Below are 1,083,470 nucleotides of genomic sequence, written 5' to 3'. Positions count from 1 at the left end.
GGGGGCAGCCTGAGGCCGAGCAGGACACCCTACGGAAAGAGGGAGTTTGGTTGATTTAATGTGGAGTAGCGTGAGGAATGACGGGGATGTACTCGCCCCCTGAGGACATCAAAGTGGGGGAACGGCGGCCAGGCAGAAGAGCTGTTGGAGCTAACAAAAGGCTGGCACAAGAACAAACAGGTAGAGAGTAACCATGCATAAGTTCAGCTCCGAAATTGGAAGGGAACCGCCAGAAATTAAGGTCTCTGGCACAGCCTCGCTGTAGGAGTGGGTGCATGGAATGAACCAGGCTCTAAGTGATGCTTGATCGGATTGTTATTGGACTAGTTCTTTAGCACGGAGACTGTCCAGCTGGGAATGCAGCTGGGAATCCGTGGAGCGGGGCAGGCTGGCTGGGAGAGCCCTGCTGGGCCTGCCAGCGCCAGCCACTGCCTTGGGAGAGGCAGGAACAGGGCAAAGATGAAACAGCAGCGCTTCGGAATCACTTTCAGCTGCACCTCACAGCTTGGTGAGGCTTGAGGTGCCTGCCAAACTTCACGTGTGACAAGTCATTACATGTAAAAATGGCTGTGAAACAAAAGTCCATCTAGTTAACAGTACCATTATCTGTACGATTCAAAGGATTTCAGTACCATCCTCAAGCATGGGTTTACTGTGGAGAAGGAATGTAGAAAAAAGCTTTAAATTCTTATTTATCACCATCCAACACAACACACAGTCCTCATAATGGACAGCCCTGCCTCACCCCTCTGGCCCCAGAGCACTGTCCCTTGCTTTTATTGTCACCTGCACAGCCTTGAGCCTGATTTTGGCCCGTCTGTGCCCATTGCCCTCAGGCTGGAGCTGATGCTGGGTTACAAGACCCCCTGCCCTAGGTGCCTGAGTGTGCATGAAACTAGGGCCTCTCCAATCCTCTAAGCCCTGACTCAGTGAACCTTAACAAGGGTATTTTAACAGTGTCCCACTGAGCTGTGTGTCTTCTCACTTGCCATAACTAGGACAAGTGCACCTCTAACAGCATCTCAAAAAGAAAAGCATCTAAACCTCCCACTGCTGTAGCCAAACCACTGTTTCAGAAATCTTCCTTCCTTAGTCTGCTCTTTTCCTATTAAGTCTCTCCAATCAGGCAAAACTAAAAATCCCTGTTACACAAACTGACTCTCACAGGATTTTAATTCATGGAAGTAAAAATTACCCAACAGAGGGATTTTTCATTGTGTCACAAGGGCTGTAGGTCACTCTCAAGCTGTTTCATTTATTAGAGTAGAAAAAGCTCCAGGACCCCACTCCCCGGTGTGACTCACGTGATATCTCCAGTGTCAGCACATCCCTGTGCTGACGGCTTGGGTAGCAATCGGCTCTCAGCTAACCAGAGCACACAGCCTTTGGTGCTGCCTGCTTTTGCACTTTGCCATGTTAGTGAAAAACATCCTTTTCCACTTCAGTTCTCCTAAAGCCTTCAGCTTTTCCTGTTGGGGAAGTAGCTTGCACATGCAGCATCTCAAGACAGCATTACATTAATTCACCATGACTGAAGAGGAACGTGCAGAGAGACTTTTGCTAGTTGGTGTTGCAGCAGGTTTCAGCCCTGGCGAGCCTGCTTGCAATCTGCACCATACCCACCCATTGCAGCAAGGCCAGTGCCACTCCCAGCTCTAAGCTGGCAGTCTCGTCTTTTTCCATCATCACTGCACTGTGGCGTGATCGGCTCGTAACAAATGAATCTGTTTTCCTTTGCCTCCAGAGACAGGGCACAGAAATAGAGGCAACTCATTAGCTCAAGATAGCTCCATTCTTGGTCACTTTTCAAATATTCTCTTTGAAAAAAAAGCTTTTCATCAAAGATGAATAGCAAAATCAGAGATAGTAAGTTGAGCAAGAAACCTCGGCAGCAGCTTGAACTGTGGCCTGCCTGTTCTTCCTACCACTACCGGATTTTAGACAGAGCTTGCATTTTTCCCTCTGAACAAGGAAGGAAGGAGTCTAGAAATTAATTAAATGCAGTAGTCAGCTAGCCAGGCAGATACAGCCTATCTCAGAATTACTCAAGCACTTAAGTCTCGTTTAAATGCCAATGAAATAAATGCCTTAGGTGCTGGATAATGGGCACTGCAAAACTGACAGAGAATATCACCTGCGGTGTTAAAGTACAAAAAGACATCTGTAAATGGAAAAAGTAGCCCATAAATTATGAACAGATTAACAATGCACAGTCGAATTATTCTTAATTAAGTAGCACTTAATGTAACATTACCTTTCTGTGTGCTAAGGCATTGAACTACAAATTGTGCTTTTACTGCACCACTACTTTCACTTTTGCTTTTCTTCCAAAGGTAAATCTAGTGTAAATATTTACACTCAGCATATAACTCATGTTCAGCTCAAAGTAATTCTCTCTCTAAAGAGGTTAATGTGAATATCATCTAGAGCATAACAGCTTATTTCTATTTCCAGATAGCTCTGTGGGCAAAAAATACCATAAATTAGATAATTTCAATGTGTTTCTGAGAAGCAGGGGCTGCAGTCAGCTTTTGATAGGGCAAGCTGTTACACTTTGGTCACAGTGAAGCCCAACCCACCCAGAACTGGTATGACAGAAAAGCTTTTATTTTTATGTTTGTTTGGTATTTTGTGGTTTTGTTGTTTGGTTTGTTCTGTTTTTCTTTTTCCCATCCCTGTTTTGGAAAGATACCCAGTGCTGAATTGCATCCTCTCTCATACATCCTGTCCACCACAGTAAGTCCAGTTTGCCCAAAGACTTCTGGCATGGGGGGAGCCATGTGGCTGGGCAGGGGTTCAGGATCCAGCCAGCTGGGCAGCTGCACCCCCACAATTCACTTTGGAACAGCTTTGTCAGCCAAAAAAACCCTCATGGTCAAGTTTTCTCTTACTTGTCACCTTTTTTTCTCTCCTCTTAGAGCCCTGTTTTGCCCCAGCTGTGCTGGCCATCTTCACTTGTCATCGACCTATTTTCTCACTGAGCATATTTTCTTGTGTTACTTCTTCTGTAGCTGTGTCCTCCTGACAGCAGTTTGCATCCCATCTCAGAGATCAAGACAGCTTTTAAACCTGCAGTTTTCATCAGACTGAAAAGTTAGCAGTGTTGGTGTTCCCACTCTAGCCCTTGTATAAACAGATTTATTAATTTATTTTATACCCTGATTTCTTTTTATTTTAGCTAATCAAGCCTTCATTAGTTTTTCTTTATTGGTGCTTTTCTTTGTAAAGAGAAAGTAATATTTACTAATAAAATACTCCTTATTTACAGTGTCTCTACAATCTTGTTAAATTGTGTAAACAGAGGAAACTTATGTTATTACCGGACTCCTTTGTAGTGACTGAGCAGACACATTGGAGCCTGGTCATTCCTAGTTCCTAAACTAGGAATATCTGTTTCGTTCCCTCCTCCTCAGGTAAAAGAAGGACCACCTATGTGGATGCCACAGCCCATGCCACAGGTTAAACATTTCTAGCTTGTGACTCCAAACCAATGAAACAGAAACTAAACCTCTTCATTCCAGGAAACACAATTAACCTTTTCAGAAGCTTAAGGTTATCTCCTTATCACATTAAACATGGCCCATTTTAGGGACTGAAATCAATCTGAAGCTTCTCAGAACGTCACAGCCTGAACAGCTTCATCCTTAGCCCTGCTGTGAGGCATTAGCCTCATTTTACAGATGGTGACCAGAGGCAATAAACATTTATACATGCAAGGAATCGACTGTCAAGGAATTGAAACCAGTTTTTCCAAATTCCTTCACAGCTACTAACAACTAACTACTGGATTACTCTACCCCAGGCTGACATAGCCCTCCCAAATAGAGCAATATATGGGAAGAAAAAAGGAGGGGAAAAAAAAAAGCAGACTTCATATTTACCATTTTTGACAGAGTCAAGGAAGTTATGGGAGTAATGCTTTCAGTTATCCCTGTTCTTAGTTCTCGAAGCAAGCTGCCTGCCTTCATTTCCTTTTTCTTAATGGCAAGGAATGGTTAATGCAGAAACCTGTGGCTTGGTGTGGTTTAATTACAGTCCATCAGCTGTGCAGGAAGGGCTTGCTGAGTGATGTCTTTGAGCTATGTTTGAGATCCACCATGAATACCAATTAAGTGGAGTTTGGCAGGTAAACAGCCAAACTTTCAGAGTGATCCTTGCAGTTATTTATATTAATTTGCCTTGGGAGAGGAGGTGCAGCTTTGCCTGTGGACTTGTACATGATAGATTGCCTTGGCGAGAGAGGGAGCGGGTGCAAGCTGCAACAAGAAGAGCCTGGCAGGTCGGGAGCAGCCTGGCACAGGGGTTTGGACAGAGGGCACAGCAGGGGAGCAGGCAGCTCCTCTGCCTTATTCCTGCCAGCACCACTCACTCACAAAAGCACAGGCTTTTTATAGGGTCTGTTCTGCTGTTCAGCCTGGGCACTCAGCAGATGCAGTTTGGGGCTCCATCACCACAACCCCACATCATGCTCAAGTCAAAGCCTTTCAGCCGGTTCACACAACTGAACCAGTACAAAAATAAACATAGTCCAAGCTAGTGACATCCCACTGTATCAACAGGTCTTGCAATACCTTTACAAGTGTTTGTAAATAAACAAAGGGTAAAAAACCCCAACTTATCTTTCCTGTTGTGTTGACTTAACTGCCCTGGATTTTATGACTGCTTAAGTAAAGCTGTACAAAAACCTGTGCATGCAGACAAAGCTCTTCAGGCCTTTGTAACCACCTCTAGAGTGGTTTGGGGTTTTTTTCTCCAGAGAAATACAGAGCAGGCAGGAGACCAGTAAGATCAGAGAACATGTCCGGGTCTTATTTTAACTGCTGCCCACATAAAATATTATATCACCGAATAGCTAGTCCCACAGTAAATAACATACAGATAAACTTTACTGACAGAGGAGAACAGCAGGGAAAAAAAAGAAATAGCCATCAGAGAAGCTTGTATTTATACATTTTAAAAGTTTGAACTGAACTTGTATGCACCAGTGTCATATTTATGTGAATGTTTTGTGATGATTTGTTTGTGAAAACGCTAGTTCCTTGTTGACTTGGCAAGGTTGGCTGCCACATAGATCTGGGTGTCACCCCCAGGAAACTGAAGCCTGCATTGTGCTGATATTTTTGGTCAAAATTCTGTGCATAAATCAAGATGAGCAAGGGGGACAGAAGGGATCACAGGTACACAGAAGCATCCCTCACTGTCAAAAACAGTTGTACCCTCCCTGGGTGGATCCAGGAGCCATCAAGCCTGAACCTTTTCCTCCTGAAATGCTACAGCATTTCTTCCCAACTGCATTTGCATCTTAGAAGTGCTTGTGCTTTTCTGGTCCCAGCTGTTCCCATCGGAAGGCTGTTCTTGCCCCTGTTTGTTTTAATGGCCAGCAACCTGCATCTTATTTCCAGACTAAGTTTAGTCACATATGGGTTTAAATAGTTCTCCCTCACTGCTGTTTGATTCCTGGGTATTTTTAGAGGGAAACCGTATCCCCTGTCAACCTTCGTTTTCCTGGGCTGAACATTTCTAAGGAAATGTTTGACTTTGCCTCCATCTGTAAGGAAAGATTGTGGCACTCCTGGTGATCTCAATAGCCTTTCCTTACACCTGTTCAGATTTGTATTTTCCATGGCCATGAGACATCAACATCATATGTAGTGTCTTAAGGACACCTTACTAATGTCATTGTCTGCCACAGATTTAGTGTTTGCACTGGAAACATTTTGATTGACAGGTCCCAGAATGACATTTCCTTCTCCAAAGAAAATCCTAACAGTGCTCCAAAGTACTGGAGAATTGCCCAGTTGATTAAATTTTTTCCTATTTTTTCTCCCATTTTCAGTTTACTGATAAACTATATCCATATGTGTGCTTTTGTTATCCATGTTTCCAAATTCAACTCTGTTACAATGTTGTTCTTCATAACATTTTTCAGATCTTCCTCAGCCTCCCAACTTTTGTCATCCACAAATGTCATTAGCAAATTTGCAGTCTTTGTGCCTAGTTTACTGTGAAAATATTAAGCAGGAAAGCTTTCAAGACCTTTTAATTTTATAACCATATATTTATATAATTATATACAAATACATAAACGAACTCCATTAACTACCTTTCTGCCTCATACTTCTTGTTGCAGTCTTCCTTCCTAAGGTCTTCCTGCTCACCTGGCACAAAAATGATGGCTTTGGCAATGTAAGCATTGAAGCTGGACATCAAATGCTGTCCTGAAGCCCAGATGAATGAAATCTGACACATTGCCTTTGTTTATAACCTCAGTGACAGGACAGCTGTGACGTTAGTCTGACACAGGCTGCCCTTGAGAAGAACAAGAAGCCCTGCTGGGAGGAAGGTGCAGAAGTGCTGCAAGCTCTGTCTGGAGGGATGTTCAGACCAGAGCCACAGGAGTCAAGGGCTGCTAAGAGGTCTGAGTGAAGATGGAAACAGAGAAAGCCAGTATTAAATTATATTTCACAATGTCTTAGATGCAAAACATTATCATGCCAGTGTCTGCAAGGCAGCAGAAGCAGAGCACTTATCAGTATCATAGTCATAGACCAGTTTTGGTTGGAAGGGATTTTAAAAGGTCATCTAGTCCAACCCCCTGCAATGAACAGGGACATCTTTAACTAAATCAGGTTGCTCAGAACCCTGTTTGTTTCAAAACAAGATAGGGAACAAAAGAAAGATGGAGAAAACAGTATTTTAGAATTTAAGGTCATTAAAGCAAGGGTAAAATACTCTTTAGACAACTTAAGGAAAAAGGAAAAGAAAGAAAAAAGCTGTTGTTCAAGTATTTCTCAGCCATGCTTCCTATGAGCAAGGTGGTCACCTAACATGGATAAATCAAAACTGTGGATATCTCAGTTGGTCTCTGAGCTTCTTTACTATACCCACATATGGAAAAACGTACCAGCCGCTTCCTGTAGAGGTCAGGCTATATATAAACAACTGCAAGTGAAGCAGGACCTGATGCAATTGGCTCTGGGAGCTGCCTGTCGACAGCATCTGTGCAGCTGCAGGTGGGACATGGAGTCACATCAATCAATCTAGGGTTAAACAGGAGCTGACAGCACTTTGGAGGAACATGAAGTGCCTGCAATCTATTAGCTGGGCACAGGCCTGCACTTTCCCTCTCTTTGCATGAGAGCCACCCTCCAAAGCACAGTGATACAATCCTCTCACTCTTGAAGCTTTCATTCTGAAGAATGCATGAGTGGCAGAACATTGACATCAATCATTTTAGGCACAGTGTGCGTGTTGGACTGCATGACACAGGTTGCACAGCAGTACCTGCAGTGTCTGTGCTAAGTGACAGAAAAATATATTAGAGACTAGTTAAAGAAACAGCTTGAAAACAGCTTGAAGGAGAAAACAGTGAAAATGAGAGGGGTAAGAGTGAAAAGTTCTAGCCACCACCTATTGCGTCTAAACTCATATTGTTTCTAAAAATACAAAAGCAGAAAGCTCATGCCAGAAAGCTTTCAGCAAGTAAAGGGCCATGCTGGTGCCCAGCGTAAAACTGAGCCTCCAGAGCTCCAGGATTGAATCTGACAGCCATGTCCTAATGCCACTGCTGAGCTCCACCTCAGCTTGACCAAAACTTCAAAGCCTATTAAAATCAAGTAGAAACTTTCTGTGGCTTTGGCTCCTAAGTTTAAAATTGGCTCTGGACTTTGTCTCGCATTTCGCCTCTTCCCCAGCCCTGTAGCTTGATACCCCTCGTTAGCCTGCTCAGGATGGTTTCTGTCCTTCTCTCTGGAGAACATTTGTCACCCGGGACTGCTCCAGCCCCTGCTTATTTTGCCGAGAAGGAATTTTGGCAGCAATTAGCTGAAGTGAGTTTCGGGACCTTCAGCCTGTTTGTTTGACCTCTGGAAGGAGGTGGCTAATTCAAGGACAATGGAAGCTGTCGTGTTACCTGTTTCCAACATGAAATCAATCAGGGAGAGAGGGAGTGAAGTCAGCCTTTCTGTTTTGATAAGAGGGTGTCCAAAGATCCCTGGAATGAGTGGAACTCCAGCAGCCACTTGGGTGCAGGGCCTCCTGGCCTGCTATTTATATACCCGGGGGCAGGGCTGGGGAACAAAGTGGTTCTTCTGCTCCTGTTTTATTTTTGTTTGCCTCACACTGAAGGCGAAAGGCACAGCTCACAGCTTTTATCATCCAGAAGTATGCATGGGCAATTTTAATTTCTGTTTTCCTTTATAGCAAAAAAAAAAAAAAAAAAAAAGTTACTAGTGTAGCCTTATGTCATATATCTTATATATGTATTTGTATCATATTCTACATAATGTCTGTATAAAATATATATTATCATTAGATGTCTAAATATTGTTTAAACTTTCAAAAACAGAATCTAAAGGCAACCTTTAAGAAAATGAGAAATGTATCCCATGTGTAATGATGATGTACCTGGTCTGTGCTCCAGGTGTCAGTGAATGGAAGATGGCTTCACTCAGGAAGTGGTTGCCTTAATGACACAGGGATATCAAAGTAGGACAGCTGAGAGAGACATGAGGCACACACCAGGTCATAATTTATATGGCAACATAAATTGGTGTTTTGTGGAGTTTAATTCACATGCAGAACTGTGTTTGAAATTCAGTTGTACACATATTTGTGCTAAGCCCCTTTGGAAGCAGATCCAAGTCATCCCAATGTTTGGAATTTTTTTAACTGGTTGGAGACATAACTTAGTCATTGCACTGGTTTTTGCCTTTGAGGAAGGGAGCAGTAGCACTTAATTTCATTTAGAAGTGCCCTTTTCTTGTTGACAGAGATAAGCCCCAAGAGAGCCTTTTCCAATTCTCCTGTGCTAAATATGACAGAAATGAGTCTTTGGGAAAAGAAATCCAGCACAAAACCCTGGGGAACACTAATTGCAAGCTTATTTTAAGCATCTTGCATGTTCTGAATAGTTTACAAGGCTGTTCCAGTTGCTGAGAAGTCAGAAGTCTTGGTAATAAAGACCCTTGGGAAACTGATCCATCAGTTTTACAAGTTTACAGTGCTGCTGGAAAAGGGCCAGTGAGCTGGTCCCTGGAAATGAATGAAATATTTCTCTATTACCTCATATAGCTTGCAACACCGTAGTAGCTGAGTAACTTGCAAGTGTTACTGCATTCATCCTTGCAGTATCTGAATAATCCCGGGAAATGCAAATACAAGCAACTATAAAAATATTTCCACCTCTCTCTTGTGGGCAGGGTTTTCACCACTCCAAGCCCAGCAGGGGAAAATCTCAAAAAGCTCCCTCCATGGGGCACAACCACATCCTAAGCATGGACCCTCTTCCTCCCCCTACCCCAGGCTGCTCCCAAGCCTGTGCTAACAGGGTAGCAATGCCCACCTAACCTCAGTTTGTTTCTCACTGGACTAGTCAGGGGATTATGACAATTTTCTGTGGAGATGGAGGCACATACAGGAATTACCAGATTACCCTCTATGGGCTGGTTTCCCTCATCCCACAAACCTCTGGGACTGAGACATGAATCCAACATGTGCCAACTGACACTTGGGAGCCATGGGTACTTTGCATTAATAGCTACATGACCTATAACTTAGGCCTTCTCATAGATTATTGCCATTATGCTATTTTTAACATTAGTGGTCACTAGGTATATATCTATGTTTTCAAACAAAAGCATGGCTCCAGCCCAGAGACTTTGCAAAACAATTTGCTGCTCCTTCCCCCTCCACCTCCTCTTTTCCTTCCCTCTCCACCCATACAATTCACTTCCAAATTCAGTTATCTCTGTCTCACAGGAAGTGCCAAAGGAAAAAAATAATTGATGATAGATTTAAGAAAATAATACATCGTCTATGCAGTACATACACACCATAAAACATTTTACAGTGCCATAATCCAAAATATGTGCTAGGAGTAGGCTAATCGGACTTATTTCAAAATAGCTGGTTAGAAAGAAAAAATATGAGAAGGGTTGATTGCAAACAGAGAGAACAGAGCACATATTCTCACATGTCTCACCAAAGCCTTTGCAAATAAATTGCTTCTAACCATCTCTGTTTACAAGAGGGGAAAACAGCATGAGAAATTACTTTTTTCCTTCTTGCACAAATCAGAACTTGACTTGAGAAACAATACACCCTGTCCTGCAGCATTAACCTTACAGCCTCGGGCACTCGGCTTGAAATGCCTCACAAAGTAAACAAACCCTTCTGGGGAGAGCCACCTCCTTATCTATTCGAAGAGAAAGGAAGAGGGAGAGGATGAGTGATGGCAGGAAACTCACATTTCATTCCAGTGACGGATTTTGACCAACTTTTCATTCCTTGCACTGGAGATGCAAGTCCTTGAGAGGACCACAAAGAAAGGGATGAGTATACACAGCTCCTTTTAAGGAGTAGGGAAGCTCTTTTTGGCAAATAAACGTGTTTCCACTGTTGCTCAGTCATCAGGATCACCAGACAGAGGGCGTGGGTTTATGTTTTTCCTTTTTTTGGGTCTGTCTAGCCAGAGTTTTGCATAACTTCCTCCACCCTGTTTCACTGATCTTTTTGTAAGGATTTGAGCAGTTCATCTGCATAGTGTTCTGTCTGACCTGCCCAGTGGTTTCCTAGGAGGTCAGGAATGCGCTGATCCCTGGGTAGGTGCACAACGAATCCAGGAGCTGGGTAGGTCACTGTGTTGCCAGGATCAGCTCTCATCACAGTTTTCAGCTAGTGGGGCTGAAGCAAGGTGGGCACACCAAACTGGGACTGCCAAAACTGGGGACACCTCTAGCAGCCAGGGATTGTAGTCAGTCGCTTGAGATGTTGTTAGTAAGGCCTGACCTGAGCAAATGTGTGGGGGAAATGGTGAACTCAACAGCCATATATAGCTATTTCAAGCCCTGAAATATGCAGGACTGTAAATAAGCTTTTCATATAATGGAGGTGGGTACAGATGGGAATGAAAACCATGACAAAATGAAGCATATTGGCAAAAAAATGGTGCTGTCAGACTCACTCCACAGCTCCCCTGGATACAAGAGTCTCTTTGCTAGACTGCGGAAATGAAATGGATTTTATCTTCCTAAACTTCAGGAAAGCATCAGATCTAGGACTGTCTGGTTAGCTATTAAAAAAAAAAACAAAAAAACAAACCAACAAAAAAAACCTGCAAGAAAAGGGGATGGCTACAAAAAAAAGATAGGTAAAATCCTCAGAAAAACTAGGAATTTCAAAGAAATGCACATCTGTAAAAGTGTTAAGGTATGTATGGGATTGTAGGAGAGCTTCTTGCAGAGTTACTCAGAGTCAATTTTGAAACAGAAAGTATTGGACATCCCATTTGCTGTGCTAATGCCAAAAATCTGTTTTCTTCTTTTTGATGATAAATAACCTTAGGGGGGTTTTCCTGTCCCAGAGAGAGAGTAGAATAAATTAAGGGTGGATGTTGGCAGCCTTGCAAGACTGAAATCTTGGAGCAAGCTCCAGAGCAGCTGGGACAAGGCAACCACACTGGTTCTTCTGGATGGTGTTTAGTCTTTTTACAAAGTGATATGAGCAGAATAGGAAAGTAGCGAATAAGGCTGTGCAACACAAGTCGCCCTGCTGTAGAAGAAATCAAATATAAGGGAAATGTATGAATATTTTTATATTCTCACTTTGTCTTAAAAATGTGTGATATTCAACCTAATCTTTAATCCTTGAAACATTTAAAATATCAGGAATAAATTACTAGTTGATGGCTCCATGTCTTTGGAAAGCATTGATTTCTCTAGCTAAGGACAAAATACTTGATGCATCATTCCAGTAGCGATCATTCTTCACATTCAGCTTAATTCCAATGGCTACACACCTCTCTTGACCCTAGCTAAATTAAAAGAAGGAACTAAAACAAGAAGGAGGTTTAATAAAAGTAACATTGCATCAGGTGCACAAACTTCCTGGAACAGCTAAAATTTACAGACAGAGTCATGGATTTTGGCAGAGCACTGGCATGTTTTGATGAGGTCACCAAAGGTGTAAAGTGACTGCAAGACATGTATTTGATTATCTCTTAGATTTATAGAGGATTTGCTTGCTTGGAAAGAATTTTTAGAATGATTGGCATACACAATTTGTGTAAGCTAATGGTGTTGGGATTTTATAGACAATTCTATTTATATACAAACTGGGGGGAGTTCTGCTCCTGGATCTAAGCTCCTATGTAGGCAGGGGTGAGAGTCTCCATTTGCTGCCTGCACATTCGTTTGGACAGAACTCCACAGCAAGTGCCAAAAGATCCCACATCAGAAAGGCAGCATTTTAGTCTGTAGACTGTCAGAGACCCAGTCAACAACCAGCATGGCAATAATCAAACTGCTCTACTGAGAAATGGCACAGGCCAGCAAGGAACTGAACAAGATTTACTCACAGCCTTTACGTAATGGATGCAGAAAACTGTGTACTCTTGTTCTAATAATAGCCGCCCCCAGTGACGAAGGACATTTAATGGAAAGATAGCTCTAGACCTTTCGTGCTTTAAAACCATCTCGCAGTCTCTGAGCGTCTATTTATTTGCCTGTCCTCACCTTTCACTTCCACTCAAAACTATGTTTTGGCCATGTACATGCGCATCTACAAATTCCCCAAGGCTTAGAGTGAAAGCAAGGAAAGATATTCTCCGTAAGATGGAAAGGGGACAGGGTAGAGTTATTCTGCTGACATTAAGCTATGAACCCTCCCCCAGAGAACAATGTTCTCTTCCCAAGATCACACCATCAGCCACAGAGGTGAAAAAAAGCTCATATGGTGATAAAAGGGATTGAAAAAAACCTCCCTTTTGAGCTGTTCCTGAAAAATGGGTCTTGAGCTCCTTTCAATGGAGCTAACTGCTTTCTTCACTCTGCAGATTAATAAAGGCACTCCAAAAGGAGCAACTCCAGAAGGTCTCAGCAAGAGCAAAGTAACAACAGCAAAGGACTGCAAACAAACACTTTTTACTTTAAAAGCAGGGATTGCTTACTAGAAAGATGGTAAGAAAGGAGGACCATACCATAGGGCTTTTGGGTTTTTTTCTTTTGTTTTAGATGCTAAAGCAAACAGTTTTACAAGAATGGAAACAACATATGGAGGGAAAGGGAAACAGACTGAAGATGGGGAAGCAGATGAGGATAAGAGAAATTAAGTTTCTTACTTGTGTACCAGATGTGGGTGTGGAGAAGACATCATGAGGTTTGTAGGTGAATTTGTTGGATTCACTCCACTGTCTGTTGTTCTCCAGCTGAGGCAGCTAAGTGAAGAGGCAGCCCTGTCATCCCTGTGCATAGAGAGTTCAGAACAATGGAAATAAATAAGTTAAGAATAAGTACTATTTCAACTGAATTTAAAGGAGAAAAATGCAGTTGAGAAAAGGCTGAGCTAATGCATCCAATAGATCCACAATAGTTTTTGTGCATTTCTTGGTTTGAGAGAGATGTGCAAGGCCCATTATTACTTAAGGACTATTTTGGGAGCTGGATGAGAGGCAGAGATACAAAGAACTGAAAAAATGACCAGCTCTGACAGAGCACAAAATATGAAGAGTGCAGTGTGATCTTTTCCAAAGTCTCCTCCAGAAGCACTGACCTTCTTCCTAGGTTTACTCAGTGTTTATTTGCAGTCATTTTGGGGACCACATTGCCCAGCTTCCCTCTGGCTTTGTGAGGCACAAGCAGCACTCAGTAGTGTGTGTGGCTGAAAGTTACCACCTACAGCCATTCCAGCTGGGAAGGTGAAGCTGACTGTGGAGAAAAGTCTATTTCTTCCTCAGGATGGGAGGTGTTAGAAAAAACTGTCATGTTGGGGTGGTCAGGCATTGCAATAGGCTGGTAGAGTCACCATCCCTGGAGCTGTCTGAGAGGCATCTGGTGCTGGGTGCTGGTTTACTGCTTATGGGGTTACAGTGGCACTGCTGAGTGGATGGTAGGGCTTGGTGACCAAAAGGTCTCTTCCAGCATTGATGGTGCTATGATTTAATGAAAAACAGCTGTTTAGAAATAATTTTAGTTAGGATGTAGTCACAGAACCTGGATGCTATCTGCACAGCATGACACAGGATCATGTCAGCTAGAGCTTTTTTATGTGACAGTTGTTTTCCTGATGGGGCTGACTCAAAAACTGCTTATCCACTTAATGGTAATTCAAAGCTGTTTCATGATTACCAACTCTTTAAGACATATTTTGCTATTTATGGAAGCATTCTCTCCCACAGATGCTGCTATCTTCTCTGCTTACAGCTAATTCCTTAAGCACCACAATTTCCTGAATGGCTTCTTCAGGTTTTTTGGGTTGGTTTTTTTTTATTTTTCCAAAGGATAAGTGTATTCTTGCTGTCTAATCCAGGATTTGCACCAGTCAGCAAAGAGGATCTAGACTTAGCCATACATCTACTCTTCAGACTCTGTGAAGAGAGTGTCTGCTTTAATTTCATAGACGCTAAATTAGATTTTATCTTCTATATAGATCTTACTTTTATAGCTGCTACCACTTGAGCCACACTTCTTTTATAGCAGGGGTCTGAGATATTGCCAGAACTAGCAAGGGAGGCAAAAGGGTTTTCTTTTAGCCCAGAATGAACACTCATTTGTGAAATGTGATGTTATAGAGGTTTATGAGCCGAAATTATGGCTAGACAGTATGGTTGCCAGGATTTGCAAGTCTCCAGTGCCATTACAGCTGTCACCTGCAAGAACTGAATGGAAGATTTGGAGCATCTGAGGCAAGTTTATTCCCTAAACACAAACAGATGACACTCCCTCATTCCTAGCAGCTCCAAGAGTAGATCTCAAAAAAGAATATAAAAATTCTATCTACCTAAAATGTATTGGGAAAACTCTTCTCTTTATTATTAGTAATTCATGTATGTCTAGGAAAAGAAGTGGAAAATAGATAAAATGGATTCCCTGTTTTTGGAGTTTGCCTCTTTCTGGCTGCCACCTCCATCCTTGTAATCTTGGCACTGAAAATTAGCAGGAGGGAGAGAAAAGGAGATAGAATAATTGTTTAGAATAAAAAAAGCTATCTCATTTTGGTCAAAACAAGACCCTTTTATTCTCCACAGCTTGGGGGACTCAGTAGAGGACAGTGAAGTCATAGCAGAGGCAAAAGAAGATTTTTTTTCCTGGCTGAGGAGTTTTAACCTCGTTGAAAGTTGTTGGAACAGCTTCAGCCTCTTACATTTTTCTCTGTTCTCCTTGTAATTTTTATGTTTGGGGGACTTCTTTCTGTAATTTTAAAACAATTCTTTTAGTGACTTCCCTGCCATCTCTGGGGAAAGTTTCTCTTGGATTCTGTGCACCTGGTACACTGCTGTTCACATCTCAACAGCAGAAAACAGCCTCTCTCTGAACAAGAAAGTGATTCCCATTTTATTTTAGGGACACTGTGGGGAGAGATTTTTGCAGAGGAAGAGAAAAAGCAACAACGAAGAGAAAAAAAAATCCTCAGTAAAATCTAACTGATAACTAAAAGACAAATAAAAGAAAAGTTCTATTTCATTTGGTATTTTAGTGATGTTTTCATTCTTCATAAAAATGGGCTTTTAAAAATAGCCTTAAAAATCAAGCCTAATCCTGACATGATTTTTACTGGACAACCTGAAGCCTTGCCTAGACTTGTCTGAGACAGGGATTTCAGAGTCTCTTCCTAGCTTTCCTATAAAAATGCATCAGAATCCTGGGAAGATAGATCCTGGGAAGCTAGTCTATAGACAGCCTTGGTTGTAGGTTCTCAAATGCATATATTCCTGCTGGGAAAGGAAACCTCACTGATGACACCTAGTGTTTTCCCATATCCCAGGAGAGAAGGCTCCTCTGGGGGATACCCAGAGGAGTATCCCTCGCCTCCCGCCGGCTCTGCTAATAAAAACCACTGGAGGTGCAAGAAGTGGTTTATACTGATCTTCAATAGAAGAAATGGGTTTCTGGCTGTGGCTGTATAATGATGCTAAGAACAGAAACTTCTCTTTTTACCAGTTTGAAAAAGCAGTTCTAATGAATTTAACAGTGACCACTTTTAGCAGCAGATACGCAACTGGGTTTCCTGACACAGCTATTCCTATTTAGCATCTGTGCATATTTTCGATATTTACAATGGGGAAAAGCACTGTTGTCAGACTTTTCAGCTGATATAAAGGACTCAACATCATTGTATGCAATATGAAGTCCAAAATCACAGCTAGGAAAAGTATGGCTTGGGGGCAAGTCTGTCATACAGGAATCCTGCTGTTTCCTGCCAAGTGACAAGTGGAAGGTTTTCCTGGCTGTGAGGAGCATGGTATAAAGAGTCACACATCTTTGTTTCCATTCCCCCATTCTGGGCAGGCAGAAAATCAGCCAAAGCATCTGAGAGGATCATGAAAGAATGAAAGAATGAATGAGTTTTCCCAGATCTCTTAATCCTCAGATACCAACCCAAACAATCAGGACCAGTCACATGTATTGCAAAAGGCCGTTATCCAGACTAATTCCTGCAGAGTTACAGACAGTGGATAAAGTTTTAAAACCTTCTTATTTTCTTCTAGCAAAAAATTTTAAAAAATCCGACAGGTTTTTAGAGCATAAGAGAAGAGCACTAAACACTGAGGCTAACTGAAAAGGGAAGAGGGCAAAGTTGCACACAGAATCCTGTAAAATTCAGCCTCAGTCTACACATCCTGAAGCCAAAGGTACAGAATTCACACATGGGAATGCAGATACTGAGAATAAATCAGCAGAGACATTTCAATAGAGGTACAAGGCTGGCAGAGTAATGCATTGGCACAGCCTCTATTCAACAAATGAATCCTCAGGGCAGCGTATTTCTGGGAAAGCTTTTGGTCATTCCTTTCTCACCACTCCCCTGCACCCCAAATGAAGCGATGACTGAGTATTTACAGCCTGGCCGTGTAAGAGGGTTGACAGTCCTGCTGATTTAAAACCCAGTTCTACTAGGAAAAGTGGCTCTGTGAATGATAACCTCGTGCCTTTCTATTTATTGCATCTCACTGATTTCCAGTTCAAATGAACTGGAAAAAAGAATACAAATAACTCAGCTAGGTTGGGTTCTTTCTGGTTTATCTGTCAATGGCAATTAATAACACATGTGCCGAGCTCTGTCTTTCCATAGCTGAGCAAACAAAAGCTGAAAGTTTCAGTGTAGCTTTTCTACTTTTGCCACTTAAAGGAAGAAATGCCTCCCTCCAGAGCTCCCTTCCCTGCAATGTACAGCTCCCCTTTGGCAGCCAAGTGCCTTGAAGCCTTTCTCCTAAGAGGAGAGGCTCCAGGGTCTCCCCTCACAGATAGCAGAGGAAGGAGAAGGGAATACTGTACTGCTTATTTTTTGCTTATTGTAGAGAAAAATAAACTTCAGGCACAATTTTAGTGACTGTATCCCTCTACTGTTTTTCCTCAGCTCACCTCCTTGCCCGAAACTGCCGTACACTTGAAATGCTCATTGTCCTTTCACTTTAGCCCTGCTTAAGGCATCATTCTACTAGCTACATAAATCATTAATAATTCCATCAAAGTAGGTGAAAGCAAGCCAGTATAAAAAAAAGAAAGTCAGTCAAATTTTTTCCCTATTAATCTGGTCCATGTGTTCTCCATTTTCTTTTCCATTAGGCAAATAGCCATTGAGTATTCAATGCTGAATATAAAATATTGCAAAATAGCAGCTCAGTTCAGCTAAAGTATCTTCAGTTTAAGTCTCTCAATTTTCTCTTGATCAAACTAGAGGAGGGCTAAGATTTCATGGACCAGGACCAGAGCTGAACACAGATAGGCCCCCAGATTTATTTATTTTTTTCTTTTATTAATTTTTTTTCACAAATCACTTAAATGCAGAAAACTGTTCTGAATAGATTTTTCAACTTTGTGGGGTTTTTTCCTATCAAAGTAGAAAAGCCTAGATTTCCTGTTGATCTCTTTCCTTCTGCTCACCCCCTTTACTCTGCTACACCCAGAGATCCTTTTCCATCAGTTTGATTTGTTATGCTGCAGCTTTTCAAAATTTGGTTATGTTTAGGAAAACATTGAAAAACAGCAAAAGGGAAAAAGAAATAAGGAGAAGTGCCAAGCCATAGATGCAGTCAACTGTTACCTTCAGTGAATAAGCATGGAAAACAAGAATACATTTAAAGATGTAAATGCTTTAGAAGTATTTCATGACAACTGGGAGACAGGCAATCCATTTAAAGCAAAGTTTTAACATGTTTAAGGAATCTTGTCTCTGCTTTCTCACAGGAGGCTGAATTCAAACTTTGACCTCCAGTTCCTCCATCTCTCAGCTTTTAGGTAACAGATGGGATTGGAGGGGCAGGGGGTGGTGTGAGTCTTGGAGCAATGTTTACCCATTAGGAATGGAAAATAAAAGTGTTCTGGCAATCCCCAAGGAAGCATTGTTTCTCTTTGGGCAATATGCTTTCATATATGCATGTATGTATGTATATATATATACGTGTGTGTGTGTGTGTATATGTATATGCATATGCATATGCATATGTTTGTTTGTTTTAATGAGATTCATTTTGAAAGAAGCCAGTGCCAAACTTTTCCTTTTCAAATTTCTGCTTTTCACTTTTCCTTGCTTGTGCTCACTTTGCATTTCTCCTGCAGGTCAGAGCATGCGACACTAGGAATAGAGAGACAGGCATTCAAAAATGCCTGATTTTAGGAGCCAAATTGCTCTTCAATTAGCACATAGCTCTTCTCTTAATAAACTCCCATGTATCTCTGAACACAACCAATGGCGAGTTGCATTCTCTCCCACAAAAGACACTGAAAGCAATTAGTGGAAAAATGAGTATTATTAATAGTTCCATTTTCTGCCTGGGCTGCCAGGGCCAGTGGGGCCATAACAACCACCAGCTCATAGTAAAATGACCTACAGCAAGCTGCTCAGCCAGACAGAGCACCTGGGAGAAATCAGTCCCTCCAACAGGTTCTTCCTCATTGCATCCATCAAGCATATAGATATAAATGTGCAGCATTTAAAGGCCACATTAGCAGACACATCCTTAGACTGCTTTAGAGATGATGGCTGCAATGACATTATCTGTCTCCTCAAATTTACCTGTTCTTTCGAATTCTTCTTTGCAGTGTATTTGAAGGATTTCTTGCTTGACCCATCTTATTTTGTTGACACTGATGCATTCCCTTTTTTATTTATTTTAGGACCTTGGCTGGGGGGGAACATCATCAGACCTAGAGCTCTCTCTTTGCAGAAGTCCCCCTCACAGCCCCAGTTCATAAGGGGAAGCAAAAGCACTCAGTTGTTGCCAGACATTAACTTGAGACACCTGCTACAGTAGCAAAGCTGAGCAGAAGTGTCTGAAAGACTGAAAAAACTGTGTATTGTTTTCCATGTTACCCTGCTGTGCCAGATTTGGGCAGTTTTCATCTTGCCTCCCAACAATCTACACTTGCTTCTTCCCTGCTGTGTTCCTGCTCAGTGCCCTGTTCTGGTTCTCTCTCGCTTCTTGTTCCATACATTTCCTGCTTTAAAATGCCAACACTTCTTTCTTTGCCCACAAAGCAGTGTGCTTCTACTATACAATAGCTTTTAGCCATACCACAGCTTTAAGTTCCATTAAGTAACCATCTTGAAAATTAAATTTTAGAAGGCAATGATCCCTGCTACTTTTCCCCTGGACCAGGCTTTGCCAGACACTTTCTCATTATGTCACTTGGATTCAATTACACTTTCCTTCGAACTAAATATTGCCACAGATACCCAATACTTTCACTCTGCTGTATAAAAATAGAGAGACCTTTCATCCACTTTTCTTTTCTTTTTTTTTTTTTTTTTTAATTGTAGTGCTGTTCATGTGTAAAATGACAGAAATCTTTGCTGCCAGCATTTCTGGTTTCTCCCCATACTCTCAATCAGTTGGTTGCATTTAGACAGCTGGAATCTGGCCCTGTGTTAATAATGTGAGGAGAAGTGTTTCCATTCACCCTGGTGCCCGGGAGCTGGATATAGCCTCTGCACACCTGAAATCCAAGAACACCCCTGTGGCATGTGGCACAGGACATTCCAGGAGCTGCAGGCCAGGGCCTCCTTTTTAATGGGCTTGTTTCCTCTCAGTGCTTTGGAGCAGCAGGGGAATAAAAGGTTATATTTGTAAAACATATCATTGCTTCAAATTGCAGTAACATACGTGGCTTTTCCCAATACATTGCCACTAAAGGGCTTTACAGCTTCCCTTGCCCATTACCTATAAACCAGCCTCCTTGCTTCCACTGCCTCCCTCTTTGGCTGCTAGTGGAACTGGGAAAAACTGTTTTTACTGGAAAAAAACCTCATGAAGCAGGCATGGAGATACCTGTGATGAGCATTGTGTAGAGAGGGGCTCAGTGGGACATAGGTATTCAGGCATGACACGAAAATCACTAAATTAATCACGAGGAATTGAAGAAATACCTGAAAGACCCTTGATGTGGAAGAGAAGCAAGTAAACTCAAGGCCCTCCCTGCCTGCCTTTACAGACAGCCAGCTGATACATAGGTGGGTTCATTTTGGGCCATAGCAGTGCAAAAGCACACAGGATGCATCCAGCTACAGAAGCTGAAGTGGGTGACTGGAAAGGGTTTTTTAGGTGCATTTTCTGTGTAAAACACTTGCTCAACAGGGGTGGCAGCAGCAGGGTGGAGGGAATAACCACAATGTTTGAATGTCTGTTCAAACACAAGTCCTCCTCTCCAGTAAAGGTAAATGACCCTTTTTTACTCACCTCAGTTTTCTAGTGGGGCTACAGCAGAGGCTATGATACCAATATAGCCATGACAGCAGTGCCTAGCTGTAATCATTAGCCAGAAAGAACAGCCTGTGGAAAAGAGATGCTGTAAAATAGCCCATTACTTCATGTCATGGATTCCAGGAAAACATGTTATATTTTGATTACGGATATTCGGAGCAGGAACTGCTGGTACGGCACTTGAGATAAGGAAGAGGCCAGATAGACCTAAATAGCAAAGCTTGGTATGACTTCTTATGTAATTATCAGCTCCCCATCACCATGAGGTCTGCATGTCTCAGGCAGCTAAAAATAGAGCAGCTTCCCCCTGCCTTTCTCCCCTTCCAGCCTGTGTGAGGAAAGACCTGACTCACTCACTTGTGTTTGGGAGAGCCCTCTGAGCCCCCTCAGGCTTTCCCTTCAAAGGCAATATAAGAATAATATTGACTTTCTAAGAGTATTTTTATAATAAGGTTTTTTCCCCATGTGGCACGCTCACAAGATGCTGAAACTTTCACTGTCATTGCCAGTGTTTGGTAATACTGAGATATTTCAGTTACCAAAGCATAAAAGGAATGTAGGCTGGAATAGAAACGTGGGCAACACTTCTTCCAAATTGCTTATTTAAAAAGTTATATTCTTTGAGAGAGATGACTTGGAAACCCTGCCCTTGGAAATACAATGTTTATATTAATTTCTGGTTACTTCCATAAGGCATGCCAGATTAAGGTGTGAAGATAATATTAATTTAGAGCCTGCTATTTATTCATGATTCCTGGAGAAGGTCCCAGGCATATGTTTTTGTGACAATTACAGCTGTGCATTTGAAACTGTCATTGAAATTCACTGTATTATACAGATAGAAATATTAAGTGGCAAAATTTGGACCCCAGTTGGGATCCAAAATTTCAGTTGTTGAATTTCTTGGATCTAGGGGATTGTTTTGTATTTCTTATATAATACATACAGTTGAAACCCAGATATTTCAGTGATTTTGACCACATCCTGCATTCAGGGAGCATGAAGGGTCTGGGTTTGTGCTGGAGAGAGGAGGAGACTGCCACAACACTGTTACTGTCTGCTCACACTTCATCCCAGCCTCTGCCTATGTTAAATGAGGGTGATTAACATTTTCTTGCCTCTCAGAAGATCTAGGAGATAGCATGTTGATAAGTTATTCCTCACAGTGCTTGCCAACTGCTTAAAAATAGTCTGTAAATATTTTGTGAATACTCTGTAATTGTAAACACGTCACATTTCTACTCAAAGTCTTTCAGATCTTTGTACAGTTTCAAAGGAATACTGTCAAAAGAGCAGGGATGCTCTGGGGTGCAAGAGGAGGAGGCAGGGGTCCAGACCAGAGTGTCTGGGACAAGGGCAAGGGCAAATGACACAGGATGTCCTCCTGGGATGAGCAGCCAGAGCAGCTTTGCAGTTCACTCAAGGTATTCAGTGATTTCACTGTGTTTCTGTGCCAAGGGGATGGAGCTCCTGGATTCAGGTGGACAGAGGGGGACACTCACCTGTGAGAGAAGATGATGAGTGGAGATGGTGCAGACTCAGAAGGGCCCCAAGGAAGGTGCCCACAAAGTAATGATCATCCATTCTCCCCCACCCCACAAGAACTGGAGGGCACTGAATGAAACTGAAAGCAAAGGGAGGCTCTGTTTTGTATAAATCACAATTAAACTGCACACCCTGTGGGATGTTTTCATAGTTAGTCTTTCACATGAGTCCCAGGAGGATTTCATAAATCTGTGGAAGCAAAGAGGCCTGTGAAATATTATTAAATATCATTTCTGGCACAGAATCAGCAGAAGTTCTGGGAAAGCAGAGCAGGAAAGTATTGGTACCTTTTTTGCTTTTCTTTGTGGTTACTTATTGCTGGTCACTGTTGGAGACAAGATATTGACTCAGCTGGACCCTTGGTCTGAGTACGTATATTCAGGGTTCTTTTTTCATTTTTCTGTTCAAATATATCTTGTTTCTATCTATTCAGGTTGGAGAGACAAGCTTGAAAAGAAGGTCAAGACTCATGAAAATTCACTGTGGTAGTCCCCTGCTTTTTATCCAGGTTGATGACAATGTTAAGGTTCTGGCTTGTTAGAGGGTTTGTGTTCACTTTTCCTGAGCCTTACTGTGTCCACTGGAGTCCACGCCCAGATTTTAGGAGCACAGTGGAGGAGACTTCCTTACCACCTGCCTTTGATATCTCTATTGATTCCCACCTACACAGTGATATTCTCCCTTTTTTAGCTTGGGTTATTGAAACTGCTGATTTTTCTGTAGCCTGTGGTAGAGGAGTTTTCAGTATTTTAACAGCGGTGATGTTCCAGAAGTGCACAACAGCCTCTCCTGATACAGAGGCACGTGAAGAAGAGAGACTCAAACCATCAGACCTTGCAGGGTGGTTGAAACCTACCCTTACACAAGTTTGGAAACAGCACATCAGTCAAAATGGAAATATGCCATGGGAGTTTCTCCTGTGGAAATTTTAGTTGTTAATTCTTGCTGGAGAGGAAGAGCTTCACCCAAAAGCATATGTCTTGGTGCATCAGCAGCACCAGAGTATGGCAGAACAACCCAATCGTGAAGGACCATCTGCCAGGCACCCTCAGCACTGCTCAGAAGCTGCTCCAAGAAAAATCATCACATAGAGAAAATAAATCAGACCAGCACAAAACCAAAGGCTTTCTGAGTAAGCATCCTATGCCAGTAGGGATGCATGCCAAAGCATCCATGAGAAAAAAAATAAATAAAACAAAACAAGAAAAAAAACCCCAATAAACCAAACTGCAGTCACTCCCAAAAATAGGCAAGATAGTAAAACCCTTACAAAGCATAGAAGTCTTTTTTTCTCGCAGACCAGCACATCTGGCAGACTGAAGTCTGGGTGGACAAGGCATGTAGAAGAGAGCCCCAGGGGCTTGTCAGGGAGTTCAACACTTGCTGCTGGGCTTTGATGCAGCAAAATAAGGTTTTAAGCTATACTGTGATGGAAAGACAATTTGGTGCCAGGAAGAAAAGGCCACACCACCTCAATTCCTGGCCCCAGAAAAGTGTGTGGCTTTTAGGTAGCATGACAGCCAGGAGGGAAATATAGCACAACACAGGCTCGGCCCTGCCAGGCAGCTGAAGTTCAAGTTATTTCCACATTACAAAATGCCTTAGGGGACATGCAATTTTTCCACTTAAGGTTACAAAAAGGATAACAGAGATCCTACTGGTCTCTTGGCAATTTTACTCCTCAGCAAATCAGAAGCAGTTCCTTGTTCAATGGCCGTGAATTTTCAGGAAATTTACTGCATTTCTTCACCAGGAATCCTGCTTTGTACACTCATCCTGACAGTAACACCTGCACTGAGACACACAAAACAATGTCAGCCTGTTTAAAACTGTCAGCAAATAAGTAATCTCAAGGTATTTTTTAATAGCAGGATTTGTTTCTGTGTGTATTTGCACTTTTAAGGAATTTATTATTATTGTACTGGAGAAATCAATGTCTGAGACTAGCCTCTGATGACTGTCACTGACACTCCACTTGAATATCTTACTTTTCATCCCAGATGTGTAAATAGAGTAGTCACATCCTTCTTGGTCTTTTTCTGCTGCATTTAACAAGGTGAATGAAGTTTGGTCCTGTAAGAGAAATTTTTCATCCCCATTTTCTCCACAAGCTGGTGCCCAGATGGTCATAGTGACCCAAGCATGAAAAAGTTGCTGATGACTCTGAGCTCACTTCTGTTGGATAGTCCATAGATGGGGTTAGGCAAAAAGACCTGGTTTTATTAATTGCTTGGCTACAGCTTTTTTATATCTTTTATGAAGATGGAATTGGCCCTTTTTATGCTTCTGGAGCATCAATAGTTTCCACTCCAAGCTGCTGTTTTCATTTGCTTTGCATTTATCAAACTCCAGCGTGCTCAGTTTCACATTTTCCACACTTGTAGTCTGCTCTAGGCTGGATTTTTTTTCTCCATCTCAGGAAACAGGGATCATTTGTTTCCAAGAACACGCCTGTGGAAAATTAGTTGTTAATGTTAACCACATCCATCTGTTCCTTTGAAGAGATTTGCCACCTGCTTGAAGTGGAAAGGAATAAGAAACTTGGCAATGAGAAACTCTAGGGAGACAGTCTTCTGGTGTCCCCATGAAAATCTATTCACACTGAGTCCCCTATAAATGTCAGGAAAACACCAATTTCATATGGCACCCGCTAGCACACGTCTGGCTGTTCCAGGAGAACAGACCTGCTCCTTGGCATGGAGGGAAAGAAAGGCCTGGGATGCATCACCCCAAGGACCATGCACAACAGCAGCAGTCCGTCTCCTCCCATCTTGCCTGTGTCTTTGGCTGATTTAGTCCAGAACAAGGTCCTGAAGATGACAAAGGTCTTCTGGAGCTTTGTTTTAAGGTAAAGAATTCACCTGACCTTTTAAATAAAAATGCCTACATGATACACAACTATGAATACAGAGGAAAAGATGTTTCAGAGTAAAGAAGTCAATATATTGTATAACACACATAATCCCTACAGAAATTTTCTCTCAGGGGATTTTACCATGAAACACTGGCACCGGGATTGCTGGCACGCAGTCATCTCCTCATGCTGGCAGGGGAGAATCAGTAACAGTGGATTTACACCTGACTTTGACATTTTGCAGTTAGATTTTCATGTCCTGCTACAACCTGTAGCACTAACAAGTACAACTAGAGTGCAACGCAGACACACCATAAAGCAAGTAAAATATATGGACAGACATTTGAACTCTCAGTAAGCTGTAGCGTATGTAGATACATGGGTAAAAGTGGCAGGTACAACAGAGGCATCCCAGCACCAAAGTTTTCACCTAATTACTTGTCCATTCAAGGTGCAGACAGAACACTGATTATAGACTGAGGCTATGGATGAGGTGCAGAGCAAGAACTAATCATCAGCTTGTGTTGAGATGAACCGGGGCATGCATCTCAGCTGCTTCGACCCTGCCAGGCTTCATCCTGCAGTCACCTGGTCCATGCACTTGCTAAACCCAAGCACTGTGGGCAGTTTTGATCACTCCTATGTGAGAAAGGAGTCAGTCTGCTGCGTATTATGTACTCAAGTTTTCATCTCCCCACTAACTTGCTTTGCTTTCATGTATTTGTGAAAGAACTAGACAAAAAGTATCAAGGATAATCTGCACAGAGAAGCAGTAGAGAGAAGATGTAACAACAACCAAAAAACCAAAAAAAAAAACCCAGGGTCTGGGGGGAAAGTAAGGAAATTTTAAAACAGGTTATTTACCATGGAGTATTTCCCCATTTTTGCATGTGACATCACAAACGCCAACCCCCAACCTTTGCCCTCAGAGCCCTGACCTTTGATCCTTGACCCCCCTGAACTTGACCCTTAACCTTTACCCCTTACCCCTGACCTCTGGCTCTGGACCCTGGCCCTGGACCCTAACCTGGTCCCTAACTACTCTGCCCTGTCTGTACCCAGCCCTACTGCTGGGTCCTGTAACTCCAAACTCCTGGTGTGTAACCCTCAGCCCCAACCCCTGCCGGTCACCCTGCAGCCTGCACGTGTCACCCCTACCTTTTTGGTGTGCTCTTGTCCTCCTGGGAGGGCTCTGGTGTTGGCCTGCTGTTAGGATTGCTGCCTGCTGCTGCTGCCACAAGGGATGAAATGGCATCCTTAGGGGCACTGCGACTTTCTACTGCTGCTTTTTATTTTAAACCAGGGAGAAAAATTACGATCCCCTTTAAACACAGAAGAGCAGAGGAAAGAAACTAAGTCTCTGTGAATAAAGCAGATCAAACCCAGAAACGTTCTAAATACACCCAAAAAATGTGATTAAAATCAAATTAGGTTAGATTAATATTAGATTATTATTATTATTGAATTTTAGGTTAGTGCCAAAAGCTTCTTGTTCAGGTGTGTCTCTTGAAAGGAGGGAAATGGGTGGATGTCTGGGAACTGAGTGAGCCTTCTGATAGAACGTGGTATTAGGTCATGTTTCATACCAGCCCAAATCTGCAAGATTCATTAAGATTAAAGTAAGTAAAATTTCTTATTTGAAAACTTTATCTAACCATTGATTTAACTATTAAAAAGTACCATTGTCCATGATAAAAGAAAGTGTTTACACTTGTGGTCTGGATTTTCTGTTACTCATGAAAACTGGAACACATCCTATAACTGCTATACAGAATATTAGCAGAAACAATTACTCATTACCTTCACTCAGATTTAGGACAAAGATCAAAGTCTGCTATAAGAGTTTTGATGTAGTAGACTTTGGCTACTTCTTTTCAGTTTTGCTCACCTGACACCTGACATCCCAGCTGAAATCATTGTATTTCAAAAGTAGCTGCACAACTTCAGGTTTTACCAAGCCAGTGAACTCTAAATTTAGATGTTATGCACTCAAGCAGATGAGTGCTTGCATCTGAGCAGTCTAAATGACTTGAAAATAAAGTTATATATATATAAAAATATGTTTGTGTGTATGTATCTTACTATTAACTGGATCAGAGCACAGGTTTCAAAAGCTTTGACTCAGCTTTTTTACTCCTCCTCCTGGCTCCAAAGATAATGATTAAATAAGAAAAAACAAACAAACAATGGATAATTCAGTTTAACTCCTAAGTATTTTTATTCCACTTGAGTGAACCAATACATTCCTCTGTGAAACGGGAAGCAACATTAATTAGTGTACATTTTTTATGTGCCATCTATCCTAATGTGGCAATAGAGAAGCTTGCAAAATTCTCCTGCATTGTGGTATTCAATTTGAGACTAATTTACTCTGTAAGTGATGTTTCTGCAAAAGTCTCACAATGATGCAGTAAGTCTATGTATGATATTTCATACAACTTTATGTTTTATCTCTCTATCATTATACCATATGGTATTTTAGCCTGCATCAGTTTAAATAAGCAGTAATTTTAAAGTAGCTTCTGAAGCTATGGTACTAACAGTGTATGACACAAGCAGCATAAAAGTGAAACATTGTTTGCACATACCTCAAGCCTGCTAATTTTCTGAGACACACTCACAGTACCAGCACAGTAATAAGCACCAAACACATACAAGAAATCACTGAAGAGCCTTCTGTAGGCTAACAGGTAGAATGCAAAACTTCAGATATGGAGGAATTTGTTGACTATGACTTCAGGTCTTCCATTCTTCATCCTGCCAAAACCTATGGCAATACCATTCTGCCTACAGTCTTCCCAGTATAAGTCTGTCATAATCTGAGTGCAAGCTCTTCTCCAGGGCATGTTTTTATAGCGTGGAACAGCAAATGCATTTTCTATTGTTATTTGGAGTCATTACAACAGTAAAAGTCAGGTCTAAGGCTTGGAAGCCTTGAAAGAATGCTCTTTTCCTAACACATGGCTCAAGAAGAAAAGAGATACAGCAGCTGAGGATATTAAATGCAAGAAGAAGTAAGGTCACTGACTGCACAGTTGGTGTAGGAAAAGAAAAAAATCAGAGAGGGCAGGTTTAGCAAGAAAAAGGGCAAGAATCCAAGATGGAAGGACAGTATGTTTAGCCTAGGACTAAGGCTGCCCCATTTCCCATGAACATAATACATAATTAACATTTGATAACACATTGTGGCCTAAACTATGCAGTGGATGAAAGCCTGGCACTGTGGAACTGCAAGTGAGCACGTCCCTGTCCCAGTCCCCGGCAGATGTCCTGCACTGTCTGCTCACTGTGCCAGTCCTCAAATGGAGGAACTGCCCTTGGAATTGCTGAGCTCATTGTAGATGACCTTGGCATGATTCCTGGCCCTGTCAGAAAACTCGGCACTCAGTGGGCACAGGCTTTGGCAGCCTGGCTGCAGGAACTACAGCCTGGTGCTGCCCCAGCTGAGCCTTGGGCCCCCAGCACCCCAAACCAGGGCTACACACAGGCAGCAGGATGGGCCTCCACACCCAATTTCCTCCCTGCTTTCCACAGTAAGGAAGTATGAGGGTCTCTAGCCAGCAGAGCACCTCAAATAATAGCAGCATGAAGAGTGTCAGCACTGCATTAGGCAGCCTGTCACAGCAATCACCTCTGTAACCCACCAGTGGCCTTTTTCTTTTTCCAAAAATGGTATCAAAAGCGAGTGCCTCACTCCTCTTAAAGGTCTGGCACCTGGAAGTGCCTCAGGTGTGCATGTTTGGAGGCATTCTTCTCTCTCCTGTGCTGCTGTGGGTTTTCATTTGCTCTTTAGTAGCGTTCCTGTCTGGATTGTTGCAAACAAGATTTGTGTTGCCTTATTTTGTAGTGAAAAAAGTAATTAAAAATACTTCTATGCTTCCCATCTGGTTTTTGCATCAGGAAAACAGGCAAAGAGAAATTACTTCCTGAGATTAGCCAGTGCAATACACAAAACCTGGAAATTCTCTCAGTGATCTCTGCACAATCTAGGATACAGTCAAGGAAATAAACCGAGACTATGAACATAAACTTTCACTCTCTTGTTGAATGTCTGAATACTATTAGTCTCCCTGGACCAAATATTTGCACTATTCTATCCAGAGGAGTACCTTGATTTCTAATATATATTGAAATTATGTAAAGAACAATGTAATTCAACTTGTTCAAACTATGTTTGAAAATCAGAGACTGAAAGGGAAGACATGAAGAAATGGGAAAATGAGTAAAAAAGGAAGAGTGCATAAAGAGGAATCAAATGCTAGGAGAGTCCTGTGAGCCTGAGCCATAATGTGAAGCACAGATAAAAAGGAGCACAGTTAGTAACCACAGATAAAGATGTAAGTGCAGATCCTGTAGCAAACACAGTACTGTGTGGTTCTCTTCCCAAGTTGATGTTTTACCCAGTTTGAAAGGCCTCTGGTAAGTGACCTGTAAAAGACATCTGCTGGTGTGTTTTAGAGGAGATGAGAAGAACCTCCTCTGAACAGACAGGTGATATACAGCAGCCAAGGCTTTATTTTTTTCAATGACTTGTCAAGCCAGCCGTGAGCATTCACCCTTTCAATCACAGACTCATTAGGATACATACATATTTAATCAGGACTGTAACTCTGAAGGTACTTTGAATGCTTCTACAGTAGTGTATGTTTTAGCAAACCTTGCATTTTGACATTTAAGTGACCATGCTAATGCTGAGGTAAATTCCTGATTTCTACCACTAAACTTCAGAGGGTTAGAAGCTGGGAATTTGTCAATTTCCAGTGAAAAAACACCAGTTTCTTTCTTTATGTTTAGCAAGCTGCCTATTTAAAAAAGAAAACACAGCAAACCAATGCTGAGAATTATTTGATTAAAGTCTAGTTGAGGTCATGTAGCCATGTGCCTTACTGCTGGGGCTGGTGGAAGCTGTGGTCTTGCAGTGCTTCCCATCACTGTCCAGAGCAGGGCTGCCAAAACAGGAATGCTGTTCCATGTGCAGATAGCAGAAGCATTCAACAGCTGACCCTGCTCTCAGTCACTCATTTTCCCTTCTGCAGGTGCCCCATCAGTGGCAACAAATCAGGCAGCCTCCTTGACCAATGCCACTCGATCCTGCTGCCAGATCTTCCACTGCTCATTTCCTGTGGCACAATCTGAAAGAAAGCCTGTTTCCATGCCTGAGCTGGTTTGGACAAAGAAAAATCTGAAGGCTGCCTAGTGACTACCATATAAACATACAAAAAAATCTGATGATCTAACCCACAAGGCTTCAGTTATTTGGTATAATTAAGTGGAGAAGATGCCAAGAAAATAATTACCGGAAAGTTTTCTTTTGACAAAATTATGATAGAAATTTCTCAACAGCTTCAAGGAACTCCATGGATGAGCTAAGCCCTTCCAAGTCCAGCAGATTGCCCTTTTTGTCATGAAAGTGGAATAATTCAGTCTCTTCCTCTTCCAGTTCTTCCCGAAACAGATTTGTCTCTGAGGTAGGAATGATGATGATGCGAGGGACTGCATTGCTAATAACAGAATCCACAACTCCATTCGCTTGACTTCCTTGAGTTTCCATATGGGAAGTACTTGAGTCTCCTCTGGTGACACTGCTGCTATTCAATCTGACAGGCAGAGAAGTTGCTCTCAGGGAGCTGGTCACGAGTGCTGCAGAGGGATTGGGTAGGACAGGCTGCCCAAGCACCTTCTCCAAACAGCTGGAGGAGAGCGAAACCTGGAGTGGAGACATAAGATTTAGCACTGTCAGACACCATGTGACTGAATTTTTGTATTTGAAACATTCATTGCCACTAGTCAATATCTGAGCCACCAGGCCAATTTTCTGAACACTTGAATCATTAACTTGAGGGAAAATCATGATGTGCTAACATGTACTGCTTGGATAGCAGAATGTTAAATGGAGCAAAAGAAGAGGTACTCAAATATCAGCAGAGACTGGAAAGAAAAAAAAACAAAAACAAAAGATCAAAAGCTCATCCCTGTATCCAACTTATTTAATCATTAAATAATGGTATTACTTCATTTTTAACACATCTAAGGGTATCAGGGTACTGGATCATTGGTTTTCTCTCTCTTCCCATGGAAGAGAGCTCAGATAAGACCAAGTTCACTTAATTATTTTATTTTCCTGAAATTTTGTTGACTTTGTGACAACCTCTGTCTCTATCCAAATGGCTCCTGAGCTACCTCAGGGAAGTGGTGGCCTTGCATTCACACATTGGAAAGTGCTTCCTCCAAGAAAAAAGTAATGAATACTCACTTTGCAAACAATTTCTTTTCTGCCTATTTTGAGAGAATTCTGATTTCTAACTTGGCTCTGATGGCAAGGCCTCTGTGTTCTTTCCATAAGTCTTGTGCCCAATATGCAAATCCAGAGTCAACTAAGTAAGCTTTGAAAGCGTCAGTTAATGTTCAGGCAAGGGAAGGCACAAGTAATCAGTTTTGGCTTCCTTAAAAAAAATAACAGTTAAGGTGATAAAGTTACTCTGTCAGATATGGAGATAAGCTGGAAGTCCCTCCTTTCTAGGAAAACCAACATTTAAAGTGCATATTTTACTTCATTACTATGTGAATTCAAATAGTTTGTGTCATTCTACTCCACAAGCAGAAATCATTCACAAATCCCTATTGATAGTGATTTCTCCAGCTGTTCTACCTACCAAGTGGAGGGAAGCACACTGTGCTAAAAAAGTGGTTTAAATTTGTATGACAGAGAAGAAAAGTCCATTCTTCCATATCAAAGATAATAATATAATGAAAAAATCCAATTCCAAAACCACTCCTCCCTATTTCAAGTGCTGTTTTCACTGCAAGAGAAGGATAGGTTTCTTTTGGATGTGGCTTGGTGGGCACAACACCCACTTACAAGTGTTTTTAATCGTTTTCACATTGGGTAATTTCCTTGAAACAAAACCTGGATGCAGAGAGAACATTTTACCACTCTCCAAGTATCCAAGCCCACATTCTAATACTTCCAAAAAAGCTTCTTCATTACCATGTTAAATTTCCAGGTGTCAGCCTGCATGAAGTTTGTTACAATCATAACTGAAGAGGTCCATGGGGCTGGAGCATATCTTTGTGGCAGCAAGGAAAACAGTCACATGCATTTTAATGCTTTGGAATGCACCAAGCCTGGGACACTGACTGGCTTGTCCACAACGGAGAGTTTTTGGAAGGGTTGTAATTGGAATTCAGTTAAAGGCAATTCAGTAATGCTATCAAAGCCTTAACATAAATATAAAAAAAAAAATGCATTGGTGCTTCCTTAGGGTTTGTTTGTGGTTTTTATTTTACTTTGGGTTTTTGGGTTTTTTTTGAGGATAAATGGGTGGTCTCAATGTGAAACCCTCTGAGCTTGACAAATAAATATTTATTCTGATAGTATGAATAGTGGTGCATTGGATTTATCTGCAATGAACACAAAAAGGACCTTCACAACACACAGGACTCTCTGCTGAGAACTGTAAGAAAAGCAAATGAGGCTTTGAACATTCAATGTAAATAATCTCATAGCTCAGTGTATGCCATTGGAAGTCTGAAGGGTTATTTATCAAAGGAATTCAAGAGATGTCTCTCAAAGGTAAAGTAGGGCACGTGAGCCTTCTTGTGGGCTACACAGTTGCTAAATTTCAGATACAGGTATGTTTATTTCATTACTGAACTGTTTATGCTGAGATTTACTTCCCTTCTCCTTCCTTGTGAGACTGAAAGCCAGTGATTCTCCAGAACCTAGAGACAATATCCTTTGCCATTTGTCTATAACCTGCCTTTGCTACTTGCCTACAGCCTTGGACATGCTTGGCTGCTGACAGAAGGCAACAGAACTGAGTAGTAGATTTGAGCCCATGTTGCCTGACACCATATTTGAAGCCACTGTTTTTCTACCAATCACTGGTCACAACAGTTACAGGAAAGGAACAAGTTTTCTCAGCACTTGGTCTTAATGACACACAAGAAAAGACAGGACAAAAGCATGCAGGAACTGGGTCATCAGGTGCCAGGAAATTTTCAGAGCAGTTCCTGCTTTAAACCATGATGTCTCTAGACAATTTCCATCGGATCTGGAAGGGAGCACAGGGGACAGAAGCAGATGCTGTAGCTGCACCCACCCAGACATGTGGGGTGTTTGTCCACATGGACTAGAGTAACCCCAAGAAAGGCTGCCTCCATCATAAAAGGGTATGCTACTCAGTCCAGCCACAGACAGGGAATTATAAGCCACATCTGTCTTTCCCTGAAAAGGCAGCACTGGTGTATGGCTGACGCTGTGCCACCCATACAAGTACTCCTTTGGAAAGTGGTGTTACAATCTGGCAGAAAATGACTCATGGGCGACCTACTGCTCCCATCAGGGAATGGGGTGCTCCTCAACAGCAGGACACCAAACCTCAGTGGTTTGGCCAATGAGGGTGATGCATCTTCAGAGGATGCACTGAGTACTCACCATCTCCTCTTTCAGTGAGGGAAGGGTGGCAGTTGCCAGACTCTCCCACCCTTAGGGAGAAATGGGAGTTTCTTTCTCGTCTTCCCCCTCAACAAAAATAAAACATTTTAATGTACACTGAAAAGAAGGAAAAGGGTGGCTTCTATCATGTCAAACTCTTTTTTGCAGACTTGACTTTACTCTAAAAGGAGACTGCCACAGTATGGACACAAGGGCCATGAAGGAAGGAACCAAAGCTGGGGTAGATAAACAGACAGAGAGGCAAAGAACTCATCTTCTTACATCTGATGCTATTGACTGTGCCTTAATGCAGCTTCAGAGGTATAAGCAAAGCTGGCTTTCCAAAAACAGGCAAATATCAGTGAAAAAAGTTAATTAGGTATTACTGTCTCTCTCATTTGTCACACACACACACAAGCAAAAAAAAAACAAACAAAACAACAAAAAACAAACTGGCGAAGGAGAAAGAGGATGTTAGAATCAGTATAAATAAAGCCTACAGATGAAATAGATGGGCATAAAGGCTGGATTATCATTCCAGTGAGATGATGTCCTGCAGCAAGATTAGCACTAAAACAGAGAGTCCTCAACTGAGACCTTTTTCTGTACCTTTTTGGCAGTGGCTGCATCGCAGCTGCAGGTCTTTGGGAGCAGGTCTCTCTTCTCTTGTCTCAGACTTGTGGAGAAAGAGTGACTTCGGCGAGGCTTCAATTTCTCTTGAGCTGGCTCTACAGCGTCGAGCTCCACGTTGCTCCAGATCTAATCACACATTGATGAAGGATTTCAGACAGTTACATCCTTTCTCAAATTCTTATAAGTTCTCAAACTCTAGCAAAACCCATGCACATTCACAGGAAAGTAAAGCTGTTCTAACATAGGTCTCACACTCAAAACTCCCCTGGGAGAGCTTTTATTTTCAGTCTTGTCACTTACCCTGGACTATTTTGCTTGCTGACCAAAAATAAAACCAACTTGGAAATAATGAAAATATACTTAAACTCCTTTTACCAGGATGTTTTTCACCCTTATCTCATTGCTTATGCTATACTTATACCTGCATCTGAATTCTAAAGATGGGAGCCAATACAATCAATCTGTTTAATATGTCTTGTGGCATTCTGTGTGACTATCAGCTGATACAAAACCATGGATGTGGACAGATCCAAAACCATGTTTGCATACATCCCAGCAGAATATCCAGAACACCAAGGGCTTCTCAATGTGCATGAGCTTGCTGATTCTACAAACCATCATCAGTGCATGGGAGATGGTGGGCTTTGCTCTAATTTTCTAAGAGCATGTCAATAATGAAGCACAGATGGGACATTACAAAAGTGCTGTTCCATTTACAGGCTTGGGTGAGGCTGTCTGTCATGCTTTACTTCGTGGTGACTTTTTGATTGAGTATTAATTGATGAGATCATTCTACTCCAACACCAGTTTTTAAATATGGATAGACAGAGGCCAGCCAGACAGGCAGGCAGACAGACAGGGCTCCACACAAATGGGAAGATACTGCATAATTCCTCTGCATCACCTTGCTCATACATCTATGTGTAGCCACATGTTTATTTCCCCTCACTTGTTGAATAAAATTACTTGAATGAAACATTCCTTGACATGACTCACAAATTCATGTGTTCCCTTCACTAACATGTACACAACACACAGAGCAAAATGTTGGTTGCAACAGCTGCATCTTTTACAGTGTTCCTGGTGTCATTGCTGGCCCATCAACATTTTATTGGAGCATTCCAAAATTTCAGTCAGTCCTGCTGTCATGCCAAAGCCATAGAGCTTAGCTTTTATTTCAGCAGCTGCTGTTTCAGCTAAAACCTCTACAGCTGCACTGAGCTGTCAGTTGCCCCAAGGACAATTGCCTTTGGCTGCATCAACTCAGCAGAGCACTGTGTACTGCTAACAGCAGGGGTTTTAACTGAGACTCCTAAGCCAAAGCTGTGCCAAAAGCTGAAGCCTCTTACCCTCATTATCCTGTCCACTGAAGCAGCACCCACATGGAAATACATGCAATAACCTGCTAACATGGACAAATCAAAACTGAGTAGTGACCAACAATGAAGAACAGAAAGCTTCTTGGGTCAGGATGATGCAGCTGAAATTACTTCATTTGGCATCAAACAAAGGAGTAAGGGGAGAAAATTTAGGGTTTTATACCTCAAAGTATAAAAGGTATACATAGGATTTATAATCTTGTGAGAGGTTACTGGTGGCAGCTGTCACTCTGGGAAGTTTCTGATGCCCAAACTGAGGGGGAGCAGCACAGGTCCCCAGGAGGGCCATCCCCAGCCCAGACTCTGCTGTGGCTGCCACCCCCCAGGAGCCACCTTCCCAGCACCTCTGCATGCAAGGCCAGCTTCTTGTGACTGAGAGAGTCTGTGAGGAGACTCAAGGGGATCTTTTGTTTCTATCTCAGTCACCAGCCTTACTGATGCTTGGAGTACGTTCTTACAAAACTCCCCACCATGCTCTAGAGTCAGGAGCCTTTCACTCCTCATGGTTAAAATCCAGGTAAAGAAGTCAAAAATTTCCCATTCTCCAGAAAATGGATATTTTTTTTTTTTTTTTTTTTTTTAAATAATAAGAGAGCTTTTGGATAAGTTATAAAACTTTGGATGGAAGACCAGCAAGATACCTAACATAGCCAGTAGTCACAGCAGTGACACAGGGAGCGTCTGACAATGGCTCTTTTTAGTTCACATTAAAGACTTACTCTGAACATCCTTGGTCCCAGAAGGCATCAGAACCACACAAATATGTTGGCCTGAATGCTTTCTCTGATTGTAAATCATCGTGCATGAACTTCCAGCTTTGCAGAAATGACCTTATATGACCCAAACAATTTAGCTACACTCTCCTCCTTCCCTTTTCTGTTCTCTGACTTTGAATATGTATTTATAGAGTTGCTTATTTAGAATCTGAGAAAAGCTATACTCATTCTCTTTCATGCAAACAAGAAAAGACTTACAGCTTCTCCAGCAGAAACCGAGGAAACACATGTGCTCTTGGTCCTGCCAGCAAGAGAGTGGTGGCTGCAGAGAGAGGTTCTGAATGATGACTCATTTATGGATCCCCTCAGGAGGTCATTCTTCGATATTCGTATCAGGAACCTCAGGCAGGGAACAGCTTTGTGGATGGTTTTTCTGAAGGAAAATGTGTGAAGAAAAAAGAAAGCCAAACCTGTCACACAAAAGACATGGCTTTGAAATTCATGTGGTGAAAATGCTGTCTCTTTCTATCACCTCACAACAGCTTCTGTTTTGATTAAGGGGGTCTTAAAGACTACATGCAAACAGCATGGTAGCTGGTGCAAACAACTCAACAGGCTGAGAAGAAAATAACAGGTCCTTCTGGGCCTTGTGTCAAAACACACACAGAAGAGCTGCCTAGGTAAGTGGTAAGAATTGAAAATATCTTGAAGAGCATGATTGCATATGGTTTATTTGAAATGTTAACCCTGAAAATTTCAGGCTAGTTGGTACAAAGGTCTTTACTGTGCAAAGGCACAGAGTGAGTGGAAACAAGGGAAGAGAAAGAGGGCCAGAAGAATCAGACATTGTTACTTATTTGTATCATGGCAGCTACTGTAAACTCCTATTGAAAATTAGCACTGTACAAGCATAGAGGAGAAGGATGGTCTAGACCCCAAATCTGACTTATTCATTAAATAATAATCTCAGTCATGGTTGTGTGAGTCTACTTCTCCTGCCCCCAACCTTGGCCCTGCATGGAGCAGAAGTGTCCAAGAGCCTCCCCTGAGTAATGCCAGCTGGACTTTCTCCTCACAGGGCAGTGCTAGTCAGAACGCTTCATTTGGTCTAACACCTCCCCAGCACTTCCCAATCCATTATATCAGCCCAACAGATAAAGCTAATAGAGGTAAAAAACTAAATGAACAAGTCAAGAAGTGAGACAGCAACAAGACATATGGCAAGGAACTGATGCAGGGGGTGACAGATCACTGGAGGATGTCAGTACATTGACTTTACACTGAGATGCAAGTCAAGCAGATGTATATTTTAAAATTTTTTGCTTCTATAGTTACTGTGTTTGTTGACTAACCAGTACATTTTAAATCATCATTTCTATTCTCACAAAAGATCACACATGTTAAAATGTCAGAGACATGACTCTGGCATCATGAAATGAGGTCACTCTCTTGTAATCAAAAAAAGAAACCCACCACTACCAAACCTCATTATGTGGCATCATCACCACTCTCTGAATAGTTCTGTGTCTCTTTCCTCTGTAATTTCAAAGACAAATGGAGAGCAGCTCCATGTCCACTCTGGAGATGAGGACTGAAAAGAGCTGCCTGTAACATCATTCCTGATCCTGTCAAGAGATGCCTATCGGTGACCAGGCAGGGCCCACTGAGCTGTTTGAGGCAGAATGCTCCTCAAATGGTGCTGGGCAAAAAAAAATGGTTAATGTTCTGCACAAAATAAAAAGTCCTGAGAAAGAGTTTACAGGACACAAGAAAATTTCCTTTCATAAATTTCCATAAATTTCCTTCAGCCTGAAGACCTCCGTCTGGTGCTGAAAAGCAGCTGCTAACTTTTTTCGCCGGCTAAGAAGCTGAACTACTTTCCTCTAACAAATTCAAGTTAGTGTAAAATAAACCATCCCGTTTATTAAATGGGATTTAGTGCAGAGGTCTCCTAGTGATGGAGATTCAGAAAACAAATGTCTGATGGTGGATTTTCAAGGAAAACATATGAACATTTCTGAATGTCTTGAGGGACCAGAATTTCTATCTTACTAATATTTGGGAGGACTATTGTGGGACATTTTGCTGGTTGGGGTGACAGTACAGATTTTGAAGGGAGTTTTAATATAGTATGTGTGAAATAAAAGGCATAAAGTGAGGTACTTAATGATATTTCTATAATCTGAAATAAAGGAGTCACTTAAAGTGAAATATATAGTAATTGCAAGAAACTTTTTAAAAAATTCTGCAACTCAAAGTTATTTGTGATTATTCATTACTTATGATGTCGGAGCTTTGAACCAATAGTTTTTGTGTAATTCTGCTTTGCTTGGGAGCCAGTTGGAAACGTAGAGTAGCAGAATTTCCTGTTTGCTATAAAAGAATGATTCCAAAACCTAAAACTTTCAAAATGTAAGGGAGTTTCTGCAATAACTCTAATATAGCAATGTGTTGGAGTTATTGTGGAACATAGAGACAGAATACAAGCTGTTAAAGATGTGAAAGCTTTCTTCCTCACAAAAGAGCATTCTACAAATTAAAACTCTGAGCACATTCCTCACTTACATTTGTTATTTCCTGTGAGTCCTATGAGGGAGAGGTGTTTTTCTCCTTTCTGCTGGAGGGGAATGGGTGCACAAGGGGATAGGTAGATGAGAAGAAATATAACAAACTCAAACCAGTTTTTAGAAGCCAAGTGCTAGCACAAAGATCACTGTTACATTTAATATAATGTACTTTTTTTTCCCCTGTTGTTTAAGGAAATGCCACAAAACTCAGCAAGTTTGGTTTTGTTGGGCTGTTAAGATGCAGTGTCAGGAACTCTCTGTGCAAAAAAGCATCTTACTTTGCTAGTGGATTGAACCTGTTTTGAACACTTCTGATCCTGATTTCTAGATGCCTCTTTCTAGAAAGATTTGGAAAATAACTTAGATGTAATTTGGCTCAGTAGTTCCAATATAAAATGACATATTATCCCCTGCTTAAACCCTTAACCCTTTAGCCTGAACAGACTGGCCCACTTATCTGAGCTTGAATAAATTACTTTCAAGGCATAATGTGAATAATCAGAAGATTTGGAAATAATCCAGAAACAATAACCTTAACATATATATTCATTATTCACTGTTTAAGCAAAATTTGTCCTGCCAACATATTTTTTACCAACTGACTTATTGGTGTATTGTAGGGCTTTTTCAGTTTTGAAACTGCATTCTTGATTTATCACAAGGGACCCAACATTACTTCTTTTCCTGACTGGATTGCTCGCAAGTGTATGAAATGTCTTCACAACAGGTCCATAAAAATTTCTCTTGTTGATATGTCTAGAAATACAGCTTAGAAAGCAGGAAAAAAAATAAAAAAAGATAAAACAAGATACTTATTAAGAAGATTTCTCAAAGCTTGTTGTGGACTCCAGTCTTTTTCTTAACAGCCTTAAGAAGCCAATGCTGATAGGAAAAAGACTGACTGAAGCAGTTCACTGTCCCAGAGCTAGAGGATGGTGTGGGTTGGAAGGAATCTTGAAGGAACCTTAAAGACCATCTAGTTCCAAGCCTGATGCCATGGGCAGGGACACCTTCCACTAGACCAGACTGCTCAAAGCCCTATCCAACTTGACCTTGAACACTTCCAGGGAAGCATCCACAGCTTCTTTGGGCAGCTGTTCCTTGTTCCTTGCAAAGTAATAATAAGCTGAACACAATAACTTTGGTTCAGAAACAAATAATGGGTCCTAAACACATCAGCCAGCCATGCAAAACTTCTCAAACTCTCAAACTTCTGCAACCCATCAGAAACTTGGCATTCTCCTACTCTAAACAAAAATGCTTTGCAGACTTAAAAAATCTCAGATGGTTTTTAGAGGATGCAAAAAGGTGTTAGTTATGCTAGCAGACATTTTCAAACAAAATACGTCTCCAAAATGGAGAAACAGGGATTTGACAGACGAACCCCTCAGGGGATAAGGAGCTGGCTGGGTGGTCACACTCAAAGTGTTGTGGTCAATGGCTGAGTGTCCAGGTGGAACTCAGTGACCAGTGGTGAACTCAGGGGTCAGTGTTGGGACCAGCCCTGTTTAACATCGCTGTCCCACATGGACAGTGGGACTGGGAGCACCCTCAGCAAGTTTGGTGATGACACCAAGCTGTGTGGTGTGGCTGCCACGCTGGAGGGGAGGGAGGGCATCCAGAGGGACCTGGACAGGCTGGAGAGGGGAGCCCATGGGAACCTCAGGAAGTTCAGTGAGGCCTAGTGCAAAGTTCAGCCTGTGGGTCAGGACAATCCCAAACAAACACAGGCTGGGCAGAGATGGATTGAGAGCAGCCCTGCCCAGAAGGACTCGGGGTGCTGGTGGATGAGAGGCTGGACATGACCCAGCAATGGTCACTCACAGCCCCGAAAGCCAAACACGTCCTGGATCATGTCCTGCATCCAGAGCAGCGTGGGCAGCAGGGGAGGAAGGGGATTCTGCCCCTCTGCTCTGCTCTGCTCAGACCCCACCTGCAGGGCTGCATCAGCTCTGGGCTCCTCAGCTTGGGAAGGATATGGACCTGTGGCAGCAAGTCCAGAGGAGGCTGTGAACATAACCAAAGGGCTGGAGCACCTCTCCTGTGCAGGTAGGTTGAGGGAGTTGGGCTGTTCAGCCAGGAGATGAGAAGGCTCTGGGCAAGCTTCACAGCACATTCCAGTACCTGAATAAAGGCTACAGGAAAGCTGAAGAAGTACTTCTCACAAGGGCATGTAGTCACAGAACAAGGGAAAATGGCTTTAAACTGAAAGAGGGAAGGTTTAGAATGGATATTAGGAAGGTATTTACTGTGAGGCTGGTGAAGCACAGGAACAGGCTGCCCAGAGATGCTGTGGATGTCCCATCCCTGAAAAAATGTTCAAGGCCAGGTTGGATGGGGTTTTGTGCAACCCGGTCTTGTGGAAGGTTTCCCTGCCCATGGCAGGGGTTGAGAAATTGATGATACTTGAAGTCCCTTCCAACACACACCATTGTATGATTCTACAGAATCATAGGGTAACAGGTTTTCACCCTTTTTTGGGCATGTTTTGACCAGCCTTCTGAGAAACCTTCACTTTTCTTACAACCACACTGTCACGCATCAGACATCCTAAACGATGAACTCAATTTTTAGCTCCCAAGTCCTCATTGTCAGACAATGGAATTTACCAGCTTTTCCACTTCTTGGGTGAAACAAGCCTCGTACCAATGACTAACCCTGCCATCTAGTGGTATTTATATATTTATCACATTTACCACCATGGCATCCCTGCGTTTTCTTAGAACTTTCGACACAGCGTCACTTTGTGGTAGCTACTCTTTGAAAGACTTGCAAAAAATTCTACAGGTATGCTGGATAGCAGTTCTGTTACAAGTATATCCCCCTTACATAAAAAAGTATTTTTTGTTGCCAATGTTTCAAATTTTTTTGTGAAAAAACAACAACAACAAAAAAAAAAACCAAAAAAACAACAACAACAAAAAAAAAAAAACCAAAAAAACACAAAAGAAAACCAAACCTTGAACATATGCATATATAGCTGCTTAAATTGGTAAGGATGTGATTTTTTGAGCCTCACTGGTTGGGACCTTTTATCTAGAGAGTGCTCTGTAGTGGCTGTCTCTGATATGATGAAAAGTGACCTGCGCATCATCTTCTCCTCCTGTCAGTCACAGTGCTGTGCAACTCCACATGGCAGAGCAGGGCTCTGAGGGAGAGGAAAGGTGAAGGGCCACTTCTCTTTTGGCCACTCCCAAGGCTATATCTGGAGCTGCCATGTACCAGCTGGGTCTGACCACCCTGAGCCCATCATGGCCTGGTCAGCACAGGAATATGCGCTGCATGGGGTGAGGCTGAAGGAATAGTTTGTTCTGTGTAAAAGATCCACATTTGCATGTACAGTTATACACATACTTATATATTTACTGTACCTGTATCTTGGGTGAATTATTGCATATATGATGGGGTTGTAGATTGCAGAAGCTTTGGCAATAACTGCTGGCACAGATTTGGAATATGGTGTTAGGCTGTTGCCTCGACTAAAACAAAGCAAAAACATTACACACAGCTATACCATGGATTACATGGATACTACATTACTGAAACATATTACTCTTTAAAATTGGTTTAGTGCTGTTATCTTTTTATAAGAAATACACCTGTAAAGTTGATTCATTCAAGCGATTTCTTTGCTCAGATGACAGGTTTGAATTTGACAGCATACACTTGGTTTCATTCATTTATTCATTAGATTATTCATTCATTAGATAGAAGACATGCACAAAGTAATTTTAGGCTGACTAGGAACAACAAGAATCACCTCTCCTGTTTCTGCAATTAACCAAAAAAAAAACCCCGACCAAAACATCAACAAAAGAACCATTGTGGCCATCTGGGAAAAGTGAATGGTGATAGAAAAGAAAACAGAATCAAACCTAAAAAACCTTTCAGCAGCAGCGGCATGCGTGCTGCACAGTGATGTGTGTCAGTGACTCAGTTCTGAGCACTGCAGAAGGAAGAGAGGACTTGAAGCAGTTTGAAACCATCCTTTAGACTTTAAGCTCCCACAGTCAGTCAGGTGTGACCAGTGTCAGTGCAGCACAAGCGCAGTTAATATCATGGTATCACAGAATGGTTTGGGTTGGAAGACACCTTTAAAGATCATCTAGCCCAACATCTCTGCCATGTGCAAGGACATGTTTCACTAGATGAGTTTGCTCAAAGCCCCATCCAACCTGGCCTTGATGAGTGGAACATGCATTGACAAGACACTAGGTGCATTTGGAGTGGAGAATGCATGGAGGAGATAGCAGTTCATGGGAGGAAGGAGGTAAATAGGAGATGCAGGAGGTAATTCCTCCAATTTATACAAAGAAAGCATCATGTGGGAAAGAAAACGTCGTGTACCAAATACTAACATTAAAAAGTCATCATAGTTTCAAAATGCATAAACAAATAATCCCTTTTCTGGGTTTGTTCACAAGGATATAGCGAAGAATGAAATATTACCTCTATTGTAGTGATTATTTAAGACCCATTCAAAAAGGAGATTTGCCCAATATGGATGTCAGTACAAATCATATTTGCATAACCCCTGCTGTTTGGATTCCTCTTCCACTTACCCTGCCCAGGCAATCAAGGTGACACAAGCATATGGAGACCAGGACAAGACAAACACAATGATCACCACAAAAGCAATTTTTGCCAGCTTCCACTCATTCTTCATGGACTGAGAGAGGTAGGATTTCCGGCTGCAGGACCCCAGCTTTTGAACATCTCTGTGAGAGGGGTAAAATACAGATATTTCAGCAGGACAATGAAAAAGCAATATGTTCTCAGCAATATGCAAAATACAGTAAACTTTGTATTTCACCACTCTAACTCTTCTTTTTTCCTCTGCTATTTAAAAACCCTGTAAGGTAATTAATGCAGTTGCTAGTGTTATGTTTGCCTGTGAGACTGAGCCAGAGCCCCTGGGACTACAGGACAGGACTGTTGTGTCCTTATCCCTAACACAAAGAGGATTTCAGGTTGCAAAGATACAGAAATTGATATCTCTTGCCCTTCATTGCTTTTAGAGGTGGAGCAAGAAAAGGCACAGCTGGATGGGAAAATCAAATCTTATGTCTTTTCCTTTTCTATGGAGGAACACCTTGCAGAAATTCCACTTCATGAGGTAACGTATGCTGGAATACCCTGATAACTTTGAGAAACCTGTCCCAAACACTTGCAAGGACATTTTTACTTACCTGCAGATTTATTTATTAAAGAGTATTTTCAGTGGGAGGCACAACAGGCAATCCTATTGTTTTTGTCATAAAAAATCAAATTCTCTTCTGACACCAAACACCCCCACATTTTATTTTAAAAAGTTTTATATAGTCAGGCATTTTGTATACTTTAGCATAGAAATAATAAATTTCACATATTAGTATTGCGAAATGGAGATACATTTCAGGCTGAAGACATTAATTACCAGCCAGCAGGGTAACAAAGTCTCTGCTGCTGCACTGTAAATATAGAACAGAATCACAGAAACATAGAATGGCCTGGGTTGGAAGGGAGCTTAAAGTTTCAACATCCCTGCCATGACCAGGGACACCTTCAACTAGACCAGGATGCTCAAAGCTCCATCCAGCCTGGCCTTGAAATGAGGCATAGGAAAAGCTTATGTCCACTGTGCTCCACAGGTGTACAAGGCACCATTATTCAAAGGATAAATTCCCTCGCTTGGTATGAAGTATACACACACAAAGCACAATAAAAGCCAAGACAAAGGCCAAAAAATAGAACTCAGAAAGAACTTCATTTTAGGCATATATAAATGTACTTATAAAAGTGGAATTTAAGCTTATAAAGCCAAATGATTTCAACAAGTGCCTGCACACAGGAGCAGAGAAAAGCCATCAGAACTGATGACACAGTTGAGTAGCAGGAAGGACTCACAGCACCAGCTGTGAGATAAGCTGACCAAAGGTAAGCTATGTGCTCATTAGTAGACAAATAACTGATAGAATGATGTTAGTTTACAGATCTGACACCCTGATGATTTTTCATTTCAAATATAGACCGACAATTTTTTGGGGAAAAACACCTGAGCAAGCATAGCCAGATATTATGCATGTATTTGTGATGCTTGGGTGATGCAGGATGTTTTTTTGGATGCCTGCCTCAAATAAAACTGTCAAAAAATATGAGGACTGTTATGTTTACAGATCTGCTCTAAGGCAGATGATTCTCCTATCACTACATATTTTTTATTATCTCTTGAGGCTGAAAACTGCTGGAATACACAAGGACATTGTTTTTTGCAGTGAAAATCTGAAATACAAATAACTCAATCCAATTATCTGATGTAATATTAATTACTACAGTACAATAAGATCAGAACCACCAGAGACTTCTTCTTCTACTCTGAAATTCACACATCCATTCCAATTTTAAATGGGTAAAAAACAATTCTCCTGTTACAGCTGTCAATTTCAATTCAGACTAATTTTTGATCCAGATTTTTATGCAGCTAAAAAAACTGAGAAAATATTCTATTACATAAAAAGGGATACATACTTCTTTTGGCTATCTTGCTTACCTGCCAGTACGCCTTATGGCCAGGAACATCGATAAATAGCAGTGGAATATTATTACCAGGGGGATAAAAAACACGCAGCAGCATAAAATCATGGTGTAGCTTCTGTTTGCAGGGGAGTAGGTTACATAGTCCCATGTACAGGATATCATCAAGCCCTCAGGCACATAGGAACCTATGGAATACATGGAACACATTCACACATGCACCCAAAGTTAGCACCAGTGCTGATCCAACCACTAAGCACTTAAAACAAACCCTGTCCTGTATCCATGGTCTTCAAGAGCTATGCCAGCCAAACTACACATCATATATGTGAGAAGTGAGGGCCCACGAGGAGAGGAGGTCCTGACTACAGAACTCTCAGGTACACACTAATACTCCAGCTGCAGTTTGTTCTGCTTGAATACATCCTGGGCGTAGGGGACAGAGGGTTCATGCAGTACAGCAGGTGCAGAAGTGTGCTACAACAACAAACATCAGGTGGTGGCAGGGCATCCTCACGAGGACTGATTTGAGAAAATGACTGATGAGAAAACTCTTTTTTTTATCCCTCAAGGAAGACTAAAATGAGCACACAGGTACTGCTAGGAGAGAGAGAGAGCAGACAACATACTCCAGCCGAGGAGCGGAGCCACGCTCCATCCCAGTGAGTAGAGCCACACTACAGCGATGATCTGCATGGTGCGTCTCTTGGAAGTCCACTGGATGGACTGCAGGGGCTTTGTGATCACCAGGTAGCGGTCAACAGAGATAGCCAACAGAGTCATCATCGAGGTTATCCCAAAGAGAGCCCCGCAGAAAGCATACAGGTTACAGCCTGGAGAGGGAAATGAAATGTCAGGGGTTTTCTTGAAAAGAGGCATGATTTCTCTCAGACCCCACTGAAATAAACCTCCCTTTTTTATCCTTGCTCAGGACTTCTCTCTCAATAGATGCATTTTCTTAGCTTCACATTTTCATAGTTATTAAATGTTTATTAGAAAAACACAAATATAAATAAAATACAAATATATGTATTTAAACGAGTCCTATTTTACTGCAGGCTGCAACAGGGAACCTTTTGTCAATGGAAAACTGCCTCAAGGAAAACCCAATCTAATTAAAGTTATATTTCCTGGACTGTTGCCCAATATATTGATCTTAACATGCTGCAGCAGATATCTGTCAATGATGGATGGGTGGTTCAAGAAATGACTTTGGTTTATGTGGCTTAAAAATGTAGAAGTGGTTTAAATTTGGTGACTAAGAGACCAGCTCTCTTAAAAACATAGTTCCAACTCCTATATTTAATGGCAGAATTTTTTTAAGGAAATGACATTTTTTACATGAAACAGACCCCTTAACCCCTTCTGCATTCAGGCACTGCACTAGCAGATGGAAAAACTTACACTGAATTTAATGGAGAAACATGTGTGGAAAGAGTATCCATTCTTTGAAACCTTGCACTGCCCCATGTGGTTATAGACAAGAGCCCACCAGGAATGACAAGCAGCAAAAACACCAGTTCCAACCTTTAAGCAGAGTTCTAAAGTCTATACAAGTAACTTGCAACTAAGGACCAAATCCCACTCAACTCAGCTTCATTTGTGGCAGCACGATAATTTGCACTGATTTTATCTAAGGGGATGAGCAAGACTAAAAATACCTTCAAACTAGGAAGAATCCCTTCTGTGCTGCTGAACAATACATGGTCTCTCGACTTGCTCCACCATTGTACAGCCACCAGTGGGTGCAAGTTTTCATCCATAATATGATGAGGAGCACCAAACAGCATTGGGCCTTCTGAGGTTCTTGCTATACCCACATTTCAGCTATAATTTCAGCATTTATCACCTTTCCTTTCTTGCAGTTGGAAAGACAGGAGCTTGAATTTGCCAAGTCCTCAAATGACTATTGTTATTTAAATCTCTGAATTAAATATGAGATTCCTAGAAGCATGCCAATGGATATACATACATTTCTAAATAAAAGTAGTAACTAGCCCTCAAAATGATACAGAAAAACTATTTACAAGTTACTAAGAATTTTCTGCCTATTTTCAGCCATAATACCTCCCTTACAAGCTAAAGGTAACATGATTATAGGTGCAAGCTGACTCCCTCCTTTCCAAAATATGTAAGATAAAAGAATCACAGCTGTAATTCAAAACATGTTGACATCACGCTGACTGATGATGTCTGGGGCTGTGACTCAAGAGATTTGTGCTGCTCTGTCTGTGGCACAAGCCAAGATCGTTGTGCTGAAACAGGCTGCAGGCAGCATAAAGCTGGCAAGGTGTGAATTAGTGTTGAAAAGTACCTATGTCTCCAAGTATCCATTCTCTGTGCAAGCTGTTGACAAAGCACATGGGTGCCTGAGAAGCCGACATCAGGAAGTCACTCACAGCTAAATTCATTATAAAGTAGTTTTGGGGAGTCCTCAGCTTCTTGTTGCTTAAAAACATGAGAAATACATAGTTTTAAAAAGACACAGTGGAAATTTAACTTTATAACTTTGCTTACTAGCATAAACAAATACTGTCCAGGTTGGAATTGATGGTTACTTGCAGTGAATCAATTGCTAATTATCAGTCAATTACTGCAGCTACAGCTGTAGTCATTTCTAAATTATTGAAAAAAAACAGGAGCAAAAAAAATGAATTGTTTTCTCTTCAGGCTAAGGAGATTTTCAGCTGTCTTGATAAATATGGATTTGTTCAGAAGAGCAGTTCCCTAGGAGTGCTGTAATATTGATTGTGCCTTGCACTGCACATGAGGAACATCTGAAGAAAGTTACAGAGCCAAAGGATCTGCTTCTGGCGATACTTTAAAAAACTGCTGACCTGAGGTGTTGTGTTGACACAGTTGGCCTGAAGTGGTTGAGATGCTGCTAACTAAATGACCCTTTTCAAAGTGCTACAGCACGAGCAGAGCACACACTGAAATTTGGAGAAAGTGCTTTTATTTATGTACATCTCATAAGAGAGAACAAAAACTCTCAGCTGCAGATGAACAGGCAACATTGAACACCACAACAAGGTGTGAAACCAGAGGTCTGCAAGCAAAGTTTGTCCAAGGAAAACAACTGAGACCTTTCTGATGTGCTTTGCAATATCAATATTTGCAGATAATATGAATTTCTTTCCTCATGCTGATAAACAAATAGTGAAAAAGAAAGTGAGAAAGCCATCTCAGTGCTGCTGCAATTCTAATAAATTCTTGGGTCACATGACTGCCTGCAAAAACAGGGTAAGAGAGAGTGCAGAGTTCAAGTGCTAATCTGCCAGTGCACATTTTCCTACTTTGACAATTTAATGCCTTTATTACACCAGCTAAACCACACACATTTCAAAAAAAATACAGAGCTTGTGCTGCATTTTAAAATATCATGAAGGTATCTACAGTTGCAAGGAATTAAATTTCTCTAAATCATATTAGAAACTGGTTATTCAAAGTAACACATTTACTGGTCTTAAACATTTAAGTTGAATTGGTTCATAACCCACTGCTGTCTCTAACATTGAAAGGCCCCACTGCATCACCATGCACAATGACAGCAAGTAGTGAATGAGGAGGATTTTGAAATCCATTATCACAGTGTGGGACAGAGGGCAAATGTTTATTTTTTTCCATGAGATTTTTGCACAGTCTAGCTGCATTAACTTTGGCTGACTATTATTCTGCTAAGAAAGCACACAAACTGACAGAAATCCTATGATCTGCCTGGAGCAGGAAATACACTGGTGGCATGAGCTCATTTCATGTAGCAGATTGCCTTCTTGGTCCTTTCAGGACCACTCGGCTCCTGGGAAGAGCGTCACTGTCAAGTATTTCTGCAAATACTGCAGGATAAGTGAAGAAATCTGCAGCTGCGAGACTGTGGTTTCTGTCATTAGAAGTATTAAACCATTCTTTAACCTTTCAATTGGAAATTGTTTGTAGAACAAGGTATTATTTTGTCATTTTATTTGAGTCTTTAAAACATCAGGAATTTACGCTGAGGTTGTCAGTGATGCACATGGATGTGTTTCTGTGTCTGTAGGGTTGCCTTCTCCTCTCTTTCCACCACGATTGTTGCCATTAGATTTAATCCAAGTGGAAAGCAGTGCAGAAATCTGTACATGGGCACAGGTGAAACTCAAGGCCACTCAGATCAGCCACAAAAGGAATTTTTGTACCTGTAAAATGCGTAGAGGACTAGGAGGTTTCCGATGATGCCAATGGAGCCAATAATGAGCACACATGTTCCTACGGTGTAAAGAACATGGCCAGGGATCTCTACCTTGGTCACAGTGTGTGGCTGGGTACTCATGTTCAAACCCTGAATTGAAAACAGAGGAAAAGGAAAGCTTAGCCCATTTGGGACCCTTAGTCCATGAACATATGCTCAGGTTGTTGGCATTCACTTCCACAACTCGTGCAAATCAAATACATACTTCTGAGCTCCTCTCTATCCCCTGTAATCAAGTTTCTCTCAGATAACTTTCATAATTTTGACAGTAGACATTTATCTTAAGAAAAGAGCAACAGAGAAAGCAGACTGGAAAAGACAACAAGGAAGTTACAATGATGATGTGAAAAAAGCAAAGAAGCACAAGCATAGAACTCGCTCTGGGTAACTGCTGCACTTTGGGGCACAGAGCTAGCTGACAACACAGACTGAGAGCATCAAATAATCTGTCACAGTTTGGCTTTATTAGGAGCAGTGATATCAAATCCCACACTAACAAACATTAAATCCCCTGGATCTCCCCAGGCTCACTATCCACTAACTCAGTGCTACAAAACCTGAGAATTCCCCATGCAAAGGAGAGGAGATGAGAGGTATAACAGCAGCACTAACACTGCCTGTGTAAGAAAACATACATTAAATAGCTTTGACACCATTTTCACTACCCTGTATCTTCCCCACATGAACAGGCTCCCTCTGTATTTTTTTTAAATCAGACTCAGATTTATCACTGTCTACATTCAGCAGCAAGGCAGCCTACAGCTAATCCACTCAGCTCACATTAGCATTAGCAACGAGAAGAGTCCAAATTGCCTTGTGAAGATTCTTATTTACCAAGTCACAAGCAGTTAAGTCTCAGACTCGCAATCAGACCTGGAGAGCTGAATCAAAGTTGTGGTACCTTGCCACAGCTGGGCACCTGCTCTACTTCACCCCCTTTCTCCACTGCACAGCTCAGTAATGTGTGGAGTGTGCGATAAGGCTGATTTTGGCCTGTGAGAGAGGAGCTGGGTGGTAGAACAGGTTAATATGATAACTATGTGATGATAACCAGTGATAGTATTCAAGCAGCCATTTCTTAAATGATGGGTACACCCTTTCTGTCCCATTGCTACCTTCTGATCTCCCATACTGCTGCTTCTCCTTTCTGCCTTATGTTCCTCACTCATCTGTGAGGTGCACACAGTACAGCTCCCTCCCTGCACAGCAGCCCTAGCTGTGGGCATTATCCCATTATCCCCCCAAGTTTGTGACCCTCCTGGGGCATGCCCTGGGGAGGCTGCATTGGGCAATAGGGAGGGCACGGTGAAGGGTGCTGCACACCCCGAGCATCCACACAACAGTGGTGGAAATGCTGACAGCAAAGCTCCCTGGACTGAAGTGATGTAGTAAAAAGTACAAAAGCTATGGCTTCAAAGCAGGAAGGTGCTTTTGAGCCTTCTCAGTCATCTGAGAGACTCTACCCTTGACAGGATGGCTACTGCCAACATGGCACTTCACCATACAGAGATCACATCACTGTAAAAGCAGGAAGCAATGGAAGAGAGCATCAGCTGGTGCTGGTTGCACCAGGGGGCTGTGACTGTTATTTCCAGTGCTTAGGCAGCAATAAAAAATGTCACTGTGTGCAGCATTTACCCTTGAGAAAGGCGTGAGAGGTCATGTAGGAGCAGTCAGAGCATGGTGAGGTGGCCCAGCAAAGAAAGCAGTCATGGTTTCTAGTGGCACCAGGCAGAGCCAGCACCATGCTCTCAGAGCAGGGCTGCCTGGGCATGCAAGTTAAGCACTGTAATGCCTCTCCTCCTCTCTCAAACCCAATAATCTCAGCAGTGTGTGTGCACTGAATTATAACCCTGCCACAATTCTGGCAATGCATACCAAAGAAGTTAAGCTGGGGAGAAAGGAAAAGTGTTCATTTTTTCTTCCTTTCCAGCTTATCTGTTAGGCATGCCAAGGATTTGCCTCTGCCTAGAGGTTTATTATATAGAGGGCTCTTATATAAATGTAATTCAGGGCAAGTATATGCCTGTCATGATTTATGCTTTACTTCAACATATGGGAATTCACAGTTGCAGAAATTCATTTGAGAAATGGACGAATTTCACACCCAAAGGTGTCTCACCTTATCTCTCTGCTGAAGAGAAGCTGACTTGGACATTTTGGCCTCGTTTACTCATTTGTGGGTGGTGAGCTGTGTCAAAAGCTGAAAAATATCTCAAATGACACATTTGTAAACTCAGTTTACAGTTTGCTGGCAATACTGGATGAAATATAAACTATTGGTGCTTAGAGAGTGGAATCTGGAAGGCAATAAATACCAGGGATTACACAGAGCCTTCAATCTCAGTGAGAAGCTAAAGTCAGGCATGTTTAGATAACACAGACTTTGGATCTTGCCTCCAGGGGAGTCCATGAAATACCACAGCCACTTCTGCTGCAATGTTAATAGCAGTTAGATAACTTTCAGATCTAAATGGAAAGACAGCTACTCATTCCCTCTGCTGGTGTTATGCTGAGAGAGCAGGATGTGGGAGGCATCCAAGCTGTATTAAATGTGGCAAGCTGACAAAGACCGAAAGCCATTTATAACACTGTCATTTGAATCTGAGAAGAAAAATGTCCAAATCACTCTGTGTGTGTGTGTGTGTGTGTGTATTTCAACAGAAAACCTCAACTTGGATAAAAAATAATTTCATTAAAGAGGTGGGAGATTTCTAAATAAAACAGTCTAAACCAGTACAAATAGCTGTAGGCTAATCAAGGAGAATATACACCTAATTTTTCTCACATAATGTATTTCCCCAATTTGGCATATTTTCACTATAGGAAACTTTTAAATTAAAATATTCAAGTACTCTTAAGGTTGAGAATTTAAGATCTACTTTGGTGGACAAATGCTGCTTTTCTAATACAGACCTGTCCTCCATATAGCATAACATCCACCTGGAGACAAGTAGCACTATCATCAAAGTTTTAGGATATTGATTAAATTTAGGATTTTTCTCTTTTCTTAGTGTCAACTCTGATAAGATGGCCTTTTAGCAGTTTTATTTAATGAGCTAAATACTTGCTAATGTAAATATTTTACTGTATAAAGATGAGGGCTGGAAATACGAAAACATTAAATACAAGCTTAGTGATGAGCTTTAAGGAGAAGTTCGTTTTTGCAGATCTTCTCAAAAGCTGTTACTTCTCAATGCATTTCCTTTTCTTACTTTTAGCTTCCCACAACTAGTAAGAATAAAATTAAGTTATAGGAGAATATTCCAGGTTACTATGAGTGTTTTTACTCAAGAAAGCTCAAATAACTATTACAAATCTTTCCAGATAACTTGGTAAGCAGGCCAGCAGCTATGTACAGCAGGTTGCATTCACTATAGACACTGATGAGTCATACTGTGTTATGTCTATATTAGCCTCTCTTAGCACCAAAATTATGTATCAAATGGTCAATGACAGCTGCTGTGAATCAGCAAAAGATTAGTTTGTACTTTGGGAAAGGTCCTGCCTTTTAGACTTAGTAAAGCAGAGATTTTTGTATCCACCTCGCGTCACCGAGATATACTTAGCAGTACTTTGACTGTATACTTTAGCCTGATCACCTTTATTTTATTAATTGCAAACTTAGACCTCTTGAGAATGCAACTGAAAAAAGTTAAAAAAATTAAAAGACATGTTGGGAGAAGTTCCCCTTCAGCTGTTTCACACTGCCATGGTGATGTACAGCGGACCTGGATTCAACATGCCTGGATCTCAGCTGTATTTATGGGTGCTCAGTATCATCACAGCTGTGTCATGTAGAGTGAAAAGCCTGCTCTGCATAAGCCTCAGTCTTGCTTCTTCTCTTTAGGGGTGTGATCTAACATAATGACAATGAAGGAAGGCACTACATTTTATTCAATGAATATATCGAATATTTAATGGATGAACCAAGTTTTCAAGTGCTCATTTGAAATGAGTTCACCGGTCCATTGTTTCCCCCAGACTCGCTTTGCCTCTCTCCATATTTTGGTCCTGAGAAAGAATCCTGGGCACTCTGCTGAAGACACATCCTTTTCCTGAGCGAACATTCCAAAGCCACCATCCAGAATGACCTGATTGTTTACGTCAAAAATCCAAATGTAAACAAGCAGCCCATGAAGATACCAGTAATTGCACCAGGGCCAGCTTCTGGTGTACTTTGTGACCCTGTGCTTGCTCTGTTTGACTCCTTCTGAATTAATGCTACAATCATTTGCATTTTGACTCTGAGCTGTTGGAGGACCTGACAACTCACATAAATTATGATGTGGCCTTGCCCTTATATATGAAGTGACTACAACATCAAAACATTGTCACCTACATGGCTGCTTGGAGGGCTTTCCTGGCAGGGTAGCCAACAGATCTGCAGGAAAATGGAGGGTAAACGATGAACAGTTGTCCCTCAACTATCTGGCAAAGGAAGCAGGCACCAGGTATAAAAATAAACTTTCTCTCATATTTCTCCCAAAATAAAGATGGAAACCATCAAACAGATGAAGGAAGTCATTCTAGGAAAGCTTTTGTACTTTGATTTCTGTGACAAAATGATGGCTGAATAATCAGAGTTATCTATTTCTGCTTTTCAGATGTTAAGATTAATAAAGAAGACAAAATAATTAATCCATGCAGAAGAAAAAAAATTGTTGTTAAAAAAGGAGGGCAAGGGCAGGTCTCCTTCAGTGGGTAGGGGTAGAAAATACTGGACAGAAATGGTTGTATGATTTGCATTAGATAGATATAAGATTACCCAAAGCTTTATTTACCCTCTGATTTTGCTCGTGGGTGCGAGCTCATCTTGTGGAAATGATTTACACTGAAATGAGCTTAAGGAAGGGCTTGCTTACATGGGGGATTTATGTGCACTAACAAGGAAATAAATTAACAACATAGCAGTCTCCCTGTGTTGAACTGCTCTGTGGATTCACAATGTAGAAGTTTGATTTGCTGTTCAAAATCTTGTCTATACCAGTACACCTGAAAATTTTTAAGAAAAATACTAAACAATGCTTAGATATGTTAGCTGAGATGGGAGAAATCTGAGCGTGCCAGCTAGCAGATAGTACTTGCCAAGTTCCTTATAATTCCACTGGATAGTCCACATAACCCAGGTAATTTCAGTATGAAGCACCACCTGGCTTGAAATTACAACAAAATCTGGGGCTTAATGAAATATCTTGTATGTATGTAGGAGCTCTTTGAAGCAGCAAACAGAAGGTGGTTGCTGTGTAGAGACTATAACAGAACTATATATATATACACCGTATATATACTCAGATATTTTATAAAAGATGACGTATTTAAAACGAAGATTTTTGGGAAATATTGTTAATATCTTTGGGCTTTTAAAAAAGCCCCAAACAAAATCAAGACAACAACTTTTCTTGTTCTGGCTGACAGTTCCAACACCACACAGTAGGGTCAGATAATTTGGCCCTCAGAAAGTCAAGTCAAACCGTGATCATCCACATGTGGAGAAGCTGCTTTCCTTATCAGCCTCTGGGTGACAGTCCTCTTCCACACTTGTTCCAGTCAGTTCACATGCAAAAGCCAGAAGCACTCAAACACACATTTACAGTATGTATTTAATAAAAATGAAAATCAGTTTAGCAAATGGACTTCCACACATGTGACTTCCATGCAGTCTATCCAAAAGTGACAAAGAAGAACAGGAACTGCCTGTGTATAACAGGACAAGTAGCAAAGTCAGGCATCTGCCCCACACCAAGGCAACTGTTCACCCAGACTGTCATCATAAATTTTTGGGAAAAACCTCAAGAATTTTTTCCAACAACACAGTACGTATTTAGTTGATTCCATTCCAGCAATTTGCTTCTGGGCTTCTGGCCAGTTGAAAAAAAGCACTGGATTTCAGGACTCATTTGTATTCTTAAGATCTCATGTTTAGCACAGCCTCTGCTTTGATGAGATGCTTTCTTTCAGGCCCTTAATATCTGTGCTTAAACTTCTTGCAAGCAATCTAATGAGGCATGGCTGGGGATGGCAGAAAAAAACCTTAAACTCCCCCAGAAAACTCCAAAGAGAAGAACCATCAAAACCTCATCAAGCTGTCAATACAAGAATCATCAGATACTTAAAGCAGGCATACTCAGATTTTTACATATCCAGCTTAATGAGTCAGTATAAGCAATAGATATTAATAATTCAGACGTCTTCCAAATTAATTGTATTATATTAAAATGATGCTTCTGAAAACATAACAATCAGTAACAAACAATGAAAATGAAAAGAATTTAAGTTTTAATATCTGTCTCCTAGTTACAAAGCTCTCAAAGGGCATATTTTCATCTCTCTGGAGACTGACTAAAAGAACTTTAAAATGTAGAGCCTTTTCTGGAAAGCACAGAGACATTGTTTTCTATGTACATCTTCAGCTACACTGCTGAAATCAGTGATAAAAGACACATTTGTTTGTCAGAGCAGGAAGGAAAAGGAAAAAAAAAATCCAACGTCAAATATCAGCCCAGCTGAAAAAGAAACTTGTGTTCCAGCTTGAGTGCTCTCTGCATGGCTTGGGCAGGGCTTGGCAAACGTGAGGGATTACCCAATGTTTGACAAGTTTTTCTATGCCTGCACAGCCCAGCCTTGCTCTGTGGGGAAGACCTGGCAAATAATTAGTACTTGGTTTCCTTTCCTGAATCCATGCCACGGGGATCAAACCTTGAGGGAATGGACTTTAATTTCAAGACCTGAAAATTTTAAACCATGGTACCAAAGGTAGGTTTCCTGAGAACATTTCTGTTCCAGTATTAGTGTACTTGTATAGTCCAGACAGGTAACATTAACAAGGTCTTCACAATATTTTCCTCTGCAGAAATTTTATGTTCTACTTAAATGTATTCAGTTCTAGTCTGAAACCTGAAAGAACCAAATTCTACCGTGACTTGTGAATTTTTGAAAAACAAGCAAACAGAACCCACTACCAGAAGCTGCTAACACTCAAGCTGGGGGCTCAGTCCATCTTTCCCCTATCATCTCTCACAGGCTTGCATCCCAGTGCAGACAGTTCCTTAATGTGACCCCTGAGACACTCACCATATTGTCCCCTTGGCCACAAATGACGTCAAAATTATCTGATGCTGTGTCCAAATGCACCTCAAATCACAGCCCGAGCTATACACGCTCGGGCAGGCAGCACACTGAACAAATCTAATCAATGCTGACACTGCATCAAAATTAGCTGGACTATCACAGTTCAGTGCATATTTGTTTGGCCATGAGGGAACAGATGACTGCTAGCACAGTGCAACAACAAAGCAGTAGGCAGAAATCTCAGGAGATATATATATATATGCACACACACACACACATATATATATATATGCACACATATATATATATATATATGCTCTCTTTTTTTAGAGCCTTGGAGCATGTTAGTTAAAAACATGGGTGGTTAGAACATGATATGCTGTCTAAGTCCTTCAATATAAGAAATTTAGCAGTCATCAGGGAAAAGCTACAGCAAATACTTGTTTTAATCTTACTATTAAAGCATACTTTAATATGTTATTTTTCTCCTGAGCATCCTGCTGCTAAGTGGAGCTCTTTAATAACCACACAAAATTCACCTAAAAAAGAAATCTCATTCTTCTATGTTTGCCAGCCAGTGGTGAGAGTGTTTTGAACTCACTTGGCTCTGTAACCCTTAGGGACAACTTGTCTTCTTCACCTGAGCTGCTCTCCCTCCTCTGCCTTCTGTGAGCTCATCCTGCTCTGGTTCATTCATCCCAGGCTACCAGATGATGGCTCTTCCCATTTCATCATGCCTCATACTAGGATGCTCCTGCTTCAGCCTGCCCACCATGTGCCAAAAGCCTTTTTATCAGCTGCCAGTGCTGGCTGGTGACAAGGCAATGCCACAACACCCATGGACTGCCTGGAACAAGCCCTCTTCCACTCCATCAGCCCCAGCAGCACGAGCTCAGCTCCCAAGTGAGACTCACATTACTGCATTTAAAAGAAGTACATGAAGAAATGTCTGCCCATCTACAGCTGCTGGCAACACACTGAAATTCTGATCTCTGCCAGTGGTTTCTGAGAGCTCTGCTCTGAGGTTTCAACATATACTCTGGCCTCTGGACAGCTGAACTTTTATATTTTAATTACAAAAAAAAAAAAAAATTTCTTCCTTACTCTTAATAGCTGAAAGAACATCCTTCACCAGCCACCTCTGGCCTTATGCACCTTGTCTAGATGTTAGCAGTCTTTTCATTCCACTGTTCAGCTTCTCAGGGAGACCCACTCAACTGCTACTGGAAGATCTGTGCATGGAAACTGCTCCGAGAAAAGTACCCTGCAGTTTAAATAGATCCCATCAAATATTGTGCTTACTTTTAAGGGCCATGGGAAAAAAATCCCATCAACTGACATTGGCTTTTCAAAGGCTGATTACAAAATGAAAGCACATCCCACTAAATCAGCTAAAGCAAGATGTTAACTTTTACTAATCCCATATGGTGTTTCTAATGCTACTTTTAAAAATACAAACAGCTAATAATTTTCACAAATGTCACCATTTGGTTCCTGCTGGATTCTCTGCTCTAAACTTCTTCTATCACCTATGAAGAGCTGTGGTGCATGATGAAGGAAATACAAATAATGAGAGTATTAGTAGAATTACACTTCTTTAGCTCCATTACAATGAAGCTTTTTTACAATTTTTACTAGCTAGGCATAAAGACCTGTAGATTTCCCTCTCTACTTTTCACTATTTCTAAAAAACCCACTTTTTCTTCTGCAGGAAATAGTCTTAGCTGAAGGCCTGAAACCAGATACATTTTGCACCAGCTAGGGTAATTTCCATATTTCAAGAAGAAATTTTGGTTATGGGTGACATGGGTGGGGGTGGAAGACAACTCAACATCTTGTTGGCATTTGCGTCATTCTATCATGTACATTTGGGAACATGAAAACTGCTAAAAGTAGTCAGATCAGAGCCCCACCATCTCCTGTGTCTCACACCTGGCAGAGTCTGGCAACAGATGCTTTTAAGAGGAAGAACACGGGGAATAGAGCAAGTGAACATTCTCAGTCTGCTAACTTCAAGCACATTTGTGATATCAGTATAAACACTGTCACATTCAGTTTCTGTTTAGATCAAAGAATTGTCTGATCACTCTAAGATGAGGATTCTTCCATGCTATATATGCTTGCTTCTGTTTAATATTCCTCTGTGCATGGAAGGTGGGGTGTGCAGAAGGCAGAGCCAGACACTTCCCAGAGGTGCACAGGGAATGAACATCAAGAAGGTCAAAATGTTGAAGTGAGCCCTGCTTGGAGCAGGTAGTAGGACTTGACAACCACCATTCCAACATAAAATATTCCATAATGCCAGCAATAAAATCTCCAAACACACAGTTAATAAATAAGGGTTAAAGCCATAAGTGAACTGAAATACAATTTCAATTACTCAAGGACATGTATTCTGTCTCAGTAAACTGAAAATCATAGAGTCGAGTGAACCTAAATGCTGTTTTATGCCCAGAGACTTTAGACACTTTCAACTGATAATCTCTGAAGAGACAGTATTTCTTGCATGGGAAGGCTGCAGTTAAGTGCTCCACCTAATTTGCAACTCTTTTTCCTACTGTGGCTTTAAATCCCACATTAAAAGAATGATTTCCAGAGGTCTTAGGCACTTCACACCTATTGATTGCACTGCTGGCAAAACACCTACTGTTTTCCGGTGGTGCTGAAAATACTCCCTGGTGTTTATCTGAGCTGTTAGGTGCCTAAGCATCACAAAAAATCTGCCTTTGAAGTAATTTTTGATTGATTTTAGAGAATCTAACTGGACCACTGATACAATGTTAAGTCCAATGGCCTGATGCATTTCAGTCTGACAGATTCCCACTGGATATAAAGCACCTAGCCACCACAGGGAATGGAGATAATCAAGATGGCTGGGAAGAGAAAGAAGTTACCGGGAGAAATACGTTCAAGGAGACCTATCTCTGCAGCAAAAGGCAAGTCGTTATTGCCAAACGAAACCTTTTGGCAGGAGCACAACTCCCCTTAACTCTAAAACAAGAGTAAAACAAACTTCAATCTCAGAAGGAGATCACTGCTTTTCTAGTCCCATGGAGGTTGAAGAACTCACACATCTCTTGTGGACTTAGCATTGCTAAAGGAAGAGAGACCAATGTCTCCAAAAGAACAATTGAAACCGGCTGCTCCATTTACAATTAGAAATTTACTGCAGTACTGAAGACATTTCAAAGATTGAACTTGCAAAATAAAAAAAAAATGCCTGCAATATGAGCATAATTAGAGAGAAATTAAAGCAATCAAAAGACCTTTAGATTTCTAAAGCACTAAACTAACAAAGCATAAAAAGAGACACTTGGTGGAAATAGGTGTGTATAGTGTAAGTAATGTCTCTATCTCTCAGAAAATTATCTCATGGCAGTGCTTATCCTGGGAGAAGAACCAATATATTACACAAAAGCAAATGCCTTTACTTTGGTTTGGAGAAGCTTCAAGACAATTTTGAGACAGCAGTGAAAGGAGCTTCATCTTTTCCCTCTCCACTGCAATGTGTAACCCACTAAAAGTAGGGATGATGCAGTTGTTTTAATGTAGTCCCTTGCTTTAATTCTACAGGCCACTTTTCAAGACTCTACAAAAACTAACAAAAATTTTGGCACATCAGTGTTAGGAAACATAATCTCCGTCTCATCCTCATGATTATGTCTGGATATGGGGTAGATTTGAAGCATCTTCTACATTGCCTTGGAAAAGCTTGGAATCGGGAACAGAAAATCTCAGCACAAGACAGCTCCCTTTTCTTAGTTAAGAAGAAAAGTGCCATTTACAGAAAAGAACCCTTATGTTAAAAAGCATATAAAAAAGCCAGCAAAGTAATATGCACCAGAGAATCTCAAAAAACAAATAGAAGTCTAACAAAGCCCTGTGTCTGCCTCGAGTCATTTGAGTTCACACTGGACCTTCCTCTGTCCACCCAGTTCTGGAAAAGCATCACATTAAAGAGCATCTCTCAATGGAAGAATGGCTGAAGGAACAATTTGCTCACAACAGCTGTGGGGGTACATAGAGATATTTGAGTTTACTCCAGGAGTAAAAGCCTACTGAACACAAATAGCTACTATTAGTTGCAAAATTGCATTGAACTTCAGCAGAAGTTTATTCCTATTAGTTTTCTTGTATCAAACATTGAGCTAATGACAGAGTGCAAAGCAATTTGACAGCCATTGATTCTAAATATAAAATAATTCTGTTACAACTGGGTTATTTAAGTTTTTTGAACCATTACCCAGGACACCATCAGACTGCTACCTCCTGTGCTGTGGAAGAGGGATGGCAAATCTTGTAGCCCTCCAGCATTTGAGCGACACTGCCTTCCCTCTCCAGCTGCTTGAGGAGTAACTCACTGGCACTTACCTACAGCAGTGCCACTGGAGTTTTCTGAAGTGCCAGCATGGATCCACTAAGAGTCTCCCTGGTGCTCCTGAAGTCACCTTCATTTGCCATCACTCAGCTGTGGTGCAATGGTCTCTGCAGCACCGTGGAGGGAGGGACCTCTTAAGGCAGCGACTGCACAAGTGACAACAACGCTGCATGTTTGTAAGCCATGCTGACCCTTTCCCTAGCAGAGTAAAGTCAATTACATCATTTGAGAACCTGCACGAGTTTCAGTACAGAAACTGTAGCAAAAGATACCAGGTATATAAGAAACCATGTGTATTTTTTTTTCTCAATAAAAGGCAAGTAATTTATTGAGCACTACATTATTGGTTGCAGAAAGTTTGATGAAAGTATTTTGCCCTATTTTAAATTCAAACCCAAACAAATTTCCTTCTCACTTGAGATAAAGTCCTTTTTTAGGCATTACTAACTTTGCAAAGCACAAAGTGAATTCTTTCCTGTTGCTTTAGCAGGTCTAGATTAGCTAGAGCTCTTTAAATGTTGCCCATTTCATCATGCAGCCAGCATGGGCTTGGTTTCACCTAGTCAGTCATTTCACTGGGAGCACAGCTGTGCTGATGGCAGTCCGTCCAGAGGGATCAGCAACAATTACAGCAGTCCATCTTCCTATTTCTTGGGCTTTCTGCTTAGGGCATGTTTGAACTTTGCAAATCTGTCAGAGAAGCTGCCAATACCATTCCCTGGGCTGTTCTCAGCAGGATCAGGTGGTAACTCCCAGCTCAGACCTCACTGCAAGAGGCTGGCCCAGGCACACGGGGTGATCCAGCTGCACAGCAGCCCCAGCCTGCATCCTAGAACCATGCCTTGCATTCTGCATGTGCCACATCACACGTTCAGCTACTGACTACCATCTGTACCAGGCATTTCTGACTGCTGACTCATTTACCTGCTAAGTATGCTTCCAAGCCCCAGTGCCTACCAAAGCTGCATGTGAAGTCAGAACAATATCTTTTTATTTAAACCTTTCCTAAGGTGGCTGTCCTTATCACAGAATTTATAAAGAGTGTCTAGCAGCATGCAATCAATTTATGCAAGTCAGCCTGGTGCTTCCTCTCAGCTGCATTAAGAGTAGCTACTAAAATTCCCTTGCATCTGTACACTAAGATTTCCTGCTTTTCAGAACTGAGAGAGTTTGACTTGTATTGCAGCTGCAATGTCTTGCAACTCCATGCTTCTATTAAGTTTGCATAACTTTGCAAAGCTCTCAGGTACATTGATACCAAAGGCTGAATTAACTTATGCAGTAACACTGCTTTGTCATGCCCTGGGGGCTCAGGGGTATGACCAGCCTCACTTAACCACCTGCAACAATATGCAGACACACATCTCTGGGTCCTGTTTGTGCACTGAATTTTGCTTCCCAGCTGCCTAGCCAGGGACTGCTGGACTAAGGAGATCATCCTCAGCAGCCACCCTCTCTCTCCAGGCTGGCACCTCAGGGCACTGGAAACACAGGACATCCTAAGGGGGGGATAATTTGCAACCTCTGAAGGAAGTCAACCAAATTTCAAATTTAGATCCCTTGATCAACTTACGTGGTTGCATATACATATATATACATTATATACATATCATTTTGCACAGCTAAGTTTGTGGCAAGAGAAAGCAATACAGGATGTGAACTAGCTGAAAATTTGGTGAGTATATAACGACAGTGAACAAAACCTGGATTTCCTCAAAAACTTTAGAGAAAATTTAACAGCAAAAAGGGTCACAGGTAAAAATGGAATTAAAAAGAAAAACTGAAAATTAAGACCTTCAGCAGTGACAGAACACAATATTGGTATATAAATTTGAGTTATAAGTTACATGCTCCAATTTCTTTTCACTTGCCACTTATTACTTAAAAGGACTCTATAAAAAGCTTGCCCCAACTTTTTGTCTCACTTTTTCCAGGACCTGTTGCAATGAAACAAAATCTGTAGCCTCCCCTCCCAGGCTGGAGTTTCTCCCACAAAATTCCCATAAACTTTTCTTTTCCGCTCTTCAGACTAGAAATAAATATTCTTGGTAGACTTCTTTGAATGCCAGGGCTGGGCTGGCTAATGAAACTAAGTCCACACAACTTACCAAAGATTTAGCAGTAAATCTTCTGACCTAAAATCTCTACAAAATATTGTAATGGTGTAAGGTCAGGGTATACAGGGATGGGGCTGTATGAGGACAGAGGTACACAAATTCTTTATATTTAGCTTGCTGGGCTTTGACCTATCTCAGTCTTCTGCCTCAAATCATCATAACTAATTTGTAATGCACAAGAAAATCCTCTTTTCATTATTAATGTGTTCAAATAATCCTAGCTTAATGTATAAGGCTTGTATTGACAAGCCTTTCTACAGCACTTCATTTAGGTCACTTTACATTCTATTAATCGGCTCCACAAAAGGATAACAGTAAAATCTGCTTTCAGACTTCATTTATATTTCCTTTCTCATAAAAATGCTCCTGCTATTATGGATCAGATCACAATAAGGTTTAATCAATCGGCTCTTGATGATGCAACAAATACCATCATAAGAAATCTCCTAATACATCAACCCCTTGCACAGCCAGTTCTCCCATCAGCCTAAACTCCAAATCAATCCTAAAAATATAAACAAAACAGCACAAAATAGAAAACAGATTTCCCTCTGGGTGAGCCGGGTCAGACAAAAACACACACACACACAGATATACACACACAGAGAAAATAAATATCAAAATTCACATTAAAACAACTTCAGTGAGATTTTCCTTCCAGAGGAGAAGCAATTCATTTAAATCATTCCTTAGAAAACAAAGCAGAAGAGAAATGCTCCCTTCCCTCCTCCCTGCCCAGCTCCCGCTTCCTGAAGCCTTCCTCCTGGCACGTACTTTTTGGGCTCAGCCGAAAGCATTTCCCTCCCCTCCGCACATCTGCTCTGTGCTGGGCTGCCGAGCTGCGACTCATCCTGGGGAGTGCTGGAAATCCCAGGCTTTTAAAAGCTGCTCCAAGCCCCTCCTGGGCTGCCAGGCTGCCAGCTCCGGCAGCGATCGAAGCACAGCGTGGCCCCCAGCAAGCCACACGACCCGTCAGTCACCCTCAGTGACTGCTGCTCCAAGTGCAAACAGATGACTTCAAACAAACAAATCAACAAACCCTATCCACACCCAAATGCCTCACAATTTAAAAATAATACATATATATCTATATCTATATACACATATATATACACATACATACATACATATATATGTATGCATACATTCATACACACAAACATACATACATTCATTATTTATTTATTTGTTTATTTAATTTTAAAAAGGATGGACACCCAGAATAGCTCGTTTCCAGGGCAGCCCCCCTGGCTGTCTCTGCCCAGCCCATCCTGACAGTACCCCAAGCCCCTGCAGGTGCTACCACCGAGGCTGGGCACCCTTTGAGAGTCAGCACCTGAGGCTGTGCCTGCTGCCCTGCACTCTGAGGTGGCTGGAAGCAGCATCTGGGCATCCCCTGCCGCCCCTCTTCCCCAGCCTCCACTGGCTGGCCGAACCTGGCTCCAGCTTTCCTCTTGCACAGCCTGTGCTCCATCCCCAAGGCCCATGAGCCCCCTTGGCCAGGTATGGGTGGCTCTGCCCTGCTGCACAAGTGAGCAGAAACATGCCTAAGCCATGGGTTTCCTGCAGGGCTGCCAAGAAACGGTATAACACAGAACCACTTCCCAGAAACTCAACCTGCAGTTACCAAAACTTCATTTGCACAACATGCCTTAACATTCAAGTGCTTCCCTTCACAGAGGTGCTTGAATAGCCACAGAATGTTTAGTGAGCAACAGTGAATGGGTCACAGGAATTTCTTACCTCAGACCAACTTGTTGGTGTCAGGGTTGTAAAGATGAGCATTTCAGAAGCACTGGAACATGATGAAAAGAGCAGGGATCTGATGGAAGGCATGCTCTTTGAGAGCCTCTCTCCTGCACTTTGGCTAGAAAGACATTAGAAAAGTCTTTAGACTTAGAGATAGGTTTCTATCTCTATATCATTTCTATTTTCAATGTATTAATATTTTCCACATACTTGCTTTCAGTGTTCCCCTTTTAAAAGGTGGGAATGGAGAGGATGTGTGAGAATGAGTTTTGTCTGGAGAAGAAAAGATTTAAAGTGGTAAAGAAAGGAGGTAGAAACTACAGTTTAATCAAAGTTCAAGGAACTTACATGCTCCCTCCATCTAGGGCATGACAGTGGTCACAGCTCCTCTGAATCTGAAAACAGAATCTGAAAACTGTTTCTGCCCACAGAGTAACCCTTTTAATTGATGATTTTAAAGTCAGTAGATATTGAACTACAGGTATAGAACTTACAAGAATGGTGAACATATACCACATAGATACTCTGCAAATGGTGGAGATTCTAGACTGGAGGCCTAGATTTCAAAACAAAGTTTACTTTGACACTTAATAACCCAAAGACACGATGAACATGTTAGAATATATTGAACAGCCAGCCAGACCAGAAAAAACCCAAAATTATTCAGTGAAAACACAATATGGTGTTATGCATTGTATTATAAAAGTCAAATTATGGTATCATTGTCACACATAATTTAGACACCAGTACTGTTTGTTGGTCATTATGACTTCATCCTTGGGTTTCATTCCCTACTGATCCACCTTATTTCCATTCAATCATTTGACCTGACAGGTTCTGCCTCCCTGCTCTGAAGATGCCCAGTTGTTAGCTGCTGTCTTTCAGTCAGTTGTACACTGGCATCTTTTAGGTCCACCTGTTGACCTGATCTCTGTGATCTGCTGGCTGTAGATCTGTTTGGGAGTGAACCTCAGTTTTTTCCATTACTTTATATGCTCCAAGTTCAAATCCACCAAACACATACATTAGATATTGTTACAGTTACATTTTTTTGGTTACAACTTTTTCCATAAATATTGCCTTTCAGAGGAAAATCCATACACAATATCGGAGCTACTATATACATTAGTGATAGTTTTAGAACCTGTTGATTTATAATTTGTTGGCTAATAATGTTTCTTAACTCCAGTTTAAATTTTCTGTAAGGCAACAGATATCACACAAGAAATTATCAACCCTCTAACATGCACAGGAGGGTTCTCTTTTTTCCTTTCTTTACAGAAGTAACTAAAATACTGGAAATGCTGCTCTCTGAGATCTGAAAATGTCCCAATGGAACTGAGGAGCCAGACGTCCTGAGGAACTGCTTTCTTTGCTCATGTTGTTCACTCCCACATCTGCAAGCTGGAGCTGAAACTTCTCTGAGTACAAGCCACTACATACAATACCTCACATAGCTGGATCAAACTGAACCCTATCTTCTGTGAGATATTCTGATTTCAGTTTAGAATTGGATACCAAGGGGAAAGTTAACTGCCAAATAAAGCAAAGTTCTTCATGCTTCAGACTTGTTTAGACTGACAGGTTCTTGACTGACAATTTAATTTGGCTCCATGAATGACAGTGTTTAGGTACAACTGAACCTCCAGCCAGAGGATTACTGAATTCCTGTCCCCCACATCTCTCTTTCCTCCTTTGATATCAAGATTAGTTCTTCATTAGGCCTTTCTATTTCAGCTGTCTGTAATTAATCCTAGAACATGAGAAAATGCAGTAAAACAAAGTGTTTGGACTCACTGAGCTTTATGAACTGCACTTGCATCCTTAAACTCACTGTGTATTTAAATAAAAGCACTGAAAATCAGTGTCTTAAAATTAGTCACAGAAAACAGATTGCTCAGGTAACTGGAGAAACAGGTAAGGTAAATAACTGCCTAAAAAAAAGGTCAGATAAAACGCCTGAGACACAGTCAAGATCCAGGCACTAAGTAGTAGCAGTTCTGTGTGCAGATTTAAAGGAACCAACCAAATATTGAACAAAATACAGAAAAGAAGTATATGTGGTTGTTTGGAGTTTTTTTTTTAGGAAAATAGACTAGAGTGATTTAGGATGAATAATAGCATTTTACATTTCTATGACACCTTTCATCCCACAGGCTCCCAAAGCAGTTGGCAAATATAACAAATTGAAGGACATTATCCTCCGTACACTGGAATAATTTGTCCATCACTAAAAGCATCCTTGTTGGAGCAAAAAGTGGTATCTGTTTAACAGGTTAGATCTATTGTGACAAACACCACATCTCAGCAAAGCCACAGGGAGGGCATAATTGTCAACAGATGGAATGAGTGCTGAATCCTGTATTAATCAGTGGTTAGAAGTAGTCTGCTAGTATTTTTCCAGTTACCACTGGTGATGACGACTTTATCACAGATCTTGAAGAGCTGCCATGCCCAGGGCAGGCTTTCTCATGACCCAGCTCCTCTGGGCACCCTCCTCAGCATGAGGTGCCTTCACATGCCACCATCCTCCTCCTTGCAACACTTGAGTGTTATATTCACCAGACAGAGCGAGAGCAGACATTGACTCTAAAACATCCAGGCATGAAAACAGACCCAGTGGTCAATCAAGAGATGCTGCACACTGAGAAATGTAGAATCATAGAACAGTTTAGGTTTGAAAGGACCTTTAGAGGTTATATAGTCCAACCACTGTGCAATTAGCAGGGATGTCTTCAACTAGATCAGAGCCCCTTGAATATTTCCAGGTGATTCATCACCTCTCTGAGCAACCTGTTCCAGTGCTCTACCAACCCTCATTGCAAAAGACTTCTTTCTTATATGTAATCTAAACCAACCACCTTTTAATTGATTTAAACTGTCAACTTTGATCTAAGCCTTCACCAAAGTGTTTCTCTCATTGCAGCTGTATTTCTGGCAACATAGAAAGTGTCAAAGGTGTTTCACACACAACAGACTGTTCACATATGCTGATTCCTAAGGCACATGGGTCTGACAACAACCTGACCAGATCCTTGGAAGTCTCTGAGCATTGAGGTTAGCAAAGCAGGCTCAATTCGGTTACAGACTACTATCTATAATGGCAAAGGGAGCAGAACTGAACTGAAAAGCTCCTCCAGGAGCTTCAGATTGAGTGGGATGGAGCGAGTTTCACACTCCCCTTGTCTCACAGTCACATCAGGGATCTCTGTTCTCTTTCTGTCCAATAATGGCTACTGATGATACACCTATGGCTACTGATCACTGAAGAGTGAAAAACAAGGTGAGTACAGCATGATTATTAAAAAACTATAAAAAAAAAACCAAAAACTGGAAGAAAGAAGAAAAATCAATGAAAGCTAAACACATAACCACTGAACTGGTACATTCTAGCTTTAAAAAGAAAAGAAATAACATTAAAATCCCTTTCCAGATGTGTTGTTGGACCAAAAGACTGTTAAGGTCTGATGGGTAATCCACAGTTATATGTTAATTTTGGGATGGAAGAGGAGCATGTTTGGAAATGTGTTTTGGGCTGTCGAATAACCAACAGTGAAATAAAAAGTGGGAAAAGAATCATATGCCAATTAGCAGAATGGATTTATTGAAAAGTCCATATTTTTCACTAGTTTAAAAAATAGCCACAAGGTTGATCCAGGAACTATTCTTGGGACTGTTATAAGCTGCTATACAAACACTCAATGTCATCCTGCTGAGCTTCTGACAAGTCTAAAAAGTCTCACATATTTCACATGGCAGCTGAAATATTTTAATTGCAAAGGAAAACAAAGTGTTAGCATGGGTCAGGCCAGCTGAGTGTGAATGAAACAACCATAGAAACTTTAGGGCTTGGAAAACCTGCCAAGAAGTTGCTCAGCTAAGTGCTTCTCAAGGTAGGGTTAGTCATCATGGACAAGTGGCAGTTTTTCAAACACTAAACTTCTACAGTATAATCTCAGCTTTAGGATATGAATGCAGCCAGTTAACATCAAGGTGTGAGTTAGACAATCACAGAATTACAATGCAAATCTCTCTGTTACAGTTTGCTCTTGAGTGACAAAGAAGACCCAACAATGCTTATCTAGGACACATCTTATGCACAGGTCACACCAGCAAAAATGTAAATCTGTACAAGCTTGATTCTCTCCTCCTCCTCAACTAACAGAGCATATTCTAATGGCAATGATTAATTGGCATTTGTTTTTTCCTTTCTCCTTCACCTCTGCTAAGCCTAGAGAAGTTTTTCCTGCTTTCATTCTGAGAGTGAGAAGCTGAAGGTACCTGAGGTGGTTGTCCTTGCATGAACAGGGGCTTCAGCATAATTGCTATCCCCCCTCTCCAAGCCCCTTCTCTTACAGAGGCTGATATCCCTCCTACTCCCTTATTCTACCAGCAGCAATGAGTTACCAGGACTCAGACAACTTTTCATCCCAAGCTCACCCTTAGAGTCCTTCCCACAGAAAGAACAAACCAGTCGAGATCCACACCCAATCTCATTCATGAGCTGATGACATTAATTTTCTCAAATACAGCAAAGGATTTTCAGCCATGGCTTATAATCTTCATGGCCTTTGAACACCCTGCCTCCCAAGGAGAGGGTCCTCGGCATCAAGCCACAGCCAAGGAATGTTATCTCTGCTGGACACACAAAATGGCAGGGGAAGAAATGCAACTGTCAAATGACCTGAGGGAGGAATTCAACTTCATAAGGCTCTGGGGGAGACATTCATCTTGGGGACAGGAATCTGGGCTCTTAGTTACCACTCCCAGCACTGCTATGCACCCTCTGGAAAGGCTGTTTGAACTGGAATGGAAATGGACCTGTCCTGGAACATGGACCTCAGATCAACATTTTGCTACACCACCAGTACTGTAAACTTATTCAAAAGACAATCTCTTTTACTTTCAAGATTCAGTTTAAAAACACTTTTCATGATACCAGTGTTTTCCACAGGAAAGACATTCTGATTTTTTACTAACTCACAGGTTTTTTCTCTGGCCTCATTCAATCACAGAGTTTCTCCAACAGCTTATGGAAAAACCCTAAAAGTCACAACTTTTGCTGTCAAAGTTATGGCAGTGACAGTCACACAGATTTTGTTGTTGTTGTTTTGTTATCTTCTATATTGAAGTTTTCCATTTGTGGTCAAAGGTGACTTATTTCTAAAAACAGAAACATTTTCACACTTTAAATGCTTAAAACAAAATCCTTTTGTGTAAAAAGCCAGCCTGGAGAATTTCATCCTGGCAGCTGAACAAATCAGAGTCTTATCAATGCTTAGAGAGGTAATGAGGTTATAAAAAAGAACCCCAAATTTGGTATTGGCTCCCTATTTTAGACACTCTTCTCAAAAGAAACACCGAAACAAGGAAGCCCTTATAGATCTTCAGTTCCTATATGACAAAGGATGGAAGAATATACTTGGATGTAAAGCATGTGTGACCCACACGTCCTTGAAGGGGGACAACTGTTACGATCCAGAAGGAATACATCATGTTAGGCAATAGCTGTGCTACTGCCCTGAACACTTAGCAGAAAGTGCTGTGGCCTGTTAAGTGCTGGCTCCAGGGGCTCCAGCACAGCCCCTAACATGGCTCTGATGGTCCCTGGTGACACGGTGACACGGGCTCTGTGTGCGCTCCCGGTGATGCTCTGCCCTGTTCCTACCATGGCACTTTGCAGAGTACAGTGAGGGAAGCACATGTGGTGTGACCTTTCTGAGCCCAGCCCTTTCCTCACCCTGTCAGTGATCGGACACCAGTTCCAGCTCTGCAGGAACCTGCAGTGTAAACCATTCCCACCAGTCACCTCCTAAATTAGGGGAATTAAAATCCAGGTTCTGCTGAAATGATGGGTATGAGATGGCAATGTGCTTCAGAAGATCTCAGGAGGTACTGTGATGCAAAAAAATCCCCCACAATTTCTTCAGCCATTTCAGACCAAATAATCCTATGGTTTGAATTGCTCATCAGATAACATTCCCCTAAAGCACTGGCTGAACCAGAAGAAAAAAAAGAAATTTAAACTACAAAATTATTTAAAAATTTGGCTTGATTCTTGACTTGAATATCTTCAAGACTCAGTGACAAATACCAAAACCATTGTTGATTCTTACCTCAGAAAACAGAAGCAATAGTGTTCCAGTAACTGAAGTTGATGCATAGTAGTACATTCATCCTGAGGTGAGAAGAAACTTGAATTTCATCTCTGCTAGAAAAACAAGCCATCACTAATACCTTCTGGATGACAATATGACATGTGAATCTGGTTTTCAAATACAGGTGCTAAAAGTAAAGAAAAATAAACCCAAATTGTCTTATCTTTCTTTCAAATGGGATCTTCTCTGCCTTTTTGTCTTCAAAAACTTCAATTCACTTCCAGAAGGAAAGGAGGAAACACTACTTGGATGTAATACCTCAGGAAAAGATTTCATACTTACATTCACTGTTTTTTTCTCCAGAAGAAAGAACAAAAAAACCTGTTAGTAAAAACCATGTTCTTCCCTTCACCAAACATTCTCTGGTCTAAACTTCCCTCTCTTTCAGACATAGATAATTTCTCAGCTTTCTTGGTCTAATGCCACATGAATTCCTGTAATCCCTCTCCCATCTGGTACAGAAGTCATCCGGATGCACTTACATTACTCGGCAAAACAAATATTATTAAAAAAATCCAGCACTTCACTAAAATGAAACCTTTCAGAAAAAAACCCTTTGCCTGGGAGCAGGGCATACAAATGAGGAGATTTGATGAGCACCACAAAAGAAGCTGGAACGGGACTCAGAAGTCTGGGCTTCTTCGACCACCTGGTGTCCTCCTTCCCTTTGCAACAGGTACTCCCACAAATAGCTTCTTTCCCATATTTCTCACAGAAACCATAACACAAATATGCATATTTCCCGAAAAGGAGACTAAGTTTTGTTTGGTCTAGAAATCATTAACAAAGAAAGCTTTGAAATGAGTTGGTTTTTTCTTCCCCAGACATGTCGTGAATAAGGGATAGCCAGAATGTAAAAAACAACAATCTGCTCTAAGGGACTTTCAGAAATGGATACTTTTTCCCAAAGCTCAAAACTTCAGGGCAGAGAGAGAAGAAGACAGAACAAGATATTAAAACAGCATTTTGTCAGGGGATGTGGAGAACGTCACAGAACAACTTGGGGACCATTTTATGTATGACTGAAAGAAGTTTTGTGTTTCTTCTAAACCTTTTAAACAGAGTGTTTTGGGTTTTTTTAAACCACAGTTTTATTTAGAAATACTACAGAAAATTTTGCATTAGAACTATACACAGGTCAGATCATACACTCTCAATTTCTGGGAGTGCCTGCATGCATGTGCACACATACACATACTTTGACAAAAATTAATTTCAATTAAAAAAACATTTCCTAATATAGGGAACAGGCCTTATTGCTGAAGTTATCTCTACCATTACTGATCATTTATTCTGGCAGCTGCAATTTTGAACTCTCCATCCAACTGCTCAGCCCAGAAGGCTGGTCTACAGAAAAAAACCCATTTTTTTATTCTTTCAGAAGCATAAAGGGGTGTTAGATTGTAAAGTGAGCTTTGCTACAGTTAAACTCATTAAATACAGCTGCATATTACAACAGATAAACAGTAATAAATAAATTCTTGAGTCTCCTTATTCTTGTTAAGCTTTTCCCAATAGTCATAAGTACTCTCCCCACCTTTTTCCCAAACAACACAAAGAATAGGAAGTAATGTTTCTTTGTCAGAGCTACACTCCTGCAACAAGGCGCATGACTTTGAGGTTTAAACACTTTAGCAACAGCTATGCTTCTATCCAAACTAATTTATAGATGAAAATAAAGAAGTAGAACAGTGAAAAACCAAAAATTCAGAGATGGAAAACCATCTCCATCTTAGACCATCCATTCTCTCTAGCCAGCTCCATGAGTCAGAATGGCATACTGCTATTCAAGGAATGACTGGAACCATTCCCTTTTATAACTGTAATACAAGAAGTAATCCAATTTGCTTCAGAGTAATCAAAACAGCCTATAGCAGATTCTGTCAGGCAGAGAGCACACGTTTGTGAGCTTTCAGGTATGTTTAGAATTGTAGTACTAGTCCAGCTACACCATGAAGTTCAGTGTTGCAGCTCTGCCAGGAACGAGTAGCTGATGCTGAGGAAAGAGATGACACACCTCATTCAGCATCACAGCCACAGTGTACCTTTAGAAGTCAAGGAGGGAAAAATTCCTGTGCTCAAATGGCAAGATTTGCCACAGTTCTTTTGTTACTATTAAATTAAAAAAATTAAATCCAAAAGTCACTTCATCCATCTCAAACTTGCTGAGCTGAATGATGGGAAATTCAGATTTGGTGTTCCGCAGGAGAAATATTAAGTTGCTTTTCAGTGGAAGTTGTTGATACAAATACAGTTTTATTATCCTTCCTGTCAGTTTCTCTTTCAGCCTTTGATATGAGTAACAAATCACTTTGCCTAAGTCATGGAACCAGCTTCTACTGTTAAATCATAAACTTCCATTTGGCTTATCTATTTGTGTTAGGATACTGAGAACAGAAACTGGTTTACAACACCGATCCTCATAAAAGCATTAAAAAAACACCTTTATTGGATTTTCTAAAGAGAGCTATTTCTGCGCACAAATCACCAGGATTTGGCCTTTACTTTGACAGAATTGGCCCTTTTTGTTCTATATCCTTCACTTGGCTCACTTTTTAAAAGTCTGCCCAACACAGAGCTGAGTCACAGAATCAGTTAGATTGGAAAAAACCTTTGAGGTTAACAAGCCCAAGAGCACCACCTTGCCAATTCCACCATTGCACTAAGTGCCACAACCAGTCATTCCTCAAACACCTCCAGGGGTAGCAACTCCCCCATGTTCCCGGGTTATCCATTCCAATGTCTAATCAGCCTTTCTGTTAATAATTTCTTCTTTATATCTAACCTAAACTTCCCCTAGAACAGCTGAAGACTGTGTCCTCTTGTCCTGTCACTGGTTGCCTGGGAGAAGAGACCAATCCCCACCTGGCTCCAGCTTCATTTCAGGGGGCTGTAGAGGGTGATAATGTCACCTTTGAGCCTCCTCCTCTCCAGGCTAAACACCAGCTCCCTCAGCCACTGCTAATAGGACTTGTGCTCCAGACCCTTCACCAGCTTTGTTGACCCTCTCAGGACATGCTCCAGCACCTGTATGTGCTTCCTGAACTGAGGCACCCTGAACTGGACACAGGCCTTAAGACCTCACCAGCGCTGACAACAGGAGAGGAATCACTTCCCTGGTCCTGCTGGCCACACAGTTCCTGATACAGGCCAGGATGCCATCGGCTTTCTTGGTCATCCAGGCACAGGAATCAACATCCTGAATAGGCCAAAGTCTGCCCTCTGCAGCGGAGGCTGTGTCTTCTCCCTTTTCTTTTTTCTTTCAGTGCCTCTTGCTTCAGACCTCCCTGACCCTGGTTTGGTGTAACGGGAACATGGCATGATGCATAGGGCGGCACCAGGCAAAACCATGCAGCCTCAATTTTAGCCATGCACTGACTTGTTTTTATTTCACTTAAGAGGCCTCACCGAAGGCATGACACATTCATTGCCGTTGTAGCACTTTATAAACAAAACATCAACCAAAGGAATAACTACATAAATATCTTGTTAAATTTGCTGTCACTATTTCCTCGTGATCTGATGATAACTGCGTAACTTATTGCTAATACTAATTATTAGTCTTAACAGATTTGGCACATATAATGACTTCTACACCCACTTCCTGGCATTTCTGTTTCCCTGCTTCCTGATCACCACTGCCTTTGTGTTACCCAGAGAGCCTCCTACTTTCTCCATAGAATTTTGTAACCTCTTATCTGACCCCACAGCTTCTCTACATCCACCTATTTGAAGTGGTCACGTCTGGACAGGAAACATAAGGTTGAGTTGGTACCCTATTCTTCTGGACATGGTAATTCTGAGTGATATCATATATCTCATCATGCAAGGAAGATGCATCTCAGGCAGAAACAAAAAAAAGTTTTAAAGTCAAAGTAGACGAGTTGAAGGCATCTTCTTCTTTCTTCTGTGGTGCAACAATTACAGACACTGATCTGGTTTAATAGTTGTCTCATTAAAAGATTTACTACAGTCAAAACTCTGAACACATAGAACTGCTTTTTGATTTAGAAAATGTAATGATTCATAATTATTTTTGTTTAAGAGAAGTAAGAGAGCACCCTTAACAACCAGGGTGTCAGCAAACTCCTAATTTTAGTTTTACAAATGCTGTTCCAAAAATATCTTCAAAAAAACTTTTGGCTCCATGGTCTGAGAAATATGTACACAGGAAACTTAGCCTGAGATTTAGATTTATTTTCCAAAACTATGGGGTTTTGGATGATTATACTGAGAGATTAATTTCTTGGTTAAGGTTAATTGAAGTGAAAAAAGACTCTACTAAACCTTCAATGGTCTGGAGAAAAGGATGTTTGGTAGATTTTAGAGAGAAGTATAAAAGCAGAGTTTCTGAGGATGAGCATGCTAGCTAGTGCATGTCCTTCACATTTTATAGGAAGCAAAGCATTCCCAAAAAGAGACCAATAGTTTCCATAAGTTTATGGAATCTCTAAGTTTACCATGTACCTTTTGAAGAATAAAAATTTGATAAAACCAAAGAAGTATCCATACATAAAATTTTATTGTTAACTAAACCAAAAATTGCTTAAAACTTTAGGGTATTACTACTGTAGTAAAAGCCAGATTTCTCAAAACATGCTAGCCTGTATTAGGTAATAGATTTACTTGATGCTTCAAATCCTCAGGATTCTTGCTTAGTATAAAGAACAAGGAAAGTCTGCTAACAAAGCTAGTGCTGTTTGTTAATCAGGTCTAGCATGAAATGGTTTTACATTCATAAAATGGTATTACACTCACCTACTGCTTTGCACTCACCCATAGCTCAAAACAGGAACACAGAGCAGCAAGAATCAGCTGAATAAAATGGATTTGTGATGATTTCACTGGGCTGTGGAGAACTGCTGAAATTTTATAAATCTGTGAAAAGTGAAGAGACAATGAGTTATGGAGGACTGGCTTCTCCAGACATAGTAAAGTGTCTGCCACATTTTGATCTTAAAATAGTGCCACTATTCCAGAGGGACATTTCACAACAGAATTGACACCTTACTCACCCTATGGTCCCCCCTTCACTTAGCTAGCTAACAGATATCCCCCCTTAGCAGAGAGATTCCTGCAGTAGTTCACATCCTGGTGTCAGTCCCACACTCTTGTCCCTTGGTGCCAAAACACCATCCAGCTTCACATGAAAATAAATCAAGGTAAATCAAGGATAAAATCACTAAAAGTTTAATGTAGCCACACATGTGTTGGGGGTTGATGAAAACTCTGACTTAAGGCCATGGGAAAAATCCCGTTAGTCATGCAGAGCAAAACATTACCCACACTGCCCCCTGAATAGTTGTATGTAAATGTTGCTAGAAAGTTCTATGGTTTCTATGTTATTACTGGTTAGAATTTGGTGCATGATTTTACATATTCCTAATCCCTGGTTCTAGTTGGTTCCTTCCCCTCAAACTCCACCCTCAACCTACCTTGTATAAATTACTTTCTATCCTGGACCCTGGCCTTTTTAGTGAACCCCATACTGTTGTCCAGCTTATGTGTTTGTTATTTTTGTATTAAAGTATTATTTTTCAGGCCACTGAATCGTGCCCATCATTTATTCATCACCTTCTGGAGGACCTCTGACCAAGGATCCTGAGGTAGCACCCGGCCAGACCATCTGGGCCTGGCATGCTACACATGTGTTAACATGCTAGAAATTATTTAATTTGATTAATTTTTGCAGCCCTATTTGATTGTGTGAAAACTATTGCCCACTTAAGACCTCTCTCTAGAAGTCTTCCAAAATTAACTGACAGACATTTCCTTTACTTAACCTACTGCTCATTTTCACATTTCCTATCCTGGCTAAAAATTTAAAACATTTTATTCTGCTTCCTAGTTATACCTTAGTTAGCAATGTAATGAAAAAAAATATCAGTGTGATAAAATCAAGAACTCAGCAAAGGACTCAGTACATGTTCAATGTATCACACAGGACTAACCAAGAGCTCTTTATTTTCCAGGGAAGCACAGATTTCATGGGAAATTTACTGTATTAGACATATTAAAATAGTATAATTAGATAATAAATTAGAATATTAAAAAATAAATAAAATCAAAACCTTTATTTTATTTCAGGTTGGCTTGTACAGAAATTAGTGTAAATAATTTTCCTGTGTTGTCTGACATGACTTAATTTCTGGCAGTTAACAAACCAGAAAACTACCTTCCCCTCTGACCCAGAGGGAATTTACTGACTGCCATTCTCATCCAGGGGTGACATCACAAATATTTCTCTGGCTGAACTGCTTTATGTGTGGGAATCACAGAAAAAGTGATTAATTAGAAATTACCTGGTAAGGGAAGAATAGCTGTAAGATCTTTTTTTTCTGAAATAATGCTTTTCCCCTTGGCCACCCCTCCAAGGCACTGAAAATGGAAAAATCTGGGTGAGAAGTTAAAATGTTCCTTTCAGTAATTCAGGTCATGTGTATTTTACAGACTTTGAAGTATGAAAATATCTTGTTGACATTGAAAAGACTTCTACATTGGTAAATTCCTGATTTTTAAGAATTTTGATCCCCAGGAAAAAGCTTGAAACATGAGGGTTTTATATCAGCAAAGCTCTGCATGCAAATACCAAACTTCCTTTTACAGGGGTAAATTCTAAATCCTGCTTAGCTCTCATAATAGTCCCCTTCAATCTGAGAGATTTCTGTAGCATGCATCAGGTGAGTCTAATTATTATTCTCCTAGAAATTCTTCTCTTAATGTTTTCTGCTTATCCTTTAAGGTAAAGAACTTTTCTTTGCCCAGGCCACTGCTCCATGATACAGCTGCAGTTTTCTGGAGCTGAGATGTCCCTAATGGTCTACAAATCGAGAAAGACATTCATCAACTACATCCTGATTGTGCAAACATAAGTCCATGGTGAACCAGGTAGATGCAAAACAGCAGAGAAGTCTTGCCCTCTTAAATTTATCTTTCCCAGGCTGGTGATTGCATGGAGAAAACAAAACCAAGCCACACCACAGAGCAAAAGCAGCTGAGCATCTTGAATTTCTTTGGACCTGCTGTTCACAGTAATGATTTAAACCCAAGAAATTCATGATTCTACTGATGTCTCACATTTCTTCAAAGTACCCTCATTGGTTTAACCATAAAGGGACAATGAATTCCCCATTCCAGCTCAGCAAACTTCTTACGTGATCAGAAAGCACAGAACCCATCAAATTATTTCCAGTCCCATTTCTTCCCCATGATATAAATCTGGCCACATCAAAACAACCACATCCCTGTTGCACTGATGACCCTCCTAAGACTGAGCTGTCACCCATATACCACTAAGTCAAACCTGTCAAACTGTTCTATGACCGCTAAGCTAAGACCAAATGACTTCACCAGTGGCCCCTGGGCTCTAACAAGTGGAAAATATAATTGATCTTAATCAGATCAGACACCAGCTTCTCTCAACTCTATCTCAAAGTCTATCTGATTTCATGCTTCATTATAAAATCAATTAATTGTTTCATTGCCTAGTCATTTTATGTGCTTCTTATGGAATATATTGTGTTGATATTCAAAAGATAGCAGGCACTCAGGATATTTTGTATTAGCCATACACAGTAAGAATGGAAAAATTATTAAGACATGCAGCACATGTAAACCAATGCCATGAATGAGTTCACCAGACCATCCAAAGCAGTGTGATCAATTGTACCAGCCAGGGGGCCTTTCCTGAGTGCCTAAAAGCCCTGCTTTCACAGGGCCTTCCCAACCTGTGACAAAGAGACAAGGGCCATCCACAAATCCACCCTCAGCCTCACCTTCTGCACAAGCACTTGCCAGCACAAGAGCTCAGCCTCCTCAGAGATGAAAGCAGAAGCATCTTCAGTGCAGTGAGGTATTCTGGAAACTGAAACTAAGCATGAAACACCAAATTAATTAGTACAGACATTACAATGTGCTGGACATGTGGAAAAGTTAGGCCATGATGAGGCTCTTTTGTGGCTGTGCAATAATGATTTAAATTTCCATGCAACACATAAATGTGAGTGGATGTTTATGGAAAATGGAATAATTAATTCAAGCATGGTTTCCTAAGGAAGTTGATTTTTAAGGGACTTATTTATAAATTATTCTATCAAGCTTTTCATTTACATCTAGATTCAGTAAAGTACTTAGCCATGATGCATTTAAGTTCGAGATGCAGCTCCATGAATATATAATTAAGAACACTCATGTCAGACAAATGGGATTCTTACATTAGCAATGAGAGAAATAAGTTGTTAAGATTCAGCCCTACAAAAATATGCATATATCTTTACCCCTGCAGAGAGTATTTGCAAGAGATGTGGGCTGGAAAACTGCTTTTCTGTTTTTATGTTAACTTTTGTCCCAGTTGCCATGGACATATTCCAAAGAGTATTTTGCTTTAGCCTTCATGGTAAGTGCTCCTATAACAATTAACTGATTTTTTATGTTGGATTTCGTTGCATTCTGCCACAACAAGGGGTGCAACAACTCCCCTGGGCCCTGAAGTCTTGGACCTCAGGCAGCTACTAATGACCAACAGGAAAAGATGACCACAGGATGGGTCTTGGTTTAGCAAAATTCAGGATCCTTAATTGAGCCAGGGACCAAGACAAGAACGAGGGCAGAGTCATGGGTTTTATATGCCAGGATAGGGGTGGAGTTTAGGGTCAGGGTTCAATAGCAAGACAAGCAGGAGACTGCAAAAGGGTGGATTGAGGAGGACAACCAATGGGAAGAGCTGAGGTGGGGACACTGCAGTAAAATTTCAACCACCGAGGGTACAGGAAAGGAAGAACATTCTGGGGCCATTCCTTATCTGACAAAATGGGGTGGAGTGCCTTTTCCCGGGCTTGAGGGGGCACACCCCACAGGGTGGAGGGGCAGAATCTTCTTTAAGTCACGTCCCTCACTTAATGCTGTCTGTGTAGGTAGAATGCCCACCTCCTGGGGTGGGGGCACTCCACAACTTCCCCTTTTATTTTCTTTTAGAAACAGAGGATAGTCTTCAGGTTATGGCCCTAGGATATTCTTAAAAACTTAAATTACTTAGTACTTATTGGGCAATTTATAGAGTGATTATGACAACTCAAAAAGGGATTCCCAGAGACATAAAGAACAGCAGAACAATACTAACATAACAATGACAATTATAAAACTAATAATCTTAGCTGAACTTGTGACAACTGTCTCAGTGGAAAGACTCTACTTTTGAAAAGTCCCTTCAATCAGTCTTTAGTTTTTCCTTCTTGTGGTCTTTATTTTCTTCTCTTCTGTTCTGCTAGGTACTCAGGAACAGATTGTTAGGGTTTTTAGACCAAGAAACGCAGCACATTTGGCGAGGGTGGCTCAGCTCTAATTTGTCTTGAGTTGTTGCCTTGTTTGTGTTTGTTGCTTTTTCTCTGAAATATAGAACTCATATCACAAATTAGATTATTTTGAAACTCACACAAGGTGTTATATGGGTAAACATAAAAGGGATGCACACAAGAAATCAACTTTGACATATGTAAAGATTAAAAGGTATAGGTAAGAAATTAAGTTTCATGTAATGATTAATGTAACATATAACTAAAGCCTTCTCTTTCATTTCTTTGCTCTCAATTTAATACCCTTTATTCTTAGTAAACCCTTCCTTTTCCTTTTTGCTCCCTCTCTCACTGTCTCCCTTTTCTTTTTCCTTCTTTCTCCTCCGTTTATCTTCCTTTTAATAGTCTTCTAAGTATTCTACACTATTACCCCTCATCGTACCATCAAACGGCTTACATACACGTCCTCTTCACTTGCTTTTTCATTCTCAATAAAACTTCTGTTACTTTTCCACTAACAAGAATTGTAGTTTAACACATCAAGTGCGAAAGTAAAACACATCATTTATAAAAACACAAAATAAAACTCATCATTTGTAACAAGCTTTTTAAACTGGTGAAAAAACAAACCTCAAATTAGACTTATTATGCCTTCATACTCCTTTTATTATTTAATTGTTTGTGGGGGAAAGAGATAGTTATGGTGTGGTTAATCTTTTAGAGATTACTCTTTATCGTAAGAGGCATGAATACGGTCATTCTGCTGGGCCCCTTGCAGAAAAGGCAATAGGCAGGGCATAAAGAGTGTATTCTGGAAAATTTATTCTTCAAATTAATTAAAATAGAGGGATTTTATGCTTTATGGGAATAGAACTCGCTTGAATAATCTTTAAAACTTAACATGAATAGTAGGAGTTAGGATTATTTGTGTCACATTAATTTTTTGTAACTTCAGCTGAGAACTATTTACATTTTGTATATATGAAAATTGAGAGATATTAATGATTTGTAATAATTAAATTAACATTAACAAACTAAATAATAATACTGATACTAAATACAACTGTACTTATTATAAACTACTGATGTCTTTGAATAGAGACATGATAAAAAAGGTATTTAACTTATAAGACTTAAATTAATACTATTAAATCAAGATACTAATTTTTAATGAAGACTGGGGGCTGTAAAAGATGGTTTTCTGTAAGAGATGGTTGCAGGAGAAGGCTTGAATGGTATGTAAGAAGTGTAGGTGTTACTCTTGGCTGCTCCTGCTCAAAAGATTATCTAACAGAGGGACTAGAGGGGGCACTTAGCAAGCACTCACTGAGGTAGATGTTGCCAGCAGAATTGCTTTATGCAGTAGGGATGTTCGATAGGCTGGTGGAAGCAGCATTATGGCAGAAAATTTTAAACTGAACTTAAAATCAATTTCAGTTGAAGTTAATAGGTCTTGAATATAACTAGGAGAGCAATGGAAGAAACTTAAAGTTTAAATGACTAAAGCTTAAAAGGAAGGTATTATAAAGATTATCTTAGGAGAACTTGAAACTTATACTGTTAAGCTAAAATTAATAACAATATATTGCCTTTTAAAGTAAAACAGAGAATGAAAGCAAAACTAAATTTGATATCTAGAAAAATAATTTACCTTCTTAATTTAATAAACTCAGACTTGAGACAACAAAAATAATTAAATAAACATATCTTCAACATAATATAGAACTCAAACTTAAAATGATCTAAATATGACTGAAAACATATTTACCAGGGCGGGGGAGTGTTAGGGTTAGCACAGAAAACTTGCACAGCTACATTAATTTGTTGTATAGTGCAGGCTTGGTAGTAGTAATAATGTGGTTTTCCTTTTCCTTCTCTGTCAGCAGCGCTTGGGAGCTCTGGGTCTCAGACTTTGTTGAACACAGCTTGCCCTAACATGTCTTTGCTCTCGGTAATAGTAACGTTGTTAGAAGTTTGCTGGGAATGCCTGTTGCCACAGTCAGGGCAGTGGTCACCAACACAGGCACAATTTTGTTGAGCACAAGATTTCTTGGGAGAGTCTGAATGGCAAGAGCTGTATCTAAAGGAGGCTCCTGGCCCTGGAACACAGGCTTTAAACTGATGGCTAGAGTAGGATTTGGATCAGCCTGGTTTCAAAGGGGCCATATTGTGCCGGCAGAGGCAACGAAGTGGGAGACTCTCTCAAAAGAAGGGGTTCTCAAAAGAAGGAAGCACTGATGTCGTGTGCTGGATAACTGCAGCAAGTTGTCTGGGGCTCCAGTAGGGAGTTATGGGCACCACCATTTTGGGGGCAGTAAACAAAATGATGGTTTCCAGAGTGGGGCTTCTGGTTCCGTCTTACCCAGAAGAGGCATGTCCTATAATGGAATGGTCACAACCTCCAGAGGTGGAGCACTCAGGGGAAAAGGCAGAGCCAGAGGCAGAATCGGGGGCAGGAAGAGAAGGTGAAGAGTAGGAAAATAGGTTCCAAGTGGCACGGCTGTCACTATCTTGGAAAGGAGGGTCCAAGGTGGCAGAGCCAGCACCACTCCAGACCGAGGACTGAGGAGGATGTGGGAAAATCAGAGGGTAAGACAATAAGGGGAACTTCACAGAAGCTAGAAGGGGGTTTATGGGAGAGGTGACTGACAACAGGAGACCTTTACACATTGTATGGTGGTATAGGGTTTCTGAGATGGTAGACTAAATGGGCAGTAATCGAAGCCCTACAGTGTCTTTCTTGATTATTAAATCATATATGGTCACACAAACTAAGTCCCAAAAGTTGATATTAAAGATAGTTTACAGACATGCTGGGAAAGGTGTTGTAAAGCCACCAAATGACCTTTTTCAGATCCCTTTTAGAAAACTCTCTCCCAAAGGAAACTAAAAACTACTTAAAATGTTTATAAAAGTCCTGTTGCTCCTTTGTAATTGTTGTTCCTATGGATTTCTCCTTTATCCTTGTCCCCATAAGCTTCCCCCCATTCAGCACTAGGACTGGTCTGGCACCCCAGTGACCATTTGTATCATCAGGGCCTCAGGGCCCTTGGAGTTGCTACCCCACATTAGGTGCCGTTTGTTGCAGCAAGAGGCACAACAGGATTTACTTTTATCTAATATTCCTTACGCTTATTCCTTGATAATCTGTCATGTTCTCTTCTGTGATTAACAAATATTCTTTGGAAGTGGCACACAACATTAACCTTGCCCTACTTCTGAGGTGTCAATAATTGACAGAAGTCTGCCTTGCATCTCTTTTGAAACCATTCTTTATTCATATCCAGGCTGTAGAAGTTGCACTCAGAGCTGAGCTTCACTCAGAACACAGTATCCTGCTTTTGACACTGACAGCCACTAATTCTTTGAAAGAACATTCACCAGGACTTAAAAGAAGCAGATATGGAATAGCTTGCTGCCTACAGAATGACATTTTTCCCCTTTTAATTCAGAGCAGATTTAGGTCTCCTCTCACTTTATTATCTTATTTTCTTGATATGATAGCAGCTTTTGATGGTAGAATAATTTCTAAACACATAAACTGTTTCTTGGAGTCCTAAGGCCCTGTCTGTGTACAGGGCACATCCAAGCACACTTGGACACTCACAAAGGCATCCCACTGCCTTTGTCAGGCAGGACATCTCCTGCCAGTCAATCTGACCAGCCCCACAGACCTGGCTTCAGTCTGGCAAGTGCCCTCCTGCCGATCAGGGGAATGGCTGGAACGACAAGTGACTGGCTGGCTTTCAACAAGCCAAGTAATATTTACCCAGAACACAAGTATTCAAGGTGGAAATATTAGTCTCAAATCAGCTTACAGTATCTTATGTTTTAGGTGTTCCTCTTCTGCACAGAAGCAGCTGAAGTCCACAGTGCTTCAAATCCTCCCTGATAAGTCTTTGTCTGTTGGTCAGGGTCTCATTTCTATCCATTCCTGGAAAGTGATCCTGATGTAAATGCTACACTCCTTGTAGCTTCTTCACTACTACTCTGTTCTCCAGGGCTAGTACAAGGCCTCATAAGGTGCATTTACCTGCATTGCTTACTTAAGAGAAATTCCCTTAATCCAACCTGTCAGACCACTGAAAAGCCCAAGTGTGTAAGCTGAGGTCACATGGAGGAAAACATCTAGCAGTAGATGTGTCCCTGTCGATGTGAGGAGCGCACTGCAGTGCCTGAGTGCTGCCAGCCTGTCTTTGAGGGACACCAGCTCACATCCAACCTCTGTCCTGACTCTCCAAGGGGCTTGGTATGTTTGCCATGTTGACTAGAGCCCTACCTACCATGTAGGAATGGTATGTCAGTAGTGGGAGACAGGAAGAGGGTAGTAAATGCCATCTGGGAAGCACTGGAAGACACAATCTGAAAGAACTGGGTTTACTCCGAACACTCTAGGCTAGATAAGCCAATTTGGAAAGTCTTTGGTTTCTGCAATATGAAAACTATTCTTCTGGAATTAGGGTAAGTAAACACTTGGACTCATGAAACTACTGATGGTTTCCATTGAGTTAGAAGGGATTTGTTAAGTTTCTTTTTATTATTTTCTTAATCTATGTGCTACTAGAAGAAAATTTTATTTAAATATCAAGGTCCAATATTCCTCTGAGGCATAGAGGTCTAGCACAGCTGGATTATTTAGCACTCTTCGCTCTCTTTGCTTGATCAATACTTACCTCTAAAAATAAGTTAACTATTTCTTCTGGTAAATCTATTTACAACATCACTTTCATGAACTTTCATCAGGCTGAATATATACAGCACTCATAAGCCGAGAATCACATTTCCTCATGTGTATTATCCATAATAATGTGAATCTTTGTTTTCAGGCTCCTGCCCTCACTATTTTGGAATCAAAGAGTGATTCAGGGCTCACTAAATAACTCTCCCATCCTGTGACTGGGAAGAGAATCATCAATTTCAAACCTAGAGAAAAGGCCACTTTCAGGATTGTGCCTCAATAGGGAAGAGGAGGGAAAAAAAAAAGCTAAGAGTCATAATGTCAGTGGTTTTAACATTGATGAACAGTCTTCTCTACTCAATTTATGAAAAATTACCATCACCATTTGGCACTTCAAGGAGGTAATGTCAGAAAAAGTGGGTTTAAGTTTCACTTAATCATGAAGAGGCCATGTTGTTTCCACATTTCTGTGGTGTAGTATTTGAAAGTCTTATGTTGAATTCTGAGAGCTCATCCCAAGTTCTATAGAAAAGGAGGTTCTACAACAGCTTCCTGGAATAAGTCCTACATTAGCGTACTTTACTTGGGTACTCCAGCTTTGCCCAGAGAACAGCACAAGTCCACAAACAGTTTAAGATTGTTACTTCCAGTGAGTGTGAGTTTACCTTCACAAGCTCCAGTCATAATTCTGGGCAACCCAGTATAAGAAAGATGTGGATTTACTGGATTAGGACCAGCCCAAAGTCACAAAGTCACATCTAAGGAACTGGAAAATCTGTCATACGTGGAGAGGATGAAAGAGCTGGAGCTGTTCAGCCTACAGAAGAAACAGTAGATATACAGCAAAGCACATGAAATTCCATGTTTTGTATTCCATCAAGGATACACCATTTAAACTGTGAAGGTGGTAAAACACAGAAACAGGTTGTGGAGCTATTAAAAACCCAACAGGACATAGCCCTGAGCTTCCCCTGCTTAAGCAGAGTGGCTTGACTAGTAGATCTCAAGAGATCACTTCCAACCTACACTACTCTACCATCAACACCATAATCTGCAGCAGCAACACTGTACAGTCATTTTATTACTGCTATGTTCCTGCACAGGTAACATTATTTTTGGATGGTCTGTAGTTTTCATTGGGCTACAACTAACTCCAAATAGTTCCAATTGATTGCCCTCTAGTTGGGGATAACATGAAAAAATGTCAAAGATAGCTTCAGCAATAGAACAAACATGACATCTGCTTTAGTGGTCAGCTAAAGTGTTTGCAACCAGTCATACAAAGGGCAAATCCTCTTTCCAGTAACTTGCTGTGCTAAAAGAGATAATCCCTGCATTGCCTGTGATTGCTTTCAGTTCAGTTCTCTGCTTAGGAGTAGAAGGATCCATGCAAAATAAATATTGTGAGAAAGTACAAACTGTGCTAGACTTTGAGAATGTGTACTAAAATTTGTTACCTTTATTTGTTTCCCTTAGAATGCAAATTAATACATTCCTGAGCCACTGAGTAACTAAACAAGCAAATGAATTTCTGAAGGTGACAAAATTTTACCTTGCTTTCAAACAATAATGTGGACATACAGATACTTAGAGGTAAACTCTTACTGTACTTTTACTCCTTTTACTCCTTTTGCGCTGTGTCTCAAGCAGGGTCCTTGAAGGACTTCTTATCAGACAGCAACTGATCCATCTCAGGTTGGAAAGAGAAATGTCACTTTTCAGCTTCTACTGGGGATAGAAATCTCTATAGACAACTCAGGAAAGAGGGATTCTTACCTCACTAGCTGGACTTCAACATCTGTGGACTCTTCTCATCTCCTTTGTCATCAGAATAATGCTTAATTATGGTAAGAGATCAGCAGTGCAAGGTGTAAGTAGACAACTTTCTGAAATGAATGTATATCTAATTTCAGCTACTTCCTCTACTTCAGCTACTAACTCATCACCTTTCAAAAATTTGCAAAGTATGATATATCAAGAACACAAAGCTACTTTAATTTCTTTAATATTGTGGTAAAAAAAGTCAGAACCCTCCAGTGATTTTCTATTTCTTTAGAGGAAAAACAGCAGTGTATTACTGGAAGCCTGTACACAAGCAGAGTTTAAAAAGTGAAAGAGACTTAGTAAGTTTAGCAAATTCTTAATAAAAGTAGAAATTTCAATATAGACAATACTCAGCAGGAAATATTCTAGTATGGAGGAGGAGATGTACACAGTGTGGTGAGTACATTCTGTAATGTTTCTGCACATCTTTTACAATGATAAAAAGAGAATGTTCACCACTTGAGGAGACTCTACGTTTTTCATGCAAGGCGCAGAAGGAAGTGCTACAGCATCTTCTCCTGTTGGGAAACACAGCAATGTGGAGAACAGGATAAGGGGAAAAGGTCATCTGAAAAGAGACAGCAGTACCAGAGCTCTGGGTTTCTCTCTCAGGCATACACCAAGCCTACAACTCTGCCTGCTCACAGACCAGGGCTGTCTCTTGAATATCTCAGATTTCACTTAGCCACAACTGGAGACTGTGACTCTGTAAGTCCAACCATCCCCTTCCAGAAGGGATCTGTCTGGGCTGCTGCCATTGCTGTGTGAGAGGAAAGAAGCAGCCCTCTCTATGTATAGATCAGCAGGAAGAGTGAGAGGGGTGTGAGACAAGGCTGGCTTGGGTAACTTCTAACAAATTCAGGAGACTACCTGGATGAGCAAAAACTCCCTGATCACTCAGACACATAATGAGATTGGTAAAAATGTGAGAAAGCTGCCTGCAGGTAACCTGTCAGACTGACAGTGTAATGTTTGGGGTTGGACCAATACCTTTGCTCTATCTTTAGGTACAAAACCAGGCTGATGCAGACCTACGTTCAACCCCACCCCAACAACCCAGCCAGCTCCTCCAGGCCGCTCCTCTCTTCCTGCGCTCTCTGAATCAGTGGAAACAAAAGGCAGCATTGTCTGGACAAGTGAATCATTTCACGATGATTCCCAGAAAAGCTCGACAATGGAACAGAAAACCTATGGATACATTATTTTGTCTCACTTTTTTTATCAGTTTCTCATTGCACCCCTGCAGAAGTGCAGTGATTATTTAACACATAGAGACTGGGGGGAGCTGTCTATTGCTCATGGGTTGCTGTACACTCACAGTTCTGATGCTTGGCATAAAATAAAATGTCAAATGATGTGCCAGCAGTAAAATATCACTGCCTAGATCACAACATCACAACAATTTTCAGGTAAGAAATAATCTTAGTTATAGGCACAGTAAAATAAAAAACCGTCATGGAGAAAAGGACAACTTACACAGGTACTTAAAACTCTTGGAAAAAAATGATCTATCTTTGCTAAGAAAAATGCTTACTGATAAAGATGATGTTGCAAAAGCCTTGAGATTACAGTAAATATTTTGGATAAATATCAGAAAATTTGTAGTTCAAGCAACTTATGTCTTCCTACAATTTTATCAGTATAGACAGAATAGTCCAAAAGATGTTCAAAACAAGTATTGTACTTCAACATCCAAAGATTTTTTCCTTTCTGCATTAGATAATGACAAAAATATCAAAACCTAAAATAAGACAGAGCTTGGTCTTTTTACTCAGTGCACTTCCAGTTTTTATTTTGTTTTTCATTCTGCTAGCAAAGCACTTGCACCCAAACCCAGAAACGTTTCTGTTGAAGTGCAATTGTACTTCTCTCATCCCCTAAGTCATTCAATGCCACTTACAGCAAACAGGAAGAGGGAACTGCTCTCAAAATACCACTGCAGTTTGTCACTGGGACTTTCTGTATTTTGAAATCAACAACAACAAAAAGTTCTATAAATGTAATGACAAAATAGGTGTAGACCCTTTACAGTGTCACAGTCAGCATTTGCTGGATGGATGAAGTCAGTAATATGGCAGCATCTGTGAAAAGCTGGAGGCTCTCTACTAATTTTAGCTCCTGAAAGTATGCAGAAACTAACAAAAGCAAATAAATGAAGGAACAGTGGCTGCTTGAAAGTCTTAATATCTCTTAGAGACTGTTATGCCATCTGTATCTCCTGAAAAGAATGTTGGAAAGAGAAGGGCAGGCAGAAATAAACGTTTTCACAATATCATGATTGTCAGAGTACCAAGAACTCAAAACCAGAAACCTCTCAGGAACGACTGACCAGGCAGTAATCTTGAATCATTTCAGGCTTCCCTTGATGAGGCAGTAAAAATACTGATACTGACCTTGAAAGTCCCATCTCTGGGAAGCTGGAGGCATTTCACATTATTTTCTCCTATGCTGAGAAGAAGGCAAATCCAGGAATCCTGACAGAGTAAGCTCTGGTCTTCATATGAATTAAATCTCAAATCACCAAAGTTAATGAATAACTTTGCATTGGTGAAAACAGAAATTCAACTTGTTTTGTATTAGTTCATTTCACCCCTGAAGAGACTTTCTCCAGCTATGACACTTTGCTCGGTGCCATCTCTGTCACTTTGGAAACTGCACCATTATGAGTAAATACCTCTCGTTGCTTGCTGCTGATGGACACGTCTTGTCTATCCAGTATATCAGGCACTTAGTCACACCTCCCCAAAGCTAAAATGAGCACATTACTAGAAAAGATAGGGTTTTTTTCCATTTTGTGTGTACAGAAGCAATGCAAAAAGACAATGAAAAAAGTTTTGCTCTGCTCTTTCATATTGACCACCATGTCTGGTTATCAGAGTTGGAACATGGAGAACAACACTGCTGCTGGGAACTGCATTTTGATCCAGATCACCCTTCCAGAACATGTTGCCATGGCTATTTTAGGCTCTCTTGCACCTGAGAAAAAGGAAAAGGGCCAACACCCCTCCGCTCCCCACTGCCGCAAGAGGTGAGTCTGAAGCCAAAGGCAATCCCTGTTGCTCTCCCTGAAGAACTTTTCCCAACTGATTCTCATTCTTATTGTGCCTAGTTGTTGTTAATTTTTAATTAATTTTGTATTTTACATCTGTCTAATATCCAACAAATGGTAGCTTCCTTCCCCTTCTGCACTTTAAACCACTAAACAAAAGACACTGCTTTGTTCTCTGGGCCTGCAACTACTGCAGAGAAGCACAAGACAGAGATAAAGATAATAAAATATTCATAACTAGCTTTGTAAATGGCCTCCAGGTCTCTGGCCCTAGCTCTTTGCTTTCTATAGGCAAAATAAGATTGCAGCTGCCTACCACTGTTACCTGGGGATTGCACCCTGAGCTTCAAGCCACTGGAAGCAAGCACCATTAAAGACATGCCTGCTGGTCTGAACACAGCATCACCCCTGAAAAGGATGTGAAGGAAAGGCTGAGGCCAAGGATTGAGCTCTCAGTTCAAGGACTGCACCATGGGGCAGGGGCACACATTTCAGCTGAAGTCCCTGAGAGTCCCAGCTGGACAGAAGTGTCACCTCATGCTGCGTGTGGCACAGACACATTGTCTGGCAACACAGGGGTGGAGCTGCACTTGTGTAAGAGCTTCAGAAACCACCAGAGAGATGAATGGAGCAAAGAACAGAGGAGATTAAACCACTCTTACCTATATATTTTACTTTTTCTATTTTACCTATTTATTTTACTTTTAGTTTCTCCACACCTGAGAAACTTCTTCTTAAGCACCTCAGACTATTGCTTAATTCAGGAAGGAGGAAGAACAGCTAGCAATCCAAATGTGAGATTACTTTTATTTTGAGAAGCAGATCATTCAGAGTCCCTTTCTCCTTAAGCACAAAAGAACAAATAAATCATTTTCTTGCTCATAAATTCAAGGCAATTTTCTATTCTGTTAATCTCATAATGACTTCCACACTCCAGCTTCCCTGGTTTTTGAGTCTGGTGAACAAAGATTTACCCCTTTTTCCTCTTGTCTCTGAAATAAGTTCCAAGAACTACCTCAGTCCATTGGCATTAATTCTTCTTGAAAATTTCTCCTTAATCAAAATAATCCAGTGTTTTAGCTATACAAGTTAATTTGTTAGCTGGTATTTTCAATAGTTTTTTTTTTTAATATATATTATACTTACTCTAACAGCCTTCACCATACCAATGCACTGGCGACACTGAGTTTCAGAGGTGGGCTGGCTGTGGAACTGGTTAAGTTCTGTCATTTGGACAAAATACAAGCAATTCTTTAGTGAATTTATGTTGGATTTACCAGTACTGGTTTCCGTTGTGATTAGAGTGGTTGGTGCTGGAAAGTCACTGCTGGAGCCATGGGGCAACAACATTAAGGTTTAGACACTGATCCTTTTGTCCCACTCTGACAGATCAGCCTCACATACTTCTGGGGACAGAAGACTTCTACAGCAAAAATTCAGAAAAGAAAAGAAAAAAAATAAAATTAAAAAACCCAACAACAAACCAACAAAACCCCCCGAGGATTTCCCCCCAGAAGAATGAAAACGAAACAAAACCAACCAATGAAAACCCCCCAACCCAATCAAGTTTTTAAACGTTCTTCTTAATCTACTTTAGTTTCCTTGAAAGCAATTGTGATATCTAATGATACGTTTAGTGGAGTCACAAAGGATGTCATGAAGAGAATTTTTAAGAAGTCTCAAATTTCAAAATGCTGAAGTGAAAGTGCATATCTGCAAACAGCTCCTGTGCCTGCTCAGGGCTCCCTGGGGGCTTTCTAGTAGGACCATCCAGTACTTGTAGATGAGATGAAGGAGCTTCATGTTTTTAAGAAGGCTTCTCTTTAAAAGCTTTTATTTGCTTGTTAAGTAACACATTTATCCAATGTTATCCCTGCTGAAACTGATGTGGATGGAATCAGGCAGACAGCACATGTTACATTACATTATGAGTCTTAACATTTCACTAATTGCATTGACCTACTTCTGTGAATCACAGATTATTCTCCTGCTCATAAAGCACATCTGTTTCCTTTACGTAGTTGTTCATGGAATGTGATACAATTGCAAAGGCCCACACGGGGTGAAACCTCGTGATTTATTTATCCAATGCAAGCAGACAGCATTTCCAGCTTTCATCAATACTTTGACCACATGAATAAAATGAGGAACAAAGCTCTCTTATCTTTTGCAACTTGTACAGCTACTTATTTCTTAACTTTTCCTTCCCTTTTAAACAAAGATAACAGAACTTTAATTGAAATTAGAAAAGCAGCTGATCAGCTCTGACTTGGCCATGTGGTTTTTCATTGCCATGACAAGTTCCTGCAGGATGTAATGGGAAACAAAGCTTCAGTATAGAGACTCAAATGGATAGGGGTCAGCCATCAGCTGACATACCAAGGACCTCCATTCAGTATCTCTGTGCTGAACTGCATCTTCTGAATAGATGAGTCCTCTGGCTATTCATCAGGAGTTTTTATTTAATTGTCACATATGCATGCAACTCCCTATGAGTTGGGAAGTGCGTCATTGCTCCTCTGCTAAGGTAGAAAAGCTACCAGGATAAATGGATTCTATAGGGTAACTAGCTTTTTAAACCTTGGACAATTTTTCATTAATAGCAATGCTAATATAAAGCAAATAGTCAGCCAGCTGGCTCAGGACTGAGCATTACATACATGAAATGCTGAGGCAAATGCACTAGAAAAGGTCATTCCAAATGCTCTGACTAAACGAGCCATTATGATGCTGCCCAAATTCTCAATGGCAAAACCAACACCTGAGATGGGAGCCCACAAGTCCTTCTGCCAGCTTCACTGGATTTTGGATCAGGGTCTTTCATACAAAACCACCTGTAGCTGTGAACCTTCCTACTTAGGAGTAAAGCCAAGAGACCACTTCTGAACGTGAAGAACTGTGTCTAACAGACAGCTCCTTATGGCTCTCCATGTAGTAACTTGAAGATGGATCTTTCAGCTGATGCTTTTCAGTGTACACACAAAAGCTCCCTGCTGCCAGGAGCACAAGAAAAGAAAAGTTATCAGCTAAATTTAAAACCCCAAAATTGCAGGCTTGTCTGTAGCTGATTGCTTCTCTAAGCTGCTCTGCTTCAAAAGCAAATCTCATTATTGCTTTTGTAATGATCTCATTGATCATTAAGCATGGCCTTTTACTAGAGCTACAGTAAGGAGGATATTTGATTAAGAATGGATAATTTCATTTAAATGCATTTATGACTTCTGTATATTTTTAACAAAAATATCATAAAAAATGTAATGGAACATGCATGAGCAGAGCAAGCTGCACGTGTAAAAACACACATTGACACAGATGGTGTTTTCAAATATACTAACTTTTTTTAATATTTCAAATTAGGGAAAAAAAAAGGCAACAGAAACATTAATTCCCAATAGACTTTAAATGTGTCAACTTTTCAGAAAAGAAATACCTGGTATTTTCAATAGTCCCCACAGCATTACAAACACAAAAGTGTTTGTAAACTTAAGCTGCAAAAGTCCAACATTAGGTCTTTCTGAAGGTGTACTTTTCTGGCTGAATTTACTGCTTGCTAAAAGAGAAGGCAAATTGCTGGGCTCTATTATATATAAACATAGAAGACCAAGTGCCTTTGCTGTATTTTCAGGTCTAGCATTTTGCAGGCCTAATACCCCTCCTTAAGTGACTTAAAAATGATAACTTGCAGTTATTCACTTCCCGTATCTTACACTAAATGTTAGTTTGCACAAATCTCTAATAGCAGCATAGTGTTGTAATTAAAAAAAAACCAAAACATACAAGGCAGAGGTAGGTGAAATTACTAAGGAAGTGAACATGATGACTATATCAAAGTTTACAGTCAAAATTCTGACTTGAGTGGATTTATTCTCTTGAACACACAAGTAGGTGCACTAACTGCAGGTTACTAGTCTTGATAAGATGGTCACGTTTTGTGAAGTGCAAAAATCAACTCACCATAAAAAATGGTTGGAATTTCCTTCCCAGCAGGGAAAAAGCCACACTGTGGCAATATGCTTCCTCCCATTCCAGCTCTGGGGAGCTGGCCTCTTACTGCTCCCAAAGCAAGATGTCAGGAATCGTGGCTGCTTCTCCTGGCACATGCAGTAAGCAAGCTATCTCACCACAGAGCCCTGCAACAGAACATGGGCAACTTCATGAGATGCTATGTTTTGTTTCAAACCTTCTGCTTAACTATCAGTTCCCCAGCACACAGCGGAGCAGCAGCTGGGATAGAAGATGTGGGGAAGATCTGGCCACAATAAGCAGAGTGATCCCTCAGCACTTAGGAGTCACAGGGCAGGAGATCTGCCTGCAGTGTACTGATCCCCTAATAGCCTGTGAATGCCCTGGGAGGGACATCTGCTGAACTAAATCTTGGATTTAAATTTAATCCATGTGAGTTCCTCTGCATTTAGGGCTTTCAAACCATGAGGAGAGCCCCCATGCTGACCAAGAAAGGAAATGTGTCCTCACTTCCCTGTATAACACACACAGAAAACATCCTTTCACTGACTCTGTGACTCCCCACAATTGCCAGGTACACACTGGCAGAGTTGCTGTCCATGGGGCTCAGCTGACCATGAGAAACTTGGATGTTGCAAAAGACAAATGGGCAAGAGGTCAACTGCTGAATCCTGAGACCTGATTGAAGCTCCTGCTATTAAAGTGCCCCTGCTGCCGTTCCCAGGAAAGGCGTTGGACATGAATGGATCCAGGTTTTATACATGCTTCATTTAATACATCATGATCTTGACTGGTTTGCTCTCCTATCCCAGAAGTTTCCAGAAGCTGGACAGAGGTGAAAGACACTTTAGGCAAAGAGCCTCATGTAACAGATGGATACAGTCCCAGCCTGACTGCTTCATCGAGCACTTCAGCCAATTTCTCATGTTGTTGTCAGCAGTTGCAGGCCAAAAGGGCAACAGAAAGGGAGAGCTTAATCTGTAAGAAATCATCAGCAAATGAAATCGAGGTTAGATCAGGTCAGTGCATTACTAACTTCATTATTTTAAAAATGCATGCACAAATCACTTCCCATTATAGAAAGCAGAGGAATTTATTTGATAATTCACATGCATTGAGCCAAGTTTTGAAAGGAAGAATTACATTTCTTTAGGAGAGCCTACTTCCTGATCATGTAAAGAGCTGTACTCAGCTTGGGCACCAGGTGCTCCTGAGCACAAGCCCTGTAAATCTCACTGTTTGCATACCCACACTCCTGACAGACCCTAAGGTGCTCAGAGCAGCAGTAGGGGAGGGAATAATGCCTGCCCATGATACATGGCCTGAGTGCAACTTCCACCGGACAGAGAGTGAGTTACCCATTTGAAACAGGAAGTGAAAAATTTGGTCCCAGCACACTCCTGTCACAGGTTGAATATCTTTTCTCACTGATCTATATGAAAGATTTCCTACAGCAAAGTGAAAGAGAGGGTTTCAGTACCTTGTCAGTCATTGAAGGTACAGTTGTAGCACAAATTCATTGTACCAACTCAATGAATGGGAGTCTTGGAGCAAAAGTACAGTTTTAACTAATTAAACTTCCCACAGAGAAAGAAAATTTTGGATTACTAGTGTGCTTACTAATGCTTTACCATGCATTTTTACTGGTTACCTTGCCAGGGTTAGGAGTAAACTGCTGTCTGCTAAAAACAGCTCCTCAAGAATAATACCTTCTGCTTCCCTTTGCGAAGGCTGAGAACCAGATCCCATAACATACTGCTGTGTTCCACTCTCTGCTCCAAACTAGAAGAAATAAAAGTTTCTAGTTGCTCAAAATTTACAAACACTTATAAATTTGTTTCAAATTCTGTTTGCTTTAGAACCATAAACATTCCTTCAGTTTTCTGCTAATGAAATGAGGAAAAGTCTCAAACTGCTTCTCTGCAACTGAAGGAACTGTTTTACCCCATAGAGGCTGCTTTATCAAAAGTCAACAATTAAAAACTGATAAAATATGGTATTAGAGCCCTTTAAACTTTACTTTTTGGGATGCACTCAAAACCACCACCTCCAAAGTGACTTTCTGGAGACAAGGAATATTAAAGCATAAATCTGCAGCCAAAGCACACCTAAAAGCATGGAAGTTCCACCACTAAGCTATGCCTCAGCAATTTGGCTTATCACTCAGTCTACATCAGTCCCGATTAAAAGATATTTTGGGGTTCTTTTTGTAAATTTTTTCTTAGCTGTAAAGGCTGCTGGTTTGTGAAAACTCAGCTGTTGACATCAGGGAAAATCACATGAAATTACATGAAAATGAGCTGACCTGCAGCAAATGATTAAGAGTATGATCTATCACCTCCTCATGCCAGGAGAGAGTGCTTTGGTTAGCACCACTCCCTGCACCTGCAGGAGACACACACACAATTGTTTATTGATACAAAGTGAAGAAAGCCTCAGAGCACAGTTGTGTGGGACACATCAGACTGCAGCATTAAAAAACTTTGCTCCAATTCTGCTGCATTTTGGTCCCATGCTCAGAGAAGAGCAAAGTAGAGCAACACGGAATGGACTTTACTAAGGCCAAAGTACAATGGAAAGGAAAATGAATAAACAAACAGAAAAGCACAATATCCACTACAGATGAGAAGCAGCAGCATGACAGCTGTAACTACTAACATGTATTATTCATGGACAGTTTGCACAAATCCTTCTTCACTGATAGCAAAAAAAAAACCACCCATCGAAACCCCAAACTCACCAACTTAAATCACACTTGGTTCTTTATGTAAACAGCTTTGAAGTTGGGTTTTTTTTTGGTGCTGGTGGGTTTTGGAGTGTTTTTGTTCATTTTATATCTGACTCTCCATTTGCAGCTATTTGAGGCATTGCTCTATAACTGGATCCAGATAGTGCAAGTTTCACATTAGTTAGAAATAATCTACAAAAGACATTACTTGGCTTGTTCAACACATTTTACATTTAGAAAAAAAACCACCCATCATCTGACTCAACTCCTCAGCGCCCGTCTTTATTATTATTATATAGATCCAAATGGCACTTTATCGCTTTAAATTTGCTTTGAACGCAAGCCAAGAAATTCCAGCACTCAGCATTGCTCTGCTAGCCCCAAGTCAGCCAACTTGCTTGTTATCAGGAATGATGCATACACCGTGTGTGTGAGAGACGGGGGAGGAGGAGGAGAGCCGCTGATGGGGAGGGAGCGGTGTGCATATTAAGAGCCCGTGCTGGAGCGCGGCTGCTTTTGGGGGTCAGCACTCGCAGGGACTGCCGCGCACACAGGAGGGGACCGCGGAGCGCCGCACCGCAGTGAGTTCTCTTTCAGCTCTGCTAGCGCTGCAGCCCGGCTCCTCTCGCTCCCCTCGCTGCTTCTGAGCCTACTCTGCCCTCCCTAGGCTACCGCTACAGTGCCCGTGTGGGAGGTGAGTCTGTAAAATGGTGCTGCGTGTAGAGCAAGTCCTGAGAGAGTTTGATTTTTAGAGATTTGTTCGGTGTATTCAGCCTGACTCTCTGAGTGGTGCTACGGGCAGAGGAGCTCCATACGGTGGCTGCAAGTGTAACTCAAGTACCCCATCTGTGCACCTTCTTTGCTACTTACAGGCATCCTTAAACTGTGCCCGCTGCGCTTAGGATATCTGTACAACCACATGCACGGCTAAAACCAGACTTTACTCAAAATTATGAACTGCTTTACCAGAGGCAAAAAGGCTGATCACTGGCCTGCTGTCGAAGCAAGCCCCTGCTCCTCGTCAGTGCCTTGCACAGTTAGTGCTGAACTACTTGGATAATCAGGCTACGTGTCAGAGTAGTTGCCTAAGAAAAGACAACCTCGGAAGTGAAGAAATAGGAGTGAGGAGGCTCTGGGCATTCTGCGAGGAGTTTTCAGTAAGTGAAAACCCATTTCAAGCCAATATTCCATTACATATGAAGGCTGACTAAAATGCCTTCACTTACAGAACCAAGCTAAATCTAGGCTAATGTCAGAGAAATTTGATTAATTTTAAGCAGCACTAAGCAATTATTCCAGGTAATTTTTGTGTGCTCTTCTGTAAACTTTTCAAATCCCTTTGTTCTAAACCAATGGATTAACATACTCTGGGGTTCTAATTCCCACCATCACTCTATAGAGAAAAAAACCTCCTGCATCTGCTTCCATTCACTCAATTTTTGTCCTTATCAAAAGTCAACGGTTTTTTGTGATTTGTCTTTTACTTCAAAATGATACTCTAAATAGCCATTGAGGACTTTTTTCTTTCATTCTAACTGCTGTCATTTTCCTATATACATAATCCTCCCACACACATTTCCTCTGTTAAAAGCCATCTCTTGTTCCCTGTTCATTTCAGACTATGCAAGCAAACAAACCGTAGCTATAAAATAACTTTCCTGGGCTTCTGTACTCCTTGCAACTGTTTGTAAACACTGGTACTTTTATACTCAAAACTTGCAATGTCTGTAAAGAAAAAAAAGACACAGAGGTCTTTTTAAAGTTTACTTGTGTTCAGTCTTTTGTTTTATTTAATCCAAAATAGAATCCACCTCTCCCTAAAAATGCGCACATTGTGTAAATTACTCCCTGCTGCAGACGCACACACGCCCAGGCACACAGTCAAATCTATTTGTATAGAAATAAGACGGAAACTCTCCAAATTTTAACCTGAAGATATACACAAAGTAATTCTTAAAAGTTCTGGGTCTGTGCACAAGCAAGCATGTTAGCCAGTGCAGCACGCTCCTGTGCCACTGCCCAACGTGCTCTGCTGCTCTAAGGGTTTGCTCATAACATTTCTCATTGCTGTCTGTCCCGCACTGCTTCTCCTGAGCAGCTGGAAGGCAGAAGCAGTTGAAGTCTGTGCTCATTTTCAACACAGCTTGGATCGAAATCTCACCAGAAAGTAATTACACTGCCCAGGAGCCACTGACGTTGCTGGTGCTGGGGGCTAGCAGGGGGCAACAGAAAAGGCTTAGTCACACCTGCTGGAGACTTATCATATATGCTGCAAATCTCAAACAGGTGATTTTTTTTTACCCGTTTAACAGTTAGTCCAAGAAGCATGAGGACAAAGAAAGAAAGGGGAAAAAAATCAGCCAAATCCTGCATACACGTTTCAAAGTGACACCACTTTGAAGAACCTTGTCTAATCTCCAGGCAATCTGCTAAAAATTGCACAAAACAAGCTACAACAATGAACTGAGAAACACCGAAAAGCTTACTTTTGAATCTCTTTAGAAGTAACTAAAAATAGTTGGGACTTAGTAGAGAATGAGCCTGAAAAGAGAGAAAACAAGGACGTTCAGTGATACTGGACAGTGATACCGGGCAAAGTGTACTATGATGTTTATTTGTAGGAGATGCAAAGGGGAAAGGCAAACAAAGGTTGAAGCTGTCTCACAGCTTAGCTTAGTTGATGTGTGACAAAAAAGAATGTGTGATGTGTAACTGCATGTCTCAGCCAAAGGACAATTTTTCTGTGCCTGGCACAAAGCAGTTGGGACTGCCCTGGAGCCAGATTAGCTGGGGGTTCCATGAGAAACTGGCTGCAAAGCACTCTCAGAAAGTATTTTCTACTTAAATATAGGAACACACAGGTTAGGGTTTCACATACCAAGCAGTTTGTGACTGTATCTCAAGAGTCCTGCATGTTTCTTACTTATGGCCAAATCTAGGTGGTCCCCAGGCTTCTGGCTAGGTGTTGCTCAGAACAGTAGGTCCACCTTTGGCACTGCTGGTCCTCTCAAGGAGACTGGCAATGCCTGAAGAGCACTTTAGCAAGGTTCTGGATCTGCTCAGGCTCACTATGGCTAAGAAAATAATTTCAAAATATCTGAAAATATTTGAGATCTGTGCCCCAGCCCACTGTACTGCTGCCTCCAGGGCATGGAGGTCTGTGCCAGGTACTGCAGGGCACAGCAGGACACTAGGAATTTGTGACCAGGACACGTAGTGGGTGGTACTGGAGAACTCTGCAAAGTGAACAAAAACCTTCCTCAGTCAAACCTGTGCCTGCTACAGGGATCATACACAGTGCTTAAAAGCTATCTAATTCTTTCATGCCTATAATTTTGGGGTGTTTTTAGCCAACTATACAGTAGATCCATGGTATGCAACAGGCCAAAAGCAAAGTAGTTTAGACAAGCAGGGGGAAGGATTTGGTTCTTGTACTCCCCCTTGCACATATACACACACTCAAACCCACACAAGGCTGGGATAGAAAAAAAATACCACTTTTTCACATCCAAGGAAAGATGTTAGGCGGCAAAGACAGTTGTTATACAAATTATTGTGCTGGACAAGCTTAAGAGGTCAGAAAATGGATGTGATTCATCCTGGCAAAAGCAGCTGGCTTTGGAGAGCCAACTAAACAATACAGAACAACGTTGCTCACAACTGAGCCCTGAGCTTTGTAGGAATATTATGAGGTCATGCTGATTCATCTGAAGAGTGCAGAGAGAGATGCAAGGCATGAATTTTACAGGAATGACATGGGGCTGGCAAACATTAAGATTATTTAGGCTTTTGTTCTACCACAAAATGCTTCTGGGAATTCTTAAAACATCTGATGTGGAAATAAAATACTTAAGTGTTTTTTCCTGAGAAATTATCCTAACCACTCTTTTGCCTGCATCTTTCCTAAGATCTCCTGCAATTTTATTTACCAGTATTTCATGGTCTTGGGTGTGCAATTTATTAATCTAAAAGAAGTTGCACAGAACAGTTTCAAAAGTTATCTGCATAAAACTGGGACCAAGTAGATGCAAATCCAAAGCTTGAGGATCAGGCAGGAAGCAGTCACCCCAGATGCTCAGGTCCTAAAGGGAAGGGTGTGGCAAGCCATGCAGGCTGAGCTGCTGAGGTGGCTGAGTAAAGCTCATCAATGGTGTCCATCACCATTTCCCTGCCTCCTCAATCCTGCTGACATGTGAGAGTTCTGTCATTCACTTCAGTTCAAACAAAAGGGGTGAACTTCAGATAGCTGCCCAGATTACGATCGGTTTGATTGCCATTGCCGGAGGGGCAATCACAAACTCAGCTCAGGGAACCCCACTGGACTCTTGGCATTTTCCTTCAACAAGTGTTGACAGTGGACACTCATTCACTGCCCACTCATACTGGACTCCCACTTAAAAAAAACCAACCCTTTCATATATTTCTTATCTTCCTCTTTCACTAATGCATTGTGGTTACTTTTCTAAAAAAAATTAGCAAAAAAAACCCAAATGGGGTTTTTTTCCTGTGTTCTTCAAGGATTTTTTTGAGTTCTGATTTTCTACATCAGCAAAACTAGTCTGAAGCTTCCTCAGAAAGATAATTGCTTTAAGGTCTCCTACAGTTCCTTTTTTTTTTTTAAGCCCACGTATTGACAGATCAGGTTTTGCTCAGACAGTAGAGCTTTACTCATCAGGTCACTTAAAATAACCATTAGTACTACTCAATACTCTCACAGTAAGGCCTTAAAACATCTTCTCATTTTAGGATGCTGATTTCCCCCACAGGTCACAAACAAGCAGCACACCAGGTGCATGCACATGCAAAATCCTTCTAAAAAATATTTTAAATTTATATTATGCTCTAAGTGATCCACGTGTCTAACCTTAGAAATCATGCTAAGAATTATCCATTATATAAGGAATTTGTTATTTCAAAAGTTGATCCTACATAAAAGATTCCATAAACATTTACTTCAGATGATTTGTGTATTAAACAGAAAAGGGTGCACAGATTTTTTCTCTTTTCTCTCCAAGGTCCAGATTGCTATCTTAGCAAGAGGTCAAATTAAAATTTTTATTTTCTATAACTGGACCAGAGTGGGAAAAGAGACAATAAATTTTCAGAAAGAGAGCTTATGTCAGATTGAGAGCTGATAGGAAATAGAATTACTTAGTGTTTTTAATTTTATTTTCTGTCAAAACACAGACTGCTATGGAATTCTTCCATTGGAAGACTTGCAGTCTTCCATCAGTCTGCCAAAATTCTCTAATCCTTCTCCCCAAAAGATGGGCAGAAAATTTCTTACTCTCTTTGCTAAAAAAAGAATTAATAAAAACATCTTTTGGAAGGAAAAAAAACCCAAACCATCCAATCACCACTATTCTTAGTTTTCAAAGGCTGAAAATATCTCTTAAATCACTAATATTTTTTCACCCAAGATAAAAAAAATGAAGACATTCCTGTAGCAATCAATTTGATCAGTAAGCAGGAGGAGAGCAGCACCGCACCTGCAGACAGGGAAAGGCTTCTTCTCAGATGGTTTCTGTCTTTTCAGCACTGCTCAAACAGGAAAATGTAAACATTACACCTTTATCCAAAACAGACTGATATGCTGGTTAAATAAAAAAGGAAGAAATACTGCTTATGGACATTTTTTATCTTTCCTACCATGTACAGTTTATAAAGTTAACAGCTGTGGAAATTTTTCTTTACTTGCCTTCTACAGTAATTATTTGAGTCTTGCCTCTCTGTTTCCTTCCTCTGAAATGTGAAAATTTAAACAAATAAAGGCAGAAAAATTCACTTGGACAGTTAAAATGCAGTTTTAAAACTGAGGAGGGAGACAGCTGGTTTAATGCTCAGCTCTCCAATCACAGGGATAAGGAATTCACATATATGAGAAGGGCAAAACTGAACTTACTATTCCTAATGTTTCTCAGGTGAAATAAAACTAAGACTCTTTCCTGGTTAAAGATTTTTCTTTGTAGTCCATAAATAACACAACTCTCCCCAACCCCTAAGGAACAGAACCAAAAATCCATGCTTCATACTCGGAGGAGTCAGGTCACTCCTGAGATTACAGCTTAAGAAAGATTTCTCCTTTAACGTGCAAAGATTCTTTTGTCTGTATATACAGAGACCCAGCCAGCTTATCTCCTTTCCTTTTCTAAATTGAGCATCCTAGCTGACAATTAGCACAATTTGGCCCTGTCACTGGGAGTAACTCTGAAATCCCAGTGTTACCATTAATGGAAAACATTCATCTGACACTAATTTAAGGCTTCAAACTGTATAAGTGGCAGAAATATGTGAGTAATTATAAGAATTGGGTGAAATTGCAGTGCCCTATCCACCCCTGTCAAAAAAATCAGGTTGTTTGGTTTGCATTTCCTTCAGAACTTATTTTGATTTTCAGGTTAACTTTGCAGAAAAAAATCATAAAGGGCAGCAAATGCTTGGGAAAAAAAGAAAGAAAGAAAGAAAAATGTCCACAAAGCTTCTCACCTTTGGATAGAATAGTGCTTAGAGAGGGTACAAATTTCAATTCACAAGTCATAAAGCAAGATTCTTCTTGGCAGAGAGATACCTGTTGGCCTACATGAGTGGAAGCTGATTTGTTGTTATACTTTTATCCTGTAAAATAATGAAAATGGAATATATACTCAGCTCCAGCAACTCAAGCACTCTGATTTGTTATAAAAGCTTAATCTTACAATAAAATAAAGACATATTCATTGACTGAATCATCACTCCTGAATCATGGTCATGCTCTGGTTGCAGTTTAAGAGAGGACAATGACACCTGGCAGACAAAGACCTCCAGCTTCCCCTTTTGTGGCAGACCCATGATCAGGGCAGCATTGTGTCAGGCACTAATTGTGGTGCTTTCCATAAAGTGACTCCTAATTTAATGAAGAACCCTCATGCTGAATAAATATAAATACAGTGCAATGCATCATCTTTTCAAAGCACACCGTTCAGGTCCAAATTTTTAGAAACACCCAGATGAACTTTACCTCAAACCTACTGGTCTCGCTTCCTGGGGGGAAAAAAGCTAGGCTTTTTTATATCTCCTAACAATGATAACACCTTAAGGCAAGGAAAGTCTTAATTTCTTGCAGCACAAAGTACAGTTAAAGCTTGCACCACAAGCCCTTTGTCAGACTTTGAATGCATGTGAACACGTAGCTCAGCTTAGTTGGTTTTTCTCCCTCTTCACCACCAGCCCAGGGAAAGCTCTCTGCTGACCGTCATCTCAAATAACAATAACCTTATAAAATGTAATTGTGTGCTGCCTTTGAAAACTTTTTTTTTCTCAGAATTCATATACTGAGTATCTGCCATTTTCGTGTTCCACTGCAAAGGAATAGCAAAGGGATTCTTTTTAACAGATTTCTTGGCATAAATAAAACACAAGCACGGGAAATATTAACATCTGAGAACTGTTCATCAATAAAGAAAGATGTGGTCCTACCGAAGGTGGATAGAAAAGGGAACAGAGAGGCAGGGCAGACTGCAGGGCTGAACAGGGGCAGAAGGAGCCGAACCTCTAGATGAGCCTCCCGCCCCCTGGAAATTGAGACAGCAGGCCCTGGTTATGGCGCAGTTTACTGTGTTTATGTGCCAAGGCTCCTCCCACTGAGCACTGGCTAGTCAGGGAGAATTTTTCCCAGGCAGCAGGAATTCCACTGCCTGCAGCCCAGTGGTGGAAGTTTTCTCTCCCCTGACTGACTGCCAGGCAAAGTCTCCCCACATCCAGAGCTCCCCGCTGTTTTCTAAAGGCGTTGTCCGCTCAGAGGCCCTAAAATGGCAGCAACCTCTGCCCCCCTCGTGTGTCCCAGTTGTCTCCCACATATAGCATGCATTAAAGCTCTAGAGTAATTTTCCACCCCGTGCCAGAAAATGGATTTGTAGCGTAAAACCCGGACAATGTTGAGGTGTACTGCCAGGCAAAATCCCCCGGGGCCAGAGCTTCCCGCCATTTTCTGAGGGCACTGTCTGCTTCAAGGCCCTAAAATGGCGGCAGTCTCTGTTGAGGCATACATAAAAGTGAATTGGCTCCTCACATGCATCCAGGTTTTGGTGCTTGTTACTAGCGTGAAGAATATTTTCTTGTATTACCTTGAGGGCTGGATTTTCCAAAAGAGAGATGGAGCACTGTTCCACTAGAGAGCCCAGCAGAGTTTTGGTGCTTAATTTTGCAGAGGCTGGGCACGCAGGACCAAACACTGGCTAGCAGAGGCTGCGTGCTCTGGGTACACATGTGAAAAGCAGCCTGAGCAGCGTCCAGTCTGCCGGTGGTTTTTCTCTTCTGTACTACTATCTAAAACTCAGTATTTCAGTTCCCAGAAAATGCTGATTCCTTCCTGGGCTCTGTTTTTTTAACTCTAATCTTGCTTGAAGTTTTCAAATTGATTGCTCAATCCTGCTTCAACTGGAATAAAAGCACCCCAAGTTCATCAGGAAATACAATATCTCTGTAAAGCCACAAACAGTTTCAAATAATTTGAAGTCTGTCATAAAATTTTTAGACACTTGTAACTCCACCCTGGTTTTTTGACTCATGAGTATAATGGTGGATGCCAACTTTACACATACTTAAAATTCTCTCAGATTTCCTGTTTGATTTTGTCACTGAGTGGTTCCAAGTTGAATTTAATCATGAGATCCATTAATCTTCTGTTTAAAGGTATGTTAAAGCCAGTTAATCTGGCTTTCAGAAAGTCACAGAGGAAAGCTGGAAAATCAGTTAAGCGGGTCAACAACTTTTAAGTATTAAAGCTAATTTAATAGTAAATTTAAAGCTGTCGAATTCATGGCTTTGAAAGCTGGATGTCATGAAACTGGGACTGAAGAGTCAGGAAAATCCACAAATGCCAGAGGTTTATGTCCAAAAAGGAGACAGTGGAGTCCTACAACTTTATTCAAATAAAGGGAGAGTTTCCAGTGGGGCACAGGCCCACGAAGTTTTCCCTCTCGAGGTTTCAGAGGGCACAGCCTCCTTTTATCCTAAACTCCCAGCCACACCTTGCCCCCTTCCCTTCCCCACTGACTGAGCCACTGGGAAGGTACAGCCTTCCCAAACCACCTAGCGCATATTCCCTCCTTGAACCTACTATCTCACCCCGAAGTTCAGTAGTTCAGGTTTGTGCAGCCCCTCGTCTGTTTCAGGAGCCAAGCTCTCTGGGCTCTGCAACAAACCTGCTGCCCAGAGTTGGTAGAGACGTTAACACTCATTTCAACACCCACACCTTCACCCATCAAATTGTTTATAGAGATATGAGCTTTCAGAAGTGCTGTCAGTGTAGGACAGGGCAGGTGTACAGGGCTGTCCCAGCCACGTATCCATCAGAACAGAAATTGGAAAAACACTGCTTAGATGACAGGTGTATGGGTGGAAGGTAAATCAGCCCCCTCCTACCTTTATACACACCTGGCTTTGCAATGAACTCACCTGAACAGATTTAAATTAAGATTTAAATTAAAGATTTTAGCACTAAGGTGGCTAAATACCTGCAAGTCTGGACACTGAGGTCCACCCACCTCCACTATCTTTCAGTATTTTTAAGCCATGACTAACCTGAAAAAAGAGAAATAAATTAAAATAGTTTGAAAGATTTTCCTGCTCTCCACCTCCAAAAAAGTCCCCAACATCTTCATCCCAAAAACCAGCTCAAAGACACCCAATAGGTCTTTTTCCCCTAGTAATGGCATTTTTCAATAATTCAGTAATTCTGAATTTAAATAATTTTAATTTAAATAGTTTAAATAGTTTTAATTTCTTTCCTCATGATCCTCCTTTATAAAACACTCTGGGGAAATGAGGGAAAAAAGGACAAGGGAAAAAAGACCCTAAGAGCTTATTTTGTATGTTTGGCAAAAAGCTATTCTGAACACAAGCATTTCTTTAATTTAGAAACTTAGCTGTAATTGTTTAGGAAGCATTACTCCTGACATTTCACAGTAAATATAAATAAAAAATAAAACCTACAAACATTTACAAAAAGCATGCTTACAGTAAACCTATAAAGGCTTTTAAAACGTCAAGTACTTTTGGTAAACTCCTTGTGGAGTTGGTTTTGGTTTTTCTTGTTCATGGATGGAAAAAAAATCATAAGCTTAAAAGTGCATCAACACTACAAATACTTGATTACTCCTTATGGTGTGTTCATTAAAAATTTGCTTATCTTTGCTTTAGACAATTCAAACAATAGTTTCCGCTGCTTCCTTGACAGACCAAAATATTCCACTATCTACCACTACAGGCAGAGAGACTTGCTGATCTTCAGCCAAAATTCCCAGTTCTTTACATTACTTCCCTACTCTTGGCTGTGTACAGCTCTTTGTGTACAGAGTGCTCCCACTCCAAGAATTAGGCTCTTCCAACACACCTATTAGAATATGTTTAGGCCTTAACCATCTCCAGCCCTCTCTCAGCATAGCTGTCTACTCCCTCATGACTGCACCTTAAAAATCTACTATTTTTATGTTTTTAAATGCCTTCACTAGCTGCCAGCAACTCTTTGCTAACACAGGGCTAAGTGGGCTAGAGGCAGCTGGGAAACAGGAGCCATGCGTGAGTGTAGCAAGTTCAGACTGCTGTAAATATTCACGGAAAAAAACTCTATGGGCATTCCTAAAGGAGGGAAACAGACACTATATCAGTAAATCAGACTAAATCAATTGCATTTGCTTGTCTCTAAAAAACTGAGAAGTAAGACTCAAGGTTTGTGTTATTTTGCCCCTTGGCTCCTGAATCACTGTCAGGAATCTCAGATAACACATGCGTCTTTAAAAATGCCATTCTTCGCTCTCAAATGACCACACCAAATCAGAAACAGGGACAAAAGGGAAGAAAATCCTGTTAATCTAATCTAATTCTCTCTTTTTACATTAACTTTGTAGATATATAATCCAAGTTCATAGTGTATAATACTATATAGTTTTATCGTATATGCTGTAGAGCATACCAAGTAATAAATCCAGGTAAAAATTTGAAAATGGAGTAGCAAAGATCTGCCACTTACCTAAAACGTACTTGAAAAAGCCTTCTCTCTCTTTAGAGAAAGAAGTGGTTGCACCTGTAATCTGTGAGCTGCATTTGCCAAGCAGCAGACAAATGTGTTTTCCCATAATTAACACATCTAAAAAAACTAATCACATCCTGGTGCAACTCATTTCACCTGGAGCCTCTCTCTTTTATAGTGTGCAAAGGAACACACTTAATAATTGTAATGGAGCCTCTGTTTGGAAACACTTTTAGATATCTCTATTGGTAACTTTCCAGATGTGTTCCTGCTTCTCTGCTAGGCCATCTGAAATGAGAAGTCTCCATTCACAGTAATTCACTTCTGAGCCTGCTGTATGCTGTAGGGCAGCAGATGACTTTCCCAATGAATTAAGCAGCCTCTAATGTGCTCATTTGCTATTTTTTTTTTCCTTTGGGTTTTCTTTTTGCTTTTGCTGCTCTGAAGACAGAAAACATATGTTTTGACTTTAGAGGAATAAGTAGCAAAAGCAGTTTGCTCTTTTCAGTTAAGGGTAAGCTTTTCTGTTTCTGAAGGAAGAGCTTCTCCATCTAAAGTGAAAGCTGATGGTGTATCTCCTCCAGCACATGTTTTCAAGGCAAGAAGACTAAACAGGGGGTTGTTCTATTGTGAGATTATGTGGCAGCACATACTCATTAAAAAAAGGAAAAAAGAGTTCCCTTTCTGTCCTAGTGCAGTTGATCTGTGTTCCTGACTTTCTTACAAACACTCTGAATGTGGTGAGTATAAAAGAATGGTATATGAAATGTCCACTTCAAGGCAAAAATGAGAAAGGGTTTTGCTTTGGGTGAGGAGTCAGATGGTTGTTTTGCTACCCTTTCACCGACACATTCAAATCTCAGCTGAGTTCCCTTATGAAAGTGCCATGTGTAAATGATTACCTTTGGTTTAAAGCAACCTTATCTGTTCACCTTTCCTGTACCATCCTTGCTATACAATCAAACTCAAATACTTTCTTTTGTTGCCTGTTACCCTGGGAAACAAATAGAGCCTTCCTGTAACGTGACTCCTAATAGAACTGAAGGGGGAAAAATAAATCACATGAAAACTTAAAAAAGTAATTTCAAGTTTTCTTTTGGCTTCTGTAAAAAAACCTGAAAATTCAATTACGATTTTCACAAAACAACACCATAGCCTGGTTTCCATTGAAAATTTATCTTCTGAAATAATTCTGGGCAATTGCTTATACAACTTGGGTAATAATTGATGCAAAAAATCTCAAGAGTTTGGCAACTCTCATGATTTGGTCTTGGATGAAGATCTCCATGAGAAGTAGGGCCTGAGCGGGGCAGGTCTGAACAAAATTGCTGCTCCAGATAATAACTATATTCTGGTACAGAATATAATTTTAGATTTGCACTCTGGAAAAAAAACAAGCCAAAAATCGCTTTATAAAAAATGGCCTGAGTTTGGAGTCACAAGGGAAAGAAGTTAAATCTAAAAGTTCCTATTACATCTGAAAAAAAATCAGCTTTCTAAAGACACACAAGGAGGAACTGCAGGTTCATCTGTCTTTGTCCACATCTGTGTGTGCTGAGGCTGACAAATGCAGAACAAAAAGGTGTGAGCAACACAACGATTGCAAAGTGCAACGCACCAGGGCTTGGTGTAATATTTCCTCTGCATTGTACAAGCACATCTGTCAAAAACAAGCACACAGAGTGGTTTTGTAAAAAAGGAATTAACTTTCTCTGAAGCAGGTGTGTCTCCCCTCCCAGCAGGGCCCAGCATGCCACAGTACAAGCTCACCTACTTCAACCTGCGGGGACGAGCAGAGATCAGCCGCTACCTCTTCGCCTATTCGGGCAAGAAATACGAAGACCACAGGATAGAAGCAGCAGACTGGCCCAAAATCAAGCCAAGTGAGTAGCACAAGTTCTTGTAGCCAGAGCTCCACTAGAAACATCAGCAAAAATAAAAGCAATTGAAGAGGTACTTGTATGTTTTGTGAGCAGAAATACGCTTAATTTCTGGCTTTAGTTAAGTTTGTGTGAGTTTTAAGGTGAGACAGCCAAACTTTCACTGCTTATGCTCTCACAGGAGACGGGATCCAAATGTTCAGACAACATGAAATGCCTTGCCTGCTGTCATCCAGCTGGGCTTTTACTCCTTATCAGTTCAGTACAGTTTTTGTGTAACTAAAGATAACCAAATTAGTGCTAATCTCAGCTTCTCTGGATAATTTGATCTCAAAAAAACCACACCCCAGCCTTTACCCTGGGTTTAGAAAGCCAAATTGGAGAGAAGGGTCAGGAAAGACACTCCTTTGCAATGTGAAAGGTCTTCAGAGAGGAAAAGTAATGAGAAAAAGTCAATTGATATAGAAAAGAATAAAACCAAAAGGATCAAAAGAGGTACTAGAGAATAATTGTTCCTAAGAACAAGCCTTACCATCCCTTCCAAAAGTACCCTGCTATTGTACCCCATTAATTTCATGTATTTTAGTTTAAATAACCTTTTTTCAGCTTTTAAAGGTATTCATTATTTCTGTTCACTAAATTAACCTTAATTCAAATGAAACAGATCTTGAGTTTGAAGCCTCAGGGTATGAAACCAATGTCTTCATTTCATGGATTAGGCTTGTGTTTGGCTACATGGGCTATGACTTTTCACATCCAGAATGGACAATAATGCTTTGGTTAGGGAAAAAGACACACTGATTCACAAGGTGACTTCTATTAATGAAGCAATGTTTCTTGATAGACTTTCACACCATTTAATAAGCCCAGCCAGCAAGCTTCCAAATTTTTCTAGGGTGCAGATTTTGTAGGTTTGGTCTTTCCTGTTTGCAGTGACTAGAATGATAAACACTCAAACACAGCTGTAATCCAAGTGGCAACTGAAGACTTCAGTGGTGCTCAAGCCTAGAAAACACTGGCAAAAATCCACAGAAAAGAATAAGAAGCAGTGGAACAGGGATTTCAGCTAGGGATGACTGACTTTGGAAACCTTTTCCTTATAAGACCTTAAGCCAGTTGACCACGTGGTATAGCTTATTTCTCTTTCACTGCAGTTCTCAGGAAAGCAGAAATTAAAGGTGAGATTAAGAATTCAGATGACCTGAGATAAGCTCTGCACAGGCTTTTCATTCTTAATTACACACAGCAAAGTATATGTGGAGTTTTCTATACTGATTAAGTAAGACAAACTAAAAAGACAAAGCATAATTAGTCACTTAAAGGGTGCAGTGGCATTCACATTCTAGGGCAAGATATTCTAACAGCAGATCTATCAGACAAGGTAAAAGCATTGCATCACTCTGTGAATATTGCTGATGATCCCAATGTCTGAGCAGCGCAAGAAACAATGCAGAAAATTTCTTCGGTGTTCTTCAGTCTCTCCACAAACCTCTCAGTGGAGCTTTATTTGTACAGGACTTGTTCACTGCAGTGAATGTACAGCTGCAGTGCCCTTACCACAAAAACCCTGGGAGCAGAGACCCCTAGAAATCCTAAGGTACACACTTCGTAACTCTATCTGCTGCATTTACAAATTCTGGCTGAGTCATTAACCTTTGGACACTTTTGTTTCTCTTTCTGTGCCCTGAAAAGTTTGCTGGCTTACCAAGGTTAATTAACGTTTTTCATTTTCTCTGCATAATGGCTTTTCCTAGCAGCTTCTATAACTGAGCCCTAGATGAAGTTCCATGACAGATAAGAAGTTTAGTAAAATGTGGGAGCTGCTGCTCTAAGATTTGTGAAGTCATCTGTGCAAAATTTATTCTGGTCTAAGAGTTCTTTGAATTTCAGGCATTTGTAGACGCCCAGTCAGTCGCTCAGTGGATGGGAACGGGAATGTATCCTGCTAATTGACCAGGAAAACATATACCTACACAGAAATTGTTGGGTGCATGTCTGAAAGTGATGCAGCTTATGGCAGCAGGCTAAACCTTTGCTCTTCAAACCCCTCTGAGCTCTAGCACCAAAGTAATGGTGCTATCTGCCACCACTGACATGCACGTTACAGACAACAAGCAATTAAGAGGTTTGCTAATTTAAACAAGAGTAAAGGATTCTTGCATGTATAAAAATGTAATGCTGCTTAAGGAAATTGTGTGGACCTGATGACTACCTCCACCTCCTTTGTGAGGTTTTCTCATGGTTACTCACAGTATTTCCAGACACAATGTTCTCCCACAGGCAAATCATTCCGAAAAACACTGAATCAAAGGCAGCAAAAAGGCTTTGGAATAAACAGCCTTAACTGTTCAACAAGACCAATAGCCAGCACACCAATCTGCCCTAGGGCACCTAAACCCTGATTTTGCAGGCTGTGACTCAACACAAGAAATGGTTGTTTCCTGGAGAGGGAGTAGGTTTGTACAGACTTTGTGTGCCTTCACACTGTAAGTGTTGCATACAGCATTTGCCCTATGGAAAACAAGCCTTGCATTCTCTGCTATCCTGAGTTTTCAAAATGTGCCTCAGCTCCCTCCACAGAGACACAGTTTGAAGAGGAAAAAGCACCAGGTAACAGGATTCTTGCCCTAAAAGTTTAACCACTGCTGTGTTCAAAATTAAATGTGAAATGAGGAGATCCAAAGGCATCTCACTCTGTTGAGAATTCTTCTGCACAACTTTCATTTGTATCTGTATTCAGATCCTTTATGTAAAGGATTTTTTCTTCTCCTATTTTTCCTGAACTGGGTCTACCTTATAAAGAAGAAAAATAAGTAGCAGATTCCAGTCAGGCTCATCCTGGTGAAAACCAAAGGGTGGTCAGTATTTAGCAGTGATAAAGGGAATTACAGCTACATTTGATGTAACAGCAGCTAAAGTAATGCAATTTAGTATGCCGCTCATTTTGTGGCCCTCAAAAATCAGTAAAACTGGTCCAATTAATTGAACTAATTGCACAGTTATATATTGCTGGAGATTAAGAAATACCAGACAAATTGCTATGCACATTTACATATATCATGTTTGCCTGTACCCGCTTGCCTTTGAAAGACCTGGAACCATTTTTGACCACAGTCTGCAGATACAATGTGATGCCCTCTTTTTAAAAACTTCAAGTATGAGGAAGCAAGATAAACAAAAAAACTACTTAGGGAAGAAGCTTGGACAAGAGAACACTTCATGTTTCTTGAGCTAATAAGGAACAAATTGAACAATTCAAGTTTGTCTAAGAGCACAGGGAGTCAGGTCTCTGAATGAGATCTGAGAGGACAGCTCTGCTTCAGCAGTTTTCTCCAAATTAAAGTAAGGTTTTGTAACAAATACCAAGCCAACCCAATCATCACACAATATAAACCAGGAAATACATTATTCTGAAGAAAAGGCTTAGTTCTGTAAAACAGATGGGAAAAGAGAAAATCTGTGCATAAAGATCAGTGTGCAGAAAGCCCATTTAGAAAGCAGACTTGCAGCTGTGGCAAGTTTAATTTTTGACCTGAAGAGTGTGGTGGGGTTTGTTTTTTTGTTTTGGCATTTTTCATGTGGCTTCCACCAATAAGCTGCAATCCTAACGCACCTTCAGGAAAAGAAATAAGTCCTCCCTCCTGGAAATACTGTCCCATTTGATTTTGTTTACACCTAATGGTGCTTTTGTTGTGTATGAAAGGATGGCCTATTTGAGCATAAGAACTTCTGTTATTTGGCTTACACACTCTGTAATAAAAATTTCTCTAACTCAATATTTTTTTTTCCCACTTCTGACACTAATCAGATCATCTTTGGCAAATTTTCCAATTGATGATTTTGGGCAAGGACTGCAGTTTAGAATACAAACACATTGAAAGAAGCCAGTGTATAACTATTAGCAGTGTCCTGCTTTAGCACAGAATTTGAAAAATCAAACAAATATCAAGCAGCATCTTTCCATAATGCTTGAGTATATGTAATTCAATAATTATTTTAACAAGTAGACAAACTCATTCTTTACACTTCTTCTTGAACACACTCTGATTTGACCATGCCCCTATTTAAAGGGCAATCAATTCAAGATCTACAGTAGGCTCATACAAAGGAGCCCATTATGTGGGATCTGTACTCCCACGCAATGGGCTCCTCACAAAAATCATCATTGTACTGACATAAGTCATGATACAGCAGAAAATCCACTGTAACAGTGAACTAAGTTACCACCACCTGAGATATTAGGCTGGGAGGCAGCAACAGTTTTTGATCGTGGCTCCTTCAAGCAATTTGAAGCAATGGCAATAACAGACTTTATCATCATAGCAAAGGATGCTCTTCTCCTGCACTGATGGCCATAAACATCCCATAAAACAGTTTAGGATGTGTAGAACAGTGCTTGAAAGGTCCTTAGGAAACCTGACAGACTAATGGCCCTGGAAATACTCTGAAGATAACAGATAAATATTGAGAAGCACCTGACAGCAGACAAAAATTCCTCAGGGGAGCAGTTGCCCTTCTTCCTGAGTGACTTTCTGCTTTGAACCTCTACTAAAAAGTGTACATAGCTATCTCAGGGTAAAAAGTAGGGCTTGGCAAGAACTTCCAAAGAGAGTATGAGTTGTAATAAAATTGAAGCTGGGATGAGATTAAATCACAGCATCCTCCTCATCATCCCTTTCTAGAAGATTCAGATTCTAGGTACCTCCAGCTCTGGGCCTACCATTTCCCAAGTGCTTTGCTCCTCTGCCACCATTAAAAAATACATATTTCATATATTTCTTATTTGAAGATGCAAAGTATCTATTTGTTTCTCATGATCCAATTTAAATATGAATGGATAGGAAAAGCTGTTATGGTCAGTTTTCAAGGCAAAGGAGAACTTATTTTGACACAGATATTGTAGCAAGAAACAGGTCTGTGACATTTATTTGTCCCCACATTTGACTAATCGTGCTGCCTTAGTATGGAGCCAATCTAATCTTAATCACCAAACAATTAATTATGCAGCTTTTGAGCAATAATCAAGCACTTAAACACAGGCAACATTGCATCAGAGCCATAGACAATTACAACACGGGCAGGATGAGTCATGGGCAGGTCAGCTCAGGGAAAATGGGGGAACATATTGGAAGGACAGAACAGAAATGAGAAGAATGATGAAGATTAGTGAAAATGGAAGAAAGAGGTAAGGGAAGGAGAAAGTTAAGAACTGTATCTGGAGAAGAAGTGCAGCACTAGCAGCTGACCAGCCTAGGTGCCAGGCTTGGACAAAACTGTGCTCAGCTCTGTTGTGTTTCCCCTCCGTGTCCCAGACAGAGGAACAGTCACACAGGAGCATGAGCCACTGGATCATGGCCAGGAGAATGAATGAGGAGTTTGTGTTCAAAAGGAAGGCCTGAGCACCAGTGAGAGCCTACAAGCATGGCAGGATGCCAGCAGTCATCACAGCCCTTAGGGGCTTGGTGGGGTGGAAATTAATTAAAGGGATGGTCCTGCTTTTAAGACACATCATCTCCCCTGCTCGGCTTTATAAACATCACAGTTCTTGTCACAAAAGCCAACCAAAATTAAAGTAGTATGAAAATGAATTAATCCAATTCCTAAACACTGCACAGATACTTTAGTGAGATCTTCCTAAAATGAGGAGACTGCAGATCAGTCTGAGGACTTGTCCTCTGTCAAGGTTTTCTTCATGGGGAGTGTAGACTGCAGATTTCATTCCAGAATATGATGCAAAAAGCCAGTAAATAACCAACATAATATGAAAAGCAGAACCTGCTGATAAAAGTTCCATTTAAAGAAGACTACGGATTTAGTTATTCAGAAAGGAGGCCTTTTAAAAACCCTTTTCCTCTTTCAGTCTAAATTTGGAACACAAGCATTCACAGCTTTGTACTTCAGATGAGCGGCAAAGCAAGCAGGAACTAAACAGGAAAGGTCATATTTTGTGCATGCCTGAGAAATGACGCTGTTTGTATGACAGCAGCAATAGATTTTTTCTGCTTTTCCTCCTCAAAATGTATTTGCTCAAGTGGGAGTTGGAAATATTGTAAGACAACATTGTTTTGAAAAACATGGAAAGTGCATCCATATGGATACACCAGGGTTTAAACTGACATAAGTACAAAGCAGCCCCCAAAACAACAAGGGTGAGAGAAAAGTCAGCAATGTGACACTCACATCCTTCCAGCCTGCACTACTTTGGCTTAGCTGCTCAGTTGTAATTGCTCCCCAATGGATGGTCTTTCGTGCCTTGCCCCCATGACCTTGATTCTACCCAAACATCTCTCTCACACAGCAGCTTTTCACTTGCTCATCTAAAATAGGAGCCTGGCAGGAGCCATCCTACCTGCTCTGCTCATCTTCAGTTAGACAAACCGTGCCTTTCACCAAACCTGAGAAAATTTCAGCAGGTTTAGTACCATGCTTATACACATGGGGCATTTGTGCATCTTCTCAAACATGTCAATGAGCAGAATTGGACCAAAGCACCACAGGAGGTCAAAGCAACCCACAGAAGCCCACATTAATGAGTCTAAGGGTAAGACTGCTTAAATGCATGTGCAGACAGGTTTCTGTTGTAGTTTGGAGCCCCTGAGAACATGGCCTAGGTGTGGTTTCTGCAACTGGCAAAGTTTCTAGAGGCCACATTGAGGTTATTTGTCAAACCCCAACCTTACCTCCAGCAATCAAATGTCCATCCAGCGTGTAGGCTCCTCACATCCTCCATAAGGATGAGCTGTGTGTCAAAAATCTACACCCCTCTTCTCCAGCTGGAGAAGGAAGACTCGCAAGTTTCACAGAAAATGCATTCTTCCCCGTAACAGCCAAACTCAGATACACAGAAAAATCTTCTGGGAAAATTGTTATGCTAAATTACAAAAGCAAAGAGATACTTTACAGCAGGTTACAAAAAATTTTGGTTGTTACATGAATGTTAGACAGTAACATTTCAAAGGCAAAGATTATTTTTTCTAAAATTTTCCAGCCTGAAAACACGACTTTGTAAGCCATTATACCTTCTCAGGTATGGAGGAGATGTAGTGTAAATATTGTCTGCCCCTTGACTACTCTTCGTTATTTTCCTGCGCTGCAAAGCAGCCTGATTATCTGCTGTACGTTCTGGTGCTCAGGAGTAGCCTGCCCTGCACCCAAGAAGAACCAACAGATTTTTAAAATTACCTGCACAGTATATGTGTACTTTCTTCAAACCTCTTAGAATTGCATTAATTTATAGCTTATTAACTCAATGATCAAAAAAATCAGTGTATAATTAAATACATGCACTCTATCAGCTGGAAAAAAACCTATATTTACATTAAATCCCAATTTTTTTCCCTGTTTTTGATAAGAAAAAAAATAAATAAAATTTTAAATACACAAGAAAGGAAGGGACACCTACCATTTATCATCTGTTATCCTTTAAAGAGTCCGTGGTTCAGTAATGATAGCAATAGATTTGCTGCCTCCTAACAAACAAACCCCAAGTCTCACTATAAATCAAAGCACAAATCCTTTTAGACGTTATGGGATAACAAAATGAAGTCTGCTCTCATTTTTTAATTTTAAAATTGTATTAAGAATCATGCAATTGTATGTACAAAAACAAAGCTGTCTTTGTATATTTTCAGTCACAAACTCAGTATCTCTTTCAGCAAAGAGTAACCAGGTCTTCAAGGAAGTAGCTCAGCACTGAGGAGAATGACCTTCGTAGACATTACTCATGTTTTCAAGGAATGAATCGCAATTCCCTTGAATTCACAAATGACCAGATTCCTGAGAAATAGAACATTAGAGATGACTACCACTCTGCCACTGAGCTGACTTTGACACCATAATCCATGTTCCTTAAGTGTTCAGAGAGATGCTTCCCTCCTTTAGTTGTAATCAAGGGTTTCTTAAAAAAAAAAAAAAAAAAAAAGGAGAAAAAGAGAAAAAAAAACATAATTACAAACTGGTGGCTTATTAGCTTTAATTTTTCTTGTGGTGACCCACAAAGTGAAACATCAGTCAAATCTGGGATTTATAGACTTCTGCCCTGTACATAAACACAGCAGCAAAAATATCTGTGGGTTTCTAGATGAAGCAATCTCAGTCTCACAGTTTCCCAACCTGAGCAGTGAGTGACAGCGTGTTTTGACAGCTATTGCAACAGACTGGCTTAGTCATACTGACCCTGCCAGAACTGCATCACCCCAAGGCATTCCTACTGGGGCTTCCAAAAGAGGCTGCTTAACTCCTTCCTGGGGGGAGCTGTTACCCCTGCTCTGGCTGCACTTCTGCTGTTTCCTGTTGGCAGGCATTGTTGCATATCTCTGTGTGGTCTTGGGGGATATGGAGCAGGCTGCAGGCTGACCACACTGGCACATCCAGCAGTCACACCTGCTCTCATCCTCTCTACTTGTGCCAGCCTGAAATATGTGCTTTAAGCAAATATCTCTGCTGTTTTGGAGCTCAGGGCCCCCTGCACCACTAACCCAGAGTGAAGAACCAAGGCTCTTCTCATTTTCATAGCCAGAGAGCTTTCCTGGTAAACATTCAGGGGATACAATTTGTCATCTCTCAGTGATTCTCAAGGAAACAAAACATGGACCTGCCAGGGCCTTGCTGCTCTCTGGAGAATAAACATACAAAGTCTTCTGTGCAACAAGTCTATTATTGCTTCAATAACAACCAGCAGAGCCTGCTTTCTCCCTGGGGTACAGCAGCTAATGCTCATTGAACTCTCTTGCTTCGGCTATTCATCAGCTTCCAAATTCATACTGAATTCCCACTGTGCTGAAATTAAGGGAAAAAAAAGGTATCATGAGTATTGTGTTCAGATGCAAGGAAAAAAACCAAATGCACAGAGGAGTCCTGGATGTCTTGTGCAACTGCAAAATCTATGTTGCAGATCAAGATTTAACATCTAGGACCCAGTACCTAATGTGATTCACAAACCGCATGCTAAACCACAGGGCAGTGCTCATCATTTATGAAGTTACCTTGCTAAACAGTTACAATTGCATAAGGTTTCATTACTATCCCCTTTTCATTAAGAACTAAAAATCCTCATGGAACAGAGGTGTCATTCCAGGTGCCCTGTAAATCTTTACAGTTCTCCAGTTTTGAAAGCACTTTGCATGCTTCCAGTGACCAATGTTCTCACTCTTTTTACAGCACAAGACAGTCTGAAAATGGATATAAAAAATATATAAAGTATAATATGGATGAAAATTGAATACAAAGCATTTAGTTATGATCAGCACTTGCAGTCACGTACTTGGAAAGAGCATCCTTGGAAATACAGATTCCTCAGTGAAGAGCACCAGGTTCCCAGAAGCAGATTCTCACTGCCCTAAACATGACTGTTTCCCCCACATTAAGCTTTGCTCCAATGTTCCAGTTCTATTTCATATCATGCCAGGAAATTCTCCAAAACACAGCAAAACAGCAGTCCAAGTTTCCATGTAACTATGACATTAATAACAGAAAAGTAAGACTGATTTCTTATCTCAAACTCCCTTACAGATATCCATGACACCTGCTTAGTCTGTCTTTCCCTATACTTAAAATCTGGAGGCCTCTTCCCCATAACTGGCTGAATTATTTTTTTAATGCAAGCCACATCAAGTGAATTTGAATATCTTCTTAGGATTTGTAGTTCAGTGTGAAAGATATATTTGTCTCCATGAGGACTGCCAAGTGAAATGCCTTGTCACAACCTAAGTTCTGAAATGTAGATGCTTCTCTTAATCACTGCTTCTGAATTTCAGACAACAATAAATGAAAATTATCATGCCATCTTTTCCCAATCCCTTGCTTCATGCCCTAGCTGGATCCTGCGCTATGAAATTTTCAGTAGTACTGTACTTAACCTTTGCAGCCACTTTCTGGGGAGAGAAGGAAAAACTAATATTTCCCCTGGAAATTTTCCCCATATAAAGAATTCTGTAACTATAGGAGCACATTTGGCCTCTACAACAAAATGGCAGGGAACAGGAAATGCAATGCCTGGTTTCTGTGCTATAGTTGCCTTCATGCAGTGCAATCTGATGACATCCTTACCCTTTTTTATTTGTAGTCCATGCATTTCTCCACAGAAACAGTGAAAGTGTTGAGTGCTATAACAATGCATATCCTCTGAGTGGTAAAACTACAGCTGTCACGGACTCGTACTGTTAATGGTGATGATTGAACTTTTGGTTCTTTTTTCTTTTTTACTTTGTACTCCAAGCTATCCCATTTGGCAAACTCCCCATTCTGGAAGTAGATGGAGTTATCATTCATCAGAGCCTGGCGATAGCAAGATATCTTGCCAGAGAAGCAGGTAAGGTATCTTTGATTATTTTCTTTCTCTCTTCTGTGCTTACATTTAATGCCCAGGTAAAAACACATACTCATACAAACAGAAAAAAGCCAACAGCTTGGCAAACCTAACCATGCAGAAGCCAACACCAGCATGGCAAAAATGAAAGCCTGGGGCTTGGGCTGACTTCTCCAGCCAGCACACTCTATCCATCTGTCCCTGCATGACAGAAAACACATACCTGTGGTTTCCCAAAGGCTGCCAGGGCAGTTTCCCCTAAAGCTCAACTCTGACCTGCCAGGCTAACCAGAGAGATGACCAGGAAGAAGAGGTTTTGGAAGCATTAGAGATTATCACAGCAGGCAGAGAACTCTGAAGCAGATTTAGGTAACAATTCTGGGCTAGCAGAGAGATTAGAGGAGATGTTGACATCACTTGCATCTTTAAATACTTACATTCTGTGGAAGTACACAACCAGTTAGATAAAATGATATGAGACTTAGTAATGCAAGTAATCAAAGAGAGTGGCCAGGCTTTGCTTTAGGTCAATGAGCTGTCTTTCAACACCATCTGCAAAATTGGTCTGGCTGAAGGCAGATGTGCCCACAACATGCTGGACATCAGCAAATTGAAGATGGGGGCTGGGAAGCAAGTACTGTACTACTTTTTTTTACACTGTGAGCAAATGGCTGTAGCCTGCCTTTCAAAATAACTCCCATTTTCTAACTGAGGAAGGAAGCAGAAGTTCATAGCATTATTTTTCAAGGCACTAACACAACACATTTTCAAGTGTGTCTGCAATACTCTGTTCCATTTTCTCCAGCTTTGATATAATCTACTCCTTGCAAGAGAGGAGAATGAGGAAAGCCCACCTGGTGATGCAAAACAGTGGGAAAGCCTACCTTCCACCCAAGATTCCTCTCTCCCTGGCTCCTGTTGGGAGGCTGATCTGGAGCCATGCTGTTTTTGCAGCCTGAAGTTTGGACTTTTTTTGGTTGACTTGCGCCAGTGACAAAGGCGTGGGGTCTGGACCACACTCAGACCATGCTGTGCTCTTCCCAGAATTAGTCATGCTGTCAGCTACAGCAGGAAGAGGAAAGATATCTTTTCAACTTCACAGTGAAAACTTGCTAGTTCTGCCATTAAGCCTGCATACATATCACTAATCCTTTTAAGTTAAGAAATGGCATTTTTAGGCGCCCAACACCAACAATGCATAGCTGAAGGATCACAGAAGTTGAGGCCCAAGAGGAGAGGCACAGCCCTCACCTGCAAAAGCACAAAAGTTTCAGCAAGGGAGATGACCTGACAGAGGTAGGACATACAGTTTGTGATCTGAACCTGCATGGAGGTGAAAGCATAAACGCAGGTTTGTGAAGTGACAGCTGGGGAGAAAAGGTAGAGGCTTAAGAGAACTGCAGGAAAGCCAAAGAACTACAGGGGAGAAAAGCAGATTTGTAAACAAGACAAAGTTTGGCTGAGGTCCCTGATTACAATGAAAGATTAAAAAGTAAGTGGAATGTCTTGAAAAGCTTCTGAATGAGGTTGAGTGGGCAGGATATAGGGAAAGAGAAACAGACTTACACAGACGCACTTTTGGAGAACATGTTGACCAAAATGCAAAGACCATGAGATGGAGAAGGATATTGAAAACTGGGATGGGCGAAGATTAAAGGAAAGGAATCCATGCAGACCCTTGCTGAATGCGTGGTGGAAAGCAGAGAGGATAAAGAAACAATGTTCATGTTGGGGGCTCAGGTAAGGGATAGAACAACTCACTACCTTGGAAGGCCAGAAGAAGAAAAAATCAAAGGTAGATGAGATTGCACCTGGATGCAAGGAGTCAAATCCACATTGTGAGCATCAAAAAGATATGGAGAATGTGTATTTTTATGAAAATATTCACAGAGTTTACCTTTGGGGTATCAAAAATTCCTGCTGATGCTGTCTATAACATCCTTTTGTATGCTTGCTTCCCACAGGTCTGGCAGGCCAGACGCCTGTGGAACAGGCCTTAGCTGATGCCATTGTGGACACCATCGATGATTTCATGACACTGTTCCCTTGGGCAGAGAAAAACCAGGACGTGAGAGTAAGCCAATCACTAAATTAAACAAAGATATCACATAAGCCATGCTCCTATCTGAGCATTGGCTCTGGATTCACTGATGGGTGTCAGCCACTGGGTTCATCACCTCAGCTCAGCAAAGCTGAACTGCTGGAGCTCTGTGGTTCCTCTTTGAGGCTGATCCCACCTCCTCCTTCACCAGGTTGTTTTCACCCTTGGTAGAAACTCTGAGGCCATTTGAGCTGCCCTTCACTAGCTCAGCTTGAATCAAGGATGTGCTTACATCAAACTGCTCCTCAAAAGGGCAAAGGCAGGACACTTCCACCCCAGCTGGCACTGCAGAATTCCTCTCTCATGTCGCAAGGAGCCTGTGCTCAACTTTCTGCCAGCTTAATAAGATAAATAGCCCCATCCCATACTTTAGTGTTTCTGCATTTTGACTTCTTCTAGGTGTTCAATAAGTGTCAGTGTTCAATAACATCAGCTGCCAGGGACGACTGCTTGTCAGTCACCAGAGCAGTGTAGGACAGCAGGCACTGCTAATCAGGGCAGGCAGCACAGCCCTCACTGTGCTTTTCAGATGCCACAGCCCACACCTTGGTCCTCTGCAGTGCTTCTGACACCAGGCTATGGTGCCGTGGCTACTTTAACACACAGTCACAGCCTTGTCTTACACCATTTGGGGTTCCTTTTGGCATCAGGCCAGTGCCTCTCACCAGAATCCCAAAAGCAAGCACACAGATCGGTTGCTGGGGGAAGGAAGTGATGGATGAGTTGACTCCAGCATTACAAAGGCTCTGCACAGCTCTGACTCAAGCAGATAAGCCTGACCACCCTCTTAGGGAAGCAGAGGTGTAACAACAGCTCTCACCATAAACTTCCAGTGCAGCCACCTTCCATTTATTCAAAGGCAGCATCTCAGATAATTTAGAGTATCTTACTGCAGAGACCACAGAGTAAAAAATGGTGCCCTAAACTCATAAAGAAAAAAGAAACAAAATGAAAGTGCTCTGAAATCTTGCATGGGAAAATCTGAAATTTGAAGGTTTAGTACTTAAAAGTGTGAATTTCTTATATTTCCTAGTGATTTCCTGAAGTTTCTTCGTTTGGGGAGGGTAAGTGGACTCATGAGTTTTAATCATTTCAGAAGAGCCACACTCCTACTGATGTGCTGGTGCAGAGGCAGCAGTTCTGCCCCTCCACGGGGAAGCTCCCGTTGTAACTCCTGCGTGTGCCCCAGCTCGTACCCAAGCACTTCTCCAAAACAGGACCCAGATCGTGTCACCAGTGATTAATTCAAACGGGAAGAGCTGGCAGCCAACCCCCGTGTGCCCATCCGCACGTATGCACGCTAAGTTATGTGCTGGGGCCAAGGATGGTCGGGAATCTCACCTTGGCACTCTCCCAGCTCCTTCCTCTCTCCTCCTGGGTCCGCTGCCACCACCTTGTGGTCCAAGTGGCGTCTCACGGTCTCACCAGGCGGGATTCAAGTCAGTGATACACACTGAAGCCAAAACACCTCCCCAGGCCCGACCAGTGCTCACAGGAGCGCACACCCCGGGAATGGCGAGAGAATGTTGTGCCGTCTAGCCAGTAGCAGAGAGAAATAAAAGCAAAGTAGGAGAGCAGAGCTGGAAGCTGCCCCTGGAAACTCCCTCCGTGCCAGGCACAGACTTCTTCACCCCATGTTCCCCAAAACACAGCTGGCATTGCAAAAGCTTGGCACCCACCGCTGCAGAGCTCCAGGGCTCTAACGAGCAGCTTGTGCCACTCCAGAAGAGGGATCCTGCTTGTGCCACTCCAGAAGAGGGATCCTGCTTGTGCCCTCCAGCTTCACAACTTGGCTGCACAATCCTGTACTTGGGGAATTTTGTTACCATCATGATCACACAATAGTTTGGGGTTTTCTTTGAAGGGTAAAATGGTGGGGAAGGGATTACCTAAAAGAACGGAAATACTGCAACCTGGGGCACAGATACGAGATTTCTGTACTGCAAACTCCTGGCTGATACTTGCAGTCATCTCATCCAATTACTAAGTTCTTAACAAAGCAGAAAATTATGTCAAATCTTCGATCATGTCTGTAGAAACACTGATTTGATTTCAGCCTGCATTTAGGTTTCTACCTCTTATATTTTCTTTTTTTTTTTTTTTTCCACATTAACATCAGTTAAAGCTTTAGAAATAATTCCATTCCTGTACACCAGTGCTTATTTACCCAAGCCTGAGTGTGTTCCTCCAAAATTAGGCCATGCACAGTAACTGCACAAACTGTGCCATGTGGGTTGACACAAGAATTTGCAGTCTTAACTGTTTCCATGCAGGTGAGAAAACCAGAAGCAGTTTTCCTCACCAAAGGAAACAGCTTAGCCCTTTTAAAAGCAGCCTTAAGACTTTTTGCTCTATGGGGAACAGCTAGCGGAGAACCACCACCACCACAACCTCATGCTGCAGCCACTAACATACAAACACTATGGCCTGAGCCTTTTGATCATCCTTTAAAAACACATTCAATTGAGCAGCATCTGACTGACAGCATGGAAAGACTGAGCACAAGGGATTCTGGAAATCTGAGGCGCTGCACACTAGAAAAGATAACATTCAAAAGAGTCCCCCATAATTTGCTATAAGCCATTAGGAATATATTTTGTAGCTCGATTCTTACCAAATTGATGTCAGAGCTCCTGTCTTGCCATGGCTGGGTTTTTTTTCTGTTAACACAGAAAAAGGAGCAGCATCACCACAGACATCACGTCACCATCAAGGAGCACTCAGGTGCTCATTAGGGAGGAACTGGCTTTAAAAGCCATGGCTCAGGAAGCCACCAATACCATGTCTTGGTACCTGACCCTAATCTTTTTCCTATGTCATCTTTTTCATAAATAATAAAAACCTCAAAAATTCAGTTTTGCTGACTGCTGTGCATCTCTGTGGTTTTCTTCCACCAGAAAAAAGCATTTGATGATATCCTCACCAACAAAGCACCTGAGCTACTGAAAGATTTGGATACTTTCTTAGGGGATAAGAAGTGGCTGGTAGGGAATTCTGTAAGTATAATTTTTGTTTCTTGCATTCCCATCAGGCTGCCAGAAAAATTAAGTAATGGACTATTGCTGAATTTCTGGGTTTCATGTCAGGCCATGAAGCAACTCTCCCCACACTTTTAACCCTTTGTTCTTACCAACACACAACTGGTCACTCAACTGCAAAGTGAAAATTGTTTTCCACAACATTAGAAAAGTGAGGCAAACCAGGACTAGGATCTGCTTTTCTAAAGCAGTTCATAAGTATGTTGACACAAAACATTTTAAATGCCTTTGCACCTGTGAACACAAATTCATGACTACACAGGACCCCGTTTATCATCACTGACTTGTTTATAAGGCAATGCAAAAAAAAACATCTTATATAAACATAGTACCCTTTTACCCCAAGATGCTTTCTGAAGCACAGTTTCAGCAGGAAAGACTAAGATTGTAACACAACTAATATTTGTAGCCAGGACTTTATTTTAACCAATATTTACCAAAGTCAAGCCTTGCATTGCAACCTAACTACTAGCCCAGTCAAAATGGGCTTAAAAAAACCCCAACCCCAGAATGAAAATTTAAAATACATACATTTAGTTTTTTGAGAATATTAGTAGTCCTGGCTTTTGAGATTACTAACTAAAATCTACTGCTTTCTGTCCCATTTCCACTAGGTAACGTGGGCTGATTTCTACTGGGATGTGTGCAGCACGACACTTCTGTCCTGTAAACCTGACCTGGCAGACAAATACCCCAGGCTTGTGGCTCTCAGGGAGAGAGTGCAAGCACTTCCAGCTATTGCAGCCTGGATCCAGAAAAGGCCAAAGAGTGTAATGTAGATCAGCTGCTCAGAAAAACAAATGCTTGTTTAGTTTTCAATATGACAAGCATCCTAAGTTATTAACTCCTGAATCAATTAAATTAACTTCAGATGGCTATGCTGTATCAAATCAAAATCTACCACTTGTATCCAATTGCAAGAAAATCTAAAACATTGATTTAGTAGAGTAATAAACACTGATTCACTGAAGTGTGGTTTCAATCACATTCCCCCTCTACTAACACAGTGCTTGATCAAACCAATTAATGTTCTGAGCACTCTCAAAGGGAGAAAAGGTGAATATGCCCTTCCAGAGAGGTGGAAGCTCAGTAACATTTTGCCTACTGCTGTCTTTCAATCCAGAGGAATGCAAGTTAAATGGAGAGAGCAAATGTTTGGGACACTAAGCAAAAAAAAAAAAAGCAAAAACAAAACAAAAAAAAAGACCCACTTAGTCAATAAAATTCAAGGGCCTGAAAAAAGTGCCTGAGAAGCTTGAGGTTTATGCTGTGCTCCTGAAGAAAACAAAAACTTCCTAAACAAGCCAAAAAGCAGTTGCCCAGCTGAACTGGTGCCTACACCTCCACCAGTTCTCCATAAATGCACCAGCTGCAAAAACATTCAACAGCTCAGTATCTATGCCAGTAAGAAGGAGACACAAGCTGGGGGTTGGTGGTGGCAACCAGGTTTAGAAAAAATGAAGGGTCTGCTTTTCCAATACTGGAGAAAAGGCAGGTGGAAATCCTGGCAGTGTGGACAGCTGTGGATGAAAGTGGTTTACACAAACTCAAGGGGAGACAAGTGCTTGTGAGAGGTCTCCATTGTGTGGTGTAAGCAGATAAACCACAACAAACTTGGGCAACACTGTACTGGAAATCGCCACTGTTGGGACAGCATTTCCCTTCACATTTACTTTCCCCTCCCACCTCAAGTATTATTTCACTGAATCATGAATGACACCAAACAACCCCTAAGAGAACCAAGTCAAATACTGTCAGAACAGAAAGAAACAAGCTTTACTAATTCCCATCTTCACCTGCTTTGCAACTCCTTGCATGCTTTTCTGTGGCTCTTCAATTTTCCCTTCTTTAGATCCCAAAACTCTTCAGCAACTAACTTCAGAGAGAGTGTGGCTTTTTTTTTTTCCCCTTGTACTTCTTTCCTAATAAGAAAAACAGAACCACAGAATAGTTGAAGGCACCTCTGGAGGTCATTTGGTCGAAGCCCCTGCTCACACAGGGCCACCTAGAGCCAGCAGCCCAGGACTGCATCCAGGTAGCTTCTGGTTACCTCCAAGGATGGCAGCCCTGCATTCTCTTGAGACCCCCAGCTGAAAAGAGTAGAAACAGTGAGCTTCACAGCACCTAAAGACAGATACTGACCCCAGGAGTAACCACTGCTCCTCCAGACTACATTAACTGATCCCATACACATCCAGAACACCACACAACCCACCCTGAAGGGCAGGGATCTTGTTTCAATCCACACTTGAACCAAGCAGGTGAGAACATGCAGGTACAATGGGATCAGAGTTGGGCTAGCATCATGCTCAGCAGAAACACACAATCTAATTAGCTGTAGCTGTCTGTTCAATCCATCTATTTAGTCCAGCAGAACCAATGAAATTAAAGCAGCATAGAAAACTGATTCTTATCCTATCCCTTCTCAAACAATACAGTGCATCTTCACCTTATTTCAGTTGTGCACTTTAGAATAGCAGCACAGCCACAGAACATTTCTAGAAAAAGCTAAGCAGTTTAGTCCACACCTGGAAAACAAGTTTTGGAAAAGCTTTAACTTGCCACCCATTTTGAATTTGCAGAAATCATGTACAGTTGACTGGAATACCAACAGACTTGACCAAATCATTTGTCAGGAGTTCTGCTTTTACAATCAATATCCTCACACCATTGTAATTAGAGTATAGTGACACACTGGTAATTAATTGCTGCTGGACAAAGCCAAGTCAGTTCGATTGGAACATTCCAGCTGGTTTGAGAGCTGCCTAATTGATTTGTAACATGCACATTATCATCCTCTCACCTGCCCCAAATCACCGCAAGCACGAAAACATTTTGTCAGTCTATGGAATTTTATTGGAACAAGTTGATACAAAACCAGTATGGAACATCAAATGAACCAAAACAACCAGAAACAGACTCGAGCATTGTCAAATAAGGCACATATAAAAAAATCTACACGCGGAATCCAGTGAAACAGACAGTATATATATATATATATATTTGGAGGTAGAAATAATTACAAAAATACTGACAAATCTTAAGCAGTAGCAGATTTGTTAAAACAATTACTACTTAGGTCCCCATTTTCAAAAGTAATCTGTAAAACCTTTATTCAGCATCTGAGGTTGGCACATTTGGGCCATTTATGCTTTTAAAGCATCAAAAAATGATACTGGTGTTAAAAATTTTTAATACCATGAGCAATACAATAAAGAAACTACAAAAAGTTATAAACATTCATAAAACTCCTGGTCAACAGTAATGTAAGAGTCCTTGGGGTACATCATCACCTTTCTTCCGTGAATTTCACAACATATTTACATTTTAGAGACCCAATGAAGCCTTTAATAGCGTGGCTATATCTGCTGGAATGGCTCCTTCTTCTCCTGAGGAATAAAGACAAACATAAGTACAGCTTAAAATATTTCACATAAACAGATAAAAGCCTGCATCCCCTAAACAGTAAAAAAATCCTCTGCTTGTAGGACTTGGTCACTGATTTTTGGCTCAGATACAGAGGGCATTTCCTGTGAAATCAAAGAACAGCCAGCAAAAATATATCTTTCTAGTTTAGCATAAAAACCCCCAAACAACAAAAGACTTGTCTGCATCAAGAACCTTCTTTTTTCAGAGTAACATACTGCAGCTTCAGTTTACTTAAATGGACATCATTATGTGCAAGACACCTACCTGATTCTGCTGCAGTCATATCTTGTTCTAACTTCAGTTTCTGTTGGCTGATTTTGAGCATGGTTTCTTCAATAGTCCCCTTACTGATAAGTTTTATAACTTGTACTTCTCTGAAAAAGACAAGAAAAAAATCAATTTTCGTAGTTGGATTAGTGTAAAAGGGAAGGATGCTATGCCTTGGCTCAGATGGCTGGGGTTTAAAACAAGGATGAGGAAATAAATGAGAGGGCAATACAAAGAGCTTCTAGACTTTTTTTCTGGAACAACTGTGCTCTGCATTGCCAGAAAACATGTTTTCTCCTGCGCTCCCAGCCACTGCAGATGTCTGGACAGTCACAAAAATCTCCATTAATATAAACAAGTCAAATTCCCCCAAATTTCATTTTACTGTTGAATGCAGTTGAAATTACACACATTCTGTAGTTTCACTCTTTATGATAGGGCAGCACTTAAAAATTTAGAAGTCTCCTGAAGAGAACAAACAGCTTGGCCAGACAGTCCCAAAGACTTCAGATCTATCTTGGGATAGCTCCTAGCACCAGAAATTTGAGAATTATACACAATTTGAGAGTTATAATGAACTAAGAAAAGGAGGAAAGTGTAAATAAAGGTTTGTTCTGCCAGCAACAAGGACTAAGACAATTACAGTTCCTAGCTCCCACACAACCCACAGCTGCTCTACTCAAGTCTCTGCTTAAAACTTTTAATCATAGATCCTGTTGTCCTTTTAGCATCCTTTGAGAGCTCGCCTCCAAGAAAACCCAAGCAGTACAATTAAAAAAAAGTCTTACCGTGTCTGACCTACTCTGTGGCACCGGTCTTCTGCCTGCTTATCGTTGTAAGGGTTGCAGTCAATGTCATGAAGGATAACAACATTGGCCGAGGTCAGATTAATGCCCAAGCCACCAGCTTTGGTGGACAGAAGGAATACAAATATACCCATATCAGTATTGAACTCATCTATCAGATGTATCCTGCAGAAGACAAGACACCATGCATCAGGCCTTAGAAAACACTCCACACTGGCTCCAGAGTTGAACATAGAAGTAGGGATGATCTTTTGGAAGAGAGGACAGCGGCACTGATGTCCAAAGTACAGATGTTATGTGGCAGGAAAATGGTTACCAACAGTCCTCTGCAGGGACCAGAGACACATACTGAGTGACAGATGGATAGCAAAGAGTCAAAACAGGCTTAGAAAAAGATTTTTGATGATCACAGAACACAAAGAGTCAGTTGGAGGACAATGGAAGACTGAAACACATGAAACAAATGGGAAAGCAGGGGATTGAAAACACTTCAAGACAATCTTCTGTACTAACTGCACATGCAAGGGCAGAAACAGACAGCAGCTCTATGTGGGAAGCAACACCACAGCAAGAATGACAGCATTTTGAAATGAAGGAAAACGCATTCAAAAAAATTCCTCAGAAGTTCTTGAGACAGCAAACCAGCTCTGCTCAAACACAAGAAAAGCACTGCAACACATTCAGCTGCAGGGACAGACAGAATGGTTTGTCCTAGAGAAACAAAGGGGTGTATCTGCCTACTGTAAAAGAGATACATGCTACTTCCAAGGAGTAGTTACAGGTGTTACGACATGCTGACACACAAATCAAACACACCAGGAACTGCTGAAGACATACATTTTTAATTTCCATGGCTAAGACTGTAACCCCACCATCTAAACATCTTTCAGCCTCACCCTTACTAAGGTGATCTGAAACTCAACATTAAACACCTTCTATGGTCAATGTCCAGTGAGCACAGACTTCTACACTTTGGAAAAAACAAAGGTAAGGGTCTGAAGTCACCTCCCCCTCTCCAGCGCATTCACCTTCTCTCTCTCATTTTTGGCAAGAGTCACATACCGCTCAGAAATCTGTGTTTTTCCATCCAGCCTAATGTATCTATGTTGCCAGTGTTTTAGGAAAACTTCCAAGATGTCCAGCATCATAGTGAACTGGCTAAACAACACAACTCTGTCACCCTGGGAAAGACAAAGCAAAACAAAAATTATGAAACATATCAACTATGAGCTACAAAAATTCTTTACTGATGTCAATATATGATTTTACTTTCACAGAATCTTTGTTTTCCAAAATAAAAGACTTAAGCTGAAAATCATCCAGTCAGGATTGACTTTCAGAAAAGATTCCATATCCAGTAGTTTTGCTGCATTAAATGTATTTTGATGCATTTGCTGCATCACTGTCTGTCATTGAAGTAATATTTTAATTACTTTGTACTTAGGTGGCTCAAACAAATCACATATCAAATGCATAAATGACAGATTACTTCCTCCATAAACATCAAAACACTTTCATTCAAAACTTAAATCTAAATATTTAATGTAATATAGAGAGTAGCCCTATTTTGTTTGAAATAGATCCACAGCACCCACCTATGCAAATTCAGGATACCCTGAAGCATTATGGCACATGTTTGTTTGCAAAATAAACCTGTTTGAAGCTCAGGGCAGGACTTCAAGCAGGACCTCTTCTTACCTTTCCACTGGCTTAACACACACGTGATTATTCTAATGTAATACAGTCTTATTCTATTGCCAAGAGAATGTCCAAGTCCAGGACGCGTCAAAATTATGCAAGACCCCACATATTCTTAAGAGTACTTAACTTGGGATGAGTACTCCGAAACTTGGAAAACTGGGAAAATTTATTTCAGCTGTCTCTAGAGTGATGTGCATACTCAGGGCTGCACATTAAAAGCTGCAAGAGTTGCTTCACAATTCTGCACATGCACTAAATTACATTGTAAAACTCCACAGCAAAGCAACAGGATTGCACACAGAGCTGGCAGATAATAATTTAACCAGTTATTTAGAGCCACTCTTCAGACAGGAAAAAGCTTCAGACATCTATAATACCTTCTCTTTAAGGTCGGAGAGAATGTGTTCCAGTGCTCTAAACTTTCCAGAATCCAGGATCTGATCCATGTCCAACATGAAGTCATTGATGTGAGAATATTGCCTACAAAGCACATGCAGCTCAAAATCTGTCATTACTGTCATATCTTCAAAGATAAGGTCAGGGTTAGCATCACGATGTGTGGGTTCCTGTTAGCAAAAATAAAGGGAAATAATGCAACACACAATCTCACCAGAGAATTAAAAGCAAGCCCACCACACAGTAACATCCATAATCTCTGAAAGAAAGAACTAACACACCTAAACATGAATAAATGCTAGAGCATGGCTCATGCAAGCAACAAAAGATGAATTCTTTTATAGGAGAGGATAATAGAGGTTTATAGGAGAGGATAATTACTTCACAGTTTAGCTCTAATAAGCACTTGTACTGGCAAAAACTTAAGGAGATGCTCAACCTTCATAGTAATTACCTACTTCCCATCAAACCCTATGACCTTTTACCCCTTTATCAGACCTCTTCCCCTGAAGACACACTCCCTTAAAAGTAAGGTCAAATCCTTGGATAGATGATAGAAGACATGGAAAGCCCAGCCCAAGATGTAGGGTGGGTAGAGGGGTGTCATTCCTGGACGAAAAAGGAAAAGAAAGTGACATCTGGAGGGTACAATGGTATGGGAATAATAAGGGACAAAAATCCTTCATACACCAATGAGTCACTTCTTGCTTTCCCCCAGCCTTGTCTGGCTTCACGTTAAAAAAAAAACCTGAAGAATATTTAAAGCCAGCTCCAACTTTTTTTAGAGCACCTGCTGCACATGAAGATTTTTATTTTTTTCTATTTTAGAAATAATCAACAATTTTCTCCAAGCTCCTCAGGCATTAACGTCATACAAATTTTAAAAAAAATAAAAATCCTTAACAGATCAACACTTACATCTTCCCTATTTTAGTTCTGCACTACTCAGTTCTTGCTACTCAGAAAGCTACTGAACTCAAGTGCCCATCTAAGATTTTTTCCACAAACATTTTGGCTTTAAATCCTGGGGAGCAGGGAAGAGGTGCTAAGGGGGAGCCTATGAAAAGGAGATGACTGCAGACCCACAACTGTTCCCTCCATTCTAATGATACAGAAATCAGTGTTAAATACCTACGGAGCTTGATTAGAGCACTGGATAGATGCAGAGGAATAAAAAGCAGCAACAATGAATTAAGTTTGGCAAAGACACATTTTTGACCAGGAGTCTGACAACAAAACAAACAAGTCTGGGTTAGAAATTCTGAGAAATGAAGGACTGCTTCTGAATCTCATCTCCTTACCTTGAGCATGAGGGTAGACATCGTCCTGAGCTTTTCATTTGTGTAATATTGACGATGCAAAAGAGGGTGATTGGCCATTTTTCTGAGTTGCATCATTGCATTTCCCATATCGGAGTTTTTCTCTGCAAACAAAGAAGGCATCTTTGTACAACTACTGAAAAGAACCATCTAAAACACCTTTATCTCTCAGCAGACCTTTGTTTGCAAGAACTCAGCTTGAAAATTCACCTATTACCTGAACTTCAAAAAGTTCATAGAAGGGATATAGACAGTTTATGAGCATTAGCCATTTGTACAAAGCAAAGACTGTAGTCACATTCATATGTTTCAGCATAAAAAAAACCCCACCAAAAGGAAACAAGGCCCTTACATACCATTACTGTTAATAGTTTTCTTGAGTTTGTTTAAGAGAGCCAAGTAGAGTTGTTCCTGTTTCTCTGACATGGCACACAGTTCAATGAGATCTTTTTTGGGAGGTAGTTGTTTAAGAACCTGACAAAATAAAATGATACCAGATAAAACCTGTACTGTTGTGGACCATCAGTAATTCTGCAGTCTTACGGATGTTATGATACTCTGTTCATTCACCTCATCCTGGCTCATTTCACGGCTTATAACTTCACTAACTCAGGCAGCAATTCAACTCAGGTCTTGACCTGGATTATGAATCAACCTCCCCTTCAAGTAACATGTTACTGTTACTGCACACTCCAGAACTGCATGATATATTATATGCAATACGTGGGATCCACTCCCCTGCTAATCAGTGTTACCCCCTTCAGAACACTGACCACTGAAGTCTGCAAGTGCCCATTAACATTTCTTAAGATCAGTAAGTAATTTTGCCTCATATTATAGTGTTAGTCTCAGAGATTATGAGGCTTTTTGGTAACAAAAACCCATCATTTTAATGATAAAACGTTACCTCATCTTTTACTCTTCTCAAGATGAATGGTTTTATTATCTGTTTTGCATGTGCAATTCTCTCCTTCTCATATATACTTTGTTCTTCAGCACTCTTCTAAGGAAAACATTGAAAGAATTCAATTACACTGTGAAGCTTTCAGCTGTTAACACCACCTTAACTTCTCTAAATTGATGAAAACCCCAGCCAAAACAGACATACTTGACCTAACCATTAGTATTCCAAGATATCTTGTTACAGGATCTTTTAATTTAAAAGTTTACTCAGTTGTTTCATTTTATAGATTTTCATAATCATATTGCCCGTTTCCATAAGATACCAATAAAACAGAAATTATGCAGCAATAGCAGTCTTCTAGCAAAAAGAAAGAAGTTACTTTCAAGAAGAGAATTCATGGTACTCACTGTTTTTGAAGAGAACATCCTTCGAATTTCACTTGTGCTACTGCTGAACATATGGGGCATGACAAAATTCAAGAGGGACATCAATTCCAACAGATTATTTTGAACTGGAGTCCCTGTTAGCAGCAAGCGATTCTTGGCCTATTTGTCCAAAGTGGAAAGAGCAATGAGAAACATTTGTCAAACAGGCTGAAAAATATTATTGGCAAAAAACCCACAGCTATGGAGAAGTGAGAAAATGAGCTTGGTTTAAATTATAACTATTTAAACAATATATATTTGGAACTCATGGAATAACTTCCTTGTTAACTCAACAAAATTGTTTACAGATCTGTGGGGAACTGTGCACAATTTAAGACAATTAAAAAAGCATTCCTGGATCTATTAGGCTTCTTCTTGCTTGTTTTATTTGGGCTTTGTTTTGGTTGTTGTTGGTGGTGGGTTTTGTGGTGGTTTTTTGGGTTTTTTTGGTGTATTTGTTTGGGTTTTTTGGTTTGGTTTGGTTTTTTTGTTGTTGTTTGGGGTATTTTTTCTTCCTCCTGATGACTGTTCATTGCTGCTCCCACATGAATTTCTCTAATGTAATACAGTACTTAAGCACAAGTTTTGAATTGCAAGCACAAACAAGTTTTATTGCTTAAAGATCAGCTTTTTTAAAAGGCTATTGATGAAAACACAATCTTGAAAAATAAGTTGCAGTAAGTGCTCTTAAGTTTATTACTATTGTACAAATACTACAGCGCTAGATCATAATATTCAGAGAAAGAACTGTGTTCAAATCTTTTTCAAAACGCTGCTTACTCAGGCTGCAAACCACAAGAAAAAAATTTCAAGCTGGCTCTTTTTACACAGCCCTATCAGAGCAGGTCCTTAAATACTACAAGGTTTCAGCACAAGTAATCAGAATAGCATCTTTAAAATCTTTGCTACTATGGGATATAACTGGGAACTTGCTTAATACTGAAACTCAAGCACTGGCATCATTGTAATGACAGTACAGGAAATTTATTACTTTGCTTTGGAAGGCTACGTCCCTGAAAGAGACCACTCACTGTGCAGGATCCACTCCTTACAGCACACCAACACTCACGTCCACTTGCATACTGTAGTTTCTCCAAAGTAATGAGTATGTGAACTTTGCAGTTAATATTCCATTTTCCCCCTGCTTGTAACTATAAAACAGAAAAGCCAGGAGCTGTCCCCTCTAACACAGCAATAACTAAACCTCTTACATTAATTGTCATGAGGTGCTGGTAGCGGACAGAGCTCATGTTCTTGAGCATATGACCTTCATCAAAAATTGCATAGTTAAGCTTCAGCCTGCGGAACAGTCCTCGATCATCTGAGCTGCTGATTGCAGAGTTGTATCTGTCAAAGACAAATATCACTTGCACTTAGTCTCTCTCTGAAAATGAATGTACTGTTATCACAATCAAATTAAATTTGTTACCATTGTTAAGTTATGGAGAAGGTACATGAGGGGCAGTAAAACTGTCTGGAAATAATAACCAACCACAACACAGTTTATTACTGGCAAATTATTTCAGTTTACTTGATGAGCCAATGCTCTCAGTAACACTTCCTAAAAATCTGCTGAAATCTGTTACAATGTAATATCCATAATATACATGCTGACAGACATATCTAAAACACCTATGACACAGTATCTCTTATACAATCATAAAATCCTAGTTAACCATTGTCTGAAACCCAACTCCTAAAATTTTCTGGTTTCTTGTACCACTAGAGGTCAGCAGGATCTCACTAACGCTCACTGTTTGTGGTCCTAACTGTACTTACGTAGTCACAATCACATTGAAATCAACGACTTTATTATGAATGTCCACCCTGAGATGTTTCCTATCTTCCTGGGATCCTAAAGAAGGGCAAAACATAAAATGAGTACAATCACATTTATTTATATACATGTAACAATTAAAGACACCACAGAGAAATCACTCATCAGTAAATCTGTATACTTAAACAGCTGTCTTAAAACAACACTGCCATGAGCAAATCATCTTTTCTTAAACTGGCCATGCAAGCAACCATATTAATGGATTCCTTTTTCAACTAGATTCCTCACCATAGTAAAAGAGGACGTTCAGTTCAGGACACCACAGATGAACTTCTCTTATCCAGTTATCTGTGAGACAAGATTAAAAGAAAACCCAAGTCACACCTCAGCATCAAACTGAACTTCTGATTTTAATGCAAATCCCTTTAAATTCTCCTGAAGGTTAGGAAACATCTGTCTTAAAACTGGAAAAGTGATATGTAAGAAACTGAACCAACCCAAAATTGCTTCTAGTAAAAACCGGTTTGCACTTTAAAGTCCTGCAGGAACAGGCCCTGCACGGTCTGTAGCCACTCTGTGAAATAAATACAATGTGTAACTTTGCAGTTTGGTTTCTTCCCTAGACAGTTAAATCCCCAGAAAGCGAATCACTTCATCTGTCAGAACTTGTCTGCAGAAGTATGTCACCAGGAGAGACAGTGCCTCTGGGGGCAGGCAGAGACCTGACATCCCCGCTGTGCAGCTCCAGGTGTGCAGCAGCACCATGGCCACAGGCAACACTGCTGAGCCCAAGGGGAAGCTGCTGCCTGAGAGCCAACACAAGTGCTGACCCCAAACCACAGCACAAGGGGGACTCCGCTGAATGCCACTTGGGAAGGGGCTGGACCCAGATCAGTGATGAGGAGACACCTCTGGCAAAGTGTCAGGAAAGCTGCCAGCAGACTGCACTGCCCAGGCAATGCCAATCTGTCTCTACAATTTGGATCCAAGACTGACTTCATAAAAGCACCTTTGTTCACATACTTACAAACACCTCAGGTTTTAATGGAGTTTGAAAGCACACTAAAAATGATGATTTTAAACCTAAGTTGAACAACTGGAAACTTTTCTGACACATCAAGAGAATTTTTTGAAGCCAAATTAAGTATTTTATATTAAAACCAGTATTTACTTTTTAAATTCAACTTGTTACTTTCCCTTGTCATTCAACAAATCCAAATTTAAGTTCATCAAGAACCATCTTCTGCTCAACCTCATCAGCTTTGCTGACAGTTCACCATACTCTTTCCAGTTTCAGCTGAGGCCATAAAACAATCAGAACACACAAGTAAAAGACAGTTAGGCTTATCATTTTAGGACTTTCATCTGCTTTGACAGATGCTGTGCAGTAAAGAGGAAAAAAGACAGTGAGTGTTTAAAATGTCATGAAACCTAACCCTAAGCACAGCCTGAAGACTAGAAGGTTCAGCCAATAGTGAATTAGTAAAAAGACTATGCTACATAAGTTCAGATTGTAACAAGCAGCTTCATTTTTTACGAAGGAGACAGATAATCTAAAAAGGTCCATGATAAGTCTAATTAATTCAGAACAAGAATGTCTGCAGTATGGTCTGCATTCCAATTCAAATTACTTTAGAAGCTGAGTACCACCATAAGTAAACCAAATTTTCTTTCATTAAATTATCTTTGCTTTACAGTATGTCCATGACTGGTGTGTTGTTTTGTTTTTTTCCTAACAAAAATATTTTTGAAGCTTCTAACTTACCTAATGTTGAAGCTGGCACAACTATCAAATGGGGACCTCTATTGCCCTCTTGGTAGAGATAAGCCAGAAATGCAATAGCTTGAATTGTTTTTCCTAAGCCCTAAGAGAAAATAAATCCATTTAAACAAAATTTACAATCTGTGGGACATAAAAGTGTTTTCAGCTCATAAGACAATTATGGTGTAGTGATGGCCCAGTAAAGATTAGAAACCTGATTAGAAAATTTGTTGTTTAACCAATTTTACAGAAAACAATTCCTTCGTTAAGTACAACCTCAGTCAAACTTTATTATCATTTCAGCTCAATATTTGAACAAAGATTCATCTTCTCAATTTATGAAGTTTTTCATTTTAGTTCAAGTTTATCCCTCAAATCATCTTCAAAAATTTACCTCCTGAACCAATGGTGTAGAAAAATGATTACTTGGAAACTAAATGTTTATTTCCATTTGAGGCAGTTGTACAAAGAGTATCCCAGTTGTTTCTGAAGTGGAATTTAATATGGGAACCAGATTTAAGATAAGCCTACATTTCCATCAACACTCACTTTTCCTGTTTTCTGCATCATGAACTTAAAAATTTTGTGTACCTACCACAAAATACACACATTCTTACTAACATGAAACATACAGAAATTGAGAAGCACTGCCTAAGTCATAGCAAGGCAAAGCAGTGCTTTCATTCATGGTTCATCAGAAGATGAACAGCAGCCAGGATTAAAAACAACAGACCACAAATTCAGCAGCTGCATCAATAAGTTGTTTTCTGTTGTACATCTACAGGTGGTGTCAGCATTTAACAAAACCTCAAGCCCATAAGCTTGTCTCTCTTAGTTCAAAGTTGATGGGGAATGTCATGACAAGAGGTGGTGGAAATGCTTCTTCTGCAGAAGCAGAGAAGGTTTCTACCTTGTTTTTTTGCTGTGTTATCTGTCTGTTTTGAAACTGAGAAAGAAATGGAGAAAATAGGGGCTCAGTGCAATAAATGCTTGACAAATAGAATGAACCATATTTTTAGGAAAGCAGCTGTTAAAGGTTTGAAAACAACCTGTTGTGGTAGAAACCGGTTCCATTTCATCAGAAGACACTATGTGACTTGCAATTCTTGGTGTCCATGAATCTTGGGCTACCTCTGATTTTCAAATGGAAGAGTTCAGCAGCTTTTAAGATCTTGGAGAACCATTTGCAATCTAAAATTACTTATAATTTGCTTGAGGTTTCTAAGCAAGGATTTAACAAAGTCTTTTTTGCAAAATTTTAATGGTTCTTAGACAAGTACTTTCACACTTACCATTTCATCAGCCAAGATGCCATTCAATCCATGTTTATACAGCAGTGCTAACCAGTTCAAACCAATCTTCTGATATGGCTTCAGTTTCAAACTGTTGAAAACAATTAAGCTTATTACTACATTTTATTTGTTTCTTCACAAAACACAACTTTCCACTTATGGTAATCAGAGACTGGCAGGTTGAACACTGCTTTAATTTTAATGCACTCCAGACCTCTTTGTGTAGTGAGAAACACAAACTTTCTTAATCAGTCACCTGTACACAAATTGAGTTGCTTATTGCATTTTCATAGATCTAAAATGATCAATGTGAGTAACACAAGAAGTACTTCTCTTCTACAATCAGTGATACACAACCAGATAAAAGCAGTTACATAATGACTCGTTTTTAAAATACACAATTAAGTGGCATTTTGCAGCTGCATCCCTAATTTTGCTCTGCTGTAAATTACTGTTTGTGTCAGCACCAAAGAAAAACCCAAACACACAACCCATGAAACACACTCAACAGCAAGTCACCCAGTTGAGCACTTTTTCCAAAGAAGAAATGTCACTGACATCTTTCTTCAAATACTTCCTGCTTCCTCCCAGGTTTTGTTTTCACACAGCTGAGAATCCTTTTGCTATTTACTTGTAATAGCATCCATCTAGAATTCAAGCTGCTACTTTGGCCATTCCCACTACACCCCAAACATATCTTAACCCTTAGGATAATACCCTCCACCATATCCATATCTCATAATATCCATTTGGATATCCTTACCCATTTCCATCCCTGAAAGAAATCCTTCCCTACAACAAATCCCTGCTGCCACTCCAACTGATGCTGAGTTTCAGATTACTTTGTACAACTGAACTTCTGACGTCTTTCATCCAGCTGACAAACCCGTCCAGTTTGCTCAGATTTGTTCCAATGTAGCATTTTTGAAATGGAATACTATTTGAAATCTGTCCCCCATTACAGAAGCAGGTTTGCTTGGGCTTTTATTTGAAATAAGTTGACAACTCATGATTCCATTGCTTAAGGTTGGCTGTTACATTCACTGGAAATGGGACGAAATTTATGCTCTTATCCTGCCCACCCAGCTTTCCTGATACACTTGAAAAATCTGTTAGTCTCTCAAGTGTTGCAGGTCACTATCTAGCTCACTGAGAGCTACTAAGTATCAAAAATCTGCACCTCTACTCTCAGAGACTGCAGTGCTGAAAATCAGTGTCTTCGAAAGTACACTTTATTGTCCATCATCTTTCTAAAGCATAAAAATGAGAGATACCTGCGATTCAGAATGGAGGGTTGCTCTATGTTCCATCCGTATTCTCCGTCTCTAGTAATCCTGGTTACCTGCTTTGTCAGTTTATTGGAAATGTCTTCACATTTATTCATAAGCTTTAGAACCACATCCCTCTCCTTCAGCAGTATCTTGCAGTTCCACACTATATCTTCTGACAAACCAGAAGTCTTTGTCATTTTTGCAAACTGAAAAATAACAATAATAAAAAAATCTATGAATACTGGTAAAGCAGCTGCAGTGAAAATCCACAGCTGCTGCATGCAGTAATTCAAGTAGGAGACAACAACAGCATCTTGATCTTCTCTCAAAACTCCATGTACTCCTTACACTTGGCCCAATGCAAACTGTGTAAATCCACAATGAAAGTCATCATTGGAGCTCCTCACATTGTGAAACTTGAAATTTTAAGAGATACAAATTCTCTTCAGTTTCTAAAGTAAAATACAAGCACTTTAAACTCAAAATCCTCAACAGGAGGTAACAAACAAAGTGCAAAGCCAGCTTTGAAGGCTACGCACAATAACAAATCAAAACCCAAAAAGGAAGGAAAAAAAGCACTGATTCTCATTAAGACACCCTTTTAAACAAACCCTACTGGATACTAAAAGTATAAGATGTAAGCATAATGTAGGCATCAAGGCAAACAAAATAATCTATAATGAAGGTTACTATATTTTGTTATGGGTCTCTCTGGGGCTCAGCATAACCTGATTCCAGTTCTAAGTCTACCACAAAGGTAGTCAAACTGGACTTCGGCATTATGTTGGGTTTTCTGTGGTCACCGAGTACTGTCAGTACAAAGAAGCCTTGCTTCCACCACTTGCTTCCTGAAGTCCACACTAGCTACTGTGTATTTCCTTCCTCTAAATTTGAGATCTTCATCACAGGATGAATATTTTACATATCAGAGACAAGCAGCCTGAGGTTGTATCAAAGCAGGCCACTCAGCAGGCCCATCGATTTCTCCTAAATTCCATGTAGTCATCTGCATAAAGTATAAAACCTACCACTAAATATGTTTCTGCAGTAACTGGGTCATATTTGTAATTATAGTATTTTCTTGAGTATTTCCACTGTAAGCAGCTTCCCATTGTTACCTGATGCATTTACTCCTTCCCTTCAGCTGGCTTTGGTGCAAGGTGGTTCTGGAGTTTGGTTTTTATGGCAGTTGGTATATGTGCAGCCAAAGAAAATGAGATGACAAAATTCATGTGTATTTCACTGTATAGAACAGGCTTTTTTTGGGTTTTGTTTATTAATGGATTTGAAGAATGAAGAATAAAAGATGCTTTGGATTTATCATTCTTGTATTAAAACAGAAGTAGTTTTCACACAGATTTTTTTAAATTTTAGACCAGGGATCTGCTAAAATTTAGCAGACTTCATATGTATATATCCTCCAGGAATTCCTTCCATAAAAAGGGAGATGTATGATCCAGCTCAAGTAACTCGCCAATATGGCAACATCGCAGTCAAAGCAAGTTGTGTTAAGGTGAAGAGTTTAACCAGATTACATTAAAGTAGAATTTAAAAAACAGCTTTCATAAGGAAAATATTTTAAAAATAAATGGAGTGATGTAATTACAGTTTGGGGGGTATATTTTTGTTTGTGTTTTTTCCATTTTAAACAAACCTCAGAAAGTTTACCAACACTCACAGGTTAGACCAGGCTAAGGTGCACATGTCAACACCTGTAAAGGCGTTCTCTAAATAGACACCTCCATTTAGAAATAAAAAAGAACACAGTTTTTAATAGGTGCCTACAAAATTTCAACATTTGTTTTGATGACTAAAGCTTTGGTTGGCATGAATAGAAATCCTGTAATCCATAAATAAAGGTGTGGAGAATTGAGCCATCTGTTATTAACAGAAATTGTATTGTTTCATGTCAGCACATTAACATCCCCGTATAAAGAAATAGTTTAGCCACTGGTTTGCATGTGAATCACAGGGTGTTACCCTGTTCAGAACACAAAGCAGATTCACAGGTGGCCTTTGCTTTCTAGAGGTCCTGACACCCTCCCAGCTTCAGCTTTTTTCAACTAAGGCCCAAAAATGTGAGACAATCATGGAAACTGAACCCAAGAGCTTTCCCAGCACACTAGGAATTGCCACACCAGCACACTCTGGACTTACTTTATACCACTTGCAAGATGATGAAGGCTTTCCCTTTAATGCCTAAGGGTGAAAGTCAGCCTCAGCCTTGATCAACAAATACCATTTCCACTGTAAGCAGCTTCCCATTGTTACCTGATGCATTTACTCCTTCCCTTCAGCTGGCTTTGGTGCAAGGTGGTTCTGGAGTTTGGTTTTTGTGGCAGTTTGTATATGTGCAGCCAAAGAAAATGAGATGACAAAAAAGGTTGAGCTACACTCCCTTGAGTCTGTATCTCCTAGCTCATATACTGCTGCAGTGCACAGAATATGATGGGCAAGATCCACCTCTGACAACTCAGTTCCCCCATTTCTCTAAAAGTGATGTGCTGTGTCAGCAATTCAATGTAACACTTTCCATCAGCTTAACTTGTGTGTATTCTGTAAGAATTTCTGTAGACCACAAAGACTTTAAATGCTATATAAGACAGCTTATTTTGTGACAGAATAATACTGTGAATGTCAAGAATGAGAGGATACAGCAAGTCTCACATAGATACATGTTTTTACACTAAAATGAAATCCAAACAGGTAACAGTTATACACCTTAAAAATACGAAACTGAATAGCATTAAACCCTCTCTAGTTCCTCTCCCACATTTACCAGAGGAAGAAGAAAATTGCAAGACCACCAACCCAGACCCCAAAACTCCAGCTGAGCTCCTCTGGGAGCCAGTCTGGCTCTGCTTTTGTTTCTTGGCACACAGTGATCCTGAGCAGGTACTGCCCTTACGTGACTGTAAGAGGCTTACAGCCTGTCTGCTGAGGAATAGCGCTGAGTGCTGCAGTTTCCACCACGGGGCAATGCTGCAGTTTGGAAATGAAAGCGCTGTTAAAATATAATTAAGCACCAACAAGTTTTTTAGGGGAGTTAGGACAGGGAAGAAAGGCAATTGGTGCCCAGAAGTACTTCCATCAAGGAAAGCAACCATGCTGTCTGCTGGCCCCCAGTGTGTGCCAGTGGGGTGTCATCAGGACCTCAAAGCAAACAGGAAAGAGAAGTGAGAAGCTAAACAGAAGACTGAGGGGAGACCTCACTGCAAATTACAACTTCCTCACAAGGGGAACGAGAGATACAGGCACAGGTCTTTTCTCTGTGGTGACCAGTGGCAGGACCTGAGGGAATGGCCTGAGGCTGTGCCAGGGGAGGTTTAGGCTGGATATTAGGAAAAGGTATGTCACCCAGAGAGTTGCTGGGCACTGGCACAGGCTCCCCAGGGACGTGATCACAGTACCAAGCCTTACAGAGTTCTACAACTGTTTGGACAATGCTCTCAGGCATGGGTGTGATTCCTGGGGCTGTCCTGTGCTGGGTTTTGATTTCATCCTTTCCACTTTGGGATTTCTATGACTCTGTGACAGGACCCACCAGGAGAAGAGGTCTGTCTTAACTTGGTTGGTTTACCACCTCATGTCTGTCTGAAGGAGGTATAGAGCATGAAGCCAGCACAAAGCAGGCTGGCATTGAGAAACATCACCGAACATCACCCTTGCACAAGATCTACCAAACATATGAGATCAGACCTAGGCACAGGGAGGTGAATTTTCTTCTCCACCCTGTCCTTCAGCTTGGGCTGATCCTTTGCTTCACCTTCCCCTCCACAGACGACGACAGTCTTGGAGCTCATCCCTGCCTCTTCTCGTAGCACTCAGCCATGCTTTCTGCTGACCATCCTCTAGTTTGTCTACCACTCATTTGCTCCCTTTGTATTCTAATCCCTAACTCCCCCAGCTGTGCAGAGCTGCTCCTCATTATCTCCCATTTGCCCATCACACTTCCTCTTATGTCTCAGCTCCATGCATGGGCTTTGCAGAAGCCCCTGGGTCCACCCTTCCAAAGCCTTTGCTTCAGAAAGCAGTGTGCCATTTTTGGCTGTGAGTAAAAAGTGAATAGGATGAGAGAGGCGCTCTCAGAAAACACATCCCAATTTCTTTTGTTACCTACTACTTTCCCTGTCCACACAATGTCTTCTGGACAGAGGCCATCAATTCTTGCACACCTTGCTCACTTCTCCAAAGAGACAGACACCCAAAGCCTCAAGGACATACCTGAGTACTCTTTATTCAAGCTGGCATTTGAGAGGAGGCTCTCCTGGTCAGTCATGTCCAGCACTAAGGACTGGATAAAACTATCCTCCTGGAAAACATACTTGACGTACAGTGCAGGCATTTCTAAACTGCCAAATTAATTAATCTTCGTGAGCAAGGACAGTTTCAGCTCTTCTCTCCATTTATTTTGAGAACTGTGTCTACTAAACTTCTTTCTATATGTTTTAAGCATTACTAGATCAAGTTAAACACTTGAAATATCTACTCCAAAGAATAAGTATTTCCAAGTGCTCTTATTAACCTTATAAGCCTATGAAATTAATTTAAATCCTCTTGGAAACAAAATAGCTTAGTCCAAATTAAAAAAAAAAAGTCTAGAATAAAAAAAAAATACATTCTCATTTATGTTTTCCTGGAATAAAACATTCAGTTTACAAATAAGTAGGCTTTAGTTTTAATCTCAGACTGAGAGCCTTAATATCTTCCTCAATTCTAATAATGAACACGTGGTAACAACTTGTAGTACTGCACATTGTGTTACACAAGATACCATTAGAGTAAAAAGAGACCTTAAAACTAAGCCAATTTATTTAATGCTCTAACTGAATCATCTCTCTCCATTATTCTAACTACCCTTATTAATTGGTAGAAAAAATGCTGGGTTACTGAGCTACTGGATATTTATAAACAATTAAATCCACATTGATACAAAACATCTGCTAAAATCTGCTGCAAACCACTTCTACTCTGGGCAAGTATTTGCAATACTACATAAACATGTGGCTGCTGACAGCAGCAATCTTCATGAAAGACAAATTTTGAACGCAAACAGGCCCATGCAGCTTTTATTTTTTTTCTACCGTAAAAAATTTTACACAGAAAAGGAGAAGAGCCCTGTAGCAAATACTTCTGCAAAGAATTAAGCTCAGACAAAATCCAACAAGTTTAGAAAGTAATAGCTGTATGACAGATGTTCTGTGAGAAGCCAAAGGCTTGGGGCAAAACGGATTTCTTTTGCAGCATACCAGTACCCTGTATTTTTTCCAAGTATCGTCCTCTTGTCTCCCCCCTCCCCTTACAATACAACATACAAAGATCATTTTGTTTTCCTTAAAAATCTGTTTAGCATCTCTTACTGTTTTGTAATAATATATTTCACACACTCAATAATAAATGTTACTGTTTTACACATACTGAAGAAGTTCTTGCATACATCAGTGGGGGGGGGGGTTCAGAATGCACACTGATGAATAAACACAAATTACTCTGTAAAAAGGCCTGTGCACAGTTACTTTTAACATTCAAAGCAATAATAAATTAAATCAAGACTATCTGCTGCAACGCACTTCAAATTTCTTACCAGAACATTGCTCTTAGCAGGTCTGAGGTCGTGCAGTTAACTGAAACTGTATGAAATGGGAAGTCTACAAACAAGCCATGGTAAACATCCGAAAGTAACAACAAAGCGACAGTAGATAATGTACTTACCAACAGATACTGCTTTCCTTTCTGTGATGGATTGTGGCTGAGCATTCTCATGCTTTAGCTTTCATTAATAAAAACACAGCAGCTCACTCCACTAAAAATGGCTGCATTGCTTAACTAGCAAAACCATGCTAGACACTAAGCTGCACTGCAGTAAGATAAAGGCACAAAAGAAGAAAAGAAAAGAAAAAAAAAAAAAAGAGAACAACTATTTCTTGCCTGAAAATAAAAACATCCATGCTGGCTTCTTCAATCATGGAGCTACACTGGAAGCTGCTGCTGCTGCTGCACAAGTGTCTGCAGTAAAGGTCCTGCCACGTTCTTCCCTCCTGCATGGGTTTTCAGCTACAAGAGCTCAGAATAGGCTAGCAAACACCTCCTTCTCACAGTGAAAGCTCTAATTTCTCCTTCTGCAGTGAAATCAACCAACTTTCTCTGCTACAGAGTGAGTGACAGTACTGTCAGCCAATCAGCTTGAGTTTTCCAGAAAAATCACCCCTTAATTCATTCAAAATCAGGTCATATGACACTATTTGAAACGCTATTGGCTTAGGAGGAACGTAGCATTTCAGCCTAATGAGGATAAGGCCACCCATCTAAGCCTCCCTCGGCTGAAGCCACCTTGACTCTAGGCAGGCTGAGGATAGGAAAGGAAGAATGCAGACCTACCAGAGCGTCCCAGCTGTTAAAGGGCCGGAGCGCTATTATCTTCTGAGCCTTTTTCTGAGAACACTGGGGAATCAGAGTCAGTTCACTCAGGGAAGCATCCTGCAGGAAGCTGAGGATTTTCGCTTTGTAGCCATCCTCCATGACTTCATCAGCGCTGCTGTAGTCCTCATCCAGGGAGCTTCCGCCGTCTTCGGAAGCAGACTCGTCCTCCGTGTGTTCTGTTTCTCTTTCAGCCCTCCAAATGCTCCTTTTGCCTTTGTCCCTTTTCTGAAAGCCATTCTGCTCTTTCTCAGAAGCTTTCTGCTTTGTCTTATCTTTACTCTCCTCACTATGGCTCTCAGTGGAAGCTTCGGTCAAGTCAGCAACTTTCCTTTTGGGAGGAAATTCCACACCTATGCATGCAACACATAAGGCAACAAGTCAACACATACTGGTATGGGGCTGATGAAAACACAAGTTGTTCTTCCAAAATAAAACCTACAGAGCTGTAAAACACAGTTCTAGTATTTAATACACAAGAACAGGTGTTACTAAGAAAACACAGCAGGTGTTACTAAGAAAACAGAAAAGAAAATCTGTATAACATATGTAAATAGCTCCAACTATGAGTACAAGATAAGCAAAGCTCATTTATATAATGCTCAAATAGAAGAAGGTTTTAAGTGTCTTGAAATAGAGATGATCAACATAATGTAATATTTGTGAGCTGCAGAAGCTCTGAGGTAAGAGCAAACAGTTAAGAACTCTGATGTATTCTTAAGATGAGATACAGGTCCCACTGCACCTGACTGCAGAGGTATTAATTCTGCTGACTTGAGAAAAAAAGCCTTCTTTTCCCAAGAAAATTATATATTTTTTTCCATTTTAATGTACTACTGCACAGTAGTACAGTATTTGGGGTGGAACAATGAAAACATGCACTTGTTAAAAAAACTCAAAGAATGAGGCATCTCCAACCAAAATAATTCAGCTGCCTTGAAATAAGAAAGAAGTTATTTAACACACCACAAGCAAGTAATTTTCAGAAGTGCCTTGTAAGGGTTTTGACTCCTTCATTTCAAGAGAGCACTTGCAGTGCAGAAGTTTCTCTTCTGCCCAATCCCAGCTTGCTGTTGACTGAGTCCAGCCCTGACATCTGCCTTCTTAGAAGCATCAATAAGGACACAACTTCCTGAGCACTGACAGCTCTCTCCACTTGTAAAGAATCCAGTTAAGAACACTACCCTATTCCAAGAACACTTACATAGCTGATACAGCAAAACTTGTACATATCTGACAGCTGTGTAACACACTGAAAAGTAATCAACTCATTAAATAGGACTTAACTTATAACTTGCAGATTTACTTGCAATCATTGGGTTTTCTCCATGTCATGTTTAAAGTACTGGTATTTACAGACAGGTTGAATAACTCAAGGCCTATTTCTAGTATGTTCCTCTCCTAGAATATATTTTAAAAGGACAAAATAGCATATATTGCTTGTTTTCTATGCAGTTATTTGCAATTATTAGTTTAGAAACCAGTAATTTACAAATACTGCAATTAGAAAACAATCCTTTTTTTAAACAAGCAAGAAGGGAGCAGGAAATTCTCTGTGCTTAGAGTTCTAACACCCTTAGGTAATTACAACTTTTTATGCCTATCTGTATTAGCAGGGCTAAGCTATTTATCCCTAGTTAGAGAGCAAAAATAAAAATACAGAAAAATTGAGCTTCCTTCTTTCATCCTCCCTGTAATGTGAATTACAAGTGTAAGAGCAAGTTTCTAAGCATGGTGCTATCAGGACTGTCATTGCTGAACATTCAAAACTACTTGGATCACAAGTCTGTTTTGTCTGGATAAAATTAATTATAAATCTGTCTTTACCTTCCTCATCGTCTGCAAATATTTTCAAGGCTTCCAGTGCATCATGAAACACCCAGTTATGTTCCTCAAGTACTTCTCTCAGCTCCTAGTAAAAATAAGACATTTTGCATCGTGGTGAGATAAGCACAAACTAAATTTCTGTGCCAAATAACATCAGCAAATAAAACCCCTGTAAATCAGATGATTCAAAATAAAAGGAAATCAAAATGAGAAAACCCTTCAGGCTCTGTACGCTCAGTTTAGGCAGAGCTGCACTCCACTTTTCAAAAGTGTAAGAACACACGAACAAGCTTTGCTTCCAACTATTTCAAGCACCGTACTGAAAGGTCTCAAGCAGTCACTGAGGACCATCAGGTACTAAAGTAATACGAATTGCAAAATATATTTAGTAGTCTGAGGGAGAAGAGGGAGGGATCATTTCCCTTGCACTTTTCAATAAGTCATCAAATTTGACTATACGAGGCTTGTCATAGGGCTAGAAATGTAGGAAGAGAAGTTACATGTAGTCTCAACCACATCCCACAGCTCTCAGTTCAGGACAAGCTACATTCTAACATCAGGAACAGCAAAACCCTTCCTACCCTGGGCTCTTTCCAAAAGTGCTGTTGGTATCAGAACTGTTTCATATGGACTATCAACAGCTGCAGTTTTCTTAAGAACTCAAAACCTGATGTGCCATAGGGAGACATCAGCTCACCTCCTTATCCAATCCAGGGAATGTACCTTGCAACTTCTTCACAAGCATCTCTTGCCTCTCCCATTGTCTTTTGGGTTCTGAGTCATCCAGCTATGTTAAAAAAAAGGTTTTAATATTAGGTTTAATATTAATTACAACTATAGAAACAGAAGAAAACCTAATCAGTATTGCTTATCCTTAAGCAGCTACTCTAAATGACAAAAAGCACTTCAGATAAATTCAAACTGAAATGATTCCTCATACATAGTCAATGATCAAAGAAAGACCAAAACTTTCACAAACAGAAAATGTCTTCAGTCATGGAAAACTGGAACTCTTCACTTGAAAAGCAGACACAGTGCAAAGTCATATACCAAAATATAAATAATTTAGAACTGTCTAGTTTATTTTGCTTTAAAATCAAAAGTTATAAGCAATTCCGGATGATATTTAAGGCAGAAGATGTCAGGGTTGGTAATCAGATTAGCTTACTAAGCATGCGGTGTTTAACCCACCACAGCCTACAAACATGTCAAATGGTGTGTTTATATTAAGATTTATGAGTAAAAAAATCCAGAAATTTTATGTCACAGCATCATGGAGTCCCATCAAAAACTGGTAAAACTTTTCATCAACAATAGCTTCACTAACAGCTACTACCAGCCTGCAAAATGGAAGTCAACAAGTGCTGAAACTTCCATGGGCCACAAGCTGCACTGCTTTGTATTTACCACAAAGAACTACATGAGTTTCTTCCTAGAACTTTGAATACAAAGTGGTTACAGAGCTACTTGTCTACAGCAGAGTTATCAACATTTACTTTTCTGAAGGAGCACAAACCATATCTTCCAGAGGAACTCTGAGTAACAGAGGACATTATTCCTTTCCTCAATGAGCCTACAGTGTCACTAAGAGAGCAGCTAGAGTCCACAGAAGAGCTGCCCAAGTATGCTCTGGTCTTAAGAACCAGAGGAAAAGCAAGACTAAGAAAAAACCTGCAAGTTCTCACTATAGTTCTCTATAATAAGCTCTAAAAACCCATATTCCACATTTGTTTTTTTCCAATCCTTCCCCCTTTAATTGTAATGACACTGTTAAAAACAGAAATCAAACTGATGTATCAAACCAGGATATAGTTCATGACATAGTTCCCATTAATTAGCAGAGGTCAAAGTAGTCATTCCTTTAAATGTAACCACTTCATCATTTTTAAAGATTTCCTTAAGTCATACTTTCAAATATATAAGCAACATCTATAACAAAGAATAGCAGCAGATATAGCAACAAAGATGTTAACTTCACGTGCTTGAGGAAATACAAGGAATGACCTGAGGAGGAAAAGTGATCCAGAACCTGTAGTTCTCACTGATGTTCACAAAAACTGAACGGTACTCAGAGCCTCACACACTGCTACCTGCCATCAACTACTTCCACCAAAGCAGTGAACTGGCTGGTGTGATACAAATCCACAAGCACTAAAGAACAAATCAGGTAATTTCATTCAGAGTGTCAACAATAAAAGAAGTACAAAAAGACTCATCCAGATGGCAAGATCTGATTTGACTTAATTTTCTGATAAAACACACCACTGACCAAGTCAGGTAATTCAATTCATTTTACAATGTCCAAAGAGAAAAGCAAAGTACTTACATAACTAGCTTTTGACTTTTTTGCAACTCGCTCATTTTTGGTTTTGCAATTTGTGGGAGATTCACTTAGTTTCCTTTTACCAGAGGCAGCTTCAAAAAGAATTGAGATGGAAAAGAAGAATTAGTGCCTTTCATTGAGTTCACCTCAAAACAGCAGGAGATTTTAGTTACTACAACAATGTAGTAGCTACTTGTTACCCACACAGTGTTTACTAGTCTCCATAACAGTTTCCTACTACAGAGCACAGATACATTGAAACTTGAAGCAAAGCAGCTGCTTGGAGGTACATGTTTATTTACCTCTAAGTTATCTTCAGCAGTCTGGCAATTAAAGTAATTACCTCTCATATATAACAACCAAAATAGCATTTAATTATTATTTTTTTTATAATTGCCACATGTTATTACACAGAGATTGCATTAAGCTGTATCTGTGTCTGGTTTTACTCAAGCTGGCATTTCTTCCAGGCTGAAGCCCATCTGTCTGTTGGAATATGTACATCTCTGCCAATCTGGAAGCACTGATGACTGATTTCTGGCTCAGGTGCACACCAGAGCAGTTACCAAATGCTTTTCAACATTAAATCCAGACGTCTCAAAGAAAACTATGCATATTAAGTCTGTGATAACCTTATCACTTACAAATAGTCCACATGAGCCATAACTTTCTGACTATCTTTGGGCCCTGGTGATAATCAGGAGATTATCATCTCAGCATTAAGGCCTGCCCAGCCAGGTGCACTTCCAGACTGCTGCTGTGCATGGCTCATGAAGGCAAGAACATGTTACCAGTATTTCTGCACACCAGCTTGGCTTGAAGCAGCATTACCAGAACAAATTATTGTGAAAATTCCTAGTTTGTGATCTGAAATAGTACTGGAAGTTAGATCTTCTCTGGAACAGTAAGTGCCTGCAGAGCTTTGGTGTCTGATACCAGCATCTCTGGCCAACCTCCCCTCCCAGCTTACCCTAGGAGACCAGTGAATGAGCATACCCACCCACACACACACAAAGCACATTTGCTTTCCAATCCAGAAGACTGTCTGGATGATCAAAAAGTTTTAACTTCGGTACATTAAGTAGCCAAATCTTTGTACAAGACACTTTGTGTGGAAATACTTTCAAATAAATTTTCTACTACAGTCATTCACTCTGATATCAGAGAAGTGGTATGTAAAAATTGAAAGAAATAATTTATTAAAACATCCCAAAGAAAAGTAAAGTACTAGCAACTCCTCCTGAAATTAAAGATCTAGTAAGAGATACCAGAAAACCTTGTTCAGATTTTTTTTTTTTAAGTCTATGTATTTATATATATTTAGGCAAAAATATCATTGAATATTTAATATCATAGAATTTTTTGGGCTGGAAGGGACATTAAAGATCACTTAGCTCCAAACCCCTGCTGTAGTCAGGGACACCTTCCACTTGATCAGGTTGCTAAGAGCCCCATCCAACCCAGCCTTGAACACTTCCAAAGATGGGGCATCCACAACTTCTCTGGGCAACCTGGTCCAGTGCCTCCCTACCCTCACAGTAAAGCATTCCTCCTGATTTCTAATCTAAACTTACCCTCTCAATTTGAAGCCATTCCCCCTTTTTCTGTCACTACATGCCATTGTAAATAGTCCCTCTCCATCTTTCTTGTACTGGAAGGCCACAATAAATACAATAGGCACGGTTCAAAGCATCCAGAGAATATGCCAGTGGAGGCTCTCCTTCACCATTCAGACATTGACCTTTCTGCCCAAGACCTAATTTAAACAATATTGCTGGGAAAATGCCTGCTACTAGCTTAACCCTGAGAAATGTGTGGTTGTTTTGATATCCAAACTAGGAGCTGTCAGGCTGCTGCTGGGTCAAGCACTGTAAGTCATTTGAGACCTTGTGCTATTATTTCTTAAGCTCAATCAACACTGTATTCAGGATGGATAATTCTGAATGTGAACAGTGACCCTGAAAACCTCTTTGCCCTAAAAAAATAGACAGGCTGGATATAACTGTATTTAAAAGATTTTCCTGCTTTTAGGTCACAGGCTGAGCACCCAATAGCATTTGAAGGAAGCCCCATCATGAGCAATTTTAGAGGCAATTGAACTGAAACAAAGGATCTGAAAAACCATGGTCTCAGGAACCCATCAACACAGAATTATTCAAAAATCAACCTGTGGTCTTTGGAAACCCACCACATTTGCAAATGACACAGAAATCCCAACTTTCTGAAGACATCCACTTTGGAAAGTACACTTAATTTTTCCTTTCTGTGCCAAGGCAGTATACAGCTGAAGGGATAAAGAAACTCTTACTGTTAGGTAAGAATCATCCTTAGAGTGCAGGCAGGGTACACCAGGCCTTCCAGAGGAATCCTTGCTCTCCCCATAAATTTTATAACTAATGAGAAATGAGTAAAGCTGCTCCAAGGTCTCAGAATTTAGAGGAGCATCTGTAATTATTTCCCCTGTTACTTGCTGCTACCTCTAACAAAAAAAAAGCCTTTTATTACTGTGACTTCCCTCATTATGATAAAAGAAAACAGTAATTTCTGACCGCTCAAAAAGCAGTGAATACCAGACAGATTCACATGAGGCTTCAGCTCAGAAGCACACCCACCACTTTCATGGTTTGCAAGATGTACAGAAATCAACACCAGAAACAAATCACAAACAACAGGTATTACTACAGCTTCACATCTTAGACATGTATTTTCAATTTGTCACATCTTCATACCTTTAAAAAATCTGCACTGTTTCTCGTTTTAGCTCTATACAACTATTGAATTCAAGCAAGTTTTGTAATTTTGAAAGGATAGAAAAATTCAACGTCACACTTTTTTCACAAAGCTGTGCTTCACAAAACTGTATCTTGCCTTGACCTCTCACACAGTCAACATTTCACAACAAGTAAAGCATATCTGAAATTGACACAGTTAAAGCAGATGTTCAGTAATGCCTCCATTTTTAAAAAATGTGTCCAAAATGAGGTGATTTATACCATCACTGTCAGGCATGCTTATTCCTAACTAAATATTTTATACAACAGCTGTGATTAGTGGGAATTTTGCTGCCAAGAAGACTTTTCTATGGCTCAAATTAAAAGGATGTGAAACAACATTCTTAAATCAACGCAAAAATGGCCAAAAGGCAGGGCCTACATACCAGAAATCAAAGTGATTTAGTTCAAACACTGTGAAGTGCAACAAAGTTTAAGGATATATATTGGCTTAAATTGGATTAATATTTATCAAAACCTTTGAAAAGTAATCAGTCTTCCAGGAACAGCAGCACTCAGTGTATTTCTCAAAACATGCCAGCCTTGCTTCCTATTGCCAGTATCCAAGAATTGCCATCTATAGAATCTGACCATGCACTCAGTGATAAAATTATTTGGTTGGTTAAAAAAAAAACCCATCAAACAACACAAAACACAAAAGCATCCCTTCATTCAAATTAGTCCGAGTGTTCTTAAAGCTTCTTGGAATTTGTTAAAAATCTTTGCACTTTTATATGAAAATAAGAAAATGAAAATATAGTAAGTACAGGAGAGGGAATCAGATAAGCAAAAAAAATGCGTACTTTAAAAACAGAAGTTAAACAGTTCTCCCTCAGCATATACTTCCTCCAAGACATATTGCTCCAAATCCATAGGATCTTTCATGGAAAGACGTATGAACTACTCACAGCAATTAAATAATCAAAAGTGGTCATAAATAGCTTTTTCCAAAGATCCTTCAGGAAAACCTTGGACAACTGAACTGTAAACAGATGGTTGATCTGCTTTTATAATATCAGCATTCCACTCTTCCCTGACAAACTCCAACAAATCAAAAATATAAGACAAGACTTAGCCCTGGACTTGAGTGATGTCAGGAAACAAACCCGAAGTCCAAGAATTATGACCCTTTTACACATCTAACACAACACATTCCCACAAAATGTGTTTCTTTCTTTTGTTTCGTTTGTTTTGGTAACAGTATGAGACTGTGTAAATTGAGGTGCAGAACAGACACCCCTAAATAAGCTCTGAGGATTCAAAAGCACGGTTTGCATGATGTTTTGCTAGAGAACCAGGGGGGTCTGTATAATGTTTACGACTAACAGTTCTTATTCAGAATTACAGGCAGGTCTTGGAAATAACCTGAACAAAAAACTGATGGGCCTTGATACAAACAATATCTACTTACTAATGACTACATAGCCCATACATTCTTTCCATACTACCAGACTGCTTACCTAGAACATTTAGAATTACTTCTGCTAATCCCTTACTATTTGCCTCAAGTTCTGGACAAAGAAGAAGCCAGCAAGAACAGAATCACTTAAGAACCTACAAGCAAAGCAATCCTGAGCCTCACAGAACAAATTCCTCTTCATGGTTTTATTTATAGATTTTGGTCCACATCCTCTATCTTAACCTTTCTCCCTGCAAAGCTTGTAAATTCAATTTTATGTTATTACAATAAAAAAAGAACATAACTTTTAGCAGAAGCTTAACCACTTTTTAAATATCTCCCAACCAAGTTCACTGAATTAGCTACAGCTTCTAAAGTTTGGATGCTGTTTTTGTTTTGTGGGGTTTTTTTGTTAAACGTACCTTTGTTATTGAGCTTCAAACCAGCAGCTACTGCTTCATCCATTGTACATGCTGATTCTATCAGCTGCAAAACAAAAAAAAACCTGCTGAGTAGAGAAATTTAATGCAGTTGAACAGAGGAAGACAATGCTGGATCAGCTGTGACTAAAAAACACTTTAAAAAACCCCCAAATATACATGTATTATTAAACCCAAGAGTGAAACCAAGAGGAATCAAATTAGCTGTACTGATCAAATACCCTGTATTTGGAAACATTTTAAAACACATACTGGAAAGATTTTGAATCGATTGTCATGTATTATCACTTTCTTCCCTACTTCACAAACATACCCTGCATTTTTACTTAGAAGCTTTTTTTCAAAGACTATTCAATGTTACTATCACAAGACAAGATAATACAACCCTGTAATTTATTAACTCAGAAAGTGTCTGAGTACTATTGTGACACACTGGTCCATTTCCTATAAGTACAAGCATGAAATGTATAATGTGCCTCAAGGTTTATCAATACATCCTTGCAGTCCTAGATGGTTTCTCCATCCACATGTAATCTCAACACAGATCTGTTTTACAAACTGCATATTGAGACTTTAAGGCTTTCTGAAAGTGAGGTAACAGCAACAAAAGCAAATGGCCTAAATGTTACAAATATGAAAAAAAAACCAAACAACAAAAAATGAAGCTATGAGGAATCCTGATTCCCAAGTATCTGTTCATGTTTGGAAACAGCGCCTTACAATCTTGCTACAATGGCACAATTTTCTTTTCAAATAGCTCATGATTTTTTTCCTTAATAGCCTTCATCAGTTGTGTCAAGTTTGTCAGGACAGCCTGCTCCAGATCCTTCAAGAAGGAACAACAGATTTGCCTGATACTCCTCCACCCTCCTTCAAAAATGTTGCAGCTATGTAACTGCAAAAAAAAAAAAAAATTAAAAAAAAAAAAAATCTGCACAGCCTCTATTTTCTACAAAGTTCTGCTGATACAGGAGCTAAATTGCATTCTCCTGAAAACAAACACTACCAGCCTCACATGCTGCTCAGTAGCTAAGTCACAAAACAGCAGTTTAGACACACCACATAGCACTTCTAGCAAGTTACTAAGCTACAATGAACTTTTATCAGTCTTTGAATCAAATAAATTCTATGCAGCCAAAAACTGAGAGATACATTCCAGACACACACAACAAATTTTAATTACAAGGTTCAGGAGAAAAATTCAAAAATTGCTACTTGCAACCTTTTTGTTCTTCCCAAAATAAAGGGAGAGCCTAAACATAAAGCTGGGAAACAAAACACCCAGCAAGGAGCACCAGTAAAATGTCTGTATTTCTTCAATGCCATTTCAACAATCAGGAAACTTTACAAATTAATTTAAACACATTTAGCTTTATAAATTAAAGCTAGTGAAAACCTAGTTACCTATTAGCATTGAAAAATACTTTTTAAAAACTCCTCCTATTATACTAAAGGTATTTTACTGTACTGAATTACCATATCTCCCTTGCAAGGAGTTACCTGTAGATTTGTAGTGAACACTGGACAATGGCCAAGAGTTCTCACATTCACATGTCAGCACAATAAGAATACATTACATTAAGTTCAAACCTACCCTTAGCCTCACCGGAAGTACTAAAGTCTCAGTATATTAGATGTCATAAATGCAAGCTTGCACAGTGTTTCATCTACTGGAAGATGACAGTGATTTCACTCATTTTGCGTTTCATCAGTTAGCTCATTCCAACAACAGCAGTTACCAAGTTATCAACTGAGACAGCCATAATTAAGCTTAACTGTCACAACAAAGAAATACTTGAAAAATTTTCCATACACTGGAGTTCACTGTTGTTGAACCTACCTAAAGGTGTTTATTTGAAGCGTGTCTATATATTAATTTTTATAGATATCCAAATTTCCATGCATGTGGAAATGTTACACAGCTGTACTTCCCCTAAAATGGTGCTTTTACCCTTTTGCTATTAACAAAACAACAATTAAAAGTTGCATTATGTTTGCATATCCAGGTTTGACAGTGATACTGGCTACACAGGTGGTTTCTGTGAGAAGCCACCAGAAGCTTCCCTCACATCCAAGAGAGCCAGGGCTCCAGGACAGTCCTGCTGCTGGCCAAGGCCAAGTCCACCAGGGACAGCAGCAGCACCAGTAGATAACAGTTAAGGAAGGGGCGTAAGGAAATGGGGATGAACAATACACCTACAGCAGGAGAGAAGAAGGAGAATTCATGAGAGAAAAACAGCCCTGCAGACAGACACCAAGGTCAATGAAGAAGGGGCTGGAGGTGGTCCAGCCTCTGGAACAGATTCCCCTGCAGACCATGGTGAAGCCCATGGTGAGGCAGCTGTGCCCCTGCAGCCCATGGAGGTCCGAGGTGGAGCAGAGATCCACCTGCAGCCCCTGGCAAACAGCACAGCAGAGCAGGTGCATGCCTGAAGGAGGCTGTGACTGCATGGGAAGCCCCCCTGAAAACAGGCTCCTGGTAGGACCCACAGAGAAGGGCCCACGCTGGAGCAGGTTTGCTGGTAGGACTGGTGCCCCAGTCTAAGGGACCCAGAATGGAGCAGCTTGCCCTAAAGGACTGCACACCACAGAAAGGGATCCAACACTTGAGCAAGGGAAGGGTGGCAGGAGTCCTACTGAGGAGGGCTGATGAAATGACTGCAGTCCCCATATCCTATTCCCAGGCACCACTGGTGTGGGGAGGAAGGAAGTAGAGAAAATCACAAATACAGTTAAGCCCCAAAATAAGGGACAGGTGGGGGGAAGGTGTTTTAAGATTTGTGTTTATTTCTCATTACCATATTCTGATCTGATTGGTAATTGATAAATAATTTAATTTTAATTGATAAATGAAATCTTTTCCACAAGTTGAGTCTGTTTTGCCCATGACAGTAAGTGGTGAGTGATCTCTTCATGTCTTTATCATGATCCAAAAGTCTTTCACTCTATTCTCTTCCCTCTCCAGCTGAGAAGCTGAGTGATAGAGCAGCTTTAGTGGGCACCTGGCATTCAGACAGCATTACTCCCCACAAGACTGTACCCTATAATGGAGTCAGAAGCTTAGAAAACCTGCCTATAAAATAATCATCGAAATAAAGAACTGAGCATTATTACTTTTAATAATTCTTGGTCACTTCTTTGGGGAAAACGTTCCTTCATACTTTGCAGCTTTGAGTCTCTGGTATCTTCCTCTACATCCTCCTTCACAGCTGGCCGCTGCTCCCCACCATTTACAAGTGCCAGCTGGGGCATTTCCTCTTCAGGCTGTTCATCATTATCAGATGGTTCAGAGCTACAATATATGGGGGAAGAAAAAATAATTAGAATTTATTTTTGCTTATGAATGTTTTACCAGAACATTACTGTAAACTAAACCCACCAGGATTGCACAAACTGCATTTAGATGCTTTCAGTAACACTGATCAACTTATATGCAAAGGGATACCTCTATTCAGGACAAAGGCATGTATCAAGTACAGTCTTCCCTTTGCACTAAACAATTTCAACTTGGCAAAGAAAAGAAGAAAGGAAGAATGGACCAGGGAAATACTATGACTTTCCCCTCATATTGTGTTATAAGAGGTTACTGATAATTTAATAACAACCACCTTAATAGAGTTCATTGTACCAGCTACCCGAATTACATTAGACTACTACCCCAAGTTTATCTCAAACAGCCTTGCTAGTGTTTATTTGCCCAAAAAATAAGCAGATGTGGATTAGGTTCTTTGTAAACACTTTCCAGGTGCAGTATCAACTCTCTGTCCTAGTTCTCAGCTCACTGAGAAAGAAAAGCTCCTTGTGCAGCATCTTAAATGTATATATATGGGAAGAGCCTTTCTGAAAAAAGTTGTTCTGAAATTTCTGAAATTCAGTGTTCTGAATTTACTGGAAGATTGATTTTTAGAGCTGATTTGCAGGAAAAGCAACCCCTATGTATCTTTCAGCATATTGAGTTGCACAGATAAGACTGAACCATCCTTCTTCCTTCCACAGACACAAAATCTCCTTTTGGGAATGCAAAATTAACTGAAGTGTATGGAGTTTGCCATTTATTAGGGATTTCACCATCAGAAAGGCTTGTCTGCAGATCTCTCCACATAAATGTGGGTTAAATACTAAAAATAAACATGTTTTTCCTCACTATATCTTTCTTTAGCAGTTGCAACAGGAATACTGCAATAGAATTATGGAAAAAAAATTGTTCCATGTCACTTACATAAAAGTTACACACAGGTAAGTGTTCATCAAAGAATCATTTTCTTCTTTTTCAAAAGGCACACACAGCTACCAGGACACTCTGATTGTGCCTCTTAAGAGTAAGGAAGCAGCAAGAGAGAACCCAAATTATTCTTCAGACCTCCAAGGCATTGAGTCATAAGCCTCAAAGTATGAATCCTACTTCCACTTAAAAAAAAATCTTAATGAAATATCATATTAAAATCTATTGGCATATTTCTGATCTTTTTGCGTTCCTTCATAAGGAACCAGGTTTCTTTTAAAAAGTGCATATAAAAAAGAAAATCAATCCAAATGAAAATGGTAACACTCCAATTATTCTATCTTTTCCTATCAGAGAATAATATCTGGACACTTGTCAACAAAGTCAGAGTTGCATACATCATAAATCTTGCCCTCTGTATAATCATATTCTAATCAAGCATAAAGAAACACTCATTTAACTGCTAAGTAACTCTGACCAAAAAAATCTTGTGGTAGATTCTGCTCTTTTTCCAACTGAGTCCAGACACTGAACCTCTGGTAGCAAAACTTGTGGCACACATTCTTTCAGGAAAGATGTGTTTTCTACTCTAAACTTTATGCTTTCTGTTCTGTACCTTTTTCAGAACGAGGGAAGCTAGGATACTCTGCAAAAAGGAAGTAAAAAAAACCCCACAAACCCCCCAAACTAGGTAGCACATGCACTAAATGCACAATGCAGACACTGAATTGACAAAACTTGTGGCACACATTCTTTCAGGAAAGATGTGTTTTCTACTCTAAACTTTATGCTTTCTGTTCTGTACCTTTTTCAGAACGAGGGAAGCTAGGATACTCTGCAAAAAGGAAGTAAAAAAAACCCCACAAACCCCCCAAACTAGGTAGCACATGCACTAAATGCACAATGCAGACACTGAATTGACTGATTCTATGCAAAGCCAGAATTCAGCACAAGCTGGAGTCAGAGCTCCTAAGCCAGCAACTCCTGCCACAGTTTCCATTTGTTTGTTAGCTCGACCAGAACAGCCACTTGTGAGACAGCTCTGTGGGTTCTGTACCCATCAATCAGCACCCGAGCCAGCACACTGCGACAAAGTGTCGGGCACTGAGGTGCCTGGTGGCTACACGGGAATACTGAGGAGTACAAGAGGATGTGGCTTCATGTTTATCAATCCCACTAGGAGTCACTGTCCATCTCTCACTCCCAGCAATCACAACACAGCACAAGAACAGCAAGCAGTGGCTCTGCAAGTTGCATCCTGCATGGCTTATCAGCATCAGCTCTATGTGGTACAAAACCACTTGAACTGCTTCCAGGTGGGATTGATCCCAGAAGCAGAGTAACTACATTTACACAGCACTGCACACAAGCCAATTTGATGCATGCAACCAGATGGCCACCTCTGTCTCCTTGCACAATTTACAACTTAAATCACAGGCAGAAGCAGGAGCTCACTTGTAACTGCTAGGTTTTTTTTCTCCTTTACAAGTAGCTGCCTTAATTTGAAACTTTAGGGATGAAACACTAAAAAAAAACCAAACAACACAAGATCAGAATTTCAGGTAACCGCAGCAGGAAAATGCATTATTTCACTTCTGCTGTAAATGCCCAGTAACTCCCTGCTCCGTGTAGGACAGAAAACCTGACAAAAGACTATACCTGTTAATGCTACAATTCCCACAAAAAGTTTTCTGCCCATTAATTTAACTAGACTATCAAAAAAGCAGATTAAGCCATCTTGTTTTGCTTAGCACTAGAACATCTAGAGAGCACAATTACCACACAGACACATAATTAGCAGGCATTCCTTTAACCTGTTGCAAATGGTTGCACATGTCCATCTACATCTTGTCTCACCTGCTCTCTCAATGCTGCCTTTTTAGCATACACAACAAGTGACTCCTGCACAGTGACTCTTCCCTCCTAGCACATTCAAAAATATGAATTTCCAAATCACTTGGGAAAGAAACAGTTTTCACTATGCATAGGAAACACGCCAGGCAACTAATACTTAAGTTTATCTTAAGTTTACCTCAGGACTCATACTACACACTGAAGCTCTATTTGCTTCCCTGTCAAATATAGTTGCATATACAAAAAAAATAATTAACTCCAACAGTTTAAAATTAGCAAAGCAAGTGTTTTATGGTTAAGTTTTCAAGTTGCACTACAAGGATTTCAGAAGGGCAAAGGCACAAATGTATAAATGAACAAACATCAGACATTTCAACATCACAGAACTCCTCCCTCTGAGAAAATGTTTTAGCTGGATACTTCTTCCCCGGAAAACCAGTGAAGTTTAGTTAGGGGCAGACGAATCCCAAAGGAGTAAACCAGAATCCAACCTAGGCTCTGATTTTTCAATTCAGTGTTTCAACTTAGAACACCCCACAAAGGCGCAGAGACACAACAAAGCTGGCTCAAAGCGTACATTACGGCCATCTCTCCCCTCGAAGCCTGGGTTTCTTTGGCAGCACCGAAGTTTCTTGGCTCCTCCTCGCTGTCAGACACATCAAGGAACTGCACCCCTCGCTGGCGCTTGAAGTAAGATTCTTTCATTGTTCTCTGAGATTCAGGAGTTTCTGGGATGGTGGAATACTCTGTGCAAGCCATTTCAACAGGAGGAAAAAAAAGGTGACAATGACTTATGATTTCAAATATTTATTTGTACTTGGAGCATCACGTAGCTGTAATTTCTTTCAGACACAATACCCAGTTAAACAGAACTCATGTTCTCATACACAGAAAATACCTGTAAGCTGCATTCCTTAAAGGGGGAACTTACCTGGCAAAGGATCTTCAGACGTCCTACATCAAAAACAAACAATTCTTATACTACAAAGCTTAAGAGAACATGTATTTTAGATTAATAACTACTTATAAATAAATTTTAAAATACTTATTTTTAGATAAATCAATAATGAGCAAAGTCCTCTGAACTACTTCCAGGCTGATCAGAACACAGACACATAAGCATATTTCTCTCTTTTTTCTAAGACAGAAAAACTGATGCACAGAGCATAGAACATGACAGCTGCAGAGAGTATTTTCTGTATGAAAGAAATCTTGTGGAAAATAAGTTTAAAATAACTCTCTGTAGCAGCACAGAATGAATAGAAAAAAAGATAAATCCTAGAAGTACAAGCTATTTGCTGACACAGGAAAATGTACACGCTTTGAAAGGGAAAGGCACACAGTAAACTAAAAAAAATATGGAACCAAATGTTACAGAGCATACTACAGAAAAAGAAGGAAACAACTTTAAAATGGAGCTTAATAGTGGTTAAAGGGATAGAGGTGAATGTAATTTGGTGTCTATGAAGAAACATCAACAAGGGTTCAATAACAGTTCAAAAGAGCAACCATTTAAGCCTCAAGGCTCCAGGTTGTTAAAGAAACTTCCTTGTCCAACCATCCAGAAGCCACCCTGGCAGCCCCTGAGCTGGGACCAAGACCCCTTTGCAGCTACAGAATCACACCAGGTTTCCCAGAGTAGTCTCAGATGTCCAGATCCCCAGATGAAATATCATTTAATCACGGTGCAATTACAAAATCACAACTCGAGCTGGTGCTTCCAAGGAACAACCCCCAAAAAAAAAATTCTGGGCTTTTACACCCTCACAGTCTAAGTGCAGTCAAGTCTGGAGTCACCAGCTCCTGAGTGTTGGGTCCCTTGGCTGGGTCACAGGGACCTTTGTGTGAGGGGTCAGCAGTTCCCTGCCTCTTGCCTGGGGCTCTCCCCACCCACAGCTCAACCTGCAGCCACACACTGAGCTACTGGCACTGAATGGATCCCTCAACATGGTGACCTTACCCACACCCAGGAAAACTCCAGGATAAGGGGCAGAGCCACAAACTTCTGGGAAAGTTGTGTTTTAGTGATACTACTGTCACCTGAAGTCCTCATATAAAAAGATCCTAAATTCTCATAACACAAAGAAAGCATCACAGGCATCCTCTCCCCTCTAACACACCCATCCTTTTTTAAAACTCATGTGCCTGTGAACCAAGCACCACTGGTGCTGCTAACTCTGGAACCACAATTTTGGCTGGAAGTAGTTTCTTCTGCCTCCATTTACTAATACAGAAACTTGCTGAATCAAATAACTAGAGTGCAACATCAGTTTGCAAAGCTGATTTTCCAGCAGACAGTAGATGCAGATGAAGCTAGAACAAATTAATCTGATCGTCAAATACAGAAAGGAGCTACAAGGCATGTAATTTCTTCATCTGTGATAAAAGATCTAATTTTAGTTGAGTTATCAAAATCTGAATCTTTTCTATCACTTTCAAAACACAATAAAGAATTATGGTAATGATTTTCAGAAGAGGCAAAAGTCTCACTTCGCAAATGAATCTTATTTTGAAAAGCCCATACACATGCAAATTTAGGAATGCCTAAAAATTATTAGTTCTGAAGTAGTAGTACACCGTTCCAAGACAGACCTCCCTGCATCCACAACCAACATGTTGGCAGTGGAAGCTTCCTGACAGTACCTTCTTTTATCTGTCTGTTTTAGGAAGGAGATGTGTTGTCATTGATGCAGTTGCTTCATCTAAAAACTGATTAAGTTTTTAGATAAATACAGGAGAGGAGCAAAGAGACCTTTGGGAACATTATGAAGGTGGGTTATCAGGGCAAGGGCTATCACAACAGGATAGAAATACAAAATGCATAAAAAAAAGGTGATTCAGTATCAAAATAGGTCTGCAAGAAACATAAGAATTTTGCATCTATACTGAATTAACAGAACAGATCAAGGCAGTTTTCATGGATCTTTGCCTTGTAGGTTAGACTAAATTCCAAACATATTCCCCTTGCAAGCAGCATGACATGGAAATGACATCTTTGCTAAGAGGAATCCTTACTGAATTTTAAAACAACACAAGGAAACTTTACAAAAATACAATGGTCTTAAAAGTAATTTTATTCTTAACCTTAGATAAGGTTTATATTTAAATAAAGAGTATTTACTGCTTCACTTAGTGATTTCTCATTTTATTTTTATTTTATTTACCAATTACTGTCTAGTGTTCATGACAGCTCCTAACACCCATACTTATAAAATGCCAAGTTGCATGGGAAAAAAACCCAAACATTCTCCCTCTCAAAAAAAAAGCCCAGTCTTCTCCCCTTTCTCCACCTATTCCACTGAACAGAGTCCCCTACTAAGTGAGGGGAAGTAGAAATCACACATGTAATAATGTTTACTTAGAGCATACTGTAACCTTGTAGAGTAGTAACATATTAAAAGTTATTGCCACAACACCCGATTGCTGGAGGCAGAATTTTCTGATTACGGGCAATTCAAAAGAACTATTAAGGAATGTCTGCAAGCCTAAGACCAGTATTTGACTCTGATGCCAGAAACAGGAACACTACTAAGTAGCCCTACATGCACATATTAACATCAAAACCAAAACCCAACCCAATAACAACCAGTATTCGCTATCATAGACAGAGAATACACTCCCCTGTAATTCTAAACACAGCCTCTTAAACAAATCAGACACCACACTCTGCAAAAGCCAGCATCTTCTCTCCCAAGTGAAAACAAAGATAAAACCAAAGCAAAATCAGAGGCAATATTTAAAAGGCTTACCACATTTACTAACATTGTCCAACAAGCACTGTCAAATAGAAAGTTACTTCCACCTAGTTTTGGAAAGCAGTATCAAGCACATGCTGCTCAAGTCTACAAAGTAGTATTTGTTTTTCAAAGGGAAGTCTTCTCCAATGGCTAAAATAATCCTAAATGTCAGTATTACTCTAAGGTGCTTTTTAAAGCATCCTTTTAAAATGATGATTTATTCAATATATGTTCCCATGAACCCTTAGAAAACGTCACTAGATACTGCAGTCATCACTTTTTTTCCAGAAATACTCTAAGTAGAATTACACTCTATGAACTGAGACATAAGCAAAAGACAGGATTTCCTCAGGTCCTAAAGAAAATTACAACAGAACAAAAAAAGAGCAGTCCCAGTGCAAGTGAGCTGTGATCACTATAATCTCAAAGTGCAGTTGTTTAGGACACATAATCAAACAGAACAGAGAGGATATCAACAAAATCAGCCATCAATAATAGGGTTATATATTGTACTTCAATTTCTTTTACAACTTCGATTTAAATTCTTTTTGGAAGCTTTGTAAGCATGCAATACAAGACCTGAATACAAGCTTCATCTTGAAATTAATGTTGGTTATTATTCTAATTTGTGCAGCTCTGGTACAGTTCTGCTCCATTTCTACAACTGTGTAGAATCATCTCATTATCTTAGTATACCCAGCTATTTACATAATTAAAACCATCTACACAAAAATTAAGATCCTTCACTGTCCTTAACAGATTAAGAGATTCAGAACCATTCGTAAACCATTAGTAAATACTAATTTGCATGAAAAACTGTAGTAAGCCACTCCAGTGTATTTTTCCAACTCTTTTTAGATACATCTATCACATACAGTTCGGTAACTGTCCCCAGAGTTGGTTTCTATCTCTCAGTAAATGCAGTTCAGAATTATTCCCTACAACCTGTCTGCAAAGTCACTGCAGGTCTGTGTAATTTTGAATACAGACAAATGTACACAGATAACCAATTCTCAAGGCCACCACACCACAAATTGCTTATTAAGCTATAAGGGACTCGTGTTCAACACAAAGGAACAAGAAGCATGACCTACAGACATAAATGAGGTACAGAACAATCTACCAGTGTTAGTTTGTTCTGGGGAAAAAAAAATAAAGAAAATAGCTAAAAAGCATAATGGTAGCTCATGACACAATAGACAACATCTGACTATATTTTTTGTAGATGGATGACTTTTAGAGAATCCTATACTTTGTTAGATGTGTATTTCAGGGCACTTGATAAAACAGAAATCTGAAGAAATCTCTCAAATTATACTGAACTAGTTGTGTTCCTGAAGGAAAAGGTCAGATTTTAAAATTCTTTTTATATACACGCTGTGGTTGCACAAAACCAAAGGAAATAGAACAAAACCCCAAGTTTTGTTAGCTCTTTAATAGCATTTCTGTTTGTATAAGTTAAATAAAGATCATGCTCCTCTTCTTTCCCCAGTTTCTTGTACCACTCTTTTGCTAATCACTTTGTTTGTCTTCAGAAGACATCTGAGTAATTGTAGTCCTCACATGGTCCACTGAGCATTAGGGCAAGTTATTTTTGGTGAACTTGGTGTAAACTGCTTCTTGTACAAAACAACTCCGTAGTTTGACTTGTTGGTGCAGTTAGCAGCAGAGAGCACACAGTGCCATAAACTCATTGCTGGGCCTTGTCCATGACCATTCAGCAATAACAACAACAACAAAAAAAAGCTGTTTCATCTGACCCAAACCAAGAAAAATTCTGTCTTCCTGATACCAATTAGGAAACAAGGGGAATAGGCATCTGCTAATTAAATCTAGTTTTCTCTATTACATTACATTATTATATCTTTAAGTGCCCCACATAATGCAGATTAAGTGTTTTATTTTTGTTAACTTCTGTAGATATAGAAAATGTGATTTCATCTCTTAAAAGGATATTAATTCTTGAAATAGGTTACATAACATTGATGTGCAAATAAGTGGGAAAAAAAGTCACTTAACTACTTGATCTTTAAACACTCGATGTCTGTGAAAGATGAGATGTATATGGATGTATATGCAGAACAGTACTAATTACATCTCAATTTTAAATGTTAATTAGTGCCCCAGTCCTACACCACCATCTGTGCCCATGGATGGTTATTTCCATTGGACACCTGCTGTAGTTTTGCCCGCTCTTGCACTCTACCCTGCTTCACTGTTAGCTACCACCATCTCCCACTACTTTCCCTCACAACTACTCAGCCTTGCATTACATTTCTTTTAGGCTGGCCTTCACCTTCCTTTTTATTACCTTGTATCTAAACTCATGCCTCTAAATTGGGTATTACATCCCTTCTTCACAGTCCTACCCCTGCAGAACGCAAGTCAAGGGAAACCAGCATTTTGAAAAACAAGCACTAAAATTTGACAGCTATGGTCTAGCTATATGCTTACACTGACAAAGCCCACAGGCAAATTAAAGGAAGAAATGTAGTAATAAAATAAAGTAAATGCCCAAAACAATGAATCACAAAACAAGCAGCACCATCTATTACTGCGCAACTACATTCACAGGTCAAGAAAGTCCTCTGCACTCAGTAACTCCTCCATACCACAAGACAATGATTGACCACAAACAGGAAGAGAACACCTGTTCCAAAGTGCACTTCTTCAGTATGCCAAATTTTCCATACAAGCATTACAAAGACACATGAGCAGAAGCCAGAAGTAACAGCTGTTGGCTTCTTCTTCCTGTGAAGTTCTCCCTGTCACCAAAAGATTATTTGCAAGTGGACAGGTCACTCAATTCCAGACTAGCTACTTGCATGTTTTATTTATCTTATTTTTAACACAGAACACTACTTAATATTTACTAATGTAAACACAAGAGCACTTGGATCAACAGAAAACAGTCAACCTGCACTAAACCAAAATTTAGGGAAGAGTAAACATCCACCTCCTGTAATTCTGACTTGGCTCAGCTTTAAAAAAGGAACGCCTCCTTGTGCATGAAAGGTTCTCTTCTGTCACGCAGATAAGGTATTGTGAAAAACTGCCTTGCACGAAGGGAAAGTCACGTGCAAAAAATGTGGCTAAACAACATCCACAGACATTGTTGTTCCACTTCTGAATATATGCATAGTCAAAGTCTGTCTGATCTCTCCAGTAACACCTGGAACTTGACAACTGTACCAGAAGTTATATGGCATGTCTGGGAAGTACCAAATAATCAGCAGGACATACTGTCTGTTCTTCAAATCTTACGCAGTAACAGGGAAAAAACTACCAGTGAAAGCGATTACACAGCTGACAGCAATTAGTATTAACCAACAAATCCAAACAGGAACAGCACATCCCTACTGTCTCAGCCAAAGGAAACCAACATACTTTGACAGAATCAAGTTTTTGACGTTTCCATGAAAACCCCAAGCTTCTGCCCCAAAAGAGGACAAACACTACAACAAAACCATTAACACAGTCAGCTTCTGAGAATCAGTACCAGGTCTCTCAGCCTCTCACAAAACCAGGCCCAAATGAAAACAAACCTATTATTTTTAGATCTGTCTGTGATGCTCCATAATGCATTAGCCAAGGACTCTACTCAAAAAGTTAAGTCTACAGTGTTGCATCTTTAGACAAATAAAAGCCATTTCTTCCTTGAAAATTCTGAAATGTTAGTGCAAATTATCACTAAATGAAGTTTATAAATAGGAAAACATAACACACTCTCAACATTTAATCTGAAACTTATTTAATCAATTGAAAAAAAACAAATTATTTCAGAAAGTTACCGACTTGCCTGCAAATGCACAGGTTCAATTACAGTATACACGGCTACAAATGAGAATACTTTTGTGGAAATTGTTGTGAAACGTGTACACAGAAAAACACATTTATAAAAGAAACAAAGAGGGCAAAAACCAAAAAGACAAACACCAAAACACTTTATTTCTAGAAATTAAGCACTGCATGCAAGAGGCCTGACTCACCAGTTCTCTCTGTCACGTCCGAATCCGGAGTGTCTGGCCTCTTTCTGTCACCCGCACCTTCCTCCTCATCCCCTCCAGCGGCACCGACCGCGGCAGCACCGTCAGGTGCCTCTGCCCAGGCCGCCGGCGGGGACGGCGACTCCTGCTCCGCGCCCTTCCCCTTCCTCTCGAAGCGGAACCGGTCCAAATTGTAGAGGCTCATATTCTTAACCTTTCTGTGGGGAAAGCCAGGAAGGGGAGAGAGCCGGCAGGGCCCGTCAAATACAGCTAGGAAAATGCTGGCAAAGGACCGGCCGGCGCTCCCACAGAACCCCGAGGCCCGGGACACTGACGGGCAGCTGGAATGCTCCTGCCTGCCCATCCATCCGCCCATCCACCCACTTTCCCTCTTCCCCGCGCTTCCCCGGCCTCCCTCCTCATCTCACGGCGGCCGGCACCCCCGGGCACGTGCGGCGGGCCCCACACGCACCTGTCGAGCAGGGGGACGGTCGCGGCGGGGCGGTGCGAGGGAGCAGCGGCGGCCGGCAGGGGCCGGCCCGGCCCCCGGGGCAGGAGTGTGGGAGGGCGGGATGAGGCCCGGGCAGCGGGAGCAGGACGCGCTCCCCCTCAGGAGCGGTGCGCGGGGCTGCCGGCGCGCGGCGATGACGTCATGATCCCCGCCCGCCAATCGCCGCGTCCGGCCGGAGCGCGCGAGCGCGTGCGCCTTCGCGCCTTTTCTCTCGGGGGCGGAGGGAGGCGCTGCCCTGAGGGGCGGGGGGGACACTGGGCTGGGGGAGCAGCGCGCTTCTGCAGGCTTGGGGACTCGCAGGGCTGCCGCCGTGACCGAGCAGATTTGCGGGTTTCGTCTCCAGACACCGCACAAGTGACGGCTTGGATTCCAAATCATAGCGTGTTCACACCTCGTCCCCCACGTCCAAGTCGAAAAGTTTGGGTGGAGAACCGCGAGGAGACCATAATAGGAGATTTGGAACCCTAAAATACAGGGTCGTACAATCTAAGAATAGTTTGCATTGGAAGGGTCCTTAAAGACTCTTAGTTCCAACGCCCTTGCCATGGGCAGGGACACATTCTATTAGACCAGGCTGCTCAAAACCCATCCAACCTGGCCTTGAACACTTCCAGGGATGGGGCATTCATGACTCCTCTGGGCAACCCACTACAGTGACTCACTGCTCTCACAGTAAAGAATTCCGAATGTCTAATTTAAAGCTACTCTCTTCAAGTTTGGAGTCATGGCCCCTTGAATGCTTCACTTATATTCTCTTGTAAAAAGTCTCCATCTTTCTTGTAGGCTCCCTTCAGGTACTGGAAGGCCACGATTAGGTCTCCCCTAAGCCTTCTCTTCCACACCAAGCAAGCCCAATTCTCTCAGCCTTCCCTCACAGGAAAGGTGCTCCACACCTCTCATCATCTTGGTGACCCTCCTCAGAACCCAATCCATCAGGCCCATGTCTGTCCTGTGCTGGGACCCCAGAGCTGGTGCAGCCCTGCCGGTGGGGTCCCACCAGAGCAGAGCAGAGCAGAGCAGAGCAGAGCAGAGCAGAGCAGAGCAGAGCAGAGCAGAGCAGAGGGGCAGAATCCCGTCCCTTCCCTGCTGGCCATGCTGCTCTGGATGCAGCCCAGGCCACATTAGGTTTCCTGGGCTGGGAGTGACCATTGCCAACTCATGTCCAGCCTCTCACCCCTCAGCACCCCTGAGTCCTTCTGGGCAGGGCTGCTCTGGATCTGTTCATCCTCCAGGATGATACTGGGGGTTGATTTCACCCAAGTGCAGGACCTGATACTTGGTCTTGTTAAAGTGAGATTTCAATGGGCCCACTTGTCAAGCTTGTCCAGGTCCCTCTGGGTGGTAGCCCATCCTTCAGGTGTGAATTTAGGGCAGTTTTCAGCTTAGGTTCCTCGACATGTTTCCAGCATTATGTTCCATTGGCAGAATAAGTGGGAAGACACCTCCTTTTGCTGTCTTGGGTCAGGGCCTGCTGCCATGCTGGGTTTCACTGGATGTGTGGTTGCAGAGCACAGGGACCTGAGGTTACCTGGAATGGCAGAGAACCTTGCAGGGCTGAAATGGTGGCCTTCAATATGATGAAGTGGCAAAGAAGTACTGAAACTACCTTTACACATCTGCCCTTTCACATACCAGCCAGCCATGAAATAAAGTGCTTCAAAACCTGGCAGAAATGAATAAGCATTATACTGGGGAGCCAGGTGCCGCAGCTAATAAGGACATTCTGGAGAGATTATGCTAGCTAACAGAAAAACAGAAAAAGAAGCCACTTACCTATCTATTGTGCCAGCTCTGTAGTTCTGGGCTCACAGGATGTTCCTTTGCCTTTAAAGTTATTTGACTTCTAAATTGCAGTACCAAACACCTTAGAAGCAAAAGGATTTGGAGGAAATCAAGCTTCAGTGATGTCTTACCTTCACATCAAATATTATTATACAATTTGGAAAACAGATGAGTTTAAATTTGTTAGAAGCTGCATTCTGCTAATCCCAAATACAAATAAGTGACAGTGTAAATGGAACAGAAGAGTGATTTTGCCCCCAGAGGCTGATGCCAAGGCACAGGTGAATTTGCAGACTGGCTGGTGCTTGAACAGTGTAGTTCAGAGATCATCTGAGGTTATCCCCTGAGGTTATCCTCTGAAGAGGACTAAATTGTGCTGGAGAAGGAGTGTCTGGGCTAGACTCACTCTTGTCATGTAAAAAGGCAAGATGAGATCAAGGGCTTTCATGCAAAGAGCAGGTCAGTGTGAAAATGGAAGAGAGTTTTGCCTGTCAGCACAAGCTCAGACTCCTACCAACTTGAAATTCCACCCACTTAAAAGGTAAGTTACCCCAAAAATGGGAATAAAGAAGCTTGTAGGTACATCAGAGGTAAAGCTGGGTGTGGGCTAGAGGAGGAAAAAAGAATGGTCCATGAGGATACTTACTTTAGCTCAGAGAATTTGGCTCCTTGGAACCTGACAACCATGGCCAAGCTCTGAGCTTCTCTGCAAAACATTAGTACTGCTGTTAGCACCTCTGATGTGCTTGCCTCACACTGATTTATTGCAACTCATCTAAAGGTTAAGGACTCTGACAAGACATTGACCACTTTTTCCATGAGGCAAGGATGACATGTGATAGATGTTAAGTCATGTTGTCTTACTGACTTGGAGGATGAAGTCAAACAATGTTGTTAAATGTGCAGAGACAAATGGGCTTTGAGGCTGCAAAGCTGAACGAGTATATTTGAAAAGTTGAGAATAGAAATATGAAATTGGAGAAAGCAAATGTAAAGGGGAGCATATTCTCAGCTCAGTCTGTGTTTGTGACTCAGCAAGTCTTGGGGGAAAAGTTATAAGAAAAAAACATAAATTCCAGAACTTGGGAGAAAAAGCAGGTTCAAGATAAGAAAACAGTGAAAATGAAGGGGATTAAATAGAACACTCCAGAACATGCCAGATTTTAAAAACATTTCATTTACAGGAATTAGCATGAACCTAGAAAATGCTGTGGCAGATTACTTCAGTTTTTACAGTGCTTTGAACTTGGAAAGACTGGGTAATTGGTAGGTATTAGTATTGTTAACAAGCTATTGTGAATTCCTGGCAAGCAAGGCAGGAAAAATGTCTTTTTTGAGATGCTAATGGCACTGGTTGGACAGCTTGTGCTTACTGGAAAGCTGACAGATTGCTGTCTGCTATTGTTTTGAAGGCTGATTTGTGAGTTTTTGTTGGTTTTTTTTAAAGAATGGTAGCAGAAATTTGAAAAGAATCTATTTTTATACCAAATTGCTTTACATGCAACATTAGAACTGTTACATTTGACTTGTTTTTACTTAAGACACAGTTTTGTTGCTATGCCAGTGATAGAGGAGCATACCAGATGGTATGTAGGCCTTCAGAGAACTTTATGAAGGTTGATAGCTCAATGATATATAATAATGGCCTGAACACTGAAAGAAGCAAAAGAAAACAAGATACCAGTTTAAAATTACTCATTTTGAAATTGATGCAAATTGAATTTGCAATGTCCTTAGTAGAAGGAAATTCAGTTTTAGGAGTTTGGTAACAGGAGTAAAACTTGGTGAGGTACAAAGAGTCACATTCTGTGTTACATTTTACAAATTGGCAAGGCAGTAAAATTGTTGTGCACTAGTAAATAATCAGCCAAAAGATAAAATGTGTCTACAGCCATTCCTGATAAGTGCCTGTTGTTTCAACTATTGTTCTTTAGATTCATGCTCTTTTTGTGTCCTGTCACTTCAAACAACTTTGTATTAAGGGAAGGTCTACCTCAGCTACCTCATGAGAACCCACTGAAGTTGTACTGTAGCGTACAAACAGCAGGGTCTGTGACAGATGAAGCCTTACAGCACTGCTGCTGGGGCTTGCCCCCAAATATTCTATAGGATTGGTGGAAAGTGTTTCTGCTTTGTCATAAATTGTGAGCAGCAAGACCAGTTGTAAAATAAATACCTGATTCTAAATAATAGTAATAATAATAATAGCAACAAAAAAACTAACAAAAATTGTAAAATCTATAAAAATGTTAAAACTAATTCAGCTGACACTGAAAAAGCATCAAGAGTTGTATGTAGCACATGATGTTGCTGCAGCAACCTCACCATACCTAAATATATGAATATCCAACCAATTTTGTTGTGTGAGCTGCACAGTGATTGCAGAGTACGGCCTCAGGTTGGAACTGTCTCTTCTCTCTTACCCAGGAGTTTTTTCCTTTTTACTGTCCTTTGCATAGACAGTGGTTTTTTCTACTCAGCAAACAATAAAAAAGACTACAATTTGGGAAAGAATAAAAGAATAAGACTGGTTTTGTCGTATGATAGATTTTGTATTGGTATTACTTTATGTAAGTATCATTTTTTTTGTGTGTATGAAGATACTTTTAAACTGTCTGTTGTGGTTCATATTTTCTAGGAACATGAACCATTCAACTATTCTACTATCATTCTAGAACATTGCTACTACTTTATTTTTTTTCTCACCTGAGGTTATTTAAGGTAATTTTTTTGCAATACTGTTATTTCAATATTGAGCTTATGGTGTGTATATATATGTGTCTGTGTGTGTATATATAGTTTTACTTCTTAAAAAGTAAATGCAGTTTATTTTTCTCTATTTCTATGAAATAGTTAGTTGTTCTTTTTTGAGTTTATATATATTTGATTAAGAAGCAAGAGAGAGAAAAACTTGAGTGTAGAATTTCAGACATTGTACTTGCTACCCATTTCATTCATTTGGGCAAATGCTCTCTCAGAAGTCAAGCTAACCATAATCAAAGGCCTGGCTAGCTCTCAAAAGGCTGTGACTTGTCAGAAACCATGCATCCAGGATACTTCTGCTGGGGTTTTTTGTTTTGACTTCCAGGTTAATATTACTTACAAGCGCCTGCTGAATTGTGGATAGATCTGCCTAAGGCTGGAACACCAGTTTCATTGGGACAATCATGGAGTTTCCCATTTCACTCTGCTCCCACAGCACATCACCCATGCAGAGTTCACCATAGGACTGCAGGCTATCTTTAGATCCTTTAATCCGTTCATGATAGCATGTGGATCATCATTTACTGCCCAATTTGTCATCCCTCAATACTCCTGATTTAATGGCATCCTACATATCCTGAGCACTTAGAATCTGTATTGAGTCAGAAAATTATTCTAGAAAGGAAAGCAGTAGCTGCTGTTTATTTAATATATAAGGAGTTAAAAACACTTTAAAAAATACATCTTCATCAGAATCAATTTTTCCTGAAGTGCTGAATATATGACCTTTGAAACAGAAAGAAGTGTCAGAACTGTATGAACATGCATCATTACTGAGGAGTTTGGTTTGTCACCTGGAGCTGAAACCTCCCATATTCTTTGCAAATCAGTCAAAGCGGTTTTTGCTTCAAGGAACCATTTTGAGAGGGGCATAACCTCAAAAGTGCAGGCCAAAAGATATTTTAGTTCTCCTGAATCAACTGAAACAAATACATTTCCAGTGTGTGCTTCCATACTTATTTTTTGCCTTACTTCTATCAGGCTACACTGCTGTAATTCTTCTGTACTGTTGTATTTTTGACATTTTGTAGCACCAAAACTGACAGAGTAAAAATGAACAGAAAGTTCAAGTTCTTTGGCCCAGCATTCATATAACTGTCCCTATAATTCATCAAAACATGGTGCTTGCATAAATAAATACACATGAGCAAATACAGATTTGCACCAAACATTTTTACAGGGTTTTGTTTGGTGGATTTTTTTTTTTTTTTCAAATGTATTTATAAAACATGATCCAGCTATTTTTCTCCAGGTACTTTTGAGAGAAAAAAGGGCTGAACTGGACTTCTGAAAGAGTATCTTTCAAGAACAGAATTTGGCCTTAAGCAAATAAAATTTGTTCACTAGCATGTTATTAGTTCATAAGCAGTAGCAGAGTTCTGTCATGTACTGTTCTGTATCTCAAAGGAACTGGAGCAAGGCATATACAATCTTTCATTATATACATTTTTGTGTTATTTTATACCCCTTTCTGTTTAATTAATGCTTTTAAATTATAAACCCTCATTTTACTGCAAACAGAGTGCTAAAAGAATCCATGCCTGCACTTGTTAAAAATACATAGACCAGTTATTTTTCTAAGAGGAAAAACTCAAATCATCCTTTGAGCTGTTTTTATGCTTTCTTTGGGTTTCTTTATAATCTACTATAATTTGTTTCTTCATATCTTGGTATTTGAAAGGTGGAGTAGTGGTTTTTGTAAATGCACACAGAAAAAGATTAGGTACAGCTACACTTCCACTCCTAGGATCAGAGTTAATTCCTTCATTTCTCTCTCTGTAATCAGAACATTTTGCTTCATTTTATTTTGCATTCAAGGAAAATAAGCCCCATTCTTAAAAACATATCTTAATATTAGAGAAATATTTTTTACTTCTTATTTCCAAACTCGATAATCTCCCTAAGAAGCTATCTTCAAAGCTTTGGTACTTAGAAAGGTCACACAGGTAAATTAGGATTTACATGACATTTTTTAACTGCCATTTAATTCAACACTGTCATATAATTATAAACTTTGCAAGAAAGGATTACTGTTACTAGGCTGCATTTAACTATTTGCACACAGTAAAAGCTTCACTCATTTGGGGAAAGGATGACAATTTCCTGTCCTCTCTCTGTTGTGAGATTTTGTATTTACTGTAAAGTGAAAGATAATTTTCAGGTCTGGGACACAACCAAGCTTGAAACACTTTTAATGGGAGAGAACTATTATGCCAATAAAATGCCAAGAAGCTATAATCACTTAATGTACACCCACACCCTCACCCCACACACACCTAGGGAGCAACAGCCAGCATGGATTTGTGAAAATGTGCAATGAACTGATTCAGCTTGTTTTGAAGCAGAGCAGGAAGGTTCATGAATATGGAGGAAATGGCAAATGTTATCTCTGTTGGCTTCAGTAAGGCTTTTGGTAGTGTGTCATGACAGATCCATGACTTGGGGTATCCTATGGCGTTCCCATTAGCCGGAGAAACGCAATCCAGATCGAACTCCAGAACTGATTAATGGCCCTATACTGACTGAGTGGTCAGTATAGAAGAATTTATCATATGGGAGGATGTTCCTGTGGCTTTTGTCCAATCCTTGTATTTACAATCCAGATCACAGGATACAAAGTGCAGATGACATCAAAGTAAGAAAGGACTGTAAGCATCTGGAAGTCCTGCACTGAATTTAAGATTAAAATTCAGAATGATCTTGTAAATTAAAGAAATTGTAATAATTATGTGTTACTCAAAAATCACTGTTCCATACAGGATCGAAAAGGAAAAAAATGAAGAGTGGCATAAATACAGGTAAAACAGATGAGGAAAAAAATATCCTACATAACCATTCTTTAGGAGAAGCAGAACTGGGAGTGATAACAGGTCACAACACTGTGAAAAATGGAAATGCCATGTTTGGTCATACTAAAACTGTACATCCCCAAGACTGCTGTTTTCTTTGAGCAGGACTGTTATATCCGGTGCCCAGTAAGGCAAGAGCATTGTGTCCAGTTTGGGACACAGTTTGGGGCATCCAGCTTGTTTTATTGTTGCTGAATTTGAGATAGCTCAGAAACAACCTCTATTTATTCTCAGCTCTTGAGATCATGGCCTTTAAGGAACAGTTTAATAAATGGGATGTGCTTAATATTAAGTAGAGAATATGGAGGAGAACATGTCTGCAAGTGCACATAAAAACACTGCAAGAGGTAGACAAACATCTGTCCCCTATTTTCATGAGAAACAAAACAACTAGAGATTGCATTAGGCTTAAGAAATTCTTTCAAACCGTAGAGATAATTAAACACTGGAGTATAACATCTGGTGAGATTGTGAATTCGTCATCATTAGAAACTTTCAGGAACCAGTTAGGCAAACATCTGTCAAAGCTGACATAGTTATAGTTGATCCTGCCTTCAGGCAGAGAAAGAACTGGATGATCTCCTGCTGTCTCTTCCAACTACATTTTAAAAATTATTATCTCTCTCTCTTTCTCTGTTTCTTTGGTCTGCTTTTCCCAGCTCCGTAATCTGTCTTCTTGCACCCAGTTTTAGCAAGAACAATGTGGGACAACTCAGAAAGTCATGCATACCTCATGAAAGCTTTCCTTAGTTAACCCTTCTAATTAATTTTTACCGTATGAGACAGAAATATCACATGAACAAGCCCATGCAGTTGATTTTAACAAATTACAGTTTTCTTTGGTCAATATGTACGTATGGCAAATGAGAAAAAATAGTGTTTGAGTCTATTTACAATATGTGTTGTAATGAGACTGTCAGGGATGTAATAAGCCCCCAAATTTCCAGCTCCTTCTTTTAAGATAAGAACAAAAAGAGGGAAGAGGCAAATGCTGAATGAAGGATGGGATCTCAAGCTATGATGAACCAACCTACAGGTTCTAGAGATGGATGCTACTGCCTTTAGCTGTGTGCTGCCTTTAGTTCCATGGTCTCTGCCCCTCTCTAGCTCAGGGACAAAAGGCAAGACAGGCCATGGCTGCATGGACAGACTTCCCAGCCTCTGGCAGTGACTGCAGCTGTTGCTGAGCTCAGGGATTCACTGGTCTGCCAAGGGCTGGGGCTGGCAGAGGTTCTCTTGTCCCTGCTGCCAACCACACTTTGTGATGAACTTCAGAAATACAGACAAGCATGGCCAGCATGGAAATGGGCAACTTTCCCCTCCTGCAATCCCAGCAAAGCCAAGAGCAGAACACAGAGATCACCTGGCCAATGCATCTTTGGCCTCAGAGGTGGGGAAATCAAGCTGATAAGCAGTCATCAAGCAATGGCCCCGTATAAATACCATGTTGTTTCTGTTTTTTTCCCATACAACATGTTTTTAAAAGGTCCCTTATTTCACTGTGAGAGCTAGCATTAGAGGAGCTTGGCATCACGCAAAATTAATCTCTTGAGTTTTTTCAATTTCTAACTGATTATATTTGCTTCTTTTTGAAGGGCAGTGCAAGGGGAATGGTTAATAAGGGTTTCTGAAGACTTGCTTCACATTTTAAGGCTTTGCTGACATTTTCAGTTAAAACAGAATAAACCTTTTGGGATTAAAACAAATGTGCCTCTTAATTGGCATGGCACATTAAGCACAAATAACCATAATATATATTATCTGAGTAGCATAAGCTATTTACTAAGTATTCCCTAGCAAGTACTGTGGTGCCTTATTTTCTAACCTTCTGTTATGCTGACAGCTCAGTTTTCAAATACTCGTGAAGTCATTAACATTTTTGCCTCTTCTGTCTGAGCTTTACAAACAAATGATTTTAAAGTAAATGATTCTTTACTTTAAAAATACATATAATAATATAATAAATACAATAAATACAACAACAACAACAATAACAATAATAATAATAATAATACATATTCTTATGCCTCTCTTTTTCTGTGACAATTTGGTTAAACAATAATTTTTGACAGAATTTTTTACCAGGGCAAGGCAGCTCCATCATCTGCATGTCACGAGTTCAGTTACTGCTCCCTTGACGTCCTGAGTACCACTCTGAAGAATTCTCTCGCCACTTCTGTCAATAGCAAAGAATGACTTGTGTGCTAAATAATGGCCTGCTACCGATTTTCATTTTGAGCAGAAATCTCCTCGTCTAGGAAAAGAGCAGTAGCAGGGGTGTTGCTGGTTTAGGAACCAAAGCAAGCTCATTCTCCTGGCCACCAGGGGGAGAAAACTGACACCGACATTTATAAAGTGCTCAAAATCAACTTAAAGATGCAACTTTTTTTGCTTACTAAGGCTTTTTCAGAGATTTAGGTCCATCTTTTGTCTTAATGAATTATTTATGAGAAAATGATTCATTTTAAGGTTTTTTTTTCCCCTGAACTACTGTGAGCACCGTAATGTAATACAATTTTACTTAATTAACAAATGTAAAATAGTTATTATACAGATCTTGTTCTCTCCTGATAATGTTGCCTCCTACCTTATTTTAAAGCTAATCCTATTATTTCTGATAGGACTGGTTACATAGTAAGATACAACTTAGTGTAAGTACAGAAAAATACTGCACTAGGTGAAAGGAGCAAATCTGTTCAAAACAGGGTGACATGGGGTGACACATACTCACCCCTTGGCCTAGTATAAACTCTGAAGAAGAACAGAAAAGTAAAGAAATAGAAAAATAATGCATTTAAATGTTGACTTGGTACTCAAGGAGAGTAACATGTGTTCAAACTGCCTCCAGAATGTAAAGAAAGAAGTGTGGGGGGGGTGGGGTTGCATCTTCTTGGAACAACTAATAAAAACATATTTGAGCTTAAATGATAATACGAGTCCTTCATGTAGTTACTTTTATGGATACTGTATCTTGCATCTCTCCTTCTGAGGCATTCAGCATGATTCCCTCACATACCTTCTAATATTGTTTTGTTCAGCCGTTTACTTTCATTGTGGCAGAAAAACCCACAGAAAAAAGGATTTATGTCACAAAAGTGAGTTCCATGAAGGAGCTGTTTATAATAGAGCTTGACTTTAAAAGTGGCAGCTGACCTGATTTAAGAGTAGCTGTGGATATTTTTAGGAACAATTAGGACAAAAGCTGACTACGGCTTGCAGTAAAGGCACACAAACTTAGGGTCAGGATGAGTTCTGGGTGGTGTATAGGTTAGCCTTCAGCCCTACTAACCAAAAAGGCAGAAGTGATGCAACAGCTATTGTCCACTAGATGCCAGGCTTCCTTTGCGGAGCAGAGCGCTGGCTCCGGCTTTCCGCATGCTTTATCCCGATGGCCTCCGAGGTCCCCTTCTCTCCAGTGCTGTGGGCAGAAGCTTTAATGTTTAGCACCAAATCCTGATCCCATTCAGGCTGCCTCCGGGTTTATCACTGTTATCCCTCACAAGTTTTCAAGAGAGGCAAAAGGCTTTCTGGAAGGACTGGAGTTGCCACTAAGAAGAATTGGGTATTTGCTGAGTTCCTCCTTTTTGCACAAGCAGAAAGCTCCCAGTGAAGAGAATGGGATGAGTTCTGTGATTGACGTACTCAATCTGCAAACAAACCTAGCTGAACAGTGGCAAGGAAGAATGCTGCTTGCCTCCTGTGTCCCTGCTGCCATCATCAACAGGTAGGTGACCTCCAACCTCTGGTTGACATCAAATAGACCAGGCAGCAGCTCAAAATATTGACTTAAAACTACATTGGGGCAATATTTGCTTTCTGATTATCTTGCTTCTGTAGTTGAGGGAGGCTTCCAGAGTGCAAGCATCCCTCTGTATGGGGGGAGAGGGGCACAGTGGGCCAGTAGCTCTCTGTCAGTACCTGGGGCAGGGCACGCTCCATCACTCATGGTGGACCAGCCACAGCAGCAGCAGGACTGCACACTCCTCCAGGAGAACAACAGCTGTTGGCAGTGCTGCCCCCACGTGCTGGCACAAATTCAGGCTTTTTTCCTGGGATTTGGGTTACCTCTAAGAAAATGGGAGGGCTATTGGAAGCCCCAGTGGTTCCAGTTTCTGAATACACCAGAATTGTGAGGTGCTTGTGGTCTTACTAAATGGAATAGTCTTAGCAAATTCTAATTCATCTTTAGAATCACGGAGTCATTTAGGTTGGAAAAGACTTCTAAGACCGTTGAGTCCAACCATTAACCCCACAGTGCCGTATCCACCACTAAACCATGTCCATGGGTGCCACATCTACATGACTTTTGAATAGCTCCAGGGATGGTGACTCCAACACTTTCTATTATATAGGCAGCCTATTCCTATTTTTCACAGCCCTTTCTGTTAAGTTGGTTTTTTTTTTTCTAATATCCAATCTAAACCTCCTGTGGTACAACTTGAGGCCATTTCCTCTTGTCCTATTGCTTGTTACTTGGCACAAGAGACCAACCCCCACCTGGCTCCAGCCTCTTCTCAGGCAGTTGTAGGGAGTGATGATGTCTCCCCTGAGCCTCTTTTTCTCCGGGCTGAACACCCCCAGCTCCCTCAGCCACTCATCACAGGACTTGTGCTCCAGACCCTTCACCAGCTCCATTGCCTTTCTCTGGACACGTTCCAGCACCTCAGTGTCTTTCTTGTAGAGTGAGTGGCCCAGAACTGAAGGCAGGATTTGAGGTGCAGCCTCCCTCACCAGTGCTGAGTGCAGGGGGATGATTCCTTCTCTAGTCCTCCTGGCCACACAATTGCTGATACCTGACTTCAGATTAGTAGTTGTCTGCTGGGAGTAGGCACCTCGGTTTTAAAAAGTTGATTGCAGGAGAGAATACCTGATTTAAGTAAAGACTTGTGGCAAATTAGAAGCTACATTAGTTGAATCACCTATTGTTAACTTAGAATAGTAACTAACATAAAAAATTACTAGCTGTATTATCCAGAAATCCCATTCTTGAATTCAAAATAGGATAATGGATATGAAATCTTTCTGTAAAGCATAACAGCCCAATTAATTAAAAAAAAAAAAAAACACTCCTGGGAAATGATAGTAAATGCATAACATACTCGCCTCTCTGCAACTGACTCAGTTTCATAAAAAGGAAAAAAAAAGAAGAAACTTTTTTGATTCATTCGTTCAAATCAACTTTGACAAATGGACCGGTTTAGTGTCCATGTTTATTCTCTCTGCTCTCAGGTTTTGTGTCTGTGGGCCCTGTGTATCTATGTGGCAGGATCTGTAATAAGCATCCTGTGCAGCTCCTACAGACTCCGAGCAGAGACCAAGGGGTTTGAGAAAACCACGGAGTGAAGCAGTTCTCTGCTCACCTGCCAGCTCCTCCCCATAATCCTGCCTTACACTACTTGCTGGAAACAATTAGAGGAGTAGAATAGGGCGCTCTGCCACTTTGCCTGTCGCCAGCTTCCCTGTTGAGATCGAGTTGCATAAATGTTAATGGTCCTGCCCGTCTCCAGCTCAGCACTGTCGCATCCCTAAACGCCACAAAACTTTGGGTTTCAGTCTGAGCAATCAAAGTATGTGGAAGGATTGCTGTGGTGTTAAACTTTGTCAGCACCATGAGGCAGGGATTTATTTTAGAACTTGATTTTCCTTGTGAGCATAAAGGAAAAATGATGAAATGGGCTGTTAGTATCACATACAGGAGAAAATATTATTCCCTACCCACGGTAGAGGAACCAGCCATTTTACACTGGGCAGATCCTCGCAGATAGAGACATTTCTTTATTCATGTAACTCAGTGAGTGGTAAATGAGGCATGCTCACAGAAGTTATTTGGGATGGAAATGAGTCTAATTAGTCTATCCAGCTTAGGAATAGCACTGTGAAGCAAGTCTGGGGAAGTTGGGAGTTAGCAACAGAAACAGCAGTGGAGAAACAGAGTTATGCGCTTTCCACAGTTAGGCAGAATATTTATTTGAGGTTTCATCTGACAGAATAAACAATAGATAAGCGGACAGATCAAGCAGGCAAGCATTTCTAGGAAACTGGCTTAAAAACATCCTTATTTTAATTGCATTGTCTGCAAGCAGCCTCCTACATATTTCTGCCTCAGTTTTCAGCTTCATAATTTGTTGTACAGTAAACAGTAAAAAGCTACTCAGTTACTTCTGAGCTTTCTCAATGGGGCAGATGTGCTCCAAACTTAAGTTACATCAGTAAAAACTGGTGTCTTTTGAGGTTAGCAAGGGCACAACAACGATTTTAAAATAAGCTGCTAGAATATGTACACGTATTTTATGTACTGACAAATCTTTTAATCGGAGAGAATCACATCTAGTAATGAATCGCATTCTTGGAGTGAATAATTCAGCCCTTGACGCCAACCTCTGAGGGAGAATATTGTGGTCATGGTGTCTGAACAGTGTGGTAGCTATGGCTACCTATATAATTCTTAGCAATGGAAAAAAAGTGACAATGACATTAAATTTAATCAGGTTCCCCTTTTCTGTGGTTCCCACTGGGATGAGCCACTAGTGTCTTGCCTTAAATATTCAAAGCCTTCAAAGTTTGCATGTGTTCATATACTGGGACAATATCCTGCTAATACAGAACAATGGATCTGTCATGTATTTCTCCTGTGGGTAGCCGTAAGTCTGAATTTAGTTAGTATAGGGTATTATGATTGCTGCTTCTTTAGTGATTGTCTTTACATTAGTCTTCACTTAGAAGGAAGAGGAGCAGTAATGAAATGTAGCAAAAATACAATGAACTTGGCTATTTTGGTTTGGAAATATGGAGCAAAGAGACTGTGTCTTCTTAAAAAGATCCAGCTTTATTTCCAGTCACACTTCATCTGATATGAATGAGCTGGTACTACATATCACATGGCTGAATACATTTGGGAAACATGACCCAACATATATTTGGAAAAGAGAGCTTAGAGTAAAGCTAGAGTAGTTAAATGTACAAATTCTTTGAATTCTCATTTGGTAAAATTCATTAATTCTTTTTGTGTTTTGTTGACAAAGCTGTGAAAATGTGACTTTTATTAATTAATATTTACTAGTGCAGGAACTTTCCTTAATCCACAGTAAAAGCCAGTAGTGAAAAAGTTGAAACTGACTAAATACTTACGAGTAATGATTTGAAGCAGATATTTTAAAACACAGTCCTTGAAAAACATTTGCTTTTTTATTATTTTTAATTGGGAAGGGAAAAGTAAAGAAATATATTTTTTGCTGTTAATTTGAAGATATAAGTTTCACAGCAGGTAAATGTGCCACAGGAAAAGCTAGTGTCTGTACAGGTAGGCACATTTGACACAAAATCTTTTCCTCAGTTTATATTTCTTTGGACAGTCCCTGTAATCAGAAGATTACCAAGTTGTGACGATGTAATATTTTCTCTTACTATTTTTTTTTTTTTTTTTGTATCTTAATGGTTGTTATCTCTGTTTGTCTGGCATAGTAAACCAAAGCCTACTCTTAGTACTTAGAGCAGCAGAGCCACGAATTTGAAAGCATCCCTAGTAAGGTGTTCCTTCTCTCACAAACGTACTCATAAAGGAATACTGGTGAGTGAACACATTGCACAATTTCCACATGTAAACAAAAAAAAACCCCTTGATAAGAGGTGCCTTCCTCTGCACACGAGATTCTTACAAATTATATCTCATTAAATGATTGTAATGAAAACTAAAAAAAATGCCACTCTCTTCTATGATACAGTACATCCTAAAGGAAGCAGGATGTCAGCCACCTTTATTTATTTTTCTAGGTTATTGTAGAGCCATATATGCTGCTCATGATCTCCTGAATGTTTATCATGATTTGTTCGTGTGAAAGAAAAATAAAATAATCTCTCTTGCTCTTTCTTTGCTTTGCTCAGGACGGAGCAAGCACACAGCTTTATTTTATTTGGTTTAGGCAATTTAAAGAGTTAGATGTCTATTAAGCATGAAGCAAAGACTACATACTTTTATTTTTACATCATAAAATCCATTCTGTATGGGGGGAAAAAATCCAAAAACCTTGTTTGAGCCAGTGCAGTTTGCATCCCAGCTGAAGAATCAAGCTCCATAGTTTGATCCAGGCCATCAGTATTGTCAGCCTCACTCCCTGAAGCTGCAGCACACCAGCTACAATCTAACAGTAGAACTGGACATTTAATTTTAGTTGAAAAAACCAGCATCTTTTTAGCTGCAGTTTGTCACTATGGGATCACAGAAATTCTTGCCCAAACAGTAGCAAGAGCAGGACTGTCCATGTTTCCCAGACACACTTGCTTTCTCCACTTGGAGATTTTCTCCAGGTGGGAAGCAGAGACTCCAGCCTTTTGTCTAGGTCTTTACAGGCTGCCCCACTTAGCGCGAGCCTCTTGCTCTGAATGCAAATTTCACACCAGTGGCTTTTACACATGCACGGGCTGATGACACAGCGTGTGTGCAGCAGTTCCAGTTCTTCCCCAATTTAACACACACATGAAGGTCGGGCATCTCGGGCTCCCCATGGGCGTGTGCTGCAGCGGAGCACATGCGTCCACCCAGGAGATGCCACATAAAAATGGAAAACCTGCCCAAGACTTCTGGGTACCTTCAAGGATGAAGAGAAGAATGAATTCAGCTTGCATGAAGTCTCTGTTCCTCTTTTCTCATAACCCAGATGCTCTTGGTGATGACTCCCCAGCCCTGTGTACAGATTTTGGGTTGAGATTCATCTACATTTTAGTCCTATGTGTGGTCCTGTATATGAATACAGCTTCAGACTTTGATGTATGTTTTAAAACATCTACAGGACTAGCAATCCAGTTTTATTTTTCTGTTTTACTTATAATTTTCTTTCAACCTCCCCTCACCAAAACCATCTTACTTCTACTTCAAAAGCTTTGCTTTACAGGTTGCAAATGTCACTGATAATGTCAGAAAAAAATGCTTAGGAGAATAATCACCCCAAGCCTGCTGACACCAGAAAGTGACATCTGGTCTAATTAAGCCCTAATAATGAGCTACATATTAAGACATGAAACAATACTAAGCAAGTAATTTTTAAATAAAAAAACTTACCTAAAGTAAGCTCTCCCCTATGCTGTGTCAGAGTTAACTGTACAGTCAAGTGGAAGAGATGACACCTGCTTTGACAAAACAACTTTTGCATCTCCAAAACAGTGGCAACCAAATTTAATCTACTTAAGGGAATGCTCTCTTAAGCACAGCAGCAGCAAATCCCTGACTAGTAGGTAGCACATTTAACAGGTCAGTAAATAAAAGGCTGAGCTAGTTGGTTTTAAGTTATTATACCCCCAAAATTGGCCACAAGCTTCCAACCTCTGCTCTGCACCAGGGTTTCACTGAGAGCTTGAGGGTGTAAGGGGAATCAGCTCAGTTTTTTGATCTGAGGCCTGGGAAAAATAGATTCATCTCACATTTAATTTCAATCCAAGCAGATATTGTATTTTCCTTTATCTGTGTATTTTATGAACACTTGGAAAAATAGCAGCTAGTCACTAGTCCTTAAAGAAATATTTTTTTTAGCATTTTCCCCTGGAGTAAGTAAAGGGTGGGTTCAAAGTAAATAGCTATTAACAAAACATTTCATACCCAACCACATAGCAAATCTACAAACTGGTACACCTAGATAACTCCTCCTAGTCTGTATGTTCTTAGAGTAACCCAAATGATAGAAAGCTGTTTCCCCACAGAAACTGCAGGAACTGGTTTGGGAGCAGATATCACAGATGCTGAGAGGAACAAGAGTCTTCCAAGGAAGTGATGACAGCAGGAGGGTTCACCAGCAGCCAGCAAGGTGTGAGCACTGCCTCTCACACCAGAAAGGTGCTAAGAGGAAATAGCATAATCATGAGACTATTTCATCAGAAAAACACTGTTCTCTCTTGCCTGGACAGATTGTGTCACTCATGGCCAAAGCACCACTGTTACCTGCCTGATGATCACTAATTGATACCCAGTGATCACAGCTATACATCTGAGAATAAGTTTGTCATAAAAGCTTTTTTCCCCTGCAGTGTCTACTGAAGTTAATACACATTGATAGGCTTAGCTGTCATTTTAAATTGAGGGATATACCACCAAGACCAGGTAAACAGCCAACCACAAAGAGAAGAAAATTACTGTAAGAGGAGTAGAAAAGCAGGTTGTGACAAAATCTTGTGCTTAACACAGAGACAAAAATTCAAATGTTGGCATTTCAGTTTGAATTTTTTTCTGAGAACCCTACAGCAGTTACTAATAGGAAGCAAGAAAGATACCACAATCAGTTTTTTTCTAAAAATTAGTAGTGGACCAAAAGAGAAATATCAGGAACTTTTTTGTTCTTCCTTCTCCACTTGAAAGCCAAGTTAGGATCCTAGCATTAATGCAAAAACTACCACAGAGTTAAACTTCCTTTGTGTATGTAGGGAAACAATGATGCTGCCATTCTGTGTCTTCTTTCTGGTTCCACAGTTAGATACTACTGCAGGGCTGTGGATATGTATTTCCCAAGGAAATACAAACTTTAAGGGATGTTTTAAAAGTACAGCTGTGAAACATTTAAACTACTTTATAAGTATGGAAAGTGGGATTGATTCTGCTATGGCATGATACCTAAACTTACATTTGATGCACATTCTATTTTCTGTGATTACAAGAAACAGTGCACATGGTTCACTTATCTTCAGTTGACTCTCAAAATTGCTACACTGATTGTTTTATTATCATAGCTTTTAACTTCAAAGTCTTGAACAGGTCCTAGACTGAAATGAACATCAGTGCACATATATTTAAGCTCTAGAATCTGTGCAAGTCTGCATAAGTATTCGGTCCCAGTATATCAGCTTCACTCCCTGCATTTTCACAAGAGAGGCACAATTTCTAGATAAAATACCGTAAGTACTGAAACAGGTGAATGTGAGCCCCCAAGAGGTAAAAGCAAATGAGATGTACCCAGAGTGACAACTTTCAAAGGGCTGTAATGGAATTTGAAACAGTCATATCATCAGTAAAGCCATTTAAACCAGAGGGAAGACTGCTCATCTCAAATATTTGGTAGAAGAGCTGTGTCACTAAATAGAATTACCAATGGATAATAAAAAACCCCAAAGAAACAGGAAGAGGCTTTTGAATCAAGACAGATAACAAGAGTGAAGGGATTGTAGTTGTGCCACAGGATAAAATCATGTTATGTATAATACAGATTTTGGATTATGTGGTTAATGGGCCACAGATTAATACTTTTCTGCTTCAAATGCTGGTTCCTCCAAACCTTTTGTAGAAAACATGCACATACCCATGTCCTGGCTATCTTACTGTATTTCAGATGCAAACTCTACCATGAAATTTTGTCTGGGTATGATTAAAGTAGCAGTTGGTCAAAATGAAAAGTTTTCCCTTCAACTTTCTGCATTGACCATAGGGAAACCACCTGACTCCCTTCCTGAGGTAAGTAAAGGTACTGGTAGTTAGGTACTAACTAAAAAAGATGCTGTTACAAAGTGAGGCTATGTGGGCTTAGTGCAGGTGTGGCTTTTTATTGCTCGATGTTCTGGATCCCTGTGATAGCTCTCCAGGGGGAAGCAATATAATAAAAAGGGTAAGCTGATACGGCCCTTTGGAATAACAATCTTCTTAATTGCTTTACGCATCTCTTGCATGGGCTCGCCTCAGGGGAGCACGCCCTGTTGTCAAACAGCAGCTTCTGTATCACAGGTATTAAACGCTGATTCCAAAGTGCACCAACTTGTGTGTGCCCAGCAGAGCCCGGCTGATCATTCATCAGCTCAGCACAGGGGTGATAAGGTTATTTATCATCCTGCGGCACAGCAAAATTAGTTGTAGATAATTCTACAACATGTTCCTGCAAATCAGTATAATACATATATATATATTATTTAGTGTCAGAACCGTATTATGCCTGGGGCAGGAGATACATATCTGATGCCAGGGATGTCCTTCTGAGCTAACAACACTTCTGACCTGGTACTAGGTGTGTCCCTGTTTAATATCATATACCCCTTTAAAGTGGGGAATAGCTTCCCTGGGGCGCTGGGATATTATTGTTGTCACAAACTGAAATGTACAGCATGATGTCTGTGGAGCTCTCTTCTTGGGCAGGATTTGGTGACAAGCAAATATTCTACCTTTGTCGTTATGACAAAGACTCACTGTTCTTCCCATTGCGCTAAAACAAACCAGCCAAGTTGGCACAGTTGGGTTTCAGATTCCAGGGGACAGTGAGTCTCACTTGGGAGAAACTGTTTTTTATTTCACAGACTGAGGGACACAGACAGTATCAGTTGGAGACACATTGATTCTGTTTTGTTTTCCTGGTGTTTGTGAGCTGGACTGCAAACTGCTCACTTCACAAGCCACTCATTCCAGAGCTTATGGGAGGTGCAGCTTCTTCCGTCTCATCTCTCATCGAGTCCCAGAGCCCCAAGCGTGCCACTGTGATATGAGGAATTTTTAGCTGCAGTATTTGAGTTAAAAGAATCTGTGAGAAATCCAGGAACACCTGAATGAGTTATGAACAGCTAACACTATCAGATTAATGAAGGGTCAAAGAGAAGAGGTTTTTACCATATAGAGTGATTAGAAGGGGTATTACAGGCTAAGGATAATTTAATATAGTTGAAATTCTGCCACAAGCACAAAAAATAATTTACAAAACCCATCTTGCCAAATACAAACACCACTGTCCTTCAGGAGAGTAACCACTGGCAAATTTAGGCTCTTACATGTACTTTTCCCCAGGCAGCTGGCTGCAACCACCAACCTCCTTGACCTTGCACTGAATGTGCTTTAAAGGACAGGGAAAAAAAGTCTTTCCTTTTCATGAGGGGTCCTTTTGAGACTGAACACAGCATCTCTATTTTTTGATTTGAGACTAAGAAAGTATTCCATGGGTGCTTCTTTCTGTCCTTGGGACAAAATCTACCCAGAATTGCATCTTAAGATAACCTGTTCAGGATTGGTGCCTTCATGGATGGCAGAGAAAGCTATTCCCGAGTGCTCCTGGAGGCCAGAAATAATGTTTGCACTTTCCAATGAAGTAAGAGGGCAGAGATGTGACTGAATCATGATAGAACCCTTCCTTAATTCTTTCTAACAGGCATTTTATGCCCCAGTGTGTATGTCAGTTGAATTCTGAAACATTTTTTGTGGTTTTCTTAAACAGCTTCCACACACCATAGTTCAGTATCAAATACTCATACATTCCCTGTTCCCAAAAGTATTTTCCTTTTCTTCATCACTAGGGTAAATTTCATTAAGGAACAGGGGAAGTTTTTCTTAGTGAGGATAAATATCTTTCTAAAAAAGGTGGGCTGTTAAAAACTTGACAAAGACTCACCAAAAACCATAGGGACCTAATAGCTTGCTGGTTTGCAAGTACATTCATTTTTCTTCCTTTATGTCACCACACATTACCAAAAACATATGTGTTTTTTTCCTGTATTCCTATGAGCTGATAAAAAAATTGACCCATTAGGAATCTTTGATCTATTCCTGTATTGTGTGGATAGTGTGATAGACCAGACACACGTAAACAGTGTGGCATTTCTCATACTCTGCCTATCACAGCCTTTGAAGTTGCAGCTTTGAAAAACAGGGGTGATGAGGAGTGCAGAGAATCTGTGTCAGTGAGGCAAAATTACTAGTCCAAGGAGTTTTGTTTCTTGTTAAAATGCACTGACTCTCTCCAACCCAGCTTAGTGCTTTTGTACGATGACTGGGAAATTCTTCCCAGTAAATAATAAATATTTAGCGAGCCTCTCACAGATTGGCTGCTTTGGTATTTAGGTGTTTGAACATTTTGAAACAGAATAGGAAAGAAGGGGCTCAGTTTTTTCCTTAATAAAGTTATGTGTTCCAAAAGACAGCTTGGAACACCAGAAACAGTGAAAACACAGAGCCTGTGATTTTCCTGACGATCCTTCTGGTGGCTCTCAACCTTTTTACCTCTGAAAGAGCGCCCCAAATGCTCCAAACGTCGGAGATTAATGTGAGAAATCCCGCGGCCGAGCGGCTCTGTGTGCGCACACCCGGAGAAGCCGGGGCACCTGATCCTGCCCGCGGCCGACAGTGATGGATGGATGTCCCCGCGCAGTGCCGGGTTCAAGTGCCGGGATCCCCGGAGCACCGACCGTGCTCCGCTCCCCTCGCCGATGCCGAAACCGCCAGCTAATGTGGCGACACGGCGCGCCAATCCCCAAGGCTCAGTGTCTGCTACTTAGACTCATTACAATTAGTCAACTTGATATATTGTTTACAATTTACACCAAACAAGCTTGGGGCTAATTATGACTTAGCTAGTTTGTCTCTTTGATGTCAAGGTCCTCCGCAGGAGGCCCAGGCTTCTGAGCAGCAACTGCGTTTAGTCTCAGACACAGGTACAGGGAATCGACACAGGCTTCTATTTCCACTGCAGCTATGCAAAGTCCTCAGGCATTAAGAATTATATTAGCACAGCTAATAAACTTGCTGCAAATAGATTTATTTCGGTGTCCTCTTATAACACCTGCTATCCAGGAAAGCAGCAATTAGGAAAAGTGACCACAAAGCTGTGAATTTCAGCCATTCCTTCGGATATTCAGACACGGTGAGACTTCACCTACACAAAATGCAGTGAGAGACAAATGTTCCTTCATTCATTGCACTGCAATTTATGGATTGCTTTTTCTGGTTTAAGTTGTATCATTAGGAAAGCTGCAGCATAAATGACAGATGGTTTGACCTTTTCATGTAGAAATCTAGGTTTACTCTACCATTGTGTTGCTAAAATAATATTATATAAATGAAAGCGTATTTAAAGTACAATTTCAAATTACAGAAACATATCAGTGAAATTTTTAAGGGACAAACTAGATCTAGTCAGAATTAATACAGGAAGGAGGGTTTTCAACAGAACACGGTGCTTCTTCCATCAACAAGGAGAGACACAGAAGTTGCCTTTGCCTTGGACACCACAGTCACATCACTGACCTTGACTCTCACCCGCACCTTTGGCACTGGGTGCGTTGCTCATGCTAGAACCACTCATCCCCATCAGCATGTCCACAGAGACAAGAAATGTTGTGGTTAGAAAAATCTAGCATCAAATAGGCTTTCCTAACAACTCTTAGCTCAAATCTGTGCCGTTTGTAGCTTGGTTTTGGGTTAGTTTTTTACCCTTCATTTATTCAGCTCAGTATAGGAAAAAAGGTTCGTACATCTTTTAACTTGGTAGCAGCAATAAAGAAGCTGCAGCTTGGTTTTAGCCAAAACTGTGGTGGTGAAGTGTCACCAGTGTGGGAGGTGGAGAGACTGAATTCAGTGGAAAAGCCTCATATCTCTCATAGTTATATCTCATATATCTCATAGTTAAGTAAAATCTAACAATAATGACTTAGAATTTTCCTGGTAACTCCACTGTGTTCCTGAACAGTAACTTCATCAATCAGCACATAAGTATTTTTAAGAAATGAAAGATGGGTGCAAATAGGTGTTAGAAACCAACTATGTATAGTGTGATTTATGCAGTATGTTCCCAGAAACTTTGCATTCTTTTATCTTTATCTGCATTTTTCTGTAATCACAGCAAAATCTGCTTAACTACTGAGGCAAAATGAGGTAATGGATGGGATAAAAATTTGGATCAGGAAAACATTAAAATAAGAATGGGTAATCAGACAAGATAATATCTGTAAATGACATTTTCTTTGTCCACCTGTGAAAGTAACCACTTGTGAGTAACAAGGATTAAAGGACAAGCACAGTGAGAGTCCCTCTAAAAAGTACCATGCCTAAAAGAAATCAACACAATCCTGCAGATCTTATTTTTAAAAGCTATTTCAGTTGTGGATTTATCCCTTCAAGAGTTAAGAGATAAACCTCAAACTTGCAGTCTGAAACTAGCTGCAAACTTACCCTAGCATTTTAGGCAGCCAATCAGCTTACCCACGGAGATAGGCATTGACTACAACTTTCAGACCCTTAATCCACCTCTGCTACACAGAGAAACCTACAAATTGAAACAACAGTGTCTGAGAGAGTCCTAACCAACTTCCTCATGATTACAAAAAAGGAGCGTTCTGTTGGATCCTTTTGGGGAATAATCAAAATCTTCACAGGGCCTGAAGTCCTCCTGAATCTCCATGTGCATATCTGAGAGGATAAGTGCAATCACAGCAGTTATGTTCAATATGGAAAGAGCTGCAATGTTACCAGTTCCAGATGAGATTTTCTGTTTCTTTTGAAGCTGAGGGACCATTGTGTGGCAGCTATGTCTGCTGTTATCTCCTATGTTTATGCCACTTGAAAATCTCTGACCTCTGCATTCCCTGTGTCATAAAAAGAACAAAGCATTGAATATTGATTAATAAAAGTCTTTGACTCTACCAGCAAAGCAGCTACAAGCACTGGGAATTTGTTTGAGTTGAAGAGTATGTCCTCCAGGACTCAACACCTCTAGTTTCACTCTTTTGACCCACAGGAACCTGCTTCTCTCTCCCTCCACTAAGTAAATTTACCTGGCCAGGTGGCAACAAAATTGTATTTCCGTTCCTCCTGTGACAGAAGGATGAAGTTGAGATAATGTTATAATGCCTTTACAACATGAAAACCAGTGGTGAATCTGAACCACCTGAGTCCTGTCTCTGCAGGACAATGATAAATGTCCGCCTGAAGTGCAAAGATCAAGTGCTGGGAGAGCAGGGTCAGATGCTTTACATGACATCTAATGTGACTGTCATTTCTCAGGCTCGGTAGCCGATGGAAATGTGGCGACAGGATGAACCAATCACTAAGGTACCATGTCTGGCATTTAAATAGGGTGCAGCAATTCCAGCAGTGCCAAATGATTAGAGATCTAATTGCCATTGTCTAATGAATTCCTCTGTGGTGTGATGTGCATGTTCAAAGAAAGTGTTAAGCTAAGTCCAGCAAGGTACTCTCAACCAAAAATGCATTTTTAAAAGATTAAATTCTGGCTTTCTGCTCCTAAATTATCTCATGAATTAATAAAAGGTTCCATACAGGCGTATCTATAAATAATGGACGACCATTTTGCTGTTTTATTGGGAATTACCTTTCTATACATTCTAGCATTTGGCTCTAGGGAAATACCACTGTCTGTATTAAATGCCCCTCCAAGATCATGAGAGTCATACAATTCAATTTTTTTGGTTTAAAAATCATTATCAACTTCTTTTCTTTCAAGAGTATGTTGCCTTATGATTGTTTCAATGTACTTGTGAGAGAACAAGATATAAAATATCTATTAAAGGAACGGAAAATATGATTTATTGGGAGACTGAAGACCTCCCCATCCTCAAGTTAAGGTGATTTGGTTGCACCCTTGAGCACCTCTGCGGGAACAGAAATTAGGTGACAGATTGCTCTTCAGTTGATTTAACTCAGGCCATTACACCATCCTGTGGTGTCATATAATGAGGGCAATTTGGTAAACTCATTCACAAAAATCAGATGTCGCTTTTTAAAATGGGACAGAAACTAACCAGTCACACGGTTCCCAAAGACTGTCATCACCTTTGTGTTCCTGCTGATGTCTAAACACAGAGTGCATTTTTATTTTCCAGGAAGCTATATTCTCTTTCAAAGAATTACATCCAAAGTCAGGCAGTTCAATGGCCTGTGTAATACCAAGGAATCCTGTGAGCTGCAAGCAGTGTGATTCCTGTCTGCGTGCAGAACTTAAACATTCTCACTTGGATTCAGATTTTGATAATGGTCTGTGCCACCTCCCATTATAAAAAAATGCTTTTCTCTAGAATTGTGATTTTGTTTCGTTCCTGTTCCTGAAGACTGTAAAAATTGTGGAGATAACTAAAATCCTTGTCAGCTGAATATCCACCAACAGACAGCTTTTTTCTACCACCAAAGTCCACCTTTTTCATAAATTGGGAGGTCTTTAAGTGCCTCTCCACGTCACTTTCTGATCTCCTCCTAAAGGTCAGATAAACGTGAACAAATGTAGGCAGATAAAGTTGAATGTGAAGGGGTCTGAGGTTTTTTGCCAGTCCTGTGATTGACAGCTAAGGCCTTGCACAGTGACAGTGTCACTTGAGAGACCCTACCCCTTTTTTCCCAGGTTTTCTGCAGTCTCTGGTGTCACGGGGGGACAGCCCCCTGTGGTAATGCCAGGCTCCTCACTGTCAGGGGGCTAAGACCTGGACTAATTCATTGCGGTGCAGTTTAATTAAACTGCACCGGAGTTGTTTCCCTGGTAAAATAAGTGTGGGAAGAGAATGTGTGTCAAAAGAGACATGCCTCTTACTGTGTGTGCTTTATTGTTACACCACAGCTAATATATTGTGGGAATTCCCATGGAGTCAATGATAAACTATATTATCAAGCTCCATAAAATAGGCATTCTACTAGTGAGGGTTACTGTAGCCCACAATTCCATTAATCCTCCTAATTTATTATATTATAGCTGTATGTGAGGTCTCATAAATTTATTATACCCCTTTCATCTTGATAAAAATGCTTGTTTCTCCTCTCAAATAAAAACCCTTATTATTTGTTGTGTCTGTCTCTAAAAAATAAATGTATCAACCCCTTGCAAGAAAATATGATTATTGGCTGAGAAATGTAAACTGCACTTGACATGTCTTCTGCCATAAAATTAAAGAATTTTATTAAAGCTTGCTTTCTGAGTACAAAAACCAGTATATGAAGGCCCATTGAATTTTTATTTGCTTTTGTTTTAGAGCACTGCATTCTCTTATATATATATATATATCTTTACAAGGTTTTGTAATTTAAAGCCACAGAACCTGCATCTGTCAGCTTTGCCTTTTATGAAGAAGGCAATTTTCTGAGACTCAACATTACATGTCTCTTGGAAATTCATCTGGGTGGCAAACAAAATCATTCCCTCTTTTAGGGCATTTCACATGAGTAAAGTATTTGTTGATAGGTTATGTTGCAGTAATCTGTACTGAAGCATTTGCTAATGCATGTGCTATATTGGGTAAGTATAGATGATGAAAACTTTTCTCTAAGAGCTTGTGTCCCTGAAGGGGATCAGAGTGGCCGCTGGCTTTCACTGGGACTCAGTGGGTGGAATAGGAATCTTGCTTAGTGAAGTCCTCTAGCATGGTTCAAAGCAAAATATGGACAATCAGTGGAGCCCCAAAATGAGTAGTATCAGGCTGGACTGGGGAGCACAGAAGAGGCTGTGCTGATTCAGTCCAAGGGCTCCTCCAGGCCATGTCTCTGATAGTGGCCAGAAGCAGGTGCTGGACTGAGAAAAAGCCAAATTTAAGGACCCTCCCAGCTACTGTCTCAGGCTGTTTTCAGCTCAGATTTCTTGAGAGTGATGTGGTTTGTCTTATTTGCTAATCCACCATGGAACTGTCTTTTGAATATTCCTTCATTCTCCTCTTGAACTCATGCAAACTATTTAAAATGCTCAACATCCTTTACCAAGGAGATCCACGCACCTACTTCAGTCTGGAAAGATGAAGAAATAATCTCTCTGTGCTCATTTTTACCCTGATTCTTCCATGAACTGAGCACCCTTGATTTGATGTTAGATGAAACAACAAACAAGCACCTCCCTGTCCATTCTCTCCACACTGCTCCTTACTTTGTTGATCTCTACTGTCCTCCCACTACATCCCCTCTGTTGCTGCTCAGTCAGACCTCATACAGAAGCTTCTCCTTGAACACCTACATTTTAAGAAGAGGATTTCCTCAGCCTCTTGTATCTTTGGTTGTTGTTTTTTGTTTTTTTTTTACTTCCAGTAATCAAATTACAAGCTTTGTTATGTTGGGACCATCCTCTAATCCATCTCTCCTTGTAAGTCGAGTGCAAAAAAATCTGCAATGCTGTTAGTAGTTCTTTACCCTGGAAACAGCTCACTATCAGTGAACAGCAACAAAATGTGGTTCCAAATCCCAGTTCAAAAGTTTGAAGCACAAAGAAATGATGCTGGAGTCCTACTGAATAGGAGACTTCCAATACAGAATAGGGTAGTCTAAATGAATCAGCCAAATGTAAATTTCTCCCAGGCCTAGCACATCAAAATAGCACATCATGGGGATCTATAAGTTGTGAGAAGTTGTTGGTGCTAAAGATAACTTTTAAACATAAACAAAAAGGCTGAGGGAAAAATGTTGAAATTTTGTGATATGGAGGACTATCCATAGGAATATATATATATATATATATATGAATATTTTGTGATATGAAAGAAGGAATGAGGGAAGGGTAAGAAGGTGATAAAAATACTCTAGGCAGAAACTCTATTGTGAAAGAAGATTCAGTTTTATCTGAAAACACATCAAATTTTGTCTGTCAACACTGTTTCCTGTTCCAAGCTAGAAAAAGTCTAGTATCCCCCCCAAAAAGTGAACCTGTTAGAAGTGCCTGATTTGGTATAATTAACTACAATTCAAGGAATGAACATGAAAAAAAATGGTTTCTTTGGGGAACCAGGAGGAAAAATTGTATTGTTTTCCAAACAGCCTGAAAAATAACGGCTGGCAGGTATTTCCCAAGAATGCCTGTGCTAAAATCCTTGGGGAAGAAAATGATAGATTTAAAACTGCATTAAGAGTTTAACATCTCAAGTCTGGGTAATTAAGTCCATGCTGGTGCTTACTGGGCTGTGTGTATGGGAGGTGGGAGGTCGAAAAAACTCCTGTTCATCAAAAGAGCTGATAGGCTTTTGTCATTGTGGGGGAAAAATTATTTTCCCCTCAAGCTGTTTAGAATAGTCTGATGAGAGCTGCTTTTTATAAATCTTTATGAAAGGCCTCAATGTGGACTGTGCAAATCCAAGGCAGGACTCAATTGTTTCTACACCAATTTGTGCTTCAGAGCGTGTTTGGACAGCACTACTAAAAGTATCAACAGTGGGACTTTCTTGGCATATTCTTATTTCTTGGCAGAAATAAGAATCTGCTCCATATCATAAAATTTGCCTCTCTCCACAGCAGCCACTTAACTGCACCAGGATGCACTTAAGGACTCTTAGCTGCCTTGCAATAACATCATGTTTGGTAGAGAATGAGCTCCCAACTGGTGTCACTTCCTGGTATGGCCAGACTATTTTGTGTCTAAAAGTTTCTGATCTCAGAAGAAAGAACTTTTACATATTAAACCAAGAACATGTCAGTAGATTTAAACTCTTGGGCCACATTTCTGTCCTAGTTCTGGAACCACAGTGAGATGCACCTTCTACAGCTGCATTAGGCAGCACAAATTAGAGATATAGTTGTGGAAACCTGAAGCAGATCATAGGCTAGCTGGGCCATGATATGTGATGCCCTTTTCCTCAATCCAGCTCTGTTGTTGTAATTTCAACAGAAATTGTAGTGCTAAATAAGACTGAGATGTTAAGCACAAAGCTGGTATGTCCTGGGACAGTGCTTCACAGAGAAATTCACTGCTCTAGTGGCAACACTTCACACACTCTTCTACCTTTTGACCCTTTCCTTTGTGTCAAAAGATGGTCTTTGTTCTTCCAATAAATACATTGCTTGTGATGATTTTATTGTCCTAAGTTAAAGTTAAAGAAATCCTCCTCCATGTTGGGTATGGATTTCTACCTGCCAGCAGATTGTTTCCTACCTAAAGATGCCTGGCTTTTAAAATGCATATATCCATATCTTACTTGTAGTGACAAAAAACCAAACCAAAACATAGCAAAACAAAACAAAACAAAAAACCAAAAAAATACCAAAAAACAAGAGAAAGAATCACTATGAGCTGGCAATGTAAGACAGTCTCATGTCTCTCATTCTGGACTGCAAAAAAAATTATTGTTTAACACTGAACAGTCTTCAAAAGCTATTTCTTATGCTGCATTCTTAATTTTATGTCAGTCTTATTTGCAGTATTTCACTTAGTCATATTTAGCAGCCAGGTGATAAAAACAACAGAAATCTTTAAACCTCTTTACAACTGGTATCCTCAAACATGAGCAAATTTGTTCTCTACTGTATTAAAATTATACATTTAATGTAGGAAATTGATCCATCAGAATTACAACATAAGGAGTGTGCTTCAAAATCAGCTTGGTGCAGTAACTATTAAATACTGCCATAGTTTACGACTTTCACCTTAACAGTCCTTTAAGCAGAAGATATTTGCCATCCAGCTGGAAAATGTGTCACTGCTTTCACGGAGAACATTTACCACCTGTGGGGCTTTTTTATTTTTCATTTTTAAGTTTTGTAGAATTTAATTCTAGATTTTGACTAGACAAAATCTGGTACTTGAGACAGAAGGAACATGGACCTGACTACGACATTTTTATCCCACTTACCCTTTCAGCAAGACGCTAATAAAATTAACACTCCCTGTTATTAATGGGCATTGCCTGATTTGCGTGAGTTGCATTGCTCAAGTTCTTTGAGATACCTGTGTGACCACAGCCATCACTGTATAGTGGCAGAGGAAATGGTCTTCACATAAATTTTTCATTTCATCTTCACCATTCTTTTTTTTTTTGCATTTTTCCACCTCAGTACAAGAAGGTGAATATGAATAGAAATAGAATAACAAATAGAAAACACTTGGCTGTTAAAGCCAAGCTGCACAGGTTGGAGGAGTGTACACTCACTGACCTGCCTTGGCTAACAGTAACACTCCATCAGTCACCAGCGCAGGAGATGTGCTCGGGAGAGAGTTTAGTATGCACATAATCCAGTGCAGAGATAGGAATCAGATTCAAAAAGGTATTTTGGACCAAATGCCAATAAATGTGAGGCACTGAGGTAGCATGTGGATGTGGCTGTACTTCAATACTCCGTACTTCTGTATTGAGATTAATGAGTATGAAACGGCAGCAGGAAAAACTCTACAGGACAGTTTTCTAGAGGGGTTAATTAAGGAGTAGAGTTTAGAGGGAGCCTAGAACCAAGTGTAAACTGAAGCTTTGTTTTCTCAAGAAAGACGAAAGAAAATGCAATAGTATTTACTATGCACAGCTACAAAATTACAGCTAGTGATTTTCACATAGGTCAGAAAGAAAAGGCAAACTCCACCCACATTTTTCACCAGTGTTTAGCTCAGCTCACTAAAACTTGTACATTATTTTGCTTCTTGGAACAGATCCTATTACTAGTAAAATAACTTAGGAAAATGCATTTTGTCAGCACCCCTAAATCTGTAGGCTCATAGGGACCAAACTGAAATTAAGAAAAAAAGGAAAAAAAGAAGATAAATAAGATGTGCATAGAATTGATCCATTTATATCACAGTAGGATGGTTTGACATAGTTGATTATAATTGGAATTAACATGCCATACAAGAAAATTTTCCTTAAATTCTAGTGGACAAATATAAATCCATCACATGTGCATCCTATCTTATTGGCACATTGGGAAACTATAACAGCTGCACCTCTTGTTCAATAATAGAAATGCACCAACAAAATAATGAGGTTGCCTCTGGTCCACACAGCAATAGGAATCCCAAAGCTCACCTCACATACAAATGTTTGCAAGAATTTATTTGGATCATGGCCAGGGAGTTGACACTGGAGGGCACAGTGGGAAAAGTGGATGCTGACAAAGAGTATTTCAGGGAAACAAGCAAGATTCCTTGTTCTGGAAATTAAAGCTTCTGCACTGAGTCTAACTTGGCTAAACTCAGTTGTAGCATCAAGGGGTGAGAAGGCAAGATGCAGACTAATAGTACAACTTCTGTACTGCTTTCAATTTGGAGTCCAAAATTGTAGTTGGGAAAAAAGATCAGAGCTTTACATGACTTGGCAGAGAAATGGAAATGTGGGTAGAGAGGTGTGTGGGCAGGGAAAGGGTCCAAATATGAATTACTCTAATAAAGTTAAGAAACAGTCAGTTCATTCAAGGTTCTTCCATGTTGATTGGCAGCAGTCCTGCATTTACAGCATGTGGTGAGGCTTGAAATTAAATAGACTCCAATGACAGCAGTTGGAAAAGGTTGTTCAATCTTAAAAATAAAGCCATTACACTCTGTCTGGAGGAAAGATCGGGGGGGAAGAAAGGGATGAGAAAGTTGTGCAGCCAGCCAAGGTGAGGAAGAAATAAAATCACAGGACACAGTTTCTCAAACCTGAGGAATTGTTTTCACTCTGCTTCTGTAGAGATTTTGTTGGACTTTGATTTTTTTGCAGCACTGCTATAACTTGAAAACACTATTGTCATGGCTAGTACCTAGTGAGCAGGTACCAGAGCTACCACAGCTGCTTCTTACACTTTTTTTTTCTCATTTTTCCCTTTCTTAAATTCATTTTTCCAGAAGCACAGCTGTGCCCTGCAGTAGGTCCATTGGAGCTGGCTGGCAATACCTGTGTCCAGTACGGGTCAGCCTCTGGCCTTACTCCACAGAGTGGAGCCCCTGCAGCCCCCCTCTGTCAGTGCCTGGGCACCTGTGCTCAGTACTCATGGAATTTCAGTGATAAGGACATAATTAGAACATAAAAAAACCCCAAAACAGGAAAACAAACCAACAGCAACAGAGAGAGCATATACCAAAGGACAGAAACCTATATGAATATGGGATATATAACAAGCAACAATGAAAGAATAGCATATGCCAAAGGACAGAAATACATACATATATATATATATATATATATATATATGTGATCTCCCTCCAGCACCTCCTGCTTTTCCCATGCATGACTGCTTACACTCAATATTCCTCCTAATAACTTTAAAAGGAATATCTTAACACATTTGATAGCATTGATAACAGACTGAGGCAAAGCAATTAAAAATGGTAACTGCAGGTGTACAGTCCTGCCTCGGCATTCAGGGAAACCTCTTCCAAAGGCTTTTTAAACATCTCCCTGTGAGCCCCAACCTCAGTGGGGGGAGGAAGGACTCGCTGCTGGCAGTTTCTGTGCTTGCCTCAGGCAGGATCCATTCCCATACTCAGTGCAAGCACAGCCTGCTCTGCAGTAACCCCAAACCCGAACACACCCAACACAACCCAAGTCCCACCAGACATAAATTTTACTTTCACATCTCCAGCCTGCCGCCGGGGCTGGTAGGAGCCTTGTGTCTACACTGAGGATGTGCTTCCAGGGGGTGGTGACAGCTCTCAGAAGAAAGCAGTGACTGAAAGGGGAACATGTCAGGGGGCCCTGTCTGACATGGACCTTAGCAGCATGGGAGAGGTTGCAGGGACGGCGGAGGGAGTCAGTGCAGCCTGGCAGGGGATGGGGCAGTCAACATTAATTCTCACCCTTAGACAGAGCCTTCTACCAGCAGCTCAAATCAAAAAAAAAAAAAAGTTTACTTTTAAATCATAAGGAAAGTTGCAGTGTTAAAAAAAAATCTCCACCATAAATAATGGAAATTACAATAAAGCAACATCTGAAATGGACTAAGAGTAATACACAATTCTGATCGAAACAAAAACTATTTACCTCAAACTGCTTACACACAAACCAGGATTTTTTGATACCAGGTTCACCTTGTGCCTTGACTGTTTATGTGTTTTATTGATTTGTTTGAAACTCTAGTTGGGGAGTGTTCAGAATTTACAGTAAAACAATGTTGTAGAGATCAGAAACACCATGTGTGTTAAATTACCAAGGGTGCCTCTTAAAACTTCAGGAGCAGTATAGGAAATAACGTGAACATTTTCAAAGTTTCCTATTTCTATAACTAAGAAATGCAATTTAAAGTCAGAGATTGTGGCCAGTGTATAATGAAGAGCTGAAGCTCAAGTTTTACGCGTGGATTAACTTGTGTGATTGATCACCCAAGTCAGAGCAGTTTTGCTTCTGTTATGAGCCGGCTTCATCGCTTACAGAGTTCATCTCTGCTGAAGAGAGAAAAATGCCAGTGGACAGGTAACAGTTTATCCAAGCCATACACATTCTGGAAAGAAAACAGGCTGTGAATGTGAAGGCAGTGGCAGCATTCAGAAAGAAGGATCTGGATTCCCAGGATTTTGCATTGCTCTGACTGATGTCACAGACAGAGTGGGCTGGGGAAAGGTTACACACTCCTACATTTGTTCCACAGACACTTGCTGGCTGTAGAGCTTGCTTTATTAATCCAGCCTTGAATGGAGAAGTCTGAGTGCTGTTCCTTTGTCCTTTTTTTCCTGGGTTTGTGTCCTGGTTTAGGGACAGTTTGTTTTTGGATTTTAGGGGAAAATACCAGTGCAGGTCTAGCATTTGTAAGTAAAATCTATAGTAATAAAAAAGTAAGGACTGGTGGTTTTCTGTGTTTTGGTCTGAGAGTAGGGGGAATTGTCAATCATTTGACACAGTAATATCTTTCAGAGATGCTCTTGAAGAGTACTATTATGAATTGGCCTCTGATGACTAGTGAAGTACATACAGGACTGACTTGTCTCTAAAGAGTAGTGGCACAAATTTCAGTAAGTTTTAAGGCCAGGGAATACTAGAAATATGGACCTGTCCTATTATAAAGTTGAATCAGAACAAACCAACAGTTTGTCATGGAGAAAAGGAGCCAATATTTTTAAACACAAGCTTACAGAAAATTAATTGTGAAACAACTTCCAAAACACATATCACACTTTTTTAATATACACAATCAAGTGGTGAATTCTTAATTAAGTGCAGACAACACTCTGCAATGGAAGTGTAAATTTGACTGTGGCTCACATGCAGAGAGCTAAACTGAGTCCCAAGTTACCAGCTGGTAAGATCTGAACAGAGCTAAGATAATATCTCAGGGTTGTAAGGGGAAAAAAAGCACATCACCTATCTGCTACCGTCTTTAGACAGCATCTGGAATAAACCAAAGTAGCTCTGTAAGGAGTGTCATATAAGCCTCCTTTGCTACAATGGTGTAAATGCAGAAGGGGCAGGAGAAATTGCACAACAACTTGGAGATCTGTTGGGGAAAATAAGCAATTAAGGCCAAGAAGCAGCAGTCAGTCAGTGGCTGTGACATCAGGTCTTTTCAGAGCATGCCTTAGATATGAGTGCATCATATCTGGCATCCCCAAGTGTTTTGCTTGGCTAGAGAGTTTTAAGGATTCTGAGGAAATTCAACTACGAAAATAAAAACCATGGTCCATTCTGAGTAATATAAAAACCTTCAATCAATCGAGATTCACAAACCCAGGCACTTTCCAGATGTTTACGGCTGCAAACCAAAATGAAAGAGAATTTTAAAAAATGCTCCCAGGAAGAATTACAGGACTAGTAATTCTGATCATCTGTGCTCTATGGACACACACTCCTTTTATGGGAGCAAGAGGAGGGTTTGGAAAACTCTGGAGGTTTTTTTGCTCTGGCAAAACATGGTGCAGGAAACTCCATGCTGACTTCTCATGAATTTCTTACCATAGTGTCAGCTGGACCTCAGTAACAACAGCTCCTTTTACAGGGAAATTTGGGAGACATCTATCAGAATTAGTCTCTCAGGCACAGACTGTGACACTCCATAAGGTGTCCCAGGGTCTCTAGAGCATAAATTGCAACTGCAGAGCAGTTATTCTTAAAAGATAAATAATTACTTAGCAATTTGTTGAGGACAAAGAACAAGTAATTGTTTGTTTTCCTTATAGACTATGAAATAGTACTTTAGGCAAAAAGTGTGATTTGCCATTAGTTTCTAGCTCACTCTATGTGAAATATTGGCAGTACAAAGTGAATATGGATCCCTGTCTGTTTAAATATATCAGAGAGGAAAGTGCAAAGGAGCAATGCCCCTAAGGAAGGCCAGATAAACTCTGCTCGCATTGAAAAGAGCCTGGACTATAACATGGTACCAGCTCTTCTAGCCAATCTTAGTGCAAGGAAGTCAATCTTAGGGCTTGAAATGGGAAACTGAAAGAGGTCATTCTGCTTTTATTGAGCTTCTCCTTCATGTCAGACCAGTGGGCTGTGTGTTGTACTCCTCACGGGTCACTGATAGCCTATCACAAAGCCTCTCTGTTTGGATGCCATCCCTGAAACCTCACCAGCCAGCAGAGCAGAAACACTAAGGTAGAGCTACCGTCCAAAAAGCCTCACAGCACAATAGCTGCTGCTGTCGTGGCAGGACAATAAAGTAGATTTTATGCTGGTATATTTTTCTCATCATATGCATGACAGAAAGTCTAATGGGCCTTACTAGTTTCCTAGTGGCTTTTAAGGCCCTATAAAATAGCCTACTATCAGTTCGATCTGTGTTCTCAAGATGTCTGCCTGAACATCAGAGAACTCCAGCAGGAGCTATGTTTTTATTCCCCCAACCTGCAGGGAAGAGATAAGCTAATTAGCTGAGAAATTAGAGAGGGAAAACTATTAGCATCACAGAAGTGAAAACGAAAGCACTATGAGAATTTATACACGGGGAAGACCTACCCCACCTGCTCCCTAAGGTCTGGAGGGGTTTTGTTAACATACCTGTCATTTTCCAGGGGAAGGCAGTTCCTGCCAATAGTCATGATAAGAAGGGAATCTTCTAATATTGGTGGTGAAACACTTTGTCCTTCAATAGTCTACTTGCAGTTGGGTCTCTTTGTAGTTTCAAAAGGAGCCTAGGTCTAGAGGACAAAAAGGTTGTGCTTAAAAATTACTGACAGCACCTACAGGCAGATTTAGCTTGTGGAAGGGAAGATGTTTTTCTTCTGACCAATACATCATGTCTGGCCAATGAAGTCATACCCCTGTTTTCTTTCTTTCTCAGCAGCCTATGATTGTCCTATGTCAATTCACTTGGTGCCAGCTCCTTTTGGGGGACCGGTAAATCCTCACCATTTCCCTGTATCCATTGTTATCCTTGATTCAGGACAAAGTAGAAAGCTCATTAGTTTTTCTCTCTCTCAGTCTTGGTTACACTGGCCTGGCCAACTGCAACTGAGTCCACAGAAATAGTACCTCAAGAACAGAAGACAGATGGATTACATAATCTTTTTGCAGCATAATTTACAAACTTCATTCTTGGAAGACAAAGAGACTGAGTTCTTCTGTTTGCAGTTTTACACAGATCCAGATTCATTGTCTTGCAACTACCTGATAACTTATTGAAAAGGTGCAAAAAGGCAAAACAAAACCATAGAATCAGAATAAGTCTACCAGATATTTCACATAAACAAATAATTTATTTACAAAAACAGCTATCAAGCACTTTATTTTCAACTTCTTCCCTGAGAGTCATGGCTATCCTCAGGATGTCTCCTGGAGAGACATCCTTGATTTCAAACACTGCAGAGATCAAGGGTGAAGGTAAGAAGGAACAGAGATACTGGAGTAGACCTTGTTCACCTAAAGTAATTTCTCTCAGACATTTTGTTCCTAGTTCTGACCACAGCTCTTTCTGACTGAGGTGATCACCTTTCCCATCACACCTTCTGATACATCTCTTTCCTGAGTTACTTTCCAGAAGGTTCCAGACCTTTCAGGGAGGGAGTACTGCCAGACCTGCTCCAGACTTCTATAGCATCACTTCCTTGTGACTCTCCCTATGTTCCCTTCTTGCTGCTGAAGCAGTTCTCTTTGCTCCTCCTCATCTCAAAGCAGAGGCATTCCCATCAATAGGTAAGCACCAAACACATTCCTTTTTTCTGTGCACACTTCTGAATGAATAATAGGGTTTCTTTTTAATTTCCCCCAGATCCTTTTCTGGAAATTTTCATGCATAACAACAAAATTAATGCGACCATCAATGCTGTGGCCCTTTCCACTTGAGGTTCCTTTAAATACCTTCCCTTAGATATGCCCTGCTCCTGCAATCCCTCTTGCCTTCACGTGGTCCCACAAAAGGAAGTGACCATCTAGGGAGCAGCATGCTCCAGAAGCCAGTTCACAGAGGGAAAGACGCTGTTTTGCTGCAATAGTGAATTTGACCACCGACCTACAAACCCATGCCACTTCTGCTTCTGGCTGAATGCGTGTACAAGCGCTGTCAGTGTGCATGAGACTGCCCAGCTCAGGGAGGTAATTACAAGTTCATTTTGCACCTCCATAACTCCCTACGTTACTGTGTACAACAAAACCCTGCAGCCTCATGAGACAGGGCACAGGCAGAGACCCTTGGAAAGGGAGAGGCATCTCTGTTTACCCAAAGTACCCAGGTCAGGAGAGATGAATATGCATCACAGGTGGCCTTTCCTAGTGCACCCAGGCCATTTTCAGGACAGAAAACACTTGTTGTAGTACCTAAACATATGTATTACAGCAGTACCTGGCTCTGTCACAGACATCTGGGAACAACCTGACTTCTTGCACTGCCCACCCCTCTCCTATGCATTACAGTGTAAAGACATGGGATTATATGGCCCAATGTCCTACAATAGTGCCTTTGAAGAACGTGGAAAAGAGTAGAAGTTAATAAAACTCTCTCAATGCCCTCCTGAAAAGGCAAAGTTTTTCAGCAACTATTTCCTAAGAAGGAAATGCTTCTTCTGTTGGCTTGTACTTTCACTAAACTGATATATATTTACATAAACATTTTGTATATTTACTGTTGGCCTTGAGAGACATAATACACGTGTCACTGAGGTCAATAACATTTTAATTCTAAAGAATTTTTTTTTTTTTCAAAGCCACCTGGGAATGGTTAAAACAGAATACAGGGCTTTTATTCCTGCCTGCCTTCACGAAGGCAGCTCTATTCTCTGCTGTACACACGATAGTTGCTATGCATACAGATAGAGCCCTAACAATGCTATTCTGACATTTAAGTATTTCACGCTCTGTGCAGGACAGCCTGTTTGTATTTTTAAGCTTGGTTCTTGGGCCAAATGCAAAGAGACTACTGTGTGACTCTGAGCTTATCTTCTGTACTCCCATCTAAAAAGTTAATGCTTGGGTGTGTCAGGTATCACCTGGGGATTTAAGCAAGAGGCTTTTGCAGTTAACCCAATCCCGTGACCTGCTCTGAATTACCTTTGATTTGAAGGCAGTTTCGTTAAGTACCCAACTGCCCCTTCCATTAATTGGAATCAAATTCTCCTGAAATGTGGGCGCACAATTCCTATTTTACCTCCTTAATGGCTTTGTACATACTCTGTTACACCTTAGAGCAGAGATATCGGTGAGACACAGGTGTAGAAGGTTGTTTTGTTGTGCTCACCTCGAATCTGATTTTCTTAGCTGAATATTTGCAGAATGTCAACATCTAGTTAATCTGGCAGTTGTCTATATGGAAGTTATGGAGGTTAGTGCCTCCTTGATAACAGTGCTTTCTCATCAACAAACAAACAGTTTATTACTGGTTTCTATTTAACAATATTATGATCACACTAATTTTTGCTCATCTTGCAGCATCTGGAAAAGGAGGGTAATAAAGAATAATTTGTCTCATTTCTCATCATTACTGACTGAAAAGGTGCATGTAACTAGTGTAAAGAGTGGTGGCATGACTGCCTTGCAGGCTAAATAAAATCTAATGTATGCCCTCAGTCAAGGGCTGTAGCAGGATCTTGCATTGATGCCCCAAAGGAACTTTGCAGGTAATAGAGGAGCACCACCTTAACAGCAAATTTTACTAAATGGCATAGTCAGTGTCTATGTTCTTAGCTGGGGTTTATACTCTGGAAGAGAGGATCTGAGGGATTTTTCTGAAAGGATTACTGCCCTGGGGACATTGTGAGCCAAGCTCATCCTCCCACCCTGGGTCATTCCATGCTGTCCCTGTGCCGGTCCACAGAGGCACAGGCAGCTGTGGCTGCACTGACATGACTCCTGCCATGTCCTACAGCATCCGTGAGGCCAACCCTGCCACTACAGCCAGGATCAGCTTCCCTTGAAACTCAGATGACTCCATCCCCCTGCAGCAATGCCTCCTTAGCTGTAGCCATGAACTGTTGCACTGTGCAGAACAGGCAGATGGAGGAGGATCTAAGAAGTGATGTTTCAGGAAAAAAAAAAAGGTATATTTGCCGCAACACCACTGATAGTTACTTTCAACAGTTTACCAAGTTATAACTGTTTCATAAATCCTCAGTTATGGTGAGAGTAAACAGCAACTGAAAAAGGAGAATCAAACTGGAGCTGTGCCTGGAAAGCTGGTGTGTTTCTTGTCTCTGCGCTTCGCTGTACCTGCTGGTTTTGTCACTGCTGTAATTCTGCTTTCAGAGACATGTGGCATGTGTGCCACCTCGTTCTTGTGCAGGCTGTCTTGCCCACTGAGGGAACGATGTCTGTGATAGGTGTCTCATGTCTTACTTCCACAACTGGTGCAGAAAGAGACTTCAAACAGCATCCCTTATTTTGACCTAGGCGGTATGTGGACACACAAGTACACAGCAATTGTTACCATTTTGCTACTCTAATCATTCCTTTAGGACTGGTGCCTTTTGCTTGCTGTCCCCTAGGTTTTTAGAAGCAGACAGATTACTGGTTATATTTAAGATACATACTGGCTACAACTTTTGGTAATTGAACAACACCTCTTGAAAATCCTGCTAGGAATTGTCCCCAGGGTGTTTCCTGTGGGACAACATAACTCAATTTTTGTGATTTAAAGGTTCTGTCTAGTTCTTTTAAATATTCCTTTGACGTTGTAGTGCCCTGCTTGTAATAGATTGTTATTGCCCTATATTGAGTTTGCAGAGTGAAGGTAAATCTTTTGTGATGTGATTGTGCTACCCCAAACTCAATATTGTTCAGAGGTCCTTTATAACTCTCTGGTTTCACTGCAACAAGCCAGACAAATTTTCATTTTTACTCTTTTAGATTTCTATTCTCTGTTCTGAAACTCTAAGGGACAATATTTACAGGCAATGTCTAGTGCACTTTTCATGAACTGAGAACTCAAATGCCATGGTGGGACCACAGTTATTCCCCCATCTCAATTTACAATATACTTAGGGACAGAGAAGGCATTCTGCACTGCATCTATACATGCAAATGCACACACAAACACACAGACACAGTGGAAAATTTGCTCATGTTTATGTCTGCCCAAGTGGTTTTTTTGAGAACCCTTCCTAGATGGGTGAGTCAACTTTTGCAAGCTTGATGTCAGGTCACACAATACAGGTCAGGAAGCCTTTCCTGCTTGATGCTATGGGCACAAAATATCTTTGAGAGCACAAGTCTCTGGCACAGGTCTTGAGTGCCTTCCCAGGCTGCACGTGTGCAGCCAGCAAAAACAACTCCCCAGCTCCTGTCTCAGACTGCCAGGAGCTGTCTGGGGCAAGCAGAGTAGCCCTAAGACCACTTTTGTTGCAGTCTTTGCAACTGCGTTACAGCAGGTGTGTGTGATAATCCCGCTTCAAGGGCACCATCCCTCTGCTTGCTTCTTGTTCCTTGGGAGACCAAGGCTCACCTGCTGCCCAGTTTCCTCACAGAGGTTTAAATAAAACCAAGCAAAACATTGGAGGCAGATCACATTTCTTAAATGAGGCAATCAACTTCAAATTTCCTCTCACTTAATTTTTGAATATTTGGTAATGACAGTGCATGTAGGATGGGAATTTAAAATTTTGTCAGAGAATCAGTATATTTTTGAATGAGAATATTTTCATTTTGCATTCTGACAGTGTTTCTCCTAGACAGAAAAATAAACTAAAGACAATTCTCAGTTTACAGAAGGATTTATTCAAACATAAACTGTCCCCAGACCTTTATGTTTCCCTAAATGCTTTGACTGTTTTTTAATGTTCAGGTTTAATTTAGAAAGCCACTCAGACTGCAGAGACAGTGTTTATTCTGAGGAAAAAAAGGAGCATTCTTTTTTCTCATCATTGTATTAGCAAAAAAAAAATCTGTACTGCCTAGGGCTATTTAAGAGAGAGACTAGATATTTATGCTGGTTAATAAAGCAAAGAAAGAAAATAGTTTGTCACTATTGTGTAGCTCATCTTGTTTCATTTTGGTTTTCATTTGGGGTCTCTTTTTTTTGTGTGCACAGGTAGAATTTCATTAGAAATGCTAAAGAAAACCAATCTTAATTAGTCTGAAACACATCAGTAAACTCCAGCTTGCTGGCTCAGAGTCATGTAGTGTGAAAGGCCGATACACTGGGGTCAGTCATGGTGAGTTAGTGGTTTAGTAAGACTCCCATGAGTCTACCTCTCCAAACTATAAGCGGTCAGCAAGACAAAATAGCCTTGATCAGTATTCAAAGTCATGCCTCTCTGGACAGGATGGTTAGCTACAGTTTTCTGCCTACTAATGTTGCAATTATTTGTGGTGCCCTTTGTATCCTGAGTCTCTTATTCTAAAATGTTTGGCTCAAACCCTTTTCCCAGGTGAGTGTGCTTTGACTTTCTCTAAGTTAAAGGACCTTTGTGAGACGTGGCTTTGACTCAGAGAACACGATCTGCAACCATTTTGTAAGACATTTTGGGCTAAAATCCACTCCAACATTCAGGCAGTACAGGCAGTGCTTGCTGGGCCGACAGATGTACCTGCAGTGTACCAAAGACCTTGGGGTGAGCTAAGCTGAATTTCATTGAGACCCTCAAAACATTTAGAACACAATAAAAAGTTGTTGGTTGTTTCTGTTGGGGTTTTTTTGTTTTGGTTTGGTTTTTTGTTGTTTGTTTGGGTTTTTTTAACATGCTGAGCTGAAAAAATGAGATTTTGCTGGGAACACCTGTAGGAGAGTGGAGGATGACAGGCATCAGGAAATGGAGAAGCCAGTGAGCAGGGAAGTCCCAGGCTGAATGCAGTGAGGGTGTCTGGTTTGGCACTGTGGGCTACTGATGTTACAGAAGGGGATATTGTCCTCACTCAGACCAGTAACTACTCCATTTCAAATACTGTGACTCTATTCCAGCAAGAGCAGGGGATTTAAAAACAAAAGTATCTTGAGGATATTGTTTCCCATTTGGTGACTTTCTTCTGGTCACAAAACTGAAGGTGTCTTGGGAGAGAGGACTAAGAGAGAGATTGATAGACATTTGGAGAAGAGGTTTAAAAGTAGACATTTCAAGGCTATACCCAAAAATTTTAGGTTCTGCAATAATGTGAACTGAGAGAAATGCCTGGTATGATATTAATAAAAAAAATAAAAAATCCACATTTTGAGACACAGGGCAGCACTGCAAAGCACTGGCACCTACAGCCGAAACAGACCCAACTAAGATAAGCATCCACAAAACCCCAACTGTGTTCCAATCCTATTTCCCAAACAAAAAGCAACCCACTCACCAAAAAAAAACCAAAACCAAAATGTCCTTGCATCCTCAAGAGCTTCTGCTTCCTGTAAGAAAGCAAAGGATGAAAGGGCATGTTCCAGTGTTCCTGCTGACATGGCCAAAGAAACCACAGAAACAGCTCTGGAGAGCCTTCAGGGGGATGCATATTGGATTATGAGAAGCTGCCCAAATTACTTCAAGGAGTAGGGTAAAACTGCAGGGGGCTATTGGAGACAACCTCCAGCACAGCCCAGAGAAGTTGGGCTCCTGGGCAGGCCAGGAGAAAAAGGGACCTCAAGTCCAGTTTTACCTATTTTGTTGGTTTTTCTCTTTTGTTTTTTTTGGGTTTTTTTTTTGACATCTGTATCTATGTGCAGATCTCCCTGGCTGATGTTTAGCTTTCTTTGTAGCGATTTTATCGCTGCTACATAACACATCCCAAGGCATTAACAAAAGAATAAAACTTCTGGGACAACCCAGCTGATCACCAGGCTTTGATACGAAGAGGTGCCATCATCTCTCTTTTAACTGAGAGCTTTGGCTGAAAGGAAGCTGGAAATAGGAGGCGAGGAGCCAGTGCCCAGTGACATTTCAGGCACCACAGGAGGAAGATCACCTAACGCATTTTGCTTTCTTATTGTTAGCTTTGTCTGATCCCGAGGTACAGGTGCTGGGAGGGGAGTTTTCCTGGGGTCACTCCCCCTCTTCACACTCTGCATTAACTCCTTCGCTGCCCTGCGGTGACAGCTCTCAGACACCCCACCTACAGCACTTTGAGAAGTTATGTGGAAAATTGACAAAGAATTTAAACGAAATCTTCCAGTGGTGAAACATTTGGAATGGAAAAAGCACACTGAAAAGAAGGAAAATTGTACTCTCAGTCTTCCCAGTGCCTGGCTCCTTTGGGTTGCATATGTGCACTAAAGTTTAGAGAATGTCATCTCTTAAGGAAGATCGTGGCTTAATTCATGCAAACTAGAATTTCTGAACCACAAAATTATTCTTTCTGCAATGAGTAGCAGAGAAATAAAATCAAACATCCCCTTTCCCTCTGCTACATGCCCTCTCCCCTGACTTTGTGGGCTGCTTTTTTCCGAAGAGTTAAACTGGGTGCTTCTCAGGGGTTTACAACAGGCGTAACTATTGCTGAAAAACAATCTGATACATTCAACTTAGCAAGGCCCTACTCTTTCCCTCTAATCTTTCAGCAGGACCCAAGGGAGGCTAAAGCTGAGATCGGCCTATTCTCCCCTCGAACTTTGATTCGCTATTAAATTCCGCCTAATGACGATGACTTTGCCATCTCACGTTCATCAGCGGGCTCTGCGCGGAACAATGCGGGCCCAGCAGCGTATAGAGGGACATTGTTCCTGCCTCCTGGTTGCTCTGTTTGGGCGGCATCACGTGGAAATCCTCACAGAGAAGGGACATGTAAAACCAGCAAGGAGTATTACTCTCCAGGGTGCGACGGTAACTCAAGTCATACCTTGTGCATGGGCGTTTGTATTTGTGTGATCTCCTGTTGAGTTTAGAAAAACAACAACAAAGCCTACAAAAGAATAATGTATAAGGAAATACCAGAGAACTTGGTGGAAGGTGACACGCAGCGCTGTGATGAAGGAGTCTTGTTCATGTCTGCTGCCCAACCAACTTAATGATCTCTGCTAAAATCCTTTACTTCAATTTGTACATCTATGCATGGCAGAAAACTACTTTGATAGCCTTCTAAATCTGTGATTCCTTATCTGTTTATAAATAGCACAGCCTTCAGCAAGTCAGCATGTTCCCCACCACTACAAAAGCACTACACAAAAGTTCACATGCAGGTTTTTGTGCCATTTTGCAAAAAGTGTCCCAGCCAGGAGCAGATCTCGCTACTCCACACAACAGCTTGGTTTTCTTTCCTGTCCTGAGAGCTATTGATCTCTGAGCTTTCCCAGGCAGACACATGTGAGTGTATATCTGGTGTGACATCCGCAGGGTGCCGCAGGGATTGTGCCGTGGGGTGCTGTACGCAGGAGGTCAGCACACACTATGACACTACAGACAGCAGCACTATCCCTGGGGCTGGGAGCATGCAGAAGCTCAGGAGGTGGCCAAAATGCACTTCCAAACCAGCATCATTACACCAGGTACCCGCCCTACCTTACTGAAATAAGCACAGCAGTTCTCAGTAATTGTCTTTTTGTCTTCTGCATCCCTACACAGGGCAAGAAAACAACAAAAGCCTTGCATCTGCTAAACTTGCTTTTCTTTCCACATGCTGTAACTCTTTCACTGCTCTCTCCAATAAATGACATCACAAAAATATTGTAAACTCTCTAGGGAAAACCTCATAACTGGAAAGATATAGTCCAGGCATGAAGAATTTTTGATGCTAGAAATGACTAGAAAACAAGGATTCTGTGTCTTTCTATCATTCCCTTAGCTGTCTCTTAAAACAACCCTACAAATTAAGCTGTCTCTTAGAACAAGTCTACAAATTCAATTTCATTATTTCAAATAGTTTCCTAAACTACTACAAATTTTTTTCTAAACTAGTTTATTTATTTATTTATTTACTGAAATACAGCTGCTCAAACTAGATATTCTTTTGAACTTGTGCCCCAATATTGTAGTTCAACTTTTACCAATCCAGCTCAGACACAAGCCAGTGGAAACAGCTGTTATGTGCCCTTTATTTACCTTCCTCTTTTTTTGCACTAGCAAACACATTTTTAACCATTCTAGACAAGACATTCAATCCAAAGCAGTTCACTACCCACCAAAAGCAGCCAATCAAAGTATGAGAAATAAAAAAAACAGCCCTATGCCACATATCAAAAAGTGTTAGAAGTTTCTCTGCAAGCACACATGTCAGCCTGACAACCTCTAAAGTCATCCTGCACCAACATTGCTTAGGGTTAAAGCAATCTGTTCCCCAGTGCAAAACTTAATCTGATTTTTCTCACTATGAGGTTTTCACTTGAGTCACTAGAATAAACAGTTGCAGATACCAAATCTGGTACTCGACACAAATTTACTGAAAATCAGATATTAACAAGTTTGTGGGCATTTGGTATGCAGTAGTTATTATCCAGAATAAATGATCGGAAATAACTGGTGAAAACAGAAATTTATCCATGTCACTAGAACAGCCAAGTTTGAAGCTACCTGCTCATTTAGGAAAGGACTTAACCTAGGCTCACATTGCATGAGGGCACTGACATTTGTGCCCATTAAAACACAAAATACTGTCATGATATTAACCTCACAGGGGAAAAGCAACTGAACTTCAGAAGCTGGCAGTTTCTTATTATTGACTAAAAGGCCTTTTAGTCTTTTTTCTGATTATACCAACAAAAGAACAAAGAAAGATCTAAGTACTGGCAAAGAATGTTTTAACCCATGTTCCCGTCAAAGCGAAACAAATTACTCTGCCCTTATCTCTGAAAGGAGATCCAGTCCCAGAATAACTTGGCCTCATGCGAGGATGTGCCCCATACCAAAAAGGAGAGATTCAGAGTAAAAAGGAAGACAGTTTGGCTTCGTGATTATTTCTATTACCTGCTACACTCTTTTCCATATCCGGCACACATGTCAGAATTCATTCACCTAAGCAGTCACAACTTCTTTCTCTTTTTAAGACAGTGAAAAATATGCCTCAGGTCATCTTGTGTGAACCTCTTGGCCATTTTGAAAGATAAGCCACAGCACTCAGGTTTGTCCCTTGGTTTATTAACCAAACTCCAAAAGAGAGAGCATGTGGGCAGCTCTGGTGAAGCAGTGGCTCTGCCAGCCTCTCACAGATGAGCCCCTGCTGGTAGTGTGGGAGTTTCTTCCTCACCTTTTTTGAGACAAGCATTCTTCATTCCCAAAAAACCCTGAATTCAGCCCCACACACTCGACTCCCAACAAATTTACAGGCAGCCTGTGACGGGTTTCACATCAAAAATTAAATTCCAGTGTATCTGCTATGGAAGCAGTGCCCCATCCCAACTTTCATTCAGCTCAAGCCACCTTGAACCATGGTAACACCCAGACTTTTCATTGTGGCAGAGGCAGAAACTGGCATTTCTTTACTACATACAAATATTTAGGCAATGGCCACTTATAATTAATTGATAAATCTTTCCTCAACTCCTAAAGCCAGCCCACACTGTCAATTACATTCACGCAATTATTCTGAAACCAGGGCAGGTAACAGACACAGGAAATCCTGTTGCTGGTCCATTGGAACCAATGTACATTTTAAGTACAGGCCACTTTGAAAAATGATCTGTGAATAAGATATAGATGCTTTAATCAAAAGTATTTCTACTTTTGTTTTTCTGTTTTCTTTCTTTGTTGGCAGAAGTGTTTGCAATCAATAATTATTTCATAAAGCAAATATTATTTCACTTACGAGGTAAATTTCAAATCTCCAGTCGGTCTATTAATCATAAAAATCTCAGAATCCTAAACTTTGGATCAATTGTTCACTGTGCAAGAGAAGCAAAAAGATTGCTGTAATATCATGTTTTCTTCCATCTTTCACTCATCTTTCAAAACTCGGATGTGAATGGATTTTTTCCCCTCTCAAAGCCTCTCCCCTTTAAATGCTTGTTGTCTCTACCACTGATCAAGTTTCTGAGAAATGACTTTATGTAAGAGATTGAGCAAGATAAAGTTGCCACATTTCGTTTTATCTTTTTGGTTGAATTATTAGGACTTAAAGTTGTGGTGACAAGACTGCTACCTTCTAATAGGTCTTGTTGCCATGGGAGTGGGCTTTTTGAAAAGAACAAGACCCACGGCCACCAAGACCTTTTTTACTATTATTTCCATCCCTGGTGATACAGAAATCCTTAGTCACAGACAGGAAAATGTGGTGTAGTATACACAGTAACACTTGCTGACAGTGAAAAACAAAAGGAGTGGAAACTAATACTGCAGAAAGCTGAATTGCATCACAGCCTACAAGCAAAAGCATTTCTCTTCTGTAAAAGAAATGCTTTGTGCGTCCAAACAATTCCCCTCACTCTGGGACTCTTCAGAGGTAAAAAGGAAAAGAAGGCTGTCATCATACAAAGTAGACATCCCAGACCTGACAGGAATGTATTTTCATCTGGAAGAAGAAAACAACATACAGCAAAAACAGGCAAATGAGCAAAAGGAATCTGCCAGTGGTCCACCAGCTCAGGTTCCTGGTCACCACCTACACCTGGAGTGGGATTAGCCACATGGAGAGGATTAACAGGGAAGGGTTGCTGCTCAAATGCAGAGGGAGACCTGCTTCTGCCACCCCCATACAGAGAAATGCCATCATTCAGACACACAACGATTCGAGCCCAGCTGGTGAACTCAATCCAGAATCACCCATGGGAATACAAAGATCAGGAGCAGGCTGGAAAATCTAGTGTCTTTCTATAGGCAAAGGTTTCACAGGCTTGATGTCTGCACACAGTTAAAACTTTAATTAAAGAGGTTTGTCAGGTAAAGCACTAACTAAAAACAGATTTTTGTGGTTTAGCTCTTTCTACATGGCTGAAAACCCTGAGAATTGTCTGTAGTTCAGCAAAGCAACCTGCAAACTGCTGGTGAGAGAGGGGTAAACAGTGTGGTGGCTGGTGAAAACTGTGAACAGTTTACCTGTGTAAGAGACATGCACTATTATTTTCTATTCACAGCTATTAAAAAAAAAAAAATCAGTTTTATCAATACCTAGGAATTCTTTTTGAGGAAAGAGGAAATAATTTTTCCTCTTTTTGAGGAAAATAGTAAGTCAGCTGCAGTCTAAAACAAACAAACAAAAAAAATTATGAGAAAGTTAGAAAGGGATATCTCCATGGGTCAGTGCAGAAGTGATATGTAGCAAGTCACCTCTGTCTCCCATGTCTTCAAGCATGATTGTCTTACTAGAAACTCAAGCCCCACAGCTGTGGGAAATGCTACTCCCATTCCGCAGTGGATCTCTTGCATTTACTGCCAAGTCCTCTGAAACTGAATTTTATACAATGGTGTTACTACATTCGCAATAGAAGAGATTGTTTTGGGTGTCAGCAGAGGGCAGAGTCCTGAAGAAGAGTTTAATTGGTTGAAATTACTGCTAGCTGGTAGTGTGTGATAGGAACTCCATGAAAAATCTGTAGGCAAATGAAGCTGTTCCCTTGATACATCTGTGGATCTATATAGCTTAGTTCTTTAGTCAGTACTCTGTCTTGAGCAGCCTTTATTTCCTTTGAGCCAACAAACAGCTGTGCTGCCATGAGAGAATGTTTTTACTTGGAGAAGTGAGCAGCTGATGGTACAGGTCAAGCTGGGTGACCCAGGACATCTCAGCAGCCCTGAAGAACAGGCCAGAGCAAGTCTCCTGGAGCAGTCAGGAGGTGGATACTGACAGGCCAGGGGAGGGATTCCAGGGGTCTCTCTAGACAAGGTGATTTATTTTCCTTTCTCTCCCCCTTTGTCACTACTAATCTGCATTGTTCCTGCAACACCCTCCTTCTAATCTCACGTACACAACACTCATCTTCAGTCAATGTCTTTTATTCAAAGAGAAGCCCATATTTTCATTTACACCCCTAGAAAATGCTCTCTTCCTTCTCAGGCTTCAGCACATCCCCCAGCCACTTTCACACATCTGCCAAGTTTTTGGGAAAAGGGTTACTAAAGGGGTTGGGGCTCAGAGCAAAATAACAGATACACTCTGTCAGCCAAAGAACTTCTACTGCTGCAGCCACAGGAAAATGGACATGGTAGCTGTTGATTTTTGGGATAAAATGTGAACTACTGGTGTTACTCTCGGATGTTACATACATGAGTAATTCTTGCTAAGAGTGTAAATAGGTGGTTCACAGTGAAACGGTAGGCTGTCTCTGAATGCCTGTTGCTGTTTGATGTGTTTACATTTGGACTCTATGATCTCAAAGATCTTTTCCAGACTAAATAATCCTGTGATTCCTTTCTATGACTCTGTGAATACAATGTTTAATCAAAAAGTGCAAACAAAAATAAGAGTAAAGTGAAATAGTTCTGATGACTCTCAGGACCTATTTTCAGAATATATTAAATAGGCAAGCAAAATAAATTCTCTGGGTAATGCCAAAGAAAAACAAATAAATAATGTCCATGAAGCATAGATAAGTCACTCAAAACATATTGAGGAAGGATATACATTTTAAATATTAAAAGATTGTATAGGAAATTGAGGACTGGATGGCCCAGTAAAATATTTGCTTGCTGAAGTATATAACAGTTCTCTACTTATTCTTCTACTACAAAGTGAAAAAAAAAATCAATTTGTTTCCTGGAACATCTATACATATAATGTTTTTTCTTCTATACACAATGTTCCTCTTCCCACTATGTCATATTAAAAATACTTACTAATATCAACAAAACACCAGCACTTTTATTGAGAGGCACTGGGAGGTGCCTCTAATCCTAAATTGCATAGACATCACTTCAATTTAATTTATGTAGGAGAAATGTCAAGTGTCCATGAGAGTGGGCCTCCTGGGAAGCATTCAGAAATGTAGATGCAAGGCCCATGCCTGTTCCTATTTAACCACATACACCCTTAGAAGCAGAGACTTGAAACTGAGTTAGGGGTGTTCTCTTGATCGTCAGCTTTTTCCAGGCATGTATTTCAGAGCTGGCTCCATTTTCAGTCTCAACTTACACTTAATGTCTGTTCCCTAAGGCAGTTTCGTAAGGATCTGGATACAGGGCTCTGTAAAGAACATTGTAAAGCAGACATCTCTATAAGTATCACTGTAATAAGTCCCAACAATGTTTCCAGCTATGCTCAGGTGTCTGAATATTTATATCAGACTCTTCCTCACTGACCCCAAGCACCTCCTGTGCAAGTAAACAGCTAAAGAGATCCACATTTCCATCTTACCTCCTGCCTCCCCACCCCTACAAGCACGTGTTTTTACACCGACTTTCTTCTTTTCTCTGTGGGGATGGTGTACTGGGGGGAAGCACAAATAAAAAGCCATGGTCTTTAAATTTGATTTGAAGGTGGCAAGTTTTGTGGTGGTTTTGATCTCCTCCAGGCATTCCATAATCGTGGGCCAAGTTGCCTAGAGATCTTTGTCTCCCACACTTCCAAGTCTCTCTGTTGTGGCTGACAGATCCATTGTTTTGGAAGCATGTAGCTGTCATGGGAGGTCATGATCTCCCAGGCGTGAGGCAGTCCCTTCCCTACTTTGGGTTGGGCTTTGAAGATAAAAATGGTAAATTTGAACTTGGGTGCGAGTGTGTTGGATAGAAACCCTTCCCTTGCGCTCCGCCAAAGCTTGTGCCAGCAGACACCGGGCACTGCAACAGCAAACCTCAGATGGCAGTGATTTTTATTAAATATTATGGTTTAATAGTTGAAGGCAGCTGGGTCAGGGCCCACAGTGCCTGGGATAATGCAGACACATAGTAAGTGGCAGTCACTTAGCCAGAGCACTTACATTTGACCTTTGTATTTCTTCCACTGCGTCCCCTCACTTGTCACCAAGAAATGTCTGCAGTGACACCAGTGTAATGCTGATGTAGTATTGCCTTATAAATTTAATCTATGAAAGTTCCTGAAAATTAATCCCATATAAACACTTAAGAAACACAGATGTGAGGCTCATGCCTGCTCCTATATGACAAAATTAAAGAGAGCCCACACCAAACATGTTTATATTACACCCCTGCTATGGATTCTGTGTCTTCCTACAGTGTCTCTGTAATATACACCATTTCAGGGCATATCACCTCCCTTTGCAGAGGGGAAATAACACAAATATAAATACATGCAACATTTGCTACCACTGAGCTGACAGGCACATGCTCAGGCGGTCCTGACTGAGCCCTTCCTTGTCATTTTCTCAGGAACCAACCCGGCTGTGTGGTGTGTGACTTCAGTTGTTGGGTTTTTTCCCTTCCTGCACCGATGCTCTGTCATCTACGGGTACCAGCAGAGTGGATTAGAACTGCCTGTCAGCTTTCTCTGCCTGTGTGAGCTCACAGAATAGCCTGGGCTGACGGCGCGCTGGCCCTGCTCCTCTTGGCAGAGAGCTGAGCTCCGGCTCCTGGCAGCGCATCCCCCTGGCACACGACAGATGTGGGGCTGCCCTCACCCCCGTGCAGCTGGGCAGCCTAACAACGGCACCGGCCCTGTGCTTGCCCAGCTTCTTCTGCTCTTACAGTGGAAGGGGAATAAAGAATATTTGTAGGCATATATCAGCACCTATGCAAAGGACTGTACGGCAAAACTGAAAAAAAAGCCCCCAAAAAACCGCAAACCCAAATAACAGAACAGAACTTAGCAAATTCTACAGGGTTTAGGAAAAACATCTTTAAAAGCAACAGAGTTGTGTTGCTCAATACCTGGTTAACAACAACCACGCACCTGCCTGCTCCCCAGCCCACCTCTGCAGCTCGGGCTTCAGCTGAATGCTGGTCATAAAAACAGAGCCAGGACTTGGAAAAAGCAAGCAAAGGGAAGCATTTGTGCTCCAGCATGCTCTGAGACACCTGAAGGAAGCTGCAAGACAATCCCTCTGCTGGCCACTGTCACACCTGAGAGTTGCTGGATCTCTGCTTTCAAAATAGACTCCCACAGCATGTACCCTCTGGGATTAAGGGCCAGAGCTGGACACAACAATCAATAAACTGCCTAAAACATACTCCACTGCTGGAAAGACAACCTGTTGCTGGCCTGCCAACCCAAAAGACAACCCAAATGCTGTGGTCCACACTGAGGGTTGTGCAGGAGGCTGGCAGTCTGCTGGAATGTGACATCACTGCCCAATGGGCACACAGTGCACCTGTGGCAGCTCTGCACCACAGGGGGTTTGGGAACAAACTGGTCACTAGAGTCTCTCTGTGTCCTCAAGTGTGCCCTGAGCAGCAGCATACAAAGATCATATCCCCCCTCAGACAGGCAGTGCTGCTGCATTATGCAGCCAGGCAGAGGAGAGCATGAAATTATAGTGGGTAAATGCAATCAACTCAAAGGTCAGTTTGAGTGAATCAGGTGGAAAGGAACCTTACTGGCATTGTTTGCCCCTGTTCACCCATAAAAAGTTTAAATTAGATGAGATTTTCCAAACACTACTTATATGTATGGTTTACAAAATCCAAACAAAATACCTTGTTGCTTAGAGATGGAAGAATTGTTTGTGGCAGATGCTGTTGGTAGCTCAAGGTGCTAAAGGAAGCCTTACTGAGTCAAGCAGAGCCTCCTGGGAGGCACACTTGCTAAGAATTCCAATATGAACCCTCATTCCTAACAGGGAGGTAGGTTTTGTGTTGCTTCTCCTTCATTAAGTGCATTTCTGCAAAGAGAGAGCTGCTCTCACAAAAGCCCAGAGCAGCTTTCTGCCCTCACAGGGCAGCACTTGCAGGTCAGCATGCTTGGGATGGGGCAGCTCCACCACTAGGGAAATTTCCAACAGGAACCCAAAGTACTGGAGTATCCCAGCCACTATGGAGTGGAGCAGGATCTTCTGGTTTGGAGGAAGACATTGTGGGTTTAGATTTTTAATTTCACAGGATGCCATAAAAAATATTATGGGAAGTATTAATAGACTTTAGACATATATAATAGACATATAATAGACATAAGACTTTAAAAAACCTAAATCATTAATTAGAATTTCTTGCCAAGAGGAGGGGAATAACAGTTGTGCCCAGCTTTGCTTGCATCACTGCCTATCAGGCATGAGTGGTACAACTTGTCTGCTTTTTTCTTTTTCTTTTTCTGCTTACACAGAACAGAAGTGCTAATACTTGCAAGTGCAGTGAGAAATAAAGAGATGCTAGTAAAAGATTAATATCCTACAATGCTGAACTACTCCATGAAAAAATTTTCATTTGGGATAGCAATGTAATATTTTTTTGATTTTAGTTAAACTAGATTTTTTTTTTTTTAGGTTAAAAAAATAATTGGTACCGAGTTTAAGGTTTTAAAAATTAAAATCCATCCATTATTCAAGTAATTAATTACTTTGATGAGTAATACTGCCTGGAAGCTACTTCATTGCATTATGATTGTTTCCTTCTTATAATCGTGCCTTCTCCTGCTGTTTTATGGCATAAGGAAATGAGGCACCATTGGTTAGCCCAGAATCTGGAGTTTTCCAGGTGTGGGAGAAGACAAGGATTACCACCCATCATGGAAAAGGACCCTTATCACTAGGGAAGAGTATGGATATGAGTGGTTGAAGAGCACGAGTGTCCATGGTGGAGAAGCCGGGAAAGGAAACCTGATGCGGTGGAGACGACGCCTTTTGTGAGATCCACACGTGTGAAAAAAGGGATGGGGCAGCAGGGAGAGCTCTCCACCACAGCTCCCAGTGACCCACTTGTTCCAGCAGGGCCTGAATTTGTTGACCTTCAGTACCTAATTCAAATGTTAACTAAACACTTGGGCTGTGTGCTTGAGGAAGGTATTTGGGGAGTTGCTTTGAATTTTTGTTTTGCCGGTTTATTTGGTTTGGCCTCTTTGGGTTCATAGCATGGGTACTACTGAAGATCACTACTGACAGGATGCAGTGCAGAAAGTAAAAAAAAAAAAAAAAAAATCCCTATTTTGGAGCAGAGACTGGGGAAAGGGAGTCTTGGATACTATGGAACAGGAGAAATCAGAAAAAAAATAGCTTAAATCTCAACCATGACAGCAATAAAAACCTCTCTTAGTCTTCAGTTTAATGTACATTAAATGCAAAACTAATTTTCATTGTTAAAAGGATGATTATTTGAGAATCAGGCTGGAACAAGAGGAAGTGTGTTCACCCAATGAAGTACAGAAGAGAAATTCAAAAAAGAAATGAAAGGGGAAAAAAGCCAGAGAAGATAAACTGGGAAAGGTCTTCCAGAAGGACCAATATTCTGAACATCTGTCTTTTCAGTTGTTCTCTTGTATGTATCTTTCAGGTTTTTTAAACTGATTCTTTTATTGCCAAGAGGGCTTAGGGAGTTCTCATACCTAAAACTTAAGACAGACAAAATGCTTTCTCCCTTCACATGGAGGGGAAAGTGATGCACAGGTGCAATCATTTGTTCAAGGTCCCCCAAGGAAGTCACTGACAAAGTCAATTAACATCTTGCCCACTCAACCAGAGTGCTCTGCAGTGAAGGCTCTTCCATGTGATGTGGGTCAAATTCACTGTAGGAGACATGCCCACAGATACTTTGAGTTTATTCCTCAAAAAGATGGATACAGCACAGATAACTTACTTTTATAAGTGTTCTAAAACTTCATCCTAGCTCAGAGCTACATCTTGCACCACTGTTCCGCCATCATATGTTACATTTATGTAGATGTATGTATCACTCCATAAAATATCCTGGTGATGCAATATTCCCATTGTTAAGCTGTCAGCAAAACCTTGACCTTTGCTCCTTCCAAAACAAACTTTCCTGTCAATCACTATCTTGTTATACATGGATATGACATTAGACCTGCAAATAACAATCTCATTGATGGACAGCTCGTCTGCCTCGACTCTCTCTTTAAATTGCCCAGAGTTTAAAGCCTTGAACACCAAACCAACCACACTTCCCTCTAATCTGAAAGCTATACTTGAAAAAATACAATTAATAGCCACACAGACTCTGATTTTCCCAAAGCAAACAAGCAAGTTGGAGAGTTGTAAGCATCTGAGGCTACACCTGAAAAGTAGGGAAAACAGAAGATGAGCTAGAAATCAGCAGATGATTTGGTAGAGCTTTTGCCCCCCCCCCCCCCCCCCCCTCCCTTAGGGGGCTGATATTTAAATTGGGACATTTTCAGCATGCTGATTTTTAGCAGCTAATAGTTTGGGGCGGGGTGGTGGGGGGGAAAGTGAATCAAACAGTAAAGCATAGATTAAAAATAGCTGCTTTCTAAACCAATTGAGTCATGACAAAAATCAGAGTCATCTGGGAGCTACTGCAACTCCCACCAGCTTGGTGCAGTGACTCTGTAGGAGACCTCAGATCTTATTTATCACAAAAGTGGTAGTAAGGAGCTAACATCATTGTTTCACATTGCATTTTTACCACCCAACAGCTGAGTGTGTGGTTGCAGACAAATGCCTTGACTTCAGGTCACAGGGTAATTTGGGTTGAAAGGGAGAGCAAAATCCTGTCTAATGCAACCTCCTACTCAGATCAAGTAAATAGTAAATCAGACCAGGTTATTCATCCCATCAGGTATAAAACCTACTCATTTTGGTTGAACATTATCTCAATTGCTAGAGTACTTCCATGGAGTATGACTTCCAAAGAAGTGTGCCACTCCTACCTTTTATCAAATAGGAACACCAGAAATTACTGTTATGGGGATGGGGGGGGAAAGATTCATTCATCAGGATAAATTAGAGACAGTATGCTTGTTCGAACTGATCATCCTAGCTTCCAAATAGAATACATTTTGTGTCATTCTGTTCATTTTGCTGCCAAAAGTGCATGAAAAAATCTTATCTGTTTCTGTCTATACCATTCATGTGCTCATTCTAGCTAAAAAGCCTGAGATAACTAGCCAGCAATCATTCAGGCTTATCATCTTCCTTTAGAAGCTCCAGAAAAGCAAAGCCTTGTAGCAGTGCAGAATGACAGGGGTCTGTGCAGCAGAACCTGTTCACAGCTCCCCAAAACTCAGCCACCTCCTGGCTGCTCCTGCCCAGCCAAGAGAGCCTGCCCTCTCCCATGCACCAGACACAAGCAAATGCAGCAGAAGAGAGAAGGCTATTGCTGCCATTTAGTGCACTAAAGGGCTTTGGAGAAGAGCTCTAAACATCAGAGGTGAGCAGAACACCTTGCTGCTGGCACCTATGGGAGGTGCTGAGCACCACTCAATTTAACTCCTGCCCTGGCCAGCAGGATTCCAAGGAGAATAATTCTCAAAAGACACACCATGGAGGGAAAGATCCAACGTGTCAGATGCTGAGTGATTCAGTAGCACTTATTAAAGCGCCCTATCAGATGCTCACATCAATATTATTCACGTGTGCCAAGACCATTTAACCTCACAGCTTCCTTTGAAGCACTGAGGATTTCCTTCAGGTGCACTGGGATTAGGAAGTGGATTATGTCCCGAGAGGCCACAGTGTAGCTTTCCCTTCTGTTCTTGCGTTGTCTCTCTCACGCACTCCCTTAGATCTAACTGCAGCCTGTGCTTCAAAGCGAGAGCTTTGGGTAGCAGAACACGGCTTGCTGACCTGCTGTCCTCCCACTTCTGCCAGCTTTGCTAAGGTAACTGGTTATTTCTGTGTTGATGTGACTTCTCTAGGTACAGGGCAAAAACAATACTCCTCAGCTTCATATAGGAAGAGTTAATGTCCTTGGGCTCTCTGAAGAATAAAGGATTTGGGTTTAGGGAAAAGCTGAAATTAAACCATATGCTTCCCTGCACTGCACAGCTTGCTGAGGATGAGGACATTGCTGCCCTTGGTCAAAACCTGGAGTACAATGACTGGCTATTCTCTCAAGTTTTGACTCAATACATGCTTTGAGATGACTTTTTGAAAGTGCTAAGAAACTGGATTTGGGGACAATAATTGTTATGTTAGTTTAGCTTTTGCTGAATAAAGTACTAAAAGTTGGAAAGTACTGTCTGCTCTTTGACATTACCAGACCCATTCCTTCTTCTGTGCAAGGCAACAAAAACCCATGTTCCATAACCTACATAACAGGAGCAGAATCAGATGCAGCCAGGTGGTTTGCAGGACAGGTTTCCATATACCTCCCACAAGAGCTTAGCCACAGGGCTCCTCCAGTCACTCTTTTTCTCTCTCTGCAAACCTCTTCCAAAAAAAAAAAAGTCTCACATCCCAGACAAAATAGAGTCTACATTATTCATCAGGACCACACCACAGGTCTGTATGGTTTATGGATCCTGTAATTTAGGAGAAGGCAGTGAACAGGGAGGGGACTGAAGATGGAATTGGAAAAGAAGGGAGCATTATGCTAATCTACATTCAGTAACCATAATGCTTTAGACACACTATTGTAAGGAGTAGTATTTTGATGTAATGTCAGAGAAGATTCACTTTTACTAAATGAAAATATTTGAATTAATGGAAGATGAGAATTAAGAACTATATCCTGCAAGAAATCCAAATAAAAACAAAATAAGCTGAACTCACTGAATGTCATACCTGAAATATTAGAGTCAAAGTTGTGTTGTTTTTATGGGTGTCACTTTCAGATTTGGGAAATTACAGGCACTGTGATAAATATTTCAGGCAGTTGATTACAATGAAAAGTAATTAACCCAGCTACAACAACAGGTGTTGTATGGGGAAATGCTGGCTTTTATCATGAAGTTGTGGGTGCATGTGCTAAATGCATTCATCATTTTCTCTTTTCTTTTATTCAGAGAATGCCCTGGGGAAAGTATTCTAGTGCCAGCATTTATAGGATATAATGAAAATCCATTAAATATGTATATGACTGCTAACAACTGTGTAGAGAAAGAGTAACTTAACTATGGTTATGTAAGGCTGCCTCTTCAGCTGGCTTCAGTGGTGGTGGGAGTTATAGTAATCCCATCTGAACTCTTTCACCCTGCACTTAGCTGCTGGTTTTGAGCTGAAGGGAGAACTGTTAATTTTTGTTATTTCATTTTCCAGTTAGCAAATGCGCACAACAGGAGTCAAAAAGCTCGGCTTGCCTTAACAGAAACAGTCCAGGATATCCCTAAGTGTGAACGTGGCTGTCTGTAAATAATTAGGGAAGAAAGTTCAAAGTGAAAAAAGCAGCTGTTCAGAGAGCTAACACATAGCACATGTGTGGGTTTAAATGATACTCTTGCTCACTCAGAGCCTGCACCTGACAGCCAGGCTCAGGCACAGACTCCAGAAACTGGGAAGGGAGGATGCTGTAGTCATTCAGAGTTGGACTCAGATTTTTGACTCTCTTTTTCTGCAGCAGTCACCCTTACACAGAAAATGCCAACAAACACACTGCAACCTTCTCTCTCACCCCCCCAATAATGCAAAATAGATGCAGAATCTTCACTCTCCTGCTCCTCTTTGCGTTTGGAGGGAGATGAAGAAGCTGTGAGTCTGCTTTTCCTGCTTCCCTCTAACCTGATATACCCTTCCCCATGCTCTGAGAGTCTTGAACAGGAGACTACCTGCAGGTAGAAACCAGAGCACATAAGACAGGTGACCTGCTTTGGTAGAACAGCAAGGGAAAACCAGCACTGATTTTACTGACCAAAGCTGTCTTCTCCTCCAGACAACAAGAACCCCATCCTTTGCTTTTTTGTAAGGGATGTCTTGGGCCTGTGCAGGATTGGGAAAGGGTCAAGAGAAGCAGTTTAGTACAGGGCATCCTCTGTGCATACCAGCTCCTGGCAGCCTTTGGGGAAAGGAAATCTCCCAAGTCTTACAGGAGGAAATGCACACAGTCAGCGCTGCTGAGCTGCAGACTCTCTGATCTCAAGTACTTCACATTTCCTTTCCCCTTTATGGCTTATTTCTCATTTAGGGCTACAGAGCAACATGGAAAGGAAAAACATTAGTTTAGATTGCTATCATTCTCCTCACCCATGCTGCATGAATTCCCTAAGGAAAAGGGCAAAGGAAAAAAGGTCATTTACGATGGCCCTTGTTATTTTTCTCCAGAAGGAATAGATACAGGGGGTGTGTTTGCAAGGCGGGTTTGTTTGTCTAAAGATAAACAGGGTCGTCTCCCTTAAGCCAGCTCCATTATTTATGAGGGAAGACTTTTCAGCCCCTAAAAAGCCTTAACAGCCCCTAAACATGCTCATAAAGTGTAATGTTCCTCCTGTCTGAGGCTGCGTGAGTTCAAAAGTCATCTCCCACTTGTGCAGAGATCGCCGCTGCCTCATAAACTGTGAATTTACGGGGAGCAGGTTACATCCACTGACCCCTGGAGACAAAAGCTGAACCTGACACTGATTATTTAATATCTTACTGACAAATGCAGCTCAGAACAAAAAAAAAAAAAGAAAAAAGGTAAAATTATTTAACTCTGGGCATTTTTAAGTCTGGGCCTTCAGGCCTGGGTTGGACTTTAAAGTTGTGGTTGTTTTGGTTTTTTTGTGGTGCCTGCTGTGTTATTTCCCATTATCAAATGCAGACAGAAGCATCCTACTAGAGAAAAAATAAAAAGGCATTTCGTTATCAAAGAAGCCTCCAGTCACATGAAATGAGGGAAATGCTTGTGGTAGCTCTGACAGTACAGTTTGGCAAGTGGAAGAGAAAGAGGAGACAGTGTGAGGCAGGTAGAAAACCTATTTGGAGGAAAAAGACCCTTTCCCTTTAGCAGCTTTGGGTTTGCATGTTAAGCACCTATCTTAAACCTGCCACCTAAACAGGCACAAGCAGCTTGCAATCTGAGTACAAACACATTTATCTGCCAGGTAAGGCCTCTTGGGAAGCCCATGCCTTGACATCTGAAGATTGACTGATAATTTTAATAAGGTCTGTTATCTGGCAGGGAGTTGTTTGCCCCTGATATTCAGTAACACCTTGCTGGGGTGTATGTACACAGTCACACCGTGTGTCGGAAGCATGGCTCTTTTCTGGCAGCAGGAGCCTTCTCTTCTCCTTGCAGGAATATCAGCCCTGTGCTCACACTCCTGCCATGCCATCCATCCCCAGTTTGCCTGGAACTGCCCCTGCTCTCCCAGCTCAGAGGGGCTCCCCAGGAAGCTGCTCTCCCACCATGCTGTGAGGGTCAGAACTGCAGGAGAGCAGCTCTGTTTAACCAAACCCAAACGCTGGAAGGAAGGAAGGATGGATGGATGGATGGATGGATGGATGGATGGATGGATGGATGGATGGATGGATGGATGGATGCTTCCTGGGAAGTGCTGGGCTCCCCACCATCTCCCACAGCTGAGGCTGTTCCATGTCAGACAGAAAAAGGTCTTACCCACATTTCTGCCAGAGGTTTCTGCTCATCACTGCGTGAAGCTGACAGACAGAGGGGCTGGCCAATATACTTACTATACTTACTATTCCTCTCTCAAAAACACAAGCAGAAATTAAACCCAACATTAAGCAAACTAATTTCACTAAAAAAGCGAAGTATCTGCAATGATGGGCAACTGTTAAATAAATTGCATGTCTGAAACTAATAAAAACCAACCTATTTAATGTCTTTGGGAAAACCTTTCTCCTTGTGTTATAAATTAAAAAATTAGAAGGATTTTACCTAGTGTCTGTTTTAGTATGATGCATCACATAATTTTGTTCCTAGACTGTAAATAATGCATTTGCTGTTAAATCTGGGCCTAACACTCATGGACAAGGAATATGGCCAAATTCTTTCACAAGTTGAGATGCCATTTCTCTCCCTCCTGGAAAATCCTGCTTCTAAAAAGCTCAATGGCAACAGCTGGAGCTGAAGTAGTGGTAGACGCCTGTATGTGCCTGCTACAGGAGCATAATCATCTTGGAATGAACACCCCATATTGGTCCAGACTTTAGGAATATCTCATTATTTCTCTTCCTGCCTCCACCTCTCAAAAAAACACAACTCCACACACACCTCACTGCCTTATCCCAAAGAGTAGTCTTTGAGCTAAACTGGTGTCTGGGAAGCACTTGAGATAGTGGGGAAAAAAAGAAAATAAAAAAAAAAAAGCATTGTAGGATAAAAAAAAACCCACAAATGAAATAATTGCTTTGTGTACAGAGTAAAATATAAACTGCATACATTATGGGGCCAACTGAACCATGCATTCAGTAGGTCAGGACAACAGCAGTTACCTAGAAATTGAACTAATTAATAATGATTAATAGTTTTTGCATCTTGTGCAAAAGAATTGCACTCTATGGTCATGTAATAAAAGAAAAAAAAAAGACCTCAAGCATTTAAAAACAGTAAAATCTTAGGAAGTGTGTTTTCCTGACAAAAGTTAATCTTATGCCCTGTAACTTCTGAAATCTTTGTCTTTTTACCTTTTACATTGTTTATAAAATATTTCACAGATGGTTAGATTTAACTAAGCATAACTAACTCATAACTGAGTACAGAATACCCTTCAGAGGGGTGCACCAACTCAGCTCCCATGCACATGGGAGTCACACTGCTTCTGGGAGCCAGCTGCTACAAGACTGCAGAACTGCAGAGTTGTTTTTTTTCCTGAGTGTTTATAGATAGCAGCTTATATCTAAAGAGACCCCTTTGGGGTTACTTTGAAGTAAAATGCAAAATTAAATTAAAAATCACTTCCAGTGGGATAGGTTTTATTTTTTATTATTTAAAAGAAACCTAAGCCAATAAATGGACAAACAATTCTTTTGTGTCACTGACTCAAACCTCACTTTAGCTAGGCAGCAGGCACAGAAATTGTGGCACAAGCTGTCGAGAGATGCTGGAAGTGCAGCCTTTGCAAAATAAAGGTTTGAGGGAATCTATCTGTAGTATTATTTACAGACAGGACAGCTGTGCTGGTGACTGAAGTAAAACACCCTGACTAAATATAATCTGAAGCCAGAGATAAGTAAGTGTTTCAAAGCTGCGTCCCTACAAGAGGCACATGTTTAGCTTTTCATGCATCACAATGGATGTCCCACATGAACTTTTTTCTTCTTCAGGTTTCCTTCAGCCCCCGACTGTCCCTGTCACCCTGTGCCAGATGGGAAGTGAGAGCTAAGCCGATCCACCTCTTTGTGGTGGAAACCCCCCGAGCTTCAGCTACAGGTTACTGAAGCCTTCATGAAAAATTCAGAGCTGGTATAACAAGCTTGCTGAAAGTAAAATGCGTGTCACATTATCCACCCTCCCTTTTTGCTAGCACTGAGCTACCACCGCTGAGAGGTAGAAAATGTGCCTGTAACAAACTTGTACAGGGATACGGATGCAAAAATAAACATTAAACTCGGTCCTCTTTCCATCTTAAATTTTAGCAGTAAAATTAATATGGTGTGAAAATTAAGGAGCAATAAAAGAAAACAGAAAATTGATTTATAGACATGCATGGGAGAAGTGGAGTCTGAAAACTGCTAAGCTGCTAAAAAGATTGGGGTGTAGAATTAATCTGTGCCTTTCCCAGTAGTTAAATCCCTGTTGTCTCACATTAGATGTCATTTATGAGTGGTAGCATGCCACTTAATTTGTAAAACTGTTTCAGAGGTAAATTTGGTGCCTATTAAAGGTGTTATTTGCTCTAAGAGATCAAGCAAAACAGTGAAAAGCAGAACGGCCTGGTAGAAATCAGCTTTGCAATTTGGTCCAACCTTCCTCTATATGCTTTTGCCCCTCAGGCGTGAGGGGACACACACTCCCAGCAGTTACTGAGGGTCAGTGTGCAAGCTTGTCTCTGCTTTTAAACACCCAAAACCCTGGAGATGGGCCATGGAAGCAATAAAAACACAGCACATGGCTCAGTTCATTAAGAGATTGTGGGCTCAGGGAGGTGGGGAGCAGCCTTCCCCTCTCAGCCCACTGCCTGCCACACCACCCCCCAAGACCTTTGCTTCTTGCCTCCCTACTCTGTTCTTGAGGATTTGTGTGGAAAAGCATAAATAAGAGTGATGTGGATCAACCAGAGAGAGGCTGTGTAGGGTTATAACCAGATTTAACCAGACAAGAGAGGTCAAAGAAGGCATAACTCCCCCCGATACACCATGCTGGAAAACTGGTAACAATGGATGAGGGGGAGGCCAAGATACTCAACAATCTTTTTTGCCTGTCTTCAATGACAATTTCTCGTCCCACAGCTCTTGAGCCGATGGACAGCAGGACGGGGATGTGGGGAGCAAAGTCTCTCCCTGTGTATGCAAAGACCAGGTTCATGACCACTTGAGGAACCTGAATGTACATTCATCTGTGGGGCTCAATGGGATGCATCCCAGAGCCCAGAGGGATTTGGCTGATGCACTTGCTAAGCCACTCTCCTCATGACATTTGGAAAGTCCTGACAGTCAGGTGAAGTCACTGGTAACTGGGAAAAGGGAAAAGTTGTACCCACCTTAAAACGGGAGAGAAAGAGAGCCTGTGAACTACCATCCTGTCAGCCTCACCTCTGTGCCTGGGGGTGTCATGGAAGAGATCCTCCTAGGAGTACACTGAGGCACACAGAGAACAGGGAAGCGATTTGGGACAGCCAGCACAGCTTCAGCAAGGGAAAGTCTTGCCTGGCCAACCCTGTGGCCTTCTTCAATTGAGTGACTGCATCAGCAGACAAAAGAAGGGCTTCAGAGGCCATTTTTCTGGGCTTCTGTAAAGCCCTTGACAGGGTCCCCCCCCACAACATCCTTCTCTCTAAATCAGAGAGTGATGGAGTTAATGAGTGGACTGTTAGATGGATAAGAAATTGGTTTAACAGTTTCATCCAGGGGGCAGTGGTCAGTGGCTCAGGATCCTGATGGACATCAGGGACAAGTGGTGTCTCTTAGGGGTCCATACTGGGACCAGTGTTATTTAAATATCTTCATTAATGACATAGAGCTCCAGTGCACCCTCAGCTAATTTGCCACACTTGGAGGATGTGATGCCATCCAGAGGGGCCTGGTCTAGCTCAAGAAGTGGGTCCCTGGGAGTATCATGAGGTTAAACAAGACCAAGATCAGGGTGCTGCAACTGGGTCAGGCCAACCCCAAATATCAGCACAGGCTGAGGGACAAAGAGCTCAAGAGCAGCCCTGCCCAGAAGGGCTTGGGGGTGCTGCTGGATGTGAGGCTGGACATGACCCAGCAGTGTATGCTTGGAGCCCAGAAAGCCAAGCCCTCCTGGGAGAATGAGGTAAGTCTTAAAGGCATTTTATGTGCTGGTTCCTTCTGTGACAAAACCTCACATTTGCCATCAGTACAGGTGCTGAGCAGAGCCTTCTCTGTGGGTGGAAGGGACATTTCCACCATTCTTTCCACACTAGTTCCTTGCAGGGCTGACACAGCAGACAGGAGGGACCCAGGAAAAAGCGTTTGCAGCTGCATGATGCCTGGGGGAAGCAGAATTCAGAGGAAAGAGGACTGGGCAGGCAGCAATCAGTGGACTTCAGTAATCATATAAAATACAAGACCTGAGCATGCTGCGTGCAGCATACCCCAACTTCACAGCAGGATAAGCAGTATTGCCTCCCTTGCCCTAAACCTCTTTCCTGGGAAGCAAATGTGGGTGCCCAGCTGGGGCTGGAGCCTGAGAACTCCTGTGCCTTCCAGGCAGCAGCACTGACAGGCTGGACAGCCCTTGGAAATGCCTCAGGCAAGCCTGGACACCATGTGCAAGAGCAGCCCTAAAAGGCACCCTAAATGTAATCTCCCTACTGGTTAAATTGTGCACAAGAAAGCAGATTCCTGGAAAGCACCTCACTTGTAGTGCATACAGGCAACAAGTGTTGCTCCATGGCGTTTCTAGCAATTAATTTCTTCTGCAAAAACAGACCTTTGCTTTGATTAAAGAGCACTTGGATTAAGGTATAATTGCATGCTTGCTTGGAGGGTTTAGATAAGAGGTTTTAGTCTAAGAGTTGATTGTGCAGATGTAATGTTATTTCTAGTGTTCGTTGCTTTTCCAATTCCTTCTTTTCGAGAAAACTCCAACATCGTAATTTCTGCGTGAGTACTCATTGATAGGATGCCAGAAAAGACTGCTGTGTGCAGAGGCTACTGACAACATGTAAGTAGTCTCAGACACACTGGAGGGAAAACATAAGGAAGAGAAACTCATATGACCACATCTGTCTTTCAACTCACTACTTCCTTCTTTTGCCAAACTCAGATATTAAAAAGAAGAAAAAGTATTTTTTGTCTTAACCTCCTCTTAGATTTGTGGAATGTTTTTACTCAAACTTGAGGTTTAAAAAAATGCTTGCAACTATTTTACTAAGCTACATATTTTCTACTGATATTTTGTAAAACTCTGTCTTTTGAAGTCACATCCATCAGATCCTACTCTGTTCTGAAACACTGGCACAATTACGTTAATGGAAACAATTAATAATTCACTGGTGTTTTCTTTTATGGTGTAGAAAGGCTTGTGACAGTTATGAATAACATTCAGTTTTGTTTGCTTGGGATTTTTTCCTTGTTTTCCTTGATCTCTCCTATCTTACAACGTAATCGTCTCCCTACCTGCCCTGGCTGTTTTTACACACCCTTATTGTTTACAAAATGAATAATTAATGGTCGATAACCTGCAGCCAAATCCCTCCCACCCTATTTCTCCTGCTTGGTCTATGCCATTTTCTAGTTTATTCCAGCAGCTTGGTTTACAGAACTTGATATCACTTACATGTTTGAAGAAGGGAAGTGGGCACAAATAAAAGCGCAACAAGGTGAAAGTTCATGTTAACCTGAGATACAATACTTACAATACTTACCCACTTGTAGGTCATTTTTGTAGCATTTGTTATACAGCAAAATGAAATATATCTAGACTTATTTTGTGAAGTAAATCAAAAAGGCACAGCCCTTCTAGAGCAGCAAGAAAATCACTGCAAGTGCTTTGCCCACTTTCTGAAGCGCTTCTCCCATTTTCCAGCACCAGCCTACATCCCCCCTGTCCCTCAGTGCATCTTCCCAGCACCCACCAATGCCGCCTGAATTCTCCAGCTCTCGCGGCTCAGCAAAATGCTCACGTCCTCTTATCACTCGTATTATCATATTTTGTCAGTCAACGCACAAACGTCAAAACGTGATCTTTGCCCCAAGCAGCGAGTGACAACTCACAAAGTCTATGAAGCAGAGCCATCTCATGGGCATGCACAGCCCTCCATGCGGGGATGAGCTTCCGCTTCCCTGCACAGCGACAAAAGCTGGGTCAGGGGATGCTCCATTTGACTTTCCTCTGATGGCCCTGACTTCTGAAGACTCATTTTTAATTTGATTTTCCAGCTCAGCATCTAAACTGAGACCTGTCTTCCTGCTTCCATTACTTTTGCTCTAGCAGCATTTTGCTAGAGTCACACGTGGGCACCACAGTGCGTGTGCTCGGCTAGCCCAGATGTGTCCCTCAACACCTGCACAAGGAAGCTGAAGCTGTACCAGTTGCAGGTGAACAATAAACTAAAATAAATAATAATAAAGAAGTTCACGTGATCTGGACTAGGCATGCCATGAAACTCAAATATTTTCCTTTTCAAGCTGAAGTTGCTTGCATTACTTTTGCCCTCAGAGGCAGCCAAACTTTGTAACCAGGAGCATTCAGACACCTGCGCCAGCAATGCATGCATACCAGTCTAGTTTAAACCTGCTGGTTTTGCTACAGAGCAGTGCTGATGAGCTTCATATTTTTCACACCCATTCAGCTAGGAGTTTATGAACTAGAAGAGAAAATCATGTGGCACTGATTTTGTTGGTGGGTCAAAAAGTTAAGGCAACACACCTTAACAGTTCTCCCTATGATACATTTCCTGCAAACAACCACAAAGCCTGTTAAAATTCTTAATGTATATAATAAAATGCATCACATACTGTAAACTTGCTGACAAAAAGTTTACATGATGATAAAAGGAATTAAATGTAAAAGCAAAGCTAAGAATTATTAAAATGCACATAAATTGTAAATCTGATAATTCGGTGTTTATGGTTTTTCATGGGAAAGCCAAATTAATGCCTGCTAACAAATAAAAAAGGAAGGCTTTCTTGATTCCAATTAATTTGGGGCTTGATTATCTGTGATGGCCTTAGCAGAGGGCAAAATCAGATTTCTGGGTATTAGTAGCAGTTTTATCAACAGAACGAGTTGGTGGTAAATGCTCTGCCTTTTGAGAGATGGAAAATAGTCAAACTGGCTGGAAGATCATTGCTTTGAGACTTGATTTTGTTCCAGTATCCATTCACTGGAAATTCAGAGGGGGACATGGTTTTCAACGTGCCACCTCCAGACTTCTGAAATGAAATCTGCTTTGCAGGATGTCTGTGCAACGAGAGAAATGAGTTTCTGACAGCAGCTGCCTGCAAAGTCCCAGGCTCTGGGCACATTGTGCTGGGTCCAGACACTGCCAGTGCTTCAAACCACTTTTCTTTCAGGCTCCCTGAAGATAATCCAAGAACCCCAGACCATTCCTAGGGGATTTCAGGGGCTTTAACTCCTCCAGGTTAATGATGATCCTGGCATTAGTGGCATGCCCCAGAGCCATTCACATTGGAAAGTCCGAGTCTCTGCTTCTCACAGCTGAGTTCTGAAGGGCAGAAGACCTTCAAGACTCAGAACCTTTGGCAGAGAGACAACCTACCTACATCTCAAGAAATGTTACTTGAACCTGAGAGGTTTTCTGCAGAACAGTCTACAAAACACACTACAAAGCAACATTTTTTTCCCCAGCAAGTTATTTAATTAGAAAATTCTGAAAAGTTTACGTGTTTAAAATTAGGTATTAGACCAAGGGACATTTGAAGAGGTTATCAGGGCAGGATGGTAGAAGATAAGAGAGTAGTCAGTGGGACATGAACAACTGGCTATGTTCAGGGTATCACCAGCCAAAATACCATTGTTGGTATCTCATTAGGAGGGAATATCCACTATGATCAACTTCTGACAATTTCTGCTTTCAGAAACCAGTACGCAGAAATAGAATGTTCAGCTGTGAGCCAGGAGATGTTGGTTTATTCCTGACAGGATCACAGAGCTTAGAAAAGCAGCTCTGAATCAGATCTTCCACATCTAAAGCAGAGATGTTAATTCCAGACAGCTCAGAAGGATACTTAGGCAGTCTCCATCCAAGCACATAGTAGGAGTTGTAGTTTTAGGAAGACAAGTGCTATGAAATAGCAAAGTTTAAAGGAGTTTGGTGGGAGTGGTGAAAGAGAAAGAGCAGGAAGAAGGTAGAAAGCTTCCTTCAGTCACAGGTGAACGAAAGGGGTCAATAAAAGTTGGCATAGGTATACAGCAGATGAAGAGTCTGAGCATTTTTGTATGGAAGGTATCAAGAAACATGTGAAAACTTAGGATGAGATGTGAGGACATAAAAGATAGCTGGAATGAGGTAACTACAAAACTGCTACATGAAATGAAGGGCAGGGAAGGAAGTTGTTAGAAGGATTTCAGAATAAGCAACATTATTCCAGTCTAGTCCAAGCACAACTTCTCTGGTCTAGTCCAGACGCTCAAGAAAAATGTGGAGAGCCAGCAGAGAGAATAAGCACTTGGGAAAAAGAAAGGAGTTATGGTACCATCATGGCTATATCCTAAATCAAAGAGTAATACATTTCTTAACCATTATCAGAGAATCAAAGTATTTCTGTAGGAAGAATTTGTACTAAGAAGATACATGTCTCCCTAACCTCCAATTAAATCCAAGAGCTAAACATTTATATTCTTAGCATTAAAAAACTAAATACTTACGAAACACCTTCTAAGAGATCTAATATTGTAATCCTCAAGAGAGGCCTTTACAAAAGGATGCTTAGACTCAGCAGTTAAATAATTTCCACTAAAAAGACCATAAACATACAAAGACATTTTGAAAAATTATATCCACCTGTGTGTTGCATGCAGGGTTTGGGGCTTTTCTTTGTACTCACACTATTGCCAAAATATCTGAGAAATTAAAGGAACCTATCAAGTAATTAAATAACTTTTATCTTCTATTTCTGTGACAAAAATTATGCACGAAGGTTCAAAAGGAAATTCTTCCTGTGTGTTTTATTCCAGCCATAAAATACACTTTATGGTAGCACTGAAATGCAACAAGACACATTTATGCTGTGCTCACATGGCTTTATGCCACCTGGCCAAGAGACATTGGTAATGCAGTCGAGCACACACCCTGTCGTGCGTACTCAGCTTTTATTGCCCACTCAGAAAGCTTTGTCTTCATCATTTTGAAAGGGAACAGAACTCACTCCAAGAAAACCCCAACCTGGTTAAAATTAGAAAAAAAATACAAAAGAATCTGAATGCCAGCCTACCATGGTGGAAAAATATTTAGCTGTTTTCATCTACTCCCCTGTTACAAACAGGACTAAGCCTTTCAGACCTCTCGATACCACATGTAGCTGCTCTCCAGTTATCCAATTTAAAACCTTTTCTTAGGAACTACTCACTGCCTCTTTTCAGTCTGGAAAAGAGCACACACACACACACTCATGTGGAGCTACCTGAATTTTCAAAACGGGCCCAGGAATGGGCTGGGCTCAGTACCACATGCCAGGCTCTGCCTCCCCTCCTGCATCCCCATCTGCTAAGTGAATAGGTATTCATTTGTGTAGGAGGCTTTTGAAGCAGCCCTTCTGGCTGTGTAGGAGAGGGCAGACACCCACTACAAACACCATTGTTTTGGGGCCCTCTGGTAGGAGTTTCACACAGAGCTGCAGTAGCAGCCCTCTCAGTGGGCAGCTCCCGTGACAGAAGAAATTGCTGTGCTGGCCATTTAGCAGTTGGGTCTGCTACAGAAATGGGAATTAAATACATTTCTAAGGGAAGGAGGTGATTTCTCCTACTTGGTTCTCTTTGGCTTTTTTAAGCAGGGATCTGTTCCACATGACCCAAACAACAGAAATGCTCCTGGAAATAAGTACTCAGATACCTGTGCAACTATCTGGCAAGGGATCTATTTCGTCATTTTGTGTTTTATGACTTAGAAGATCACCCAGTTTTCAAAACCTAAGTGGCAAAGATTAACTTTTACAAGGTTCTATCAAAACACACCACGAGCTGGCTTTTTGTGCCATGTGAAAGAGAACTTTGGGGCGCTGATCCCGTCGGTTCCACCTGCTCTAACTGCCTCAGGACACATTAATACATGGAGTGCACAAATGATTACCAGACATTCAGAGCCAGGACTTACCACCCTCATCCGAGTGATCACAGACTCCTAAATGAGACACCCATTGGCCTCCAGCTGTGTTTGTGTGAGAAAGGCTTTCCAGGCCCTAAGGAAGTCCATTTGGAATGACCAAAGCTGGAATTATACAGCAAAACATCAAGCACCAACACAGAACTGAAATCTAAGAGTGTTTTAATACTCTTTTATAACATCAACAATGAGGGGTTTTGCTTCATGCTTGGGATCCTACTTCAAATTACATTGGATAGCCTGTTTTAGCTTGGTTTATGGGCACATCCTGTGCACTCTTGCACAGTTGAGCAATCCTATCCAGTTCTAAAGGCTTATTTAAGAGCATAAAGATGACTTACAGTCATAAAGAGCTACACCCTTGTCGTTCCAGCACTCACCTGCTCACTAAGGACCTTATCATAATACAAACAATGAAAAAAAATATACTCAGATTCCGTTTTGAGCCATGCCTGAGCAAAGCAGAGAAGGATAAACAAGGATCCTCCCACAGCTTCCAATTCCTGTAGTGGTTTGAGGTGAGAGAAGAAAATTTGAACTTCAGTTCTTAAAGGGATGAAATGTTCGTGTTTCACTGTGGATTCAAGACTCATATTTCTGCCATTTTTTCTTTCATAGGACTTAAACACTTGCTTTCAAATGCCATACTTCTGGGTTTTGTTTGGGCTTTTTTTGGGTGGGTTTTTTTGTTTGTTTTGGTTGTTGTTGGTTGGGATTTTTCTCATGCTATGAGTATTTCTTTCTATTGTTATTGTTATTGTTATATCAAAACTAAACTCTTATGCAAAGCAACTTAATAGCTTTATCAACATGCTGCTTTGGAATACAATTGCAAATTCAAGTGGATTAGGGATGCAGGATTAGGGATGCAGGAACTGGGTTTGTCTATTTCCACCAGTGATAAGCCTCCATGTTTCTGTCCCACTGTCTTTTTTTTTTCCCAACAGAAAGTACACCTGGCCTGTGAAGATTTTCATCCTGTTTGCTTCTTGTCTCTCTGGGATGGAGGCCCTGCTGCAGCAGAGGACAGACAAACATCCTGGGGGTAGAGCCAGCTCAGAAGGAAATGGATCTTTCCCTCCAGTCACATACTACTGGGATTCTCCCTACATGGGGGCAATTCAGGGAGAGGCTCCTGCCAGTACAAATCCAATTGGGCTGTGTAAACACAGACAAGGACCAGAGACCAGGAGCTCCAGAGAGAGATTGCTTCCTCGTGATAAACTAAGCTAATAACTAAGTTTTTAAAAGACCAAGCCCTCTAATACTGAGGGCTCTAAATAAGGATCAGATTATACAAAAATTATGGGTGACATTATGAAAAAAAAAAAAAAGTTACTTTCCATCAGCCAAATGGATAATTTATACTGACAGGAATAAAATCCTTTTAAAGAAAGAAGGAAGAGAGCAAAGGCCTTGCCTGTGATGCCACGGCTTACCCCTGCCAATGCAACAGGCTACAGTGTCGTGCCAGAGTGGGAAACACTGGAGATGTCTGTGCCCCAAAGTGTGCCACCTGCAAATGTCCCCTGGCTGATGCTGGCTTACAGCAGAGAGTGCTGCTCCACGTCAGACAGCTCTGTGCCTTTCACCACAAGAAGGACTTTGAGGTGCTGGAGGGCGACCAGAGAAGGGCAACGGAGCTGGGGAAGGGTCTAAGCTAAGTCGTAAGAGGGAGCTGGGGCAGTTTAGCCTGGAGAAAAGGAGAGAGGGGAGACCCTATTGCTCTCTGCAGAAAGGTGGTTTCAGCAAGACTGGGGGTCAGTAACAAATGATGAGGGGAAATGACCTCAACTTGCATCAGGGGAGGTTTAGATTAGATATTAAGAAAAAAAAATTACAGAAAGAGTTGTCAAGTATAGACTGCACAGGGATGCAGTGGAGTTGCCACCCCTGCAAGTGTTAAAAAAAATTTGTGGATATAACAGTTGGGAGTATGGTTTAATGGTGAACATGGTGGCAGTGCTGGGTTGCCAGCTGGACTTGGGGACCTTAGAGGTATTTTCCAAACTTAATGGTTCTATGGCTGTATGACTTTAGATTGATTCTCATCACAGCTTTTGCAAGAACTACTTATATTTAATTCTGAGACTTCTTTTAAATTTATTTTTTATATTAAACTTCATAAATTGAAATACAGACAGGAACAACAATGCTGTCTGTTTTCACCTATGTCATAACAAAAATCTGTAGACCCCAGAATAAATTACCGCTGTGTCACTTGTGTAACAAGCCACGCTTCTATGCTTCATATACCACTGAAGGCTTTTAGCTAAGGATGATATATTAAAAACACACGCTGCATTAAAGAGGGTGGGGTGAAAAGGCTTGCACTGAGATGTTTGATGGGAGAGGGGAAGAAGAGGAGAGCAGAAAAAGGAAAAAAAATACGGGAAATAAAGAACAAAAAAAAAAAAATAAAAAAAAAAAAAAGAGAGAGAGAGAAAAAAAGGGAGAGAAAACGGTAAAAAAAAAGAGGGGAAAGCGACCACAAGCCCCCGGGGTCTGTGTCAGAGCTGGGAGCCGGCCTGGAGGCCGCAGCTACCATGGACAGAGGCCGGTCCGGCCGCAGCGGAGGAGCCGCCCGGCGCTGCCGGCCCCGCTGGCCGCATCCATCCCCCGAGCGGGAGCCCCGGGCGGGCCCCCGGAGCCGCACACACACAGCGGCTCTCACACCGCCCCGTGGGCTCCGCCTCACGGTTTATGGCCCTGTCTGCCTCAGGTTGGGCTTCCCTGTGTTGATTCAGGGCATCCTTCGCAACACCTGCCTGCGAGCGCCGAGCCGTGAGGTTCAGTTGCAATAAAAAGTTAATAAAGGAGTTTATGGCAGGGTGCGCAAACCTAAAATTTTAAATTAATCAAGACAGCAGCTCATAGGCAACTTCAAAGGCTATTTTTTAAAAAAACATAGCAGTGTCTTATGTACAACACAAAGGCTTTGTGGCAAAAGACGTTTTGTTTTAGGCAAATGGCTCTTCCTGCCGATGGGGAAATACGAACCCTGATAGCCTTTCCTTTTGGGTATACAGCATATTCAGCAGAGGAATTGCCTCTTACGGATTTTGTAGCTCATTACTCCTGAAGGACAGTTATCAGAAGCACCTATTTTTCCTAGATAATGTGATGCTAAACGGAAATCTGAATTTGGACACACTGATATACAGGGAGAAGGACACAAGTCCATATTAAGGGTCTGAGAAAGTTAAATGCTTGAGAAGAGGGAAGAAACTTAGAAAAAGGTTAGAGAGCTAAGAGAAAATATCCCAAATTCACAAATTTGATCTAAAAGCCCAACCTCAGTAAAATAATAATTGAATTTCAAAAGAAAAACTGTTTCATTCAATTATCATAAGCCTGTGCTTAGTGTACACACTTGACACCAAGTGCATTTCTGAGCATGTTACTTCATGACACTACTTACATTCTTCACAGAGTAAAAAATTCTGAATATATTTCGCTGGATAATGAGATATTGTCATGTCTATTTACCTTAGGAAGAATTTCAATAGACTTTTTCTTTTTGTTTCCTGAGAGTCTCCCTAATTAATGATGTGAACTCATCTGCCGATGTTTGAATATCAAGAATACACTGTTAATAGTCAGAACTTTTGATAACGTTATTCCCTTTCTTCAGCACAGTGTGGAGTTTGTAATGCTTATAAAATGCCCTGAAAATACAACTGGTTGAATATTATATTATATTATATTATATTATATTATATTATATTATATTATATTATATTATATTATATTATATTATATTATATTATATTATATTATATTATATTATATTATATTATATTATATTATGTTTAAAAGAGAGATTTATAGAAACACTGAATTTTCCATGGAAAATAAAATATAGTCTTCTAAATCAGGTGATCTTGGTGACAGTATTGAATTGAATATTGAATATTGAATATCTGCACTCACAGTTTTGTGGTCCTCCAAGTTGTGCTCAGGGCTGGCTGAGTACTGAGAGGGCTTCGAAACAGCTGTGCTCTTTTATAAAGGGTATCCATGCTCTGGAATGTAATATATTACTCAGGGTTCAGTGTTTCTTAAGACAAAAGGACGTATGGTGGTATGGCTGTACAAAAATACATATTGGGCTGGGATGACAGAGATGTGCCATTGCCTCTGGGGTAAGAACCAGGAAACTATTCATGGTCATGGCTGCTGAAAAGCTACCTAAAGTAATGGGAATTAGGGGGTCAGGAAGGTAAATTTTAGCTTGGAATATACCTTTTTAATAATTGTTTGCTTGTTTTCACATGCACAAATACTTGTCCACATAAGTAGAAGCACATACATTAAAAGACAGAGTTTACCAGTAAAATCTGTGGCTTCACAAAAGTATCCCACAAGAGCTGTGTTCTCAGTTCCAAAACCCTAAAATATTATTATGCAAGTTAGAACAGCAGCTGCTGGCAGTAACCACAGATTTACTCTCCAGACCCTTCCCCAGCTCCTTTGCCCTTCTCTGGACATGTTCCACCACCACAATGTCCTTGCAGTGAGGGGCCCAGAACTGACCATAGCATTTCAGGTGCAACCTCAGCAGTGCTGAGCACAGAGGGACAATGTGAAAAGAAGCATTTTGATCTGCCCACAAAACAAGCACTGGTGTCCCTGCCTGTGGGAGGGTGGTTGGAGATAGATGATCTTTAGGGTGCCTTCCCACCCAAACCATCCTGTGGTTCCATGGTTTGCTGGCTATTCAGACAGGAGGAATTGCCTGGATGCACTCAGAGGGGCAGCCCCTGCAAAGCAGGTCATGACATTTGCTGTTAGCACGTCTCCTCTTCATCATGTACTCCATACCCATGAAATGTGGGTAATGGCCAGCACAGGCAGATTCAAACAATGCTCTCACGTTTCTTTTGATGGCTCATCAGATTTCCTGGTCTTTCCAAAGACAAAAAGAGAAACTGTTTCTCCCAAGCAACCTGTCCAGTTCTGTGCATGAATATAGCCCCAAATATAAACACAATATGGTAATTAACTATCTCCTGGCTTTGTTGTTTCTCTCATCTTTTCCATTTGGGAAACCTCTGGTCAGCTTTCCTATGCTCTATTCTTTCAGTTAAACTGCTTCCATCATCCAGCTTAGATCACGTTTCCCTTCATACCACAGTGCTGAAGGTGGTAATTTTTTTCTCTAAAGAGGTGAGACCTTCCTGACTGGAGAGAAGGTTTATGCTGATGGAAATCTGTCACACTCCTCTCCTATCTAGTAGTATGTTCTAAAAAGTTAACACCGAACTGCCACTCAAAACCCCTTACCTATTGTAGTAAAAATAAAAAAAAAAAAAAATCCCTTTTAAAAATCAGAGGCCTGCAGTAATTTCCAGTAACATTTGATGAAAACTTTAAGATATTCTCTTCCAGTGAGGGTGTTAGAACTCATAGAATAATTCAGCTATTTGTTTTTAAACCTCAAGATGCACGAAGGGGAAAACAAAAAGTGTAATGAAAGAATTGTCAAAGGGAGTAGTTAGATGAAAATAGCAGAAATTAGGAAGACTTGTAATATTATATTTTCTATTATGTTAATTGAGTTTTAGCTGATTAAATATATTGATGTTGGTACTGTAGTAGAACCACAGAAACTGTTTGAATGCACTGATTTTACTGGCTTCCTGTTTTTTTCTCTAGGCATAATTATAAAATATGAACTTTACATGAGAAAAAAAAGAAAAACAAAACCAGGAGGGAACTTTCTCCCTCCTGAAACCCATACTTTCCAAAGGCTGATGGCCCAGTCTTCCAACAGTTGCAGAGTTTCCTAATGAAAATGCCCTGGGCTCCACCACACACCAGTCACTGATCTAGAATCATTCACGGAGTATAAATCTTATGTGATAGCAGTAAACACAGTAGGTGTAATTTCTTCAGACTGGATATCAGGCTTGATTTTGTTTGATAGAAATTAAAGGAAAAAAAAAATCAGAATATATTTTTTTTTTTTCCCCGACAATAGAAAAGCTGAAATCTTCTGACAATGCGCTTCCAATAATTTTTCAAAAAGCTGCAAAGGTAGAGTTAACATCTTGAAACTTTATGTTTTTACATTTGTCAGATTTGAGGTATTGAAAATCAGAAAGATCCATCAAAATAGATCAATTCATGAAGGGAAAAAAAAAAAAGTTCTCATCTTTGATAATCTGTTGGGTTTTTATTAAAGGTCTGCCAAAAGAAGACACCAAGATTCTGTTCCCAATGTTTCCTGCAGACTTTGGAGAGCCTTATTTAGTTTGGCCTTCTGACCCTCTGTGGAGATCCTGGTCCTGAACCACCATCTATTTCACGAATCCACAGGTCAGTTCCCAAATCAGTTCCACAGATATTGTCAGGGTGGGCAAGGATAACAAATACAATTGCCAAATGCACCCACAGATATCACTTTAGTGTTACTAAAAGACTCTGATTTTTCTTTCTCTGCTAAGCACCCAACTGCCACAGAAACAGCTGAAAACCTCTGAATACTCAGCAGCTTTTGAGGACCAAAAAATTGGCTTTGAATGCTCATCTTTCATTTCTCCTATTTCTATTTTGGGGAATAATTTTTTTCTTGTTCCTGGTTTAAGAATACTTGAAATTATGGCCACAGCATATCTAAATTAAGCTTAGACCCACTGTCTCCTGTTGGAAGATGCTCTTCTATTTACACCTCTCAGTTATTTAGAAAAAAAACAAAAGGGAAACCAAATATAGAAATATCTTTCCAGATGTCACTTCCTTGGAGGGTGGGAATACCAGTGGAAAAGCTATGAATTACTTTGTAAATCCTTGTTTAGCCTGAGATATACAAAGGTTTATGTCCCTTACACACACCTCTGTAGCTGAATAGCCACACACAGACAGGGACCCCTCCCCACTGGAGTGCCTGAGGAAGGATGTGCTTGGAGCTGCCACCACACCTCAGGTTCCAGAGGAGCTGGAATCACAGGGAACACCTGCCATGGAGGTGTCACCAAGCACCATAGCAGCCCCAAGCTGGTGCATGGCAGTACAAGGAACTTCCAGCACACTGCCAGAACCTCACAGCTTCTTCAACTACACTGGACCATGCCCCAGCCCCTGGTGGGACAGCCCAAAGTTGAGAAACTTCCAGTAAAATCACAGCACAGCCTTCAAGAGCCCAGCTGAAAAGGGGTTTCTTTGCAAAGATACCTTGTAGCCTTTGCAGAATTAGCTAATGATATCAAAACTGCACTTTCTCAAAAGGTGCCTCACTCCTTCATCCTCAGCTTTGAAAACTGCTCATGGCAGTTCCCCTGAGGGTGTCAGGGATGGGATCAGAAATCACAGGCAACAGCAGTGTGCAAGTGAAGTAACCCCTTTACTTTCCAACCCCAAAATTATGGCCAGCAATGCTCCCAAGCTTTCACTCTCTTTCCCAACAGGAAAAGCCTGTGAATCCAACAGCAATTCAGAGCCTTTTTTTTTCCCAGCTGCCATTCTCACAGAACCAGCCTTCTTCTGATTTTCAAGCCTTTTTAAAGAAAAAGCTTTCCGGATATTCCGCAATGCAAAGAGGAAGCCACCAAACTGTAGAGCAGGGAAGAGGGTTGACTGAATGTCTTGACAGACGAGTAATAGGAGCATAACTGATTTAATCCAGAAATCTTTCCACAACCAGAGTTGAACCACACAAAAATTTGCTGTGAGAGTATTTTTGCAAAACAGCCCGGCAAGCGATGAAACATAACAATGCAATTCAGAATAGTTTCACTATTCAGCATTGCAGCACTGCTAATTTTAAAAAAGAAAAAAGAGATATTCTTCCTACCTGCCTTAGAGTCTCACATACCCTGCAACACTTCCTCAGAGCCGTGTTCTCACCCATCCCAGTGGGGAAGCTCCAGCAGGAACAAATTATTCAGATTCAAACTTAATGAGGGAACAACACATGAATCAGGAGAACCATTTTGCTTGCAGAAACTTGCATCCAATCACCATGCCTTCCAATATATTTCTCAGATTTATGCTGTATCAGAAAATTTCACCTCTCTCTTCCTCTTGACCCACCCTAAGTAACAGGCTACAGCTGGGGCAACACAAACTTCCCTGCATCCTGCTTCCTGGGGCATAGGGAAAGGATGATCCTATCAAAAACCATGGTGAAACACGTCTAGAGGTGTAAAGCCAGCCCCTGGCTGAATGTCCTTTGCTTTGAGCAAAGTCTTGCAGCTGGAAATACTTTTGAAGCAACTGGAATGAGGTGTGTTGTGTGAGAAAGCAGTAGTGCACATCCTGCACTCATGCCCTACCTTTGGCCCTGGGCTCCTGTTGTCCATAGCAAGCCAGTTAACATTTCTGGGCCTCACATCCTTCTACATTGACAGGATAGCTCCCCCAAGGCCAGAGGAGAAGATCAGGGACTGAGAACTATGGGTAGACCCTATATGAGCCTTAGCCAAGCTCTCAGCTGTACCAATTCTGTAGGAAGGTTGTACAGTCCCACGACAAATTGTCACAGCTTGTTGACAGTCAGCATTTTGGGGGACCTTTGTGCAACACTGGCCCTAAGTTCAGCATTACTACTGGAATGAGAAAAGTAAAATAATATAATCTGTGGCTAATAAAAAGCAAACACTAAAGTGATACTTTCGCCCACAGCAACTGAAATTCAAAGCAGACATGCTGTATGGAAGTACCTAGCCTCCTTTTCATTGTTTTCCAAAATGGAGTACGGAGGAGCCTGCTCTGAGAGGGATCCCTGCTTCCCCTGCCTCCCAGCTTTGCTCTGGCCCTGTGCACAGCCCATTCCCACTCCAGTGGAGACTAACAGCAAGGCTTCTCCCAGCCTCTCCAGCCACAAAATGGCTTTAGGCAGAAGAACTATATTTTCTGTGTAAAAAAATAAATAAATAAATAAATGCACCATTCTCCTCCTTTTTTGAAGTAGACTCCAGAGAAGAGATGTTGCAGGAGACACTGTCATGCCCACATGAGAAGCTGGGCTGGTGTATTTAATAAATGAATAAATAAATTAAAAAGCTGATCTCCTCGCACTGCTCCCAGGAGAAGTGGGGGTGGCCCCCAGTTGGGAGGAAAGGGGGGGCCGGGGAGCGGCGGGGCCCGGGGTGTAGCTGCTGATCGCGGATGCCGCCCCGGAGCCGGGAGCGAGCAGGAACCTTTCTGGGGCAGGATAAAAATGTTGACTGTAGATAAGCGAGGTGCAGGTGGGGACTGAGGGCACTGCGGCGGCTCCGGCCGGTCCCCAGGGTTTGCTTTTGGGATTTATGGGAAGCAGGTGATGCCGCTCAACGGTCTCGGGCTTATTCAACCTGTCCCCTGAACCAGAGTTCAGTCGGTGCACGCCGGCAGAGCCCTTGCGGGAGGAAGGGAGAAGAGAAAACAAATAAAAGCTCAGAAACTTGCGAGTCAAATGCTTTCCCCTTCCCCGGGATGGAACTCCGAAAGCTCCGCTGGCTCGTCGCGGGGCGCATCCCAGATGTGCCGGGGTGCTGGGTGCGGGCTCGGCATCCTCCCCGGGCTCGCCGGCCCCGAACGCGGTAAAAGGATGGGCCACCTCCCGGCGTGTTCCGCCCTAGCAGCGTTCCCGGGTCCCGTCCCCCGTCCCCCCGCACCTGCCGGGCTCCGCCACCCTCTGAGCCGGAGGATTTTGCAGCGCGGTGTTGCACCACAGCCCGTAAGCGATGCGCTTCTCGCTCCCCATCCCGGCTCCTGCCTCTGGATAAAACTGCGTTTCTGAGCATCGGGTGGGAGCAAAAAAAACCACCCCAAGGCCAAAGATGTCGAAACACAAAAGTAGAAAAATATCGGTGGGTGGTGGAGCTGACCCGGTAGGGTCGAGGGGTTTGCTTGTTCCGAACGGATCTTTTAAACACCAATCTGACAAGCCGGAGAGGGGTTTACCGTGCCGGTGGGCCGGGTGTCCTGTTTCAGCGAGTCACATACCATTAAAGAGGCACTTTTACAAGTTTGTGGCGAGGCGCTGAGGCATTCAAAGCTGCTCGCTCGGGAGGAAAACCCTCGGCGGCAGCGCTTGGGGAAAGGGTTAACCCACTAGCCGCCCTGCCTGGGAAATGATGGTAAATTATCCGGCGCGTTCTCCCGGGGAAGAAATTAGACTTCAAAAGGGCTGGAGCCCTTCTGAATATATATCAAGCAGATGGGCTGATGCGCTGTCTCGCTGATGTGCCATTGATTAACCGCCCCACAAAAGTGCTGCGGCCCCGCTCGCCCGCGGCGGGTGCGCGCCGCCGCCCGCCTCTCTCCGGGGCACCCCAGCGGCGGCAGCGCGCCTCCGTGTAGAGCGGGGCAGAAGGGGTGGCCGCCGCAAGACACCAGGAAAGACAGATGAGACCAGAGATGGGAGAGCAGGGGAAGAAGGGGAAGGAAAAAAAAAACACAACTAACAAAACCAACAACAGAAAAAAACCCAAAAAACCAAAAACCAAAAAACCCAAACCTGGAGGAAAAACCGGGATGAAATGCAAAATGGAATCTCTCCAGAAACGGAGGGTATTTGCTTTCCCACCCCCAGATCTCGCCTTCCCTGTCAGCACTACTGAGAGCCCATCCATCCCCGCGCTGTACAGCCTCCCAAGCCCCAGCTGCACTCCGAGTTGCAGCGGGTGCGTCGGGCCGGCACCTCCCCACCCCGGGCAGCCCGGGTTAAACCGAGCTGGGAGCGAAACGTTGCGGGGAGCGGCAGAAGCCCTGAGCTCTTCCCGCTGCCCGCGGGACAGGGGCGGCTGCTCCGCCGCTGGCGCCCCGCGGGGAAGAGCCCGGCTGCGACACGGGGCTGGGGGTGTCGCATCCACCCCAGGAGGAGCTCAGTAAAAAGGCTTGCTCCCTCCTCCTGGGCCCGAGCAGGGAGGGAGAAAAGCACACGCCAGAAAGTCACCCATTGTAGCGTTTAAATGCTTCACCGCTCAAACCGCCTTTGACACGCCTTGGCTGGGCTCCCGAAGGCATCCCGAGCCATTCGATAGCACTCCAGAAGAGGCCTTTCTGTCTGCCCCGCTCTGGGCAGCCTGGAAATGGCCAGCGGAAGCAGCGGCAGCGCACCCATCGCACATGAGCAGCGCACCCATCGCACAGGTGCAGGGCAGCCCGCAGAGCCGCGCTCCCATCCACTCCGAGGGCGCAGCAGCTCTGGAAAACGTCCTTAGAGAGCTCGCCTGAAGTTAACACGGGGTGGCGGCAGGGCGACAGGGCAGCATGTGGCTTTCTGAGGCCCCAAACCTGCTCCGGGAGGGCAGCCGGTCGTGCGCCCCAGCCCGGAGCCCGGCGGGCACACAGCCCCGAGCAAAGCCCCTTCTGCGTTGCAGTGACTTGGCCAGGGGCGGTCAAAACTTGTCCCCTTGTCCCTCAGGCTGCGCCGGCAGCTCCTCGCTCCAGCCTGGCTTGCCCGCGGAGAGAACGCTCCCCACGGGGGGCCGGCGGGGCCCCCACCTCACCCACGCACAAGCCGATCCCTCGCCACTTTCCCCCTCATTTTTCTGTCCCGGACAGGCACGGCACGGGCACATGCGACGGCGGGTGACCAGACACGATGCCGCGTCCCGGCATCGGTGCCCGTGGGTGGCAGCGTCAGAGATGGGGCGGCGGGAGCCGGGCACACAGAGGAACACAAGCCGGCAGATGCCCCTCGCGGGGACGGGGCTGTGGGGCGCAAAGTTGCCGGGGCGCTTCCCTCTGCTCCTGCACGGAGCGAGGGATTTCTGCGCGTCTCCATTGGGGCTGCAGCGGCTCGGACCCCTGCGAGCGAGTGCACGTGTGTGCGTGTGGCCACGCGTGTGCGCGCCTCTGCCCGCCGGCCTCCGCGTGGGCTCGCCCATCCCTCTGTGGGCGCCTGCCTCTCCGCACTGTCGGAGCAGACACGCTGGGCCGTTCCTGCGTATCTTTTTCTCCCCCTTTGTCTCCCTTTCTTTGGCTTTGACTCTTTCAGGTGCCCCGGCGGTGCCCTCGCGTGCTGCTGGTTGCTGGGAGGTGGCGTGGCTGCCACTGCGCTGCTGTTGTGCGAGGGGAGGGAGGGAAGGGGGCTTGAATGCTGGCTGTTGTGCTCGGCTGGGGTGGGGGGCCGCCGAGGAGGAGGAGGCCGATGATGATGATGATAGAGGGGAGGGGGTGACGATGGAGCTCACCGCGGGCGCGCAGCTCCCTGGGGAGCCGCCTGAAAGGCCGCTGCGCTCACCAGCTGACAACGCGTGCTCCGCTCCAGACACGGCGCACCGCGGCCGGGAGCGAGGCCAGACCCCCCCCTCCGCCCTCCAGCCCCCCTGTCCCCCCCATTGTCCGCCCCAAAGCATTGTCCGCCCCGCTCTAATTAAGAAACACTGGCCCCACGGCCAACTCCCCTTCTACCCCCCCCCCCCCCCCCCGCCGTGGTTCTTGCGCTTTTCTGGTCTCCCCTCACTAGATTTAACCCTTTCTCCCTCTTCCCTTCCTCCTCCCTCCCTGAGGCCAGAGGTTGAGCAAACAGCAGCCGGAGAGCTGCAGGGCAGAGATGCGCCTCGGCCGCCTTGCCTCGCCCCGCTCCGTCCCTCCGAAATCGCGGCCGCCGGGACGGCCGGGCAGAGCCCCGCGCCGGAGTCCGTGGGCACGCTTCATCCGGAGAGCCGGGCTCAGAAGTCAGCGGAGCCGCCGTGCGCCTCGCACAAAGGCGACCGCCTCCCCAAGCCCCCCCGGCCCCCGCGGTCGCTTCGCACAGCCCGGAGGACAGTCAGCGTTCAGCCAAAATTTAACGCTCGGATAGTGCGCTTCTGACTCGCCCTTTTCACATAAAAGCCGGTTTAGGATGATAAAAGCCCACGAAGCACACCGGGCGAGACTGCTTCCAGGGGCTGGTGCGCGTCCCCGCTCTTGTTAAAAAAACTTTGCGGTAGTCTGTACAAAACAAACACTGTCGCAGGCTCAATAAAGCGATTTATCCATCTTCATTACTTAAAGAAATGTTGTCTCTTTGTTTGTTTGGGAGATATTAAGCATGCTTAGCTTGCAACACATAGTTGATTCCTTTGCTAGTATCTTGGATACTTGGATCTGACTTTGGAAGGTAGGAGCTAATTGCTAATAATGGAGAGAAAAGAACCAGCCAGCATAGCGGGAGTGGCCTGGCATATGGGGAATGAGCGGTCTGAAATACTCAATATTCAAGTTTCCAAAATATTAATGAGATTATAGCAACCTGCAGCTATACGTTACAGCTTGTTAACGGAGCGCAAGAGAGGGGGGCTGCCAAGCGGTTGTTATGCAAACTCTATAGCTGAACCTTAAAATGGGAATGCGGCTGGGTAGCTCTTTCAAAGAAGCGTTAAATAAAACAAAATAAAAAATAGATTAAAAAAAAAGCCCCTCAGACGGCGAGTGCTGCTCTGCGGCTGCGAGCACCAGCCGCGCCATGCGGTGCGCTCGTCTGTCGGGGGAAGGGACCCGAACGAGTGAGCGGGGAGGATTTTGGTGGGCTCTTTCCCACCAGCTCGCGTGTTCGCAGCCGCCGGGGCAGAGCCCGGCACGGCGGGGCGGAGAGAGGCTGCACGCACCCCTTCAACCCACGGCCGGCACGGCCGGGGCCCCTCCGCAGCGCTGCCCCTCGCCACGGCGGCGGCTGCCGCTTCTCCCGCGCCGGGTACATCCCCAAACTAAACCAAATAAACAAAACAACACCCCCAAAGTTGGTGGTTTTTTGCTCCGCCGCATCATTGCCGTGATGGGACCCCTCGCGTGCTCCCCAAGATGCGAGACCGGCTTCCACAGCACAGAAATCAGTGCCGGTAACCAAAGCTGACCTACCCCGACAAGGAAGGCGTTTTATTAGTAAGGGAAATGACCCTCCCGATACACTTTCCACCCTGCGGGACCGTACCCCGCTTCGGCAGGTACGGGCGGCGGCCGCGGGTGCTGGTGGCGGGCAGGGCAGGGTGACAGCGCGGGGTTACCGGGGGGGCAGGTGCCCTGTTTCTGCAGGGGAAAGCGACACCCTCACGGGCTTCGCTCCCGCGGGGGCCGCTCCCCCGGCCGCTCCTGGTTAACTGATCACCTCCCCGACACCGCCCTCCCAGCGTCACCTGCTAAACCCAGCGGGACCCCGGCACCGACACGGCTCCGGTTTAGCCCCGGGTCTGGTGTCACGGCCAGGCTGGGCTAAGCATCAGCCAATCCCCCACTCCCGTCCGGGTTTAACCCGAGCCCAGGGGCCACATCCTGATCCCCCGGCGACCCGCCGCGCTGCTCGCGTGTCCCAAAAACCCCGAGCTTCCCCGCCCGCTCCCAGCCCTTTCTGCTCGACTTATACCGAGGAGGCTCCGCGGGGAGATCCGCTCGCAAAGGGGAGGAGTGGGGAAGAAGGGAATGATGTGACTCGAGCAGCGGTGCGGGGACAGGCGCTACAGAGCAGCGACAAGCTCCTTACCCTGCACTTGTTGCAATTACCCCTGTTCCGCTGGGAACTGCGGGACGGAAACGGGACACGGTCCCCGCAGCGCAGGGAGTGGAGGTAGCGCTGCTCCAGGCAGGGCAGAGCCCGCCCCGGCCCCGGGGTCCGCCCGTCCCCCTCTGCAGACAGACGGGACGCCCCATCGGCTTCCCGGAGCGTCGCCCCCGGCCCTGCACCTCTTACCCCCGCCTCGGGGTAAGAGACATCACCTCGGCTGGGGGAGGGCGAAGGGAGAAGTTCAACACCATCACGCTTTGAGGCTGATTTTGTTTTGTTTTGTTTTTGTTTTGGTTTTTTTTTTTATGTTTATTTGATCTCAAAAAAATTTTAAAATTAAAATACATAAAACAATGGCAGCTGGCATTGCTAAAATCAAAATAAACGATTTTCGTCGTAGAAAAGATTTTTTTTTTTAAAAAAAAGAGAGAAGCAGAAATAATTGCAAACACTGCATAATAAATACGTTTCCTATTACCACAAAAGGAAAATAAAACTGACATAAAAGTTTGACACGACAAAACCGTTTTCGTTTTTAAGAGGGCGATTAGGATTAAGTGGCTTAATTAAATATTTGTCTCCAATTGGCAGTGAGTAGCTTTCCTCTTGAAACTGCATCTCCAGCCGCTGATAAAGTGCTTGCGCCAAGTTTCCCCCCAAAAGACGCCGACATGGTGCTCTAAGGAAAATCCAAAATTTTTCCGCTATTTACAGGTTAAGACGGTGCGTTATTAACTTGTGTGTGTGTGTGTGCGTGTGTATGTGTTTCCACAGCAATGCGACCCACGGCGGGATCGGTGTCCTGGAAGACGGGGGTGTCAGGGCAGGTTCACAGCCGGGTGGGGACGGATGGCGCCGGCGGCACCCCCGGCAGCGGGGCCAGGCTTTCTCCCTGCGCATCACCTGCTCGCCGACGGGGCGAGCCAGGCTCCGCGCTGCGAGGTGGCGTGTTGGCAGGAGGGAACGGCAACGACTTCTAGGCGAAAGAAACTTTCGAAGTGTAAACTACAAATGGAAACAAACCAACCGAGCCTGACAGACAGGGCGGGTACAGTCATTCGCTAACAGCCATCCCCCCCTAGACAAACCAGGGGCTGCCGGGGGTGGGAGACGAGGGGGCGGATTTCAAAGCGACCGAGGGGAGCCGATGCCGTCCGTGGCGGCGCCGCGTCCGGCTGCTCACCCCACGGCGGAGTCCGTGCTTCGAGGGGCGGCCTTGCGGGGCTGCCGGGGACGACGCCCCTGCCTTAGCTGGCCTCATCGGAATCGCTGTAGTGGGAGCGGGGCGAGAACTCCCCGTCGCTCCTGTGGGACCGGGGCGACGTCTTGCTCCTCTCCTGCGGCGGCTGCCCGGGCTGCTGCATGAGGAGGGCGGGGGAAGGGGCTCTCTGTCCCATCAGGGCGCCCTCCGCAAAGGAGGAGAAGTGCAGCGGGTCGAGCTGCACCGAGTAGCCCCCCGCGGCCGGCGGCGGGGGGAAGCGAGTCCTGCCGTGCCCGGGGGGCGACGCTCTGGCCGGCCCCGGCGGCGGCGCCGGCGGCCCCGGCGGAGCTCCGGCCCCGGCGGCGGCGCAGGGCGGCTCGAAGGGGGCCCCGCGGTGCTCGGCCTTGCCGGGGGCGTCGGGAGGGGCGGCGGGGCCGTGCAGCAGCTCGGCCAGGGCGCTGATGTAGATCTGCGCCATTTGCAGCGTCTCGTACTTGGAGAGCTTCTTGTCGTTGTTGAAGGAGGGGATGACATTGCGCAGCTGGTCGAAGGCGTGGTTCAGCCCGTGCATCCGCCGCCGCTCCCGCGCGTTGGCCGCCAGCCGCCGCTGCTTCTGCACGCCGCTCACCTGCGCCCGCAGCCCGGGGCCGCCGCCGCCGCCCCGCGGCCGCCCGCCGCCCCGCGCCCCGCCGGGGCTGCTCCCGCCGCCCCGCGCCGCGCCGCCCTCGGCCGCCGCCGCCTCCTCGTCCTCGCCGGGCAGCAGGTAGCGCGGCGAGGCGGCGGCGGGCAGGCGGGCGCCGCAGCACACGCCGAGCCACGAGCCCGGCGCGAAGCCGCCGCACCCGCTCTGCTCCGGGCCCGGCGGCGGCGGCTCCGGCGGCGCGGGCGGCTCCCGGGCGCGCTCTGCCCAGGGGAGGCTCATGGCTCTATCGCCTCGCGCCCATGGGGCCGCGCGCAGCCCCCGCCTCGCGCGTGGCGCCCCGACGGCTCCGGTGTCGGCCGGGCCCGCGCCCCCCTTTAAGGAGCGGCACGCGCCGGGGTCTCCCCCGCCCCTCCTCTCCCTCGCGCCCCACCCCTCCCGCCGCACGCCCTCCACTCGCGCCGGTCGCGTGTCGGCGCGGCCAATGGCGCGCGCGCGCGCGGGGCCGGCGCGTGCGGGGAGCCAATGGCGCGCGGGGGGAGCGGAGGCGGCGGGGAGCGGGGGGAGCCGGGGTGGGGGGGGGGGGTGGGGGGGGTGTGAGAGAGCCAGGGCCGGCGGCACGCGCTGCCCCGCCCCGCCCCGCCCCGGGCAGGCGCGCGCCGGGCGGCCTCCCCGCGCGCGGCGGGGCGGAACGGGGCGGGGGTGCCGGGGAGCGCCCCGACGGCGCGTCCGCCCTGTGCCGGGCGGCGGCCCCGAGCAGCCGGGGGTGCCGGGACAGCCCTGCGCCGGGCAGCGGCGGGTGGCTCTGCCGACAGAACAGACCCCGGGGGCACCGAGCCCTCCCAGCCGCTGCATTCTCTGAGGACGCTCCCTCGCGCCCGCCTGGGGAAACGTCCTTTTCCTTGTAGCCGCCGCTGGCCAAACCTCGGAGGCTCCGGTAAATGCCCGCCTTGGCCTTCCCACGCCTGGCGGGAGTAGCCGTCGGTCCGCCCGGCTCCCGCTACGGCCGCAGCGGCCCTGCCCGAGGTGTCGGTGCGGGCGGCGGCGCAGGGAGCGCGGCGCTGCCGTGCGGAGGTTCGGCCGCGAAGCCGCCGAGGGAATGCCCTCGGTTTTACAGCGGTAATCCCGGGGACGCGCGGGAAGCCCACGCGGGACCCGGTAGGTGAGAAGCGGTGGCGTTTGCAGCCGGGACAGCACATCTCCCCCGGAGCTACCACGTTTTCGGCATGGTCCCGATCCCCCGCGAGCGAGTCCTTTTGTTGGGCCAACAATAGCTGGCCAAAGGTGGTCGAGAGGGAAATAGCTCCGTGCACGCATCTTAACTTCTTTTCCGCGCTGCCTCCCCTCCCGCCACCGCCGCCTGCCTGGAGAGGAGAAGTGGAGGTTTGCCCGTGTGAATAGGCGTGTGGAGAACAAAGTGATGGGCACAGTATGAGGTAGATATGTTTTTTCAAAAGTGAATAACTCGCAAGCCAAGGAGGGAGCGAGGGAGCCCAGCAGCTCAAAGCCGAGCGGCAGTGACATGGAATGAGCAGCCTCACTAAGTTTAGGAAGCTGGCTGGGCACTCTTGGCGCATGGCAGGCGCTTGGGGCCCATCTTCTACAAACAACTGGATGGTATTGAGAAAGCGCGATGCTGATAGCTTGCTTTCTTTCAAAACAAACTGAAGCAAACCTTCACTATTTTTTTTTTATTATTTTATTTTCTCTGGCAATTATACTTCAAAGGCAAAAGCTGCTGCATCCCCCCAAAACAAGTTGTTAGTTTCTGACCAAAATGGAGGTGTTCACTCGGTAAGAATGACGGTAAGGAGCAGAAGTCAATACCTTGTTTCTGTATAGTATCCATAAAGTTTCCAGACCATCTATTTGTATCTAGTAAAAACTTCTATACTCTCCTATTGTCTAACCCCCACCCCCTTCAATAAATGCTTCTATCATTATCAGGAGAAATAGTGGTCAGTGCTGTGCTGCACGGTGCTGTTTGCTGGCTAAATTCCCAGCCCCCCGGCTTCTCTTTCAGTCCACAGGCAGCACGTGCCCTCCTCCTGGGTGCCCGTGGCACAGGTTTGCTTTGCCAGCAGCCCTGCTGTGCTCTCCTCCCCAGGGTTAAGCCTGTGTGTTCCCCTTTTGGGCACCGGGTGCTGTGGCTGTGAGCTGTTCCATGCAACGACTGCGGGCCAAACCTTGGAAAGGAGCGGGAGCTTTGCTAAGCAGTAGCCATTGACACCTGTTTCTAGAAGCCTAGCAAGCTCCCAGCATGGGCAGAGCCAGGCTGGTGCAGTGTGGAAGTTTTCAACATCTCCCTCCAGGCTGGTGGGCTGCGTGGCTGTTGGGCCTCCTTGATAGGAATCCCAATGCTCCATCTCACAAACTATCCACTGGATTCTGGGCACAGAGGGAAGCAGCATCCCATTAGCCTTTCATATGGATGCAAGGTGGCTGATATCCTGGAAGGACATCTCTGGATACCCCAGGGCTGCTGTCAGGTGTAGGGGAGTTCCTTAGCAGTACCTCAGTGGCTGTATGGAGCACTGGGGCGATCGGCCGAACACCTCAGCACGCTCCTGGGATGGGAAACGCTTCCCAGCTGGGAAACACTAACAGCTGCTTATTTTTCAAGTGTGTGTTTTGTGAGTGCATGCACGCTTTGAAACTGGAGGCATCTGAGACTCACTCCACAGTTTGCCTTTGAAAGGACACACACAAAAAGCTATTTCCCCCACCAACACCACTGCTCAGAGGGGGAAAAATGTTTCATTGAAATCCAGTGGTCTCTGTATGCCTGTATCTGCTGTGTGTGCACACACTCAGAGTCAAAGTCAAAGGCAAAGGGTGGTTTGTGTCAGCACTGGGTTTAGCTCTGCTCTCCCAGAATAAGATAAATGTAAGTGATGAAGAACTCCTGGGGCTGGCTGAACTCATTTTGTATTCAACACTGCCTGGCCCTTTTCACTTTCCTTTCTCCCTCTCTTTGTATGTTCAAGCCTACTTGAGTTTCTTTTTTTCTTTTGTAGAAGTTGGTTCTTTTGAAGCGGTTCGAGGCACGCCCTGCTGCAAAGGGGACTTCACGGGAGTCGGAAACACAGGCACACCGGTCTGAAACAGTTACTGTACAATAGCAGGAATGTAGGAAGCCTTGAAAATGAATCTCCTCTAAGCAAGTGTCAAAGCTTTCAGAGGAAAACAAACTGAATTTATCCCCGTATCTTTATGCATATTTTCCCCCCAATCCTCCTTTCCCTCCAACTCCGCCCCCCTTCCTCCCCCCCCCGAGCCTGGTTAAGGGCCCAGGCAGCAACTCGGGGTCAGGAACGTACTAGTGTTACAGAAAAATGGGTTACAAAAGGGGGGGAGCAGACTTGCAAAAAGCCTCCTCTATCATTACAGCCAGAGACATTTAGAAAGCACATAAAGCATATGGGTCAGTCCTCAGTTTGTACTCAACAGTCTAATTGCTCATTCAATCCCATTTCAAGATCAGCCAGCTTCTCTGCAGGCATCATCACTGGTCAGAAAGTATTTTATTCCTTCTCTCCACTTTCTTTCCACACTTTCCCCATGTGTTCTCCTGTTTCCTCCTTTCCTTTTGAAAAGTATGTGGGGGGACACAGAGCCCTCTTTGTACCTCCCCTCTTCAGGCAGTAAAACCCAAAAGTAGATAGAGACCAAAGTGTGAGTCTTGCTCACTGAGATCAGCTAATTCAGCTAATTCTTGCTGAATCCCAACTGCAACCTGTCCAGGCCTCCTGCAGGAGGAGGGAAAGGGGTCTTCTCTCCTCCCAGTGGCTGGCCTGCTTCCTGGGATGGCAAAGCCCACCTAGGAGCTACTAGCTACTCTCTTGGACTGCATCATCAGAATATTCACCCAAATAAAGCATTCATACTTATATTATTCAGAGCAAGATTGGCTTTAAGCAGAAAAGGGTCCAGCAGCAAATGTTTCTTAGGCTCCTTCCATGACCAGTGTCTTATGCTTCACTGTAAAATGTGTTTTAAATACACATTAGAAGTGATGACTTCAAGGAATGCAAAAGCCCAGGTATCCAGGAAATCACGTTTCTGATCCCTGCTCCTTTCCACTCAGGATAACCAGGACCATGCTGCTGCTGCAGCAGATGTGCCTTCGTTTCTGCAGAGCAATCTTCTGCGCAGATTTTTACACTTACCCAATGCCATTTGCTTCAGTTCTTGGAGGGTTGGTAAAACTCATTCCCATTTCTTGGTGACATTTACCTCCATAAATATCTGTGTCTAGCCCTGTGGACACATGCAGTTGTGTACAGTTAATTCTAGTGCAAGTACTTCCACTGCCTCCAAGAGAGATGCAAAGCATTGGTATAACAATACTTGCCTGCCTCCTGGGGCCATTGTCAGGCATAATGGATTCAGCCTGGATACAATTGGAAATTTTATATATTATACCTACAAATATTTTTCCCATTTAATTTGCTACAGCTGTTACTGGGATGTTAATTTATGCTCATATTTTAAAAATAAAAAGCTTCATATTCAAGGAGGAATCACTCATAATAATTTTCCTTTTCTCATTTTATTTTAAACCCTTTTTTGTTTTGCACTCAGCTTGGCATGGAGGTTCCACTAAAATTGCTAAATGCCTTCAGTCCCACCAAAGTCTTGGACAGCTGAGGCACTTGTCAGCTCTGGGACACTTTGAACAGCGATGTTATTCCAGGTGTAGCTTGTTCACCCTTTGCAGCAGGAACAATTCTGCAGGGCCTGTGCATGCTCACAGGCACCACCCACAGGTCCGTCGTTTTAGTTACTCTTTAAATGAGCAAAAAGAGAACACTAATGACCATCCCTGCTTTATGAACGAGTGCTTTCTAACATGCTTTCATTAGGCTGCTAGTTGATATATTTTACTAGTAAAAATCACTTAAGCAACAAAATTACCAGTGTGATCAACTGTTTTACAGTATATGATCAACACTTCATTTAGTTTAAGATCAGAGAATTAACATCAATCCACCCACAGAAACAAGGTATTTCCTTCAAATCACATCTGGTCACTTCCTCTTGCTCTCAAGGTCTCTTGCACAGGAGCCCAGAGAGCATAAGTACTCCAGATTTGCTGGCACTAGATTAATTTTTTTTTTAACTGATTGTCTCAGCATCCCCTTTTTCACTGTCCCTTTCGTGATTTGTTCTGGGAAAAGATTCTAGTCGTATCTTGAGGTATAAATGAAAAAAATTAGCTTGCAGGCTCTTTCTCTGTGGCATAATAGTAACATTTAAGTGAAAAAGAGAGAAAAAATAACAGTTGACATGTAAGCAAGAGGAAAAAAAGAAAAAAAAATATCAACATTTGAAACAGTCTGCCTTGCCTCTCAACAGCAGCATTACTTGAGCAGTAACCTGGGAGTGTAGGGGGCTGCTTCAATTGCACTGGGCCTTCGATCTGCTGTTCTCACATCCATCACCCACAAAGGTCTTGGCAATCAGGCAGCCCAGTCCCCGAAGGAGGTTTCTTAGCTGTGGAAATGCCAGCCTGGAATCTGAACCTTTGCAGGTCTCCTGAGGAGGGAAGGTCTCTAAAATGTAAAGAGTAAATATTTACACTCACAGAAGCCAAAACAATGTGGAGAACAGTGGTTCTTCTAAGGGGAGAAAATCAAGTGAATGGACACAATCTGGTGCTGATCAGCATCTCACACTGATCCCTAAGAGCTGAGTATTTCCCCAAGAAGACCTTGTCAGCCAAGAAAAAGTACTACCTTGCCATTCATGGGAAATCCTCTCATTTAATCCCTGAGAGCAAAGAGCACAGGGCTTCTAGGAACAATCCATTTCCAACACAACACCAACAGAGCTTTCAGGAACTACGCCTGTAATATGCTGTGAAAAGAAGCCTTTCTGAAGACATCTTCAGCTGGTCCACTACCTTATAAATTATGATGTCTCAAGAATTTCTACTTGTTAAAAAAGCAGAACAATTCCTTCCCCCCCCCCCCCCCCCCCTTCATGGGGTTAAGACAGAAAGACATACACAAAAATAAAGCATTAAAGAGAATTAAGTTTTAGAGGCACCTCAAAATTCCACACCATGCAGAAGACTCTTCCCAGTCTATTAGACATCAGGCAGCTTCAGCAGAGCATTGCTTGCAGTGCCTATGACAGCGTCCTCATGGGTTTTGCTCAAGCAGCAATGCTCAGCTGCAGTCCTGTAGCTCTTGGGAAGCAGTTCTCCTGTGGCAGTAGGCTTGCAAAACCCTGAGCTGCAGAGCTGAACGGTCTGGAGAGAGAGTGAGACGTACAAGCATTTCTATTTTTCAGTCTTGCAGGATGATTTGACCTCCATAAAAGTTTTAGAAAGTCCCAAAGGGTGAAGCCTAGTGTTCATCTGCAGTGAGCAAGAGCTCTGTTGAGGCAGAAGGTGAAGCTAGACACTGCTGATGGCTGCTGAGGCCAAATGCTTGACAGCTTTCATCAGGAAGCCGCAGTTTGCAGTAGCCTGGGTGTATGGCTCTCATGTCACAGATGAGCTTGCTGAGAACCCGAGCATCTCAGTTTTGGAGGGAGGGATGGCAGGAATACCTGGCATCCCACCCTACCTGCTTCATGAATTAAAAACCCCCACCTCTTGCTTCAGCACAGGTGTCGCACCCACTCTAGGAGGAATTGTATGTACCGTAGGCCTCTGTGCCTTCATGCCCCAGAGAGAGCACGAGGTGACATCCATGGGAAAGCAGCACACAAGCAATATCCAGCCAAAGCTGCTTGGCTGAACAAAACCCTGGTGCCTCCACGGGTCCCGCCACAGCCGCCTGGGATGGACACGCAGGCATTTCTCTCCCACCTCCCCCGGCAGCTCGGGTCTCCCAGGCTCGGTGCTGCTGGCCGAGCCCACACCGCAGCACCGACGGTGCCCCCGAACGCCTCGCCCGGCTGGGACGGCGGCGAGGCCACCACCCGGTCCCCTCGGGCGGGGTGTGCGCCCCGGGGCTGCCCCGCTGCCGGCAGCAGGTTGAATATTGTAGGTGTGGGCGATTAAAGTGTCGCCGGCACAATGGCGGTCTGTGTCCCATTCGCCACGCCCGGGCTCCTCTTTGGAAAGCGCACACAAGAGGTGACAGGGCGCTGGCCCCCGCCATTATCCCGGCGGCATAGCGGCGCGGCCCGCCGCGTTTCCCGGGAAATGGCGCTGCCCGGCCGCCTTGGCCGCGCACGGCTCCGCGCTCCCCCCTCCCCGGAGCCCCGCAACAGCGGGCCCGTGAGGGGGGACGGCGAGCGCCTGGCGAGGGGGAGCCGCAAGGACACCGCCGGCGCCCCCGGGACACTTTTCGGGGACAGGAGCCGCCCGTCCCGTCGAGGCACCGGCGGCACCGAGCGCGGCCCGGCCGCCGCCGCCGTGAGGGAGCCGGAGGCGGTGCCGCAGCGCCACCGCCCGGGCGGCACCGGGCAGGGCAGGGCCGGGCCCGCCGCTCCTCCCGCCCGGCACCGCCGCTGCTTCAGCGCCGCTCCTCTGCTCTGCCAACCAGCGGCAACAGCGTGTCTTCCCTCTTTTCGTCTTCGTTTTTATTATTTTGTTTTGTTTTTGTTTTTGTTTTTGCAGGTGCCCACTCAGGACGATGAAGCGCGTGGCAGTGGATGGAGATCTGCGCGCAAATGCACCACACCTGCCACTTCCTCATCCTGTGGCTTCACCCCGTGAAACAGAAACAGAGAAATAGAAATTCATGGCTCTGCTCCGGGTTAACTTCTATTTCTACACTCCAGCGAATTACTGTACGCCATGGATAATAAACCCGCTGTCTGTATGAATGAGTAATAATTCACTGGCTGTAAGTTTTGGAAAAAAAAGCTGCTTCTGTGTGTCAATGCTTATAGAATAAATGTTCAGGAATATTTATGGATATGTTTTCTCTTTTCAAACAACTTATGTAAAACACAGCAGACTTAATATATATGGATAGATGCACTTTTGTCAGATGATATAGAAAGTCTTAAAAAGTGAAGACCACAGTGATATTTATTGAAGACAATAAATGTGTCTTTCAAAAGTCAGATTTCCAGGTGTATCCCCTCTATTTCTACCTATCTTTTATCTTGATGGAAGAAAAACAAAGCTCCCTGTGTCCCATATCAGCTCTACTTTCTGTATTGTATAGATGGGCTGACAGGATAATTTTTGAATCATATCAAGGGGTTTATGGAATTCTGTTTTGTTGGCAGGGAGGAGGTAAGGAAACTTCATCTGCACTCTCCTAAAGCTGGGGAGACATAAAACCAATCCAAGCAACAGCAGATATGATTCAGAAAAGTCTGTAAAAGTCAGAGCAAGACAAACCATTCCAGTGTTGCCTGAGTACTATTTCATAAAGTAACATGCTTTCCTGCTACACTACATCAATTTCTTCCTGTGTTTGCTGTCATGCCGCAGAGACCATTCCTTAAAAATGTGTCAGATAGGAGTAGCAAGTAACTACATTATTAGCTTTGTTCACAGTATTTGCTTTCTTTCTGCTGTTCCCCCGTGTGTAAGCAAAGAATTAATTAGTAACAACATGGGTCAGCTGTGATTACTCTTACTGTGGTCCACAGTGAATATTCATATCCAGGGAATATTCAAAACCAAACAAGACCTCCCCACTGTGTGTGTGAAGAAGCATGTCCCTGGCCAGTGGGGGAGAAAGGCAAGCTTACCAGCGGTGGCAGGGCTACAATGCACTCACAGAGCTGCCCGCTCCTCCTTTTTTTCACCCTGGCATTTGACAGGGACATGAGCGAGACTGGCAGAGTGCAACAAATGTAACACACAACCCACAAAAAAAAAGTGTTGTGGTTTTTGGGGCTTTGTTGTTTTTTGTTTTTTTCCTCCTCACAGCCATGCTTTTCAATTTCTAGCAGTTGTATAATATTTACCACCTTCTCGCTCCCAGTAAAAATGCTTGTGTCAGGATCTTCTGGCTGTGCTGAGAGGGAAAAGAGGGTCCCTCTGCAATCTAGGGGAGTGACACCTCTGAATCTTTCTTTGAGTGACAACAAAAATTAGATTAATGTGGAGCATTTTCCTATATGTAGGAGGGTATGGTATTAGTATCACACAGTAGTATCACTGTAGTGAAATGGGATACTGCACCCTGTGCATTGAAGTTGCTGCTGCAGCCCCATGAGTAGGCAAAAGTCAGGCAAAGCTCAGCTGACCTATTGGGTAACAGGTGTGAACCCTCAAATTAGGTGTGTGTGTGTGTGTGTGTTGAGTTTTTTGCCCTGAAATAAAGCCTTGCTTCCTTTCTCCTCCTGTTCTCTGGTGCTGGTGTCCCAATGGAGGTGGAGAGGGGTGCACACAAACAGCTGAAGAAGAGAGCCCGGCACTGAGCGCTCACCTGGGGGGCTGTAACATGAGGCACTAGTGGAGCTGTGAAAGCAAACCTGCCTGTTACAGCTCACAGAGGCTGTACCTGGCTAGGTGCCAGGTGCCCACCAAAGCTGCTCCATCCCTCTCCTTCCTCAGCTGGACAGGGAGAGAAAATATAATGAAGGCTTCAGGGTTGGGATAAGGACAGATAATCATTCACCCGTTACCACTGTTGGCAAAACAGACTTCACTAGGGTGAAGATAAATATAATTTATTTCTAATCAGATCAAAGTAGGGTTATGAGAAGTAAACCCAGGTCTTAAAATATCTTCCCTCCACCCCTCCTTTATTCCTGGGCTTAATGTTACTCCTGGTTTACTCTACCTTCCTGCCCCTCAGTAGCCCAAAGGGACCAGGAATAGGGGCTGGGGTCAGTTCCTGACACATCATCCCTGCTGCTCCTTCCTCCTCAGGGGGGACTCCTCAGCTCTTCTCGTATTTCAGTAGGTTCCCTCCCACAAGGGACAGTTCTTCATGAACTCCTCCAGCACGGGTCCCTTCCATGGTGTGCAGTGCCCCAGGAACAGACTGCTCCAGCGTGGGTCCCCCACAGTGTCACAAGCCCTGCCAGCAAACCTGCTCCAGCACGGGCTCCTCTCTCCATGGCTCCTTTCTCCTGACAGAACATGCCAGGAGTCTGCTCCAGCATGTGCTTCCCATAGCATTCCTTTGGGCATTGATCTACTCTCCCGTGCTGTTCTCCAGGGGCTGCAGGTGGATCTCTGCTCCACCTCGGACCTCCATGGGCTGCAGGGGCACAGCTGCCTCACCATGGGCTTCACCATGGTCTGCAGGGGAATCTGCTCCAGAGGCTGGAGTAGCTCCTCCCGCTTTTTCTGCCTGGCTGGGGGTCTGCAGGACTGTTTGTCTCACCCATTCTCACCCTCTCCCCCAGTGGAAATTGCTCCTGGGCAGTAACATTTCTCCCTTATTAACTCTGTCATCCCTGAGGTATAACACCATTAGCTGTCTTGTGCAGCGGCAGGTCCCTGGTGGAGCTGGCTGTCATGGAGTCTTCTCAGACATGCAGGAAGCTTTTGGCAGCTTCTCACAGAAGCCATCCTTGTAGCCCATCCCCCACCCCCCGCCAAAATCTGGCCATACAAACCCCACCAAACAGCTCTCATTTACTCCCACATCAGATGCTTCAGGGGCCAGGAGAGCAACCTAGGGAAGCACCTGCAGATGGGTGGTGACTTCAGGAGCTTGAGGACTGTCTCATGCACCCTCAAAACCTTTCATTAATTAATGGGCTTGCCTTTTAACTCTTTATTTTGATTTGGAGGGTCAGTTTTTTAATGGACGATAGCCGGATTTGCAAATAAAGCTGTTGTTAACTTCTGTTTTGGCACAGTGCAGCACCCCCTTATCTCATCTTGTGTTGGTGCATCACCCCCTTAGAACAAAGAATGGGACACAAGTGTTTACTTTTTTTTAAGAAAGGGGAAAAATGATCATGCACTGAAAGAACTGTTGGCCTTACTAGTGCTGGTAGGAATAATCAGCTACAGAAGCACTGAGCTGTGATGCCATGGTGGAGGAGTGTCCTGTGCTTGCTGGGCTGCAGGTAGCTGTCTTTTCCAACTGCTATGCCAGTATTGATCCCAGAAAGATTTGCTTTCCCCCTTACAGCAGTGAACTGGTTCTGAGATGTTGAATTCTTTCTGCTCCAAATTTCCTGCATCACCCAGAGTACAGTAGTTAATGACTTGACAGTTTAGTTCTCCATTTGAGACTTTTTTTCTTTTGACAAATGCTGCAGAAATAGATTCTGTAGTACACACAAAGTATTACACCACTGTGATGAATGGGACAGGGGGGCACAGATTTTATAAGTCTTGACAGGTAGTATATTTATTTTTATAACTACACCTCTTGAAAAGTATTTTCTTTCTAAATTAAACTATTGGTTCCTGCAATTTTGAAGCATTGGTAAAATTTTTATGTTTAGGACTTTTAAAAACTATGAATCACTTCCCCTGCTCTGACTTTCTTTTGGAGACTCCTATTTCCAACTTCATGAATGATGCCTTGGGTGAGATGTAGATTGTGCTGATGTCTTCACAGTTGCCCACTGCTGTTGATGTGACATGTGGATGCATGGGTTCATGTCCCAGTGTTTATCAAAAATGTTGTCTGTAACTCAGATTAAGGGGGAGAGACTTGGTTTTGACATTTATTTCAAAACAGCTCTGCAGAGTGAAGAGGAAACATTAATTAGTACTGAGAGAAAAATGGTTACAGCAGGGCTCTGTTGGTGTGGTGCCTTTGTTGTTTTGGAGACTATTTTTTTTGTTAGCTACAGCCATGAGCATGCACAAAGGAAGCTGGTTTACTTTTCATGTCATCAGCTTTGAGCAGAGCGAAGAAATTAAACTTTTTGGGGGCTTTAACCTCCAGTAAGCTGCAATGACCCAGCAAGTGTTCACAGAAAGGATGTTCTCATCTCTTCACAGCATCCTACATAAGTAGGAGAGAGAAAAAGATACTCTGAAAAATCTGGTTTGTGCAGGGAAACAATCCCAGCACTTTTTTTGGTGAAGTCAAGAGGGACACAGGGGACTTGGCACTGGTCGTGCTGCAGCTGTGTCCCTCAGGGCTGCAATCATTCACTTGGTTCACTCAGCAGAACTGTTTATCTCCAGGTATTCACTGCTGGTGAACAGAAACATCTTTCTAGGTGATTCTTTGAAATCAGATAAACGTGTTTTCTTCCACTGCTCACTTTTTGTTTGTAGTTGGTATCTCAGAAAGGTCTTATAACTGCAGATACCAGGCAAACATCTTTATAAACAGCTGGCTTGTATCTCCAGTGGAGCTACTGCAGCAGAAACACTCAACAGTCTTACTTCCCTGGAATTTGTTGTAAAGAAAGGGAAGTGTGATGTAGGGTTCACCATGATGTAGCCCATTATAGAGAGTACATCTGGCACATCTGTAAAACTACCTGGCTCTAGAGAGGTGTGTCTGTGAGTGTGACAGAGACATAATGCCTCTAATTAGGTGAATGATCCCCTGAAAGCCTGCTAAGCTTAATAGAAAATCCTAACAGGTCAGGAATATTATTTAAGTGAATAAAATATACTGACTGTAAAAAGCCAGGAGACAAACTTTGGATGCTGCAAGTTAAATTGTCATGGCTGATGTTACTGCAGCACAGCTTGCTAATGACTAGGTAATTAGTTTAAAATGTTAATAAAACTTAAAGATTGAGAAAGGCATAATGAATGAAATATGGGCTACCTTCTCTCACACTGAAACTTTCGTTACAAAGGTGGGATGCAGTATTTCTAAAAATGATGTCCCATACATGTCAGTGCTAAGGAACTCCAAACTTATTCTCAAAAGTGCTGTTCATAAATGTTTTCTGAAATCTAAGCCTGACATTGATAAACATGGTACACCTTGGTGTTTTCCATAGATGCTCCTCACTGAGCTGACTCACAGCAGCCTGAGGAGCTCATTCCATCTCCGAGGGCTAAAACCCTCCAGTAGCAGTGCAGTAAATCCATGAGTACATTACCTTGCCATAGGCTGAAAATCCCTCAGCAATTGAACAGGAGGAAACACAAGTTTAGAAAACAATTTTATTAGACAAATTATTTAGACAAATTATACACAGAAAGCTCTGCCACTTGTAACTGAGGCCTCCAAAAAGTGTTTTGTGTATCTGTATAATAGGCAACACATCAAAATAGGCCTATTTTAAATATTATACATGGTTAACAGGTTTTTTAATAGCTAAAATCACTGCAACATCTGGTATGTCCCTACGTAGCTCGTTGGAAAGAAATTTTCTTTTTTTTTCTTTTTTTCTTTTTTTTTTTTTCTTTTTTTTTTTCTTTTACTCAGAAGTGTGGATGAGTTCATGAATGTTACAAGGGGGAAGCAAGTTGTGCATGCTTTTAGACACTTGCTACCCTGGAAACAAAATGGCCTTTTGCACGATAAGAATTTGTTCTGCCTTACACAGTAGACAATATTTGAAGATTTAGTACAAAAAACAGTGACAGTACAAGATGCTCCCCCAGAACAGAATTAGCATCAAAATAGAATAGATCTGAAGAATATACCTTTTAATTTATCCTAAAGCAAATCACATAGGCTGATTCCTATTAATCTTAGCCAAAGAATGAGTTAGATTAAAATAAGTGTATGGTTGCATTAAAAAGAAAACCAAACCAAAAAACTCACAGGATAAACTGCTTGCTTTCTACTTAACCGCATTTTTAGTTTAAGGATTACAAATTGAAAGCTCTTCCTACGTTTCTAACAGGTAACATTGTTACTTGAAAAAGCTGGTGCCAAAGTGGGCACCGGTTTTGCTCTCACTGCTGTTCTTTTTCTTGCTTTATACAGTTGGCACTAATGTAAAAAATAAATAGCTCCTCTAAATCTAACTTAACATAGAAAGGGTTAAACTGAGTGCCTGTTCATATTTTTTTTCCCTTAGAACAATACGTGATTATAATTAAGGCCACATCTGTGTCTCTTGAGGGCTTTTTTTTTTTTTTTTCTCTCCAATTAACGCCATTATTGTATTGATGAACTGTTCTGACTTGGAAAAGGATTTATTGACCTTTGATCCATGTTTAATTGCTCTAGAGCGATATCAGTTGTTCATGAACATGGTATACCTAAGAGAGAGTTCCATTTGTTTAATTAATTAAAAGGAAAATTACCAAGATTAGCCTTATAGAATGCTCAAAAGCCAATGCAAAATCTAACCAAAGGAGTTACATCTAGGTACAAATGTTAAATTGTCCTGGATGCTCTAATAGAAAAGTATAAAATATGCTCTGTTGGCAAATGATGCAAGTCAGAATAACGTTAAAGCAACCTGTCTTTTCTAAATGAAAAGACACCCTGCACTGTACATCTCTCCTGTATACAACACATTTTTACTAAAGCTTTATTAAATGAATTGCAATAGCAACGGCTGCCATTTTATAGCTATATATACATGTATATATATATACACATACCTGTGTGTACATATGTGTATATATATATATGTATGAGATACTAATTTATTTAACACAACAGAGGCTTCTGCCATATGATACAGTTTACTGTACATAAGAAAAACTTTTAACACTGTACAATCACATAAAGGTCATATGCACTGTTGCAGTGCAAAAGTAGATTTAACTGTAGTCTTTACTGGCATAGTAATGGCTTTTTGTAATCCTACAAAATTGCATTCTTATATGATGGGGCCTGAATGATCTTTGAACTTCATTTGTTTTCCTTTCTTCTTTTTTTTTGCTTTTTTGTCTTTTTGCCTTTTTTTTTTTAAATTTTCCATTTTTTAAACTGCAGGGTTTGCCTTTGGTCCACAGTTAAAAGGACACACAGCAGTGGAGCGCTGACTAGATGCAGCAGAGTACATGAAAAATACTTCAGTTATTGCAATTATAGTAAAAAAAGGCGGTGGGGGAGGAGGAGCGAATGCCCTTCTGTAAAGTAATCCTCAGGGTTTTTCTATGCGTGAATCGCTGCTTGTTTCCTATATTTAAAGTATATGAAAAGCCTGAAGTAACCAAAACCTAATATGGTGATAAACTGAAGAATAACTGATTCAAGTAGTAGAGAATAAGGGGAGGCAGAAGAGACCAGACTGAGAAAGCAGAGAAGAGGAGGAGGAGTTGCTACTAATAATTCTGATTCTTAAATAAAATAAAGAAAAAAAACCCCAAAACAACCCCTGAACAGAAAATAACCCCCAAACAAATTAAAAAAAAAAAAAAAAAAAAAAAACAACCCAAACCCAAACCACAACCCTCAAAACCAAAGCAATAAGGAAAAGAAGAAAGGTTACATCCATGTTAGTCCCACAATATTACACAGCTGCTCCTTGCAAAGGGAGTCCTAAATTAGAAAGAGTGAAGAAACTTGTTCTGATGCTCAGATGGAGGTGCCTCGGTCTGGGTCACTACCGATATTCAGGCCCAGGGTAGGAGTTGGTTGGTAAGGGATAGATGACATTGTTTTGATGGGGCTTCTGAAAAAGCCCCCGTTGGGTGCCCTGTGCCTGAAAGGGCCAGTTCGGTGCTCGGGCACGCTGCCGAAGGAGAATCCCGAGGCGGCTTTAGCAGACAGCGTACGGCTCAGAGTCTGGATCTGCTCTGGTATGAAGGTGGTTGTGGTGATGTGAGTGTTCCTGAAGTCACTGATTTGCTCCAGTGCCTGACGTGTGGGTAAAGTGTCAATGTCCAGCGGGGTCAAGTCAATCGATGAGGTGGAGAACTGTTTATGGGGACTGTCGTCGTCTGTGCAGAGGCTGTTCACGCGCCTGTGGAGGTGCTCCAGGTCGATCTCCTTGTCATCCTGGGGAATGAGAAAAACAAGAGGCACCACTCACCATCGCCATCTGTGCTGAGCTGAAGTTTCACAGGGTGATCAGCACTGCTCAGGGAGCACAAGGCACAGTTAACTAGAGCTGGCTCTTGGCTGACGGTGTCCTGAATGTCACCAGCGAACTTCCCCACCGCCTGAAGCCAGGTGGGCAAAGCCAAACTGAGGCAGACCCTCACACCACAGCTACCTTCAAACCCTGGATCCAAACAACAAAACTCAAAGCGCCACCGGTAGATTTTCAGGAAAAGGCAAGCTTGGAGCTAGGTGGGATACACTAGCAACAGCTGAATAAAAGTAAACTGCACAATCTCAAATGCCTGGAATGATGCCAGTTCTTCAACTCCACAATGAGAGCTAAATTTGGATGTCAACACGGGAGGCTCTGAGGGATCAGGTTGCCATCTTTGTCATCCTCTCAGTGTTTAAGGAAGGTCTAGAAACTTCTCAGGTTCCTTTTTGCCTTTATAATGTAAATTGTGGTATAGAAAAGCTGAACATACAGAAAAAAAAACCCAAGCACTGGTGACTCATTGACATCTCACAGAAAGGAGTACACCAGGCAATTTTAAATTACAATGCCAACAGAGGGATTAATTATCTCCTTACCTACAAAGAAGCAATTCCATCTATCCTGATGGAATTATGCTTTTGTGGGTGAGAAGAGAAGGCAGCCTGATGTATTTATTATAATATATCATCGCTTCTTTCCTTCTTAAATCTCTCTTCCCAGAGAACACAATTAAATAGGTTTGTTTGTTATAATTGAGAAATTAAGTGCATGGAAGTTAAAAAAGAGGAGAAAGCCCTAGGTGACCCAATAAATCACCTGTGTTGTACATACATATTTCTGCTGAACTGCAAAGCTTAATTCAAAGCAGCATTAAGTACACACGTACAGGGATATTCCCTCAGTCTAAGTAGTGCAGCTCATTCAGAACAAAAATCAATTTCAACTAACCTTAAAATTTACCTTAATCTCTGTGAAATTTACTGGCTCTTCCAGGCCACTAGAAATATCTCACACTCTAGGACCTCACAGAGGATAATTAGGCAGCCGATAGATGTGCACTGATGACTTCCAGCCTTGGTTACTGAAATTCATTGACTGGCTTGATCCAGAGCTCCCTGAATCAATGGCAAAACTCCTAGTATACCGAATGGGCTTGAGATCCCTCCTTTCTCTAGGAATGAAGTCAAGCACTCTGAAAAAGTCCACACCTAGAACAAACTGCAGGAATTCATCTACTTAGCAGAACGGATCACTGAACATTTGCGCTGGCGCCACGCTGAACACAGAGCCCGACTGGAAGGAGACTGAGAGGCCAGCTCCCCTCTCCAGGACTGCACCCTCCGAGGGCAGGGACAGGGAGGCAAACCAGGGAAAAACGAGAAGGGAACAGGGCATCAGGGATCTCCCAGGGACTGGATGATCACTGACCACAAGGGCTTTGGTTTGAGCTCATCACGGGAAGGAAAAAATGCAGTGCTCATTTCTCGGACTTAGCTTTCTGTCTATCGTTTATTCACAGGTGGACATAGACATGGATGCACATAACAACCACACAGGTGACATCAAATCCAAACGCATTCACCAAACGCTATCTCCTAAAAAAATTTTGGAGCTGCATATGGATGCAGGAGAACTGGGGCCACATCAGAAATATATAGAGGCTCAATTAGTGTGTGCAAGTCATGACTATGTCTCTGAGGGACAGTCCTAAATTTTTTCCTTTTTTTTTTTTTTTTTTCTGGTTTGTTTTTGTTTGTTTGTTTTTAATTTTGAAAAAAAAACCAAACATACAAATACTTTGTAATTTAAAATGCCAATCAGGAAAAGATTGGAATTTCATAGTTTCTGAGCCTCTAAGAATAACTCGAAATAGTCCTCTTTCTTTTACAGAGATGCATTTGGGGCTAGGGTCAGACCAGTGCAAATATATAAGCGGTGATAATCTCCCATGCTTAGCCCACAACCCAATCTCCACCCAACTGATACACCAAAATGAGACCCACTCACAGTAAGATTGTGCATATCTCCATAATATGATCTTTCCTCTTCTCTCTTGTGTGATCAGTAGTGAAATATTCAGCAGTTTTCACATTTAAATTATCATCAGGCTTCAGAGTCAACATCCCATTGAGATTACTGGGGCGGTTCATACTTCTCTCAGAGCTACTGTTTAAGGCTGTCTGCAGACTCAGGCAGACATCAGTGAATGGGTTACTTCTGGCACGCGACCGAAATGTTATCTTCGCAACCATTAGACAATTTTTTTCAGTATAAATGCTTGCATTCTGGAGCACAAGATGGCAGCCACCAGGAAAAAGGGTTGGCTTGCTGACCACAAACTGGCCCAATCTGACCCCCGATTCTGGACTAGTGGCCTGGAAGAGCCAATGGATTTCATGGAAGCTAAAATGAATTTTAAGAAAGTTAGTTAAGATGTATTTCTTTGCTGAATGACCCCACATCCAGGATAAATGGGGACATTCAGCACATACGTCCACGTTAAACTCAGTTTTGAGCCAAGCTTTTCAATTTAACGTTGAGATGAGCGTTTAAATGCTAAGATAATGACCATATAACAAAGATCAAGGAGGCCAAATTATACCATTTGTGGAAAGTACACACTTTGACTTCTCAGCATTTGAAAATTGAAATAGAAAATTTTATACTTGTGTAAAATATCTGTGTTGGTGTTTTTTCCTTTTCCTTTGTTATTGATTTGCATGTTTTGCACCAGATAAATATAAAGTATGAAGTTCTGAAACTTTGGGTAAACAACGATCAAGTCAATTTTAGGGTTTTAAAATAATTTACCAGGTGAAACTACATGGTTTCCATTCCTGAGAAACCCAATTTAAAGACTAGAGATTCCTTTTTTTTTTTCCTTTTAATAATGGTCCGGTCCAGATCTTGAACAAAAAAGAAAAAAAAAGAAAAGAAAAAAAAAAAAGCTTGGGAATTAAAACAGGCAAGAAAAGATTAAATGTATTTTAACATCAGTGCCAATGTTGTCTAATTAGGTGGTGTAATTAATCCTGCCTGATTAGACAGCATTAGATTAGCAGGAATAAACACAATGGAGAAACTGCAGAGAAGGCAAGACCACTGCACACAAATTAACAGCAATACCCCACAAGCTACACAGATGTGCCTAAGCTACACAGGCAGAAGAGCTGTATTTGATAGTGCTACATTAAAGCTCACATTTAGTTTCAGCTTTGGGTGTTGCTTCCAAGGATATTTTAATGAATCATTTTGTTCCTAATTTCTTTTTATCATTTTGTAGAGGTAAAAACTTAATTATGAATATAAGAAACTTGGTGCAAAGTTGCACAAGGCTCAGATGGCTGGTAGAGGGACAGGTAGATTACGACAGGAAGAAAAGCATTACACATGCAGGTGTAGAAGCAAACTCATCTCAAGTGTAAAATAGAATATTCCTCTGTGGCATCTGTACAAGATTTTCTGAAACAAGCCTGTAGCAGGTTTCAGAAATAAGTCTGGCCTGAACCTGAAAAATCTAATGTAGTCTTGCTTCCCTGGACTTCAGATGAAATAACAAGAACTGAAGTTCATGGAAGTCTCAAGAGCTTAATGTTCCTGAAAACGGGGACAAGCTCATTCAAGAAGCTATCAGCTGATTAAAGGGGTACATTTTGCAAATGTATTTTAAATGAGTCAGCCACTGAGCTCAGGGGATGTATTTTTCAAGAAGAAGCCAAGACACCTAGTGAGAATGAGCTGTTACCAATGGGAACAATGAACTAAATATTGATGTATTAATAATGTACTATTCTACAAGTAACAATTGTGTTTTACTCAGAATAGTTGCATATTTATACATCATCAATATACATTTATTTTTATTCAAGCTTTTCTAGAAAGAATAGCTAAAAAGATTTTGAGTAACATCATTTACCTTAAAAAATCAGGAAGCTAATGAAGTATCTCTGAATTTGATTTCCCACCCTCTCTAGTGCTATAAAATCAAGGCAGCAATCTTTAGGGTGCATGAAAATTCCCCAGGAGAAATGGAGGGTCTAATACCTCTTTTGATGGAACCCGGGAGCCTTTCCTTTTATTCCACCACGTTTCCAACATTGCAATGAAACAGGATAGGACAATCCCTGCAGCGAGGATGCAGAAAACACCTGCAAAACTTTTTATGTCCAGGGCACCTCCTTTCTGTTTGGTATCCACGGATGAGTAAAGATCACACTGACCGTTCTTCGGCCACCACTTATGCTTCAGCACGTCCATATCACCATTCTGCTGCAGCTCCAAAATCCTTGGGGAGAAAGCACAGAGTCAGGAGTTACAGTGGGGCAGCGGCACCTGAGAGCCTGAAGGTGTAAATCTGACCGCCTGCAACCTTCCCACGTGGCTTGGAAAACCAAGCAGCAGATGAACCTGCACAGACTGATTTAGCCAGAAAAGAAAGCTTGGGTATGGGCTTGCCTGTTAGCCTGAGCACATGGATATCTATGTTCCACTACAGATACAGCAAAGCACAACAAATCTCTTTCCTTCTTTTTAACAACCTCAATGAAAATGCTTTACTTCATATACTATGTTTTCTCAATCAGCTTTTACTAGTCTAGGTCAGCTGACTTTCATAGTCCATTAGATATCTGACAATATTTTGCATTCTAATCATTGGAGAAGAGACATTTCAATTAAAAAAATCAGAAGGAATATACATTTCAGATTTACCACCTTACACATGACCTTGTTGTAAACTGATCTTTAGTGGATTATCTACATTTGCTGCTTTGGAGAGAGAGCAAAACCATCCTCTTGTAGCCAGTGATGACCTAAACTAGTCTTGCTTAATGTCAGAATGCAACTTGCTGATAAGTGATTCCACAGGAAGGTTCTTTGCTGTGGGATTCACTTGTCCTTGGACCTACATACCCAGCCCGCCGCCAAATATTTACTGGGCAGCCTGCAAGGACAATATATTTAACTAGACTTCCTGTGGGATTAAATGTTTGAGAAAGAGAGTTTTGTTTGGAAGAATATTTTCATATTTACTCCATTTATATCTGAGGAGAGTGCTTTGTATTTTTTTTTAGAGGAATGACTAGAGTCACTGTTGGGTGCCTCTGGTTATCCAAGATAAAAAATTCAGTGATTACACCTAAAACCAATAAAACAACAGAAAGGTTTTCCTTCATGTAATAAATTTATTTTTCATTTCAGTGTTGGAAGGCAAACAATTACTACTGCAATCATTTGACACAGCATGCAAGAAAGTCCAAGTGCACACAAACCAGCTGAGGATGTTGCTACAGAGAGACTGTAGTGCACTGCAGGAAGAAGGAAAGCTGTCCCACTGTCTCAAGGCTACCACAACAGCTCAGTGCAGTGGTCTGCATCAGCCTCAAAGGGGAGCTTGAATGCACCTGGGGACCACAGGGCAGCTGCTCTGCACAGAGGTGACTCAGTCTCTGATGTTGCTTCAGCAGGTAGTTGTGTCCACGAAGCCACTTAATTTTCTGTGGCACATCCACATGACCATGTATTTGCACTGTGGTCTTGCCAGGAATGGAAGGCTTGACACAGCCACCAGTGGCTGGAATCCCAGCACAGGTCTGGAGGGAGCTCCCACTTCCCACCTAGCAGTATGTCTGGTGGCTGGGATCATGACCTGTTCAGAGGGGAGCAGCTTCTTCACCCCGTGCTGTCCCAGAGGGAACCATGCCCTAAAGGAACAGATCACAGCTGATGTACGTGTCCTTAGAGATGCCAGAACCACCTTGTTCATGTAGCTTTGAGTTTGTAAGAAGTGGGACAAATTCTGAGCAGTGCCTGCTGACAGTACACTGCTCAAGGTACCACCCTGGAGAACAGTATTCAAAGTCAGAGTTGCCTGGACTACATTTTGACTTCTCCCAAACCTAGAGAGAGCTTAGGGAAGCCTCATCCTGAAGCTTTCTGATGGAGCAGGGATATCTCAAGGATGGGAGGATTCTCTGTTTAGTTGCAAGAGACTGAATAGCTGTTATGAACTGCCCACGTTCAGACGAGCTTTAGAGGGATGGCACGATGGGCAGGACTGCTGCCACTGCTGCCTGTTGGGAGTGTGTAGAGAAACTTGTGTTAGACCCAGTGACAGGAGGAGATGCAACTGGGATAAACTGGAAGATAAGAAATTCCAACCAGATAAGAGGAGAACTGGAGAGGTCAAACAATGGAACAGAGAATTTATGGCCTCACCACCCCTGGTGAAATTCAAAGACCCAGTGGGAAAGACCCAGAGCAAATTGACCTGCTCTAAACAAAGGGCTGAACTGGAGACCAGATTGCTCCTCTGCAACTGCAAACAAGGTCTGTACACTACCCTCAATCATGGCATACAGTCCTTAAGGAAAAAATTCACCATCATTCTGGTTTTCACTGCCCTGGAATCTCATACTAGGGTTTAGCCGAGTATTTTGGTCCAAATATTCCATTCTGAAAGGTTAGCAGGAGCAGACAGCCAGCATAAACAGAACCCCTTTGTATAAGTTCTTGTGAAGTAATAGTCAATTACTTTTCAATGCCTAATCCAAACATACGTGTTTTTATATTTAGGAATTACTGTACTATCTACCCAAGGCAGTAACAGAACAACATTAATGGGGTTTATTTCTTCCAGCAGCAGCTCTAATCCCTGAACAGGACTATTTTCTCTCTTTTATTCAGTCAGGAATAGAATGAACCATCCAAATGATTGCTCTATTCTCATTAATTAAATGATTCTTCACTTGTCAGTATAATTCCTGATTACACAAGACATCTTTTTAACAAAAGGCATTTGCATAAAGACATTGAGCTTTGACTTGTTCCTTAACGGAGATTTATTCCTAATTGTACCCCTGGTAATTATTGGCAATTTTCTTTATGGATGTAAGTTCAAATCTTTAAAGGAAAACATTAAAAATTGAAGTAGAAATTTGGGATGGTAATGGTATCATTACATGGGAAACCTCAGGAAGTGGAAAGCTTATAATGAAGCCTTGTAAAACAGCAGCTGCAAACAGATGTTGAGGGGTAAAATATATATCGAGAGAAATGATAAGAGCACTAATATCTAACTATATTAATGGCATGCAGAGAAAGAGGGAGATCTTGCTTCTGCTAGGCTTCAGAAACACTTTGTTCCAGAATTCACCTGTTTGTGGAATCAAAATAATGGTTAACGCATTAAGAAGATTTAACACTTCTAACCAGTTCCTAGTTATGGAAGTTCCTATTTTATAGCTCATTTCCAGAAATGAAAATTGCGCTTTGATGGAAATTCCAGGAAAAGCAAAAGAAAAAGGGAGGCAGGCTCCTTGCAAGCAGGCACACGGACACTGCTCTCCCTGCGTGCTGCAAGGAGGCTCCCACACGATGGCACTCTTTCCATAAAAATATGTGGATTTGCCGCAGCTGCTGGCGGGTTCCGCGATACGCTAATCAGATGTACCTGTTGGGTGGCAGACACTACAATCAGTTTGTTATTTGATTTTCAAATTTAATAAATGACTAAAGTAATAACGCATTAACTAAGTGCTCTGAATGATAATGATGTTCTAATTCCAGCAAGTGCCTCTCCTTCCTAGTCCCGGATTTTTACGACTGAACTTTTTCCTCAATGGCACTGGCACTTTGGAACCTGCTTATTAGTACAGAGTAGTACTGCGAGACATAAGCCAGTGGAAATTAATAAGCAGGGTGCATGAGTTTCTGATGTTTTGAAATACCAAAGTCTCAAAAAGATTACAAAAGAAGCCTATATATTAAAATAATCTGATTTATCAAAAAATCCATGACCTTTAAAATTTGCTTATGGATAGAGTGCAGGTCTTAAATATATTTTCTTTAGCAAGCAAAGTGTTATAGTTACATTTTTCAAGGCGATGACGTAAATTTATTGAGCTGCACAAAAGAAAATTTCTGTGCACTTTAACTGATTTGGCTCTGAATTCACAGTGCCAAGTGATGTCTCATGGATATAAACACAGAAAACTAAGCTGCCTGTGGTTTCCAAATCTAACAAGGATGTGAACAAATCCTAATGAATCAATGGGAATAGGGTTGGATTCCACTTAGTAACTACATACTTTGCTGCTGGCAGTGAAATGGAATTACTCCTCCAAAATACCCACAGATAAAAACCCCCAACATAACATGACACCAAGGTGTCACAAATGCTCCAAAACTGAGGCCTCTGTGGCAACACCTCTTTTGATCTAATTTCATTCTCAGCTATCAGTGGTGAGCACATGATACAAGAAGACATTTAGAATGATATTGGAAATGCCAATGCATGTTCTGGGATGTCAAAGGTGACTGAATATCAGCTCCCTGCACCAGGAACGTGCTGTCCAGAGGGATAACTTCTGATAAGGAAGAGGATGTGATGAGGTGCTTGGCTCTAGTCAGCAGATCAGAATGCTGCAGAGAGCAGATTTACAGAGCCAATGTAATGAATGTTTACTGTTGAAGGGGGGAAAAATGTAAACAGTAAAAATGCTATAGTTGTGTATCTTGGTGGGCTCTGCCTTGGGAGCCTGAGCCAAGGTCCCAGCCCTTGTGCTGGCTCCTAGGGGAATCACATAGGTTGCCCTTGGGAGCACTTGGTGCTTGCAGATGGGATCAGACAGTGACAAAACCTCTGGTAACTTCTGCAGTGGCTAGCCAAAAATCATTCCTCAGGCAAAACCTTCTCACTGGAGCTTTTCTATCAAAAATCTGGTACAAAGTCTGCAGAATTTGGTTCTCCTCTTCAAGCAAGACATAAAACTAAGCTGATTTGCAAACATCCTTCAATTATCAAAGTAGACAGGTAGGGACCCACAAGGAGCATTTGTGGGTTTTTTATTTCAGTGAAGCAACTGCCTGAATCTTTCCTCTTCACTGCAAAAACTGAAACGATGCCAGGTCCTGTTGCATCTCCCTGATCAAGCTTTAGGTTTTGGCAAAGCAGGCTCCTCTCTTGGCCGCAGAGCAGCTTTCACTGGTGCCACCTGGAAGGCTGGCTCGGTGCTGTGGTGCCAGAGAGGAATGGCTGCTGCCTAGCCTGGCTTGCTTCCTCATGAGGAAGGAAGCAGGAAATAAGAATGGAGAGAGGCAAGTAGGAGACTCTTGGAGTCCTTTGCATCTCCTCACTGTCTGACTGAGACCTGGTGAGTTTTCATATTTTGCCCTTATCCTTGAGGCCTGGCAAGAGAAAAACATTGATGCTCAAAGCCTTGACTTTGATGCCATAAATCATATTTGTAAGATTTATAGCATCATATTTCAGTGATAAAATGGACATGTGGGAAGGTGTAGGGCAGAAGTCATTGTCCTGAGGTGAAAGAAAGGGGGGAGCACTGCCAGTGCCTGCTTCTGAGTGGATGAAGTGATGCTGGGAGAGATTGCAAAATGAGCAAAGCACCTGGAAGCAGAGATCATTGTATCTATATATATATATCTATATAGATATACCAGCCCTTCCTTCAACTACAGATCTTGATATCTGTAAGAATTTTTGGTTCTGAAGACAGTGTTTTCTGTTTTATTATGCGGATATCTTTTTAAGCTAGCTTTTTAATGAGCTGCCAATCATGGGCTCCATGAGAGTATATTTTGTGTGCCAGCCAAATGCTGCCAGATTAGACGAAGCAGTGCTCCCTTTGCACCCATTCCCACCACTTAACCCAGCAAAAGAGTGCCTGTGGGTCCAGCTGCAAAGCTTGTTTTATGGCAGGGACTCCAAGCAGATTTAGACCCAGCTAACTGGAGGCCCACAAGGGCAGGCAGGTGGCCGCCTTCTGATGTGCCCTTCAGCAGCGCTCGGCACCACACTGCTGTCAGTAGGAAGGCAGTGCACAGAAGCAAGGATAAGCACCTCGCCTTCTAGAGATGACAGAAGAAGCAGAGCTGCTGCTCAGCATTAAGGATTTGCATATCAAACGATATTAAAAGAGAGAAAGCAGCTGACCTTCTGTTTTGTTCAGCAACAAACCATTACCTTCTAAAGACGTAGCACTCATCACTTGGAGCCCATAAATTAGTACCACTTTGTTCCACTTAGAGAACTTCTTTTTACTTAAATCTGTTGAATTTACATGGATACTTTCCTTCAAATGCAGAAGGCTAACCTTAAATGAAATCGCATCTGCAGTAAAATGAGATATTAAGTCTATTTATTATATGACTGGTGGAATTTGATAAGGAAGGCTCTACAATAGTTTTGCTCAAGCTGAACAGCTTTGTTGAGTACATACTAACAATTCAGAAACGTACACAAAGATAAAAATCAAGTTATTAGAGATCTTCTGCTTAGTTTTTATACAGAAAAATAGAAGTGAGCTTTAATGGCCTTCCACTGTGAAGAACTTTCCTGCTCAGAAGAAAGCAGCGATAAAAGTATTAGTACCTATTTATAAATTCCAGATTCTACAGACATCTACAGACAGTTGCATAAATATGATGAGTTCATTAAGCTCAGTGCTGTTATGGTAAACACCAAATTAATTCATTATGGTGAGTCATGGTACACCGCAAGCCTTATTAAAACAAAGAAATGTACTTTCAAGGTACATTGGTTCCTGTGCACTACCCACATTCCAGCCCTCTTTTAGAAAATTACTTGAAAAATGACAGTTACTAAGCTATATAAAAAATTCAGTATTTCATGGCCACATGAACACCCTGGACTTAATTTTCCTCTTGCCTTCATTACCATAAGTCAAAAGCAAGAGCAGGGGCAGCTTTTGGAGTCTGCAGAAGAACTGAGCAGGCTTTGATGTGTTCCCCTCCACTGGGACAGCTCTGCACTCCCCATCCTTGGTTTGCCCAGGGAACTGTGTCCTTCTAACTGCTCATGCTTCCAAAGTTGCCTCCAAGATCCACAGATCAGCTGTGATGCACGGGACTGCCACAGGACAGAGAGACAGTACTCCTTTCTAAATTTACACTTTCTTTCCCTACAACACTGGAGGCACTCAGAAGTGATATTGAGGCGTTATGGGCAGAATTTATGATTACAAGCATGCCACTCGAGGACTTGAGTTGCAGGTCCCAAGCAATATGTAAGTAAGCCAGGAGCTCCTTCCTCTCTTATCTGAAATTAACCAATAATTTCACACCAAATCTGGAAACCCCAATGTCTGAGGTCAGCAGGAGTTTCATCAGTAGCTTTCATACAGCAGGGCCCAGCACGGAGCACACCTGGGAGCCCCAACCCCTCTGGGGTGTGACAGGCTGTGACAAATGTGGCATTTTTCTGAATCAGTACAGGATACCTCGATTAACCAAGAATGGAAAGCTCAGAACATGCCCTTTCAGCCACTGCATGCTTCTTAGATGTTTCCCCCTCAACTCTCACCTCACTGAACATTTCCTCCAGTGTCTCTTGTCAGCTGACCCATGACTGAGAAGCCCCGTGGTTAACAAGCCATGTAAATAACTGTTCACCTGCTTAGCAGGAGAAAGAAAACATTTGAAACAAACACCTTAGTTTGACTTTGTTATTGTTTTTATTCCAAGACTGAGATGCAAACAGTTATTAGGCTCAATTACTATTTCAGAGTGCATTCTCAGACTTTTTGGACACAAAGCAATATGCCAAACACCAAAAGTTTCCATTAAGAAAACATCAAAATGAAATACTGAAATATTTTTCTTTTAAGGAATTATTTTTTAAATTAGATTAATAAGGAATAGCTTTAACTAATCTGTTTAGGCCCTCTGCTGATGTGCTGTGAGAAGGATAAATAAACTAGCTCACTGGACCTAGCACTGGATGAACACACAGACCTTGTCTTCAACTAAGAGGCAATTACATTAAAAATCAAATTATTAACATCTTCAGATTTTAAGGGTTTTGGTCACTAGTGAACTTCAATTTTTATATATTGTATACATTTAGGTTACCTTTAAAAGTCAAGCACTTATTCCAGCTATGACAATATGGTATTTGCTAATATCAAAACTGGACTCCAATGACTCGACGAGAGGCAGAATGAAAGCAAGTGGAAGGGACGCAAGAGAGCTGGAAAGAAAAAGACAGGGAGTCCCACAGAGACCCAGAGCATATCTGCAGTCAGAAAGGCAACACCTTGGGTGGTCTTTGAAAATGTCAGCAGCATCCTTAAGCATGCTGTGATATTTGGGTTATTGGGTGCAGGAAAAGATCTTTCATTTCAGTGTAAGAACCTGGAAATGATCATGCTTCCTTGGAGTCACGCTTCAGGCAGTGCAAAGCCTCATTCTTATCCAAACTACCTGAATCTATATTTTGAGAAACAGAAGATACATCAGCTACACTAAGTCCCTTCAAATGACAGTCTAGAAAAGCTCTTTTTAAGACTAAGAGATCTAGGTGGCCCTTGCATATTTGACATTTATCTGCTATTTACCTAAGCAAATATGACAAAAATATTTGCCTGATGATTCTATCATGTTTTACTGCTTGTACACTGGTTGTACAATGCTGCTTTTTTTAAGCCCTTAAAAATTAAAAACAAAATCTTCAAAATTTCCTTTTTGATAGTGTTTAAATTATAGATTTACATATTTTGAGTTAAGTATCAGAATTTGGACTTCAGAGACCCCGAATCAATAGCTTACCACTATCTCCAAGGTGAACGAAGTTGTTGGTAGAATAGGAGAGGCTAGACAGATAAATACAGAGTCTGAAGATCAAATCACAGTAATACGCTTTGTGTCTGAAATCTGACATTTAAAAATACCTCAGATGCTTTTATCTTCTTGGTACTTGGTTGCAGCAGTGAAAGCTTCCCAGGTTCATTCCCATGCAGGGTTTTAAACACACTGAGGTTTGAAACCACTACTTCTGCACATGAACACTGCAATAACCAACCTTATACATTTGGACATATACTGAGGAGAGCCCTCTCCAGACAGTTCTTTGGACAATGAATGTAAAAATGTTTAAGATTACTGTATAGGATATATTATTACTCCAAAATTTAATTCATTACTTTGATTTGTTCTCCCAAGCAAAGGCATTTCATAGAGGATCCATTTCTAGAGATACCCTGAAATACATCCCTTCTTTAGAGACTTTCTCAGATGAAAAATGAAGAAGTGTCTTGATAAGAGCCAAGTGCCATTCAATCTGGGTAAAAATCTGCAGAAGGACTGAGTGTTAATAAAGGCATCTCCTTGGTAATGGTGCAGTTCTTCAGGAGCTTGGCTGTATTCTCGTCCCACAAAATTTGCCTAATCAGGTCCCCTGGTCCCCTTTGCATTTCAATAAGCAAGGGCTGTACCTGTTCATGTGTGTAATGTTTATTTTTATTTTTTTTTTGCTTCTGGATTTTAGAGCTTTGGAACAATCAAGACCTACCATTACTTTTGTTGCTGGAGGAAGCAGAGCAGAAAGGAACTAGCAGGAAGATCTGAAGTTTTGCATTTCACCTCACACCTTTTTTCCCCTGAAATGCAGGTCCATATTATTCACACATTGATTACTGACCTAAAGGTTATATGGTATTCAGCTCAGGAGAATAGGAGAAAGGAAACATAAGCTTGCATAGCAATGACAGCACACATCACTTGTATCCTAAAAGTATTCTACAGCTTGACCAACCAATTCTTCAATTACAGCAGATGCCTTGGAGCAAAAATCTTTCATAGTCAGCCAGACCAAATAATGGGCTCACTTGCCCTCCATTATTGTATCTACAGTCATGTCTTGTACAGAATTATTAATCCCACTTGCAGTTTTGCAATTTCTACCACGTGAACCTCAGAGGAGAAATCTCAGGAGCAAATAAATGAACCTTTCCCTCCTTCTCCCTTTACTCCCTCTCCAGCAGACACAGCTCATGAAGCAGTCTCCCTTGCAGCTTCCCACAGGGGCCACTAAGCTGGGCTTGCTCATTGTCCCGTGACACCATGCCACAGCTGACTGGCATGGTTCACTGCTACTGAGAGGAGGCAATGCCAGGATTTCCTGTGTAATGCTACAAAACACATCCCATCATTTTCCTGTGCATTGTGCCAGATAAACTGTGGTTGAAAGAAATAACCCCAGAAATGAAATTCAAGGCATTCCCAGGTGTTATTATATCATTTTCCCTGTGCAGAATGCAAATGGCTTTGTAGGAAATTTAACACTTTTATAGCATAGGTCAAAAGCAAGAGACTTGGTGCTGAGATTCAATTTGGATAAGCCCATGAGCCTGCTCAGTTGATCTGTGCATCTTTTTTCAAGATCAAGGGCATGAAGTAAAATTCTACAGCTTGTTTTGGTAGCATGGAGAAGTGATCTCCTTTCTGCAGGCAGAGGCAGACCTGAGAGCTCCTGGGTGAGGGCTCCTTTTGCTGCCACCCTGCATGTTGTGCAGCTCAGAGCACAGGGCAAGTTTGGTGACAAATTCATCAGTCTCCCCAGTAAAGGGAGCCAGATGTAGAGTACATGCAGCCAGATGCAGCGTTGGTGGAGAGGCAAAAGAGGGGGACCTATACAAAAAAAAGGTCACCCAACTGTATAAGAAGAATCAAGACTATCCTGACTTCTCTTGAAAAAGTTGTCTGGCAGAAGAGATAGAACCATGAATGCCAGGGTATTTTCAAACCTTATTTCCCAAATTCCAGAAAGTAAAAGCTTATTTGTGGGAGGGCAAAGGAGGATACTAATGGGTTTTCATTTTTTTCCCAGCCAGTTCACCTTTCTCTACCTCTGTGTCAGACTGAAAATCAGGATTCCACTGAATGTCCCTGTCGCCGTGGTGCAAATTCACAGCTGCAGAAGATGGCACACTGTAAATCACTGTCCTCTCACTGAGAGCTGCCATAAATAATGCCACAGGAGTTCCCCTCCTGCAAACAGCAGCTGCCTGCAACTGCTGGGAGCAAAGCTGTAACGCAGCCCCCAGGCAGGGAACAGAGAGAAGGTAAACCAGAACAGTCTGGAAAATAAGATCTTGGCATTTATCATCACACTAACTTGTAAGCCTCCAAAATATTTGTCTCTTTTCTTCCACAAGAGAATTTCTATATGAAGCTGTCATAACTTTTGGCACATTTCAGGAATGCCCTATGTTAATGCTCTAAAAGTATCTAGTCTTAAAAGTATTTTCATTAACAGCAAGCATTAACACTCTGCTCGTACAGAGCAGAAAGCTGAGTCAGAGGCCATGAAGCAAGAATGGAAAGATCAAACCTCAGGTAAGTGATGCAAGCAGTGGCTGAACCCAGATCCTGGTCTCTCTGTTCCTTTTTGCAGTTGGTATATTTGTTTGTTTTCCTAAGAGAAGTGTGGAGGAAAGAGAAGGCAAGGGAAAAGAGCAGTTTGTCAGACTACATGACAGGTGGAAAAGGCTGAAGACGTGGAAGTGTATTAGCCATGACTTCCCGAGCAAGCAGCTGGCTGACTCTATTGCTCAGTCTCTACATCACTGACTTGTGCTGCAGCACAGCCTCTCCCTTGCTGGCCACAGGCATTTCCCAAACACAGGCACAAACTTGGGGTTACCAGCCAGACCAAGCTCTGGGCAGGAACGGCCCAGAGGGGAACTCCAAAGCCATGATCTGTAGGGGACTGGAAGGGACATGGCCCTCATGGCAGCTGGGCAGTACCACAGCCCCTCTCCAGCTCCGAAGGGATTAGAGCAGCACCAGCAGCCAGGAACATAAGGAGGTGGTAGAAGAAAGAACTGAGATTCTTCCCTACATTACAAGCAAAGCTGCAGCATTTCCCAGCCCTTTACAGCACCACTTGGCACCTTGAGCTCCGCACCATTCACACCTTGGATCACACAGCTGTCCTTAACTGCAATTTCTCCACCTAATTTGGGTCAGACAAGCTCCAGGGGATACCTCTCTCCCTGGGAGCGCTTGGAGAGAGACATCAAGGATATGTATTGCACACCTCATGAACACAGCCTGCAGATGTGGCTAAATAGATAAAATCCTGGGGTAATGTCAGATTCATTCTTCTGCTTGGCAAAAAAGCTGGAGCAGGAGCTTTTTCCAGTTCTGTAAATACAGAATACAGTTTTTTGATAAAGATGTACTCAACAAAAAAGGCACTAGGAACATTCAGATATAAAGAGGGCTGTGATTGATTGTGGAAATTGTGATGACAGAAGGAGCTTTACACGGACACTGTTCTGTGGATATTTAAGGTTGGGCAGATCCCAGTGAGGTTTGTTTGGTTTATTTATTTATTTATGTATGAAGATTAGTTTCTAATTCTGATTTAATGATAACCTGAGAAGATTTTTTTCTCTTCCAATCTTCTCTTTTTGGTTGGGTTTCAGATCAAACTGGCTATTCTGACCAAATTTTTCAGAGAGCAAGATGCACATACAGATGTAGACAGACTGGGCTCCTATCCTCCTTGCCTGGTTCAAAGTAAGGACTGAAACTGAGATCTCCTTTATAACAGAGGTTATCAGGTACAGAAGTCATGCCAGAGACAGAGATAAGAGTCTCTTGCTCCGGCAAGTAAATCTTTACTTTAGGAAGCTACTGCAGGGGGCAGGAAAATCAGATATAGGAATCTGCCTGCATTAAGGAAAGCCATAGACTTCTGGAAAAAATCAGATACTGAAGCTTAGGCTTCTTCTTATTTTCCCCTTTGAAACGGAATGATTGTTTTCCAGCCAGCTCTTTGAAAAGCTGGAATTAAATCCCCAGCACAGCATTTCTCTGTTGGAGAGGGGCACCTTCAGCTGTAGTGCTGTTGGACCAGAGCCTGCACCAGCCACTCATCACCCTCTCTGGCAAAGGTGGATGTGAAAAGTCAAAGCTTACCCACAGTGCCTGCTGAAGAAAAGCTCTTTGTACCAGTTAAAAGATTGTGGAGGGCCAGCAGCAGCACTGGCTGCTCTGCAGAAGTCAGAGCAAACCCTCTGACACTCACCTCCTCTCCATTCCCATCCCTTCACACCAGCATTGAGCACAGGGCCATGCTCACACTGTGGGAGTGACCCCACACCTGCTGCCCAAGGAGCCTCTCACCAGGGCCTGGCACTTGTGGCTGGGGGCTTCCAATTCCAGGGGAATGGCACCAAAGGAAATGGAGCCAGCTGCAGAACAGGGCAGCAGAGTTCTCCCCCTTGCTGGAAACCCAAGGCAGCCTCTCCTGTAACAGGGATGGGAGGCGTGTTTTGTTTTACGCCACTGCTGACAGAGAGGGAAGCCAGGCTGGGCAGCCCAGCACAGGAAGTTTTGCAGGCAAAAAGATAACTCATAATGGCTGATTTTCTTCTTATACTTGTTTTGCTTTAAGGCAGTAATGCTGACAAAATTATTGGTTCTTTTCACATCTACAAGAGAAGTCAGGTTTTATGTCTTGTCCATTATAGATAAGCTCCTTAAGACTGTGCACATATTTGCAAATTAAATTAATATTTAACATTGTAAACTTGATTTTTCCAAGCTTATTTTTAGTGCAAGCATTGAATCTAACCAGTTTTTAAGTGAAACCCTTTAGAGTTAAGAATGAAGTTCAAAATTACTGTTTTCTTTTAAAATCTTTTTCTTAAATAAACAAAGAGAAGAATAAATGCCATGTGAAGACTCATGAGTTGATGGAGGGGGCTCAGTAGAAATAGAAATTCACATTTACTTTTAAAATAATTTTTAGGATGCTTTTAAGATTCCTCTTTTGTAATTTTCCTTCAGAGGACATGAACCTGTTTTATATTTACCTCTGTTACCTGTCTTCCCAGTCCTGTGCATACTCCTGGGTCTAGGAAGAGACTTTACTGGAAAAGTGAAGTTTTCACATTACACATTACAGTGGCTCCTGGGATACCTAAGCTTTGTTTACCTGCTTAGATTTTTAAGCAAGGAGGAGGGCTCTGCTTTCAGATTAAGGTCACACAGTTCTGATGTCCAGAAAACACATGGAGAGAACTCCTTGGACATGCTGATCTTTTGCATTGGCAACATTTCCACAGCTCCTAATGAAGACTTTTCCCTAAAGTATGTGCTGTGGAAGGCAAATGAAAATTTTAGGTTGGCATATTTTCAGCTGTTGCTGTCATTGCTAACAGTGTGCATTTGCTCAGAGGTAGAACCCCAAAATGTAACTGTGAGATTCTTGAAAACCAGAGAGGAAAATGAAAGATGTGTTTCCTGTTTTTTTAAATGTATCCCTTTTGAAAAGCTGATCTCTTGTTTTGGGGGCTGTGATTCACAGCTTTAGGTTGTGCAGTGCTTCAGACCAAAGAAACATTGCTGTTTCTTTTCAGCTTGCAAACAGGGGGATGTAATACATTCCTGTTTACCTCATAATACCAGTTGACTTCTGCTTTATAGATCACAAGTTTAAGAGGAGGCAAAATAGATCACACACAAAGGCAAGAAATATTAGGAGGTTATGAGCTGAGGCCAAGACGAGCAGTCGTAAGAAAAGAGAGGCAGAGATGGGATGTGAGTGGAGATGGGAAATGCCTGACAGGAAGCAGTGCAGCCATCGTGATGCCATCAGGCTGGAAGAGATAATAGGGTGGCTGAGCTGAGATGTTTTACCCAGAACAGAGGAGGAAAAGTCTCCCTTAGCTGAGGGAGATGTCCCTGGGTTGGTGGATGTACTAAGACATGGTGCTGGCAGAGTCAACAGGAAATCTTCTCCTAACTAGGGCACACAGCCCCACGGATATTTAGTGCCTAATTCTCTGTCAAGATTTTGACCTTTTGTGCCTTGCTGGAGCTGCTCTCCTCAACTGAAGGTTTAGTGGAGGGGATGGGGCTGTCAAGCTGATTGACCTCATTTGACTGGAGAGGGAGCAATGGCTGAGGGAAGTAAATGGACTAATTTTAGTCTCCCTGCCTTCTATTGCAGTAAATCCCAGATGAGGGCTTTTCTGACAGTCTGATAAAAAGTCAGAATTACATGGTAAGTGGCACTGGAGAGACAGGTGCTCATGTGCTCTGTAGAGACACATGAAAACAGCACAAAACTTGCCAGTCACTGGGAGTTAAAATGTAATTAGTTTAATTTCTTTTCATACTGACACACAGTACATTATCTCCCAAGATGAGAATTTCAGGCAATGTTTTCCAAAGCAGCTAAATAACATGAGCATCTCAGGATTTTGCAAAAATATACCACTATAGGTTTGGCAATTTTATCTTTCTTGACACATTATAAGGTGCACCCAATCCAGCCCTAACCACTATAGAACAAATACTGCCTGACACTGAATCCCTTACTACTTTGTACATTTATTTTATTTTATTTTTTTTCAGCCATATCCCAGAGGAGTGGCAGCAGGTTTGGGGATCATAAGCACCTCAAAAGGAGTGCAAGTCAAGGAACACAAGCACCTCAAGGGAGTGCAACACAAGGAGCATGGGTTACATTTCCTCATGTGCAGCTGTTGTTTAAAGAGAGGTGAATGTTTCCTGCACGAGAGCTTTTTGCTGTGGTAAAATACAAGATCTCAGCACTGAGAGCACCAGACACAGGTACAGAGCTCTGTCAGGACAGAGCAGCAGGCAAATCCTATCATCTTTATGGAGCATGCAAGGACACAAGTGGCAGCCAAGCAGCAAAGCTATTTTCCTCCTTGTAATTACTTACAACATCACTTCTTAACCTGCACAGCGCTGCCCCGCTCCAAACCCTACCCCACTGAAATGCTACAAGGTGTGAAGCCCTCACCCAGGAGCCATCAAATATGATAAGGTACAAAAAGCTCTTAATTAGGCTGCCGTGGTTTACAGGAAGGATGAAGCTTTTGAGAGGCTCTGAGAGAGGTCCCTGTCTCGTGGTGCTCATACAACATGAGCTCCAGGACATTACTGATCCTGACAGAAAATACAGAATGACTCCCCAGCTCCCTCCTGGTTACGAGGGGCAGCTGGGAAGAGCAGCCATGTGAGGCTGTACTGAGAGCATCACATTTTCCTCCAGTACACAGGATTCACTGAGCAGAGATAAAAAGTAGTGCAGCCACAGCCACCTTGCCTAGCTGATACCTTTATGGTTTGCATCTGATAAAAGCCTGGTTCAGAAAAGGTCTCCAGCACAAACATGTCGTTAAGAATGGAGACCACGGCCTTTAAAGAATGGAGTCTTTCTTATACACCAGATTATTATCTGTTCCCACTGGGCCAAAGTTAAGCAAAAACACCCCTGAGCTGACTCATTGCAGCAGCCAATACCTGCTCAGTTTTTTCTTATTAGCAACTTCTAAAAGATTTCCCAAGCTAAAAAGCCCACAACTAGCTAGAAAAATAAGATAAAAGACAACCATTGAAAAAAAATAATTATCTTAATTATAGCACAGCTTTGTCCTCCAAAGGGAAGGTAGTTTTTCCACAAGACAGCATTGCTCTAATGGAGGATGCACTTTAAATAGGACTATGGTTTGTGTACTGCAGTGAACTTCTAACCCCTCACAACTTGTATTTACTGCACTTCAGAATTGTACTAGTGGATAAACCCCCTCCCCCTGCTTTTTCCCCCCCTGAAAATGCAGATCCATTTTGCCATTCTCCCTTATTACAGAACTAAACATCCCGTGGTATTCTGCAAAATAAATCAATAGAAGTGTTATTTTACACAGCTAGTTTGTGGGGTTGTAGTTTGGTTAGTTGTTTGTTTTTTGCTATAGCTGGCATTGCTCTCTTATTACTCTGTCCCATCCCCTATTATTCTGTCCATCTCCAGGGTAAAGCTGAATGCACTGAATTGCTGTGGGTGCCTGCTCCACAGGAGACTGCTGGAATGGAGTTGTTGGCAAATAACCTTTTTTTTTGTTTTTCTGTGATGGCTCTTTTGTCTTCTTGCCTCCAGCGAAACAGGAAAAAAAAGCCCCCTTATTGTAGGTAACCCTCCCTTTGCTAATACTGGGTATTGCACTGCACTCTCCTGTTGGCAAACGAAGATGTTAACTCTGAAAAATCACATCAGCTGAAGTCACAGAACACAGAACAAAGCTGTTGCTCTGCATGTTCAGAAACCCATTAAGGGCATCCTAACATGCTGGATGCTGAAGTGTCTCTGGCTAATAAGATCTGTAGCAGATTCCGAACATACAGTCCTATTTTACACAGCACATATCTCAACAGAAACAGCATTAAAAACATTTGTCTGCTACATTTTTTGCCTGAAGTGTTGCAAATACTCAAATTCTCTATCAGGGTTGTCCTTTTAGAAGAAGAAGAAGCAGCAGCTGTCCTTTTCACATTTTACATTAAACTGGCTTCTCCTGGGTGGGAGTCAAGACTTGGAGGGCATCAGATTCATTCTGAGACTTCAGGCCATCTCATAAAGCTTACAGAGGAGATGGAGGATGGAAAATTCATGCAAGCCCTAAACTGAAGTCTTTACACAGGAGGTGCTCCTGATCAGCAGTTGCTCTTGGAATGTACAAGGGCAGTTTGTTTTATGAAGACTGGAGTGCACAACCACAGCTTTGAGGAACCCTTACCAGTCAGGGGTGAGAAAACTCACATTTGTGATTAGAACAAGATGTGACAGCTATGAAAATTCCTGAAGAAAACTGAAATGACTGAAAAAATACTTGAATATATGTGATATATATTATGTGTAATAATATATGTGTATATATATGAATATACTGAAGATACTTGATTCCTACCACTTCACAGGTTGGAAAAGCTTTTCTGTTGCCACCAGTTTAGTCTGGTAATCAACATCACTAAAAAGCTCTCAGCTTTCAGCAGACTAGCTGGCACAGAACACGTTCCATCTATTTGCTTTGATGCAGATGGGACAGAAAGGAACACCAGTACTAAAGTACAGACCCACAACTTCCCAGGATTATCCCAGGAAGCTGGAGGCTGTCACTCCTCCTTGCACCTGGGAAGTATTTCTTTATTTGCCCCAAGAGCTGCCGAAAACTGTCTGTCAAAATGAAGCAAGGACTGAAGCATAGATCTGATGTCCTGAGACTATGCTGGTGGGAGGATGCAGACGGATCATCCCAACATTGGTACTGGAAGCTATTGCCAAGAAAGAGCACCAGGACTCTCGGGACCGTCTTGGAAGCTCTCAGACTTATGGAAGGTCCGAGGCAGGGTCACCTAGCTCGGAAAAGCATTTCTCAACAAGAACACATGAAAGGCATGAGCATGGTGCTGTCACGGGCAGAGATCCCGTACCAGAGTCTCAGGTCACTCATCTCTGGCAGACCCTCAGAGGTAACAGAAATGGGATTTCCACCTTCACTAGATGTAGACACAATTTGAAGAAGTGCTGAAAAAGTGCACTTCCTGAACCCAACAAGAAAAGTTAGGCCAAAAGGCTCTTTTCCAGTCAATTTTCATTAATTAGGTTTTTTTCTCTCAGTGGTCTACTTTGAGATCACAAACCAACTTATGACTAAGACACTTCCTTTTCTGTCAAGAATACATCACCCACCATGGACCCATTATTGATATGGACAAATCATAATGGGATTCATTTTTGATCTTAAGCACCACTTGGGAAACTAGTTGCCATGCTCTTTAATTTATCTATGTAAAAAAACTCTATTAAATCACCTGCTCAACATCTGTTCAAGATTCTTTTTGATGAAAGCCATATGTAGTGCAAAATAAATAGGAAATAAAAATATTCCATGCAGATATCAAGATACTCTAAATATTTTGATCCTACAAAATGTAGATTGTCAACTGTGACAATGAAGGCAGGATTTAGTGCTCATGGACCAAATACACAAACCACCATTAATTTAGGTGCTGCCAGTAGCTCATCTACTCTGTATAGAAAAATTACACTCAAATGTGAGCTCAAATTTGAGATACGCAAGCTGAACTTTCAAGTGTTTCTTAAAAGTTAAGTCTCACAATGGTGTAAAAAAAAAAAAAGTACAAATATACCAACTGTATTTTCAGCACCCAGCTTATATAATTGCCCATTTCCAAGAAGGGAGTTTGGCTGAATTTTTTGGTAATTTTAATGCAATACCTTATTCTTCAGGGTGGCTTGTAGAACATCACTTAAATGAGAATGCTCAGACTTGCAATTCCTTTTTTTAGTTCAAATAGAGCTGCTCATACTTGCAATTCCCATTTTTCTTCATGCACTTCCAGTCATGGCTTTCTTGCAACATTTTTTTCTGGGGATAGCTGTGATATTTTTGAGCATTACCGTCTGTAGAAGAGCTATCTCCTCGTTAAAGATTCAGAGGTAATAATCAACCAATACAGACTGAGCTCTTTGAAAAGGGAACAGCCAACCTCACACAGAGAGCCTGGTTTGCAACCTTGTTGAAGTGGAGACAAAATAACGCAAAGCAACAAATCGATCTTTTATTCTGTGCTGCCAGGGAAAAATGCATTTCCACTACAAAAACCGAATTCCTTTCAGAGTTCCTATGTCCTCATTCAGATACAATGAACAACCACATGGGCTATAGCTACTCTCCTGTCTTGATCCATAGATAGCATTACGGAAATGTTTCTGCAAGAAACCTTTGTCTAAGGGATACTGCAAAGCCTGACACTCAATTCTAGAAATCTGGTTTCAAGCCATGGAAACTAAAATTCGGTCTGTATAAAGTTGACATAAAGCACTTGCTTTCTTTCTGTTCTAGAATAACCTAAACCCACGCATTTCTCTCTCATTTTGATAAGCTGAATAGCTTGAGCTTCTAGCATCGTTCATGATAATCATGTTTCTCAGATTCCAGACTGCTTATGTAGCTCTGAATTTTTATGATGTATCTGTAGTAGATATGAACTTAGTCGTAATGAGCAATAAAAATACCACCAGTGTTGCATATACAAATAAAAAGTCCTTTTTTTCATGCACAGTAGCATCAAACTTATGTATTCAATTTCCATTATTTCTCCTCAGGACTCTACAAATAATTAATTTTAGGGCCTGTTTGTAATAGAAAAAGATAATTTAATTTCTAACAAAATATTTAATCTGCCCTACAGCAAAATGCTTTCTAACAGATTTAAGCACCAAAGGACTTTTGGTTTTTAAGGTGAAATAAAAAACAACTATGTTTAAAATTAACTTGGAATAGAAAAAATGATTATTCAAATTTTTATATAAATATTTATTCTTCCTTTCTTGGCCCAATTTCTGAGTGAAAAAGAAGTTTATGTCACCATTCCAGCTTTTTTTGTCTTCTTTTCTTTCCTGCAATCATCTCAACAATTTCTATGAGGGCAAATTTGGGTTAAGGCAAACTGCAAAACCAAGCCACAATGACTACAAAGGTCTCATTTTTTCTATGCTTCAGAATGAACCAAGCCGAGTAAGAACACAAAACGTTTTGAGAAATAATCTTTACACAGAGTTGTTTAGAAGAAGGGGGATTGTAGCAACCTGAAAGCAGGGTTCAGGGCCCCAAGTACTGCCAAAAGAAAAGGAGAGTGCACTGGGTCACTCAAGGCAAGGTGCAGTTTGCAAAGTTTATTAATTGTGATAATGTGATAATGTGAGATGCAGCAGCTGGCACTTAGGGAAGCAAAGAAACAGATCTGTTTGAGACTTGAGAGCCACTGATTTGAAAATTTAAAAAATTATAAACTCTGGATCCAGGGGTGTCATTTTATAGTTAATTTTCAGACAGCTAATACATAGCAGTCAATGCTGGAATAAACCAACACATCTCACTGAACTATTTATTGTTAGAACCACAGCTATGATACACACGGTTACTGTTCCAAAAAACAGCCTTAGTATTACTATTTTAAAGGGTAATGAATGCAATAAAAGGTTCTCAGCTACTGCAAGAGCAATAACAATATTAATGTAATTTGAAAAGATGGTCAAAACTCTTTGCTAATGCTCATGAATCATCAGCTGCTTTTGCAATGTAACTGCTGTGTTTGGAAATTGCGTTTCCCCACTCATTCACATTATTCTGACCATTCTTCCAGTCTGCTTTTTAAAGTCATCACATGTTCAAGAAACAGCAATCATGAGCCTTCAATGTGCTTTTGTCCTGCTTTCATTACAGAGAAGGAAAATACACTTGCAGATACCCCCTCTGAGCAAGAAAACCCATCCTTCCCAACAAGCAGCTCTGCGATGTGACCACGAGCTTCTGATGGAATTGCTATCGTTATAAAGAGGTCCCTATGGGGGGTACCTTCACTTGTGATTAAGTTTTGACAAACACAAAGGGATGCTTGATGTGGGAAGGAAGGATGGAAAGAGTTGCTGCCATTTATCAGTGTGAAAGTGAAGTTAAAGAACATCTGAAGTGCTTTTGGAGAAAGCCCAAACGTGGTTTCTGACACACAGTGGGTTTGTCCACACAGGCCAGAAGCAATAACCAAACACAGAAATAAAACAAGCAGAAGTACAGTTGGTCTTGACCTGTGGAGTCTCCTGCAATCTCATGCAAGAAGTCATTACACTCTCCCCAGGGCAATGAGGCTAAAAATAAACCTAATAGGTGAACAAAAGCCTGGATGTGGCAGGGCCTAAGTGAAATTTTGTGTCCCTGCACCAGAGGCACTAAAGGGAAATAGGATTTAATCTTTTCTTGCAAGTTGCTTCCACTTTTGTTCCTGAAATTGCACCTTGTCACTAACACAGGCTGCTAAGAAGGGGAAAGGCAGAGAGAAGCCAGGGAAGAGGGAGGTGGCCAAGCTAACCAGGGCAGAATTTCATGGAGCAAAATGCTGAGCATGGGACCGCAGCACTTAGAGACTGCTGAAGAGCCCTCTTCCTTTCTGTCCTTTGGGATGCACCCCCTGCATGACAGCTCTCCTGTCTTCCTGCACACTTCTTTCTGTGCATCCTGCCAACTCCAGCTGAGTGGGCAGACTGTCTGAAATAGCACAGGAAGGGCAGCTGTGCTCCATGCTGATGCTTATTAAATTATTTGCCTTACCATATAAAACTCATTTGTTTTCTTCCCTCTCTTCACATCCTAACTTTAGATCTTCAGAGCAGACTTTTCCATGGAGGATGGGGTGGGAGAACTACATCTGCTACAGAGAGATAAACACCCTTGGAAAAAGCAAAAGTGAACCAAAATCTCTATTTCAAAATACCAGGACGGCTGAAATACCAACAAGCAAAAATCATTCTGAATAAAGTTTTAGTGACATAAAGAAGGCTGATGGGAATGGTTCAGAGTGTGAAAAATTGTGACTAATAAACAATATGAGTTCTGCTTTACTATAAAATCTCATCACATAAAAAAGTTGTTCCTGTGAATCATCTTTGATGCTGGTGAGCAGACTCTGTTCAGAGCACAATGTCTGCACTGTCCATAAATATCACCATGGCCAGTAAACTCAAGGCATTGACAAGGGGGCTGTAAAACCGCTGAGGGTGCCATACACTGCAGTGGTTGTAAAAAATACCATAAAAGAAAAATAATCTTTTATTAAATCTTTTGTCTGGGAGGAGCTTTGTATTTTAACAGGGCATTTAGCACTCAGGATAGCTTTCCAAAAGCATCAGTCTCTCTGCCCTTAAACTGGACTTGGAGTCCTGTAAAGTTCTAAAATTATTTCAGCCAAGAACATTTCTACATTTTCTATGTTCTCAGCTTAGACTAAACCTTCATTGCCTTGCTCAAATATTTTCAACTGAAACACAGAAGCTCAGGAAAAAAAAATTCTCCTAAAAACTCAACACACAGCTGTAAAAACTCAGTAGGGGAGTGAAAAAATCTGACATCTAAAAAGCTACACACAAGCCAATTATAACTAAACCCCATCCATTTTATTTATCTCATGTAGCTATAAGTAGGGACAGGGTAAGAAAGTTGTGTGGGGCCTGATGGGCCGAGTGTTGTGCTGTGGTTTAGTACCACAGATGGCAACCAGGCTGTTATTGTTCTTCTCCTGCAAGGGCATGCATCTGGAAGCACTCTGGGGTACCCATAAAAATCAGAATGGTAGGGGTTTCTGAAGAGCATCCATCTTCCAGGATAAGGGGAAAATTTGGTTTTGACCTCTAAACTGTTTCCTGGACTTAAGGCAAATACTAAAGGACTTTCAATGCCCTGAGAAGAGTGGAGACAGCTCACAGAAAGATGCAGATAATTGTAAAACTGAGTTAACTGCCTTCAGTTCAGCTGTCAGGACTGACAGGTTTATGATCAAAGCAAAGGAATTTTACTATTAAAAAGCCAAACAGCATTTTCTCAGACTATACGGACAGATGTTGATTATATCAATGATATAAAAGTAAATATATTGCTTACAAAATAAATTCATATTTTACAGGTTTGATATCATTTGTCAAGATGTGCGATCTTAACAAAATACCATACACTCTAGAGATTAAGTATGACTCTTGTGTAATGCCAAATGAATACTTTGGGAGTTGTTTTTGCATATTAGAGGTTTAGAACTTGTTCCTTAGAGCATAAATATTTCCTTTGGAATTGCTATTCCATTAACAGCAAATCCAGCAAAACCCTTCACACTACACTATAAAGCAAATCTAAACAAACTCTACTCTCACCCAGAGAGGGTAGGATAATCTTAGGATAATTCCACACTTCTCATTCCTATTAAAAAAGACATAAATTCAATCTTTATCATCTTTTCTGTTATAACAGTCTCTCTCTATTAGGACATGCAGACTCAAATCAAACACAAATGCTTACTTAAACTAGTCAAGCTCTGTGTATTTTGTACTAAAGCCAGCATATTGTACCTAATTAACCCTTCTGCTTTTTTGGCTGTGTTACTTGGGTTGCTTTGAACTGAGCACTAAACCCATGACAATGAAATTTTAGTGAAGAGCTCACGAGGGAAAAATTGCACTCCATTCACCTTAGCCTTTTGTGGCACAAACCAGTTGCATTTTTAATACAACCTGTATTCCACCAAAATGCATCCCACAAATACTTCTGGAACAGCAATAAGGGGGAGGAGGGCAGCACTACTTCCCCCCAAACAAGATTTGCAGAATCACACTATAGGACATAAGGGCAGTATTTGCTCCTGCAGCACAGTAACTGAATTTCCAGGCTATAATTGGATGATGTGGTTTGCACCATCGCCAGAACCCCTTGATGGAATTACATCTGCCTGATAAATTATATAGTTTTCAGAACTGTGTTTTACACAGAGCATGGAGCCCTGGGTCCTGATATCTTGATGGGTATCATCTACCTTCTGCTTCTGACATCCCAAGGGAGGTTTAAAATAATAAGAACTGCCCTTTGCTCAGACATGAGGCAGAACGGGAATGCCCATGGGAGAGCTCATGGAAGCCTCCTCCTTGCCAAAGGGTCTTTCCTTTCACAGGCTGACGTTCATTCTCCCTGAAGGCAGGGGGAAAATGGATGTCTGCTGTTGTCTACAACTCCTTTTCTTCCCACAGGAAAGCAATACAAATCCACAAAGCATCAGCAACTGGGTTTTAATATGCTTGGTAAACTGCAAGCATGGCCGGCACCAGGGACAGGCTGGGGCTGGGTTGACCCAATATGTCTTTATTGAAGTATCTCAGTGTTCCTACACACCTGAAATTTTGATGTGTTGAAACAAAGGAGGAGTTAAGCAGGATTACATTTTGGCTTCCTCTGATGCCTTTATGTAGAAGACAGTATATACCAAGGGAGTGAATTTCAATCTAAGAATGTAGAAGGAATTGAAAAATAACCTATCTATAACTGCAGTTGTCCTAATGGCAGCCTAAACCCCTGAGAACCAATGCAAAAAAAAAAGGGCCTGCCTTCCTCTGTCTATCCCCTAACTAAAAGAGAATACACAATGAGGTTGGACAGAGAATAAATGAATGAGAAAATAGTCATTTAGTATACTTATTTAATTAGTTCTTTCTGCTTCTAATGGTAATGTGGCAGAATACGAGGCTGAACAGAACAAGGTGGCTGCCTATGGCATAATTAGGCCTTTTAAGGAGGGAGAGAAAGACATCAGTCTGCACAGGCTGGTAGGGAAAGCAACTTCAGTGAGCATCCAATTTCCATAGCTGGAAACACACAGCTTCTTTAATGAATGCCTCGGATAAAGCATTTAGGTTTTTTTGTTATAATTTTAAAACAAAACACAACTGTTACCTGTCAGTTGAAAAGCTGTGTTTTCTTGGTTTGAAAAGCTTGGGTTTTCTTTGCATGACTGGAGTCCCCAGACTTAGGGGTGTCTGGCCCTGAATATGTAAAAGGTAACTTTAACACCTGAATGTTTTTTTAAAACAAGAGGTGAATAAGAATGGGACAGCAAGAATGGAAGTCCCCAGAAGGAAAGACTGCCTGAACCTCTCTTCCTCCTTCCCCTTCAGAGCCCAAAATCACCACTTTGTATTTTGACTGAGTGCCCTGGATCTGAGCACTCTCACTTTTCTAATACATAGCAAGTGGCCTGAACACACAGACACCCACCTTGCACTGCCACCCATCACCCTGGGAGAAACCTGTGGAGAACCAGCACCTTTTCAGAAGTCATTCAGGCTTTTCAGGACACCATTGGGGGCACTCAGAAGATTTGGTTACCACAAGCTTGTACAACAAAGGCAGGGTAGGATAAAAAGCTGACCTTGTAAAAGAGGGGTGAAAGATTTGCACGGTTTGACAGACATACCCTTGTATCAGGATCAAATGCACCCTTAGGAATTCTAGTTATAACAAACATGCAGCCTTAAATAAAATCCTTAAATAAAAAAAACATTTTGTGCAAAACAAAAATGTTTTTCTTGGGCCAAAGTGCATATATACACTTTTATATCTTCATTTCCAGGTGAAGTGTAACCTCATTATAACACTACTTCTGTAGCATTAACGTCTAGAGACTCAGATGAATTGAATTTTTCGTGGATTTTTTAACCTCTTCAAAGAATCCAGCCCTAAATCTGTGTCTTTGCTGAGACTTTTCCTGATGTGTCCAGGCCCCAGACAGTGTCAGGATCCATCTCCAATGTACACTGGTGCTTGGCAGAACTCTTTCCCTTAAACTAATCAGTTTTGCTCTAACCTACACTCCTGTGAGATGTAGGACAAGCATTATCTTAAGTGCATCTCTGTTTATTTAATAATCTCATTTGGGGTACAATAAATACACACAAGCAGTGATCAGGATCATGTCTTGTAAGAAGCTGCTGTGGCTGAAGTTGATAAATACCTGGCAACTGATTTTAGTAGAAATTAGATTGAATTTCTCAAAAGGTCAGTAAAATTAGTATCTACCTGAAAATTAGTGTAACCACTCCAAATTTTCACATAGAGTTTCTAAAATTAACTCACAGAATACAATGAGGAATTAATGCCAGGGCACCAACAGAAACCTAGAAAGCAGCATTAAAAAATATGGTCTGATGGGGGCAATACTTTATTTTTTTCCTAACCCAGTGACATTCATGTTTATGTCTTTATTAATACTAATAAACTTGTATTTCCCTGCAACACACTGATCCTTCAACCTTATTTCTCAGGTAGATAAGCACTTCATCTTTTTTTTTTTTTTTTAACTTAGCTATGCTTGACTTGGTATTGCCCTTTCATCTCCAGCAAGTCTAATCATGCAATTAGGAGGTGTTTTACTTCTTTAAAATTCAACTCAGCCTTGTATTTTGGCACATTATCTTTATCTGGGGAGATGAGTAACAGCTCTACTTAACTTATATGGTTATATTTTCAAAGTCTGATGCTGCTGAGGCCATTTCTGGCAGGTGTTTGGCAGCAGGCTTGCTCCTGTAGGGCAGGAACCTTCGTGTAAGCACAGGAGGTATTGGATGGACACCCAGGGACCTGACTGCATCCCAAAATCAGTTCCTTTGTATGTCATGATGTTGTCCACTGTGCCTATATGGGGGTCAAGACTTAGAATTGCACTGGTGGTAGTTTTCCTTTGGGAAACCAAAGCTGAAAGGGGAGGTCAGCCCCCAGCAGGCAAGAGCGCTGCTCTCCCTTTATTTTCAAGAACACCTTTGTTTTTCTCCTAAAGGGGGAAAAAAGTACCAGCAAAGAAGCTATAGGTGATGGGGGACTAAGCCAATGTCTGCTAAATTCTTGGGAAGGAATAATCGACTTTGGTGTCAAAGTTTCGGATCTCTCCCTCATTTTGCAGGGTTATTATTTTATCTTACCCATGCATTGCTTTAGTGACATTTATATAAGCCTTGGTGCCACTTCTGCAAATACCCTGCTACACCTGATTTAGAAAATCCAGAGTAAAGTATAATATCTTTGGAGGAGAGAGAGACTCGATGTCAAGAAAATATTATCTGAAGTCACTGCCATTCCTTTAATCATAAGTTGGAAGAGAGATTTCGCAATTTTCTAGGTGCGATTTACTCACTGCTAAGAACAAAAAGTGTTCCAACATTTGACTGGGCAGTGCTCCTTCTGAACATATTTGTAAACTTCTCACTGGAAGAAAATAGTCACATGTTTTTCTAGTCATGCTCCTGGACAAGGAGCAGCTCCTTCCTCTTCCAGATGGGTTTTACTTACAATGACATATTTAGTGTTAGAGGTATCAAAGGGAACAAAATAAGTAGATTTTCTTGTATCAATTTAAAATTGCTGTGCCCAGTATCACTTTAAAAACAGAATGGGTGAATATAGTGGTATTATTTCCAGGCCTTTATCTCAGTTACCAAAATATTGGGGGTTTATAAGCAGAATTCTAGTACCTCAGCATTATGTTAGAATACATAACACGAAAACATTTAAAAAAATACATAAGAGTTATTAATTGTTATCAGCAGAGATAGCTGCTATCAGAGCAGGGCTCATGGAATTCAGTGCAGAGCCATGTTCTAACCAGAATCAATAAGCCAATGTAACTGACAGACTCCATCTGAATATGCAGCACTGATACCAAGTGGGTGGGACAGGCACCCTAAAACTATCCTTTGAAAGGATTTTGGCCCATAGGTTTTCACACAGTGTTGACATTTCTTCTGTCCTTCCTTCCATTTCCTGCTCAAGCCTGGCACTGCATGTGATGTGGCTGTTCAATAGACCAAAGTATGAAAAATACTTAATAATGCCTTTTCCCCACCATGGTTAGCATGCATGAAATGAATGAGGCTTCCTGCACAAGGGATAAATCTATAACTAAATGTCAAAAACTATAACTCTCTCTGAAGGTAGCTTATTAACAATTTGCTATGGTTCATTTTACAGTGACACTTCCATATTCAGGAGTGTCAGAGTACAGAGGAGCAGCCTGGGATCAATTCATTCTGACATTAAAAAAAAAGAAGATTAAAAAAAAAAAAAGAGAAAGGAGGGAGAACAGAATTGGTATCTAACAAAGCATCTGGACTCATTCAAAGATAAAGATAATTCAAGATTCATTACTGAGCCCCCCAGTCCCAATCAGACAGGCTTTGTGACACAGTCAGGGTGATTATAGCTCACTGGAGGAACGCACGGCAGCCCCAAAGCCACATTTGCTTAAAGAGCATGATATGGTTCTTCCTCCCAAATCATGTATTAAAGCTCTGCAGAAAAACAGCATGAGTGAAATGCACTGTATGCATATGACAAAGAGCAGCACCAAAGCTACTGAAAGGAAATTCATGGTATAGTAAACCCAGGTTTCTGATACTATTAGTTTTTAAAACCAATACTAGAAGCAATGCAGGGTTGTGCTTAAAGGTAATAGGAAAAAGCAGTTCTGATTCTGCAGATTGAAAGAGAGCAAGAACATAGATTTGGGGTTAATAATAAATTAAAAAAAAATCAGTTCTAGGGGCTGGCTAAAAAACTGCAAGTGAAAACTTCCCTGGGGCAGGACATCCCTGTAGCAGTGTGCTAACCTGGACACAACACCCATGGGGAAAGCTTCCACACCCTGGAAAGGGAAATGTCTGCCCACTGCTTCCTCCAACACACAAACTTCATTACTGTTTGTCATCATCTTCTGGTTGGGAAATGAGGAATGGGAATTTCCCACCTTTAGAGAAGGTTTTAGACCTTTCCAGACCAGAAAAATTGCAGTGGAGCCAGGCGCAGCTCAAGGGAACCCTGCTCAGCTCGTTTGCTGCCTCTGAGCTGCTGCAGAGGAAAATGGGGAAAATGAAGGGGAAGTGTGAAAAGCCACTGTGAGTTCCTCCTGCTGGCTCAGAGGGACCCCAGCAATGCGTGGCAACAAATGGGTGGTCCAGAAGGAATTTTTCTATTCATTTGCTCCCACAATAGCTGAGATGGGGCAGGTGCGTGGGTTTTGACAAAATACTTAATAAAAGAGAGTAAGGCATCTTTTGGCAGCTCTGTGACATAACACTATTCCTGGAGCTATCACCTCTTAATGACAAAAGTTTGAGGCCACTTTTTTTGCATTTCAGTACAAACTTGTGGGGAAAGCCTGAACCAGAGATACCTGCAATATACCTTGGATTTGTTCAGGTCTCAGACTTCTCCATTTCTGGGTCAGTTTCCTCACATATTCTACTTCCAAGTTTTCACATTGAGCTTTACATCCTAGCACTGGTAAATGATAGTAAGATTAATAAACAGCCATCTCTTGAACACTTTTATCTTGTGGGGTAATTTTCAATGCCACATCAGAAATGAAACCCATCTTCTAATGAACTAAAATCCCCAGCATTCCCAGACCTGTACATCTTTTATGGAGGTTGGTCTGTAAGAGACACTTCATGAGAAAAAAAATTACTGCTTGGCCCATAGCTTGGACACTTAGGTGCTACCTGCCTATAAATTTGCAGACTATCCATAGGACATAAAAACCACAGGGAGAAAAAACTAGAATGCTCTTAAAGGTTCATAAAAGCAACAGTAACTGTAGACCACCCAAGCTATTTTTATGTTCTTAGCTGGGAATACCATTATCAGTAAAAAACCCAGAGGTATAATACTATATTATATATAGTATATAATATAATATTATATATAAAACAGAGGTACTAATAAGATAGTAATTTTCTCTTGGGAACCCCTATCTCACTGGAAGTGTCTCACCTCCATAGTTCTGGAGTTGGGTCTCAGCACAACTGGATGTGGCTTGGAAAGGAGAGATAGTGCAGGGCTGGGAGGAGGCCCCAAAGAAACAAATCTGAGGAGAAAGTTAACAGTCAGGGTCTCATCTCATCTTCTTTCAAAAAACTGTAAATAAATGTAAATGCAAGGAATATAAAGTCTAGTCATGCCATGAGAAATTACCTGTGATTTCTAAGAGGCAGCTTTTCACTCTCTCTATCAGAGAAGATGCCTCAAATGGATCACAATGGCATTACCTATGCAAGAACAGCTCAAGCTCTGCTGATTTTTCCCTCCTTATGAAAATGAGCAGAATCTCATGTTAAAGAGTCACCTGACATTGTCAAGGTACTGCTGCTGCATCCAGTGCCAGTTTCCCATATGCTTTATATTATTTATTAACAGAGAGAAAAAGTTTAAATTGCTTGAATATTTTAAACAACGAACAAGCCAACAACTCTCTACCACAAATAGACAGAGCGAGATCAAGTGAAAACAGCAACAACAATTAAAATAAATTATTATTTTAAAAAGCATGCTTACATCTGTTGCTAGGGGTTCTCCCAAATCCAAGGGAAACTCCCCAAGCCCTCATGAAGGATGCTGGCAGCTCTAGTGCCTGGGTGCCTCCCTGCCTAGAGACTGGTGTTCCTTGGACCACACTTGAGAGCTCTGTGTGTTTATTCTCGCCTGTGTAAGTACACTAACCTGGCTTTCCTCCTGGCACTGCACTGTCCTGCCTGTTTGCTCTGTGCTCCTCGGGGGCTGCACATGACTGATGGGCCATCAAAGGCAACGTGAAGGGCAGCGCTGCTTCGGGATTGCCTCAAACTCCGTGCTTTTGCAAAACCCTTCCCAAGCGCGTCTGGCCAGGGCAGGGATTGTGGCCAGGGCAGGGATTGTGGCCAGGGCAGGGATTGTGGCCAGGGCAGGGATTGTGGCCAGGGCAGGGATTGTGGCCAGGGCAGGGATTGTGGCCACGCTCAGGTCCTGAGCCTGATGGAAATGAAGCGCTTGGAGAGAGAGCATCGTGGGGTAATGGATGGGAGTGTGAGCACTTCTAATGCCCTCATGCAGGAGAAGAGGCTTCTTTAGTAACTCTGCTGGCGTTAAAAAATTATTCACATCAGAAAAGTTAATGACACAAGCACATGCTTCAGGACAAAGCTGAACAATATTAGATAAATACTGAATTTGGAAAGCCCTTCCACTCATGCTTTTTTAAAGTGCCTGTTTTCTACTATAGTATTTTTGTGTGGTTTTAATCACAGTTTTTGAGCAGAGATAGGATGTATAACTCGAATCAATTACACAGAGATTCAATTTTATGTTAAAAAGATTAAAAAGACAACTCTGATGCACATAATGAAATATGGAGCCTGTTCTCTCTCTCACGGCAGGAGATTTTTTCTGGAAATTTCTGGATGGGAGACAGTGACATTTGCAAAGGAACAAACTGAGAAACTCTTATCAGCTGACATAATTTTCTGCTTGCTTTCTTCTGTTTTAGAAGAGCAGCTTTCTTGCTTGTATAGAGAAAATACCTCTTATCCAAAAAAGCTTCCATTTTAATCACATTAGCATTAATTAGCAGAAAAATTTGATATTCTAATGATGATACTAATTGCTTGCAGAGCTCTCAATACCTTCAAAGCATTGCATGAGAATGAACAGAGTAATGCATAACTGTGCATGCCTTTTATCAGCTCCAGTATTATTTGATGCTCATTAAGTATTTTCTGGAATTAAAATGCATGGCACTTGATAGCTGAAAGCCCAGTTGTTTAAAAAGAATAGAAGCCACAGAAGTAGCTTTCTATGAGGGAAGAAAGTTTAATTTTCTCATCAGAGGAACAAAACATGTTTAGCTTAGCGTGTTTGCTGTTTATCTCATTATTCCAGGGAGCACTGTATATTGCAGTTGTGTGCCTGTTTTTCAGAGGGACTGTGGATAAGTACAGTTTATTAAACCCTGCTGAGGCAATCTGTTGTGTCTGTCTGTTTTAATGTTGTTATAAGTCAGTTAGGCATGTACCATACTTGTTAGTTGCATATATACTAATTTAATGTATTGATGGGCTGTCAGTACAAATACCTAATGAATATTAAAATACAAACTCAGATACAGAAATGCAAAGCAGAGCCAGCATGTGGTCAACATTTTGAGGGACAGGCGGTGAAAGGAAAAGACCAGAGTTCAGAGTAAATGACAGTAAACACTCATGAAATGAACCTGAAAACAAATCACTAGCGGCTTCCCAGGAAAGATGGAGGAAAATAATAATTAAGGGTCTCAAAAACACGGGCTCTAAATATACACTGTGAACTTTGTCTTCTGCCAGCTGATTTCAATATAAATGAAACAAAGGGTGGTTAGCAGACCAGTATGCCAGTAAGACAAAGGGAACTAGAGAAAATAGAATAAAGACACTGTACCAGGGGAGGGAGGGGAGGAGAGAAGGAAAAATCTCCCACTGTCTCTTCGGCAATGCTAATTTTCTGTTTAACAATGGCTCTAAAAATGGATAGCAGTCGATACTTTGCATGCCCTGCATAATACAGTCTTTCAGCAAAAGCATGTACGTACAAATCTCTCCTGCTCCAAGTGAATGTGGCAGGAGTTTGCTGGGCATGTTGCTCCCTATTAGATCATATTCAGAGCTGCAGCCAGCTGCTTGTTAGAGATTCAAAGGCTTGTGCACCATTCAGACCCAGCTCAGAGGCATGCTGTCTATCCTTCACGAGGTTTGAGGTGAAGAGCGAATTACGAAGAGAAAACCCTTGGGCCAGAGGAGGAAATATCAAACTGCTGTGAGTGGGGAAGCAGCAGGGTAGAGACACGTGAGCAGCCACGGGGCTGATGAAACCAGGAGAAAAAGGCCAAGAAATGCAGGATCTGTCTGGAGTTCAATTGCTGCTTCTTTCTCCCTGTCCCACCTCTCCAAAATCTTAAATGTGTCTCAAAGGTGACAGGGACTTGGCACATCTACCACTTGCAGGAAAGGGAAGAAGGAAAGAGCAGTTAAATAGCAGGTGAACCAGGAAGGAACTCGTGGTGGTTTATCATGTGGGAACACCTTGGCAGTGCAGAAGAGGCACCAATAAGGTCCAAAAAGCTCCCTCTGGTGGCTTCTTCACAGGTGGAAAAGCCTGCTTGGACCTGCTGCTCCCATCCTGTGGGATGGTGACCCACTGCTGCCCATCCAGCAGGGGTTGCAGGGATCTGCAGTGTCCCAGGAATGAAGGGACTGCAATGCAGATGCAGAGTGCAGGGACATGCAGAGGTTTTAGGAAATCTCCCTTTGAGATTTCTGACTAGGGAGATGCAAAGCTGCATCTCCATCTGCAGTCAACAGGGAGAGTGGTCAGGTTTGATTTAGAGGTGATTTTCTCGGTGGAAGCCTTCATACAGGACAAAATGGGAGGGAAATCTGCCCATTTATCTATGGCATAGCCTTCCTAGTTGGCATCCAACTATTTGTTGTGGATTTGTTGTGTTTGTGGATGGGGAAGAGAATATGACTTCATAGATTAAATGCCTAAGAGTATGTCAGAATTTCGAGCATTACGTAAACACTCAATGAAATGATAGACAGCCCTTGAAATGGAGGGAAAATCAGTGAAATTGGAAAAATCTCTTAAGAATCTGAATTCCACATTAAGCACCTGTTTACCTAGTGGCATCAGTCACTAAAAGATTTTACAATAACCTTCTGATTTAATTATAACCTGGTATGATCAAACACCTCACCTTTTGGTTTGAGGTAGAAGGGTAAACATACAGCTTTCTTTGAAATCTCTGGGCTTTCTTTGCTGCTCCTCTTCCCTGGTTCATTTTCAAATTACTTGAAATGACTGTGAATGTGCCCCTGTAATGCTAGGAGGTGAGAAATGTGCTCTGCTTCCCTGATCCTTTGAGCTCTGGCTGCTTCTCCTGCAGCCTGGGAGAGCTGAAATGTGCTTGAGGAATGGCAGCTGGGTGGCAGGCTGGGATAGTGAAGCAGAGGAGGAAGGACCAATCTTAGCTTGGCAAGATGTACTTCATCACCTCTAATTTACAGGTAAGCAATCTTGCTGGGGGAAGTGGTGGAGGCAGGGACATTCCTGAAGGTAGAAGAGAAAAATGACCTGCCGGGAAACTTCAGGAAGAAATGACCCTTTGGGCCACTGGTAGACATCGGGAAGATGACAGAAAACCCAGCTACGGAGATCAGGTGAGGAGAAAGAGCACATGTTGTGAATCCAAGGGGAACTACACTTTTGGGATGGTGAAGAGCAGAAGTTTGCACTCATTTAAGTCTTTCTCACTCAAACCAAACCATGTGTTGTGGAGAGCTCTATGCAAAGCCACCACCAAAGTTTTAGAGAAGAAAAGCAGGACCTGGACTAGAACTGGTGCATAGGTCCATCCAATTTGTAAGTCTCTGTTCTCTGAGTTTCCAGGGCTTTTCTATTTGCTTTCTGCCATCAGAATAAAGCCTGGTACACAAAGGTAGATGTCAAGCAAACATTCAGTTCAGTTTAATAAGATAGAGTGTAAATAACACAGGCTCTACGTTTGACGCTCACTAAATATGACTGCATTATTCCTGTCTCTTGTGGCTTTTTTCATTGCTTCTGGCAGGAAAACATAGAACGGCAGGAAATCACTTACTCCAAGGTAAAGGCTTTGCTTCTGTAATAACTCACTAAAGGCCTAATCCTGTTGAGTTTGAAAAAACTCAGTAAGACAAAGGATGTTTAATTTAATCAAGTATTAAGGTCATGTGCAAAACAAAAAGTAAGGAAAATAAAGATGAAATAAAATGCAACCCTTCCATCAAGAAGCTGAAGGCAAGACAAAGAAATAATAGTCTAACTGATGGCTTCATGGCTGAATGGCTAGAAATATCTGCTATGCCCAGAAAATAACTGAAACATCTAAAATCACCCTTTAAGCCAGAAAACAGCTCCTGCTGCTGGAAGTGGACAAGTCTGTAAAGTGCTTCACTGTACTGCAGTGGTGCTGATCTGAGCCGTGGTGAAACTGCAAGAACAAGGCTGCAGCACTAATGTCCCCAAAAGCAGAGAGGGGAGGAGGAATGCAGGCTCAGCTCCACACACCTGCACTCAAGGAAGGATGGAGCCCGCAGCCCGTCAGCAGCTCCCGCCAAGTGCAGCCAGAGACGAGGAGAGGGCACTGCAGGGATGTGCTGAATGAGGCAGAGTCAATCCCTGCTCCATCTTTGCTGACCTGGGGAGTGTGGTGAGGTGTAAGTGTGTCCACTGGGGTGAAACCATCCCAGATTCATGCAGCCGTGCATCTATTATTCAGGCACTGGAGCAAGGAAAGCGACCTTTTTCCCTTGCTCCATCATCTTAACAACAACCACAACAGGAAAAAAACACCTCGAAAGCTTGGCTTAGCTAACATATACAGTCTCAGCTTCCCATCAGTGTCACTGCTGCCTGCTTCAGCCCTGCCCCAAGCCAGCCCACTTGTCTTGCCCTGTTTTAGCCTGGCTGGTAGGTGTGAGGGTTATTGCTACACAATCCTGCTGCTTCAGATGTAGACAGAGTTTTCAAAATTCCTCCTTTTGCATTTCTCTGGCATTGTGATTTCTGTATCTATCTAAACTTAGTCCCAATCAAGCCATCACTTGTCAAAAATTAAGAGAAGGCCATGATTAGGCCTCATTCCAGCTGGTTTGAGATTAGTAATTAACTTTTCACAGAAAACAGATATTTCGCAGGGAATCAGAGACGACATTTTTACGTGTAACATACTTAGTGAGCCAAAGGAGTCTGCATATTGACAGTAAACATTATGCCAACAAACCTCTGTAGGTTGGAAGAATCTCCTGTGCTAATTTGGGATGGTTTTCAACAGTGAGGATATTAAAACTGAAGTAAGAAAACACATTTAGACAGCAGTAAGCAGAGCATTAGCAATCTGAGGTGCTCCTATTAACCACAAGCAGAATGGAGAGAGGAACAAACGCCACAGCAATCAGCTCTGCCCTGGCTCAGGAGCCTCCATCAGGGATGAGGCAAGCAGGAAGGCTGGCAAAGCCACACTAGCCCACCACAAACCCTAGATTCTGGGGCTTCCAGGACAGGAACTTTCCAGCTCACAGGTGCTTTACTCTTGCTGGGATCTCACGCAGAGCAGAGCGAGGAGCAGTCGCGGGTGCAAAACTGCTGGCACCAGCCAAAGGCTGGGTTTCTCTGTAACCACAGCGCCCAGTTGAATTTACATGGGTTGGTTAGTTGTACCTTGTTTGCTTTTTAAAAAATAATTCCTGGGAATCTAGGCATAGAAAAGCCTGTCTTATCTCACACCCAAAAATGCTGGTTCAGGCTAAAATCAGGAAGTTCTGTAAAATGCTGCAACTTGTTTAACTGAACACATCCCCACATATGAGTGTAAGTATTAAGAATACAGCTGACAGTCATAAATCATGCCAGCTCACTGTGCACACAGAAAGGGAAAAGAAAGCTGTCACTTTGGTGCATGACAACATAGTGATGAGCACCATACAAATGGATAGTGCTCATCTAATATAAATTAGGTAGTTGTTGCCCAAAAAACTACCATTAGGGAGTACAATGCACTGAAACATGGGTAAACCAATAATATAATATTTTCTGCAGCAAGAAAGACAGGAGTGCCACAGGAGAGTGAAGTTTCTCTTATTAATGACTAGATAAAATACTTGGTTTGTTCCACTTTGGGAAAAAAAAACAAACAAACAAAACAGCAGAAGCACAGGGAAATTCAGAGGACGAATGAAGCACTGGGAAAGACAGAGAATAGATCTGCTTTGTCAGGGAAATAAACAGGGCAATCTAACAAGCCTTTCCCATACCCAATTCCTGTTTCTGTGTTAAGAGCAGAATTTTCTTCAGTTCCAAGAGCTGCCTCTGCCCCAGCCAGGGCAACGTGGGAGAAAGCACACTAGGGGAAATTTCATGGTCCCTTTTTTTGCAGGGCTAAAGGCACAGGAATCTGCTAACCTGCACCCTTGCTTCATCTTGGAGGGTCTCAGCTGCAACATTTCTACCCAAGCACCAGCACAGCCTTTTCTGCTCCAGCTAAGGACCAGATAGGTAACTTTAATGTTGTAAAAGAAATTTAAAACAACCAGGAAAATCAATTTTGTTTTGCTTTGTTCTAAACAGGGATCTACTTGCTGACATGGATCATTAAGTAAAGCAGAATGAAAAAGCACTAGGAATGACTGAAAGCCTATCTAACAGAGCAGCAGCCACACCTGTAGGACAGAACAACAAAAAGACTGTGCAGAGTACGTAAGGTGGGGGATGATATTTCCTGTTCATCTCAGTGTGGCTGCATTGTTCAGCTATTCTGAAATTTGTTCATGTGAATCAGGAAGACATACAGAACAGACTGCAGCAATATGCAACTGGATGAGAGAAAATTAAATTCCATACAACAGTGACACCGAACATTGTTGTGTATGTAGACCCCTTGGAATGTTTTTTGTTGCAACCTCTGCTACACAACACTTTGAAATGTGGCCATAAGAAAAAAAAAAAAAAAAACAGCTTCATAACATGACTTGGCAGACAGCACAAGAAGGTCTTAGCCCAAAAAATTGTTGTTGTTGTTTTCCTTTCTTCACCCTGTACAGACCAAGACCTAAATTCCCTTACAAAATGCAAACAAATAAATATATTTTCATTAAAGATGAATTAAGCATGACAGTCTGGCCTGTCTTACACATAAAAGAGAGGAAAGCAGGTTGTTCCTCATTTAGAAATATTCTGCCTTCATGTGTCACAATGGCAGCTGGAACCTGAGCAATGAAACCTGGCAGGTGATTAATTGCTCCAGGTATTTAAATGAGTTCCACAGCATACAGAATAGACATCATTAAAAAGAGAGTTTGCTGTCTTAAATCTCCCTACTACCCTTCATCCAAATATGTAATCAGAACTAGCCTAAAGCTGTTAAAGCCTGTAAAACTAGGAGTTTTGTATTTCCACCGGTTCATGTGGGTAATTCAACCCAAACAGACCTTGCACAGGGGTGAGGGGAGGAATCTCTGAGATGTTTCTGAGACAGAAGAAGAACTTCACAGACCCCTCAAGGTAGGACAGCCCTTGTTTGGTCTCCTTCCCCAAGAGAATCTTTTTGCAGGATCTTTTTTCTTCCCCCAGAAAAGATGCTCAGCATGCTGGAACATGCCAAAAGGCAAGAAATCTTGAAGGAACAGGCTAGTTTTAGTATTTTTAATATTAATATTAATTTAATATTTTACAAACATCCCTTGAGCAGGCTGACCAATACAAAAGCTCTAGGTCTAATATGGCTAGAACCTGCATACTGCTAACTAAAAATGAAATTTGAGCATATTTATACTCACTAAAGAAGTGGCAAAGACAAGTATCAGTTTCAGCAAGTACTTAGTTTCTTCAGTTAAAAAGTACATTAAAAAAAAAAAAGAAATAAAGGTGTGCTGCACTGAGATCTCTCAGGGAGCCAGTCAACGAGAGCAGATGAGAAAAGACTTGCAAAATTCTGATTTATCCCTGCCTTTTATCCAGTCAGACTGGAAGGATACACTTTAAAACACGCTTAGAGAAGGAACAAAAATTGAAGCTTATTTTGCAGGACATATGGATAATTGTGAATTCTGGAAAGTTCCAACACAACTGTCCTTTTTGCAAATGTGACAGTGCATGATGTTAAATGCTTTCTGTAGCTGCTTATGCATGATTACAAAAGATTCAAATAGCAGCTTTATGAGTTTTAATGAAAGCAGAAGATGTCCAACCTGCGAGAGTGCTTTGTTAAGAATATTGGCAGGGATGGTACAAAAGCAGGAATTTTCTAGTAGGACTGGGTTGCTCAGTGTATGTGGCTCAGACTTTTGAAAAACAAAGCAGAAAACCTTCTTCACTTGGTGAATTTGATTCCTGGCTATTGTCTCTCAACTTTGCCAATGGCTATTATATACAGGTATCCTTTATGTAATAGATCCCTCTAACACATTTTATTTCCTTGGCTCCCACCAACAGTTTCTAGAAAGAATGTGCTGTTATTCACTTAAATTGGACAATTCAACAATAGTGGAGGGAATAATGGAGAGGAACCACAATCCCTCAAAGTGATAATAACCTGCAGAGATATTTCACTGCTCATTTTTTAACCAAAACCTGACATTTCTCATTATTTCTGAGTGCAGACTACCTAATCCAGAAGTCTATCTATCACAAGTAATTCAGGTACAGAACTGACATTGCAATTATTTTTACTAGTACTAGCCAAAAATGAACTATGTCTCAATGTGCACAGATCAAATCTCTCCTACAGATATAGCAGTATATCTGCATTGGAAACTTCCAATAATTGGAGCGAAAACACACAGTTGTCGATCCAAAGAAAGTGTTTAGGGAAGAAAGTGTCCCTGTTTGACTCCATTTATTACTTTCCAATAGCCTATCCCTGTCGAATAACAACTGTATTTTTTGCTATTTAAGATGTAAAAATCCATCAGAAAGCTCTATGAATTTATCTCTGATACAGAAATAACAGTAGCACTAGTGCAAAATACTTGCAATAAAATTTCAATCCATGGGAAACACACCGGAGTTCAGCTTTTGTTGGTGACTCAAAAGCACGCCTGGTTTTGTTATAAGTTTCAGGACCCAGGTGAAGAGCACTGAGACAATTTGGTTTTCATCTCACAGCTCTTATATGAAACCAGTCTCTTGGTGGCAATCAAAAACACTACCTCTGACTATAAGAAAAAGAGAAAAACAGACTTTTTTCAAAATTCACCAAGGCTCTATTGCTTTTTTCTTTTTTTTTTTTTTTTTTGCAATGAAGTGTCATAAATCTCAGTGGTACTATAGAAAAAGTCAAGATTCTTGTAACTGTTCTACTACAATGAATTATCAGAGACCAAACATTGCCTTATTATCATTTACATCTCTGATGTAATCTGCATTTATTATTCTCCAGGTTTGCAAAGAATAGAGACTTGCTTGGAAGAAATACAAGCTTTAGTTTCCAGCGCTGGAGTTTTCTTCTGTGCCACCATTCCCTTTATGCTGAAGGTGTGTGGGTGTGAGAAAAGTCAATGGAATAGAACTCTCTCAAAAGTGCCCCCCACCAAATAATCAAATGAACGTTTTTTTCTCCTGAACTGCATTACTACATTTACATCAGATCTCTTCTTACATAAATGAACAAACTGTAATTACTGCTTAAGTAAATGGTGGGTATTTTTCTATGTAAGGCCATCTTCAGTCTCAGAAAAAAGTAAAATAACAAAAAATTATAATACCACCATATTTATGCCTTCTGTGTTTATCATTTTTACTGAGGTTCAAGCAAAAATTATTTACCCTTTTTTGAGGGCTGGAGAGCACAGCTGATGACGAACAGCACACCATGCCATCCAGGCATTCATTGCTTGCATGTGAGTGAGGGCAGCAGAGGTGTGACAGTGACTAGCCGTCACCAGCACAATAAAGTTGCCAAATGGGCAAAAGGTTTGCCAGAGCGCACCAGCCAAGGCATTTCTGATTCATATTCTGGCAAGTACACGTGGAATCTCATCCAACACACTCTGCACAACTGGCTTTACCCACCTTCATGAAACCAGAACCAGTGCAGATAAGAGATAGAGTGATGAACAGGAGAACTGAGCTCTTATCTCAGGAGAAAAAAAGCATTGCTGAGACACATGGAAAAGGAGAACTGAGAGTGACAGAAGGCAGAATGAGAGAAGAGCAATGTGAGGGAAATGCCAATATTAACAAAAGCTAACAGTTACACACTGGCTATGAAGAAATCTGGACTATAAAGGATGTCCCTGGGAGTAATAGGGAGAAGGAAATGCTTCCCAGCAGGAATAGCATCAGAAAAACAACAGACCTCCCAGAAGAAAAACACTCAAGTGAACAAAAATCCCTCGTCCTGGTATTGAGATGGCTCTTGATGAAGTTATGAAAGGACCCATGTGGTGTGCTTGCCTATCATAGCATGACAATGGATTTGGTGACCCAGCAGACCCCTCTGATTCTTATGGTCATATAAAAGCAATAAAGCAAATTGCCTGTAGCTTGTCACTTGGGTCATCTATCAGACAAACGAGGCTCTTGGACTGCAGATCTGAAACATGAACCCCAGTGCAACAGCCATAGGTTTTGGCATGCCCCACTGGTGTTCCCCGGTGCTATGGGAGATGTGTGGTGGATGAAGGACACCAGACCTCTTATCTCCTTGCCTGCCCCCGTCTCTGCTCTGTCCTCCTCCTGCCAGTGCCCCTTGGTGCTCCCCCTTCTTGGACCTGCCTGGAAAACCTGGTGTGGGGCACCTGGCTTGTCCAGTTGCAAACCCCAAGCCTTGTATAGCCAAGATGCCAAAGGGATCTCTGCCCAAAGACCACATCTGAGGCAATCTGGAGCACCTAAGGCAAAGTAACCACTGCAGATCCCCATGCAGTGCACAGCTGCCTTTTGAAAGCTGCTGGCTCTTGAAAGCAGTTTCACTTTCAATGGCCTAGAGTAAGTGGTCTTTCTAAATAAAAATGTCCATGTAATATTAATGAACCATAACTTTATTAATGCCAACCAAGCTTGCTTAAATATTATCATAAATGAGCATATAAATAGCTAAGTAAATGCAAAGATGTTTAAGACCTCCACAGGGAATATTAATAATGATAACTTCACTCCAGTGAGACCCTGAAGACTCTACTCAAAACTTAAGGTTTCCTTAGTAAAAATACAGTGATCCAACAGAGATTTATTTACAGAAATCTACTTTTAGTGCAGAGGACTTATAACACCATTACTCTGGCTATATAATTAGTGGGTAAAACACATATACTAATGAGCTTGAAGGTAGAGTTCAAGTGTTTTATGGATGAATGGTTCACCCCTCCTTTCTGTAAAGATTTTACACTCTTTACTCTGCTAATTTGTGATACTGGGAAGTAATTTCTTTCCTTTCACTCATTACATATCCACAAAGGAATAGAATATTAACTCTCACTTCACCAGCCCTCTAAATACTTGTAATTTCAAACCAGTCTCTAGTGCCTTTCAGTGATAATAATCCTTGATATACCATGTCAGCACAACTAGGAAATTAAAACATGTTATGGCAAAATGCCTTCCAACGCTGTTAAGAGTTTTGGCCTCCCACGTGGAATGAATCATTGCAGTATTAAGTTTTCTTTTGGCTTTGCTGTCAAGCTCTCTGTAGCAAAAAACTGCCGAGGGTTTTATAATGGCTCCTGTCACCTTGCACCCAATGGCCTCAGAAACACATACTGCTGACTTCAGCTACTGCTTTATCCATAATTTCATCCTAAACAACCCCAAGCCCATAAAAGCCACAGAAGAAAAATTCCCACTTTATTATCATATTGAACTTGTCATGTTCTTGAAATAAACCACCATCATGAGACTTTAATCCTCTTTCAACTTCCCATAAATGCCATCAATCAGAAAACTGTCAGCTCAAGTGTGACAAAAAAACCTGCTTCCATTCCCCTGAGGCCCTGGTGAAATGAGTATTATTAGCCCATTTTCTCCTCTAAAGGGGTCTGGTACAAAAGAGTGAATCATCAAGAAATGCAGCCTATAGCACAAGATCAATATTGATACATCCCCTGTTGAGAGGCTTTAAAACGCTCCCCAACATATGGCAAAAACCTTTGTGGCTTTCCAAAGTCTGTGGTTGAAAAAGGGGCTGGAAAAGTGCCTTCAGCAGGATGTGAAAAAGCCTCCTTGCTGCAAAACTGATCCATATGTGATAACCATGTGTGCAAAGTCTCTGCTTTTCCCTCCCAATATAGAAGTAGATGATGCATGTCCGGTCTTTTGCCAATCAACCACCTAAAGATTCTTCTACTCCTCTTTGTCTAAACACAAACTGACCATCAAGCAGTCTGGGATATTTCACATATCTCTACTTGTGTCAAGTTGCTCAGCAAGATGATAAATTCATAGCGTGATGTGCCAGAGGCACAGTTTTTCCCATTAGGAAATATCTGTCTTGAAAGGCCTGCAAAATATTTTCTCCAAATTTTGTAAGAAATTAATTTTATCCCATTCATCAAGCTATTAACTGAGCAAATGTAACACACACTTCTTCTTTCCCAACTTGTTTTGCATGGAAGGGGATTTTAGTCATTTTAAGAAATGGTCCCAAGAGAGCATATTTGGATTGGTATATAATGTAATACTGCTCCAAGACCCCACTCTACTAATTTTCTCTGTTACGGTTTTACAGGAAAGAGCATTGATAGATTACTCTTATGAGCACCTGACATGTTTACATAGTTTTTTTTATCTTGCATTTTGTCTATCAATTTATGTCTTTTTACAAGGACTTCAACTTCCTCAGTCAATTCTGACAAAATTTCCATACTTATCACACATAGATCTTCTTCAAGCTTATGCGAAGAAGTTTTCAGACTAAGTTAACAAACCAACTCAACTAATCCATGTTAGAAGTGCCAATAGGCAGCCCAAAGTCCAAAAGCACTGAGGTGGAAATTCCTGCCTGCGTGCACTTCCCACAGTGTAACACAGATGACAGATGTCCAGTCAGCCTCCACTTCTGCCATCTTTCTTTCCCACAGCACCAGGGATGTTGGGGCTTAGGAACCCAGGCTAAGGGACATTAAAAAGATTCCCTGTTTTTCCAAACATGTCTTGGGGCTCCTTTGTAAATTATTTCCTTGTATCAAATGAGCAAACTTCATGCAAGATGGGCAGATGTATGAATACCACAGCAACCTGAAGAATAACTTCACAGAGAATGACCCATTTCTTTCATCGGTCATTTGAAATGTCATCGTGATTATTAAAAACCAAATCAATAACATTCACCTAGGAGCTAAACTGAAAGACACACAGGATGTTGACTGAAATCAGACTATCTAATTTGGTTACCCAAATTTTTGGTCACTAAGCAGTATTAGTAACCTACATTTTATGCTTCTTTGAACTGTGACTTCTTTTGGCCATCAGCTTTCCTATGCTCCTCCAAGCACACAAGCTGCGACCATCTGACAGTAATTGCCATGACAACTGATGCTGGTCCCAAGAGGACAAAAGACAATACCGCCAGCAAAATTCAATAAGCAACGTAATGAAGTCAAACACATCATGGGAAGTTAGTTGTGGTTTTGTGGCATGGAGAGTGAGCAATCTGGAAGATCCCTCGAGTATCCCAGAGCTATCCATGCCCTGGCCTGGAGTATTCACATACTCTACTGAGGGTGACCTTAGTGCCCTGGATGGGATGGAGAGATGCTGCAAAGTAGCAAAGTATAAGCTTGGAGGAGAAAGGCAGCAGGGTGATGTCAGAGAAGGGTGGTTTAAAATGAAGTGGGGAGATCTGTTGACAGTGGGGCTGGAAAGGCCATTATAACACTTAACCTGGCCCACAAAGAATGTCACACTGATGTAGGAAAAGCCAGAGGAAAATTTTCAGAACACAAATCAGGACTACACACCTTCCTCCTATGTAGGAATCTAGAAATGGAGAAACATTCCACTCCTATGCATTTTCAACTTCCTAAGTTTTTAGCTTCCTGGACTTCCCATCATCTGAAGACGAAAACCAAACAAGTTCTAACAAAATTGAAAAGAAAAAAACACACTTGTTTTCATCTACTGAAGTTCTAGTAACTAAGGAAATGCCTTAATTATAAGCATAGGTTAACTGCACGGCATCATTATAAGGCTGATTTGGAGTTGCATGACTGAATTAACTGCATCCCTTACCCTCAGGTTTCTTTGATGTGGAACTTTAATTCAGACTTTCATCATTTTATGATGACTGATTCTGGCGTTATTACAAGCATTCTTTCTTATTTCTTTCTATCAAATAATAAGTTTTCACTTTCAACTCCAACAAAGATTTCAGTTTCTAATGACATTCAAGTATCCTGCTGACTCCAGCTAATTTAGCTAACCACTGTGTTAGCATGGAGCAAACAGGCTAGCTCAGGAGAAGTGGCGTGCTAAGAGGAGCAGATCTGATTGACAAGGCCTTTAAGCTATCTGTCATATTTTTTAATTTGTTCCCTATTTTGAGTCAAAAAATAATCCCTGAATATCATACAATTCCCCCTTTCAACCATTAATGACTCCATTTGGTTAAAAACAAGCCTGGAAACAGCTGCATTTTGTTTGAGAAAACTCAAGTTCAGAGCAGGCAATAAACCCCCAGCTAGGAAACAATTCTCTGGAAAAACAAATGTTGCCAAGAAAGCTTCCTGCAGCCCTGCTGTCAGAGCACAGTGACTCAAGGCAAGCACCACTAACTAAGCCCAAATGGAAGTGATGCAGACTGCCAGAGAGAACAGCAAAGAGAAACAAGGACCCTTTCTGCCCAGATGCAATGTTTGTGTTAGTGCTGGCAGTACAGCCAGAGGCTCAGGAAGTCCAGCATCAGATCTTCAGAGAAGAATCCTTTGGTTTGTAGGCAGCACATGTATTTTGCCATATCCAGGAACATTAAATCATCAGTTTTACCTGCAAACACCACAAACTGAACTTTAAGAAGGCACCTCCAAATAGGAACAAACGATCTTGTTTATCCAGATCAATATATCAGTGCAGGCCTGAAGCATTTCTCCTGCTGAATAAAGATCTGGCGCTATTTACACAGAGATAACCTGCACCATTACTATTAAGATTCAGCCCTGTGATAATTCCAGCTGTATGGGATAGGCTATACTAGTGACCTAAAGGGATGTAACATTTGAAAATTTTAGCAAGGATCTTATCATTGCCTAAGCAAGATGAAGGATTGGCATCTCTATTTTTCCTCAATTCAGAAAAAAAGATATTAGTGGGTATGCAATGCCTGTGGGGGATGAGAAAGCTTCTCTGTGAGCAAGCAAATCTTCAGAACTGAACCTGAAATGCAGCACTGTGGGAATCATCTTAAATTGCAATAGGCTGAAAGGCACACAGCATGGTCTGCTCCCAGTCCTGCCAGCCTAGGACAGAAGTCTCCTGGTGAGAGTCTTTACCCAGGCTCTACTTTCAACACAAGCACAAAGATGACGACAGTTCAGCCCCATGGATGGACAAGCTATTTACGCCTCTGAGAAACGAGGGGGGAAAAAAGAAATAAAAATCCTCACTTTTTCACAATGAGCAACAGTACTGACCCCGAACACCAGTTTTGTTTTTGAGGAGGTTTGGAGCCCACTACCTCAGGAGGATAGGGATTTAGAGCCCTTGGGGCATCTCCTGGCCCCAGAGTGTGTCCAGCCACCCTGTGGGTCACTCCCCTGCACACCCAGGGCTGCACCCCACAGCCCATGACCTCAGTTTGGCAGGACAAGGAACAACAGGCTGCTACACAACACTGAAGCAGCCAAAAGGATCTGTGTTAAGTGAAGCAGCAGTAGGAAAACACTTTGGGCAGAAGAAAGGAAACAGGCAGTGGTGCCAAGGCACCAGGTAATTTGAAATAAAGCTGGCAGGAGCGAGAGGAAGGAAGCTGTGTCTGTGCACAGCTCAGAACTGTGCCAGCTCTGCAGCCCTGCTGCCTCCCTTCATCTCGGCTACTGCAGCTCTCCATGAAAGCAGAGAGTCTGCTTCTCCTAAACTCAGCCCTTAAAAACACTCCAAAACCAAAGCCACCCTGGATTTCTTCTACCAAAGTAGGCCTCAGAGCAAGTAAGCAGTAAACCACTGTTAAAAGCTGAGAAAATGGGAAGAAAACTGCTAGTGGGAGAAACAAGGACTTTGCTCAGCATCCAAGTGATTTGTGGGGTCAGCTTGGACGTGTTCTTCATCTCCCCTGAGCTGAGTGTCCTGCAGCAAGCTGGAGTGACAGACCCTTCACTTGCAAAGCCAAGCAGAAGGAGATGGTATTGCTACACGCTGCTCTGCTCTCTGCTACCAGCCCAGCCACACACACACACACAAATATTTCATTTTTGAAATATTTGTGTGTGTGTGTGGGAATAAAACATAGCCACTGCAGCCAGCACAGCTTACATATAAAACCATGGATATATTCCTTCTTGTGTTAAACACCTGTCAGTGGATCTTTCTGTGACCGTATTTTAAAGAGGCCTGTAATATTTAATCTGGTGCAAGACTGCTACGCCTACAAAAACTAAAAATGAGCGTTGTAGGTGTTTTTAACTTAAGAGGGACATGAATAAGATCGAGAAACTTTCACTTCCTCAGGGCTTAAACCATGCTTCTTTTTCAATTGCTTTTCTTCTATGGATTTTACAGTTTCCTCCAGATTGATATAAAATGGAAGAACACAGGGGAATTTGATGCTGCGAGTGAAGCTCAATGGCTTTTTGAAAGCCCTGATTGCTGCCCAAGTGTGAGTGTCAGAGCTGGCATGTTTCTGTAGCTTTGCATAGCTCTTCATAGTGTAAGAAAAATAAAAGAACATAAATTCCCTGTTTCGTGGGGACCTTAATCTTCAGCCTTACATCTAAATTATGCTAAAGGCATATTATAGGATTAAATTCTCCCATCAGCTAAACCAGTATAAATCTGGAGTAATTCCATGATCTGAAGATCCCCTGCTAATTAACTAAATCCCCCCAAACCCAAGGAAATAATACAAAAAAATAGTATTAAAATAAAGTATCTATTTCTCAGTTACCTCATTTTTTCATGGTTTCCCTCGTGTTGCTGTAGGAATATTCCAGACATAGCAAAAAAAAAAAAAATCAGTCCTAGGTCAGGAACTTCTAATCCCTGCTCTCAAGGCTGCAAAACAGTGCTAATGACTGCTTCTTTTCTCTCCAAATATTATTATAATGGAGTTCATTTGTTCTTTTTTAATTAAAAAATAATTGAATTTTTAATTAAATAAACAAACAAATCCTAGCATGAATTTATCTGTCTTATCAGCTTTCTGTAGGAATCTGATGTCTTTGAGATACTGATGATCTCTTTGGTCCTGTAGAGGCATCCCACCTATGAAACTGCAGCCAACACAGTTATTTTTCCTATTACTGCTTGTCACCAGCTGAAACCTTTCTGCTTTGGTGGGAGCAGCTGGAGCTTGTACTTATCTACAAAGCCAGGTGGCAGCTCTTCTTCATTCCTTTGGAAATTAAGCTCATTCTTTCAGCTGAAGACAAAAGTAGCAAATAGAAAGAAAAATTTATTTTTTTTTCAATTGCAATAAGAATGAAAGGATCATAACCTTTCCAAAAACATGTACTTCCCCTGGCCCACACCCCTTAACTGTGAGGGCTTTCAGAGTGAACTGGCAAAGCCTGTGCATGCTATCAAGCACATGCAAGAGGGAGATGTGCTTACGTGCCATGACGAATTATTGCCACTAGGACTTAATAAGGAGTGTAAGCACATGTTCCAGATAGGCCAAAACCCCTTGTGATGGTTTTTTTGTGACCATCATGGGCTTATTATTAAAATCCCTCAAAACTAAAACTGAGGGTGGACACAAGAAGAATACGATAAAGTATTTGATTGAGAGGAAATCCAAGTATGACGTACTTTTCTGATTTACTATGAGACTGCTGAAGAGTGTCATTAGCACTACCTTGAAAGAACAAACTTTTCCTGATTAATTCTTTTATATTGGGTTATAAATCCTGCCTGCCCATTTTCTCCTCCTTAAAAAAAAAAAAAAAAAAAAAAAAAGGTAGGTCATTTAAAGCATCTATTTCTGTTCATTGACTCTGATTTTATTCTGTTTTATCTATTGTTTTTTCTGAGAAATTTCAATATTCTGGTTCTATATAAGACTTTTTCCTTAGTCAGGAACTGCAGTCTGTAATAACAGCTGTCAAGGCAGTTCATTCTGGCAAATGCATGTCAGAAGAGGACTGCTGTGACTTTGAAATATTGAAAGTGACTGATAACATAATGCGTGAAGCAGAATAAATGCAGAGAAATGGAAGTTTTAGCTGAGCAGTCAAAGTATGAACAAAATACAGTGTCAGAGCTCTGCCCTGAAAGCTCTCCGGGCAGGTGGTTACAATGGCAAATTACTAAATGCACTTTGCAAAAGTGTTTTATGAATAAAACGGCAAACACAGTTTTTCCTTGGCTGTATCATCATTTCTGTCTGCTTGCACACCATGTTTAAGTGGAAAACTTGGATCTGGAAAGGCATTTGGCTTTTAGGACAGTCATCAAAGCTATGATGGCTGGGATCAGGGCTCTGCTTTACTTTGGGCTAACCTAGCACAACTGGCACACTAGGCAGAATATAAACCACACTGTTGCACATTGTGCAAACAAGAGTCTCCAACATTATCCAGCTGGTTCATGTCAGCAAATGTTTCCATCTGTTTTACCCTGCAAAGCCTCTCTGCCACCACCAAGCCTTCTTTGGGATTTGGGCAGAGGTCCTTCCAATTTTGTGATAGCTCATCACCAGAACATTTTTTCCTCAGGACTACAGAGGATTCAGAGAGCAAAGGCTTCCCCCAACCCATCTTCATCTTCTAACTCATCCAAACCTCTCTATCCACTGCACTCTGACATACTGGTGACCCTGCTGGCCAAACTGTCTGGCTTCTCCTCCTAGTTTCCTCATTATTTCCTTGGGGAGCAGCCTAGAGCACCCTACCCCATGGGATTGCTCTGAGACACAGCAGAAGACTTCTCTGGATAGTTTTTTTTAGATTGGTTAATATCCTCCTGCACGGAGCTGAGCAATAAGGCTTCATTTATTTGCCCTCCAATAGTCACTGAGGAGCACTCAGCTCCTCCCCATCTCACTACCTCTCCTGCCACTCCCTCTGTTCCTGCAACGAGCTGTCTTCTTCCTCATACTCTATTTGAAGCAAGAGAAGACAACTCTGCTAGGAAACCTGCTACCACTCTTCCTTGGCTCTCTGTTCCAGAGACTTTACGTGTGCTCTTTTTCCCTTTCTCTACCCCTGAACTTGGCTGAAGTCATAAGCCAAGGCTAGCACCTTCTTTGCTTACTGATGACTCAAGAATGGGTGACCAATTGGTGTTATACAGCAGGGCAAATCTCTGCAGGCTGAGGTAGCCACTGTTACAGCAGTTCTACTGGTGGAAACAAAACTCTTAGCTCAGATATGGATAAATCCTTCCAGCTGTCATTCCGTCCAGTTATTTCAGCTTTGAAAACAAACTTTATTTTCAGGCCTTCTATTTTTATCTGGAAAACAGGACTAGCTGAAAACGAGCTTTATGGTCCAGCTAAAGGTTAATTACTTTTTAAGTCAACAAAATGGGTTAGCAGAGATCTATTACTCTTTGCTCTTTTGCTACTCTTGATCATTTTAACTGAAATAGGCTGACCAGTGTTTTGAGAACTGAGGCCAAGAGCCAGGAGCCTCTGGCAGGTAGTGCTAGTGTGGGGTAGGTGGTTTACTTTACTTGTGGTTATTACGGTTCTATCATCAAGGCAGCTGCATGCCTGGATCCTTCCTATTTCCAGGCAAAGCTTTGTACTTGTTTTCCACCCCGCTTTAAAGGCAATGCTGCTGCTCAGCTATGCCAGCGTGAGTAGTTACACCTGCTCCTCTCAAGACTGACGCACACGTTAGAGAAAGCAGCCAGAAAAAGCTGTCCTGTGCTACAGGTCAGTGTGTGCTGATGGTAAACCTAACCTCTGCTTCAGGAATTCATATAAGGCAAGCTCCTTGAGGAAAGCCACTCACTGAGACTTCTTTTAGCTTTACTGTCATCAGATTTATAACCAAGCAGTTTCAAATTCTGCAGCCATGCACTTACTCACTCCATAAAACTTTAAAACACATGAACAACTCAGCTTACAATAAATGTCGCTTCCATATAGTTGGATGAGCAACACTGTTTCCACCGGCTGTACTGCACACCTCGCTGGGTAGTATCTGGCCATTTTACACGCCAAGTCTGAGGTGCCTAAGGCTAGAGAAGTGGATAGAAAGTAGTAAGAAATAGCTTGCAAAGTGCTCTCTACTGGTAATTTAACACATCTCAATTAGACTGTTTTCTTTGGGGTGGTTCATGGGTAATGATGGGGAATTAATATGCAAAATCATACCCTTACCTGGCTTGCCTTAGTGAAACTTTGAAAGCGGAGCCCTTTCTGAAAGAGAGCATTGATTAGGAAAATAAAAGAATGAAGCTGCTTTTTTCACGGTACCTTTTTTTTCCAACATGCAGCAATGTTGGAAAGTTTTCTTTCAGTGCAGCACTGCTTGGATGCAGAGGCGCCTTTCCACTGTGAAGCAAGCAGGCAGCTCTCTGTTGCTCATGGCTCTATGCTGTGTGAGGATGCAAGATCTAATGCCTTTCCTTATGATTTTCTTTCTCATGCATCTCTGTGCTGCTACATCATGATTCTTTAACTTAACCCATCAATTAATGTTATGGTATATTTAAAAAACCCTGATCTTCTCACTGCTTTTATATGTTTTGATTGAGTAATTTTTCACTATGTGTACATAATAAACTCCAGATCTGTTGCAGAATCCTTTAATCTGTATCATCAGTTAATATCACAGGAGACTTAAGACGTTGCTAAAATCTGTGTTTCTGTATGTGTTCCCATCCTTTTCAGCTCCTAGTTGCAAATTCACAGTGAGACCTGTAAGCACCAGGTGCACACTGTCAGGAATCAATAAAGCCATTTCTCCTGTTCTCACACGTGATGTGTGGGAGCCACAGTTTCTCTGCAGTCCTACAGCCAGCAGCCTCCACAAGCAAGCGAGGTGGGGACGTGTAATAAAGCCAGGAAACACTTCTGATGACAGTGTAGGAATCCTCAGAACCTGGAGCTCTGCAGGAGGCAGTGGAAGAGGATGCCAAGGGACAGTGTCAGATTGTCTGGCCCTTGGGTAAAGCTATGAGCGATGTGCTCAGACAGGATAGCAGAGCACTGTAAGCCTGGATTGTGGGCTCGGTAGAAAAAAGAGGAGAGAATAGCAGTGGGACAAAAGCTTAATGTTAGGGCCTTCTCATGAAGTAACGGATGCCATTTTTAGAAACCAGAATCTACAGAAGCTACATATTTTCTTATAATCCATTTGAGGTTACAGGTCTTCAGCCCCGATCCAGAGGGATCCTGGAGGGGCAGGCAGCTGTCTGAGCAGCACTTCCTCAAGGTGAGCTTCCTGGCATGAAGGGCAACTGCAGTTTGTCTTGGAGGACAGACCTGGGTCAGCCAAAAGGAAGATGGACATGTTATGAGACCTGGGGCCTGGTGAAATTCACAGTTTTACCCCTACAAGTCTCATGTAGATAGCAAAAAATAGGATAGACTGGTTATTTTGTATGGTCAAGAAACATTACTTTTTGAATGGTTAATTTTTTTATTTAGTATCCTGGTTATCTGAGAAACTACCTTGTTACTACGTGCTACTCTGAAGTTAAGGCTTTCATTAACAATGACTATATCTGAATAAATTAAGACTAGATTCTCATGTCAGATTGCTCATAAACCTGGAATTAATTTTGATTTTTTTTTTTCCTCTCACTAATGTAATTTCAGTTATATGAACTTGTGACGTAATCTAAGAGCAGACTCTCAAAATTAAACTCTTCTATTTAAATTCAGGAGTTTGCTTGAAGTCAAGTAATTCTCCCAATTTGCAGGGTTTCTTAATTTTCTGGAATTATTAGAAAAAAAGTGCTTTGAGTGGATTTAGGTAGATTTTACTAGTTTGTCCACTATATGTTTCAAAATGTTATATATACAGCTCAGAATAGGATTTCAATTCTTACAAACTACCAAGACAAAGCAAAGTTGATCTCTTACTAAGGCATCTACTATTCTGCAAATGACCACCGTATCTAATAATGAAAAATCCAATTATGTCATTATTGTTAGTCCTCTGCATGGTTAGGGTATAATCCAAAACACTTATTTTCCATATAGCTGATAAAAGATAAGTCAGAGAATAAGTGACACTTTCTTGGGTTTTCATTAGAAGAATATTAATAAAAAATAGGGGAATCTTCTCAAAGAAAGGGGTACATAGTCCAAGGGCAGAGAAAAAGAAATCAAGGTAGTTAGGAATAAAGTAATTTTCCTTGCACTGAAGTCTTTGGACATAAGTGACCTCCAAGACACAGAATGAAAATTTAAGGATGGAGAATTAATGGTGAGGAGACAGGAAGAACACATATTTATGGCTCAGGGCAGGAACTTTCTAAGACTCAGGATTTTGCTGATGAGCAGTAAAAAGGACAGGAGAATATCCATACCATTTATTTAAAGCAGCTGGCTAATGATTTGCTAAGGGGCAGTATGAAATGCCATACTCACTTCTTTCCCTCCAAAGTTTTGGATGTCTGAAAGCACACCACTTGCTGTTAGGGAGGTGTCTTTGGGCTTGCCATGAGGAAATCACTCTAAGTGTCCATTTATTTTCCCCCCTTAGGACAAAAAGATGTCATTGACTTCTCTAGAAAAAGCACAAATTTGCTGTGACTTTTTGTGAATAATATCAAATTCAGACTGGGGGTTCTGCAAAAGTTATATGGTAGTTGTAGCTTCCATATGTTTTGCCCTCACATACCCCCTTCCCACAGACAGCCACCAGGAATTATGGAAGTGTCATTGCTGCTTTTGGCACACAGACAACTTTAGGTGTCTGTGAGCTTGTGCTTGGCTGGGGCAATTGTGGAAACACAGCTGATGGACAAGAAAGAGTCCTACACTGTGTGCTCTAAAGGCAACCTTGTCTCCTCTTTTTTATTCTTCCTATTGTCACCACTTCCTTTTACCTAGAGGGGCAGAACTCACATGGATACTCTTTGCAACATGAGGGGTGCAGAACAACTACGGCTTGATTTTTCAGTGGCTTTGGGTATTGACATGTTCCAGTTAAGCGCAAAGCTGGCTGCTGGCCTCTGCTGAGCACGGAATTAGTGCTTCCTCTCCCTTTGCCTCTAGTGTACTGTGCTGCCAGGACTGTAGTGCAGGAGAAAGGGGGTGAAACAGCAGAGAAAGTGGGGACATGAACAGGATTCCAGCACTTTGCTGCCACCCCTCCTTGACCCCCACCAAAAGCCAGCCACCAGCGCAGCGCCTGAGCCATTGCTGCAGCGCTGCAGGAAGCACAGACATCCTATGAAATACTCTGAAAAGCACCTGCAATTATATTTATACCTCCTGGGGGTAAAATGGAAGTTTTCAAGTTTAAAGCTGAAAAGAATTCTTAACAAGTGTCAAATTCAGTGTCACCACACAGCTCTTCATGAACCAAAAGACACATCCTTTTCAAGCTCTCCTAGGAAATTTGGCAGTTCCTATCATTACCAGCCCCTGTCATTACCTTGAAAGAAAAATATATAGAGATGGAAAACTGACATGCTGCCTGGAGGCTGCTGGTGCTCAGAAGGTTAAATGTTAGTGGCAAAGGAGAGGACAGCAATCTACCTGAGCACATCACCTGGCTGCCTAGGGGCACGGCCAGTTGTGTTTGTTAACATTTGCAACATGAATGAAGTCATCAGCATGGCTATGACAAGTCCATCTTTCAAATATTTCACAGCTTATTTTCCATATTATTTGTGTTACAGCCACATACCTCTTTCCAGGATGGACCCAAAGCATCTGTTTTCAGATAAAGCATTAGGCAGGGCCTGGTCACAGATGCTGTGTGGGACCACAGCTGGCTGCTTTGCCATCCCTTTGCAGCAAAAAGCCAATCTCATACCGCAGTCAGGCCATTCACTGCTGCTCATGTCTTTGTTTTGGCATAGAAGGGATTTTTTCTGCGCGTGAAAAAGAAGGGTCTAAAAGACCCTTTTTTTACACTGCTTCCTGTTGGTAAACTTTACCACAGCATTACCTTGACTGCAGCTCACACTGCGTAGCTTTAGAGAGAAGGGGTGAGTGTTTACACCTCTCTGTCTCTTTTCCTGTTTCTCTGGGAATCACCTGAGTGTTCGGAAAAGGTACTGAAAAGCTTTAAACGCGTGCCTGTGCTTCCTGCACAGAGAGCAAAATCTCCTGTAAGCTTGCCAGACCTTTCATAGCTGCACCCCAGGGATTTAACACTGTGCAGCTTATGGCTTTATATGAAATTTCTTAAAAGAGAAGGCCTGTATTTTCACATAAATATATTTATTTTGGGAAGGATCAAGAAGTTCCAGCGTATTTTAAACCAGTTCCCTGCTGCAATAAAAATGTGAAATATTCATGTGAACATTTGCTAATCCTATACAATGAATCTATTCCTCTCTCTATTTAGCATGCAGGCTGCAGCTGCTGAAGGTTGTTGAGCCTTTTCATTAGGAAGAAATGTAAGGATGATGTGTGAAAACCACATGGATGTAATCTTAAGGAACAGTACAGAAGGATGTTAAGAACAAAACCTTGTAAGCTACCTTGTAAGCATGATTTCTCTTTCATATGTTTGTTCTTATATAGTCTTTCACTGCTTTAAACTGTAAATTTATATTTATGGACATAATTAGAAATGCTATATAATATGCTCTCATAATACAGAAATAAGAATATAAGCACAGCAGCACACTTATTTTCAGAATATATATCTCAGGCTCTCTAAATTCTGCAGGAGGTAGTATCACCAAGCAATTCCAATTTCTGTTCAGCCATTATTCCTGCTAATGTAATGAGTTATTTTCTCACCAGTGCCAAGTTCTGCTTATCCATCCAGATCCATCTGTGGCCCAATATCTGACAAATAATCCCCTTCTTCATCTACCTGAACTCTGACAACTTTAGCAGGAAATCAAAAATGAGTGCCTATGATCCCTGATTCCACCAGGGGACAACATATGACCTTGGGATTTAATTTAAGTCTCCTGATGCTATGGATTCCCTAAGCATTCAGTGGAAATAGCATTTGCTTTCCTGAGGGATGCTAATATTTAAGTATTGCTTCAAAGATCCTCAGATAAAAATACCTATATATGTGCAAATTTTTATGCTTCCTTCTGCTTTCCTATAGCTTCAAGATATAATAATACACTGAAAAGCAAAATTTTCTTATGAAATAAAATTGTACTTGGAAATGTCAGGCCTGCACAGACCAATGATCCAGGAGTTGCTGGAGGCAGTGTATCAGAAGAAGCTGTAACCCAGCCTCTCCATGTGCAGAATACTGTGACCAAGAAGAAACTCTTACCAGAATCAGCCATAACCCTTTCCCCTATGCCAAGAGCTATGCCCAGTACATAAACCCTGTCACAAGCAGTCTCTAAGGGCACTTTGGATGCATCCACCTTGACTTGCAGAGCAGCAGTGGTGGGCATGAAGAATGTGTGCATGAGCTATGCCACGTTGCTTGGCAGTTTCACTGTGTTTAGTAATAAAGACACAGACTGTGAAGTTCCCTAATGTATTCCAATTTTTGTACACAAGCTTGAATGGACAATAAGGCTGTGGAGAGGATGACTTAACACCTTGACAAGCAACTCTAACAGGTGGAAGAATTTCTTAGAAAGACTACAGGAAGGAATTCTACTCCTTTGTTTTGCATAGAAATCCCAAACAGTAAAGTGACAGAGATTTTAAACAGAGCCAGCCTGGTCACCGCTGGAATGTGAGAGAATTACAGTATTTGGTAAATATTCACCCCTAACACTCTTTGTAATATACAAAGCATATGTATGTTTCAATAAAATTAAGTTTTTTGTTGATCCTATGAAATTTTTTATTATGTTGCTGCTCTGTTAGGACAAAATTCAGGAATATCACTCCCAAAGTGAAACAGATTCAAAAAATCCAAGTGTTCTCTGTTCATGCAGGAGGTGTGAGCAGAGAGTGATTCCTCTGGATCTGCACAGTGTTACTTACTGGCTACTTTCCCCCCCACCAGAGTCTTTGTTAAAGGCAAAAGCCCAAATTAAGTGTAATTTGTATGTTTACTTGGCAGCCACACAACAGAAATCCCATTGCAGGAGCTGTAAGATGTAGCTTCATACACATAACACAAACCAACAGAAATCAGGTTGAGAAACCAGATTCAGAATGAAAAAAGGATCAGGAGACTAGCTCACATCTTCTCCTAAGTTCCAAACTGCAGATATTACACTTTTTAAGAGTTTGGTAGATTTTTTAACATTTCACACACATCCTGATTTAGGAATCAATATTGGAGTGAAGCACAAATACTGCAAAGGAACAATACACACAATTAATTTAGTATTTCCAATCCTAATAGAAACGTGATACCAGTAGCATCTCTAGAGATGTCACTTTTGTAGCCCAAGAGATTGATTAGTACAGGGATAAGCACCTATGCTTTTGGGTACTAATAGGGTTCTTTCCACCAAAACATCAAATGTTCTTGTTCAACCCCTTTAGTTTTCCCATCAGTGTCCAAATTAACTTTCTTTTTCTTTAAGAAACAGCTTCTGTAATAGGAAGAGTTGAGTTATGCTGACTCTCTATAACAAATGAAGCAACTCTTTGCTCATTTTCCTGCTAATGAAGTTGAGTTTATCTCATTAATGTTTTTCAAAAGAAACAAGAACAATTCAAATAAGAGCAACACAAAGTGTTTTTAATGCAGTTTCTAGAAAAGTGAGTAATTCAATGTCTTGGAGAAAATGAATGCGAACGCAAGAAATGGATTGCAACTACAAGATGTTTTTCCTTTGCCAAAATTAAAGTAAAAGAAGGGTCCAGAGCTGAAAAATCTTCCCTTAGTACCTGCTCCTCCTACCCCAAAGGCTTACCTTTGTGAGAAGACGTCTCTGTAGGGGCTGCCGTGCTGCAGGGCGATCCCGTATCCTCTGTCCGCGACAGTGTTCCCAATCGTGTAGAAGGAGCACTCCGCATCGTTGATGGCCACGTACTCCAGCACTGCTGCGTCCCACACAAAGGCATAGTTCCCGTATTTCACCTGGACAAACAAAGGAAAAGCTCAGACTGAGGACTGCCAAGTCTGGAAGGAGGTCAGTGCACCTGCAAATGGGGCAGTTTCAGCACAGTCTGCTCTTTAAAGGATGTGAAGTTTGGGTGCCCAGCTGCTGCCAGTGCCAAAGGTGCCCAGAGACTGGTGCCGTGAAGGGCTTGGGCAGAGAACCTTGGCTGAAACTGAAGAAACGTGACCTGAAAACAAAGTGCCATCAGTGACAGAGTGCCATGGAGGAAATATGGACTGTCCCTTTTCAGGGAACAAAGGAAACACCACGGTCCCTCCCCCTACACTAAATTCCACATGAAATTCCCCACTGTTTTTCCTTTGAGCTGTAAAAACCACTGTTTGGAGGACGGGTAAGTATTCCCATTGGGAGAAGCGTGGCAGGGTAGGTATGGCTATCCAGAGGGAAGACCACTGTTTGGGATGGTCCACATTTCAGTCATGCTTCAAGCTGTGACAGACCTCACAAACATCCATTTGTCTTACGGGTTCTGTGGGAAAGATCACACCAAGTAGATTTTTTGGGATTACTTTCCTCAGCATGAGGCATTTTCACATACCTTCAAAGACTCCCACAGAACAAGATCAGGTAAGCCATTTTAACTGTTTGACTAAGATAAATCCAACCTCAACCATCCAATCCTCAGCTCATTACACTGAACAAGCTTTTGAAGTAACATTTCCCCATCCATTCACATTTGAAACAAATCCAGATTTAAAAAAAAAAAATTAAAGATATACGATGTATCCAAAATTTAAGCATTAATTCAGAAGCAAGCCTTTAAAAACAAAAACTCAGTCTATATAAATCAATTAATTTCTGCTTTCCAGACAGACCGTGTTTTCCTGAAAAAACAGTAATCTCTAGGTGCTCTACCAGACCCAGATCTTTTGCTGGTTTTCTGTTTCTTTGGTCTCTGTGTCAGAACTGAAGGATCCCTCTGCTTTTTTTCCTGCCCCTCTGCTTGGCTTCATTTAGCTTTTTCCCTGTGCTGTATTAGGCAGCTAAGCTGTAAAACTAGGCTGAATCCATTGACTTTGTAGATCTAATGGGAATAAATACGTGACAGCTAAGTGAAAAGTAAACAAAACAGAAAAAGGCCATGTGGGGCCAGGCAATCCAGAGAGAATTCAAAACCAAGTCAGCATATCAAAGTAAGCAATGTCAGTACATCATTTAGATTAGGCTTTGACAATGTCGATTATGTTTTTAAAGACTGTTTACATATAAAAGTTACTGAAGCAAGCCACACCGTCTGCTTGCTCACAAGATGTAGTGCACAAGGAATGATTGCATTTGGGACACAATCCGTTTTACTGCAGGCCTGGCAAGGGAATATTTCCTGTTTCCATCTGTAGGCAAGGCAGTGGGAGGATTTGTGCAGATTTTGGAGGAGAAAGGGAGCCATATTATCTGTGGACTCCACAGGACTTGCAGGATAGAGAAAAATATTTTCTAAGTGCACACACACACACACACAAATGCAGGACTGGGCCAGTTTTAACCTTCAGGTTCTGGAAATTGTCAAGAATGTTTTTTCTCTCTTCCCAGTGGAGGTTTAGGTCTATCTAAACAGGCAGAGAATAAGGGATAAAGTTAAATTTGCAGTTAACACACAATAAAACTTGTATGCTTGTCCTGTAGGTACTGCCACTCACAGAGCTCTTCCTAGCATGGGTTGTTCTGGTCTTCTTACAGTCACCACTGTAAGAAATAAGCATGACTGAGAAAAAAGCCCTTCCTAGGAGAACTTAACAGGATAATGACTCAGCCTGAAAAAGGATCATGATGTGCAGAGAACAAGGGAGGGAAATAGGAGACAAAAGCAGAGTATCAGAAGAGGGAAAATGAATCCTGAAAAGGATCAGATGGACTTTCTGAACAAAAGAATTAAGGAAAAGTGGGGTTCTAAACCCAAGTAATTTTACATGTGGGACATAAACTTTGAGGTGATGGAAAGAGCAGAGGGTTATGTTTTGACACCAGCTTTTGTCCTAACCCACCTTTTTATCATCCTAGTGCACTGAATTCACTTAAGTGCTTGCAAGGAGACTTATCAGCTGCTCAGCTGGTCAGGAAAAATTCTCTTGATTTAGCTGCCTTGCTGTAAAACAACTCACAAAGAGAATATATAAAAGTGGTAAAAGCACTTACTGTCAATAATATCTGTGATGAAGTGGTATATATAAGATCCTCAGAGCAGAGCTGATAATATCACAGTTCAGGTTCCCACGAAGATATTACTTTTCATAGATAAGATCACAGTGAGCCTCAGTTAAAGTGCATGGGGCACAAAAGAGATTGAAGAGCCAGAAGGGATCATTCCCATCATCTGCCTTCAACACATGATTGCTCCATGCATTAAAATACATCCTTTTTAGCATTTTTGCCCTATTCACTTACAAATCTGAGGAATTCAAAACCATGGAGCAAACCTAAGTTGTAATTGTCATGCTTGCAATCCCTCTCCTTAGAGAACTACTTCTTGGTCTAACATTTTTCATTGTTATCCAGTGCATTTATTCTTACTACCTTTTTCTTTTATATATAACTTTCTTGTGTCATTCCTAGGTATTTCTGCTCTGCAGTTCTAAATACTCACACTTTGGGGTTGACACCTTTCAATTATTGATGGATCTTTCTGTTACTTAGCTGAGCTAGATATAGCTTTCTTTAATCTCTCCTTGCAAATCTATCAGCTTGGCCCTCCCATTAGCAGTGACACTACTTTTGAACTGTCTCCAATGCTTAATTTTTATGCATGGGAGAAACACCTGTTTCACTAAGAGAGAACTATATGCCAGCTCTGCAGCTATAGGATTTCCTTTTCAGCATACTCTTCTTCTGAGGATTGGTCTAAACTCCTTGCCCAGGGATCTTTCACACAGCTCAAGACTGGCTTTATCTTAAAGGACTAAGAATAAAATTTTGCTAGAGTATAGCATACCTGGAACACTGATGATATTTCACAGATTTGCACCTACACCATGGAAAGAGGAGATGATGCTCTCTGTAAAAGGACAAGGGAATTTCAGAACACAGTGTTAATTAAAAACTTTTAGCTTTCTCTCTCTCCCTCTTACCATGGAAAGCACATATTTTGCAGCTCTTCAATAGCTATGCAGAAGATTTCTACTGTGGGCCTCAAAATCAACAGCAAAAATTCCAGCTCTGGAACATAAAAAAGCTCTTTTTTGAGAAAAAATTAAGGAACTTACATTTGGCCAATTATGGGAACTAAATGAAAGCAGAATCTCCTTGGGGGGGAAAAAAATGGATCCTTGCAAAGCACATAACTCACTACTCACAGAAGAACTGCATCCCTGATTCTCCATTTCCTCATCATTATGTTGGCCTTTTGTGTAGAGAGAACAACATTTCAGGACGGTGGCAGATCTGGATGCTGCTCACACACGGCCACGCAGCCCTGGCTCACCAGGGAGGTGTTTGTAGGAGGGCAGCACATTGTCATTCTGCAGCAACCCCAGCTCTCCAGTCCACCAGGGCATGGAGAGCTGACACTTCACTCTCCTTCCCTGTGGCTTCCCGCCTGTCACCATAGCAGAGACTAAAAAGACTGTATCTGTTGTCACAGGGGAAAAAAAATCCCAGCAACAAAACCAGGCAAAATTGAAACTGTTAATTGTTCATCTGGGTATTTTGAACCTATGCACTACAGTGATCATTAAGTGAAACTGGGAGGTGTGGTACCATACAGAAATGTACCACACAATGACTTCATGGTCCTGTGAGCAATTCCAAAGCAGTTACTGTAAAAAAGGTTGTTACACAGAACAGGAGTCATCAGCACATAGATGTTAAAACTATTTCTATAGGGCTGTTATATTTCTATTTTCTATTTCTGAACACTTAAAAACTTTTTCTTTGCTGAAGCTCTGTCTATAGATATTAGCTGAAATTTATCCTGGATGATTCCACCAAAAACCTGTTGAGTTATAAGAGGAAAACATTTAAAGCCATTACACTGTTGCATATGCACATGTTTTATGCCAAGAGGGATGTGGATAGTATTTATTGTTACAGCTAACCTGCTCATGCAGAGTAAGTTGAATAATGTATTTGTGTAGAACTCTGGCATTCTAAAAGCACATTTTTAGGTCTAGCAAATGCTAAATTTAGGAAAAAGTAATTGTAAGTAAACAACAACCAATTGCTGAAATTTTTCCTACTTGTATTCTTGGATAATATCTTTTCTGTATTTTGAATTTGTCTATAAAAGAAACACGAGGAATCCAAATGAAAGAATCTAAGTGAAATTAAAAAAAACCACAACAGATTGCAGGTTAAAAATAACTGGTAGACCTCTTTAAAATATTTCATCGTACATGAAATGTGTTAACTGTTAGAAAAACAATGGAACTCATAAGGCCAGGGAATCTTAAGTTTAAACTGATTAAAATTATATTAATTTTCTAGAAGAAAATCTGAAAATTATTAGATAATGCTGATGAAGCCCATTTTCTGCACACCCTGTGCCTACACCTCTGAGACACAATGGTGGTGGCTTTTTCTACTCCTTTCCATTATCAGTCAGGTGCTGACTGCTGAACACCTTTCCCTGCCTATGAAGTTGTCAGCTGTAGTATTTGTTGTATTTTAACCAAAACCAGGAGCAGATTTCTCTGCAGCATAGCAGCAGCAACTCCAGCTCTGACCTAAACCCAGTCAGAGACATTGAAAAATTACCTTCTCCCCACAGCACTTGGAGGGTCCTTCTCTCCAAAACGGGCCATTCCACTGCAGGGACTACAGAGAGGCAAAAACACCATCCAGTGCTGGTAGCTAGATCTATGCCCATCACTGTGGAGCTAAGACTTTGACATATATAAATACATTAATCAAAATTTTTATACACTCTTGCCATGTTCAGGAAGTACACAGCAGCTACAGCCTGCAGAGGGCTGTGCTCCTCTCTACAAAACAGCCTTGCCAAGGCTGCTGTTACTCAAGGAATGAAGGAGAGGGGAGAAAACTGAATGAACATTTGCAAGTAGATGAGCAAGAGCATAGGTAATGTGGATATTGTATTGCAAAATGGGGAAAGGAAAAGATGAAATCTGAGGTGGAAGCCTAAATCTAGATTTTCAGATTGTCAGATGCTGGCAAACAGCTTGATGGCATTCACAAGAGAAGGCTTTATTTCAGCAGAAGGGAATGGAAACACTTTCCATAATCCTCTTGTAAGAGGCCCATGAAGTTGCTGTTTATTGGACTGCAGCAGAAGTCAGGTCTGCCTTCAGAGAAATTCTTATTTGCTAATTTGTTTTCTTCAAGGAACCAAGGTTTTAAGCCTTTGTTCACAAAGGGCACAAATCCAGCTGACTTCCATTTGGATCCCAGTGAAATAAAACCTTACATTTCAGCTTTGTTGAATAGACTCCACTGATTTATAAAAGTAAATCTTTCTTTTTAAAATCCAAAATAAATAAAATAAAATAAAAAAAAATAAAATAAAAAAAATAAAATAAATCCAAAGTACAATTTTGGCTCTTCTTGCCCCACACTCTTGCAGGACAACACCTGTGGCTGATCTGCATAGCTTAAGAGTGAAGTGCAGTCATGCAATCAGGGAATCTGCATCTCACTGACAGCTCTCTACAGTGCAAGACAGGACCTGGATTCCCATGGTGGTATTAGAACATAGAATAAAAATTTATATATATATATATAAAATAAATAAATACATAAATGTGTGTGTGTGTGTGTGTGTGTGTGTGTGTATACATATAAAACTCTATTCAGCCATCAAGGCAACTAGCTACTGCTACTACTATTACTACCACCACCTTTAATATGTAATTTTGCAAGGTCTATAGAAAGTTATTTAAATTCAAAGGCCACTATTTGAAAAACACTGAAATGTATTATTTGCACTTATTCAAACAGAAAAGTGTGGAAGAGTTTCTAAAAGCATCATTGAGCCCAGGAGCAAATAGCAGCAGGAAAGTGGAACACGTGGGAGCTTAGGGGAAGAAAGAAGAGGTTAGAGATCCCAGCCTCACCTCCTCTTCAGTTTGAAGTTTATCTTCCATTACAGTCCCATATCAACTTGAATGCCATGTCTCTTTGTTCCACATAAAACATAATCAGGAAAAGCATGAATTCCTCATATGCAACCTGCCATCAATTTCTTGAGAAAAGCCTCATGATCACATGCTCACTTGCTCCACTGGGCAGACCTCATAATTCTTCCAGAATAAGAATTACTCTGGTATGAGAGCTCTGTAATGAGGGGGCACCACGGTGTCAGAACTTTCCCAGTGCTCAGTGCCTTCACATTTTGCCATTGTAACTAAAGGTATCTTGTAAGTTAACAAGAAAGAAAATAACAAGCGGAGCAAAACAGTGGAGGCCAGTTTCTGAGGGTGGTGGGAGAACAGAGCCAGCTGCTTCTCCAGGTGATCACAGCAAAGCACTAGAAAATCAGCAGATCATGCTGATCACTGACATGCAGCTGAGCCACAGGTTTGCTACAGCAAACACTAATTTCAGATGGAAGAGACATGGGAGAAAAATATAAATCTCAGCAAAGCAGGCCTTTGAAAGATAAGGAAGCAATATCTTTTTTTATTATGCTAGCTTCTCACTTATTTTTTGACAACAAAGTGCTGCAGATAGCAATGCATATCATTTTAAGAGTATCACCAGTGAAGGTCATATACCAAAATTATATGAAAGCACTCGAGAAAATTAGATCTGTGGTAACCAAGTGGCAGTCTCAATAATGAGGAAAATTTAAACCAAATGTTGCTAAAGTCATTCCCCTTTTCTGATAAATTAATATTTTTGTGGCAGTTAATTCCCAATAAAAGAACATTTAAATGAGGAAATATACATGGGTCAATACTCTTCATTTGGGTTAAAAAATAATTTGTGGATTAAAGCACCATGAAGAAGTTAAACAGAAGTGAATTCAGAAAAGCAGCATCTCTCTTTATATTAAATCAATGCAGTATGATGCTCACGGAAGGATTCTTGTCCCCCTTCTATTCTTTAGAATAGAAGCCTAACTGCAATTCTTAGGTAGTTTCCTTTTTCAAAGACATGTTTACTTAATACCAGCTGCAAGGAGAGAAATAACATTAAAAGTCAAAAAACTACTCCTCCAACTGATCCATTGATCAGTTAAAAAAGAACTTTAACCACAAGAGAAATCTTTGCAAAACTACCAGCAATACTGAACAATTATTCAGTAAAAGCTCATTTGAAATAGTACTTTCATTTTAGAAACTTATTTTAAAGAAACTGACTTTTCTTTCAGTTTTTTATATTCCTTGTACATGAGCCCTGACCACTTTCCTAGTGGTAACAGGATTCAAGATGTTCCACCACTCACACAAAAGAATTTAACTTTCCTTTTTAGAACCACTGTATTCTTCTCTTTTTCATAATCATCTCCTGCCCAGAAATGGAAGGAGCCAGCTTGGTCGAGACACAGTATCTTGAAGCTTCAAAAGAAAAGCTTCCCAGTCCCTCTTTTTCCTCTCTCTGAAACTACACTGCACAGCAGTTTTGCATGTTTCCCCTCATTCTGCTAACCTGCAGGAGCCAGGAGCTGGCAACCTGCACAAGCTTGGGCTGGAGCGTGCAGGAACGGGTTTGCATCACGAAGCTCGGTGCTTCCACATCAGTTTGTTTGCATGCAGACTTCGGTTGCCTCAAAAGCCTCCTCTTCCTCTGGAAAACCTGCATGAAACCACTACTCTTCTCTGGCAGTGAATCTTCCCCTTGAGGGCAGCAGGTCATGTGGCCATGAAGAGAAGGAAACTGAGATTTGTCCCCACCCCTTCAGGTTTCTACCTTTCAGCAACACCTGGGACCCCCTTTCTCTGAGAGCTCAATAAAGGCTGCCATAGGGTGTCTCTAAGCATTTAGTTTGGAGGGCTGTAAGTTCAGGCTGCAGCACAGACTGGCTCTTCATGCCAACACACCATCCCTTGTCACTGCCTTGTCAGGTCTTTGGAGACCCCACTGCTCAATGCATTTTGGTTCTTGCAAGCAGGTGTTTTGAACCCACAGGAAAGGCAAGCGTTATGGATTTGAGCTACAAAGGTTTTCTCTTTCTTTTGCAGTTTAGGATCCACAGAAGACATCAGGAGCTGTGACACGGGGAAGACCAGTGCAGTCACATTTTTTGCTCAGTTCAGGCTGCCTTCTTGCTTTCACCATGCAGACAACTGAGAAGATGACACAACAGAACAACTTGTCTCATAAAGTCTCTGTAAGTCTTGAAGCTAGCTCCTGTCTCTGCTGCCCTGCCCGCAGCCAGCCTACAGCCCATGCCTGCAGGCACAAACTAGGAAGTCAAACCCCTCACACGAAACAGTGAATACAAAGAATGCTGCAAGACTCACTCACAGTGCCAGGCGGAGCAAAGCCAGGTAAAGGAGCAGGCACCCAAGTTCTGTATGTGCAAAGGTAAATAAAGAACTAAACAGTGTCCAGAAGGGGTTTCAAGTTCAGGCAGCACCCGAAACAGTGCAACAGCTCCTGATCACTCTCCACAGCCATCCAGGGATTTAATGTTTACTGCTACTCCAATTTCAGGTGATAGCTGGGCTTTTGCATCTTTTTGCACTTTTACAGAGCAAAATATTCACAGCCTTTGCCTTCAAACGTACACAGAGCAGCTCATCTCTGGCCACAGGCATTTCCACTTACCCAGGGCTGTAACATTCATTTGCCACACCTTTGTAAATAACAAATGAAGTGCAAGTCACACACTTCCCTCATATGTGCTTCTAATTCATCCTGACCTGCCCATACCATAGCTCAGGTCCCAGAACTGGGAAACAGCTGCCAAATATCAACTGAAAAGAAATAAATTACTGAAAAACAATCACTTATGCTTGAGGACACATTCAGGACCAATAATTTCATGAAAGATTTTTAATCTTTTTTTCTCCTGAAACAGGAATCAACAGAAATTCCTGCATGGGGCACTTCAAACAAATTCAGAGATGCAATGTTAAACACAGAACTTTTGCTTGGTGAAAGTGATAGATTGAGCAGGATAGAAATTAGTTATCTTCCTGCACAAGCAATTTCAAGATTTTGAACAAAAGAAAAATATAATAAATTTTGGGACCAAAAGCAGTAAAAAATCCCCCAAAAAACCATATATATAATCCAAACTGGAGACTATTTTATTCCAAGAAGTTGACTTCAATCTGAATTACTTTCCCTGCAACGGATTAACATTTCAAAGTGAAAAAGTCTATTTTGATAAAAAAGAGGTCATAGTTGCATATGAAAATATCCTATGATGATATGTTGACAATTTCAGCGCTTTTGAAGCTACACAGTATTTTATAAAAATACCTCCTTCCTTAGAAGTTCAGTTTCAATTATGATTATATTCTAGTGAATAAATCCTTAATGATAATTTACTCTGGTTTACTTGAGCCATGTTTCTAGACATGTTATAAAAATCTAAATATGTATAAATAGAAACAATAAGCAATTGTGCTTCCTGCTCCATTATTGATTTCCTGAAAGTATAATAAATCATGGAAACTTATGTCTCTTTATGTTACCTAAGCCTGTCAGATTCAAATTTGAACAAAATATGCTGAGAAATCTCATTATATCATAAACAAGGATAGTTCTTTGGTAAACAGGCATTACAATTAAGTAATTACTTATTTTTTTAATTTGATGTGTATACCCCATGTCACTAGGTTTACAAATAGAATTCAATCAAGTTAAAATCAGCTACTTGTTGTAGTCCTACACCATTAATAAAAATGCCAGCCAAGGTATTTTCGAGATGGGAGATGAGAAAAGTAGAGTTAAGGAACTTATGAAGGAGAAAAATATTTTCAGTATGAAGATATAATGTAATCAGAGCTTATTTGCCATTTTAAAATGCATTTCAGCTAGAATTAGGGACATCAACTGAGATTTTCTTAGTTGAACAATGCACTTTCAAATCAGGTATTTGTGCATGCAGTGTGGACAGCTAAGTGCCCAGCTAATCATGGGCACCAGTAAACATCTTACTTAAGTGAATGAAATAATTTCATTAGTTAGCACCAAACTATGGGAAAGGAAGTTGAAAAGCACATGTGACAGCATCGTAAAATCATGAACTCGATATTTTAGCACTTCCTCCAGTGTGTAGCTGGTATCACCCAGCATCTGTGCAGGGATGGCTTGAAAAAGGCCATCACCTTGTTAGAAAATGTATTCTCATCAGGGTTTTATTTATTTCACTGACAAACAAGATGGGCTATGTCTATGTAAAGAACGAATATCTAAACTGCTGTTGCTTGCTAGTTACATTTATATCACAACCTAACATAAAATAACTTCTCTTACAGGACTCTCCTATGAAAAGGACAGTGGGTTAGACACATATATGCTAAATGCAGGGAAGAACTAATAATAATGCAGTTTTTCTCTGGCTTTCAAAATATTAGGTACAGCATTGCACAGGAACACATGAGCTGCCAGCGCAGTGGCAAGGGTGGAGAAGGGCCTTAACTGATTGCCAAAGCGGAAAAATAATAATTTACTTGCCCAGTTCTATAGTATTGGCTCCTTGTTCCTTCAGCATAGATTTTTAAATGGAAAACTATGAACACAAATTTTTTCTTCACTTGTTAAGGGATACTAAAGGATGCTACACAGCTTCTGACACACTGATGATAGCTGCCTGACCAGGTTTTCAGGAAAAGCAGCTGCATGCCTGCATCTGCACAAACAGCCTTGCAGCTGTGCAGAGCTGTGGGCACAGATACAGCTCCTTTCTGTGTGCAGCTCGATTAAAACATTGTACTACACACATGTGGGCTCTTCTGAAAATATCATCCCTTCAGGCACAAAGGGAAAGCACAATTCCCACAAATTAACACCTATGTCAAGTCTAATATAGTATCATTGCTGCTACATCGTTCATGTTAAATTTAATGAAAAACTTCAATTTGCAAGATGTATATAAGAAAGCAGAGTAAATACAATGCCAAAATATACATTCCCTCTTGTCTCATGGACGGCATGTCTATGAAGAGCATGTTATATTGTAGCTGAAGAAGATAAAGCCACAATAATATATTCTCTCGTCTCTTTTAAAATTTCTCTTGAGTTGTGTTTATTCCTTTTTGTCACATTTCGAACTATTTAGAGCTGAATAATGCAAGTACAATGGGAATCTGAGGCCAAATACAGGCATCTACATTTGGCAGCCAGTGAATAACTAAGTCAGTTCCATGGGCTTACTCTGTACCTACATGGTGCACGCTCCAGAACTTAGGTCTAGCAATGTATGAGCTGAATGAATGAGATAAATCACAGACTGTAAAAATGTGACAACACCATAATAAAATAATAAACAAATTTGCCAATTGAAAATAACATGATAAAGGTGAGATCAAAACTGCAGTTAAAAATTTACATAAGGCTTGTCATGGGGTGTTAGAAATTCCTCATAACTTAAAATTTTTATGGAGTAGTAATAACTAAAGTAAACTGAAAGCTGTACAGAAGGTGTGCAATACGAGTCCTGAAGGGATACAGTACACTTTGATGCAGTATCAGTCCTAAAGTGTACCATGTGAAACTCTATGGGGACTGAAGAAACCACCAGGCCTCGGACTACTATTAGAAAGAAATTTTAAAAAAACCTTCTGTAAGCTTCTCAGTTATTTGGTTGTGATTTTTTTTCCTTCAGCCAGGAATGGATATGATATACAATTATGTTAAATAATTCTTGCTGTCATGAGATTTTCCCTTTGTAATTCTGTACACAATGTTTGCAGCAGCCCAGTCGACTTCCAGTTGGTAGATGGAAATACAAATTGAGCTGGAGTCTACCACTGACTGTTTTCAATGGATGCCAAATTTGAGCTAAATATTTTTCATGTTGGATGTAGGGAGAAATTAACTTTGAAGATACAAGAAAGTGTGTGGTAGAAAGAAAAAACCTTTGACGGGATGTTTGAGGAAGGTGGAAAAGCCAGCTGATTAGAGGCTGAATTGGGCAATTCAAGATCTTGAAAAGCAGGACACTAGTTTGGGAAGAGAGAGGTATGGCAAGAAGCATAGCAAAATCCATCAGATGCAACAAATTTATGTAATCTTTAGCTCCATGCTTGGCTGATATTTCCGCCCCACTAAACTTTATTTAGATTTTTCATAATCACTATAGTGTCTAAAAAGGTGGGGAGATTCTCAACACTGCACATGAGAGGATGTATTCAGAAGTACAATTCTCTAACTCAAGATTATTATTGGCATCTATCAAAAGGTAAAATAATATCCTCAGTATTTTCCACAACTGTTGTAATTCACAAACATATGCCAAATGTCATTATATTAGTCAGAATTCTAGTATGAGCTCTTTTGAATTACTTCTGGGTTTGCCTGGTTTGATTCTCTTCTGAAATCTCATATTTTTTTGCTGTCTTTGCTGTGTTCCATCTGCTGCTCACTTTGTTAGATCTGAAACGATTTAATGATCACTCTAATCAAGACTAAGATACTGTTTAAAGAAAAACAGCTCCTTCATTTAGCTTTCAGCACAGCCATAGCATAATCAAAGATGTTCAGTTTAATAATAGCATAATCTGAAGTACTGGAAGCACTTAGCAAATATTCATTAATTGATGCTCACATTTTCCTTTTGTGAGGAAACTTTCCTGCTTTTGCTGTTTACACCTGCCCGATGTGCACCCACACTGTTGTGTGTTGCCTCCTGACCATGCTGTGAAACACAACATTTGGACTCCAAGAGATTCATACAACAACTTAGATGTAAAACTATGACTTGGGAAAAATTTTAATCCTGAAGATACTGCTGTTGATAACCACCTAATATTTTTTATGCCAATTTCTGCTTTTGAGCATGCAGTAGCTGTGGGCCTCCCCTGTATGAGGGATGAGCAGACCGGTGTCCTCTCTCGTACCAATTCTCAATAAAAACCCATTAATAAGGTGACAGGATACTTGTACCCATTGAGAGGCCCAGTCCAGCAGCTTTCAAGTGCATACTTGAATGCCCCATAAAACACCATGCTCAGAACTCCTGCCAGGTATGAAACAAAATGTAAAGAAGTTCAAACTTGAGTTTGTCACATCTTTATGACCACATGCAGTTTAGAAAGCAAGGCCATGCCATTTCTCCATGCTGCAGGACACAAAGTATTGTTTTCAGGGTCTTCCAGAGGTAACAAATTCAGACCATTTTGGGCCAAGTTATGTTGCAGTACCATAACAAGACTTGTCCTGGCCATCAGTATCTCATAAAACAGAGTATAAAAGAATTGCATCCAGGACTGAATGGAAGATTGAAGAGAAATTTAGAGGTTCCCTGGGAATTTGTATTAGAGAGAGTCAGGGATAAGACTCACTAATGGGAAGGTGCCATGTCCTAGATTTGTTTACTTACAGGGTGAGAATTCTTGCTAGGAAAGTATTTGTCTTTGTTTTGACTGGGGTATTTAATTTTCTTCACAGTAGCTAGTATGGGCTGTGTTTTGGATTTGTGCTGCAAACGGTGTCAGTAGCACAGGGATATTTTCATTACTGCTGAACAGAGCTTGCACAGTGTCAAGGCCTTTTCTGCGCCTCCCACCACCCCACCAGCAAGGAGGCTGGGGGTGTAGGAGGAGTTGGGAGGGGGCACAGTTGGTACAGCTGAGCCAAGGATACCCCACACCATGTGACATCATGCTGGGCACATAGAGCTGGAGGAAGAGGGGGACATTCAGAGTGATGGTGTTTGCCTTCCCAAGTACCTATTACACATGAGCCCTGCTTTCCTGGGCAGGGCTGAACACTTGCCTACCCATGGGAAGTGGAGAATGGATTCCATGTTTTGCTTTCATTGCTTGTGTGGCTTTCTCTTTACTTAGTAAACTGTCTTTGTCTCAAGCCATGAGTTTTCTCACTTTTGCTCTGCTGGTTCTTTCCCCCATCCTGAAATGAAGGGAAGTGACAGAGTGGCTCTGTGAGGCTGCAATGCCGGCTGGGGTTAAACCATGGCTGCATTACAAGGAAATCCTGCTCCGAGGTCAGAGAGATAAAACAACACAATCTTCTACCCTTTGATTGATGCTATGACCAGAACTCTTACAGACTTTTATAATACAGCTGCTTATCAACTGGGTTTTTCATTACAGATGCATTGTGTTTTCCACCCATCTTGATACAGCCCCTGGGATTGATATCTCTCCCTCTCTTACATTCAGCGGGGAATGGGGTCTGTTTTATTTGATTAAATAGCCCTCCTGCAAACAGCCATAAACACCAATCAGCCCCCATGCAGCAGGAAAGCTTTAGAGCTGCGAATAGTAAACAACTCTCTCCTGCCATTGTAATTCAGGAAGGGAGTTGTGCAGCCTATCTAGAGCAGTTATTTTATGTAAAAGAATAGAAGAATGATATGTGATTACAGTCTGGTTAAAATGCTTCTTAAAATACTCCACATGGCACTTTAATCCTCTCCTCCCATAGCTTGGCTCTTGAAAAGAAACTCGTTTATTGTAGTCGCATTTTCAAACTGGACAACCCTGCCACCTAATTCAAATGCAAGGAGACATAAACTGCCTGATAGCAATTTAACTAAAGAGAATAAATGGTGGGAAACCCCCAATTATAACAACTCCTCAGCCTAAGGAAACATTCTGCTTATTTAACAGAAGGAGTTTAGCTTTGTTTTTAGTTGATGCACTTCAGGAAAGCCCACTTGCGTACCTGGCAATAAGGACAGAAAAGCAAAGCACCCACAAGAGCCTCTGCTCACATCGTGACATCAGATCATGGTACAGCCTGACAACTTGTGTAGAGGAGACTTTCTGCTTACTGTAATTATCTTTTAAAGAAATAACCCCCTACACCCCAAACTCAGGATTTTGTTGGCATGAGTATGGTTTAATCCCACAAAAGTTCATTATAGGTTCTGGCAATTACTTTTGTATAACAACTATCCAGTTTGACCACCTGATCTGCTTCAAACTGGTCCTCTTTCTTCCCTCTCCCTCCTTAAACAACATAATTTTTTTTTACTCCCAACACTGTGAATAAATGAATAAGTTGGAATGATTGATATAAGTCAATACAATTATATATTACAACAAAATGCAGTTTTACTAGAATATTTCCCACTATATATATTGAAATGATTGTCAAAAAGCAGCCAGCAGCAAAAGTCTGCTCAGTGTCTTATCTCCCAGACCAGACCTGTTTTCAGATTAGATATTAGAGATCTCTCTGGCTGTAAAACTTCTATGTGAAATCAAATGCATACAGGTGTTTATAAGTACAGACCCAGAGTTTGTAAAACAGCCACCACCTTGGAGATGCACAGGGCTCCCTCTTTGTATTTGAAAAATTACTCTTTTTTGCATTTTATTTCTCTCCGTGGTATCTTAAACTCTCCTGTTTTGAGACTAGGATGACTTTAAGAGCAATCATCTGTTTTAATGATATCTTCTGATACTTAGAGGCTCAATGCTTATATACGTTAAAGACTAGAAAAGTTGATTTTCTCAAGTATTCTACTAGTGCTTTTTAGTTTGCAATTTAATTTTCCTGTGCCATTCTCATTACTTCACTAGCATATCATTGCCTACCAGTATGTTTACTAATGTACTGACTATTCATGGATGATATTGAAAGATGCAGGCTGCCCTTATCTCTCCACTTTTTCCTTTCTATGAATTCCAGATGTAAGAGTATTAGAATGAAAAAATTCAGAATAATTTCATGAAGCATTATTAAGTGTCCTACAGTGGAGACTTCCTACAGATCTACTCACTGCAATTGCATTTGCTGGTCTCTGGAACAGATATTTTGTTTGTTTAGTATCAAGTTGTTGAACAGAAATTACCTAAAGCCATCAAAACTCTTTTATGAATGATTGGTATAGCAGCTCCAAAAACATCAGACAAGATCCCTCTGTTACCTCTTGTGCTTCTCTCATGATTTTAGACTTGCAGCCTTGCAAAGTCACGCTTTAAGGCTGGAACATAGGGTATGTGCAAAATGCACTCTTTCTCATTATTTCTATTCCTCTCTCTTTTCTGCTGTATATATCCTTTAAACAACCTGCCATCCCATCCCATCATTTGCATTTTTTAATGCATCACAAAGTACTTGGGTATTATTAAAATATGTTGATACACAGAAATGATAGCTGGATTCATTTAAGCAAGAAAGGGAATACACTATTGAGTTCTGTGCCTGGAGCAAGTGTGCTCTCCTGCCTCCATCTATTGATCGTGAGACAGAGTCTGCATATCCCTTGTCTGTGTGTGATACATCCCCAGAGCAGCCCACCACGCTGGGAGCCTGCAACTGGGCTTCAAAGTGACAGTCAGAGCTTGGGAATGCTTCATCTGATTGCAAATGGAAATTGCTGCACAGATCAACAGTGAAACATTGTAAGCCGATGGAGATAACAAAGGGGATGTGTAACACTGTGGAGAGGTGAAGGGTGGAAAGAAGAAAGGAATTAGAGAGCTGGGGAAAAGTTGGAGTAGCTGTTATCCAAACAGAAGGGACAGAGGGTCAAAAAGCAGACAAATGAAAAAGTAAGAGGGAGGAAACAAAGTGAAGTGAGAATTCAGAAGGAAAAGAACAAGCAGAGGTTGCTTGGGTCTGCGTAGGAGTCTCTGTAGTCCCCAGACACTCTCGGGAAGGTGGTGTTATTAATCTTCATGAACCTAGAAATGTTACAGGACCTCTGCAGGAAAAGCACTAAGTTAATGGAGATAAAACGGAGAATAAGAGCTCACAGGACCAGAATAACAGATGCCTGATAACTTGCATGTCCCCTGTAGCCAAACAAGAGTGCTCCAAAAGCCAAACTACTCTTTTTTTGTCAGGCATTTTGTAGAGTTTTTCTTTCTTAGGATAACAATAATACAAAATGACATAGCAATTTTTGACAGAAATTTTCCACTGATGCTTTGTAGAAAGGGATCTGGAACTGGATTTAGAAAAGAGAATGTGTGTTTGTTAAACTGCACAGATCTTTTGTCACCCTCCCATAGGAAAATATCAGCAAGAAGTGACCTAAAAAGTAAAAGAATAACTTCAAGTAGGACATTTTGCTCATCCCAAGCTTTGCTTCCCTACATGTTGCACAGACATGACCCATATCTGATGTGACCAGACTAGGAAAACATGCCTGGGAGTTTATAACTTCCATCAAAAGTCCCTCTGGTTTAATAAAAAGCAATGTACATGCTACTCAAAAATCCAAAGAAGGGAATATCCCTCCACAAGCTGCTGACACAGGAGGAGTTTCAGCGCACTGAGGCACCACCTCAGAGCAGCTTGCTCATCATACAGTTTTTGGTCATTTAAAGCTGTTGGTGATAACCTTTTTTGCCAAGGCAATGCCATGGATTGAAGATCTTGGGAAGGTAACATATAAAACTTTAGCAACAGTATTAGGGGTAGATTTATGGGATGGAAAAAGTTAAAAACATTTATTATCTAGCAAAAATTTCCTTGCATTGCTTTTTCATTATATATATCCAGCATGTTTTCACTGTAAGATGCCACACCAGAACCAATATCACTCTAGCAGCAGGGCACAAAAAACAACTGAGACATTACAAAACTGACCCCTCAGTATCTTTCTGCCCCAAAGAATCTCCATCTCCCAAACCCTTCCTGGCCCCTCCAGCAGATAAACTTTGGTTTTAATTGAGAGAGCGACATGCAGCAGAACTTCCATTTTGCTACAAATATATCTGTGAAGACATTTCAAGTCTGTTACTCTTTAATAAATCCTGTGTGTTACTCAGGAGATGGTTTGTAACAGCACCCAGGAGAGCTGTTCCTCTTTCAGATCTCTCCCATGCTAATGCATAATAAATGCACTCATCACCTACTAAATACTCACAAGCCTTTTCTTTTATAGAATATGACAACAGCATTGCTCTGTTAGATGTGAATATGCACAAACTAAGCTGCTCATTTGTAGGGGTGGATTCAGCATCCTTTTCTGTTTATACCATCCTTTCTAACAGGTGGCTCCCTAACAGAGTGTGACCAGCTCAGAGAAATTAGGCAACAAATAATACTAGCAAAAAAAATTCCTGTGAGTATTATCCTGACATACTCATGCTCAGCTTTTACGACCACTGACTGAAAATGCACCCTTTTTCTTAAACTATTTCCTAATTGTCAGTTTTCTTACTCCCTGATACCTTCTAAAATTTTAGATCCTGTAAAAATCTCAGCTTCAGGACAGAACTCAGTATTTCTACAATTAATCACCTGTCAGTGCAAAGGAAAGCAGCATTCATGCTACTTAGTTATTCAGAAATTTAAAGTCTGCCATATATAATGCTTGGGACTATGGCATTCAGATGTGATAGGACCATGCAAACAAATGAGGATACATACCAGTCTGGCAGCAATTCCCAAAGTTCTCAGCACCAGAAAAAAGGCATCAAAAGATAAAAGTCCTCACACAGGAAGCCACAAGCAGTTACTCCACATGTGGTGGTCAAAGTAACCTCACCATCAGAGTCATGTGTTCTCACCTTCCCTACCTATCAGACACATCCAGAAATAACAAAAAACCCAACCAACCAACACCAAAACAAAACACCAAACTCCTATTTGTTATCTCAACTGGGTTATATCAACAGCTGGAGACTGGGGGCTATTTCACACACAATTACTTCTACTAACACACAAAAGGTTCTGCTTTTTGGCACGTGCCTGAGGATTATTTAAGAGCAAATGGCTGGCAGTGCACCCTGGGCCTGATAGTGGCAGCTGCCCCTACACTCCTACAGAGCTGTGCTCCTGCCATCAGGACAGGGACGCACTCCAGATGTTTTGCTCATGAGCCCATCTTGATTAGTCCAGTTCTACATAAGAAAAACATCAGGTGAAATGTCTACTCACAAAGGAATCAGTTTTCCTCTCTGGACTGTTTTGCCCCATAAGAAGATGACTATAGGGTTAGAGACAGGCTAAGGTGTGAAGTACTGAGCTTTACATTTGGCCATCAAGATGAAGCATCACTTCCCCATCCCATGTTAACTCCTCAAAGGACTGTCATCTATCCTTTCTCCAGCTGAAAAGTCTGGACTCAGCTCTCTGCAAAATGCAATTCTACAGGACTGAAGCAAAATTAGTTCCTCAGAGTATATTTTGCTGTTTCTTATTTTTATTGCCATTTCTAGTCATGGAACATGATCTTAGTTTGGTAACAAACTATTTGTACAAAATAAGCCACCAAGAAAAATAGGTTGCCATCTTAGGCACTCCTGACCATTTTCCAGAGAACAAAATTGCCTGTCTACAATAGCAAGGAAAGAAACTTGGACACCTAAATTAGACACCTCAAGTTACACATGATGAGAGTATATTTTTTCTTAATTTGGACCAAGTCAAGGTGAAGCAAGGTTTCAAGAGATAATTATCTTTGAACAGAAGACAGGATATATCTGTGGGGAGAGTCCTAAATAACCAAGTTTTCAGGCAAACAAGCATCTGAAAACAAGCAGAAAACTTCAAGATTAGAAAACTGCCTCTGAGATTAATGCAATGATGTTATTGCTAATCAATGAGAGCATTCAAAAGAAATATGTAGCTGGCACCATTGAATCTGGAGAAGCTGAGAAATAACAAGGAGCAATTGCCCAATAAAATCTTATTCTTTCGCTATTTTCTTATTGTATCAGACTCTTAAGAACTTTTAGTTCCCATGCTCATCTTTTGAAGCTGGCCTTTAGCTCTCCTTTGAGGATGAAGGCTGAAAGATCAGGCACAGAGAGGCTGTTTTTTGACAAATACTATTCATCTGATAATGGTGGTGTTCATTAATTCAGTTCATTCTGGGGTACAGCAGTTCTTTGGTTTCCCCCACACCCCATCTTTGCCAGTATTTAGATGGTTATCGTGTGTGTTCGTCTCTCCCCTCTGATTTGGCAGCTGCAAAATAAACCAAAGGGAAGGAAAGAGCATAAAGAAGCAACAAAACAGAGCTGCTCAGTTGATGGGTAGCAATCATAGCACACCAGAGACCGGGTTGTCAAGGTTTTTGTTAGTGTAATAACAAAGGGGAGCGTTAAGGAGTTTGAAGGAAAGACACGACTACCGTCTTGAGGGAAAACATACCTTACAGAAGGGTCCTTAGAGAAAGCATAAAGATACTTTGCTTGAAAAAGGAGTTGCACTGGAAGCTCACACAAATGATTTCCAATTCAGAAATGAGAAAGCTGCAGGGAGAGTCAGAATTCACCATGAAAGGCCTTGAAAGTCAAGGCAACTTCTTTTTTTTTGTTGTTTTTTCTTTTAAACCCAAGAGCATTTTCAATGGAACTAAATGCAAAAGGAATTCTTTATAGAGGCCTCTGAAAATAAGAAGGGAACTACTGAAATGAGAGGCTGGAGGTCATATGGGTAAATCACAGACATGGTATGGAAAGTAAATTGGCAAGACTTAACTATAGATACTTAAGATACACCAGTAATAGAAAGAAAATTAATATGATGAAGTCAGCTTCTATAGACTTTATGTTGAACTAACTTACAGGTCAGGCACAAACAGCAGAGGAAAACACAAAAAAATTATTTCAGATGAAAGAAGCTCAACTTAGTTCAAGAGAAGTGAAACTTCAAGCTGCCTCTGTGGACTCAATTTGTTTGGACTTAAGGGACAGTGATAAGTTATAGATAGAAAAGACTATGATCCTGGATGTAGGATGGCCCACAAAAATTGCAGAACAGCTCTGGAAAGTTTTCCAAAAAAACTGAGAGATGAGAGAGCAAGCAAAGACATTCTACCTTCCTTCTACATGGAAGGTAGAATGGCACAGCAGCACAGCAGGACAGCAGGACAGCAGCCTGTGACATCTGAGGTTGTTGAAGTGACTGGGACGTACATAGACTGAGCTTTGAAGAGAAGTCAGGAGTAACTGGGGTGGCATTTCAGGGAGAGCAAAAAGGATGAGGTACATTCAGTAGCATGTAAGATGAAACAGGAGAAGATGAACTCAGATAAATCTTCCAGAAAACTCTGGAGACAAAGGAACACAGCAATAGTTGGCTTGCTTAGTTGTTTAATGAGCACATGTCCATGTAAATCCAATTCTTGCTATGTAGGCTAACTCAAACTTTCGCTTACCCATTCCTTTGAATAAAGCCCAACTCTGCAGAAAATAACTTTTACAGGTGTTCTACTCTAGATAAAACCTGTGAAAACTCTCTAGAAAGTCAGAGTTATATCAGACTTTATTATAGACTCAGAAGTGTTGGTAAGGGAGAGCAAACCTTTTGATAAACATATCCCGAATTCTGAGAAAATGTGGTGTTAGGAAAAGTTTTGCATTTAGTTTTTAAAGCTATGCACAGAATCTTCTTCATGCTCTGTTAACTGTCACAGACCAGTTATTGTACTTCCCAAACACACTGAGCTCCTGAGCTAACCCAGATAGCTCCTAGCCTTTTGATAATGCCTGAAAGTAACGCTATACTGTGTTTGTAGTGCTTTCTGGTCAGGATTCTAATTTTTATCACTGCTGTAAGCTTTTAAAAGCCCCAGATATGGAAGTAAAGATACACAGAATTATACGGGAAAAAAAAAGCAAAAAAAAGCCAGACCATCCATGATAATACAAAGTAAGGGCAGTCAGTGCCTTTGGTACTGCAAGGCACCTGCCAGCTCCAAATCATGGACTGTGCAGGAGGCAATAATCACAAAATAGCCAAACTGCACCTTCAGCTGCAGGACTGAACACATCAAGGTCCTAAGGGTACTTGTCAACCTTATTACTCATAGAGCAGACACAGAACCTCTCATCTGACCAAGAAGCATCTGTTCCAGAGGCAGAGGGGAATCAGGGAACTGGTGTCTGGGTTGATAATTAGCCTTCTAACCCACAGCTGCATAGTGCAGCTGATTCCCTGGTCATGAACTGAGATACACTGGAGAACTGTCACTGCATTTTCACATGCTCTCACCCCTTCTGCTTCCTGTCCCTTTCTTAGCCACTGCCAAACTGCTGAATCGTGGTGCACATCCAGTATCCCAAAAGTCTGTCTTGGTTCACTTTTGCTTTCAGTGTGCTTTTATTGGCCTGCTCCATGGCCAGACATGTTCACAACAAAGATGTGTGGACTATACATTAACTAGATTTTTTGTGAAGCACTCAGTAAATCTGCTACAAGAATGGCAATTCCAATGGCAAATTTGTGAGTATATCAGGATAATTTATTAATTCAGGAGGGGTTTTGGCCCATCAAGTTAAGTCTTCATGATGTTGCTACTGCTGTAAACAAATTAAGCATATCCATGGTCATTTATTAACAATTTGTTCTAGCACAGAATTGCAAACTGTTATTACCCCTTCTTCCCAATACAGATAATCTCAGAAGAGTTTTGTTATGGTCTATTAATAAATATTTTTACTATTACAGTATTTTCAGGAGGGTAAAAGTGCCATCCACAGTGTCCAGGGGAAAAAAAATTGAGCTTGCATGCTTCCACTGGCATTGCAATTAGGATCACAAGGAAATCCAAATGTCAAGACCAAATTCCTTTTGATACTGTGAGAAAGCTGAAAAGGAAGTACAACGAGCCTACAAGGAATTTCTCTTAATGCACCATCCAGAAGCATTATTTCACCTGACAATAATTCACAAGTTTCCTAGCAGCTAAATATGTTGCAGATAGAGTTAAATAGACAGAAGAGGTTTCAAAAGCACTCAGATTCTGCTTGGGAAAGGAATTTTCCACTCTGTGCTACTGAGAAAAATGAAGATGCTGTAGGCTACGGTATCATGTTCAGAGGAACAAGGTGGGTAGGATAGGGCATTAGGCACTATTATACTCCAGGGAAGAAAGAGCAGACAGGGGCACAATAGAAGCGTTTCATTATATTTTAAATGGGAATAGTTCCAAGGATAGGAAAGCCTGTGGTGCTTGTAAAGGATTAAGCAGGGTAATGTGCTTTTTAAGAAGACATAAAGAGGTATGTAATGTGATATCTTTAAGCCTAAATGATTTTTCTTGGAGTCCTCAATGAATGTTTAAGCAGGCATGACTTGGGCCTCCGTAAATCCTCTCCGAATAAATAACTTCCGCAAAAATAGAGATTCCTAGGACAGAATGAGATGCATATTTCATAACCTATGCAAAAAAAGGAAAATCAATTTGAGACACATAAAACACTCAGGAATAATATAGAAAAAGAGAAGATAAAAGTGAATATTCTCCAGAATAATCCAGGCTTATATAAAAATATAGCTACCTCCCCATCCATTTTGATTTGAAGGTGCAGGAAGACAAACAACTGAGTGCTTCCCTACCTTAAATTCAGACCATCAACAGTTTTTTGCTGCCTTTTAAGAAAGGAAGAGACAATAAGTGGAAGAAAATATCTAAAGTGCCTATACTTTTCAGGCTTTCTCCTGTTTGAGACCTGTTTAAAACTGCTCTCTCTCAGGGTAAATCTATCCAGCTGCTCTCTAGCTGGACCTGTGGTATTTATAGCTGTTTGCAATGGATGGAACAGGAGCGCACATGGTGATATGTACGCACCTGATTTATGAGAGGAACAGGACCAATAAATATCAGAACCTGAAAACTTACAATGACATGATCTTCCCATCTTATTTCTCTTGCCTGCCCTGCCCTCCTGCCAGGAAGAGCAGGTCAAAGCAGCAAAATGCCTGATTTAAAGTGGGACTGTGCAATCACTGTCATTTGGCTGTATTGTATTTGCACTCACACAGATGCCACTCCACACAAAGACACTGGTACAGCAAGCAGGCAGTCCTGCTGAGTGAGAAGGGTGAGGTGCTGAGTGAATCAGTGGTTGGCCCCCTCTCCTCTTCCCCCTGTTTATATATACATTAGCATTAGACTGCTACTTTCCACACAATAAAATAGTGCCAGCTCCACTGGGGTTGTCAGAATAAAAGCAAGACAAAACTGAAGAACTTTTAGGATTTTACAAAAATATTTTGGGAAGCATCTTCTCTGAAGGCTGCTTGCAAACCTGGTTTAACCTCTGAGGTGGTGCAGCCAGGGGTGCTGTTAAAGATGGGGGTGTCCACTGCATCCCTGCACACCTCTCTCTCGTGGAGGTCCCTCTGATCCCAATCCCTTCACAATCATTTCTCAGCTGAGTGGAAGTCCCTGTACCTGTTTGGAGCACCCATTAGGTCTCTGCTGTCTCACTTGGCACTCCAGGAAGGTTTGCTGAGGTGATGCTCTCGCAGAGTCTGGACAAACTGCTCTTCAGTCACGCTTTAGTGCTGATGAATGGGAGAAACCAAATGAGGCACAGAGGAAGACCTGTTGGTGTATCTTGCCCAGGGTAATAATGAGGTTAATAGCTCTGATGTGGCCAGTTAAATTCATTAAAGACCCTGAAGAGCATTATGAAGCATATAAGTAGGCCAAGGGGACCCATGAATTCTTTCTGAAATGTTTTCTTTTTTTGAAATGTGTTACAGAGATTATAATCTCTGCCTTTTATCAGATACCTTTTAAAATATTTGTTTTCCTTGCCTAAGATTAGCTTTTAACATCTCTTTCTTCATGCAGCTTTCTTCCTGAGCAGGCCAGCTACAACTTCCCAAAAGCTTCTGGTGAACAGCAGCTGGCAAATAATCTTTTTCTGTTTCATTTCTTCCTGTAAATTGAAGGAAGGGGAGAAACTGTGCACCCATAGGTAGGCACACGCTTGACATAGCTTAGCTTTTTAACATCATCATTTGCCTATTCCTGGGAAGCAAAAGCATGGGTAAATAAGAACTTGGATGTTTCAGATTTTATGTGTTTTAGGACAGAAACTGCCAAGTTTCCAGGAATGAAAACTCAGTGACTGTAATCTGCAATTACCTGCCAGCAGGATATACTTTTTGTTTAGTTTTTCAAGCTAAAAACTGTTAGTAAGCACAGTTATGTTTGATGTACTCTGGTTTTTGATCCTTCTGAAACTCATTTTATAACTTGGGAAGGGAAACCAGAAAGAGGGAAGGTTCTTGGTTTTGGTTTGTTTTTAATATATACAAAAGGCAAATCCCAGCTTTATCAGCCACTTACAAGCTGAGCTAAAATATGTTCTCTCAAAAAAAGCAATTTCCTCTAGCCAATAAATCTTCAGACCTTTTTTTCTTGCTCTTTCAGCTTATGACTTTATCTAAAAGGGTTTCAAAAGTGCAGTTCCCCAGGACCTCTCCTGCCTCTTTTTTATGCTGTTTAGTCCTTCAGAGGAGAAAATATGATCTTGGTTATCCAGAGGGTGGATTGGGGATTTTTAAAACTCCAAATAATTGTTATTTTTCAGTTCTTTGATTATCAAGAGCTCACCAGTGATTTCATCATTCTTCTTAATATACTCTTTTCTCTTGTTACTAGAGTGAGAGCATCAGAAATGTCACGTTTTCCTGGCCAATAGATTTTGGTGGAGACAATAAAACAGAGTTCAACTGGATTTTTAGAAGTCTCTAAATTGAGAGTGTAACAATGTAAACACACAATTCATGGATATTTTCTGTAAGAAATCATCACATATTGAAGTTTAAAATAAAGTCATCAAAATATGGTATTTCTTTGATTTGATTTAGAAGTCTGAATATAAAGATACAGTGGTAGGGGGGAAGAAGCTTGTTCACAGTCACTCATTAACCTATATTGACTCTTAAAATGAATCCTTTCATGGACTGGTGTTTCTATAAAAGCTGCAGCTGTCAGCCAGAATTTGGGAGGGAACTACTGCATTCACAAATGTGTCTACAAAGAGCTCTCAAAGTGTTTTTCCACTGCTAAACCTACTACAGAATGTGTTTGTGAGACTCCTTTTAAAGCCAATTCATTCATTCCTGCCTTCCTCTCTCAAAACAAACATGACCCAGAGCTACAACAGGAAGCCAGGATTTTCAGTGTCCGGAGACTACAACAAAAGATATTCAGTGCCTTGTGTTCTGGGGTTCTGAGTTCAGTGTTCCTGTTCCCATTCTGCACCCTTACAAACACAGCCATCTCCTATAAAAACACCGGTAAATACCGTTTGGAACAACCAGTCTAGGTACTTACACATTACAATGCTATTCAATGCCACACACCTGAGAAGTCCCAGTCCTCAGTGCCAGCACCATGGGCTTTCAGGAATGGATTCCAGGCATGATCACTGCCTGGGTGCAAATGTATCCATTTTAGTTAGAAGCAACAGCCAGGCAAACGTGGTGTAACACAGAGCATCTCCAGTGGGAAACATAAAGGAAGTGTGCCAGTACCTTCTGAATGCCTGCAGTGGACTCCAGGACGTTGTTCTCGGAGCCGTTGCTCCTGTTGATCATCCGCCACATCTGGGAATACATGCTGTCCCTCTCGAAGGGGTTCATCCCTTTCACCCGCACGTGCTCGTACACTGCCGAGTCCAGGACAGTGCCGTAAGGAATATCCGTCTGCCTCGAGAGATCCTGCAGAGACCTGAATTGTCAGGGAAGAGAAAGAGATGTGGGACACTTTAATCCACATTTTCAAAAGGAAGGAGCTGCAGGCAAACAAAGGGCAACACAGAGGAAGACAGGTGTCATGACAGTTTCTTCTCTTGGGATTTTTTTCCTTTTTTTTTTTTTCCCCTTAAAAGATAAAGCAAGACTGAAAATTTGTTTTTCTGATTTAGGACACAAAAAGGAATATGAAGACAAAGGAAGGAGTGGAAAAAGTGAAAATGGACGAAAAAAAGAACAGAAGGAGTAAGAGGATTCTGGGAAATGCCAAGCTCCTTTGAGCAGGGTGAAGGGAGATGCAGGGAGCATTGGAATCCTACAGAAGCTGGGTACCTGCCTAGAGTGCACACCCTGCTGTGGGGAGCTAGTGGCAGCACCAGAACTCATGAAATCCCGCCCAGAGCACTTGGGCTGAGCACCTCTGTGTGCTCCTGGGTTACACTGTGCAGGGCAGCTTGGTGGGGGTGTTCTTGCACTGAGCTGTGCATCCATTTCATAGGTCACATCCTGTATTGTTTTCAGCAATAAGAACATTTTTGTTGCACTTTCATGAATTGCTTTTTCATCATATTTTCATGTTATCACAGTTCATGTTATTTAGTCTAATAAATCTGTTCTGCTTTACATGTTATCTACTCTTATCCTTCTCTATAAACCAAAAGAAATAAACCATTTTAGAAGTTTCTAAAGCATCCCAGATGGGGTCTGGTCAACCAAACTTGCTTTGAACTTGAAAACTGTAGAAACATTTAAAGTTTCCTTACCTCTTGGCCTTTATTTTCCTTTCCTGTAGAATTGCTCTCCTGTACCTTTGATTCTTTAATGGCACTCATTAAAATTTCAAAGTAACTACTGCAATATGTCTACTGCTTAAAACCTGTTATAGCTTTCCCAGCACAAATTAACTGTGTATAAACTGCACAAATCTAGTGGATGACATGTAAGGACAGTCAAGGAGCTCAATGCTGTCTTAAAGAAAGCAATAGCAAATTGTAAAAGTTTATTTCAGACACAGAAAATGCAAACAGCAATGTAGGAAACTCATGAAATTCTAAACTGTGTTTCTAAAAAAATGTAAATGTGAAGGCTAGTGCAAATGACCCTGTGGCGCAGGGCTTGGAAAAAATTAAATTCTTAGGTGTTGTGAGGATGGCACTGAAGGAAACAGTAATGACATCTCACAGCATATGGATGCCACAAACAAAACAGAAGGCAGGAAAAGAAGAAATCAATAGAGGTCAATGGCAAGGGCTAAGTAAAAAAGAAATCCTTTGAAATTTAGACATAATGGACTCAGAAAAACATTGACCAAGAGCTAAATTCTAGTCAGATAACATATAGTAATTATAAGGAAGGCATAAATGTAATTGTAAGGAGTAAATAACTAATGGTATTAAAACCCCTCAAATCATCTCACTTTCTCCAACAAGACTGCATTCCTTTTAAACAGGGAACCTGCAAAGAACCTGTACATATATGGAATCATCAGAGGTGAGATGCTACATGTAACATTTCCTGAAACCAAGTGTATTGCTCTTCTACCAATACACCAATACCAATAAGAAGTGCCCTGTTCTATGAGGAAAAATATGAGACCCTGGTAGACGAAGGCATCAGGACAATAAGTACTGTGGTCAGTTTGCAACTGTATAGTAAAAAAAATAAATTATCAAGTCCAGATAAACATGTATGAGTGCTGAAATATTAAATATAAAATGGCTGAGATGTAAGAAAAAATGTGAAACCTCCTTACAGCCAGTGAACAAAAGGAAAGCAGTAAATATTTTAAAAAGTGGCAGTCAGGGGAATTACAGAAGTAAGCTACTTAGGTCATGCGCTTAAGTTTAATAAACATACTGAAATAAGGATTAATACAATTTTAAAGGCCAGTCCTGAAGTCTAGACATAGCCACCAGGTAGATTTCTCCAGGGAAAGCAAGTCAATCATCTATTAGACTTTGAATTAGAAATATTCAGTCAGAGTGGATGCTCTCGAGGGATTTCAAGGGTAACAAGAACAGCTTTTGCAGAACTGAAAGGCTGAACAAGAAGACTGTGACCCTGTGGATGGGGACAGCAGTCACAGCTGAAGCTGAGGTGCTCAATGCTTGCATTGCCTCACTCTTCCTCACGGAGGTCTTCCAGCCCTTTGTGACTACAGACAGGGTTCAAGAAGACAATGAACAATGAGCAGGAGGTGGTCAGGTAAATCCCAACCAGACAAAGCAGGAATTGATTTGGATTATTAGATCCACAGAAGTCAGAGTGTGCTGGGAAAGCTGGCCCATGTCCTTGCAAGGCCACCTGCTTTAATTTTTGCAAGGTGAAGGAGGCTAAGGGAGATCCCTTGCTACAGGAGAAAGAAAATATCTAGAGTGTATTAAGAAAGTGAAAAAAGATGTTCATGGAATTACTGCTGGTTGTAGTACCAGCAGTACAGCCTCATGGAGTGAGTCCTCTCAGCACATTTCTGAGCACATGAAGGAGAATCAGCCAACAGGCAGCACTCAGCATTGACTCACCAAAAGTAAGTCATGCCTGACCAATTTGGTTGCCTCCTACACTAGAATTACTTCATTTGTGGACAAGACTAGAAATACTGGCATAGTTTACCTTAACTTTAGCAAGGCAGCCTGCCTATCTGCCTCCCACAATATTCTCATATCCAAGGAAGGTCATTAGGCAGCTGTGTGGGAAAGCAGGTTTGATAAATTCCCGATTGACTCACAGCATATCCCACCTGCAGGCTGCTAACAGGTACCCCAGAGGTCTAACCTAGGACATGTCTTTAGCAATGACTTGGAGGAGGTAAGCAAGCACCCCTGTCAAGTTTGCAGATGACATGACATGGAGGGACCAGCCACCTGCTCAAGGACAGGCTGAAGTTCAGATGGGCCTAGAAAGGCTGAAAGAACGTGATGTGAAATTCATGAAGGACAAATAAAAAGCTCTGTAGCTGGGGATGAATAAAACCCTGAACAACCAGGCTGAGCACAACTCTGCAGAAAGGCACCCTGCTAGGCAGCAGTGGGCCTTGCTGAGAGCTTCTCCATATTTTACCATTAAGCAAAGTGTTGTGCAAAGTGCTGACAGTCTATCTGTCAAAAGCATCACTGATGAAAGGCACTAGATAAATACAGCATACTGTATTCATCCGCTCTGTTACTGCTGCTGCCGCCAGTACATTCCTGTAATCAACTGGCAGCGCTCAGCAGTGCAATGAGCTGTCACAAGATGCATGCTGCAATGTCCTGTAATTGTCATTTGTCATACTAGAAAAGTGTACAAAAAGTATTTTTCCAGTCTCCAATTTCTAGTGACACTTAGTAAAATTGCAATCATTACTTTACAAGACTGTGTATAGCCAGATAATTTCTAATAAAACAAGCAACAAAGCATTTTTTTTTTATTTATTATTGCTAAGCAAGATATAATTGACAGGTGTAGCTGCTGCCACAAATCAGTTAAAAACAGCACAAAAGAAAAAGAGCTCCTGTGTATAACTTTGTTATTTTCAGAAGGGCAAACCAGCACAAGACATGAACTATTAAAGTGCACTGCAGTACTACAGTCAGGTATGGGAAGCAAAGAGGCTGAGAAGCAAGTGTGCTCTCACACCCCAGCCACCAGCAGCAGGGAAATAACAAGGAGAAGAATTATGTCAATGCCTTCAGGAAGGCATGTTGTAGTTGCCACGTCTGGCATTAACTAGAGTCTGCAGCGCCTCACTGTTAGGTGTGCTATCCTAAAACGTGGGATGCCTCCCAGCTGCCCTACTTGCATCTTTTCACAGTTGCAAGCAAGGTTCAATGCTGAGAAAATGATGACAAGAGGACAAAAGCAAGACAAATATAAGTGTAAACTCTATGGATGTGCTAAATGCTGTTGGCAGTAAACCCGAAGTTCTGGTTCACCTGACCATATGCTGAGGAGCAAGAAAGAAGTTTGGGAGCCTTGGAGGTGTACCCGTGTATATTCTGCTGCATAGACAAGCTGCAAATACAGCAAAGATCTATCACATGTAAGTGACTCTCTCCCCTCACACAAACATGTAAGATGGGATCATAATATGATCTCTATATATGACCTCCTTCAGAAGCTGTTTGTTTGATAACTCACAAGTCTCCAGACTATTGCTGAGACACTCAACCTAGAAGCTACAACAAAACAAAGTACCGCAAAACAAAGAGAAATTACAAAATTTGAGTGAAGTACTAGCATTATTAAACCACTGAGGTTCCTTTACAGAAGAAAGAACTCCTAAAACTGCTTTGTCTCCAGCCTGGTTTGTAGGTTACACGTTGCTTGGTGTGCCTCTGCTCTTGGATTAAACAATTCATTCTCTTCTCAGACAAATGTCTTTAGTGCACATGTAAATCCTCAGCCTCACTCTCTCCCCCAGCTTCATGACACAGCTGCAACACCAGATCTCAAAATAAGGAAAAAGCATTTGTCAAGCTAATTAATTACTACAAGGGGATCCTTTGATGCCCAAATCCTGATTCCATTACCCAGATTGAAATGTAATTTTTCGACAGTTCTCAGATGAACTATCTACAAAGCAAAGCACTCATTAGCATGAGTAAGCAAATGATAATTTCACATTTTAAAACCTTTTTCTCTTTTAATTTCTAGTTTTGAAGCAATAAGGTAATGAATGATAAAATCTGTTTAAAAATATGAAAAAAGCACATATAGTGGAAAAAATTGTTAAGAAAAGAAAGATACTTTAACTGAGCTTGTATATAGACAAATTCTACTTCAAGGGAAGTGACCACGCAGTCTGGTCATTCTGCTTATTTTTGTCTATCACTCATGCAGCATTGTGGGGAAAAATACTATGTATGGCCTTTATGGTAAGTGTTTTTCTCATTGCAATTACTGGGATAATACCAATATTATCCCAGCCTCAATATTATCCTAAATTAACTAGGCTAATAGGGCTATTCTGAGGAGGAATGTAGTCATTTGAGGAAGAATTATTAACAGACATATTTCCCAGCATTTGTTGATTTTGTTTAGTATTCTACACCTTAATCAGCCAGTAGTTGTCAGGTCACTTTCATTTTATGGCTTTGTACAAATCAGTTACTTTGCAATTTAAAAAATTGTCTCTGCCTCCAGGTAGAAGAAAAACATAGTAGGATTAGGGTATGTTTCTTTCTCCAAAGCATACCCTTTTCTATAAATTCAAATCCTACACTCAGAATTGTAACATGTTCACATAGGTCAGACAAAAGTGTTAAAAAACTCCACAGAAAAATGTTAAAAAGCAAGAAGTCAGCTTCATAAAGAAGGAATTTCTTTAGGTGATAAAACACCACTGCCATCAGAGAGTTGGGCATCAACTTATTTTTGTAGACCTGGGTTACTGATCAATTCAGGCTAGCTGTGCTAGACTTGGGTGCTGCAGAGAGCTGTCCGTAAGAATCAGTTACTAAATTTTCAGCAATAAACAACCAATGTCATGGCCTACACTGAAGTTCTTATTTATGGCTAATTCAGATAACGCTTTCCAGCGCTTTTGTGCTATTTTGTTCATTTGTCTGGTTGGTTGGGGTTTTTTTCTAGGACAGTAAGGATTAATTCACAAGCAGATTTAGGGTTAGGGAACAGGGCACATTAAGCTGAGGGGTTTAGCTGTTGTCAGGGTGAGCTGTAGCAGAAACCTGTAATATTGCTTGCAGGGTGAACCATGTTAAAGGGAAGATTAATGGACAAGCATTGGGCAATATCTAATTACCATGTTCTGTGCAACCCCCTTGCAGAAATCCTGCAGTCAGTTGCACTGAGCTGTACAAAGCCTTAAGGACTTCTCAGCTTCAAGTGAATCATGGTTTAGCAAAATGTTGTGAGAAGAATGGCTAAGAAAGACAGACCTGATTTCCCACTATGCCTCCATTTTTGGAGGCCGAGGTCTCACCTATCAAACAAGACACACTTGTTATGAGATGGAGAACATAACGTGAACTTCTGATTTTACAGAAGACAAAAGATGCACGCGTACCCCCCACAACATTTACAATCTAAACTCTTATGCTTCCACATTTTAGAAGTGGATTAAACTTGAAACCACCTAACACCAACCTTTCAAATGGCAAATCATTTGACTTCTCTGTTCACCCAATTCCCACAACCTCCCTGCAAAATGTCAGTGCCCATGAGAAGGTGGTGACACCCTCTCCTAATCCAGAAAAAAGAATGCAGTAATTTGAATAAAATCAATCTCTGCCAATGGACTCTAATTTAGTCCTAAAGGAATCGTAAAACATAATAATGTCAACACTGGCTCAGTGATGAAATTCAGAATGTGAGCACCTCCCAGAAATAGCTCCGGACTTCCAAATTTATATGGCATTTACCAAGAAAAGCCACTCCTAATTGCTAATAATTTATGTTGCATTTGAGAAAGCGACCTAAAGATTTAAAGCACATAGAAATCATGCTTTGCTGCCACAGTGTTTTGGCATTTGAAATCCTGACTCTCTTGATTTTAATGTCATCTGCAATGTGGGTCAAGTGTGAACAAAAGATGCATCCAGGAACTACTTTAGAACTTGAGGTCCTCTGCTCATGATATTGTGTGTTGGTAGAAGGTGAAAAGTTGAGCTCCCAGAGGTATTAAGAGTAGCCATTTCTCTGGAAAGGCAGATTTAACACCCATTCATTTTATTCTAGTTTCTCTAAATTAATTTTAAAATTGCAAAAATTTGATTCAAATTGAACATTGAGGCAGAGCACAAATGCCATCAGGTGAGGTTATACAGCAAAGATCTACTTTGAAACTCTATGGGGAAAGGGAATGCTTATTTCTTTAAGGGTTCTCCTTACTGGATGGACTAGTAAAATCCCGCATGCTTTGCTACTCAAAATAGAGCTCTGGATACCATGAGGCATCGACTAGGAAGAATGGCCCAGCCTTCACACCAACTGAACAGGGGAAGCTGCAAGAGTTCTGAACAGAAAAAGCTGAAATATTCAAAAGTATCCAAAAGGTGAAATGCAGTAACTACAAAATGTTTCATGGAAATGAAATAAATGTGCGGTGGGCTGCTTGAATCCTACTATCTTTTGTAAAAGATATCACAAGGACCATACCTACAACAACACACTGTAATATTTGATTCTAGCTGGAAATGTGAAATGAAAAACTATTAACTACTTTTATATATGTGCAAACCCACTGACTTCAATTTCTTTCCTTTTTTCCTGGCTTGTCTAAAGCTGACAAGCACTACCACCAGAATCTGGATTATTTTTTTAAATGCTTATACTCATTTCATTCTGGCCTTGAAGGCTCCCCAAAGTACAATTTGAACTGTTAAAAAAAATAAAAAAGAAAAAAAGGAAAAAAGGAGCATCAGCTTTTTTCTTTATTGCTTATTCATGTTTTCCACTTTGCAGTAATTCAGCATGATAAACAAACAGCCTCTCTCGTATGTGCTGGTTGAAGTTCCAATTTTGGCAGTTTTGTAAACTAAAGTTTTATACTCACACCATAGTTAGGATAACTTCATTCCCTAATGAATACTAAACACATCTAATTACTCTATTTTTGAGCTGGAAGTACTGTTGAAAAATGTCTGTTCTTTCATTCCAGGAGCTTTCCAGCTGCAACATTTTCTACTGAATAAAACATTTTCAGTGACTCTTCCCATAAATAATACAGCACAAAGACCAATGTAGTCCCAACTGTACATAATAACCTCAAAATTCCACTGAGGCTTTTCTAGTGACATCATAATAAACTGCAAGAAAAAGCTGAAGATGTATTAAATTATAGTTTGGGTATATATTATTCTTTTTTACACATCATAAGAAAACACAGGCATTTGTCACAGTAATTTGAATATTTTTCTGGAATACTTTAAAATTAGAAGGGACATGATTTCAAAGCAGAATGCAGAAGCATATTCCATTCTTGTAATGACAAACTGAATGAGTGAATATATCATTATAATTTATTTTGCATATATAAATTCCCATGTTGTTTCTTCACAGTCCTTAGTCAAATTTAAATCTTTTAATACTTAATAAATAAATCAACTTCCCTCAAAATATCAAGGTCAATGTTGACAAACATTGACACAGAATATTATTTTATTCCCATACAAATTTTGAAGGCATTATAATTGAGACTCCAAAGTCAAATGATCGGATTGTGTTAAAATACCCCGGCAGCATTGCATCATCTGAAAATCTGTTATTCAAAACACAAAAGAAAATGGTAACTTGATTTAAATGGTAACACAACTGTATCAGGGGAGTAATTTTCTCATTTTCTCCTGACTTTAGTCTGTTTTATATATCCCTGTCTTAGAGTATGGAGCTTTCTAATAGATGAAGGTGGTAAGGTTTACCTCAGAAAGGAAGAATAACAACCACAGAAAATTTCCAGTTTGGAATGTAAGGACTGGTAAAGCCTGGGCAATTTGTTCCATGGAACACCAATTTCTCCCTCCACCTTCACCACCCAAGAGTCAGGACATAACCGTGCTCACATAACTCAAATCTAAGTACTGCTTCTGCTCTTGGGTCCAACTTGGGCTTCAATTGTAAATGAAACTTGTCTGCTATTGCAGATGTTTAGCAGTCCATGTGAAAGCCTGGACTGGTTTTCACTCATAGAAAATCCTCACCTGGAGGAGAAGTACATTTATGTGAGCACAGTGACTGCTGGCATGCAGTGATGCTTGATCCTGACCTGTGAATTCACAGGAGGCCAAGGCTCCCCCTGCTCAGTCTGTGATAGTGGCTCTCTGTCTCAAGGGGAATTTCAGAGAGATTTTGAAAGCAGCTGGACTAGAGGCAGAAAGACCTCAGGTCATGATACACACAAGTCAGGGACTTGAATCAATGACTGTACTGGGAAACAGAATTTTCCCTAAGGTCAGCGTTGAGCCTGACTTGAAGGTCAAGTTCTTACCTTTCTGAAGGAAGAAATACAGTGAAATGTGTCTCTCTTCTTTAAAGTCACTGTGATTTTTGCAAAGAAGGATATATAGGGACGGGTAATTTTGTCACTCTCACATACTTTCACAAACTTGTAGGCTCAAGATTAACCTGCTATGAAAAAATGGTCAGCTGCCCCTCACAGTGCTTGGCTAGCTAATGCTCCACTGTATTTTCTAGTCTCTACTTTGACCCAGGAGTGAACATTTGAAGGTGAAGGAGGTTACTGTAGTAATGGGAGCAAGGATAACTCAGCATGCCGAAGGAAAGGATCCTGGAGTACAAAAGGGCAGAGAGAGAGTAGGAGACCTAGAAAGGTTCCTGTAAAGGTATGGAAAGATGACATGATCTTCAGAAAAAGACTGTAAGATGTGACAGAAAGAGTTCACCATAAAAGGGACAGGAGAAGAGCAGGACATTCATTTTTGGGAGGCATAGAGCAAGGGAACGAATAGATGGAGTTAAAGAGAACAACATGATTGCTTATGTAGCAAGAGAGTTCCTGGGAGCAGAAGGAGCAAAGATGACAAGGAGTGAGTTTGTTACTGTTTGTTGCTGTTAACACATCTCTTCCTTGGCAAGGATAGGTGAAGTCAGCTTTGAGCTCCCGATACATTGAGGAAGCATTGGGTTCCTTCCTGACCAAAGTGTCAGAACACAAATATTGTGGAATACATCTGAATGGAAAGCGGAGCTGGAGAACACAGCGGCAATTTATACTTTCCTATTTCAAACACTGATACTGTGTGGTCATCTCAAACTCAATTGCTTCTTTCAAAATATGTATGTGTGCAAACATACATATGTATGTCTGCCACAGGGAAAAGCATCTGCTAGAGGCCAACCATTCCAATCCTAAAAACAAAGTGTCTCCAGGGAGACCAACAGTCCATGGCATATTGTTATTTTTCTAACTTTCCAACTACTTCTCAGGAGGATAAAAATTTATTCCTGTTCTCACATTTAAGTAGAACATTTATACCCCTCTACATGTATATTTATGTTCGCCCTCTTTTCCCTTGAATCATTCTTTATCAACTTACTGGATGGAGTTCTCAATGCGTGTGATGGTGAGGAAAGCTGCTAGGTTGGCCGTGTAGGAGGAGATGACAATCAAAGCAAAAAGCCACCAGGCTCCCATCATCAGTCGGGTTGCCAGGGTTGTGTATGGAACCTCTCCTCCTGCGGGGAAGAAGGAAAAGCAAGAGTTTTCATTTGGCAGAGGAATGCTTGTGCATCGCTCAGGATAACTAGACCCCAAGGTTAACAGCATAAAGCAGTTCATTAAAACCTGGTGCTTCAGTGAACTGAGCAGGATTTGGAGGTGCACTTTCTCTGCAACAAAAAGCACTGAAAGAAGCCCACACTGTCAGTTGTCATTCCTGTGTTTAATCTCTTTTGCTATTGTGCCTTTAATTGCAGTTCATCTGCCAGTCCTGTCCAGAAATGGAAATAGACTTCTAGATCTCAGAACAAAAGCAGCCAAAGTAAATTCTTACAATGTTCTTTCCTTAGAGATCTTATCTACAAACCTTAATTAAGTTTTTCTTTCATTCTGGGGAACATAAAGTCAAAAAATCCCATCAAAACACAATTACTTTTCACAGTTCTGTAGACAGGCAGATGCTAGTGAGAACCATATGTATGTGTACAACTTGCTGCAAGTGAACTTGGACACTTAGGAAAAAAAATCACATGTATTGAAGAAGAAAGCAAACATTGTTTTGTATTCCTATAGTTGCTTTCCTTTAAAATCCAACTGCCATGTAAACAGAACATGAGCAGCAATTAAGCCTCCCAGGATGAGCTGCAAACTATCGATTGTGTGACAAGAGCCTAGTAATGCAAGCCACGAAAAGCAGCAGTTTTTATTCAAATAGCTGCCCCAAAACACACTAGTTTGGAGTATTTATTTGCAAGAGCTCTTTCTGTTTAAATATATATATGAATCTCACATTTTTAGATGAAGGAAAATGTTAATTTTTTTAAATCCCCCTTTTATCTGCAGTGTGTTCTGTCACAGCTACCAGTAACTAGGAGGGGATAGGTGAACATAGCAAACACCCACAGTCAACTGCTCAAGATGTTCACCCTTTTCCTCTCCCTCTAGACTCAGCAATTTGAGAAGCTGATATTATTTTTGAGGTAGTTTTCTCCTATGCAAAATCCTATGATGGTAATACCTGGGATTTGTAAAAGAAATTTGTTACCAATTCAATTATCTGTAGGTAGTTTGTTTTGTACTTATGTAAAAAACACCTTAATGTTTCCACAGCAAGGAGGTTTAAGGGAATACAAATAACAATTATTCCCATTCCAAGAACAAACTATTTTCACTTATGTACAGAAACTGGAGGTTTAATCAGTTTGTCTACTAAGGACCCTCTTACTGCCTTATTCAGATTTTTTTCTTACCTATACAAAACACCAGGAACTCTGCATTGCCATACAAATTTGAATTTTTTTTCCTGCATCAGTGATGTGGAATTGTACCATATGTCAAATAATAATTGACTCCATTCAGTTATACCCTTGGTGTACAAACACTGAAATCCTTTGCCTTTTGAGATTTCCAGAACTGACAGACAAAATCTGTTAGCTCTACACAGCTGGAAACAAGTTTTCTTTTATTTCCAAGATGCCATGTAATAGTGTGAAATAAGAATTTACTGATCAGATTGGGAGATACTATTTCAGTCTAAGGATTATCGAAGATGAACACTAACTTCAACATCTGAAGATTTGAGTTTCTCTGCTGAATAAATTTTGAATTACTTTTAATAGAGTATTTCTATTTTACAACAGTTTTTTCAATGTCTTTGAAATACTTAATTTAAAAAAGTTTTTTTTTAATAAAATGAAAAGAGCAATTATATTAATTTATCAGAAAAGGCTGTTTGTCCTTTTAAGTTTCAGGTGCCAATACCTACAGATAATCTTCACACTTAATTGAAACAGCTAGTGTAATTAAGAAGAAGCCAATGATACTTTGGACATCCTTGCACTTTCATTTTTCAGCTTAATGAGTACAACTCTTAAATTCTCACATTTCTGAATTGAAATTAAATGTCAGAAGAAAGAGGACCATTGAAACTCACACACCTGCCTTCTGGTTGCAGCAAGGATGCTGTGCATCAAGTGAACATGAAAGCCACTATAGATCCCTCAGCCACAGCATTCCCTACTGTCCATACAGCTTTCCCATACTTCTGTAAGGTTGTCCCCACTATTCACTATTGCTTTTTCCTTTTCCCTCCCATGTTAACAGTTGACTTTGAAAACCATGAATGCTGGTTAAAAATAAACCATAAATGCAAGTGCTTTTATTTCATCTAGGTGTTTGTGAAGCCTTGCTCCTAATTCACAGTTGTTCCTTGTATACCAGCAGTCAATAAATGAAGCTTGAGGACAAAGCTTGGATTGAAGTACATATACAATAAACACATAGCAAAATAATACCTCACTCCTCTAAAAATTCTTGCACTGAGGCTTCTTAAACCATTTCTAAAGCAGGGCTGACACCACGACTGCACAGGTGTATGACGTTTTTAAGAAGTACAGGCAGGGTACTCCACTTTTCCCAGTAAAAGAAAAGAAACAAAAATCAAAGGAGATCTTTTACTGCCATGGTATCATTTCTTTGGCATCTATTAGGAGACTTAATGTGATACAGTCTTGTTCCATTGTACTCTTTGCTAAAACATTTCCTGCACCATGACAGTTCACCTTAAAAAACCTCTTCATTCGCCCCAGTTTTGTTTCTGGGGATACAACTTTCTGAAGTTTTCTTTCTGTCCCAATCCACATTTTCTCAGTGCAGAAGAGTGCCAAGTCACTCAGGAGAGCAACAACCACTGCTTTTCCATTAACATTACCACAACAGAGAGCTACACACCTCAAAGATATTATTCTCAACTTTAAATTAGTGTGCAGGAGGGACAGACACACAAACCTCCCTGAGCTCTGCTTTCCAAGATCTAGGATGAGTTCCAGGTCCATTGACATCTTCATGGATCGTGCCGTGTTCTAGTTACAAGAGGTTACACACAGTGCAAAGCAGGAGGGAGCCAAGAACACAGAACAAATCTTTGCTTGCTGCTGTCCTTTGGATCATACCAGCAAAGCTTAGTAGCCCCTAATGGAAAAGGGAGCTGCCTGTGCAATATAGCCACACGTTGATGACCAGAGAAGAATTTACTCTGTGACACCTCATCCCTATAGCAAAATTCATCAGTGGAGGTCAGCACACTGGCAGGGCTGCAGTAAAAACACTGCTGTCGGGGCATGATGAGCAGCGCTTAGAAGTACTGAGTACTTTTGTACTTTCATGTACTTTCATGAGTACCATGAGCCCCACTCATGGAACAAATGGAAAATACAGAGGAGAGCAGTCCTGGAGTTGCTTTGTCATCTCAAGAGATGGATATCAAAGGAATATAGAGGCTATATTATCATTTTTTGTGGCCTTTCTGATATGGCGGCAGCAGGTATAGTGCAGCACAGAATTCCACTACCTGTATATCAACTATGTTGTGGCTACAGCTCCCAGTATAATTCATCTGACATGTGATGGGTGCTAAAATCACTTAGAAAATATCTAATCTACCTTTAAGATTTTCAGATTGCATGTGCAGGAAGGGAAAGATATTTTCCAGAGTAAACTGAACTAGAAAAATCAATCTTATTGGGAGTTTTCTGAAAAAGTTGAATTACTGTAGAAGTCACAGTGAAAGAAATTACTTCTAGTCCTCCCACTCTCATCTAATGCAGCTCTCCTTCATCAATCCTAGACCATTTTAATGCTGGCCTACTGCAGATGACAGGCTTAGACTGCAACTTATCTTATAAATTTCTGTTTATTCACGTTTTTTTCCAAGTGCCTCAAGCTAGATAGAAGGCAGAAAAAATAATGCATTGTCTTGATAATGCAAACAACATAATGCATAATTATGACAGACTTAAATATCAGGATAAAACCTAACTTAGAAGATAAAATATGAAAATATACAATTACCATACACATTTTTACTTAAAAAAGAAATATTTTCCCTCATTAGTATTCAGTGCAAATGTTACTTCATGTCAAAAAACACAAGAGAGGAGTACAGGCAAGAAGGAGGAATGAAAACACAGGACAAATGGGCAAAATAGGGAAATTCAGGATCACAGCCTGGTAAGATCTCGGTATTTTATAATTCTGGAATAAACTTGAAGACTTCAAAATGCACAGGCTCTTTTTCTAAACATCTTGTTCTCAGGGATTTGTCAATTGTTTGCCTGAAGAAAAACTGCAGTGAGCTGAGTTTCTGTGTAAGGAGTTTTCCAGATAATTTAAAGAACCATGAAAAATATGTTAATAGTGACTGTTTTGTTGAGGAACTGTAATGCTATCAAAATTAAAAGCAAGAATCTCAACTGTGCTTGGAAAAGGAAGGTGAAGAAATAATAGGGCTGCTTTTTCTTACAAAAATTCTGTCCACATTATTGGCCTTTGGTAAAAAAGCACAAAGAACTTGGGAATTGGCTGCAATTTAGCCTTTAGCCTGTAAGAATAGCCACATCAATTAAGCTGTGCATCTGCAATTTCCGTAAATAAAGAAGATGCCTGTTGCAAACAGTTTAGATCAATGTACGTCTTCTGTTTTCTTTGTGAAAGGGACATTAATAGAGAGTGCATGTAAGGGAAGTAGTTTGTATTAACAAAGAGGAAAAGGCATTTTATATTTCCACTTTTTTTTGGCCACAAGAAACAAAACCTAAAGTTTGACTGAGCTCTTTGATCTTTGCAAAACTCTGCAAAGCAGAGCTCTTCAAAGTCAGAACCTTTCAGAGCATTAGCTATTGCTATTGTTCTGTTAAAAACTTTCTTGATAATATAAAATCTCTCCCACTTTCAATTGGAAATGTTCAATTCAGTATAGGACAAAAAAAATATTTTACAGTCAATGAAGCCTATGCCTATTTCTACCAGCTGTGAAGTAAATGCAGCTTCGAAGTTTTCGGGAAATCTCTCATCATGAATTTTTCTTCCCTTATTTTCATTTTTTTCATCTATCCTTCTCCATTCTTCCTTGAACTTTACATGTATTTGTCCATAACATTTAAGCTGGCATGCTATAACCTGAGCTTGTAATGTTCCATTTTGTGCTGAAGTTAACACCCATTGACCACAGCAGGCATGACAGATTATTCTACAGGAGAATACAACTCCTTGAATTGGTAATGCCTTCCAAATAAGCTTGTAAATCAGTGGCTGAATTCCCTATCCTTGCACATATTGGCAGATTGCAGGGTCTTGGGAGTAGAGAAGGAACTGATTAGGAGGCAGGGCTGGCAGCCAGATCTTACAAGGTATGGAGATATTCAAGAGCCAGCTGTAGTTTTTTACTCACCACAGCTCCTGCTCCTCCTGTAGCATTTGGTTTGTATTAAAATGTAGTGATTAAAAAAAAAAAAAAAAAAGTATATGAAAAGAGACATTCAGATATTTTGCTTCACACATGAAACATTTCTTCAGGTCTTTACTTCTTAAAGAGAGAGCACTGCATCTATGTATTATTACTAGATTGTGAAAATACTCCAAATATATTAGGAACTGTTCTTTGAGTTCACTGGAAGTAGGACTGGAGGGGACCCAATTTTTTTTTATTTACCAAAGTGATTATAAAAGTTTCCATCAAATCCCAAAAATAAAGTTTTCTTTTTTTCAATTAAAAGAGTAAAAGCCATGTGTAGATTTTTTACTGGTTGTATCTTTTGAAATTGTTAAGTGTCTGTTTATTTTTGTTAAGTCTTTCATCTTGTTACATCCAGATATTAAGATGGAAGAAAAACTTGAATTGAAGGTTCAGTTTGGTCTTTAGGTTTACAAGAATATTTTTTTTTGTTATCTTCCTAAAACCTGTCGAGTGATCTAGGACTCAAGTCAGCAAACAAAAATCTTGGAAGCTGCACAGCAAACTCTCATAAATGCTTGGGTGAAATTTGTTTGAATTTGCTGATTTGACACTGTGTTATGGTAATAGCTACCATTTAACCTCCACTACACAGAAAGTATTTAATTTGCTTTTTCACAAGCACAGAAATATTTATTGCCTTTCTGGCATAATGATTTTGAATGGTATCACCTTCACCAATATCATTATGGTTTGTATATCTCCTAATAAAGTTTTCAGCGCCCTCCTTCCTGTTTTTCTCAGCTCTGTGTACACTTTCTCCCCATGTCATTTTTTCTCTGAAGTTTATAGCATTCAACACTTTGGTGCAATCAGTGCTCCTCTTCCTTTCAATATGCTCTACATGTGTGTTCCAGGTACTTTGGCATGGGCAGCTGGAGGCTGGAAACACACACCATTCAGCCTGCCTGCCCCTCTTACACCTCACATTTTCCCTTATGCATTACAGAGATGCTCTACAGGAGCAGCTCCAGTGTGATTTTGTGGCCTGCAGCAGACAGTGTTTCCCATCTCATTTCGTGCTCCAGCTATCAGCACACAGTCACAGAAAAAAAAAACCCAAGATCAGTTCTTTCCAAGTTTTCAACCTCTGAAATACCGAATGTCATTTTGACATAATGACATCTCCTTCCCCTTTTGCCCACCTTGTCCATCTGACTTTCAGTATTTCCTAGTATTCCTACTAGATTTCAGAAACACCATGAAGATCAATTCTATATTTCTAACTGTTCTTGCTTATTATTCAGATTTCTCCTGCTGGTCTATAGGCAATTAAGGAATGTGTTCACTTTGTCTTTTGGTGCTCTGATTAATTTTTTCTCCCCTTAATGTCTTATTTCTGAACTAAACAATCACTTACTCTTGCCATTTGTTGTTGTTAGTGTAATGATCCCCTGACTAATCTCATTACATTTTCTCCCTGGAAGATTGTTTTCTTTCAGCTGGGTGGGAAGCACTGCCCTCATTGCACTCCCAGAAGGGAAGCAGTGATGCACAAAAGAAAGCTCTCCTCATTTATTTCTCCCCTTTATGTGACAGGGAGAAAATCCAAAACTATCATTCCTCTCCTTCAGGCTTATTTCAAATCACTCCTAGTTATCTGAAATCTGTGAAGGAGTTTGAGAAGCTGCATCTTATACATGCTAAAGATCCTCATCAGCAGCTCTGGAAGCCAGCTAACCTGAGGGTATATGCACAACCTTGTGGGGCAGATGTAGGCTTCCCCCAGCCTCCAGTCAAGGAGGCCAGGCACAAGCCAGTTCCAATCTGAAAGACAGATTACCATGCTACCTTGTCACCCTCTGTTACTGCTGGCCAGCAGTCACCTCCAAGCTACATTTCATATCTTGAAAACTCCCTCTGAAAATCCTCCATTTGCTACTGCTGTGTATCTGTTTGGATGTGCCTTTGGCACTTGACTCACATACTAAGGCTCATTGCTCAGCTCTGTTTTCTCATTAATAGAAAAAGATTATCCATGCTGAGATTTCAAATGCTGGGACTAATCAAGGACCAGTGGCAGTTCCACAAAAACCCTCATCAAGTTACAGCCCAGAGAACCCATCTCCTAAGTCTGGTCAGAGGGCCTTGACATACGACCTGATGGACAAATAGAAATATCCCAAAGATTGGTGAAATGTCCGCTCACAAACTACTTTGCTTAAAATACAGGTTCTTCAGTCATGTTCCTTGCAAATATCCTCTCCAAAGCTAGAAAATCCTCTTGCATCAAGGAAAGGGTCAGTGCTACCCAGTGCAAAGCATTCCAGCCTACTGCAGCATTGCTCACTGCTGGATTAGTAACCTACTGTGTTTGTAAGTTTAAGTCTCTGCTATGTCTCTTACCAAATTATTTTTCTACCAGTCTTCAAATACCAGCCTGCCTAACTTGCTGTGTCTACTGTAACAGCTTCATTCTAGTGACAGAGAGCTAATCATTTGGCCACCAGGCTCCCTTGGAAAATTCTGCCAAGATACAGCAGGAACTGTCAGACATCCTTGAGTAAAATTTTGTTTGAAAATTAATCTATTTGCAGCAGTCTGTCAGATGCACCACTTCACTACATGGTCCCCTTTTCTCCCTGGGTCTAATTTATATAAAACTGTAGTTAGAGGCACTACAAAGATGAAAAATCATTTGTGACAATAGGACTCCTAAGGGCAAACCAAGGAGGGCATCCAGAAACAACATACCTTTAGGTAAGTGGGCGTTGTAACTGTAAAGCTCAGCTTTAACTCTGTCTTAACCCTCAGGTACTGAGCACACTCTTTATAATGTTCACTATTTCCACTAAGCTGTGGCTAGATAGTGCAGGGTTCAACCTCAGAATAATCTAGATAGAACTGTGCTCTGCTGCTACTTTTAAAAGTTGCTGTGTCTTCAAAGTTGCAAAACTTTTCCATAATCCAAACTCTATTTCTCCTAAAAAAATGTATCAGGCTTGCAAAAAAGAAAGCAGAGAATGAAAACAGAGAAAATTTGTTTTACGGAAGAAGCAATAGCAAGTCAAATCCAAAATCTAATGGACTTTCTAAAAGGCTATTTTAAACAGAAATTCAAGCCTCTATCAAAAAGGAGAGCAGTACAATGACAAAAATTTTAACTTACTTTTCCTATTCAGAAATTTTTAGATAAACCCCAAACATTTATATATATACTGAAAGTATAAAAAAGAGTCTAATAACTACATTCCAGTAGAATAGTATCTAATGTGATAATAAAAAGTCTAAACTCTTTTCAGCTGAGCTGAGATTCCAATTTTCTGCATCACTAGCAATGATAATGTTACACAAACAGTGTTCAATCATTAAATTAATTCCCATTAAATCAATGTCCTTAAAGGCCAAACAGTCCTTTAATAATTACCTGATTAAAGTGATGTTAGCATAACATATTAGTTATAATATATTTATAATTCCCTTCACAACAATAAATCGTTTCTTTCCACCCATCTTGCTGAAATGGTGGCAATAATGCAAGAGTTGGGAAGGGAAGCGTGTTGTATCACCATTTAGCAAATGGCTGTGGTCTAGCTTCTCCTGGTGTCTGTGATGCTTTAATTACACACATTAATCAGATTTTCATTCCTATTATGTAGTATTTACTGGATGAAACTTCAAGACCTATAGGAATTAATTCCTGGCTTTTAGGCCTAGACCCACATGCCTAACTTATTTCAGATATTAAAAATTTTGCACTGGTCACATTCTGTCTTTCTGTGGAATTACAAAGTATATTTTCAATTGAAAAATCAAAGTTCACAAGAGATAAAAGAAAATGTTACAAACATTAGTGTGCATTAATATAGTGCCAATACATTGCAGTAACTTGTGCAACATAATCAGAGAGAGAGGGGATGAGTAGCCTTTACAGTGCTTCTAAAAGTTCTGGAAAATGAATCACAATGTATATTTTGTTTTTCTCTCCTGCTGCCATTACTAAAGAGAGGAATGACTGCATCTACAATGAAAATGGAGGCATCTACTAGTATTTTCTGAAGTTACTGGGAGCCCTCAGATGAATAATTACTAGTGTTATACTACATGTCTTGATATTTGAGAGTGCATCTTTTTATATCTGTAACTTTGACCACATTGGAACTGAGGCTTGCTGTCCACCTCTCATGAATCCATCGGCCAAAATATACTGTATTAATGCTGCTGAAATGCATTGGTTTATTAGAAGACAGCATGGTTTCAAATTTAATTTTGGGGTTACCAAATATAGGACCATTCAATTACATAATCATAAAATAACCGTGCAGTAAGCCTAGCAATCTCACCAACAGCTCTTTGCAGGAAAAAAAGAAAAAGCTCTGATCACATAATTCTTTGTTGCCACTTTCAAAACAGAGGACAATAATTTTACAGATTATAATTATTAATATACACACACATGGAGACAAACAGATTAGAGCTCAATGTGCATTTTCAAGAAACACAGGGAGCCTCTGGGGTTGCTCTTCAGGAGCAGTGATGTGATGTGTGCTTTTAAGGTGGCACTTGACTGCATGCCTGTGTGAAAGCACTATTTGCAGCCAATGGGAATGCATCAAAGTGATATATGCTTGCTATTATTTTAGAGGATATTGGCAGTGGATTGTAACAAATAACCTTTGCACACTGGCAACATTTAGATCAGATTTCAAGAGATGCTGAGACCAAATCTCTCAATTACTGATGGTTGAATTCAAATGCTGTGAAGCCGCAAGCAATCAGCCACAATTACCATCTCTGGTACATATTCATAAGAGGCTAAGGAGATAATGTGTGTGTTACTGCCACATACAGTTTTTTTAGTCTGGTCTTTCTGTACACTACAGACAGGGTTGTGTGCAGCACCTTCAGGGAGAGCAGAAAGAGCTGTGCACAATGGACTGAAAACAGACCATCTGTACGTCAAATTAACATTAAGCTAAACAGTGTCATTAATGAGGTATTGAAGTGTGGCTTCAGCTAAGAGCCTGTCAGAGAAGACATTATTAATTCGAGGGAGAGAGTCCCTTTTGGCTGAAATTGAGCAACAGTGAATCGAGCAAAACACAAAACAACACATTGTGACCAGAAGGACAAACACTTATTACAGTAAAGCCCCCACATCTTTTGGCAAGTAGTTTTCCCCATAATCTTTTTACCTCTATATAGTTCTCTGACTCAAGATTTTAGGGGGTGAAGGGAATTTAAAAAAGGATTACACACCAAAAAATATGGTTTTGCTTGAATCTTAAAAGAATTATGAACTCTTTTATAAATATGTTCATACAAGTTTCCCAAGCATCCATCAGTAGAGTGACCCCTGACTACTTCAGAGACAAGTGAATCACAGGCATCTCAGATACCTTAGTTCAGTTTTCATGTCACTAATTCTAGTTATCCTTTAATTTTCAGAATGCTACTCTGCAATGAACTCCTAACCTTATAGAATTCAATCATCACCAGTGCAGGAGCTCTAATTATGTTCCTAAATAACATGTCTTAAAATTTAGACTAAAATTTCGCTTCAGGTACATCCTGCAATGTTGTTATCAAAGTGATCTTTAAAACTCAGATGACCTAATGTAGTATTATGACAGTGAACAGAGGACAGAATGAAACCTTCATCCTTTTAAGTTTCACAGAGAAAAGTGCTATAATGTCATTTATTGGTGAAAATCACTAATATGAATGCTTATGTTTGAAATTCGAATAACCTGGCTTTCACTGCAAATCAGCTATCACTCTGCTTAAGATCACAACTCAGGTTTTTCAGAAGTGAAAAGTGGCTTCAAAGGTGACTTTACAGGATAGTGAGGATTTTCCTCTTTGGGGATATAGAAATAAAAGAAGCCATTGTAAGAATGAGGTACATGCTTATGGCTAAAAATGTTCTATTAGCAAGTATATCTGGGCACGAACAGCGAACACCCCACTCAACAGATTTATTATCACTGTTCCTTAACAGCCTGTTTGCAGAAAGAAGACTTTCTTTCCCCTTCATCCCTACCTTTACTTTGTCCTAGTGTTGGGGAAGACAAGACTTCAGTTAAAACCACCTGTGTTCCTTCATCTCCCTTTTGCCTGGTAGGTGAGGTATTTCACATTTTTAACCCAGCCTAGATAAAAATTAAACAGCAGGAGATTCCTACAACAGGATGCTGCTATAATGAAGGTAATCCCCTTAATCTGTATGCTTGGAAGCTGACTAAATTAAAAAAAATACAAACAAACCCCCCCAACAGCCCTCATTTTGCTCTCATTTTACCATATATGCTGAGACTGGTCCTTCATCTCAACAATCAGGGAAAGGAACAGGTTAGTTAAAAAAAAAAAAATCATTTGATAGCATTTTCTGTTTCCTTTCTACATTAATTTTGGTCTACTCCTTTTATAAACACTTTAATACTACAAGAGGTCTGAGGAGAAAACCCTCAGCTGCTGAAGAAGGGAGACTTTCCTGCCAGCAGCTTGAAAACCTCTGCTACTCCTGTCTTTACAGCTTTCAGGCAATTTTCCTGGCACCTACCCACCAGTTGATGTTGTGGAGTGGATCTGCTTGGGTGGATGCAGCTATGGCACAGATGTTGCAGAGGAGGGACTCCTCACAGGGCAGAAAAGCAACAGAAGACTACCGTGGGTTCCCTCTAAAACCCGTGTTTATCTGGTGCCTTGGGCACCTTCAGCTGAAAAAGGCTGATCAGTTTGTGGATGAAACTGCTGTCATCCCAAGCAGAGGGGGAGTATTTTTAATAAAGCTAAAACTCACTTCTCACTTCCTCCCTACCTTAAACAGCTGAAGTTGTCAATTGAAGTGTAAACTCCTGTGGAGGCATATCAAATGGCAGGACATGTAAGACTTGCCTTTTCGGCTTCTTTGAAGATAAAAATGGGGGTTAATGGGAGTTATGCTGTTCCTCCATGCAAGAGTCATTAGCCAGTTCCTGACTAAATGGTTCTTTCTTGTTTCCTCAATTAAATGTATATTATACACAGGTGAACCCTGAAAAGTCAAAATAGGCTAGCTAATCTGAATCTAACTTATTCATTCTTTGCCCAATTACAGCATACAGTCATATTAGAAATTGCAACAATTAAAGAAACTGTTCTGAGTAAAATATTCATCTTCAGGTATTTTTGAAAGAACACAGAATGATGGACAGTTGCCATGACATCTAAGTCTACTTTCCTTTTGCCTCACTTGGTCTTGATCAGGGTTTACACTACAGCCAGCCAGGCATTACCTTCTCACAGTCAATCAGAGCTAGACCTAGGCAATTAAGGTAGCTTTTGGGCTTTCACACTGCCACTCATTCTCCACCTCCTCACAGACTGTGTATCAGATACAAAATCTCTAAATATACTGCCTCAGGTACTCAGTGCTATTACTCAAGCAACCACGTGCAGGGAAGATGTAGAAATGCATTATTTAAGCTGCCTCTGAGAACTGCCTGAATCTTAACTTCAAATTAGAGGAAAATCCAAGCATATCCCCTGGTAGTTTCACACCAGTGATATCACATTGCTGCAAACAAATGCTCTCACTACTGAACATTTTACTTGGAGCATGGATATTCCATGGAGTTACAGTTTCAAAAAGAGACAATCAAACAAACCCCTGAAAGGACGTAAAGCTACATCCAAGGCTTACAAACGTGTACTGCATACACGACAGCAGCTCCCAGTACACGCTGTCAGTTCCTGCAATCGTTTGTGGTTTCCAAAGACATTTGAGACACAGGACACAATTGCCAAAATGTACTCATTTTTGGATGCTGTCAAGATGGCTGGCCAAACCACTGAGACATGCAAAAGGAGCTTGGGTACCACAGTGCTGCTATGCCCATTTCAGAGAGATGACTTTATGAAGGCAAATATACTTACTGATACACTAGCCTAGCTTTACTCAAAATAACATGACAATTGGGTGTGTGTGTGTGTGTGTGTGTGTGTGTGTGTCATATTTTAAGGTGGAACTATCATGCTACAAATGGTGTATGTAGTTTGTTTCCTAACTTGTTTGGTGTCCGACTTTTCATTTTCCCATCTCAGTGCTGTGCATTTTAGGCTCAGCAAGGTTTCCTTGTTACATGAATATGTCAAGACTGGCATTAGTTTGAAGAGCAATTAAAATTCTTAATTAATGAGACTGGCATTTAAGTTTTGCCTCTTATCAGAAGACATATAAAGGAAGATGGGTAATATCTCAATTTTAAAACTAAGGGCAGATATATAAGATATTAAATAATGTTTCTGTGGTCAGTTAGCAGAGAAATGTAGAAACCACTCAACAGGAACTAGGTCCCAGTCCTAAAGACTTTATACTGGATCTTTTTTGTATTTCTAAACATAAATGCCCCCTAAAAATAAATCACGTTTCACCACTAAATATCATATGTGAAGATATAAGCAATTTGTAACAGAATTCTTCCAGAATGATTCTAGAGTCCTCCTCTGAATATTAAATATTTGATTGTTGTACAGTTAATTAAGAGAAAAAGTCACTAGGAAAGGATGTTGCTACAGCATAATGGTTTCCTGCTGATAGGGATATGCCAAGAGTGAGATAAGCAAGATGGAGTAATTTATTAAGCAACAGCAGACTCCAGGCAGTGCATTTCAGAAGGATTATATCACACCTTGGGTGGTAATACAAGGAAGAAGACTGAGAATTCTGAGCAGCATTAACCATCTGAGAAGTATTATAATGACTTTGAAGTGCTGAAGCTTGGAGGCTGTTTTATTGCTCCTATGAAATGTAATTTACACAAGGCAAACAGTAAGATTTGTTCATTTGCCAGGTATTAGCAGCATAATTGGCCATTACTGACACCACTGATGACCAATCAAAACCTCCAGTTGTGACCAGCATTTTAAACAAATATAAGGGGATAAAAAAATGTCCCACCAGTGGTGCTTTAATATCATCCATTTCATAACTTTTCTAGGTTAAGCAAGTGTATTAAGATCTCCAAAGAAAATTATATTTTGCAGCTAATACCTCAAGTGCTCATTTTCTTATGGTCAAATTCTATTTATAAAACTATTACAAATGTTTATTTTGTTGCAATCACTAAGAAGTGATTAAATCTTGAATGATTCAGCCATTTAAAAGATATTTTCTATTATGGCAAAAATACTCAAACCCAAACAAAACAGAGCCTTGCATCTTTACCTGCATAATCTAAAATCCTGCCAGGGCAATTCAGAAATATCTTCTCCTACAGAAAAATTTAAAGCAAAATGAGAAGAGTGTGATAAGATAGAGACAAAGTCTTTTATGGTGTCCTTCATATCAAATACAAAACATTTTAGTTTTTACTAACTTCATTTTTTTGTCAGCATTCAGTTGAAATCTATTATACTAAGTTAGCTCATCACTGAATTCTGAAGCAAAATTTGAGAGGCTGCCTTCAAAACAAAATCCCCAAAAATATCCTTCTGCAAGTCCTTGGTAAAAAATTACGCAGCATTTTACCTGTCTCAAAAACAGATCTATTATACAAAAAGAGTTGGCAGTAACTCTAGATCTTGAACTTCTGTTTCTTAAATCATTGATTTTCTTCAGTACTGGAGAGAGCAGAGTGCTCCCTTGAGTGTTTTGTAACAAGAGCCCCTAACAGGAAGCTAATAGAAAACATTCAGGAGATTAAACTAGGTTCTCAGCAAGTGTAAAAGTCATCAGATTATAGCAGCAACTTGATTCAGTTGATCTCAATGAAGAATTTAGTAAAGCTTTTAGAAACCCCAAATTTCTTCTTGGAGAGTTCCTTTTGCTGATACTGGCAAATTCTAATAATGGCAAAATTTGAGGGAGTAGCAGCAATACCACAGATCAAGAGAAGAAAAACTGTGGTTGTACAGAGTAGCACAAAATATGAGCAAAGACTACATAATATATCATTATTCATATATCACTCAGACTCTCTGAAGTAGAAAGGGACCTTGTCCAAACACACTGTGCCCAATCAGGGCTGCCTAGAGCACAATTTCTGTCCAATTGTCAAAGATAATATTCAAAAGAAGCAAAATGCAGGGCTTTAGCCACTCGGTTTTCTAGGATGAGCAAAAGGAAAAGAACAAATTCAGAAGCTGTGACATTAAATTTCAACACTACTGCAATCCTCCACAGTCTGGATTTATGACTTTCCTTCATCTTTAGATGAATAGACAACTCAGAGACAATAGATATTATCTTAACTACTCATGCCTGGATTTTGACTTCAGAGTCAGAAGTATTTGTTTTTAATATAATTTACAGCAGCATGGCTAAGATCACCTAAAAGCCTCTGCCTTCTCAGTGGTCACAGTACAGTGCAGATTCAGTGGGTATATAGGGTAGGAAGCCAAAGCATTCCAGTGCACTGACGGCCCATTTTTTTTTTTATTTTTATAATGAAGGGCTTGAACATAGAATAAAAAAACTCCCTTTTCATTTCATACACTTTTATATTGAGTTATGTTGCAGCTTTATCCTCATGTATCTTAAATAAATAATGTAAATTATTTTGACCTATCTCAGTAATGAACAAACGTCAAATAAAAAGGGAAACTCAAAATGTATCTCCACATTACCAGTCTCAAAATGGTGCGGTCATTGAAATATAGAGGGAAGAAAGTGAAAAGCAAGTTCAAGACCTAAGTTTAAGTGATACAAGTAGCACTCACATTAAGTTCTGGTCTACCTTTAAGGAAGCAACTAAAAATACTTACATTTTATAACTGAGTATGACAGTAATTATAGACCTGTCTTAAAAACCATTGGATTGATCTGTGTTGGCTTTTGTCTGTAGACAATGACGCAGTATTTTTCATTGGTGTTTCAAAAACTGAAAAGGGTTAAAATTTGTTCATAGCATTTGAACAAGACATCAGAGTCAAGGCTGAACAAAAATGAAAAGGGATGCAGTGAACTAAAGTTACTTGCTAAAATCTGCCAAGTTTTTAACTATTTTACATGAAATGAGCTCTTTGTTTAAATCATAATAGGTTATGAGTTTCCTTAAAGAATGACTTGTATTTTTGCAGCAGAGGGTTCTTTTGTCTTCAGAGCCTTGGCAAGTCTGAAGCCACTCTGCATCCTTGCAACTTTTTCCTCTCTCTAGAGGAAAGAAAGAGAAGATGATGCCACAAATCACTTGCTAGCCCCAAACAAAGAATCCAGAACTATCAAAGCACAAGCAATCCTCGGTTCACACCGCTTTCTGTCAGCACAGGGCATAAAAGCATCTTTGGCTCTATGTTTTGATAACAGAAATGAGTACCTTGTCATGCTTTAAATCACTGCTGAAAGATTTCTTGAGTGAACGTGACAGTATTTGAAATGCCCCATGCTGCTACACTTAAGATTTGCCAATCAGAATTAATAGCAACAGATTTACTGTTCCAAAACAAATGAAAAGCTGCAGTTTTTCAGCTGAATGAAGAGCTGGTGAATGAAAACAGAGGGAAAATCACCACAATAGCCAGTTACCCTGTCAATGAAAATAATTTTAATTTGTCTGTATTCACAAGGATTAGTAAACAATAACACTTCAGCTAATAGAGTTTTTGTTATATTCAAATTGAATGTGAAATACAGGCTGACATTATAAATGGATCCCTTACTCTTTTACACTGAATTTCTGAGTTCTTCTGAGTCTTTATGTCTATATCAGACAGTATGTGTCATGTATTTTGGTATAAATTCTTTTCAATGTGTTTCATTTTTCCTTCTAGCTTATTCAGGACAGTTCTGCTTGTTGTCTGAAGGAGAACAAAGCTATAGATACATGTCTATAGCTTTCTCTCACTCAGTAGGAGTCAAGTGAATATTTTACATTATTCTGGTGAATTCTGTAAAGTTGTGTTGAAAATCTACATGGTAGAGTGATAAGGTGTCTCTCTGTAAATAATCCCTCCCACCTTCCCAGTTCTGTGAATTTCTTCTTCTGAAGTTGCACAACAGTTTTGGTGCCCTCAGATGCTTAGTACCACCAGCATTTGGTTTTACTGAGTTGCACCTCATGTGTGACATTTGTTACCACAGGGAGTGGATGCAGATTGCTCAAATAAATTCCTTTTCTTTCTTTCCTTCCTTCCCCCGCTCCCCCCTTCCCCCCGCTACTGAATTCTGCTATTTTTGCCACCTGGTCCTCTTTCTTTACATCTAACTTCTTTGTCAATTTCATGCTGAATTCAAGGTTTCTCTCTGAGCCCTCCTTAAACACCCATTTTCATTGATTGGTCAAAAAATCTCTTAGCTAAATTTAAGCTAACAGAGCATCTATCCAAGGGCTCCCTTGTGGGCTACTACTCTGGACCTATGAGTTAGGAAATTTCAGGAAATCAGGCAACACAAGCTTCCTTGGATAAACATGAGGCAAAAAATTCATGTAACAATTGTTCAGACTCAGGTGTGTTAAACCAGTTGTGCCTCCTCTGAACCTTAGCTGGGAAGTCTCCTACAGAGCTTCTAGGGATTCCTGTCGGGAGTACAGCAAGGATGCTCAGGCTAATAAACTTGTGCTTGTGTGGAATGACTCACATTCATGCAGTAAAGAAACTAATTCACAAATTCTAACCTAACAGGAAGTCAGGTGTAATGAGTCTTGGTCTGAAACAGAACAACTGTTCTCCCACAGCTGGATTCACTAAACACTTACACTGGGGATATTTTGAACAGAAAGAGAGCTTTATAAACTCACCCTTATACATTCAAAAAACTTCCATAGGTCTCAGATACTCTGAAGTCTTTGGATTTATTTATTAAAAAAAAAAAAATCACAAAGACCCTGACACTCTCTTCAGCTCTCTTCAGCTGACCATCACTCCTCAACGCAAGTGATAGTTTTAAAAGAAATGTCTCTACGTCTTTAAAATCACATGAATGTCTCAGCTTAAGTTTAAGCTTTTCTTCTTTTTTTTTGTATAGTGACATTTTAGTGTTTTTTTCCCCCATTCTAAGAGTTTCATAATTGGCTTTCATGGATTCCATTAGCTTTTATGGAAGTCATCTGATCATTTTGAAAAAAGAATAATGTAATGCTAAATCACATGTTGCCAGTGTTGCATAAATATGACACCTTTACCTACAGTGTTCCCTCCAAATTCAGGTTAAAATACAAAGAACTGTCTGTGGGTTTGGGGCCTAGTGGCCATGTCTCTTTGCAGAGCAGATGCTCTGTGAAATTAAAACAGGTGTACCTGCAGTGCCAGCAGTGACTGAGGAACAATTACATGGATAAGCAAGAAGGCGTTCATTCTGTTTTGTTGTCGAGTGTTATTATCTAACCCCCCCTTGCTCTTATGTTAAGCTGTGTTTTCTTACTCCACTTTGCATTACAACCTCAACTTGTAGACCAGAATTCTAAGCAGCATATACCCAGCCAGGATCTGCATTCCCTGACATCTTTAGGGTGCATGGCTAAAACTCTGCCAGAAGAGCTAGAAGAGTGAAGGACTTGGGAATATAAGCAGAATTGAGGACCAGGCTGGGCTACACCAGATGGTAGATGGGATTGAGAAAGCAGTCAGGAAGGCCAGAGAAGCTTGAATCTAAACACTATATAGGAAAATTGAAATAAATCAGAAGAGGGAGGAAAGAATATCAGACATAGTAAGATCGTTTAGCACTGCAGACTAGTCTAAACTTAGTTCAAAATCCAAATCCCAGCAGTCTTTGTCTGACCACGTAAGAACTTGATAATAGTTGGTAACACAGAATAATTCTCCAGCAACTGATGAGCAATGCTTTTTTTCCCTCAGAGGAAAATCACCTTTCTATAATAACAAAACAAATTACAAACTAGCACATGGTGCTCTGAACTTCTCAGGATTCCCATACAGGGCAGCCAAATATCCAGGAAATCTTTTAGCACAAGGCTTTCCAGTGCTCCCAGTTCCTTGTGGGCTGTGTGAGGGAGGCAGGGGAGAGGAAGGTCTCTAGAGCAATGGGGAGGATATATAGATTTTATATAACCAATATATAAAATAGCTTATATATTTTATAATAAATATAACCTCCCTCTATAATAATATAACTCCCTCTGTCTCTTACCTTGTTGCACAAAGGATCCATAGACAAACCACATGGAGTTGTAGAGAGTTGTAGACGTCATGGATCCCATCTGAAGGCGCGGGGGGTTGAGCCAGTTCAAGAGGTAGACCAGGAGCCCCACTAAGAGCACTGTGCCAGCAATGCAGGCCCACAGGGAGAGGTCAAACGGGGCCAGGCAGGCAAACATGTCCACTGTCTTCTCTGCCTTCCGCAGCAGCACGCCCACCGAGTAGTCCATGTAACGTGTTGTGAAGTCCACCACGTTCTCCCTGTCTGGGGTGATGGTTAGGGCAGAGATCCCGATGTCAGCTCTCTGAGGAGAGGAAGATAAAAAAAACCCTGTAAGTAGGAGCTACAAAATAGGTCGTAAAAAGTCAAAAAAGCTCCTCTGTGATTTATAGCAGCTAAGTTTAAGGAGAATCAAATGCCTAGACCAAAGTCTTCAGCATCACACATGTGAGCACAGAAAGGTGACTAAGGCTTGAGCAGGGTAGATCAACCATGTGTTTTAGTTTCTGCAAGCAAACCTCACTTGGTGGACTTTGGCACATCAGCTCTCCTTGTTGTTTTCCAAGAAACAAAAATACTACAAATACTGGTAATATCAGCAGGAAATCGACTTCTGGTCATTTTTGTCACCCTGGCTTACTAAAGCCATTGCTGCCATTGCAGCAAAAGTCAAATTTTGTGCATAGCATATCCAATCATAGGAAATTAGTTACCTGATAGAGCCAAATATATAAACTATTTTCATGATTTGATGATCATGACAAAGGGCTACTACCCTAGGAGCACCTGAAATTCCATAAAACATCAATTTTATCTGCAGAGTCTAAAGTGCAGAAGGGCAGATTCTGCACGCAGCTCCTTTACAATTAATTCCTCCGTCCTCTTGATAACGAATTCCTCCAGCAATGCCAACCTGTCCTGCAACTAGCCTGGACTGGCTTTGTGCCATTTCCATTTTTCCTTTTTTGTAATTTAAATCCACATTTTGGATGAAAAGAGGATGAGTAACATTTCTTGATCTAATCCTTGTACTTGACAGTATGTATTAGGTCTCCAGGGACAACAGGCACAAGTACAGCAGGTGCTACTTTACTTTTTGCAGGTACAACTAGAGCTTCACTGAAAACAAGGAAGGTTATTTAAAGCAGACATATGAATACTATTTTTAAAAGCCCAAATACTGAGCAATAAGGCTGTGAATTCTAGATGTTTTAATATGACAAAAGAGTACTGAAAATATTTAAACTTCTACTACCTTGACTTAATCCATTTTTGTTCTGCCTAAAGCAGTGTGTGGTCCTTTGGAAGGGGGTGAGGAGAGCACAAGAAATTGAGAGTACTCAGTAAAATTTTATTAACTCTGTTGAATTTCTTTCTTCTTGCCCAAAGAAGGCAGAGATTCCTAGTTCCTTGGATATTTGATTTGAAATATTGAGTGGGAAGGTATGGCAGCTGAAACTGACTAGAAAATTTTGTAATTCAACCAGGCTCTTTTAATATGATGCACAAAGCACTCTGCAGCCTATGGCACAAGCATACTCCTAATCACAGCGCTCTTAAGACTTCAGTTTAAATTATATCACTTTATGTTGATTGTTCACTGGCTTGAGAAAGTGGCAAAACCTAGCTGGAAGCCTGATGATTTGGACAAAAAAGGGTTTGAAAATATTGATTTTCTTAAAAGCTATGAAATAGATCTTCAGCTTTAATTTGTGTGTTAAAATCTCCGGTGTCATAAGTGAAGTTGTGTTGATGAGCACAGCTAAAAGCATGGCTTCATGAATTCATTTCAGGTCCCTTCCTAACAAATTTTTGTGAGTGATGATTCAACTGCCCTTTGCCCATGGGCAGCAGCAAACTCAGTCAGTAATTAGAATTATCCATGGAAACGTTCAGGTTATCTGAGTCTCTCTATCCTCTCATTACAAACCTTCTCCTCAACGAGTGACTCAAGTGATTCACAGCATCTGCTGACAGTCAAGCCCTAACTCCAATGAGCAAGATGCAAACCAGCCAGCATTTGAGCTGTTTTCCACAACTGTGAACATAAATATGTTTCTAAAACAATTTACAAATATGAAAGTCCAACATTTGTCACACAGGAAATTATGATTGTATTTAATGAATAGCATAGATTTGAGGCTTTTCCCCTGAATGTATATCAAAAAGCAAAATAGGAATTTAGGGGTAAAGGAGGACATGTGGGAAAAAAGAGTCCTAGACTCAAGTCTCTGTTTATTAATTTAGCTGGGTTATTAATTAATTTAATTACTACTAAAATACTTCCCTACCATACTAGATCATTGAATTTCTCATTCAAATTGCATTGTTGTAAGATGTTTAAAGGTTCTCTACTAAAAAGCAACATACACCAGTAAAGATAGTTTCACCAAATAATAGTCAACTGTATGACTAATAGAATCTTTGCCTGCTTTTCCTCCCCTTTTTACAACAAAACAGGTTTTTTCCATTAAATACGTTGAAGAGAATTAAAGAAAAAAAATGAGACACCATGGTATCTGTGAAAATACTACTTCTAATTTGCATCTCTGGGAAGCAGTCTCTCCACATTCCCCAGAATTCTGGTTCCACTCCAGTTATCAACCAACTATGACAGCGGAACAACATTATGCAAATGGAAATGTTGCATTTCCTTTGCTGTACTGCAGCAACAATTGTGATAAAATTATGTCTTGCTACTTTATATACTACATATATAATTAAGGCTTCGAGGTGACCTAACTGCAGCCTTCCAGTACCTGAAGGGAGCCTGCAGGAAAGATGGAGAGAGACTTTTTTACAATGGCCTGGAGTTACAGGATGGGGGGAAATGTCTTCAAACTGAAAGGGAGTAGGCTTAGCTTAGCTATTAGAAAGAAATTCTTTATTATCAAGGTGGTGAGACACTGGAACAGGTTGCCCAGAGAAGCTGTGGATGCCCCACTCCTGGAAGTGTTCAAGGAAGTGCTCTGAGCAACCCGATCTAGTGAAAGATGTCCTGCTCATGGCCGTGGGGTTGGAACTAGATGATCTTTAAGCCATTAAATATTCTATTTTTATTTCTTGAGAGGTAGTAAAGTGAAAAACAGAAAGGAGAGCAGTATATCCTGACTTCTATAGCACCCTAGTGTTAAGCTGTTTAAAAAAAAAAAAAAAAAGCTACACTGAAATATGGCAACTCATATTCTTAACTTACTAAATTGGATCATAAACACCAGTTTCCCAGAAAACTACACTTCTAGCACCAAACCAAGCTTAAGCTTCACTTGATACTTGATTTACTGATAGTGAGCATCCTTGATTACATATAGATTCTGTCATCTTGTTTCGAAGCTGGAAGATGAAAAAATTTAAATGCCTGTCATTAACATGTCAGATTGGATCAGAGAAGACATCAGTTTGAAGAAGTAAAGGTTCACTTAGTGCTTTTGAGATAGAAAGGCAAATGCACGCAATTATGTCAATATTTAGATATAAAGCTGCCAATCTGAATTATAAACATGTATAGAGATCCACTAAGTTTTTGGAGTGCCAAAATCAAACAACCATCATATGTCTTACACGTTTCTCATGAATGAAACTGTGACTCCTGAAACAGATTGAAAAAACAGCAGAGGGCATTATTTTGCTCTGTGTGACCTGCATAGGAATTTATATTTATCTTCCTTAGCAGCAGTTCGCCTGAGGCCACTGTAGAGCAACACAACCAGAATGAGAAAATCCAAAAGAAATGACCAAAAGGGCCTGATAGCATTCCTACTGGTGTCACAGAACCAGCTTATCAGCAAAGCTAGAAATCCCTGAAATGTCCCTAAGCTACTGCTGTAGCAAGCACATCTCATACACATGGAAAGCAATCTTCTGACAATTCCTGTGGTTCATGATCAAGAACTGGGAAAATAAAAGAATCTCTTTTAAATTGGTCCTGTAAGAGCCTTCATTGAATCCATTTTCAATGCTAAATCAAGTTTCAACAAATGCTAGAAGTGATAAAACGCAGTCCCATGTTATGCAGTTATTAACATGGACATGCAGAAACCAATCAGAGAGACATTTTCACTCAACACACAGAGATCCAAATAATTCTCTTACTCAGCTATTATTTTTTCTTCTCACTTCTTATACTACCCCCCTTAAGAAGGTGCAATAGAAAAAGAGCCTCATAAGAGGCTTTTGCTTGATTTGCAGTTTCTCTTAGAAATTATTAAACATATACTTTTCATTTTCTGATGGACCTAAGTGGAATCAGGCTGTCTTCCCTATGCTATTTGCTTCCTCATGGCTCCTCACTGGAAAAAAATTGTCAAAATCAAGGTGGTATGGTGAGATGTGAAAAGCAATTGTTGATGGATGTGAATATCACCAGAAAGCCCAGAGTTGTGCTGGAAAGCCTAGTGTGCTCTCCCAGAAGTGACATTAGCCACTTCTCTTGCCTGTCACACAGGCTTATCCCTCAAGCCATCTGGATAGAAAGCAACTAAAGGAATTACTGTGATAAGACACAGATAATTAACAGTAAGAGCAAGATTTATGGTAAAGCATTGCTCCCTTGAGATGGTTTTAGCCTCTCTCCAGAGGACTGCTGCTCTTTGAACTAATCCTGTTTGTGAGATGAAGCTCCACAAGATGTAGTGAGAGCCCTGGTCACCTGACAGGAGAGGGACAAGAGCACCATGTGCTTCTCTAAAAGAGCATTTATTCTCTGAAGTCCACCTGGTTCAGGTGTTCAGCAAACAGAAACTTTTGTAGAGCATGGTTATATTCAGGTTATTTTAACTGGAAAAGGTGCATGGACGAAGTGTGTACCTAATATAGGTATTGACAATCAAAGGAGGGGAGGCTTGAATCAGTTTCCAAGTTCAGATTGAAGACCACTTACTATGTTTTGCTGATTCCAGCTCCTATTTTAACAGCCAACAGAAACCTCGTCATCAAAGCTGGAACAAAGTGAACTTGGCGCAGTGTCATGTCTGTGAAGCCAGCTGGGGGCCCAGGGCATGTACTTGGCACAGCTGGGCTCCTGCTCTGCCATCCCACTCCAGCAGGGCTGCTGCAACAAGATCAGCCTGGGACCACTCTCCCTGATACCAGGACCTGCACCAGAGACTGCTGCACGCTGAAGATGGTTAATGCAAGCAGTGAATATTGATCTTGAGCACAGAAATCATGTGGTTGCTACAGCAACTGCTATTTCATATGGCACATCTTCTGGAGAGGTCAAAGACACCCTTCTCAAGGAGATGATCTCTACAACTACCTGGAAGGAGGCTGTAATAAGGTGGGGATTGACCTCCTCAGTAACAAGAAATAGGACAAGAGGAAATGGCCTCAAGTTGTGCCAGGAGATGTTAGAAAAGTTTCATTCACTGAAAAGATGGCTAAGCATTGGAATAGGCAGCCCAGAGAAATGGTTGAGTCACCTTCCCTGGAGGTATTGAAAAGACAAGCAGACGCAGCATTTTGGTTTGTGATTGACTTGGCAGTGCTGGATAGCAGTTGGACTTGATGATCTTAAAGGTCTTTTCCAAGCTAAATGGTTGTATGATTCTGTGCACTCAAAAAAAGAAGGCAGCTGTTTTCCATTACCCTTGAGTGAGACTTGTCTCTTGCAGAACTCATTCCTGGCTGACAAACTAACAGGCAAAGAGTACTCCCACTGTTTCTGGAATTCCTCCACTTGTTGGCCAGACTATCATGTAAAACTTGGTTGGGAAAACAAGGAAATGCTGTGTTTCAAACAGGTTAGGCCTTTAATTTAAAACTATTCTCTGCTCCTTTACTTCCCCTTATAACATTGCCAAGCGAATGGAAATTTGAGTTCTGAGAGCAGAATTCAGTTCACAGTAAATAAGAAAGCAGCCTTTCAAGAACAGCTTGCACTTGGTAAGGGGTAGATAGACACTGGCTGCTTGCCCAGAGGTCCTTTTGCCTTAAGAGGGACAGAGAATGGGAGAGAAGGCCACAGTGACCCTTTACTGCTAATTAATTACATAAGGGTGGGGAAGATGAAAAGTTATACACTACCATAGGATAGGGAAAACATGGGTTTTGAATTCCAAATGCAGTTCCATCAATTCTTCATACACTGTATGAAAATATACAGCAAAATCATAACAGGCTGGTAAATCTGTTGCACTTGAGACATGGATTTACAGATCTGGGTCTTATCACCTTCAGTGAGCTATTAATTTGAATCCCTGCCTGCTAAGGAAACAAGAATGCCATACGTGTTTTTCCTTGGACCCATTTGAGTTGTTATGCGTTCTACCTTGCCAATCATCCATTGCAAATAAATAAAAAAACTTCCAGGCCCACTTCCATTTCCAGACCATCAAGAATTAAGACCCCTCCAGTCTGTGTTATGCAGTGGTCTGATAAGTACTGTAGAGAGTAGGGTGTAGCATTAACATCAGATCTTGAGGCAGAAAAAATGGTTAAAAATAAATCAACGTGCCATTGTGGTGTTACATCTCAGAATTAGATGAGGGAGTTTTAGTTTTCAAGGTTTAGAAGGTGATGGAAAATCTACTTTTTCAGCTGTGTCCAGCTTACCAGTTGTGAATACACAATTCCACCTTCCAGCTTCATAAGGACATAGGGAGATGGCAAAGGAGGTTTATTATTACAGAGTAGGTGTATGAAAGGTGATATGGGTAGAGAATGAATAGCTGGATTTTTCCATTCCAACAGGCTTCCTGCTGCTCAGGAAGGCAGAATAGGTTAAACCTATCAGTAATTTTGAAGCCATGGAGGATAATATTTTCTTAAAAATAAAAAAAGATTTTCCTTTATTGAAAGACTTAGGTCCTGTTCCTGACCATGGGTGACCCTTACTGTTAGCTGTGCTTATGAATTAAATTCCACCCGCACATTTGGAAAACACTTTTATGGACAACGTCTAAGTTATTTACATGTATATCTACTGCAGTTCTTTAAGGGCACACAACAAATGTAGGACTCTATAGCGGTAAAAGCTATCCCCATATGTTAATTAAGAGCAAATAAAACACATATATTCACAATACAAATAAGGCACCAGCAGAATAGAGTCTGCCTAGTATTTTCTCTCTCAATGGGAGAAACTACAAACAGATGAGATGCAGAGTGGGCAAAAAGAAAAAAAAAAAGCATTGCATATGCATTTGGTTCAATTTATTTATGATATAATACTGAACAATTAATGTCAAATTAAGTAGACTAAATGGTTTATTAATTACAGAATAGATAATTTATTACTCTTGATTCATTCATTTACATAATGTATCTATAAAACATTTTCTGTTGATTATATACTTCATGTATTCATCATACCAACATTTTTCTAAGTGTTGTACATTATTTATGTAATGTATCACTAATTACTGCAACACCAATTTTTCCTCTTTTCAGCAGCCTCTTCAACTCATTTGTCAGGTCTTGCCAAACTAATTAGGATGCTGTGAATCCCATTATTTGACTACATTTAGATTTTACTTTGGTTGAAAAAAAAGAGATTGCCCTGCTTCTTAAACAGTTACTAACAAGTGTAATTTCCAGCTTTTTCAGTGCTGTCCAATGCACACTATTCAAGTGCTGGCAAAGCGCAATAAACAGAGTGTTAATAATTACCTGTAAAAAGGGTTACTGGCTGATGGAAACAGAACATAACACATATTTCTTGACTTTATCACACATTTATCACACATTATTGCTTGGTAATTATTAATGAGCTTACCTTAAACACCAGTTCTCCTATCAGGCCATTCCATGACCCATCATCCTGAGGACTCCCATACTTGTGATCTGGTGCTACATAAATTTCGTATTTAAAGCCGAGGTAAGTGGCCAAGGCTTCCAACACGTCTATTGAGAAGCCCTGATACTTCTTTGGTTTTCCCAGAACATTTTCAGACACCATGACAAAGGGCTCTTCCTAAACAAAAAAACAGAAGAGGAATCTGTTAATAAAGCAATTATATGCCATGTTTGGGTGCTAGAGTTTTTGTTTTTTTTAATTAAAGGAGGAACTATTAAATATTATTTATACAAAAATTTCCTAAAACACATTAGTAGCAGTTCCCCTTACATTCTGTAAAACGGTATTATTTTTTTTGTATTTTTCTTGTTGTTTTGGATTTCCTTCAACAGAGAAATTTTATTTTCTAGTATGTATTTCAGAAGTAGATCTTCTGCTGTAACATTTCAACTGAAATGCTTTTTAATAATGCCTGCTGACCACACTTATGGTCAGCAAGACAGATATACACTCAATGTCTAGCCATAAATATGGAAGATTCTTCAGCACTGCCATTTTCCTGGGCACACACTGTGTGTAATACAGCCATTAATACATGTTGCAAAGAAAGAAAAACATGGCAAAACTGAAAAATGTATTGCTATTGTCCTTCTACTGTAACCTGAATATAGGCCAGTTAAATTTAAATAGGTCTATCCAAAGAAATTACATTTGATTAATTTAGGGACAATCAATTTTAGGACTTAAGGCTGTCTATAAGAATGATTGGTGAATATTAATCTAAAAGATGACTGCCATGAAGGATACAAATAGATAACAAAAGCTGATACTGAAAGGTCAGATTTTCAAGCATCATGCTTTTCTTACTTTTCCAAAGACCTGTAATAGTTTTCTCTATTTTGTTATTAAATTGCCTCTGCTCTGTTACTCTTCTTGTTGAGCAAATAATTTCTAGATATTCCCCTTCACTTTTTTTCAAAAAAATACACATAAAACAGATCATACTTCTAAGGAAAATATATATATATCTGTCTATTTGCCATAGACAGATTTCACTTAGGTTTGTTCTTTATTCTCTCTGAAAACACCTGTCTGATCTAAGTACAGCAAAATATTAAATCATCCCCAAAAGCATTAAGGTGCTGTAACACATAGGTAGTTTTTAAAATATGCTACATGTCTTTCTTTTAATTCATTACATAGTGCTGTAATTTTGTATATGGTTAACAGAAACATCCGTTCTGAGGGGCAAAGTTTTGACTTGTCATGGCTTAGCCAGCACAAGTCCATGAGACCACTCTGTTCTGGTCTGCAAAACTGACAAGCAGATGGAGGAAAAGAAAATTGATTTTTTGCAGTGTTTGTGGCCAAAACTTGAATTGTATCTACAGTGGCATTTTTGTTGGTGTATAAAATATTCTTTTATTATTCTACTACTTATATCTGTAAATTACTTTGAAGCCACAGGATTTTTACCATTTTTTCACTAATCCTATACCTCACTAATATTTTTAGCTTGCTGGAATGTCCTTCTATATGAACAGATGTCAGTGAATTGCAGGCAGGATGTTCTTGAAATAAGAAAGCATCATTTGTAAATGCCTGAGTAAGTATTCTCAAGGACAGCCACATGCTGATGATGCTGCCAAAGAAGAAAGAATGAACCAGACTGCACTGACAGGATGGGTTTTTTTTGACTCCAGGAAAACACCCAAACTCCAAACTCCAACCAAATAGAAAACAAACGACCCCACCCCTGACCAAAAAAAAAAAAAAAACCAACTAAAAAAAAACCAAAAAAACCCAAAAAAACCCTTAAGGGTGGACTGTTTAAAGTTATTATTTCTAGTTGTCAGACAGAATTTCTTTCTTCCATATTATCCAAGATCAGTGAAATTGACTAAAATGGAGGAGAGAAAGTAAAACGAACTTTAAAAGTAGTTTTCCAGTGCCCAGTGTCCATGAACATTGAAGAAAATGAGACAAAGTTGATGAAAGCCTCTCTTAAATGATAGCACAAAGTGCATTCAGCTTTGCTGATCACCTGAATGATAGATTCCACAGAATATAGACTCAAAATTACTGGAAAGAAATGTTTCTGCAACAAATAAAAATGGTAGTTTATCAATCTGAACACACTATGCACAAAATTCTAAAGAACTATGTGTACAAAGGAGGTTTTAGAAGTTGATAATTTTCATATTAGAAAGGAATAATTTTTATCACTAAATTATTTAAAAAATAGTTGCTCATAAACTGATTTTCTATCCAGTTGCTCATTGTAGTGATTTAATATGCCATTTAAAATGCAGTTTGTCACAACTAATATCCTTATTAGGACTTAATAGTCCTTTATTAAGCAATGTAATATTGTTTGCTGTTGAGAGATTTACAAAAAACCCCAATGTTCAGTGTCCTATATATATGTAATGAAAGACAAATAGTCAATCAGCTTTATGCAAAGCAACTAACATTCTGCAATTGTTGTTGAAGTCCGGAGCAGCAAACCTTTAAATTATATTCTGAAGAAAACAAAACCAATCTACTGCCATGATGCATTTTGTGCAATTGTTTACATTTCTGAGAATGCATGGAAAGAGGACAAAAATATTTGTCTTGATATTTTCCCCTCATAAATGCTGCAGCCTGAAACTCTGAAACTATGCCAGTTTTTTGGTTTTTTTCCACTGGGAGGGTGCTATGGGAGCTACGGAAAGGTGCATAAATTCCTACAGTATGGATGTTAAAATGATTGTCTCCATCCTTGACAAAGTTGAAATTGCAGGAAGAAAATAAAGCACAGAAAAGCAATGAAGACAATTATGAGCTCATAGAAAGTAGGTATGAAAATCTGATGAGCTAATTGATGATTCTGGAGGTAGAAAAAATTCACCTGGATGATGAAGATTCCATTCAACACCAATACATTTAGGAAAATCCTGGTACCCTTTTTCTTCAAAGCAAGTGTTAATTCAGACTATGCAAGAAGGTCTTTATCAGAGAATCCATACAATTGTCAGCCTTAGAGAGGCTCAAAACTCCTATGGACACCATTCCAACAATCTGCTGTAACATTTACATGGTGCACACAGCTGCCACCCTTCAAACCTAAATTGTCCCAGAACACAGTGAAGTGATCCAAAGAAGGCTGCTGCTCCTGCTTCTCCTTTTCTTCATCTTGGAGACACCTCCCTAGGGGATTTATGAGCCTCTAAGGGGCAAGAGCAGACTTCACAGCCTGTAAAGCCAGGGAGGTCTGGAAAAGCAAACAAGTCACAACATTCATGACCGAGGAGAAAAATAAAAGAAAATGAATAGGTCACACACCCTTAACTTCTTTTTTTTGTAGGGTTGATGATATGCCTCACTGAATGTCTTAGGTTGCAATGCAAGCTGTAACCAAAAGGATATATGCTATTACCAGCTGTTAAAACCAGGTGGGGCAGTGTCCTTTATCTCTTCCATGACCCATCCCTCCTAACTCCAGGGTGAGATCTTCTGATAATGGGCCATTGAGTCTCACTGCATGACTGATAAAATTACATCATGCCATTGTGAGATGCTCCAGCCAGGGGGAGGAGCCAAGCATTCCTACCTGGATACACTCTGAGCTTTAGAACAGCACAGGCAGCCTTCCTCCACTGGATTCCAGGGGAAGACCAGACCCTTCTCTGCCACCACTGGACCTTCAGAGGAAAATGACAGCCTTCTACAGGATCACTGCTTCAGCAGAACCACATCTGTCACTCCAGGAGGACTGCAGCCACCACTTAATTGGACTGCTACCAACGCCCTGCCCAACAGGGTGTCAGGTTGTATTCTGACTCTGTACTTTTGTACCCTTGCATTTTATTTTAATTTTTCTATTAAGATGTAGTTTGGTTTTTTTTTATACATACTAATAAAGAACTGTTATTCCTACTCCCAAATCTTTGCCTGAGAGCCCCTTAATTTCAAACTTGTAATAATTCAGAGGGAGAGGGTTTACATTTTCCATTCCAAGGGGGGCTCCTGAATTCCTTAGCAGACACCTATCTTTCGAACCAAGACACTGAACCACATAGGCATCCAGTATATTTAGGGAATGGCTTTTCATCCAACCAAAATGGAGATCCTTTAAGAGAGGGGCTATTTTCATTCAACTTCACCTTCAACATGCCCCCTTGTCAACTGAATGCAGCAATACTAAGCCTATGATAAGGGCTCCTTCTCAAAATAGCTCCACAGTTATCACTGCCTGGTTTCTTCTTGGGATCAAAGCTGTGCTGCCCTGACCCAAATGAGGATGGGTTTAAGACCTGGTGGATTTTACAAAAGACTGTGAGTTAACCGTGCTGGACAGCTAAGCACCACACAGCCAAAACCACCTGCAGCAAAATGAAAATCAGCAGCAAACAGGTAAGGGTTATACTGGGTGAAGCTGTGCATATTGCTTTTTGCGACTGTAGAAGACAAAGTCTGGCTTCAGAGGTGATTATGTCCCCCAAGCAAGAGAAATCACAAAATGCTAGACTGGCACAGCTTAGGAAGGATAAAGACGAACCCAAGATTAAGGCAACACAGCATAAAAAAGGGAAAGCACTGCAAAGATGACATGATAGTACAAGTACTTTGGGAAAGTAGATCAAGAAAATGTTTGTCTCCATTCATTTACCTATTATCACATGTTTTAAAGAAGCCACAAGTTAAGACTGATAGATGTTAACAATATGCTACATATTCAGACTGATATAATTTAACATTGCCAGCATCCCTGGAAACTGGTATGAGATAGCATAGCATAACCTGTGGGTCCTAGCCATGTCTCCTCCTGGCTACTGCAAAAATTCACCATGTCCTACCCAGAACCAGGACAATTTGCTAAATGCTTCAAGAGTCTAAGACTTAAAAGTATAAAATAGAGTTCTTATTTACTCTGATGAAATTCTCAAACACACCAATAATTTGGATAAAATATCGGGCTTGAAGTAATCTTTTTATATTCTTTACTAAACCCCCTAATCAAGTTAAAAATAGGAAAGGAGAGAAAAGCTGTTGGGCACAGAAGACCTTCACGCTTGAAAACAGAAGGAACAATACTCAAGCTAAACAGCAGAAAAGAACAATTAGGCTGAGTTTAACTTGGTTGTGTTAATTAATTAGACAATCAAAGAGGAACATCTGTTTGTAGCTGTGCTACAGATGTGGATGATAAAGTCAAGCAATAAATTCGAGCCTTAGAGGAGGCAGGGAGGGAGAACAAGAGAATGATTGCTTTTCAGAAGTTCAATTCCCTAAACCCAGAGTCTCTGTTTGGGATGATTTTTAGCCAGTAGAACAGTAACTTTAAATTCCAAGCTTTGATAGTAATCTTTTAGTTCCTTAATGAAAATTGAGTTTTAAAGATCCAGTGTTTTTGTGCAGAAGCTCTCTCTTTGGACAAATTACAGAAAACTTTTTTGAAAGAACAGAAATGTTTCATTCAGATCTTAAACACAGCACTCTAAATACATGAGAGTAAGAAAAAAGTTGTGTTTAGTGTGCTGTTTACAAGTAAGCAGTGGTCTTAGCTCAGCTCTTCATGATTTTACCTGTGCCCACCACCTCATTAGGAGATCACTGGGCAATAAAGTAGATTTTCTCTCCAATTAGAAGTGTGGATTCTGTGGCTTTGAGACTAATTTCAGGATAAAAAATGATATGAAGCTATGATACACTAGTCTGCTGCACTTATTTGCGAAGGTCTTTTGCTTATTCTAAATATAAAAATGCTAAAAAGCTAGGAGGTACTTTACAAACTAAAAAGCAAAAGCAGAACAGAATTCTTTGAATTATTTTCCTGGTCAACTAAATCCTCTTTACCCATTAGCATGGACAGAAACTTCCTAGCCAGGGCACTATACAGAAAACATTGGGTAAAAAAATGGCTTTTGAGGTTAGAGAAACTAATCACTACTGGGATTTACAATACAAATTAGAGCTCTGTGGGAGCTGGGGGCGTTTAGCCTGGAGAAAAGGAGGCTCAGGGGGACATAATTGCTCTCTACAAGTACGTGAAGGAGGTTATGGCAAAGTGGTAATTAGCCTCTTCTCCCATGAAACAAACTATAGGACAAGAGGAAATGGCCTCAAGTTGTGCCAGGGGCAAATTACTTTGGATATTAGGAAAAATCTCTTCACTGGAAGGGTTGTCAAGCTTTGGAGCTGGCTGCCCAGGGGAGTGGTGAAGTCACCATCCCTGTAGATATTTGTAGGTGTAGATGTGGCATTTTGGGACATAGTATAGTGGTGGGCTTGGCAGAGCTGGGTTAATGGTTGGACTTGATGATCTTAAAGGTCTTTTCCAATCTAAATTATTCTATGAAGAGAGTTTTGAAATTAGGTAATTATATGGGTGGTTAGAATTCATAAAGCATATGGAAATGACCTCTGAACACACTAGAATATAGTACTTCCATAGTGATGCTCCATTCAGTAGGACTCCACATTCATTAAATTTTCTCTTTCTTTACTGAAAGTAGCAAGAGAAGAAGAAATAAAAGAAAAAAAAGAAAGTGAGAAATGAAGCTCAGTTGTGGGCAAGACTGTCAATCTGTGCTTGACACTGACTCCAGAAACAGTGGACAGGCTCATTAAATGATTCCCATAGCCCAGGCTGAGCCTTGGCAATCTCATGAAGTTAAATATTCACTGTGACACTTTAAAAACTCCTGTTCCCTGCAAATGTTAAGAAACTGCTCCCCAAACTGAAATTCACACTTATTACTAGATTTCTCAACTCCCTTCCAAAGGCTGCTGGATGATCAAACACAGCCATTATAACCAACAAGAAACACTAAGTCTGATAAACTATGACCAAAATATTTTCAAGCACAAGATGCCATTGTCTTGTTGCTAGGCAAAATCACTTTCTCCTTGACTCAAAAAATAATTAATGGCCCCTTTTATATGTTAATCATTTCCTTCCTGAAAAGATCTTGGTGAAATACATAGCCCCAAATACTTAATTTCCTCAAGTGCTTTACTGACCGCTGTTTTGGGGATTTTATTTGGCCAGGAACAGTATGGCAGCTTGTTACTTTTAATTGAACAACAATGTACATTAATTCATGTTAGAATCAATGACCAAAATTTAATTGAAACATTTCATTCTTTCATTACAAAAATTCTCCCACTATCAGCAGTTATAAAATTGCTGCAAAACATTACACAGCCCCCACCCCCTAATAAAACTAAAACATAGATGAAGGATTCAAATCTACAGGATCTTGGATAACTAAATATTGTGCAAATGGGCTGTGTAACCATATTGGCACTGAAACCCACCACTCTCTGATCCTTGCTGCCTTTTGTACAGCAAGAAGCTTGTTCACATCCCAGAAACTGAATACAATTTTAAGGGGATTTTACATATGGCCTAGTCTGATCCATGTGTGTAGTCTCTCACTTTTTCGATATCTTTATTGTCACCTTCAATTAGACATGAAGTTTGTTCTTTCAGTTACAGTACTTCAAAGAGTATTTTTCCCTGTGGAATGGTAGTGATCTGGATTTATTAGGGTCTTTAGTTTAGTCCTATTTACAAGAAATGAACAAAGAATGTTAGCTCCTCAGCCCCTCTTCCTCCCATTTCTCAACAATGGGACTGAAACTTCTTTCAAAGCAATCTATGGCAATGGTCTATTAGGATGCTGCCAAGCTTTGTGTATTGATTTTAATTCACAATAACTTAATGCAGGTAACAGCTCTTTCTGAACCACATGACAGGAATATGGATTGAGATTGGAATTGATTGGAGTGTTGTACAGTATGTCTGAAGAGTACAATGGTGGCTTTAATGCAGATAGTTCATATACCTGAATTAGCAGAAGTGTGGAATGGGTACATTAACCTGCTGGGAACTACACTGGACTCCTTCCAGCAGCCTTGCAAGGAGTTCATAGGCAGCTGTGTCATGCAGTTCATCTCCTTTTCTATCTTGCATGGTATTGAAGGATAATTACAGTCAGAGCAAGAGCCTCTTTCTGTTTCACAACTGTGAACTGTGAATTTCTCTGGAATGCAAATATGCCCACAGAGCAGATGGGTAAGGGTCAGCGAGAAGATAAGAGCCAGGGAGCCCCGAGAAGTAGCCCTTGACATGGAGATGAGTGAGGTTGGTCCTACCAGGCTTTGCACTGCACCTACCTTGCTGTCAAAGCTGTGGCCCCAGCCAGGTCCCAAAACATTTGAATTGCTTGATATCCACCTTATCTAGTATATAGTACCTGCTACTTTAGAAAAATGGGTTGAAAATAACAATAATTGGGAAAAAAAAAGAAAAAAAAAAAGGTGCCGGGTTTCCCAGCAGGCTGTGAGATTAAAGCTTGTCAAATGAATGATCACAGTAGTGAATACCTGTAAGGTTTATGACCTGTTTTAATACAAGCTAGGTAGCTCAAAGGGACATAAAACAGCTATTAAAAAAAGCCTGTGCCCAGTCAGTAGCAATTTAATCCTGGCCCTTGTACAAGTGTGGTGGTTGGAAGAGGAATACAAAGACAGGTTCTGCCTCTACCGAGGGATATTATTTTCTTCTTTTGTTATAATGATTTTAATTGTTACCATTTTGAATACTACTGTAGTCCAATATACCAATACATATATATATATATATATATATACACACATATACACACACACACACACAGAGTATAATACATGCCTCAATTAAAATTTTTTATCTTAAAAGATGGGCACTAAGGCAGAGAAAGAGCTGCCTGATGGAATGAAGAGACTTTACAAAAGTCCACAGCATTCAGCTATGAAAGTGGGGAATGGGATCAGGACTGCACGAGAAAAATGATCACCAAAAATATTGGGAGAAAGTAATAAGAAGCATTATCTATGGGACTATTTCACACTATTATAAAATAGTTATTCAATATTTAATGAGGTATCCTGCACATAATCTTTCCTGAGGTTGATCTTTGTTGTACAGTCATTCACTGATGTTTTTTGTCCTGACATTTTTAATCCTTTATCACTTCTGACAGTGTGTTCCTCTGCATATTCTTAAACACTGTCTTATTTCATCTTTCTCATGCCTGTCCTTTCCCCAGTCACTCTGAGTTACTCCAGCTTCGGAAAGAAATTTTTTTTTTTTATTATTTTTTTTTATTTTCTTTAAGTCAGTATTGGAATTCAAATTCCAAAGACTGTTTCAGCTTTTAAAACCAGGCCTTAGCTTCATATCTTTTAATCTTCTCAAAGTGGTAAATTCAATAGAAAAAGGGACTGAAGATGCAGACCTCCTGCCAGCTCAATGTCCCTAAAGACATTGTCTGCTTTCAAATTCCTTTCTTTTCTAATCTGGGCAACAAATGTTCATGAATTTAATACCAATCACTGAGAATTAGAGCACATATGATAACATTTTCCGTGGTGCAAATGATGTTTCTTAATTCTTTTTTCTTTCCATGCTTGTCTACCCTTCTGCCAGTCCTTTCACTACATCACACCCCACAGTGCCCACCTGCAGCCAAGGGTGACCAATCTGCAGCTCTGTGCAAGTAACCCAGGTAATAACTCTCAAGATACTGTGGATAGGGATGTATGGCAAAGCATAATTCAGTATGGCTTGCTGTTATTTGTCTTTGCTTTATCCTGCCTGCCTTCTCAGGACCCTCCAGATACGAAAATACATTCCTGCTTGGGAGCTGTTTTGAATTTTCATGCAGAGTCACAAATATCTTTTATACCATTAGGATATTATACCTTATGCACTTTCAGGAAAGGCTCTGTACTTTTCAATCAAGGTTTTAATGCCTTAAACAGGGAAATTCAAACTTTTTCCTTTTTTGAACAACAGGGGCTTTATAAGAAAATATGATTTTTACAGATATGTGTTGGCCTCTTCATTGTCAATGGGCCAAATCTCATTCCATTTCCAATGTTCATATGAATAATTCAGTAATTGTTGTGGCTAATAAAATGGTTTTATGAGAATATCTGCTGTATTTTAGGTCTTTTTCAATAGAACTGAACAACCGAAAAAGAGAATAAACTGAGACAGTCAAAATGGGTATATAGCTAAATTTTTTCTTGGGCAATTGTTCATTCAAGACACTCTGAATTTGTTTGAAACAGCTATACTGACCTTTGAGTGAGCTACATTTCAGAAACTCAGAATACATTTCAGAAATTCACCAGTAAGTGATTTGAACTTAGGAGCAACTTGTCAAACACAAAGTCCAGATTTCAGCTTCATGTGTGGAAGTAGTCCAAGACAGAGGCATGTGATATTTAAGTTAGAAAAAATAAACCTTTTCTAAAAGTGTAGAAAGTGTGTTACTAATCCAACTCAGATTAAAACACTGACTTACATGTACACAAACATGACCATAGTTCTCCTCAGAATAAACCACAAAGAAATATTTCTTATTGCTATTTATGCAAAGGAGAGCATTCACATTAACTGCAGAAGAGCCAGGATTCTCTGCCAAGTGAAACCAGATGATTTCCAGTTTGGGGCTATACTGTATTCTGCCATACTCATAAAGACATTTTGGTTAAGGTCTGCAGATACATAGCTCATAATTATTAAATTTACTTTGGGAAAGGAATTAGAAGATGGCTGTGGATGATAGGAATTGTTCAGCAATTGTTTATTGAAAGACTGAGGAAATAAGTCACAATCATTTAGGATTTTCAGACTCCAGAAGGCTTTCATTAGTATAATGCAGTATAAAGCCAGGTGTTGCAATTTGCTATCCTCTCAAATTCTACTGGAATCCTAAAAAAAAAGTCCTTTTCAACCTGAGGGTGTAACAAAATGAATTTGGAAGAGGAAAAAGAGTGCTATCTAAAAAGGCATGAGAGATTTGAACTCATAACAAAGCAAATTTACAAATTTACAAATGAATGTAAACTTCTCAACGCTCAATGAAAAAGAAAATAAGTATTCCTATTGAATACTTATTGTTGTTTTAACATGTTTCCCTGGATCAAGATCATTGTGTTAGAAAACGGCAGAATTAATAACAATAATTAATCATTCACAGTCGGTATAGATTCTTTACTTTTAACAGAAATGTATTGACTCAATTGAAGAATGAGGAGAAAGATGGAAGAGAAAATATAAGGAAGATCATCACTAAAATAAAGTTAATTGGTGAAATCTCTCCTGCTCTCACATCCAAGGTAAGAATCACACATTTTCATCACATTTGTTAAATACAAATCTCCAGTTCTGTCGTACATGGAAGATATAAAGCTTGTGAGGAGATTGAAATGCCCTGTGCTCTGTGTTGAACTTTAAACGTCTGTCTTTGCTTTTGTAATTACTGTAGAATCCTACCAGCATAGGTAATTATTTTTGTGTATGTTTGCAAGTTGATAAATATTCACGCTATAATAGCGTGAAGAAGAGGAAGCTCTCTGTCAAGGTAACAAAGATAACTGGGGATAAAGCAGGAACAATGGGGAGAGAGGAAGATCTACTACTAAAAACAATGCTAATATTCTAATTAAAATTTATTTTTCTTGGCAAAATCCACAGATCATTTTTGTCAACTAATAATTATACTGAACCAATTAATAGGAGTATCAGGCAAAACAGAGACCAGCCACTGCCAGCATGATGCTATTTTGATGAACGTGCAATAAAAGTATAATCTTCCTCCTCTCTGATACTACTTTTTTTTTTTTTTTTTTTTCCTGTGCACTCATCCTTCCTTGGCTGTGTTTTGCTGTTGTTTAGTTTGGTTTGGGGTTATTTTTTACATTTGTGGGTTTTTTTTGGTTATTGTTTTGGGGTTGTTTGTTTTGTTGCTATTTGTTATGTTTTGTCTTGTACACAGTACCACAGCAAGTTTTCTAATGTACTAAGAGCTGGAACAGAATGTTCACCTTGACAGATACAGGTGTTTAAATACCCATAAAGTAACTGGTGGGGGGAGTATGAAACTTCTCTGTCTTTCACACTGACATGCTCTGGTGATTTCACTTTCCACACCTAACGGAGCCTCTTCCTTCATTGTGCACTGTCAGCAATGCAAACCCTGAAAAATCGTCTTGTTCTTTATAAAAAAGTGTTGGGCCCTCAGACACTGAACACAAACACAAGTAGAGAGTAGCAAGAGGGAAATAGTTTCATCTAACCTTGACAGTTCAGCAGCTCTGGATGAACTTTATATTTGGGCATTGGTCCAAAGAGGACTATATGTCTCATATTATTTTCTTTTTTTTTTTTTCCCCACTCTTAAAAACTTCTCCACAAGCTGAGTTTATGGCAGGGAATACACTGGCCTCGTAACATTGTCTGTTCAGCTTTAAACCAAGAAGTATTCTTGGTCCACAAAGGGGAAGAACCTGGCTGACTAAAAGCTAGGATGGGACAGTTGATGTTTTACCTAAGTAACATTACTTGACCTAAGCTGACCTTGAATGTTTTCTGAGTGTGACAATTTCTGTTAGACTGCATGCAATTTGCCAAGGTGATTGGAATTGAATCATTTAGAGCTTCAGCTAGGTAACTTCGGCTAACAGGGCACTTGAAGCTTCCCCTTGTCAGTTCACGTGCTTGTGTTACCTAATTTAGAATGTGCCTGGGCAACAGTCTAAAATGTGCTGTACTGATAAATAATTTTATTTTGTAGAAAATGATCCATCTTTCTGTTTTTTTTGGACCTGCTTAAATGAGACCCTCTAACACCAACTACTTTCTTGGTAAAACGGTGCACTTAATAAAAAGATGAGGCAGAAGTGGAGAAGGATAAGCATCTGCTTACCAGCACAGTAACCACACGCAGAACCACTCCTCGCATGTTGTTCTCCAGCTTTCTGTCTGTCAGTGACCCATTCAGACCAGTTACGGGATTCCAGCAGCCAAGCTAAAAGAGAAAAGAAAAATCATTTTCTCATTGCCCATAATACTTTGTTAGTCATTCCTACTAGGTGGCTTTAAGCAGGAATGTATGAAATCGATAGAATACCTTCTGGAATCAATGGGATGGAAACTCAGGGAATTGCTTGTGCACAGATTCATCTTGAAATTGAAAATGAAGCAAGAAAGGATATCAGTTTTTGATTTTAAATACCAGTGGGCAATGGATGACAGCATCCAGGATTTGGAGTTATAGGCATGGCTTTAAAAGAGGTCAGAGAGGATTTCAATATTACTGAAAATAATTTAAAAGTACTGCAGCTGTAGCAATATTTCTGCCTTACTTTCAGTAATACACTAATTGAAGAAATAATAGCCACCAACATTTTAGCACTCTCTCTGCTCCAGCCTTTCCTTCATAGTGGAACTTTGACAAAGGAATTACACCAGCTAAAGCTTATACTAATAATTGGTAATGAAACAGCAGTGATTTTAAGCCAGGTTAAAAATCACATTTTAAAGATGATTGAGGAAAAGACCATTGGATAGGGCACACCACAGCATTGAGAGAGTACTGCAATAAATAACGTAAAAAAAGAAGTTCATCTATGCCATTATTTGCATTGGTGCCATTGCATTTCTGGAGTCTCTGTGGAAGAAGCTATGGCTCAGGAATATCTCTAGGATTAAACGCCTTTCAATCTGGGTTTAATAGGTACTGTCTTGTAATTCAGCTTCTCTGAAAAGGTAACTTGCCTGTTTTTTTGGAAGATGGTTTTTTTGAGCATGGAGAAACAAATCAATCAACCACACACCCCTTAACACCACACACCAAGATAACCAGTATAATTTTTGAAATTCATTACCACACTCAGCTGGCATGCACAATTGCCAGTGTTAAATCCAAAATGCAACAGAAGGACAATGACTGACTTCAGAGGACTTTGGAGCAGAGTCTCAATTAAAGCAGGTAAACCAATTGCCTAGGTGAAGTCATTACACAGCCAAAGAGACAGGCACCTGCAGCTACCAGTTCTTGCTCTGAATCGCCTTCTCCATGGACTGTGAATGAAACCTTTCCAGGGATGCTCATCTTCTGACTCCTATTTAAAGGAACAAAAGTTCTTGCTCCCTCTGACAAACCAAGATTACATCAGTAGTGTATTGTTGGGTCCAGTGGCCTCTACTAAGACTGTTCTCTTGGAGAATTCAACACCATAATCTGAGAGAAACATAAATGGAAAATGTGGAAAACATGGAAATATTACTGTAATTTCACACAGCCTCACAGAAATGGCAGGTTGCCACAAACCATCTGAAAGTGTTTGTAAAGAGGAGGGCTTTGCTGACTGTACTTGAACAGAAATTTACAGAAATCATTATTTTCAGTCCTTCAGGTGAAAAGACTTTGTATATGTGTTTAGTAGATCTTCCTAAGTGAAACAGAAAACAAAGAACAAACTTTAAGTAAAGATATTTAACAATTTTAGAAGTGGATAATCTGAAATATTTGGTTTTTTATTATAGCTATTAAACTAGAGCAACTTCTAAATTTTTTTTCATTTCAATATACTCATATCTATTCTTTGAAGATGCCTTCTTAAGAAATGAATGTCTCAGATAGTAAAAAAAAAATAAAAACTTTCTGCAAAGATATAGAAGTTATGTTTGTCTCAATGGTCTCACAGGTCTTTTCCAATCTAAATGATCCCATGATTCTATGTTTCCCAAAGAAAAATGGCCTTAAAACAATGTAGACACTTCTCTCTGCTGCTTTCAGAAGTATTCACAGATAATTCTTGCCCTTCTGAAGTCAAGTTTATCCTACAGTCAGGGAATGAGCGAGGGTAATGCTGGGCATACTTGTAATCACAAGTAATGACTGAATCAAGGCTCTACTAGATCCAGAACCCCAGAGAAACTTAGAGCAACAACAGGATACAAGGAGAAACAAAACTGGGAGATGTCCTATTAATCTCTTGAAATTTCTCATCTTTCCTATGGCTGTTTCTAAATAAGAGCACAGATCATGTCCATTTGGTTTCCCCACTTCATCAGACAGTTTCCCATCTGATCACAAAGACCACCAAGCGATCACAGCAGCCCTCTCTGCCTCTTCTGATGCCCCACAGAGTATCTGTGAGCACTACTGTGAGAGTAGCTGCTCTCGAGTCATGGATGGACTACTGACACATTCCAGATCCTCACCACTCCCTGGCAAAGCCCCGCAACACTTAGACTTGGATAAACTAAATGCTGAAGTGTATTGCCTATAAAAGTAGAGTGAAACACAGCAAATGTACTTGTGCTGTACTTTGTACATCCTATGAAGCAAAGCATTTCACAGGCTGCATTTTCTGTGCGAAACACAGTGAAAACAGTACTAAGTTCAGAACAAAACTGCATTAAATTAATTCAGTGATTGTCATTCTTAGTCACACAAAGAAACTAATTAGAACTTAGATCCAATTAGCATATCCAAATGTGTTGGATGTATAATTACTGCAGAAACTCTGCTGCTTTTGCCAGAACTAAAAGCCTAGGAAGTTGCTGAAGAGCCTTTTTATCCTCTTGAGGTTAAAGTCCATTTTTAATTATGTACATTAATGTACACATGTTTATATAATTAAGTTTTTAGCCCAACCCTACCTTTTTTAAGGCAACCCCCCCCATAACATTTCTGTAAATTCAGCATAGCACTAATTTTCCTTTAAAAAGGCACTTTTTATTTTCAATTACTGTTCATTTAATTTTCAATTCAATTGTTCCTTTATGCAGCTCAGTCATGGTGAAGACAAATGTGCAGTGTCTTTCCAACAAAGTTGAAATTGATTTTGAGTGGGAGCTGCTTACTGTTATTAGGAGAAAACAAATCAACATTTATTGATGACAATTTGAGCTTGTCATTGCAGCAAGGAGCAAATGTAACTACTGCTGAAACATCGAGAGGGGGGTGGTATGAAGCTCCTTCTTCAGCTCTGTCTCGTTTAACGGCTTCTGCAACACATTTGCTGCTTCTGCAATTACTTCCTTTTTTCTTTTGTTCTCTCTCTGATGGTTGAAATGAGAAACAGATCAGACAATAACAGAATCTCACATTAATTCTGGTGGATTTGGGCAGATGGGTGATGGGAACTCTCTAACTGAGCACAGTGCTTATCATCTTCATACCACACAAAATCTATAATTTTTAGTGCTTTGAACTTCTGTTTCAGTTTCTTTTATTTATTCTAATGACAGCTTTCACTCCGCTAGGTTTGATGTAATATCATGAAGATGGAAAAGTTGTCAGTCTTCTACTTCTATCCTTTGATATCCAATTTGCAATCTCTTTCTGTTCATCCCACATACCAGCTTGTTATCCTCACTATCATCATTGTCGAAATGTGCTTTGTTCTCCTGTTTTGCTGGCAAAGACAAAAATTTACTTCCCTTCTTCATTAGAAAATTTTGACTATATGAACAATGCATTATGGAAGGTCTTTAATTTGTATATCAATAGTAAAATAGGCAAAATCTATTTCATGACTACTTACATTTTCATTATTTATAAGGAACTTGGAACACTAAAGTCTATAATGCCTTTATGACAGAGCTCACAGCCAGTTTTCCTCCCCTACTTCCTATGCAACCAGTGAACTCTGCTGAATATCTTGAGAGCTTGCACTTCTTTTTCTGGCAGAGTAAAATGCAGACTGGGTTAATTATTAACGAAAAATACTTTGGTATGGTCACAGTTGAGGACCATCAGAGAAAATTAATAAAACCAGAATACTAATACAGATGAATTACTTAAGTGCTTGTCACTACATCAAAGTTTAGAGTGTTCTGTTACTTCAGTTAACATAGAAAATATACAGGAACTGGTTTATCCAATGCAAGCACCTTGGAACTCACTGCTTTACCACAACACTATTGAGGGTCAAGAGCAGAAAACACTCCAGAGGAGGTGCAATGGAAATCTGAAAGATAAAACTGCAATACATCTGCAGCCCAAATCTATAAGGACTTTCAGATCACTGACTCCTCTTTCATTTATTTCTTGTTATTTAAAGAAAAAAATCCCAACAATATTTTGGTTTTAGTATGGACAACCTGACAAAACATTTCCAGTGGAAATGCCTATGCCAGAGCAGTTCATAGAGGACTGGTGAGCCACAGAAATAGCAGCCTCCCTGCCTGAAGTACCCACATGTGCTTCAGAAATCCCCTCCTCAATTTTCACCTGGGTCCAACCTGCTTTAGGAACCAAATTCTTACAAGATCTGACTTCAACTGAAGAAAAGAGCATTAATAATCCCCTTTCCTGTTCCAAAGCATACTAAATTCACAGAAATGGAAGACTCCATGAAGCTGTCACAAAATGACATTCATCTGGAAGATTCAAACTCCCAGGAGTGTCAGGCAGACTTGAAATGGGGCACACAAGAAAAAATAATGAAGATAAAAGTGGAGTCTTTTTTGGTGATGTGTGGATTCAGCATTCACAAAATTTTCTAGGACATCAGTTTAGGCAAAATTCAAGCAGGAAGACACAGAAACTGTTTTGCACAGAGTATTCCTGATGCCTCTTGTCAGCTGTTGTTTAATATGTCCAACAGCAACTGGGAAGTCAGACACTAAATCCTATTGCTTAAAGACCATGTCTCACAGAAGAAACATCATAAAATATACATTTTGGTTGTCAATATGATACTGTCAGTTATGTAAAATGTAGTCAGATGCTCTGTTACCTGATTAAAGAGTCCTTTCAGTTCAACTCTTTAGCCAGCAACCAACAGTTGATCAACCAAATCTGCAAAAATCTGGTGGCCAGGGGTTAACTGAAGGTTTTTGTACACCTGGGCTTGATAAAGAAGTAAGGATCAGTTTTATTCTTCACAGCAATTTCCTAATAGGATTGGTTAGCAGGAAAACTTTCTGTGTTTAACTGCTGCCTTCACCAAAGCTTAGGTAATAGTCAGCAAATAGTAAGTTGTTAAAATCAATAGAAAATACTGTGCTCAACAATTGGATAATGTACAGCAGCACTTGTTTCTCCTACATTCTGTGTGGTGAAATCTATATAGCTCTGTGCATTCAGTTAATTATTTTGTACAGAGTGTTTTATTGCTTTAATTTGTCTCTGGCCTAGAAGGAATGGCCTGTGCCTAGACTTGCTCTGTTATTTTCATGCTTTTAGGAGGATGTGAATACTCAAGTTTAGTTTTATATTCACTGTACTAAGGATTGTAATTGCAGCAGTTGAGGTGGGCTATTTGTTTTGTTAACTGATCATAGACACAAGTGCAAGTGACCTCAGTAGGAATTTCTTTCCTTAAACCAATGCACAAGGCAAAATAACATAGCATTAATAAAATATTTTGCTTTGGGGGACTACCCAATTTTCCTTTTCTTAGTGAACTGAAATAAAGAAGCTAATGGAAAGTTACCTGCTGGTAACCTGCTGTTCACTTGCCTACTAGGTCCTGACTCAATGTTTTCTCAAGGACCCAGATTGATGGCAGAAGTTTTAATTGGGTATTTCAGACCACTGACAAATGTTGAATTTACAGGGGAAACAATGTAGACTTCATAGGTATTCTCCCACTTCATGCTCTAACCACAAAGCTGATGCTTAGTGCTTAGGCCAAGCTTCTAGTGTATAGTAAATCACATCTCAAAGAAAATGAACCATCTCTCCAAGCTAGTGGTGTCATTCTAATGATCCCTGACTTCTCCCCTCCATATCTCTTTATGTCTGCCTTACTTTCTCTATTTCTTCTTTCCCTTTCATTTGAAATTTGGTGATCTTAATCTATCATTTTTCCCTTCTGTCATCTCTTATCTTTGGAAAATACCCTGTTTTCCCATCTTTAGTCCTTTTTTTACTGTGAATTCAGTAAACCCAGCAGCTCCCTAACCTTTTTCCTACACTGCAATACCTCTTGTAATCCATTTGTCTGTGTACTTTCAGTGTATTTTCTGTTCTCTCTGCTTTTCTTTCCCTTGATCTTCCTTTCCATTTCCTGTGGCTTTTTCCTGTCTTGTTTTTCTCTTTCTTTTTTCCTTTTATTTTTTTTCTGTTTGTTTTTTTCTTTCTGTTTTTTTATTTGTTTTTTTTAGGGTTTGGGTTGGTCAAGAGACATCACATTTCACCATATCCAGCTTTGACTCATTTTTCAAATCACTTTGGGTCCCTTTCTCTTTGCCCTTGGATCTCCTTTCCTCTCAGGCAGTCCCCTCAGGAAACTTCTCCCCAACTCCTCCTTCTCCTTTTGTGTTATGAGGGGATGGACCATAACAAAATAAATTACTGTACAGCCCTATTTCCTTTGCTTTCATCTTTCCTTCTGCTTTTTTTTTACTGCCATCCCCTGACAACCTTACACAACTCTGAAGAAAAGAGTCAGACAAGGATAATAATGAGTCAGATGTTGATCTCTTTTCCCATTGTCTCCATATTTCAATTAAAGTGAAATACTCAGAAAAGCCTGTTCTTTTACCCAATACTGGCTTCACACCTTTGCTAACAAATTTCTTCATACTGCCAGAGTAGAACCCATGAATATCACTTTCATTTTGCACTGGAAGCTTTCTCACTGATGTCTAAATTATTCCAGGGTAATTGATAATACCAATGAAATTCAGGTTTGTGTACAGTTTAAATATAGTCACTTTGAGTTTTAACTGCAAATTCTTGTCTCCTTTCTCATTAAGGGTATTAAGAGTTAAAAAGGATATCTTTTATCTAAGTCGTGTAAGGCCTGGAAGAAAAGCAAAAATCTTAAAGGAAGGTTTTATAACTCAGCTTGGTCTGTTTTGTCCACCACTGCATCTTTATGAAATCAGAGAAAAATAAGGTTAATTCAAGGTTACTAGTCCAGGTTCTATTAAATCACAATATGTAAGCTTTTGATACCATTATAAAACCTTTGATCAAACCTATTCACTGAAAAATAATGAAAAATATTGTTTTCCACTTGGTTGTGTGAAGCTCGCTCTCTACAAGTAGCAAGAAAACACACAGAGCACATTTCAGGTTCTCATTCGCTCCCTGGCAGTATTCAAGCATTCTTCAGCAGATTCCCACCTTTCCCCTCAGCTTAGTAAGGTGCCTTTTTGAGATCCAAACTTTCAGAAATGGCTTGTCAAACTGGAATATCAACAGAACCTGTTTGCTGTTGCAGGGCTCAAGAATTCTGGGGGCAGCATTCCAGTATGAAATCCAAATTGTAATGGTGCAGAGCAGACCCACCACTGTTTCATTTGGAGAGAAGTGGGTTTACAGAGCAGCATTCTGAATAAACCCAGTCCAGCAAAACACATAAGCGAATCCTTCAGAGTACAGCACAGGGGCCTATATGAATATAATATGAATATATAGGAATATATAAGAATGCCCTGCTTCTGCAGCAGAGTGCTGCCAGGGCTGAGCTACTTGGGCACCTCCATGCTGCACTGCAGTCAGCTCGGTGAGCACGGACGCTGAGAAGCACCTTGGCTTTGTTTTTTTTCTGAAATAAAGATCTCCCCTTCAATATAATCACTGAATTTGCAGTCTGGGAGTTAGCTCTGGAAGTAAATCCACATGGAGAATTGTGTATTAGATTCATCACTCTCCAAGCTGGGAAGAAAAAGAAAGGCTCTTTTGTAGTTCCAGCCCAGGAACTGCAGTGGCAGAGCAGTAGTACAGACCTGTGTTGCATTAAAGAAATCAGTGCCCATTTTAAAGACAGCTGACAAAGAATGCATGTTTAAGTATACATGGGGCCCAATGAGGCTACAGAACATCTGGACTAACCTCAGTGGCACCTCTTTGACTTTTATTTTTTAAGTGTAAGCAGAATTATCACACTGTCCCTTCACAGTAATGCATCAAGGAATTCTACATCTGGTTATCTTTTCAGATGAATATAATGTTATGAAGTATACTTTTTTCAGGGTTAGCTTATGGGAATGTCCATTTTTCTTTGGCAGGCTAAAGGATTTTAAAGGAAGCAATACCTCAGCACTATTTACTCAAAAGTATATTTATTTATTTATTCAGCTACTGAATGCTCACTGGGCAATACTGCTGTGGTTGTTCTCCTCACGCATGAAAAACGAGTCCACTGGACTTGGGTGAAGGGCAGAGGATGTTCCTAGGATGCACATACCATGGAAATACATGTCCTGAAAAGCTTGGAAATAGAACAACCTCATTTCATATCATACTTATACTTAGCATCTTTGTCATTGCTACACAATTCTCAACTTCATCATGAAACACCAAGTAAGAAAAGGACACAGAAAAACACCTCCTTTCTTAGTCGAGGCACTGATGTACTGACATGAAAACACTTCCTCCAAATACCAGATACAAAGTCAAAGAGAGGCAGTTGTGAGTAAGTAAGATTACTATTTTTATCTCAAAGACTGTGGGTCCCTGTCTCCTCAAACACTTTCAGCCTCTCATCACCAGCATGAAAAGCAAAGGAATTAGCATGTAGGTATTGTGAGAACATACACCAGTGCTCAGCACAGACAATTTCTATATCTTTAAGCATATTTGTACCTGTCCAGGAGCTGTTCAAACTTACACAACATCAAAGTATCTTACACTTTCTGCTGCTCAGCACAGCAGAGTTTGTCAGCTCTTTCATAAATGTAGTACAAAGGAAGACCTGATAAGAGCGTCTCCTTTTCATACATGCTAGTGCAACATGCTTCCCAAGGGGCTAGGAAACTGCTCACAAAGCATCAACACCAAAAAGTAAATATTAAAAAGCCAAAATAAAATAAAATTTAAAAAAAGAGAGAGAAAGAAAAAAAAAGATGGACCATGAGAAATTTGCATGAAAGGACAATTTAGCTTATTTTCATTTTAAATGTGCATATGTGAAGGCACTCTAGAGAGTGCCTGAAGAATGGAGAGGTTAGGTAAAAAGTGATGAACCAAAACAAACTTTCACCCAAATATTGCCCTCAAGTTTCTCACTACAGAGAAGCTAGCATGGCAATGCAGCAAGAGTAGCACTAGATGACAAACTGCTTTCCATTGATTCTTCAGATTCCTGGGATGCTTAAATGAGGAACACAGAAATGGAAACAGTCTTTGCTTACACATAGATCAATACTCTGTTTCTAAAATTCAGGATTTATTCTTAGCGTTGGCAGAAATAAAGAGGTCTTCTAAGCTGGTTGTCACAGCCTTACCAGCGTGATACTGGCTAGTAAATCAAAGCTGCATTTTGCCAGTGAGAAAATATTGCTCCAGTATAACCCATGCTCACAGAGCATAAGGCTACAAGTGTCACCAGCTCTTAGTGCATTATGGATCAGATATTGCAAGTGATTTACTGGATCATATATTTTTGAGAGTTTGGTAGTGAAGAAAATAAGATTGTAGGGTGTTTTTTTCCACTTCTTCAGCACAAAGAAGCTTTCTTAGGAATCAGAACTATTAGTAAAGAAATCAAAAAATTTACCACAGCAGTGACCAAGCAGAGTTAGTTATCAGCACCAGGCCCCAGCTGAGAAGAAACAGCACCTTCTTCTGAAGGCTCTCTTTTGACCCTGACACTTGGGGCAGTGGAGAACAGAAAGGTCAAGAGTCAATTTGAGGAGACAGTTGTGGCCAACAACCTGGATTACAAGAAGTAGCTTCTTCTCACTAGATTCAACTGCAATGAGAGCAGGTATATGCACCTAAAGATCACCACAAATACTAGGAGCATTAAGCACTGAGACGTCTTTGAGTAATGTAGTCTTGTTCATACCTGGGGTCCCTTGCTCTATGGGATCCAGATAATACTTTCTAAAATTTCTGTCTGCAGATGATCTAGCCTTAATTGCAAAGCAAAAGCCTCTTTAACATCAGTAGACTGTTACTGAAATCATCCTTGGTCTGAAGGCTAGGAACTGCTATGCTGATAACCTGATGTTACACTGATAATGGTCAAAAGCAATTCTCTAACTACCAACACTATAAACTCACCTTCAGCACAGTCAATACATTCAACTTCCTTTCTATATGCCAGAGGGCATTTGCTTCATCATTAGGTAGCAGAAACGCTGTCCCTAGACCAGACCTGTACTCCTATGACCTTTTGACGATGACTCCAATGACATTTCAGAGGCATCATCACCTTACTAGCAGGAGAAGTGTAATTCTGATTGCCTGGTGGCTTTTCCTGGGGACAGTGCTGTAGAGCTACCACAGCTGTACATAACCTCTTTAAAATATCTGTTACACTTGTACATACTGCACAACATACATGGTTGAGAGCAAATTTGGAGTCCACTAGGTTTGTTACTAGTCAGTGCTCCACTGAAGAATATCTAAATCCTATCAGAATCTGTTAGTAACTAGTTCAGTGGAATCACTTGCAGGAGTGGGTACTTCTGCATTAAAGAAACAGAGACAGTAGTGTGAGTAAATTTCATATGCTTTCATAAACATTAAATGGCAAATGATATGCTGCAGAGTACCTGAAGACTTAAATAAAAGATCCTTTTTGAAAATAGCAAATCATTTGTTTAAAAGATTAAATGACACATCTAATAAGCCCTGTCTAGAATAGCTGAATCACTGAAATAAAATTTTGTTACAAATGAAAATCACTGCTCTAATGACACTGGAATCTACCACAAAAATAAATTAGAAATATGTCTTAGTAATTAAACAGAAATACATGATAAATCTGTCTTGCAAACTATGAGAGAGAATTATATTTGCTAGAACACTATATTCCTACAATTGATTCATACATACTGCTGAAACTGGGTAAAGAAACCAAGAGAAAACTGGAGAATTTTCCTTAATTAGTTTGATATTGCAAAGATCCTTCTAAGAACATATTGGCATATATGGCAGTGATAATTTAATCCACTAAGTAGTAATACTGTGCTCTTCACTACAGTCTTTCTGGAATTTGATTTTAAGGGATGATACCTATTTTAAAATCATCTTTTCATTTGAAAAGATCTACTGCTTTTAAGAAGAAAGAAATATTTGCCTTAAGAGTTAAGAAATTAAGAAATCAGTGGTTAGGCTCAAATTACCTTACCAGCCTCTTCCCATCTAAGAAATTTCTTTCAACTGAGAAGAGTGGCTTAAAAATATCATCTTTCTAAGTTCTAGGCAGAGCCCAAAACCAGAATCATTGAGTCTTTTTCTCCACACACCTGTGTGTTCAACTGCATTATCTTCCAATGCACACTCAGATTTTGCCTTGGGACACTGATCATCTTTCAAGGAGCAGGCCCTATAGTTAACAGCTGCTGGAGAAGATGTAAATGTCTGTAGGACTGAGAGTGCTTGCTTGAAAGCTGACCCTTGGTGGGACTTCTTGTCCAAGAGTTCATCTCCACTATAGTTTTGATGGAGACTGTTAATGGTTTTTGTAAACTTAGAAAGAAGATATTATTGCTATAGTTTCAGACTTTAACACAAACTCCTCATAATAATATTTTTAACTTTTTTTAAAAATTTATTTATTTTTAATATCATGGTCTTTTAAAATTTCCCTGCAAAACTATTTATGCAATCCCAGGTAATATGCTGTAAGTCTCCCTCTTCAGGCTAAAGAGACAAAAAAATCCAAAACAAACCAAGCCAAAAGAGCCTATTACTCAGTGTGGCATCTATCCATTGTCTAAAGCTGAGCTGAATGCTATTAGTCTGTCAGCATTTGTTCTGATTTAAACACTTTACTCTAGCCACTTTCATTAACTGTGTTGGCATAGCTATATATTACTCATTTAACCTGCACTTCATTGCAGTCCTAATACCAATCAGGTTTTGCAAACATGAACCCGAATATAAGGCAGTCGATGCTGAAGTCTGAGTTGGTGTAAGCCAGAGAATTTTAGTGAAAATAAGCCTCACTAGCCTATATGAGAATAAAATCCTATCCCTACACCTGAAAATGCAACTATATTTCTTCTTAGAATAGATCCTGAATATGTCTCCATTTTTAGTGCAACACCTGGGAGCTATGCTCAGCTCACTTTTCACTGCATTAAAACACTCATTAAAATGAGAATTTGTACTGCTATAGGAAACATAAATTGCCTCTATGCAAGATGCACGAAAACTAAGTGAATAATTTATCTATTTTTCATACACAAATTTATTCATGGAATAATATCATGTAATAGCTCCTTTATGGAGATTACAGGCAGTTTCTCCAAAGAACTCAATAATCAGAAAGCTATGCTGGTTTGTTTGCCTGGGCACATTGTCCTTACAGAACATCTTTTTCTCCTGATTGGACTGTCTGGTTTCTGGCATGAGCATCTGCATTTATCAGTTCAATCCTTATCAGCTTTACAACCCATGGAAATACAGGTCACATCCTTTCTGAGAAAGCACTGACAGTAACTTAGTGCAAGCATTCCACAGCACATGGCAGTCCTGCTCTCAGGAACCATAGTTTTTTAGCAAATTTAAATTCCTTGAACAAGCAGAATTAAGTCCTTGCACAAACAAGCTGTTCTAAGTCCAAATCCCTGACGTCCAAACCTGTCTCTCTTGTGGTTTTGTGATTTCAAGATGGATTTGAAAACTCAGAATACCAAATGTACTAAACTGGAAAATAGTCACTAATTTCCCTCTCCCTCTGCTAGTGGGATTCATAATTATCTCACTTCATAGCTAAGAGAATTTTCTCAATATTTCTTTCTGTTACTTATATGCTATTTCACTGTTGAAAACAAAGCATCACTCCAACAAGTCTATCCCTACCTTTAGTATGCTGGCATTTTCTACTGTCATCTCCAGAAACCTATATTGGGCTCGTATTTCTTCTGAAAAACATTCTCTAATCAGCCCAGCCTATTTCTGAGCTAATTATCACACTGCTCAGAATGACTGTATTGAATAGATAACCTCAGCACATATAACACATATTATTTTGAGTTGTATAGGCTTCTGTCTCCTTGCTCATACCGAAGTGTCATTGTAGCTCTGCTGGTGTGATTCTATGAACCTGCTAGGCTTGTAAAGAGAAGTAATATCTTTTATTAGACCAAAAAATATAGTCAGGGGAGAGAATGAGCTTTGAGCTCAGAAATCTAATGAAAGTCCTCTGAGACAAAAATCTTTCTTGTTTTTCTTCCAGCTGTATTATTTGGTCTTATAAAAGCTATAACCCTTTCCCTGTAGGCCTGACTGTCCTTGGTTATAATAGATTATTTAGGATGGAGATAGGTCAAAAAGGAGTTGTAGAACAACAGACCAGAAAGGAGAAAATGCAGGGAAGTCAAAACCATGGCACAGACAAATTGCAGCTCTTTACATAAAACAGTCTGTCTGACAGTCCTGAGGATGGTCTTTTCAACCTCAACACCATGATGGGATTTCTCACCAAGACTACTGACCTCTAGACCAAAACACAGGGAGCTGTCTTTTGGAGAGGGTGAACAGGGGAGTTGCTAATGGGCACTCTGTCAGCTGTCTGCAGGAATCAGGCAGCAAACTGGATATTGCAAGTGATACAAGTGACACAACATACAAGTGATGTTCTGTACACCTAGGAGGCGTAAGGAGATGAAGGCAGTGAAAGAGGGACTGTCTATGCATATCCGTGGAAGGCTATGGAAAGTACAGGATTGCTGCTCAATGGGTGGAGGACCCTGAGACAACAAGCACAGAAACAGATGAGGAATATGCTTTCTTTGACTGGGTCTTTACTGTCAGGGTCTGTTCTCAGGCTTTCCAGCTCCTGCATCTTGTGTCAGTCTGGGGGAATGAAGTACTACACACGACACAAGGAAATCAATGAGGATGTGCTTAAACAAGAAAATGGGTCCATGTAACTGCCCAGGATATAGCTGATATGGCTGAGGGAGCCACAGATCTCTGATGTTTGAGAAGTCTTAGTGGCTGAAAAAGGTCAGACATCACACCCATCTTCAAAAAGCAAGAGGATCCAGTGAAGCAAAGACTGGTCAGTGCAACCTCAGTTTTTTGAGGGATGATGTCATTTCCATCTGAAGGTGGTGCTCTCTGGGGATCAAGGCAGGACAACCTGTCCATGTGCTGCACAGGCAGTTGATGACTTTAAAAGGGGAAAACAAACGTCTATAAACAGAGTGAGGAAAAATGGTGGAAAGTTTAAAGCCTCTCCTTCATCAAAGCATTTTTTATCTGTATTATCTATTATCCATCCTCTTTTCCTATAAATCCCATTTTATCAATTAATCCAGATTGTTTTTTATAGTAGACAACTCCTCTTGTACTTATCTGCAAGCTTTATCAATGATGGTTGTCCAATTTCTTGAAGATTGATACAAACATTTAAAAAGAAAATAAGCCAATTTCCTTGAATATAAATACACCTCAGAATTAGCAGCAGCTGTAATACACAATCGTAGCATAAATTAATGTATTCTTAGACAGACGTAATAGATTAAGTCTTAATCAGTCATTATTAAGGTCACCCTATCATTTGTGCTGTGAAGCATCATTTTTTTGTTTGCTAGTTTTGGACATTTGAACTATATAGGCTGAAGTTATCCATACCAGATGTCAGTTCAGGATAAAATAAACTATCATAAATCATACAAACATATAATTTAAATTACAAAAGATGGTGTTTAAATAAATTGGTAATTTTATAATTTCTGGGTCACATTCAACCTTGGAAATGTTTTTAAATCCTTTTTATTTTTTAAGTGGTAATAATACAGTAGGAAGTGTCTTAGCATAACTTTTACCAAGTTCCCCTCCTATTTTTCACTTGTTTCACACTTCCTAGCTGGAAAAGTTCCAGTTTTTGTCTTTTACTGGCATTTAATTTATTTTTTTAAACTAGGACAAAATTTTTCCAACTCTGCAAAAGAAAGACTGAAGGAAAAAAATTACTCTCAAAATTAAAAAAAGGATCTAAAGGTGTCATGACCCACTTTTAATGCTGTTTACAACAGGAAACTCAATTCAACAAGGAAACAGACTGTGAAAAGTTTTCATGTGGCATCTTAACCACTTCTGAGTGAGCAAACAGCTCCACTCACCATTTTCACTTTTTATTCACTTTTTATTATTTTTCACTACAGCTCTGGTGGAAGATGATCTTGGTAGTATCTGCTTTTGATATTTTTAAAAACCTTACTGATGTGCCTTTTCTTGACAGAAGAGGACAAACGTCCTAATTCACAGCTCAGCATATTAGAATTACAGCTTTAAAATTTAGCAGTCTTTTTAGAGATTGTTTTCAATTGTACCACAAAAGGCACTTTAAAGAGAATTAGCACTAGCACTAAAAACCTGAAATTTCCTGTGGACTATATGAAGCTATTCCTGTCAGCTCCAATAATGGCTTGCTAGTAATCAGTCATAAAGAACCCAACTCACAACATTGTTTTATGGCTTTGTTTTTTGCTGTTTCTTCTTTGATAAAACAATTTTTTTTTAGCTTTAGGAATGGCTGTTTGTTCTTTAAAGCAAAGAACTTTTCTTTTTTTTGGTAGAGCACAGGGTTCTCATGTAAAATACCTAAGGAAAAATGTCTCTTTGAATAGGATAAAATTGCCTTTCCTGAGGTAGGCTTGGCTCAGTGATTTGTAATTTCTTGAGGCTTAAGGCAGGTTATTTTATTCTAACTCAAACTCTTCCTCTTTGAAATCAATCATGGCTACACTTCATAATTTGAATTAATATCTTAAAAAACAACAACAGTCTCTTCCTTAAATGTAGGGGAGCAAAAGATTTAGCAAATTTTGACACTGTAGAAATAATATATTTTCTATTTGTTAGCTAGTACAGAAATAATTTGAAAAAGGAATTTTGCAAACAACTGTCTTGCACTCAGGTCCCAAATCAAAGACAAAGAACTGATGAAAGTCTACTGACTTCAGGCATCTTTGGATCAGAGTTCTATGGCTTAGATACTCAGCCCCATTTTTATTTTACTCTTCTCAAATTTTATAGGAACGTGGATGAAAAAATCTCTGTAAATGAACTACCTTATGGAATGAGATACCCCAGTTCCTTGTGATTTGTTCTAGCTATTAAGTATTGACAGAATTAATGAAATATAGAATATGGCAGAGCATCAGACCATCACTTCAGCATTTCTGTGCTTTGACTGAATGTCAGAAACTCTTTATTGGATGCTCTGAAAAGAAAACACTCTGTGGCACATCCTTGGCTCAAAAATCTACCAGAGAATTCCTGGCCAAAGAGCAAAGGTGAGCTCTGATGGATGACTTCAAGCCACGCTCCAGCTCTGGGCTGTGCCATGAGCTTGGCAACAACATTTCCTGCATTTCTAGCAGCCTGTGTAGGCTACAGCACTACTTGAATTCAAACTAATATCTGAAAATATTATCTTTGTAGTCATCTTTTGGTTTTAATCCATACCTAGCAGCCCTAGCATTCCTAGACAAAATACATAAGACATTCAACACGTTGTTAGAATTCAGAAAATGAGTCAATAGCAAGGAGAGAGGAATCCCCTAGGAAACAACAGGTGTGCAGTGGGACCAAAAGGGATGGGATTAGCTGTAATACGGAAATGCTTTCTCATGAATTTTTTGTGAACAATTCTGTAAACCCTCCAATTAGTAAAGCTCAAGACCTGCAGCTCTAAAATGTAGAGTTTATTAAATATCAGTCCTCTTGGATTTGCTTTTGCTCTTAAGCCAAGCAGATCCATTTGGCATGGATTTGCTATCACTTTCTCTGCAACAGGGAAACAGCACAATGACAACAACAACAACAACAACACAAAACCCCAAATCCCAACAAACCCAGGATATGATAGAAAAGGTACTGTGTGTCATAAAATAATAAAATTCATTGCAGCTGCAGAAATCACTACGATCTGAGTTCATCTGCAAGTGTAGAGGATTTGCAGAGGAAAAAAAAATTTAAAAAAAATCCCCAAACCAACAATTCTGTCTCAGAGCCAGGATGCACAGCATGTAAATTTGCTAGTTCTCACAGACCTCTCATAAAACTTGCTGCTGCCATATCAGTTACCTACTTCATATTTATAGATAAGGGATTAAGTTAATGCAATTTACAATTTTTTCTTGGCTTGTTTCGATTACATGAATACTGCAAAACCTATAAGCACAAGTGAACTGGGCTCATAAAGCGTAAGTTAGCAGTGGAGTTAGGATGTTTCCTGTATTGAAGCTACTGTCATCTTTCTCCGAAAAACAGATGAGATGAACATCAAACCTCTTCCACAGAACATAAGATTCTGCACTTGCAATGCCTGTAGTCCCATGTGGGAGAAACTTAAGGTGATGCAGAACTCAACATCTTGCCCAAATGATCAGAATCAGACATAAGGACATATTCTCGCAAAAACTGAAATTACACAAAAAAAACCCTAAGAAAAAACCAATAAAAAATAGATGAAGGTCCTGGCCAACTGGTTCTGGATCCATTTGAAAATTCTGTATCCTGACAGAAGTCATTCATTATCTCCTTTGATCACCACCTGCCATTTTATGACCCATTGTAAACCATAAAGGGTAGGTTACCACCAGGATCACATTAAAGAATCACTGTTCCCTCTCCACCTTACATTCTTCCTTTTGAAACCATAGGAATATAACGAACTCCTTACCCCTTACATATATAGTCAAAGATAAAATGTTGATAGCTGTGATGAGAAGAACGAATTTCCCTTTATCTAAAATTTGTGCTTTTCAAGCTATATATATCTATGTCTATATCTAAGACATTCTTCCTTGATGCAGTGTTCATATAAAAACATCAATTCAAATAGACATGGTCAATGATGGTGAGAACTGTAGTACAATATAGACAAAGTTTCAACAAGTCTTCCATAGGGCTTCTCACCACCCCAAGTGATCTTCAAACAAAATTCAGTAGGAACACATCAGTAGTAGAAAGGTTCAAAAGGAAAGAAAAATTATAAGAAAAGAATTCTTTAAAAAAAAAATCATCTCCTAATGCTGCCCAGCACACAAAGACCTCATTTCTGAAGATGAACTGAGTGATCTCTACTGCATGTCACCATTCCCAACAATATCTTGGTCTGTCTTATCAAGGGATTCCACAATCTGAGTGAGCACTGAACTTACTGCCTGAATTCTCATTCTCTAAATTGGGATACATTAGCTACCTTACCTCATTAGGATACTAGGAGTATAGTTTCATAAATACCTACTCACCATTTAAAAGAAATATATTTTTATAAATGGCAAAAAGACACAAGTATTTGAGACATAGCTGCAAGTCTAAGTTAAAAGTGGAACAGTTCAGAATGATCCTCAAGAACTCTCCTTTGTGCCAAGATTTTCCACTTTTTTAGAAATTTGTGACATTCCAGCACTCCCTTTGCCACAAAATCTGCCCTGAGATGATTCTTAGGGAGTCTGAGCACGCCTTTTCTTCCCATATATATTAACAAATTAATACTTGCCTCACTACCTCCCACTAAAAGCTATCTCCTGTTAACCTGACTCAAGCAAACATTCATAAAAACACTGTTCACATCAACTGTATGCAGCACTCATGACAACAACAATCATCCTTTCTTAGGCTGTTTTCAACCTTTTGGTTCTTTAAAATACATGGTTTACTACAAAAGACTGAGGGGAGACCTTATCACAGTCTACGTCTTCCTCACGAGGGGAAGAGCAGGGGCAGGCACAGGTCTTTTCTCTGTGGTGACCAGAGACAGGACCTGAGGGGATGGCCTGAAGCTCTGTCAGGGGAGGTTTAGGTTGGGTACCAGGAAAAGGTTCATCACCCAGAGGGTGGTTGGGCACTGGAACAGGCTCCCCAGGGATGTGGTCACATCACCAGCCTGACAGAGCTCTAGAAGTGTTTGGACAATGCTCTCACGCATGGGTGTGACTCTTGGGCTGCCCTGTGCCGGGCCAGGAGTTGGACTCAATGATCCTTGTGGGCACCCTCCATGCCAGGATAATCTATGATTCTATGATATCTGTAATAAGAGACTAAGTGCTATATCAAATGACACAATAATATTTTAAAAGGGTAAATCAATATTGTGATAGAAATTTCAGTTCAGTGACTCAAACCAAAATGTGATGTAGATGTGCTTAACTTATAAATTCCTGACGTACACAAGATGATATCTATTACATCTATAGTTCAAAATAAATGTCATCAATTACTCTGGAGACTATGAAAATTTCTCCCAGTTTCCAGGGAAAATGGTAATTTTGGCAAGAAGTCAGATACCTTTCTTAGAATCATGATCCATCATCATATATGAAATACCAAAAAATATGCACTCTCAGAAATAATGATCCAATATGAAAAATATAATTTGCATACTGAATTACCTGGGAGAATTCTATGTGATAATCAAAGATTATTAATCATATCAAGTTGATTAATTTGAATGTGAAACCAAATAAATCTGAAGGATTTTCGACAGTGCTTCTATTTTAACACTGTCATATTGACTAAACTCTGTCCTCCACACCCTAAAAATAATAATATTGATGGTGAAAAAAACCAGGGATCAATATTCGTAAAACTGAAGAAATCAAGACTCAGCATCAAATGAGTAGTTGTGCAAAAATGTTGAGACCAGATACCAGGAAATGTAGACTCTTAGGAATGAAACACAAGTTTAGAAAAGGTTGATTTGATTTAAAAAAGGTTTGTTTTGTTGCTTTGTTTAATTTTTTTTGTTTTGTTTTATTTTTGTTGTTGTTGTTGTTTGTTTGTTTTTTTAAATATGGACACACTAAATCATTAAAACAAGACCTCAAATGATTTCCTGACTGCATTTTTGTCACATACTGCTTTGTGGGCTTGGAGTTGATGGTCTTACTTCAAAGCTTGGTGTAAAAGCAACTAGGATATACTGAGTTTATTTCTCTTTGGAGCTTCTAAAAGAGGGTGGAGAAAAGTATTATTGGCATGTTTATTGAGACTCTTTCATTATTCGAGGCAATTGATATTAGCACTTTTAATGTAAATTACTACCTCTGCTATTTATTCTGTGGTAGCATGATTATGATTATCAATGTTGTGTTCAGATACCTAATGAGTGCTAATATTATCATCATAATGGTGACTGGGAGAAGAACTAAGGCTTTCATTTAGTGAATTAAAATACAAGAAGGAGAAATGTCTGTTCCTCAATCATTTTGAGATGTCACTGTCAATCAAGTGCTGCCTTACAGTTCATCTGCTGGAAATATTTTCCTTTCCACTCAAGCTCAGCTGCAGCTCAACTACACTATATTCAACGATGTGAATTTTTAGATTTTCCTCATTCACATTCAGGAAATATTTCATTTATAAAATTAAAATGATTAAGACTCTCTCCAGTTTCATAAGGGTTATTTAAGGATGACAGTCAGTCACTAGTGGCTTGGACTGGATTCAAATCAGTGACGTAAACATGGGACATTCTGTAATCTGTTATCATTTCCTGAGCAAAGCGCAGTGATGTTTTACATGTTCACATCAAGGAAAAGCATGTAATTTGATCAAACTGCAAATGCAAGCTTCTTGGCAGAGCCTGAGGGAAAGCAATGACAATAATAAAATGAATAGGCAGGTTGTCAAAAGAAGTGAAAGTATTTTCAACTGCAAAAATTTAAAGCAAGTCTTGCAGTGGTGAGGCTGAAAATATTGTCTGCAACAGTGCCCATGGCTATCCTGGAGGTGAAGGATTAGTTTCATAGCATGTAGACATGCTATTATTAAATGAACTTAGATAAGAGCTAAATTCATTCATTTACTTAACTCTATTGTTGGCAGAGGAGCAAGTCCTCAGTGATGTAAAATGGAATTGGAGCTATGACAATTTCTAGGACAAGTTTCTGACCCTAGAAGTATTTATTTTGCTTGAAAAAGTAAAGACAGTTTATATGTAAATGAGATGCAGTTTGCCAGTTCTGTATAATTTGTCAATATGGATGCTAATTTCACAAAGACTGAGCAATCTCTATTCTAGAATATTAATAGGACTTCATCCCACCAACTTTTACTTGCAGCAGTAATCTCATTATGGTGGTGGGACTAGAGGAACAGCTGGATACATATCAGATGATGCTTTTCTTCATGCAATTTCTTTGATATGTCTCCTGGTCTCTTTCAGCATGAGTGATGCTAAGAGCTAAATGAAATTCTAGGACATCTATTAAAAGCCAGATTTTCCATGGATTTTCATGGAGTAGTATTTTTTGCAACTGGATATGGGTGTAGATTAAAAATACTCCTTTATAGTGAAAATCTGATGTTAAGACTACTGCTGCCTTCTCTTCTTTACAAAGGGATTTATTCCAGGATGCAGAAAACATTATGGAGCTCAAACCTGTCACACGAAGAGCTTCTTGGGAGAATTTCCCCTCCGGAGAATTTGAGACATAAATCCAGATTCTCTGATTTATTCCCACTCTTGATAGCAGTGGCCTCCATCTGGAGAATTGACTTTTAAGGATTTGAAAAGAGCCTTAAAGCATCTTTAAAAGTGAGAGTGCTCAATCTATTTCAAAGTGTTATAAGACCATAATGCAGGCTATAGACATATTTTTCAAAAAGGACACATTTAAAGTGTTTTCTCAGACGCAACTCTGAATTAAATCACTTCACCTAAGACCTAGGTAGCAAGAGAATAAGATGCAGAAAATGAATAAAAGCATAATTCATTTTCACTTCACCTTCTCCTTGAAACTTTTGAGTTCATTTTGTTTTCATTTTCATCTGACCTCATTAACACTGATTTACAGTTTTTCAGTTGACTAACAAACAGATTTATCCAGAGTATAACATACATGTTGTGAGACTCTTTTGACAACGTTTTCTAATTTTCAAATAATTTTGTAATAAAGTCTATAATAAAAACAGTGCATCTTTTCTGTTATATATGCATCCTATGATATAAGTTTAAATTACCTAGAACTGATCTCAATATAAAGCTTAGAAACATCTGTTCTAACAATTATTCTAAACCTCTGTGTTTGAGGCATGAATTTAATTGTTGAATTATTTCACTTACTTAACACAGTCTTGTTTGGCTTAGCTTTGTTTTGTTTATCCCAAATTATTTTCTACCCTGACAATATTATTTATGTCCTCTTTGGGGCTACAACTCTATTAATTTTTTATATCCCTATGTCTTGCCTGTCTTATTTCCTGCTGTCTGCTAGACATAATCTTTCCACCCCTGCAGAAAGCAATGGATATTATTCAGGAACATAATAAAAGGACACAGCTGGGCTTGGCTCCTGTCTACCAAAATGCCATAGATGTTGCTGGAATTTAGCCTCCACTTAAAAATAAAGCAGTGTCAAAAGACTCAGGTGCTTTCCAGCCTGGGATAATTAGAGGATGGTAACCTAGGAATCACAGCAGTAACAACATTTATCTGAACTCAAAAGTCAACTGCCATAATTAAAAGCACAAGGGTATATTATTAGTTGGCTTTGGACAGAAAAGGGTCAACTTGTACCATATCAACAATATTAAAAGTGGACAACCAGTACCTCCCAGAAAAATTTCTTTTTCATATTCTTAGCGTCACTTTAGTATTTACAAGGTTATTTACCAACACTAAGGCAGAGTGAATAAGCATATGCCAGTCCCATACTGTTGCTTGAAACTTCTACAGAGTACAAGACTGGAGTGCAGGCAGACATTTCTACTTTTTCCTAGTACTTCTTCCTTGCCACCAAATACTGTAGTGGTCAGACACAGGCTATAGAGCTGGGATGGTTTTTAGTCTGACTTCATACAGCAGTTCTTATCCTACAAAACCAAAAGACCCACATGCCACATCACAGAGCACTGCCAGAACATCAGTGGTTCAAGTCTCACCTACCAACCTTATTTAAGAAACTATTTTTATGCAGGATAGCAGATACCACACAAGCCTGATTAATCTATTTCAACTTCAACACATTTTAAACAACTAAACATGTTCCATTGTTCTACTATTACTTTTAGGAACAATGAATTTAAACGTGGCCTTAACTGTTTGTCTGAATTGGGTCCTGTACACAATTATTTCCAACATCCATACTTGAAACTTAAATCCCCCATAAAGAGCCCTGTGCCTTAAAAATATGCAACATGAAACATATACTGTCTACCTTACTGACTGCTAAATTAACCTCAGAAGCCCAAATACAGTTTTAAATAAATTTAAAAAAAAAACACCCCAAACTGTTATTTCATTTCAATGATAAAGGTGAGTTGCCTCACCTTCCTTGCACTGAAAAAGCAGAGGGAAAAAACCCCTTCATTCCAAAAATAAATAAGCAGCACTTATTTCCTCCAGTTTGCTGCAGATCTCTCCAGTAGACTGCTTTTACATATGCATCCATGGGATTGCAGAACTTGGAATAGGGGTTTATGAGCCACACTCTTTTTGACAGGGAAAATGTTAATAGCTTTTAAAAGTACAGGAAGATGGGTATCTTATGAAGGATGATGTAGCTAGAACTTCCACAAGCCATGACTATGCAAAACCAAAAGGATGTAAAACTTGTAGGTCTTTGACTAAAGCTATTTTTTTTCCTTCTAAATTTATTGTTCATTAAATGAACTTTTATTTCTGAAAGGACTTGTTATAATGGTGTCTTAGCAAGCAGTACATACAAAATTTGTGGTCTTCTCTGTAAAGTAGACCATGGGCACACACAGCATATATTTTATAGTCAAAATTTGCAAGCTTTCAGATTGCTGTACCATTTATTATTCCTGTTATCATCTCAGAATACTTTTATGAGCCAAGACACCTTTTTTTTTTTTTTTTAATCACAAGGAATAGGGCCAGAAAATATACCAAAAACAACATTCACATTTTCAATGACAAAAGTTTTACAGAACACAGATAAAGATGCCCTTGATGTTTCCAAAATGCATGTTCCCTTGATACTAATATTTCAGCATCAACTAACTTGGAAATAAAAATGAAAAACCTGATGCTTCTAAAAAGACTTAAAAAAAATAATATTTGTTGGTCTAAGATACACTTTAGAAAAATTCTTATCTTACTAAATTTTCCAGTGAATGAAACAAGTTATATACCTTGCCTGCTCTGCCAAGTTATCAGGAAATTCAGTTATTTAATTCTCTGATAAGTACAACTCAGAAGGAGGAAAAATAATAAAGGGAAAAAATTCCTTGGTTCATATCATACATTTCACCAACATAACACTATTTGATCATCATGTAAGGAAGTGTAGAATAAAATCATGACACAAAAAGCCATGAGAAGAAATACAGATACATTTTAATTGACGGTGCTGAGGTTTATACTTCTGTTACTTTTACAAGGAAGCAACTAATGTCCATTTTTGTAGATGGGTATGGAAGTGGCTAATAGAGACTCCAGGCATTATTACTTTTATATGGGCATCTCTTTCCTTACCAAAACAATAGCATAAAGTCAAATATTACCCAGTTTCACTGCAGATAGTGAAATGTAGTTTTTTACATATTTAATTTGATTTCTGAGAAGAGATTGAAGTAGATATCTGATGCCATATGTATATGTATATGTATATCTCAACTTCAGTACTGAAATCTCCTTTTCTCCCTCCTCTCAAAGTTAGTTTGCTTAAATTTTTTAGATGCATGATTTTTCAGTTCACCCCATTGATTGATCTTTTTCCTTAAGTAAACACTGACCTTTCCTTTCCCAACCTTTCTCTTCAGGTGACATAGCCCTGTCTTCAGAAAAGTAGACCTGTAATTTTAGCCAGAAGCAGAGACAACCTGGCATTTCCCAATAAATGACCTAATCAAACAGGCTTATAACACTAAAACTGTGATGACAGGTAACTTGGTCATTTGTTTAGTTGTTTGCTTGTGTTCTGGCAGGCATTTCAAAACAGCTTAAGAGGCCAGGAGCTCTCCTGATCTGAATAATGCCAGGCAGTTCTGAGCTCGTGTGGGGGATACACAAACAAACCACAAACTCCACCAGGAAATGAGAGGGTCAGCCCTCAAATGCTACTGTCTGGAGAGAATTAAAAGTATAACTTCCAGCACTAAATTTGTGTTATCATACTTTAAACAGCACTGTCCACTAACTGCATTACACTGGCTTTTACTTTGTTGAGCTAATATTTGACTGATTTTTGCACTTTACTTTTGAGCACAGATTGCTACAGCATATGAGCAAGATTGTTTTTTCCTTTTTTTTGCAAGTAGGAGTAGACAATTTTGTGAACAATATGTAGAAGAATGACCTAAACACAGCAAGGGAGTTACAGGTAGGAGTGAAAAATCTCATCTCCAGTTCTTTGCTAGAGTGGGTACAAGCTCGTCTCACAGTACATCTGTGCATTAGGCTCACTCAAATGAGGAGACAGCTTCTGTGTCTAACACCCTTTCTGGAATCAGTTGTCCCCAAAAAGATAAGGCAGTGATATTTGAAGAAAAAGGACTTATTTTTCCTGTTTTAGGTGGGTGGAGAGCATTAACCTCTTTTGCACAAGCTCCTAGAACACATCAGATGGTTGCAATTTCTGCAGTAGGGCCTGAGTTGGGATTTAACTGTAGACTGAAAAAAAGCTGATTGTTGGTATTCTGTCTCTGATAAAAAAAGACCCCATGCACAAGAAAATTGTTCAAGTGTATTTCTTGGACTCAGGTTGACTCCTATTTAGTCACTGTAAAAGTTTGTGAAGTCTGTAGGAGGAAATTCTCTAAACACTGCAAAAGGACAGAATTTAAATTTATAGTACCAATAAAACTAAGACAAGTTTACACAACTGCAGTTCTGTCTCACAGTGAAGCATTTTCATCCAAAACTATTTAAGGAAAGTATATACAATTCTTCATCTAGAGTCAGACAAATAAAAGTGCATTTACAGTAAACAGGCAACATAAGATATTTAACAATCCAAAAAGAGGCTATAAACCCAACACTTTTAACTTTAATGGAGACAGAAATACTGCAATTTCATGATTTGCCATAAATACCATGCAGCACAGAGAGTTTTCTTTACCAAAAAAAATAAAAAAAAAGATGAGTCAAAATGAGATACAAAATAATTCAGACCACAGTAAGGACAGGAAAGGATATTGTAAAAGTAAAGAATCAGATATGCAGTTAGAAGAAAAAAAAGAAAAGGAAATGTAGATAGCAGTTTGATCTCAAGACAAATCAATGAATTAGCCCGCAAAACACCGGGATGCCTTAAGACAAGGAAGAAATTACAGCAAAAGCTTAAAGAGGCAGGGAGGGCTGCTCCACTCCACTGTGCCAGAAACTGATGGGAGCCATCAAAACCACTGCAAAAGAATGGGACCACCCCACTGCTTTTCACCCCCCAACAACCTGAATAGCTAGCAGGCAGCCTTGGCTGCAGTATTATTAAGCTTGGATTGCCACACTTCTCTGGTGTTGAGGTGTAACATCCCTCTCTTGCCAAGGAGGATCTTGCTCAATCCTATTCTAGCGTGGCTGCCAGGCACCTGGGTTTTTTCAGTTTATATTATCTGGGTTTAGATGTCAGTCCAAGACTTATGAACAGAGCTATAGTTGCACCTACTGCATTCCTCAGACTCTTAACTAGTCACTGCTACACTGCTGCCAGCAATCCTTTTCTGGGGGTGGTAGCAGTGAAGTATGCATATGGTAGAGCTTGTGAGTATTTACCATCTAGCTGGTGCTCTCTTTCACCCTGCCTTTACTACAGCTTTGCTGTACACAAACTGGAGAAATCAGCAAAGTACAGAGGTGATCTTCTGAATAACTTATTAGTAGAAACAGTGTTGCGCAGTAATTGTTCTTTCCACACAGTTCACAGTGATTATCAGTGCTCAGAATTAAATTCTGTTATTATTGCTGGTAGGAAAATCATTGCTGACCACAAATGTGGGTGTGGCAATGAGGAAAAGCAAGTGAAGACCTTATAGAAAGAAATTAGGCTTGGGGAACATCAAATTTTGCAACCTATCAGATATAATTACAGAGGCATGAAGTTCTATGAGAAAGAAAAGTGATACAGTTGATAGCTATATTCCATCTTGCAGCAATGTCAGGTTTTGAAGGCTGTGGTTTAAAGAGTTTGACCTCAGTCATTCATAAATATGTTCCTAAATCCTGCAGCCAAATATTAAACTTACTATTTATGCGAGTAGTTTCGCTATTTTCAGCCACTGGAATAAATGAAGGTAAACAAATGTATGAAGATATGTAACAGGAATTACACTCACATATCCACTTCTCTCATCATACTTGAACACTTCTGATATGGTACATTACAATGGAGTATCAAAATTAAGAACTAGGGGAAAACCTCCTCCCCTCAATGTCTAAAAATAATTTAAATGGAATCTTACACAAATGCACATGTCTATGCACATACACATATAGATATATTAATACACATTTGATGAACACGAGGAAGTCAAAGACCTGTGCTTACAAACGAGGCCACAGATTTTGAGTATGTGCATTTCCACTTACTCAAATTTCTACAATCAAGGTCTGATTTTTATAGAAGTTCCATGAAGAGACAAAATCAACTGAAATCAATGCCTCATTAGATCAGTTTTTGCTGGGTAAAACAAGTCAGTCACTTTACATCCAGAGGACAAAACATAGCGCTTTTTGAACTGTTAAAAAACCCTGAAAAACTCTGTGTCCACAGATTTGTAGTTCTAATTTTATCTAGAATAAGCACGGAACAAGCAAGACACAGTGCAGGGGTCAAGTGAACTTGGGAATATGGTATCCACAGAGACAAATTTCTCCTACCTTTCTTCCACCCATGTCAATTAGGCGGAACTCACATCCAGGAATTAGGGAAAAGAGGCCAAGTTGTCAGTAACCAGGAGAAAAAGAAAGAGATAGAAAGATTATTCCCTGCCTAAGTATTAATGGAGGTAAAGATGAAACAACTGAAGAAGAAAGTCAAAGGCCACCTAAATTGATCAGTGTTATAAGGTAAAGGTAATTGTAGTTATTCCAACTTTAAAGATGGATTTTGGTCTTGTGTGAACATATCAAATCATCATTTTCCCCTGATAAGAAAACTACAATTCACCACCAGATTACAGCATGATGCATTTTATTTTAAAGCTCTCTGTAACCTTACTGAATGAAGGGGTTGGCTTCTGGCTGTCAAAAGTAGACACATTTAATTTAAATACAAATCAAAGGAGTTAGGAGCATTCTGAGCTTGGACACACTGCGCAGGAAGAAAAAGTATTCTCTGGGTTTTTCTACCTATTTATTTCCAGGCACTTTTCTCACTAAGTGTCAAATCTGTACTGGCTGTGTGCTTTTCCTCCTATGATTTAATCCATTAAAAAGTTCCCAATCAAAACCATATTAGGTTCGTTCTTATACAGCACAATACTCAAATCAGATGAACTCAAATGTCTACGTGAATTAGGCTTCGGTATTAAAACACTTCATTCAGTTAACAGGAACACGTTACTTGATTTATTATAGTCCCATGGCACACCACTAGCCCACAAATGTCATGTTACAATATTTAACAAAAGATATACTATTAAATAAAGTATTTGTGAATAAATCAGCAGTGATTTGTCTGCAATGTCTAAGTATGAGAAAATAATTTTGCTGCTTTGTTCCTTACAGTGCAGGATACAGTTGCAAAATACATTTTTAAATCTTCAGTTATGTTGCAAGTTGCAGAGTTTGTCATTGGCACTATTAAGCTGACATTCATCCTTTTTTCAAATAGCTCTGCCTAATAAAATTCCCTATCTTTTTTTTTTAACTACATAGCTTTCTTATACACTTGAGGCTTTAAATGTATTTTAAATATTAAAAAACATTTCATTAAAATGCAGAAACAGGGATGGGGGAGCTACTATAAAAGGCTTTACTTTGTCTCCTTTAGTTTTATGTGGAAATATTAATCAAAACCTTCATTAATATTGTATGAATTCAGAGCCTTCACACAACTGGAATGCACATAACTTCTTATTTAAAATATTTTTATTGTAAGGTACTCCATTTAACAAAAATATTAGGAGTCTGAAGATATGCATGCACACACAGAAAGTGCTATATTGCAGAACTCATGTTCCAGGCAAACTTGTGTCTTTAAAAAGTGGAAAATTGAAATTCTGTAGCAATCTCAAGCGGCATTTCCAAAAATCTGCATTTGATATGACAACTCTAGCTCTGCAAGTGACTGATTATTGAGTGCTCAGGATTTATGTTTAAGGTTGCCTTTCTTCCTTCCACGAGTTGTGGTAAAAAACATGCACTGTTCACAGATAGAAAATCCATAACCTTCAGGAAACTGGTGAGGTTAAACAGAATTATCAGCTGTGCTGCTAAATACATAATTACAGGGGGAAACAACATGCCTCTTCTAGATTAAAGTCACAAATACAAGAAGGTGTCATGGCATGTAAGGGAATATTCTTTTCTAGGTAATCAATGTTAAAGGACAAAAATGATAAGAAAGAAACAGTTTCATATTAGCAGGATATTAATAATATCCTGGTATCTGCACTAATCTCCTGGGCTCTGCTTTTTGACATATTCATACAGTGTCAAGGTAAGTTGATGAAGAGCAGAGTGGCAAAGTTTGTGTATTGTGCTAAATAATTCAATTGAGTAAACATGAAAATGGACAACAAAGAATCCAGACATCTCCCAGTACTGAACAACTGTGGTACAATAGGAGGTGATATTCAGTGTTGATAAATGTGAAGTAATGTACATTGTGAAAAAACTATTTTAACAGGACAGAAAAAAGGAGGGCAGGGTAGTGTCCCAGATTTGCATTAACATCAAAACTTTAAAAGGCTTCAAAAAACATAAAGAAAAATCCATTACTCCACGTTTGTTAAACACAAAGGCACTATCTTATTCTAAGAAGCCTTTAAAACCTGCACTGCCAGAAGGTGTGATGGTTTATAGAGGGACTAAAACATTTTCCTGCTCTTACTTGGGCATTCCCTATCAGTCTTCACCAAGATATATTGAACTAGAGGACTCTCTCAACCCCTTCTGATATTATCTGAAATAGATTCATTGCTGTCAAAATCAGACTTTTCTTATTTATTATTAAATACTGTCACTACCTTTCTGTGATGAAAATAATATTACACTGCAAAATACTAAAACAGTATGTACAAATGCTCATGCTTTCCCCTCATCCCATTAATACAACTCCATTTATTTCTTGTAAATACTGCTTCCCTTCCCTTGCCTACAACTCTTGCATACCCAGAGAGAAGCTTCACAAATTGGAAAGGTTTCTTTTCTTGGGAAAAAATTGGTTCTACTAGATTAGTCCAACTCTACATATAAAGAATAAGTCAAAAAGTCAGAAATTACATTTGGAAAAATACCACCTGGAAAAATGGCATCCTGTGGGAATAACTTCATTGAGGTCAAAATTTCACTTTTGGATTCAAACGCATAGTTAAAATTTCACTAAAAGGCTTTTCAGAATCAAAGGAAGGAGAAGACCTGAGATCAGGCTTTTAACTGGAGAAAAAAGACTGCACAGCAGACAATTTCTACAAGATAAGTAGAAAGCAGCAAGACTTTCATGAAGTTGCATAATTTTTTCCCCTCAACAGGATGTACTAATATCTTCTGGCTATGAGGTTTTGAATTGCAAGCAGTAACATAAAAATGAACAGCCAGATATGAAATCTAGACTAATCTGTGAGCTCCCGTCAATGTGACTGCACTGGATGACCCAAATTATGCAAGTAAGTTTATTAAATTTATATTCCTCGTTCACTTGTATGGTTGCAGGCTTACCATTTATCGTTATGTGAATTTTATAAACAGTGCATCTCATTATTTGCCTCTGCTAGAAACCCACTGGAACATTTTCATTGTATGTATTACACTCAATAAAATTAAGGGATTTTCTAACATTTAAGTGTCATCCTATGGGGATACAGAACACTTAACTGTCTGTAGTTTCATTTGGTTTTGTCAATTCTCTAAATATGTAAAGTATAACGCCTGCTTAGCTCATGGCTTCTCCAGGACTTTCACTAAGAATGGAGTTTATGCAGTTCGGGTTTCAGTGCACTCGGATATTTTTCAGTTCAGAAGGAGTTTGTATTTGTCTGCAAGACTACATTGTAAACATGATGATAACATCCCCATCCCAGAAAGTAAAAAAGAAACTAAGTAAATAGTGGTTCCTCTTCTTCTATCTCATTTCATTACCTCTAAAATGAGATATTATGTTAATGTGAACAAGACTAATAGAAAATTTAGAACCTAATAAAATGGTTTAGATTTATATAATTTGTTTTATTTTACAAAATATAAATTAAACTTTCCTACCCAAAAGCAGCATCACACTCTATAATACTTGAATTGCATTAAATACACTTTTTAATTTCCAGATTATACCTCTCTGTCTTCTAATGCAAATATCCAAGGTAGTACATTTGCAGGCAGAAACTTTAAATTTTAGTGTAGGAATATATCCAAGTACTATGTGTGTTGAAAATTAAACTGAAAGTGCTTTATAAAGCATGTTTGACTGTATAAAATGTGTAGATTTTTTTAATCTGAGATTGTTTGTGCAACCTTCAAACTAGAGGTTACTCTACTCCATGGTATTCCCAAATGCTGATGTTGGGGGTGGAGGGGATGTATTTCAAGTAGGGACAAGACAGCAAAGCGCCTTAAAGTTAGTTTAGTGAAACTATTCACATTACGTGGATACAAAATCCAAAGGAGCTTGAGGCCACTTTTCTGAGGAAGCTACACACCTCACAGGGAACATTTAGTGTCATGGTCCAGGTCAAGCTCCTCTCTTTACCTTGTTATGTCCATCTGTTTAGAATTAACTATTTGGGAGCCCGTTTCCTGCTGTTTTTGTAATTACACATCCAGGGCCCCAGTGGTAATGAGATACCAATTTTGCATTTAAAAGCAGTTCTGTGTTTAGTGACAATCTAGCAGTCTGAGAAATGAAGTTAGAATAAGAGATGTTAAAAAGAGAGGTGCAATGTTAGGATTTAGGAATGATGCATTACACTAAAATAGAGGCAATTTCTTTTTCTGCTAATAAAAATAAGTAAAAGTATATTTTATGGTAAATAAACATCAACAGGTATAAACACTAAGGCCAAGAAATATGAAGAGATAGGATTATCTATTTCTGTGTACATATATATAAAACTGGTTGCAGATATCGATGCAGATGATATGTGCCCAGATCTGGTACACAGAAGTTCATTTTTTGTATTTGGGGAAGCATGAAACCTATGCTACCTGAGGAATTTTCAAGCTCCATTTTTTTTGAATCCAAGTACAAAAAGGAAATGTCTCCTTTCCAGGCTGCTGTACTACCTGAACTTGATGCTGAGGATGTTGTTTACACCATCTGATGCCTCCTGACCTCTAATACTGCTGTGCAGATACAGACACACTTACTACTCTAGGACTCACAGTTTTTCCAGTTTTCTCTCCATGTACAGCAGTTGTCTTGGCCTGTCTTCACAACTCATAAATGCGTTAGCTGTATAGATGGCCATTGCCAGTCACCCAAAGTTTTACTATAGCTACAACAGACTTAACAGGTAACAGCTAATTATCAGGCAAGATAATTTCAGGCAATCAGCTCAGTTCCTTAAAGAGAGTAAGAAAAAAAAGACAATTTCTATTGAGGTGTTAAGTTGCACAGAAATTGAAGCACAGTAGAAGGACAAGAATGGGATTGATTAGAAGCTATGATATGTTCACAGATCATGCTGGGAATCTCTGGTAAGCAAAATGCATCTTTAATGCAAATCAATAATGACAGTCTGACGATGGCCCTTGAGAAAGGAAGTGCAATCAAGCTGCTGCTCCAAAAGACAGAGCTGGTCCAGCAGTGAGCTCACGGGCTCTCTCTTCACAGCATCTACGGGAGTGAGGAATTCATCTGATAATTAGAGCAGTTCAAATGATTTTTGCTGTTAAGTAGGCTGTGAAATTCAGGAAGGTATTCTGGGTTTTGCTTTATAATGGCACAATTACTCATTGACGGAGCACAGTGGCACCATTGTGGTGAGCCACTAGCAAACATCAGCCTCATGAGCTGCAGATGATGCATAATTTGAACAGAAGTTGTAAAGTTTTCCCCAGATTGTCTTGGGAGCTTCAAAAACCCACTTTCAGAGCCAGGAAGTTTTGCAGCAGCTTTTTTAGAAAGAGAAGTAACAAAAGGAAGGCACATATTTACCTCCAAGCCCCCAGTCTTAGATGTTCATCTGCAATCATGTAGGCCCTGTTCTCCAAGGAACAGTAGGCGGCTAGTAATTTTTACAACGTTCACTCATTTACTTCAACACGGCGTCTAGAGTTATTGGAATTGTAATTGAAAGGAAAAAAGGAAGCATACTGCACCCTTAACAACCACACTTCATGTCTGAAAACAATGATTCCTTACAGCTATTTCACAGAGATTTCTAATCTAGGCACACAGTTGGCAGGAAGCTCTGCTCCTGCAGACCAAGGAACAGATGGGGAGGAGACAAGAGGGCTCACACCAGCCCTTGTGAGGGACACTCATGGCCATTGACTGACCCTGTCTCTTGTCCCCTTGCCTGAGCAAGTGTGGGGAGGGACAGGAGTCAGGAGGGGCAGCTCTGAGATCACTTCAGACAGGTGCAGTGTAAATGGTTCAAATCAATTTGTTGATCCCAAACCCTTATATTGTGAAGAGTTGTGCAGAGTGGCATGATGCCCGAAGCAGCTGGAATGAGCTGAAAGCTTTCTAGGACAGCACTGAGCCTGCTCTCTGCACACCATGGATCTTCACTGAAGGAAATGTGCAGGGAGAGAGCAAAATTAATTATTACCTCAAGGACTAAAATTCACTCTGTGTGACCTTTGAGACTCAGGGCTGCACTTCCCTGTTGGTTTTTCCAACATATTACACCAGCTTTCATCTGGTGAGGCATCTGAAGATGTCAGATGGTAGTAAGTTAGACACTCAGTTTCACAAGAAATTGTGTTGCTACCAAAAAGCACATTTCCTTTAAAGCGGGTATTTTTTTTTCAAATCCAAACAAAACTAGACAAATAACCGAAAAATCAGAAATTAATATATAGTGCGTAAAATTCACATAGATAAATCATCCTTGGAGCTGAACTGAGAATACATTTCTGAACATTTTTAAAATGGAATAAATACCTGCAAAGTTGTAAAAATGTCTTAGATGTTATTACTTCTGCACCTAAATTTACAAACCTGAGTCTTTAATTGTCCATATAAATCTAAGCACTTCCATCTTCTGATATGCTTAAGACTCTTAGATCCCAGTAACTTTGTGAATTTAGATATCTAATCCCTACTAAGGAAAAAAACCTTTTTATGCTTCTAGGGTTTTCATCAAGTACACTTTTAGTTTGGAATGATATTTCCCTCTCTGAGGAACAATTACATAAATAAAATTAACATGCATGCATTTATTCACATTACACACTTAAAAATTACTTTTGGAGTACATTTTACCTTTATCTTACAATCTTACATTTTAATGATGAACATACTTTTTTTTTTAATTATTTTTTTTAATTAATGATGTGTTAATTAGAAAACTATGTTACCACAACAAAGAATGGGAACTCCGTCTGGCTTTATTATTTAGTATCAAATCCATAAGACCATTTCTAAAGTACCATAAAGAGCCATTCATGCCTAAAAGGGTTCTAACATATATAAGAACTTCAAGCAGCTTTTCAAAATTTTCTGCAGATAATTTAGTCTTGTTGGAATTTATAAAAAATGAAATTGAGCATTACAGCAAAAAGTATATAAATATAGGTATCTGTATGCATGTATGCATGTGTGTGTGTATGAAGAACTCTTCCTAGCCTACACAAAGATACAGTTTACATGAAGAGAATCTATCACAAATAATAACTCCAGCCAACAGAAAAAAATCAATCTAATATGCTACAGATAAAACATGCAGGCTAAAAATCCACTAGTGCTTAAACATCAGGAATAAACTTTGAAGTGTAAAGATCAAGAAGTACTACATGGCCGAAAAAAACCCAAACACAAAGCAAGATTGAAATGAGCATAGTAAGTGATACCCAATCATGACCAGGGACCAGACCATGACTTAATAGGAAAAAAAAAAAGAATTGTCTCCTCCTCATAAATCTATTGTATGGATTCATGGTACTTCTAATTAACTGCTCCATCAAAGCCTAAAACAAAAAATAAAAGGCAAGTGACCCTCTTCTCATTTCCCATCCAAGTCACTTGGTTCATTAAACACTTACATTAGAGTGATAAAAGTCTGGTGAGTGATTCATTCATTTATCAGATGAAGAAGAAAATACAATTTGATAGCTTCCCTGAGTCTATCTATCATCATGTTAGGGAGGGATGAAAAGAAGAAAAAAACTGATGACAAGAATATTAAGAGTTAAGAATGTAAGGACAAATGTGCTGGAGGTTAAGAAGAAAAGAGGAACATAGAGGTAAAATGGCTCCCTGTGAAGCCATTAATCTCAGAAGTTAAACCACAGACACAATTTCCTACGACCATCTCAGCATAATGGATTCATTATTGCTATAAATACTGTTGATGGCGATGCTCTGCATTTACCATGGGCACTTGGGAAGAGAGGAGCTGGGGTGACTTTCTGTTCAAAGAGGGCTCAATGACAAGGAAAGGAATAAAAACAAAGGCCAACAATATGTGCTACTGTCCACAAGCAACCCATGTGTCTTTTGCTGGCCTGAAGCAAGCAATCCCTTCTAGGATCTTTGGCACCCTATGAAATAGAGATTTCCAAAAGATGTATGATCTTCGGGAGGAAAAAGCTCTAGGGGTTTAGAAATAGACAGAAATAACTGGAATCAGAAGTCCCTCTCACCTTTGGGGAATTCAGGATATCTGAACATCCTGTATTTGAGGCCAGTCAATCTATTTTCCCACAGAGAGCTCTATGGTCCAGGGCTTTATAGGAAAACTGTAGGCCAGCAGCTATGTGTGCATGCACCTATACATATCTATGTTTATGCACATATATATTCATAAACTTCCCTCTGAACTCAAAACTGAGCTCAGCCAAAAACTTTTCTCAGCTACCCCAGGTCTTCCTAGTGCTCCGTGCTTTAAAAGAGGGGTGCAATTTAAAGGCACTATAGCTACTTCTACATAAATAAGGTATACATAGTTAAAAATTACAAGCAGGCACTGCATTGGGAATTCTTTTCATTTGTTGAATTACAAGGAGAAATCTGAGGGCAGTGGCAAAAAGCTACAAATAAATTTTTCTTTCCAATTAGTTTTCCAACTTCTTAGGAAGTCAGTAGGAAAAACTGCACAGTGAGCTTTTAACTGTAAAGAGGAGCAGATCAGATATTGGTATCCAGCTTTGATATTTCACACTGACCATGTGAACTTGGACAGCAAAAACAAAGGGGAGACAACACAGAAAGCCATCACAGGAAGTAGCCATATTCATTCCCTTCCCACCCTTCTCCCAAAACTGTTTTTTACTCTAAGCTCTTTGGTTCCCACATTGACAATGATACGTGAAAATGAACATCCTTACTGTTGTATCACCAGTGATACCAGAAACGAAAAAGGAAGAGGAAAAGATGTACTGTTGTTCCACAGCATTCTTGAAGAGCTTCTTCCTACCAATCACCTTGAGCTCCTGTGTACTTGTCCCAGACTCATGTCTCTAGTTTGCACCAGCTGTCAGTCTAAAACTCACCTCCAAGGGGCAACTGCCCAGACTAGTCAAATCTCAGACACAGAGAAATGAAGACATGGAGAAATGCCAGCCAGGTTTGTACTTTTAAGTTAAAACCTGGCCTTTCTACTAATACAGAAATTGTCAGGAGAGAACTGCAGCTAGTTGTGAGCCTGTCTCCTTCAAAAATGCAGTAGGGATAGGACGTATCCCACAAGACTGACTTGAAATAAGAGCTACACAAGGAAGAAGGCAGGGAACTGTGTGGCAGCCCCGAGGCACTTCACAACAACTGTGTACCAAGATTGCTGCATCAAATACATTGCATTTATAAAATGTGTCATGATTCCTCTTTTTTGCTGTGTTGAAAGAGATATGATTGTTTCCCCTTTCAGTCAAGACACAGGCAAAAAATTTAACAACTATGTCTCAACCTGGTTCTTGAACTGTTTTTGCTCCTTATAATTTCCTGCCTAAGTATGTAGTCAGTTTGCAAGGTGACATTTGCAGAGGCTCCTTACAGATTGATTGGTTAAACTGCTGGGAAGCTGAGAGAATTCATATCGAGAACGACCTTTGTTTATTATAAAGTCAGACCTGCTGATGTTGCCGCATGCCAGAAAAGTCCAACCATTCCCCACACATTTCTCAGAGAGGGCCACTGACGGATGCAGATCACAAGCAGGACAGCAAACAAGAGTCTGGATGATCTGCAGAGTTCCTGAAAACCCTTGAGCGAAAACTCAGGTCATGGTGCTGCCTACTGAGCACTAGACAGGAAAGGAAAAAAGCAATCTTTTCTTGGAAGACATCCTGCATAGTAACAAAGAGCTACTTGGAAGGGTGGGAGTGACTTCAGGCAGTAAACGTGCAGACCCCATCCCTCTGTGAGCATTAGGAGGCTCTCCTTTCCTATCCATCACAATTTGCCTCCCTTTCAGACTTTTTCTTGAAAGTTGCTGTGCTCTTGGCATAGCTCAAACTTTTAACCACTGACACATCTAATCCTCCATCCTTTTAAACCAGGAGCATTTGCCAAATCTGCAAGTACAGAAAAAGTCATTGCTCTGTATAAAAACATCTAACATGGATTATTAATTTTGTAATTCTACCAATAACAGCCATTTGTGTTTTAAGTATTTCTCAGTACAAAGAATCATCTCTGTGCTTTGAAAACACAACAGATGCTGAACTGCTTGTGTGGCTCTGGACGTGTACCACATTTCTGTTTTCTTTCATTTCTTTGGCTTGAAGAAACATGTTGTCAGAAGAAAAGACTTATTGGTTTATTTTTTCCCATTCACTCCTTTGTAAATATTGCCATAACATAGACATCCTGAAATACACAGCAAAATATAACTCATGAAAAAGATTCCTTTGGGAGTTGCAAGTAATACATACAAAATATGTGTCATTTCTAAATTATAGTCCCTCCTGCAGTATAAACTCCCAGCCCTCCTGAACCAGTAATGCTATCATTGAAGAATTTGTTTGATTACTTTGAAGTAAAACACAGGATTGACTGAAGTTTAACTACACTCCCTGATTTAACTTAATCAGATTTAATCATGGCATGGAAATCAAATCTTATATTTTTGTGCCGTGTTTTGCAAAACTGTTCATAATAGCACATGGTTAAAAAATCAGTCATGGTTTATGGCTCAATGTATGACTTCTCAGTTCTCCCAAACATCAGGGATAAACTCAGGGGTAACTCGGGGAGCTTGCAAACCTAGATCTTCTTTTCACAGAGTTTTGGGGGAGGAAGGTTTTTATAAGCTTTGAAAGAAACCAGTTGAAATTAGATAACAAATATCCCCCAGATACCTTCTGCAGTTTGGAATTGCCGTCGAGGGCAGTACCTCCTCTCTGCATGTGTTAGATGAAGATTACTTGTTAACACATGCCCCAGAATTAGCTGCCTAAAACTAACAGTTTTTAATAAAATAGCAACTAGGTAATTATTCCAGCAAGTAATTAAAATGTCATTAGCTTTGTCACTGCTCACAAGACACAGACTTTGTTTAAATATTTTTAAACAAACATTTTAAAATATTTGTATACAGTTATGGAAAAGGATATATTGTCATGAAGTTTATATAGTTGAATATTTAAACAAATGAAAACTAAAAACTAAACAGACATGAGCACACATCATAGAACAAACCAGTAATCTCACTCACAAACAAGCTGAAATAAACAGTACAGCCATCACAACTTAATGGATAATTTTTAATCCACAATATCCAACTTGTTATGATTTCCTGGCAAAAAACACAACAAAGGAAAAATCCTTTTTGATCTTTAGTGAAGGTTTGTGAAAAAGAGGACAGTTTTAACTCTCACCAAGAGAGGGCAGTGACATATCTCAAATTATTAGAAGGTCCCATACAAGAGCCATATACCTTTATAGCAAGCATGATAAGCAAATAATCTCTGCAGACATTTCATTTTAAATTCTGTGGAGCATTCAGCTGATGCTGTATTATTTTTAATTAACATCCTCCCACCCCTGAGTAAGCGTACTGTAGCGTTTGGAGAAAACAGAAAGAGATTGTGGATAAAACTGTGGGTACTTAAGAAATAAGATTTTTTTTTTCTTTTTCAAACAGATTTTTCAAAGCAGAATATTAAGAAATACCTATCTTCTTCTATGAAGCAAGTTCATAGAAGTGTGCAAGCTTTATTTTCAGTTTTAACTGACTTCTCCAGAACGTGAGGACTTTACCACTTAGCTCTATCCCATACTTTCTAGTCTCTCAAACCCCAAAATGTTAAGTTAAACGCTGTTTTTTTGTTTTTTTTTTTTCCCAAGTCGTAAAGAGCTTGTTACAGGTAAGTAGCTGTACTAAACTGTTCAGGATGATCCATTTTTTTTGTTGTTGTTATTAAAGGAAGTTAGTATACCCATTTTTTTGCTGAGGTTATCTCAAGACTCTTGGCTTGTGAGGCCTAAATTTCCCTACTCCAAACCCTGTAATTAAAATATGTCCTATTATTTTTGTTCTCCAAAGGACTGTAACATCTTCAAGTTCACAGCTTCTTGCATAGCTACTGCTCAAAGTTCAAAAAATACATCTGGAAAAAAAGCCAGCGCCTTTCTCTTTTTCACAGCCTTTCAGTGGATAGATGTAGTCTAGAGGAAAATGTTTTGTCTTCTAAAGAAAGACTTTGGAGTTTATGTTCAACAGAATTTAAGAGAGATCATGTCCAATCTGGCACATGGTTAAGTATGATTTTCTTTACAATTTTCAAGGTATCTTTCAAAAGGTTTGGAGAGGAGAGAGAAGAGAGGGAAAAAGAGGGAGAGAGACATACACTTCCTTTTATCTATACTCATTGAGGTTTAGAGCTGTTGGAACCCCTTTCTGAAAGTGAACCGAACTAGACCAGATGCTTTTACATGGACTTTTTCTCAATTTCTAAGGCAAATGGAATGAGTAAGAAGACACAAAATAAAATAATGATGAGGACAAACATTTATTTAACAAGGTATTACAATATTCTCTTATTGCTATTTTCTTTATTGATGTTCTAGTTTCCTCTTGCAGAAATGATTTGTCTCAATATGCTAGAGTGTCACAACAAACTAGAAGGCACCTTCTAATGACTAATGGAATGACTGACAATTTAGATGTTACAAACCCGTTAGAAGAGAGCTTGGAAGGAATATATAACGGGAACCAAACAAAAAAAATTTGGAGGAATTGTTCTGTAATAAATATGGAGTATCACATTACATACCCAGCACATTAGAGAAAGGGGGATGAGGCACATTGTCACAAACAGTTCATCAGAATTTCTTATTTACACTTCCTATCATGTCTGTCATCACACCACATACATACACCCACACCCTGACACCCCTATTGTAAAAGTAGCACAAAAATATTCACCACAAAATCAGCTTGATGCTAAATTCACTCCCCTTCAGACTGAACAGAAAGGCTTCAGTATGTACAGATGCCAAAAGCATTTGTATTCAGTGCACCAGTCCTTGTTTAAGGCAATCTGTTGGTGGCCTGCAGTCACAGAGCACATAAAGATTATATTCTCATGTGGGAAGATATCCATCACTTAGCTGGTCTTGTCATTCTTGCTTTCCTACAGACACAATAAGTAGCAAAGCTAAAAGCAAGCAGGGTGTAAGGTCTTCAGCAGTAAGGTTAGTAGCTAGAGAGGACAATAACTTTCATGCACTGTTCTGTGTACAGCAAGCCCAAAGGCCAAACAGAGAAATCAATTCAACTATCCAGAATCAAGTGTATCAAGAGACTCATTGAGACTTTACTGGAGACCAAATGAGCTGTGAATTATTCCAGTCCTTCAAACATATTTGCAAAGGTAATTTCTGACCATATACATACAATTTACCTCAGTCTATATTGACCAAAAGGCTGCTTCAAAATCTTTCTACTAGCAACCTAACATGTTGGCAAGTCCTGTAGACTGAGATTTGGGTAAAATATTTCTATATATCGTTACCATTATAGAAAAAAGAGTTCACCTTATCTGCCCCTTGGTAAAAGACTGTCATAGAGATAACATAACAATCCATTCATCTTGGTTTTCCAAATTGTTGCCTCATTCTGGAGTAAATTTTGTGGAATTTCACCCACTGACTCCCAACACTAGCTGCCATCTCTCTGTGAACAGAACTGCTCTGCTATTAGGCTGGAACCTCTCTCCAATTCAAAGCTCAGACAATCTATCCTGTAACTTTCTCTGAGCAGGTTTTCTGGAGTGCAAATGAACTTTTCATCCTTTTTAAGGCATTGCCTGCATCCCTGCAGCAAAGCATACAATTCTCAGACATTATTCTTTGCTAATGAAACATCACTCGTGACACACTTTGCAAGAAAAGCAGACTGCAACGTCAGAAGCAGAACCTGTAATTTGTGGAAAATAAACAAAACAGAGCAGCAAGAAACACACCCAGAGCAGCAGGCCTGAATGGCTGGTCCAGGGATTACAAGGCAAGATAGGAAAACAGTTTATAGTGTTGTTAACCACTGCGGCACGAATGGAACTGATACTCCCTTTAAGTAGCTAATAGATATTTTGGAAAAAACTGCATTAATTGGCACTGCTCCACTGAGTGGTAGGAGTGGTTTAATAATGGATTTATGCAATCTAACTAGATCTTAATTAAAAGACTTGCTTCTTACTTTATATTTAAGACAAATATTTGTCCCAAGTAATATAATACACAGCTTAAAATAAACTGATTAATGGAATCTCAGACATGCACATTCAACGGGGAAATCACATGTTTTATCAGTAGTTAATAAATTTGGAGAGCTAAGAGTACCTGAGTTATAATTCAGAATACTAATGCTTAGAACAGTGAAACCTTTTAGAGCCAAACTGATGCAAAACAAGCATCAAAGCTTTAAAATAAAATTTATTATTTTCAAATGAAATCATTTTATAATACAAAATCAATAGAAGTGTAGAGAAACTGAATGTTGCATTAAAATATTCATATAAAACACTTATGGCTCATTATTAAGGCACTCCATTAGAATGCATACTTTAAATCAGATTTTTATGAGCTCCAAGTACATTACTTATTATAAAAGTGTGTTTAAAACAAACAAATACAACCCTAAAAACAAATCCAGCATTTCAGACTAAGAGCTTTGTGATGAGGTTCAGAAGCAGACTGGTTGAGCACTGATCAGGAAAATATGTTAAAGCTTCTAGCTTAAATTGCAATGTTATTGACTTAAATGTAATTTTTTTTTCTTCCAATATATAATTTTTTATATATTATGTTGTATTTTCTAAACCAGTTTAAAAAAAATTATATATATATGACCTAAATTAATATGAGCTCAAATTTTAACAAAACACCTTCTGCAGTTTATCCCATTCTATCCTTTAGTGTTTACACAAGAAAGATATATTTTCCACAGCTACACTTCAGGAAGAAATGTCTGTAATATTTTTCATAGGTTGTGAGAAATGGAGAGAAGTAGTGTTGGAATAATGATGAGACTATTTTCTAACTGACATCTGCCACAGGTGGCAGACATATTTTTCTTAGTTCCTTAAAACATGTTTATCCCCATTTGCTTCTAGCAAAAACTAAAGAGTTTCAAAGCCTTGTTAGTGCATACAATTTCCTCAAAAAACCTTATTTTTTTTAAAGTGATTCTATCAAAATTAATTCTGTTTATCAAAACGAAAATGTAAAGTATTTGAGACTTCATCCATTTCACTTTTTCTATTACTCCTGCTGTGCATTTTAAAGCAGGAGTGCACCATGACAAGAATATTTATTATTAAATTCTATTGTAACTTACCCTTTGATTAAGGCATTATATCATAACTTCAGAACAGGCAAAAATCTGAGCACTGTAATTTTAAGGCTGAATCATAAAAACCTTCCAACACTGTGAAGGAACTATAAATATTATGAAGTCATTGAAAGCTTCACCATCCTCATTTTTATTATTTGCAAAGATCTCAAAAGGTACAAAGAGGTGTCTCTAAACAATTACACAGAGGTAACTTTTTAGCTCTAGAAATCACTTTTAAGATTCTTTTAATTGCAGGATACAGCTATAACCACTTTAGGGGAAAACATGTCTCAGCGTTGCCATAAATTCAATATTGAGACAAAATGACATATCAGTTCTGCTCCTGAAGTTCTTTTAGCAGATAAGAAGACTTAACTGAAAACTTCTACTTTACAAATGGATTTATGCATAGTAAACTCTGCTGCATTTTGAAATATATGACCTATGTAGTGGGAAACTACAATATATTGTAAACATGATACAGAATCCAAACTGAAACCACAGGGATGGATCTCCTTGTCTTCTCAAATATCACCATTTGTTTCTTATTGGTGCACAAAGATTTACTGTACTTTCAACTGTGTTTTGCTAACAACACTGGAATGCAATTTCCACTTTCTGATGCATCCTTTCTCCTCTTTCTCTTTAGAAATCATTGCACCCAGGTGCATTTTCTGAGCCAGCCCAAACATGAGACTCTCCATCAACTCAAGCTGCTCTTCCTGATGGGCAGTACCTGCTCTCATCAGGCAACAGCGGGTCCTTGACTCTGCTAACATAACACTTTCTGACTCTTGCCTATAGATGTCTACATCCTTTTGATGAATTTGGGAGCCTTTAGCAGCTTCATGGATGCTTTAACATTTGTGCCTGCTATAAATCTACTCCCACAGCTCTGAAGGCTGAGGGTGGTAGATATTACACACACACATATATATAAATAGATATATAGAGGGTGTTTTCAGTGGAAATCCACAATCATCATTTCCCAATCAGCTTATGACTTGTCTAGCTCCTCTAGATCCCACAGCCTGCATGGGGAGGACTAAAGGGATTAAATGTCTGTGTTTGGATTCTCTCTTCTTCAGTTGAAAATCTTGCTGAATATTTCATGGCCACAGAAGTAAAGGTCTTTGGGCTTACCAGGGTTGCTTACCCCACTGCAGGAAAATAGTGCCTACTGCTATAAACAAATTATCATTCAGCATCATGCTTAATGAAATACAGGCTTTCCACAAAACAAACAGACACAAAAAAAAACCCCAAACAACCAACAAAAAACAAAACAAATGAAAAAACCCAAACCCAATCACACACACATAGGTATCTCCACCACAAAAACCCCAAAACAAGCAAACAGAAACCAAACTGACTTTTCTCTCTGATACACATGAATAGTCAGTGTCTAAAAAGACACATTTTTATGTTTTCCTGCTAATAGACTAATTTGAAGCAAAGAGATCTTGCTGCAAAATATATATGTATGTGTGTGTGTGTGTGTACACAATTTTAAACTTGTACCAGCAAAATTATGATTCATATGAGCATTCCAGGCCTTTCAGATGTACTACAGGGGCTCATCATACTTACCAGCCTACAAGACCACACAGCCTCCAAGGAGAAGCCCTTCAAAAAACATGCAAGTTAGAAACAATTTATTGAAAAGTTGGATCATTCAAAGATGATCTTTGAAGTCCAGCCTAAACTGTTGTATAATTCTATGATATATTATTGTGGGATGTGGTTGTCAGAACCCAGCAGACCATACAATTGTGTCAGTCTGAACTGGTGGTTCTTGAAGAAAAAGACAATTTATCAAATTAAAATCCTGGGAAATGGCCCAAGTGGCCAATAAGGCCAATGGCATTTTGGCCTTTTTCAGTGATAGTGTGACCAGCAGGACCAGGGCAGTGATCTTCCCCTCCCTGCTTAGCGCTGGTGAAGTCACACCTCATGCACCAGGTTCAGTTTTGGCCCCTCCCTACAAGAAAGACATTGAGGTGCTGGAGCATGTCCAGAGAGGGCAGCAAAGCTGGTGATAGGTCTGGAACACAAGTGTTATGACTTAGGGAGTGTTTAGCTTAGAGAAAAGAAAGCTCAGGGGAGAGTTTATCATGCTCTACAACTGCCTGAAAGGAGGCTGTAGCAAGATGGAGGGTTCTCCTCTGAAAGGATGGTAAAGCACTGGAACAGGATGCCCACACAAGTGGTGGAGTCCCCATTTCTTGAAGTGTTCAAAAAGCATATATATGTGCTGCTTGGAGGCAGGGATTAGTGGTGGGCGTGGCATTGGACTCAATGATCTTAAAGGTATTTTCTAACTTCAGCAATTCTATGATTTTAAATCGGTGTAGATCTACTTTCACACACTATGGATTAAGATCTGGATAAGAACCCACAGATATGTATCAGTCCTCCCAAGGCTATGCACTGAGCCCTTAATTCTGAGAACTGAACCTTCACCACCCTCAAAAGCCAGAATTTAATGACTCATTTCATACTATCATCACTTCATGCCTCCTGCTAAAAGAAGCAGTTCAGTTTTTTAACATTCCTCTCTCCTGTCTGCATGGTTTTCCTATCAGGAATTTTTGACTAGGATACCCAAATTGCATACAAATTTGGGTGGAAACATATAGTGTACTAGAGATACACTTATTATCTCCCTCTTCACATGATAAATTAGCTATGACACCCTCATTCTTTTGGATTAATGGAGGGTTAAATACACATTACTTTTTCCTACTCCTGGAAAATATATGTTTGTTCCAGTTAGAAGCATTTGTGAAATGAAGTAATTTTCATCAGATGATAGCCTTGATTGAAAACAAAGCAGCTCTAAAGAGCAAAAGACAGGCATTAAAAACTTTAATTCTGAAAAGAACCTATAATTCATTGAGAGTGTCCACCTTAAAACAAGTCGAGTTAAGTGTTTTATCCTATTAATTTCAAGGATGATGAACCATATTCTTGAAGCAGCACCCACTGAGTACTCCCTTAAAGGTGAAGAGAAGTCCCTAATGGGATTTCCAAAATCACATAGAAGCATTACTGCCTAAGAGGTCAATGAAGCATTAAGTCCATTCTTAAATAATACACAGTTCCTTCTGACATTATTCAAAATGTCATTTTTGAGGCACTTCAAAGTTTCCAAGCACTTCAGATCTCTGAAGTGAGTTACAAAGCTAATTTGCTCAGCTGAAGCATTTGAGGATAAAAATTCACAACTTACCAGCCAGTTCTACAGATCCATGTTCACCGGGAGGCTTTCACAGCTACTCAAGCAGAAGAAAAAGCCATATAACCACAGTAAAGGTATTTCAAAAGCGGCCCAACCAATTGTACTGATAACTGTTAAAGGGTTCTGCCAATATCAAGTTCGGAAAATAAAAGTGATCTAACCCCTTGGCCTGGTTGACCCGAGCCAACTGCGAGCAGTTCAAGGAAAAACAATGTACACAAATCAAATTTTACGTGCTACATAAAACTGGCCAATATGCAAATCCAATTTATTTTTTTTTTTCCCAATGCAGGTATTAAAAACCTTCGACACTATTTCTGCTATTTGAAACTGTCCAGGACAAAAAAAGAATCTCTGCTGCAAAAATGACTGAAGTTCTTTGTCATTCTTTGCTCTCATGCCCATTTTGAAGCACAGAATAATCGCACAGGAGCCTCTGTGGTTAGGCACTTGCCTAGCAGCATCAACAGAAAACAGGAGTTGCTGTTCCCAGCTTTTTTTAAAATTATTATTAATTTTTGACTGATCTTTCTCTAGTTTCCATTGTCATAACAAGATATGAAAGGAAATTAAAAACACAGTTTGAAAGTGGAAAATATTTCTCCTGTTCTTTGCTGTCAAGACAACTATATTTTCTTCAGGAGATGGGTAAAATATAACCTCTTTTCCAGATGAACAGAAGTGAATAAAATGCATGAAACTATATAATTTAAAGTGCATAAAAAAGATTTGTCTCTCTCTGATGAAAGCAATCAGTCAAAATAGGCAGTTCCCAATGCACTGAAAATATTTTTCAGTAAGAACATTCTTATCAGTTTTGACAGGACTGGATATTCTGAGCAAAAGAGAGACGAGCTCATCCCTGCCAAAACTGTGAAGAGAAATACTACAGAGCACCAAGGTCCCAAGGGGAATTTCTGTTTGACATCAATGCTTCTCCCCAGGGTTCCCTTGTATTCTCCCCTTCTTCCATCCTGCATTCTCCCCTTCTCCCCACACGGTTCCCAGTGCAGGAGCATGCCCGTCTTCACTGCAGAGTGCTGCAGTTAATTCAGGGGCTTGAAAGACTTTTCTTTTCAAAATCATCACTAGCCCTGTAAATCATTGTTAAGGGCCATACACCCTGTGAGCTAGAAACTGGATAAACCTGGATCTTAATTGAGTTGAATTTTCACAGAGCCCGTATCCTTATGGTTCTAGACCGGGAAACCTGGACACCTATTAGTACTACAGCCTAAAATAATTTCTCTTTTTCACAAGACACTAAACACACTGGAGCTCAGCAGACATGGCTGACTGTTCTGCTCAGAAGAAATAGGTGGGATAACACCTCTACAGTGCACTGTGCTGTACTTGGGTTTGTGGGTATTAGGATGGAGTCTGACTTCTGGGTCATTTTGCTTGTACATCTGATCCTGGCTCTTATGGATTACTGATGGATGTTTTGCTCCACTGGTGAATAATTCATGTGGAATGGGTTGAGTTGTAGCAACTCTGCTCGTCATTTATCAGAAGGATGTCTTGAACCTTTGAGTTCTGTGTTCCTGGGGCAGCATTCACCAAGCCACCAAATCCATCTCTGGATTCTTTACTTTGCACTTATTACAAGCAATGAAATACTCATCCAAAGAGGCCAGGGTCAGGGCAGACAGCTGGACAATCCAGTACCAAAAATTAGATTTCACTCCCCCCATCTAAATCAGAGAGTCCCAAAGCTGATAAATTCTCCAAATGGTAGACTACTGATCACTTTGAGTCAGTCTGCCTCTCTTTCTGCATCCTCAGATTTTAAAAGAAAATGCTCCATTCAAAAGCTGAAAAGAAAATTTATTTTTAAGACCTTTATTTTTTTTTAACTCAAAAATTCAATTATGGATGGATACTTTAATTTCTTTTTCTATTATACTCAAATATGCATTTGGTTTGGCTTTTAAGCTAAGCAGAAGCATGCCTCCAAGTAAAACACAGTTCTGTATTAACTCTAGTTTCATTGTGATGGCAATCAAATCCCCAACACTTTGCAGCCAAATTAAATTTCACTGAGATTTGACCAAAGATTTGCAGAAGCTACCAGAAAATAAAGAATCAGTGACTGTCTCTCAATCTCTTTATTGCATAGCACTAAATGAAAGGAGGAAATGCTACTCTTCAGCAGGCTTACAGCAAAATTTCAGTACTGTGCTGAACCAGAACATCAGGTTCACCAAGGTATTTAATTACCTCTTTATCTTTAGTTTTAAGTAGTTTATTTCATTTCTAGAAGGGTGATTCAGTATTTAAAGTCGCTTTAGAAAAACTATTATGGTAGTACTGTGCCAGGCCCACCGAGTTCTCCATCAATACTAGAGGCAAAGCAGTCAGACACAGCAACTTTTATTTCTACTCACTAGAAAATACACCATCAATAATGTCTCTCTGAATTGCAGGGATATCTTTCAGTCCCATCATAAATTGCATGTCAACCTTTAGAAACATCTGAACAGGTCGCATCTTAAAGTACCAGGTGCTGATACAAATATACTTTTAAAATCACATCATACAGCTCTACCTTGATCATGCTCACAAAGAGAAAAGGTGAACCCATCATTTACTTCAAGTAGCTTACCAAGAAGCTAACCAAGAAGGAAATACTTCATATGTTCTTGGTTATTAAATGGGGTTAGTTAATAAGTGTTGGCAGAGCTGTATAACTTCTCTTTTTACTTAATGGCACAAAAGGGAATATAATGGATGCAGAAAATAAGTTTTAACCTTATAAGAATAGACATCAGCTTCCTAAAGATCAAAATATATGCTTAGAACATTACTCTGTGATGCAAGTGTAAGAAAAAAATACAGTCTTAGAAAGAAATGCCACTACTTGATCAACAAGTGTTTTCAGATGAAGTGGAAATAGCAATTATTTTAATAGAATGAAAAAATGCAAACCATCTCTGGACAAATAGCACGGTTATGGAGTGTTAACCCTTGACAGTCTGTGAAATAAAAACCTGCCTGCATTGACTCTGCAGGGCAGGTGATACCACTTGCACTGGCAGAAGCGGGGAGGAACAATGTAGGTGTTAGAGAAGTTCCAATCCCTTTCCCATGAGAGGCTTGGCACCACAGATCTCTCTTGGATCAAAATAGGCAACATTTCCTCCCTGAGAAAATCAAATCAAAATGATTTAGGACTGAACCCTACAATCCTAGATGACAAATACAGACAGCTCAAAGCATCCTGGGTTACCCTGGTGCCCCACCAAGGCTACCCGTTTTCCTGCATGCTCACAGCTCTATCCTTCCTCCAAGGCATCTCTAGCTGTCCTGAATGCAAAGGAAACCTTGACATGGACATCTTTGTGCAGACAGGAATTGATGCAAGAGCCTGGTACAACATCTTGCTCCCTCACTGGGAGGAAATAACCTAAAACATCCTCAGAAATGAAGAGAAACATACAGGAGGTGGGTGTATGCTAATATGGATAGGGAGGCAGAGCAAAACACACCATGATCTTCAAATGCCCACACGTGATAAGAAAACCAGCATGGGAACAGAAAGAAAGTCCTCTAAACTTCAAAGGATGTAGAACAGAGCCTTTGAAGATGAGCCCATTATGAATTACAAGGAGCACTGTAAGAAACATGAAAACCATTTTATTTCTGTGGTGCTGTTTTCTACCCCACTAAGATGTAAGACAGTACTCAGAGCTATCAACTCCCTTTTGTTCATTTGTTTGTTGGATGGTTATTCACGGGAATGGCAGCTTTTATTTCAGCAGTAGAGATAAAAGTATTGCACTGAAATTTAAATGTCAAAGAATACATACTCAAATGTCAAATACCAACAGACAAATGCCAACAGAGAAATGTCAGAAATATACCCATGTCTCCCATGGAATAGAGCTACATCTGCACAAATGCAAGCCACAGTATGATGTGTAAAAGCAAGAGTTTTTCTTCAGTTCCCTTGGGGTTCTAATACCACTGGTGCCAATAAAATGAGTACCTGGCAGCTGAGAGTATTACTCTGAGTACCTGGCTCTGGCAAAAATGCAGGCTAAGTGATCCTTGGTCTGCAAGGTGATGGATAACATTTATTAGAGTCATAAGGGTACAAAACTGCTGTTTCAGGCAAATCCCACTCCAGGATTTGCTAACTTGTCACTAGGTGACGGAGACCAACACAATGACCTTTCATGTAGATTCTCCCACTGCTTTCCAGGTATGACAGGAGCCCATGAAAGCTGAAGGAGGGGACATGAAGACAGTTTTTCCCAGATAAATGGCCTAATTTATTCAAATGAAACAAACATAAGCATGAATTCTTGGTGTATCCTAAACTATTTGCTTTTTTTGAGTCCTGGGAATGATCACCTATGAATATAAGTGAATGTTGCAAAGTATAAATTACTCCAGAACCCAAGCAGAACAGATTTCAAGCAGAATTTGGACTCTCGAGAAATTCAAGTGTGTTTTAAAATCTTACTTGCTTTATTAAAATCAATTGACTGTCCCTCAGGCAAACAAAATAGCAATTCTTTACACAATTCACTTGATGGGAATCTCTGGTCCCAATGACTTCAATGGGCCTTTTGTAATGATTTTACCCTTCATTATCTCCAATAAAAGTACTTGAAAATATGTTGATTAGGGAAGATGCATTAGCTTAGAAATTTCAGTCAGTCTGCTAATTGCAGCTGCTTCCACTAGAGTTGAGAAATAAAAATGCTTAGGTAGTTCAGCAGTCAGATCACTAAATACATGAAAATTTGAAGTGTACTTTAATTAGTGTAGTTAACAAAAATATATCAGATTCCTGTAATTATCATGATTTACTTCCAACACTAGTAACTCATATGTTGTAAAGTAAATCCTAATCCAAGATAAAAGATGTGAACTTTTGGCAAATAGTAAAACACCCTAAAATTTTTCTTCTCTGTCTCTGAAGCAATTGTTTTAAGAAACCTACCTTGTTTTTTTAACTCTGTGACATTGACTAGAAATATCATATTAATTTTAAATTCTTTTCTTATTCAATTTATTGCAAAAATTTGAAATAATTAATTGGAATTTTTAAAAAGAAACTTCTGAGAAGTATTAACACATTCTCACAATATATACTGAACTTTCTAGAGAAAAGGTCTTTCTAAAGGTTTCTCTGGATTATTGCGTGCTGTTTAGGATAGAAAAATTGACACAGTTTTAATCTGTTCTGCTCTGGACCCTTTTTTTTTTACCAGCTGCAGCACATCACACAACTCTATCGAGAGGCATTTACTGACTAGCTTTTTCAAGAGGAAAATTTTCTTATAATATCTATATTTAATTTAAAATGCTCACCTTGGCAAATGTTAAAAAACTCACAGACTTTTAATACCTTAATCTTAAACTTTGCTTTTCTCCTTAACAGGATTATACAATGCTGAATTTCATCATCTAATTATATTCTGAGCAAAATTCTATTCCTTTTGACCAACTTCAAATCTATTTCCCTATGTGTGTCTCTTTGCTCTTGAACTATCATAAAGAGTAAACAAGGAAGGTTCAAAAAGGCCTGTTTGCATTACCCCACTGTTTTACATAAGTTAAGTGTGCCCACAGACATGAATATCTTTAAAATCAAACTCTTCCATAGCTTAAATTAACAGTACAATTCTCAATTACACCATCAAAAAAGAGTTAGAATAGCCAGGAAGTATTTTTGTATTTCTATATTTCCAAGATATTTCTGTGAGTCTATCTTTCTTTTCTATCTTTTTGGGAATGAAAGAACACAATTTAATACTTCACTCAGGCATTCACCCAGACAGGCCTGAAGTCAAAAAAACCCCAGTCAAAGTCAACCAAATAAATTAAATTAAGAGATACAGATTTGTCCTAGGAAGGTAGCTCTAAAGAATAAATAGCTCCTCAGTGCATAGCATGAAAAATAAATCAAAATATGTTGAAAGAGACAGAACTTAAATGTAAAGGAATAAGGACTTATCCAACACTGTGGTCTCCAAAGACTCTATGAGGTACCTCCAAATATCAACCAGATCCAGTTCTGTCCAGTTTCTGAAGCATCTGTCAGGACCTCTGCTCAAAGTGACACAGCCATTGGCTCATGTGTACATTAGGGTATTGACAAGAGATGAAACAGCACAAACAGAATAACAATTCCGATGAACAGTGGAGGAGAAAGTTCAGTTTTTAGACACTTTAGACTTATTTGTCTCTCCCTTCCTTCAGAGTACTTATCTGTTGCTCCAGAAGCTATGCAGACAAATGATGCACTTCATCATACAGTGACACTGACACATGGAACCAGTTTACATGTACTAAGAAAACTCATTTCCTTTCAATCACTTCATGCTCCTCCTATACAAAACCCAGTATGATGTGATACACTAAATGACGAGATCTTGGTGTTTTTCGGGAAATCTGTATTTGAAAGAGAGTTGCTCCTGGAAAAGCCTATTAACATTTTGTTTACCTGTGAAGTTCCACGTGATTTTTGCAATACCAGATGAGCAGCTGTTCAAAGTAAAGGATATTCATTGCACATAGAGACATGTTTCCACCATTCGGCACACAGGGCTTAAATTTAGATTTAGACTGGCAAAACTCAAATACCAAGAAAGACTAATTCTGCTGGACACTGATGCCATTCTCTGTAACAATCCAAGTCCAAGCCTTTGGACTGTGTTTTGCAGCTGAATACATAATATTAACTAATTCTGTAAAAGTTAACTCCTATTAAAATACCATGTATTTATTTCATGAAGAGGCTACAGAAATTTTTATCTATTATATAACAGAATTTCTCTTTCCACAGCTATGAATTTTAATCATCTAGCAGGTGGAACATCCCACTTTGAGCAAGTATCAGGGACCAATCCGGGTGCTCTAAACATAATTCAATGTAAAATTTGCTATTTTGGACAGGAGTTGTAAGGTGTTTGTTACAAAACAACTTTTACTGGTCTTTTGGGACTGCCCATCAGCTTAACACATTCTGTGTTACAAATGATATATTGAGCAACACATCCTCCTCCAAGACCTATCTGAAATAATAAAATAGATGAGCATCTCAAAGTTCAAAGCTTTTCTCCCATCTCTTACTCCTTTACCAATACAGAACACCATGTTACCTGCCACTGAATATAAGCCAGTGAATACTTATCTATTAACATGGAGCACAAGAAAAGCTTTGAAAAAATGAGTAAAACTAATCTCTTGTTTGAATATATGTAGCCTCACCTTGCGGATGCCTCTGCCAAGATCTTCTCCATAGTTTGTCCCCAAAATTTCAAAATGCACATTGGGATTTCCCCCATTTTCTGCAAATTCCAGTTCTCCAGTCAAGCCATTCACTCCACCCTATTGGGAAAAAAAAGGAAAATGGACTGAAAACTTCTAAGTGGGTAATTGTAAAAACCTTTTGTTTCTCGAAGGCCTTCATGCACTAACTATGCAGATAACTGCCAGAGCTAGGAAAGTTTTTCAAAGACCATATTTTCCTAAAAATTCTGAAGCTTAAATTATTTCTGCATCATAATGAAGTTATTCACAGAAGAATTAAACTCAGAAATGATAATCAGATGCAATACAAGCAATAGTCTTCTTACTCTTAGCATATTTTCACTCCGATTTTTGTTCTTTGACCCATCAGAATATACGTATTAAAATTTTAACTCCAACAAATTAAAAAAAAAAAAAAAGTTTTGCAAAGCACTTTAATGGAAGCAAAACTAAACACAAATACCTTAAAAGAGAAGTACAAAAACTAGTTATGTTTGTTGATATTTTTTTTTCCCCCCCACAAATGTCTTTCCCCCCTGAAACATTTCAACACGAGGGCAGGCTGAGTTTTAGACAAAGTTACATGCTTTTTTAGCTCAACGTATCTGATTTGCACAAATGAAGAAGGGATTCATTCCAAGTCTAGCTGAATGCAGTGTTTTTTCTTTTTCCTCCCAGCTATCCTTTACTAAGCTCTTCAAGCTTGCTTTAAAGTTTTTACATTTTTGCTGGAAGGGGTTAAAATACTAGAGATGAAACACTAGAGTGAATAATCCCCACAAAGAATTAGAATTGAAAGGGCTATACACGCCACAGCCATACTCAAAATATATTCCAGAGTTAATTCAACATGACACACATTTCATCTTTGTGTAAGAACTGTGATGACCTGAACTATAAAATCAGCAGAGCCATATGAAATGCTGATAATGAAAACCTGTACCCTTCAAAAATTTCTTCAGTTTACAGATTAAAGGAAAATTTGATGTTTAGCCCTCTCCCTCAAGAAAAAAAAGGTAAAAAATATTTTATGTACAAAATATGAAAAATCTGCCTCTGGTGTAAAATCCCATGAAATGCAGTTTTTCTCCAAAACATAAGGCAAGAACTTTGCAGTTGTAATTGCTGTTTCACTTAGGAGCTTTTTTATTTCAACTGGAAAAACTTGCAATATAAACTACCTAGCTAAGCACAGGAGCCTTGCTGAATCATGATATTAAAAGCTCTATTATTACATCTTCAGTTTGGACAAAATCCAGGAAGGAATACCAAATTTGCTGTGAAATAACAGAATGTTTTTCTACTTTTATAAAACATTACTGTGATTATATCAAATATAATGAAATTGATCATTGAGATTATACCTTTAGAATTTACTAGACTACTAGAAACTAGTACTGGAATAAGACATAAATAATTAGATACTTATAATACAAATTTTATAATAATACAACTATTTTATGAGTGCCATTTACAGCTAAAACAAATAAAATCCTTTGTGTATATACATATTTAATGATCTAAGTAAAATATTTTCCATAATATTTTCTTTCTATAGTATTTACTTTTTTATCCTGTACTAGAACAAAAATGAATTTAAAAAAAAGAAAGGAAAAAAGCCAATAGCCTGATTAAGGGTACCTCTAAACAGACTTTTGCAGGAAGACTCTGGGAATTGCAAACCAGACAATTTTGACAAATGTAGTTATCAAGATACTCCAATTACTTTTTATCTTGACCAACATCCTGCAATAACCAGACCTTTGTGGCTTTTATAGTGGGGTTAGCACACCTCTGGCTGCATCAGAGTAAAGACAGAGTGAACTTGTGTTTACCCACAAAATCACTTGAACATATTCTTTGGTAAATAACTGAGTTTCACAAATATAAACCTTTTCCTCTAAATTAAATTTGATTTCATCCTACTCATGGACCAGAAGCAGGAACCTGCTCTACATACCTTTTCTCTCATAGGTTCTTATCTGGTTTTTTTGAATACCTAAGGCACAGTGTCACAGAACATGGGATGGAGAAACACCTGTGAAGTGGCACAGACCTGCAAGAGTTGGGATGCCCAGCTAAGCTTCCATCTGGACATCACCAGATACTGATTTGCTTATATTAGACTTTATATTTCCTATATTGTTTCCTAAAACTTTCCTTCACACTGGGTATTAAATCTGTGGGTCTGACACAGGTAAAGCCTGAAAATTAATTAAACTGTTATAGACGAGCAGCACCATGATTTTAAGTGAGCTTCAAGCAGGACCTAGAAAAAGGGAGGGAAAACTCTGGAACAAAATGGTGAAAGAAAGGAAACATTTAACCACAATGAAAAAATATTATGCTGTCTTCACACAAATGTTTTGTACAGCAGAAAATAGAAATGGAGAATATGAGATTTTCAATCTAGAAAATGAAAGTGACTATTTTCCAGATTGAGAGTGGTCCCAAAACTTAAGGAACATGAGACAGAATCATGTGTAAAATGCAAATGATTTTTTAAGACTTGAGATAGCAATTTGAATTGTTAACAAGCTTTTAAAATTATTTTTTATGACCTCTGTCCTTATTTGATCAAATACAATTAAAAAATAATTCAAAGAGCCATTTACCCTCAATTATACTTGAAATAATTAATCAATCAATTTCTTATGGAAGCACAGGATTCTTTTGAAATATATGTCCCCTTACATATAGTACAGGTTAACAGAAGTATCTAAGATGCTTTGGAATTTGATCTCCATCCAGAAACTTTGTAGAAGTTTGTTTAACTTGATTTTTAAATGGTTGAAATTGTCAGGGCAAGATGCAAATTCTAAGTCTGTCAGCTTTATTTGTTTGGGAACCTATCTTAACCACAACAACATTATTTCTCATTTATCTATTTTGGCAATTTATCATTCTTTCAAAATTTCTCATTAAGGGGTGTCCTAATCAGAGCTTCCTCTCCTAGACTGTGTACATATGAAAATAGTGTAATAAGAGCTCTGATTAGAATGGGAACGCTGCCAGTTTGGGAAGGGCAGAGGCAGAAAGACAAAATAGCAAAGAACCGCCCATATAACACCAACAATACTAAATTTATAGGCAATTTCCTAGAGGCCTTGCCTTCTCCTCCCTGTCTGGGACTGATCTTGTTGGACCTGAAGGCCATGCAATCCTGTTATTGCTCTCTACTTACTACTCCTCCCTGTCCCACACAGCCTCTTCACAAGGCTTACACAACCCTGGTTGCTGCTTAGGGCTGATAGAGTAGAGCAGGATATTGCCTAGGAAGATTTTCAGGACACTGCTCCAATTTTTGTGAGTAGCCTTTCACAGTATGGATCTCTCTGAAACACTTGATTTACAGCATGTGTTTTATCCCTCTCCTAATGCATAGTGGAAGGAGATCACAGAGGAAATAACCATCTGTATGACAGCTACTGATGCAGTAACTTCCTGATGAGATTTTTCCAAGTGATTTTAGTGTTAATCATGATAACAGGCAAGAGTAAAAGAAATTTTGCATTCCATTTAATTTACAGCAACAATGCTATTTGGGGAAAAATGAAGACATGTTTGTTATCTACCTTCTCAAATTCTTCCAAGGTTCATCTGCAACCATGCAACTTCCTGACACATATAAAAGTGAAGAGTGGAGTGTCAGTTGCTAGGCCAAAAATGTTTTACTTATGATTCTGATCACTGCTCTGGGCTTTACAGAGCTGTTATAAAGCTTGGCAATATAATTAAATCCTACTTGAGTCCCATCTAGACTGGCAATATAAACTACAGTTTAGATGTGCTTAGGCACCACTGTACTGTAAGTCCCTGAAGAAAACACTATTTGCCTAGCAGTCAGGACCCCACTTGGGAATGCCAGCGTGCCAGTCATCAGCTATAAAATATTGTACTTGCTCTCAGCTTCTGTCCAAACTTCCTCTTCTATTTTCTTCAGGTACTGGCTATTTTGCAATTAAGGATAAAACAATGTGGCTACAGGCTGGAAAAAATTCTGTAAACAGTAAATATGCATTTCACATTTTATTCTTGAAAAAGTCTGATCTTGAGAACATTGCTGAGTTCTCAACTAGCAGAGACAATCCAATCTACTTTTCTCCACATTACCACTGAGTATCACAGACATTTCTGAGACCAGAACTAGTTGATAATTCCACCTATGATTCATGAAGCAGCAAGAGGTACAGCGCATCTTCCAGAAAAGAACAGGCTCTGTGTTGCTGCTAGCACTAAAAATTTGCTGTTAGTGAGCTAAACAAATGTGACTGGGAAGAGCCCTTGAGACATGTGAGAGAAGGTATATGCAGAAACTTGATGCCATCTTGCTGAGTTGATCCTCCCTATAATCCTACTTACATTTATTCCCAGGCTACTCAGGAAGATTAATTTTTCCCCACAGTAGAATTATTTTCCAGTGATACTTATTTCTCCAACTGTGAAATAGCTTTACTGAGAAATAAACAAGTGAGCATGTGTTTAGGGATAGTTCCTATTACAAAAGCGAATTTAAACTAATTGCTGGAGCTGGCCAAATTCATTAGAAGGATTGCATTTCCTGATGAATTTAACTGTTTATTCAGTTCTAGAATGGGCAGAAACAGATATTAGATTTAAATAATAGTGGTGGGCTTAAAATGTTTTCTTTAGGCTTTGTCCAATCAGCTGAATTCACAAAGAAAAACCACTTTTGTAGCTTTTTGTAGAAATAGTGATGCACTGAGTCAAATGCTCAACAGTGAAAAGTAACAAATGACAGTAAGGAATGATTTAGACAACTTTCTTTTCACCATTTTAAGAAATGTTGGAAACTAATTTCCTCTCATTGCCTACTCTCCTTTACTTATTAACTATAAGAAAAGCAGTTTATTTACCACCAGGGTAACAAATTTAACAATTGCTGCTGTAGATAAAACATCAGCATCCCTTTCTCTTATCTTCTTCAGTGAGTAGCTTAATAAAGATTTCCCACCTCTTATTTCCCCCTCCAGAAATCAAAGACAGCTTTCCCCCTGCAGCTAAAACACTGCCAGATGTTCCTGTTTCTGGATCTTTTCAGAAAAATTCTCAACTCTTTTTCCCTTCAAAACCATACTTGAGTATAATTTTACTCCTAGTGAAGTTACACTGAGAGAAGGGACAACCTGAGAGCAGGTGATGATTTCAACTCTGCAATACAGGTCATCATGAAGGGAGAATGAAGGTGTTGCAGAGGATGGAAGTTCTTTTTCTGGGAGTATTTAAGAAATCTCAGAATTTATTTTCACCGTGAATTATATCAATATCATACTATAATATCCGATTATACACCATTATTGAAAACAGTGGTGATTTCAAAATGAAAATGCAGAACTTTTAATTCAGAAACTATTTAAATACCACGTGGTCACTTCCTCCTGTTTTCTTTCAAAATTAAGGGAAAGTAATATGCTTTTGAGGAAAAAAAATTGTATTTCAGTTGCTTTTAGAGGATTCTCCAGGACAATAGGAGAGAAAAGATATTTAGAGAATAAGGCAAGATGAGAAAGAAAAGCATTCTCATGAAGACAGATTAAGTGGGGGCTGTTTTCCCTTCATTGCTTTTGTATTTTATTGTTTTCCTGATACCTCATCAGGCATTCATCACTGCCAAATTTGTAATTTCAAAAGTACACACCTGTGATCCCAAGGTTCTTCTACATAAATGCTTTAGTGAAAGAAAAGGGTAAGTAGGCCACAAAACTAAAGCAGAATTCCTGTTCTTGTGCAATTCCAGCTCTTGGCTGCACAGTTAGCTTTCCTCTGCCTACAGATTGAAATGCTACTGACATCGATAAACAGTAAAATTTCTGTATTTCATTTGGATTAAATTTTGCCTTTCAATTTTAGCATGTTACTTCCAGTATTGGGAGATATTTCCAGGAGTATTTGGATTATTCAACATATACTAATAAAATAGTTTCTTATCAAAGTCACCTAATTGAAATAGCAGAGAAACCCAAAAGTGACAGGATGAAAGCCTGGTTAGTTGTACAGATCAGGAATTTCTTTGGCATTTGATTAATTTTTTAGCAAGCTAACAACTCAGGAATTTCCGCTTGCTCCTGCCTTCTTGAATGCCTTCATAATTCTTCAGGCCATTTAAATGGAAAAGTGTGCAACAGTATTTATGAAATCCAAGGTGAGAAGAGAACCAACCTTGCCTGAAACATATATATGTTTCAGGTCAAAATATATGGGACTGCCAAATGTGAACTTGAAATTGATTAAGAGCAATACAGTTTGGAGTCCCTTAAAGACTTATCCTGCCCCTGAAATAAGAAATGTGTCCTGGATTATTCTTGCAGTCTCATGACTTCAAACCATTAGAATGGAAAGTGGAAACAGATACCAAAGAAATCCTTGAACTATCATTTTGGAGGTAACACAGATTAACCTGGAACTGGGTAAAATATAAGCAGTGCTCAAAGGAGTCTTACATTTTGCCTGCATCATCATAATTTCTGGAAGAGCTAAATACCTAATGTAGAATGGCAACTTCTCAAGACAACATTATATTTTAAATTATTTTTATGTCCTGTAGTGAAAGCCATAAATAAAACACCATTTTCTTTTTTTTTTTTTTTTACTGTCCATTTTCTTTTCTGTGTTTACAATGCCAGCACTTTAAATGTAAGCATACATTACCAGGGAGTGTATGCAGACAAATGAGGAGACAATTTTACGAAAGATGTCAATAACATAAAGAAAATGAGGCAAACAACTTACAGGGAAGGGCAAACTCTCAACCTGTTCATACTGACTAAATATTGACCAGAAAGGCTGTGATATTTTTCTGTAAGTATGTGGAGGCTGTACACATTGTGAAGAAAGGAAATAACTAAGAGAAATAATCTTTGAAGATTGCAGAACAGGAAAAAAAAATCACAGGGAAGCAGTAGCATTGCATTAAGCTCTATCAAGACTGTTACAGGGATATTTTGCGGTGGCAGAATATCACCTAGATAATTTAGGGGTTTCCTTACTCCCATTTCTATGGTTTCACTTTATTAACGTCAAAGGCAGTGCAATGGTGAATTCTGCAGAACATTACCCAAGTGCAATTCTGCAACTTTTGCTCCTTTCTTTACAAACAAAAGAGAAAATATATTTCCTTCCTAACCACAGTGAAACTTCTTCAACCGTGACACTTGCTCACCTTTGACACTTTTTCTTCCTTGAACATCCAACTGTTTGGTAGTTTTGGTAAACAAACATATTTGTTTTATTTCAATATGATTATTATGACATCGAAAAAACCAGCCAACCAACCAACAAACAACCCAAACCAAATAAAGACCACTTCCATTCAGGAACTGTGAGTATATGAAAACCATACTGATAAGAGTAATGTGCACCTCAGGAGGAAATACTGCCTAATGTGAGTATTTTAGAAATCAAAGATGAGGAAATACAGGGAAGAAGTACCTTCTTGATGGTTTCCAACATTGATCGCCCTCCTTGCCAGGGTTTAGAGTTCTTCCTGATGCAGGTGAGGCTGGCCATGCTGTGCCACTTCCTGTCCTCCAGCTTCTTATGAAAGGCATTTGCCAGCAGGAGAACAGTGTCGTATATATACAGGTTTGAAATCTGTAAAGAGACCAAAAGGGAATCATTACCATTACTATTTGTAGTCTCCTGCCAGCAGTCAGAATTTATCATTTGTTTTGCCTCATCCATAATCTGGTAATTAAATAACTTTATTTGGTATAAAGAAGAACCTGTGAGAGGCAAAATGTCACACCTTTGGGCTTTGGTAAAATCTGCAGCTGGGGGCTGTAACACTAAAAGTGATTTGCAGCAACAAATTACACACGCATGAGAAGTACAGGCAGCCCAACTGTGGGCACTGCTCCACTTGCCAGATTTACAGCTCTACTTATGACCATAAACAGATTTTTATTTTTAAACAGTTGCTTGTGAGACTCAATTTTTCAGTCACCAGATACTTGGACACCATCAAATTAACTTCAAGCCTGTTTTGTTTTTTTTTAAAAGCAGAAACTGAAAATTTAGAATAGATTTCATTGTGGTTTTTTGCTCCTGATTTGTGCAGTCAATTCTGATTGGCACTTTCTAGCATGAAATAAGACTCAATGAAATTTTTGTCAGTGTGCAATTGCATGTTGATTCTGCCACTTACAGTGTTTGTCAGACTGTTTGACATTGGCTGCTAACTCCTTGCAGGACAAAACTCTTACAGAGTAAATGTGTGTGTTTCACTGTGAGCACAGCTGCATACAGTGTGAGGAAGTTCTAGTCTGGGATCAAAGGCAGAACAGTAGAATTTTGTGCCACTTCCACTTAACCATGTTCTAGTTTCTACATAGCTGCTTTTAAATCCATCCAGTTCAAAGTCAGATGTGAAAGATACAATTAAATGTAAAAGAACAGAAGCTCAGAACTCACGAACACTTCTGAAACAAGTAATTTACAGTATAGTTTTACATCAGTCTTTTCTGTCCTCAAATGGCAGGAACATTTCAGTTACTGACAGTATCATAAAAAGAAACCTCAGCTGTCCTGAACAGAGGTTCTCATGAAGAAAAATTATGTTCAGAAATGAAAAGGGCTTTTGGGAATATTATTTTTAGATAACCTATTGGTCATCTGAAGTTATTGAGGGAAACACAGTTTCCTCAGTTGCATGATAAAGTGCTCTGTAGAGCATTCCCAGTGCCTGACAACAAATTAACCAGTGGCAATTTGAGGCAAGGTTGCTGGAATTTTTTCTGCATCAGTCACACACAAGCCAAAAGACATTTCCTCAGATTTGTGGAATATGCTGGCTACTCTCTGTAAGGGTTTTTTTCACAGATACAGGTGGTGTGTAAAAAGTTTTAAAAGAAGAAGGAAGCTTACACAAGGAAAGTATGGGAATTTAGTGGGCCTATCCTGCTTTTTAAATAAATCCAAAGACTTGGAAAGCCCTGCAGCTATTGGGAGGGGGTATACAGCAAGGAAGCACAATAATGCTGAAGATCTGAGATACTGATTGGCAAATTCACGCATCACTTTAAAAAATGGAAAAAAAAAGTTAAAATAAACCTAAACACCTCTCTTCCTATCTAATTAGTCCTTTCCATATAACATCTTTTAATATTTTTATTTCCTTTAAATCCCATCTTTCTGCTGGCTTTGCTTGTGTCATCCACAAACTGCTCTGTTAGTAGGACAGATGCACAGAACCTCTGATCCTTAGCACCCTTTATCTTTAAATGATCATTCTCTGTGTCTGCCTTCTAAATAAGGTGCTTCTTTATTCTTACTTGAGCTCCTTCAGTGGCTGTGAGCATTTCTATTCTGGTACAAAATCTACTTTCTTCAGATGCACAGGCCAGGCATCATTGTGCAAGACAGGATTAAAAGCATGGATGGAGGATCTGGGCCCAGGATAATCAAGTATTTTTAAAACAACTGAGATGATTTGGCCTCATATTGTAAACCTACAAAGAATTCAAAGAATTTCAGCTAAAACTGTTTCCCCAGTGAAGTTAGCACTAGAGGGACATTTGTTGGAGCAGAGAAGGGAGGAATTATCACTGTGCTGTAAGCAAACTTTTTTTTTGTACAAGTCTTTGCCAAAGAGAAAAAGAACCTCAAACCCACACCACCTCTGGAGAGCAGAGGGAATAAGGTCACTAATGAGACTAAATTGGTACATGAAGGGCTGTGGTTGCCCAGTCATCATTTCCTAAGAAAATGACATTGCTTTCAAGGTAACTTCTGTAACCTACTACCATGGGAATAGAAGACAATTGTCACAGTTCATGAGGAAGGATGCACTCACTAATCTAAGAGTAATATAGCTGGGCCTTCATCAAGTATTAACAGGGCTCAGGAGGACAGAGTTCAGCAGTTATTAAGCATTGTTAGTCCTTCACTAATAGTTGAGTTTAACATTTACTGCAATCAATCACTGATAATGCAATGATAAAGACCCCACAATTAATTCCTGTTTCTCAAAATCACCCTTCCCTGTCACTACCAGAAGTATGCTTCGTTTACATCTGTCCTGATGAATAGAAAGAGGGTTGTAATTTAAAGTCACTTTACACCTTTATTAATTTCCCATGTAAATTTATTGGGGCATTTAATCCATTGCCTGGTGTCCATTGCTAATCCCTTCTTTATTCTAAATCTGTTAGGCTAAGGGCTGGACACCTGCGTTACCAAGTAGTATTTATCTGCATAACCTTCTGCTAATGCAGTATAAAACTCAGATGTGAATATTTTATCCAGAGTGTAGAAGAAAGATAGCATTGGATTAAGGACGAATGATTAATCTGGATTATCAGTGTTTATTTTATGTGTACCTACAATATTGCATGTAGCATTATGACAAAAGGGTTACAGTACGAAATTCTTCTGTCAATCCAGTTTTTAACTTTCTGCCTTCAAAATTATACTAATGTATAGAATTTGTTTCAATTAGGCCAGTTCCAAAGATGCAGTGGGACATCTTCACCAGAATATTTTTCAGTGTTTTAATAAAGATGCTGAAAAAAATTAATTATTCACACAGACTTTAGGGGGAGTAATTCAGAAAAAAATAAAGAAATTCACCCTTATAATTTCCAGAGAATGTTCCTGATTAGTCACACTTCGATGTCATTAAAAAAAAAAAAAATACTAATTTCAATTTATAAACTGTTCCAACTCCCCACTGGATTAGAAACTCATTTACAATATTGTTGGGTAGAACAAAGAAGCAGCAAACAAACCCCACAGCTACTCAAAGGATTGTGCATCATACAGAGGCACAGGGGAAACTGTGTCACACTTTTCCTTCCTTGCAGTTTATAACGTTGTCTCACTCAGCTAAAATAATGAAGTACAGCCATCTCAGGGAAAGCATGAAAAAATCAACTCAGTTGCAGAGAACAATTACACCAGCCCAGCTTCCATCATTCCTTTGAACCAAAATACTGTGAAAGCTTCCAGTAGGAACATTGTAGCTCTCCAAGCTATAAGTAGATCATGACACACAGGTTAAGGTAGAAGATCCAATCTAACAAATTAAATGGAATTTGCCAATTTGTCAAGAGTAAACTTTGAATTCTAGAACTCATCTTTCCTGGATTCAGCCAACTGCTGAAGTGAAAATGAAAGTGAATTTGAAGAGAAAGACAAATCAAAATGTACGGCATCCCATCGACACATTGACTTTTATTTTCTGCCTTGCTGCAGCAGTCAGTAACTTTGCTCACGAGAACTGCTCTTTGGACTCCTGCATGTGATCACACTCTCAGCTTGAACACACTGTCCCTAGATGACCAAAGTTCCCCCTAGGACCATGCTGCCATGACAGAATGGCACAACCTAAAGGATTTTTGCACTTAAACAGTCTGTAGATATATCCTATGCATCAATGGGCGTCACACAGCCCTGCTTGCTTTGAGAACTCTAATAGGATCACTGTGCACTCTGCTACAGCCAGTTTTTCATGTCATCAATAATTGCTGGCTGGCTGCTTCGTGAACTAAAATTAGTGGCACAAAGGCTCTTACAACTAATCTGAAACAGGACAAGACTATTCACACTTTGTCCCTTACATATTTTCATTTTAAACAGACACTTTTCAAGACCTCTATATTTTCTGCCCAATGTTTTCTCTCATTCTTCTCTTTCAGAATCATGAGGTGGCTGGTTTTAGCTGCTGGGTCAGGTAAGCTCCTCACTCCACTGCTAAAAATAGTAATATGAAGCCATCTTTCTACAATTGCAGAAATGTTCACAGAAAAATAAAAAAATCAAAAGTAAAATCAACATATTAAGCCAATTTCACACTCCTGATTTGCCTAAGTTTGTCATGATGAAACCTAATGAGAGAAAACAGAGGACCTGTTCTTGGAAAAACTATGTGAAGTCAGGAGGACAGGGATCCTGTTGCTGAATTCATGTGGTGGGAACCCACTATAGTTTAATTGTAGTTTGTGATGAACAACCCTGAAAATAAGGCGTCCTTGGAATTCAGAGATAGGTTTAGATGTATATACACCAAGGCACTTGAAAGAGATTATGTGGGTGCTCCCAGGAAGACTTTCTTATTAAAAACATTTGAGTCTCAGAGAAGCACAGCAACTCAGGAGACACTGACTACAGGGAGGATATACTTTCAGGTGAGATGAAAAAAATTAAGATTTAGGAGGGCAACAAAATGACTAGCTTACTAACTGGAGACCAGGTTGCTTTTTTGGACATTTATCTCTATTGCTGTGGAGCAGGCAAGTTCTCGCTCTCTATTAGACACATCCACCCGTGCCCCAACTCCAAGTATTTCCTTGTCATGCCATGAGCCATTAAACCACTTGTCACAGAGGACATGAAAAATAACTTTAATTACAGTAAGCCCCTGGGGGAAAACTTAGAAGTTATCTAGAAAGACAGTTTCCAGGTGGGGATAGACTGGTATATGAACTACCTCCATGCTTTGGGAGAAAGGGTCCTTTGGATCACACAGTGATGAAGATATTCTGTGGTTGCCACGGAAACAGCGCTGGCTTATGTTTTGGGGGACTGGAAATGTCTGCCGGATAATTGTTAACCTTCCAATTGACCTTCTCACCAGCTCCTGCACATCCACGTCATTTATTTCCTGAAAGATAAGGCAAGGGAGAGGATATGCATGAGAGTCAAAATTCAGAAATGTGACCACCAAATTATAAACAAAACATAAACTGAGTGGACCAAGAGGCCTCTGATTGACACACAGCTATTGTCAAACTCCACCGCAGCCTCAAAACCAGTATGTGCATGCTCATTAAAATAACTGATGGCATTAAAATACCACCCTTAACTGCAAAATTCAAAGTGTACTGTGCTCAAACCTCACCAAATATTTGCATTTTCATAGCTGCTTCATTTGGGGTTTTCTCTGCCTCTCCTTTTACCTCTTCTGATCTTTTATTTAAAAGTATTTCACAGCATCCTTGACAGATAATGTGTAAATCAGTAGGAAGCCATAGCATGATGTATTTCTGAGTGTGCCATTGCTTAGGAGCTGTGAAGGTAGAGACAATGTTTCAGGCCTTAAGTGTTCATTTCCTAGAAGCAGAATACCAAGAACCTATAAACAATGTGCAAATTAGCAATCATTTACCAAAAGGGCAAAGAAAACACATAAGAGCATTCTAGGTGTAAATGTGCTTGTTTATAGCAAGACCTAATTTAAAACCGAATTTATATTCCATAGGGTACCTATTAAGGCTTACAGCTGAACACTCAGCTCTACAGACAAATACTTTAAAGAAAAAAGAACTAAGTAAAAACACCAATATTAAGCTTGAAATATTAACTTTAAGACAGGTTAAGGAAACCAGAAAAACAGTTTTTTACACAGCATAAATTCCTGCAGGTTGGGAACATGGTGTTTTATACTGTTGAATGATAAGTCCCTCAGGGAAGTTGAGTAAGAGGAACATGGACTCCCAAGTAACAGCACCTGACTCCAACCTTCATATAAGAACTTGAACTTTAGTTAAACGTGGGTCTTTTTCCTGGTGATTCAAATAGGTGGTAGCTTTCAAGATAATTCTGTGTCTGTATTTTCCTGTAAAATAGTAAAAATAATCTAAATTTTGTACAGTCTTTTTAACCAGGATCTCTTTCTCGTCATGTTGAACTGTCCATGATCTGTCTTAATTAAAGAGGCTGATGCCCTGAACTTTCCAGACATTTAAAATTGCAGATATGCCCCCAGGAAGTGAGGTGGATCAAGAGTCTCCTATTGGCAGTCTTCATTTAATATTCCCTTGCATACAGCCACAGTTTATTGAATATTTTTGATTCTCATTTGTGTATTTATAGCTCTGTCGTTTTTCAAAGGATACGGCACATCTGCATTGTTAATACTTGTAATGAAATACCATCATCTTCTTCTGCCTTAGCTTCCTGATCTATAACCATCTAGAATTTAGGAGATACCAGGATAGACTTGATCTCAAATTATGGAATCTTTCTTGCAGAAATGAGGCCAAGCTTTTTGAAAAAGCAGATCTTTAAATATTACAATGACAATAACAATCCCAGTTATTTTGGCTTTTTTTTCCTATTTCAATATAATATCCTTTCATTATTTTGCAGGAGTTACTTTGGACATACTGGTATTTTTTTCTTCCCTTAAATTTTGAAAGAAATGTATGTGAGTATGTATGTAAATTATAACTTCTTCTCTCTTGACTATAGTAAAAGTATTTTATTTGCCTTCACAGATTATTATAGTTTCTGAATTCATCTGTTATTAACGTTCTTTATGAAATATAGATTTATTTTTTTTCTGGAAAGAGAAATAACACATAGCATCAGCTGTGTTCAGTGTAATATCTTGCATTTCTGGTCGATTAATTCTTAATGTACCACAGATAATGGCTTATCTCAGCTTAAGATGCTGCCTTTTCATTCAGCCTGTATCGTTTCAGTAGCTGTGAGGTAAAAAAAAACCATATATAATGCCGTTTTAGCAAAATATATATATATATATTTATTATACTTTCAATATAATCATAAAGGAGAGCTCAAGAAACTTCTTATCTTAATTTTAAATTATATATTTTCTCAGAGGATTTAAAAGTTTGCCTGGTTTCATTACACAGCATGCCCAAACTGTAACACCAAGATTTTTAGACTCAGTCATAATGTAAAAACAGATACTGGCATGGTCACATTATATTGCCAAATACTACTTTAAAAAAGATTTTGACTTTCAAATCCTCAAGCATTTATCTTTCCTGCCATAAAAGTGTATTTATGTTTTCTGTATTCAGCATTTTTTGGTGCATTTTAAATAGAATGTTTTCATTTTAACCTCTAGGTTACTCCCTGATGCCTTTATACCTCACCTGGGAAATAATAACAGAATTCAAACACCAAAGCCATTTTTGTGTGGTGGCCAAGGAAGTATATACATCTATAGCTTAATGACAGCTATTATTTTAAATGCTGATTATTCCATAAATCCAGATTTTAGATTGACAACAAAGCAATGCCATGCAAGCCCAAATTCAACATTAGTCATTTGTTATGGATTTCTTTGTCATTTTTTAAATACTTGGCATTGACTGAGTGACAAGCCTTTTATATAATGACTCTCCAATATCATCTCTCATTCTTGAATTTTGGATCTGACTTAAGAAAACTATATAAAGCAACTATTGTATGAGAGGAAACAATTTTCATTTGCACTTCAAAGGAGGATACAGTGTAATGATATAAGGGTGGCAGATGATCTGTTATACAAGCGTCGAATGTCAAAAAAAATTAGAAAGTTGGCCAAGTTGAACTGAGTTAGCACCTGAATAAATTTAGGCTAGGTTATGTGAGGTTGGGTTGGGTTTTTTTGTTTGTTTTGGTTTTTTTGTTTTTGTTTTTTTTTTGTTTTGTTTTTTTTTGTTTTGTTTTCTTTTTCATTAGAAATTCAATGTATAGTTCCAAGCCTTTCTTTTGCTGGTCTGAACTTCGAATTAAGGGAAGAATATCCTTTCACAAATGGAACAAGGACAAAGCTGGATGTACATTTCATCTAAGCAGGCAAATAAATAAGCAAATAAATGTGGTTTTAAATTAAGAACTGCTTACAGATGAATTAGGAAACAAGAACTGAAGAGCATCATCTTGACATATAAGGCAACACTTCAGTGGGAATCAAGACTACATACTGGACATCTAACATTTGTCCCATTATTTTAATATAAGCAGCCCAGGCAGAGACTGACTATTCACCACAAAGCAATTGAACCAGGAGTGAGAGACATGGAGGGAAAGAATTTATTTACATGCTCCTGTATTAAGCACCAAAAAAAGGCAGAAATACCTTTTCTTATGGAAACATCTTAATTTTGGGCCAAGAAGATGGCTCCAGTATGCACTATTTTCCAGTGCATGACAGGACTTCACAGAAAAATCCTGATACTCAGAGAGGAGAGTGTTTCTCCTCTCCCAAAGGCAACAGAGGAGGAAAGGCCTGCCACTGTCCATGCCAGAGCACATTTGTGCTGTGCCCTTCCTGAATTTCTCATCACTTTCCAGAATGAAGTTGAGGGAAACTCATGGCTGGATGAAGCTCCAAGAGAAGGAAAAGGAGATTTTGAACTGCATCATCACTTGCTCCCTTGTACTTCCCTTAAGTTTTTTAGGCATTGCAGAAAGGATGAATAAAACCTGACAGGACAATGAGAAATTAATTTTTATCTTTTGCAGAGAAAAAAAATCCAAGATCTTGGAACAAGCAGGGTTCACTCCATCTGTGCATTAGCTTTCATTAATGCCACGAGCTGGCAACTTGGTTTCCCACCTGTTCCAAAGAGGGTGTCATTTCCCACAGACCCAGTGGAAAATGTAAGGATTCAAGTGAAGCTCTAATGCTATTATTATCAACCATTGTCCATATGAAAATGTTGAGTGAGCTCCTGGAACTGAGCTGCGATTATAGGACCTGATCTAATTGCTCGAGATGGAAACATGGTTATGCTCTACACTCTTATTCATGGTGGAGTGCATTGGGCTTGAAACCCGATGAACAAGATGGGCCTAGGACCAGCCATCTCCTAGGAAAAATACCTTCATCAAAAAGAATACATACAACCTTTGAATACAACGTTGTAGGTCTCCCAATCCTCTCTTGTGCTATGCTGAGCAAATTTGTTGGAACTTTTCCCATAAATTGGTCTTTAAAAGAGTCTGGAGATTTTTTTCATTCTTTCATCAAGAAGGAGTTTTTTCCAGACTCTGGTGCCTCTGGTAATTAGAAACCTTTGTCCAACTTTTGACCTCAGTTTACTCATGCACAAATTGAACTCATTTATCCTTGTGCCAACCTTGTCCTTGATAATGAAAAAAAAAGCTGCTGACAATGATGCATTTATTCACACTCTGTAAGTGTTTATAAACACAGTGTTTATAAACACTGAGAGCACATCCTCTTTCAGTCTTTGCTTTCATAGGCCAACCAAGCCAACCTTTCCAGTCTCTTCTTAGACAAATCAGCTTTTCTGTGCACTCATTCCATCCTAATAGATCTGGTCATAATTTGCCACATTATAGCAGATGAAACCCAAACAATCCTTTGTAAAGAAGCATTAATGTTTTCACCTCCTGCATTGCAACTCTAGGCAGTGGCAAGTGTTTGGGGCTGTCCTTGAGTAAACAATAGCATTGAAGAACTGCTGGCAGCCTTGGGTATAAGCAAGATAATAGTAAGATAACCTGAATGTTTTAGCAAAGGAAAATGCTTGAGACATTATTTAAAATGGAAGAAAAATGCAATTTCTTGATTTTAAAAAGAGCAAGGAAAAGTGATAAAAATCATAAAAATGTCCCTTCTCCGGTTCCACTAAATAAAATACAGGTTTACTGTACAGTTGTGAATTAAGAGTCATGGAAGAAATACAATTTTCTACCCTGGAATTTTGAAGCTATATTTACTATTGTTCAGAGGAAATAAAGCAAGTAAAGACAGATAGACAGAGGGAGAATGAGTGTGAGAAATCCATTCTCACATTTTGTTAAGGCATATTTGATCATGACTACATTCAAATCTATGACTCCTCAAATTTTAAATAAAGAACTGTAACATCTGCTTTAAGGCCCTGAAGAAACAGGAACATTTATTTGGAGAGCATTTCCTTAGCTCTACTGATCAGAAAAGATTTGCATTATTTTCTATGGTCTAATATGATGCATTATGTTTTAGCAAATTAAGAATTCTTTCATTTTATGGGAACAATTGCACTCCTCCCACACACACATTATGATACACAGTCTTCAAGAAAATTTGCTGTATTGCATAAAGTAGCAAGCAATGGGACAATAAAAATTAAGGAACTCTTTTCAGGCATTATAGCACTTAGAGTGAGCAATTAAAATAGCAGATGTTACCTCACAAAGCCTAAACAGATTTCTGATCACAAAACTGAAGGTAGTATTTGCTTCTGTATTACTATAGTCAGTAAGAAGGTTGTATTCCCTTGGCACAGGGATGGAAAAGGAAAGACAATTCCAACTCATTTAGATATCTCAAGGCAAGGAATTATTTCAATCAGATGAAGAATTTACAAAGCAATGCATTTTCACTGCCATAGATAATTTTAGAATTTCAAATTAGGAGGCCAGAGAAGCAGTGTCGGTTACTTATTTGACAGCGTCATTTAAGCAATATAAGCACTCGAGCACAGATGTCTAAGCTGTCACAAAAGATTGAGAGAAGAAACAAACCGGGCAGAGCTCTGAGATCATCTCCCAGTCATATGGAGGTACTGTGGCCATCAAAAGGTAATCGATGACCACCTCAAACAGACTGGAACATAAAGATAGCTGTTTTATTTATTACACAGAAAGGGGCCCACAAATCTCTGCTTTTCCAAGTCCTGCACTGCCAAATAGAGGCATTGCAATCTCATTACTGAACTGGCAAAACGTTGCAATAAGCAATTACCCAACATCAAACACTCAGGAAACATGTAGATTTCTGCTCTAGTTTGAACATAGTGACAAGGAAAAATTGGGCAAAGCAGAACTCTTGCTTATGTACTGCTAATATGATTTCTCCATCAACATAATATTGAAATTATTTGCATTTTCAAACAAACAGAGCTAGAAATCTACCTAAGTGGGAGTATGGATTTAGGTCCAGAAACAGATTAAGCTGAGATAGCATTAAACATATTCACCTCCTCTAAAAGATAAAGAGGAATTATTGAATGAGATGCAGAGACTTTAATGGTGATGGTTTAGTGCAGTTTGCTGGAATGAACTTAATGACAGCTTTCACTCTTTTCACATACAAGGCTATCAAACTAAGAGGGGATGATGAACATTTATCTGTGCAGATCATTCAGCTTTTCCTGCTCCTGGGACTGCAGCCCAGAGAAAGAGTTTTGGAGCAGAGAAGGCAGCTGAGTGGTAACCACTTTGACTGCTCTGCCATTTCATCTCCTGCAATGTGCAAATAACAATGCTTAAAAAGCAGATTTTTTTATTTCCATGGAGACACTAATTTCTGAATAAAAGGCAAAGAGAAAGGATATACACTGGGAATGGATCCTCAGTCTTGTTTATTTTGAGGGTGAAGGAGCTGAAGCAGCTAAAAGCAAGCACCTTTTTTAGATCTTTTGAGAAGTATGTAACATTTAAAACAAAAAATTAATGGCAGTGTCTTTGATTTGAATAGCAAGCTAAAATGTGAGCTTTGTCAAGGAACTGCTGTCTGATCTGATTGCAGAGGACAGCTTTGGATTCAGTTAACACTCCTCTTAAAATACTCAGTGTTAACTCTGAAGTGAATTCTAGTTTAATCAGACATGAAAAAAAAACCATGTATGTTGTTCACATGACTACCTGTAGATTAAAGTTGGGCTCTCTTCCAGCAAAGCCCCATTCAGTGCTAGAAAATACACATCGTATACACAACCTGAACTGCAGTGCTCAATACTTCATATACAAAACTACTTCACATACTGACTTGTCATATTTTATCTGACAAGCTTTCATGGAAGAACTTATTTCACAGTGTAAAAGCAGAATCTCAATTTAACTTTCTTCTTTCCCTTTATGAACACTTATGTATGACCTAATCCAAAAGTCTACCAAAGAGCCTCCCACTAATATCAATAGGTTTGGCTATCAACCATGATGGATCATTTGGAGAATTCATAAAGGAAAGGGAAATATGGTTTATTATTAGTATTATTATTATTAAGAAAAAATCTTTATAATATAAACAAAATTAAAGAACTTAACTACAAAAGATTACATATTAAAAAAGGCCTTAAAAATACTGTGAAAACAGTTCAGTCAATTGTAAACTCCTGAGATACTTAGAAATGAAGGGTTTTTTTCACTTTATTTTCCATTTATTCATAGAGGGACTTGCATTTAAAACAGGCAAGAAAAAACAGCAAAGTCCAAGAACTTGTCATTCTACTTTTATTAAGCAACATCTACTCCCTCAGTGTGCTTGAACTTTGTCATAGCTACTGCTTCCTGTTGGCAAAGTGAGAATCAGCATGAATATTGTCAGTAAGCCTAAAAACAGGATTCATGGTTCACAACAACGTTCACTTGACAGTTACCTCATTTATAATGATCCAGTGACAGTCAAAAGCAACCAAATTAGTCTCCACGACCTGAAATAGAGAACAAACCAGCTATCAGTCAGCTTGCTTGTGAAAGCCAGAAAAAAAAAAAAAATAGATGCTCTCTGCAGATGACAAAAACCAAAGCACATGATCTCTAAAACTTTTGCTATTGAAGTGAGGATAGAGAACCTTTAGCACCATGCTGCAGAAGCATTTGTATTATTGTTTGACTTGCCAATTAAACTTGGAAAACACATTTCATTGGCCACATCACAGGAAAGAGTATGTTTCAGCTGACTGAGGAGAAAAAGGAAAGCATTTTTGCCTTAGCACTGTGCGTTGAGAGGAGGCAACAGAGAGGAAGGCAGAAAATTAGTATCAAGTAACTTTTGTCAGATTTCTGCATTTCTTGCTTCTAAGGCCTTTCCAGTGTATACCTACCCTGAAAGCCTCTGAATTAAAGAAAAACAAAACAAACTCAAACCAAAAAAAACTCATATCACAAATGCTAGAGTTCACAGAACTGCAAAGAGCAGAAAGGAAAGGGTTCTCCTGAGAAAGAGGGCTGTCACAGGGATGATGAATTATAGCCTGTCTCAGGTTCCATGCACAGAAGGCTTCTCATCCTTCTCTCATACACCTTCTCCTTTCCTTTGCTGAAAATTTTTCCATAACCTGCCTTCTTGCTGGACTGAACATGTGCTGCCTAACTCATCTTTCACTCAGTCCTTTCCCTCCTTGAATCCACTACACTTTTGTGGCAAGTCACTTTTGAATCAACTTCACAGTGCAAATGAAGAAGAAAAAAAATACACTTGTTCTGCTTTCATTAGGTAGGAAAGAAATCATTGACAAAAGTGAGGCCAGAAAAAACTCTGGGAAAAGCTGGACACCTTCAATTTTTTTCAACATGAAATTGAATTAGGATTAACACACAAATAGTTTTAAACACAATTTAATTTCATTTTATTTGTATAGTTACCATGCTCATCTTGATTCACAGCTCATACTCATAACTATGAGATACATTAAAGTGTGTTATCCCCTTAAAAACAAAACATACCTGAATATCTCCTTAAAAAACACAAAGGAAAAAAACCCAAAGAAAAAGAGAAACGAATTTTGGAACTGACAGTGTTTAAATGTTCAATTAGATGCCTAGTGCTGAGCTCTTATTACTTGGACCATTGGCTTTTAATGACAACCAACACAAATAGCACTTGCCAATGATAGCAGCAATTTATACTGTACCATGTCCAAAGGAGAACAATTTAACTGGCCACAAATATTAAGAGCATCAAAAAAAACACACACTGATAACCCTCATTATTAATTCAAAGGCTATTAGAATTGGGGTCACTTCTTGCTTAGCAGAATGATAAGGTAAGATTGGAAATCCTGATCTGGAGAGACTCAGGTGAGGGGAAAGCAAGAGCAGCAGTATATGACTGATTCCTTATTTGAAACTCTCACAGCACTAATCAGAAATGAGGGGAATTGAAAGCCATAGCTGTGATTGTGGTTCTGGAAAACTTCAAGAGCATTAGCAGGAATCAGGGTCCTTAATTTATGTGGAGTTCAATACTTAAAAACAACATGATATTTTGTTGTGTTGCTTTGATATTTTCTTGCATTCCCCACAGTAGGCGTTTGTATGCAGGTGTAAAAGAGTAAGACAGAAACTGAGTAACTGGGATAGGAGGCAGCACATCAGACTGAGCCAGGATGCTTGAACTGGAACATGGCTGTTCTGATCAGATTGCTCATAACAAACCACTTGGAATACAAACACACCCAGGAACCAAAATCGGTCAAAAGAGGACAGAGTAGTAACAAAGTTCTCAACCGAGCATTTGCTCCTCATATAAACTTCCAAAGCATAGAAAGTTGATCCCATTTACAACATAAGCTGTCATTTAAGTTTTCCATAAAACAAAACAAATCAAAGCCTCACTAAAGCAGGAACAATTCTGCTAGCCAATCTACATAAAGTTCTGCTGAAAGGAAGCAGAATTAAATAAAATAAAATTAAAAAAAGAAAGAAATAAAAGGAAAAAAGACAGCACAGTTGGCATGTTTTCTGATTTCTTGTCAGGTTCCTAGCAACCTTGTCCTTCCTAACTTTTGGCTCTGGGATGTCCTTCCGGGAACGTCTGCCCCACTGTAACTGCTCTGCTCATGATGAGGTCTCATAAGGTTCCTGTGGCTCCAAGGCAATCTGCCAGTGACACCCTCGAGTCAAGTCTCCTAGTGGTGGTTGGGAAATTACAATAAATGTGTTTCACAAAAGACTCCTAAGCTCTTTCTCTGCTTCCAAATGGCAGTCAACCAAAAAATCAGATTTAAGGAATCCACAAAATGAAAATTCACATTTTCTGTTCACTTTTTATTAACGCGTTACAAGTGGCCCGGATAACATCTTTGTGCCTGAAGCTTCAGCTGATCAGATTTTAATGTATTGCATTTCCCATTTTTGTTTCAGTTCATTTAGTTTCTTAATAAATATTTGGTTTGGAGTACTTGCTTTGCCCAGATTCTCAGATTTCAATCAGAGAACTTCTTATTCAATTGAATATGGTCCTAAGTGTCACTGTTTTTTTTATGTAAAGCTCACAGACCACTTAAGCCAGTCACTGGAAGAGGCTGACTGGTCTCACAAGTCACTCACATTAGTTCAAACAGCTCAGGGTACCTGTGACAGATTTATTCACAATTTGCAAATAGCAAGATGAAATTAACTCACTTTTTAGTTACAGTTGAAACTCTTCAACAGAAAGATCATATTTTTTCCATTAAAGTTTATGCATTCATGAATCTACTTAATACTGAAAACGTTTTCAAAAAGCATATGTCAAGTTGAGATGAACTTGTAGTACACTCAGAGGCACTCAAAGTAACACATTGTTAGTTTAGATGGGCTTCAAATAGCCCCTGATTTAAAAATTCACTTTACCTTTCAGTCTGCTAGAAGCTGATTTTTGGCATTTTCCTTGGCCCATCTACCCAAAGCTTGTTCTGGTACTGACAGCTTCTTAAAAAGATGACTGATAATGCCCTGAGAAAGTTGCTAGATTTTTAAGACAGATTTACATCTGAACTGGGAGTCAGCATTAGGCTGGGATTTCAAGGCCATATTTTCATCCTTGGGTCATTCAGCCTCATCTCTCACAAAAGAGCTATTCATTTCAGCAGCATCAAAATGCTGCATCTCAGTCTCTCCCTTCCTGACATCTCTTCTGCCAGCATGGCCTTATTGTCCATTTAATTGACCTTAAAGCTGGCAGTGCACATTCTGACTCTATGTCTGTAGGAACTGCAGATCACTATAATGTTATCATCATCATTAATAGCCTTTCCATATTTTCCAGCTATTGTGCTCCTTATGTTTTTCAGTGTGGATGAATGCACTGGCACATCCACTGTTTTACAAAAAATAAATAATGTTATGTACACCTTCAGTTTTGATGCTTGAGGGAAAAAGTTGCTCAATCCTAAAGTTTTCTTCAAATGTTAAGAGTAATCATATGCATAACCTTACCATCAGAAGATTATCTCCAACAGCAGCTATTAGGCACTGGTTTACAAATAGAGGACTATAATAAATGTGTTAAAAAACCCCTCAAACTGTCTAAAGTCAGCAGTAACACAACCTAGATCCAATTATTCATCATTACAGCAGTCATTACTTGCACACAGCAGGCCTTTTCAGCCATGACACAATGTTCCAGAATGCCCTTGTCTATCTACTGCATTTGCCATTCTCTTTACTTTAAAAAGCCGTTGCATTTTCACTTAGAAGGGATGATAACAAATAAGAAAGTGAAAAAAAACCCAAAAAGAGCACGGTTGGGTCTGCTTAAAACTGACCGTAACCTAAAAAGCACAAACAGCGGAAGTGTTAAAGGCAGTTGTGCAGCAGGTTTCTATGCCTAACATGCTCAGAATTGTAAAACAAATATTTTTTTTCTGAGTGATGATCCTCTTCTGGTTGAAATTCATATCTGCATGCATATCAGGTGAGCTGGCATGAACTTGTGCTCTGTGCCAGGGAAAAATGAATGCAGAGAATAATGTTTGCAAGCGCATAAGGACAGTAATGAAAAAGAAATCTGAAATCCTCTATTTTAGAAGCAATAAAACAACTCGATTGGGGCGTCTAGGAGGTTGGGGCTTCAAAACCATAAGCATTTGAATATAATGCAAGTTTCAGATTCCTCACTGGTTCTGCTGGCTCTGTGACAGGAAGCAGTACTGCTCCCTCCCAAAAGGTAAGGGACAGATTGGAAATTTCCATACTAGACAGAAGGCAGGTGACCCTATTGTTTATGCAGCTCACCTCTTAAGCTAAAACAGAAAACTAGAGCATGCATTCATAATGAGGGCTAAATACCAAAATTCCACACAGATATTAAGTGGAGGAAAGTTGAGACTTTCCAAAACAAAGAAAACCATGTAGCTATTCGACACATTCTCATTTCACACATCCTCTAGGGGAAATCAGACAAGCTGTGGGTTTACAAACATACAAACTATAGGTCAATGCAAAAAGCTCTCTGAAGCTAAGCAGAGCTTCTAGCCAGGAGAGCATTAGGAGAAAGTATCATATATCCCTACCCTGCTCTTACTGCTCCTTTAGGCATTCAAGTCACCTTTGGAGGTAAGACACTGAAATAATCCTTGGTCTAACCCCAGACAGCTGCCTTTGAGCTTCTAAATATAAGTTGCTTTCCTAACTGTGATGAATAGGACTACCAGTTACCAGCTAAAGGAAGCAGAATTTATTAATTCTGTATTGACTGTTCTGCATTTAAGATTGTATTTACATACCAAAAGAGAAAATATTTGAAAAAATCTCCCACCCAAAAAAAAATAAAGATTTTGGGGCGCTTTTGAGGTGCCATGTCTGTCATGCCATTGAGTACATCCATTTGTAGGCAGAACTCCAGAGTGAACTCTGGAGCTGTGTTTCAGTTTAATGCCCATTGCCACTGACCTCTTCCTGTCTCACACAACTAAATCAGTGTCAGAGAACAAGAAGAGGACAGCCTATTAACCAACTCCTTCAGAAAACTACTTTTCTGAATTCAGCATTTTTCATCTATAGATTGTTGGTATTCAATTTTTTATAATGCCATATCACATATTTCTCCATTACTAAGATTCAAAGCAGCAAGTTAGCAGGCCAGTTAGGAAATAGACCTAATAAAATCGTGGAAAAACTGAAAATCACTATCTACTCACTCAGCCTTTTCTCAGACACAGAGAGTTCACACTTGAGCATTTGAAAACACTGTCATTAGTTGCACAAATCCTGCAGCAAAGGATACAGCCTATCAAGTATGCAGTGTCATTCATACACAGTCATAGAAATCCGCAGGAATAGATACAAAAGATCATTCATAACATCTTTGTAACTTTAGAAATATGTTCATGTCAAGCTCCAGCAGTTCTCCTAACACCATATTAAAATAAATCAAACTCATGCTTCATGAGGAAGGTGTTCCACTTAGTGAAACATGGATGCTATTGAACTGATGAGCACAAACATGGATGAAACAGAAACTAATTTTCTTTTTCTAAAGAATTCAACACACTGAGGGAGATTTAGCAGAGAGCACAAAAACGCTGCCAAAGATGACAAGTGATGAGCAAGGACAAATCATCTGTCATTGGCAGTAACTCCAGAACTTCTGAATCTTTGGAAGAGCTTGACAATTTATCATAACTATTTCTATTGTTCATGCTCAAACCTTCAAATGGCCTAAATGCAAGACAATCTAAAGCAAATAATGCAGTTGTTGTGCCAGCATGCAAGCTTTTTCCATTTGCAGTAGTAAGCAAGAAAGAAAAAAAGGCTTTTTGACAAAACAGGACAAGTCAGTTAATGGAAAATGACATAAAAATTATCTGCATCGATTCCTTCTTGTAGATATGGGCCCACAAGTGTGGGCAAAAACTGCAAGATGCAGATCATAATCTTCACAAAGGAAATAGAGGAAAACCATTCTGGATGTTCAAAATTCAGCTCCACACACTTGCAACTAGTCAGACAAGCCTTGCAAACACCCAGGCGAGCAGTAATGCTGCATGTAAGAACAGATCCTTACAGGATCAGACTATCTCAAGCATCTCCTGTTTGAAACCCAGAGGAGAGCTCTCTGGCTCCTGTTTTACCTGTGCTACCACTGGGACTGCTCTGTGACAAGGCACCCAGAGGCCATGGCTCCAAAATGTTGCAGGGAACTGTCTCAAACTAGACCTTGCCTTCCTGTTAACGTACTGCTCCACCAGGAGCTGCAGTACTGACTGTGAATCCTTCTGCTGGACCACCATAGAGTGAACGACACTTTCCATTGGATTTTTTTTCACAAAAGCCAACAGATGGTATTGCATAGTCCACAGCTTTGGGAATGGCTGATATTGGAATAATTTAGAAAGTGGTTTAGAAAGTTTCCCAAGAGTTGAGCTGGGATACCAATTTCCTGTAAACCCTTCCCAAACACTGTCTGCCTACAATGTGTCCAATTTATGAGGTTTTGCAATCTGAACTGCATTCTTCCAACTGGAAGACTTATAAAATGCTTTCATACAATACCTCTAGATTTGCTGTCCATGTCTTTTCAAAGACCAGCCTCTTGGAGCCACCACTGCTGTTTTACAGGTGAACATGTCTTAACCTAATTTTCTCCCCCAGGGGCATAGCAATTTGCAGATCACTAAGATATGATTAAAAACTCAAAACACAAGTGAAATAGGAAGCACTCAAATTCAACCCTGCTCCCACCTCTTCTCCAAGAAAAGGACAACCCAACAAAAACCAACAACCAATCAAACAGAAGAAGTCAGGGGCCATTTCTTAGCATGACATTTAACTAAAGAGATGCCATTGGACTAGTGTGAGCATTCAGAGCAGTCTCCAATACTGCAGATGTCTCCCAAAGGACTGGTATGTAAGGCAAAATATGGAAATTAAAGATTATTAAACAGAAAAGAAAGTTAAGTGATAAACTGAACACTACCTTAACTTATCCAAAGTGTAGAAAGGTAAAAGTGTGGAGCTGTATTATGTTGTACTACATCAAACACCACAGGACTTGTTCATGGAGACCCTCAGGTAGGTTTGTTTACCTTTTCTTCCTTCTAGCTCCTAGTTCATTAAACCACCACCATTTTATCAGGCTGTTTGCATCATTTCTGCCTGATGGTGCCACAGCAAGTTCTTTCTGTGCTTCCACTCTTAGCCTTTGAGCTTCTCAGTAGGGAAATCAGTTGATTTATAAAGCTCATTCTTATACACCAGAAACTAAAGCTCATAAGAATCTCTCTTCACCAAAGGCAATATTTTTGTGAATTTTAATCTCTACTCATTTCTACTCTTGAGAGAGGAAAAAACCAAACCACACATGGCAATACTTATTTTTGTTCTTCTGGACAATCACCCAATCACCTCTTTCTGGGATTCCTTTCCCTGACATTCCTTCTAGGAAAAACAAACAATCAAACAAAAAAAACCATCCCCCCCAAAAAACCTCCCAAAACAAAACAAAAAAACCCACCAAAACAACCAAAACAAAACCAAAAAACCAAACCAACAACAACACAATCAAAAACCAATCACTGGATGAAATCTGACAGAGACATTTACCAAGGATTATAAAGCAAGTTTCTATAGTATTTGGGGGAGGCAAGTGGAAATTTGCTTCAAGTGTCCTCCTAAGGGTGGGTGATATGGCTGACATGGCTTCATTTGCCTTTCTCATGAAAATGTATTTTTTAAAAATAAATGTTTGAAGCACTTGATCAGTTTTCGACTTTTTCAGATTTATTTAAAAATAATTATACTTTTAAACTAAAAGTATTGGGTTACTCCACTGAATAATTAGTTTTATAGTAACTTGGCTTGCCATCATAACAACAACTGAAATGAGTCAAGCTTCAGGGAACACTTTTTATCTTCTGTCCTAAGATATTTAGAGATGGAGGCTGTTAAAGTACAGAACCCAACCTCATGCTAAAGAAAATAAAACTGTTAAATATTCAATAAAAGTAAATAAATACAGCATTAATACTTCAGTGAGTTTGACCACAGGCTTGTAGTGAGATCAAAATGAAAACATATTCTGTCTGCTAGAAATGGCCTTTAAAAACTATTAATTTCCTTAATCACTGAGAAAAGCTAATGTATATTCTATAGGTGTCTAAACCCATGCATCATTCTGAGGTCAGTCTCTAAACTGTAGGTTTAAAATGAAATAACTATAAGCAATTTATGTATCTTTCATTTTAAGGATTACTTTATTCTCACAGTTGGTTTTCTTACTTCCAAATTTATACTTTGATTAGTATTCCTATTATCCTTCTGAAAAGTGTTTGTAATACCCAAATTTGTAGCTTTGGAGGCTACAGAAATACAGATGATAAAATGGTATCTGTCATAATTTCAATATATGCTCCTTTGTTAGCTCATATAAAAATATGCAAAGTCATATTTGCTTCCTCTTTAAATGTATACCTATTGTTTCTAATTGAGAATTGTGATTAACTAAAGTTATTACTTTAGTAAGGCATTGAACAGTTAAGAATGAAGAAAAACACACTTGTGAGCCACAAGATTCCTTCCCAGTATGCATTACTGTGGGTTGACTGCACTCAGCAAAAGGAAAATTGATTCAAATAAAACTTGTATAGGAATCATATAAAGGTTGTATTTTAAATAACCTTTCCCTTCTCATCAATACTCAATTTTATACCTCAGTACTTCTATAGATTGTAGTACAGTCACTCTTTACATCAGTTTAAATAAAAAGAATATGCAATTAGGATGGAAATCACTGTCAGAAAGAGGGTGAAGAATATGGGCTTTGAGGAAGAGTTTGCAGTTTTGAAGTAGAGAACAGCAACAGCAGAACAGGGCGCCTGATTCAGGGGGCTACTCGGTAGTGTGAACAAATATTTTTAGACACTATTGCTTAAAAGCAAGCAAACAGAAAAACCAAAGACATGACATCAATTTTCTTAATAGCAGCCATTTCCCATAGAAAAGCTTCCTGTCCAACCAAGGTACCAGCAATCCAAATTAATACAATAATGATTAAACTATTCAATTTGGCCCATTCCTGTTGATGGTTTGATATTAAGTGTGGGTGCCATTGTTTTTAAAGTTTTGAAAGAGTTTCAAGAACTATTAAACATATAGATTGAATTGATGTCTTCAAACTGATAACACAAGGCTTAGTTTACCCTTTAGTCTTTTTATTTCCAAGAATAGCACATGAATATTTTAGGGCCAGAGCCTCTGAATTGCTCAGCATCTGTAAGTTTCTCAGATTTTCCTCAAGAGGGGCTGTGGGATGCTGAGTGCCTTTGAAAACTTGCCCATTCCATTCAGGTTTTTAAATACATGTTGAGTGCCTTGAAAATCTAGCCCTGATTATGCTGGCTGGCAGAGTGTTGTTTATTTTATTAGTGATACGGAAATGTGGTTTCAACTCCTTTTGCATCTCTTGGTAAACTCAAGATTTAGTCTGACTGCATATCAGGGAAAATGTTAAACTTTATACACTACAGAATATAACAGTGCTGCTCTTTTTTTCTTCTTTGCTGTCTGCCTTAAAAGCATCAGACTGGCATCACTGAAACAGAAAGTATTTCATTTTCCTATCACAGGCATTATTAACAAAGGTCACTGTTCAAGTGACAAAACATCGCTAAAGCCATCAGCTCTTTTTGCTCTTCAGCTTCATGGTGGTGCCTCTCCTGTCATTTCACATATCTGTAGAGAACAACAATGGCAGAGGTTCAAGTGAGATAGCTCCCATTTCTGACTTGCACATAAACTTATCACTCAGCTTCCCTCCAAGCACAGAGGCTGAAAGCATTTTTTTCTGGGAATAGAAGTTCAAGAATCAGGAGCAGTTTAATAGGGTTCTAACTGGCTGCAGGCTTGAAGCTTCCTATGAAAAACATCCTCTCAAAAACACCTGTACAAAAACAAATACTGTTCTAAACATATTGAAAACATTCTGGTCACCAAATTGTGAAGCCCAGTGGCCACTTTTGCTTCTGTGCTTCACAAGAGATGAACAAAGTGGATCACTCTTACTGAAGGTGCAAAGGCACTGCATGCCCAGAAGGTCTGCACAAGGACTCACTGAGTCTTACAGAGGGCATGGATCAAAACAGCAGCCTTTTCTTGTAATGGCTCTAAATTTTCCTCATAAAGTACCTCTAAATTTTTGGAAATGCTTGCTTCTGAAAGTAATTCAGCCAGTCAACCACGTGAACCTAGACCATCATTTAAATATTTTGATAAGCAATGTGTGTCCTAACATCAACCATGTAACACAGTTCAGGTTCATATGCTTGAAAAAACCTTCTGGCCAGATATCTGCTTGCAGACCTTCAGTCTGAAATCCTTCATATATGTCACTGAATGAAGGTTATTAAAAACTAATGTTCAGGGTGAATACAAAGTACTCTCTGTATTACCACAATTCTCTTACAGCTAATGGTTAAGCTAACAGAAATATGACAACTCAGCAGAAACTGATACAGGTTAAAATATATTCCAGCTCTATAAAGAGAAAAAGAAATCTATGTTTTTCATCATTGTTTGATGCTGGTTTAAAAGCTGGTTCCACACAGTAATTGCAGCCGGATCCAAAGAATCTAAGCAACATCCCAGAGACACTGGAGATACAAACGTGCCAAAATTACAGGCTCAAGCACACCTGAAACACAACTGCAGCTGGGACATTGGATCAATTCTAAAATGGGAGAGATTCTAACAGATTGAAAATACCTTTATCAGTGAAAGAATAGCAGAAGAAGCCAATATGTATTCTGTTACAGAAAAAGAGAAAACTTTCTAGCCATCAAGTATGGTTATTCTAAACCACTTCATTTGTCATCAGAAACAAAACAGAGGAATTACAGGAGAGGAAAAAGTTGCAGTCATAAAACCCCAGAAAACTAAAAGTGTTTACATGCACAAAGTAATTGGATCCATTCTTTACAGTTTAATAATTTGTAGGGATTAAGTTGCTAAGAATTGTTTCTCAAATTCTCATTGTGGAACAGTTGGCCATTTATTTTGGCTTTCTGAACAAAGAGGCTTAAATTAGATCCTTGCTATCATCTTTTAAAAATAAATTGGAAAGCTTTGATGGAGAAAAGGAAAAAGACTGGAAAAACTTTAAGAGGATTTGTACATTCCAGAAAAGGAAAAATAGAATGCACTTTGTTAAAAACACAATTAGTTCTGCATTTTAAGTTTGTGGAAACAATTATAGCCTTAGCAAAATGAGCTATATAGAAAAATAAAGCCTTTTGAACTTTTATAAAAAGAAGTATTGAAGACCATTCTATTTAAGCCCATATTACAACGTGGTTTGTTTTTTTTTTTTTAATGGGAAACAAGCCAAACACATAATTCTAATTGCCGTGTTTTGGTTTTTTTTTTTAGTTTGGATAGATAAACAGCAGGAACTTGACTAATTGTAACAATTCCTCTAAAGTCTATATGATTACTCAGCTGATGAAATTACTCATGTGAGGAAAATAAGTCGTATGTGTAAGAGATTGCTGGCACGGTACCTCGATGTAAATTATGAAAGACACATTACAGAGTGTCATAAATTTTCTAGCAACACATTCCTTTTCCCCACAGGTACTGTCAAGCAGCTTTTCACCTTTAAGCACTGCATTTTTGTAGCATTCTTTCAATCATCTTTTTGACTAACCTGAACCAGAACAGTGATATATCTCTTCTATTCCGACTATTAATATTATGGGCACATGGTCTTTGCTTTTTGACGGTGATAGAAGCAAACTGACAGAACCAATATCCAGACAATCCTTGAAGTGATACATGAGCTTTACACAAGGATGATCAACAAGATAGAGCACTATTCTCTCCAGACTGATAGGAAAAACAAGTTGGCTATAAGGTTGTATTTTCAGCTGGAAGCAAGTACATCAGAAGTCCTCTGTGGGCCCCCATGTATACAAAGTACAAAGCTTATCCAGACAGAAGAATAAAAATAAATGGAAAGGAAGAAAGGCAAATAGAAGAAGGGTTATAACAATATAGGAAGGTAATTTTTTGCTCTATTATGCAGCAAGTAGGAGAGATATACATCTGTCATGAGGACCTAAGTAAAATTCTGAAAGTGTGAACATAATTATGGCCCATCTGAAGTACAATCAAATCCCAGTTTACCTGAGACAGGCTAGCACAGCTCAGTAGAGCTGTGTCAAATGTCAGGTGACTTCCTGAGTCATTTCTAAAGCTAAGTCAGGGACAAGAATGAGTAAAGCTTTTCCCACATAGCCCAGCCGGGAACTTCACACCTGTGAGCAAGAAGGGAACCTGATTGCTGCACAATGTGGTGCAATTAAACACAGCTGCTTAGACGCTGCTAAATACCTGCACTGACTGCATTTTTACAGCTGCTTTTAGGGCCACGCTGCCTTCCCTCTGTGCTTCTTATAGGGCACTGCCTGCCCTGGGGCTGGGCACTTACACCCACCTCAGCCCCAGCTCCCTGCCTGGAGTCACCATGCTTCCTCATCTGCCAATTCCTCCTTTGATCTCCATCCTCAAAGCACCATCAGGATGAGGAAAAAAACATTTCAGGGGCATAGCAGAAATGCACCAGCAGAGCCCTTGGTGGATATTTAAAGGCTTTTCCTGAGTATTCCTCTCCTATGTTTTTTTCTTCAATCTTGCTGGCCCCTTCCCAAGTAAGAGACCATGTGACTGTCACAGTTAGGGATGTTGTGATTCATTTAATCCCACTTCTTCCCACTTAGGTGGGCAATGCCTCAGTATCACATCTTTTCATGTCACTTCTCATGTGCACACTAATAATTTTGTCTAGAGGAGTCAAGTGAATTATTTTAAAAATGTAAAAAAGATTAAAAAATCCAAAGTATACCTCATCTGCAATCAACCAGAAATTCAGAGAAGGGAAAGGAAGGGACTTCTGTAGTTTTGTATTAATGTTTGTGAGAGACAGATATGAATTAAAGTTCAGTGTGAGAATCAAGAGCTCTAAGGAATCATGAGAAATTCATGTTCAGATCATTTCCTCCACTGGCATCCTGCAGGCATGTTCAAAACCTTCATTACTTTGGTGTCTGATGATTGAAACATAGGCTACAAATACAGCTATCTGAAAACTAAACAAAATCAGCTTTTGTCCCACAACACACACTTTATGTATACATATATACCTATACCACAAATTTATTCCTATTTGTTTCATCTGCTGTATCTTATCCTATACACTGATACTCTGAGAGATCAGGAATCTATCTCTGTACGTGTGAAAATGTCCTCCGTGTGAGTTGTAATCCAGCCCTTAAATTTATTTCCCAAACCAGGCATTTTACTGGATCCTGCAAAAGAGAAAATTTTCTTCATAAACATCATAGAAAATTTGTTCTACTGAAGAAGATTCTAACTTTGATCCATGACCCTCTGCACACGATATCCTGTCTCCAAAATGGAAGAGATGCCATCGAAATTGCTTAATGTGTATCTATTTCACTCTCCCCTGGGCAAAAGAAGATAAAGCAGAGCAATACCATGGTGCTGTCAAAATGTGAATCTTCCTGGATGTATGTTACAATATCTAATAGATGGGAATTTTTTTTTTAACATTTATGGCAATAAAAGGCATTTTTATCACTGTAGTTCGGCACTTGGGTGTGTAACAATGGCATCCTGGCACATGACTGAGCAACAACTGAACCAAAAGGGGCACCTTCTCTAGCAAGAAGTTGTCACTGTTTTTTTGATTATACTTAGACGTTTTAAAGAAATTACTATAATTTTGTCTTCACTCTGAGAACAAATGCAACAAAAAAACCCTTGGAATTAAATACATGGTAGAGTATTTCCTGACCCCAAAACCAAGCCTGATCTGAGAGTAGCTAGGATTAGAGGGGTCATAACAAGAACTACTGCTTTGGTTCAGTGTGAGAAGAGATATGTGGAAAAGAAAGAAAACTCATAGTCCTTCACCTAATTAAATTTAAATAGGTGTTGTCATCTTGGAATATTTCATGTTCTAATCACAAAACCTTTTTGGAGGAAGGAGGCTTTTCATTATGCTCCATTTGTAGTATTCCCTCAGACACACACCAAGGCTCCCTGTAGCTGTGGTTCACTTGTTCAAAGGGCATTTAAAGTATAAATACTTTTGGCATCACCTTGTTGAAAAAAAACCAAACCCCTCCTTTAGGGACCTGAGCTTTGTTCAACCTATGGGTGTGTGCTTCTTTTTTTGGCAACTGCACACCTATTCAGGCAGATGGAGGCACTGAAAAGGCAAATCAGACCTGTAAGCTGAAGTATCTACAAGTAAAAATATTGTGATTACATTTTTTAATGCTCTTCTTCTTGTCCTAGGGAGAAGTGGAAATTACAGGAAGATGTCAACACCATAAATGGGTAAGAGGAAGGAGGTTGTATGGCTCTACCTTCCTTGCCAGGAGCAGGTAATATTGAAAGGGACAATTATGAAATGTGCTACAACAGTTACATGGAATATAATGTAACAGGAAATTTTTAAAATAATTTTGAATGCAGTTTTTTCTTCAATGGGCTTCTGGTCCTAGATTGAGTCCAACACTTGTGCAACTGAGCTGATTGGGTGCATGTAAACACTTAAGCAGCATTCAAACATTAAAGGTGACTGAACACTGTCTGAGGCCTGTTCACATCAGAGCAAGTTTTGTTCTTAGGATGCACCTACAAAAGCACTAAATCAGATAATAAAGTGACCGATTTGACATTTTTCTTCCTTTAATCTGAAAAGCTTCCTTTATAATCTCAAGCATATTAATTAGCTCTAATTTTGCCACCTCTGCTGTATAAGCATGCAGGAAAGCTGAAGAAAGGCATAAGAAAAAGGCCAAGGAGGATAATGACCACAGTCACCCATCTGCCTCTGGATTAAACGGACACACTAAGGAAGCCAAGAGCTGCTCTGTATATGCACTATCGAAATACCATTATTCAGTATATTACTGTTACATAATAATATAATAATATAATTAATATATAATTATTATATGAATATTAGTTAGTAATAATTAATATATATAATAATATATAAAATTTATTATATTATAATACCATTATTCAGTAGCAGATGCCACTAACTACACATGACATGAAATAATACACCAAAAAATGTACCTGCTTTTAGAATTGTGACTTATAAAATGAAGCAAAAAGGACATCCTCCTAAATGGAAGGAAACGACCGGAAGATTCTGTGGATATTGAATTGCAGAGCACTGAGACTCAGACAAAAAAAAGCCTCAGAGAAGAAGAATTTGCAATTTACACCTACTTGGCTTATTTTGCGTTGTGTTTCAATCTCACTAAGGAAACACAAATCTTTTAAGTATGCACCTTCTTTTTCAAACCTCTGCCTTCCTCTTTGCTCAAAGTGATGATATAAATACAATAGAAAAAGGATATATGACCACAGTAAATTTGGTCCCAAATTACATCCCCTGTAACTATGATTTTACAAAGCTTTTATTTACACTAAAGCAAAATTATGTTGTTTCCATGACAGCAAAAAAACACCTAGTGAAAGGATTTTATGGGCATTATTTATGACAGTGTCCAAAACCTGAAAGTGAAGGATCTATATGGGCTAGTGAGATAATGGAGCCAATATAAACTGATTTGCTTTTGTTCTTAAATAATTTGGAGAACTGCTGTGTAACATTCATTTTATCATTACCACGGTACTGTGCTGTAAAATAGGTCCAATAAACTAATGTTTTCCTATCTGAGCTTCTGCTCCCCCAAAGAGCCCTTTGCCAATTTATATTTATTGGTCTTTGACACCTAGCTTTTTATATGTGTTGTTAAAATGAGTTAAGATTTTATTTTTTTTATTTTTTTCTTAATATTTTCTAAAGTACATGCAAGAAAATACTTCTATTAAGACTATTTGTTTCCTGGGTCCTAAAGGTAGAAACAAACTTTTATCTACAGCCTCAGGACTTCTGGCCCTGCTTCCTGGAGCAAAAGCTGTTTTCAGCCAAGTGCTGTTATTTGCCAGTGCTCTCACTTAATTTCCAGAATAATAGGATGATTTTAGGGATTTCTCAGGGCAGACACAGAACTTACTCATGGGAATGAAGCAACAGTGTCTCTGAAATAAAGATATAGAGATACTTAAAAAGACTTTGCAAGTAATCTTATAAAAAAGTAGTTTCAGTGTGAAGGCCTCTTTTCTACCCTTGCTTCAGTGACAGTGCTATTTTCCCTCTCTGAGAAACACACCTTCCTTGTGTTAGTGTCTCTTCTTCCTAGATGAATATTAATGCAGATGACTAAGGACAGAGGGGACTGCAAGGAATTAATTTCTTAAAGTGTCTCTAGCTCTGTAATTCAGACAGATGGAGAAAAGTAAAAAGACTGGATGCAGCATGTTCCAGAGCACATAGCAAATACTGACAAAGAAAAGTGAGAAGCTACTGAGCTTATTTTAAATAAATAAATTAATTAAATAAATTAAATAAATCCCAGTCCCAGGCATACACATCTCCATGTGACCCCATCTCATTTTATTAGCTTTTTTTTTTGCTTTTTCACATTTTTCCAGTTTCATGTAGAAGGCACCAAATTCCTGTGGTCCAGTGCACTCAGACAAATGGTGGCACAACTTCACCGCTTCCCACCTTCCCATAGAAAATCGTGAATATCACGAAAACTTATTGATATATATAAATCAGATCACCTGTAAGAGCTACAGTGAAAAAGGCAGTGATCTTGTCACAGTGACCACAATTAGCCTGAAGTTAAGACCGAATCGAATACAATATTCCCTGTGAACCATTTCTCAATAAGGGCTGAAGCTGGATGTGAACTTTTCATTCAGTAAGCAAACTCTGACCCATGGATTGTGGGAAGTCCCACATCAGAGCCCAGAACAGTATCAATACACCAGTTCCAATCTTACAAAACAAATCAAGATTACACCTTCTCCTTCTGAGGATAGTAATTACTGATGGAACCTGACTTGGGAGACACAGGAGGAGGAGAGATTTGGGAGAAGATGCTTTAAGACCTGATTTACTTGAAGTTATTCCATCTTTCCTGCTCAATCAGTTCCTGTGCTAAACAAAGTCCTTGGGGTGAAGCACTTACAGTTAATTATGGAACTGGTATAATCTGTCTTGCTTTCAAATTAACGATTTATCATAGTGACAAATTAATTCTATCCCCCCCCCCCCCATTTTTTCCCCCCAGCATATTAGCAAATCAACCACAGTGGCTAGCCTCTTTCACTCCCATTATTAAGGCAGTTTTTCCTTTTAATTTACAAAAAGCATGAAATTCTACAACCAAATCTAAAACTCTGCTATGAATAACTTACTAGGAAATTTTACCTTTCAAGTACAAAATGAGCTATAGACATAAATTTAACCAAGACTAAGCCACTGTACATAGTCCTGGTGAGGAAATCATTAACTTTTTGGATAATAGTTTTTTTTTTTATTTACTTGTTTCTCAGTTACTACTTTCATGCAACACTAATCCAATAAAAATGTTTCTTTATGATTCTTTTCAACAATTCATTCCCTTTAAAATCTGTAGTGTTCATTATTCATGGAAAAAAATAATTTACAGCAAAAATATCAGGCTACAGAGAAGTACCTAAGATAGCCCAACTAAATATTACTGAACACATTAACAATGTTTGCTGACACAAGGGCATGAATATGTTTTCAGAACGTGCTCATAGGCAGTGTGTACAACCGTCCTGCAAAACTATGTTTGAAGAAGTGTTTTGTTTTGCAAGCCAAAATATTATGTTTCTAGCTAATATAGAAAAACTGACATTTTCCAAGGATAAATCATAACTATTTAATCTTAATTTTATAGCCATATGTTTGTGAAGAATACTCTTCAGCTACAGGGAAAAAAAAACAACACATGCCCCTTCAGCTAGCCTAAACAAAATAAGCACAGAAAAGAGCAAACAAAGCAACAACTGATAAGAAAGCAAGATATGAGACACCTGTGACACTGACCAACTAAAAGGAGGAGAATCAGCTTTCACTTTTATTATCTACTCCCATGCAATGTTTGCTAATAAACAACAATATTGTTAGGTAGTCCACAGTGTCACATACTTTTCTGCTTATGGAGATGTCTTCTAACTGCTAGATGCCTTTAATCACTGCAGCGATGCTCTCCCTCCACCTCAGAGCTGATGATAGAAACAGGCAAACAGAGGAAGCTCAAATGAGGAGATGAGCATAATTGTGTGGCACCTCAAAGATGCCCCTAGTACCTTCCAGCTTCCTCTCTTTTCCTTACTATTTTCTATTAGTTTCCCTTGCTGTGCTTTTCCTGAACTCCAGCTCAGCATAAAATCTCATTACCAAAATGTCAGGGCAATAACTGTATCTTTATCTCTCTTCATTTTTATTTTCCCTCCAAAATATATACACATATAAAATGTTATTATGGCTTTATTGTTTTAGGTAATTAATAGCTCCAGTTCAGGGTAGGAATCAATTATGTCCATATTCTGTAATGCATTCTGGAGAGCTCACAGTTCATATTAACATAAAATCTGCATCACTAGTTCTATATCAAACATAGTTGGTATTCAGTGGAGAAACATGGAAAGAATAGGATGGCTACTAGGAGGTTACTAAAAAAATCCTAACCCTTTTCTAAATAGCAGGTACAATTCAAACACTTAAATGTATATTTGTTTATTGGACTAGTCAATTATGAAAAATCATTCCTTGTGCTTTGCTTTAGACACTCAACCCAACTTGCCTGTAACAAGTCTTTGTTGTTTTTTTTCTCTCTCTTAAGAACGGACATTTCTGGTGGTCAGTGGAAATTTCTTCATTCCTCACACACACACATATCCTGCTGCTAATTGACAATTATAGAATGTGGAGGATCTCACTTTCCTTCTGTGTTACAATAACACCACCCACCCATGAACTGACCCTGTTCATCTGTGAGAAAAACCCTCACACAGTGTCTCCCTCATCCTACTTTGGTGAACAGGCACGAAAACTGATTCAGGTTTGAAATGATCACAGGACTCCTCGTGTGCAATTTCTAAGCAATCATTCCTTGTTGTTGCAGTGGATTTTTACACCATTTCCCTACACTACAGGTTCATGCAGAGACTGCAGAGGTCAGGAGTAAATGGAAGATCAGAAAAACCCCGTATATACAAATTTCTCTATATATATCTACACCACATACAAAGTCCTGTCAACTTCTACTGTTTCATAAACATATAGCACTATGAGAAGTGGAGTCAATCAAAAACAGCAATAAATATGTCTGTCCATCTGGAATAAGTGAGAGGTTCTTCATGTATTTCTCTACACCACAGCTTTAGAGCTGAAACAAGAAACAGAATATAACAAATTTTTGTGATAATTAGTAACACAGGAAGGAACCTTTTCAGACACAGATTTTCTTCCTTTCATTTTTTTCAAGTAATGGACACGTCCCTAAATTCCCTTCAAAACAAGATTGCCTCACTAAGTACAAGGAACTTGTTTACTATTCTGCTTTGAAATACACAGATACACCTTTGTCAGTGAAGCATCTCTGCTGCCTGGTGAAGAAAGATAAAATCCTCAAACCAGGGACAAACTGTTAATGAGGAGCAGCAATTCTGTCTTTCTGGCTTGCTTCACATGTTGTAGACAAGAGGGCAAGCCCCTTCACACTTTAAAAATGACAGAATAAGCGCTACCTCTCAGAGTAGGGAAAAGAGCCAGAGTGACAAACCTGTCATTCCTTATTAAAAAATCCCAGCTAAGTAAATAAGTCAGGATTAAGTCTAAAGACATTAAAATTTTTATTTTAAGACAAGCTTGCCATATTGAGAATGGAACACTGTTCTGTGCCAGGTTACCTACCTGAAATTCCTTTAAGCAGTCTCAGTTGGCACCACCACCCCCAACTGCAAATATCACTGTCAAAAATGCTGCTCTTGAAGGTCTAGCCAGCAGCAGTGTAATGTGAAAAAAAATAACAAAATTCCCTGATAATCCTTTCAAACCCATGGTTTCTTTTTCTTCACCTGCAAGAAAGGAACCATTCCTGGTCCTCCAATGCAAAATCCCTGATGTGTGGCTCTGTTCCTCTGCAGGCTGTGACACTCTCTTGGAAATGTGGCCCTCCCTTGAGAGGGTCAGGGGGAATGAAGTGACCAAGACCTGATGACTCGACTGCCTGCTCTCAGGACTGTTTGTATTTTCCAAGAATCAAATGTTTCATCAAATTTTTTACGCAAAATGACAGCTGAGCAGCTGAGCATCGCCTTTCTCTTCACTGAGTTAACAGCATCAGACACACGAGGCGCTGCAGAGCACAGCCTGCTTGGTGACTGATTTCAGTCTCTTGCTTTAGACATTACTTGTATTTTTAAGGTTACAAGGCTGTCACAATGCAGAGACTATGCTATTCTTTGCATTTTAAAAAAAAACTGAAGTTGGCAGTAAATTAAGTACAAGGACAGGGAGAGGATGTTGAAAACTACCTGTTGTCAAAAGCCTCACCATAAGAATAACGTCTTCTGTTAAAAAAGACCAAACATACAAACCAACAAAAACCAAACTAATCCCACACCTGCAACATTCATTTTAAAACACTTCACTTTCTGTTACGACCTTTAGAGATCATATACATCCTGTAGCCTTGTTCCCTGAAAGCTGACACTTTCCTAATGAGGCTGCTGATAAAATCCGTATTAAAGCTAAATTGTCTTAAGACACCAGGACAAACAATTGAAATTGGGGATGAAACTAGGTCATGCAACTTCAAGGGACCAGCAAAAAATGTATGTTTATGAAAATTCACTTTAATTCCCGTTGTCTCCTACCTCTTTCTTAGTATGCTGTTTGAATCATAAATGCCAGCAAGAAGAAAAATTATTATTCCAAGAAATGAGAAATCCTCTGTACCAACAATGATTTCTTTGACTCATTAATTTATTTAATTTTTTTTCTGAATACCCATAGACTCTGTCCAGAAAAGCATCTAAAAGGAGAGAGTTTAACATAAACAATGGCAGAGCTGCTGTAACACCAGCTGACGAGGTGCCTTGAAGCCTATATGTGACCAATGCCCACACAGTCTGCTTTTGGAATTTAGAGTGATTTACAGTGATTTCTAGGACCTTCTATTATCAGAAGCCATAAGCTATTAGAATTTTGAAGAAAATGATAACAAACAAAAACTTTCAAAGGGTTTATTCTGTTTCATCGTGTGATGCTTGTTTAAACTCTATCTTAAGGACGGGGCACTTCAGAAGCTGTTTCCTGGCCAATTTAAAGCAGTTGTCAAAGTCTGTTCCCATATTCCCAAGAAGTTAATTTCATTAAGTCCTAGCTTTTGCAGTGAAAGCAAGCTGGGAAGAACTTTTATAAAACGCTTAGAAAGCTGAGTGGAAAAAACTCCAGGATTTTGAAAAGGAGACCAGTGTCAGAAGGAAAGAAGCAGTTTAGCAGCACAAGTACTAGACACAAATGATAAGAAGAAGACAGTAATTTAAAAAGCAGTATTAAGGGAATGCTAAGAAAAGTCTGGAAATTACATTAAACATTCATATAGGATGAGATAATTTCACGTGCACTTACACTGATAAAGTTGGTTTATGTACAGGCATTAGTTTCTCATATGTTCTAAGACTCAAATTTGTTTCCACAGCCGAAGCTCTAAAGTGACCTAAAATTAAAGTTCCTTCCAGTTTAAGATCAATGTAATGAAATAACCAACCATGAACAAAAGTGAGTTTCAGGAAAATAAAAATTGATGCCATTATATCTCAAATTCGGCTGATAATGGGTTCTATATTTTTTTAAAAATCACAAAAGATACTATATCTCAGTGCAGCTCTACAAGTTAAGCCTGTGATATGTCTTCATCTTTGATTTATCAGGAACCTTTGCTTTCCAAGAGAATTAATTTTAATAGAATAAAATATTCTGCTCCAAAGTGGAAATGTAGATTTTAGAGCAATCATTCTGGAATAGCTTTTCTGGAACAACAGTATAGATTGAAAAATCCTCATATTTTTTTCATATGAACTATTACACTACCTTCCCTTCTTACATTTTCACTCTCAACTGAGTAAAAATATGGAATGTGAAAGTAAAACTAAGCAGAGTGGCACCAGACATCAATGACAGGAGGTAAAAATACAGAACATGCCTGTCAGAAGCATTTCCTAGCTTTAACTATACCTACAGAAATAGATAAGAAAGCTGAGGAAAAAAAAAAAAGAAGACAAGAAAGAGTTGTAACTTCTGTAGGGTTTTGATAAGTCCCAGAGCATTCATTTGTCAATCAGACACAAACTCAGAATGGTGAAAAGGATACTTCAGGTGCTCTTGCATTTACTGCTCTGATGCCCAGTGAGAGTGAGAAGTGGGGAGCACAGGGGCTGGCGTGCTGAACAAAATACCCAGGACAGTATCTTAATTCTATCAGGCACAAAATCATCTTACAGATCACAGACAAACCCTGCTCTGTTCTCCCCACTCTAATCACAATATAGAATTTAGAAAGGGACAGTAAGAAATCAACCATGTCTAACAAGGATGGTAGCCTGAGAATGATGGTAAAATCAAGAGTGCTCATTTCTTAAGGGTAATACTCATTTGCATCACTATTTAAGGGGGTGGCCAAGTTATTTCAAATGGTTTCACCCAGCAACTCATTCTACAGTCTTGGTACTTTTCATTACTCGAATTCCTCTGGTCAAGTATTTCAAAGTGATTCACATCTACTCTCTCATAAGGTGTTTATTATATAAATTTTAATTTCTACTAATATTTTCATGTCAAGCATTTCCATCTTCTAGGTAATAATTTTAGCCATTGCTTAGCCTGGGTGTCTCAAGTGTAGCCTTGAGAGATCTTGGAGGAAGATGCATTAATTTTGGCATTTCTCTCTCACAAATCTGACAACCAAATATTTTTCAAATGATATTTAGAAACACTTGGCTTACTAGAGAGGAAGAACAATTTTATCTGTTTGGTGAATGCAGAAAGCTGTTTGTACCACCCGAATTGCCCCTTTCTGAAATAAGGAAACCTTGAAAGAACCTGTTAACTTATTTCTACAGTAATACAATCATTCCCAGTTTACCAACAGTTAAAAAAGACAATTAAATAAACCTGACATTCTGATACCAGTAAAAATCCTCTATTTCCATATCTGTGCAAAAGCTTATTTTTCTGCTTGACATGTGGAACAATTCTGTTAATAAATCTTTTTTAAATGTCTAAGGACAGGTTTAATTCAAAGAATATAGAAATCCCAATTTCCTGAGTGGCCACTTGCATCTACATCCTTCTCTTTATGTTTTAGTCCCCAAAATTCTTTTAATGAAATGTGAAAAAGTAAGAGATAGTGGCAGTCTCCTCAAGGTGTCTGGTTGCTGGTTCAATTCTTCCCTCTCCACTGCCCAGTTTGCCAATAAGTGATCTTGAAGTGTAAATCATAATAAAGGCAAGCTGAAAACCTTTCCTGGGGCAGAATATGTTGCTTCTGTATTTTTGTTTATTTGTGGTTTTGTTTGTTTGTTTGGAATTTGTTTGCAGGAAAAATACCTTGTTTTCTGTAATTGCAATATATGGTTGACTTGTATTTGTCAGAGAGGAAGGCAATCTTTCTATCTCTGACTTCTCCTAAATCCACCTGCTGTGTTTGTGAGAAAAAGTATCAGTGTATACATCAGTACTCTACGCAAAGCTATTCCTTCAGCAGGCACTATATTGACATTTCAACAGTATAGATTATATACAGTATAATCTCTTTCTTTTGAATACTTACTATAGGATGATTTCTGGGGTAAAGTATAAAGTGTACTCTAGGAATATAGGAATGTTACTTTTAAAAATGTGTATTTATAGTATCTTAGTAGCTTTCAATGTGCAGAAGTTTCTTATGTGACTATTGGCAAGGGGATTAATTCCTAGCTCTGGATTTCTGTTGTTTTTTCCAAGGTACAATCAAGGAAAACTTCTTTGCATGGCATTCATTGCCAGTTTATAGGATTTGTTCAGGATATTTAGTATGCAAACAATATCAATAATGGTAGAAATTTTGATTATACTCAGAAATAAAGTGCATAACCACTCAGATTTTTACTATTGCTTAACTACACCTGCTAGAAGCAGCAGAAAAACAATAGTTAATGATATTACACACCATGAACAGCCAGATTAGACAATCTGCTAATGCAGACAAGGGAAAATGGAAAACATGCAGAAGAAAGAAGATGAACGTAGGACTTGTCCTAAAGGGACTGTTTCAGCTCAGAGACCTCTGTTCCTTGAACACAGCCTGGATAAATGAAGAAAGAAGGACCTCTGCACTTCTTTATTCTCTCCCTTTAATGTGCACAGTGGCAAAAGCATGACCTTTCCTTTGATAGTATAGAAGACAGTAGGAAATTCTAATAGCTCATTCACAGTAATTGCTATCAGTAAGAAACAAGGGCGGTTTTAATTCCTAATCTAACTAACACAATGCACAACAGAACAAACAAAAAAAGTGTGTCACCCTTCAAAAGTGATAATAACTTACTGGAAGTGTCTTCACCTATTGTTTAGGCAAGGACAGCAGGGACTCCTCTACCCATCCCAGGCTCATGCTTGTGTCTCATCTCCAGTGTCTGAGCATGTCATGACCATCTCTTGCGGCCAGCTGCGCTTGCCACAATCAGATAAAAGAGAGGGGAGACCCAGAAGACCTTCCCCCTCTTGCTTAGCTCTTCACTGTAAGCAGCCACCTATCAGGTAAAGGCGCAGCAGGGCTTTCCTTCACCTGGACTTTCCATTACTGCACATCAGCATTTCCTTAAGATGGAGACAGCATTATATAGAAAAACAGTTAAGCTGCCAGCACTGCCACTGCCAGGCACTCGGGTTTGAACTCCTGTATTTCCTTTAAAACACTAAACCTCTACCAAACAAGCAGCTCTCCATCTTCTCCGTACTACTGTTTCTGAGAGGACCTTTCAATTGCTTATAGGAGCATAGGCCCTATGTTCTCCCTGTACAAAACCAAAAATGGGAACACGACAGAACTGCTGGAACAGAGCTTAAGGACCAATTTCTCCCAATTTTCTACTAGCTCTGTAGTGGAGGAGCCATGCTAATCAAGAGGAAAGGAAGAGAAAGAATTGCAAGGGACCTTTCTGTGGAAGTGCTGGGCTTCTTTCCTCACTCTGTAGCCACTAGAAACACATTAGAGTGAGCAAAACACCTTCATTTCTGCAGCATTCCAGCCTGAATCACCAAGTAAATATTTCAAATGCCCTTTACACTTTAAAAAATCAATTTCAGACTAATGAGACATTCCTCTGGGAGTTTGTTAAGATGCTAGAAAAGTTTCTAAATTGCAGTGTTGACTTAAACCTGTTAAAGCAGCTATTCTGTAACTTTCAAAACAACAAACTATGTACTGTCTTCTGGCTAGAAGAAACAATTACTGGTGCATTTGGACCACAAAGTTCTGTCTGTAGAGCTGAAACAGTTTTTTTCCTGACTGTTCCAAATACTGTTTAGGTGTCCAAAGTGATAAAGACTGTATATCAGTAAATTGCATAATTTGAAGCAAAAATCTTCAAAACTGCATGAGAAAAAGGTGTCAGGTAAGTTATCAATTATATTTCCTGTTTGTATTATTCAAACACCTGGAAGTGAAATATTAGACAAGGACACTGCCAGAATGTAAAACAGGTTTGGCATTAATCTTGGTCTGATTCCTCCTGCATGACAAAAAATTCGGTAAGTCACCTATGTCAACACAGCTTATTCAGCAGGAGAGGCAGCTGAGGGTCTTGTCTTTAATGGGTTTGGATACTGCCCAATTTGAAATGACTCAAGCAAATGTCATTTAAGATCAATCTACCTTCCACACCTTCAATTACCCTTGAAAACAGATGCCTGCTCCTGCATTTCACAACACTTAACAGCTTTGTTATTAGGTCATCTTACTGAGCTGAACTAAGCTAAGTGTCTAAAATCCATAGCAGAAGGATCCTTTCCCAAATATTTGAATTTCAAAGAGGTGAAGCTGTGGCAAGGAGTGAAGAGACTTGGTCACCTTTAGAGATCAAGTAATTAGCAGACATAGGAGCTTAATGCAATATATTAAATAAATGTACTGCAATAACTACAAGAAGTTATAATAAATAGCTGCAATAAATGCAAGAAGTTATCTAATAACTTCAAGGTTTCTTTTTTCTGTTTCACTATTAAAACCCCCTGTTTTCATGATAATAGAAGTTTTCAATTTTCCTTGCAAATAAATTTTGACTTCTGGTCTTATGCAAGTCTGAAAGACAGGTCTTGCAAATGGAAACATCAGCAGACCCTGAAATGCAGCAAAGCTATAATGTATCTCTAATGACTTCATCCTGGTGAAAGCAAGGTATTGCCAGTCAGCAGAGGGTAAAATTTCATTCTGCTATTTATGAAATATGGATAAAAAAAATATTTTTTCCTCAATGGCATAAAATGAAAGTGCTGAATTTTGAAGTCTGCAAATCTCATGTGGATTTCACCTCAATTCAGACATTATATTGATGTTTGGAAATATGAGCCTTTCTGTGAAATTTCCATGAAAATCCAATTTACCTACTTTATAATTTGAAAGGCTTAAACTATAGTGCATGGTTTGTGTTCTCTGAAGCCTTGAAACTGATTTGGTGTTTTCCTAAGCTTTGTTGAATAGTTTGTGACCTTCCTCCTCTCCTCCATATGTTTCTCTTCAAAATATTAATACATGGAAGTCAAGAAAAAAAAAGAGGAAAAGCATGTATGTCAAACAAAGAGATGAGGACAGTAGATCATGGCTCTTAAGATGATAAAAAAAATCTCCTGGGGACAGTTTTAGAATGTATTTAAAAATGCTAATAAAAGACAAAGAACCAAATGAGGAAATGCACTTTCTCTTATAACAAATTACCTCCCAAGACTATAATCCTTTCTGTAAATATGGATGAATATGTATTAAAAAAATCAAGACTTATAAAATGTTCTACTCCTGAAAAATGTCACTGAAATTTCCATTATAAATATACTTCTCGTACCCAGAAGAGAGGTTTAAAATCCTGGAGGAATTGTGATAAAATTTTACCTCTCTTGAAAAATAACATAACTACTCAACAATCCATTTAATCTGATCATAACACCAGTAACCCAAAGCCATGTGCACTCTAGCAATAATTCCAAATGACACTTTCACTCATTTCAGATTTTTCATCTGCACAACATATTATGAACAAATATGAGCTGGCTCCACCCACACACTGATCTGAATGAAAGTCAGGAGAAGCACAACTCCGTATCAATATAAAGCTTCCTGTCAGCAGAGATAATTAAGTGATGTTCAGCATTATAACATCTGAACTTGGCTAGTTTCCTACCCACTACAACTGTGGACAAAGAAAGCTTGTGTCTGCCTCATATGTAGATTTTATGATTTTTGGATTTATGATTTTATGCCTGCATTGTTATTATTATAGTTATTATTATATTGTATTTATAATTATTTTTTAGCATCTTGAGAAGAAAATGCTTCAAAACCATATTTTTTTCTGAACTTTACCTTCCAAAAGAAACTTTCAAATTCTCACTTTTCACTGCAGCTCATTAAAATTCAGAGGTATCAAGAATTATCCCTTCTGATCAAGTACTTTCCCTGCAAAAGTTGAAAATTTTGGCTTCTTTACATACCTAAACATGCAATGGAACTCTCAGATATTCTGAATGAGTAATTTATAATGCAGATAGGTGAATTTGCTTATTATTTGAGGAGCATCTTTTGTCTCTCTGATCTCTGCCATCTCTTCTACTATGCAAACACTAGAAGTTTGAACTTCTGTCTTTCTGACTTGAGAGTTATTACCCCTTGGATTTTACATCTACATTACAGGAATTTTCAATGGTGATTGTGTCATTAACATAACATATATGAATGATACATTTAAAATAATTACATAGGCCAAATAAAACACACGACTATATTTAAGAGATACCTCAGGCATTTGTGATATTTTATGGGCATCAGAATATTTTTCCATAAAGCCAACATTTTTAAGAGTGCAGTTACAGCAATACCTAAATACACACTCAAACATTAACCCACCTGCTGGGATTCCAAAAGGTCTACATCGTATCAGTTTCTCCTGAGGGAAAAATGTGGATTAAAAATCAAAGGGAATTTTATATGTTTAACCTCCCTACATTTCAGTTATAGATTTTCAGGCGTCAATATAGATTTAATAACACTTTAAATGTTCAAGATGCTTAAGCATTTAAACTGAATGTTGGCATGCATCTCAAGTCATTTTGCTTTCAGATTCTGAAAGTAGATGATTTAGTCCAATCTATAGGAATAGCTTAATGGAGTATTTCCATTTCATAATGTCAGGAGCCAACCATGAGTATCTAAATTTAGAGTCAAAGCTTAACTCCTTGTCTGCACTGTAGACTAGCAGTTATCTTAAAGACTGATATCACTGATACTGGAAAATCCATTGCTCTCTGAGTCAAATATATGCAGGAATACAGTTTGTCCTTTTTTTGATTCTGAAATTAAAACCATGACCTGTCTTGATTTTTCCTATTGCCAAGTAAAAGCTTGTTGAATTAATTATCTGACATTTTATAATCAATCTTTTCTTAGAGCTCTAAATCTTTTCTAAACTAATTACAAATAACGTACATAAAATCATATGAAAGAGACGTGTGACAGAGGTCTTCATAATTTCCAAATGCGAAGAACAGATTCTCCTAAGACCCCCAAGCACTTACTAGTAAATTCCCAATTCCAGTGGTAATTTGATCCTTCATTCTCGTAGGTTCGTTAACTTTGATGTTTGAGTCTCCATACTTTTGCAGTACAACTTGAACCAATCATAATATTTCTCCCACATGACACCTCTCAGAGCAGAAGACCTGATCTCAGGGATCTACACTTCAATACTTCTTTAAGTGTTATGTTTGACACTTAGCAAATTTTAATTATGTTGGAGTACAGTTCTATGAAGGGCGAAGTACAATTATTAGAATGCCAATAAACTCATTGATGAACTAGTTCTATATTAATCAAAACAGGCACCATTTTGCATTTGCTTACTATTTAGATTGTATATGTTTGTATGTGGTATCTAAGCATAAAAAAGAAACAAGAGATGCAGGAACTTAGTGACAAGCAATGAGCATTGTGCTTCAGCAAAGAAAACTGCAGGAATATCTTTAAGAAATACCACATACAGCCTGAGACTTGGCAGAGTAACCTCCATGAAAGTCCTCCATAAGTATTTCAAGCAGACTTAAATGCAAAGCTCTCTTTGACATTATGCCAGACTCATAAAAAAAACAAAACAAACAAACAAACAAAACCTCTGAAAAACTGAAAAGACGTTTTTGTTTAATTGTTCCCCAAATCCACTTTGTGGCAACTAAAAAACAAAATTAGAAAGTCTCAGCTCCAGCCTATAGATTATATGTGCCCAAGATAATGGGCACAATTTACTGTTGAAATCTTGGGGTCTTTTTTACTGGTTCAATTAGCAAGACAAGGTAATTTGATACACTCCCGAACTAACATATTTGAAACAATGGGAATGTCACGTTTGCTGCTTTTAAAATTAATTTCTCATTTTCTAAGTAGCTTTGTCACTTGTTCTTGCTCTCTTTTTACTCTTTTTCCCATCGCGTCTAAAATCAGTTTCCATTACACAGCAAGAAAGCTGCTATGACATCAATGCAAAACACTGGATTTCTTAGTTAAAATACCAATGTTTGTGAATTTCCTTGAAAATGTAGCAAGCCAAGGATATATAAAGTGATTTTACAAAAAATAATGAAAGGGCAAGGAATATTGCCACTAAGTACAAAAGATATTTTCTTATTGTCCAACCAGTTGTTTCAAAAGAGACAGACACTGTGAAATCACTATGCAAAATGAAAACCTTTGTCAAGCTTGTGCATAGACCTGCACAGGTAACAAAAACAGTTCAAGTGTCACAGGACACAATAACCCAAAGTCTCTCTGAGAGATGGCCACTGTCTGAATAAACTCCTCAGCTTAAGGGCTCTCTGTGTCAGACACTAACTGGCACAAACTAGTGCCAGAAATAGCAGTCACCCCTTCAGTGTGAGTGGGCATATGTTAACACAGCTTCAAGTTTGCAGCAGCAAAAGAACTGTGTGATCTCTTGTCAATGAACAGTGTGGGAGCACCTTCGGCAAAGTCAGTTCACTGCCATGTCCTTGAGAGAAGTATTTTTTTGGTAAAGAGCCAGTCTGTTTTGAAGCCACACATGCTACCTGAACTTCACAGGCTTACATTGTTCTTTCTCTTTTTTGTTATGTATGGCTTGGCATCACTAATGTTTTTAATTGATATGTTAATTTCACTATGTACTATCCTACTTAAGAAACTGCTTTAACATTATCAAGGACTGATATAAATTGAAAGCACTTAATTGGTACTGAAAACAAAGGCACATTCCTTGAAAATAATTCCATAATTACTGTTAAATTGTTTGGGGATTATGTGTGCATATAAGAAAATAATTTGTTTATGAAAATGGAAAATATTCTGCTGCACTAGTGGAAATCACTGTGTGAGACAAAATGTTCCTCTGCTTTGGCTCATTGTATCCAGTGGTTTGTGCTACTGAAACCCACCTCTGATCTCCCCCAGAGTGACTTCGGTATTTGAGATGGTCAATCTACTTCAGCATTGCTGAAGTTTACAAGGATAAATGCCTGTCACATTTCAAGTGACACCTAAGGTCCTTTGACAACTTACTAGTTCTGAAATTTTTTCCTACCGTCTTGCCATGACAGTTTCACCCTGTTCATTAGATGGAAACAGTATAGCAGGTTTAACAAAGATTAAATAAATACATGTCTCAGAATTGTTTAAAGACTGTAATTAAATGATACCCTAACATTCCACACTATCAGAAACATTTGTTCCTGGTTAACCAAGGGAAAATATTTATCCATCTGTCACACAAAACAGTGTTCCTGACATTCAGTGAGGAACTAATTGTTATGGATAATTTGATCTTTAAAAATGAAAGATTTGTGGCTCCATCATTACTAAAACTGGAAATGTCAAATAGAATTCCTCTAGGATGAAAGAGGAAAGAAACTGCAACCTTAGACCCAGAAAAACACTGCTGTTTCTTTAGAGGAATATACAAATACTGAAGGACGCACTCATTTTTGGAGAATGTTAAAAGGGAGAGCTTAAAAGGCTAATTTCTCTTTCCAGAGAATGTATTACACAGAAGACCAACTGTGGAGGTAATGCTGCACTAGATAAATCAAAATGTATGCAAATATCTACAGGAGACTAACAACAGAAAAAAGCCAATGTGCTCAAACTGCAGAAAATTGGATGTTGTTACTTTTACCAATGACTTAAGAAACTCTCTAGGATAGCTATGTTTATGAAGAACACCTAGGCTTTAATCCCAACAAGTGGTTATGGATTTTTATTTTTTTCATTTCAGTAATCACAATGTATAGAAAGAAGAGCTAGACAATAATTTTTCACCTGAGTGACTATGGCTGTAAAACAGCACAAGAAATTAAATTAGGACACACACACACATTGAATAACAGTTTAAATCCAGATATGGTGTTCTGATGAGTAAGGTAAACCCTGATTTAGACTGAATATTGAACTAAGTCTTAGTGCAGATGTGTTTTATCCCTCCTATGCTTTTACAGTATCTAATACAAGCGGGCACACAGAAGGACTAGTACACAAACACTACATTTGAAGTTCCAGAGGGAACAAAGTTGATAGCGCATGCTTTTGGAAGACAAGAAGATATGAGCAGGTCAGGTATCAGTGAAACAAGAGTCAATGAAATTAAACCTTAGTACATTATTAAGCATGCAAATTGTGGATGCAGTCAGTACAACTGCACTTACACATTCAGAGCTACTCAGCTCCTCTAGACATCGTACTTTAGGTTGAAAAATCTCTGAATGAATTAACAATAGAAACTGAAACCTCATTCTTCCTTCACAGTGGTAAAATGATTTCATCTGCTAGTTACATTTGAGTTCCCATTCATTTTAACTGTAATGGTATTTGTCAAATTTATGTCACCGAATACGTTTTTTGATTATCAAGTTTATTTATAAGAGTTTTAGTAATAAGTTAGTTTGTGACTTTTGCACCCATTTTAACAACTTGTTGTACTGACCAATTAATAAAGCCAAATTAAATATTATTTCATGGCTTTACGACTTCAAGAAACACACTTCATATTTCAAGTTTTAATTTGCTATACAGATGCAGTAAAAAAGGCATTTCATTTATTGGAAGACTTTTAATGGGAAGAAACATTGTAGCTATCTTACATGAAAAGTAGGATTAGAACCCTAGAATCATATCAGTAAACCAAACATTTCACAACTAAGCAAAGAGTTGAACAAGTGAAAGAGTTGGCACAGAGGTGCTACAACATGCAAGTAGGACCACAGAAGAATGGGGAAACCACAGCAGGCAGGAAATGATGAGTGTGGGACATCAGCACAAATAAATCCTTAACAGCATTGCACAATCCACAAGGAAGTCCTAAAGGTCAACACCCTCTGGGCACATGGATAAAGATGAGAGAGAACCTGCCTGCTGAAAGTTGGTACCTGAAGTGTAAAAACAAGACAGATCAGTTAAGTAGGTAGATGGAGTGATAGGCAGACAAGTGAAAGAGGAACAAAGACAAAAGGGAATATTAGTCACCACAGCAGGCAGTTGTCTCAGCATAAGAGCTGCCTGTACATTGTCAAGTTAATCATAAGAGAGGCGACAAAAGAGTTTGGAGGAAAGGTCAGAAGTAGGATAACGAATTGGTTTAGTGTGAATTAGTAATGTGTTCTTTCCACGTGCGAGGGAAAATCATGGAAGAAGACAGATTGCTCAGAAGAAATCAGTGAACAATAATAGATGGCCAAAGCAAACAAGAGCTGACATCTGAACACCATTTAAAATTCAAAAAAAGCAATATTCAATAATTCAAAAAAGGCTCTGGAAAAAAGAAAAAGCTTTGTGTTCTACACCCCTAAGAAGGCAGACTCGAGAACAGAGAGAACAACAAGCTAGAAAATGACCTTTCATCAGTATTTTGAACAGCTTCAAGCTGGGTGAGATTGTATTGATCAAGAAAAGAGAAAGAGATTTTGCAATTCCAACATATTGTAGCTGTGCACCTTTTATTGAGAAAGTCTGCACCTGAACATTACTTCCTAAACAGAATCAGCTATTTTGAAATGCTGGGCAGATGTGAAGATCCTGAGAAAAGGGAAAATTGAGCAATAAGGGATAGATGAGAATATAGCAGTTTGGCCAGAATAATTAAACAAATAAAGCTTAAAAATTGCTTAAGTTAAGGTGATTAGACATCAAACAGATGTCTAAAAGACAGGGAACACGTTTAAGCTGCACAAAAATCCAGAAAGAACAATCAGCAGTCATTAGTACAGAGTAGATTCTGAATTTATGTTCCCAAATATTATTTTCCAGACACTACAGACTTAGAGAAGACAGCAGGAAATAATTATGCCCAACTGCAAATCACCAGTAACCCTACTGTGAGAGTCATCCATAGGATGAAAGCTTGGGTAAGAACTATTCAATTGATAAACTTGCTGTAGCAACCTCTCGGAGACAAGAATTTACTGATGTTGATAAATTTTGTTGCCTGGTAACTATTGCCATCAAAATATTAGTAAGAAAAGAACTTCCCTTTCCATCCTAAATTATCCTGTAGGGAAGAGATGATGTCACTGCATATTTATACCTTTGTTACCATTAATAAACAGAGAACTTCAATCCATGGGAATTGCCAGTATGACAAAACATTATACATATCACCAATATAGAAAAAAATGAAACATCTTTGTGCAGAATGTGCACAAATGTGAAAATTGCTACACATTGAACAAAAGATTAACAGCAATGGGTTGTGTCGAACAAATCCACCCTACAGCTATCATGGATAAAAGCTCCTTGAAAAAAATAAATACCACTAGGAAAATCAGTAAAAAGTCATACAAAAAGAAACAGTGAAGTGTTTTTGTGGGAAAAACCAACCCACTAATTGGGTAAAAGTAGAAAAATGCTGTTGATTTGCACAAGTATTCTTTGGTGTGAAAAATGCTCTTGTGAAAAACATCTCATGCTCTATTTGTCTTAAATTCATCATATGTCTTCTGCATTAAACTATCACCACTAGCACCAAGTGCTGTATTTTCTGAAAATCTAGTATTTTGTATAACACATAATATTAAATCAAAATTGCAAAATCCATCCGGACAAGAAGTGAAACCCTTGAGCAAAAAGAGGTGCCAGACTAAGCAAACTGCAGAGCGAGCTTAAGTCAGCATGGAAAAGGAGAAGCAGACTGCAATGGAAATACAACTCAGTTCAGAGGAGGTTATAGGGTTCTATGTCTCAATTTGGGGAATATGAAAACAAACATCAATTTTTAGAAGTGAAACAAACAAAACAAAACAAAACAAACTTTAAGCAACCAGAAGCTAAAAGTTCCAGTTTAGTATTACTGAGTTCATGTAGGTGTGACTGCCTCAAGCAAGCAATAAATGTTCACAGCAGCCAAGGAGCTCATCATCTTCAGATCCTAAACCCTTTGACTTGCAGTCAGATTGACTGAACTGGATACAAAATAAAATAAAAAAAACCAAACTTAACTAAAGTAAAGGAGGAAGGGCATCTTAAGTCATCAAAGCATTAACTCCTGGCAAGGTTAAAAAAAACCCAAGCTACAAATGGGACTTTGTGTGAACACCAGATCATCATATAAATGATGAGAATCTGACTCAGCCGCCGCATGAAAACAGCTATGGCCTCATGAAAAATGTTACTGTCAGATAGAAAGTAAGTGTGAGTTGCAGGCAGATTTTCCCTCTGACAGTATGTGATGGCCCCCACAGAGAGACAGAGCTGCTGGCTGGGGTCCATCTGAGCACGGCAACATGTGGAGAGAAGGCAGCAACGTGCAGAAAGGGATCTATCCAAAACATCAGGGAATCCTGCAGTAATCACTTAAGACTGTCTGCCAATGATGCCACTGTTTAGAGATGAAGACAAATAAACTGCCTAGACATTTACAAACTCTGTAGTCCTAAGAGGGTAACAAAAAACTTTTTTAAAAGGAACAAGACCATAGCCATAGCATATATATGTTCTCATAGCAATCTTACAGACAACAAGGCAAGAAGGGTGAAATGATACACCTAATTTTAAGTAAGAATTCATATGCAGGGCATCTTGAGAATCTTGCTTAATGGAAGATTAACCAGGCTAAAAATGAAAGGAATTTAATAAAATATTGTGGTAAAAGAAAAAAATCAGTATACTACACTTACCTTTAAAAAGAAAAAAAAAAAAAGGTAAATATATACAGAAGAACAGACAAAAGAATAAAATGCTCTTAAGTGGAAACTCTGAGTTGTATTGAAGTATAAACTCTATCAAGTGCTCTGAATTCAAGCAAACTGTGGAAATACATTTATTTTGAAACTTTTCACTTTATTTGATCCTCAACAATCATTAATTTTCCTTGTTATTCATTGACTCTTTCCACTTTCTCAATTCTTTCTGCATCAGAGTAGCTCAATCAGAAAAACCAGCATTTCTCATCAAGTTATATTACTTGCAATTCCTGTGAGGGGATGCACATTTGTACCATGCTAAAAATTGTATTTCTCACCCTACACTACATATTGGTATTTTTCAACTCAACAAATTTAATCCTGTCGAATTTATTTCACAATCCAAACAAAGTATTTGTCAGAACTGAAAGCAGCTCCAGTGCTTTCTCCCAGGGGAATTCTAGGTCTTATTCCTCTTATCCCAAGCGAATGCATTATGCCCTTGAGACATAATCCTTTTCCCTACTTTTTGTAACATACATTAGAAGTATCAAAAACCTTGAGAATTTGCACCTTTTTAGTATTGTACAAACATGACAAAACATTCCTTTAGCAAACAGTTACACTTATACCTCAGGGAAAGTCACTGCACTGACAGACAATATACTGTAAAGCCTCTGATTTAGTTTCTTGATATAACCAGGATAGTGAACAGACATGGCAAATAAGAGATTAAATTCTAATTTTAAAATAAATGAAATCACTTAATTTCATATTTTCTCAGTTCTGTTTTCTGAAAACAAACACCAATTCTGCCTCAAATCCTCCTCTCCATCAGCAATAGCAAAGCTAGGGATTACAGTCTGAGAGGTTTTGTCTTTTCACACACTTCAGGTGTGATCAGACAGCTGCGATGGGGAAGTGGCAGTACATTATGAGTTCTCTCACCCTGATCTGTCTCCTGCCTTGTTCAGTGCGCACTTCAGCCTGCATGAGACTGTCAGCCAGCTTGAGGACAGCACTCAACTCTCGGTGTCCTCTCTGAACACTGGTTTGACAGTCTGCTTGGATTCTCTGTTGCAAGCCTCATTAGGATCCTCTGTAATGGTAGGCTGGAAGCCACTTTCTAAACAAGATTAAAATGAAGATTGATTAAATGTATAATGAAAAAGAACTTTCAGTTCAAACTTAGCACTTTGCATTATGGATACCTAAATGCCTTCCCAGCAAAGACAGTGATGTTCTCTCTGTGCTGGAAGACCCATGACCGCAATACAACAGGCTGAAATGTAAAGAGCTTGGCTTGGAAGTAAATTTGAAAGCTAGTCAGGAGAAAAGCAGAATGAAAAGAAAGGTCACATAACTGCAGAGCATGTAGATGTTTGAAAATCTGGTTTTATTCCAACTTGGAATGAAGTACGAGAGCTTTGAAATTGTATGAAATATGTTTCGGAGTCTAGGCCCTCAGGTAATCTGCCTGCCTATCTCAGAAGCACAGACCATAAGAAAATGGAAAAGTTTTGATGGAAAAAAACTTGGTTGGCTTCAGTCAGGATCTGATACCTTAAAGCCAATGAAGTTTTACTAACATTTAAGTAATTTACAGAATAGAAACCACAGGCTTTAAATATTGATTCCAGCAGCAGCATACTACTGGTCTGATTTCTGTTCTACAAGCATGATTTTTGGCTTAGACATGTGTTAGATAAATATATGTGAAATAGTATGTTAATAAAACATTTTTTTATTATATAACTGTTAACTTCCCCACTGCCCACCCCTTGAATTAAGGCAAACTGTTAAGAAACCATAAAAATCAAAGAAGCATAGATCAGATCCACATTTACATCACTACTGTGAGGGTGAACCAAAGAATTAACAGGGGATATGAAACAGGTATTCTGTAGACCCAACAGCCACCCTCTCTTGAGAGAGGAAAATTTTCCTTGAAAATTTTCTTGAGAGAGGAAAATACAACATACATCTCCAGGAAATTAAAATGTTTTAAGGATATTGCACATGAAAAGCTTTCATTTCTCAGAGCATTTAAAAATGCCAAGCATGTTATTTTTGCTGGTCTCTGTATAAATTAGAGTTTGTAGGAAGGTGCTTTCATCATTGCTTAATTGAATTTAGAGAAAACTTGAATCATCCCCTTCCTTTTTTCCTTCCTCTCCTTTCCCCCCAGCACGCCTCATTTCTTGTTCAATGCAAAAAAGGTGAACAACATATGCAATAACCTATGGAAATTTTTCCACTGTAAGTCCTACTAAGAAATGTCCAGTCCCTTGATAAGAATGAGTCTACTTCCCAAAGCTAAGGCCATGACTGAGGGACTTTTGGCCTGTCTCTGACTACCTGAGGATGGGTTAAAAGGAGCCTTTGCTCTTGGTGCCTTTTTAACTAAATGAATGTCTTCTGCAAAGCACTCTTTAATAAAGGCAACTTCGTTTACTGAATTCCTAAAGCAGCTTGACAAAAATCTATCTCTTCATTTAATCTCCTTTGAATTTGTGTCCATCTAACTCCTAAGTAATACTGGCTCAGAAGCCAGATAAAGAACAAGAGACCAAACAAAACAGATTACTTTCAACTTTTAACACAGCAGGTCAATACTATGATCTTGCTAATTTCCTTTTCCTCCTCTAGTGTTCATGTGTAGCAACTATTTCTTAAATTAATTTGTGTTGACAGCATAAACTCCTACTGCTCCTTGTTGAACATGACAAAGAATTTTTTTACTATGAGGGTGGCTGAACCCTGGAATAGGTTGCCTGGAGAGGTTGTGGAGTCTCCCTCTCTGCAGATAGTCAAAAGCCATCTGGCCACAATACTGAATAACGTGTCTAATGAACTTTGATTGACCAGGGAGGTTGGACTAGATAACCTCTAGTGGTTCCTTCCAACCTGATCCCATCTGTAATTCTTTATTTGCTCTGAAATACAGGAATTTCTGTAAGATGAAAATATTTCTCCATCTAAAAACTAATGTTGGTTCCCTTCCTCAGCAATTCACAGAATGGTTAGGGTTGGAAGGGTCCTTAAAGACCATCTGGTTCCAACTCCCCTGCCATGAACAGGGACACCTTTCACTAGACCAAGCTGCTTAGAGCCCCATCCAGCCTGGCTCTGAATGCTTCCAAAGAGGGAGCATCCACAGCTGGATGTGTGGGCCATCCTGGGCTGTGAATGCCCATGGCTGGGTCATGTCCAACCTCTCCTTCTTCAGCACCCCCAAGTCCTTCTCAGCACGACTGCCTAGTCACTTGTAAGAAGAGACAAAATAAGCGAAGCCCCCAAGGAAGCACAGGGCTCTTATTAAAGAGAGGACTCTTGCTATGGATGACACTGGAAACTAGTAGAAAACTCAAAGTGATACTTTTTACACCTATTCTCACAATGAGCAGAAGCAGCTGCTACCTTCATTTATGGAAATTCTGAGATGAATTGCAGCGCTATTTAACATTCTATTTGAAATAAGAACATCCGGTACAAAAAAACCCCAAATCTTTAAAAATTATTTATAAATAAGCTAAATAACAGAAGTCCTAACCAGGGAAAAATTATGTGGGGAGGTGAGAAACTTATAATGTGCAAATCTAAAATTAGCTCTTGACATCAGCAGTTCCCAAATCCTGCTGAAACTCTGCAGAAACCATAAAATCAGCTACAGTTGGCTAAGTGCTTCCAAAATAGAATAAATTATCTTAAAGCAGGCTTCAAAAATATTACTGTTGATTTTGAAGTATCTGCAAAAGTAACCTGAATCAGGTACCTGTCATTGTAGCCATTGTTTCTAATGGCAGACTGAGCATTTTTATTAATGTGCTGTTAATCTATTTATAGATACTTATCCAATCTGGTTGACCAAACGTTAAAGGAATAATTTATTTTGACACAAGTATTACAAATATGCGTGGCAAAAGCATTACAGCCATAATAAAACTACACAAACTGAAAAAAAAGGAGAAAAACATGGGAGACCTTGCTTAGCAAAATTCCACAAGAAAACTCCCAGCAAACTCTGTGAAAGGAGTGATAGGGTATAAACTTCAACCTTTACTTCAGACAAACTAGTGAGTGCTTCAGACACTGAGAGCTTCTTCAGTGTCATAGGGAACATTATTAGAATAGAAGAAATAATGGCTATTAGTTTTCATTTCAGTTTAATTGAAAGATAGAACAAATTATATAATAATTGATTGTGAGTAAATTTATTGTGTTTTGGGGTTAGAAACTTTCAACACGGAATTTTCACAGTAGCTAGGAAATCAGTTCTATTTTCTGGAAACCAAGGCAAGCTAATACACTGATTATACCTCTATTTTCTGGTGAGAAGGAAGGAGGCAGAACAGTTCTGCCAATCAGGCAACATCACTTTGGAGAAAGATTTGGATTAGAAATAGTTTTGTCAGATCATATCTCCACTATAAGCTAATCGTCTCTAGCTGTCATTTTATTTCAAAGAGACACTCATCTCATGGCAGCCAACTGCATATTAGTTTTGCAGATGTTCAGAGTGGGCTTTTTATAACACTTACAAGAATCAGCCACCTTCAGTTATGTCAAAAATACACACTTTAATACACTGACTGTCTCTACCAATGTGTATGTAATAGCTTTTTTGCATTAATGTGCTTTCTTGCTTTTTTTTTTTATTTTTTAAATTTATTTACTCTGTTTGGCTGGTTGAAGCAATTTACTCTCCTTAGGAAGACATTTGTCTCTCAAGAGGAACACAACAGAGATATTTATAGTGAGGCTATAAAAGCAGAGAGGAAGGATAAGCAGTAACTAAGACTATCACATCCAATTAAAATTGCTGGTATGACAACAGGAGAATATAATTAAGTATGATAGCAATTTAAGAAAGCAGAACAAAGAATAGCCAACACAAATTGAAGAAGAAAATAATTATTACATATTTGAAGATCATGGGAGGTCAGCCCCTCAGTTATTTGTTTTAGTCCAGAAACAGCATACCCAGCAAGATCCCAAAGAAGAGGATGTCAATTACTGAGTCTTTGAAAGCCATGTAGAGAAACAGAAAGCAATTATAGGAAAGCATAACCAAACAGTTGTTTGCACAACAGCAAATATTATGAGATTCTCATAAAGTACATAATACATCTTCTACTCATACTTAAACACTAAAGCTCCCCTTTTCTCTCAAACGCACTAGCAGTTTAACTCTTATTTCCAATACAAAATACCGGTCAGAGCTTACATACAGTGGTGGGGTTTGTTTCTTATTTTATTATAATCCAAGATAAAAAAATATATATCAACCCAAATTCTGATACTGTAAATATTTGTAACAAGACACACAATACTGACAAGACACAGATTAATTATAGTCATGTTGTCCTGCATACACCTCTATAATGAATGTATGTTTTATCAACAAAATAAGTTTTGTTTTTATAAAAAAATAATACACTATAACTTTGTTGTTGTCACTAGAGAGGTAGACCTGGTTCGTATCTCACAACTGTGCTACAGTGTGACACAGGATAGAAACCAGCACCCTGTGAATATTTATCTGTAATAGAGGCCACATCACTAAACACCATATAGCCAGAATGAAGAAAATACTGAAAGAATTAAAATGCAAAGACAAGCTGTGGCTTTCTTATGCTGTAAATCCCAAAAGTGCTCTGGTATACATTGGCTTTGCACTCACACTTCACTGAGTGTCTCCTTATGCCACCAACACCAACCACACTGAGGGTGTAAAAGCCTAGAGAACCATGGTACACTTCACAAGGTATATTGGTATTACCAGATTTGTAACATCAGTCAGGCTTTTACCTGACTTTTCACATGTGAGGCATGGCTGATTGAAGGATAAATATATGCTGCTTCTCCTCAGCTGCTGTTATCAGCAACCTTAATAAAAAAAAATTCCAGACCTTCACAGCTAACATAAATATGCCAGCTGAGCTCCAGGCTACTGATACTGAGCCTTACCTTTTAGTAACGCAAAGGCACAGCCTTAGTTCTCTTCTTCATATCAGTGTAAAGGACCTGCAGATAGCCCCCAGCTCCTGTTCTTCTAAGTGTAGACCCTCTGTGCTGGGATAGATTTCCCAGAATGTTTTTGCTTCATTTTAGACACCAAAATAAATGACCTTGGCTACAGCACTGCATTCTGTCCCAAGAAGGCATACCCTACGCTGCAAAACTCAATTTTACTATGCCTGAAAACACACAAACAGGAAGGATTGCTTCAGGTTGCAGTTTCAGTAATGATGCAAATGATACAAATCCCTTTGAAGCTGATTTATTTTACCACTGAGAATTTTCTTTTTCATTGTTTTGTGACTAAATCCTCAAACTTTCATCTTATGGTAAGCAAGTGCATATAAAATCTAAGCCAACATCACTCTATTCATAGTAAAAAACCCAATCATTTTCTCATCCAGTTATTCAGCCATCAGCTGGATGGCCTATATTCCAGGATGCAAGAGCATAAAAAGGCAAAGAATTGGACTACACAGCAAACCAAGAATTTTTTCAGATTTTCACTGAAAGGTAAATTCTAAAATCCTCCATGACCCCTTCTTGCAGGTTAAAAAAAAAAAAAAAGTCAGGGAGACCACTTAAAGGATGGTTCAAGTGGTCCAACATTCTGAACATCCTTTTAATAGAGATCCAGAAGAGCCTACAAAATAAAAAAATCCTTTAAGTCTGTATTTCAGTTTGCAGCTATGAATTCTGTGCTTAATGCCGGAGAAAGAAGGGGAGAAAAAGGATACATTTTTAAACGTTGTAATTAACAACAATAACAAATTACAGTGGAGTACACTGAATAGGATTTATTTCACTGCAAACAATGGTGTAGAGAATGGACTCAAAAAAGGCAAATATGGTCTCCAGGAAAGTGCAGGTCTAAAAGCTCAAACACTAAGGTGAAAAAGATGACCTCAAAGATGAGAGCACTCAGCTTACTTATAAGAAAAATAAAGGAGCAAACAGTCACTGACTGAAAAATCTGATTTTGGCCTCTAAAGACCATCACTCCTAGATAAAATCGAATCAACATACACACTTGTGATAAAATTTTAGGAAAAGAAGATAAAAATAGCAGTAGGTTCATATGTCTGCTGCCAATTCTTCCCTTTCATCACTGCCCTCCTTCAGAGAACTGCCTAAACAATTCTTGCCTTTAGAGACTTCAGACTTGTTTTATGTAAATAGGATTGTTTAAAAATTCCCAGCAATCATGAATAAACTTTGACAAAGACAATACTGAAAATCTCTGAAGCAAATTATACTGCATGTCTGATGCATCATATGCATCATGCGTAAATAAATGTGATAAAGAATTACTCTTCCATTACTTTATGGGAAAATACCAACCAGCTACCACATTCAGTGTGGCATAGAAAATTGTAATGTACTTATACATGTGACAAATCATCAAATCACTCCTCAGCCTAACTGGAAATCCAACAGGCTTCCCGTGAGACCTGTGTATTTTTCCAGTCCATCACTGGATCAGTTCAATTGCCAGATTAAACTGAGCAAATCTTTGCTCATCCACTCTCCATTTTACTTTGACAAGAAGAAACTGTTTGGGTAGTAGAGTTAATTTGAAAACATAAAACTATGGGTGTCGCCCTGAAAACTCAGCTTCTGAGCTTGCTGACATGGTTTTTTAAAGACTTTCCCAGGACAGTAACTGTAAACATAGATATGTGTACATTCTTTCTGTTACACGTCTTGTAATGGGCATCTCTCATGGCCAGTGCAGTGAGAAAGTGTTATCCTGACCATCCAATCCCTGGCCGTGGTCAGGAGCCTATAAATCCTGGGGGGAAAAATAAACTTTCTCTTTCCTTCACCACACCTCGACCTGTGTCCGTGTGATCTGTTCATCATCAGCGGCAACATATGGGTTTTAGGTGGCAGACAAATATTCTTTTATTGTTGCAGAAAATGATTGTATGTACACAAAGGAATGTTACTTTTTAGCTCATATACACTGTGCACAGTTATGCAGACACACACATAGCAGAAGAAGAAAATGCCAGCTTTTCTAACCCAAATCTGATGCCTGTTCCTGAACATACTTGGGACTGGTAGCCTATGGCACACACATCAAGGCAAACCAACCTTTTTGGATTTCGGTAAAGCTTTCAATACTGTCTCTCACAGTATCTTGGACAAAATGTCCAGCACTCAGCTGGATAAACACATCATGGAATGGGTGAGCAACTAGCTCATGAGTTGGAAACAAAGGGTTACAGAGACTACAGGTTGACATCAGACTGGTGACCTGTAACCAGTGGGGTTCCACAGGGCTCCAACTCAGGCCCTGTACTCTTCAATATCTTCATGAATGACTTGGACACAGCACTGGAATGGAGGCTAGGTAAGTTCACAGACAATACAAACCTGGCAGGAGCTGTTGGCTCCCTCCAAGCTAGGGAGGCCCTGCAGAGGGACCTTGATGAATTAGAAGACTGGGCAACCACCAACCATGTGAAGTTCAATCAGGGAAAGTGCCACATTCCGCACCTGGGGTGGGGCAGTTCTGGATGTACGGACAGAGTGGGGAATGAGATGATGGAAGGCAGCACTGTGGAAAGGGGCCTGGGGGTCCTGGTCGATGGCAAGTTGAACATGGGTCAGCAGTGCCCTGGCAGCCAGGAGGGCCAACCTTGTCCTGGGGGACAACAGGCACAGCATCAGCTATGCAAGGGAGAAATAGAAGAACATGTTAAGCTATTAGAGAGCATCCAAAGGAGGGCTATGAACATCATGAAGGGTTGTTACCAGCTGTAAGAGAGACTGAGGTCACTTGGTCTGTTCAGCCTGGAGAGAAGACTGAGGGGAGATCTCATTGCAGTCTACAGCTTCCTCATGAGGGGAACAGGAGGGGCAGGCACTGATATCTTCTCTGTGGTCACCAATGACAGGACCTGAAGGAATGGCCTGAAGCTGTGTCAGGGGATGTTTGGTTATCAGGTTGGGTATCAGGAAAAAGTTCTTCACTGAGAAGGTGTTTGGGCACTGAAATAGGATCCCCAGGGAAGTGATCACAGCACCAGCCTGACAGAGATCAAAATGCATTTAGACAACATGCTTGGGCACATGGTGTGACTCAGGTGTCCCATGCAGGACCAGGAGCTGGACTTGACAATCCTTGTGGGTACCTTCAAACTCAGCAGATTATATGAATTATGTGGACTTGACTCTTGTCTGGAGTCTTCTACCTCTCCCTGCTATGTGCCTTTTCTGTCCACACCTGAACAAAAATCACTGCCATCTGCTCCCACTGGAATCATCTGAAATTTTACTACAGGTTTCAGTGGAACTGGCACGTGGGTGCACCAGATTCTTAAATTCTATTTTCAACTTCGTTCACTTCACCTCATATCTGTATGTCATGCTTTTGACTAAAGACAGAATCACTTTCCTTATTAATAAAAAAGAATAGAAAAACAAAACAGCTAATTTTTGTTCTAGTCATCTTCAGCATATATGTAAAATAAAAAGAGCAAAGCATCACAAAATAAGATTTTTAAAAAAAGGGGGAATAAAAAAGAAAAACAAAAAAAGAGAAAAGACTAAGTTGCCATGAACTTTGGACACACAAAGGCTGAATTAACCTTTTGGAAAAGTTGAATAGATTTTCCTAATTCTCAGTAAATATGTTACTTAAAGAAATAAGCATGTTTAGAGCACTATGTAACACTAAAGCAGATCCCTGTCTTTAGATCTAAATGATTCATGATTCCTTCATGATCAGATCTAATACCTAGTAAAACAATAACTATGTCACTACATGAAAAAAACATGTATTTCTCAAATAATTACATTTAAAATTAACTATTTTTTTTCAACAGAGAGACAAAAATCAAATATAATAAAAACCAGGACATTTGCTATCAGAAATAATCTTGTTTCACAGAATAAATGTTACTTCTCATCCTATCCACAGTAACGATGAGTAAAAGCATGTTGAAAGTTCAATTACATGAGGCAATTTAAATTACATTTGCTCCTTAAACACTCCTTCCTTTTTTTTTTCTTGCTCACACATGGCAAGATTTCTTCAGTACTTGATTTATAGGCTTCATTCTATTTTCCCTGTATATTTCACCATTTCATTTATAAGGAGTTCTTTTATTCATGAAAGTAGCAGTGTAGTGTCTTTTCATCCAAGATAATCTTATTTTAGTACTGTCCCACATTAGCCTGGGATAAAAAAAAAGACATTTATTTTCAAAATCATGAGTAGTAGATTATACTAATGCTGAAAGCTACAGGATTTTAATTTTCTTTGAAAATAATATAGAAAAATAAAACAGCACCTATAGAACCTAGTGCAATAAACATAATACATACACACGGGCCAGCATACAGGACCTATTTGCTGTAACTTTCAGATTTGGCAGCAGCTAATTCTGTTGAATACCTTTTCAATAATTATAACACTATTCTGTCATGCAGATAAATTTAACTTTTAACAGATGTTTAACAGTAGACATTTCCAATATCTCCAGCATGCTTGAAGTCTGGACATGATGGGGTTCAGTGACTTCAAGTTTGTTGCAGAGTGGAACCTTTGCAATAATAAATAGTAAATATTTTAATTTACACAAACCATGTAGTGTAGAGTGAGTTGAAGAGTAGTACTCTCCAGCCTGGGAAGTGTCAGTGCTCACTGCATTGATGGCTTGAGGCTGTCAAGCCTCAAAGAGCTTCGCTGGCTTATACACATTGCCAATGCTCTGAAAATTTTCCTAGATAAACTGCTGAATCTTGCTGGCACAGCTAAAAAGTGTTCTCACCTCTCTTTGTAACCCCTGCAACAGAGGCACGAGAAGGGACCTTGCAAGGGGCAGGAAGATACACAGTCACATCTGCTGAGGTTGCTGGCTGGTAATTCCTCCTTTGAGGGGAGGCTGGAGGCAGCACCTACACCAAGGCCTTCCAGAGCTTGCCTCTCAAAACTCCAGCAAAATCCCTGGCTGATGCTAGGGCGCTTTCACACATGGATTACTGAATTTTCAATGTGTTAATACATAACTCTATAAGTAAATGAATTAATAAGCTGCATTGTCCCTCCTTTATAGCCCTGTTACCAGCTCCTGGAGTCATCATACTGAAGAACACATTCACATTTCTGCACTCAAGTTATAAGGTAGCTTCCTTAGCTAAACATAAAAAAACTTGAAAGCAGAGATGTACTGACAGCATTTTGGCCCAGTGGAGGACATCTGGCTTTTGTCCTAAAGTATTGATTCCTGAAGTCTTATTTCTCAAACTTGATCTGTTATCCCCAGAGCCTCTGTTGTCACCTGACTTCCCTGGCCTGATCCTGCTCCTACCCAGACTTGTCACACTTGATTTTTGAAGCCCTTGATTTTTGTTGTCATGCTGAGCTGGCAAGGACATCTCATTTAAGGATGTCTTATTATTTTATTATTCCCTTATATGGCTTCTCCTATCCATCATAGTCATTCTGAATCAGACCACATACAAAAAAAAAATAAAATCCCCACCCCAAAGTATAAAGCAAAAAAGTGACACACAGTTCGCATCCATCACCAGTGCTATCAGATAGCATAGGAAGTTTTGTGCAAGACAGTAGCATATTTAGTAATCGCAAAAGTTTCCATGGCAATATTTTGCTTCACTGTGGGACCTGGGAAACTCTTTGAGAGTAGAGAAGAATTGCAGCAGAAAAAAAATCCTGAAGAAGTCACCAGTATATCTCTGGCAAAACATTTTCCTAGATGCTGCCACAGACTCATCTGTGGAGAGGTGCCAGTCTCTGCTGGCTTGATAACTCTGCACTCCTTCGCCCCAGCGAATTTCACTCAGAAGAATTTTTTTCTTCCCTTCTGCTCCTCCAAGATCAAAGCAACAAAGGACATTTGTGAATCTGGTTTGTCTCTCCCTCTCACTTTACATTAATACTTCACCCAGTAAGGAGAAATGCTGTGATACTTGCTCCCAAAGCTTCCTGTCTTTCCATGCTGTTTGGAGGGCAAATTAATACATAATGTTTAAAGAGAAGGTAGGCTTTTATTTCCACAGCCAGAGAAGTGTATTTACTTCTTAATCTCCATTTTATTAAGTGCATAAGTACAGATCTCATCTCTGCAAGCTCTAGAGATAGAAGAGCTGGAGAGAAAGAAGTGCCTAAAATAAAAAAGCAATACTGCTAAAAAAAAAAAAAAAAAAAAAGAAGAGAAAGATTTGAAACAGAATTTCAAAGAGTATGAACAAAGATAAATTCTACACAAGCAAACTCCAGTTTACAGACTGCTTATTTACACAGGCCAGTGTCTGACTGTTTACCCTGGAATAGTTGTTACTTGCATAGTAATCAAGACCACGCTTACTACAGCTGTTGCAGAGTGAATGAACCCTCTTCTCAGCTAAACAATGACAGGGTTCAGCCAGAGCAGTCATCTAAGAAGGGACCAAGCAGCAGAGATTATGTGAGGTCTGGGGAGAGAAGCAGACAGCTGAATCTAGCTAGGCAGCCAAAAGCTTCTACTGGGCAGAAAGAACCCAAGGGCTTTCTGCATATGCAGTTTTTTTCATACTATCTTAAGAAGGTTTACACACTAAATCCACTAGGTAACACTGAATTTCGCACCTGAACTGATCAAGCACTAGGCACAGGCTTTGGAATCAGCATGACCATTAAATTGTTTAGGAATATCTTTGCCCACTGGCAGTCCATAGGGCTTTATAATTTCTTTGCCCCTATAGTACAGCCGCTGGTTTGACTCAAAAAATCAGTTTTTAATATCCACTGGAAAAGCAACCCCTACAAAATTCTTGTGAAAGACTTTGTGTTGATCTCCCCTGTTTACTTCATTTCCTGTCACCAACACAAATAAGCTATGGCAATAATCACACTTCTGTTTGAGTAACATTTCCTATTAAGAGGCTCCTGCTGTCAGTTTACCAGTCACATATCATGCTCCAATTAACTGCTGCTATCCTGGCAAAAACCTGCAATAGGGAGCTGATGTGAGAGTCTCTCTTTGAACCACAGTTGCAGAAGAAGATAATGACCTTCCCTGGTAGATTTACAGACTACAGAAAAAGAGGAACATTTGGAGTCTCTTGTTTTTCAGGAATTTTTTGGTGTTTAGTATACTAATTTTTTTGGAGGGAGAGGGACAGAGGATTTGGTTTAGTTTTTTTTTTCTGGTCTTTTGATTTTTGGAATTAGCTCATTAACTCATTGAGTGGCCAGTGCCAAAATAAGAGTGCTGAAGTAAATTGTTTACTTTCTTGGCAACACATACATGATAACTTCAAAAGATGACAACAGCTTTGTTACTATGCCTAAGTGTGTAAAAATAAAGGATGAAATACATCTTTTTTTAAAAAAGTATGTTTCTCTGTAAGAGCAATGCGGGAGTTTTGTTTTGCTGAGTTGGAGTAGTTAGAGCCCCCAGCCATGCTTCTTTCAAGTCGCAATGCAAAATATCTCATAATGCATTTTTCAAAAAAATTAAATGCTTGTGACTTGGGTGATGAAAACATTGCAGAACAATCTAAACATGTCCACAAATTCTTTAAACCTTATGAAGCACTGCACACATTTAGATAGAGCAGCAGACCCTCATTACTCACAATTAGCAAACTTCAACTGTGTAACAAGGACATTGAAGCACCCAGCCAAAACAAACCAAGGGCAAACAAAATTTTGAAAAAAAAAGCCAAGAAAGCCAACTTCTAGCTAATGTTCCTAAAAGGCATTCACTTGAGACTGGATATGCGGTAGTTTTTATGCAAACTAGGTTTTAAGCTTGAATTTCCAAAGACCAAGGTAATAGCAAAGTATAGAAGAAAAGTAATGCAAGTTAGAAACAGATCCAAAGAGCAATTTTTTAAATTATCTATTAAGATAAAAAGTGTATTTCTATGAAACAAAACAGAGATTTTTAAGTCTTGGTTGATGATGAAGGATATACATACATGCAAAACCACATTTGAAACAGCACAGTGCCATGTATAAAGAACCATGCCACTCATTTAAAAATACCGTATAACTCATAGTCAAATGCAATATCTTCTGTCTCTAAATCCCTAAGAACCTTTTGAAAATCTGGTCCATATTGCTTGAAAACATTACTTTAGTCTATCATCTCAAATTCTTCATGCAAATCAAATCTTTCATATATTCCATGACCTTACTTCTATTCAGTGGCAAATAAGAGAACATTACTAGCATCATTTTATGTTAAAAAAAAAAAATAAATTGCAATTAGGTAAACACATTTTATCCACAAATACGTATTATATATATTTCTCTAAATAAAAATAATAATAAAAGTTTCAGTTGTAAATATGTCACTAGTGGGAGTCACAATGGCAATACAGTACCTTTGAGCTTCAAAGAGAAGCCTGAGGGGTAATTCTTCTGCATATTTCCTAAATGCTTTTGCTCATGTGGTTTTACTTGTTCTCTCTTTAAATGTACATGCACATTTAAGAACATGAATAAACACCCTTGCATGCTGATCTTTGAATAGAGAATATTTAAACTTTTACTCTGGGGGCTTACCTGCATTTTTTTGATTACCATTATGAAGTCAAATAAAAAACTAAATATTTTGGTAGACCACTGTGGTCTTGGTCAGCAAAAGAGGAAGATAACCTCTATTAAAATACATACCTCTGTCAGGAATGATTTGGCTGTGGAAGGGTTCATTATGAGAATGGCACGTCTCAGGGTGTCCCGGTAGCGGTTCAGTTCTTCTATTCTCATAGTGGCAAAGAGCCCCGTGATCATTTTATTGATGTTGTTTTCTACTTTCTGTAATGCTACATCCATTCCCTGTTGAGACACTTTGTCTAAAAATTCTTGTATTCCACGGATATCTAGAAAAATCAGAAGGCAAACAAGATGTTAGTTGGTAAGTGGAAAAAAAAGACACAAGTAGCTGTTCAATTTATCTCACAGAAACATTTTGTCAGGTAGATCCCCACAGGTTTTCCCTTAATATTCATTAAACCTCTTCCTGAGCTATGCTCACTGCACTTCTTAAAGTACTAAAACAGAAGAAAGAATGGCCACACAATAGCTACTGTCCAAAGCAGTCATTAGAAAACAAACCTACAAACACATCTAGCAATTTTCCTAATTTGGCCATACAAGCATCACACTTCATCCTAATCTTTCTTAAAGGACTTTCACACTGAAATCCATATAGGGAAATGGGACCATGGTGACCATCACACAATTCTTCCTTCAAGCAAGGGTTGTTGGAGGACAGCTGAGGAGGAGACAGGCAGGAAGCAGATTGGTTTCTTTTCTGAAACAGAATGTTTTTGTCAAAACTATATTATTTATGCTACGTAGCTTGATGTACCTTAGTGAAGCTTGGGCTGTTTACATATCAAAAAGTCTTAATGTTGTTCTAAACTTCACAACTATTATTTCCTTCAGAAACAAAACAAAAGCCAGATGTACAGTTGTTGCAATGATACTTCCTGCTCTCATCTGACGCCACTGGCTGAGTTTAGTAAATTTTCCCCAGCAAACTGCTCCTCTGGGAGCAAACTTTTGCTGGAAGCAAACTGGTTCACTTGGGATAAACTCCTCTTTAAGAATGACTTAGAAAGGAAGACTCGATCAGCAAAATGTTGACTGAGTTTATTATCAGGCTTCTAATATATTTATAGCCTACCAAACTGAAATGTCTGGGTACTCTTCAAATTATTATGCTGCCTCTAGCTGACCCAAGCCTTTGGAAGGGCTTTTTCCAGTACTGAATTTCACAAGCAGACTTGACTTTTTCTTTCCCTTTGCTCTTTTGAATGATTTTAACTCCAAACTCTATGCTTAAAAATTAAAATCATTCAATGACTCCACAAGTCAGATCAGGGCTTTCTGGACCTGAGGAAAATCCCTTCAGCTTCACTGAGTCCTCACTATCTGACCCCTAGTCACCACTGCAGTCTCAATCTGTTATCAGGATCTAAGCCACCAGTTCCCTAACATAACTCGTCCCTCCAGCAGTCACTCTGACCTGCTGTCCCAGAGGACACTCAGCAGGTCATCCTTCCTTCCCTACCAGCATGCAAGCCTCCCACACACCCAACTGCTCTCAGTTAAGGGAAAAAGAAACAGTCTTAGAGTCAACACAACAGACACTAGCTGAAGCACACACTATGGGAAAAGCAAAGGAGAAAAAGAAAGGAAATCAGTAACCCCACATAAACAGGAATTTCTGAAGAAACATTTCTTCAAAAAATAAGGTTTCCTCAGGTTTAGGAGGTCATTTGTGGTTAAAATCACCAGAAAATATTTCTCCCATTGGAATACTCAATCTGGTCTCTCCTAGATCCAGTCTCTGAGGGACTGCAGTTCCTTCTTTGCTTGTCTCAATCACTCATTTTCCAGGGGACTGGTCAGACCTGAAGTGACAGGCTTCTTATGTGTCTGCAAGAGGCCTCTTATAGTTGAGAAAGCTTCCAATTACACTTCCACAACAGCTTGGCTGCTCAGATCTTTTGTCTTGACCTATCAACTTCCCATGCTTCCTGGTCTTTTTAGGGGTGGGGTAGGGTGGGGGGGTGCCACAAACAGTATTTTATCTAAGGCACAATATTAGGAAAACAAAGTTCAGCCCTTACACGAGAAAAAATGCTCTGCCTGCATCACCAGCAGAGATCAACTAACTAGAGAATGTTACAGACAGCCGTCCTCCTCCAGCACCAGTTTACTGAGATGCTTCAAAGTATGAAGAAGTAGCCATGCAATAGCTTAGAATCAAACAGTACACAAGAATAATTCAACAGTCTTAGTCCTGGAAGTCCATCACAATCAGCAAGCTGGGTCTTCTGTCTAGAGCTCCAAAATACCATGAACTGGAAAGAAATGGTATTTTAGGCATCTAGGCTATTTCAGACATTCATCACCAAAACCTCACTCTCCAGACACTGCCAAAATATCAGTATTATTAAACACTTGTAGGATAGTTTAACCATGAATAAAATACACGCATGCCCTAAAAATAAAGTTCCATAAGAGAATCAGATACTAATTACAGCTTCTATTTAATATCTAAATCAGGAAAATTAGATTCAATCTAATCAGAGATGTTAGAAATTTTTGGCACTTTAAATACCAACAAGATTATTTGAAGTGCTACAAATATGTCTAGTTTTATGCAAATGATAGATAAAATAACTTCTTTCTGCTTTAACCCCTTCATTCTAAAGTTTCTGAGGCTCACACACTGATGATTACTCAGAATCAGACTAATTAAATCATATAATGGGTAAAACTGACTGGTTGAAGCCAAAATCACTGAAGCACAAGGAACACATGTAGATGGGATTTAAATATACTATCAAAATATCAGGAAGAAAATTTTCTTAGGCTATGAAAGCCTTTTTAAAGACTTAAATTCTGTCTCATGAATTGATATATTTTCTGGCACCAAAACAGGGTGAGCAGGAACAACCAAAGTTTCAAAACAAGAACATCATTTCACTTGACCTGAATTTATAAACACACTGGAGTTATTGACTGATATTCTGCACAATCTGTGTTGACCCAGAAGCCAGATTATAGGATCAAATGGTTTTCTTTGCCATGAAGATCTGCATATAAACATATAATAAACATATAATTTTCACTAAATGATGGGACAAAAGAGATCCAGTATTGTTCTCTGCATTTATTAGGTGACTGTGCCAACTGTATTGCATCTATGTGATATTCTACTAGGAAAACACCACCATTCTAATGGAAAATGTACCAAACCAGGATTCCCACTTTTGTTACTTCTGTCTTTGGCATTGGTACAACACAGAGACATGGCCAGGAAACAAATACAAACTCTGGTTATACCTCAGCTTACCCAATAGCAGAATGGAGGTACTGGCGGCGCTCACCTGCTGCTGTGAAACAGCAGAAAGCACATGAAAACACCCTGCAATTTAAATGTTATTTAAATCATGATGGTACTTCCCATATTTCAGCAGCGAGTCACTAGCAATGATCATATTCAAAGCGTATGCCAAAGAACAGATGCTGCAACTGAATGGGCAGCATTATCTTTCCTGCGTGGATTGTCTGAAAGTGGCACATATCCACACTGAACTGTGGAATCATCTTTCTAATAGATAAACTCCTTCTGCAGAAAAATCTGGCAAGCAACCTGTGGCACAGATGGCTCTTCTGAGGAGACACAAGACTGTTCATGTCTGGAACACAGGTGTCTCTTGCCCTGAATTTGCTAGCCAAACAACCTGTTGCACAGCCAGAAGTCACATTCCTACTTTCTATTTAAATCTGATGAGCCACAGTCATTGTCATAAATTCAGAAGAGTTTTCCTATTACCACCAGTATTAATTATCATCTTTAGTGATCAAAGCCAAAGTTAGCATGTAGAGACAGATCAATGCTAAAGCCAAAGTTGCCATCTCCTTCCCAGCTGAATGCCACTATTATTTACTATTACATTTCCTGTTTTTTCACTGGACAGCCATTACTTCCAGTCTACATCTGTAATGCACAATACCCCTCTGTAGCCAGCATCACCTGTAGGTTTAAAGCGGGCTGGAGATTTAGAAGAAGCATTACCAAACATTCTCCTTATTGCCAAAACTGTGCTCAGTTTCAGAGACTGTGAAGTTGGCTTGGACGTGCTAATAAGCAAAGCAAGCAAAATTTATTAAGGCCTCTGTTGGACATGTCCTTCCCTGGCATAGGTAACCATGGCACAAGGCAGAGATCTCCAGGGAGGTCTTATGGTCTGCACTGGTGGTGCACAGCAGGTCCAACACTGGGCACACCAGCAGCCACAGCTGCAGCCATGCACAGCGTCCTGCAGAGCAGAGCTCAAAGCCCAGAGCCTCTGAAGCTCTGCAGACCTGGCTGGTACATTCAAGTGCATGTACTCAGTATAGCACTGCTCCAGCTGACATCTGAATTCAGGTGACAGCTTCACCAAACTTGTCATTAGTGTGTCAGCTACCATGGATTCTGACCTAAAAATGAATTTAGGAAATGAAGGATAAACTCACACAACCATGTTCTCACTCAGTAATCTTTTTGATACTGAAGAAAGCACAAGAAACAGTTGAGTATCTTAAATACAGAGAATGCTCAGCGAAAAGTGCCCTTCACAGACTATGGGTCTAAGTCTTCTTAAATGACCAGCCTGGCAGGAACACTCAGACCTCACCTATCATAAACCATAAGAACCATTAAATGGAAAAAATCAGGCACATGGTTTGACTTCTGGGGTTGCTCAGAGCAAGGCTGGGAGTGGGACTTTAATGAGTGTGTAGGTCCCTTTTAACTCAGAACATTCTGTGGTTCTTGCACCACGTTTTTTTATTCATGGGACCAGATTTCATCTCACTTTTCTGTTCTCTCTGGCCCCCCATACCTTTCCTTTGCCATCTGTTTTATACAGAGGAAGCAAGTTCCCTAATCCATCTTGGAGAAAGCCCAATAATCAGGGCTAGAAGAAAATATGCTGGTTTTCAGGCATCTCATACAGGAATACCAGGATGCATATGCAGTGAAGATTTTATAAGCTGAATAAAATGAACAGCAAATATTAAATAACTCTTAAGCTAAGTACCTCTTACACCCTTATTAAAAAGAAACGTCAACAAGTAGATGCAACGTTCAAAAAAAAATTTTCAGATTACACTATTATCAGGAGATGAGAAAGATGTCACTATTCACTAATGGTAATAAATTAATCCATCCACCTGTATCATTGTGTTCCACCTAAATTACAAGGCACTCACTGTGCACTTTGGCTGTCTCAAGCCTGGCTTACAGTCATTAGCTCATCCTCCCTCTGATGGCACTTCAGATCTGAGAACATTCTCCTCAGAGTATCTGGCTGATAAATACCAACTGATTCAGCTGAGGTGGTAAAGGTGAACGTGCCTGTCATAAATATTCACTGGCTGATTTGCACAGAAGACCACTTTATTTGCACAGATGATGAGAAAAGCCATTGTATAACAAATAACAGTTTAAATGCTTATCAAGAATACCTTTACAAGTCTACCACAGTGATTCTCCTTTCCATGACGCTGGCTAACACGACAGCAACTATTTACTGCAGTAATGCACCGTACACAAGGGAGGTGTGCAGCTTCAGCTGGACTCTGATGGTGCCCCTGCTCTGTGAAAAGACTTGTGCAAAGTGTTTGCATTCCTGTGCACGTGTTGATCTCTATTAACATGGTTAAGATCCAGACTGAGGAAAACAACAATTTAGCAGGATGATTCAGCAACAGTCCTTCATTTTACTTTCACAGCAGTGGGAGTCCCTCTCATTAATCATCTTATATGTAATTTGTTGAACCTCCAAATCAAAATGGATTAAAAAAAAATATCACAGCTCTTTCATATTATCATTTTAGAGCTGAAACGAACCAGTTACCTGAGCCATTTCAGCTGGATGATCTATCTTCAGAGAATATAGCAGTAGTTCACTCATGAGAAGTAAATTCAAGCCCAAATGTTTTATTACATCCAAAATCTCATTTATATTATCAGAATTTCTGCAGCCTAAGAACTGGGGATACATCTTAGGAGAAACTGAACTGTTGTAAATGGTACAAATGGGGTCTTTTCCCCCTTTGTTTGAAATTTTCTGAAATTTTACACATAAAAAAGAAGACAAAGTGTCTCAAATTTTTTAGTATCCCTGAAAAATGAAGAAGTATCACTGAGAAAAATGAAAAAAAATTACACTGTATACCTTTTTCTTTTTTGAAGATATTTTCATTTCAAATTGAAATATAAGCAAGTGATTTCAATTTTTGTTGTTTGACATGAACTATTTTGGCACAAATGTCTATATAATCTCTATTTTAAAAGTTTGTTGACATTTCATTTACATTAGCTACTTTTGTGTCACATTATCATATATAGTAAGAAAAATCACTACAGATAGTATCAGACATCTGAATCAGTGTTGGGGGAAAGATATCAACATTTGCAGTTTTCAAATCCTGCAAGATTTGAACCTTACTGAGGGTTGACACAAGCTGCTTCCTTCGAGTTTCTTTTTTCCTTTTTTTTTTTTTTTGACTGGAAAGAAAGAGGAAAAAATCAAAGAATAAAAAAGATAAATAAGAATGAAGCTAGAATCCTTCAGAGTATCTGTTGCTACTGTAGCTTCTCAAAAAATAGAAAGGAAGTCAGATTGTGATCACCAGCTTCACTTGTGAAGGCTGACATGGCAATATATTCTATCCATGTCCTTTTGACTGTGTAACCTGCTTTCTATCTCTTCATTCAACTCCCTTATGACTACAGTTTGCATCAGAGATTTCCAAAAGGCTTCTATGGGTTGTCTTTGAGTGAAACAATCTCTTGCAAAAAAATGACTTTTCCCTGCCTAGTGCCTTCAATCATGCCAAAGTTAAAAAACTATGTGTAAATCCTGTACAATAGAAAATTATATTTCTGTGTAGAAAAAAGTCTTTATTAAATAGCAACTATATATATATATTTTAATAAGCCTGTGTGTACCATTCACTAGCTCTCCCTGCAAGTCACTGCTACTCTCAGTTGGTTTTCATAAGTGTGAGGAGCTGTGCATCCCCTTCGAGGGAGATGGAATAAAGAACAGCAGAGAGTGTCCTTGCAGTGAACACTTTGTGAATATAAGACAGGCTGAGAAAGTTGGGGTTCAACCTGCCAAAGAGAAGTTTATGTGGAGACCTCAGAACAACCTTCCAGTACCTGAAGGGGGCTCTGGGGAGCCAGAGAGGGACTCTGCCCCAGGAGCTATAGTGACAGGAGAGGGAGTAATGAGCTCAAAAGAAACGAGGGATGATTTAGGTTAGAGATTAGGAAGGAATTCTTGACTATGAAGGTGGTAAGGCACTGCCACAGGTTCCCCAGAGGAGCTGTGGATGTCCCATCCCTGGAGGTGTTCAAGGCCAGGTTGGATGGGGCTCTAAGAAACCTGGTTTAGTGAGAGGTGTCCCTGCCCATGGCAGGGCATTGGAACTAAATGGTTCTTAAGGCCCCTTCCATCCCAAGCTGTTCCATGATTCATGTATGTTACAAATTTCCTTATGACAAACTGTTCTCTGACTCTGCATCAATATCCTCGTAAAAAACATTGCCAGTTGATTAAAAGTTTACATTATAGAAACAGGAATATTTTGAGTGAACTGATGGTGTGAAGAAAACCTACGAAAGTGAAGTTGATAAACTAAGATTTAGGAATACTGTTAGAAATATTTTCTAGCTCTTTCCTGCCCCTCTGCTTCCTCTTTTTTGACTGGTTAAAACTCTCAGACACAAGTTTTCTTTTCAATTTATGATGTTAATTGACATTTACGATGTTATTATGCCAAATTCATGCTTCTTTTTTTTTCCAATGGTGAAATAATTTCTTCAATTCAACCTGAAAAAAATTGCTTTTTTCAGAAGTTTCCTCATTTGATTACTCTTCATTTATTTAGTTGCCAAAATATAAACTTACAAACTTAATTTTAATACTCCGGAGAAGATAGAACAATGTGCTGAGAGTTGAAAAATACTTAGCAAACAGTGGTAGATATCAGTACAAGCTTCAGGTATTCAAATACTCTTTAAATAAATTACTGGTCTTCTGATGCAGGCTGCATATACAAATGAAAACTTGAACCTCTGCAAAACCTCAAAATAACACCTCATTTTCAGAGTCTTCCCACTGCACAGATATTGGGAGAAAACAGTTTTATTTTGGCCCCAGCTTACTAACACAACACAGGTCTGTCAGGAGAAACCTTTGAACACTTCACCCATCCCCTCCCTAAGGGCTGTAACATGAGGGGATGACAAACACTCTCTTATATTGCTACATATTCACTTATATTCCTGCAATACATTCCTGTTCTGTGGCTGAAAAGCAGAAGCATGTCCACTTTTCCACTAGAGAAATTTTATAGAATAATTCAGAAGGTGAATCATTTTAGTGTCGCCCAAATGATACACTCAATTTGCAATGGTAACATCAATCAGCAAATGCAAGTTGTGACAGAAGTTCTCACCTGATACACTAAAGTTAGACAGATGAAAATTAATGCTCCTTTCCTTATCTGAATGACGTAATAAATACTAATGAAAAAAAAAAGTTCAGTAATAAGCTTGAATTAATTATATGTTTATTGAGGCAGAATGAAGCAAATGAGTATGGGAAGCTGGCAAAGAGCCAGATGAGTAATAAACAGTTTTAAGACTGTCTGGAGACAGACTTGAGAATATTATAGTCATCAAGCAGCTGAAAACAGCCTCAGGGTAATTATAAGCATTTGCAATCGATTAAAGAGAGCATGATTCTTTTATGAGTCTTTATTAAACTTGCATTAAAACTTTAAACTATTAGAAAATGTTATGGTTTCCAGCCCTTCTATGTCAGTGGTCATCATATTTATTTCTGGAATATGTGTGTGCAGGAAAGTGTCCACAGGATCACTTACTCTGTGTGGGTTTTAAAGGAAATGCTGGGAATTTGAGGCACATACATACAGATGGGCATAATCTCATAATATCACCCCTCTTAAAACACAGCAGGTAGCCTTTCTGCAAGCAGCTCAGCCTTTCAGGTTCCAGGTACAATCCCTGTTTTGCTGGGATTTTTAAAAAACAGCACTCAAATTCTACAGAATTACAGTCAATTTATTTGAAAACCACTGCCTTTCTGGGGTAGGGAATAGAGATAATGCTCTTTTGTCTTCATATTGCACAGACATGTTTACTTAGGCTGAACTCCTCAGTAATACAGATGTCACTGCTCTCTCCTTAAGATTCAATTCTATTTTGTCTCTTTCTCCAAAATCCTCTCTCAGACTGAGCATGAGACACCTTCTACTGGCCAGGTACCTCACACCACTGCCTTCATCCTTTCCTTGTGCAGAAATAATCTGAACGCCTGTATATGACAAAGGAGCAAGAAGGGAGATCCATGTGGAAATTTTTCAAGACACATGCCCGCTAAAGTCTTTCTTACTGGCTAACCTCTTCCCTTCTGCTCCAGCCAAGTCTTGATAATTGCTTCTTCAGCCTCTGTTTCCTACGGGAATGCCTCCTTCAGCCTCACAGAGCAAATCCTCTTCATAGCCTTAATGCTTGCTTTTTTTTTCTCTTCTTTACGGAAGTTAAAATTAAATTGTCACCTAAGGGAATGGCAAATATCCATGGCCAAATATTTTCAACATTAGTAGGAAGGTCAAAAAACTGTAAGGAAAGTTATCTTAGTTCTAGAATCAGTAAATATTTCAAAGATCTCCAGAGATGGCTACATATCAAAAGCATGCTGGGATGAAATACACAACGTTAAGCCAAAAACTGGGAAAGAGAAATGGGGTTAAGAATTTTTTTCTTTTAATATAAAATAAAGAAGGGTTTTAAAATGTTACTATTATCACAATAAAAGTATTGGGATTAAGATAATATTAATTCTCCAGAAAAAACGTCTTATTCCCTCAGCCTTTCATGAGGAAAATTGCAGAATCTTTCTATCTACTTTAGGAGCAACAAAACATTAAAAATAAATGTTTTCAAACATCTAGACTTTCTGTCTTTCATCTTAGAAATGCAGAGATACCTACACTGTAAATTGCACAAAATTCACAACTATGTTCTTGCAGTGATTGACTGGTTTCCTCATAAAGAATTTACTACTTCAGAAAAGTATCTACATTTTTTCCTGGGAAATACAGTGAGCTGTAAACTGCCCTAGAGTAAAACATGAATTGCAAAAGTTTGTCCCTTGTTGATACACCACAGAGATAAAACCCAACAATATGTTGGGATTGCAGCTCAATCACTCTGCTTATATGGCCTGGACTCACACATTCTGGTCTCAAATTACTATTTCGTTCCATGAAATGTGTCCGTCTTTTTCATGTTGGTTTTTGGGGACTGGCCACCGTCAGGTGCCATTCTGTGGATAAGGTAGGATTTGCTGTTTCAAACTGCATTTTGCTCTCTTTGAACTTGAAACCATAAGATTAATAACTTCTCAAACTTGCTCAAAAATATTTACAGACGGCAGCGATTTCTGATTTCAGATTTCTTTTTTACAAATCCAAACTTTGCAATTTCCAAAGGTATAAGTTACACATTTACAGTGTCCAATCTGAAAATGCCTTCACTGAATGAGTGCTGATGCTCCTAAGGAGGAATTCATACTAGAGGAGAAGCTTCCTAGTCTCAACATCTGATTGTGAGAAGGAGATGCACCAACATCCTCTGCACAGTGATCCTACATGTTGGGCTGAGCAGTTAAGAATGAAGCGAGTAGGAGCTGATTTGGCTGCTTAAATTAAGTAAATTTGGCTTCTACATACTTTGTGGATACTAATTTTAATAGCAGTTTGAGAAAGGCATCAGTCTACTGCATAATTTTACTGCATTTCCTGCCACCTACTCTTTATCACCACAAGACTGTCTTTAATGGCCTTTGAAGAAGTGCAGAATTGTTCTTGAATGCTTTTAATAACTATGTATTAAATTTTCTTTAAAAAAATCCGATTTCATGTTCTGGACAGGCCTTAACTTGTTTTACCAAAAGGAACAGAACACACTGAATATAAGGGGACTGCACTGGGAGTTTGGTCTAGATCAAGCTCACAGAGTGCAAGGACTGGGGAAATGACAACTTGTTCTGATTTTCAAAAGTTCATCTAAATATATACACTAAATATACAATTGTACTAAATGAAATACAGCAAATAGCATCTAAACCTGATATGTTTAAAATGTTCTTTTTTCTCATATCCCCATTCCTTAATTCCTACTGTAATTTGGCCTTACATCTGTTACTGGGGAGGCTCTACAACTTAGAAAAAATTACGGCATTTCTAGAGTCTTAGCATAACAAAGTCAACAGTAGGAAAATATGTTTATTACAATTATCAAGGTGCTCTTTGTTTTGTCTTAAAATAGCCTACTTTTAAATTTCTTGGAAAAGAAACATAATTTGAAAACTTAGATATAATTTCAGAAGTGCATTTCTACCTCGCTTTTTCAACATCCAGTTGGTTATGACTTAATGAAAGAATTGCTTCCTTCAAAGACTTAACTTTCCTTGACAGTACAGAACCTTTAAGCAGACTTGAAGTTTCTAAGATTTAGATGTTAGTACGGTAGTGTTAAAAAGTCCAGTAGTGTTAAAACAGTAAAACTGAATATATTCATGTACTTATATTCAAAATAAGAATTTTGAATTGAGATTTTTAAGGAGGATAACATAGGGGAAATTATTCTCAGGCCTGCAGAAAACATTTCCATTATAAAAAATTCTCTGATAATGAAAAGGAATCTATAATAGACTGCAAGATAAAATTCAAAAGTAGTTCTGCTGATAGGATTTAAAAACTTTGATTTTGATAAATTGGCACATAATGGTTTGCAGCTTATATTAAAGGTGCAAGGCAACTGGCTTAGAGCAGTGTGTACTCTGCTCTAAGCAGTAAAATTGGATAAGATCCCAATTTTACTGTAGGAAAACTTATTTTAAATATGGAAGGCCCATTTTCTTCCACAGTGCAAAATTATTACTGGAAATAATTTCAGTAATTCAACTAAAGAATTTTGTTTAAAATAATTAAATTAAATGACTACACAAAATAATTGATTGAAAGAAAAGTACTGAATTTCTGCTGGTTGCTGAAATCAGTCAGTCTATTAGTGCTTTCACATTTTCTAACTTACAAAAATATGGTAACAATGAGGGAATAAAAAGATGAACACATATCAGAATCTATATTCCCATTGTCAAGTGTCATTTACTGCTATGGAGACACCACTTTCTGTTAAGATACACACTGTGAGAAGGAACGATCGCTGCACATGAGAAAATACCACTAGGGCAAGAAATTGCTGCTCGCACAGGTGTCAGTTTTGCAGACAGCTGTGCACAACATGTCAATAATCTCTTCCTAATATAAAATTAATTCTAATTCAGGTATCTAACTGCCACCTGCTTTAATGTTTAATACTAAATGTTCTATTAAAATGACTAATATTAACTGCTGAAAGCAGTTACATGGATCAAAGCTTTTAGCAAGAGTTTTATTTTAGGTCTGCATGAGCTGAGAAAACAAATAAGTCTCACTGCAGGAGAATCTCTCAGGCAAGCTGAGGTAGGGGACTGGCATCTTCCAGAAGAAATTGACACCACCCTTAGCTGCACTTATGCTGACCAAAGGGATGGATTTTTCCTGGACCTCCACCCCATATCTACATTCCCAGTCTTCTTTCTAAAACAGGCACAGAAGCTAATGGCAACTTTCTCTTCCTCAGGGTCTTCTGGAGCTCTTGCGCCAACTCTCTTTTTAAAAATTCAATCTGATGCTGGAATAGTTTTCTTCTGTAAAAATATTTCACATCTAGAGAACCATCAAAAGAATGCCTTTCTCAAACATCATGTCGTGGAATAATTAGATTTGGACAGTACTTCAGGATATCACACTGTCCAACCTGATGCTCAAAGCACCGTGAATACTGAATTCAGACTTATCCAATTTGTAATCCATTAAAAAAAAGTGATTCTAATTCCTCTTTTCATGCCATGACAATTTCTTTGTCACTCTCTCTGTGCTAGTTCCTCTTCCATCAATAGAGTGCAGGAAAATAAAATGTGAACTGGTAACATATGAGAAATGCTTTCAGTTTATCAATAAAATAGCAGGAAAAGGGAAGAAAGTGATATAATTTGTTAATATTTATAACAATCTGGCAAGATTGCTCTCTAGGAGCTGCTAATCAAAAATGTCATCATGTGTCTGTGAAAAACTGTTGTCATAGATCAAAAACTGGGTACAGGCAAAACACAGTGTCAAACCTAATGATTTCACCTGAAACAGGGTAGCAAAGAATTAGAAGGGCATTCTAGTATGACAAAGAAGGAATGGAGAGCCAGTGAGCAAAGGAAAGAATGAGGCCGCAGGTTAGATAGAGATGGTGATCTGAAAGTTCTGCTCTGTTATTAAAAATAGAGGGGTGAAACCATAAATGAAATCAGCAATGAAGTTTTATAAAGAAACTGTAGAAAACTAAAGAAGAATACAGGAATTGCTTGCTGCCCTAGGATGGCTGTTGAAATCAAGGATTTAGCTTGATATAGTCTAAAGAAACACATTTGCACAGGTAATAGCTCTACTCAGAGTTATAGGTTAATTTTAAAAATCAAGTTGCATTAAATCCATGGTATGAATTCCAAACTGTGTACACACACCCATCACCCAAAAAAACCAACCTACCCCCCCACCAAAATGGCCAAGCCACACAAATGGTTAGGAAGGGGACAGACTGCTCAATATACACTAAATGCAGAATGTTGGGGTTTTTTTGCACCTTTCCCTGATATTTGTGGTGGTGATCACTAATCAGAGTCAGATTACCAATCTGTCTTGGTTAGTATGGCATTACTCGTTGACTGCTGAGTTCAGAATGTCAGAGAGGCTGGTACAGAGACTAAATATTTGCCACAGGTCACATCTGAGGATGATGTGTCACTGAATGAGCTACTGTACTGAAACTAATTCCTTGCAGGCACACAGGCATCTGTGTTACATAAGTCACACCATTATGAAGTTCTTACCTAGCTATCAAGGACAAAATAACATGGTCTCTGAACTGTATTTTTAAATTAAATAATGAAACATGGTATTCTTGAATAGAATTATTAAAATATATTAATTATAAAATTTGCTTGAGACTTTTAAACTCAAAATATATGCAAAAAGATACCCCTTAAATAAAAATTTTATAGTTGTCTTTATAGGCACTTGGCAGTTAAATACACAAACTCATAATTTCTGAACAAAAATATTCTGCTGTGATATTTTTAGATTTTTTTTTTATTTTTTTGGTAGGGGTTTTTGTGTTCCTTATCCCATGGCTGGTGCCTTCAGGTGCTGCTTTGTTATAAAGAAGAATTCCCCTATTCATCGCTTTCTATTTGTCTAATTTAAGAATTTATTATGTAGGCTGGGAACAAAAATCAATAACACCTGACCTGAATGAACCAGATATTATGCACAGTAAATCGCTGAAGTGAGCATTTTTCTATAACTTAAGGATTTAACTTTGAACATAAGTTTTAAAATGCTCATCCAAGCCAGTCATGATTACTTATGCATATTGGATGCATCTGAAGAAGCAGACATGGCTGCAAAGCAAGTTTTCAGAGAAATAAAGATTGTTAAATTTGTTAAATAATGCTGCCATACTGGAGAAATCTTTCCAGTTCTCCTGTCAGCTGTAGAAAATATCTGGACCAAAATTGGCTGATTCACCGAGCTGGATGGCGCAGTCTTGTGACACCACCATCTGTGTCACACTTACTCCATCACACAAAAACCACCAATTCAGCACCTTTCAGGAACACTGAATGAACTCAAAACAGAGGGAATCTTGTCTTGTCCAAGCCCTCCTCCTCAACTTCTTCACTCTCCAGAACTTCTTTCTACATGTTTTATATTTGTGACTAGCACCTCGTTCTTGCCAAACCTCTGACCTACATTCACCACTGCTTCAGATTCTGGCCAGAAAGTATATGCCAAGAATTAGAAGAGATTCAGCACACAATAAAAAAATCTACACAATGCAAATCTTACATGCTCTATGTTGAATTGTCATTTTATGTTTCTACTGTCCAAAATAACAAGAGAGCTTGCTAAAAAGTTTTATGCTTCATAAACACAGGTACAATAGAAAAACACGTAAGTTCTTCATTTATCAGCTATCTCTAACAAAGACATTATCAAATAAACCTGCAAATGTTGATGGATTTTAGAAATATATTTATCTGAGGTGTTGGGAAATGCTTCCAAAACCATAAATGTTCACAAGCAAAACATAATCTACTGGAAGACTATAAAGCTGCAACGTGACACTTTTCAACAGGATTATGGATTTGACAGAAAATCACGCTGATAAATAAATACTTACCATAGTCATTATCGTAAAAAATAATGAATTTCTGCCAGGCATATTCTGTGACCACTCTCAAGATGACATCATTTAAGTAGACAGGGGGCCGCACGGAGAGTGTGTAGTCATCGTTGCGGTTGCTCCTGGTGAGCCCGCAGCCGCTCCTCGGCGTTCCTGCCGTGGAGCGCTGGATGAAGAGGTGAGGGATGTGCATGGCATCGGCCAGAGACTGCAGGGATCCTGCTGATGTGCAGCCGATGGAGCTGACAAGGGCCAGGATGCCTTGGTTCATCAGGTCACAGGCTGTAAGAAAACACAGCGATATTGGGAGTGAGAGTGGTTCAGTGCATGTGGCCTGTTTTACTGTCAAAACTCACAGTGACCTGAACCACAGCAGGTCCAACCAAGGAAAATATGGGCATTGAGTAATCCAGAGCTAAAAATTAATCAAAATCACAAAGCTAGTCTGTTCACTTTGAGGTGTCTTGTGGTCTAAGCTGGAATACTGTCCTGTCTACTCTATCCAAAATTGAATTTGCCCTTAGAAAACGAGACCCACCACTGGATCCTCTCAGAAACACTAAGAACTGATTTTGGAATTAACATGAACTGATTTTGGAATTAACATGACCACCCATGGAGATAAACACTCTTCAAAGTCTAGCACAACAGCTCCGTGAATAATAGCATCTGTGCATTATGCAGGGAAACCTTGAAATAACAGCTCAGGCTTGCTGTCAACTTTTGAAGACAACTGAATAGCATTATGTACATTAACTTGTCCAAGGAAAAATGAAGTGTCTTCTGGGATTTAAGTGGTATATGTATATATGGTGTGTATATATATATCACATAAGTTTTTCCTTTTCTTTAGAAGACAAACAACCTTTAGCCCCAACCGCCCCAAGCTACTCTTATAAACAGCAAAATGCTTTCAAAATTCAGTAAACAGTTTCTATACATTTACATTCTTCATCTCCTTGAGAAAGACACGAAGTTGACTGTGCAAAACGTAACACCTTAAAACTAACTAATGATCCTATTAGTTAAAGTAGACAGCCTTGAGCACAATGGCAGTGACATCCACATTAATAAATGGTGTTCATCATGAATAATGTTGAAGCAATCAATACATATCAAAGAAATTAATTATCATTAGGTCCGTAACTTTGAAGGGTTACCCCGTGAATCAGACCCAAGTGGTTATACTGTGTTTCTAACAGGATGGAGAGCTTGAATGAAGAGATAACATGGACTTGTAGCATAATTCCCCAGAACACATGCAAGGTAAAATTTTGAAATAGTCAATTTTTCACTGGCCAAATTACACAAGCAGTTAATCTGCATTTACACATGTAAATGAGTAATGGGATGGTAAAAAACAATATGTATTTACATATTTATATCTAACACTAAACTCTACAATTATTTCTTTTGCAGGACTATTCTGCACACATTACAGGTGTAGGCCAAAACAAGAAACCCACATGTGAGAATATATTCACCTAGAAATATAAAAACATATTTTAGTGCCAGACCTGTTGTCTCATATCATATGGCTCTTACTCACAGTGAGTAATATTTTACTCTGCAAACACACCTGTTGAACTCAGTGGGAACATTTACAGTGTGAGGAATGGAGTTCCACATTCAGGCCCATGTGGAGATTGACTGTGAAGCCAAAGGACAGCACCAGAGGTTATGAATGCAGAGAACCGCCTGCTCCTAAAGCCAGAGTGTTAGATCTGGAGCACATGAGGGTGTTTTCCCAGGGCATACTGATGCTGCTGCTGAGGCTTTGTCCCTTGTGAGCCCTTCTGAATTCCTTCATGCAGATAAATATGGGAGAGAGAGTGTTCCCACACAGAGCTTTCTAAATGTTTTGGCTTAGGATAAAGTGTGTTCCCTCTGTTACACGCTCTGAACACAGCTCAGCTTCTGGACTTTAGGTTAAAGGTTATATATTTTAATAATTTCAAATATCCTTCTTTGGGAGACTATCAAATATGATTGGTAATGGGACAACAAAATTCTTGGTATCTCGTAAGTTTCTAAAATTTGGAACATTTAAAAACAATCTTAATAGCTATTCCACTTTTATGCTGATTGTTACAGTCCTTTATCATCACTTTCAACAGAGATAAAAGGCTTGTCAAGTTAAATTTTTAGTGAGATGCTGAATCTCTGTCTTGATACGGTTTTCCTGTACCAAGGGCTGCAATATCTAGGTTGCATATCCTATGCAGTGAGAATGCTACTTGCTTGAGACAAAAACTATTTTTTGGGGTTTTTTTGTTTGTTTGCTAGATATTGATAGAATTGATATCAATAAAACTAATGTTAGATTTTGCAAAAGCCTGCTTTTAATTCAACAAAAATTTAAGTTTTTTGCCTCTGATGTCACTTGTTCAAATAAAACATGTGGTGTGACCCTCCAATCTCCGAAAGCTCACTTTTAAAAATATAGCAAAGTCAAAATGCATTTTAGAAATTGCTTGAAAATGTCTAAATTTCCAGGCACACTTTCAGACTGAATAACCACTCCTTGTAATGCCATGAAGTGGGAGACATGCTTTTTACGAAAATTGTTATTGAAACATGAAGAGGAAGAAAACAGCATGGAACATTCAGCTCCACAGGACCAAATGTTAATACTGGCAAACAAACTGAATAAAGGATTAAAATCTTCTCCCTTGACACTGCATCACATTTGTTACAATAGCCTCAGGACCCAAGTTGCCCGGATGTCTCTTTCTTCCATGAAATGCTTATGAGAATAGTGCATGCTGGATTGGGACAACATGCACTTAATTATGCTCAAATAGACCTTACTCCTGCACACTTAGAGTCTAGTTAATACACAGAGAGTTAGCTGCTGGAGAAGGGGCAATATCTCAGAGGTAGCTTTTTCTGGAAAATCAGCGCCTTGAGTTGAGAGTTCACCTCTGAGTCAGACTGACTGGAGTATTCTTTGAACAGAAATATAATTTCTGCAGTATATATATATATATATATATATATATATATATATATACACATACATATATATATGTATATATATATATACATATACAAAGTAAAGCCTATGCAACATGTAAAAATATAATCTACAATATTCAAATATTTCTCAGCCAAGAAGAACTTTTGTTATCTCCAGCAGAAGAGCTCATTGGTAAAAAGCATGAGACTGATGTGTTTGCTTTAGCCTTTTTCCCCCATCAGTAACATAAGCGCTATTAAATCCTTTTCTTAGCATCCCAAATCTTTCAACTGTATCTTATCAATGGACTAAAAGCTATAGTTCAAACATATTTGAGATCCTGATTGCATTCCTTTCCTGAGCCTGAAATATCCAAGGTTTGTTTTTCCCCATCTGTGTCAAGAAACCCACATCCTCACATATGTCTATATACACTTGAATGCTATCTTGGCATACAAATCTCTGTTGAAATTTAATTTACTACAACCTCCTTGGCCAGTTGCATTTCCAAACTGGTATTTAGTCTACTGCCAATATGATCAAGGAATATTAGTTTGCCATCAAACTAAAGGAATGAAAATATTGCCGTATCTGTAAGGTCCTCAGTCATGCCTGTAGAAATGCCAAACTCAGATCGATCTGTACACAGCTCCATTGCAAATTTAGCAAAGGAAGAGCAGAAGTTCAGGGATAGTATTTCTAAAATATTGATTCATACTATAAGCTACATTTAAACAGAAGTTGTCCAAATATTAGTTCACCCTTATAACCACCATGTAGCAGATCTTATTAAAAACTGCATATTCACCACCTATAAGGAATAAAACTGACCACATTATATTAAATATTGCATAGAGAGAATATGAAGAATATCAGTAAGATGACTTAAAATGCTTCACCATTATATATGTGTGTGTGTGTATATATATATATATATATATATATATATATATATATATATATACAGCATGTATAGCACACGCTGACATGCACTCAGCATTATGTTTAACTCTCCAGCTTATCTTGGTCTTTTTTCAAAATGCAAAGCTTTTGAATTTTCAGTGCTGGTGGGCCAATCACCAGTAACAAAAAAGCAATCTTTTAGAGTAAAATCTCTTGCTAGTTTGCCAAGCATCTAAAGAAAATAAAAAATGTAATCTTGTGGTTAGTATGCTTTTTTTCCTAAGTAAAAAGCACAACCAATTCAATTTGAAATAAATAATTTACATCTAGGCTATCAGTTTGTACAAGCGTTTCCAGCAAAGCAGAATTTAAATGGCTATGGTAACTAATGTGTCCCTAAAATGAGTTCTCTCTAAAATGGAAACAATGGTAGGTCCTTAAATAACTACTAGTTGCTGTAATTTAGAAAGAAAACCAAAAAAAAAAAATCTATAAATAAGAGCAAGTTAAAATATATGTAGAAATAAATAAGAAGCACCAAACAAAAGGGCCAACTGAGATCTAACTATTGCTATGAAAGTGAGAATTTTCTTTTTTCTCCCATGTTCTTCTGATAGTAAATCACAACACATCACCCTCATCTACTGTGAACTGAGGAGCCAAAGTGAACAAAAAGTAGTGCAGCATGTCTAGAGAATTGGATAGCAGTCCAATTTTGCTCCCACTTAAATCACTGGTTAAACAAAGTCAGACCAACTCTTCACACTATGTTTTGGAAAATGCTAAATGCTGTGCATAGATAGTGGGTAGAATCCCTTTAAATAATCAAACGTTTATTCTACAAACCTTTTCATTTCCTATAATTTTATAAATTACCAGTCTCCTTCAAGAACTGTAGCAGCATTTGACTGAGATGATGTTGAGTGAACAAAAATTAGATCTAAACGCTGTTCCCAGAACCATGGTCCCACAGGCCTGAGTCGCACACCCCAACATCATTCCCCGGATGTCCTCCTCAAAGCTGACATCATTTCAGTCTCACTGCTCCTGGACGTTTTCCACGTATTATCCATGTAGTGTAATGCCTCCAAGCTATTTATCTGCATGTGAATCTGGGGAAGAAAACTTCTCTTGACTCATATCTCTGGTTTGGGATGCAGACTATAAACAGTTCCTTACCCTGTGCATCTGCTCTATGTTTTGAAAGTGCTCCAAGGACTTTGTCACCAGGAGGGCTCCATACAACTGGGCCAAATTTGCTTTCCTTTGATTTCTGTTGAAGGTGAATACAGTCTTTCCACAGAAACATTTTTTATCTTCTTACTCTCTTTTAGAGACTGCACAATTCACCACCAGATGAATCACAGGTTCCCTGGAAGAATACTCAGCTTTATTCCCCATTCCATCCGAACGGCCAGGAACATACAATCTGGTCAGAGGTCAGGGAGAAAAATCTAATCCATAGGAGCCTAAGGTTTCCCCCATACCGTAGCAATGAAGAGAATAATAATGGATTTATTAATGCATTCCAGAAAGTCATTGTCCCTATTTGTACTAACCCACAACCAAGCCAGGATACACAGCTGAGGGCCAAGGGTCAAAACACCTGAGCCCCTATAAATGCATATTAGGCAGCTTCTATGTAGCTTTGAAAATATAAGCTATTATTTCCTGTTTATTTTGAGAATACGGTATTGGCTGCTCCTCAAATCCTTTCTGAGCTTCAGGGTGCTGATGAAGATTGAAGGACCACAGCATGCAAATTCTCTGTTATAAAGGGTAAGGAATAAGGTTAAAATCTGCATTTCTTTCACTATGATGTTCTGCTCCCTCCCAAAATGATTTTTTTTTTTTGTCTTTGTCACCTTTAAATGCTCCTCAAACCACTCATGGATACATTGCAGAAAGATAACATATTCACAAGAAAACAGCCACGAAAAGTGACAAGTTTAAACAGATTAACTACAGGCCTTTCTGTTTGGTGTTCATAATCTCAGATGCAAGAAGTAGAATGAAATGTGATTATGAGCTCCATGATCAAGTGAGATTGGCCTCAAATTTCCAATAAATCTTTTTAGTCACTTTTGGATGGCAATTCTGTTCTTGCAAATTATTTTTCCTTCATAACACAATGGTTCATCCCAGACTTAGAGCTGAATTATTTCTAGAAGAGTGACAGCACATTTTTAATATATCCTGAAAACTCTTCAGAAGGAAATAAGGATAAAGTGGGGGGGAGGGGAAATTATTGACTGGATTTTAAAGAATATTCTCCTCTGCAATGCAGATAACAGAGTCTATCCTGTTCCTTTTTTAGATAAGCATATAGAATTCCACTTCATTTACATCTTCTCTGTAAGCATCAGTAAAAATTTCCCTCCTGCCACTACATTATACACAACTCGGACTAACAGTATTTAAAATTCACTTGTAATTAACCTTTAAGGGATTTTAGTTTGTCCTGACTGTAAAACAAACTTGTGTTCAAGCCTTAGCAGCTGAGCTTTCTAAGCCTTGGGATTTCTTTGTTTGGGAAAAATAATCCAAACTTCAGATATCTAAAAACTACTACCAGAAAGCACATTTGCATCTCTGTTGCACAAAACACCACAACTACTTTTGGAATTTTTAAAATTGAAAAGCATTTGAGAGCCTTTTCTGGGTCAGATATCTTCCTGTATACAAGCTTTACCACTTATGGTAGCATTAAATCCAGCACATTAAAATGCAATAATTAATCTGAGCCTTGAAAAAAATGAACTAAAAGTCTCCCAAGTTTGGAGGGAAGTAAAATTTATACATGAAAGATATTTTGATGCCGTGGCTTGCAGGATTCAGTTAGAGTGCTTAAAAGAACCACAGCTTACAGGGGCCACCAAACAGAAAGAATTTTCCACAAGTTCTCATTTAGGACAAGTGTCCTGATTTATTTACTTTTTCATGCATGCCAACCTGCAGCTCTTCCATTCAACTCTACAGAGGCACAAGGAGGATACATGTCTTGCCATGTTAGCACATCAGGCAGAGAAACAGCATTACAACGTCCTGTATCTTTAAAATCTGGTTTCACCTGGCACTCAACAATTGCGCCCAGGCTTTGTGTCAGACAAATTATGGTCCCCAACTTTTCAAGAAGCCTGAACTTTTTAAAACATCATTGAGAACCACCCCCACAATTTTCAAGAAGCTACACAGCCACAAATCTTCAGCTGAAGAGTGGCTTTAGCTGCCATGTCTGTTAGGATGCAAATCTGAATATACTCCCCAAAATGCACAGGGTGTTTTCAGGGTGTCTATGGTTCAGATGTCAAAGAAGCTGTAGCACTGATAGATCTGGAAAAAGAAGGCTGTGCCAGGCAACACTGTTGTAAAAAGCTTTGAAATGTGTACTAAGAGGTGAAAAGGGGCAGGGAAAGGAGGAAGTTAAAATCAATTAAGGCTAGGGAGTAGCATTCACTAGAGAAAAGACTAGATACACATCACAAAATTGACCTCTAGAGTCCTGGCATGCCAACAGGGATGTCTGTCTGCAAAGGCAATGTAGCCTATTGGAAAATAAGAAATGCAAGGAAACCCAGGCATAGATTCCAATAATGTCTCCAAAATATTCTCTTTTATTTGTGCTGAGCTCCTACTGACATAAGCCAAATCTCATCTACTGCCAACATCCTTGCTCAAAGTGTTTCATGAGCAATTTCCATTCATCCATTCAATAAAATGAAAACTTTCCATTTCAAGTGCAATCACTGGTAGATTCCACTTGATTACCTAATTTATGATGAAGGACATTATTTCCTCAGTATACCATGACAACTTCCCTCCATCCCTTACTTTATTTCTTCACCCTTGCACTGTTTCTGGATCTTTTATTTCTTTAACCAGCACTGTTTGAGGAGTTTCTAGGCAGCACATACTCTCTGATACCCTTTTAATATCAAGCTTGCCTGCTGCAGAGCAGACAATTGCTGCATAGCAGCAATTATATCGAAACAAAAAGCTGAGTCTTAAAGCAGCTTAATATAAAATTAAATATAAATTTATGAAAAGATAAAATCCTGATAAAATCACAGGGATTTACTCTAATTCTATATTCTCTGGAAGTCTTTGTAGAAGTGCTGGGGGAAAAACAACATCAACAATAAGACCTGTTAAAACCTTGAGCATCAGCATTTTTCATTTTTGAACCTGCTCAAAATCAACCAGGGTAATTTTCTTGTTAAGAGGATAAAACACTGAACTTGATGACATTTGACAAAAATTACATTTTCCTTGCCCCATATAAATCAGACTGTGTTTTACTTTTCCCTTCCATCCTTTCTGTCTCAGTTCTAACTTTCCTTCCTATCTGATTTTTCCTGCCTTGATCATCAGAGAGCATTGGCTTTCATATTCCCATTGCCAGTTCTCCTCTCCTTACAATCTGCTCCAGCCAGGCAAAACAACTTGTTTTTCCCTCTTCATGACACCTTGTCTATCTCTTCTTTTTTAGTTTGTATTTTCCCCCCATTGCCTCCAATACCCAGAAACAAGATCTAGGGGACTTGACATTGGACTGAGAATCTGAAAACTCATATCCTGGGGCCAACTCTGCCATCACTTTGTTGCATGACTAATTTGGAATTAGTAATCTGATTTCCCTTATGCTTTGGTGATTATGATACTTTGACACCTTTGTAAAACACTTTTGCACAATCTAAATAAAAGAGATTACACTTGTGATCCCCATACCCATTTTTTCAAGGTTAGACAGCTTGTTTCTGAGCATAACTCACACCACCAGAAGTTCCTTTACATCTCCTCTCTTTACTGAATTGTTTCACAGCCCCCCCTTCTCTTGCCCAAACTATTAATATGGAGACAACAGGCTCTGCTGGAGAGATACAGTGGGAAGCACAATACCACAGCCTAGTCCAGGGCAGACAAAAGAACACACAGCTGGTAGCATTAGTTTAATTGGAAGCCTTACAATGGGAAGAGCTGCCTATGCTGCCCTGGATGAGCTTGGCATCCTTCCAAGCAAAGATATTACTGAACAGCACTGTTCAAAATAAGACCATCCCCCAAATGAAAAGAAATCTGTGAACAGTAATCTGGGATGGCTTTCCTTCCTACAGTGCAAACAGCAAATATTCAGGGAATGTTCTGCTATGGGGACAGCTAAGCAATTTTTTTCATTTTTTAAATGCAGCATTGTAGATAGAGTATTTCCTAAGACAAAAAGGGTATACATTAACTTCTTAAAAGAAAAAAAAAAAACAAACCAAGACCAAAAGAGCCAATTCTACCAGATGAGTGATTTAAACAGAGCAACTTAAGAGCAAACAATATGAAGGCCAGATCTTGCATTTGACACAAAAAAGGGAAACAGACTATACTATAGAGTCTACTACTCTACTCTCTTTATCAAGATAAAGAACTGTGTATGAGAACAAGCAGAAATCAGGGGAGGTGGTACATCAGTTGCAAAAAACTACATGGCTGTGAAAACAGTGAGAAGTCTGTAGGATTTCAGAACATCAGTTCCATTAGCAACTTAGCCACTCAAGAAAACCTCAGATGAGTCAAAACAACTATCACCATTATTATTTGCTAAGAATAGACATCGTGCTTGTTTCACTGACTGACACACAGAATAACAAGCATTATAAGAATAAAAAAAATCAACTACCTTTAACTTTTTTTTTTTTTTGATTTGCAGCTCTGAAAGTGCTTTGCAAAGATGTTCAGCATCCTCATCTCTATTTCACAGCATAGAAACCCGAGATGTGCCAAGAGGAGTTTCCTGCCCCAGGTCAAACAGCAAGGCAAAAAATTTGTTTTCCATGCCAAGCCCAAACAAACAGAAAACCTGAAAATAAAGTTCTTTGTTGCAGCTTTTCATTGTTTGTTTTGTGCATTAGTGTGCCATTGAAAGTGTGCTACGTTCTGAGCCCAATGTAACAATGCCTTATGAAAACAAAAGATTTTAAAGGAAGGCAAGGCAGCCTACAAAACAGGATTAAGTGACAAAGTCTTTCTGATCCACAGTGACCCCAAAGCAAGACCACTGTCGATTATGAGAAAATATTGAGACACAAGCATGTAGGTAATGGACCGTGAATGTGGAAAAGGAAAGCAGAGCTGTAGGTGAGATACAAACTATCAATGGATAACAAAAAATGTCAGCAGACATGGAGAATGCATTATAAGTAGAAGTATTAGATAAAGAAGTAAATATTTTGCAAGTAAAATTACAGATAAGTATTCAACATAAGGGAAATTGTAAGGTGTTGAGGTAAGAGGTGACAGGGTGGAACTATGCATGGAAAATTCAACTCCTGGGCTCATGATCATGAGATTTGGAAAGATACAAGTATTTATATCATAGAACTCCACCATCTCTTCTGTTATTACTTAAAAACATTCTCAATATGGTTTCTTTCATACCTGATGTTCAGTGTGATTTGTTCTAGCAATGCTAGATAAGCCAAAGATTCACTAACAACTACATAAGACCTTGAAATCCAGAACAACACATTGACAAAGAGCTGAGGGTGCAATGCTGACATAGTGACGCTAAGAATTCAGTACTAGTGAATGGCATGGGGAGAGAAAAAAGGGAACACAGGACTTTGCAAGTAGCAAGAATAAAGGAATATAACAAGGGATGACATCAGCTTTGAGGTAATAGAGAAGGATGTTAAATGCTAGTAAGTTATGAGACAGTAAGTTTTGCAGTCGGGGAGCAATAAATCCATCTAGATATCAGGGAGGAGGAGGATGCAGGTTGCTGCAGTGTGGGAGCAATGGAAGAGAGAAGATACAGGAAGGAGGACAGTGACAGTGATATTGTACTATATCTGCTGAAGTGCAAATAGCCAATGCATTGACAAAAGTGTCAGCTGAAAGGGCACCGGGGAAAAATCAACTTGGTGCATGTTACAGACAAAGCAGCAGCTGGGCTTGGCAGCAGCTTCAGCATGTGAAGAGAAGGAGAGAAAAGACAAAATGTGCCTAAGTCTGAGAGTCTATTTTTGCTCTCTTACTCCAGGAATAATAATGGTGCAGTGTTCCTTTAGTGCCAGTTGCAACCTTTTACTGAGATTGCTTTGACTGTAATGGCTGCAAGAGATGCCAGGAAAAGAAGGTAATGCAGCTTTTCTTTTCCCTTGACTTTTTCCAATGTCACAGAGAAAGAAATTTGCATAACTCCAAAATGGAAAATACACATTTTCAACAAGGACCATTTGAGTAACACTAAACACGTAACCTTAATTGAAAGCAGCAGTTGTTCTAAACCATGCACACCATGGTAAAACAGGATTGAAAGAAAATTTAAAACTCACCTCTGACACTGGAGAGACATGTCCAACAAAAACATGCCCAATGAACTATTAGAAATCAATTGACACAAATCCTATTTGGAATCAGAGGCCAATCTTTCCTTTGCCTTTAAAATAGCATTGTAAAATTTAATCTCTCCTTGACAAACAGAAAACCATGTAGAAAGTGAAAAAAAAAAGTGGTCTCAGCTTCCAAAGCTGGAGCAGAAGTTGTTTTGGAAGTTTTCCGTGGCTGTACAGCAAAAGACAACAGTGCCACATGCAGGAGCACCATGTGGAGTGAAGCAGCAGAACTGCTGAACCTGCTCACTTGCTTTTCCCTGAAATGGAAATTACCATTTTCTTCCTAGATCTCTTAAAATCTTTTAATTGCTGTTGGATCTAAGCAGCAGTGCTTGCTGTGATGCTTCAGATAGCAGCAAGTCTATTCTTTCACTGAAGGCTTCGCTCCTGTGGTGCAGCCCTTCATGTATTTACTGACATGGTTTTTTTCTCCAGCTCTTTCATGCTGACACAATAACTCCTCAAAACAAGAGTATTGACTCCACTACAGGATTCTGTCTGCTTTACTTGTTTTGCATTGGTATCACCTCTCAAGTAGCAACAGAATTGGTCTGTCACTACTGGATGTGAAAGAGAGGGGAACCAGCCTTACTGTGTATATCAAGAGCTTCTAGTCGTGGATTACAGATAGTGTCATTCCCTTTGACTTACTTTTTCCACGCATTTAGCTTGCAGGGATGCCCAGAAACCGGCAATAAATCAGAGTACCACATACCACCTTCTATCTGCAGTATTACAGATATTGTTTATAGGAAAGCATAGAAGAAAAAAAAAAAAAAACTGACATAAAAAAGTAATCCTTTCATTCAGGCATATCCAATACTGCATAAAAACAAAGAAGTATGGTTATTTTCATTTTACCACAAGATCTGAAGGATATAACAGGAAAAACAAACAAACAAACAAACCTCACAACCCAGCACATCTGAAGAACTGGAGATACAAAAATCTTATTCTGCCGAGTAAAATACTGATCCCTACACAAGGAAGTGGCACAGCAAATGCCTCTGCTGTTGGAATACTGTGTGTGCAACAGAAAAAAAAGCTGAAGTTTCAGAAAGGCTTTCTTTAGGACTGGGTAGGGCAGGATTTACTTAAATCACATAAACATTGCCAAGGATGTTGTAGCAATGCCTACATTGTCTTTGTACCATTGGCCCGGCCTGGTCAAAGCACAGACAGTGCCTACCTTTCCCACTGCCTCCCATTAGTGTGTTCCAAAAGCTGTTCCACAGAAAAAAATAAAGTAGGTCAGTTTTCAGAAATTTAATTACAGATGACTTGCTGTCAAGACTAAATAATTTCAAAATTAATTTTAACACAAGTTTGCGTAATTCTAATACATTATTCCTTTGTCTGTAAGTCCATTTCTGGAGAACTTGAATGAAATAGGAGGCTTAAGCTTAGCAAATAGCTCTGATCTCATTTCACCAGTTTTGAAAGGTGGGAAGTTTTCTGACTTTTCCAAGAATTATGCCTGATTTTCACTTATGAATTAGTAAAGGAGAGAGCCAAGCACATTCTTCCATTTCTCAAGTTTTATACAGTCAATTATCTTCCTTTGTGAGCAGGGGAATTTCAGACTGTTACACACTAAGGTATTGTTAGTTAGCCAGCATTTCTCTTTCATTCTCTCCCCCTTACTGCTTTTGATAACAGTTTATTTTTTAATTGCAATGTAGTGAATACACTGGAGAGAATTTTTTTTTCTAACAGTTGGATGCATGCATTTTCTTATTTGGTCTGTCAGCAGCACCCATGCACACAAATATGTATGTACACACAGAAAACATTGCATGATTGGCTCCAACTTCTTGTGCACAAAAAATATTCTGTGACAAGATGCATGGGCCAAATGCAAAACCAAGGGAAAAACACATCCTTCAACTTCAACCTAGTCTTTATCATTTATGAAAGTTGCCTTCACTTCTAAATCTTTAAGACATCCAACCACAGAAAAAGTCTAAGGTCAGTGCTTTGTAAAGCTTCAAGAAACACAGGCAAATATTTAGCATTAGTGCAAGGGATGACCAAAAATCCACTGACTTTATTCCCATAACAGAAAATTAAAGCCTTCTGTAGCCTTAAAATGACATTTGAATTAATGCAGCTTTCATTCCTTGTTATTTTGTATGAATGCAGATGAGTGATGTCAAATACTATGGAATAAAGTGATTTGCACACATATGAGGATTGTCAAAATACCACACTTCCCAAAGTAAGCAACAAAAAGTGAGACAGAGTAGGAAGGGGAAAAAAGAAATCCTCTTATTCGCAGTATCACGGTCATTTCTAGAGCCAAAACTAGTAATTGTTAAGATCCAGAGATGTCAAGTAAAGAATGGCAGAATAAGCTTTATATCTTCATGTATCTCTTAGGTTTGCAAATACCAGGAACTAGCAGAGTATTCAAAACATGAAATAAACCCAACAAACCCACAACTAATAAACAAAATGAAAACAAAAATACAACCATAACACAATCTCAAACTTTATCTATTTGAAAAATAAGGACAGTTCTGGAAATGCAGTAAAAGTCATGTTTAAATTGATTTTTTCAAAAGCTTCTTCTTCCAGTGAGAAACACTTTTTCCTATCGGCTCAATTTTTTCTTCTACTGCTTTTCACCAGTTGACACTTAAAGCATCCAAGGATCTGAGGTTTTGGTGGGAAGCTAAATTTGTGATTACAATTCTTTTAAGTTCCTTGGGAATGCCTCCCAAAATTGGCATCATCAATATGCCTTATCCCAACTCCTTGAAAGGTCTCATTTCCCCAAGAAACACTTCTTGTTCAAAGGAGAAGCAGGTGTAGAGCTTCGAACAGACTTATATGTTGGGCTTCAGCCTCCTATCCATGGGCACCCACCCTGTCCAGCAGTAAAGAGTTTCAGCCAGTTTCACCATGGAACTCATGTTTACCTCACTCTTGATGTTTCCCCATAAAGACCATTACCTATACCCATATTTCCTTGCTTACACTGTGATCTGGAGTAAAGTCCTCTAGATCAACTTCCATGGAAGAGCCTGGCAGATCAGTCCCTTTTTATTTCCATGTACACATTTCTGGGAAGGTCTCCAAGTCTACCACCGGTGATGGTCTGGCATTTAGGAAAAAAAGTGGAAAACACCCATGGAAGTGACTCCTTTGAGAGAGGCTGCTGGGAGTTTCCTCTGTGTTTGAGATCAGGCCAATAGCTAGCCAGTTCTCAGAACTGACAGCATTTTGGACCACTGAAAAATAAGATCACCTTTTAAACCTAAGCCTGGGAGGTTCTGGCTCCCTTTGTTTCCAGCCTTGAAAGGTAACAGAGCTCTGGTGCAGCCGGCCCCCCAATCCTCCCGGCATGTGTGGCCTGGGAGCGGGGCTGGGCTTGGGCTCCTGTGACGGGGCATGGAGACTGCGGGGATTGGAGACTGCGGGGAATGGAGACTGCGGGGAATGGAGACTGCGGGGAATGGAGACTGTGAGGGGATGGAGACTGCGGGGAATGGAGACTGCAGGGAATGGAGACTGCGGGGAATGGAGACTGCGGGGAATGGAGACTGCGGGGGGATGGAGACTGCGGGGAATGGAGACTGCGGGGAATGGAGACTGCGGGGAATGGAGACTGCGGGGAATGGAGACTGCGGGGAATGGAGACTGCGGGGGATGGAGACTGCGGGGAATGGAGACTGCGGGGGGATGGAGACTGCGGGGAATGGAGACTGCGGGGAATGGAGACTGCGGGGAATGGAGACTGCGGGGCATGGAGACTGCGGGGCATGGAGACTGCGGGGCATGGAGACTGCGGGGGGATGGAGACTGCAGGGAATGGAGACTGCGGGGAATAGAGACTGCGGGGAATGGAGACTGCGGGGAACGGAGACTGCGGGGAATGGAGACTGTGAGGGGATGGAGACTGCGGGGAATGGAGACTGCGGGGAACGGAGACTGCGGGGGATGGAGACTGCGGGGAATGGAGACTGCGGGGGGATGGAGACTGCGGGGAATGGAGACTGCGGGGCTGCCCCAGGCTGGCTGCAGACCCTCCCGGGAAGCCTTCCAGGTCCTATTCCAGCAGTGGCTGAAGTCTTTCCCAGGGGAGCCCCTGGCCCTAGGCTGGGCCAGGCTGCTGACATCCTGCTGCCCACTCCCCCCATCCATGGCCCGCACAGATGGCTCCAGGCTGAAAAGCAGCCGAAAGCTGTCCCATGCTTTCCAGGGCTGCTGAGCTGAAATCCAACACCATGAATACCTGCCGTGGCTTGGGCCAGATTTTAACCCTTTCACTCCCCAGATGAGACCTGCAGATTTAATCTCTTTCCAGAAAGAGAAAAGCGAGAGTGATCAACATGTAAAGAGACAAACCATCGAAGTCAGTAAGAGGAAAGAAGTCAAGCCTCAGATGGAAGGAGAATGAGGAGATGGTTTAGTAAGCTGGAATATTATTTTGGTAAGGCCATGGAGATGGACAATAATGTTCTGAATAACTCCTTTAATTCATGAAGAGAGTATTAGGGGGCAATGAACTATTCAAACTGTGAATCTGAGCGAAGGTATCATATCCATTGATGAGCTAACCAAATGGTGAAGTAGCTGTGATCCCATGAGATGCTGGAACAGAGAGAGAGAAGTGAGAGTTGATGAAGACCCTTGGCCCCCAGGGAGAAAAGGAGAAAATCTCTGTTCCCAGAGATGATCACGGAGACAGATGAAGAGAACCTTTGCCTTTGAATAACTCATCCTTAAAATAATACCCCTTGAGTTCATGGCCCATGAATACACTTCAGAGTGGTGTGAAAATGGGAGGAGGGCATGATGGCAGAGTTTCTTTTCCAGGCAGCTGCCAATCATGGGAATGAAAAGCCATGAGGAAACTGTTTTATTGTGGAGAACTCTCTATGGATGACAAGGGAAAACTACTCTCCCACAGAGACTGATGAAAAGACTATTGTATAGTTGGTACTGCTTTAACATCCCAGGTTTTGTCTCTACATTGTCAGTTGTGGGAAGAAAAAGGTGGGGAGAAAAGGTTTCTGGAGGTTTTATTCTGGTTTCTTATTCTTGTAGTTCTGTTAATAAACTTTCTTTACTCCTTTTAAGTTTTGAGTCTGTTTTTCCCTTCTCCTAATCCATATCTCACAGCAAGAGATGAGTAAGTATTCTGGTGATTTTTAGCTAGTGCTAAGACCACTACACCACCAAAAGACAGATTTGAAGATATTACTGGAGAATGACAATAAAATGTACCATAAAAGCTCTTTAAGGTGGCAGGAAGTTTCAGGGGGCTGCATATCTCAAGCCATCCTCTTCTGTCACCTGTTTTAGAACCCAATCCAGTTGTTTGTCAGAAACAACAAACAAGTGTGCTATGCAGACCACAGTGAGTGCTGAGGTACAATTCCCAATCTAACATATGCCACTGCTTTTTAATCACACACCAAGATGTTGCTGATTCACATGTTTCTATCAGCTAAAGGACAGCTTTATGCACATGCTAATTTTTCCTCTGTACCTGGGAGTATGACAGAAATAGAAACTCCTCTGGCTGCAGAATATGCAAAGTGCCCACTGCCTTGGGTTACTGTCTTTTTGCTGCTAATAGGAGCTGGCACAGGCTCATGGATTCACACTTGCATATCCTGCTGCAGAGTTAGGAACTACTGTCCTTTCACAGAGGAAGACTATAGCACATAATGCTGTTTTGGTACCATTGATGTTTGCTACCATTTTGATACCATTGTTTCATTTTTAAAAGATAGCCCTGCAAAGGGAATTGTTACCAGTACTCCTGTTATGAAAAATAGATTGGAAAAACAATACATTTTATAGAATACTGGTCACATGAAGAATGATAAAATTAGTAGGGCAACTGTTTTAAAACACAGGCTGCGACCACTCTTCCTCAGCTGAAGTAAAGAGGATTAGCAATTCTGCAAATCAGAAACCTGACTACTTCAAATGAGGAGATTTTCAAACAGCATGTCCCTATGATGTTCAATAAGCCTGGACAAACTAGACCAGGGAAAATTTCACATAAAGACAGCATGACCCTGAGGAAGCAGACAGCTGTGAAGGAGAAGGAGGAACTGCTGCCTGGCAAAGATCACTTTTTGTTTGATTTTGCCATTAGTAACAGAAGGCTGTGTTTCTTTATTTGTTTTTCCAAGGTGGTATGACAGAAATGGGTCCTTGTGAGATATACTATAAATTATGTTAATTTAAACAAACTAAAGAATAGCTCCTACAAATTAAACTAAGCTAGTGTATATCCATAGCAGTCTTACAGGGAACAAAAATCCAACCAGTCCAATGCAGGCACACTGTGGTTAGATGTTTACTTAGTATTCCATGATTTTCTCTGTAATAAAAGAAGGACTTAGGGCTCATAACTATTATTAATTTTACCAATTCTGGTCAATCAGTACAGATATGTTTAAGGCTGTATAACAGAATATAGAATTGAAAGGAAACCCTTGATTATATTTTTTTGGGAAGTCTCTCTATATCACTAGAGTTGTTCCAGACAGGATGGGTAAAACTCTAAGAACAGACAGACTGTTGTAGGATTTTAACTATCGTCTTAGACATTATTTTAAAGACTTAAGGCAGGACTTCTACATAACTCTTACTAGTAGTTGTCTCTGCAAGCAAAGGTCACCAGCTTTTCATCCAGAGGGCTGCTGATACCTTCAAATTCCCGAATTAAATTGCTTCACCTCTATCTGGACCCATAAACATTTCTCTTTACTGCAGTGGTACAGCATATGGGTAAAGTGTTGTGTCTTTATGTGATAAGCTCTTGCAACAAAAGCAGATGCTTGATGAGGGCTTGCAGTACTGGGAAATTTTTTTCCTTAATTATTAGAACAGTTTTTGTGGAACTATTTACTTGGAGAGACTTACCACTTGAAATCCCTGCACACATAATTGACACATAGCAATTAAAGCCATTGTTCAGGAGGTGGAGAAATTAAACCTTGTTTTTGTTTTTATTTAACAGCACCACCTCATGTGACCCAGGCTCAGGGACTCTATTACTACTCAGAGAGGATTATTCTAGGTAGTGAAGCTCCAGTCTGCCCCTCTGACCACTTCACTTTGCATAAGCTGTTCAAACACGAAATGGAACATGGGCTGTAACCCAGGGGTCCAGCAACCTGCTCTTCTCCCATCAGACTCTTTGTCCTTATGATTATGAGAGATAGAAGTTGAAATCCTGTGAAGCAGAAAAGAATTTGTGCCTCCTATATATCCTGACCATGTGTACAAATCACTCAGCGATCATGTAAAAAAAGAAAATATTCTCTAGAAATTCTGCATACCCAGACTTTCACCTTTCTTGCTGCTTCTTACAAAAACTTCAGACAAACCATTATGCTTTGGATACAGCAGATAGCTCTTGTCTACTGGAATATTTTTTTCTTATTTTATTCTTTTAGTATCTTCTTTACAGCAAACCATGAAGTCTAATTGCACACAGGCATGAAATTCCACATTAACCAGGTAGTCTTTAGTAGACTGCTGAAAAGATCTATGGAACACATAACCAGCAAGCATCTTAAAGGGAAGAAAACACAATTGTGTCTCTCTGAAATCCATGCTCAAAACTCAACAGGTAGAGAATCTTCAAGTCCAGTAATATAGAGATATGGTGATACTTTACATAGATTTTAAAAGATAGACGTGTATTATTTAATTTATTTAGTTTAGAGTCGGTAACAATATAAAATCAAAACAAGCACACAACAGGATTTAATGTTTAAACAATATTTTCTAGATTGCCAGAGAGAGTACACTGATGAGGAATTGTCTAAGAGTGCTCACTTGGTGTTATACAATTAAAATCAACCCAAAAAAGACCCCTCAAAATTCAACCCAAATAAAAACCTACCAAGCATGCAGGAAATTCAAACAAGATAATAAAATGTCTAAACATAAGTAAAAACCAAAACCCAAACCCAAATAAAAAATGCCCCATCCCAAAAAGCCCCACCACAACAAACCAAAACAAGCACCACCAACCCCACCAATACTTTAAAGACTATATATCAAAATAAAACACTTGAAGGCTTTTCTTCCCACATCCAAAAAACATCTTACAGAAACTAGGGACTCTTCATGCCACACTAATTAGGGGAAAAAAATAGAATAAATAAAAGCTATATATTAAAAGCCTCATTTTAGGTAGTTACAGGAATCCATTCCATATTTCCTCTAAATCTGCTATGCTTTTATCCTTTGCTGAACTTAAATTTCTTGGCTTCTGCATTTTATGAGACAAACATGCTTTTAAGCAGGGACCACAAATGAGCACACACAGCTTTATTAATGAGACAGTGATAACAGATATTGAACTTAAGGGTTGCATGGGAGACAATTTACCTCACCTACATTTTTGAGATTTCAGTAATTCCTATTGCTTTGCATCTGAACTACACCAATAGAGCTAAAAGATCTGCTGTCAAAAACATTAAAAACTTCAAATCTTCTCTAAATTTACTGAAAGAGTGCAGGGGGAAAAGAAAAAAGCTAAAATGATCAGTAAGTATTTATTTCTCTAGACTGAAAATGCTGCAATAAGAAAAGACTGAACCAGGGTCATCCTGCAATAAGCTGGAAATAATATTCATGGCACTCATCTAAGATGAGGGGAAATGAAAAAAATCCCAGAAAATATAAACAGAAAACTAAATATTTTACATAATTTCAACATTTTAGCCTGCCAGACTACTTTGGGGCAAAAAGAATCCATTGTGGGCCTTCATAAGTATTTTTAAATAAGCTTTGCTGGAACATACACAGTAGCTCCATTTTTACATAGAATGTAAAACCGGTGCAATTTCCATTGGCAATAATTAATTTAAGTGGATAAACTGGGGCAATTTCAAAGCTACCATGAGCAAATGGAACTGCTCACTGCTATGGAACTGTTCAAAAAAACCCACTATGCTTGCATTTGCCCTCTTTTTCCTTGGTTCCATTTTTCCTGGGGAAAAGCTGCCTTATCCAATTACACCAACTAGAAAGATAAGAGAACTAGTAAACCTACCTGATAGTACTGTTCTGTATCAATTGGGATATACTGCTCAGTACTTTGAGGTTAAGTAAAGCACTGTGTAACATCAGGAGAATCATATTAGATTGCTGGAGGTAAAACTGCTTCTAATCCTAACAGAGAGGCTTCATCACTCCTGGTTATCCCTCAGGAAGCAGGGGATAATAACATCAAGGTTGCTTTCCTCCTTACTTACTACACTCAGGCTGTTTCAGGTTGCTGAGTCATTGAATAAGATCTAACCCTCCAGATCATCCTTAAAATGTCACATTTAATTAAAATTTGTCACCTTACTTCTTTGTCATCCTTCTTTCATCAAAAGCAAGCTTAGACATCGAACCTCAGAACAGCACCTTTTTTCCTGCTTCCAAAATAAACCCTGGCACAAGGAATATTTATGCTTCTAAGTGGTTTGGGCATGTCTGTAGTCTAAATGCATTTGCTAAAAAACCCTTACAAAAAGAATCAGAAATCCTTTTTTTTTTTTTTTCCCATAATGATTCCTTAAATGATTGCAAGGTACTGCTATACTTACTGCTTCATAACATCTCTATCAAGAACTTATAAAGAGAATGTTATTAAAAACCCACACATCTAAACAACTTCAGCAGGCTGAGAGAAACAGAGATAAGAAAAAAGTGGAGCAGGGAAGAAAATGCTTATTTCTCTTCCCCCACTCCCTTTGGCATTTGTTGTGAGGCTTTAGGGGAATCAATATTCTCAGGTTTATAAGAAGAGCAAGCAGGGGGCCCCAAATTTCATGGCCTTTACAGAAGCAGACTTCCTGTTAGCTTGGCTAAGGAAATGTCAGATCATGATGACAGCCCGCATCAGCAGCTACCCGAGAGCCATCACGTTGACTAAATAGCCCGGAATAGGAGAACTGTGCGAATCATCAGCTGGAAAGTGCTAAGAAGCTGTCAAAAAAACAACCCTAAACCCAAAACACATACACAAGACACTGTGTTGTTTTAGCCAGGAGTGAATAGAGAAATAGGTCTTCTAGTTATAAATTATTTTTGGTACCACAGAGAAGTGCTATGCTGAGGCAATCTCCCTAGATAACGTCCCCTGCAGAGCAAACAGAGGCAGTGACGGCTCTTGCTCACTCACTGGCTATGAGGTGACTGGCCATGATGTGCCAAATCTGACTTCAGGAGCAAAATCTTCTCTGTAGGAAACAGTGATTGATGTTTCACCACAAGCACCAGAGTAGCTTTATCACAGAGAAAAAAAAAAGCAGAAATATTGCATCTCTTAAAAAATAAAAGAATCAGAAAGCTGCATTGATTTTTAGCTTAAAAGAAAGACGGGAAAAAAACAAACTGACAACAAAATTCATGTAAATGCTTATTAGTTAAAAATGTTCTATTAGATCATCTGGACAAAACCCACAAAATAGCAACTCGTGAGGATGGTAGCTGGCCTGAGTACAGGCAAATCAATCCATTCTAATTTAAGTGCAAGCTGCTCTCACAAAGGCATTAGTTTCCTACTACATCACATTTTCCAGCTTGGGGCAGGGGGTACTGTTGGAACCAGAGACCTCTAGGACTGGGGCTTGCCAATGACTTGCAGTTATCAGAGAGAACCTTGTTCATCATATGCAATGATTTGTCAAAATGTCCCACTTTTATAGCACATGAGAAATGTTCACACCTCAGAACATGTGATTTCCTAGGAGTAGGGGTATCTAGATGATATATTCTCATAACATCTAGGCTATAAGAAACAAAATTAAAAAAAATGTTATCAAGCCAAGACATACTAACTCTCATGAAAATGCAATTCTCAAACAGCACACCACACCCACCAAGATGTGACAAAATGTAATATATTCCTTTCCAGAATGAAAGACAAATATTTGTCTTTTAAAAACCTATTTTGGGGGTGGGGAGGGGAGTTGAGAGGAATATAACCAAGTAAACATATATATTATCCAAAAACTTCATGAAAATCAAAGTGCAGAAGGAATCATCCCCATGACCAGAAGATGATGGCAGTATATTCTGCATTCATTAACAGCCAGCTTATGGCTTGCCAACTACCTGAACTTTTTCCAAATGCTTTAGCTAGCTCAATTTTGACTACAGTCCATTTTGGCCACAAATTTAAAAATATGTCCTTCCGTTCATGTATATTGCAATCATTTTGTAAGTGCTAGAGCCAGGCATTACAATTACAACATGCATTACTCAAGCATTTATGTGCTCTATTTGGTTATTTTTATCACATTCATGCATGCAAGTGTACATCTCAAATAATTCAGACCACATCAATTTCAATTCATTTAAAGCATAGAAAACCTCTTTGTTCGCTCCAGAAATTAGTACACTAAGAGATTCCTTATCCAGTAATGGGAAACATTTATTGAAATGCCTTGTTTTTAAGGCAGTCTGTGTTTTTTCTTTAGTTTAACTGGCAGACACAGAATCACAGAATGGGTCAGATTGGAAGGGATCTCAGTGTGTCATCTGGTCCAAACTCCCTGCTCAAGCAGGGTCATCCTGCACAGAGCACATGGCACAGGCTTGCATCCAGACGGTTCTTCAATATGGCCAGGGAGGGAGAATCCATAACCTCTCTGGGCAATCTGTTCCGCTGCTCAGTCACTATTTACCACAGCTCAGTGGCAGTAAACATTCATGTTCATCATGTGTATTGTAACAAATCTCACTTAAGCAGAATTCTGACATTTTCTACTAGAAATGCTCAGCTCACCACAGATCTATTCCACACTAGTAATGAGTTTCAGCAGTGAAAAATTATATTCTCTACAGTTTTTTCTCACTCATCTTCTCAATACCTATTTTCTTCAGTATTTCCTGCTGAGTATCCTTTTAAAGTTTAAATCATCTTTTGACATAATAGACAGCCAAGTGTTTCAATAAAAAAAAAACCAAAATGAAATCTTCTAGGACCAAACCCCCAAATACTACTGGAGAAGGGAAAGAGACATTAAATAGGTGGTACATCTATAACAAATCAAGTTAGCTTAAAGGCTTGGACAGTTAAAGACAGAGGCTGATTCAATCCATAAACATAGGGAGTGTCTCTGGAACTGAACCATCCTCTTTACACCTCAGCCTTTCCTTGTAAGATAAATGCTCCAGTCCCCTCATCACCTTTGTTGCCCTCTGTTAGACCCACTCAAGGGGTTCCATGTACCAGAACTTAAAAATACCTGTTAACCATGATCACACCATCTAACAGCCACAATGCTCTTCACCCCCATGAACTTACCCATATAACCAGCTCTTTCTCTGAACAGATAGTACTTACCAAATACAGAACAGGCTAGAAATACAGAAAACACTGTAAGCAATATCCAGAGTCAAGCATCTCTCAACTTGGGGCGAAGTATGGGTAAAAAGTCCCAAGTTTCCCTTCTTCTCTGTGGGTATTCACAGGCTGCCTCTCTGCATAACCTAATATTTCTCCATAAGTATTTGATTCAGAAGGAGAACTGTCCCACTTTGCTGGTGTCACTTCAGTTTGATCCACGTAGGCACATGTAGCTCTGAAAGTGGCTACAGTCTGGAAAGTATTTGGCTAGAGAGAGACTAGATAGACAAAAGCAGATAGAAATTGAACAGAGCAGCTGTTTAGTGGCACGTTTCGACTTTCGGGTATGACAAATCCTGTAGCATTTCAGCAATAACAAATATATTATCTAGCTGTGTTATTGTATGTTGCAATGTTTTGCAATTGTTTACCTTGGTGTCATTAATGATATATAAATTGTCCTGAAAAATGCAGCACTTACAAGAAGATGAAGATCCATAGAGAAAACATAGTTCTACTGAAGGCAAGGGCTTTCTTCTTCTTTGATAAATCCTATTCCTATCAATAACCTCCTCCTTTTTCTTTTTTTTTTTTGTTTGATTACTATCAGACTCTATTTGTAAAGCCTTATTTTAATCGAAGGAATGTAAACAAATTCAGGGTTACTTATTCCAAAGTATATGAAATGCCAAATTCTGTATTCTGTTTCAGTGGCATCAGAATATGACTAAGATGCCCGTCAATTATTAAGGGTGGAAGAAGAGACTTCATGAACTTCATGAACTAGTTCATGAATTACCATTGCTTCTGAATTGCAGTGGTGGCATTTTCCTCTTCACAAGGGTGTAATAAATGCAGTGTACACTTGACATGTGTTATATAGAAGCTTGTGATTATTGATAAAAACAATATGATGCATAATAAAACACAGGATGACAGCCATGATCAGAGTAGCCTTACAAAATGTCAAGTCAGGTCTAAAAAGCCCAAGATCACAGAATCAAATAATTAGTCTGGGAAAGACCTCCGAGATCATCAAGCTCAGGCTTTGACTAATCACCACCTTGTCAATTAGACCATGACACTGAGTGCTATGTCCAGTTGTTTCTTGAACACTGCCAGGAGTGGTGACTCCTGATGTCTTAACGTAATGTAAAGCTTTCATTTAAATACAGTTTTAGATCAAATTCTTTATACTGAAGAACAGTATCCTTCCCTATGATGAAAAAAAGTCTACTTTTTACATGGTATAAAGCTATGAAATATATGAGGTTCACAGGGATGTTAGTAATCCTTCCAATACTTCTTGAAACAGTAATTCACCAATTTAATAAAAATTTCTAAAATTTTGCTGTCATTTCCATCTCTGTTTCTTTCCCTCCTCCTCCTTCTACTTTTTTAATTAAAGCTTCTAAGGAACACTTATTGAAAGGTCTTTTATCCTCTTATTGCTTTTTTAATTCTTTACCTCAGTCCTTTTATACTCCTCCTTAATCATGAATGCAAATAAAATTCAAAGTGTAATCAGCAGCTGCCTGAGGAGAGCACTGAGCTGTGTTGCCATGGGAACAGTCAAGTCAGTCCTTGACCAGCGGAGGAATCACACCTACCTTTCCACCTTATTCCTTGTGCCATCCCTCACCTCTTTTGGTTTCCAACCACACTTGCTTCCCTGGAACATGCAATATCTGACAGCAAATATTTTCCTTTGATCTAATGACAAACAATCACCAACACAAAGTTTTTTTACATGCAAAACCAACCAGCAGCACTGGTTTGTGCGCTGGTTCCCCACACTGAGCATCATCCTATGGCTGATGACTCCTTTCCTACCCTGAGCTGATTTGCCAAAATACATCAGAAATTACATCAACAGCTCCCATCACATTTTAGGTGCAGCAAGCAACTAGTGCTGCCGCCAAAGTAACAGAGCACTTGATTTTAGTCCAATTATTAACAGGAGATGAAACTAGACTCATAATCCTGCAACATTATAAGGCAAATGTTTTCAATTTGAGACACCTCAGCACCCAGACCTTCTACTATTCTATTCTACTATTCCCTACTAAAGAGCTCTCAGTGGTGCTGGATCACTAGAAAAAAACTAATATATCCAACCACCCATATTTACTATTCATATGATTTTGGGGACAACTCTTCTAACATTCTGCACTTCCTGCTGCTCACTGCTTTGCTGATGTTCTTGCCATACTTTGACACTTTGTCAGGGTAAATAGCTCAGTCCAGTGTTTCCAACAGAGGGATAAAAATGTCACTGGGTTGTTACTGAAAATCTCCAGACAGCACTGGTTAAGATCCACTTTAGATAAACTGCAAATATCTGAAGAGGAAAGATCTGATAATGATGCCCACTTTTGTCTTATTTCTACATTCTTCATCACAGCTGGAGCTTTTGCCCAGCATTTGATAAATGTCTGACTCTTCTATTATTTTTTGGCAAGTGCACCGGAACTCAACAAATTGTAAATATGCTTGAGACATCCAGCACTAATTAAACTTTTCAGTAAATAAATGGGAAAACCTTTAATCTTACAAACTCAGAGAATCCTCAGGGTACAGCTGTTGTCCTGACTGAGGCAACTGGATATTTATAGCACATATTTCAACTCAGACATGCATATATAGATACATACATACACTCAAGAAAGCAAATGGAAACAAAATAATAAACAGACAACTAATAATTTCCTTTTGTTAACCTTTATCTAGAAACTACATTAAGTGGCCAAAGTCTAAAATTTCTTTCTTACTTAAGATTTGGTTAGTTGCACTTTTACCCCTTGGCACTTGTGTCAGGGCACAATGTACCTTCATTAAATGCAATAATAAAATAATAAAATAACCATTTTGGCCACAGTCACCTCCATTCACTCTCATTATGCCAAATCAGTCTCATCAGAGATGTCCCACCTTGAGTCAGCCTGTTCTAATGAAACAAAAGTAAATCACACAGGATGCTTAGGCATACCTTTAGGAGAAGGCAAATCTGAAATACACCACATTCCCTTGCCAAGTGAATTTCATTCTGAGACATTCCCAATTATACCCCTGGGAACAGAGAGAACCACAGAGAGAACCAACTTGCTCCTTCTTCTTAAACTGAGGTCTGATGATTACTTGTATGTGAGTCCTCTCCTATAATATCATTATTCCTCTTTCAATCATTTGAAAGCCGAGTATGAAAGAGAGGTAATTTCTGCAAGGAAGACAAAAAGGCAAGTCCTTGAACAGGACCACGTGCTTTCTATCACTTCATATAATTAACTGTGTCACATTAAGAAAAGCCCTTCTGTAAAAGCAAACCTTGATGCACACAAAGGTGTTTGTTAAACATTGGCTACATAAAGCCAATGAAGCAAAACATAGATCTATGTTGTGGTTATAGGCAGTATTTCTTCTGGCCATCGTAAATTCAGTTTATCTTTTGAAACCTCCAGCACAGCAATAAGACTTCAGAAGTTTATTTTGAATGTTTATCTTATATTCTGCAAAGAAGACAACAGGGAAATTGTAACTAGAAGAACCTAATCAAAATAGGAGATAAATGAAAGATAAAAAGCTAGAAAAAAGGAAATCAATCTGTGAAGAAATTGCTCTGGCACCCTATTAGAATGACACTTGTTTTGGCAGTGTTTTTCTGGCTTTATGCCAGATGCTTACTCCAAATAAAAATATCATGTATTGGTATAAGAATTCATGTAAATATGATATAATATAATATGATATCATATAATCTAGTAGATTCATCTAACATTACAATCTCTTGTGGGTAGCCATTGTCTTGATTAAGCAAGATATATAGTAATAAAAAATTAAAGAAAGTTAATTTAGGGTAATGACAGTAAAAGACAACTTGGGGGAAAAAAAAGGAATAAATGGGAATTATATACAGCGTGTAACTTCATTCTTTAATTCTCTGATAAGTTATGATCCTCCAATGAAGGAAGCACAGAATATCGTTAGATATAAAGGACACCTTGACATGGTCAGCTTTCCTGTTTTCTGGCAAAGTGGTGGTGAAGGGAAAAAAGTTGAAATAGGTTGAAAACACATTTCATCTTCCAGTTTTTATTTAAAAACAATAATGCATCAACCTCTTTGTACATATCTGTTTCATTCAGACAGGGTGAAGCTGGAAAGTCCAAACTCTATTAACATTTTCAAAAAAACCAATAAATCCACCTATCTCAGGACAACTGGTAATCACAAAATAAATGAGGTCACCCTGCCCTTCTCTTATAGCCTATGATTCTTTTATATCTAGAACATTAACCATGATAAAACATGATGTCTGTACTTACAATTATGCCAACACTGCCTCTGGAGGGCCTATGAGGTTTTTTGTCCTCTTACACTTTACCATGCTGTATATTTATAATTCATGTCCTTTAATTACACTAATATATTTTAACTGGAGGTTGTTATTGTTGCTCTTTTTTTTACTCTCACTCCTGCTTAATACATTATTACAAGTGCAAACCCAGATGCTCTTGTCTCTCTCCTAGGTATCAAATTTTAAATAAGGTTTGCTTGCAGTGAGACACAAGCCTCTGTTAGTACCGTATGTTCCATGCTTTTGTGAGCACATGTAGTGCACACCCAGCTCTTGCCATGTCTTTTATCATCCTGTAATGTCAGTGCTGTACATTCCCCAAAACAAGTCTTGTGGGAGCACCCTGAAGTTTCCTACTTTCCAAGGAAACTCATGGAAGCACATCACACAATGCCTTCTGGAAAGCACCTGCAGCTCCATTTGCATGACATAAACCAGTGATTCACTCATTCTCTTCGTACACAGTACCTAGAAACTAAACCTTCTGCAGTGGGTTGAATCCCAATCTCATTGGTCTGAGTCACAGACAAGCTCTTGGGGTTCTTGGAGTTGTTGGTTGGGACTGTCTTGGGGCTGGGTTGTTAAGAAAAGGAGGTAGAAACACCTTTTTTTTTTTTCATTTGAAGCATTGATTTGATCTTCCTCCAGAAGATTATCTCACATGTCTGTTATCTACTGGATGGAGCTAAACTTTAAAAAGTTGCTTGTGTAGAATAATAACCCTCTTTTTGTTGTCTACTTGCACTACAGATGTGCAAGATGCATCGTTCAGTTCCTTTTAATATTTTCATATGTTCTTATAACATGAAAAAAACATGAAAACTTAAAATAAATGTATGGGCCTGCTTTCAGAATAAATCTCTGTTTTTTAATTTTAATTTTTAATAGAAATAGGGGTATTTCTATTACCCCTAGAAATATCTCAAAACCCTTTAATGTGTCTCAAAGCAAGCTACAAATACAAAATTAATGATTTGCTTTCTATGCATTGGGATGGCTATGAGGTGAATCTAGAAAAGTTATCCTGTGTTGTTTTTTGGTTTTTTTTAATTAATTTTAAGAGAGCTGCACTGTGCCCTTTGAAGGTAGCTTCAACTCAGTTAAGTATCACAAATGTTTATTTCCATTTTGTTTTTAAGACATCCTTCTGCTTTGTCCCGTAAAATCTGAGCAGAAAAATCCTCCATCTTGCATCAAAATGTGAGGCAGACTGTGATGAATAAACTGTTCAAAATGAAGTCAGAATGTAATAATTACACATTTGCCTGAGTAAGATATCAAGTTACCTCACCGCTGTTATACCTCTTCAGCTTTAACTTCTGAAACAATTTTGCTTTCCCTGGCAGTACCAAAATAAGCCGGTTATTCTTTTACTCTAATAGCCTTCAATTTTTATCTTGAAATAAAATGTCACCTTAAAAACAAAGACTAGCTTGATGAAAAATTATTTTGTTCTATTTTTCATTTCTGATCAAGCATGTCTCTTCAATGTCAACATGAAATTATCTTCATCCTCCAGAAGGAATCTGCATTGAATGAATTGTTTTAAAAATAATGTATCTATTGTTCTGACTGTGAAAAGGAGGATGGTACAGTACTCAATTTTGACTGCAAAATAATAGTGTTGCATGGTATTGCAATATTTACTTAATAAATAATTGGGATGTTGCTTCAGACACCATAAACTTGGTTGCAAGGTCAAATTGAAAAACCCTAAACAAACAAACAAACTTATATGCAAATCAGAAACAAAAACTCACACTCCAAACACTCAACTCACTATCTGCATTTGGCAACTACTTAACTGACTGATTCACAAAAAATTGCACCTTTCATTTCTCTCTTATGGCTGAAAGCTGCTTCAGTATCAGACATCATTTCCCTTTTCTCTTTCCCCAGAATTAAATGGGATGAAAATATATTGCACTCTCTGTGACTAAGAGAGCTCATAATAAACACAAGCCATAACAATGTTAGAATGCCTAGTAAAGCAGTATAGGGCTTTTCCATTTCCATTTCTGGGAGTTCAGAGCTACAACAAGTACAGCCAGTTGCAATGTAATCAGCCTAAGTAATTCCAATTTAACAAGTCTAGATCATTTAAATTAAGATTTTCCTAGTCACTTTTTAAAGTCAAAGTTGGAATTATTTTATATAAAAGTAGAGTCAGGGAACACATCATAAGTATCATAAGTTTTGAGCATTTAAATGGCTTTTATATACTCCACTATTATTGCTAGCATGTTTCATCTTGGGTTTTGATACCCTTAGAATTGAAAGCTCTAATCTATGTAGGGGAAAACCAAAGCAATTTATCTGTATCTAGTTTAATGTGCCTATAAAAACTGCTAATATTTTTCCATAGTGGTTGCCTTTCTAGGCTTCTTTTTTATATGCTTCAGCTGTTCTCTTTAATAACAGAGTTAGTCTGTTATTCAGGAAGCAATGCCTGAACATGAAATATTACAGATCAGATTGTTTTTAATGTAGATAAAAGTGTGGCACAGTAAAATAAAAAATAAGTTGCACTACCTCCAATAAAAGAAATTTATGACTCAAAACCACTCTTTGCAGATAAAGCTTCATTACAGCTGTACTTGCTTTGTTTTAACCGGAAATTAAAGCAGTATTTAAGCAATAAAAGTTTCATTACAAGTTAAAGAAGTTAGAAAAGAACAAGCCCCTAATGACAAATGAAACACATCCAGCAAATACACACTCTCTTCCACTATTGGAGAAATTTTAATTTTCATCCCATTAGTAATTTTTATTTTGCTGGAAAAATTTCTTGACGTATCTCCATTTCCCAAAAAGCTACATTCCAGAATATGTAGCTTTATAATCATGTTAATGGCTGTTTCCATAGAGGAATTTTCCATCTCTCTACTTGATATGGAAGCATAGAAGTTACCAGGCATATACATAAAATAAATATTATTTATAAGAAATTAATGCACGCCAAAGCAATCAAAGGAATGAACTGCCACAGTGTCAGAGCCACTAACCAAACTGCAAAGGACAAAAGTAATTGTTTCACTCCATGATGATGAGAGAAATAATTTCTGGTTCATGGGAAAGAACTAGACCTGGTCATCAGACACTGACTTCAATAACACTTTTTGAACTGTTTGAACTAAATAGGTTTATAGTTTTCTATGCAATATTCCTGAGGCAGCAAAGCTTACATGTACCTGTTAGGATGCTCTGATGAATCAGGCCCCCTCAGCACTTACAAGCACTTAGAGCACTGATCTATAAAATGAAAACAAGCATTTCAAGGTACAAAAAGCTAGATGTTACTGGTATATTAAGAAAACTAAAACCAAAAGAAAAACAAGCAAAAAACCCCAACCAACCAACCCCACACAACAACAACAAAGACCAACCAACTAACCAAACCCCAACAAAACAAAACAAAACCCAGCTCCAAACCCCATAAAACTGAAAACAAACAATGAAAGGTAAATCCTTCAAATCACTAAAAAGATCATTTTCTTTCAGTCAAAGCTGTTAAATGCTGCTGGGAGTTATGTAAATATTTAACCATAATCAACATCCAGCCAGGGAGTTCACTGCTGTAAACAATGCAGTGATTTCCAACCCTTCAAACAGAACACTTCACATTTCATTTATAGTGTATCTTATATGCAAATTTTACCTGTGTTTTCTGTTAGAGCATAACATGATGAAGAGTCCAGCTCAGAAAAACAGCCGAATGGTTTGGATTTGTAGTTTCTTTTTCCATAAAGAATTGCTATGTTTTTACTCTTCAGTCCATTCTGCCCTCAACAACTCCACAAATACTTATCCGGTGTACAAAGCTTAATACACTTACACTTACTCTTTACCTACAAGTCTATCGACCTCTGAAGTTTACACATTCAACCACTTAAGACAACTCCCTTCTCATAATCTCCCATGCTGGCTCCTGGCTCAGCTTACCAAGTAGCAGCTGCCAGTGAAAATGGTCACACTGACACAGAGCACCATGGTCAGGGTGGATGAGCGACAGTTGTACCCCTCTCTTGTGACAAGTGATTATTGGGGGTAGGATGAAAAAACAATAAGGTAGGTACTACAGGCGTCTATTTCCCACTTTATTACTCAATGATTTTCAGGTTTTATTTACTCAAGGCAAAAGATGTTATTGACTATTTTAAGATTAAGTAAATTATTAGGCTATAGTTAATTCTTCCTCACCCCTTTAGAAACACATCCAGGCTTCATGGTTTTCCTCAAATGTCTGAACTATGTACTGGAAGAAAGAATTTTGTCTTCTCAAATAACAAAAGAAGCTGCAAACTTACTTGACAGACTTGAAATGTCCTCTCTTAGAGATGACATAAGGATTTCTTTGGGTACCTGTTGTCCACCCTAGATCACCACCTTACTCAAAGGAAGAACACAACACTCAAGTAAAAATGGTATTCCTGCTCATATTCTGTCAGAGAAAATGTAAACCTGCTTAATCCCAGTAAAACATCTGCAAGGCATTGACAGACAGTGAAGTGCTTGAGGTAAGAATGAATACCTTGGAAATTAGTGGTTGGCTGGATACTTTGCAGAAGACAGCCTAAAAAGAGAAACAATTTTCCTTACATACAGCATGGGGAAACCCTTTGCAAACATTGATGCTATTACAAGTACACTATATGCTTTCCTAGTTTGTGTTTGATTTACAGATTAAAATGTTCTGCAGATTTCTCCAGCTGTGCTCCCTTTGCAGAATGTGAGATGCAGCAATCTGTTGGAGAGCAGCTGTTAGTTCACATGTAGTTTTATTTGCATCAATGTAAAATAGCAGCTTGTTACATGAATAAAACATGCTTTCTCTTTGCCCTGTTCTGGTAGAAAGATTTATCTATTTAATTTAGTTTTACATCAAAGAGCTTTATTTTTAAACGAGATTATTCTTTTTTTAAATGAAATGTTATTTTCAGTTATGTCTTTTAAGATTCTAAAATGCCCATGTAGTCTTTTTGGAATGGGTGGTATCTCCTTTTGCTCTGAACAGAGATAGCTTTGCAAACAGATTTCAAAATATGTTCAGTCGATACTTTGTTTGAAATGCCCACCTCCATGCCATGCACCACAATGATTAAATACTCAGTAACTTTCAGAATTAAATGCAGAAATGTGGAGTCTCCAACAGCAATGGTAACTGCTTAATGCTTTAGAAATTTTCAGGCTTTTAGTGGCTAATTCTAAATGTCTAGGGAGATATTAATGACAATCCCTTATCCCAGTGCCTCAGATGCAAACCAGCATCCAATTTCAGCTGAAATAAGGAATCCATAGGAAACCTGTGAGACAGGCTCTTAAGTGTTTAAAGCACATTTAAACTGGATTTATGTCTATCACATTCCAGTGGGACTGAGCCTCACCTTCCACACTCACTGATGTCTGTTCATAGAGAGGACCTTGTGTACAAAGTCACCGATCAATGCTGTAACTTCCCTGGGTTTTCAGTCTCTCCCATCAAACCCAGCTGGAAACCAAGGTCCAGTCAGGAACCTGAGAAACACTCCAAACAGCAGTTCCTAAAGGCTGTGGGCCATTTCCTGTGCTTTGTATGACTACTTTCAAAAAAAGCTCTGTTTTGTAGAGAACACCCATCCTACTGGTGCCTTAATTTCTTTCTCCTTTCTGTCTTAGGTTTCTTTCTTAAATCTGTCTTTTCATTGTTTAGGTAAAACCATTTAAATACACTAGTTCATAGCTCCTTGCTCAGCCAAAGAAATGTTTTTTGGTGACAACATATAGCTTTTTTTGTGCTGAGATGTTGCAGGGCTTTTTTTTGTTGTTGGTTTTGGTTTTAACTTTCATTTGGGGTTGCTTTTACATCCTTCTAGTGCTTAAGTGAGTTTGCTTAAATATAACTTGAGATCATACTTCCACTTGCAGCTGCTCCATGAAGGGAGTAGCTGAATTCAGATCATCTGAGTTCATTAAATTTTTCTTAAAATTCAGGATGAAATTTTTCATGAAACAATTTTTAACATATAGAACACTTCCTACTTGTATAAATGGTATTTCTCAGGAGAGCCTGACACTTGAGGGCAAAATTAAAATGTGACCTTTACTGCACTCTCATTTACCTTTCCTCTAAATGCTGTAAGAGGGCAGGACGGAGGAACCATCCAATATGTTTAATTTCAGACACAGCTCTCAAGAATCACCAGACTCCAAGGTAAAAAATCGGAGTTTGAAAATGTTTCAGCAAACCTACAGCCAAGAACAAACATCAGAATCTTACTCTTTTCCATATGAAATAAATCACAGCTTTATCTGATTTCATCAAGCAGCCTGTAATGTTTCTTTTATTTTTTTAAGACCTCCATCCTACCTCTCAGATTGCAATTGCTCTGCCATTCATGAGATTACATCTTTACCAGCTAAATCCTTGCCAGCCTTTACAATAGCTCCCAGATAGTTTCCACAGATACAGGGCACCAACCATTTGTCATTTTTCTGCAACAGCTGAACTTTCAGATCAATTACAAAAGGAAGCAGTGATAAAGTAAACAAGATATGTCATGGGTTTGGATTCCAGGAACTAGATTTTGCCACTCTGACAAACACCATTTCTCTTCCTCAAGGGACATAACTAGGCTATTCACAAAGCAAGACACCGTCTACACTGAAAAAGGGTTAAGGACCTGATTCCACGTAAAATAGAATAATTTAGATTGGAAAAGACCTTTAAGAACACTGAGTCCAGCCATAAAACACTGCCATGCCTATGTCTTCATTTATCGTATGTTTATATACAACATATTTTTAGTCATTTATCTCTATTGTGGGTGTCAGTCTCTTCTTCCAAATTACAAATGATAGGATAAAAGGGAACAGCCTCAAGTTGCACCAGAGGATGTTAGCTTTGATATTTGGAAAAATTTCTTCACTGAAGTGTGTTGTCAAGCATTGGATCAGACTGCCCAGGGAAGTGGTTGAGTCACGATTCCTGAAGGTATTTAAAAAAATGTGTTGACGTGGCACTTGGGGACATGGTTTAGCAGAGGACTTGGCAGTGCTGGGTTAACAGTAGCGCTCCATGATTGCAGAGGTCTTTTCCAGCCTGAACAGTTCTATAATTCTATGTACCACAGCACACATGGACCCTCCAATCAGCCAATTCCCATTCTTATACTTCCTTCACTTGAAGACAAACAATGAAATACATATTCAGCACCATGGCTGGGTGCAGAACCTCCTATCTTCACTTGAGCCTCATTTGTCTCCAGCTAGATTCTCAAATGGATTCTAAAGAGACATTAGCACACTACTCTGAAAAAAGACACTGGACAGTTTGGACCACATTATGGAATACAAATTGGATAAGACCATTAACTTTCTCCCCACTTCACAGGTATAATGAGGAGATTTATCTTCTATTTCCATGTTCTTTTCCCCTCACAGACAGAAGAGAGTATGCCAAGATAAGTATAAAAAAACTCCACGTTTTGAACTAATTTTAACTTGTTGCCTGGAAAAGTTCATGAAGCAGAGTGCCACTGCCTACTGATCATTCTTTTGTTTCTTTAGACATTCCCTGAGGTGATTTAATGGACTTATCTATATATAACCTCCACTGAAGTACTGTGAGAAAAAGTGAATGAAGATTTTAATAGTTCACCTTGTTTTCAATTAAACAATTGTGTTCCTCTCAAGGAACATTCTTTTTAAACTCTCTGTGCCCAATAACTGCTGAGTTCAGCCAATCTAAATTTCAGCTGACCATCTTTTTAATAGTGTTATATTGGAAAATAAGCCACAAAGCCTCATATGAATCCAAATGCATACTGCCACTATGGATTTTACATTCCATTGAAATAGATATTTCAAGGCTTTTTTCCATTTAATCACAGACTACCACAAAAAGTCAGTATATTCAGCTTCCTGTCCCTACAATGCTTCACAAACAAAGTACACTCTAAAATAATACCAGGTACAATGTTGAAATTGATAGAATAGCCAATTAAAACTGCTAAGAGTGATGGGAACAAAACATGTTGGTAATCTTAGTTAAATAGAGAAGGATAGGCATGAATTAAGGCAATTGGAAGTGGTCAATAAGTAACAGGAGGTAAAATATGAGCTCACATACTGAGTAAAAACACTGGAAGGTAGACAAGAAAAACTAATACAAGTAAGCCAAGGTTTATGTTACTCAGGATAAAGATAAGTCAAATGTTTTTACCAAACTCCTCTCTCACTCTCACTGCTGATTCTTGTTGCCATATTTCTCTACCTGCAGCATTCAGCCAGCACTGAAGCAGTCTCAATGACCAAAGGTCCTGTTTTCATTTTCCACAGTTATCCAAGCAATTTCTTATTGTTATTAAAGACATAGCTGCTAAAAATAACTGAAAATTAATTTTAAAAAAACCCTTTATCAAAGTGGTCAGGAAACAAAACATCCTCAAGAATCAGGTTAAAAGAGTTACCACGCTCATTTCTACTACATTTTTCAAAGAAAATGCATTGATTTCAATTCCTGGCTCCAAATACATCTTCTGTCTTGGATGTTATGAAGATGTATGAGACGTGAATAACAAAACTTGAAATCAGATAGAATTCAAAGTAAAAAAGATCTTGTGGAACCAGTTCACTGCATAGACTGACTGACATTTGAGCTGCAAGCCACCAGGAAAGTCTCAAGAGCTTTTTGTGCTCTCCAGTTTAGTTTAGACCATTGACACCAATTTTCAAAAAAGTTTAAATACAACCATTCATTTCTCATCTACACTCAGTTTTTTTTTAGTCTTCTATTATTGTTCAGCAGCCAGTTATGTTTTGAAGTGAGCTTCTTGCTAAACAGTAATGTGATCCCTTAAACTTTGAAGGGCAGATTTGCCCATTTAATAATATATTTCATTAAAAATATGTTTAAATTATCTTTAAAAATCCCCCTAACAGAACAAACACACACACACATACACACACACAAAACGAAAACAGAACAAGACAAACAATCTCCAACCCTCAACATCAGCCATTTTCAAAATGTTCTGAAACAACCCAGCCTCACCTGACCTTTAGTACAGCACTGGAGTTGCAGGTTTTTCCCCTAACCTTTTCAGACCTTAAAACAGTCCCGCCCTTGAAACCTCTGTATCTTTTATTCTGTACCACAGACATCCCATCCATCATTTTCCCCAGACTTTCCAAGTGTCAAGTGCATGATGCAAAGTTTGGAAAGGATGGCGCAAGGGTAAGAGAAGTACAAGGAATACCTAGTGCTAAAGCAAATATTTGCTGCTTTCTGCATTCAGAATTAATCTAAAGTTCTTCCATCTTATAAACTTTATTGAAATTTAAAACCAAAAAAGCTATTCTGCCAGCTTGGTTTGGTAAGATATCTGGCTATTGTGTCTGTGAGAATGGTGGCGAAGAGACTGGTTTTGACAGAAGGAAAGTACAAGTCCTGCAGAATTACTTTTCATCCTAATTAGAATTATCCAAAAAAAAAAAAAAAAAAAAAAAAAAGGAAATATATCAATATATCAATAGGTATTGGAAGACATCAAGAGAATCCCACAAACAATTTTAACCAGACACAGAACTGGCCCTATCTTCTACATGACACCGAGCACAGAAAACCAGGCCACTTGATTTGACTTAGTAATGATAGAGCTGCTGCTGCTGCTGCTTCTCCCTGCCCTTCAGGTTTTTGGAAAACATTTGTAGCTCAGCAAAGCACCCAGTCACCACAGCCTTGAGGGAGTGTGTGTGTATGTGAGAAACAGAGCCCTTCACTTCTGAACCCAACTCTTAAACCAGTGTCATATATCCAGGCTTGCTCAAAAGCCGTCAAGGGACATTTCCTCCTGCTGTAGCCTTTGCCATTTTTCTGCTGCAGTGAAGTGTAAAGATCAATGTCAAAGGGAACATCTCAGCAAGCAAAGAAGAGATGATACTGATTTCATTTCCAATGGCAAGATTCTGCCACTCTGCATCAGAAATAATTGTGTCCTTTACCGCAGAAGACCATAAGGCCATACATAAGCTCAGGCAAAGCTTGTGGCAGTACTCTGCTTTTAAGGAAGGTCAGTGAGATATGTATTATTGTACACACAGATACAGAGGCTCAAAGTACCCATTTACACTATTTTAAAGGATTTCTTAAAACCATACTGACAAATGAGTGGTTTTTTTGGTTTGTTTTTTTTTATTTTTTTTAAATTAAAAACACTACCCAGTGGTAATGCTGCAACACTATACACAACACGGAGTAAAAATGAACAGAACCTGCAAGCTATCCTACAAATCCATGTTCTTCCGCAAAGTTAATTTAGTAAGGTTCTCACAAACGTTCTTGTTTTAGAATTAAATGGAGTATAAAGATAATAATAAAACCTGGCATAATTGCAGTGCTAAAATAACTCTGCACCTGCACAACGAACTGCTTGGTAATCAGCCAGATGTTACATTTTATCTAAGTGCCCGTATTACAACACTGACAATATACCCGGGTACCGCCTTCCTATTCTTTCTCCAAGAGTAAAGAAATCCTCAGAGTCCCTCCTGTGGCTGATCCTAATGGTTTAACATCAGCTTCACAGTTGTGACTGACTCTGTAGTAAGCCTGGATTTTAGCCAATTTGAAATTATGTCCCAAAAAGTGCAGTACATAGCAACAGGAAGGCGACACAAGCACATGTTTTTCACTATGGAATCTAAGGTTACATATGCATCACTACATTTTACAATTTAATACAGCATGGGTGACTTTTGCAGCTATAGCACAGCCTCCTTCACCAGAAAGGATAGAAAGACAAGCAAAAGGTATCAACCAGTGGGCCTTGATATTGCAATTAATTAATTAATATGTCTACTGCATAATTTAACAAAGTGGAATAAGAGGTAGCATTTGGAACTGACTAAAATTTGTGCATATCTGCCGTTCGCAAATATGAGACCTTATTTCACATCATTCCATAAAATGAACTTTTCCCTTTTTTACGTTAATACTGCAATGTCATTGTGTTTTTGTCACAATATTAATTTGAATAAGCTTTACTTTTATGATTTGTAAATGTAGGTAACAGAATCAAACCTTGAAAAAAAAAGTATTTATCTTCTCAAATGGCCTTTTCATTTTCACATCCAATACAATAATATTCACCCATAATTTTCTTGGAAGACATTTACCCGTGATTCAGAAAGCTCCCTGTAATTAAATTATTACAGATGGTCAGAATGATGTGTTTATATCCCACTGAAACCTTCAAAATCTAAGCTATTATGTTTAGATCACCCCAACCCTTTGGATAAGATCAAGATGAACAACAGTTTAATCTCAATATACTCTCTCTGAGAAAAAGCAGAAGAACATATTTGATGATGTAATAGGATTTTTTTCTCCAGACATTCTAAAGGTTTTGATTCAATGAGTTTTTTACCAATGTCAAGTATCTAAACAAAACTATTATGAACATTTGAGAAAAGTCAGTCTTCCTTAAAATAAAATCTGCATTCAAAGTTATTTATGCAAGACAAACTTGCAGCTTAAAGGGTCAAATCCTCATTTAGGGAAGAAAGAGTCTCAAAATACTGTCAGACTATATGTGTGAATTTTCCTGGTCCTTAAACTAATAGAAAAAAATATGTACACACTTAAAGTTATATTTATGCTTGTAAACAAAAAAATTAAGCTCTTTTGACCACCTGAGGCATTATATATATATATATTTTTTTTTTTTCCCAACAGTGAAGCTTCTCTTTGCCTATTGTTGACTTTTGAATATTTTTATCAAATAGACCTAATGTTTTATTTGCCCAAGGTGGGATTTCACAAGGAAGTTTTGCTTCCAGAAAGTACCTTGTGCTCCATTTCTGAAAGCACAGCTCTCTGGAATTTCTGGCAGTCCTTACTGTGAGTGAAGCAATGAAAAACAGTACTTAACTTTTACCTCTTCGCCATTCAGAGAGTCTCACACTTCTGCTGGCACTAAAGCATGGGCTTGTTATTACCTGGGACTGCCACAGGTATTTCATTATAAAACCAGTAAAAATGAAAAGAGTTTTCTTTTCCCCCTTAAACTAGGATTCTGAGGAATATTGAATACAGCAAACCTTTATCAGCAAAAGCAAGCAAAACATTTCCTCTTTTACCTCTGAGTTATTCTTATAATTACACTCAGTTTAAAAATAGCAGAGCTTATAAAAGGCAAAGTACACAATTACTGATAAACAGTCTATTTTTTTACTCTGTTGTCCCCCTGTGATCTTTTTTTCCTCCCTATTACTTATAACAACATTAATTAATGCTCAGCCCCCCCTGCACCAGTTGGTTAGAAAGCATGAGGGAATTGTTGTTGTACCCACACGAGACTCAGTGCAACAGTTCAGCAGCTGAAAGAGGGAAGTCCGGCTGAGAGAGTGTGCAGAAAGTACTTTACAAAGTACTTTTAGAAACCAGCATCAAAAAACAAAAAAAGAACAAGAAAATCCCTGTTTGTTGTGTTCCTCATGTGGCAGACACAAGCGCTGCCATTGTACAGGCACTGTACACTGAAATACAAATGTACCATATTAATACAATACAATTGCACATTATGTAACCACACATAAGTCCAGTCATTTAAACAGTTCAAGATACAGTACTTTGGTACCTTCACTCTTGTTGCCAACCTCCTCAGTTTCCTGGCCTGGAAGACGGGAAGCCACAGGATGGCTCTCCCCTGACAAACTCTCTCTCTGCTCTTACCCAGGTCTATGGATCTGCAGCTTTTAGATTGCATTTTAGAAGACTTCAGAAAATATAGAAAATGTCAAATTGTCCAACTCTACACATCACAAAGGTGGTAACTGCCTAGACTACCACCTTGTCTGCTACTCCAACACTCTATTTTGCTAAGACAGTACTTCTTTCTAGATTACACTATGGTTTTATGCAGCCCAAATGAATTGGTCAAATCTGGTCATGGTGAGATATGGACCATACTTTATGAATTTTCTCAACATTTATTGAGAACTATTTTCTCATTTCAGAAACAAAAATGTAAGCCTTTTTTATCTAATGTGTCTCCTGTCATTTCTCATCTAAACCAACAACCCTTTCAAAGCTATTTCATTTTCCCTTTCTTTTCCCAAAAGAATAAAGTTCTCTCTTCAGTAATTGCAGCAAGCATAATACATTAGCACTTCCAATCTATTTTAAAATATTATTTGCAATGAACTCCATGGGCTGCTTTTGATTATTCTAACAGATTATAACTATTTCCTTACTCTGCACTGCAGACTCCAAAACCAATAGGTGTTTTTTTGTCAAATATGTAAAAGGAGATTAATTTACCTACACTCATTTTCTCCAAGATAAACACCCCCAGCTCCCTCAGCTGTTCCTCACAGGATTTATGTTCTAGACCGTTCACCAGCTCCACTGCCCTTCTCTGGACACGCTCCAGCACCTCAATGTTTTTCCTGTAGTGAGGGGCCCAGAGCTGGACACAGCACTCGAGGTGCACTCACCAGAGCCCAGGATGGGTGTGATGATGTCCCTGATCCTGCTGCCTGCGCTGTTACTGACACAAGCCGGGACGTGTTGTGCCTTCTTGGCCACACTGCTAGCTCATCCCAGTATGTATCCATTTTCCATATAAATTTATGAAAATACAAATCCCTCTCAGAATACCTTTCAAGTGAAAATTTTCTAGGCATTCCTATAGTTTACTTCCCAGTTTTTAGCAACTCAATCTATAGAACAATTTTTGATCCAATACCTTTGAATAGCATTGAAGGAAGTTCATCTCAAAGTCTTGTGAGTTTGTGTGTTGGTTTGTTTTTTTTAATTATTTGAAACCTGAGTAAATATTTTGAACCAAAAAACTGTCTATCTCCTTTATAATATTTTTAAAGTACTTGAGTAATATTTGTGATTTAAGTTGTCCTTTAACGAAAGTCCGTGGCAGCTAAACAGAGGTAGCAGTGTCCATTTATGTGCAAGAAAGGTCATATATGTCTTCTTCCTAAAAAATACTTTAAAAAATATCACCACCTGAAGCATACAGAATATCCATGAGTAAATATGCTACTCATCCTTTCCTTGGGCACATGTAGTCTAACAGATAATCAACTTGCAGGATTACATGCTGTCTTTTCAAAAAAGATGCAAGTGTCACTTATTGGACAGAACAAGTAATAATGACACATATAGTTATTTAAAATGTGGTTTTTTTATTGCTTATTGTTTGATTACAGGCCTTGTCTAGCCAACACTTTCCAAGTTAATGCTTTTATTCTTGAATTAAAAAGCAACAGTCCCATAAAATTTAAGGACTATTCTCTTGTTCTTACTTACTGCTTTCCTAGCTACAGGCAATGGGAATGTTCTTACACCATTTAAAAGAAGGAAAACCAGGTTAGCTTACATCACCCCAAATAATCATTATTAAAAAGTGTTGGTTATGTGGGTAGAGAGTGTTCCCATACAATTAGAACAGAGCTTCTCCATCAGTTATTGTCAGATGTTTTTTCTTTCATTTGCTTTGTTTTTACTTTAAAACAAAAACCCTGTGTACAGGAGAGAAACAATCAGAAAAAAAAGAACAGCAAGGCCAGACAACATTAAGGAGTACTCTCTTGAGAAGGAGGAAAGTGGGTTTGTATTGCATACAATATTAACAAAGCCATTATTTCCCACATTTTATAGATGTTGATAATCTGGAAAGATTCAAAATACAAACTGATGACAAACAATAAGAAAACTTGGGAAGCTGTTTCTCAGTAAGATAACGAAAGAAGCTCCATTCCCTAATTTACTTGAATTATTGAGAGTAACAAAAATCAGAGTTGGTTTGCTCCCTAACAGCCAGCAGATACAAGCAAAAAATTATTCAGTGAGGCAAGGCTTATAAATAAGGTGAAGCAGCATTTCTCAGTAGACACAAAAAAGGTAAAAACTCTTAATTCAAACCTAACAAAGACTAGCAAGAAATCTAATTTAAAGTACATACTGAGAATGATAGGTCTCTATATAATGTGATTAACATAAGTTCAAGCGGGAATTTGGACCAAGCAGTGCCGTCTAATTCCTAAAGAAAAATATCTCATCATGGAATGATTACTCTTGGCAAATCTCTGACCATCTAAGTAATTCTGGATATGCAGAAGAACTCCAGTAAAACACCTCCTTCCCCTGAACCCCTCATTTTTATGTTTTTTTGAACAATAAACACACATGCTTCAGCAAATTAGAACAAAATCAGAAACACATTCAACTTATTTTTGCAGTTTTGCAGTTGTCTGGAGTTTGCTAGTGATAGATATTAATGTAACAAAGAATAAAATCAGTGACTGCTTCACCATCAGGACACACACTGAACAAAAACACATCATCACCTTTCTAGGAGGTCAGTATTATCCACCAAGATATTTCTGTACTATCACTACATGAAAACAGTTCCTGATCTATCTGACCTATAGATTCTTTCCATTGAGCTTTTTTTTTTCCTGCACGGAGGAGCAGCCTGACAACAGTGAAAGGTAAAACTTTTTCACTAACTCCTTAGCCAAAATAAACCTGTTTCTAAGATGGCTCTCTTCTCATTAACTTAGAATAAACAATAAAAACCACCATTGAACTAGACAAATAGGACACAATTTTACCTTGGACAATTATACTGACTGTTCAGGAAATGATGCATAGTAAATCATCTCCCCAGAAATCAGTTCTAAATTTATTCATACCTGTGATGGATGTATCCCATTTGTCATCATCTGAACTAAAATGGCATTCCCATGTGGAGCTTTATCCCAGCCCAGGGAAGTACCTCTCAATTCAGTCTGCCTCTGGAATCCTGATACACAAATGTAAACTTTTTAGACACATGAAAAATGGGAACGTGGAAATTATTCCATACAAAAATCTATCAATCTTATCTTCCTCTGAGGAAGTAAGGACTGTACCAAATACATGGATGAACAGGGTCAATACAGTCATGTCCCCAAATGATCTTGCAACTTTTCTGAGGAAAACCTTCACAATAAGGCAAGTTTTATCAGGGTGGAAAAGTAACACCTGTCAGGATCATAACAGTTACTTTGGTTCAGACCAACAAGACCTCACAGCCCACTACCTTGTCTCCAATTGGCCATTAGTAGGTGCTGAGGGAAGAATAAAACCCAGCAAGCAGTTATGCCACTTTGTACTGGTGGGAATGGGATTGGAGAATTCATCCTTTTTGATTTATTCCAGGGGGAAAAATACAAGCATCACAGAAAGGCATCAAAATATCTAAATAGTGGGGCTTGGTAATGACGAGCATAAAAAGCTACTCTATGGTTCCAGTGGTGCAAGTCTTGCATTACTTAAATTATTCCCACATTCACTCTTGGGTTTTGGCATGTATTTGTTGCCTCCTTGGATATCACAAACATAAGCACATCAGAGCTGCATCAAAATGAAACAGCATGTTGGCTACATCAATGAAATATTAAGACAGCCTAATTATAACTCAAGGAGGTCATTAGCATGCTGCCTAGTCTGTTCCTCTTGCCTAGGCTGGGAGATGTCAGAATTGCAAGTTGGGGAATATCACACAGTGGAAGACTCCAGCTTCTGAGTATCCTTCATATATAGTGCTGCAACAGCTACCCTGAGTTGTACAACCAGTATTTCCAATTAGTTAGTGTGGAAATGCACAGCTCTCAAGCACCAACAAGCCAGGCATAAGCTTCATTTGTGTTTCTCTTAAATTCTTCCAGCAAGGTGACATATATTTAGCAGATATATACTATCACTTAAATTTAACTTTTCATGTATTCTGTCCCTCCTTACAGAAATGCACGTTGGATATCCTTTCATGTATTAACCATATCCAAATTGCAATTAAGATTTCTCTATACAGCATCATTGAAAAACAGGAATGAATTACCTATTTAAAAGAATAAAGGCATAACTAGGATTTATTGTAAAAATGTGCACTTCAGTGTTGCTCAACAATAAACATCTGAACGCAGACATGCTTTCTAAGTAGAGCTGCACATCAACACCTCTCAAAAACCCACTACTTTCTCTCTCACAGGACTGCAAAAAGTTTGCTTTAAAGCAAACTTTAAAGCACATTATGCTGATATCTTAATATCCGAAGCTGCAGCACCAGAAAAAAAACAATTTTCAATCTATTTTGGATCACAGAACTCTTTTAGCTTATAATGATGCAGCTAAGCACAATGTTCCTTTTACTAAGAGCCTTAAAGGACTAGTAAACAGATTCTCTCTGTAAACAGTCTCTCTTGTTATAGCCTGGCTATAACAAAGCTTTTTGCCAGAGATCCTATTCCTGCAATCTCTTCTCTTATACAAAAAGACTAAAAGTCAAAAAGAACACAGAGGTATCAGGATTAAGAAAACTAGCTTAGGCACCATTTCAGTCATCAAAACCTTCACCTCATCATAAAGTAGGAAAAAAACACGTTTAACTAACCTGCAATCAGTCCTGTTGCTTTTCAAAGCCCAGGAAAATTTATGCAATGTCCTTCGTAAGGACTATACATCCTGAATAAATATCACAGCAATTTCACACTAGTTTTGTTGGGTTTGGTTTGTCTGTTTGGCTTTTAAACAGATCAGTTATTAAATTTTTGGTTTCTGTGAATGCAGGAAGTCCACTGCACATAGCAATCATTTCTAACTGTATAATCCACATCATGTTTTGTACTGAATATAGTATTCTATACACAACTTCCCGTTAATAAAAAAAAACCAAAAAAACAAACGTGTAAAAATCGTAGTTAGCAGCTACTCAACAACAGCATTTGTATGATAACGAAGCACTTGAAGTTCCCACTAAACACCACTTCACATGGTTTTGGCAAGTATTGTGGGAAGAATATAACGTACAAAGCTGTTGATGTGTCCAGCTTCAGGAGTAATTAAGGGCATGATCATGCACTTTGATGAACATGAGGTCCATCCTTTGCCTTAGGGAAGTGGCTCCCACAGAGCAAGAGCTGGTACAGGCAGCTTTCCATGTAGAAATTCTGTGTCAGTGTAGTTTCTTCTGGTTTATAATTGATGTGCTTGCCCTCTCTTTATTGTCATGGCAGTTATGCTTGGAGTAATATAATTAAGGTCAGGCAAATATCTTTCTGTGATATTTGCTAAGAAAGGAGGGTTTATTCAGCACAACCTAAAACTTATATAATTTTATGGCCCTTACTACAGCTTTCTGTTATTCTCCTGAATGACAGGGAAGAGAACAAATGGAAGGTATCCCATGGGTTCTGCAAGTATTATATATTTATTTACCTAGAGAGGAGAAGAATGCTTTCGGACTCATTAACTCTTGATGTCCATTGGAAAAAAATCTCCTTTTATCAAGACATACATTTAATGAATATGTAAAGTAAGACCATGTATCTTATCAGTATAAATTACACCAGCAACCCAAGTAAGTTTTGATATATGAGAAAAGACACGTCTTACTGTCTTCATGGTGATGTGTTTCTGATCTAGAAATGTCATAAAATATTACATGAGTGCATAATACAAGTAATACAGACCAGACCTCAGACTATAAGTTGTAGGCTTATACTCTAAACAAGTTTCTTCCACAGCTAACATATAAAACATTTTGAAAAAGAATTAAAATGAACCCAGGAATATCTTAACAGTTTCCTTAAGCAAGACATCCTCTTACTTGGTTAAATTCTACTTGCAAAAAAACAATCAAAATACTTTCCATGAGAAGCAGTCTAGTTTGTGCTTCAACTTCATTCAGAGTCATGCTTAACTCAGCCATGGTTTGGATATGAAAAATTTCAGACTCATGGCATAATTTATTACAGACTTTGGAAATGCTCTCTGCAACAATACAAGACCTGGGTGTGCTTTGAGTAAATATTTTATTGGTTGATAATAAGATTTAAAAAGTTGCAGTGAATACCCAAATATTGCTATGATTGGCATTAATTCTCAGTGATACCTTTGCAGGTTTTTCCCAATGTACTAAAAAACCTCAAAATCTAGCCAACAAACCAACCAACCAAAAAATATTTTTATAATCTCAGGCAAATCACCATCAACCTGTCATGAAGAACTTTCAATCTAAAATTTACAATGACAGACACAAGATTTGTCTGGTACACAATGATGACAAAACTCAGAATATTTGGGATATAGTTGTACATTAAACACTATTGTATTTATTGATTGCCTCCTTTTTTAATACTTTGAGCTTTAAAAAAAAACTCTAAATCAATCTAAACTAACTAATTCAGTGAATCTTAGTGACAGATAAATTTTGGTTCATTTAAGTACAAACCAGATGATTCAGCTTATGTTCATGTTAGTAAAATTCAGATAAACCACCCTGTCTATTTCTCAATATTGTACAGGTTATAGAGTGTGTGGAAAAACAGAAACCCAACTCTTAAAACTACCTAAGTTATAGAAAAGCAAAATGAGAAAGAGAAAGAATTTGTCATCAGAAAATGCTACCAGCAGCAAAAGAAAACACAACACATAAATATTCCCATGTAAACAACATCTTTCCCTGTAGCCAGCCTGTAGAGGATGGCAATGCCATTCATTTTATAGTGCCCTAACACCATGTTTGAATTGTTTCTTTTCTACAGATATGGCAAACGAGTCTTAGAGACATTTATCATACTCTGAAACAAGATCTCCTTCCCTGTTAGACATGAACTCCATTTAACGCTAAATGGGATTTGGACAAGCCTGAGATATTGGGTGAAAGAGCTGCTCTTGCTGCTAGATCTAAGAAACACTGGAGGAGTTTCCCCACGACTGCACCTTTGGGAGTTGTGCCATAGCATTACTCGATAAAGTGCTGACTACATGAGAAGCACTACCTTACAAGTCAAGTGTGATTTTTCTGTTAAAACAGCTTCCTTAGATTTACCGATTGATTAAACACAGAAACAAAATTTGTCTGGTTTTACTTCTCTTTCAACAGTCTCACTTTATGTAGCACCAAAAAAAGCAGAAAACATAAAAAAGCTCCACTGGTTTCTTTTTTCAACATAAAACAATCTCCAAGCATGACAGTCACCACCACGGCACAGACTAACTAAACTGTGTAAATATCATAAAAGGAAGATGGTTTCCAGAACTGAGACAAAATTATGTCAGCTTTACCTATGGAAATTATAGCATGCAAAATCTAATTACTTTTATTTTTCAAAGGAATTCAAGGCACTGAAATTTATGTAATTGATTTAATTATTTTATTAAACAAGCTCCTGTATTCATATGTCTTGCATGTAACAAAGAGACATCTTTGACTTCCATTTCCGTTTTCAAAATTAAAGTTCCTGAGGAATGAGCTGCAGTAGTCACAGCTATTATTGCCTCTCCAGCCCTCACTGTGGAGGAGCTAAAAGCAAAGATCTGCTCACAAGCACAGACAGTGTTATGCTTAGACATGACTTTGTGAAGCAAGCAGACACCAGCAGAACAGAGAGGAAAAGGAGGCAATGTGTATATTCAGAAGCTGTGCTATCTTTTTACTGAGAGGACTGAAAGTATTTAATTTAAACAGAATATGAAACTATTCCAAATATTGTTTGGAAAATTAATACTGACAGGATAAAAGTGATCATATTTACTTAGCCCCATTTGCTGATTTTTATTTTTCTAAACTGCAGATTGAAACACAATTTAAAAATAAACTCTCTTTGAAATATGATCCTTGAAATGTTGAACATGACAGAGGCACATTAACCATCAGCCTCAGTAGACTTGTCTGCATTTAAAGCTATTCAGTTCTATTAAAAAGCATAACACAGTTCAGGATTTATTTAAATACATCTCCTAACTGTTTGGACAATTCAACAGATATGTGGGTGTTCTAAATATCCCCTCAGTTCGCTACATAATTACACTTAAACTTCAACTTTGTTATTGCCATCAAAGATGTAGGAAATTTGCACCCAGATATGTTTACCACAGACTTTTCAACAGTGTCTAGTTCTTTAAGGCTGGGGTCACACACAGATCTCAGCATAACATTTCTCACACTGAAAGATGAGAGTTTTCAAAATAATAAATGCAGATAGGATCTTGAGAACGTATGCTGGGAGTAAACCAAAAGTCTAAATGTCAACAGAACAGACACAAAACACTCCTTGTGCCCATCCTATAACAATGTTTTAATGTACAGGATTGACAATACTGAGTCCACCTCTCTGGTGCTTCTTTCTGAAAGAGTCGCCATCAGAATAAACTATACAGCAAAAGATTTGCTGTCTTTTTTGTGAAAGATTTTTTTTTTATTCCCAGAGTCACTTCTTGTTTTAGATGCCATTTCACTGCGGATTGATGGGATTGGTACTTTAGCTATATAGAAAGCAGGAGCAAAGGGAAGGTATTTAGTAGAAGAAACAGCCAGTATTGCAGACTTCTACTGAGTATCCTCCATGAACCCACTTTTCCTCTGCTTTCTGTACAGCTAAAATTTCTGTTTACACCTTGTAACTCCTTCTTCCAGGGCCTTCTCTCTCACCTGCATTACTATGCCAGTTCAAATGAAATTTAGTGGTGAATTTCAACAAGTCCAAATTTGGGCAGCTATCTTCATCTATTTTCCTTTAATCCATCTGGCCATTGCTTGCAGAGCCTGCTACAGATATTAATTCCTAATATCAGAAATTTCCTAATCTTGCCTAATAATGCTGCCTCATTTCTGTGTCCCTGGACTCCTTTACTATTTGGGCTACTGCTTCCCCTGTTCCAGCCAAGCCAGCATCTTCTGTTTTTGTCCAGCTGCTTAAACAACCACTTGGCTGAGTGATGGCAGACAGAGAAGGTAAATGATGCCTTCTGTTTTCTTCAAACAAGCCAAGAGGAAACTGAAATCTGCACAACAGCAGTGCACACAATTTAACTAAACCTTTCTGTCCTTAGATTGAAAGGGTTTTTACATCCACAAGGAATGTAAATGTATCTCTTTGGGAAGTGCTGATGAAATTGGTTTTCTACATACACACTTTTAAAGAATCATAGTAACAACAAAGTTCAGCCACTGGAAGAGGTCACCATCATTATTTGTTGAGTACAATAAAGATTTTTGTGGAATTAATATGAATTATGAATTTGTTACCCTTGTTTTTCCCTTTTTGATGCAAGCAGTGTTTTGCTCATGTAGAAACGTCACAGGCTGTGACTGGAATTTAAGTACCATTTTTAGGCAGAATTTCAGAGCATGACAAGCATGTATCTTCACATCATCTATGTGGTTTTCAGAATAAACATCGTAATACCACACCCACTGCATATGGAGCCTGGGACTGCACTGGAATATCATTGTAGTAATATTGTGGTAGCAGTTAAATATTCATGTTACTGATGTCATTACTATCTCTGGAGGAAAATTCCTTGCTTGCTGTTATCAGATTCAAGAACATTCTTATCTGATGGGTTTGTATTTTGCTTTTAAGTAATCCCCATAAAATTTGCAAGAAAGTGATAAATTAGAACCAAGAAAAAAAAAAAAAGAAAAAAGGGGGGGTGGTATGCACATCAGCCTCTGCAAAATTGAGAAATGTATTTAAAACTCTTTGGTTGATAACCAGACTCTCATAAGGAGCAAGGCTGGGAGAAAAAAAAAACAATCAAGCTCCTTCATTTGAAATAGGGATTGGAAGCCAGAGTAGCAAATCTACCTCTTGGCAAGCATCCTCTATTAGGTCTAACCAAAATGTGCTAAAGCTACAAGGGAGGAAGAAATGCTGGAGAAAAAAAAAGGCATGGTGTAGGAGATGAGCAATGGGAAAATAAGAAAAAAGCATACATGAAAGTGGGGTTGAAAGAGATTTTAAGGTGAATTTAGGAAAGAACTGGGACACAGAGATACCTACATTCTTTGGAGATCAGGTTTGCATTACAAAACAATGAAGGAAAACATATACAGGGTATAGGCTGAAGAAGAGTTGATCACGTGAAACCGTGGCATTGGAAAACCTAGCAGACAAAGAGCAATGTGAAGAGGAAAGAATCAGAAAAAGAGCTGGAATTCAAACAAGATAAAATTAAGAAAAATAGAAGCTGTTATACTGAAAACAAAAGACAAAGAAGCTACTGGCAACTACAAGGAGAGGGGAAGAAGTAGCGTGGGGGAAATGAAGAGACAGTGCAGAGACAATCTAGACTTTCACATTTAAATTGGTTCAATTACTTTTGAAAAGGAAAAGCATGGGTTTATTACTTTCAGTAAGTGGAGGAGAAGTGAAGGAGCAGCTCTTCAGAGCGGCAGCAGATTTGAATCTGAAGAACAGATGATTCAATATTCTAGCAACAATTAGTATATTAATCATTTACTGCACCATACAAGAAGCAAAATCAGACAATTCTGCAAAGTGAAGGATCCTATAGAACAACTGGGGAATCTAGAAATTTAATATAACACATTCAACATCAATTCATCAGGTACAATGGCTGTAATGTTTTTGTTTCTGTAAAATAATGAATCAAAAGTGTCATGAATTTTGGCCCAGGGACCTGAAATGTTTGATACTTGAAATTTTAATAGATTTGAGAAGAAAACTCTCCAATGAATAAAGCTGTTTTATCTTACAGGCATCTCATAAACTGCTTAAATGAAATTTGAAATATATTAGCAATCAAAAGCAAAACTGTTTTTAAAATGGACATATGATGAGTTTAGTGTTTAATTTTCCCACAAGAACCTCAAATACCTCACAGAAGGATTGTTAAGGATATATAATGTGTCAGTTGCTTTTGTAGCTTTTCCTAATCTATTTCATAGCCATTAGAGAACTTTGCTCCTGAAGCACTCACTGCACCTTTACCAGGATGCCATCTCTGGCTGCCAAGCATTTTTACTAGGGGTGGAAGTGGTGATGCATGCAGAATGATTATGTGGCTCAATGAGCTGTGAAAAAGGTGCAGTAATAACACACTCAGGGTAGAGCAGTGAGTTTTAAGGCAAAGGCCAGATTTGAGGGCAGCTAAGAGCCTTATCACCACATCAAGGAGAGCCCTGAGTGGACATGGGTGCACTGTTTGGAGGTCAGACACAGGTGACTGGCAGTGGTCAAAATGAAGTGATGCTCATTAAATTTGACCTTTTGCTACCAGGATGACGCACACTTTCGGTATGGTTTAGGTGAAGAACATTGTCTACTGCTGCTGGACTCCAAAAAAAAAAAAAGAGGTAACAGCTCTTCCTGATAGGGTAAGGAAGTGGACAGCATCTGGATGGGACAAAATTAACATTTTTTGTAGCAGCCTGAATGGTGCTTTGGATTATTGGCTAAAACAGCACTGATAAAACCCCAGTGTTTTGCTTATTGCTGAGCAGTGCTTTGAGACTTCCTCTTTTTCCCACTTTTTCTCCCTGGTTCCAGGCTGGGAATAGGAATGAAACTGGGAGGGACTTTTGGTGACAAAAATTGAGCAAAGGGATGTTCCATGCTGTACAATGTAGTCACCATTAAAATCTCAAGAATATGTGGAGGAATTTCTGATGTTTGCACAAATGACATCACAAGCAACTCATTCCCAGTGTCTCTTTTACAGGAAGCAGCTGGACAACTGTCTGCAAATGGGAAGAGAATAATGCATTTCTTATTTTGTTTGGCTTACACACACAACTTTTGTTTCACTTACTAAACCATCTTTCTCTCCATCCTTCAGTTATCTTTCCATTTACTCCCTGTCTTGTGGGAAAAGGGAGCAAACAGGCAGCTGGCTGTGTCTAACCCACCTGAGGAACAAGGGGCTTTTTCTCACAATACAGTTTGAAATTCCAACCAGGAAAAACTTATCCGTCCCCTAAAATTGCACTAAGAAAGAGGACAGAGTTTCTGTTACATCCAGCTGCTGCATCACAAATATTGCAACAGGTTGATAATGATAATAGAAAAGCTCTTCCCCATTCTGAAATTATATAGCTCAGGGTGCATGATTCCACTTAGAAAAAATAACTTTCGGTCTTTATAATTATGTTTAACTTTTCTGACTGATCTGTTTGACAGATATTTGACTACAAGAGCCAGAGATAGAGGAGTAAAACATGTGATTAGAATTTTTACTGGGTTTACACAGCTCTGAAATATGATACTGTGTTGGTGCAACCTAAGGGCTCAGACTCCCATAATATATCTGGAATGCTAATTAATGCTGAAAACACATGAAGGCCGTTTAACATTTCTCCTGGGTGGATTTCCTCAGAGCTAAGGATTACTGCATCTTTGGTCTGATATATTTGTATTGCATTTCTTGAAAATATGGCATCGTCTCAAAAATAAATATCAGCTAGTTGAGCTTCTGTGAACCAGTTCAATTTTGCCTGCTGCTATTTTCCTAGGATAGGAAGATGATGAAACACTGATTGGAACAATAGATCAATGCAGAAGATGAAACTCAGATGAAAACAACAGTTCTCACCTCCACAGTGTCTGTGCACTGATCTTAAAATTTTAGATCTTGAATTTAAATCTGGAAAGCACTCTAATTTCTAAATACAGCTGTCATCAGACATCTGCCTGCCTTTGTATTGAAGACAGCTGGTGTAGGAGAGTTAATAACAAGGAGAAAATATAAAAGGAACTGAGCCCTCCATCATGATTGAGAGTCAAATATTAATATTTTCAACTACAGACAATTCCAACAAGCTATGTTTTTTATCTCTTATTGATCAACACAGCCTTAATAGATCCTAGGTATGAAACAGTGAGTAAAATGGACAAGAAAGGCCATAACCATATATGTTTAGCATCAATCTAAAGGTAAAGATGAAATATGTAAATTATGCTGCCATTTTCACTGGATCTTTTGTCATTGATCCTTCAATGAATATAAGGGACAGAAGTGAGGAACTTCAAAAGAAGAGATAACATCTAAAGAATGGACAAGGTGACAAAAGAGATTAGTGATGAGATGCGAGAGATCAGGCAAGGCAGATAATCCTCAACATCTGTGTAAGAAATGAAGGAGAATGTGAAGGTTATGTACAGGATTACTTTTCCTAGCAAGAGGTGTCTGAAGGACAAGAGGAAAGAAAAAGTTAATTCTGAAGATGGTTACCATAAAAAACGTATAAAATTAAAAAGCAGTCACTGCTGCTCTGTAAAGTGCAGCTACATGAAAAGGATTTATTACATGTGAAGCAAGAGTTCTGTTCAAATATGGAAAATGCCATGGAGAAGGAGAAATGAAATGTCCATGTCAGGACGTTACTAGTCTTAACTGTCCTCTAATCTCCTCCAACTATAGCCAAGCCTTGGATGTATTCCATATGTTTCCTGTTCTCTTTCTTTGCACTTTTTTCTCAATGTGCTCTGGTGCTAACACTGACTTCTGCAGTCAGCTGTGTCTAGGAGAATTTCCTCAAGATTAGTATTTTTGTTTGTCTGCAGGCTTGCCCAAACATCCTCAGTGAGGACACATAAACCTTTTATACTACAGTATAGGTATGGTTTATACTAGGAGGTCTGGCACAGGTGCCTGAGGTACAGGCCCATTGGAAATGCACAGTTTCTGCTGTACAATGTTGGCTGCGCAAAAAGTGATCATCCATTTCTGCCCCTCATTCACACACCATGGAAGTATGAGGACTTGCCAGTTTTGCCACTACCAGTGGCAGTCTGGCATGTATCATGCATTAGCTAGAGAGAAAACCATGAAGAGTGAGGAAGACACTTGGAAATCCAGTGTGTCAGTAATTTAAAGAAGGTATGCAAATGATTTTGTGAATCAATTCAGAAATTACTCCTTAGAAACTATGTGAGATTGTAACACCTTCTATACTTTATCAAGATTAACAAAAAAATGAATCTTAATGATTTCTTAGAGAAACTGTTTAGACCTGAGAGCAGAAATTCTTATTAGTCCCAATACAAACCCAGAAACTGTGAGTTTATCAGCCTTGGGAGGAACACTTCCCAGATCTTTCAATGTCTGATTACTGCTTTACAAAAGAAAATAAGAGGAAGAAAATCCAGGATTAAGAAACCCTTGTGAATCCTGTTTTGTTTTCACTCCAGAGAACTTTTAAAGTATTTAAAAATAAATGTCTGAAGTAAACGTCTGGTACACCTATAGCACAAGCATTAATATAAAGTACAGTGGCATCCTAAATGCCCATTGACCATATTTTGAAGCAGCTACAAAGATTTACCTTAATGGATGAACAATCCCTGGCAGAAGAATTCTTTGCACAGAAGGATTAGAGAATAATAGAGATGATTTCCTCCTTTTAGGATTTAGCCGTGCCACACTATGAACCCAAATCACAATGTATAAGCTGTTTTATTGTTTCCCTAAAGAATCTGATTTGTCTCAACAGGTAGGCAAGTGCATAAACTGGATTCAAATCCCTTCTAGTGGTGTATCCCTCTTGTTTAGGTTTCTGAAAACCGAAGACTGACCATTACCCAGTAATACAGCACCATTTGTTGGAGGGAATATCTATCACTGGCAAAGTTTGAAGATGATTTCATAGTTATGGTTTTCAAACATACAAATGAGAGAACAAAAAAAGCCAGAAGTTTTTAGACAATGAGAAGCAAAGCAGATTCCTCCTCAGTATACTGACCCAGGCTCATACAGGTCTGCTATATAATTGCCTACCTACAAGTTTTAAGTCATAAATTAAAGACTCTGGGTTTTTTACACACTAATCATGAATCCTTTTAGAAGTAAAATAATCAGAATACATAAAAAGGTCCATGAATAATAAAACTGTCTGGAAGAAAAAGAAGTTTGACAATAACAGCTTTGCCTGAACCCCTGGGCAAATTATTTCTGTGCTTTTTATTTCTATCCAACTCTACTTTTTATTTAGATTGCTTTCTCCAGAGAACTAGAATATTATTTCACAAGGGTTTTTCACAATCCCCATAGCTCTTCACTGCTATTCTTCTATAAAATTTCCTTTAAGAATTGTTATTATTAACCTTACTTTTGTAAAAAATATTTTTCCTCAACAAATTCCCTCCATTCCTTACATAATCATTTTGAAAACATGGTAAACAAAAAAAAAAATATCATCAAAAAGAACAAAAAATAATTAGAAATTTATCCTAGATACTAATTTTTGAGGGCGAAATGTCATTGTATTATACTCTTATTTTACTTGGAAGAACATAAAGCCATCACACAGAGAGGATGAAGGTTTCTCGTCAGTCTTGCTATTCATGTGGAGGTCTAGCAGTGTCATGACCTCAATTCCCCCATGATACTTCCATCAATAAAACTAAGGATGTGGGAAGAGTTTTTGACTCCTTCAGCTCTTTCAGTTAATTTGTCACTCTCCAAGTTCTGGAGCTAAGAAACTCTCAGGTTTTCTGTCTTCTATTAAAATTTGATACAAAAGTTAGCTTAGAAGTCAAACAGCTGAATGAAGCTGAGCTGATTTTAATGTAAAGACAATGAAAAATAATTACCTAATCTAAGAAAATTCAGTGGCATATTCAGCAAAAGAAAATAAATTTTAAATATATATTTGAAAGTAGACATTTGTTGGCCAAACACTAATTTCTTAAAATGCCCATCTAATGCAAACAAATTACCCAGCCTATACATTTTAAATATTTGCAAAATTTATTTGCAATGAAGCAAAAATACATTTTGAAGCATGCAGCAAAATCTCACCACCCTATTTATAGCTACATAAGCATATACCAACATAGCATCCATTCTTTTTTCCTTCAGAAATATGATCTCTGTCATACCCTATACTGAGGTACCCCAAACCCCTACATTTAAAATCGCCTTTCTAGAACTAACTGCAGATCTTCAAAGGTACTTAGTTACCTAATTCCCTTTGATTTGGATGAAAACTAGGCAGTTATGCAATAAAATGTGCTTGAATGTGAAGAAAAAAATGTCATCTTTTTCTGGGAAATACTTGAAAGTTTAAAATACACCTTATATAACTGCAATCAAGCAAACAAATTATCACAGCTATGCAGGAGGAAATTTTCAGCTGGTCAAGATACTTTCTTTACTGAATTGAGTGGATCATTCAATTGGTCATCAACACCAGGGGTTAAAACGTCTGAGACTGGTTCAGGGAAGGTTTAGATAAAGCGAAAATGGCACTACTTCACTACCTGCCTGTTGGAACAAGATAGTTAAAGCTGGAATGTTTGTCAAGGAGGGAAAAACAGTTTTTTTCTCTCAAGATGGCCAGGTAGCTGAAGATGCTAAGAATGTTCATGAAGAAATTTCACATTGTTTTCTGTCTGTTTTAAGAAGTGGGCTTCCTCTAGAAGATAACACAATACTGTAAAAGACCTAAAAAATATTCTTACTAGGCCTAGGCCTGCTGACGAGCAAGAGGAGAGACAGGAAGTTTGGAGACTGGAAAACACAGCCTTGTGAAGGACTGCGCCTGTGCCAGGCTTTTGATGGCAGGTAGGAATGGTGTGCGTGCTTTTTGCCCGGGCTAGGATGGAATAAGCTTAGCAATGGATGTCTCTCCATTTTCCTGGAGTGGAGACAGAGCAAATCTACTCTCTACACTTCAGCTTTGGATTTTGGCTTAGTTACCTGCAGGTATTTCAGTTCTCACACTGCCAAAGTCTTCTTCCCTTTTCACGTCCCTTTACATGAGATATCTTCTCCTTTTCCTCTCTCCCCAGTCACCTTTGTGCTACTCCTCCTCCTCCCCTAGGTTATGTCCACACTACGATGTAAAAGTCACCACACCAATTAGGAGAAATTCTCAGGCACTGTGCAGGGATTAAGAAGTTCCCAGGGGCCATTCCCAATGGATGTTTTTATTCAGTGCCCTGATTTTTGGAGACAAAATAAACTCACTGGGTTACATGACGGCTAGTCACGTCAGTCAGCTCAGCGCCTAAGGACACAGTGCCAGAGTCCTTTACATCTTTATCTGCATTGACACTATTTCTGCCTGCCCTGCTTCTTATTTCTCCACTTAAATCAGCTGTTACACAGCCATGTCCTACTAGGATGGGAAAGAGAAGGGAAGAGGTGAAGGTCTGCACTTGGGCTGTTCTAAGACAGGCAGCACAGGTAAATTGGGAAAAAAGAGGAGGACTGAAAAGTACAAGAAGTGGGATGAAAAGGTCTGTCTCTTCCTGCTGGCATTGGCAAAGACATGACTTAGATTTCCTTGAAAAAGCTGCTACTGGTTGTGTCACAGCACATCAGCAAGTGCAAAGGGTTAGCCGAAGAGAGCACACAGGTTTGGTCAATTGAAACATCCAAAATTTGTCTCCTTTGGCTTCAGCAACACAGCCTGCTGCTGTCTTCAGTTCTCTTGGCTATTTTGTCTACTCTTCGGAATCAGCCCTTCAGAAATAATGGCAAGAATGTCAACAAAAATCAGAGGAATGCAGGAAGACTCAAATATCAACTTCAAAAAATATTTTTCTTTTTTAAAATTCTTTCCAGAAATGGGTATTTCTAATAACGTCACTTTGATTAGTCTCAGAAAGAGTCAACATCCCAATGATATAATGAATTGTGTACAAGAAGAATCAAAATGTACATATTGTCTTGCAGTTACATAAAAATGATGCCAGTTGAATGGGAACCTTTCACCATATGATGAGCAGGGGAAAACCACTATTTGAAAAGTTCCAAAATACACATTAGCACCAATTAGTCTTCTGTAATAGGATTAAAGAGCCTCAGTTAAGGAGGAAATTTAAGCTTATTTCATTATGATTTATTCTTAGACGGTATTTCTCTGAAGTGTCATTTTACCATCAACCTCTCAATTGCAGTCAAACCAACTCAAAGTAAATCCAGCCAGCATAAATTGCTAAAGCACACAGATAGAGCAAATATGTGTTGAGAATTGCCTTTCATCATAATTTTAGATTTTCTTTTTTTTATGGCTCAAAGGCATATAAATGGTATTTTAAATAAGTGGAACTCACTGTAATATTTAGTCCAAGGCTTGAACAGCATCACTTTCTATCTAGATCTAAGTACAGCCTCAAATGACTACTGTATTATCAGAATCTTCTATGTAAAACACAGCAACTTTTGGAAAAACACCATCTTTTAATAATTTACTCACTGTTTATATACTGTTTGGATTTTATAGAAAAAAAAATTGCAACAAAACTTTGTTTGTATGAAGCAAACAGTCTTTTTTTAAATCTGAACATACTCCCACTGCAATTTTTTTTTTTAAAGCAGACCTGGTAACCTATGTATTTAAAATATACCCAAGCAATTAAAACCCTCTAAGACTTTAAGCAATAAAACATCTAGAACATTAAATCACAAAAATTTGGGCTGGATTTTTTTAATTTTTGGTAAAGATTATGGGGAATAGACTATGTTGTCTGCTTAAGCACACTAAAGGCACAAAGATACACCAACAGTTGTGACAATAGCATAAAAATATCTTACATTTTCCTGAAAAGTAGTAGAATTTGGACATTCAAGCACCTTGAAAAAGTTCCTGCTTGTTATAGCCTAAGTAGCCACTGCATTGTCTGAAACAAAGTATGGTGCTTTCATGTCTGGCTATATTCCAGCCTGGGTAATTGCATTCTACCTGCACAAATTGCATTGGCAGTTTTCATTAGGCATAGTATTATTCTTTATTTCCAATCTTACATTGTTGTTATACTCTATCAACACACAGTTTCAGCGCTTCAGCCAAGAAGCAGACACATATTGCAAGGAAATCCCCGCATATTCAGAGTTTATTTTTTATTCATCCATTCCTCACTCTTCCCCAAAACCAGTATTCTGGATAAAATTTGGAAGCAACTATGAAATCAGCAATACATTGCCATAAATCTTATCTTACACAAACCCCCCCACCATTTTTTTAAGGTTTTAAGTTACCTTTGAAAAAAAGTGGGTTTTGTTGCTTTTCAGACAATTTTCTGGTAGTTACAACTCTTTGTGTCCCTGGGTATTGTATGGTTTTATTGTTTAGGCATGTGATTAGTTTATGGCAAGTAGAATGAATAATCAAAATAGTATTCCATCAGAATTTCATCCAAAACTAAATATTAAGAAAGTTTGGAAAAACACCAAAGAAGTGTTCCCCTCTGCATAACATACAACACAAACTCAAGTCCTGATGTAGAACCAGAGAAAATCATCACCTATATGGATGGACTGAAAACAGTGGCAGTAAGGCTGTCTCTTCAATGCAGAACCTTTCCACTTCTCTTGATAAAGGCTTTGCACATTCATATTAATTTATAATATTCTACACCAACATATACTGTTTCTTTCTACAGTTATAATACAGTTTCTTTTGCCCATAGTTTGAAAGTGACTGCTTACGAAACAATGATTTTCAACTTTTCAGAGCTAATTAATTAAAAGATTATGTAATTATGAATTAGCATCTCTTACAATGTAACTGTTTAGAATGAAACTCTGAGCAGGTTTGGTTCAGAAAAAATGTCTGTCATTATGTGGGAGAATTCAGATTCTGGTACTAGAATCAAAGTGGCAGTTTGAACTAAACTGTTCAAAGAATGATTCTGTAGCTAGTTCTTTTTCAGTGGTCTGGTTTTGGTTTGTTTTTTCCCTTTTAACTGTATAGCCTCTACAATAAAAGATGAAGTATCAAGGCGTTAGCCCCGTTTTGCCACATCAGCAGCATAAATAAAAAAGATAACTTGCATTGGTGCTCAGTTGTACATTCTTCACTGCTTTTGTTCTGCCTGAAGTAAAAGTTAGATAACATATGGTAGGTTCATCTTCATTTATCCAGAGATCTTTCTGACATTCCATAAGATAGACTCATGGCAAACATTTTTTATAACATCAGCCTTGATGAGCTAAAGACAGGAACGAATGTGTTCTCCTGTGGCTGCAGATAGTTTCTCAGATCATCTACCACAATTCTGTCATAAATAATATGCAAAAGGGGGTTATTATCCTCTCTGATTAGATGATTAGACTAGAAGCTAAACCCACAGTTACGGATCCTAGAAAAAATATCTCATATGTTGAAATATGAAACCAGTAATGGATTTAAGGGAGGAGGAGGAGAGAGGAGGGGAGGTGCAAAGAACAGATTATGCAGTGAAGTCAATAATCAAGATTTTAGGTAATCATATGGGAAAAACAAAACACCTGACACTAAACTGACTTTTGTCAGACATTAATTTTTTTTTTTTCTTTTAGTCATTTCAGGAAATTTTTCAGATCTATCATAATGACTTAATAGCCCTTGGAAGGTGGGTTATTGATAAAAGAGCTCCACAATATCATGACATCAATAGGGTAATTCCCAGGGTTGGAATTAACAGCAAGTACACAGCATGGATCCACATGGTGAGACTGTGGCTGCCCATTGTTATATAATTGAAAACACTTCTTTCCTTTAGTGGCAGTAGAGATTACCAACACCAAAGGCATTCTCTTAGAGGTGTCTTTTACTAATCCAATAGTCAAGGCACACAAAGAACCTGTAGACCCTTCTAAACAATTTTTTAATATTTGCCAATAATTCCTCAAGATTTCCATGAGATGGAAATGCCAGAGAAGAATGGCCATTACCATACCTAAAGATTACAATTTGCCTTTCTGGAGACGCACCAAATAATCCTTGTAGTGGTGAACCTAGTTAAATTATTTTGTCTGACATTATAAAGACTAGCTAAGATGCTTAAAGACCAGCAGAGAGATTGGACAGTACCGTGAAGGCTCGATCCTCTGTTGTAACATCAGATCAACAATGGCCTGCACAGTCAAAACTATAAATCACTTCCATTGATACTTGAATAGGCTTAGTACATATGATTAAATCTAAAGGAAAAAACAACCAGGAAACATGCTGGCCAAGGAATGCTGCAAAGAAAGTAATGCTGTCTATCTTGTATTCATTCAGCCAGTGCAAATCTCCAGAGCCTCTACTGCACAGAGAAATGAGCATGGTGAGTTTAGCCCATTGTGATGAGCACTGCTGAAATTTGCTGTTCATAAATTCTACTTTTTTTTTTTTTTTCTGATAAAACCTTTAAAGTTAACACAGTTACAAATATAAATCATCATCTTGCACAGGTGAATTCCCAAAGCTCAACTGCCTCCAGGAAGGATATGCATTTCCATCATTGCTCCAGTGGATGTCAGTGGAACCTGCAATTTGTTTTTTCATGTCGCATCTATCAATCAGCCTAACTCCCAGTTCTTCTATGAAACCCAAGTCATGGTCTTGTGAGGTTACAGAAATAATAGAGCTGTTTGAGTGTTTACAAGTGCAAATCTGATAATGGTTTATGGTGGCTGGAATATTATGTTTGAGAACTGATCACAGCCCATTGATTCATAAAGTCAGGACTCACAGTTCTGAACAGAAAATGCTTTTCCTATAGATACACATCCTACTTCCAGGACTATGTGCAATTTTTACTAGTAAAAAATTAATGATGGTAACCTATGGAGTGCATAAAAGATGATCTGTTATAAACAGAACACATCTCTACATAAGTGAGGGGAAGGCATAACATGACAAAAATTAATACTTTCAAAACGTTTTGGAAGCAAAAGTTAAAATAAAATCCCTCACTAGCAAAGAAATTTTAGTGCACTGAGAATGCAAATTAAATTTCACAATGAAATGTTGCAATAAAAGCTTCTTTATGTTTGTATGAAATCTTAAAGCAAATATAAAATGTTTTGAGGAGATGCTTTTGTATTCTTGCTGTTTAATTTCCATACTTGACAAATTAATCAATTTCACTGTAAATCTCTGAGTTTAAATCTCTGAGTTTACTCAGTTAAGTGACACAATAGGCAATATTAAGAACTGCCTTTTCTTTCAGGACACAAAAAAAAGTGACCGTTTTTACAAAATGGGAATAACACACTTGCATCTTTCACTACAAATTCTCTCAGTCTCATTTGTGTTTATTTCATTTAAGCCTTTAAGGCATAGCATCTGCACTGCCAGCCTACACTCAAGATTTGATGTTTGGGTTGAGGTGAAGTTAAAAAATAAATCAAAAAGATATTCTAAATACTGAAACATGATTAGCCAGATGCAAATTCCTCTCTTCTTCTTCCAAATCCTGACATAATCTGACTGACTGTCTTGAGGGTACTGCATCTGTAGAAAGTGAGTATTCAACCATTTCAGTGTGCATTTTTGCCTCTTTTGGGTGCCTCTGGAAGGCATCCAAAAATCCATCTCAAATCAGTAGCACTTTTGGTTTCTGGCTGAATATTATCATATTCCATATCTCATACAGGCTTGCAATTAGAGCTTTCCTCTTAGTTTAACCATTGGCAATAGATGGAACTGGAACATATCCATGGCTTCCTGAAGGTAACTGGCTGGCCAGTTAACCCACAGCTTTTTATCTTTAATCTTCAGAAGACTATACTTTTATAAAGTTTTCTTCACCAACTTTTTCACTTATATTCAACAAAAATGAAGCTATAGAAGTAGCCATAAGTTGATATCAAACTGAAAAGTTTCTCTGCTTCTGGCATTTTACGAAAATCTTGAACAGTAGGGTTTGTTTGAATTCTTTTGAAAAATGCAACATCTTCATGAGCTGAAATACTTTGCATATAGTATTTAGTGAAAATTTTAAAGAATGCTGAAACTATTTTCTTTTCATATGCTGTAATAACTGTCTGTTAGAAGAGCACATTGATTTCAAAGGTGTGGATTTTTCACTTGCAATGAAACTATTACTGTTTCCTGAGGTGTACTGGAGATCTTGCAAGATTTTTAAGACAACTCTCAGCCAAAAGAACTTCAGATGCTTGGTCACATCTGTTGGCTGTTACATTTCTGTCACTGTGTCTGTCAGAGTCCTCATAAGGGGGAGTGGCCACTTGTTGGTGTAGCAGCATCAAAGCAAAGCACTGCCCTATAACTGACCAAGAGGCATCAGGACTTGACTGCAGCTGGACATGGATCTAGGGAAGGGATGCTCTTCCTGGGCACTATTTCTTGCCAATTGAGAATAACAAACAGCACACACTAAAGCGTTCTGCTATCTCTTTTATCCACATTAAAACAGACCTTATCTGAAATACTGCCTCAACAGTGCTGCTCTCCCTAAATGCAGAGGAGTAATAGAGCAAATCTCATTGCAGATAAGGGATATCTCTTCATGTAACCAAACATCTCTTTGGTTATGCAGCAGTATGAAGCTGCTCTTTCTTCCTATTTTAAAACTACCAAACCATATCGGACAGAAACTGAATTCCAATATATTCTGGCAAGAAAATATTAATTAGAAGAACATAGAAAGAATAAATATACATAAAATTCACATTTTGCCTCACACTTGCCACCCTCAGATAAATAATGTTTATTAACCATATTGATGCATATACATTTACTATCTGCCACCACATTAGCTGAGAAGCACAGACCAACACATGCAAGCAGCCAAACAAGCAATGACAAAGATAAACTAAAATATTTTTCAACAGAAAATAATGAGAGCACTTTATGCACTCCTTTACTACAGTTTCATTTAATTTCAAGAGTTCTGTTAAGCATTGCTCTAATTGTACATCACTTACAGTTCTTGATCTGTGAAGGGGTATAATAGATCTCAGGTCATTGTGCTAGTAGCCATTCATTCAATTTATATTTTCAAAATAAAAATCACACACATCTCAAAAATCCTTATGAGCATATTAAAAACTGCATCACAAAGCCATCTGTTTTAGGCCATGTAGAGCTCAGTAACAAAACAAATGTTGCATTTCATTTTCAGATCCAGGCTTATTGATTATTTTATCTCCTCTGCTGCAGAGTATGCCAGAAGGCCCTGCTCCGGAGGCAAGTTGCAATGAAAAGAGACAAGAATTTTATTAGCGCTAGAAGACACATAGCTTTGCTTTGGGAAAAATTACACAGTTCTCCAATGGAAAAAATAATACAAATGAATGAGGCCTGACAAAAAGCAGAAAAAAGCCTGCAGCTGCCATAAAATTGATAAAAGCTGAAAGGGATCACACAGATAAGCAAAATAATGCCTAAGCCAATGACATTTCATTATTATCTCTTGGTAGCTGTCTAGGGGAGCAGGTGAGCCCTTCTCTACCACGTCAATCACTACTTTGCCAACCAAATTAGAGATGAATCATGCACAGGATCTGCAGAGCAGTCTAGTGCAACTTCTTTTGAGAGAACAGCTCCTTCTGACAAAGCAATACCTCCAGTAACATCATTACTGCCTGTTTTATTACCTGCTAACAGCACCCAGGGAATTCATAGCCTTTATACATTTATGGTTTTTATCAGCTGGGAATGGCACAAGGTAATGTTGAATACTCTGAGTTGGTGCTGTTTGTGGCACTGTGACAAGGCAGAATCAGTCCTTCCTTCACATATTTACCAATAAAATATTTTTTTGTGTTTTGATCTACTCTTTTTCCACTGACAGGAATAGATCTTCCACAGACATAGCTGGGTACTGTAAGTGGACCAATGACTGCTGCAACCCACTCAAGGATGCAGGCACTCCCACTCCATTCCACAATTCACCATTTGTGAAGGGGCAGAAATCAGTGGAATCTGAATCTTTCTCAGCTGGGAAAGAAAAAGTATTTAATAGTAAGTGGCTACAGGCCCTTCATCCCCAAGTAAGAGTAAACTTGATGCACCTGTCAGTTGTGCAAAGAGGACAGCTCTAGTTTTAAGTAACAAACACAGCTGTACAAGCCCAAATTTGTTCATAAACTAATATTTTCAAAATGAAGTTCAGCTCTCTTCTGGAACAATTTGGTCAATGCTGACTCAGAACACTGAGTCTGGTTTTCACCTTCTCTCCGCATAAGGAAAATTATTCAGTTTCTTAGGAAATAATTTATTCTTCCTCCCCATATTCTTAGATATCTTGGTGATTTAATTACTTATTTCTAATAATAGTATATTACCATCAATCCTGTTCCCTCTCTCCCAGGGTTTTATACACCTTGATGATAACCTCCTCATTGTAGACACCCTTGAGCTTCACAGATCAAATCTGGCTAATCTTTCACATCTTGCAGACAGAAAATTAGAGGTCTCTGTTGCAACCTAATCTCAGCAATGTCCTTCCCATTATAACATCAGTGGAAGGACACAAATTACTCCAAGTGTAATATTATTCTTTCTTCAATTTTTGCTAAAATAATAAAATTAAAAGTAAGCCTAAACTGTCTAAGACTCTGTATCAAGACTTGTCTCATTTTTCTGCTTCCATGTGGTACTCAGCTCAGACTGGATTACCAACAAATAATAGTCTTGAATTAAAGTCTACATTTCTCTTTCTTTTCCTATCACAGGGTATATATTATTACTTTTGAGTCTCAAGTTCCTTGAGCCATGAACTTTAATGTTTCTAATGCATTAAAACAATCTAATACTGCTTTGTACACCAGTAGAAAGGAGTACTGGATTATTTTATAATATTATATATAATATTAATATATTTATATTAATATTATATATATAATTATAATTTTTGGATTAGAGATACACTGTATTTAGGGTTACAACATAAATTTTGAGTTACCATCATCAGCGATAGTTTGGTTTTGCCAGTGGCACAATCTTTTTGTAATAGCCTTCTCCAAAGTCAATAACATGTGAGGCAAACACAAGCCTTTTTTGAAATGAGTGATGTTGCCTAGAAATGCAGACAAAATTTGCTGACATTTGCTTATTAAAAGAAACAACAACTGAAACCTCGCATTTATAGCACTTGAAATGTTCCTTTTAGTATAGCTTGTTTTCACTCACAGCAGTCCATTTTGTATTATATTAACATGAAATTTAGCTGATGAATAACATAAATACCATATGAAACAGCCCTATATTATAAGAGCAGGGCCCTATGAGAGGCAAAAGAGGTTTTGCACATACCAGAACAGAATAGTTAAATTGTAATAAACTTTCTACAGATTTTTTTTATGATTCTCTAGATTCCGACAGGAAGCGTTTAATTCTGTATTAAATTCTACATAACAGTTAAAATATTTGGCTGATGTACGAAGAATACTTTGACTTGTAGGTGAAATTTCTTGCCATTTATCAGCAATTACACCCTTAATGAGTTCTGACTATTGTCAAAGCTTTCTAGCTTGTCAGTGAAGAAGATGCAAGTACAACAAGATGCAAGAAATGATCTCTACAGGAAGGTTTATGAAATAAAAAAGCTCTATAAAGATAGCACTAAAATCTGCCTTTAGGATCTACCACTGTTTTATGCACAGTTGCATAGGAACCTCCCAGTCTGCGGTAAGAGTGAATAATTCAGAGGAAGTGCTATTCATCTCTCATAAAAATGTGTATAAACAGAGCACAGTCTTCCGAATGTATTCATTATCATAGAGAACTCCAGCAAACACAAACTCTTCAGTAATTTTTGTGGGCTCTGGATTAGATCTTATTTTAATTTCCTCTAAATGCATTTTAAGTAGGATTTCACTCCCTTAGAAAGAAAGTTCTATATGGAGCTCTTTTACAGATGACTGAGTATTTGGCACTTGGTTTATTTGGGTATCACATTGTTGCTCATATCAACACGAATGACATGACACCATTCTTTTGCACTGGAGGAACATGATTCTAATCCTAATGAAAGGGAGCATGTAAAGGTAATGGGATATTTTAATCTCTCTGGAGAGGCTCAGGGATGAACTGGATTGGAGTGCTTCACAGAATTCCTACAGCAGGTCAACTCTGCTTATCTCCAGAGAAGCTGTGCAAGTTGTAGTTACATCACTATGTTACACTAACAGCACACAATATCTATATTCAATAAAGAGAGATTCAGGGAACAAAGAGACAAAAATATAGAAACAATGGGGAGACTTTCATTTTAGGGGTGATCGCAATGCTCACAGAAAATTGGTCTTTAAACAATACTTTGCTCATTAAGTAATATCCCATGTGGACAAAATATCAGCTGCTCACTGATCTCTGTCTTTCTCTTTACCACAAGCGTAACTGGTTTTTACGCAGATTATCAATATGCATCAAGCATTCTAGTTAGAGTGGACAGAGGAATACTACTACAGTGTTCTTTTATGAACTTGGGAATGTTTTCAGGTACCTGGTAAAATCTTTGTGCGTGCCTGCAGTATGCATAGCGGAGTCCTATCCCTGAACACTCTTTCAAGGAAGATATTCAGCATCCTTTGAGAACAGTTGCCCATCGTGGCATCCCAGGTACACACAAGTATTCACCCACATATATCCTACATAATATCCTACAAAAACCTGCTTCTCACATCATTTCTGAATTATGAAACTTCAGTGAGCAAGTGCTCAACAGTGAAACAATTCTCTCTATTCTCTCCTGACAAATGCACAGAGACAGGAGTAAGAGCAGTACCAATTTATATAAACAAAAGTAGTCTTGACTATCCAATGCAAAGTTGCAAGCTGGTGACATATCTGCTAAATAATTTCTAAGATCATGGATTTTACTATGTACGTTGTGTTTCTCTAAAGTTCAAGAAACCTGCTTTTAATTTAGCTTTTTAGCAATTTGCTTATTCTTTGTCATTCTGCTATACATGGAATCTGTCTCTAGATTTCAGACCAACAAGAGTTGATATTGATTTTATCTTCTTTATGCATGTGTTACAATTCATTTTGCAGCAGGATATTTTTTAATCCGTTCATCCTGAAGTTCTTCTCCCCTTACCAACAATGAATTTAGATATACATATGACAGATAATCAATACTCTACAAGCACTGATCAATGCAAACTAAACTGCACAATGCTTCTTGAGTCACAGTTCCCCAAATCTCAAAGAATCTACAAAGAATCCAAATTCTTTATCTTACTACTTATCTACAAAGGCTGGTTCATCTGAACTTTTCTACAGATTTGAAGAGAAACTGCACAGAGACTTTTAGCTACCTAGACGCCATTAACTGCACTCTGCTCCCATGATTACTGAACTGGACCACAGGAGTAGAGTAGCTTTTGTTAGTTTTGTTTCCAAAATCACACCACCAGAGATCCATAGCAAATATTCACTTGAATTTATAACTGCAGACTACATTTCATATTGGAAGCCAGTAACAGCAATAACAAGGAAAAGCATCACTAAATGGATGTGGTTCAGTTTTCCTCAAAAGCTAAACACATTTCATAGCAAAATGGACAAGGTACAGCCTGTATCTGTCCTGTACAGTGCTCTGCATCTGGGTCAGCAGCAGCCAGCACCTGAGTTTTTCCAGTTGTCTGGAATAACAGTACACAGATTTTTAGTACAAAATTATGAAGTGATTCAGAATTTTTCAGGATTCAAAAGCATATATATACAGTGTATGTGTCACAGGACTAACACTGAGTAAACACACACAAGGGAACCACAGGGGTGAAGTGAGAGAAGGAATTAAGCCCTCTGGAGATTCTGCTCTTACTGTAAATACAAGAAAAAGACACGTGCTAAAAGTGGTAAGAACAAAAGAAAACCATGAGACAGGCAACCAACCCCAACTGTGTGTTTCAAATTCAGCAGCTTCTTCTACACTTTGTGGACACTTCTTAAAATGCAGCTTTACTGAGGAGTGTAAGAAATACCCTACTGGTGCTGAGCCTTTGCTCAGTGATCACTGCCCCACAGGTAATTGTGTGTGTGCCAGTCCACCCTGTCTCTTTGACTCTGGCACTAGGAAAAGCTGTGTAGCAGCTGATATCTGCAGCCCATTCACTCCTACTTCCCCTTCCCAGGCAACTCCAGTCCCTTTCCCAGAAAAATGGGACAGAAAAGGCTTCCCTACCCCTTCCCCATGATGTCTACTATGAACCTGTTGCCCATGTGTTTCTCTAATGCCCCCGAAACTCCTGCTTTTGTCTGTCTGCATTCTCTGCTGTGGCAACAAATTCCAACAGTTCAATATCACTGCTGAAGGACAAATAAAAAGAATAATAACTTCTCATCTACATTATAAATGTGTTTCCCATAGTTATGGCATGTGCAGCCCAGCCTTTTATGATTTTGTTTGTCTCAGTCATATCCTCAGCACAGCTTTGGTTTTCTTCTCCAAACCAAAGAGCCCCAGCCTTTTTACCCTCCCTTCAATTGCTTCTTTCTTATGTCAAGACAACTGTTCCTTGGCTCTTCTAAAGCTACCAACAGCCTTGCCACATTCTGCCTGTCTTGGTGCTAGCCCCAGAAACTGTGTCTATCAGCAAAAGAGAAAATATTACGCTCTGAGAGTTCTGCCAGAAAATGAGATTTTTTTTCAACATGGTATTATTTAAGAACAGAACTGGTCTGAAATATCAGATCTTCTCCTGATACTTTGGAAGACAGGATGCACAACTTCATGGAGCAAATTAGAGTAATGCTTTCTGCAGTCATGAAATGAAACATTTAAAACTAAAATAAGCAGAAACAGAGTTTCAAGAAATAATTGTTGTCCCTAGAGTAACTTCAAATCCAGAGGAGCTTTGTGCATTTCCCATGCATTCCAGAGCAGGAAAAAAGGTGGATCTCAGTAATCCTGGTGAAGCTGAGGACTACGGAGACTACGGAGAACAACTTGGAGATTTGCATTATTAGTGTCAGTGCTCATAAATACATTCAAATATTTTCCCATTTTTGCTTCTCTGTAGATTTTACATTGCTATATTAGAAGGCCAGTCAAACACTGCAGCTGTAGAAAACAAAGATTACAAAAGACACCTAAAGTTAATCATTAGAACATAACAACTGGGGGTCTTCTGGGACAAATATATATTACTGTGAGAATACCTGAAACCTGAACACCTCAAGATTAATTTAGTATTGATGGAATTCAAAACAGAACTTGATCTCAGGAGACCTTTTCAAGACCTCAGCACTTCCACACAAGGTATTTAATTAGTAAGAAATAAAAATAAAAGCTAATTCTGAAGAGTTTTCAAAGCAAAGAATTTTGGGAACAGATCCAAAAAAGTAATTTAGGTGCTTTCTCTGTCAAAATCAATGGATCTAAGTAAATCTTTGCCTAAGTGTCACAATCTCAAAGTCCATCAAATGTATTTTATTTAAAGTGGAATTTCTGGTAGTATTTAATTGGTTCCTTACATGAGTGCAAACATTTCCTGTAATAAAATTTGCCAGTTTATGAATTGAAATAAAGAAACACAAAAAATGGTAATCTGGGAGAACTTCATTTTTCAGGTTGTCAAGACAGGATAAAATTTTCCTTAATTAAATCCAATCATTAAATGATGCAGTTTTAACAACAGATGATCTTTCTCACCAATGTTGAAAATATCCAAATCATATTACTCGCATATGCATTTCTTAGCACAAAAGTTTTTCTAACTAATGACAGCTCATAATAACATGAAAGATTTTCTTTCCCCCTCCTTTTCACCTCTCAAAAAGACTTGATATTCATTGCTCTTTCAAATTCAATATGGTGACCTCTGAAAGCAACCGCTGACACGATACAGAAGAGCTCATGCTGTTGTTTTTGTTCAAATCAATCCATCCTCCACATAGATTCTTGGCCTTTACTAAATGAAATGTCTGCTGTGTCCCTCTTTTTTAGTCAAGAGTTCTCTCAAGTAAATTAATAGCAAACACTTTCCATAAGTAAATAAAAGAAACTCCTGAAGGCCTCAGTACAAGATACTACTGTATACTTAAATTTCCTAATTCAGTTTAAGGTTTCAAAATAAATAATAAATCATCTTTCCACATAGTTTTTTGTTTTTTTCAAAATGAACTTGTTTCTTTTAGAAAAATAGGTAATAAATTAAAAGAAGAGAAAAATTAAAGGGACACTCTGGCCTTGATGATGTCTATTTAGGGAAGAAAAGGCTGAGAGCAACAATTGTATCACTGTAGTCTCCTTTCTTGAGTCATCACTTCTCACTAAATACAATTGTGTGGGGACACATCTGTTGTAGGGTGGGGCTTTTAATGCCTTTTAGTGTGTCATAACCTAGGTGATCAATGTACTACAGGCAGGTAGGATTTCACCAGGAGGACAACCCCACATCAGCTTTCATTTACCCGGCACAAAGACAACAGCAAAGGCAGAAATGTGGCCTTAACTGTGTCCACCAACCTGTCAGGTACTCCTGGCTAGAGACTACCAAAATCTGTGCTCATTCACTGGTCCTGCTCCCTTGGCAGGCTAAAAATGACCATGTAGGAGTACTATGGGGTAATCACCAGCTAGACACATTCTCTAAAACCAAAAAAAACATCTGCAGGAGAAATGGACATCTTCACCTCAAATACGCATTGTCCTTCCAAACGTAAAATTAGCTAGGTGTGCTCAGAACTACTGAAAAATGGAAGGACATTATCTAAAAAAACCTGTAGAGCCTGAAATTGTGACACTATGTATTGTAAAAAGGGGAAACCCTTCTCAAATATCATATACATAATGGAGATCCTTTCCTTTCTTCTTGAGGACTTAAAATCTCTGATTATGACAATTCAAGATAATCAGTACATTCACCAGCTCTGGATAACGTATCTTTCAGACCTCTATGTCCAAACTGAAGCAAAGCCTCAATAACTATCTCTGCAGACTAGATAGTCTTAAGCTACCTAAAATAGCAGAATAAGAGTAAATACCTGTTCTTCATATAAACCTTTACTTCTGCAAGGATATATCAAAGTCTGGGATTAGTATCCCAGCTGTAGCAATAGTGCAGCTGTACTCTCTTTGGCCAGCATTAAATTTGCTGCCCAAGTTTTGTTCAAGTTTTAATACAAACAAACTTAACCAAGGGCCTGTGTATAAATATTTCACACGTGGCATCATCTCATCATGCAGAAATTGAGATCAGATTGCCATTGTCTCCTAATAGATAGAAAGGAGGGCAGGAGGTGGAATAATAGAGAAATAAAGACATTTAGTACTGAATTGTTTCAAACGAAGCAGGAAACAGTGTCTTGCTGGAAGAAATACTTTTGTGAAACACAGATGCCATGCTGTTTACCTAATGACAAAGTAGCTGAACCAGAAAGATGGATGGATTCTCACTGGCAGTTCCTGCTGACCACATTAAGTACCATAGCTGAGAGATTTTTTAGACTTTCCTCTAATTATTTTACAAAAGACTTGATTGAATTCATGTACTCTATTCAAATCTCTAAATATAGTGAAAACAGGAATTAGCAAAGGAGATTTTCCTTGCACTCACTCAAACCATAACAAGCATTGCTGCATTGTCTCAAATACAGAAACAGTGCTTGCACAAAGTCTTCATGGTGGATAATAACCTCTGTACTTTGCCAGAAGTTTTGGGTGGCTTCAGATTTCATCTTGAATTACAGAGGAGATGAGGGTGAGTTTCCATATTCATCAGAGTTCAATCTAATATAAAACTCTGAACTAAAGCCACTGTATCTCTAGAAATGCTCCTAACTACCCTGCAACATGGTAAAGACATGCTACTTTCATTAGTATGTTCTGAGGCCTTAGTTACAAATCTTGCTATGCAGTTCTCTAAAGGAGCTGTTGCCAGCTTTAAAATTTTAAATTTTAAAATTGCCAAGAGAACAGTCAAATGCAACTTAGCTATTATAAAATTTAAACGGGATCGCAAGATAAGCTGGGACTACCACACTGCTAAGGCCTTCACTCAGCCAGCAACTCCCCTTCTCCCCACAAGCAAGAAAAACCCCAGTACATCTTAAATTGAAATAGGCTTCACTCACCATTTTCTGGCTAACTCAGTGGCTAAAGTAAAAATGCAGAAAATTATTTCAAAGGAATTTGAGAGAAGAAAGAATTTGATCGCTGTCATTGTTAGACTGTCGAGACTATTGTTCTCAGAGTGCTTTAGGCTCACTCAAATCTACCTTTCTGTGTTGGTTTATAAGTTCAAATTCTTTTCTTTTACAGCTGTACTGGTCTGTGCAGCCCTTTTCAAAGCACTAGAGCTGTATAGATGAACTGTACTGATTTACATCGCTTCAGAATTTGACTCAAAAGATTTTAAGTAGCATGCTGAGATTGGATATATAACATCTATACCGGAGCATCTAGGATTTGATTGCAATATAATGAAGAGTCATTTAAGTAATTACTTTTGCATAAATTACTCTGTGCTGGTACATTCCAATCTATAATTGCAGCACATTACAAGCACCATGGTTACTAATCAAGGGGTGAAAGGAATTTGAGACCTGGAAAGAGCAAGAGAAATTAGGTAGAGCTAACGTATGGACAGACTAAGGAACACATTATTCATCTTCCATCTTGACATGTAGTATGCATATAGCAGGAAGGTAAGAAAAAGGACCCAGAAGTGACACACCTACCTATCCCAGCCCAGGTAATTTGTACTTCAGTGTGTCACAGAATATACAAACACACTGACTAGATTAGATTGGTATAATGAATTCCTATAGTGTGGTTTAAATAAAATGATAAATCAAGATACCAACATTGCCATATTCTGTAATTCTATAAAAATTGATTATCCTCAAATAATTAATTGTTCCATTCATTAGTGAAAACCATGTGTTATAGATGTAGCAGCCTCACCACCTTCCTGTGTTTTACAAAAGCAGTTTTTGGCCATAGCAAAGTCCTTTTGCTGATTTCCAACAGGAGAGGAAACCACTATATACACAACTCCTAGCAAATCCACAAAAGTAACATGAAGTGGAGCCCTGGCAACCTGAGGAAAAGCACACCCATTCTCCAGACAGAATGGGAACAGTAGTATTTGCTGACTTCTGAGGCATATTTGCAAGCTTTTTATGATCCTGTAGCATGTTTTTCAGTCAAAGCAGTTTTGACTGCTACTCAATTTTTGTTAGGAATACTTGGCACAGCTGCTCTCTTATGAAGCGAAATGTCTTGTGACAGTAAATGTGGCATGATGGAAGGGGTCTGGCAGAGATGCCAAATGATCTTTGGCCCTTATATATATGTGACATTTCCAGAAAAAAAAAAAGCCTATTAGCTTAGATAAGCCACTAGGGAACAATCCTTCAACTGATGGTACAGCCATGTTCTTCTGGCAAAGATAAGCTTCTGAGAATGCCAATCATGGGTTAGGATACATTCTGCAAAGCAAGTAGAAATTAAATAATAGGAAGGAAAAACCCTTAAAGGGGAATTACATTTGGACTGCATGATTCCTTAGTTGTTGTCACATTCAGAACTGCTCACAGCACTTATCCTGGTAAAGAATTGGCACTACCCACTAACCTCAGCTGTCCCACCACCCCTATGTCACCATTATCACAAATAATTATTATATACTCTCAGAACATATTAAAAGAAGAGTGGAATTGGGTGTAAATACAGGAAAGCTAAGAACAACTTGATACACTGACATTTTCAAAACACCGCAACTCAAGATGATTTCCTTTGAAAAATTCCATCTGCAGTCCTATCTCACATAAAAGTAGGCAAAGTTACAAAGCCTGTAAGTTTGCAAACTATGAAAAATAAGGTGTGGGAGAACATATCATGTCATTGATAACACCTTCAGCCATCACCAGAAAAAAAATCATGACCATATTCGGGAAACTGGGTCAATATCTGAACTGCTTTCCTATCATCTGGAATGAAAAGATATTTTCATTTCAGTGGAATTTCTGCATAAAGGCACAGAAAGAGTAAGTAGAGCAATTAATGAATACAACATAGAGTAAGGAATACAGGAAAGAACAGCTTTTCTTCTCCCCCCTCCTTACAGGTTGTGTTGGTGGGCTATGTTGTCAAGCAATCTCAAGTTAAAGCTAACAAAGTCTTCTGTGTGGGAATAGATTTATACACACATACCATGCTCAGAGCTACATAAACACATATGCCCAAAGATAAGCTAATCCCTTTAATGAATCCAGCCCACAGCAGTCTAATCATTATGAATTTTCTTTATAATAGAAGCTACATTCAGATGCACAAACACAAAGCAGCCTCACTTGTAAAGTACTACAAACTTTATCCTTTTTGAACCTGAAAGTATGGCCTGGTTAATTTCCTATCTAACTTTCAGGCCTCTTTGGACCCAGATTTTAAATCTTGTTGATTTTAATTTCTGCAGCTTAATTATACTACCATGATTCCTGGTCCCTACTAGATATACAGTGTGCAAATCTACTGAGAAAACAATTCCTGGCAAGAGCTCTTGGCAAAGGAATGATCCTTCCCCCTCCACAGAGCCATTTTGGATATTAAGACTATGCACAGAAATACAAAAATTTGTCTTGGGATGGGTAGGATTTGTTGAAGCCATCTTCACAGCCCTGCTGAAATGTTTCAGTCAGGTTTTGACTGATGAATAAAAGCACAACAGAAAGATGCAGAAGAAACGAGAGAAAGCTACAGGAATGGAAACATACCAGAGAGATCCCTCCAAAACTATACCCTTCTAAAACAACTCTGAACAGATGGGTAAAGGTGCATCAAGCCTAAGCTGTAACTTTAAGTGAAACCTAAATTAGATATAGAAGCATCTGACGCTCAGTAGTATCACAGATTGCACAAAAATCTGACTTGTAAGGTCCTTGTAAGTCTGAACCCTCCTGGTCAATATTGGGTGCATCCAGCCTTCAGAATTCTCATTTAAGGATTAGACTAAGTATTGGATCAATCGACCCCCACTGTTATCATACCCTGTATGATATAAAGGGATTTTCACCCTGAAGGTAAGTAATTAAATGGAGCAAATGAAATACTAACAAAACCAAAACTTCATCAAGTGAGCTATAGCTATCCAGTCATTATTCCGTCTTGTAAAATTATCTATATATAAGCACAGAGACTTCTGAAAATGAAGAAATTAATTAGCATGGGCAGTCATGCAAACTTGGCTTTTTATACTAGGAAAGGTGAAGTTTGAGAGTTTGGGGTTTATTTTTCTTGCAAGCCTCTCAGATGCATTCATTTTTACACATATTTGTATATATATTGAATTACGGGTAATTAGCTGCAACCAACTCAAAAATAACCCAGTTCTAGAAATGAGACTATTGGGATAGTCATGATCAGTCAAAATCTCCACTGAGATACACATATCTCTCCCAATAGCTCTGCCTATGATATAAAAAATTCCTGAGAAATACAGCATTACAGTGTCAGTTTTGATGTGTAGGAGATTGTCAGCAGTTGAAAGGGGAAAAAAACCAAACAAAAACAAGAATCCCAGCTTTTACTAACAGAAAAATCTTTGCTTTCATTCTTCTTCCAATAAAAAATTCAATTGAACAGTAATAATATTGGGTTTAGAAGTATCAAATTCACTCATTTGAATGAGCATTTAAGCAGTCAAATCAGTCGTGGGCACTGTTAATTCTCCCAAAGGAAGCATTGGTTTTTCGTGCTGAATTATAAGATCCTCTGGGGATAAATAAGTTAGACATTATGTGGACTAGATTTACTGCAGTTACAGGAAGTGCAGTATTTGCCCTATAAATTGCTGCAGCACTATTTTCTTCACTCCCACTGGCTAAACAAGGTGGAATACTTGCCATGGCTATAGTGTGTTATTGAGGCATTAAAGACCTCATGTTATTACCAAGACATCAAAAGCATGACAAGAATATTTTCAGTTGCCATTTGACTTTCAGTGGACGCAGGGAAAAAATAAAAACCACTGAATTTTTTCTCAAAACCGATTTCAGATTTTGCTACAACACACAGTTGCCTATATAGCATCTATTGTTTCCAATGTCCACAATAAACCACAAATGCTTCTTTTAGCCACAGATGTTAAGGGTAGCTGAGATTTCATTTTAGAAGAACACTGAAAATAAGACAAAGTGTTTGACCTCCATCTCCTTAGAAAACAACCACGCTGCATGCCATCTCTGTTCATCTAAGCTGTGAAAAGATTTTAATACAATGCTCATGTTACACCTGGGACACAGCTCCAGTGGCCATGCAAAGTAAACTTCTGGGCTTCTCTAGTTTATATTACATTTTTAATATTACATTTATATGCTCTATTACTACCATAATAGTCTGTTCTGACCTACAGAAGGATATATGGACTGACAATGTGAAGTGAGTAGACCAGATCAGGGAACAGTGGTATAGCCCCATCTTTTCTGCATTACTTAGTTGAATTCAGCATGTGACTGCTTGAATAAATCAATTTCCAGCTTATGTGTGATGTTATTTTTTCCAGCTCTCATTATTAACAGTTATGGGTGTTTTATTTAAAATAAGCTCATGGAGTACTCACGGAGAAAGCCATGAATTAAACTCAATGTACTTGGTTCCCCACTAAAACAGAGATGTGAATTTTTCTCAGCAAACAGAAAGATTTTTCACTTAATTCTGAGAGGGAGAATTGAAGTTTTACTCACACACTGAGACACACAGCCAGAACCCAGAGCTATTACATAGGTATTTTAAAATGTACCACTGCTAGAAATTGTATCATAATAAGTCAGTATAAAGCATATTCTTAGAAATATCATCCTGTGAATAACTCAGTTCCTCAGGCTCTCCAGTCCCAGCTGGTGAAGATTACCACATAGTCAAAAGGCTTGCTGGGGATTTTATTGGGGTACTGCCAGCTGAAGTTCTGGTGCAGCAAAAGGCATTCTCTGCTGTGAGGAAATTGAGGACAAGATGCAGCACCTGATGCAATCATCAGCTGCCAACATATTTGCTTTGATTCCCTGGCAGCATGCGAAATTTGGGCAAAGAGGAGAGCTTACACCAAATGGAACTTCTAGTCATGGGAAAGTGATGGACTTGTCAAAAGATGAAACACAGATGCCAAATACTGACTTATCTGTACAACTCCAGCTAGAAAATGCAGCTATGTAAGAATGACGTGGAAGCAAGAAAGGAAAGGGAATAAAGAGTAATTGAAGAAAGACTGAGAAAAAAAAGTAGAAAGAGGGACTAAGTTCACTGCAAAGGAAATCTTTTCAACAGCTAGGACTGCAGTATGACCTGTATGTTTAAAATCTACACATGGCTTTAGATCTAAAAAAGATTTTTTCCAGGCTGGAAACACATGACTTGTGCCACTTTTTTCTCTTCTGTGCATGGAGACATGGAGCAGATGACTGCCTAGGTTTTGCACAACCAACTGCTGAAGATGTAAGGAAACAAAGATTAACACTTAAACAGTCACAAGAAAAGCAAACCACATAGCAATCTAAACATCATGTTCCAGGTAGCTGTCATAGTTTAATTTGTCAAAATTCTAATAACTCCATTAGCCAGTCTAATCAGATTCCAAATTAGAAATATTTCCTAAAAAATATTCATCAGCATTAAGGCAAGTTCCTTATTCCAATATATCCAATTAAAATTGTAAGGACTTAACACCAGAGAGTCTGCACGGAAAAGAGAGTAGGAAAATATTTATGATTCCATTGTCAGAGACAATGTTTAATGAAGCCAGAAAATGCAAAATTGTTTTCTTACTCAAACTTTGCAAGACATTTCAATGAATTTATGTCAAAAACAGCCTGCTTTCAACACTTGCTAGTACAATCCCTTTCACTGAAGTGCTGGACACAGGCAGTTTTATGGCCATACTTTCCAGGTCCTGTACACTTTATGCTACAAACACATCTGTTTGAAATTAAGTCATGAATATGATCATTTAATGTGCATAATAAAGTCAAAGGGTCTAGCTGGCCATATGCTAACAACTGAACAGTACACCTGGCCTCAAACTTCACTGTAGATCAGTTTGTGCATCAAACTACAAAAGCCTGGGGAAATTTGGCTTTTTTGTCCTGGTTTCATTTTTCCCCCTGCATTTGTACACCACTGACTTACAAAACATAACAAATTTTGGGGCTGAGTTAATTATTTTCTTTCATGTCTTCAGCATGTGAAGAATACTGCTGGCCAGGGCTTGATTTTCACGGCAACTTTGACAAAAATTGGTAGCATGGACTTAAATTTGTGTCAGTCACAGTGAGCCTTGAAGTCCATAAAAATGTAGAAAGTGTTCATTGTGTAATTTTAGGTGACAATACTCATAATTCACAAGGAGAAAAACCCCAGAAACAACCAATGCCAGGAAAGCTATATCCTGTAAGGATCTGCTTCCTGGTTACAATGAATGAAATGTAACTATGAAAGTTTGTGGTGTGCTATCAAATATTTATGTTGATGTTTCATGTCTCCATGCTGCTCCTAATTAATTTATCAGCACTATTCTTTAGAAATGCTGGCACTAAGCTCAAGAGCTTTGTTCACCTTTTACTACTGAATGCTACATTCCTAAAAACAGTAAGAAGCAACAGTTTGATGTCTGATACAATACATGCAACACACTAAAAAATTTGAGCTACAGCGCTACCTGTGAAGCCAGAGAAGGAGCTACAGAAGCCTTGTGGGTTTTATATTTTAGAAACAATGACTCTATCACAGGAGGTACTTATCAATATTTACATTAAAGTTATCAACTGAATCTGAAATATGTTTTTTCCTTCAAAGTACAAATGGAATCTTACTAGTTCATGAGAATACAAGGATGAGCAGAAACCATATCCAAATGTCTGGTATTTTAGATAACACATTATATCATTCTGAAACAGCTCATTTAAATTGATTTTTTTGGTACAAAATGGAATGGTCCTTTCCTGACTTCAAGCATACTCTAATATACCAACCAGGAATGAGATCCAGACAAAGCCCAGGACATAGGATTATCAGAATATAAACAAGCTGCTAGAATATTTGTCCAGCCTTCAACTAATGTTCATTAAAACCAGAATTTACATCCCCTAGTTAATGGCCCTTCAGAAATTGTTTTGTCCTTGAATTTGCCTAATGGTTTAGAATTTCTATCTAAATGTATATAAACTTTAGGTATATACATAATTTGACAAGAAAATTCAGAATGTAAGTATTTTGCACAAGAAGTAACAGGCTTTGTGTGCAAAATATACTTGTGTGCACATGAAGTAAGTTCTTGGCTCTTATTCACAGCATTCTGGATGTGCAACTGGGCCAAATAACAGATAGCTGAGATAATTTGGGTTAATTTTGTTCTGAAGAAAATATTACTATAAACTCTTGATGCTGAACTGCTGAAAGACTGTAGTTAACACCTGGAACTGAGTTGTGTTTTAACAGTAAATTCTCTTTTCAAAACTAAGACTTAGGAGGATCCTTTGTTGGAAATTATGGCTAGTGTACTTGAAATAAAAATCATAATACTTATCCTACATCAAAATAAATCTAGAAGAAACAGCATATAGCAATGATAATTGACATGCTGGGAGACCTGACACATGTTAGAAAAAGCCACAGATCTACAAAGCCAATGTCTTGTAGCTCAAGTGCTATTCTGTAATGAGGACAGACTTCAATATTCATTATCCCTCTTTGTGTTTGCTCAGTAGAGAGAGCATTCAATTCTGAAGTATTCAAATGGGCCTTACAGACTGATTTCCCTTGGGTAGTCTTTTCATTGAAAAATCCTATAAATTGATAGCTAATCAATGTAATAAAAGGGGGTGGGAAGAAGTAAGCAGTTGTAAAACTTGCTAGGGTTCATGAACAGAATAGTTTCTGACAGCACTGAAATTTCAGGTATCATAAGATTATTTGAATTTTAGTCCTAAATGAATTTTATCAGATGGTGTTTTCATTTCACATTTGCACAGGAGAGAAAAAGACCAATTCTTAAATTTTCAGTCCCTTAACAGGAATAAAATGCACATTTTTGAATGAGTCCTCTGTTACAGAACATGAAAAACTCAGAAAGAGAAGGCAGTCTTGGCCTTCCACTGATCTCAGAGAAACAGATTTGGGACAAAAGATCTATTGGATGAAGTAGTGAAACAGGTGATGTTTTATAACAAAGTATATAAAATCACATTTTATGTAACCATCTACACAGTGTTGTACTGAGAGAAGAGTTGGTTGCTCTTTTTTTCTTAAACTTATTCTTGCACCAACTGGCTTATAGTCTCTAATGTGATTTGTGTTTTTCCTACTTTCACATAAGCAACAATACAAATATCTTGGATTTGCTGGCCTGGAACCCACTTACAAGATGCATTCCTCTCTAACATAAGAACAAACCAACACAGAAAAATTAAAATTATAGTCTACTAAAAAGGCAAAAAAACCAGTGCAGCAATATTCTACCTTGAACAGATAAAAGAGTATTGCTTTTAAAGACTTTCTTGTTTTCTTAGTTTGGATGGTCTTGTAATGGTTCTCATCTTCCAAGTTTTTCTTCTATTAGTCCATAGTTCATAACTTGGCTTGAAAAACAATTTCTTGGCATTTATATGCTCCTAACAAGCAGGAATGCTTGTCTTTGTTGCCCAAGACTAGCTTTTTACTCTACAGATATAATCAATCTGACTAAAGCCAAAATTCTCTAAACAGTTGTAGTGAGCCAACAGGAAAGAAAAAGGTTAAATTGAAGACAGGGCTGAGGATGCTTCATCAAATAATTGCACATGTTTAGCTGGCAGAAGTTCAAGGTATTATACAGAAGAGACTCTCATAACTAAATCATTAGATTTCCAACAGTTATTATTAATGTTGAAACTTCTGCAGTGACTTGTAGGCTGTTCTTATCCCTAGATTTCCAAATGATGTATTGGATGATATTGGAGCACACTGAACAGTGTGTTCAGTGCAACACTGAAACACTTTAACACCCTTTGCCGTTCAGATCTTGCAGTACAAAACCAGAACACACAAATAAAACACAGCAGCAACTAATCAAAACAGCCAAGTGGCTTAGTGTTTGTAGCCTTTGAGCAACAGAACGAGCAAGGAGTGTCTATTGTACTTCAACACTGTCTTTTGGGATGGCATGAAATTCCACTCTTCCCTTTGCCTTCTTCCATCATCTGCTTGGGCTACCAAAATATCCAAACTGGGAAGCGAGCTTCAATTTGAATTCAAAAATTTATTTACCAAGCTTCACTAATATGAGAGAGTGTCTCAGCTTGCTCATTTTTGTGTAATACAAGGTCCTCATTTTGCTCTTAAGTCAGAACCCAGAGTCAGATACATACTGATGCCAACTCATGCTACTTCTTTAGAAGACCTCTGATGAAATTCTGCATTTTCTCAGAAGGACCATAATTTTTGTTTGAGGGGTTTCCCACCCCCAGCTCTTTTTATTACTACAGAGAAGGTGAGAGAGTAGTTCTGACTTTAGGCTGCTAATCTTTAATGAAAACCCTGAAAAAATAGATTTTAGAGTTCTGTCAAACATAACACAAAGGTTACCAGGGTTTAATAATTTAAACCAGTCATTCACCTACATGACATTACATTTGCCTTTCGCAAATCTGCACTGAGCGTCCTGCACACAATGCACTGGTAGATGTCTTTTTACTTATCAATATTGCTACTGCTCGCTCTAGCTTCATGCAAGCACTTCCCAAAACTGACCAAATGACTGAGCCATCAGTGTCTCATTTCCCAAGGAGATTTCAAAAGAAGTTCTCAAAACATCAGAACAGAATTTTGTCCCAAACCATTATTAAATTTACATCTGAGCTAGCTACTGACGATCCCTCAGGCTGGTGTAAAATCCTCTGTCTTGGACATTTAGAAATGTACATGTCCATCTGCCCTATGTGCTTAGTCATGGACTAGAAAGCCATGACCTGACACACTTACAGAGCAGTCAGTACTGCAGTGGTTGACCCTGAAAGCCTTACAGCTGGTCAGTTCAATAATGCTATTAAGCCCTTGCTAAGAAGAGCACTTTAGCCACCTTTCCCACAGCACAGTTTCCAGCTCCTGAGATACCTCAGAGAACAGCCAGCAGCAAAGCCCAGAAAGTGCCAACCTGAGGAATGGCTGACAGTCTCCAATCTTCCCATCTTTCAGGCAGGGCTTATCTTAGAGCTGTGCTGGGCCTGTGGACTTCATGTCCTGTAGTCAACAGGTTGGGTCTGCCAGCTGAAAATCACTTGAAAGAAATCTAGTCAAGTTCCTTCAAATTTACTTCTCTCGAAGAGGTGGATGGTGTTGATGAAAAGATGGGATTCAAAAGCTAAACCCTTATCCAAATGGAACACTCAAGAGTGTCCAGCTCTAACTCTTCTCCACTGTTCCATGCAATAATGCCAGTGCCCTTTTTTGTAAAAAAACCTCCAAACTTCAGTTTTCCATATTCTGCAGTAGATTTACTATTCACAATGATATTGAAAGACAACCAAGTACTAAACAAGCCCAGTCCATCTACACAAGCTATATATAGTTAATGTAGTAAAAACCCTCTCAAAATCAGGGTGTATCATTAGAAGTAGTCCACTTTAAGATATTTAAACTCATATACAACTAATTATATAAAGCTGGCAAGATTACTAAAAACACGCAAAATTAACCACTTCCTTGTCTGTAGGACTAAGGGAAAGGGTTGGACTTCACCAAAAAGATTTAATATTTGATTCAAGTTTAACCTAATGGCCATGAATCCACAAACACCTCAACAGGATGAAGTTCTCTGGTGTGAAAAGTTATGCTGTCGGAAAGCAATCATGAGACAGTGCTATGGGAACTCTGACCCATAAATCAGATGCCACTGACATTATCCAGTAGAAATCCTTCAATGTACAAGTGTATCATTGATGGAGCAATTACTTTTCAAAGGTTTGTTGGGGATTTTTGGTTCTTTTAAATCATTTTCTAACCCAGCAGGGTCACATTAACTCTGAGTGTTGGTTCTGCTGGAGATTTTCCAACTGTGAACTGAAATTCCCTGACCTTTGAGGCTCAGTGAAGACCTGATAACATAATCTACACTGATCACTTTTCCTAATTTAGCCCATATGGGTTTTTTCTCCCCCCCCCCCCCCCCCCCATTTTATGAAAAATGACCACAGCATGTGTAACAGACACTTTCAGACTCTATGAATTAACCTGGCTTGACCTCCAAAAGAGAAAAACGTTTTAAAAGGAGAAGGAGTAATTATTAAGCTTTTTGTCTATGCTACTTGTCAATTTGCATAGCATTATCTGTAATGTTTTGCAAAGCTTTTTTTGGAGGTCATCTAATCTTGTTAAATCTGTCACAGGGCTACTGCTGTATCAGACTTAGATGACACATTTGCATGACACAACAAGTCCCCAGCAATGATGATAAATGTGTTTGTTTCTGGCAGTCCAACCACGCAGATGCTTATTATGTATGTATGCAGGCATTTACATTATTTAATCAGATTCAGAGAGGAGAAAGAGGTCTCAGGCACCCAAGATATAGTTTGCTTTTTTATGTACTTACTACCTGCTCATGGCAGTTTTAAGCTAGCATTGTTTGCTAGCTGATCCAGAAAGATCATGAACTTCTTTAGGGATCGCACACTGTTAGCATTGTTTCTGTTTGCTTACTGAGACCTGTCCATGCAGATGGATAATAACCAATAGTATCTTTACCCTGTCTAAAACACTCCAGCTGGAGCCTAAAACATAATAAGCAACATCAAGTTCAGAGGAAGACAAATGTGGATAGCTACACTGTTTGTAGCAAGAAATTTCCTCTGGCTACCAAAACACACTAAGTGGACTGAGCACAACTCAGCTGCTTTTATAAAACATGAAAAATTGAATTCATTTCCACTTTAGGAAGCTGGTCCTCTGGCATGCCAGGGCCACATGGAGTTGAGGGGAAAGTCAAGCCTGTAAACCCATCCAAACTTAAAAAAAAATATATGTTTTACGCACATCTAGGATTAAACAAGGTAATTAACAAGACAAATGAAAGAATCTGACCAAACAAAATTAAAAAAAAACAACCCAAAACCAAACAACAGATCTTATACAGAATTTGGCTATTAAATGGAAAATTGCAGGCAAGGAACTTACTCTCCTTAATATGAGAAAAAAGAAGCACATTTGTGTCTTAGCATTTCATAAATGTGAAAGCTAATATCAAGCAAGCTTTTTCAAGAAGAGCCTAAGTCCTTAAACTGTATCAATTGAGACATAAAATTTTAATTTAACCACTGTACTGAGGTAGTATTTCTCACTGCTAAATACTAATTGCTTGACCATGTATTGAAGATGGTCCACTTTAATTTGTTCAATCATACAAAACCAGAAAAGGAATAGACAAAAAGAATTAGGCTCAGAATTCCCATGCCATACGCATTTACAGGTAAATAACATCTCAAAACTTGAAACTGCTTAGAGATAAAACTCAGTATTTCCAGTATCAGTTCAAAACTATAAAATAGGTAGAGAAATCCAACAACAGCTAAAGCTAAACTGCTGAATTAATTACCAAAAATATTTTAACATATACTGTGGTTTAAACTGACTTTGAAATTTGAAAGACAATTTATTCTTATCGATTTCATGACAACATGAAGAACCAAAAAAGACAAACGTGGGTAGTCTTAACAATGACCGCTGTGCTGCTGGAGATCAAATGTCATTGGCCTCTGTAGAAAGACCTGTTTGTTGTTATATCTATGTCTAATTTGATGTTAGATTGTCATTTTCTTTGCATGTGGGTTGACTTGAGACAGCTGCCAGCTGCCCACCCAGCCACTGTCTCTCTCCTCCTCCTCAAAAAAGCAGAGCAAGAAAAACAGACAAAAACAAGCTCATGAGCTGATAAAGGGCCATGAAGACCACTTACCAATTATGACTGCAGCCAAACCACAAGGAACATGAAGTAATTTAATGCATTGCCAGTTAAAATAGATTAGAACGATGAGGAAAAAAAAAACTAAAACAAAGCTACATCACCTTCCCCTGCTCTCATGTTTTTCCCTTGCTCAACTTCACTCCAACATCCCCAGTTTTTCATCACAATCTCAGCTGTTTCAAGCAGACCCTAGACATGTTGAGGTAAACAACGACATTGTATTTTGTAGAAAAACACTGATATATTAATGCTACTTTATCCTAGGTGATTTCCATACTCATATTAGCAGATACCACTAAATCACAAGCTTCAGCTTGAAGATTGACTTGGCACTGAAGGCAGTAATAAGTTACCAAAGTCTGTAGATTATTTTTAATCATTTTCCTATCCAAATCAAGACCCTCTGTCAACTAAGACCTTAGAAAAAATTAGAGGAAAGGAATATTAAGAGCTCCGGCTTCCATATTACCACATTAGAAATCCTGTTAATAACAAAAATGTACAATGAAGATAAACACTAGATAAAATATTTCCCATAACAATATTACTTTCCTTTGTAAGTAGCAAGTGACTGTTAGAAGCAGCATGAATATTTATATAATTATACTTAATTGGTGTAAATCTACTAATTTCAGCAGATTTTCACATATTTTACAGCACACACATCTAGCCATTGATTCAAACCTGTTTTTTCAACCTGCATAATAGGTTTTGAAAGACTAAAAAGCACAACTAATTATTAATTTTTATGAAACAAAATGACTTTTACTCTATTTCTAACATGAAGTTATCTTGGCTAATGCAGTAATATTAAAAAAAAACTAAGAGTACTTATGCTTAACCCAAAAGTGAAGCTTTAGTTTCCAACAGCCATTTTACAAGAATCTTGCAAACATAATAGATTTTTAAAAAGCAAGTTCCTCAAATAGTTTCATGCACTGTCACACACACATTGCCGGAGCTCCGGGTGAGCTGATCTGCCAAAGGTTGCAATGGAAGTTGATTCCCAGCTCTTTGATTATTCAAATAAAATTAATTTATGTTGCAAGATGAGAATATTGCGGAAGAGCATATTCTAGTTATCTTCATAAAGCTAATGTACTAAGTACAGACTGGAATCAATCACACTTTCACTTATACATGCCATGTGACTATTTCTACTTGTACAGCATGAGGAGATGGATTTTCAAAAGAGAACTGGGAGTTACAGATCATCAACAAATTCTTCTAAATGTTCAGACATGACATTTCTCTCAGCACTTTGAAAATTGCTCACATCAAGTGTTTCTACTTCTAAAATCAGAAGTTAAAATTACAGTGTTTCCAGTATGGCCATCAATCTTTCTGCTTTGGTTATGACTATATATGTCTAGAATTTTTTGATACATTTTCATAAGTGAGAAAACAAATGTTCATTGGTCTGAATATAATGCTAAAGGGAAACAGAGTACCTACCATTTGCCAAGAAAAATATTTTTATATATACAAAATATTAGAAAAAAATATATATACACATATATACACACACATACACACATATATATAAGTATTGGACTAAGTACCATATTTTTCATATTATTGCTGTTCTTGTTAAGAAATATTCAAACATATTCAATACTAAGTCATAAATCCGAAACCTTTCTTGACAACCTTACAGATGGTTATTATGCTAATATTGACTCAGATTATCTCTTAAGAGTGCTTTACAATTTTGGCAATATTTTAGAAATTAGACATCACAAGAGAGAAGAAACTCTTGCTCAAGAGTCTGTATCTCTTTTCCTCATTAAAGTTCAAAGTGGCAGAGGAAAGAAATGGCTAAAGTTGCCAAAGTCTGAGAATTGTTTAGGGTAACTCCTGTTTGCTATGAGTCAGCTTTGTATCCAGTTTCATTACAAAAATACTGGCACATCTTCTCAAGAGAAAGGAAGCAATGAAATCTTAACAGTAATTATAACATAGAGATGCTAAGTAGACAGGATATTTTAAAGATAAATCCCAACTAGGAAAAAAAAAGTAAGTTCTTATCATCCATTTAATAAACTCCTTTGTAAATAGCTATTCAAGCAAAATTAATGGGTTTTTTTCTTTACATTTACATTGAAGCAATCATGTAATTTTGCATGCATATGATAACAAATTGGAGTACTGTCATAACTCCAGAAAGACTGCTGTTTGTCTGATGGAGAGTCTCCTCTCTTGCAGTGTCAGCAAATTAATTAACCCTCCCTCACCTCAAAGGAAAGAATGAAGGGATGGGAGCAGGGAAGACAGTACACACAATGGCAGGAGAATGAAATACTTTATTTGAAACATAACTATGCCTTGACAAAAGCCTTGATTCAAACAAAAACACTGAAGACGTGATCCAAAAATTTAATGACATAATAAAGAATTTTTTAAATCTGATCTTCTCAGAAGACTTGCAGGATGATTACCTTTGACTTTTGCATTGGACCAATTTAGAACATTGATTAAACAGAAGAAAAATTGTTCAGTGTTAAGCCTTGTGTATGGAAAATGTAAGTCAGCCATTCAGCTAAGACTTTAACTGGGCTGAGAACTAAAGCAGCTGGGAGCAAGATAGAACTTTGGATCCAAAGGATTCTTTTCCCCCCAGAAAAAAGTTGGGTGGGTTGGGAAATGTGTGATGGAGATGGAAATTTAGGACAGATAAAGCTGACTTTTTCTGGTAACATTAGCATTCTGTCACAAATTTACCTACTCTTAAATTTCTGCTTATCTCTGAATCAACCTACCCCCAGTAAATAAACTTGATAATAATACTATAATAATAATAATAATAAAAAAGAAGAACAAACAAGGTAGAAAAAAATACCCTAAACCTTACATTTATGGGACTATCAGAGAACTGAGTATTTATGAGCCATGAGCAGAGTAGGGACATACTTTTTATTTTTTCTTTAATTTTGTTTATGTTGTGGGTTAAAATATACAGCATCTCAATTTCAAGGTCTCCAAGGAGACAAGGAAAAAACATGTTCCTCTTTCAGTCACACAGATAAAATGTTGGAAAATGTAAACTTCAACAAAAATTTGAGGAGGTAATCTTTGGGAGATGATCTGGAAATCATTTTGACAGAGATCTCAATTTTCTAATCTGCTACACTGGGAGTGACATAAATTGACAAATTATGTTCTTTTGTGATTTTGACAACATTGTAACTTCGTAAAGAAGCACTAGAGAAATTACAGACTCTGTTATTGATCAGCTCAGTGAAGATGCCACCAAAATGAAACAGGAACTGTGAAAGATTTATGCACAATTTTCAATAACTATTTGTCTGCTACAGAGTAGCTCCATAGGATTCAACCTATGCTGGCTCAGGTAGACAAAGCTACTTTGTCGTTCCAAAAATATAGCACAGTCCATACATAAATCTGTAAGAGGATCAAATAACATAAGCAAATAATTGAATGAAGGATTATGTTTTGACCAGATGACTTCACAATGGCAAAACTAGGAAATGGAAGAAAGAAGCAAGAACCCATGCATATGCTTAAATATTAGAAGAATAAAGCCAAACCTTTAAATTACTCTGAGATTAAAGAAGAAGTCTTATTAACTTAGCAAATATTTGTGCTGACTCAGGCTAGCTGCAATCCTGGAGGGGAGAAAAGGCCGATGAATATTACCAATCTCCAGGCTCATGTGCTTAGTCAACAGGGAAAGACTGTGCTTTCAGAAGGGCACAGCCCTGGCAGGGAGAAGGGAAACTCCTAGCGAAGACATGTGCTGAGAGTGGGATAAGAGTTACAGAGCAAGGATCTCAGAGGTGGAAAAGGCCAGACTGAACTCCACAGAGTTGGACACTGTCTCTATTTCTCTATTTTATGTATTGAGTATGTATCTATGTTTGGACTAGATGATATTAAAGGTTTTTTCCCTAACTAATTGATTTTGCAATTCCATACATACTGTTCAGCATAAAACATGTATATCTCACAATATGCAGTTGTCTCTGAACACAAACCACTTTTGATTGCTTGTGACAATTCAGTTCTGAGTGCTAGGAAAAAACCCTGATGCTGCAGGCTCACATATAGCAGCATTTGTTTACATGTACCATGTGCACATTCTTTCTTACTAGGCATGTAAGTCCTATTACCCTAAGAGAATGCATCATTCTGTCCTCCTTTGCATATTCTGTTTCCATCTGAAGCTCAAATATGGGGGCAGGGATAGACTGCAGTGGGGTACAGGACAGAGGGAAATCTAGTCTTGCTTATTTCCATTACTGGAAAAAAAAGCCAGCAGAATGATACTTTGCAAAACAAGCTTTCCCTGTGAAATTTCTGCCTACTGCAGATTCAGCTGGCAGCCTAAGCCTTGAAACAAACTTCTCAATTTCTAACATGCTTCTTCAGAAAGCTGCTGCACATCAGTTTCCAAACCTGTGTGAGACATACAAACTGTCTTTTCTGTTTTCTTATTTTTCATGTCAAACGTTATTGAATTATTCAAATCTGAAAATACACACCAGAAAGGTACACTTTCCTCTTCACAGTGCTGTTCAATCATTTACCAAACACATTTGATGCTGGAAGTTAATTACGCCACAACTAGATGGCCACACAACTTGTACTTTTAGGTCTTAATTCCACCATTTTGGAATTCTCTAAGAGCTCAACAACCTGGATCCTTCCTGGATACTTTTGAAACCCTCTCCCAGTGTTGTGACACACTGAAACAGCCATCATGGGGTAAGAGATCTTAGTAATTCTTTAAGATTTCTCCAACAACTAATTAACAATTTTGTGAAACATAGACCAAGAGAAAAACAGTGTCCCAGGGCTTCTTCTGCCATATTCTCAAACTTCCTGAAGTATGTGTCTCCCTTTGCTATTCCTACTTGGCACTCTGGGACACTCAAAATCATTCTTTCATCATAGCATTCTTAATTATTTTCTCTATATATAAAGATATGTAATTTAAATATATATTTAAATATGCAAAGTAGAAAGCTAGTAATGATAACTGGAAGTATCAGTGCTTTCCACTAGTTAAATTTTGTTCTGTGTCCAGAACAAATTGTATAGATTTGTGGAACTTGCTATTTCCATGAATGAATGGCAGATCTCAAGGATGACCCGAAGTTCATTTTAGGCTAAGTGAATTTTTACTTACTTTCACATATAAAGATAACTATAATTCATTGAAGATAACTTCCAGTACACAAAAGCACAGATGCCTGACATTAGTTTGGAAAAGGGATAAAAATTATCACCACGGGGAAAGGCATATTTCCACAGCATAACACATTCAAGGATCTTCAGCATCTAAGTAAAACAGACATTTGTTTTAGCCAAGTGCTCAGATTCAGGAGAGCATGTCTTTGGCAGACCTCCATGACAAAACACAGCTTTACAGGATCACACTTTCAGATTATTAGTGTGTAAGAGCACTCACTGGACAAGTCTCATCAAGCTTTTTATCTCCTGTCTATCAGTAGCTGCCATACTAAATTTTCTATACCATATGTGCAATATAGAGTTGCAGCTTGCAGAACATTTGGAGATGCTCAACATTTAGCTTGCAGCAAGTGCAGCCTGTCAATAATCCACCTTACTCTGAGTGGAGCATCAACAGATTAAAACATTCCCCAATTATGCCACACACCACAACAGACTATAACAGCTGTGAAGGAGCCATTGTGTCACTATTAAGTGTTTTGTCATGGTCTGTCAGAGAATACTAAGGAAAATTCAAGTCTGTAGATTGCTGCTAAGATAAAATGAAACAGCTCATTCAAATACATATATAATTTCCTTGTGAAAGATTTACATGCAAAATTCCTCTTGGTGTTATGGGAATTAGCTCTATGAATCCCCCACACACTTATGGCAGCGGGATAGGCACTTGTGAAAGTGTGGCAACAAAAGCTTTGGAAATTTGTTATTGAATGAGCATTGAGCATTTACTGGTAGGTAGGCTTGTTGTCTTTCATTGGTTCTTTTCTTTGACTGAAATAGCAAGCTGTTTTAAATCCTTTCATACTCACACCCAAAGGGCACTGGTATTTAGCTTGCAACACTTCAACCAAGTAATTTCTCTCTCCTTGCCCTCTAATACCTCCTCTGAAAAGCATGCATACTCCTAAACCTCTCATGCTCCTTCATTCTAAGTATAAAAGAAAACATTTCTAAATGGGTGTATACAAACTTAATTGTACAGTGTTAATTCTCAGGTCTTCCAGCAGTGAGAGGATTTCCTGACAGTTAACAAAAACCAGGCCAGCTGTAGTGGCCTTACACCAAAAAAGCACATCCATCATACCAGGACAAGCAGCTCTGCCAGCATGAGGTTTGTAGAAAGTACAGGTTGTACTGGTAGGTTTTTATGAGCCTTTAACTGGTCCCACAGAAGAAAGCCATTGAGAGCTATAAGAAATGCCAAAGCAGAGAACCCAAAGTCATTCCTGCAATGCCTGTGAATCCTCTAAGAATACCACTTCAAAGGATATGAAAATACCTGTTGTCACAGGCAAATATCATTCCTGGGAAGAATTCAGCAGTATTAAAAGATTTACCTCCTGGTCTTGTCTTTGCTGTTTCAGAAACAAGAAAACCCTCTATGTAAACAAGTTTTTTACATGAGAAAATTCTGAGCTAATTCTTGAGGACCTTGTTCATACTCCTTCCTTTTCAATTTATTCCTTTAGGTACTAATCTACTACATTGGTTCATTTCAGAAGCCTCCAATGAGACTTAAAAATCATACGGCACCTCTAATGTTTTATTTCTCCTTTAGCCAGATGGTCACACATTACAGCCCACTCCATTTAGATTCACACAAAACCTTAACAAATCTTGTGCATTGTGCTCACTTTACATAGCACACAGTCTTATGAAAAACTGAACTAAGGTAAGATATCTTTAGGGTGCTGTTCTATACCAGAATCAACATGGCAGGGCATTTACCAAGTCTGGAACTCACCTTGGGTTAGAAGTAACACTGGGTGGCTTGGTTTGGGCATCCATTACTACAGGCTTGTGTTTCCCTTCAACAAAGTTTTTGCTAAGTCTTTCCATTCAATTTTATGCAAACCAAACACAAATATGTCACCTCATTTTAACTTGCATATTTTTGATTCATGAGAACAATGGAAACAAGAAAGTTAGTTGCCAAGAGCAGTCTAACAACTCTAGACTGTCAGAAAACGCATTAAATTAGAAGTTTGTATAGTTTCTGGCCTCACATAACAAAGCAGAGAACAGCTTTGGCTGCAGGGCCATTCTAATACAGAAAGATGTGTTTTAATAATGGATGCAAAGTATTTTATCAGCACAGCAAGGAGGGATGAGGGTGGGAAGATGATGAATGACTTAAAATTCTGCAGGGGGTTTCTACTGATGTAGTTGTTTAGAAAGATGCCATGCTCTGTCACACTGCTTTCCCTTTCTCCAGGCTATAATGAATTGAGTGCAGCTAGGGAATCATAACCTCATGCAAGAGCACAGCATGGTCTTATCTATCTTTAAGATCTAGTGCTTTGCTATCTCCAGTCATGTGGCATCAGCTCAGAAGATGAATTTTTTCAAAAGAACCAAGTCAAAGTCTAGACCCTTTGCCTGCAAGGATTGCTGTTTGGATTAATAATCAGAATATGACCTTTCCACTGTTCTCAGAGAGAGAGTCTATAAGGACATGCCCAATTTGCTTCAGACTCTTTACCTGCCTTGCAAAACAACAGGACCTTTTCATTAACTACCTCAAAGCTAAATATTCAAGGGACTAATTATCTATAATTAGCGTTCAAGGAATGGTACCAACTACACTAATCTTACATGCTTTTGTTCAAAGACTTTCTTCTCGTCATGAAACAACTAAAGTGCCCTTGTCTCTTCTGCAATTTATTTCATGGCAGTGTTCTACCTAATGCCTAACCTAGATACTGACCCTTAATATCAGCATTAAAAGCAGTTGAACTTATATGTATGTGCATCTTCTGTTTAAGACCAATCCACATCATTGCCAGTGATTCCAGAAATACCCATTTACATTTTACTTTCCCTGGTACCCAACTAAAACAAAGTAAAAGCCAAAACTTCAAAAAGAAATTCTAACTAATTTTTAGCAAGACTCTCCCAGAGGTGTTCCAAGGAAACAGCTGAAAAGATACAAGAAAATTAACTTTGGAATGTATAATCAAAAGGCCATTTGACATACAGTACCTTGGAGCATGTCACTATCAAATGACATGCAACACTCCTAATAAATAACAAGCTGCAAATGCTGCAGTTAAAGCATACAGGCATTAGATAAAATATTAAACCAGAGGTAAAAAAATGGTACTTGGTCTTTAGCATCAGCAAACCACAGGAACACCAAGTCTTGCCCACAACATGTATCAGGTGTCAGGGACTTCACAGAGCACATACTGAATGCACATCCGGGTGTCATTATATGGCATCTCATTCAGCTGCAAATTGGAGCGAAACAGCAGATTCTGAGTCACAAAACACAGCCCTAGTAGCAAATTAAACAGGAAATATCCAGGAGGTCAAAATCACAGATGACAGTTTAACAATATTGGAGATGGAATGATGTAAAATTCAGGTGGATTTTCATTGCAAGACCTGGGAACTACAGTAAAAGCTGCATTACAAACAGGTTAGAGATGGAGAGAAACTGTAATGGAGAGAGCCTGAGCTGCCATTGCTGCTTGTGCAAATAAGTACATACTTCAGTCTTTCACCCCAGCAGGGAATCTGATTCCTGGCCTTCCTGAAAGCAGATCCAGCCCATTATCTCCTTTGTACATTTGTCTTGCAGAAAGTGCACGAACAACACAGAATCTCTCCTAACAGGTTGTGCTTTTGAGGGTCTAAACAGCCACAAAGCTGGCAATTCTCCGAATACACTGTGTTCAATGGCTTTGAATACAGCAGAGGAGGCAGCAGCATTTCATCTATTGAACTGTTAAAGGCCATTTATTACAATTTTTTGGAAAACACATGCTTATATTAGATTCCAGGGAGTAAAAGGATGTGTTGACAAAGGGCACATTTATTAGAGGAGACTTAATTGCATACTTAACCTTAGGTACATGCTGTTTCAACGGCAAATAAAAATATGCCAAGCATTTTGTATTTTTCAGAACAAGGGCCAAAGGCAATAGAAGAACCAAACTCTCTATAGAGAGAAAGCTTTTCTTTTTCCCTCATTTCATCATGGCTAAAGCAACCTCTAGATGCCCTCAGATTAGAATATCTGCATAATAATAAACAAGATGTTTTACAGTAGAGGAGCTCTGTTCCCTGCAGTCCCTGTTGTCCCACCCACCCATCTGCATATAAACTGCATTCTTACACAACTCAGTGGCAAAACAAATGTCCTTATAACTAGTGGGCAATACTTGGTAAAAATTATGTTGTGGTTAACCTGTTTGCACCACACCTTTTTATCTCTATTTTGTTGCACTTCCTATCAAACTTTGCCTTTCCTTCAAGTGCAAGGCAAAGCAGCCTGTCACACTGAGGGAAATCCATGCCAGTAATTTCCTGTTAACTGATATGCTCTCAGTAACTGCTGAAATCACAGGGGCTACAGGGACCTAAATTGTCCTCCAAGGTTTTAGAGGGAGATGATGCATGATTATGTATTGAAAACATCAATTTTGAGGGCAAAAAGAAACAAAACAAAGCAACATCTACATTCACTCAAGAGAAGAAAATCAAACTGGGAGAAAAGTCACATCATCAATCTCTCCTCTGCTTGAATCTGATCACCACAATCGTGTTCTAGAGAGGCAACTCCCCAGACCCAGAGTGACTCTGTTGGTATTCAAAGTCTTTTATGAACTAGTTCCCAGGGAAATGATGGGGATGAAAACTCAGCACACAGTCATGTCCATCGCCATGAATTGATAAGGAACAAGGGTAGGTATTTAAGAGGAAGACTATCCATTATGAAGGTACCAGAACTTTCCTCCTGGTGTGAGGAGGGAGGATGTGAACTGCTTATTTACAGATTAGACACTCTGTGAGCAAAGATCACGTCAGTGACCAAACAGAAGTGAAAACAAACATTATGTGGACAAGCAGTTGCAATCTAAGACAAAACAGGCAACATGTTTTCCTGGTTTGACAAAGCAGTTTCTAGGAGAGAAGTAACAGTTCCTTGCTACATTGACCCACAGCTCCTGATAATCTGTGTGAAAGAAGCTGGAATACAATTCAAAACAGACATTCACAGAAGATAGGGAATTGGCACATTCATATTTGGCTATTCACCCATCATCAATCATTTGAATTGTTCCCATCTTCTCACCGCATGCACTTTAGATTTAAACAAAACCTAAAGCTCAATCCCAGAAGACTGACTTTCTGAAGAGCTCAGAAAAGAAGAATAAGAAAAGCTACCAAAGTGATAACCACGTTTTTTTGTTGTAGTCCCTCTGCCTTCATCCTCTGCTTATGCATGGGTTGTAAAAGCTCTGTGTGAATGTGTGACTGCAAACCCTCCCGAGACTGGCAGCTACAGAGCAGATGTGTGATGTTTATGCCTCCTCCTCTGGTAACACAGGAAACCTCTTGGCACAGCACTGTATTTACCACGGTCAAGCATTACATTGATATAATAAACAGGCATTTGAATCCTAGAAAAATAACTTAAGATCACAGCTATTTATCTGAGTGAATATTAATGATGCTTCTTCCTGTGACAATGCCAACCTGCACTAAAAATAATGTATTCTCACCTCTTGCCATGCTGAGAACAGATACACAGACTGAAATTCCAGTGTGTGACAGGAGTTGTATTTCTATATTCTCAAAGGTACCAAAGTATGGGAAACAGAATAACAAAGTAATATAAAGTAGCAATAATATTTGAGCCTAAAATATTTTTTTACAGCGAAAATAATACACAAATTCTACTTAATTCTATGAGAATTTTGATAAGCAATCACATACTTTCCTTTACAATTTCTGATGGGAAATGGAGGAAGAGAATAATGCTTTTGAAAGACACCCAAGACATCAACTCATGTCACTTTACATCTCCCAGCTGGGTGTGTATTTACCAACACCATACCATTATACTCTTGTATTTTGAGACATCACAGAGAAGGAAAGATTTGCTTGCTTTTACCAGTCAGTCTTTTTTAAAGGATTACCCGACATTTGCATTTATTCTTGAATGTGTTATCAGCAGTGCTATTCAACTCTTCCATTCTATCCATGTACTGTTCTAAGCTTACCATGAATGAATGGGCATATCATTTAATTTAAAAAAAGACAGACAAAAAACTCCAAAACCCATTCCCAAAATGGTGAGAGAGGGAAAGACTCTATTAATAATCCAGGCATTATTTTTCACTTTTCTGAAACCAGTCGAAACCATGCATTAAGATAAAATGAAATTTTAAGGTTAAAAAAAACAGATTATACTGAGGAAAAAATCATAGTGTTTCTATCACCATGAAAGCATACATGAAGAATATGGAAGAGAAAAAAAGGATTAAGAAAAAAATTATTTAAGAGAAGAATAATTAAAAAGTTTACATATGAAAGCTGGAACTGCAGCTTATCTGAAAAATCTGAAGTTCCTATAACTAAACAACCAGACCAAAAAACAAACTACTGCTGGTAAATTCCTAATCCCCTAATCTGAAAAAATTCTTTTCATGCTCTGAAAGTGCACTTAATAGAAGACTGTGTACTTTGTAGTACTTAAGAAAAAATCTTGGACTTATGAGAGTAACTCTGAACATGTTTGATGGAACACGGAGTCTAATATATATTCTGACTGGAAGATGATTAAGTAACTCATTTCAGATACTTCAGGGATGGATGCTGTAATAGGAAGTTTGACATTGATCAGAAAATGCTATGTTTTTATCAGTCAGAATAGCCAAACTCTGCATCCCAAGCAAGCTGAGCTCATGAATTGCATCTTCTGAGGGCAACTAAACAGAACCTGTAACCATGTGGATAACATCCATGAATTGAAGACTAATTTAATAAGATATGTAGTCCTCTTTCCAGGAGCCAGGCTGAACTGTAGATCTGATGTTGAAGAATTGCAGTATTTCATTGTCAAGCAAGTGGAAGGAATATTGTGAGTGACTTAAATCCCCATTCCAGGGGAAAAAGAAAAGCTTTCACATTGACATGTTACCATTTATGATATACTTAACTGCACTTTTCTTTCTAACAAAATTCAAGTACTAAAGAATAAAAGTACTGTCAATTTATGCCTCCACTAAGTGCTACTTTGTAAGGTTTTTTCTTCTCTCAATGTTTTCCACTTGCTTAGTTCCAGATTCTGCTGCTAATACCTACATTATGCATTTTGTCACATAAGGTACAAACATCAGCACCAACAGAAACAGGCCAACAAAACTGTTCTTATAACAAATGCTTTCTAGTATTAGGTTTTAAAACTTGTCAATACTCTTACCAAATTTCAAAATACGCTTTAAAGGACATCTATTTTATTGCAGTTTTCTCCCATGAAGCATGGGTACCTAAAAAAATTTTGTTTCCATACACTAAGAAAGACCTTTCTATGAATTTTCTGTACATACAGAAAACTTTCAGATGACACCTTTTTCTCAGTGACAATTACAGAAATCAATATATCACACATAACTTTTCAAGACCCAACGCAAACTAGAAACATCTTTTTCCCCCTCACTTGGAAACCCTTTAAGTCTATCTCAGAGAGCACTAGGAATATTTTAATTAAAGACTACTCTGTGTTACAAGCTCTCTTTACATGTAAATTCAAGGCTAACTGCTGAAAGTGGAAAAATATGCTTTAGAATATCTTTGATGTTTAAACAGCCAGTAAGGGTTAAAGCCTCTTTAAGCTATTTAATTGCAAATTGCAAAAAACTGCTTAATATCACTGCTATATATAGTAAGTTGTTTTATGCATAAATATGTCAAGGTCATTTGGTGCCATTACTAATATAAGAAGCCATTTCAGTATGAATGTTATTAATTGGAGGATTAATCAGTCATACAGCAATGCTTAAGTGACTTCTTCACAAACCTTGCAAATCCGAGGGTCATCTCTCCAAATATTTAAAAACGACAATTACTTCTTTCCCCAGTTTACAAATCTTTCAAGGACACTAAGTCAGGTCCCACCTACCAATTTAAGAAGAATTTCTGCCTCCAAAGAGGAAATAGCTTCATTACTTTCAAACAACAAAAAAAAGTGGCTCTAACTACCACTCTCTCTCCTCAGTATATTATTTCTTACACGTTACTAATCAGAATCCCTTACCTATGATTTCATCATTTGAGTACATTCAATGTTATCTGCATTAGCTTGCCCACAACAAACTGAAAAAATCAAATGTAGAAAAGCACCTTTAAACAGTGTACGATCTCCAGGTGAACAAAAAACAAAATCATACCTAATTATGGATGACAAGAGTTTTCTCTTGACCGACAATGACTGCAGTAATAAAAGATGCATTACAGAAAAAAATGAGGAAGGACTGAAACTTGGAGATGAAGAAACCAATATTAAGCCAAATAACAAGAAGAGGAGCTCTAACTTTAAAGTATTAAAAAATCTGCAGATATTAGAAATAAGTTATTTCAAGTAGTCCATCCTGCTGCTACTGCAAACACCTTTAATTTAAACATTAATCTGGGATTTTCCCCTCAGTAGAGCAACATTCCCCAGCTAGAAAGCAAAGACCAGATTTAACTCTTCAGATATTGCAGTACAGCCCACATAAGTTCATATTCTTTCATGATGCCAATAGGCCTTGGGTTGCATCCTTTAGAAATATTAAATTACAGGTTTTCAACTCACTGAAAAATGAGTCATTAGGCAATATGCACAGTTCATAAACATTGGCAGCATCCACCGTGTAGAATTCAACCATCCCTGAGAAATTAAATCGGCATGATGCAACAATCATACCCTTAGATAAAATTTACATAAAATTTTACATACACACCTGTATGTCAAAATGTTGTTATTTCCCACTTTTCCTCTTCTGTTTATTCTTGTCTGTAACACCACAACACCTTTAAAACGTACATACTCACAAAGGCTGGAGCTTCCAAAATAGTGTTTCTGCCCCTCTCTATGGGCAATTGTGAAAATCCATGACTCTTCTGTAGGTGGCTTTAAATAACATCTCCCTTTCCTGCCACACAGCTGAGGGGAAGGTAAAAGGCAGGAGAGCAGAGCACAGCTCCTGCTGTCAGACACACCTGGTGAGTCTGAGTCCCTTTGGCAACGCTCAGGCTCTGTGTAAAATGCAGCAGCTGGCCCAAACTTGTGCTGGGACATTTTGTGGACAGGAAGATGCAGTACACATGTGAACCCACCATTAACTCGATATGACAAGTGCTTTGAAAGATTTCTTGGGTTTAAAGATTACAATCCTTTTCCAAAATCCACACCTAACCTCAATGCAGCAATCCATCTGCTGTTTTTGAGAGTAACTTCACCATATACAACTTGACCTAGAAGAGAACCAATACTGCCAGGGTGAGCCTGCTCTTTTTGGCCTGCTTTAATACATGACACCATGACATAAAGTGCCTTTTACCTTAGAAATAAGTTTGTTGGAGTTTTTTCCCCTGCCCATTTCACAACCACTTTTTATAGTACTTGAATCACAGCAAGACAGACAACTTAGATAAATTGGATCATAGCCAGTAAAACCCATCTCACAGCTGCTCTCTACCTCTGCAACAGAAACATCCTTCATCATAAGATCTGTTAAAATAAGCTGTCAATAAAAATTCTCTGCATTTATCTGGAAAAGAGTTGCTGGCAGAAAAGGACAGTAGCAATAAAATCGGAAATAGGTTCTGCAGCATCAGTCAGCATTTAGTGAGGAAAAAGAATCAAACCACTGCCTTACATTTAATTAGGATTAGGTAGAAGAAAATATGTGGCAAAATAAATATTCTGTGTTTGAAAATCTCCTTAGCTCCACTAAGCTTTACACCTACTGGCACCCACTAAAAGTAAGAGTACTTTTCTCTGGTAATGAAACACCATATACACTGATCTGGAAGAGAGAGGAAGGTGTTTATATCCTTATTAACATCCTGTACATCCCTTCCAACATTTTCCTTCCAATGCAGTGCCATAGGGAAATATACTACCCTACCCTGAGCAGGCCATCAATTTCTACACAGAGAATGCCACCCCCTGATTTTGGATGTGGTACCTTGTTTAACTGCAGGCAAAAAGCTGCACTGACTGAGTTACTCTAATGCTGGGTATTAAAGGGCAAACTATTTCTCTATGCACTGGACAGGAGTAACCTTAATAGTGAGTCTTGTTGCTACAGCACTATAAAAGTAATTTTACATCTAATGGAAATAAGGCAATGAGACAGTAAGTAAATTGTCCAGCCACAGGCAGAGGCAGGAGAAGAAAAGAGTTTTTCAATTTACAACCTGTTGTTGTCACTTCTAAACCATATTTTAATCTTCCTAATAGTCCATTATTGATCCACATACAGAAGTCCTGTCAAACTTCATATGCCTTAAGCAGAAAAGACAACACCAGCTGATCTTTACTGTCGTGAAGGTACTCCCTTGCCTAGATCTACTAAGAACAAAACAAGGTTCAAAACAATCCAGCACCAGGCACACACAGCTGAGGAAGAAGTGACTAATCTTCTACTCTCACAAGGTTTAACAATACTTCTTTTCATTTACAGAAAAAAAAAATACTTATATAGAATAACTAGAATTGCATCACTACTGCTTAGCTAAGACCTAGGAAAAGGAAAAACTATTACCCTCAAAACATCAGTTAAAAAAAGAGACTATTTCATAACTTTGTTGTATCACATAAGTTTCTGAGGTCTCAAGAGCCGAGTAACATATTCACTGCACGCAAATCATGTCAGAGCAGTTCAAATTGGATGGACAGAGGGGATCTGGTTCTTTAAAAAACAGATGGCTGAGCTGCATCTCTCTGTGTCTAAGTCCCAGTGAAGTCCTCAAAATCAGTTTTAAAGAATGGTGAAGTATGCAGATCTCTTGCAGGCTTCCTTAGCAAGGGATAACACCACAGAGGATTGGTTTGATCAGCACCTAGCTGCATGCCCTGGACAAGAGGGGACAATACTGCATTAGCTAAGAGGGTCTACTCTCCTTCACTGAAGACTCTGGAACTCGATGAAAATGAGTGCTTTTTGTCACTTAAGTTATTTTTCAAAAAAAACTTCACTTCTCAAATTAACTGCCAACTGAAGGCATATTTACATTATAATGTTTGAGGTTTAGTATCAAATCTATCACAGATGAAATTGGTGAGTGCTATTTCCCACTGCTAACAGTTTGTGTGCTTGCACACAGTAAGAAAGTCAGGTTCTTCCCTTTTGGTTGGGCGGAGTTGAAGCTGTAGCTCGCACTGTAATCATCTGGCTACTTCACAGGCTTAGCTAAGGTACTCCTGGTTTCTCTCACTGACACTGTTCATTAAAAAACTGCATTTGAATATTTTAAAGTAAAAGGACCGCAAGCCAGCCATTCATCTTCCATTCTTTTTAAAATGACCATGGATTTCATCTCTTCATTTGTCTTTGGGCACCTGTTCACCCAGAGATGAAACACCACAACTCACTCCTGGTGTGAAACATTTGCGTATTCCTTTCTGAAGGAATTTTGTATAACTTTTTTGTGTTTACCATTAATTCCTTTTTCTAATCAGTCATCTGAGTCCTTCCCTCTGTACATAATCCTTACTTGAAGTGAGAAACAAATTTTCAGTGCTTTCTTATTGTGCATTTTCTTCTTGCACTGTGAATCAATGCATTTTGTGTTAAGGCAATTTCTTCCACATTCCTTCAACCAGCAATGAGCTGAACATTCATCAGTAGCTGCGGGATACAGCAAAGAGAAAGCAGAAACTGGAGGGCTATGCATTGCTTCCTTTGGGAATGAGGGAATAAATCCAATAAAAGATGTACAAATATTTTATATAAATTTTCAAAAACTGCACCACAGAGCATAAACAACATTTAAGGTATCCTACCCTGGAAATGGGCAGATTTCATGGCTGGCACTACAAGCTGAGCAAGAAATGGTCTGAAGTCTTCAGGTTGGTCATAGAACTGCCAAAATATCACTGATATATATATTTGATATCACTGAATTTTGGTGTCAGAAAGACAGTAAAAATGGTGTCAACCCTTGTCCTGCTGCAGGTTCCACTATGTGAGGCACTCTCAAATGACACAGTCTACCAGGCACAGCAGCCTCTTGGAAAGACACCCACCTATTCCCTGTCTGCCCAAGATTATGCAATGCTCATTCTAACGGTTTCATAATGAAATACAGGAGCATCACTGCTCTCCTTACTTCTCTTGCATGAGCAATAGCCAAGTGTTAGGAGATCAGTGAGGAAAGGAAAGCTCTTGGTTCATTCTTGCTGTTTTGCTGGAAGTGAGGTTAGCTGTCCATCTACCAAGGAAAAAGGTGATCCATGCAGCACATTGAATAAAGAGCTAGAAGGTGCAGCATGGTGAAAATAAATCAAGACTTACAAAGTAGAGGAAAGAATGCAATTTCATGATTGAATACTCACATGGAAAGATCATCCTGGCCCTTTTTCCCTGAACTACCACATGCACCACCATCCAACAACTGATTACCTGGCAAGCCTAAAGCAAAGCCAGAACAGCAGTCAAGCCCCCTAGGCAATAAAAATCAAGCACTCATAAAAACAGTATTTCATGCTGACCATAGGCAACATACCATAAAGACAATGCATAATTGTGGATGGCAATCCCTTATGTACCAGGAGGAAAAAAAGATTATATATCTAAAGATTTAAAAAAATATTATTTTTTGTATCTGTCTATATATGTATACATACACACACTCACCAAAGCCATCACTAAAACACCTAAGACTGGAGTAAACACTACTTTTGGAATAAAAAAGGTGCAAGAAGCACTATAGGAATACCACCTTTACTCTAGCATAGGTAATCTACCAGAACCTCTAATTGCAACAAGAGAAGTCTAATATTTGTATATGTCATTTTACACCAGAAAAGACACAATAAAACAACACCTCCACCCCCTTCCCCATTAGGAATATATAATTTTCATTGGACATTTTTGTAATGAAGATTTTTTTTTTCAGGCTCAGAGGAGGATTTCCATCACACAAGAACGAGCACTTCAGTACTACTAGAATTTGAAGAGTTTATGAATTCCTCTTGAATTCAAATATTCATTATTAATACCAATAAACTAATGAACATTACAGGCTAGGGGACCATGAGACTCTACTGACTTCCACCTGCCATAGATAGCCTAAGCTTCCTGCAGGTCATGAGATTTACTGAACCACTATGACAAGGCCCTTTCCAATTTTGGAGTTAGAAATGAAGGCACCATTAGATTAAAAAAAGATACTTGCATTGCATTACTTCAGTGTAGTGATTCTAAATATGGGTCTAATGTCCAACAGTACACAATAAACATTGGTATGTGCTATTTCAAAGGGAAAATTTCCCAAAGCATTTAGGATTACTTTAAAGAGCTCTGAACAGAAAGAAAACTTGCGAAAATTTGACCTCTTTAGATTGGTATATTAGATGACATCTTAAAATTTCTGATGACTTTCAAACAGCTTTGTAACACCACACTGGTAGGAAACATAACAGAGGTAGGCAGACAAAAAAATCTCCTTGTATTTCAGAGTTATTTATTCAAAACAGTTATCAGTCCCAGAATTTTTCACCTACTGTGAAACTTTTCAGTTCACTGTGTCTTACCTTCACATGTTGTAACATAATATATATGTAGTGAGGCAAAACACATCTGTGCTCAAGAGCATTCAACATCAAAATACTTCTTGCTACCATTTTTCAGTATTAAAAGGAGTATTTTTGATCTTCTAAAATGAGACCAGAAGTTGGCAAGAACTGGCTGGTGTTCTTCAGGGAGTTTTTCAGCCCAAGAACAGAGAGCAAAGAGCAGAATGAAATTTCTGAGCTGGTCTACATTTTCACAGTAAGCAACAACAGAGTATTCCACTGCGTTCTACCCAGTGCTGATACAGCCTTCAAAAGCAACACAAGATTTTTGGGCAAGAATTCTCAGGGATTACCCTTTGCCTTCTCTTTAAAATGGATGAAATACATTAATAGTTTATATATTAACCTCTTCTAACCATCTTGCAGTGTTCAACAGGAATGGAAAATCTACTTGCATGCTGCAAATATACACAATGTGTGTATATAAATGTGAATTTCCATATATTATGCATCATATTATTGATTATTGACTTTGCAAAATTAGTACACTTTTTTTCTTAAAATCCACAAAGAAATCTAGCACTCATATTACAAGCAGTAGAGCCTACTAGGAAAAAAACTCTATTAAATACCCTGTGCTTACACATAATGAATTACAGTTTCAGAAACAGACAATTCAAAGTGTTTCTTGTAATTGTTTCACCAATAAAGAGTCCACTCACAAAGTGGGTAATTCTAAACTGAGAACAAGGTAGCTTAAGGATTCAAATGAATAATTCTTTCAAGAGAGATTCATTGCCAAGAAGCCATTACTGTAACCTGTTATTTGTGATTTTCAAAATTGTGATTTTAGCACTAGGTCAGTTTGTTGACCTGAAACTAAACCTTGTGCACTCCTGAAGACAGAAACACAGTTTTAAATGAACTACAGCTTATGTATGTTTCTCCAAAAAGCCTCTTTTAAAACAAAGAAGGGGAAGAGTTGACTGGATAAATGATCCTGTTACCCGAGAATAAACACCATACCAAGCTATTTATATTATCTTGCCTACACAGCACTATATAACATTTTCCTTCTATATAATAACATACTCTGCATTTACAGGCCAGAGATATTATATGTTATGACAGAACTGTTTTATCCTGTTCAAAAAATGACATGCATCAATGAGAAAATATCAAAAGAGCAGAAGGAGAAGATTTTTTATTATTACAGACATGGTAGTCTGTCGTAAATTAGCGAGGCCATTATCAGCCAGAACACCAATATATGCTCCCTGACAGAAGCCCATTTCAGGAACTGGTGACATTTTGATTAATGCTATATAATAGCATTGCATTTTACATGCTGTATATCTTTAGAAAAGTATTGCACCTTGGACAGGATTTCATTGTAGTTCTTGCCAGATGACATTAAGAAGCTGGGTATATGCCTTAATTAAACATTTGATTGTGACTACTAGTTATTGCTCAAACTAAGACAACAACAGAAAGTCTAATGACTGCTTTTTGGAATAAAGGGTTTCTTGTTTTTATACTATGTAAATAGATGCAGAAACAACATCTAGGGAGCTAAAGGCGTTAATAAGTGATAATATGTTTTCAAAAGTTAAAAAAATCCAGTTGATTGCATTAAGCACTGCTTGTGCTAGCAATTTTTCTCAGATGTTTTCTGGAAACTGTTTCATAGGTGATCCATTTCTGTAATAGCTTCATTGTTTCATCTTTCATAGAAAGACAAGTCATGTCCTTAGAAGAAAAGCTGTGTCAGAGATTTGAGATGTAACACTCCTGAGTCACAAACACACTGTGTGTTGTGCAATGGCAGCATTAAATTTGGGATTACTATTCTGCTTTTCAAATGTGGCTGAGCTTGAGCTGCAGAGACAATCATCAAAACCAGGTAGAAAACAAGACCACTGCCATTTAAAAAATAGTATAGAAAGAAATGTCTGAAAAGAGATTTCCTATTTACCTGACACACCTCCAGGGAAGAGGTCCCTATTCATTCCCACCTTAGGAAAAACTGACAAGGAATGAGAAACAATGTGTCCAAACCCAGATACAAATTGTAGCTTAACAAAATGAAGCAGGTGTAGAATTCCATAATTCATCTGCCTTCCACTTCCTAAACATGTCCTTGATCCTCCCTTCAGAGCAACAGAAGTGCATTAACCTCCTCTTCACAGCTGCCCTTCCCACCTCTCCATCTGGATGCTAGAAAGGCAAGATCAAAAAAAAAAAATGAAAGTGCTTTCCTCATATGGGTAGTCTAAAATTCAGCTAAAATTTAGGAGAAAAATCTAGTTTATCATCATGAAACTAGAAGGGAATATCATATGTTTTAAAATTACATATTTCACATGCATTTTGCTTCCTACATCTCTTTTTAGACTAAGATGCTTCTGTGAGTTGTGGATTCAAGTGAGAACCATGACCATACCAGAGGTGAAACTTAGCAGACCTGCATGGTTTTTATTTGGCTTCTTTACTTTTAAGCCAAGTGGATTGATCAGTTTTGGGAGACAAGATGCTTTTACACAGTGTTTTATTTACCTGGCAGGCACTGGTTGTATTTGAGACACACACAGTGCAGGTTGTGTCCAGAGAAGGCAAACAGGGCATACTGAGGTCCATAAACACTGAAACTTTGTGAGTCAGTAAGATCTGCCTGAAAAGTGAGAAACAAACAATTTGCCTTCAACACTAATTCCCAATGCTGCAGTGGGGATGACCATGAACATCTCATATGGCACACACCCTTTCCCTTACCAAGGGCCAGAGGGAAAAAAGTAGACACAAAGAAATTGATTTCAATCAGTAAGGAAAGCACTGTCTGAGGAAGACTGATTTTAGAAATATGAAGGCGTGCATACTCATGGTGCTCTTTTTAAGTGCATCTTTGTTTGAAACACATCTGTTATTGCTTTATGGGACTTAATACAGGCTCAAAACTTCGATTTCTTCACAGCTCTCCCTGGTGATCTTGCCCTCAGGCACATACTGGTGTTCTCCCTCCCTTCAACTCCTGCAGTTAGATCACATTCCTTATATTGGGTCAATCCAAGCCTGTGTATTTTATTGTCTCTTGGGTGGATAGTGTCAGACAAGGAGAGATTAATGTATTATCACACAGCTTTTGATTTAAAATTAGCTTACCTATTGAATCTCTTACAGCTGGCCTTTTGAAAAGGATAATATATTCCAACCACCTAGCAAAGATGTCTCCTCTGGCATTGATTGAAATAAAAGAGCATTTTTGCTTGAAGAGGATTCCTTTTCTGACCCTTCTTTCACTCAAGACTTTTGCCTGTAATTTGGTAACCTGAAGCAAATCTCTAGCATATAGTCATTAACCTCATGAACCAAAGAAGAGTGAAGCTTGGCAAAAGAAATACCTATTTTACAATTTCCCTCCACCAGCGTATGCCCCATTTTGTTTAATTTTCTAATCACTCTTCATTTACGCCTTACAAGCTAATCTCTCCAGTCACAAAAGAAATAATTAGAAGATTGCATTCATGTACAATTAATGTTCAAATTGATTGTGAGTGAAAGTCAGATTTTGCTCTGACTTAATTATGTAAATGAATGCTAGAAAGAGTCAGGCAGGTGAAGACCACAGGGTTTGATACACGAGTATGTTGGCTTAGCTGAGTTTCTTTGTGCACCCATACAGAGAATTAACAATTATTTTACAATGGAAAGTCCATTTTAATTCCCATTACGGCCTATACTGCCTGCCCATGTAGACAAGAATACTATGTATTGGCAATGAAGGCTATACAAACAACTTGAAATACACCAAAATTAATCTATCACATCAGAAAGAGCTGATAACTAAATTTGCATAGAATTGAGTTAAAACTCTCACCTGGTGTTGTATGCCCACAACAACATACATGTTTCTACAAAATAAAAAGGAAACCTGCATGTTGGGTTCTCTACTTTTACTATAGAGCCTTTGCTGATGATTTTGGAGATGAAGGTTTCCTACAGGCAAGTGATTTAGGGCCAAAATTACCACTAGGTGTGATAAAGACATTTAACGAAAACAGAATGTTGAGAATGCCTATGAAAAATACAAGAAGGGCAAACAGTGGAAAACAGTGAGATACAGCATATTTAAGATATTACTGAAACTTTCTTCAGACTCTAGCTCACATTCAGAAGCAAGTATAATTACCACTAACTCAGTTGCCAGCATTCTTGTAGCTGTTTCTCATTGAAGCTACAGAAGTCAGAAAGTGCATTTTTAGGGGATAGCAGCCGGAAATCTCCTTCCTACAGCGAAACTCTTCTACTTCTATTCCCTTTGATAGACTGAGATTCTGAAAAAAGAAAGCTTGCCATTGCTGACTCTTCAAATGCACAAACTCAAGTGAAGGCAGGTGTTCTGCTCAAAAAGCAATGTCCCACAACACCTTTTTTCCAAGTACTTGAGGATGGACCGGATGCTTACACATCCAGCTGTGAAACTTTCATGCTTGCTTCAGTTGAGGTGAGTTAGCAAGATTTAAAGGCCCTAAGGTGCTAAAAGACTATCAAAAATACTGGTTAGGAAAGGATTTTATTACTTGGAAAACAGAACTCCCAGACTGACAAGTTGCCCAAAGTAAGAAGGCACAGAAATCTATCCCCGCTTCACAATATCTGCCACATTTTTTCAGCAGATAAAACTGTTTTTGCTTGAAGCAGGTATACCACTAACAAGTTTGAGATGTTTTACCACATGGTATGAAGTAGGTTTTAGCATTTTTAATGGAACAGTTGACCTCAAACTGTACATTTTACTTTTCATCATAGCCTGTAAGTGATAGGAAGCTCATCTTTAGTTTTAAAACCTGTTTTACTGTAATATTTTCCAATTATTTTTTAAATGTTTCATTTCCAGCATTTTTATAATTATGTGTTTTAAGATTAATGTGAATTACCGTATCATTTAAAATGCAGCAATTTTGCATGAGGCACATCTGGTTAAGTTAGGATAAAGGCACTTTATCATATTAAGTGCTTAACTCATAATCAAAGATAAGTACAGATCACACAAAACTCTCGATGAGCTGTAAATGAGCCTCCATCAATCCACAACCTTAAATCAAATTTCACTTTGTTGCTTTTACTTTTTCACATGTGCCACTCTGTGTGAGGGTGGTAGACCCTATGATGGACAAGTTCTTCATGCTAACTATGTTAGCATGTGTATGTTTGAGATTCAGCAGCTGATTTTAGGAGCCACAAACCAAATACTTGGATGAGTGCCTGTGATGCTGCTTTCTCAGACTACACCCACAGTTTGTATGAGTATACAGACATATTATTTCCTCATTTAGAATGACTAAAGATCCATGGACAGATGATCCACTCAGATTTTAATTATCTTGCCAAGTCTTACACACAGGATTATAGGAAAACTTCTGCCCAGAAGCATCTAAAAGTGCCCTAAGTTATTATGAAAATCATACCAGATTACAAGATGTTTTGTTATTGCACAGGACTGTAAGCACTTCCACACTGGCAACCCTGAACTGGATGGTGTTGCTACTGCATAAGGCCACTTAGGATTCATAAACTATATGCCACTGCACTTCCCATGAGTAGCTCAGGACACACCTGACAAAAGCTTGTTAAGTGCAAAGTCGAGCAGCACAAACATAGTAGGACAAAAACAAGGATGCAACTTTGCAGTAACAACCTACTAGTGGCAGGTGAAGGATTGCAGGCTAAAACTTTACCCTAACAGAAGAAGTTCAAACCATCTGTTTATTCACTGTTGGTCAATAAAAAATCTAAACTGGTCCCACAGTGCATTTTCTCTTGATGTGGAACAAGTGCCTTGGAAACACTGCAAAGTTCAAGGGGACAGAAAGAAGGAAAAAAGCAGACTTGATCCGTGAAGAACGGGACGAACCCAGGGTCCATGCCATTCACCCCATCTCTGTGGAGGGCAGGAGCAACGAGAGAGCAGAGGCCTCTTTCTGGAGACAGGGCTTTATCTACTGGGCTAGTCATGCACTTTCACAGCATGACTGTCCTAACTGGAAGGTATGCTGTTTATGTCTCCTGAAAAAGTGATAAAATGAAGTGAAAAAACTACTCTGAAGCAAGGCTTTATCATTCCATAGGATCACAGACAAATAAGTGAAACTTGATTTCAAATTCTGCATTATACCAGAATAACCCTTGCATGTCCCAAGATCACTTTATAAATGAATATAGAATAATGAGCTTACTCAACAAAATTTTGTAAGGTCATCTATTTCCCTACAAACTACTTCTTTAAGCTGAAAGAATAAAAGTAAAATTAAACACAGGAAGTCTTGATCTGTCTGGACATCAATTAAATACTCTCTGCCAAAGTGATGTCCTAACCTTCGAGATACAAAACAGAAAGGGGAAAATACAAGAAATATTACAGGAGGTCTTCTCACTGCATTTATGTTATTTCTAAGTGAAGCAGCACCTAAATTCCTAGCCATATGCCAACCAGCTCAAGCCAGGTAACAGCTTCACCAATATCATTCTCATGAGAAATGTTTTACAGAACTGGAAGGGCTCCAGTGCAAAGCATGAATAGGAAGGATGAATAAAATCTCTGCAGGGAACGCTCCTCCTTATAAAAGAAAAAGTTAGAGAGCTAAACTTTAATGCTACTTTCATATTTAAATTTCTGTCATGGAAGAATACTTTGCATTTTATAACACATAATTTATAGGAATTTCAAAACACTCTGGACATACAAATAAATTCTATTTGTTACCTCCCATGAAGTGTGAGGAGGTGTCCCCATTTTAACATTCAGAAGCTTAAAGTGTTAAGATTAAGCCATTTACCACAGATTACAAAGAAAGACTGAGTAGAGACAAAAGTTGCAAGCCTCTCAGCTCCTCTTCTCCCTGCTTTTCAACATTCAACACTGTGCTTTGCAGAGCAATTTTAAAATATATCTCTATATTAAAAAATATTAAATTAAAATTTATAGTTACTCTTGACATTGAAAGAAACAACCCTATGACATAAAGAGAAGTGCAAAAGGAGCAAAAGGGAGAAGATAAGCCAGCATGTTCTCAAGGTTTTCCTTTAAGCAGTCTTTTCCCAGCTGAACAGTTCATTTGTCTTTAAAATATTCCTCCAGCATAACTGACTCCAAACCATCCCATGTGATAAACAACAAACTGTTCTACTTCTTCTCAGTGAGAACACTGAAGCACAAAAGTCAAAGCTTATACAAAGGTACCCAAGGACTCATTGTGAAACATGGAACTAGCTAGAGATGAACAAATATATTTATTTGTTTTGATGGTGTAAGTGAAAAATACTTTAAACCACTTTATGTGTGTGACTGTAGGCCAATCTGGAGTTATTTTTTTCATCTATTGCTGTTGTGAGGAAAAAAGACAAGAAAATTCGCTCAAAACTGAATACCACATTTCAGTTACTAGAACTGCTAATAAATGTGACCTTTTCCAACATAAAAAAACATAATTAATATGAGATTTTATCTTACTGGGTTTTTTAAAATTGAAAATAGCTTTGTAAATAAACACTGTATATTAAAACATTTCTGCTACCTTCTGAACTGAAATCTGTCTGAACTAACGCAAAGCATCCAGCTTTCAGACCCTGCTTATGCTGACCAAAGATGTAACAGAGCCACTGACTAATGAGCTTCCTATCAAACATCCAAACCCACCTGTGCTTACCCCACAATTCCCTTCTTAGGGCTGACCATGGGTGACCAACTCAAGTGACCCTGTTTTGTGCTTTGGTGACCTCTTGATGTTTTCCTGTCCAGCTTTCTGCATCAGGGAACCCAGCCAGCTGAGAGACAAGCCTGCTTACAAATGTGCCTGTTGCATATGGCCAGCTGTGAAAAGAGGGGAATTGGTGACATACAGCCTGCAGCTGCAGGGTTACAGATGTTAGGGAGAGGGCAAAAGCTAATCTGGAAATCACACACACACACTGCTGGATACTTTCCATTTCATCTGACAATAGAAAATACATAGATAACCAAAAGGAACTGAAAAGAAGTCAAAGGGATCACCCCTTTACCATATCCATTTTCTTTCAGGAGAAATTGCAAGAAGTATTTCCAAGACTGGATCAAATGAGATGATTACAACTGATTACAAAATTTTAAAACACCAAAACCTTACAGAGAATATATTTAAGAAAATAATTTCCATGCATCCAGAGTAACTTCTCTGTTTATCACTAAATGACAATTGTGATGGATATTTACTCAGGCTGTAATGATCCTTGTTTACTCTATGAGCCTAGGCAGATGAAGCAAAAAAACCTCAGCTCTAGGACCAGAGCTTGTTTTCCACTCATTTGGAGCACTGCAGTTTCTAATACATTCTAATATATTGCTCTGCATATACCACTATCCCTGTATCTGCTCCTGAATAAAATCTGTCAGGGAATAAAACGCTGATAAAACTTAGTCGTGGGGAAAGCATTCCTGCACTACACAAGCTTCATGGCACCAGTGGGATTCAGGGTATTGTAAGGGACAGAGGCACGTGGCTGTTTGAGGGACACAGGTCAGCCTCCAGCCAAGACCCATTGCTGCTGCAGCAATCCCACATCCCCAGGGGAGCACAGCCGATCCCAGCTCTCTATACACCGGTGCAAAGGCTCCACAAACAATCCATACAAGCAAGGTGTGGAACACTACCTGAAACTCCTTGTCTCTATTCTGATATCTTTTCCCCTGTTACAGGAGACATGTTAGCCCAAAAAGAGAATCTGGGGCAAGATTTCTTAAGGAAAGTCAACGGCCTTTGAATTTGTCTGGAAGGTGAAGGCACAGGACCTTAAACCACTAACTGATGATCACCAACCAGCTGCTGGATACAACACTTCATGCAATTGCTGATAGTAGTTGAAATAAAAATATGTGGGAACTAGACTTAGCTCTTTGAGAAACTGTTTTTTTCACATTAGCAGATAATTTATTTCAGACCTAAAAGATGTTTATCTTCAAGCTAACACAATGAATACCAAACAGCAATGAAAATTCAACAGGTGAAAAGGAAGTAGCATACGTATACAAAGACCCCAGTCCCAAAGAATCCACCTGCTTCACAAGACTTGAAATAATTTCTTATTTTCATTGTTTTAACAACAGGTGAATTCAGCTATGACCCATCTAAAATGTCTCTCTCTTGTCACTTGTTAACCAGACTGCCCTTTGAGGTCCAAAGCAATTGAAAAGAATTATTTATTGACCAGTCTACAGCAGTACTAAAGCTCTAGAGTTTCATTGGAACTATATAATAATAGTGATAACTTCCTAGATGCTAGGGATTTGTGCTTTTCTTTAAACCTGGATTGGAAACTATGATTTTGCAAGACCCACATTATTTCACTCTACACAGAAATAATTCTGGGAAATTCTGTAGCCATTATCATACAGTATATTAATGCTTTACCAATCTTTTTCCTTTCTTTATTTAATCCCTCTAATGAAAAGAAAAAAGATGCATTTAAGCTTTTCCTGCTACAGGACCTACTTTATTAATGCAAGACAAAGTGTATCTCAGGAAAAAAACAAAAACATGATACATGTGGATTTGCAATTTTTAAATAGTCCCTACTTCAAGATGCATAGTGTATAATACACTTCCTGTGTACTAATTTACAGTACCTGTATTTCTCAGAACACTGCAGGGGTGGTTGTTTCTTGTCTGCTTAAATACATTTCAGATCATTCTAAGTATTTATCAACAAGATATAATGGGCAAAAGGAGAAAAAGCTGTATAAATATTTCAATAGAGTACCATTTTTATTCACTTCAGTTTTAAAACTGCTTTTTTTAGCAGGTGGGAGGCCTGCTAAACCTGTCATTTACATATGAGAGTAAACCAAGGATATTTTTGTAGGGAAGATACTGTTCTGACAGCTAGGTGCTCCTTTAAACACTTCACTTGTTTTCACTCTCATAACCTACAGCCTACAAAACAGAAACACGAGAAAAAAATATGCCACTGCTAAAATTAGTGAGAAAGGATTTCATCCCTCATGCATCTCAGACCTCTCCTGCAGGAGATGATATCAAGTGCCTCAAGAACTGCATCGTGCCAGCAAGCCTCAGCAAACTGCTGTCACGTGGATGTTGTTACCACTCACCCCCATCCAGGAGGGCATCAGCCCCTTTGAGGAGTGGGATCTTCATGCAAGTAGGAAGATGATTTTCTATGTAGCACCCACTTCCCAGGGCAGTGGTAGGGGGTGGAGAAGCAAAGCAACATTGCAACTGCATTCTGATCTCCTGATGGCTTATGCAAGGAGGAATGGCATTTTCCTTGCAAAATATAAACAGCCAGTGAATTGCAGGAAAAGTAATTAAGCCTCATCTAGCTTCCAGCCATGTTTGTCTCTGGACAAACATTTCAAATCAGTTGTGTTTTGTAAATGAGCAATGATAGTTTGGGGGGATGTTTTTTTCTTTGTCTAAACTCCCAAAATTTGTATATGAAATGAGCTACAGAACTCTGCAATGAGATTTCTAATGAATGCTTCCAATACCTCAAGGGAAAAAAAAAAAACAAACCCAAATCTGTTACATCTCATGAATTCAGATATGAAGACTCCCTAGAAAAGGCTTTCACTTCAGATTCATGAGACACTTTATGAAACAAAGCATGATCTCACTTTGTAAGATGAAGCTACAGGGATAAGAAGGCTGCTGAATGGGTTAAGAGAGTAGCTAAGAACATCCTTTGCTCACCATCCTGACTTGTCATAATATGTCATTGCTTTAGGAGGAAGAAGACAAAACAAATCATGTCTGGTTGCATTGTTGATATGATTTTAACCTCAGGATAAACATCTGGACCAACTCTCAGCATTGTTATTATTTGTTGTCACTATTATCCCAGAATCCACAGTTCTGGAGTAAGACCATAGCAATGCTAAACCAGCATGTGCTGGCAAAATAAAAGGGCTATCTCTTTCCCAAAAAACTACAGATATTTGAACAAAAGGACAGAAAATATAAAAAAACCCAAAGAGTTAAAAAACCAATGGCAAAATACAAGAATGTATTTCTCTCCTTTATTGGTTCTTTTCAAACAACTATTTATTTCCATTTTAATGTCCATTCCTAACACACAGAAAATAATTACTAGTTGAGTAGGGCCTTTATAGGAAGCCTTCTGAAACAGCACAGGTTTTATTATAACTTCTACCACACAGAAATAGCCTATTAACCACATCTGTAAGGCAAAACCTCCAGAGAAACACCTGAATCCTGAAAGAATAAATGTGACTGACCAAGGGAATGTACCCATTCCCTCTCCTAGGAGCTGAAACCAAGATATAAACCTGAAGCAGACACCCCAATGCCAGACATCTTCCTCAGTATCTCTTAATATTCATTAAGCAAACCTTGGCTAAATTTTTCAAATTGAAAACTGAACAGCCCTTTTGCCATAGTTCTTCTGCTGACCATAATTACTGAACACATTTGCAATGCATCTTGTGACCTTAGCACATTATGTCCATTAGGTATAAAGTTGAATCCAATGTGACAGCAAAATTTGCTGTTGTATTTTATTTATGTGATGATCACCAAAACTAAAGAGAAACTGCAGCCAAAGACCACATAACTCCTTTAGCATAATTTGAGACTGACTAAGGAGGAGGGAGGCAAAAAGTCTGCCACTCTCTAGATTAGCCAAATGGAAAGCTATTTTCCCTCCCTAAAATCAGGGAGAATGAATTTCTCAAAAGCATCCAGGATATTTGCAATTAGTCCTGTTTTAAAATAATTGTCCCGTTAAAACAGTGGTGATGCATTTGTCCAGATACAAGGCACATTACATGGCTCTTCCTCTTTTGAAAACTGTGGCTTGATTTATTTTGAGCGTTTGGGGGTAGGGGTATGGGTTTCTTAAAGACTTTTTGGAGCCTTAAAAAAGATTTGTTCTTCTGCCTTTCCAAGCTAAAGGACAATGAGATCATATTTTGTGTTTAGAAGGCTATAAGGAAAACCACTAACTTTATTCACAGCACTGAACAATCCCAATTGACAAGTTTATGGTCAAAACCCTAATTTTCCTCATAGTAGGGCCAGCATAGGAATACAGCTACAACATAGTTGTTAAGTCCAACTGGAATTCAACTGAATTACAAGGAAACTCGGGAATTCAAATACTAGTACAAATTCCCATCATTATTAGGAAATTTCTGCAACACTGACCTCCTGAAAAATAACTTCCTCTCTGTGCTTCATTTCACCTACACACAGGAGAAGCATCTTAACAAGCACAACAAGGATCATGCCAAAATATTTGAACTAGCTACTCAGTTTTGTAAAGTTTTCCCATGAAAATTTGGTTTACTGCCATTGGTCATAGGACCAAACACTGCCTCTGAAAGGATGATATATCTTCAGCACACCTTAGAATGAAGTGTTCTAATGACTGTTCTGTTTAGATGGATGCATTTCTCATGATATTTAAAATGAAGAAGGATTGATTCCAGAACCTTCACAAAAATTGCAATCAGGATATAATGGGAAATACTGACCTTTAGACCTAGGAGAGTATGATGTATACCAGTAAAACACTTGAGAATCCTTTTCTCTGAGTTGTGGTTAGGATTTCACAGGAAGTCTGGCATCAAACAAGCTTCCCCAGTTACCCGAGAGGGAGACTGCAGGGAAACATTGCTATTTGCTGCCTCTATCCTGGGTAGAGATCAACTTGCCCACACCACTAGATCATATATCACAATCTAATTTTAAATCACATTATTTCTCCAGTTCACAGACAAGTCTAAAACAGAGAAAAGGAGAGCATGGACTAAGTAATTGTGACAGGTTCAATTTAATGAACTAAAGTTTTATGAGGATTGCAAATCAGAGTCACTCAGACTTTGAAGATTTCTGAAAAATATTTCAGCCCTACAAAAAGGACACTTGAAGACATTAATCAGCTAAAACATCATTGTGAGTCCTGAATACAAAGGGATCATTATTACAGTGGCAGGAGGTGTCTTCCCATGTCTATAAACACACACTTCCACTGATATTAATGTAGAGAAGAACAGCTTAATTAGCGTTGCATATTTATCTATATACTTTTTTAGTCTGAGGATTTCATGAATAAATTTAATTAAATTGTGCCTATGTTTCCACGCTTTGAGAGCTTGGCATGGGTGGGTTGAAATGCGCATGAATACTTGATTCCATTTGCCTGTTCCATTTGCTTAACAGTCTTGGAGGAAGAAGGGGAAAAAAAAAGGAGGAGGAAAGCACATCCTCTGAGTCACTTTGACTAAAACTTGCATTTCTGCTTTACTCAACATTTACATAAAATCATTAAACTCGCTTGTCTGATTATAGAAAGACAGAGACTGATTTTAATTCCAATAATTTGTTCACTCCACATTAGCACTACATATAGAGGACATGATGGCACCATTTTTGCCTTGTCTTTAACGTTTTATAAGGTAGAGTAGGTGGCGTAAGTCTGCATAGGTCTGTAATACGTCAGTACCAGTCTAGAACCTGAAAGCATACTATGACCTTGACAAGCAGGTAGGAATATACAACACTGGTTTTAATTCAGTGTTATCTAACTGCACACTCCTTTTTCTGGAACAGCCATTATTTCTCTGTTTGTCAGGTTTTTCTTCACTGTGAAATCCAAAGTGGGCAATCTCATGACTTAAGTGCTTATTTGGGCCTAAAAAATTGAGGATAAAATCTAGGTCCTGCTATAGTTGAAGTGAGTTTTGTCACTGACTTCAAAAGTGTTATAATTTCACCTTGTGAAATTTAAATTACTTGCCTGGTGAATCCTGTGTATGTTTTCCATGAATACCCAATTCTGTCAGCTCTGAAATACTAAATATAAGGGAATGCTGCAGGAAAGGTACAGAAGAAGTAAGGGAGCACTTGATTTTGACAGAAACATATTTTCATGGAAGACTCGAGTGAAAGGCCAAATTTGGGGAGTAGACCAAAGAAAAAGGGAGAAAATAGAAAGGTTGTAACACCAGCACTTCACTCGACTATCAACTTCATGTATATGATGTAAGAGCACTGCATATGAAGAGCTCTACCATTCCATAAGCTGGTAAATTCTGCTACAGAAATCCCTAAATTTAGCACTTAGCTAGGATACTTTTCCTCACTGGAAACCACAAAGAACACAGAAAACCAGTTTTAATTACTACCACATTTCTGATCATCTAAAATTACAGGAAAATCAATATTGCAATATTTTGAAATTTTATCTCACATAATTTGTGAGCAAAGTATTTGAAAGCATAATCAGTTTGCTGCAAATTTTCATCTAGAAAATGGCTCTGACTAAAAATGACTAAGCAAGAATAAGAACCATATTTTTATCCCAAAAAAATACAAGTACTGATTTCACTTATGTTAGCTAGCTTAGCAATATTAGAAGGTCAACCAAATTCTATATGCAAGTATCATGTATGACAGACTGACAGACAGGTGCTTCTTTCCTTCCTCATGCCCTCAAATTCAGCTGAACTATTATAATCACACATGCCAATGGCAAGCCATTGTTGTAAGCTAGCATGTATTTCTGCCCATATAGATAAATAAACACCCAGAGCACACTGTATGCAAAAACAGAATGAAATTGTGCGAGCAAACCACTGCATTGCATTCTCACAGGTTTAAATTATAACCACCCCTTCTTTCACCCTGTGGCAAGGAAAAGGGCACCCTCATGGAGCCTGCTCCTTTCCAGAGGTAGTGACAGTCCCAATCTCCAGGAACGACGATCACCCAAGATCAGCTTTCTCTGGGGATGCTCTTATCAAACTCAGATGTTTCTCAGCTATGCATGCAACTTGGCCAGCATTATGCCACCAGAACTGCCTTTCCTGCAGGAAGGTGCTGCACCCAATATCCATTCATCTCTGCATTGCTATAATTAATGCTAAGCTCCAAATTGGATTAGCCATGTAAGGCAGGTCTGTAAACAAGTTAATAGGATCTCTCTGCTAACAACGCTGTTACCAATATCCAATTACTGTAACCAGGTATTAATCTAATGGTGTTAATCTTTCAGATTCTAAAATTTAAAGCACAGTGCTGTAATATTTTAATAAAATTAAAAAGTAATTTTCACCCTTTACTAAAATATGTGTATTAACTAATATTTTATTTTGATATTATAGTAATGGCCACATAGAAAACAACAAAAAAAAAACCCCACAAAAACCCACTAGCTCAGGACTTGTGACTTCCATTATTGCATTACTCAAGCAATGATGCTGACACTTGTTTCATGGGTTTTTTTGCCTATTAGATAGACCAAAACATCTGACCCACTACATTGCGCTACATTGAATAAGCAGCATGAAGTTTCTATCAATTCTTCTATATTCATTTAAAAATAAATACCAGAAATTGTGATTACTACTAGAATTCACTGTGGAATAACAAAGAGAATGCCTGTTCATTATTTAAAACTTTTCCCTCATACTTTTTTAATCCAAACATTACATACAGTCTATGGAACAAGAAATGGTGAATTACTAGAGAGAGAATCAACAGCAACTATAGAAAAGACCACAAATTGTATCAGAAAGTGATTGTTTTTGAAGTTCTGTATAAGAAAGGAACTAGCCCAATAGTTACGATTTTTGTTTATTCATTCATTTTAGCATAGCAAGTCATGAACTTGTTAAGGGCTTACACCACCTTGGGTACAAGAAGCTGTTGTACTACATCAAGACACAGTGAGCTGAGCTCAGCTGAAAAAAAAAACAAACAAGGATGCATTGAAATTTGCATTCTGGACAGCACAATCATCTCGCAAAAAAGCATTATTTTCTGAATATCATACCAGTGTAAAAAAGAAAAAAGAGGCACCAATAGATAATTTATCATGAATTACACATTTCTGAATGAGTACTAATTCTGTTTTTGCTCAAATTGGTGGTCAGCTCCAAGAAGAAGGAAACAAGATGCACTCTGCCCAGGACAGCAGCTGTGGGCTCATCTCTTAACTCCTATGGGCTCCACCTTTGTCCCTCCCCACTGCGGCGCTGTGTGTGCCCACATCCCATCCCAGTAGGGATGGCCAGAGCCCCCCTGCACCCCACTGCCCCCAGAGCAATGTTACTGCTGCCAGCTGGTGCTGGGGATGCTGCAGAATCAGATGCAGAGAAACTGGTCACAGCTGTAAGAGAGTCAGATCACAGTGCCAGGTTTACACTGCACAGTGTGGGTAAAGGATTCAGCTTGCAGGGACAGCTTTTAACTAAGCATGGGATCAAGACACTGATCTTCTCAGAGTCTCAGGGACAAAGGAGAAATCAGCTAGGGGTAGAGCAATGGATGCCACCTTAGCTATGTTGTCATATCATTGAGTTTTCTACTAACATTAACCATGAGAAAGAAGCAGATCAAAAACCAGAACCTAGACTACAAATACTAAAACATAAAATAATAGTGTGTGGCTGATGTAAAAACCAGAAATCTGAACCACAACATCAGATGCAAGTAGCAAGATATATCAAGGGTATAAAGAAATCAAAGTATAAGGAACTAATCTAAGGAACATCAACCTCAAATGTACAAAACAGAGAAAGAAAAGAGCATGCTAGGGAATATGTAGAAAAGTTTCAGTCCATCTTATGAAGCTAACACGAAGACACCTTTGCTTAGCATTTAAAGACCTGACAAAAGCACTCTCATAGACAAGAGTAGAAAACAAACTATGATCTTTAAAAGCCAGAGCATTTACAGACCAGGAGCATGAAGGAACACAATTGAATGGCAAGTCTTTGAGCCCACAAAGACTGATAAGTTGCTGAGGTGCATTCTTACTGCGATGGGGCACAACTAACATTTCCTAGCTGCCAATTTACTTACTTAATGTGGCTTTAGTTGCTTTTGATCTGTGCTGGAGTATTCACTTCAGCACTTTTCTGGTACAGACTTACTGACTGAGGTCTCTGCTCAAGCTGGAAACACAAACCTGTGTTCCAATACACAACATCTATGTCCTACAACTCTTTAAATGGAAAACAACTCTACTCATAGAGTCTACATTATATTTCCCATATGGAAAATAAATAATTTGGTAAAGACTTCAGAATTAATAGTATAGAGGTAATAAACTTAACATTTGACAGCTTAAGTTCTATTAGCCAGTTCTAAGATAACATTATATGCTACTAAATGTCCAAAAAAAACAGGAGTCCTAACTACCTATTCCATGGAAGAAATTGGCTAAGATTAAAAAATTGTAAATAAAACATTACCACATCATTACAAGTCTGAGGGTACAAATTGTCAGTCCATCAGTTTCCTGTTGTACATCACATGCTATTAAAAAAACACTAGCACTTGGTAGTCCACTCTTTTCTGACACCCCACATAAACCACTTTTACAGTAATAGGAAAAACCCTTAAGATGACAAAATGCCAAATCACTCAGTGGTTCACTAATAATGTTCAAGTAAATCTTCCTGAGAGCTTCTACATGCCTTTTTTTATATGCTATAGCTCACACTGCTTGTATAATAATATAATAAAAAGTGCAGTTATATATTTTTAAAAGCCTGATAAACAAGTACTTCAATCTCTTAAAACATCCCAGAGACCTTTGCTTCATTTTGTACTTCCTTAGCTAATATAGCTGGTGGAAAGTGCAGCACATTTAAAAAATATAATAAATGAACTTATACAAAATATAAGCACATAAATTTAAACTATAAATAATCTAGTGAATTGTTAATTAGCTATAACTACAAGTTAGTCAGGATGAAGGAAGACCTTTTCTTGATTAGACTTTAAAAAGAAACATAACTAGCATATCACAGAAGAGGTACCATGCAGAGATTGCCACATTTGGCCATCAGGCATAGATCTGACATAGAAAAGAAAATTTATAAAGTTTTGTCTCCAACACATCAATCTTTACTGAATAGCTTTTACCCTTCTATCATTCAGTTAAGGGAGGGCTTCTATTTTCTTTCAGATCATTTCTACAAAGCAGGGCCACTAAGACACCCACATTTAACATGTTCATTCATACATGTATAAAACATCACTTCTCTTAGGATCAATGAACTGCAAAGCCAGCAGAGATTCTGAGTTTGTGATGACTTTCTGTCTGCAACAGAAGAAGTCGACTGTTCAGAAATCTTTTCCTAACCCTTCTGCAATCCCAAAGCACCGTATATAAGAAGACAGAGGCATCTGCAACACGTCAGTGCCTGAAAGTTTCCTTTTTTTTTGTTCCTTAGCCAGGCTAAAATGCAAGCAATGGAAAGAGAGATGACTATATGCCTAATGATTCTGCAACCTAAAAATCAAGGCTGGCAAATGCTGTGTAAAGGTATCCTTTCGAAATAAATCCGTATTATTTCCCCATTTAAAATTCAATTTTCAAGAAGTCTATTGACATAGGAAGGTAAATAAATCTTGACAAACTTAATCAACTTTGGCTGTGTAGTGAAGATATTATACTGACAGTGGGTTAGATTGTACAGATTCTCCCAACTGGAACATCTTAGAAATATTCTGTACCTCACCTATGCAAGTTTTCAATGATTCACACTTGCCAGCTGTTGGAACTTAGTATCTCTAAGTATCTCATCTAGTATCTCATCATTGTTCTAGGTAAATAATAAACATGTTATATTCACTTGCATTTTTCTATTCTGGTAAAGAAGTAGATTCAAAAATAGCTTCTGTAGGTATGGAACACAAGACTACAAAAACATAGTAGCTTCACCAAAAGACCTTTTTGGTGTGTAGTAAAGAACAGCTGGGAACAGATTCTTATTATATAAGCAAAGATAATATGGCCTGTGGACTAGGGCCATCGAGAGAAGATACATTTACTCCATTTTGATCCTCAGACCCTCCTCAGCTACCAGGAGGATTCATGCACCACAGTATCAGGCAGGCAAGTTACTTACACAACATGGCCATGCCTCAGAACTTCATGTGTTCCTCCCCAGACAGGCCAGGACATACACAAAGACATGCATTCCTATTACTGTCAAGCCTCTCCTGATGGCCAGAATAACCAAGGAAACCTCACCCAAGTGACCTCTTTACTGCCAGGTACTTAAGGGATACTGAGAAACCCCTTCAGGCCTTGCTGGACTTCCCTGTCTGAGCAATTAAAAGGCCCTTCCTTCTCATACATGACAAATATAACACATGAAGAGCACTTCTCTTCTGAGTTACGTTATAACCAGCCTACAAAGGCAAAGAAGCCTGCTTGTATCCTTCCGCCTTGTATCCTTCTAAACACACAAAAATAAAAGACATAACACCTTGCAGTGCCTTGGCCCAGGAGCGCCCGTGTGAGAGCGAATCTGCTTTTCTAACACAAGACTGCCTTTGCTGGACTTCCTAGCAGGTGCAAGCACCTTCCCCAGACTTCTCCCAGCCATCACACTGTTAGCCCAGAGCCAGGACGAAGGCACTGGAGGAGGAATAGGAGAGCAGGAGCGCAGCTGGAGCTGTACTCACTCACCACAGGGCCTGAGTACAGCGCTACCTCTGCGCTGCCCAAGGCGGAGATGTGCAAAATTCTGGGCTAAAACATGCGAGCATAAAATACCAGCTGTTCAGCTGCTGGGCCAAAAGAACTTGGAAAGTTGGGGGTATTTGAAGCCTGTGGTGTTTTGCAGCTTCTGCTTCAGCATGTGGTAAGACAAATCCTGCTGGCAGCTCCCAAACTTAGGCCTTTTATAGTCCCGGCTGCCACGCCAAGTCTAAGCAGGAAGCTCCTGCTGCTACAAAGTCCCACTGGGGGCCACCACAGTTTCACACAGAGCAGTAAAGACAGAAAACATGCCATAAACACATAGGACATATAGGACCAAAAAAAGTCTTTAAGTGCAAGCAAGCAGCACTGGTCTTGCAAAGGCATTACTTGACCTTAGAAGTTTTACAGTCAGAAGCACTTGTGGATTTACCCATCCATTGAGAGAACAAACAAAAAAAAAAAAAAAAAACAAACACAAAAGAAAACCTTTATAAAAAGGTTAATCCATTTGCAGTGACACTGGGATATTTTACTCAGAGCATGGTCAAATTAGGCAAACAAAATTATTTTTTCTTCTTATTGGGGACAGTACAAATTGGTACTATTCTAAAAGAGAGGACTTTGTCACAGAAAGAGATCCCTCAAGATCTTTTCAGATGTACTTCCATACTAAAGGCTATTTCCAGGGAAGGACAGATAACTCAGAAAAGTAACATAAGTACAAACCATGTCTGTCTTGACCCTCAAAGGAAGAAAAAAATTAAAGCATTCCTCAGTAACTTCTTGATTATCTGAAAGACCATCTAATGAAGCCAAACAAAAATTAAGTTACTCGGCTCCCCTCCTTGTCATGACATCCAAATTATGAGTCACTACACATTCCATTCCAAAATATGAGCCTTGCACTTGGAACATGTTTTTTATATAATTATTCATCTCTGCTGAGATACGCATGGCATCACAACAAGCCGTGATCACACAGCTAGACTCAGATTCAGCAATTCAGAGTGTGCAGGACAGCCTGGAACAGTAAGTCGTGGTGGAAGAGGAGATGATGGTTGATCTCCCAGTCCTGACTACTGGTAGCTAGATACTCATGCTCTTGTGTCTCGGATGCTTAGAGATCTCAAGCTCCAGCTACTGCTCCAGAAGGGCATGACAATCTTGTTATACACCTATGTTACTGCCTCCTTTTGCACCCTAGACAGTCTGAGAGATTTTCTGAAGCACTTCCAGTCTGGAACGTAGCTCTCCACCTCCTGTTTTCAAATTTAAGTCCACTCTGAGTCACAACAGGCAAGGAGCACATAATAAGGAGACACTATTTTTTCTGCAGTCTCATCCTGCACTACAGTGAAAAAAGATAACAAGGTCACTATAAACCCTTGTTATCAATATGCATTTTTTTTTCTTAAAGAAAAAAAGATTTTAAAAGGCTGTAACTCTAAGCGAGTCACCAATATGTTTTTTTAAATATATTTTTTAAACCATATTCCAGTCTGAACACACAATCACTTATGTGAGATTTGAGGCGGGACCCTTGCAGGGTCACTGCCTTTTAATTCCATCCTGAAGTCCTCTTTCAGGATGCCTCACCTAGATCCAACTCATTCATAACATAAGGTGTTCCAGAAATTAATTCCCTGATGTGCTGCTCCTACTCCTTAAATTAGTGGGTTCCCTAACAGAGGCTATTGACAAGGACCTTCCTTCAACATTCAAGATGGAAAAAAGTTGAACTCTCATAGCTCACTGAGAATTCCATCTAGCTCCCTTACACCTCTGTGGAAGAGCTGGTAAAGATACTTTGTGGACCAGCAACTGCCATGACACATGACTTTTCTAAGGCTATTTAAGGACCTGGTTAAAGGAAGTTTGGAATTCTGCAGATACGCAAAGTGTTTGACCACTGTGTTACAACACATATCTCCACTCCTTAAGTCTGCCATGCTTCCTTTCCTTCTCTCTTCTCCTCCCAAATATGTGCTTATTCCACATTTCAGACGGCAGCCTCTTTGTCAAAGCCCTTCTGGATCCCCTCTGCAAGAGGATTACTTCCATGAACTGTTGTTATTACTTCAGAACAGACCTCATTGACCTGCCACGTGGCTTTGTGGATAGCTCTGTTAAAACTGCTTTGCACGTGTACATCCTGTATTGAAAAGAAGGCACAGATCCTCCTGGGCTTTGAGCAGAGTACCCCTCAAAGCGGCATGCCATGCATGGAATCACCCCAGCAGTGGGAGATGGATGGTGTGGGCCATGCCATATGTCCTTTAGAGAGATGTGTTGGCAGAATTGGGTTGCTCTAAGTGCGTCCCTGGGAGGTGCGAGCCATCCAAACTTCCTGCACACACTTTGGAGGGTGGGTGCTCCTGGAGCCTCACCCACACGTGCCAGATGAGGCACCCCACTGGCACAGCTAGGCAGCAATCATGGAAACGGAATCCCTAGGGAAGCCCATCAGTGCAGTACAGCCATGCCCAAGGACATCTAAAGCAGACAGGCTTTCAAGGCTGGTGGATGGTACTGACATGACTCCATAGCTGCTTCTGTAGCATTTCATAATACAGTAACTGTACAGCAGGAAGAGTCAAAGGGATTTTCCTTGGCCACTTTCCCAAGAGGGTGATTATGAGCTCTAATGTCCAATAATGACAGAGTTCTTTAGCTGCACATATTTTTTAAATGGTTCAGTATCCAAAGACTTTGTCAATAAATGTTGTAAGACAACAATGTAGTCAAGATAGAAAATTGACATTTTTCATGCTCCTGTGTGCCCCTAAAAATTTCAGTTATCCTATAGATCGTTCATAGAAAATACAGAAAACTTACAATAAACTGCTCCTCTACATCTGGCAAATGTATAACTTTTTTTGTACCATAAGCATAGAACTTCAAACCATTTTCTAGTGACTTGCTGTGTAACACAATGAATTAGTCACTTCTGTGATAAATGATGAAAGTACTCTTTGTAATGAAATAGTAGTGTTCACACAATATGGTATGTCATGGAGACTACAGAAGAAACTGATCTACCCAAGCACTGCACGTATTTATTGAGACTGATTTGTTTTAATTAACCTAAGCTAAAAAAAATCTCCTCAGCTCTCAAAACATATAATGAATTACTTTTATTTGGTTCCAAAGTAAAACATTAACTGAGGTCAGTTTTTCTTGAGATTTGTCAAAAAAAGATTAATAAAGAATCATTGCTTCATTCCAAATTAAGTTTAAAAGAAATATCTAAACACAGGTGTGCTGCCCAGGTCATATAAAATTTTCAGGAAATTCTCATACTGGAATTTGTCAAAGACATTAAATTTAATTTACCCTTCCTTGGAAAAATGCCACAGGGTTTAAATGGTCTGCTCAGTTCTTTAGCTTGACCTTTCACCATAAACACAACAGCACAAAAAGCACAGTACTTAAAAGCCTTATTACAGTATAAAATAAATAAGAAAAGAACACCTTCCATTATTTCAGGCAGTGCCTATGTTGATATCAAAAGTCACAGCTACACCTTGTTGAGTTCATGAAATCCCATAGAAGCATTACATAGATTAGTAACAGTAAATACTGTTATATTCTGTATACCACACTACCCAGAAGTGCTTTGATTGACTTAGATTAATTCAGGTTCGATAACATCAAAACTTCAAATCATTTTGCTGGTGTGACATGGTTTCTAAGGTCTGAAGCAGTATTAAAGATTTAGCAAACAAGCTGCAGTTCTACTGCTGTTTTTACTCTCCAGACCAGCTCCTGGGTCTCTCTAGAACACCAGTGACTCAATGTCCACATTTGTACACAGGATTCAATTAATTAATTAATTATAGATATTTTTAACACAAGATAAACCCCCCATAATTATATTAATTGCAAACAAGAGTGAATCAATACTACTTTTACTACCAAGAGAGCTTTATGCTATTACTCTACTTGTCTACTACTTGAGATGGCGATTGCCCTCAGGAATTATGAGACAAAAAGGTAAATCACTCCAGTTCAATAGACAATTCGTATTACATGCAACAGCAATTTGTCCTTCAGTGCACATGAAATCTCTTACCCCTAGGGTTTTCCTCCCCCATTTTTTTCCAGTTAAACACAGGATATAGACTATGAAAAATGTGAGATAAAACTGTGCTTTTAGGATCAAATATTTACAATCCAAGTATAAAGCTTATGGTATGGAGAATTTCCCTGTAAGGTATTGAATATTATTAATCAGAATTATGTCTTTAAGCAGAATTTTCTGCTCCTTCCTTTGATATCTGTTGCAGATGGGGGTTGATGGTATCATTTTCACCTTTAACCCCTCATTTAAATGCAGAAAGATCCCATCAAGTGTGTTAAGAAGATGTGCAGCTTAATGTGATGTGCAGCTATCATCAAGAGTTAGCTTCAAGCATAAGGAAAAAAAATGCATTTACTCATTCTGGAGAATAGCACTAAAATTAAGCAGTGATAACTCCAGATATCCTGATGCCATAGACATCAGGTAAAAAGGGGAAGAAAGGTATGGAGATGGGTAGAGAAAGGCAGAGAAGAGCAGAAGAGAAGGGAAAAGGAGCTGGGTGTCTGGCCTATAGTTATAGTTTTGTCACACAGGGGAGAGCAGGATAGAGGGGTTGAAGGAGGTGGAGAAGAACAGAGGGGCAAAAAAAGGCTGAGATCTGCATGTAGAGATGGGCAGGCAGCAACCAAGGGACCAAAAGGAGTGGAAAAGGGACAGTGAAGGGCAGGAAAGGTCAGAGAATGTAAAAAAAAAAACCCAAAAAACAGCAGAGCAGAGCAGGGGAGAGAGCAACAGAGAAAAGCAAAGAGTAAAAATGGGCAAAGGAGGGTGAAAAAAGAAAAGACAGAAATTAAAGAGAAGAGATAAGCACAAGTAAAAAAACAGAGGGAAAAACAGAAGGGTGGAGAAGGTCAGAAAAGTTAAAAAAGCTTCAAAGAAAGTCAGAGAAGATCACTGCCAATATTGCCACTAAGGGTGTACTAAAATTCATCCTGTGATTGATCAGTTGCTTAAGGATTCATGATCAGTGTAGTGAACCTCATTTCCCTCAATAATAGACACATATATGCTTTTTTCAGTTCAAATGAGAAATGTGGGAGTTTTGCTCTCCTCTTTCCTGAGCTTGCTGCTTTTGATCTGGGAACAGAGAATTCCAATTCTACTCAGGCCTGTCACAGCAAACAATTTCCAAACCATCTGCTATCTAATAAAACAACTCATCTAGACAAGCCCCAGCCTGGGCAACAAATCTGATATTGTACTTGAAGTCACCATAAGTATTAACAACCTGCCATATATAAAACAAAATATTTCACAATCAAAAGACCTGAACTGAAAGACTATTAAGAATGTAATGGCAAGTACTCAAATCAAGGCAAAAAGCCTGTATCCAGTTCTCTCTACACTATCAGTTTTTTATTTCATAAATGCATTTTTTATTCCCTTCCTGTGGGATAAGTGCTTCATTCAGCGGGTAGTGTAGGGACATTTGACACAAGTGAATCAGGGCTGAGCAGTGAAGGTTGCTGTCCATGTCTCGTTTGTGTCAATGCTGTAAGGAGTTAGTAAATGGAGCTGGATACAGAAGAGAAATGAGGGTTTGAACGGCAAGACAATTGAATGCTACTCCGGAGAACTGGATTCCAACACCATCTCCACCATCAGGATCCACGGTGATTCAGGACAAACATTTCACAGATGGCTACTAATTGTGTCTTTCTCATTTCCTGCATGCTCAGTGGACAACACCTGAGGCCAGATTCACAGAAGTAGTAAGCAGTCAAACAGCATGTGACTGAAAAGGCTTTCTAGGCTACCATACAAACTTGGTGCCTCTAAAAATTCAGATCATGCCTCTTCAAACAAATGTTTGCTTGACAGTTTTGGTCATAATCTCCTGAAGAGTCAATTGTGTACTTGTGAAAAAGAGATAAAGCAGCAACTTTCCTTTGGGCATAGTTATGATAAATTCATTAAAGTTTATGCAGTGCTTCAAGACCATAGCCCTCCAATGCAAAATTCCCACTACAACACTGATGATGATGATGATGCAGAGTATTTACTGTGAAGCTGCAATGAAATACACTAAATATAACATGCAGCTATACATTAGGGAGGATTAAAAGGACAAATACATGCACTGAACAACAAACAATTTCCTCTCTTTGTAAGACCTCTGAGAAAATAATGTGCGACTTCACAGGAAAAACTAATTTACCATACAACTATGTAGAAAAATACAATGGATTACAAGTAGAAGGCAATTTTAATTTTGCTATCAGCTATTTTTGTAATATTTGGGATTTTGAAATCCTAACATTCATATTTTCTGATGCAATTTGTGCTTACATGAATCCAAATACATTATAGAAAGATTTCTGTCAAATTTCATAAGTTTGTCACAGTTGCCTTGGCAACTAAATTTAAACAGATTTGCTGGCTCCTCTATTGACCCTTTCTTTCTGATGCTGTTTTGAAATCTAGCTTTCCAATTCTCCTCAATATCTTTCTGCTCTGAAAATGAAAATATACCAAAGAGTGCAGCAAGAGGGCTCCTATGAGATTATGGGCAATTTCTGTCCATTGTTGTTTTACACTTCATAAATCAGTCTTTCTGACAGTTCTGGTTTCCTGTTCTCACCTGGTCCTCTTTAAGAATTATTTCTGAAATTACCCACAACCACAATTTGGGCTGAGGAACAGATATGGAATCTTATTTTTTAAACTTTATGACTGAACTCTAAGGGTTTTTTTATCCATACAGTTTGTGCTGTTTTTCTACAGTAAGGATCAATAAATTCAAGATGAATGTTTCACAGTAGGGCCTATCCTTATCCTCTTGATGCAGTAGTGGCTATACCTTGACCTTCCCCTTTTCCTTTCATAATCAAATCACAAATACGAGCCACCTCAAGGCTGTTCTAAATTGTGCTCAAATGCAGCAAAGTAAACAAAGCCTTGCTGGACTCAAGGATTTACTCTAGACATTTTTTTCCCCTCTCCCTGCTCCCCAAGGTGTCATCTGACACATATTTCATATTGCAGACTGCAAAGAGGAGTGAAATAAGACAGCTCTCCTGGCATAATGCCACCAAGGGATTTTCTTCCCTTCAGCACACTCCCTGGGCAGAAAGCTGTGCCAGCTGCCCTGCTGCTCCAATCTGCAGGAACACTGCAAAGCAGTGTGGAAGAAGACAGAAGATTTGGGCCACGATAATTTTTTGAAGAAACCACCGATTCCCATTCTGAGTTTCACGCTCAGGATGTTTCAGATAATCGTTGTTTTTTTTTTTTTTAAACCACAGCTCTCAGGTTAAAGAAAATAGAGTTTTGCATTCCCTTGGCATTACCTGGAATAGGCTAAAGTTAAGGGGCTTAGAATCCATAAGAGAGTGGACAAATACCAATGAATAATGAACACAGATTTGCAAGAGTTGGTTCAGCATTTGTCAATGAGCCATCAGCAGCAAGAAATATCATAAACACGTCCCTCATTTGAGGTATTTTTTGAATGCTTCTGTAAAAAACTTCCTCCAGAAAGAGAACCATGGTTATTTTTATGCTGTTTATGTTGAAATAATTACATTTTCAGGCTATTTTAAATAGTATCAAGAAACTTACATGAAAAACTCTACAACCTAAATTTCCACTGATAATGGTTTTCACCAAGTGACAGTTTCAGAAGATTCTCTGTGTGAAGAACTGTCAGTTTTCATTTATGTTTTGCATTAGAAGGATGCATTTGGAATGATAAACTGTAAATTATAGCAAGCTAAAACAAAATTTCATAAATCTTAGTTATATTAACCAAAGCATGATTCTGACATACTTAATACAAGAAAATCAATCAAACTCACCTCCAATTAAGATCAGCTACTAATCAAAGAGCTGCCATTGTTAGGAACAGTGATTGCTTTTGGAGTTCCGAGTAAGAATTCAAAGGAAGTTTAGGCATATGGTATGTCATGTGGAAAAGGAAATCCTTTGGCTTGGACACACTGTGAAAGGGAAGCCCATGTGGGTAAGAAACACAGTGTAATGCTATTAAAATACAGTATACGCATATTTAAATTTAAATTGAAATAATTTCCATTTCTGTGGCTTGAAGTACTTCTCATTATGCCCTCTGCCTTTTGAACAGCTTGTGCTCAGCTGAAGTCATATACTGAGAGGGAATGTGATAGACTGCTATTCTGACCGTGAAGGTCCATATTTGTCAGAGGCAATGCTGAAAAACCCTCATCAAGCAGACAGATGTATTTCATTCTAAAGAACTTCAGTAAGAGGCAAACAATACACAGGATTAGGTGTTTGCATTTGATATCTAATTAGTTACAAACATAGAGACCAAAAGACATGTAAAAGAAAGCTATTTTAGAGCCTTTTATAAATTAATGGTCAAGACCTGAAATCTGATTCTTTTCCTATCCAGATTAAAAAATAAAATTTTAAAAAATAAAAATCAAGTACTGTAGTGTAGTATCAGTTATGTTAAGATTATTATCTCTGGTGGAAAAGAGAATCATAGATATACTGGCAACAAGACTTCCCCAGATTTACATATTCTTGCAGTGAAAGTGGCAACAGATCCCCAGCTTCACAATTCCATCTGTAGCATTTCAAATTATGTGTATTCCTTAGAGAGAGAGAAATTCAAGTGCTGTGCTCATCTACCAACCCTAGTAGCCTGTGCCACACATTTCCATGACACAGTGCTTGGTCTCCTTTATTTACCACAGTTTAGTACTGGAGAGGTTTTTTTAAACTATAAATATATTTAGTTTTAGCTCAATGCTCACGTTTGTGACATCAGACTTTGATCCACTTCATGCCTAAGGTTCACCAATGAGAACAGGGCAGAACTCCCTCAGTACACCCACGTACGTTAGCTTTGCTCTAGCAGAGTGCTGCTACAGCTGTACCTCCTCTACTGCTAGCTTGTCTTCGTTTACCTAGCATTTAAAATTTTATTCCAATCCCACATCTTAAAAGAAGACCCTGAACTTTCCTCATAGGTATCCACACTTAGAAATGTAGTTCTGTATTACCTTTAAGTATTTCTGCCTGGCTACATGAAGGATTTATCTAAATCCCTTCTGGCTGTCAAAATCTTACAGCAACAACTTCCCATGATATTTTTTTCCTTTTATCCTTCTATCCTAAATTGATGGAAGCTTCCATCCTAAATGATAAATGAAGCATACAAGAAATTGAGGCCGGACCAAATTGTAATGCATGCGACCAAATTGTAATTTGTCTTTGCATGTACTATAGTCCCTAAGTCACAGTTCTTTTCCAGATGAAACAAACTTTCTCAGGACAGGGGTTGTTTCTTGGGGTTTCACTCCATGCTAACACACTCCTACCACTCTTTTTCTCTTGCTCCAGTCACTAGGAAAAGGAGCTTCTAGGCAAAACAAGCCCAGACAAGCAGAGAATACAAGTGTACAAGCAGAGTTTGCATCCAGCTACATACACTGGATTCTGCAGCACTTCATATTATATCCCCCTAACGTGTTTGGCTTTCTGACCAGAAGATTAGAAGTCTGCAGTTCAACCTTGAAGTTTTTTTGTTAAAGGAAAACAAAACCTAACACAAGAACAAATTACTTTCGGTTCACAAGGGCGCTGCAATGTTGTATACTTTCAATGCAAGATGATGCCAAACCAGCATGCCTTCATAGTGCTAGATACTACTTAGACATACTTTAATGTAACCTTTTTGGATCAACTTCCATTATATTTATTCACCAAAACATTTCTTCCAGCCAGTGAATTTTCACTGTAAAATATTACCTTCCAATACACTCTTTCTACCAAATCACAAATTACAAACTCAGCACTAATCAGTACAAGCTAGAAAGAAGGTAACAAAAAATGTGCTTTATGTGGGGTCTTAATATTGCCATTCTGGAGTCCTGACACACTTCTGAGCAGTAGTGTTGATCTGCTGGAAGGTAGGAAAGCTCTGCAGAGGGATCTGGACAGGCTGGATTGATAAACCAAGGCCAATAATGCAAAATTTTGGGTCCTGCACTTGGGTCACAACAACCCCAGAAGCACCCTCAGACTGGGGCAGAGTGGCTGGAAAGTGGCCCAGTGGAAAAGGACCTGGGTGCTTTACAGTGGCTGAACATGAGCCAGCATGTGCCCAGGCGGCCAAGGAGGACAATGGCATCCTGACTAGGACCAGGAATAGTGTGGCCAGCAGGACCTGGGCAGTAGTTGGACCTCTGACCTCAGCATAGATGAGACCACACCTCAAGTGCTGTGTTCATTTTTGGGGCCCCTCACGACAAGTTGACACTGGTTCCTGGAGTCTATACAGACAAGGGCAACAGAGATGGTGAAGGGTCTGAAGCACAAGTCTGAAGAGGAGCAGCTGAGGGAGCTTGTTGTGGAGAAAAGGAAGCTCAGGGGGAACCTCATCACTCTACAACTGCCTGAGAGTAAGTAGTAATGATGTGACTGTCAGTCTCTTCTTCCACGTAACAAGGAATAAGACAAGAGGAAATGGCTTCAAGTTGCCCCAAGGTGAATTTAGACTGGATGCTCAGAAAAACTTCCTTCACCAAAAGGGTTATCAAGCCTTGGAACAGGCTACCCAGGGAAATAGTGGAGAGATCTTAAATATCTCCACTAATCCTGGAGATATTCTAAAAGCATGTAAACCTGGTGCTTATGGACATGGTTCAGTGCTGGAACTGGCAGTGCTGGGCTGGACTCTATCATCTTAAAGGTTTTTTTCAACCTATACAATTCTATGATTTTAACCATAAACCTCATCTTCTCATCTCTAGGCTGCCATGTTTGCAACACAAAAAGTATACACTTCAATATAAGCTCTGTTGACAAGATCTCATCACGCTAGAATTAGCAGAATTTCCAGAGCAGACAAAAGCAATAAAACTTGACAACTTTTTTTATTTGAGTTTGCATCCTTAGGAAATGAAGCACAATATTTATGTCAATATTTCATATTCTGTGTTCACTCAGAGTCAAGAACCCAGGTTTCCCTGGCAACCTCCATTGTTTTGCCTCCACGGGTTGCTGTAGTCTACCCTCACCTTGGCACCCGCGATACAGCACAGCCAGTACGGCTGGGACACAGCAGCGCTTCCTTGTGCTGCTACTGCCACAGCCCTGACCTTCAGTATGGCTGGGACACAGCAGCGCTTCCTTGTGCTGCTACTGCCACAGCCCTGACCTTCAGTACGGCTGGGACATGGCAGCGTTTCCTTGTGCTGCTACTGCCACAGCCCTGACCTTCAGCAGCACAAGGAAACAGCACCGAAGGACCAGGGCTCTGAAGCCTGGCCTTGCCTTCTTGGTGGAAGCCCAATTAATTTTCACAGATCTTTCCCACAGCTTCAGGTTGTCACACCACTCGGCACCAGCCTGGGTTAAACTGCATCCAAAGAGACAGCAGCTGCAGACCAGCTCTCCCATACAGCTGGCAGTCCATTCAAATGAACTGATATTCAAGAGCTAAAGGGAGGGAATTTGAGAGAGTGACAGACAGACACAGGGTGAAGTCTCTGCTTCCAGAGGAATTGCCATAATGTGTCTGAGCAGGTGGCAACAATGAGAAGAAAAGCCTATAAGAAGAATATGAATTTAATTTCTATCTCAAGTTGTTAATAGTAGCTGAGGCACAGGCCCTTTCACAGCTGAACTGGCATTTGGATTGATCAGTATTGACAACTTGTTTACTGGGAAGATCTTAAGAGCTAGAAGTGCTCACCAAGTAGCTTAAACTCCTTTCTTCCAACATAGGGAAAATACAGTGAGGGGGAGGCTAGCTCCTTACACTCTACTGCTGAAAGAGGAAAAACCTTTTACTTTCTGGTTTTGCATTGAATTTAGAAAATTTGACTTGCTAATCTTTTATACGTTGGCATTCTTTCATCTTCTTGAGAGATAAATATTTTTAATCAGGCAATTCCCTTCAGGATAACAGTGATTCAAATTATACTGATGAATGATATCAATCAGTTATTAGGCATAAAAAATGTGTATGTCAAACCCTAACAATGTTTATCCTAACAAAAGTGCACAGATTTTTTTCTCCTTCTTAAAAAAACCAAAGCCTCTAATAGTTTTTTTTCTACACTCAAGAGGGCTTTTTTCCTTCAAATGTTAGAGTAAAACCAGCAGCTAACTAGTGAGTCCTGTTTGCAGTAGAACATTATTAAATGTTCTAATTAATCTAATTAATGGAAGATATCAAGCCGTATCCCTGCAGATATACAGAAGATATTTTCAAAGGCTCCTTTTTAAAATGGAAAATTAACATTATATGACACTACTGACTTTAAAACCCCTAGACATGGTCGTCTTTTCTTCCTCATTATTTTGCCAGATATCTATCTTGAGTCAGACAGCATCTGACTTCTCAGGATTTAAAATGATAAGAACATCGGGGCTAGTCCCAAGGGAGTTCAAGCACAGAGCTCTGCCTCTCTGTCCCTCATCCTAGGAGTCATACCATGACCCCTGCTGCAGAGAAGGTGGCTTTGATGAAACAGGACATCTGTCAAAGCTGCTCACCCCTCAGCTTCTTCACACAGTAAGGGGATGCCTGGGGTACACCATGAGGTTATCACCGGCAAAGGCAATGCCACGCCAATGGCTGCACCGGGGCATCTCAGCTCTATCTGACCATTCCACAAACCAGCCAGGAGTTTGTGGTGAGCTGCTGCAGAAAATGTTGTAATGAGGGGACAGCAATTTCAGGCAAAGCCCAGGGAAGGTAATAACCACTAGCCTTGCTCAGAGAGACCCATATGTGAGCAGAAGTAGCAGCTACATAACCTGAGCATACGCCTTGTTTGCCTCTAGCGTGTTCCTGTGGAAGGAATGGGCAGCTCTCAGCTCATCTCAGTGGCTGCTGAGCTGACTTAGCTGATGAATTTGTAAGAGGAAGCCGTATGTAGTTCCCATCTAGTCCACATGTGATCTAAAGTGGTGTGTGACACAATCTACCCACCTTGTCTTTGCTCTAGATTAAGCAGCACACCTAAAACAACATTCCTCTACCTGACAGCAGAAAAGATGAATGTGTTTGTTTACTTTCCAGAAATTCAAACAAAATGTCCAAAGACCACAATGCTGACAAACCTCATCATGGACAGGATCTGCATAGTATGATAAACTTAAAGGGATTTTTTTGATGGAGACAGTCAAACCTCCCAGCATTAGAAGGGATTTAAAATTACATTTACTTACTACATCTCTGATATCACAAGAGATAAGATTGCGATCACCTTTCATAATTCCATTCTTTTTGCAATACACTCAAATCTCATTGTCTTACTGAGACCCCAAAAGAACTTGTAGACCCTGTGAACAAAAGAATTCAGGATGTGTTATCAGGCTATCCAGATGCTTCTGTCAGCTACCACACTGCCTCAAGTTAGGAGGAAATTAAAAACCAAACCCGAACAGCACAACTCTAATTGGCCAAAACATTTGTTCTGAGGATAACACAAGGTAACACAGGACTGGAAAAAATACACTGCAAAATCAAGTACCAGACTTACTGGTTTCACTTGTGCTCAATGTGGCCTGCTGTCCTCATGGGACCAACATTAGGAATCTGACCTAAGAAGTCACTTGTGCTTCACCTGCTGCTCACAGAGGACTTGTACATCCATCACTGCCGTCACAAGAAAGAGTAAAATGCTCAACAAAACACAGTTTGGCCGTTGCCATTATTTTAAGCTCACTCTCATGGAAACAAATTTAATGTTACATCTCCAGCATTCAAAGAAAGAAAGACATCTTAATTGGTGTTCACAAAAGGATCTCGGTGATAATGAAAACAGTAAAAATCTGCAGAAGAAATGACATTCTGAAAATAAGTCAGGAAGCAAATGCAATATCCAAACATTTCCCTACAGAAGGGCAATAGAGGACAAATAATGCTCATCAAGATTAAGTTACAGTAAAATTAATTCATTTTGTAAACAAAATCCTTATCAGTAATAAGCAGTATAAACACCTAAAGCAAAAGAAGATGCATATGAAAATTATGACATAATGTCATCTTTACAGTTACCTTGTCATAATGGAACTAAGCATATTGTTTAGCTCCTTCTTGCAGAAGTCATTTTTACAAAGCAATTTTTATTTTATGCATAATACATCTGGCACCGAAGATAGAAATGCAATATACAAAATATGCACATGAAGTTGTTTTACTTAAGTTCACACAGCCGTTTGAAACATTGCACCTTCATAAAGAAACTCAGAAAAGTTTCCAAATATGATTACCTATGTAAAAGATAATTAGGTTAACAGGGTTACCTCACAAGCCATGAACTAGAAGGTGCAGTTCGAAGGAACGCATTTGGCACAGAGAAGAACAAAAGACAATTAACAAAAATCTTTGTTCGGAAACATTTTAACCTAGAAGAAGTGCAGAAATACCAATCCCCAGCACAAAGTTCATTTCCCAGCAGTGGGCAAATGCCTAATCCAAATTGATTCTGGCCAATATTTCATGCTTTAATCAACAAATATATGTTGCAGAGAGCTATCTGGGGAAATTAAAAAAAAGAAAAAAAAAAAAAGGCAAAACATAACAAAACATGGGTCCTGATCTGATGCCATGAAGGATATTCATTAATGCTGCAACAGATGGTTAATCTGCAGACTTAAAATATGTCAACTTCATTTAATTAAAAGTCAACATTATTATAATATTGCCATCATGAAATTAGGTTCTGACAGTGTGCCAAATTTTATTGTTTTACTTTTAAACAGAAACTTTTTGATGAGGAGCAACACATTCACCACGTCTGTGAACATTCATACATCTCAGTAAACACAGAGCAACTTCTCCTGCAGGCTCCCTCCTGCAGTGGCTCTGCCATGCACAGCAGGAGTTTTGATCCCTCTACTCCTTCGCTCAGCAACATTTCAGGCTGCAGCGGGGTCTGGAGCCAATACAGATACACTGCTACTGGGAAGAAAGCTAACTGGTGTTGTGTCAGACTGAATAGCTCATCCATCACCCTGTAATTTGCAGTGTAAATACACAGCAGTGAGCCTAACTCCAAGTGAGGTGTGACTCAATGAAGGGGTATCAATATCAGGCTTAAGTTATTTGTAAAAAACTCAACACAAAGAAGCACCTGACATTGGGTAATACTCATTATTTACCATCACCTGCCACCCAAGTAAACTGGAACTGAGGCATGAGGGGTAGCAACTAGAGCTGGCTGACAGCAAAAGACAGAGCAGTCATTACAAAACAGCACACAATCAAAGCTACCCTGATCTCAGGTCCATAAATGTGACTGCAATTTTGCCTGAGGCTTCTCAGATATTTTTTTAGGGAACTGTTCAATTCATCCCTTAATATTTCTTGCTTTAAAAGCCCAGATGGCAGGGACCATACCACTGAGGCACTTCATCCTGAGCTGCACTACACTGCTATTTTTCAGGAGTTATCTCTCAAAAACCTCTTCCCACACCACAGAAGACTCCAGATCTTAATGGAAGAAGACATGAGTTACAGGGCCCAGCAGAGAGCAAGCATTTGGCACCCACTGGTACCAGAGCAGAAAGGAATCCACTCCTGATGTGCAAACCCTGGTGTGACAGCTGGTTAGGGGTTGCAAACACTCCTATAAAAGTGACAAGGAAAGAGAAAGCAAAGTCCATATGGCTATGGACTGCTATGCTCTGAGGTTTGATGCAGACTCAGTTCTGTTAATAAGATGAAATACCATCTTACTGGTTTGGATTAATTTGTCCCTAGAATAAGGAAATAAATGTAATACTTTTATCTGGAGGAAAAAAAAGCCTTTTTTCTGTCTTTAACTAACACCCAATAATTCTGAAGTATGGACTTGTATGCCTTATGGACATATGAATATATTATGTCTTATGAGCATATATTATGTCTTATGACATATGAACATATTATGTGTTATGGACTTCTGAAGTATGGACTCATATGTCACTGACCCACAGCTATGAAGTCTAAGTAACAGCACCACCAGGACATACTTGCTAGGTTCCTGGGTATGAGAGTTTATTTTTATGTTGCAAGAAAACACCTATGGGCAGTGTTTTAAAACCATTACAAGAGTGTGGTCTGCGGAGAGATTGTGAAAAAACAATCTGACTGCTGTTTTTCTGTATGTTCCCAGACATCAAACAGGGAGCTAAACTCCTGACAGTTTTATCTGCATAATGACCCAGCAGCCATCTAACCCTTTGCTAGCCCCTTTGGACAGTTCCACAGCTGCCACAGCTCTGAGCAGAGGGGCTGGACCAGGGGTCAGAGAGGACGACGGAGTCAATCACACAGATGCCAGGCTTGGAAACAAGCAGCCAAAGTCTGTTTTGCAGCTCCTAAACACACCTCTTTTCTGAGTGTCTGAATTCAGTAGAGTTCAACAGAGCAGGCAAACGCATGGGAACAAATTCATTGCTACTCCAGTGGGAAGGTACACAGTGACAATGAATAATACAGCATTTACGTGTGCCTCAAAGTATTAAAGAATGCTAAGCAGAACTTGGTAAGTGCTGCCAAAGCTTGGTAGAGATTTACTTCTTATTGACACTTTAATAACTCTTTTCCTCCAGAGTTTTGGACCTTACTCCTTGGATGCTCAGAACAGGGACAGACATACTCTTAGAAATATCAATATAAAACATGCACTGCATTCTTGAAAGCTGAAGGCAGAAATGGGCTGCAGGATTGTCTTAGCAGTTTGCAGAGATCTTGTTTCAATTAGAGACTAGATCAATCACTCCAGATGCCCAACACAAATCTGAACACTACAAGAAATATGAGTTATATACAAAGGTATTATTTAGAAAGCAGGTGCTGGAAAATGCTGGTATTGCAAACCAAGTGGGGAGGCAGAAGCCTCAGGGAGCTGATGCACTCCTGATTCCGATTTCCCATATGCAATCTTGATCAAGTTTGCAGTTAACAGCTGTGGAAAAATGGCTGTGCAAAACCCATACCACTTAGGTAGCACATCCTAATCCACCTGAAGCTTTAGTATGATGTAGAGATTTCTGTCATTATCAGTGGACACAAAAACATCACTGGAAACCCAATGTACAGATCCACAAACAAAATAAAATTCTAAACGTAACACAAATCTAACAACCCCATCCTGAGTTCCCTGAAGTCCTGTACAAGAATGGAATTCAGTTGGATTGAACTGTGACAGAAACATGCTTTCTGGTGAAAAAAATATGCAGTGAACCCATAATCTCTCTATTGTAGATTGTATGCTAACTAGCACAGAATTTCAGTGAATGTGATGTCCTGCTAGGTACAGACAGGTATTCAACTTTTCCTCATATTTAAAATAATAGACCTGACATGAACAATAATTAGGAGTAATACTGCTGTTTGCTCAAATTCTCTCTCATTTCATAGTTGAATTTTGAAGACTCTGATTTACTTCAGTGTAATAAATCATCAGCCATTTTTAATATTTGCTTTGTCAATATAATGGGAGAAAAAAATCATTTTCATGTAAGCAACAGATGTTTACACCAAACCCTCATTGAGATCAACTACCTTAGTAACTAACTTAGTAAATATCTGTTGAATTTACATAATGCCCTGATGCATAAACACTTTTTCAAAGTAAAGAATGAGAGTCCAAGGATATCTCAGGGAAAGACACATTTAAGATCCCAGAGCACTTCAAAAAAAGAAGAATAAAATTACAGGGAAATATTAAATGCTTACAACATGATCCAAAGGTCACCAGGATCAAAGGAGACACTAATTATGAGTTCAGCAAACTTTGTGATTTGACCACAGTCATTTAGAAAAGGACACCAAAAACACATTCAATGAACTACCAATAAATAAATCCTAATAGTTGAAACATTCAGTATTTCACAGTGGTAATGCACTGTCACTCTCATAGCATCTCTCATTAGAGTGAGTACTAAAAGCTCACAACTCCAATAAATCCCAAGTATGACAAAAAGAGATCATATTCAAAGATAAAACATATGCTTATTACCGGGTATTTTTAGATAACACAAACTTCAGTTTCTAGTTCAAGACACTTATTTTAATCCTAACTAAAAATAGCGGACTTGCCAATTCCTCTGCTAGCCTGACAAGTAGTCTAGACATGGTTAGATAATAGTGTTCACCTTTGACAGTCCCCTCTGAGATATTAAACATTTGTTAATGGTTTAATTCCAGTCAAATAGTGCTTTATGACAGTCATGTCAGTTCATAAATTCCAAGATGTTTATAACTACAAGGACCAGCTTTGTCCTCAGATACCTGAATTAACATAAATTATGATTTTGCAGACATTATTGACATGCAGAACAGAAACAAAATTGATTGAAACATACTGAAAAATTCTCTTCACACTTCCACAAATATAAGCAAGTAATAGTTAAATTTGTTATGACAGATACTATAATGAGAAAATAAACACCAAGACATTTTTGCCCTCCCAAAAATCTTCAGTCTTGCAAAAGCATTAATAAAATTTTCCTACTATTTAGTGTTCTGTAGTCCTGAAATGCAAATACCTTTGAGAAGATGAAATTCTCCATAGTACTTAGAACCACAAGTCCACTACAAGTTTCCCTTCATCTTGAAGTATTTCCTGAAAGTCTCTTTTATTCAAAATCCATTCATTTTTGCTTTTCTAGAACACTTACTTTCTCAAACTACACCCAGTATCTCTGAATAATATGCATCCTTTTACAAAGTGAAGACAGAGTACATTTTCTTACAAGCACACCAATCCATGCACTAAAGAATTTTTTCCACATTAGTGAAAAAAATTAAGGCATAGAGGATATGTAATTATCTAAGCCTTGTCCTTCAGCTTTCATATATAATTTCAAGCCATCGCTGACTGACAGAAGATTTAACAACAAGGAAGGACAATGCCTCAGTGTGACTCAGCAGCATCCTAATACAGCAATATCTAAATATGCTGACCCTAAACCTGCAAAGACCATCTGTATTAGTTGATAAGAGATCTATACAATCCTCAGGTCACAGATCATTCTGCCTCAATGTTTCAGTCTGTTGCAGTAAACACTGACAGCTTCAGCAATCACAAATGCTTTCCTGCTCATACAATAAAAGGTTTAACATTGGCAAACACATTTATTCACTCCAGACTTTTTTACTTCCCAACACAGAGCATGAAAAACAGATTTTACAGTATGGCTAAAATCAATGAGCATATGGGCTTCCATTTAAGAAGGATAAATTAGTTCTCTGCTGATTACTTAGAGAAATATATAATTTGTGTCCAGCTTCTGCTACTACTGCAGAGCATCTGGGTTTCCCCTACCTCTCTTTTTCATAGTCAAGAGAAGGATGAAAATTCCTTTCTGTTTAATGGCTCTATAAAAAGGAGAACAATGCTGCTGGTCTTTATAGGGAAGAAGGAAATCCAATCTATTGATGCTAACCTCACAAAAGCTTTGATTAGGACTGTTCTCATCTATTCCAGAAGGGTAAGGCAGGGAAATTAATCCACTGGCAGTTTAACTGAGCAAATCAGTCATAAGTGATTTCCTATACAATATTTTGTTAATTTTTGTACCTGAACACTAATCAAGAGATCTGATCACACTGCTTTCTGTTTAGAGGGCCAACTAGTACTGAACTAATACAGCACCTGTGATGGACAGAGCTTGGTCTCCAATGTGATGAAAGTTCCCTCATCTAAGACAGGATAGAGATGTCTTACCCTTTTCAGAGAAGCTCTCTCAAAAGGTCTGTGAAAGCTTCGGGATCCAAAATACCAACTTACAAACTGGTTTACAATTTAAAGGCTCGTGGTTGAAAAGAGATGGCCAGTCCCAGAGGTGGCACATTTCTCAAACTATCATTCTATGGTTAATGATTATTCCTTTCCCACATTTTATTACTTCTTTGTCCAAGGGTAGCAGACTCAATCAAAGCATCCGTGGAGTAACCCCACCTTGCTGGAAGTCTGTAACATGGTGATTCCATACGGAAAGGGATAATGTGCAGTTTCACAAAGTCTGTCATCTATGGCCATGCTACAAACTTCAGTAGTGTCAGTGCCAGGGGAAAAAGCTCACCACAGCTTCTAACATCCAGGAATTACATCCAAAATCCTGTATTGAAATTCACTGGAAACAGTCAGGAAAGGAGCTCCATACACCTGAAATTACATAGAGCCTATCACCCCGGGATCACTCCAAGATGGTTCCACACACCTGAATTTTTCCAAGCAGACCATCAGACACCACAAACAGAGAATTCCTATACTTTGGGTGCTAGCATATGACAGAAAGCCTGAGCCTCTGGAGTATGATCACATTTGACAGATGAAGACTTACCTGCATTGGAAAGCTGCTATCCTAGATTTGCATACAAAGGGGATGGCAGCAGGAATGCTGCAAGCCTGGAGATGTACATCATCAGGGTGGAATAATTCAGGGCAATCTGCTCTGACCATAATATGAAGAAAATGCTGAAGTGCCTCCCCCTGCTGTGATCAAGCCTGCTCAGAGCCTTATCCAACACCATACCAACAGAGCAGGTTTTGACCTCGCTGTGAAGATAATACCTCCCTCCTCCTTCCCCTGAATGTTCTCTTTGTGGAAGCAAAAAGACAGTTTTCCCCTTTACACAGCATCCTGCTGTGTGGTACCCTGAGGTCAGCATGCCAGCATGCTCTGGATCTCAATGTCCTGATTTTTCCTGCCACCTCTCTCCCCTCACACCATCATGCTTCAGAAGTTTCAATAATAATAATGACACTAAAATAGAGAGCAAAATATCTTTCAGGAGACAGTTGAAACACATTCAAAATACTTATGTCTAGGGAGGCTGAGGGAAAGCCTTTTTGCTTTCTGCAACTACCTGAACAAAGGCTGGAGTGAGGTGAGGCTGATCCCTTCTTCCAGGTAACAAGTGACAGGATGACAAGAAATGGCCCCAAGTTTCCCCAGAGGAGGCTCAGTTTTGGTATTAGGAAAAACTTCTTCACTTAAAAGGGTTATCAAGCACTGCAATAGGCTGCCCAGGGAAGTGGTGGAGTTACCATCCCTGGAGGCATTTAGAAAACACGTAGATGTGGCACTTGGGGACACGGTTTAGTGGTGGGCTTGGCAGAGCTGGGTTAATATTTGGGCTCAGGGATCTAAAGGGTCTTTTCCAACATAAATTAATATAAAGCTAACATCCCATTCTGCTCTGTGGCCTCCAGTTTCCCTACTCTGTCAAGATCCTCCTGTGTTTCTCCACACCACAACCTCTGCTCCATAATGAACCCTACAGGGACAGTTTTCTCTTTCTATCAGGGTCCCACACTTTTGCCCCTGCTTTGGCTGGATGCTCCTCTCCCCTCAGACTTCCATCCCTTTTCTCCATCTTTTCTATTTTCTGTCACTCTTGCTTTCTTCCTTGCTCTTCAGAACTGCCTCAGCATCATCCTTATCAAAGCATTTGGTAACAATTACGTTGATAAAATGTATGCAAATTAGTAATATTTTTTGAATCCATGGTGTACCTAGGTTTTCAGTCTCTCTCAGGTGTTAGCTGATGCCTAACTATTCAAATCTTTTCCCTCAGTAACTTCCTCATTACAAAGTATACAACTTACTTGCATGCATCTTCATTCTTGCTTTCAAATTAGCTACATGCAAATGTGAACTCACAGATAGCGATTCAGGTTCCTGAATTTTGACATTTGTTTTCTCCCTGCGAAATATCTCACTAGATGAACAAAACACTCAAGACAAACCCCTTCAGAGTATTCATAATCAAATAAATAGTAAAGTTCACTAGCAGCCACTCCCTATAGAATTTAGTTAATTATTTGTGTTTATTTGCTTTATTGCTACCCTGCCTTGTTTGCCATTTAATGTATTTTTTTTGCTGTCTTTTCCTCCACCATTGCTCAACTCAAGAATTTTAAGACAGTAAGCAAAACTGACAATCCTAAGTGTCTTTGTTCCCTAATGAGAGAGAGAGAGATACTCTGACTGTCATGAACACACTTCTGGCTCAAAAGCACCAGGCAATATTTGGGTTTTTTTACTAGAAAATCACCTTTAAAATGTGATAAAGCTAAAAAAAAAAAAAAAAAGAAAAAATACAATAAAAAAACTTCCAATACCCTATCCTCAAGAGAAAGAGCAACTGCACTTTGGTATGTGGAATGGGAATGATCATGGGAAGCTTACTCCACAAAGCTAGGAGCCAGATTTTTTTGCAGGCACATAACTATTGGACAGAGCTATTGAGCTAACAGCAATTTTGCAGATGTTATGCACCTGAGTTACCAGCTAGAACTGGCAAATGCATGCTCAGCTGGGAACACACACACTTCATGTCTTTCCCACATAGAGTACAGAACATTTTCCTTGCCCCAAAGCAATCACTTGCTCACAAATAGGTCTGAGAATGCATACAAGCACTAATGTAAAGATGCAGAGCTACAGATCTTATTTAGGCACTGAGACTGGTCTCAGAATTCTGGTGGATGCTTTTTCAGCGGAGGAAACCTGCAAAGGGTCAGACCCTTGGATAACCAGATAACTCCCCTTCAATATATAAATGTACCCGTCACCCATCACCTCTGAGCTGGAGATGCTGAGCACTCCTGGGAGAAAAGTGAGGGGAGGAAATCTTCTGAAAGCTTAGTATTGAAAGTAATGAAAGCAAATGCCTCCAAATCCACTGGAGGAAGAGATATTTAGAAATATATATTTTCTTAAATTCTGAAATAGCTTTTAGTTTTCTCAATACGTTACCTCTGAAGACAGAAGTTCAGTTTTGAAGAGATGACATCCACATACCTTATGCTCTCCCTGAATAGTTCCTCCAGAGCAACAAAGCTAATTTAACTAGTTTGTTCTTCTAACAAAAGAAAGGTAGAAAACACTAAAACATAATGACAATTCGCTGATGACACAAATGTTCTCAGGTTAAAAAACACATGAATATATAATGTATGTAATACTTTTAGGGCTGTTCCATATAGGATGACTTTGTATACAAAGTAGTGTATACAGAAGGGACATTAGTGTGTATCTCCTTATAGCTCCTTTTTTCTTCTAAGGATTCTTACTGGAACCGGCAAATATCTCTGCAGTGAGGTAAACTCAGAGTATCTACACTTAACCACAGGCTAACTAGTGCCCCTAATTTACCTGGCTGTAGTTACCCTTCCCCAGATAGAGGGAGGAGCCAAAAAAAAAAAGGACTGTAACTTGTCCAAATGCACCACAAAGCAGGAAAAGCTACCACACTTCTATTTCTAAAAGAAAAAAATGTGACAGGGATGAATATATGGAAAATAAATAGTTTTCAACAACTTCTAAGACTATGGAGAGTTTCAGATAAGATATTTATAAAATCCAGTTGACATTTAGCAAGAATTGCATGTGATTTTGAAATAAACTGATTAATATTTTCATGATCAATGTCAGTCAGAAGTATTTTTGTAGTTGGGGACAATATTTTCTGCTAATATGTTTATCAGATCAAGATAAAAGAGAGGTTGTTGAAAACAGAAGAACCAAGGCCACACTAAAGCAAAAAAACTCTTACTAAAAATGTGTTTGGTACAGAATTTTGCAACTGAATTGCCTAGAGAGGAGCTAAACAGCAGCTCAATCAGTTTTATTTTCTCATCCAGATTCTTAGTTCACTTCTGAAGTACATCCAGTCATGTGCAAACACCAAGCCAGGCACTTCACTAATTGATTCCATGTTCCTAAAGGCACTATCTGAAAAGTGCATCACTTCAGTTAGTTTTCAAGAAAAAAACATTGATATTAATAGAATGCTTTTTGATTTGCACCACAGTACCCAATTCTGGCATGTTGCCCTTGCTGCCACTGGCATGTGTGAAGTGCTTTTACTCTCTCTGGAGGCCTAATGCACAGTGGAATGGGAAAGTAAGGACAATACAGCAAAAGCTTCCTAGAACAAATACCTAGGAACTCTTGATGAAAGACAGCTACAATTTCTTTCTTGTGTCCATACCTTTGTGATCAGTTCCAAGCCTTTCACTTCTGTCTGAGAAAAAAACATCAGAAATATAAATCCCTCTCCCCAAGGTAATTTCTAGAAGTAGTTTCATTTAATTCATTGCATTAATTGAGTGATAGATCCCATTTTTAATGAAGTGCTGAGTCACATTAAATCAAGAATGATTTCCTATACAAAGACTAATATCTGCGTGCATCTGATTAGTGCAGATCTTTATACTTCATCAAACAAAATGGTGGCATGTAACTCCAGTTTTTGTTCTTAGTTTGTTCTTTGTCTGCCAGTTCACTAACAAAGAAAACCCAGACTTCCTTTTTTTTTTTTTTCTTCTTTTGCAGCATCAGACATTTCCATAAAATATATTATGAAACATACCTGGAGTCTTTACAATAACACTGAGCTGTTTTATGTTTCTAAATCAAACTAAGGAAACTCATTAGAGCTTTTCAAAGAGCGTGAGAACAGTTCTTCAAAGCAGCATCACTAAATTCTAAATATACATGTGCTTACTTCAAAAGTTCTCAACTGAACAGAAACTGGATCTTCAGAAATACTTCAAGATCTAAGCAATGTCAAGGAAAGACAAGACACACGAGAAAAATCAGAGAGGAGGTTTTTCTAAGAAGTGATAGGGAGTAAGCCTGAGCTGTGCAAAATTTTCAGAATAAGGACAAACACCCAGGGAAAAGAGAACTGCTCTCCCAGATAAAGGTGAGATCAAGGCTAACATCACCTCCTAAAACTTGGGCATCCTAGGTTCAAATGTTTGGTTTTCATTAGAATATACTGATGTAAAATTGAGACGCCTCCTGTGATAGATTTGCTACTTTCCTATCAAGTTCAGTTGTACCAATCTGTAAAGTCCTGATATGGAATTGCATCTTCATTAGCATCACACACTGAAACTATTCCTAAATAGACAGTCTAAGTCATTAGGGTTTGAGAGGGTTTTTGCTGTTGTTGTTTTTACTTATAGGATTTTTTTTTTTTTTGCTTTTGTACACTGATTTTCTCAATCATACTCAGTATTTCAATTCCTCCTCAGCCCATTTTCAAATTAAACTAATACAGCCTCAGTGACATTCCCCCTTTGCAGCAGCAGCTTGTGCACTGCAGTAGGAGCCACTCACAGCCTCTGGCTCTTTCCAGGCTTAGGTTTCCAAACCATTACTCCTTGTAGTGTTCCTCATAAAGCAAATCCTGAAGTGAAACTCTATTTCCTAATAGAGGCTTCAAGCCATGTTAGAACAACTTAATGATAACCACCCACTTACAAAAAAAAAAAAAAAAAGAAAAAAAGGCAGAACCATTTCATGTCTCTTCATAGCTGCAGTAAAGACCTGCTACACAGAATCACAGAATGGGCCAGGACCTTGTCCAGCTGAATACCAAATGTGTCCAATGTTGGAGAATCCCCCACTTCTCTGAGGAGATTATTCCAATGGCTGATTGCTCTAACTGTGAAAAATTTTCCTCTTGTGCTCAATTGTAATCTCCCTAGGAGCAAATTGTATACATTACACCTCTTTTCCATCTAATTCCTTGTAAGAAGGGGGTCTCCATCTCCTTAGTAGCTATCCCTGAAAGACTGGAACACAGTGGTCCCCTTGCATCTCCCCTAAATCTTCTTTTCTCAGAGCTGAGCTAATCAAGCTCCTTCAGTCTTTCTTCATATAGCAAGCTTCCCAGTCCTTTGATCATTTCTGTGTCCCTTCTCTGGACCCTCTCAAACCTGTGCACAACCTCTTTTGCATAGCAAAGACCAAACCTGAACACAGTATTCAAGGCATGACAAGCTGAGTGGAACAATAATGATTTCTTTATCAATTGGTGATGCCCCTGTTGATGCCACCCTATTGGCTTTCTTTGCTGCAGCACAACACTGTCCATTCATACTGAGCTCATCATTTACAGGATCACCAGATCCCTTTCCACAGAGCTGCCCCTCAGCAGGACAGATTTCTGTTTTCCTGGATTACGTTTTCACAGGTACAAGACCACATGTAGTTGTCAAACTTCTTGCTAGCCCATTTGAGCTGAGCTTTTGGTTTTCTAACTGCATCTCTCCATGCTCTGGGAGTGCCCTTGTAGTTTTCAAGGGGTATTGTCCATTTTTCCATCTCTGGTACACTTCCCTTGGTTTTGGGCACACTTGGAAGGTCACAGTGAAGCCAAGGGGGTCTCTTGCTCCACCCAATTCCCTGCCTTTAAAGGGCATGAAATGTTTTTGTGCTTCCAGGGGAGTATTATTGAAAAAATTCCCAGCACTCACCAGCTCCTTTATCCTTCATGGAAGGTTCCAATGGAATCCCTCCTGGCTGAGCTTCTAAAACCTTTTCTTTAGCACTAGCCTTCAGTATGCTCAGCAGGATCCCAAACCCCACAATATTGTGATCACTGCAGCCAGGGCTATCACTAACTGAGATATTACAAAGCAGTTTTTCTTGGTTTGGGAGTAAGAGCTCCAGCAGTGCCTCATTTCTGGCTGGCACATTTAACATTTGTGTGAGAAACACAGCTTTCTATGCATTCCAGAAATTTGATGGATGATGTGTGTGAGCTGCTGCACTGTTCTTCCAACAAATGTCTTGGTGGGTTAAGTCACCCCTAAGAACCCAGTTGTGTTGACACAAAGCTTGCCTAAGTGACCCAAATATTGCTTTGTTGATTTTTTTGTCTTGGTCTGGAAGTCAGAAGCAGAAGCATACTGCAAGATTCCCCTTGGATACAATCCTTCTGATCTTGACCCAGAGGCATTCCATAGGGCTGGAATTACCATAGCTCACTGCCGTATATTCAAGATTCTCCTTTAACAAAGAGCACAATAAAAATTTCTGCTCTTTTTCCCTGTCTGTCTTTGCATACAGCTTATAGCCATCTGTTGTCCTCCAGTCACATCAGTGCTTCAGTTATTTCTGTGACATCCTAACTTCTGCTGAAGAACCTGTATCACACATCCACATTGCAAGCAGCTGTGTGCAAGCACAACAGTGACCAGACAGTTTAGCTTACTCTTCAGTGAGGGCATCAGTTTCAAGGACTTTGATCAAATTCTGATGGGAAGGAAAATATCTACACAACAAGCTGTTCCAACTTATAAAGGTGAAAGTGGTCAAATTTCATCTTACAACAAAGTAGAAGGAAAAAAAATACTAAAGGCTCAGTTGCAATGCTGCTTCTGTTACCAAGAAAAGTGGACAAGCTTCAAAATTTGCATGTATGCAAATCAGGATATTACATCAAAATCTGAGGCTGAATTTGAGTTGACAATTAATCACCTATTATTTCATCCCATCTTTTGCAAATAGCTCAATATATCATATTATTTTGCTGTATAAAAAATGTACCTGCCATGAATTTTCACATCCAATATATTGAAAATTGAGTGTCTTCTCATACAAGAAAGAAGGCACATGCAGGAATACAGCTGCAAGTACTTAATCTCAATTAGTTTTATACAACATATAGTTTACATAATTTTCTTCCTCCCATATCCATTATCACTGATTCCTTTCCCTTCCACTTCATTTTGCCTGATTTTTCATCCAACACTTTCACCAATCTCTATAGTAGGGACTATAATATATACTGAAATGCAGTCTGGGCTCTGCAACACAAAGCCTTTGTATTTAAAAGATAGAGTAAAAGGAGCATATACCAGAGAATACAAAATCTTAACCATGTTTAAACAAGTATAGATGGTGCCTGTCAAAGATTTACTTTACTACTAGAAGGCACATGTAATATAATTAAATGATAGCTTTAGAGGTGGAGGTCTGGTGGTCTTCCACATCTGGCCCAGCTGTCAAGCTCACCACACACTCAAGTTCTGTTCAAAAGCAATTTCAGGGGCATGAGCCTAAAAGTCAAATCCAAACTTGCCTGAATAAACCTTTCCTGTTTTTTTCACCTCCAGCCATTAAGATTAACCAATAGTTTTGAAAATGGGACATTTCCAAACCCAAAGAATGTAAAAGAGGATCCTTCCAGGCCCAACACAGGTACTATCTGAGGCCCAGAAGTAGCAAGCATGGTGTAAATATTAACAGCACAGGCTCCAAAGTCAACACTAATTTTGATACCCATTTCAGAGGTCCATGGTAAAATCCCATAGGTGCTATTGCAATCCAAGAAATTCAAGAAGGGCATAACCTCTTCTCTTGTTACTGTTAGTGTTATTAATGATTGATCACCCAAAGCACATTTCAGTGAACAGAACAATCACTTGAGCAGGTTTTCATGCATATGCATTTATGTATTTCAAATGTCTCCAGACCTACCAGTGTCAAATTATATTATGCTATACTAGAAATTCAAATAATTCAAATACTGGCATGGGCAATGCAGTTAAACCTTCCAGTAAATATCTGCTGCTGATCATGAGTACAGGGCTTCTTACTGAAGCTTTTTTTAATCTTTTAACATGAAGCACGGGATCAGCTACAGTGTAGTTAAAACTTGCATTTCTGGCTCCAACTCTGTTCATGCAACTATTTTACATATACACAAAAAGCAAAGACAAAATTGTATTTTTGCTTAAGTAAGTTACTCTAGTAATTCCATTTCTTGACTATGGCCAGCTGGGAAGTGCTGAATTCAGTCCAAATTCTGCTGCTAATGATCACTCAGAGGCCATGGTACTTATCACGATGCTCTCGGCAATTAAGCGTCTGGTCTCAAATAGCAACATATAAAAATAACAGTCTCAGGGCCTTGCCCACATTCTGCACGGAAACTTTTGCTGTTAGAAGACTTCCCATTAGTGAAAGATGTGGCCAGGCAGGAAGATGACTTACTAATGCCACCCTCACCAGAGCCTGAATCAGAAATCAGAAAAGCCCGAATCAGAAAGCTGATTGTATGCTAGGTGCACAAGAATACATAAACCTGAACTCACCTGAGCTTGCAGGTTCCCAAAAAGTAAACAGCAGCACCTTTGTTCAGCTTTAACAGAAGCAGAGGCATCTGTGTCCAAGCACATGGTCCTGTTACAGTGAGACCAGCAAGACTGATCTTTCCTGATGGACAAGAGCTAAGGACATACTCCTCCACAGCACCAGGAAAGAAAAAGAAGCTGCCCAGAGCAGATGTGTCCCCTGCTACATTACGTTAGCAAACTATCTAAAGGCCTCGCAGGTGAGCTTTTCCTATTAGCTCCTGCAATTAGCAGACCCAGAAACAAACTGATGGCTCTAGATCCATGACTAAGAAAATACATTAAAGAACCCAAACTGGCAGATCATGACCTTGGAAAGGTGGAGAACGCCACTTCAAACTCAGGTCCATGCACCTACTTGTTCCCCCATGATGTTTCCCCCCCCACATCACACACCCACAGCCCCCTGCCACAATGGATTTTTTTTTAATATCTTCATCATCTTGGGTGGTCACTTTATGTCCAGGTACTAAATGCAACCTATTGTCAAGTTATCTCAGTCACATTGTAAAAATAAAGCTACAGCCTTAAAATCTGTGTCTGTGTCATCCCTCTCTGTGTGTCTAAACTAATCCACAGTCATTTCAATCAGCAAGTCTCTATGTTTTCCCTAAATTAGCATTGAGAATCTCAACCTCTCTCATGCATTTAACCTTGTAAAAACCTTCTTAGAAATGTTAGTGGCAATCTCGCTTCACCTGCTTGCATAGTTAGAACTTTGCAGCAAATTAATTAAGAGGTTTCTATCACTCTACTGTCTGTAAGCAGCCATACATACATATAAACATACCAACACACGCACATATGTTTATATGTGTATGTTTATATGTATATATCAACTACTGCAAAAACCACCTTAACCACTTCATCTTTTAAAATGAATTAAGTTCTTTTAGCGAAGGAGACGATGTGAATCACTACTGTAAACCCACTGAAAGAATCCTTAGCTGACACTTACTCAATTGAATAAAAATATAGAGTCCAATAGAAATCAAAAGTAGAATAATAAAGAATGTAATTGTTATAGGTCCCTTTTTTAGTTCTCCTAAATCATTGCAGCACAAAGGTTTCTGTTGCTCCAATTTGTCTCTCAAACTATCAGATCCATCTGAGACCGTTTTAAGCTGTGCACTGTTATACTTCACAGACTGATGAAGCTGCAAACAGCCACAAATCTTTATATTTTCAGAGTCATTTCATTTTAAGTTGCTTATCAGTTCTAGCATGGGGACTCAATTATCTAAGCATTTTCCTATTCCTATAGGCACACTGTGCTCAGGACTCTCTTTGAAGGTTCCCAGATGAATGTTATGTGAAAGATGCAAGCAAGCAAGAAGAAAATATATGGCCCAGAGTCTGCCCAACCACTTCTAAATGCTCATGTTCTGAAAAAAAAAATAGCAGAAAGCTTAGAGACATATATATTGCTTCTGGCAGAAGTGCTTCATTAAAAATAACCCACAAAATTGAAACGGGATCAATGATTTCTTACTGAAAAATAGGTCTTAAACGTTAATTCTTCAAGTCCTTTGCTGAAAACCTCACCTTTAAAATTTCTGTACTGCACGTTAAAGAAGCCTGGCTTCTGTCATAAGTGTAAAAGAAGGCAGGGTTAACTTGACACTCCAACATTCCAGCAGGATTTTTGATGGGTTTTTTTTGTTGTTTATTCTTAGGTGTCTCAGTTTGTTTACTTCTTGTCTTCACTCTAAACATGTCCCCTTCACTGGATTCCCACCACAACCACCACTTCTAACTCAAATCAAGGAAAAGCCTTTCATTTTTGCATGTGACATATTCCTCTGGTTCATTGCTCTTTCTAGGTTTTTATATTAATTCGCAACCCCTTCAAAAAGCTGCAAAAAAGCCCTGAGTACAATAGATCTGCATTCAGCCATTGAGTCAATTCTGCTAACAGAAGCATAAATTCTGCTTTAAAGATGTCCTACACATGGAATGAACACAGCACTAGACTGAAATTACAAAAATCCAAGAGGCTTTGACATAGGACTCAAAAGAAGGAGCACCACTGCCCTACAGCATTTATTGCATTTCTTCAGAAACCTTCTCTCCATCTGTAGCTCTCACAATCACCCACTAGCTTTATAACCACATCTATTTCAAATCTTTATCTCATGTTTTTCTTTCCCTCACCCTGGTCTTTTCAACCCTACTCTGAGAAGGCTTTCATGTTATTTTTTGTCAAACAATGTTACTGTTTCACCGTGATTCAGTTTCAAAGTGGTTAGACGAATTTAAAAATGTTGTTAAATCTTTTTCAAAACCAAAACACAGAACTTCTGCTATTGAACCTCTGTATTTTCCATGAATGCCCAGTGATATTTCCCTATTTTATTCATTCTTCTCTGCTTCTGTTTCCAGTTCTACAAAGTTCATGTGTAATTGCCTAGTTTCTACCTGAATTTTTCTCTTTTTGAGCTGCACCAATAAGTGATACTTATTAGAAAATGTTGAATTTACAGACCAAACAAAATATTTCTGTTAGTGCTTTAGAAGAAGCCCAACCATCTGCTCATTTCATATAATATCATTCTTCATACTAATAAAATTAATTGTGTAAACTAATTTCAGCCTTTTAAAATAACAATCAGTCCCAGAGCATTCACTTTGTGCTGCTCACAGCGCATTTTAATATACCATGCTGTAAATAAAATACTGTTTTCCATATAAATTGACGTTGGTCTTTTAAAAGATGTCATTATCTCCCTCTGTTGACTGGATTATTCTTCTCAATAAATTCAATTTTTTAAAATGTCATACACATTTCAGCAGTGACGTCTCAAAAAGGTTTATTACTGCATAAGGTTTAATTTCAATGAGGACATTGCATTAGAGATAAAGAAAGAAAAAGGTGCTGGGTGAAGAAGGACATGAAAGAATCTGTTATCCAAAAACTTAATAAGAGAGGATTGAACATACAGAATAGGCTATACATTTCAAAGCAGAAAATGTGATTTCCAATGATACATATTTTTTAAGTATCTTTTTAGCTTAGGTTAATTTTCAGGACAAAAGAAAATGAAATCAAAATTAAAAACAAAATTTGATGAGAGACAAGGAAATAAACCAAATAGAAAAACAATGCTTTTTCTGAGCATCTGCTGAAACCCTGAATCTAAGCTTTCATATTGAAAGTCAGAATAAAAAATCAGGTTGGACTAACAGATGTTAAAACTTAAATAATTTTAAGATGAGAAATTACACAAGAAATATGATTTGAAATAACAAAACACTTCTCCCAGAAACCTTATGCAATGTTGAATTGTTGGGGCAATACCAAATCCCATCTACAGCTGCTCGTGAAAAAACAGCAAAAGAAATAATAATATATATATATATATATATAAAAGAAATAATGAAATAGAAAACAAAACTATTTAAGAATAATAAGTAACAGTATGCTATGTCTTTGGAACTGTATCCTTAACATCACTTGACAAGTAGGTGAATAAGAAATAAGAATGCAACTAGATTTCAATAGTCCTGAATCATTCCTTTCCCTTTTAGGTTGTCTGACCTGTACATCACTGAGAAAGAAAAGAAAACAAAGCACATGATATGCTGTGCTGAAAAAGTGGTTTGGATCTTTGGTTTTGTTCATTTTTTTTGGGGGGGGGGGGGGGGGATGGAGTTAATGCTTTTTTTTAATTGGGGTTTTTTCTGCCTCTTTTTTCACCTTTTTTTTTTTCCTCTTTCAAGGAGTCCTTGTTGGAATGGTCTTTTTGGGCAGGTGGATGGATGGCTGTTGCCAACCTTATTTTCTCTCAGTTTATTTGGGCACATGCAAAGAGACTGCACCAGCAGTGCATGCACAGCTTAAAGTTTCAAAGCTGCAATTTATTTATGGGAACACACACAAAACAGCAAGTTTAAGACTTGCTGGGCTATTCACTACCCTGATCAGAGAATCAAACCATTTTTGCCAGGCAGACCCAAAGGGAGATGGAGCTCCCTGACCAAGCTATCACTCCTCCACCACCTCTGCTGGACCTCCAGTGACCCAACTGGCTCACAGCTTCATCTGCTGACCTCCAACCAGCCTCTCCTGTTTCTTTACTTTGCTTTCTTAATACTTTCCAACACTGATTCTTCTCGCCATTCTATGAAGTATTAACAATCCTTGTCTCTACAATTGTGTCTCTGCCTGTAATTTTACCCCTTTTTCTTCTTATTTTTCTCGCAGGTTCTCTCACAGATTTTTCTTATAAGTTAACAATTTTCTCAGACATCTGACCTGAAGTTATGGAGGTGGGCTGTGTTTGAGCAAGACCTTGGATCCCTTCAAGACTCGCAGCTGAATGGGGTAGTTCAGAAAGAAGTTCCAGGGCAGACACAGGCAGAGAGGGTTACAGTGTATAGAGAAATCAATGCCACAGGAGTAAAATGGTCATTTTGGAACAACTGTCTGCATCCAGCCCAAGCCAGAAATTTCTCAAGTGTTGCACTGGAGAAAAAAAAAATCCCAAAGATGAACCAACCAAAACCAAATCAAACAGTGCAACACACTACAAGGCAATTGAAAAACCCACCCAGAAATTAAAGTATCTAAACACTGCCTAGGCTCATGTGTATTGCATATGTACTTGAGCTTCAAATTTCACCATTTATTAAGTTATGAAACTTCCTTGCTAAAACAATGTGCCACAAAGGACTGATACTCTTCTCACCAGTCTGGAAAGACTTTTTGACCTTCAGCAATTTCAGTACAATATTAGAGCTTACAATGTTTTTTGCCACCTTACTCTGATTGCTTATCACTGAAAAAGTCATCTCAGACACATTTTCTAGTACTTACTAAACCCAGATGTCAGCAAAAGAGTTAAATATAAGGATCTTAGATGAGCATTTTTTGCCCTCCCTTATGACTCCATCCTTGGTAGAAAATTGGTTAAATCGGTTTGGATTTGTTAGAAATCATATTTCTCTTCTCTTGTGATTTAATCTTTTCTTCAGTCTTTAGCATTCCACTGCCCTTTTGCCCTGTAAACCCACTTACCATTGCATACCAAAGCTCTTGGGGTACCTCACATGCTGTGTGATAAATCCCAACTCTTAATATGTAGACAGGATACTTTGGTTCCACTTAGACAAAACAAATCTAATTCTGTGATTTAATACATTCTTATATTTGGGGGGGTTTTGTTCAGTTAGAACATGGATAATGCCATGGTTTTGGGTTTGATTTCTGTATGGGCCACCCTCTTCAGAGCTGGACTCAAGGATCCTTGTGGGTCCCTTCCTACTCAGAATATCCTGTGATTCTGTGAAGTATTCCATGCAGTACCACCAGAAAATAAAGGTCATTATTTTCTACAATTAAAATCTGAATGATCTGAAGACTGAAATGCAGAAAACAAATCCAAAGCTATTAAACAAATACATGCTATCTGAAAAAATAAATTATGTGTTCTTGAACTAGCTTATCTTACCTCTTCATCAGCTTCTTGGAATGTTTTCAGAAAGCAGGAATAACATTTTTCATCATGTTTCTTAACTGCACACACAGGTTCTCTGATGCAATGTTAAATGAGTTTACCCACTGTAAGATACACAGCTTGAGATGTGTAATTACTTCAGTGGCAGCCAATCTGAAATCCAAGTACAAACCTACTTTTGGCAGTCCTAAGAAATTACAAAGTCTAAGACATCAAGATACATCTCAGGATTCTTTCAGAATCTATAATCAGTTGAGAAAGGATATAAATGTAACAAGAATCAGAAATTTGGCTTTCCAGACAGAAATTATTTTCCCTTTATTTTCAACTTGAAACTCAGAGCTTAAACTCAACGAGAAATATTTTTCTTCTATAAGACTAATTGGCCTCTGAAAAAGTTACAGTGACAAAAACAACAGAAACACTTGAGAGATTCAGAATAACAACATACCTTTTGGAAAGCTACCCTGTCTGTGCTCTTCAATACATAACTGACGAGATTGCTGTTATGTTCAACACATGCTCATGAGTTTTCCTAAATCTCAGCAGCAATTTATTTATTTTAGCCTCTGTCACATTACTTGTTCAATAACATGAGATATTTCATTTTTTTTATCGTATTAGCAGCCCTTTCAGAACAAACATTTTAAAAATATATGTAATTATTTCCCAAAATGCCTGTAATTTTGCTCTGATTCTCTCTGTGACCACTGCATGAGTGAATTAAAATTATATATCACAGCTCTACTTGCAAACCTACAATTAGTATTTCAATTTTTAAAATAGTCTAGAGAGGTTTTTCATAACTCAAATTTATTACCCTTGCTACAGAAAGATGGAAATGTGAAGCCTTGCTGGCCATCATTCTATAGCAAAGATCTCCAAATCACACACCGAAGTACATTTCCAATTAATTGTGGGGTGATAGCTTCTCAGAGGGGAGGGGCTATTTGCATCTTACTTCCATGTGCTTTATGAAAACAAAGGAGGAAATATGGTCTCATTTTTTGTTGCTCTGGAAATTCAGACACACTGAAGTTTAAATTAACATTGGAAAGTTATCGCCTAAAACCTCCCAAGTGGCAAACCAACCAGTCAACCTCCCCTTGCTATTACCCCATACATTTTGGGAATAGAAAGTCAGGCTTTGCATCTTACAGTAAGACAGAAAATAAAGAGATTTAAAACTTGGTTTATTTTGGTAATTTCATTTGCATGATGGTGAGCAGCACTAAAATACTATTGACAAGTAATACTTGTTTAGCTGTTCTTTAATCAAAAAAAAGCTCTTTAATAGCGTGATTTCAATTGCTGAAAAGGATAATAATGATTTCTGAATTGCAAGCAGATGAAAACAACTGCTAGACAAGTCTTCACAATTATGTGTTTCACAGATGCAGTTGATAACTTTCAAGTTTAGGACTATAATACCACATAGATACCACATGTAACAAAACTAAGGACCTAAAATTTCCCTAGGAAATAAGTAAAACCACTTTTTTTTTCTTTTAAACAGACTGTTATAATTCTTAAGCCAACATGTCACTAGCACATGATCCAAGTGAAAGAAAATAATTCACCTGTGTTTCTGCAAACTCTGGTATCTCATTACATGTTCAGTCCCACACTGAGTTAAAACAGTAAGTTTGCATATTGTACCTCATCACTTTTACAGGACAAAAACCAGGTCAATTTGCAATGAAAATATGTTCCTGTCTTTTACCCAATACAGTAATTCAAGAGCATTGGCAAGGACAGGAAAAGCTATAATTGCACACTTTGGGGGTTGGCTGTTTTTCAAGCAACACCTTTTTAAAGTTCTGTTGGAATTTTTCCCCCCATTAACCTCTAACTTTTCCTAAAGACACCATTTCTTATTTGGAGAAGGTAGCAGAAGACAGGAATGTTTTTTTTTCCTATTAACAGGCTGATCTCAATAGTGATCATGCCACTTCTGCAGATTCCTGAGGCTCACCAGCTGGAAACGTCGATGAACAATGAGAACACTGAAAGAGAGAAATTAAGAGAACTCAAATTTGTGAATGTATCACTCATGCTCATCTCCTGCCTTGTCTCTGGGGAAGAATTACGGGACTCTGGAACAGGGTCAGCAACAGCCAATACGCAACCAGCTACTGCCTATGGCAGCCCAAAATCACTACTTTCTTCTCAAAGACATTTTTCTACTGAAAAACTGAAACAGCAGTTACTTACTGAGGAGCAGCATTTTTAAAGATCACTGTTTTCCTATTTTCTACTGATAACTGAAAACAAAATAACTTTCCACTTTAATTTTACAGTCACTCAGACTTAAACAGCTTTCCCTTTGTTTCTGCGATGACATCACCATGTTTCATTTTTACATGCTTACAATTACTGATATGACAAAGCCCTTAATAGTGTTAATTTTCTCTCATTTTGTAAAAGCCAATTGCACTGACAATGTTCCATTTCTGAAATTTTTAGTACAGGCATTTTAATGACATGTTCATAATTTTATGAGTGTCACAGTTGGCAGCAAATCACACAAATGACATGGAAAACCAGGAATTCTTGCCTATTTTTCAGCTCAGTTTTAACAATCTCACTAGAAGCTCTGGGAACAGACCCAGGTCTTACTTTAGTTCTTAAACCTGCATCTCGTATTTTATCTTGCCAGGAACAAAATGCCAACAATTCAGGCAGAAGCTCCCAATAGTGAACACATTGACTTATTTCTACTGACTGTTTGTGAAAAAAAAAAAAAAACAACCCAAACTACTTTAAGTGCGCCATGTAAATGCAGAATATCAAGATGAGAGGAAGCACAGCCCCACCAATACAGTCAATAGGCTTTGGAATTTAATCAATGATGTCTTCCATGAGTGGCAGAGTGAATAATTGCAGGTACCCTCCTATAGTCAGAAACATCATTTGCAGATTCATTTTAGCTTTCATTGGAACAACACAGTGAGTAATCTCCATCAAGTCACCCAGCAATCCCTTCCATCTTTTTTTAGCCCTTGCAGCTCCAGGTGAAAGAAATAATTTAACAACAAAGCACTCCATCTGACTGGGAAATCATTGCCTCATTGATTTTTTTATCACTTCATAATATCACACCAATATTTCTTAAAGAAAATTTACTAAGCCTTGGAAGGGCAGAGTGCACTGAGCTCAGCCAGGTGTGCAATTCTATTGACATCTCGTGTGTTTGAGGTTCAGATTAGAGAGACTTATTTTTAAATAAGATAACTTCTCACAGAAAACAATTATGATCTGGTTTTGTGCGTCTCACATCTTACATGTGCCATTTCAGTTAGTGATCCGTGTACACTTAATACACTAAACACTGCCCAGCCCTGTTCCAGGGGCAATAGGTTTCCTAGGTTTTTTAAGCCTGAGATAGCAGCTTAAACAAGTATGGGGGGCAAAAAAAAAAAAAAGTCAGCTTTCTTTTGAAAGGTGAATCACCACACTCTCTTACAGCTTTACTTTTCCCCTCTTCAGGCACTACAATTCAGTAGTATTTCTCACACTAATGCCTACCAGATCTCCTGAACGAAATCTTGACTTGGAAGCCACTGAGCAGAGGAAAACTCAAGCTAAACAGGATCAAAACATATCCTAATAAACTTCAAGAGAACCAGTTCTCTTGTTCTCCAGTTATCAGGAATGAAATGACACCTTATCTCCCAATTTTGAAATCATTAAAAGGCATTCAGCCACTGCTAACTAACAGGCTGCTTCCAAGCACAACGGGAACTTGTTACTGCTCTGTACTGTCAAAGAAACTTTCAAAAGTCAGCTTTCTAAGAAGTTTGAGTGACTGTCCTTCATCTCAGCTCTTTTAACAGATTTGTTAAGAGCTCATTACTTTTATCACTTTGTTCTTAGTTAAGAGAGTCAGCGCTACTAAAACAAGTTACTGTGGAAAGTTTGGATCTATAGCTAAACTACCCCCTACTGGAAAATACTATGTTTCAAGTAATTAACTGCATCCATTTCTGCTAACAGGAATTTATTCCTTTGAATGCAAACCTCCAATAAAAAAAAGAAATCCAAAAGAAAGTACCACATGAATAAAGTCTCATGAAAACCTACTACAGAAGGTCCCCAAACTGTCTGTCCTTAATTATTGAGAAGCACCAATAAAAAATCCACAATGAATTTCAAAGTTTTGTTCAGAATTTTTGAATTGATTTTAATAAATTGATTTGAATAAACATCTAGAACTTCCATACCAGTTAACAGGATTGAAGAACTTGTATACAGCTAAATTAGTTTAAAATACACAAAGACACAGAACAGTTAGGAAGATGCTCCTTTGAAAAAGCAGAGGGAAGTTTTTATTTATAAATAATAAAAGTTTAGTCAAAAACTTGACTGTATCAATTTAAGGAATACATCCCCACAACAATGATTAATCTTCAGATTGCTCCCAGTAAGCCTAATAAATTACATTTTGGACACTTACCAGAATGGGTTCTACAAAAGGTAGCTGTTCCTTTAGAATAACTCATTCGTAATTGTCATTATCATCCCACTAATACAAAACTGCCAGTCTCTTGACCATTCTCTTCTTAAGTCCCTAAGGTTTCCCTGAAAATTCAACATTGTAATCCATTTACTTGAAATAGATTTTTCTATTTAAGGTCTGTCCAAAAGCTTCTGAAAATAAGCTCAAAAAATAGATGCTATCTAAGCTCTCTAATAAAATCGTACTTCCACATTTTCTCATTATAGCCTATGGAGGCATTGTATTTAAATTTAACCTATCTAGTATCCAGTAAGGTTTACCAAAGTAAATATCTTGATGTGTTAATTGCAAGCTATCTTTCCTTTCTTGCAAAATTAACGCGAGACAAAGGTTCAGTGGCTCTCCTCTCTCACCTTACCTTGATAGAAAGCAATTTTCTTCATGTTTCTTGGCCTGATAAACATCTAATAATGAAAACACTCATTTGTTCTGATCTGTTTTTTAACAGGGAAGGAGTACATGCAACCAGTCCAATTAGAATGAAAAGCCAGTGTTAAAATCTCAATACAAGTGTAACATTAATAATAAGCACATACAACACATAGAGTAGCAGTTCCCATGGTAACCATACGTCTCACTGCACATCTAATAGAGCGGGGCCTTTCTTCACAAGAGTGCCAAAAGCACAGATAACATGCCAATCACTGGTATGGTGTACATTTATAAACACATCCTCTGGCACGCTAGTGTGGAGCTTGCTAACTATATTTCATGCCATAGTTGTTCTCTCCCCCATGACCAGTGAAAAAGGCCACTACGGAAAAGCGTTTATCACGTTATACACCATTTCTCAACTATTTTGACACTCCTGTCATGACTGTGTCACCTTCAAACCTCCAAAACTCTTTAAACATCCCCTGATGCTTGTTAAAAGGGTCAGAGTCAAGATTTCAGAGTAGCTGCTATTACTACATGCCCTGTCCTCTTTGCAAATGCAACTTCACTTATGTAATTTTTGCTTCCTAAGACTCCCCCTGCTTTCTCTTCTCAACTTTTTTTCCCTTTGACAACACAGCATTTCAATTAGTATTTAATAAAAAACTTAAGCCTGTCAAGTTTATTCACTCAGAGCCCACTACTGGGAAAAGAGATCTTCAGTTTCAACACTCTACCCTCATTTCACTGCTAAGTTTTTGCTTTCCCTACAGATGTCACCCCTTCCCAATGCCCTTTCCAGTCTGCTGTGTGCATGTGTCCTGTTGAGCAACACGTAGAACAGTTTAATGGCTAGAAATAACTCTTTGAACATGTGCTGAGGTCTGGAGTACGCTTACAGATCCAGTCCATGCTCAGCCACACAAGGACTAGTACATCCTGGGTGGCCAACAAATCCCAAGCACTGTACAATTTCAGTCCAGATGTTCACTCAAAACCACACACTTTCATCCCATCTATGACAAACTGTCCTGTCAACAAGCCCAAACTAGAATTTAGGAGTAAAGTACTTTAGACTTGTCAAGAATAGAAAATGTGAGAGCATCAGAAAATAAATGTCTATGAAACCAACAGAACATTTTCCTCCATAAGTATAAAGTCAAGCAAGTTGATTCCCATGGGCAAAACCTCAAAACTTATTCCATCCACTGGTCTGAAAACAAAAAGCACTAACATTTGAAATAACCACATGCTGTGGATCTTCACACCTCTGCACACTCATTAATGCAGTGTCAAAAAACATTCAGATACAGAAGTATGACTAAACTGAATGGGATTAGAAACAAGTATGTGGCCTATTTCTGACTTTTCAAACTGCTTATTGTTAAAAATAATAGCCTCAAGTCAACAGAGATGGAAGAAATCTTTGAGGAGAGATTTCTGACAGAATTATATAAAAAACAGTGCAAATCATCTCTCCTAACATCTGTGCCCTTAAGAAGTTGAAAATGACAATTTATAAACCAAAAGATATTATACAAAACTCACCCAAACAAAAAAAGAAAGAAAGAATGAAAGTACATGGAAGCGATCTTCACTCAAAGAAAGTAATGAATTGTGCAAGTTTTCAACACAAAATACTGAAAGGAACAACAAAGAAAAATTATTCCAGACAAGGAAAAGTAACAGAATTCAGAAATCAAACTTTGAGAAAAGCAAAGATAAATTTTGCCATTTACTGTTGAAGAGCTTCAGATCAGGCACATAAAAGATAACATGCATATAATACAGCTGTGCTCAAATTTTAGCTGTATTTCCAGTAGACTATGTATACTAGGAATATATTAACAGATATGACCAAAATACTGCATAAAAGAAACATAAAAGAATACTCAGATGAAGATGTTTATGCTCGTTAATTTACTTTTTTTTTTGTAAGCCATTTCCCAATCTTTTTTTTTTAAATTTCATTAATTTCTTTCTCACCATTCTCTGTGTGATTTTCCCCATTTTCCCCTTACTGCACATGTTATTTTTTTACCTTCTCCCCCATTAACCAGGTAAAAACTCCTGGAAAATAAACGATACAAGATGTTCCTTTAGTAAATGTCATAGGAGGATTACAAAGCTGTTCTCTAAATTCAATTAAACTTAACAACATTCCTCTGCCTGCTGCATAAGATTACAGTAACAAGCTTAAATAAGGAAAAACTGAAACCTAGACAAGAGAGAATCTCTTCATGCCTCCCAAAACAGGAAAAAAAACCCAAAAAAACACAGTTGATGAGTTTATTTGGGCTGCTGATGCCTCAGACTTTCCTTTTTTTTTTTTTTTTTTTTTTCTTTTTTGCAAATTCATTGCTTCCTTCCCTCCTACACACTCTGTTGAGCACCAGAATTCTTGCAATGTGTTATGGGCATGGAGAGGGTGGCTATGGAATTCTAGACTGCAAACCCAAGAGCCAATACACTGCCACAGCTAACAGAGGGTCCCAGCTCAGTAACAGACTGACAATCATCGAGGATGCACAACATTTATTAAAGATACTGCTCTCAGGGAAGGAGAGCTGCCAGAGGGCCTTGCAGGAGGAAGAACTCAGTAAGGAAACCTCTGCTCTCAATTTCACTACCTGCATAGTCACAATGACCTCAACAATGACCCCAACAACAGCTCAGCTGGCATGTACTAGTCAAAAAAGCTGAGAACCTATTACAGAGAAAATTAGAACTGAAAATAAGATGCCCAACAGCTTCAAACACATTTGACCCAGGCATTTGATCTGGGAATTTCTCCATATTCAATTTTAGTTTATTTTCTATTAATTTAGATTTAAAAAAAAAAAAAGTCCTTAAAAACTCCAGCTTCAGCAATTTAGAATGCACCTTTGAAAATTTACCACTCAGTTAATTCAAACAGGAGAGTGAAGAGCTAATGTATCTATACAAACTGGTGAAGAGTTAAGGAAATCATTATAAGCTTTATCATGAAACTTATAATAAAAATACATTTAATACTCAGTGATGCTCACCTCACAAATCACATGAACTAGATCTTATTGAAAGGGATCTTTATACATAATCAGTACTGACACTTGCTCAGAAGAAACTCAGATGAATGAGAGACATTATCCAAAGAAGGACTACAATCAGATTCCATTTCTTCTAAATTTAGCTAACAAAAAAGAAAGAATCCAAATTTTCTGAAAACAAATTTAAAGAGAGGAAAACACCCCTAAACCTAAAGCTTCCTACACTCTGGCAAAACCCAATTATTTATCTATTTGAATATTCTAATACTATTCTGCAAAATTAGAAAACTATTTTGACTCATCCAGGAAACATAAAGAATTCACAATAGAACCATAACTGAACCCATGAGTGATGTCAAAAATCTGAACTAGTATGTCTTCTTTCACTGACCTTTGTGTTCTCTGGCCAAGTCTCATAGCATCTTGATTAATGTCATTCATAACTGAAGGAAGAAGTCACATCTATAAGCAAGAGCCACATCTTGTAAGGGCAGTTAGGTTTGACTTTCAAGCAAAAGCAAAATGGAGCTTTGATTTTTCTGTCTAATTAGCCCATTGATTTTCCAGGAAATAACATTCATCTCGTTCCATCCTGTCCGTGTCCTCTTAGCCAGAAATGTAATTAAAAAGCCAGTTCCCTCAGGAACTGGTAAAACTAAATGAAACGTGGGATCTCACAACATAGGACATTTCCCAAAGCTAGTAGAGAGCAAAGAGATGTTAAATCGTTTTGATGCTCTGAATATTATGGATCCAATTAATTCCTAAGGTGGCTGTGTGGAAGTCACAGTAATTTGCCCCAAGGGTAGACTTACAGAAGATATAGCACTGGCATAGTGTTTATGATTTCCTGAATTGCAAACCAGAGGCTGACATACTGCAAGTTTAAAGTTCTGAAACTTTTGAAACGGGTATTTGTTGCTCTGGAAGAAGAAAACAGTACTTCTTACTCCAATAAAAATGTCACTGCTATGGCCCCTAACAAGACTGTTTAATATATTTAACTATAACAATGCACAATCTGAAGTTGCTTTATTGTGATGTTTAAAATCCCTTAACAGAAGTAAGAGTAGGCAGGAGCACAGAAAGAATTAGCATTAGTACTATTAAAATTATGGGAAACAGGGAAAGAAAAGAAACTGTCTAAATTGACATCTTAAGTGTTCATCCAACTTGAAAGTGAGATGGTGCCTGAAGTGAAAGACCAAGTTAAAGTAAGAGTTTAGGTAGCGCCATAATATCCAATTGGTATTTCCACTTTCAGCTCCATAAATATCTAATTGATATTTCCTTGTAAGGCTTGCTTCTTAGAAATTATGATTTTGATGCTTCATATTAATGCATTCACTCTCCCAGAGTTTTCAGTCAAGGGCAGAAAGCCCTAATAATGTCTTTTAATAAGCTGTGATGTTTGTTAAGAGAAAAATAAAAGAGATTTCTACCACCTATCATCTGTGTCCCTTACATGCCTACCCTACATGACATAGGTTTCTACAATATGGGATGGAAAAAGTGAACATCCTCTTGCAAAAAATGTTGCCCCAGTAATAAATGTGAAAGCTTTATATTATTTTCAGCATTTTTCTCTATTCCTTTCTTAATGCTGCCTACTTTTTTTTAATGAACACTAAGCAGATATTTTTATGAATTTCTGAAAATGATGGATAATGTTGAAGGCCCCTGACTAGCTACCTTTGATTATACCTTCTAAATGCATCAGTTTCTTGACTATTATTTTTGAGCTATTCAAACAGTAAAAACAACTTAATTTTCAGATATTATAGCTGTTTCCCCACATTTCTGTTCACTAACCAGTATTAAAGGTACAGCCTGAATGAAAAAGATTGTTTCAAGGAATTTTTTCCATATGGAAACTATAGGCAGCTCTAAAATATATGGTTATAATTATGATTTTCAGCTCTCAGAAGTTGAATAACTACACAATCCTTGAGTTATGAAGGGACAAAAACATTCCAGCTAAGCATCATTCCAACATCTTTACCTGTAGGGTTCAAGTGTAGTGTCTAGCAAGTCTCACTGACTTCTCACTGTATTACAGCCCCTTAAGCTCATTTCTACTGCAATTACATACCCAAGTTCAGGTATGTTTTCTGGTTCTCCGCCTTCTCCCCATCGATACAAGCTGCTTGCTCATCTAGAGACTAGAAATATTTAATGCCACAGCCTTGCCAGTTTGCACCTAGATTTCTGAGCATATTTTTGTATTGTCATCGGGGATATGCTTACATTCGTGCCAAGCATGAACCACACGCGCACTACACAGGTAATACACTACAGAGCAGATGTTTCTGTCTGCTTCCTCGTGTGTTCCAACAAAATTTCAATCAGTGTAACCAAGAGGGAAAAGACAGAATTATGGTCCTACTCAACCTTCAGTCCCCTTCAGGGATCTGAAAGTAAGAATGAACGTAGATTAACTAACTTACAACAATTGCAGTGCATTCTGCCCAACTGGAATTGACATTCTAAGACAATATCATGTAAGTTTCACGTGTGCAGTGTTATTAAAAAAGACTGATAGTATCACTGGATAACAGACAGGCTAAGTATCCTCCTGGTAGCTGCAGGACTTTTGTGCAGAACCTGTGGCATTTCATTTATAAGTTTGTATATGGGATGCACACCAAGTTTGGTAAAGAGGCTTTTACAAGTCTAAGAAAATAAAACTGGTAATCTATGTGATTCTTAAAAGGAGTTAAAAGCATAGCTTTAGGTGCTACATCTGCTCTAAATTAGGAAAACAATTGAGTAACACTACAGCCACTGGCTAACAGCTTTTTTATGATATAGAATAAATTATGAAAGCCAGAAAAATACCTGTACAGAATCTCTCTCTCAATATTTATACCGGTTTTACTAAGATTTTTTCTTTAGTTGCCTAGTTTAGAAGTCCCTCTTACAAAAGAAAATATTTTAATGCAGTGCAAACTGCCTGAATAAGTGGCAGGCATCCCTGGACTGCATCCAGGGGCAGCAGGGGCATCTGGAAAAGTGGAAGTCAAAGACTATTAGGTATATTAGAGGATTTTAAAAATAAACTGATGTACAAATCTAAGTAGGTTTTAATTTCAGCTTGCTATAAAAAAGAAAGGCAGCTGAGTCTTTCAGAACTGTGCAATTCATGTCAAACTCCATCTGCCTGAGATACATTAATTGGGTAATAGCCAAGTGAGGAGCACACAACACTTTAACCTCGTGTCAGTAATAGCCAAAGTGGGGTTCCTGCGCTTTGCCACTGAAAGTGCCTGCTAAGAAACAGCTGCAAAGCACACAGATAATCTATGAACATACTGTTTTTCTCCTGCATGTGTCACATCCCTTAATGTACCTACCAGGGGACAGAGCGAAACCTTGGCAGGATGAAAGGACAGAGAGGAAAGTACAGGTCCAGGGAAACAACACACAAGGAAAATTCTGGTCCCAGTGGTGTTAATTTAATGCTTTTCTGTCTCTAATAAGATCGATTTATTTCACTCCAGTAAGTTGGAAAGAGTGAAAGAGCTACAAATTTCTCCTTTCCTTGCTCCTCCGTCTGCAATATACACATGCATATTTCTCATTTCAGTGGTTTTCAGTTATATTTTGCTCTTTGTTTTCTGAAACATTTCTTATTGTAAAATCTGATATATGCTACATAGCTTGCAGCTAAATATTTTTCTATAACATGATTTGCTAACACAGCCCTTTCAACAGAGCTTTTTCATTGCTGCAGCTAAAGAATGAATATTTTGCCTCAAAAATATTTTTTTCAGTCTGCTGTTGGACTGACCACCATAGAAATTTCAAAATAAAGAAACGAGAAAGCTTCCAACACAAAGAATATTAAGTAACAGAGTTGAATATTTGGATATTATATGACAAGATATCTTAATGTCAGATTTACATAATCTGTCTGAAGATAAAGGTAAGTAAAAGTCATCTTTTATCAGATCTTTTTATTGACCTTCAAGCAGTGATGTAGAAACAGTAAAAACTTCATGACACTATTAAAATGAAGGTGAGCTGAATGCATAAAACCTTGTGATAATCAGTTAATGCAAAAAAACATTCAGTCTCAGACTTCCTGGTAGTATGTACCTAAGCTTTTTCCCCATGCCTCTATATTTAGATTGCTGATGGCTGAATGCTCTGCTGAATAGGATCCCATATTTCTTGCTGGGCCCTAGAGCTCTTTAAGAATCAAGGCAAAGAATTACTCTTGGAGAAACTCTATGAATAAGTCTGATTTGAACTATTTACTAGAGATATCAATGAACTCCACTGCAGCCTAGGAGTGTTTTATCACTGGACACGTTCACAAAAATGCTGAACCTGGGAAACTGAGATAACCTGATGGCAAAACCTCCCTATCAGCATTCTGCACCACACCTAAAGGTACACGTTAGTCTGTAGGCTGTATGGCCATACATTTGCGAGCATAAATCTGATCTGTTCCAAGAGAAAAATAAATCTCCCTAACAAATTCTTCATCAAGGAAGGACTGAAGTTATGGGAAAGACAAATCTGCCTGCCAAACGGAATACAGTTCTTCTAGTGCGAAATTTTATTTATATGTCTATAAATCCTGTCCCACAGGGAAATCCACACAGCATTAGATGATTGGTGTCATGAAAAAGTAACATCATAAACATACAAGAGGGTAAGAAGCATCAGCTCTTAGACACCATCAGTAGCACTTTCAGTACAAGGAATCATTTTATTACAATAAAATATTTTACTATAATAAAATAATTTTATTTATAAATTTATTTGTATATATTTTTATTTATATATTTTTATTTATAATTTTACTATGATAAAATAATACCAGGTGAAAAAACAGCAGTGCAATATTATTTTGTATGGGCAGAACTGAGGCTTAATTAGTATAAGTTAAATTAGTGAACCAAATACTCATTTTTGTTAAGCTTTGCCATATGTCAAATCTTTCCTCTTAGAAGATTAAAACTCAAAAAAAAAAACAAAAAAACCCACAAAGATACTCCTGTTGTGCTTATTCCAGTACATGTTATGCACCATTCCAATACATGGAGCAAAGCAAGAATGGCAGTCTCATCCTTCTCACACTTTCTAGGAAAATGTCTGCTAAACTTGAAGCATAAATACAGACATTGATAAAGCTTTATTCAATTCCTTAAGTTAATAAGCTTATTGTTTATAAATTTTCTAAAACAGCACAAGCCACTAAGTGATAACCAGTGAGCACTCAGTCTGAAAAACATCTATGACACTTTCTTATCAGATACATGGTTACACTGAAAATCCCTGAACTAGTCAGTACTGAAAGCATGTTCTAGCATTACCATTAGCACCTAATTCAGAAACAACAGGAGAATGCTGTCCACTCACAATGATGATAACACCTACAGAGTCTCTTGGGCTGCTTTTACGCTCATATTCAATATACCACAGATTTCTGGTCCCCCGGGGTGGCATCCATGCAAAGTGACACTTAGGCCAGACCCTCAGGTTTTCTGTGAAAAGCAGCCTGTGTGCAACAGCAATGGTGCAGGAGTGGAGGACTTGTGAACATAGTGGAATCAGGACAGTGCTGGATGCACAGCTGGACTCAGATCTGTGCAAAATTATTTGTAAAATGCTCTGAAATATATAGTACAAATGTCTGCCAACTTATCTTTCTTCCAAGCAAATTTCTCATAAACACACTCAATAAAAAAAAAAAAATCTGATAGCTACATTACATTCCAGACCAATTTATAAATACTTTTGAAGCCAATGCAGATATGTGAGATTAACTTGGAAGATCAGGTAGAAAAGTGAAGTAACTTCGCTATCCATTATAGATACGTTTCATGAGTACTACAGATAGGTGTATGAATGGAAATGTGTTCTTTCTTTGGATGAATGATAACCTCTCTCTTAGCTAAACTCTGTGGGCTGAACAGTAATGCATTTCTGTACAGTAATACAGTCCAAATACAAACGCAATGTGGAAGTTGCCTACTTTTTTAGAGGAGAGGGATAAAGAAAGAAGGCTATAGAGTCCAAAGCCAGGTAAGAATTAAACCACAGAAAAACTGTCCTTGTATAAAATTTGTCTCCTCAAAAGGTCTGAGGAGGCAGGTGCAATACAAGCAGTCTTTACTCCAGCCAGCCCTTGGCATTCTGGAAAGGGGCAACATGTCACAAAGGCAGCCATTAAGGAGGAGGAAGAAGAACCAAATGAACAGTTTGGTGAATATGTTTTCAAGAGATTTAAACAATTTAGTTAGATTAATTAGTTAGTTGATTGAATCTAAGCTGCTCACACAAATGCCTTTTTTGGGTCAATGGAAAGAAAAAGGGGACTGTGAAGGTCTCGAGTTCACATTATTCAAAACAGAACAAATTACTGTTGGAATGTATCTACCTTTCCATTTATGTTTGAAGGGCTTAGACAACTATATTGCATGCTAAATTAAACATAAAAACCTTCATTTGAATTGGGGAAGGGATAAAATCCCCTCCTAGATGTTGTCATAGAAAGTCGAAGATGTTATTCTAAAGTAAAGAACAATCTGAGCAAACAAAGTATCAACATTTGGTTTGCAGCACATAGTCTTCAACTCTGCTAAGCAGAAAGCCTCACTGGGTCACTGAAGTTCTCTTTATGTCACTAAATGATAGGAAACCTCTTTTACTGGCCTACTTTATGGAGAAGAATTTCACTCTACAGAAAAGAATAGTGGGGGGACGAAAAACGCTTCCAGAAACGCTGGAATTTGGAACCACAAATCTGCCAGCCTGTAGCCATGAACCTACAATGTGAGGCTGGGAAAAAATAGAAACTGAAAGCATCCAAACAGTGTTGACACTTTTAATTTGATCTGGTGCTGAGAATAGGCTGCTTTTGAAGGGGCTGTGTAATTTCCCATATAAAAGGATAGAGAATGAGCAAAATGAGAAGTGTGCCATCCTTAATATGTTTTTACTTCCAGGGTATGAGATGTTTCAGCCCTCTTAGTCATTTAAAAATACCCTGCTTAAAATGAAAATACTAAACAACAGTGTTCTCTACCAATTTAGCAATACCAAGAAATAAATGAAAAAGCAGCTCAAAATGCACAGGGGACGTAGGAAAATTAGGCTGAAAGGGTCATTGAGAGCCAGACTGCAGGTTATAAACTAATCTTTGAAGATTAAAATGCATCCTTTAACGCAGGGAAGTAGATTATCATTATCTACTCTAGATTTTGCTTCTTATTGCGAAGTTCCATTCCTGGCAGCATATAATTCAATCGTTTCCACCAACATCTCTTCATGTTTTCACTGGCTTTAGAGAGAGCTACTGTACATAATGCACGACTTTTATATGAAAAACCCATAACTAAAGTTTCATGGTTACCCCTTTCATGGGGTGCTGCCAACAAGACAAATTTTGTTTTGCTTGTTTGTCTTAGGTCTCAGGTGAACTTGCCACATTCTCATTGAACAACCACCCATGGCCCTCTGGCTTCTAGAAGATCAGAAAAGAGACCATTTACAACTGACAGGATTATAATTTCTTAAGGACATCAAAGTGCATAAGTTTCTTAAGGTGAACTTCTGATAAAAGCTGACAGAGGTCACTTCCTGTTTATTCTGTGATGTTACTTTTGCACTGACCTTGCAAACCCATTTTACTAACAATGTATGCTGGGAAGGAGCACATGCTTGACTAGTTTTTCTTATTTGATTTCTATCATGTTTCTTTTAAACTTCTATAAGCCATGTGCTGCAGTACACATTGCTCCCACTTTCCCATTCTCCTCAGCATCAGATTTTTTGCCAATACCAGGCTCCTCCCATTTCCTTGAAAGCCAGAGGGGCTGTTTACTCCATGGGAAAGCAGCAAGCACAGCTTCCCAGAATATGTGTGGCCTGCTGTGAGATGTCCAGGTGAAGAATACCAGGTGAAGTCACTCAGGCTCCTCCCTGCCTCACACTTCACACCCACACAGGGCCAATAATTCTCATTACCCACTTCAAGTGCCACAAAGATTAAGAAGATTTATAGGGGATGGCCTTTTGGTTCCAAGGACAAAATTACTTCTGCATCCTATATTGACATTTTGGTTGATTAGGAGGCTTTGTTGTACTGCTGTGAGCCGCTATCAAGTATATTCTTTAATGCAATTCTGATGCAAAATGTACCAAATTTGCTGTTATTTCATGGGTGAGAAGCATGCAACAACTTCAGTTGCTGCCAGCCCTTAGCTTCAAAGAGCAATTTGGCTGGCAGCAGTTCATGGGAAAGAAGGGACAATAATCTTGAGTGTGCATGAAACAGCTGCCTTTTCCAAAGATGCCCTGAGGGGATGGAGCACATGATTTCTTGGACATAGACATGCTCCACTGACCCAGCCAACAGCAGAGGTTTTTATTACTAAATTTAACTTTTGCTTAAAATATTAATTCTATATTTTCTATAATTACATTTTTTACAGAACTTTAAGCATGTTTACACATTTCCTGAGCATAAAACTATTTTAAAATGGCTGTCCCAAAGAATAGTGTTGACACAAAAAAGCATAAGATGAGCAGGTATTTGGGGGCGGGAGGGGGGGGTACCACAGAAGGAGAAAATCTAAGAAAAAAACAACAGATAAACAGTACCACAAAAAGTGTATAATTCATGCTTTGTTTCCTAAACACGAAGGCACAAAGCCAGTCCAAAAAGAGAAATTTTGCAGGTATCTCTTCAAAAGGAATGTATGGGGTTTGGATTCCTGTGATTGTGTAAGCAACATTCAGGTTGACGCTGCTGATTTGTGATATTAACTCAGAACTTAGAGGAAACAAGTATCTTGTATCCAAAATCAAACAGAGTATTAGTCTTACCTCTTGGCAAAACAATCACAATGCAATCTAAAAAAAAATCATGCTGATTCATTCTCAGAATGGTATGTCAGACTAAAATAGTTATTTTCTGGTATTGTAGTGATGAGAGAGGAATCTAATGTCTCCATCATTTTGTAGAGTAGTTATAAGCTTTATTGGCAAAGCTTCTGCTGTGTTTACTGTAAAATTGTAAGTTTGTTCTTTTCTGGAGATAGTGGTATTTTGTGCATGATCCAAAGACAGACAACCTTTGCCCAATAATTTATTATACTTAGTTTGTGTGTGTTTTTCTCTGAGGAACAGAATACACTATCAAGCTTTTCTCTCACTGCTGCAAGAAAATGAAAATAGTTTTCATTGTGGCAACAAAACTGATAAAGTCAAGACATTCTTTTACATTTGCATTATCCAGATTCAATACAAGGGCAGGAAGTTTTTAAATACCCCATAATTCACAATGGCATTATTAAAATTTAAATTTCTTATATTATTCTACAAAAAGGTGTACTAGTTTACATCATGGTGCTTTAAGCCATGGGACAACTTAAAAAAAAAGCAGTTAAAATAAAAAAGACCTTCAAGCTAAATGTTGTGTGGAGTAATTAATTATATTATTTATAAGTCCACTTTGCATGACTGGCTCTATAGAGTTTGGCTAAGGGCAGTGACAGCTGTAATCTCAAGTTAGTTCTTAATTTCCAAATGCACCACCTGCTGCTCTATTACTAAAATTTAGTACAACTAATAAATAAGATCACAAATTCCTTGGAGCAGGACTTATTATTTGTGTAAAACCTAAGCACAGTAATAGCACTACAATGAGAAAACACAATATTTATCTATTCATCATGGTCTGTTCAGATGAGCCAGTCAGAGCTATGGTCTTGTTCAGAGTTTTATTTTTTAAGCTTCAAGTGTTTCTAAGGTTAAATATGTATTAAAAATAGAACTATAGGTGCTTGATAGTAGATGAAACGAGAGTCAGTTATTCATCATGCAATAAAAAAATGGACAGTGAAAATTTCTGGTCAGAGAACTAGTCTGAGGCTTGGGGGTGGAACACAGCAATGATGAACAGCTGTACAGAATTGTAGCTGCAACTTCAATCTACTTTTAGTGTTTACTAATAACCAGGATCATCACCCATATTATATAGAACCACGGAGCATTTTAAATCTATCTACATTCTGCTTGACAGTTATTTCAATACATCTACAAATTGTTCTGTGAATTCAGATATTTTTAATTCTAAACAGTGAGATAACTTTAAGGATATGAAAATCTTACAGCTGTTAGTAGGTGGCTCTCAAGCTCTTTCCCTTCTCAGTCTCAAAATGTGTGAAAAGTAAAGGTAAGATTTGAAATGTCATCATTATTGTTTTTAGTAATTCTCAGCAGCAGGGCAACATCCAGGCAAAAATTAAGAGTCAGCATTGTTTTTATATAAAGACAATAGCTATATCTGTATTATGGCTGAAAATAAAATATTCACCACAAAAAAAATCCACCAAGAGATTGCACATACACACACAGGTACAGGATGGGGTCCTAAGGAAATTTTGGCGTACCTCTCTCCAGCTTTCATCAGCTTAGGGAATGCACAGTAACATGGGGGCAGTGTAAGACATGAGCAGTTGATGCAAATCACAGAAACATGGACTAAATTAGGTTGGCACAGATCTGAGATGTATGAGTTACTCATTACCCTCACAAGTTCTGATGTAAGTACAAGAAGGCAGTGGAGAGCACTTGGCCTCCTTGCAGGCATTTTGCCACAGTCCACCACTGCAATCCAACACCGTTTTCATCCCCAACAGAATGGTGTTACAGTCTTGATGTCCTCCAGAAACATTATACTTCAATAATATTAATGGTTACTTGGGCTACAAGTAATTTTTATGACTTTTTCAGTGATTAACAGTTACAGCAGTATAGGGAACATCCACGCATTGGCCATTAGGCCCCTCAGTTGTTGGATATGATGTTATTCTTCAGTCAGGTGACACAACTTGGGTATTTACGTGACAGCTGAGCAAACAGAAGATTAACGTGTGCAAGTGTTTAACACAAGACAAATAGGACACAAAAAATGTTACCTTTCTTTCAAAAATAAAAACATTTAAAGGACTCGCGTTAATATCTGTGTGTACAGTTTACAAGAGTACATTATGATTTGACTGTGGATTTCTTTTTAATAGAGTGAGAAGAGATGAAAATATCAACAGGAGATGGAGATCACCTGCAACAAAGTCAAACCTTTAATTTTTAAATTACTGGCACTTTTTTTTGAAAAATAATGTTTTAAAATCTAGATGAGTTTATTCACACAGTCATGATATTCAAATTTTTAACTCCCTTTTCTTGTTCTCTTGTTTTGCCCTCATCAGTTCCATTTTCTTCACTTTTCCTACTTTCCAGAGGAGATTATTTTCAGGCCACTTATACACCTGGATCACAAGGAACTGCTAGGAGCTCCTGCTGTAAGGAGGTTCAAATGGAGAGTCATTTTAATCTGTGCATGAAAAATAGACCAGTGCTATTTAAAGTGAAAAATTTAGGCCCAGATTCTGCAAAAGAATTACATATATGCACCTAACTTGACACACATGAATAGTCCCTTTACTTGAATGCATTAAAGGGCTAAGAAAAACTTTCAATGATTTATGGTTTTAAATTCTGTTTTTTAAGTTTGTCTTACACACTTATGAAAAGACTTCACGGTTTGAAAACAGAACTTAGGCTTGGTTGTCATTTCAGTGCTTACGCTTTATGTGAGCTAAAAATATATTGTACAGTACCTTCAGTTCATTTTTCATATCTACCAATGTAAAAGAATGAATTCTGCTGCAATACATAACACCAGAAAAATCAATGGCAGTTGTATGTTTAAAATGAGTTTGGTTTTTTTTTTTGTCATCTCTGTTCATAAGTTTCAGACTTTGGGCATTCTCTTAAAAAAAAACTTGGCGGTTGTCTGACAAATAAGGCTGTGTACTGAGGTTCACAATTAATAAGACAATTTAATTAAACACACTGCACAAGTCCCAAAATGTAATATTCAAGAAGTAATTAAATTATGCAGGGAAAACCAGAAATGCGTGCGTATATGTGTGGCTATATAGTTAAGCTCTTAAAAACATCCTACTGGCAAAGTTCTAGGATGTCTCAAGCATTTCTGGGCCCAGTGAGATGAAGAAGGCTTAATAACACTTCTGCACTTGAATGCAATCTCAGCTATGTCAGTTTTAGTGTGGATTCCTGTTCATAGATTAAACACATAAGGCAAAGCAAAAATTTAGAAAGACACATAAGGTCTATTTACTCAGTGCACTGACTGTGATGTGAGAAGATGTAAGATATCAGAAAACTGATACCTCCCTCCAGCACTGCCCATCACTTTTGGAAGTCAAAGATTCAGAGGTATATCAAGGGCAAACATCATGCACAAGTAGTCTTCTAGACTTGGAGACTTAAAATTTTCCCATTATAGACAAAGATAAAGCATCAGATTCTGCAGCATTTATGTATGAATATTTCTTTATCTCAATGAGTTTTGTGATGCCCCCGGAAACTGAATTTCCTGAAATCAATGACATTACATTATCCAAAAAAACCTGATAAACTTCCAAAAACTTGATAAACCTGAACTACTGACTTCCAGACTGCATATGCATTTTGGCACTCCTCATTCTAGAAGAAAGTATTTCTAAAAAAATTATATCAAGGAGAGGTTATACTATTTTTTTCTACACAAGATGAGCAATGACACCTCATTCTCACCAAAAAAAAAAAGTTTAAAATTTTTATCAAAACTAATAATGCAGCCATAGTGAATCAATTCACTGGAAATCCGTTTCGACTTCCAGTTGTCTTTTTGCTGCATTATGAAGGTCAAATCTTCAATGCTGCAGCAAACCATACTGTAAAAATGACAATGTGAAGGCTGAAACGTACCAAGCATTTGCCATGCCAACATGTCCCTAATGAAAATCCCTTCCACTTCATGAACTGGACAAGCGCTATGCTTCATTAAATCACAGACAGCACACTCATTAAAGATCAACGGCATCTTCCAAATGCATTTTGTTTTGCTTTAGTCCTAACATATGGTCATAATAATGCATCTAACAGTTAGCCTGAGCGCTGATTTTTAATGAAAAATAATGTTCAGACCGGCCCATGTAATTTGCTTTTATGTTTCTGACCTTGTTCTGAAATGAATCCCCATCATTCCCAAACAGTCTCGTTCCAGGTTCTCAGTTCTCTTGCCAAGAAAGGCAGATGCCATGTTTGTAACTCACAACGTCTCTGTTTAAATCATCCTTCTTCATCTAATGCTGGGCTATGTTTTGCCTTCCTAGGTGCACACTGGCTCCCAAAGAAGAAAAAAAAAGGGATCCAAAGCAATGCCTGCCAACCAAAGCTAGTGATAGCAAGGCAGATATCCCTCACAGAGGCACGACATGCTTCTTTCTGTCTAGCATGAGGAATGTTGTCATTTCAGACATACTACATCAGCCTATTTTACCATCTGTGTAGGAGCTCCATGAGCCCAGAAATTATCACAGTGATGAGTGATCAAAGGTTTGGCAACTATACTGACATATTTCATTATTCAGTGGAAAAAAAAAAAGTCCCACCACATTTCACATGTGCTACTAAGGCTCTGCAAAGAACATATTCATACATAGGAGTTTTCCTCCAACTATTTGGCCGAAAAGAAAAATATTCTCAGTTTAGACTTTTGCCTTTATTTCCATCACCTTTGCTAATATAGGCATAAAGGAAATGTCAAACCCCGATTCCAGCTTAACAAAACGACATGAAACAAAACCCACCAAAATTAAGAGCTGTGTTTTTGGTCATTCCCTGAGACACTTCAAAAACCTGTATTTAACCTCAATAAACTGAGTTTCTCAGTCCTCTTTTCCCAAAATCTAACCTGAGTTCTAGATTTAACCAGTCAATACAAGTAGCAGCAGGTAGTCCTGTGGGTCTTGCTTTATTATATATTTTCCAAACTCCTTTCATTAACTGGAAACTTGAAACAGAGAAATGCTTCCTGATTTGCATAGTAAGAGGAGAAGTCAGCTCTTGTTCTTCCTCACACCAACACAGTTCCAAAACCAGGGCACTGGCACAGCACAAAAAGAAATTGAGTTCTTATACCCTGATCTATGGAATCTTACTCCTAACTGCAGCCCAGTCCTAGTTTTCATCATAGCTAAAGGCATCTTTATTTTACAAAAACACACACTGAAAGTACTTCATCAGTAGTGTTTCACCTGGGATCAAAAAATATTTTAGCTGTGTAAGCCTAAAGAAAGTAAATACCCAGAGGTCCTCAGCAGCAGTTCTCAAACCTGCCCTAATCCTTGTTTCAATTGAAGATTAACAATGAAGGTGACTATGAGAACCAAAGCATCCTAAAGATGCTAACCATCATCTTAATCCTAGTTGGTTTGCAATTCTCTTCAACAGATCTGTCCAGTATCTGAATTCCCAAATTCAGTTTCTAATCCTAATTTTAAGAATAATGATCCACCAATACAAGTGTTAAAAAAATTCAGCAGTCCCTTGCAAAAGAGCATACTGTGCTGTTGTTTTTTTTTTTTAATATATCAGACAGGTGCAAAGAGTAAAAAGCCAGGAACTGACTCCATCCTTCTCCTTTCAACAGATTTCTAAGAGTTCTTTCATAACATAATGTCATTAAGAAGAGTATTATAAGAAATGCATAAAATGAAGATTAAACCTGCTCAAAATTTCCACAGTATTTTAATTAGCTAAATGACTTTTTTTTCTTCCTGATTTTTCTTCCTACAAGGTACATGCCCATATTTAACTTTTTATTACATGTCATTAACATTCAAAACTGGAAATTAAGTTTCTATCAAAGTCAAATGAATTAACACTAATTCAAGGAAGAGAATTTTTCAATTAAATTTCAATACTTCATTTTTACAGTTTGATTTCAAGCTTACTCTCCATAGTACAAAACAGACAGGATATATTTAATCACTTTATGCTTTTATGATGAACTAATATTTGAGTAGAAAAATCCTTCAGCTGTATATTTAACTCCAAACTCAGACTGTTTGGACTATGTGGAGCTCACCTATGGGAAGTGGCAAATATCATATTTTGCTCAGTTTTCAGGTATGCACAAAAAATTTTGTTTCTTCTACCTAACTGTATCCTAGCTTCCACTTTTCACCTACAGATGTCTTTTTATCAGAGTCAAGGCAGTTTGGATTTGGGGGTTTGTAAGGCACTAGGCATATTTAAGTTACTGCATTTTGTAAAGTTTATTCTCGACAAGAGCTCTTTTGTGGTTTTAGTATCTTTTATTTTTACTTCTCCCTAATTTGTACTTGCTTCCCTAGCCCTTCTGCTGTCTAGAGGGTTTTTAAGTGGTTGCAGCCACTGATTATTGTGTCATTCCTTTACATTTTCCTGCAGCTAATAGTGCTCAGCTCCATTCACTTCGTTGCCTTATTTAAAGATTCACATTTTTTTAGCCTTATTTAAAGATGCACTTGTTTTAGACCTTAGAGTGGTCTACCTGCTGAGTAAACAGTTATTATTACCTGTAAGAGGAAAATGTATTTTGAAAGAAACGGAAAACATGGGTTAGTGGGGAAGCTTTTATATCGGCAATTAAATAACACCTGAATTAAAGTGACAGATTTGCAACAAAACTAAAATGTTTCTTAAAAATTATACTTCTGAGAGCATCAGTGCAGCACAATTACTGAACTTGCTGTAAAGGAACATAATTCCTCTAGGAATTTACAATACTGTAGTAACCCAAAGTCCACATACTTCATTATTTTACATCTCAGAAGACATATTTTCCCCTCACTCTTTCATATTAATTTAACAAAAGGCATACTTTGTTTCTTTTATTAACTGTTGAGTAAGGTCTTGTTGAAGACAGCTATGAAGCCAATTCTTCAGCTTAACAAGGAGAAACACAACTGATGAAAAATCAAAGAGCTATTGCTGAAACTTCCTCATTCTGAGCCAGAAGTTTTTAAGGAGAGTGTTTAACTCGGATTGGTTTACAAGGAGACAAAAGTACTGACAGCAGCTGGCTGTCTGTGAGATGAGTGGTACACACAAGATACCCAGCACTGGCTGCAGACAGCTGCTACAACACAGCTAAATCCAGGGCAATCGTTCAGTCGTAATTACTGAAACTATTTCTGTGCTTCAAATTAAGCATGCATTTAGTTACTGCTGCTCTACCGGACTCATGAGTTGTGAACTGCCCTGTGCATACCTGGGATTAAAGATACACCCTAATTGCAAAATATACCAATGCCAGTGGTAAAAAGTACTTTTGCTCTATTTGCATATTGAGTAAATGGCATATGTATAATTTCCCTGCAATCAATGGAAATCACAGATTTCCATACCACATGCTAAATGCTGAGGCTGATTACCACTATATTTAATTCATAGTATTCACTGTGAGACAAGTGGGGCTTTAACATTAAATGGAGATTTGCATCAAAAGTTTTCAATTTTTTTTTTCTTTAGGAAAAAAACAAGCTTAGATGGTATCAGAAACAGGTTTCTATATACAACACATACAATTAAGTGTTTAGAAAATGTTAGTATGTTATATTTTAAAACCATGAATGTTGCTATTTGAAAGTATTTCAACAGAAAGCTTAATCTTTCCTTTTAGGAGATCTCTCCTGAGCAATGATAATATAAGTTAGTAACCCTTTTGATCCCATTTATTTCTAAACTTCTCTGGAAATAATTTCTTATCCTTCTGAGAGTTCAGAAAATAAAACAAACTTCACATATTTTTTTCACTGGAAAGTTTTACAGGTTCAAATCATGTCAACACATGGCAAGTATGTATGTTTCTTCAGTACAGTATTTTATTTTATATACTGACAGTGCAAAGGCTGCACAAGTCTAATACTGCATGGGCACACTGCTAAATAAGAAAAAATAAGTCAAAAATATTTTTTTATCATATTAGCAGTTTTCTGATCTTTCAAGCAGTACAGCTTGAAAGAAAGAAAATCAATAGGCATGACAGATCCAAATTCTCAAAATACTATCAAACAACTGCCAACTCATAGAACTGAGATGACACCTGGAAGCAATTACTTGGAATACAGAATAATTCAACACTGACTTTGCACATTCAGTAATCTGTTTGATCAGGGTTGGGTTTTTCTTTTGTTTGCTTCTTCATTTCTGGGGAGAAAGAGAAGTTTCACTGGCTGTGTAGGCAGGACAATGAAAGTATTGTATAAAAACTTCCAGGCTCTACTACTTCTACAGCAAAATAAAGACACTGGGTTTCCTCTCCATGCTTTGTTTTCAAAATGAATTTTTATCCATAATGCCATACCATGAAAAATATCAGTATGTGTCTCTTAAGAGAGACAGATTTTCTTTTTAATTGAAATGATTCTCATCTTTGGCAATAGAATTAGAGCAAAACAAAATCAGGTCCTGGTTAGAATATTTTTTTACACAAGCTGAAAATCTGCTCCCATATTCAGAAAGGTTAAGTCAGCTGGATTTAATCACTCCTGAGGTCACAGCTATTAAACATTAATGCTGAAACATCAATGGTTTAAGAAGCCAAAGCATACTTGGGGGGTAGAAACACCAAGCTACAAGACCAGTCAAAAATAACAAGCTGGAAGGATGGATTTCAACTCAAGCAAGCTTACACAGCGCATGAGATGATAAAATTAATTTCAATGTGAAAAGTGAATCAATGGGTAAACTGGGTAGAAAGCAAAGCCATCGACACAGTGTCTGCAGTTGACACTATAAAACATATTTGATGCACAGGAAGAAGATAAGCTTGACCACTTAACATAGAGAGGGTAAAGGTGAAAATCCTGAACCAAAGCCTGTGGGAGAAATCCAGAGGAAGAACGCAGTATCTTATCACTATGAGATGCTGGTATCCTAATCCTATGATAATGAAAAATTAGTATCTTTCTACTGAAGCCAAAATGACCATTTACTTTCTCTACACACTGAATTCCAGAAAATATTGTTAGATTAAAGATATATGAGATAAGGATTACCTAATTATCTCTTTGAAATTGAACTATCATGATAATCTGAATTTATATCCAGAGCTGTGGATATCTCTAACTTTCAAATTATTACTTCCTGAAATACTTACAAAATGTAATACTAGCAAAAGATGAGCTTAAAAAAAAGGGCAAGAAAAGAGCAGAGATTTTCAGTAGAAAGTGATGTTCCAAGTTATGTCAGAAATTGTTTTAGGCTAGTGGAACATTTCAAGTATTCAAACTGAAATAGCAAATGAGGAAAAAATAGGTAGCCTCTCTTTCGTTTTTTTTTAATGTTTCTTTTTTCCTAAAGGTGAGTCTGTTTTTCTTTCACAGTAACAGGTAAATAGACTTCTTGCTTTTATCTCAACCTATAAATTCTTCTATCTATTTTCTGTTACAGTTCCATCAAGAAATGGGAGTGAGTGGCTGGGTGGGCATCTGGTCAACCCGCCAGCTTCGGAGGGTTTAATAGCAGGGATAAAAAAAATGCAGTCAGCAACAAAATATTGAGGAACCTGAAGTTAAACACGCCAGGAAAGTGATGACGAGAGGAGAGTACATTTTTAATGCCTTCCTGTATCCAGGTTACCTAGACTCTGAAGTGACTCTGGATGTCAGAAGGCATCAGATCACAACACGTGGTTAGCGCTGAAGGACTGGCCCACGTTAATTTCTGCTTAACATTAATAGCTCTGTGGGTTAGGAGATGTCAGTTTGGGTTTGCAGGTCTACATGTTACCTGTGTGAGAGCACCTTTTTCTGAGAGTTTCTAAGCAAAATCTCCATTTCTTGGCTGCTTAGAAAGACATTGATTTCCTTATGGTGCTACAGTGTCTACTGCCACAGACTAGAACTAGGAAAGCATAAAACAAAAATCAATACATATTTTAAGTTGGGTCATTATTTAAACATTTCAAGTTATATTCAGAAATGCATTTGAGTTGTACTCTTTTTAAGGGCATCTTACTAAAAAGGTAGTAACATCAAAACAGATTTATGATCATGTGGGAAGATTAATTAGGAAAGTCAGGTTCTTGTTCAGTTCCTTTTTCATTTATCAATGTTAAAATGAATGCATAACATGCACTGCACTTTGCAATGCCAAGCATAAAGTCAAATCAGCTCTTTCATGAGTGTATCATTACACTGTATTGCCATAAAAGCTGCTGTCTTAAGAGTATGCCTTTTGCTACTGCTAGAAGTTAGACAAAATTACTTTCATGAAAGCCCTTACAGGAGACTGAATTGAATTAACACTCAGCCAGTGAAGTTTGAAACTCGTGCAGAGAGAAGCTCGCATGCACTGAATATGCCTGAAATCAGAATTGCCTCTTGATTTTCTGCTCCTCACTACACCCTAGATAAGACTCCACCCAAATATTTGCAGACTTCTTATAAAAAAAAAAAACAATAAAAAGGAAGAGACTATAGAAGGGAAGCAGTTTTCTTTGGGTAGTTTATGAGAGAATTCCAGATGCCTGCTTTTAGAATGAGTCTCATATTCATCACCTCAAAAGTTAAGCATCCAATTCTTACTCTCACTGGAACAAGACATAAAAATTGAGGATTTTGGCTCAGATTCTGTTCAGTGGAAATGATGCATATCAAGAAGAAACACAAAGCTGTCTTCTCAAGGACAGAAAAATTAATTTTACTGCTAAAATTAACTCAGTCTCAACAGAAACCAGCATCAATACCGTTTGGTCCTATTTCTGTCTGAATGATTTCTTGAAGACAAATGTAAAAGAAAAGTAATTAAGATTTATAACCAGTGCTCTTTGTTGCTGTATTCAGGATATTTGTCTTTGATTTTACTTATTTCAATGTCTAAGAATATTAAAAAGTGCAATGACTAATGCACAAGCAAAAAAGAGCTACAAGTAAGATCTAGAAGTGTACAGACAAAACTATACTGAAAGTTACTACCTCAGACATGATTCTCAGAAATTAGTGTCTGAAATGACTAAAGAATAAGTGAGACAAGAATTTATCCACTTGCTTTGAAAATTAATTCACAGATATAAACTGAATTAGCAGATCCACACAACACTCAATTTCCATCCCTTCTGTTACTTATTCTCTTCTTGAAATTCATTTCACAATTTTGTATAAGCAACAGAAAATTCAACTTGCAGTTCTGGTACTGAATATTGACAAAGAATTCTCAATATTACACTCACTGTCTGCTTTTGTTATCACAGCACTCTTCATGGTGAGTAACAGTGCCAAAAAAAACCCTCAAATTTTTTTTATTTTTTTTCCAAATGCCAGCAAGAATGTGAACCACAAGCAGAAGAAACAGCTACGAGGAAGTATATTATTAATGGTTCTTAACAAAAAAAGTATGGCAGAGGTTGGACGAAACTCCAGAGCTTCCTCATGATTCCGGGATGTTGAAACTTTGATGGAAAGCAGAGATGCAGAAAGGACAGTAATGAAGCTTTCTGATATTACCATGGAACCAGAAGGAATATAATTCTTTCATGTAGCATGGGGGAAGTCAGGAGCATGAGCTTCCTAGTGGTTATTCAGATTTTTTTATTGGTGGTAACCAGGCTTGTGATTAAATGCCTTTCAAGTCCAACAATAAAACCACAAACTCAGTAGCTGACCAGGGACAAGAAGATCATGCATGCCTGGTCCAGATTAGATAGGAAAAGCAGGAATTCCCACTGAATCTGGCCACATGCATGGAGGATAGCAGTGACAATAGAGCAGATGTAGTCAGCTCCAAATAAATGGCAAATGCAGTTTGCCCAACTGTTGACAACATCATGAACCCTGCTCCAGAAGTCTCCAGAAATTTAGCACATAATCATCAATGGAAGTCTGCTGACTTAGACATTTTCCTGTTTCCTATAGTATAGCACCACTGTAAAATATCTAATAGTCCTTGGCACATTCTTTCTGCTTTAAATACTACAGATGAGGCAAAAAGAGAAAAAAAAAATACAATGCAGTTGTTCCTGGCCAAATCCTATTACTTGGAAACGTAAATTTACAGGCTGAGCATGTTTTTTCTTTCTTATCTCCATTTTCTCATTTTGCAGCACTAAAAGTAGCTTCAGGGTGCTTTAATATTTAATTCCATAGAGACTCTTCAATGCTTACATCTAGCTTTGTAAACTTAATTAAAAAAAATTAAATGGAAATACTGCAAATACCAATGATAGCTATTCAACATCAAGATAGATCAAAAGGGAGAGCACACGTGCATATATATATCAGCCAACAGAGTTTTTCATGCTAACAGTTATCAAAAAAAAAAAAAAATCGTCACTCACCGTAATTTCAATACATTGTCTTAAATTAAAATTGTATTTAACTTTGACACAAGAAAATGTATCTCCACAAATGACAATCTGGTCACACATGATGGCAATTGGAATGCAATTTATACATTACATTAATTTTGTTTGTATAAGAGATTTTGAAGAACCCAAGAACATTGTTCAGCCTAGAGGATTTCCACAGAATACTTTTCCATATTTGAAATCAGTTTATCCTCAGTTACTGGTGTTCTGAACAAGGTCACACCAACTAATCTTTTCAATGAACAAACTTATTAGGGTGAGGATCATTCAAAGCTGAGAAAGTTGGAACTGCTTGCTAGAAAAGTTGCTGGGAATAGCTTTACTCTGGGTAGTGAACTTTATGATCTCAGTTAAGAAAAAAAAATAACTACTTCTGTGACTATTCCAAAATGTTGGAGATAAAAAAAAAAAAAGACTGAATGCATTATTTTAAGGGAAAGTTGCATAAATTATACACAGCAGTTATGTCAAAAGATTTAGTTGTAGAATTATTTCACCACCTTGGAAACAAATTTAGACTATATATTAGCTTCTCTGCAATCTAATTTATTTTTTAACATGTATCACTCTTCTGTGTCATTACTTTTAAAACAGCAATTCTGTACACAGTGCTCCTTTTTCATCAAGTCCTATGGGCCTGAAAACCTATCTGCCTACCATCCTCTTCTTTTCACTTTTGAATTCTTGACTTTGACAAACTATTCTCAATTTTCCTTTAGAAAAGCAGGCAGAAACTTTGTAAAAATGCAAGAAAAAAAATTATAATATACTTTGTTTTGGAAGCTATCGGTTCCAGAGGATACACCATCCATTTATTAAAACAAAAAAAAATAAAGCATCATACCACCATTCCCCCTTTCACCATGCCAATAAAGAGTTGTGTTAGTGCTTGTAATTCAGTATCATTTAAGTTTTCTGTAGTTTCTGAACACATTGACAGAACAAATTTCCCTCTAAGTCAGAGACTTAAACCAGAGGGCATCAGAAGCCGTATTGATTGATGTTAACAGATACCACACACAGTGCCCTTGTGCCTGAAGTCAAGAGGAAGGTGGTGTTCTGTATGTTGGCTTAGGCTTAAAGGCAAAATATTTCATCTTTTCCCTGCACAATCATAACAAGGACAAGCAAATTGGAATAACAATCCAAGAATTAAATCAGTGACTATTTTCAATACCGGCAGCAATAGAAAGGAGCTTGCTATTCAGGCCTAATTGTAAGAAGCTGTGTTACCAGTAACTTTCTTTTCCTGGAGGTGGGAGTAGAAGTGTTCACTTTCTCAAACATACTAATGAAAATAGAACATATTTCTGTTTAGAAAAAAAAAAAATGCTGTTTTTCAAGACTTGATTACAGTTAAAATTACCTACTGAATTTGCAGATGTCAGGAAGACCTCACTGGAAAAATGTTTCCACAGCAGGTAGGTAAACCTTTATTTGGTCCCTGTATTGAATGGTTTTTTCTTCCCCTCCATTTTAAAACACTTAACTGTTGAGTTTTATATTCTCAGTTTTGAGATTATATTAGATCAATCTTCCCATGACTGAGGGTGCAACCATCAGCTGACAAAACTAGTCAACAAAAATATTCAGCAGCCCAAAGGCAAAACAGTTTCAACAAAAAAATAACTTGATGATATGCAGACAAGCACTGGTTCCCTGTGAGGCTTCTCCAGCATTTTTCAGAGAAAGAAATGGCTGAAAGAACGTCAGAAATGCTAACGGAAATTTATGCTCAAACGACTTCACTAACTTCCAATAAATTTGAGTTTATTGCAACAAACTGCTGTCTTGCAATGCAGTAGAATTGCACTGAGGACAATGCTAATGCTCATTAGAAAAATGTGTTCCTTTTAAATCAAACCAAAGACATATAAAAGCCCAGCAAAGTTAGATGTGACATAGAAAAAGCTTCTAAGTTCATATATCCAAAAAGGTGCATATAAGAAAGAACCAGCAATTTACACACCATCAATTTCATGTTCTCATCACAGACTTTCAACTTCTCCCTAATTTAGCAATATAAAGGTTGCATATAACATAACCAATACAAAGCAACATTTGCCTTTAATGCCAAACCTTGTAAGACTTGGTTGTTTAAAACGGGGTTTAGTTTTCAAATGTGAATGTCAAAGCAAAGCTGAGCGGGTTGGAAAGAATCAATTCAGTAAATGAATACAACTTAAGCATTAACCTTAAGGATGAAATTTGAACAACATTTGTCAGATTGAATACAATTTTATTAACTGTTATAATTTATGTATTTGCTCTTTTTCTCACTTCATAGCAAAGCAATAGTAAGGGTAAGAGCAGTATGACCATACAAGTAGTTGGGAGCAAAAAAGTTATTTTGCAATGCAGCTGATATAGCTCATAAACTTCCTTTTTCAAGCCATAGCTGTAATTTTGTCATGAAGTATGACAGCAGAGCTAAGCTTTAAACATAACAAAAATTGTCGTAACTAGAACTGAAATGCCCACACTTTAGATAGCTTCAGGCATAGGCAGATGTTTGGGGATGGGGCTATGAGATTCTTCTATTTCTGTCTCTCTAGTAAACTTAAGCCCGCTTTAAAAACCTTACCTAGATGTTACCAGGTAAACCATCAGCTTTCTTGACTCCTTTTACAGATAAGAAAAAAAAACAGTATCAGTGAAAAATGACCTGGAGCTATTTATCCTGTAAATAAGAGGTTTTTGGGTTATTTTTCACCATGAAGTGAATGAACAAGGAAGGAAGGAAGGAGCAAACAATGTTGAATTTTTTGAGACCTGTTTTTGCTTAAGTATAAAAAAAAAATCCACAAGCTGAGGATGCCAGTTTTCAAGAAACCTTTCCCCTCAGATGGTGTTACTGGGAGCTCTCCCAAACACAGGCTAGAAGAGCAGGGTCTGAGCTAGCACACAAAGGTCTAACTATGCAGGAATATGAAATCCATGGAAAACAAATGTTTAGCCCACATAGAGGATCTCCTGGAGGGCACTTTAACACCGGAAAAAACAAAAGCAAAGCAGCATGAGGCTGTTTCTGCAGCTGAGCTTTCCGCCTCTGCAGTGCCACTGTGCTAAGCTGCACTGAGCACAGGCCAAAGTGATTTAAACGCCGAACTGCTGAGCCTTCAACCCCATTTGCAGTGCCCCAGGAAACCAGGGCTCCTCACTGAGCTCTCCTTGGGGAAAACACTCTTCCCTCAGACCTCCCTGACTAGCTAATAAGGAAATCTTTGAGCACACACAGAGTGAGGTGGCTGCTCCTCTGAGATGCATCTTAACAGTGTCTTGAGCAGTCCTGGCACTTCCTTCTGGGATTCCTACAGCATCCCCTCTGTCAGAAAATATCCCCCTCCCAAAATTGAAAAGAAACAAAAAGACAGACTTAGAGAAGTTATTAACAAAGATGATAAAAATGTCAAATGCTTCCTCCATTCATCATTTCTCTAAGTGTTCCTCTTATCTTCTTCCCCCTCCCTTTTCCAAGACAACTTTCCCTGTGTTTTCTTGGATGACATTTCTATAACAACATTTGAGGATGATGATTGAGAGGAGATAATGAGTTGAAGATCAGAATTTCATCCTTCTTGAGAACCATATATTCTCACTTCCTGAAAAAAAAAAAAAGATAGCCTGTAGATGAGCTCCTAAACAAATACTGAGCTGCCAGAATAATAGGGTTGATTTTCAAGTATAGAGTGAATGTTAAAGTCTCTTCAATGCCAGCCTATTTACTTAAATAATATTGCTTTTAAAATCTGTCTACGTGCCCACCACCATGCCTCACAAATAGTCCCAGGATGAAACACCCAGCCATACTTTTTTATTGACCGAATTTCAACAGGTCCACAAGGCTTCCATATTCCCATCAAGCCAAAGAGACCACATGGAGGGAGAAGGAAAAGCTGTGACAAGGCCCCGTATTTCCTTTAAGGATACAGGCAGTTAAAGAGTTTTGGAGTTGAATTTTATCTTGAAATGAAATAAACACATCTAAAGACTAGAAAGCCCTCTTGGGTTCAAAATTACGGCACAGTCAGAGAAATAAAAGATACACTTTAAAATTAATTGAAGTAATTAGTGGTACTTCAAAGGAAATAAACTGTATTTAGCAAGATTTAAAAAAATGATTAATGAATTGGTCAACACACTGACTTTTCAGGTTGCTTAGTGTTTGTTTATTAAACAGAATGGGATAATTTACTGTGGAAAATTAAATTTTTCAGGATAGCACACTTTAACTGAAAATTTATTTTTCTATTTAACATCCATCAACTGCATCTACTTTTTATTGCATGCTTTCAATAATAAATTCCTAATTGTAGCAGCTCCAGTATGGGTGCTAAAGATTTTAGATAGAATTAGATGAATTATTATAGCTTCACTGCTGAGTGCACCTGTGCTAGTATCATTCCCAATCTCTGTTTTGTGGGTAAAAAATATGCATCATACTGAAGCACACACTGTCTTTTTTCCTTTTTTTTTTTTTTATAGAATCCATGCATAGGCTGGGGACAAAACAATGAAATACAAGAAACTGCTGTTGAGAAAGCTGTATTGAGTCTCTTTAGCTACTCTGCAAGTCTTCTGTAAATATTCTCATACAAAGAATTCTAACTGGCTGATGTAATGGATTAATTTGCTTCAGCAACTGCATAGCTCCAGACACAATCCATGTAAAACATAATTAAAATACATTTGGTAGATCTGAGGCTAAGCTTTTTGAGAACAACAGATTACATTAGAAAGATTTTAATGAGGCCAGGGCTGATTACATCCTTGCTTCCTCTTTTGGATAGGGACTGGGGAATCCTCTGAATGAGGTTAACATACCATTTACCAGCTTGAAGTATATGAGAAACAAGAAAAAAGGGACTAAAATAATCATGGAGTCTTTTGAGTTTTTAGCAGTATGAAATGAAGGTGTTTAGCATGTGTTGACTTCACCAGAAGAAAAGCAAGTGGCTCTTGTGTATCACTGTCAGCAAAGTACTATTATGTATTATTCCTGTATCACTTCCACAAAATACTGCTGTTTTCATATTATGTCAGGCATGTTTTTGTATGCATCATCCTCCAAAGACTAACTAAATGCCAAGTACTTGGTGAAATAAAAAATGTTTGGGTAGAAATGTGCCACATTCCTGAAGTAATTTACATGAATTAGAATTCACATTAGCAATGTTAAATACCCTCTGATACATCTAGATGAAAAGCATTGAGTCTTCTGTGGGATGACACAATACTTTCATAATTATTGAGATTAATTGAAGATGACAGAGGTAAGGTCTTCCTCAAAACCCACATGCTGTGGGTACAATTCCCAGGCTTGTCAAGTATTTCCTATTTCTTTAATTTTAGGCAAATCACAGGATTTCTTTAATAGCTTTGGTAGATTTGGGATTGTAGTTATATTCAATATTTATTTTGTCTCTGCAAAATGGAAATTTTTTTTTTTTACTACCATGCTGCATGGATGCATTCATTAACATTTGGGATACATCCCATGCTAGAGTGGCACAGATCATATTACTAATCTCAGTGTTAAAGATCTACATTGTAAACATTTCAAAACAATCATCTGAATAAATGATAAATGTCCAGATGTTCAAAAGGATTTATCACCTGTTACAGATACCTTGACAGCCCCTCTTTTCCCCCAGTACTAGAAACCCAGGCCATTGGTTTTGACCTCTACTATGGAATCAGAAGACCACATGTTTCGTTTTTTTCTTTTATTTAAATCCTACCCTAAACCATCTCTCAGAAAGAAAAGGTAAAATACAATATTTGGAATAAAAGATACCCCTCTGTCTTCTCATAAAACCCACAGGAAAAGTGCACACAGTCACAAGAAGTGATCTGGGACTTCACAAATTCAGTGGTGCCTTAACAATGTCATCAGGTTATCAGGCAGTAAATCTTCACTGCCTCACTGTAACAGTTTGGTTCCCTACCAGGATAACTACACAACAGGATGAATATTGACTATTTAAAGTTCACCACTATCACTCTGCGGAATTCCTCGAAACCTGCAGCTCTCACAACCTCTTCAGTGTATGATTATATATTTGCAAGATATTACATAATTACTATTGAACACACAGTGTTGCACCTAGTTGCTATTTTATTTCAAAATTTTATTGCTGAAATACCCATTGTAGAACACTTATGCAAATTATCTAATGCTATATACAAAGAGTTTAATACTGTGTTAATATAAATATAATATGTTAATACTTTAACATTTACACCATGACACAATTGCAAATCACCACAATGATACACTCACTTGGCATTTGAAAGCTGAAGTAATGTTTCCAGCATAAAGATGTGGATGAACATGCACACACTACCTCTTAGGACTGATTGAAAGATAAGTGTTTATTATGGTGGTTTAAAAAAATTCATGCTAAAAAAAGACTATGGGTCTTACCTGGAAGTGGATCATAATCAAGGGAATGTATGTGTAAATGTCAATTTGTTAGATGCCTGAAGTTAGGCACAACTCAAGGAACAGACACACATTGCAGAAGAAATTAGCTTACCCACTGACCCCAGTTAGAACTGGAAATTTTTAGCAATATTTTTCAGGCTAGGCCTAAAATATTTCACAATACTGTGAAACCGTTCTGATACTATGAAAATATACCTTCTAGCAACACTTAAAAATATTTCCCAAGATATATGATAATTTTCCAACAGTACAGTTGAGCAAGTTTAAAAAACCCAACAAATTACAAGAGCTAGGAATTGCAAAGGTCTTTGAATACAAAGATATATTTTACGCACACTTAAGGCAAGTTGTAAACAATTCGAGCAAGAGTTCATGATGTGCAGGCAGACTGTGCCAGTGAGCCCACAATCACTCAGTATAAAGCCAAAGACAAGGGAGCAAATTTAGAGTGACCTGGCAATGTGACACAGTCACAGCAAACCAGCGTTTTTCAGGCGGCACACGCTTGCCCTGCGCGCACTCCCAAAGCAGCCAGAGTGCTGATAGCAGGGCCTGAGCCTGAGGAAATTCTCTGTTCCAACAGAGCGGGTATTCCAGCCCAGGTTGAGGGCTGTGCTTGCCACTTTCACACAGCCTGGGGCAGCTCGGAGGGCAGGCAGGAGGAGCAGAGCTGGCTACAGAGAAAGAGGTGTCGCAGCAAGAACTGAGCAAAACGAGAGCAGCGCACAGGTCAGAGTGGGAAAGGAGGGAGGCCAAGAGAAAAAGCTCACCAGGACTCCTCAGCAAACCACCGTGTACCTCCTTTGTTTTTCTATCATGATCTTCTAAAATTCCTCTACTCCACAGATTATGACCTTAAGACCTGCTTAATTTTTAGGCATGCCATGATATACAGAATTACCTCAACTTTAAAAAAAGAGCAAGAGCAACTAATGTCAGAATTTTCCCATTAAACGTTAAAGCTTTTCTTCAGTATAATAAATTTTATAAAATGTTACGTAATATTTTAAGTACGAAAATTCCACCACCACAAAATCAAAGTTATGCTGTAAATATAAAGGATTCTTTCAGTCCGTGTTGCTTAGAGAAATTCTGCTTATCCTATTTCATTTAATTGGTGATTCAAATACTAAACCCATTTCTTTTCCTTCTGGGGTGTAAAGGGTTTCTAATGATGCAGAAATGTATAAAAATATAATAATGACAGGAAGATTATTTTTACTGGGATTAGTACATCTTTGAGCAAAGCTAAGAAACTCAAATGCATATGATTTAAAGGCTTAACTTGGTATATGAAGAATAATTCTCAAAATTTTTGGTTTTATTAATTCCAAGGACATATGCTCCAATTTTCATGTCACTTGGCTATTTACATTCCGTAATTCCTTTCCTTTTTATATTTTAATTAACTGATATTCAAACTTTGAGTCCTATTAGGTTTTTATGAATGGGAGGATTCAGGCTGTGACTTACTTTTTCTTGCAGGAATGAAACAATAAAAACCTGACCTTTGATTCCAGTGTGACCATGGGAAAACCAAATCAAGCCACACTTTGCTTAATTTCAGGCTCTCACAGCAGCAGGAGCATTTGATACTGGGTCACTTCAATCTCCATTCTCAGTATGGGAAGAGAATGCGACCTTTTCTGAATGTTCAAGATTTTTTAATGTGAAACATAAAAATAAAATAAAGCACCATATAGCAATTTGAATTACAAAAAGTGAAATATTGGAGAAAATTCGGCATGTAGGAATATTCCAATGACATTAAAAAAGTCACACACTTATTTTTCATTTCCTATTTGCCCCTTTGGTTTGTTTTCTCTGCAAACGTATACTGAGACATATTTACTTAATTCTCTTCAGTTCCCCTAATCAGTTTTGACTGCACACTTGTAGTTCAGTGAGGCACGGAAGAAGGAAAGAACATTTCTCATTTTAGAAACTTTCAGAGTTCTTTTGTTTCATATACAAAGGTAAGTTGCAAAATTGCTTAATGAGCGACAGGCAGCTTTCTGACATCCCATAGAATATAAATCAGCAGTTGCCTTTACATTGCACTTCAGCAGCACTTTCATGCGTGACAAGTCCTCCTGTGCAATTTATGCGAGGGAGAAAGCCCAGCCTACATAACGAAAAATAAATTGCTGAGATTATTTCAGTGACTGCTAAGTACTACTGCCCATATTTTTAGTAGCAGTTTGGCTCAAGGTACGTGATGTATCATTCAGGACCTCTGCCTACAGCCACCAGAACTCAGAGAGTTACTGGTAATATCTAGCTAGATCCAAGTGATGGCTGTTGTCTGGGTGTTTTTAGGTAATATTAATAACAAGGCATATACACAGTGCAAGTGTGTCTGTGTGATTGGGGATGAAGTGGAGCACCCATCCTTGAGCACATTTGATCTCGACAAAAGGAAGAGCTTCTAGCTTTCTTCCAAGAAATGGTACATAATATTTCAAGACTACTTATTTTAAAAGTAGAAAATTACATTTTGCAGTTTCTACTAATAATAGGACTAGAGAGATAAAGGAGAGCTACAAAGAACTGTTCACATAATTAAAGATTTTTATAAATAATCCCTCACTTTGCTATGCAGCTGAATTTTCTGACAAAGTCAGAAAGGAAATTATGTCCCTTCTACTTAACACTGTGAGAGGTTCAAGAAAGCCACAAAGGGTTTTATTCCCTATTCCACTCCAGAGGTGTTATGAATTGTTTCTTTAGACCTCTGTTATACAGATCTATAAAATAAGTTACATATCTAACATATCATATAATCTTTTTGTTACTTAGAATTGTTTGATGGGAAAACCTTGGTCTTTGCAGCTATTACTATTTGTATGGAGACACAAACAGATTTTCAGTATAAATCCTCTCTGCTGATGAATTAGTCCCAACAGTTTGGAACGACAAACCAAGTCCCACTACACCTGTGCTGTGAGAATCTCCACTGCTCAGCATGAAAGGCTGTAGAAGTTCCCATGCATGAATGAAGAGCTTTCCTTGAATAAAGTGAAAAGGGAGAAGCCATACCACCAAACAGAACTGCCAATCATCCATGCTGACCTGGGAAATCCCAAGTCAAGGTCCTGAACAGCCAATTTAGGCTTCACTTGAAGTTACATCTTCAGCAGAGGACAGCAGCCTAGGTTCTGTGTTGCTGCAGGGGTGAATTTTTCCCCTCTGCCTGGCATTATCCCAAATAATGAAACATTAAACAATGTCACTCACCTCCAGCACAGGACAGCAAGGCTCAAACACCAGACCTAATGAGTAGTTAATTACTAATGCAACGTGGCACACTTACAAATGAGAGAATTTCAAAGAAGACAGATCAGGAACGTGCACATTCAGAACGAGGGTTTGAATCAGGCATAATGGAAATACACATCCTGTCTTTCTATACCCATGCTTCTGGGCCTTTACTTTTGATGCAAAATCTTAACACTACTAAAACTCACAGGAGTATTACTACAGAGAGCTTTATTTTGGCAAACCTTCCTGTCCTTCAAAGCAACATTTATTTTTCTCCTAACTTATTTTAAATGTCATTGGGAATTTGAACTGCAAGAATTAATGCTTTCTGGGCTAATTGACAAAAAGGAGATTCACACTTCAGATTGGCACCTATCAACTATCAACTCACTAAAACTATCCACTCACTAAACAACTATCAACTCACTTAATCTAAACAGAAAACTAACTGATCTAGGATGAATTTCTAATCTCAAATGAACACAAAGCAAGCCCACCTCACAAATCACAAAAACAATAAAGTGGGTCTAGCCTGGAGACCAGAGAAATCACATCTTCCTGGAAAATGGAAAAGGTTTAAGAAGTATGTAAGCAAGCAGAGGGTGTGCTCCTGACCAGCAGGAGCTGCAGCTTGGTCAGCAGTTGACAAGGGTCTCACTGGTATCAACAACATGAAAAGTAAAATGTAGAGACAAAAGAACATCTACGACAACATAAGGTTTTGTATTCAAGGTTTTGAAAACCACATCAAGTGTGGTACAAAGATGGCCAGTAGTATGGCTCTTGTGCAAATAGCATGAGACATGAAATTTCTTTAGATTTTAGACTTTTTTTCATTATTTTGTAATAGATCATACAGAAATTGCACATTCCCATATAATAAGTACAGCCTTGTTTATTTCCTGCCCATTTTGCAATCCATTCTTCATTAAAATTTATACCACGAAGACTTTCAATATCTGAGAGGGAAAAGAATTCACAACTATCGCTTTTGCTGATAAATGCTCACCTTATCTTAGGAAACACTATTTGTCCTCCTGTCTGATACAGGTTAGCATCCCTGTGCAAAGAAAAGATCTATCTTGGACTAGTGCAGTGCATATAACCAACTGCTCAAGAGCTGATTTCTAATCAAAGATGTGTACATCCACACATGTACAGCATTCAACTGTTTTCATAGGAAAGCTTTCTTTTCTTTGCATAATCTCTCTGCACACATTCAAGCTCTTGATTTTATTAAAGGAGAATGTTCTGTCACTTTAAAAATCAATCAGTGGAAAACAGGTAATGTGAAAACATGGCAGGCAAGCAGCGTGCTGTAGTGAAATAAGCAACAGCCAGAGAAGGCACTATTCTGAACTTCCCAGCATCGGTTCACAAGAGCTTATCTCTTTCCCTGCGTTAATCAAGGCCTCCTACGCTGACTTTGCAGAGCTTACTGATAACAACAGCAGTAATAAAAAAGGTTTGGTGCTCAGTACCATGTTTGCTGTTGTGCTTTTCTGACAGGTATGACACTCTCCGCTTCCCATGACGGTTGGGGTTAAACAGCCAACAACAGAGGTTAAATAGCCAGCAGCAGACACAACTTCCAGTGCACTGCTGGAACTGTTCAACCATAAAATAAACACCGCTTAGCACGTTTTAAATAAATACTAAAGAATTAGAGAGCACATGGTAGAAACATTAATCTCATAATCCTCCTAGCATGTCTGCTGCTTATATGAACACAGACAGGGGGTGTGCCGTCAGCTCCAGCCTTGAAATACACTCAGATCCTAACTTGAAAAAGCAATGAATAATCACATTCTTCCTGAAGCTGTTGTATCTGGCCTGGTTGCTCAGAATAGGCTGCAACTGATGAAGGCGAGATGTGTGTAAGACCAGCCTGGACACATAACAAACAGAAAGTGCAGGTACTGTGTCTCAGAACCCCTGATGAAGAGAATAAACATCTTCCCACTTCGTGTTTGGAAAAGGTGCCAAACACACAGCTGACAGCTATATCCAGATTTCAAACCTCACATAGCCTATAAAACACTCACATAGTACAACTTCATTGATAGGTACACTTTACAATCATCCAATGCCTCTCTTTTACACCTCTTCCTGGAGAGCATAAGCAGCTGCTTGGTGTGATGCACCAAACCCACGTACGTGTCCTTAGGATTTGACACGCAGTAGCTAAAGAAAACCTTTTCTCCAAATCAAAATGTCACAAACCAAGCGTACATATTGATCTTTGCTGTGAATATGATGTTCATGACACAACCTAATTTTATTTCATTTAAAATAATGGCAAACTATGAAAGCAAAGCAGATCAGATTTATGTTGATATTTAAAAGTCTTCTGAGGTCTTCTCTGATCCATTAGCTGCTGTCTATCAAAACAGAGGATGTGCTGTGCACAAATGCATGCAGGATGATGAAAAGCTGCAGCTGATTTATGTTTTTATTACTTGACACTAGCAGAGCGTACCACAGATCAGAAAACGCAATCTCTAAAATGATTTAGATCTGGATGATTTTATGTCATTAACATATTATAACCAGAGCTCAGAGGTGATCTTTGAACTGCAAGCATTATTTCCAATCAAATGGAAACTGACATCGCTTAGTCTTGAAAATAAATTAATGAATCCCTTCCGCAAGGGATCTAATTCCGCTTCTACCTGTAAACTCCATGTTATTTGGCTTCCCATAATTGCCATCAAGGTTTCTACAGCAGGACTAGTATATCTTATTAATTTTTTTTAATATCTATTCAGAAAATCTCCAAATTAGATGCTAGTGCACTGCAGTAAGATTGCTACATGTGCTACCTCATTTTGGTTTCTGCTAGCTACAGCAAATACTGATGGGAAGAGCCTCTCAAAAGAAGAATAACTGGGGTGAATAGGCGCAGAACTGGTCCTACAAGCAAACTCTTATTCAGTGCAAAATCCAGGAGGAAAAGTAAAATTAAACTAAAAAATTGAAAATAAAATTAAAATTTTGATTGTCATTTAAAAGGAAATTATTTTCCTTACTCTTAGACAAATGCACTTTTACTATTCATTACCAGGGCTTCATTTAATTTATAGATTTCCAATTTCATGACTCATTTCTCTAATCCCTCTCTGCTTTGTTTTGTTTCTCTCTTTGTTTGGCTTTTAATCTAATGGCATAGGAAAAACACAAGAGTGGGGTGAAGGGAAATAAATGGAGGGGAACTTATTTGGGGTTCTCTTTCAAACTGAGTTTTAGGCTGTGTGAGGATAAGAACGGAGCAGGGAAAGCAGTGATAGCAGGGGATGTGGTGGAAATTGAGGAGTTGTCAGTGTAGTGCTTTTCTTTTAAGTTATGAAGTCCACAGCCTTTTCTCTACCAAGAGAAGAACTGCTTGCTCTTTCCACCAATACTGTTCTTTCAAATCCACACTGTCTCTCCTTCAACATGATTTTGCTCAAACCTTCCACTGTCTGGAAAATTTGGGTCAAGCTTTGCATTGCATTGCACTTTTTAAAAATCATGCAGCTTTCTCCATCCATTGCCAGCTCTCAAAAAGCATAGGAAAAAGCATTATGAAACTGTATATTATTTTGCAGAAGCAATGAGCCTTTTTTTCAGATACAAATATAATTAATATTAAGGCATTAACAGCATTATTTTATGTAAGTTTTAAATTATTTTTCCTGGTTTAGTGGTTTGTTTGGGTTTGGTTTATTTTGTCCTCCTTACAGCAATTTCACCCCCAGAAAGTTCCATGTGGGGAAGAATTAAGATTTGTGCAATTATCTTTCTGCAGTTAAGGTAAAATTATTCTCATAACAAACAGATTGCTTTATTTTATCAACGTAGAAGACCAAAGCATGTGGTAAGTCTTAAGGACTCCTGAATATTCAGTGTTTATCATTCCTTTGTTCTGCTAAAACTACCTACTTCAGCCTGCATCATAGGATCAAACAGTGCATGAGCTCAGTAATGGATGAATTCTGTCACACATAGAAGATAATTGTTTGCATGCAAGAAAAAGCAGACTGCATACTCCAAGAGAGCATCTCTGTTTCCTCCTTCCTTAAGATTCATTAAGTGACTCTAAGACTGTTTACTTTTTACAAAGCCTTCAATGGTTTACTGGGATTTACAAAAAAAAAATACCTACATGACCTGGGAGCACAGCTCCCATTGATTTTCCAAGAAATTGCTTCCAGATTACTTGTACGCTTGCAAAAACCCAGCCTCCCATGCTTAATCCTCCATTCTGTTTCAGCCAAATGTATAGGAAAGTTTTTTTGCTATAAGTACAGCACATGGTATCTAGGAATAGCAGTGACTAAAGAGAAGAGGAAGGGTGAATTATTCTAGGGGCACCCCCAGAACTGAGAATCACACCTCACAGGGGAAGCTGCATGTGACAGAAGCACTTAATTGGAAAGACCAACAGCACAGTTCCTGCATTTTTTTTCATAAAAGATGAAAGAGACGCCCTAAAAATCGGTCTCAGCCTTGTCAAACATCATTCACTTCAATGAAATATGGCCTAGTCTCTGCCAACCCTCCTTGGCCAGGGTGTCTGACTTTCCCAGAAACACCTGGAATACTATTTTGACTGTCAAAAAGTGCTAAAATTTTACTGATGCAACAAATCAGTAAATACACAAGTGCATCTTTGCTTCTAGTTCAGAACCTCTGATTCTTAGTACTACTTTTGACCAAATCCTCATTTCTGCAAACTGAAGACATCTGGAAAACCTGGTTATTTCTTGTCTCCTATTTCTTAAATGCATCCCAAGGGACTCTAAAACAGTCTGAACCACAATCTCTGCTTCAAACTTAACTTCTAAACACTGTAACATAGAGAAAAGTAAATTTCAATGAGTGTGAGCTTCACACACATACACTTGAGCCTTCACTAACTAATAAAGAGCTCAGAGTATTTCAGAAGCCATATCTTCTGCACTACTGAAGTTCTTGTTTTACTGCTGCAATAGCAAAATGTGAACTTGAAGTATTTCAGGAAGATGGAAGATGCAAAAAGGTGATGTGGGTGATGTGGCAGCAGTAGGTCACACAAACAAAGCTCTCATGTAGAGTCCATTCTGCTGCTCAGCCCTGGTGTTAAGGGGGAAAAAGAGAAAAGAGCAGGTCCTCTGCATTTCAGAGTGAGCCAAGTTTGGCACTCAATACACAGCAGTTCCTCATCCATCACCTGAAGCACGGCTATGGACAGGTTGCTTTAAAGAATAGATGCCAGCAAATAGCATAACCAAGTCCTCTTTAATTAATTTTTTTATACTACTATCATTATATCTGTAATGGAAGGAATGAATGAGTGAATGGGGGTGAAAATATGCAATGATTTAGAAAACACATTGGAGTAAGTAGCTCTCCCACATGTTTTTCCAACCATAGTTTAAATGGAAATATTATATACTGGAATGCTCCTCTCTGTGTGTAAGAGACGTTTAACTACTATACGAGGGTATAATTGCAGAGCCACACTTGTTTATTACAAGGATAACAACAGCTAGATTTTCATATTATCTACTGCTGCTACTAGGCCTGAAATAGAAATGCAACTACTTCATACTACCAAAAATAATGCTGCAAACACAGTGGCGCTATCATTTCAATAAGTTGAAGATATCCATGTAACTGGTATCAGAAATATAAAGATGAATCACTAAGATACAATACTATAATTTACTTTACGAGCAAACCAAGGTAAGATTTACTTCCCTTTCAATTAGTTTTCTGCAGGAAATAAGTATTATATTATCAGTTTGCAATTGGCAGCATGAATAAAAATGAAAACCTTTTCTTTCCATTTAAAGCGAGAAAGCTGGAGTGAAAAGGCAATGTCACACTCTTGGGTGTTAGGATGTCACCAGAGAGGTCACAAAGGAATTCTTCCTCTAGAAATAGCTTCAGACCTTCAGCAAGACAAGTTGTATTCTTCCCTGCCCTGTTTTTCTCTGACACATCAAGTATTAGCCATTGTTGCAAGCAGGATCACGTCTACAACAGGCCAGTTGCTTTATGTTATAGAGCAAGTCACATCTCCAGTGCAGAAGAGCAAAAAAGAGTGTTTAAAAACAACACAAGCTAAATAACCAAAACACAAACAAAACCAAAAACAAGCAAAAAAAAAAAAAACAGAAAAAACCACCACCCAAAACAACGAAACCAAAACCAGCTCCTAAGCATGAATCAAGAATCAGCTGCAGAGACCTGAAAAGTGACATTATATTTCACAGGCTCTAAATATCACTGTAGTTCTGCTCCCAAAGAGAGAGGAAAGCAGCAGTGCTGCAGCAAATTATTGGAACTTGAAAAACTGGCAGGATAAGAAAAAACTAGCACTGTAAAAGAGGAAGATTCAGGGAGGTGAAAAATGTACCTCGCAGATGAAGCCCTCTAAGGTAGAGAAGTGTATCATCACTGCATGGCTCCTGAGGCTCCAGGCTGCCAAGGAGAGGGCTCACTTAGAAAGGTTGGAAAGTAAAAAGCTGTACTAGCTCCATTGGGCTGATATTTACATTTGGAAGACAAATTGAATTTGTCTGAACTACAGCCTATTTTCTTCTATTCTGAGTGGGTATTAGTACAAGTAAAATATTTTATCAATTTAGTCTGAACAGTGAGCTTTACACAAAATATTTTTTTATATAAACAAATTTTTGACACATACATGGCTTTCTTGAGTTGTATTTGGTAGATATCTAAGTTTGATACTGACTTCTGTAGTTCAATACAATTACGTGAAGATTCCTTTCTAGCAATTTCTAACCTCTGAAATCTTTTTTCCCTTCACTTTCAGAATTCACTTCCTTGGGTTCACCTTAAATTATAAATATGTATACAACATATGTTGGTTGTTTTTTTTCTTCTTCTCTTTCCTTTTCTACAAAAAGGTTCAGCCTGTAGATGTATATTTCAATAAGGTAAATAAAATACTAACTTAGTTGATATAGATAAAAAAAAAAAAAAATCAAAGCAATAGTAGTGTGTGAGAAGGGAAAAGACAAAGAGAAAAATTATCCCTTCCTTATAAGCAACCAGCTCTTCTATTAAAGTAGCCATTATATAACTACCAACTAGTAAACCAGTCATTTCCAATATACATAATTCCTGCATTTTTAGCTATTTTTTTTATCCTCTTGCAGAAGTTGAGAGCCTTTGCTGAGTCCCTGTCAGACCGCAAACACGGAACAGAAAGGACAGTGTGTGCCCTAAAGACCTTTCAGCCCAAATGCAAGGCACAATGTGAGAAGCCAGGTAGTCAGGATGACAGGCACCCAGGCACCTGACTGCTGTCAGGCTTCTCCTAGAGAAACAAGAATATTAAGAATCCATATAAAAAGCAAGGTGGTGAATGGGTTTGTGTGTCAATGCAAGTGCTCCCCAAGTTAATACAAGGAAGTACAGAATAAAAAAGTAGCATGCCAACGTGTGAGTGACAAAATCCTTGTGTCACTGCCTGTCTCAAACAGGACACAACGTCGTGATAGCGCACAAACAAAGCACAGGCTGGGAAAGGCCTCCAGCATCACTGACAGAAAAAATGAGCACTTGATTCTGATGTGATAGAGAGAGGTTAGCTGAGAGCAGACTAAATGTTCCAAACCACAGGTTACGAAAAATATTTGGGCAGCAGATGTGAGTAGATGGAGATTAGAAAATATGTCATCTGCCAAGAATAGAAAAGAGAATATCGGGATGTGAAGTGTGATGACTCTCAGACTTGCACACAGCTAACAAAAGCTGCATGTTAGAGCTCTCATGTAAAATCAAAATCATGTAAGAAGGAAGCAGACGCTGGGATATAAAAGGTAATCAAAACGGAGATGAGATCAAGGTTATAGGCCAAAAAAACAGTAAAGACCAATGGCAGGTGAAAATTAAACTTTTGCTGCAGAATAACACCATTGTTAAAAAGGATACGAAGAAACAACCAACACTGCTATCAAGGTGTTAATTGTTTCTTGCAAAAACACCTTTCAAAGAAGGAAGCTGTTACAGAGCCTACTGATACCTCAGCCACAAGCTGGACTGTTACTGACAAAGGAGGGCAAGCTTCCTTGTGCAACCCATTTTACAGGGACCAGAGGTGTGCGAAGCAGTTCCTACCCACACCTTCTTTAACTTAGATACACTTCCTTCATGTTTTCCAAACACCACAGTATCTCCAAGCTCTTTGTCAAGCTGAAGAAAACAGGGTGTAGCATCCTTATCATGCTTTCATGATAAGAGACTCAAGAGCACTGACTTCTTCTGTGTGATATGAAGTTACACTCAGGGATTGGTATCATTGCCTCAAAAAGCACTGCCCCACTCTGATCCTCAGGAAAAAATGGCATTAATTCTGTGAATCTAAGAAAACTTGAGAGGAGAACACCATAAATGCAATTTGTCAAACAAGCAGTCATAAATACCTCCTAAAATCCAGGAGACCTGAGGCAGCTAGATAACAGCTTTTAGCAGCTGAATAAATTAAACAAATGGCATCCCCACAGACAGTTTTTCTTACACTTTGGGCCTCATCTATACAAAACATGAAGTAAAACAAAAAAAAGGGAAAAGAGAGGAGGAGAAGAGGGTAGGTTTCCTGTGATGCCTTTAAAAAGCAAAGGTTAGCTTAATCCAGCTCTCCTTTCGGGAAATATGGGAAGATTATACCGTACGTAACAATGGACTGGAAAGGGAGAGGGATAAGATAGAAAAATGATAGACAGGTGGGATTAATACATTCACAAGGGGAAGTGAGCAAGTGCCATTCTACTCTTATCTATCTACAGTTCTGACTCCAGATAATGCCTGATTCTCATTTATGTGAGTTTAAAAGAAACATTTTTTTCACACGCCGTACAAAATCAAATGTTCATGCAATATATACCAAAAGTGCTCCTGATGCCTAGTAAGAACAGTTAGGAGCTTGGGAATTAAACATTAATTTTCAAACACAAAAAGAACAAATCATCATGCTTTAAAACCCACACAATTTTGTGCATCTCTAAACACACACCCACACTGTTCTGTACATACAGGAAGCTCTCATTAAATTAAATCTGAGCCCATTTGTGAAGCTTGTACTGGCACCACAAACAAAGTGAAAGGTATTTTTGAAAGTTCATGAATAATTTAGGAACAACAGAATAAGTAGTGTTGCCGAAGTGCAATAATGTTATTTTTGAAACTGGAAGAAATATTTAAGTCAGTGTGTTCTTCACTAACTACAGCAGAAGCCACACTGTTGTCCTGAAAACAGATTTGCAGGTGTTTCTGCCTGTACCTAAGTCCAAGAACACATTCTAAAGACTTGAATATAGGCATTAGTCTTACCATCAGAGGTAATTAGACATACATTTGCTACAACACTTCTGTTATCTTCCCACACAATGAGAAAGGATCCTTTTTTTTTCATCATTACTGAAAGACGTTTTCAAAGGTAACTTTCACAGAGAGAAAAAGAGTCACTAAAGCAGTGACTTTCACAATGTGCTCAATTCTTTGGAAACAATTTGAAAATCACAAGTGGATTCTAAAAAAAACTTTAATAAAGTATTTAATCAGAATATGAATAGGAAGAAAGGCTCTGAATTTCAAATATTCCTTACACAGAGAGAGGTTTATGGTCAACCACAAGCAGCACATGAGAGTCTAGACTTTTATTTCATCCATGTTTATATTTTTCCTATCACTTATTGTTTCCACCTTTTCACTTCATGAATGGCCTGGTATTTCTTCATTTCTTCTGAGATATTTTCCTCTTCTTAACTTAACAAAGACCTTTCATAACAAAAATAATGCAATTTCTTTGCTTATCCAGGCTGACCAAAAATCCTTGCAGTTACATTTGACCGTGGGACCATCCTCCCTCACATGCAAACCACACCTCCACCAACACACCCAGCTATGTACAGAATAAGAAAATTCACATCATCTTAAAGCCAAGCAGCATGTGTGAATATTTACAGTTGTTTTTTTTTTCAACTCAATTTAAGGCCCCTGTGATTTCCAGTATTAGACCAGTTATCTCCATCTTCCAAGTTTTATTTGCTCTAATGTCTGGCAGGATATTATGTTGAAAAAAGATATTTAGGAACCACACAACGAATGGCAGAGAATTTAGATGCAAGATAAACAAATAATAGGACAACTTTAAGGAAGATCAATAACTTCACCAACTGAAACTCATTTACTACCTTCAATTCACATAAATAAGAGAAGTTACTATTATCCCTGGCATTTAATACCTGTGAAAAAACAGACATTACTTCAGTTTGGAAAGTGTTGCAAATGGATTGATTCTCTATTTTGAAAAAGAAGGTAGGCACTTATTGGTTGCAATGGAATCTTTGGGAGTCCCAAAGTACTGAGAGTGCAGAAGTCACTCAAGCTCCATGCCACTGACCCTTACTGCACCAAGATGCAAGTTTTTGGGACTAAGCAGATACATCTGAAAAAACTAAGGACCTAAGGCAAAAAATCTCAGTAACTCAGGAAAAGAACTGACCAAAGGCAACAGCAAGAAGCTTGAGACTAAAATCTTAAGCCCAGGCCAAAAGTCAAAAAAGGATAATTTTCATTTTCCCTTGCATCCCTAAACTGATCTGCTTTTGGAGTGTCTCTTTTCAGAGCGTGGGGAAGGGGTGCATTCTTTGAGGGTTTTTATGTATAAAATACTGTGGAAAGCGTAACACTCAACCAGACAGCAGCAAAACTGCTCCACAAGGATGCATAAAACCAAGGCCATAATTTGCAGGACAACAAAGACAAACTGGTTTTAGGTCTGCTCTTGTGTACCAAATCAGCAGTTCCAAGCAGTTGCAGATACTTGCATTGACTGAAAATAGCAGGACTGCACAGGTGTAAGTAGAGGGCAAATATACAATGAAAAAATATAATTTAACCACATCATCAAAGTTGCAGCACTGCTGGATTTAGAGTTCCCATAGATATATTTAGGGCTGGTATTTGTGGGAGCACATATTGTTACCTGCCAATTGATAATATATTATACGAAAAACCATGAAATATGGAAATTAAATACTGAGATGTCACAGGTACAAGCCCAGTGCTCAGCCTTGGACTTTCTGAATACAGTACTGACTGAAGGAATGGCTTATGCACAGAGATAAAAGAAGAGACAAAAGGTTTCCAACACAAAAATTATACTTGGACTTTGACCAGATTCAAGAGGTTTAAAGCTATTGTAATGTTTCTTGCTAGATGTCTTCATGTGGGAACACCAGAAATTAAAGACCTCCCAGCAGCACTGGTGAACCAAGTCTGCCTTCCCTATACATCTTCAAAAACAACATAGGCTATATTAGAATTGGCTTTTCCTGTAATAAGAACAAACCCGAGAGCAGCAGCAGTGGAACATGAGACACTGTAAGATAAGTTAGGGATCATCATTATAACAGTTTTTGTCATTCTTTATTACCTCTCCAAAGACTTGAGAAGAAGACAAAGCTTTCAGAAAGCAAATCGAAAACAATACCAAGGATAAATTAAATTTTGGATTTACTGCTAGGCATAACCATGAAGCATTAACAATGTACAAAATCGCATTTAAAGTTATGAAGAACATGACCAATCTCCAGTGTTTTTTAAAGAAATTAGGCAATAATTTTATTCTAAGTGAATGTTCCAGAGGGTAAATGACTTCTGCAGTGCAATAAACGGTACAGCAAATTGAGGAGTATATTTTAAAAGTAAGAGCAATTTTCCTTCCATAACCTTCACTTGAAAGAACATTATTGCTACTTTATTAAATAGACTAAATGAAAAATAAATTAGAAGGCATTTTATGGGGTTTAAATACACTTAAAATCACAGTAAGATATGTGGATTTAAATGGCAACTTTCTAAATTATGCCACACTGGAAGCATAGAATATACAGAACAATTTAAAGAAATAATCAAGCATCCTGACAGGACAGTTACTATTGTTACCTAGAGGACCCATGAAAGATATCAAAGATCTATTCTATCTCTGCTTATGTAACTTATTATTCAAAATTCCACTTTGTATAAATTCAAGGCTTTGGCAAGGTATTGCTTCCCTGCTAAAAAAAAAGTGGCAAAAATCAAATACCTTCAGGATATACAACCTGCACAATCTATGTATAGGGGAAACTATTAAATAGATTTTGCATGGCAATCTGATGCATTTCCCAACCAGAACGAAGTACAAGCTATTGATATGCCAGAAAGTTGCTGAGCAAGGTTATTTTCTTAATATTAGGAGAGAGATTGAGTTCTCAGAAAAAAAATGTTTTTCCTGTTACAAAGTTTTGTTCTACAGCACAAAAATAAGCACAAACTTGAAAATGAGACTGAAATAGGTCTCATATTAAAACACCACAAAAGAACAGCTTGTAATTTTATTTTTTTTTTCCCCAGGATTTAGTGGGGATATCAAAACTAAAGCCCTGTTTCATTGCAAGAACAATTCCTGTTATGTTTACCAATATTGTAGGTAACATGAGTATTCACGTTTCCATTGGCTTAGTTTATGTTCATAATATAGCTAATAAACTCATAAAAAATGGCAAAATAAACGTGGATTTCTAAGCCAGCCCTAAAAGGAAGTTGGTGCCTTACACAGAAAGAGAAAAAAGCACTGTGAAGAGGCAGGGGAGGCACTGCCACTGTGCAGTATTGTTTTCCATCAGTCTGTACTGAGGCCCTGAGGATATCCTGAGCTGTTACAAGCCTGTAACTTGACCCTGAAACAGCTGAGGAGCTTAATGGCAAAGCTGGGAGCCCTCAGGTGAAGAACTGTGTCACCAGGCACAGTTTGCCTTCAGCATGTGTGAATATGGAGTGCAGTGTCATGGTGTTTTACTTTCTCACATAACACTCGCTGCATTTCTTTACAAACGTACAATGAAATGCATTCTGCCCCTCTTTCATATTCCTGCAGTTTGAGATTCCCTCTTTGCTTCTGTTTATGAATTTTCTTGGCTGAAAGTTCTCCTATGATGTTTTGAGAAGTGGCATACTGTGAATATTCATTATTTGAGCTACACACAGCAAAAAGGCATATGCAGAACCACATTCAGAAATACTCACTGCTGATGAAAAGGTTGTAACTCTGACTGCTCCTAGGATTTTTCCTTGATGGTGATATCAGTGTTTTGCTGTCTCCCATGAGGATATTTCAGCCTACTTTTGGCACAATCACAATTATGCAGAAAGGTGCAGATCTGCGCCCTTTTATACAAACTGAAGGCTACCCTTTTTGACAATACAGAATGCTTTCTCAGTACCTGAGTACCAAGGTATAAAAACAGACATTAAAACCAGTAAATAATCCAACAATACAACATGTTCAGCCTAACTTAAAGGGAAAAGTGTGGGTCCACTGCTTTTTCCCTTTCTGTTTTTCCCCATTATTTTAAAATCAATGGCTAACGCACTCTCGAAGAAAGTGCAACACCTGCTGGAAGGCAGAGTAGGACCAGGACAAAGAACTGACCCTGGAATGGTTTTTGTAGCCCTCTGCCACCTGGGTGTCATCACTGTCACCAGCAACAAAGAGTTGTCACACACAGGCTGAGCTCCAGGACTTTAAGAGTCCTTCGCTGCAAAATCAAATAGTACCTTTGGAAAAAGGGGACAAGAGCAGAAAGTGAGAAAAACTTTATTATCAATCATTTTAGCCTAAAACCTCTTGAGATATCATGGTATTCAAAACAGGCTGTCTGAATCTGACAGGCATCTTTTCCCAAATCTATCCCAAGCCTTCTGAGCTAATTTGAGGCCCAGATGTTTTTGTGGTAAAAAAACAAGTAAAATCTGTAATAATTTTAAGACTTTCCGAGAATCACAGTTCAGAAGAGTGTGTTACCTATAAGTTTCAAAGCTCAAACTCGCTCTTAAATCTACACTGGGCTTACTTGAACTGGTTTCCAATTTCACTGGCAGAGCTTTTACATGATTACATTCCTTGCAAACCAAAAATTGCTCCAAATCTTTCGGAGTTCAGACACGATCTGTGCTTCATGAATATATCTTAAACATGGCTTCAAAACTGTCACAATACTTTCCAAGATATGCATATAATTCATACATATGTCAGGAAGAAGATGAATTATCAAGCTTACATTTGTAAAATGTAAGCATAAGACTTTTCTAAGATTTGTGCACTTTTTAATTGCTATTTGCTTTTTTAAATTTCAAGGGAGAAGTTTAGGACTAAAACAAGAAGGCTTGAATATAAATAGTTCTTTGCACATGAATGCAACAAGCTGTCCCCTGTCCTGCAGAATTTCTGTGGTCTGCTGTGCCAAGGGCAGCTTTCACTATGCTGAGACAGAGTTTGCTGTGGCAGATGTCTCATCCTTGTTGTCCAAATGAATCTGGCATAGTGAGTAAAGGATGCAGTCTGAGAGGGTAAAAAAACTAAACCAACTTTCTAAGGCAGTTTTTTAATACACAGGTTATTGCTGACTTGTTCGGTTGGTTTGTTATTTGTGTTCTTGCTCGTCTGTGCACTCTGCTTTTCTCCAATAAATCTCCCTTCAGGATTAAATCTTGTCTATGATTCATAACAGCTATTAGCTAAGAAATTATGGCCAAACTGAGTGGCACTTGCAGAAAACTGATATAATTTATTTATTGACACAAGTAATATTTTGAAACTGTCAAATGGTTTTAAATTATGGTCTTATTTTGTTATGCTCAACTTCATAATTTCCCTCTTCTCCTCCTTGTTCTTAGTCCCAACTGCTGCATTTTTCCTTGAAAAGTACTTAAAAAAAAGGCAGATGGCCCAATCATAGGAAAAGGCAGTTAAACAGCAGAGATCATGACAGCTCATTTCTGACTGGGGACGTTTGGTACTAACATGAACACATACACTGGCTACCAACGTAAAAGAAAAAAAAAATAAAATACAAAGCTCCCTTCCTCCCTTTCCCCAAAATTAAGAAAAAAAACAATCCTCCTCAACACAGCCTAGCAAAAAACACCGAAACAAAATAAATTAGCAAGAAACAAGAAAATCCTAAACCCTTCTTCCTTCCAGATCAAAATGGTTACAGAAACACTACAATCTGATGAAGTTATGTAAAGACCACAGCTGGTTTATTTCTTAAAACACAGATGAACACTGGCAAAGAAACAATTTTTTTCACTATTTTATATCAGGTTCTTGAAGCCAAAACCAAGCAAGTATTCCCATTCTAAGTGGCAATAATTGAATATGCTACCACAATGATACTTTCCCCTTTGCTCTTTGAATAGAACTGAAGAAATGCCTTCTTCACAAAAATCTTCACCTCAAATGTATATCCATGAAAATGGCAAAATTAAATATTAAAAGGTTCTCCAGAAACTGGGACATGGTCTATCAGGTATTTATCAAAACAAGTTAATTCATGGCACAAATGCAGTCACAAATATGTTTCTGTACTACAATATTAGCAAGTGGGCTGAGTTACATCAGAGGAAAAAGTCTGAACTTCCCTTGGCCTGGAAATTGCTAGAAATAAACAGCAACAAAGTTGCTGCATAGAAAAGTCATTTGCTTTGTCATTCAATAGCTATCTATTTTGAAAACAAAACCCTATTAAAAGACCACTTATATTCCAGCTTGATTGATGATTTGTCACTTTTACTACCCTTTTACTGAGTAGCAGACCAACAAATCAACAGTGACTTTGAGCGACAGTAAACCCAGAATTTAAAGTAAATTAGAGGAAAATAATCTGTATAGATAAGAGTCAAAACAAACACCAAGGTTTGATATTTCTTCTCCTCTTCTACTGAAAAACTGGGATGTAATTAAATTTTGTAATGACAGCTCTGAACTCAACCATCTGCCTTTTTTCCCCCCTCTCATTTTTCTTACATTTCCATGTAGGCTGTGACACCCATGTTCCTTGGAGTGAAGCAAGGATTATATTTACTGAGTGGTGACTCTCCCCAAAGGAGCAGTGTCTGAAGAGGGGGATGTGCAGGTGATAGCCCCTACTTCGAGGAACCTGACCAATGCTCTGCAGTGGTGTAGAAAAAAAAAAAAAAAGGCACTTGGATGTGTATAGATAAGCAGATACTGAGTAGGTTTAGGAGGGTCCAAGTGCCTTTCATCTGCCACTGAAACAAAATGCCTTTGGACCAGTGGGTCCTGCCTGGCTCTTCATACTTCAGAAAAATTGTTGAAGACTGAAGAAGATTTAAGAGGCAATGTCAAATAGAAGCCTAAAATACCAGGAAAACATGACATAATAAGGAGCACCAATCTGTTTTGCTGATCTAAAGGAACATGAAGAAGTGACTTGATTACAGTCTTTAAGAAATACATGAAGCAGAAAAATTTGATAATGGAAGAACGAATGAATGGCCAAAACCTGAAGTAAGATTAATACAGTCTGGACATAAGGAGGTTATTTTTAACACTGGAGGCAATGAACCACTGAAGCACCTTATCATGGGTTGGCATCAGCTCTGCAGCGCTAGAAACATTACCATTAAGCTTGGTGCTTTCCAAAAAGCCCAGATCTTTAGTCAAGAAATAACTTCTTGAAGAAAGGTCCCTGGTCAAATGAAAATAATGACTTCTTACAAACTCCAGGACTGAATCTCAAGAAATAATTGATGGGTACAGAGGAAAAAACATCTGGAAAGAACAGGCCTTGATGATAGTCCTGCACACTGAAACGTCAAAGCAGAACAGATGACAAGAAGGTAAGACAAATTCACTTTTAAGCAAGTAATATAATAAAAACTATTATAATATCCACTTACTAATATTTTTATTTGATTATATTTCTAATTTCAGTGGCATCCCCTAAATGGTTTATTTTCAGGGAAAAAAAAATAAGAAAAGGAAAAGGTAGTTTAATGAAATTCTATGAAGTAAAAAAATTTGAATTGACAAAGAAGGCCAAAACCAACATGTGTTGTCAAGGCAACTTGGGACAAGAATTGTCTTTAATATCTATTAGACCTGACAGTTGATAATATTAGGTGTCATTTGTACAGAATACTGATGCATCTTGCTGCAATTTTAATCTATAATGAGAAGCAAAAGCAATGCCTATAAGCAAAGATAAAATCTCATGTTTAAGAAATGTGATGTAATTTTTAGTGTGATTTTTACTTATGCAAATCAAGTAATACTCAATATAATCCCTGGATGTTGGTATCAGATGCTACACAACACTGGTAAGGAAGTGTTATCTCTAAGGGCCCAATTTAATTTTTAACAGTTTAGGGTTTGATAGATGTTGGAAGTTAAGCAAAAATGGAGTGCCCTCTAGCAAACTCAGTCAGATAGTTTATTACTGCATTAATAACTCCATCATTGTCATGTAATTAGAAAGTAAAATGCAGAGGTATTTGAAAAACCCACCTTCATGAGCAACTCATCTTCTTAAAGAAAGAACTTTACACAATACAGAAAAAGGAGGAGGGATATTATTCTAAGGTGTTCAAGCACTCAAAGTAAGCCAGAAATAAATTCAAAGGCATATAACATACAGAACTACAGACATTTCAAATGTACTTCCCCAGTCTGGAAGAAAAGATTTAACCCAGACCATCGCAACAGAGAGTTGGGGTGAACAGGGAGAGGAAATAAAAGGACGAAATTAGTGTTTAGGGCACAGTGTTTGCATCAGAATCCTTGAGCATTTACTAACTCTTTTTTCTTGCTGTGAGACATATCAGTAGTGCTGGACAGCAAATGTTTCTGCATTTACTAATTGGTTACTGCTAAAACATCTAACTAGAATAAGCACAAACCTGCAGCTATGTAGTTGGCAGAGAGCTGTTTTCCCTCTCTCCCACTTTGTCTTTACTTTAGAAGAGGAGAAACACTTGATATTAATCTCTCTCTAGCACTACACTATTCCAGTTGGTTTGGAACATAAGAAAAGTCTTGGAGGAATTCAAGAACAGGTGAATAGAAGAATTCCCTATATTACTAAACAGAGTCATCTGTATCCTGATGTTCTTAAACTCCCACAAACTACATCTGCTTCTTAAGAGACTACAGAAAAAGTAGTATCCTAGAGCTTTTCTATTTACGTTTTTGGTACTTTATGGCTGTAATTACAGCTTTCACAGCTGATATTCAGGGAAACTACTTGGAGTTTCCCTATTACTTAATTAGAAAATGAAGGTTTACTGACTCCCTTCTATCACAAAACAAATTCAGACCCTACCAAATGTCAAGGAAGTCTGCAAGGCATCTGTTCCTAGAGATCAGCTGGAGAAGAAGCATTCCTTCAGGATCACTACATATTTTCCCCACACATTTTCCTTCTAACTCACAAAGTAAACCTTCCAATTAGAAAAATAACTTTACAACCCTGTGGTGGATTTCACCTTGTCTGGCCAGCAGTGCCCACCGAGGCAGTCTCTCACACCCCCTTCTCTACAGGACAGGAGGAAAAAGTGTGATGGAAAACTCTGGGGGTTGAGATAGACAGTGAGATGATTTACCAATTACCATCACAGGTAGAAAAGGCATGACTTGATCAATTCAATTTACTGAATTAATTAAATCTAGACTAGAATGGTGAGAGGGAAAGACAAAAACCTACAAGGCACCTACACCCAATAGACAACTTAAAGGCAAACACCAAGGAAAGCAGAGCCTCTCTGCATGTCAGACAAAGCCATAGGTCTGTGATTGTTCGGATGTGACACTTGGACAAGCACCAAGTGTCCCATCTCAGCTAAATTACAAAATCCAGAAGCTATTTGCATAATCACAACAGTTTTGGTCTTCAGCTTCTGTAAAATGGTTGCATGTCTCTGCATTGCAAACAATCAGCAAAATACAATTTCTCTCCTGAGCAAACTGGTGAGGAGACAAAGCCCTGGAAACAGGAGTCTCCTGAACTGGCAAAAATAGGAAACATTCCATCATAATGGTTGAGCGTTTGGGAACAGTGGTAACCAGCACTGGTACAGTGAGTGGAAACTTATGTCCATACAGTCAAAGGCTTGAAGTCTATTTCTAACTGAAAAAGTTCCATATACAGGTTTGGGAACAAACAAACAAAAATACATAAAATGTGGACAACAGCCTTGCATATAGAGAATGGTGTGAAAAAGATGTATGGAAAACTAGACTGCATTACAGAACATAACTAAGATATGAACCATTAGAGGAGAAAAAGCATTTGAAAGTCAACTTGAGAGATGATTCATTTCTATGAGGTAAACTGAACATCTAAAATTGATATATTTCTAATTAGAAGTCCAGAGGAATGAATCAATTATGTTTCTAGGCTGGCCATTAGTTCTTCTCTGTGCTTTTCTTATTGGATCCAATTGCCAGTGCTATCTGTGAAAGGAGCTTCATTACTCTGTTGTTTTAATAAAGTGGTGTGAAGATTTACTGCCCTTCCCATGCTAGTGAAGAAGATTAAAAGATCAAAATAAACTTGAAGTTAAAAGTTAAAAGCATGTACACTTATAAAAGAGTAACATCATGATACATGAAAGAAAATTATTTACACAAACCACTCTGTTTTTTAAGCCAGGCACCATAGGAGAATAGCACTAATTAATTGAGCACAGCTATCTACAGTATCACGAATATTCCACGTGCACAACTGTGTTTTATCTGAGACAGAATAAGAAAAAATTAAAACAGAAATGTCTACACAAGACCAAAGACCTGTTTTGTATATCCACTTCTTTGGAATAACATTGGTCCGCTCAGCCCAAAATTAGTACACCTAAGACCTTGCTTTCAGCTCCATAGTACATCCATGTAGATTTCCAAATTGATAACTGATTTTTTCAACTTGTTGACAACTTACAGCTGAACTTCTGATCCTTCTTCCTTTACATATTGTTTTGCACAAAACATGGTAAGTAGAGAGCAGTTGTTTGTATTTCCATCTAATAGCGAGCTTTGCTGTCTTGGAAATTCATTGCAGAGAAAATGAGGTGACAAAAATATTAGAAATTAAATTATGAGTTAAAAAATTACTTTTTTTTTTTTTTTTTAGATTACATACGCAAGCCTAAGTGCAGTCAAAAACAGATCAGTATACTACACAGAAGCTCACACAGGCCTTCAAAGCCTACAGAAATAGCTGTAGCAGGAAGGTGAGAGGACAAGCCAAAGCACTCATCTATTCTCTTCATAACAACCTGCCACTACTGCAACTGCCAGGGAACAATCCCTTGGGACAATCATGTTATTGTGTTTAATAAATTCTCTAAATTGTCTTTACTTCTTTTAGCATTACTAAATTACATTTGAACATGTTTGAACCCTCAAATGTCAGCTCAGAAACCTCACAGTACACATAAAACTGCCAAGTAAAACTAGAGCCATACAAAACAATAGCTCAGATATGAAGGTAAGTAAAACACAGCAGAAGGAATTGAGAATCCTTTTCTTTACACTTTTCATCAAGAAAACAGAGCTTAACATAATCATGACGTGGTGTTTACTGAATAAATGCTGTGTACCTGTTTATCCTCTGTGTATTATTCAGTCTTCATAGCATGTCCAACATTTCTAGCTTTCCTAAAGCATTTACGTTTTGCTGCAATGACCACCATCTGCTTCACTTTTGTCTTTTACTTTGTAATGCACATGTGTATTGTTATATTGTAAAAGAACGCACATTAGTGGGAAATTTGCTATTGCTTTGTCCTGCTCCTGCACACTGGGTCATGGTGAGGCTTCTGGGGAGAGCAAGGATTTCCTTGGGGCTGAGATGCAAGAAGGGTGAAGAGAGGGAAGGAAGGAAGGAGGAGGACTGGGAAGAGAAGCTTACAGAAAAAATGTAAATCCAGACAGCACAAATGGCTGAGAGAAGTGAAAGGCAGTCAGGCCCTGGAGGTGATAGATAAAAACCTTTCTCTGGAGGGAAACACAAACATTGTTCTCTAGCCACGTAACCACTGGGGAGAAAACTAAACGCAAAGGAAAGGCCGTGGATGTACCAGAGAAGAAATGGAAAGACTACAAGTGGAGAGAAGTCAGGCAGAGCAAAATTTGCAAACATTTGATATCAGCTTCTGTTTTCATGAGCCCTGTTTTAAGGGTTTTTTTCTGCTTCAAAATATTAATTACTATAATTCATACTCAAGATGAGTCTGACTTTTGGATTTAAAGCTGTTTTTGTCTTTTGGGAGCACTTGCTACAGAGGAGAGTTTAGGCAAATCTACATAGAAGACAGACATGACTCAGTCTCATCACACCTACCGAACGGCAAATATTTTTAAGACTTTTCTATCATAAAAGATGAACCCATGAGCTACCATCTGAAGACTGGGAAGCTTTGTTACCCACATAAAAACCTGCATTGCTGCTTGGACCCTGTCTTCCATGGACACCACTACTCTGCCAGGAGAACTCCTGAAGTCACAACTCTTGCATGTAGAAATTGCAGTCACGCTTGTGAAAATTTATTATGTATGCTCACTGGAGAGCTAGTTCTCTAAAAAGGGGTTTGTGTACAATAAGTTTTAATTTCTAGGACACTTCCCCTATTCTGCTCGGTTCTAGTCTCCTTGATGACTTGTTGTTATTATGTGGAACTCCCTGGATCTTTCCTGCAGGCAGTGCTTGATCTCTCTCATAATTTCCACAGTAGTAACAGCTTATTTTGCATAATTAAAAAACTGTTCTGCTTTATCAAACACTTGGATGAAATCTGTGTTTATAAAGAGGTGTTCTCTAAAACTTTATTTGTACTTCAAGAAATTTGGTCTGAAATATTTGGTAAATATTCTTCACTATTTGATAAATATACCAGTACACAAAATATATCAAATAGTTCTTTGGTAAGTACAATTTATTTTTCTCTGCTAAATAATGGAAGGGTTTTTCAATAAAATGAGAGGATATGTATAAACAAATGCAGAACTACTTTAGATCTATTTTATAATTTCTCTGAAAGATTAATAAGTGCATCATCTAGATGCTGGCTACATCCATCCATCCATTTCCCAGTCAGACCCATGGCAGTTTCTGAATGAAGCTTTGGCTTTTACCTCTGCCTGTCTTCCAGAAGGGAAACTGAAATTATACTGCAGAGTTCCCAGTCGCAATACCCACTGCCCATCTAATCCCCTTTCAGTCAACCTGCTAAGCAGCTGGAAATACCTGCCAGAAAAGGCAAAAAATGCAGGCACCAGTCTGTGAAAAGACTAAGTAGGGAAGACCTCTCAGTAGTAACAAATGGTCACTACACTGATATTCCTGTAAGAGAATCTGAGGAAAACTATTACAAGATAGGACAGATTCCTGACAGATCTGGACTGAGAAGTCGAGATGGGACTGCTCCCCTACAGTTTCTGCCAATAAAATACTCCCCAATGGGTAATATTGCTTGCACACACAGCTTTTACAGAAGGAACTGATGAAACCTTGGATAATTCAAATATTAATCTAATCAAAAATTCCATTAACAAAGGATGTTAGAGTGGTGGTGTATTACAGATTAATCAGAACTCATTACAATTCTCTCCTGTGGTGCTAATGATTCATTGGTCTTTCAGTAAAAAACCAAGGGATATCTCTAGCAGCTTACAGGGGTTGTCTAAGAAAAAATTTATTAGTTCTTGCTCATTCTGCAGAATGCTGACAAAAAGTATTCCATCTTACAAGGAAAATACCATACTGAAAAATAAGAATGTTTATAGCTCCTATCAGAGTGACCACATGCACACAGAAGAGCAGGTACTTTAATCACTGACCTCTCTCAAAAATTAAGAACTGATTCAATACCCCCAGTAATTTCACAAAAACCATAATCATACCAGAAATCAGGAGAAAGAAAGGGGGCAGTAGGAAAACAGATATGTGCACGTTCAGTTTTCCCAGTGTTTCGTTAAAGACTGGAAGGAAGAAACACTAAACAGATGTTTTGCATATGGCAGGGAGATGTTAAATTCTTTTATTCTGAGGCAATGCACATTTGATTGCAGTGGCATGCTTTTAATAGTTGGAGGAATTTAACCTGAGTTGCAACCCACACAATTTTCTGCCATCTAATTTACAATCCTTCAAGGCACAAGTTCTTTGCACAAGAATAGGCAAGAGATGCCCTGCAGAATGTCATGATTTTATCATTGTTTTCTACTTTCCTGCTTCAGAAAGTGTCAGCTGTGCAATAAAACTAGATATTTTGTGGCTGATTATATAGGCTGTGGTATGTACAGGTACTGCTCCAGAGTAGTGGTGACAATGAGATGAATAAAGGTAATTTGATCTTCCCTGAAATGCATTACAGCAAAGATAGGATGATAACATGAATCAACATTATATTCCATTTTCAACAACAAGAATGTAGAAAATTTTGTTACCTTTCCTGTTTTCTTCTCCATCCACAAATACCTACACTTTTAAATGCTGCCTTTTGGTACTTGGAAAAAATAGTAAATAGTGCATCAGACGAGAAAATGCACATTCTGTAGGTTTTACTCATGCACAGTTCAAAACCTAGGCAAGCACCTAAATTACTGATGTACAGGAGACATGAGAGGATACCTGTTTTTATCTTCCATGGACATACATCTGCCAGCTGCATGGAACAAGATAGAAACTACAGTTTTATAGGGCATGGTCTGCAGCTACCACATCAAAGTTGAGGCAGTGCTGAAAATGTCACTGAATGAGAAAAGGCCAGATTTTCCCTTCAGATGATATGCAACATGCAGCATGTCCTGTCATATGTAATTCTTTCTTGCTCTCATAGACATAAATCTTATTGTGACATCAATTAACATAAATGCTGAGGAATGAGGGTATTTATAGTGTCTAAAAAGGTCTAGTAGAAGAACAGACTAGAATGGTCTGCTGTGTCTTTCCCAACCTTGAGTTCTCCAAATTTCTGAATCGTTTCACTGGACTCCAACTTTTATCTGAACAAGAGAAGAAAATAACATGGGATATCCTAAGTAAACTGAGTTTAACCTTAAGCAAAGAAGCAGCTGAAAATAACCTACATCAATCTTACATTTAAGAGACAGAACCATACCCAATTAATTTTAATTAAGTTATTCCATTAACACTGATTTCCTTTGACACTGAGGAGCGTGACCTCCTCTGTGCTATGGGTTAGCAGCAGGGCTGGGCTTCCATCATAACAAACCACCTCACTTAAACTTCATTACATTGTTACACTAATGGAGTGGAAAGGATAAAAAGAGCATCTTGCACATCTTTTACCAGTATCTCTGCCCTCAGAGAGGTTCTTCTGGTTCACAAACTCGCATGTGCACTAAAAAGATGCTGTTCTCTGCTACAATAACTTCCGCATAAACTTCTATTTTCTGCATAACTCACTTCTATCATGATATGGCAACAGGACAAACAAAACAGCAGATACCTTTTTGTTTTTGCATTTCAGCTGCTCTATTCTAACCCACACAAGGGCAATTCCTATTCCCCTGCTAACACATGTTATTCTCCTTCCCAACCCAAACCTCTTCTCACCCTTGTCTGCATTTAACATTTTAAAAAATTAAGATTGCATTTAAAAGAATCCAAATATACTCTCCTTCTCTCATCATGCAACACATTTCCAGAGCAGGAGACAGTAGCCATCATGTTGTGCCCTTCAGGCAGATGAAACTCTTGCTTGCAGGAGAAAAAGCAAATTTCTACCTCAAATTTCTATATCAAATTTACTGAGAAGACAGCCAAGAGGTATTTAGAGAACATTTCCCTCCTTATTCTTTCAAATATATTTACCCAGAGCAGTGGCAGATAATCCAGACACTAAAAGGCTCCATAGATTTTAACAAGATCTCATGGATGAAGACAGCATTTCCTGAGCCTAGTAACCAATGTCACATTTTATAGCTCAATCTAAGAGTAGCTCAAGTCTATCATAAGACATTGCTTTAGACCACTGTGGACCTTCAGAGGTAATTTAATTTGATCACTCGAATATTAAGCTTTAAATAGCAACTAATGCAATTTTGAAAATACCGCATTCTTAAAAACAGTATCCAACAGGTAAATTATAGGCAGAACTTAATATTAAAGCCCTAGAGACTATTTAAAGCCATTTCTCCTAAGAAATGAGCCAAAACCTCTTGAATTATCGGAGGTGTCAAATCTGCTCTCAGTAGAAACTCTCCACAGATCATTTCATTAAATCATTTGATCACTGGCTATTAAATAAAAAAGGAAATAATTTTGCAGGAGAGCAGAGAGGGAAAAATAGCTATAATTAACCATAGCAATTTAAAGTTGCACTCTCCACACACCATTACTGCCATTAGAAACCTACTAGTATGCTAGCAAAGTCACGCAACACAACTGGTGAATAAGGAAAAGAGGATAGAGAGTTCGTCTGAGGAAGTTCAGCAAAGTTCATTTATGTCCACAACTATCTGAATTGCTTGCTTAGCTTCATATGTGGGAATACTGAAAACAAAAATGTTTATCCAGTTGTACCAGTGGTCACCTCTCTGTATTTCTCCATCACTATTTAGTCTGGGATAACTGAATAAAGTGCAAAAAGAACTTTAGGATTTTGATTCATCTTCTGCTTGGGAAAAATTGCATTCTACACTTCTTTCTCAGAACTTGATCTAATTTCAAATAATTCCTATTATTTGTACATACATTAACTAATTGAAATTGAATTCATATATTTGTGGCATGACCTTGTTTTCCATTATACAGCTCTAGGTCTCAGAGGGCAGTGGAAAAGCACCATTATGCCTCCTACATTTTAAGTAATAACTCGAGAGAGATAAGGGAGAAAAAAAGGAGAAATCAGCTGTGTGCAAAAAGGGAAGACAAAGGTGACTGTCATGCAGAGATAAGATGATCACAAATTTGCTGAAATGAATAATTTACAAATACACAAAAATGCATTCAAATTAGGTTTTACTTAAGTGAGTCTTAAAAATGATACAGAAACCACATTTTTAAAGTCTTAAACAAGAGTCTTTTGCCAGACTGGACAAGGCTAATGGGCTCAAACCTGCAAGACAGTGACTAAGGCTTTAGGAAGCTCTACCAGGAAACATCTCCCCAGTTGTTTTGGAGAACTGTTTTCTTCTAGTCATCATTTTCCACCCTCAAAGACAGATAGGTTTTATTTTTTGTTTGTGGAACTGCAAGTGTTACTGAATATAAAAAGAAGTCCTTGTATTACAGGCGGTTTTGTTTATTCCATTTTGCCTATGTCCGTTACTGCAAAGCACAGGAGAACAAGATTCTACTAAATGGATGATGACAATTTCTGTCTTCACCAAACCTTTAATAGATAATTGAAAATAAAGCACAAGCTCTGTAACACATCCCATTGCACACCACCATACCCTTGTAGAAAAAGCCTTTACATGTTGTGGCTATTAATTTTTTCAAATATAAGCACTGCAAATCAAAGGCAGTTTTAAGAATCATCTGTGCTGTAGATATTCCCTATGCACATGCAAGAAAAAACATTTGACTTTCTATCCCGAGAAGCAGGAAACCAATACTGGCTAAATATATGATTCCCTGTGTCAAAAATACTTCATATGACTGTAGTCACATGTAGAGCTCTCAGCATAATATGGAGATTTTTCTGAAATTATTTTTTTAAAAGCTAAGAAAGAGCCAATAAAAATGGCTTTTCTATAAACTTAGACCTGCCAGCAGGAAGGCCTCTGCTGAGCACCCTAACCAGGGAGTGCTGAAGATGTGATTCCTGAAACTGCTCTGAGCATAATTTTTCACAAGAGAGCTGACACAACAAGCTGCTGTTTATGAAAACAGAGAGTTATCAAAGCCCAGTCTCCTGGCTTCCTAGTCCCAGTTGTGTTTTCACTGAGCAGGAAACCTGCTTCTATTTGTCTGTGTCAGCTTTCTCCTAGATTAGTGAACTCAGTTGGCTTGCCAAGTGAGTAAGTGATCAATGGAGATCATTCACGGGGGGACAAAGCAGGGCAGGTTAGGACAAAGGGAAGGAAGAAGATGAAACCTTTCTTGCACATTCAGCACCATTTCAGTCCCAGTACCTCCAGGCCTTACTGAGATAACTGAAAATCACCCCCTCAGTTAATAACCACCTCCTCAAATAAACCTGAGGAATGAAGACTGCAAGACTTACTTATTCGTTACCTGGCATTTTCTGCATGCATCTAGACTTGCACAAAGCAACTCCCACCACGTTTAAGAGCATTTTACATCTCTTCTTCACAATTTTAATGACTGTACAAGTATTGAACACACTTTTCTCGTCCATTCTGGAAGAGAATATTAAATATAACTTTTTAACAAATCAACCAATAGATTTTATGACAAAGCTGCAAAGCTTGAATACTAGAGATGTGGAACTCAGAAATTCTGACCTAGATGATTTTGCTGATAATCAAGCTATCATTTACTCCTTCTTGGATACCGCAATTGGAGAAAAAACCCAGCAGTGTCTATCAGCATTGCTCTCGGATCAAAGCAGTTTAAAATTCTTACCTACAGGTCAATAACCAAGCACCATGATTAAAGAACCCATGTTGAGTCTCAGCAAAACTTTTTCTGTAAGGAGTTTCCTCATCTGCTTAAGGTCAATGACGCAACTTTTCCATCAGCAAAAGGCCTGGGAAGATGCCATTAGAGCATCAAATTGCAACACAGATTCAATTTCACAGCTGCTGGCCTAAGGCATAGGGTTGTAATGTTATCTTTGCAACTTTTTAACATTTTTCATGTTTTAAAGACTTCCTGGTGTGTGCCACCATCACACCTCTGCAAGATAATGCACACACCTGGATAGTCTTATGAATCACTCCCCTTAGTCCTGGTCTGCTTGACATCCATCAGAGAAAAAGATGACATATGTGCAATGTCCTGGCCTTATTTAGTTCTCTCTCACTTTTAGTTCATAGTTTCTGTCTAGTTTGTTGAGACAGACAGATGGCAAGCCAAAGAGATAGACACTTTAGTGCCTCTCACCACAACATCTAATCATAGATCTAAATAGTGTTTGGGGCAGAAAAATGAAATTAAGGTTGTGATGTGAGAAGGACGAGATTGAAACTTCCTGACCTCTGATCCTTTAAGCTGAAGACTGATGTGTCCTCTAAATTTTGAGCCAAGGAACATAACAGGAAATAATGTATCCTGCCACCCCAGTCTAATCATGCATAGTTAGGTGTTCCTAGCCATCAGCATTTTAGCATACTTGACTAGTGATGTATGAAGCAGGCCACCCCTGGAAATTGGTTTTCTTGCCCTATGTCCAGGACCAGTGTAACCACAGGCCATAAATACTTAGGCTGTTCAATATGCTCTTACTTGTATTTTTTTAGAATGATTTATTCACATAAGCAGGTTAAAACTGCAGCAGTAATTCAGATTGGGGATTGAAAAGCTGTCTGGCTTCAAGGCACTTGGGAGTTATTACCCATTTAGACTACAGGCAGAACAAGCCCTGTAGCCTGATTTGCTGACATTTGTCCAAAAAGGTTTCAGCACTGCTGTGTTAATCGACTGGCCTTGATCTGGGAAGGGGACAGAGCACAGATTTACTTCCCTATTTCACTGTAATCTCAATTCCTACTTCCATTGTCTTTTGGATCACTTCAAATCTGTCACCAGAAATAACTGACGCTGAAATGAAATGCTCCTGTTGATTCTGTTACCCAAAATGTTCCAAGAATTGTGGTTCACAGAAATAAGCCATAAGCTACAAAGTACAGTAAAATTAAGTTTCTAAGATAACAATCCTGTTTTCAGGCTACTAGCTATTGGCCACAAGTTGACCATAGAAAAAACACTGGAATAAAAAGGAGATCCTTGCATCAAGCTTTCCTAAAGACAGTTCATCCTCATTTTCAGACACATCACATCCAGAATGCAATTGCTCTGAAATTTTTATAATTTTCAGACTATATTCCAAGAAGTGACTTGCCTGTCTTCCTGACAGAATCCTGTCACCACAGAGCCAGTTCTGAAAGCAGAATTATTCACAAAATTCATGGCAACATATTAGTATTATATCCCCCCATTTCATCTCCTAGACTGAGCACTCTCCATGACACCACCTAAAAAGTGAATAAAAATCTATCTTCTTTTCTAAATAGAAAGACAATTTTAATTCCTCACACCTACAAAATAATAATACTAGCTGTGTTGGGACAACAACAGTCGCAGGAATGGCATATTTAAGGGAGCTGGAACATCAAAGGACATTCAGATTTATTATCCAGCATTACCTGCTTTCATTGCTGCTTGAAAATTGGATGAACAACAGCCTATCCCTTTCCTGGCAGTGATAACACAGTAGCAACTCAGATGTAGTCAAATTATTTTATAAATATGGGCCTACCAGCTCTGTCCATGGTTCTTGTTCTCAACTCAGCATGGGTCTCATGTGATAAAACACTTTCCTAAGCAACCTGTTAAGGCAAGTGTGGGAAAAATGCAAAACAGAGAAAGAGGTTAACTTATCTAGTAGCAAAAACTAACCTGACACACAAAAGTATGCTGAGAGACCCTTTACATCCACTTGCCTGGATGCTGAGATGGGCATCTGGACAAGCATTTGGTCTCCGTATCACTTCTCCTTGTGTCACCACTTCCATATTGCTGACAGATGCAATCAGCATTTGCCCAAACAGCAGGTCATTTTTCAGCACCATGGACACCATAGTCCACACACAAGTTGTGCAAAACTGGAAAGAATGGGGGCATAATCCACTTTATTTTGTAGAAATACCACTTTTTCCTCAGTTTACTTCCCTGATACAGAGCTGGCTAACTGTACAAATTTCAACAGAGGAGGAGAGAGATGATTCTATCAAAACATGATTTCTGAAATATCCTGCTTAACAGACATCAGGATATTTCTGTCAATTTCTAAATCTGGTGACTGCCATCTCCTTCATGTTAGCATAACTTACAGAAAGGCATCTGGGAGTATTTTTTCTTCCTCCTTGTAGCTTGCTTAATTTACTTAGCACCATATCTTGAACCACAATTGCAGGGCTTATCTGCAAGTGTTCTAGCACTACCCTCTGCTTGAAGTGCAGGTCAGTAGGTTTTTCCAAAGGTTACATTTTTCTCCCTTCATTCTGAATGTGTCTGATCAAAGAATCTATTTTAAGTCTCTTTAATCAGATACTAGTCAAAGGTCATAAATGCTGGCATGTAAGAACTAGGAAGCTGAACCTCTGAGATCTGCCTACAATGGAACACTTAACTTTAAAATAACAGATTCAAATAACTGTGATGGGACAGAACCCAGTGAGCAGTATAAACCAGTACCAGGCAGTTCTCAGAAGTTTTGTTGATCGTTATCATCAAAATTTTCATTGCTTTTATATGCTCTTTGCATAGTGGGTAACAGACTTCACTTGGTGGAAAGAAGGGGGAAAACAAATAAACAACTCCTGTTGCCTGAAGGATGTAAGATACAGAGCGATGGGACAATAAAGCATGTTGTGGTGCCAGAGGAGCATGACAAAACCCTGCACTCTGGGGAGGGTATGCACGAATGCACAGAAATGCAATCTGGACAAAGCACTAAGAGAAACCCTGAGTGAAACCAGAGTTCGTCAAGTTCTGTCCAGAAACCTGGGCAAACTTCTCAATACCTACAAATGCAAAAATACCAGCTTAACAAGTTGACTGCCGTCTCCTCATGCCAGAGGCAGCAAATACAAACATTATTTACAAATCTCCTGCAAACATGTAATTTTTTGTGCTAGACTTAATAGGGGTTCAACTCATATTGTGAGGAACACTTGGGCTGGGCAGTGTTAAAGAATCTAGAAAATCTGTGTATGTGAAGATAAACAGAATATTAAACACTGCATTAAACACTGCATAAAACCACAAATATTTCCAATGATTTAGAAGATGTTTCAATCAGTGGAATCTGGAATCAATTCTATAAAGGAAATAAAACAAACAAGCAAAAAATACAGTCACCTACTCCATCACCAATCTTACCAACTGGAAATGAAGGCTTGAAGTGCTTTTGACACAGATGATTGCCATGGCCAAGTTTGCTTTTGCAGGAAATCAAAAGTACTGTAGGATCTTCAAGTGCTCAGCATGAGAATGTCTAAAGAACCGTGAACTAACATTGTTTCTGTGAGCACTCAAATTCAAAATGTCTTAGTTCCTCTCTACCTTGAAGCTGTACCTTTCATCCTTCACAATTACATGCATGTGCAGAGTATCCTGCATGTTTGAACCAGAAGGGTCATTACACAAAGAACATATCCATTGTAAACAGAGGTATTTGGCTGCATGGTGCTGGGAGGAAAAGGCAGCTATAAATTTGCCCTTCTGTAAGGGATTCTTTTTACATAGAGCTGCAGGAGCTGGGAACTAAAAACAGAAAATAAATTGTCAGTACCCATTGTTTTCTGATCTGAAAACCTGAAGCTAAGTATTCCATCCATTGTATACTTGTCAGGATTATAAATATGTTTTATTCACATATATAGGTACAGGATATACATCTGTTATGTGTTAGGACTAAGAAATTCCACAGGAAAATAAATTCCTTGCATTTCAAGTCGTCCCCAGAATTCAGAGGGCTTTTCAGCTCTGTTAGATGGCCATGTTCAAATAAGAGCTTCCATGGGCACAGATTCATAAAAATAGGGCAGATTTTCATTTCAACACTATAGGTCTGGTCACATTCAGCAAGAACTTGTGCAATCACAGATCCACAAAGACTGAGATTAACCAATCCTACCTTATAGGTCCAGTCATGTTTAGTAAGAACTTTGAGATCACAGATTGACTAATAGTGCAATTTATCGAAGCAACAGAAAACGTTTTGGAACTGCCATTGATAAACGTGCTAGCTGTGATAGAGCTCTAACAATAACAATAATATTGTGTTAACTCAGATAATTAGAGTAATCTATGAAGAAGCTTACAGAGAAGGCATCGCTGTTTGGGAGGAAGAAGTCAAGAGTAGCCTGTCAACGGTCTGAGGTTTTTCAGGTCTTCCTCTTAATGAGCTAAAATTTCTACCCTTCTTATATACAGCCCGACCTTATCCTTCTCCTCCTATGGAATATAAGATCTAATAGCAAGATCTAAGCTGAGAGTTGAGTAATGCAGTTATATACATAGTACCATGTACTTCATTAAGCTTATTAGCACATACAGGGTGTGCTTCTATTATAAACTACACTGAAGCAGACGAAAGTTACTTTCTTGGCCATGGTTGCCTTCAAAGTTCCAGTCACACAACTTTGCTGTTCATCAAAGCCAAAGCAAGATCATCCCATCTCCACAGGACCTCATCCTTCAGCCAGCTCACCTTTTCTTGACATCAGCTGTGCAGATCTCCATCTGCAAAGGTAATGCAGAGGGTACACAGGGGAGATCACTGATAGGGAGCCTTAGACCTTGCCTGTCTCTGGTCATCATCCCACTGCTATTACAGCAGCCTCTAATTGCTTTAACATCTTTTTAGTGGCAAACAATCCTACTACATAGGATAGATAAGTCACATTATTAATTTATTATTAATTTATTGGATAGCAAAAGGTCTTCGTTGTTTTGCTGCTTGCAGGGCAAACTAATCTAAACTCTATGTGCAAACTGGCAAACAAGACAGGTAATGAGAATCTACAAGACACAGAGAAGACTAGGACAGTGCTTTTGCCATTCTGGCTTTCACACCAGATTGGGTTTTTTCCTTTTAAAGAAATGGTTCTTTTGGAGTGAGAAAGAAGGAAGCAAAATTACCATTTAACTGGATTTAATGAGCCTTTGCTTTTCCCATTCAGTAATTTCCTTCATTGTGATAACTTAGCAATACCTCTGACAGTCAACACAATATTTGTGTTGTGCTAAATTATTTTTTTAATACTATACCTTTCTTATTCTCCCAGACTAAACAACATAGTTAATAGAAAATATACAAAAGTGATATGGATGCCACAAAAAAAAGAAATGAAGAAAGTGAAATTCTTCACTTTTTTATATGGTACATATACTATAGCTTCTTCATCTGTCAGTGCATCACATAAAAATATTCTTTTCAATATACAGTATGTATAATCTATGGAAACCTTTCTCATAAGAAGCTATGCCATTGATTTTCAAAGGCCTCACACTCACTCCAATATGGTCATAGAATATTAACAGAAATTAGGAACCTAAATGTCTTACTGAACTGAAATTTTGTCTTTAAGTTCAGGAAATATATATTTTTTACAGTACAACAGATATATTCGACATTACAACACAGGTGTCTGAATCATGATGCAGGCTTTACTTTTCTTAGTGTGGCTGAAAACTGTTAAGGTTTTTCCTCTTTGAGTTATTTTTTTCTTTACCATTATTATTTCTTAAAAAAATAGGCAAGAAACAAATAATAATGACAAGCAAAGATAATATAAAAATTCTTAGCATTTTAAAGCACCTTCTTGAAACAGTCATTTTTTGCATTACATCCCAAAGGGGAGAGATTAGTTTTAATTGAGATTAGTATTACTGCAGTAATTCCAGGAATAAATTACATGGCCTTGGTTCAAAACTAAGAGAAACTCACCAACTAATATACCCCATAAAGTACAGATACACCCTGAAAAGAGACTCTTTATCTCAGGCCTCTCATACCTATCCTACAGGGTTATGCCTATCTCTGCCAAACAGTGTTCATTCCTATTGTCTTTTTATATATCAATTCTATATTGCTTTTGCCTATCTGCACTCAGAAATTTTATTGATTGTATTACCAAAGGTAAACTGAATTTTACTGAATTTTTTTGACTTAGCCTTTGGGCTCAGAGTGCTCATCCTCTCATGACCCATCACTGCTCATAACAATATCATTGTTATCGTTTTGGAAGTCACAAACAGGAATGACTTCAAATAAAAATTAAATCCTACTCAGGAGATATACTAGATATTTTTCCACTGGATGTGCTTCTCATCTTTGATATTTCCACCTTGGCTGAACAGGGTAAGATTTTCTCCCAGTAATCACCTGTGTACTGTCACAAATTGTGCCAACTGGATCAAAAAATACCGTTCCTTTAACCTAATAATGTTCTCTATCCAGCTTTTGCAAATAACTGAACTTTGAAAGGTTTCAGAGAATTACCAATTTCTTTTCAATCTGGCCTGCCCCAACAATCTCATATAAACAATTCTAATGTTCCTTGGTTTTATTATGTGAAGATAGATGCAGGTCATGTACATAATTACAGACATAACTATGACATTCAAAAGATTTTCGGTTGGAATTTGGGTTATAGAGCACAGCCATACAAATCTGAATTTCCAAACTTGCATACTGCTCAAATGAGCACATTTCCTTGGAATAGGGCCATCTCTAGCTGGGACACAGACAATGCTGCTATTTATTATATACTTGGTTAGAATTTGTAAAATTAAATATTCCTAAAAGGGTATGAAATTCTGGTAAATTATTATTTTTATATCCAATAATATTTTGATAAGCTGATTAAAGGACCATGTAGAAACAGCAACTGTTTCACTGGTTTGTGGGAAAAAACCACTTCATAAACCCTAACAAAGCAAACTTATACCATTCTTCCAAGAAGGGAACACTATGTGATCAAATGAGAAGACAACATTTAAAACAATAGTGAATTTTCTCTACATTTAACTTGTAGTTAGTCCAGATTAAAACACACATGCTAAGAAAAATGGTAATTTGTCTACAGTCTGTTGACAGATTAGTTCACTGCATAACTCAAGAGGAAAATAAGCTTCTGAGTATTAACCTCACCGTATTCAGCAATTACCAACAGTTTGTAAAACCCAAGAAACTATTTCTGCTGACACTATTTTACTTTATCTCAAGGAAATTGCACTTTAGGGACTGGGCCAAGGTCACACAAGGAACAAAAGTGGACTACTCCACCTGAAGTTAAATGGGAAAAGTAAAGCAAGAACTAGTGCACAGCAAGCACTGGCTCTCTGAGTGTCTCATTTTGTACTCACAAACCATTAAACTGAAAGAAAATACTACAACAATAATTTTACAGCCAAATTTTGCAACGCAGTGCATGCCACTCTGTAGTTTTCTGAATCTGAGGAAAATATGTTTCTTATTTAGGATATTTTCATAACAATGAGGCTGGATATGGAACTTAACAAATGAAAGAAGAAAAGGAAGGAAACACTAGTAACATCTTTTCAGATAGGTCAAGAAATCAAACAAAATTTATTGCCTATCATTCTGGGGGGAAAAAGAAAATCAAGTAAAATCCAAAAACCTCTACACTTGCCCAAACCAAAGCACAATGTCTAGCCTCTCCATATCAGAAGAGCAATACAAGAACAATTCTTTCTCTGCATACTTCACTGGCTACTCCATGGTGTTGGAAGATTTCTAATACAGATTTGCCTCTCAATTATTTCTGGGATACATCACTCTATATTACAAATGGCGTTTCCCTGGCAAGAATCACAAAAGGCTTTGTATGAGATCAGAAACTTTCCTCTAGCTGTAGAGAGTGACAGAGAGCCAGGCTTCGTACCCCTTGGGTGTGCAACTCTGCGAAGGCACTCAACTGCTAGAGTACCCATTACCCAGTGATGAAAAGAAGCTCCATTAGAAACACAGGTGCTTTTCTGGTACCTCACTGCTGAATCTGGCACGAGCCTCAACAATATTGAAATTGCCAGTGCCAACACCCACAAAAATGAAATTAAGCCTAAATCCTTGTACTAAACAGGTGTGAAGCTCTGCGAGTCCTGATACACAGGGAAAAAAAAAATCTTTTTACCATAAAAACATGCAAGCAATAAATTGACATAAAACAATAAAAGCAGCTTTTTAACCATTTTGAAGTGTCATAATTTTGCTTGTACACTAGTTTGATGAGCAGAAGTTGAGCTTCTTGCTATAGTCAAAGCTGCACCATTAACATAAAAATGTATGACATCTATAAAAGTTAATAGGCATAACGCTAAAAGCTGCCAAGTATAAGAGCAGAATAAAAATAAAAGCTTTTGCCTTCAGAATCCCTGTAACTGTGAAATCCATATCCATCAGAGCACCGTGCCCTACGTTATTTCGTTCCAAATATAACACTGCCAGAATGTTATTTAAGCAGTGCTGTGAGTGCTCATTACATTTTAGAAACACAGCCATTCTTCAATAGAAAAAACTAACAAAAAAACCCCCAATATACAAAATAGACATTTCACAAAAGGATTTGAAGTCACACACCAAAGTGGGAGTGAATAAGTCTTCCCACGCTACTTTAAGTACTGCTATAAACTTGGTTAAATGAAGTCTGGCATCATGCATTTATCTGTACTCATGCTTCCAGACTGATGACAATAGCCAATAAAAGAAAAATCCAGTAGGTCTGTTAACAAAGGTTTTCTTATTACCATCCTAAATTGTGGAATGGTTTATGTCTGTAATTTGTCAGCTCCTCCAGCAAGATCTGATGCCTCAGAAGGTTTAAATTGCTCTCCAACTGACCTACTCATCTGTATGTAAACATAAATTATCTCACTGGAATACATAGAAGATCAATAACAATAGAAATTGGATTTTATACATGTTTATCTCATTCCACAATTAAGCCTCAATTGTTCTACATGCCTGCAACAGTGCCTGATGCTGTCTCTGACAAGAAACATTAAACATAAGCCTGAGCCTGTGTTTAATTAAGAAATCCCTGCAGTCCAAAATGGATGGTTGCAGACTTGCAAAAACACCACAAAAACTTATCAGTGCAGATGCAAAGACTCATTGTTTCCATTTATAATTATGAGAGAAAAGGATGATTGTCTTAACAAAAGACGATGAGAATAAGCACATGCACATCAACACTGACAAACAAGGTAGGATGAGTAGAGCTGTATGATCGTTCTAACAAAATATTTCTGCCATTTTCTAACATGTATTAGAGGGGCAGGACATTAGTGGACGAAACATGAGAAATGACCATAACTCAGGCAAAACTTCATATCCCTGTTACAAACCCAGAAGTATCATTCTCCTGGAACCATTAATAAATTCCCCTCAGATTATTATACTGAAAGCAAAAACAAAAGAAATCTATTTTTATACATCCATAAAGCCCATATGATCTACTTCTCTCTAAATAGCTTCTCTTATCAAACAGGAGCTCAAAAGCAATCTAAACCTCCTATAATAAAACAAACAAACAAGTTAAACAACAACAACAAAAAACCCCCCCCCCCCCCCCCCCCCCCCCCCCCCCCCCCCCCCCCCCCCCCCCCCAACAAGACCTCCCCTTAAACTGTTCTGGGATCAGTTTTTTAAAGTCAATATCCATTCACCTGTGGATTAAATCAAAGATACTATTTGGTAATATATAGTAATTCTTTAGAGTCTTCAGGAGGCACAATTCTTATTCTATCTAATCACGTATGGTGTTGGACAAGGTGATAGCAGGTTGTCCCTTCAACTAAATTGGCTTTTGCTCTTTAATTCCAGAACAAGAGATAGGAAGAGAGAAATGGAGAGTGTAGAGAGTACTCAAATAGAATTCACTGAGTCAACAAATAATAAAAGCCCAGAGTGGGCAAAAAAACCACAGAGTTTGAAGGAAAAAAAAAGCCTTGGAGCCACACAGCAGCTCACGGGGACTTGGCACTGGATGCTTTGCTCAAGAGACCCAAAGAAGCTTGGAAAGCAAGTACAGGAAGCCATGTGCAGCTAATACGGGTGTTTCCTTGTTTCCTGGCAATTCTCCTGTATGCACTTCTGCTCCTGAATGCCTGTAGAGCCAAGACATTATCTCTACAATGCTTTAGAAGTTCTTGATTTAGCAACACATGGGTTTGATGGTGTAAAAAGTTTACCTCCTTCCCAATAATGCCAGTTTCAGCAGCATGACATGAGTCAATGTCAGGACATTGGATGTTTATACCTTGGTGGGGGAAAGAGACACTGCTTGTAGATTTTGAAAGTAGAAATACAAGTATTCTTAAGAACTTCTTACGGGTCACAATTTTATAGCTCCTTTTACTTCGTTGCTAGAATCAAATCATTCAGATGCCAGTACGTCTTTCTCCATTCTTTTCACTCATCCACAAAAATAACAACATCATAGGTCTTTTCTCCCCTCTCTGTCCCCATGGGGGAAATATCAGGAATCTTCAGTTTCCAGCAACTCTTTTAGCTTCAGATGCTTTCCCTGTGCTGCCAGGTATGTGTGTACCAAGTTGAACGTAAAGTCCTCCTACAACCAGGTAGAGCAATGAATGAAGTGATGAGATGAAATGAAACAGCAGCTCCTTCCATGTAGGAGTAGCATGAGATGAGAAGGTGTCATAAAATATGTCCCTCTAGTCTAAAACTGTTGGACTGGGAGAGCAAGGTAACACAAAGTTGCCTGCAGTTACATTTAATGATATCCTGAATGCCAGTCACTCACAGAAGGTTGTTATACATCTCAAGCTTTGGGTTCAGTTACTTCCCAGGGCTGTGGGGCTTATCTGTTATATGGGTCTACAGCTAAAGCACAGCAGAACTACTCCTCAGACTAAGATCTCATCTCATCCCCTACAATTCCTTAGGGAAATAAACAAATTCCTCCTACTCCTTGTTGAACTCGTCCCAAATAGTTTCTAAGACACCTAGGTGAACAACAGTTTTGGACATTTCTGTAATTTTCCAGATACAAATCACACTGCCATGAAGTGCAAACATCAATGGGGCAAAATCTCTCACTGCAGGAAGAAGCCATGAACTCTCTCCTCTTGGAGCCACCTGTTGTCACTTGCTGTGCACCAAAACCAATAAGCTGAATGCCAGTTCCTCTCCTCTCTACCCCAACATTCATTTTCCAATTTGGCCTATCAACACAGGCAAAATAAAAAGCTGGAAAAATGGTTTAAAGTGCTACAGATGTACAATATATAGCTGTATAATGTCCTTACACACATAAACATTCCTAAGTGTTTGCTAAGCCTCCAGTTGGCTGTTATCTTAGATGTTATTTATATACATCATGGAGTATAAACACATGCTCATATCTTGAGCAAAAACCCATAAATATGCAACAAAAAGACAAGAAATTATTCTGTGCCAAGATTATCTGGACAGCTTCAAAGATATGCTCTCTCTAGACATTATAGATTTTTGAAATAAAGCTTCTTGTTCTAAGTGTTCTTGCTTGAGACCTTACAGCATTTACTTATAAAAATGTTTCCAAATGATATAATCTCCTGTAAAAACGTATTTTCACCTAGACAATTTATCATAGAGCTCTTTGGTTATAACTGAGCAGTGTAATCCCACAAGAAAAAAAAAAAAAAATGTACCACAGAGGAAAGAGCCTAAGAGTGGCTGTCTTAGCCAAAAAAAAAAACCATGTAGGACTGATCCTTATTTTAAACATGATCATGACATCCACTAATGCCATTTTATAAGCCAAAGCTTCAGACCTAGAGTTATTCTTTAATTATAAATACAAAAAAGCCCTCTGCTCGAGGGTTTAACTACATCTACATGGTATCCTTCAGGCCTCCTGAACAGTAAAATTAAAAATAAAAGAAAAGCACATTTGAAGCAGCACTGTGCCTGTCAACCCTGGAGTAAAATTGCCACAATTGCTTCTTTTGCTGATTTAGCCCATGGATGCTCTTTCCAGAGCTGCCATTGCTATACAAGAGTTGCTGGAGGATGTTACCATTTGTGTTTTGAAACTACTTTGTGAAGCATCCTGCTATTCATTCAGAATCTTGCATTGAAATTTACACAAAAGAATGAGACTCTGACTGCTCCTCATCTGAAAGCACTAGTTCATCACATAAAAAATTAAAAGTGTCAAATCCTGTAACAGTAGTGAAAATAAATTTCCTCTCCCTTGATTTTTCTCTTCTTATTTTTAAATACATTACAGCACTGCATAGGCTGTAATAATGCAATTTGCAGCAGGCCTTGGTAACTTGTAAGTAGGAAAAAAACATTACACTGTGTGGTAACACCTTGGAAAGACATATTCTTATTAGAAAGAAAAAAAGCTCATGGGCAGAAATTATAACTGAACAGGCAATAAAAGATGAAGTAACATTCTAAAGAGACCAGTGACTTAGGAAAACAGTCCCAACTAGAGACAGCCCTTACTGGAGTTTATTACTGATGTACCTACAGTAATATATAATTATTATATATATATAATATATATAATTGTTAACGATTGCTAGGAAGTGGGATGACACAGCAGCCCTAATATAATTCCCAATTTCATCTCCTTCCCCCTCTACCTTAATCTGGACTTGAAAAATTATGCTGAAAATCTGCATTTTATTAATACAAAGAATAATTGAAAGAATTTAATAGCCAGGCAGAAAAATTTCTTGGAAGTTTTCTGCTCTAAAGCCAAATACTCAACTCCCTACAACAGATAGGTGAGCAGGGAGGCCTCAGAGAGCTTTCTTGGCATGTTGCCATTAACTGAATAGCAGCTGGTAATTAATAACTGTAATCTAAATAATAATTCATGCAGGATTAAACTGGTCACAAATACTATAGCTTGATGCTGTTGAAACCATTATGATGTAGTTTTAAATTGGTGTTTTCAATGAAATCATCCCCTGGCCAATTCTACATGTCTATTTTGGCTTACAACAGGGAGGTAGGAAATGAAAGGATGTTTGATCTGGTGAGTCACAATAAAACCACCTCTTTTTTTGTGATTCTTATGCCAAGAAAATTACAGAGTTAAGGACACTAAAGTCTGTCTAAAAAGAAGAAAGTTAATCAACAAAATGTCAAGCTCCTGCACGTTTTACAGGACATCATCAGCTCCAGAAAAGTAACAATGAATATATTCACAATTCTGGCATCCAAAAGGTAAAAAGTACACCAGAAGGACAAAACTAAAAAAGAATATATCACTGTAAGAACAGGCAGGAGAGGAATCTTAGGAAACTTAATCGACTTCAGGTCAAAAATCATGGTTTAGATACTGGCTATTTTCATATCCATGTTGTAACTTCACACCAAGAAAATCTTACATTTCAGGAATACCTCAAAAGAATTAAAAAAAAAAAAAAGCTCTAGAGATAAGAAGAAAACAGTAAAATGTGCATATTAGGTGCTATGAATTCCAATTCAAACTAAAAATTGGAATGAAGATGTAGAAACAGGCTTGGAAGAGGAAAGCATATAAAAAGGTCTTCTGTGTGTGTGCAGTTCAGTACCAGGACACCAGCTTTGCTGACACACATCTTTTTAAAAGTACCTTACATCTACTACCAATGTTATAAATAGCATAAAAAGAGCCAACACTCAGACATATTGAAGAAACACTGTAAAAACAGTGCCTAGCATTGTTTTTTAAGTGAACTCTATTTTGGTAATAATAGCTCAAAACATGAATGGTACAATTACACACTACAGATAAATCATCACTCTGGACCAACTTTAATTTGATTAAAGAGATATTTCTGAGTTTGCACTCAGATGGAAAATTTTGCATATATATTAGATGGTTGAAAATATTATCACCTCAGCAGCTAATTTGGAGCATGCAGATCCTTTTGCTTGATAGAGTTGTCCCCTAAGTTGGAAATGATGTTGCAATATGCATACACTAGCCATCAAAAATCCTGGAGTATTCCTGTCTCATCTTTTGTGGCATCTTTTGTAGCACACAACCCACACATGTAAAAACTGCTGTCTTAGAAGCCCAGATCCTTCAGGCAGCCATTGAATTAGGACACAAATTTCACCGTCACAAACTTCATACACTGCCTTTTAATACAGGCTCTTTTTTGTTCCTCCATTTATGAGGTACACTAGGAAAAGTATAACCCAAACAAGTCCCAGTGGCAGAGAAATTAAGAACATTCAGCTGTGTTTAGTATGCCTTCATCCCTTTAGGTTTGGTTTCTCCTCCTGCAAACCCTTGGAATTAAATGAAGGGGCAACACAGCTGTAACTCCCTGCTGCTTTGTGGGTGTGTTCAGCACAGGTGAGCTGCTGACTGGCGCACTTGTTTAAGGCCTTGCAACATCTCCCGATGAAGCCATCTCCAAGAATCCTATTATTACCCTACAGCCAATTAAATTACCACATTCAGCAGTGCTGAAGTTGTTATCTTTCACCTTTGAAAACACTAAAAATGCAAATTAAAGATACATTGTATTAACTGAATAAAACATGAAGCTCTCTTGCCCTCTTGCAATAATGCAGACTGAGGAGCAAAAGGTGAATCAGGCAATAAACTTAGGCTTGGCTACCCTGTATTCAGAGTTTTAGCTGGAATAAACAGATCTAATTTGTTTATCCAGCTATTGAAAACAACCAGAACGTGATGCCAGAGGAAGTGGGTGAATGCAATGAAACAGTTGCATGATGCTCGGGGATGTTTAATTCTTGCTGCTTTAGTAAAATCCCCTTCTAGTGACAGCAATTATCATCCTCTGAAATCCCTCCTCTACCCTACACCCCTGGATCCTCCAGTCCTTCAAGACCACACAATCTAAATGGCACTCACAGGAGCTTCCAAAACTCGCCAATAGCAAGTGGTATTCATTCACCCTGGGAGAAATTTCTCTCTTCTACTTTGTGTTTTGTTGTCATAGCCTTGCCTTTTCTGAGGGATCCTCATCACCCCAGGGGGACGGCCATTCAGAACAGCCCCACCACTGGTATAAGTCAAAGAAGGCTGGGCTCTGGCTGGCACAAAGAGAGACAGTGGGGAAAAAAGAGCACTGCCATTCCTAAAAAGGATGTAGCTTCAGAATACATTTCTATCATTTTCTGGAAACAGTCTCATTCCCCAAGGACAAATGCTTCCCAATCAGTAAAACTAAGTGTCCATAACTCAAGAATCCTAAAAGTTAGCCAAGGAAATAATTGCTAATATGCTGGTACTAATTTTTAAAATAAAGATTGAAACAGTGGAGATTTTTCTGCAACACTAAAAATGTTACTTCTGCAATACTGAAGGAGGGTGACCTGATAACTACAGGACTCTCACAGCAGTTTCAACAACACAAAGAGAAAAATGAAAAACTATAGACTCAGAGAACAGGTTATAATTGCTACCAGTGATTCTGAAAACTGCAAAAGGCCGAGCTAAAGTGCAGGTACACTTACGGGGAAAAGACATATTTTATGATATATTTTGGAAAATTTCAAAGTAAGTCTTTGTACAAACTGCTATTTACCCAGAGAAGCAAGACTGCATGAAATGACAGCTATTCATAGAGCAGCTGCTGGATAAGCTTGGAAGACAGTTTGTCTGGAATGAAATCTAAGTTACTTATTCTGCAGTAAATTAAATGCTGATCAAATGTTGTACAGGTAGAGAACCAAGTAAAACACTAAACCAAAAGAAAGGAAAATTCCATGTCAAGAAGCACTGAAATTTTCATCTGTTCCCTCCTAATCTTCTTCTCTCAAACTACATGAGTTTACACACAAAAATATTAAGCAACAAGAAAATGAAAATATCATGTCCTAAGTATTAGGGGATTCTTCTCTATTTTCTCCTAATATTATGGTGAAACTTCATCTCAGGTAGCCTGAAATATGAACAGCCTAGGCTCTACCTGCTTAGAAATTTGTTCCGAAGTAGCAATTCTTAAGATTAGATCAGATGTAGTTATTTCTCTTTCAGCTAATATCCTATCTTAACACAAATAAATTTCTCTAGGTACAAAGCAACCTTCAACCCCTTTTGGCCCATTGAAAATCTTGTTACTAGTCCATATGACCACAGCCCTGCAGATCTGTAATGAGGATATCTGCCAAAGGGAACCCAGCCAAGGATCATGCGCTCCTTCCAAATTTAGTGATGTCCAGAACACAGTCATCAGAAAGACAAAAACTGATTCAACTGTTTCAAGAGGCAGCCTGGAAACAGCAAAGGTAAACCTCAGAAAGCAAGCTATTTAAATATTTATGCTCCATGTACTCACATAGTGAAAGCTGAAATACGAAATTATATTATTAAAATTAAATTATATGAACCCGTAGATCAAGAAAATTTCTGAAATAATCAGACTGTGGGCTCTAAAAGAGTTTACAGACACACTAGCAGAAGCAGGTAAACATTTCAAAGTTCATTGTCACCCAAGTATAACATAAAACCAAGAATCATATTTTACTTTTCCAAAAGTTTAATATTTCCAAAACTACAATCTATTCTATCCAGATATATATTCCAGCTGCCAGATGTAATGACTCTGCATGGCAGATACATCTGCCAAGTGATTTTTATGCCAGGTAAAGCTTTGGGAAACGTCTATTTCAAATGCTCAAATTGCTGCTACAATGATAGGTTTAACAGAAAAAATTACTGATGCATTTGTGGACAACATCATGTATACACTTGTAGCCTTGGTAACAATAGCAGCAGTTAACATTCCATGTGTATCCACACACATCTCTACCCAAAACAATTTTTTTTCCTAACTACGGTACATTCTCTGCCATTAATGGTTATAAATATCAAGAATTTATAGACATGGCTGATTTGAAGACATATCTTCAGATTCTTTGTATTATCTGAAAAATTCAAACCTATCCCTTTCTTGCAATATCATTGTTCAGACTTTCTGCAAAGTCCAACAGAGGTTAAAGGCACAGCTTTCTTCTCAATTTCTATTTTGAAAGTGGGACCAAGAGAATTAAGCTTAAATCCTTCATATCTCTTTCTGTGATCTATACATCAATTAAAGGAGTATAACCCAGCCCCATGGGAGTTAGCTTTTCAACTCTTTCAGCAGAATTTGAGAGTCCTCAATAAAAAATTGAGAGGGAAAAAAAAAAGACATCCTGAATTAGTCAGGTATATTAGACGAAAAATTTTTCAACTCATGACAAGCAGGTGCATTTCATGTTCCTCTAAAAGCTTTTTTTCATTTCCTTTTACAAAAGAGCCAGATAAATACATTTTTAGACTTTGGGATGATATAATTTACTCTTGCTTGATAAATATTTACAGTTAAAATAAGTGTGGTTAATTTTGCATAAGTTCTTCTGTGCGTCACAAGTGAGTCCTCAGAGGCTGCGATCCTTTCTTCTCCAGACTCCAAAAAGAAAGATTCTTGCATACAAAAAAATACAAAAATACTGTGCTGTTTCTTTCTCCAGCTTTACTGTATCCTTTATAGAAGACAGCTCTCTCCAGGAGATAACTATTTAGAACTGAACTTTTTTGACTAAATCAAAAAGTCTGTTAACCCCTCCAGTAACCACACACAGTCACCCCAAAGACTTCTGAAGTTATCCAAGTCTGTGAAGCCTGAACAGTGGTGTGATTGTAAAGACTTACACTTATCTTTTGAAACCAAAATAGCCATCCCAATTCACCTCAAGAAACAGAGTAATTTAAAAAGTTGAAGAAAGTAATAATTTCTTAGATAAGAGAACTTGCATTCACTCTGTAATCCTGCGGCTGAGTAAAAAGTAGAGATCTCCTGAGATGCAGACATCTCACCAAAAATTGCATTAAAAGATCTTTTGCTTCAAGCTGGAATGTTTGTTCCTCAAAAATGTGGAAGTCCTCCGATACAAGTAATGTGAGTCTTGCAATGAAACCTGTGCTCCTTCCCAAGTGGCTCCATGTCACCAGTATCATTCAAAATGTGAGGAGTGTGCAGAGAAGGTGAACTTCAAGCCATTTTTACTGTGATACAGACAATAAATACCTACATTTTTGTTTGCTTGGCTTCTGCATCTTTTAGAAAAAGCATTTAAGAAGCCATGAGCTTTTTGCATTTGTCCTTTGGACAGCTTATCAAAATCTCTAGTCTTAATACCACTGCATTCTAGCACACATATTAATCATGCTTGGAAAGGCATGAACAAATCTTTAAAAGTTGCTTCCATATTCTTCACTTTTTACATCCTTCACTACTTTCCTACACATCAGTGGCATACTTCAGCTTGTCAATTTGTGAGAAAGAAATATTATCTGAAAACATACAATAACAGTTTGTCTCATTTCCTACTTTGTTTCTGTTGGTTTTTGACAGACCTTTCTTACATTTTGTGTATTTCAACTATCTTTTCTAACATTGCACTCCCTTTTGCATTGTGAAAAATCTGAGTTTCAGAGCTGAAATTAACTCTGCTGAGAAGTGACAGCCACCAAGATCTCAGCAGCAGGGAAATTTTGCAACACAGAAAATACTACAGTAACCTAGTGTTATTAATGCTACTTTGTTTCTATCTTCAAAGCCTTGACTTTGAATAAAGCCGCCGTAGCAGAAACACTGTTGAGCCGACGGATTTTTTTTTACATGTAATATTTTCCAGCTTACTATTGCACGCCACTGATCACACTCAAGTTGCCAGAAAGATTTGCTGAGCCTGATCCTCCAAGCATTAGAAGACATAGTGATTTTCAGAGATAATTTAGAGTGAAGAATTTTTCATATTCATAAAGCTGGGTAAAGACAAGTACTTTTGTTCTTGATTCTTACATAATCATGTCAACAAAAATGGCCAGACACAACAAGCACTTCCAGATTTAAGCAAAGAACATTCAGAAATAATCAACAAGAATAAGCAAGGGGAGAAGAATGTAAAAGGTCATCCCTTAAAGAAAAGCTCAAGCAGTTCTCTAGAAGCAGTTTGTGAAGGATCATACTATAGTTCCGCAATACAAGAATCCCCATGAAACAAAACTACTCAAAATTCTGGTTTTCAATATCAAAGGAAATCACTCATCCACAGATACTTTTGGAATAACTTTTTTTTTCCATGTTGAAAAATAAATTACTTCTCCAGTTCAGATGAAGAATCACAGAATATTCCAAGTTGGAAGGCATCCATAAGGATTTTCAAGTCCAACTCCTGAAGCCAATGAATTAGACAATGAGGAGGGTTCTACATGAGTTAGTCCCTGCATTAAACATTAATAGATATTAAAAATAAATGGGGACAAACTTCCAAACTGCTATTACTGCTTGTGATAGGAAAAGTTGAGCCCTTCTCTTTAAATTCCCTTCCCATTATTGCAAAAGGTGAGTACAACTTTGGTCCATTTGTTCACAAGTTTTTCCTCAAGAACACCTTTTGCAATACCAAAATATGATCTACACAAAGGCACAAAGTGCACAAGCTGAAGGCACGGAGCACAAACACACAGGAAAACAATTTGAAAATGACAAATAGTGAAAAAACAAACAAAAGAGAAATCTAGAATTTAAAACTCCCTGACAAAAGATAGAGGGAACCAACTCTTACAAGGTAACAATGTTTAAAGTAAGAAACAAATACTGTAAAATAACAAAACTTTATTCTTATTATTTAGGTAGAAGCTCTGGAAAATAACTTGAAGCTTAAAAACTAATACACTGATGCATAACTAGTTTTAAGAATGCCCTTAATATCAAGAGTACAAAAAGGACTACACCTTTCTCATGCTTTTGGAAGCTGCTGATTTCAGCTGTCCATTTCCATTTTGAAAGGGCTGTTTTTCAAGGAGTGCTCCTCAGAAATGTCACAGAATATGAACTTGCTGATAGGTTTGACCAAGGAATCACGTATTTCAAAGTCATCCCAATCGTAGCAGCAACTGGCACTGTACTACATAAAGAGCAAAGTGCAAAACTCTTCTTTGAGGTGTAGTTCCTGTCAGAGCTTGAGCATCAGCAGCTGCCAAAGGAGGCTCCAGATACCATCTCTGCTCCGGCGAGGAATAGAAGGTGATCCAGTATGTTCACTACCCATACCCCCTGGAGCTTCCACAAGGAATATCTGCTGATACACAGAAATTTCTAACTTTCTTGTCAAGCTAGACTGCACATGAAATGGAAGTTTGAACAGAAAAAAGAACCCCCCCTCACCAGAAAAAAAACACCATAGGGAAGAGAAACGTATGTGAACTGGCAAATATGTTACACATATCAACCTAGTTTAAAGACTTGACACAAAATTGAACTTAGAAAATCTTGAGATGTGATCTTGGCATGACCAATTATATTTACTAAGTACATTTTGGAGTTTTGATAGTAGTTGTACTCAAATTCCAAGGAATCTTAGGATTACAGAACTTGCTAAAAAAAAGTATGTTAAAACACATTGCCTTTCTGTCTAAGTTTATTGAAAGGAGGAGTAACCGAGACAAGCCATAGCCAGCCCCATTTGTTACATCCACAACAGCTTTTCATATGCAGAAACCAATTTTTGAGAATTTTGATGCTATGGAACACATCATAACCTGTTAAATTGGTTTTTATGGAACTTTGTGAAGATTCAGAGCCAAATTCAAACAAGCCTTACTGATCTAAAGGCTTAGCTGACAGAAGGTTTAAGTAGTACTTTGCATGAATTACGACCACTTATTCTTCCTTCTGACCAAAGAAACAACAAATCTTCACGATAAATTTTAATAATAGAGTTTCAGGCCTGAGTACTATGCAGAAAAGAAACAAAATAATGTTAGAGAAATTCTCCAAGGTAGAGAAATATTGAAAAATAATTATGTTTCATGCTAAAAAAAATTGTGACTTGAGTGGGACTCACAGAGCCACTCAAAAACAATGCATGGAGTGGATGCTAACCTTTCAAAATGTAAATCCTCCAAATAACGAAATTCAATGAAAACAACATCCCAACTGCAGAATTGCTAGAAACTCTCAATATAATGAGTTATATTTAATCTGCTATTGAAAAATACATTTTTTATATTAAGAAAGAAGTAGTTGCAACTAACAAAGAGTACAAAGAAAAGTCTTGCTTCCTCAAATACAGGAAAATACTTTTCTCTATTTTTTCCTTGATTTGTGGTTGTTTGTTCATTTTTTTAATATAAAGTAAAACAATACATCTTTTAAAGCCATATAAACTAAGACAGCAAAGAGCATTACTTAAGAACTATTTTTTCAAGTCAGTGTTTTCAGAGGTTTGTTTTACACTAAGTTATTTCTATTCTAAATCAAGGTCACTGTGTTTTGCTAACCCAACCAAGCTAGGTGCTGCCTGCTCCTACATTGTACAAGTATCTCTAGACTCCCTCCTGCTCTCATCACAGTAACCAGTTTCTACTCCTTGATGTGTGGAACTCAACAAGTTAAGCACATAGAAGAATAAGATTTCGGCTCAGCATTTGATCTACCAGTGCCAAATTAAAAATGAAAGATACACTTAAAGGTAAGCTAACCAAATGAAAATTACATTATTCCTTACTCTCTACCAATTTACTGCCTTTTCCTTTCTATCAGAGAATTAGGATTAGCTAAGAACCTCAGGAAGAAACTCAAATTTCATCTTTGAAGTAGAACTGATGAGACTTTTTACAAATGTCTTTACAATGATGTTAGTTTACATCACCACGCTCTTCAGATCACAGCCATTAGAGAGAATGTTAACTGTTACAATACAGGCAAATTTAAAAAAAAAAAAAAACTCCTGGTAAGTCTGAATGGATTTCATTTTCTCTAAATATTCATCTACTCTGTTCAGGAAACAAAGTTTTCATACCCTTTTCCACTGAAATGGCATTGCAGAAGTGCAAAAGTCTCTCCTCTTAGGGCAGCTGTTTTTTTCTGTATTTGACAGCTAATCATCACTTACAGCTCCTGGCATACAACATTACAGCAAGCTGCTCCAACATCTGGCTGCATCTGGAACGGGGAGCTCACGATCCCTTCCTGTGCCCTTAGCAAGGGCCAGCCATAACAGGGCTTGCCACTGAGCCACAGCTTGCTACTAAAGACATAATCTTTCCAAAAAACGAAGTAGCTTCCTGCTGGCTTCCCTTCCTGCACCAGGTCACGAAGGGATGGGAGGAACATAAATTGTTTACCTGTAACATGAAACTGCAATTTCTGAGTAAAGCTCTTTGGCACTCTGATGACCAAGCCCTGTACATCATAACCCTCTTGCTGCTAAACAGTGTCAGAGGACAAACCTCTGTAGGCTTTAACTTATTTAGCTGTGTTTTGTGGCCTGGCACTCTGGAAGATTCACTGTCATTTCAAACTTTTTTCCAGATGTCACAAGGCGCAGCCATGACCTGCAGCCATATTTTCTGCTTTCAGCAATACCAGAGGAGCTACAGCCACCCGGCATATTTGGACAACCAGAGGTGCAGGATGTGAAAATGCCACAAAGAGCTATAAGTTTCTGGAGAAAATATGCCCTTAAAGTAACCAAAATAATGAATACCAGCTGCCAAAGAAAATAAAGTCACTGATTTGGGATTGCTTAAGTATATCCCTGCTCAGGAAAGCCTTTAAGCAGGTGCTTAATTTCCACATCAAGTTAAGCCCCATGTGTTAATTCTTTATACCATTACATAAAGATCCCAAGCCCAAACTCCCACTTGTGTGTCAACAGAACATGAAAGGCTCTGCAAGGCTCCAGTGTCTATTCCAGGCTCAGAGTAAATGTTTTTTAACTAAGATCAACACTACCTGTTACATCTGACCTCTGCAAGTGCTGCACTTAGTGGCTGCATCCTTCATAGTGGCTTGGCTCACTTCAATATTCTTTCAGACTACACAATGAAGAATTTCAAAGGATTGGATTTTAAGGAGAAAAATAAGTTCCAGAAGAGCTTGTAATCACAGCAGCTAAAGGCATACCGAAAGTCAAAATGAATGAGCATTAAAATCCCGCAGCAGGCATCCTTTCAAAAAAGATAACACAAAAGGTTATGGTTTTCCTATATGATTAGTGTTTTAATAAAACTCTTCCTAATTTCAAAATCTCTCCTTGTAACTGCACTTTTTTTCCCAGATAATTTTTCATAAATTGATATTTAGTCAGAATTACTCGGTAGCGTACAATACAAAGGGTCTAAGTAAGAGGGAACCAAGCTAAAATATAATTAATTTCCCCATCTAAGAGAATGACCTTCATAATTCACTTCAGGCTTCACCTCCAGAGTTGTCATGGCTCATTTCCTCATTACCAAAATTAGATTTTAAAGCACTACTGTCCTCCATAAAGTACACTTTGTCTCTGGTTATACAGAGTGGGAAAGAGAGAGACACAAGTACCTTTAAAATTATTTGAAGCACACAAATACCCAATTTCCGCAAATACAGACTGGTCTACTTACTAAGAATACAGTGACCAAAGAGCTAACGGGTTATAACAAAACCAGCCTGCAAATGAAACAAAATATTTTTAAGAATCAAGTGAAGAAGTGCCAGGAAGGCTCAAAGGGGAGAATTAAATTAAGAAATTAATTAATTAAAATTAATTAACTCTATTGACTTTTAGACAGGCACTGAAATAGAGGCAGCAAATATGGATCTGTAAGGAATTGGATCCATGTTTGTAACTAAACTGTATGGTAAAACAAGGACCTGTGACTTCCACTTAATTCATAGAATTTAGCCAGGAGAAACAAAAGCAACATCTCCAATTAACATTATGAGAGGACTCTGTACAGCAGAAAACAGCTGAATGCAGCAGTTCATTGCTTGGTGGTAGCCACAACCTGCTGCAAGCTTGCAGGCTGTGAGGCCTGTCTGGGAATATACATGTCTGGTTGGACAGTGATGATTGACTGCTCTAGTGATTTTAGTGGACATTGCTTCACAAAAAGATGAGAAGGAAATCCAGATAGGGCGTCCATTACTTATTTAAGGAGATTACTTTAGGGGACTGATAGCTTAGGGTGCTAGTTAAATAATTGGCATCTAGGAAGATGAAGCATCTCTCATTTACTTTGTCTCTATGCTTCTGTTTGTTAAAATACTCCAGAAACCTCCAGGCACAGTGGCCTTAAACATTTAAACGTACTACTGATATTATTTAATCACATCACAATCTGCATAGCTCTTTAAAAGTAAACCCCTAGCAGTGTGTCAGAGTACATTAACACAGCAGACTGAAGCTCTGTGCTTAATGTATGAAAACACATATTGGGCACTTGTGAACTGCAAGTGGAAACATGTCTATTGCAAAATCCAAAATGATCCAATCTAGGTTTCAAGTGTAAGTATTGCAGAATAGAAGCCTGTCCAGCTTTTCCTATTTATAATGTGATAAAATTCACTCTGCACCTCACCATCAAAAGGCATCACACTTGTCCAGCGTGTATTTATTCATTTATTTGATCCACATTTTTAAAAGGGGTTAGGGGTTAATAGTCTCACAGTCACATGCTTTTCAAGCAACAGTCTGGGAAAGAAATTATTTCAAGCCTATTAAAATTCCTGCCTGTCACTTGAAAGTGGAAGCTCTGATAAAAAATGTCAAAATCTGCCATAAAAATTAATTCGAGCCAAACTTTGTCAACCAAAAATGGCAAATGGCATCAGCGTTAGGGAAATCACTCCTGTTGTTTTCAAGTCATGAGAAAGTGGTGGGCTAGGGGGGAAAGACCCCAGAGATGTAGTGTGGTAGGTAATGCAAACTCTGAAGCACCCAAGCCCTTGGTTTGATGTGTGGCCTTACGCAAACTCCTTCAGTCACAGCGCTGCATTTCAATGCTGCAATGCAGCCAAGTGTAACGGGGGATGTTACTGGGTCTCCTGGCCACCTGAAGAAAAGTGGTTTCCATAGAAACACCAGATTTCTTTCCTTAAACCACAACAAACACATGCAGCATCCATAAAGTGTACATTCAATGGGGTTTAGGCGCTCTGGGAGATAGTGCATAACAGCACCTAAAGGAAGCCAGGATCTTGCCCTAGCCTGTGCTACAGTATGGCTCTTTCCTCCCCTCTTTGCCTCAGCAATTTGGAAAGCCTACTGCAGAGAAGGATCTCCAACCATCATAATATAGCTTATTTTCTCACATTGTTTAAACTATCCTGAAAAAGCCATTCTTGATACGCTGATTTTTTTATTTTATGTGGATTTGGGGGAATTTTTCAGAGCTGAATATAAACTATTTTAATCTTCAAGTATCTGAAAGTCTAGTGCTGCTTACAGCTGCTAAAGATTTCTTTCAAACTGGAAACTAAGATAATGGAAGCTGTCTTACAAGTGAAGAAAACATTACTACAGAAAGAATTAGGAACTAGAAAACAACGGGGCTCAAAATCTAAAGGCTGGAGAGTGATGGAGGTCTTGCAATTACTGCATCAGCTGTACCACTCTGAGGCCTTTCTGAGAATAAATCTGACCTCCTTTTATGGCCTCCAGTACATTCTGAGTAGATTACTTCCGGGCAAAAAAAGGTCATAAGAGCTTTGAAATTTGCTGAAAATGCGTTAAATGTGCGTCCTGCTCATCCTAAAGTAAGCCTCTACTAACTGTCCCTTTTCTAGTTCCATCAGTGCTCACTCCTCCCTTCTTCCTGATCTTCTCTCCCATGCAACCACTGCCTTTCCAACTGTCAGGATGTTATCACCAGTGTAGCAAGATCCTGTTTCTTAAGCTTTCATCACCTGGACTCCCATGGTACACTTATGCAGATTGGGGGTCTGATAGATTTTGTGGGGTTAGCAAGACTTAAATGAGAAGAAAGCCTCTGTAAGGGAGTAGGCTCCTCAGCCAGCACCTCGAGAACAAAGTGCTGCAACTGCTGGTGCATTATGAGAAAGCACAGAGGACAAGCAATTCATAAAATCTATCGTATTATCTGAAGTGCTCAGGATAGAAGCAATTTGCAATTGCAAACACTTCCAACTGTTTCTAGTTTTACAAAGGAGGTTTTTATATCATTATTGAAATGCTTCTCCTCCTCTTCCTTGACTTTTTGTAGCTCAGGTCCTACTTGATTTTTTTTTTCCTCCTCACTATATCTTTTCACATCAAAATCCATTTTACCGGGAAATAAAAAAGCAAATAGGAAATGAAATGGAGGGGCAGTGAAGAAATTCAGCCCTGTAAAGGTTTAATCTCAAACTGAACATGTACTGGTTAATAAAGAGCACAAGGAAGGCTGAGAAATATCAAGAGGAAACTGACACGAAGTAAAAGAAAGTTTAGCAGTCCATGAAATCTGTGGATTTAAACAGATTTCTACAGTGATCAGAGAAATGGGAAAGGACAATCTTATTACACTCATCTAGTCCCAAAGGCCAAAGCAGATGTAACCATCAGGTTGTAATTTCTGACCATAAAACTTTGCTTGAATGAAATCCTGCATGTGACCTTCATACATATTGCTGCCCTACAAACCTCTGTTGCTCTACAGCTGAATCCCATTTAGTTATGACTCACTGCCTTATTTACTTCACTGATCACAATAAGCTTTCAAAAGCCATTACGAAGGCTTGAGTTGGTGTCTGTAAGCATACTCTGGTGACTACCCTGAATGACAAAAAGGTTGGGTTAGAAAAAAAAGAAAAATGAGCCTCACATATATGTGATTGCAATAGGAAAAAGTGTCCGACAAAGTTAATTTCAAACAGCATCAGTCAAACCTATTTGTCACATGTTGTAGGTAACCTGTAAAAGAAAACATTGGATTATGATAGAATTATTATTCAAGATCAGTAAAATGTGATATTGTCAAAACAAGACCAAAAAAAAGAGTTATGAGGAGTAAGATTAAAAAAACCCCACCAGCACTAAATGAAAATAAAATGTTTGCCATGAGGTTAAGACATTGCCAATGGATCTCTAAGGACGACACACATCTTTGGCCGAGCTCTGACTACTTTCCAGATGCTGTGGATGCCTCCAGCACTGCAAACTCCTGCAGAGTTTGCTCCATAACCTCAGTGTGCATGTTGAAATGGCAGCATGAGGGCTGAGGAAACTGTGCTGCTCAAGGACGTGTATCAGCACGAGTTGAAGAATTAACTCTCGTCATCCAAGCTACCAAAGCCACCCCTTCCCTCCACTTGCCACAAAAATGCAAAAGCCATCACACTTTTTATATCAGCCATTCAGCTACTGCATGGCTGTACTATTAATGATAAATTAAGGACTGGGGGAAACAGCAGGCTCTGAACCATAAAATTAAAGCCTTAATTATTAGTGTATTGAACTAAGCACCAGCATAATAAAACTAAGAGAAAGATAAGAGCACAGAGTGATTTTCTGACAAACAAGAAAATAAATGTTGTATTTATTTCAATGAAATTTCCAAGTGAGATAAAAAAGAGTTCACGGAGAAGAAATAGAGAAGCATGTCTTTTATATAAAAAAAAAAATAATTACAGTTTAAGTATGTGTAGAACTCAAACCCTTTTGAATGCCTGTCCCAGCCCAATTTAAATACTGCTGTAAATTGGCGTCTCATGGGAATGAAAGTAAAGATTATACTAATATATATTATTAGCACCAGTATGGATGTAGATCATAATTCCTTGTTTCACAGTGCTAAATCACTGCCTAGCTGCCACACAATACCTGACTATCCCTACTTCTTTCAATATCTATATACAAAGAAAAGTCAAGTTTCTGCTTTTCCCTTGTGATACCCGACATGGTCACAGCATAAAAAGGCCAATCACAATATTTTTCCTCTCTCAATCACACAAATATTTTGAGACACTGCACAGAAGAGTACTATAGATATTGTGAAGCATTTATATTGAAGAAAGAAAGAAAGAGAGAGAGAGGAAGGAAACTGCCATATTGGACGTTTCCACAGGCATCTCTGTGACAAATCTCAGCGACTGGGCTGCATCTTCCACAAGGGCACAGGATGAACCACTCTTGCTTTTGGCCCTTTCTGGGGCCAGCAGAAGGGAAAACTAATTTTCCTAACTTCAAGAATTTTATCTCCTGTGTCTGTGCACTAGAACATGCCCAGAAAGGGTCCCCAAGGGCACTTCCAGTGATATTATGGGGCATGCCATTTACAGGTCTTCTAGGATAAAACCACTCAGCTTTGCTGCAGTATCATCCCCCCAGTCAGAGCTTAAAGAGATGCCCTAAGGTACAAGTGCAAGACATTTAAGGGCACCATAATAACTCAAAAACAGATTCAGCAGGAAGAACACAGTACTGCACAGCTGGCAAACTTCTCAAATTACTTAATCTTTACGTCCCAAAATCACTGTGAAGTGTCTGAGTGTTTCTGTTTACATTGTTTGGGAGTTAGTTGCCAATTTCACTAATAAAGTGAAATAAGAGAAATTATGCAGATGGCCCATTACTGCATCATTATGAAAAATAACTCTGTACCTAATGTCTTGTTTCATGAGGACTTTGCTCATGACTTCTTGGTCTACTGAAATTCACAGTCCTAGGCAAATACTTTATTCTTCTCTATTGATTGAAAAGGTCAGTTTAAAGACAAATTCAAACCAATTTTAAGCTATTATTACAGATCTAATGCTTTAAATAAGCATTTTACCAGCCATTAAAATTTGAGGGTTTTAAAGGCTCTTCTGTAGTTTATACAATAAGAAAAAGTGTAAACCATAAAAAACTCCAGATATTGTGGCCTAAAAAAGCCATTCCTATAAAAATAATTAAAACAGAAAATACTAAATTAAATGAATAGTGAATAGTATATTTTTTGAACATTTAGGCTCTGCTTGGTAGGACAAGCCATGAACCTCAGACTAGTGGTGTTATGATTCCAAGGAAACGATCATGCTTGCACGAAAAAGGCAAGTTAGAGAACACTGAATGTCACACATGGAAAAATATGAGATTTAGTCTTGTTCTAGTATTTCTTTTACAAATAAAGGACCAGAATGGCCTTAATGTTTAAATGAACCTTTTTCTCTGGTGTTCAGTACAGCGCACTTTTACTAAGTATTTGTCCGAGTTACAAACCATGCCAGTATGCCACTTTTGGCAATATGTGGCAAAAGTTAGAGTGGTTCCCTTCCCTGTTACTATAATTTATAAGAAATGCAATTAAGAGCAGGGGATGAGTGATCTAGACATACAGAAAAGGAGAAAGGCAAGAAACTGGTGCCAAGTAATCAAATTATTACGTTGGAGCCTCTGCCTGTGTTCAGTTAAAACAAAACACATTAACTGTGGTAAAATATTTTAACAAACAAAATGTCAGCAATACATTCATGCAAAAGATGAAAACCTTTGTTCTTCACTTGAATTATTCCAAACAAAAGACAGGGTCCTTAAAAGATAGGGAATCTGATATTTGCTATTTACAAGAAACAGTTTTTACTGGAAAATATTGAACTCATCAATATTGTAACAGACCTTTCTTCTCCCCAACAGATGGTAATGAAATTTATGTCAAATCTGCTCCATCCACATTTCAAATGTTGACTATACTTTCAAAAATGACAAATGCAACTTCTGCATAAAATAATAACTAAATATTGAAATATTGAGTCTTTAGCTCCTTTGGAATGTCCTACTTTACTAGGCACTCTTAGCTTCTCCAAGTTAAAACGTAACTTCGTAAAATAGGTTGCAATTACTCCATCACAATGATACAGGAAATTAATTGCTAAGTTTCAAAGTCAATTAATGCTAAGCACAGTATCAGCTAGCATTATCCATCCTGGATTAAAAAAAAAAAAAAAAAAAAAAGCTTAAATATCAACAATGTAGAAAGCATCTTAAAAAGGTTGAGCTCACTTAGTCATTTTCCCCTCTGAATTCTAAAAGTATTGGCTAGTTCTAGTTTCTATGCTAGCCTTAGATTGAAAGAGATGGAATTGATTCTAATTGGAATACTTTCAAAATCATGTCTTTTTCTGCTTCATCCCTATCAAGCACAGACTGCAATATTTCTAATTACTCAGATCTATCTACTTGTAAAATTTACCAGAAAAAAAAATTGCTAAATTAATAAATTCTCCAAAAATAAGAATGTCATTGACAAAAGCCAACAAAATAAGCATTAAAGGCTTTTTCATTAGCATTGCCTTGTCAATAATCCATTGTAGGCAAACCTTTGACTTCACAAATATCAGAGCAACTAATTGCATATTCCCTTAAATCTCAAGTGTCAATACAGAGCCAATAATAATATAAGAAATCATCAAAATTTAGTTTTGTTTTTAAGAAAAATTTACTAATATACCTGCAAGTAAATAACTTTGGTATCTCAGGCAGAAGTTAGTGTGCCAGAAGAGCAAACAAATAACAAATGCTTAAACCTCAAATTAGAATCCATGTTTGCTAAAGACTTCTCCCTGTCTTTCCAGGGAACGGCTCAGATTTACTAATTCAGCTCAGAGGATTTCAAATATTACTTTCCATTATCATCCTTCTGCTATCGAAGGAACCCAAAGCAATGTCACAATCCCTTGTCCAGTAATTGTGGAATGACACAAAGGACAGGCTAAGAACAAAATCACATTGGACACGGGCAACATAGAGTCATCAGGTTCTCTCTAATCCCTCCTTTAAAATATGCCACTTTTCCAGGTGTGTGGGTTGAAAAGGTTATCAACACAACAACCCATATTTCCCAACAAATTGCCATTAGTTTGCACAAAATTAAACCAAAAAGTAGTAGGAAGTAGTCATCATTTTGACAAGTAACTTCAAAACAACCTGGAAAAGAGGAAAGATGTAGGCAAAGTGTTGTACGACTTATCACATTTCAATTTCAGCCTACAAATAGAAAATGGATAAAAGCTGACTTTGTAGCCGTAAGTCACTAGGACCAACACAAACTAAAGCAGTTAAATCCAAAATCAAATTATTTTTGCGATATTTCATATTAAAAGAAGCCAACAAAAATGACAAATTCCCATAAAGCTAGGAAACTACCAGGGTAATATTTTTCATGTCGGTGAGGAAACAACAGCAGGAAATCTCTTTAGTTGTCCTACCTTCTTGAACCGCCTGGAAAGGATTGTTGCCATCCACAAATGTCACTGAACATGTGATTTTCTCTGTTTGTAAGATTTCATCGTTCTGGTTGAGATCAGCAACTGCCATTCGAAAAACTTCCTCATCTTTTTTAGCAGATTCATCAAAAATTGCCCCTGTGGAGGAAAAAAAGAAAAAGAACGAAAAATCACCTTGCACCTTTCACCTGCAGTATCCCAAAGCATTAATCATAAACACTTTGGACATTTTTTTTGCTAGAATATCATCCCTTCCTCACTCCTCAAGAACAGTTCTTTCTGCACAGAGCCTCAAAGTTACTTCACAATATACAGAATTCTTACATTTTGACTTAATCTAAGTCAAAAATGGAAGAGAAGCATTGATTCCAGCTAGAAATATTGGGGGAAACTAGTTAGGTACAAAGCAAATGATCTGCATAAGTACATGGCCGTGAAATGAGAATTGAGTTTCTTCCAAAGGTGGTATTTAATATACTGAATACCACAGTGGGCTAGGATCTACATCACTTCTACTGACAATTAAAAAATATAAAGCTCAAACAATGTGAGGATAAGCCTAAAAAGGTAGCAGCACTGGGAAAACAAGGTAGAATTGACACTCACGATCAATAGACAGGTCAGCAGCCAATATAAATTATTTCAGGTGTAATACCTCGAGGATTTGCAAAACAACATCTCCAGCTAATTGTCTGACTACTGAAGTCAATAAGTTAAATTTAAATGGTTACTTAAAATAAGTTCTGCCTTTATAAATCTCACAGAAAGTGAATGTTCTGCCTATTTATTCAAAATATTTAAGCAGAACATTGTAAACAGGGAACCAATAAACTCAAGAGGAGCTAGCAGAGTGAGAGTGCCCAGCTCTCACTTAGCCAGTTCTTCAGGTGTATTGAAAAGGAATTCCAAGGCTAATCCAGAGCTTTTAAGCTTTCTTTCTTTAAACTAAAGCATCACTTTTAACATCACTGATTTCCTATCATTTCACACTTGCTTTTTCTATGAACTATTTATCCAGAGATGGCTTGAACTATGGTGTTATAGTCCTATGACAAGTGCAAGATTGTTTGAAACCTTAAAATCAAGGCTATTAGATTTTCAAGCACTTTTAAAGCTTTCAATTCCAGGCAGGAGATTAGAGGCACAGAAGGGTTGCTTCAAAACCAGACTTTTGGAAACTGTGTTTATTTATTCATTCTTGAGTGTCTGCTGTCAGTACAGAACCCAGCTAAGGCAGTGAATGTGTCAAGGCAAACAAAGACAACAGAGAATACTAGCACAGATGACTGCAGGTAAACACCCGCAATCAGTGCTGGAAAGAACTGAAAATGATTCATTTAGAGAAAATGGTACTTTAAGATAAATAAATTTCATACACAGTTTTTGCTGTGTGTTTCCCAGTGACCTCTGACACTCATCTCCCTGCCAGCACCACTCATCCTTCATGAGCATCATCTCTTCCTACAATCTGACCGCGTTGACTCCAGCATTTTCACTCCTGAAGCTCCTACCATCTGGAACAGCTGTTCTTTACCTCTCCACCTCATTCACCTGTCATCTCTGTGCAAATCTCAGTTGAAAACATTCATTTTTCCCCTTGCCCCTGCTCTATTTTCCTTTGTTTTATTTAGCTCCATAAAGCAAAGCTGCACATGGCTGAGAACATGCTTGGTATGCAAGATATTACAAACCCTGTCTTCTCCACAAAACAGCTATTTGAGGATACATGTAGCATTTAAGGGGACAAGAAATTGTGTCCAAGATGCATCTTAAAACATGCTTCTTACCCCATGGAACTCAAACAAAACCCACACAGGCTTCACTTGGGGGTTACAGCTATACTGACAATAATGACATAGCCCTGCAAACATTTGACGGAACAATTCTACACGGCTACTTAGTAACAAGGGTAAATAAGGGGGAAAAAAGAATTGGAAAATAATTATAGTAATTAGTAAAATTCTATCCCTGTAGAGTAATTCTGCCACAAATGCTATACTGTAAAGAAGTGAACATACACAGATTTCATGCACACACAGGGCAGCTGTCGACTGTGTTGCAGAACAGCATGGCAAAACAAAGATCTTCCAGCCAACACTGAGGAGTACAGCTTCTTATTCAACAGATGGGAAATACCATCTTAAGCCTGGCATGGTCCCCCAAAATAATCCAGGTCATTTTTTGATTAGAGGATACAGCAAAGTGCCAGGTAACTAGGTTTCTTTTATATGTGTCATCATAAAAATACCTTTCAGCATCTTTGCCCTTCCACTAGGCAACAGAACTGCTGCCAAGATAATCCTGGACTGGTGAATCCATCCAGGTTCTCAACAGATGAGCTTTCTTGACAAGCTTGTCCTTCTTTCGCACACAGATATTCCTGATAAACTCCTATGCTTTTTCTCCAGTTTCTCAGCCTGAAACAAGCCCTACCTCCGGCAGCACATGAATATATAAAGGACCGGGTTAGATCAAACTCCATGCTGTTTTCACAAGTGCTGTTGTTTCTCACTCGAGTACAATTTCTCCACTTTTGTTCTGACCACTGCTTATGTTTTTATGGCTCCATATTTCAGGCAAATTTCAAAACTGCTCCAATAACCAATACTGTATTGGACATTTTAATGAAACGTCCAATGTCATCACACGTGTTCTAGTGTAGGAATATCTCCATAAAATAAAACACAGATACATAAAACACATAGTATCTCCGTAAGTAAAACACATGGATATATAGGTGAATTGCCAAAAAAGTTCTAAACATAGTTCATGTCTGAGCATCCAAGCAGGAATTAGATTGTTTCCCTTAAAAAATTCAGGCCTTATTCATTAGAGTATCTAACTACTCTACACAAAAAGCCTTTTAAGATATAATAAAGATTACTCTGTTCCTTTCAGGAGATGGCAGTGCACAGCAGCACATACATTACCCTTTCAAACAGTGATAAGAGAAATTTTATTATGCAATTGATTTTCAAAATTTAATTTCAGTTGTTATATAAAATTGAAAACCGAAAAGCAAAAGAAAGCCAAGCCACAAAATCCCTGAATCATTTTTAAATTGTTGCTATTCCCACATATAGATATAATTTTATTTCCTTGTTTCAGCTGTTTTTCATGTGTCTGTGTATCTCTCTATATGACAGAGTGGGATGGAAAATATTTTTGCTTACTTCCTAAAAGAAAAGCCATGTCAATGAAAAGATGTAAGTGTTTGGACAGTGCTAAAGCATTGCTGGAATATTTTCCATTTTTTGTCATTTCAGGAATTATCCTCTAGTTTACAGGACTGATCTTTCTAATGTGAAAGAGGTATATAAAGATTTTTTTACCTGTAGCTCAATATGCAGCCTTTAACTTAAGGTTAACTTAAACCTTATGTATGAGGTAGGATATTTTCTTGCCAAGGCCTGAAGTCTGAAGATTTTATGTGTATTCTTCAATATATTGTCATTCAGCCAAGTCAAACAACACAAATGAACAAATAAAGGGTATCAGATTTTCAAATTGCTTCCCTAGTGAGACCTATATGCTCTCTCATTTCTTCATGTAGAGCTGGAAATGAGAGAACTGGGATGACCACAAGCTTACTTGGAGTACATGTCTAGAATGAATCCTTTCGGCCATAAGAAAAATTGTTACAGAAAGTAATAACAGCTGAGGAGAAGAAGACAATTATTTCTATAGAGACTGTAAGGCACTTACTTTCTAGAAAAATGATGCAACAACACTATTTACAAAGGGAGAAAATCTTCAAAATTATACAAAAGTAATGCTGTTCATTTCTCTTCCAGTCCCACTGCTCATCTCAGCTGGAAGTGGCCTCACACCAAACCTGTCATTTCTAACTACGCTCAAGGAGCATTCCCATGATTGCATCAGGAGCCGACAAGCTGACACAGCAACTACTCTGCACAGTTTCCCCCTCCTGTTTTATTAGCATGTCATTACTTCTAGCTTTATTTCAGAATTGGGATGAGGACAGCACAAACATAATTCTCTCCTGGCTTTTTAAAAACCCTCAGCACATCAATAATGTCATGTGGTTTAGCAGAGAATTCTTTGCATTTAACTATCTCATTTGCACTCAGCCATGCCACCAAAAATCTGTCATTTTAAGTTAACAGAGACCAAATCAGAGAAATGCTCAATAAGTTCAAATACCAATAACATAATTAGATCAACTTCTCAAAGATCCCTTGTGCTACTGACCACACCAAAAAAATATAAGTCAAATTAGATATTATCAGCTATTTCTAGAGTGATTTGATCAGTCTTGTGGAATCAGTCCAGAAAACAAAAATGTGAGGGAAATGCATCATGATTGCAAGGATGAAGACAGAAGAGATTTAAACCACTGATCATCTTTCTATCAACAAAGAAAGGACAAAGTCCACTGCTTCAAGTGTTCTTAAGTGCTATAATTTTATTACATATGAAATTACGACATTTCTGGACCTCAGTGCCCCATATTAGTCCCAGAAAATTAAGTACCCTATTTCAAAGAGCACATGGATTAAATGCCATTGTGAATTGAGGTCACAGTTCAATTTCAGCACGTGTTTGATTTTCACCTTCTAACATTGCACACACCCCTCTCACCAATAAAAGCCATAAATGCTTTGCTCAGTAATTGACTAGTTCATTCCAGGAATGTTTGGAGAGAAAAGAAAATGGGGAAGCCTACATAGAAACTTTTTGAGTGACTATCTCATGTTCTCAGCAGCTCCCGATTCTACGACTATTCTTCGCGCCAACTTTTTCCAGTGTCTGAATCCAATTCCACTGTGTTTTCTCAACTGCTGCTATTGAATTATTATTCTGAATGAGAAACTCTACAGTGCTGCTGGGAGAAGGATGGATGTGCTGTTAATACTCAGAACTGGAAGTTGAGAGTTTTGACTTTTCACGGCAGATCTCATCTGAAATGTCCTTCAGATATATGAGCTCATTGCTGCAGGTCCAGCTCCCCAGTATCAAAAAAGGTTAGGAAACATTAATTTCTAAAGGCCTAAGACTGGTATATCTGAGATTCTCAGATACATTTTAGAACCAAATCTCATGTTATTTCTAGTTCATGTGAATCATCTGGTTGGGAAAATTTGTATCAAATCCATTCATTTTTAACTACAGTGGCAAATGCCTGGGTATACTGCATACTGCCATTTCTGATTTACTGAATATATGCATGCAGCCTTAGGCCAGCTATAATGGTATTATTGTCAACAACAACAAGAGGGACTGCAGGAGTTTTAGAAGAGAGGGGCTGAAGTAATGTAGGAATTTAGGAAGTCATATACAGACTCCTTGCTTTGTGCATGCAGCTCCCATTATCACGGAATTCAACATGCACTCATAGAATTAGACCCTAAATTTCATTGTGACACATTTAGAGCTTCTGTTAAGCTTCTCTATTGACCAAAAGGCAGCTGAGTACATCTTGACTTTGTCAATGAAGGGAAAACAACATGCTTTGCCTTTGTCTTTTAAGTTAACTAAGTTTTAGAAACAGTGTGGCATGCTTAATTTTGTCATTGCAGCATAAAGGGAGCTGAACTCCTCCACCTCCCGTATCAGGAGGGAGCTCCCAGCAGACGTGTCCTGAGCCACCTCACACGTCAGGCTGCGGATGCTGAGCGCAGCACAGGGCTCAGTCGCTGAGCCCCACAGTCCCTGGGGACCATGGCTGCCTCACCGGGGGCCCGTGTGGGGCTTTAGCTCAGGGCACAGCCAATCCTGTGCATCTGGAATCATCAGCCTCGTGTGTTTGCTCCCCAGAGCCTCCCTGCCCTGCACCACAGGGATCTTAGCACCAGAGTGCATCTAGGTCAAGCTGAAATTTTTGAAAACACTACTTGTTTGTTCATTTTAATTTTTCAAGACTTTCACAGCTCCCATGATGATGTTAAAAGAGACAGCAGGGTAGGCTGAGGAGCACCTGCACCATCTCCTTCTGCAGAGAAAGTAATGTCTCCATGGCCACCAAACTGTAAAGGTATGATTTGTCTTTCTGCTTTACATATCTCTTATTTTAACAAGCCCAAAAAAGACATTGAGCAAAATGTTAGCACATACCTTCCACTATTTATCATTGGACATATAAAAGAAAATTGAAACAATCAGCTTAAGAGAATATATTTACCAACCCTAAATCTACACATATGTATGGAAGTTCTACTTGTTACTTTTAGCAGCACAGATGAGACCAGAAAAACTTCCCTACAGTTTTTTTTTATTACCACTGACACAAGACAGATCAACTTAGAGAAGCATCAGGCCTACTGTCATTTTTCCAATGGAGTTTTGTAAAGATCTGCTTTGGGTAGAGAAGAGTGACTATTTTCCCAGGCCATGAGCAGAGCAATGCCTGTTTCCCTGAGATCAGTGGCACTGGGTGACCATTCATTACATATGCCTGCATACAAATCGCTTCTACCTCCAGAATGCATTGATTAAACAACAACTGTATCCATTTTTAATGTAATGGGGGAAAAAAAAAAGCAGCAGAGAAATTATTAAATATAAAGGTCCACACTTAATCAGAATATGTGGGATTGAAAAAAACCACCCCTAAACAAAACTCCCCACATTATTTTCTAGGGAAGCCACCCTCCCTCAATCTTGCCATCTAGTTCTGCAGTCTGGTGAAAGTATATAAACAGTATATTAGTGGTTAATTGATTAAGAGAAACTACCTTTTTAGTTGGACACAACAGTTAAACCAAGGATTAAAGAGCTGGACGGGAGACTGAAAGTCTTCCCTGCTCACACCAAAGTTCAGCAAACACTTTTTTGAATGTATAAACCTAAATTTAGGTTTATGAATAGTCTCCCTCAAGTTCCACCCGGAAACAAGATTCTGCTGAGCTTCATACAGTGCTTCCAAATTTGTGTGGCACCACTTACCCAAACCACTGCAAAAGATACCTCTGCTCCTTCTGGAAGCTACACCATAAAAACACACAGTCCATTTCTGTTCTTTTTATAAGTGTTTAAGCCGTTCTCAGATCAGCTATATGACTGGAATATCACAAAAGTGATAAAGCAACTCATTCTCTTTATTGTTTTCATTTTCTAACCTGAAATACTGGAAACAGAGGTGAAGGAGGAATTTTACAGGTGTCTCAATCTGCCAAATTGCTAGAGGCGAAGTCTGTTTGAAATACGAAGAAAGTCAGAAGAATGCAGTTATCATCTAAATACAGAAAAGTCTCTCCATTCTTCTGCCAAAACATGGTTGTTTTTTACTGTCCCAATCTCAAGTAAAACAACCAATACAGTTCTGCTTGGCTTTGAAAACTGTTATTTGTTTTAAATTATTTGACTTCAGGAAGTTATCCACTGTATTGCACCTTCTCCTTTTTGTTGTACGTGGAACATAGCAACCAAGCTTTGGAAGAATGGTGGCTTGACAGGTTGAAAATTAAATTAAGAAATGAAGACTCTACTTTTTCAGAATTTCTGAACAGATTTACATACAGTAAGAGCTAATGTTTCAGGTGTTTTATGTCAAACATACAAATTATAAGGTGATAGCAAATTGCTAGGTAAGGTGGGACACAAGCCTGAAGGTACAGAATTAACTGTCTTTGCCCTGCCTTAATCTAATTTTAGTATGATTGGAGGCAGTCTGGGGTCAGTTTATCTGCACACAATGTGCTAGAGTTCTGTGGAGCTCAGGAAATTTTGAAAATTACTGCTGACAGTTTACAATACCAGAATATGCACTGGATATTTTTGCTGTTTAACTCTACAACAACATTGTGGATACACATCAGCATCATTGGAAATTATGTTCACATTTGGAAAGAACAGAATTAACGATCTCATCCTCCTTATTTACACTGTCTGTCAGGCACATATGCACAAGCACAAACTCCTTCCAATCACCACTGAATTATTTTAAGCACATCCTGACAAGATATTTCTAACTGACCTCAAGTCCTAAACTATCATTTTACCCTTATATTTAATTCAGCAAATGGTACAATTTGTCAAAATCATCTGCTGAATCTTGTTAATGTCATTTAAAAACCAGCTGTCATTTGCCAGTCCCTTTTTCTGATGTGTTATTGTTGGCTATGAAGTATAAGAAAGAGGAAATACAGAGGGAGAGGAAGGAAAAACATTGTGGTCCTACCAAGAAATGCACTTCATAGGACATCATGAATTAGAAGGGACCCACAAGGATCAAAGTTCAGCTCCTAGCCTGGCAACAGACCAGTCCTAAAAATCACACCATGAGACATCTATTTGGATGCATTTTTTCTTATGCAACATACAACCAACGGCATCTTGAAAAGCAGTTCTATAATATCTCCAGGTAAATAATAAAGTCCCTTCTCAACTGCTTGATATTCTCATTAACTTAAGGGTTCTCAAGTAGAAAAAGTGTGTAAACTATATGTAACTATTATATCAAAGAAATAACAATTAACACACACCTTGTTTATCTTTTTAAGAGTTAATTGATTGCACAAATTGCAGAGCCACAAAGAATTTGTCCCTGCAGATTGAAAAGTGCTGCATAAGCACTTGGAGCATTGGGGACCGCTAACTACTTTTGTAAATGCAGCAGGGCACAATGTTGTCATCATATCGACAATATATTTTATACACAATGTACCTTTCACAGCATAAGAATTAAGACATCTTCTGTGCACTGTTCCACTCCAGACTTGATGTGGTGATTAACTACAGTGATAACATCTTCACATTCATTATGCAACAAATGAGCTGATAATAATGAGAAGCTTTTCATGTTTCCTATCATATCCATAACTATCAAGTTAGGGTCTAGCTGTGAAAAGCATCTGGTTTGGTAGATAGACTTGCCATATTATTAATACCCCATATAGAAAGTTAATGTGATAATCATAAATTTACTGAATAGTATCCACATTATTTAAAAAAAAAAGAATATTAGAAAACAACCTTATAACATTTTCAGAAGTTTTTAAACATTGTTTAAATGCTAGTTCAGACCCAGCACAAACACTGATTCGATGCACTATTTCATCATTCTTATTAGCCCCTCTACCTGTTAATGGAAGAGCACCTCACAAAGCATCAACAAGGATGACTGCATCCTAGAAAAAAAAAGCACCTAAACAGTTCTTAAGCATTTGTCACTGCCTACTGTCTTCCACTCTCATACTTGTTGCTCTGCTTATGTGTGCAATTCTGCTTTGTGACTTTTGAAAGACAAATGAATGCTTTAATTAATCAAATGATGCAGACTGCTAGGTCGGGATGGAGAGAAGACTGCTGCCAAACCATTTCTTTATGACATGAGGCAGCTGCAGCACCTCACTCCTGTAGCAGCTGAACTTAGTGGAGAATGAGATTGCCAATATGCTGGAGATGTTGTTTAAACACAAACATATGCCTGTGTACACGCACACAGACGTGAATGTACAAAGACTGGAGCGTGAGGTTTTTCAGGAGGGCATTTTCCTGTTCTTCCCTTCCTATTTCACTTTGAAATTTCACAAGCTTTTTGCTGCAAACATTTTAATCATTTCATGGAGTATAGAAGCCTGGCTTACAACACTGAAATACAGGTGTTGACACTAAAGATTGCCATTGGGAGGGTATTACAGAAATAAGAGACTATTTCTTGAGAACCACACAATGTATATATTCAGCCTCCTATTCCCTCTAAAAAAATAAGACAGAGGTGCCAAGTCATCATGACACAGACTCACAGAATGGTTTGGGTTTGAAGGGACCTTTAGAGACCATGGGCAGGCACACTTTTCACCCAATCATATTGTTAAAACCCCTATCCAACCCAACCTTGCATATACCCAATGAGGGAGCGTCTACAACTTGTCTGGGTATCACAGAGAAGTACAGACAGATGACCATTAAATATATTGCTTTTAAAAATCTGATACAATATGCAGGGATCTGAATGCCATGGTTAAGAATTAAATAACACAGGGAAGGAAAGCAGTAATGAGAAACCATTTTATGAGCCCTACTGAATATGCAAAGGCAGACTCTGAAAATAATCCTTTCCTTAAACAGCTTTTCTGTTCTGCTAGAGGAGAGACATTCAGCAAATTTACACACAAACATGGTATTAGAATGGAAGTGGGAGCAACCAAACAAATTAGTCCACTTTCTTGCAAGACAGGACAGGACAGGACTGTCTTGTAGAGGGCAATTTACATTCCAGTTGAAATTAACATACATAACTTCTTTCACTCAGGTCACAAACAGTAATAAATCTGGAAGCAATCTGTTTCCAATTTCAACACAAAAACCACATCCTAAATTGCCCCAAGAAATAATCACTTTCCAAAGAAGGGTACAAATACCCTGTTTCTACAAACATGGTTCTTATTTACGTCTCACTAATCTTGCAGATTTTGCTGAACTAGTGGTACTCCCCTTGATTATATACTTTTTTTTTTTATTTTATCATTTTGGCAAAAGGACAACCCATGTGGCTCTGAAATTTTCTTTGTATATTAATGACCATGGGCTCAAAGTGCCTTCATGATCAAGGACACTGAATACTTAAATTCTTTGTCACTTTCTATAGATGGTGCCCTATCATCTTTGTACTTCTAGTTTGATAGAATATTTCCTACCTTCTCATCATTTACATGTGTGTATAAAAAATAGAGTCTCAAAAAATCTCTCAGACAAGCTGAGAATTTTTTTTTTTAAAAAATCTCACGCAATAAATTATTGTAATGATGTCTCCATTTTAATTTCCATTTCCAGGCAAAATAAGAAGTGGAGAGTAAGAAAAGGTTAATGCCATCCTACATGAGACATATTAGAATATGACCAAAAAAGTCCTCCTTTAAATTTTTTCCACTCTGCTGCAATTTAACTTCACCCTTTGTTTTAACAACCCTACAGTTCTTCAGAAATACAAAGCGCTTTGAAATTCCCTGTCATATGAAATGCCTGTGAATTTGCATTTCCCAAAGCCTCACTGCAAGTCAATTAAAAGCCCAAGCTCTGCTAAAGAGTAGTTTCCAGGGTACTATAAATGTACCTTTTTTTAAGAATCAAGACAGAATTTATGATTTTAGACAGAAACTCTGAAAAATGGAAAACAGATATTTCTTCTATTGGCTCCTGCAATATCAACCTCCAGGACCACAGCTGGAGTAAACTAATTTCCCCAAGATCACAAATACTTTTGTGAAACTAGCCCTGGCATTAGTTTTTTAATGAAACTTAGAACTATGTGCTTGGTTTAAGTTGTCATCTGTCAAGAACAGCTTATAAAAAGCCATATGCAAGTGAATAATTACTTCACTATTTTAGAGATTAAGCAATATTAAGCAGATGTGGAGTGACTTGTTCAGACACTCCATAATAAGTTCCCTGTCAAAATTAGAAGAATCTAATAAAAACCTGATTATTCAAAGTACCTATCTTTATTTCTATCACTTAACACATATAATCTTGGAACACTGATATTAAAATAACAGTAAGTATGCTATTATTATGGCTCCCACTTTATCTGAAAATTTCATTGGAAAAGGGGTTTTTTTTAGTTTGCATTTTTTTGGTTGGAGTTTTAGGAGGAGAGGTTTTAAGTTTTGGTTTGTGTTCTTGGTTTGGATTTTTATTGTTTTTTAACTGAAGTGGCTCTAAACTAAAGGTCACAAATTTGTTTAATGCCTTCAAAATCATTCTAACTTGAACAGATTTGAAGTCTAGTAACTTAGGAAAAGGCTCTCTTTTAAATTTTGAGACCTACTTTAAATCAGGAAAAATGCAAACTAGAAAGCAGGAAAAAAAATAAAATATTAAATTCCACAGGAAAAAAATCTGTCATTAACCATATTCAGATTTGAATATGAAATTTAGAGACTTGAACATTAATAAACTCCAGAAGTGATACTTTCAGAGGTATCAAACTTGTTCTTGTTGCTGCATGATCTCTACTGATCAATTTAAGTTTGTGAGGAGCCAGCCAAAGTGAAAAAGTAGTGTTTTGACAGCAGCTAGTTGTAGGCAACAGATCATATTGAGAAAATTTTCTTATTTACAAAAGTGGTAAAAAGAGAATAAGAAAACTTCCACCTTAATAATAAAATACAGTTCTCTCTTCAACAAAATATTAATATAATTTGAAATAATTCCAGCTACTAACTTTGTGGGAACCAAGACTAAGTTTTTGTTTTCCTCAAGTCAGCAGAACAGTACCTGTAAACAATGTGCATCTTATTTTCTGTCACAAGTGATAAGCACCTAAGTAATAAATAGACTGGGAAACCCAGGAAAGAAAAATAACTGCCTTACTATTCCTGTTATCACTTCTAGTATCAGAAATTCTCCCAGCTCACTAGTTTAAGAAAAAATATTTCTTATGATCTACTTCTGCAACTTTGAGAAAACAACCCCAGTAGTCGCTGCAATATGAACATGAAAGCAAATTAGGAAACTATTTCATGAAGCAGAAGGACATATTACATTCAAGCCTAGAATCTAAATTCTGCTCTCCCCAGCATTTAAATACTTCAGTAGATATATTTAGTTTGATTTTCCAGTCACTTCTGTCTTAAGTCCTTTTTTGGTTTGGGAAACGATGAAGAAACTTAGCTCACATTGACTTTGCCTACAGGTCTGTCACAGGACTAGACATAAAGCTTTAAAATTTGTCTGCGGGTTTTGAATCTCATTATTATCATATTGCTTAATTACCACAGGACCATTTTAATTAGTTACTACTGTATTATTACCAATTAGTACAGAATACTTTGAGTATATTGTGGCACATTTTATCTGGGAGAATGTGTAATTAATTTGTCAAATTAGTCCAAAAGACTACACCAGAACTCTACCTAATATAAATGCTTCTGCACCCATAACTCCTGGTACTCAAATTCCTAATCAGAGGTTAGTAAAAACCCTGTAAAATTATGCTCTGATCCCGGGATTCCCCAGGAGACTGTGCCAAGCACAACTTGTTTTTTAGAATTTTTTTTTTTTTTTTTAAATCTCTCTCGTTGGCCTCTTTCCAAGCAAGAAAAGGGTATCTAAATATTCTGTATTTAATAGCAATAGAAAAGACATTTCTAGGAGTTAGATCTCAGCAGCAGGTATGACTCCTAATCCTTCATTTTTAAAAGTGAGTACAACTTTACTGAGGTCATGATTTCTCATGCCAGATCATCACTGTACAATAATCTATACTTTATAACAAAATAGAGCTAATGTAAGATAAAACTTCTGAGAAAGAGGAAAACTGCACTGCCCAGGATATAAGAATCTGCACATGTTGCATAACAACGGAGCATGTACAAATAACTGGCCTGTAATAAAGGGTAAGAGTAGTTGAAGAAAGGGAACCACAGCAAGTATTCACATCCAGATCTCCTCTTCCTTATCCTCCGTTCCAGACAAAATGTAATGCAAGTCTGTATTCACATATTCAGATCTAAAATCAAATTGTAGGTAGCAATCCACATTTTCATGAACAAAATTTAGCTCCTTTACACTTCAGAGAAAAAAATTCAAACCTCAAAACCAGTTACTAGTCTACAAAGAAAAAGTATTATTCATCAGCATGACAGGTATGTCATGCAACCAAGAGGTATTTCCCTGATTCTAGGATCGTAGAGGATTTTCTTTCAGTATTACTCTTTCAGCCCCTAGTCATCCCAGTGAAACATCTCCTCATGCTTCCTTTTACAGGTTGAAAAAAATAAGCTTTGCAAAGCATCTTACCACTCATACATAAGCATTTCCACTTTTCTATTTTTTTTCCCTTACATACAGATAACAACTTTCCTCTTTGGTCTTAGAAGTAGAATGCCAAAAAAAGATTTCTTGAAGCATAAGGTAGAATTTACATCCAACATTACCCTACTCAGGTTTCTCTTCCCATCCCCCCTTCACTTCCATGGGCTTTGTATCAATAAACTTTGCAGCAGATGCATTTATAGCACTGGTAAAGCTGTTTTTACTGTCCAGAAAGTAACTCAAAGTACCAGGATGCTGCAGTGGTGGCTGGGACATTTCCAAGGGACACGGTTTAAACTCCTGAGAAGGAATAAAACTGAGAAGACATCTTGAGCACTTTTTACTAGTTCTTTGACAATGTTCTAAAGCACAAGAAATACCAGGAGCATTCCTTATTGAATTTTTATTATTCCTTATGCCATTATGAAACACATTCCACTGTGTTTCATAAGTGTTTCACACCTCTACCTCCTGTGGAAGATTCAGGGCTGTATATCCCATAGGACTTCCATACTTCTCTGTTTCCCTCAACTCAGGCAAGAGCCAGGCTTGAAAGCACATCTTTGTCATCAGCTATGCTTACAGAAGGCCGATATATTCTGGCTGAAGTTTCAGCTTTCCTCTTTGTTTATCTCAGAACAAACAAATAAAACCCACATACGCAGTCACTTCTGTGTTTCGGATCTAAGGCCCAGGAGCAGACACAAGTCTGGTGCCTGGGTAACTTCTTGACCTGCTTGCTACATAAAACTATTCCACCTTACACAAACTGGCCTTGGAATAATTACCTGTCCTTAGAAGATGGCAGTTTCTGATTCTGCTTATCTCTCTCTTTCTGAATTACAGAAAATGGGGAAGACAACTGTTACTCAAGCTTGAAGAAGCAGGACTTATCAGATTTCACTTCTCCAGCTATTAAAAAAAAATCCCTCAATACTATTTCATATAAGGTGAAATATAAGGTGGAGGGGAAGTCCTCTTTCCTAGATATGCAAGGAATATAAATAAAAACATCATTCCAAAAGGTCACCTTGTTATATTTGCAGTCTGCAATAATCCATCCTGCATAACATGAAATTTGTGAAACCTCTGATTAAAAAATGAAAATGCATATAACAAGCTCACAGAAGGGGAACACTGTATAGAATTATCATCTCATGCATATACATTCTCTAAAAGAAAGTGAAGAAGCAAAAGAACATGGTTTCTGCTAAGAGAAATGGCACATCACATATTTTAAGCCAAGGCAGAGCCTTCTAAAAGTGTAATAAAAATTGGTCAGGTAGAAGTCATTTGGGCTTTCTGTGCTCTACCCTAGAACGTATACGGATGACAAGGCTAACGAAGACTAACTATTCTATTACAGTTCTTCAGTGGTAGCATAAATAGTCCATTATGTATGAATCTATGTCTCAAGCTTCATTTTTCAGAGATGGTTATAGACCCAAAGGACAAAGACGCAAAAATAAAAAAGCAGCACATCTCAAAAAGCCTTGTGTAGTCAGTTCTGCTTTTTAAAGTAAACACTTTGTTAGTGAGTCATTATAAAACCTTAAGATTGACACCTAAGTTTCCACAAATAAAATCTTCCATATGACTGCAGAAGGGTTTACCATATTACAAATACAGATTTGTATATTACTTGCTTTTTTTTTTTCTTCACATGTTCATTTTATATTAGGTTACTTTTTCTCTCAGAAATAAGCAGCAGATGTAGAGAGAATTCCAGAAAATAAGTCCTTGAGCCCATGTTAGGGATTGGGGAAAATTATATACAGTAAGATCATCAAATAATGATTAAGCAGCCATAAATCACTGCTTAAATGCAAAAAGGAAACTATTTTCTAATTAACTCCCATCAGGAGATTATTTTTTCCTAAGAAAGCCACAATAAATTGCTATCCATGCATCTTTCATCAAGAGCACCAGCATTCTGCAGTTGTGTTTCCAAAATATTTGAAGAATCAATTGCAATTTGCAACTGTACTCTAATTTAAGTAATAAATAAATAAATATGCTTTTGAAGTAGCTACTTGGCTTCTTTCAAAGCCTTTTCACCACCAAATACCATGGTAAGGTTTTATCAACCAATTCAAAATCTTGATATCAACTTCTCAAAGTAAAAGGGGAGAAGGACTAAGTCTGAATGCCTTGGTGTCAGCTCTACTGCAAAACATGTAAGTACTGGATTACCTTCCAGTACTGAAAATAGTATCTGTGTTTAAGAAAAAAAAAATACTATTTCAGTAAAATAAGAAATGCCTGTAAAGCATTTTGGGGTTTCTTCTCAAGCAGCAAGCTGAAAAGCAGTCATGATGATCACTACAGAGAGGCTAACCTGCCTTTCACCTACTTACACTGTTTATGTACTGAAACAGTCTGGGCAGGGATATAATCAACTGCTTCTTTGAGAAAGTAGAACTAATTTCCAGAAAGATTATTTGTGACACATTTCCTGAGAAAACTGAAAAACCCTGTGGGTTTCAGGAAGAGCCTGACACTTGCCCCACATTCTTGAATAGATTTTCAACGCATGCAAGACTGCTCAATATTTCTGCACAGCTCAAGCACATATCTTCCAAAAAAAAAAAAACAACCATTGAAAAACAGATTCTCACCAAGCACTGCAAACTCAGTGCTGGTAGGGCATGGAAATTAAACAGACAAAGGTTTTACTCAGTCATGGTGAGCCAATGCTCAGAGCACTCTTACTCCAGGGAGCAACTACTCATCAGAATATACAGACAAACCCTTCACCCTTCAGGTATCCTCAGATACCTTTCAGGTTTCACGATACATTCAAATATATACATAACAATATATTCAGGTCATTTATAGTGTATCTATTTTCTCACAAATTTGACCAACAAGAAATCAGTGTGAAAAGAGCAGCTCTATGAGATGCAGGTGTGGTTTTAGAAAAACAGGCATGGATTTGCAGTGGGGTTGGAGGCATTGTCCAGACAACCTGAAGTGGACACAGTCATTCTGCAACAGAATGCTATTGTGCAAGTGAATGCTGAAGTACTGCAAATTTAGAGTAATTTGGGGTTCACTTTTTATATGCAATTTTCAAGCCATCCCTCTTGCCATATTAAAGGGCTTGGAAGGTCATCAAATGGTGGCCTGAGATCGTACTTAAAGGAAAATGTGGCACAAGTCCGCACATCAGCGGCAAGCTGAACATGTTCTTGCAGGGCAGCTGATCACACACTACCTTAGGGCTCAATGTACTTGAGGTGATGTGAACCAGAAAAACAGCATTTACAGAATGCAGACAGTGTTTTTCCTATGCCTTTCTGCAGGCTCAAATACTGTGCTGGGTAGCACAAGAGAAAAGCCTGCCCAGTCAACAGACACAAGGATTTATATAACTGGCCTTTCCATGCACGCATATTATTGCTCAGCATCACAACTATTAAGTTACCAGATTTTTAGAGCTACTCACTAATCAAAAACCCATCAAGCACCATGCATTTGCAGCTGAAGAATATAGTGTCAAGGAAATTTCTCTATATATTGTGTGAGGAAGTGACACTTCCTGCAGCTTTGCTGCCTTTGAGAGGCTGGCACGTCAAGCACTGACAGGAGAATGAATAGAGCCAGTCATGCTAAACATGAATCCTATTGTTTTGGGCTGTGTCGGTCAGATCCACTGTCAACACATTTTCTGTTTCTCCCTCTGCCTCCCCCCACCACCATCTTTTGTTGCTGTTGTTGGCAACTTATACTCATCCTATTTGATTCAAGAAGAATATGCTGTGAACCATGCTGCATCTGCCAGAGCCGCTCTTTTAAAGACACACGCGCACATTTACTTAATTTTTATTTTTTTCTCCAAAAGGCCTCCAAAAATAACCCCTTGGGAAGGAGAAAGTTGTCTCAAAGACTGGCAGCTTGACCAGGCATTTGATCCGTAACTCAGCCTGAGCCAGCCCTGTGTGAGCAGAAAGAGCTTAGGTAAATTAGAAACCTCAAAAAGGGACACGCAAGTTGGGGCTCAAATGGGCAAAGTCTGAATGCTCTGCAGTTATTTGAGGCAATTTCTATACTATCTAATGAAAACCAGTAGTTTGTCTACTTTGTTTTCCCAATAAACACATCTCTTTAATCCAAAATAAAATTATTTAAAATGAAATTAAATTTAGTAAATGCTAATGAAAATTGTTTTCTCTCTCTTTGCAAAGAGATTTACAAATTACAAAAAATAATTTTTTTAAAATAGGCGCTATCCTCTAGTAACACTTTACCTGCTGTGACACAAACAGATACATTTCTTTAAAAAACCCACTGTCCAGGACTTTACTGTGGTCTGGAACTTTTCCAGAGAGGGAAAAGGTTTATCAGTAGGGGGAAAAAAAAAAAAAATAGTTGAAACATCCTTCAAAAAGTCATGAAGCATAATTTAGACCCTATCTTAGAATTTAGGGAGCAAGGACAGTGACTTGCAAGGCCTTAAAAGTCAATGACAAGCCAGAAGGAAGCCTTGGTTTTGTTTAATTTTCAAAAGACATGAACCTGGCAACCAGCCTTGAGTTTAAAGAACAATAATAAAATGTAGGCACACTGTAAAGTGGCTCCTCTCAGGTTTCCCCTTAGGGAAAGCAAGACATTTGTCAGGATTGGGAATGTCATCTCTTGCCTTCCCTGTGGCCAAGAACAGAACCTGCCTGAAGAGATGTTTATACACAGGCACTATGAATGAAATCAAATGATGATAAAAAGATAAGTTGCCAAGGTTCTGGCCTACACACATTTGGAGGAAAGACTGAAACTACAACCTGCAGGGCGAGGCTGTCAAAGCAAAGGATGGCAGAAAGTCACCCTGCTAGACAAAATAGGAAACACTGTGATATCTATTTTTTATCAATCACACAAGCTGCATCATATCACTCTTTTTAACCCTGAAGCTTCAGGAAAGGCCTCTAAGGACCCCTAGGTTACTGCAGTGACAGGGAATCAAACAGGAAATCAATGATATTAGGAAGAGTGGGATCAAAAGAGAAAAAACTAGATGAAAACAAAGGCCTGTCAATCTGTTTAGGGAAGCTTGGGCAGCTGCAAAAACAGAAAATATTTTCTTAGTTTCAAGATCTCTTAAAAGGGACAGACAGAAATAGAATAAATATTGCTTCTCTGAGGAGGCAGAAGGGAAGATGATAATCTCTTTAGGTTACAGGAGTAAGGCTATCCCTGATCAGCAGGGATATTATGAATTAAGATATTTTTAAACTTTATTCCTGTTTCTCCATCTTATGCTTCTTCTGATGACACCACTGGAGTATGATAGGTTTACTAGATTATTTAATCCCATTTTACTTCAAGCTCCAGAAATTTATAAATAAGGGAAGAATGAAATGGCTTGCCAAGGCTGAGTTATTTTACAAGTACCTTGAGTAGCATTAGAAGACTGCAGTGTATTCTGTATATTCTGATCATGGCCCAGGGATTCCAAAAAAAAACCCCAAAACAAAACAAATAACCTCCACATACACTTTTTACATATTTATTGATCAAAAGACCCTCAAATTTCTGGGTTCCACCATCTGCAGAGTTAGGAAACGAAAGAACAACTTCCCCTTGGTAAGTTTTCACACTCACGTGCTTCAACATTAACTTGCTAACAAGACTGATTACAAAATACCACCATTTTTATCCTGTGGGAAATGTCTTTGAAAGAAACTTGTTATGTGATATCAGACTACAACACATTCAAGTGCGGATCCTCTTAAAAGGTCTCCTTAATTTCTTCTTTAATCTTTTTGTCAGTGTTCTGTTCACTAATGCCTGGATCCTTTTCTTGCATTTTCTCTACTCTCATCCTAGCTTTCCCTTTCAGCCTTAGCACCAATTTTTTTTTCTCTGCTCCATTTACCATACTATCTCTTATATATTCCTAACTTAATCTGCTAAGATTTTGCACTCCCTTGCAGTCTCTCTCAGAAACATGTTTTCCAATCATACCTTTAAGGCATTTTGGATTTAAACACAATGCTTAAAACCAAAATGGAAGAAAGTAAAGTAACAAAGTAAGTGTAAACACTTGTTATGTTTTCCACTTGCCATCCCAAAAATGTTCACATGTTCTCTCAGTTACACCTTTAGATTCACTTCTTTAAAACAAAGACATTTAAAAGAAATTGAAACTTCAGTTTCCCTGATTTCCAGATGTGTAATTATCTATATAACTGCCTATCTCTTTATTTTCCATGCCAAACCCTAATTACTAGGCTCCTCCTACATTCAATTTGTTGCAGCCTAAGAAAGTGGATAAGCAAATGGGTATTTACTGGGTATTCAATATATCAATTATATTTAAATATATAAATTAATATATATATGTTAAATAAATATATCAATATATTTAAATTAGGATTGGCTGCTTGAAGATGGAAATAAAATGGATCATAATTTATATTTTGGCCCTTTTTTTGAAAGAAAAAAGTATTTTTTTCAAAGGCTTCTGAAAACAATCAATTTCAAGTCTTACATAAATGGTTTGAAGATGGGTGGATGAAGAACTGTGCAATCTTTTGATACTACAGCAGCAAGGGCCATCCACAACCACTGGAACACTAAGGTAGAATCTGCTTTGATCTCAAACTAGCGACTCAAAGAAAACCATTAAAAATGTAAATGTCCATATTCCAAGGGAATGCAAATGAATCTATCAAAGTGTGAATTCAGAGAGTCAGGAAACCTCACCTTGGATTCATTTCTAGTACATTTGCTTTTTCTCATCATGCAATACCTAAAATCAGAAAAACTTTAGCAGCAGTTACCAGTTTCCTTCCTTAGAAATACACCAGGCTAGACTTGCTCCATGTATGAACCTCCAGGATTGCAGACTTGCCATTTTATCAGAAGAAGATTCTCCCCTGTAATAATTATTGTTATGACATTCAACAGCACTGCTAATCTGATGTTACGGGTAAGTTCAGTTATTTCAGTATTAGGTATTAATAATTAAATTAGCTGTGAAGTTTTTTATATAAAGATTTAGTAATGTGCAGTAGAAGCTTTAAATTACTCTAGAAGGATTTAAGTGTAGCATTTTGCATCATTAAACTCAGTCTGCTTTAATTTAAATAGAAGTACTACAGTAAGATAGAAATCAAACTGTCCCAAGTGCAACAGCAAGAATTTCCATCATTTCACAGATACACCATTATGTCAAAGATGCCACTTTTCTGAGGACAATAAAATATGCAATTACAGTATGCAGTGAATAGCATCTGGAAACTAAAAATCCACTTATGCCTGTGTAAAGACCACCATTAGCTTCACTGGGCATTGAATCCAGCTGTTCCTGGAGATCAGTCAATGTAATTCCCCATGATATGTCAGACACTAATGATGCTAACATGGCAAAGAACAGCACACAGAAAACAGCTGATGACAAAATTGCCCAAAGTGCTCATGTACCACTGAAGCCTGCCCGTCAGGCACCATTTCATAATCTTCTGAAAGGCTTTCAGACTCCAGACAACATTCTCTTGCTGTCATTAGAAACCTACCTGTTGACTTTCCTCAATCCATTAAGGTTAGTGCTCGTACTTATTTCTGCCTACCAAGAGACAGCATCCTGGCACTGCTTCACAAACATTGATTCTAAGTGGGATTTTTTTCAGCCCAGGCTTATGAAGATTCATTCTCTCCTTTCTACAGAATCAAAGTCACAACAGGATAGATCTTTACCACATCCTTACTCCTCCAGCACACAGAAGAGATTAAAAATTGATGTCTTTCTATCCTCTTGGGAGCATGCTGCTCTAATAGAATTTATGCCATCGGCTTGGACAACCTGGGTTGTGTAAATTCCATCTCCACTCATTTGTGGACAAATGATTATGCTGAAAAATCCTGGATGTATCACTAAGTTTACATAAGTCAACTTGTTTTTGAAGACAAGCTTTTAGATTCCTCTCTAACTCAACAGCCAGAGCAATATTAACCTTTGTAATCAAGAACCTAGGGTCTTAAGGTTTTCTGATAACGTGCTAACACAGGTGTGAATAAATAGCAGTCAGCCAGCCTATAGCCTCAGTACAGGGTACCATATCAGAATATATACCTTCACAGCCAGATTAACCCAAATGAAATCAGGCATAAGGCATAAAGCTTGGAGCATTCAAATTATCTCATTTGATACCAAATAACCTCTGAAGCATTGCACCACAGCATCTAGAAACTTCTTGCATTTTTTCTTATAAAACACCTTCCTCTGTAAATATGTTTACAGTTGTTTTCCAAAATCCCTCATGCTTGGAACCTGAAACTCTTCCTTCGCTCTGCCCCATGTGTGATAGGTGTGAAAAGATTTTTATTTCCTAACAGGAAAGGAGAGCATGTACACAGTCTTACTAAAATCAGTATTGCTCCAAGTTCTCAAGCAGAGCATTCACTTGAACACAAGCAGCTTTTAGAAGCCATTTGAGATGTGCTCCATTCACCTTTGCTGTGTGCGATCCTGGGTACTCAGCACCTCTAACCATCAGATCAATACTTCCTGCTAAACAGTGTCTTTGCCAAAGGCTCCTCTGAGCTGGTACACCCAAGAGAGTTGGGATTAACATAAGTAATTCTAGTGTGCAAGATTTCTTGCAGAGTATACCTCTCAGAAACTTAGTTTTTCTACACAGCTATCTTCCAGTAAGGACTAAATTACAAAATTTAATCTCTTTCATTTGATTTAGGCTCATTTTTCACTCTCCTCTTGCTTTGATTTACCTTATCTATGTTTCCAGACAAGACTGAGTAGCTCCAAGAGATGTATTTCTGTTCCACAGAAGTGCAGGCTCACTGCTGCTTTGATTCCCTTAAGTCAGGTCCTCCAAGACAGATTCTGGGGAATACCTCCACAGTGTTAGATTCTTTTAGGCTTTTGTTTTTATTCCTTTTGCATCACTGTCCAGGGTAGCTGTGGCAATATTAAGACCACCTCATGCATCTCTTACTTAAAACCTTAGCTTGCGGTATAGAAAGAGGAAAGAAGGAGTATCTGAAACAAAGTGGCAGCTCTTCAGTGCTAAATGGTTACAAATGTTTGTGAACATGAAGAATAGAGCACACTGGTATCTTTGGGAAAGTTGTTTCTTGCCTGAGAAACACGGAGTCTCATGACTGCATGCACTGTTCTCTGCATCAGTGGCTCACAGAATGGTTTCAAGGAACTGAGAGCAAGGTTTCTCTGCTCAGAAGAATACAGATGCAGACACCCACTAGTTCCAGAAAAAGCCTCCCAGATTAGACAAATACGTAGGTGAAAGAAATTGGCCAGGAGGTCAATTTGGAAGTTTACAGATAATAACCTCTACAAACATTCAAACCAGTTGTCAAGTGTACAGAACAAATATTGGCAACAAACTGGGAAGTTTCTTATGGTACCTCCTCTCAAGTGAGGGAAGTTTTCTGCTGGAACACTTCCTGACTTCTATGTCATTTTCATCACCATCAGTTTCTTATCAAAATTGAAACATCTTACAGTTGGCTGGATTCTGTAGAAAACACTAACTCTGATATTTTAGGGATTTTTTTCTTTATTTAAATGAAATCCAACCCAATGCTGACTGTAGTTTACCAAGCCTCAAATGACTCAGATGGTGAGCTGCTTAGGGTTAAAAATATATTGCTGCTCTTGCCGTAAAACTACTTCCCTTTGCATGGAAAAGAATGAGACCGAGACTTGCAAGGTGCATTAAGGCATGCAAGTAAAATTTCAAATGACGCTTCACACCATTGTCTATTCAGTAAATACTAAAGATGTTTTGGGATTCTGAGACTGAAGAGTCTAAACTACTGGGCTTGTCTTCTAGCTCAAGAAATAAAGGTTCACGTTTCCAGGCTAAGGGCACAACATTAAGGGACTCTCTTCTCACATGTCCAGTTCAAGGAACATTTTGACAGTTTGAAGATGTATTAAAATTTAGTCAGTCACTAACTTAAAACACACTGTGCTGAACAGATTTCCTTCAGTTAAAACAGGATGATGTTCAACACACTGCATCACCTTAGCTTTTTTTTCTATCATTATTTTTAGATACAGTTATGCTTTTATACCTTCCACTAACTTTCTGAGTTGTGTATATAGATCCTTATGCAGAAATTGCTACACCTCTCTTTTGAGTTAGGGAACCAGCTTTCATTTTCTTTGGTATATTACTATTTTAAACAACACAGCAGGAGATAAAACACATGAAATTGCATTTGTAAGAACACAACAAAATTGGCATGGTGACCCATAATCAGAGGCAGTTTCTGATACCACTGTGAAATTGATCTTTTTGAAAATGACAAGATTTCATCAACATCCCTTTAAAGTACTACTTTCCACCAGTGCTTATGAACACCTTTTTTAAAGGCACAAAGAAAGAATTATGTATCGTAAATTAATGTCATAGTAAACTTAAAAGACAAATCAGATTTAAAAGTAAAAGGAAAAAAAAGCAAAACAACAAAAAGCAACTGAGCACAAGTAATCAGTAATTCAACCCCAAGAATGAAAAATGGTGAATGCTTAGATATTGCTATTTTAACTAGTCTGGTAGACTGCATCATTTATGCCCAAGACAGGACAAGCTTTGCTACATTGAAGAATGCAATTTTTTTCCACAAGCTTCAGAGAAGGCAATTTTCTCAGACTGTATAATCCTCCATTCCAGTTTTAGAAGTAGAAAAAATTAAAATATAGTCCAAATTAGTCTACTCTGCTGGGTATTCCAGGATCTTAAGCTATAACTTGTATAATCAGCTGGAGTATATTATTTACTTTAATCCAAATAAAAATGAAAGCCACAAATTGATGTAAATTATTAAGGCGCAAAAGATTTGTTGTTTGAATTCCATTGCTTAAACTGGATCTTCATAATAAAGTGAAAATAATGCACAATCAGATTCTGCCTTTCTTCAACCACATAAAACTTACTGTGGCTATCTTTTTCTACAGAAAAACTAAAATATCAAGTTACTGTCATCCACTTACAATACACTGAGCACCTCATTTATGATCTCTAACTATACAGTGCTTCGGCTTCCACTTGAAAGAATAAAATAAACTTAAACAAACAAAAAAAAACCCCAAAAATAAAAAATACCCCCAAAAATGAAAACAAAACCAAAAAAACCCCAAACAAGTACAGCCAGAAGACCTGCATTCCACATCTAGACATTCACCATACCACAACATTTCAGGGCAGCTCATCCACTGAGTAAGAGGTTTTTCTACAGATTAGAGCATGGAAAAATCACAGCATTTTCATTTTCTCTCATAAGCTTTATTAGCAAAGTAAAAAGGCCTTTATTTTCAAGTGAACTGTCCTGTTGTGTCATGGATTTTCCCCATTAAAATATAATTCAGAAAACAGTAAACACCTGTTACTACCAAACACAAAATACCAGGCCAAAACTTAGCTTATGGCCTTTTCTTCATTGCAGAATGCATGCAAACTCTAAAAAGGGAAAGCTGCAGGACTCAAAAAAAAAATTAGCACTTCAAAAGTATCTCTGTATCAATAAACGGGAAGTTTATAGAAAACCTTAGATTAAAGGGGGTTTAGAGAATTCATCTGCAAATGTAATAAGGATGTGGTTTTGTTCACCCTACAGCCCAGATAAATGTGTAAATTCTCACCATAATAAATAAAAACAACTTATGAATGGCTATGGTTGGGTTATCCAGATCATGGTGATGTCTCCCCTAGAAATACTCCTACATATGCTCCTCTGAAAAGCCAATGGCAGAATGTTGGTATCTTGTCACACTGAGAAAGAAAAACAAACAGGCCTACACAGAGGTAAAAGGCTTGGAATTGGCACACCAGACAAAAATCCACTGTGGGAAAAACACAGAGAGCAACAACAGGAAGATGCCAGGCCTGGTAAGGCAGATTTGGATAACCTCTCTGGAAAGCAATTCTCACTATGGAAAACTGGAACTGGCACAGGAAGCAAGTCCTCCCACACATGCAATCCCAAGTTATGGGAAGGGCACATCCACCTCGTGGACACCTGGGTTTGGACTGTCTCAAAGTGGCAACCCCAGAGGAACACACTGAGACCAGAAGGGCCATCAGGACACTGCAGGCACCCATGTGGTGGTGACCATCTTTTTAACTAACCTAGCTCTTTCTCTCATCCCCCAACCCTCCTCTTCCCCAGCCTTTATATTTAGTATTAAATAAAATCCATACTATTTATTGACTCCAGCACGTGGTCTCATTTGTACCTTAATTGGGGCAAAGGCATCTTTTAATAATCAGACCCTAGCATTATTTGGTGTCATAAGTGGGATTATAACAAATAAACTTCCTTTATTTAAGGCCTAATAACTGTATTAACATAAACCAAGGAACATCAATTGTGAGGCTATGCATCTTATAGCAAAGAGGCCTGTATCCTATCTAAACTTATGTGGTTTTGTAGTTAATAGTATTACAGTGAATTCTCACCTGCAAAGCTCAAAACTATAGCTTAGTGTCTTAGGCAACAAGACAAATATCTACTTCTTGAAAAATAAGAAAAATTTGGTATTGATGTCTGAACGTTACCTCCTAACCAGAAATAAACGATCCAAAATGAAAAATAAAAACCTAGAACTTGGCTCCTCTTTGCATAAAAATTCTTCTATAGATCTACATTAATTCTGCATGAATATGATAAAAATGTCACCCTGTGGCTGTTTTCTGTGAGATTGTGCAAAAAAACAACAGGGTAATAAAAGAATTGCTGGAACTCCTTGTAGCATTGGAGTGCTAAAAGACCAGAGATGTCCATGGGGACTAGGAATAGAGAAATGCTTTCTCCTACAGTTCAGAGATAAGTCATGGCCCTTGTACTTGCTTCCCAATCCAAATTATTATGCTTGCCCCTGTCATAATCAGAACTGTAAAACTCAAAGTACATTTCCTAATTTAGCTGGCTCTTTGATGTCAATGATTTTCATGGATATAAGGAAGACCACTGTAGGAAAAAAAACCATCCTGTAATACAGTGCACTGAACTTTGCTGGTGAGGCCACTTGCTTATTTCTGTAGAATCATTACCATGGCTGGGCACCAGTATATTATAATAACAACACACTTTTCAAAAATTAACACCTTTCAAGCAGGAAAAAAGGTGCTGTTGGTGAGGGCCAAAAACCTTAAACACCTGGCGATGATACCCTTTGTACTATCACAGAAGGAAATAAAAGCAGAGTTATTACTGAGATCTATTTTGTTGGCTCCTTCAGCAAAATGTCAGCAAACTGACTGAAATGACAGTGACAGTTGTTAAACCTTTCTTCAAGGAGTAGTTCAAAGAATCAGTGTGAAACAAACAAGACTCCTGTGTTTTCTAGCTGATACACCTTGCTTCTCTATTGTACAGAGTTTGGATTTTTTTTCTCTTATGTATTGAGTGTTTTTGTGCAGTGGATATGTTCTTCTATTCATTTTCAGTATAGCCTAATTTTCAGACAGGCTAAATTTTATGTTGAAAAAAACTGTGAAAATATTTCTCATACTTTTGAAAAAATACTAACAGAAGAGATAAAATAATATCTTCATAGAGCTGTGTCTTGAAGCTCATTTGTTTCTTATGCCAACACAGTTGGTAGATGATCTGGTATTCTCTTGTAAAAACAGACAGAAACCCACAACATTTTCAGGAAGACCATCACAAACATGTTAAAAAGCTAGAAAGCCTGTAACCATTCCAGGGCTGATGCGAAGCTCCTGCAGCTGGCTGCCTTAAGGAAACTTTGCTGTCTGACCATCCTGGAGCCACCCTTGCAGCCACTCTCTCACTGCTTGAGCTGAAACCGAGACCCCCTTCACAACTACATACCACACAGTCACACCAGGTTTCCTTACTGACTTGATCCCAGGTTTCACAGAGCCTTAAAATAATTGAGTTATTGCACCATTACTAAACAAGGAAATTACAGCTCAAGCTGGTGCCTCTGAGGAGGGTCTCAGAACAAAGGAGTCCCTGGGATTTTGTAGCCTCACAGTCTAAGGGTGGGGAAGTATGGAATCAGCACTTCCTGCCGGACCCCTGGCTGGGGCACAGGTCCCTCTGTTCTGCACAGGGTCAGCACTTCATGGCCTCTTGCCTGGGGGTCAGAGGCTGCTGTCCCCAGAGCTGATCCGAGCTGCCTGCACTGAAAGGATTCCTTAACACGCAGAGCGCCGCAGAAGAGGGACAGACAAGGACACCTGCAGCTCCCACACCTGGGACACATGCTTCAGTTTGTCTGGATGCAAATCTGAGCAGCATTAATACCTCCTCCAGCAGTCCCACAGACACTACAGAGGATAATCTGTTAAGAACACCTGACAGCAACAGTACCCTGGATTTAATTCTTGACATGAGAAGCAGTGACACACAAATATTACCACCTGCTCTGATTAGCTTAGTTGTATCAATAGCACTCTCCTGCTGTGTCTCAAAGTATTTCAAGGAACATGTTTTCCCCAAACAGTGCCAGTTCTTCAGATTTAATGCCTTTGTTTGGACAGGAATCAGTCAAGAAAACTGATGAAGCCCAGGATGAAAATTCTGGTTAAGACAGTGCTAAAGACCTGATTATGGAGCTGGATCCTTCACATCTCAAGAGAACACAATATTCTCTACTAGTTACCTCAAAGTGCTTTTCCCTGTCATTTACTATTTTCCTCCAATTTGGACTAACAATAAACACTAAAATAAGGAAGTTTTTAGTGAATAATAACAATAAAAAGCTGATTCTTGTCTACCTTATCTTTAAGAACTCAGGGCCAAGTCTGCTTAGTGCATCTCTAACCTCAGTGGTACTTGCAAACTGAAAAAAATTCCTGGGAAAAGATCTGCCCACTTTTTTTACATATATGTCTGGGTGCTAGACAGAAGTAGGAAGTAGTACATTTCTATATTTTAAAGCAAGTCAATAATTAGTGTCTCTGGAAAGACAGACTTCAAAAAAAAAACCCCACATTGTATTATTTTTTCCCCCCCAATTGAAAATTTAACATCATGGCAAGTTTTGAAAATCTTGTAAAAATTATGTCTTTAGAACTATGAAGAAGCAATATATTATTTAATAAGCAAGAAAGTTACTTTTGTTCAGCTTTTTTAAAAAATATTTTGTTTTGGTGAACACATTTAACTCAGACATCTGGCAGATCAGTTGGAAGGAAATCCTTGTGAGTAAGGGCCAAAGGAGATAGGAGCACTGGGAAGATCTCCAGCAAAAGAATTGAAAAATGGTAAGGAAAAAAAAAAAATCATCTACACCATCTAGGCTCACAATAAGAAGCAAAAACAAAAAAGAATATGGCATAGTAATTCTACATTCCCTTCCTTTTGTTTCAAGTTACTTTTAGATCTTTTACTCTCACCTTCTGATTTTTTTATTTTTTTCAAACCATTTTTATCACTGGTCTTTGGATTGAGATCTGACTTAATACCACCACAGGACGGTGCAGCCCTGAGGACACGGCAGTACACGGTAACACACTTTTCCCTTCGAAAGAATGGCAGGAAACAAAACTGGCTCAGCCTTTTAGTGTTTTACTACATGCATCACTCTGGGCTTGTGTGCCTCCTAGGATGAGCTGTTAAAAGCAAGTAGTCTCTGCTCTTACGTCTGTATTCCATTAAGGCATTTAGTGCTGTCAGAAATTAAATTCAGAGTCAACAGTCAAACACACTGTATGTAAATGTGAACCTGAACTCTTCAACCCAGATGTACTTCAGACCACAAAAAAGATACTGCAGCAACTTAGTTGAATTACACTTAGCAAACCCTCATGATTATCTCTTATTCCATTTAATTCTTAGTTACTTCTATTAATAATACAAAAAATAACAAAAAGAAAAACCAAATAGCTGCAAGAAAGCAGCAGGGAACTGCTTTTAACTGCTCACTCCCACAGTTGTATTTCATCTTCCAGAGCTGTCTTTAAAACACTTTGACAGCTCCTCAGTTCTAGACTTGATAAGCTGCTATGAGCTAACAGTTCAACTGATCCCAAAGATTTCAAACTGCTCATTAAAACAAGATGGCTATAGGCAACAATGAAACTAAAAGAATGTGCTACAATCTGGTTGCTTGAGAGAAATGAAGATAAGTTTGAGAAACTCAAATCCCCTCACACTTGAGACAGAAAATAGAAGACATCTTCAGGAAGGACTTTCTAAAGTTTTTCTTCCCCCATCCCATACTTCTCACTGTATTTGCTTTCTATATTTCCTTCCTTCCTCTATTTGAATTAGAGGGAAAGGTCTCAGAGCAGTAACCACTTGCAGGTAGCAGACACTGATCAGTCCATATTTCATAAGCAGCTTTGGAAATCTATCACAAATGTCATGTTGCCTATATTTATAATGTTGAAAAGTTCATATTTGACTTGGTCTGTTTTTCTGTTCTCAAAGTACAGTGACAACTATACAAGAAGTGGAAAGGAACTGTTTTAATTATTTGTCTGCTTTGTTTTGTTTGTTTGAATTTCTAATGTCCTATGTTTTCTATGACCCCTCTTTTCATTTTTGAATTTTACAGACCTTCTTCCTGAAAACTGTAATTAATATAACATATATATGAATAAATATATATATCATACACACATACATGTTGAGATAATGATAACCAAAATCTTCATCTGAGTGCAGAGACAGAGGCTGGATATGTGGGAAGCAAAATAAAGAGCCAAGTTACCTATCAGTCAACTAATCCAACAGACTTTCACCCATGGAGCAGGCTTGACTGAGAGGTTTTGCCCACAATGCAATAGACAATCCCAGGATCAAAAAGACACAGCACTTGCTTTGAGTTTTGAGGTCTTATCCAGACCCTGAAGCATGAAAGATTTTCCCCTACACTTAAATAAGCTCAAACATCTCTGTTGTTTCAACACTCAGCCCAAAGCAGCTCTGAATGAAAATTACATTAAACCAAGCCATTGCCAGCTAATTTGTACCAAATTATGTAATGGCACAGCATCTGAGAGGCTGGAGAATCTTGGTGGTCACCCTGTGAAAAACTGAAACACCACTGAAAGGACTGAAGCAACTCCAGAGAATGAGGCTGAAGGCAGGGAAACAAAACAGGCAACACAAATTTTTCAAGTACTAACAAATCTCCCATGCTGAAAATGAGAACCCAACCATTCCTAATGCTTGGGGAACAAGGAGCAAAAGGAAAGGATGTGAGATTTTGATAAGTAGAAAATAATAAATTTTCTAAGGGAAGAAATGGATGTAACTGTCTGAAAAATAAGAAGTATCTGTGACCCAACATCTCCCTCCTTCAGACATGTTTCTGAACAGTTCCTCAAATCTACACTAATATTTATATGCACTTATTCCCTTAAATGTGGATTAAAATTTTATGGACACTTTCATATGGAACTTCATGTAAATTATCTGAGACCATCAACATAATTTAATTTGAATAAATCCAACGTTAATAAACAGTATAGCAATAAACATTGATCATTAGTTTAGCTATAATGATTTCCTTTAGATTTTAAATAGGTACATTTTATTCCATATTTCAAAAGCATCCTAAATCATTTACTGTGAGCTGTACTAGATATAAATTGAACAAATAATGCACATTTGCTTCAGTGTGGTTTGCTGAAACGGAAGTAGCTCCTGAGATTCAGCGTAAGACTGCATGAAAGGGCCTTTAACTTCTTGTTTCTCTCCCAACATGCTCTTATAAAACCCCAGATTTAGAAATTTATTTCACTTTATGCTTTTAATTGCAGTTTCTGCTGGTTTCTGCATTTCTTAGGAAATGAGCTAAAATAATTTGGTAACAGATAGGACTAGTTTTTAACCTTAGTAAAAACCAGTATTTTTCAGGCCTCTGGGCTTTTCAGAACACCTGGAAAGCAATCAGAAATAATATCTAAGGAAAACTTATATAGACAAAAAGAGACAGAAAAACCAATCAGAGCGCCTAATATATCTTATATATTATTATTGCTTTAAAGAGACTCATCCTATTTTATCATCATTGCATTTGCATTAAGAAACAACTTCTTCAGACATTGTGCTTTTAAGAAATGCAACCCAAGGGGTACCATTGAAATATAAAATAAAATAAACTGATCTCCCTAGGGATTGAAAATAGCTCTCAAGTTTAAGCCAAGATTCTTCTCCTATAAAGCTGTATCTTAATTCTGACAGACTTCCCAATTTGATGGTTCACCTAAAAATTTTATGATGCCTATTCAAAGAAAAAGTCTGAAAAAGTCTTTGTCTCCTTTCTCTACACAAGGCTCCCTTCCCTTTGCAACTGGCTGACTCCAGGGCCAGAACATAACATACCAAAAAAAAATCTAATTGAAACCTGTAACTCTCAGTTGAAACCTATGAGTTCTGCAGGCCAGCTACATCACTAGCTACTAAAATCCATCACCCAAACAAAACCCTACCCCAAACCCACCAACAAATGACCAGAAAAATCCAGCATTATTAAACATGCAGGTTTGTCTGGCAAGTACCTAGCAACCAGAAGCTTCTCATTATTGTTAGTGAAGAAAAGACAAAGCACAGTATCAGCAAGCCAACCATCTTCTGAGCAATAAATACTAATTTGAAGTCATCCACATGCTAAAGTATCTTTATTCTGAAAGGATTGAAGTATGTAGAAGAATGGAGAAAACACAATGGTGAACTGTGAACTATTTTTAACTTATTTATAATCTCTAGATATATTTCTTGTGCTGCCCTGAATTTGCAAGTAAATTTAATTACTCAGTTCGTTCATAATACCTTGCATTACTCAACTAAACCAGATTTTGGTCAAAAATTTTGACTTGTTTCCCCTTTCTAGAATGCTCTGCACTGCAAAAAGAATAATACTCTGTGCACAGTGTACTAGAGATCTTTATATCTGATTATCACTCTCAGAAAATGAAGTTTGAAAATCCTCAAGTCTTCTAGCGTTGAAAACTTGAAGTTGAAAAATGAGAGGATAAACACACAGCTGAGTGTATGGGGTCTACCAGTGATATAGATGTTCATATTTAGCATTGCTAGACATCCTCCAGGATGGTAAATATTAGGCTATCCATTCCTCAGAGCACACTGTACTTCTCAACAAAACAGAAGGCTTGGCAATCAGAGATACTTAAAGCAGCATTTTACTCTCAAGAATTCAGTAATACCGCACAGCGGGTCACATCATCACCAGCTTTTAACTTCCTGAAATACACTGCTATTTGTGCTGGTCCATATCCACATCTGTAGCTTTGGATGGTACAAAATGCAGACAAACTCCACACTTGTTTTGTTCACAACACTAAGAAGGCCCACTTTTAGATTTTTTAAATCACATACAAGTTCTAATATTTAAATGGACGGAGTGTGAAGAGAACACCGACTAACAGCTGTATAAATGCACCCATCCCAGATAAGCTGCGATGGTCATAGCTGTTGCATCTGTACACATCTAGAAAGCCTGGACATACCTACTCTATGTATTTTACTTTTTAGTTATGATCTTGACTATGAAGAGGAACAGAAATGATTAATGAATCATACTCATGACACTTCAGTAAACCCTTCACAAAGGCTTGACGGAATTTTAATTATCAGACAGCGAATATCATGGAAACAAGTAAAACTGAGAATATGTAAAGACCTAATGGTAACCAATAGCATCTCACAACCTTTGCCTTTGTAAGGCAAAGTGTTATGATTCATTTTACAGACACTGTGGTATTAGATTGATCAACTGCTCTTGAGGAAGTTAGTGATAGTTAACCTGTCACTTCACTGTTTCTAGAAGCTTCCACAATCCCAGCAGTATCATAAATTTAATCATGGACATTAAGTACGTGCATGATTCACAGATATTGGTTCATTACCTAGATGCTGATTCACATTAAAATCATAACCTCTTTTTCTTCAGTAGCACCGCACAAGTGAACTATAGGTCAGTTCCTTTGATTTAAAAACTCAGGGATTTTTTTCCTCCTTTGTACTAAATGAGAACAGGAGAGTTCAGGGCAATACCAGGTTAGCCTCTGATGATAAAGTCTCCTGCAATCCATAAGCATTTCATCTGCAGAAAAAAGCCACAAGGTGCTCGACTAGAAACTCAGTAGACATGACTCTGCTTCTACAGAAGTCAATAGGCAATATCTGAATACATAAAGGAGCACACAAATGCCAAGCTAACAGTTAACTGCATCCAACACATCGATAATTTCACTTTCTCCCTAGTCCTGGAGGTTGATCCGAGTGTTGAATTGCTGATACTAAATCCAATAAGCTTATTTTATCTTGTAAAGGTCACATAAGTACTCAAAAGGGTATGAAAATTTAAAACACTGCATTAGTGCATTTCACTTTCTCAATTTATAATCTTCATGACTGATTTAGTACTATTTAAGAGTTACAAAGAATATATTCATGAGACTGAAAATATCCATTCCGTTTGGATGACAGACTATGGATCAGCAGTCATTATTTGAAATTTTCCCCCTTCTTTATGTTGTCTTTATCTCAGATATTTTAGTTTTGTATCTTGAAAATGCACTTAGCTCTAAGCATAACAGCATAGAGTTGGGCACACTGTACATGACACATTAAAATTACAAATCAGTTCATTTTATGCACATTCTATGCAGTTGGGACTTAAAGAATCACGAGAAAGCAAAAAGAAATAGATTAACTGCAATATTGACTTTAGGAAAAAAAACCAAAACAGATGGCCCTGTCCTGAGGCTGAAATAAGTTGTATTTGCCTGGACACCCCTTTAGAGTCCTTACGGTCACGGTCATCCTTTGGACTCTAACAGCTTCATGTCTTTTTTATATTGTAGTGCCCAAAACTATGATCCCCAATGCCAGACAACCATAGAATCATGGAATGGTTTATGTTGGAAGGAAACTTAAAGATCATCTAGATCTAATGATCATCTTGATCATCTAGAGCTCCAGCCTCTCTCTACGATCAATAACTGTGGGTAAGGTCAATCCCTTAAAGCACTTCCATTATCTTCTAACCAAATTTTCTAATTCTATCTCTGTGTTTTTGTGGCAATAGTATCAGGATGCTACAAGCTTGACTGAGGAGCTCAGAACACAGAATTTTGCTGGCACAAAACGGCATGGGAAAGGTGCCACGCAACTTTAAGCCGGAAACATCCTATCATCAAGGGAACTTAAAATGCAAAGAATACGAACCCTCTGAAGGAGAACCAAAGTAAATTAAGTAAAGCCTGGCAGCTTGTCTCTTAGTGAAGCATGCTAAATTAATATGGTAGGAGGAGACACCTCTTCCACAGAGCAAGGCAGAACTCAAGCAGCATCAAGCAGCCGTCATCAGTGTCACTTCAAATTCAAGGGCCAGGGTAACCAAAGGCTGCAAAGAAGGAAGTAATAGCTCTAATTCAGGCTGTCAGTTACTTTACTTCAGTGTTAACTATTTAAATATTTTATTGCTCTCAATATCTTCCTGGCCTGTCAATTTATAAGAGCCCACCTTTAAATCCTTTCAGGTAACTCAGTAAGTCTCAGGCTTGGTAAATAAATTATGCACCCTTTTATTTCTCTTCTCTACTTTTTCATCATCCTTTTTGTTTTAAAATGTTGAGGTGATTTAAAAAAACATTTTGTAATGAATATAATGGAAGAGAGTCACAATTATCAAAGCAGAGCTGGAAAAACTCATCTTAATCCCTGAAAAATGCAGCATAATGTGGTACTTTCTACAGGAAATGTGGGCTAATTATAAATAGATTTAATTTACTTCACACTGATTGACTGGACAGTATCAGAGGCTACACCCCAGATCTTCATCTGCAATAAAAAATAAAAACATGTAAAAGTGTCAGTCCCAGATGTTATTTAACCCCTCAAAAATGAAGCAGAAGTTACCTGTCTATATGATTATGTCCTCATTTTGAAATTGAAAGATGGATGAAGAGTCATTAATTGTGGGTTTTTTAAGGCTGAACATACAAACCAAAAATACAGTGAACAATGAAAAAGTTCCAACTGTGGCACTAGGAATTGAAACATAGCTCCTAAGGAAGCAATACAGATTCTTCAGTAGTAGAACAATACAATGTTCAGGTTATAAGACAAGCAGGAAAGAAAACAAGAGTGAAAACAAGGCATTCTTGCCAATTCCATATTGGTAATACAAGACCAGGTCAAACTGAAGTGCGATTCCTCAGCCATTCAGAAATCTGTGAAGTTTCTTTAAGTGGTAAATATACCAAGAGTATATGCAAGCTGTTCATGGAAGTAACTAAAGCCTCAGATGACTGTTGGAATATATGCAGACCTCATGTAACAATTATGACCACAATTTTCCCTGAGCAAACGAGAGACACTTTTATATGTAAATACAGAGCCAAGAGAAATCATGCATGACCTGGTCAAAAACAACTTCAAATGTTTACAACACCTAAGAGTCACTCAGAGCCCAGAGAAGATTCCACTCTTTTTATTTTCCCTGATCTAGCTCACAGACAGCTATTGTTCATACTTTCAGGAGACCAGTATTACTATTTTCTGCAGGCAAACAATCAGCTTTTTTTCTTCCCTTCATAAATCATCCATTGCAAGGCTTCCATTAATGTCTATGGAATCAGGATCTGAAATCACACCTTCGCCATTCATCCTCCAGTAATTGGTGCTGCAGTTGCCATCTATGGGAGAGAAGCCATAAGACAGCTGATTTCTTAATTTTTTTAATCATTTTGGTTGAGTTAATAGCAATAGACGTCAAAGTAAAAATGAAAATAAAATTTCAAAACCCAGCTAGTCACATATGTGAAATACTGAGTAGTCATCCAGATGCCCTACTAATTTAGACAACAGTTCTTCTGGGTGCTCTTCTGGCTGAGAACAAAAGTACAGAAAGAAGAAATTCCCTATGATCACATAAATTGCAAGAGCCTTATTTTGACTTACGAAATGAACACTCCTGTTCTTCAAAATGGGCTTTCCAGCAAAAGCTGTCTTCAACTCAGCCTTCCAGAGGAGAAAACCCCCACTGTCATTTGAAAACTTTAAAAGTTCATTCCTACTGCAAATTCCATTTAAACAAAAATCCAGGCAGACTTTCTCTACTGCAAAAGATGTTTCTGAAAACTTCAAAAATCGCTATAGGGTTTTTAGTCCCCTGAGGTCAGTCTTCCTTGCACAGTGACTGCCAATCTCAGTACCAATCTTCTTTGGAACTCTCAAAACTATAAGACTGCTTGAAAAATGTTCTTCCAAGTGGATAATATTTCTCTTCCAACACTGATAAACATTAGCAAAAAAAAAAAAAAAAAAATCAGCTACCTTTACAGCAACAATCTGAATATAACTAACTTAGCAAAGAAAGAAATATCCACAATAGCAATGATAGCCAGCACTGGTCTGTGGCTAACTACTGCAAAAGTTTATCACAGCCCTGAACACAGCCAAAACTTACAACAAGAATTGAAGTATCAAGAATGTGAAGTAGTTAACTGCAGGACAGAATATAAGACCTTGAGAGAGAACAGGAGAAATGGCCTGATTGAATGGCCACCTATGTGAATGAATGTTGTTGTAAAACAAAGCTTATCATGTTTCACATAACCCTTTCAAGAACTGATTACTGGGACAGGTGCCAAACTAAAACAAATTAATTTACCAAAGCATATGTTATTTCTGTAGTGGAAACGTGATCATGCTTAAATACTACCAAAAGCAACATAACTTCCTTGTTCTTCAAACTTTTCCAAAAAGCCTCCCTAATAGCTTGTCTCATTTTAGAGTCACATCCTTAAAAAATCACAGAACTGACATTTTTTTAAAAATCCGTAAGGAGTGGATCTTGGGTATTCTCAGAATATTTTTTAAAATATAATTTGACAATCTTTGAGACTGTGATTCCTGTTTCTTAATAGAATCACAGAGAACTATCTATGAATACTCTAAATAGAGTTACCAATGATCTGGTATTTCCATTATTTACAATTTCCTTTTTTGACAATCATTTGCAAGGCAACCAAAGAACTCACTATACAACATGTGCTAGGAAAATTTCCCTACACACAAGGAAGTCACATCGGTTTGACCTTGTTCTTTGGCAACTCATATTGACTTATTCTTGTTCTTTAGGTTCTTCAGAACTGGTTGTTTGCAACTTTACTCTCTTTTCAACTCTTGGAGTAAGGAGAGAGAAAAACTGTACTATCAGTCATGCTTGCTTTTCCTCCTTTGAAAGATTAATTACTATGTCTGCCCTTCTTCAGCCCTCTGGGGCCAACCCATTCTCTACGAGCTCTCAAAGATAAACACTGCCAGTTTCTGAGCCATTGATCCGGTTAGTTCCTGAGGGATTGTAGGTAAACCTCATCAGACACAAATGACTTAAATATACCAAGATGGGGTAAATATTCTCTGATGCATGCTTTTCCTGTTCTGGTCTATGAACTCATTTTACTCTTGACTTTATGACAGATTTTTATAAGTAGCTTCTTGTCTTTTTTAAAAAAGGCCTGAAAAGCAGAAGAAAATCGACCTTTAGCTTAATATGAACTATGAATTATTTTCTCTTCCTCAATAAATTAAATTACCATTTTTCTTTGTTTACTTTTCACACCTAATATGATGAACAGGACATTTTTATGGCCTTTTAATGGTTTTTATTCGCTGGAACTTAATCCATCTTTTTAATTTTCTCTGTATGTTTGTATCACCCTTTTATACATGCCATTGCCAAGACAGTGCAATTACCACTTACAGTACAGTTCTTTTCTGATTTCAGCAATCTCTGACAAAACTACATTTCTCCTTATTTTATATCAAAATAATTGTGTTGTGACTTAAATATTGTCTCTTTGAAAAACCTTTTTCAAGACCTTTATCTGTTAAATAACTTCTTCTATCTAATTATTATATTATTTGGCAGAAACCTACTTTTCAATCCTCATTGCCTCCCATCTTCTGCCATCATTCCTTCTCTTACTTATAGTCAGAAAGATGATAGTCACTGGACCACATAATCCTTTCAAATATGATGTTTTTAAGGTGTTTTCAGAACACTTTAATTCTAATGGCGTCTCCTTTCAGATAGAACTCTATTCTCACTATATGTTAGATTATGGAAAATTATTGTTGCCTTGGTTTTTTCCACTGCAGATCACCTTTGTTTGCTGGAAATATAGAGACAAAGAAATTTCTTTCAAGGTGTTTTAGCAGTGATTCTTTCAGCAAATCAGGTACTTTTTTTTTAACTGGCTGTACACATCAGCTATTCTCCCTTGTACACCCCTATTATAGTAAGTTTCTATTTGTTCTTGAAATATCTTTATTTTTAAAAATAATTCCACAAAAGTTTTTGATGTGGAGCCAGCTTTAGAGTTCAATCAGCTTTCATGTTACCGACTAACAGACAGCCTAAATTCGACAAATGTAAGGAAAGAGTGGAAAAACTGTAGGGGGACAAGCTGTAGAACTTCTGACTATAAAATGTGGGAAACCTCCCAGCACACAACATAGTGGAAATTTGTAGGAATACATCACCTCAACCCATTCTTCAGACAATTTTTTTCAGCTTAGAAAGACTATTTTCTACAGCTAATCCTCAAAATACTGGAAAACAAACTGTGTTCAAGGCAGAAAGGATAATTTATCATTACAATTACCAAAATCCCTGCAGAGGAAATGGGAACTCTCCAGCTAACATACCAAAACGATATTACTACTCTTCTGGTTTTTTGATGTTAGCTGAAAAATATGGTTTAGGGCCCCAATTCAAATGCACAAAAGTAACCCAGCCTTGCTACACCTCACTTCAACAGGGTCCTACATTGAAGATCAAATAACATGAAGCACCTTTCACAATTTAGAAAATTTTGTCAAATTTTCAAATTATTCCAAAGACTAGTAAATCTATCATATTTGGTATTCTAGATTTAACATTAAGTCCTCATTTAAGTAATTTTGTCATAGCACGTAATATATGAAAAAGGTAATTACCTAGAAGCAAACATTTTTTCTATTACACTAATTCTGTTACACTGTGGACAGAGTTGTGTTCTTCAGAATGAATCTGTGCATTATTAGCTGCAAGTAAAAGTGCATTGTCAAAATTCAAATGTATGATACTTTTTCAAATATTTCTAAGCTTTGCACTTCACTGCTCAATTGTTTCAGCAGCCCCTTGCAACTGGATAATAATGAGCAACTTTGAGAATTATATGACTGCACTCATGGACTGAGGCACTAGAGAACAATATCTTCTTTCCAGTCACGTCTTGAATGTTTTTTTTCCTAAACTTGCCTAGACTGTGAATAGCACAGGGCATCACCCTCCCCAGCTACCTGAACCAAATCTAATGTAAGAAAAACACAGGCTACATGAAGGATTTATGCCATTAAATAACAAAGTAAAATAAAAGTTTTCAACATGAACAAGCATTAAAGCCTGAATTAAACACTGCATAAAGAAAGCAGCAAAAGTTAAAATCCACCTCATGGGAAAACTTGATTAGAGGTAAGTGCAAGCTGTTTAAAAAGGCAGGCTTTTGCTGCCACTTATATTTTGCTGGATTTACATCACCAGAACTTTCATTCCAAGTACTCACAGTCCTGCTATGTCAGTGCCACAGCCCTCTCAGCTGAAGACAAGTCTGCGGTGACAGTATCATACTTCACTGAGCAAGAGACATCCCTCTGGTGCATTTTGGGTCAAGCATTATTAAAATGTAATCTACTGTTTCAATTCACTGCTCCCTTTCACTGCACAAATCGCTGTTATGTTGATAAGAAAACACATTGGAAGAAATGTGGTAGCGACCCCCCAAGATAACATCTAAAAGATTTCACTCTGTCAGACAGACCATCCTCAACTGAGAGCCAACAGTTAGACCTCTGACACAAATGAAGACTTTTGCATCTTTTTTGGCTAGAAGTAATGCACAAAGCAATCAAAAAAAAAAAAAAAAAAGGAAAAATTAACAGAGTTTCACTATCTACTGCTTTTTGCACTTCTCAAACAGTAGAACCTTCAGTTCTGGGTGAATGAAATTTAATGATAGAAATAACAGATAAAGACACAAAAGACCTGCTATCAATTCCACAACATTTTTGGGGTTAAGAGAGATTACAGTACAAAAGAGTGGAAAAGGATTAGAAGAAATTTTATATCTGTGACAGAAAAACAATTTGGTTTTCCCAGATGAAGCCACGCCTGTGGAAGTTATTTGGTACATTAGCTGTGTTACAGTGGCATTTCATACTTCAAAACTAAAACTACAGGAATACAAAACCAAACCCCTCAAAAAAAGCAAATAAAATAACCCCAACAAATCAAACCCAAAATAAGTATAATGGAAACAAAACTCTTTCCACAGTTCTCAAAAAAAAAAAAAATTACATTACAGAATAATTTCTGAGGAAATTTTTTTATTATTTAATACCTTGTTTTCTTTACTAATCTAACAAAATCAGAAGATAGCCTCTGAAAACCAGACCTTACTAATGACTGATGTAATTAGCAGTACCAAGATAATAATCACACAAGCCTCTATAGTTGGATTTCACGTGCTAGACAAGCCCTCACTGAGGTATGATAATTTCAGCTAAGAAAGACTGTTTTCTATGACTAATCTCATTAGCTTCACTGGGAATAAGAATGATGCTAAACTTTATAGATCACTGACTAATGCCAGACAATATACAGGAAATTGTTTGACCTGTTTGTACTTATAATAAAGAAACCATTTTCCCTAAGGGCCTAGAATCTCTATGTAAAAATTCAGTGCTGAGGTTTCCTTGTTAATGTTTGTAAAATATGTTGAGGTCTGGGATGCGAACCACTACAGAAACAGTATAATTTCCTATGATGAAAGGAGAGGAAAACACACAGGAGAGCAAGCCTCAAATCTTGAAAGCAGAAGTGCCATATGAGCTCTTAATTGTGTACCGTAATTATAAACTTATGAATCCTTAAAACACTACTGTCCCATTGGTGCAGCGTATTTTCTATAACAGAAGATGAAAAATGACAAGTTAGGTAATATTTTCTCGCAGAACACAATTTACATATTATAATGGTCACAAACTCAACGTAAGTAAACACTTATGTTTTAACAGGGAAAGATAAACATCACACTGGGACATGCAGAGTAGTGTTTAGGCCGTAAAAGACATCAGTTAATTCTTTTAATCTGTGAGATGCTCTCGAGGAAGCTGCAGGAGTGTGCTGAAAAAAGGAAAAAAATGAGAAAAAAGAAAACAAACCAACAAACCCAAACACACAGCAAATCAGCACACCAGTGAGGTGAAGACCTAGAAAACCTGATCTGTGAGGAAAGATTGAAAGGAAAGACATTGTGGCAGTAAAATTAATGTTTGATAATTGAGAGGACTGGCTAAGAAAGTATTTTACTACAATAACATTCTTTTTAACTAGCAGCTAACAGACTGAGATAGTCTCCAGCTCCCCACTCAGAAGCTACATTAACACAAGGTGGGCCACTCTTATGGCCTCCACACTGTCACATTATTTACTGTCTGATTCTTCCCTTGACCCATGGCTGTCAGCACACTGCTCGAGTCCATCCTCCACAGGGAGGGACACCTGGCTTGAAAACTGAAATGAGTGTTTTCCCCCACCTCTCTCTTCTCTGAAGCAGTCTATAAGGCTGGGTCTCTGTGACCACTTGGAAGAGGACAAGGGACACAGGGGAGGAGATGCCGTCCCACTCTTCTCTCATCATGACTAGAGTGAGTAGAGCTTCTGTAAGATCTGCCCTAATTTGTATCTGCACAGTTATGCACTTGAAGCACACAGATTCTTTAAAAATAAGATTAATCTTGGAGAAGGAAAACCAGCCATTGTGTGAAGGAAAACATTTATGGTTCCCCTGATCTCTGAAGAAAACATTAAGGCTCATTCATTGGCTTTTATGACTATTCAAACCCTCATGCCCTCTTTTTATTTGTATTTATTTATTAGCATCTTGCTTTATCTACCTAACACAAAAATGTTAACACATTTTATGTTAGAATTCAGGGCAGATAAGTTCCTGACCTCCTAAGGTCCTTTCCAATCCTACTAATTATAACTTGACAATATAAAGTCTTTTTATGTTTGAGGATACAGAGTGATCCTGAAACATTCATTTGCTGGGCACTGACAGAATGGCCCAGGAGCACAAGTCTGACAATAACCACGATGCACTCAAGAACCAAAGTGATTTATACCCTGCCTCCCTTACCGTGAAATCACTCCCAGGGAAGAACCATCAGAAATAAATTTATTCACACAATCCAAATACTTAGAGCATATTTACAAAAGCTTTAGAGTGAGCCCTTAAAACATCCAAGACTAACATTTCATCATTTGATCTGATGAAAGCCAAAAAAGCTCCTACAAAAGTCATACAATAATGTTCTCAGTACCATGAAGCTATTTCAAAGAAAAGAGATAATTTAATTTTCATATGGCCATTCAATGTTTCCAGTTATCATATCTAAGATTTATATTGGAAAAATAAATTATTTTCAATTAGTAATAATCCCAGTCAACTAATCATTCTCTCATGTGTCTAATAAAAAAAAAAACAAACAAAATCAAACAAAAAATACCAAAAAACCCTTGGTCAAAAAAGGAAAAGGATAGAAAATATTTCCTACATTTTTTTTTGTTTAGGTAATGACAGAAAGGAAATCTCCAGAAAATTTTATATTAGAAAGGGAGTATGTTAAGGAAAAGTGCAGATGTGTGAAAAGTGGGACTTACAAAGGGGAAGTATTTTACCACAGTTGCTACTAGCAACTGATATATTGTTTCACAGGCTGAATAAAAATGCTCTGTTTTACCTTTAAGTATCTTTCCATGAATATTAACTTTTGTATAATAGCCTTTACTATCCTTCTACTGTCAAGAGCAAAATTACAAAAGTGAAGAAACACACTGGGAGTTTGTGTTAATCCTTCAATTTCCTGTTCCATCCTCAGAACATAGTTCTTCCTTCTTCCCCAAAGATTTTGATGAGAAGGCAGAGTTCAGAATCCTTAAGATAAGTAAATGACCATTAATTCCTACCAACATCATTAACAGTCTGGCCACTAAACAACTTCAAAAGGGTTTTACTTTCCTTATCTTGAAATTCCAGGTTTCAAACCAAATTGGTCTGTTAAGAAAAACAGGTTTAAGTGTTCATTAGCCAGTTTGAAAAGTTAGCTAAATAAAAATCACTTAGCATTCAGCTAAAGACGACCAATTTGACAACTCAAAACCAACTATTTTATGTTAATCTCTTTTGTTTTCAGAAAAGGCAAAAAAGATTTGTTAAATAAAATAATGGAATTTGGAAATCACATAGCTCTATGTCATAAACAACATGGAAATGGAAGAAAGCATTTGGGATGAACAATTTACTGAATTCATTTCAGAGGAATTTATTTCCTACTTTGATAAAAAAAGGCATGTTTTGCACCACAAATAATTTCCTATTCACTTATTACCCAGTTCCATTAGTATACCCTGAGGAATCTGGCCAAGCTGTTCAAGCAAACTACTCCTTTTTGTCCAAAATGCTGCACTACCTTTTCTATTTGCATGGCAGAAATTCTTACCATCTTGCTTTAAGTGAAAGAACAGAAAAAAAGGTTCGACACTTTTACAGGATAAGTGAAATTCATCACTCTGCTATGTTCAAGTCAACATCCCATTAGACCTCTCATTTTGAGAGCCCTCCTTAATAACACAGTGAACATGAATTACTAATTTATTTTCTGTCAGTAGCCCTATGACACCATGGGCAAGGTGGAACTTCTCTAGTTATGCAGAAAAAAGGCTAATTGTTGCTGCTAAGAAGGTTTTTACTTTTGAAGTATCTATTCCTTGCAAATTTTTTTGCACATTTGTCTTCTGCAGAAGCAGGCATTTAGTAACACAGGCACAGATTGATCAAGAGCACATGATGTGAAATATAAAAACAAGATCCCACAACCAGACAACCAAAAGGAGTTGACTCCCTCCCTTGCTCTCTTTTAGTCTGGCACCTGGGCCTCACAGGCTTTGCTGCACACTCACACACATCAGTAGCCAGAACATTTTGTGACAATTGGATAACAAGTGAAAGCACTTGTTCCCAAAGGGCAAGAGACTAAGATCTCAACAATTAAGAAGCTGAAAAATTTATAGTTTAAGTACAATGTCTGGCATTTGTTTATCTCCACTGTTATTCCCCCTGCTGTCTTCAAGGGTTCATTACCAAGTCTGAGCTCTCAGCCCTCACACTAGAGAACAGGGCAAGGTATAACATAGCATATGCAACCAGATAACAAAAATGTGCATCCCTGAAGAAGACTGTTTATTCTGAAACTCTAAGCAGGGAAAGAACTGGGTTACAAATAATTTTCAACAAAGGCAGCAGTACAGGCTTGTCGTAAACTGAATTGAAAACATATGACAGTGAAATTTCTGTATCTCCAAGAAGGTTCAAACCAAAAGACAAACAGACCAGTCCTCTTTCTGATGACTCTGGAACCCCATGAATGAGCATTTTAACAGTGCACAAAAAGCAGACACTCCTACTGGAGCCTCACTGCTAGTCAGGAATTTTTTTCTTTTACCGATAACTAATATCTAAGTAAAAATTTTTAAGCACTGTGCTGATTGTCAAATATTACACTATCAAAATCAGTAGAGCTTTGCCTCTGATTTCCATTAGATTAGACTGAACATTTGGAGTCTTAGCCATTAAAACCATTTTCTCTCTGAACTAACCTGTTTCTTCTGCCACCAGATTAAGCTCTGATGCAGGCCTGCTTTCTGAGCAGAGTTGTGTTTTGGGATGAGTCACACACAGTTCCATTTCTTTAGCTCCAGTTAACAAACTGCACCAGAGTGCTAATTAGTGAGGAGATGATTTATATTGACAGGCAAATATCATTCTAATTACTAATGATGAGAAAAGAAGTACAGAAAACACCCGTGTGGTTTAACTGTAACACCATCATTGATGAATAATATAAATCCCATTTAACTATATGAAACAGTTATAGTGAGAGTATTCTTCAGCTTCTCTTTTCATCAAAACAATCGCTACAACCTCTTCTACAGGCCAAATTCTTCCATAATTTCCTCCTCTGTCTTCAAAGCCACAGAAAAGCCTGGGTCACCCTGACAACCCTTTCAGGAAATGTGTGCCTTAATCCTCCCTTACATGTTCCACTGATACCTACACATCTCATTTTACCCACCCACTGAGCTTTTCTTAAACAGTTGAGTTGTAAATCCATTGCCCAGTTCCAGATTAGCCTTCCCACAGGTGAGGCTGGAGTCAAAAAGGGAGAGGTTGGTTTTTTTTTTAAATATATGCTGCAACTAAAGAAATTTGTAGGGAGGGGATACAGAGATTGACCAACTCGGGCATAAAATATTGCAGTGTGTTACAAAACCATATTTGACCCCAGCCCATTCATTTCCACATGATTCTGGAAAACACTGTCCCAACACTCTCCCATTTGGTTAGAAATGACTCAATAGGTAGATTTATAAGAGTTTATTAAATTCTTAGAAAACAAAAAATCAGATCAATAAGATTTTCCACATTTTACTTTGTTCTTTTAAAGTTAATGATTGATAAATATAGATTGATCAACTAATTCTATGAAAATGGAATCTATGAAAAAAGATTTATCCACTAGTTTTACTTCTGAGGTTCTCAAATAGATGGACACTCCTGTATCATCTGGATCTCAAACAATCTAGTGACAATTACTTTAAAATGCTGAGCAGTGATTCCACATAGGATCCTGTAGCAGGAGTTTGACTCTTTAAGAAGTCATTACCACTTTTGGCTCAGTGTCATGTCATTTCTCTCTTACACACCAACATTTTAGGAAAAATCTGACCATAGGTCCATACTACAAGAAATAGTAAGATGTAGTTGCATAGTCTCATTGCTTGTTCAACCAAGACACCTTCTTTTATTAGCAACCTCCATTCAGAATCTTAATGCCTGTTACTACCTCTGTAAAATGAGTAGGATGTCCATCCAAGCACCACTGAACACCTAGGAGGCAATTTCACATCAAGGATTTTCTTTTTAAACATAAAAAGAATTCTCCCCTGCTGCTATTACTGAGTTTTATGCATACTGTGAGACAGCACTTGTGCATGAATAAAAATTATCTGATTAGAAATCCACTATCATGTCAAAGATACAGCTTCAGGAATGGTCACAACACCAAGGTCACTAGTTAGAAACACAAGGAGTCACATCAGGAAGGGCACAGAACCCTCAGGATAAGTAATTACACTTAATGGCTACTTAGGACGTCAAGGAAATTCAACCCTGTTTAAAGGCAAGAGTTGGGATTAAAAAGCTATGTATGATTTCTGATGTACAGTACTATCCTCAAAAGAATAAAAAGAATGTGCCTTAAACAAGAAAAAACAACAGAACTGAAAAACAAAGGAAAAAAAAGAGGCACTGATACAAGACACGAATCGTATTCTAAAGCTGTTCAATACTCAGGCAAACGTTCAAAATTACCTTGCTAAAAAGCAGACTGGTGCTGAAAGGATGTCCAGTAGCAGAAGAAACTACTGAGAAGTGGCTAAAACTTTTTGGATGTGTCTCGCCTCTCACCATCTTAACATCCTTCTGCTAAACCAAAGACATGCTTAAGTCATCTTTTGGCTTCTAAATTTCTAGCTCTTCACATAATTTGGTGGAGTTTAATAACTGAAATTGTAGGGGAGGTTTGGCTGGTTGCTTGGAAAATAAGGTGGAGTTTATAATGTTTGATGGATTTCTTTTAAATCCTTCAGAGAAAAATATAAAACTCAATACAATCAAAGAAAATAAGCTGATTGCTACCACTGTTAGTCTCTTCTTTGGAAAAAAAATATTTTCTAAAAATTGTCCATCACACCAGAAAAGCTGTTCTGGGAAAAATCTCTTTTCAAAGATGATCTGTATCAACCTAACCCTTGCAGAGAGTGTTGATCATGGATAAAATAGAAGCTCTCATGCCTTCTCTTGGACAATGAACCTCTAGAATTCATATTTTGAGTCAAGTCTTTGTGGTGATTGCATCATTTTTAGCTCTGCTGTCATGTTTTTTACCTACAGAGGTATCAGGTAGATATATTTCCATCTTTTGTCCTTGAATTAGCTTTTGGTCTCGGGAACCCTAACTGCACTACACTTCTGCTCTGCTAAGCTAAAGCAATCCATCTCCATCTCAGGCCCATCATTCTTGGAAAAACTGCTTCCTGATCACAGTACAAAAATCAGTCTTGACCAGAAGACCTGAGTTAATGGTTACTTCTTTCAGCATCTCTTTCTCCTTACCACAAGGCATAGCATTCTCAAGCTGATTTTTAATCAGCACAGAGATTAATGCTCAAATATACATTCAGATATAGATTGGAAAGGTGTACAAAGAGGAGGCAATGTAAGACACAGCTCTAATATAAAAAGTACAAGGCAGAAGTCAGCCTTATCAACTATGCATGACTATATTTTTTAATTTCATTACTCTTTTGTAATAGAACACACAATAGGAAGTCCTAAATCTACTACTAAAACTACAGACTTTGTTTTGTGATTACACTTGCATGAAAAAAATGCAAACATAAATGAGCTTGCACTTGTTTTTTCATGGTCAGCTGACTCATCTCTCGTTTTCACTACCTCGTATTCTTCACAGAGCTTTCACTCACTATGCACTTCAGGCTCTATTTAACAGCCAGACTTTCACACATCCACTATCCTCTCTGAGCCCAGGAATGGAATGAGCCATTTAATTGGGCTCTGATTACTTGATTGCTTCACAGTTTACTAATGATCTGCACATTGAAAGGAGAATCCAAATATTGCACGAGGAATAGCAATGACATTGTGTTTTATGAGACTGTTCAGAACAGCCTCCCACGTACGTATATCAAATGTACCTAAATCTTTGATGAGGCTATACTGCCTGCTACTTTCTATAATATTAGTGGGGAATAATGCCTTTTAACCCTCTTAGAATCAACTGAATTAGCTAATTATCTATAGCTGTATTTGAGATAGATACTACTAGCCTCACTGTTTTCCCCTGCACTTGACACATCTACAGCCTAGATGCCAGTATGCATTAATACAAACAAAGCACAATTTTATCTCATTTAAGTGAAAGACAGGAATCAAATCTATTTGATTTGATATCTGCTAAAGGGACTAATTATTTTCTAAACTGATATTCTACACAGCACCTATAATTCGCATTTCTGAGCTCTTGTGGGTACCACAAATCACCTATTCAGATTACATTTTTACCTATCCCTTAGGTAGAAGGAATTACCTAAAGGCATATGTCAAGCAATAAAAAGATTTCAATTTATATCTGCATTTATCTGATTTATATAGACACATACACAAAGGTGCACATGTTCATACACACTCATTCTCTTTCAGCCACAAAGCAGAAAATGTGCTTAGAAACCAAAACAAAAACTAAAATTAAATATGCAAGTTTATTAAGTCCTCTCTTTGTTTTATTCTTATTTTCCTATGAATTAATTTTAAAACAATTAACCTATTGTGTTCTTGTCACAGAATATAGAATGTTTTTTACAATAAAAAAAAATCACCCCAAGAGCAGAATTGCCAAGCAAACCAAAGCAAACACTTTCCCCCAGAAATTAGATTCAGGCAGATGTCTAAAATGAGTCCTGAGGTCACTAAAGTTCAGAGTCCACAGCTTGCATCAAAGAACTGCAGATCTACACTGTAACAAGTGCAATAAATATATTCCAAGGTACTGCCTGTCCTTTTAGTTCTCACCACACTACAACAAACGGGCTGTGAAGTGTACCTATGTTGTTTGTATCTGTAATTGCAGACTCAGTTATATTTGATATGCTGACAGATCTCCAGTGTGTTTTCAAGGAAATATTTGCCACCAATTTACCATGTAACTTTTCTTTTCTACGAAATAAGGAGAATATAAACTACCCACTTGAACATTGCCAATGCAAACTAATGACATCTATGCAATGTGAAACTCTTAGGCTTCATGTAATGAAAGAATGTACAGAAAAACCCACAGCAACAACAAAAAACCAAATGAGTTTAACTGCGTAAAAGCTTCAGTGACAGCTACAAGCCCTGCACCAAAACATCTACTTCGAAATTTGTGAGGGCTCCTTTTCTTCCATTTTCTTTTTTTTTTTTTTTGAGAGTTAGAGAATTAGGTTAGCAAGTACACTAAAAGCCAGCCAGTAAAGGAAAACTAGGCGTGTGCAATGAGGCAGAGCCATCCCAACATCCCCTGGGCAGAATTAGCATATATTCACTTAACGTGCAGCAACTACTTGGTCACTTCTTCCCAATTTCTATAGGCAAGAAGTGCCTTTAGCTCATCTACTTTGGATTGCCTCAAACTGGCAGGACTTTCATTACTGAAAATAAACTACCCAGGATGACAGGGCTGATTGGATTTTTCTCTTCTGAGATTAGGCTTTAGAGAAAATTTTGGGAGCTATTATTGTGCTGGATACCTAAACTTAACTCAGTCTTGAGACTCTATAGCTGAAAAAGATTAATAAAAATATTGATCACCCTAATTTTTACAGTTTTATGACTGTGGGCTTGAAAAGGCTAAATGAAATACTGAGAAAGTCTAACACTTCCCACAATGGAAGGCTGATAAGAAGAAAATTATGACAAGTATCTAGTAGAAAGCATTCTTCATTACTTTAGAAGATTGCTTTCACAGCTTTTGGTCTGGAAACCATTAAAATGTTTGATAAGATTTAGCACTTCTCCAGTATTGGTGCTTGTTCAGCTGTGGCACAAAGCTACAATTTCTTCTTACTAAAAACCACCTGGGCACATAATCTTCAAATCACTTGACTTCCTTCTTGCTTATTCTGGCCACTTGGACATCAGAGAGGCAACTCAGATGAAAAACATACCAGCTTTAGAAGACAACTATCAAAAATAAATATTTTAATTCCAACACAGAAACTTCAGTGGAGAAATCAAGGTGTAAGAACCAACAGCAGCAAACTGCAGACTTAGACAATTAGTTTATTTCCCACTACTGCTGGGTGGTAGGACTGGCCTGAGGACTGAAAGCTGAGCGACTTTCACTCACTTTTAGTAGGTCTCACACAATAGAGTATTTACAGCTGGCTTAAAATAATCTCCTATGAAATAGCTTCAATAATGCGACTAAACCATACTTTTGAATACACGTGTGGTAAATACCTTGCAATTTGAGGAAAACCAGCTTTCTACTCCCTCTGGTTGTAAGAGAATTATTGACTCCCACGCTAGGAATCCTTTACATGCAAATGACACAATCAATTACTGCTAAAAAAACCTTAAAGCACTGAGTCAAGTACAATATTGATGTCTAAGAACCTTTAACTGTTCTTCCTACAGTAGGAGCTTTTCAACTCATGTGTCAAGTTCTCTCATTGCCAAGATGGCAAGCTGTTTTGCTGCTGTTGCTCTTCCAGATCATCCACAGAAAGACTGAGATTTAAGTTCCCTTAGGCTTCAACACACAAGTTGCTCTTTCAGCTGGCTGTCAGAACTTTCCTGGCTGAGCCACATTTATAACTGTGCTGTTTTGGACTGAGGTAGAGTTAAATTTTCTGCAGTCTTCTCCCACATGGGCAATATGCAAAGGAAATTCCAAGCTTCCTGCTTGGAATTACCATTAAAAGACAAAGTCATTAAACTGTCAATTTTCCACCAAAGGTATACTGATACTTCTCTGAGATTCTAAATAACTCTGAATATACAGAATCTATCTTTTCCCTGCTTGAAAAATCCTCAGTTCTCACGTGGAATGTGATTCTCTACTGCAGTAGAAAAATTGTAGCCCCCAAGCCCTTTCTGAACCACTACTGTTTTCTTAGCCATATCTCAAAGACCAAACTGCTTCTAGGTTCTTCCCTACAAAAGTCTTCCATGTTCCTTTCCTCAGCTTTCTCTGTGACACATTTCCATTAGTCCTGTCCAGTATTCAGAAGTAGCTAAACATACCAATATCAATGAATGATACAGGAGTTATGCCACGAGCAGCATTCCATCAAAGGTAAAGTAAAATGGTAAGGGCATGCCCTTTCAGTTCCTTACCTTTTGTCTGAAAGTAAAAAGCCAAATAAAAAACCTAGGCTTCTTACCAGAACCTCTGTGTGCCATTTATGCTCCATGGCTAATACTGCTGGAGTCCAGCAGCACAAAAATAAGTCTAGTAAGCATGCTCTTCTGTCTGTATTATTATTATTAATACCAGAGGAGGGGGTTCTAGCAAGCTCTCGAACCAGTTTGGGCCCTGCCGTTGATAATGGTGATAAAGTTGCAGGAATCGCACAGGCTTGAAAATTCCTTTGCGATCTTTGTGCTTTGCTGAAAGATATCCAAGAGGAGACAGTAGTTACAAAGCCACAGATTAAATGGCTACTTTTACTATTTTCACTTTGGCAATGTGTCCAGATCCACCCACAATAGGAAAAAGCTTTAAAAACTACTTGACTCCTCCTGGAAGTTCTATGAAATAGTAGAATAAGATCAAATCCAGGAGCAGAAAGACAGTATTGGAGTTCATCTCTTTTTATATAAAGTGATTTTAGGTGTTCATACAAAGCATCAGGTGCACATATAAAGAAATTTTAAAAAAATACCAGAAACTTCATGCAGCAGGTTGCTAGAAATTATAGTCTGCAGGCCTCAGAAATGATAGTCTAAAACTCTTTCTATAACAAAGAAATAATTTTAACCAATTTAGAATAGAAAAAAAACTGAACAAAAATACTCATTTACCCTTGGTCATCTTTTTTCCCAAATGCAAAATTTGTTTTATAATTATTTGTCATTTTTACAATCTTTACTGTCATACTACAGCACTTGACTAACACAGCATCATGTGAAGAGTGCTTGGAATATTTTTTTCTTGTTTTTGAGGGGAGCCCCCAGTAGAGAACTGAATGCATAGAGTCCACATCATAAAGAAGTGAATAACAAAAAAACACAAGAGGAATGCAAGGGGTGAAGCCCCTCTAATAACAGATATATCTGTTTTGAGGTGTTCTCCCAACAAGTAGCAACTCATTCTAACCCCATTGCTGTTCTTTATTTCCATGGCATAGACCATGGCAATAATAATTATTACTGAATGAATATAAATAAAAGGCTTTGACATCCTTACTCCATTCCTATTTTTACAATTATTTCTTAAAACGTATGTCATTATACATTCTCAGACTCTTCTCTGTAGACATCCCGTTGTGTATTTTATAGGGAAAGTTCAGTAAATCAGGATCTCCTGTTGTATGGTTTTCCTTATAAAATAGCATTGGTAAGACCAGATTCTTAAATGGATAAACCAATGATGTTCTAGAAGGTAGATTTAAAAAAAAAAAAAAAATACACTGTTTTTATGGCCTTTGCCAGAGAAGTGGCTGGTAGAGGAATGAAAATTCAGACTCAACATTTATTTTTCAGTGTCCTTTAGACCAAGTCAGTATCAAGGGTGAACTCTACTAACATAGGCTGTAACAGTTCCTGCCACAGACTGAGGTCATAACACAGGATAACCAAACAAGAATTTAACAGAAAGAGCTGAGAAGTTTAAAATCCCAATCCTTTTCAGTCTCTGCCAGGCTCTTCTGACAAAAAACATTGTTTCTGCACAAAAACAAACACACAGAATACGACTAGCCAGGTGGAGAGGAAGATGACAAAATTTTTGTCATGCTGCTTTTTTTTTATTCCTCAGAGAGCACCACAGGTGCGGGGAATCCTGAGTAGATGTTCACTGCCAAAATTAATGTTATGTAAAAAGAACAAACATAAAACTCCTCATTCTCCATTTTGCTGCTTTTGTTGCTAATATGAATCCTTTACACACCTCACTGCATGTGGCCATCATTCATTTAAGTACCTGACAAACCATAAGCACAATACCCTAATCCTTCACTGCAAACAGCTCCATAAAAACTGACAACAATTGGTTTGTAAGAATAGCCATCAAATTAACAAAATGAGCTTTCTTTTCCCCAGGAAATTCACCATTTAAGAGGAGGGAAGCAGGCAAGCATAACTGTGCACTGCCACCTATGTGGGACAATTACATATGAGAGTGACTCATTTCTCATCACACTTAATCCAACAGATGGAGCAACCCATTGATATTCAAGCTTTGTGTGTTAAAATCATGCACTCTTTTCAACTGGAGTAGAATTCAAGTCAATGAATGAAAGAACAGGCAGGGGAGATATTGCTCCCTATTACTGTAACTATTTCCTATTCCTTAACTCATTATAAAGTTGCACTGGCACTGTGGCATGACCCAAGTAGTGTACCAGGAAAGAGAGCCAGCGCAAATAAGGACTGAAAGGGTTCAGAGAACCAAAAGCCTAATATTGTGTATCATGGCAGAAGTGTAATTTTCACCTGACTTAGAAGTAATACCCTCTATGGGAGGCAATGAAGGAGACTGTGTGCAGCTCGAACAACTACTCAGACTCTGACAAACCTAGCAGTTCTGCAGAGCCAGACAACTGGTACCACAAACTTAAGACAAATGTGAAACTGCCCAGAGAGCTAAGAGCATGAAGCTGATGTGAAGACACATGAGAAAGAAAATGGTCTCTTAATGAAAGGAAAATAAAATGAAGAAGCAACAGGAAAAAAAAAAATCAGGAAAAAGTCTGTAAGGGATTGTTGGTGTATGTAAAGTTAAAGACTTCCTGTAAAATGCTGGCTGATATTAGCCTTTATTTGATTTCATAGAATCATAGGATAGTTTAGGTGAGAAGGGACCTCTGAAGGCCAACTAGTCCAATCACCCTGCAAAGAGCCAAATTTCAACCAAATCAGGCTGCTCAGAGTCCTGTCCAACCTGACCTTGACTCTATCCAGGCATGGGCCATCCACCTCCTCTGAGCAACCTGCTCCAGTGTTTTATCACCCTCATTGCAAAAAACTTTTCTTATATCCAACCTAAATGAACTCTCTACTCAAAACCATTACCGCTTCTTCCATCACAACAGGCTCTGCTAAAAAGTTTGTCCCTATCTCTCTTATAGACCTCCTTCAAGTACTGGAAGACTGCTGGGAGGTCTTGCCGGAGCCTTCTCCACTCTGAACACACCCAATTCTCTCAGCCTTTTCTCATAGGGGAGGACTTAACCAATGATTTCTTTAACATTCATAGGCGACTGCATTAATGCATGGAGAAATGGGATTTAACATATATGTTATTCTTAACTGGGATATAATCAGAGATATCTGCTTTCATCAACAATTTCTCCTCACCAAAACAACTCTCAGAAAATGTAACCAAGCTTTTTGTTGTTCGGTTTTACTTTTAAATGTACATCAAAAACAATCACAGTCTTACCTTGCTAGGTGGCATATAAACATTCCACAGAATTTCACAATCCCATAAGATTTAACCAAAATTCCAGAAGAAAATATAAGATGTACTATTGCTCCAAAATATTTCCCTATCTCCTGGTTTCACCTTTAGTCAAGGGCAACATTTCTTATTATCCATCTCTAAAACTCGTTATCAATATCTTGACCTTCTACACGTATCTTGCTCATCTTTTTCCCTTAAATGTTTCACACACTTATTTTTCTCTAAGCAGGCCTGGTACCATTTCCTTGAGGAAGAGAGACACTACAATTAACCAAGACCTTGTCACTTTAAGTAGCAAAAATATCCGTGTGTCTGCTCATCCCTTAACACAGTAAAGTCCTGTCTTCCCAAGTGACCTCTAATACATACAGGTACTTCTGTCCCAAATGACACTTGGCTATCAGGCTGCATCTTCTCATTTACAAAGACAACAATGGTAATTTCATATTCTTTAAACATAGTAGCTCACTTATTTTGCAAGGATCTTTTCCTTTGATTTGATACCAGCTCATCTTGCTTTTTAAGTTCCATAATCTCTGCACATCTGCAAACTATTAGCATATTTTTCAAACTAAGTTCTGTCCAAACTCCATTAAAATTATCACCTTTTTATTTCAGATCTTGGCAGACTATCTTTTTATGTTCTACCTGGCTCTTTATTACGTTGTTCATCTTTTCAGCAGGAAAAGATCCCTTGCCACACCACTTTCACACAGAACCCTACTTTTTCTTTTGCTGTGCAGTTGGGTTTATTTAATCCTAATTTCACACAGATTGCAGTTCATTATTTCTCTAGTTACACTTATAATTTCAGATACTTTTTTAAAATAAAAAAATAATATATAGAAATAGCAGAGTCTTTAAAAGTTTTTATTTAAATTCCTATTTAAAACCAAAACACTACTGCATCCTCCACTGAGGAATGGTTGTCAGTTATCACAGTTTCATTGGTATTCATTTTGGGTCATGAAAGAGGGAAGAGCTGCAGACAAGAGAAAAAGAACACAGTTTGCATGCAAAGGCAAACTGCTCTCCTGCAAGGTTAAGCAAAGATAATTTTAGAAGCCATTCCAAGTACTGTATTTATGCAGGTTTTTCTGACCTAAGCAAAAACTTCAAACCAAAAAAACTCAAAAACCAACCAAACCCCACCTCCACCACAAGGGTCCTGCATTACTTTCAGCTAATGAAAGAGGCATTCTCTCTGCCCACATATAAATGAAGCAGTCAATAGCTTAAAGAGAGAGCTTTAAGGCTTAAAGATCAGCCTTTTTAAAACAGCATTTCATTATAGTCCACTTATGAATAGAGATGGTTCATAAATACCAGTTCTTTCATAATACAGATAGACATCAACCCAGAAAAACATGCTTTCTCTCTTTGCCCACATACTTTCAGTTCTGTGGAGATGTCATAAACCCCAAAAGGTCTGACAGATATTAGATAATGTCACTGAGCCTTATTCTCTCTATCTCCTGGAATATTTCTTCAGCACTGATAATTATATCACTTCTAGGTACTTTGGCTCTTTTTCAAATGCAGATAATGTGCAACCCTTGACAGTCTCGTACTCGTGCTGCAAGTATAAGATCACTGAGATATCCACAGATGAAAGACTGCACACACACAAGCCAATATCCCTGGATTGACAGCTGGGAAAACCCATGTACAAAACTGCTAAAACACCCTAATAATGTGTGTACCATCCCATGCATTCCTGCCTATCTCAGGTACTAGGAACGTAAGTTTGGAGAAGTCTCTTCTGCAGATTCCAGTGACTACATCACTGGTGAAACAGGGTAAGAAGCACCCTCTCAATGCAGGAAAACACAGTATTTCACTTTCCTTGGCATTTTTGCCAAAATCAGCAGGCAGAGCACAAGGATATGCCCTCTGTTCACAACACCACCCTTACTGTTACCTTATTCTGTGATGAAGCAAACATCACTGTCCAGAGCAAAGACTATTACTCCAAATTTTCACACAGGCTTTCACCAGCTGTTTTGTCAATATTTTTTGGTGAATTTTTCAGCAATACCTTCAAAAGCACTTGTACAGACAATAGCTTGGGAGTCATCAGTTTTTCTCCACATTTGCATAATATCAATTTTCACAAACAAAAAAATAAAAAAGTTATATTTTGTTGCATTTAACTAGATGATCATTTTTGAAAAAAAGTAGATCAAGTAATTTATTATCAAAAAGGAAGCAGACAATTCTACACCCTTTTAGTTTCACATTCAGAACTGTATTTCAAAACACCAATAACACTTTCTCATGCACACATAGCATTGACGTGATTTTCACAAGAAACAAAATACGAACCTATACTTCCCCTAGTGAGACTGACAAGCCCATTGGTAAAATAAGAGATTCTCTATCATGATTTTGTAAATAACCACAGCAGTGATATACCAGGTAACTTAACTTTTCAGAATAAATTTATCATACCTAAATTCTGATGTGTCAACATAGCCCAGAATAGCAAGTATTAAGTAAGTAACAATAAAACCTTGTTAATTTTTTTAATCAAAAAAAAAACAACAAAAAAAAAAAAAAAAAAACAAACCCTAACATCAAAACTTGGAGGCCTGGATTTTTCCTCTCTTTCTACAAGTACATTGACAGTAATCTTGACTGTCTTCTACCACCCTGCTCAAACCCACTGTCCAAACACAACTTCAAAGCCTTGAATAAATGATGGCTAAAGCCAAGAAGAGTAATTTTTATGTTGTGTTCATCCTTTCTGAGATAAAGGAACAAGGCACAGTCCTACTGTTTCCATAATATGACTATGATTTTAATATACCTACAGGGTGAAGGACAGAACAACAGCCTCTAACATTAATTTGATCCCATTAACCAAAGTGTCATAGAGGCTTACATAACTTGGAAGAACTTTTGATGGTTTAATCCTATTTGAATGAATTTTTACCCTTGAGACGTTACTTAAAATCTGATTTGGCATTGGACCAAAAAGTACTCTGCTAATGCAGAATAAGTTCCATATACTGGAGTAGGAATTTCCTTGGTACTTTCACTTTACATGAAATGAACATAGCTTTATAGCACTATTGCTCTCCACAGAATGGAAATAAATGCATTTTTCATTTTGTTTTTATTTTTAAAAGGAGTGATTAATCTTATTTTCACTGGATGGAAGTAGGAGCAAGTAAACAGGTCGTGCTATTAAAAACTCACCAAAAAGTGTCTTGAATTGTATATAACCACACATTTTAAGGCTGTTAAAAATAACACTCTGTATATATATAGATTTTCTAAGAGAAGCAGAATGCTCCAAGAGTTGTGATAGTATATGTGTGAATGAACAGGTGTCTGCCTACTAGAAGTTGGATGCTGTTGCCATATTTTCAGTTTTTCAGTAACATAATTCTACTTCCTTTTGATGGCGCTTCATTTTTTTAAGCTACAGAGCTGAGTGCTATGTGATTTTAATTTTTTTTAAATATGGAGATTAATGAAAGCCAAGGTTTTCATTCACACATCAACTTACATTTAAGAGAAACATCAACTGAGAGATCAGATGGGTTTTAAAAGAACATCAAAATTAAAAAGGAGCTATTCAGACCACACATCTGGAGAGAGTGTGTGCTGGTTTCGCAGTCACGTATGCATCCAGAAAAGTCATCGGTATTATCATAAATTGATGCTATGAAAATAACATGGGAATTGTCTCCCTGTCATTGCCACACCCACACAGTGCCAAAGACTGGAATAGCAGTGTCACCCTGCAGACTTCCAAGCATAACAAGGGCCTCCACAGGAGAGAAAAGGCAGCCTTGCAGGTGAGGAGAGCACAGGTTCAGATCAAGACTAACTGGAGGGAAAAAGAAGGAATATTTTTTAAAAAGGATAATAAACACATTCCTGAAAACCCTAACTCATAGGTATCTCCGACTTCCTTAAATTACCTGATTTCTTCAGATAGGAACAGCAGAAATTTACCCTGTTTATTTAAAGTATGATCCATTTAAGTTTATTAAGTGAGTATTTAAAGCATTTTTAATACAAAGTACCCATCTCTACACAACTTTTGGTTTGGGACAGAGGGAAGGAAATAGTCTAATGGATTTGCAAACTGGATTTTCAAAGTGAAAAAAGGACATGTATTTAAGCTATAATCATAACTTTATGTCCCAACAACACAATTTCTACTTGCACTAGGAGATGGGAAAGAACATCCTTGACTCCATATAGGATGTACTGATCTGTAACTCTCAACCACAATAATAAGGAGATGGCAGAGCAGAAGTAGCAGGAAAGACAAGTATATTGAACCACATGCTGAACCCCAGTCTCAGCCTACAGACAGAATAGATATTATTCTATCTAGTGTGGAAAGAGCTCTCTATTGCTCCCTTCTGCTTCATTTCATCAGCTTCCTTTATAGGTTTGTTTTATTATTTTGCACAGTTGTAAGAGTTCAAACATCCCAAGAGCAAAAGAATGTGAGATTCCTTGGAGGTTTTCAAGTGGAGTTTTGGGATGAGTCATCACCAGAAAAATGTCTCATGTCCCACTCCAAAGGGGATTCACTATAACAAGAAGATGGATTAGAGCTGTTGGCTAAACAGCAGCATATTTTTCTATTATATTCAAAACATTCACAAGGTCTCTATTAAATGCCATTTAGCTTGAAGAGAAGGAAAAGATTTTGACTAGGATAGCTAGATATAACTGAAAATATTTTATTAAATTAATTATTAAAAATACTCAATGTAAAAGCAGAAACATTAAGACTCATTCAATTCTAATTTGAAAGTCAACCCACCTTTATGAAACCATCCACAAAATACTTCAAATAATTTTCACTTGCTGTATTCCACCCCACTTCTTAAATAACCTGAAAATTATTACAAGTTACTCTTCCTAGACTCATTTAAAAATAATTATTTTATTAAAAATAAAAGGGTAGTTTCATATAAACATCAATAATACTGAGGTGTGCTCTATGAAATAACTGATGAGCTGACATACTAAACAGTGAACTCTTCTTTGATTTTCTATAGGCAGAACAGAGAAAAGCAGACAGCAACAAAGTCACAGAACATTGTCTATTCCTGATGAGATTGCTTTTTTTTTTTTCAATGAATAAATATTATTACAAAGGAAAAGGTCAAAAAAACCTTCCCTCACTCAAAAAAAAAAATCCAAATAATGAACACTGATAAATTCCATGGGTTTAATAACAGCATCTCAAGCTGTTTCTTAAACTCCAGGGACAGATGCTTGAAGAGACTGTAAGAATAACTTCAGGGTTACTGACTGCTAAGGGATTCTCTACTTCAGCAAGGAATACCTTCTAGGAAAGCATATCCATCACTGATACTATTGTATCAGTAAGGTTTATATTAAAAACAACAATGCAAAGCGGCAAGGGTGAGTCCTCTGAGTCACTAAACTCCAAATGATCCTATGTTACTTTCATGACAGAACTACCATGCTGGCTTACTTATTGAATAGAAATCTGCAGAATGAGACTGAGAATGAATAAATATGAGTTATAGTAATGACACTTGGCACCATACACCATCTACTGCAGTCCCTTGAATGGCATTTTCTTTTAACAAATGAATGTGCACTGCATGCACTTGTGGATTTTACACACACATCTATCAAGTCACTTCTTCAAAATACGAACATTGTGTTGATATATAAAGCAAACATGGAAAGCTTTCTACACGAAAAAGCAGTGTTGTGTGCTTTGTTTGAAAAGTAGAGGGTTTCTAAGGTGTCAAAATAATGTCTCATTTTTTCCTCTACATACAAATAATATTTTGGAGTTTTTCCCTGTTGGCATTATTTGTAGAACTTCTCTGAAATACTGGCATGTACGAGACATACCGAAGGCAACTCTTCATGAAGCATTGCCACAGCTCAGACTTCAGTCTCATTCAGGCTTCAGACTGGTTCTTTGGCAAGATTATATGACAATCCCAATTTTGCTAACATTAACTACTCTTAGTGAACTAAACTGAAATCTTAGTTTCACCTGTGGAAAATGCCTCACAGAGCTCAGGTAAACAAGGTTATCAGATGTTAAACTTAGACAACATGACTGCACTAGGAATCACACAAAGATCCAGTGCCACATCATTTTTGGCCCTTTCTTCTGACAGGCCATCTAAAAAAGCTACAAGAATCCTCCTCTCAGTAATTTGCCAGCTGGCTTCAAAATCCACAGAGTTTTCAGGCAGTGAGAAATTTGAAGCGACTTTAAAAAAAGCTATGGAAAGTTAATGTATTCACAGGGAAAAACTTAAATGAAATGTCTACTAATTAATGAATTATAACTGAAATATATAGATATTTTCCAAAATCTAAGACTTATGAAGACAATAATGGATTGCAGATCCAAGCAACCTACAGCAATCTCTCAATTGTTCTTTCCATTACAACTAATATTACTGTACTTTATATAATATTTCAAAGCGTGTAATAACTTCTAGTCTCTTCCAAACTTTTGCTTGTTTCTGTTGGAAACTGTAACAAAAAATAATCATGGCAATATATTTCCAAATAAGTATTAAATTAAGGGCAAATGTGTATTGAAGACAATTCTTAAATTGTCAGTTTCACTTATGTGGATTTGTATTATGTTATTTCACTCCTTTCAGATTTTTCATTTCTTCTGTTACAAAATTGTCTATATAAATACAATCTGAATGTAATTTTTTTAAAGTTATTATACTCCACATACTTACCAGTTGCCTGCCTGTATTAATATCTGAGTAAATATCTCACAGCTTCAACATGAGATGAAGAGATTTAAAACATCTCTTCATCACTGATGCAACGCTGAGTTTAGCCTTTTCTGAGTTACAAGGCTTCATTTAAGTGCGTTTAAGTTTTAAATGCAGCCATGTTGACCTTGGGCTATCCATATTTGTCACTGAATCATCATGTCCTGCAAGATCTAAGAAGTTCTATGCATTGATACTCTCAGTCTTTACTTACCCACTTATGTTCAGACTCCTGATACACCTAAGTTTCAAACACAATCCTCATGTTGCCCTTTTCTAATATGCAATAGGAAATCCTTCAGCATCAAATGATAACTACAAAGGAAAAAAAAAAAAAAAAGTAGCAACCAAAATATCTTGAGATTATATCTCATTTGAAAACTACTTTTCCTCCAAGAGAAATATTTAGCATGATCACAAAAAGATGGTCCTGTTGCCTTCAGGGCCTGAAACAGAAAAGGCACCATGCTTAATCAAGAACAGGAGAACCAGTCAGATCTCTTGTCCACTCTACTCAAACTCTGTGTGCAGCATAATGACCTCAAAAAGGCTCAGAGAGGAGAGAACCCAGTAAATTAGAGAAGCAGTATGAATAACAAATCAGTCAAATATTCTAAACTATGAATATGGAGTGCTGCACTTAAGACCCAGAGGCATCCCCAAGCAGGAGCCCTACATAAACCCCAAGAGTTCTTACAGCTGGCTGTTGTACACCCTGACAGTCACCCCATAGCAGCAAAACCTGTTCCAGAGCAGTAGATCTGCAAGCCAGTGATCCCTTCCACGTTAAACCAGCAGCAATTGATCTTAAAAGCTTTTTGGCACTAGATACAGAGACAGTGTGATTCATAGATTAAGGTCTTGGTAAAGTCCTCAGAGATTAAACTGAACACCCTATTCCTACACACAATCCTGTTGATTTACTGGTCAACTTACTACACTAGGAAGCAGTACTAATTCAGCATACCACAGTTTCTGTACAGGTAAAATTCCAGACTCAAACAAGGAACTGCTGGGAAATAAAAGTGCTCCAAATCTAGAAAGGATAAATGGCAAAATCCTTCTTATCTAATAAGAATATACAACCCTTTTTCTTTTGCTCTAGATGTGAGAAGCTTCAGTAAACCACTGGGAAAATCTTTTCCCATTGAAACATAAACAGCTGTACAATGATAATAATTTTATCAAGGAACGGATCCAATTTTATCGGACATAGCATTTGGAAAAAAAACCCCACCCAACAACAGCCCATACCTTCCCCCCAAAAAAAAATTCGTAAGCAAGCCTTGGAAATCGTAGAGAAGAAAAAAAATACCAAACTGCATTTTGTTGACACTGACCATCACTTTCACAGATAAAAAATGAAAACTACAAGGTTTCCAAGTGCCCTTGAGGAAACTTATTTCACAGTTACCATAATTTGCCATCTGTAGCTTCCTTCTTTAATGAAGTCTTTAGAATAGACTTCATTGCAGATGAGTAGGAACTGTTAACTCTTCATTGTGGGGGTTTTGACAACTTGTGCAAGCTCTTTTAAATTAGAATTTCTTGCATATTAAAATGTAGGTTTATCCTTTCCCACATGAATCATTACACACTCTGTTAGCCTGTTAGTCAGCAAGAACATACCAGCAGCACTTTGAAAGCTGACTATCTATTACTGTCTAATGATACATTCCAACAATCTGCTAAAACTGAACATGTAGAGCTTCACATCTCTATGTGCTGTAATAATACAGGCATGACTGATGTTTCACGTGTTTTATTGTTCACATTATTAGATGAGATAAATTCAAACAAATATGGAAAAGATTCTCCTAAAATTATTACATTTTTCTTTTTTATTTTGGCCATCAGGTTTAAAATAATCTCTTAATGATTTATTGAATTATTCAAAAAATACCCCTGACAGCTATTGGAATAATTTAAAGACCATTTGATAAGTAACATATATTACAAAAATTATTCACCTGCAATTGTTTTTAGGACTTATTTACCTTCTAAATAAACACCTGCATGATGCTGATCCAATATGTACATTCCTTGCTTTATTGTCACCTCAACCTCTCATTTTCCATCTATCTCATTCATCACTTTCCGTCTGTCATGACCAGTACTAGGAGCTCTTTGAAGACTTTTCTGTAGCTAATACAGCAAACCAAAATGCATAATAATGTACCTAAGAAAAATACAAACAGGTGATATTGAAAATGGTGTGTTGAATTATGTTTGTCATGTAACTGTCCAAGTCATGGTCACTTCCCTTTATTTTCAAAATTATGATCATCAGCACATTTGTAACAACCTTCATTTTGTACTTGTGTCTAATTTACCTACATATCTTATCCTCAGACTTAACAGTCTGTTAAATCCACTTAACAGTCTGTTAGATCCACAAAATCATAAAATTACATGTAAGGAGGAAAATTGCTTCCTACACAAAAGCATTGATTTACTACATTGTCATCATGCCTCCAAGACATCAATTAAAGGAATAAAAGAGACAAACAGCTAAAACACTGAATACCCTACTTTCAGCCTATCAGTTCTTCCTTTCAATCTCACCAATGTCTTTTTCATCCCCTTACCCCCATGTATATATTTCAACACTTACCTCCTCCTGCAGCTGTGATTGTGCTTTATGAGGGCTTAAACTAAAATCTGCACAGCTATGTATATATTTATGGCCCAAGTTAAAGCTATAGACTGGCTCTTTAGGAGGAAGAGTGGCTTGTCAGACTAGCATAATGGGGGTTGACAATAGCACCATAAATGTGCAGTAAAATGGGAAATGGAAAAATTCATCAAGCTGCACAATCTCAGTGTGTGAGATATCCAGATATAGCCATCCAGCTAATAAAAATTAAATGGAAATACACAAAGAATGGCAGGTGTTTTAGGGGAAAAAAAAGATAATCCTAGAAAGCTGTAGCCCTGTATTAAAAACACACTCATTTTCTGCCTGTAATGAAGCTGCAGTTTTATGTAAACAGACAATATCTTCCAACCACTTAATATTTACCATTACAGTAATATAATCTAGTAGTCAGTCAAATATAAAACCACAAAGTAGTCAAAAAGTAAATAGTTGCATGGCAATTTTTAAACACTTGCATTTAATCATACTCTTTTCTTGATTTATGATCAAGAGAGGGTTATTTTCTTTCAGTGTTTTCTGTACTATCCTAATGGCAATGTAATTCACCAAAACACTAAATATACCACCCACAGTCAGAATACAATCTTGTAAAACAATCTCAGAAGCAACCATTTATCTGTGCCCTTTTTTTTGTCCAGAACTACTTAAGAAGTTCTAGTTTTACAGTTAGTTTTCATACCAGTATTTTCATTTACAGAAATAAGTAAACCTGAACTTTCAGCAAGATGTCACCTTTCTGACACCACAGGCTTGAATTTCAATTAATACCATGTGAGTAAGAACATATTTGTTTTCCTTTCTTCCCTCTTGCCAGCTACAATGAGAGAACATTAAAGAACGGAAGGCAGCACAGTATGTGAAACTTTATCAAAATTTTAGCTTAGAATATTTAATCTGATTGCCCAATTCCCCAAAATTTTCAATGTCAGCAGTTACCATCACTGTCACAATCACACATGTATTAAGATGCTGTCCTAAAAGGATGAAGGTCAGATGACTCATCTCCATATAAAAATCTGGCCAAATGCCAAAACTGGTCTCAGAAATAACACTAATCCAATCAAAGATGAAGGAAAGCTTACTTATAGCATTCCAGGAAAGGAGATTCCTTGACTTCTTTTTAATGGACTCAGACACTGAATGTGTTATCCCTGGGATTCTAGAACTAAAATACATGCAAAATTTTAAATAAAGTATAGTTTAAAGACAGAAAGCAGCAGCCTTTGAGCAAATGGTGTCTTCTTACTCCTCATAGATCCTAACACTGCCTCTGCAGGGGTAAGAGCAGGAACAGTCACAGATATTGCACAGTCACTCCCTGATGCCTTGTGACATGAAGTGCTCGAGTAACCCAGAGCAAAATTCAACTGGACTTAAAAAAGAGCTGACTACGATTGAGTAAAAAATACTCTAACTTCACATTAAACTTAAAGTTAACCAGGATCTGCATAAATCATTTGAGAAAAGAAGAAAAGTACAGAAGAAACTGTTTAGGTTAATTACTCTTTCCAATATCTAATCCTGAGAATACCTGCACTCTGCAAAAAGTAACTGCCCCAAATTCTAACTGATGCTTGAAAGCTTTAATATTCTGCTGCATTTCCTGTAAAATATTCAGCTTAGAGTATATACACAGCCTCTTGTTAGTGGGAAACTTATAGATATTTTGATATTCTGCCTAGAATTTAGAAAAACTTATGGAAGTTACATGCAGCATTGAAAGAGGGATTATGCAATAAAATAACATTTTAAAAAAATAATTCAGAACAGAACATAATAAAGAAAATCAGGCAGCAACTGCTACCAGCAGCCCATTGAGGCATTTTTGTTTGGTAAGCCAGACCTTTCCTAAGGATCCAATCATGCTAATTGTCAAGTACATCCTGCAGGGCTGAGTACCCCCAGTTCCTGTCTGGATCTGGGCCTCTAAACTGCAATGCTGCACTCTGTCTGATGAACAAATATGTGGCTGTGCAAGACTAATGTACAAGAAGAGCATATGAAATGCATAAAAGGATACGAGGAGAAAGACTGGGGAGTCCTGGTGGACAAGAGGATGAACACCAGCCAGCATTGTGCCCTTGAAGTGAAGGGTTCTAGGCTGCATCATGCTAAAAGGCTGTAACATTGCTAAAAGGTCAAGGGAGTTAGGAGCCTTCCCCTCTGCTCAGAAAAAGGACCACAAGCAATGTGCATAAATTGAAATATAAACCCCCTCATTTAAACACAAGAAAACACTTATTCTCAGTGAGGGTGCTTGAAATCTCTGGGGACAGGTTGCCCAAAGAAGTAGTAAAGTCTCTTTGGTGATCCAGCAGGACATGAATCTGGGCAATCAGCTCCAGCTAGTCCTGCTCTGAGCAGAAGGTTGGACTAGGTGATCTCCAGAGGCACCTTTGAAACCCAACCATGACTTTGTGAGTGATATTTTCAAATGAATGAAAAAAACTTAGGGACTTGAGATGCTGTTCTTTACAGCCTTGTATTTCCATATATTTGGACTAAACCTTAGAAAAGTAATTTAACAAAATCAAAGCCTACAGGATTAAGAGTCTACAAACCTTGCTTGATTTTTTTTTTTTTTTTGCTTGTTGATTTTTACATGCTCTCAATTTCCTAGGATACCTTGTAAAATTCCCCCTATATTTCCACACGTACCAGAAGTACTAAATACCATTTTAAGGTCCCGATGTTACCAGAATTAAGATGCTACCCCTTTCTCACCTCAGCAGGGAAATACATTATGCTCATCAATCATTCCTATCTCCATCTAAACAGAAACAGTGAGTGCCAACAGAAGACTGCATCAGCTGGTTTTACCTTTGACACAAAGTACTTTGTTGGACTTTAAAAGGCAAATTTGGCTTTGAGTCATTTGGCTGCTCTTGGGCTTTTTTACTGTCAACAGTGACATTGTTCGGCCATTTTGTCTCAGAAAACAGCTGATTCTTCTACAAGCCAGAAATTGCTTCAAAGCATAAGGTTAATTAACTACAACATGTATACAAGGGTATACACAATCATTTAAAAGTCCTGTAAGGGGACAATCCCTGGAATGCAGGTGGTGGGATCCATCCAATATAGAAGCATGTTTTGATCACTGGTATTTTTAACTTTATCCTCCCTGAACCAGAATTCCCACCTGGAATGGAACAGAGATATAGCATTTCTCCCTTTCCAAGTCCCCACATAATGAAACTGATAATTGTAATGTATATTGCTACTTGTTTCTCTTTTCAACAGAAAAAGGACTACTTGCTTTAAAAAAAATAAAAATAAAATTCTGCAGAGTCAGAGGAGGAGGAGCAGGCGACAAAAGTGCTGAGAAATTACACACATTTTCCAATCTGTCAAAAATAGAGCTTTTAATTTATAGATGCCAATATGTACAAAAATATCTAACTAGGAAGAGCATAAACACAAGCTTGTTACGGATAATGAACTGAAATTGCCCACTGTGTAAAAAGGGAAATACTGCTGAATCAATACAGTGTTGGGAGAGCGAGCAACACAGCCTCCTCTCTTACTCAACACTTTAAAGCTCTGGGAAAAAGACTGCCCAGTAAACCAAAGTCAATTTAGAGATACTGGCTTACAGGTAGGTGATGGAAACTGAGATTTTTAAGGCTTCTGAATTACCTCCTGACCTCCAAATTGATTCAAACCATTGTGCTTTATGAGTCCCTTTGAAAGCCTCTTGTCCTCCTGAGTGGGTTTAAAAATACCCTATAAAATGATTAAAAACCACAATCATTTTAGATCATACAGGAAAAAATAATCAGAATCAGGGTACACTAAGAAAAACCAAGCACTACAGGCATTACAGGTAGGATTTGAGTTGCACTCATTTTCTGAGTGACTCTCTTCCATCTTCAGAGAGTCCTACATGTTAGCAGTGAGTGGTTCTGCCAACACTGATACCTACAAGATGATATGGCCATTTATGTGGAACACTTAGATCCTCCTATCTAAAAACCATCCACTCAGTTCAGCTTTCCTCACTTATTCCCCCATCTTTTTTCCTCTCTAGTCCTTTTGAATGGCAGCAAACATGCAGATGGATCTTCCTTTCAAAACATCCTCCTCCTGTCCCACAGAGGAACAGGAGGAGGATGTTTTAAAAGGTCCACCCTGGAGTTGAAGGGAGGCTAACGCTCAGATCAAGTTCGGCATGAACTGATCTATCCCTGAATGGATACTGTTATAACCTTTGCCACCACCAAAAGGTGACTACACAAGACTCACTGGCCATGATTTGCAAGGTAGATCAGCAACCTGAAGCCTAACAGTAGGACAGAATCCATCACAAGTACATTGTTCCATGTTTGAACTGGCTCTAATAAAGACAGAAGGGACAGAAGGCAAAGAGTGGTTAAACACAGTAGCACTAAGATTTCCAAGCATGCAAGGAAACCTGGCCACGTGTTCTCGTGAAAAAATCTAGCACTTCAAGAGATAGTCATCAAAATAGCTATTAAAAAGCACCTCCAGTATTCTTTGAAATAGAACAACAAAAAAAATTGTTATGTTAATGATTACTGAGGTCAAGTGGAAATCTGAGTAAAAATGTTTTTTGTAGAACCTGATTTAAAATGGCACTCACCATGAATGACCTTAGAGCACAAGGTTCTACAAAAAGTGAACATTCTAATGCCAGTGACTGTTACATTTTCCAAACATTGCTTAATAGTGTCCCACAGTGCCAACTAGAAAAAGAAATTTCTCATTTTTCTGTTGTTTTTCTATATCTCATTGTAGCCTTGACTTGCATAAAGGTGTGTTCTTCCATCTCAGTCAATGCCATTATTTATTTTTCTGTTTTACCTTATACCTCAACTTGGAAGCTAATTTAATAAACACTACATCTGGATCAAGGCTCTATACCCTGGTAAGTTTTAAAGCAAGAAGATGCCATAGCTCTGCTATTTGTTCACTAGAGGTAGCAGGAGAAATGTCATGCCCTGACAGCTTGATGGGAAGAAAGAAAACATAAAACGGAGGAATATAGAATGGAGAATCTTTGTTAAAGGTAGATAAAGGAATCTGTGCCAAGGTACAAATCTCTTCATCTGCAAGTGAATATCTTATCAACTAAGACATTTCTCTCTCTCCTTGTAGTGATAATGCTTAATACACATAATATTGTAAAAAAATATCAATACTTTCACAGTTAATGCATAATACTGGTTGAAACTTAAAGAAAATATATGTGTGGTATGTCTCAGCACTGTCATATAACAGCATTGTAATCCTGACCCAAGCAGACAGAAAGAATTGCATAACAACTTAAGATTTCTCCTAGTCCACCTCACTATGGTGTTTCTCTTTTGTGAAAATGGATTGCAAGAAACACTGTACCACAAAGTAAAAATTAATTAAACAGTGCACTATTGTTATATAAATACAGCATGAAGAAGCTTACAAAATTCAACAAGGACAAATCAAGCCCTGCACCATTAGGTCTAGAGCGCCTGGTTAGGAGCTCTGTAGACAAGGATAGAGAGGCCCTTGTGGATGTTTGGCTAAAGATGAGCCAGCACGGGACTCTGGAATAAATGAAGGCTGATAGCCTAGTGGGCTATAACAAGAAAAACTGCGGGAAACTCAAGTGAATCCACTGGAAGGCAGCCAGGATGGTCAGGGACTGGAGAAAACAGGATTTGAGAAAATGGGATTTGTCAGCCTTGAAGAAAAGAAGGCTCCAGGGGGCTTAGCAGCAGAGCCCCAATACTACAGGGAGGCTGTTGAAAAAACAGAGCCAGGTTATTCATGGTGGTGCATAGTGGAAGGTTGAGAGACCCCCACCCTGCCATAAATAGGTGGTTGCAACTGGATTAAGGAAAGTGGGCAGGTAAGATTTCATCATGAAGATACCAATGCTTCAGGATCCAGACAGGTTGTGGAATTGCCATCTTCAGAGATTTTACAGCTCCAGACAGCAATGGTCTTGTCTTAATGCTGGCTCTGCTTTGAGCAGGACCCTGGACTAAATACCTCCTGAGAGCCCTTCCAACCTGAGTGATTCTGCAGTTATAAGTCATAAACCCAAAGAGATCCAAAGAAACTCCTCAGAACAGCAAGAAAATCCTTTCTGTGTGATTATTTATATAACCCATATGAAGCTGTCTTTTCAAATGTCTGAACACCTGATTTGAAGACTAATGTATTTGACTATGGTATCATCAAATTAGGAGAAGAAGGTTGATCATTTCTCCAGCATTATTTAGTTTGGAGAGGCAATTTAGCAAAAAGCATCATTAATGTTGAATGAAGAACAGAAACATCTGAATCACCAGCGAACACAAGCAGTAGGTTAAATAACCTGCTGAGCCCTGCTAGCTCCATAGCTTGGCCAGTCTCAGGAAATAAACAGTATAACACACTGATGCATCCCCTACTTGAAATGCCAACAAAAACACATAACCTAAAAAAAAAATTTTAAAAAAATAATTTACATAGAGTTATTTCACCCCAAACCATCCCATTTAGCTCCAACTGCTACAGCAGTGATTTTTCTAGAGCTGCTTGACTACCAAAGTCAACACTATATTCAAGGATCGCCCAGAGCACATATGTGGATATGCTGCAGGAAGATAACTCAACCCTCATTATTTAAGTGCAAAAGTACTAGGGTTGTTCTCAAACTTTACTTATCACTAACATGAGTTATGCCTGAAATATAAAAAATAATTTGGCATGGGCTTTTTTCCAGTGCTTTAAGGTTAGTTATATATGATATACATTAATTCCCACAATGATAAATAAAGAAAAAATATTCTATATTCAGCCAGTAATTTATTAGCAAAACAGTATAGGTCACAGAAGAATAACTGAATGCCTTGTCCTGACACTGGCTTGCCTGCAGCAAAACACAGAACATACCCCTCCACCAATACAAAAATGTACTGATTTACATGATGTGATGATCTTATTGACTTCAAATACACTCCTTATTCCTGCTCTCCTACAAATCTTATTTTTCAAGGGATCACCGCATCCCAAAGGGGAAAAGAAACCCCACCAAAACAAATTTTCAATTAAAAATATCCAACAAAACAAATCTCCAAGAAACTTAAAATTCAAACACATCCTTTCAGATACTTGTTGGACACTACTCCCATCAGAAATCAAGAAATGGCATTTACCTGGCATTAAAAATGGCATAAACCTTGCATTAAAAGGAGACTGAAGTGCAGTAGCTAAAAGATGCCACAATAGTATTGAGCTTACTTGGTGAAAAGGAATTAATTAAACATATAGTAACAATCATTGTTTTTTGAATCACTTCCAGAATACGTTACCCTTTCTAACACCAAAAATGACTCTCTGGTAACAACTCCCACTTCAAAGTGACAAATGTAACTCTCATCAATATTCTCCTGGAATAAATAGAAATGCCCTGAATTCCTTAGAAGAGAAACATAATTCTTTTGCTACCCCAAACACCAATGTTCCTTTCCTCAAAGGAAATAAAAGGCCAAGCTCATTGCCCTATGCTTTAAGGCTTTGATTAAAAATCAATTGGGCTTTTCATGCACTTACAATTAGCTAGTTGCTTAAACACTGCTGAATTAGATGCAAAAAGAGGTAAAATGAGAACAAAAGTCTCACTTTCACTCTAGAACAATGAGCTCAGTTATATATTAGTTAGGACCACTTATTTTCTAAGCTGGGGCTCTACTCAGCAAATTCTCCCCAAAGATCTCTTGCAGTGACTGTGAGAGCCACCTTTCTTTTCTTGTTGGTTTTTTTTTTTTACAACAGTATTTATTTCCTTGTCTTCTGCTGGGCGAGTAATGAAGCAAACTGATTTCCAGTAAGCGTTATCAAAAGGCAATCAAAAGCTCAGCATTGTTACCAAAAAGCAAAATTGCATTGATTAAACAGAAAAATCACTCTAATAAAAACCTGATGGACATGTAATTGTGACTTTCCTCTGTACAGAGCAGTGAAGAGAAAAAAAACCAAAGATATATTAACAAAAAAAACCACCCAAGAGACTGAAGCAAATATAGGCAAAACTACAATTTAGTTCTGAAAGTGGTATTTGAAAGTCCCAGTTAGAACAGGTTTTTCGTTCTCAAAAGATAGCAGATATTACATCCAAGGTATCATCAAGTAAAATTAACCTGACTGAAAAAAATTTAGTTTAACTCTGTTCTTAAAACTCTGCTGGCAAAATTCTTTATTTTGCAAATTTCACATACAAATATGCAGATGAAGGAAGAATTTTGAGCAAAGAGTTTTCTGATGACAGGTTACATCAAAACAGAATAGAATTTTAGGTCAATAACTCTTGTAAACAAAATGTCTCATTAAGCTGAGACATTACTCTGAGCAGCTCTGGGAACAGGTATTTGATACTTGGCTTTTGAAATACCCTGTAGAAAAAAAAGGTAACATTTTCACACATTATTTGAAAGTATCACCTGGGTGTTCATCACCACATCACAAATCAGAAAAGCTAGACGAAAAGGGCACTGGTTTGAACTCCAAAGCATGTTCCTAGCACTTACCTATGCAAGTTATAAGACCAAATATGGATAAGACAACTAACTTTGGATTCAAAACAGTACCAAACTGGCTCATTTAGGTAACTACAGTTAATATAAAGAGTAATGGAAAAAGGTCAGTCTTGTCTTAAAAAAAAATCTTGGAAAAACAAAAATGCAGTCAAAGTTTATGGACTCAGTCTGAATGCCTAGACCAAAACAGAAGAGGTTCCTTTTGAGGTAATTTTAAAAAAAGACAAAAAGCCAGACTATCACTAGGAGCCTTGGGTAAGAACTCAATTCAGCTGTAATCTAGGTAGTGATTTTAATTGTACTACTAAGGTAAATTATACAGTCAGAGGATGGGCAGAAATGGAAAATTTGGCATCTAAACAATGTTTCTGGCACAGGCAGAAAAGGCAAGGGAAATAACAGCAGGAAAAATGAAAAAAGCTTGGCTTAAATACCGTTTCAAATTGCCAAGGGCAAATTTATCTTTCATGAAAGCACCTCCATACTCCTTAAACACCACTTGTGCCATTTACCAAGGCATTCGGATTTCATTGACACTGTATTTTAGCCTATTTAGTCTATGGAGCAATGACTGGAATGCCTAACATGGCCTTGGCATAAACCAGCAGCCCCTATCCCACTAGAACTAATTTTGCCTCCATAAAAAATAATACAACTAGGGACGAAACTACATTAAATCAGTCTAAGAACTAAGGTTACATCTTACTGCAACGAGGTCAATAAGCTGTATGGCAATAATTCATTTCAAGAAACACTTTGATCTCCAACCCAAATAGCTCCTGTAAACATGTACAACAGTGTCAAGCATCTGCTTAATGCATGTGAACCTAACAGCCATTGGTAGAAGTAACAGAACATATGGTCAACATAACATTTCGTTAGTGGTAGCTTCCATTTTTACTTATACACAATGTAGGTAGTATAAAGTCTTTTACTAGGGAAAAAAGGGGGTTACATACTGAACCAATGCTGAGATATCTATTTTGGTTTTTGTCTCCAAGCCTTGCCTCCATCTGCAGTCTTCACCAAAAAACTTCTCTCTCAGACAATGAGATAAATAGCACCTGGAAATAAAACTCACTTACCATGAATACAGTGGGACAATGCTCCCAGAAGTGAGCTGACTCAGAGAAGAAGCCACATTACACCCTCCTCCCTTCTACACCAGCAGAAACTGTGTCCTCACAGAAGAATCACCCCAAAAGTCCCCTAAACTTTATCCCAAAGCCTCCTCCTCCTTAATGAAAAGCTGGTGTGAGCCATTAGCCCAGGTGTTTCCATCACCTCCCCCTTCACGCAGCTGTATCCACTTTGTAAAGGAGCTCTTGCTGTCTGAAGAGGCATCTGAAATAAGTTACAGCAGACAGGTACTCTCAGAAAGGCTTTTGTTCCACCTGCTATCCTTCAGGGAAGATGAGGTTCAGTTACTGTGATTTTACCAGTTATGGAAAATGTCCACATTATCACAAAGAGCATCCTGCTGCTCAAGGAGCAAGCCCCGCTCCTGGTCTTTGATTGCAAGGTGGGTAAATTCCTGCAGCAGCAAAGCAGGTAGGAATGGCACAAGGTAATTTTACACTAGGTAACATCCATCAGAAAACTGTTAACATAGATGACAGTATCCAAGTCTCTTGTTAATTACTTGACTGTAAAACTTAAAGAGCATTAAGTTGACGAGTGTTCTCAATGGAACAGACATAATTAATTCCCTAGGAAGGGAAAATAAACACTCTAAAAAATGCATACTTCTATGCACAATGTAAATTATGTTTTCCACATTTCTACTTCTTCTTTCCCATCCCTTCACAGACCAGAAAACATCTAGGAGATTTATATCAGTACTTTCACCATAAAAATAAATGTAGAAGTTAACTTTGCAAGACTTAAATAATAACAAATATGATATATGAAACAATATTTAGAACAAAGAAAAATGTTATTAGAGGAAAGGATGTGTAACTATTGTTGAAAAAGAGTATATTTCATTAAAGTGAGACCATATCCTATTACTACTAAATAGTCTTTACTAACTACTAAAAACCAGACAAAACAGAAAAGGAAAATTTAAAAAAACAACTTTCAAGTATGCCACATATTCTCACTCAGCTTTTAACTTTGGTAAGCAAGAGGTGAGGAAAACATTCAAATGCATTAATTTTAATATTTTTATATGTTTTTTCTCCACAGATGTTTCTAAGCAGCATGACCCAACAATGTACTATAAAGAAGTTAATGAAATGGGATTGAGTAAAGCAGCAGTACTTTTAGAGAGGCTGTGAGAAAAACACAAGGCAATGCTTCTTGTGAGACTGGATTTTCTTTTAAATAGAAAAAGGATATTTAAAAAGTAATACAGTGTTTAAAGTAAGCTATTAAAATCTAGATTCTAGTTTTAAAATCTAAGTTTCCCTTAATAGAAGCTAATCTCGTTTGCAGTGTGTGTTTTTTTAAGGACAAATCAGGAAAAAAGGGTCATGCTTTACTTTTTATATAATAAGGTATGACAGAAAAATATTCTTCAGGCTTTGTATGGGAAGAAAAATGTACTGTCAGTTTTTCTTCCTATTCCCTATTTTTTTCTCCTACTCTATAACATGCTGTATTGGAAAATGGAAATAAGAAAATGTCCTATTACTTTCTCCTCTCTAACACCCTCAGAAAAGAGCCTGATTTTTTTTACACTGGGTAGAAAAGACCATCTATTTCTCTCCTTCACATTTACTCATTTAAATTTTCAAGACACATTTAGCTGAGCTTGGGAATTTCATTGAGGTTTCAGTCTATTATGAAGGCCAGATTTTAAACCATGACTGAAAATCTGAGTTCTCCTGAGTCCTGGCTGTCTGATTACTCACACTCACAAACTATTTTTACAAATAAGTCAATGCCCTTGCTCTCAGGCAGTTTTGCTCTGGGCACTATTTCCCACATGCAGGATGAGAAAGATTCAACCTCATTTGACCCCCCTCCACTCACACCTGGTGTGAAGGAAACTCTCCTGTCTGACCATCCAGGAGCCGGTCTGGCAGCCACACTCCCAGCACCAGAGACTTTAGCTGCTGGGACTGAGGCCCTTCCACAGCAGGAGATGACAAGTGTTACATCATCCAGTGTAAAACTCCCTGCCCCAGGGAGGGACCTGGGCATTCCCACCTGAACCTGAGTGAATATGGAATCCACTGGGCTCTGTGTTTTCCCAACTTCCTCCACTGGGTCCAGGCTGCAACCAGCACTTGGAAAAGAATGGGGCCCTCAACACTGAGAAGCCCAGAAGAAGAGGAGCAACAGAATGCCATCAGAATCCACAGAGCGGTGATATTTTTTTCTACTTAATCTCTCCGTCACTCCCTTTCTCTCTCTCCTCCTCTCTTCCTATTTCTTTCTATCTCTTCCTCATGTTGACTGTTAAATAAAAATCCATACTATTGACTTCAGCATATGGTCGTGTTTGCACCTTAATTTGGACAGAGACATCTCTCTAATAATTTTAATAACCAGACCTTAACAGCACATAATACCTGCCCTTGCTGTCTTGCTTCAACACCCATAATTTATTGGACTGCAACATAGATTTTGCTTCATGTCAGTTACAAAACCAAGCAAAAAAACCCACTCAAAGATGTCTGGGAATAAACATTATGATAAAGGGATGTGCAGAGTACCTGGGGAAAAATCTGCAGTTTTCACCATGCCGTAGAACAGAGGAGGACAAAGGCAACTCTGCTTCTGGTCTGGGAGTCAGCCATGCTGTGCACTTAGTCAAAGATGAAGGCAACAATTGAAAGTGCATTTCATTGAGAATCAGGGTAACAAATTACTACCAGACTAGGAAATCCCTGCTGCATTTTCTATAGTCAGTAAACTTCAGCTTTTTCAGACCCAAAGGGTCAAGAATTAAGGTTGAACTGTGAGCTGTTAGAAGGTAATAAAAGCCATTTGGATCACTCAGCTGCTCCTAACAAGGTATTACAATCGGTTATCTAAATCTCAGAGTAATTTACAGAAGATGATCCTGGTTTTGGATGACAGCTGGCCTCACAAAAACTTCATTTCACCTTGACTCTATTTTACCCATAACTTGCTGGCAGACAGAACTAGACAAAGATGCTGATAAATACAAAGGGCAAACAAAGAACGATCCTTCTTCCTTTGCCTTTGAATCTTCTTCCTTAGGCTGTTCTTGTGACACATTGTGTGTTTTAAACATCAAAATATTTTTTAGGTCTGCAATGACAATTTTGAGACAGAAATACAGAACTAGAACAAGCAGAATGGAAGGAGTATGTCGTTGCCCTTCTCCTGCAATTTTTTTTTTTCCCAGAGCTTTCATGCATGCCAGTGTTGCATGTCAGGAAGTACTATATTGAATGTCACAGTGTGTGACAGAGTTATGTAATTATCACATTTGAAACAGTTGCTCTGTCTGGGGCATAAAGTCCTTTTCTTTTTTAATGAATATATATGTAATTTTGAATAAAGATGTTTATTTATACAAAATGTGGTGAGCAGCATGCATATCCTGATGCACAGAAAATCAGTCTGATGGGTGGTGTTGAGAGAGTGTAGCTAACTGATTATAGCTGGAGCTTAAGTTTAGAACTCCTGAATTATCTTCCAAGTTGTGCAACTGATAATTCTGTAACTGGAGTCTATGATAGTTTACAATATTACAAAGAATCCTGAGAAACAACAAATATTTATAGCATAATTTAAGACCCCAAATGAAAGGCATTTTTAGCAGCATGACAAAATTTGCTAGTTTTAAAAAAAAAGTCATTAGCTGCATAAAAAATTCAGGGTAAGTCTGATATAACCTGGGCTTATTGTTTCTGATGGAAGTCTCCTCAACCATGCCATATGCATGTCTGCTCTGCTAATAATTTTTCATAAAATCATAGAATAATTCAAGTTCAAAGGGATCTCAGCAGGTCACCTGATCCAATCTCCTGCCCAAAGCAGGGTCAACTGTTCTTTAATTCTTCCTAAGAAGCCATTAATCATCCCCTCACAGCTGAGTTATCAAAATCATCGTGAATTGTTTAGTAACCTGATTACAATGATTAATTAATCAAGCCTGAATTTTGCTAATCCAATTACAGCACTCTCAAAGAACTCAAGGCGTGTTCGGATGCACAATGCAGTTACTCGTGATATGGGGCAATTCATAACATTTTGAAGATCAAGACAGTGTGGTTTATTTAGCAGTGCCTTTTCTAAGGGAGTGTCGACCATAGGCATTCTCTGTTAAGGAGCCAAAGGGTTTAACACTGCCTGATAACTGTACAGAATGGGACAGAATGCTTACAACAGCTCCTCTATGGATGGGCAGCCGGGGCTCAGGAAGGGGGAATGTTACTGCAGATCCAAGAGTGAGGGTGCAATTCAAGAGGCAGCTCATGATTTGTAACACTGGGGCACGTGGGTCACAAGCAGCACAGCTGGCCACAACTGCCTTCTAATTCAGAACTGGTAGAGAGCAGCCTTGCCCTGAAACATGGGTCATCACTTAGAATATATTTCCTTTGTGCACTTTAGGAATGGCTATGAATGACGATCTCTTTCGTTTGAGCTAATGTGTATGTTTATTTTGGGGAAGAAGAACCACAATAGGAAGAAAACTGAAATGATCATTTTGTCTGATTGAGCACAGAATTCGATCCACACAATCTTTTTTACCTCACCATGCTATATAGCCCATAAGATCAGTACTATTCTGGTGCTTCAAGGAGACAATACTATTTGCAGATAAAAGTTATGAAGAGATTGCTCCTGTAAAAATGTTTGCAGCTACCTACAAATTAATGTACATCTTTGCCTGGACAGATTCCTCTGACAGGACTCTTCTGGCATAAACTACTACTACCATATTGCTGATCTATGCACTTCAAACGATTCAGCCCACCAGAATCCAAGTCATTCTTCCACCAAGATTCTAATGTTCTGTTTAAAGAGAATTGCTTCTGTTCTTCAAAAGAGAAGAAAAAGCAACGCATATAAACCAATGGGATGATAAACAACTGCTTATTTGAAGTGGCATTTAAATTTACTCTCTAATCCTGCAACCACTGGAGAACCAAACAATTGTGACGAGATCACAAAAAGCAATCATGAATATATGGATCTCAGTCTAAAGGGAATACACCTAAGGGGAGTACAGTTACTTACCATGAATGTTTCATAACAACTGAAGAGTTTGTAGAGACAGGAACTGAAATATTTGTTAAATTCTATTTACCAAAAACATAAGTAAAAAACACACAACACTAAAACATGACACAGAGTTGCAAGGTTCGAAGAAATCTACAGTATAATAGGGAAAGTTTAATGCATACTAGCCAAGATAAAGAGAAGGTGACAGAGAAGCAAGCTAAAAATAAACCTGGTGGGTGGTAGTGTGGGTGTGTGATTCCACTGGTTTAGCCTGAGAATTTTTCCCAAAGCCATACAGAAGGTCTCAAGTGCATCTAGTTAAAGCCTACTTTTAAAACTGTTAACCATTGATATATCTGACGAGGTTTTTTTTCTTTGTTTTTTTTCATTGTTACATCTATTGACTTCTCCCTCTTTTCCTTCTGTTAGACATACTCTACCCATTACTTTAACTCTCCCCCACTTCCAAGTCTGTGCCTGTACTGGGGGCAGCCTCTCTGGCTATCTGGAGTTCAGTGACAGCACATGGAATCTGAAGTATCTTTATTTAAATAATGTTTTAAATGATACTGTACTTCATAGTAAAACCACAGCAACCTGTTGTTTTGCTTCTGCTCCTGGGATGTTTACAGTTAACCAGAGCATAATGCCATAATGTCATCCCACTCCTAAATTCAAGGCTGTGTGAAAAGAGCAGAGAGGAATGCACTCCAATGCATGCATTATGTGCTCCCCGGCCCTCAAGTTTAAGAAGGCTACATTCAAAAATCCTCTGCTGTAATTCCAGCATGATTAAATGATTATGTTTAAAGTCTGCAAGTTTATAAACTCTACTGAAATAATTTGTATAGAAATGATATCACTTCTCACAAGCACAAAACCTATCACATTCTGCCATGAAAAGCAGTATTTTTCATTTGTTATACAATGGAAGCTATCTTCCTAATACTCTAAGCAGGTAAATGTTATACATTTCATGCATATCCTATACAGTAGCAGAGTGGGGACACAGCAAAAATACCGCTTTCTGCATCTGCAGAATTCCACCAGGCAAACAGTTCAGCAGAGCTTTGACTCACTGGGGTACTTTTACCAAAATTTGCACTTTCCCACCTAATACAATTAATCAAAGTTTATTTTATTAACAGCTCCGTTAATCTAAGTATGCTTGCAGCTTTATACACCACTCATAAAATATCAGCATAAAGCCAGGCACAGTAGTGATACTATGGCTCCCCTGCACAGTCATTCTGCACTTGCAGACTGAGTCTTCTACAGTCATAATTAAATTCAATCAGCACTAATTTATCTTGTATTTCAGCCAAAATTATTATACTGAGATAGGCTGGAAGGAGCTGTAGGACTTTCTTTATTCAGTTATTACAGGAATTGCATTTGTTTCCAACAACTAATGTTGGGAGTCGATACAGCTACAGGACAGTACAGTGGCAATGATGTTAAGCTATGCAGATTAAAACCATTTCCAGATCTAAGTACAAAAGGCACTTAAGAGAGGTGAAAATGCACATTTTCAGTCTAAATGTACTGTTAACAAATTCAACCTTTCATTAACTAGGGCCAAACCAAAGATTTCCAAGTTGTCTTTAGTACCAGAAAGAAAAGGATTTGTCAGCACAGTATGTAAGGGTCACACCATGTGAACTGGAGATATCTGAACTGCAGAGTCTGGTAAATTCTAAAAGGGAAGAACTAAGAGAAAACGGGCTGGTATCAAATGTTGAACAATTACTCTGAAATTACAAATAGCCTTGACTGCCAAAGTACCTTGCCTGGTTCTTCTTTTCACCTAAGGCAAAACAAAAGGAAAGACAACTGCACATAAAAGAATAAAAAGGCATATAACTAAATACTTCATAATTTCATAATGAAAAAAATATTACAGTTGTATTAAATAATGTTATATTTTGATCACCTGATGCTGCATGCACAAACTACCTTCATGGATACAGAATTATTTTTCATCATCTATACTGCTGTTCTCCATGGAGCTATAATGAGGGTCTAACTCTGTTTTCTTTCCTTAAACAAATTTAACATTTCACATGAAATCCATTTTGCAGAACATCTGTTTTATCTTCATTATTAATACATGATCATCACAGATCTCATTCTGTTAGTTTCTGTATAAAACTAGCATCGTGGCAAGAATCAGCTTATTTATGAGGATTTCAACATCTTAAGTACATTCTGTTCTTCCTAAGTTATAACACTTTTTTCTAACCAGATGATCAGCTTCCTGAATTGAATGATATTGTAATAATATCTGAGGTAATTTTGCCTCTGAAATTGGTGTTTAGACATTGTAAAATATGATTCAACTTTTAGTGCAATGTTGTCTTCGTCCAGGTGAAAAACCAAACCTTTTTTCACCTCTACAAGGTGAAAAAAAATTACTTTCAAAGAATGTTCTACCACTAATGCATGGCATTTACCTCATTTTTCCAACAATGCCTTGTAAAAAAGTTCATAAACAAAAAATATATAAATAGCTCCAGTGAATGAGAAGAAGGCACAGAGAAGCATTTATCTTTTAATACTACACAACACTGCATTAAAGATGGTCAAACCTACACAGAATCCTGGATATATTGAGTGGATGTGTCTAAGTGATGGAAATGATAAACTCCAGCTAAACCCTGATAAAGAAATAGTGTCCTTGGGAAATATTCACTTTTTTCTTTATATTTTTTTCTGATACTAGAGATACTGTAGCCAAAGACATCCCACAGACTTAATTGCTTAAGTAAACCCTGTTCTTATCAGTTTACACTACCTGGCACTGGTGTCACAAGTACTGGAAAGCGTGGCTGAAAATTTGCCTCAACAGACAAAGAAAACTTTCAAAAATTGCTATGTTATGTTTCACCTATTTTTCTCTTCACATTGAGGGGAAGAGCACCCAGTTAAAAAAAAAAAGAAAAGGAAAAAAAAAGAAAAAAAAAGTAGAAAGCCATAACTAAAAGCCATGGAAAGAATTCAAAGTTTTGGTCACATACTTTATATGTTCACTAGAATAGGATACAAAATATTGTAACATAGCCTCCAACATTTTGAATAAAGTCTTAACTATGAAACAGCCTGACATTATAGAAATTTCAGAAAATGCTTTTAGTGATTTATCCTTTAACTTTTACTATGTTAATTATTTTGATTTTTTTTCTACTAACCTATTTTTTTCTGTTAATGAAGGGAAAAAAAAATGCCAATGCTGTATGTTAGTTAGGTATCCCAATAACAAAAACCAGATATTCTCCAGATATTATTCTCTCAAAAGTGTCACCTCCTCTACTGTTTGCACATACAGATAGAAATACATGACTGAAGTGTGTTCAGTGTATGTATTAAGTTTAAATATTCAATGCAGACAAGTTCTGATAAGCATAAAGATTAAAATAGAATATGTGCATGAAAGTATGTATATAAAATTTATCTTGTTTATTTTCTGCTTCACATCAAAGAGAATAATGATCACCAATAGACTGGTTTGTTATATAGGGCTATTTTCCACAGTAATACTGATTATTTTTTCTAATATCACAGTATAAAAAACGGGAGGCATTAATCTACTGCACACAAACAAATTAATATGGTTGGGGGGCGGTTCTTATTTTTTGCCATCAGACACAAAATTAAAGAATCAGGAATTTCAGGATTGAAACAGAAGCATTTTGTCTCCTGTCTAGGAGTAAACATGCTTGAGGTTTCTGATGGTGATGTGAGAGTGTTAACATCTTTACATGCATTTTGGATTGCTAATACATTTTTGCACATGCTTTTCCATTGTCCCCTGTGCATCTGGTCAAAAGTATCATCTTGGTTTCTGCTACCCTGCAGCCCCTCCCATCTAATACTGGGATTTCAAGCAATATCCTGCCCTGTACTTTGCCATACTCTGCCTACAGAAACTTCTGTCCATTGTAGGTCAAACTGTGCAAAGCTGGGGAGAGTCTTGTTATTTCTCATAATAAATCCATCTTAAGGACTACCCAAAGAGAAAATAGCAGGCCATAACTCTGGGATACTAGAAATACTATTAGTTTGATAGCTGCAGTTATTAGAAATAACATATTGAATCGTAATGGTTTTTAGTCAGTACTACCAGTGTTTTCAGTGGAAGGGAAAAGGTCAATTTCTAGAACAATTAAAAATTCACTTGCTGCTGGTTACTTAGGTTGTTTAAAGTAATAATAATTTTGTTGCATTAATAATTCTAGGTAAAGTTAGAAAAATGTAAAGCTGGTTGTTTTGGGTTTTTTTCCCAGAATCAGCAGTCTTTGGCATTTAGTTTCAGAATTTGTGTTCTATTGACAACATCTCCCTACAGCTATTAATCTGCTGGCCATAAAGCAGTTGTTGCCATGATGGCCCTGATGGTTTTTTTTCTGTCAATAAACATTAAAATAATATCTGACTTCAGTCTTTCCTAGGCAAAACACTGAGCAGGCAAGAAGGGTTGGAGGAAAACCTCACTATTTTTTCACCACCCTAGAATAAAACTAGAGCTTCACCAACTATCTGATTTATTGAACATAGAAATCTTAATAGTCACCTCAAACATTCATGCATGGTTATCACTGCTTTGTTCAATTCACTGGTGGTGCCTCCTCTCTGCTGTAGCTTCCATTATTCCGATAAGCCAGTGACACCCAAGAGGCACAATTTAATTCTATTCTTTCCCTTCCAAAAATCAGGAAAGCACTTTCACTGTTGTCAAATCATGCTCTAAAAGATTTGATTTTGTTTTCCACTGCGCATGAATCCTTAGAAAAACAGGACATTTCACGAAGAAGACCCCAAGAGAGCCCTCAAAGGTCTATAAACACCCAGCAGAAGGAGCTGGGAGCTGTGCATGGCTCAGGCCCTGGGTGGGCTCTGTGGGGGCACTCCCAGGCCGGACACAGCCGCTCCCAGCTGGCACCGACCCACCCAGCCAGGACTAGGGCCCTCAGTGGTGCCTTGGGGAAAGTATGTTTAATAAAGCTTGGAAAAAAACCATGGAGCAGCTGCTAGAGAATTGTTAAAAGTGAAATGTGTGATAAACAGCCCTGTGAGTAGCACAGTCAGTGGAGGAGGAGAGGGTGGAAATGCTCCAGGCACCTGGGCAGATAACCCATGCAGAGGCAGGTTTATCCTAAAGGACTGCAGCCCACTGAGAACCCACACTGGAGCAAGGAAAAAGTGGGAGGGGGAAGGAGCAGATGAGAGAAGCAGTTTTGCACTGGCTACAACCCCCGCTCCCCATTCCCTGGCCCCACCTGAGGGAGCTGATAAGAGAAGCTGGGGATGAAGGAGTAAAGCTGAGCCAAGGAAGAAGCAGGGAGAGACAGGGGAAAGGAGAAGGTGGGTTTGGTTTTGCTTCTTATCGTCCTACTCTGTTTTTAATTGGCAGAACATTGCAATAATTTTTCTCCAGGTCATGTCTCTTCTGCTCATGATACAATAGGTAAGCAATCTCCCTGATTCTTGACCCAGGAGCTTTCTCATCTTGTTCTCTTCCTGCACTCTGGTGAGAAAAGGGAGCGCCTGGGTGGGCATCTGGCAGCACCCAAGCCACCCCAGAGAGAACAGGGACATGAAGGCTGTGTGCTGCAGGCACAGAATGGCAAATTCTCATTGACTGCAGTACTCGCATCAGGAGAACTGCTGATACCTTTTCCTCCTCATATGCTGCCCTGTGCGATGACCGTACACATACAAAATGAATGTCAGATGAGAGATTTCCTATGTAAATTAGAAAATGTTACCCCACATTTGCAGCTGTGGTATATTTTCCTCTGATTATGTCAAACACACACACAATGATATGAACTTTGGCTTTTAAAAGTCAGAAGAATTTCATGTTCTTGCAAATGAAGATCACTCCATTGCAAAGTGGGTAAAAGCATGACGAATTTTAAACACATGATCCCACTTACTTCAAAAGAACAGATCAATGATTCAAGTTAGGTACTCCAAACTTAAAGTTAGAGGACAATAATTTGATTCTTCATTTCTTAGAGATAACAGGGGAATGTTTGGGGAGTAGAAATAAAAAGTAAAAAAAATATACAGAATTAAACTTTTTTAACCAGATATTTAAAAGAACTCATTTAATTGCAGTTTTATGTCTATTTTCTTTGCTGACTGTGAAAAATAAATTTCTTACACCACCACAGAACCATTCTACATATCTTAGCAATTGTCACTGGATTTTGGTTTTCCTATAGGCTCTACCAAACTGCCTGGTAGGTAAGAAAAACTGCACAAAAGTGAAAAATTTTACTTGAAACTGAGTATCAAGTTTCAAAACTCTCTGACAGTGTCCTGCAAAATATAAATTCCCATCTGACAGAGAATCCATTTGTCCCTGTTCCAGGAAATGCAGTTTGGCCATAACTTTTATTCCCTCAGAAATATGTAATTTACATTCTTTCAATTTAAAAAGGACACCGCAAAAGGTGTCACCTTTATAAAAGCCGCTTCAATAAAACTTTACTTCCACACTATACTTTAAAATTAATTTGACCTTGAATTCTAAATTTCAAAAAGGTGAGTTTACTACACTTTTTTCTACAAAACTAATTTAAAAAAAAAAATATATATGAAAATTTGACAGCATATCCACTGCATTTGAGACCACAAATTAGGACACTTGGGGAAGAAAGATTTCATGCACCCTAGCTTTCAGGAAAGTATATGTTATGGTTTGAAATATACTACCCAGTTCCCTTAAAACACTTAGATTTTTCTAACAGTTAATCAAAAAGTTTAGTGGACTTGCATTCTGGCTTCCCAAGACAACAAAAGACAAATAATTCCATATAATTATGCCAGTAAGGGGAAAGATCTGAGTCTCTTCAATAGGAGTAGTTAACCCTGATCTTGCATGGAAAAGTATAAGGTACACAACATAGAGTAGCAAAGCCAAGACCACCAAATATTAGCTGAATTACCAGAAAAATCCCAAACCTAAAAAGAAAAAGAGAAAAAAAAAAAACCCAGAAAACCCAAACCCACAAACAAACAAACAAAAACATCACACAACAAAAGCAAAAATATAACAACAAAAACAAATTAAAAAAACTGAAAAAAATCAGCTTCTTCTATTTCTTGTAGATAGACATCTCTTGAGACAGAGTTCAACTGGCAACTCCAAGAGGACATCCTCAAAATATCACATTTTTTATGTACCCCTTAAGATCCAGTATAGGTGCAGTGTAACACTACTTCTTCCTAAGGCGCAACTCTCCACAAGACAATTTGTTTCTATGCACAGCCTGCCTCCTGCAGTAGTGCAATTTAGTGCTTTTCACAATGGCACTCACATTATGGGCCAACATCTTTTCTTCAAGGATTACCAGAATTGAGCTCTGAATTATTTTTCTCTACTCAGACATTTAGCCTTGCCTATGTTATTTCACAGTTAGCAGCTATCAGATGCATTCACATAACTTCTTTTTGTACATTTCAGTAGGGAAATTATATATAATGCACAGCAAGTCCTCACATGCCCTGTTCTCCTTGATACAGTCTTACAAATCACTGAGACATTCCTCATAGTTAATCAGTTATCTCCCTACCCACTAAATGTGACACCTCATACCCTTACTTTAGTAATGGCTCTCATGGTTTTTGTCCTCAGCCAAAAGACATTTTCTTAGTAAGTTTTTTCACATTTCAGTCCTCTCAAACTGTTGGTAGCAGATGACATTATTTGTGAGGCAGACAGCTTGCAAAATGACTGAAGTCTCTTTAGACTGAAATTTCTAAGGCTCGCTTTTAGGATATATCTGACAATGATCTCTCTCAGGGAGAGGAAGGGAAGCACTCTCCTTAAGAATTAGAGATTTCTCTCTGCTTTCTCACATATAGGCTGTCAAAACCATGGCATTTTGCCCCATGGTCTCAAGGAAAACACTAATTGGAAAAACATTCAACAGCAACAGATGACTGGGGAAAAATACCAATCAATTTAACTCCTATTAAGCTGACTTTTAAACCCCATAAGAAATAGCAGGACACCTGTGAAGATGGGAAGATTTGTTGATTAAGCACAATGCCCATTTGCAAATATACTGCCCTTCTTGTTAGCAGCTGTGTCTGCAGTTTGAGTGCATGCTCTATTAGATGTTTTCATAAATTATTGATCTAAACAGTGCATGTAAAAAGCATGGGAAGATATTCCTGAGGCTTACAAAAGCATATAAATAAATATATTATAATATACATGTTTTTTCCTTAAGTATTTTCCTCACAGCGCTCTCAGGGTTATCTGTTTGCACATTACAAACAGAAAAACTTTAGTCCACAATAAACATGTACAATAAATATTGTATGAGAGTACTTTCAAATGCAGGGCAAATTCGAAAATGCACAAAAAGCTGTGCATTGGTGGTATCAATTCAGAAATTACTCGATGGAGTATTTTATTCTTACATTCTTCCTCGAGATAATCATGCATTTATGGTATTTGTTCTAAAGTCTGTTCAAATGGGTGGAAAAACGTTTGGAAAAGTACTACTAACACCTTCTCAAATCTACAAAAATAAGTGAAAAGTTGAGTTCAGCACACAAACACCATCCAAAACATCTTTGTCCTAATTTCCCACTCTGTAAACACTTATGTGTGAGCATTGCTTTCTACACATGTGCATTTCTCTGTAAATACCTGACCTGCTTACATATTTCAACATAAGCATAACTTATGCAGGACTGGGATCTTTTCCAGCTCATGCTGACTTCAATGGAAATCAGTTTATCTGTCCTTCAGTCTAACAAAAAGCATGTTAACATAATTAGACTAAGATGAGAATTGAGAATAACTGATAAAGATCAGTTTGAAGTATCAATAATAATAATTGTGGATATTTCAAATGCCACAGCACCTAAATTTATCTACAAGTCAGTAAACTGAGAATTCCCTAGTTTCCCTGGGTTTTGTGCTTGCAAATGCAGGAAGATGTAACGTCTCCATCTCCAAGCAGTGCATTTCGCACATCAGTGCAAACACAATACCAATATGGTAAAGAAATAATCATCACCACCTATAAAAAAGGAGATTCCAGCAGTCCATTTTCCTCTACTCTTTGAGGACTTAGTACATTACAGAAATATTTGTTTCTTCCCTTACAGAAAGGGAAGATTATGGTAGAAATTTGGACTGTGAAGACAGTCTCCAAACTGAAAGACAATCATCTTTTAGACTGTTTCTATTTCATAAAAAGGGAAGGGGGTGGGGGTTGTTTTTTGGTTTGTTTTTTGTTTGGGTTTTTTTATGAGAGCATGAGAAAAAGGTCAATACTGTTTTTATGTTAGAATCAAGACATCTTTATTAATGGGCTAAAACAAACTATGCTTCTTAAACATGATACTTAAAGGCAGTGGGCCAAGACTGTCAGCTGTTTTTTCATATCTGCAAAAAAACACACTGTCATCCTTAGGACCATGCAGAAACAAAGCAGCCCAGTCTGGACGAGGGATGATATTATTTCTTACTTAACAAGCAAAGCTCTTAACAGCAATGGTGCTTAGATTTATCATCTGAGTTTCTAGAAAAACTGAGGAGGAAATGGAGGTTAGGAGATTAAGTGTGTCCACAAATGTCTTCTCTAAAATGATGGGACAGTCCTAACATTTATACAATAAACTAATACAATAATTCTAAATTATTCCTAAACAAAGATTTATTGAGTGGGGTCATAATGCAAGTTTGATTTTAGTATATTACTACAAGCTGCCCATGACCCAAAACTAGATGAGAAGTTTGGAATAAGATCAATTGCAAGGTGATATTCAAAGCATTTGAGACAAGAACTTTCCTATGACCAGCAGTCATCCCTACACCCTCCTCTATAGTAACCCATGGACTTGCCCTTTGGTGAGATCCTGTCTGGTTGAACCCCTTTTCTCACACAGACTGTCCAAAATTCCTGAACCACATTTTTTCACTGCTGTAGTCCTCGAAGCATAGCCAGAGTGTGGTCCAGTGGCCTGTGGAGCAGACGGCCAGGCCTCCATGGCCAGTACACAGCTGTGCCCATCAAACTGATCCCCTGTTATCCTGATTTGGTTTCTGAATTAAAACATCCAACTGTCCCATTAGATCTTTGATTTCAAGCCACGCCTTCGCCTATAGTGCCAAGTGTCACCCCTTTCCCACAGATTTCTTTTGCATGCATGCATATATACACACAGAATTTAAAATACTCTATTCACAGATGTGAGAAGAGGCAATTGGCTTTCCATCAAGGTTAACAGAAGCCAGATAGTTAAGCATATCTGAAAAGCAGGAAGAGCAGTTCTACTTCTACAGTACAGGGAATTTTCTGAAAGGGACATATTCTAAAAAGCTTTGCTGATTTTAGCACTACTAGTTTTCTTTCAGTTAGTAAGCTTAAAATCAGAATCTCAAATAAAGATGATTTATTCAAAAATGTTAATATAAGATTTTTGGTTCACTACACTCAGCCTTTGCTCTGACACAAATTGGATATTACCAACTCTTTTTTTAAAAATCATATTTTTGTCTGCATATTTTCTGTCTTACTTGCAAGAAAAAAACATGAAAAACACAGTCATTTTTCAAAATGAGGTTAAAATATTTTCTTTTCCTCCAAGGAGTGTATTTTCTTTCTGTATGGTTACTAAATTTTCTTTTTATAGCTGAAAAAATTGAACATTCCAGAAATCAGATATTCTGTTATTCTCTTTCAATTGGATTGCATGATCTTGTATGGAATCCACAAGTATATAACATCTGTAATTTCAAAATAGCTTCTCCATACTGATTGTCTTAGCGATCAAAAGACATAAATTACTTGGAAGAAAACAGAAAAACTGAGTGATAAGTTTTGCTGCAATCAATGCCTCTAATATGTATGAGAATGGGACATCATTTCACCAAAACAATCCATCTGTGAAGTATGCAAAGGGATGACTGTGTTGGGATACAGCAATTAATCACCACATTATTTATAGCACTTCAGAAGCAGCTTACAGTACATTAATCAGGGATAACTTCTGCTTAATTAACAGAGCTGCCAGAAACGTCAAACAAGACCATAAAAAACTGAATTGAGAAAGAAAGCAATAACAAGGGACTGGTAATGATGAAATATTCAAAGTTCCTCTTCAGCAGAGGTCTTCTCCCTGTTTCTGTTTCTACACCAGCAAGCAGCAAACTCCATCGACAAGCAGCTGTGCTAGGTGGCTAAACTGGTAACATTAGATACTCATGAGCAAAAAGAAAACAAAGCAACAAGAAGTTGACTGCATCAGTTTTAGTGCCTGACCATGCACACAGCCACGTGGATATGGAAGACACTGAAAACAAAGAAGCAACTTATTTATTTGAAAGATCTTCCTCTGTGCAATCTGAAGGGCCACTAGAGTGAGAAGATGCATGGACTACAGCATGGACTCCACTAGAAGTAAAGAAGAGGAGTAGCCTGGGGTTTGCTATTTAATCTGCTTTTCAAATCATGGCTCAATGGAGCTTTTCTCATGTAGAGGCTCATAAAATAGAATCATGTTTTCCAGAAGTATGAAAGGCAGTGTAACTCTCCTATTCAAAGTATTTGAAAAGAAGTTTAGCAATTAAAACTAAGTAAAACATTAGTAAGATATGGAGAACCGAAGTAATTTGCATGTTAGGCATATGCAAATTGGAAAATAAGATCTGGTTTAAAGGAATAAAGAACTTCATAAAATTACATGGTTATTAAAAGTAGCTTATATGCTAAGAAGTATTCTGATTTACATAAGCAAATTTATTTCAATTACTACATGCAAATGGTAATTATATCAAGTAAAAACAAATTTTTATTGAAACCACGTCTCATCATAGAAAACATCAATGAATTTTTCAATTTTGGTCTTCTTTAAGAAGGGGTGATGAATAAACTACAGTAAAAATGCTTTTATTATTCAATGCACAGCTGGAAGTTTAACTATGAGGCAACTGCAATTAGGTTTTATAAGTCTATTTTTAGCCTGGTTTCTATCGATCTACAAATAACTTGAGGTATCCACTGGAAGTGCTTCTTGTTACTTGTCATACTTTAACGTTCTCATATAAAAATCACCTGTTGCCATTACTGAAACTGTCTGTCCTTACGTATATAAGGATACTTACATCTATTATTGTAACATTTGACGTGTATAAAAGGCAGGTACATTTAGGAACTTATAGTTTGCAGCAATATTTTGGTCTAAGAGCATTTTCACAGAAGTCTTCACAAAGCTGTCACTTGGCACTGGAATGTGCATGTGCAAACCTCACTTTAATGTGGATGTTTGTATGCATGTTTTTGTTCATGAAATGTAAAAAAATCAAATGGACTGAAATTTAAGTGGAAACTTCTACATATCAAATGTGCTCGAAGAAAGATTGATGTAGAAGACACTGTTTCTTTGTCACTTCTAACTGAAAGAAAAAGAATCATAGGACCTGAAATAAAGGAAAAGGCCCACCAACAAATTCCCTTGTAAAATACAGATCTACATAAATATCACTCCAGTCTCTCATAATGTCCTTCCTTTTTAAAAGTTCCTTATCTAGTAGTAGAATTTGGAGCAGTATAAAAGAATGCTTCCAGTGCTTTTCTTCTTTCATACAATACTATTCATATGGTTATCATTTGTCTTGATGGCTCTTGAAGGGCATTTTTCTTGTTGCACCAGTAACGACGACTGCCATGAGGTCCCTCAACACACCCTTAAAGGGCTCAAATGAAATATTCAGTTTACCTGGTAACAGTAAGATCTGTTCAACAGTAACATCACTTCAAACTATTCTGTAGAATAATATTTTCCTCCCAGAACCTGTGATTTGTTGAGCTCATTGAGCTTTCCGCTGACAAACCAAATGCATTTCAGATCAGTGGGGCTAGCGGTGAAGGGAAGGGACCCTGAATAGTCAGGTACAGAAGGTATTAAGAAATATGGTCAACACTATTTTTTCTCATTACTCCTTAAGTGAAACTATTAATCCACAGGCCTATAAATTACTCCATTTTCCTGTATCAGCACTTTTTAATGTTTTGTTAGTATTCATGGAATGAAGATGGCAGCCTGTGAGCACGTCTGGTAGAATTTCCTCTCAATGATTCAGAGCAGTAAAACACGGGATTAGTCAATTCTCAGCAATCCTGGGCAGATGGTGTTCATTCTTCAAACAGGTGTGGGAATGTAAAATGTGCCTCTACCTTTACCCACTGACACTTCATTCAAACAAATTGCTTAAAATAAAAGAGATAAAGTCTAACTTGGAGGAAGCTATCGGATTATTCTTCATGCATGCAAGACTCAGAGTGATTTAAATGGCATTTCAGCACGTACTAGAAATGGCAGATCAGTCTCTGAGAAATCTTACAATTCCAACTAAAATGCAACTGAGTTTGCTATTTCCTGACAAATCCTTTATTACTGAAACCAAATACTATCCATCTGAAGTCACTATTTCAATAAAAATTGCATCAGACCGCAGAATCACAAATACAAACATACTCCTGAATATCTCTACAGCATATTATAAAATATACTTTTCCTTTCTTTTCTGCAAAAGTCCCATTATCACTGATAACGGCTCTAAGACAGGCAATGTTCTTTCACCGCTGATAAGTCTCCTAGACAGACAGACTATGCCAGACAGATAAAACTGATGCAGATAAATACTTTGAGCATTTCACAGAACTATAAATAAAAAGGTTTCTAGAAATGAATGATAACAAAAGTAACAGTGCAAGCCTGGTGGAAAACCTCTGAACACAATGAGAGGTAGAGTTATACAGAAAATGGGAAAACTACAAATGAATATGACAGACAGAAAAGGCTCCATCTGTAGAAAAACAGCATTCTGCTTTGAATCAGAATGCATTAAAAATGTAATGTAAGAAAACCCAGTCAGGCAAGACATAAGCTCTCTGTAAGTACACCCAAGTCAAATCAAATAACTCATCCTGTTTGGCCAAAAAAACAGACCTAAAAACTGGGACTATTATGGGGGTCTTTCTGAGAAAGTAACTGTCCCACCATGATCTTGTGAAAGGTTCTGTATGACACAGAAACTACTTCCCTGCAAACCAAGTGATGCATTGACAACTTTCATTGACAACTTCCAAGACACCTTAAAGTGAATATGAGAATTCTCCTGATCTTATTCCTAAAAAAAGGAGCACATTACATCCTTATCACATGCCAGCTGTGAAACAAGGAGCGACCGGTGAAAAAAGAAGACAGAGGTGGTTTTGCGTATCTCAAAGAAAAAAAAATTATGAGCTTTCCCAGGTCCAGGAAAAGCTGCAGTCATTTATTTGGCCATAACTACCAAGTACTAGGCAACATTGTCAACTTGACCCAAAATCACTATCACAGTCCATTTGAATGACATGTAAGACCTAAGCCTCTGACAGAACCCCGTTTAGAGTGAAAAACTATTACAAAATGGTTATTCCTCATTCAAACCAAGGTGACTTGCATTTTCACACATAATCCAATTAGTAAGATTGAGACTAAGGTAATTGCAGTAGGAAAAAAAAGCACCAATCATCATGTAAACCTTGTGGCTCTGTGGTTTCACACTTTGTCTTTAATACCTGTCCAACAGATAACAAAGGATTTTCATTCTGAACCAGCTCCCACTGCAGCGGGATAAATAAATAACAAAACTACTCAGGAGTCATATGCAATGCATTCTGCATAGAGTATTAGGTTGGAAATGAAATGATGCATACTAGTAATCAAAGGAATCAGCTTTGAAAGGGAAGGTAATTCTCTTTTAAATCTAAAAGAGACAAATAAATCTAGCAAAACTACCCGACAAGATCTTTGTCTTTCACTAGCATATGTTGGAAAGCAATCAACATGAATTAGCAGCATTCATGGGACTGATATTTTACTGGGTAATTGCTGATTACTATGCAATACATAATTGTGAAGTATTTTGCATGTGTGAATTGACTAAACATTGGAAATAACTGTATTAAGGATTAACCAGTGATTTGGGTGAAAAGTTATTTAGTAAGCAAAATGTTCTTTTCCCTGTTTCTTTTATTAGCCATGTCTTTGAGCTTAATGTTAGAGCTCCTTTGAAAGCACTGTGTTTATCTGCCTTAATTTTACATCTCACCCGACTGTAAAACATAGTCATGTACCTCGGTGGCCCTTCCTGAGCCTCTCTGTAATGAACTCTTTGGAAAGATTAAAATATCATTTCATCCACTGAGGATTTTTTTTTTTTTTTAACAGAGCATGCAACAGTGAACAGCATAGACATGCATTTCTATTTCCTTTTGCCTGGATAGCTGGACCATTTTGATATTTCAGTTGACTCTCACTATGATAACAAGCTAAACTGACTGTGGTCTGACAACAGAAAGAACTAATGAATAAGAGAACAAAACAACACAAAACCAAAATAATATATACACCACTGACTTTAGAGAGGTCTGTGACCATACCAGGAATGAAATTAAAGTATAGGCTCTGCAAATCTACTATCCTAGTTGATAATTCCTATTTTATCATCATACATGTGAGAAAACATTTATGGACTAAAAAGACTTTTGTTTTACTTGAATTTACATCTCAACACAGCTCTGATTCTCAAGCTTTCTTACATTAATTTCTATGAGCACAACAACATACAAACATATGCCAAATATAAGTCCTGCACTCAAAAATATTCAATCTAACATTTCCAATCAATAGCCTAACACTCAATCCAAAAAAGAAATACAGCTATGTACACAAAATATCTCAATTTTCAGGTGTCTTCCTCTTTCATTCGCTTGTGGGTTTTTTGTCACTCATTTCCTAAATTACATGAGTGCCATTCAGCATTGGTGTCAAATTCCCCTTTTTGATCTTTCAGCCACCTGCAGTTTCCACCAGCTCTGCTCACTCCTCTTCCTCTCTATCTTCGCCCTTTCTATATAGTGTGTTCATACTTTCCTGTTCTTCAATACCTGAAGCTATGCTTTGTCTCTCCTTTTCCATACTTTTGCCATGATTCTAAAGCTCCTTACACCCAGAGATTTGCTGCTCAGGAGCCTTCTCAATCAGTGGTAATATATTTATGTTTAGCAGCCTTCTGAAATCTCTTTCTCTGCTTCTGTGCACTTGTATTTTCAGATCCAGAAAAAACACTCAGCATTCCTAATACCCAATGGCACAGTTTTGCTTATTGTAACTGTGTCTTCTGAGGAGCATCTTGCTCACTTTGAAACTGTTTTCTGCTAACTTCCCCTAATGTGCCATTGTTCTTGTTCAGAAAGAAACTATAAATAATAAATTGTCTCTTCGTCCTACCTCAACCTAACAATGATTTTTCGATTCTGTCGTATACCCTTTAGTCACATCTACTTTTTCTACTCTGAGGAATCCTTGATTATTCAATTGCTACCTAGGATAAAGTAATTTTCTAATAAACTTTATTATTCTTCTTTTTCTTAACTTTGCAAATACTAATATATCCATTCAAGAGACTTCAATACATGGACACACTGCGAATGTATATAAAGCCATAAAAAATGTTTCTACGGTTTTTCCACTCTTTTTCCAGCAATTTCTAATGGCCTAGAAATAATCATTGCAGCCCTTGCATCTCATTCTTAAAAAGTAGTAATTAATTGGTTCACCATCACTGTGTATGATTGCAGCTGGGATTTTTTTCCTACCTTCATTTGTACTTCTTAACTCTTACTTAGACTGAGTTTCATAATCTGCCTTTTTGCTGCACTTAGAATTTGTTCCTTCTTTATCTTGCCTAGCTTGGCAATCTCACAAGAATTTCATTATTGGCCACTATAAATACCCTTTTCCAGAAAATTCAGACCTCTGTACAAAATCCCATGACTCGACCATAACTCTGACCCTATTGTTTTGTGTTTTGTTTGTGTGGAATATTTTTTCCCCTTAAATTTTACAGATACTTCTGCACGTTGAGTACCTCTCAAAATCTCATGGCTAGATAGTTTTGCTTATGGTTTTTTGGTGAGAATTCTTTTCCAATACTTTTTGGAAACCTAAGAGGACTCTACTGACAGGACTACTCTCCCTCCCCAAGTGAATTCTAACTGTGAGGAACAGCTAAATAAGCCATGTCGAGTCTTCCCGAAGATATCGTATGTATTTATCTGTCCAGTGACTATTCCTTGTCATAGTTTCTATCAATTTGGTGAATGCAGGCTCAGCAGTTAGTAGTTCCCTGGATGTTCTCAAGAAATCATTACATTAATCTTTCTCCAACTCTCTGGTACCAAGGAAGTGTTAGGCAACACAATAAATACAAATCAATTTAACTAGCTCACCCTTGATGGCCCTCTAGATCTCTTGGGCAAATGCCACTGGGTTCAGAATTTTTAACCAGTATTTCATTTTTCCTGTTTGCTCTGCTATCTCTTCTATTGAGTTACATTCTCTAATCAACTTCTGGGGAAAAAAAATCACCATGTGGGAATCTGCCCAGTTTATTTCGCATTTGCATTGTTACTGCAACAAATCTTATTTGTTGTACTTGAATGCTGTGCTTCATCTTCTTATACTGTGATCTTCCACAGGCCTTGTGGACTACCTGACAGACACCCCACACTTCAAGAGTCTGAGAAAAGTCTTTAGAAGTTCTTCCTCTATTGTGTTTGTTCTGCCTTACAGGTTTTTTCCACATTTAGCCTAGCAGATTCTACATTCTTTTTTCATTTTTGAGATTTGAATAGGGAATCAATTTTGTGAAGAACTTTTACATATTTCATAATTTCACTAATCTCAGTACTTAACAATGATGGTTTTCAAACTTGATCTTCCTACAATGCTTTAATGCAATATTATTTTTTGGCTTCCAACACAGTGGCTTGGAACAATATCCATGTCATCTGTTAAGTTGATTTTTTAGCCACCTCTATCAGTTTCTTTTTAACAAGCATCCCTGCTTTTCTGAAACTCCCCACTTGTGGAATTAAGTATTTCTCTAGTGGTTCTTCTGACTTCTGTTGTTCCTGACAGCAAGCTGAATCTAAGCACGTGGTTACAGAATGTACTTTGGTAATAACACTGTGTCAATAAACTGCCCCTCCACTGATTCAACAATTAGCCTCCTCAGTGGAAAGTCGTTTATGGTGTCTAAAAGTTTAGTCTGACTTGATAGCTATTACCCAATTGACATGAGAGAAACAATCATGGTGAGCTGAAATAACAAATTTCTCTTGTGTATCTTGACAAGTGTCTCTGACCTATCGTGGTATGTCACATTCATCGATCAAGCACTTATAGTCTTATTACTTATACCAAATTTAGGCCTAGAAATTCACTAGGGATTCTTAATTACTGCCTGACATAGTTAATTTGTTTATCTGCTACAGACATGCATTTCATTTATTACAGAGGACTATTCCTCCACATGCATGATCACCCTTTCTTTATTACCTTGTTATTATCCCAGTACTTCTTTTCCTTATCGAAAATTCCGAGTATGCTTTTTATAGCAATAGATTAAATAAAAGCTAGGCTTCCTATAAAATCCAGGTATCATTTAGTTTACAGCCACTCCCCTAAAACTCTTAAAGAATACAGTGTTTGCAAATTCAATACCTCAGATATTGGAAAATTCCAGAAATAAGTTTGTCTAAACAAACTCTCCCTGACATTCTTGTATGCATATGGCATATTCTCTATTTACATTCAAATGCTGCATTTCTACAGGACAACTCTTCTGTTCAAAGCAGAGCATTGAGAGCATTCAATTGATCATTATTCCTCTCTTGTTTCTACATTCACCACCCAGACTGTAATCCCACAGTGTATTTACTGGACACGATCCAAACTCTGTGCTGAATACAGAATTATCACTTTCCTCATGGGCCTTCAATAGTTCTCTTATTCTGTTATCACACCGTGCTCCTCTTTTAAACAAACGTAATTAATCTAGCTTCATAACTCTCCTGTAAAACAATGTGGTTCCATATTATACACAAAGAACAGAGGGGAAGCAATCAAAGGTAAAACTGTCCAGGAGTCAATTAATTTACCTGACTGATAAGAAAACAATATCTTAGAAGCCACTCTATATCTCTATGAAATTTCCAGTGATATGATTAATGCTACAACCACTCCTTGAGTAAGATGCCATGTATATCAAGTGGGGATGCCAGAAAAGAACAAGAAGAAGAGATTAAATTTTTGTGACCCTGTGCATATTCAGCAAATACTGGTTCTCTACAGAGAACATTTCTAGTCTACTTCAATTTTTTCAATTGAATAAAAAATGAATATTTTTCAATATTCAATTGCCACTTTTTCCACATGCCTTGCATCAGAAAAGAATCTATGCAAATTTTCTTCGTTCCCATAGCACAAGTGGTCATGTATAGAGTCTCAAAACATAAAAAAAACAAACCAAAAAACCAGAAACTCAAGAAAATAACAAGTCAAAAGACACCTGATCATATAATCAGATTAATGGAATAAATTAATGGAATAAATGTTGACAAGCACACTGTGATTCTCAGTGTGGATGCTCTAGAAGAGCGTGAGATGTCTACACACGTGAGATGTTTCCACACAGTGGAAAAGTCTATTAGGGACAACAAGTTGGGTGTGAAAATAGTTCACAGGGATCTCAAAGAAATACAGTAGAGAAATTTTCTTCCAGGTAAACAAGGGGGAGGAGATTTTTCAGCCCTTTAAATCTACCCATCTGTCTGCCTGGATAGAGTATCTGCCTTTTCAGAACTTCGGATGTGCCCCAACAGGGACTACTTAAGAAAAAAATTCTCTCATTTGAGATCTCAACGATTAGCAAAATAATCTGTAGCAGCATTGAAGAGAGGCTAAAATAAGCTAGAGGAGATACATGAGGGTAGTCCACAGGTACATAAAAGGCTGCTAACAAAGAAGATGGGAATAGTCTGTTTTCCATGTTCATTAATGGATTCCACTCGCAGCAAGAACAATGCATATTAAACTTAATGGAAACTTTCAAACAGGGAAAAGAGTAACAGACTGTGACAAATTGCCTGGCGAGGATGTGGAAAGCCGGTAATTAGAACAGGCAAGACAGATATCTGCTTGGAACGATACATATAAAATTACTTGGGGCACAAATACTACCTCTTGAGGCCCATTCCAGTCCTAGTTTTCCACTTTTATTTATACTCTCTAACATCATTAAAAAATTAAAACAATTTCCCTAAAATTCTCTCTGTATGGAATGTATATTTAAAATAATTCTGCCTCTCCCAGTAGCCAGTATAAAATTGCTGTGACTATTCAACAGAAAAGGAATAAAGAATATTTCATGTTTCTTTATACTAGTTTATATCAACTGAAATATAGAGAACCCACTTTTATGGGTAAGCACAAATGAAAAAATCCCTGTACACACAGAAGATGGGTGGCTGCCTATATACAAAATAATGACATGCCAAGTTGAAGTGCAGTGACACAAGAGCAGTCATCTAAAAGTTGATTACCTGATTCAAATATGTCTCATTTGCCTTTAGCTGTTGGGGGAAAAAAAAAAAAAAAAGGGGGAGGGAGCAGAGTGGAATCTCTAGGATCTCTAGGTAATACTCTCAATTTTTCAAGCAAATAAAGGTATTCCAATATGACAATTATAAATTCTTGTCACTGTTACAACTACCTGAACACTTTTTTTCCTCTAGTGAGTATCTGTCTAGGTCTAACTTACCTCTTTTAAAGAAAGGCAATTAAACCAGTGTTGAATAAGAGACTGTGTGCCTCATGTTGCCATTCCAGCATCCCAGTCCCCTCAGGGTTTACTTCAATGATATGCCACAGTCACCTCCACAGATGTCTGACACAAGAAGGTTCTAATGTACCCTCACCTCTGATTCACAAAGTCTCTTCTGATCTGAATTCACTGTCTGGACCGTACTGTTGAGCTCAAGCCCAAGCTCAGACCGAACAGGACTGTTCCTGAAGATGCAGCTCTAGTCGGCTTCAGGCAGATCTGGCTCAGGAGCTGGAGCAGAGGGCCGACAGCTCATTTCTCCAGTATCTTTCCCAGATTTATTGGATGAGGACAAGCACAGCAAAGGAGCCTTCATGGCAAGACAAAAGGGAGGCAAGAAGGACATCAGGAGGGGTGTGAGAGAGAATCAGGGGAAATGGGGGAGTGTGAAATGAGCAGCACTCATAGGTGGGTAAGAAAAGGGACTAAACAAGGAAACTGGCAGCAGGAAGTAGAAGGGAAATGGTAAAGATGCTTGTGAAAGGCATCCAGAATGACTCTGCAAGGAAACCTGGCATTCAATAGAAGCTGAGTAAGCAGGAATGATGTAACAATTTGTATGGGGAGTGGGACAAATAGGAATATGAAAGTTAGGTTATAAGACAATGTAGAAAATCTGGACAGCAGAAATCTGTGTTTTCTTGGCATGAAATCTGAGAAGGGGAACAAAGAGGAAGAAACAAAATTTATATCAAGGAAAACAATGAAGTTCTGAACTAAACCTAGGACTGTGGAGAAGATGGGTTGGTGGTATAATGGGGCAAAGGAATAGGAGGGAGACAATGTCTAGATTTGGATACAGAGAACAGGGAGAAGCAAACAGGAAAAGGAGGGGGGAAAAAAAGAAGAAAAACACTGAATCATACCGTGGCAGGAGGGAGGGAGAAGCTTGCTGGCAAGAAGTTCAAGAAGTAAAAAAAAAGGTCTTAGTAAAGAGAAAGAGACTGGAACAAGGAAAGGAAAGCAGTGGAATCAAACACGGGATAATTTGGAGTAAATGAAGTATATTCTACACCAGAGCCTGGAATACAACCAAAGAATCCCCAGTCTTGCCAACACTCTGCTGCCAGCAATCACCTATGAATCCCATCTGAGAAAAAAAACACAGTGAGCTTTCACAGATAGTCAACATTTGCCTGCTCTCATTTTCTGGTCGCCTGCCTGGAGACCCTGGGGTCTGACTTGCGAAAGTGCTAAGCACTTGCAGCAGTGAGTGAAGGCAAGAGAAGTCATTGTTGTGAGAATAAACTCATTACCATTTGGGATGCGCTCAGATACTACGGCAGTGAGTGCCATGGTGAAGCTCGTGAGTAACTATGACTTCAAAAGGTTTTAAATGGAGTGCAGTAAATAAGAAATAAAGACACACATGCAACATCAAGGTAAAAGCAAAGTATCAAAGCTGCTCACAGAGGGAAACCATCTGGTCTATCCAATGCACTGTGAGGTAGAGGATGTATAAAACAAAAGAATACAAATAATATAGTCTATTAATATAGGTACACTAGGAGAAAATTTGTTTAGCACAGGGAATGCCTGACTTTCGAAGCTGTACTATATGATTTGTGTTATGCATGTGGATGTTATCTACATATTCCACTCACACAGATAAGTAAGTGATATGACCTTTACATAGAAGCTATGCCCAAAGTGTGGTTCCTGTCTTGCAGACTTACTGGTGTGGGTCACACACATTTAAAGTCAATAGGAGGTTTGGGGACGACTTCCACCAGCATGGCCCCAATTACACCATTAGTTCTATTTGAAGTAGCAATACAAAAGGCATCCCTCAGATTTGCAAATATCCTGAAAAAGGTTTGTATTCATTTATAACCCAATACACATTAAAAGGAATGAAGTAAACAAATATCATGGCTCTGTAAAATAATAAAGTGATACTTTTAACAGCGTTGGAGGGGGTTTATTATTAATTTATTAATATTACCTGATTCCTCTTTCTACTGTTGTCAGTTTGGCTAACTATCAAGGTCAGCATCATATCCACTCTTCCTGGGAATACTCAATGCAGTTTCTGGAATTAAGGCAGATTAAAATTTGACTTTCTTCACTGCTGAATTTATTTTCCTTTTGTATTACAGTCAGTTCACCATATTAGTTCTCAAATATTGGTACAATTACTATTTCATGACAGTTTGCCAGTAAATAAAAACTTACCTGGCTTAAGAACTAAGTCAAATATTGAAGTCAGCTTAAAGTCAGATGGAAGGAACTAACTCTGCTCAAATCAAGAAGGCAGAGGTTTAGTGTTCCAAAAAAGCAGAATGTCCTGAGTTGAGCAACCCAAGCATGTATCAGCTTAGGAGAAATCTCCATCTGACTGTTCAAATACAAAACAAGTTGGAATGTAAGTCAGATGTAAATCCAGTTCCTCCACTTTCAAAAATTCAACCCTTTGATTTGGCATGGAGACAAAGATGCACAAAATCATTCACTGCTGATTCAACTGAATCATGAACGATTTAGATCCTTATCAGGATCAGCATTTTTTCAAGTTACAGTCAAGGCCTATTAGTTTTTCACATTATTGGATAATTTTTTATCTGTTTGACAGGACTGCTTACGTCAAATATTCCTGTAAAAGCAGTAAGTCATGTGCTGCTTTTACAGCATTGGAATTTTTTACTTACACGTTGAAGTCACCTTAGAAAACAATTTCAACTCCTGTGATCATCTGAATAAATGCAATATTCCTTAAAGCTTATGCAGCATCTGCTTAGGGGCAAAACCTGGCCTACAAGAGTGTCTTCCTGCTACTTCTAAGAAGGAAAATTCCCTTCTATTAGATAAAAGGTTTTAACACTTTAAAGTGTGTCATTCCCTAATAAAGCAGTCATTACATCCACACTTAATGATTTGGGGTTTTTCCTTAATGTACCAAAAAGCTAAGGCTCTCACAGAAATGTTCTATGCAGCAATTTTCACTCTGGATGTGTAAGAAAGTTCAAATAACATATGAAAGAAACTCCTGCTGAAAGCTTTTTAAAATTCCATTTTTCAGTGCTTCCTGGCTCTCCCCAACTACATTCCTACTTGCATTGCAGCAGTACCCAGAGGCTCCTGATCAGGACCAGGACTCAAATTAACATCAATATTACTTCAGAACTTTCAAATTTCATTTAATAAAATATACACTAATCTTGGTCTGTATCACAGAGATCATCCAGCAAAGCATGTCTTAAATGTACATACAGCTAAGCAGGGAGATCAGTAACCCTCAATACCCCTGCACACCCTTTCCCTGTCCACTAGGATGCACATACACCATGAATGTTCTCATTTTTTAGATGTTTGGAATTTTCAAAATCTCTATCTCTAAGATGTTTGGAATTTTCTGCTTTAAAGATATTTGGTAGATTTAAACAGCAATATCAAGTTATCTGCATCTGACCTGCAGCTTTAACCCATATGTTGAGAAAGAACAGCTGAAACACAAAATACATTCTCTTATGCTATGGTTAACCACATCCTCAAAGACTTTCTTAACTTGCCACAAGAAATTCAAAGTTCAAGCAAACAGCAAAGGAATCCTTGAGAAGAAAAATTCTAATGCTGTCCCTCAAATCATAGAAGGAGTATGACTGAACAGAAAACAAATTAATATTTTTTCACTCCCGGTAGAGGAAGGAGGCCCTGATAGAAAAGCAAGATAAAACTTAAAGCAAATTAGAATTTCAAAAACAACAAGATTTACCACAATATGTTTGCTTTCCATTTTAATCTGCTGCATTAAAAGGGATCAGGATTTGGAATTTCACACTTATTTATCACCCGGTTAAACAAGTAACAGAGCACCAGGGAGCTGCTGTGCCACTGAGCAGAACATAGCTTAATTCTACCCTGACCAAGCAGCAGCCACTGCATCTCCATATCATTAGGTTGAGAGAGATCCCAGCACTGTGGCTATTCTAATTGAGAGTGTTATCAGTGAGTCAGGTGTGGTGCACAGTAATTCAAACATTTCTATGGCAGAGCTACAGAGCATTTCAACAAGTACACCAAAAAATATCATCTTTTCAACATGAAAGCTTACTACAGCTCTGGTGTACAGCTACTGAAGAAGAAACATTCCAGATTTGCATCTTCAAATCTGCCTTCAGAAAGCCAGGACTGAAATCAGCTGACAGACCTTAAGGCTTAATTGAAAAGAAAGCCTGTCAGTAGCTTTCAGTCTCATTTTGCTTCTGGGTAACAGACTCAGTTTTAATTTGTTGTGCAAGATGAGCATGAAAAGGTAAGACTCGGTCACCTAGTGAGTCACCACACAAAATAAATGACTAATGGGTCTATCTGCATTTGACAGATTGAGGTTCAAATCCTGCTGCTCCTTCAGGAAAGGCAGATCTACTGCTTGGAGGAACAGAGGTTCATGGCACATGTTATGCAGGCAGGGTTTAAAAGAAATTTTAAAAGCCAGCTGCTTCCTACATGATGCCTTTAAAAGTTCCTGTTAACTTTTTTTGTCAAGAAGAAAACACAATTATTTTGTGTGCAATCATTTGCCTCCACACAAACTCTTACACTTACAGATACCACCTTCCTCATTCTGATGATACGGCTCTTATCTGACCCTGCCATTGTACAACAGAGATTAAATTTCCTCATTATGCTTTCCTGCATGCCTACAGTATTCTGTTCTTCTATTTGCTTTTTTCCCCCCACACTAAAACAATCTGTTCAGTCTCTGTACCATCTTTTCATGTTTGCATTCCTCTCAAATTTTGACTTCATCAAAATACAGAGGTTTACCACACTTCTTTGAATATCTTCTGAGAAAATTTGGTTATCATGTACATGGACAGCTCTTTGTTAAAATAGTAGTTTCCTGAGGTTGTCTATTTAATCTCCTTGCAGCTTTTTTCTAGTACTGAAGTATATGAAGCATTATGAAGTACATGCAAAAGAGAAAAAAGAGATAGAAGCAATATACATGCAAAAAAATCAACCCCAAGACGTAATACCTCTCAAAACCGCCCAAAAAATAGTTTAGAAAGCCTGTAGCAGTCCAGAGAAACAACAGTCACACCAGTTTCCAACCCTGGTACTCAGATTGTTCCATATTTTCTGTGGAATAGAAATATTTTTTATGCATATGCATCAGTCAGTCCTAAAATACACCACAATTATCAGTTGTTTTCCTTTGATCTACAAGAACTAAACATCTTAGTCACATTTCTGAAAAAGTTTTAATGGAAGCAACTTGATATACAGGCTAATTAAGGTCATGGAGTTGTGAGGTTGGGAGACAACCCTCTGCTCAAGCAGGACCACTTAGAAGTGGCTACTCCAGACCATGGCCCTAAATTAAGCCCTCCTTACCAGTCAGATCATCTCTTCTAGCAGAGATGTTTTTTTAAGGTAGATCCTGTCTCTTCCAAGAATCCCACATGTCTCATGGGCATAGACCCCAAAAACTAACTGTTAGTATTTTGCTTTAGAGTTAGTGGGAGGACAAAGGCAAGAAAACAACCCAAGCACAGGTCTAGTCATCCTGTTCAGATGGCAGTTTACTCAGACACCTACTAGAAAGTTTCAGTTGGATAAAATAAATTAGCAAGAAGGTTAGAGAACCTTCTCTCTTCTTCATACAATTCTTTCAATTAGGGAACTATGTGTAATTCCTGTTCCTTCAGTGTTCAAGCCAGAACCCTCTGGTGTCAGAGTCTACATCTTATATCAGCCCTGACTGAAAGCACTTTGGTACAGATTCTTTGAAGTTGGTAATATTTTCTTTTAGATGTCAAACTCACTGCAGCAGTTGAGGATGCTGCTATGACAGGATCACAGAGTTAAAGCATTTGAAACCAAGCGGAGCCTTTTTTTTTTTTTTTCCCCCAAAAAGAAGCAGAGCAGTGCAAACTAACATTTCCAACAAAAATCATCTCCCAGCTGCACCTGCAGCAGCAGCTTGTGGGGAGGAAGACAACCAGAATGTAAGGAAGAAAATTATAGCTAATAGCTAAGAGGAAGAAACAGATTGATGACTTACATTTTTGTTTCACTGCCCACAAAGGCAGCCCGAGACACTAATTTATTCTAAAACAGAAGGTGTCTTTGTTTAATTAGATACTTCGATTTAGATACTGATTACACAAATCTTTATGATTTGATTTTATTTAATTTGCTGGATGTTTCAGAGATGTGACCAAAATGCTTCTTTATTCCTCCAAGTGGAGACAAAGCAGTGAATTCATAACAGAGATAGCTTCTTCATTGTTTGGGGTTTTTTTTCAACCCTAGTGCTCTAATTAAACAATATACAAATTTTCAAAAGATTAAAATTTTATTCTTTTCATCGTTATTCAAGTGTTACTTGAATAACATCTTTATGCCAATGATTTGTTAGCCAATTGTACTACTTTCAATGCAAATATGCAACAATGACCTTTAGTCAAAAAAGCTTATGAAGGATAAAGCTATGGATAACAGCTGGATGTAATTAAAGTACAAAAACAAAATTGGTATCTCAAAGTTGCACAGTCAATCAGTTCCACAACACATCAAGGTCTGAATTTTTAATTAAAAAAAAAAAAGAAAAAAGAAAAAAAATTAAAAAGGAATTCAGACCTTTCTTGCATATCACAAATCCAAACAGTGCAGAAGTTTATTGGTGGCAAGGAAAAGTTAGTTCTAAAGCATCAGAACATGGGTAATATAAATCAGCAGGAATTGCCTGAACTAACCTGAATTCCCACCTAAGAAATCCACTGAGCTGAGTATGCATCATAGCCCAGACTTTTAAAATGGGTATGAGCACAGCTTTGCTCATGTTTAAACTTCTGAACTCTTTCAAAGCCAGTAACATTCTCATTCTACCTTGTAGATTGGTATTAGGTTACCAGCTGATAATAAAGAGAAGTCAGTATGTACCAAATGCCACTGGGAAGAAGAATTCAGTTTGAGGAGCAAACTTTTCAGACTCCAGGGTCTCCATGCGGCAAGGTCTGAAAGGCTCATCAGCCTCAGGAAACTGTCCAAGGCTAGGGAGATTTGGCCTTGACAAATACCAGAAATTCTGGCACTGCAGAAAACCAGATGTCTGTGGAAATGTCACTGGCATTAAATCAGGAAAAGGTGTTTCAGCCTGCTGGACAGAAGCAATTGTGCTCCAAGATCCTACTGTACTGGTTTTTTGATTTGCTTGGGCTTGCAGTCAAATTTGGTCAAGTAGGACAAAATATCCAAATGAATGCTTCAGTACTATTTATTGACAGACTCTGCAGGGACTGTCAAACCAAAAAGCATGAAAAAAATATACTACCCCCCTATATCTCTTGTCTCTTCAATCTTTCTACACAAAGTCATCATGAATGGAAGACTAAATTTGCTCTCCATTCACCTTGCTGGTGTTTGATTTGAACTCAAGCAGCTGTACTGAAAGGAAGGTTATTGACACAGATTGCAGTATTAGCATCCTCCCTTTTTTTTTTTTCCAGAAAGAGATGCATTAAGCTAACAGACTCACTGAAGCTTAAAGAATTGCTTAAAATCAGATATTCCATCCAACATAGGTTTATCAAATTAAAATAAAAATCCCCAACACTCTTAATAGCATTTACTTCCCAGATTTTTACTGGCAAATGGTTTAGAAACTATAATAGTAAATTCAAACCTAAAAACAAAATCACATCTGGATGGTCACACAACCTCTATTTCCTAAATTCCTTCTTCGCCGCTATTTTATTCATTTGTCACACTCACTTGTAAAGCACTGCACTCTTCTTGACCTGCCTGCAGGAGAACAACAGTTTGGAGATGCAGTTTCCATGATTTGACTGTGAAGGACATGCCCCTTCCAGTCACAGCCTCCCTGAGCTTCTGTCAAAATAATCTCTTTCTTTATATTTGATGCTGACATTCAGGAAAACTTACCTTGAGAAAAAAAAAAGCAAACACACACACACACATGTGTACACACGTTTGGGAGATGGATTTGGGAGGGTGGGCACATCTGAGGATATCCAAGGAGCACAATAACCTCCCATAGCAATTAAGTCAGGGGCACAGCACCACTATAAAACTGCTTCAGTTTCATTTGAGGAGCAGCATTAACGTAAGGTTTAAAATTACTTTTGAGAGTTTTAATGGATAAGTTGTTGGAAAAACAACATCTTTCAAAGTACAAGTGTCCAGCCCTCCATGTGCAAACAGCTCTGTTCACGTGGATGGCTGCTCAGAGCACCATGGCAGCACTGCCTTTCTTTTACCTTTGACAATCCAGCCAACAGAGGGAAGAAGCAATGCCCACATCAGTGGTGCTTAAATTATATTTAAAACCACTGATTATTAAGGGTGACAAGGTGTTTTGGGGGTAAATACCTCCATTGCTTCAATATTTTCTGTAAGATTACAAGACAGTGTTTTGGTATCATCTTTCCTACTTACTCATTCTTTGTTATCAATAATTCAGGTGATTACGAGCAACTAATTTTAGTTTGAGTTTTGGGGTTGGTTTTTTTTTTTGGTTTTTTTTTTGTGCAGAGAGAAGCAAGGACCTGCTTCTTCTCTCCCTTCTTAGAGTAATGTTTCTGTTGACTGCCTACAAAGCTGACTAATCCAGTCCCACAGTATCGCAGTATCTGTTCGGATGCAACTGCCTACATCCAGCTGCCGTCTCATCCTGTTCTCAGACTGTAAGTGCTTTAGAATTTCAAGTTATCTTTCTTCTTAATGAAGCTATCTTTATCAGTGTAGTAGCAACAGTGTGTCCCTGGTAAACACAAGAGGTGTCCAAGTGCTACAGTATTGCTAATCCCAGTACCTACAACCTTTTGTTGGTTTGCTGGTTTAATAGCAAAATGTAGACTTAATCCAGATTTGTAACACTACAAGAGCAAATTATCAGATACATTCTATATAAAAACAATATCTAAAACCTGTTGTCTGGGTTACTCTCAGTGCACTATAACATGGCTCTGTGATTCAGAAAAACATTTCATTCATAGATTAACTTCTAGCTAGATTTACCTCAAACAAGCAAGCAAAAATTAACTTTTCAAGAAGAGATGTAAAAATTCTCCTATTTCCACTAAACAATATAAGCAACCCACAGACACTTCAACAAAGACAACTGGAGGCTAGAAAGAAACCAGTATTTGTGAGTTCTATTTTATAGAATGTGAATATGTTACTCTTATGTGTAATATGCAATTAAGAACGGCAATGCTACTGGTGACAGAAATATCTAAACAGAATTTAGAATCAAATATGATATACTGGATGTATATCATCCAGTTCTCTTACTATTCTATGTTAAAACCACAGGAAAGTTCAATGACTAATTTCAGTCAGAGCCAAATGAAACCCTTGAAACATCCTGGCAAAACACGAGGAGAGTTGATCTGCCTGGGTTACAAACCAGAATAAACCAAACTTCATATTTGACAGCACCCATAAATGCTACTGTAAATCCACTGCTTACGCAAAATCCAAGACAAGGGTGAGCCCTCTCATTTCCTGGAGTACTTCCTTATGACCTCTCCTATAAGGACAGGCTGAGAGAGCTGGAGCTGTCCAGCCTGAAGAAAGAGGCCTTGTAACATACCCCACGTATCACGATTTCTGCTCAGGTTGAGTTGTGCATGCCAGTCTCTGAAGTTGTGCAAACAACCAGGGAAAGCCTCCCTGACAGCTGCTGATGGCTCAAGGTGCCAGATTTAGTGCTACCATGTGTGCCATTCACAGTTAAAAAAGAAGAGACATAAGGCTTAGAAAAATTAAAAAGGTTATAAAGCTTTGGAGGCATTAGACAACACAGTTCTGAAGGTAGCAACCTCTCTGGTCTCAGTTCAGACCAATAAAGTCAACTAGATCTCCTCCTTTAAGCCCACAAAAGGGCGTTTAGATTGCATCCTATGCCCAGGTTCCTGCCCTCAATCACTGTACTTTGTACCCGTATGTTTTGAATATATTCTTCCATAGGCTTGGAAAACTTTCTTCCCTCATGAGAGCATCTATTAAACAGATTTTAGTGGTTTAGCAGCTGATACTTACTCTTTTAATGCAATAAACTGTAACCTCCTCAGCAGCAGGATTATGAATTACCCAGTCCCTGATCTCATTAAGAAATTGCTCTGTAAAAGTATTAATGAAACAAAAGAGACACACCAGTCCTCTGATACGTGTTACAAAAGCCAAGCAGGGAGAGTTAGTCCAGAAGGGGGTCAAATCCAAGCAGGGCAAACTGATTTCATCTGTGCAGTGTTCACTTAACTCAGTGATTGTCGAAAAGGAAGTAGAAAGAAGTTTGTTTTCATTATAGAATCAAGCAAGAAACAGAAGGGGACTGGAAGTTAAGGTTACTGTTAATTTGTGCATCCTTTAAACTCAAACTTAAAGGTCCAAAGGTGCAGAATTCAAAAGGAGAGAATTTTGTCATATGGATGACAGGCACATAAACAAATTAGATGGAATATAACAAAACTGTGCACCTATAAGGTTTATAAGAGAAAATCCTTGTTAAGATGAAGATATAGACTGTGTCTAGCTCTTACAAACACTTTTACTAAAGACAACTTTACTTATTTTATTGCCTACTGATAAGCAAGTCACTTCTAATTAAGGCAAAATTTACAGCTCTAAAATAAAGCTGGATATGTTTCTAAGCAGATGCTACAGGAGTTCTCACTAGAAAGCATAAGATTCTGACTCCCATAATGTGTAACTGATATAATTTCTGCACCAGCCCATACGGCTGCCAGTTTTGAAGTTCAAATATAGACTGTATTATTCTTCTTCAACAGAAGCAATAAAACTACACACTTACATGACAGCCTCTCAGTATTCCTAAAGCTATTGGTACTAACACTAGAAACATCAGTGATTGTGTGCTTGTCCCAAGACTCCCTCGCCAACTCAGAGGACAAAACATGACCCAGTAAAACATCATTACCTTGTGTTTTGCAAACTGCCCCATAGCAAAGTCCTGGGGCACTGCTGCTAGGCTTTGGAGACCAGCTAAAGTGGATTTATTGTGGGCCATTTAGTATCACAAGAAAATCCTACCAAACCAGTAGATGCTAGTGAAGGGACTGTCACACACAGATTTGAATATATGAATCAATATGCATCAGTCTGGTTTGATATAAAACAATACGTCATGCAGGAAAGTTATATGGCTTATACTTCCTAATCTATAGAAAGCCTTGTTTTAAGCAGCATCAAATAAATTTTATAATAGTGTTTGATTTCCTTAGCTATCAATTGATTATATGTAATTAGCCCTCCACCAGCTCTTCGTTAACACAGAGAATTCTAAGTAGCAGTTTACTATCGTGTCCCAGTGGGAACAAAAAAGCCCTTTATAAAGAGAAAGGATGCTCAGCAAAATATTTAAGCTTTAATCACACTTGTTTCAAGTTGTTACTCAGACAAATACAAGCAATACAATAAAAAACAATGCAAAACTGTGCAAATGCAACATTGCATTCATCCCTGGTTCTCAGCATGCACCTCTGGCCTTGAATACTGCCCATACTCAGCAACCCTGAAAGATCCTCTCCTTGACAGGACCAGCTGAAACACAGAATCCTGTAAGAAGCTGCCACTCATGAGACAAAGAACACCAGCTCATGGTATGACCTGCACTGCCTGCTGAGCATCCAGCTATAAATACGAGCGTGTTTGCCAACCCTTCAGGCTGGGCAGAGGCTGCCGGTGGCTGTGCCAGAGGGGTTCCCATTACCCACACAGGCAGTGTCACCTCCTGGTGCTGGGAACACCTGCCTCTTCCTGCAGCACTGAACGGGCAGCAGTCAAGACCAGAGGGTCAAGTATTTGTTATTCCTCAGTATTATACAGTTCTTCCTTGCTGATTACAGGTCATTGTTAATCCCAAGTGGGTGTGTGTGCAAGATGTGGTCCTTTCACTGAAGAACTCATGAACTCAAGTCAAAAATTCTTAAAAGTGGCGTGACAGCAACTGGGAGCACTGGGAGCCTTGTCCTTCACTAAGCAGCACTGGTGAGGTCCAGCATGCTTTTTAAGTGGCAGGGTAAAGTTCAGGCACTTTCAAGGCTCTGAGAGATAGTTTCACCCACAGAGTGGGATCACACTTTGGGAAGTGGTCATGTTTGTGGGCTAAGCAACCACTGTGACAATAGCAAATGTGACCACTGAAGCTTCATTTACACCAGCCACTTACTGAAATTCACAGACTGCAGTTTATCACTTCAGACATGCAAGAAGTTCTTACACACACCTTGACCAGCCAAATTCTCAAAAAGCAATTTAAAGTTGTCTGTCTTGTTCCATACCATTTCCCCACACCTAACGCTTTCCTTTGCCAAGAATTTTAGCTTGCTGGGATTATTTAGTTTTCACTTTACATCAGCAAAGTGGCACAAAATGATGAACAGCTGCATTCTACTTTTCCTTCTCTCAGATGGGGCGTATTTCCCACCAGGAAACAAACAGCACTGTACAGAAACAAAGCAAATCACAGCCTTGCTGACTGAAAAAATCAATAGCCTTCATATACTTTAGGTTTTTATGCATAGTAAATTTAATTTTCTGTTTAATTCAGCAGAATCTGTTTGCTTTCTCCTCAACCAGTTCATAAATCCATGACATTTGCAATGCACCTCAAACTGGAGTCTGCAGTTTAAAAACAAAATTAACATGATGCATATAAAGCACTTTTTAAAGTCTAAACTTATACATAATTATAGAAAAGGTATTTAATTTGGTTTTGTGTTTAAATTTGTAATCACATTAAATTCAATTTGCATGTCAGCAAATTGAAAATCTTTGAAGTTCTCTGGAAAGTGTTCTGCATAGGTATGCATGCCCCAGTCTCTTCCAAAATCAATACAGCTGAATATTAAGTTAAGAGACAAGAGAGATCATATTTCTTAAACTGATAAAAATTACACAGAAAGGGGCTGTTTAATAAGAGACAATCCACAGCCTTTCTGAGACCCTCTGATAAAACTTAGTGTCTAAAAACAAATGCAGAATGATCTGTGTACTTCCTGTGCTGTAATGACTTTTGCTTGTCTATCTGTGTAGGTAGATCTTTCTAAAGAACATCAGAAATGATACAAAGATACTGCTGTAAGAGGCTTGAGGAAGTGGAATCTAGGGGTTTTTTGTCTTCCCCAGGATGGAGGTGCATTACTTTTTACTCAAAGAGTGATATAGGTACAATACATGTTTTCAGTTAAAATTGCAGCTCAACAGAAACAAAAACCCTGAAACTTTTGACAACTGAAAATATACATTCATTCTCTTTTAATTTACCCACACTATGTGAATAATGAAATCAATCTTTTTCTTTTATCACAATGAATCAGCCCCAAACTTCTCATTCGGTTCCTAGGCCATTAGATCAATACCAGCTCAATCACTAAGACACCAGTGGAAAAGGACTAACCTAACCAAGAATGTTCATCACCACCAAGAAAATTCAGCTAAGACCTTTCCTATGTGGTTCCCCTGAATTTCTTGGGTTAGAAAATAGATTACTAATGTTACTGTTATTTTTTTAACAAGAAAACTGGTATTATTATTTATATTTCAACTGATTTCTTGTCACTTAAACACACCAGAGCTGTCTTGCCTCTGCTAGACTGAGGGACTCGTCTAGCTGGTCATCCAAGTTGAATGAACACATATTCCTCCCTTACCTGCCAGTGGTACCACCACAACTTCTGGCATAAAGGTCAGTAGTTAAGAGTTTCAGATGGAAACAAGACAATAGGGAACACCAGTTTGTCAGATACTTGGAGGCTAAAGGGACAGTGAGCTCTGACAGCAGCCAAGACAGGTGTCTTCATCTTAAAGCACTGCAACCATTTGGTGACTAATCTGGTAATGATTCACTGTCTTTGTACGTGTACATAGAAAGAGAAAGAGAGTTTGTAATTTGGCACCTGCTGTGTACACTGAAGCCATTTCTTTACAGAAGCATTCATGAAATATGCATGAGGAGTTTAACTTGATTTTCAAAAAGTTCAAATTTCACTGATTTTCTAGCAAGTTACCTCAAAGCTGTTGTCCTCAAAGGAACTAACTGAGCCAAGAAATTATTCTGAAGAAACCACAGACTTTCTTTAGCTTAAGAACACACTGAGATAACTTGCTCCTTCTGTCCGTAGCTACAATTTACTGCAACAGCAAGAATTCTCCTTGGAAAACATCACAAGAGAGTGAACAGGCAGCAGTGCCCTGGCACCTGTGATTAAAAAGAACATGGTATTTTGCAGAGGGAGGTATTTTACATAGGAGGGAGAGAATAACCAGAGACCGTACGGCTTTTCTTTGTTCCTGCTGCAGAAAAATCTTTTGAAGGCTATCACTTGCCAGACCAAAAAAAAAAGTTTTCTTGATAGAAAATGAAAAGGCACAAATTATTAGGGCAGAAGTTTTTCAAAACAGCATTTGGAATTGGAGGGATCATGGAGTCAGAATTAGATGCTGTGAAAGCCTATTTTGCTCACATTTGACTCCAAGAAGACCAGAAGCTATCACAAGCAGCAAATACTGCTGCAAATAAGTACCAGAATGCAATCCTATTCATATTTTGACAATACACAATGAATAAATGTATTACTTGTAATCATCATTCATTTTCCACACCAACCTCATATATGGTAAGACATACAAATCAAGAAAACAATTCTGCAAACTGCATTTCTCTTTTCTGTTTTTCATATCCTTAAATTCTTTTGCCTTTCACAGACATCAGATAGCTGCACAGTGGTGTGGGGGATTAGGAAAACTGCAGAGTAGTTCTCAGCAGCATTTTAAGAGATGCTTCTGAGCACAACAGCTAGCACAAAAACAAATGTCCTACTGAAGACAAGTGTCTGCATCATAATCTGAAGTCTCCAACTCCTTAAGTGTTTTTCAATTGCTACAGATGTACACGTTGATGGAAATACAACACCTAATGACTTTCCACCTACTTTGACTGGCCCATCAGCCCTGTTAATAGAATTGTGTTTCTTTCTCTTTTTCACATTGCTAATGTGCTAATGGCTAAAATTTATCTTCCTCCAGCACAACTCTGACCAGCTAACCTAACAACTCACAATGTAACCCCGGAGTGGCTTGAAATGATAAAATATATAGGCTAGGACAACACATTTGCTTCCTCTTCATAATTCAGGGAATGTACTTCTACCTTTTACATTACAAAAACCACACCTTTTCCCCAGTTAGATCAAGGTGAATGGGCAAAGTTGACACAGTGGCTTGTGAAGTTTTGGAAGCTTTGGAAGTTTTGAGAACTGGTGTGGTTCAGAAACCAAATTATTTGCCCCCTACAGATATTACTTAGGTCTAGTTCCAGAATATCAGCAAAACATTCTAAAGTCAGTAGGGTACCCAAAATCAACAATATTCACATACAGGAGGCAAAATTACCTACTGACATTACCACCTACTTGCTAATATCACATATGTGTACCCACACATCCCTTCTAAAAATAAACTTCGTTTAACTGATAAACAGAGTTTATAACTGAATGTCCCTTTTAATAGGCAGTTATGGATTTAAACAATAATCAATGCACTGTACTTCTTCCCTCTTGTCTTAATTATTGTTCTGCATAGTTACAAATGATGAATAAGGAAGAAGAAAATTAGAAGGCAAATTAATTCCTTAATCTATTCAGAAAACACTGTAGGATTATACAAACATAGACAGAATTACTCATAGAAGAGCTATATATACATACTAGAACAGAAGGAAAAATAATTGGTATGCAGGAAAAATAAACGTTAGTAACCAAAAGGAATTGTTTCTCTTCTACAATAACAAGCAGCCTTAACATTACCAATTTAGATAGCAGATACCCATATAATCAAGATACTCAACTGTTAGGCTGGTTTGAGGCATCCTTCGTAAACACTATAGCATAAAATGAAATTTTAAGAAATCTTACGAAGTTTTTATTTAGCTATAAAAATAACCAATGTCCACCAATGTAATTTCCATGCCTTGAATAAAAAGAAAATAGTAAGTTTTGAGATTCTGATTTTTTACATTTAACATTTAGCTCCCCTCATTTTTTACATTAATATATTGATCAGTGATGGTTCTATAACCATGAAATTCTTCAAATAATTATTTTCAGTCATTTGTTGAAATAGAAGCCATAGTCTATCCTCAGTAATGGTGCAAGTAACTTGTCTCTCTGAATATTGCTGGGGAACAAAATAGTAAAAGTATGTAGTTGCATGTGGCTGTGTAAGTAAATATGTGTATGAACAGTCTAGGAAGAATTCCCACTGCCACACTAAAACATTTTATATATATGCTGTCATCGCCTTGTCAAGATCTGGCAATACCACCTTAGTTACATATTACAGATCTTATCATTCAGAGGGAACAGAACATTCTGAGTGTGCCTCAGAGTGACATGGAAAAGCTCAAGGCTTTTGTTTGTTTTGAAGCTCCAGATTCTGCTTATCTGCTCAGGATGCCCCAGCTTTTCAGTGTTCCCTTATAAATCCTAATAATTGCAAAATAATATTCTGAAGATAGTGACAGAGCCAGAAATGCTCACTGTTGTTCACACAGCAAAACAAGATGAATGACTTGCCCAATGTCATGCCAGAATTAGTGGAAATGGCAAAAACCCACAGGAGTCTCCCAAGTGCAAGTCAAGTGCTTTAACCACAGCATTATTCTTACATCTAAAGTGCATGACTAATCTGACCTTGCTTGCTCAGATAATATTCCTAAAGCTGCAGTTCACAGTAAAGCTGTGAATGTTAACATTTCTTCCTATTAATATTTTAAACAGGATTTGACTAGTCCAGCCAGCATAATAAACAATACAAACCTTCCTAAAATGTGAGTTCATAACACTTAAGACTTACAATTGCTGGGTAACTTTAAAAAATCCTGCTTTTACTCAGCTTGGCCTGAAATGAAATACCATAAAAATATTCATTATTTTAAAAAGCCTTGCAGATGAAGACTCTGAATGACTTTAAAATAAGATGTGAAATGCATGAACTTTTCAGAGCTTATTCAAACTTAATCCCTTTAAATATTTGAAGTATACAACCTGCCAGCTTCAGTGTAAAAATAAAGGAGTACATATAGAATATGCTTTATACTTGTACCCCTCAGCCACCTGTAAAAGGCAAATACAGATCCAACAGGAAAAGAAAATCAAGGGAAGTTTGCTGCCCATAGATACAGCTGGAAATACTGACATATGCACAATAAGACAGCAGATGAGAAGGATTCCAAATTATAGGAATTCCACACCAAAAAGCAGGGCAATAGGACACCCTTCAGAACATAGCAGTGGATTTTTTTCTGAATCACAGAAAAAGTGAAGCTGACCAAGTGGTGGTACACAAGTAAGGAAATGCAGGGAAAACACTCATCTTGGATGCAGATTCCTCAATGGAACGATGCATAGTATTTTCATCTCTGCTCAGGAAACACAGCTCATCTCTTTTTTTGATACCTATGTCAACCTTAAGCAGTGGGCAAGAAAACCAACAGATCACTAGGATTGTTTCACCTGCTGTACACCTTCTACAGGCTGCACATCAATTTCAAAAGGTACTAAATTTGAAGGTACCCCTTTCGAAACCCCACAATGCTTGTAGCAAGCTATTCTGTTACCAATTGCAGCATCTTTGATTAATATTTCCAATAGGAAAGTTGTTCTCAAAAATACTTTTGTTTTAAAGCCTTGGTAAGAAGAATAAAAGGTGTGAAATTAAGCTTTTAAAGCCCACCTGAAGCACAGACATTAGTTCAAAAACAGATGTGTACTTCTCTGCTCTAACACTTGCTTTGCCTTGTAGAATAAATGACATTGTTTTAGTTGGCCTGCTCTTTGGTGGATTTACAATGTTGCAGTATTGTATGTCAGAGGAAAAACAAACAAACACATAATCCTCTGGTAATTCAGGAAATCATCTACAATTTTCAGGTTTAGTTTTTCAAACTGGATATTTCAGATTCTAATTGAAAGTAGTGCAGAAAATGCAAAATAGAGCAATTCTTCCAGATAACATGTTTACCTGCAATGGCTGATAAGAATATGTGAAAAAAGAAACAGTTTGTTTCCTATTCATGGGGAGATGCATTTACAGTGCCATTTGAAACACTTTCATAAGTATCTTTACGCAAGCTAGAGCTTGACTGCTTTCACAAATACACATATACATTTTTAACTTACACCCAAAGCCCCAATTTCTGCCCGTAACAGCAGCAATCCACATCAGCACTTTCCAGCCTCCAGTAAAACTGAGCAAACACTCCAGCTCCATCACTCACAATCATCTTGGAAGCGTATCACAGAACAAGCTCGTTGCTTGCATCCAAATTTTGCCTTCCTAAAATAGAATAGCTTGTTCTAGTCATTGATGCAAAAAATACATTTTTACAACCAACAGTTGTTCAGGAAACTTCAAAGGTCTCAGCTGAAATGGTATCACTGTCACCGGCCATGCAGATACAAGGCAGCACGAGGCAGAGCTCCACCTGAAGAGGGCAAACACAGCAGACATGGCAAAAGGAGGTCAGCAAGGGGATATCATTCTCCCCGTGGAAAAGAGAAGTTCAACAAGTCAAGGCAATAACTGCACAGGGTGCAACACTAGCTCATGAGGAGCCCTGATGATCCCATAGTGATCATAGTGAAGCTGATAGTTCATATGTGTCAATCACTGTATGCGCTTCTCCAGATCAGGAAAGAGTCCAAAACCGAATCCACATCCTGCTCTTTTTCCTTGGGTATAAAACTACTTTTTTTCTCCTTTCCTTTTAGCCATAATAAGAATAAAGCATGGAATAGAGGATACACAGGGGTTGCCCTGAACAGACATCAGTGTAGTCCATCTTGTTCTGTCTTTCATAGCTGACAGTAATCAATGTTTCAGAAACAGTGAAAATTAACTTCCTTCTAAATAAGGTTTTGCCACTTCAGACAAAAATACTTAAAGCAATACAAAAGATGATTAAGACTAATAGGAATCACATGTCAGTGGGATTCCCACCCATGTTTAAATCAGAATGTGAAGATTTCCCTAGTCAGCCTCCGTCAATTCACACATGCACAAACACCCCACATGCATTACTGAAAGGCTGCTTATGAGTATTGGCAGCTACTATACCTTTGCATAAAAAAAGGCAAGGAAGTAGTTGATGGGAGAGAGAAGGAAAGGATAAAAGGACAAGGAGGAATTACATAAATATAGAAGATGTGATCCAAAGTCCAATAAAGTCAATGGAATGCTTCATACTAATTTCAGAAGTCATGAGAGACAGAGTCTGAAAAGGCAGAAAACAGATTTCAGCCCCAGTGGTAGACATGCTTTTCCTCCAAAAGTTCTACAACAGAGGGCATGATGTTTTTATCTAAAAGAATCATCTATGACAAGATAGTTATAGCCCATTTTGTTTCCCTCTAAATGGCTCTGGCAGCTTTCCCTAAAAGGTGATATGGGAAATATTCTCTTTTCTTTCCTCCACCTTATCTCCTAAAAAAGTTTCTATCCACACACACTCAGGTCTCTCAGATTGCATTAGAGGCTGCACTATAACAGCCCTCAGGGATGATGAAAATCACGTCAGATGTGAATTACGTGCCCTGCTTGGAAAAAGGGGCATAAGTGACTACTTTGAAAATCTACTGAGCCCTTCACCATGTTCCAGTTAGAGATGAGAAAAGGAACATGACCAGCAGTCTTCATCCTGATGACTATTCCAGTAGGAGTTATTACCAAGAAAATAATTAATACAGGATTAAAACTCCATTTGAACCCAGCAACATGTTCAAATGCACACTGTGTTCAGATGGTGAGATGGGACAATGACACTTTCTTTCAGATCTTTACAGAACAGGAAAAACCTAAAGTCTGAGAATATTTCAAGGCTATAGTCATTCGGCAGCACCAGCAGTCTGCAAAAATATTGTTTTGCGTGATATAAAAGCAAATGCATCAAAAATCCTTTGGTGTCACTGCAAAAACTTCTTGGCTGCACAATTTATGATTATTGGTTAGAAAAGAAAACCTCAGCTTCTCTATCTGCTCTTCACTTTTGATTGTATATAAATGCAGTTCATTACAGACTATACATTTAACATGACCAAGTATAACTAAGTTAGGTACTGTGTCCAGCCAAGGTAGCTCCAGGACCCCCAAACCATTTATACCATGTAACCAGCAAGAACCTAGAAATCCTGTTTTATAAGGAGCAGACTGATAAATAAGCAATTTAACTAGGATTTTAGTACGTATTTTGGCTCCAAATATTGTGTTGTGCTAATAAATATAATCTGTCAGCACAGATGGGGGAAAATAAGAACTAACAGAAGCAGAAATATTTCCCAAATAGTTTCAGGCTAAAACTATTATCGAAGCTTTCCTTTGCCTTTCTGGTAACATAGATACAAGAGCATTGTCCTAGGGCATGAGACCAAGTAAATTAAGCTGATGGGAAAGAAGACAGCAAGTATAAAACTTCACCATGGACTGCTTTTTACTATGCACTTTTTACAGACAGCACATCAAACTAGTCCATTATCTCAGGTACTCTCACCACAAGATGGGTACTTAGAGATGCTATAGGATGAACAGCACCAGCAACACGCTCCACCATTTAGCCACAAATTTCAGAGACAGCTCTTACCTTAAAGCTGCTGCCTCAGGAACTCCTCCAGTTCCTCCCTACCATTATGCCAAATCTCAGCATAAATATGTTTTGTATACAAATGCATAGTCATTTCATCTCCAAGCTATGGATCTCCATAAATCTAGGTTTTTGCAGCACAGGTACTGGGAAGATAAATGTCATTGCTGGTGTCAAATTCAGTCTGGAGGGAATGGCCCAAGACACGGTGAAGAGAGAACAACTGCTTGACAGAAGTACCTGCCAAGTGGCAGAGAACTTTCTTTTCTGGGCTTCAACCCTTGGCATTTCAGGAGCACAAGAAACTGCTGGCATGCAGGTAAAGCCTTAACCGTCCTCTGGAAGTGGTTTTTGTAGCAGCAAAGTGGAAGCATGAGATGGGATGAGATAATCCTTTCGGGAATGAGATAGGCAGGCAGCTGCATAGACAAAACAGGATAGTCAGGGGGGGCCAGGAGCACATCCAAGCTGTTTTGGTAAGAAGGTAAGGAAAGGAGGAGAACCTTACACCTGCCCAGCTATGAGCTGGTTTAGCTGCCATGAGTGACTCCTCAGCAAACTGTATCAGGATATTCCTGTGTCAACTCACTCTCACTTTTGTTCCATTTAGACCCAAAACACTTTTAGACAGGCTTTTGCCAATCACACTTTTGAAAAGACACTTTTTTATTTATAAATAGAGGTAGATTACTGAGAAGGATTTGTAGTAAGGACGTTTCTGAGCACTTCTAAATTTTTATTTTAAATCTCACAAAACACCCCTCTGCAGTTTTAAAAAGATTTGGATGATTTTAAGGAACAAATATGTGCCTTGCACAGCACTCTACCATTTTTATACTCAATCATGAAGGCAAGAATTCATGAAGACCTGCAACTAAACACCAACCACCTCCTGCCTTGCCCCTTACTCTTCAGTGCTAGAAAAAGTGCTTCCTTCCCTCGCTCCTGGTAAAATCAATCTCATTCTTTGTCAAGATGCTGGGAATGAGAGGGATCAGTAAAAAGATAGCTGCTAGAAATTGCTTTGAGTTCTTTCAAAAATAATGGATTTATGAGAGATTGGTCTCCTTAGCCCTATCACGAGCTGCTTCTTAATAAAGTTCAGTTCCTGCTCATTTTTGCTTTGAATCTATCGGTATTGAAATGGTTTTAAGAGGCAAGATAAACATTTACATACAAGGAGACGAGCAGTGAAAATGATGTGGGAATGCATCTGGCTTCATTCTCAGGCAGGTCACCCTGTGACAGACCCGGCAGAAATTACTCAGCACCCAGTCACAAAAAACAGAGATCCCTTCCAGGGGCAGCTTTATCGACTGACAACTGCAGACTGGCCAGTTCTATTTCATCAGCCCATTATTCACTGTAAATGTGTGAAAAATCCATCTGGTTTTATTTCTCTGTATGCATGAGATATGAAAGGAAACAAAAACCTGTCTAAGCAAAAAGCAAGAGCATGACAAGAGCAATGTTATGGTAAGACCTCATTCTCACAGTTCAAACAGTCTCTGTTCCCTCTGTCTCACACAGATGTTTGCTAACACAATAGAGAGTGCCTCTCTGTACTCCCTCTCTCATATCAGACAAACCAAAATATCAGTCAGTGATAGTACAACACAGTTGCTTGAACTGAGTAACAGACAGCCAAGAAATCTTTCATTCATCCTGGATTTACAGTTACTTGTCTCAAACAAGTAACTTTATGGGTAATCAGCCTGTCTACATGAAAAACAAGGAAAGCAGTGTCAGGCATTTTGGAAGAGGTGAAGATCTTTACACCCAAAATAACAAGTGAAAGATTTGACTCCTCAAACACAGAATCAGTATCAGTTATACTTCTAGCATGGAAAAAAGATAATGCAAAATAATAATGCAGGGTAGAATGGTTTATAATTTAGGAGAATTTGACTTAGCCTGTCTTAGCTACATGGACCACGTGGCCATTGTACCAGTAGGCCTATGGACATGCACACAGCACCCATACCTCAGCAAGAAATGCTGATGAAGATTATTTCAGCTAAAAGCATTTGAGATATGATCAACCTATGTGCAGAGCAAGCTAAGAATAATAACTATAAAATAGTACATGCAAGACTCTGAATAAACAAAACTCAACAAATCTTTTTTAGCAGGGGGAAGAGAAAGACACAAAAAAGCTTCTACTTGGCCATATTTTCCCTTTTCTTCTCACATGGAATGTTTATAAAATGCATCTTTTAATATGGATCTCCAAAATCCTTCCTAAACTAGACAATCCAACAGCTATGTGTAGTCTGTCATTACTAGATTCCTCTTCATACTCCCTTCTTTAAATATCGTCCAAGATTTGGCTGTTTGCTAATAGGAGTAAAGTAGCTTCATTACTGATACAAAAAGCATTCCTAACAGGTACCAGTAAGTTACACTGGCTTTTGGAATAGGTTCAAAACTGGTAAGACCCTCTCTTTACTAGAAGCTGAATTACTTCTGCATATTCAGCTGAGAGAAGTCTAGGGATGGAGATGTTCTGGTTCTGAGAGCATTTCCAGCCACAGATCATACTCTTCAGTGCAGACCAACTTTCACATTGCAGAATGGGCTGAGAGTTCAGGTGGTGTTCAATAGGAGTACTGAACAAAGAACTGCCTTCCAGCACACAAAAGTTATATTATAAGGAATGAAGTTTTTACATATCCATGGGGAGCATACTCCCTCGTTACTTTCCTATGTAAAATGTCTTTGTAGTTACCACTGAATTTTTGCTGTGATGTGAATGAGAAGTGGTTGTAAATAAAAAGGATTCTGCTTCAAAACTGGGGACCAAACTGGAAACAATTAGAAACAGGCACCATTCTAGTTACACACCACAAATACTCTCTTATGTGAGCTGAGAGTGTGACACAAAATCTCTACTAGTTCATGGTCCCTACAAAGAGTTTGCGACTTCCTGAACTAAAATACTAATTTAGAGTTAGACTTTTCTTCATGCCATGACTCCTCTGCTCTTTCTGGGAATTATGGAGATGATAAAATATTACTAATTCTCACTAGCAGATGGTAGTAGCACTTTGTCAGAGCATTATTACACTTAAGTTAACACTTTGGAGTTGTAATGCAATGGCTCCAAGACTTAGTTCTCAAACCCCTCCAAAAAAGTGCTGTTTCAAACCTTTCATCTATGACTGCTGCCATCCACTGGCTTCCATCCATTTTAAGAAGTGGCCTTTGAAATAGCAGTATTAAAAAATGATAAAATACTTTCAAATCTAAAATGGTCAGGGGGAATTTGTGAAATGAACTGCAACAAGAAACCTCTGTTGCATTACTAAAGCAATGCAAGCAAAAAAACACATCTCCATGGCCCCTACTCCTGAACTTCTTTCCAAAAAACCCAAATGCTGTTATTTCTGAGGAGAAGACATTTGTTTACTCATTGCAGATGCCTGTAGGTGAGAGCAAGAGAAGTCGGCACACGCTTGTTCTGAAGGGAGAATTAGCCAGAATGAAGGGATGAGGCCACCGGGGATATTTCCAACAGCTTCCAAAGCTCCAACACCAGCAATTCCAATATTCTATTTGTTACTCCAAGTTTGTGATACAAAATGATGCAAGGAACCTTGTTTATAGAAAGTTATCCCCTCTCACCCTTTCATGTTCTCTATGCAAGTCTGTAAACCTAATATTTTCTGAAAACACTTGTACTCCTTACTTGACACAACACAAAGAGCCAATTAATTCTAGCTTCAGGGACATTTGGCAGTCTCACAAAAAATGGGGGGAAAAATGCATCCCTTTAAAAAGATGCTAAAAAACCTCCAACCCCACAGTACTTTAATGAACATGCTTTTTTTTTTTTTTTTTTTTTAAATAGCTAAATCCTGAGAAGATGATTTCAAGCAACAGCAGTTTCCAAATGCTATCATTATCTACCTCCCCCTGAGGAAGTATTTACCTCGTCCTTCCATACATCATTCCCTGTTATCAGAGATCATTGATATCAAACAGAAAAATATTCTAAAAAACTATTATCCCAATTCTGGATGTGTCTCATTTATGCAAACACAAGCCACTGGCTGTGCCTTTGCTGCCTTGAATAGGGCTTGGACAAGGCTGATGTTGACAGAAAACCAGACCAAATGAGGACATATGCCACAAGACAAGTGTGAAAGGAGATCCACTCACCACTCTGGAGCTTCACTGAAGAAAGGTGTAACTTTTAAAGCAAGCTATGCAGCTATTTGAGGTGAGGAGAATGTTAGCACTCGCCCCCTCATTCCATGAAAGTCACGGCAGGCTTTGCATCCAGAAGCAGGCTGCATTACTTACCCTTTCCTTCCTTCCTAAAATAGGTCAAAAGTCAATGGGGCAGAAGCTGTGGCTGTGTGCATCCCTTCCTCCTACTCACCTGCCACAGAAACTGAGTTTATAAGGAGGCATGGAACAGACCAGCCTATGAAATAAAATGCTAAGATAGTGCCAAGGCACAGGAAGGTACAATACACTCTGAGTTATCCTGGGAGGAGAGGAGTGGAAGATGACACTTCAGTACTCATTGTTTGCATCTGCGTACAATGGTATTAAACTATACAAATGTAAAATGGATCTCACTTCTCTGCCAAGTAACCAGGTACAATTATTGGCTGAAAAAACCCAAAAAACTAAGATCTACCACACAAATCAAATGCTTTATGGTAAAACTATAAAGGCTAGACAGGGAGAAACTATCCTATTTTCTAATCTGTAATTTAGGTTTTTTAAAACTTAATATTATCTTCCAGCTATATTGTTCTCAAAGCACAATTTGCATTATATTATTAAGCTTTTCAGTAATATTTGTGCCATTCCAGTCCCTTCCTCCTCCGGATTTCCCAGCTTTTCTCATATGCTTAGACATACACCTCCCCTACAAGGACTGTCCCTAATATAAAGCCCAGTCTCCAAGCCATATAACATTCCCTGAAGGGCACTGCCCATCACTCATGCTAACCCCTCCAAATGTTTCCTGCACCCCTTCACCACCCAGCCAACTCCCACCACTGCTAAACCCAACCCTCCAATCCCTTTCCAAAGCTCCCACCAAAACATTCCCCACAGAGGTCCTCCTCCCAGAGCAGCTCTGTGGCAGAGAACATGCTTTTTTTTTTTCTTCCCACTGCCTTCAGACATTTTATTTAACATAAGCCCTATACTCTCTGCAACACTCTCGAAATTGGGAGAACTTTTTCAAGTCAATGAGTATTTCTCATGTATCTCCAGGATGCAATCCAATTCCAGAACAGGAAAGCTACTTTGAGGAGTTGGAAAATAATTTCTCTAGATAGTTTCAGTAATATCTCCACAGCAATACAAAAACTTCACAAGACTACCAAAGGAGGCTGAAGGGACTTTCAGAATCACTGAGTATATTTAAATATCTCTTTTAAACAAAGTAGGGAATTTTGCAACATATATTGTTCCACTTTCCAAAAAAGAGGTGTTTTCTTCCTGCCTAGTCTTCCAAAACTGTACTATGAAATGTTTGTCTAAGTGAGACAGACAGTGGGAGTGGGAATGTGCATAATCATGCATTACTTCCTGTAACAGGCAAACCCAGAGAGTAACATGGTGGCAGCGGATGAGGTAACGATTGCTTCTATTTGGCCAATTTAATCAATGTTACTGGCAATAACATATTGCAGGTAATAATTATAAACACATTGCTGCCCTTCATCTCTTGTCAGCTCTTTCACCTCACAGTGCCAGATCAGGAACTTTTGCTATCAGCCGTGCAGCATCTGCCTGGACAGGTCATCCCTGCAGACATTTCTACCTGCTTTCATCCCTTTGTACCCAAAGTGATTATTCACAAACAAGAATGAGTGAATCTGCCTCTCAAAAGATGCACGAGTCTCCAGGTGTACCAAATGAGTTGCAGAGAGATCCAAACCCTTTCTTTCACTTCAAGTCTCCTGACAGCAAACTTCTTGTTTCATATTTGTACAGCTTCCAGCACAGTGGGGTGCCATTTCACGACTTGTATTCACGTTATGACTTCCTGCCTGCAAGCAAAAGCCTCCCAAAACTTCATGGTGTTACTTAGGGTGGAAACTAATGCCATCCCAAATTACAGAAAAAAACAGTCAAATATTTTCAATAAGAACAGTCTTTCTGATTACTGAAAAAGTGTGTATTTATATATACATATATACACACATATATATATATACATATATATACATACATACATATATATATATACACACACATATATATATATATACACATATATATACATATATATACATATATATACATATATATATACACACACACTAATACAACCTGTATCAACCTGTAGCATGGAGCTAGAATACCTCCAGAATAGTAAATTTTTAAAGATGTTTATAGCAAATACATTAGTATTATTAGTATATACTTCAATATTGTTTCAGCCTATTTATTCACAAAGAGGAAAGCTGATTGAAAACTTTAGTTTAAGAATTTCAACCAACTTTTCAAGGTGTATTTGTCAAGTAAGTGGAATTCCAGAGAAATTTCCAGAGAAAAAACAGTTTTATCCAAATAACAGATATTTGTGTTATGGTGTGTTTAACTTTTCACTTCCTGAACATTAAAAGCAGATATTTAAGAGCATAGAACACAGTGATCATCACAACTTCTTGTCATGAGACTGGAATATGAGAAAGAAACTAACAGAAACACTGAAAGGGAGAAATTCATGTATTTTAACATGTAAATGTATTTAACATGACCTAAAATAGCCACCACTTTCACTTGCCTTTAACGCACAGTCCACACTGGCCACACACTGCCACTACTCTACAGTGGCTTCACTGAGCAAGAACTGTGTCCTTTCTACTGTCCTCTTCCCTTTGAGAACCCTCTAGTACATGAAATGGTTTTAAAATATTTCTCAAATGTTTAAGCTGAACACCATAACGATTGCAAGAAGGCAAAGGATAAACAGAAAGAAACATCCTTGCTTAATAACGTCTGGTCTGGAGATACCCGCACTGTGTGCTTTCAGCCCAGCCAGACAAGTTTTACTACGGATTGTAATGAGTGAGATAACTGCAGCAGTGCCTTGGCATCTGAGAAATACAACTGACATCTCCAAAACATCCCAAAGGCTCAGGACCCTGAGCTTGACTGAGATGAGTTCCTGCATGCTTTAAAACCAAAGCAAGTCTGGCAACAGGTTTGGGTCCCAAGAACAGGTCTGGAGTTGGCATCCCAAGGCAGGGAAGCCTGCCCTGTGCAAAGTTTCATTTCCCTATTTAAAAATGGGTTTGCAAAATTTATATATATCTGTGTACATTAAAATTAGGCACAGCAAATCCAGTCTGGCATTCAGGTCTGCTGTTCTACCACCCTCTACTCTCTCCAGAGCTCTCATTCGGAGCTCCTTTCCACAGCACTGGAGTGGTGCTATTTGATTTTGATTTATCACAAGTGAATTATTATAATGAAATCACCCAACTCGATTTAAGCCTCTCAGAAAGATATGGTTGGACTAACAAAAAATTGCTCTGCAAAACAAGCAATTATTGTTAGGTTCACTGGATATTGGCCTTAGCCATCCAACTGATTACAGAAAGTTAATGTTTTAAAAAGCAATGAAAAAATAAAGTATTAAATCCTTTAAATCTGCATGAAAGGTTCCAAGAGGAATTTTACAGTTATTTTCACTGCATATTTTATTAGATATGTGATATTTTATTCATGGATAAAGCAAATATAACAATTAAGAATAATTAGCATTTCAGCACAGAGTGTTATCTAATACATTAAAATACACATATAACTCCTCATTTAAATTCTGTATCTTCACATTTTTCCCCTTTCTGGTTCAGGACTTTTCCACTGAGCATAGCATTTACAGGAACATTATACAGCTCCCAAAGAAATAGAAACAGACAGAACTAGTGTCTTTTGCCTTTGATATCTTATTTTCTTCCCCTCCTTGCATTTTTACTCATTTTCTTTTTCAATTTCCTTCTGAGTATAGAGCTTGTCAGATAACCCAGCACAACTTTCAAGAAACTTTTTCCCTTTCATCTTTTCTTTTCTAGCCTACTCCCCCATCATTCCACAACTAATGTGTATAACGGAAATCTACTTTAAATCTAACTCTGCTCTTACAAATCCATCAGTTTACAGTTGACTAAAACGAGAGTAATTGTCTCTGTACCACCTCTTCCACCATAACTTTAATGCTACCCAGAAATGCTGCAGTTACTCTATTATCCTTTTTCATTAAGTAAATGTCACTTTTTATGAGGGCTTTTTCTTTTCTCTTTTATTTTTTTTTCTTTTTTTTTTTTTTTTTTAATTTAATGCAGCACTTACAGCTCTTGCACTGTCCCTTCCTTAAGCTTTTGTGGTGAGTCCCAGACCTAAGCAGGAAGAAGTCTCTCCAGCTGAAGTGCACTCTGCGGTACAATACAGAACACAAAATACCTCCTCTGAATTAAGTATGTTACCTCTGAAACTAGGACATAAATTCTGAACCTTACAAAATTACAGCAGTGCACAACATCAAACGCGCTCCCTCGCCAGATTTCAGAACTGTCATCCAAACACCATTTCATCTACTAACCTTCAATTTCAGCCTGTGTCTCCCCGTTAGAGAGGTCACTTATGACTCTCCAAGTCACATGAGCCTTTATTAATTATAGTGGTTGCAGACACCCAAGAATCTTTCCCTTACTCCATCAGCTCTCACAACTGCTTGGCCAACAACAACCAGAAACCAAAGCCTGACACTTGTATAGAAGAATAGCAGAGGAAACTGCCCTGATGGTCCTCCTGGGAAATTCAGAAAGATACAGCAAGAAAGACACCTTTTCCTCACTCACTGCTCCTCTAAATGCTTCCATTTCAGTCTAGATGTGTAAATTACTGTGACAAGAATACACAATTATATTCTGCCTCTGTAGTGGATGACAACAGCACTTCCTCCTCTCCACATGCTGATTCAAATGCACAAGCCAGCTAAAAGCTGTGCCCAGAAGGCTTTTCCCAGGCCTTCCTTGCGTGGTGTTGAGGATGGATTAACTAGCGCTCCACCAAACTTTCCCAACATGCATTTAGCACACATTCCACGCCACATGTCACACTGCACCCCCTCAGAACTGCACCTTTGCCAGTTCAGGCTGCTAGCCCAGATGAGTGAGGAAGCCACGGCCAACACTACTGTGAAAAAGGCCAAACAGCTCATTTTGGTAACTACTGCAAGCAACAGGACAGCAACTACCTCCTCATGGGCACAGTACATGGTGCAGGAAGATAACATAACACCACAGAGGGAGAGGAAATGCATCTGTGTGCAGGAAGCCCTGTAGGAAGCCAGTTGCTACACCACAATCCTGGGGTGCAAAACAGCTCAAAGAAACATGAGCTGTCATGAGCAGCTCCCAGCCACTCTGGCAGAGTGCCAGCAACCTGCCTGCTGTGCTTTACTCTTGGTCTGTGAGAGTCATACTTGTCTCTGGCACTTCAGGTAGCACAAACTGCATCTGGGGCTCTCAGAGATGGGTGTGAGCACAAGCAGAGCCAGGAACTGGACTGTAAAGTCTATAGGATGCACAGGTGTGGAGCTGTCCAAGTTTTGACACACAAGCCAAGCCTGAACGTGAAATCAAGGTTTTCTTCAAAATTTCACCAGCTTAGGTAATAGCTGACTTCTTCTGGAATTCAAATCTAACTAAAAAAACCAAAAAAAAGCCAAAAAAAAAAGTGGCAACTTGATTTGCAGATGCAGAAAGGTATCTGGATTTGCCTCATAACTAATGCATCACCTGAAATCAATCTTTGGCACATACCATCATGTATCATAATACATGTGCAAAACATGTTTTCAAAGTTTGATCATTTTCTCATAACTGCTCAAAATATTAGAATACTATTTCCTTTTCTTATTGGTCACTTGTAAGCCCAAACATCAGTGGCAATTATCTATGCCTATTAAGATTTAAACACAGAAGATATAAAAAAAAATATGTTTGAAGAGTGTGTAGATTTAAAGAGCATTACCATGTTGTCATCTATAACCCAGGTAATTAAGAAAATTAATTAGGAACTGATAGTCAAATAAACTACTCTTTCACATAAACTTTTTTTAAAACCATCTTTTACCATGATGAAAAAAAATCAAGCAGTGGAGTAGCAGTAACAAAGAGTGAAAATACAAACCTCAACTCAAAAGGTAAAAGCCTCCAATAAATTTCAGCCAAAACCAGGCTGTCATGGCAGATTATAGATAGCTATATATCAAATGGAAGAAAATGATGTAAGTTCAAGTCTATATCTAGGGAGTAACCTAATGGATTACAGAAGTCATCTCTTGCCAATACCACTTGCTTTACAGGGCCAGGGAGTGGAAGAGAACCATACTTAATGCCTTTGTTCATTAAGTTAAATGAACCTTAGTTGGTAGGTTTATGTAGTCACAGTCTTGAAAGATTTTTCTCCAGTGTGCTTTTTCAAAGATGGCATTGTGAGGATAAAGGCTCAGTGCATCCATAAGTAGTCATGTAAAAGCACAGAGCAGCAGCAGTGATTGCCATGTCAGACATTTGTTAGGGCACCACTTGAAAACGCATGGTTGATTTTTTTTTACTCTGCCTTTATCAAGGACAAAGAACTTGATATAACACTAAGAGTTATTTAAGAACATGAAAAGGAGCTGCCTGCAGCGGTCAGCAATCCACAGGCTCGGCTTAAAATCTTCTGAAGTCAACTAAGCAACTCACCTGGATTATGAAAGACTCTGGATCAGGCCCTGATGACAACTAAGAAACACTCCAGAAAGCAGTGACACCTAATGGCAAACATGCCTTTGGATGATGGCAAACCCTAATTTATAGCATGCAAAGTCATCCCTCTTTATCTACAGAATAACTAAAACACATCACAGGGACCAAAGCACTGCCACAAATCTAAGCACCTGGGAAAGTGTTTCAGAAATAAGGCACACAGAAGCAGAGAGGTTGTCAGGCAGGCCGAGCCCTTTAAGTAGAACATAGTAAACTAACAGAACCTCCTGGCTGCACAGCCCCAGCACACTGGGGTCCAGGTCCTCACTCACAGGTGTCTTTAAAATCAGCAAGTAACCTTCTCACATCCTAGAGCAGGGACAACAGGGACCTGTGTGCTCCCCTGCAGACACTACAGGCACACAGAGATTTATTTGGTTTTAATCTGTTTTGCTTGCTTGTCCTGTGCTTTACAAATGTATGTGAGAGTACTGTAATGAACGGTTAGTGGCAGACACTACATACCTCCTAATGAGGCTTCACCAATAGCACAGCAAATTAAATTCCTATTACCGAGTCACAACACAACCCAAGCTGCACTGTAGCACATCAGCTTACGAGGAGAAACGTGGACAGGCATACCACCAAGCAACAAGAACCCCTTTCCTTTACAGAAAAAAAATTACATTTTAGTCACCACCAACATCAAGGGAAGAAACAAGCAATAGACCCCATGCTGGAATTGCCTTGATATTATTAGCCATGGATGGTACAGAAGAGCTTAAAGGTGTAAGCCAAAATGCTGGGAACTTGTCCAGCAACAGGAATGCAGAAGTCCTGGCCTACAAAGCCTAAAAGATGTGAGGAGTAAGGTAAGGGCAGAACTGATTTTCTCTCTCAGAAAGAAAAAATGGTATCTATAAATATATTAAAAAGAGATGTATAATTATATGTGGAAGCATATGTAATATGTAACTGTATCTTGTATATATTTATGAAATTTCCATTAAAAATAAAAATGCCAAGGGCAATACACAGCTGACTGTATATGACTGAAGTTACTGATAAACATAAAAACCAACTTGATGTAATCAGGGAGGCTGGACTAGATTAATTAGCCTTCAAACAATACTGTAGAGTATTTTTTCAGCAAAACTTTTGTACCACACCCTCTGCCTGCTGCCCTAGGGGATTTTGCAGTACCTAATACACATATATCTGCCTATATGTTTCTATAGGCACAATAGGAAATCCATAAGCATGTACAGGTGTATCAAGGGAAAATAATGAGCACAAAGTACAAAATATAAAGGCAAGAGACTACCAGTAGTGGAAGATACAAAGCATACGCAAATTGTGCGGTTGACAAGGAGTGCCACCTAATCCCTGCTTAATTAAAACACTGTTCTAAACTCCTGTTTAGGGAGTGAGGAGTGTGGGACGACTGATGTATGAAGGAAATATCAGGCAGCGTGGCTAATCTCAAAGACTTGGGAGCTTTCGAGCTACATAAATCAGAGCGACTTTTTGAATAGCCTCATAAAACACAGAATCATTACCATTCCACTCACGACTTTCAGATTCTTCCTACAGCATACAGATCATTAGGAAACTTCTAAGCAATCAAGTAATGTGGGACTGATGAAATTACTCAATCAATGCATGGGCTGAGAGAAGCAGCATAATACAGGATTGCACAGTTTTGACATGGTAACCCTGCCCCTTTCTTTTTTATATAAGGGTAAGGAAAATTATAGTGGAGTCGATTCATTTCACCATTTTCACAAGAGTGCTTAATGTAGTCTTTCTGAACTGCCAGTTCCTATTTATAATAGCAGGGCAGCAGAAACGTGCAGACTATAAGCAGCTCTACCGATGTTTAAAATATGATACAGGAAAACCTTTCTTTGTAAATGTGCACGTTTACACATACACAGACCTTCTCTAGAGATCAAAAGCAGAATCGGTACACAGAAGACAGGAATATGAAAAGGCATTATCATAGATAGATACCAGTCACTGTATCCCTCCCACTGACATCACCAAGTCGTTAATGTCTACTCACTTAATTGTAACATTTTTCTGGCATTGTCTAAGAGATTAATGATAAAATACTTTGAGACAGAAAGCATCCTTTGACAGGAAACACGTAAAATAAAATGCAGGCAAGCAAGAGAGTTTGTGCATTATATTAAAAAAGTATGTACTGTTAGGAAAAAGGTATGTACAGGTAACATGTTATTTCTTATGACCATCTGCCCCTCTCAAACAAGGGAAAATATTTTCCATTTGAATATGTTAACACTGCAGAACAAAAAAAAAGATAATGCATTTATTCTATCTGTTGCCTAAGGCATCAGTACTACCTCTGGTAGTATTTCTTTTCCCCTGAACTGAGCATTTTGGTTTTTTCTTTGGCTTTGTGAGTTCTTCTGTAGTTAATTTCTTCATAGAGTACTCTGCTACTGCTTTTGCTCACTCATTTAAATAAATACAGTTTATTACTTATGTCTAAATATTTAATGCATTAATTTATTTAATACAAGTGGAAGAAAGCAAAAGGGGATCAGAGGAGCAGGTCACAAAACACAGTGGTGTTACTTGGGGCCAAATTTTCATCTGTGAGCTGTGCAAGTTGGAATATTTAGTTGTGTACTTGTTTACAGTTAAAACAGTTCTGATTTCAGGTAATTTATTTTCAGAGTATTCATTTTAGTAGATCTGAAGCTCTGTGTAACAGTTATATAGTTTGCCATTTTCATGGCAGCAAAAACCAGTCTAAAAAAAGACCTAATCCCCTTGTCCAGTGTGTTAATTGTCTCTCATGACAAATTGTGTGAGAAGCAACTGCTTTGGTTCTGCTAGTTTGGCTTGTTTTTTGTTTTGGTTTTCTTCTTTCAATAAGGATTTCTAATCAGTAACAGCATTATTTAAAAAAAAAAAATAAAAAAATAAAGAGTTAAAATGTGTTGCATTTATCATATAAAACAAGTAAACCAAACAAATGTTCATTAACACGAGGGGAGAAAAGCTATCGTCTCCCCTGATGGTAGAGCAAAGGCACACAGCTTGCCCAGCAGCGCTGCTTTAGCCAGGAGGCTGGGCGACAGTGGATCGCAAAGAAACTCTTCAAATGCTACACAGTCAAAATTTCCCCCCAAATCCTAGGATGTGATCGTTTGTTACAAGCTCTTAAGAAAGAAACTCTAAGACGTAACTGTCTCCTAGTGTCGCTTTAACAGTCTGCAACTGGGAAGAATTTAAAAAGTCCTTCTCCCTTTAAAAGGAGGGCACAGAGCGCTACCTCCCCTGTGCAATATTTGCTGCTCCAGTCGCGCACAGCCAAAAGGACTGACCCCTGTAAAGTTGCGGTACCTAAGGGGAGCGCTGGTCCGGCCTCGGGGACAGCTACACGAAGGGCTGGCGCACCGCTGCCCCAGTACGGGTCCTGCAGGAAAGCTCCTGACGGCCGGGCTTTCCAAACGCTCTCCCCGCTTCCCCTTTCACACAAACCCGCTACGGATCCCCACCGCAAGCACCGGCAGACATATTTATATAGCCAACCCCGGGGAGAGCGGCAGCAGCCCCACAGCCGGGGCCGGCACCGCCCCAGGAACCTCCCCAAAACCCCGGCGGGACCCTGCCCCGAAATGCACCTTCCCCGGGGCAGCGCGGCGCCGGCCGCCCGCCCCCGCTCCGCCTGCGTGCGGTGCCTGCAGATGGGCGAGCGGCCGCGGGGGAAGCGCCCTCCTCTCCTCATCTCCCCATCTCCGCTCCTCTCCCTCCCCGCGCATCCCCGGCCGGCGCAGGGGGGGGCACCCGCTCTCGCCAGTCGCGGGAACCGAGCGCCGCTCGCAGCGGGGATCGGCGCTTCCCGGGGCTGCGCCCGCCGAGAGGGAGGAGGGAGGGCTGCCGATGGCTCGGGATAACGGGGAGCGAGGGGCGGCGGGGAGCGCGGGCAGCGCCGTGCACCGGCATCACCCGAGCTGCCCCCTGTCCCCGCGGCGGAGGGGAGGCCGCTGCCCTTCCCGGGAGCCGCGGCTCCGGGAGGCGCACACGGGGCCGGAGGGTGGCGGCCGGGAAGCGGGTGCTGGCCGGCCGGAGCCCCCCGCCCCCGCCCTGCCCGCCCGCGGCAGGGGAAGCGCTCACGTTGCCAAACCACCTGTTCCGCCGCGGGAGAGGAAGGCGGGATGGGGGGTGTGAAGGGAGGAAAAGTCTGGGGGGTGGGGGCTTTGCGTGGCTGTCACCGGGGTGTGAGGAACACGGGGAAGCGTGGGGTGTCCCCCCGGCCGAGGGCGAGCCGGGGCAGGCGGAAGGCAGGCTGGAGCTGAGGGGCGGCGGGGACGAACCGGGGAAGTGCCCGAGCCCTGGGCCCCCCCATCAGCAGCCCCATCAAAACCTCAAGGTCTAAAGCACGCACACACCCCGCCGCCAAGAAACCTTTACACAGCGCGGCAGGGGAAAAACAGGACGCCTGAGGTCCTGGTGGAAAGCAATTATAAGAGGGGACTAAACAACAACAAAAAAAAAAACCCACAAGCGAGCAAGCGATAAAAGCGAGTGGGGGCTGCGGGGGGGAGGGGGGAAAGCCTTCCAAGAGAGGGAAGGTTGCAAAGGAGAGCTGGAAAAGTGTCCAGCAGTACCAGCAGGCGCAGCACCCCCTTACCGATATGAATGATTGAATCTGCAATCGCCGCTTTCCAGGTTCGAGTCCAACAGACGGACACGACCAGGATGAGGGAGAAAACTTCCATCTCCTCCGGAGGTCCAGGCTTTATAACAACAGATCTGTTCGCCAAACGGTGCGGCCGCGGAGGACGGTGCAGCGCAGGAAGCCCAAGAGTTTGAGGTGCAGCCGGAGTAGCGTGTAAATCCCGATGGCTGGCGCAGAGCCGCGGCTGGTCAGGGAGCGAGCCCGGGGCTCCGAGCGCTTCTCTCCTCGGCGAAACCCCGCTTCACTTCGCGGGGCTCCTGGGCAGCACCAGAATTGCTGGGAGCGCCGGCAGCAAATCCATCCAGCCCGGGCGCCGCCGCGGGCAGCAGACGCCTCTGCTGGTCAGACAATCCCCATCCTTCCGCCGGGTCCAGGGATCCGCTCGGTCCCGCTGCCGCACAGCAACTTCCAAGCCACACCACGCACACGCTCACACACACAGCCACACACGCACACACACGAGCAGACACGCACACGCGAGCAGACACGCACAAACCCTCTTGGCCAGAGAAGCCTCGGGAGCCCGCAGCAAATAGCTCGCCTTCAGCGAGGTGGGAGGAGCGGGCGACCGAGGGAGCAGGCGATCCCGCTCCCAGCAGCCAGATTCCTGCAGGAAAAGCCCCCCCGGAGGCCAAAAAACAAAGTGAACTTCAAGGTAATGCAGATAGTAATGCAGAGATTTCCCCCCACCCTTCGCTTAGAAAAATCGCTTCCCACAACTGGAGGAAAAAAAAAAATAAATCTGCCAATGGAGCCCAGCGTGCTGTCTCTGTCGCGCAAGGTGGTGGTTGGACAGGGCAGAAGCGAGAGGAGGAGTACCCGGAGCGAGGCAGAGGAAGGCAGATGATGGTCTGCAGGTTGCTTTTGGAGCTTGCTTTGCTGGTGGGATGCAGAGAGAGCTGGCAGCTCCAGCACCAGCCAGCACGTTGCCTAGAAATGGATCACCTAGGAGAAGGAAAGAGAGCGAGAGATAAGTGCTATCAGCCAGAGAGGGAGAAACAGAGAGAGCGAGCGAGTGAGAGCGCTTCTCTCTAATAACCACCTCCTCCCCCTATCTGCAATACAAGGGAGAAACAATATAGAGCCCTGTCTCCCTTGAAATCTTCAACTGGGACTAAGGAACAGACATAGGCAAGAGTGCATACAGCCTAAAAATACATTGGGGGAGGGGGGAGAGAAATGCTTTTTGAAGTGTTATGCTCAGTTTAAAATAATTTTTAAAAAAACTAACCCATCCCATTTATTTAACCTTGCAACACCACTGTGGGGATCAAGCTCAAAGCTAGACGGGTTTCTCAGTCTTTGACAACTGAGTCAGGGACGGAACTTGAAGGGGAAAAGGGAAAAAAAAAAATCAGGGACACCTGGCCTCTAGGGAAAAATGAAGACCTAAAAATCTATTAATATTACTTTAATTATCTGTGTTCTTGATGGAATTTGCACAGCTCTTTAAAGCAATGAATTAGATTTTTTCTTCCTCTCTCTTTAGGTGATGGAGAAATTTCTATGGGAAACATTTAGAGCACACTTTTCATGCTCAGGGTTCTATGAATTCATTAACCAATTAATCCTCAGACTTCTCGTGCTGTAGTTAAATACATTATCCCCATTACACAGACAGAGAATTGTACAGAGAGGTTAAGTATTTTCCTATAAAACAGTCTAAATCCCCACTTTTTGTCTTAATACACTTTCTTCTGACTTTGATTTTTCTAGTCCCACTAGAGACAGGAAGTAGGAATCAAATAATTTGTCATATCATAGTAGTTATATCCTAAATTCACACGAGCCAGCAGTCAACAAACGAGAGGTTGATCAACCAATTTTCTTCAGAAGGAGCCTCTTTTGAAGGCATCTTCTTAGTTATAAAACTTCTAAGTTCATCATACCCAACTTCTATATTTCTCCTCTTTTTCCTCACTTGCATATGTCTTCTTTCAGCTGTGGGACTGGTTGGCAAAAACAGCGGTATGCCTATAAAATTTTAGGATTTAGTTCAAGAGGGAGAAATAGAAATAAGCTTTTCAAGAAAAGCTCAACTAAACCAATGGCAAGATAATTGACTCTACTAAAAGAAAAACAAAAACAAGCTGAACAAAAGTAGCCAACACCACCAAGAAATAGAAGCAGCAGCAATTTCGACTTTTGTCCACCTTGGCAGGTGAGAACTTCTCTATAAATGCTAGCACTCAAAATGCTTCAAGCCCAGTCCAGAGCACAAGTCAGGGGTTGTCTTTTCACAGGCTAGAATGGACTCACTCTCTAATAAGAGCTGAAACAAATGACAGCTAGAATTGCTTTAGAGACAAAAAAGAAAATGTGTAAAGAGAACAATAGATGGGCAGTGTGAAGCTAAAGTTTCACAAATTATGTCACTCGCATGCTGCATTTGTCCCTATCCTCTATACACGTCACAGATCTGTTATCAACAAGGGCAAACAGTAAAAAGAGTGTTTTTTTCCCTACAAATGACAATTTATGCACAGTATCAGTGAATGTAATGGGCATTAATTTTACAAGTAATAAATTCTAATTCATCTGAGAAACTTTTGGAGCTGCTTGAGTCATTATTACTTTTTCACAAAAGAACAGAGTTCACAAGAAATGTTAATTCACTTCTTTGGGGGGCATGTCAGAGCAGGACTCTTTAATAATGTACAATGCACAGCAGGCAGAATACGAAATGTAATGGAAACCTTCGGAAAATTATAACTTTTTAATCCTCAGTTTAGATATTACTAAGAATTTTGAGGCCTTATCTAGAAGCCAGATATCCTTACTGACCCTTTAAAGCATCTAGTGCCTTGAACTGGCCACATGAAATGGAATTTTTTTGCAAAAGTCTGTAGACACATATAAAAGAATACAAGAGTTGTATTCAAGAGACAGCCAAGACTTTGTAGCTCACAAATACCCTCTAACCAATAAAAAAAAAGAATTTTGAGTGGAGTTTGGAATAATTCCAGTGGTAAAGAACACCATGTGAAAATTTCAAAGAGACTGAGGTAAATTTAAAAAATAAATTCAAATTAAATTATTTTAGATAATGTTGACTTAATATACATCCACCACAGAGATAAAGTAATTTTCACTTCCATTCTCTTTAATAATCATTAAAATCAAGAACTGATGTCACCCATTTAAACACAGTGAAAAAAATCTTATGCTATGTGGTTAGCTCAAGGTATCATAAAAATATTGAAAAAGAATAGCTGTCTTTTCTATTCAGATACAAAATATTTGCCAAAGGTTAAAGCTAGGGGAAAGAAAGAAATAAATAAAGAATTTCAGAACCAAGGAGTTACCAACACTCTGAAAGTATCCTAAAAATTAGTGGGCATATCCAGGCCCTTAAAAAGCCACAAGCACCATTCTCAGGGCTTCAGCGACAGCGGCCTCGGGCACTGTGGAAGATGAAGTCCCTCAGGTTTCAGCCATGCCACTCTTCCTCCACTACAGCTTCCGTCCCAAACACCCTCAGTTCTACCAGCCTCACTCCAGCTCCACGGCTGGCCTCGGTGGGGGAAGCAGCAGCAGCAGCCAGCCCTGGTTTCTAACCCTGGGGAGCAGCTGGCTTCTCCCCAGCAGCCTGGCTCCAGGGAGGTTAGTGGTTGATGTACCTTGTTTCCACTGATCAGCTATTACAGAGCTGCACATTAATGCAGTCCCTGGAGGAGCAGCAAAGAGAGGATGTTCTTTGAAAACAGAGGCAGTGGGGGGAAAATACGTCTGTCTAAAGTTTATTGCCTCACACCCACACATAACACAATGTTACCTCAACCACGTCAGCCTAGGACCTGAGCTTCTCTCTACAGAGGAGAGCTAAAACCAAAATTTCACCTGCTTTTTAGCCATCTAAACCCTTAATTTTAGTAATATAATGCCCCTTTCCTATCTCTTTGGCCATACAAGCAGCTCTGACCATGCAGAGGTCAACTTTTAATTTGTTTAGTTCTGAGTTCTTCAGGTATTTGAAGAAATACAGATAGTGATAAGACAGGCACACTTACAACCTTCAATTCTAGGAGATAAACAGATCAGCTAAGCCTTATAATTACAGTTCTAGGTTCCATAGGAAGTATTCTTTTTCTCACACATGAACATTGAACACGTCTTTTGCACATTAAAATTTGCTGTTTTCTGTTCAAGTGTATTGCCTAAACTTAAAAAAAAAAGTTTAATGAGATGAAATCAAGTTACACAGTGGGTTAGTCTACCAGCCTGTTTGCTCCAACACCTTTTTCCGTGAAGGCCCATAAGTTATTAATTCAGAGAAAAAACAACAAACCAAGTAGTATGCGCCCATCTGACTGTTCTGCACTGTTCAGAGTGGGAAAGGGAATAGGAGAAATTCTTTCCTGTCCCTACTAAGCCATCACCCCCTGTCAGTTAACATTTTCACCTTAGCTTGCATAAAATGAGTCTTAAGAGACACAGAGTTAAGCTAAAAGCTAAATAAAACAGGAAAAAAAAACAAAACAACAACCCAGCAGCATTAAACTTGGTGACCTTCTGTGAATTCCAGCAGTGTCAACTGGTCATGAGAAATAACATCTCTTTTGCTTACTGCTTATTGGTTCCACTGTCTTTCATAAAATAGTCCAATATTATTGCAATAAGAGGTGGGATTAAAAAGAACAGATCATCTGTGGCAGCAGATGACCATTAAACACAAATTCACAACAGTCACATCCAAACTGTTATTGCTGCCATCTAAGTATGAGAAAAAGGCCTGAAAAAGGTCCACTGACTGTTGTTAAGACTGGTTTCTACTTATGGAATTTCAATAAAATTTGTTGTCATTTACACTGTATTTGCTGCTTCTTCTTTGAAGTCTTTGTGGGTCATTTTTTAAATGAACACTCCTGATGAAAAAATTAACAGTAATTCTGCCAATCTCCACATTTCTTTGATGGCTTTTTGTCTCTCTTCAGATGATACTGGAGGTTCAGATTTGTCACCAAATAGTAACATCATAGATGTAATTCAGAACCCTGTAACATCTTCAATGCTACAACTCTAGGAAGATAACAAGCAGAGTGAGCAACCAGATCAGCACAGGCAGCTCCCTGTAGAGAGCCATTTCAATGGGCACAGGATCTCCCCATAAGGACACCATGCCCAGATCATATGCTAACTTAAATGAGGCAATAAAAGAAGTTATTCTTATTAATTCTCTCTTTATAGTTATTATGATGTAGGCTCTGAGAAGATCTACCTAAATTTAAAACTTGGTATACTCAAGGCTGGACAGATAAATAGTTCATGACTGTAAAACAACCGACCATGGTGCTCCAACCCCAACTAATTTATGCTGGGCAACATGTTCCATTTGACAATAGCATTTCAACCTAAATAACACCGTTCCCCCCCCCAGTTTTTTAAAACACAAACTGACAAACATCCCTCATTTTGCAGTGCTGTATTTTTAAAAAATACTTGCATTCTTAAAGTGCTGATAAAAAGCATCTGACTGACAGACCTACCAAGAGACCATGTGCCACAAGCAAATGTTGCTGTGCCACAGAGCTGGTGTCCAGACTGTCAGGGAGCGCTGCTCACTCCAAGAGATTACTTGAGCTGACACATCCACTCGGTCTTTGCTTTACCTGGCATAGCTTCAAACAAAAAGTCATCTGGGAGGGCTTTAGTTAAGTGGACATCTGTCCATTAGGAAATAGACTTGCCTCGGTGACCACCAAATAACCTTTAAATCAAAGCTTTCCCCTACTGCAAACTTTTAGGCTGTTCTCTGTATTATATGAGAGGTCCAGGTTAATAGGACCATTCCAATTCTAAGCAGTGGCCCAGACATTGACTCCATCTGTCCCGTCACACTTGGAGTGAAGCACACACTCTTGGGCCTCTGTCATCCCTCCTGAATAAAGGGGATAATCTTGCCTTTACTTAATGGAATAGTTTGAGGACTAAATACATTAATTTCTAAAAATAGCGAGCATTTTACCCTTTTTCCAATTTTCTTCACACAGTTTCTGCATAGTTTAAATATGTGAATGTGTGTATATCTGTAAGAGTGTGTGTGTGTGTGTGTGTGTGTGTGTGTGTGTGTGTGTGTGTGTAGTGTGTATGTGCACATGCAGATAGGTAAATAGATAGAAAGTAATTTTATTTGGCCAATATAGAAATAAATAGAACATTAAATATTTACTGCTTTTCAACAGACAGGGCATGATGTGGCCTTGAATATTTTGCCACAAAGGAATGTATCACAAAACTAGAATCAAGAGTTATTCTGCAGGGCTGGAGAATTGAGAAAAAAAAAAAAATAGTATCGATGCACTACACAGCAAGGATTTCAAAGCTTTCTGCTTTTTCAAAAACTACAGTATGATTGAGTTTAGTTGAGAGCTTGTGTTTTATCCTTTAGCCTCACTACATAAAACTCAGAAAGTGGTTATGAAGTAAAGTCAACCCTTAGAGCGACCAGTGTTATCAAGTGATTTAACAGGGACTGCTGCTGAGGTAGATTTATTTTGTCTCCATTTAAACTCATGTTATAGATCTCCTGTGTTGCCTGAGCCATCCTGTGGCATACCTTGCTTAGAAGTGATTAGGCTGCTGGAGAGAGGAGGACACAGGGCCTAAGAGCCTTAAGGTTTATTTGGCATGGTCTGAACAGAGAAAAAAAACAAAACAAAAACAAAAAACAAACAAACAAAAACCCACAAAACCCAAGTTGAGAAAATGAAACAGAAGTGGTGACAAGTTACTAACTTCATTGGTACCACAGCAAATGTGATGCTCTCAGATATATGCATATGTAACATCTTTCCAATCTTATCTATGCTAAAAGGAAACCTGAGAATAAATTCTCCTTTCTCTTGCTGTTTCTGCCCAGTGAGTATTTAGTCAAATTCTTCTAATGCAAAATCCTCCCTGTCTCTGTAATTTCCCAGCTAGCTGTCCTCAGTCTCTCAGGCTTTCATTCAAAATCCCTGTTATTCAGCACTTTGCACAATTGTCCTCCAGGTCTTTCCTGGTTCCTCCCAAAGATTCTTTACTGTTCCTTTTCATGGTAAATATACAGTTTCACTTTTCTTTCTTGTTGGCATTCCTGTCCTTCTAATATTCCTCCTCCTATTCCCTACATTTCACAGTCATGGCCTTTGTTGCTATCATCCCTTTGCCCCCTCTTTTCTTTCCCTTCAAGAACTATAGAAAGGTGAAGGACATGCAAAGAACACTCTGCCAAAGCCACCTCACATTTTTGGCAGGTGGAAAGCAAGTCACAAATGGAGGAGAAAACCCATAGGGGAAGCAAGAGAAGCAGGGAATATGCTGACAGCTGCAGACACAGGTACAGCTTGTACCCGCAGATCCACTATTGGCAGCAGGAGTGGAGTAACCCAGCAAGTGCTTGGACAGGTCTGACAACCTGGGTAGGCTGTGACCAGCAGTAAGTGTGCAGAGACTGCCCTCCTAGCAATTGGCCAATGATATGGGTGTGTTTTCTGTTCATGTCTGTGCATCTTACTCCTAGCTCCTCTCCCAACACCCATGGATGAGTTCAGGCTTCTAGCACAGGCTAGAAGCCACCACAGTGGAGAAGTACCAGGCCAAATACACCAGTCCCTGGAGAAGGCGTAGACAGAGGAGAAGTCAGGAAAGTTGGGATACTGTCTTTGAGAACACAACACGTTACTCTAGGGAGAAATCTGTAGGAAAGCTTTGATGACAGACAGTAGAGCGGTGGCAGAGCACCGTGAAGTCACAGTTCAGATCCAAGTAGCTCTTCATTTAGCCTTTTAGTGTCACACAGCTGAAGGACTCTGACTATTCTGGGTACTACATGGAGTGAAAGAGCCAACCAAGAGCGAACCATTTTAACTGGTCTCTTCCCATGCCTTCACTGCTGCTGAGAAGAGAGGAGGCAGTTTCAACTGTGACAGTAAAAGAAAGGCCAGCTGGAAGTCATCACTGAACCAGAAATGCCACATGCTGTTTGCTTTGTATAATGCAAGACCAGAATCAGCTCAGACTTTCCTACTGCAAGTGGTGGAAGAGATAGTCGGAAAAGCTTAGTAATGGAAAACAGAATTACTGTTGCTTTGGGAGCCCCTCGATGCAGCAGGGGAAAACCTGGCACACTAAATTATTTTCCCTATTTGGAAAAGGTATCAGGAAACATGTTAAATCTGGTTGTTTAACAAGAAATTAACAAACAATTATTTGTGAAACAGAAGTAGTGCAGACATTCTTGGTTATTTAACACTGTAGTTCAGCTGACACCTGCAAAGCTCTACATGTTTCTCTATTGCATCTTTTTTAGTAATAAGTGTTATGTTACTGTTATATTGAGAATACTAGCAAGACTGAGATTTCATTGTGGCAGATACAGCAGAAACAGCGTAGCAACATAGTTCTCACCACAATACAGTACATTCTGATTACAGGATAAAACTAGAGCTGGGAAGAGAGACAAAAGAGGCAAACATATTCCCAAGATCCCGAGATATAAAATCTGAAGCAGAATTTGAATTTCCCAAGTTCCAGTACAGGAAAGTCCTCCCCCAAAACTATCCACTCTCTCCCATTGCTTTAGAACATCCTCTGGTCTCTTTCAAGAAGCAGCAACAACATGACAAAAACTTACTTTTACCTGTAAACTTACATATGGTTTTAGTACCAGGATCCCAGAAACATTTGGTAAGTCCTTGTAACACAAGATGTGAACTACAGTGTGCAGTCCTTCCTGTCTGATGACTTTTAAAAAAAAGAAAATTCTCAGCACAAAATAAATCTCATGTCTTGCCTAAGATTTACTCTCCACTACAATTATTGGTGCTGGGTTTTTCCAACAAACAAAGCACTGACTGAACCAAATGAAGACCCAGGTAGAGAAAGATTACTGATAAATTTGAGAACTGTGTAAGTCAGTACTCTTATGTGAAAAGTCAAAAAATTCTCCAGGCCAGAAAGCAGCAACTGGTCATCACATATTGGATATTATTATGTTTACTAGTCTCTGAAAGAATTCTCCCTTCATAGATGAGAGACCTATGTTTCCATATCTAAGAGTCTCTAACCATTCTTTATGATGTATGTTTTCACACTGTTACTTTTGGTACTAATCCCTCACCTTTCCTTCCTTCCATTCTCCCCAAAAGACATATTAAATCAAGGTAACTGAAATAACCTATTTGAAATTTCTTTCTTTGATGCATTAAACATAATTTCCTTCTCTTTGTGTTTTCATCATAACAAACAGCATCATTATAGTTGACATTTACCTTATTCCACAGAATTTCTGTCATAAATTAAGAAAGAACCATTAGATCTGATGACATGGCAAGAGGAAAAGTACCTAAATAACATGATGAATTATTTGTGGTGATTTTTAAGATAATTCAACTTTGTCTGTACAGTACCTAAAATTAAAATAAACAACCTATTTTTCTCAGTTGGACTGGCTTCTGCAAGTACTGTTCACATAATATTTACCCTGTATAACCATCCCAACAGGACTGGAAAGGCTATAGAGCTCTGAAGTGCTACTATTTCAATGAAAGCCAGTCAGTAAGACTTCATTTCAAAGAGGCTTTTGAAAACATACGATTCTAATAAAACCCTACAATATATGAGGAAAAAGGGAACATAAAGTAAAATTACCTTCCAATTATGACCTACTTTTCATTGATGCCTACTTCATTTGCTTAGAATTACTAACAAGTGAATTTTGAAAAGCAAAAACTGCATATTCTGTTTTGACTAGGTTAAACATTTTGCTCACATTAGTGAAGTCATGCTGATAAATTGAAACAATTCCTATTAGCATGACTGAAAAATGTGTTTTAGATGATTCTAGATAGTGAATGTTCATGCATCATTCCCATTACACAGACAAAAATTCTACAATGTCTATATACATTACAAGCTTGCCAACTATTACTGTTCTCCATGTTCTCTAATGTCTTTGCTTTTTCCCTCATTAATGTTTACTCTTCTGCCTCTTTTTCATCAGCTTAAATCAAAAAAAATAAGCAGCTGACCAGTATACATATGGGAACTACTGACATGCAAGACATTCCTGAGCACCTGCCAGTTTGGTGAAACACTGGGAAAAAATTCACCACTGGGGATGATAACAAGATGCCCCATCCTGCTGCCCTTTACCTTTAAAGTCTGTCATCTATTTTGAAGTGTCAAGCAGTAACAATAATTTAGGTCTTTTAAGTGTTATTTGTAATTAATACTTTCTTCCTTCCAGGAATTAAGAGTATAACCACACTCCTGCCCTGGAAGTTCCTCTACAAAGCCTCGTTTTATTATTCAGAAAATAAGATATTGCCAGTGGTGAATGGCTCCATAGCATTCATTGGTTCCATTTGCCATTTGGCTATGGGAGAAGGGGAGGTGTTAGTAAATGCTTCCCTATGTTACACCGCAACAAAATAATTCCAACGCCAAGCCAGGTCTCAAAGAAAACGCCAAGCACTTTGTGCACTTCATAAAAAACACCTGCCTTCTAATTACCTGGTTAGACAATCCTCCAAGTAGAGTAACCATGCAAATGCATATAAATTATTCTTGTAGATAAGCAACTACATGTTTTATGACCCTCCTTACATGCACGAGATACATGAGCTACTTACTTGAAAAGCTGCAAAGCATTTAGCCTGAGTATCTGGCCTGATTGCTTATTTCTCTTGGGTATCAAAAAGTTATTCAGGTTCAGTAAGCTCCACCTCACTAAAGATCTGCTATAAATTCTGTGCTTTTCCCCACTTTCATTCCCTTTCATATATATATATATGGATGTGGTGAGGCATTTATGCAAATCCATGGAGTTCTGGAGTTCTGGCCCTTTACTATAAATTGCTCCTCATGTAATTGCAGGGAAGTGCAATGGGATTGTGTAAAGAGTGAAAGATGGGTGACAGCAGCCTGAAAACAAGTTTGTGGCCCTTGATCTGTCCAAGCTAATTGATGAGCTGCAGTCCCAGACTCTAAACTGTCACTCTTGCAGAGCAAATTCCACACTGAGAAACGAAGAGCCCAGTGAGGGGGAAACAATAATTGCATTAAATCTCATTTAAAACATTTTTGACAGGTGAATCTTGGCACAAAGCGGAAAGCAGTAAATCACCTCAGGGGTTTAAAACTCTGGATGTATCCAGAAACTTGTGTTAGCATCACGGCTTGGTTACCCAACTCCTTTTCAAATCAGTTGAAGTCTCAACTAAATTGAGGCTAAACACATCTGCTCAGCTCTCTGCTTCAGAGAGTTTCAATCAAATCAGAGACTTTTCTCCTATACAGAAAGCTGAACACACAAGTTTAAAGGATTGGAATTTAAGGGCATATGATTTGTCTATCAGTGCCACATGGTATTTTTTTACTTCTGTTCTTAAAAAAATGAAGCAAAAAAATAAGTAATCCATAGGAACTGCAATGTCTCCTCTTTGAATGTCCAAGTTAAGTGGAGAAAAGAAAAAAAGTACTTAAGTAGATGACAGAGCATAAGCAACTTTAATAAACACCTTGTCAGAGAGATTCTTGTACCCCCAGTTTTGGGTGAAACTACCAGGCACAATATGAAGCAGAAGTAGTCTCATTACAAAGAGAAATCAAGCAGCTCCTTTGTAAATGAAAATCATTTTGCAAGAATATATCAAGTTTGGACTTGAGCTTAAATATAGTCATTAAATGTGTTACCAGTGTCACAAAAGGTGAACTTTGACAGGCTAAACTGAGTTAAAACAAACCAAGTAATGAATTAAGCACTTCAGACTAATTAGCTCTGTCTTCTATCAAGGTAGGTATAAAATGAGAATTATTTCTATATTAAAAAAATCAGACTTCCAGTAGAATGAAGTGAGAACTGAATTTTTGGGTCTACTCAGGGGAGCAGAAATAAGGGAATGATCTCTCCTATTTGTTGGAAAGTCACCTTTAAAAAAAAGAAAGAAAAAGAAGTCTTTAAGGACTTAGTCACAAAAGCATCCAGAGAAAGCAAAACCAGTTTCCTATGCAACACTATGATATCCATCTAACATTTTTTATTAAGGAGGATGTGGGGGACAGATCACAACATGTCATTCCTCTGTTTTGTTATCCAAACCTACATATAAAACAACATAAGGACCAAAGCAGGAGGGAACTTCCATAAACCCTATGAGAAGTAACACTGAGCTAACAGATGAATGAGAATTTTGAATCTCTGGTTGGCTTTCTGTGGTGTACAAAGAAATGGAAAGGGAGTCATCCAAGATTGGTGCAAACTTGAATAGCTGTTTGGAGGTTTGTCATCAATTTTGTTTCTCTTGAAAGAAAAACCCAGACAAAAGTAAAACCTCAAGTCAAAAACAAAACATTCCATGATATGCTGCTGTTAAAAAAAAAAAAATTAAAAATCCCTATATCATCACATATAAGATGTAAGGCAGCATAGTGGCTGGAACCTGAACCTCTGTATGCCAGATGAGCCCCTGAATTATTATGCTATAAATAAGGTGTGGCTGAATGCTGCTCAGAGCTCTCAGGTCACAGTTCTCTGTGTGAGGATGTGGCCAGAGCAGAGACATTTGCTTTCCCCAGATAACCCAATCACTGGCAGGACAGAGGCTCTTACACACTCGGGACTCGAGCCTGACACAGTGAGAGTGAAAATGCAGCACTAGGAGCTCAGTACTCCTTGGTACAGCAATTTAAACAATGCACCTGAGCTTCTCCTGACAGAGCTGTCCCACTTTCTATAAATAATGCTCTAGCTGAGGGAGACTGTGCTTAGGCCATTCTCACATATGATTTAATTTGAATTTTCTACTTTTGTTGTGAATGGTCCTGTCCATAAAAGAACCCGCTATAGTAAAATTTACTTTTTTGTTCCTTTTTTTTTTTTTTTTTTTTTTTGTGGTTGAGAATACACTTGTAAGATTTAAGATTAACTACAGGAAGTGATAATACAAAAAACTTAAGAAAACTGAGAAATAGATTGCTTGTATTACACACTAAATCCATGTATATCACAAACAGCCCCATGATTTTTTTTAAAGGTGTTAGACTGAAGTTGCCACAGCAGAGTACCCCAGTGGCACTGAAACAGTTCCGTTTTCAACTTGTTTTAAAAGTGCTTACAGACATAAGGTAAAAGACAAAGATGTGCACCATTCTTTGTTTTAAAAAATCCAAACAAGACAAGACAAAAAAAAAAATGTAAAAGTGAAAGAGTATAGATGAAAGCATCAATGGTATTTTCAGCTGGTCTTTATAAGAGTTGGCAGTAAAAGAAAGTACAGGTAGAAGAGCCTATCCCCAGCTTGCCACATTCCCAGCAGGTTGTAACCATTAAAAGGAAAGCCAGTCTATAACAGAGACTTCTTCCTGAAATCCAGCCTAATATCAAAGTGACTAACCTTTGTTTCAGCTCCTTTTAATACATCTAGAGGAGGGACAAGAACGCTTTATGTGTGGGAAATTGCCAGGGAGACGGAGAAACAGGGTCAGTATTTAGCAACAAGTAACACTCCCCACTGCTCTTGGCTGTTTGTACAATTTCCACTCCTTGGTAGAAGTCAGTCTGAAAAATCTTTAGAGAGAAAAACCTGAGAATGGTGCCATTGGCAGAGTTAATAATGTGCTATGAAAAAAAAAAAAATAAATAAAAGTTGAAAACTATTAATAAAAACTAGGTGTTAATGATGCATAATAGCTCTTGGAAAATTTTTGGATGCTTGATTTTTAACCAAACTAATATTCTGCTTAAGCATACTCATGCAACTGAACCTCCACACGTTTCCAAAATATGCAACTTGGCCTCAAAAAACAGAGGGAAGCATGCTTCCAAAACATCTCATCTGGTTAGCAACATTTTTGATACCAAACAGTCAGACAGGAGGCCTCCAACTCTCCAGTTTTCTGGTAAACACACTGCTTGAGGATTTCTAATGGATGTCTCTAGTCCACACTGTCTCAGAGTTTCACATACTCTATGTGAAAACCAACTTTGCAAAATAAGTTTCCTTGCAATTTATAACCGCGCCATCTTTTTAGCACAACAGTACACAACAGACAGTACAGGGGCGTAAAAGACAAGGTAAGTTACTTGGTTGGGTGTTCCCTGTGTAATTAGAAAACTTCAAATGTATTTACATATGCACAGATGATTTCCTTTCCTAATTTCATAAGTTTCATAATTCAGTTGTGGAGCAGAGTTATAAAGGAGGCAAAAAAGTGCCTACAGTTGATGAGCAAACATCCACGAATATTTACCTTGAAGTCATTATTTATATGGACTCTGAGTTCAAATTTATATGTATACTGATGCTGCATATTTGAGAGCAGATTTGAGGTTTCCCTAAAGATAAAATCTACTCTCAAAGTACAAAACTACTTCAGTTTAGAGCAATAAAACTGAACTTACAACACTTCTGACATTAAGATAACTTTACCTGCACTGCTTTCATATACGGTATATAATATATATTATATATATATATATATATATATAATATGAATATATAATTGGTCACTGATTTTGAATTTACCTGGGTCAGTTCTGTCTACACTGATGTAGCTTCCAGTTCTTCTTAAAATTGTATCAATACTGACTTTCTTTCTATGTTTGATGCCTTTAATATTCACATGACAAAATGTTACACTGACTAGAGAGCCAAGCAAAGCCCATTTTATTTATAGGGGAAAGAAAACCTGCAAGTTCCATCAAAGATGCAATAATTTTGAGACTTCATCAGGACCTCTCAAACAAAGCTCAGAAAAAGTCAAATCAGTTTGACCTAAAGAAGCTACCAAAAGGACAGGAGGGCAAAGCTATAGCCCATTATACCAACAGTGAAGTCCTTCCTCTCAACATTTCAGTAACTTCTCTTTACTTTCAATAAGGCACGTAAATATTAGTTTTATTGCATATCTTATATACCCCCTAAAATAGAAAGAGAGTTAAGAAAAGTAAAGAAAAAGTACAGAAAAATCTCAGGTAGAGTGGGAGCTTTAATTTGTCATGAGTCAATAAGCAAATTTAAAATTTTAACTTTTAAACACTTTAAACATTTTAAATTTCAACACAAAGATATATATAATACATCTCTCTATATAAATATATGTATGTGCACTCATATTTGAGCAATCACATTTGCTTTGAAGTTTGCTTTGTTTTCACTGTATGAAATGTATTAATGTGGTCTGCCATGCAAGACAAGACTAAAAATTTTACTTTAAACTTTCATTAATTCCTATAAAACTTAGACTTAAATTATTCCTTAGAACATCTATTAACTATTTTCACTATCCAAAAATAGAATTATGGTAGTTAAAAGAGAGAACTTCATCTCCCTATCCTCAAAAGGAGCATTGTCTATACTGAAAGGTGATGGGATACCCCCTGAAGTATTTAATTTCTCTAAAAGAAATGTCTTCTCTCAGCTGATCTTTTATATCATGGAAGTTAATGATCATGCTGAAATAAATGTTTAATATCAATCAAACAACATTTAGAAAAAGTATAACTTCTTCTCCTAGTCTCTCTCTGCCCAAAAATGTCCTAAAGGTTTTTCCTCTCATTAGACTAAAATTTTATGAGTTAATCTTATACTTACCTCAGTGCTTATAATTTTGGCTAAAATACAAATATACTCTGGTCAACAGCAAATTATCATCAAGAATATAGATGAATCATAGGTCTGCAAATCTTTAAAATAACTGGGGAAAAGAACAAACTATTTGATGAAAACAATCAAAGAGATAATTATGTATCAATTTATTATTTCCTTACAAACTTAATGATGATAGGTATGCATTGATTATCCTTTATCAAAATTTAGATCTGCTCAATAGGGTATAATAGATTAATTTTTAGATATTACTTAGGTTCATCTTTTAGACTAGCAATACTACTTTGATTAACAAGAATACTGAAAAGTAGGTTTGGAACCCTGACAATTATAAGGAATCATATTTTGCTAATGTAATACTCTCCTGATATTTTAACAACTCATCTAGATACATCAGACTGTTTCCACATCATTTGTTCTCTTTCAGACATATGAATTTCTTTCAGCTAATGTATTCATTTCACTCAAAGCTGTCAATTGGTGATGTTCCTTGAGTGCATAAAATTTCTTTAGTAATTGAATCATGTGTTTTTGCCTTCCATTTTCTAATACATATCTTGAAAGCTTACTCCTCCTCATCTGGCATTCACTTAGTCTCAGAAAGGTGTATGTCTAAACTTTGTGCTCTTTCCAAATATTATTTCCATGCCTTATTAAAGGATTTCAAGTTGCCAGTCAGTCAACATTTCAAACAGATTCATCAGCAAAGGAATTTCTTCCTTAACTGCCCCTACAGGGTTTAGAAAATACCTGGTATTTTTTGACAGAGCAGAATAACCAAAAGTGTTAACATAGAGTCATTTATTGTAGGTTCATGATGTCCTTTGGGTTGTGAGTCTCTTGCTGGGGAAGCAGAGCAGACTTTTGCTTTTAAAAGACAATGTTCTCTAACATATCCCAAGCCTGTCCAAGCAGTTTTCCTTCCTGTACATAGGGTCCAAGGCCCAAAAACCATCTTAGGGTTTTATCTGATATGTTTCTTTGTAGCATCTCCCAAATGTTCCACAGATGGTTCAGAAAGCTAAGCAGCATTCACAAGAGCTCAGATAGCTTCACCAGCTTCTTCATTCCTCTCAGTTCAAGTTTCCTTTTTCTATACCTCAGATGTCCCCTATTGGCTCTTCTTCTGTGTAGCTATGTTGAATTTTAAATTGTTCCCCAATATTCTTCAAGATAAAAAGAAAGATGCTTCTTTTCTTTTTTGAGAATTGCAGAACAATGCTACCATTGGCATATTTGAAGATTACCAAGGCTAAAATGTACTCGTGGACTAAATGTACAAAACTGAATTTCAACATCCAAATTCTTATGTTACATCAAAGGCTTTAAAAAGCCTATTTGAAGCTGCACTACAAAAATATGTTTTGTCTTGGCCGTTCTAAAATTCACTGAAGATTTCTGGGAAAGATCTGATGAAAAATCTACTGATTCTGAGCTCAGTTAACATAAGCTCCCCTCAATGAACACAAGCATATAAAAAACGTGGTAATATTGCAGCAGCGAGCTCACATCAAGGGAATCCGTATTTCACTTCCACTGATCTTGGAATCATAGAACCATAGAATGGTTTGGGTTGGAAGGGTCCTTAAAGACTCCTAGTTCCAACCCCCCTCCCATGGTCAGGGACACATTCTGCTAGATCCATCTGCTCAAAACCCATCCAACCTGGCCTTGAACACTTCCAGGGATGGGGAATTCATTATTCCTCTGGGCAACCTGCTTCAGTACTCACCAGCATCACTGTAAAGAACTTTTTTCTATTATCCATTTTAAAATTATCTTTCAGTTTGAAGCCATTCCCCCTTGCCCTGTCACTACATGGTCTTGTAAAATGTGTGTCTCCCTCTTTCTTGTAGGGTCCCTTCAGGTACTGGAAGGCCACAAATAGGTTACCCTGAAAGCCTTTTCTTCTCCAGGCCAGAAAATCTGAATTCTCACAGTCTTTCCTCAAATAAGAGGTGCTCCATCCCTCTGATCAGCTTGGCAGCCCTCCTCTGATCCGAGCCCATCAGGCCCATGTCTGTCCTGTGCTGGGACCCCAGAGCTGATGCAGCCCTGCAGGTGGGGTCCCACCAGAGCAGAGCAGAGGGGAAGAATCCCCTCCCTCCCCTGCTGGGTCATGTCCAGCCTCTTATCCATCAGCACCCCCAAATTATTTTTCTCTGAAATATGAATAGTTATTCTCCTTCCTCACACTATGTATGTGTATATAATGTTGACTGTTCAGTGTGGACAGTGACCATTCAAGGTATATATCACTTTTTAAGGGATGGTCACCCATGCTTACTGGTATTGGAAATAACACAACATTCACTTAGTAATACAAATTAAAACTAAGTTAGAATATGACCAAATATTTTCAAGGTGTCTTCAGCACTCTGCATTTCACATCAGAACGAGCAACAACAACAACAAATCCCCAAGCAAAACCAGTATTCCTAAGAAATGATAAAACTTTTCAGGGAAAAGGAAAGAAACAGGCATGTAAACCAACCTGACCAAATTCATTAAAATGGTAAAAATGCGTACTCCAAAACTTTGCTGCAATTTTTCCACTTCGGAGCAGGATACATAGGAAGAGCCCATTGAAAGACAGCCCCTGCCACAAGGATTAACTGCACAACCAAAGGTAAGCAGTACAGGCAGAATCAGTTCTGCAACTCACATTAAAGGGGTAAGGTTTGAATTTGCAAACAGATGGGCCTCAGTACCTTGAATCTCAGATTTCTGGTATATTTACTTTGTGCTACAAAGCGGTATTTCAGCCTACTGCTTAACTCTATGCAAACAGAAGACAGTAACATCCCTGCTCATGTGAGGCATTAACAGTTAGGTCTACAGATGCTGTGTTAAACTATCTGGTTAATGCTTCAATCAGCAGACTATCTAGTAAGGCTTTGCTGCAAATGATAGGACACAAAAGGTGTAGAAAATAAATTCTTTCATTATTTTTGTTTTCATTTCCTCTGGCAGTGAAATTTCAATTTATGGAAAATCTCTGTTTACATGGAAATTAGAAAATTTCAGATCTTGCCAATCTCTTTGTCACAGATCTTCCAGGAATGGCAACAGAGTCTGATCTTATGTGTGGTTCCTGTGAAAATAGCTTGGTGGAAACAACACTGGAAATTCCATGGCCAGGGGATTTTCCAGTGACTTCTCTATAAAATATTTATTATCTGTAAAAATTTTGGCACTGTGAAATTCCTGGGATCAGATGCACCTTTTTATCAGCTTCTTCTATAAAACATACTAACACAGCTAAAAGAGGGACTGCAGACCCACAGGTATATCTGCAAAACCCTCTCTGGCTTCAGGTCATTCACTCAGTTACACATGTACACACTTATTAGTCTTAAATGGCTTTGGATCCACAGCTCAGGGGAATAATCCAAAAAGATTTGAGTTGCTCATGAAGAGTTAGGGGAAGCGACAGGCCTGCAGGCTTTCTCTGACTACAGACAATACATGAAAAGGAAAGAAGTCAGTCTGACTGTTAAATCTTAGATCTGCTTGCAGGGCTGCAAGACAGATTTTATGTTACAAACAAGTATACATTAAACAGGAAGAATAAAAAAAACAGAAACAAAACAAGTGGAATATAATGAACACAGAATCCTACAAAAGAAGTCTACGAATAGCCCATATTACCTGGAGTGACAATTTAAAAAGACAGACTTCTGATCTCTTTCCCATGTCCTGAAAAGACCTCACTGTATAAATTTAACATTAAAATGCCTGTAGGATTTTATTTACAGTATTCAGAAGATGACAAAAGTTCATCCAGCAGTTATATCTTTCAACAATGAAATGATAGGTCACCAGGTTCAAAGGCTTTTATTTATTTTCACAGTTTGTGAAGAGATATTTGAAGATTACTTTTCTCTGTGCATTTCAGTATCAGATTCTGCTTAATACCAGCATAGTGGGAAACTATGAGAAAAAAAAATCTGGGTTCTACTCTTTATGCAAGATACTGGTATTTTCATATATATCATTTTGAATTTGTAACAGAGAGAAGAATTTTCACTGGATTTGTGCTCATAAATCACTGTACCATTAACAAAACCCTCCTGTAAACTACCTTGTATTCTTGCTTCCAAGTATGGTCTGGCAACAGACTGTGAGCCCAGTGCTTTACTCCAAAGCTGAAGGAGTCTCTTACCACAAGGTATGCACCATTCATTGACACTGAATTCTAAAACCTCAGGAAAGCACATGACTTCAATTTCTTGGTGGCTCTCATGATTGATTTTATGTCAGTCTTACAAGATCTGCTACTAATCCTATACAGAAAATCCCTTCTTGACATTATTCTCTTTTTCTTCAGCTGTACCAAAAACCCCATGGACTGAGCTGCACCAAGAGAGAGATTGCCTGACACTTAGGGTAGACCTTGCTAAAAGGATGCCTTGGTGTTCTCAAATCAAGACCTTTTTTTCTCTTGTGCATATATCTCAGAAAAAACATTGTGACTCTGAAAAATTTTAAGCAGATACTGCTCTCAGTATTATTACTGATTATTTGCATTTGAGGCATTCAACTGACATGTCAAGGCCAGAGACAAAAACCCCTGCCTTGATAAATGTGTTTACACAAAATAGAATCCCTGCAACTAGAGCAATGGCATTTGTCCTGCAGCTGAAAAGCACATCTCTGAGGAGCTTTTAGAGAGTTGTGAAATCCAAAGAAAGGATCTGCCAGGGAATTCTAGTCATTTTCATATTAACGTTTGATAGCACCATGCAAAAAGCAACCATTAAATTCAAAAGCTGTTTCACCCAATGAATGACTGCATAACCATCCAAGGAGTAGGATCCTACTAGATATTCATTACCTTGTAACTCATGAAAGATTTGAATATTTTACTTTTCAGACACGTATATAAACCACGGAATGGAGGGGACTGAATATCACCTTTCTTCCTCTCCTCTGGAGAGAAAGGAATGCACATATTCAGCTTGAGGAACATGAAAAGTACACGGATATGCAAGTAAAGACCAGTGTAGTATCCTGAAAGAAATCCATGCAGCAGTGAGCTTTCATCTTTCCACTGCTCTCTTTCTCACAGGATGTGCGCTGGGTTACCACCATGCCACCAAAAAAATTTGGGGGAATGGCCTTTGTAGCTCTCAATTCCCAAAGAACAAGAGAGGCTGTGTAGTTGCTAAGGTGAATTTTTGAGGAGTCTGTGAAACGTGCTCAGGTGAACAGGAATTTGCCAAGTTGAGTGATTGTCTGCACACCAAATTTTTCCTTTGGAAGCTGATTAACAACAAAGCATGGGGGCTCTGAACAACCTGATATAGTTGATGTCCCAGTTCATTACAGGGGGTTTGGACTACATGACCTTTGAAGGTCCCTTCTGGCCCAAAGTATTCTGTGGTTCTATGAAAGCAGTCATTATTTGCAGAAAAGTGTATCCCCAAAATGCTGTGATGTTTATAAATTATGTGTATGATGTTTATTAACATCTGAACAAAGTCCACACCACCTGTTGTGTCCCCTTTGAGCTCCCATTCTCATCCAGCTTTCCCTCCTGTCTCTTCTCCATCCTAAGGAGCATCCAGCAATAACTCAATGGCAAAAATAAAGTCTAGGATATGCATCCTGGTTTCTATTTTAACAGGTAGGGTCTTGTGTCTCTGTAAGCACTCTCCAGACCTGAGAACTGGGGCACCATGTCCTTGTCCCCAGAATCACTGAACAGCCATGAGAAAAGCAGAGCTGGCAAACACTTTCCTGACATCCTTAACACCATAACAATGTTAATCAGGTAACAGCAGTAAACAAATATTCTAGTATTCAAGATCGTTATTAGATTTTAAAATCTTCCAACCCTTTTCTCTATCAAATATAAAGATGTAGCAGATCTTCATACAAAGGAATGTCACTCAGCATGACATTCCTGTGAACACAGCAAACCTGTTCCTCACACAGCTCTTCTGCACTGCACGTGTGAGTTCCCTCAATGCTGCAGGCACTGTGAGACTCCAGCAAGACAGATTCTTGCTGTTGTTTTGATTGATTAAATTTTATCTGTAATTTTGTGATGGGGGATGAACTTCAGCATTCTGCATACCCTGCCTCAAACAGCTTTTGATAGCCAGGAAGAAAGTTCAGACAAAATGCAGCTCTCTCATACTTTGCTAGAGAGTAGTAACCCAATCTAAAACTTCCACCATGATCATAAGGTTTCAATTCATAGCAGAAGAATATAATCACACAAGCTGAGTTTCCAGATGGACTTGAGTGTAACCACTGAGCCCAAACAGGTGGCGTAAGTGATCAAAAAAATTGCTTTATGCCCTGAACAAAAGTTTCATAAACTTCAAATAGCAATACTCACATTCAATTAACACATTTGTATTCTGGTAGCCCCAAAACACTGGACCAGCCATTCCTACTGCTGAACATGCCTCAACTAAATCCTGTGTAGGATGGTCTGAATTGTAGCTTGTGTCTCACTCATCGAGCTAACAACATAAAGAGCCCAAACAAAGTACTCAGAAGTGTGAAATTCTGAGTAAAGTGGAAAGAAAGGATAAGACAATTACTTCCAACAGGAGAACCAAAAATGCAGCTGATATTCCCATCCAACAATCAAAATAGGGGAAGGGCTTCTGTCCTCAGATACAACACCCAGACTTGTGCAACTTGTGCAAAAATTGCAGGAAAATTCTTTATGCTTCTGGAACAGGTCATTTCCAGCTAGTATTTATGAGACTCTGATTATTTCTGGGATCTGCTAGAAGCCTAAATAGGTTTAATCCTGATGAACTTTAGGATGAAAATTCAACAAAGATTTACTAGAGTTCAACTTAGAATAGATAGGGGGAAAAAGCCAAAAAAAGGTGTTACTGATAATACACTGTTGGACTTCAGTATAAAGTACAGTGTACTTACACTGTTGCTTGCTTTGTCTGTTTGGTGACTAAAATAGTCTAGAATAGTTTAGGCTGGAAAGGACCTCCAGAGATCATTTGCTCCAATCTATCTCTTGAAACTAGTCTAATGGCTTGCTATTTCTCTAGATTTTAAGTGTTAATTAGGCTTTAGATGAGTGAGCAGGAGAAGGCAGCCTCAAAACTGTCTTTTCTGAAGAAACACATCCTTCATTTTATCAGTATTAATAGATTAAATATTCTACTGAGCTGGAACAACAGACCATAGAGATGTAGCATTTCTAGTTCAAAGAAATACACATTTCTCTTTACTTGCATTGAAGTTAAAAGCAATTCTTACACCCCGCTCTACATATGAGAACAGATACAGGTCAATGTGAAAGTAAGGTGATCTCTAAACATAAGTGTGGCCTCTACTTGTAACCATCCCCATGAGCAACAGGGATTCCATTTTTAGTTTGCAGCCCATTAATAAAGAGAAGAAACCAACATCTACTATGCTCCTTGAAACAGTGGAATACCTGGATTTACCTTCACTGTGTAGGAAAATGGGGTCTTATGTCTGACATACAAGATCATCTTAAAACTCCTCTACTCAAATCCACTCAAACTGTGATTATGGCCTAGTTAATTAAACATTTTGACTTCATCTGACAGGGCTGAATGACCCAGAACTTAAAGGGAAGAAGAAAGAAAATGTAGGCATATCTCCGCAGTTTGATAAATTTCCTTAGCAAGTCTCCATGTGGCTCATTCTTTTTTTAAGTGATGGGGAGAAACTTATTAATATCTTAAGTGCAAATAATTTTAATATTTTCAGCTTTAAGAGATTTTTCTAACTATCATTTTTCTCGAAAACAACATTTACCAACAACTACATTTCCTGTTTTCTGCCCTGTTAATTGGACTAATGACACTGTTGATTCTGGCAGATAGAATACTGCATATCCTTGGGAAAATCTGAGGCCTCTGACTTACACAAACAAGGACATGAGAATCTTCCTTTTAACTGCATGTCCTAGTTTTTATGGAATGACTTGGGTTGAAAGGGATCTTAAAGACTTGTTGCAAACACACTCCTGCACCCCTCCCAGACATTTTTGACAATTTCTTCCTAATTCCTCATACAGCACTGGGTTTTGGATTTAGCATGAAAAAAATAATTGATAACATGCTGATATTTTAGTTATTGCTCAGTACTATTTACCCTAAAATAAGGATTTTTTTAGTTTCCCATGCTCTGGCAGTGAGTAGGTACACAAAGAAGCTGTGAGGGAGCAGGGCCAGGACAGCTGATCCAAACTGGCCAAATGGATATTCCATTCCACAGAACTCCATACTCAGTGTATAAACCAGGGTGAGTTGGCTGGAACTGTTGATCACTGCTGGATGGACTGGGCATGGGTGAGCAGGGAGCAGGAATTGGGTCAGGCATTACTTATTTCTCTAGGGTTTTATTACTCTCTTTTCTTCTCACCAAAATTATCATTAGTATTGCTATATTTTTTTTTCAATTAATTAATTTTTTTTTTTAATCTCAACCTGTGAGTTTTACTTTTTATTTCCTCCTGATTTTCTCCCCATCAGGAGGGTGGGAGTGAGTGAGCAGTTGCACACTCGCTTGGTTGCCAGCTGGGGTTAAACCACAACCTTACAGAAAGCTTCTATTCAAACACCTTATTTGAAAAGCATTTTAGACACAGAACTGACATAATTTAAAAGAGATTACTAGCTACCCACTCAATGATACACCATATTACATGCTGCCTTTCACTGTTTTTAAAAACAAAAACAAAATACTCAAGAAATACACACCAGACACACAAACATCCACACAAAAAGGAGAAATGAGGACAAAATACACCACACAAATTGTTCCTGCACTGGTGACTCCAGTATTCTACATAGATAGTGAGAAAAGCTCTCTGCAGGACTTCTGTAGAGGGAATTTTTCTCACAAGGGAATTAAACAAAATGAAGTCACAATGCCACAGGGTTTTGCTGGTCATAATGGAGCAAAGATTACTTCACAGACTTACATAATAGAATAAATAGTCTTTTGAGAAAAAGACTGTCTGCTGATATAAAAGACTGACTGACATAATTGCATAATTAAGATTCCAGTGGAATGAGGGGAAAATACACATCAGAATCTACTACCAACTAGAGATTTTTTTTTTCCCCCTTTGTATAGTAAAATAATTGCTTAAGTGAAGTTCTTGCCTTAAGGATGATTCTGAGGTGCTTTTCAAATGATCTTGCAAATGAGTAATGGCCAAAGCAAAATGACTTTGAAAGGTCAAGAATCACCCTGTCTCCCATCAATGTAAATGCTTAAAAGCTTAAACTGAAGAAAGCATAAGCTAACATTGTGTCTTCATAATATGCCTCTCTACACAACGAAAATGGGGTTAGTGCTTCCCTAAAGTGCAAAGGGGGAGGACAGAAACCCTCATGTTATACAGGGAAATTTGTCAATGTTGAATTTTGTGGCCAGGTTGTTGTCAGATGTTATCAATTTAAGTGTTTCACAAACAAAATTATTCCAAATTATTTCTTTCACTTAGTATTTTTTTAGAAACAGTATTATGAAATAGAGGTGGTTAGCTGAGTATACTGGCCTACTATCTGAATAAACAATAGCTCTGTGTTTATTTCTATACATCACAGAGTGACAAGAAAGACATTACAAAGCTCTGAACATCAAACTAAAAGATTATTCATGTTTTCTAGAAAATTCTGTATATGAAATCCCTGCACTGTTACTGAAGTTGCAGCTTCGCTTAGGAAATAATTCTACCCACACAATCAGAATCTGATTTTCCATCTATACCCTTTTGAAGTTACTGAGTACCTGTCTGTCAGAGAAAGTGCACTACATCTTTCCTTCTACAGGATGTGCTTCCCTTGGAGGACTTTTTCCAGACCACCTTACACAGAATTAGAATTGCATCAGATACACTCAAATCACTACTTTATAAGGATGCAATGTGTGCAGTACAGTGAGATTTGTGGTTTCTAGATTTTCTCTTATATTCCTAGAATCAAGTCTGTAAACACAAGGGTCGTGTCTACTCATACAATAATATTTTAATGATATTATTTATTAATATTATCATTTAATGCAAAACACTAGTAAATTAGTTTTGTGCAGGTTATAGGTATTAAATTATATTCCGTCTTAATTGATTTCATTTGCTGTATTTTCCAATTCTTCCTTTCTTGAGAAATTATTTTATTCTGTGCATTTGCAAGTGGAGGAATCTTATTTTTACTTTTCTTCTCTGTCAGTAACAATAATACTTAAGGTATGTGATTAAGCTTCCTCCATAATATTTCAGTTTTTATTTTCATTCTTTTCTGCTTTAGGTGTTTCCTTATAATTCTCCACTAAACTCTTATGGACAGTAAAATATGGTAAGCAAACTACTGGCTAGGATATATATTCCAATTTAGTCAGTAATCATTAGTGTAACTGTTCTCTTCAGCTTTCAAAATACATGTATTCCCAAATGCCTATCAAATTGCAAAGCCAGCTCCACTGCAGATTCAGGTATCATGTGTCAGAAGTTTCTCTGTCTTGTTTTACATTGTTATCATTAACTTTTGGCTTGTTGAATAGAAATGCATCACTGAGCTTTTATACCACCAACAATATGCAGACCCTCTGTTGCCATGGACTGCAGCTGATCACACTTGAAGATGAGTATCTGTATCAGAAACAGCTCTACGGTTCTACAGACATCATTTGAGAAAACCTTTGCATCCTGACATACATGTGCAAGAGGCAAAGTTGACATGAAGTATGGAATGTTAACTTGATCATTTCCTACCAGCTAGACACTTTCCCTAACGATATCATTTGCAGTTCAAGACAACAGTATCAGATTAGCATGATTTTCTTCTGGAAACAAGATTTTTTGGCACATTCCAATTAAATGTATGATCGCTGAAGCATTCACTTGACAGATTATAAACTACTGCTCATTAAAAGTTGCATTGTTTCACAGATATAATTGCTGGAAAAGTTTAAAATATTTGCTTTTATTTAGAAATAGGGAAGTAATACTTCATTATTTTCCTTATATCCTAAAATGACTTCTCTCAAAAGAGTTGATACAGAGCTAACTATTCTAAAATGAAACTATTAAAAAACTTCAGATCAGAGGGACATAAAACCTCAGTTATGCCAGTTGCACAACTCTTACCATCTCAGTAAAGGTAGCTAGAAGCTTTTGAGCTTCTGTGTAACTTTTGATTGATCACATACCTTCTATATTCTTTAGAACATGATCACAACTGAGCTACTGTGCACAATCCTATGCAGAACTTTAACTGGAGCATTTTTCAAAGGTAGAAATTTTTGGATTTACATGTATATGAATATTGCTTTAATGGTTTGTAAGATAACTAAAAAAGAAAAACAAAAGAAGAAAGAGAAAATGTGGACCTGATTTTTCTGAGCCTGAGAGAATTAGAACCTGTCAGTGGCTGATCTGTTCCCAAGGGAAAGTCTCTTGGGAGTCTCTCTCGCTCAAGGTCTATCTCTATAAACAATTTCACTTTCTCAAAACAGTTCTGTACAGCTGTGGATAGTGTATTTTTCTCTTATCCCACCAATGGGATAAGAGGTGGTGTTCTCTTTACCAATCATGTTAAACCTGTAGCCTAAGACCCTATAAAAGCTGAAAAGTTCAGGGAATAAAGGCCTTTCCTAGAAACTTGTTCTGGTGTGTGCTGTGAATGAATCCACACTTCTACATCGTGTCCAACAGCGACAGGAAAACATTCAAAATATCTGTGAGGGATCAGCCTGAAATGTGGTCTTCTAGGTTTTTTAAATGGGTGATGACCTGGGACTCATATGCCATTAGGAATCTTGTTCAGCTGCCAGACAGAAAGAACCAAATTGTTATTTCTCCAGCTAAATGCATCATGATAACTTTGCAAGTTACAGTCTGAAACTTTGAAATGGAAATGAAACTTTGAAATGTGTTTCTAAGACAAAGGCTGCAATGAATTATCCCTTTTTAACTTGACTAATTAGCTCCACTTCCCTTGAGACCCTCGTTAGTAGCTTCTTTTAACTTCAATGTCACCCTTTCATGGTGACACCACCGATCCACATACAAGCCCATTATCACAAGTAGGCTCTTGTTTCAATGATTACTACAAAGAAAGAGAGGGAATAAACAAGGAACAGGACTATCAGCTTGACAGGCATAATAAAAAGAGAAGAGTCTCAAAAAATAAAAATTACATGTGTCAGCAGAGATGGATCCTAAAACTTTTTAACATTAGGACTTGGCATATAAATATCATCTATTTTACTTTCTGATACATGAGAACAACATGCATTTATACAAATATATGTATTTATTATACACTGCACTGAAAGCCACAAAAAAATATTCTTTTGTACTCTAACTAGAACAGTACCACATGCTATTCTTATCTAGCAACCTCTTTTTTCCTATTATTGTTTCCAAATGGACAATGTTTTTTTTCATATCTATCTATTGTTCACTCATCTCTACAGATCTTTTTCTACAAAGAATATCTAATTTATATTTGGTGTTTTCTCTCTTAAAATGTATTTTGATGAGAACAAGTGTCTTTAAGTTTCAGAAAATAATATATGCTTTTGCAAGCACTGGAACTAATTGTTGCTTTGATTTTTTTCTTCTATTTGGGGAAATTAATATTATTATTAGATATTATGTATCTAAATGGGCTATAAAAGGACCATAATACACAGTTGTTTATCATTTCAAAATGCACAAACAAAATAATTCAGCAATAATTCTATGAAAATAATCAGCAAGAACTGGGAATTCATTCACTTATTCCTTTGCTCTTCCACAATAGTTCCTAACCTATATAGATGGTCACTTCAATCACACTAGTTCTGCATTGTGAGAAGATTACTCAGCTTCACATAAGAGGCTGGGACTACTGCTTTAATGCCAACTGTCCCATGAACAGAGAAAAATTAGAACTCCTCGGTTTCTCTAACTCCAAGTGTGCCCAAGAGGGACAGAACTGAAATAATTTCTTCTCATCCGTGGAAAGACCTGTCTACCTCCTGCTGTGAGTAGGGACTGCAGTGAGATTTTCTTCTGCTTTCCATTCCCCCTTCAACCTATTTACTCTCAGTCAGGAAGCTGGAAAATTAGAAGAGGCTTTCTACAATTTGACTGGAGTCACAGAGGTGTCTGGAATAAGCTAAGTGCCTACTCCTTACACTTCTTTACCTCTGAACAGGAGCAGAGATAGTCTGTTCTTAACCATTGGTGGTACTCTACCCACAGATGCAATTTTCACCTTTTAGAAGCAGTCTCACAGGTAAAACATTATCCTCACTAAAATTAGTGAAGAGCAAGAGTCCGTAATGCATGGACAGGAAACAAAATAGCTGGAAGTGATTCAAGCATCCAAAAATAATTTTTCTGCCTTTGCCATTTCTCACATTCTAGCTAAAAATTTAGTGCTGCTCATAGCTCAATACCTGTTCCAAATTTAAAATCAGATAGATAGACTATTGCAGCTGCAGTAGAGGTTGATTTGGACCCAAGTAAGTTAATGTACTGGACCAGAATTACTATGTTTGGTGGTTTTCAGACTCAAGCAGGGTGAAGCTGTGAATCAGATACAGGGGGTTTGAGTTTGGAAGGAATTCACAATTCCTGTACAGCACCAAAGGAAAGCAGAGTGTTTGAGTTTTCTGAAAGAAATTGGGATGCCTATATAAGTTGGCACATGTCAAATTATAAACAAACAAACAAACAAACAAACAAACAAACAAGTGTTAAGCAATTGCAAGAGGGCAAAATGAGCAAGTGGATTGCAATATAAGAACAAAAAGCCTGATTGCATCTCGTGACTCAAAATGCACTTCATTGCTATTGTGTTGTCAATATCTTCAGCTCATTTTTCTCACCCTGCTCAGGCTTCCAGTAAGTCTATTCCACTTTTCTCCTTTGAGCACTGCCTCCTTGTAGAATCCCAGAGGATAAGGGGCTGGTGTTTGTGTCTCAAACACCATTGTCAGATGGCTGTGCAGCCAGCCAAGGATTATTGGCAATAAACAGACAAGAATTATTGGTAGTAACACACCACAGGAAAGAACAAGGTGTGGCAGGACCAGGGAGCCATGTGGGAGGAGGACACCACTTTTCCAGGCCAAGCATCCTTGTTCTAGTTCCTGGAGATAAGCAGGAATGGAATAGGGATGAGGCTTACAAGAGCACATGGAGCGTAGGGGAAGATCATGACCACCCAAAACCCCCAAAGCCCTCTGACCCACTTCCAGAAAGGTCTGAAAGAACATTCTGCACAGAACTAAGAAGTGAGAAATTTGTCTATAAAAAGGTACCCCCAACCAAGGCTGGATGCATGCTCTGGAACCCTGGACATCCCCATCAGTTGGACCAACACTGGAACCAGGACTGGTGACCTTTCTTTCTTCCTTCTTTCATCTTATCCCTTTATCCAAAGCCCACTGGACTGTGCTCATTTAGTAGGTTAGGGACCAACATACCAGCTTCCATGCCAACTGTGTAATTTAGTGATAAAACTTTTGTGGACTCTCTGAATTTTGTCATTCCTTTCAACCACAAGCACCTACAAATCTTAGGTGCTCCCTTCCCCTTAAGAGTTGGACATCACACTCTTGTGTTCTGTGCTGGTTCAGGAATCTGCACAGCTCAAGTCTGAGAGATGAGCTCTTGTCTTCAGGTGGGAGCCTGCTGCCACTTAAACAAGTAAGCCAAAGAGGTCACACTGGCATAAAAGTGTTCTTCAGGAAATCAAGCAAGAGAAGGAATAATGGAGGAGTGGCAAAAGGAAGACGTGCTGATTGAAACATGCAAGCAGGACACACGGCTATGCTTTAGCAAGAGTCACAAGCATAGAGTGAAGAAAGCAATATGTGAACATGTGGGAGTAAACACGCTAAAAGCAATAAACAGTGTGGGTTTGTTGAAAATGCAGTCGGTCATGTCAAGAGAATCTAATAGCTGGCTTGTGCAGGTTTTTTTCTGATTTAACTTTAAAATAGAAGCCATAGGTTCTGGAAACTGGATTTGGATTGGACCAAGTATAATACAGCATAACATGCTCTAACCATTATGTAGCACCGCATGGGTTTCAGGGAGAAAAACACCCTTGAAAGAAAAAACAGAAAAATAGCAAACCGAAGTATTACTTAGCAAAGACTAAAAATATCCAAACAAAAGCCATACTTACTGCATCTTTTGCCTTCTCTTACCTGCACAATCAACTAATTACTGAATGTAAAACACAGAAGTTCATTTAGCATGGCTCAGTAGAAATGTCAGAAACTCATGCTGTTTACCATTTAGATAATTTTTCATTCTGAATTTTTACATGCTGCCAGGTACAGAAATGGCTTTTGTCACCGGGAAGGTATAATTGCACACAGCTCATTTACATTGAGATGCAGTGATAGGGAATAATGAATCCAACTAAAATTGCAAAAAGAAGTTGTAAGCAATTAGACTCCAAAGGCAGCCCTGAAAATCTCCCATGACTAGAGAATTTAAATGAAAAGTGCTTATTTCCTTCTATTTTTAGAAGTGGTGAACACCTCAATACCTCTCAATAGACAGTCACTACCAGTAAGTTGCACTTTATTTAGGAATTTTTATCCCCCAGCACAAGGTCAGGAAAGCACATCTTTAGCAGCAGATTTGTCTTAGTGATTTTTACTTTTATATACAAGGATTAAAAAGAACTATTCTACTTTGCTTAGTTTTGTCAAACAAAGTATAGGAGCTTAGATTTGTACAAGAGTGCAGTCTCTCACCTTCTAAAACTGCTGTAATGATTCACTGATCTATACCCAACTAGACTGAAACAAGAAATACACTTAATAAAGGAAGTACCACTGGAGTACTACTGTAGTGAAGTGTTAGTGTAGCACTACAGGAACAAAACCATCTGTTTGGGGAATTACAAAGAAATCCTCTATCCTAAGAAACTATTGTAGCTATCGCTTCAAATACTTATTGATTATACTTCATGGTCTCCTACATCTACGTCTCTTCTACATGATCAGCAACAATGCATTGGGTATTGTTTGTGCCTTATGAAGAATGATGAAAAGCATTGAAAAATCTTTTCCAAGATTGCCACCAAGTAGATTTTAACAATCTACTTATACTTTAACAAAGTACACTCCATAGCTAAAAACATAAATTTTAAAGCAAAAATGTTGATTCAAGAGTAATCAAGCCTGAGAATTCTATTTGTCTTTGAAATTTAGTCCAAATTCATGAAAAATAAATGAATATGTGTACCACATTAGTGTGATGAAAATCCAGGAGAGTGCCCCTGAAACATATCAGGGATTTTTCCCCCATGTGCAAAGGCATTCCATATACAGCAAATTTATGAATATATAGGTATGCCTCTCACCTATTCTGTTTTAAAAGGAGCACTATGAGTATCATGGATGGAAGAACCCAAATGAGAAGTACCAATCCCACTTTAACCTTTAAAAATAAGGCCCCAGCACTGGTGAATTTTATAGGCACTACAGAGTTCTGCACCATTTTTTTTTTCTCAGAATTTAAATGCTTGACCATGTCAGAGAAAATATATACAGTAATAAAATATATATTGTGATTCAGCTGAAACATTCCTTCCTGCTATGACAACCAGCCATCAGTTTCTGATTTAACCCTGTGTTGATAGTTGCACCTAACTAAACAGATAACACCCATCTGTTCTGTCCAGAAAACAAGTTTGACAAAGATTAAACATCAAAGCTGATAGAGCAAATTGAACCCCCAAGAATATGGGACAGAACAGTGGAATAAACAGTCACTTTTACCAGATTATTTCAAGATAACTGCCTGTTTTAAAAATACAGATGGTAAAAACTGCTAAAAGTACTCAAGATAAAAGTGCTATCCAAGCAACTTATTTAATGTTAACATAGCACATGAAAAGGTGTGGAGCTAAGCTCTCAGTGTTTTTGTTGTACTTACTATACAATAAGACTGATCCAAAATAAAAGACAACTGGACACTCTCAACCTAAAATATGACAAATAAAATGATCCCTCAACATTTAGATGCTTGTGAGACACAAGCTTCACACTGTAGAAGAATATTTTCGATTTATCTGTTTCAAATAAATGTTAAAATCAGAGAAAAGAGGTTTTTTCTTGTATCCTGCAGGTTAATTTCTTGTACCAAGGAGAAAACTGTGAGATATCCACCAGAGAGCACATGGCCAGGCTGCCTGCTCTTCAAACTGAGGGGGCAGCAGTCAGTTCCTTATTAACTCTAAGGCTATTGATCCAACAGCTTTGCAAGAAAAACAGCCTCCGAAAGAGGGAAATTCAATACCATTTAAGGGTCTGTAAATTCAAAAAAAAAAATTTGGTTGTAGAACAATGCCTTCACAGTGCAGTTTTAGGATTACCAGTGTGATTTACACATGGTCTGAAACAGGTGGAAGTTGGATGAATAACAGTGTGCATGTTCTTGTGTGAATAACAAAAGCATCAACAGCAACAGAAGACACTCCTTAATGGTGACCTGCAATGCCTCATGAGCACTTCCAGTCATTCTACAAAAACATTTAAGAAAACTGGAGAAAACAAAAAATTCCTTTAAAAAACCCCAGTAACTTTCACAAAGTTTTTTTCCCAATTTCCAGATTCTGAGACACAAACACCTTTGACGGCCATTGTTGTCTCCTCTTTATTCCTTTAACTCTCTTTGATCAACACATCTAAGATCGTACCCTACACATCTATTCCCATAAATATAATCTCTTTTCTTGACATGTAGAATATTACCTACCAGTTTTTAAAGCAGCCCCAAACAGTAGTTGTAAAACTCTGATAACTATTATATCTCAAACTGAACTGCTGTGAACACGTGGCAGTGAACCTTTCACTCAAAAGTGAAAGGAAGGACATAAAACAGATAATTTGCCACAGGCACACAGGGCAGCTCTTTGACAACATGACCCTCCTAAAGCATTCACTGACATACTGTACAAAGGACAGTATTATGTTACTTTTCTCAAAGGAGAATCTGAAAAAAAATGCAGCGTTTATTAAAAACACATTATCAGTTGCCAATGTGCAGCACGTAGTACAGTATTCAATCTGTCAGCACTCAGAGGCATCACACAAAATTCAAGGGCAGATGCACCAAAGTCTGAGACAGTTCTTAGAGTTCCTTCCATCTTTGTCCCTTTATAATTCTGTCTTGAGGGTGTTTGCTTTATGAGACACAAGAGCTGAAAAAAATACTTCGTGATCATCACACAAAGATATTCACTTTCTAACTGGATAGGTATCTTTGAAGGGCACTTTACAGAAGACACATCAATCTTCATCAATTTTTGCTTCAGAAACTGTTTCTACAAACACAGTTCCTTCACCTCTGCACTTTCATCAACTTTCATAAAAGCTAAGCAGCTGGGGGGTAAATTACCCTACAGTGTGTCTTATTTAATCTGACCTTTTAAATGGTTGAGCCTTTTCTAGCTGCATTTGGTAATTTGGTGTCTTTGTTTGAGTGACCTTTCTTTTTTACTGAAACAACTTTTCTAGCAACTGCTAAGCATTTTATGGAGTTACATAAAATAGTGTAGTGGAGGAAGAAGGCAGGCAACAGAAATTCAAATCAGTACAAATTTATTGACATTTGACTAGAGATTCAGCTACTTTGTCTTAGTAAAGCACTGTATCTAGACAAGGTTTGTAACCCTGAATTGAAATGTAATGGGCAATCATGGATTCATGTAATTGTGGATTTAGGATATGCTGGAAAAAGATGGGAACAAAAGGTAACATGAGGTATAATATGAAATAGTATTCCTTTTTAAAGAAATATTGGAAACAGAATGGAACCTTAAAATGAAGATAATTTATTTCCATTAGGTACTGGAAACTGGGAGAGATTTGTTTTTATCTCTTGCTACACTCAGAACACAGATATTATGTCTAAATGTTAGTGATCTTTTTATTAAGTAGGACTTAAAAGAAAAAATACCTAGTGCACTACTCCAGCAGCATTTCACATTTAAAAATATTTTTTACCTACACACCTAAATAGAAAGCTCACATGAAATTAATAAATTTCATGTGATGTAAATTTCATGTAAATGAACAGGGAGGAGATCCTGCAGACCACTTCAGTGTCCTACAATCCTTCAAGTGTCTCTTCTCTCAAGAGCTTATTTGTCCATATTGCACAAGGGAACAAAAGCAACTATCCCCTGGTAAACCCTATCACAAGCAGGGAACAGTTTATTTAATTAAAATTCTATGGAAAAGGAAGAGACAAGCTTTTTATCAGATTTTGCAAGAAAAACCAACTTGTCTATACATTCCTTAAGGATAGAACAAGCAGATAAAATCTGTCACCTGGCATATACAGATAAGGCAGAGCATTTCACTCAGAGGGGAAAACAATATTTGGTTTGATATAGAAAAGGTTTGCTTTTAGCTCTCAAGAAACAATATGATGGGCCTTCATTACAGTCCAAACAAACATAGTTAAGAGTTTGTCTTGTGGATCTCCAGAAAGCACTGCTTCTCCCCAGCAGCCTTATAGCAATAGTGGTGGTGGTTTCTCTGGAGAACTTCTTCTTGCAAGTCACACACAGGGCAGATGTCAAGCCTGTACTGATAAAATACCAATTTAAACAGAGAAGTGGGATACGACAAGAGGATGCAATAGGTCAACGGGAAATGGCTTCATGTTGCACCATATAAAGTTTAGATTGAATATCAGGAAAAAATTCTTCACTAGGAGGGTGGTTAGGCATTGGAACAGGCTGACCAGAGAAGTGGTTGAGTCATCATTCCTGGAGGAATTTAAAAAGATGTGTAGATGTGGCTTAGTGGTGGGTTGGCAGTGCTGGGTTGATGGTTGGACCTGATACCTTAAAGGTGTTTTCCAGCCTAAACAATCTGTGATTCTATGATTCTTGGTTTTGGAAGTCAGGTGTCTGCTAGGGAGGGCAGGAGCTTCCCTTGGAATGAAAATGTAGATCCCCCCTCCCTCTGAATTGTTATAATTCTGAAATGGCTCTAAGGCAGAGATCTGGGGATAGGAATAACAGTTCTTTACTAGTATAACCAGGTAAACAAACAACAATAACTACAGCAATAACAAGAACACAGAACCAGGGACCCTGTGACAGCTTTCTCGGCTGAGATGGGATGGAGGAGAGGCTTTGTTTTCACAAACCCCTCGGGCAGTCAGTCCCGGTGCTCCTGCAGGGCTCTGAGGAACAGTCGGCTGGAACAGCAGGGATGAGCTGAGATCCTGGACTGGTGGATGAGGTGGATCAGCAGGGATGAGCTGAGATCCTGGGCTGGTGGATGAGGTGGATCAGCAGAGGGATGAGCTGAGATCCTGGGCTGGTGGATGAGGTGGATCAGCAGCTCCGCGGCGGTGCCTGGCACTGTCACACATCCCTGCAGGACAGGGGGTATGAGGCCACCAACCAAATGGGAAGAAGGAGAAGCAGCAGCTCCATCTGGGTGATGGTGAAATTCCCTTCTCTCCACAGCAACAGCTCCCGGCAAGAGTTCTGCTCTGAAGCTGAAGAAACCAGCCAGCCCCAGCTGCCCCCACCCTCCCTTTCTCCTGCTCCCCTTCCCCCATGTGCCCAGCCGAACTCTTTGTGTTTCTCAAGCACCCACTCAGTACCAGCAGTCAGATTTCCCTGCAACTAATGGGTAAAAATTCCATAGGTGAGCCAGAACAAAAGGAAGGACACACCTAACCCCCAACGTATGATATTGTTGTCCAAATTAAATGTTCTAAAATAAACCTTTTGCAAATTTTAAGCTCCTGTGAGAGAGTTTCCTATCAATGTTTGCAAAAGTAAAGCTTGGTCTTTCTACCAGTTTCCTGAACTTCTATCGTTTGGGAATGTCTCAAAGTACATGGAAACCAAGTGAGACAAGTTAAAGAATAGAAGGAGTTCTTTCTCTCCTCCTTCACTGATAAACAGAGCTGGTTCTCGTCTAAATAAATGGGTCAAATAGAAGCACCAGTATCATTGGAAAGGCACACATGCATCCCAACATTCTATGGCATGGATAAGAAATCAAGGATTAGGCTCTTCAACTAATTATCCACAAATACATAGCTGTGAGGGAGAGAATACATCATTCACCTGCAAAAAAAAAAAAAAAAACCAAGAAAAAACAAGAAAAACAACAACAAAACAAAGAAAAAAACACGTCCCCCTCCAAAAAAAACAAGAACAAAAAAACTCCCACAACCCCACAACAAACCAAACGTTTTTAAACACACAAATAGCTTACTAAAAGTTATCTGTGATTTATACAATAACATTTCTGCAGGAATGCAGTTACAGAAACAGAAAAAACAAAGCATTAAGTTATAGCTACACATATTTCTTAATGTTAAGTTATATCTAGACATGACATTTTTTCCATTCCCCTCCCTGCCATTGTGGTTTTTTTATTCTCATAAGTTCCTCTTCATAAATACTCTGTTCAAAGAAAACCCTTCAGAAAACAGAAAACATTCTACAGGTACATTTATTCCAAGGCAGAAAACTCCATTTAAACTTTCTCAGAAAACACATGAGAACTCAAGATGAATAAGAAACACCTATTTAAAAAGTCATTAAAAGTGAGGAAGCACTAACAGATCTATTTGTTTTCCTGGCTAGATGGATATAAACAACATCTAGAGGAATTAAGAATCCCATAAAAAAAGACTTAAAACCTGAAGGAAAACAATTACCTGCATTAGAGTAATTGGTAATTTTGTCAGTTAGTGGCTTGCATTCAGTGGATACAATAAGTGGTAATTTTGGTAACCTGCAATCCATTACCATAAGCATGCTGGAGAAAAACTCAATTCCCAGTCCAGTATAATAGAAATTACAGCAGATATTTATAACAATCCCAGATTTATAACAGCTCCAGATTGCTAGCCAAGGTCTGGGACAGAGAATAGCCTAAGCATTGCATAATCTATCTTTGAGATAGATGTGGGCCCACTCCAGCATAATGAATCCAAACATACGGTAGTTGACGTAATGCCTGAGCACTTCACAAGTAGATGGGTGTTAGTAAGAAGTGCTGATTAACTCATCCTCTAAATTATTTTAGTTCCTGAGTACAGCCTGCAATTTAGTTACATCCATGCACCAAAATTCAGAAGCTAATTGGCTCAATATTGTGGTATTTGTGTTATGCACAGGGAAACCAGCAGTGAGAGCAAGCAAAGACACTTAGTCAAGATTAAACAATTGGCTCACACAGAGGTGGAAGCAAAAGCAATGGTTATGGTCACGCTTAGCCCATCAGATCAAAGGTATGTAAGCATCTCTTGAGCTATTATAAGCTTGTACAACTACATAAATGTGGGATTTCTTCGAGTTTTGGGGGGGACAACCAAACATGTTTTTTGTTTTGAAGTGTTGCTGAAGGTTTCTGACATGGTTTCTGGAGATCATCTTCTTCCTTTGAAGTCCTCTCATAAAGAACAGAGAAGCAGGAGTCTTTGTGGAACAGTTTTCTCTGGCACATTTCTCTTTCCTTCTTTTCCACGCACCATTCCAGAATAAAGAGCTTCTACTTACGCTCACACCATTGTGATGGCATCCCAGTTTCAAACTCTACAATTTTCCAAAATAGCTGTCCTGCTCCCTTAGACTTCTATTCTGCACCAAGGTGCAAGCTACCTCTACTTCAGGTACCAAGTCTGTAATGATGAGGTGGGAAGGACAAAAATCAGGTGTTGCATCCATATGATTCTGAAACACCACACCAGGGGATGGAAGCACGTGGAGTTCAGCTTGGTCAGCCTGTCTTCCCTGCAACTCTCCTTCTCCCCAGCCCTCATTTCTTATATTATTGTGACTAGAATATTACAAATGCCTGTCTGAAAGAGCCAGAAAGGAACAGGCTGCCCAGGGGAATAGTACAGTCACGATCCCTGGAGGCATTTAAAAGACACATGGATGTGACACTGAGGGACATGGTTTAGTGGTGGGCTTGACAGTGCTGGGTTAAGTGTTGGACTTAAATGCCTTTTCCAACTTCAATGATTCTATGACTCTATAAAAGGAAGATGGGACAGCAAAAAGTGAACAACTGTAGAAATCAATGCAGGGAAAGGATGTGAGCTCTAAGAATCATATCAGGAACCAAAGAGCCTGAAAGTTCACTGCCAAGTCAAGCTCCTGACTGCTCAAAGTACAGTACATTATATATACAAGGGAAGTGTCTGCCTGGGCCAGACAGCTGAATCAATATTAAAAGGGATCAAGTAGGAAATGTTTAACTTCACTTTGAATAGCTAATTTAAGGGAGATGAATCTTATCCTTAGGGCCACATTTTGCATCCTTTCTTCCTTCTGAGTAGTACATTGCTTTATTCAAAATGACTGTTTGCAAAGTATATATCTTTGCAAAATGAGCAAGTGTATTACAAGCTGACACTTAAACTATGTAACTCCAGAGCCAGGGAGCAGTTTTTATTGTATGCAGAACAAGCTTTGGTACTGAATACGCAAATATTAAGCAGGGAGTAAATAAGCGGTCTAATCAAGCAAAGAATCCTATGCTAATTATTTGTTGCTGAGTTCCCCTAATAACAAAATGTCAAGTAAGGAAAGACGGAATTTTTTCCTCCCCCTAATTTTTTTTGGTTTCTTTCTTCTGCTGAATTTTTATACTTGAAAAATACTGCCATATTCTTATGCATACAAAAGGATATGGGACAACTGAAAAAAGACCTATGTTATTGACTTAATGACAGTCAAATGATTTTCAGGAGTCTAGTAATGTGAGTGTATGATCCCATCAGGCTGATTGCAGTGCTCTGTATGCTACAGTTGGGGTTAAAGGTCTGAATTTAGTGTTGCACAAAATGTTGGGTTTAATACTGAACAATGGCATTGCATATAAAATTTATTGTGCAATTTACACAGGGATACAAAAATCAAAATATCATAAAAGAAGAGAAAGACACATTTTATTACTTATATGTTATTTAAGAAATTGATTAATAATAGCTTCAAGTCAGGCAAGGCAAAAAATTCCTGAACAGAAATAAGCCCACCATTACCATCTGCTAGTAGTAGTAGTTGTATATGAATTAGTATATTCATAGTCTTTCTTCAAGGCCACATCTAACCCAATTTCCGGTGTTTCACCAATAAAATTTTTGCCCATTTTTTTCTGTAGCATACAAATAACCAAGATTTTACTATAATAAACATGATAACAAAGAATTCATGATCTCATTTTCAGCCTCCCACATCCCAACTCTGAACCACTGTTTTCTATGACACATTGGTTACACTGTCTATTTAAAACAGGTGCTGATGCTTGGAATCCAAAAGGAAGGTCAGCAGGTGATACACTGGTTGTAGCAAGTTGGAAGAAGTAAAAATTGACTATGCTGAAAATAAATGAAAACAAACCAACACCCCAAACCAAAAAACTCTTCAATTCCACTTCTAAAAAAAAAAAAAAAAAAAAAAGGGCTATTTGTGGACTGTTACTAAGCCTAACTGGAGCCTAACTGTCAGAAAGAACATTTGGTATTAATTTCATATCTTCAGGAAATACACAACTCACAGTTCCCCTTGGCAGTTTTTTTCCAAAGGTTAATCACTCTCAGCATAAAAATCTGTGTCTTATTTTTAATTTGAGTTTATGCATCTTCTGCTTCCAGTCATTAGTTCTTGTTATGATGCTTCTGTTGGATTAAAGTAGCCCATTAGTATGTTTTCTCAAGACTGTCAATCTTCTTCTATAGCTCATTTTCACATTATCTTCAGGTTGTTTTTCCATTAAATACCAACATCGGCTTGTGCAGTGCAGCAGATTCAGTCCCATCATAACTGAAAGCAAGGCAGCAGCAGCTCTACTACTTCTGAAATACTTCTATATTGTTTCTGCAATCTCTTTCTAAAACCTCTAGTGATATAGATTCCTCTAGCCTTCCTTCCAGATGCTTCAAGTCTTCTCCCAGCATATGACAGCCCATCTTTGTTAAATGCCAATCAGCTTGATGCATAGGAGAATATAGAAAATACTTAATTCATTCTGTCACTGAAGCTAATTCAAATCTGCTTGAAAATTATCACCTCACCTCCTCTGCTTTCTTTGCATCCTAGCATCCATTGTCTTCAAGAATTCTACACACCTTATAACGTCCTAAGCTTCCTAACATTTTGTCAGTGAAATTTTCTAAACTTCATTCCCTTGGCCACAAATTCCATGAAGTATGATGGAAGGTTAGAAATAATAATTAGGCTAAGGTTTTACCACTACTGCTAATGCAGTAGGTAGGTCTCCTTTCCTTATTTTGCTTACCTGAGTAGTTATATCTAAGCACTGGCACCAGTGACACCATGTTAGAATTCAGAGGGATACATGTATGACATTAAAGATAAGCCCAAATGTGGTGCACAAAGTTAGACAGCATTTGACAATACCCAGCAATGACCAACATGAGGACTATTCAGACACAGTTCTACAGACTGAAAAGGTATTTTATGCTCTTTGAAGCAGGGGTGTGAAAGGATGAATGTGTAATGGGCTTTATCCTCTCTGTTGTCACACCTCACCTGACATGAAAGCTTTGCTTGCCCTTAGCGAGGGGAATGTTTAGTCTGATATGACAGTCTGTGTGATGTACTGCCTCAGCTCTACATATTCTTTGATGAAGAATGTGTCTTTGTTTAGTTTATTCCCTTTGATAACATTAAGCTTCAGGTCCTTCTCTGTGCCTGGGCCATCTTTGTATCACTACTTCAATCGAAGTTGCATACCTGTGAAAGCTTATGAGCTGCATCATCAGATGCACAAATGAAATGCAGTGTTGCACCATAACATCGCACAATAACAGGTCTGCATTAGAGAGATACATCACAGCTTCCCTGGATACAACCTCAGATTTTATCAACTCTGGTCATAAGGTTTGCTGTTCACAATGCATACAAGAATCTTGGGTGAATAATGAATTCCACAGTTCAGACAGATGCTGTGCTGTTCACTACAAAATGCTGCAGTTTTACCCATTCGCCCAGCTTTACAAGTAATTGAGGAAGAGTTTTTCTGTGATATGTTTCCTCCATTAACTTCTATCTTTAATATCATGTTAAGAATAAGGTCTTGTCTCTTAATCTTATATCATTACAATGAATATTAATAGCGGAAAGATGGAACTTTTCTTATGAAACTCCATCTATATAATGAGCTCTCAACTGAAATGTATTTTCCACATTCGAATTTTCAAAAAGTAGCAGTACTTTAACTGAAAAAAGTTTACATACATGATTTCTTTTCACAAACTCTACTCAATTTTATCATATATAAAATATCTTCTTACATGTCCTGCAATTTAAAGAGGCTATTTTTTTTTTTTTTTTTTTATGCATAGAGGTAAACACGTCTATGTACCAAAAAAAAAAAAAAGAAAATTTCATTATAATACATTATAAACTCATAGCAAATTTTCATCTCAAGGACTGGGCAGTATGATCCTCTGTCTACACAGGCCCTGTCAAAACTGGATGGATTCTATAGAAAGGAGTGGGGTTAGACTTGGAGACCTCCTGAAGTTTTTCCAGCCTGAATTCTATGAATGAATAGGTACAGACTTAGTAGTCTGGATAAACAGAAGGATGTGCAGCAGCTAACTACTAAAACATGGATGACATGGAGAGAAAAGGTCTACAGTGGTCACCACCTCTTCTGGTACAAGAGCTAAATTGTTCCAAATTAGAATTACTATGTGAAAAATTCTGAAAAACCTCAAAGTAGCTGGTTCATCGCAAAGCTCGTAACAAAGCTGTAGAATTCCTGGCCATAGAATGCTGCAAATTAGTATAAGTTCAAGAATAGCCTGGGTACCTTCATGATAGAAATACATTGAGGGTTAAAAAAACCTTCACTGAAAGCTCTTCTAGCCTAGTAACTTTCCAAATTATAAATGGTTTGAGGCTGGGAAAGTAATGAAGTATTACTATGCACTTGCCTCAACAGTCTTATACTCTCCCTCAAGTATTTGCATTTTCCCCTCAGACACTATCAGAGATGAGACAGCAGGAGAGATAAATGTCCTCCCTGTCCCAGTGCAACTTTTTCATTACATTACCTTCCATTGTCCTTAAGCTAAACCATTGACTTCCAATGTTTTTATCTGAATTTTGGTCATAAGTCTTTTGGCCTACCTTTTCATTTGCCCACTTTGAGTTAAAACAACTCCACACTAAATCTTGTCTTAACTTTGATCTGCAAATGAAATGTACTTTCTTGAACCAAGTTTCACAAATGCTTAGTAAATTTTAATTACATTCCTGAAATTTCTTAGAAGCCACTTATCCGGGAATATGATGGTCTGACAGGTTTTCACAGTATGCTACTGAAAGAGTACATCTATCCAACTCCCACAGTTGTCAAGAAACACCACTCTGGCACAGCTCACTCCTGTTCTCAGTGGAGTTCGTGTCAATGTGACTGCAACTATTACAAAAGATAGGTGGGATTTGCAGGAGGAACTGTCTGGATGCTCACATAATTCATGCATTCCAGAGATGGGGAATTGGGAGGATTTCAGCTGACTTTAGTGTACTTCAGCCTACAAAATGCTGTAAAATGCTGCTGCAGACTGCCCAATGGGGCAAAATGTTCTCCCGAGGTTGCAGGCAGCTTCCCTGTGGATCCCTCCCTCTGGCAGGGCTGCCTTTAGGCTATGTCCACCCTGAAGACAGGGAACACTTCCTTCTAGATAAGTGAGGAAAAGTACAAAGATCTGGTCACATACAGAAATAAAATCCTAACGTAGCTCCATAGGTGCTCTGTTGCTTTGTAATTGTGCATTCTGCAAGGCCAAAGGCTGTAAACCTGTTTATTTCTGGCCAAACCTGCCCTATATTATAGCTCTTTAGACCTGATAATGTTACATACTGCGCTGGCAATGTTCAGGCACTGTATTAGCAATAAATCTAACTATAATCATCTACATAATCAGTGTCATGGCTCTGGTGCCTGACCAAGAGTCTTCACTCTGTTACAGTCAGTCGATTACAGAAGCTGGATCAGGCCCTTGAAGTAAAATGCCACTTAGTTTAATGCCCAAAAAAATGCAAGTTTCACCTTCAGTTCTGCCCAGGAGCAAAAGAATACTGTTGTATGGTACCAGAATACAGTTTTGCTTTGCCTTCAGTATTAATGCACACAGCAAGTTTCACCTTCTAGGAATACCTGGTTATACAATCCAAGCACTTAATAATTGGTCTTGACATAAATCCATTAGTCCTGTCCTTATGTGATTAAAATTGAGAGTACAAGTGTGCAAACAGTCACTAAGATAGTATTCAAATCAAAGTCTAACATGTCTTTAGGTTTGATCTCTCCTTCAAATTCTATCAACACATCTGAGCAGTGAAAATAGGTTTTATTTAGTTTGCATTAACTAAAATGTCACATTCTATACCATTTCATGCACGTTATGTTTTGCTTTTAAGTTTTTAAGTCTGCCTGAGTTCTGGGCTTGTTTCCTAGGAAATGAAGGGTCAAAAAATAAAGCAACAAACAAACAAAAATCTACATATATAAAAAACCACCTCCACCAAACAGGAAAAGACACAGCCCTATACTAATAGTTCCAAAGTCCAATTAAGACTTGTTTTCTCTTTGAATCCATTCTTGTAGAGTGCAGCTAGCCCTTTTTTTTTTTTTGCTCACAGACCCATGCCTTTAAGTACCTTTGAAAAAGGATGAATAAAAGCACACTCTGTAAACTTAAAGTGAAGAAAACAAAGTAATTTTTCTTTACTTTGCACCATAAATTACAGTTATTTCCTGCAGAAAGGTCTACCTGCCTTCTTGGGTCATCTAATTCCACCACTTTCAGGCATCTCTTGTTGATAAGCTTAAGAAGCCCTTGTAACTATCTACAGTTCCCATGATGCTAAACACAGAAAACAAAATAAAACAGAAGCTCTGTAAAGTGCTGCAAGCAAAGAGACAATATCATCCACTTAGAAATTCCATGTGCTCCATTGTGGAAAGATCACATTATATGCTCAGATCACAGCCATTCAGGTAAAGGACTCACATACAGCTGCTAGCAGGTCAGTGGTTATCATGGGGCTCACTCTTTCAGCAAATTCTAGGGTGCAGAAGTCCAGATGTTTAAAACAAGCTGAATACTTCTGAACAGTTGGAAATTTACCACTTAAAGTAAAACAATCTTTCTAGATATCAATCTCTTGTTGACAAACACACCCTGACACACACCACCACATGCACATGGGCATTTTAACATACAGGAAACAAAGGTTTAACCATTGAACAACTAAAACTTCCAAATATCAACTGTCTAATTATGAATCAATACTTTTTTTTTTTTTTAATCTGTGATCTTGGATAGCAGTTTATCCTGGTAGAAATGCATTTATACTACTGGCATACTTGATTTCAGCTTAGAGAAATGTGCTCTGATGTTGTAATCTCTCTAATGAATACTATGTCTTTATTAGTCTCTGTTTATTGACTTACATTCCTGCTATCATGAAGGAAAGGTACAACAAAGGCACTTCAAATAGAATGAAATATCTGTTATGGGAGAAAAAGCAAATAGATAGAAAAAGTATGCGAACTAACATATTTATATTCTATTTTCTACCTCAGAAGACAAAAGTAGTTCAATTTTCCTCCTCCTTTTCCATGAAGATGCTTTATAATCAACTTCGTATAAAATAAATACTTTTCCATTCAGGCAAATATTTCTTACAAAACAAAAGGAAGTGCTCCTGATTTGGGGGCAGAGCATTAGAAACAGGAATTTCTGCTAGCAAGAGCAGCTCACAGTGTCACATTGCAGCAAACCCAAGTAATATCAGTGATGACCAGTTTTTCTGTAGCACTTCGCATAGTAGTCAAGCGGTCTGTGAAAATCATAGATAAATTAATGCTAAATAAATAATTTGGTTCTATTTTTATAAAACCATAAGTACTAGACAGCCATGATTTGCTTTCTTTATTTGCAACATCAGGAAAGCAGCCAAACCTGTGTGAGAAACTGGTGCTTTAAATGTAAGAAATTTTTGTAATCGTACCCTTCTCACATTTTGGAGTCTGGTAGAAGCAACATTTTAACATAGCACATTACCAAAAATCACATTTGGCAGAGAGAGCAAGTTCCAAGTGAACACTGCAGAAAAACTATAAAAGTTTTTTGAATCTAATATTTTCTGGTTTGAAATTATTTTTTCCCATTGCAGTCATTGGACTACTTTTGCAATATTACATTAATAAAATTAAACTGTTTACAGGTTCTTGGCAGTTCTTTTGTATCATGGGGCTTTAACAACACACATGGATTCAATTTAGACTAGATTGCTAATGCAGTCATTTGGAAATCCAGGGTTTTGAGATTTGAATGAAAGTACATCTTGTGAAAGCAGCTCATAATAGATATAAAAATTAGATAAAAAAACAGAACTGATTTATGAGGGATGGAAAACTTTTTTTGTTGTTAACTTTTATCAGTGAGGCTAATTATCTTTACTATAGCTCTTGCATTACCATTAAGAAAGAAAAACACAGAAAGTAAGAAGAGAGTAAGAAAACAGATGAGGCCTTAGAATATCGTGAATAAAGTACAAGTTCCAGTCATTTTAATATTTTTTAATTTAGGATATAGAAGAAGAAAAACCTGAGTTTCACCAACTGAGCAGTGAAGATACAATGGCATTGCAGCTGATCCTTAAACTATCACATTCTGTCTGTTGCCTGAAGATAAAAAAGCAGACCATTGAAAATCCCATTTACCTTTGCAGCATTATTAAATGCTTCAGAGCAGTCAGGTGGAGAAGATCAGTTTCAGGATCCCAGGGCATGCCTCTAAAGTCAGAAATTAACCATCTAGACTCACACTTAGTTTCACTCCTATGGTTATGAATGACATTGGCCAGACTTTACAAGCTCCTGTGAGCTTGGCTGCTGTGGCTCCAGCTGCTGGGAGGGACCCTGGGGTGGCTGCCTCCACCCAACAGGGTTCAAGCTGCAGCTTTGTCTAAGAGCACCTAAATAACTGAGGGCAGCCTGAGGGCAGGCAGGGCAATGCTGCTTCCTCCTCCTCCACTGTGGACTGTATAAACTATTATCTTAGAGGGGCAGTCTCCAGCTCATCAAATGAGATGTTCATGTGCTACTGCAGTACACATAGCGGTATTTGAGTGTCTTCCTGCATGACATGGCTCACTGATCAGCACTGAAAGCCAAAAGGAGTGTTCTTATAACCCCCACTGCCTGAAGTTACAATGACTTGAAGTTTTCTTGCATTCAATAGCTGGAGATTATATTGATGAAAAAAAAATAAACCCTGAATACTTGCAAAGAACAAAAACCTGCCAGTTCTGAAATTAAAAACTAATTGAAATTAATTAATTGAAATTAAGTTACTTAAATTAGTAATTAAAATAACAGATATTTCTGATGGTGGGCTCTGACATACTCACAAATAATTGCCTGTTTCATTGGAAACACCCTCCTATTTCTGTTACAGCAGATAGTGACCATAGACCTCAGCCTTACTTTCACAGCACATGTGTGAGCTTAATCATCTTGTAATTCTTCTGGGCTGCAAGGTTCCTATTGCATGAGAATCACTAAGATAAAACCTCTATTAGATCAAACAGCAGAGTATATTTCTTCCAATGATTTAATTACTTGAACAGCCATTGACACATACATTTTTCTACAGTTTCTAATTGTTTCCTATTGTGTAATGTTTGCAAATGTCCTTTGTGAACAGGGTGAAGGGGGACAGAGGACTCCATTTGCTGAAGAGAGAGCACTACAAAGTGGAATATCAAGTCCTGGTTAGTGAAGGCTTCGCTTGGTAATTCCCTATAGTATGGCATGGTACACCATAACAAGTTGCAATTAGGGTTGCTCTAGGAGAAGGATGATGTGTCTGCAAGGATAGCTAAGGAACATTTATAGTGCACGATTCAAGCTCATTTTCAAAGATGGGCAGAAGCCTGCCAAAGCATTTGCACATCAAGGTTTTAAAACCTTGTGCAACTCTTCTGAAAAAACTAAATAACTAATCTGTTCAAGCTATAATTTTTACAGCCTTGATAATTATCTCTTTTGCTCAGTTATAAAAAATAAACATGGTATGCAGAGTTATTTTTTAATTAAGTCATCAGACTGACTTAAGTTGGTTTCTCATACTTAGAACACCAAATTAAGATATTTTTGATTTATTAATTGGTACATCTTAAATTGCAAATATTTTTTGAAGGTAACGCATAGAACAGCATTATTTTGAATACTTCTTATTAAAGGGCCAAGGTCCTGCCTATTTCCCATGAGGAAATTGTCACTTCATATTGTGCACTTCAAATTATAGAAGCAGTAACTCAAGTGAGCCAATGTTTCAATTACAAGGCTTCATACGAGTATCAAAGTACTTTTTCTCTTCTCTCAGTTATCAAGGTTTCAGTCTCAATGGATCTGTGACTTGCTCTATATTGCACTTCCTCTTCTTATATTATAAGTTCTATTCTTCAAAGTCAAAGTTCCTTGTGAGCAAAGTATTTCTAGGTCACAGAAAAAACTGGGATGAAACACACGTGGTATAACACAGTTTTACTTGACATAATTGGTCCAAGTCAAGCAAGTCAACAGTATCTGTTCAAAAAGAAATCTCTTCTCTTGTGTTCCCAGAACTGATAACACTGGCCTGGACTTCGATCAATCTTTATGATGTTTCCTTTACATCACAGAAAAGAAACAGAATAATAATTTACTAGCAGACAGTGTATGTGACACCAAACCTTTGCATTCTGCTCTAGGATCTTAACTCTAATTGTAATCATTATCCTCCTCCTTATCCTTAAGTCTCCTTGCATTGCAGAACTCACCTCAGCAGTTCTTTCTATTTGTTTTCTAACAGTGGAGGTCTGAGGGGAATTTGCTCTTCCTTTTGGTTGATGCCATGTCTTTGTGTGCCCAGGAAAGGACAGTGGAGCTGGTGAGAGGGCTGAGCACCGTCATATCAGGAGCGGCTGAGGGAACTGGGCTTGTTTAGTCTGGAGAAGATGATGCTCAGGAGTGTCCTTATCACTCTCTACATCTGCCTGAAAGGAGGTTGTAGCCAGGTGGGGTCACTTGGGTTGGTCACTTCTCCCAAGTATCAGATGATAGGACAAGAGGAAATGGCCTCAAGTTATGCCAGATAAGGTTTAGATTAGGCATTAGGAAGAATTTCTTTACCAGAAGGGTATTCAAGCATAGCAACAGGCTGCCCAAAGAAATGGTGGAGTCACCATCCCTGGAGATATCAATAAGATGTGCAGATGTGGCATGTGCAGACATAGCTTTGTGGTGGACTTGGCAGAGCTGGGTTAATGATTGGACTCATTGATGTTAGAGAGCTTCTCCTTTATGATTCTGTTTTCTCTCTTTCCCCCCCCACATCTGTTCACATGGGGACAAGAAGATATTTTTCCATTTATCTCTTGAGATTCTGAGCTTTTTCTCTCCTGGAGTTCAGTCTGCATCTTCTATTTTGGAAGAGTAAAAAAATTATTTCTCTATGTGCGGGTAATGTGCAGCCCTCAATAATAAAATAGCTTTTTGGAAAGCATTTTCAAACCTACTGTTGGATAACAACAATTATACACACATGAAAAGAAAACCAATTTTTTACATGAACACTAAAGGGTTTGTCATTTTGATGAAATAGCCACAGAGCTTTATATCAGTGTGTCCAGAAAAAGAGCACAGGATAGAACAAAAAAATAAGTACAGATAACACAAATCATTGTAGATTAAGTGCTACATACCTAATCTTCTTTTCATGTCATTTTACTCTGAGCTGTTTAGCTTTATAATTTGTTTTCAATTAGGATGTGAAGACTTCTTTAAGATTTACTACTATGTATCTAGGTTAAATATTAATGTATGCATTTTTTTAAATTTGGGGACAAAATTTTGGAGTCAAAAATTCACGGACAAAAGAAAAATTAAAATCACTTTTGTGGCTTGAAACAATCGAAGTTCAATAGCCACACACCAAAAAACCCCCACTAACACAATTGCCCCTCCAAAAACTTGCATGCTGTTTATGCACTCTATTTTTGTTACCAGCTGATAAAGGAATCACCCTAATATCTCCTGTAGATTATATAAATTTATAATAGACTGTATAAATAATAAATTAAAATGATGACAAAGAGTAACTACGTATTGTGGTTGCTTTCATTCATCTGAACACTACTTTAAACCAACTGTTTCAGATCAAAACATTATGCTCATTCTTTCCATTTTCATTCATGCATTAGGGACAATAGGATATAATTAGAGAGCTGTGACCATTTTTAAACCTTACAATTCTAAGCTACAATTTTGTAACAAAATAGATTTATTTTCTTTAGCAATCCTATCCTTTGCTGCACTGTTAAGCATTTTTCATGCTCAATTTCCACTTTGTTCCTTTAATTTGAGTGTCAGGAAGCCTCTATTCATCTTGTATCACACCGTATGAGCTGAAATGGTTTTTCTGTAAACAACTGTGTGTCCTATAGGTGTGTGTGCAACTGAGGTTCAGTAACATTTATGAAGTAAATTGATTCAGATACTGTAAAACCACCCAAAAGACCAACCATAAACCCCCAGTTTTGTCTGAGATCTTTTCACACAAGTGTGCTGAACGAAAACTCTTCTTTTTAGGTACCAGCACTCAATTGTGCGCATAAGAGCAAAAGGAATGTTCTTTGTCAGCCAGCCACTTTACCTTTATGAGACAGACTGGACAGCCTCCTTTGCCTCATCCTTCAGAGCATGACCTATGGATTGCCATTCTCCTTTAGAATTTTGCTTCCTTAATCTTTTGTTCGGAAAGTATTTGCAAGTTTTGAGATTATACTCCACTTTTTTCCGGTGTTTTCCTTAGCTCCAACACGTCACTGCCTCCAGTTGAATCTAAACACAATACATGGAACGAGACATAAGATATTATTATCATTAGACATTCTATTAGTGTAGGATTGCAATGCTGTGCCTAATATTAGCTACAGCCACATCATCCTTTTCGCATTACAATTGTTACAGCTTGTTTATGTGACATAAGGGATGCCCCTGCTCCGCAATCACAATGAACGTTCAATGGCTTAATGAATGTGGCAGAGACTAAAAGTCCATTTAGTATCAGACAGCTTTTCCTGAGTAAAGAGGCACTTCAGGGAACATTTTCTCAGAAGTGAAGGCACTCCTGAAGAAGGCAACTTTATCAGCTGCTGTAGTTGTGGTGGTAAAAGCAGCACACTGCTCTGCACAGTTAAACCATCTCCATATATATTTGCCTAACCTGTGTTTCAAAACCTTATATTTTGCCTCAAGATATTTTTCCTCATAGTCTGGAACAGACTGTCTGAAACTGTCTGTGGTTCACTGTTCCACCCACCATTGCTTTCTTTTTCTTTCCCTTCAGTTTAAAGGAGGAGAGGTATAAGAGCTGCCTTTCAAGTTCAACAGCAAATCTCTTCCTTTCCTTCACCCGCCTGGCTCCTGACATTGCTGATTCTATGGCATTGTAGGCTTTTTGTCTAGTTTGATGCTGTTATGCCCAGAAGCCCACTGTTGTGACTAATAGCAGGTAATCACCTTCACCACCAAATCACTGACATCTAGAGGCACCCAGGGCAGAAATTGCTGTCAGCCCATATTTTGCATACAGATACAACCCCTCATTTCTACTCCACCTAAATATAAATGTGAATTCAATTAGGCACAGCCTGAACTATAAAGGATTGGGGGTGGAGGGGGTGGACCCCAAACCGTCATTGCCATTGTGGATGTTCCAGCTAAGCATCCCAATAAGGACTAGACAAAAACATATTCTACTTGACAATTCAACCATAAAGTCATGAAGCTACGGTGTTATTGCAAATATTTTGGTGCAGTAACTCAGGGAAAAAGGCTACACCTTCATTGCTATATGTGAACACTTTAAATCACACAAGTGTAAGTTCAAACTAATTTAAATCCCTTGCACATCCATTAGACTACTGAATTTCTGTTGAAATACAGAGAGAAAATGTCCCTTATGCCTTATAATCTCTACAAAACAAATTACATTGGAGGTGGTTCAGTGTATAAATCTCATTTTATTAATACTATATTTCTAACTCAATTTAAGAGATCAATTCCCCCCCTCACCCCGCTTTCCAGAAAACAAGAACTTCAAATATGATAGTATTTGTGCAAGGTTAACAATTTAGGATAATTCCAATATCCTTAATCATGTTGAACAACATTGTGCTTTGCCAGTAGCCTGAGTTGGTATTTGCTGAGAAAATTACTACCCAACAGCAAAAAGAACATCAGATTATGATTTTTAATAAACTCTAAATTTAAAAAAAATAAAAGAGAGTGAAAAAGAGGGAAGAATGTTATATATTGTAACTATTATTAGGAATATTAATATAATAAAATGATAATAAGTGTTCCTTATAGGTCTATTAGATAGATAGCAGCAATTCAACATGCACAAGATGGTTGCATTTTCACCAAGCTCTAACAACCTGTTTTGAACCTTTATTGCTGAGCAATTACAGACATTTGATTCCTACAAGAAGACTGAGTCCTTAAAAAGCAAAGAAAGATGGTGTCCTGTAAACCTGGATGTAAAGTTACCACCGGAGGGGAAACAGGATTGTCCCTGCAATAAGGACAGCAGGAGTAGGGTCAGTGTAGGAGGCTGAAAGAAGTTTAAACTGTATCCTTTATTTTTCAAACTCTTTAGAAGTGTTTATGAAAGCTTGAACTGTCAAACAATCTTGGTCGCCTTCCTCAGTTCTTTGCTTTTATTGCTTGGAGAAGAACTAAATGATAGCTCTCAATTGATACTTGCATAACACACCTTAATGAGACTGAAGAAATATTATTAGCTAGGAGGAGAGTTATAACTGGAAACTGGTACACCTTAATTGAAAAAAAATCACTCACAATCACATTACATAGCACATTCTTTGATAAGGGCATAATGAAATATCCCATCATTGTCTGAGTTCCTTGCAGTGATCCATAGACTCTTAAACAGTATTGGCAATTTTCATAGGAAGTGAGATTTATGAACCTAAGTGGGTCATTTTCATCAAAAACAGTCTATCAAAAAAAAAGAGTAGTTAGCTATGCCAAAAAAGAAAACAATCAAGGTTTAATAATTATTTAGGAAGTTATATTCTTTCCTGCAGACTACTGTTTTAAAAATAGGATAGCCATATGTCAAGTTCATTATATTTGAAACTATCAGCAAGCCTAAGATTCTAATTATGCTGGAAAAAATTTAAATTCTCCAGTTTTATGCAGGTAACTAAACAATAAACAGAAAAAACTTTTACAAAAGAGATGTACCTTGCCACTCTGAAGAAATGGAGCTTAAAAAAGTGTATTCTCCCTTTACCAATGAATATTATAACATTTTTAAATCTAGGAAACCTGATCTTTTCCAAAATTATTTAAAAAGGTAAAAAAAAAAAACCCATTAAATAATTCTCTCACATTGCATTCAGAAAATGAAGGCAAAGGGAAAAACTGAAAATTCCACCATGCGAAATATATGCATTTCTATTTTAGGAGTTGAAGAAAGTGAAAGTCTTTACTATCATCTTTCCAAAAGAAATTGAAGCCATGGAAGCTGCAACAAAAGGACATTAAATTATAAAATTGAGCACTACAATAAATTCCACCTTAATCCTGCCCCTTAGAGTTTGTATTATGATCCAGGCAGTCATTAGTCAGTTGCATCCTGTTTTTCTCCTTCTTGCAAAAGCTGTCCTACCTTTGGGATGCACACGGGAATGTGGAGAAAGTTAACACATAGAATTAATATTCTTGCATTTCACTCTTCCATCTTCATATATTAAAATACTTGACTTTTGATATGTTTTTTTGAAGATGACACAGGACAGTAAGCTTTTTAATCAGGAAATCCATCAAGGACTTCCTTTAAGAGCTTAGAATTGATTACATCAACTTTAAAAAATCGCCTTCCTTCCAGAAATCCTGTAGCCAGCAATCCAAAGAAATATCCCTGGTATGAGGGCCTTTCTCAGAGAAGACTTTACCAGATCATCCTGGGATAGGTGAAAACTAAACTAGGTCTTTGTGGGTGTTCTTCTCACTGTGAAGTTGCAACTAAGACCTCCAAATGCAAGCATCATGCCAGGTACTACATGCACAGTAGCAAAATTTGAGGTACTGTGGCTACTACCTCACTGTCTGCATATTCTGGGGTACACAGAGAAAAACACATATTCCTGCTTGCAATATCTCTTTGCAGACCTTGACTGACCAGTCATGCCTCTGGAGTTATGCCTGAGGGTTTGTTTAACACACTTCATGGAATCATTTATGTTGGAAAAGACCTTCAAGATCAAGCCCAACTGTAAATACAGCATTGCCAAGCCCATCACTAATCCATGTCTCTACACACCACTTTAACATATATTTAGAAGGTTTCCAGGGACAGTGATTCCACCCCTTCCTTGGGCAGCCTGTTCCAGTGTTTGAAGATCAATTCTGTAAAGAATTTTTCCTAAACATCCAGTCAAAACCTCCTCTGGTGCAACTTGAGTCCATCTGTTCTCTGTCTGATCAGTTGTTACCTGTGAGAAAAGACTGACCCCCACCCAGTCCTACTTGCCCCTATTTTCTGCAGCTAAAGCAAGCAGCAGAGAACCAAAGGATAGAAGCAGCAAACTGAAGCTGTGTTGTTCTACCAGGCTGCTTTGGAAGTCTGTAGAGCCCTAATTAAGCAGCATGGATCCAGCAACTCCAGCGCCAGCTCGCCGGTGCCACGCAATTGCAGTGGTATTCTGCAAACTGTTCCCATTAATTGCCAGTATGGAAAGCACGCTGTGGTGGAGGGTGGCCTCAAACTCTGCATGCAAAAGGAGAAGGAGGAGCAGTTGTGCTGAACTGAACCCACCAGTATAACTTGAAAATGTTACTTCTTAATTCTGCAAGCATTGTTTGGCTGTTTCCACCCTTTAGCAGTGCTGCACTGGCAAGGCATGCAAGGCCAGGATCCTGCAGAGCTCTGATATGCTCAAGGTTGCTCCGGCTTGTATTCCTCACCGATGGCAATTGTAATACATTACTGAGTTAATTGATGTACTGTCAGAGAGATTCATTTGCCTATCATTCTTTCAAGGATCCCACTTACTTGCTGCTGCTGTAGATGATGAAGCTGCACTTGTACCACAGCCTGGCCGAGTACAAAATACAGTTATATGCTAAGCAGTCAGATGAGGGTGATTGAATGAGCACTTGAGAGGCTGAAGGCAAGATGGCACTAGCTCCCAGTTTGGAGGTAAAGGCTGAAAACATTATAAATAAGTCTCACTGGCTACCTTTTATCAGCCTAGCCAAAAGTGAATCTTTTCGTAAAGGTACATACTGATTTTCTTTACTGATGTGCCCAACTGGAAATCAATGCAACCAGCAATTTCAGCCCAGCTGCAAGAGAGGTGGCCAGTGCTGGACAACATATGTGCACATATCCAAAAACAGGACTTAGATGTTGTGTGTACATCTTGTCTTGGGCTTTGGCATGGGATATACTATAACTGAGTGATACAAGAGTAAAAATCTATATATATTTTAAATTCATGGGGTGCTGTGAAGTGTAGTAATTGCAAAGCACGTGCCTGTAAAGCTTAATAGGTTTTAGGCAAGAATAGATGTGCTGTTTAGCAAGTGTTTCATCAGAATTCTCATAACATTAATTTCCACAGGTAATATAATATTACCCCAAAACTTTGCTAAAAGCTTTTGGCTCAACCACATCTTGTGAATTTACTCATACATATGCTAAAGACAGCCAGTTAATAAAAGCAAAGCTAAGCACTTAATATATTAAAGCAGCATGGAAAAGGAAGTCCAAAAAGACTAGATGATCACTAGCAGTAAAAATACAGACTCGTGGTAAACATCATTTAAGATGAACACTCAAACAAAATTTGACATCCCAAAAGCAGCTACGAGCAAAGATGTCTCTGAAGTCCACCTGGGTTTTGCTGGGATCAAGACAAAATCGTGCATCCCAAACTCGTCATGAAATAAACCAAACATTTCCTTCATGATTATAACCACAATACAGATGAGGGAAATGAGTACAAATGCACAGGTAATTTGGCACTGCACTTAGGCCACAGATCAACAGCAGAGAGAACATTTGTTAGAATGAAGTGTCACATTTCATTCCTTTTTTAAAAAAAAAAAAAAAAAGTTGTAAGATAGAAATATAACACTATTCTAAAATTTTCTTATTGAGGCAAAATACAAATTTTGATAAATTTCTCTGCTGGAGAAAAGCATACCTATATGGTCATTTGCAACATTTTTTAACACTGAAACAGAACTACTGAAATGCAAAAGCCAGTGGGGGGGTTGGGAGAGGAGTGAAGTTAGCATCTCAGAAAGATAAAGAACAAGTGACAAAAAGACAAGATATGACATTTTCTTACCATGTTCAATTATAGGTGACCACTAGAGAGTGTCCAGAACTGCAGAAGCGTTTGACACAAACTATTGGTTTACAAAGTGACCTTTAAGAAATTTTGATTTTTTTTCTTCCCCTAAAGGCAATGCCTGAAAAAGTTACTTACCTAGCCACAGAATATACTTCCTGACAGCTCTGTACCTATAGAAGTCTGTCTTCATTATGGCAGGTAAAAATGCAAACAGGCCTCAAAAGTACACATAAGTATGAAGAAGACAATCAGTGTTTAATCTGTGGATCTTTTTAATGCATCAGAATAAATTCCAAGTGTGAGTTTATAAGAAAAATGGCTTATCCTAGCATGCCTCTTCTACACACAATGAAAAGGGTTCATTTTAACTCTAAATAATATCATATATAAACAATTCATACAAATAATTCAGATCTGTCATTTTTCAGTACACCAAAATGAGTGACACAGTCTACCTTACAAGCTGGTACACAGCAGTCTGACATGAATAAGCTGTGGATAATGACAGAAATCCACATTTAGCTGCAGGCTCCATTAAAAACAAGCAAACCAACCAAAATATACATTTGATTGTTTGTTTATTTAAGGGAATTATGGAGGGCACTATCCTACACAAAGCCCCTTGCCTTCCATTCCCAAGGCTCTTGGTGAAGGCAATGCTAGCATTGCCCAAAAATTCTTGCCAAACGAAGGACTGTGAGACCTGACTTGGAGCAGTTATTTTTTCTCCATGGACATCCCTGGCTTCCTGAAGATCTTGAGGAAATAATTGTGCAGCTCTATAGCTTTGCTACTGAAGAGAAAAAAAAAAACCCTTTAATCTCCTCATGTGATGACAAAGTAGAGCTGATTTCCATGGAGGAATCATTCTGTTCAAACACTTCTGAATTTTATAACAGTAGGAGTCGATCAAAACAAAAGCCTTGTGTGGAAGTACACATGCATTAGACACCACACTTCAGATTTAGCACTCATAGTTTTAACACGGTGCTAGGATAAAAATAAGAATATCTGCACTTCGTAATACTACATTCTTCCCACACAAACAGCACTCACTAATTAGTAGTCTGATAAATGTCACACCCCTCTCATTGGGACTCCAGATTCACTCCAGTGTATTGGTATGGCTCTAAACAGTAGATAACCTGCCTACAGAAGACCTTCGTTATAGTCCTGCACCAGGGACAGCACTAGATTATCATTATTTACCCACAAGGGAGGGAAAGCCAGGTGATATGATCTGGTAGGTCAGAACAGGGTTTGGTGCAACAGATCTGGCTTTAATTTTCCTGACATGGTTTTGAGGGTTGTTAACTGGTTTACCTGCTGAGTAGCTGCTCTGGTTTGTTTAAACTGTTAGGTAAAGAACCTTGCATTAGGACAGATTAGATACAGAATGTCCAAGCCTTTAGCAGTTAGACTTCTCAAGTGGAACCAAACCCCAAGGTTTCCCACACTGTGTATGGGGAACATCAAAAGTCTCTACAAAACACGGCAAGGACTTCAAACCAGTCCATGTAAAACATTATGCTAACAATATCTGTGTACTGCTTCCTTTCCTCCTGTCTACTGAATCCTGAGTTAGTCTAACACTGCACCTAAATTTGACCTGTGCCAGCCCCAAATCCTCCCAGAAGTGAAGCACACAACTGCTTACAAGGAACTGATCAGTTTTTTCCTCTCAAACAGGTGCTGGTTATACTACTGCCAAGAGTAGTTTCCTTATGTTTAAGATGAGTTTCTAGAACCCTCAGTTCAGGAAATTGGAAAGTGAGGTCAGTTTCTCCTCTAGAGCCAGAAAGCATGATGCTGTTATATATTTCTTAATAACTGTTGAGACTTTATTTCCAAATCTGTGACTCGACTATCCTTCAGTATCTTTTCTGACTGCCGAGAAGGGGCTCTGAACCAACAATTTTCCCATAGGTTTTTGTTTCAATACATGCCCCTGCCTTTCTGCATACCAAATGCAAGTAGAGTATAGTGAAGACGTGGATAATAAAGACAAGCAAGAAAACAAACAGCTTTGACAGCAAATAGCAATGTAAATAAATGTAAAAAAGGACAGCAAGCTCCCAAAATAGCTGTCAAATTATAAAAGCAAGTAACTGGTTCTTTCTTCTATCAGCTGTAGCTTCTCTTGTCCTGGGTAAGCACATGAGCCTCTAGCAGTATCTAGGGACTCAGGGCATGACCTACACCCTACAGATACAAGTCAGAATAAAAGTGAAACTTGAACAAAGAAAACAGCCTTCAAATGTTGCAAGCAGCTTCTGGACAGCTTCCTGCCCCAGCAAGGAGCCTGCAGGGTACACCTGGCAGAAAGTGGGGGAAACACTCACTTTTGGAAGGCCAAGTAAAATCACTCAGGTCCTATCAGATAAGGAGAGGTACTTATTCTTATCAAATAAGAAGGTGCTTTGTTGCTTTGTAATTGTGCATTCTGCAAGGCCAAAGACTCAATTTGCACATGTCTAGCCAAGACTTCTTATACTTGACTCTTTAGGCATTGATCAAATCTGAGACTAAGGGTTCCTAATCGCACCTAGACTTCTCTGAGAAATTTAGACAGCAAGGGGGTCTCACTGAAGCTCATGCTCCAACAGGAAGCACGTCCTCAACAGGAGGCACCACAACCTAATTATAGCATGATCAATTGAAATAAACGGCAGTATTGTTATTTAGATACTGCATTGCAGTATTTAAATACTGAATCAGCAATAAATCGAATCATAATCATCCATGTCATCATTATGTCCTGCTTCTCATACCTGGCTGAGAAGCTTCTCCTCTTGATGGCTGTGCTTCACACATCAGAACTAGAAGGAAGATATTTTAATTCTCACTGAAGAACATGTACTTAGTCCAAAGCCAAACTAATAGTTCAAATTTGATTAAGAATACAGCTCTATAAACTCTACAGCAATCTACTAGGAAAGGATTTCTCCTTTGAACTGTTAATTTGCAGTCCTCTTCAGAAAAATGACAATGTGAAAATTATAACTTTCTACTCTCTTCACGAGCAGTCTCACATGATCTGTCTTCAGGTCAAATAAAAGATGATATATTTTATTCCTCCTTGTCCTACAGACAGATTGAATCATCTGCATGCTATTTCTATACCTGCCTCACAGAACTGTCACCAAGTACTAATCAATTACTCCTTGCAGATGTGTTGTGAAGAAGGTTTAAATTAGCTCTACTTCCAGTGATCAAATGAGTGTTAGAAAGATGTAATCATAATTGTACCCATAGCTGTTTACAGAGCTGGCAGTTTGTTTGCAAGATGAATAACTTCTAAATTAACCGTGTTCATTTAATAAATAACTATCAACTGTCTATTTCTAAGTCAGTTTATAGCTAATTAACTCAGCCAATAGACAGATATATCTGGAGTATCTTTTTATCAAAGAAGCCAATGGCTATCACCAAGGCTGCTTGCAGAATTAAACTCCCCCTTACTACCATTGTATAAATATTGAATTGCCAAATGAAACAACAGCCTTAAAATGCAGTACTGTACCCATTGATCCTGAGAAGTACTGAAAAGTCCAAATTCCAGGAATTAAAAGTGTCAAAGTAAAACAAAGGAGCAGCCAGTAATAGATAGGTGGTCATAGTTCATGGTTTGGGGTTCATTCAGCAAACATAAGATTTCTGAAAAAATTGTGCATCAGATTAGCGCAACAGACAAGCAGTAGCCAAAGTTAAATTTGGTAAAATCTCATGCACCTTCCTCTAAAGGGCTTCTCTTTCAAGAAAAAGCAACAATTGATTTATCTCATTATACAACATGCAGGAGCCAATTGAAAGGTGTTTTCAACACACAAGGAAACCATAGTGAGGTTTTTTCACCTCCTGGGATAGATCAACCAAGCATTATTTTACATTCTTAGGGTTTACCTTCCTTCACAAGGTCATCTTTTATAACTAATGATAATTGGAATTTTGCAAGCGCTCCATCTATGGAAGCATTCAGAACTGTACAGGTTTTAATGTTGGCACAGCTCTTGCTACCAAGTTTCTTGCTAAAGAGAAAGACAGACTTTCATATGCTGCCTTCCTCCAAGCTACATTTAACTGTGATCACTGACCTGATTTAAGGATGCAGAGGCTAGACAGCCGTTTCATACAGAACTACGCCTTCAGCCAGTGAAATGAACATACTGGACACTGCAGGTGTGATAAGCTAAGTACCTACATTATCCATCCATGTCCTGACCCTCGGGTGCATTCACACTGGGCAGGCACATAACCTTCCAAACCCTTTCTTGGATGCACAGGCATCTGAAAGCAGCAGATCAGGGGCACATACTTTCTTGCAGCAGGTCCCACGTGTTCATGTTAAAGTGCCAAGAGTACTTCAAATCTACAGGAGAGGAAGAAACAGGATTCAGAGGCAGCTCTGGCTGCCAACAGGACAGGTTGCACTGCAGCAGCATCCAAGAAACCCTGAAGACCACTTGTGATACCGAACGTGAAAGAGGAAACTGCAGCCTGGAAGAACTCTGAGTGGAAGCACAACCACACACTACAGTGTCTTGATGAAAAAATTTACAAAATTTTACAAAATTTTACAAAATTGAGTCTCTACCTTACATTTTGCTTTCCTCATGATATATAAGCATATCTAACACACCCTCGAGCTCTTCAGACCTGACCCTACCCACACATTATTCATCCATGTAGTTTCACTTGACCTACTCTAAGCCTACAAAGTAACATTCAGCCACTCTTCACAGAGCCCAGGGAGAGATAAAAGACTTACCTGGGAAGAGTCTTGATCTTTTTAGTCTCCTCCTGGGACCTGATCTAACCAAGTGGTATTTACTGAAATACATCTACTGACCCAGAGTAATTACTTGCCCTGTAATAGTAGCCTAGCCTTGAAGAGCTGCCTTTCCTTATGTTTAGAAAATGTAGAAGGTGTCTGATGCTTGACCACATCAATACCTGCACATAACATCCAAAGAAATTGCTTCAGAGAAACCAGTACAGGAAACTAGTTCATTGACATTTCCAGTTTAAGTCAGAGCATCAAGGCACTACAGAAGCTGAGGAAGAATATTGGAATACTAAAGCACAGAGATGTTACAGAAATTGAAGGAAAAAAAGATACCAGAATAGCATTAGAAAGGCCTTAATAGATTCTTAGAAATATTATATAGGGACATAATTCTTATAATACTCAAAATTACCCTATTTTCTTGCTCTGATTTTTAGCATTTGAGCCTGTCCTAACCTGCTACTAGATCCACTCTACAAACAGTTTTAGGGAAATGATTTAACCTTTGGATGGGTAAATCAAGGCTCCCAAGTAACCCACAGCACAGTAAGCAAGCTGGAGCTGTGTTGCTCTCACACCATGTCTTAAGCCTGTTTAATGATAACCCTGACCCTAAGGGAAAGTTGCAGCCTCTTCATTCTAAGGTAGCCCCCAAAGACTGTTTTGACCCCAAAATCATCAGGGGTTAAGAGAATGCTTGAAGGTGCTGTAACACTAAAGCTTAATTTGCCCTCTAAAGTCTTTTCATGCTCTTCTGGGAAAGACAGGGCCAACCTTTCCTCTAGGTATTTTTACTTTGTTTTGGAGTTTTTGTTTATTTTTACTTTGTTTTCATCTTTTCTTCGATGACTAGGATGACATTGACATTGTGCAACACAAAATAGTCCAGAGCAGCATTTCAGACCTCTCTAGGAGCCCAAAATTCAGAGTTTCAAACAGAGGAGGGGCAAAGACAGCACACCAAAGTTAAGTAGCGTGTGTAACCTGGCAGTCAAAATGGACTTGAAAAAGCTTTTCACATCTGCCAATATATCATGGCTCATTGCAGGTGAGCATAAAGAAAAGCTCTTAGATATTATAGCAGCACCTGCAGCAAAACATTATCCTCCAAGTATGACTCACTCCCAGTTCCATTCATGAAGTGGCTCGCAGCTACTGCTCAGGGCAGGGCTCTGAGGAAAGCTCTCACAGCTCCACACAGCTGAGCAGAGACGCATCACTGCACAGCCTGCAGTCAGCAGAGGGCACTGGAAATTATTCTCTTCTCTGAAACTTCGTGTAATGCTCCTGTTATCCTCCGCATTTAAACTTCCCTGATACTGATCTCCCACGGTGTTATAATGAACCGAGTAGAAAAGCTCATATTTTTTTTATTTTGTCTTATGCCTTCAGGCTTCTGGAAGGTATTAGTCCCTCACACCTCCTTGATTTTAAATTTTGCTTCATAATAATTCTGGAACTAGACAGACTCAAGTACTTCTTTCACCACGTACTAAGCAATCTGATTTTAAAAGATACAGAGCTCTAGATATAAAACAATTCACAGCACCTCAGCAATCTATTGCAAGCAATTTCCTCAATTTGATATTGTCACAGTATGTCTACACGCAGCAACAGAGAGAGAAGTAGTTTTGACGATGGGCCAGGGGCCATCATCATCACAGGCACTGCTTGATTTAGATTTGCTTGAGCTGAAGTCTCATCCTAGCTGAATTAGCAACTGCCAATTAAAATAGATCAGTTCATCATACCAGGAAATACTGATACATTATTTCATGTTATTAGCTATAGGTGCTTAGTCACTTCAATTAAAAAAAGGGGGCAAATTAAAAAATAGAGCATTTGTCTTGCTAATCTGCAGCACCTATCTCTACTGCATGACAAGACATAAAAACCTGGAAGCCATTTTTCTTTGAGCTTCCTCATTGTACTCTATTGTGATAAATTAATAAATAAAAGTTACCTTCTTTTTTTAAATGTAAAGATGATTAAAGGGTGAGAAGACCACTCACTCCAAATACCACATTAACCCCATTGCTACTAAATACCCATTTCTTGCTGAATTGCTGTTTGAAAATTTTGAGAAGAACAGGATATTGCTACAGCAAAAGTAAATTCTAACACATTTTCAGCTAATTCACTCTTTCTAAAGTAAAAGCATAAGCAACCAGAATGGTCAGAGGCACCACAAACAAATCTGCACCTCTGGAAAAAGCTGCAACAGCTAAAGGTTTCTTAGAGTTACTGTACAGTAAGGAGACTATCTTAAATGCATGCAGCCACTTCTGATAAGACTTCAGCTTCTTTTATCAGCAGACCATTAGCCTTCATTTTATTCACAAAATGTAGAGAGGCCAAGGAAGGGTAGAAAGATAGAGAAGGAAGACAGATGTACCTCATTGGGAAATAACGCTACTGTCAGCAGCTTCCTGTGTTACTGTTTGGTCCTCAGTTTCTTTGCAAACCTTTATCCTGTCTCTAACTCCCAAATGACTACAGATTTACTGAAAAGTGTCTGAGCAAATATTTGGTACCAAATTCTTGTATTGGGACCAGCATAGTAATGTCTTTCTGCAAACTTCTCATAAATCAAATGAACAAAACTAAGGAAAAGACATTGTGTCTGAAAGCAGATACCGTGTCCTGTTAAAGGGTATTTTATACTGTTTACTAATAAAACAATCATAGTTAAAACAGAAAATCTATACTAACAATTCCTGATGACAGAGGAGTGTCCAGTAGGTTTCAGCCAGGACCATAAGTTATCACATAATCCATACTGTTGCACTTAAATAGTCATATCATCACATGCTTGCTATAAATCCTAAATGCAACTGCAAGTTTTACAATATTTTCTTTTTACTCTACCGTTATTCCTGATGTTAAGATAGAAAAATCACATTGTATCTTACATTTTGTCTCATTTCTCTAAATTTCAAGTGCTACTGATAGTAGACAGAGATAATTCTATGTAAGTTATCTTAACTTCATGCAGGGGGGCCGTCAGAAACAAACAAAGTCTCATCTACAACTATCATACACTTCTGATACCCCAATTTATCTCAGAGTTATAAAGGAACATCAAAAGCTTTCCTCCTACTTTCCTGAGGTTTTTTGTGTTATTGGTTTTGGGTGCAATGATGCTCTGTAAAAAATATATAAATATCTATATAAAATTGACATTGTGTCAAAACAACACAAACAGCATCTTCCAAACAAATTCTTTAAAGATATCAGTTGCTGACAAGTACAGACAGACTATGAAATCTAATCTTTATAGCAGTCTAATTCCTCAGTGGGGACCACAGTTGTATCCTCAGCAGCACTGCAAAAGCCAAAATTAACTCAGCCTAACCTTTTGAAGTTAAGCAGGCAGAGACAAACAGCTCAAAACTACCCCAATCCTGCCAAACATAAATGTTTCCAGTAGTCACCTCAACATCTGATTTGTTCTCTAGGCATACACACAAAAGCCTATGACCTGATTACTCAGCATCTAGTTATAAGATCCTTGAAATGCTTTTCATCGGGAATAGAAAAAAAAAATTGACCTCTTAAGAAGAGATTTAAAATTAATGAAATTCATCCAATAATGATAAGGCTGCTTACAGTCAAAAGGCACAGAAAATAAGGGTGAAAGGAGCTCAGGTATTCCCTTTCATTCTCCATCCCCTTCCCACTGCTCCTTATGCTCCCTTTGAGCAGATATCAGCATTTAGCTTAACTTTCCCAAAATCTGACTGTGATTCTTTTATAGCAAGTCTCTGTGAAAGTTCTCTAGTTTCTGGAGCAGCTCCCACCAAATGATTTCATTTACTGAGGGCTTCAAAGAAATGCACCACATCACCTGAGTTTTCCCTGTTCTGCAAAGGGGTGTAGGTACTAACCTCCACAGGACATTCAAATCTACAATTCCACAATTTAGCTCACAACCTTAGAAAGGTCCTCAGTCAATGCTTATTTATCAAAACTTGCTATTTTCCCTGCCTAGAAATTATAGAGGCTTTGCCTTACCAATGTTCTGCATCATATCTTCAATACCGGGGCTTCTGCAACCATAGAGCAATATTTTAAATTTAAGGGGAGAAGTGGGTGGAATTGGGGTGTGTGTGTTGATCCTGAATTCCAGCTGCTGAAAAGGCTACTTAGAGCCACCTGTTGCAACAGTTCATGATATCTAGGGAAGTTAAAGACTAGAATTTTTTCTCTGTTGCTTTATAAGTTATACAGGTTGCTCGGGCTGTTTAAAACTGTAGAAAAGTACACCTGAACGTTTTTCACTATGTTGAACAAACCTGTGCCCAAAGTAGTTACTGATAATTAACTGCTTTCCAAACTCATGATGTTTTCAAAACTGTACATAATATTTCTCTTGTTGAAGGAAAAGGTGATTTTTCATACAAGTAAGAATTGTCCACCGCCTTCAAATTTAGAAGTTTCTTTTGCTAGGTGCTGTCTCACATTGCAGGTGTCAGATTTTCTCAGTTTCCAAACATTTGTAGGGTCTTCACATCTCTATATGGGCAAGAGCCACTTAACAGATCTTCTTCATACTTCAGGCAAGGCTGAGAGGAAAAAAAGCCTGCAGGTTTACCCTTCCCAAATGGTGTGTGTCCTCAGTTTTCATGCCAGCAGCATTTGTCATTGCCTTTCTTGGGGCATTCTTTGGGGACTCTGTTATATAGAAACCTAGCTTGCTTTCCCTTCAAATAAAGTATAATCTCCTAATGCACAGTCTCTGCAAAATCATTCTCTTTATCCCGGGAACAGTAGCAAAATATAAGAGCTTAAATGTGGCAACACGTAAGTGCTTCTCTATAAACTCTAGAGAATTTCACTGCACAGCTACACAGCTCTCACTGGGAATATTCTTGCCTTTCAGGTTATGAACTGCCTGCTGTGGCCAAGCTATACACATCAGAAAGGCTTTGTATTACAGATTATGACAACCCCAGGATACGACCTGTAGACAGAAATATGAGAATTCACTAGGGCTCAAGTTTAGAGGTTTGGGATTTTCAAGTCTCCCTACTTCAACAGGGAGAATACAGTGTATAACCCAAATCTGACCCAATCTTTTATCATCTACTGGAAAGTGCCTTCAAAGGAATATATCATAAAATATAATTAATCAGAATAGGTCTTGTACCCTTGCCATAAAAATGCTCAAAAATTGAGACTGTTGTAAAGCAAATTATTTTTTGAGAGCTATTTGGCCCTGACACTTTCCATTGTTCTTGACTTGTCTTATCTTTACACTTGCCAAGCCAAGCCAACATCTGTACCTATACCTTTGGCAGGAAACACAAACTGGATTTAGATGCCAAGCAATGAATACTTTGCATTTTGATCCATCCCTCTACCACCTTCAGGAACAGACTCAGGGTTCACATGTGATCTTTTCTGATCAGTTACATGGCAAGGTCTTGCAGAAAAAGTGATACAGCATTGACAGTAAAAAAAGCTACGAAAGACACCAAAAATTTAATTAGGTTTGATAGCAGTTGCTTAGACTGTGCCCAACAGATGATGTCCTACCACATAGCAAAATTTAACAGTGTCCTCAAGATTTATTACCAAATGAAAATAGTTTAATTGTAAATCTCTTTTAGATCTTATGCCTACTTTCAACACAGAAGTTTCTCTTCAGTAGAATCAGTTGGTAGGAGTAAACTCCAGCACAAGGTTCAGTCTTTTACCCAATGGTAGCTGATTCACTTTTTAGAATATATCCCTATCAGCAATACTCAGACTTGGTACTGTATGCAGTAGAATCCACTTAATCCAATTTGTTTCCAGCCCAAAAGCCTATGAGAAAGTCTGAATTGAAAATGTGAAAGAAAAAGTAACCAGAATTGCCTTTTTCCTCTCATTTTTTGAATTAGCCTGCCTGATTGGGTTTGTGCAAAAGGAATGTGCAGACTGGGAGAGAGGCAGTCTTTGTACATGGAAAGGGTTTGGTAGTAGCTGAAGTAACTGCTTTTTTTACAGTGACAGACAAGCAATTTGGTGGGAGGCATTTTAAACAGCAGGCATTTTAAAGTAGTTACTATCATTTAAGAACTCATTCAGTTGTTAGAAGTACCAAATGTACAGCAGAAATGGGATCTGTGCACGTTGTCATGGGAGAGGGATGATACATTCATAAACCCACAGAGAACTGTCTGGCTGCATTGCAGCCACAGTCACTCTACTGCAGCCATGGAGAGCCAGAGGCGCTTTGGATCCCCAAATAATATTTCATATGCACACTGCAGTGAAGAAGACAGATAGCATTCCTCTTGTTCCAAAGCCTTATGTGATCCATGCCTGCTTAAGGAGTCCATGCATATGTGCAGTCCTTTAAACCAAAGATTTGCATCAGCATTGACACAAGTTCTTATTGCACACAGCATTATCAAGGCAGTTTTAAATGGAGGAATGTAAGGGCTCTGAAGAAATGGATTTGTCTGAAGTATCTTAATCAGAACCTCTGGAGTGGAGGTCATAAATAAAGCTGGTATTTCATTTCAGCAAGCAATCCATCATCCCTATCATCCCATTGAGTTATAACAGCGTGGAGTGAGCTGTTATTTACGCACACAAACACTCCAGTAACAAAGGAAGAGACAGAGCCACAAGCAGCCTCTAATAAAGTAACAAGTGCTAGGTAAGAGGTAAGTAAAGCAGTCTACCGTGACATTAAGTTTGTAACATTGTGTGATGTCCTGCTGAGTAGAAAAAAATCAGAATGACACAAATAGCCACATAAAAGGAAGATAGAATTTTATTTTATTAAAAATACTATTTATTTTTATGAACTATATAAAAATAATTTTCAGGATAATCCTGCCATTGCAGTATTCCTAGAGGACAGAAACATACTAGCTATTCCTAAGCAACTCTTAAAAGTTAAAGAAGTTCACATCCCACAAGTCATTTGGTACTTGATACTAGAGCTGTTTTATCTTAAACACCACAAATACAACACTTTCTAACATAACAGAGGTTAATACTCTGCTAATCACCACCCAAAAGCAAATTAACAGCGAAAATCACAGATCTGGATATCAACAAGACAAAGCCCGATATAGTTATTTACAACTTGATGTAAATCTTTGCATGACAATGGGTCAGTTTCACAGTCTTCACTGGGGTAAAGCTCTCTTTAACTTCTAGAAGGGCTGCACCTTCTCAGGAAGGATCAGGCACTTAGACAACGGGGTACTTAGGGAGGGGCTGAGAGAATACCTCAGAAAGCCTAAATATATTCAAGAACCTACGTGACCATTTCTACAGTAATAATGAGAACAGATAAAATATATAGACAAGGTTTATACTGTAAATGGAAGGCAAACATACCGACAGGAGTACTTGAACGAAGTTTAGTCTCCATTGATAAACAGCAACTCCTGAACCCTCACTATTGACTAGAAGATTATCTTGGAAAACAGTTACTCGACCTCTTTCTTGTCATTAACCTTTCTGGTGTGTAAGTTTCTTCCTGTCATCCACGAAGCACGGTGACTCAAGTGGCAGCTCACTGAAAAGATACAGAATTAAATGATACCAAGAAATAAGTGTAAAATGCAAGAAAACTCAAACAGATCAAGTTGCTGTGATCAAAACAGAACCTATAAAGCAAGAGGTGAAATAAAATAATAGATCGTCTATCACAGACTAGTGAAGTATACATATTTATAGAAGGGAAATAAACTTTGTTACAAAGGACAAAGAATCTGTGATATCTTACATAAGCCTGTAGAAGAACTTTACCTGAAGGCTTTCCCAGAAGACCTTTGTGGAGCACCTTGGGAAAATGCTGACTGTGAGAGCTTTAGAGAAATCAAGAGAGAATTGCATGCAAGAGTAAACCAGCACATGGCAGACATCAGCAAAAGCCCAGCCAGCTCCCAGCTAGGAAAACATGCCTTATCCACAGGTTATAGAATAAACACAGATGCAGCAAATGAGTCACCAGAGGAAAACAAAAATTTAAATTGGAGGTAAATGAAGCTTTTTGCACATGCATGACAAGAAATCCATTGAGCAAAACTAATTTTATGTCTGTGCTGGAGTAGCTGTCTCGCATGTTAAAAAAAAAGGTGACAATGCTGAGAGGGGAAGGGGAAGGGCTCACATTGTAATGGTTTCATCACCTTTATAATGAATACCAGAACTGATCATCTAGTCAGACCCTTATTCCTGCTGGTTCTTTGCAAACTCTGAGGGAAAAACCAGGTTCCCTTCCAATGAGTGTAGTTCAAATATTAATCAGACATTTTAAAATGTGTGTTAAAGATAAATATTTTCATGAAGGCTCAAGTATGAGGGTTTTTCCAGAAGAATGCAGAGTGTGAGGCAAGTACTTCATGCATAGCGTATCCTAACCCTGTACCCTATCAGGGTAAGTGAAAAATGCTTCCAATAATCTGTGAACATTTCCACTATATAATAAACAGGATTTATAAACTCCTTGAAAATGTAGAAAATAACCTACAGCTTCTAGAATTATTTTTATGCTATTATGGCTTTACACCAATTTATTTCCCCATAAGAGCTTTCCTAGCAAAAAAATGCCCTATTCACAGTATAAGAGCCAACTGATTCCTACAAGCCAGCTGTGTAAAATAACTGTTGTCTAGGGGAAAAGTAACTGTATCAAACTCAGGAGTCATAATGTTTTCCTGTACTACTATGTAGTTTTAAGAAGTTGTTAGATCTTCTCCTTACCACCTCTGTATGCTGATTCTTGATCATCCAACAAGAGAACTGAATAAATACTTTCAAAGTGATATGCTGTTCTCACATAAATGGGGACACATCAACAGTTTTGCAGAAATATACATGGATATATGTTTATTTACATTTGTGTGCATTCATCCTTTATGTTTTCTAAATTCAAATACTGCAGACATTAGAAATCCAAATAGAAGAAAAATACTTAATTAGTGTAGGAAGCAAAGGAAGTGCCTAACTCAAATACATCGTTCATTTTAGGAGATGTAAAATCACATCCAGTGAAAAAGGAGAAGCAGTATTCAGATATACAAGGATAGCAGGACCTTAGAGAAATGTCTATCTTTTTGTATGGTACTGCATGAAGGTAATGCAAGATTGTAATCTTGATTTTGGGCATCGGCCCATAGGAATTAAAATGCATTCTGTTACAAGGCATCTTGGCAACTCCAAGTTTTGGAGTCTTTCTCATTTGTTTGTTTGCATTTTAAATGGGTTAAAAAAATCCAGACAGACTTGTCTAGAGATATACTTGCAACAGAAAGAAATAATTGAGAAGAACAGTAAGTGCTAGGTTGCTAAGCAATCCACTTTTCCTGGTCCAGATGGAGTGCCAACCTTCATGGGATTCTTACTCTTTCCCTTTAAATACTGTACAACAACATCATTTGAAAGCACACTCTCCAAATGGCATCCTCTGAGTCTGCAGAGGGGAGTGCTTGGTTCAGCCTGGCTGAAGCCATGAGTGCTGCCTGAGGAAAGCCCGGCTGTCAGGCACTTCCAGTGCCTCTGCATCCAGCAGTTGTCCCTCTAGGAGCTCATTGCATTTATGGGGACAGACAACTGCATTTGTAACTGCTCTGGGGTTTTTGTCTCTTTGGCAGGTGGGGAGGGGAAAAAAAAAATGGAAACTGCCGTTCCGTGCCTATGCACTGCCAGCTGTAATAGGCTTTCTTGCCCACTAAGGATGAAACTATTAAAAAAAAACCCAAAACCAAATCCTAAACACACACAGAGCAGATTACATAAACAGGAAAAAAAAAAAAAAAAAAGATAAAATCAGGAGTGGCAAAGCAAGGATCCATCACAGTTCAGCCTTGCTCAGCTCAGGCAAGACCACAGGGGATTGTACCATCGCCAGGTTCGGGCAGCTCCCTCAGCTTGTGCCCAAGTTGGGGCTGCCTCCTAATTTCCTATTGCAGCTCCATCAGAGCAGAACAGACCTTGCATAGTTACTTGCACAAACATGTAGAAAACTCTTTTCCAATCACTTTTTCTAGCTTAATTTTCTGAAGTATTGATCACTATTACCAAGTTCCCAAGTAGATGCACCAACAGACAAGCTAAGCCAAACGCTCAAATATTTATTTACTGACAACTTTCAACTATATTGAATATCACTTATACAAAAATAACTGTAAGATCTAACTATCACAGTGTGTTATTGCTGTGAGATGATGCGCAACAGCTGGGAATCTGCATTTTCTGGGTATTAAATATTACTGAAAAATGTTAAAGAACAAACATGTTGTTCTCATAGGGCCTGGTTCATGGAGATGAGTCCCACTTCCTTTGCTGGGAGCCATGAGAATTCATCTCAGAGGAACACTTGGGAAGGGTGAACTTCAAATTAGATTATTTTATTATTATTATTATTAAATCCCGGATCTTATAATAAGCACAGCTGTTTACTTATGCGCTAACTATATTTAAATAGACATTAGATGTTAAAATTTGATTTTCTAATTTCAATAGTACGTGCAAATTGTCTTGCTGCTGCCAAAAAGTCATAGTGTGCTATAAAAATCCATAAATATCTTCATCTCTGTTTTCATATTTCACATATATGCTAGAATGGATAAACATGCTGACATTCAGAAGTAGGAATGGGTTTTTGAAACATCTGCTCAAAAATGGATATCACAGAGCTAGGTGCAGATCACAGCCAATGAAACACATTTGAAAGGATTGTGTGTTATTTTGCTTTCTTTTGTGTTTATCAGATCTTTTGCCAGGTTAATGGCAAAATAGAAAAGAAAATATTATATTATGTATAAATATATATATTTAATTATAGAATTTAAAAAAAAAAACCATTTATCAGAGATTTTGCCAGGAGATGATGTTATACCAAGATTAAACCAGAAGGGGTTTCACCTTCCTTCCAATTTCCTTCCATCACTTTGCTATCTAGAGAATGAATTGTTACCACTTGTAGCACCTGCATTGGTATGGAGAGCAGCTCTTTATTTCATCACATTAAAGGCAACTGAAAAGGCTCTTTTTCAGACAGGAGGGTATGCTGCACCACAAAGCCAAAAAAAAAGAGAACATTTCTTAACTTCCTTTTAGCTTTATTGCACTTTACTAATTCTGCATGTTGTGCCTGAATGTGTGAAACTCTTCTCCTTAAATAAGGTAATTCTGTGAATGTGTGTTGTTTGTCTTTTTATCATTAGAAGAGATTCAAGCAATTGGAGGAATAAGAACTTATTCTGTCTTTTCTGTTGCAATTGCTAGTCTACATCAAGTTATTGATTAAAAAATATGTTCCTTCATTTATAATTCTATTACACTCTGAAGAGCCTGTAAAGAGAGTTGGAATATGAGTGCCTTTTTTTGTGAGGTGCAAGCATATCTTGGTTGGGTTCTCAGCATGTGATAGATGTATGATTTTTTTGAAATACCACAATTTGTGCTTACATTGTTATGCATGGTATATGCATTAATGTGCAGATATACAGTAGGTAAAGCCCTAAGTTTCTGTTAAAAAAGAGTGAAAAATAACAAACCTAAATGGCATTATGTATCATTGATATGGACAGCCTTTGAACTTCCATTGTTTAACCACACAAATAAGTTTTTTTAAAGGATTAATTATCTTAGATTCCTTTGTGTTGCAATATTTCTGCCCTTTCAGAACTTACAAAAGCTTTATTTTAGTCAAAAGCAACATCACAGAAAAGTAAAGAAACGTGGAAGCAGAGCAAGAGAGAGCAAGAGTTTCAACACTGTATTCAGTGTTGAAACAAGCATCATCAGAAAAGGGAGATAAAGCAGCCCTGCTTCCATGTGTGTGAGCACACCTGAGCTATGGCCATGGGCTCACAAATGTGCTCTGTGGGGACAGGGATGGCTTCACTGTGGGGCTGAGCAGTCCAGGAAACAGAGGCCAGTGTGCAGCTGATAGGGAAGTGGAGCTTGCAGGGAAATGGCAAAGGGAAGGGCTTTAAGGCAAGAGGGAGAAGGAGAGGAGGCTGAAAAGGGTCTTAAGTGAGGATATAGTTTTAGAGAATATCAATAATCCTTAATCCTATCAGAGTCCTGGTGAAATTGAAGTACATAACTACTTTATAGGCATGGGGAAGAGGGGCTGAGCTCAGCCAGTCTTGGAACACTGCCTGGCAATCTGCAGGATCCTTAGTGACCTCATTGGGGGTGTTTGGGGCTCATAATGCTTCTCTGTATGATCCCAGACTCATACACAGAGAAAGAGGCTCAAAAAATAGCCAAGTGAAGTGGAAAGGTGCAAAGGAAACAGAAAAGGGGAAAGAGACCGGCAGTAAGATGGTCTTTGAGAACATTAGTATTGAGTTTCACAGCTTAAAAACTCACAGAATGCAGAACTCTGAAGCAAAATAGAGCACTAACACATGGCAGACTGAAAAATTTAAACAGTGTATTGGAACTGAGAGATGGGAATTAATTCCCTTGTTGCTGAAAGCTGAGTGCCCTTCCAAAGTGGCAGAAAAGGAGGCACTGCAAATGCAACATCAAACATTTTTTAAAACTGATATTATACCATATTCCTACTCAAAAACATGGTGAATGTCTTAGTGTGACATCAAAGGAAAAAGGGGAGGGTAATGTTATTATAAAGGTTGGTTCGAGGCTATCTTATATTAAAAGTCATGCAGTATAACTGAACATAGAAAAACCCTGGGCAGCAGAAAGTATTTCCCAATAACTTCTATTTTTCTGGGTAAATCCCTGAGAGAAGGCCAAATGAAAATATTTTTGTCTGAGTTCTTTAAAATGGACATCTACTAGGTGGAAAACATAGGCAGACAGAGTGGATTCCCTAACAGATAAAAACATAGTATTTAAAACATACACAGTAAGCAGTGAAGTCTATTAGTGCCCCTCTGTGTAGAGACAAACACAGATTCAGGTGGAAAGTCTTCGTAGTTTCAGGCTGACAATCTGATAAAGTGTACCTGTGTGCTTACACGAACATTTTTATCTGTCTCAAAGTCTCAGTCACCGCCTTATCCTTCTGGAGGAGGAAGAGGGTCAGACTAAACCACAGATCCTTCTCAAAAACTTTTTTCACCCTCTTATACTCCTTCAGAAATACTTTAAGGCTGCTTTTATAACTTTAAGATCCTTAAAATGTTGAAGCACTGTAAGCTTCATGGTAGTGAGACATCTTTCTTCTAAACCAGTGAATACTGTCTTTGTTTGCCTGACTCCACAAATATTTCTTTGCTGCCCTCTGCTTCATTTTAGATCAGGAGCCATGCAGGCAGGAATACCTTGTTTTGTAAATACTTCTACAAACCTAGCAGGTTTTTGTTTAGTTCTAGTTTTAGTCCTAGCCTGGGTTAAGGATTTTAGATATGGCTGTAATTAATAATAAGAATGAGAGTGTCTGGAATAAAGGAGCAGTTCTTCAATAATGCCATGGCACTTGGAGAAGACATTACCAAAGCATTGTTGGGTTTTCTGAATACCTTTGACTTCTTCAGTAGAAAGAATACAGAACCAGGCAGTACTTCACATACTTGAGAGAAAGCCATAAAAGAGATGAAGCATCTTATTGCTGGAAAATAGCTGTAATTTAAGACTTACTTATGGCCAGACAGAAATATGATCACTCATTTCCCTGTAAATACAAGAAGATACTAATGATTTAGAGATTTTACTTGCAGTTGTTTTAATAAATTTCCAGTGTCGGGGGAGGAGTGGGTGAGAAAGTAATTGCAATTGTACTTTGTCTAAAAAGAGTAAACTGATATGTTTTTCCCTGATTCATAACTAATCAGATGTTGGACATTAACACAGAATTTTAAAAAGTTCTGAAAACTGGTATGGCTTAAAGGAAAATAAGTGCCAAATCATATTAATTTGCAGGAGAAAGAAGTGTTAGAGCTATAAGAACAGGAAAGATGTTATGGTGAAATGAGGTGACTAACAGAGGGAAAAATGACTGCTTGCTAGAATTTTATACCATTCTATCCTCAGATTTTAAAGAAAAGAAAAGGAAAAAAAAAAAAAACCCTCACTAAAGCTTAAAGTAGCAATAACTTTCCAAGGGTTTAAACTGTTTGAAAAGCTGTCTGTGGTGAACACTGTTAGAAGGTACAAGGTGCACCAGAGGGGTTTGCAAGAAAGCCAAAACCAAAGTACTTTTCAAGATCAATCAGAAACTGCTGTTTCAGGAGCTGTGCTGGAGTTAATGCCAAATAAAATGCGTGCTTCTCCACAGAGATTTTAATGAACCTGCTTGGAGGCAACAGAATGAAGGTGCCGTTGGCAGAGAGCAACATTTCAAAATAACCTGGAGCAAGTTACTTAAAGTCCAAACATTTATAATAAAACTGAACAAAACACAAGCAGAAACAGGGAGGAGGTTAATGAAGTGCTGTAAACAGCATCAATCACTTCCTAAAACACACAGAGAAAACAAACTGTGTTCAAAGGTGTTTTTTAAAGCACCTTGTGAGATACATTAAAATCCTTTGAAAAGGAGGGAAGTTCCTTTGAACAACTTTAGGCATTTACATTCAGTAAACAAGACAGCTAGAGAAAAATTCTAGTCAAGCCTTCCTGTCCCTCCAAGCTAAGTTCTTTGGTATTTGTCTCTCCTTTTCTTCTCCATCCACCCCACACTCCTTTTCATCTGTTTCACTTTCAACACACCACTTGGGATCAGTGCACAGCAGCAGCCGCGGTGCTCCTGCTTAGCTGCACCGTGCCAGAGGTAGCGATGAGTTTATTCACCCATCTGCCTAAGCAGCAATTCCAAGGCATTCCTTACTTCATTTTTTTTTTTTTTTATTCAGTGTTAGGAGATTTTTCTCTCTATTACTGGAATCTGAAACATGTTTCACTCAGCTATGTGGTAATTAGAAATTACGCTCTAATAATCAGTGCATTTTTCAAGCATCTCAGTGTTTGCAAAGGAGTTATTTTTATAGCCAGTACTGAAGCAAAAGTGGTGCTTCTGTTATCAGCTACAACATATTTTGTTCTTTTTTTTTTTTTTCTCCCCAGGTCTAGTATGCATCCTGGTCCTAAGAGGAAGTGACCACCACCACCACCTGATACAGAGCTGACCGGTTGTTGCTAGGATGAGCGCTGCTTGTTTGACCTGTGAAGACTGGACCAGCTTATTGCTCTAGTAGTTTTAATTAACAGTGATGAGTTCCATTTGTAGCAGGCATAATGAATGCTGGACCCTGGCACAGTCCTCACACCTTTGTAGCATTTGTTCCCCAATGGTATGAGGCTGCAGCTGAATTAGTGAAAGCATGGAAAAAAATTCTTAAGGCTAAGAAGAAAAGCCAAACCACAAGCTCTAACTTGTTAAGCTACTGTAAACTTTCCAGGGAAAACTAAGTTTCTCCAAAGGAGACATTTTAGAAACAGATTTTTACTTTGAGAGTTTTTTCTTCTGTATATATATATATTTTGTGGGTATTTTGAGTGAATGACATTAATACATAAGGTATTTCAACAAGTATGGCACTGTGATGGAACAATTTGCCATAAAAGAGGTTGGTAGTTAGATTATTTTATTCCATCAGTAAATAAGATGACTACTTCAGTTTCAGATGCCAAAAGAACTTGAAAATCTTTATTGTTTAGTACACACATTAGTAGCAACACTATTAATGGCCACTATGGATGTGCCTCATTGTATCATTCAGATACTCCTGTATCTGAACCTGGGCTGGAGTTAACACTCTTCCTCAACAGTAGGAAATTACAATAATTGATCTGTGCAGCTATTCAAGCCTGGCTGAGCATGATAGAGATGAGTGCAGCTGTAGCAGGTGCTGAGCAGCTCACACAAAACTTTTGTGTCCAGAAAAAGAGAACCTGTTTTTTAAGCTGTATGCATTAGGAACCCTTAACAACAAGGAAATGCTCCTAATAGTAAATATCTGTGGTCTTGTGTATATCTGACAGATCCCAGAGGTGCTGTGTGTGCAGGGGGTGGGGTTAATTCTTTTCTTTCTCCTCCTTTTTCAAACTGTTAGAAGTGTTTCAATGAATTATGGTTTGAAAAGTTTCTGGGCCCCCAGCAAAGAGGTGGGAAACAGCTATTTCTGGCAAACTGGTAAATGTACGAAAGCTGTGAGTGGCCACAGTGGCTGTTTTGCAAGCTCTGCAAACAAGCATTAATCACAGCTGGAAATTGTCATCCTTGCATTTGGATTCATATCATGAAATGCCTTTTTTTTTGTAGGAAAGACAAGGAGGAACAAAAATGAGCATAACTCAGAAATGTGACGTGTGTGATGAAAGGACAGGTGACTGCCAGCAGAGCACTGTTTCCATTTCCCTCTGGCTTTGTTTTAGAGGGTGTATGCAAACATGAGTCCTGTGGCCCGTTGAAAGGCACAAACGGTGATGCTGAAGATGTTCATGGTATAAATAAAATCTTTCAACAGAAGCAGTGGGCTGGGTGGTATCAGGTTTAGGATCCCAACAGACCTCAGGGATTTCAGGACTAGGCTGCAAAGGCCTACTGAGAGAGACATTCATTATTTATGACCTTGGATAAATGTAAACAAAACACTGACAAACAAACAGCTCAGAAGAAATTATACCATGTGGTTTTACTACATTAGGAACTTCGATTAACAAAGTGGGGGGGAGAGGTTTAGCAACAGTGTACCAATTTAAAATAATAAAGCCTAATGAAAAATTAACAATAACATTAAATGTTTCAGTAATGTTCCCTGTAATGGCTGTTGACATGGGAAATAAATCATCAAAAGGATTTATGAAGAACAAATTTAGCAAAGAAATATGTAATAAGAGCAGCTTAGATAGCCATACTCAGTACATAGATTTAAAATGTAATTCTACATTCTCACACATTAAATATTTAAATTCTCATAAGGAACAAAGAGTGTGGGACTCTCTCTTTCTTCAGGCATATTACATTTCAAAGCAAGGATGTCCTCAGCATCCAGTTAAGCCTGGATCTGAGGCTGCATTCTATTGTTTGGCCTCAAACTAATTGTAGCAGAAAATTAATTATGTCCAACATTTGAAACTTAAGTTTTTTAGAAGCAGCTTGATCCTGAAGGGCAGGAGTTGCTCAGCATGTTACATATAGAGCACTAAGTGGCCTGATTTTTCAGAGATGCTTGACTTGTCTAACACATTAGTTTTTGATAGAACCAGATGGTGTTTTGGTCTCAGTGTTTCAAGGCACCTTGACACAGATCCTTAGATGCATTTCTGTGTAACTCCAACTATTTTTTAACATCTCTGAGGGTCTTGCCCTGTGTAAGAAATGGTACCATTTGGAAACTGCAGTTTAAGCATTAAACCTGTGTGCATATCTGTGTAATTTAAGGATTAAAGAAAAGGGGAAAAATTCTTTTTTGTTTTAATCTAAACCAGCAAAAGATCCTATAAAGTTCTGGCCTTGGTTTTTTTTTTGGTTGTTCTGTTCTGGTTGGTTTGGGTTTTTTTTTTGTTAGTGTTTTCAGGTTTTTTGGTGTTTGGGGGTTTTTTTGTTTTGGTTTTTTTTACCTTTTTACAGTCTGGGACTTGTAAAAAGACTCCAAGGTTAAAAATCTTCTCAGTTGCTCTAGCTGAAGATTTCAAATGCTTTTTCAGGGATATCAGGTTATGTATCACAAATCACTTTTCTAACAAATAACTGGACAGGTGGAGGAAAAATGAAGAGAGGAATCCCATTATATAATACCTTATGTTGTGGGTTGTAGTAGCCCTACTACACCAAACCCCTGAATTCGAAAACAAAATAGCTTGAAATTAGGACTTGTTGACTAGCCACTGTACAGTGCAAGTCTTCTGGAAGATTTTGCTTCCAAAAGATGGGCAAATGTTATTTGGGAAAGCCTCTGTTCTCTCACCAAGGCTCATCACAGCAAGGTGGTTATGCTGGGTATTCTCTAAAAGAGAAATAGAAATGTCCTGACCTTGGCTTGTATTGAAACTCTGACACTTTCTGCATTTATCACAAACTTAAATGGTGCTTCTGCCTTTTGGAAACATTCAGGTGTTTATGAAGATATTTATAAACTATTAAATAAAAAGATAATGTCAGCTACAGCACCAGCTCTGTAACTGAACCACATCCTCTTTTACATAAGCAACATGGATACCATATTCTACACCTCTTTGGTTTAATATTTCCTTATAGCTTGGCCTGCTGTTTTCTAAATTTAACTGAAGCATTCAGTAAAGTAACACTAAGGTATTACCAGAGCAATCTATGACATCCACCACCCACCACAAATACCCTATTCATATTCATTTCCTTTTGTGTGCTATACTAGTCCAAATGCCTTCAACACAATGACTCCCTTTCCTTCACCCTGCTGCAAAATGAGCTGTATGACCTTTACAAACCTACAGAGACAGCACAGGGGGGTGAAAAAGGTAAATAGAAATTAAAAGTTTTTCTGCATTTTAGTTCTTGTATTGATCTTTCAGATACTCCATCTTCAAAAAAAGAGCACAATTTAGGTGTTAAGGATAGTAATATCCCCAAACTGGCTGTACTATTAGCAGCATTTCAGATTGTGTGAGCAACTCCTTTGATTTTTATCAAAACAGATATAATTAAGTTTTATTCAGTGGTTTCTTCAGTCAATATTAAAAAGCAAGGAGGAATTGTGAGGTTGCAGCAGACTGAAGAAACAACAGCAATGTGTGCAGAGCAGCACAATCAATCAACTGTAACCAATCAAACTTCCAGTGCCACATCCCATTCAAGACTTGGTGTGCAATAAACGTCTCACAGGTGTGTTTGTTGTCAGTAAGATCCTGGAGTGGCCCTGAGTGGCCAAAGCAATGAGAGCTCCCTGCCTTGCTGGCTGCCCTGCTAAATCAAATCTAAATGCAGAAAGGCTGCTTGGGTCTCTCAAACCCTCTCAAGCTTATTTCAAGACTGACAGACTGGCAGTATTTGATTTTTTTTTTCCTCCTTGTGTTCCAGGACCTTTTTGGCTCTTGGAGCATCTAATTTTTCCAAAGAGCTCTGCTAGAATAATTTCATTTAACTTCATGTTTAAGTCTCAGATTACTCAGAAAGTACATTTACATTTAAAACAAACCCTACATCTTCAACTTATCTCCTCAATATCAAAGAAGGAGAGACTCCATTACTTTGTTTCCATGAAGCATCTAACCATCTATGTATTCATGTGGGTCATCTCCTACCAGATCTGACTTTTTATTGCAGATATAGGCAAGGAAAAAGCATTTTACAATGTTTATTTATTTACACTTACCGTAAAAACATCAAGACATATGTAGCATTCTTCTGAAACAAAGATTCATGTTTATACAGAATGACCTGCAGAGCGTGGAGGTTTCAAACTAACACCCACTTTGTTTTGAAGGAAAATTATGGAAGCACTTGGAGCATAACTGTAGAGGAAATGAAGTAGTTGACCTTTTATTATGCTATTCAATGTGATCTTTACTGTGAAATAATAATGATAATGATGGCAACAATGACAACGCTTGCTGATTTTGGCTACTCAGAATAATGAGGAAAAATGTGCCCTGAAACCTGACTAAAATGCAAAAATAAGCTGTTAATTCTCAAAGGATCTCTCTAGTATATAATCAATAAAATTCCAAGTGATTTTTTTTCTTTAAACCCATCTTCCCCCCACAAAAATAAAAGGAATAAAAACCAAAAAAACCGAAAAACAAGAGACAAGAGGTAAAGAAAAGAGCTAAGCATACTATGAAGAACTTGCCTACTGATGCCATGATCAAATCAAGTTTTGGAATGAATAAATATAACAATATTATTGAATTATATACAGTTTGATCTTATTTTAAAATAAGTGACGCATTTGCATTGCTCTGGCTCTCCTTGCATGAAGACTGATTTTAAAAAAACACCTCAAAGAAGGGGTTCATTGTTAAACTAGAGACAGGTCAGAATCAAGCCCTTGACACTGAACTCCAGCCACACAAACAATTATATGTTTTAGATTCCACAATATTTTTTCAATAGAGCTCAGTAAGACAGTGAATCCTGGCCTTTGGAAAGTGTTAAAAATGCAACAGTAAGGGTGAGCATTGAATGTGCAGAGAGATGAACAATATGAGCTGGCAGGTCTTTTCAGCTTTACCTCGTTATCTTATGGGTTTATCAATAGGGGATGGAGAGAAATCCAATGACTTTCCCAGCCTGAGGTTGTAGTTGAATAACAGGCCTCTTTAAAAAGTTACAAGTCCCTAAGTTGTTACAAGCTAGGATTTCAGTGTTGCAATCCATTGAGCTAATTAATATACCAATTCCTAATTCTAAACTTGTTCTTTTCTGACTAAAGTATCCTCCTTCTTCTTTTGTGCAGGAAAGAAAAGGTGTGGGGTAAAATTCTGTTTGCTGAAGTCCAGTGAGAAATTACTCTCCTTGCAGAGAATGAGTTCACAGCAATGATGTCAAAGGTTTTGCGTTTCTTTTCAAAAATATTAAGGGTTGTGGAACTTTTTTTACTGTATATTTTTATAAGTGAGATGTATGCCTTCAATACAGCTCTAGCAATGGTACTGAACTGCCTTGCACACATGAACGTCAATTAGATTATACCTAAGATGTAAAGGTGTTTAAAAAACAAACAAACGGTGATTACTGATATACATTAAAGGTTTCCTTGACATGTTGCTTAACACAGGGTGTCTTGAGAAGTGAACTTGGGAAGTGAAATGAGGAAAGGGCATGCAGGGAATTAGATCTTCTCAGTGCCAATGCATTTTCTGCTCCCAGAGATTGACCATAAGTATTTTGAGTAAAGAGGATCTTGACTATAACCTAGCCCATTCAAAACCTTTACGAATTAATCAAACTACTTAACAGGAAAGAAAGCATGCAAGATAAATATGATTGAAGCAGTCAAGCTTAGGAGTGACCACAATCCTTGGAGATATTTAAAAGACATGTGGATGTGGCACTTCAGGACACGGTTTAGTGGTGGCCTTGACAGAGCTGGGTTAATGGTTGAACTCAGTCATCTCAAAGAAGTCTTTTCCAACCTGAATGATTCTGTGATTCTCTATTCAGGATAATTTACAACCTGTCAGGGAAATGAATGTTATTTATATACCACTAAAAAGCCATGTAGGAAATATTTGGCATAACAGACATGGGAGGTTATCTACAAACAGGGGCAAGCTTACCTCAATATTTGTATATTCTTGAATTTTTGTTTGTTCAGCCTTTGAAAGGCTGAATATCCTATCACTTACAATACTCATTAATAACCTATTTCCCCGATACTCATTAGCATTTTGTTTTTCTTTGGCGATGGATTCATATGTAGACATATTCATTTTGTGCTTTATTATCTTGCCTGGGAGACTAACAGAGTAGCATTAGTTACAGAAGTAATACTGTGATTTAATGTATGAAAACAGATGGTTATTTAAAATTACTTAGTTCTGGTGTTTAATATTAAGTAACATGTTTAATAAATGTGATGTTAATTAGGCATAATTTATTCATGTATCCCTCTGAAACACTGATGACAATTTATTTGAGAAAACTAAGTTCATCTGCCTGTTAGTTTACTTACATGCTATAAAACCAAATAGACTTTTAAACTGTATCTATTAGTATAGGTCTATTTTTACCCTTATTCAGAAGAAAAGGATGACACTTCTGTGTTAACTTGAATTTTTTTTTGTTGGCAAATGAATTTCATAAACCGACAAAAGAATTGTTAACTTTAAAAAAAAACTGCCAAACCAAATATTTTTACACAAACTTTGCTTTTACTATGAGGCAACCAAGGGCAAAACCAATTCCTTTGAGGAGAAAAGGCTCCTGCCATTTCCAGGCCAGCAATGCTCTCTGTTGCTAAAGCTGTGTTACTAGCGGAACAAAGTCTTTACTGCATGACTCAAACAGAGCCCCAGAGAACACAAAGAAGTCAGGGATTCCAGCTATGACTCAGGCTTAAAGTGTCAGTGGAGCCTCACAGAGATATAAACTGACAACAGTCATGAAGTATAAAAACAAAGGATAAAATCCTTAGTGGGTCACAAAGCACATATAATGCAAAGAGCAATAGGATTCTGACCATTTTACCACGAAGTTTCCTAGTTGATAACTTGCTTTTGGCAAATCATAAGGAAAATAGTTTAAAAAGAAGCTCAAACCAAACAGGTTCAAACTTTCTAAAAAGCTACAGTTGGCAAAGTCTAGAAACATATAAAATGGACAAGGAGAGGGAAGAAAGCTTTTGATTTTACAGTCAGTCATTAGAAAAAAGGTATAGTGTGCGGATATCCTCTGCTTCAGATAAAGCATTGACGAGCCATCCACATCCGAAAAGAGAAAGCATTATCATACTTGCTCTAGTAACATTTGGGTACAAACATTATATGAAATACATATGGAAACAAAAGGTGTAACAAGGCCCTCCAAAATCAGTTTTCATGGCAACAACCAAGTCAGAAAAATATTCCTGCCAAGGGCACCCACCATGCCAAGGTAGACAAACCCGCCATCATCACCAGCTTGTGCCGCCACGAGATGGCACCCGCAGTGACAGTGTGCAAAGGCACATCCTCAGGACTCTGGGGTGCCTGCCCTCTCACTAATTATAGTTCCCACTGAACCACACACAGTGCCTGCCTTATCCTGGCAGTTGTATCCCCTGACATGTTAATGAAGGAAGACATGTTATTAAATGCTTCTCAAAGGCAGAACACCAAGTACGAGGGGGGGAAATAAAGCAACTGCAAGCAGATGGTGAGATGCATAAGGAGAAACCAACATTCAACCTCTCACCTCAGTAATACCAGCTTATATCTTGCATATTCTGGAGTAGCACCATATCTGAGAAAATAAAAATAAATATAGGCTTGAGCCTTTGGCTTTATTAGCTCTTGTCACAGCACTGACAAAACTATGCCCTTGGGAGTCTCAGCTAAAAGATAAAACTATTCCTTAAGAATTTAATAATTACAAAAATTAGGAGAAAGAATGGAGTATCACAATAGAAATCATAATTCTAAGAGATTATTAATTATTTCAGACAAGATAACACAACATGGAAGGTTTTAGTTTGAGAATAGAATGATGTGATCTACCAGGACATGTATTGCCTTTACAGGACATGTGGAAATGGAACCTACTTTTTTCTATTTGCTAGAACGGCTTTTAACTATTAATACACACTACCTCTGTAGCAAGAGACTGTTCTCTTACGCTTCATTATTTCCAAAGGATTGGCCACAAAGGATGCTGAAAACAGTAAGCATGAAGGAGATAAAGAAATTCAGGTTTCATTGCTAAGCTTGACCACTGGTAAGTTTTGAGAAATCCAGGTACCACAACTTATTTTCAGCACCTCACATGAATTCTTCCCTTGCTGACTCTGTCATTCTTCACACAGTCTTAATTTCCTCTCTATAAACATCAATAAAGCTGGCTAAGAAGACTGACAAAGATTACACCTGAATATTCTAATTACAGTGGCCTTTGCTTCCTCTCTTGCATTATCATTCCTCTTACACGTGGATGCAAGACAGCTGGAAGAGTCTAGTCCCTGTTTGCTGAAGTTATTCCTTACAGGCTGCTTACAAATGGCCTGAAATGTAGAAAAGATGCAGGTGGCTTAAGTAATACTTAACTTCAACCCTGTTCTTCTTTTGAGCCAAGCTCGGACAGAGGCAAAATCTCCTGGGACCCTTTCTTCATATTAGGCTACATCAGTTGTTCTAATTAGAAGTGTAGCAATATTTTTCAAGGCCAGTTGCTGTGTAATGGACATAGCATCCACCAATCTTCATCAGGAATGGAAAGTAATTAAAACAGACCCCTTAAACAAACCAAACCAAAATGTGCACACACACACATACATAAAAATAAAAAAAAAATTTAAAAAAAAAAAAAGTTTGGGTGAAGAGCTCAGTTCCTCAATAGGGTAATTAAAAGAAAATCTCCCAAAATCTGCAAGGTTCATACCAAATGAGTCAAGTCAAACTCAGGGATGATAAAGGGCCTGGAAATTTCCCAGGACAGTTGCACTATTCTTCTGAAACAAAGGCTGAAGCTAACTGTCTGAAAATACTGACTTTATTAGGTTATAGCGGAATAAATATCAGAACTCCTGACTTTCCTCAAACCTGTGGGGTTACTGAAAAAATGATAAAATGATGACCAAAATCAAACATAATAAGGAACCTTCCTAAAGTTTCAAAATAATAATCTTCCTAAAGATTCATAAACTAGAGACTTCTTTTAGTCCTTGCCTAGTAGAAAATGGTATCGGATTCAAAACTATGTTCTGTTTCAAACTTGTATTTGTAAATCACAGACATACAACATAAGGGACAGGAAAACTCTGAGTTAGTGCTCCATTCATTTCAGAAGATTGAAAGCAAACCAAGAAAGTTCCCAGCACTATTGAAATCAATTTCTAACTGGCTTTTATGAAAATGCAACTTTCCTAAACGAAACAGAATGCTTGTATACCAAGGAAGACTGTCACTGATTTTTAGAAGGTAACTTTTATGACTGTCCCAAAAGACATTGTCACCTGATACCTATAAAGAAATAGACTGTTCTTTTTGACATAGCAACCACCCACATGGCTGAGATTATAACTGGATTTCTGTTTGCATCGTACTCGAGAAAAAATAGCATCAAAAACAACTTGTACAAATTAGCAGAGCAGTACTGTGGTGGGCAAAAGTAAAGAACTGGAGACCTTCCAAAAATCTTTTCCAGTGTAGCAGTCCGTCCTTCAAATGTATCTATGATTGAGGTGGTAACACCTTCCTTTGTGTTTTATTAAGCTATTCTTTCAAACAAGAAACTGTTTCCTGGGAAGTACCTATCGATGTGAAAATCAAAGATGTGCTGAGTTCAAAGGCATCCAGTGGGATTACCTAGTTCATCTTCTTTCTTTGAGGCGAGATGAAGTGCGTACCGAGGACACTCCAAGCAGATGTTTGCGTGACCTGTTCTTAAAAACTCCTGGCTTACCTCCTTACATAAATCCTCTGTCTACAGATTATGCCTTATCCCAAGTGCAGAAATGACACAAATTCCTGGTAATAGTATTGATGTGCTAGAATATTTTCTGTTTCCCTAACACCACCTCCTTGCATTAATAAAGCAAATCCAGCACTTTCAACTTTCTAAATCAAAGTTAATTGCTATTCTTTGAAACTTGTTGCTTTCTTCCAAACACCACTTCCTTTTTAAAGGGGGGGTGTGGGGTCGGGTCCTGATACTTCCAAGCACAACATATCTGCTATTATGTTCCATGCAAAAGGGAACAGAAGCAGTGCCAGCATCGGCAGCCACAGAATCTGTTTGCCTTCCTCCTTCGGGAGCAATCCAACATGTGGAAACATGAGGGCTCTGTCATTTGCAGAAAGTGAGGCGATTTAAATAAGACAGGATCCATCTGCTTCAAGATGAGCAGAAGATTGTTTGCATGATAATAACCTCTTTGGATGTTGCAGAAGATCTCTGCCACGTTTAGCAAACGGAGAAGACGCAAAATACTACACTTACTTATTTAGCTCTAAGTCATAGCTGTCAATATTATAGAGCATTTCACACACAGTTGACTTCCACTTAAAGAAAAGCTTACAAACAGAGTTACTTGAGGAGATTTGGGAATGAGAACAGATGAATGGAGCTTTTTCTGTTGAAACCTCTGCCTGATGGTAGCAAGTCACCTATAAGGTTTTATCCACTTTTCACCAAAAATCAAATTTTTAACAAATCTCAACTGACATGAATAACTTAGAAAAAAATTCAGGTATGATGTGGAGGATCTTATCTCAGCAAAAGGAGACTGGATCAACTGTGGGTGCAGAAGACATCTTTTATACATAATATAGAAATAAGAAAAAATACCTTTCTCCAGGTTTATCTAGCTTACTGCTAACTTTTCCTCTCTTACAATAATCTCCTCTCTTCATTTTTTGTGCCCAAAATTACCTTGTGCCTAGTAAGTATATTAAATGGTATGGAACACTCAAAATTAAAGCTAATCTTGGTGTTTGACTTGTATTATCAGGTAAAACCTATAAAAAATAGCTAAATGAAACACTGAAGACTCAAATAAGACACCATGAAACAAGTCACAGACAACAAAAGATTTTACCTGTAGCTAATTTATTTGAAAGTCCTGAGATTTTTCTCATGAGTAATGTTATTTAAAATAATTAGTATATGTAAAGGATGGATTGTAACTATTTTCCACCAAAGTATTAATGCAAATGCAGTGATTAGTAGTTGCTGATTTGGTCTTTAAAATTATGTAACTTTAAAGTTATGTTGTCCCCTTTCCTCTTCTCGGAAGTATTTTGCACAGTGGTGCAGATTGCTTCTAAACTGCAGATTTATGATGTAACAGTGAAGCAATATGCTATGTCACAGTAAATATTAAGTTGCATTTCTGCTGGTTGGGTTTCTCCTTTTATTCACCAATTTTCAGCAACTGTATAGCCTGTTGTAGCTACTGAAGCATGATTCATAGAACATAGATTATATTCCTTAATACAATATGCGTTATTCCTCTGCTGGATTTGGATGAAGAGCACACATATCTATGCCCCACTAGATTACCTGGCATTGCAAATCTAGTATCTAACACCGTAAATTTAAAATACCTTTGATATAGCACACTACACTGCCTTAGGGAGAGAGGCAGGGTAGCAAAAGCTCAGTCTGTGTAATGCTAAGCCACAGCCTCCCTGTTCTCTCCTTCTGTTCCACCAGTGGTCTGCCTACATCAGAGTAGCAGCTCTGACACTACATCACCAGGGACCAGCTCTACAGTTAGCTGTGATTTCCTTTGTCCTATGGGCACAAACCATTTTTTTTTTTTAATTAAAAAGACTGGGGAATAGAATCAAAGTCATAGGATCATCAAGGCTGGAAGAGAACCGCAAGGCTATCCAGTTCAACCATCCACACAGGTTACCGCTGTAACCCCTAAACCACATCACCCAGTGCCAGATCCAGACAACTCTCAAACACCTCCAGGGATGGTGACTCCACCATCTCCCTGGGCAACCTATTCCAATGCCTGACCACCCTAACAGTGAAAAGCTTTTCTAAAATCTAATCTGAATCTCCACTGTCTCAAAGAGAATTCCTTTGCTCCTGTCAGTGCAGGCCCAGCAAAGACCAGTCCCCTCATCACTACAGCCTCCATTCAGGGAGATGTAGAGAATGATGAATCCCCCCTGAGCCTCCTCAGGACTAAATAAACTCAACTCCCTCAGCCACACTATATGAGTCATGTTTTTTAGACTCTTCACAAGCCACAGGTAGCTTCAAGACTTCAGCATCTGTTTGTAATTCAGTTCATTTTCCATTACTAACCTATGGATGAGAATTTCCTTTCATGGAGAGTAACAGTGGAAGGTTGCCTGCCTGTGGATACCTGAGCAAATACACTTAGAATATTAAACACCTGCTAATTGGAGGCAGATTTCCAAAATCAACATGTGTGCCTACTTATGTGGGCAAATTACAAATTCCTTTCCAGCTGGACAAGGGAACTGGTTCAAGGATTTTGTTTCCAGCAGAGAGATCATGGCCATATTTGTTTGGAATTCCTTTGAATATAAGGATGCCTCTGGACAGCCTAACTGGCCAATGCACATGATTTAGACCAGTTATTTTCTAATAGCTCTGCCATTAGACTAGCCAAGTATTGACAGGTTTTCTGCACAGCCTTATGAGATAGCCATTCATTCTCAGTGTCAGTCTATCTCTTGTGTCTTAGTGCTTGTCCCAGAAGGAGAGGAGGACTTAACACATAGCATCAAAATGTCAGTTTGCACTGAGGTATCAAAGGCACTGCCCAGTGCATGGAGCTTTCAAGAAATGGCAATGGCAATGTTGTCTTTTAATAAACTATGAGGGAAGTACCAACATTTAAAATCTTGCCTTTAAATGACTTACTCTTGTCTACTAAATGTGTAAAAAACTAACAAAATAATATCTGAAAAAGGTGTAATTTTAAAATAAAATTCTTCAACTAATATTGGTTCAGGATGTGTCTTAAGCAAAAGAATTTGCCATGAATCAAAATCAGAATACTTTTAAATTAGAAATGATCAAAAAATTATTCAGTGTTAAAATTACAATAATATGGCATATTCTTATTTTGTGTTTCTTTCTCAATTCCTGGTCATACATTCCTGTGCACTAATGCTCAACTTAGAAAAAATATCTCTGGATATTTTTTTCTTTGCAAATGCATTCCATGAGTATAATTTTCTTATAAGTGGTCTTGTTATGCATGTTCTTACTGTGCCTTTTTTTCCCCAAGACAGAAATATACCCAAAGGAGTACTGGTCTTTTCGAAAAGTGTTTTGCAGCTTTTTTATAACATGTGACAAACTTTCTGTGTATCATAATGAAAAAAAAAAAAATTTTACAGAGGAGGAAAAAAACCCAAAAAACCCAAACAACAACACAACAAAAAACACTCAAAACACCCCAAAAAAAAGAATTGCCAAACAACAATCTTTGGATATGTTCTTCAGAATATATGTGATTTAAAAAAAAAATTTAATATCAGTGGCAAGAATTTCCAGGAGTAAACGTTACCCATCTCTAAAAAGAAATGACAACAGAAGCAACTCCATTCCTGTCGCCTGCAATTCCAACATCAGATCCCTAAGGAATGGTCTTCAGAAATGTAGAAATTTCTGGTCTTATTCATCTCCTGTCCCTCAATGCATCTTACTGCCTGTTCACTGGTAATTGAGCAAGGATAGTTAAAAAGCCAAACAAAATAAAGCAAACAAAAAACCCCACCGGACAAAACAAAAACAAACAAAAACCCAAAACCAAACCCCACAGTCCTAAACATCCGATTTATTCAAGAAGATCAAGAAAATTTGAGATGATGTTTTAATGGTTGGGAACAAAATGACATAGACAAATGTGCAAAGATACACACCCTAGGTGTATATAAATTGATGCATGAATTACAATGTTAAAATTATAAAAGAGGGAAGAAAGATGGATAATCTGTCCTTTTCATAATCCATCAACATTTGCTCATGCTCAGAGATCTTTTTAAAATCCCTTTTTATCACAGATTTCAGACAACAGCTTGACTTAGTAACAAAGCCTCTGAATAGGGGGAATAGAGCAAAATTAGGCTCAACAGCCTTAAACAGCATTGCAATTGGATGTTACTATAATAAAACTGCAACACTGCTCTGAAAAGAGAAGCTCATGGCTGTTACTCAGTAATTTTCTGAAAGATAGATTCAATAAAAATATATCCAGTTTCTTCACTACTAAATCTCACAAGACCACAAAAGCTTTATATATTTTATTGAATTATGCCTGAAGCGTAGATTTGTAAATGAGAAATTATCTGTTCCTGAAACTTAGCAAGAAGATATTATTTTATTCTCCAAAACTGATTGTATCACTCCGTCTACTCACCCCCACTCTTTTTTTTTTTTTCCTGGACTATAAAGAACAAGCTAAAATAGCAGAATATGTTGAAGACTATTTTGACTGTTTAAAATACTCATCAGCATACCACAAAAATGCAGATGATTTTTTTAAAAGCGAGCAGTGCAATGAGATATTGTTACACCACGATAGAACAATCCTTTTTATGCTCTCGTTATGATTTTAAGTAGGTAAGTTTATTACATACAGCACTTACTGTCTTAGTGAAGCATGAACACAAAGACTGTTGCTGAGATACAACTAAATTTTTTAAAACCGACTAGGAAATGCTTTTTGCCAGTTTTGTTTCCAGCCCTAATATATGTTTTTGATATATCTATGGGTTACATCTACACAAGTTGGCATAAATGCACAATAGAAAGCAGTCAAGGTTCCTTTCCATTTTGAATAAAAATATTCAAATTATTTGTTTAGTTTTTAGTAACTCATTGTCTGGAACTCAGTGGATAACATTCACTTGGAACAGCTATCTGCAAGAAATATTTATCCAAAGTCCCTACATCTTAGCTGCTAACATAGTAATATTTCCACATTCAAGAATATCAGAGGAGGAAGAAAAAAGTCATTTATTAAATTTTCATGCCTCTTTTCAACAAGTGCAGAGCTTCTGAAATGTGAGTTCTGTTTTTCCATAAGCCCAGAAACCAGAGCTGCAGCCAGAGATTGCTGCATGTCCTCTGTAACATTGCCCAGCAGAGAGGCCATATAATTTAGAAAAGCAAACCAGAAGACTGGTGCCTCCCTGTGGAAAAATTACTGTATCTTCACAAATGTCAGACTGATCCAGCCATCAAAGGCAGTGCTGCTGCCTGATGTCTGAGTCAGAGACAAACAAACAAATCTAAAGATAACTTTAATGGAGCAAATATAAAAGGATCAAAGACAAGAGGAAAAGTAGGTGCATGCAACAGTATCACACATTCAGAGTTAGCTGGAAAATAAGGAAATTGAAAGGGAGGGAGGGAACATAATTTCCTACTTCTAAAATTCAGACATAAGCATGTCACCTAAAAAAAAAAGACATTGAGACATAAATCTGGTTCACCTCTCCGTCACCACAGTAAAGCCAAGAACTGTTAGTGGCAGTAAAGCCAGCAACAAGCCTGCTGCACACACTGTCGAGGTACAGGTTGACTGCAGGGCAAATGCTCTGATCTTAAATGCATACTGAAATCTCAGCTGCTAACAACTAAACGTTCCACCAGGTAGCCTCTCTCTCCAGTTTCCCACAGTCATGTCCCACTATTGTGGGGTTACAAAGTCGCTCGTACTTTCCAAGCCAAGAGGTTAAGTGTGTGCATGGACTGATGTTGAATAGATTATGAAGATGGACAGCTGGTCACCAGGTAGGTTTGAAATGTCTATGGACAGGGACAGAAAAGGATATAAATAGAATTAAAGCACTGTTTATGTGTTAGCAAAGCACGAGTTCTTTAAGGACTGAATTCCTCTCCTCATGCAGGAAATTCATACCAGCAGTGAACCAACTCCTGATTTACTTTGCTCCTGCACAGCCCCTGCTGATAAGGGCTCAGCTTTTGCTCCAGTTAATGTCATCTGAAGATTAATCTTTTAAGGCTCAAAGACTGATACTGTAAGAATATACTAATCCCCTGATCTTTATCTATCTTCAGACTAATAGCAAGAGAGAACAAAACTTAATATTGTTGTATTAGCACTGTTATTATTTATAACAGAAACCCTTAATCTCTTCACCTCATGCCAATTGCACTTTACTTAGCTCTGCATCTTTGATTTTCCTTACCTTACTAGTAGCTATTTACCTCTTTAAATAACACACACAGTTGCATTACAATAAAACCAATTTGCAAGTATTGTTATTGCAGTAGGCAACACGAAATTGCTTCTTACAGATTTAGTGCAGCTTTTACAGTAAGAACAGTTTTAACATATCCTAGGACAATATCAGTTTGTCATAATCGGTAAATTGCATCCCTGTCACTGAATTTACATAATGACTTCAGCAGAGGTAACTACAACTATTAACTTTAGTGAGTCTTCCACGGTTTAATGAACGGAAACATCTTGTGTTATCTCTAAAAATAAGCTGTTAAAGTTAGCAGCTTTCCAAAGCAATCTACATTGCAATAATTGCAGCTTGCTTTGATCAGACAAAGGTACTGCTTGCTCAGAAGTACCAACAAGAGAAACCCATCTACTCCAAGAGTTTCCTGTTGTTTTGACAACAAATGGGGAAAAAGGTTTGAGTACCTTTTTCCAGCCTGAATATGTTCCTGCTCCTTTTTTCATCAGAAAGAGCACTTCAGCAGGGCAGCTTATCGCTTTTGTCATCTCAGGGACAGTAATAAACCACAAGTCACACGTTGAGTATTGACCAACTCTCTTAATACTCATATTCCATCAGCTGGACATTGGAAATTCAGAGAATTGCTGTAAAATTAATACCTCATGAGGATAGGTAGAGATCTTGAGAATTTTTTTTCTCAGATTCCCAACAAGCCACTGCAAGTAAGGCCTATTAGGAATATCACATATTGCAGTGAAGTTCAGCTCCCTTAAGACTAGTCAGGAATTAGCATGTTTTCAATACCTGCCCTTCTAGGTGTTTTAAAATTAAGTTTAAAAAGTTGCAATTACTAAGAAGTGCCAACAGCAAGGCTTACGGAAAGCCACAAAAGTGAAAAGGTCAGTCACAGCCTTGCATACTGAAGATTACTTTTCTTGTAACATGTTTTCAGAAACTTGGTGCACATAATGATATTTAAGAGAGTCTTTAAAAGCCCATTAATTTCAAGTTAAACAATTAAGGTGTTAGGAAGCAAATGATAAGCAAGCCAGTGAAAATGGAATTGCGTATTAGCAGGGAAGTAGGACCCAAAGAAGAGACTGTTAGTCCCCCTTTTAACTTTTCCTTTTCTACACCTGCTACATACTATGCAAAATCCAGTGGTTGTTAATCACTCTGAGGTGCCATAAACATTCAAATATTAGAAAATATATTTACACACAACTTTCATTACATATCTCAACATATTTCTATATCAACATACAGGTACTACTGTATCCACATAGCTATGCTTGAAAGAGTTTTCAAGGTTCAAAGTTTTCAGCTTTCTTTAGAAAACTGAGGTCTGGAGATTTATTTAATGAGCTTCTTTACTTTTAACTAGGTATCAAGTTGAAATTGTCAAGAAACAAGAAAAATCAAAGTGTCTTTTATGAAACTGGAACCAGCTCTAGGGAAAACAAGCACATTAGGATAAGGATTCTAACTGCTTCTTTGCTTAATGTTTTCTTGAGATAATTTTAGTCAATATTTCCACAGATCTCAAAGAATTCTAAAAGCTGTGTAGGTCATACTATACAATACTTTGATTAACTCTAATAACATGTAAATAGAAGTAATGGGAGAGAAAAAGGGAGATTATCATTGGTTCATGTGACTTCAGGAGATACCAATATTGGCTGATGGCCAGCTGAACATGAGCTGTCAGTGTGTCCAGGTGGCCAAGAGGGACTATGGCACCCTGGCTCACATCAGAAAAACCAGTGTGGCCAGCAGAACTAGGAAGTGATTATCCCTCTGACACTGGTGAGGCTGCACCTTGAGACCTGTGTTCAGTTTTGGGCCCCTCATGACAAAAAAAAGATTATCAGGTACTGGAGCAAGACCAGACAAAGACAACAAAGCTGGTGAAGGGTCTAGAGCACAAGTCTTATGAGGAGCAGCTGAGGGAATTACAGTTATTTAGCCTGGAGAAAAGGAGGCTCAGGGGAGACCTTATGACCCTTTATGACTGCCTGAAAGGAGATTGCAGCGAGGTGAGGGTCAGTTGCTTTTCCCAGGCAACCATTGATAGGACAAGAGGAAATGGCCTCAAGCTGTATCAGAGGAGACTCAGGATGGACAGGAGGAAGAATTTCATTACTGAAGAGGTGTTTCAGCAATGGAATGGACTGCCCAGGGAAGCGGTGGAGTTACCTTCCCCAGGAGTATTCAAGAAACAACTCAACAGAGCACCTGGTGCTGCAGTTTCCTTGAAAGTGCTATGGCTTAGTTGACATGTCCATGTTCAGTCAAAGATTGGACTTGACCACCTTGGAGGTCTTCTGCAACCTTAATGATTTTATGATTCTATATGTAATAATTGCATAGACAACATTTATTCTGGTTCCTCGGTTCAGTCTTCCATTTCGCATTGATTGCCAGTATACTTCAATATTGCCTTGCTTGATCATTTGAAGACACAAACAATGACAAGTACAGTAGTTCAGAAATGTTACCTGTATGCAGCAAAAAATTAATTAAAATTTCTGTGGGAGCTATAACCTTGTTCAAACAAGTACAGTATGATAATGTTAAGTACTCCCTTTAGGTGTCTGATGCAGAATACTTAACACTTAATCTCCTTCTGTTTCTTTGGCTAAAGCATTTCCATGGGTTTTTTTTCTATTAGATTTTGTAAATTTTGTGATATAAAGAAACAGGCTGAAGTTCTGATAATAGTTTTGCACTTTTTAGTATACCCATAAAAAATTATTATATCTTTCTAATTGCACATAATTAAGCTGCTGTTGTAAATGCTGTACCATTGATAGTGAATAACACCTTTTAATACTTTAAAAAAAAAAAAAAAAACTAAGAAAATGGTGCCCTTACATAAGCAGAGGCAATCATGAAAAAAACAGAAGTCTTAAATTATATTCAAATGTGAACTGGGACTACACTTGGTCTGATCAGTATCAGAACCACCTAGAACAAGGTTAGCCCTAACTATTGTTGCTGGAAACTTCCCACAGTAAGAACTGCATTTCAGTACACTAAATTCATTATATGTAAGAACATAGAAAGTTTATAAAAAGTCTGTGTTTCCCCCTAAATTTATTTTCCATGCACAGATTGCATCCTTTGTGGCCTAAATTAGCCTAGAAACAACAGTAGACAAATTTTAAGCTGCTCAGACTGAAATTTTCTACGTTGCATGTCTACCTCAGGCTGATTTCTTTTTCCTTTAAGTTTCATTTAAAATAGTTCAGCCTACTTTTAGGGGACAAAAATACAGTGCTTTACACTATGCTGGAAAGCTTCTGTGCTTTGAAGTGCAGGCTTGAAATCAGAATGTGAAATGTCTGGGTGTCAAGAATATGTCTTTTGCAATCCCTATGAAGAATCCAAGGGGGAAAAAAAAATATTTTAAAAAAGGTGGCAGTTCAATAATACCCTTCCATTCTTCCGCTCAGCTGATTGAGCTGCTTACTGTGGAACTCGGAGCAGAATGACACACGCATGTGGGAGTCAAAAAATATCCCAGTTCTGATCTCTACATGGCACAAATATGAGCAAGGGAGGGGGAAGAAATGGTTTTCACTCAAGTGCTTTGTCTAAGAGTTTCTGTCCTGTTCAGCAATATTAAAATCAGCAATGAGAAATTTGCATCGATTGGCGATGGTTCGAGTACAATTCCCACACTTCCCTGAGATGTGTTGCCCATAAAATGTCTCCTGAAGAGGCAGCCCTGCTCTGCCTCTGAGCATTAATATGGACATTAATACTGCTGTGCCTACCCGATGAAATGGGTCAGGAAATGATCTGTCCTCAAAGCTAAACCAGCCAGATTTATTTGTGCAGACCTAACCTCCAAAGAACTCCTCCTCCTAGGCAGACAAGCATTTCATGCCAGTTTAAGTGAAGATGGAATTACGGAATTAGAACGGACTTCTGAGGAAGAAAAGGAAAAAAAAATTTAAATGGTGTTCAACTAAGCACTAATTAGGTGTGAAACTTTGAGTTAGTCTATTAATAATGAAGTTGCAAACTAAAAATTTAAAGAAGCCAAGATCAAGTAAAGATAAAACAGGTTAAATCTGATTTTTTTTTTCCGGCATCTTTATATAGTGGAGTATTTTATGTAATTTAGTATTTTCATACTTAGAAGAAAAAATTGCCTCCATTTGGAGAAAGCTGTTGAACTGGACCAAAACTGTCCACTGAGATACTGGCAATTAAGAACTTTTTACAGAATAGCACCTGCATGTCAGAATAACATTTAAAACTCATATGTGTGTGTTTTTTTCCATAATGAGGACTCAGCTTTGCATCGTTTACAAGAAATTTATTCATTAATACAAGCACAATAAGAATTTCTGTATAAATGAAGATTCTTCATAGGGTTGCAGTCCCATTGCAAAGGTAGAAGTGAATCCAGATAAAATGTTATAATTCAAGATACAAGTGCACTTTCCATTTTAGCTTTCTATTTTTCAGATTGGGGAAAGGAATATTGACGTCTTCATAATAAAATATTTAATGGCAAAGCATGTGCACAAAAGCACAGTTTATGGGTTGCTTTGTAAGAGCATGAGCTAGCCAGAATTATTGAAATAACTCCCTCCTACCTTTCTTCTCACAGTGAAGATTACATGTGATGTCTTGCTTTGTGATTCACTTTCCTCCCCAGACAATAATTCCCCCGCATCCTTCTTTTCCCTTTCCAGACACTTTTATAAACAAAGAAGGCAAATTCAAATCCAAAAGCATTATAAACATAATGCATTATATATTATATTCAAATGCATTCCATTAAAAATTATATTCAAAACAAGAAATTTGTAAGTGAAAAGTCTTTGTAACTATTTTAGAGAGTACTAATAATTTTCTGGTCACTTTTAAATTGACTACAGTTGTTTCACATTAGTCATTTATTGTTTGCATTTGCTTTGCAAATATGCTCTCACGGTGTAGTCGAATGTCTTGGTTTAATCTATTTTGTAACAATGTAATTGGTTCTAATAAATACTTTTAAAGCATGTAGTAGACACAACAATTCTGTGTTTTCCTAAATTTGTAGTCTCTTTCCTTAAAAATCTGACCATACTGACAGCAACCAATCCCCATTTTACTACTTTAGGAAGTGATGAAACGTCCTTGGTGTGGCCTTAATGTAACAGAGAATGTGGCACATTCGATTTCATAGAGGTGCTTTCTATTTCTACTACCAAAAACAAGACTAAACTCCAGGTGCTGGCTCTTGTCAAATCTGACTGCCATTTACACTAAGACCTCTTCACAGAACCGCTGCTTCCTGAATTAGCATTAGTGCAAAAGCACTAAATTAGATCCCTTAAGTCAACCTAGCAGCTGATGGAGTTAAACCTGGGGGGTGGAGGGAGGTGGGGTGGGGGGTGGTGTATAATTGGCTCCTTGGAAATTTTCTACAGTTGCTCCTTTGGATGTGTGAACAGCTATTGATTACAAGAAATAAAACTTGTTATACAGATCTTACAGGGCTATTTTTGTGGTTTCTTTGCATTTGTCTGAATCAAATTGAAAATGAAAGTTTAAAGCAGTCTCCCTTATATGATACTGAGGTGATCTAAACTGTACAGGTTCAAGTAGAATTGGTTAACATGACTTTTGAAAGTATCCAGTTGTCTAAAATATAATTAGATGCTTGAGTATGTTTTTGTAAGTCACCACTTGACTCAAGATCATTAAGATCACATGGAATGGCAATCACAAGTCCTGGTGCCAGCATCAGCAAAAACGGTGACTTCTACTCTGGATGAGAACACTCTATGAACAGTGCTCAAACTCTTGAAGGAGAGCAGCTGGCACAGACATGTCCCTGCTGATTATGAGTTGTCCTTTCAGAGGGCTTGGTGGTGATGGATTAGAAGCTTATTTCTCATGTGTTGTGACCAAGAGCTCGAGCAAAACAAGAACAGGAAAATATTACCAACCTAAGGGTCTGTATCCAGGTTGTTGATCTGCAGCTCTCAAAATGCCACTAAAGAACGAAAGTGTTGCTATCCACATCTTCCAGATAAGAAAACTGGAGAGTTTTGCCAAATAACAGTAAGAAAGCAAGGCAACTGTTATATTTCCTTTTTTATTCAAGTCCCAGGGTCCTTGCACTCCTTTAAGCTATGTGCCATATTCCCTCCTTACAGCAGTGAACCATGGCTACCACTATAATTCATTTTTTTTTTCTGCTCAGAAATTGCCTCATTGGAAAACTGCACAGTAATACTTCACAAGGAACAAAACCTCTCAGCTCTTCCTGTGTCCTTGGCTTACATCAGAGCCTCAGCAGCCTGTCAGGTGCTGTATATGCTCACAGGAGTAATTATGGTACTGTTAAATGGAATTCTAAAGAGAGTTCATCAAGGGTGTTTAGAAATTAACTTATCCACAAGATTGGCTTGTGAATCTGTTTACCATCCAAACATGAATAAAAACATTAAACAGATACAGCAACTGTTAAATACTATTGTAAACACTGAAAGAAACAAGTAATGACATGAACAGGCCTCGATATTCATAGGTAAAAATATCTTGTATCTACACCCTTTCAGGGGTAAGGTGATGCCTTAAAGTTACTGGACAAAGATGTCCTTTTTCCTGCCCCACATCCTCAGATCATTAAAATTACTAAGATCCTGTTTTACCTGAGACTCAGTAAAGAAGCAAGGACTAAAGCAGACAAGACACCCCTGAATTTCAGGCAGTATCTGCTAGCTAAGCACTGCCTCTGATCTGCCCATCTCCTTCACACCCGTGCTGGTTACTGCAAGAAAAGGCCATTATCAGGTAATCAAGCACCAAGGAAAACCAAAAATCACTGAATTGTCTCTATGTTGCAATGTTTTTTCTTGGGATGGGGAGAGTGGGTTGCAGGGTTGCAGCCTTGGTGAGAAGAAAATCATGGGCTGCAAGCAAATCTCCTGCCTAGTGAGAGCCTTTAAATGATGTGTAGAATCAAATTTGGTGTTAGGAACGGCTAAGAAACAAAGAAGCTTAGTTACAACCAATTCCACAGATTTCCAAATTTCCACAGACATCTACTCAAACTGCACAAGCTGTGAAACTGTGTAAGTCACTATCAAAACGCCTCAGCTCGGATCTTCCATTAAACCTGAATCGCTTACCTTTAAAAATCATGCTACTATCTTACATTTTCCGCCAAGTGGATCATCTTTCCTTTTATTTATTTTTATTTTTTTAGATAGCTAATTACCTTGTCACAGCCTACAGTTATATTGCTGACCCTTCTCTGGGTTGGTTCTTAGTATTCACAGGTAAAATTCCTGTATTTGGAGAAATGCTGCTGTTCACACAGAACATGCAAACTGCCCTTTCCCCTTAAACATAAAGTAAGAGTTTGAGCAGTTTCCTTTCCCAGTGGGCATAGTGTGGGGAGACGTGACTGACTTTCCCTTCAGGCTGGGGATGGCATTTGATGTGCAGCCGAGACCGCTCAGCCCCAGATTCACCTGTTGCCAGACCCACAGCATCCCCTCATCTCCTGGGCTTTGCTGTTGATCCTCACTCAGCTAGCACTTCTTGGGAGATGTAGGTCTGCAAAAGTCACTAGAACAGCCATCCAAGTCCTGCTGAAGGTCTTACAAAACAAACCAACCAACAATAAAGCCTACAAAACAAAAAACCCAAACCCTAAACCCAAGCCCTACAATCCTAAACACACTGCTCCCATGGTGGTTGTACTTGGTGCTTGCAAAGAAATGAAAGAACTGTCCTCTGCTTGAGTATGTGTGGTGTTCCTTTTCTGACAAAGAAGAGGAAAAGAGCTCTGCTTTCTCAGAGGATTTCTTCTTGAGATTGGTAAGGTGCTTCAGGCAAATGTAAATGGACTTTTTCCTTCTGGAAATACTAATTAATTTCAAGTTGGACTAAAAGATGCAAGTTAGAAATTTGCCAGCAACACTGACAAAAGCATCAAGAGAAAATCCATGTCATAATTATAAAACAGAGCAAGACCATAAGTTTCATTGTGGGTCTAAAGGCTCATTAAAAAGTGCAGGTTTAGGGGGAGAAAAAGTGGAAGTGGTGTTGATAATGAATCTCTTTTAATCTTGTCTGCATGAAAGAAGAGCTCACACAATGTGTTTTGTGATTAAAAGTTTTATTAGTAGAGGAAAATAGAAAAATGAACTCAAATTTGTGCAAGAAGAGTTTAAAGTTAAGTGACTTGAGCAAAATTTCTGAATTAACTTTGGAGTAGTAAATGAAAGATAGGATTCTCCTGCCCAGTGATGTGCACAAGATTATGATATCTTAATCTCCCTTTTATCTACTCATAGTTTTCCCCTTTTCTCTTAATATTAAAGAAATTATGTAAAATGTCTTACATAAAAATTACTACAATCAACCCAACAGGGCCACGAGAATGACCTCAGGTAGAGAATAAAGATAAACTCAATCTCTCATAGTAATGTACAAAGACATTAGGCATGGCAACAGTGTGAGCAGAGAAAGCAGATATCCCTATTTCCCTCTTAAATGACCTGTATCCTCTAGTAATGACTACTGTGTCAAGATCCATGAGGCAGAAAGTGGCAAGAGGAGAAAATTACCCTTTTCTGGATAGCAACTCTTTTTAAGCATCAACTCGGCTACCCAATCCTATCAAAGCTGAAGCTCTTTTAGGCACGAAGAGAAGCAGTCTTCCATGTGCTTGTGGAAAACCGAGATAAAAAAAGTATGACTGCATTAAAAGAGTTAGGCTGAAGCTGTTTGAAAACGTTTAGGGTTGAAATTTGGGATTTATTAATGTTTTTATCTGAAGTTTTAATGGGCTTGAAATATGTGATGTGTTTTAAAATATACTGACTCTTGCTTCCAAGTGCGGGTAGAGAGGTCATCCAAACTTTTAGAGATTAGTGTTTCTATCAAGCTTCTTTGATTCTAAAGTTTGTTACTTGAGCCCTAGATAATATTCTCATAAAGAAAGTATAAAAGTAAGAACTTCAATCCTACTTTCAAGCAGCATATAGCTTAATCCTACTGACAAATGCACTCTTAGTCACTGGGAGAGCACTGGGAGAGACAGGCATTTTAGTTACTGTACTCCTGCTTTCAAAATTGGTCTTATACCACCATATGTCCTGCAAAAGGGACTAATTTTAAAATTCCACTTATTCAGCTGTTATATCCACATCATACTCTGGATATATTTCCATCATATGCATCTGGAGAAAATATCAACTCATGACCTGGAATCACTCCCCCTGCACCCACACTGCTTCTCAGACCTAGAAGCAGCATGGATGGTGCTAAACTGCATCCAAGCAGAACAAACATGTCTTTGATATCATTTTTAAAATAAGTTTAATTATGAGGTATCAGATAAACAGAAATAATTTAATTCTTGGGTAAAAATACATTTTCCTCACAAAATTAGGGGAAAGAAAGAAGGGTGGGAATAAACAAGGTCATGTTTCTGCAGTTATACTCAGTGATGCCACAAAGGTAAATTCCCTGACTCCTCTGAGGATTTCTCTCACCCTAATCTACATAGTAATTTTCCAGTTTCTGGATGGGGAAGGACACTGGAGGAAATTGAAAGTGCCCATGTAAGTAATAAAACTTAATTCCTTTTATGTAAGTGTGAGAATGCTGGAAGTGAGAAAGGCAATTTCAGGCCATTAATTCTTTTTGCAAGGCAAACTTTGTGAGGTTTGGTAGACAGTCCTGAGACTTGCCCTTAGACTTCTTCAGGATGGTATAGGGGCTTTGAACCAATGAACAACAAAAAACCTTCCCTTAATTAAATTAAAATGAAAAAACCAAAACCACACACACACAAAATTATGTAGCTTTTAGCTATATCATATGACCACAAAAATCCCTCAAAATACTGACTTTCAAAACCAACTAGACAAACTAAACAAACAAAACTAGTTGTGCTCTCCCAGAAGAAAGACTCATTGCAGAGGCACCAGAGCTCCAATGTCAGTTGAGATAATAAAGTTAGTCATTAACACCTTGTATGCAAAAAATTACAAGAAACTCTTCAAACCAACATTCCATTTTGCTAGTAATACTCTTCAAGAGAAATCACTATTCCTGCTGTCCCTGTCGAGTACAGACAATATATTCACTTTACAGCTTATTAATAATCTCCCAGTTTCTGCCAAGATAAGTAAATTTCTCTTATATTTTAGGCTTAAATTTGTTTGTTTTTTTCTCAACGGTTCTTTCATAGGCAAGATTTGGAAAGAAAGCAGCTGTCAGTTATGTTTTGGAATATGGTTTTGGCAGGGACACGTATTTTCTGGGCATTGAAGTCAAATCTGTCTGAGAACTGATAGGGCAAGGTCAAACCACAGTAATCTTTGGAAAGCAAATAATGAATCTTTTCACATATTTTTGTCAGGAATCAGACCTTTCCAGCTGAAAGGCCATGGAGATACAGTACACAGAGAGGTGTGCATGAAGATAAGTATTTATATACACAAGAACCCAAATGTGCGTGTATATATAGTGCATTAACAACTGGGAAAAATTGTGGCTTTCACTTCTAACATCATAGTCTGAGGCAACCTTGATGAGGAACAGGTTTTAATCTATTATATCCTTATTTCTATATGTTTGGGGTGTTTGGGGTGCAGCTTTCAGGAAAGCACTTATTTTTTAAAAACCTCAGGCAACAGCACATTTCCTTTAAAGAGAAGTAACTGTTAGAAATTTTAGAATAAACAGATCAAGAGATCCACATCTTAAATCACTTTATGAAGCAATTGATGAATGCAAAATATTGTGGTTCAAATGCAGATGGAAATTAAATCTTCAAAACTTACAGACCCTAAATATTTGTACTTCAGTTGAACACAAGGCGTAGTGACAAATCAATGGATGAGCATTTCTGTCCCTCCAGTCCTCAATTCCTTGGGGAATTACGCTGAAATATTATTGATAATTCTGCACTCTTCCCAGAAGAGCCATGGAAAACAAAGCTGCTTACTAACGAGAGCAGCAAGGGGAAGGCATGGGAGATGAGCTTCTATCCATCCATTCCTGCCTGGGGCCACACTTCCATGCAATTTGTCTCCTTGCAAACTGTCTGTGTTGGTCTGCTCTCTTCCTGAGGACAAATATGATGAATAGGGCCCCAGACTTCTGTTACCCCATGCAAAGTTTGAATTTCATTTCTTCCTAACCCTCAAAAGCAAAAGTATCATATCATTTTTCCCAGCACATGTTGGTTAATTTAAATATCCAGATGGAGAACATATTAGCAACTTTTCTGTTTTCCTTTATAACCAACATATAACAGATCCCAGCTGGGGGAACGGAGAAAAACAGGAAAATATTCTGGCAGTTAGTCAAGTCTAGAAAGTGGTAGAATAGCATTGAGCCAACTTTAGATGAATGATCACTATTTTCAAGGTACAGGGAGATATCTTTATTACAAGAAATATGCATTTATAAGGGTAAAATGCAAATAAAGTAACAAAGATGCTTTCACACGAGGAGTGAGCTTGTTGTTTCCCTTTTCACCATGTCTGTATGTAAACATGAACAAATTCTCATCTTGAAGATTTGCTCTGGAAAACTCATGGAAAATATGCCTTCTACAATTCTCATTGCACATTTTAAAACATAGTCTGAGGCAAGTCAATAAGGATATTGAAATCAACAATCTGATTTTGTATTAGGATTTTTGAGGATACTCAAGGACTTTGGGTTCTGAAGTGTTCTGCACATGCTCAACACTTTCATCTATCATCACTGTCCAAAGATAATTACAGTCAAGGACCACACATTTTGTCCTTTTAGTGTTCCTGTGGTTCTCAAATTAGCTATCCCTAGAAATAATGGTCTTTAAGAGCTCTCCCTACTGGCATGTGCATTGTTTCCTTCAGCCATCTCAACTGATAGAGGTACTGCTTTTTAAAAAGGTAGATTAAAAAAAAAAAAGAAAGACAAGTTTTGTATAATGTTTGTCTTAGAGTGATACAAAATCATGGTTTGTCCTTCAGTGGCCAAATGAATAACGAGAATGGTAGAATGCATTCCTCTAAAAAGGAGCACACTGACCTGAAAGGAAGCATTTAAGTGCAATATAGCCTGAGAGGGAACCACAGCTTGCCCCTAATGTCATTATGCTTGCACTTCCTGGAATTATTTTATCTACATTTCAAATGCAGGTCAAGATAGAAAAATAGAAATTTGTGTTTGCAGGTTATTTTAAATCCACTTAACACCAATGACAAATGTGGTAACAGCACATGGAGAAGATAAACTACACATTTTGAGATCCATGCTAAAATGCCTTCTTAGAATAAAAAAAGGAGTTAGTTCTATTTCAGAAAATAAAAAATAAATGCAGATATCAAAAAGAGTACTGTAATTATTGTGATTTAAAAAATTACGTGTTCTTGGTAGTACTGAATATTGCAAAAGAATATTTGAGAGTATTGGCACTCATGAAAACAAGACAAGGATATTATTTCAAGCTTTTTTACATTACAAAATACAGCAGCACTTTCCTTCCACTAAAGAGGGAAATAGAGAGCCTTAATGTTCTGCTGCTAGTTTATCTAAGTGTACTCCACTTATCCATGCACCAGCCACTCAGTTCTGTGTTCGTGCCATTAAGAGTAAGCATCTGCTCCACTTCTCAGCCTAAAATCCAGCCTAATAATTCAAATTAACTCAAGTCATGTGTGTGTTTCTCTCTAGATTCACACACGCAAACCAGGACTAGTTCTGGATATCACCCTGCGAATAAATTTCATGAATTATAAAATGATGCTGCAATAAGCATTTTAACAATAGAAACAGAATCAATTTTCTGCTTAGAATTTGTTTCATCAATCCAAAAATCTTACTAAAGATTGTTCAAACCTCCTCAAATTCTACAGTTTTTGCATTTCTTATTCAGGAATCTGTTTTCCTTTAGTTATTCGGGCTGTGGAATCAAACACATTCCTATTGCTTTGCTTCATAGGAAATACATAATTTGTCCTCTATTTTCAGCGTTTATGCATATTTGGAGATAAGTGTAAGGAAAGGTGATACAGACCTTGCTTTTAAAAGGGGAAAAGGGCCCAAACTTGACCTTAGGCCACAGGTTACAGGCAGGTTATATTGTTTTTCCTCTGCTGTCAGAAATGCTAATGGGGTGACAAAGCAATTTAAATTGTCCTTCTCCCTCCTTTTCTTTTCCATTGAGGCACAAGCTAGGATGTTTCACTAACTGGGAGGCTGGAGGGAAAAAACCAAAACATGCAACACAATAGAAAAAGCAGGAAAAAGAATAACATACAACTTTTTAAGAATTTAATTCCCTCCACAATCTACTGAAAAATAGTAATCCTACTGCCTGGTTTTACTGTAATTCAAACTTGCATCCTTGTGTTAATCATTCATTTATTGTCTGATTTAAAACACTAGAACTGACCAATACAGAGCTCCCATGGAGAAAGCAAGATTTTAAGAAAAAGCTAACAGAGAACAAGTTCAGCACAGGAAAAAAAAAAAAAAAAGAAAAACAGGAATATTTAATATTTGAGGGTGTGGCTTTTTCAGATAGTGTAGCTATCAAATATTGGCTGCAACAAGAAAAAGTGTGGTGCAGGTCAACAGTACGCTATAAAAATTGATCACAGACCAAAGAATCATCAATAATGCAGCTGTATTGCAATTCTCCATATGTAATTCCTTATGGAGCTTTTTATCAATGTCAAAGGGAACACAGTAACTTTTGTCACCTCTTAGCTTTTGTCACCCCTACTGAGGGGTGATACTGGTAGTGCAAATGTTGATTTTGGCACAGATAACATCACACTTCTGGATTCTTCCCTCAGAGTGACCCCCAAAGGCTGTTTCATGTTTGTGCTGTTCACTGTTCCAGCAGCACTTCCACCTCACGTGGGACATAAACTGTTACAGGGTGTCCCAGAATTAGGGGGTGGCTTTTTCTTAGCGTGGTGGCCACTGCTGCTGCAGATTTAATACAGGCTGGGGCTCCTGCTGCAGCTGGATCTAGGTGTTGGCAGGGGGATGGAACTCTCTGCTGAGGTCCTCATTTCTGTGTTGCCACTCCACTGGCTCTTCTTTTTTGATCATGTATAAATAATGATTTATGATTATGCTTTGCATAACCCAGGAGCACAAGAGCAGGTGCTGATGCCAAAGCTTCTCTCTCATTTTAAAAGCCATTCCCATCCTGGACCTCACACTATTTCTACTGCCTCCTCATTTCTTGCTGCTTCTGCCAGAGATTTGGTTCATTCTCACAATCTATATGATGTATATTTTTCTGTTTTCACTGACTGAGCAGTAAGCAACCTTGAAGAGATTCTCTTTAAGACAAATTTTCTTCAGCTTCTGTTTTTCATACTTCCAAGGTAAGTGATAGGCAAATTATAGGGAGCATATTTAGAGATCTGCAATACAGATAATTGTGAATAACTGTTTCAACACCAGAAGTAATAAAATGGGTCAAGAAAGATGGCACTAACTATCAAGCCTTCTAGGAAAGGAAAAAGCTCAGGGAGGAAAAAAATCAGAATTGAAGTCACAGGTCTTTGTCTAGTGCTTGCCAGATCAAAGCAAAATATAGGTAAAAATAGCTACTTGAAATTTTGATACAAGTTCACAGATGCAATCTTTACTGTGGCCATTATCAGCACTTATTGACCTGCCTTTCTAGAAGGAAGTAGCAACACTGTGTTTAAATAGTTTTATTGTACTGATTATTTACAAATATCTCTTATTCACAGTCTCAGAACAGTATCAACTTGCTTTACATGAACACATTGTAAACTATATGAATATTATTTATTCACAGTTTTGCAGCTATAGTTTACGTGATGTTCTGTCAGATGCCTTCCAGATTTTGAATATATGCTGTCTACCATGCCAACTGTTAGGTCGGTGACACTTCAAAAGAGCTAAGGCTTCTCACAACTGCTTCAGCCTCTAGCCCAGTGATCAAATCTTAATTGCAGATTTGGAATGCCTAGATATCTAAATCCAGGAATTTTTTTCTTCTTTGTTTTCCTTTTATGTTGAAAGACTCTGGTCCTTTTAAGTCTCAAGGGAAAATATAGGGGGCTTTTTAAAGATCCCCTCTATTTCATGCCAAAATCTGACCATATAATTGAAAATAGCTGATTTTATATGAAGGTCTGAATAGCAGGGAGAAGTGCTTGCAGACATATTACACAATATCTATCAGTAATGCACTTCACTCGGAGAAATTTTGCTTTTTGTGGGTTAAAGCTTCACAATAAATTTATGGGGAAAAAATTAAATTCTGATGTTTAGATTAATTACAAAGTAAATAATTTGATCAACACTGTGGCAAAGATCTGTCATCTACCTCATTACAAATTCAAATTTGCACTAGGCTAACTGTACTTTGCTTTGGCTTTTCTTTCTTGGTTTCCATGCCAGTAAATTCACTGGTACTACTGTGACTTCAGGAGAAGCAGACTCTCTCTTCTGGATGTCTAGCTGCTAGTTCAAAAAAGTCAAGTCCCCCACACTGGACACTTGTCATTTCAGTTCACTTCTAATTTTTGCAACAGAATATTATTGTTTCCCCCACCCCCACTCACCTACAGAGCACTGTTGCTACCACATATGTTATTTTTATTCAGAGCACATAGGACCAAAGTGTTGGTCCAAAGTTGGTATTTAATGGGCACAGATCTCTCTCTCTGGTGCTAAGTATGGAAATTTTAACCAAGATTTTTAAATCCAAAACCCCTGTTAGACTCCAACAGTTACTTATTTCCTGCTAGCAGTGAATTGGTGCTTACTTTTGAATGTTTCTGGCAATAGTTTTGTTTTGTGAAGCCAGGAGTTCTTCTAGAGCTGTATCACCATGCTTAGCAGCTTCTGTAGAATCACAAATAACTTGGTCTTTTTTGCTCTTGAGCATAGAGTTTATGAAGAGACCATTTGGACATGCTGAAGCAAGTGATTTCTGGTAGACAGAAAGCAAACAAAGCCAACCTGCCTGTCACTACTGTGGTAGGCTTCTGAAACAAGATAAAAAGAGATATCAGCACACTTCCTGTCATTATATAACCCTTATCATTCTCTGGTGCTGCGTAAGAGGAAAGGAAATTAGGGAAAAACTGCACCAATCATGCAAAAACAATTCTCCTGAGCTTTGTCTATTTGTTGTGAACCAAACCCAAATATTCGTTGTGACTTTTATGAGTGTTATAAAATTAACCCAGTCATTTTCTTTGCCACACCTTCTGGGAATGACACGAATGTCTCCCAAGCACCAGTGGCCACCTTGTCAGCACCCCAGAGGAATCCCCGTGTGTAGACACCTGAGGTCAATAATTTCACACCACTCTAGATGGCAAGGACACCCCTGCCAGCACCTCCACTGCTGTGAGAAAAGCTTTGGAAGCTGGGCTGACCTGGGCAGTGACAGCACAGCAAATGGCTCACTAAACCGCGGGGTTTCAGCATCAGGTATCTGCACCCTGTCAAAACTCCAACTCTGTGCTCCGGAGTTAGAGCCATAAAGGATGATTTGATTTTATTTGGATGATAATGTCTCCTTCTAAGATCAGGAGATAATTGTTTAAAAGGCATGTCATGTACACCACATTTGAATAGTGCCCAGGAGAACGACAGCAATACAGTATTTCAGAGTGATGAATGGTATCCACCCCCCTGGCCAAAGCTGCTTAAGAACATACAGATAAAAGTGATTAATTCCCGAAAGCTGCACGTTATAAATGCTTAATTGTGCTGCCGATAGACTTTCAGCTCACCGTGAAACTAATAAGGTAAAATATATTTTACTCAATAATATATATTTATTAAAATAAGTTTCATGTAAATATCTAGGTGGCTTTTTTATTACACTGCAACATGAGCTGACTAGGGTATTATATACTGACATAAATAGTCTAAAATTACTTATATTTCATTTTGCACAGTACAATGGCCTATCAATAGTAATATTGGGATTCAGCTAGAATATGAAAATGTTTCAAAAAGAAAATATCATTTAGCAGGCTTCTACTAAGTGTTTCTGAGACACCTTTTGTAGACTGAGAAAAAAGGTTCTTTTCTACACATATCTTTTGGCAAAATACAGGTATATAATCAATCCCTCAGCCTCTTGTTAAACCATTTGAATACAGGCTGGTTTCAAATGCACAAGTGCCATCCAGCTGTTTGACTCACACAAGGATAAGCAGTATGTTTCCTTTTCTATTGTGATTTTTGGAAAGTCCTACTTTGCCAGTTAAGAGGGTAAAATAGAAAGTGCAGTTCCAAACAAGACTATGGCACAAAATTGGTCATTTGGGATCTGATGTGAGTAGAAAAACACATGGCTAAGTTATGGGAAATTCTCCGTGAAGAAATCTGATTTCAAGAGGGGTGTTAAGATTAATATTTTACAAAAACCACTTTTTCTCTTAGAATACTTTTTTCCTCCATTTTTATCTTTAGTTTGAGAGTATTGTTTTTAACTACTCATATTAACTAGAGCTGCATCATGGTTCAGAATTAATTTTTACTTGGAATAGTTAAGACCATGACCCTTATTTGTTCCATCACAATAGTTCACATCTCCAATATATCTCCAAGTAATCATTGCAATTTGCTTTGGAAATTCTAGATCCCATGACAGTTAATCTGTTTATATTTTTTATCTGTATTCTAATTAATTTGTCTTGTTAAGAGGATACATTTGTGAACTGAAAACACTTTTTTTTGACGATAGAAATGTCTTGCTGTATGAAGCTATCTGCTATGCAAAGTTATGGAAATCCTGACCATAAAGTATGTATTACCAGCTGAGTGCAACGCTTTACATAGGCTATTTTTGTATAGTTTTACTGATATAATTTTATTTTTAGTATATTTTCTTCTCACTCTTTGTGCCTCTTTTTAAGATCATTCTGGAAAAGGTGCTGACCATTTAGCACAAAGTCTTGACTTCCTTTACACCCTTCCCTACTTTTTTAATCTTTCATGGTTTATGCATACTAACTTTCATGGTACTACTGAAGTCAGTGGATAGTTTACACCTCTAGAGGATATGAGATTTATATATTTATATCTACTTCCTAGTTTTGGGGGGAAAAAAACCCACCAAAAACCTGTTCAAAGGACAACTCTAACAACTACAAACAGTGTGAAGTCAGCTATGAAGTGGCACTGACTTCAATGGTCCACATTATTTTTTCTGCATGAATGGACACAGTAAAATAAAAGATTTGTCATCCCCTCCAAGTTTTAAGAGTGAGCAAGCACACGCGTAAGCACACATTTCCACATTATGAGGAGAAGGCAAGCTTTGAATCATATAAGCTCAGATGAAAGAAATAAGTATGAGCTAATAAAAACAATAAAAACAACCGGATTAGGGATAATACTTGACTATTTCCTGAATAACTCAGGATTTAATATTAGAAAGTAATAAGGAGAAAGAAATACAGTCTGGCTGGAATCTAAGATAAATGTGGCATTAAGAATAAATCAGAGGCTATATTGTAGAATCAGCAATGTTAGTGATGGTGAAATCTGCATACAAAAATTTATGTGTATATATATATATACATACATATATATAAATATATGTATATATATGTGTGTGTATATATATGGGGGAAGAGAGAGGGGAGAAGTAGCACATAAAGGTGTTTGACCTGGAATTTTTACCAAATGTAGAAAAGGTCAATTCAGATTTATTGAATTTATTGTAGGTCTACTCTTGGTGTCAGAATGAGCTCAGTTTGGGAATTTGTTCTGTAAGCAAAATTTGTTCATAGCACAGACTGCAGGAAGTGAAAGGGAAGCAATCAATCATCTTCCTACAGTATGTCACATCATCTCGATCTGAATTTAACCCATATAACTGAATAAATTCTAACTTGAATCAAAATTCATATACAGAAAGTAAATGAAACATCACAAACTAAACCTAACATAGAAAACTACAAAATATGACACATGGGAGGGCAAAAAAGCTGACTTTTTGTGATCAGTGACTACAGCTGAGAGGCTGTGACTTAACAAGATCTAAATCTAGAAGAAAAAGAGGCAGGAGCTTCATTACTCATTCGTGTTGCTTATTTCATGCATTGCTGGTGTCTTCTCATGGTTCCTACCATCAAAGTCCTTGCACAGGTTGAAGTGTTTGGTCTTTACACATTTAACATTGCCTGGCATTTGCTTGAAGACCACAGGTTGACAAACAACCCATGAGGATTACCCAGCCTCCCCAACATTTGCTGAGCAAAGAAGCAAAGCCAAAAAACCCAGAACCAATCCAAACAAACAAACCCACCACAAAACACCAAAGCAAAACAGGCAAAAAAATCTACCAAGGACCACAAACTCCTTTCCAACAGAGTGGAAAAAAAAAAAAAAAAATCTTCTCTTCAGCAGGAAGCAGAAATCCTGTCCAGAAAATGGAAAATAACCCAGATCTGTTGTCCCCTGTTACTCTGTTAGCTGCTAACAGAGGAAGAAGTTGCCAACAAGCAAACAAATAGGAAGACAGAACTGGAGTAACTCATCCAGTGTTTACTTATTTTCTCCAAACCCAAGCATTTGTGGTTATTTTTGTTAAACTGAGGGTGGGGTTGAGGAAAAACAATTCACAGTCTTAAAACTGCAGCTTCCTTACAGGTCTCTTTGCAACAGCCCCACTGAAAATTAAGGGTGTTTTAGAGCCAATTGCTGACAGTTACCCATTGAAGGCTTTTAGCATAGTCTTACTCTTCAGTGGAAGGGTAAAAAAAAGGATGAGACAATTGTTAAAAAAAAAAAAAAAAGCATCTGATGTCTTCGAAAACTTGTTGAATAGATAAATTTATTTTAGATGCTACTTCATATCCAACAAAAAGGTTTTATTTTCTCCTTTTAGGGCATTTCTTTCTCAAATTTCTTCTTTTAACTGCCATGCTAATACATTAAGAGAAACTTACAAGTCAGTCTTCTGAACTCTTCATGATTATCACAGGCTAACAGAGCAGAAAAGTATCTGTTCTGTCAGTTTTCAGGGTTTGGATTGATTGACAAATCATCATAGGTTTCTGCAAAATGTCTTTTTAAATTAAGTAAGTTAGAAGTAAAATGTTTAATCTTAAGTAAAATTAGAGCACTTCACAGAACACCATTTGACTGCTCCTTGCAAATATTCAAAGCCAAGCATACACTTTTATGAGAATGATTGATTAATGAGGGTTTAAGATAAATCTCATTTTATACAAATCATCTAGAACTATTTTCCAGACAGATATTCTACAAATATGTGATGCTAGTCAATTAATGAAATTATATTTGTGTTAGGCTGACAGAATGTCTTTATATATCTCAAGTTCTACTAGAACAGAGGCTCACATTCCCAATAATTCTTTGCAATAAAAAGTTATTTTATTTGACTACATTCAATACTTTTTGGACTCGAGAGTATTTTCTTAGTGATTAAGTTATACTAATAAATTTGAAATACCTTAAGTCATACATACATTTCTATCCAGCATTACAGTGTCAAAATTTAAAAATTTACAAGCCTGTATGTAAAAAATTCTCAAGAGTTTGGGAGGAGCTTAGCTAATACCTTATTAGTGAAATTGTCTGGGTTTATGTCTTTAATTCCCTCTCATTTAACTTAGCAGCCAGATCACACCGAGCAAAATCTTTGATTTTATGATGCATACTTAAACTCCAAATTTTTTAAAATGTCAGTTGTCTGACTTGGGCCAGAAGAAACTAGAATGTTTCCTTCAGAAGACTACAGACAAGTATTTGGGTGGTTTTCTTTAATTCGTTTAATTTCTTTAATGTGCAAGTGCATATATATGCATCTCCATCCACAGTTGTGCTGTCACACCAAGTGAGGACCAGATCATAAAGCTGAAATTATTCTTCTTTTGAAACACCTATAATTGATATATTTATAAGTACTAAACAAAGTGCACATGGACTCAAAAAGCATCTGGTCAGATTAACTGATACAAGTTACTCCAAGTCAATAGAACTGCACCAATAGAAAAGAGGTAAATATTTAGATTTTACAGAAGGCACTTCTAAAGATACCTTAAAATGGGTGAACTACATATGAGTGTGTGTTTCAGATAAGAGGGAGTGCTCAGTGTAAAATAAATATTTATTTTTGGTAGAACCTCTCTTGTTGACCTCAAAGACCTTTAAAGGGAGATTGCCAGCTCAACACAGAGAGCCTAAGCCATTAACAATTCAAATTCTAAAACAAATTAATTGAAAAGTGCTAAAGAAAGTTTTTTTCACAAGCATATATAGACAGACAAGTAACAAAGAAAAAGTACCCAAGGAATAATGAGAATCTTAATCTTAAATTTTCTTCTTTACTGATCATGAGGAAGTATTGTCTATAAAAGATTGTAAAGAAAGAAAATCAAGGATCTTAAAATGCATATGAAGAGAATTGTATCTCATCAGATAATGAACCTGTTTTCAAGTGACAAAAATGATAATGAGCCCATTAGTAATGCTATTCCCAGGATTAATAACGAAGATGGTGATTGTGAATGCCACATATAAGAAATATTTCCATTCTAGGTGGAAGAAAATAGTGTAAACAATAGGTAAATGAAAGTCAATAAGAAAAAAAAAACAAAACATATGCTCATTACAAAAAAAGATATAGAAAATATACTCAAAAAATTAAAAATTTTAGAACAGAATGCGGTATTATCAGAACCAAAAATGGAAATTACAGAAATGAAATCAGATAAACCATCAAAGATATGAACCTATCTTTTCTTATCTAAGTTTGAATATTTTAATAATTTTTCAAGTCATTTATATGCTTTTAGATAAGTCATGACCTTGTAGTTTTCATCTTACAGTATACCAACAACATAATTCCCTATACTCTAAGTTTTGCAATTTTTTTACTGTTGAGCCTCAGGAATATGAAGTCGTTCTCAATGGAAAGATGTATGAAATATGATTTTTAATTCAATAGTGATAAATATTATCTTGAATATGCAGTTGATGTTTCCTGAGGAGTTCAAAACTGCACTCACACTAAATAACTGTTTTACATATTTATTCTCACTAGTAACTGCTCATCACACGTGGAATTTAGATCTCATTCTCTAGGCATTAGATGGAAAAATTCAATTGAATAAAAGTACTGAAGAGTTACTTTATTAAAGGTGCTAGGCATTAAATAGTCTTAATAGCATTTGATCTTTTATAGCTCAAACAAGTGCCTCACCCAGAACTCACCACTAAAGCATCTTTCAAGTCAAATTTCAATCAGCTTCTCTACTTGCTGCGTCGTTAAGTGAACAAACAGAAAAAAAAATTAATTTATTTGAATATTTGGTAAATCAAAATGCTATTATTGGCAGAGATACATTCCAACAAGCAACATGCATCTGCTGTGCTAAAATTCGTATTTGACATTCTACTAATGTCTACTAATAAAAACTTGATATGGCAATCTGCCATAGGAGTTAAGAAAAGGAAGCAATCATTAGGTCTTTGGGGATTATTTTTGCTTGTTTGTGAAACCTGAGGAAAAAAATAATGCTGATTTTATGCTCAGTGTTCAAAAATGGCATCCTTTTTTCAGAGGTAGCACAACAGAGCAAAAACATTCAGAGAAGAAAACATTTCATCAATGGTGCTTTCATCTTTCCTTGCAGAAGGGACAAAGGAAGAGCTACCCAAGTGCATTCTGTACTGGGAATAGTGGGAGGGAAACGCTGTCTAGGAGCAGTAAATACAAAGCATATTGGGACTACAAGTACTCAAGGCCAGAAGAATGCAGACTGCAGCATTAGATCAGTTCAGTCAGCATTTTTTCAGAAGTGACCTTAGGAAGGAGAGATACAGGTGCTGCTGTTAATGTGTCTAGCAGTAGTGAGGGTACACTGCAATAGATCCAGACAAGATTTTCAGTCTGGTTTTGGTTTTTAGCATTTAAAAAAATTGGAAAATTCCTTTCATTCTCATCCTACTTCTAACAGACCAGACAGCTTGTCCCTGCTGAAGTTGGCCATGGAAGCTAGAAGCTCTCTATTCATATGCAGCCAAAATCTGTTTGCCAGTTTGGACACAGCTCTCCACAGCTTCATGCTGAAACCTTGAGGTATGTCCTGTGAAGTGTATTTTCTTTCAAGGAACACTTCAGATGATTAGGCCCTGATTTGTCAGGCAGGACTATTTCATTCAAACACTCTCCATGCTGTACTAAGTTCCTGTCTCTCGTCCTCCTGAGTGGTAAAATATACAGTGGACCAGTTGCACAGTAAGACTCAACCCCTTCCTCCCAAGGCACAGTGGATTTTTCAGTATTAGGTTTCACTGTAGTTAAAGTCTACCTGGCCAGTTCACATGATTTTGTTAAGCTGGACAAGAGCTCAAAGCTTACAATATGAAATTTATTTTGGATTTTTTAAAAGGCTTATTAGAACAGTAGAAAACAGCAGATTAATGTTATTTTGTGTGCATCTATTTCAGTGAAGGGATATGTAATTCAATTGAATCACCTCAGAAAAGGCATGATATTGACTATTTAAAAGGGACTATGAGTATTAAATATGCACATACTGATCTAAAACGTGGACTATTTGATGCATGATGGCTGCAGGAGTTTATAACTTGTTTGATTCAGACTGAATCTGGCAGCTGGATCTTACTCTGCCTGAACACATTCACAGGAAACAACTGGTGGGTTTCTTTTGTGAAAAACAAACACTGTTTTATAAGTAAGTGTCAGTGAGTAAAATTAGCTGATGTTCTATATCTATAAACACCTTCAGCAATGCATTATTCATTGAAATATGTACTGAATTTATTGGAATAACCTTTGTTACAGTTCATTTAAATTGACTTTCTGTTTCTTATACAAATCACATGATACAATAAAACACTTGTAATGCTGTGAGATACCTTATGTGCTGTATTCTGCACAGGAAAGTAATTGACAGAGTAAATCCATCTCAACACATACTTGAGTGTTATAGTCCAAATAACTGTAATGAAACTGTCTCAAATCAACAACAGGATTTTAAAGCCGAATCAATTAAAATTCAATATGAGGCTGCAAGCGTCAGATTCATCATGGAAAAACACTGTTTATAAGCCTTTTAAATTTTTTTATGGAATAGGTATAAGACTCAAGATAGTTTTAACCACAGAAGTATTAAATAAAGTGGCCTTGTGTTATGGAAAGAGTGATTTTTACTTTTACTGCATCTTGGTGCCACTCATAGGATACAGCTTCTGAAATATTGTGGTGGGTGTTAGATTTTGTTTCCATCATTATTTGTTACTTGGAAGCATACCATTAATGTCCTGAAATCTGCGTATTTTTCTTCTTGTGCATCTCCACCAACAATAAAGAGCAATAAAGAGCCAGTAGGCCCTGGGTGACCCTCAAGAACACAGTTCTGCCATCCTTTTAGCTATTAAAGCTTTTTCCAGAATAGGGAGCAGGAACTGAAAAGCCATTGCATCTCTGGTGGCTAAAGAGGAATAAAATCTTCCAAGACTTATAGAAGAGATGTAGAAGAAAAAAAGAATAAATATTGGCTACCCTAGTTACAGTAGTTGCCTTAAACTTCCATGTTAAAAAGTGCAAGTGGGTAATAGATGAAAATAAATTATTAGTTTAAGGGGTCAGAAATAGTTCTGTTCCTAAAAGATCAAATTCTTTGCTTATACAACTTTTCATTTCCAAACTATGAGGGGAAACCATTTTGTTTTAATGCAGTCTCTTTCATGTAACCTTCAACAACATGTAGTTTACTTCTCTTCCCCCACACCTCACATTCACTTAATCCTTTTACATGAAACTTGAACATTTCAGTGCATGTGGTATCACTTTTTGGTGAAGGGCCCATAATCTCATGAGTGAGTGTCAAAAAATAATGAAGTTCCCAATTAAATTTAGTCACCTTGCTTTTGAAGCAGGTCAACATCCTTTCTAAAACATCCGCAAGATTTTGAGGGATCTGAGTGTGATTTAGATGCGTAATATGGAGACATCATTCTTTAAATAGCACTTAGCCATTTTCAATTATGTGCACATTTGAGATGAGGTTATTGTGCATTAGTCACCTAAAAAATTAATTATTACAGAAGTATCTAAAACCACATGTCCTAGTGTTCCTCTGTTCTCATCCTTCCTTCTCACATAAACAATGACTGAGTTTCTCTGTTTTTCCATGTCTGCTATTTGTGAATATTTAGTTGTTAATTTGAACACATTCTCTTATGTCTCCTAGTAAATAATTGATATTTCTAGAAATAATTGAGCACATTTATAATTATTTCAAATTACTCCTAGTTAAGCAAACTGTACTGTTAATTTGAACCGTTCCATACTAGTTGGAAAAATACACAGTAATAAATATTCATTTTCAAATATTTACATTTAAAACATTGTGTGATTGATCTTGATTATCAAGTATCTACTGAGATGTATTTTCTTTTGGTCTTGACTCAGGATATTTTTCCCTGCAGTTCATTTATTTTCATGTTATAATTTATTCAGCATGTCTTTGTCTATGTAGTGGTACAAATAAATGTAAAGCTATAGCAAACAAACGTCAGCAGACACAATGAGTTTACATGCCATATCAATATCCATCCCTAAATATCCAGCCTTAAAAATTCACACCTTTTTGTAATGAATTCTGTCTTGTTGGTAAACACATGAAACAAATATTAAGATAATCACCCAAAAAACATATATTAAAAAAAAAAAATAGCGTAATGCAAAATTTAAGGTTATTTAATACAGTTCCTTACCAAAAAAAAAAAAAACAAAACCAACCACCAGCACTGTTTTTGCAATGTTTTAAAAACTCAAAACTAATCTACTGCAAGAACAGGAATTCTACAGCATTCTACATGATTGCCGTAAAGACTACTTAAATACAGAGAATACACGGAATTAGGCAAGATACAAGAAATTAGAATGATCCAGTAGAGTGGTAGAGTGATCCAGTGCCATTATCTTCACAAAATGAGGAATGCTTCAGGTTGCTTAATGAAGAGATGCAGAGCAGATGACTTCATTCTAAACAGTCCTGTTAGCCAAGAACAGCACAGGTAAGAAGCAAATATTCCCTGAAATCTCAGCTGGGTGCTAACATATTAAGTGCCAGTGTAGGATTAAACATGAACTAATTTGTGTCCACATCCAATGCTGCAGATGTAAACAGTGAAACTGATCTTTCCACATTAGGATGTTCACATGGCTGACACACCCATTAACAAATATTCTCAATGCTTTACACACAAAGCGTACCACAGCAAATCAGCTTTCTTGTATTGTGTCCAAAAATGTAAATTACTAGAAATAGCCTTTTCTAGAACAACACATGAGACGCATTAAAGGGTTTGTTAATGGTGCATTTCATGTTGGAAAATTTTGCTAGCTTTCAGCCACTGAGCGAGTGCATGGTGTGATGTCACACTTGCATTCTGCTGCTCTGTAGGAATCAGATCCTCAGACAGCTCTGGAGACTGCAGCTTATGAGCCACACAGCAACTGGAGTGTGAGTGAGCTAAAAGCATCACTGTAACCATTGCCACTCACATCTACTGTGGCATAACTAATGTATCAATGTCTTCAGATGACAAAGCCCCTGTTCAAGTGAAATTTGTAACCCTTTGCTTTCTTTGAAATAAAAGGCTTAAAGATATTTACCCACTTTCCCGTCACACAGGGGCTATGCTAATAAATGTCAGCCCGCTCACTGATCTGTACTTTTAGAGTCAATTGCTCTAGTTTTCCCCAACATCTTAAAAATTAAGCTTCACAAAGCCAAGCAGAATAGCATATGATGCCATCCTGTTCTGAAACTTTCTCTTAACCACTGTCACATTTTGCAAAATGTTTTCCCAATTAGAAATTTTGAAAAGTTTTCCTTTTCGCAAATAATTTTCTGATAACAAATTTACAAGAGCTAAAAGAACTCTGATAAAATGGAATAGTTCACTTACTGACCCTTACAATCCTTCTCAAGATTAATCCACTTCAGGAATTTTAGAATTCAAAATAATAAATGTGTATATACAGTCAGGAATGTCTTTTCAGTTCGGGGGAAAAAAAAAAAAAGTAATTCCCTGCAAACTTAACACAGGATAATTTTGACCACCTAAAGTCTCTGCATAAATAACTTCTACTTATTTTGTTTCAATTCTAATGTGTTATTTTGCTTCACTGGTCCCCCAAGCTAGCTCTCCAAGTTTTTCAAGTGTCCTTTCCCATGTGAAATTCCTCTAAAACTTCACCATTTCTTCAAATGCATTTTATTAATTTGATGAGCCAATTAATTCTAACCCATTTTGACAAAGAGTACTGTTTTTTCCCAATGATGTATCCGTTTCCTTGAAGTTTTTCTTCCTTTCAACAATTCTGCAAGTATACACTTCCTTGAGCATATTAATCTCATTTTTCTATTCCAGAGGTATTGCAGTAAAATTAACACTCCTTCCTTTAGCTAGTGGTCATCTTTGTATTAGTAGAAAGCATTTGACTACATTTGAAATAATTTACAGAGAAATTAATGATCAGTTTAAAGAAAACATTCTTCACGTACTCATTCAGAATGGTGTTAGAAAGCAGATGATGCTGAAGAAATAATCTGAGAATCTAAATAGTGGGGAAATCATCCAGAAGGATATTAATGGGTGGAAAAGAAATGCCCTTTTCTGTCTCAAGGTACCGAATGGAGATTACATTTCATAAGCATAAAGAAAATACTTTTCACATGTTATTTTGTTAGCTTGAAATTAATTTTAGCTTTAAAACTAATTGTTAGCTTAAAACTAATCAGGAAAGTCTGAAGAGCTGTTGCATTGAATAACATTCCACAGAAAGGGATGATAATTAAAAGTTAATGTAGGGTTGAAGATTTTTAAGTGAAATATAATGGATTGGAAGAGGCTTAGATGTTATATAAAAAAAATTCCATATTTTTTAGCACAAAAATTAATAGAGCTCCACAGATAAATTTCAGCTCTAAGAAATGTGTTTTCTACTAATATTGCATAATTGTATAATATTGTATAATATTATTACACATATAAATTATCATATAATTGTATAATATTGTATAATATTCCATTTATACTGTATAAAACCCTGAAAAAATATAAACTCCCTACATTATGTTTTTCTGACTTTTTACATATTCTAAGGGACTTTGTCTTGCCTGGTTACTGTTTTTAGAGGGTTTTTTATTTGCTTCTGCACACCCCTCTCATTTTCTCTATTGTCTTTTCAGGTTTATCTTCAGAGACTTAAGCATTCAAAAGAACAACGGGGCAGCAAATAGAGAAGTAATATAAATTCTGCCAGAGTTTGATCAGAGTGGGAAGGAGAGCAAAGGCAGGCAGAAGGTGAGCGACAGAAGAGTGATAAAAACCACTTAGAAGAGAAGGTGGTCAGGAGGTGGCTCACAGAAAGAGGGGCACATTTTGTATTTTGTGTGGTGAATGACTGGGGGAGTGTTGATTTAGCAAACAGAGTAGGTGGTGAAGGATCAGCTAAGCCAGCTTTGTCGAACAGCTTTGTGTAGGAGCAGGGACTGCAGTGTCCCACTGTAATTATAATTTGTAGGAGGACCAAGAAATGGGGACCTTGGCGTTGAAGCTCATTCACCAAGTGATTGTAACCTGAGGGAAAAGGGAGCAACAATCCTTAGGGAGAGAACTCCAGAAGGGAAGAGGCCATTATTAACAGATAATCAGTTCACAAGAAGACTACAGAATTAGTGTCAGAGTTCAATGTTTTTATATTTTGTTGCTAAGACTTGCAGAGCAACATGCAATAATGCAAACTCCTAAGTTTGGGAAGAAACAGTAAAAAAATTTACAACGTCCGCCATTGTCTGTTCAAAAAACCAGGAAAACTAACTGGACACATAACCAATGGCCAATCCTTGTGTTCCTCCAGGGCAAGAAAATGGAAGAGTGAAATAAGAAAACAATACTCTGATATTATTCCTTAAAAAGAGAATGCTTCTTTTTATGGCAAATTAAAACATGACAATGAATAGAAAGTCATCTCAAATAGTGAGATACAAGTGCACCTAGAGTCCACATGCAAAGAACAGGATCAAATTCTCTCCTTAAGTTTTCATGAGTCTTGTCCTATAATACACCAACAAACAAACTAAAAAAGCAGGATGGAGTGAAGTGATTGCCCCCTTTTGCATCAATGGCTGATGTCTGCCAAGGATACACCACAACCAAGGGAAGAAAATGCAGTGAAAATAAGGATGAATAATTGTAAGATGATTAGACTGATTAATGTTGGTTCTCCTTCAAGCATAACCTATAAAAAAGAAAAATAGTGAAAAAACAAATTATGTTTCTCTCTCTGACATGGGAATTGGAGCTCATATTTCTGGTATATACTGAGGAGATCCAAAGTGGGGCTGAAGGGAGAAGGAAGCATAAAACAAAGTTTCTGGACTAAAATTTGAATCCAAAGTTGTTGATTTAAATTGTCGTATTTCAATCATCTTAACCTTTATCAATATGATTCTACCACTTTTTATAATTACTTCAGACCATCTCTTGGAAGCCTTATGGAACCTCTGGTACCTTCACATATTATTTTTTTCCAACAGGATTATCTACCATTCTCTCTATTATATTTTTATATAGGCCAGAACCTAGATTATCCCTTTGTACAGTGCTGAACTTGGCTTAGTGATCTCAAACATATCTCAGGATAAATCTGAAGATCTGTTCTCTACCTTAAGCCAGCTGGCAGCTTTTGATAAAATCAGGAAAGTACCTCAGAACTTCTGTCTCTCTCATAATGGGAACCTGTCGTTTGGTTGCATCCATCAGAAAAATCACCACCTATCACAACCTATTTCATTGCTTTTCTGCACTTCTGAGTGCCTCCAGGGGCTAAAAATTGACTTATAAAATGTCATCATTCCTCTTCATTGGAAAATTATTTGCCTTTACCTTACAAGAATCCTTCAAATTGTCAGGTTTTTAAACTGATGGTTTTACACTTCCAAGGTAGAAAAGTCTGTTTTTGTTAGACAATCTCACATACTTGGCTGTCTAATCAGCAATTTTACCCTTCTACCTGCCAACTGCTAAGTCACCCTGAGATAACAGTCCAATGAAGAGTGAAGCAATTCCATCTACTGAACTTTCTGTAAATCTGAACATTAACAAACATACTTGATACAAATATCCAGGTGGGATTATGCTGTTCATTATGTAAACTTCATTAAAGCAATAAATTATGCTAAGTGAGTGCTGGAAAGACAGGAGATTAGCAACTCACACTATGATACAGACTGAAAATACCAGAGACATTTCATAAAAGGTCAGTTGTGGGTTACTTTTCCAATCAGATTTCTTGCCTCTGTATTGAAGCTTCTTTCTGTGAGGAGAAAGTGACTCAAGAGATTTTGATGGAATATCTGCATTCTGCCTTTTGTCATTTGCTCAAAGACACACTGGGAGCACCAGTAAGGGTTATATGGTCATTGGAGCAGAAGTATGCTGGTAAAGCCTCACAGCTTTGGCAGCCTTATTTAGCCATTCCCACCAGGGTAAGCACCTCCCAATTACTGTGACCAGCAAAAGGAGCTCAAGTGTCTGGCAAATCGGTAGTCACCAACAATCACTGCTGAATGTAGGCTCATTCTTGCATGACAAGGCAGAACCCAAATTCTTATTAGTTTTCTTAGACCATCCACAGAGATTTTGTGGTGAGAGCTTCCTCTGTGATTACTTGAAGAATTGTATGGGTGAACATGGTGTTTTAGAGGAAAAGAAGTAGGACAAAATCCTCATCTCCTTGAGGCAACACAAAATTGTCCAGTTCTCTTTTCCCATAGAGCTGCTTGGGTCTGTTTATAGACAAAAGGGTTCTTTTGTTAGAGGAAAAGTATAAGTTCAATTTAATGTTACGAGAATATGAAAACTGTATGAATTAACATTACAAAATCTGGGCTTGTTAAAACCAGTCTTTCTCAAACAGCATTTGTACCATAATTAGTACCATAGTAATAATACACACATGGTAGGTATGTGTGTCAGTTCTTTCAATGAACTCAAGGTTCACCAAAAACTTCCCTGCTTTGGCCTCTGCTTGGAATGTACACACAAAAGCACATTCATGGAAAACAGGCCCTCAGGAGCACAAGTTTGGAATAAACTTGATGCAGCATTGCTTAAGAAGTAGAACTTCCTCAGATATATTTCCACAAACTTAAATTGATGTAAACCAAGAAATCGTCCAAGCTCAGATTGGAACTTCCTGCTTCCTAAATTAGTTCTGCTTGAATGTCTGGGGAGTTATGGGCTCATCAATGTGAATTCAGGTGTGATGACAACATCACATACTGCTGTTGCTACTTTTTCCATGTCTTATCACCAGAGTATAAGAAAAAGCCATGGAAGTGGCACTAACGATGTTCTTACAAAATACGAAATGGCATTAGGTAGATGAGTGAAGTATTCATCTCCTGCAACCAGTTGCAAATTCCTTCACTGAAATATAATAAAAAAATAAGATACTTCAACTATTTTTCTTTTGGTTGAAAAGACAAGTTAGACATTAATAGGTTTAATGTTTAAAGACCCGCTGAAAAAAAGCTGTTTGTAGAACATTTGTGGGTAATTTACAGTTATTGTTGATTTAACTAATTTACAGACCTTTTTAATGCAGTGAAGATGATTTTTCCTCTCTCTTTCCCCTGAGACTCACATTGGTGGCAAAACAAACTTTACAATGACAAACTAATAAGTATCATTTTGTTAGCACCGTAGCAGAAAAACACTGCTGGACCCCTGCTGCTGCTGCTGCTGAGATTTCCTGTCATTGTTTGGCAGGTTAAAGTCGGTAAAAACACTTAAACATTCGGGGTCATATATTTGTAGCCCCAACCTTGGCATTCTAATCTTCAAAGCACATTGTGGGCAACTGAAGCCATGTCACACGTAATTAGAGTTTTACCCTTGGCTTCTGCACGCAGCACTCTTCTCCAAGTGAACAGTAGCTTCTGGCAATGAAAATTGGTTTACATTTAACATCTCATTAAAAACAATGCAAAAGCCTCTACCTTTACTCATATAAAAACCCATGAGAAGGTGCACTTCAATTACCACCTTGCTTAGAGGCTAACACTGCCTGTAGAATACCTCCTGGCTGTTCCTATAACATTCTTACTGAAGAAGCCTGCTAAAGATGATCAGTTTAAGCAGTGTATGAAGTGCAGTCTTTGTTGAAGTCAGGGGACAGCCTCTCCCAGGAGCTGTCTCCGAGTCCTGTCCTCGACAGAGACAAAATAAGTTAAGCCCTGGAGGCATGGAAGTTAATCAGAAAGCAGTTTGCTCTCCAGATCCCTCTGTGGTGCCATGGCACTGCTGGAGAACTTCCGATTTCCCAGATGGCACGATTTATGTTTAAATTGCATGTTGGAATCTGGGTCTTTGGGGTGGGGTTTTTTCACCATAAAAAAAAAGGAACAACGACCTTAAGTTCCTTCAACAATCATGTACTCATTTCAACTGTCCTACTGAAGATAATGCTACCTCTCTCACATTCAGACTCCTTCCTGATATTAAACTGTCTTTGAAATGAAACCCATTAATTTAAGTTAAAAAAAATAAACACAACTGAGATTTGAGTGACAGTTGAGTACCTTTTTCTGTGCTGATCTGAGTACATTTCAGGAAATGCATTACTTACATCTGTACTATTTAGACCTCCAGCAGTTTTCTTGTGTATTTTGAGCTTCCTTTGCCTCCATTAACAGCTTACCTCCATCACAGGAGAATCAACATTTAGTACTTCATACCTATATTACAATTTGTATTTTACTTTTTAGACAGGACTAAATTCTTAGATAAGGCTTAAAAGTATCACTCAGTTGTTGAAGACTTGTTGTCATTGATATGCACCAGTAAAAAAACCCACCCTGTATGGGTGGGTTGCAAATAATGGCTATATGGGATACACGAATTGGTTGCCAAGAGGTGCTAGGTTTGTATTGGAGCTGAATTACTCCAAGTCAGTCAACTGTCCCTCCTGGACATGAGATATGGGGATCTATTTAAACTGCTTGGCATGCTACTGCATTTATTCTCTTGATATGTTTGACCTAAATAACTAAGTTATTTTAATAAATTATTATATGTGTGGCTGCCCTACTCATTCGTTTTTGTAACCTTGACAAATTAGTAGTTTTTTAGATTATCATCATCTCTGAACTACATGTTTTACAATTCAGGCTTCTTTGTAATCCATGCTAGGTTTTCGGTATCTTTTAACTGGCACAACCCTCCCCCACGTATCACAATCTCACAGTACAACTTTGGCAATTACTTTTACTAAAAACTGTCAAAGACATCAAAATGTGCCTTTCCAACTTCACTATTTGTTTTCCTCCATTTTGCCTGAACTACTCTCTTTCTCTTTTCTCTCACCTGAGGTTAGAAATGAAAGTTTCATCAAAATAAATTAATTTTCAACAGGTCTAAACAAGGGGGGAAACTCATGTGACGTTTCCAGTGAAATAAGACAACTGGTCACATAAAAACAATGAAGTGTCCAGCATGCAGCTCTGTTTCTGCAAATCAGTCCTACCTTCTGCATGCATTGAGCTTGCTGGGAAACCTGTAAGCAAGATCTGCTGATTTAATAATAGGGCTGTTTATTTAATCTGTGAACAAATAGCTGAAAATGAAAAAAGTTCTAAAATAGAAGTTGAACATATCCTAGAACTGCTTAAGAGCAATCGGCTGTGAGAAAAACTTAATCTCCAGGATGGTCTTGGAAAATAAATTAACTAAAAAGCAAATTTTTCTTTCATCCTAAAACAAGTCAATCAGGATTTATAAGATGGTTTTCTTCACTTTTTTCTTGGTCTACAAAATTATCATGTGTACAGAAGATAAAGGTAAGATATTCTTGCCTCTCTGAAGCAAGAGGTAGCCAGACACAGAAACAATAGACCTTATCTAATTAATCAGAATGCATATCAGAATCAAACAGCTGTACTTGGAAGAGCCAAGTAAAGGAAATAAACAAACTCCTAAATACAATCAGTACCATAAGCAACCTTGCAAAATAAAAATAAATATTTTTTTATAAAAATAGAGATCCTTCTTACCAGAGCATTTTGACCATGGCATGCTTATCAGTGGGTAAAGGCCATACCATTTATAATTGGGATAATTATTGAAGCCCTGGATCAAATAACTTTATTTCCTCACGAGAAAAGTTAGCACTTAGCTAACTGAATGGTCATGTGTCTTACAACCTTTTTTGTGATTTAAAGTGCCACCAAAAATTTCCAATCCCTCTATCATGGAAATGTCTGTTTTCCAGGGTTGTCTTACTGACAAAAAAAAACCTTTGATCTTTGATAATTTTTCCTGAAAACATGTAGCTTTTTCTTTTTGAATTTCTAACAGCCAAGAAAAGCAGGACAAAACTGGGTCAGAAATCAAAAACACATTAAATAATAGGTGAAGATTTTCTTAAATACAAGAAATGCAAGCCTGAGTACTAAAATTGTCTTTCATGGTTTTGGTCACTCAAATCAGAAACAAGCTGTCATTAACCTGAGTAGAATTAGATTGCACTTTTTACTCATGGCAAAAATAATTTTAAAAGGATCAAGTCAACACCCTTGCCTAAAACACCAATACAGACATTTAAAAGTTTCAGACATTATATGGACTGGGAAAATTGAAACTTGCTATGAACTGGTTCAAATATCAAATTAGGGAAAAAAGAAATCTCCAAGTATTTGAGAGGTTAGCCCAAACTGAGCTTGCAACATTGCTTGCACAGCTCAATATCCAAAATGTGATGCTCTGTGGTGCATCACTTAGGATACATTTAAAACTTCAAAGACTTTTCTTTTTCCTGCATAATGTAGTTTTGTTCCCTGAGACAGAAGGATGTGCTATTACAGTGCCTTATTCCCATGCTTGGAGCAGGAACAATTCCATTCCAGATGGCCCTTTGTAGTGGTTTAATGTAGTCATTTGGCTTTTAGTTCACAACAACCTTGCATGGAGTAGGTAACCAAGAAAGTTTGGTCACTTAGAGCACACACTACCCTAACTCAAAACAGGCAGAGCTAACAGGGTCCTGTGCTGCCACATCACGCAGAAAAGGTTACTTTTTTTCCAGTAATACATATAATTTTCAGCAATCTATTACTCCTTGGCATGTCCTGCAGGCTGACATGCTGACACCATAATCACATATATAGTGGCCCAGAGCAGAGAGTATTTTAATGGTATTTATCGATACCTAGAAAGATGAAAGGAAAAGCGTAATAATGCTCCTGACACAGACAGAAAGCACTTGACAACACCACTGATAGGCTAATGAAGGGTCAGAGACACCTTATCTTCTCAGCATCTCAAAGCATCTATCCTTTCCCCCCCATCCCCAAAACCTTGGCTGATATTTTAATGCCTAGTACTCAGCCCTTGCTCCCATGTACTCCTTTTCTCAGTTTTCTTCTCCAAAGCTGGAAATTCGGCAGATGTCCTTCCAAATTAAGAAGGAAGCTTATATATTTCTCCTTCCTGATTGGGCTTTCTGCTAGCTTTTGGGAAGCAATAACCTTCAAAAGGTGACTGTCAGCCAGATTATTGGCAAGCAACATCCTTGTAATTCTAAACAGCAAAGTGTAAGAGACAAGGGCAAGTACAACTCTGTCTCTTTTACCTCTCAATATAGCAACCTGCTTTTATTTTTACACAGTGACCATTACTTCCATTAGGGACATACTTTGAAAAGTTCTTCACCATCAAAGATTAAAACTGACAGTGCAGGATCAAGAATTGCTCCAGCCTAATATTTGGAAATCACAAGCCAAATTCTGTCATTAGATATTGATCGTATTTTACAATTACACTGATAAAGGGAGTGATGGTGGCCACACAGAGATAGAAAAGCAGCCCCTTCAGAGTGGGGCAAGCAGGAGACCCATCCTCTGCTCTCACTGGAAGGGACATGGTGCCCCAGGCAAAGGTCCCATGGGAACAGGGCCAGAGCCCATCACTGGTGTCAGAGGTCAGCAGAGACAGCAGCTGCCCAGGTGTGACCAGGGGGACAATCTGCCCAGCCTGGTGGCAGAGCTGAGGGAGGATGGAAAGGCTGAGGAACCTTGAGGACTCTGAGGAGGTATAATATGCCTTCCCCAGTCCACTACCCTGGGACAAATGCACCAAGAGCCAGGGATGCCCTCTCACCACCAGGCAGGAGCAAGGGGAATGCAAACAGGTTTCAGCTGGGGAGGCGGGTTGGCAAATACCTCCAGCTTACCCCGCCCACCCAGGTGCTCTGACACAGCTGGCACTTGGGGACCAGGCAGAGGACAATAGGCAGGAAGATGCACCATGAAGGCTGGAGGAATTGCCTAGGATGAGTCAGTTCTATCTCCTAGATCATGACCCCCTCGTTAAGAGAAGGACGCGAGCAGTTGTCATTGGTGACTCCCTTCTGAGAGGGACAGAGGGCACAACAGAACCACCAGACAACCCATAGCGAAATGTGTTTCTCCCAACAAGAACAAGGACCATCAGGAGCAACCTCAAGACCTTGGGATGACTGGTTGAGGCATCTGGAGCACAAGCTGTGTTTTCCTCTATCCTGCCAATTGATGCGAATTACGGGAGCAGAAAGAGGAAAAATCATACAGATCAATACCTGGCTCCAAGCCTGGTGTCCTTAAAATAAACTTTACCTTTTCCCATGTTGAAACTTACTTCCCTCAGCTTACCCAGCCTGTTTTCTGGATAAGCCTAAAAATCTATCCAAAACCTGGGAAGGAGGCTGATGAGAGAGATTAGAAAAGTACCACAGTGACATTTTTGTGCTAGAGTTTGTATTTAGTCAAAAATAAGCACAAACACATAGTAATTTTGACTAAAAGTATTATGAGTCCTTGTTTTGTTTAAGATGCCTGTTTACTTGCTGAAATCAAGCTTTCTTTTTTCTCCCTGCTTTAGGAAAGCATGGTCATGATGTTAAACAGAAACTTCATTCTTAGCCTTGAGTATTAGCAGTTTGACTGAGCTATGGTGCCTCAAAAAATTTATTGTACTATAAAAAGGGTACAGTTGTTGGATGCTACACAGGATTTTTCAAAGTCAAATTCTCAGTTACTTAAAAAAATACCCCTCATAGTTTAATTAATAACAATAGGACCTTCACCATGTTGGTCCTCAATATAAGGCAATAATACAGTGCTAAATTCTTAAATCTGCTGTGACACTGAAGAAAGGTCTCTAGACTGCCCAGAAAAAGCAACCATCTTTCCTAAAAGTGCAAGAACAGCATACTAAGAAGAGCAGTGCTCACAGCCTTAAGACTATAGAATCCACTTCAATGATACTAATTTATCAAGGAAACGACACTTTTTCTTAGAAGAGAAATGTGGGGCCCCACAGAAATGTGGAGAGCCAGAGCCCCAGGCATCTGCAGAGGTTACAGAAGTGAATACCAGGTACTTGCTCTGAAGGATGAGACCATTTTTTGCTATTAGCACCAAAAACAGCCCAAGTCCACAGCTAAAGTAAATCCAAGCACAGATGTATCTGCCAGTCCATCAGGATGCATTTCCAGCGGAGCAACACAGCCCCTGACAGAACGGCTGTAATTGGAACCCTCAGGGCATCTTGTCCAGGGATTGCTGAGGTCCACTGCTTGTCTGATACATCAGAAACTGCTCAGAGAGACTCAGGATGCCCCATCCCATACCACTGATAATGGGGGAGATGACTCAATGTGTGACAAGAAGGGGCTGTGATAAAGCATTTCTGTGACAGCAGCTTTGCACCACAGGGCGCTGTTTCCAAATTGAAAAAAATACTCTTGCAGCCATTTCTCTACACACATCACATCCCTTCCCCAGAAGATTAGGCATTAACAGGCTCACCCACATTGTCTTGCATAGTGATTATTTTGACTCTACATTATGAAAATGCAAGAGACACGTTTGAAAGACTTACTGAGCTTAAGGTAGGATTTGCTTTTTTTGCTAAAAAAAAAAAAAGAAAAGCTTGCTTTCCTAAGCCAAAGACACTACTTCCCAGTTTGCTATATATATATGTACAATTGTATGCACAATTTTCTTTACCTACATAGGAGAGAAACAAACGTCTTCTTTCCCTGCCCTTCTCAGGGTGCCAGACAGTTTTACAAGTATCACAGATCTTGAACAACCATCAGCACCATTTTTAGGGTGACAGATGGAAATTGTCATTATTTGTATAAATATTTAAAGGACCTTAAGCAATTTCTATGAATATTTTTCTGCTTTAAAAATGCCTTAAATAAGTCACTTTCTTAGTTGGCCACAATGACAACAGAAAACAAAATAAGGACTTAGTACACATCACAATATTCCTTCCAAACAGGAAGCTGCTGTGGCGCCTGTTTTCCTATGAGCCAGATTTTAATGATACATTTGTAAACTCATGCCATGAGTGGTATTTACCACCAGCAGGTTTTGCACTGGGGAGCACATCTCAGTTTCTGTGATACAGCATAAAGTGAGTTTGATTTTTTATGGGCTAAAGGCTTGGTGTCTGGGAAGTTGTGACATAGGTACAAGTGTGGTTTGGGAGCTGCACAGAGTCTGCAATGATCTTTCATTATGTCAGAAGACAGAAGGCTAAAACCACCTGGATAAATTAGATTCCCATATGGCAGGTCCAAATAATAAGATGTGACCCAGTGGCCACATGCCTGTGCTGCTGTGGAATGAGCTGCAGCTATTTCAGAATTTGACATGACCTGATACCACAGCACCAAGGTCAGATCACGCATTCCATGTGGGTCAGGACATATGTTCCCTATGTGCTCCTGTGGGTTTACTGCCTATTTGCTCAGCAATACTTCTACAGCAGCTATTTAAGTTAGACTGGAGCAACATGTATGTAAGGCAGACCCTAAAAGAAAGGGGGGAGGGCAATTTTTAAACCTGGGATGTTTTGTGTCTAGTTTAAAGAACAGTCCTCCAGTTTGTATGGAGGTGACCTCTTGGAAAGGCTTTAGAACCACACCAGTGCATAGTTGAAATATGAGTGAAGGAAATAATAGATTTGTCCTGAAGCAGCCTGCCTAAAACACTGCAATTTTGATTTCTTAGAAATCGAAAAGTATTCCTCACTGGGGCAATTAGCGTTAAGGGCCAGCTGATTGTGTCCCCATATACAATTTAGCTCCAAATTACACATAAAGAAAATAAGATTCAGCTTCCATTTCTAAGAAAAAAGGCACTTCTTGGGTCTCCTGATGGTCAGCCTCCACTGTCCAAGTTCTTTGCTGATTTTATAAGCTAGCTACTGCAGAAGGCAACCCATGTCCAGCTCTGGCAAGGTTTTCTGAGATGGAGGAAAGATTACATGACAAGAATCCTCAGCAGTGTAACTTCTAGAGAACAGGCTACAGAAACAGTCCCTCAAGGGATTTCATATGCAGAGTACAAAACAGTTAACACAGGGAGAGAATTTTCTCTGAAAACTACCAGGATATAGAGCTCCTTCTCAAGTGAAAGACATTTACTGGTTGATTGAACCTATCTGTCCCCAGGCCAGCACAGGAAGGCCATTTTAGTACAAACCATCCAAAAGCTGATGGGGGTAGAATCAGAAGTTCTTTGGTTTTTGGTTTCCTATTGACTGCTGGATTAGCTGAACCATGACATCAGCCACTGCTGTGGCACACATTTTCCAGAAGATTATAACTTGATGTTTGGAATAGATTAATCCCTTAAAAAGGCAACAAAAATATGTTAGCTGTTGCCAGCAAACACCAGCATGTAAAAAAGTGGGGAACTGAGCAGAGCAGTGTGGGCCACTGCTCCCAAGGTAACACAGACAACCCAAGCATTCCCTGCACCTCCCTAAGAACTGCCATAACCAACAGCCTCCTTTCAACATTTATCAGCTCTACCAATACCAATTCATACAATCACACCTAAATCTGAGAATACAGGATTCAGGGGGGAAAAGGATTCTTGCTAAGGTGTTTTTTTCTTTCATGCATCAGCATCCTGAAGTCACTATTTTTTTACCCACTTCTGAGCCATACACTGCAAACATCTGCATTTTCTCAAATCTTTCGTGCCTATCACACATGAGTCACAAATTTTTTTTCAAGTACCTCTCATAGCAAAGGTTGCTGACAGGAGAGGTTATTCCCCAATTATTAATCAGATAACTACACCAAGACCTCATATAAGCAAGATTTAGGGATCTCACTAGCACTCAGTTCCCAGAGTTTTGATATGCCATGCCTTTACTTATCACTGACAAACCTGGTTGTGTCCATCTCCCCCTTTCAAACTAGTTGAAAGAGCCCTGCTAGCTCCTTGAATAAATTATTTTTTCCCTTCTGGGAAAAGTGCATCCCATCAGGTGTTGGCAGATCTTCACTACGGAGGATGTCACAGAAGAGACCTAAGGAAATGGTATACCAATACACATGCCCATTCTCTGAGATTTTTCTGTTCTTCCAATCAAAACAGAAATAACAATCACTAGAATATACCCCCAGGAACTTCCAAAGGGGGTAAAAGAATGTCAGCAGGTTGCTGGGTATGAGATTTCCTTTACTAAGTATATACAAATGTTTATTAATATCATCCTTAAATCTCCACATTCTAGTACAATTAGAAGGTTAATTATATTTGAAAGGGTAGGACAAGAATGTTAAATTTATAAATGAATTTCTAATTAACTTATAATCACTTTTGAAATAGAGTATAACAGTCATTTGCTCAAAGCTGCCCACTGTTAATTTAGATGTGCTAATATACCATGTCCAGTTGTTGCTCTGAAGGAGCTCAAGTGTTGATTTTTACTTTTATTTTTTCACCTCCTTATCTTGTATAGATCCAGGGGCAGAGCTGTTTGGGCCAGCCAGACACTTGGTACAAGGAAACGGCCCAGGTGGGGAGTGGGGCAGGAAAAGAGTTGGGATTCCATGAAACAGCGGGACAATTCAACAAAACTGAAATAAGATACAAGGCTTTTGAGATGACTATTATAAAACAGCTAAAAATAGAGGCAGGATATTAGCAATAAAGGGATGAAGTTAATATATAAAAATACCTGTACCACTGGCAGAAAGCAGAAGGGCAAGCAATCCCTGAGCAGACAATTCAGCCTCAGTGTCGGTGTCAGAAGTCACCGGGTCACTGAGGCATCACTGCCTTCTGGAGCTTCCAGATGAAGTTTTTTATCAAGGCATAACCTGGGAGGGTTTTAGTGTTTTTCTGATAGCTGAAACAGATACACCAGATTTTAGTTCTGAATTTTTTTCCTTGGGGTCTGCCTTTCAGTTCTGGAACCTGAGAGAGCAATATCAGAGCTGCCAAAGTCCCACTGAACTTAATTTGGATGTGTGAAAACCTTTACAAAGGACCCCAGTTACTCTGCAGATGCGCTGCCTTTTCCATTCTAGCAGCTTTTCCACTGGTTATGAGTTAAAGACCTTCCTTTCACAGCAAAAGAAGATTTCCATTTTGCTTTCATTAATCCTGTTACAAAGTATAAGCCTTTTGAGAAACAATGTGGGTCAATATTTAGAAGTGCCATCTCCCAGTCCATACAAATTGCTTTATCACAGCAATATATTGCAGTGCTATGGTTCCAAGACTCAGACTCTTAATTTAAGAGTTAGAATGTTCCCACTACATATTACAGTTTTCTTATGCCTTTACACATCAGACAAACAGTGACACTGTTCACATGGTCGAATTAATGCTGCATTTTGTGGAGTACTTCTTTAGCTTTATGCAGTGGCGTGTTACCACAGAAACTAATAAAATTGCTTACTTCATACACACTCTGTCTGATGCTTCTCTAGTTCATGCTTTTTTAAGTCTTGGTGCAGCTAAGACACTGAGGTGCCTTAGCTCCTCTTACTCTTGATGAAGTGTATAGAAAATTCCACAATTAGGTTCCCCTGTTGGAGTCAATGCTTTCCTGGTTGCTCATAAGAGCTACTTTTCACTCCCTTCCCTCCTACTTCAAGATCCTATCACAGTATTTTTCTTCCCATCTTCTTATCTAGTTTGGTCTGCTTAAAAACCTTAGCTTAGAATCGAATAGACCCAGGAAGAATTGTACCTCTGCAGCAAGAAAGCAAAAAGGCTTCAAGGAGGGATAGTTTACAGTAGGTTTACCTATAAAATTTTACATTAGATTTTGTGTGTGTGCATGCCCATGGGTTAGAACAGACCACAAATCTAGATGTTTTTCACACTTGTGTCTTAAAGATCAAGAGTCTTGAGCCTGAACCTATTACAGTCTGAAAAAAAAGGCTAAAATCAAATGCAGTAGCACAGAAGAAATACCTACCCCAGGATTGCACACCAAGTTATCACACACACCTAGCAGAATTAGGAGCAGGGGTCCACACAATATTTATTTGTAGTCAGAGCTCTCTCCACTAAGCCATATTAAGTAACAGAAAAAGTATCACATTGACTTTAGCAGGCACCGTTCATATTTCTAAATGAAAATCAATTTATTAGAAAAAGAAATATATCAGGCAAATAATGTTAGACTGGCATGACTAATAGGCCCATAAGCATAACGAATTAAGGGATTAAAAAAAACCCCAGTATTATTTAATGGGTGCAAAAACACTGGACTGCACAGCACAATTATCGCCACTTAAATATTTCAGAACACTAAACCATAGGGATGCATGGACCTACCAAAGCACTTTGTCAGCTGGTGGCTTGCAGCATCTTTTGTACAGACAAGTCTTGAATTTATGTATTTGAATCAAGTAAAGAGACTTAAGTAATATAGTCTTAAACTCAACAAAACAAACAACAAAAAATCCAAATAAATCAGAATATGCTGCTCACAGGCCTTTACATGCAAGCTAACTGAGGAATTACTTTGCTGTCTGATGAATATTGTTTCACTCTCAGTAATCAGTAGCTTTTGAGGTGTTTTTGTAATACGGAATAAATTCCTGACCTGTTGTTTAATAAAGGAAGAGAACGCTTTACAAGGAAGTAAGAAAACATATATAATGTAACTATGAAAACATTCTCAGGCACTTTAAAGACCATCACAACATAAAGACTAAGCTGTCCATTATTTTGGACACACTGAAATTTCATAGAAGTGATGTTTTTTTGTGGGAGAGCTTCCTTAACTCCCAAGTGCTTTGCATAACCTGGGCTAATTTCAAAGAATCTTCCACTTTCCAGCACTTGCATCTAATTTGATGTTTCTTTAGCTTCATTTAGTAGAAGGCGGATAATACAGTAATTTAAATTCACAAAAAAATATCAGATTAAAAACTTTTCTTCTATTTCAGCTTTATTTTTCCTTAGAAGATTATATATAAAGTTTTAAAGTCAAATAACCTACTAAGCTTCATATTTCTGCCAGGGACCCAAATGCTCCAAAGAACTCCTATAAACAGCACTGAAATGGAGCAGCTATTCAAGAGTGGATAGCAACAGGAAGAAACAGCTTAGTGTGGGACATATATTTTAAACAGTATTACTGAGAGAGTAGTAGGCATCTAAGTACTGTGAAATGAGCTACAGCCATTTCTAGATGAAGAACTGGAAGCTGAGCTGAGGCATTCAAAGCAGGCACTGAAAACGGTGCGCTGGTAGTGATGCAAAAAAAATCCCCCAAAAAACCCCCAAACCCAAACCAATAACCAGAACCCCCCCAAACAAATAAACCTCCTGGGCTGAGAATGCAGCCCGTAAGAATTATTTACCTGCAGGGAAAAGCTGAAATGGAACTCAGTTATGACATGATGAGCAATCACTTTGGTCTTCACACATTTATATGCTACTGTTAGTGATGACAAATACTTTTTAGCCTTACAAATGTGAAAGTTTGCTTATTTCTTCTACATATGAATTAAAGTATTATTAATGATTTTGGCCTTTGAAGGTGAAGATGTATAATTTACATATGCTGTGGGGGAAATGGAGCAAAATGGAGAAGTGCTTTATAACATCCTTAGCTGAAACCTGGGATGGACAACACAAAAATACACACATACTATAAAAGCAAAAGAATATATTGAAATGCTAAAGAGAAGAAAAACAAAAGTAAAGCCTAATTTTATTTATGGAAATGACTATTTTCACACTAAGAACAACTGAGAAGTGGAGCAGGGAATTGAGAAATGTTGTATAAGCAAAATTTGGACACTCAGGAAATAGTGTAAAAAGGAATTTGAAAAAGACAAAGGCAGAATGTTGGTTTTTTTCTGCAAGACAGTAGAATTTTTGTATATAACCTTTAGATTTTATAAAGGTGTTTGTACTTTATTATTAGCACAGTATCAAACAGCTTTAACCTAGAGTTCTCACTAAGTGATTAAAGAACCCCCCAAAAAAATGATACATCTTTTGAATGTGCCAGATATTAAGCCATAAAAGAATTAGTGTTCATTAAAGTGTAATATGCATTTCCAAGCAGAAGTATGAAGAAATGTCAAAGAAATATGAACTATTTCAAAGACAAAACCAACAAAGGCTCATTTTAGAACACAAGATTTTTATTAACAAATAAAATTTTGGCAGGATGAAAAGAAAAAGACCTGTAAGAGCCCTTTATGTTAATTTTAAATATGGAAATATATGAATGTGAACCTCTGCAATAAGGTTTAAAGTCCATACAAATATTCAAAAATAATATTTCTTTCCATAAAACATAGTAGGAAAAATAACGTCAACTAAAACCAGGAACAAAGAAATGACCATTAAATAATACCCATAGAATCCCATAGTACTGTTTTACAAACTGCCATAACTCTTCAGACTAATCCACAGAAATTATTTACCCAATAATCTGATTTAAAAAAACCCAACAGAATGCCGATTGATATTCTTCAGAGACAACAGTGATCTCATCTAAAGGCTACATATCTGTTTTCAGTCAGTGCAAAATGACCAAATTTGAAACAATCAGATTCTTATTGCACAGAAGTTACAAAACCTCAAAACAATTAAAAAAAGAACAGAAAGGAAAAAAAAAAAAATTAGAAGATGTGTGGTACTAAAGGCAAAGGTTAGGGTTATGCCTTGGCAATTCTTAACTATTACAAAGTGTTTGCCTGTTAAAAAGAATGAGTTTAACCAATTTATAGCTTTGTAGAGTAAAAAAAACCCACTAAAATCACTAATGAACTTGTTTCATCAGAATTTAGAGACATTTTACAGCTTTCTTTTCAGACTATACCTTGAGGCAAATACCATCACTATTGCAAATTCTGCTCCAAGCTGATTTTTAAGTGTGTTATCTCCTAGCAAAAATATTCTCATTTCTTTCCTTTAAAATCTAAGTTATCATCTAAATCAGCAAAGGGATCCTGGACTGACAGGAGTGTGTTCAGTGAAAAAGCTTTACCTTGTCTCCCACAGAAATTTATTCTTCAACACTCTTTAGCAGTGCATTACATATGCTTTACCTTCGAGTTAATATTTTTCCCCTTTTCTCATCTGTGTTTTTATTTTCAATTCTCTAATTCAAGTAATCTCCATAGTATTGCCAATTATATTAAAAAAAATAATTTCAATAGTATATATCAAATAGCCTTGCTGTGTACTGTTATTAAAATTACATGGGTGTTTAGCAGCACAGAATAGAAAATTTAATATCTTATTAGTTATTAAATTTTTATAGTGGTCTGTAGTTTTAAAAAATACCATCCTGGACAGCAGGATACTCACAGACAAGTTCACAATTAGGAAATGATCACATAAAATGTCCAATTTTAATACATGAAACAGAACACTTTTGTTTATAGAAAAATGCCCAAAGCTCTCTAATGGGTCTCAGCAGTAGCAAAGAACATATTTTCAAAAATAGTCAGAGTTTAAATCAATTATTTTTAATTAAAATTTTAATTTTCCCCTAAACAGTCTGAAATTCACACAGGCCAAGCTGTTTGTGGGTATGTTTATGTAATGTGTAAAGGTCTTCTCACAAGATCCCTGATCCTTTACTGGAAAGGAAAACCAAAAGTGTGACCCTGTTAACCGAGTGCAGCTCTTGATGTAGGGTTGGGGTCATGACTCTCTTCAGTGTGTTCTCCTGGTTGCCCAACATAAGGGCATTATCACAGCTACATGAAATAAAATGACATAAAACTACTTCAGATAGCTAGAGAAGACTGTACACAGTGCAAGGCTTTAGAGATAGAATCTTTTAATTTATTCTTTTTGTCTGAATTGTTTCTATGTTACAGTGCAAATTGCACTGTTCTGCTTACACTTAATACTTGAGATAAAGACAATACCTTGGTAATAAAAAGATGTAAATTCACTCAGATGCTGTTTGATCAAATTATGGAAATACCCTTAACCATGCTTTGGGGTGTTATGTGACCATTTAATCTCATTTCTTGTTATTCCAATAGATTTACTTTATAAATACATTGCTTCAGTGTTATTTCACAGCAAATATCTCTGCACCACCAGCCCTGGAACAGAAAAAGAGCTACTAATCTGTCAGCCTTCACCCTCCCATTAGACTTCTCTGAGCCACAAAACATCTGTTCTCTTTTTACACAGATCTTTATATCCTCTTGCTTAAAAAACATCAGATGCACCACTGATTAAGGACTTTGCTTACATTCTCCTTGTGATATTGATCATCTTGCCACACATTCTGTAGAGCATGTACTAAAAAAGTTTATTTTTTTTCACACTCTTAACCATGGAAAACATTTTCTTTAAAAATAAATTAATGATTTGGCAAACAAAGCCTAATGGTATAGCTGGACAAGTGATTTTAGTATGAAGGCCATTTCTTATCTTTTCTACTTATGTGGAGTGTTTGAAAAGTAGCTATATTAAGATATAAATAAAAATACTTTTTATACATCATACCTTTCAAACAACAAACACAAATGAAATTGTTTATGTCAGAAAAAATATTATTTACTTGTGTGTTAGTTTTTTAAAGAAGAAGGATTTGACTGTTTTACTTTTGTGGGAGTGCTTACATGCTTAAATTTAAGCAGAGAATTCTGAACCCTGTTAAAATCAAGTTTAGGTTAGGAAAAAAATAAAAGACCCTGTGTAATTCATATTAAACCATTATATAAAGTGCATTGACATAATGGAAAATTGAAAATAAATTAAAATTCTCCTCCTACTGCTGATTACCATATGCATTTTAAAATTACATTATTAGGGTCTTTTCAATGTGACAAAAGCAGGGTCAACCCTGGCAATGTATTTCTCTATGTAGGTGCCTAAGTAAGTTTGACAGTTTTTGGGTAGATATAAATCAGCTGTGACCTCAGCTCACCAACAGCCTACCCAGATAGGAAAGGGACATTTTCTGTGAATGCACTGCTTTCTAGTACCCCAGCAGCACAGCAGTTCTGGGGGAAAATGTTAAAACATTTATTTTAATGATGTGATATTTTAAATTAAAAAAATAATAATAAAAAAAAATCCAGTGGAGCCTTCTCATAGCAGAAATAAGACTGTGGTGCAACTTCTCTACAGAGTCATCACAACTCCATACCTAAGGGAAATGTTCCTGAAATCCACAGAGGCAGAAAGGGTCATGATACAGAATATAAGGAGATACTGTTTGCCCACTAGAAAAATCTTCTCAGTGGAGTACTTTCTGTTCTGTAACCTTTAAGTGGATGTAGAAGCCAGAAGATATGATATTTGCCACATCCATCAGATTCTCACAAATCCTTCATAGCTATGATCACTCAGAATAGGTTTTCCATCATCCACCATCCAGGAAACACACAATGACCTCCAGGTAAGTTTTTTGTTGCACTGCTTTCAGAGTACCGGGATTACTTCCACAGAAATCCTCAACAGCTCTCCCTGTGTGTTTCAAGTACTGGATTGATGGCAAAAAAACCCAGAACTAGAGGTAATGAAGGCAACAAAAACAGCAAATCCAAAAATATTTCACAGCTGTACAGAATGCAACTGACAGCTGTGGCTAGTGAGAATCGCAGATTTATGGGAAATATATATTGATAAAAGTTGGGTTTTTTTTTCCTTTTTTTCTTTTTTTCTTGTGTTTAGATACAGGGAGATACAGTTTAAGTGTATTTTAAAATAAAAATAACCACAAAATCTTTCCAAAATACTTCAATAAGTAAGTTTCTTTTCTACTTTGCAACAACTGAAGATCCTTGAAGAAGAAGATAATTAAATCCAGATAGTTCTCCTAGACTGAAAATACATTGCAAATCCCAAGCTCCTCAGGGAGGATATCCAATGTCTTTAAACTGTGAGGAGTTAGTATCATATCCATTACAGTGGATAAATTCTCACATCCTGGGTAGATCACCAGCGAGCAAGCAAGTTCCAAACAGAGTTTACAAGGTTTAAACCAGCACATGGCATTCTTATCTCAAAAACAAAGCCCCAACAACCCAGCAAGGTGTGCTCTGCGGCTGCTGAAATTTCCACACTATTTTAGAAGTGCCTTCTATGGGACATGTTAAAGTCAAGCCCATTTAAAGACATCTGTGGCCTGCGTGATTTGAGGCTTTTCTCCTGAGGAATCTCTGTCAGCTTCTTGCTGGCTGAAGAACACTAAAATACATCCTGGAAAGGAAAGGATGCTGTGTGTTTCTCCCAGTTGGGAGAAGACCTGCACAGATATTTTCAATCTACTTTCTCAGACTGTACTCTCTGCTTTGTCTAGAACAAGCTTCAAACAGCAAATTCTCCCTCTGAAAAAATTCATCAGAGAGTGGTAGAGGCCACAGAACATATTTCATTACTGCACTCGGATACAGAAGTTACCAACGTCTTTACAAACTTATCAACTTTACAAACGTCTGTGAGAAGACTCCCCTGTATTTTTTTCTCCGGGTTTTTATTTCAAGATTTTGCATTTTGTTAGATGTTACTCTGCTTCACTTGTGAACTATGTAGATGTACAAAGGCTTTTTTTGATTTTGAATGTGAAGGGGGGGAAAAAAAATGCAGTCATCATAGATCGCGATCTGATGTTTTTGTTAGAGTAAGTAATTTCTTGTCTTTTTTTTTTGTGAACCAGGAGATATTTCCAGATTTAGAGATCTCTCGTGCATAAACTGAGACTAGCTGGATTAACTGCCACAATCTCAGTCATCAGGTGACTTAACTTGGTATAACCTAATGGAAGTCAATGTCATACCAACCAAACCAGTGAAGATACGGCATAACTCTCAGGGCATATAAAGTACAGTACTGATTTGTAAACACCTCATTTTTATTAGTCTGAAGAGTGCACTGTGTATTTAACAGCATAAAGTGAATCAGCACAGACAGAAATCATTACGTCCAAACTGGCTTTTTGAAAGAGAAAAACACCAATTTTTATTGGTAATGAACTTGTAATGACTGAAATGAACCTGTAGGAATAACACGAATGCTTTGGTAAGCTTTCAAATGCTTATCTAAACGTCATTTGAGCATCTTAGTCTGGATACACACCTTTTCATAATACCCAGAAAAAAAGCCACATAAAGGAAGCCCTTCTAACATTTATGTGGAGTTGTGTGAAATAAAAACCAGTAAGAGTCTGGACTGAAGTAAAGGAATCTATTCTGGCTGTTTCATTTTACATACAGAGGGCTGGCCTGTCTGGAAAGGTGGCAGTAATTTCTGTTGCTGGACACTTTCATATGCTGCTAAATAGCCTAAATAGAGGAGAGCTTTGTAGCAAGATTTCTTTTTCCACTGTGCACAAGCACACAGCTTGAGCTTCATCCACATGCACATACAAAAACCCCTTTCCACTGCTCAGAAAGCCAAACATAAAAACAGTATTGGACAAATGTTTTCCTTCCACCTGAATAATTTATGACCAGGGCTGCCCTAGCATGTAATTGTATCTTATGAACATGTTAAGTCTAGAGATGATGATAAGCACATTTCAGGTGTGGCTCTGTTAAATTATTAAAAAAATATTTAGGGCACAGATCTAAGGTTTCTTTTGCCAAGTGATTGCTCTAAAAAAGTGGGACGGTCTCTGCTTCAAATGGAAACAGTTTTTCTTCAGGGATTTCCTCCTCCTTAAAATGCCCTCTATCACACCGAAAGACATGGAACTAACAAGTATTTTTAAGCAGAAACTTTGCAGTTACACTTTGTTGTACAGAAAGAGAAAAAAAAAGAAAAAGAAGGGAAGAAAGGTACATCCATGGAAAAAAAATAATAAATGCCTTTTCCCCTGGTATCATGTCTTTGGATATGTACAGCCTTGGAGAAATGTATAAATCATTTTGTACATGGAACTCTTAAAAAACTAGAGATTTTTAGTACAAAGGAATCAATTCACTGCAAGAATGTCCACATGCTGTTGCTTTATGATTTCCTATATACACAAGAGGATCAAAGAAAGGTCCTCTTTTACAGTTACTGCTGTACTGTACATTAACATGTGGCTG

At 38.8% G+C, this 1,083,470-nt stretch overlaps 5 protein-coding genes and 3 long non-coding RNA genes across 15 annotated transcripts; 2 read left to right on the top strand and 6 right to left on the bottom strand.

Annotated features, from left to right (window-relative positions):
• Positions 1-27,306: 27,306 nt before the first annotated feature.
• Positions 27,307-77,398, bottom strand: LOC131579324 (melanopsin-like). Of its 3 annotated transcripts, XM_058839042.1 has the most exons (13): positions 77,340-77,392; positions 75,814-75,915; positions 70,996-71,057; positions 64,874-64,997; positions 49,512-49,654; positions 47,654-47,787; positions 45,969-46,172; positions 45,356-45,527; positions 43,389-43,544; positions 42,198-42,305; positions 36,518-36,692; positions 34,141-34,290; positions 27,307-30,801 (listed from the first exon to the last, which is right to left on the bottom strand). In XM_058839042.1, exons 3-13 carry the CDS (start codon positions 71,040-71,042, stop codon positions 30,415-30,417), a joined length of 1,800 nt encoding a protein of 599 aa, XP_058695025.1. In that variant the 5' UTR covers positions 71,043-71,057; positions 75,814-75,915; positions 77,340-77,392; the 3' UTR covers positions 27,307-30,414. The 3 variants fall into 3 exon arrangements, with proteins under 3 accessions (XP_058695025.1, XP_058695027.1, XP_058695026.1); XM_058839044.1 differs by lacking the exon at positions 70,996-71,057 and having other exon boundaries at positions 77,340-77,398; XM_058839043.1 differs by lacking the exon at positions 77,340-77,392 and having other exon boundaries at positions 75,796-75,815.
• An 8,278-nt stretch (positions 77,399-85,676) lies between these two features.
• On the bottom strand, positions 85,677-89,295 carry LOC131578561 (uncharacterized). The gene is made up of 3 exons (XR_009277524.1): positions 89,223-89,295; positions 86,782-86,891; positions 85,677-85,822 (listed from the first exon to the last, which is right to left on the bottom strand). It is a non-coding gene; the product is annotated as an uncharacterized LOC131578561 (long non-coding RNA).
• A 1,359-nt stretch (positions 89,296-90,654) lies between these two features.
• LOC131578560 (uncharacterized) lies at positions 90,655-104,782 on the bottom strand. The gene is made up of 4 exons (XR_009277523.1): positions 104,672-104,782; positions 103,056-103,184; positions 93,833-94,008; positions 90,655-91,301 (listed from the first exon to the last, which is right to left on the bottom strand). It is a non-coding gene; the product is annotated as an uncharacterized LOC131578560 (long non-coding RNA).
• On the top strand, positions 96,993-125,872 carry HPGDS (hematopoietic prostaglandin D synthase). Of its 5 annotated transcripts, none has more exons than XM_058837405.1 (6): positions 96,993-97,150; positions 109,317-109,460; positions 119,674-119,766; positions 121,728-121,837; positions 124,762-124,860; positions 125,517-125,872. In XM_058837405.1, the coding sequence occupies exons 2-6, from the start codon at positions 109,328-109,330 to the stop codon at positions 125,679-125,681; spliced, it is 600 nt and encodes a 199-aa protein (XP_058693388.1). In that variant the 5' UTR covers positions 96,993-97,150; positions 109,317-109,327; the 3' UTR covers positions 125,682-125,872. The 5 variants fall into 5 exon arrangements, with proteins under 5 accessions (XP_058693388.1, XP_058693389.1, XP_058693386.1 ...); XM_058837406.1 differs by having other exon boundaries at positions 96,994-97,150; positions 109,320-109,460; XM_058837403.1 differs by having other exon boundaries at positions 97,009-97,263.
• Positions 125,873-126,022: 150 nt separating this feature from the next.
• Positions 126,023-169,858, bottom strand: SMARCAD1 (SWI/SNF-related, matrix-associated actin-dependent regulator of chromatin, subfamily a, containing DEAD/H box 1). The gene is made up of 24 exons (XM_058837402.1): positions 169,700-169,858; positions 169,231-169,445; positions 162,082-162,250; positions 158,543-158,720; positions 155,411-155,474; positions 150,822-150,910; positions 149,193-149,282; positions 148,496-148,580; positions 146,630-147,021; positions 140,255-140,457; positions 138,981-139,071; positions 137,692-137,791; positions 136,215-136,274; positions 135,929-136,004; positions 135,361-135,496; positions 134,132-134,269; positions 133,728-133,823; positions 133,177-133,294; positions 132,803-132,924; positions 131,483-131,671; positions 130,467-130,585; positions 129,387-129,569; positions 128,596-128,705; positions 126,023-128,291 (listed from the first exon to the last, which is right to left on the bottom strand). Exons 2-24 carry the CDS (start codon positions 169,430-169,432, stop codon positions 128,230-128,232), a joined length of 3,072 nt encoding a protein of 1,023 aa, XP_058693385.1. The 5' UTR covers positions 169,433-169,445; positions 169,700-169,858; the 3' UTR covers positions 126,023-128,229.
• An 85,577-nt stretch (positions 169,859-255,435) lies between these two features.
• Positions 255,436-256,311, bottom strand: ATOH1 (atonal bHLH transcription factor 1). Its single transcript, XM_058838834.1, has one exon. It carries the CDS (start codon positions 256,309-256,311, stop codon positions 255,436-255,438), a length of 876 nt encoding a protein of 291 aa, XP_058694817.1.
• Positions 256,312-271,252: 14,941 nt separating this feature from the next.
• On the bottom strand, positions 271,253-941,117 carry GRID2 (glutamate ionotropic receptor delta type subunit 2). Of its 2 annotated transcripts, XM_058838035.1 has the most exons (16): positions 940,992-941,117; positions 805,025-805,180; positions 548,734-549,018; positions 533,463-533,668; positions 483,327-483,380; positions 475,685-475,858; positions 470,689-470,850; positions 463,198-463,317; positions 409,764-409,865; positions 396,994-397,191; positions 389,271-389,583; positions 369,848-369,986; positions 359,634-359,829; positions 333,207-333,373; positions 275,827-276,067; positions 271,253-271,742 (listed from the first exon to the last, which is right to left on the bottom strand). In XM_058838035.1, the coding sequence occupies exons 1-16, from the start codon at positions 941,077-941,079 to the stop codon at positions 271,320-271,322; spliced, it is 3,024 nt and encodes a 1,007-aa protein (XP_058694018.1). In that variant the 5' UTR covers positions 941,080-941,117; the 3' UTR covers positions 271,253-271,319. The 2 variants fall into 2 exon arrangements, with proteins under 2 accessions (XP_058694018.1, XP_058694019.1); XM_058838036.1 differs by lacking the exon at positions 548,734-549,018.
• Positions 401,284-408,093, top strand: LOC131578830 (uncharacterized). Its single transcript, XR_009277570.1, has 3 exons — positions 401,284-401,412; positions 406,475-406,553; positions 408,063-408,093. It is a non-coding gene; the product is annotated as an uncharacterized LOC131578830 (long non-coding RNA).
• Positions 941,118-1,083,470: the final 142,353 nt, after the last annotated feature.

The sequence above is a fragment of the Poecile atricapillus genome, chromosome 4 (assembly GCF_030490865.1).
Source record: "Poecile atricapillus isolate bPoeAtr1 chromosome 4, bPoeAtr1.hap1, whole genome shotgun sequence".
Lineage (NCBI taxonomy): Eukaryota > Metazoa > Chordata > Aves > Passeriformes > Paridae > Poecile > Poecile atricapillus.
The sequence above is the reverse complement of the archived record's forward strand: the minus strand, read 5'-3'. Positions and strand labels throughout refer to the sequence as shown.

Bases quoted from the DNA above. Each gene is read 5' to 3' on its own strand.
- LOC131579324 (XM_058839042.1), bottom strand. From the start codon at position 71,042: ATGCATCAACTTCAGTTACTGGAACACTATTGCTTCTGTTTTCTGAG. The intron at 64,998-70,995 runs GTAAGAATCAAC...ATGTCTTTCTAG, and splicing joins TATTGCTTCTGTTTTCTGAG to CCAAAGTGCAGGAGAGAGGC. The intron at 47,788-49,511 runs GTACAAAAATTC...CATGTTTTTAAG, and splicing joins GTCCTCTACGCATTTTACAG to CAACAAGAAGCTGAGGACTC.
- HPGDS (XM_058837405.1), top strand. From the start codon at position 109,328: ATGCCACAGTACAAGCTCACCTACTTCAACCTGCGGGGACGAGCAGAG. The intron at 119,767-121,727 runs GTAAGGTATCTT...TGCTTCCCACAG, and splicing joins ATATCTTGCCAGAGAAGCAG to GTCTGGCAGGCCAGACGCCT. The intron at 121,838-124,761 runs GTAAGCCAATCA...TTCTTCCACCAG, and splicing joins AGAAAAACCAGGACGTGAGA to AAAAAAGCATTTGATGATAT.
- SMARCAD1 (XM_058837402.1), bottom strand. From the start codon at position 169,432: ATGAGCCTCTACAATTTGGACCGGTTCCGCTTCGAGAGGAAGGGGAAG. The intron at 150,911-155,410 runs GTACGTTTAACA...TTCTTTTTGAAG, and splicing joins TTTGAAGCTCAATAACAAAG to CTGCCTCTGGTAAAAGGAAA. The intron at 140,458-146,629 runs GTAGGTCTGCAT...GTTATTTTTCAG, and splicing joins TTAACAGCTGGGACGCTCTG to TTTGCAAAAATGACAAAGAC.
- ATOH1 (XM_058838834.1), bottom strand. From the start codon at position 256,311: ATGAGCCTCCCCTGGGCAGAGCGCGCCCGGGAGCCGCCCGCGCCGCCG.
- GRID2 (XM_058838035.1), bottom strand. From the start codon at position 941,079: ATGGAAGTTTTCTCCCTCATCCTGGTCGTGTCCGTCTGTTGGACTCGA. The intron at 409,866-463,197 runs GTGAGGCTACAT...TTTCTCTTTTAG, and splicing joins TTGGCAGAGGCATCCGCAAG to CTTGGCTGCTGGAATCCCGT. The intron at 359,830-369,847 runs GTAAGTTGATAA...CTGACAATTCAG, and splicing joins CGCATTGAGAACTCCATCCA to GTCTCTGCAGGATCTCTCGA.